General features: G+C 44.8%; 1 protein-coding gene across 1 annotated transcript; it reads left to right on the top strand.

Annotated features, from left to right (window-relative positions):
* The first annotated feature begins 370370 nt into the window (after nucleotides 1–370370).
* On the top strand, nucleotides 370371–995130 carry DMBT1 (deleted in malignant brain tumors 1). The gene is made up of 74 exons (XM_069239169.1): nucleotides 370371–370456; nucleotides 380029–380343; nucleotides 501474–501524; nucleotides 520829–521146; nucleotides 525888–525917; nucleotides 527352–527381; nucleotides 528816–528845; nucleotides 539841–540155; nucleotides 544255–544278; nucleotides 544365–544400; nucleotides 548984–549298; nucleotides 553401–553424; nucleotides 553511–553546; nucleotides 558131–558445; nucleotides 562480–562503; nucleotides 562590–562625; nucleotides 569888–570202; nucleotides 573964–573987; nucleotides 574074–574109; nucleotides 578074–578388; nucleotides 582145–582168; nucleotides 582255–582290; nucleotides 589801–590115; nucleotides 593903–593926; nucleotides 594013–594048; nucleotides 599563–599877; nucleotides 603487–603510; nucleotides 603597–603632; nucleotides 608215–608529; nucleotides 612139–612162; nucleotides 612249–612284; nucleotides 616867–617181; nucleotides 620791–620814; nucleotides 620901–620936; nucleotides 625520–625834; nucleotides 629634–629657; nucleotides 629744–629779; nucleotides 634364–634678; nucleotides 638478–638501; nucleotides 638588–638623; nucleotides 644136–644450; nucleotides 648345–648368; nucleotides 648455–648490; nucleotides 658813–659127; nucleotides 663240–663263; nucleotides 663350–663385; nucleotides 667960–668274; nucleotides 672320–672343; nucleotides 672430–672465; nucleotides 677060–677374; nucleotides 681428–681451; nucleotides 681538–681573; nucleotides 689292–689606; nucleotides 693577–693600; nucleotides 693687–693722; nucleotides 698299–698613; nucleotides 702654–702677; nucleotides 702764–702799; nucleotides 703068–703091; nucleotides 712196–712222; nucleotides 719972–720122; nucleotides 758765–758979; nucleotides 779912–779953; nucleotides 863176–863326; nucleotides 886858–887075; nucleotides 889333–889353; nucleotides 892807–892830; nucleotides 896431–896454; nucleotides 906429–906449; nucleotides 914033–914183; nucleotides 922585–922802; nucleotides 925526–925701; nucleotides 979526–979914; nucleotides 993610–995130. The coding sequence occupies exons 1-74, from the start codon at nucleotides 370384–370386 to the stop codon at nucleotides 993857–993859; spliced, it is 9324 nt and encodes a 3107-aa protein (XP_069095270.1). The 5' UTR covers nucleotides 370371–370383; the 3' UTR covers nucleotides 993860–995130.
* Nucleotides 995131–1120992: the final 125862 nt, after the last annotated feature.

Below are 1120992 nucleotides of genomic sequence, written 5' to 3'. Positions count from 1 at the left end.
ACCACCAAATCCTTAATGTTGGTAGTCCTTTTAAATGCAAACAAGGGCTTTGGGATCTGTGTGCCACCACTCTGCAGAATAGCCCAACGTTTGTGGATCAATTTCTTTATGGTATTGGACAAAGGGGTGTAGGTGGAAACACATGTCAAACGAGTGTCTGGTTCTTTGACTGTAGGTGCCAGCAGTGCATCTCTGTGGTTATTACGGGCCCTCTTGTAGGCAGGGATAATGACACCTAAAGGGTAGTGTCTCTTCTGAGGTTTGTCCTTCAGGTCATGTACCTCAGTCTCAAATGATTGTATAGAGCTACAATTACTGCGTAGTCTCAGGAACTGGCCAAAGGGATGATTGTCACGTTGGGCTTTGGGATGGTGACTGTCATAAATTAACAGGCTGTTTCGGTCGGTACCCTTCTGGTAAGTATCAGTAATAAATTTGCCATTGTCAATTTTAATCATTAGATCCAGAAAGGAGACCTGGTCTGGTGAAGTGTGAGCAGAGAATCTCAAAAAAGGGTCGAGAGTATTGACCCAGTTAGTAAAAGAGTCCACATCTTCAAGTGTCCCCTGCCAGACAATCAGAATGTCATCAGTGTGCCTCCGAGATAGCTTAATCCTATCATGAAAGGGATTAGAGGTAGGTAGAATAAACATTTTTTCGAAATCGTACATGTAAAGGCATTCTAAACTTGGAGCAAGAGTACTGCCCATGGATGTTCCTCAGATTTGGTGATAAAGAGAATCCTCAAACTGAAAGAAATTCTTTGTCATAGCTAGTGTGGCACACTGCATAATGAATTGTTCTGGAGTAGGTGATGTCCAAGGACATTGGAAGAGAGCAGACTCTACTACTTGTAGAGTGGCTTCCTGGGGGATATTGGTGTATAAAGTCTCTACATCCAAACTGATCAAAGCCCTGACCTCTGTAGTAGAATTAATAGATTCAATCAAATTAAGCTCTGTTGGCGGTTGTTTCCAAGTCTTTGGTTCCATAAGAAGTATTGCTTGAAAATATATATATATTGTATGAGAACTGATAAATACACATTTAATTGTCTCAGTTTTTCTGAAATTGATAGCAATTCTAACTTGCTATGTATTGCTCTTGCTGGCATTGTGTTATCCTCTAACTTATTAAAGCAATAATTGTGTATAATTTGCTGTGTACACAAAGTAAAGTGTTCCTCCATAAATAAATATACAGCAGATTCTTGTCACTTAACTCTGTTCTCTTGTTCAGTTTTGGCGAACAAAACAACATTGCTAGTTTGGCTTTTGTAGTAAGTGTGTCACAACAAATACAAAGACAGTTTTGTTTCTCTGAAGAAACTGTGTTAAACTTTGCAATCTCTTGTGTAAAGTTACCGATACTAATACCTGTGTCCTGTTCATCTACACCTGCACATACCAACTCCTGATTTTCCCTACACACTTGTTGAGGACCAAAGAAACAAAACTCAACATCTTCACAAACGTTTTCTACCTCTGCTACTGTACCGTGCAATAGAGCTCTATTAATTTCTCCTGAACATGAGTCAGGAGTTTTCACAAAGTAAAGTCTCCTAACTAAATTCACATTTTAGAATGATGAACAGCTAACATTCTGAAGTGATGAAAGGTTCTTCTGCACACTTTCATCGATAGACATGACAGTGAATGTCCCTGTAAATTAGTATACTTCCTCACATTGCATGGATCTAATCCTTGCAAAATTCCAATTTTCTGTTTAATACTTTTGCATGGAAATTCTCGTAGGAAAGTTTTCAATTTATCAATAGTTCCTGATGAACAGTGCAAATACTGCTACAGTTCCGTTTGTGTACAGGGGCTTGTCTATGTCTTCCTTGTACATCTTCAGCTCTCACATCCTCTACATTCCTAGAAACCATCTCCTCTTTTGCAATGAGAGAACCATCTTTGCCTCGTAGCAATGACTGGTTGTATCAAATGCATGCACTAACGTGTATTCTTGTGTGTAGCTTTCTTCAGTAAAAAAGTCTCTCTACTAGACATGCACTTCCATTCACCTTTAAAAATCATAAAGAACTTAGGGGGTCATTACAACCCTAGCGGACGGTGTTAAAGTGGCGGTAAGACCGCCAACAGGCCGGTGGTAAAATTTTGGGAATTACGACCGTGGCGGAAACCGCCAACAAAGACAGCCACTTTAACACTCCGACCGCCATGGCGGTACAGACAAAAAGCACGGCGGTCACCACCAACAGACAGGCGGGAGACAATGTACCGCCCACACTATTATGACAGGCCAATCCGCCACCTTTTCTGGGGGGGATTCCCCACGGATAAAAACACAGCGGAAACAGGCATTTCGAATGAAAAACGCTCACCTCTACACACTCCACGAGGAAGGAGGACAGCATGGAGCCGGAACTTCATATTCTCCCAGCGCTAGTCTTCCTGCTCTTCTACGAGGAGCACCAACGCCGGCAGCGAAGACCACGGTGAGTGCTGCACCTACGACATAGGGGAGGGGGGAGGGAAAAAACAGTGACACACACACTCAACACCCCAACACCCACCCCGACCCTCACCCACTGCAACACACACACCAATGCTTATCAATACATTACAGTAACACCCCCCAAACCCCCCGGAAGAATACAAAGACAAAAGGAAATGAGTGTAACTATTGTAATATATAAAAATTCAGTAAGCAAAAATATACATATATATATATATATATATATACACTATTAACAAAATATACACCACGATTAGTAGTCCAGGTTTTGCACCATTCATAGTCCGTGGACCACTGGGCCCAAAATGCATGGGCGAGGCCCACACAAGATACCCGAACATGACGGGGAGAACACTGCAGGGGCATCAGATAGAAAAACAACAGGCACCTCAGGGGGAAGGGAAGGGGGGGCACCTCAGCCGTATGAGTGCACAAAACCAGATCCACGAGGGGGCACCATGCCCATTGATGTATCCTGGGGAGTGCAAAGCCACAGTCTCCCAAGTCTCTATAGTGGGTGGGTTGCCCACTGTACCATTCTGTGGAGTGCACAGCCACAGTCTCTCAAGTCTCTACAGTGGGTGGTTTGCCCACTGTTCCATCCTGGGGAGTGCAAAGCCACAGTCTCTAAAGTCTCTACAGTGGGTGGATTGCCCACTGTTCCATCCTGGGGAGTGCAAAGCCACAGTCTCTCAAGTCTCTACAGTGGGTGGATTGCCCACTGTTCCATCCTGGGGAGTGCAAAGCCACAGTCTCTCAAGTCTCTACAGTGGGTGGATTGCCCACTGTTCCATCCTGGGGAGTGCAAAGCCACAGTCTCTCAAGTTTCTACAGTGGGTGGTTTGCCCACTGTTGAATCCTGGGGAGTGCAAAGCCACAGTCTCCCAAGTCTCTACAGTGGGTGGGTTGCCCACTGTACCATCCTGGGGAGTGCAAAGCCACAGTCTCTTAAGTCTCTACAGTGGGTGGGTTGCCCACTGCTTTATCCTCGGTAGTGCAAAGCCACAGTCTCTCAAGTGGATACGAGTCTCCACTGATTCTGGAGGGGGCTTTGTGCCCAGAGTGCTTCATCCTGCCAAGGACTGAGGTAGTAGATGCCTTTCTCCACTGGTTCTGGAGGGGGCTTTCTGCCCAGAGTGCTTCATCCTGCCAAGGACTGAGGTAGTGGATGCCTTTCTCCACTGGTTCTGGAGGGGGCTTTCTGCCCCGAGTGCTTGATCCTGCCAAGGACTGAGGTAGTGGATGCTGTTCTCCACTGGTTCTTGAGGGGGACTGGTGCCCAGAGTGCTTCATCCTGTGCAGGACAGACGGAGTGGATGCATTTCTCCACTGGTTTTGGATGGGGACTGGTGCCCAGAGTGCTTCATCCTGTGCAGGACAGACGGAGTGGATGCAATTCTCCACTGGTTCTGGAGGGGGACTGGTGCCCAGAGTGCAGCACTCACCCCATGACTGTCCCAGTTGCGTCACTGCCCCTGCCGCTAATGGGCTAGCGGTGCTCGGTATGGCGGTCTTTGCTCTGTTCGGGTGTCCTTGCCCTGTTCAGCAGTGCTTGAGTTGGCAGTTTCTGACCTGTTCAGCAGTCCTTGCCCTGTTCAGTGGTGCTTGCCATGGCGGTCTTTGCCCTGTTCAGCGGTGCTTGAGTTGGCAGTTTCTCACCTGTTCAGCGGTGCTTGCCCTGTTCAGCGGTACTTGCCGTGGTCAGCGGTCCTTGCCATGGCGGTCTCTGACCTGTTCAGCGGTGCTTGCCCTGTTCAGCGGTCCTTGCCATGGTGGTCTCTGACCTGTTCAGCGGTGCTTGCCCTGTTCAGCGGTGCTTGCCATGGCTGAGTCCACACTCCCCCGGGACCCCTGTGAGCGGCTTGGCTGGCTGGAGTCTTCCCCCTCTCCCGCTGGGCACTATCCACATTCTGGTGCTTCACAGGGGGGGGGGACTGGCTGTGCTGTGGCTCCGTGCCACACTGGCTGGCCTGGTGGCTGGGGCACTCCACATACCTGTAACAACAGGCACTACTGGTCCCGGAGATTTTTTGGCTGAGGTGCTAGTACGGGACCTATGAGTTGGACGGGGGGGTGGTGGGCAAAAGGTTAAGGGGGGACAGGAAAAGTTGTTTGGACACAATGGGACGGGCAGCTGGGTTTGGGAGTGAAGGGAGAGGTGGTGGTTGTAGGAGGTGTAACTTTTGTGGATTTGGGTGCAGGTGCATGCGCTGGAGGCTGTTGTGAGGTGGATGGCTGTTTGGTGGGTGTGTGCCTGCGTTTGTGTATCTTGGGAGGGGGCATCACAGACACACTGGGAGAGGACACAGGGGACGTATAAATGTTAATGGGGTGGTGAGTGCACGTGAGCGGGGTATGGTGGTGGGTGTGCTGTGCGGGACGTACTGGCTGTAGTGGTAGTGCATGCAGGTGTAAGTGTAGACGAGACTGGGAGGGAGGAGGGAGACGTGGAGGAGGGGGACACAGTGGAGGCAGTGGATGTTGGTGTGTCTGTATGTGTGATGCTTGCGTGAGTGCCTGTTGTAGGAGGCTGGCCTGGTTTGTAGTGGATACCAAGGGGTACTTACACTCTGTACCAGGACCAGTAATCCCTTATTAGTGTAGAAGAGGTGTTTCTAGCAGCTTAAGCTGATAGAAGGTAGCTATGGAGAGCAGCTTAGGCTGAACTAGGAGACATGCAAAGCTCCTACTATACCACTGGTGTCATATGCACAATATCATAAGAAAACACAATACACAGATATACTGAAAATAAAGGTACTTTATTTTTATGACAATATGCCAAAAGTATCTCAGTGAGTACCCTCAGTATGAGGATAGCAAATATACACAATATATATGTACACAATACCAAAAATATGCAGTAATAGCAAAAGGGAGTAATGCAAGCAATGTACAGTCACAATAGATTGCAATGAGAGCACATAGGTATAGGGGCAACACAAACCATATACTCCAAAAGTGGAATGCGAACCACAAATGGACCCCAAACCTATGTGAGCCTGTAGAGGGTCGCTGGGACTGTCAGAAAACAGTGAGGGTTAGAAAAATAGCCCACCCCAAGACCCTGAAAAGAAGGTGTAAAGTGCACCTATATTCCCCAGACAGCACAGAAGTCGTGATAGGGGAATTCTGCAAGGAAGACCAACACCAGCAATGCAACAAAGGTGGATTTCCGGACAAGAGTACCTGTGGAACAAGAGGACCAAGACCAAGATTCGCGACAAAGTCGAGATTGGGCAGATGCCCAGGAAATGACAGCTGAGGATGCAAAGAAGCTGCCACTGGATGGTAGAAGCTCTGGATTCTGCAAGAACGAAGAGGACTAGGAACTTCCCCTTTGGAGGATGGATGTCCCACGTCATGAAGAAGCTTGCAGAGGTGTTCCCACGCAGAAAGACCGCAAACAAGCCTTGCTAGCTGCAAGGGTCACGGTTAGGGTTTTTGGATGCTGCTGTGGCCCAGGAGGGACCAGGATGTCGCAAATTGCGTGAGGAGACAGAGGGGCGCCCAGCAAGATAGGGAGCCCTCACAGAAGCAGGCAGCACCTGCAGAAGTGCCAGAACAGGCACTACAAAGAGGAGTGAACCGGAGCTCACCTGAAGTCACAAAAGGAGATCCCACGACGCCAGAGGACAACTCAGGAGGTTGTGCACTGCAGGTTAGAGAGTCGGGGATGCAGGCTTGGCTGTGCACAAAGGAAATCCTGGAAGAGTGCACAGGAGCCGGAGCAGCTGCAAATCACGCAGTACCCAGCAATGCAGTCTAGCGTGGGGAGGCAAGGACTTACATCCACCAAACTTGGACTGAAGAGTCACTGGACTGTAGGAGTCACTTGGGCAGAGTTGCTGAGTTCCAGGGACCACGCTCGTCGTGCTAAGAGGGGACCCAGAGGTCCGGTGATGCAGTTCTTTTGGTGCCTGCGGTTGCAGGGGGAGGATTCCGTCGTCCCACAGGAGATTTCTTTGGAGCTTCTAGTGCAGAGAGGAGGCAGACTATCCCCACAGCATGCACCACCAGGAAAACAGTCGAGAAGGCGGCAGGATCAGCAATACAAGGTTGCAGTAGTCGTCTTTGCTACTTTGTTGCGGTTTTGCAGGCGTCCTAAGCAGTCAGCGGCCGATTCCTTGGCAGAAGGTGAAGAGAGAGATGCAGAGGAACTCTGATGAGCTCTTGCATTCGTTATCTAAAGAATTCCCCAAAGCAGAGACCCTAAATAGCCAGAAAAGGAGGTTTGGCTACCTAGGAAGGAGGATAGTCTAGCAACACAGGTAAGAGCCTATCAGAAGGGGTCTCTGATGTCACCTGCTGGCACTGGCCACTCAGAGCAGTCCAGTGTGCCAGCAGCACCTCTGTTTCCAAGATGGCAGAGGTCTGGAGCACACTGGAGGAGCTCTGGGCACCTCCCCTGGGAGGTGCAGGTCAGGGGAGTGGTCACTCCCCTTTCTTTTGTCCAGTTTCGCGCCAGAGCAGGGCTGGGGGATCCCTGAACCGGTGTAGACTGGCTTATGCAGAGATGGGCACCATCTGTGCCCATGAAAGCATTTCCAGAGGCTGGGGGAGGCTACTCCTCCCCAGCCCTGACACCTTTTTCCAAAGGGAGAGGGTGTAACACCCTCTCTCTGAGGAAGTCCTTTGTTCTGCCTTCCTGGGCCAAGCCTGGCTGGACCCCAGGAGGGCAGAAACCTGTCTGAGGGGTTGGCAGCAGCAGCAGCTGCAGTGAAACCACGGGAAAGGTAGTTTGGCAGTACCCGGGTCTGTGCTAGAGACTCAGGGGATCATGGAATTTTCTCCCCAATGCCAGAATGGCACTGGGGTGACAATTCCATGATCTTAGACATGTTACATGGCCATGTTCGGAGTTACCATTGTGACGCTGTGCATAGGTAGTGACCTATGTCCAGGGCACGCGTGTAATGGTGTCCCCGCACTCACAAAGTCTGGGGAATTTGCCCTGAACAATGTGGGGGCACCTTGGCTAGTGCCAGGGTGCCCACACACTAAGTAACTTAGCACCCAACCTTTACCAGGTAAAGGTTAGACATATAGGTGACTTATAAGTTACTTAAGTGCAGTGGTAAATGGCTGTGAAATAACATGGACGTTATTTCACTCAGGCTGCAGTGGCAGGCCTGTGTAAGAATTGTCAGAGCTCCCTATGGGTGGCAAAAGAAATGCTGCAGCCCATGGGGATCTCCTGGAACCCCAATACCCTGGGTACCTCAGTACCATATACTAGGGAATTATAAGGGTGTTCCAGTATGCCAATGTGAATTGGTGAAATTGGTCACTAGCCTGTTAGTGACAATTTGTAAAGAGAGAGCATAACCACTGAGGTTCTGGTTAGCAGAGCCTCAGTGAGACAGTTAGGCATCACACAGGGAACACATACATATAGTTCACAAACTTATGAGCACTGGGGTCCTAGCTAGCAGGGTCCCAGTGACACATAACAAACATACTGAAAATATAGGGTTTTCACTATGAGCACTGGGCCCTGTCTAGCAGGATCCGAGTGAGACAGTGAAAACACCCTGACATATACTCATAAACATGCCAAAAGTGGGCGTAGCAAGGCTAGAAAGAGGCTACTTTCTCACACCTGTGGGATGTGTGGTGCTTATGTTTGCCTGAGCTTCCCTTGTGTGGTGAGGTGTGTGCAGGCTGGTCTTATGGTGTGCTTGGGATAGGCAGAGGTACAGGGGATTGGGTCTGGGTGGAGGAAGTTGGAGAGGGGAGGCTAGACACAGGGACAATGGCTGCCATCAGTGCTGAGGCCAGAGTTTGAAGTGTTCAATGAAGGGCAGCCTGACCAGAATGAATGCCCTCCAGGAATGCATTTGTGTGTTGCAACTCCCTTTCTGCACCCTGGATGGCATTCAAAATGGTAGACTGCCCAACAGTGAGTGACCTGAGGAGGTCAATGGCCTCCTCACCGAGGGCAGCAGAGGTGACAGGGGCAGGGGCTGAGGTTCCTGGGACGAAGGTGATGTCCACCCTCCTGGGTGAGCAGGCACGGGGCACACGCTGAGGGGCTGCTGGGAGGGCGGTGCTGGTAGGGGGGGTGGCGGCTGTACCTGTTGAAGTGGGGGGCACAGATGTTGCCGCCACCACAAGGGAGCTCCCATTGGAGGACAAGTCCGTGTCGCTGGTTGCAGATCCTGTGACCGCCGTGGTGCTCCCCTCGCCCTCCGTCCCACTGGTGTATTCAGAGTCCATAGTGTGGGCCTCCATGCCCATGTGGGATGCAGCTCCCTCGTCCTCCGGTGCCACTGTACCTCCGCCTGATGATGTTAATGCACACAAGAACAGGGAGACCGCAAAAAAAGGGGGGGGAACAGAAGAAAGACAGGTTGAGTGCATGGCTTACCGCTACCATTGGCGGACAATACAGACACAGCAGCCCCCTGCACTACGTCGCGCTGTTGGGCTCTACAGTGCAATTCCTGGGAAATGGCCTACAAGGCTATGGATGACATCTGCACACATAGATGACACAGGAGCATGAATAGCTGTACTTGGCACTCTACAGAGGTGGGGTGGAGGGCCACAGGGCCATGCCTTACGAATGGGCCTAGCCTACAGAACTCGCCTGGCCTAGGGGAACCCACAGCCCTCCTCCCCCACCCAGACACCTTCACTGCGGGCAAAGTCAGCTGAATGATAGTGTACTCACCCCCTTGTGTCTGCTGTGATGCCCTCAAGCACCCATCCAACTCAGGGTAGGCCACCGCCAGGATCCGGAACATCAGGGGGGTCATGGTTCGACAGGCACCCCCTCCCACATTGGGAGGCCATCCCCAGCTGGGCCTCCGCCATCTTCTTGCTCCAGTGGCGAATGTCCTCCCATCTCTTCCGGCAGAGGGTGCTCCGTCGGTGGTGGACCCCCAGGGTCCGGACGTCCTTGGCAATGGCACGCCAAATATCCTTCTTCTGGTGGGCGCTGACCTACATGAAATTTACAGGGGAAGAAGAGAAGTCATAACCAACTGCACCGTCAAAGTGAGTGGCCCACATCCCTACCCTTGCCATGTGGCACATGCATTCACCGTCTTTCATGCACGCAGAACTCTGCCCCCTTCCTTTTTACAACCAGCCCTCTCCACACAGGCATAGCCCATACAACATGCTCCCTGTGTGCTTACCTGTTGGTCTGGAGGACCGTAGAGTAGCGTGTACTGGGGGAGGACCCCGTCGACGAGCTTCTCCTACTCCTCTGCAGTGAAGGCAGGGGCCCTTTCCCCAGACGCACAAGCCATTGTCTCTTCCAGACCAAGGTCACAACAGCACTTGCAGTGTAGGTCCTCACCTGTCGAAGATCAGGTATTGAGTGATTAAACAGTTCGAAAATGGCGGTCACGTCCGTGGCAGGCATGTCCGCGGCGGTGCACACCGTCACCGCCGGCGTACATCGCCATTGGCTCCTGGGACCCATAGGGTCCAATGTTAACCAATGCAGCATTGCGCCGCGGTCTTCGACCGCCTACCGCGACGGTGTACAACGCCAGCGCAGTTACCTCACATTCCATTGTCCCGCTTTAGAGGTCAGGCAGCCGCCATTTCAGGGGCCCACATGGCCTAATTAACAACTGCGCCACACATACCTAGGCCTACTCTCAACACACATACAGGCCAGATTGTGTGTGTGATTGGTGTACTATGTAGACTGTGGGTACATACCTCTGAGTTGTTTGACTCTGTGTTCGTTTTTGTCCTTCATAGGCACCATCCGCTGGGACATGTGAGGAGATGGCGGAATCCTCCGGTGTACCGACCGCTGGTGGACCTGTCGACAATGGAGGAAAGAAATTTGATCATCACCTACAGGTTTGGCCATGCCACAATCCAGGAACTGTGTACCCAGTTGGAGCCAGACCTGATGTCAGCAATCCGCCATCCCACAGGAATCCCCCCTCAAGTGCAGGTGCTATCAGTGCTCCATATCCTTGCAAGTGGGTCTTCTCAAACAACAGTGGCCATGGCATCAGGGATGTCCCAGTCGATGTTTTCCAACATGTTGTCCAGAGTGTTGTCTGCCCTGCTGAAACACATGTGGAGCTACATTGTTTTCCCTCAGGTGGAGGACTTGCCTACAGTGAAAGGTGACTTCTATGCCCTTGGACATATCCCCAACATCATAGGTGCCATTGATGGGACCCATGTGGCTTTGGTCCCCCCAACAGGAGTGAACAGGTGTACAGGAACCGGAAAAGTTATCATTCCATGAATGTACAGATGGTATGTTTGGCAGACCAGTACATCTCCCATGTGAATGGCATGTTCCCTGGCTCCGTGCATGACGCGTACATCATTCGGAATAGCAGCATCCCTTATGTGATGAGTCAACTACAGAGGCACCGGGTGCCCCTCTGTCATCTAGCACAGTTTTTATCCTTAAGTCGCTGATTGCTGCTAGTTCACTTGTCTTGAGCAGTGACTCAACTAATTCACTTATGGCTGACCACCATGACACTCTGGAAAGATCCCAGGTCCTCAATGAGAAACTCAGGTGAGAGACTCCAGATGCCTGTGAGTCACAACCCGTCCTTTTGGCAGAAGATACCCACCCAGTTTCCCAATTCTCTAAGATGTACACCAGGCCTTTCTCACCATCAGGCTCCCCTGTCATGTCACCCCTACCTCAACAACACGCCACAGTCTCTACAGGTCAGTTTCATCCCCACATGATAGCTCTAACTTCTACGCCATAGACCCCGCCTCATGGACTCCCTTCCCTCTTGGTCCTTCCTTTTCACTAACATCCCCTCTGTTTCTGCCTCTATTTCCACCGATGCTACTGTCAACCAATAAATTGATGCTCTATAGTTGGGGCATTCCCTTCTGTTGCCCCAGACCATGTCAGCGCCTGCTCTAGGAAGCTCTCTGACAGGGGCGTGCATACCAAGCTCCACTCTGACTGCCGTTCATCAAAAACCCTGTTGCAATAGCACACAACCCCAAGTGGACCCCTCTTTTTAAATGCTTCTGTTGCAAACACTATACAAAACAAGGGGGAACCCTATCACTCTACCCTGCCCAGGGTAAATATAACGCAACCAAGAAAAAGATGGCAGGTAGAGATAAATTATATCTTAACTTATAAGAACAGACCTACATTCTGTTGTTATTGAGTTTATTTCTTCCTCAAATTTATTTCAAACATATTTTCAACTAGCCACAAGAATTTATGGTGGTATCAAAAAAATGTGCATTTACAAAAACAACTATAACCTAAATATTCACAAAATGATGCTTCACAAAACACCCACAATAGACCGTAACTCAAATTTCACAAAAAAGACCGTAACTCAAATTAAACAATGAAAACCACCTTACGGTGAAGCCCTATCTATTAAATTGGTGGTCACTGTTAACATTTCACATGTGATCCACTTTTATGTGCTAAGGATTGAGCTTTAACATGCAAACAATTACCAACGTCTTGTGCATTTCTTTCACACAAACGTGATAAACGTGCAAATCAAGTCTTTACAGAATAGTCCATTATTTGTCAAGCCCAATACACTTGCTATACAAAAGAAGTCAACGCGTTTCGGCCAAATTGTTTAAGGCCTCATCAGGACTGTAGAAGGGCAATGGAAGTTCTAAAAAAACAATCAAAAGAACAGAAGATACTTACAAAAAACAATACACCCATATACTTAATAAATAAATTAACAAGGTGTATAATACATGCCTACAGAATGTCTATTGATAAATCAAGCTTATCTATAAGTATATTAAAAAACATTAAAAGACAATGTTAGCTTAATTTAATAATGTCTCCCGTTATACATCCGATCTGTCTATGATAAGGTACTGCACTCCTATAAGGGTAATCTCAATTCCCATTCAAAATATATGTTCTATCAACAATATAGATAGAGCGTAACTTTATCTTAATCAAAAACGTATCTTTATCTTAATCAAAAAACGTATCTTTACCTTAATCAAAACCCCCCATGGGACACAGATCTTATATCTCTTCCGATAGTTTTAAATAGTGGACCCGGTTGTTTGCACCCGTCGGTCTAAAGTCCCAACAGTGCTGTAGTTCTCGGTTCTCTACCAAGAAAAATGGGAGCTAAAATCAGTAACATCACCGTTTTATTATCAAAAATTCACTCTCACGGCTAAGGCTAATCGAAAGGTATTGTCGTCTTACCGTCTGCTTCGCTGCGCTGAAGTGTAGAAAACGCTTCGGCACGTCTGAAGACGTCCGCGTCTTCCGTGTTTAAAGTGTTACTAGGAGACGCCGCGCACTCAGAGCCGCGCTAGCGTCTCACAAAGTGGCCACTCATCACCACGGTAACCAATTGCATTCTGGGTCAAATGTCGGCGGACTGACTATTACAATTGCCGCAGACATCTTGGAACAGGCAAAAGAAGCCCTGTCCAAGCCATTGTATAAACTGAAGATACATTATTATATTTAGCAGATCTTATGGCTGCATAGGTGTAAGTTATCAGACCCTAACAACATAACTACAGGCCTGCATGGAAAAATAATGAAAAATAATGAAAGAAATAGATTTGCTAATGTATTAAAAGAATACTATACTTGAACCTAACGTTTTCTACTTTTATCAATTTAATCATCTAAGTTAACCCTTTACTCTTCATTTTTACAGATTACGCAGGTCCTTCTTAGGTCTTCTTAGGTCCATCTTATTGCGGACTAGCCCACACCCTAATGAGCCACAACCAAGTTGTTTGTTCGATCGTAGAGACTGCATATACATATTAGTATCTGATGTTATATAAGATACTAAACAGGATGCTAAACACAATGCATCATCATTTTGTAAATATCATGCACTTGTCAGAACAACAGCCGGTATCAAGAACAGTGTCAAAATAATATATGTCGAATTTCACTTAATTAACAACCACATTTCGTCATCGTCATTTAATCCAGTTCTTGCTGTTTGGAATCTCTCAATTAATCTTGCCTCCATTCTTAATAGTTTCTTTGTCGTTGTTAGACCTTCCATTGTAGGTTGTATTGCCATTAATACTGTCCACCAGATGTCTTCTGCTGTATGCATACATTCCTGGAAATGCTCTACTAATGGTGCTCCTTTGACTCCGCACTTGATTCTGGAACGATGTTGAAGAATCCTGGTTTTAATTGGTTGTGAAGTCTGGCCAATATACGCTTTCTCACATGGGCACAAAATACAATAAACCACATTTTTCGTGTTACAATTAGTGAAATCTTTCTGTACATGTATTCTGCCATTTATTTTAACCTCTTTGGTGTCTTGTGTGTATTGACATGCCACACATTTGCCACATTTATAATGCCCTTGAATTCCTGGCAATTGTAGTAGAGTTCTCAGATCTTTCTTTCTTGCAGTTTGTGTCTGTGCTGCCTTCACCCATTGGTCTCTTAAACTGCGTGCCTTTTTGAATGAAAACAGAGGTTTGTCTATATTTAACTCACTAATGATTTTCCAGTTTCGTTCAATGATCGACCGTGTTTTGTTCGCTTTAGGGCTATATGTGATTACACATGTAAGGGGGATCTTTTTTTTTTTTTCTTTTGGGACCAACAGTGTTTCTCTTGGCGTAAACCAAGCTCTTTTGGTTGCATTTTTAACCAATTTTCTGGGGTAACCCCTATCAGTAAGTTTCTTAGTCAGTTCCTCTGCATTAGTGAAGTAATCAGTTTTTTCAGTGCAGTTCCTCCTAATTCTTAAAAATTGCCCGTAGGGTAAATTTTGTTTAAGCGTGCGTGGATGTCCGCTTGAAAAATGTAACAGAGTGTTACGGTCTGTGGGTTTTTTATACAAGCTGACTGCTAAGTTACCAGCTTTATTCCATATCCACAGGTCAAGAAAATTGATTTTGGCTTTATCTTTACTCATAGTGAATGTAAAATCTGTTGTGTGTTGATTAAGCCAATCGTGAAATGTCAATAGGGTTTCTTCTGTCCCTTGCCATATCATCAGGATATCGTCAGTGTATCGGAACCATTGATTAATATTTTGCCTAAACGGATTAGTTTGCGGATAAACCCATTTATGTTCGAAATAGTCCATTACTAAGTTCGCGACCTCTGGGGCAAAACTGCAACCCATTGCCACCCCTTTGACTTGGCGATAAAGTTGGTCATTATATTTAAAAAAGTTGTCTTTCAAGCACAATGTTGCTAATTCCACTAAAAATTCTGAAGGTGGAATCTGAGGTTGGATATTGTTGTTCAGAGTCTTTCTAATGATTTCAATTGCTTCGTCTTGTGGGATATTGGTATACAACGATTCAATATCAAAAGTAACTAAAAAGTGGTTGTTCTCTTCATAGCTTAGATTTTCTAATTTGTTAATGATATCCATAGAGTCCCTCACATAGGCTGGTGTATTGGTTACAGCTGGTTTTATAAATACATCGACGAATTGAGCAAGGGGTTCTAAAATAGAACCACACGCTGATACTATTGGTCTTCCTGGGGGATGTTCTGAATTTTTATGGATTTTGGGTAGGATGTAAAAGCAGGGGATTCTTTCGTCGGTCTGATTCAAGAAATTGTATTCTTTTTTGTTTATCCAGCTTTGTTCTAATGCTCTTACTGTAAGTATTTCGATCTTGCTCTTAACCTGTTTAGGAATGTCTCCTTGTATTTCTCGATAATGGAGTGTGTTACCCAGTTGTCTCATAGCTTCCAAGTTGTACTGTTCTTTACCCCAGATCACGATACCACCTCCTTTATCTGCCGGTTTTATAATGATTTCACGATTTTCAGCCAAATCATGAATCGCTTCTTTCTCTATTTTGGAACAATTGTCATTATAGTAAATTCTTTTAGAGTTAAGTTCATCTACTTCTTTCAACACTTGATTTTCAATTTTTTTTATTTCTTCTGGTAAATCATTTCTGTCTGGTAGGAAACTCGATCTCGGTCTAAAACCACTGTACTCCTCATCATCTTGTGTTAAGGGTGTGTTGAAGAAAGCTTTTAGTCTCACCTTACGGAGAAATTTCAGTATTTCTATCTTGCTTTCTACAGGATCGGGATTCTTGATTGGGACAAACGATAAACCTCTACTCAATACATGTTTTTCTATTTCTGTTAAGGGGTGTGACGACAGGTTGTAGATGGGAATAAGATTTTCTGGTTTCATTATTGTCGTCTGTAAGCCCTCCTTCTGGTTCGAAAGAGGTTGTGATCTTGAAACTGTCCTCTGGAAATGTTCCCCCCTCTCGCTCCTCTGCGGTTGCCTCTGCCTAAAAAAGGTTGTCCCGCAGAGTAAGTTCCTTGTGTCTCTGGCTCAGATTCAGAAGATGTATCTGAAAAGGTGATACATTTTCTAAGCGACCTTGTTTGGAATTGCAGATTAAGATTATTTGGATTGTTGTTTCTATAGAAATCTTCTCTTAAGTAGGGGTAAGTATGTAAAATATTGAAATTCTTTATGTCTCTGGCCAATTTAGTTGTTTTTTGACTAATCGTATTAATTTTAAAGTCCGCTATAGTTTTGTTAACTGTATCCAACAGTTGTTGGGCATTTTGTATGGAGCTATCTGCTGTAATCTCTTGCTCAAGGGTAGCTATTTCTTTTAATTCGCACTCGCTGATCCTTAAAGCTGTTTCAACCGATAGTGCTAGCCAATCACGGGAACACTTGGTCCCTACCCCACTAAACTGTGTCAAATATTTTGGGTCACTGGTGAAAATTACAGGAATATTTCTAACCTGTAACCCGAATGGAATTGTGTTATTTTTCAGGTGTTCAAGTAGTACTTGTGCATGTAATTGGGTTCTTGTATTTTTCTTCTTGAGTTGTTTTAATCTCTTGATTTTATCTAATTTCGGAGTCTCACTTAGTGGAGATTCCCCACTTAAAAGTGAAGGTAGCTCCAAAAGCTTTGTTATTTGTTCATCTGTATAGCAGACTGTTTGGTGGTCTGACATAATCTCTATTTAGTATGCAGGGGACCTTATTGAGTACTTAACTTATTATCTGTGGCAAGACAACCAACCAATTACATTCTTTATGGCTAACTATTAAATCTTATTTGCCCTCCAAATAGTGGGGGTAAGTGTCTCTCATATATTTCCAAATTCCCTCACACCTAACAAGGTGTACCTAGAATCTATACAAAACAAGGGGGAACCCTATCACTCTACCCTGCCCAGGGTAAATATAACGCAACCAAGAAAAAGATGGCAGGTAGAGATAAATTATATCTTAACTTATAAGAACAGACCTACATTCTGTTGTTATTGAGTTTATTTCTTCCTCAAATTTATTTCAAACGTATTTTCAACTAGCCACAAGAATTTATGGTGGTATCAAAAAAATTTGCATTTACAAAAACAACTATAACCTAAATATTCACAAAATGATGCTTCACAAAACACCCACAATAGACCGTAACTCAAATTTCACAAAAAAGACCGTAACTCAAATTAAACAATGAAAACCACCTTACGGTGAAGCCCTATCTATTAAATTGGTGGTCACTGTTAACATTTCACATGTGATCCACTTTTATGTGCTAAGGATTGAGCTTTAACATGCAAACAATTACCAACGTCTTGTGCATTTCTTTCACACAAACGTGAAACGTGTGAAAGACGTGTGAAAGAAATGCACAAGACGTTGGTAATTGTTTGCATGTTAAAGCTCAATCCTTAGCACATAAAAGTGGATCACATGTGAAATGTTAACAGTGACCACCAATTTAATAGATAGGGCTTCACCGTAAGGTGGTTTTCATTGTTTAATTTGAGTTACGGTCTTTTTTGTGAAATTTGAGTTACGGTCTATTGTGGGTGTTTTGTGAAGCATCATTTTGTGAATATTTAGGTTATAGTTGTTTTTGTAAATGCAAATTTTTTTGATACCACCATAAATTCTTGTGGCTAGTTGAAAATACGTTTGAAATAAATTTGAGGAAGAAATAAACTCAATAACAACAGAATGTAGGTCTGTTCTTATAAGTTAAGATATAATTTATCTCTACCTGCCATCTTTTTCTTGGTTGCGTTATATTTACCCTGGGCAGGGTAGAGTGATAGGGTTCCCCCTTGTTTTGTATAAATTCTAGGTACACCTTGTTAGGTGTGAGGGAAACACTGGGATGGCAATCCTCACCTGCAACATGAATAACCTAGAGGATCCTGCAGTCCTTCCAGGATGGGCCCAAGGAGCAGTGAGTCTACTAGGGAGCAAACAATCTGCACTATCTATGGTACATTGTCTTGGGGATCTGACCCACAGTGATCCGAAGCTTACAGAGCCTACCAACGCATAGACCTGACCTATGGCCTCTGGCATAATGCCCGATGACTCACTTGTATAAGACCCATCCTTACTTGACAGCACATTTACAGGCCCAGACCAGACACAGACTTTTCATTTCGACAAACCCAAACAATATCTTGGCCAGGGCCAATTATTTTGGAAGGCAATCAGCCTACCACACACATACATGCATCTACAAAACAATGACAGGATATCTGTTAGATGTCACCCTTAGAAAGGTTGTTTCCCTCTTATTACCTCCTATATGAAAATGTAGGGCACTTATGCCTTGATTCATAGGCCGGTCTGATACTTCTCTATTCACTTTGGTTTCCCTCACCATCATATTTTCACTTGATAGGAATTAACTGATGGCTTAGACTCATTATGATCCTTTTTTAACTTTCCCCTCCTCTATTAATGTTGTATTCTAATGATTCAACTGTATAATTGGGGTTCTGAAAGCTAAGACCCCTTTAGGACCGAGGCCTCCTGTTTTCACGTCAGTAGATTATATTCTCCCTAGCTGGAAACAGCAACTTGTGTTTTAAGTTCGACTCAATGTCAGCCCAATTGTTATATTTATACCACACAAACCTCTCTTCTTTGACATACAGGGTTGTCAAGAACGTCGGCCAGACCAGCAAACCAGCGAGTTTGGTTCACTGTATTTTCTGGTCAGCCCTCCCTTCTCCCTTCACTACTGTCCCTCAATCCCGATGCTTCTATCTCCTGGAGATGAATAGATTACTTGCCGTTGATCTATCAACGGCCAAAGGTTAGGCTGAAAATTATCTAGGGGTTCATCTTACATGACTGCCTAGCACGACAGTCTCTCTCTTTTGGTTTCCGTGCGGGCGTCATTTGAACCAGTCAATGTGAGGGAGTGTTACTTGCCGTTGATCTATCAACGGCCAAAGGTTAGGCTGAAAATTATCTAGGGGTTCTTCTTACATGACTGCCTAGCACGACAGTCTCTCTCTTTTGGTTTCCGAGCGGGCGTCATTTGAACCAGTCAATGTGAGGGAGTGAGAGGCCACTTACAGAAAGCTCTCAACTGAGGAATAGTGGTCCTCGCAAGCCTGCCTTTCACCTGAACTGTGGGGAGAAGTTAGTTTTCCAGCATTTTGAAACCTTGGTCCCTACCTCTTTGTGGCACTGTCAACGGAGTGTAGCCTATTTCTTGTCTGCCCATGACATACACAATTCGGGAGAGTGAGGGCGAATATGGGTCGTATTGACATTGTATCTTTTCACTTTGTATTTTGATGATCCTAGCAAAGGGAATGATCCTTTCCACCGGCTTCTTGTATCCCAAAGTAGCTTTTGGGTAATGCTATGTGTATAGCTAGTGCCTGCCAGCCCACTCAAGCAGAGGTGAATTCTTCTGTGAGTTCAGATCCGTTGATCCCCTCTACAGACTCCCTCATGAGAATTTGGAAGGCTTTTCCTGCACAATGTTCTCCCTCCAGTTCTAGCAATTCTAGTTTCAAACAAGAGCGATATTGGCTATTCTACCAGGGAAGACTATCCCTGCCCTTTGGTCTTCTAAGGGGGGAAGATTTTCTACATGATGCTTCTTCCTTTCCTAATTATGCTCAGAGTATCAGCATTTACTCTCTCTTTTTCCAAACTGTATCAACCCTGATTTTTTCCGATAAGGAAAATTAAACTTAGGTCCCAGCCCTTTTGAGATTGCCTGTGATAACCAGCCCATTTCCTACTTCCTGCTTATTGTTTGATTTTCTTTTTGATTTTCTTGTGATTCTGACGGGTTCTGCAACACCCGTTTGGCATAGGATTCTCTCCATCTCCATCTTTTCATGACCTAACGCATCTCATAATACTTTTTTCTCCCCCTTTCAGACTAAGGATCCCCCCCTTTCCTTCCCCGACCTGGTACATTTTCAGTCACAAGTAGTACGCACAGCCTGGAAAAAGCGCTGGGTCTGGCGTGCCAGACAGGTTTGTTTTTTCCCCTCAGATTCCCAATTGTTTCTTTCTTCAAATTCCTAATGGAAATACTTTTCCATTGTACTCATTTACCTTTTCTAGTGCACCTTTTGGTCTATAACACCACCAGGTCCTTCCTCTTTTAGGGTGGACTCATGTGGCTAACTGTCAACAGAATTGTACAGTCTATTCCTTCCTTTATGATGTTTCTGTCCTCAGAGATGTCATAGTCAGCTTCAGGTTCCTTCAAAGTTAGTCCCCAGACTTGACTTTACCAAGAAAACCTATTTCATCACCACTGAGCATTTTATTAGGTTGGATTGATTTTGCATGCAGACATTAACGTATTTTCCCTAGTTTCTCCAAACAGGTTGTCTGTGCTCCAGATAAGATGACCTTTCTCATATCAGGAGGATCAATGATGTTTAAGCTGATTGCTTGATTAACTACAGATAAACCCAGGTCCTGGTGTAATGTCAGGAGAGACATGACAACCATTTTAGGTGTTCTCAGCATTCACTTGGAGTCTCTTCTTACTGGATCTGAAGCTGGTTTTACCTTTCAAACCCATCAGATACTTTAACTCAATGGGTGCACTGTTTCTTTCTCCGAAACAAGTGCTGATGTCTCTAAGTATAGAGTTTCCTCAATCAGTTGGAGTATGGCCTAAAAATATTCCGACCTAGACTCTATGTTGCAAGGTATCATTGAAACAACATCTTAGTTTGCAGGTGGTACTTTCCAAATTTTGTTTCTATTACAAGCTGTTTCTAGATGTGGCCTCAATTGTGTTACATCAGCTTTATACAAGCATAATCGGAAGCCTCTGGTCCCGACACAGAATGAAATATGTTCTAGCTAACACGTCAAGAATTTTCAATTCGATTAAGGACTTGGAGGCGAGGATTATCCCATCCTCACTTGTTACATAATATTATTTCACGCTAAAGTGTTAGCACATTTCCATTTATCCCACCCTCAGTAAATAATGTACTTATGATGTCTTTAACTCTACATAACATTGGTTATTATGTGCTGATATACTCATCTGTAATGCTGTTTACCTTATGGCAATGATATTGTGTACTTAGGAAGTCACCTGTTTTTTATCCTATCTAGCATTGAGTATTACGTTAGTTTTCTCTGTCTTTTTCCAGATCTAGATCAAAGCCTGAAAAGAGGTATAAGACGTTCTAGAGTTCAGCTTTTCTTTCAGATTCTGTTGATCTCTTGGATGACACCAGTTTCTAACTCTTGTCTTCGTCCCTCTGATATAGTTAAGATGTCACAGTGATCTTCAGATTTGGAAATTCCAATCAGAAGAACAGATCCAGTTCAGAAAAACTGAATCTGATCAGAAGAAAGGGTAACTGGTGTTGGAGTTTGCATCTTAGCTTCTGGTTCTCGACCAGTTGGTCCCTCAATGACTTCAGTTCCCAGTCATATCACTTTGGTAGTGGCGGTTTTCTACAGTTGTGGTGATATTTGGTTGCCAGAAATGAAGATGGAAGTTGTTAAGTCATCTGGCAAAGAAAGAGGACGAAGATGGCGCCAGGAGGATTATATATATTGCTGAGGGCTATTATTGGCACAGAGGACATTATGGGGGGTTATTACAACTTTGGAGGCGATGTTAATCTGTCCCAAAAGTGACGGTAAAGTGACGGATATACCACCAGCCGTATTACGAGTCCATTATATCCTATGGAACTCGTAATACGGCTGGTGGTATATCCGTCACTTTACAGTCACTTTTGGGACGGATTAACACCTCCTCCAAAGTTGTAATAACCCCCTATGCCATTTTTGGTGGTTGTGAAATGTAGCTTATTGCAAGCGCTTAATTTTATTTGCTGCTGTGTATTTGTTGCATAATGAACAGCAAAGAAGGAGAAGCATAATCCTCGCCTCCGTGTACTTAAAATAATTGAAAATTCTTGATGCGTTAGCTATAACATTTTTTAATGCCTGACTGGCTGCTCCTATTGGAGGCACACGTTTGACTGAGAATGTTAGACTTCTTTCTCTCAAAACATAGTGTGAATTTACAGAAAATATGCTCTCATTTTAGCTTGTGGGGCACCTTTCATAAACTCTATGGCAAAATCATGAGAAAACTGTTTCCTGTCAAACAGAATTTATGAAATCCCAGCAGAAGGCTTTTATCACAGGGTAAAATCACATTAGTAACAAATGATTTATATTGTAACTGAAACCACCCTTTATACATTCTTATTTTTGTGAGCCTCAAAACTTACCATTCACAAAAATGCATTTCAATGGGTGCTATCCTGTATATTGGCCCCAAGATGGCTGCCAGCATTTTCTGGTTGAAGTAATGATAGCCAACCACATCTCAGCTGTGCTTAGGCTCCTCCCAGATATACAAATTTGGTTTTCTTTAAATGTCTCAAAAACTACTGAACGGATTTACACCAAATAATAAAATGGATGCTTTGTAGACCAAGAGCTACCTTTCTGCCAAATTTGGTGTAATTCTGTCAAGCGATTCAGGAGGCAGTCTGCTCTAAAATCCCTACAGGAATTAACATGGGAAAGGTACTTTTTGACCCTTCCTTTTTCTCAGCCCCTGCTTGATGGATTACCCCCAAACTTTCTGTGTACATCAATACTCCAGAGGACACTTTTTTTTGGAAAACTTCATGAAGATTCATCAAACAGTGCCAAAGATATAGCCAAGTCAAAAAATGATTTTCCTTTGGAAACTAAGGCCCTCGTTTTGACAACGTGTATCGCCAAGCATCTCCAACCCGGCGATCCACTGAGGACCGCCGGCTGTATAACAAGTTGGCTTTCTGCCAGTGATTCTGCGGCGGTACCGCCGCCATGAAAACCCTGGAGGAAAGGCTACAAGTGACAGGAAATTTCTTTCCTGTCACCGGCAGACGACTCCCCCAACTTCCCCTTACAAACCCAATACCCTCACCCCACCTTCCATACCAGTACCCCCTACTTGCATACACGCACATCCATACACACCATGCACACACTTATTCACCTACACTTACATACACACATTCACTCAGATGTATCCATACACTCATTCACCTACACTTACATACACTCATTCACTCACACGCATCCATACATGCACTCACTCACACGCATCCATACTTGCATTCACACAAACATTCCAACACGCACTCACTGCAACAATCTTACACTAATTAAAACACCCATACACACACGGATTCAAACACCCATACACACTTACATTCACAAACGCAGACAACACCCACTCACACACGCACACACAACACCCCCCACCCTCCCACACCACTCCCCTGTCAGACGATCAACTAACTTGTCCGGCAAGGAAGTTGCCCGGCAGGGAAAAGGTGCTTCCACTGCGGGCAGCCCCCCGCCTTCAGGACACCATCAGGCCGTATTACAACCTGTAAGTCCTTTTGGTGGGGTGGGGCGGGCTGCCCCTGCACCTCTGACTGCCAGCATGACTACTGGAGGATTTCCAGCCAAATTGTGCGGATATCCTTCAGTACTTGTAATATGGTGGTCGGAAGACAGCCAACACTGGTGGTCTTCTGGCGCCGGTGGCTTCGGCGGTCTTCTGAAAAGACAGCCAAAGTCATGATGAGGGCCTAAATCATAACTGTAACCACTTAATGCCAACCACTGGCAGGAAATATATATATATATATATATATATATATATATATATATATATATATATATATAAATATATATTATATATAGATATAGATATATCCTAGTGGTGGTAGCCACTAGGTAGTTATAGTTAGGACCATGATGCCATAGAAAAAGCATTTTTGATTTGCCTATATCTTTAGCACTATTTGATGACATTTTCCCCAAAAATGTGACCTGGTGATTCTTGTTGTCAAAAGTCCGAGAAAAAGGGGGGGGAAAAAAAACTTGTGTTTCCCATGCTAATTCCCATAGGACCTTTAGACACGACTACAGCCCGAACCGCTGGACAGAATTATACCAAATTTGGTGGAAAGTTAGTTTTCGGTACGCAGATTACACTTTCTCTTGTTTGGTGTAATCCATTCAGTAGTTTTTGACATATTAAAGGTGTGTGTGAGAAAACAGGGCTGATTGCAGAGGCCCCATAACTTTTTGCCCCCATTTTCCTCTTTTTGCTGGTGTTTTCCTGACTTTGATGGTGCCCTGGGTACTGCTAACCAGTCCCAGGGCCTGTGCTCTGTGTAAAATGGATATGCAAATTAGGCTAATTATAATTGGCTAAGTTAACCTACCTATAAGTCCCTAGTATATGGTAGGGCATGTAGGTTTAGGGACCACAGCATAGGTGGTGCACACCTAGGTGCATTGCTGAGGTGCCCAGTGTCATTTTAAAAGCAAGCCTGCCTTGCTGGCTGCTTTTAAATTAAAGTTATATGCAAATTCGACTTTGGAATTAAAGGTACTTCCAAAGTCTTAAACTACCTTATTTTTACATATAAGTCACCCCTAAGGTGTGCCCTATGTGCCCCTAAGGCTGGGTGCCATGTAACCATAAGCAGGGACTTTATAAAAATAGATTTATAAGCCCTGGTGAGGTAAAAACAGCCAAATTTGTTTTTCCCTCATTGAAGTAAATGCCTTCATAGGCTAGAATGGGCAGACTTTATTTTTAATTTTAAAGTCTCCTTAAATGTTGCATACCAAGAATTTGGTATCAAATTAATTGTTGTAATAAATCCTACAACTTCCAGTTGTAGGATTTATTATAACTAGTTCAGGTAAAAAGTTTAGACTTTACCTAAAAAGTTGCCAATTTCAGCTCTGCATTGTTTTTGCTGCTGTGCTCTGATTGGCCAGCCTGCAGCAGCTTCTGCCAGGCTGCCTTGATGAGGTGTGAAGTGGCCAGGCTTCAAACAAAGGAATGTGCTTGGGGGAGAGAATCTCCCCTCAGCAGATGGTGAGGCAGGAAGGGGGAGGGCTGCCAAACTGGTCTTCAAAGGCAGAGAAGGACATTTGCAGTACCCAGCAACACCCCCACATCCTGCAACCCCAGACAATTAGGTGCCCCCTTGATTAGATTAGGAGAGGGCAGGAGAGGGGTGTGTTTATGATTTTTAGCCACACCAGTGGGTGGGCTCAGCCAGATGTAACCTCCAAAAATCAGATTCATCCATGTTGGATTTTTAGAGACTGTTGCCTTCTGGGATGGATTTTTGCCACACTTCCCAGGAAGTGGTCATCACAGGGGGACGACCCTGTCCCTGATTGGAGAACCAGGGCCCCCCTGCTTTTCACCCAGGAGCAAGGATAAAACTGCCAGACCTGCACCCACGCCTGAGATCCCCACCAAATTTCAAGAAGAAAGAACTTAAGGAGAAGAAGGACTGCCCTGCTGGACCCCTGGCCTGCACCTGGAACCTGCACTCAGAAGGACTGCACCAGCTGCACACTTGGGCTTCACCACAAGAAGGACTTTGCCTGGCTTCAACTGGTTCAATGAGGGACTCCCTGTTTGCTACAGGTGAAAAATTGCTAACCAGAGTCCCCTGCACCAACTCCTGAAGAAAGCGACCAGCTGACCACTGTCCAGTGGCCAAAAAGGAGTTTGCGCCAGGTGCATTCTGGGAGTTGAAGTCCGCACCCCCCAAGGACCATCACAGAACTTCTGGACCCTTGGGGTGAGCTGTGGACCCCAAAAGAACCTTAAAAGAACATCTGGGTGAAGCCCCAGAAGTTTGGAAAAGATTTGAGAATTTTTGGAAAAAAGCTCCAGAGAGGGACCGACCCGCCGTGGAAATTCTAGCCGGCTTGCCTCAACCGCGACCCGGCCTGACTTCGTGGTTCGTCCCGGTAAAGAAAAACATCCAAAAAAGAGACTAAGTCCGAACGTAAAAAGTTGACCGGGACCTCCCAGCCATCGTATCCGAGAAGGGCTCCATGGACGTCGGATCAAGATCCAGGTTTACCCCGGTCGAAGGATTTTCATCTCGAAAAAACGACTAAGTCCGAAGGTAAAAGTCTCCACCGAGGAAACCCACATCGCGTATCCGGACAAGGGCTCCAGGAGGTCGGATTCAACTGGCAGGTTCGTCCCGGTGAAGAAAAACGTCAAAATAAAGACTAAGTCAGAAGGTAACTTTTTAACCGAGGCCTCCCGCGACCTGTAGCCGAGCAGGGCTCCATCGCGGTCGGCCTGAAAGTTTGACTTTGCCCCGGTCGAGGTGCAACCAGATGACCCGATTGGCGCTTTTTGTTTCTAAGCGCTAGAAAAGTAATAATTCTTTAAAAATTCATATCTCCGGTTCCCCTGAACCGATTTTAATCGTTTTTGTGTCATTTTAAAGATAAAAATATAAACTATTTTTATAAATTGGTTTTGGATTTTTAAACTGTTTCCTGTGTTTTATTTAATTACTGTTTTGTGATATTTGAATGCTTTACACTTTGTCTCCTAAGTTAAGCCTTGACGCTCGTTGCCAAGCTACCAAGGGTTGAGCTGGGATTAATTTACTGAGACCTAACTGTACCTATGTGGAGGTTAGTGGCTTGTTGCTAGGTGTAGGTACCTACCTGCCCTACCAATAACCCATTTTCCAACAAAAGGAAATCCAAATTTGTATATCTGTGATTGCTAAGTCTTCAGAAACAATGACAAACCTGTGCAGGGAAATGCACAGCTCTGATTGGCTGCCAACACTTCATACCAGGAAGGGTTGGCAGCCATCTTGAGTCCAACAAAAAAGTGTAAAAAAAGACAAGGGGGCAGGTTAGAGTCACCCTGACCCCTCAGCCCTGGTGCTGGTGTCCCAGGGAAAAAAGCATTTAAAAAAAAAAATTACTGCAAAATTGCGACAATGTAGCAAATTCGCAGCAAAAATGTTAACAAAAACAAGAGCAGGCTCCCACGCTTGTTTTGTTAATAAGCCCACGGGTGGACCAGGTCCTCGGGCATTGTTTTTTTTTTTTAATAGGGGGTCCTCTTGGCCCCCTTACAGCCCTGGCAACCACCACCTCTCTAGGGCATTTGCTAAATGTGAAAAAAAAGAAAACATAGCCTAATGGTGAAGGTCATAGACCTTCACACTGAGAGTTGATGGTTCGACTCCCAGTGTATCCGTAGTCATTTCCCTCCTTTAATTTATTTTCAACTTCAAATATTTAAGGTTCATACTGAAAGGTGATTTTACTCTTTTTAATTGACAAATAAATTTTTCTTTTCAATTTGTGCAGAAAAATCTCTTTCTAAGTATGTCATCCACCAAAGTCTAAAATCTCTCTATCTCTCTCCCTCTCATTCTCTAACACCTATTCCAACACCCAGAGAGACAGGCTGCAGCCAACTCCCATCGCACATGGTCAAAGGGCAGTGTACAGAGTAGGGTTGGGTGGTTATCCCCAGGGACTGGGTGCCCCGAATGCACACGAGAGAAGGCCGTGCACGTTGCAAGTTTGGGTGCTTATAGGGGGTTGATCTCCTGGCCTGGTCGCAGGCCAGACCCTGCAGTCAGCCACCGCAGTGGCTCTTCGGCCATCCGTGGCAGTGGTTGGATTAATGTAGAGTAATGAAAATCACTTTACGTTAAAAAGAACATAGAAATTCACTGGAAAAAAAAGATTATAGAGACAGTATATTTAGAAAATGGAAATTTATAAAATATAGAAATTCCCAGAAAAAAACAAAGATTGCCAGAATGTTACAGTTAGGCTCACATTTTAGTAACTCGTGCCCTAAGGTAACTATAACTTGCGCTCTCCCCATACACTGCTAATTACCCCTCAAAATACAGCACTCATGACATCTTTGATAACATCATTGATATCAATATAATATTTGCAGTAACATTTTTGACAAAAAAACTGTGCATAGTGGGGGCGCAAGCTATAGTTACCTTAGGACACGAGTTATAGTTACTTGAGATAACTCTAACAGGTGAATTTCTATGGTTTTGTACGCTTAAAATGTGTGCCTAACAATAAAATCCCTTTAACCTTTGATATATATATATATATATATATATATATATATATATATATATATATATATCTATATATCACCGCCATTCCTGTATTCCCTATAAGAATAGGAACCAACACCGGTTAGAGTGCTGTGAATTATTCTTTTATTTTAACAGACCCTGAAGCGTTTCAGCAGATACAAATTCCTTGTTCATACCTATACTCACTTAAAAAAACAAAGGTTACAGAGACGTTTTAGTTAGGTTCTGAATTTACTTGCACAATACCACAGAAATGCTGAAGCTATAGTTATGGTTAACTCAAGTAACTATAACTTGGGCCCTAAGGTAACTATAACTCATGCCCCTGCCATGCACAGTTTTCTCATCAATAATTTTATTGCAAATGTTGCAGTGATATTATCAATGATGTCATAAAAGTTGTGATGACTTCTGTAATATGTGGGGTGGTTAGCCGTGTATGGTGAGGGTGCGAGTTATAGTTACCTTAGGCCATTAGCCCTGCACCCAATTCTCTACAAACACTAAACTCCATGCAATGGACAGCGTTTGGCTGTGTGCTGCAGGGGTTGGCTACTGTGCCTGGCCTGCGGCTAGGCCCGTGGCATACCCCCTATATGTACCAGACCCCGCGTCACCCACTGCCTTCGTGAAGGCTTCTTGGGGGTTGGCTGCAGGCTCTGCGACCCTATATAAGCATCCAAACCCTCCAAGTCTCTGGGTCTATGAGTGCGTGCATGAGTCTCAGTGTGGGTCTGTAAATGTGCACATGAGTCTCTGTATAAGTCCATGCATGAGTCTCTGAGAAAGTTTGTGAGTGAGTACATGAGTCTTAGAGTGGGTCTGTGAGTGGGTGAATGAGTCTCTGAGTCTATACGTGCATGTATGCGTCTCTGAGCGGGTCTCTGAATGTGTGCATGAGTACCTCAGTGAGTCTGTGAGTGGGTGCATGAGTCTCTGAGTCTATGCGTGCATGCATGAGTCTCTGAGCAGGTCTCTGAGTGGGTGAATGCGTCTCTGTGTGCATGAGTCTCTCAGAGGGTCTGTGAGTGGGTATATAAGTACCTCAGTGGATCGGTGAGTGGGTGTATAAGTATCGAAGTGGGTCTGTGAGTGGGTGCATGAGTACCTCAGTGGGTCTGTCAGTGGGTGCATGAGTCTATAAGTAGGTATCGGAGTGGGTGCATGAGTGCCTCAGTGGTTCTGTGAGTGGGTGCATAAATATCTGAGTGGGTCTGTTAGTAGGTATATGAGTACCTCAGTGGATCTGTGAGTGGGTACATGTGCATTTAAGAAGGTCTGTGAATGGGTGCATAGGTGTCTGAGTGGGTCTGCGAGTGGGTGTGAGTGTCTGAATGCGCCTTCAGTGGTTACATGAGTATCTGAGTTGGTCAGTGAGTGAGTGCATGAGTGTCTGAGTGGGACTATGCGTGAGCGCATGAGTGCTTGAGTGTGATAATGTCTGAGTGAGTGTTCAACTTTTGTGGGTGATATTTGCAAATTTGTTGTGATGTTACATGGGGGCCACACTGAGTGTTGGGTCGTATTTATGAATATCGCATGTGGTTCAAAAAAGCTCTTTTTTCAACATTTTGAACACATATTATGACTGTCAAACCTGCCCCAGGCACCCCTAAGGTCAGGTTACCTCCACCCTGCCACTTTTCTTCATAATTTGCAGCCCTAGAGACCATAGCCCATTATATAAAATGGCTGGCACAAGTTTCTGTTCAGGTTGTGGCCAGTCAATCACGGCATTCCCGTTAGTGTGCGCATTCATGATTCATCACAAATTTGATGCAAAGTATTCCTTTAATATCTCAAACTACTGAATGGATTTACACCAAATGCTTGCTCTCTGGACCAAAAGCAAGCTTTCTGCCAAATTTGGTGTAATTCGATCCAGCAGTTTGGGATGGAGGCGTGTCTAAAGACTCTAAGGGAAATAACATGAGAAATGCACTTTTTTTGACTCCCTCTTTTCCTTGGCTCCTGCTTGACGGAACACCCTGAAACGTTCCATACACAGCAAGACATAACTTCACACTCTTTTGGGAAAATTTCATGATGATTTGTCAAATGGCACCAATTATATAGACAAGTCAAAAACACATTTTCTATGGAAAATAGGTCCTAACTATAACTATGTACTGGCGACCACAAGTTGGTTTAATATATATATATATATATAGATATATCTATATATATGTGTATATATATATATATATATATATATATATATATATATATATACATATATACAGATATATATATATATATATATATGTATATATATATATATATATATATATATATATATATATATAAACACACACACACAGAGTAAGAAGTGGAGAGCTTTGCTATTTATATCCATTGTTGAACGCAGGGAGGGGAAATGACTCACAAAATGATAAGCCTTAGTGTAAGCAGTCTGCATCTTATGTACCTCTGCTGTAAAGTCGGGGTAAGCCGTAATGGAGGCATCCCCAAATTTAAAAGGCCTCTTGGCTCGAGAATCAGATCAGGGTCCCGATAGTTGAGGAGGCGGACTATAAGTCTTAGGGGGGGGGTGCTGGGTGGGAGTGGCCTGCCTGGAATCCTATGTGCCCTTTTGATCTAAAGGAATTTTGGTACTCTGTCCATATACATTGTCCATCAGCTGTTTTTCAAGAAAGTGTTCTGCACTAGAGCCCTCTACTCACTTGGAGAACAATGCGAAACAGACATTATTGTGCCTTGAGAGCCACTCCATGTCCTTCGCCCTGCAGTGTAGTTAAGTCACATCTGTGCTCAGTTGTTTCATTTGTATCTGCAGTTCATGGACAGTAGGGTGCAAGCCGACTAGAGATGATTCAGTCTTCTCCAATCTATCAAACAACTTTCGATGATCCGCTCGTAAGAAGTCAAAGTCTTGCACCACTGTTAACTTCAAGGGAGATTTTGATGTCCAAGATGGCCTGCAAGACCCTTTTGATTTGAGTGGAGTGCGTATTGAGTGGCGTACAGTTGTTGGAGGGCCAAGGCGGTGGTATTTGAGGATGTGGAGTAGGGCATCATTCATGGACATAGAAGGTTTTGTACCCTTTGACTTCCCCATTTTGTAATGTGGTTGTTATCCACACAGGATCCTCAATATGGGTTGACCAGTCCCAAACTTTTTTTGGTGGGAATGTGGGCCTATTAATTAATGTTTCCAGTCCTGGGTGTTAGAGACCCTAAAGGAAGGAATATTGTCTACACAAAGCCCTTGCTGAGTTCCTCAATTGGTTGTTGGGATCCAAGCCAATGATTTCTGAGAGGTGTGAGCTCTAATTTATGTGGCTCCTTCAGGTTTCACAGATCAGGGGGCATTGGGTCCCTTGTCTTCCTCTGTAGAAAGACTGAATGATCCATAGTGGGGCGGTGCATAGTCAATTATATAATGCACCTATAAATGGGCATCTATCAGTATTTAATTGCTTTGAGGGTATTGAGTGCAATCATGGAAATATGCTGTGGTAGGGGAAGGTAATAATACTTATTGGGAGACCCAGGACTTCAGAAGCCCTCATTGCACTTGATTGATGGAAGCTATGAGTGCCAATATTGAAGGATATGGTGTGCTCCACTGATTGAAGTTGCAGGAGTGGTTAAATAAAGTTAAAGGCCCAAACTGAGCGCAGGCAACAACACTACTTACAGTTTGCAGTCTGAGATTGGGTTGTGGTATTATTGCAGCGGCCATTCAGTTCTAAAGAGCTCAGGATTCCATGAGCCTGAGGGGCTCACAAGAACAAAGGGTGTCAATGCAGGATCCAGGATCCATGGGGGGCCGTGCGCCCTAGGTCAGGCAACACAGCTTGGTCCCCTCGCACCTCACAGCCATGCAGAGTTTATTTGGGCCAAGGGGCTTCTGCAGTCTCTACCATTGGTGCAGTATTTCACAAGGGGCTACAAGCCCAGGCCCCGGTTGCACGCAGCTCACCGCAGCCCTCATCCTCACATCTAGCCTGAAATGCAGTTAGGCAGTTCTGATGCCGGCCAGCGATGAACTACCAGCGGTCATGTAAGCTTGGAGGGCACCACACATAGGCTCTCATTACAACCCTGGCGGTCAAAGACCGCCAGGGTTGTTTTGGCGATTGTACCGCCAACAGGCTGGTGGTACAAATCGCAATATTATGACCGCTGCGGTAGCAACGCGGTCGCACCGCCGGCACCGGCGGTTTCCCGCCATCGTTGTCCCGGCGGTTATAATCCTTGGGGATTATGACTTTCCTTCCCACCAGCTTGTCCATGGCGGTAGAGACCGCCATGGAAAGGCTGGCGGGAAGGGGAGTCGCGGGGCCCCTGGGGGCCCCTGCACTGCCCATGCACTTGGCATGGGCAGTGCAGGGGCCTGAGGCGCAGCCCCACCCTGCACAGCAGACAGTGAAAAGCGTGACGGGTGCAGCTTCACCTGTCGCACGGCTGCAACACCGCTGGCTCCATTAGGAGCCAGCTGCAATGTTACGGCCGACATCCCCACTGGGCCAGCGGGCAGGAAACTGCGGGGATGTTGTAATGCAGCCGATGGGTTTGCGGACGCATAGGCGGCTGCTCGGCGGTCCAACCTTGGCGGACGGCCTCTGCCGCCCGCCAAGGTTGTAATGAGGGCCATAGTATGTAGGGTGGGGGGCGCAGATGTCACCCAGGAAAGTTCCTCCACTGGCATTTCTGCCTCAACAGCCGGCTTCTCTTCAGGTGTGACAACAAGTGACACTTCTCACCCCATCCGAGAAGCAAGAGTGTCATCGGCCCGCAGTGCACCACGGGGCACACACTGGCACATTTGGGTGCTGCAGTGGACTGTATGGGATGATATGAGCACGATATTTGCCCAGCCCAAAGCGGAGCTTCACTTTAAGCATCCACACTGGCCGCCATCTTGGCCACACCCCCCTGTGTTTAGTAGTTAAGTATGGTAATGGTCCTGGACACTAATATTTGAAAGATAACATCTTACTGCTATAAGCCAAAAGACATTTCCAGGGCAACTAACAAAGACTGTTTTTCTACTATGCGTTTGTTTCATATGGATTGCCCTATCTGATAACTGAAGGCTTCCTAGAGAAGCTCTTGTTTTGGGCAGGAGCCAATGTAATTATTACAAACTTAAACAATTTGCCAAAAAACATTGTTAAATAAAAATCATGGCCACTTACTTGGCAGAGATATAATTGTTTTTTTTTTAAATCTGTTAATTGAATATAACATTCACATAACAGTACATTGGCTGACTATGATTTATCAAATTATTTGCTTACATGTGTAAACTTGCGCAGCCTTATTGCATAGTGACTTGTTCAAAAGCGAGAAAAGAGAAAACAAGATAGAAACAAACATGAGGTATTGCTAACAGAGCAATAAAGAAAGAGGCATCCAACAACTGTTTGTCGAGTAGCGATGCAGCAAAACGCGGTTAATGTCACTACTGATGGTAACTACCACTTACAGAGGTTAGTAGAAATAGGAGAAAGGGAGACAACTAATATGTGTAAGTTTGTGTAGAGCGAGGGGCAAAATTGGGGTGAGGGCTATGTTTTGGGGAGTGCGGCAGGATGTTGAGCCGGGTTAGTGCTGAATAAGCTGGTTTTATCTTGCATGAGGGTTTAAACGCGTTGGAAGCAGCCTGGTGTGTCACATTAAATCTTTGAGGATAGTGATGAGAATGCCAGTAGTGACAATGAGTGGAGTTGAGGCAGTTCAATTAACGTGCTGCGCGTGTCAACCTGGACTGTAAAAGTTGTGTATGGTGTACTATTCACGGGGGGTGCAAGTCATTGCGTGCTTCTATTGCCACCGCGAAAGTGTTCCAGATTTCGGAGCCCACCTCGATGAGACCTTTGTGTTGCAGTATTTTAAGTGTTTGCGCTTCGGCTTGTGAGCGACTGTGTAAGTCACGAAGCCAAACCAGGTGGGGTGGGACATGTGGAGCCTTCCAATGTGTTGCTATCAGGCGTTTGAAGACAACAAACGCTAGGTCTATAAATCTGTGTATCTGTTTATCTCCTTTAGTGCGGTGACGTATGCCCAGTAAGCAGGACTCTGGTGTGGGGGATAGGGCAAGGGACGAGATGTCTGCTGTGATGTCTGTGACACAGTGCCAGGCCGAGCTTATTGAGTGGCAGCTCCAAACCATGTGGTAAAAGTCGGCTGCCGGGGTAGCGCATCTTGGGCATGTCGGCGTTGTATTCGGGTATATTCTTTGAATTCCGGCTGGAGATAAATAAGAATGGTGGATATAGTTGAATTGGGTGTATCGTAATCTAGGATTACGGGATATAGATTTGATCGTTGCAAGAGCTGCGATCCAAGTTTTTTGTGGTATTGGTGAGGGAAGGGCCATATCCCAGCGCGCCTTAGCGTGCGGCAGGGTGGTACAGACTGCTGCTAGTAATATTTTGTATATTTTGGTTATGGTACCTTTTGTGCTACCTATTGTGAGGATAGTGGTGAGCAATGGGGACTCAAGAGGTTCGTCGTTTCCGACACCCCAAAGTTTATTAAGAAGCCGTTTAATGGCGCTGTACGTCAGGAAGGCCCCATTGTGCATCACACCGGCAGGCACCAGTTCCGCAAAGGGGTACAGCGCGGAGCTGGAGTATAGATCACCCACCTTCAGTGTATTTATGTCACGTGTGTTATGATGTGTTGAGATGGTTTGGGTGCCTGGCAGTTGAAACAGTGGTAACAAGGGTGAATAAGGGGGGAAGAGAGTCCTGCCTTGGATATATCTACGCCAACAGAAGCAAGCCGCTTCCAACAGTATAAGTTACGTGCAGTCCAGAGGCGAGGGCAAAGGAGTCCAGCAACTGCAGCACTCCTGTCAAGGAGGCAAAGTGATTGTGCAAATAAATCAGGGCATCATCTGCATATAGGGATATAATATGATGGGTGTTCGATTCCGGGACGCCCCATATATGTGCACAGCTGCGTAGTTTAATTGCTAATGGCTCCATGGCAATGGCAAATAGCAAGGGAGACAATGGGCAGCCCTGTCTGGTGCCTCTGCTTATGGAGAATGCTTCGGAGATAATGCGGCCATTTTTGACACGTGCTGTGGGCTTAGAGTAAAGCGTTTTGATCCAGCTGATGAAGTCGGCACCAAAACCAAACGCCTTGAGTGTGCAAAGAAGATAGTTCCAGCTTAGTGTGTCAAACGCTTTTTCAATATCCAGGGAGAGGGCGATCGCTTCGGTGTCTGTGTTGCTGTGCATTATATGGAGCAGCCTCCTGATATTTAGGAAGGTACTCCTACCCGGGATAAAGCCGGACTGGTTGTGATGTATCAAGCTTGGTAGATAGGGGAGGAGCCTGTTCGCTAATACTTTCCCTAATAATTTGCAGTCTGTATTGAGGAGGGAGAGCGGTCTGTATGATTTAACATCTAGGGGGTCACGACCAGCTTTTGGCAGGACAACTATTAAAGCTTCACGCATCGAATCTGGGAGTCGTAAGTTATGGTGCGCTTCGTTGAACACTTCTACAAGCGGGATTAGGAGATGACTGGCATGGGAATTAAAGTATTCCACCGGTAGTCTATCCGATCCGGGGGTTTTGCTGCGCGCCATTTGTGCCAGAGCTGAGCGCAGCTCTTCAATGGTAATGGGGCCATCCAGAGTAGGGGAGTTATCGAGGATAAGTTGGTTTTGAGAGACCAGTTGTAGTATTTCAGTTAGGTGTTGTTCCGGCGGAGGGGGAGGTGACGTGTAAAGTGTGCAGTAATATGTGGAAAAGGCTTCGTTGATGCCTGATTGAGTGTTGACGATAACGTCAGGGTTTAGGCGTATCGCACCGATAGGTGTTGGCTGCGAGGGCGGTCGAGTCAGCCAAGCCAATAATCTACCAGATCTGTCTCCTTCAGCGTGCTCTCTTGTCATATAGTGTCTGTAGTCATGTTTGCCTAGTCTGGTGTCTGCTTCATTATGGGCAGTCCTAAGCAATTTCAGTGTTGCTAGTGTGGATTCGTCCCTGACGGCCATTTTCTCTGCGTTACGGAGTTTTACCTCTAGTGCTTGTAGTCCTTTGATAAGTTCTTTTCTGATCCCCACCGTGGCTGCAAGGCAGTGTCCCCGTATCACTGCTTTATGGGCATCCCACTCTGTAGAGCGGGATGATGTCGTGTTTTTATTTAGCAGGAAGTAATCCGCTAATCTTTTAGATATGTCTGCTTGAAAGGGGGGGTCTAAAAGAGCTTCCGGCTGCAATCGCCATGTTGGTATGCGAGTGTGCATGTGGCCCCAGGTTATTGTTACACATAAAGGATTATGGTCTGATATAGTGCGCACTAGGTATTCAGACATGCACACTTTCTGAATTATGGTTGCAGATACAAAAATCATATCTATTCTGGTATATAACTTGTGTACAGGGGAATAATAAGAGTATTCACGTTCGGTGGGATGGGCTGTTCTCCATACATCTCTCAAGCCGTTATTTCAAGCCCAGCTTGCTATTGCTTGAGAGGCACGATTGGAAGGGGCTGAGGTAAGTGGGGGAAACGAGCGGTCTGTTTGAGTGTCTAAAACACTATTAAAGTCGCCCCCCCATATGCACTCAAGCGTAGGGTCACTAAGGTTACCGGTAGAAAGATTGGTTAGGAAATCACTCTGGTTTGCGTTTAGGGAGTACAGTGCGATTAGGGCTAGGGGGGACCCATCTAGGGTGCCCTCGACTATCGCGTGGCGGCCGTTTGAGTCACATTGTGTGCAAGATACGGTAAATGGGACCCCGGGGGCGATCCAGATCGCTACCCCGCGGGCAAATGAAGAAGATGTTGTACCATGCAATTGCCCCTTCCATTTCGAGCGTGTGTCTTCCAGCGTGGATTTAGAGAGATGTGTCTCTTGTAGTAGAGCTATATGTATCTGATGTCTTTTAAGAAAGGCATGAACCCTTTGCCGCTTCCGTGGAGTTGCCATGCCTCTAATGTTCCATGTGAGTACCTTGTATTTCACATTGCTTTGATGGGTTTGAGTGGCCATGATATTTTTGTGGTTTTCGATTGACCGAGGAAGTGGGTGTCTGCTGATTGCAGCATGAAAGCATTATGATGCCCGCTCGCTGGGATAGAGTAGCCGATGTCTGCAATAGTGTGAGCTGTAATCCTATTGCTACAATAGCTATGACATGTACGTTTGCTGCTGCGTTTACAATTAACTAGCCTGAGACAGTACCAACGATTAAATAAAAAAATGCACTCTAAAACAAAATATAATAACAACTGAATTAAAAGATAGAAAACAATTCCAACAATTGCTGGTTCAAGAGAATGGTCCATGTGGAGCAGGGGGTTGCCGGAGAGCGTTGGTGCAGTGTCATGGGTTTACCCTGCCCGAGTCATTCATAGTGCAGAGTGCGCCGCCCAGGGGCACAAGTGGAGCACGCGACGTAACAGGGAGACACCGATGGCACCCAGCAGGAGGTATAGGAGAGTTATGATGCTGTACTCGGTACGTGGAGTCGAATAGAGCCCAGCTGCTTAGCAGATATCGTCCGCTGTTCGTGGTGTGAGGGTAGGCCCACTCGTGGATTCGGCCGAGTCAGAGTTTGCATCTTGTTCCTGTTTGACGTCTGTTTGTGTGGAGAGAGCAGTTGGCGATGTGTTAACAAATCTGGATGTGGCCCGCAGGAGTCGGGAGCGTTCAGTTAGTAATTGTTCTGGCGAGGGCTTAGCGCCTTGTCTTTTGCGCTGTCTGCGACCCAACGTGGAGGAGGGTCTGTTGTCTCCCAGATTATTTGTGTCTAACGGGTCAGCTAGGCCCTTGGCATGTAGCCAGGTCCAGGCGTCCTCTGGAGAGGTGAAGAAGAGTGTACGAGTGTCGTCTTGTACCCGGAGTCTAGCAGGGAACATCAGCGCATACTTGATGTTGTGTTTTCGGAGACATGCCTTAACGTGGTAGAAAGAGTTCCGCTTCCTCTGTACTTCTGCTGTAAAGTCTGGGTAAGCTGTGATCACAGTGTCTTCGAAGCTTACCGGGCCAGATTTGCGGAATAACTGTAGGATGAGGTCTCTGTCACGATAATTGAGGGGTCTTACTATAAGCGTACTTGATTGTGAGCCAGGAGGGGGAGGTCTGGCGGGAATCCTGTGTGCTCTTTCGACAGAGAAGAACTTCAGGATATTATCTTTGAGGATAGTGTCAGTAAGCCATTGCTCTAAAAATAATTCAGCGCTAGGGCCCTCAGCCTGTTCGGGGAATCCCACCATGCGGATATTGTTGCGGCGAGATCTGCCTTCTGCATCTTCAGCTCTGCGTTTTAGGGAATCCACCTCTGTTGATAAATGAGCTAGTTGTGATTGGAGAACTTTCACAGAGCGGGGAAGGGTTGCAGTGTCTTTTTCAAGTTCGGTTACCCTGTCAGCTAGTGCATGTTGATCAGTATGAAGTATGTTAAGGTCTTCTGTCACCGAACCTATTTTAGCTTCTAGAGTAGTTTTAGTGTCTAGAATGGCCTGTAGTATCTTTTTGAATTGTGACGTGTGATTGCAGAGTGAGTTCCAGCTTCTGTAAAGCCACTTGCGTGGTGGCATGGGCTCCTGAGGAGGGTGAGGTGGCGTGATCCATTTTGCCCAAAGGTGCACGTGGGGTCTTTGGTTTGACCATTTGGGAAGTGCGGGAGCGCTTAAACGTTGACGTACTTAGAAATCACGGAGCAGTGTGTGCGGACAAGTCAAGTGTCATGCCAGTTCAGCCTGGGTGTTGAGGAGTAGTAAGGCGAAGACAAAAAGAAGATGTAGATAAGTAGTAGCTTGGCACTTTAACTATCACTTGTGGAGCTTAATAATCATGGTGCCCGTGTGAGTCTGTAAGTCTAGTGGGGTTGGGGTAGTGCGCTGAGTAGTATATTGAAGGTTGCAACTGTGCTGATTATCTTGTGTCCCGAAGGGAGTGACTGATGCGTGTACGCTCTGTTCACTCTGCGACTCGGTAAGTGTCGCCGATAGGTTCACCTCCCTTTATCAGCCAGGTCCGTTGTGTGCTTTATCCCCCCGCGAATAATTGAGTACTTGTTGTCTCGCCCCTCCGAGGGTGGAGCCCAGACCAATACTGAGCAAGGATCCGTGTAGTGAAGGCTACAGCTATGGCACAGTGTGCTAGTGGGACAGTTCACATCAATTCCGTGTGTCTAAATGGGCACAAATAGTAGTTCAATACAGCCTACACCACTGGGTCAAGTTAATTTGTGAACCTTCTCCCTCAGACCGCTCCGTGCGGGAGGCAGGATTGCAACAGGTCAGCGCCGTCGCAAAGCCACACCACAAAGTGAATTTTTGGTGATATGCGCCCTAATACACACACGCATCCAGCGTGTCAGTTAAACTTGTATGTCAAAGTTAGGTGCTGTTGGTGCAGAAAAAGCGGAATTAAAAAAATATTGGCCGCAGCTTATTGGGCTCAGCGATGCGGATTTTTGCATGGTCCGGCCACTGGGCAGGGCACGGAGCGCGGTGTTGCTTACGGTGAGCAGGGGGGAAGCCAGGGCATGGACCCCCCCCAGCTGCCTACCTCGATAAATGGAGATCGGAAGCACGCTCCAGCAGGATCTCAGCCCTCGCGGGGCTACGTTGCTGCAGAAAGGGAATCCGAGCATCGCCGCCCTCACGGGGAGTCTCTCACAAGTTGATATTCTAGATCAGCGCCCCGGTCCAAATGGAGTCCGCGACGGTGCCCCCGAACCGTGTAGCGCGAACCCGGGCTCCAGCCGCGGGTCACGAGCGGAGGCGTCTCACGCGTGGCTCGGCCTCCGGGCCGGCCGCAGGGCACTATTCTGCTGCTAGATAGCAGGGGGGGAGCCCCGTCGTGGAGATCTCCGGGCGACGACCGCTGCGATGGGCGACGGTCGGATAAGCCCGTTCCGGCAGGGCTCAACCCAACAGGAATGTCGCTTCAACAGGGGCGATCCGGGCGGCACCGCTCCACTAGAATGCCCACGGCCGGCCGGCGCGCGGCCCCGTCTCACATCTCCAGGCAGAATCCTCGATGGAGCTCCACAACGGTGGAGCCCGAGCTCACGCCCTAGCTTCAAGCCGCGAGAGGCACCTCGTAGCGTCCGCGGCGAGCATGTTATTTAGAGCACAGGTACAGGCCTCAATCCGATCAGGTGCCATCTGCACGTCGGTGGCTCACCATCGGTCGCGGGCGTCGGTGCAGCCCCCGGGCAGCGCGCTAATCGACGGTCAGACCCACACGATGGAGGGCTCCGAGCGCCGCCAGCAGGATATTTGTTCGGGCCAGGGATCGGAGCTGCAGTTTATGCTGCCGCTCCGGTCGCCATCTTGGCCACGCCCCCCGCAGAGATATAATTGTTAATAAAAAAATTAACTCCCCTACATTTTTCATTTGTAGGAACAATATTGTAATGATGTGAAGCTTGAGCATTTTTTTAAGTTGTCAGCTATGCCATGAACTACTAACATCATTCCTTGGAAACTGACTGATCACAATCCTTATGTCAGACTTGTTGCAGAATGCAGAATGTCAAACTGCCCATATCACTATACATTCTCCCTAAGCTTCTGGCTGCCTGCTCACTTTGAGACAGCACACAAGCAGCCAAATCCGTCATCTGCGGCTACTGTACTGCCTTATCTTATTGTAATAATAATTGTATTTCTATAGTGCTTACTACCCCTGAGAAGGCATCAAAGCGTTTTCTGGTGAGTAGCACGCTACTCCCGAATCCAAAAAGGATTAGTGGGGGATTAATATAGGGATTAGTATAGGGAAATATGAGTTAATTTGAGTGATGACTGTTAGTTTGATTGGATAGGATAATGGTGGGATAGAAGAGGGAAGAGCCCAGAAAGTGTTATTTGGGAGATTATAGTAGTAATATGAGGTTTGGGATGAGTAAAAGGAGATATGGAGAAGGGAAGAGACTCTAGAAATGTATTAGGAAGATCATGCAATGTATTAGGAAGATCATGCTAGTGAAATGAGGTATGGGATAAGTCAAAGAAGGGATACATGAGTGAAGAATTTAGAAAGGGTTGTTTGGGGGATCATACTAATATAATGGGTTTTAGGGTGATCCAAGAAGGGATAGAGGAAGGAAGAGTCTAGAAAGGGCTATTTTGGAGATCGGACTACATACTATGGGGAATGAAAACATCTTTGTCAGCTCTGAAGCACTGAATGGAAGGGACAATGTGGAATGCAATGCACACACCTAAAAGGGAAAAGGGAAATTAAATAAATGGATGTAAAGATTAAGTCAGAAGACAAATTATGTAAAGGGTGGTTAGAGAAATGAATATTAAAATGCCAACACATACTTTCGAAATAAATCTAAAGAAAAGGGATATTTTGTTTATGGTCAAATGAGTGAAATCTTCTTCACAAAAATATTTTGTTGGCACTTAATACCTCAATAAAACGATATCAGTTCCAATGCCCGGACATAAGTTGTAATTTCTTTATTCACCCAAGTCTGATAATATGGGCTTGTTTTCAGACACTTTATCATTGGTGTCCAAAAAGAGGGTGCTTCTAGGGCTGAGTCACAGAAGTTGGCTTTACTCGTCAGCTGAATGTCCTGTTCCTGATGTCTACTTCACTGCATTGTACCACTGCATTGGCTTTGCTGTGCAGGACAATTCCCAAGATCCACTGTTCTCATGTATCCCTCTGAGATAAAGGTTTCTGCTGGTACCAACTGCTTTCTTTTAGATCTGCTGTGTATGCTATGTGGCATATATACTTCTGATGTCCTGATGTCTCAGCCGAGATGCTCTTTAGCTGAATGGTGAGGAGCACAAGCCACACTCACTGGTCCAGTGGTAAGTTCAGTATCAATGCTCTCTCTGACTGCAGAGGCTGATATCATTCTAAACTAGGCATGCTTGTTCACTGTGGCCTCTATTCATTGACTAACCATGGCAATCAGAGATCTGTATTGCAAGTGCCCTTGGTATGCATGGTACCTTCGTGCAACAGGACACACTTTAATTTCCCAATAAGAATAATGAGTGATACAACGTATGGTGTAAACTGGAGAGGCTTTATGGTGCCTGGTGTAGTATATGCGAGGGAATGTAATAGAAAATGCTCAGGTGTCTGTGTTCCTTTAAGAAATCTTTATGGCAACTTACAATGCCCCCACTTTGTGTTGAGAGTAATGAAATCAATTCACACAATAATTGTGACTTATTTCAGCTTCACTACCAACAAATGTATTATATGCATACCTTCTGGATTGCGCCATGTTCAACATCAACACATATAGATACAAATTTTGGGGTAAGAGGCAACTTTCAAGCCTCCCGGAAAGTCCAGGTTGTGTCAACATAAATAGTCATGCCAGAGAAAACACTATTTCCTCTTATACCCCTCATATACTGGTGGCTTCTCCAAGGTAGTTGAGATTAAACTGGGCAATTGGTGCTACATCTCGCCCAGTGGCGAGTGTGAAGTCTTAGACAGATATTGCTATTTTATCCTCAATGGCATCTGCCTTATGTGTGCCATGCCAGCACCTAGTCAATTGAAGTAGGTAATGAATAAAAAAATAATGTGTTTTTTCCACCTCCAATGATGAAAACAGAAGATCTAATGGTTCGTCTCACATTCTGAAATTGCTCTGTAAATCTGTAAATGACCAATGTTGAAACATATAAACTCTTACTACAGTCAAAATGTATTTTTATGAGTTATTAAATTAACATCCAACTCTAGTCATAAAATGTTCTCTGTCATCACGTTTTATGACTGTAAAACATGAACTTCAAACCCTGAACCTTCCCAGTTTTTATTCAATAACATTGTAACTCTTTAATAAACAATGTAAAATGCTAAAGCAACCTTCCAGCATCCACCAGCTATTCAGAGCCCCTACAAGATTATCCACCTGAGGCTCTGAGTCTGAGTTTGTCGGAATTCAGGTGCTTTTTATTCCCTGAGGGTACTGAGGAAGCTCTTGTGCATTTATTATTAATCTGCTGAAAGGACGGTGTACACTCAAATTCACATGTGTACACTGATGTGATGCCTCTGTCTTTGAAACAATTTTGCTATGACCTGTTAAAATGCATTTCTCTGGCTTATTCTAACTGGGCTTCAGTTAGGCCTCAGCACCATCTTGTTCCAAAAAGATATCCCATTCATTGTTATTTCTGAATGACACTCCAGGAAGATTCACTAACAGGGGCTCAATCATGTAACATTTTATGAAGGATTGCCCACTTGCCCCAAGATTACATTAATTTATCATGGTTCCCAAATATGTTAAAGCTGTGGAAGTTTTATCGAGGGAAATATTTTGTTGAGGCAAATGTCAGAACTTTCAAAGATGCAGTCGAACTTTGTTTATTTAATCAAGTTTCTTCCTTTATAAAAGCATTAATGCGTTTTTTAGATTTAGTTTGCAGTCTTTTAAGATTAAATAGCTATTTTAGATATAACACAATGGACGTTTTTACTGTTTTTAACTATGATCACGTTGTTTCTTACACATATTTATTGTAATTATTTTTTAGTAATATAATAAAGCTTACTTATCACCTCACCTTGCTGATGTTTAAGTAACTACTTTTTTTCTGACACTTTCAGATTATGGCCCTCATTATGACCCTGGCGGTCGGTGACAAAGTGGCGGTAATACCGCCAACAGGCCAGCGGTAACTACCGCTAAATTATGACCATGGCAGAAAGATCTCCGAAAGACAGCCAATGTACCACACCGACCGCCAGGGCGGAAACAACAGGCACCAAGGCGTTAGCAGCCTACAGCCAGGCGGAAGTCAAATTTCTGCCCACCGTATTATGACCAGACAATCCACCACCTTTTCCGGGGCGGTACCAATGACATCAAAAGCCTGGCAGAAACAGAGCTTAGAAGTGAAAGAACTCACCTTTGGAGACACAGGGAAGAACCATGCCGCCATTGTACCAGAACTGTAATGTATTTCCGATTATATTCTACGTTCTGCTCCACCACGAACACCAATGCCGGCGAAGACGATGACAGTGAGCACTGCCGCCTAGCACACAAGGGAGGTGGGGAGAAAAATGACAGTGACACACACACGCACAACAAACACCCCATACACACACACCATACACACAACCAGCTGCACAAGAAAACAATTTATCCCCGAATAATTTAGCCAATGCTACAGATATTTACAAATGTACAGAAAAAGGGACACTGCCCAGTCCTCAGTTTGCGTGAGCCACGTGGCCACAGGGCAAAGTCCAAGGCCCCACTTGCCCCCTGCATCAATACGGAGAGAACACTGCAGGGGCATCACTTGGGAAATAGGCAGGCACCTCAGGGGGAACGGGGCACCTCAACCAGAAGCAGAAACAAGACCATTGGTTCTGGAGGGGGCAACATGCCCTGTGCTCTGTCCTGGGGAATGCAAGGCCACAGTCTCTTGAGTAGGTGTCTTCCCCACTGATTCTGGAGGGGGCAACATGCCCTGTACTTGGTCCTGGGGAGTGATAGGCCACAGTCTCTCAAGTGGGTGTCTTCCCCACTGGTTCTGAAGGTGGCAACAAGCCCTGTGCTTGGTCCTGGGGAGTGCAAGGCCACAGTCTCTCGAGTGGATGTCTTCCCCACTGGTTCTGGAGGGGGCAACATGCCCTATGCTTGGTCCTGGGGAGTGCAAGGCCACAGTCTCTCAAATGGGTGTCTTCCCCACTGGTTCTGAAGGGGGTAACAAGCCCTGTGCTTGGTCCTGGGGACTGCAAGGCCACAGTCTCTCGAGTGGGTGTCTTCCCCACTGGTTCTGGAGTGGACAGGCCGCAGAGCAGCCCATGGAGGCAGGATCACATTGCGTCCACCGGCATTGACGGCTGCACTGTGGTAGTGCTGGTGGTGGGATGCTCCTGCACAGCCCCTGCACCCTGCGATGGCTGCACGACCACAGTTGGTGGTGGGGGCTCCATGGCAGCTGCTGGTGCAAGCTCCTTGCCCTTCTTGCCTGCTGGTGCAGGCTTGTTGCCCTTGTTGCTTGCTGTTGCAGGCTCCTTGCCCTTCTTGCCTGCTGGTGCAGGTTCCCTCCCCTTTCAGATGGCTGGTGCAGGCTCCTTCCCCTTCAGTATATGTGGCCTGAAATCCTTTCAACTACGAATAGGTGCGGATGGAACTGGGCCCGTGGACTGTGTGGCTGAGGTATTTGGCTGGGTTCATGATACCCTGGCCATATGTGCAGGACGGGGGGGATGGGTAGGGAAGAGGTCAATGGTGGAAAGGAAAACCTTTTAGGGGACATTGGAGCAGGAAGAGGGAGAAGGAATGGGAGTGGAGGATGAGGGAGTGGTTGCTGGAGGTGTTTGTCTGCTCGATTTGGAGGCAGGTGCATGGGCTGTATGCTGTTGTGAGGTGGATGTGAGGTGGATGGCTGTTGGGTGTCTGAGTGCTTGCATTTGTGTACTTTAGGCAGGGGGACAGACACAGTGGGAGAGGACACAGGGGAAGTGTGCATGGCTGTTGTGGAGGTGTCTGCCAGTGAGGTGTGTGTTCTGCTTGGTGTTGTGATGATGCAGGTAGTGGATGATGATGTAGTGCATGCAGGTGTAAGTGTGGACGTAATATGGTGGGAGGTGGAGGAGGAGGAAGAAGGGGAGACAGTGGAAATGGTGGATGTTGGTGTGTGTGCAACTGAATGGTGTTTTTGTGAGTGCCTGTAGATGAAGTGTGGCGTTTGTGTTTGCCTGTGACACTCGGGTGTTGTCCTGTGTGCATGCTTGTCCTGCTATATGCTTGGGATGGGATGGGGTTGAGGGGAATGGGACTGGGAAGTGGTAGTTGGAGGGTGGATGGTAGACACAGGGACAATGGCTGCCATCAGAGAGGAGGCCAGAGCCTGGATCGATCTCTGTTGGGCCACCAATCCAGTGTGAATGCCCTCTAGGAATACATTAGATTGTTGCATCTGGGATGCCAGCCCCTGGATGGCATTCACAATGGTGACTGCCCTACAGAGATGGATCTCAGGAGGTCAATAGCCTCCTCACTCAGGGCTCTCTGGGGCAGGACCTGATGTGCCTGGGACTAAGGAGATGCCCACCCTCCTGGGTGAGTGGGCACGGGAAACTTGCTGAGGGGCCACTGGCAGGGCGGTGGTGGTATGGGGTGGCTGCTGTACCTGTAGCTGCAGTAGTGTCCGCCACCATCAGAGGATGTTTCTGAGTCTGAATTGTCCCCTCCAGTCACCGCTGTGGTGCTCCCCTCACTCTCCGTCCCACTGGTGCCCTCAGTGTCGGTGGACTCTGCCTCCTGGGTCCTGTGGGATGCAGCTCCCTCCGTTGCTGGTGCCTCTGCTCCTCCGCCAGATGATGCTAATGCACATAAGGACAGGATGACAAAGCAAAAAACATATAGACAGCACCCTCACACACATGGAACAGGCCTACGTACTATGCATCGCCTCACCACAGATATTGCTAGCCATCAAGGCATGAGGAGGGGCACACAGAGCCAACTGCAGCACACCTGGGACCCACACAGCCCTGACCAGTAGTGCATGCTTACAAGCTAGGTAGGCTGGATTATCCCTTCAGAACCCTAGCCACCATTGGACCTACTCTGCTTTGTCAGGCCTGGCCTAGGGGCACCCACTAACACACATCCACCACCCACCCACCAGTAGTAAGTTGTAATGATAGACGCTGTACTCACCCCCTTGTGGCTGCTGTGGTGCCCTCAAGCGCCAATCCAGCTCTGGATAGGCCACCGCCAGTATGCAGGCCATCAGAGGGGTCAGGGATGTGATGGGCACCCCTTCCTCATTGAGAGGGCATCCCCAGCTGGGCCTCTGCCGTCTTTCGTGCCCAGCGTCTCATGTCCTCCCACTGTCTGCAACAGTAGGTGCTCTGTCTGCCATAGAACCCCAGGGTCTGCACCTCCTTGGCGATGGCACACCATATACCCTTCTTCTGATGGGCTCTGACCTACAGAGGAAATACACACAGGAAAACACCATTAGACAAACAGTCAAGCCAGTTACACATATGGCTTACCATAACCGTTTCCATCACCATTGGCACACACATAGCCCAACCCACAACATGTACACCGTCAAGAGGACATTCACCCATCCCCCTTACACGAGTCCTTCACACACAACTCCATGCATGCATGCCAACTGCAGTGTGCCCACAGTGTACTCACCTGTTGGTCTGGAGGCTCATACAGCAGTCTGTACTGGGGTAGGACCTCACCCACAAGTCTCTCAGTCTCTCCAACTCCCCCGAAGTGAAGGCTGGGGCCCTTTCCCCGGTGACACGGGCCATGGTAGGTTCCAGTCACAGGTCACAGCAGCACATGCAGTGTAGGTCCTCTCCTCTGGAAGGCCAGGTAGCAAGTGAGGAATCAGATAGAAAATGGCGGTCACGTCAGCGGCGGTGCATACCGTCACTGCCGGCGTAGATCACCATTGCCCACTGTACCCCATGGGGCCGAATTTTAACCAATGAGGAATTGCACGGCAGTTCCCGACCGCCTCCCGCCACCGGCGCACAACATTACCTCACTTCCACCTGTCCCTCCACACAGGACAGGCAGACACTATTTCATGGGGGGGGAAGCCGTATGGAATCATGCTGCGTCACAGGAGAAATAGGCACATGCTGGACAAATCACACTGACCCATTACATGTATCCAGAGTGCAAACTCCTGTTGTGGCTCCAGTGTTCAGTTTGTGACAGCCTCCTCACTCTTGGGTCCTACTGCTGTGGATGAATAGAAGATGGAGACATACCCCTATGTACAGACCCCTGGTGGACTTGGCTACACTGGATGACAGGCACATTGTCCTCACCTATAGACTGGACAGGCCCACAATCACAGATGTATGTGCCCAATTGGAGCCTGACCTCATATCTGCTATCCGTCAACCCACTGGGATCCTCCCCTCTTGTGCAAGAACTATCTGTACTCCATTTTCTGGCAACTGGTTCTTTCCAAGTGACAGTGGGCTTGGCAGCAGGAATGTCACAGCCAATGTTCTCAAACGTGCTGACAAGAGTGTTGTATGCCCTGATAAAACACATGTGCAGCTACATTGCTTTCCCCCAGGTTGAGGATTTGGCCACAGTGAAGGCCGAGTTTTATGCAATGGGACATATCCCCAACATAATTGGGGCGATTGATGGTACACATATTGCATTTGTCCCCCCCCCGGTAGAATGAGCAGGTGTTCAGGAATCATAAGAGTTTCTACTTCATGAATGTTCAGATGGTGTGCCTGGGAGACCAGTACATCTCCCACGTCAATGCTAAGTATCCTGGGTCGGTGCATGATGCCTTTGTCCTGAGGAATAGCAGCATCCCAAATGTGATGTCCCAACTACAGAGGCAGAGGGTGTGGCTAATAGGTGAGCCCTGGTTCCCACCCAGTAGATGTAGGTGTATGGCTGTGGTGTTGGCCATATAGGATAGTGTGTGGCTAAATGTTGTCCCTCAACATTTGCAGGTGACTCTGGTTACCCAAACCTATCATGCCTGCTGACCCCTGTGAGGAATGCCAGGACAAGGGCAGAAGAACGTTATAATGAAGCACATGGGTGAACCAGAAGGATCATTGAAAGGACCTTTGGCCTCCTGAAGGCCAGGTTCTGGTGCCTCCATGTAACAGGTGGATCCCTGTGCTACTCACCCAAGAAGGTCTGCCAGATAGTAGTGGCTTCCTGCATGTTGCACAACCTGGCCCTCAGATGCCATGTCCCTTTTCTGCAGGAGGAGGAGACTGGAGATGCCTCTGTGGCAGCAGTAGACCCTGTCGACAGTGAGGATGAGGAGGCAGAGGATGAAGATGAGGACAACAGAACATCTGTGTTCCGTCAGTACTTCCAATGACACACAGGTAGGGCAGTGCAACTTTACATTTCAATTACTTTGGTTGTAATCTGTGTCGCAATGGCATGCTGATATTTCCCACTTCTATGGCCACTTACTGTTTCGTCTGGCAATTTATTTTACAGATGTTGGTGATTTGACATATACTCCTGGTGTGATCACTACAGCCAGCTACAGGTCATTAATCTATGCTCATTCTATGTACAGTTAATTTGCAATGTTTGTACCTGTTTCAAACAAATGCATATTTGATATACATGACATACTCCAAATGGATGTGTTTCAAAAGGTGTTCATTGAAGTGCTAACGCATAGGGGGAAAGTGCAATGGGATGGGGTGATGATGGAGGAAAGTCCAGGGTATTGTTCCAGTCTGTTTGTAGCACAGGTGCATTGTCCAAGGGGATATAGGAAGGGGAGCAATGGCAGTTCAAGGTGGACAGGGTGACTGAGTGGGACACAAGGGGGAGTCTCATTTCCTGGCGGGGGTCAAGGCATGTGTCTCTGACTTCTGTCTGGATCACAGGGAACGTTTGCGGGGTGGTTCACCTTCTGCAGGGGGAAGGGTGCTGGTGGCCTGTGAGTCCTGTGGCAGGGCCTCCTGGCCACTAGCGGCAGCGGAAGTGGAAGGCTGTATTGCTGTCTGGCTAGTGGCAGGGGCCTGCTGGTGTGAGACTGCCTCCCTCATAATGTTGGCCATGTCTGCCAGCACACCTGCTATGGAGATCAGGGTGTTGTTGATGGCCTGCAAGTCTTTCCTGATCTCCTGGTACTGTCCCTCCTGCAGCCGCTTGTTTTCCTGCACGTTGTCCAGGATCTGGCCCATCGTGTCCTGGGAATGTTGATAGGCTCCCAGGATCTCAGAGAGTGCCTCCTGGGGAGTCGGTTCCCTGGGTCTGTTCTCCCCCTGGTGCACAGGCCAACAGTTTCTCTGTTGGCCTGTGCCTCTATCCCCTGAACCGTATACCCACTGCCACTGACCCCAGGTCCCTGATTGTCTTGTGAGCGAGGAGTAGCCTGGGGTCCTTGTAGGGGTGGACACACTGCTGATTGACATGTCTTGGGGTCAGAGGTGTAGGTACGCTGGGTGGGTGCTATGGTGTTGTTTCCAGATGGGGGAGGCTCTGTGGTGGTGTGTGACTGGGCTTGGGTAACCAGCTGTCCAGTGGTCCCTGATGGGCCAGGTAGAATCTCCAGATCCTGAAGACCAGAGTTACTGTTATCACTGTGGGCCTCTTCTGTTGGAAGACTGGATAGTGCTGGCACCTTCTCTCCGCTGACATTGGCTGGGGTACCTGTGAGGATGTAAATTGTGTGTAATGGTTTATGTGTATGACATATTGTACATCCCTGGCTTCCCCTCTATGGTTAGATTTGCCCTGCCAGCTTTCACTTGTGTATGTTAGTGTATGGTGGGATTGTTAGTTCTCTATGCTCTGCATGCTTTAGTGATGAGTGTTCATGCAGGGCTGTCAGGGGTGTCCATACATTGGTACAGCATGCAGGGCTTGGCATTGGGATAAGTGAGATGTGATGCTGGAGTGTGTGGGATGTAGTGGAGTGATGGGAGTGAGAGTGAGGGTGAAGGTATGTGTTGGCATGCAGGTAGGCGGGTGATAATAGTAGAGAGTTGACTTACCAGAGCCCAGTCCTCCTCCGACTCCAGCCAGTCCCTCAGGATGCATTATTGCCAAGACTTGCTCCTCCCATCCTGTGAGTTGTGGGGGAGGACTCCTCTGTATAGTGAGCTGGTGTCTTGCTGCTATGGAACATACCTTCCCTCGTAGGTCGTTTCACCTCTTCCTGATGTCATCCCTAGTTATGGGGTGCTGTCCCACAGCGTTGACCCTGTCCACGATTCGTCGCCAAAGTTCCATCTTCCTGGCTGTTGATATTTGCTGCACCTGTGCTCCAAATAGCTGTGGCTCTACCCTGACAAATGTCCTCCACCATGACCCTTAGCTCCTCCTCTGTGAAACGGGGGTGTCTTTGTGGTACCATGTGTGTTATGTGAGGTGTGTTGGCGAGGGTGTGTTGGGTAATGTGTTGGGGTGTGTGATGTGGAGTGCGTGAGTGGTGTATAGGTGTGAGTAGTGTGTGGCTCTAGTTGTGTCAGTGGTCTTGGTGTCTCTCTGGTGGCAATATTTTGTAATCGTAAAGGGTTGTGGGTATGTAGGTGTGTGTTTTATAGTGGTGTGGGTGTCTGGGTGTGGTGTGTGTATGGGTGTCAGGTGTGTGTTGTTTGAATTGTCCGATGTGGTGTTCTTTTGTATGTGGATGTCCATTGTGAGCGCTGCAGTATGTACCGCCAATGGTTTACCACCATTGAATGTCTGCTGTGGTGATTCGTGGGTCATAATGTGATGGGGGTTGTTCTGTTGGCGTAACGGTGTGGGTTTGACACCGCCAATGTATCACTGACCTTTGGACTGTCGGATTTGTGCATGTGGCTGAATTCTGTCGGATTGGAGTGTGTGTGTCATGATATGGTGAACGGATATCTGCCGCCATGGCGGTAAGTTGGCAGCCGTCAGCGTGGCGGTAAGCGGGATTTACCACCAATGTCATAATGAGGGCCTATGTCTGAGGAAGCTGAATCAATATTCGTGTAGTGGATTAGTGCTTAAATAGCACTTCTGTATGATGATTTTAAAATGCTTATTCTGATTTGTTGAAAATGTATTTATTTGCTCATAGCAAAATGAGTCTGCACTTTTCATGATGTTCTATGGAGAAATTTCTTATATAAACCCTCAAATGTCGGGGTGAGCAAAAGACCTTTCCAATGTTACTAGTGATGCTGTTTGATTTATTACTGATGTTCTGCACATTTGAGACTCCTTTTTGATTTTCCTACTTTTTATTGACTTATTAGTGAAAGCCTTTATGGCGTGATGTTAGGCATTCAGTTAAGACTATTGCTGCGTTTCTCTATTTTACCCTTTAAAATGTTATAATAAACCTTGGAAATTTTCCACTTAAGCCCTGGAACTCACTTATTGAGTAAGCCCTTTATCAACTGACTACATTTTTTATATGATGTTTTGTATCTTATCTTAGGTGTACTGTCACTTGGCAGATTTAGGCCCTTCAGCCTTTTAAACTTGCTGTTCATGACAAACTACTCTTTATTGAATGTTGTACTTACGTATCTTGTATAAAGACTGTTCAAAAAGTCTCTTTTCTCAAAGCTCATCATGAGGTGCGTCCTCCTGGTCCCCTCAGAAAAAACGGAGCACATGAAAGTTATTTGCTTTCTTATTGTCTTTTCTTTCGTTTCTATATCCTCGCTCTTCTATCTGTTCTTTTGGTTTTATCTTCTCTCTATTTCCTCAAAATCTCTCTTTCTTTCTCTCTGGTTCCCCGTCCTCCCTTCTTTCTGTTGTATTGTTTTCTCTTCCTATGTTACATTGTTCATATTCTTGGGATATTGTTAGAATTCTCAGGTACCTCTTATCTAAAAAAAAATAGAAGGAAACATCATAAAGCGAAAATGTCTCATAAATGAAATCAACCGTTGAAAATACATTTGTGAAAGGGTTATTGACGTTTTAGCTTTCCCTCCCATCCATCCAATACTTTTTCCACCTGTCTCTCTTCCACCCTCTAAACTGCTCCCGCACCTGTGTGAGCCACGTTCCTCCCGGAATGTGGTGGGATGCTGTGGCATGCTGAACGGCCCCTCGACTTTCCTTCTGCTGGGCAGTGGGTTCATGCAACTCCTCTTCTGTCTCGGAGTGTTTTTTATTTGTGACATCATTCCAGGCCAATAAAAATGCTGTAAAATAGCCTGGGTGGTCTTTTCACAACCAGTAGGCTCCACAAAAAGATGGGTATGGGCATAGAACAATATTTGTTTTTGAAACTCCTGGGAAACTAATAGTTGAAGGCGTTTGTTCACTCGAGCTTCCCGATATAATGCAACCTTTTAAATGAGAAAGAGAGGATAACTGGTGGGACTCCCTTTCAATTTGTTTCTCACTCTGTCAGGTATGGTGTAACGATTAGTCATTTATTTGTTTTTTTTTTTTAAATTACGTCTATAGTCCAATGTTCAGGGGATAACAGGACGCTCTGAGTGGATGGGTAGGTCTCTATGGCTGTTTCCTGACCACTTTTTTCTAAATCCAACCTTCCCTTTTTTTACCCCATAAAAATCTTTAGAAATGGGGGATTGTCTGTACCGAGAATGATGTCTTCTGGTAAATTTCGAAGAACTCTTACTTCAATATCTGTCTCTTGTCCCTCAGTGTTAGTTTCCTTGCTCTGGGCTTCTGGATTAATGTTGCCATCCACATGGACACATCTCATGGAGACATATTTACCCGAAATGATTTGACACGGGCAAACTAACTCTTCTGTTATTATCGATTGGCTATAACCAGAGTCTATTAGTGCGGTCCCCCATTTCTGATTCATCTGGAGACTCACATAGTAGGGGCTTCCATCTCCTGGGTATAAAAGATGGCTCGAGGGACACAGTTCACTCCCATTTGTTCCTTTTCTTAGTTTTGCAGAATCTAGCAAAGTGGCCCCACTCTCCAAACTCAAAGCAACGTGGGACACTATGGGTTGGTATCTCCGTTTTTGCAGCACAGGGTTTTGATTCTTCTATCATGTTTCTTTAAGGCTTTTTATCATTTCTATTATGTAGACCCGTATGAGTGTTCCTGTATCCCCTTTTGTTATCTGGTTGTTGAAAGCGCAGTTGTTCTCTTGAAAAAGTTGTAGCCATTTCGACTGCCTGCCGAACCGTTAATTCTGAATGCTGGCAGAGCCATCGCTGGGTCTGTTTGGGAAGAGCCTCCACATACTGCTCCCAATATTTTTTGTTCACGAATTCATCTTTGCTGGTCTCTTTGGGCTTAAGCCATTTATATGCCACACTTTTTAATTTGGAGAACAAAGTTTTTGGTGTCACCTAGTACTTCTCTTTATTTTCTAAATTGAGTACGGAAGGTTTCTTCATCTACTCCCAGACTGTCAAGGGTGATTTTCTTACTATCCTCGGTTGGAATATCTCATCTGGGGTTATCAGTCTGATATGCTGCTTGAGCCTTCCCAGTTGATAAAAGATCCAGATAAATAGGCCATATCTCAATTGGCCAAGCACTTGCATGAGCTGCCTTTTCAAAATTCAACAAGAAAGAGCCTGGATCTTCTCCCAGGACGTGCTTCTGTAAAGCGATGGTAGGTCTGTTGGAGTGTGACTTTTATCATTAATATTAACATGAAAAGCCTGCAATATAATGTCTAATGAAGCCGCATAGAAAATGTGTTAATGTAGTATTAATGTGCACATTTGAAATGTGCCCACGGGGAGTGGCCGTCAATGTATACAATGATTAATGAAACTGACTAATAATTAATTAACAGTGTACTAATGTATGACTTTGTATTAGCATTAGGAGTTATGTATTAGGGTTATGCTAAATTACTCACTAGGCCTTAGTTAGCAAGGGTCTGAGCCTAGCTGCCTGGTCTCATACTAAACTGTGTTTTTCTAACGTGCAATGTGCTGCTTTCCTGAAAGACATGAAGCTGTACTTTTCCAGAGGCTAGAGATGTGTGTGTAGCCGTAGTAAATTCTTTCTCATGGGACCCGACTTGCTCAAGGAGACATTCTTGCCGAATGCAACAGTGCAATTCGCAACAGGTGCAAGGTCGCCTGGACTAGGGGAAGACAATGGAACTACAGACTGGAGCGACAAGTGTAACTTTTCTTACCTGACATTCCACCCGTTGAAAACGTCAATCACAGTAGCCAATCAACTGCATAAGAACTGCCTTAGGTGAAAATTCTAGTAAGGTGTGTGACGAATTATTGGCCAGAGATAACGATGCACCAAATATTGTCCAATGGGAAATTAGAGACTTGTCCGACAACTTTGATATAACGGTGTGACCCAAAGAGAAATCAGCCATTATCGAGCCATTCTTCGCCATTCTTCATCATTCCTTGCCATTCTGAGAGACTTTGTCTTTAGCTGTCTTATACTTTAAACCATCCTCATCTTACCCCTTGCCTGATATGCACTTCTCCTCCTTATGAGGGAAGAGTTATCTTGCTATGCCCTACTGAGACTTACCTGTTCTATCCTGGCTGATGGTGAATCGACTGATGTCCTGAGGACGAAGACTGATCCTGCATGCTGACTCATTTGGATGGGTAACTATCTGATGATAAATTGTAATTGTCTGTTTACCTTTTCTTTCTAGGTACCAACTGCCCTTTTGATAGAGGCCATAATCAGATGTTTTCCAAATTCATGTTGCTAAAATGTTTTTGCATGAAGCCCAACATGCTGATGCAAATTCGAGGTTAGTTAAGGAGTTCACTAATATCGGATGCAAATAGACAAATGACTGAATTCTTGCTTTGTTGAATATTGTACTAATGATACTCTGTTAAAGTTGACTCATGTTAACGTCATGCTTTGTTCTAATGTTCATGACTTATGCTTTGATAAAGTCTTACTCGAGTTGCCAAGTTATAGTGGTATTGATGTACTTGTTGATATTGCGACTAATGAATATGATACTAGAGTGTATCTAATAGGGAATAAATATCCTAAACCTTACTAGATTTGTGTGGTTATTCATGGCTGAAAGGTCATGGGATGTTTGATTCTTATTGTATGTTATTGATTAATTTGATTGATTGGTTATTGTGAATATTGATGAGGTTATTGACCTAGTGATTGAAATGCTAAACGGAAATCTCATTCTGGGAAGTCCTCAAACGTGGTCAAAAGATTCATTGGCCTAAAACGAGTCCCCTTGTAAGTTAAATTACCAAGGTTCGTACGCGTTATCATGTCCCAATGGTGTGGTTCCTCTAACTTGGGCAATTCTAGAGGTTAACATTAGTTGCTCTTCATACATTTTACTTGACTGTTCTGCTTAGTTTTTAAAGGCATCCCAAAACACTTCCCTATCCACTTTTGCAGATGACATGTGACGTTTTGAAGCCCATTCGAGCTATCCCTGTCTCTGGATGAGTTGCTGAACTAGATTGTCCATCTTGTTTAAGAGGACTACTATACCTGAATTCTTTTCTACCACATGTCGCTTGGCAGATTAAGACACTTCAGTCTTACAATGCCATCTTTTAACAGTTGTTAAAATGCATTAAAAAGGCTGGCCTCATTTATTGACAATAGATGTTTCCAAGTCAGTGATGGGCCTCGTCTGTCAGAGGTCAATCAGATAAGACGTGGAGGAATGCAGGGCTCACCTCTGAGCCCCACCCTCTTTAATGTGTATGTCCGCTCTTTAGCAGACATCATCTGTTCATCAGGCCTTAAGATGGTGTTGTACACAAAGACACCCAGCTTGTCCTTTCTATGTCACTCAATATTAATTTAGCATCTGAGAAACTATACAGCTGTCTGGGTCAGGTGAACAAGTGGATGGCAGTTAGCTGTCTGAAACTGAACGGTGATAAATCAGAGGTCATGGTAATTAGAAGCAGCCCATCACTGTGGGATCATCTCAACTGGCCCACGTGTCCAGGAGGTCGTCCTTCCCCTAAACCAGAAGTGAAGAGCTTCGGGGTATTATTGGACAAAGAGCTGACTATGGCCTCCCAGGCAAAGAAAGTGGCAGGCAAGTCTTTGGCCTCCTGAGAGCCCTCAGGAAGCTGCTCAAATGGCTCCCTGTGGAAAATCAGAGAACAGTGATATGAGCCATTGTACTTTCACACCTTGACTATGGCAACTCTCTGTACTTAGACAGTCCTACCTATATCATCAGGAAACTGCAATTTATTCAGCTCGAGTTTTGCTGGGCCTACCAAAAAAGCAATCCAAATGCTCAGCTATAGCTAGCCTTCACTGATTGCTGGTTAGCAAAACAATTGAATTCAAAGCCTTATGCACTGCGCTTAAGGTATAACATGCTCATGGCCCACATCCTCAGCCATCTCATTTCCCCCTACAGCAATGTGAGAGAGTTCAGATCTAATAATCTCTCTTTCCTGTCTATTCCCCAAAGTAAGAGAGCGGGAAGTGGAGGTTGGTCATTCACCTATCTAGTGACAAGCTCTGGAACTCCCACCCTACTCATCTCAGAGCCAATGTTAACTTGTTAAGTTTTCAAGCATCTGAAGACTCACATGTTTGCTGAATCGACTCATCTACATACTCTTTTGATTAATCAGCTCATCTACACACTCACAATTACTTTTAGCGCTGGGAAACCTGTCCCTGGGTAGCTGTGCGCTTTAGAAGAAAATGTAAATAAATAAACTTGATGTCTGTGTTAAACTCTTTGTTGAATGCTTTAGTTGTGTATCTTGTATAAACACTGTTCAAATAGTCTCTTTTCTCAAGATGAAGATTGATGTATCCTTCTTTTCTTTTCTTGCTTCTAGGCTCATCTTGAGGTATTTCAGCTTCCCCTCTCAGTCCTTAATGTCAACCTGTCTGCCAGAACAAAAGAGCAGCCCTCTTATGTGTGTTCACCATTTGAGCAGCCCTTCTTATGTGTGTCCACCATTTGCCCTTCAAAAGCAGCTTCCCCTTTGAAGCTCACCTTTTGGGCTCACAACTTGTTTGGCTTTCCTGACAGGGAGAACTCACACCTCTTCCAACAGCAGGTCCTTAGTGCTCCTTCCCTTGAGTTGTTCACAGCTGTGTCCAGAATTTCAGAAGGCTTTCTTGTGGCCAGTAACCGTAAACGGTCACTAGAAACCTTTGAGCAACAAAGTGACTGCTTACTAAAGTTGCCGCTTCTGCAAAAGTTACATTAAATTCACCTTGTGCATCATATTAGGTTTAATGCAATCATTCTTTTGATACCTTGAAGTATCATGTTTAATAGTTAGCACTGCTGAGTTGTCAGTTTGAAACGCTGTACTTGCTAATGGGGCCACGGGCCTTTCCACAGTAAAAAGCAGACAACGCAAGGTTTTTACTATTAGGACATGTAAGCTTAGACCTACATGGTCAACTTTTTCATATTATGCACCCTGCATTTAGGGCTCAGTAAGCCTGCCTTATGGGTGACTTTTAAGTATTAAAAAGAGAGGTTTGGGCTTTGCCATTGTTTTAAATTGCAAAGTTGAGTTGGCTGTTGAAAACTGTCCTGCCAGCCAGCAATGGCTGGCTGGAAGTCACACTTTGCCTTGACACACTTGTGGTGGCACAGTAGATGCTGCAGTCCACAAGAGACACTCTGACTACCCCTGTTACCGTATACTAGGGACTTAAACGTAAATTAACTTATTTTAATTGTGGGTGAACCAATCAAACATATGTCTGTTAAAGGTCAGAGCAATGATACTGAGGTCTGTTTAGCAGGCCTCAGTGCACCTTTAGAGTATAAAAACCAGCATCATTTCAAAAGGTTGGGGCTGATCATGAAAAAGAGGCATTCCCTTACACTAGTGTAAGAACAAAGTGGCATAGTAGGTCACAAATGACAGACCAAATGCTACTCAAAAGATTGCCACTGGTTGACACTTTTGCAAGCATTTCACTCCGGTCACCTTTATGTTTTACTTTATGATAGTCCTCTTTTCATGTGATTCAATCAAAACACCATCACCCTAATCGCTTGCTTGATTGCACTACTGAATATCAGCCCCAGAATATCGTGGTGCAAGACTATTGAGGAGAAAATATAGAATATCGGACAAAATAACAAAAGATAAGTCCATTTACAGAAATATTGATTTACAATTCCTAACATCACAGCTACATACCTTGAGGATATATGTGCCACATAGGTGCATTTATATGGAGTTAGGCGTAGTAAATCAAGACTACCCTGCCAATGAATATTTGGTTTCATATTTAGTCCTCAATATTGTGCCTCATGGATATTCTGGTGTCAATATTGAGGGTGCACACCCATTTATTCAGATGAATGCTTATCACTCTTCTTTTCCTGGGTGAGCTAAAATGTTCTGAAACCGAATTCAAAGAAGATGAACGTCGTTTGTTTGCAGCTACACCACACAGTGGGATGTCACCAGTTGGCCTTCTCCTATGGATCCCTGGAGATTATAACTACCCCAGTCACAAAAGTAAAATAAATTTGCATTCAGGGCACCAGGGTGTCGACCCTCCACCTCGCTCAGCCAATAATTGCTTTCCCTTTTACAGCTTGTAAATGAAAACAAATGATCTCATAGCTCATGTGAAGCATGTAAAAGCTGCAATGTTAGGTTGGTAGCAGGGGAGGCCTCCCAGAAGTTGTATTGCGCATGTGATAGGATTTGACAGCCCAACCTCACACAGTCACAATACATATCTGACCTGCTGCACTAGCCTCACGCACTGCAGCATGTCAGATAAAGGAGCTCATTGGCTTGTCAATCATGCACCGTTTAGCACTATTAGAAGTCGGAATAGAAGAAAAGAGTCTAAATCCAACTCTACCCAGGCTCCTGATAGGAAAAAAGCTAGTGGACCTGTCTCTTGTGTTCTGCTTGCCTGAGGTTGAAGGTAGGGATTTGGGCTCTGCATTGTGGGCCTTGCAAATAAAGAGAATGCATTGCATTCCCTTATTGTAAAAGACTCCACCAGATAAGATTTGTGTTCTGAAATCTTCAATTTTGTCTGTGTCTTTGTTGGTGTGCTGCGACTACTTGAATACTTCTTTGTATGGTCGCCTGGGACTATGGGGGTCATTCCAACCTCAGCGGTAAAAGGCGCCTACTGCCGGTCAGAAGACCGCCATAACACCGCCGCGGTCGCGGTAAACCGCCATGGTCATTCTGACCCGCAACATGAAAAACGCCAAAAACCCGACATCCACAGAAGTCCGCACACCAACGGTCAGCGATAAACTGGCGATAACCAAACCTCCACCGCCACGCCAACAGAAATACGCCCATGCCATTCCGACCCACGAATCCACGCGGCGGTCTTTCAACTGCGGTATTTCATTGGCGGTACACACCGTTGCGGTCAAAATACACACACAGCTCCAAAACACAGCCACATTGGACAATTTGAAATACACACCCATAGTAATAAAAAAGTAGCAAAAAGAAAAAGTCCAGCACACAGTCAAAACATAGGAAGCAGAGGCAAAAAGACAGGGGATACTATGCCAAGAGATGTCAGGTCGAACAAGGTCGAACACTCTCTGAGTGTGAGTGTGAGTTTGAGAGTATCTGCATGGGTGGGAGAGTTTGTGTGGGTGTGCAGTGTAAGACTGTCTCTATAATTGTGATAGTGGATGTGACATTGGCTATCTTGCTGTGAGGGTGTGTCTGAGTGTCTCTAAATGGGTATCAGACTGAGTATAAGAGTGTGTTTGCGGGTGTCAGAAAAAATGTAATAACATCTCTCTTGGTGTGAGAGTGCCGGTGTGGGTGTGACAGTGAGTGTCAGAGTGTGTTGCTATGTGTGAGACTACGTGTCACAATGTCTCACTGTGTGTGACACTGAGGATGAGAGTCTCTCTTTGGATGTGAAAAGGAGTGTGGCAGTGTGTTCTTGGATGTGAAAATAGATGTATGAGTGTCTCTGTGAGTATTAGAGTGACCATAAGACTGTCTGTGTGGGTGTGAGAGTGAGTGTCAGAGTGTTTCTCTGAGTTCAATACTATTGCCCTCATTACGACCGCTTGTCTCAGCGGTGAAGACCGCCAAATTACGAGTTCGGTGGTTGGCCCGAAGCCAAACTTACAATACTACGCCCGTCCCACTGCTTTTCGGTGGTCACCTCCAGCACGACGGATGGCCTAATACCTTACGACACGGGTGACTGCCAGCATTTTCTGGTGGTCGCACTGCCAGAAAAAGATGGCGGTCTTGCATCCTTGTGACAGGAATAACCATTCCTGTTGTTAGGATACACTTGCACACACTTCCACATACCTGCATGCATGCACTCACACACTTCTATACACAAACACACCCCACTCACCTATGCAAATTTGATATACACACCCATTCACACTGACATACATACACAAACACCACTGACATGCACGCATTCACTCCCTCCTCCCTCCTGCGCTTACCCACATTCACCCCTGCCCCCTGACTTGCATGCATCCATTCACGCCCCCTCCGCACCGTGTAGACCCATTCACACCCCTCTTTTCGCACTGCACACACACACTCACCCCATCCATTCGCATTCATCAACATACACTCAACCACCTCCCCCTGCATTCACAAAACTCACACACGCACTCACACACACACATGCACACACCCTCCCTGTCCCCCTCACCTGTCAGCTGATCACTTACCTTGTCCATTGAGGAGGTTGTCTGGAAGGGGACGGGTCCCGGCGCTTCCACTGCCAGCAGCGCCCTGCCATCACGACACCGACACACCATATTACGGGTTGTAATATGGTGTGCGCGTCCTTTTGGCTTGGCGGAACCGGTGGTGGAACAGCTTCTTCCCCGCCGACTACCAGCATGACTGCTGTTGGATTTTTGCCCAATTTCGGGAGAAAATCTGATGGCAGTCGTAATGCTTAAGTTTTAAGACCGCCAGAACTTGCAGTCTTTCGGTGCCCGCAACTTTGGCAGTCTTGTCAAAAGACCACCAAAGTTGCAATGAGGGCCTATAGGTGGCAATGTCTGACTGGGTGTGAGAGTAAGTGTGAGAATCTCAGTCTTGGCGTGAGAGGGAGTGTGACAGTGTGTGCCTCAATCTGAGAATGGGTGTAAGAGTATCTCTCTCTGAGTCTGAGTGTGAAAGTGTCAGCATGGGTGTGAGAGTGCGTGTGACAGTGTCTTGTGTGAGTATGGGTGTGAGTGTGGAGGTAACAGTGTCTATCTAGGTGTGAATATTTATGATTTTTTTGACATTTTGCAAAATCCGCTGATCCACCTGCGGATTTACACTGGGGGCTACCCTGAGCCCTGCAGATGGGTTCACGGATTTTGGAAACCATAAAAGAATTTGTTTTAAGGCAATTGAAGACCTTTTTTAACTTATTTACCACAGGTATAGAGCACCCCTGAGGTCAGGGAACTTCTACCACTAACCCATCATCTACACTCAGCCAAGATTTCAGCCCCGGGGACCTTTTCCCGATAAAATAAAATGGCAGCCACAACATTCCTGTGAGGTTGTGGCTAGCCAATTGAGCCGCAAATATCCGCAGAGAATTCACAGTGCCAGATATCTATATTGTTTGGCCTTAAATTACTCCAAAACTACTGAACGGATTTACACCAAACCAAACAAAGCACGATCTGTGGAACAGAATCTAACTTTGTGCCAAATTTGGTGTAATCTGTTCAGCGGTTCAGGCTGTAGGCGTGTCTAAATAATTGAAACTCACCAGAGACACAGAATGGAGGAAAAGTGTTTTGGGCCTCCTCTTTATTGCGGTCCCCGCTTCACAGATCACCCTGAAACTTTCAAGACAGCAGCTGAACTGACCACAGTATAAGGTTGGAAGATTTCGTGCAGATTTGTCAAGCGGTGCCAAAGTTATTGGCAAAACAAAAAACGCACTGTGGATGGAAAATATGGTCCTAACTATAACTTAACTACCTAGTGATGACTGCCACTAGGTGATCCCTTTGAAGATATGGAGCAAAAGGTTTAAAAAAGTTCCCAAATGTCTTTTGGTGCCCAAAGCAACCAAAGGACTACACTTCCTGGACCCATAGGACATCGAGGGTGGGAGCACTTAGAGATGCTCGGGGTGTCAGACATAGAACAACAGGAAAGTCATGGTTCAGTTGCCACTGGCCATCTAGGATTTTTCAAAGGAATGTCCTCTTCATCTTTTTTATGTTCCTGGTGCTACTTGGGATCAGCTTTATGACCAATATCAATCTCTCTGTCTTTGGATTTCAAGTGAAAGAGAGTCTAACCTGCTGAGGCCCTTCTCACATATCACAAATGCCCAGTGCAGCAGGTTCAGTTTGCCTGATACCCTTTTGTAAGTCAAGCAGTGTTTTGAAGAAGGCAACTTGGGGTCCCCCATTTATGCGAGGCACCAGTTAGTGGGAGGGGCTGACCCCTCAGTGCTAACCAACCAATGGGGTAAAAGATGCCAGGAGCAACCTTACCCACTTTTTCAGTAGTTTATTTTTGCCTTACTGCAAGAAGACTCAAAATGCCATGTGCCAGGGGATTTTCAAGGTGGTGAAAGTCCTCTGCCAAACTAAACCTGGGCTCTGAGGTTGTGTCTGGGAATGCCAGAGGGAAATCACCAAGATCCTCTCACATGATCTAACATGAAAATCCAATTTGAAGTAGGTACTGTACCCACAACAAACCCAAACAACAGAACTCTGGTAGGACAAAAGATGGGTCTGCAGCAACCAGACAGGAGACACACAAGAATTGACTTGTCATCCTGTTCTCTCCCTTTCAATTTCCCCCAAGGGATATTTATATGTGGCGCAGTAGACCTCTCCAGCAGGATGTGATAGTGTGGTATCAACAGGATGCCTACAGCCCCAATCTGAATATACTGTAAAGTAAAAAGGAGTCATCTCTGGTTATTCAAGTCAGCTTATTTTTTGATTCTAGGAGGCATTTTAGACCTGTTTCACACTTATTCCCTAGCTTGAGCAAAGGGTGGGAGCTGGCAGAGGCTTTTGTTAATTATTGTTCTGACAGTTCAAATAGGTAAAGGGTAACTCTTCAAAAGTTACTTTCTATAATATTTATTAGAAATCAGACATCATCATTGAATAGGATTTTTAATAACTAATACAAATGGTTGTTTGATGGAAGCACGCATGCATAATGCATGCATGCCAGAACAATTCGGTCTTAAGAACGACCGCCTCTTTGCCACGCATGCCTTTACCACACATGCCTTTACAATGAATTCTGTTGTAAAAACATGTATGGCAAAGGAAGACGTGAGGTAAATTTTCTCCCTGCCCTTGGCCCTAACACCCCACCCCTTAAAACTGCCCCACCACCCCCTGCCCTGAGCCCTAAACCAACCAACCAACCTAAAAAGGATCCCGCTCTGCCCTTGAAACTGCCGCAAGCCCCCCTCCTAATGCCTAAACCTAAAACCCCTGCCTAAAATTACCCTGACATCAGCCCCCCATCCAGGGTCCTAAAACTGGCCCCAGCCCTTCAGACTGTCCCTTCCCCAGCCCTGAACCCTAAAACTCTACCCCAACCCTTACAACTATCCTGATCCCCCTGCCCTGAGCCCTGAAACCCACCCCTACCCCAAAAAACTAACCAGACCACCCTGTCAAACAAATAATCTAAGCTCCCCCCCACCCTGAGCCCTAAAACTGCCCCCACTCTGCAAATGTACCCCCCCAAACCTGGTACCAGCCCCTAAAAACCTGCTACCTGTCTCAAAAAAACGTGACTTCCACCTGTTAAAAAAAAAAAAAAAACTAACCCAACACCCCCTCAGCCCTAAAACTGCTTCCACACCTACTACCCTCCCCTCCAAACCCGGCGCCAGCCCTACTTACCTCTCCTGTTGCTTCCTCTTCCTGCTCCTGGAACAGCTAGACTGCACTGTCTGCCTTTAATCACACTCATGCGTTGTTAAGGCACATATGTCGTTAAGGCACACATCACGCCAATACATGGTTCAGACATGCGTGGTTTAGCTTGCGTGGAAACGGCACCCATGGCTCAGCCCGCATTGTTGAGGCTGTTTCCCAATAAAAATAGTGGCTTTTTTTCTAGCTTATCCCATTCCCAAGGTAGCAGCATTAGTATTTTAATCTGTACTCTGGTTCTCTACATAGGACAGATATGCCTCCCACTGTGAAAAAAGGTTTTAGATCCACTTGCCACTTTAAGGACATGTTAACATTAGGGTTCTACAAGTCTCATTTTTAAATGCCATGCACCCTTCCTTGTGGGCTACAAACTTTACATAGGGCTGACTTACTAATATTTAAAAGGGAGGTTTTCACCTGTTAACAAGCATTGGCAAAGCCAATAGAACTTGCCTATGCAAGAGCTAGTGGCTTTGCCAATGTGTTTTAGTCATGTTGTACGCCAGCGTGGCTACTGTTCAGCATGGCTAAAAGTTAGTGGCATTGGGGAGAGTGGTATGACATGTTGTAAAGTGGAATGGTGAAGAGTGGAGTAAAGTGTTGTAGAGTGGAGTGACAGAGAGTGCCATGTATTGGATTGTCATAGTGTGGAGTTGTTTAGAGTGGCATACACTAGAGTGGCATAGAGTAGAGTGGACTGGTGTAGAGTGCACTGGCGTGAAGTGTTGCAGAGTTTAGTTGCATAGACAGCAGTGGCATTGAGTGCAGTGGCATTGAATTCAGTGGTGTAGAATGCAGCATTGTAGAATGCAGTGGCATACATTAGAGTGGTGCATAGCAGAGTGCAGTGGTGCAGAGTGGAGTGGCACAGAATTGAGTGATGTAGAGGGCAGTGGTGCAGAGTAGAATACAGTGGCATAGAGTGGAGAGTTGAGTGGCATAGAGAGCAGTGATGTAGAATGGTGCAGAGTAGAGTAACATAGAGTGATGCAGAGTAGAGTATACTGCTGTAGAGTACAATGTCATAGAGTGAGGTGGTGTAGAGTAGCATAGAGTGGGGTGGTGTACAGTGGAGTATTGTCGAGTGGAATAGTGCAGATTAGAATGGCACAGGGTTCAGTGGCAGAGAGTGCAGTGTTGTAGAGTGTCAGAGAGCAACGGAGTAGAGTGCGGTAGAGAGCAGTGGCATAGAGTCTAGTGATGCATTGCAGAGTAGAGTGACATACAGTGCAGTGACATAGAGTGTAGTTGTGTTACTTGCATTGGCATAGAGTGCAGTGGTTAGGAGTAGGGTGGTGTAGAGTGCAGTGGCGCAGAGGAAAGTGGTGCAGAGCAGAGTAGAGTGGCGTAAAGTGCAGTGGCATAGAGTGACGTGGTACAGGGTGGAGTAGAGTGAAGTGGCGTAGATTGGAGTGATGCAGGGTAGAGTGTAGTTGCATTGAGTGGCATTCTGTAATGAGGTAGAGTAAAGTGGGGTAGACTGCAGTGGCATAGAGTGCAGTGGTCAGTGAACTGCTCTGCCATTGCGTAGCTCCACTGACAAGTGAAGCCCTTCTGTTACCTGAACTCTGACCTCTGTCAGGAGTTTGAGGCCCTCCTCCACCCACAGGCTTCTCCCTGTGCCTCATCCTTGGTGTCTAGTGGGAGAGCTTTGCTCTTCTGCTAGGCTGCCCTTTGCCTCTTTTCTCTTTTTTCCTCTTTTTATTCTTGAGGAGCTGTTCTTTTTGTGCCTTTTGCTTTCTGCGCTTTTCCCCTCTCTTCCTCATTTTTATTCCCCTCACTCTGCTCTTTCTCACATCACTCTCGCTCTCCCACTCTCACTCCCTGCTGCTGCTGCCCCTGCGGCCCGTCCCCTCCTCTCTCTCATTCACTTTTCCTGCCACTGCTGCCCCCTTTTTGCATGCTGTTTCCCCCTCCCGCTCCCACCTCCCAACTGTCCTCTCCTCCCTCCCTCCCTACTGAATGGCGACCGCTGCGCAGTAGGAAGAGCAACCTCACTGACCTGGTCCGTGAACTGCTCTGCCACCGTGTAGGTCCACCGGCAAGTGAAGCCCTTCTGTTCCCTGAACTCTGACCTCTGTCAGGAGTTCGAGGCCCTCCTCCACCCGCAGGCTTTTGCCTGTGCCTCATCCCTGGTGTCTAGTGGGAGAGCTGTGCTCTTCTGCTAGGCTGCCCTCCGCCTCTTTTCTCTTTTTTCCTCTTTTTCTTCTTTGTCTGCTGCTCCTTTTGTGCTTTTCACTTTTTACGCTTTTTACCCCCTTCCTCGTTTTTATTCCCCTCACTCTGCTCTTTCTCACATCACTCTCGCTCTACCCCCTCTCTCACTCCCTGCTGCTGCTGCCCATGTGGTCCCACCCCCCTCCTCTCTCTCGTTCACTCTTCCCGCCGCTGCTGTTCCCGCGACCCTGCCCCCTTTTTACGTGCCATTTCCCGCTCCCGCCTCCCAGCTGTCCTCTCCTCCCCCCCACCCTACATAATGGCAGCTGCTGCGCGGTAGGAAGAGCAACCTCACTGACCTGGTCAGTGAGCTGCTCTGCCACCGCGTAGCTCCACCGGCAAGTGAAGCACTTCTGTTTCCTGAACTCTGAACTCTGTCAGGAGTTCGAGGCCCTCCTCCACCCATAGGCTTCTGTCTGCGCCTCATCCCTGGTGTCTAGTGGGAGAGCTCTGCTCTTCTGCTAGGCTACTCTCTTTTTTCCTCTTTCTATTCTTTGTGTATTGTTCCTTTTGTGCCTTTCGCTTTCTGTGCTTTCTCCCTCTCTTCCTTATTTTTATTCCCCTCACTCTGCTGTTTCTCACATCACTCTGGCTCTCCCCCCTCTATCACTCCTCGCCACTGCTGCCCCTGCAGCCCGCCCCCTCCTCTCTCTCATTCACTCTTCCTGCCGCTGCTGTCCCTGCATCCCCGTCCCCTTTTTTCGTGCCGTTTTCCGCTCCTGCCTCCCAGCTGTCCTCTCCTCCCCCCATCCCTACTTAATGGTGGCTGCTGTGCCGCCGTGCACTGGCACGCCTAAAGCAAGCCCATCTGTACCTGCCCACGACCCAAACGCCATGAGTGCCAGGACCCCTGGTCCTGTCACCCGCCACCTCTACACATCAGCAGCAGTCATCGCACTCAACCCAGAATGCAACAACAACTGCAAGCAAGCATCACCAGCTAACACCCACGGTCCTTTCAGCTGCCTCCGCTGCTGCCAAACCTACACCACCACCAAGACCTTGGACGAGCACAACCCACCTGCAACAACACTCCGACCCAGAAAGCTCTGAAATGGATTCTCCTCAACGTCCGCTCCATCCACAAACACGCTACCGAAATCTGGGACCTCCTAGACAGCACCGCCCTGGATGTCACGTCCCTAACCGAGACCTGGACCAACACCACCTCAGGCCCAGACTTCTCCATCGTCATCCCTCATGGATACAAGATCACCCAGAAAGATCACCCCAGCCGCCCTGGGGGTGGGGGAATCGCCATCGTCCACAGGTCTAACCTGGGCCTGAACACATACTCCGAAGACTCTGAAGAATCCTCGACTTAGGACTCTGACAGATTGTGACAGAGCCAACACACTCAGCAGGACACACCCTCAATCCCATCTTCACCACAGGAACCTCCACTACCTTCAGTCACACCACAGAAATCCCATGGACAGAACACCGATGCATTCATTTCACCTTCAACATTCCCACCTTCATCAGAACCCAACTCCAACCAACCATCACATAGAAACTGGACAAGAATACCCTCACAATCGTCGCCCCCACAATAGCACACAACAACGACCCAAACACCATGGCACATACCCTCCACAAATGAATCGCCGACTGCACCAACACCCTAGCCCCCCTCAAAAAGAACAAAAGCACCCACGCAAAGAAAGCCAACTGGTTCACACCCGAACTCCGAGAATCTAGACACACTTGTCTCGAAAAAATCTGGAGAAACACCAAATCCACAGAAGACCATAGCAACTTCAGAGCCACCACCATCGCACACCACCAATTCATCAGAAATACGAGAAAGAAAGCTATTCAAGACAGAATTTCCTCACACGCACACAACAGCAGGGAACTCTTCAGCATCCTCAAGTAGTTCGCCCAAACCAACAGTGAAACAATGGGCAACCCACCCTCACAGGACTTCTGCAACAGACTCAACACACACTTCCACCACAAAATCAAGACCATCTACGTCATTTTCAGGAAGGACAACCGACGCACAGAACCCCCTCTACCAAAACCCGACACCAACAAGTCAACAATCACCACCTGGGCCCCCCTCATCACCGAACATACGCTGAGCACAATGAGATCCATACACTCCGGGGCCCCCACTGACCTATGCCCCCACCACATTTCAACAGAGCAGCAGACACCATTGCCCCCAAGCTTCACCTCACTATCAACCGCTCACTAGCTGCCACCACCATCCCCGATGACTGGAAACAGGCCGAGATCAACCCTCTCCTTAAGAAACCCTTGTCTGACCCCACTGACCTCAAAAACTTCAAACCCATCTCCCTATTCTCATTTCCTGTGAAAGTCATCAAAAAAGAAGTCAACAGCCAACTCGCTACATTTATAGAAGACCAGAACATCCTCGACATCTCCCAATCCGGATTCAGGAAAAACCATAGGACTGAAACAGCCTTCCTCACCGCAACAGGCGACATCCGCTCACTGCAGGACAAGGGAGAGATGGCGGCACTCTTCCTACTAGACCCCTCGGCGGCCTTCGACACAGTCTCCCGTCACATCCTGATAAGAAGACTCCACGAAGCCGGTATCAGAGACAAGGCCCTCGACTGGATCCAATCCTTCCTCTCTGGCAGAACTCAACGAGTGCGACTCACCCTATTCCTCGCAGACCCACACCCACCACCTGCGGAGTGCCCCAGGGATCCTCCCTGAGCCCCATGTTGTTTAACATATACATGGCCCTGCTAGCCACCCTCATCAGAAGCTACGGAATCAACATCATCTCCTACTCCGAAGACACCCAACTCATCCTCTCCCTTTCCAACAAACCCGACAAAACCAGAGACAACTTCCATGAAGGCATGGAAGCAGTCGCCAACTGGATGAGATACAGCTGCCTTCAACTCAATGCAAACAAGATGGGAGTACTCATCATGGGCCTTCAACCCAACGCATGGAAAGACTCCTGGTAGCCACCCACCCTTAGAAACCCGCCTACCCCCACCAACCAAGCCCGCAACCTTGGAATTTTCCTGGACTCCAACCTCAGCATGAACCAGCAAATCAACTCAGTCACCTCCACCTGCTTCCGCACCCTCCGCCTCCTATGCAAGTCCTTGGAGAGGATCCCCCCCGAACATAGAAAGACCATCACACACGCCCTGATCACTAGCAGACAGGACTACGGCAACGTACTCTATCCTGGAATCAACAAGAAACTCACTGCAAGCTACAAAACATCCAGAACGCCGCTGCCAGACTGGTCCTCGACCTACCTCGACACTGCCTCATTTTGCAACACCTGGGTACACTGCACTGGCTTCCCATACAAAAAAGAATCACCTTCAAGATCCTTACCCACGCACACAAGTCCGTCCACAACACTGGACCAGCCTACCTGAACCAGCGACTCAACCTACACGCACCTCACAGGGCCCTACGCTCAGCCCAGCTCTCTCTCGCAGAAGTACCCTGCATCAGGAAAACCAGAACAGGAGGGTGCTCCTTTTCCTACCTCGCAGGCACCGCCTGGAACGCTCTTCCTCTCCACATCAGACACACTACCTACCTACTCAGCTTCACAAAGGAACTGAAGACATGGCTTTTTCAATAACCACCTCACCGGTATATGCTACTCTCCCCCCAGCGCCTTGAGACCCTTACGGGGGAGCAGCTGTGCTTTACAAGCATTGATTGTTTGATTGATTGAGTGGTGTAGAGTAAATTAAAGTGGCATAAAGTGGATTTGCGTAGAGTGCAAGGGTATAGAGTTGAGTGTTACAGAGTAGAGTGTATTGGTGTAGATTATATTGGCATAGAGTGCAGTGGTGTAGAGTGGAGTTGTGCAGAGCAGTTTGGTATGGCCTGGTCTGGAGTGGTATAGAGTACAGTGGTGAAGAGTGCAGTTGTGAAGAATGTGTGGTACAGGGTAGGGTAGAGAGACATAGCATAAAGTGGTGTAGAGTGCAGTGGCGTGAAGTGGTGCAGAGTGCAGTGATGTAAAGTGGAGTGGGGCAGGATAGAGTAAAGTGGTGTGGACTGGTGCAGAGTAGAGTGGAGTGGCCTACAGTGGAATATTCATGGTGTGGTAGCACACTGCGATTACATACAATACATTTTCAAATGAAATGACCATTACATTTGCACACACATACAGTTTTAGTAATAAAACTATATTGTGCACAGACCAAAATGTCTGGAAATTGCATCACCTAGTGTAATGTTTGTTTTGATCATATTAAAGTATTTGGTTCCAACACACTTTATAAATAACAAAAATGTGCTTCATTTCTAATATATTTTGAAATACTTACACAGTTCATTTAAATGTTGTTGTGTGCTAGAAAAACCTCTTTCCTACCCAGTTTCCAGCAAGATTGTCACATAAATCCTCTCACTTTGAAGTCGGAGAAAGAAAAGTAAACAAGCACCCTCTGAAGTCAGCGTCTGACATTTGACCTCGGTCTTTGAATTCATAGCAAATGTTACTAGATAAGAACAAGATTTACAGGCCTGTTTACAGAAAGGGAGCACTGGGAAGGATAATGTAAATAAGGTTTGGGCAGGGGAAGGTACGAACTCAAGCTGGACCCTGAAACAAATAAAGCCAGCAAATAGAAAGCAAGAAAATGTGAGTTACAAATCCAATGGCAAGCAATTGGCAGAAAGCATTCCTATGTCAGCTTTCTGAATGTCACCAAGATGCCTTTAGGAAACCAGACTGCGAGCTATAAATGGTTATTTTAACAGGACCTCTCTGCAGGTTTTACACTGCAGCTGTGGTAGGTCTGAAGCAATGGTTAATGCCACAATAAAGGCTGCACCCCCCATGTGACATTTAACTTTTCATGCCATGGGTGTATTTTCACATCATGTTTAATGGCCTTACTAACACAATAAGTAAACCAACCAGGGATTTGCCAATTTCTGTATGTTTTAGGAATCAGAGCACATACACTGGGAAGTGGACAGCAGTGCTTGAGTGTGCAGAGTCTAAAAACCAGCAATAAAATTCAGCAACAAATGGGGGCGACCACACAAAAAAGGGGCATTTTCTAACAACATTCAACTCTTTGTAAAAACATTTTACCTCATTATCAAAAATATGATAGCAATTCACAAGGTTCATCTTAAATCATGTGCTATATCTGTCTATTTTCCCTGTTATCATTAGGTCTATTGTGTTTACTGGAGTCTGAACACATAAGTTCCTCACTCATTCTACTCTACAATGTCCAAATAGAAAACAACCAAAGCTTTTTGAACCAGAGATAAAGGTTTCCATTACATACAAGTTTGCAGTTACATCATTGAGAAATGAAGTTCCTTGGAAGCTTGTAAGCAGGCCTATTTTATATAAAAAAAACATTGGAGTTCATCATCTCATTTAATTGCCTAAGAAAGCTGACTGGAAATATACTAGCACTATAATTCTCTTTGAAATCAGTTTTCTTGATGCCTCCACCTCTTCTATTTCCAGTTACCGTTTCACAAGTTTGAAATTGTAATTGTGCAATGTAATGTCACATCTCAGAAAAGGCTTGCCACATTCAAGTTAACATTCTTATTTCGTATATCAAATGAATGCTATGCCAGTCTCGCTTTCATTGACCTTGAAGTCTGCCCCACATATTACTTTCCACATGGCATTTCAAAGGAATTCACAATTTAGTGTGTGCCCTTTACAGTGGTATACGATTTACAATCTGGATTAGAAAACACTGGCAAGACCTCCATTTCCTCTCTATGAATGTTTACTAATACCCCGGTGGTTATGAGAATGGGTTAAAAGTATACAGTTTCCTGATGGAAGGGCACACTATTTCCCCAAGGCCTTGCGGGAGGAGCTATTGAACAAAAGAATGGGTGTAGCAAGTCTCCCCACTTACACCTAGGTTCATCCATTGTTTATCACACTGTTACAGGATCTTTAGGAAAGCCAGGGGGTGCTAGCAGCAGTGAATGGATGAAGGGATTATCTTGTACAACCATTCTGTATGTCCTACTTCCTCTTTGGTAAACCTACTGCCACAAAGGAGAGAAAATTCTGTTTTGCTCAGGGAGTTAATCCTTGTGGGAACTCATGACATATTGTCCCTCTGAAGATTGATGCAGACCTTAGTTACTGCTTTATCTTTTTTTTAATCATGCCGGTCTTGCCCTAAAGCTATAAGGAGATAGCTAGGAGAACATGTTTGATCTCCACCACCACCTTCCACCAAGGAGCATGACTATTTTCTTTCTGGAACCAGAGAGCTTACCTATATTTAGAAGGACACTGTCACCAATGCAGATGGTGGGGGAAAGGGAATCAGAACAATCCTCCAATGTTCTTGTACAAGGGTACAGTAGGGGGTGAGAAAACATGAGTTTCAAGAGGAGGTGGCCGAAGGATCCACATTAGTGCATAGGAGAACCACCACTACAATACGGCTTCTACCACAGAAGAAAACTATACTGACACCACTACTTTGATGTTACTACTAACTCAAAGATAATTACATATGAGAAAATTCACTGAGAGGTAAGTTAATAATATTTAGTTTTATTTCCCAGGTTATTTAATAGGAGAATGAATTTAGGTTTAAATTAATCAAAGGTAACTTTATTTAATTGTTAGGATTGGGGTTGCACATTGTATTTGATTTAATAGATTTTTATGTAATTAAGGTTATGGCTAAGAGTTGGTACTTGGATTAGGTTATTTGTATTTGATTAAACTAAAAGAAAAATAATCTAGGAATAAGGTTACCATTAGCATTCAGTTTAGATTACGATTCGTAAATACATGTAATTGTGAGTTAAGAACTAATTTTAGAATTGCCATTATGGGTTGGTTCAAAGTTAATTTTTATTTAATGTAATTAAAAATACAATGATTTAGGAAAAGGGTACAGTTAATATTAAAGTTAGGTTAAGGTAAGCAGTTAACTGCAATTCTATTTAATGTAATTTATGGGCGGGGATTATTGTTAGTGCAAAGTTAAGGAAATCATTTAAATGAAGGATTAATTTAGGGACATTGTAATGGTGTCGGGGTAGCCATTAATTCTTATATTTAATAGTTACGTTGTCAATGTAGTTGTGAGTGGAAGCACTGGCTTTGATTTACTGTTGCTTCGACGCAGTGGACATTAAGGTAGGAACATATAAAGCCTTGCCACATTATCTTAATTGTTCTAAAACAATTCCCTGGCCAGTTTAGATTGTTACCAGAGAAGGAATGGCAGCCGAGACTACTGGGTTGTGCAATGTTTTAACAGGAAGCACCTTTCCATGTTTTGTTGGCTGTAACCTCATACAAAGCCAGTGCTTGAAATAAATGAAAGCGTCACTTGTCTTCGTTTATATGAAACGATAGAATAGAATGCGACCACTGACTGGCTTTGTCATCTACATTGGGTAAGGAGAAGGTGCACAAATTTACGAGTCATCCAAGTAAAGTGCCCTGAATTAACAAGATGCTCGTGCTGTGTCTTAGTATTCTGGCTTTCTTATGCACCAGGAGCTGTAACAACGGAAATCAGTGATCAGTGTTAGAGGTTACAGTTTGCTAGGAAATCATCTCCTTCAATATCTCCTTAAAGAATATCTCTACACTATCCAATGTTCAATTGGCTTTATCCAGGATCAGTCACTGAGATGAAAAGGAAAATAAAACACACCCAAGATGGCTGCTCTGCATCTTGGTTTGGAATAATGGGCCTCATTTACAAGAAAATGGCGGAGTGTGACACTGCACCAAATTTGGCAGCTCCGCGCTCCATCATTTTCAAAATGCAGATAAGCTCCTTATTAACAAGAATATGGTGCAACCCTGCGTTTCCCCCTGCGCCGGGGCTAAATTTGCTGCTGAGCACCAACATAGCCACCCTTGCACCATGGTGCAAGGATGGCTGCATTGCAGGGGAGCTTGTTTTTGGGCAGGAAGGGACACCTTTCTGCACAAAATCAATCTTCAATGATGATTTGCTCTTTCTATGTGTTCTGCAGAATGAGGCACATATAGAAAGAGCAAAAAACGAGGAGAAATGAAAACATTTGACCTTGTTACACCATGCTAACGCCACCCCTTTGGTGGCATTATATTTTGGTGCTGCCTCAGGTTTACAAAACCCCGTAAATCTGGGGCAGCTTCAAATTGCACTGAGTGTTGCAATAGAACACCCACAGCAACACCCATTGCACACCCCTTCCACACAAAGTGCTGGATGCGAAGGGACCGTATTGATAGTGTGACGTTACGCCACTAAAAGTGGCTTAACGCCACCTTGTAAACATGGTGCAGTTCACATCCCCACCGGAGCGTCATAAAAAGTGATGTTCTGGTGCCACTAGGGGCTTGTAAATGAGCCTCAATGTCCTTAATGTTCTTAAGTACAAATTAAGAATTCACTGTTACTTGAATAGGGTTGAAACTAAGAAGATTTTCAGTCCAAAAGAATGTAATGCATTCGTTGTCCCTTACCCTTATTCTCTCCTGCCAGTTCCTGGTATTTCATTCCATCATTTCATTCTAAGCATTGCATACCGATGACATGTCCCTGAAAGTATGGTGTCTTTTTCTGTGAAAATTTCGAGTAAACCAAAATGTAAGGAACTTTTTAATTAGTAAGTAACCTATCTATTTAAGCTGCCGTTTAAAAGAAATGCAGGTGTTGCTGGTGATTGGCCCTTCGCCAAGCTCACGCTCCTCCTGCCATTTTTCTGCAGCAGCTTTCGTGTCATGGATATTTTATTGTATTTCTAATTCACCCAAAACCAATAGTATGGATAACTGCAGCTCCACCAATCCCTTCTGAAAGGCCACTAAAGAAAATGTTTCATTTGCTTTCACCGGTAGATGTTTCTTTTCTGTTCATGAACAAACAATGGCAAAGGCATCCATTGTTCATCGCCCTGAGCCCTACTTGCGCACATCCCATGCATAAAGAAAAACAGACCCAGCAGTACAGCCTTCTCCTACATCGCTCTTAAAGCATGAAACATCCATCCTCTATGCATAAGGGCCTCCTCCTCACTTCTTGAATTCGCAAAAAGCTGAAAACCTGGCTTTTTGAGTAGTCCCACTAGTCCATCAGGGTGGCTAGACTCCTACCCGCTCAACACCATGAGATCCTTCTGGGTGATACGGTGCGCTAAAAATCTGCATAACAGCAACAACATGCTATCATTTGCAAAGAACATTCCTTGTTGTCTGTGTTTGTGGGCTTTGCCATACTAAACGAGTTCTATTAGATTTACTGCAGAAGTCAAAGCAGGCAGCGACTGAGGACAAGACATAAAGTGACAGTGGGGAAGAAAAGCAGCAACAGAAAATAACACATGCAAACACAAGAGAGACCGTAACAACTAGTACCAGAGCATAAAACAGGTGACACAAACAAATGAGCGGGAGCGAAACAATAAGAAAAAGCACCAACAGGGAGTGAGTGAAAAAGCAACCAAAATTAGACTGGCAGGCTGTAATGAACAACTGGAATTAAAATAATGACACAAGCAACAAATCTGTAAGAGAGAATACGACAGGAAGCAAGAGTGTTAAATAAACACCAAGACAGAATGAGACAAACAACAATAGACAATGAGATAGGGACAGAGTGAATTAAACCGGGAAACATGTAAAAGAGATAGCAGAATGATATAGGCAAGAAATGGCTGAAGTGCGCTAGAACTGAATGAGAGCCAAAAAGTAATAAGACATAATGCAAGTAAATGCAAAACAGTGCCAAAGATTGAGATAGACAGCAATAGGCTTAAAAAGACAGGGAATGATAGAAGGACATACATTAATATATAGTGAAATAACGTGCTAATCATTTACAGAATGAAACTGGCACTGATGGAAACGAGACAGATAGCAGGAAAGAACGATGATTAACAAAGAATGCACAGGCAGCAGTAGATGATGAGAGGGAATCACACAGGTAAAGCGAATGACAGGCAGCAATTGAGGAGTCTGACAGGCGAATAAGGTAGGCTGAATGTGATTGTGATGGGCTTAGAAGACTGTGGGACAGGTTGAAAATATAAGAGAATGTGACTGCATGTACCAGCTAGTGACATAAAATATGCCAGGCAGACAGCAACATAGAATGAGATATGATCAAGCAGAAAGTAGCACAAGAATGAGACAGTCAATTACAAAAAAATTAGACTGGCTGCGAAAGAGAATGGAACAGAGAGTTAGGCAGTCTGCGAAAGAGCCTAGTGGGATTGCCTGAAATTGACAGTCAGCAACAGACAGTGAAATAGGCAGACAAAGTCAGGGAATGAGGGACTCGCATGTACTGACATTTACCAAACCAATATGTCAATGAATCATTGAAAGAGGATGAGACTGGAATTAAAGAGAACAAGAGAGGCATCAAGAAAAGAGACAATGAGCAACAGAGTGAAATAATAAACGTGCACATAGATAGACACCGGATGTGAACTAGTACACCAACGAAGGAGCTCAACAAGACCCACAGTTTCCATGCAACGAGGATCAGGCTTGGGCTGCTGCAATACTATATCTGCTTAGTTTGATATAGAAGTAATGCTTCCACCATCAAGAATCGGTCAAACATTCATAGAGCATGGCAAATCACCTGTGAGGGTCTTAAGGCTTTGGAGCTGCATGCTGCTGTGTGGAGGAATGATCATTTGAACATCCATGTCTTTAGTTCTCTTCTGAATCGCTGGAGTGACGGTCCAGTCCTGAGGAGCAAGGGAGGTTGTTCCAAACCTTGGCTGCCAGGTGCGAGAAGGAGCGTCCTCTGCTGTTGGCTCGACGGATCCGTGGGGTGCCTTTGAGGGAGAAGGAAGTTGATCAGAGGTGTCTAGTCGGTTGGTGGAAGGTCAGGCGATGGTTGATGTATGCTGGTCCTTCAATGTGCAGGGTCTAGTAGGTATGGATCAGCATCTTGAACGGGCAACTCTTCTGAATCAGGAGTCAGTGGAGTTTTTTTGAGATGGAGTGTGATGTGGGTCCTTCTGGGGATTTCAAGTATGAGTAATGCAGCTGAGTTCTGTATTGCCTGGAGTCTCTTCAGGAGATGTGCTGAGATTGCTGCATAGTGCAGTGTGGTAGTTTAAGCCTTATATCAGGTATTGTGTGTGCAATAATAATTGTAGGTGTGATTGTGGGAATGCCGTGGTTGGATAAGATAACGACTAACAATGCTTCAAAACCTGAGACTACAACACTAACACCATGGGAAAAGTTTGAGCAAGATATGAAACACTTGAATGAGGGAACTAACTCAAAAGGGGAACTTTCCACTAATGTCTTCTATCGCTTGCTGAATGAGTATGTTGAAACCATGGAGGCAAATAACTGTTATGTGTGCACAAAGATTCCTTCATCAGTAGGGGTCACTTATCATAGCTTGCCATTAACCTACGGGATAAGTTGAAGTTTGCTACTAATGAGATTCTATAATCAAGAGCATGTGCAATATTTTTATTCAAATTTGGATGTGGTGTTTTCTTTTGTGCCAGTGATTGAGTTTTTGAACAAGTTGGCTAAGGAGCATAGTATAAAATTAGTTAGAGGTTTATTTGAACCAACACTTACATTTGGGACAGCTTATGCACACCGCAACAATCTGACTTGCTTATTAACACCTGTAGAGAAAAGCTTCTTAGATCACACTGATGATAGACGCAAAGCATTAAAAGAAAGATTAGAAAAAGGGCTGGAGAAACACACATGTGCAAATGATTATGCTTACACTGCAATAAAGACGCAAGGCAAACTAGCTATAGATGCATTACATGTAGGAAGGCTTTGTATATACAGGCCGAAATCTGAACATGACACTTTATTTGTGGGAACGAGTAAATGCAGGCATGTGTTTTTGTTTCAGAGTAAATCGACATTCATGTTAAATGGACAGGATCCAGCGATCCCTATTATATCTGTGGACTTAATGCTTATTACGGTCTCCCTAAGGGATGGTATGGGACGTGTTATTTAGGGATAGTTTTCCCAAAGATTTACCAGATTGATGACTTAAAGCAAATACCTAAAATGTCTGAATTACAACATGCTAGACAAAAACGAGAGAAAGCGGCTGCTGTCATTGGTGACATATTTGGAGACATAATTCCTTCAGTAGGGGTTATCTTAAACTCCATAAAGATTCAAAAGTTGTCTACTATTGTGGATAACATGCTGACAAACTTCACAGGGGCTATGCTCCTGATGGATACTGAACTTGCTGCGGAAAGAGCTATGACTCTTCAAAATCGGCTTGCTTTAGACATTCTTAGCAAAGAGCGGCGTAGTCTGCAAGATGCTCAACGAGCGTCATTGTTGCTCATATATACCTGATAATAGTAAAAAGATTAAAGGTATGCTTACTAACCTAACTAGAGATAGTGCAGATTTGAAAGATTTGAAGGAACCTGGAGTTTGGGAGAAAGTGGGAAAAGGAATTGCCAGAGTAGGGAGTTGGTTTAGCAACATTTGGAATGGGGTTCTTGCAAAAATACTAGGGGTCTATTAATTGTTTTGGCCTGTGTATTAGGTTTATGGGGAGCATGCAAAATTATTATTTAAAAAAAATATATATTTTTACTGCATTTTCACTTTAGATCTATTACCAGCATTTGTCAGATACAGTATCAAAATATGTTAGATCTATTGCACTGTTAATACACAATTTAACACTTTAACCACAACAACTTAACTGAGGTCACATTCGCTCATTTAATAAGAAGTACAAGTATGGTTTCGAAACAATCTCTTGCCATGAAAAATTTGTAGACAAATAATCCCCGGTTTGGGTGTATTCGTTTATGAGTCTAGTGTTTATGTGCTGCGTAGGGGAAGGTCCGGGTCGAAGGGAGTGTGTGATGTCTGGGCTGTGTGGCTTGTATATCTGTGTAGAATATTAGCTCCACTTTGAGCAATCGTTGTGGATCGTCCCCGGCGGCCTGAGCGGCCGCGGGCGGCGCCGGTCTGCCCAGTGATTCGAATTCGCTGAGCCCCGTGATGGGCGGGGGAGCAGCCCCAACAGGCGGTCTGCTGCCTTAAAGTTATCGTGTGCACTAGTTCATGGAGGTTTCTCGTCGCTTTTGGTGTCTAGTCTATCTATCAGGGTCTCCCACACCTCCCTGCCCGCCGGCCGGTGGAGCCCCACTTTTAAGTTCTGCAGAACCATCAGTTCTGCGCTGGCCCATCTCAGTATCGTGCCGTGCCAGGTTATCAGATCCGGGGCAGTGGCCGACTTCCAGTTCATTGCTATCAGTCTTTTGTACATTACATAAGCTAGGTCTATAAACTTGTGTAGGTGCTTATATTTTTTATCTCTCTATCTCAGACCTAGCAGGCAGGATTTAGGGTCTACTGTAAGTACCAACCCCGTCAATTCCGATACCTTCTTCACTATTGCACTCCATTTCACACGCACCTGGGTGCAATCCCATACCATGTGATAGAAATGTGCCAGCGGTGCTCGGCACCTTGGGCAGACTGGGTCCGAGCTGGGGAACATTCGTTTAATCCTGACTGGTGAGAGGTACGTTTGGTGCAGGTAGTTAAATTGCGTATATCGAAACCTAGGGTTTCTTGAGACTCCCCTTGTATGAAGTAGGGCGTGTGGCCACTCCTCCCGTGTGATCGGGAGTGGGAGCACATCGTTCCACTTAGTTAGTGCCTTTTCCAAGGTGGGTACCGAGTGCTTATTCAATGCTTTGTATATATTCGATACTATCTTCAGCTGACTGTCATATTGTAACACATGGTGCAGTGCTAAGGAAGTCGTGGGTTCTTGGTTCCCTGTGCCCCACATCTTCTTAATAGAGTGGCATATGGCATGGTATGTCATAAATTGCCCCGGATTTACTGAGGTGAGGTCACGTATCTCTTCAAAGGACATTAATTTCCCTTCTTCAAAGCAATCACCAATCTTCTCTATTCCCGCCTCTGCCCACACCGCCAACAACCGTTTTCTTTCTCCCCCCGTCCAGCTGGAGAGCACCCCCAGCTGCACAAGAGGCGAGTAGGGGAATACGCCTCGCCCACCTTGGATGTATCTCTTCCAGCATGGGTGCGCCACCAGCATCAGTGGTTTGTCGGCCACTCCCCTCGGAGCTCTGGACGCCAGCCAAGAGACCAAGGGCGTACCACTCAGCTTCGCCAGCGCCCAAGCCGACTCTGCCAGTGTGGGCCTATGTATCCAGCTTAGTATCCACTGGAGCTGTGGAGCCACGTAATAGCGCTCGAAGTTAGGGGCTCCCATGCCTCCCTCAGACACCGGGCGCTGCAGTGTAGCGAGTGCGACACGCGCTCTACCTCCTGTCCATATGAGTTGCAACAATGCTCCGTTCAGTTCGCAGAAGAAGCTCTTGGGGATCAGGAGCGGCAACGCCGTGAAGTAGTACAGGAGCCTAGGTAGTATCAGCATGTTTGCTATCGCAACTCTGCCCATTGGTGACAGTGGTAGTTTGCCCCAGAAGCATAGTGATCCTTTGATGGAGGCCAGTGCTCTCCCCAAGTTTCCGTCCCTACGGTCCTCTGGTTTGTGGTATATTTGAACCCCCAGGTATTTGAATGAATCAAAGCACCATCATAAGTGCCCTGTCGAGACCGTTGCCCTGTTTGACAGTGTCCGTGCGATCAGGGGAAACACGCACAATTTTTCCCAGTTTACTACCAGCCGGGACATTGTTCCGAACTCAGACAGGAGTGTGATTACTAGTGGGATTGTCTCGCTTCCTCTGCGTAGATATATTAAGGCATCATCTGCGTACAGAGATATTATGTGCTTCACCCCATTCCTGAATATACCCCATTCATCCTCCATCGACCGCAGGCGGGTGGCTAGAGGTTCCATTGCTATAGCAAATAATAAGGGGGAAAGGGGGCATCCCTGCCTGGTGCCTCTAGCTGCTTCTAGTTCTGCTATACTCAGTGGGGCCTCCAACTTTTCAATGTCTTCCTGCGATAATTGTGCTAGTTGAGAGACTGCCAGAAAAGTTGTGAGCTGCCTGGGTGTACAGGCCGCTCATTTAGTGTAAAGGTTAGTATAATATTCCCTGAACGCCCCGTTTATATCAGTCTGCATGGAGGCCAACTCACTGTTGTCTAACTTTATGGCCCCTATTAGAGCCTGCTGCTGAACTCCCTTTAGGAGCCAAGCCAGCAGTCTGCCAGACCTGTCTCCCTCCGATTGCTGACGCATCAGGTGATACTTATAATCATGCTTGCGGAGGCGGGAGTCTGCTTCTTTGTGTTTTGTGTGTGCCTCTTTTAGCACGGTGTAAGGTGCCTCTTCCCCGGCTACCGCTATTTCAAGTGTTCTCAGTTCCTTCTCTAATTTGCTAATCTCCATGTGTAGAGTGCGCCTAACCCCCCAGGAGGATGACATGCAAAACCCTCTGACTACCACCTTGTGTACTTCCCATTCTGCCGCCCTTGAGTTCGCGGATTCCGAGTTAATTTCCCAGTATTGCTTCAGCGCTGAGTCTAGTCCCTCTGCATATGACTGGTCTTGAAGCGCTTCTGGTTGTAACCGCCATGTAGGGATTACCGGGTGAGGTCCACCCCATCCTAGGGTTATTTTGAGCAGGGAGTGGTCCAATAGTGTCATGGCTAAGTATTCTGTCCCCCTCGTCAGAGCACATATATCGGCAGTGCCCCAGAATATATCTATTCTTGTATGAACCTTATGGGGCACAGAGTAAAATGATTATTCTCTCTGTCTGGGGTGGTGCATGCGCCATAGATCATAAATTCTCATGTCGCCCGCCCATTTCTGTAATGGATTGTTGGCACTTCTACTTGTTGTTGCTTTTTTAGGAGGGGTTGATCTGTCCAACTCTGCATTGGGTAGGCAGTTAAAGTCGCCTCCCCATATAGCCGGTGCTGCAGGACTGACTAGTAATGCCGGGGTGAGTGACTCTAGAAATCTCACTTGCTCATTGTTGGTGGCGTATATCCCTATGAGCGTTAGTTGTCTCCCGTCTAGTTGCCCTTCCACTATTACATACCTGCCCCCTGGATCTAGTTTTTGCGAGGTTCGGGCAAACGGTACGCCATTTGCTACCCATATCAGTACCACCCTGGCGAACGCTGAGTATGTTGTGCCTGTAACCTGTCAGCCCCATTTCGTCTGAATATCTTGTAACTCAGCTTCCAGTAAGTGTGTTTCTTGTAGGATAGCTATGTGGACCTTCTGGCTTTTGAGACGTGCATACACTTGCGCTCTCCTACCCGGTGTAGCCATTTCCCTCACATTCCAAGTAACTATCTCATAGTGTTGTGCATGTGCATTGGTGTGTTGAGCCATGCTTTATTGTGTAGTGTCGCACTCATATGTCCCCTCCGGGTTCCAATTTCCTTCTGATTGCCTGCCCATTTTACCAGGCATGTATTTAAAGCTGGCGTATGCGATAGTGTACCCTGTTGGCTGAGTTGACCTCTTCTAAACCCCCTAACTCCCAGTTTCCCACCCCCCCTATTAACTATTTCCTCTATACAACTACTAACACACATAGTGAAGAAAAAGAAAGAGCCCCACTCTTTGTTGCTTGGTGGGGTTGGTATCCATTCGGATACTTGTGGGGGGGCCTTCATACAGGTCAGATGTGTCACCTGTATGGAGCACACATCCTTTCTCAGACCTAATCTGTGAGTGTGCACGTGTATTGACGTGGGCACCCCCCGTGGGTCCACCCATTTATTTGTCTCCTGTCCCCCCTGCTACTACATGCTAAGCGGTAATCACAGTGATCGAGGGTTTACAGTCCAAAAGATACTCTTTGGAGCCAAAACGGCTTGTGGCACGGTTCCTGTTGCAACCGCTTCTGGATTCCAGTCTCTTGTTGCCCTGTCCGGGTTCTGGTAGTCTCACTTTTATTGCAATACACAGTTCATAGTTCGTCCGCAGTTCTTGGAGTAACCTCTGGGCCCCTGAGCGCCTCTGTGATTGTTGATACTGAGCTGGCCGACTCCGAATCTGAGCCCGATAGGGGGGCCGTCCTGAGTGTCTCGAAGGAGTTCTGCATGAGTATCGGAGTTTCTTTTAACACTTTTGCTCTTTCTTCCGCTGCCTGTTTCTCTGTGGGCTGGCCCCTAGGGCGTCTCTTGCTGCGTTTCCTTGATGTGGAGGTCGAGCACTCCTCCTCTTCAGGTGCTCCCTCGTTAGGCTGCACTATGCCTTTGCCGTGCATCCAAGTCCAGGCATCTTCAGGGGAGGCAAACATATGTGTGCGTTTCTCTAAGTTCACCCTCAGCTTAGCTGGGAAAAGGAGGGCATACTTGATATTATGTTCCCGGAGTCGTTGTTTTATTTTCACGAAAGAGTTCAGCTTTTTCTTTACTTCTTGAGTGAAGTCTGGATAAGCATGGACCACTGCGCCCTCGTATTGAAATGGGCCTTTGCTGCGGAACCGCTGTAATATCAGGTCTCGGTCACTATAGTTTAGGAGTCTCACTATCAATGATCTAGGAGGATGGCCCGGGAGTGGTAGTCTTCCCGGGAATCTATGCGCTCGTTCTACTGAGAAGAATTTAGAGGGGGAGCCGTTCAGTACCTCCTTGATGCGCCACTGCTCTGTTGTTAGTTCCGGGTTTTGTTCCGGTGGGAGCTCCGGGATCCCCACTAGGCGAATATTGTTGCGCCGGGATCTGCTTTCTGCCTCTTCAGCTCGTCTCCACTGGATCTTCACCTCTGCATCCAGACGCTGAATCTGTTCTGGTTGTCCGAGACCGATGGGCATGTCGCGCCTAGGGTATCCTCCGTTGTTTTCACCCTCTGTCAAATTTCGATGATCCACTCTGAGTAGATTTAGGTCTTGCGTTACTGCGTCTATTTTGAATTCTAGCGAGGATTTAGTGTCCATAATTGCCTGCAGTATTTTTTCGAATTGCGAAGAATGCGTTTGGAGTGTGTTTTCGACCGATTGCAGAGTTGTGTTTTGCTGTTGATCATTGTGGGCCGGGCGAGGTCTGCTCCTGGTGCTTTGCCGATTTAGATTTCCCAGCCATTTCTTTCCCTTTCAGATGCCTCCCACAGTCAGGGGGGCTCTGCTTGGTGGTAAGTTTCCAGTGACAATAGACTTTTCAAGAGTGCCGGAGCTTCTTCCAAGGTGTGGTGCCTTATTGAGGCTCCTGTGATTACTTCGCGGGTCTGCCTTGAAGAACTGTGCAAGTTTACGTTATGACCTTGAGAGCAGTTGTGAGGGGTGGGGGATCAATCACCGCTGCCGGATGCGCCCCAGTCCCGGAGTACATGTGAAATATGGAATATAAAGTATAGAAGATCCCCTTCCTGTGGTGGGTGCCCCTCACGAGGTTCCCAAGCGGGAGGGGGGGTCCAGAGGGGCTTCGCTGTCTGTATGGTCCTGCAGCCGTCCCTGCCCACGCTGAGGGCCGATCCCGGCGCGTGCTCTAGAATGGGAGGGGGGGAAGGGCTTCCCCTCCGCGCTGCCCCCCCGGGCTGCTCCTCACTGACACCGGGTGCCGTCTCGGGCAGTAGAAGGGGGCACGTCCGCCCCGACTTGTCGCGCTTCACCCTGATGTCGGGTGAGCGCTTCTGATAATCACTCGCATTGCGTCTGGAGGGGGGAAGGGCTCCTCCACCCCAGCCCGCGGTCCCCGGTCCGACTCTCCACGGGGCCGGCGCGCGCCAGAGAGGAGAGCGCCGGCTCCACGCGCCGCTCAGAAGGGAGGGGGGGACAGAGCACGGCGGCGGGCAGAAAAGGGCCGACAAGGGCCCCTCCAGCGCCCAAGCCCCTCCGCCCAGCGTTCCTCTCCTGCTGCGGGCCCCCAGCTCCTCTCCCCGCCCCCGTCCCGCTCTCACCCGGTCTCTCGGAGGTTCTCTTCGGCAAAGCGCCGCTCTCCAGGGCGCCTCCTCTGCCTGCCTCGTGGTCTCGTGGCTGACCCGGGGCGCCAGTCCTTCCTTCGCCTCTCCCGTCAGTCCAGGGCAGGTTCGCCGGCTTGCCGCTCTCAGAGCTGCTCAGAGACCGGCCGCGCCCCGTTTCAGGATTGAGCACCCAGTCCGGGGGTGCCCACCAGGATCAATTCGCTAGGCCCGAGTCAGAGCTCCTTGTTCAGGCGTCTGACTCGGTCGCCATCTTGGCTCCTCCCCCAGCATGCAAAATTAATGATAAAATTAAAAGAAATTGGACAAAGAGGAATAAAAAGAATGAAGAAAGTGAAAGGGAGAAAATGTTTAATGAAATTTGGGAAAGTTCACACAAGGGACAAAATTTTGAAATGCGCATTATGCGCAAGGTGAAAAATTAAAAGTGAAAGGTCAAAGGGAAAGGTTTGTGTGATGACAAACGTCATCAGAGGAGGAACTGAGAGAGTGCGGCATATATAATCTATACTAACATGAAATGTTTATGAATTAATGTGTGATAATGCCGCATAGAAGCTGTAATAGTGACATTTTGCTTAAACGCGCACTTGAAATGTGACCACGGGGAGTGGCCACCAATGTATACATGGACTAATAATGATGACTAAAATGTTTATATATTATTGTATTGAATAAGTTTATACTAATTATTAATCATTGTGTTATTGAATTTGTGCAGAAATCCTTGTAAGCCTTAAGTTAGCATGAGCCGAAGCTTAGCTGCTTGGCTCTCATATTAAATGTATTTTTCATATCTCAGTGTGCTGACTCGCAAAAGGACATGACCTCTTGTTTGCTTCAAAACTAGAAGCCGAATGTAACCATGCTAGATCCGTTATCACACGTTCTTCATGGCTTGTAGGGTGATATTAAAACAAAATGAAACAGTGTAGATTAATGTAATGTACAAGGTCATTCAAACCGGTGAAGGCAATGGAGCTACTGACCAAAAGATGTGCAAAGAATTACAGAAAGATGAAATCATACCGGACGTGCCACCTCTGAAGACATCGAACAGGAGAACCAATGAGAGACTTGTAAAATAATATAGGGTGAAAGATAGGTGACCTAATGTGTTTTCTGATAGGTTAAAGATAGTGGGATATAACAAATGTCCAATAGAATTCTGGGGGAATGTACAACAAAAAAGGGATAAAAACCCATGACCCGGGGATCCATTTAGGTGGGTTAGGGAATGCTATTGATTTTATCCAGAAGCGTTGTCACTTCGTTTGGTGACTTATTGGTTTGCTTAAAACCATCCTCGTCCTTAAATTGCCAATTTTACACTTTACCTCCCTATAAGGGAAGTGCCCATTTTACCCCGGAGCTGAGTTCTGACTGATGGTGATTTGACTGATGTCCTGAAGACGAAGACTGAGCCTGTGCGCTGAACTAAACTTTGGAGGGTAACTATGACAATACAATTGTGATTTGTCTGTTTGCTTTTCCTTTCTAGGTACCAACTACTTGCTTTTGACAGGGACCATAGTTAGATGTTTTCCAAATTGGTGTTCTAAATCGTTTTGCATGGAGCCCAACATGCCAATGCTAATGAGTGGTTAGGACAGGTGTTCACTAAACTGACACAAATAGGTAAACGACTGAAACTATGCTTTGTTGAACTGACGCGTTATTTACACTCTGCTAAATTGTTCTATGTTCACGCCGTGTTATGTTCTGATGTTTGTGATTTTCACCTTAATGAAATCCTACCAAAGTTGCCATATCGTGACTATGCTATTATGATTCTTGGTTTTGAGATTGACGCATTTGCTTATAGAATTGGAAACAATAGGGAATGAAATTCATACAATTCTACTAAACTGGTGTGGTTATTCATGACTGTAAGGTCATGGGAGCGTTTTGAATTGATTAATGACTTTGACTAAAGTGAAATGTATTGTTATAATAAGTATTGATGACATTATTAACGTATTGATTGACATATTGATTAGCTATCTCGTCATAAGGTGTCTCTCAACTGGGTCAAAAGATTCATTGGCCTAAAACGAGTCCTGATGTGTAATAAATTATCATAAAGGTACGTGTTAGCAGTTCCAAGGATGCAGGCGTGGTCTACTGGGGCAGGGGTGTGCGAGCTCTGCGGGCCAAGATGTGTCAGTCCATGGTGCAGTGTTGTTCCCAAAAATGAGGACTTCCATTTTTTCAGTGTTGAGTTTGAGACAGTCGTCCTTCATCCAGACTGCTACGTTCATCAAGCAACTGTGGAAGGTAGCTTTTGTGGTGGATGGATCTTCGAACAGTGAGAGGATAAGCTGTGTGTCTTTGACGTAGGAGATGATCTTGAGTCTGTGTGATCCGATGGTGAAGGTCAGGGGGTCATGTAAGTGCTGAAGAGGGTAGGGCTGAAGGACGATCCTTGGGAGACTCCACAGATGATCTTCTTGGGCTCTGGGGTGAACGATAGGAGACAATGTCCTGCAAACCTCAACTTACAGCTGAAATCACACATTTTCCTTATATTTGTGTGACAGAAACTTACTGAACCTACAGGAATCCACATAATTCCTACCATGCAACTATACCCCTTGTGTGCTTATAAAAACGTTGCCACACTTCTGTGGCTGTCCCAAGTGCCAGCAACAGGAACAGATCAAACAAAGATCAATGAGAGTCCTTGCCTCTTATTGACCTCTGTTGGATCCGTTCCTGTCTCTGGAACTAGGCCCAACCACAAAAGGGGTGTAGAATTTTTATCGGCACAAGTTGGGCAATGCTGGGCTATGGGAATTTTGTGGATTCCAATGGATTCCAGCTGTTTCAATCACAAAAAGGTAGGGAAAATGCTTGATAAGGCACACCACCCTGAAGTCCGCAGTTGTGTACTTTTCTAAAATTTCTGTGTTATATAGAGTCCCAGGGGTAGCAGCAAAGCATGGCTCCAAATCCCGCACCTACCCCTATTGCTGATCTCTCCATATAGCACTTTAGAACCACTTGTGTTAAGGTCTCTTGTACAACCCACACAAATGAGGCACCATTTGTAGTGGGAGACCTGGAAGAATGCTGTGTGGTAGGAAATGTGTGTCTCCCTGCAGATTCCAGACGTTTTCTTCACAAAATGTGTGTTTTTAGTCAATGTTTTAGATTTGCTGGGTGCTGTGGGTAAGAAAATTGTGTGGGATGCTTGCAAAGCACACTACACTGGACTACCCCAGCTATATTTTTTCAGAATTGTCTGGGTCTAGTGGGTATTTCCAGGTAGCAGCATACCCAAGCCCAAATATTACAGCCACAATCGCAAGTAGGATAATACTAGGCAGTAGCCTACTCTTTTGGCCCATATGTAAAAACAGCACCCAAAAGAATCAAATGTCCTCTTGCTGGCCATTAGGATGGGATGCTTTAGTCCACAGGGGAGCCGAAAGACTGTTGAAGTTTTAGAAGTGAGGGTGGGAGCTGATGTTAGGATGGGAAAGACTCACCCCATTATATGCTGCCATGCACTGGGCTTTTTGCCCCCTCTGGGGTACAGATCAGGGGTAGTGACCCCAATCTGCCCCCCCAGGGGGGATAGAAAGATCGTTGCCCCCTTTAGTTGGGGTGGGGGTATGGCCATGCTCATTCTGGCCAGCCTCCACCCTTCTCTTATTTGAAAAAAAGAACATCCCCAGTGCCTAGTGGGCAGATCTGGGGGTGCAGCTCAGGGGCAATTGCCTCCATCTGCTCCCCAGAGGGGGCCAAAAGACTATTCACCCTTGTTTGGGGTGGAGGTATGGCAGTGCCCATTCCAGCCAGCCCCACCCCTCTATTATTTAAAAAAACATCCCTGGTGCCTATTGGGCTTTCCCCCCCGGGGGGAAGATTGGGGGCAATTGCCTGCATCTGCCCCCTGGAGGGGCAGGAAGACTGTTCATCCTTCCTTAGGGGAGAAGGCATGGCCGTGCCCATTCTGGGCAGCCCCCATCCCTCTAATCTTATTTTAAAGGGGAGGGGGAGAGACCCCCTGGGTAAAGACCCAACTGGTCTCTCCCCCTTTCCGTGGTGCCTAGTGGGTGGATCCCTGCTTGGGTATAATTATCCTGTGGTGTAGGTATCATTAGAAAGAGGGGATTCTCCCCTTTCCAGTGATACCTCTACCATAAAAATCAGTGCTCAGGGGACTGAAATATCACTGATTCAGTGAACGTGAAACAAGCCAATTGGCTTATTTTACTTTCACATTTGTATGAAATGACGTCAGTCCGCCCCGCGTGCTGATCGTCATTTCATACAATAAAAAGCTCAGACTGCTTGGACAGCTCTTCCCAAGCAACCCGAGCCTGGGGAATAAAGGGAAAGGCCCGGTCAAAGAACGAGGGGGGGGAGGCTTCCTAACCATCCCCAGTGGAAGGCGATGGCTAACAGATGCACTGGGAAAGGTGTGCACTTAAGAGGTTAACATGTAACAGGACTTCTGCATTATTGGAAAACGGGAGCAATCTATACATAAAAAAATAAATGATAATATAAGACAACATCAAAGCTCTACTTTAAAAAAAAATACCAAAACATACTTAAGGCATGGTATGAGGTTGTGGTCTCATTCCCTAAAGGTTGGGGGAGATTGGTAAGAACCAAGCAGAGTATGATGTCCTCGCACACTGTACAACACCAACAAAAAATCCATGAATTGCCTCAAACTAAGAGTAGTGCCCTTCCCTATCAAAGCCCTTGTTAGAACTGATGCTTTCAAATGTTACTATGAGTTTGTAGACCAGTGCATGTCACCTTCCATGGGAAGTAATGTGAAACACAGTCTGCCTATTACAGAGCCACAGAAGTATTCTACCCATTGCCACAACAGGCATTCAAATCTGTTTATGTTTTAAATTTATGTATGTGTTAGAAGTTGGAGGGGGTATAGAAGTATAACCTCCAGACTGTTTAAAATTTAAGACATTCAGGCCCTCATTGCAAGGTTGGACCGCCGTGCGGCTGCCAATGCGGCCACACTCCCGCCACGGGCGTTATGAGATCCCCACTGGGCCGGCGGGGATCTCGGGCGCAACACAGGAGCCGGCTCCAAATGGAGGGCGCGGTGTTGCAGCTGTGCGAGGGGTGCAGTTGCACCGTCGCGCTTTTCATTGTCTGCTGTGCAGACAGGGAAAAGCTGCACGAGGCCGTAGCAGGGGGCCCCTGCAATGCCAGTGGCATGGGCATTGTAGGGGCCTCCAGGGGCCCCGCGACTCCCCTTTCCGCCAGCCTTTTCATGATAGTTCAAACCGCCATGAAAAGGCTGGCGAGAGGGGGACTCGTAATCCCCTGGGACAAAAGTGTCAGAAAACCGCCAGTCCCATTGGTGCGACCGCAGCGCTTCCGCCGCGGTCGTAATCCCCCATTGAAGCACCGCCAGCCTGTTGGCAGTGCTTCCTCCAAAACAGCCCGGGCGGTGAAAGACCTCCAGGGTTGTAATGACCCCCTCAGTTTTTAACTTAGGATTTGCTTGCCGTGATGGGGAAACGTAAAGGAGATCACGGAAAGGGGGGCTCTTATCAGGAGGCTACTGCCCCCAAGCTGATAACTAGTTATCTTACTTCTGTGATGGGTGCCGCTGAGACGGAAATAGGAAAGGTGGAAGCCACCTTAGAATCAACTCTTGAGAAAACAGGGAAAGGAATGATGGAAGAAAAGACTCCACACGTAAAATCTTTATCAACTGGGACAAGGAATCCCTGTGTTATAATGGATACGGATCCTCGAGTTGATCAAATCAACTCTATAACCCCAGAGAGTCCACCCATTAAAAAGAGTAGGCAACTGATTTCTCCCCATGTTATAGACTCCTTTTTAGACCCAGCTCTGTCTCCTGTAAAATCTAATGTACCTGGAAAGGCTTCAGTAGAAACAGAGAACAGAAAGGGGAAGTTACAATTCAAACCACCAAAGAGGTCTATGGGGAAACAGACAAAAGATATTAAAACTTTGACATTTTCCAATGACTATCTTAGTCAGATTGAAAATCAGCTTGGTGATATTAGAAAGTTATGCTCCCTGGTATGGGAGAGAGTGGGCGTTCTCGCAGAGAAGGTTAACTCTATATCAGTAATAGTGAAGTCTCCACAACCAAGGAATCTCAGTCCAACCACATTGATTTAGAATGTCCATCAATCTCGGTTGACCGAAAACCAAAAAAGCAGGCAAAATCTTGTCCAGAATTTACCCATAAAACCCCTGATTTCTGTGGCTGTAGAAAAACCCACAAATAGATCACTACAGCGGGAAGGAGACAAGTCGGAGGGCTGTGAGGGTCAGGCACCTATAAGAGCCTAAACACCTTATCCAAAGATCCCGCTGGCATGCACTCCATATATTTTAATCTTGGAAAATGTGCCTATCTTGAGAAATTTATATCCTGAGTCTCATACATCTCTGTTAAACAAAGTTACACATTGGGTTGGAAAGTATTTTGGGCAAAAGGCTGACCTTTTTAAGGATATCTTAACTGTGAGAAGGGTCCCCTGGGTTGGACTACTGCCCAAGTCGTCACAGGGGGACTGTATAATCATAAACATTAGGAGTCCTCGGACAGTTGACACCTTGCACAATCACTTCTCAACCACAATGCAATTCACGGGATCTATAAAAGTAAAATGTTTAACTGAGTTTATTCCACCCACAGACCTTTTTCATCTGTCGGATCCAAATTGTCTTGGGAAACAGAACCCTAGCCATTCTGGTATCCCTAGGCTGCATGATACTGCCCTGGTGCTGTCCAATAGGTTTGAGCCCCTGGATTCTTTAGAGCAACTAGATTGACCATCAGTAATGGGGTCTTTCCCAGAGGAGAAACCAGAGATAAATATATTACATCAGTCTTACTCGCAATCTAAGGGAGTTTCTAATATACCAGATATGACGGGCTCAGGGATTATCTCCTGGAATGAGGCAGGTTTGAAATCAAAAATGGGAAAATTTGACTGGCTAGGACTAGTGACAGAAAACCTTTTTATTTGCTGTCAAGAGACATGGCTTATAGAGCCACCCCATATCAATGGTTATACCACATGTAGTATTCCTGCAACCAAGTCCTCCATGGGCAGGGCTAAGGGAGGTCTGGCTACTTTTGTATCATCTTTGATCATTCAGACATTAGTGTGGTTGACAACCTTGAAACAACAATAGATAAGGCCATGAATACAAATAAGAAGGATTTAAGAATAATTTGGGTTGGTGACTTTAACGCTCATATGTGTGAACCAGAGCTTTTAGATTGCTGTGGGCTTTATGATGAAAATGACTGTCCTATCCAACATTTTAAACACCCTCCTTATGGTAACGCCCTAAACCGTTTGATAGTTGCTAACTCTTAGCTCTTCCTAATACCATTAGTAAAGTGGATACCAACGTTTATAAGAGGTGACGCTCATACCACAATTGATTTTATTATCTGTTCTAGAGAACTCACCCCTCTTGTTGGGCAGTTTAGGGTGTTGTTGACCTGTCTTAGTGATCATAATCCGCTAATCATAGAATCAAGGCTTGGTTTGAATAATGATTTAAGAATGGAGACGCAACACCTAGATATTTTTCAGGCCTGACTATTAAATGGGGCAAAATAGATAGCAACAGCTTTTTTAAAGATCTAATCCTGAATAAATGGACAGACGTCATGACAGCTTTGGGTGATGATGTCCCTCCTCATGAAATTGTTTACACTTTTTCTTCCCTTACAAAGTATATGGCTGAAAAATTGCAATGTCCTAGTACTAATAAAGAAAGAGGCCCTTGATGGTTTAACCATGCATGCACCTCCTCTCTAAAAAATTTGAAGAAAATAACTTAATTCTCCCCCCAAGACCGACAAGCTATTAAGATTGCAAGAAAGAGATATAAGGATGCACTTGCTACCAGAAAGGCTGAATTAAGGGAGTCTGCTTGGGAGGAATTGACTGAGGCGAGCAAAAGTAGAGACACAGCCGCCTTTTGGCGAGTGGTTAATTCTCCACTATTGAATGATAAGGCCAAAATGACCATGGACACTGTTATTCCAGCACAAAACTGGGTGTATTATTTTTCAAAAACTTTCACAATAGAAAATAAAGTACCACAGGATGATACGAGTTGCTTTACGACAACAAGTAATACATTGATTAGTGCGGCTTTTAGTAATACTATAAATGTAGCTGATGTAAAACAGGCCATTCTAGATTGTCCTTCTGAGAAAGCTCCTGGCCCAGACAGAATCCCAGCTGATTTATATAAAGCGCTCCCACATTTTTGGGGACCATTTCTCACTAATGTCTTGAGATCTGTCATGACAGGCCCATTAGTAGATACCTGGAGAGAGGCGATCATTGTCCCGATTTTTAAAAAGGGGGACAGGTCAGGTCCCTTATGTTATCGAACAATCTCCTTCCTGGATAGTTCGGTCAAGATTTTAGGTCGAGTGATTTTAAACAAGTTGGAAAATTGGGCAATGGAGACCAATTGTCTTTCAGAAGTGCAATTTGGGTTTCGACCAGGGCTGGGTGCAGTTGAACAAACACTTAAATTGACTCTGATAGTTCAGAAATACACGAATGCCAAAAAGGGGTGTGTACATTTAGCATTCAAGGATTTGTAATGTGATTTTGACACAGTTAATCAAGAAAAATTGTGGACGGTTATGTCAAAAATGGGGGTGGACATAGACATAATGTCCTACTTAGCAGACTCCATGCATGTACTTCAGCACGAGTTTGATATTCCCAGGAGTGTGATTTAACAGAGAAGTTCCCTTCACTAAAGTGGGTCAGGCAGGGTTGTGTTCTGGCTCGTTTCTTTTTCTTCTTTAAATAAATGGACTAGAGAAATTTCTCTGTGAAATGGGGGAGGACTTGCCAACTATCAAAAATTCCCCAATTCCAGTACTGTTGTATGCGGATGATCCAGTACTTATCTCAAGGACAGCAAATGGCCTTCAAATTTGACTGAATGCTTTTAATGTATTTATGGGAAATCTTGGTCTTAAAATTAATAGATCTAAGTCATTTGTGATGAAGAGTGGGCCAAAGTTAGCAAAGACTAAAAAAAATTACATTGGAAGGGGAAGAAATACTTAAGGTCCCCCATTTTACGTATTTGGGGGTTCCTATTGATGTAGATTTTAATTGGATATTTTTAGTAAATATACGCCTAACACAATTTCAAAGAGCCAGAGATGCTGTTTTTAGATTTTCGAAAAAACTGGGACATAAACCCATAAAAGAGATGATGACTGTTTTTTCTAGTAAATGTCTTTCTATTGCGGCGTTTGGAGCAGGGGTTTGGGGCTATGCTGATTCCTTGAACCTCCAAGTCATAGAAAACAAGTTTTTAAGGAGGCTATTAGCAGTCCCGCAATCAACCTCAGTAAACTTTTGTCATGATGAAGTGGCTTGAGAGGTATATACAATTATATAAAGCTTCAACCTGTATTATTATGGTTAGAAATTTGGTTAAAACCGGAAGCTCATTTATGTAGAATAGTGATACAGGATTGTCTCTTTTTATCAAGATCATCAGGTATACCTTGGCTCAGATATTTCCATTCTTAGTTTTCCTCCATTGGAGTAGGGGAGTTATTTTCTAAGCCGGACCTTATGACAAAGCGGGACATCAAAAGGGTAAAGGAAATATATTGGCAGCAAATATGGCACTCAAAGTCAAATTTATTCCTTGAAAGAAATCAGGAGAGGAACCAGCCACAGCAACTATGTCCAATGTTATATTTGGTTATTCTTAGCTCTGAGCGACAAAGGTTTCTACTTACCAGGCAACGTCTGAATATATTACATTACCTGGTAGCATTTCTCCCCCGTGGAACTTGGTTTAAGAATCTTCCACTGTGTTGCTGTGTTGGAAAGACATCTCAAAGCACACTGCACTTTATATTGTTTTGTAATTCTTATGACACTCCAAGAAAAAGGTTTTTACGTCCTATTCTTTTATCTAAAAGTATTAGAACTAGCCAGCTCGCCTACTTATATTTACAAAAGTTGGGAGACGAAGAGACAATACAGGCTATGTTAATTTATATATATGCTGCTTTTGGAATTCGAAATATGTATCAATAATGTTTGTATTGATTTAATGCCTATGAAATTTGTATGGTTGTATTTACTGAATGTCTTTAATGGTCTATTTTGTACTGAATAAAGCATTGAAGAAGAAGAAGAATTTGTTTATGCAATCTTGTGTGAGCGTCCATCTCTGGCACTTGTAAAGTATATTATTCATTGATGAGAATATTCACAATTTTTGGTCCTGTTATGTGGCCAGGCTTCTTGTTACAAATATATATATATTTTTTAAAGAGTGTCTCTAGTTTTCTCTACATATTGTTGGAGAAGTGGTATTCATTCCTTATATTTTTTGCAGCTGCTAAGCGTGTGCAGAGTTTGATTATCATTATTTTCTGATAGTACACTTATATGAATTCAGGTCATCTAAACATTGTAAAGAGACAATTTTTGGTAGATATAACATATTTAGAAGCTGTTCATTAGTCAACCATAAAGAAAAAATAGAAGTGAGACCCCAAAATGCAGTTAAGTGACAGCTAATGATACTACACTTTTATGGGTTTGTGTACCTACTGTACAGAGCAGAAACTACCTCAAACAAGACTAACACCACTACTACATTTGCGTGGCACAATACAACACAACTGTTAGATATAGGGTTCTTGGTTTATGGGTGGAAGGACCACCGAAGCAACAACCACAATCTTCCCCAGGGTGAACCACAAAAAAGCTGTTAAATTAACCTGTGCTTAAGCTAGTTTAGCACAAAAGCAGTCAGGCTTAACTTTGAAGCAATGTGAAAAGTATTTATGCAGCACACTAAATGTAAAAAAGTGAAAACCCAACACAAAAAAATCCCACACCAATTTAGAAAAATCGAGTAAAATGTAATACATTATTGGACAGAGGAACGACAAAATACAATCAGTGGAACTGGAGATAAGCAAATTCAAAGGTTTCAGGTAAGTATTGTGCCTAAAACCACAAAGTGCCACTTGCGGCTACCTGGCTGTGCAAGACAGGGTAAAAGTCACAAGTTCAGGCTGACCGCGATGGAGCACAGGCCGGATACAAGACCAGGTTGGTCCTGCTGAAAAAGTTATCTTCTAAAGTCTGGCCTTAAGAGTTCCGTTTGCAGTTAGGCAGCCATGAGGAGCAGGGGAAGCATGATGGATGGTTGTTGCTGAAGTGTAAAGGGCAGGCTGGGCATTGGGATGGTCACCTCTGTAGCACGATGACCCTGTGGGTGTCACGGACAGTTGTTGCTGGAGATTCACATTGACAGTCACCATGGGCTGTTGATGCTGTGGCTTGAAGTACACATCTTACATTGCTGGTCATTGCTGGTGATTACTGTGGAGTGAGGAGTTCGTTTTACCAGAGCTTTGCAGTTCTGATTGGTGATATCTTGGTACGAACAGCCCAAAACTTGGGAATTAATTCTGTCTTCAAAGAGAAGCTCAACAGATGCGTACCGAGGGTCAAGGGCCAGAGGGTCAGCTATAGGGGATCAGGAACTCACTCCAGCAGAGGCCAGCAGGGCTCAGACAGTTTTAGTTGCAGGTCCAGGCAGCAGGTCAGCCTCTGGAGCTCGATATGTCCCTGTAGCTCAGAATAGGAAGTCAAATCTTCTGTCTCAGCAAGCAGATGGGCTTCAAGCAGCAGGACAGCATTGCAGCAGGGTGCACGTACGCTGTGGTATCTACAGGTCCAAAAGTGTACTCCAGAGTAGATTTGAGGGTCCCCCATTTAGGTTGCAGCCTACCAGACAGCACAGCTATCTGGTTTGCTAAAGGCACCTTGGGGACTTTTAGAAAGTTGACCTAGGAATGCATACCGCTCTTTGCTTACTATTGGCTTTATGGTTTGTAACTCACATTTTCTGGCTTTCTACTTGCTTGCTTTATTTGCTTTAGGCTCTCCAGGTTCAGTTTGTCCATCTCATTGCCAAATCGTGTTTACTGTATTCGTCTACAAACTTGTTCTCTGTAAACAGGCCTTTAAATCTTGTCCTTATCTTTTCACATTTGTTGTGTATTCAAAGACAGAGGTCAAATGTCAGGCTCTCTGTTCCAGGCAGCTTTGCATTTATTTTTCTTTCTCTGACTTCAAAGTACCCATGGAAGGCCAGGAGGGATGTTCAAAAAAATTAACAGTGCTGATGTTTCACATATATATCAGAAAAATCAGTACAAACGAAGCACATTTTTTTGTAATTCTGAAGTGTATTGGAAACAAATAGTTGAATATGATCAAAACACATCAACACACTAGTGATGACATTTGCACACATTAATGTTCATGTGCACTGCGCTATCACATCATGCCTACTTCACACTACGCTACTCCACTCAATCTAATCCAATCAAGCTCACTCCACCCTAATCTACCCCACTCCAATGTACCTCAATCCAACCCACTCCACTCCACTCCAGTATTCCCGAATCCACTCTGGTCTTTCCCACCCCAATCTACTCCACTCCAATCTATGCAACTCTAATTTAGACCACTCCACTCAAACCCTCACTGCAATCTATTCAGCTCCTCTCAACTCTATTTTACCCCACTCCACTCCAGTCTACCCCACCCCCCACAATCTACCCCCCTCCAATCTATCACAATCCACCCCACTCCACTTTACCACACTCCTCTCTATTCTACCCAAATCTAGCTCACTCCACCTCACTTCACTCAAATCTGCTCCACTCCAATCTACCATAGGCCTCTCAAACCTACCCTGCTCCACTCCAATCTAGCCCACTTTACCCCAATCCACCCCATTCCCATCTACCCCACTCCAGCCTACCCCAATCGACCCTACTATGATCTACCACACTCCAATCTACCCCTATCTACTCCACTCCAAACTGCCCCACTCCAATTATCCCTCTTCCATCTACCCCTCCAAACTACCCCACTCCTCTCTACCACACTCAATTCCAATTTATCCTACTCTAATCCATTCAATCTATCTCACTGCACTCCACTTTAGTCTACCCCACTACTCTCTACTCTAGTCTACCCCACTCTTCCCCAATGTACCTTCCTCTACACAACTCCAATCTATCCAGCTCTACTCCACCCCACTCCACTCCAATCTAGCCCAGTCCACTCCACCCTAATCTACCCCACTCCAGTCTACCCAATCCAATCCACCCAATCTACCACACACTATTCCACTCTACCCAATTTACCCCACTCCATTTCACTCCAATCTACCACAACCCACTCATATCTACCCCACTCCAGTCCAACCTAACCCACTCCACCCCAAACCACCCCACTCCAATCTGCCCTACCCCACTCCACCCCAGACCATTCAACTCCCATCTACCCCATCAAATCTGTCCCACTTCAATTAACCCTGCTCCAATTTACCCCACTCCACTTCAATCTACCCCAATTTACCTGATTCCAAACAATCATACCCCTATCTCCCTCCAACCTACCCCACTTCACTCAACCCCACTTCACTCCAATTTAGCCCACCACAATCCACCCAACCTATCCCACTCCAGTCTACCCCACTCTACCCTAATCTACCCCACTCCACTCCAATCTACTCCTCTCCACTCTATCCCACTCCAATCCAATAAACCTCAATCCACTCCACTCCACTCTGCCCTCAATCTACCTAACTCCAAAATACCCCACTCCACTCCCGTCTACCTCACTCCATCCCAATCTTCTCCACTCCACCCCATTCTACCCCAATTCAACCTACCCCACTCCTCACTCCAATCTACCTCACTCCAACCTACCTCACTCCTGACTCCAATCTATCCCACTCCAATCTACTTAAATCTACCTCACTCTACTCCACTGTACCCACCACTATCTAACCCAGACCATTCCAATCTACCCCACTCCCCAGTCTATTCCACTTTACTCTACCACACTCCATTCGACCTAGGTCTAACCCACTTCACTTCACTTCACTCCAATCTACCTCACTTCAATCTACCACACTCCACTCCAATCTAACCCACTCCACCCCAGTCCTACCCACTCCAATTTACCTTACCCCACTCCAATTTACCATACTCCAATGTACCCCACCCCAAACTACCCCACCCCAATCAACCCCACTCCTGTCTACTCCACTCCAATCTACTTTAGCTCATTCTACCGCACTTCACCCTACTCCACCTCACTGCACTGCAATCTATTCCATCAGAGTAGTATTTCTTTCTTGTCATTAGTACAATTCATAAATGATACCAGAATTTGTAGTTTGCCTCTTAAATAATGTATTTTGATTGTCTTTGCAGGTTGCCAGCAGATTGCTGAGAACTAAATCAGGGAACCCGGTGACCCGATGGGATGAGGAACTGCAGCACAAAGATGCCAAGTGCTTGGGAGAAAAACGTGAAGAGACGAGGACGGACCCTCAACACAGGTGAGTACAGGGGAGGGAAGCTGACAATGGCAGTCATCATGGTGTAGCGTGTAGCCTTAAAGGCTATGCTGTCCACATTAAAGGGGCCACCCACCAATCTGCGTGTGGCACGCTTAACAGTAAACACCCCCAAGGCGCCTCCCACAAGTTTGCATTTGTCAGGATACTGTTAATGAAAAAGGCATAGAAGACGGTGTGGTTACATGACACACAGGCTTCCATGTGCGATCCTTGGGTCTATATCCCTTCCAATGAATCACATAAAAAAATCTGTGCTTCACTCTCTTGGAATCCAGAATCTCCACCTTTTCAAATTCAGATTTGTCATCTATCATCACAACTGGGGGGAGGACAGTTCCAGGAGTAACAGATTTTAACAAAGACACTTAAGAAACGGGGTGCACTCATATCTGTGGAGGTAATTCCAGTTACATGGCAACATCATTGATTCTCTTGAGAATCAGATAGGGGCCTATGTATCATTGTCAGGATACTTCTATTCGATTTCCTCAGAAGCAGAAGACAACTCCTCAGTCCCGACCCGAGCTACTCACAACAAATATTAATCCTTCGTGCTGAGTACCCTGGAGGGGGAAAGGGGAGTGGGATGGTAGAGAGACTGCCACAGAGATGATGAACGCCAGTACTCAGTCTGCCTCTTCACATCTAAGATTGGATACAGCACCTGCAAGAGTCACAGTCGCAATTACTAGGGACATACAACATCAGTTTTTTCACTTTCTACTCTCAACACTTAATTCTCTTTAATTCTATTATTTCTTCACTCACCCTGAGTTCTCTGTAGCCTTGCTTCTCTCTATAAATGATAGCTCTTCTTAAAAAAATGCTTATTACTGATTCTGGAAGAACTTCTCAACCTTTGTTAGAGATTGGTTTTAAGTTGCTATATATATATATATATATATAGTTGGTGATAATGCGTTCTTCAAATCAGCTGATGTTATTTAATTTCTCTTGTCTTATTGTGACTTCTGTCAATACTTGTATTTGTAAATGCTTGTTTATTAAAGTTCGTTTCTCCTTTCTTACTTCGACATTTGTTGATAACTTGTATTTGTAAATGCTTGTTTATTACAGTTAGTTTCTCCTTCCTTACTTCGACATCTGTCGATAACTTGTAGTTGTAAATGCTTGTTTATTTAAGTTCGTTTCTCTTTTAAACTCTGTTTTGGTTTATTACCATGGAATTTGTAAATGCTTATTTGTTAACAGTTCGTTTCTCCTTTAAACTTGGCCTTTGTTTATAACCTTGACATTTGTAGATACTTGCTCTTTTAAAGTTCGTTTTTTCTTTGACTTTAATATCTTAAACAAGAACCTTGTAAACATAAGGTTAATTCATACATTAACTCTGTAGCCTTGCCGACTTCCACGGGAACGGTCTACTATCAAACTCTTTGAATAAACCTTCACTATATTTATCTTTTTTCTGTAATATAATCTTCAAATGTAATTTTACCTCACAGGAGTTTCTGTTCTGAAGCGCGCTCTCTCTCCACACAGCTGATTCCTGTCAGACCTCAGTTGAAGTGCAAGGCTTCCAGCTGGAGAGCTCGTAACCTAGCAACCAACCGATTGCAAGACTAGAACTGTAACTAACCTTCAGGACTCACAGCGGCCATCTTGGATCTTCTCTTCTTGATTCTTCTTTTGAAATAAGCGCAAGATTACTCTGCAAACCTTCTTCCAGTTTGGGCTTTGCTGTCTCCACTGAGGATATCTCTTTGCTTTTCTCATGCACTTCTTTGTTTTGACTTGGCATGTTTGTGTAGTCATGACAGTACTCCCCCTCAAGGAACAGTTCTCCAATTTAGGTTTGCTTGGGTAGGTTCTATGAAAGTTTCTCACTAATCTTGAAGCATGTACATACTCGTGCGGCTCCCAGGATCGTTCCTCTGGACCATAACCTTTCCAATCAATTAGATAATAAAGCTGGCCATTACGGATTTTGGAATCCAAGATTTGATTGACCTCATACTCTTCTGCAGAGCTAATCTGGATAGGAATTGGAGGGGAGTTTTGACGTAAATTTGGAGGACTGTTCTTTAACAAGGAGACATGGAAAACAGGATGTATCTTTAGATGAGCTGGCAACTGCAATTTAACTGCCACTGGATTGATCATCTTGTCAACTTTGAATGGACCTATAAATCGTGGCTGAAATTTGCGATTTCCTTTGAGACGTAAATGACGAGTGGATAACCAAACTTTGTCTCCTTTCGAATAAATGGGGCTCTCTCTTCTTTTTCTATCAGCCTGAGTCTTATATGAGTCTTTTGCTTGAATGATGTTTTTTCTAGCCCTAACTAACGTGGTCTGCAAATCCCTCACCATCTCTTCTACTGCAGGCACTGAATCATCTTCTTTACCCAACATTACATTAGGATGTCTACCATGGTTCAGATAAAAGGGGGTGAACCATGTGGTGGAATGAACAGCATTATTGTAAGCAAATTCAGCTGCCCACATCAACTCGGGCCATTCCTTCTCTTTATCGAATAAATTGAGTCTTAAATACTGTTCTAACTCTTGATTCACTCTCTCTGTTTGCCCATCGGTTTCAGGATGGTAACTGGTAGAGTAACGAGAATCAATTCCTAATCTTTTACTAAAGGCCTTCCAAAAGCGAGAAACAAATTGGGACCCCCTGTCTGAAACTAGAATTTTTGGGATACCATGGGCGCGTACTATGTGTTGTGTAAACAACTGTGCAACCTGTGGGGCTCGAGGGATTTCTTTCAAAGGAATGAAATGCGCCATTTTAGTGAAAGTGTCTACAAAAACTAGGATAGTGTTAAAACCTTGGCTACTAGGGAGGTCCACTATAAGATCCATAGTAACAGTATGCCAGGCATGGGGTGCAGTGGGCAAAGGTCTTAACAGACCTCGTGAAGCTGTTCTATTTGATTTCCCTCTTTGACATTTGTCACAAGTTGACACATATTGTCTTATCTGAGTTTTCATTTTTGGCCACCAAAATTCTCGTTGTATTAGATTTTGAGTCTTTTGAATTCCTTTGTGTCCAGCCAATTGATCGTCATGATAAGCCTGAAGAATTTTTTCTTGCAGCTCCACAGTCGGAACATACAGTGCACCTTTAAAGTATGGCAAACCTTTTTTGATTTCTCTTCCTTGGCCTTCTTTGGACCACTTCAGCATTCCTTCGAATGTTAAGTTTTCTTGAATTTCTTTGGTTAAATTTTCATACAATATGGCAGATATGAACTTCTCTTGTGGAATAATCAATTCTTTTTCTGGAGGCTCTTTAACTGCACCGGTATCGATTCGAGATAGAGCATCTGCCTTCCCATTTACTTTTCCTGGTCTGAAAGTGATGACAAAATCAAAGTCTGCAAAATATATGGACCAACGCAGTTGTCTAGCTGTTAGAGTTCGAGCTGATTTTAAAAACTGTAAATTTCGGTGGTCCGTGTAAACGGTCACTTTATGCTTAGCTCCCAAAATGTAATGCCTCCACTCACGAAAAGTTTCTTTGACTGCCAATAGCTCCTTATCCACAATTGAATCATTTATCTCTGGTGGTGTTCATTTTCGAGAGAAATAGGCCACTGGATGTAATTGACCTGTATCTTTATGACGCTGGGAAAGGATACCTCCTATGGCAACATCTGAAGCATCTGCCTCCACATAATATGGCTCATCTGGATTGGGGTGAAGCAAGATTGGAGCTGAGACGAAGGAATTCTTCAAAAAATTAAAAGCATTTTCAGCTTCTTTTGTCCACTCAAACTTCACTCCTTTCTTCAACAATCGAGTAATGGGTGTAACTGTTTGAGAAAAATTGGATATGAATCTTCTATAAAAATTAGCGAACCCCAAGAAACTCTGGATCTCTTTGACATTGCAAGGAGAAGGCCAATGTTGCACTGTCTTTATCTTGGCAGGATCCATACTAACGCCTTCTGGTGACAAAATGAATCCTAAGAACTCAACTCGTTCCACATTAATGGACACTTCTCCAATTTTACATAGAGATGGTTTTCTTGCAACCTTGTGAGGATGGATCGAACATGGGAAATGTGCTCCTGTAGATTGTCGGAAAAGATTAAAATGTCATCTATATAAACCACGGCAATCCGGTCGAGGAATTCTCGTAATATATCATTAACGAAATGCTGGAAGGCAGCGGGAGCATTGCATAACCCATAAGGCATCACTTGATATTCAAATACTCTGTATCGAGTCCGAAAAGCGGATTTCCATTCATCCCCTGAAGCCACTCGAATCAAATGATATGCTCCTCGCAGGTCCAATTTGGTGTAGATTCTAGCATTCTTTACTTGATCTAATAAAACTGACACTAAAGGCAGTGGGTATCGATTCTTGATGGTAACCTGATTGAGGGCTCGATAATCAATGCAAGTTCGAAGACTCCCATCCTTCTTTGGTATGAAAAATAGTGGGGATGACACTGGAGATTCAGAAGGACGAATAAAACCATTAGCAAGATATTGATCCTAATACTCCTTTAAATGTTGATTCTCTGCTTCGGTCAATGCGTATATTCTGCTACATGGCAATATCGCACCTGGCTCCAGTTCAATTTTGCAGTCGTAGGGTCGATGTGGTGGCAATTTCTCAGCCTCCTTTTCATCAAAAACGGCGACCAAATCCTCATATTCTTTTGGGATTTCTGCTGTCTTTAGTGCACAGATCATTGAAGAGTGTGATGATAAACAGGCCGCTTGGGACTTGGTGGACACTTCCACTCCATCATGAAAGCAATTCTCTTTGCAGTAAGAGGAATTCATCTTGATCGTTCTTTTGCTCCAATCAATTTGTGGATTATGTTCTGTAAGCCAGGGCAGACCCAAAATGAGTTGAAATTGTGGAGCATCTATCAAATTAAAGATTATCTGCTCCTGATGTCCACCAAAACCTTGCATCTGAATTGGTTCGGTCTCATGGGAAATGGGTCCTGAAGAAAGATTGGTTCCATCCACAGCTCTTACTACTTCCAAAGTAGATTTCTTGATAAATCGAATACCCATTTTACGAGCGTATTTGATATCACAGAAGTTGCCCGTAGCTCCAGAGTCTATCATAACTGAGATCCCTTGAATTTCCTTCTCAAGGGTCTTAACTGATACTGTTTGTACCAAATGTGGCACGGCGGTTTGTAAGGTATTCGCCACTCGTTGATCTAAAGGAGTTGTCTTGGGTTCTGCTTTCATCAGGGCAACTCCCTCTACTGATGAAGCTGGCCTTTTCCCGACTGAAGAGCTTTGGGTTTCTTGGGACAGTTTTTAACAAAATGCCCAGATGCACCACAATATAAACATAGTTGATTCACTCTTCTTTTCTCTTTTTCTTCCTTAGATAAAGGACCTCGAATGGAACCAATTTGCATTGGTTCTTCTATCGTTATCCCTTCTCCGGCTCTCGTATGATCATTTCTTACACAATCAATTCTCAGGGGAAATGGTCGATACTCTCTTCTTTTTTCTGCTCTTCGTTCAGTTAACCGGTGGTCAATCTGTAACACAAGATCAATTAACTCCGAAATTTCGGTGGGTCTATTTGGAACTTGTGCTAAGGCATCTTTCAATTCATCTCTCAGTCCACGATAAAATATGGCGGCTCTTTTTGACTCCGGCCAGGCAGTCTCTACAATGAGTTTATTGAAATGAGCCAGATAGGCTACTAGATCTTTATTACCTTGCCTGATTTCCAGTAGTTCATTGTCAGTGGCTTGAGCTGCAGTTCGCCGATCAAATATTCTTAAGAACTCTTCCTTGAAATTTTGGAAATTATATAAAACAGGATCATTTCTGGAAATTATTGGCATGGACCATGCGGCCACATCTCCTGTCAGATAAGACAATATAAATGCCACTTTGGACTGGTCTTCGGAAAAAATGACTGGTCTACATAAAAAATGCAATGAGCATTGGGTCAGAAAAATCTGCGCCTTATTTGGATCCCCACCGAAGCGCTCCGGTTGAGCCAAAGGAATAATAGGGGAATCCGCATGAATTACTTGAGTGGATATACCTGCAGACTGTGAAGGGCTAGGGATTTGTGAAAACACAGATTCATTTGATTTAGCGGTGTTCCCTAACTCATTTATTCGCTGTTTTATTTGGACTGTTTCTTCTATGGTGTTATTTAATTGTTTCTGTAACCCTTCCAAAACGGTGGCTAATGCTTTTATATCAATTCCTTCTGCCATTCTGCTCAGGAGGAAATCTGTTTTTTTTCCCTAAAATTAGGGTGACGGCACTTCAATCTGTCAGGATACTTCTATTCGATTTCCTCAGAAGCAGAAGACAACTCCTCAGTCCCGACCGAGCTACTCACAACGAATATTAATCCTTTGTGCTGAGTACCCCGGAGGGGGAAAGGGGAATGGGATGGTAGAGAGACTGCCACAGAGATGGTGAACGCCAGTACTCAGTCTGCCTCTTCACATCTAAGATTGGATACAGCACCTGCAAGAGTCACAGTCGCAATTACTAGGGACATACAACATCAGTTTTTTCACTTTCTACTCTCAACACTTAATTCTCTTTAATTCTATTATTTCTTCACTCACCCTGAGTTCTCTGTAGCCTTGCTTCTCTCTATAAATGATAGCTCTTCTTAAAAAAATGCTTATTACTGATTCTGGAAGAACTTCTCAACCTTTGTTAGAGATTAGTTTTAAGTTGCTATATATAAATATATATAGTTGGTGATAATGCGTTCTTCAAATCAGCTGATGTTATTTAATTTCTCTTGTCTTATTGTGACTTCTGTCAATACTTGTATTTGTAAATGCTTGTTTATTAAAGTTTGTTTCTCCTTTCTTACTTCGACATTTGTTGATAACTTGTATTTGTAAATGTTTGTTTATTACAGTTAGTTTCTCCTTCCTTACTTCGACATCTGTCGATAACTTGTAGTTGTAAATGCTTGTTTATTTAAGTTCGTTTCTCTTTTAAACTCTGTTTTGGTTTATTACCATGGAATTTGTAAATGCTTATTTGTTAACAGTTTGTTTCTCCTTTAAACTTGGCCTTTGTTTATAACCTTGACATTTGTAGATACTTGCTCTTTTAAAGTTCGTTTTTTCTTTGACTTTAATATCTTAAACAAGAACCTTGTAAACATAAGGTTAATTCATACATTAACTCTGTAGCCTTGCCGACTTCCACGGGAACGGTCTACTATCAAACTCTTTGAATAAACCTTCACTATATTTATCTCTTTTCTGTAATATAATCTTCAAATGTAATTTTACCTCACAGGAGTTTCTGTTCTGAAGCGCGCTCTCTCTCCACACAGCTGATTCCTGTCAGACCTCAGTTGAAGTGCAAGGCTTCCAGCTGGAGAGCTCGTAACCTAGCAACCAACCGATTGCAAGACTAGAACTGTAACTAACCTTCAGGACTCACAGCGGCCATCTTGGATCTTCTCTTCTTGATTCTTCTTTTGAAATAAGCGCAAGATTACTCTGCAAACCTTCTTCCAGTTTGGGCTTTGCTGTCTCCACTGAGGATATCTCTTTGCTTTTCTCATGCACTTCTTTGTTTTGACTTGGCATGTTTGTGTGGTCATGACAATCATGGTTGAGATTTTCTTGGTCCTTTCAACTTGAGATGCCGTGTGGATAACCATACATGATCTTCCACCTGATATTCAGGACTTGCTCTTCGATGTTCATCGATATTTGTCAGTTTTATTTGATCCAAAATACTGTGTGCTGCTAGATGTATATTTTATATTTCATCCACATAATCTTGAACAGCCGGACCATCAGTGATAGATGTGGAAGACAATTGGGGTTATTACAACTTTGGAGGAGGTGTTAATCCGTCCCAAATGTGACGGATGTACCACCAGCTGTATTACGAGTTCCATAGGATATAATGGACTCGTAATACAGCTGGTGGTGTATCCGTCACTTTACCGCCACTTTTGGGACGGATTAACACCTCCTCCAAAGTTGTAATAACCCCCAATATCAGAAAACGAGGATGCAGACCATAGTAACATTGAAATGGAATTACTTTGGTAGAGCTACTTTTGTGCATTATTGTATGCAAACTCTTCAGCCCAGAGAACTTTATCCCACTCTGTAGTGTCACTCAATACTTCGCACCTAATATATTGCTACAAACATTGACTAACCCTTTCGATTTGACCATCTGACTGTGGGTGGTAACAAGTTGACAATTGGATCTCTATCCGCAAAATTCGACATAAGGCCTTCCAAAATTTACAAACAAATTGAGGGTCCTGATCAGACACAACAATGGAAGGTAAACCATGTAAACATACTGTTGACTGCAAAAAATGCAAAAAAGATGTTTGCAAGTGCTTTAGAAGTAGGTAACACTGACAATGGTGTATAAATGAGCCATTTTAGAGAACAAGTCTACTGCAAACATGTCTGTCTTGAGTAATTCCACTATAAACTCTAGAGAGATTGTATGCCAGTGTTGTGGAGGAGTATCTAGGGGGTGTCATAACCCAGCAGGTGCTTGATGTTGATTTGTCTTCTGAGCATATATAGCACACTTTTATACAAACTGTTTAGTGTCTGTCACCAAAGTAAGAATATGAATATGACACCAGTGTTATGTCCGTTGCTGTAAAACCAAAGTAGGAACAAATAATCTATTCTGTATGTGAAACATATTATTTATAATCTGGTTCTCTTGTCTTTGTAGGATCTCATGTGCTTCTTTACTAACCAGCAGCTACATCTCCCAAAAAAGACTTCAGATTTTACAGCACTCAAAGTACAGTCAGAGGGTATGATTGGAGGACTTTCAGACTGTTGTTCGTCTACTTCATGACCCAAGAGTGACAATGAGTCTGCTTTACCATGCAGTTGGCCTGCTTGAAATTGAATTACTAAATCATAGGCAGTGAAGAATTGGGTCCAGCGTAACTGTCTCATGGATAGGGCCTTAGTGGATTTGAGGAACTTTGGATTTCTGTAATCAGGAATGACAGTGGCAGTGTATAAGGCCACCAACAGATAATGACACCAGTCCTCAAAAACCTTTATATGGCCAGTGACTCTTTATCACCAATAACATAATTTACTTCAGCTGGACTAATTTTGTGAGAGTAATAAACTACAGGATGATGTTCTCTTATTTTTCTGTGATAGTACCCCTCCAACTGCTACCTGAGAAGCATCAGCCTCAACAATAAAAGATTGTGTAGTTGTTAGACTTTTCATCCTTGGCGTGGTCTCCCTTAACTTTTTGCCTCTGTTCCCCAGGTTGCTGATGTGTGCTGGACTCTGATTTTAATGTTTTTGTTACTCTGAGCACTTTACCACTGCTAACCAGTGCTAAAGTGCAAGTGCTCCTTTACAAAATGTGTATGTGATTGGCTTATCCATGATTGGCATATTTGATTTACTAGTAAGTCCCTAGTAAAATGCACTGGAGGTGCCAAGACCTGTAAATCAAATGCTACTAGTGTGCCCGCAGCACTGGTTGTGCCACCCACATAAGTAGCTCTGTAATCATGTCTCAGACTGTGTGTGCAGTTTTAACTGTAAATTCGACTTGGGAAGTGTACCCACTTGCCAGGCCTAAACCTGGGTGCAGTGTATGGTTAAGGTAGGACATATAGGCCCTCATTCTGACCTTGGCGGGCGGCGGAGGCCGCCCGCCAAAGTCCCGCCGTCAGGTTACCGTTCCGCGGTCGAAAGACCGCGGCGGTAATTCTGACTTTCCCGTTGGGCTGGCGGGCGGTCTCCTTCAGACCGCCAGCCAGCCCAGCGGGAAAGAGGCTTCCACGATGAAGCCGGCTCGGAATCGAGCCGGCGGAGTGGAAGCTGTGCGACGGGTGCAGTTGCACCCGTCGCGTATTTCACTGTCTGCGCAGCAGACAGTGAAATACATGTAGGGGCCCTCTTACGGGGGCCCCTGCAATGCCCATGCCAGTGGCATGGGCACTGCAGGGGCCCCCAGGGGCCCCGCGACCCCCCCTACCGCCATCCGGATCTCGGCGGTCCGACCGCCGGGATCTGGATGGCGGTAGGGGGGGTCAGAATCCCCGCGGCGGTGCAGCAAGCTGCGCCGCCGCGGAGGATTCAATGGGGCCGCGGTACACTGGCGGGACCCCGCCAGTGGTGCCGGTCCGACCGCGGCTTTACCGCCGCGGTCGGAATCCCCATTGGAGCACCGCCGGCTTGTCGGCGGTGCTCCCGCGGTCCTCCGCCCTGGCGGTCAAAGACCGCCAGGGTCAGAATGAGGGCCATAGTAATGTGTTTTTTATGTCCTGACAGTGAAATATTGCTAAATTCGTTTTTCACTGTTGCAAGGCCTGTCCCTCTCATATGTTAACATGGGGGCTACCTTTACATCTGATTAAAGTGTAGATTCCCTTTGGGAGAGGATGGACATGCGGAGTTTGGGATCTCTGAGCTCACAATTTAAAAATACATCTTTTAGTAAAGTTGATTTTAAGATTGTGTGTTTAAAAATGCCACTTTTAGAAAGTGAGCATTTTCTTGCTTATACCATTTCCGTGACTCTGCCTGTTTGTTTGTGGATTCCCTGTCTGGGTCAGTTTGACAGTTGGGCTGGTTGCACCTCACACTAGACAGTGACTGGGGTGTAGTCTCCATTTCCTGATGAGTCATCTGTGCTAGGAGGAAGGGGAGGAGTGGTCACTTACACCTGAAAGGGCTGTGCCTGTCCTCACACAATGCAGTCTCCAACCCCCTGGTGGGTGTCTGTGGCCTGGCCTGGGCAAGGCAGGATTTTACATTCAAAAGAGACTTTACTTTGAAGTAGGCCTACTTCAAATTAGAAATTAGGTATAAGTAGGGCACCCAAAACCATAGACTTTAGAAACCCTTCTGGAAACAAGAGGAACCTCTGCCTGGAGGAGAGCTGGAGAGCTGAGGAAGACGAGCTGCCCTGCGTGTGACTGTGCTTGGTGGAGCTATCCTGCAGTTGCTGCTTCTGCCAGAGTAAGAGGGCAAAGACTGGACGTTGTGTGCCTTCCATCTTGAGAAGAAATTGCCATGGGCTTGATTTAGAGCTTGCCTCCTGTTGTTTGAAGTCTCAGGGACAGCAAAGACTTTTCTCCGACAGCACCTGGAGTCTCTGGAGAGACTCCTACTCTGCCCTGTTGTGCCCATCCAGTTCCTGGGACGCTGAAAGGAGAAGCTGGAAGCCTAAAGAAAAGGAAATCTATGCACAGAGCGTCGTGCGTGGAAAAGATCGACGCAACTCTGATCTGCGGCTGAAGAAATGACGCGCCGCCGGCTCCGCAGCTGAGAAACGACGGTCGGAGGAAACGCAACCGAAGAATCGACGCACGGAGCAGGAGAAACGACGCGCAGCATCGCTGACGGAGGCTGGGAGATCACAACCCGCGCTGCAGGGTTTTCGGATCATCGTGCGGCTGCATTTCCGACTCAAGTACTGCTGTGCGTGGAAAAACAATGCAAGGCCTGCCTGGACCCGAGAGTGCCCACCGGATAGTCGCATCGCTCTCCTGTGGAGAGAAGAAACGACAAGCCCTGACCCGGTGAAAGCAGAAACGACGCACGGTCCCGCTCATGAGTGGAATCCAGGGTTATTTTTGACGCATCCAAGGTACTTTTTCACGCTGACAGCGTTAGTGTGTGTTTGAAACTACTTAAAGACTCTTTTTGCATTTTTAATGATAACTTGACTTGTGTATTGTGGCTTTTTGTCGTTTTGGTCTTTTTTTGTTTAGATAAATATTTCTTATTTTTCTAAACTGGTGTTGTGTCATTTTGTAGTGTTTTCATTGAGTTAATGTGTGTATTGGTACAAATACTTTACACCTAGAACTCTGAAGTTAAGCCTACTGCTCTTCCAAGCTACCAAGGGGGTAAGCAGAGGTTAGCTGAGGGTGATTCTCTTTTACCCTGACTAGAGTGAGGGTCCTTGCTTGAACAGGGGGTAACCTGACTGTCAACCAAAGACCCAATTTCTAACAGTAGTGTTGGGATGTTGTAGAATAGGGGCATTCATAAACATTTCTTTTAAATGCTGTAAAGCCTGTTCTGCCGCCTACTACTTCTTTTTTAGCAATTGAGTTATGGGGGATCCCAAGGTGGAAAAATTGTGAAAATTGGCAAATCCAAAAAAACATTGTAATTCCTTTACAGTTTTGGGAGATTTCATATGCACGATAGCAGCAACTTTCTTTGGGTCAATGCTAACTCCATGTGAAGAGAGGACATACCTCAAAAAGGAGACTTCAGAAGCATGAAAATAGCATTTCTCCAGTTTGACAAATAGTCTATTATCACATAACTGTTGCAATACTGCTCTAATATGCTTCTCATGTTCTGTCATGGATGAGGAGTATATCATCTAATTAGGCTACCACACACACATCCAAAAAATCTCTCAATACATCGTTTATGAAAAACTAAAAGGCAGCAGGGGAATTTCAGAACCCAAACAGCATCACCAGGTTATCATACAATCCGAACTTAGTACGGAATAACATTTTCCACTCATCCCCTTATCTCACCTTTACCAGATGATAGGCCCCTCTCAGATCTAATGTGGTAAACACCCGAGCATCTTTTATTTATTCTATGAGACTGGAAATGAGAGGCAAAGGATGGAGGTTCTTTACAGTGACATCATTAAGAGCTCTGTAGTCAATGCAGATGCGCAACTCTCCCCCCTTTATCAGTAAAAAAAATAAAGCGAAAGAAGCTGGAGAACGAGATGCCCTGATAAAGCCTGTACTTAACATCTCATCTAGATATACCCTCAAATGGATGTTTTCTTTGTCGATGAGTGCATATAGGCCCTCATTATAACTTTGGAGGTAAAAACTGCCTACCGCCGCGGAGACCGCCGCCAAAAGACCATCGCTGCGGCTATCAGCCATCCGCCATATTATGACCAAAGCCAGATTTCTGCCACAAGAAGGGTGGAAATCCAGCTGTAGCCATGCCAGCGGATGGCGGTAAGGTGTTGCTGCTACAGTAGACCGCTGCCAGCAGTATTATGAGAAATAATACGGTCTGGCGGTGTTCTGCTGGCGGGCGCTGCTAGAGTAGCAGCACCCCTTCCCACCTCCTGCTAGAGGACCCCCCGGATCCAGGTAAGTCGGGTCTCCGACAGGGGAGGGGGTTGGAGGGTGTTGTGCGTGTGTGGGGGGGTGAATGTATGTGTGTGCGTGAATGTGGTGTGTGTTGAGTGTTGAATGCATGTGTGCATTTACAGACGTGAGAGTGTGTGTATGTTGTGAAATGTGAATGCATGTCTGCGTGTATATTTGGAAGTGTGTGTTGATGTGTGTGATTGGATGTGTGCATGCGTGTATTTATGTGTGAATGAGTGTGTGTTTGTGTGTGCGTGTGTGTAGGGGGCGTGGATGTAGGGGGGTAGGGTGTAACTGGAGAGGTAGGGATGGGGGTAACTGGAGAGGTAAGGGGGAGACCCCTATTAGTGACAGGGAAGGATTTCCCTGTCACTGATATGGCCTACCCCCATGGTTTTCATGGCCTTACAAATGCCACGAAAACCATGGCGGTATGTCGGGACATAATCCTGCTGGCTGAACAATGGCAGCCGCCGGGCTGGAGATGGATATCTCCAGCCCGGAGGCTGTTGCAACTGTGGCGGTTGGAGTGGTACATTGGCGGGTTGGCTTAAAAGTGACATTTTCAGAACTGTGACTTTAAATCAAAGTTTACCATCAAAGACAGTTTTAAATTCTAGTTCCTCAAACACCAAACATGATTTTACGATTTGCTCCCAATCAAAAGTTATCACATATTAAATGTAATATGGTTAACCAATGTTATCTAAGGGAAGGCCTTGCCATTGAGGTGTAAGTATGGTAGGTGACAGCTCTGCTCCCCCATCCTGCTTGTGATGGCCTATCCTGCCAACACCCATACCCTTGGTTTTGATGTTGTTTGGGAGAAACACACAAGGGCCAACTGTCTGGGGACCCAGGAAACAGACTGAAAGAGCCAAATTGTTAGGACAAAAAAATGTCAATGCCTAAAAGTGGTATTTTCAAAACTGTGACTTTAAATCAAAGTTTACCATCAAAGACAGCTTTAAATTCCAGCTCCTCAGACACCAAACATGATTTTACGATTTGCTTCCAATAAAACGTTACCACTCATTAAATGTAATATGGTAAACTAAATTTATTCAAGGGAGAGGAAGGCCTTGCAATAGTGAAAAACAAGCTTGAGATTTTTTCACTACCAGGTCATGTACAACTTAAAACTACATGTCCACCTTTTTAAATACAATGCACCCTGCCTTATGTGCTGTTTAGGGCCTCCCCGAGTGGTGACTTGTATGTATTAATAAGGAAAGTTGAGGCCTGGCAAAAGGTCTATTTTGCTAGGTAGAAATGGCAGTTTGAAACTGCATGCAGAGCACACACTGCCCACAGTGGGGGTCTGGAACATGTTTAAGAGGGTTCTTAAGTGGGTGGCACAATCAGAGCTGCAGGCCTACTAGGATTACATAAATTACAGGTCCTGTGTACCTGTAGTACCACCTTACCAGGGACTTACAAGTAAACTAAATGTGCCAGTTGGGTGTAAGCCAATTTCACCATGTTTAAAGGAGAGAGATCATGCACTTTAGCACTGGATTTTCAGTGGTAAAGTGCACAGAGTCCTAAAGACCAACAAAAACAGGCTCAGAAAATAGGAGGTTTGAGGCAAAAATTTGGGGATGACCCTGTAGAGAGGGCCAACCCCAACAAGAACACACACCAGCTTAAGTCCATTCACACCAGCACGGCATGGCATGTACTGAAGCTGCAATATCAAAAAAGCAAATGAAACACAGGGAGGATCGTGGGCTGAGACCAGCAAGGACAAGGAGAGGGACTGAAGGGTGGTGGATACCATCAACAGATGCTTCAAAGCCCACCAAAACCTAGGAGGGCTGTGGCTACCCCGGTGAGTCCTGTTACCCTCAGTAACCTCTTGTATGGGGAAAGTCAAAAAGGCTTCAAATTGTGCACTTAATGGGAAGTGGCATGTGTGTTGTGTGTATACCTACAACTTGATGGGTAATGTCTGGTGCTAAGAAAGTGATTTCATGCTTTTGGTGTTTGTTTTTCTTTATTTTTTTTGTTCATTGGTACTCCCCTTAAGGCCTCACTAGAGATGGGATGGTTTATCCAATATGACAGAGAATCATGAAACTAGACATCTTTTTTGAGCGGTATATGAGTAAAAGATGGGACTCAACAGTTCATGATAGAAGTTAAAGGAAAAGAGGCGCTTTGTAAAAATAATCAATTTTCAGCATATTTTTTCCTTTCCTTATTTAATTTCCTCTCACTTGGGTCACTTTAACATGGGTGTGCACTCTGGTGGTTGTTATGGTAAAGGTAAAAAACAACAACTTTCCCTGATTGAGGTGTAAGGGATAACTCGTCTTAGAAAACATATTCACCCTAATTCACAGTGGAGAGAAAGGAATAGAAAAGACAGGAGAAAGAGATAAGCAAAATGTCTTCAAGAATATAGTTACTTTCTTGGGTTGTCTTTCTTTTCCCAAGGAGTGTCTGTGACACGACTACGAATACCCTAAATCAGAAAAGCTGAAAAATAAATTGTTTCTGTATGTATCCACTGAGAAAAAGAAAGGGGAGCCAATGTGGAAGACCTGCATTTAGAAAGTTGCTTTTTCTTTAACAATAAAGGCACCATTCGAAAAACCTTAACAGACAACCCTCCTAAGCATTATTTCCAACCAGCCCTCCACACATACCTTGTACGCATAAATACTAGTGTATATCTTGTACATTTTGCATTGCACTGTGTCACTTTGGACACAAGGTACTGTGAAACATGCTTGGCTTACAGTATGCATTTTCTTATTCAATGTGGCTGGATTGCATGTGATTGGGTCAGGGTGTAAGAAATGTAGCTTTATCTATGTACACAAACATGTTACCAAGAATGTTCCTTACTTTACCCATTACCCTTCCCATTAGCCGGTACAGGCTGCCACTGTCCTTTTAAGTTGGATGCACCCTATCATCCAGATTCACAAACCCCACCTAATATTATTGTCTAAGCTTTGAGTTGGAGGTTGGATGGCGTGGAAAGCAGCAAAGAGATCAAGTTAAATCAAAGCCCTGACACCATGAATATCATTCTTTCTCCTCAGATGATCCACTATTGACAGTGATACCAATTCCTCACCCTTTCCTGAACTAAAATCTGCATTAAACAGATTCATCAATTCATTGTCTTCAGCACGCTGCTGTATCTGCTGCAGTACTGCTTTCAACAGTAATATATTTAGGAGTAGGGATATAGACCTGAAATATTTAAAATTCTAGCGGTCCAAGGACTCAAAGCATATGGCTTTGCTATTCAATGATCTCCTAGAGTCCCCACTTTCACAAGAGTTCGAAGTCCTGATTTTGTAGATGCCTCAAAATCTAAAAAAATATGAGACGTCATCTCATACAAAGTGTTGTTTTTGCACCTGGGAGAGACTTAGGACCAGATGCATGAAAGTTCGCATTTGCAAATACCAAAGAACTATTAATACCAAATCGTTAACTGGGATTCGCAAAATGCGATGTAACAAGTCTGTCACGTAGGTTCTCATTATGGTAATGAGGCTACTGGATTTGGGGGATAGGATCACGTGGATTGTGGCTACTAAGCAGAATTCCACACCATATCACACCTGTCGACATAATCCGGGGTCTCCGGCTAACTTGCAGCGCCTCATCCCTGACTGTGATGATAGTGGCAACTGGGCGCATGACAAGAAGACTCCTCAGGGGAATCGTGGTCGATCAGATCCCTTCCCTTTTTCTCAGTTACCAATGTGTCTCATACAGGCAAAGATAACAGAGGCATAATATGGTTCAATAAGTATTTATTGAAATTACTGTATCTTAGATAAAAAGGCATGTATTGCAATAACTAGGATGATAAAACACAATAAGCGCAAACAGGTGACTAACAGAGTAAAGTACAAGAATAGTCCTACCATACCATCACTAGGAGTGATGTATATATTTTTCCTACCTAAACCATGTCTGAGCACAGCGTAATAAGCCTAATCTACCTTTTGGGTTTCCCCCCAGGGTACATCATCCCTTATACCTGGAGGAAGAAGCCTGTGGTCTAGAGAGACGCCGTACCCATGTGGACCAGGGGTCCAGCCGTCTAAGCAAGTAGATGCAGCGAAGCAGTCAGCAATCAGCATGCAGTCGTGGTCATTTGGTTGGAATCTCCCTCTAATGTGTCTGGGACAAAAGAGGTGTTTTTTATAATAAAACATCTGACATTCTAAGTAATAGTCCCCACATATGAGTCTGTGTTTTCTGTGAATGTTGGAGACACAGTATACCACGTTTGTTGGCAACCCTATCTGACTGTAGCCTTGGAGAAAACACAAAGTGAAAAAAATGTCCTACTAAGAACGTAATGCTTTCAAAGACGAAAGTACAATGAGGTAAAGAAAATAAAACTGCACCACAAATATTGCTATTGCTAGAAAAATAAAGCAATGCTGAATAAAATGTAACAGGGTTAAAGTGCAGAGTGGCAGGCCTAGTTAGCTTAAAACAACGCGTCTAAAACATGGCTTAAATATCTACACAACAAATCCATTGCAAAATGTTTTGCGATTTCCTAAATTTCCCTCTCGCAAATTGTGATTTTTGTATTCTTGAGCGCCATGATGACATCACAAACAGGAAGTGAGTCAGTGCATGCTGTTTCCAGAAGCCTGAGCCACAGGAGCAGGCAGAGACAGACCCAGCACAGCACCAAGGAGGCACTCAGGAGAGTCAGCCAGGACCAGGTGAACACAATGCCCACTGATGGAAATGGCAAGGACAGAGAAGGGAGAAAAAGAAAACTGAAATTCAGTGACCAGGAGTTGGAGGTGCTCACAGAAGAGGTGGTCAGGAACAATGACCAGTTATTTGGCAACCTTCACCACATGTCCCAGAAACTGAGTAAAGGAAAATGTGGACTGACATCCAGACCAAAATTTTCACAGTGGTAAGACTTACGATCACGTGCCAAGAAGAGGGTAGCAAGCAGGCTGAAGGAAGCAAGGAGTACTGGTGGTGGACCACCCATACAGACACCGTCCACCCCCTTGGAAGACATGGTGGAGTCAACACTGCTGCCTGAAGCAGTAGGTGATGTCAGTGACGTAGATACCTCAGGCACACCAGGCACCAGCAAAGATAAGGGCAGCAATGATTTGAATAACCATATGTACATGTACAAATGTTCCTTAGAAAATTGCAATGGCACCATGCACTGTGATAAATAGCCCATGCCACATTTTCCATTCAGCGCAACAACACCTTATGGGTGTGGAAGTCCATATCCCAAAAGTGCATCTACTACAGAAATAGCAATATTGTGTAAAACCAAACCGAGACACAACACAACAGACAATTAGAGACACTTTGCCAGGGGAAATGTGTATGATGAAAGTAACTGTGAATGTACACATGCAAGGAGAACACCATGAATGACATGCTGGGCATTGTTGTTGCAGATGTTCCGGGCCCTGATGCAGCAGAAACTGGAACAGGGGGAATGACGAAAGTCAGCCACAATCCGATTCAAACACCATTGAGTCCATCATACCAGCACCAACCAGATTCCGGGGAAGAGTGGAACCGATCCCTGAGTTTAGTCTGGACCCCAATAAATTACAGGAAGATGTTCCCAGATCACCTTTAGAGGGGAGACGCACCCACAGACAGCAGTACCTGTTCTGGTGTCAGTCTACTCCCCTCAGGAGGTGTTGTGAAGAAGGCAGACAGAGCACAGAAGAAGGTGTTGGCCCATCACTATTCGGTGGTCTTGAGGCATCCATGTTGAAAGTGCTGCACCTGCAATGTAAACACATGAGACCAACGCACAGGCAGTTGGTGTCTGTCATTCACAATATGTGTAGGCTGCATGAGGGACAGCAAGCTACAGCAGAACACGTAAGGGAGATGACAAATGCCTTTAAGGAGCTCTGCACTGTAATGCAGCAGGAGCATGTCACCCACCATAGGCACCATCACCAAATGATGGGTAGATTAGATGGGATCAGCAAATCTGTCAATTGGCTCACTTACACAACTGCTTTGCTGTCACGACGTGCTGTGGGCATGCAAGTGGAAATTGCACATTGCAGTCAGGACGTTGCACGAGGATTGGTGCAAGTCACCAATGTGATGGAGATAATGCAGACAGCCCAGAGTGCTGCAAACAGCGATCTGGGTGGCGGGGATAGTGAGGAGCTCTCTAGCCTCAGCAGTGCCACAGCGCCTATGATGGATCCCAGGCGTCGCAGTTCCAGACACAGTTCTGTCTCTGGACCCGCAACAAGAGGTGCCACTGAGCCCCCTGAGCGTTCAAGTGAAGTGCGTGGACGTAAAAAGTAATGTGGAGACGTTCAGGACCTTGCATATTTTGTAGCACTGCATTGATACTATAATGTCAATAGTATCACACTGTAATTGGTAAATGATTGTGTCTTTTGAATACCTATGTCCTATTCAAGGATAATTGTCCTGAAGTCAAGGCAATAAATGTGATACCTGCAGCAAAAAGTGAAACTAGACATGGTGTTGTCATTACTCACATCAGAAATAGTTGTGCGTAATCTCAGCATGTCTTTGCCTGCCCTCTGCTGCTCTGGTTCTGTCTGCTGAGTGAAGGTGTGGCAAGGTGTCGTCATTCTCATCGTAGTCCGTCTCTGTGGGTTCAACTGGTATGTCTCTTGTTGTTGCAATGTTACATTGCACTTGCCCACAATTTTGCAGGTGGTTTCCGGACTTTTATGCAGGCATCGAAAGCGACTCTTCAGCAGGCCAAAGGTCCTCTCAATCATGCTTCATGACCTCCTCTGTGCCACATTGTATCTCCGTTTATTTGGCGTGGTATGATTGAGGTACGGTGTCAGGATGAAGTACCGCACTGCATTTGCACTGTCTCCTAGAATGACAGGAGTGTAAAAAGAGTTATTGTTACCTGTGACATCACATATACGTTATGCAGCATTGTTCTCTGTTACATTACCAAGTAGGCATCCTTTGCCAAACTCCCCAGCAAGAAGTCTTGCGTGTATTCCACTGTGCCTAAGGATGTAGGAATCATGTGTGTTACCAGGGTATCTGGCTACAAGATCAGTTATGATGTTGGAGGCATAGCACACGACCTGGATGTTCATAGAATGGCTATTTGTTCTATTCCTATATATAGACTCTCTTGCAGATGGTGGACAGATTGCTAAATGTGTGCCATCAATACAGCCAATGACATGTGGAAATTGGGCTCCCTGGTAGAATTATAATTTAGGGCCAGATGTATCAAAGCTTTTTGCATTCGCAAACGGTGCGAATGCCTGTTTGTGAATGCAAAAAGCCATTCCAGAATGTATCAAAGGCATTCCGAAAGCAAATTTAAGGAATCACTAAAATAGGGATTCCTTAAAATTGAGACCCTGTTTAGAGAGTCGCAAATTGCGACTCTCTAAATAAGAAATCGCAAATAAGGATTCCTTATTTGCGATTTCTAAAGCACATGTAAGAAGCAATTCCTAAATGCAAATTGGGCATTTAGGAATCGCTATTTACCTTGGTGGTAACCATGTGCAATTTTTAAAAATGCATTTAAAATTATTTTTTTAAATGTACATGTAAAGCACACATAGCCTTTTGACATGTGTGTACCTTACATGTTGTAAAAAAAAAATTGGGGTGCAGCAGAGGGGGCCTAAGGCAGTTAGGAATTCGCAATTTTGGAAATGCAAACATTTTGCAAATATGGGCCTACAGGCCCATAGGTGCGAATGGGGCCGGTATTGCAATTTGCGATTCTGTAATAGCATTTGCGATTTTTAAGAAATCGCTATTACCGAATCGCAAATGTGATAAAATGCATTTTGCGAATCAGAAATAGCGATTTCTTAAAATCGCTATTTCCGAATCACAAAAGGCATTCTTGGCACATCTGGCCCTTAGTTAGCTGCAAATCATGTGGGGTGTTGGGGAATTTTATGTGCAGATGAAGTTTAGTAAACATGCTATTGAAGAATGTATTGAAGAAGCAGGAGAGCACACTTTGTGACACACCTCCAACTACTACTATGACCCCTTGATAGCTTCCTAAGGCTAAGAGGTGTAGGGAGCATAATACCTGCACATGAGAGGGTATGGAATTGGTTCTGTGTGTGTATTACTGCAGTAGGGGTTGTAAATCAGCTATTAAGTCAGGTATAATGGCAGAGTTCAACCTGTACTTGTCATATGTCTCCTCTGTCTGATCAAAGAGGGTAATGCGCACTCTTAAAATGCACCCCTGTCTCCTCCTCCCTCTCCTCAAACCTACCAGGATCCTTATCCTCCTCACCATGACGGACAGTGCAGCCATAGTTGAAAAGGGCTGATGCTTTCTAGGCATCTTTATATAGATTGCACCTTTTTATCACCTGATTTCAATTTGTGGTAAAATGCACATTGAAAAACCCATTTTGCGACTAATCGCAATTTATGAATGCTTCATACATTGTATTGTGATTCCCTATTTGTAAATCACAGATTGAGATTTGTAAATTCTAGTCGCATTTTTCAGGAATCGCTATTTTAGCAATTTCTTAAATATGCACTGCGAATGCCTTTCATACATAGTAAAAGGCTATTTTGCATTCGCAAATGGTGGAATTTACCGATTCACACTGTTTGCGGATGCAAAATCCTTTGATACATCTGGCCCTTAGCCCTTTAATTCTTTAATATCTGCCAGTATTGTTCACAGGCCATATTGCAATCAGATGTCACATGAGCAGAGTGCCCAGGAAAATATTGTTTCTGAAAAGGCCCTCACAACATACATCTTCACAATGTGGTCATTATATCTATTGTTACCTAAATTAAATTCAGTTGTATTCAAGGGTTTTTGTACAGCACGTGGCTACCGGGGACGAGCTTCCCAGTGCTGACAGTACTTGCAAGGAAGCTGTTTGTTTAGGCAAATAAATGGGTTTTGAGTTGCTTTCTAAAACGTAGGAGATTGTTGTGTTTGTCCTAAGGCTAATCGGTGCGGAGTTCCAGAGTTTTGGACCAAGATAGGTAAACGATGGACTACTGCCTCTTACTCTCTTGATTCTGGGGATGGCGAGAAGCGATAGATTGTTTGATCTCAATTCTATGTTGGTGCTGTAGGGATTACGAAGGATATGCGCGGACCAACCTTAGGTTTTGAACGGTAAGCAATGCAGAGTGCTTTAAATTGTATTCTTTTGTTTATTGCCAACCAGTGAAGTTTAGTGAGAGCCAGGCGAGCTGACTGAGTTTTGAGTATACCATCAGTGTTTGAGCTGCAGCATTCTGGATTACTTGCAGTTTCTTGGTGACAGATAGTGGACTGCCTAAATTAAGAGTTGCCATAATCTAGGCGAGATAGTATTAGGTCATGGACCACTGTTCTGTGTGCTTCCATAGGGAGCCATTTAAGTGCCTTCCTCAGAACTCTGCAGAGGTTGAAACAAGTAGCTGCAACTTTCTTTGCCTGGGAGGTCATGGTGAGTTGTTTGCCTAATGTGGCACCTGGACTTTTGACTTTTAGTTTGGGAAGTGAGTGATTGCGAGAGACGGGGACCAATAAAGTTGATCCCACAGTAATGGGTTGCTTCCAGTTACCATAACCTCTGTTTGTCTCCATTTAACTTAAGATTGCTGTTCACCATCCACCTGATGACTTGCTCTAGATAAAGGTTAAGTTTTTGAGATATGGGGCCTATGTTGGGTGACAAAGAAACAATAATCTCGGTATTGCCAGCCTAAAACACTGTACTAAAACCTAGGGAACAAATGATGTCAGATAAAGGGCAGCCGTACAGATTAAAGAGCGTATAGCTCAGAGAAGAGCCATACGCTCTTCTCTGAGCCCTACGAAGAGTGAATCTTAGAGATAAAGGGCCCTTCACTAACTTAAAAACTTCTATAGTTTAGGAAGGATGAGAGCCATTTCAAAGCGCTACCTGTAATGCTTGCTTCTTCTAGTCTACACTGTAATATGGGATGGGAGAGTGTGTTGAATGCTGCGCTTAAGTCGAGAATAATATGTGCAGGCAATCCACCCTGATCCAGGACCTTTGTAAGGTCCTCTGTGGCCATCAGGAGCACTGTCTCTGTACTGCAACCAGATCGAAGACAGGTTTGTGTGGGGTGCCCTATGTTATTGTACTTCAGAAATTCAGAGAGGTGGACATTTATCAATTTTCCTTAGATTTTGCTGACACCTGGGAGTAGTGAAATAGGTCTGTAGTTTTTGATCAGTCTAATGAAGATTTCTTATGTAAGGGGCAAATTATAGCATGTTTCCACGTGTCAGGGACATAGCAGTTTTCCAGGGGCGTTATAAATGTCTGTCAGAGCTGACAGAATGACCCCCCCCCTTTTAATAGGATATCTAGAGGGGCAGGATCCAACAGAGAGCCGGATTTGACATGTTAGCTGTAGTCAAGATACCATTTTTATTCAGTGGCGCAATGGTTGAAAGCTCAACCTTGGATTTCTTGGTTATGAAATTGTCATTAATTCCGTTGCTATGGTCTAGTGGCGCTGATAGCATGTCATAGATGAGCCTGCTCTTTCTGAGAAAATAGATGGCCAGTTGCTTGCAACATTCCTCAGAGGAGGGAGGGCCTGCTCCTGAGGCATTGGGTTTTAAAAAGGTGTTGACATTCTAGTAGATTTCCTTAGAAGGATTTGAGGACTGACTGATCCAGCCCACAAAGTCATCTAGCCTGGCTCTACAGACGGCATTTTGATATTTTTTCAGGGCTTTTTTTTAGGTTAGCTTACATATGTCATTGTAGTGGTACCTCCACTTCCTTTCAAATCTTTCACAATCTTTGTTTAGTTCTTAGCTCTGGCGAGAACCACTTAGCATTAACCCTGGGCCGGATATCTTATTTTTTCTTAAGGGGATTAACATGTCTAACGTAGTGCTGTACATTCCTTGAAGGTTGAATAGAATGTGAAGATGTCTCCATCTAGTTCTGGAATGGAGTTGTGCAAGGCCAAATCCCAGCTATTGATGTCTAATTTGGACCACTGCCGGATAATGCTTGATTGAGGTATCTTGGATTTATGATTTCCTGTTTCGGGATAGAAAACCTAATCAAAAAGTGATCTGACCAAGGTACTGGCATGGGAAAATTTACGATCATGTTGGGAATGTTGGTAAAATTAGGATCTAATGTATGGCCATTGATATGTGTTGGGGACGAATCATTGATAGGTCCTGTTGAAAGTTTGTTGTCGGAGTACGTGTTTTATCATCTAGATGAATATTCAGCTCATCCAGTAATATAAAGTTGGCTGTCTGGAGGCTGTATGTGGCTATGATGTCTGGCATGGCCTGAACGAACTCTGAGACAGGCACTGGCAGGCGATAGGGGAGCAATCCTGAAAAAGTATAGGTGTGTGAACGTTTAATCAAGAATACAATAATTTTGCACCTTGAAGTTGAGACTGGTGTAACCGTACAGTCAAGATTGCATTTAGGAATGATGGCTATGCCCCCATCTCATCTTATCAACCCAGTTGCTTCTTGCAATTCAGTAGCCGGGCGTAAGTGCTACTGCTATATGTGGCCAATTTTCATCTTTAAGCTATGTTACTGTCAGGAAAAGGACTTCTGGGTGATTGTCATTTAAAAAGATGAACAATTCTGAATTATATTTTGGGAGGGATCCTCAATTGATTAGAAACATGTGCCAAAGAGGTTAGGCTGCCTAAAAGCAGTCTGATTTCTGCAAATGATTGATGGCTCATCTGTCTTGTTTGCTACAACAGAGCTAAAGGTGGAACTACAGATAAGGCACTTACTAGGTAAGTTTGCAGGGTCCAGGGAGTGGCAACAGGCCTTACCAGTCAAGTGGTTGAGCCATTTAATGGCCGCTGAAGAGTATTTATTCTGTCTGAGACAAAAGGCTCAGGGATACTGCCCTCTGGCCCTGGCCTGACGTGGATGGGTGCCGACAGGCTTATCCTTTGCGCGCAGGCGAGGCATCTTTGCACCGGGCCTCATTAAATATTGAAGCTGGGCCAGGGTTTATTGGGATCACAATTCAGCCAGGGCACCCAAAAAATTCCCAAATCCTTTGTTTTTTTTTGTTTATTTTGGATAGAGAGATTAAGTGATTTGCTAAGTTGTTTTTTTTCTCTGAGAAAGATGACCTCAGTGGCGAAGAAAAAAACTAGACTACACACCAATATGGGGTCAGTTTGTGTGCTACCGGGAGTTTGGCTGACACTGAACACGGCCAGGGAGTTAACTGTCCCCAAAGAATGCCCCCGAACACCAATCAGTATGCACAAACAGAACACCCCCCGAGCAGTGTTATTTAAAGTGCTTTCCTCCCCTAATACTCCGATTTTTACATTTGCAAATATGCAAAAGCAGCTACAATATGTGCAGAGTAATACAAATGAGCTTTATTTCAATTCAGTTACATACAGATTCAGCATATATATTTCAAAACCACATAAAATCAAACGGGACTCACTCCCCGCCTGAATACACATGAGTCCCCATCTAATGAATCTAGAAGTATCGAGGGCAGACCATGTGTGCACTTAGAGGCACAGGACAGCTTCCTGACTTTTCAGTGTTTATATTCTACTCTGTCTGAGTAAGCCACTTGTATGAGCTGAGCCCGCACCTAAATCTGTAATTATACTTGAGATTTTCACCATTGACGTGGTGAAGGAAGTGATGATTGAGAATGCAGTTCTCTACAGACCAAATATTGTTTTTTCTCACTGCTGCGACAGATTACCGTGCACTGGTGGTGCACTTGAACCTGTCCAACATGGAGTAAAGGGAAATAAGTGCCTTGCTATTGCCAATAAGACACTGTGGGATGTGAGAGTGAGAACAAATATGATTATTTATATCCTGAAATGTTTGAGTCATTTTTGTGGGTTATATGTCGGAACCACGGGTGCCTAAACCACCCATGTCTCAACAACGAGGTTGGAACAATGACCTCGTTCTAAACACTAATGCCTTTACCACAAATACTTTACAGCAATTTTCCCGTTGTAAACGCATTCCTGGTAAAGGCATTACCAATCAGCATGCACAACCCGGGATGCTTCCACCCCAGAGGAGTGCTACCCTGCTGAAAAAATGCAGCTGATAAATAAAATGGTATTAAAGTTTATTTATTAACATTTTATTTTTCAGCAAACCATCTTGAACCATGTGTCAGGACGGGCTGGAGCAATTACTGCCTAATGGCAGCAGGAAGCTGATGCACTATGTTTAAAGTGTGCATGTCCCTTTGGCTGGCCATCTTGGGATGGCCAGCCTGACATGTACACTTTAAACTACTCTAATCCAGCTGTGTTAAGACAGCTGGGTTAGAGAAAGCAGAGGCCTACAGTGCTCTTAAGAGTGCTGAGAGAGGCTGCTCCCTCCAATACTGACGCTTCTCTTATGCTGTTTAGCTGCATGAGAGCAGTGCCAGTATTGGGTAGTGCAGTTTCCTAGGTCCAAAGCTTCAAAGAGAGAAGGCACTGAGGCAGGAGAACGTCATGACAAGTCAGTAAGATAAGTGCCATTTTTAAAATTATTATATGAACCCCACCCGTATTTTGCAGCCCCGCCACTCTAAATATATGTCAGCCGCCACTGATCGCAGAATGTTTCCAGATGCTTCTCCAGAGCTATAGTCCTTTAGAAGGCAGCCACTATTTTCAAGTAAGTGAACAATTCAGGCAACACATGTTGTGCCCAATGCTATTACCTACAGACTTTGTAAAGGCTAATATTAGGTCATATCTTTTACTCATAGGAAGCACATTTCATTTGAAGGGAGTCTGATGGTATCACTCCGCGCTGTTTTTTTATTTGAGTGTTGTAGACTCATGTCATTGGGCAAACCATTTGTCGACGTAATTATTTATGCAATTATATGGCTGGAGTATCATCTAAGTGATCAGGTAATGCAGCAATGATAAACATATCTTCTGTTATGAAGCATATTTACTGAAAAGGTCTTTAACAGACATCATTGATTTCTGTTGGATTTTAATTAATGGTCATATGTGAGTACTTGGATCTTCATATTCGTCACTTATCACTACAAACTGGGTGGGGAGGACACCCTCAAGGGTCACAAATTGCATTTCAACTTAAGAATTTACTACAAATTTGGGGGGCCTGGCTACTGCAGAGGAAAATGGCCTCCTAATCGGAGAGCACTGCCATAATGAGGAACAAAAACGGTGTGCTCCACTGATACACCGCCTACAAGGGCACTTTAAACAGTGTCCAGTGTATAGGAAGGTGTGGTGCATTCCGCAACCCACTTTTGGAGAATTTTTTTTTTTTAAGAGAAACACCTCTTATAACCAAGTGCTCTAGAAGCTACCTCACAATGTCTAACCCTAAAATGGTCAACATCAGGACTCCACGTGGATGAATCTCTACTCGACCACCCCAGCATCACTATGAATATCCTACCGCTAGAAATGAGCACTTACTGGCACTACTCTACAACACTCTACAAGGGTTAGAATCTATATTATACAAAACTAACCTACCGATCAGAGCAAATATGGCACAGGCCCTCCCATCCTATGCCTAACCCTTAGATGGCCACCTCCTTTTAATACAGCTCTCTCTAAAGCATGCTCCAGAACTTTCTTACTTCTAAACTACACACATTGGGATCCTGAATTTCTGCACCTCAACAGCAACCCAAATTGCAGATAGGAAGGGGCTGAAAATAATCCCTTGCACTCCAAAGTGCTGTACCTTGCTATTCAACAATCTGCATGGTGGCACCATAGAAAATTATTTAAGTGTAACTAACCCGGGAAGGATACTGACTTCTGCAAACTCACCCTACCTCCCACCATTTGGCACCTTCATCAAACATCTCAAGGACTACCGACATCCCACTAGGTGCACCCAACGCAAAGTATACAGTAAAGTACGCTCTCAAAATGGCAGATTGCAAACTGCACAACCTCAAAGAAGTGAGGGGAGGTCTAAAAGACCCCATACCACCACAAAAGAGACACAAGCAGGACTCCCTGGCTCCAGACTTCCCTATAAAATCTAAATTTGAGAATTTCGCAACTCTAGACCAGATTATGCAGAAACTCGACAGGCTACACATGCTTGCTCAATCAACGAAATCCACCACAGAAACTGTACAGAGTGACCTTGGACATTTGAAACAAGAAATGATACAAAAGGGTGGCAGAGTCTCTGAAATAGAATCATGGATACACCTCCTGGAAGAATACAAACACAACTCTTATAAAACTTTATCAACCACCACTGCAAGACTGGTTTGACTGGATCACTGAACTTGAAGATAGAAATAGAAGGGGCAACTCGCACATTTTTGGACTTCCTGAAGGTAGCGAAAACAAAACTACTTCCTGTACAACCTTCATTGGAAAATGGATCTCCCAAGTACTCAATATAAATGTAGACAAGGACTTTGAAATAACCTGAGTGCACAGAGGCCCGTATTTATACTCCGTTTGCGCCGAATTAGCGTCGTTTTTTTCTACGCAAATTCGGCGCAAAACTAACGCCATATTTATACTTTGGCGTTAGACGCGTCTAGCGCCAAAGTATGGGCAAATAGCGTCATTTTTTTGCGTGAACGCCTTCCTTGCGTTAATGAGATGCAAGGAAGGCGTTCCCGTCTAAAAAAATGACGGCGACGCAAATGCGTCGTATTTATACTCCCGGGCAAAAATCACGCCCGGGAGGTGGCGGGTCAAAAAACCCCGCATTTGCGCCACTATTTAACGCCTGGGTCAGGGTAGGCGTTAAGGGGCCTGTGTGCTCAAAATGAGCCCACAGGTGCCCTCCCCTGCCCCCAGGGACCCCCCCTGCCACCCCTGCCCACCCCAGGAGGACACCCAAGGATGGAGGGACCCACCCCAGGGACATTCAGGTAAGTTCAGGTAAGTATAATTTTTTATATTTTTTAAATTTTTTTGGGTGGCATAGGGGGGCCTTATTTGTGCCCCCCTACATGCCACTATGCCCAATGACCATGCCCAGGGGACATAAGTCCCCTGGGCATGGCCATTGGGCAAGGGGGCATGACTCCTGTCTTTACTAAGACAGGAGTCATGTAAATGGCGTCTGGGCGTCGAAAATAATGGCGCAAATCGGGTTGAGGCGATTTTTTTGCCTCAACCTGACTTGCCCCATTTTAAGACGCCCTAACGCCATTTTCCCCCTACGCCGGCGCTGCCTGGTGTATGTGGTTTTTTTCCACGCACACCAGGCAGCGCCGGTCTGCTAGCGCCGGCTAACGCCATTCCATAAATACGGCGCCCGCATGGCGCTTCTTCAGAATGGCGTTAGACGGCGCTAAATTTTTTGACGCTAAACTGCGTTAGCGCAGTTTAGCATCAAAAAGTATAAATATGGGCCAGAGTGTCCACACATAAGCCCGCAAACAACAAAGATCTAAGAGCCCTCATTTTCAGACCCCTCTGCTACTCTCATAGTGAAGCAATCCTCACACAGATGAAGAAGATACAGAGAATTTAGTGGCAAGGTGCCTCCATTGGGATCTCTCAAGATTACCTCAAAGACACTGTCAAGAAACGAAAGGCATTCCTTTCCCAAAGGAAAACTCTGATAGATCTGTCAATAAATTTTTCGTTTATTGGTCCAGCAAGAACAAAAACAACTTACAACGGCAAAACCATAATTTTTTAAGACCCTAAGGAACTGGACTCCTACATGGCGTAAATCCAAGACCTGAAAATTACTTCTTAAAAACTCGGAAGGAGTGGCTAACCCTTAACATGAATCCTTCCTACAAACTTTCACTAACTTAGTAACATAGGATAATCGAGGCTGCCCACAAATGGCCAATACGAAGCCCAATTCACGTGCTTCTCATAACGCTGCAGAACTCTGATCGACCCATGGGATCGACATATGGGGAAACACACTCATTCTTCCATAATAACTATAAAAAGGGTGAAATATTTGTTTTAGTTGCTTCCACTTCTTCAAACCGAGACAGAATAAATAAAGTGGTCAGCAACCTACGAAACCTTAACTAAACTAACTAACTAGCACCTACTAACCTACTAATACCCTGATAATAAACCTACCATCCTACTGCTAACCCTAACCAATGGTAAAATGTGTCTTCCCTTCTCTTCTTCACTGACTGGTACTGTATCTCTATAATGACCCTCAATCTGTTCTGGCTAAATCAGATGTTTTATAATTGCCTTCAACCAGATGATGGATTTATTGCAATGTTTCATCTTCTCACAACATAATTTAGAGTTATCAAATCTCATATTGACAATAATTAATATTAATACCAGCCTCACATTGATAATAATATCATACAAATCTAGTGCCATCAAATGGGTACTTAGGTGTTGTCCAATTGTTATCAAAAATGTGTTTTGATCCACAGGTTGGACAATACAAAAATCACTAATGTGTGCCCGCACTACCTGCAATACGGTAATCTGGGGTCACTTTGATATCCATTGAATCTATGTTAAGAATATCCTGGCCCCATGTGAACATTATGTTGGTACTATGTTGATAATATGTTGGTTCTAGGTAGACACCTTAATGATAACATGTTAAATCTTTGTTGGCGCTACGTTGACACTATGTTGATATTATGTTAGCACTATTATGACAATAAGTGTAGAATTTACTGCAAACTGTACACTGTACTCCATAATTATGAAATACTTTGGGTACGATTTTTCACAACCCTAACTGTTGACTTAAAAACTTAACTCAGCAGAAATCATTATACATGTGTCACCAACCAACACTCATCTCACAAATAGCCACCTCACTCACTACAAATATTAAATTTTTATGTACTACAATTACAACTACTATACCTGCAAATACGTTCATATAAAGAACAGAATACACACTAATATCTACTCCCACTAAATGGTAACTAACTCACTAGCCACCACTATGGAAACAACGCAAGGCACTCTAGCAACCATACAATATAGGTAAACATACCATACTTAGAACCTGCTGTGAGTCTTAATACACATCCCATTCTATACAGGGCGTGGCATTACTGTACTCCGGACCTAGGCTTGACCACTCGTGGACTCTATTGCCTCTCCTCAGTTAGATTTTGTCAGACACCTATCCATGGTATCCAGAGCCTCATCACAAATATTTAATCAATCACTATACTATCATTTTCTTCTCGATTGTATTTTTACTTTTCATACCTTTTCTCCTGTACTGTGCTACTCTACTATCTCCTTTCCCTCCTCCCTACCCGTTCCTCTCTCACCCATTGTGTTCCCCCTCACCCATGAGGTCCCTTCAAACCCACTTGCCCACCCCCTTTCCAACCCCCACCTCACCGGCAAACAATAACTGGCATTTAGCTGATTACATTGACAAGATGACTCACCTCCAACAAAAATGCAGAACATAAAAATACCCTCCCTTAATGTCACCTAACCAAACAACAGAACAACTAAGATTATACACACAAACTTAAGGGGAACCTCAGTCTCTTCAAGAAACAAAGATGTCCATAAAGAGGCAACCCTTCTAAAAAAAGAAAAGCATGGGTTAGTGACTTATCATGCACCCCAGCCAAGAACAATAAAAATGGGCTGATCCCCCTATCTCGAAAGCCTCTGGCCTCACTATCCTATCCTCAGAAGCAGACACCAAAGGCAGATGGTGTCTTACTAAATTACAGAGGGACAACACTGAAATTATAGTCATGGACATCTATGCCCCCAATAACGACAACCTTACCTTTTGGATTCATCTCAGTAAAAAACTCTCAACTTTACCTACAAACTGAAGAATGATTCTAGGAGGAGATTTTAATTTACCCTGGGACGCCACTCTTGACAGGAATTTAAAACCAACAAATCCCATTAACAAGTGATAAACATGTGCAATTCTCCTAAACTTAATAACATAGGGAGACTATTCAATCCCACAGTGAAAGATTACAAATTTTTCTCCCATCTGCACAATAAATTCTCTTGCATTGATTATATCTTAATTGATAAAACACACATCCCACCCACCTCTTCCCCAACCATTGAACCAATCCTTGTCTCAAACCATGCCTGTATTTCATTACTCTACGATATCACTTGCAATACATCAGGAACAAAAATATGGAGAATGAATGACCTCTTCATGGAAGAACCCTCATTTAAGGAAATAATCAAAAAAGAGAAAGATTAATACAGAAATCAATAGATCTAAATAGGTCTAAATGCACAAATCATCTGGGACAGCCTGAAATGCACTATTTGCGGGCACATAATTAAACTTATGAGAAAGAAAAACAAACTAGACAACAAAACCTTAGTCTAACTAGAAATAAAAATAAAAGCATTAGAGAAAGATCTCAAAACAACAAGGACAAAACTAAATTAAACAATCTAATTAAACTCATAATAGTCCAAAAATACAAAGGCATCAACTTCAGCGGAAGTAATAAAGCTGGCAAAATACTTGTGTCTTATTCAAAACAGGCCATTCAGAAGACAAGAATAACCTCTATAACCAATGATCATGGTGTCACATCGACAAATGAGAAGGACAGCCTAAATACCTTCAAAAACAGTTACCATACCCTCTACTCCAAAAGTAATAACGCATCTTATGACATATGCTTAAACTACCTCAACAAAATGAATGTAACTAAAATTGATGAATCAACAAAAGAATCACTAGAACAACTGATTTCTCACAAAGAAATCATGAACACGATCAAAATATTAACAATCAGGAAGGCTCCAGACCCAGACGGCTTCCTGGCATCATTCTATCAAACTTGGCACACCTCCCTAATCTCTCCCTTAGAAGACTTATTCACCCACTTGTACTCCACTTGCTCCGTTGGCGGATCTACCACGGAGGCAACAATAATTGTTATACTAAAGAAGGGAAAGGTCCATTGTTAGACTTGGCATCCTGGGCGTGGTCTCCCCTAACTTTTTGCCTCTGTTCCCCAGGTTGTTGATGTGTGCTGGACACTGTTTTTGCTGTTTTTGTTACTCTGGGCACTTTACACCTGCTTTCAAGTGATAAGGTGCAAGTGCTCCTATGTAAAATGTATGTATAATTGAATTTCCATGATTGGCATATTTGATTTACTGGTAAGTCCCTAGTACAGTGCACTAGAGGTGCCCAGGGCCTGTAAATCAAATGCTACTAGTGGGCCTGCATCACTGGTTATGCCACCCACATTAGTAGCCCTGTAACCATGGCTCGGACCTGCCACTGCAGTGTCTGTGTGTGCAGTTTTAAACTGCCAATTCGACTCGGCAAGTGAACCCACTTGCCACGCCTAAACCTTCCCTTTTCTTACATGTAAGATACCCTTAAGGTAGGCCCTTGGTAGCCCCATCGGCAGGGTGCAGTGTATGTTTAAGGTAGGACATATACTAATATTTTATATGTCCTGACAGTTAAAAACTGCCAAATTAGTTTTTCACTGTTGCAAGACCTATCTCTCTCATAGGTTAACATGGGGGCTACCTTCAAATATGATTAAAGTGTAGATTCCCTTTGAGAGCAGATGGACATGTGGAGTTTGGGGTCTCTGAACTCACAATTTAAAAATACATCTTTTAGTAAATTTGGTTTTGAGATTGTGCGTTTGAAAATGCCACTTTTAGAAAGTAGGCATTTTCTTGCTTAAACCATTTTGTGACTCTGCCTGTTTGTGGATTCCCTGTCTGGGTTAGTTTGACAGTTGGACTGTGCGCACCTCTCTCTAGACAGTGGCACAAAGGTGTAGCCTGCATATCCTGATGAGCCGTCTGTGCTAGGAGGGAGTGGAGGAGTGGTCACTTACACCTCAAAGGGCTGTGCCTACCCTCACACAATACAGTCTCCAACCCCCTGGTATGTGTCTGGGTCCTGGTCTGGGCAAGGCAGGGTCTCACAAACAAGAGAGGCTTTCCTTTGAAGTAGGCCTACTTTAAAGGCCAAATTGGGTACAAGAAGAGCACCCACACCCCTGAAAAATTAGATCACTTCTGGAAATTAAGACAAACCTCTGCCTGGAGGAGAGCTGAAGAGCTGAGGAGATGTTGTGCCTGTGAGTGTGCTTTGTGGAGCTATCCTGCAGTTGACGCAACCCAGGTACTTTTTCACGCTAACAGCGTTAGCACTGTTTTCTAAGGATTTAAGACTCTTTTTGCTTTTTAATTCATAACTTGACTTTGGTATGGTGGATTTTTGTCGTTCTGGTCTTGTTTTGTTTAGATAAATGTGACCTATTGTTCTAAACCTATGTCCTGTCATTTTGTAGTGTTTTCACTGCGTTACTGTGTATGTTGGTACAAATACTTTACACCTAGACTCTGAAGTTAAGTCTGCCTGCTTGTGCCAAGCTACCAAGTGGGTGAGCCAGGGTTAACTGAGGGTGATTCTCCTTTACCCTGACTAAATTCAGGGTCCTTGCTTGGGCAGGGGGTAACCAGACTGCCAACCAAAGACCCCATTTCTAACAACCATCCAATCCCAAGAACTAACCACCCATATCCCTGATAAATACAGACTGCAAAATATATGCAAAGATCCTAGCCCTCAGTAAAGAGCCCATTCTCAAAAACATAATACATCCCTCTCAATCAGGATTTATCAAAGGAAGATTCAGCGTGGATAATAAGAGACTTTTTAGCCATGCAAATGAAACAGGCAAACTCCTGCATGAACCAGCCTGCGCAATAGCATTAGATGCAGAGAAGGCCTTTGATAAGTTATTGTGGACCTTCCTCCAAGCCTCACTCACCTCTTCAACATTGGCCCTGCTCTCTCAAAAATGATCCTGGCTCTATACAAAGAACTGAAAGCTAGAATAAACATCAATGGAAAATGGACTTATCCCTCTTACATCAATCAAGAAACCAGACAAGGATGCCCTCTCCCTTCCCTACTATTTCTACTAATGCTAAAATCCCACTTCTTACATTGATCAGAGACAATCCATTCATCCCCCATATACATTTCTCATCAGGCCCACAAAAACTAGCTGCCTACATGGATGACATTCTCTTTTTTACCACTCAGTCTTGCCTCATATCATATCCACCATCAACAACCACTCTACGATGTCAGGCTACTGCCTCAACAAGGAAAAGACAAGGGCTTTTCCTCTCAATGTGTACTGCAACAGCTCACCCATCAGCCCCTCTGGACTCAGATGGGCCCCAGATAAGATAAAATACATGGATATATGGTTCACCTTAAAGACTGCATCAATCTCAGCGAGAGAAGACGCTAGATAGCACCAAAGATAGCTTCGACAAATGGTCATCCAAGTTTATTACTTGGTGGGGTAGAATAGAATCTATCAAGATGATGATTACTTCCATCATTTACTTTTTAATCAGCGTGTTCCCCTTAATTCTCTCAGACACCTTTTTTACTCAAATAGGCACGTTACTTACCATATTTCTCAGGAAGTCTAAAAAAAACAGAAATTGCCCTAAATAAACTGAGACTTCTTTAAAAACTTGGCAGCCTAACCTTACCCGACTACCGGAGACACCAACATGCCTTCCTAGCGAAACAACCACCATCAACCCCTACCCGCCATTGCTCGCTATTTAAATTGCCCTCTCTAAACCCTTATCCCTCACTTCGTTTCAACCATCAAAAAGATTAAAACACACCACGCTATAAACACTCTATCCAGCACAGCACTTCAAGAAATTGACAACAGACTACACAACAAAATTCAACACTCAGGTCTAGCCTCACTATGGCACTATGAACACTTAAAATTAGAAGGTAGAATGATGTATATAGAGAAATGGGCAGAAAAAGATATGCTCCTGGTGAGAGATATCAGCTTCCCCTCAGAACCCATACCGTTCTCTCTAATTAAGACAAATTTGACCTAAAGGACCTTGGAGTAACCTTACTTCCAACATATTAACCCCATCACTAGCACAAAGCAGATACTGGATTGCCAATATGGCCCACTGGACTCCGGCCAGATTTTATAAACTAGGACTCCTATCTTCTGACACATACTGGAGCTGTGAGAAGGAAATAGGAGACTTAAAACACATGCTAATGGAGTGTACCTCCACCAAAAAGTTCTGGCAGGGCATCAGTAATACAATATCTCAAATACTTCATACAAAATGGACTCCTACTTTAGCCTCTATTACACTGGACGTCCCTCCCACTGATATTAAACAGGCATTAAACAAAGAGGATCGTCTCCTATAGGACATTCTAGTCATAACTGGCCTTAAAGTTATTCTTGATGAATTGAAAGACTCAACCAAACTATCCCCCCACACATAGTGGGAAAGGGTCCAATTCACCAGACCTGCCTGTAACTCATTAACATTAACTTGAAAACAACATCAATGAAGAATGCTAAACTCTGGAGCCAAACTAGACAACTTTATGTCTCTCTCATCTAGGTAACCATGATCATCTGATCACTCAATCATTTATGTGTTCACTCACTCATTCTCCCACCCTCCTCCACTCTCCACGTTCCCACCCCCTCTTCTCCCTACCCACCCACTTCTACTCCCTACTTTTCATCCCCATAACCTTCTTCTCCTCTTCTCTCATCTCCGCTCCTTTAATCTGTCTCTTTCACCTACAACTGAGATACCTTAATCATTCACCACAACATCAAAAAACCTTCTGTCACAATACATACACTGATTAACCTCACCACTGCAAACTAATACACTTATCTTTACCCTCTTCTTTTATAAATTTGGACCAACTCATACTATATCCTAAACTACTGTTCCTATTTGATTTAATGGTATTGTTTCTTCTCATTTGTGTTATTTAATTTTTCTATTGTAAAAAATCCCAATAAAACACTCTTGAAATAAAAAAGAGTTTACTACAAATTCAGACTGGGAGGCCAGGAGAACTCTTATGTTTGAAAGCTCTTTGTAAAATATTTCCTTTCTGGAATAAAATGAGTACAATTGAAGACCAGAACCATATAGTTTGTGATACAGACGATGGTGACAATGATTCCCACTTTTAGATAGTGTGTGTTTCATTTACCTTTTGATATTGCCGCTTCAGTATATGCCAAGTCATGCTAGTGTGAATTGAGTGAAGCTGGTAGGTGTCGTTGTTGGGCTTGACCCTCTCTGCAGGGTCATCCCCAAATTTTGTCCCTTAACTTTCCTGTTTTCTGAGCCTGTTTTTGTTGGTCTTTTAGGATCTGTGCGCATTACTACTGCTAACCAGCGCTACAGTGCTTGTGCTCTCTCTTTTAACCCCATAGGTGCGGGCGTCAGCCACTGGCCAACACCCGCACACCCGCACTGGTGCGGGTCATGACCAGTGACCAACGCCAGGGAAGGGTTTGAAAAATCCACACAGAAGGATTTTTTTAATTTAAAACCCACTCGGGAGACATGAAAGTGCTTCTGTGTCTCCCCCCGCCCCTCAACCCACCGCTCTATGTGATCCACAGACACCAGGGATTATAATTATGCATATTTTAAAAATAAATGTTAGTATACCCCTGGGGCCCACGATCGCCCCCCAGGGAAACCATACAGATATATATATTTTGAGGCCTGAAGATGCACATGTCACTTTAATAATAAGAGACAACTTACCTGAGAGTTGCAATGTGACTCTGAAGTATTTTGATCGGAGTGATGCAATGACATATTGAGTCTTTGTACTGTATATTACATAGAATTGCAAAGTCTTATGAATTCATTATCAGGATGGCATTCCTTTCTTCTATAGGAAATTGATTATCAATGTGAAATATGTTACCTGATTCTATATAAGAATATGTAAAACGTTACAAAATGGCTGCCAACTGCACCGGCACCTTTCAGGTGCTAAAACTGATGAAGGACTAGCAATTGTACTTGTAGAGATGGCATTGCAGGGTAGGAATGTCAAGTTGAAGGCGTTTGCCGAAACGCATAGACATTTTGTTACTTTGACAGCAGAAACTCTGCTTCACATCTTTATTCAACAGACAAGCACTTTTTTTTACATTTTTGGATTATGGTCATTTGTCATCTTATGACCTTTTCATTATGTCGATTTATTGACTGTTGCGCTTGGTTTGGAGGCGCCGTACGATGAGTGGGTGCTCATCGCTGTGGATCATATATATATATAGCTATATATATATATATATATATATTTATTTTTTATTGTCAAGATCCATCACAAATATCCAATATGGCCATTTGGCCTTGTGAGTAATTGTGCAGTAATTGTTTTGACTATTATCTCATATACGTAGTTTTTGTGAATAATATATGTATTCCGGTTCGATAAGATCCATTTTCGTATTGGCAAATTTTTGCCTTACTGTCTAGATAAGCCATAAAATATTTTAAACTTATTAGATGTTGTGATATTTAAACAGCTTGCATTTCGTATTATCAAAGTTTTGATTGTGAAGATCTACCATAGACACTCGATATACCCGTTTGGCCTTGTAGGATATTGTGTAGCAATCGTCAGTGTTATGACTTTTCTAGGGTGATTTCACGAATGAAGCGTTTGATAACAGTCAAAGTGTATTTCAGTATACTATAAGTGAAATAGATTGCGAAAGATTATTTATGGGCAGTGTATTGATTTGAATATGATTATCTATATTTTGGTTTGAAAAGTTTGTAAATGAAACAATCATGTGATGTAAAATAAACAATATGAATAGTTAACAAAGATGGCGCTCGACAGGCTGATGAAGGCAGTAATGCCAAAACGCATTCCTGTTGTGTTTGCACACTAAACCATTGAGAGTACACGCTCTGGAGTGCTGATCCTCTGATTTATAATGGGAAGAAAGTATATATATATATATATATATATATATATATAGGGAGATCACTTTTGTCAATGCATGTGTGGTTTTGCGATCTGCCCCCAGGGAAACAACACCCACATATAAAAGTGATCTCTTTACATATACATTTATATATATATATATATATATGTATATATATATATATATATATATATATATATATCTTCAAACAAAGATGGTCTAAAGGTTGCTGGGTGGTGCACTCCACTGCCGGTGCTCGTGACGGAGAGGACCAATCTCGTAACGTATAATTCACCAAAAATATTCACTGCACTCCATGAAGTTCAATTAGTGCCTATTTATTGATGCCAAATTAACAACCTCCCATATATATATATATACGTCATATATAGGTTATATATAATATATATATATATATATATATATATATATATATATATATATTCGATATACATATATTCACCACCAGTTGTCTCGCAGCTCGCGTCTTCAAAGCTCATACTCCAACTGACATGTTTTAACTGTAGCTTTTAGGCAGCAATAAAAAAGTCAAGCTAACTCTTGTGATTATGTTTCTGCTAGTATAGGATCTGACGTTTGTCTAGTGGCAGTTATGATGCCATAAAGTAGGGCAGAAAGTTTATATGCCTACTGCAAAGATCAAATCTGTATTTTATGTGAATAGCTGAGTGGATTAATAAAGCCAGCCATTGCCTGTGCTATAATACAAAAGAAATGTATGTGCAAGAGGGACTATGGGAGGGATAAAGGGCACTTTTGCTGGGTGGTAGTGAGGGAATCCGAGGGAAGGTCATGGGAATGTGAGCACCAATAATGATTGTCGGACTGGACCCCAGAGGTGCTAAAGACTGTGAATATTGGTATGTGTCAATGTGAAGTAATAGTGTGTCTTTTTTGTCTTTTTTAGTGTCTTGTGAGAATAGCTGATTGAGGGAAGAAGCGAAGGTAAGGTGACCTTTACTGTTGCATGCATCACACACACGCCCACCAGCAATTTTGTGACTATCTATGCAGGCTAGTGTTTTAGAGCGACAGTTTAACCAGTAGCAGAGATGGCGTCTTGTTGGGTGTCTGCTGCTCAAGTCCTATCTCAGATTATAGAGTACAGCTCTGACATAGGATCAGTGACTGAGACAGCAGATACTGAGACAGCATCTGAGGGATAGGACAATGGCGCAGACTTCGGGAGTGATTTTTCAGTCATCAGAGTCCCATCTATCAAGTCCTCTTCCAGTGATTCTAAGGGAGGTGATGAGGTCAGTCCTGCTGTCCTTTCATAAGCACAGTCTGTGCAGCGGGATATAGCGGGTTAGCCCAACCCAGAGAGCAGGTGCATGCAACGGCAAACACAGAGAGAGTGCTCTCTTGGGAGCTCCCCAATTGAGTTCAGCCCCAAATTCCACCGCCCAAATCGTACTGTGGAGACATCAAAATTATCTATCACAAAACAACCTGGTTTTGTAAGGCAGGCACCTACGTTTTTGGTCCTGGGTTAGGCGACATATAGGGAAACCTACCAAACGCAGACATTTCTGGAAACTAGACATCCGGGGGAGTCCACGAAGGTGTGGCTTGTGTGGATTTCTCAAAGTTTTCCTAGCCAGAATACCCTGGAAAGGTCAAATGTTGAATATTTTATTTTGCATTTCTGTCCCACAAACTACAGGAATATGCTGGAATCCACAGAATTCCTACCACCCAGTGTTTCCCCACCTGTCCTGATAAAAACACTACCCCACTTGAGTGCCTGGACGTAGTGCCTGTGTCAGGAATGGATCACCCCAGGGTCAAAAGTTGCCCTTCTATGAGGACTAACATTGATCCATTTCTGACCCGGGCACTAGGTCTACCCACAAAAGTGAGGTACCATTTTTATAGAGAGACTTAGGGGAATTCCTCCCCTCAGATTCAAGAACTTTTCATCGCAGAAATGTGCAGTAAACATGTTTTTATAGCCAATTTTTGAGGTTTGCAAAGGATTCTGAGTGACATAACCTAGTGACAGCCCCACAAGTCACCCCATTCTGGATTCCCCTAGGTGTCTACTTTCCATAAATGTATAGGTTTGGTAGTTTTCCCTAAGTGCCGGCTGAGCTAGAGGCCAAAATCCACAGCTTGGCACTTTGCAAAAAAAGAGATCCGTTTTCTTTGGGAAAATGTGATGTGTCCACATTGTGTTTTGGGGCATTTCCTGCTGTGGGCACTAGGCCTATCTACACAAGTGAGGTACCATTTTTATCGGGAGACTTAAGGGAAATTATGGTTGGAAGTTTGTAGCTCCCCTCAGATTCCAGAACGTTGCAGCAACGAAATGTGAGGAAGATGTGTTTATATAGCCCAATTTTGAGGTTTGCAAAGTATTCTGGGCGACATAACCAGTGAGAGCCCCACACGTCACCCCATTATGGATTTCCCTAGGTGTCTACTTTCCAGAAATGTATAGGTTTGGTAGGTTTCCCTAGATGCCAGCTGAGATAGAGACCAAAATCTACAGCTAGTCACTTTGCAAAAAGCACATCACTTTTCAAAGGAAACATGTGATGTGTCCATGTTGAGTTTTGGGGTATTTCCTGTCATGGGCACTAGGCCTATCCACACAAGTGAGGTACCATTTTTAACAGGAGACTTAGGGGAACACAGAATAGAAGAGCAAGTGATATTGGCAATTGTTTTTCTCTACATTTTTGCCTTCCAAATGTGAGGCAGTGTGTAAGAAAGAAGTCCTCTTGAGCAATGCCCTGTAATTGACATGCTAGTATGAGGACCCCCAAAATCATGTGCAAATAACCACTGTTTCTAAATTCCTTATCTTGTGCCCATTTTTTAAATACAAAGGTTTCCTTGATACCTATTTTTCACTCTTTATATTTTTACCAAATGAATTTCTGTATACACAGTATACAATAAAATCCAATTGCAAGGTGCAGCTCATTTATTGGCTCTGGGTACCTAGGGTTCTTGATGAACCTACAAGCCCTATATATCCTCGCAACCAGAAGAGTCCAGCAGATGTAACGGTATATTGTTTCAAAAAATCTGCCATAGCTGGAAAAAGTTACATAAGAAAACTTGGACAGAAATGGCTGTTTCTTCATTGTCATAATTTTCTTATTTCAGCTGTTATATTTTCTGTAGGAAAACCTTAAAGGATCTGCAGAAATGACCCCTTGCTGAATTAAGAATGTTGTCTACTATTCAGAAATATTTAGCTGTCTGGGATGCAGCGTTGGTTTCACACCCATTTCTGTTATAAACTGAAAGAAGGCTGAAAGCACAACAAATTGTAAAAATGGGGTATGTCAGAGTAAAATGCCAAAACTGTGTTGAAAAATGTGTTTTTCTGATTCAAGTCTGCTTGTTCCTGAAAGCTGGAAAGATGGTAATTTTAGCACCACAAACCCTTTGCAGGGCAAACAAAACAGATGCTTTCTTCTGCAGCACTTTTTTCCCATTGTTTAAAAAAACTCACATTTTAGCTATATTTTGGCTAATTTCTTAGTCTCCTCCAGGGAAACCCACAAACTCTGTGTACCTTTACAATTCCAAGATTGTTGAAAAAAAGGATGCAATTTAGCATGAATAGCTTATGTGCACAAAAAGTTATGGGGGCCTAAGCGTGAACTAGCCCAAATAGCCAAAAAAGGGCTCAGCACTGAGGGGTGGAAAGGGGGGGGGAGAGGCCCAACAGCTAAAGGGTTAAACATTGTGTAATTGGCTTACACACAACTGGCACATTTAATTTACTTGTAAGTCCCTGGTAGAGCGGTACTACTGATACCCAGTGCCTCTACTTTAAATAATATTAGTGGGCCAGCAGTACTGATTGTGCCACCCACCTAGGTACCCTTTTAAACATGTTCCAGGCCCCCACTGCAGCATGTGTGTGAAGTTTTAAACTGTCATTTCAACCTGCCAAAATAAACAGATTGCCAGGCCTAAACAGGCCTAAACAGCCCATATGGGTGCAGTGTATTTAAAATAATTGTAGCTCAAAGCATGATGTCAGCGGTTTTTCGCAGAAGGACTCATCCTCCTAATGACCAAAATGTATTCATCCAAAGGAGCCCTACTGTTTTATGTCCAAGACAATTTTGTCTAGATTAAAACTTAAAGTCCCTTACAGGTAAAAAAATCACTTTGCTTTTTTGTGAAAAACCCTCACCCACCAGGGTTATTCCTTGGTGGCATGCTGCTATTCGGTCCCCGGTGTATCTAAATAGGTGAATCAACCTGAGCAAGACCTTGAGGTTAGTGTGATTATAGGCTCACCCATGGGGCAAAATAAGCCCTTTTTACACGGATAACGTATTTCCCTTTTTACATGTATAACATATTTCCCACCAACTAGGGAAGGGGATGTTTTCTGTGTCACCAGCAGGGTGAGATATAGTTTCACTGTAGCATGGTGGGATTGTGCAGTGTGTACGAGTTAGTTATTACATAATATATTTAGGAGTAATGAGATTGAGTCCCTTGGTACTGAAGAGAGCCACAGAGAAGAGTGGTCGGAAACATGTTGACCTATAGAAACAAGGTCCATTGTAACCACTAGGTTTCCATGTAATCTTCCCCCTTTTATAATCATATCGCCTGGGAGCATTAATAAAACTAGAAGTGCCTTACCAGGCAAATATTTTTAACCTCAAAAAACTCCTTTTGTTCATGTCAGTTTAGCTATCATAGTGAAAGTAACACCCAGTGCTTCTGTGTCTGTCATTGGTAGCAGCGAGCCCTGTTCCGTAAAGGAATGGGAAGAATCCCTATGATGAAGCATGCCATCAACCCTGGTGGATGAGGGTTTTTCACAAAAAAAGCGAAGTGATTTTTTTACCTGTAAGTTAGCTGGGCTCCTGTTCTGAGCTACAGGGACGCAACAAGTTCCAGAGGCTTCTGCAGCTGACCGGCTGGACCTGCAACTAGACCTCCCTGAGCCCACCTGGCCTCTGCTGGGGTGAGTTTCTGATCGCAGATATGCTTGCTATGGCATCAGTTGAGCTCCTCTTGGCAGAAAAGGATAAATCCTGAACCTTTGGACTTTTTAAAAGGGCTAACCTTGCACCTTTATCTGACCCATGCTCTATGGCGGCCAGCCTGAACTTGTGACTTTCACCCTTTATCACACAACCAGATAACCACCAGTGACGCTTTGTGCTTTTAGGCAATCTACTTACCTTAAATCTTTGAAATTGCAAATCTTTGGTTCTCCTGATTGGATTGTTATCATTTTGGTGTCAAATACTTTGTCAAAATTATTTACTTTATGTATTCCTAATTGGTCTGGGATTTTTCTTGTGTTGTTTTTTCAATGTATTACTGTCTGTGTGCTGAGTAAGTACTTTACACATTGCCTCTAAGTTGAGGCTGGTAGCTTTTGTACCAAGCTATCAGAGGGTTAAGCACAGGATAATTTAGCTACTTATGAGGTTCACCCAATAAGGATTGTGGCTGTTGCTTGATAAGGGCTCACACCCCTTCGGCCAACCTGATTTCTCACCATACTCATTTGTCATTGACAGTGTGGTCTCAGCAAAAAACATTTGAAAGCCAAATAAAATATTATTAAAAATCTGAGTAACAGGCTTGGAGGCTGTACCTTCATAAAGTCATTGTAAAGGGGACCTGGGTAAAGAAGGAGGAACACCAGGAGGGGGAAGAAGTTGAGCAGTAGGAGGATAAGGACTAGGAGGTGGACCACTTGAAGGGCTAGTATAACCAGAGCTATGAGGACCATGGAGACTTTATCCACAAACTCCTGACCAGAGGGTGGATTTGAAGCAGACTAGGAGGAACTGGATGAGAAAAACTGGACTACAGGTACAAGGACCAGGGTGAGATGAATCAGGGAGGCTTGGAAAATGTGGGATAGGGGATCAAGTCCCAGTGGATAAGGGCCTGAAGGAACAGATGGACCAGTGGTAGAAGGAACAGGAGGCCTTGGACTAGAACAATGAGGAGGACTAGAAGGTCCTGAGTTTACTGACCAGGACCAGAGGGTGAAGTCAACCAAGAAAAGAAATAACAGACCCAGGTTGACAGACAAATTAGGACCAGAACCAGGAGAACAATGGAAAGAATGACCAGGACCACCGAGAGCAGATCAAAAAGGACCAAGGGGCCAGAAGCAAATAGACCAGAACCAGGAAGACAACGACCAGAAGGGACTAGGTCTTGCAGAACCAGGAGATCCTACATCAACAGGACCAGGAGGAATAGGAAGGACCACCAAGCCCAGGGCCAGTGGGACCAGGATCAGAAGGTCTATGAGCATCAGAATGACATGGGCTATGTTAACCAGAATGAAGGACAACTTGGGAACTAGTTGGATTTGTATCAGGGTCAGATGGAGAAGAACAAGGTAGAATAGGCAGACGAGGAGGACTACTGGACTAGGATGGGGCAGGGTACTCCAGGGAGCTAGGAAAACCAAGGCCAGTGGGAGCAGCATCAGACACAGAAGGACCAGACAAATGACTACCAAAAATAAGACAAGGACTACATGGATCAGGTGGACTAGGAGTAGAAGGATTAGTAAACAGAGTTAGGGTGAGGAAAATCTAAAGTTTGTGGACCAGGAACCTATTAAACAGGAGACCCAGGATCCAGAGGACCAGGGGTAGGGGTACAACAGAATGACAGACTATGACCAGGATGTTCTAAGGCTAGCAAGAAGGGGAGGTCCTGGATCATCCAAATTGGGAAAGTCGTTGATGATTTGTGGTAGGCAAGGACAATGTACTGCAGAACCATAAGGACAAGGAGCTGGAGAACTAGGGCCAGGATGGTTAGAACCAGATTGAGGAGGACTATGCAATGGTCGGTAGGGCCAGGACACAAGGGTAAGCAGGTTAGGGACTAGGAAGGCCAGGGGGACCAGGAACAAGGGTACTCAGAGGTCCAGAGCAGGAGTGACTAAATAGGCTAAAAGGAACATTACTTGGAGAACCGGATACAGGTAGCAGGACCAGAGTGAGAAGGATCAGATGCAAGAAGGCTAACAAAAGTCAGGAAGAACAGGGGGCCTTGGCAGTGATGGCCAGGAGGACCAGACCCACAGCGATCAGACTCAAATGGACCGAAACAAGGGGCACCTGGATCAAGAGGGCCAGGACCTGCGGATGCAGTACTGGTAGGACCCAGAGGGCAGGGATGACCGGGCCAACTTAGGACTAAGAGGAACAGGACATTATAGGTGAGATGACCTAGCAGGATCAGGACCTGGGCTACCAGGGCAAGGAGGTTCAGGATGATAAGATCTAGGACAAGGTGACAAAGGCCAAGAGGATCAGAAAGGAACAGGTTCAGGATGGGCCAGGACTGGGGAACCAAAGAAGGACTTGGTTGTTCAAAAGACAAGGTTTATAGTGACTAGCACAATAGGGCAAAAAGGGCCAGGATGACAGGGCCAAGGTGACCAAGACTGGGACAGGTGGTGGACTGGCTCTAGAAGGAATAGGCTGAGGCAATCTATAAAGGCCAGGACTAACAGGATGAAGGCCAGATGGCACAGACTCATGGGAAAGACAAGGAAGATGAAAAATAAGAGTAGTTTGGCTATGAGAACAAGGGAAGTCAGACCATGGACCCAGGCTTCAGAGCCAGATGGGAAGCTTCTAAAGGGAAGAAGAAACCAAGGATTGGGGCAGGGAAATAAAGGAAAGGAGGACAGGGAGGAACAGGGTGGGAAGGAAAAGGAGGATCAGAGATTTTAGGACCAGGATGACCACAGCCAGGAGGACAGTCCACAGGGCTAGGACGAGGATTCCCAGGAGAATGAGAAACAAGATAGCCAGGCCCAGGTGGATGATAAAAGGATGACTATGGCCAGATGATGCAAAACTGCGAGGGCACGGAGCAGGAGGAACCAGGGCCAGATCTGAGAAGGCTAGGAAGATTGGTACCATGGGTATTATGGCCATTAGGACCAGGGGACTAGACTACACAAGGAAGACAAGAGGGCCAGTACAAGGATACCAGAAACAAGAGGACCACAATGAGGAGGATTAGAAGGATCAGGATTAAGGGGATTTGAAACAGCCTGGGGACTGCAAGGGGAACTCATCTTAAAAAAGGGCCTCAAGTACCAAGTGGCATAGGCAGACCAGGACCTCTAGGTAGCAGGGCTACCTTGAGGAAGAACAGAGGGACCAGAACAGCCTGAGCCAGGAAAACCAGGGGGACTGGACCTGGATGGCTAAGAGGACCAGAACTAAAATGTCCAGGCTCAGAAGGACCCAAAGAAAGAAAACCAGGACTAAGATGGTCCAGATCAGTGGGTGCAGCGCAAGAAGGATCATGAGAATGAAGTACACTGCCAGAAGGACCATGACCCATAGTAGAAGGAGGGGGAGGAGGGGCCAAAAGGATTGTGATACAAGAGGCCCATTACACAAGAGACCAGGTTGACTGAAGGGACCAGCAGGACCAGGAGCTTCTGTACCAAGAATCTGATGAACAGGGTGAGACGGGTCGGATGGCCCAAGACAAGGGGACGAGTGTCAAATTGACAAAGACGAAACAGGAAGAGCTAAGAGCAGGGGGCCTGGAAGGACCAGAAATGCCAGGTGGACTGGGCATACAAAGACCCACACAACAAGGACCAGAAGCAAGAGCATCAAATCTAATAGACACAACACCAGGAAGTGAACAGACTGAGAACCAGGAATGAGAAGATCAGTGCTACGCAAACAGGACCAAAAGTGAGGATCAGGAACAGCTGCTCAGGAAACCAGATCCAGAAGGACAAGAGTTAAGAGAAGAAGTGCAAGATGGACCTGTGAGACCACTGCCAAGGGGACCAAAGAGGTCAAGTCATAAAGGCCCAGGAGGATGATGATCTGGCATATCAGGGTAAGGAAGACCAAGACAACAAGGAAAAGGAGGCAAAGGACACGAGGGGTCAAGATGACAGCAGCCTGGAAGACAAGGCTGAGTTGCTGAGAACACGATGAGCTGAACAAGGAGGATCAGGACCAAGTGGAAGAGTTAATGCATAGAGTTAGTGCAAAGAACAGGAGACCCAAGAGTATCCTGACAAGATGGAGGAAGACCAGGAGAACTAGTCAGATCAGGAGAAGATATACTTGGGCCAATGGAACTAGGCACTAGCTAGAGAAGGGTTAAGTGGACAAAAAGGATCAAGATAAGCAGAAACACTGAAAGGATCAAGATACGCACGAACAGGGCTAATAGGGCCTGTGGGACAGAATAAAGTGGACTATGACCTGAAGTAACAAGTGGACGAGGGAGTGGGGTAGCAGGACCTGGATGGCAAGGAACTGGGGTCCCAGACCAACCAGAGCCATAAAGATCAGTAGGTCTTGATCACAACCAAAATGACCAGGCCCTGCCTTAGAGGACCGAGACCAGTGGATTCAGTACCACGTGGACCAAGAAGATAGGGGCCAGGGCAAGATGAGACAAGGTGTTCTAAACTAGGAGGACTAGGAGTGCCAGACGTAGGTGAATCAGGGCATTAGGGCCAGGTGAAGGATCCAGCAGATAAACAGGGGCAGGGTCAATAGGATCAGCAGTATAAGAATCAGGAGGCCCAGCATGGGCCAATAAAAGAGACAGGAGCAGGGCTAGGAAGACCAGGTTCAGGAAGGACTAGAACCAGGAGCACCGAATTCAGGAAAGCAATACCAGAATGACCAGAAATAGTTCGACCAGGGCCAGGATGAGAACAAGGAGAACCTGAACAATCTAGAGAATGAAGTATTGAAACAATACCATGAGGAGTACTAACACCAGAAGGCATAGAAGGACCAAAAATAGAAGGAAGCAGCCAAGAGCAGGATTCATGTTTGATTCTAGGCCACATGCATGGTGACATCTCTTTTGTAAATGGTTCTTACTCATCCTTCTTATGCTGCCAACCCCTACCCCCCCACCTCATTTTCAGCCCATTTATGGAACTGGTAAGTATTAGCTGAACAATAAGAGGATACACAGTGAATAAAAAGCCCAGACTGGTAAAGGAGTGTGGTCTCTGAAAAATGGCAGAAATTGTTTGAAAATCTCAAAGGACTGAAGTCAGCAAAATGGTTAATGGCTAAAAAGGGTTCTGATTGCCAGCTGTGATAGATAGTACTGGGAACCTATGCCAGCAGTGATATGCCATATGAATGGTCTGCACAGCTCTCGAGGGCTATTGAAGGATGTTGAAGAGACATATTTGGCAGAAGTGTTTAGAAGGCCAGCAAAGAAGCACTAAGGGGGTCATTCTGACTTTGGCGGGCGGCAGAAAGACCGCTCTGCGGTCAAAAGACCGCGGGGGTCATTTCGACTTTCCCGCTGGGCCGGCGGGCGACCGCCAAAAGATCGCCCTCTGGCCCAGTGGGAAAGACCCTGCAACAATGAAGCCGGCTCCGAATGGAGCCGGCGGAGTTGCAGGGGTGCGACGGGTGCTGTTGCACCCATCGCGATTTTCACTGTCTGCAATGCAGACAGTGAAAATCCTTGTGGGGCCCTGTTAAGGGGCCCCTGCACTGCCCATGTCAGTGGCATGGGCAGTGCAGGGGCCCCCAGGGGCCCCACGACACCCGTTCCCGCCATCCTGTTACTGGCGGTAAAAACCACCAGGAACAGGATGGCGGGAAGGGGGTCGGAATCCCCATGGCGGCGCAAGTAGCGCCGCCATGGAGGTTTCTCCGGGCCAGGGGAAATCCGGCGGGAAACCGCCGGTTCCCCTTTTCTGACCGCGGCTTTACCGCCGCGGTCACAATGGCCCTGGAAGCACCGCCAGCCTGTTGGCGGTGCTTCCGTGTCCCTCCACCCTGGCGGTCGATGACCGCCAGGATTGGAATGAGGGCCTAAGTGCCAAGAGCAGTAGAGTAGCCTATATGACTCCCATGCTATGAATTAAGATTGCATGTCAGTTTATGTGCAATGGATATGTAGAAAGTGTGTAGTAGTAATACTCTGTGTGGGGGACGTTTGAGTGCTGGAACCAGTGGGGTGCATTTTCCATCACGCCTAGGTTAGCATGTCATGTGATGGGGAGTATATATAGCTTTACCAGGCAGTAGAGGTGTATTGACTTCATCCCTATGGGTGGAGTGTGGAGACCCAGATACCAAAGTAATGGAAGATAGAGAAAGGGATAACCACAGAAATTCAGTGAGGTCCGTTTTAACAATGGTCTGCAAAGTATTTCTTTCTGAGCAACTACATAGGATAGATGCTAGGAGAGAGGGGTGGGTCTGAGATTTCCCATGTAAAGGGTGCCAGTTTGTCTGTGCCTGATAACTGCTTCAGGAACATTGATGAAAGCCAGTTGTCAAGATCTCAATATTTCATGTGACCTGATTATTATATAGTTCTACTTTAGCCAACACCATTCCTACTGCTGTGGGAGCCATTATCTTGCACAAAGACAGGGTCTGAGCTGCAACCAAAAATGACATTTTAAAAAGAATCAATCCAAACAATTTCTGAAATCTAAGGCAATGGCTTATTCATATAGGTCACATGAATGGAGGTAACAAAGCCTCCGTCTAATCACAGTGTTGTATTTACTATGATACTTGTAATAAAGTCAGTGAATAAAATATCTCTGTCAGTTCCCTTTGTTCTGTGTTCTTGAAACCTATAGTTCTTTTTGTGATGCACAGGGAATATTCCAATGACAGTCAGTTCAAATAATTAATTTCCCATTCCTTCTTTAATACAGAAGACTTTATCCGTGAGTTTGCCATGTGGTGGGAATTAGTTTGACTCCTCCAACTTCTTCCCTCCCTAACCTTCCTCAGGAAAATCTTCTCTGTTTTGAGAGCAAAAAGAAGCAATAACCATCTCTGGTGTGTAGCTGAATGCTCATCCCCTTTCCGAATACCTTTCCTTTATTCCTTTGGCAATTTAAACTTGAAAGAAAGAAGAGGCAGTAATCATCTCTGGCAAATGGCCTGACTGCTCCCCAACCTGCAATCTCTTTCACTGTCTCTTATACCGGGCGTATTTCAAAGAGGATCAAGGAGGGTCCAAAGCTTCCGATGTCCTACTGGTGGAGTACCAGCTAGAGACAATGTCCCTAATGTCCCAAGGATTCTGATTGGATGACCAGCAATGAGAGCTGCTCCTAAACCTGCTACCTTAAAGTCTAGCTCCTCCTCATCTGCAATCCTGCCATCACTATCAAAGAGCTCCGGCAAAGGAGGTTTACTTGCAGAGTACTGTGATTTACTATTAGGAACTTGATAAACTAAGAATGGAACTGGGGTTGGCGTCCTCTTCATCTTTCAGACACTGACATCCTTTCTGTGATTGTTGACCGCAACAATCCAGTTCTGGGTATTTAAGCCAAAACTGCCTGTGGTTTCTGCTCTCAGGATCACCTGGTTTTCCTTAACAGGCCCCATATTAAAATGAGTCAAGAGATTAAACTATAAAGCCATTGCTTCATCTGACATCTATGACATCTGCTAAGAGACTGGTGTGCAACTGGATGATGCTAAAGCTGCCATAGAAGAGGAGTCTTTGTCTTCACCAATGTGAAAGTTCCGCTCTGGGAGGCCACAACTGTGGAAGATGAACACCCACTTGAGATCTAGCCCTGGCACTGCTGAAACCAAACACCTTTCTCCATCTAGTCTTGAAGACTAAACCTGCCAAAAAAATCCTCCCTTTATAAGTGCCTGGTGCGTTAATCCCCCCCCAACAGACCCTGTGCCAAGTGAAACTGCCTTTGTGGTCCTATATCATTGAAGTTGCTGCTGGAGGAGCTGGATGGAAGAATATACCTGCCAATGCCATAAAAGCCACGTCTTCACTGAGCTAGTAAAAAGGGGTCTAGTAAAAAACACCAGAGACTGAACACACACAGGCAAATCTGCCTTTAGTAACCATAGACTTTGATTGTGTGGACTTGCGGCAGCACAGATTGGTGAACTGATCTATGCATTAGCCACTTAGCCAATGATTATGCCCATATTTCCTATGATGGACCATTGACATTAGGAAAACGTCTTTAGCTGGAGAAGGTGCCGTAGGGAGTGTAGTGTTTCATTTAAATTTATAGATGAGATTACAAACACATAAATGTAATGTAAATTAAAGTACTTTCAGTTTATTAAGATAAGTACAGAGCTGAATAACAAGTTATTGTTTCTGTTGAGTTCTCAGCACTTGTGCTCCAAGAGTTTTCTCTTAGAAATAGCACTGATGTGTAATGTCTATCAAATGTTAATTAGGTTCTTGCATTCAAATACAAATGTGTTTTCTTTAAATTCCTATAAGACACATACGTCCAATGCATCTGCTTCCAATTACAGTGTTAATAGTCACAATAAAAGATAAATACTTTAAAAAGTTTTTTCATGTATTATTACTTAACATTGACTGCCATAGTATGGGAAGAGTAACTGGGAAAAAAGCTGAATCAGTCACTGCGAGGTATGCAAGCCATGTAATTGGATTGGGAGCAAGCTACTTTGCCACAGTCACATTCTTTGTATGTCTATGTTGAACCCAAGTCATGGTGAGTATATTGTTGGTAAAAAAATACCACTTTCTGGTTTATGGCTACATCGAAGGAATTGTGCCTATTGCATTGTGTAAATAGTTATTATTGAAGGAATTAACCTTGCTGCTTCCACACAGATGATCATATGTAGTTCAGATTAGAGGATGATGTTACATACCCCCAAGTTTGACTCCATTTATGTTTTTTGTAATTTTTCTTTTTTTTAACTTTCATCACTGGTACACAAAGTGCAAGTGGTTCCAGACAGATATCTAGATGTGGTTGACTCCATCTATCTTACACTTTTCTGTGTTCCTTAAAGGTTGTTGTCACATGATTGAAGACATGATACCTACTACTACAAAACTATAACCAACTAAGCACAACCATCACTGGAATGTGTCTGAATATTAAATTTGCTTTACCTTTAAACTCTCTGCTTCACTTTAAGATTAGGCACAATCACAACTTTGCTATGAAGTGACTGGAGCACATTTTTGACTCTCACATGTTACCCAATGCTTCCTACATAGGTCATTCAAGGAAGCCAAGGGGCACCCGGCACCCCATTTCCGCCAGACTTTACATGGCGGTGCTACCACTATGTAATTGCCGGTAGAGAAGGGATTTGTAGGGATTTGTAATTCCTAGGGCAACGCTTCTTGCAGTGCTGCCCTGGCAGATTAGGACCACCAGCCCCTTCAGTGAAGGAGAAGTGGCGGTGCTGGCGGTCCGACCATGGTGCAAATGCCACGGTTGTGATGTTGCTGTCAGACAACCACATTGGGGGTGGTGCGACCACCACCGCGGCCCTTCAGGTTCATAATAAGACCCCATATGTTTACATACAAAACTGTTGGTATATGTGTACCTACATTTACTCATTCAGAGGAGAATATTGAAAAATCTTATGATCTTATTTGGAAATGAGATGACACAGGATATAGACCCTCATTATGACTTTTTAGAGAAAATTAGGTGTACCCTGTAACCCTAGAACCTGGGTAGATGATGATATTAATGATATCATAAAATGTGAATTGTTGATAAAATTTGCACATGTTTGAATATTGTTAAAAATTATTTACCAGGAAGACAAGGGTTTTACTTCCCACTGTAGGACCATTGTTTAATTGCTCATTATGACTTTGGCGGTCTTTCTACAAGACCTTCAAAGCAGCGGGTGCCAAAATTCCACTAGTGCTAACGGTCTCAAGACCGCCGCATTACAACTGCCATCAGATTTCCGCCTGAAATCGGGCAGAAATCCGACTGCAGTCATGCTGGCGGGAAAGAGGCGGATCCACTGCAGGCACTGCCACACCAAAAGGATGCTGCACACTGTATTACGACCGGAAATACAGTGTGGAGATGTCCTGATGGTGGAATGCTGCCGGTGGTGGAAGCGCTGGGACATCCTTCTCGGATGACTTCCTCGACAGACGAGGTAAGCGATCGTCCAACAGGGGAGGGTGTGTGTGTGGGTGTGTGAGTGCATGTTTGAGTGTCGTAAATGCAGGGGGAGGTGGGTGCGTGTGTGTTGGTGAGTGCAGATGGATGGGGTGAGTGCGTGTGTGCAGTGCGGAAAGGGGGAATAAATGGTTCCATGCAGTGCAGAGGAGGGGCGTGAATGGATGCATGCAGGTGAGGGGGGAGGGGGCAAGAATATGGGTATGTGCTGGACTGGGGAGGGGGAATGAATGGGTGCATATCAGCGGTGTTTTTGTGTATGTCAATGTGAATGGGAGTGTATGTCGTTTTTGCGTGGGTGAGTGGGGGTATGTTCGCATGTGTGTAGAAGTGTGTGAGTGCAAGCATGCAGGTATGTGAAAGTGTGTGGGAGTGTATCCTGGAGACAGGACTGCTTATTCCTGTCACCAGGATGCAGGACCGCCAGCTTTTTCTGGCCGTGCGACTGCCAGAAAAATGCTGGCGATCTCCTGCGTCATAATACTGCGTCATAATATCTCCTCACCTCCAGTCCGGCGAATCACAGAAAAGTGGCGGGATGGGTGGAGTATCGGCTGTTTGGCTTCGGTCAAACCACAGAACTCGTAATTTGGCGGTCTTCACCGCCGACCCGTAATTGGAATGCCAGGGTTGCAATGAGGGCCATAGTATTGAGCTACAGTTCCTGACACTTCCTTTTAAGGAGATTAAACTCAAATAACAATGTCATTGCCAACCAGCTCCCTAATGGGTCTCCCAAGCTGTGGGTCTCATTTCAACCTCAGCGGTCTTTTTTTAAGACCACCGAGGTACCGCTGTGCTGAAGACTACCAGTGCAGGCAGTTTTCCGCGCAGCGCATCATGACCGCTGGCAGTCCTCCATCCTTTTTCGGACAGAGAGCCGCCAGCAGCCATACTGGCGGTCGACTGGGAAGTGGAGACTGCCCCGTCATCAGAACACCGCCCACATAATCCCAACCCAGGATTCGGTGTGGCTGTGTTCTGGTGATGGGGAGCTGGCGGCGGAGCAGCCCCATGGATCCCGTTCCCTCCCGGAGGATCACCATACAAGGTAAAGTGATTGTCCATTAGGGGAGGGGGTGGGGGTGTTGTGTGCGTGCATGGGGGTGTGCGTGTGAGTATGTAGAGGGTGTGTGTGAGTGCATGTATGCATGCAAGGGGTGTGTTGTGTGTCTGCAAAATGTGTACAGATCAATCTGTTTGCATGTCTGTATGTGTGCAGGTATGTGTTGTTGTAGTGTATGTGTGCGTGTAGGGAGGGTGTGTGTCAATGTTGGGGGTAGGGGTGGGGAGGGTGGTGTGTGTCAATGTTGGGGGTGGGGGTGGGGAGGGGTGTGTGTGTGTGTGTCAATGTTGGGGGTGGGGAGGGGGGTCCCGCCACCTTTGGGGGCTGGCAGGGGGGTCGGGTGTGGGGGGAGGACTCGGGGTGGGGGAGACCCCTATCAGTGCCAGGGAAGGAATTCCCTGGCACTGATAGTGCCTACCGCCATGGATTTTGTTCCAAACCACACGAAATCCATGGTGGTATGCAGGGTCCTGATACCGCCGGCGATCTGGTGACAGCCAAAGGGCTGGAGACCAAAGTCACCAGCCCAGCGGTCGGAGTGGAGAAGTGGCAGATGACCATGGCGGCAACCGCCATGGTCATAATTCCTTTTTTTTTTTCGCCGGCCTGTTGCCATTACCGCCACTTCTCCCCTGCCCACTAGGGTCGTAATGAGGGCCTGTGTCTTTTCACTTGGTATAATGGAGTGACACTCTTTGCCACATCACCACAATTAAGGTGGAAACGTTCAAACATTCTCTTTGATGGCTATTGGGACCTTTAACCCCTTCTGTGCCGCGGACGTAGTGGTTACGTCCCGCGGCACAGTGCTGCTGTGCCGAGGACGTAACCACTACGTCCTCGGCACACAGCCCAGAGGGAGCGCTCTCGCTCCCTCTGTGTGCTTCCCCCCACCCCCCCAAAGTCAGGGATGGAAGGGGAAGCCCTTCCCCTTCCACCCCCGACCCCCCCACCCCCCCATAATGACGTCAGCGCGCGATCGCGCGCTGACTTCATTATGGGGATTTCGCCGCACAGGAAGCCATTTGCTTCCTGTGCGGCGAACGGAGAAGAGGTGAGTTCCTCTTCCCGGTGGGTGGGGGGTTTGGGCTAAAGAGGCACCGGGGGAAAGGAAAGGCTTTTCCTTTCCCCCGGTGTCTCTTTGAGCATTCCTGCTGCCCGATCGCATTGCGATCGGGCAGCAGGAATGCCCACTAGACACCAGGGATTTTTTTTTTTTTTTGTACTTTCTGTTTCTTGTTGGCGGGGAGCGGCCCCTTGGGCAAGGGTCGCTCCCCTTGTGGGGGCAAATTGTTACGGCCATTTCTGCCCCCCTTGGGGGCAGATTGGCCTACTTTTTAGGCGGATCTGCCCCCAAGGGGGGCAGAAACCACTGGATCACCAGGGATTTTTATTTTCTGTGCATTTATGTTGGGGGGGGGTGCCCCCTTGGGCAAGGGGCGCCCCCCCAAGGGGGCAGAGAACTGTTGGCCTTTTCTGCCCCCCTTGGGGGCAGATCGGCCTATTTTTTTTAGGTCCATCTGCCCCCAAGGGGGGCAGAAGCCACTTAGGCACCAGGGATTGTGTGTGTAGTGAATGGGGGGGCGCCCCCTTGGGCAAGGGTCGCTCCCCTGTGGGGGGCATGTCCTTTAGGGCCATTTCTGCCCCCCTTGAGGGCAGATTGGCTACTTTTTAGCCAGATCTGCCCCCAAGGGGGGCAGAAAACACTAGATCACCAGGGTTTTTAATTTTTATGTGTATTTATGTGGGGGGGGGTGCCCCCTTGGGCAAGGGGCGCCCCCCCCAAGGGGGCAGAGAACTGTTGGCCTTTTCTACCCCCCTTGGGGGCAAATCGGCCTATTTTTTTTAGGTCCATCTGCCCCCAAGGGGGGCAGAAGCCACTTAGGCACCAGGGATTGTGTGTGTAGTGGATGGGGGGGCGCCCCCTTGGGCAAGGGTCGCTCCCCTTTGGGGGGCATGTCTTTTAGGGCCATTTCTGCCCCCCTTGAGGGCAGATCAGCCTATTATTTTTAGGCTGATCTGCCCCCAAGGGGGGCAGAAACCACTAGAACGCCAGGGATGTTTTTTTATGTGTTTATTTCTGTGGGGGGGCGTCCCCTTGGGCACGGGGCGCCCCCCCAAGGGGGGCATTGACCTGTTGGCCATTTCTGCCCCCCCTGGGGGCAGATGGGCCTATTTTTCTAGACCCACCTGCCCCCAAGGGGGGCAGAAGCCACGTAGACACCAGGGATAGTGTGTGTGTGTGTGTGTGTTAGTGGATGGGGGGGGGGGTTTGGGCAAGGGTCACCCCCCACTTTGGGGGCACATGTACCCAGGCCATTTCTGCACCCCTTGGAGACAGATCAGCCTATTATTTTTAGGCTGATCTGCCCCCAAGGGGGGCAGAAACCACTAGAACGCCAGGGATGTTTTTTTATGTGTTTATTTTTGTGGGGGGGCGTCCCCTTGGGCACGGGGCGCCCCCCCAAGGGGGGCATTGACCTGTTGGCCATTTCTGCCCCCCCTGGGGGCAGATGGGCCTATTTTTCTAGACCCACCTGCCCCCAAGGGGGGCAGAAGCCACGTAGACACCAGGGATAGTGTGTGTGTGTGTGTTAGTGGATGGGGGGGGGGCTTGGGCAAGGGTCGCCCCCCACTTTGGGGGCACATGTACCCAGGCCATTTCTGCACCCCTTGGAGACAGATCAGCCTATTATTTTTAGGCTGATCTGCCCCCAAGGGGGGCAGAAACCACTAGAACGCCAGGGATGTTTTTTTATGTGTTTATTTTTGTGGGGGGGCGTCCCCTTGGGCACGGGGCGCCCCCCCAAGGGGGGCATTGACCTGTTGGCCATTTCTGCCCCCCCTGGGGGCAGATGGGCCTATTTTTCTAGACCCACCTGCCCCCAAGGGGGGCAGAAGCCACGTAGACACCAGGGATAGTGTGTGTGTGTGTGTGTGTTAGTGGATGGGGGGGGGGCTTGGGCAAGGGTCGCCCCCCACTTTGGGGGCACATGTACCCAGGCCATTTCTGCACCCCTTGGAGACAGATCAGCCTATTATTTTTAGGCTGATCTGCCCCCAAGGGGGGCAGAAACCACTAGAACGCCAGGGATGTTTTTTTATGTGTTTATTTTTGTGGGGGGGCGTCCCCTTGGGCACGGGGCGCCCCCCCAAGGGGGGCATTGACCTGTTGGCCATTTCTGCCCCCCCTGGGGGCAGATGGGCCTATTTTTCTAGACCCACGTGCCCCCAAGGGGGGCAGAAGCCACGTAGACACCAGGGATAGTGTGTGTGTGTGTGTGTGTGTTAGTGGATGGGGGGGGGGCTTGGGCAAGGGTCGCCCCCCACTTTGGGGGCACATGTACCCAGGCCATTTCTGCACCCCTTGGAGACAGATCAGCCTATTATTTTTAGGCTGATCTGCCCCCAAGGGGGGCAGAAACCACTAGAACGCCAGGGATTTTTTTTTATGTGTTTATTTTTGTGTGGGGTGTCCCCTTGTGCACGGGCGCTCCCCCAAGGGGGGCATTGACCTGTTGGCCATTTCTGCCCCCCCCTGGGGGCAGATGGGCCTATTTTTCTAGACCCACCTGCCCCCAAGGGGGGCAGAAGCCACGTAGACACCAGGGATAGTGTGTGTGTGTGTGTGTGTTAGTGGATGGGGGGGGGCTTGGGCAAGGGTCGCCCCCCACTTTGGGGGCACATGTACCCAGGCCATTTCTGCACCCCTTGGAGACAGATCAGCCTATTATTTTTAGGTTGATCTGCCCCCAAGGGGGGCAGAAACCACTAGAACGCCAGGGATTTTTTTTTATGTGTTTATTTTTGTGTGGGGGCGTCCCCTTGGGCACGGGCGCCCCCCCAAGGGGGGCATTGACCTGTTGGCCATTTCTGCCCCCCCTGGGGGCAGATGGGCCTATTTTTCTAGAACCACCTGCCCCCAAGGGGGCAGAAGCCACTTAGGCACCAGGGATAGTGTTGTGTGTGTTTTTTTTGTTTGAGGGCTGTCCCCTTTGGCAAGGGTCGCTCTCCATGGGGACACAGTACTAAAGGTATTTTTTGGCTTCCTTGGGGCAGACAGGCCTATTTTTTTAGTAGGCCCATCTGCCCCTATGGCAGAATCCACTTAGGCACCAATTTCTAAAATGTTTGATGGTGGGGTGTTTGTCAACTGAAGAAGTCTTTGCATTTGTGATAAAAAATGTTTTCCTCCTTTTTGTTCTAGTTCAAAGCTTTTGCTTTATTTGCTGTGGCTCCTTGCGGTTTTGGCGGTGGTTGACCTGCAGTTTGCACAGTTGCATGTTTTAAGTAAGTAAAAACAATTTACTCCAAAGGAGTATTGTTGCCATGCATGAATGACATGTTTGTAGGGGGTGTACTAAATGCAGGATTGTGTGTGAAATTGTCCTTAGGTTTGTGCACAATGATATTTGTTTTGTCTTATTTCTAATTTGCCTTTCTTTCTTTCTTTTTAGTGGGATATCATTGGTGATTGCTGTGTAGTTGCTGGTGAATCAAGCTTTTTCAGGCAAGTGAGCGGTATAGTTTTTGAGTTTGTAACTCTTACTAACAAAGCTACACTTTGTTACTTGTCTTACACAGTGCTGGTTGTTGGTGGTGAATTTGTCCAGTTAATTTTAGCAGGAGAGATCATGGCTAGCCGCAGGATGACCGCTCAGCAGGTGGTTGGTATGCTTTTTGAGTCACAGTCTGATCATGACTATGAGACGGACTCTGCATCTGAGGCAGAGGAGGAAGTCAGAGATTCTGGCAGTGATGTTTCTGTTGGAGGGGAATCTTCTGATGATGAAGCCACACTCAGTGCAGATGAAGGTTCTGTTTTAGAGGAGGACATTGATGTGCCAATAGTGCAGCAACCTGGGGCTGAAAGGTTTCCCGTTAGAAGACCTGATGTCTGGGTTGCCCCAAACATGGAGCAGCCAGAGTTGCCTGCCTTTACTGGTCTCCCGGGGTGTAACGCCAATACAGAGAACTTTATGCCTATCAATTTCTTTGAGTTATTCATGGATGATGTGTTTTTGGAAGAGATTGTTGAGCAGACTAATTTGTATGCGGAGCAGCATTTGAGGGACAACGCTGCTAGACTTAGGCCACACTCTAGAGCTGCCCAGTGGATTCCCACAAATTTGGAGGAGCTAAAAAAGTTTTTGGGTTTGACTTTTTTGATGGGGTTGATAAGGAAGCGGTCACTGGCTTCTTATTGGTCTACTAGTCCCTTGATGGCAACAGCTATATTTCCAGCTACCATGAGTCGTAATCGGTATTTGCTTCTTCTTAGGATGCTGCATTTTGTTGACAATGCATTAGCCTTGCCACGAGATCACCCAGATTCTGACCGTCTTTTTAAGATTAGGCCTGTCCTTGATCATTTTGTAGATCGGTTTTCGGAGGTCTATGTTCCAGGCAAAGAGATAAGTGTGGACGAGTCTTTGGTCCTCTTCAAGGGTCGTTTGGTTTTTAGGCAGTACATTCCTAGCAAAAGGGCACGATATGGAATTAAATTGTATATGCTGTCTGAAAGTAGGACAGGATATGTGTATAGTTTCCGTGTGTACACTGGTAGGGATTCCAATATTGACCCCCCTGGTTGTCCTCCCACTTTTGGAGTTACTGAGAAAATAGTGTGGGATCTTGGTAGACGACTGTTCAACAAAGGTCACCATTTGTATGTAGATAACTTCTACACTGGTGTGCAGTTGTTCAAGGAATTGTTTAGAGTGGACACAGTTGCTTGTGGCACAATCCGTTCTAACCGGAAAGGCTATCCAAGGGAGCTTGTCTGTAAAAAACTTGAGAGGGGACAGTGCTGTGCCTTGCGGAACGAGGAGCTGCTAGCTTTGAAATTTTCAGACAAGAGGGATGTCTACATGCTAAGTACCATCCATGATGAGAGTACTTCCCCTGTGACTGTTTGGGGCCAGGTTGCTGAAGTGCGCAAACCTGTGTGCATTTTAGATTATAATAAGCACATGGGAGGTGTAGATAGAGTTGACCAGAGGTTGGAACCTTATACTGCTATTCGTAAGTCTTATGTTTGGTATAAGAAGTTAGCACTTCACCTCTTCCACTTAGCAACCTTCAATGCTTTTATTGTGTTTAGGGATAGGTCTCCAGACTCAAAGATGACATTTGTGAAATTTCAGGAGTCAGTGATAGAGAGCCTTATTGTGGTGGAACAGGCCAGAGTTCCTAGAGAAGCAGTGGTGGAGGATGTGGCTAGATTGAAAGATCGCCACTTTGCTGAGCACATTCCTCCCACACCCAAAAAAGACTTTCCAGCTAAGAAATGTAGAGTGTGTTTTCGAAGAGGTATCCGGAGGGAGTCTCGAATGTACTGCCCAGATTGTCCTTCAAAGCCTGGGCTGTGTGTCGGTGCTTGTTTTAAGAATTACCACACCCAGAAGAATTTCTGGGAACAACCATGAGTGTAAACTCATGTCTGTTTTGTATTTTCATGTGTTTAGTTTCATGGTTAGCATTTCTGACATGTTGTTAGTTAGAGCTTTTGTGTTTGTTGTTTTGTAATTCTTTCTACTTAGTTAGGGGTTCCTCTGTTTAAAAAAAAAAAAAATAATATGATGCCATTGTGTGTGGAGTGGGGCTTGGCTGAGACTGTACATATTGACTTGATGTTGGCTACTGCAACACACTGCCAGCCAAACACCAGTCCACACACTCCCATCAGCTGGTGTGATTGTTGTATCAGGCATGTGGGCGTATGTAAGTGATGGGCCCTTGAGTGGCGCTGTCTGTCGATGTGAGTGTTGTAATGTGCTGGGCCCGTGGCTGGCGGTGTGAATGGCCTTGTGTGTGTCATGTATGAAAGTTGTGTGAATGGACTGTAAAGCGGTTGGTGCCTTGTCGCGGCTTTACAGCTCACGAGCTGTGAGACATTGGTTCAGTTTTTTGCCTTTCAGTTACTAACAGTGCTTTTCATTTTTGTGAAAGCTCTTGTTAGTAAAATTTGATCCACTGAACCATCACTCACCCTCGTGCCAAATCCAACCAGTATGTGTGGTAAAAATGACCAAACCTGCTCCGCTGTAATCAGGCGTCGCAGCACACCTATGACACGCTAGGTGCCTCAGGTGGGACCCCGATGATGAAGCATGCCACCAACTTGGTTGGTGGGTGAGGGGTCTTTTTCACATAACCTAAGTGTGTTTCTTTTCAAAATTTTAGTGTTTGGCACATCACGGACGTATGTGGGCACATCAAAACGATATATTACAAAACTACCTGTGTTTGGGGGGGGAGAGGGCACCTATGTTTTTGGTCCTGTGTGCGGCCTTCATCTAGGGAAACCTACCAAACCCAGACATTTTTTAAAACTAGACACCCCAAGGAGTCTAGGGAGGAGTGGCTTGCGTGGATCCCCCAACATTTTCTTACCCAGACTCCTCTGTAAACCTCAAAATGTGCTTAAAAAAAGCATATTTTCCTGACTTTTCTTCGTACGATCACCACTCCAGCACAAAATTCCTACTCCCCAGTGTTCCCCTCAGTCTCCCAAATAAAATGACACCTCACGTATGTGGGTCCCCAAAGCAGAGTCAGTCTAAAGATGTATAAAAGAATATGTCCTTATAAACTCGCAGTACTATCCCCTGTATCTCTACAAGTTTTGGGCCTTATTCTGTTGGAGGCACCTGGCCCACCCACACAACTGAGGTATCATTTTTATCGGGAGACTTGGGGGAACGCTGGGTGGAAGGAAATTTGTGGCTCCACTCAGATTCCAGAACTTTCTGTCACCGAAATGTGTGAAAAATGAGTTTTTTTAGCCAATATTTGAGGTTTGGAAAGGATTCTGGGTAACAGAACCTGGTCAGAGCCCCTCAAGTCACCCCATCTTGGATTCCCCTAGGTCTCTAGTTTTCAGAAATGCACAGGTTTGGTAGGTTTCCCTAGGTGCTGGCTGAGCTACAGGCCAAAAACTACAGGTAGGCACTGTTTTCAATGAAAAAATGTGATGTGTCCACGCTGCGCTTTGGGGCGTTTCCTGTCGCGGGCGCTAGGCCTACCCACACAAGTGAGGTATCATTTTTATCGGGAGACGTGGGGGAACGCTGGGTGGAAGGAAATTTGTGGCCCCTCTCAGATTCCAGAACTTTCTGCCACAGAAATGTGAGGAACATGTGTTTTTTTAGCCAAATTTTGAGGTTTGCAAAGGATTCTGGGTAACAGAACCTGGTCCGAGCCACACAAATCACCCCATCTTGGATTCCCCTAGGTCTCTAGTTTTCAGAAATGCACAGGTTTGGTAGGTTTCCCTAGGTGGCGGCTGAGCTACAGGCCAATATCTACAGGTAGGCACTTTGCTAAAAACAGGTCTGTTTTCTGTGATGTGTCCACGTTGCGCTTTGGGGCGTTTCCTGTCGCGGGCGCTAGGCCTACCCACACAAGTGAGGTATCATTTTTATCGGGAGACGTGGGGGAACGCTGGGTGGAAGGAAATTTGTGGCTCCTCTCAGATTCCAGAACTTTCTGCCACAGAAATGTGAGGAACATATGTTTTTTTAGCCAATTTTTGAGCTTTGCAAAGGATTCTGGGTAACAGAACCTGGTCCGAGCCCCGCCAGTCACCCCTCCTTGGATTCCCCTAGGTCTCTAGTTTTCAGAAATGTACAGGTTTGGTAGGTTTCCCTAGGTGCCGGCTGAGCTAGAGGCCAAAATCTACAGGTAGTCACTTCGCAAAAAACACCTCTGTTTTCTTCCAAAATTTTGGTGGTGTCCACGTTGCGCTTTGGGGCGTTTCCTGTCGCGGGCGCTAGGCCTACCCACGCAAGTGAGGTATCATTTTTATCGGGAGACTTGGGGGAACGCTGGGTGGAAGGAAATTTGTGGCTCCTCCCAGATTCCAGAACTTTCTGCCACAGAAATGTGAGGAACATGTGTTTTTTTAGCCAATTTTTGAGCTTTGCAAAGGATTCTGGGTAACAGAACCTGGTCCGAGCCCCGCCAGTCACCCCTCCTTGGATTCCCCGAGGTCTCTAGTTTTCAGAAATGCACAGGTTTGGTAGGTTTCCCTAGGTGGCGGCTGAGCTAGAGGCCAAAATCTACAGGTAGGCACTTTGCTAAAAACAGGTCTTTTTTCTGTGATGTGTCCATGTTGCGCTTTGGGGCGTTTCCTGTCGCGGGCGCTAGGCCTACCCACACAAGTGAGGTATCATTTTTATCGGGAGACGTGGGGGAACGCTGGGTGGAAGGAAATTTGTGGCTCCTCTCGGATTCCAGAACTTTCTGCCACAGAAATGTGAGGAACATGTGTTTTTTTAGCCAATTTTTGAGCTTTGCAAAGGATTCTGGGTAACAGAACCTGGTCCGAGCCCCGCCAGTCACCCCTCCTTGGATTCCCCTAGGTCTCTAGTTTTCAGAAATGTACAGGTTTGGTAGGTTTCCCTAGGTGCCGGCTGAGCTAGAGGCCAAAATCTACAGGTAGTCACTTCGCAAAAAACACCTCTGTTTTCTTCCAAAATTTTGGTGGTGTCCACGTTGCTCTTTGGGGCGTTTCCTGTCGCGGGCGCTAGGCCTACCCACGCAAGTGAGGTATCATTTTTATCGGGAGACTTGGGGGAACGCTGGGTGGAAGGAAATTTGTGGCTCCTCCCAGATTCCAGAACTTTCTGCCACAGAAATGTGAGGAACATGTGTTTTTTTAGCCAATTTTTGAGCTTTGCAAAGGATTCTGGGTAACAGAACCTGGTCCGAGCCCCGCCAGTCACCCCTCCTTGGATTCCCCTAGGTCTCTAGTTTTCAGAAATGCACAGGTTTGGTAGGTTTCCCTCGGTGGCGGCTGAGCTAGAGGCCAAAATCTACAGGTAGGCACTTTGCTAAAAACAGGTCTGTTTTCTGTGATGTGTCCACGTTGCGCTTTGGGGCGTTTCCTGTCGCGGGCGCTAGGCCTACCCACACAAGTGAGGTATCATTTTTATCGGGAGATGTGGGGGAACGCTGAGTGGAAGGAAATTTGTGGCTCCTCTCGGATTCCAGAACTTTCTGCCACAGAAATGTGAGGAACATGTGTTTTTTTAGCCAATTTTTGAGCTTTGCAAAGGATTCTGGGTAACAGAACCTGGTCCGAGCCCCGCCAGTCACCCCTCCTTGGATTCCCCTAGGTCTCTAGTTTTCAGAAATGTACAGGTTTGGTAGGTTTCCCTAGGTGCCGGCTGAGCTAGAGGCCAAAATCTACAGGTAGTCACTTCGCAAAAAACACCTCTGTTTTCTTCCAAAATTTTGGTGGTGTCCACGTTGCGCTTTGGGGCGTTTCCTGTCGCGGGCGCTAGGCCTACCCACGCAAGTGAGGTATCATTTTTATCGGGAGACTTGGGGGAACGCTGGGTGGAAGGAAATTTGTGGCTCCTCCCAGATTCCAGAACTTTCTGCCACAGAAATGTGAGGAACATGTGTTTTTTTAGCCAATTTTTGAGCTTTGCAAAGGATTCTGGGTAACAGAACCTGGTCCGAGCCCCGCCAGTCACCCCTCCTTGGATTCCCCTAGGTCTCTAGTTTTCAGAAATGCACAGGTTTGGTAGGTTTCCCTAGGTGGCGGCTGAGCTAGAGGCCAAAATCTACAGGTAGGCACTTTGCTAAAAACAGGTCTGTTTTCTGTGATGTGTCCACGTTGCGCTTTGGGGCGTTTCCTGTCGCGGGCGCTAGGCCTACCCACACAAGTGAGGTATCATTTTTATCGGGAGACGTGGGGGAACGCTGGGTGGAAGGAAATTTGTGGCTCCTCTCGGATTCCAGAACTTTCTGCCACAGAAATGTGAGGAACATGTGTTTTTTTAGCCAATTTTTGAGCTTTGCAAAGGATTCTGGGTAACAGAACCTGGTCCGAGCCCCGCCAGTCACCCCTCCTTGGATTCCCCTAGGTCTCTAGTTTTCAGAAATGTACAGGTTTGGTAGGTTTCCCTAGGTGCCGGCTGAGCTAGAGGCCAAAATCTACAGGTAGTCACTTCGCAAAAAACACCTCTGTTTTCTTCCAAAATTTTGGTGGTGTCCACGTTGCGCTTTGGGGCGTTTCCTGTCGCGGGCGCTAGGCCTACCCACGCAAGTGAGGTATCATTTTTATCGGGAGACTTGGGGGAACGCTGGGTGGAAGGAAATTTGTGGCTCCTCCCAGATTCCAGAACTTTCTGCCACAGAAATGTGAGGAACATGTGTTTTTTTAGCCAATTTTTGAGCTTTGCAAAGGATTCTGGGTAACAGAACCTGGTCCGAGCCCCGCCAGTCACCCCTCCTTGGATTCCCCTAGGTCTCTAGTTTTCAGAAATGCACAGGTTTGGTAGGTTTCCCTAGGTGGCGGCTGAGCTAGAGGCCAAAATCTACAGGTAGGCACTTTGCTAAAAACAGGTCTGTTTTCTGTGATGTGTCCACGTTGCGCTTTGGGGCGTTTCCTGTCGCGGGCGCTAGGCCTACCCACACAAGTGAGGTATCATTTTTATCGGGAGACATGGGGGAACGCTGGGTGGAAGGAAATTTGTGGCTCCTCTCAGATTCCAGAACTTTCTGCCACAGAAATGTGAGGAACATGTGTTTTTTTAGCCAATTTTTGAGCTTTGCAAAGGATTCTGGGTAACAGAACCTGGTCCGAGCCCCGCCAGTCACCCCTCCTTGGATTCCCCTAGGTCTCTAGTTTTCAGAAATGCACAGGTTTGGTAGGTTTCCCTAGGTGGCGGCTGAGCTAGAGGCCAAAATCTACAGGTAGGCACTTTGCTAAAAACAGGTCTGTTTTCTGTGATGTGTCCACGTTGCGCTTTGGGGCGTTTCCTGTCGCGGGCGCTAGGCCTACCCACACAAGTGAGGTATCATTTTTATCGGGAGACGTGGGGGAACGCTGGGTGGAAGGAAATTTGTGGCTCCTCTCGGATTCCAGAACTTTCTGCCACAGAAATGTGAGGAACATGTGTTTTTTTAGCCAATTTTTGAGCTTTGCAAAGGATTCTGGGTAACAGAACCTGGTCCGAGCCCCGCCAGTCACCCCTCCTTGGATTCCCCTAGGTCTCTAGTTTTCAGAAATGTACAGGTTTGGTAGGTTTCCCTAGGTGCCGGCTGAGCTAGAGGCCAAAATCTACAGGTAGTCACTTCGCAAAAAACACCTCTGTTTTCTTCCAAAATTTTGGTGGTGTCCACGTTGCGCTTTGGGGCGTTTCCTGTCGCGGGCGCTAGGCCTACCCACGCAAGTGAGGTATCATTTTTATCGGGAGACTTGGGGGAACGCTGGGTGGAAGGAAATTTGTGGCTCCTCCCCGATTCCAGAACTTTCTGCCACAGAAATGTGAGGAACATGTGTTTTTTTAGCCAATTTTTGAGCTTTGCAAAGGATTCTGGGTAACAGAACCTGGTCCGAGCCCCGCCAGTCACCCCTCCTTGGATTCCCCTAGGTCTCTAGTTTTCAGAAATGCACAGGTTTGGTAGGTTTCCCTAGGTGGCGGCTGAGCTAGAGGCCAAAATCTACAGGTAGGCACTTTGCTAAAAACAGGTCTGTTTTCTGTGATGTGTCCACGTTGCGCTTTGGGGCGTTTCCTGTCGCGGGCGCTAGGCCTACCCACACAAGTGAGGTATCATTTTTATCGGGAGACGTGGGGGAACGCTGGGTGGAAGGACATTTGTGGCTCCTCTCAGATTCCAGCACTTTCTGCCACAGAAATGTGAGGAACATGTGTTTTTTTAGCCAATTTTTGAGCTTTGCAAAGGATTCTGGGTAACAGAACCTGGTCCGAGCCCCGCCAGTCACCCCTCCTTGGATTCCCCTAGGTCTCTAGTTTTCAGAAATGCACAGGTTTGGTAGGTTTCCCTAGGTGGCGGCTGAGCTAGAGGCCAAAATCTACAGGTAGGCACTTTGCTAAAAACAGGTCTGTTTTCTGTGATGTGTCCACGTTGCGCTTTGGGGCGTTTCCTGTCGCGGGCGCTAGGCCTACCCACACAAGTGAGGTATCATTTTTATCGGGAGACGTGGGGGAACGCTGGGTGGAAGGAAATTTGTGGCTCCTCTCGGATTCCAGAACTTTCTGCCACAGAAATGTGAGGAACATGTGTTTTTTTAGCCAATTTTTGAGCTTTGCAAAGGATTCTGGGTAACAGAACCTGGTCCGAGCCCCGCCAGTCACCCCTCCTTGGATTCCCCTAGGTCTCTAGTTTTCAGAAATGTACAGGTTTGGTAGGTTTCCCTAGGTGCCGGCTGAGCTAGAGGCCAAAATCTACAGGTAGTCACTTCGCAAAAAACACCTCTGTTTTCTTCCAAAATTTTGGTGGTGTCCACGTTGCGCTTTGGGGCGTTTCCTGTCGCGGGCGCTAGGCCTACCCACGCAAGTGAGGTATCATTTTTATCGGGAGACTTGGGGGAACGCTGGGTGGAAGGAAATTTGTGGCTCCTCCCAGATTCCAGAACTTTCTGCCACAGAAATGTGAGGAACATGTGTTTTTTTAGCCAATTTTTGAGCTTTGCAAAGGATTCTGGGTAACAGAACCTGGTCCGAGCCCCGCCAGTCACCCCTCCTTGGATTCCCCTAGGTCTCTAGTTTTCAGAAATGCACAGGTTTGGTAGGTTTCCCTAGGTGGCGGCTGAGCTAGAGGCCAAAATCTACAGGTAGGCACTTTGCTAAAAACAGGTCTGTTTTCTGTGATGTGTCCACGTTGCGCTTTGGGGCGTTTCCTGTCGCGGGCGCTAGGCCTACCCACACAAGTGAGGTATCATTTTTATCGGGAGACTTGGGGGAACATAGAATAGCAAAACAAGTGTTATTGCCCCTTGTCTTTCTCTACATTTTTCCCTTCCAAAAGTAAGACAGTGTGTAAAAAAGACGTCTATTTGAGAAATGCCCTGTAATTCACATGCTAGTATGGGCACCCCGGAATTCAGAGATGTGCAAATAACCACTGCTTCTCAACACCTTATCTTGTGCCCATTTTGGAAATACAAAGGTTTTCTTGATAGCTATTTTTTACTCTTTATATTTCAGCAAATGAATTGCTGTATACCTGGCATAGAATGAAAACCCACTGCAGGGTGCAGGTCATTTATTGGCTCTGGGTACCTAGAGTTCTTGATGAACCTACAAGCCCTATATATCCCCGCAACCAGAAGAGTCCAGCAGACGTAACGGTATATTGCTTTCGAAAATCTGACATTGCAGGAAAAAGTTACAGAGTAAAACTTAGAGAAAAATTGATGTTTTTTTCACCTCAATTTCAAAAATTTTCTTTTTCAGTTGCTATTTTCTGTAGGAAACCCTTGTAGGATCTACACAAATTACCCCTTGCTGAATTCAGAATTTTGTCTACTTTTCAGAAATGTTGCGGTTTATGGGATCCAGCGTTGGTTTCATGCCCATTTCTGTCACTGACTGGAAGGAGGCTGAAAGCACAAAAAATCGTAAAAATGGGGTATGTCCCAGTAAAATGCCAAAATTGGGTTGAAAAATTGGGTTTTCTGATTCAAGTCTGCCTGTTCCTGAAAGCTGGGAAGCTGGTGATTTTATCACCGCAAACCCTTTGTTGATGCCCTTTTCAGGGAAAAAAACACAAGCCTTCTTCTGCAGCCCATTTTTCCAATTTTTTTTAAAAAAATGAAATTTTCACTGTTTTTTGGCTAATTTCTTGGCCTCCTTCTGGGGAACCCACAAAGTCTGGGTACCTCTAGAATCCCTAGGATGTTGGAAAAAAAGGACGCAAATTTGGCATGGGTAGCTTATGTGAACAAAAAGTTATGAGGGCCTAAGCGCGAACTGCTCCAAATAGCCAAAAAAAGGCTCGGCACAGGAGGGGGAAAAGGCCTGGCAGCGAAGGGGTTAAACATATGGGTTAGTGCTATGTGGGTGCAAATTTCATTTAAGTTAGTTAAGCACTGACTTGCCTAAAACGATGAGAAAAAATTGTTCTGCATGGTAGTACCTGCCTGTTGAAATCGATCTATATCTATCTGTCTGTTGAAATCTGAGCTTTGCATAATACGTACTTTCAGCTGTTTAGACGCCAGTTTGGTAAATAGAAAATCTTCGCTGTCATTTTCACAGCTTATGATCAAATTGTACATATTGTCTACTACTTAGCCTTGTGAGTAATGGTGTTTCTTTGCTATTTGGACAGCTGCTGGCCAAACAGTAGACAACTTCTGCTACTCAGTGGGTAGGTAAAAAATGAAGTTTCTTTGCCATTTGCAAATCAACTAGCTGAGTAGTAATTAATTTCTTCTGGTTAGCCCGCTGTCAGGTAAATAATTACTTTTTTGGCTATTTGCATGACTGCTGGCCATATTGTACATAATGTCCAACATTTTTCTAGCAGCCGTGTAGAGTGAAGTTTCTTGGCAATTTGCACAGCCACTGCACAAATGATGCGTAATGTTTTTTAGTTAGCCATTGCCTGGATGAATAATTACATTTATTTACTGTTCACCTGGCTTCCGGCCAAGCTGTACATACTATTAAGCCAGCGGCCATATAAATAGTAAAGTTTTCTTTCTATTAGTACGGCCTCTGGCCAAGCAGTGCAGAATCTGTTGGAGTGTAGCTTTTATAATCAATATTAACATGAAAAACTTGCAAAATAACATATAATGAAGTTGCATAGAAAACGTATTAATGTGCTACTAATGTACGCGTTTGAAATGTGCCCACGGGGAGTGGCAACCAATGTATACGATGATCAATGGAATTTGACTAATAATTAATTAATAATGTACTAAAGTATGATTTTATATTAGCATTAAGAGTTATATGTTAAGGTTTTGCTAAATTAATTACTAGGCCTTAGTAAGCAAGGGTCTGGGCCTAGCTGACTGGTGCCATATTAAATGTGTTTTTCTAACGTGCAGTGTGCTGTCTTTCTGAAGGACATGAAACAGTACTTTTCCAGAAGCTAGAAGAAATGTGTGTGTAACCGTAGCAAATTCTTTCTCATGAGACACGACTTGCTCAAGGAGACATTCTTGCTGAATGCAACAGTGTAATTCGCAACAGGTGCAAGGTCGCCTGAACTGGTAAACACAATGGAACTACTGACTGGAGGGACAAGTGTAATTTTCTTACCTGACATTCTACCCGTTGAAGAATTCAATTACAGGAGACAATAAACTATGTGAGAACTGTCTTAAGTGAAAATTCTAGTAAGGTGTGTGATGGATCATTGGACAGAGATAACGATGCACCAAATATTGCCCAATTGGAAATTAGAAGCTTGTTAGCCGTATTCGATATAACGACGTGTCGCAAGGAAGAATCAGCCATTACGTGCCATTACCTAGCCATTCCACGCCATTCTTCTTACTCATGCTGTTACTTTAAGACTTTGCGGTTTGATTCTTCAAACGATCCTCACCTTTCTTGCCTTGCCCGATACTTGCTTCTTCTCCTTATGAGGGAAGACCCTATTGCCCTGTCTTGCTGAGACTTTGCTGCTTATCCTGGCCGATGGCGAGTCGACTGATGTCCTGAGGACGAAGACTGACTCTGTATGCTGACCCATTACAGAGGGTAACTCTATGATAATGAAATTGTAATTGTCTGTTTGCCTTTTCTTTCTAGGTACCAACTGCTATTTGATAGAGGCCATAGTTAGATGTTTTCTAAATTTGTGTTACTAAATTGTTTTGCATGAAGCCCAACATGCTGATGCTAATTCGAGGTTAGTTAAGGAGGTCACTAATATTGGGTGCAAATAGACAAATGACAGAATCTTTGCTTTGTTGAATAATGTTCTGATGATACTCTGCTAAGGTCGTGCTTTGTTCTAATGTTCATGATCTTTGCTCTGATAAAGTCTTATTCAAGTTGTCATATTGTAACATTGTTGATGTATTTGCTGGTACTGAGACTAATAAACTTGCTAGTAGAGTGTAACAAATAGGGAATAAATATCTTAAATCTTATTAGAGTTGTGTGGTTATTCATGGCTGAAAGGTCATGGTGTGTTTTGATTGCTATTAATGTTATTAACTAGTTGATTGATGTGTTATTGTGAATATTGATGAGGTTATTGATCTATTGATTTAAATGCAGAAGAGATATCTCGTCCTAAGAAGTCCCCAATCAGGGTCAAAAGGTTCATTGGCCTAAAACAAGTACCCGTGTAAGTAAATTATCTAAGACGGGACGCGTTATCAATCCATACTATTTAGTCAGTGGACAGTTAAATAGTGAAGTTTGTCTGCTATTTGCAATACCGCTAATCAAATAGTAAATAATTTCTATGTTTTAGCCAGCAGCCAAGTAAATAACAGAGAGAAGACATTATTTACCTTGCAGCCGGCTAAATATCTGCTTTCTAAAATTATACTTCATGGTTTGTTGGGAGCTTGATCCAAATATCCCTGGTAACTCATGGAAGCATTTTGCAAGGTGACAATTGGGGGGTGTTTGTGCATTGTGTACAGCACAGGAGGTGGTAATGATAGTAGTTCGTGGTAATACAGTTTAAAAAAAAACTTTTTTAACTAAATCATAGACAGCAGGAGGAGTCACGGTCAATATCTTTGTTATAATATTGTCTGCACTTCTTAAAAAGCATTCCCATACCCACCATGTATGGTAGGAAAAGTACTTGTAGTTTTTCCATTTGCAGAGGATCATCTTGATCCCTAAAAGTAAGTAGGATATCTAGTAATAACAGATCTGAAATAATAAGGGACAATTTTGTGAAATTGCTGCAAAAAATGGATAATCATTGTTTGCACTAGATTCCAAATTCCAAACTGCTTCCTTGTTCCATCATTCTTTCCACTTTCTCATGTACCTAACCTGAAACTGCGGTCTACTCTAAACCCATGATTATTTCCCTTTCCTCTTACAAAGTCTCAAATTATGTCCTGGTTGCTTCTGTTACTTTTGATTCCTGTCACCCATCCTAGTGCCTCCTGCCAGCCTTTTCATGGCAGGGACCAGGCCATGAAAAGGCTGCCGGAAAGAGGACTCATGATCAGCATGGTGGCACTGAACTCAGCGCTGCTGTGGCTGACCATGACTCCACCTGCTGCCACCACGTCGGGATCTGTGATCCTCCTGGTGGCAGCAGTCCCCGGCGCGGTTGTAATGTGGGGGTCGGACTTCTAGAGATGCAGGGGTCCAACCACAAAACTTGTTATATGTCCTAAGTTATTGTATGTTTTGTAATGTTAATTGGTTGTAGTGTTTGTGTTTCTGGCAGTTAAATAATGCTAGGCTTGCATATTTCAATATATATCTTATTTAAATATTTTTTAGTGATTTAAAACACGTTCATAATTTTTTTATTTACTACATATAACTTTATTTTAAAGAGTAGGAAAACCTTTTTTGTATATGTTTTACATATTTACGGCCTAATTACGGGGTTTGCCGTCTTAAGAATGCCAGCCTTGCGGTGGCGGTCAGGACCACCGCTGCTGTCGCGGTCCAACTGCCACATTAAGACCCTGGTGGTGAGACCCCCAAGATTCTGCTGTTTCTGCCAGGACTGGTGATCCAGATGGGTTGAGGTTGGGTGCAGGCGGGTGCAAGTCGGAATCAGCCAGGGCGGTGCTGCATGCAGCGCAGCCCTGCTGATTATGACCTGGTTCTCCACCAGCCTTTTCATGGCGATTCCTGTCACCCCTCCTAGTGCCTCCTGCATCTTACCTCTGAAGTCGCTACTCCTAAGTGCCACTTTATCTTAACCTTACTCGTTTGCACTTTTATTAAGGACCTTATTCCTCCTTCTCATGTCCTCCATTATCAGCCCTATTTTTTTCAGCCCAAGCCCCAATGCTGACCAACACTGGGGTATTTCAGGTATCCACTTGCCCAACACAGCATCCTTTTAGAGCTGGGTGGCTTCTACTGAGGCTCGTCTTTCCTAGGTGCCATGGTAACTGCTTCCTTTCAACATGTGAAAACATAATCATATATTTCTATGTATTATAGTATTAATATTTTATATATGTCTACAGGACATGTGTAGCAATACATTTTATCAGATTTTGATGTTGTTTCATATTGATTGGAAGTATGTTAGTCTCAATTTTGGTTGCTAAGTTTCATGGTTACAGGAGGCCCAGAAGTCATTCTGCAAAGTGTAACTTTGTTTCTTGTCCTGGCAACTGGAATCAGGATTTTATGACAAGACCGGAGGCTCCTATTATGCGTTTCTTTTCTTGCTTTATTTAATGAGCAGCAGTCAAAAAAACCACAAATCCCATAAGGCTTAACATCTGTAGCCAATGGGATTAAAAACGTAGTTCAAAACACACCAGAACCAATAGTCATCACGATATGCCATTGTGACGTTACTTGACTGCAAGCAGCCCTCTTTTCTTGCTGCTGCAGTCGAGATAAGTCGCACTTTCTTTTATTCACGTTACTTTTATTATATACTGTTTGAATACTGTTGTTTTTACAGCATACCGTATTGTTGCTTTTATTATGTCCGACGGCAAGTTGCCGCATGTTCATTTGGTGCACCGGTCACTCGTGCACAGCGCTCCTGCTGTTTCGAGCTGAGCGCTTCAGCTCTGACATCGGGTTTTTGTTTATCTTTAACGCACGTCGCGCGCGCTCTGAATTCCAGACATTCCTTTGCCTCAGGCAGCAACCGTCATTCGGATTGCTCCTGAGGCAAGGACGTCGTGTGAAGAGCGCTTCAGAGAGACTTTTCCTTCTTTATCTAGAGTAACTTTCGTTGCTCTAATTCGAGGTTTACCTTATCATTAACCCCTTCTCTCCCCTGTTTTACACAAAAGGACCCCGTTTTTTTTTTCCTGGCTTAGTCTTGTTATTTTTCAAAATAGAATATACAAATTTATTTCTATTTTAATTAATAATATAACAAGTCTTTTGAGTTATATAAATATTTTTATTGGCATTGGACACCATGGAACCTGGCGCTTCCTCTATGGAGCAGGGTGTTTCCACTGAACTGGAAGATATGAGACATGAACTCTGTGATTTTATTAGAAGTTCTGTCCATCAGGCAGTATCTTCCTCATTACAAAAATTATCAAAGAATCTGGAGAACAATCTTTCTAATTTAATCTCCAAATCGGCCCAGACTGCGGGGGAAAGCAGTAAGCGTCCACCAACCATGCCAGGTATGGGGACGCAAATGGAAGTTGAGACCATCTCATGCACGCCAGAGGATGCGGTTCCTCACAAGGCTCCTGCCAAGGAGTATAACAATATGGCCTCAAAATCTTCTTTAAAGCGAAAATTTAAAGAACGTAATGTTCTCCCCGTTATTTCTCCAGTTATTCAAGATACAGACGAAGATATGCCTGATGTAGATTCAGATTCATATATATCTGACAAAGACGATGATGATTCCTTTCCCATTCCTCCTCCTAAAAAATCAAAAAAAGCCTCTGCTACCCCTTCTCTTTTAGACTCAGAAGGGTTTCCTATGTTCGATCCCTCTCAAATTCATCATCCTAATTCTACTGAGTGGTTTCCAGCTGACCATGTGGGTCCTTATGTGGCACAGAAATTATTTTCACCCCTAGACAAACAAACTAGATCTAAATTAAAGTCCGAATGCCCTAGTCCCGTGCTTTCTAACAAGGCCACTATTACCCCTACCATTGATGAACAAATGTTGACTTTCTTCACCAAACAAGGTAAAGACCCTCGCAAGGGCGTGGACAAAGCATGATCCTCTTTTCAGGACAATCTCTTAGACATTACGGGGCCACTTACTAGGATTTTTGATCTTGTCGAATCAGCCAGACTAGAGGGTTCCTTCCTGGACCTAGAGGAATTATCATTATGGGTTCAACGTTGTTTCTGCCTTCTGGGAAATGAAAATTCTTCCTTTATACACGAGAGGCGTAAAGGCCTACTTATCAAATTAGACCCCAAACTCATAAATTTGGCAACCGTTCAACCTCAGCTTCAATCAGATGGACAACTTTTTGGAGATTCCTTCATAAAAGACCTCAGCAAATATGTTGCTACTTTCACCTCATTAGACAAAGCCCAACAGTCGATGAGGAAAATGTTTCACCAACGGGTTTTTGCCAGGGCCGGTAGAGGCAGGGGTCGCATTACCGGCCGCGGATTCACCAATCAAGGCTCAAGAGGTTATTACAGTTCCTACCAGCAGGACTTCAGACCTCAATTCTACCCCCAACGTGGCAGATGATACTGTGCCAGGTCCGCCAGACATTCCAGAGCCGCCAACCCAACAGGTAAGCCTCCTAGTCGATTCTTTCCCGACAGGGGGTCGAATTTCCCACTTTCTGTCAAATTGGCAATCAATAACAGCAGATGCTTGGGTGTTAAACACGGTTCTAGGTCACAAAATAGAACTTTATTCTACTCCGGTGCAAACTTTTTTCCAAGCTCCTCCCCATTTTTCCACAGAAATGGTTCATCTAATATCTCTAGAGGTAGACACACTGTTACAGAAACAAGCGATTGCACCCACTCTCCCCTTTCTTCGGGATTTATCAGCCCAATTTTTCTTGTTCAAAAGAAAAACAAAAAGATGCGTCCAGTCGTCAACCTAAAACATTTCAACCGGTTCGTAGTATACCGGCATTTCAAAATGGAAACAATTCTCCATCTCAGAGACATACTCCTCCAGAACGACTGGATGGTCAGGCTGGATCTACAGGACGCTTACTTAGTGGTTCCTGTTCATCCAGAATGCAGAAAATTTCTTCAATTCCAGTGGTTGGACAAAATGTATCACTTTACCTCTCTGCCCTTCGGTCTATCGTCAGCCCCATGGTGTTTTACCAAACTCATGAAGCCCGTAGTAGCCTTTCTAAGAGCTCAGGGGATAAGATTATTAATTTACCTAGACAATATCCTCATCCTAAATCAGTCGTCACAGACTCTCCTAGTCCACTTACAAACAACTTGCACTCTGTTGGAAGACTTGGGTTTTATAATAAACAGAGAAAAATCCCTCCTTATACCCTCCCAAATCGTAGAATTCCTGGGATTTCAAATCAATTCTCTCTCAGCTACCCTTCTTCTACCCTCGTCAAAAATAAAATCCATAAAATCCGAAATTTTGCAAATTCTCCCCAATTCCCTCATTTCCCTCCGAAATCTAGCCCGAGTTGTAGGTCTTCTCTATTCCTCTATCCAAGCAATTTTTCCGGGTCCCCTTCACTACCGTTCTCTTCAAAGATTAAAGATTCAACACCTGAGAAAGGGGCTTTCGTATTCCGATCTCGTTCCTTTAGACATGGAGGCCCTCATTCCGACCCTGGCAGTTGGAGGGCAGAGGAAGCACCCCCAACAGGCTGGCGGTGCTTCCAGGGCCATTCTGACCGCGGCGGTAAAGCCGCGGTCAGAAAAGGGGAACCGGCGGTTTCCCGCTGGTTTACCCCTGGCCCAGGGAAACCTCCATGGCGGCGCTGCTTGCAGCGCCGCCATGGGGATTCCGACCCCCTTCCCGCCATCCTGTTCCTGGCGGTTTTTACCGCCAGGAACAGGATGGTGGCATGGGGACCCCTGCACTGGCATGGGCAGTGCAGGGGCCCCCTAACAGGGCCCCACAAAGATTTTCAGTGTCTGCTTTGCAGACACTGAAAATCGGGACGGGTGCCACTGCACCCGTCGCACCCCTGCAAATCCGCCGGCTCCATTCGGAGCCGGATTCCTCTTTGCAGGGGCTTTCCCGCTGGGCTGGCGGGCGATCTTTTGGAGATCGCCCGCCGGCCCAGCGGGAAAGTCGGAATGACCCTTGCGGTCTTGTGACCGCGGAGCGGTCTTCCGACGGGGTTACTTTGGCGGGCAGCCTCCGCCGCCCGCCAAAGTCGGAATGACCCCCAGAGTCTCGCACAGAGCTTCAATGGTGGATAGACCATTTGGACGCTTGGAACGGGAAAAGTATCTTTCCATCAGCCCCAGATCTTGTGTTAGAATCCGATGCAAGTCATCTAGGCTGGGGAACCCGTTGTGGACCCATCTCGACTGGAGGTACATGGTCAAGCGAGGAGTCTAAATTGCACATCAATTGTTTAGAGATGCTTGCAGGCTCCTTTGCAATCAGAAGTCTGGCAAAGCAGAAAGTACATTGTGCAATCCTGCTCAGGATGGACAATATATCCGCGGTCAGATATATAAACCATCTTGGGAGTACAAGATCCAAACTTTTGGCAGACCTAGCCAAGAGCTTTTGGGAGTTTTGCCTCTCAAACCATCTTTCGGTACATGCAGAGTATCTTCCTGGAGCTCTCAACACAGTGGCAGATTGGCATTCTCGTCACCTTCGAGACTCCATCCATTGGAGACTTCATCCTTCCGTGTTTCACAACATTCAATCCTTATGGGGCCCGTTCTCCATAGACCTTTTTGCATCCCGACTCAACACACAACTCCCTCAATTTTACAGCTGGCGTCCAGATCCCTTAGCCTTAGCATCAGATGCTTTCTCACAAGACTGGTCTCATTCCCTCAACTACGCCTTCCCCCCTTTCATAATGATCAACAGGGTTCTGGCTCAGGCCAGACGTCAACACGCCTCTCTCTCTCTTATAGTCCCGTATTGGCAATCCCAAATTTGGTTTCCCACTCTTTTGGAACTGTCAATAGATTTTCCCTTGTTAATTCCATCCTTTCCGGATCTGCTACTAGACCCTCTTCAACGTTCTCTTCCCCTTATTCTGAACAATATCCTAACCCTATCCGCTTGGAAAATCTCAGGGGTCCCCAATCTCCCCCCGTCATTTCGGCAGAAGCTTCCCATTATATCTCAAACTCCTGGGCCCCAGGCACCAAAAAAGCCTACAAGGCAGCCTGGTCTCTATGGGACTGCTGGTATGTGGGAAGACAAATTAATCCCTTTTCAGCAGATGTGATCTTTGTCGTAATTTTTTTTGCCTCAGAAGCCAGCAAAGTTAAAGCATTTCGCACTATCAATCTTTACAGATCTGCTACTTCTTCCAAACATATTCATGTTCATGGGAAACCGGTAGGGAAACACCCGTTGGTATGTAGATTATTAAAGGGAGTAACATTTTCCAAACCTCCGCTACCAAAGTACAATCAATTGTGGGATGTTAATATTGTTTTGAAATATTTGATTGCATTACCAGATAATTCAAGTTTATCATTAAAGCTTTTATCTGCCAAATTAACAATGTTATTATGCTTAGTTTCTATTAAACGTTTATCAGATGTTAAGGCTTTGGACGTCTCCAACCGTCAATTTACCCCGTCGAGAGTGTTGTTTTCGGTTGTACGACGTACCAAGACCAATTTGTCGTCAGTCTTTTATCCCTATTTTCCGCTTCAACCAAAATTGTGTGTTTGGACAGTGTCTCAAAGTTTACGAACATAGGACCGCAGATTTGAGAACATCCTCCTCCCAACTTCTCATATCTTTCAGGAAACCCCATAACCTGGTTTCTTCTGCTACATTAGCCCATTGGGTAAGACTGATTATGTCCTTGGCTGGTATTGATGTTTCCAAGTTCGGGGCTCACTCCTCTAGGGGGGCTATGGCTTCCAAAGCTTTCTGGGCATAGGACCGCAGATTTGAGAACATCCTCCTCCCAACTTCTCATATCTTTCAGGAAACCCCATAACCTGGTTTCTTCTGCTACATTAGCCCATTGGGTAAGACTGATTATGTCCTTGGCTGGTATTGATGTTTCCAAGTTCGGGGCTCACTCCTCTAGGGGGGCTATGGCTTCCAAAGCTTTCTGGGCGGGATCTCGTTTGGAGGATATTCTGAAATCTGCGGATTGGTCCAATGATAATACTTTTAGAGTATTCTATTGCAAACCGATTGATAATGCTTCTTGTCATAAAATGTAGATTTTCCTAGTCTATGACGGAAAGTCTTAATTTTATTAAAGACACGGAGGCGAGTATTATCCAACCTCTTGTATAACTTTGTTTATCCCTCCCTTTCTCTAGTTCCGACTTCGACCACTCAGACAACATCTTAATCGGATCTCGTCAGACCATCCAATCATTTCGCTTCCTTCAGGATTTGGATCATCCCTGTCGGTTTGGCCGGACCATCCTTTCCTCAGCAAGCTTCTAGACTTTTTCTCTGATGTCTCCGCTTTCCTCATGGTACTGTTTATTCTTTGTTTATTACTCCCTTTGTTCACCGTTAACTGACTTCATTCGCAAGAAAAGAGGGCTGCTTGCAGTCAAGTGACGTCACAATGGCATATCCTGATGACTATTGGTTCTGGTGTGTTTTGAACTACGTTTTTAATCCCATTGGCTACAGATGTTAAGCCTTATGGGATTTGTGGTTTTCTTGACTGCTGCTCATTAAATAAAGCAAGAAAAGAAACGCATAATACTCGCCTCCGTGTCTTTAATAAAATTAAGACTTTCCGTCATAGACTAGGAAAATCTACATTTTGGGACAAAGAGCCCAATAATGTATTATTGAACTATATTTTCTCCTCAAGGAATTTTTAGTTCTGTCTGGGAGATGATCCTACCACGTGCTCATATGATATGTTTTTACCAAGAATACCACATTTCTGTCCCCGTCCCAGCCCTGTGGAGACAAGACCGCTGCAGAGCTGGTGGTCTCCCACTGTACCAATTACAATGTTTCCACTGGGCTGACCAGCGGAAACCTCCATAATAGGAGGTGTCCACTGGTCAGCACAGTGGAAACAGTACAGCAACATTGGTCACGGCTCCTCATGGAGCTAAGGCCAATGCTGTCCCACAGAGGGGGCCCCCCACCACCCTTGGAAGGCGCGCTGTCAGCTGTAGCAGACAGTGCATATTCAGAGGGTGCTGGACAGGGGGGTCACTGCACTGCTCATGACACGTGGCAAGGGCAGTGCAAGGGTCCTTTTGCTTAGCACCCTCAAATATTCACTGTCTGCTGTGCAGACAGTGAACATTTGAGGGTGCTATTGCACCCTGCAGGCGACAGCATTGCCGGGTGCTCAATTACGAGCTGGAAACAATGCTGCTGCCACGTTTATGTAGGTGCTCTATTTTATGTAGGGTAGCCCCTGCAAATCAAATGTAGAGCCTGGAAGAATTTGGTGTCTTCTAGGTGATTCTAGGCAAGGTTTTGTTGATTTTTCCACTCCTTTTTACAGTGTTTACTTAAATAGTTTAAGAGTTCTATTGGTCAGGGTGTTTCCCAATTAATTTGATTGGTTACTCTGTGTTTGGTTTGAAATATTGTGGTAGTTTGTTCCTTATCTGGGGGACACTAATAAATTATGTTTATATTAAATACATTTACGTTTGTATTAAATTTACTCTTTTCAATTGTTTACACATTTATAAAAAAACAATTTTTATTAATGTTGTGTGTGTATGTTGGTTTGAGTTGTATATTTTTTGATATGTGTAATTATTTAAAATGGTTGATACTTTGTTTTAGTTTATCTGTTCAAAATGGATTTATATATCTTTGTTAATGTATCTTGAGGCTAGATGGTTATGGGATTATGTAAAAATTGTTTTTGTGTTTGGTAAATTTTCTGTTTTTAAATAATTTTATTTAAAAATTGTTTTTTTTTAAATTTCGTGTAACAATATTTTTGTAGTTGAAATTCTTGTAATAGATAGTTTTGTCTTTTTGTATGTTATAATCTGTTAGTGATATTTAGGCATTCTATATTTTTGTCTTCAATATTATTGTATTTTGTATACTTTTTACTGCAATATTTTTGTTATCAATATTTGATTTTTATTTGTGTAAAGGCTGACAATAGTTTGGTTAACTATCGTTTTTGGTTATATTGTGGAGTATAGGTGGCCAATATTTTGTATATAACCATTTTGTTTATGTGTTCACAATTAAATAACAATGAAATGTTGCGGTATTACATTTTATTCTTCTCCAAAGAAACTATATCAAAGTGTTTGTTAGGTAAAAGGCGATATAATAAATACACGCTTTCGTTGTTACATGGAATACATCTCTCTCAAGTGATGCTCAGTGGGTTTCGAGGTAGTTGCAGTCCATCAGGTTTTTTGTTTCAGGCTGGCACATTTACAAAATCGTTCATACCATAGGGTCTAGACAACCCATTCCTGGGCTGTGTTCTGTAAAGAAATTCTGAAAACTTATCAGTGCTATATAAGAAAGATTTCAACTTATTGTTAGGACCCTCTGGGTCCCAAAATAGATGGCCACCTCTGTCCACCTGTGCGAAAAAACTTACCATCTAGGCCATCTCTGCTGCTTGGGGTTCCTTGGCGGGTGCAGAATATTGGCATGTTGTGGTGAATTGTGGGGCGATGTCAGACTATAATGCACAGCGTCTCTGTAACATGTCAGCTTCCAATTTACATCCTGCTAGTCAACTTCTGGAATTTGGAATTGGAGAACAGATCCTTTTTCTTTCATTTTTTTTCTTTAGGTTTCTTCCATAGGCAAGATGGATGACCATACCTTCCTAATCATGAGAGTTCCCCTTCCTATCTAAATACTATGTAAATTGACCTGGATAGAGCCTATTGCTTCTCATCTGTTATTGTGCTGAATGCTCTCTCCTGGTTCTTATTTGAGTACTTTACTCATCCAGTTTCGGTGGTTTTCTCGCCACTTTATGGTGTTTTTGCCTGTTGTTGGGAGTGTTTTTTCCTTCTAGTCAGGTGTTTTCCCTTGTAAGCCCTTGATCTGCCTGTTCGACTGTTTGCAGAAATACATCTTCATACAGAAGAAGTGATATGATACTATCTGATAAAATCATGTATATTGCACGTTACAGACAACGGATCCAATTTGATAAAAGTCTGCCTTCACATTTCTAAGTATTCCCAAAAGTAAAAAGGGCTTTAAAATGTGTTTTTCCTTAATCCAGGCGAACAAGTCTAGTTACATCGATAATTCACCTGGGAACAAAAGGTTTAAAGACAAAATAATGTTCAGGTATATAAATAATGGCCTCACATCATGAAAGGTCCACAATATTCTCCATCAAGGTATTAGTGGTTTCTAAATTTTCGCATTTGCTATACTTTTCTCTACGTCAGACTGCTTTAAAATTCAAGATACCTTTCTCAATATCGTGAACTAAATTAGGCAAAAGGGATGGTTAGTTAATAACAGTGTGTCTAATGCTCCAGATTGTGGTGTGGCTGGACAAGAGGTTTGCAACAGCAGTGTAATCTTTCACTCAGGCAATGTGCTGCATGAATAAAGTGACATGTATATAGGCCCAAGGCATTTATGTGCAATTAAACATATCCGGACAACCAGCAGTGCAGTGGTGCACAGTCATGAGTTAGATCTGCTTAATGATGTGCTATGGCTAGGAGTACAATACAGCAGACAAAAGCCCTCATTACGAGTCTGGTGGTCCTAAGACTGCCAGTCCCGCCATGGCAGTCGGACCTCCGCAGCTGTGGCATTCTGATCGCCACATTACAACATTGGTGGGTGAACCCGCCTAAAGACCACTGTCCCCGCCAGGAACAAGTTTTCTGACGTGATGACGGCGGTCGGGCTTGTAACAAGCCAGGGTGGTGCTAACTCAGTGCTGCCTGGCTGATCTCAACCCCACTATCCGCCAGCCTTTTCATGGCAGGACCCTGCCATGAAAAGGCTGGCAAAAATCCAGTGCCGGGGACACACTGGGGCCCTGCATGGGTAGTGTAGGGGCTCCATGCCCAGCACTGTCGGAATACGCACTGTCTGCTCTGCAGACAGTGCACATTACTAGGGTGCTGGAGTGCTAGGATAATAGCCTCCACTCCATTAAAGGAGCCAAGGCCAATATCCTACCACTGTTCCCACCAGTCAGTTCGGTGGGAACTCTTATTACAATATTCCCGCCGGTCAACCCGAAAAGAACATTGTAATACGCTTGGAGGGCACATCACTGCCATGACAGTGGAGTCCTCCCTGTGTGTTTGGAGGTCCCTCAGTGGGCCTGCCAAACTCATAATGAGTCCTAAAGTCATTAGACTACATGCTTTAACACACTGTCCTCACATAAACACACAGGTAGGAGGTTTTGGATGAATTTAGCCACAAATGACAAAGTAAGAGGGATGAAGGTGGGCACTAATATTTTGAAAAATTGAGGTGGATGTCTCTTCAGAGTCTAAGTTGTTTGTGCATACTTTTACTCAAAATTGCATAATGTTAGTTATCTCCTGGGTGATGTTTCTGTATTAGTTTCATTTAGCATATTACTCTGGTACAGTGCATACTTGAACTAAGTCGCCTCAAGGTGTTTATAACAGGTGACGATGGAATGCTTAGAGCTGAGGCTTACTGAACACAGTACCGTAAATCCTGCTGCGTGGTCTGCGAGGTGCTGATTTAAGAGGGTTTGCGTAGTCTGGTGTTGGTTCCGAGAAGCTGAGCAGAGGGGATTTGCAGGGCTTGGTGTCGCTTTGTGTTGCTTTGTAGTGGTTCTGATGACAACCACAGAAGGCAGAGCACTTACGGCCCACCTCCTAGGGTCCAGGACTGGAGTGGCACCACTTGGAAGGGTAGACTCACAGATGGCAGAGTCCAGGTGCTATAGCAGGTGAGTTGCAGGCAGCCTTTAATGTCCCTGAGACTATAGAAGAAAAGGGGGCATACCAGCAAGCCCTTGAAGATTCTAGGTTGCAAGGATGTAGCGACACGTCTAGTCCTTCTCTTTGCAGAACAGAAGCAGAAGGCAGAATGACAACACAGCAGAGCGGACAGCAAAGTAGCAGTCCCTGCTACTGCAGCAGGAGTAGCCCAACACAACAATGCAGCCGCAGAGTGGCAGTCCCTACTGGCAACACAGCAGTCCGTCTTCCTGGCAGAGTGTCCTTGGTTGCAGTATAATCTGATTTGGTGGGGGTTGGGGTCCAGTATTTATACTTTGGTGCCCTGGTTCTGGAAGGTGGGAGAAGCTTCTAGAGGCAGGCCTTGGAAATGTACAGATGCCCTCCCTCCCCTGTCCTGGCTTCAAGCTGGCTGGAGTGGCAATACAGGGTTGTTAAGCCCATTTGTGGGTGGCCACAAGAAGTCTATTAAGGTGTATGTGGGGCAGTGCTAATTCAATAAACATTTGTGAACCATTCTCTGCCTCTGTTTGTCTTTGCATGTAGGGGACTTATGTAACTGAAAGAAAAGGATGACATCTGATTGTCCACGATTTCCCTGAGGAGTCATTTCTGTCATGCGCCCGTTGTCATAATCATCCCTGCTCTTGGGCAGAGCTGAGGTGATGCTAGTTAGCCAAAAAACAGGATTGGACTGACAGTTGTCACATGGTGTGGAATTGGACTCAGTTCCCACAAATTCAGGTGATGCTGCTTCCTGAATCCAGCAGCCTCATTAGGATAATGAGACCTATGTGACATGGCGCAGCCAACGTTTGGTCAGGCACTAATTTTCAGAACCTCCTAAGTATCTCTGTCTCATTATGTGTAAAAGGACCTCAAACTATATACGGAGAAGTCCGTGGTATTGCGGATTTGCTCCTCATCTAGCTAGGTAGGTAGTACCTAGGTTGTTCAAGCTTGAACCTTAAAAGGATAAACCCCCACTTGGTGTCCTTATCTCTGAACAGGTACATTTACTATGGCAAACCCACAACGAGTAGCAATTGCAGTAAACATGCGACAACCCCTCATTGCTCATTTGCTAGCAAATGGCCTCACAGCCCAGGCAGGTCCTGTAACATTTGTAGTTGAGACTCACCCAGCCAACAGAACAGAAATATTTTCTTCTTGGGTCACTTATCCAGTAGTTGATGCTAACACTAATACATTTCATCACTACGTATCTGCTAACATATCTGTGAAAAGATAGAGCTTATGCATGCTTACAGATACCGCTATCTTATCAAGACCATAGTAACTGGCTTGATGGTGCCCTACCACATACAATATTACATGTTAAGTTAGGTCCTCTGAGCAACAATGTTCCTACCTGGCCTTTATTGGCTACATATACACCGCAACCTGATGAAGCAATCTGGGTGGTAGCTGAAATTCGCCACTTACTGTATATACTGAGTTTACAGCAATTTAAAGACTGTTACTATAGTTTGTAATGCAGACATGAAATACTAACCGAGCATGTGCTGCCCCCAGTGCAACCACATGCAGTCACACCAGGTATTAATCCTGCGACTGTACATTCGATCCTGGGCAAGGTACCCACCAAACGGGAGGAGATTCTGTGTTGCTTAACTCAAAAAATAAATGTGCTGGAAGCAGTCTTTCCCCATACGGGACCTCAGGATAAACATTGGATACTCACTATGTGCTTGCCATTTGGGAAGGTTGCCACAGTAGATAACTGCAATACTTGAGGCACGGTATTTGCCACTCTCTATACTACCGCACATGGTACAACAACCCTTGCCAATCTTCCGGAATTGTTAAAACAAATTTAAGATGAATACTGGGCTACCCTAGCCCTGGAATTGAGGATGCAATTAATGGGCAATTTTGCCACTGTATCTTCAGTTATATTAAGCAATCTTAAAGGGGAAGCAGTTGACCTAGCAGTGCATATGCAGCTCTGGAACGATCCTGTACAGGATCAAGAACACGAGCTGCCAAAGTTTATTGCTGAGACCTAATCTAGCATTGGGGGCCAGACCTATCAAACCACAATTAAAGGATAAATCTAACAAAGATTCTACCAAGCAAGCACTTGAGGGTTCTAAAAATACTGGGATAAACAAAAACATTTAACCCCTTCGCTGCCAGGCCTTTTACCCCTCCTGTGCCAGGCCTTTTTTTGCCTACTTAGATTAGTTCTCGCTTAGGCCCTCATAACTTTTGGTCCACATAAGCTACCCACGCCAAATTTGTGTCCTTTTTTTCAAACATCCTAGGGATTTTAGAGGTACCCAGATTTTGTGGGTTCCCCTGATGGAGGCCAAGAAATTAGCCAAAATGCAGTGAAAATGATTTTTTTTTTAAATAATGGGAAAAAAGGGCTGCAGAAGAAGGCTTGTGGTTTTTTCCCTGAAAATGGCATCAACAAAAAGTTTGCAGTGCTAAACTCACCTGCTTCCCAGCTTTCAGGAACAGGCAGACTTGAATCAGAAACCCCAATTTTTCAACACAATTTTGGCATTTTACTGGGACATACCCCATTTTTACGATTTGTTGTGCTTTCTGCCTCCTTCCAGTCAGTGACAGAAATGGGTGTGAAACCAATGCTGAATCCTAGAAACCTAAACATTTCTGAAAAGTAGACAACATTCTGAATTCATCAATGGGTAATTTGTGTAGATCCTACAAGAGTTTCCTGCAGAAAATAACAACTGAAATAAAAAAATATTGAAATTGAGGTGAAAAAACAGCCATTTTTCTCTACGTTTCACTCTGTAACTTTTTCCTGCAATGTCAGATTTTTTAAAGCAATATACTGTTAGATCCGCTGGACTCTTCTGGTTGCAGGGATATATAGGGCTTGTAGATTCATCTAAACCCTAGGCACTCAGAGCCGATAAATGAGCGGCACCTTACAGTGGGTTTTCATTCTATACCGGGTATACAGCAATTAATTTGCTGAAATATAAAGAGTCAAAAATAGGTATCAAGAAAACCTTTGTATTTCTAAAATGGGCACAAGATAGGGTGTTGAGGAGCAGAGATTTGCACATCTCTGAATTCTGGGGTGCCCATACTAGCATGTGAACTACACGGCATTTCTCAAATAGACGTCTTTTTTACACACTGTCTTATATTTGGAAGGAAAAAATGTAGAGAAAGACAAGGGGCAATAACACTTGTTTTGCTATTCTATGTTCCCCTAAGTCTCCCAATAAAAATGGCACCTCACTTGTGTGGGTAGGCCTAGTGCCAGCAACAGGAAATGCCCCAAAACACAATGTAGACGCATCACATTTTTCCACCGAAAACAGAGGTGTTTTTTGCAAAGTGCCTAGCTGTGGATTTTGGCCTCTAGCTCAGCCGCCACCTAGGGAAACCAACCAAACCTTGCATTTTTGAAACCTAGAGACCTAGGGGAATCCAGGACGGAGTGACTTGTGGCGCTCTCACCAGGTTTTGTTACCCAGAATCCTTTGCAAACCTCAAAATGTGGCTAAAAAACACTTTTTCCTCACATTTTGGTGACAGAAAGTTCCGGAAACTGAGAGGGGCCACAAATTTCCTTCCACCCAGCGTTCCCCCAAGTCTCCCAATAAAAAAAGTACCTCACTTGTGTGGGTAGGCCTAGTGCCTGCGACAGGAAATGCCCCAAAACACAAAGTGGACACATCACATTTTCTCAAAGAAAACAGAGGTGTTTTTTGCAAAGTGCCTACCTGTGGATTTTGGCCTCTAGCTCAGCCACCACCTAGGGAAACCTACCAGAACTGTGCATTTTTTAAAACTAGAGACCTAGGGGAATCCAAGATGGGGTGACTTGTCGAGCTCTCACCAGGTTCTGTTACCCAGAATCCTTTGCAAACCTCAAAATGTGGCTAAAAAACACTTTTTCCTCACATTTCGGTGACAGAAAGTTCTGGAATCTGAGAGGAGCCACAAATTTCCTTCCACCCAGCGTTCCCCCAAGTCTCCCAATAAAAATGGTACCTCACTTGCTTGGGTAGGCCTAGTGCCCGCAACAGGAAATGCCCCAAAACACAAATTGGACACATCACATTTTCTCAAAGAAAACAGAGGTGTTTTTTGTTGTTGGGCTCTCACCAGGTTCTGTTACCCAGAATCCTTTGCAAACCTGAAAATGGGGCTAAAAAAACACTTTTTCCTTACATTTCGGTGACAGAAAGTTCTGGAATCTGAGAGGAGCCACAAATTTCTTTCCACCCAGCGTTCCTCCAAGTCTCCCGATATAAATGGTACCTCACTTGTGTGGGTAGGCCTTGTGCTCGCAACAGGAAGTGCCCCAAAAAATTATCTGGACACATCAAAATGATCAAATAGAAAACGACCTGTTTTTGCGGGGGGCACCTGCGTTTTTGGTCCTGGGCTCAGCAGCCATCTAGGGAAACCTACCAAACCCAGACATTTCTGAAAACTAGAAACCCGAGGGAGTCAAGGGAGGTGTGACTTGCGTGGATCCCCCAATATTTTCTGACCCAGAATCCTCAGCAAACCGCAAATCTAGCTAAAGAATCACATTTTTCCCACATTTCTGTGTGGGATCACTGTACTGGGACAACTTTCCTACCACCCAACGTTCCCCTCAGTCTCCCGGTAAAAATTATACCTCACTTGTGTAGGTGGGCCAAGTGTTTGTGACAGGGAAGAGCCAAAAACACGTTGAAATTGAGGGGGAAACAAAGTGGGCCCAAAAGGGCAGTTTGAAAAAAAACATTTTTAGGCTGACAAGTGCAGCAGAAATTTTATCGGTATAGATGAGACAAAGCTGGATGGTAGGAATTTTGTGGATTACTGCAGATTCCGGAAGGTTCCATCACAAAAATGTGGGAAAAATGTGTGCTTTCCAGCAAAGTTGCAGGTTTGCAGGGCATTGTGGGTAAGGAAATGGTGCGGGGTGCATGTGAAGCACACCACCCTGGAATCAACTAGATGTTTAGTTTTCAGATGTGTCTAGGTCTTGTGGATTTTTCAACATGGCAGCGTCCCAAAGTAAAAAAAAAGTGCAGCCCTCACCATTCCAAGTGGGATGATTTCGAGAGTTACCAAGCTCTCTTGGCCAAAATGTAAAACCAAAACCAAAGATAATCAAATGTCCTCTTGCTTGCCATGGGATAAGATGTTTTAGTGTGCAGGGGAGAGCTGAAAGACTGTTAGCCCCTTCAGTTCTAGTGGGGGCATAACCAGGCCCATACTGGTTGGTAGCCACCAACCCACTATTTTCTTTTTTTTTTTTATTTCCTGGCATCTAGTAGACTTTCTGTCCCCCCGGGGTGTGGATCGGGGGTAATTGCCCAGTCTGCCCACTGGTGGGCAGAACAACTTTGGCCCAATTTATTCGGGGTGCGGGAATGGCCATACCCCCAACCGCTTATTTTGAAAACAAAATCTTCCCTGGTGTCTGGTGGGCTTTATGCCCCCCTTGGGAGCAGATGGGCCTTCCAAAATAGGTCAGTCTGCCCCCAAGGGGGGCAGTTATGGCAAACAGTAATGTGCCACCATGGGGAGAGACCCTTGCCCAAGAGGCTGCCCCCTCCAAACAAAACACACAAATACACACACACCAATCCATGGTGTCTAGAGGTTTCTGCTCCAAAGGGGGCAGATTTACCTTACAAAAATAGGCTAATCTGCTCCCAAAGGGGGCAGAAATGGCCTAAATACAATTTGCCCCCCGAGAGGAGCGACCCTTGTCTAAGGGGTTGCTCCCCATACATAAAAACATAAATTAAATAAAAAAATATATATATCCCTGGTGTCTAGAGGTTTCTGCCCCCGGGGGAAAATCTGGCTAATTATATTAGGACGATCTGCCTTCAGGGGGGGTCAGAAAAGGCCTAAAAATATTTTGCCCCCCCGGGGAGTGGCCCTTGCCAAAGGGGCCACTCCCCTTATGCGTTAGTATAAAAAAAAAAAATCCCTGGTGTCTTGTGGTTTCTGCCCCCCCGGGGGCAGAAATGGCCTAATAATAATTTGTCCACCCCGGGAGTGACCCTTGCCTAAGGGGTCGCTCCCCAAATATAAAAAAAAAAAGTAAACAAAAAAAAATTATCCCTGGTGTCTAGTGGTTTTAATAATATTAGGCCAATCTTCCCCCGGGGGGCAGAAATGGCCTAAAAATAATTTCCCCCCCGTGGAGCAGCCCTTGCCCTACGGGCCGCTCCCCTTACTTGAAATAGCCCACACAAAAAATATTCCCTGGTGTCTAGTGGTTTATGCCCCCCCCCGGAGCAGAGCGCAAGGCCGATCTGCCCCTAGGGGGTGCAGAAATGGCCTTATAATGATTTGCCCCCCCCCCCCGGAGCGACCCTTGCCCCAGGGGTCGCTCCCCAAACATAAAAAAATAAAAGTAAACAAACATTTTTTTATCCCTGGTGTCTAGTGGTTTTCTAATAATATTAGGCCAATGTGCCCCCCCAGGGGGGCAGTAATGGCCTAGAAATAATTTGCCCCCCCCGAGGAGCGGCCCTTGCCCAAGGGGCTGCTCCCCTTACTTCAAATAGCCCACAATAATATATATTCCCTGGTGTCTAGTGGTTTCTGCACCCCCTGGGGGCAGATCACAAGGCCGATCTGCCCCAGTGGGGGCAGAAATGGCCCAATAATAATTTGCCCCCCCGAAGCGACACTTGCCCAAGGGGCCGCTCCCCAAACATACAAAAAAAAAAAAAAAAGAAAGAACATTTTCCCTGGTGTCTAGTGGCTTTCTGCCCCCCGCCCCCCGGGGGCTGATCGGCCTAATAATTTTAGGCCGAGGGCAGAAACAGCCAAAAAACAAATTGCCCCCCTGGAGAGCGGCCCTTGCCCAAGGGGCCGCTCTCCTTATTTAGTCAATAAAAAAATTTAAAAATCCCTGGTGTCTAGTGGTTTCTGCCCCCCTTGGGGGCAGATTGGCCTAATAAAAATAGGCCTAGAAAACATTTTGCCCCCAGGGGAGCGACCCTTGCCTAAATAAATAAAATCCACCAATCCCTGGTGTCTAGGGGGGTTTCTGCCCCCCTGGGGGCAGATCAGCCTAATTGTATTAGGCCGATCTGCCCCCAGTGGGGGCAGAAACAGCCAAAAAATAAATTGCCACCGTGGAGAGCGGCCCTTGCCCAAGGAGCCGCTCTCCTTATGAAATAAACAAAAAACAAAATATTCCCTGGTGTCTAGTGGCATTTCTGCTGCCCGATCGCATCGCATTAGAGAGGCCTTTCCTCTCCTTCCAGGCTTCTCTGACCCCTACCACATGATCGGAGGAGAAATGCTTTGCATTTCTCCTCCGATCCGACGCTGGAAGCTGAGCTTCCAGCGCCGGAGGGAAGGCCTTTCGCGCACTGATGTCATCAGACGCCACAATGGGGTCATGGGGGGGGGCGGCGGGGGTGGAAGGGGAAGGGATTCCCCTTCCATCCTTGCCTAGGGGAGGGGTGTGTCTGGCCATCGGGGGAGTGCTAGCCCCTAGCAGGACGAGGTGCTCTCGTCCAAGGCACCGGGGAACCGGCACCTTGGACGAGATCACCTCATCCAAGGCACACTAGGGGTTAAAAGAGAAAAGGGAGAATGTCCGCATTTGGAGATCCCTCAAAGTCGCTATAATATTAGAAAACTAGAGATAATATAAAAATGCCTCACTGATATCAATATACTGATGCACTCCAATCTCGTTCCTTTCAGGACTCACCACAAAAACACAGTAAGAGAGGTGGGCAGTCAGAGTAGCGAACTGAGTACGTGAAACTGAGAAAGAACTCACAACACTCGTCTGAAGTTTCTGTCAAGAATGAAGAGAAACATCTTCAACAAAAACCCCAATTCAAAAAGAAAAAAGTGGCAGCGGTTGCTATACGACATGCCACTGAGGATAAGAGTTTTAATGAACAGGAACAGGAAGTGGGCACTGGGGCTGCTAAACAGCGTGGCAGTGGTCACAATAGTTCGCTGGAATCTTTAAGAGCATCTGGAGGTGAAAGCAAATGATGACTTCTAACAAGTTGACACTGCGGACATGCATGTCTTCACACCCGACAGGGTGTATTAAGAGACATTGAACGCACAATAGACGCCATCTTTGGAGATCGCGTTGTTGATATTTATATTTTGCTGGCCGAAAAGGATCGGCTGCCAGAATTTGGCTGTAATCTCCCACATTGGGAAGAGGTAATTGAACCCTCTTTCTTGTCCCTTGTTCCCAGAGAACTTGTTTTTGGGATGTGAATTATCAGATGAAGGCAAGAGCCTAGCGCCCCAATGTTTTGAAAAATGCACCCAATTACAACCTCCAAACACTATCAAAAAGCGCCAGTCTTTGTTGGGCTTTTTAAACACTGCAGATTATGCATAATGCATTAAACCATTATATGACTTAATATGTCCTGACTTTTCAAGCAAATATTAGACAGTCAAACACAAATGCATTCTCAGAGCATTGTAACAAGACATGCTTGCAGCTACGCACTAACACACAAGGGCAACAAAACACACTTGGTCATCAGAGTAATTGCTGGTGCCATTGGTTTCACCTATGTAACATTCAATGAGGGTGATACCGTCCCAATTGCATACAAATCACATTTATATTCCATAGCAGAACAATGTTTTGCTCCAACAGAGAAAATTCTCACTGCTGTTCAGATGGCTGTCATGAAAGAGTGACCTCTGGCCCAGGGGAAATGCATTATTTTTGTATGTTTGATCCCAGCCCTTGAGGCTGTCATGAAAGCTAGCGTTCCTAACGCTAAAGCACTGCATCCACATTGGATTCAATGGGCAACGTCTCAGATGGCCACTGATAATGACTATGTTTTTGACCCAAAACAACAAAATCAAGAATTTTTGCAATATGAACTTGAATACCCTGTTCCTGCAAACACATTGCTTACTGAACAATATAAAATCATTATGTATACTGATGGGTCAGGCCAATATGCAGTAGGCACAAAACACCAATACTCCGCTGCTTGCATGGTCTTGAGTGGCTACATGAAAGATGGTGATTTCAATCCACAACACACTTACACACAGACCTTAGGAGACTGCACTGCACAGTTAGGAGAGCTCAAGGCTCCGGTGATGGCACTGAAACACACGGATCCAGAGAAGTCAACATTAATTGTCTGTGATTCATACTATTGTGTCCAGTCCTTCAATAAATATCTGCATTACTAGCACCAGAATGGGCTCAGAGATTCCAAAGGCAACACCATCAAACACAAACTCCTGTGGGGGAAAGTAGTGGATCTGAAAGAAACGTTACCCAATGTCCATGTTGTACATACACTGGGACATCAGCATGTTGGAATACGTTGCTGGCAATATCTTGGCTGATGAAGCAGCCAAGTCAGCAGTAGCTACATCTTCTGTTGGTGCAATAATTCAATCAGGACGAAATTGGATGATGAAACACTGGATGCTGTGAAAGCTTTGGCTGACCACAAGCCCATGCCAAAGGCACATCCTACCAAATATTCCTACTGCATATCAAGCCTCAATACTGCCGTAGTAACAATAGTAGGGGTGGGTGATTCTGTGATCCCCAGCAAAGATCAAAGACCAGGGTTGGTCAAAGCAGCATATGAATGAGTTGCTTCTGCCCATGCTGGTGTGGCGGCTACAATTTCACTATCACTAGCACATTACTGGTGGCCAGGTCTATATAAACAGACCAAGCAGTATGTCCTTCGCTGTGACATCTGTCAGCAAATAAAAGGGTCCACCGTTAAACGCCCACAGCAGACACCCCTCCTAATTTCCAACAAACCTTTACAATGTGTGTCCACTAACACCTGATAGTACTTACAAATACATCTTAGTAGCTCTTGACTCATGCTCCAGATTTCTGTGGGTTTGGCCACAATGCTTGGCTGACGCTTGAACTGTTATTAAAGATTTGCAAGCACATAGGCAGTAGTGGCATTCCACTTGGACCAGGGCCCTGCTTTGACCTCAAGGGCTTTCATGGCTTTGTTACGGGTCCAACTGTATTATTCATCTCCATTTCATCCAGAGGGAAATAGTGTCCTGGAGCGAAGAAACCGTGATTTAAAGAAATCCTTAAAAGCCAGAGTATTAGACACAGGTTGCAGTTGGCTTAATCACCTGTAGGGAGTCCAGAAAGCACTCAATAATCTGTCCAGAAGGTCCCTGGGGGTGTACCTCATCTGAATGCCTGTTGGGAACACAAATGTATGTTCCAGATCTTAATGGGCCTGGCACGGAGGCATCAGCTACATCTTTTGACATAAATAAACGTGTCATTTTCTTGCAGGACCTACAACAGTTCCGTGACAACAACCTATCTGCCAGTGCCGCCTCCTTAGGAATAAGGGATGCACCAATAACACCTACCGACTGGATTCCTAAAGTTGGGGATCTAGTGCATGAAAAGATTGCTGTGAAAAAGGAGTTCAGTCCTTCCTATTGTGCACTGGTTCCAGTCCTGGGAATACATGGTACCAAAACTGTCATTCTACCACCGCTGCCTGGTTCTATAGAAAATCGCTTTGTCTCCTTCGACAATGTAAAGCTATGCCATATGTCCAATCCTGCACAGCAGACCTAGATGACTCCTAGGTAGTACCAAAATCCCTCAGACTACAGACTAGGATGTCCAGAACAGGATTTAAGCAACAACACTGACACCTCTCCGAGTTTGGGGAGGGTGGAAAATGATCTTTCATTAGTACCATTTACTTCTTCTGTGGCAAGTAATGTCAACAACATTGAGCGATTCTAATCAAATTCAACACAAATAGATGGTATGGTCTACTATGAACCACCGAGGAAGACTTCTGACAGCTCTCCCCTTCCAAACACGGCTCCAGTCTTTACTCAAACTGCTTCTGGATATTTTGCTGACATCAATGACACTTTCACAGACTCATCTGCCTCTTCTGCAACAGAACTGTCAAGAGCTCGTAAACTGATAATCTGGCTCAAAATTAACTATTTCATTCTTCCATGAAACTGTCTGTGGCTTTTATTAACTGTACTTGCCTTCCTCCTTTGGATTGGGTTTGTCATCGTCTTTTTCTTACTAATACATGGTCATTAGCTTCCTGAATGCTCTACAGCTGAACAGGAGGATAAGGTCCTAAAACCACACTTTTCCTCCCATGAGGTCCGCAGAGATTTGTCCCTATTGAACATTTTAGCCATACCAATTCCTAATGAGATTGTTTTGGATAAAGTACCATTTGATATACATGGCCCGACAGAGGTCATCCAAATTCTTTATGTATTTAAACTTTCCATGAATGATGTGATAACACCCAGAGTTGTTTCTGATGATTGTGATATAAAGACAGTTGATTCTGTGATGTCTGATTTAGAATATTTTACTGGATTTGAAAATGAAGATGTTTATCAGTCAAGAGAAAATTATGGAGATATGTTCTGTTATAATTAATATGGATCATTCGATTCATAGAGCAAGAACCCCAAAGATTATTTTCAATTATACACATTGGGAACACTATCCTACCCCGCCAGTGGGGAGTTCCAAAACATATTCTGAAAAGTTTGCATATTTTTCTGTGCACAATTTGAAAAATGCTGAGTCGTATTATTTTAAATTGCCAGTGATGGAACGTCAACATATTTTATTAACTGACAAAAAATTGATTTATTCTGATTCCTTTGTTTCCTGTTTGGCTATAAAAGGCTATGACTATTGGCTGAAATCGATTTACTTAAAAAGTGAGTGGGGAACTAAGAATTGGCAAAAAAAGGCGCAAGGAAGCTTTATTAAGAGCATGCCGGATACCTGTTCAAATGATATTTGTAAATGAAACTGTACAACAGACAAGTTTTTTAGGCTTGCAAAAAGTAAGGACTTGAATGCTCCCAGTATCCCTGCCACTGCTAACTTCTACAAATGGCAAAAATACATTAATGCAACTGAAGATCAGCTCGATGAGTGGGTCCAAAATGGAACATTTAACACATCACTTTCACTTCCTGGTGGGTGGTTATTGTAGCCAGTAGACACAAATGGTTGTCATGCACGTTTCGTAAACTCCACAGGGGGTTTTAGAACGAATAGGCTAGACCCTTGCTATGTGTCACCAGAGCATTAAGGTATAGACAACATAAAGTGTATGAAAATTATGCCAGCAATGGTTAAAAGGTTCCTCACTGAATGCTGTTAAAGAACAACTCAGTCTAACAATACAGATTTTCAGGATTTCTTGCTTCTTATATGCAGTATATAATGAAATTTGGACACTTTCACAACAAGAAGCTGCTGTCCGGTTATGGCAAATAGATCAGGAGAACTTACAGAAAACATTAGCCTTTGTACATAATGTGATTAACACCTTGTCCGATCATATCTACACTTTAAACAACATTGTTTCTTCTCCAATAGACATAGTGCAAAGCGACATGTCATCCTTACAACATGGACAGAGTCAGCAAAGGTCCATTATGCAGTTACGTTGGGCGCTACAAACACTGAAAGCAGGTTGCGTTCCCTGGCAACACGTTAGCGCAAGGGACATATTCTCAACATTGCAACAACAAAAAATAATGGCTAAGAAGGAAGCGACTTATGTCATGCTAAACATCAAGAAAATAGAAAAGTTGCCTAATACTGTAGCTAAAATACCATCTTCTGAATGATTAATACACGGGATTATTAATCTGCCTATTTCAACACTTCAGTTCACATCCTGCTTGAAACAACTTCCAGTAGGCAGAAGCACCAGATGCCTTGTATCCTCTCACCACTCTCCTTCCCCCCAGTTCAGAAGTGGTATCCTGACACTGGTCCTTCGGCCCAGGATGTGTACCCCAAGGCTGACCAGGAGACAAGAGTGTGCTCTCCCTCACCTTGCTCCTCCTGCTGGGTGCTGTACCGTCTGCTTGGGAGCAGTACCCGCAATAGCCAAAACTGTTGGAGTGCTTGTGGCAGCTGCCCATCCCACCAGTTCAGGGGTGATATCCTGCAACTGGCCCTCCAGACCAGGATCTGTACCCTTAGGCTGAACATGTGCCTGGTAAGCCAGAACTTCCAGGGGAGTACAACTACCCCCCCAAGGGAAACGCACTCTGCATGTATTGTGTGAGAGACTACCTGTGAGAAAGTCGCCTCTTTCTAGCATGGTTACCACCATTTTTGGCCTGTTTGTGAGTGTGTATAAGTGTGCTTTTACTGTCTCACTGGGATCCTGCTAGCCAGGTCCCCAGTGCTCATAGTTAAAATCTTATTTGTCAGTGTGTTTTGCCTGTCTCACTGGGATCCTGCTAGCAAGGACCCCAGTGCTCATAGTTTGTGGCCTGCGTGTGTGTTGTCAGTATGCTTGACTGTGTCACTGAAGTTCTGCTAACCAGAACTCTAGTGCTTATGCTCTCTCTACTTACCAAATGTGTCACTATAGTTTAGTGACGTCCAATTCCAATTGGCACACTGGACTCCCCTTATAAGTCCCTGGTATATGGTACCTAAGTTTCCAGGGCATTTCGGTTCCAGGAGATCCTTATCGGCTGCAGCATTTCTTTTGCCACCCACAAGGAGCTCAGACAAACCTTTCTTCAGGACTGCCACTGCAGCGTGAGTGAAATAGTGCCCACACTATTTCACAGCCATTTTCACTGCACTTAAGTAACTTATAAGGCACCTATATGTCTAACCTTCATTTACTGAAGGCTAGGTGCAAAGGTACTAAGTGTGAGGGAACCCTTGCACTAGCAAAGGTACCCCCGCGCTGTCCAGGGCCAATTCCCTGGACCTCGTGAGTGCGGGGATATAATTAAACGTGTGCACTACATATATATGTTAATACATATATGTAGCTTCACAATGGTAACTTCGAATATGGCCATGTGAGGTGGTTTAGATCATGGAATTGTCCCCCCATTCCAAATTTGGTATTGGGGGGGCAATCACATGCATCCTGGGGGTTCCACCATGGACCCCCAGTACTGCCAAACCAGCTCTCTGAGGTTTCCACTGCAGCCCCAGCTGCTGAGACCTCACAGGCAGGTTTCTGTCCTCTTTGGGGACTGAGCAGCTCAATCCCAAGAAGGCAGAACAATGCATTTCCTTTGGGAGGAGGGTGTTACATCCTCTCCCTTTGGAAATAGGCATTACAGGCTTGGGAGGGGGAGCCTCCCAGAGCCTCTGGAAATGCTTTGAAGGGCACAGATGGTGCCCTCCTTGCATAAGCTAGTCTAGATCAGTTCAGGGACCCCCAGTCCCTGCTCTGGCACGTAACTGGACAAAGGAAAGGGGAGTGACCACTCCCCTGTCCATCACCATCCTAGGGGTGGTGCCCAGAGCTCCTCCAGTGTGTCCCTGGCATTAGCCATCTTAGATTCCAAGGTGTGGGGACACTCTGGAGACCTCTGAGTGGCCAGTGCCAGCAGGTGACATCAGAGACCCCTCCTGATAGGGGCATACCTGGGTAGGTAGCCAATCCCCCTCTCGGGGTTATTTAGGGTCTCTCCTCTGGGTGTTTCCTCAGATTCAGCTTGCAAGACTCCTCCAGGAATCCTCTGCATCCTCTGCTTCAGCTTCTGACTGTCGGATCAAACGCAGACTGCTCCAGGAACCACTGTAACTGCAACAAAGTATCCAGGATGACTCCTGTGACCTGCAACCTCAGCTCCAGCCAACCTTTGCAACAGTTTCCAAGGTGTGCATGCTCTGAGGACTGCCTATGTTCATCCTGCACCAGAAGAACCGAATGAATATCCCGTGGAGTGGCGGAGTCACTTCTCTGCTTCTGCAGGCATCCTTCTGTGACGACAACCGGTACTCTGGGACTCCTCTCCTGACAATGAGTGTGCTCCCTGGAACACAGGTGGTGGACCGATGTCACCCAGACTGTCCTAAGTTCCAGCTGTCCACATTTGGTGGAGGTAAGAGCTTGCCTCCCCGTGCTGTGACAGTACCCCTGTGCACCGCATCATCTCCAGCTCCTTGGGCTTCTGTGCACTTATTCCAAGAATCCTTCATGCACAATTTAGCCCTGGTCCCCAGCACTCAATCCTGTGACGCACAACTTGCTGAGTTGTTCTCCGGCAGCGTGGGACCTTCCTGCTGCGTTGGTCTCCCTTTGCATCTTCTTTGTCCCTGTGTCCTGGGACTCCCGTGGGTGCTGCCTGGTCTTCTGTGGGCTCTCTATAAGTGGTGAGAGCCCCTTCTGTCTCCCCAGTCTGAGTTGAGACCCCCTAGTTCCTCCTAGGTCCAGGCAGTGCCATTTTGACACAATCCGCAAACTTTCATGAACCAAGGCTTGTTGGTGGAATCCAGTGACGCAAACAGCCTGCATCCAACAACTTGATGTGGGACACCTCCTGCACCATGCAGCAACCCACAGCATTCTTCTTTGGTGCTCTTCTGTTCTTCTTACAGGAGAATCCACTTTTGCATTATCTTCTAGGTTGACAGGGGCTCCTGTCCTTCCTGGAATCTTCTGTGACTTCTGGATTTGGTCTCCTCTCTTCACAGATTTTCAGGTCCAGGAATACACTGGTTGTTGATTGCAGTCTTGCTTGGTTCTTGCAATATCTCTTATCATGACCTGTAGTCTGTCCTGAGGAAACTAGCAGTACTTTCCTCCTACTTTCCTGGGCTTTGGGGTAGGGTACTTTACCTACCTTTGGTGTTTTCTTACACTCCAAGCATCCCACCACACACTACACTTGCCTAGGGGGGAATTTGTGATTTGCGTTCCACTTTCTTTGTATATGGTTTGTGTTGCCCCAAGGCCTATTGCATTCTATTGTATATTCTACTGTTTGCACTATTCTATGACTGTTTACTTACCTGATTTTGGTTAATAGTGTATATATTGTGTATAATACTTACCTCCAGAAGGAGTATTGCCTCTAAGATATTTTTGGCCTTGTGTCATTAAAATAAAGTACCTTTATTTTTGGTAACACTGAGTATTGTCTTTTATTGTGTATAAGTACTGTGTAACTATAGTGGTATTGCAGGAGCTTTGGATGTCTCCTAGTTCAGCCTAAGCTTATCTGCTACCTCTAGACAGCCTAAGCTGCTAGAACACTGACTACATTTCACTAATAAGGGATAACTGGACCTGGTATAAGGTGTAAGTACCTTAGGTACCCACTACAAACCAGGCCAGCCTCCCACACTACCTTGCGCAGGTCCCCAGCCCTCTGTCCCTGTGACAGTGCATGGTGCCCCCCAGACCAGAAGTGGCCTCACTGGGGTCAGTTTTGGGGTGTTCTGACCTCACAACTGCCACCCCTGATCCACTTGTCCTTCCACTGTGGACTGTTTCCACCTCTTGCCCCTTCATCTGGGCTTCAACACCCTCCTGTATGGTGTAGTACTGCCAGAAACCAGAACCAGGTAGGGGCTTGTCACAACCACCCCCCGTGCCCCCAAGCTCTCCTGGTATCAGTGGATGAACTCCTGGTACAGGCCAGGTCCCCCTGCTTGTGCTCACTCTGCAGGCAATTCAAGCACTGAGACTGGAACTAGAGCACCCCAGGCCTTTGCCCAATCCCACCCCTTTTCCTACTCTTGGAAAGGGCATGAGACCCTTTTCCCTCTTACTACACTGGGACATGTTTGGGTCACTGTGACCCTTCCCTTCACTCTGAAGGGGAAGACCTGAGACACCCTCCTTAGAATCGCTCCCAATGCCATCCCAGACATTCTGGTACTCACCCAGATGTCTGCCTCCCATGTAAACTCCCTGGGGTCAGAGAACTTACAATTCACCAGGTGTTGGGTTATCTCTGAAAAACAGTGACTGCACATGTGCTCTTTAACAACCAAATTGTACAGCCTCTTAAATGTGTTCACCATACAACCCTTCACCCAACCATCGAGTGTTGTGAAATAGTGACCCAAAAAATCAACTCATGACTGGTGAGGCAGTTTCCTACTGCCCCTGAACCTCAACTTGCACTCTTCTGGGGTGAAGCCAGATCTCTTGACAAGGGTCACTGTGAGTATTTTTGTCCAGAAGGCACTATATTCTGTTTTATGATCTTCCCAAACTTGTTTCTTATACTGCTTTCATTTTTTCCCAGGCATGGGTTGCAGGTGGAGATTTACTTGTGTGTTGAACAGCTCTTCTTAGCTCCTTTTTTCTGCACACTGTGCCTAGCTCTAAGACCAACTGGTCGGATGGGCAGTTGCCTCTTAGAGGAGCTTGTTAGAGATGAAAAGGATAGCAGGTTTGCTGAGAAAGATGTCCAGCCAGTAATACTGGCACCACTGGAAGGTAGTGTGGCTAGTGGTTGGTTGTGCTCAAAAGACAGATTTTGGTCGAAGCAGACACATGCCTAGGAAGGTGTAAGCTTAACTTTAGGTGCTGGATGAGTGCCCACTACAAGTAGTATAGTAATTCCCCTGTAGGCCTTATAAATTGTATTTCTCTTATGCTGATTTTTTATGTGCATTAGGGTGGACATATACATTATGCAGAAATACTAATTTTGAGAGGTACTTGTGACACTTAGTGAACTTGATGATTTGTAAATCGGGATTTGAAGGTAATTGCTCTGAGGCAATGCATGGAGCTGTTGATACACATACCACTAGGCAACCCATTGGTTTCCTGTGTCAATGAGGTTTTCTGGCCTAGATGTGATAAAGGGTGTAACCTACCAACTGCAATGGTTCAACTTGCCCAGTTTCTTGAAGTGCAATTATCTCGCATTTGCCCCATCTTGGGAGAGGGGTACCATTATGAAGGTTTTTTTTTTAGCCCTGCGATGTTCCAGGACAGGATTTTTAACATCTATTCCTGGAATGAAGTTGCCCCTACTGGAGGGAGTTAGTGGATTTCTGATGGATTTAGAGTTGAAGCCAGACAGTGCCAATTATCCTGTTTCCTATACATTGGGTCTCTCTTGTTTTGTTGAGTATTTGATCCTGTAGGGCCACATGTGCTGTGTAACACTGAGTATAATGGCACTGGTTCTGATTTGTTCGGTGAGACACTAGCTGGAATAAGCAAAAGGGAAGAGTATTGCAGCTTTGTCGGTTTGGAAAGCACTAAACCCCAAGTTTCAAACTGTTGGCTTGCTGTGAGTATTCGGTCTGCTATCTCCTCAGTTCTCCAAGTCGAGAGAGTTTGTTTGCATTGGAAGTAATCAGGTAGCAGGAGAAATTTGATTGATCGCAAGTCCGATCATTTTACATGGCTCAGTGATGGTATTACCACAACCAGCCTCACAACTCTTCCTCCGTTGAGTATGTCCTGCTGACCTTGCGAGATGTACTGTGGAATTAGAATGACTTGATGGGATATTTCCTCAAGTGGACGTTTTACTACAGCCACAGTAAGTGAGCAGGGTGGGCTGTCCAAAGCAGCATTTTGTCAATACCTTTCATTAGTTGCACCCTCTTTGATGCACACGGCGATCTTATTGGGTGTAGTAGTGGCCGATGAGGAAAAGCCCAACCAAGTTGGGGCAGTCGAGTTTTCCTCGTCAAGAATTCTAGGGGAAAAGGCATTCTGACCTGCAGTTGGTTCACCGTATGAGTGTACTGACCTAGTGCTACTGCCAACCTTTATTCTTCGTGGAGGTCCCTCCTTGACTGCACTAGGGTCACATTGTAAGGGTCGTGTTGATGCCAAAGGCACTGCCCTGTCAGATTCTTGATATGGTATATTTTCATGAAGATGATCAGACCGCTTCCCGCACCATGAACACCGCTCTGGGGGAAGCTGCAAGCTGTCTATTTTCTGTCCTTTACTTAGAGTGCCTGACACACTCTGAAATGCTTATTAAGAATACAGAGGGTCCCATGATGCCTGATTGGCAACTGGCCCCTTAGGTTCAATGGCCTTTGCTCAGGTCTGGGGGGAATTTGCTTGGGGCCTCTACTTGGGTTATAAAATCGGTATAATATTTTGTGTGGAACAATTAATTTTGAGCAATGAAGATTCTTTCTTGCTTTCCTGGGCCGCTTCCCTTGTCTCTTTTTTAGTGCTGAGGACTTAGGCGCATGATACTCATCCACCACTGTCTGTGGCATAATGGAGGGTTGGAATACATGGTCTGATGAGCCTCTGTCCTCTATCTTGACGTGTGGAGAAGTGTGCATAGATTAATATTGGTCAACAGCCTCTGTTTGTGGCCTATTGAGAGACTGATTTATGGGCACAATTGGGCCACTGATCTCCAAAGTGTTATGTGGCGTGGTCTATGCCAAGTGGTTGATCCTGTAATGACTGAAAGGATTTGGCCTGGCGCCTTTTGAGTGTAGCTTGGATTGACGTTGACATAGACATTAGAATCTAGAATGGTCGAAATTTCAAATAGTGATGTGTGTGCCCTTCATCGTTATTGCCCAGGTTAATGGTCTTTACTTCCATTGCGTTTACAAGGTCACTGTCATTTGTTAACGAAATTGAGTGTAAGCACGATTTGTCCCTCTCCATACTCATGAATGTTTTTACTCTTGCTGTTGCTGTCATTGATATTATTTGCCTGCAAGGGGGGATGAAAAGGCATTGAGCTTAAGGCTGACCTTGGGGTTAAATGCAGGTTGTTACCTCCGTGAGCCTGCTCCTGTGTCGTGATAAGATTACTGCTTGGCAGTGCGTGACTTATTGCTGCAGGAGATGCATTAAATGCCACTTTTGCATTGAGGCAGGGTCCTTGCACTAAGCCTGCAGCAGATGAGGCTGCTCTTTGGGGAATAAGAGGCCTCAGCAAGCCTTCAATATTTGAAGTTGTTGAATAGATGGCAGCTGCAGGGTCCTTTAAAAATGTGAATTTACTGTCTGGAATTGGTTTACCAAATTTACCAAAAAGTAGTTGAGTTGAAGAAGCAAAGGGACTAACCTGGGGTGCTGATGCTTTTGGCATATTTATTGACATTCCTTCAGACTTTTTATTCCTTGTATTCTTTTTATGGTTCCATATCTTTTGCGTGGGCTGTTGTCTGATTTTGCCTGATCGCATTTTCCTTGGTGACAGGTTGTACTCTGTGCTTAGTGGTCTGGACGGACTGTTTTAAAATGTTCTTGTGTGCCCTGAAAGAGGTGCCCTAAAAGGGAGCAAAAGGAAGCCAAGGCCAAGCTTGTGGCTACCCGTCAGCCTGATTAAATACTAATTTGCAGGGCTTAGCTGAGATCATTGATTACAGGATGGAGACGGTGTGTTGTGTCATAGAGGCTGTGATAACTCAACACAAACGGCTCAGTGCTGATCTGGTCGAATCACTTGTGCGTTGCCTCTCCCTTCCTATCACCTTTGCAAAGAACTTGGTGCACAGAAATAACTTGAAAAAATCAGCACCTTGGAGGGTGGCACGAGCACGCACACTTGGTGCACAGGTATAACTTGATGAAATCAGCACCCTTGAGGGGGAGACACAAGCACGCACACTTGCACACTCACACTCGCTGCTAGAGTTAACTAGCTGTTTTTGGGTGTTCAGGCTGTTATTGGTTGATTACACCTTGGAGACTGTGTTGGTAAGGCGTGGGACGAGCTGGTGTTGATTTTTTTGCATGTGCATCGCCTCACCCATACTGAGATCTTGCAAGAACATTGGGGCACAATTATATCTTAAATGGGATCTGGCCCTTGGAGGGGGCATGAGTGTGCACAGTCTCACAATCTCTCTCACACTACTGATACCCGAGTGCAGGAATTGCTGTTGAAAGTATGTGTCTGTGCTGTGGGTGGGAGCACAAGAGTGGCACAAGCTGCACCAAAGATCTAGCCTGGCCACCTCCGAACCACACTGGCTTGACCTGGGGGTGTGAAACTAATTCCACACCCTTGCAATAGCCTCGTCGCCTTGTCCACCTTGTCCTTTGTCTGGTTGCACGGGTTGCGTAGTGGTGTCGATTGCGCGGGTTGTACTGGTTGCGTGGGTTACATGGGTGTAGGGATGCTTCATGTACTTTGGGGGGCCTCAGGAACAGTGCCTCAGGATATTGGAGGCATTGGGGGTGATAACTGTGCCACTGGCTCCTCGTAGGCTTCACTGCCTTCCTGAACTTCACCTGCCCTCCCCCAAACAGAGGGGACGCAGGGAGAGAGGACATGAAGGTGGTTTGCTGGCGTATTTTCTAGACGTATTCTCCTTGGTCCTTAGTGGGCAGTGGTGACGGCTGGCGGGCAGGGAAGAGCGACTACGGCACTGCAAGATTCCTTTTCTTCGCCCACGGGCCATAATTCCCGCTTCTCAGGACTCCTGCATCTCAGGATGAGTTCTCAGGAATACCCTCAGACATGCATACGTTGGACATCTTACGTCTCAACTCAATGGCATCCAGTAGGCCAACACAGCAGAGCAAGTAGCAAAGTGGCAGTCCCGCCTACAACAGCAGCAGGAGGCCAACACAACAATGAATTTGCAGAGTGGCAGTCCCTCCTGGCAGTACAGTAGTCCTTCTCCTAGCAGAGTGTCCTTGGTTCCAGCCAAATCTGATTTGGAGAGGTTTAGGGTCTAGTAATTATTCTTTGGTGCCCTGGTTCTGGACAGTGGGAGAAGCTTCCAGAGACAGGCCTTTGAAATGAACAGATGCTCTGCCTCCCTTGTCCTGACTCCAAGCTCGCTGGAGTGACAATACAGAGTTGTTAAGTCCTACTGTGGTTGGACAGGGCAAGTCTATTCAGTTGTAAGTGAGGCAGTGCTAAGCTCTGTCCCCCCCCCATCGAGCCACTTAATGGTCTATTAAGGCCCATCAAGTCACACTTCACCTCCCATTGTGTGTGGCTGTCTAGAGGGAATGCAGACAGGCCAGGTGTCATCTAGCCCAGATGTGTATTCAGAAGCAGGCAGAGGCAGAGATTGGCTAAGTAAGACAATGGCAACTTTCTAAAAGTGGCATTTTCAGATTTACAATCTAAAATCTGACTTTGCCATAAATTGTGATTTTAAATTGTGAGTCTAGAGACACCAGACTCCACATTTCTATATTTTCCCAATTGGGCTTTAAGGCAATCACAATGTTATCCAACAGGAGAGAGTGGCTTTCCAACAGTGAAGAAAGAAATTCACAGTTTTTCAGTACCAGGAGCTGTTAAACTTAAAGGTAGATGTCTCATTTTTAAATATACTGCACCCTGCCATTGGGGCTGACTAGGGCCTACCTTAGGGGTGACTTGCATATAATAACAAGCATTCAGAATGCAATAGTCTCATGTTTGCTCGAGTTAGAGCTCACATCGTTGTAAATTACTGACTGGACTTTTATTGCCACACAGACTGAAAATAACAAAAGGAAGAGAGCGAGGGTGAGCTGGCCCTGGAAAAGCGCCCCTCTGCTTTTGGTTTATGTTTACAGAGGGAGCTGGTGTAGAGGAGTAACTGAACAAGCACCCACACTGTTGAGGTGAAACAGGCAAATGCCCAAAAGAATTCCCTTACAGAAGAGATAAACAGGACATAGTGTAATTACACAGTACTTTGTGCTGCTCCCAAAGTGAAAAAAGGCAGGATAAAGAGGCAGAACTGACCACTAGAAAGCAAAGATTTTTTAAGGACACTGCAATTAACAAATCAGAACGCTGGAACTCACTCTATTGTATACTTTAGTATACAGCAGGCCGAACGCTAACGCTCGACCTAAAAAGGAAGGTTTGGGCCTGACAAGTGGGTTCACTTGCCAGGTCGAAGTGGCAGTTTAAAAGTGCAAACACAGGCCCTGCAGTGGCAGGCCTGATTCATGTTTAAAGTGCTACAGTTGTGGGTGGCACAATCAGTGCTGCAGGCCCACTAGTAGCATTTTATTTACATGCACTGGGCACTTGTAGTGCACTTTACTAGGGACTTACAAGTGAATTAAATATGCCAATTGTGGTTAAGCCAATGTTACCATATTTAGAGGAGAGACCACGTGCACTTTAGCACTGTTTAGCAGTGGTAAAGTGCCCACATTCCTAAAATCAACATAAACAGGGTCAGAAAAGTAGAGGAGGAAGGCAGAAAGTTTATGGAGGACCCTTCAGTAAGAATAATTTCGAACACAGGGGTACATAGTATTCATAGTGTACTTCAACATGCAAGTCGCTTACCCTCATCCTTCCAACTCTACAGCTAAAGGAGCAAAACGAAACCCTGTTATAGGGTTTTTGTGACATAGACTTTTATTTACACAGCTCCAGAAAGAAAAACAGACTGTAGTCATTCAGACAGTAATCTCCATTGCAGTTGTTGAGACACATTCAAGTATTCAAATAGTGACAGGACAGAAGAAAATCACACCATCTTTGACTTAAATATTTAAACATTGCAGAGCCACCTTTACAGAAAGCATTGACAGGGGAATTGTGCCTGAAGACCCAGTTGCATGCAGAACAGGATACATCATATACATCACCCCCACCCATGGGCATCAGCAAGCTCATTGAATTGTGAAAAAACATCAAAGCCATGCACTTAATGAGATACAACCTCTAATGCAAAGAGGAATAAGCGAGACCTGTAGTTTCCTGCAAAACATATACACGAGGGCACCGCATAGCTCACTGTCCCTGCTGGGATACCTCACACCAGGCAAAGCCCCCTTAAGCATCCACATCCAGGCATCTCAGGGTTAGGGCAGAAAAGTCCAGGACCACCAGTAGGTCAGTCCCCCCACCTGCCAGCCCAGTGTCCCCTCAGAACAACACCCCACCAGGGGGTCAGTCCATGTTACAGTCCAATCCTTGGGGTCTCCCCCTTCTCTCTGAAGATAGTAGCTCCCACCTCACTACTTCCTCAGGCGTGGGTGGGTGGCTGCCAGCTCCTGTCTGTAGATGTTAGCCATGGAAGAAACTGGAGCTCTTCCCTCTACTGCTCCTTAAATGGCTCTCGCCGGTCGCCGCCTCCTGATGATGTCCTCACTTTGATGTTGCGAAGCCCGTGAAACACAACAAAGGAACTTCCTTTGACTGCTCCTGCCGATGCCACGACCTAATGGCACCCCTCCTGCTAGTCACAGGGTGCTCCAAGCCAAAGTAATCAAAATCAAAAGAAAAAGAAAATGCAGTGCTTGCTCACTAGTTAAGAGTCATCCCTTTACGCCCCACCATTTTCAATTGTCACCAGCCACCACTAGGGACGGGTATTGATAATGGAAACTAAGGGTAATTTCAGGGTTTAGGGTGGGTAGTGATAAAGGCAACTAAGGGTAATTTTAGTATTTAAAATGGGTAGAGGTGCATAGGTTGCAGTGCGTGCCAATAGGCGCTTGCAGCCCGTCATTGTGTTATTCCCCTTTCAATTCGAATCGCATTTGAAAGCATGGGCGTTCTTCTTTGGAAAGAGACAGCATATGTTCAGTAGTGCACTGGGTAGACTTTGTAGTTGAAATATCGGTTTTGGTTGAAAGCAGTCCTTTATGTTAGTTACTTATAGATTGAGATTGCTCCACCCTGAAACAGAAGCTGTACTTTCTATTTTTAGAACTATAGATTACATTACAGGCAGATTGGATGTCAATGAGAAGTCATATCGGAACGGCAATCTTGTTGCATAGTGAAGGTCTCTGCCCACAGTACAGCAGTAAATTTCACAGTCCGGGAGTGAGCAATGCAGTGCTTAATTTGTGCCTATTGTTTTCGGTGCCGCACCGGCACTTATTTTTGAGGGCGGCATTTATTTTTCTGCCTCAGGCATTTACTGCGAGCAAAAGATATATGGGAAAGACGAAGGAAGAGAAAAACGAAAAAGTGTCACAATGGGAGAAAGCGGAAAGAGTGAGCTGAAGGGGCAGGGAGTGACTCTAAAAGGAATGAAGATGTCCGAGATGGCTTCAGGATTACGCTGCCTCAGTTTTCCGTGTTCGCACATTTAATTGCAGCAGCCGCGTGTTAAAGAGGAGGGCTTTGGATACCGGCACCTTTTTATTTACAAATTAAGCACTGGAGCAATGAGGCCCGGGCATGTCCTTCAACAAACGGACAAAACAGTTAGGAAGAGTGCCTTCCCTTCCCAATTCCCACCGTTCACTGAAGTGGGGGCGCGGTGTATGGCTTATATAAATTCCTATTTTTTTTAAACAATTTGTATTTTTTCTTCCATGTCCCTATGAAACTATAAACTTTACAGTAGCCAAGCATAAACTGAGCGCATATTCCCTGCGAGAAGGCGAAGCATGTCCATCCACATGTACAGAACACTAAACTCCAAATCAGAGCCACTCAGGGAACATCGGTACGCCACCAATGTACAGTGGTCAAGAACTGTTGACAGTACAGAAATCATGGACACAATAAATAGATTCGAATATGTTTAACTAGCTTCATTTACTGATGATAGAAGCGGTTGGGGCCCCTTGGCAGCCTGAAAAAACAGTTCCGATGCCGTAGCTCACAGTGAGAGCCCCGTTTCCTGTGCAGGCCTGACTTGAATATCAGAATGTTTTGACAAATGCCGTATGAAGAAACAATAAATATGAAAGCTGATGGCACGTGAGTATAATAGGCGTGCAATGCATGGAGTAACCACAAAAGCATTTTGTGCCGGAACGGAACTCTCATGGTGATGCTCTGGATGCTCTACAGGCTTTTGTATTAAACGAAGAAATATATGGAGGCTCTGTGCCACCCGATTTAGTGGATACTTATTTCCCCCGGTTTTCTTGACAAAACCAGCTAATGTAAGTAATATGGAGAAGACACTGTGGAAGGAGTGATCTGCATTCCTCTGGCACAAACTCTGCGGGTAGAAAATTCTCTGTTGGAATGACCTGCGCCACGGTATCCGTAAGGTGATAGTTATTCCAGCCATGAAAAAAAACTTTAACACAAAATTGACATTTCGTCCACAAATCACACTTATATTTTACTTGTTTATTTTGTAAGTTTTATAAAGTGTACCGCTCACACAATAAGGCATTCTGGCACTGAGCAAACAACCATGTTTTAATTATCTTTTTGGAGACCAATTCAAGAGCACATAGTGGAATATTTAGTGGAAGTATTGAAGGAAGCCGAAAGCACAGCTTCCTTGTCTGACCCTATTGATTCGTGGAATAATATCCATCATGGCACATTCAGAGCGTAGATTCCATTCTGTACATAGTGGCTGATAACATTGCAAAGATACATAGGTCCTCTTTTGTGGAAAGCTCTGTACAACATGGAAAGAGCCGTGAAACTACCATTTCACAATGGACAGCCAGTGAAGAGTAGCCAAATGGCCAAAGGCTGAGTGGTGATGTGGGATGTTGAGAGGGAGCCTCGCTTTGGGATTTTTTATGATCTGAAGATTATTAAGAAGCGATTTGGATAAGTCAAGGTATTAAAAGTTGCCTTAGTTCAGTCCGGATGTGATAAGTGCGCGCACTAAGGTTTTCTGTGAGGAAATGGGCATGAAAGGCACAACAATTATTTTTTGTGCATATAATTCAAGTTTAACAGCATTCAGTACAGTAAGCTGTTTGAAAATTACATACATTGGAAATATGTTATAGCAGATGTCAGAAAGTATGGCCCATTTCTCTTGTTTTACACTCAATAAAAAGTAATACATTAGAAAATATAGGGAGATACATTAACAAAGATCTACTTACATATGGCTCAAATGGTTCAAACAAGTCGACTGCATTCCTGCGAAAGGAAATACAATCTAGAAATATTTATTCTTTACACACAACAACATGGCAACAAATATGTGTGCAAAGGATTACAAAGTATTTGAAAACAATCAAAATGTAAAGGCACCTTTCTGAGGCATCTTAGCAGAATGAAGCATATGACGAATACCTTAGAGATCCAAAATGAGAATTCATTATATACAATCAAACTAGAACCCCAGATTATTGGTGAAAAGTGAAGGCACAGAAAGTTGGCCAATATCACCTGGCTCCAAATAGGTGACGAAGAGAAGTTTATCACCGAATCGAAGATCATCTTTCTTTTAAATATTTAATTTGAGTCAGCTGATGGTCATTTAGTTTGCAACTGCTTCATAAAATCATGCAATATGATTTTTATGAAACGTTCATTATTGAAAGTCAACACAATGTGTTGAGTATCATCTGAGTATTAACTGCCAGAAGGGCGAATAAGATCAAGTAATGGAGAGATAATGATATGAAAGAGAATGGGGCTTAAAGATGAGCCGTGTACAACTCTTTGAGGTAAGGCAACTGGATCAGAGCAGCAAGGAGTAAGAGAGACAGATTAACTTCTGTTAGATGGGAATGAAGCAAAGCATTTAAGATCAGAATGGCATTAACCAAGATCAGACATATGCTTGAGAAGGATAGAGTTGGGAATGGTATCAAAGGTTGCAGATAAGTCCAAGAGAATCATGGTGGTTGAGACACCTAGATCCAAGATTGCTCATAGGTTATGTGAATGCTTATCCTGTCACTTGCAAACCTTAGCTGACACCTGGGCATAGCCCTTCTTTGTTCCCTCAGTCAGGCAGGCACCAATCCTAGTGGGAGAAGAACTGCCCCCAGAAATGGTGTATAGTGACCACAGATGAGGGGTTGGTCATGTCCCTGGACACAACCCTGGGCTACCATAGGAATTCCTCTGAGAGTAGGAATGATTCTGCCATCTTGGTCTTAGGTAGAAAAGGGCACTGTGGGATTGTATTCAGCAGAGCACACATTGAGTGCTGCACAAGTGGGTTAAGTTGTCCCTGGTAACATTTACCCTATTAGCTTGGAAGAGACCAAGCCATGAGAACACAGCAAGCTACAAGAGGCTTTTTCTGTGACTTCCTATCTGATCAGCTCGAAAAGGACTTGCCCTGGACCCTGCTGCTAGCCTCTGTTGGTGTTAAAGTGTGTCCCTCCTAAAATATCCTGAAACCTGAGACTGTTAAACCTTCTGGGTCCAAAGACCATCTGAGGGCAGCGATCAAGCTGCCAAGCTGATTCAACGAAGGTCTGTTGTTGCTTGGCCAATGCTTCAGGTTGCTCCTTCTCAGAGCTTTTCCTCAGCAGCAAATCAGGTTCATTGGAGACCCGCAAAGAAGGTATCCCGCCTCATGGAACCTTCTTCAGCTGCAGCTTGCAGCCTTGTCCTTCTGGAAGAATCGAGGCTAAAAAAAAGTGACCAGCTCAGAAGACAGAAATGTTCACCAGGCGATTGTACCAAAAGTATTTGGCCAGTGAGGAAAAATTCCTTGGGGACAAAATTCACATTTCTCCCACCAAATGTCAGTGGCTTTACTGAGACTTCCTCCAGGGGCTAATGTCTAAGGTCATGGAGCCTTTTTGGCCACAGGCTGCTGCCTTGCACAACAGATGATTTTCAAGGTTTTTTTTCAGAAACTAAGTCCAAAGCTAAACCTTCTTACCAGATGAGACCTGTTTTATGTATCTGCTAATGAGTGCTAAAGGGCTTGGCTCTGTCCTTCAAGCGTGGTAAAATTGGACTACACCTAATTGGAACATTTATTTTACTCATCTATAGTAAATGGTACTAGATGTACCAGGGGCCTGTAAATGCTACTAGTGGACCTGCAGCACTCATTGTGCCACCCACTAAAGTAGCCTTTTTAAATATTGGACCTGCCTGACCCCTGCTGGCCTTTGCTGGAGTAAGTCCCCAATCCGCAAGAGGGGCCTCCCCAAGTCCTGGACCCTTGGCTGGCATCTGAATGTACTCCGCTGGTAAACAATGAAAATCCTGAAATTTGGGCTCCATGCATTTGCAAAAGGGTTCATGGGCATCAACAAACACTCTGCTGTGTGCAATGACCACCAACACAAAGCTCCGGTCTGGCCTGCTATTCATGTAAACAGCAATGCAAGACCTGCACTTCACGCTATTGTAACAACAACCTGCTATGACTGCCAGCACAAAGTTACAGCAGCAACCGTCTGTGATGCCTGATTGGCTCTTCGTACTTCAGCAACAACCGTCTGCAATGCCCGGCCTGCTCTTCATGTGACATTGATGACCTGCACCATGCTCAGCCTCCTCCTAGCCTCCTATCGTAAATGGAGCTCTTTGCGCTGGACTTTGAAGATGAATTTAGTGGGCAAGCCTGATGCCTTTATCTGACCTGTGCTCCATTGTGCTCAGCCTGAACTTGTGACTTTCCCCCTATCTTGCACAACCAGAGGATCGTGGGTGACGCATTGTTCTTTTAGGCGCTATTTTCACTAAAAACTTTGAAATTATTTATCTCAGTTTTTACTGATTTGATTTTTTTGTTGTTCTGGTATGATTTTAGTTATTAAAATTAACTCTATTTTTCGAAATTGGTTTGGCATTGTTGTTGTGTTGTATTTTCACTTATAGCTGTTTTTGTGTTGCATAAATGCTTTACACCTTGCTTCCAAGTTAAGCCTGACTGTGTTTCTGCAAACTACCAGAGGGTTAAGTGCCGGTTAATTTAGTGACTTTTTATATTTCACCCATCTGTATTTGTGTTTGCACAAATCACATATAAATAATCTGACATGAGATTCAACTTTTAGGTTCTCTTTGATAAGCTATTCTTTTTCTCTTTTTACAAGTTAATTCCTGACTCAAATCTGCTCCAACTGTGATGCCTGCTTGAGAAGATAGAGTTGGAGCTTAGAACCATTGACAACATCAAAATTGCAGACTTGAGAAAATTCTGAAAGAACAGAGGCCCAATCATGGAAAAGGGAGACACAAATGAGGACTTCCAATTAGCCCTCAGAGCCTATGATGAGGTCCAAAGGATGCAGGCTGCAACCTGAGAGTGGGAGGGCAATGACCGCAAGGAGGGGCAGGAGGTGGATGTGGAGGAAGAAGAGGAGGATGAGGAAGGAGATGGCATGGTCACGAAGCTGCAGAAAGGGGAGGATGGAAACTTTGCTAAAGGAACAAGGTCTTCCTTCATGAGCAGTGTGCCCTCCATCAGCCTATGCCTTAAAGAGCTAGAAGACATGAGGGCTGAGATGGAGTTTCAACTGCAGCTAACAAGTTCAAATTAGAGGCTGCCAAGCAGGAGGCTGCTGCAAACAGGGCCCAGAAAAAGAAGAAACTTTTTGGCTTGTGAAGTGAGCCTGAAAGAGCTGGACCTGAAAGCCACACAGCACTCAGGGTCCAGCAGCAATGGTGGCAGTGATAATGCAGTGAAGACAGGAGGGTCTATATCTCCAAGGATCTGTTGCCTAATTTGTTGTGGGGAATGACATAGACAATTGTTCAGAGGCAAGTGAAGTCACTCTAGAAATGTACAAGGCCCCTGAGGTGGACAGGGCAGTCGGCCTCTGGAAATACAACCTAACGTGGGGAGAGATTAATTGCTTGCCCTTGTAAAGGGTAACGGAATGATACAACCACTCATGAACAAAGTCTTGATCAGAAAGTCTGGACTTACCCTGAAAAGTACAGATTAAAGTTTTGTGGCAGCTAAAAGCACCCACACACGCACGCTTCTTGCTGCACCCTCACAAAATAAATCAGCATGTATGAAGGACGGTGAAACATGTCATGAATGTGTTTACAGAACAGCACTTCCCTGTAACGTGTGAGGAAAACTACATTTCTTGTTTGTTTATATTGATAAAAGCAAGTGTTGTCCCATTTGTGAACTGTGGGCCAGGTGATTTATGGAGACATCAAATTCCTTCATATAAATCCTCAGAAATGTTTCATGACATCACCAGCATGTGTCTGATGACTCAGCACCAGAATTCCTTCACATGAATCATCAGAAGTGATTGATGACTCATCACCAGCTTGTGTCTGATGACTCATCACCAGTCTATAAATAGAACTGCCAAGGTGTTTCCTGTGCTTGGCTTTGAGTCTTCCTTGGCTCGCAGGTGTTCCCGGATCAGCTGGAGTTCCGTGATTCTTTCAGGAGTTGTCTTTTCATTGCGAGGCTTCATCGGAGCTTCCCTCACTGGAGCAGATTACTTTCACAGCAGCTGGAGAATTTACGAGCAGTATTCCATCTTCCTCAAATAATCTAAACATTCCTGTAGAGGTCGGTTCGTGAGTAATTCCCCTCTCATCTCCCTGTTTTCAGCCTTCTTGAGGTTAGTGACCTTTGGTGCATTATGAAAGACATTCGTCGATGCTGAGAAACCCATGATACAAGACTATTTTCCAAAGACAGCTTGAGAATTATTTTTAAAAGAAGCATTGAAGTTAAGTGTTGTGAACTCCTGAAAGCATCTCTCAATAGCTAAGCAAACTTAAACGTTTATTCTGATTGTTCTGGAGAAAGTCTATTGTGTGAAAATGAATAATTCATAAGTTTGATTTTATAACAATTTTGTTGTGTGTTACAAAAGTGTGCTTTCGAGTTGAGCAATCAAGCGCTAATAATTTTTGGGACTTTGCTGAAAGACTCGGTAATTGTCCAATCGAATGATAATAATTATTGTTCTTTTGCTGAAAGACTGTGATATTTGTAGTTCTTTTGTTTTTGACCTTAGAATTCCTGTACCAAGCTCTGAGGCAACTTTCTTAGAACAACAGTGACGCCCCTTCGTGAACCAGTCTTTTGTTTCTCTTCCCTTCTAAAATCCCTGTTCCCTATCCCTTTCCCCTGGAGTCTATTTGCTCATTCCCTGTTCATTTCAGATATGAGAGAATAGTGTTTAGGGCTGAGGGTTTTATTCTCTTTGCTCCCACAGAACCTGGAATTCAGGTGAGTGGACAGGGTCTTGTCAGATTATTCTAAGGAGGCACCGGATGGTTGGGTTGGGGCAGTAATGTGAGTGACTATGAATAGATGTACAATCATAGTCACAGAGAGCACATGTTCATTAGTTTTGCAAAGCTGCACCAACATCATTTTTATTACAAACTGTCTACAGTGAGCTTGCTGAGGAAGCAGACCTATGACTTAGCACCAGGGTCCATAAGAAGGCATCTGGGGGCAAGGTGGGAGGTCACCTAATGGGTGGACTGGGTCTCGACAACAAGAAAGAAGGTGGAGACAAAAATAAAAACAAGGAGTTCTCAAAAGGTCCCCAAAACAGTTCTTAAGAAAACGATTTTCAGTCCCATTCTGACCAGGCAGACAAAGAGTGGCTTGTTGACAAGAAAGCCTCCGGACGTTTTGCCCCAAATGCTAAGAGTGCTACTGGTATGGCTATGTCAAGGGGGATCCTTCTGCCCAAAATGAAGGAAGCCCCCTACTGGTTGGCAGACACCAGTGATGACCAGTATAGCGCTTGGGGAGGAGGTTGCCCTAGTTAGTGTGGGGGGAAGTACAGAGGTTAACCTTGTGTCCCTGGGTGATCAAGAGATGATGCCAAAGGCCCTATGCCTAGCCTCACCTAAAAGTATAAGCAGTGGGTCGCCATCAATAGGCAGTGGGTAGAGGCTCTGAGAGACACAAGGGGGCCAGCATGACTCCTGTCTTGTGCCATCAGGTGTCCTCAGAGCAGGTAATCCCCAAAGTATTTCAGCAGGTTCTAATAGAAACAAGAGTCTCTACACCATGGCTTTGGTTCCCTTTGAATGGGGATAGAGGTTTCAGGTTCCTTAATGGTAGCTGTAAGTCCAGCCATGCCTGTGGATTGCCTACTTGGTAACAACATGGGGAACACCATCTGGAAAGAAGTGGTGCTCCAGACCCACATGGAGATTTTAGGGTTTTCTGAGTGGGTGTGCCTGGCCACACTATCCATGGCAGCCCAATAGGGTGGTAAAGAGGGCCTGGAGTCTAAAAGAATGGCCTTGGAACCTGCCAAAAAGAAAAAGGATGGGGGTATGGGAAACCTGCTCCTAATATTCCCATGGTCTGAACCTGAGGGTGATGAGCCAGAACCTACTGGGGAGGACATTGGCACTTAATCCAGCCGGCTTGCAGGTAAGCTGAAGGGGGTCCCTCAAGGCAGAGTTCTGCAAAGCCTATGTAGAGTGCTCTACTCATAAAGGCCTTTAGTGGCAGGCATATGGCAACACCTATGATGATCACCTGAGTTATTCAGAGAACTATCTCCTATATAGTGATTTTAAAGTTTCTGAGCCTGAAGCATCCCATGTGTTGGTAGTCCCCCAGTGCTACAGGGCCTTTCTACAAGGATTGACTCCTGAGGTACCCTGGCACGTCATTTGTCTGCAAGGATGGTCACCCACTGCTATTCGCCCCAGATGAAAACAACCTCACATGCATTCTGCACATCCTGTCATATGTGCCAGGCCAGTGGGAAGTCGGGGGGAAAGTGGAAGGGTCTTCTAGTTCTCCTTCATGTCATTGAAGTATCCTCTGAGAGGGTAGGAATCAACATTGTTGGGCCCCTGCCCAAAGACTGTCCTAGGCAATATGTTCATCCTAGTCTTGGTGGATCATGCCACTAGGTACCCAGAGGCACCATATCTCTAAGAACAGTGACTATGCCTGCAGTGGCAAGGATTCTAATGGGGATCTTTACCTGGGAGGGTTTGTGTAAGACCAAGGCACCAACTTCATGTCCACGTACATGAAGTCAATGTGGGACAAGTGTAAAGTAGCCTACAAGCCCACACCCTACCAATCCCAGACCAATGGGCCTGTTGAAAGGTTCAACAAGACCCTCAAAGGCACGATAATGGGCCTTGATTCAGAACTGGGACATCATCTTGCCATGCCTGTTGCTTCATGCCTGTTGCTTGCTTACAGGGAGGTAAGAATGCTCCTGCCACCTTTCAGAGTTTGGACAACTGGGTCCTGGCTGACATGGAAGCAGTGTGCTGCCTATCTAGATGACATTGCAGACGAGCTCCAGGTTGGAAGATCATCTGTTCCACCTCGAGGAAGTGCTTCAGGCCCTGCATAAATATTATATACACAAAAGATACCTTTCCTGCTTGCTTCAACAATTACTCAGAGGGATGCAAACTGTTAATTTCAGTTAGCTCTCGCAATGAATTGCAAACCAGCATTAAATGGAGAATTCACTAATCTTTTTATGTGTTACACATGCCAATCATGTAAAAGAACACAACATTTCAACATTAATAAATGTTCTTAAACCTTTAATGACATTACATTAAGCATGTGCCTCTCATCAAACCATAAACCTTGTGTTTGTGCTAAAGTGATAACTATAAGTGCAACCAAACAAAACCTAGATAATGTGTGGTGGCACATTTGAACAAATAAATTACAATAAAAACATTCTGTTAAGACACTAGTCCAAAATATTCAGTTCATACACATAAGATGAATCCATCATATCAATTAAAATCCAACATTGAATAAACAATTGGGCAAGGTACGTTTAAGACACTGGGCAACGCGACTATTTATAGGTCCCAAATTCTACTTCTGACATATTAAAAAAAACAGATTGGTCACTTACAAAAAGAAAATTCTGCTGCAGTGGCAAAGTAAAAATGCATGCCCACATAGAACACACCAATCCATGCCTGTAACAATAAAATGTCCTATTACAGTAATTCTAACAAAACTGGCTGCTAAATATCACTGAGCATCGCAATGCAGCAGTTTTTACATTCTAGAAAAATATTTTACATTTAAAAAAATGCCGGCTTTTTAAAATAGTGACTTTTGTCACAGATCCTTGAAGTGTGTAATACTGTGACTCTGGGTGCAAGTGATTATTAGTACAGATGCAGCATTTGCTATGGATGACAACAGTCCACAATGGTCTAGTTCCCGAAATTGTGACATTTACAATACAAAGAGTAAAAGTAGTAGTGTGTATTTATTTATGCATGTTTATTTGCTCCACCTTATTTATTCTTTTTATTGGTAAGTTTTATATATTGTGTGTTGTTTTTATTGTGGGTACTTTTATGGTCGCTCCTTGTGGCCGAAATAACGTTTTATGATGATGAATTAGGCAAGGGATGGGCAATAATCAGTCTTCTCTCCCTTCCAAAAAGTCTTAGTTTTACAGTACATGTTTCTTGGTCCCAAAACTGTCAATGTGTTTTGACTTAATACCCTACAATGTTTTCTCAGGATTTGGAGTGCTGTACTTATCCTACAGGGGAATATAGAGCATTCTACAGTTAAGTGGAAAGATAAATTGCAAGTGGACCCAAAATGGGTTTTATGCTTACTCACTTACCTTGTGGAGAACCGAAAAGAGAAAGCTGAAGAAAGGGGGGTAAGGAACAATATCCCAATTAGTTATATAGGCTGTGAAGATTCACATTCCTGGTGACTAGTTACAACAACAAAGAGGTGTACTTTTTTAATCATTCAAGTGGCTTACAATCTGTGCAGCATACGCTACGTGTAAAAAACAGAGGGAGAAAACAACATAGTGCTATTCAAAAAAGACAACAAAAATGACAACGTAGAGCTGTTCACAAATACAACAAGAATGTGCAGGTAAGCAACCATGCAAAATGTTTACTTGCACACCTGTCCAGATGGAAATCTCCAATATTTGCCAGCTCACTTCCAAAAGTAAAACATGCAGAAAATGGTGATTCCTGACTTATCTTGGGTGCCCTAAAGATCTCTCATTGAGGGAAAGGTGCTTTTGCTTACCTACTGCCTCATTCATGAGCCATCATAGTGTACTTTTAGTGCATTTTTGAATGTATAAGTTAACCCTAAAGGAGGCCCTAAAGGCTCATTGTGCACAGTGTGTTGTTTTTAAAATGTGGGACATGTATACTTAAGTTTACATGTCCTGGCAGAGAAAACCTCCTGAAGTCATTTTTCACTGTTGTAAGCCTACTTCTCACATTGACTAACTCTGGGTTATCTTATTACAATTATTAAGTGCTAACTTTAGATTGGGAGCTAATAGAGATTTGCTGTTTGCACTAAAATTATTTGTAATTTAAAATCCTCTTTAATGGTAGTCACATTTTAAATTAGAATTCTGAAAATGTCACATTTAGAATGTTGGAAATTTGTTGTCCCAGCCATCTCGGCCTTTTGACAGTGTCCTGAGTCACATGACTGTGAATGTCTCTATTGTCGTGGTCTGTGTAGTTCTCCCAGACAGTAACACAAAGGGGGCTTAGGTGTGCCCTGGCAAGGTGGCTGGGGAAGGACTGTGCCCAGCCCCACTTACACTTCAATGGGCTTTAACTCCTGCACACACACAGGAATGTAACACCAAGCCTGCCAGGCATTTTGCCATCCCCAGACAATTTGGAGCCTTGCCAGGTGAAGAGGTGGGTGTAGGAAAAGGAGTCCCAGACACAAATGCTGACACCACATTTAAATATAAGCCCTCCAGAGCCACTCATCAGAATGCTCCTGAACCTCTGGGAGTTACAGAAGAAGGACTGTCCTGCTGCCAGAGGCCCTACTGCTTGAAGGGCTGCCTTGTTGTCTGAGAAGGAAAACTGGACCAGGTTGCTTTTTTCTCAAAGAGAGACTCCTAGGGCCAGTTGGCTGACCCCTGTATGAGCTACAAGGACACTAAAAGCTTCAAAGACCTCCCTGCAACTGCCCAGCTGACCTGCTGAAATTCGACCTGCAATTGGACCTATCTGAGCCATCCTGGCCTCTGCTGGAGTGAGTCCTTGATCCCCAAGAGCTGCCAACCTGGGCCTAGACCCTTGGCTGGCATTCAAGTATACACCTGCTGAAGTAAAGAGAAAATCCTGAAGTTTGGGCTCCTCTTGACCGTGAACAGGCCTCTTTGATGCTAGGACTCTGCTGACCATGATGACCGCCATTGTGAAGCTACCGCAACAACCGCCTGTGGTGCCTGAGCAGCTCTTCGTGCTGAAGCAATGACCATCCACGGTGCCCAGCAAGCTCTTTGCACTAACTACAGCAACAACAATTGCTGCCTCCTCCAGCACAAACAGAACTCTTTTTTCCAGACTTTTCAGTAGGACTGACCTGGTCTTTTTTTTTATATATGACCTATGCTCCATTGTGGTTGGGCTGAACCTGTGACTTTTCCCCGGTCTAGCGGAACCAGATTACCACGGGTGGCGTTTTGAGCCTTTAGGTGCTATTTTCACTAAAATGTTTAAATTAGAATATATGTGGTTCTACTAATGGATTTTGTGTCATTCTGATATATTTTGTTGATTAAAATGTACTCTTTTCCTAAACTGGTTTGGGATTTTTATTGTGTTCTGTTTACTGTTTGTGTGCTGCATAAATAATTTACACCTTGCCTTTTAGATAAGCCTGACTGTTTTTGTGTTGAGCTACCAGTGGGTTAATCACAGGTTCATTTAGTGACTTTTTGTTTTTCACCCAGACAAGGATTGTGGTTGTTGCATGAGAGGGGCTTCCACCCCCTCAACCAATAACTCAGTTTGTTATATTTTTTCATTCAACCATTGCCAATAGGGAATTAGCATAAGGCTCACAATTCCTAAGCATGAGATAGACTAGTGTGAGTCTGCTCTCTAAAAGTCTGGAGGTGATTCATGGCTCATCTCAATATGTGCCTACTTTTATAGAAAAATACAGCACAGAATTAAATGAAATACTACATAAGACCAGCAGCTAATTAAATATTAATGTAATCTTTCTTGACCTAATGTTATTGGATGTGACAGAACAAATCTAGTTGCATACAAAACAGTGACAGTCTATATATATAATGAATAGCGCTACCAATTTTATACAGTAAGACCTTGAATAGTTACATTCTGGAACAAAAGCTTCCTCTGTGGTTCACAAAGAATTAAGCATTTCATTAGAGCACAATTTGGTGTTTGTGAAGAGCGAAGAAACAAAAACATGGCTGTGTGAAATTCCAGATGGAGCCAGGCCTAGTTTGGCCAGTGCTTAATTTGTAAATAAAAATGTGCTAGTGCCAAAAGTTCCCCACTGGAACACGCCGCTGCTGCAATGAAATGTGCAAGCACATACTGCTGAGGCAGCGTAATCTTAAAGCCATCTCGGGCCTCTGTAATCGATTTACAGCTACTCCCTGCCCCTTCAGCTCACTAGCTCACTCTTGCAGCTTTCTGCTTTCTCCCTGTATGGTGCTTTTTCATTTTTCTCTTCCTCCATTCCTCCCGTGTTTGTCTTTTTGCTCGCAGTAAATGCTTGAGGCAGAAAAATAAGTACAGGCCCTCAAAAATAAGTGCCCTACACCTGAAACCATCGGCTCAAATTAAGCACTGAGTTTGGCCAGGTTTAGATAAACAAAGTCTTGTAAGGTGTAGTAAAACTGTTTTTAATGAAAAACATTTAGGACACTAGACAAACATTATCTGATAATTAGATGAAAACATCTTTATCAGATCCACTCTGATGATTAATCAATTATTACAAATAGTACATTTCTTATAACACAGTCTCTATCACCTTCGGCAGCTTGCATCTCAATTCTTCCAAAATCTTAATATTATCATCTACAGGAGCCCTAATATCCTTTAATCCAAGCTCATCCATTCTTCTTTTCTTTTTAGTTGTTGACATCTTATTTTAATACACACAATGTAAACCTCTTTTGAAATAGATTGCCTCAAGAAGTTTAGGCAAAAGAATGTGGCAGACAAGAACATATTAGAAAATAGTTTCTGAAGTACACTCCTACCTACATTATTAAACCATTTGATAACTGTTGCAAAGCCTCTGCCATGTCATTTAACCACACACCAACTGATTCCCACTGACCATGTTCCTTAATAACTTTCCCTTGCATGACGTTTTAGTAATGTTACTAATGTAATAATTAATAATCTTGCTGTTCTCCATTATGAAAGTACAGCACTGCAGTACCTTCAACACACGACAGACTCTGCCCTATTTTGCCAGCAGAATGTCTAATGCTAGGTGAGTCTGCATGCATATTGCATGCATAGCAATTAGCACCTCATTAATATGGGTCCATGTCACTGCAGTATTAATAGCTAAGCAATTCACCGGCGTAGACAGCTTTCTAATTTTCACATCATTCAAAGCCACACCTGTTAGAAATGAGGTATTTGGTTGGCAGTCAGGTTACCCCCTGTCCAAGCAAGGACCCTCACTCTGGTCAGGGCAAAGGAGAAACACACCTGGTTAACCAACTCACCCCCTTGCTAGCTTGCCACGAGCAGGTTGGCTTAACTCAGAACCAATGTGTAAAGTATTTGTACCAACACACACAGTAATACAGTGAAAACACTACAAAATGGACACCACACAACTTTAGAAAAATAGGCAATATTTATCTAAATCAAACAAGACCAAAATGGCAAAAATCCATCATACTCAAGTTAAAATATGAATTTTCAAAAGAATAAGAGTCTTACTCCATAGGAATCAATGGAAACGATGGTTTTGCACAAAGTACCTGGTTAGCATAAAAAATAAAGCTGCACGGGCGAAGTGCGTCGGACAAGTCAGCGTTGCGTTGATTCCTTCCTTGCATGGGAGGTCATGGGACGTCTCTTCTCCGGTCGGGTCGGCAATGCATTTTTTTTCTCCCTCGCAAGAGAGCGATGTGTCAATTTTCGGACGGGGCACCTCGATTCCACGCAGAGTCGGGTTGACTTTGACACCTAGGGACGATGCGTGGAAAATCCTGTTGCTCAGTGTTAGAAAACAGCACTGCGTGGGGTTTATGTCATTATCAGCAGTCGCAAGCAGGTGCTGCGCGTCATTTGGCCAGCAGTGATGTGTCAATCTCCCAGCCGCAATACAGGCGGAGTGTCAATTTAGCCGCTAAGCCAGCAGCGCGTCGTTTATCAGCTGTGTTGCAGATGGTGCGTCAAACATTTCCCCGCACGGCATTCTGTGCATGGATTTTCAACTCTTGTATGCCAGCTTCACCTTTCAAGGGTCCAGGGACTGGATAGAACACCACTTGGCAGAGCAGGAGCCTCAGAAGAGAGTCCCGATGTTAGCAGAGGAAGTCTTTGATGGCCCTGAGACTTTAAAACAGGACAAAAGCTCAGTTCAAACCCTTGGAAATTCTTCACAAGCAGGAATATACCAGAAAGTCCAGTCTTTGTCCCCTTTCACAGGAAGAAGCAGCAATTGCAGGATAGCCCAACACAACACAGTCACAGGCAGGGGCAGCAGAAGTGATCTGATTTTCAGGGGTTTTGGGTCTAATACTTATACCCCTTTCTGCCTTTGAAGTAGGCAATCTTCAAAGGAAAGCCTCTGTTGCTCACAAGATGCTGCCTTGCCCAGTCCAGGCCCCAGACACACATCAGGGGATTGGAGACTACATTGTATGAGGGCAGGCCCAGCACTTTCAGGTGTTAGTGACCACTCCTCTCTCTCCTCCTAGCACAGATGGCTCTTCAGGATATGCAGGCTGCACCCCAGCTCTCTTTGTGTCACTGTCTAAAGGAGATTCACAAACAGCCCAACTGTCAAACTGACCCAGACAGGTAATCCACAAACAGGCAGAGTCACAGAATGGTTTAAGCAAGAAAATGGCTACTTTCTAAAAGTGGCATTTTCAAACTAACAATCTAAAAACCAACTTCACTAAAAGATGTATTTTTAAATTGTGAGTTCAGAGACCCTAAACTCCGCATTTCTATCTGCTCTCAAAGGGAATCTGCACTTTCAAGTTATTTAAAGGCAGTCCCCATGTTAACCTATGAAAGTAATGGGCCTTGCAACAGTGAAGACTGAATTTAGCCGTATTTCACTGTTAGGACATGCAACACACATCAGTACATGTCCCACCTTTAACATACACTGCACCCTGCCCATAGGATTACCTAGGGCCTACCCTAGGGGTGCCTTACATGCATAAAAAGGGAGGTTTTAGTCCTGGCAAGTGGGTACACTTGCTAAGTCGAATTTGCAGTTTAAAATGGCACACACAGACATTGCAGTGGCAGGTCTGAGCAATGTTTACAGGGCTGCTTATGTGGGTGACACAACCAGTAATGCAGACCCACTAGTAGCTTTTGTTTTACAGGCCCTGGGCTCCTCTAGTGCACTTTACTAGGGACTTACTAGTAAATCAAATATGCGAATCATGGATAAGCCAGTTTACACATACATTTTACATAGGAGCACTTGCACTTTAGCACTGGTTAGCAGTGGTAAAGTGCCCAGAGTATCAGAAACAGCAAAAACAGAGTCCAGCAACATCATCAACCTGGGAAGCAGAGGCAAAAAGTTAGGGGAGACCACACCAAATCTAACAGCACCTACATGAAAAACCAAAACACCAAACTCACCCAACATAATTTGACCAAAACCCCACTTTCCAATTCTGAGCTCACCATCACTCCTTTTACTCATGATGATCATATGATACATATGAGGACAGACCAAAGCACAATAGCAGCTTCCCACACAATTATTTAAAAAAAACAGTCCTAAACAGACATAACAAATTACTTTCATTGTTGGTTGTCCACCAGTAAAGAACTTATCATCAACCAAATAACTGGGCCATTAAATGGGCTGAGTCTCAGACCCTATAATCATGTCCTTAACTTTCCATGCAAAAATACTGATTGATTTCTGAACGAGTATTAAAAAAGGTTAAAGGAATTCATGTTGTTCCTGCTTATATTTCACAGTTTGTATTTAATCTTGCATTCCCTATGAGGATTTGGCTTTTCCAGGATATTATGCTATGTTTTCCTTTTCTTCAGGCAGCATGTTACTCTTGTCTAGTATTTAATCACGTCCAGATTTTTATAACAAGGCATAATTGAGTTGTGCACTGAAGGAGGTGTGAGTTTCTCTCAGTACATGTCAGGGGGACAAAAAGGTTTTCAGAATACATGATCCTCCAATCCTTGGTCTCTCTGCGAAGTGCAGAGAGCACAGGTCATGTATGCCAGTTGTTTTGTTTCTATGGAAGTGTGATCTGACACACTTTCCCAGGTGAGTAGAGGAGGGATTCACCTTCCTGGTCCAGACACCTAAATCTGCCTTTCAGGAGCCCATATGCCCGATCCACTACCTGCCTTGTTCTTCCATGGGCCTCATTGAAGCGGACTTCCCCTGGTGTAGTTGGATTCTCTATTGGCATCAACAACCAAGGACAGGTTTAAGGTGAGCGCGTGTGTCTATGCGCAAATTTGTAATTTTATTGCCAATCTTGAATCTGTGTTTTTAGCTTTTAACTTTTATATGTTTATTTTTAGCCACTGATTTCTTTTTTGGTGGGAGAGTCTCAATGTTATAATTTTCAAAAACGGATTGCTTACTTTTTAAACGAGCGCTTTTATTTCCTCTTCGGCGCTCACTTTGGGGGTTGTTGGGGGCGACTTTTTCCTGGACCGGGGGGTCTTCTTTTTTTTCGGACCTCTCAGGAAGGTTGGGCATGTTAGAGCCCACTTCCTGTTCCCGGCAGGGGACCGCTTCCTGCTGGTTAGCAGTCTAGACTTTCTCAAGGGTATAAAATGGTGGCAGTAACACGGCCGCGTAGATTAAGGTGACCGCGTGTGTCTATGCGCAAATTTGTAATTTTATTGCCAATCTTGAATCTGTGTGTTTTTAGCTTTTAATTTTTTTATGTTTATTTTTAGCCACTGATTTCTTTTTTGGTGGGAGAGTCTCAATGTTATAATTTTCCAAACGGATTGCTTACTTTTTAAACAAGCCCTTTTATGTCCTCTTCGGCGCTCACTTTGGGGCTGTTGGGGGCAACTTTTTCCTGGACCGAGGGTCTTCTTTTTTTCAGACCTCTCAGGAAGGTTGGGCCTGTTAGAGCCCACTTCCTGTTCCCGGCAGGGACCGCTTCCTGCTGGTTAGCGGTCTAGACTTTCTCAAGGGGATAAAATGGCGGCAGTAACACGGCCGCGCTGCGGACGCGTGCAGCGTGTGCGCCACTGGTGTGCCAAAGGCACACCAAAGGCAAGCTCGCCTGCGTCCGTCCGCACCAGAATGGGCCAGAGGGCCAGGGGTTTTACATCTTTATTTAAAAGGGGCATGTACACCTCCTCAGATCTCCGTAGTTTGGCCGGCATTTCGTGCCCCTGCCCCCACACGCTGTTGCCTGGTAATTCTGCCTCCTGGAAATGGGTGCGATGTAACTGGACTTCGCCTATGCCCCTAACAGTTGAGGAGCATAGAGTACTGGGTGAAGGAAGGAATAAGCTGGATCACGCTAATCTCGGGGGCGTAAAGGATACTAGGAAAATGGGATCCGTTGCCATTATCAATGCCAGATCCCTTCCCAAGCATAAATTTGCAATTAGTGAAGTTATCTCCACCTTCAACATAGACTGCCTTTTTATAACTGAACCTGGGCTAGGTTAGAATCAGACCCTGATTTCATTGAGGCTTCCCCGCAGGCTACTCCTTCTACAGGTTAGATAGGACAACGGGTAGAGGTGGTGGACTGGCTCTTATCTGTAGGTCAGACCTCACCTGTACTTGGAATTGCACAAGTTTTATCTCAGATGTATGTGAAACTATTTTTTTTAAACTTCCACACGGTCATTTTTTAGTTTTGGAGGGTCTTCTAATCTACCGTCCTCCTGGTCCCCTTCCTAAGTTTCTTTTGAAATGGACCGACTTGTTGGAATGTCTTATTATGGCCCCTAAAGCCATTATATTAGGTGATTTCAATATCCATTTCAATGATATTAGTAATCCTCTGGTCACCGAATTCCTTAATCTTATGGCCTCCTTTGACTGGGTTCTAAAAGGGGGTCCTGCTACCCATACAGCTGGCCACATCCTAAGCGGGATTTTCACCCATCCTGAGAAGCAGTTAAAGCTTACGGCCACTCCGTTAGACTGGACTGACCATTCGCTCTTGACTTTTAAATTTACTGAAAGACAGCCTTTTCCCATATCCAAACCCCCGAATAAATTGATAAGGCAATGGAAAAGCATTAAAGCTGAATCTCGGAGAACAGCACTAGAACACAGCTGGAAGGAGCCAAATGTGTCTACTCTGCCGCTGCTTGTTCGGTTTAATCAGGGAATTGCCACGGCCATTGACTCACTAGCCCCTTTGAAGGTCTATGCGCCATGTACCGGAAAAAACCTAGCCAACCATGGTTTTCCAAGGACCTCAAACTACTTCAGAGGAAATATCGACAACAGGAGCCCGTTGGAGACTCAGTCCCAGTTCTAGTGAGAAAGCAAATTTAAAATTTGCTTTAAAATGTACAAAGAGGCTTACTTTATGGCTAAATCAGATTACTATACTTTAAGAATTAGAGAGGTGGACAATTCCTCCAGAGAGTTGTTCAAAGTTATTAGCATCCTTACCACTCCTCTTGGTATGCCTGAGTTGGAGAACTCTCAGGATTTCTGCAACAAAATAGCAAAATTTTAAACATTCACTCAAGCTTAATTTCTGGCAAGGATCAGGGGAACTCTTTCCTTATGGATGCTACGTCGATGCCCCCCTTTGCTTCACTCACTGCTCCCTCGATAACCCTCAACTTCTTTCAAAGTTTAAAATTCCATCTCATGATGCAATCCGTAAGCTGCTCCATGAATGTAAATCAGGCTCCCCGTTAGACCCCTGCCCCCCTGCCATTCTTCAATTTGTCTCTGATTTGGTGGCATTGGCGTTAGTCCCCATTTTTCAGGAAGTTCTCACAACTAGCATAAACCCGAATGCATGGAAAAAGACCATCATTATTCCCCTAAAAAAAGAAGGAAACTGGAAAGAATGATGACCTAACCAATTTACGCCCTATAGCTCTGCTTCCTTTCTGGCCAAAATTTTTGAAAAATATATCAATATAGAATTGGTCAATTTCTTGCTAGAATCAGGGGGCTTAGATGTCTCTCAACATGGATTACGGAAATCCCATAGCACTGAATCTGCTCTCATTTCTTCATCAGATACCATTCGTAGATTTGTAAATGAGGGCAAGGGTGTCTTTCTGGTTTTGCTGGACTTGTCAGCAGCATTTGCTACCATCGCAACCAATATTTTGTTAGAACGACAATATCATACTGGTGTCAGGGATCAAGCTTTCAAGCTTCTTGAATCCTTTCTAACCAATCGGTGGTCTACGGTAAGCAGTGGAGATTTTAGATCCCCTGCTTATCTTTTGCCATGTGGGGTTCCACAGGGCTCGTCTCTAAGTCCTACTCTATTTAATGTTTATGTTGCCCCTTTGGCAGAATTAATACGCTCCTTTGGCTTTATTCCTACCTCTTTTGCAGATGACACACAACTTATCATTCCTATCAATAAAAATGTGGAGGAAGTTGCGGCCCGTTTTAATGCCTATATGTTAGCTGTAAATAGTTGGATGAAGGCCAACTGGCTAAAACTGAACTGTGAGAAAACTGAGATTCTCTGCTTTGGTATTAGCAGGGAACAGTGGTCTCCAAGCTGGTGGCCTAAAGAGTGTGGCACCCCTCCTTCTCCGGGTCCCACCTCAAGGAATTTAGGACTACTTTTTGACGACAATTTATCCTTCAAATCCCAGGTCAATCAGACCGTTAAAACCTGCATGTGGATTTTGAAGAAGTTGAAGAAAATGTTTCCCTATATTCAAAAACAATGGAGAATCACAGCTACCTTGGCCCTTGTCTTGTACAGACTGGATTATGGTAACGCCCTTTTGCTCAATCTGGACAAAGGATCCCTTAATAAATTGCAGCTGATGCAGAACACAGCTGCTAGAATGTTATTGGACCTTCCACGACCGGCTTCTGCTAAGGATAGCCTTAAACCTCTACACTGGCTCCCGGTAGCCCAACGGATCACTTGTAAAACTCTGTATTACCCATAAAGCCACCCATGCGATTGGACCTAAGTATTTGACGTCCAAATGACAGCGGTACAGACCTGAAAGACTGCTGCGTTCTGCCAGCATCCATCAAATTCAAGTCCCCCGCACCAATAAGACGAAGTGGGGTGATAAAGCCCTCACTATCGCGGCTGCAAAGAATTGGAATTTACTCCTGCTGGAACTTAGGAGAGAGCACAACTACCTCACTTTTAGAAAACGGGTTAAGACTTGGCTTTTTCCACGATAAGTCTGGACCCTGATTCTTTTTTTCTGCAGAGGCTGCACAGTCTCACCTTAGTCAGCGCTTCGATGCCCTTGGGCCGGAACGCGCTTCATAAATACACTATACATACATACATACATACAGTTTGGATATGCGGAGTCTCCTATAAGGAATGAGACCTATATGCAACAATGAGTCTTTCACTTTATGATTGTAGTACCTGACATTGCTCACACACAAACAGGGCGGATGTGACTTACAAACCAGCCAGGCCCTCTCTGGGTACAGTTGTGACATCAGCTGGGGTCTTGGTCTGTTTTGCTTTATGAAGGAATCATGGGCTGGACCCAGATAATAGGCACAGACCTGTGAAATGTATAGATCCACCAAACAGATAACTTGCATGTTGATGGAATGGAAGTTCTTTCTGTTGCGACATACTTGTTCATTGGCATTTAGTGAGACCAAGCCAACATGTGTGCCTTCATTGGCCCCAGCACATTCTGGAGGTGTGCAAAACCATAAAAGTCAGCCTTCACATGGGCTAAATCCTGATGGGGAAACTGGATGTAGCTGTCCAGGTGTTTCAACACTGCTGAGAGGACATTTTTCAACACCAAATTGAACATAGATTGGATCATGCCAGCGGACAGGGTCACTGTATGTTGGAAGGACTCTGTGGCTAGGAATTGTAATACTGACACTACTGACTACAATGGGTGGTATGCTGGTTAGTTCACAAATAACAGCCATCAGATATCGCTCCAACTGACAACATAGGTCCACTTTTGTTTGCCTATTTAGATGGTAAAGAAGGATTATGGGGGGTTCTTCCATGATCTGAAGGTCTGGCAGGGGATGAGAAACAGGAGGATGTCTCATCTTTCCTCTTCCTGGATACCTATCTATGACAAGACATGATGTCTAACATTGGTCATTGTGTTTCACAGCAAAATACATGATAAATGTCAATGATATCATGTGACAAGACCTTTCAGAAGGGATGGACATGGCAGCCAGTACAAATCACAGCTGCAAACAACATAAGGGTCACATGTGACCCCCATGGTTTTTCACACATGTGTACACAACATGTATCTGGACCAAACTCAAAGACCTGCAACACAATTGCCCCTCAAAATGTGATTGGATATCCCGACCGCCAATAATACCACCAGGAGGGGAGGACTGTTCCCCAGTCTTAGTGCTGGCGGCACCCTGTCTGGCAATGTTTGTTGGTGTCCCCCTCATGACCACCTACACCACCGATTCCGTCACCACCACCCTTTAACAGTGCCCCTCAAGTCTCCATAACTACTCTCTCACAGATGCATTTAATTAGTTTTGTAGCGCTACTCATTTCAGTGTAGGGTGTCAGAGCACTTTACATCGCACACACATTAAACAGAAACAATCAGTCATAAGTTTGCAAATCAAATGTTGCATAACACAGAGCACTCAAAGATGTAGGAGTCACATGTCATCCATACAGGTAGGCGGAATAGTTCAGGAGTGCTTAGTCTGGAGAATCACAAACTCAGAATTTTAAACGTAACACCATGGTTGGGGGTTCTCTACAATAATAAGAATTGATTTATACCCAAATGAATTTTTTTTGCAACATTAGGATAATGAAAGACTGGGGAGAAATAATAATGCTCTACTCTATACTTTGAGGAATGCATGCAGTTATTTGATAGTTTTAAAACACACAAGGACAACCCACAGGTACTAAGGGACCAGGGGCAAGTATTTTATAAAGGAACAAGGGTACCTTGGATAAAAGGAATATAGATTTAAATACCACATAGAATCACAATTAAGTCTATGGAAAACATACAATAAATGAGTATATTTATTCCAAATGAAAGTAAGAAAACAGTGTAGTGGGAAAACAAAAATGTCTTGGAAAACATAAATCACAATTGCTCAGGCATACCCCATGTGACAGAAAGCACAGTTAAAGTCACAATTTTAAAAGTACTCTTGCTCATGTCAAAACATATATTATTGTACAGAGTCCAAGTACTAAGGCCTACATTATGACTCTGGCAGTAAGTACTGCCTACCTCCGTGGCAACGGCCGCCAAAAGACCATCGTCACGGCTAACATCCATCTGCCGAATAATGACCACTGCCGGATTTCCACCACAAGAAGGGCGGAATTCCGACTGTGGCCATACTGGCGGATGGCGTTATGAAAAATAATACGGCCTGGCGGTGTTCTGCAGGCGAGCGCTGCTGGTGGAAGCAGCGCCCCATCCCGTCCCCTGCCAAGACCCACTGGAGCCAGGTAAGTTGGGTTTCCAACAGGGAAGGGCGGTGGGCGGTGTTGTGTGGGGGGGGGTTTGTGCGTGAGTGTGTGACTGTGTGCGTGAATGCGAATGTATGTGTAGTGTTTGCGTGCATGTATGCATGTGTGAGAATGCATGTAGGTATGGATATGTGAATGCGTGTCTGCGTGTCAGTGTGAATGTGGTGCAGATGTGTGCATGAATGAATGGATGCATGTGTGTAGGAATGTGTGTATGCCTGTGTGAGTGGGTGTGTGGGTGTGTGTAGGGAGTGGGGAGCGTGGATGGAGGGTGGCATCTGGGAAGTTGTTGTCGGGAGGGTACCTCCTATCAGTGCTGATAGGCCTACCACCATGGTTTTCATGCATTACGAAAGCCATGAAAACCATGGCGGTAGGCAGGGTCAAATTACCTGAGGTAGAACAATAGCAGCTGCCGGGCTGGAGATTCTTATCTCCAGCCTGGCGGCTGCTACTGCCCTGGCAGTCGGAGTGGTACATTGCTGGGTTGGCTTCAGCCAACCCGCCAATGTCATAATGTGGCGGTATGTACCAGCAGCCTGTTGGCGGTACCACCGCCACATTACCACCGACCGCAAGGGTCAAAATGACCCCCTAAATGTTGACAATGTTTTGATCCCTCATTTTATTGTTAGGATCATCATCAGGACATAAAAAGTATGCCTGAGATGCACATAAGTAGTCACTGACTATATAACCAAGACCAGAATAAACTTTTGTTGGGACATCTGTCAATTAAGAAGTCCTCAACAAATCAACTGCAGTTATGATCCTCAATCAAGGCCCTGATTGGGCAATTAGCAGTAATAACTTAGGGCAGTTATCGGATGTCCACATTGAAACCTATCAGAACCAACAGCATCTCAACAGCATAAGGTGAACGCATGTGCCAGCATGCAAGAGAATTATTGGCAAAAACAACTTAGAGTCAAAAGCAGTCATGCATCATTCTTTGATGACAGTTAATAGCTGTAGGAAAGTCCTCTTTTTGCCATGGTCACCCCCACACTTTTTGGACAGGTACTGGTGGTTACTGACTCTTGGCTGTCCCCTGGGTACTGCTTACCAGTCCCAGGGCCAGTGCTCTGTGTGAAGTGGATATGCAAATTAGGTTAATTATAATTGGAAAAGTTAACCTACCTTTAAGTCCCTAGTATATGGTAAGGCATGGAGGTTTAGGGACCCCAGCATAGGTAGTGTCCCCATAGGTGCACTGCTGAGGTGCCCAGTGTCATTTTAAAGGCAGGCCTACTGGCTGCTTTTTAAGTTAAAGTTACATGCAAATTCGACATTGGAATTAAAGGTAGTTCCAAAGTCTTAAACTACCTTATTTATACATATAAGTCACCCCTAAGGTGTGCCCTATGTGTCCCTAGGGCTGGGTGCCATGTAACTATAAGCAGGGACCCTATAAAAATAGTTTTATAAGCCCTGGTGAAGTAAAACAGCCACATTCGTTTTTCCCTCATTGTAGTGAATGGCCTCCATAGGATAGCATAGGGAGACTTTATTTTAATTTTTAAAGTCCCCTTAAGTAACAGATACAAAGATTTAGGTATCAAATTAATTGTTATAATAAATCCCACAACTTCCAGTTGTGGGATTTAATATAACTTGTTCAGGGAAAGAGTTTTAAACTTTACCAAATAAGTTGCCAACTTCAGACCTGCAGTGTTTTTGCTGCTGTGCTCTGATTGGTCAGCCTCTGGCAACCTGGCCAGGCTGCCTTGATGAGGTGTGAAGTGGCCTGGCTTCACACAAAGAGATGTGTCTGTGGAAGGAGATCTCCCCTCAGCAGAGGGTGAGGCAGGAAGGGTGAGGGCTGCCAAACTGTTCTTCAAAGGCAGAGAAGGACATTTGGAGCAACCCAGCAACACCCCCACATTCTGCAAACCCAGACAAGTAGGTGCCCTCTTGATTAGATTAGGAGAGGGCAGGAGAGGGGTGTGTTTAGGATTTTTACCCACACCAGTGGGTGGGCTCAGCCATATGTAACCTCCAAAAATCACTTTCAGCCATGATGGATTTTTGAGGAATGTTGCCTCCTGGGAATTATTTTTGCCACACTTCCCAGGAAGTGGCCATCACAGGGGAAAGGACCCTGCACCTGATTGGAGAACCAGGACCCCCCTGTTTTTTACCCAGGAGCAAGGATAAAACTGGCAGACCTGCACCCACACCTCAGATACCCATCAGATTCCAACAAGGAAGAACCACAGAAGAAGAAGGACTGCCCTGCTGGACCCCTGGCCTGCACCTGGACCCTGCACTCTGAAGGACTGCACCAGCTGCACACTTGGGCTTCACCACAAGAAGGACTTTGCCTGGCTTCAACTGGTTCATGGAGGGACTCCCTGTTTGCTGCAGGTGAAAAATTGCTAACCAGAGTCCCCTGCACCAACTCCTGAAGAAACCAAAAGAAGTTTGTGCCAGGTGCATTCTGGGAGTTGTAGTCCACACCACCAAGGATCATCTCAGAGCCTCTGGAACCTTGGGGTGAGTTGTGGACGCCAAAAGAACGTTAAAGGAACACCTGGGAGAAGATCCAGAAGTTTGGAGAAGTTTGAAGAACTTTAAAAAAAAAGCTCCATAGAGGGATCGACCCGCCGCGGCAACTCTAGCAGGCTTGCCTCAACCGCGACCCGGCCTGACTTGCAGGTTCGTCCTGGTGAAGAAAATCTCAAAAAAAGAGACTAAGGGGGTCATTCTGACCTCGGCGGTAAAAGGCGCTTACCGCCGGCCAGAAGACCTCCATAACACCGCCGCGGTGGAGGTCAACCGCCACGGTTATTCTGACCCACAACTGGCAAACCGCCAAAAACCCGACATCAACAAAAGTCTGCCCCACCAACGGCCAGCAAAAAACTGGCGATGACCAAACCTCCACCGTCACGCCAACAGAAATATGGCCATGCCATTCCGACCCACAAATCCCCGCAGCGGTCTTTCAACCGTGGTATTCCATTGGCGGTACACACCGCCGCGGTCAAAATACACACACCTTTACAAAACACAACCACATTGGACAATTCAAAATACACACACCTGATACACATACACACCACACCCACACACCCAATACAATATAAAACACACACCCACATCACTCACAAACCCTTACTACCACAATTGCGACTGAAGGCCAGAGAGAGACAGCACAGAATAGAGTACACCATCACACAGAGGCAAATCACAACATCACCCACACAATATACACGCACAAAACACCACACACCACCACACTCACCACACTCTACAACACATACACCACCCCACACCTCATCCACACCACCCCATGGCACCCCAAAGACACCCCAGGTTTTCTGACGCAGAACTCAGGGTCATGGTGGAGGAAATAGTTCGGGTCGAGCCCCAGCTCTTCGGGACACAGGTGCAGCACACCACCATTGCCAGGAAGATGGAGCTATGGCAAAGAATAGTGGACAGGGTCAGCGCTGTGGGACAGCATCCACGAAATCGGGACGACATCAGGAAGCGGTGAAACGACCTACGGGGGAAGGTGCGTTCCATGGTATCAAGGCACAACATCGCGGTGCAGAAGACTGGCGGCGGACCCCCACCTACTCCCCCAGAATTTACAGCATGGGAGGAGCAAGTCTTGCACATCCTGCATCCTGAGGGCCTCGCAGGAGTAGCTGGAGGAATGGACTCTGGTAAGTCTCATCTTCACTACTTCATCCCCCCCACCCCACCTGTATGCCAAATCATACCCCCACCCTCACCCCCACCCCCATCACACCAACTCCTTGCAAATGGCTCACCATCACAACCCACCCATCCCAACACTTAGCCCTGCATGCGTCCACAAAGCATGGACACCCATCTCCAAAGCATGCCCACTGCACATACCCATCTCCCCCACAAGCCACCGTCACAACAGCCCCCACAAGGGAATGCCAGCACTGGGTTACACGGCCACCCACCCATTGCACGCTATGGCACACATAGAAGCAATAACCATACTCTTATACCCCTGCAGGACCCGAACGCCACCACACCGCCCAGGAGGGTCCAGAAATGTCCATCCCAGTGATGACAGCAGCTCTGTCTCCCTGGACCCAGATGACCAGCCCGGCCCATCGGGGACCTCGGGACAGTCGGTTCCACTCACACAGCCACAGGCCACAGCAGACCTAACCCCCTCTGGGAACACCAGCACAGCTCGCACCCAGCGGGCCCATGCCTCTGTCTCCAGGACACGTCAATCAGCGGTGTGTCCACCACTACAGGGCACCCAGGTAGACCCACCACCCCAACAACAGCAGGGACCTGGGGCAGTGGTAGTGGGCACACGGTCCAGGGGATAGAGGCCCAGGGAAACAGGGGAACTGGGAGGGCTGCTGTGCGACAGGGGGGGACAGGCCCAGGGAACCCACTCTCCACGAGGCCCTATCCTCCATCATGGGAGCATACCACCACTCCCAGGAGACGATGGCTACGGTACTGGCCAGGTTCCAGGAGATCCAGGTACTGCAGGAGGAACAGTACATGGGGTTCAGGGAGGAACTCTGAAGCATTAGTTCCGCAATGGAGACCATCGTCGTGGCTCTTAACCAGATTGTCACCACATTGCGGGACCATGTGGCACCACAAAGGGCCCCTGTCACTAGCATGGACGAAGAACAGCCTACCACCTCCGCCGGCGCTAGTGGACAGGAGGCCCCCACACAACAACAGGCCACCAGAACCCCACCTCCTGCAGAAGAAGAACCACCCCGCAAGCGGGGCCTGAGATCTCAGAAGAAGACAGAGTAGGATGTCAAGACCCCGCCAGGAAAGGATACCCCCTGATGTCATCCCACTGTCCCACATTGTCACCCTGTCCAACCTTAAACTGCCCCTGCTCCATCCTTCCACAGGCATATGGACAATGCACCTGTGAGACTGAAAATCTGGACTCTGCCATGGACATTACTCCACCATCACCCATCACCGATTCCCAAGCATGTCCCTAAAATTAGCACTTAAATAAAATCACTTATTGCACAAAAATTATCTGGAGTCTGCTTGTATTTTGAACAAATGTATTAGACATAACGGTGCCAAAATGTTCAGTTATATTGTGATGACAACATACCACTGTCACACAGCTGTAGTCCATGGGGAAACAAAGCAGAGGTCACGCAGTGGGGCCCACATCTCTGAAAACGGAAGGGAAAGTCACAACTCAGTTAACATAAACTGGGGGGAAACTCAGACAGTAGAGAGGCAGGAGACTGTAAGTACATGTAAAATGGCGGTGTTGATTCGTACCTGTGTGTAATTGAAAATACTGTTGTATCACTGTGTCCCTGTTGTCTGTGTCGTCCCCGTCGTCTTCCGCCTCTTCACTCTCCACAGGCTCAACAGCTGCCACAACACCACCCTCTGGACCATCCTCCTGCAGGAAAGGCACCTGGCGTCGCAAAGCCAGGTTGTGAAGCATACAGCAGGCCACGATGATCTGTCACACCTTCTTCGGTGAGTACATTAGGGATCCACATGTCATATGCATGCACCTAAACCTGGCCTTCAGGAGGCCGAAGGTCCGCTCGATCACCCTCCTAGTCCGCCCATGGGCCTCATTGTACCATTCCTCTGCCCTGGTCCGGGGATTCCTCACTGGGGTCAGTAGCCACGACAGGTTGGGGTAACCAGAGTCACCAATTAGCCACACACGGTGTCTCTGTAGCTGTTCCATCACATAAGGGATGCTGCTATTTCGCATGATGTACGCGTCATGCACTGACCCAGGGAACTTTGCATTTACATGGGAGATGTACTGGTCAGCCAAACAGACCACCTGGACATTCATCGAATGATAACTTTTTCTGTTCCTGTACACCTGTTCATTTTCACTGGGGGGAACCAAAGCCACATGAGTCCCATCAATGGCACCAATGATTTTGGGAATATGTCCAAGAGCATAGAAATCACCCTTCACTGTAGCCAAATCGCCCACCTCAGGGAAAACAATGTAGCTCCGCATGTATTTCATCAGGACAGACAACACTCTGGACAAAACCATAGAAAACATAGGCTGAGACATCCCTGATGACATGGCCACTGTTGTTTGGAATGATCCACTTGCCAAAAAATGGAGTACTGACAGAACCTGCACCAGAGGGGGAATCCCTGTGGGTTGGCGAATGGGTGACATCAGGTCTGGCTCCAGCTGGGCACACAGTTTCTGTATAGTGGCTCAGTCAAGTCTGTATGTCAGTATGACATGTCTTTCTTCCATTGTCGACAGGTCCACCAGCGGTCTGTACACAGGAACATTCTTTCATCTCCTCGCAAGTCCCAGCGGACGGTGCCTAGGAAGGACAACATGGAGCACAGAGTCAAGCAAACCACAGGTACGTTCCCACAGCTTGCACAGTACACGATTCGCTATGCATTGAATGGCTTGTATGAATGGCAATGAAAGGCCTAGGCCTGTGTGACGCAGTAGAAATTAAGCCATGTGGGCCCTTGAAATGGCGGCTGCCTGACCTGTGAAGTGCGACAATGGGATGTTAGGTCAATGCGCTGGTGTGGCACACCGTGGCGGTAGGCGGTCGAAGACCGCGGTGCAAAGCCGCATTGGTTAACATTGAACCCTATGGGTTTCAGGAGCCAATGACGAAGTGCGCCGGCAGTCGCGGTACGCACCGCCGCGGTACGCACCGCCGCAGGCGTGACCGCCATTTTCTATCTGCTTATTCACTCGAGACCTGATCATCCACAGGAGAGGACCTATACTGCAAGTGCTGCTGTGACCTCGGTCTGGAAGAGACAATGGCTGCTGCGACTGGGGAAAGGGACCCTGCCTTCACTTCAGAAGAATTGGAGAAACTCGTCGATGGGGTCCTCCCCCAGTATGCGCTACTCTACGGTCCTCCAGACCAACAGGTTAGTACACTGGGACCATGCTTTGTGGGCAATGCCTGGGTTGAGTGGGGTGAATGAACAATGGTGCGGATGGGGAGCGTATGAGGCATGCATCAAACGACAGATGAGAGCATGTGCCACATGGCAAGGGCGGGGATGGGGGGCCACTCACATCGAGCATGCAGAAAATGATGATATTTGATTTTCTCTCCCTGTACGTGTCACATAGGTCAGCGCCCATCAGAAAGTCGACATTTGGCGTGCCATCGCCAAGGACGTCCGGACCCTGGGGGTCCACAACAGACGGGGCACCCACTGCCGCAAGAGGTGGGAGGACATCCGCCGCGGGAGCAGAAAGACCGCGGAGGCTCTGCTGGGGATGGCCTCCCAACGTAGGAGGGGTGCCACTCGTCATTTGACCCCCCTGATGTCTCGGATCCTGGCGGTGGCCTACCCAGATTTGGATGGGCACGTGAGGACATCACAGCAGACACAAGGGGGTGAGTACAAGCACATTCTGCTATCTTAGCGCGCAGTGGAGGTGTCTGGGAGGGGGAGGAGGGATGTGGGTATCCCTAGGCCAGGGCGATTTCTGTAGGCTAGTCCCCTCCGTAAGGCATGGCCCTGTGCCCCCGCACCCCACCTCTGTAGGGTGCCAAGGACAGCTATCCATGGCCTTGTGTAACCTATGTGTGCAGATGTCGTCCATTGGCTTGTAGGCCAAGTCTCACTGATTGAGTAGTGTACCCCAAGTGCGCGGCGTAGTGCAGGGGGCTTCTGTGTCTGTCCTCTCTGCCAACTGTGTTGCCAATGCATGCACTCAACATGTCTTTATTTCTCCCCCCCCCCCTTTTTTTGTCTGCTCTTCCTGTTCATGTGTGCATTAGCATCATCTGGCGGAGGAGAAGTGGCATTGGAGCACGAGGGAGCTGCATCTCACATGGCCCCGGAGGGCCATGCAACGGACTCTGATTTCACCAGTGAGACGGAGGGCGAGGTGGGCTCCACAACGGGGACACGTGGAGACATCAGCGACACCGACACGTCCTCGGAAGGGAGCTCCCTTGTGGTGGCGGCAACATCCGTGCCCACCGCAACAACAGGTACAGCCGCCACCCAGCGCACAAGCTCCGCCCTCCAAGCAGCCCCTCAGCGTTCGCCCGTGCCTGCTCGCACACCAAGGCGGGCATCTCCTTCGCCCCAGGCACGTCAGGCCCGCCCCAGTTACCCCTGCTGCCCTCAGTGAGGAGGTCATTGACCTCCTCCGGATGCTCATTGTTGGGCAGTCTACCCTTTTGAATGCCATCCAGGGGGTGGAAAGGGAGGTGCATCGGAGCAATGCATACCTGGAGGGCATTCATTCAGGTCCGGCTGGCCATCAGCGATCGTTCAACGCTCTGACCTCAGCACTGACGGCAGCCATTGTCCCTGTCTCCTGCCTCCCCCCTCCAACTCCCTCCACCCAGTCCCATTCCCCTGTTCCTCTGCCTATCCCAGACACACCTACAGACCAGCCTGCACACACCTCTACACCCAAGGTCAGCTCATCCAAACATAAGCACCACACATCCCACAAGCATTCACACAAGCAACATCCCCATGCAGACATGCCAACAGCCACTGCCTCCTCTGTGTCCCCCTCCTCCTCGTCTCCCTCCTCCCTCCCTGTGACGTCTCCACTCACACTTGCATGCACAACTTCATCAGCCACTACGTGCATCACCAGCACACCCACCAGAACACTCCGCACACGTGCAGTCACCACCCCCACTGCCATATACACGTCCCCTGTGTCCTCTCCCACTGTGTCTGTCACCCCCTCTTCCAAACCACACAAACGCAGGCAGCCACCCACCCAACAGCCATCCACCTCACGACAGCCTCCGTCACAAGCACCTGCACCCAAAGACAGCACACTTGACTCTCCTACAACCACATCCTCTTCCTCCACTCTCATACCCACTGCACCTACCCTTCCCATTGCTCCTAAAAAGTTTTTCCTCTCCAAAATGAACCTCTTTCCATCACCTGACCCACCCCTTCCATCTCTTAAAAGTCCAATCAGCACCTCAGCCACCACAACCCCTGGACCTACAAGGACCATAGTCCAGGGATCTTGGAGTCCACCACCTTCGAGGGCAGCTACATCGGCCAGCAGCAAAGGGACAGCCAGCCCACCCCCTGGGAAAAAATCTAAAAAAGGCAAGGCCCGGCGCGAGAGGACAGACACGGCAGCCTCCACAGGCACCACCCTGGCACCGTCAGGAAGTGGGGTGCCACCTGGCACATCTCCAAAGGGAGGCAAGGGCCACAGAGGATCAGGCAAGGATGGCAAGGGCAGCACGGCCGACAAGTCCGGCAGCAGGCGAGCTGCCCAGGAGGGCCCCACCAGCCCCATTCCGGGGGTGAAGGAGGACACCCAGGGGCACGGGACACCAGCACAGGAGGGCCCTGCAAGCGAGAAGTCGGATGGCGAGTGAACACCATATATTGGCCGGATCTGGTGCCCTGGAGACACATGTGAAGAACTGCTGAACAGGGCCCTTCAAGACAAGCACCGCTGAACAGGGCCCCGCCGTCTCAAGAACAGCTGAACATGGCCCTTCAAGACAAGCACCGCTGAACAGGGCCCTGCCGTCTCAAGAACCGCTGAACAGGGCCCTTCAAGACAAGTACCGCTGAACAGGGCCCCGCTGTCTCAAAAACCACTGAACAGGGCCCTTCAAGACAAGCACCGCTGAACAGGGCACCACCGTCTCAAGAACCGCTGAACAGGGCCCTTCAAGACAAGCACCGCTGAACAGGGCACCGCCGTCTCAAGAACCGCTGAACAGGGCCCTTCAAGACAAGCACCGCTGAACAGGGCCCTTCAAGACAAGCACCGCTGAACAGGGCACTGCCGTCTCAAGCACCGCTGAACAGGGCACCGCCGTCTCAAGAACCGCTGAACAGGGCCCTTCAAGACAAGCACCGCTGAACAGGGCACCGCCGTCTCAAGCACCGTTGAACAGGGCACCGCTGTTTCAAGAACCGCTGAACAGGGCCCTTCAAGACTGAGGAAATTCGATTTTTAATACGATCGTATCGACCCGCCATTTTGTGGCCCGCCGCCATTTTATGTTGCCTTCACTCAGGCAGCACAGCGAACGAAGTCCATTCTGCCTTTTCTGCTTATTCTGCAACATGGTGTTCAAAACAGCCTTCTGCCTCTATCTTTACAAGGCTGGTATTAAGGTCTGACCGAGTACACTAATCCCTGTCTGGTTTTCTAATCCTTGTTTCAACTATCTGTAGGCTCACACTATTCTCCGCCGATCTTATCTTATCGTCTGGCCTTCGCTGTCCTTTGCTAGTATTCTCTCATTTCACAACTGTCCTCCAAACGCACACAAACTTATCGCACCACATGCAACTTCGTTGTGGATCGGTTAATGAATTAGTTCAAGGGAGGGGTGACAAACACAGCTGGAGGGGAGGCAACCTTAAGTCACTTGATACTTTGTTCTGTCTTGTTTTCCGACATTTCTATTGGCTCTGTTCTATCTTTACATTATTCTTACTGGCTCCTTTCTATGTGTTCTGGGAGTGTATGTAGTTAATAAATGGTTTTTATACGGTATATAAGATTGTGCGCCACAAAGTAAAGTGGCAGTCTCCTGAGAACATACCTTGTGTACTTCTTGGACAACTGTACTAGCTGCAGCTAATAAATCTGATCTTTTACGCCTGACAGAGTGTCCCGTGTCTCTGTTAGTTGAGGCAGGTGAATCCAAGGAGATTTCAGGCGTACCCTGCGCCGCCAGGCCCATAAGGTTCTGGTTCTTCAACTGGCGCCCAACGTGGGGCGGCTTCAGCGGTACCGGTTCTGCCTGAAGGTCGTGAGGAACCCCGCAAGAAAATTCTGGAGGAATCGCGAGCCACGTCAAGCGACCCCTGTATGTCGAAGTGGTCCGAAGGTCTTTTTCAGCGCGGTTACTCCTTCCTGACGGCTACTGACGACTGCTGCCCTGACTGCCGCCCTGCCTTGGCCCTTTCTTTGATGATGTATGGTAAAGCGAGACGATAGACGGGCCTCTGTTGGTGTAAGAAGACATCCTTAGTTAAGTATTTGGTGGGTCGCGCCCACAAATTTTGGTCTTTGTTTTGTCCTTAGGTCCTTAGATTTGGCCATTGCAGTGGCCAAAGCCGAGGGGTAAGTGCATTTGTGCTGTGTAAACTGAAAGTTTTACCCCCTTGATGTTTGTGAACAGCCAGTAAAAATCGTGAGATGTCTGGTCTGACTAAGTTTGGAAAACTTTGTTGCTTTGGTTGTAATAGGGACTCCCAGCTTGAGGACTCCTGTCCGATTCCTTCGGTTGGAACTCCCACATATGAGCTCTATTCTAAACATGGTGTTGGTCCTATTGCCTTTAATAAGACATGGACCCGATATACAAAGAAAGATGGTGTTTTAAAATGGCCAGAAAATGGTAGTTTCGAAACTGATGTGCTAGATAATTTAGAAGCAACGTTATTTAAAAGAAAAGCCCGGCCGGCAATGTTTGACTCTTTTCGCCTTTGCGTAAGGAAGCCAAACAGAGAGAAATTAAACAAGCGAAACGAGATAGGAAAACACAGGGAATGACGATTATACAGGCTGCTCAGCAATTCAAAGATGATGAAATAGATAATGCAATGGAAATTTCAGACAGACAGCATCGAATGGCAATAGATAAATGCTATCCGACGTTGCCTATCTCTTCCCTTGATAAGAGAAAAGATTTTGAGGAAGATTCCTTAATGTCCCACTTATTGAAATTGCCTCCGCCCTATGTACAAGGTGCTAATGCACCCCCGATGTTACAGCCTGTTCAGCCGCCAGTTGTGCTTCCGCCTGCTCCAGCTTTTCCACATTTGCCTCCTCAAGTATTGTCTATGCCAGCTTTGCCTTTAACTCCTTTGCCTTCTGCTCCTTTGGCAATTCCTAATGCTCCTTTAGTTAATTCACCTAATACCTTGTCCCCTATCCTTATGTCAAATTCTCCATCTATGCGTAAGCGATTTGCAGATACTGTCTCTGGTCTCTTATCACCTTTCTTTGAAGCTTTAAATGTGTCTCCAGCTTTTTCTCGAAGACAGTCTCGTAGTCAATTCCCAGACTCCGAAGAGCGAGAAAAATTGGACTCACTTGCTTGTAGATGGATCAAGAAGGGTCCCCAATATAGTACGTCTGATATTATGTCCACCTTTCTGCAATGGAATGCACCTACGCAGAGATATGTTTTTAAAGTTATGTGCGATACTCTCGCTAAAGAATGGGAGGATATGAATTTGGGTTCGGTCCCACAGGATCTGTTAGATGTTCAGGCTGACTTTGACAAAGGACTTATTGTGGGTCCTAAGGTTGAAAACGCTGTCAGAACACTTATTTCTTTCAGATCCCTATTGTTCTCACAGACTTTTCCTGATTCTGATCCTTCAGTTAGGACAGCACTGAAAAACTATCCCATGAGAGAGGTTTCTCCAATATGGAAGGAAGAAGTTGCAGCAGCAGGTGCTAATCCAGCTATTCCTGCGCATTTTCAGCGCATATGGATACATGTCCCCTGGAAAAGGTCTGAAGTTTTAGCACTTAAACAGTCACTACCAGATTCACGCAAAAATCCTGCTGGTTACTATAAAGAGTTGTCGCAAACAGTTGATGCATGTACTATGAATCTAGCAGATATTGACATGTTGATGGGAAATGTAGTTCCACAGACAATATGGGCTAAAATTCGTAGAGAGGATCACGCTCAAGAATTAGGCGGCGATTGGAACGCTATTATTGCCGCAGATAGAGGTCAAGTAGGTGGTGCAAAGCCCGACGCTTTGATCTCAGAACTCCCTGGTAGGATTATTACATTAATGAAAACAATGATGCCTGCTTTGAGAGTTAATTGGGATAAGCTAGCAGCATGTAAACAAAAGAAAGATGAAAGTGTTTCCGATTTCTTTACCCGATTCGAGGAGACATTCATTGATCACAGTGGTCAAGATATGGCTACAGAAGGGGGACAGCGATTATTTGTGGATAAGTTCGTATATAACTTGCTTCCTGAACTATCACACAAGCTAAAAGACTCCGAGAGTTCATGGGCAGTTTCTTCTTCCGCCCAGATATTGGCTACTGCACAATATTATGAAAATAGAGACAAAGAAGAAAGGGAAAAACAAGAGAAAAAGACGAAAGAATTAAAAACTAAAGTTCTCTTGCAACAGGCTTATCCTCCTCGTTATGTTCAGCCTCAGTTTCAACAGCCTCCGCAGTTTCAGAGGTTGTATCAAAAGTCTGAACCATTCATTCCAAGACCTTTGCTATGTCCCAATCAATGTGCTTATTGTAGGGAGGAAGGTCATTTTAAGAACAGTTGTCCGGCATTGTTGCAGCGTAATGGAGCAACATCTGCTTCACGAGGTCGTGGTGGTCTTCAGTCAGCAAATAGAGGTAGAGGTCGAGGTGTGTTAACCCAAGAGCAGCGTTCTTTTGTTCCTCCAAATTCCGGAAATTACTTTGACCAGCAAAATGTTAGGTCTACACAGTATTACAGTGAGGATCAGTATATTGAAGGAGGGAATGAAAGTCTTCATTTTGAATAGGACAGCCATGGACAAAGTAAGGGGGTTACGTCAATTCCAGTGGATCAGAATGGACCTTATGTTAATGTCACTACAATGGGTGTTTCAGAGCCATTTCTTTTAGATACTGGTGCCATGAGAAGCTCTATCATTCATTCTAAACTCCCTGGCGCACCTTTGTCTGGCTTAACGAATGTATCTGTAGGATTTTCTGGCGCCCCTGTTCGCAATCCAGTTTCTTGCCCTTTGCCTGTTTCAATAGGCCCTTATGATTTAGAAGCTCCGCTTCTTCTGACGAATGGTTGTGGTGAAAATCTGTTGGGTTTAGATCTATTAAAAAGAATGCATGCTACGATATATTGTTCACCTTCTGGTGTATACCTCACTCTAGGACAGAAAATGACTAGTCCAATGTACTTATCAAAAGATCAATTCCCACCTGAATTGCTTTCTCTTCCCGAAACGCTTTGGGCTACGGGTCCGAATGACGTTGGTTGTCTTGAGATCCCACCTTATGTTGTTACTCTTAAGCCCAATGCTGAAATGCCACGTATTCCGCAATACAGAATCTCTACTGAAGGTGAGAAAGCACTTCTGGAAATTGTCCATGATTTGATTCAGAAGGGTGTGGTTGAGGAAACGAGAGGAAATACATGTAACAGTCCTGTTCTTCCGGTTCTTAAACGCACTGATCCTTCTCAGCCTCCTGTTTATCGTTTTGTAATTGATCTTCGGGAGGTAAACAAGATTGTCGTACCGCAGTTTCCTGTAGTCCCAGATATCACTGCTCTGTTGACGATGATACCTTCTACAGCGACTTGGTTTTCAGTTATTGATTTAAAGAATGCTTTCTTTAGTATTCCCATCGCCGAAGAGAGTAGAGATATTTTTGGTTTTTCCCTCGGAGGCCGAAGCTTCCGGTTTAAACGCGCACCTCAAGGTTATTGTGAAAGTCCCTCTGTTTACAGTCAAGCTCTAAAATGTCATCTTGATGCCTTTTCCTTACCGTCCGGTGCCGCTCTCATTCAGTACATGGATGACTTATTAGTTGCCGCTGATTCAGAGGAGATTTGCAAAAACGTGACCGTTGCACTGTTGCGTCATTTGTTTGATCTGAATCACAAGGTTTCTCCTTCTAAATTACAATATGTCTGTCGCGAGGTGACTTATTTGGGTCATCTCTTGTCAAAGGAGGGACGACGATTGACCCCCGAACGAATTCAGGCAATTGCACAAATGTCAGTGCCATCCACACAAAGAGAGGTACGTGCCTTTTTGGGCATTACTTCTTATTGTAGACAGTGGATTCCGAGTTTCTCTTTATTGGCTAAACCGCTGTTGGCGCTAACTTTAAAAGATACGCCTCAGCCTCTTCCGTGGACTGACGAGTGTCAGAAGAGTTTTACTGATTTGCGTATTGCTTTGTGTTCTGCTCCTGTATTGGGTACTCCTGATTACAGTAAGCCCTTTACGCTCTATGTCCACGAAAGAGAGGGTTGTGCATTGTCAGTCTTAACGCAGCGTTTTGGAGATCAACAGCGACCATGCGCATATTTCTCAGCTACGTTAGATCCAGTAGCTAAAGCATTGCCTAGTTGTCTTAAGGCGACAGCGGCAGCAGCAATTTCTATTCGACAGTCTGCTGGAGTAGTGCTAGATAATACTCTCATTGTTATGGTGCCACATGCAGTGGATATTTTACTAAATAGGACAAAAACGCAGCATCTTACGAGTGCTCGGTTGTCCGGATATGAGCTGACGCTTTTGGCTAGTCACATACACATCAAACGATGTAATACCCTGAATCCAGCTACTTTGTTGCCTCTTCCAGAAGAGAGAGATGTCTCTGAACAGCATGATTGTTTTCTCCGTACTGAAGAAGAGACTAAGGGTAGAATTGACCTAAAAGACACGCCATTAGTGAATCCAGATGGAACACTATGGGTAGATGGTTCTTGTTTCAAGCTCCCGAATGGAGATACAGTTTCAGCCTACGCTATTACTACTTTGCATACGATTGTGGAGACAGCACGCATTAGACATAATTCAGCTCAGGCAGCTGAATTGATAGCCTTAACTAGAGCGTGTGTGTTATCCAAAGGAAAAAGAGTAAACGTGTACACTGATAGCCAATACGCTTTTGGTGTAGCGTTTAACTTTGGGCGTTTATGGAAGGAAAGAGGATTCTTTACTTCCCATGGTACTAAGATACAACATGGTCAATTAGTGACTGAACTTCTTGAGTCACTTACAATGCCTACTCAGATAGCGATCGTGAAGTGTAGTGCACACAAAAAGATTGTGGACGATGTTGGTCGAGGAAATGCATTTGCAGATGAGGTAGCGAAAAAGACAGCCAGAGACAACACAAGTCGAATGTATGTTGCAGGTCCCGCAAACTGCGTAAGAGAAAAGGGAATGTGTGAAGATACAGTAGAGAGTGTGAAATCAATTCAAGGAGAGGCTACGGAGAATGAGTTGAGAAAGTGGAAGGAAAGTACAGGAATGTTAGATGAGATGGGATGTTGGGTTGAATTATCAGAACATCAACGTTGGCTGTTACCAGATGCTTATGTACTACCTGTAGTTACTATGGCACATGGTCCAGCTCACCTAAGTGCAAAAGGAATATGTAAACTTCTGGCTCCAGTGTGGCAAAATGAGGGGATCCCAAAGTGTGCAAATAATGTAGTAAAACATTGTATTGTTTGCTTGATGTACAATCCGGGAAAAGGAACCCCAACTCCAGCAGGTCATTTTGCTCCTCCAACATATCCATTTGAGGTGTTGCAGATCGATTATATTCACATGGAACGATGCAACAACCTCAAATATGTTCTGGTGGTAGTATGTGCTTTTTCTAGATGGGTAGAAGCCTACCCTCTGAAGGACAATACTGCTTTATCAACTGCCAAAATACTTTTGAAAGAATTCTTCCCTAGGTTTGGTTTGCCGCGCATTGTCTGGAGTGACAATGGGAGCGAATTTGTGGGTCAAGTCATGCAAAAAGTTTGTGCAGGTCTTGGCATAAAACAGAAGTTCCACGCGGCGAATCACCCACAGTCGGCTGGTTTAGTAGAATGCTACAATGGAACCTTGAAGCTTAAAATTGCTAAGGTGCAAGCTAGCACAGGACTTAATTGGCCTGATGCTTTACCATTGGCTCTTCTGTCCACCAGAACAGCAGTACACTCTCGTTTGGGGCTTAGCCCTTACGAAGTGATATTTGGTCGCCCAGCTAATGTATGGGGAGTTCCTCGCCCTAAGAAATACTCAGACTTGCCATACCCGATGTTGATTGACTACTTGCATGACCTTACAACTAAATTGCGTGTTCTTCATCAACAGGTTCAGAGTGCTCTACCAGAGGCTTCCACAGACCCAGGTCATTCCATCCGACCAGGTGACTGGGTCTGCACGAAAAATTTCCAACGACAGAGAAATTTGGAGCCCAGATGGAGAGAGCCACGCCTGGTTCTTTTGACCACAAGAACAGCAGTTAAAGTCGAAGGAAAGAAAAACTGGGTGCATGCCGTGCACTGCAAGAAAGTGCCTTTGCCCTTGCCTTTCGATCAGTGGGTCCGTAGAGGCATCAGTGACTCTGAAAGTGAGAAAGTTCCGCAATTTGTACCATTCAGTGATGCGCGTCTAATTGGAACACTTTCTGAGAAAGAGGACGACGACATCCTTCAAGAAGCAATACCATCGCATCGTCGCTTGAACACGACAAATCCAGGAACATTGTTTCAAAACCAGACTGCCTCTGGACAGGAACGCTATAATTTGAGACCAAGACCAAAGAACTTGTAAATTTCTCTCCTAGTACTCTATCCCGGTTGCAGGGTCACGGTAGGAGTCTTAGTTACGACCTGAGTAAGTGGCAATAGGCCTGCAGGACCTCACAGTGTCATAGGACGGTAGATAATCGTGACTACAGTGATTGAGGAAGATTGCCGTGAGCATCCACTTAGAAAGATGGAGGCTACATTAGATAAAAGAGAAAGTAAAAATGTAAAGAATAATTGTAAAGAAATATATAGTCGTTGTAGTATTGCTCTATGCGTCATTATATTGTCGTGTATTCTTTTGGCATCTGTAAACTGGATCATTATTACTCTGCAGCAAAAAGTTGTCTCTTCTCCTACCTCTACATCTTCTTCTACTATCTCTCCGCACCTATTTCACACTCTTCCCCAGCATGAACTCATCAGAAGAACTGAATACTTTAACAATTCCTTCGTCCAGTTGTTACATCAACATCAGTTAGTGATCAATACAACTGACTGTTGGGTGTGTGGACTCATACCACATACGGTAGAAAAAGGAATGCCATATTTAGTTCTTCCATTCTCCTATGAAGGTTCCGCTTGGGCTTATTTTGTCATTTTCAATAATGCATATCAAAGTAAAATTAAACAACCTGTCAGTTCACATAGTGTTGGTTCAGATTTCAGTCATAGTTTATTGATAAAGGGAATGGTAGCTATGGCTAAAATCATGGAAAAAAGTGAAGCTTCCATAGATGAAAGAAAAGCATATACCAATTGGAACATAACTGATTACATTTCCAGGCTCAATGATAAGGTTGAGCAAGGAAAATCTCCTCCGATACGGGTCATACCCCAACAAGGAAATTTCTGTCTGCAAATAAATGGTAGAACTCCAAACACCGGACAAAGAGAAAGTTTATGTTCCCATACATATGTTTATTCAGCCCTGAATTCACCGCCGTTAGTACCATCTCAAGGTACATACTTCGTTTGCCACGATAGGGCTTATACATGGTTGCCAGCTGATTTCTCTGGTACTTGTTATATAGCCTTTCTTCTTCCCCCTACATACACCGCTCCTGCGAACCATCATAAAAATAGACATGGCAGAGGGATTGTGGATTCGAAAGACACAGCAGGACAAGAGGGAGGAGATTTCCTCAAAGGATTTCTTCCCTTCTGGGGTCCAATGGCCAACAGCAGAAATATAAGGCAATTGGTTTGTGTCGTAGAAACCACCATAGACATCACTGTAGGAGCTTTAAGTAACATTACAGCTGAACTACAGGCTGATCGTCTTATGACCTTGCAGAACCGTGTTGCCTTAGACTTTGTTCTTGCGGACCGTGGTGGAGTATGCAAATTGATCGGATCAAGTTGCTGTATTTTCATACCTAATGACGCTCCGACAGTATACCAAGCTATCTCTAAGTTACACATAATCTCCGAGTCGATTCATCAGGACGAAGGAGATTGGTCCTTTTCAGAGTGGTTTTGGGGATTACTGTCCAAATGGGGTTGGAAGGTATTGACATTCTTTGGAGTAATTTTAGCTTTTATATTCTCTTGTTGTCTTTGTATGCACTGCGGTCCTGCCGTCTGCAACCTATGTGCTACTGCATGTATTCCCAAACCCAAGTCACAAAGAGCAGAGAATATCAAAATGATGGTACAGCAACAGCTTGATGACCTCATGGCCATAGACATCGACTCAGATTAACATGAGTTTGTGTATCTTGCCTGAGTTCTGGCAAAAGGAGGGTCTGAGGAAATTCGATTTTTAATACGATCGTATCGACCCGCCATTTTGTGGCCCGCCGCCATTTTATGTTGCCTTCACTCAGGCAGCACAGCGAACGAAGTCCATTCTGCCTTTTCTGCTTATTCTGCAACATGGTGTTCAAAACAGCCTTCTGCCTCTATCTTTACAAGGCTGGTATTAAGGTCTGACCGAGTACACTAATCCCTGTCTGGTTTTCTAATCCTTGTTTCAACTATCTGTAGGCTCACACTATTCTCCGCCGATCTTATCTTATCGTCTGGCCTTCGCTGTCCTTTGCTAGTATTCTCTCATTTCACAACTGTCCTCCAAACGCACACAAACTTATCGCACCACATGCAACTTCGTTGTGGATCGGTTAATGAATTAGTTCAAGGGAGGGGTGACAAACACAGCTGGAGGGGAGGCAACCTTAAGTCACTTGATACTTTGTTCTGTCTTGTTTTCCGACATTTCTATTGGCTCTGTTCTATCTTTACATTATTCTTACTGGCTCCTTTCTATGTGTTCTGGGAGTGTATGTAGTTAATAAATGGTTTTTATACGGTATATAAGATTGTGCGCCACAAAGTAAAGTGGCAGTCTCCTGAGAACATACCTTGTGTACTTCTTGGACAACTGTACTAGCTGCAGCTAATAAATCTGATCTTTTACGCCTGACAGAGTGTCCCGTGTCTCTGTTAGTTGAGGCAGGTGAATCCAAGGAGATTTCAGGCGTACCCTGCGCCGCCAGGCCCATAAGGTTCTGGTTCTTCAAGACAAGCACCGCTGAACAGGGCACCGCTGTCTCAAGCACCGCTCCGCTGGGCCCTTCAACTCTGGCACCGCTCCGCTGGGCCCTTCAACTCTGGCACCACTCCGCTGGGCCCTTCATCTCAAGCACCGCTCCGCTGGGCCCTTCCTCTCAAGCACCGCTCCGCTGGGCCCTTCCTCTCAAGCACCGCTCCGCTGGGCCCTTCATCTCAAGCACCGCTCCAATGGGCCCTTCAACTCTGGCACCGCTCCGCTGGGCACCGCCATCTCTGCACCGCTCCGCTGGGCCCTTCCTCTCAAGCACCACTCCGCTGGGCCCTTCCTCTCAAGCACCGCTCCGCTGGGCCCTTCATCTCAAGCACCGCTCCGGTGGGCCCTTCAGCTCAAGCCCCGCTCCGCTGGGCCCTTCCTCTCAAGCACCGCTCCGCTGGGCCCTTCATCTCAAGCACCGCTCCGCTGGGCCCTTCATCACAAGCACCGCTCCGCTGGGCCCTTCAACTCTGGCACCGCTCCTCTGGGCACCGCCGTCGCTGCACCGCTCCGCTGGGCCCTTCCTCTCAAGCACCGCTCCGCTGGGCCCTTCATCTCAAGCACCGCTCCGCTTGGCCCTTCATCTCAAGCACCGCTCCGCTGGGCCCTTCCTCTCAAGCACCGCTCTGCTGGGCCCTTCATCTCAAGCACCGCTCCGCTGGGCCCTTCATCTCAAGCACCGCTCCGCTGGGCCCTTCAACTCTGGCACCGCTCTGCTGGGCACCGCCGTCTTTGCACCGCTCCGCTGGGCCCTTCCTCTCAAGCACCGCTCCGCTGGGCCCTTCAACTCTGGCACCGCTCCGCTGGGCACCGCCGTCTCTGCACCGCTCCGCTGGGCCCTTCCTCTCAAACAGCGCTCCGCTGGGCCCTTCCTCTCAAGCACCGCTCCGCTGGGCCCTTCCTCTCAAGCACTGCTCCGCTGGGCCCTTCCTCTCAAGCACCGCTCCGCTGGGCCCTTCAACTCAGGCACCGCTGACACATTGGCAGAAGGGGCAGGCCTGGATCAGTGTCGGACAGGGATGCACAATACACTCTGGGCACCAAGACTCCTCCAGTACCGCTGGAGTCTGTCATCCACTTGAGAGACTGTGGCTTTGCACTCCCCAGGATGGCACAGTGGGCAAGCCACCCACTGTATGGACTTGTGAGACTGTGGCTTTGCACTCCCCAGGATGGCACAGTGGGCAAGCCACCCACTGTAGGGACTTGTGAGACTGTGGCTTTGCACTCCCCAGGATGGCACAGTGGGCAAGCCACCCACTGTAGGGACTTGTGAGACTGTGGCTTTGCACTCCCCAGGATGGCACAGTGGGCAAGCCACCCACTGTAGGGACTTGAGAGACTGTGGCTTTGCACTCCCCAGGATGGCACAGTGGGCAAGCCACCCACTGTATGGACTTGAGAGACTGTGGCTTTGCACACCCCAGGATGGCACAGTGGCCATGGAGGCCCCTCGTGGATCTGGCGTCGTGGACTCATGTGGCTGAGGTGCCCCCCCTTCCCTTCCCCCTGAGGTGCCTGTAGTTTTCCTATCTGATGCCCCTGCAGTGTTCTCTCCAATGGATTCGGGTCTCATGTGTGGGCTTTGCACATGTGTTGAGGACCATTGGTCCACGTACAATGACAGAAAGCCAATTTTGACGGGACAATTTACATATGTGTGTATAGTTATGGGATGTTCGACTTACTTATTTACTTAGCCTTACAATATATTTGAATTCCGATAACATATTATTTTGTCATTGCATTATTCCGGGAGGATTGGGGGGTATCACTCTGAGTTGTTGCTCTGCATTGGTGTGTAGGTTGTTGGGTGGGGGGGGTGGCGCGTATGTGTATGCCCGTAATCTTTTCTCCTCCCCCCTCCCCTGTGTCGTAGGTGCAGTACTCACCGTTGTCTTCTGCGCCGGCATTCGTGCTCCTGGTAGAGGAGCAGGTAGACAATTGCTGGTAGGATGTGTAGTTCTGGTTCCATGCTGTCCAGATTCCTCGTGGAGTGTGTAGGGTGAGCGTTTTCCGTTCGTAATGGCTGTTTCCGCCGTGTTTTTATCGGCGGGGCTCCCGCCCCGGAAAAGGTGGCGGATTGGTGAGTTGTGATAGGGTGGGCGGTACATTGTCTGCCGCCTGTCTGTTGGCGGTGACCGCCGCGCTGTTTGTTTGTCCCGCCGTGGCGGTCGGAGTGTTAAAGTTGCAGTCTGTGTTGGCGGTTCCCACCAGGGTCAGAATTCCATTTTTTTGGCCACCTGCCTGTTTGCGGGTTGGCCGCCGCTTTAACACCGACCGCCAGGGTTGGAATGACCCCCTAAGTCCGAACGTAGGAAGTTGACCGGGACCTCCCAGCCAGCGTATCCGAGGAGGGCTCCAAGGACATCGGATCAAGATCCAGGTTTGCCCCGGTCAAAGGATTTTCACCTCAAAAAAATGACTAAGTCCAAAGGTAAAAATCTGTACAGAGGGCTCCCGCGACACGTATCCGGAGAAGAATTCCAGGAGGTCGGATTGGACTCGCAGGTTTGTCCCGCTGAAGAAAATCTTCAGCAAAAACGACTAAGTCCGAAGGTAAACTTTTGACCGGGGCCTCCCGTGGGCTGTAGCCGAGCTGGGCTCCATCGCTGTTGGCCTTAAAACTTTGACTTTGCCCCGGTCGAGGTGCGACCAGATTGGCGCTTTTTGTTTCTATGCACTAGAAAACAATACTTCTTTAAAAATTCATATCTACGGTTCCCCTTATCCGATTTTATTCATTTTTGTGTCATTTTAAAGATAAAAATATAATCTATGTTTATAAATTGGTTTTGGATTTTTAAACTGTTTCCTGTGTTTTATTTAATTACTGTTTTGTGATATTTGAATGCTTTACACTCTGTCTCCTAAGTTAAGCCTTGTTGCTCTTTGCCAAGCTACCAATGGTTGAGCTGGGTTTAATTTACTGAGACCTAACAGGACCTAAGTGGAGGTTGGTGGCCTATTGCTAAGTGTAGGTACTTACCTGCTCTTACCAATAACCCATTGTCCAACAATAGCTTACCGTTCTATATTAGGATTTTAATTTATAAACTACAAGTAACAAAAGGACCTCTCTGACAAAAGCAGTAAATCACTGACCCATTTGTGTCATATGGACTTTTTGATCTACATGTCACATATTCTTTGCAGGAGGCATATTAACCCACTGTGCTACCTTAAAACTTCCAATAGAGAAAACTCCAAACTCTTTAAAGATAGAACATTAACCTCCAGAGTTATCTTGACATTTTTGTTGTTGCCTGAAAATTGTTAAAGGCAAGGAATGCTGCAACAGGGACTTTTAAAACTATAATATAGTTGCAAACAAGGTCCCCATTCCCAAAGTCAGCACAGTGTGCAGTGGCATTGGTCGTACTGCCCTAGAACTAGCCCTGCCCACTGTTAAATTCCATCTGTGCCCCTCAACAAACTACAAGGGTGTTTGATTCGTAGGACCTACATGGCAAGACATGATAAGTATGTTTGTGAACGCTAAACAATATTTTCAGATGTATGACACAGTCTGTGAAGCCTAAGACAGCATTTCAGGCCTACAAAATGCATGCTGCCTGGCCTACTCCACTGGACATTCGAAACTGTCCGTGACTGCTGGTGGAAGTCGTCAAGGCGGTAGGTGGTTGCAACCATGGTAGACACAGCCATAGGCTAATGTTGTTGCCAGTGGCGGTGGCAGACCAATGGCTGTGTCCGCTGGAGGAGGCAACAGCATACGTGGAGGATGTGACCGCCATGTTCTGCAGATTCACTCACTTGACATCGGACACTGCTGCCAGCAAGACCTCCACTACCTGAGCTGCTGTGCACCGCCTCTGGGAGCAATCATGCCAAGTCCAGCAGTTGATAGGGCCCCTGCCTTTGCTCCAGAGAAGCTGGAGAGGCTAGTGGATGAGGTACTACCCCAGTATGAACAGCTCTATAGTGCACCAGACGAGCAGGTAAGTAACTCATGTGCACAGTTTTCTCTGCACTTCACTATCCTTTCCCTCCTAACAGGCTAGAATGTGGCCATGTGTGCCAGGTTGACTACTCATGTGCCTGTTGCTGAAGTCTGTGTGGCATCAATGGGATGTACAATATGTGAATACTGGTGGCAAGTCCCATATGTAAAGTTCAGTCACGTTGTGTTGTGTGAGTTTTTTAGGTGCCTAGATGCTCCTTGTGTTGGATGCATATATCTAATTGAGAAGATATTACTGCCATTCACTGCCATCTCCTTCCTCATGATTGTTGTAAATATCAGACAACATGTATGTGCGCAACAGCATGAGCTGATTATGCATGTTGTATGAGTCAGTTGAGGGTAATGTCAGCAATGGTGTATGCTGCCACAGAGATTTAGTTTACACATCTACCCTTGCTAAACTGTTGTTTGGAAGACATATCACAACTTGCTCTGCCCTTCTTGTTGCCACACACTCTACATGCAAAATTGCCATTGGTTACATGATGTACTGTAATGCATGGAACTGATGGAAATGGAGTGTCATGTAGGTTCTGTATGCTCAGCCTACAGAGACCAGGGCCTGTCAAATGTATTTCCCAGTAAAGGTCCTATTCTAGGCCCACTCTCTGTACCTCAGCAGACCCTATTGTGTTGCCAATATGAGACTCTGGTGGCAAATCTTGCCCAGAATGCCTCAATATTTTGATTAGATCAGGAATGAGTACAGAGGTAAATTATTAATCTAAGCCATATGTGGACTAAGCATAATCGTCAATGTGTGTCTTTGACTCATGACAGGTCCCTTACTCCCACAGCTTGTTGTCACCTTCACACAGGTCATATTTGTCCTGTACAAGCTTATTGCAGAAATGACAGTCCCACAGTGCAGACATTGTGTTGATTCCAGGAAGGTTGTGATATGTGACTCAGTAGCTTGGTCACTTTGGAATAACTGTACAACACATGCCTTTTTTGTTCAATGCCATTTCTATAGGATGGGACCATTTGTCCAAAGGAGTGTTCTGTGGTACAGGTACATACCACAGAACCACACCCCCTGAAGTGGCATGAGTCTGCATTTAGTATGGCTCATGGCCACACATGGACAGGAAAGACACTTTCTGTAGCCACCATGCCAGCCCCTTCATTGTTACCCATGTGTAGTCTTTGAGTTTGTGTATGGACTGTATGCAGAGGGCATTCTCACAGAGTGTGAATATGTTGACTGGTTCATACCTAAGGAGTTTACCCTTCAGAAGCCACATAGGTGTGATGTATTTCAAAGTGACTCACATCATAGTCAGGTTGCTACAGCATGGGCTACATGATGTGGGTGAGCTTGTTTAGTCATTGTAGGGCCTGAGCAGGGTAGTGTGTTAGTCTGCAGATGGAGAAATATATGTCTGTAGTCATTTTCTTGTACTTATTGGCTTGTATGTGTCACACTTGTGGAGTACTAACAAATAGGAAAGTCCTAGCTTGATGTTATTGACATGTATGTGACTCAACCGTTTGTGATGAAACTTGCGATCATGATCTCTTAATTTCTCTTTTGCATATATGTAGGTCATCGCCCATCAAAAGAAGGGATTTTAGAGAGCCATCACCAATAAGGTGCGGACCCCGGAGGTCCACAGCTGCCAGAGCACCCACTACAGGAAAAGGTGGGAAGACCTGAGACGCTGGGCCTGGAAGATCGCTGAGGTCCAGCTGAGGATATCCTCCCAAAGTGGGGCGGGTGCCCATTGGACCCTCGCCCCGCTAGTGGCCCACATTCTGGTGGTGGCCTATCCAGAGCTTGATGGGCCTTTGAGGGCAGCACAGCAGCCACAAAGGGGTGGGTACAGGGCATATACCTGCCTGTCACAATGCCAAGTGAATGAGTTAGATTCTGAATGCACCCCCTGGCCGAGGAGGATGAGCCATGTGTTACACAGTAGATGAATGATTATATGGACATGTAATGTGGTGCATACTGATGGGCCTTGCATATTGGCATTGGGACCTAGGACACAGCTGTGTAGAATCCAAAAACCACTTGCTCTGCAGGTACGACATATGGCTGGGTATCTTGATCAAACAGCTACTGTTTGTTGTTGTAGTGTGTGTAATTTCTATGCAACAGACCACTACTCCTAAATAATACAGGCCAAAGCGAAGTAGGTGATAAATCACTGTCCTCCGCCATGTGTCTGGATGAATGTGTATATAGGGATCTGCCACCCAGAGGCTAGTTGTCTTCAGAATATGATGGGTGCTGCTGCCTCACTGCAGACTGTAATGTGAAGATATCCAACATACATGTGACAGAGCTTACATTGTTCTTTGGATGTAGCTATCGGTTAATATATTCTTTAGTAGGTCAAAATGTCCATTGACATGATTTATGTGCCATTACTGTTGCCAGCGTTCCTTGTGCCTACATGTCAGCATTTGTCCCTTTCTGTTTTGAAAACATTTGTGAACTGCTGTTTCATGCATGGTCTACCAAAATTGATGGGATGATGTCTGTATCCCCTCACATATATATCTGCACTAATTGTGTCTACTGATGCACTTAGTGTATGTCATTGTAAGTGGTGCCAGACATTAGTTGTGATTAGCCTGGGGCTTGCTGATTCATTGTGTTGTGGATTTTGGGGACCTCTCTCCCTACACATGGTTTCTACAGTGTCCATTTTCATGCAACATATGTAGCCTATCTGAGCAACATTTATATTAACTCCATGACCCTATTGGGACAAATATCACTTGGTGAAGTGAGCATTGCTGATATGTTTCCAGTGTGACATGGGTATTTCCATGTTGCCTTCTCCAGGCTATTGTACTTTTGTCATCAACATGGCAGGATTTTGTATCACCATTTCATATTGTTGGGTCATTATGTATGTGACAAACACATTTGTGCATGACCTTGAGTGGGATCTGTGAAAATGCATTTGGCATTGGCCTACTATTGTGAGCCAACAGGTAACTGAGGTCTGCAGCTTGGGTCAAAGGTTTGAGGGTGATGGTGTCTCCTACTTGTTGAATAGTTATGGTGACTGCACAACTTCAGCCATGCAACTGTAGTTGTCTGAGGTCATTAATTTCATGTGGGCAACTGTTGACAGTTCATGTGGCATGCATGCATATGGTATGGTACATGTATGGCCCACTTAGGTGGAGTTTGTGGCTGGAGCCTACTTGATATCCTGCTAAGGCTTGCTAATCACAACTGTTGCTCAAGTGTGATCATGGACATGTGATGATCGCATTTCTCTTGGTGTTTGCAGCATCTGCACCGGCAAGAGAAGGAGACAGGGCACAGATGAATCAGGAAGCATCTGGTCACAGGACCTCGGGTCTTGACACCACCAACACAGAGTAACTTATTGGCCTGGAAGGTGAGGGAAGTGCCACAGGGGAGACTAGAACATCCTCATCATCATTGGATTCTTCTTCCAGTGGACACTCCCTAGTGGTGGTAGACCCATCAGGGCATCCCCCTGTACCATCTTTATCCACCACCCCCCTGTTCTATCTCCACCCTCCCTGTTGCTCCTCACCCAGTTGGCTGTGCCTGCTCACCCAAGAGGGTGGATGTCTCCCTTGCCATAGGCACCTCTGCCCCAGCCCCTGTTAACTCTTTTGCCCTCAGTGAGGAGGCTAATGACCTCCTGAGAAGTATTTCTGTGGGTCAGTCAGCCATTGTGAATGCCATACAGGGACTGGAAACTCAGCTACAACATACAAATGTATTCCTTGAAGGCATTCATGGTACAATGGTTGGCCTACAAAGATCTTTTCAGGCTCTGGCCTCCTCAATGACGGCAGCCCATCAACCCCCACCTTCAGCCCCCCCTCCATCTCCCTCTTCCCAATCCCAATCCCCCTTCCCCTATCTACCCAAAACACACTGACAGATCTGCTTGCATCAACACAGAAAAGCAGCACATACAAACACTAGCACCACAAAATAAACCGGCACGCAAGCAAATAGCCACCCACAGATACAACAGTCAGTATCATACAACACTCACCACTTCCCTAGACACCCACACCACCCATAGCATTACACACCCACCACACCCAGCATACCGCAGACACAACCAAACAGACACTCAGACATCCATCACAAGCTCCATACTCACAGACATCACAACAGACACACAGTCATCAACCACATCCAGCATATCCACAGTCACCACCCCAACAGACACATACACATCCACCACTCCATCCCCCAGCACCTCCACCACCCTGACCACCAAGACACACAAACGCACTCACTCATCCACCCAACAGACATCCACCAAACACAGAATACCTCCCAGAAGCACACACCTACAACATCTACACCAACACAGCAGACAACCACTCCTTCGACCTCCAAATCCCGACCCCACCTTCTGACGGCCATTCTACTGTCCCTAAGAGGTTTTTGTATGTTTGACCTTAGCCTTTCCGTTTCCCTTGTTCCCTCTACCCCTGCCCCGAGTGCAAGAGGCCCTTACCCACCTCCCAGCCCCTCCCTTCCACCTTCATGGCCTCCCCTGCTCCCCCTGCAAGCACTGATACCTTTCAAACCCAAAAAGAAGCCCATCCCTCCCAAAAAGAAGACCACCACCCCAAGCCCAAGAATTCAGGCCAGGGCCATAGGCAGCAAAAGCTGCCAGGCCTCTTGTGCACTGGCCTGCCCCTTTCACTGCCTACGTCCCTGGCCTGAAACATTTTTAGTTAATTAGAAAACTCAATGATCTTTTTATAGCAAATTCATGGTGGCACCTTAACGAAAATTTGTAAATTTGTAAATTTGATGACTTCCACACCCAATTCACTGTCAACTTTAGCCAAATATGACCATTCAGGAGCTCTGTTCTTTTTGGCTATCACGCTTGTCAATCTTTTGGTTACACGCTGTTCACTTTCACTGCCAGAGTCTTGTTCTAAGGGCTTTTCTGTAATTATTTCTGGTCTTTGAGCCCTCTAAACACTCTTTTTTCTACTTCGGTGCATGATTCACCTGTGACTATTACTATATCTTCATCTTCACTTGTAAATTGGATTATGCGTCTGTGTGGGTCAACTTGATTCACTACAAACTTCTTAACTTCTGGAATACTTGAAATTCAGAAGTTCAGCTTCACTCCTTCTTGCTGTTTTTGTTGTTTTTGTGCAATGTTCTCATCACTTCTTTCCCCTCTGGATCCACATAGTGAACCTGAGTTGATACTATCGGTCAGTTGCTTCTGTCCCCACTTCTTCATCTCCACTTTTTTCATGTGGGACAGGTGGATTGACTGTGACAAGCCTACCCATTTCACAGCTGCGTTTGTCACAAGGATCAACTGATGAGGACTGTGAGAAATTGGGATGGTGGCTGAGGGGGTTGAAACCCTACTTAAGTAGCAGCCATAATCCTTGTCAGGGTCAACCACAAAAAGTCACACAATTAACCTGCGCTCAACCCTCTGGTAGCTTGGCACAAAAAGCAGTCAGGCTTAACTTAGGGGCAGTGTATAAAGTATCTATGCAGCACTTAAACAGCCATAAAGTGAAAATCCAACACAGGAAAAGTCACACACCAATTTAGAAAAATAGAGAGAATTTAAGAAAATATTTGACAGCAAAACCACAAAAATCAACAACAACAATCAGATCCAGAGTTACAACTTTCTAACATTTAAGGTGGAAAATAGCACCTAAAGATCATACCGCCAATCGCGGACATCTGGATATGCAAAATTTGGGCAACATTGAAAGTTGTGGCTGACTACGATGGACAATGGTTCAGATACACAAAGTGGATTGGGACCGGTCTCCGCTTACCTTCAGACTTAGAAGACATTTCGAGCAAAAATGTCTGAGAAGGGAAAGTTCAGTGGGGCAAGGCAGTCAGGGATGTCTGAGGAGGAGGTGTCATTGTCAAGGAGCCGCAGGATGAGATTACGGTGAAGATTTCTTCATTCCACCTTAGTATCTGTTTTGGAAAGCAAAGATCCCCAGTGGGATGAAGCTTTAGACTGTAGCTGATGAGGGCTCCACGAGGCTGGATACCCCTACTGTGAGAAGTTTCTGAACAGGATTTGCTGCTGCTGTGGTGAACATAACAGGAGCTACCATGAAGTCAGGCCGACTGGAAATGCACCTTGGGCTGGTCATCATGCAGGTAGGTCCTGGTCTTGTCCTGGTTCCAACAGCACTTATTTGCAGAACATTTTGAACTCCCAAGTTTTAAATTTGGGCTATCTGGTCAGCTTTACCACCACTTCCAGGTGTCCAGGATTTAGAGGGGCACCACGTGGAGGGCCAGGACTGAGGCTGTGTTTAGGTATGGATTCAAAATGGTTGAAGCCTTTTGTGTCCTGAGGCTTTGATCAAAAAGCTTGCTTACTAGCCCTTGGTTTCACTCTGGAAGTTGGGTTTAAGAAGGAGAGACAGAAGGGCAATCCTCGGAGGGCACAGGCAGGGCAGTCTTTAGGCAGCAGGACAGTCCTCTTGGTGCAGCAGGACAGTCATCTGAAGTGCACAGTATGGCACAGGCAGAAGAGTAGTTCTCTGAGAGTCCTTCCATAGATCCAAAAGTGAACTGAAGAGTGTCTCTGAGGATCTATTTTTTATACCTGATGCCAGTTTGAAGTGAGAGAAGCTCCTGGAGTTTTCTCCTCCCAGAAGTGTGTGGAACTTCCTGCCTCCCTACCCTAGTCCCAGTCTGTCTGCAGTCCCAGTATGTAGTGTGAAGTTCTTTGTGTGTGAGCTCAGGCAGTGTCTTTGCAGTGCAAATGAGGCTATTCACATCTCTGCCCCTCATCATCCTGTCTTGGATGGTCCATGCTGCACATACCCAGTCTCTCTCTAGTGTGTGGCTGTCTGGGAGAAATACACAAAGACCAACTGTACCTAGTCATGTGACCCAGGATACAGGCACCGGGCCACAAATGGATAGGACAAGAAACTGCCAACTTTCGAAAAGTGGCATTTTCAGAATTCTGACTTTAAATTCAACTTTACCATTAAAGATGATTTTAAATTACAATTCTCTAGACATCAAACATGAAATTTCTACCTGCTCCAAACAAAAGTTATAACTTCTTAAATGTAGTAGGGTAACCAACTGTTAACATATGGGAGAGATATTTTACACAGTAATGAAAAACACATTTGTGAGTTTTTCACTACCTGGACATGTAAAACTTAAATGTACATGTCCAACCTTTAAATTCTATGCACCCTGCCGTATGGGCTGTTTAGGGCTTACCTCTGGCAGGTTGTGGAATTCCTGTAGCCCGCCACCCAGGACATGTTCTTTGGAGACAAGGCCAACAAGTTCTCATATAACTTATAAGGACAGGTAGGGCCAACCCCATGTAGCACAAACCCTTTGGGTGCCAATATATGGGGAAGGAAACTATCTGCAGTTGACGTAATATTTGTGACTATATGTTAGTGGTGTTCAAGCTTGTATTTATTTCATTAATGCAAAGCCTTTATTATTAGGTGAGTGCTCTAAATATTTGTTGTACGGTCACATTGCACTACTAACAATATGAGGCTACATATATTGCTTTCAGAATGCTGTCTGATTAGATGCAAAGGTTTGCACAAGCTTGTAAGCAAGATTGATAATTTTTTGCTTTTAAAATAAAATGTTCCTAAAAACAAATGCACGTAAGAAAAAAACGTTTTGCTAAATTACTGTGAAATTTTGGGTACCATTTCTTTGAAGCATTGTTTAGTAAAATGTGCTGATGTATGCTAGTATTTCCAAAATATACTCATAGTGGAAAATCAGTGTAACCATTTTCAACCAGATTATGGGAAACATGAAAATAAACAAGTACTGGCAAAGCCAACCGATCTGACATTGGTTGACAGTCTTTTGTCAATGCTTGTCTTGTTTTGACATTACTTTTGTAACACTTTCTTTTTGTGGGAGCTGCCAGGCCCTGACCAATGTAACAAACATTGGCAAAAAGCAAAAACAAAAACGTTTCTTTCTCTTGAAAAGCACACATTGCTACAGGAGTTCTCTGCACTGAACAAAAGTACTTTGTGCGCCATTATGTTCCTTGTGGAAGAGCAGAATGCTACCACTCACAGTAAAGCCAGCTGATAGATGGATAGAGAAAAACAGAACTTTGATAAAAACAAAATGTCTTGGTTAACCCAAGACCTAAGTGGAGGCCCAATTCCTTAAAAAAGTAACATTAGTATATGTCTTTGCATTTGTGGCTTTCATGAATTCACAAGAATTTACAGAAGTAGACCAGAAAATCGCACTCCTAGAAAATATTTGTGAACTGTATTTTATCACAAGCAAATATGCACATGTGGATTTGCTCATGCGAAAATCTATTGAGCATGTACAAGTTCACTTTACCTCTAACCACTTTGCTCCCAATCCTGAAAGAACTTCTACTTCTGCCATTGTCAGCATGGGAAAAGATTAGAGAAGAGCTGGTGAAAATCCTTAAAACATGCAAGTTAGTAGGTTTGCACAGACTGAAAGGCATTCCAGCTTTGGAACTATTGCTTACTGCTTCTTCCAGCCCCCTTCTGTAGACCTGTAGATCTGTGGAAAGGTGGCAAAATAAGGAAACTGCTATAGTAGGGCTTGAAAATACTAGGACTCATGCCATTCTAAAATATTAGCACTGGCATAAACAGAGAGGCTATTATCAGAGCTCCTACATGATGAGATAGCTACCATACTTTTTAGCTGCAATACATGGCACCAAAGGGACAAGTAGATTATTTTACATGATAAGTAGATTTGAGAAGCAACCTGTCCCGTGGACAAGTAGATATTTTATCAAATTCCACACCCCTGCTAGGGGTGACATATGTATTAAAAATGGAGCCTTAGGTTTGGCTAAGAGGTTGTTTTGCCAAGTTGGATTGGTCATTTACACTGCACTACAGGCTGGCAATGGTAGGCCTGTGACATGTTTAAGAGGCTACTTTTGTGGGTGGGACAATTAGTGACAGAGGACCGCTTAGTAACATTTACTTTACTAGCCCTAGGTATATGGTATACCACTTTACTTGGGACATATAAGTAAATTAAATATCCCAGTCAGGTGCAATCCAATTTTGCAATGTTTTAAGGAGCATGCCCAAGCACTTTAGCACTGGTTAACAGTGATAAAGTGCACTGAGTCCTTAGGCCAACAAAAATGAATACAGCAAAACAGGAGAGTAAAAGGCAAAATGTTTGGGAGAAGTCCACTCCAAGGCTGACAGGTAAAACATGGACCCTTCCGCCTCTGCTCTAAGCAGGACTTTTGAACATGCTTCTTTACAACAACCCAATCACCTGGCTGAAGATTGTGGCACAATTCTTATCTTGTTGATGGTGTTGCAAAATTGACCCGATAGAGCAGAGGACATCATCCAGCCCCTTGCAGCAATCTAATACAATTTTATAGAGTGTAGACACAAGTGAAGCTGAAGGAACACAAAGAATTCTCATGGCACTACCCATTAGGACTTCTTCAGGATAACACTTTTTATTTTTATCTGGAGTGATTCTGAGGCTCATAAGCCAACTTTGACTTCAGCGTACCATTGATTCTCTCAACTACTCCTCATAAATCTGGTCTGGAAATGCAATTAAATATTTGCTTAGTTGGTAAAGCTGTGCAAAGTAGCTTCATTAGTTCAATTATAAAGTGAGTACACTTATCTGGCACCCAATAAGTAGGCAATGTAGGGATATACTCAGTTAATAATAGTTTGGCTACTGTCATGCAGCCACATCTCATTGTTGGGTAGGCCTCAACCCACCTTGAGAACAAACCCACTGAGATTAGAATGCACCTAAGACTATTGCGTAGAGGCATTTCTATGAAGTCAATATGAACTCTATTGAAAGGACCTCCGGACTTTTTACTATGTGATTCATCTTCACCAAAATCTTTTCACCCTCATAAACCTGACGGCAGGTAACATAGCACTGCCGTAGGCTCTCTGCTACAGCTCCAAAGTGTGGGTTGTACCAATACTTACTAAAAAGCCTGAACATGCCATCATGACCCACATATGTGTAGTAATCTGCACATTAGTGACAACATAGAATCAGACATAATATATTGATACTTAACTATTATCTAAACCTCAATCTGATCTTAAATTCAACCTGCTGCTTCCAATATTTTATTTTCATCCTCTGGTATCTCATTCTGGACCTCCCTAAGCTCACTTAATGCCTGTATTGGAGTTAACAAGAAACAATTTGCATTGCCATTTTCAGTTTTGCATTTTTTTTCACTCTTTTGGATTAATTATTACAGATTCAAGAACACAATAATTTGCAACCTTGTCAGCATAATGATTCCCCAAGTTAATCAAATAATTTCCTCTTCCATGGGCATTGCATGTTACCACTAAAACTCTCAACGTTGCTAGTGGTTCTAACTGGCTCAAAATATATGTCCCACTGAGGATTGAGCACCAGAAAATCTCATAAAACTTGTATGTGACCACAATTGCCCCAAATTGTGGACCACTACAAAACCATATTGGCTGTCAGTATAAATTATAACATGCAAACCACCAGCTAAGCAGCATGCTCTTGGTATGACAATCAGTTCTGCTACTCTTGCTGAGGTTACATCAAAACAATCACTGCAGCACTTTACATATTTGAGTATTCATTGACACTCCTGGGCTGCCAACAAATCATACTTTGCTTAGTATGAGAACTAAGCTCTAAGTCAAAGCCATACTAAAGATAAATACAAAACAGCTAGTGTCTTCTTTTGTCAGATGTTCGACTGTGCTATACTTTCCGTATATCTGCATTAGTCTCTGTAAGAACTGGCATCTTTAGGTTGGTCTCACCCTAGATATTTTGCTGTTTATCTCCTGTTTTGTTGCTGCACCTTTTTGTTGTCCTTACAGCTCTGAGCACTTTACCACCGCTAACCAGTGCTAAAATGCTTGTGCTTATCCCCTAAACATGGTAATATTGGTGTGTCCACAACTGGCATATTTAGTTTACATGCAAACCCCTTGTACAGGGGTATACCATAAACCCAGGGCCTGTAAATTAAATTATAACAGTGGGCCTGCAGCACTGATTGTGCCACCCACTTAAGCAGCCCTCAAAACATGGCATTTAAAACCTCTTGCCGAGCCTTAAAACCCTTTTCTTGCAGATATGTCATCCCTAAGGTAGGTCCTATGTATCCCATAGGGCAAGGTGCCATGTAGGTAAGGGCAAGACATGTACTTTTTAGTTTTACATGTCATGGTAATAAAAAAACTCAGAAAATCATTACTATGAGCTTGCCACTCTCATAGGCCAGCATTGAGAATTCCTTAAAATACTTTATATCTGTAATTCCTGATAACAGAGGAGCATTTGCAGCATGTTTGGTATCATTAGGATGGTAATGATAAATCCTCTTTACTGGTAAAGTAGGATTTATTATTACAATTTTCGAAATGCCAGTTTTAGAAAGTGGGCATTTCTCTGCTCTCATTTCCCTGTGTGCCCACAGCCTGTCTCCAGTACACGCCTGGCTTGGGCTAGGTGATAGCTACACTTGGGCATTCCCTTCAGACACCCACAACACAGGATACTAAACTGCATCTGCAATCATCTTCATACTGATGGGTCTTCCTGGAGAGGAGGTTGGGAAGTGCTCTCACTTATACTTAAAAGAGTAGTGTCCTAAGCCAACACAAGGGGGTTGATTACCTCCCAGTGATAGTCTGGAGCCAGACTGGGCTGAAAGGGGAACCTGTGCACTTAAGAGAAATGTTCTGAACTCATCCCCTATATCAAAGACACTTTTTGGTATAAGTACTGGGTCTCTGTACCCCTAAAGACAGCACACTGCTGGATCTAAGACAGAACCCTGCTGGAGTGAAGGCTGCTTGGAGGATTGCAACTTTGCTGTGCCTGACAGTTTTAAGGAACCGCAGTCCTGGTTTGTTAAGCTGCCCTGTTGCTTTCTGACCTCTGCCCTGCAGACGAAGAGCCAAGAACTTCCACCAGAGTGATTCCAAGGGCTTGCTGACTTGTCTCAGGTTTTACTAGGGGCCTCCAGGACATCAAAGTCCTCAGAGTGGCTTCATTTTAGCCTTCTGCCCACTTTGCAAGGACTTTGAAACTGCTTCCTTTCAGCCTGCCGCCAGTGTTGCCAGGTCTTCACAGTGGCTTCATTTTATCTTGCTGCCTGCTTTCTAAAGACTTCGGAGTGGCTTCATTTCAAAATTCCATCCATGTTGCCAGGACTTCGGAAGTGGCTTCATTTCAGCCACCACACCAACTAACAGAGTCCCACTCCCTATGGGGGAAAGGCTTCTAGAGCAGTCAGCCGGAGTGTGGCGCACACCGCCGGTTGTCCAGGTAACAGGGAAAAGTGTTGCATGTGCCTGCACTTTCCTGGCTGGCGTGCCACGCTCGGGCACAACCCTGCTTTCTGCCACAGTGCCAGCCCACCTCTTTAGTGCCTTACTTTCAACCAGCAGCAGTGCATTCCCTGATGATTGGCACATGGCCAGTCTTAGAGCTTCTGCTGTCCTCCCTGCAGTGAGAGACAAACACACTTTGAATTTGAATTCAATACATGAGCCAGTCCTGAACAGCCCCAACAAATCTTTGCTGTGATCATAGCAGACAGGTACATGTATTCTTCCAAAATACCATAAATGCTCTAAAATGACCCCCATATAATGTGCTCTTATTCTTTGTATCATTTAAAGTGAACGTTCAATGGATTTGTTTTTCGTTTTGGTGTTGATCTACTGAGATAAATAGACTCTATTTTCATAAACCTATACAGAGTCTTCTTGTGGTGTTTTCATTGTGGTCACTGCATGTGTGATGCACAGATACTTTATACATTGCCTTCTAAGGTAAGCCTGCCAGCTCTGTGGCAAGCTACCAGAGGGTGAGCACAGGTTAATTTAGGGTGTGTATTTGACTTACCCTGACTAGGATTGTTGTTCCTACTTGACCATGGTCCATACCGCTGCCAACTAGAGACCCAGTTTCTAACAGTCTCTCATAGTACGTATGCACTGACTCTTTTGGCTCCTGAAAAGCTTTCATGTTTGACCAATTCAGCTCTTTCTCTTGCACCCTCTTCCAATGTGTAATCACTTAATTGTACTTTTCCATTACAATAGTGGCTGGACCATTTTAAGGAAGTTCTCTTGGAGGTTCCTCTATTGACCATGTTACAGCTGCTTTGCTTTCAGCTCACAAATCCTTTGGGACAACAAAGTCAAACAAACAAAAAGGGTCAAGCCAAAGAACCCTTGAGATTGTCACTAGTCTCTTTACTTCCCTGTACTATTTATCTAGTTATTCCCTAAGCTTTGTAAATGTTGTTGTAAATGTGAGAATATCAGACCGCTGCCAAGGACATACACATAAGTACTTCCATGATCATCTTGCAAAGGAAATTCTGACACAACCCATTTCAGGTTCACTTGAACTCCCACTCACTTCTTTGTCTCCTTCTTTCTTTTTCTTTTATGTCTTGCCAATTTCTTTTTCCACTCATCTTCATATTTCTTTGTGTCTAACCAATTTCATGTACAATTAATCAATTTCTTAATGTGTGCATGCATGGTCAGTAAACCCATTTCATTCATTTCTTTTGTTGCCCAGATCGATTCTGTTATTATTCCATAAACTTGTCTTTCTGTAGAGATCAAAATCATACTTCTCTGTCAACTCCTCAAGCCTTTCATGTGTTTCAAACACACATCTAGTTACTTCCATACCTACGTATCTCAGTTCATCCTTATTGTACACAGTCAATCTTGCCATGCCAATTGTACCCTTTGAAATTTCTCAAAATTCAACCTTCAGCTTATAAATATCATTTTTTTTCTGTTTTGGTTCACTCGCTTGTACTAGGTTAGTAGCAATAGTAGCAGCAGAAACAACTGTATCAACTGTAGATAAAATAACCCCCCTTCACTCTCAGGTGCAATTGGCACTCCCAGAGTCGGCACACCTGATACAAGGTTCTCCTGCCCCACTGTCTGGTCTGGTTGTGTATAAATCATTATTATATGGAGGGGACTTGAGTCTAGTTGTTAGACTTGACAGTCTTAGGGTGGTTTCTCACCCAACCTTTTGCCTGCCTCCCTCCATTTTCTGACCACGATTTTGCTGGCTTTAGCATTCTGAGCACTTTACCACTGCTAACCAGTGCAAAAGTGCTTGTGTTCTCTCCCCTAAATCATGGCAGCTTTGGCTTATCCGCCAGTTGGCATATTTAACTTACTTATAAGTCCATAGTAAAGTACACTACATATGCTCAGGGCATGTAAATTAAATACTACTCGTGGGCCTGCTGCACAGATTGTGACACCCACTTAAGTTGCCCCTTAACCATGTTTCAGGCCTTCAATTACAGAGACTGTGTGTGCAGTTTAAAACTGCCATGTCGCACTGGTGGGTTAAACATCTAATCAGGCTTAAGTCTTCCCTATTTATACTATGGTAGTGCCTATATGACCAACAGGGCAGGGCCGCAATATATTTAAAAGGAAGTACATGTACTTTTTCATTTTATGTGCCCTAGTAGTAAAAAAACGGGCACATTCAAGGCCTATTGCTCCTATAGGATAACATTGGGATTACTGTATGATATTTTATAAGTGTAATTCCCAACCTGGAAGTGATAGGTTTCTCAAGTTTGGTGTCTCTAACCTCACAGTTTAAAATCACAACTTATGGTGAAGTTGGATTTTAAATTGCTGTTCTGAAAATGCCACTTTCGTTCTTTAGCCATTTGGTGCCTACTGCCTGTCTCCGATACACACCTGGGGTGACAGCTGGGCTTGTGCATTTCCTCTGGATAGCCACATACAAAGGAAGCTTTGGTGTGATGGATAGGCCATCAACATCTTGATGGGTCATCCTAGGCAGGATTGGAGGGAGGAGCTGACACTTACACCTGAATAAGCAGAGTCCTGCTACACACATAGGGCTGCATACCCCCCCTGTAGTGAGCCTGGAGCCAGGGCAGGAAAAGAAGAGCTCTCTGCACTTCAAAGACCTTTCTTTGAAGTCTCCTCTACTTTAAAGTCACAACTGGGTATCAGTGGCGATTGGTGAAATATTTCAATGGAGGGGCGAAAAACACACAGCATGTTCTGCAGCACGTCCTCGCTGTTGCTAGCTCTGGACTCCAGTCCAAGTGTGAGGTCCCACAGCCACCTCCTTTAGCCAATCAAGACGCTTCTCTCATACTGTTAAGCAGCATGAGTGAAGCATCTTGCTTGGCTGGATCGAGCTGCTTTAGAACTCCGAAAAGCACTGTAGGCCTGCTCCTGTTCTTCAGCCCCGTTGTCCAAGACAGCCGCGTTTGAGAGGTTTGAATTGCACATGTTGATTTGCCTGTAGCAAGGTAGCCGGCCAAACCAACATGTGCATTTCAAACAAAGAGGACACTCCTCACTGCTGCCAATCATTGGCAGCAGTGATGCACTAGCGCTGCCCTGCCCTCGCAATTGGTTTTGCTGGCAGACAGTAAAAAATAAAACTGCCAATAAAATCATTTTATTGCCATTTTATTTATCACACTTTCTACTCAGCAGTGTGGGGGGGCAATGCTCCTCCACTCCCACTGAGGAACTGCTGCTGCTGGGAATAAGTATTGCGAAGGACTGAACCTGTATCGCTCATCCCAGAACCAAAGTGACTTCAAGAGCTTGCAGGATTGACTCATATTGTCTGACGTCTCAAGGACACAAAAGGCTTCCAAACACTCCTGCTACAGCCCCTGGACCTGTCTTCAACCAGCTCCTGACCCTCAAGAGTCACCTCTCCAGCCATGAACCCTTAAATGTGGTTTTGTGGCTACTGAAAGCGAGCTTTTGGCCTCATCATGGCCGCATGACTAGCAATGGAACTGAGCCGCTCGCACGAAGAATCAGTGCGTGCTGCCGCAAGTTTGTCTCTTCGCACAACAAATATTGCCTCTTGCAACCACAATGCTTCAGCCCAGCCATCTGAAATGCCCGGCTGACTCTTTACGCCCGAGGACCACCACCAGCAATGCTCTCCTTGCTCCCGGTGAACTTCTACCCCACGAGCGGTGGCACTTGTCTCAATTCTGAGAAGGTCAAACTTTTGCAGGACTTACCTTGGACTGTATTTGACCCACTTTCCATCGCGGTCGGGCCGAACTTTTGGATTTACCCCAGTCTAGCGTGGCCTGATATCCATGGTGGGCATTAATGCTTTTCAAGCATTTGATTGAAGTTTAATCTTTAAAAAAATCATATCTTGACTTCTACTTATTGAATTTTTGTTGTTTTGGTCTTGTTTTAATCATACAAGTAAGCTCTAGCTTTCTCACCAGCTCTGTTTTTGACCGTTTTACTATTTAAAGTGCTGCTAAACCTGACTGCCAAGCTACCACAGGGTGAGCACAGGTTAACTTTCAGTGTGTATCTGACGCACCCTGACTAGGATGGTGGTTCCTTCTTGGACAGGGCGCATACTGCACTAAACTAGAAACCCAATTTCTAACACAAGTAATTCATTTAAAAAGCACCCTCCTCATATGTATTATTTAGTCCCCAATTTCGCATTTTATTTCTCCTTCTCAGGTTGAATGTCATTATTCTCATTATCATTTATTTGTTTGTATGGTTGACAACCGCAGGGAAGACTCATACTCCCAGAATTATATCATCTCTACAGGCTCTGGCCAATGAATCAAGCACTTTTGAACTTAACTCTTGCATTTCTTCTCATTTGCAATCCAATCCCGCTCATTCAGTGCTTCAAACTGTATTGGTCTAAGTTGCTGCTTTCTTTCGAACATCATACTCCTCAAATACTCAAGCTTTCTCACTTTGAATGCACCTACTAAAGTAAATTGCATATTCTTGTCATCAGACATCATCTCATTCCATTGGTTAGCCACATACACATGCACTCACTAAAGGAAATTGCACGTTCTTGTCATCAAACATAATCTCATTACATTTGTTTAGTCACATATACATATGAAAACCCAAATGCAAGATCATTTCATAATCAGGAGAATCTTCCACAGGAATTCTTCTCTCTTAATCATGGGAACATGAGACTTTTTCAATGCAATGCCCATGTCTGCTCGAACAGACTCAAAACTATGTGATATTAACAATGACATCAACCAATCACTGCACAACCTCAGCAAGAAACCAACCAATCACAGCACAGCCTACAGCAGCAACCAGCCAATCACAGCCCAGCAGACTGTCATGATCAACTAATCGCATTGCAGCTTGACAACAAACAACCTTACAAAATCTTGTCTGCTTAACCTAAACAGAGAAAGGGAAGGAAGGGACTCGATTTCATTAAGAAGGGGTAATACTATCTGACACCATCGATCACGAAAAGACAAGTTTCCATCAAGTGGCAATCCACCTTTGATCAGTATGTTTACTCCTATGCCTCAGAGAATAAACAATCACCAATCTAAGTTAGTACACATGCAACCAGACCTTTAGTAATTCAGAATAGTCCCTATTGTGCTGTGAATGTGGCAGCTCACAATACACACCTCCACACAGCTGACATGTTCAACAATATGAATACAACTCGAGATCTTGGATTTTGACAAATTCATTTACAAAACCAAATGAAAACAATATTTTTGATACCTTCAATTTCTAAAATTATAACACATTTGACAATTAGTCGATGATGAGCACGAGTGAACTAACTAAAAAACCTGACAAATTCATCAAAATCACAGTAAGAGATGTAGCAAACTGCAAATCACAATTGCATCACCAAAAAGCTTACACGCACTATAATTCATGACACCACAAACATCTGCACCACACTACATGTGCCACAATGCTAGGGGCATATCTTTGGTGGTGGGGAGGGTGTTGGTGTGGAACAGCCCCCCCTAATATATTTGCTAATAGGGCCCAACTTAACTGATCAGATTCTTTCTTCACATCATTGTCCGTCTATAGTAGGCTGTGTTGAATCATGCCAGTGCTATCCTGTCAAAGATAGACACCGCCATTATGACCCTGGCGGGCACCAGACTGCCAGGGTCACAGTGCAGTTGGACCGCCGTCAAATTGGCTGTCTGACCGCGACATTATGACTGTGGTGGAGCCGCCATGGTCAGACCGCTGACTCCGCCAGGTTGCCACCAGCGGACTGCCTGGTGGACTTGGTGGTCTCAATTCGCCAGGGCAGAGCTTGGGATTATGAGTCCCCTTTTCACCAGCATTTGCATGGCGGTGCGACCCCTGCACTGCCCATTCCAAGTGCATGGGCAGTTCAGGGGTAACCATGGACAGCGCTGTCACGATTTCCACTGCCCAAACTACGGGCAGTGGAAAGCACGACGGGTGCTGCTGCACCCGCCGCACCGCCACATTGGCACTGGCTCCATTAGGAGCCGGTATCAAAGTTAAGGCCCTGCGGTGACCTCTTTATAGGGTGGGCGGTGTTCAGGCCTCTGCCTCCCATCAAACTCGGAATGGGGGGCAGAGTGTTGTGTACAATGCACTTAGCAGAGCAGACAAGGCATGTTTTATTTAAAATTGTATACCAGCTGTCAGGCCCAATTATACTGAGCCAGGGTGTAACAAAAACAGCAAAAGGCTTACGCCTATTGCTGCTTCAGAAGCACTCAAAGTCGATGCCTGAGTGAGTCCTCGCAGCTCTAGCAGCTTGTGACATTTGGCGTGACAATGTCATGTGTCTCCCGCCACTACCAAAATTACTTATTTCATTATTTACACTGTGCTCAGAAATGGTTTGTGAAATGCATGTGATTTGTTTTCAGTGGCAAACGTTTAACTCAATAATGCAATTTTATCCACACATGAAAGAGTTCACAAGTATTTCGCAAACCACTTTTGAACAGAGTATGATGCCTTTTCATTGTCAAGCAACACAGCCTAGGGGCCATACTTTTGTGCCAAATGGAATTTATCTAACCTGCCATAGATCTCAAGTTGTTCGTGTCAAGTACAACGCCCCTAGTCAGTCGTCACGACTTACATAACAGCACATTTCTTCCTTTGATAAAACTCCCAGTTTCAGAATGCAAGTTGATGTTTGAAAGGAAATCCTGTCTAAACTGTCATTTGTAACATGAGACCAGCTGTGAGCTTGAAGCAGTTTTTTAGACACTATGCAACTCCCAAATCTGTTGAGACTTTGTGCACATCCATAGTGAAATGGTAATTATTTGTGTATACTGGACAAGCCAGTTGCTAATGCATGTCTGGTGCTCTTGTCTTGACGCATCTCTAGAGCCAGTACTGTCACTAGATTGTCACTAAAACAAGCTATTTCCAAAATTACAAAGGCATTCAAGTAGCGACTCTTGATCCTGCTTCAGGCAGGTCCCTCCCCTACACCGCGTGCTGCTGCTGCCTCTGCCTCCAGGTGCCCGTGATTCTTTCTTATTATTTTTCCTTCCCCTCGATCCCTGCCTCTGTGGCCCGCCCCCTCCCTCCACTTCAGTTTTCCCTTTTCCCACTGCTGCGTCCCTGCGGCCCCGCCCCCCTGCTCTTCCATTTGATGCTCGCTCCCCTCCCTCCTCCCTGCTCCCTGTTGCCACTCCATCCCACTTCCCCTCGTATGGCAGCCGCGGCGCGGTGAGAAGAGCGACCCTTGACCCTGCTTCAGGCAGGTCACTCCCCTGCACCACGTGCCGGTGCTGATTCTGCCACCAGGTGCCTCTGATTCTTTCTTATCATTTTTCCTTCCCCTCGACCCTTGCCGCTGAGTCCCTGCGGCCCGCCCCCTCCTTCCACTTCAGTTTTCCCTTTTCCCGCCACTGCGTCCCTGTGTCCCCACCCCCCTGCTCTCCCATTCGCTGCTCGCTCCCCTCCTCCTCCCTGTTGCCACTCCCTCCCACCTCCCCTTATATGGCAGCCGCGGCACGGTGAGAACAGCGACCCTTGACCCTGCTTCAGGCAGGTCGCTCCCCTGCACCATGTGCCGGTGCTGCCTCTGCCTCTAGGTGCCCGTGATCCTTTCTTATTTTTTTACCTTCCCCTCGACCCCTGTTGCTGTGTCCCTGCGACCCCGCCCCCCTGCTCTCCCATTCACTGCTCGCTCCCCTCCCTCCTCTCTGCTGCCACTCCCTCCCACCTCCTTTCTATGGCAGCCGCGCCGTGGTGAGAAGAGCGACCCTTGACCCTGCTTCAGGCAGGTCGCTCCCCTGCACCGTGTGCCGGTGCTGCCTCTGCCTCCAGATGCCCGTGATTCTTTCTTATTATTGTTCCTTCCCCTCAACCCCTGCCGCTGCATCCCTGCGGCCCGCCCCCTCCCTCCACTTCAGTTTTCCCACCACTGCGTCCCTGTGGCCCCACCCCCCTGCTCTCCCATTCGCTGCTCGCTCCCCTCCCTCCTCCCTGCTGCCACTCCCTCCCACCTGCCCTCATATGGCAGCGCAGACACGCTGCTGGCGCGCCTAAGGCAAGCACATCTGCGCCCAGACCGCACCCAGCGCCAGGACCCCTGGTCCCCAAGACCAGCACGGCCAGAAACGCTGTTACACCGCCAGCACCCTCCGTGCACTCAACACCAGAGGAGCACAGGCCTGCTTCCTGGCCTCCCCTAAGAACACCCAGGGACCCTTCACCTGCCGGAACTGCAGCCTCACCAGCCTCCAACTCACCCAACCTCCTGTCGAGCCTGACCGCAACTACCTCCGATGCATCCTCCTTAACACCCGCTCTGCACGCGAACGCGCCATTGAACTCTGGGACCTGCTTGACACCTCCACCCCAGACGTCGCCTTCCTGACAGAGACCTGGATGAACGCCTCCTCGGCCCCAGACATCGCCATAGCCATTCCGGATGGCTACAAATCACCCACAGGGATCACGCCAATGAAGGCGGAATTGCCATTGTCCACAAGAACACCATCAGGGTCACGACCTATACCAACGACACCCTCAGTGCCGCCGAACACCTGCACTTCCAGGTCCACTCCAACCCCAACACCACCCTCAGAGGAACCCTCATCTACAGACCCCCAGACCGCGGCCTCAGTTCTGCGACCCCATCGCCGACCTTGTCAGCAGACATGCCCTAGCCTCCGCCGTCTACAGCCTCCTTGGCGACCTGAACTTTCACCTGGAGAATAACAACGATTCCAACACCGCCACCCTAATCGATAACTGTAGGAAAGTACCATCTTGCCTGGCATGTTACCCCCATTTTTCACTGTATATATGTTGTTTTAGTTGTATGTGTCACTGGGACCCTGGTAACCCAGAGCCCCAGTGCTCATAAGTGTGCCTGAATGTGTTACCTGTGTAGTGACTAACTGTCTCACTGAGGCTCTGCTAACCAGAACCTCAGTGGTTATGCTCTCTCATTTCTTTCCAAATTGTCACTGACAGGCTAGTGACCATTTTTACCAATTTACATTGGCTTACTGGAACACCCTTATAATTCCCTAGTATATGGTACTGAGGTACCCAGGGTATTGGGGTTCCAGGAGATCCCTATGGGCTGCAGCATTTCTTTTGCCACCCATAGGGAGCTCTGACAATTCTTACACAGGCCTGCCACTGCAGCCTGAGTGAAATAACGTCCACGTTATTTCACAGCCATTTTACACTGCACTTAAGTAACTTATAAGTCACCTATATGTCTAACCTTTACCTGGTAAAGGTTAGGTGCAAAGTTACTTAGTGTGAGGGCACCCTGGCACTAGCCAAGGTGCCCCCACATTGTTCAGAGCCAATTCCCTGAACTTTGTGAGTGCGGGGACACCATTACACGCGTGCACTACATATAGGTCACTACCTATATGTAGCTTCACAATGGTAACTCCGAATATGGCCATGTAACATGTCTATGATCATGGAATTGCCCCCTCTATGCCATCCTGGCATAGTTGGCACAATCCCATGATCCCAGTGGTCTGTAGCACAGACCCTGGTACTGCCAAACTGCCCTTCCTGGGGTTTCACTGCAGCTGCTGCTGCTGCCAACCCCTCAGACAGGCAGCTGCCCTCCTGGGGTCCAGCCAGGCCTGGCCCAGGATGGCAGAACAAAGAACTTCCTCTGAGAGAGGGTGTGACACCCTCTCCCTTTGGAAAATGGTGTGAAGGCAGGGGAGGAGTAGCCTCCCCCAGCCTCTGGAAATGCTTTGTTGGGCACAGATGTGCCCAATTCTGCATAAGCCAGTCTACACCGGTTCAGGGACCCCTTAGCCCCTGCTCTGGCGCGAAACTGGACAAAGGAAAGGGGAGTGACCACTCCCCTGACCTGCACCTCCCCTGGGAGGTATCCAGAGCTCCTCCAGTGTGCTCCAGACCTCTGCCATCTTGGAAACAGAGGTGCTGCTGGCACACTGGACTGCTCTGAGTGGCCAGTGCCACCAGGTGACGTCAGAGACTCCTGCTGATAGGCTCCTTCAGGTGTTAGTAGCCTATCCTCTCTCCTAGGTAGCCAAACCCTCTTTTCTGGCTATTTAGGGTCTCTGTCTCTGGGGAAACTTTAGATAACGAATGCAAGAGCTCATCCGAGTTCCTCTGCATCTCTCTCTTCACCTTCTGATAAGGAATCGACTGCTGACCGCGCTGGAAGCCTGCAAACCTGCAACATAGTAGCAAAGACGACTACTGCAACTCTGTAACGCTGATCCTGCCGCCTTCTCGACTGTTTTCCTGCTTGTGCATGCTGTGGGGGTAGTCTGCCTCCTCTCTGCACCAGAAGCTCCGAAGAAATCTCCCGTGGGTCGACGGAATCTTCCCCCTGCAACCGCAGGCACCAAAAAGCTGCATTACCGGTCCCTTGGGTCTCCTCTCAGCACGACGAGCGAGGTCCCTCGAATCCAGCGACTCTGTCCAAGTGACCCCCACAGTCCAGTGACTCTTCAGCCCAAGTTTGGTGGAGGTAAGTCCTTGCCTCACCTCGCTGGGCTGCATTGCTGGGAACCGCGACTTTGCAGCTACTCCGGCCCCTGTGCACTTCCGGCGGAAATCCTTTGTGCACAGCCAAGCCTGGGTCCACGGCACTCTAACCTGCATTGCACGACTTTCTAAGTTGGTCTCCGGCGACTCCTTTGTGCAACTTCGGCGAGCACCGTTTCACGCATCTTCGTAGTGCCTGTTTCTGGCACTTCTCTGGGTGCTACCTGCTTCAGTGAGGGCTCTTTGTCTTGCTCGACGTCCTTTCTCTCTTCAGGTCCACTTTGCGACCTCCTGGTCCCTCCTGGGCTCCAGCAGCGTCCAAAAACGCCAAACTCACGATTTGCGACTAGCAAGGCTTGTTGGCGTTCTTTTGGCGGGAAAACACTTCTGAACAACTCTCCAAGGCGAGAGGAATCCGTCCACCAAAGGGGAAGTCTCTAGCCCTTTTCGTTCCTGCAGAAACCTCAGCTTCTTCTGTCCAGTAGAAGCTTCTTTGCACCCGCAGCTGGCATTTCCTGGGCATCTGCCCATCTCCGACTTGCTTGTGACTTTTGGACTTGGTCCCCTTGTTCCACAGGTACCCTAGATTGGAAATCCACAGTTGTTTCATTGCTGGTTTGTGTCTTTCCTGCATTATTCCTCTAACACGACTTTTTTGTCCTTAGGGGAACTTTGGTGCACTTTGCACTCACTTTTCAGGGTCTTGGAGAGGGTTATTTTTCTAACTCTCACTATTTTCTAATAGTCCCAGCGACCCTCTACAAGGTCACATAGGTTTGGGGTCCATTCGTGGTTCGCATTCCACTTTTGGAGTATATGGTTTGTGTTGCCCCTATCCCTATGTTTCCCCATTGCATCCTATTGTAACTATACATTGTTTGCACTGTTTTCTAAGACTATACTGCATATTTTTGCTATTGTGTATATATATCTTGTGTATATTTCCTATCCTCTCACTGAGGGTACACTCTAAGATACTTTGGCATATTGTCATAAAAATAAAGTACCTTTATTTTTAGTATAACTGTGTATTGTGTTTTCTTATGATATTGTGCATATGACACTAAGTGGTACTGTAGTAGCTTCACACGTCTCCTAGTTCAGCCTAAGCTGCTCTGCTAAGCTACCATTATCTATCAGCCTAAGCTGCTAGACACCCTATACACTAATAAGGGATAACTGGGCCTGGTGCAAGGTGCAAGTACCCCTTGGTACTCACTACAAGCCAGTCCAGCCTCCTACATTGGTTGTGCAGTGGTGGGATAAGTGCTTGAGACTACTTACCACTCTTGTCATTGTACTTTTCATAAGAGAAAAATATACAAAACAAGGTCAGTGTATATACGCATAGCCAAAAAGTTTTGCATTTCCTCTTTTCACTCTTTTCTAAGTGCTGAAAAGTACTTCTAAACTTTCAAAAAGTTCTTAAAAGTTTTAAAAGTTTTTTTCTGTCTTTCCAAAAAGTTCTGAAAACTTTTTTCTCTTTTTCTATCACTTTAACTCTCTCTAAAAAATGTCTGGCACAGGCCAAAGTGTTGATCTGTCCAAACTTGCATATGACAACCTTAGCTGGAAAAGAGCAAGGAGTCTCTGTATAGAGAGAGGTTTGAGTGTAGGGAAAAATCCTTCCTTGGAACTGTTACTTAACATGCTTAGAGAACAGGATAAGGCCATAGGTGCCCCATCTGTTGAAAAAGTACCTAATAGTTCCCAATCTGATTCAGGGACTCCCCCAGGAAAAGATTCAGGAAAGAAACTTCCTAGCCTGCCCATTACTAGACAATCTAGCATAGATGGTAATGATGATGAGCCACACCAAATAAATAGTGTTGTCTCACATCATAGCAAAAGCATTTATTCTCACCATACTGGTAGTAATGTTTCTGTAAAACAAGCTGTTAGGGTGGCTTCTGTAAGGGACAGGTCTCCTTCTGTTCATTCCCATCATAGCTCTGTTTCTAGAAATGTCCCTCCCACCAACCCAGATGACAGAATGTTAGAGAGGGAACTCAATAAGTTGAGGGTGAAACAAACCAGACTGAAGCTTAAAAAGCAACAGCTGGATTTGGATAGACAGTCTTTTGAATTAGAGAAGGAAAGACAGAAGTTGGGTTTAGATACCCATGGTGGCAGCAGCAGTATTCCCCATAGTCATCCTGCAAAAGAGCATGATTCCAGGAATCTGCACAAGATAGTTCCCCCTTATAAGGAGGGGGATGACATTAACAAGTGGTTTGCTGCACTTGAGAGGGCCTGTGTTGTACAGGATGTCCCTCAAAGGCAGTGGGCTGCTATCCTATGGCTATCATTTAGTGGAAAAGGTAGGGATAGGCTCCTTACTGTGAAAGAAAATGATGCTAATAATTTCCAAGTTCTTAAGAATGCACTCCTGGATGGTTATGGCTTAACCACTGAACAGTACAGGATAAAGTTCAGAGAGACCAAAAAGGAGTCTTCACAAGACTGGGTTGATTTCATTGACCATTCAGTGAAGGCCTTGGAGGGGTGGTTACATGGCAGTAAAGTTACTGATTATGACAGCCGGTATAACTTGATCCTGAGAGAGCATATTCTTAATAATTGTGTGTCTGATTTGTTGCACCAGTACTTGGTGGACTCTGATCTGACCTCTCCCCAAGAATTGGGAAAGAAGGCAGACAAATGGGTCAGAACAAGAGTGAACAGAAAAGTTCATACAGGGGGTGACAAAGATGGCAACAAAAAGAAGGATGGTAAGTCTTCTGACAAGGGTGGGGACAAATCTAAAAATGAGTCTTCATCAGGCCCACAAAAACACTCTGGTGGGGGTGGTGGGTCCAAATCCTCCTTTAATCAGAACAAGGAAAAGAAACCATGGTGCTATTTATGTAAAATAAAAGGCCATTGGACAACAGATCCCAGTTGTCCAAAGAAAGGCACCACAGCTCCTACCACTACAACCCCTACTGCTACACCTAGTGTCCCTACTAATAGCAGTGGTGGTGGGAGCAAACCTACTAATAGCCAATCCAAGGGAGTAGCTGGGCTCACTTTTGGTAATTTAGTTGGGGTTGGTCTGATTAGGGAGACCACAGAGGCTACTTTGGTCTCTGAAGGGGCTATTGATTTAGCCACTTTGGTTGCTTGCCCCCATAACTTGGAGAAGTACAAGCAACTAACCCTAATAAATGGTGTTGAGGTCCAGGCCTACAGGGACACAGGTGCCAGTGTCACAATGGTGATTGAGAAACTGGTGCACCCTGAACAACACATACTTGGACACCAGTACCAAGTAACCGATGCTCACAACATAACACAAAGCCACCCCATGGCTGTTGTAAATCTCAACTGGGGGGGGGGTAACTGGTCCAAAGAAAGTTGTGGTAGCTTCAGATTTACCTGTAGACTGTCTATTAGGGAATGATTTGGAGACATCAGCTTGGTCAGATGTGGAGTTGGAGGCCCATGCAGCAATGCTGGGCATCCCAGGGCATATTTTTGCTTTGACAAGGGCTCAGGCCAAAAAGCAAAAAGGACAGGGAAGCTTGGATCCTGGAACAATGGACCAAGTGCTCCCTAAAGCTAGGGCTAGTAGAAGCAAACCACTTCCTACTATCCCTCCCTCTACAGTGGATTCAACTTCTGAGGAAGAAGAATTCCCTCCCTGTGCAGAACCTACACCAGAGGAGCTGGAAGCAGACACTGCTGAGCTTTTGGGTGAAGGGGGGCCTGCCAGAGAGGAGCTGAGTGTGGCACAGCAAACCTGTCCCACATTAGAGGGTCTCAGACAGCAAGCTGTCAAACAGGCTAATGGGGATGTCAGTGACTCTCACAGAGTTTACTGGGAGGACAACCTCTTGTACACTGAGCATAGGGATCCTAAACCTGGAGCTGCCAGGAGATTAGTGATTCCTCAGGAGTACAGAAAGTTCCTCCTAACACTGGCACATGACATTCCCCTAGCTGGGCACCTGGGTCAAATGAAAACTTGGGACAGATTGGTTCCATTGTTTCATTGGCCTAGGATGTCTGAGGACAAAAAGGAATTTTGTAAGTCCTGTGAAACCTGTCAAGCCAGTGGCAAGACAGGTGGCACTCCAAAGGCACCCCTTATCCCACTGCCTGTGGTTGGGGTTCCCTTTGAAAGGGTAGGGGTTGACATAGTTGGCCCCCTTGACCCTCCTACTGCTTCAGGCAATAGGTTTATCTTAGTGGTAGTGGACCATGCCACAAGATATCCTGAAGCTATTCCTTTAAGGACCACTACAGCACCTGCAGTGGCAAAGGCCCTCCTGGGAATATTTTCCAGGGTGGGCTTCCCAAAGGAAGTAGTATCAGACAGAGGAAGCAATTTCATGTCTGCATACTTAAAGGCCATGTGGAAGGAGTGTGGTGTAACGTACAAGTTCACAACACCCTATCATCCACAAACAAATGGACTGGTGGAGAGATTTAATAAAACTCTCAAAGGCATGATTATGGGTCTCCCTGAAAAACTCCGCAGGAGATGGGATATCCTTCTACCATGCCTCCTTTTTGCCTACAGGGAGGTACCCCAGAAAGGAGTGGGCTTCAGCCCATTTGAACTTCTTTTTGGACACCCTGTTAGGGGTCCACTCACACTTGTAAAGGAGGGTTGGGAACAACCTTTAAAAGCTCCTAAGCAGGATATTGTGGATTATGTACTTGGCCTCAGATCAAGGATGGCTGAGTACATGAAAAAGGCCAGTAAAAACCTTCAGGCCAGCCAAGAGCTCCAGAAGCAATGGCATGACCAGAAGGCTGTTTTGGTTCAGTACGAACCAGGGCAGAAAGTGTGGGTCTTGGAGCCTGTGGCCCCAAGAGCACTCCAAGATAAATGGAGTGGTCCCCACACAATTGTTGAAAAGAAGGGAGAAGTCACCTATTTAGTTGACTTAGGCACTGCCAGGAGTCCCCTTGGGGTGCTCCATGTCAACCGCCTGAAACCCTACTATGACAGGGCTGATCTCACCCTGCTCATGGCAACTGATGAGGGACAGGAAGAAGACAGTGATCCTCTACCTGATCTCTTCTCTTCCACAGAACAAGATGCTCTTGTGGAAGGTGTAGTTTTGGCTGATTGTCTTACTGCTGAGCAGAAAGATAATTGCATAAATCTCCTAGGACAATTTTCAGAACTCTTCTCTACTGTGCCAGGCACCACTTCTTGGTGTGAGCACACTATAGATACTGGAGACAGTTTACCTGTCAAAAGTAAGATCTATAGGCAGCCTGACCATGTCAGGGACTGCATAAAGCAAGAAGTTCAGAAAATGTTGGAACTAGGAGTGGTTGAGCACTCTGACAGTCCATGGGCTTCTCCTGTGGTACTGGTACCAAAACCCAATTCTAAAGATGGAAAGAAGGAAATGCGGTTTTGTGTAGACTATAGAGGTCTCAACTTGGTAACCAAAACTGATGCTCACCCTATACCCAGGGCAGATGAGCTCATAGATACACTGGCATCTGCCAAGTATCTAAGCACTTTTGATTTGACTGCAGGGTATTGGCAGATCAAATTGTCAGAAGATGCTAAACCTAAGACTGCATTTTCTACCATTGGAGGACATTACCAGTTTACTGTAATGCCTTTTGGTTTGAAAAATGCACCTGCCACTTTTCAGAGGTTGGTGAACACAGTCCTGCAAGGGCTGGAAGCTTTCAGTGCAGCATATTTGGACGATATAGCTGTCTTTAGCTCCAGCTGGGATGATCACCTGGTCCACCTATGGAAAGTTTTGGAGGCTCTGCAAAAGGCAGGCCTCACTATCAAGGCTTCAAAGTGCCAGATAGGGCAGGGTAAGGTGGTTTATCTGGGACACCTTGTTGGTGGGGAACAGATTGCACCACTTCAGGGGAAAATCCAAACTATTATTGATTGGGTTCCCCCTACCACTCAGACTCAGGTGAGAGCCTTCCTAGGCCTCACTGGGTATTACAGGAGGTTCATTAAGAACTATGGCTCCATTGCAGCCCCTCTTAATGACCTCACTACCAAGAAAATGCCTAAAAAGGTATTATGGACAGCAAACTGTCAGAAAGCTTTTGAGGAGCTGAAGCAGGCCATGTGCTCTGCACCTGTCCTGAAAAGCCCTTGTTACTCTAAAAAATTATATGTCCAAACTGATGCATCTGAATTAGGAGTAGGGGCAGTCCTATCACAACTTAATTCTGAGGGCCAGGATCAACCTGTTGCTTTTATTAGTAGGAGGTTGACCCCTAGAGAAAAGCGTTGGTCTGCCATTGAGAGGGAGGCCTTTGCTGTGGTCTGGGCTCTGAAGAAGTTGAGGCCATACCTGTTTGGCACTCACTTCATTGTTCAGACAGACCACAAACCTCTACTTTGGCTAAAACAAATGAAAGGTGAAAATCCTAAATTGTTGAGGTGGTCCATATCCCTACAGGGAATGGACTATACAGTGGAACATAGACCTGGGAGTAGCCACTCCAATGCAGATGGACTCTCCAGATATTTCCACTTAGACAATGAAGACTCATCAGGTCATGGCTAGTCTTATTGTCCTTCGTTTGGGGGGGGGTTTGTGTAGGAAAGTACCATCTTGCCTGGCATGTTACCCCCATTTTTCACTGTATATATGTTGTTTTAGTTGTATGTGTCACTGGGACCCTGGTAACCCAGGGCCCCAGTGCTCATAAGTGTGCCTGAATGTGTTACCTGTGTAGTGACTAACTGTCTCACTGAGGCTCTGCTAACCAGAACCTCAGTGGTTATGCTCTCTCATTTCTTTCCAAATTGTCACTGACAGGCTAGTGACCATTTTTACCAATTTACATTGGCTTACTGGAACACCCTTATAATTCCCTAGTATATGGTACTGAGGTACCCAGGGTATTGGGGTTCCAGGAGATCCCTATGGGCTGCAGCATTTCTTTTGCCACCCATAGGGAGCTCTGACAATTCTTACACAGGCCTGCCACTGCAGCCTGAGTGAAATAACGTCCACGTTATTTCACAGCCATTTTACACTGCACTTAAGTAACTTATAAGTCACCTATATGTCTAACCTTTACCTGGTAAAGGTTAGGTGCAAAGTTACTTAGTGTGAGGGCACCCTGGCACTAGCCAAGGTGCCCCCACATTGTTCAGAGCCAATTCCCTGAACTTTGTGAGTGCGGGGACACCATTACACGCGTGCACTACATATAGGTCACTACCTATATGTAGCTTCACAATGGTAACTCCGAATATGGCCATGTAACATGTCTATGATCATGGAATTGCCCCCTCTATGCCATCCTGGCATAGTTGGCACAATCCCATGATCCCAGTGGTCTGTAGCACAGACCCTGGTACTGCCAAACTGCCCTTCCTGGGGTTTCACTGCAGCTGCTGCTGCTGCCAACCCCTCAGACAGGCAGCTGCCCTCCTGGGGTCCAGCCAGGCCTGGCGCAGGATGGTAGAACAAAGAACTTCCTCTGAGAGAGGGTGTGACACCCTCTCCCTTTGGAAAATGGTGTGAAGGCAGGGGAGGAGTAGCCTCCCCCAGCCTCTGGAAATGCTTTGTTGGGCACAGATGTGCCCAATTCTGCATAAGCCTGTCTACACCGGTTCAGGGACCCCTTAGCCCCTGCTCTGGCGCGAAACTGGACAAAGGAAAGGGGAGTGACCACTCCCCTGACCTGCACCTCCCCTGGAGGTGTCCAGAGCTCCTCCAGTGTGCTCCAGACCTCTGCCATCTTGGAAACAGAGGTGCTGCTGGCACACTGGACTGCTCTGAGTGGCCAGTGCCACCAGGTGACGTCAGAGACTCCTGCTGATAGGCTCCTTCAGGTGTTAGTAGCCTATCCTCTCTCCTAGGTAGCCAAACCCTCTTTTCTGGCTATTTAGGGTCTCTGTCTCTGGGGAAACTTTAGATAACGAATGCAAGAGCTCATCCGAGTTCCTCTGCATCTCTCTCTTCACCTTCTGATAAGGAATCGACTGCTGACCGCGCTGGAAGCCTGCAAACCTGCAACATAGTAGCAAAGACGACTACTGCAACTCTGTAACGCTGATCCTGCCGCCTTCTCGACTGTTTTCCTGCTTGTGCATGCTGTGGGGGTAGTCTGCCTCCTCTCTGCACCAGAAGCTCCGAAGAAATCTCCCGTGGGTCGACGGAATCTTCCCCCTGCAACCGCAGGCACCAAAAAGCTGCATTACCGGTCCCTTGGGTCTCCTCTCAGCACAACGAGCGAGGTCCCTCGAATCCAGCGACTCTGTCCAAGTGACCCCCACAGTCCAGTGACTCTTCAGCCCAAGTTTGGTGGAGGTAAGTCCTTGCCTCACCTCGCTGGGCTGCATTGCTGGGAACCGCGACTTTGCAGCTACTCCGGCCCCTGTGCACTTCCGGCGGAAATCCTTTGTGCACAGCCAAGCCTGGGTCCACGGCACTCTAACCTGCATTGCACGACTTTCTAAGTTGGTCTCCGGCGACGTGGGACTCCTTTGTGCAACTTTGGCGAGCACCGTTTCACGCATCCTCGTAGTGCCTGTTTCTGGCACTTCTCCGGGTGCTACCTGCTTCAGTGAGGGCTCTTTGTCTTGCTCGACGTCCCCTCTCTCTTCAGGTCTACTTTGCGACCTCCTGGTCCCTCCTGGGCCCCAGCAGCGTCCAAAAACGCCAAATGCACGATTTGCGACTAGCAAGGCTTGTTGGCGTCCTTTTGGCGGGAAAACACTTCTGCACAACTCTCCAAGGCGAGAGGGATCCGTTTACCAAAGGAGAAGTCTCTAGCCCTTTTTGTTCCTGCAGAAACCTCAGCTTCTTCTGTCCAGTAGAAGCTTCTTTGCACCCGCAGCTGGCATTTCCTGGGCATCTGCCCATCTCCGACTTGCTTGTGACTTTTGGACTTGGTCCCCTTGTTCCACAGGTACCCTAGATTGGAAATCCACAGTTGTTGCATTGCTGGTTTGTGTCTTTCCTGCATTATTCCTCTAACACGACTTCTTTGTCCTTAGGGGAACTTTGGTGCACTTTGCACTCACTTTTCAGGGTCTTGGGGAGGGTTATTTTTCTAACTCTCACTATTTTCTAATAGTCCCAGCGACCCTCTACAAGGTCACATAGGTTTGGGGTCCATTCGTGGTTCGCATTCCACTTTTGGAGTATATGGTTTGTGTTGCCCCTATCCCTATGTTTCACCATTGCATCCTATTGTAACTATACATTGTTTGCACTGTTTTCTAAGACTATACTGCATATTTTTGCTATTGTGTATATATATCTTGTGTATATTTCCTATCCTCTCACTGAGGGTACACTCTAAGATACTTTGGCATATTGTCATAAAAATAAAGTACCTTTATTTTTAGTATAACTGTGTATTGTGTTTTCTTATGATATTGTGCATATGACACTAAGTGGTACTGTAGTAGCTTCACACGTCTCCTAGTTCAGCCTAAGCTGCTCTGCTAAGCTACCATTATCTATCAGCCTAAGCTGCTAGACACCCTATACACTAATAAGGGATAACTGGGCCTGGTGCAAGGTGCAAGTACCCCTTGGTACTCACTACAAGCCAGTCCAGCCTCCTACAATAACCTCGCCTCCCTCGGACTCAGACAACTCATCACTACCCCAACACACTCCGCTGGCCACACGCTGGACCCCGTCTTCTCCGCTAGGCCCCACGTCACTTTCAGCCACACCACCGAACTCCCATGGACCGACCACCGCTGCATTAATTTCACCTTCCAGAAAACCACCACGCACCACTACACCCAACAGATCCCCCGCCACAATTGGAGCAAAATCAGCCAAGACCAGCTGAACACCAACCTCGCCCGAAAACCACCCACTGAACCCACAAATCCCAACCTCGCAGCCTGCAACCTGTAGCGCTTGATCGACGACTGCCAACACCCTCGCCCGCTCAATAAACCTTCCAACAGAGGTACCAGCAAGGGAGCCAGCTGAGTCACCTCGGACCTTCAAGTCTCCAAGCAAACCTGTCGGAAACTGGAGAGAAAGTGGCTCCTCAAACAGACTCCGGACAACCATGCTGCCTTCAAGTACGCCATCCGCAATCACCATCACCTCATAAGATTTGCCAAGAAAAACTCCTTCAAAGACCGCCTGGACGACAACGCACACAACAGCAGGGAGCTCTTCTACATCGTGAATGAACTCTCCAACCCCAGCTCCAGCACAAACGACATCCTACCTTCACAAGACCTGTGCAACTCCCTCGCCACATTCTTCCACCACAAGATCACAGCCATCCATGACAGCTTCAACAGCCAGACCACCCCGCCAATCACCGACTCCTCAGACTCTCCTCACACCTTCAACTACGACCCCCTGCTCATCTGGGCCAACGTGAAAGAAGACGACACAATCAAAACTATGGGCTCCATCCACTCTGGATCTCCCTCTGACCCATGCCCGCACCACATCTTTAACAAAGCAAGCGCCACCATCGCACCCCACCTCTGCCAAATCATCAACATCTCCTTCGAGACCGCGACCTACCCCGAGAGCTGGAAGCATCCTGAGATCAAACCCCTACTCAAGAAACCCAAGGCGGACCCGAGAGACCTCAAGAACTTTCACCCCATCTCCCTGCTCCCATTCCCAACCAAGGTCATCGAGAAGATTGTCAACAGACAACTGACCCTCTATCACAACATCCTGGACCCATCCCAGTCAGGGTTCCGCAGCAACCACAGTACAGAAACCGCCCTCATCGCTGCCACCGATGACATCAGGGGCCTGCTTGACAAAGGCGAAACCGCAACCCTCGTTCTCCTGGACCTCTCTGCTGCCTTCAACACCATCTGCCACCGCATCCTACGCACACGCCTTCACAACGCAGGGATCCGGGACAAGGCTTTGGAGTGGACCACGTCCTTCCTCTCTGGCAGAACCCAGAGCGTCCGCCTCCCCCCTTTCCGCTCCGAAGCCTCCAAGATCATCTGCGGCATTCCCCAAGGTTCGCCCCTCAGCCCTACACTTTTCAACATTTACATGGCCCGCTCACCCGCGTCGCCCGGCTGCACAACCTCAACATCATCTCCTACGCCGACGACACCCAACTGATCCTCTCCCTCACCAAAGACCCCCTCACCGCCAAATCCAACCTCCATGAAGGAATGAAGGCCGTCGCCGAATGGATGCGGAACAGCAAACTGAAATTGAACTCGGATAAGATGGAGGTCCTCGTCTTCGGCGCCAACCCTTCAGCATGGGATGACTCCTGGTGGCCGACCGCTTTGGGAGCAGCCCCAAAACCCACCAACCACGCACGCAACCTGGGCATCATCCTCGACTCAACACTCTCCTTGACCAAGCAAGTCAGCGCTGTCTCCTCAACCTGCTTCAACACCCTCCGCATGCTCTGCAAGACTACAGATGGGTCCCCACAGATACAAGAAGAACAGTCACCCAAGCCCTCGTCAGCAGCAAACTTGACTACGGAAACACCCTCTACACAGGAGCCCCGGCCAAACTCCTCAAACGACTGCAACGCATACAAAACGCCTCTGCACGCCTGATCCTCGATGCCCACCACCACAGCCACATCACCCCCCTTCTAAGAGACTGGCTCCCCGTCAAAAAAGGATAACCTTCAAGCTCCTCACCCACGCACACAAGGCGCTCCACAACACTGGTCCAGCCTACCTCAACAGACGACTCACCTTCTACACCCCATCCCGCCAACTCCGCTCAGCTGACCTAGCCCTCGCCACCATCCCCCGCATCCGGAGAGCGACTACCGGAGGCAGATCCTTCTCCCACCTCGCCGCCAAGACCTGGAACACCCTTCCCTTGCCCCTACGACAGACCGAAGACCTGCTGACTTTCAGGAAGCGGCTCAAAACCTGGCTATTTGAGCAGTAGCAGCACCTGCCCCTCAGCACCTTGATACCCTCACGGGTGGTAGTGCGCTCTACAAATACACTGATTGATTGATTGATTGAGTGCTTCCTGCGTGTAAAGGTGAGCTATTGCTCTTGTTGTACAGCCACACCTGCAAAGTGGACACATGCTAAATGTGGTGCTTTTCAGCAAGTACCATTTTTTTTAAGCTAATATCACTTTACATTCTGGGACAGGTAATTTTGTTTTACCATCAAACTATGAATTAAAAAAATAACATGAAAAATGCTGTTGGCTAAAAAGTTAACATGATCAGTGCAAACATTGCATTGTGTAGCTTAGGTGGGTGGGTCTGTAAAGAAGCACTGCCTCTGGTTAGACAATACTGTGAAACTAATTATTTCCCACTAATATTGCATCATTCAAAGTGGGGCTGGAGTAGTTTATGTTACCTTTTTATCTTGGTAGAAATTACATTTTATTTCGATAGCTGCAAGGATAATTAATTAACACTGTTGATTGGTTTATGCTTTCAATTTTAATTAACCGGTAGAGGTTCCCTTGATTCAACATTGGTTGCAATGGTCCAGATCATAAGTAGATTTCTAAAATATGGCAATCAACCTCTGCTAGAATAGCTGTAAGCAGCTTTATGTTATGCGTGACACCATTAGCCAGTCCTTAAATTTTTAGCTGACAACATGATGATGAAAAGAACATATATAAAAATAAACTACAAATATCAGAATACAATTTTCGTTGCTAAAGAGTCATGACTGAATACTTTTGTCACATATAACAGTGGAGTTATATGATAATGTGACATTGGCTCGGCCACTTCGGCAGGGAATACAACATATACAACATGGCCGACACTGAAGGCCTCTCAGCAGGAGGAGTTAGCATGCAAATTGGTGGAGCACATTCCGACACAGAAAGTGGACAGCCGGAATATGAAGCGCAAGATCTAAGCTATGGGGTGTGTTCATCTGGAATATGAATTGAGGAGATGGAGACGTCTTGGGAGAAGTAGGGCCCAGGAGCGGAGACCCATAGAAATGAACAGTAGTTAGAGGAGGCAAGCTCATCTGGGGAGCAATAGCCCAGGATGCGGTTGACACAGGCGGGTGCCAGAGGAGTGGCAGGAGAGCCAAACCTGAGGGAGGTCTCCACAGTACGCTGGTACCTACGATAAAGGAGCTTTGGTCATGATTGCTGCAGTCCCATCACAGGGTGCGGCACCAGGCAAGGAGGTGGGGTTGCATGTTGTCACCTGTTTGTTCGGTGGAAGGGTTTTCCACATGTGGGATACTAGGGGCTGCTACTTGGGCTCATTGATGTGATTGAATAGTTATTGAGAGAGAGAAGTTTAGACCCAAACCTTTTGTGGACTTGTCACACATTTCTTGAAGATTTCACACAACATGGGTGTTGGTGAAGGGACTAAGTAATCCAAAAATTCAGATGTTTAGGACCTGTTTTATTTTTTTCTTTGGAGGGACACCCTTCTTCATGGAACGTTATAGCTGCAAGTGACAAATCAAGAATTCCTACGAACGACAACACCTAAAGACCAAAGAGAAGCTCTTTGTATTTACATACCCTTGTGATATGCTATTAAAACACCAGCAATCCCAAAGCCTAGAGTCGGTGTTGCGTCTGGCAACTCTGTTACAGACAGCTATATCAGAGCCTCAGAGAGCCTCACATATGCTCTTGTTCGGTGTTCTAGGTTGGGCCTTTCCAGAAAACTGATTGGTTTGAGCTGGATTCATGGTATGCAGTTCTCCTACCCAACAGTCATGCAGGGTCTGCACTCAGGCCAAGAACTCAGCTTTTAGCAGGAACTAATGTAAGTAAGGTATCAGAGAATTGGCTCTGGTAAGTTACCCTTGCCTCTGAGCTTAAAAGACAATTGGGGAAGGTATTTAGGTTGCATTGGAATATGTGCTCAGTAAAGGGATTTCCATTGCCCTTGTATTATTCTCTTTATTTGAAGTGCTGCATATTCTTGGCACAAGCCTCCATATATACTTTACATGTATGCAATGCTGTATTTCAAGGTGTACTTGACACATGTATCACACTATAGTTGATGGTGTTCCATCACCACTCACTATGACCCTTTGCGTACTTTATTTTGCCCCCCTAATTTATTTCTGTGAAGTCCGATTTTTTAGTCAGTGTGCAGAGCAAGGTTTGTAGACTTTCCCTCCAACCTGCCCCGCCCACCCTCTATCATTTTAGTTGGGTGCACCACAATGCTTAATGGGAATCCTCAGACACCCCTCCTCCCCAATATTACTGACTTAGCTACACCACTGCACAATGAACTCTGCCGACGCCACAATCTGTTGCTATACATTTGCCCTCTTGATACTCACTCCCTTGCACAGTAACTGTTCACGAACACGGAACACTGATAATAATGCAAAATGTTCCGCCCAACTGAACCAAGAGTGCAGACATAAGTTTAGGGTAGGGTAAATTTTATCTCTAGATTGTATCTACTCTCTAATCTGTGTTGCCCACATTTTCCACCAAAACGGTTGAAACTGTCTTTGTTTATCTGATGAGATAAAATGAAGAGTGTGCAGGATCCGAATTGGTCTCAGCCTCAAGGAAGTATTAGGTAATGTGCCCCAAACAGGATCAAAATAGACAAAAAAGCAAGAAGCATAGTCAACTAAATAACCCCTCCAGTCAAGTAAATGTTAGAAACCATAAAGTTTTGAAGATTTTGCATCATTACAGTGGCAATTATTGAATTAGAGTAAGGCTCAGTCAGATGCAACAGGACTCACAGAGAGTGTTGGCACGTCAGACCTTAATAAATAAACTTATAAGGGGACGCGAATAGGTCGATGGACCTTTTGACCAAGCTTAAGATGGTCCCACCGCATAGGCCCCCTACCAATAATGATCGATAACCAGGTGTCAATCATAAACATCAATGATCAATGACAATCAATAACATTAATAATAAATAGGAGTCAGTAATTGCACACACCATTACCTTGCAGTCATAAATAACCACACCTTTATGTAAAAATTAAATGGCCCCATGTATCAAACTTTTTTGCATTCGCAAACGGTCTGAATCACAAAATTCGACTGTTTGCGAATGCAAAAATGCCTTTCAAGATCTATGAAAAGCGTTCACTGTGCAATTTTAAGGAATCGCTAAAATGGTGATTCCTTAAAATTGCGACCCCATTTAAACAATCGTAAATTGCGATTCTCTAAGTAGGAAATCCCAAATAGGGAATTCCTATTTACGATTTCCAAAGCACATGTATCATGCATTTTCTAAATGCGAATTGGGCATTTAGGAAATGCAATTACCACCTAATCCAATTTGGTGTTAAGCATGTGCAATTTTTAAAAGTGCATTCGAAGTGCATTTTTAAAAATGACATGTAGCGCTCACATGCCCCTAGGGCATGTGTGCGCTTCACATATCCACAAATATTTTTTTGGGGTGCATCAAAGGGGGCCTTAGGCCCCCAGCACCCTGGGGTTTGCATTACCTAATTTGCGAATTCCTAACAGGAATTTGCAAATTAGGTAATGCAAAACCATTCACACCTATGGGCCTACAGGCCCATAGGGATGAAAAGAGTTCTATTCCCTAATTGCGATTCAGTAATAGCGACTGCCATTTTAAAGCAATCACTATTACAAAACCGCAATTTTCATACATCCCATTTTGCATTTCTTAAATAGTGTGCTCTTAAAAATCGCTATTTAGGAAATGCAAACCGGGACTTTGATACATCTGGCCCATTGTCCCTTTTGTCAAGTAACCTTACACTGACGCAAGTACTACACATTCTAGAGGCCCTAGCCTAACGTCTTGATGATTTTTTTAACCCAAACTCTAATTTCACCTTCTTGGGGCGTTAGCACTGTTAGCTTGACGTAAAATGTTATTGTATCAGGATTTGTAAAGTGTGACTAATCATCTGAAGGGTATCCAGGCAATGGAGCAGTTGCGACGGTTGCCTGGAGGGTTTTACTTGAAAGGCCAGATCTACAGCTTCTTGAGCAATACAAGAAGTTTGGAGAAGGCCCTTAAATATAGAAGCAGAACGTTATACATTTTGGGTGTGAGGTATGAGAAAGCTCGGCCTCCTGTTCTGCTTTAGTAGATGTGGTGTGTGTGTGCGAGAGAGAGATGCAGAGCGTAGGTGTCTGATGGGCTGGTGTAAGCGGTGGCGGAAGTTGAGCTATGCTTGCCCAGTGTTGTGCAGTGCCTTGTACATGTGTGAGGAATCTGAATTGGCAGTTGTTGTGTATTGGCAGCCAGAAGTGAAGCATGATGTTTGTGTACTGAGAGAGCTCCATGCAGTGTGTGGTCCATTTACGTGCCAGTCCTTCTTTTGTCACCACACTATGCTCTTTGTAGTGAATTTCCAGAGGAGTGTAAAGGCTGCTTTCTACAACTAGTAGAATGCAGCTTTGTCTGGTTCCTCCTTGACCTCCTTTATACAAATAAGGAAATCAACTGCACATATGTCACAATGCCGTTGTGATCCCTTTACTTCTGCATACCGTGGTGGAAGGAATGCGCAGTCTCTATGTAGATGCTCTAAAGCAGATTACCAGAGAGATGGCCCAACAGATCTAGGGTGCCTGAAAAATGACATATGAGCCTGGCATGGCTGGTGACTGATGATTCTCTGGCTTATCTTTCTTCAGAGACACAGTCTGCCATTAGGGACAAGGGGCCATATGTACGAAAGCTTTTTCCCATGGACACAGAATGGGTAAAATCCTTTCGAACATCTGGCCCAAGGTTCGGTTGGTATGCATGTCTCTATCTGTAGGGCTGCGGAAGAGGAAATAGGCATGTTGTCTGCAAATAGGGATCGTTTGGCACATCTCCTGTGTTGGTCAGGGTGTGGCCGTCTGTCATACATCCCCTATCAGATAGAACTGCATCTGAGCTGGTTACAGGTTTCCTGCTAATTGGGTTGAGGCAGGGTGAGCCATGGTGTGCTGTTATAGCGAATACATGACCCAAGACAGGTAACGAAATGTTTCCTTAAGTTTATTTACACTTTGAAGTTTCCGTAAATAAGATCCCAGCCTCCTCTCCTGAACCAACCGTCTCTCTACACTGCTCTCCTTCGCGCCTCACGTTCTCGAACCTCCCGAGGTTCACATTCTATACACATTACAACACACCTCCCCCTATGTAACATAACCAAAAGAATGATAAGAACTATAAAAATTACAATACTAAAGAGAACATAAACAAAATTATCAAGATAACACAATCTTCAAGGTACCAAGAATGCAAGCAAAACAAAGATATACATTAATTCATAACGAAGTTCTTGAGATGGAAAGGAGTCTTGATACTTCTCTTTGGTCTTTCATCCACCGCATTTGAAATATTTTCTCTCCGTCCATTTAAGATGTCGTCTTTTAAGTGTGAAGGAGTCTTGATGTTCCTTTCAGATTTCCTTGTTTCCATATTTTCAGCAGGACAGGTGTTCTCCTCATGTTGACACTTTGAAGTTTCCAAACTTGTAGCATAAGCATTAAACTTACTTATTCTATTTAAGTTCCAAATACGGCCATCATTCAGTTTTACAGCATTAGTGAAAAGTTTCACAACCTTTAAAGGAGAACAAAATCTCTTACTACCAGTCTTCAACACAGGATTCCTGACCATAACCCAAATTACCAACACTTACAAAAGTCTTCTTCACAGCCTTCCTTCTATCAAAATAACTTTTACTCTTAAAAGATTTCTCTTGTTCCCTGAATTTCCAATCCTCATTAACACCCTTTCTTCCTTTCTCCCCCAAAAATTCATTGACCCAATGTGGCTCAAGAATAGTATTCCCTCATCTTCCTCGAAACAAAACAAAAGGAGTCTGTCCTGTTGTAGAATGTGGGGTATGTCTATATACTGCAACTTTTTTAATTACTTCTTGTTTCCAGTTAAGATGATTATCTTTCGGCAAAGATTTAGTTTCTTTTAAAACTCGGTTGAACCTCTCAACTAATCAATTACACTCGGGATGATATAACGCACATAACTTATGTTTTATACCACATTTCTTAAGAAAGTCTTCCATCTCTCTCGAAGTCAATTGTACCCCATCATCAGTAAGTAAGGTGGAAGGAATGCCCTCCCCAGTAAAGAGAGTTTTAAGACTCTCTATTACTTTCCGCGTATCTATCCCTTTGGTGAAAAAAAACCTCAGGCAATCTAGAATACATATCTATGACCACAATAACATAATCAATAGAACCATCATCATATATAGGAACCAAAATGTCAAGTGAAATATCCTCCCAAGGTCCCTTCGGTTTGTTTCTAATTATCATCGGTTGAATTCTAGACTTCATAGTCTTCTCATTAAGAGCACACTGCATACAGTCACGAACAACTCTCTCTACTTGAGTATCCATCCTAGGCCACCAATACGATGATCTTAACCTCTCCTTCGTTTTAGATATTCCCATGTGACTGTCATGTGCCTGACCAATAAGTAGACCTCTTACACTAGATGGTGGAATTAACCTCATACCTCTAAGTAATAAATCCCGATCAACACATAATTGATCTCTCACATTCCAAAACTCTCTGCACTCCACACTGCCTTGATTTTTGCTCTTCCAACCAAAACACATTAACTTGACTACTTCCTGTAAAACTTTGTCAGACTTGGTATCTTCACGCCACTTTTCTTCAGGAATCATTTCAAGATCCACCCCACAAACACTATCAAATTGCTAGAAGTCTTCAACATCTTCAAAATCTGACATTTTAGGAGATACTAATCTTGATAACACATCTCCAGAGTAATTATCAGTCCCAGGAACATACTCAGCTAGAAAATCATACTCTTGTAAAGCTGTGATCCATTTGGTAATTCTGCTTGAGATTGCATCAACACCTTTGGACCTAAAAACTTCAACCAACGGCTTGTGATCGGTTTTCACAACAAAAGGTCTTCCCCACAAAAACTTTTTAAATTTCTTTACCGCCCAATAAACCGCAAGAGCTTCTCTCTCTATAACAGAGTAGTTTGCCTCAGTATCTTTCAGACTTCTGGAGATGAATGCTATTGTATTCTCTGCATTACGTAAACCTTGTTGCAGAACCGCCCCAACCCTTTACTACTGGCATCAGTTGTCAGTATTGATTTCAATTTAGGATTAAGATTCTTCAGTTTGGGATCGTTACACAAACAATTCTTTAATTTGATGAATTCCTTCTCACACTCCTCATCCCAAAGAAATTCTTTACCTTTCTTTAATAACTGTCTCATATTGAAGCATGAACTAGCAAAATCTTTAACAAATTTACTATAATATTCAGCCATCCCCAAAAATCTCATCAGTTCTTCCTTGGAGGTAGGAGAAGCCAAACCCTTAATCGTGTCAACCAGATCTTTCTTGGGAACTAAACCACCACCAGTTATAGGGGGTCATTCTGACCCAGGCGGGCGGCGGGAGCCGCCCGCCTGCAGGGAACCGCCAGAATACCGCTGCGCCGTCAAAAGACCGCCGCGGGTATTCTGGGTTTCCCACTGGGCTGGCGGGCGACCGCCAAAAGGCCGCCCGCCAGCCCAGTGGGAATCACCCCTCCATGAGGATGCCGGCTCCGAATGGAGCCGGCGGAGTGGAGGATGTGCGACGGGTGCAGTAGCACCCGTTGCGAATTTCAGTGTCTGCTAAGCAGACACTGAAATTCAGGGTGGGGCCCTCTTACGGGGGCCCCTGCAGTGCCCATGCCTTTGGCATGGGCACTGCAGGGGCCCCCAGGGGCCCCACGACACCCCATACCGCCATCCTGTTCCTGGCGGGAGAACCGCCAGGAACAGGATGGCGGTATGGGGTGTCAGAATCCCCATGGCGGCGCAGCAAGCTTCGCCGCCATGGAGGATTCAGCAGGGCAGCGGAAAACCGGCAGGACACCGCCGGTTTTCCTGTTCTGACCGCGGTCAAAATGTCCTGCGGAGCCCTGCCAGCTTGTTGGCGGTGCTCCCGGCGACCCTGGCCCCGGCGGTCCTTGACCGCCGGGGTCAGAATCACCCCCCATAGTGTGTCCAAGGTAGTCAATGTTCTCCACTGCAAATTTACATTTCTCCACCTTAATAGTCAAGCCATGTTCAGAAATTTTCATTAACACCCTTCGGAGGATTTCATCATTGGCACCACTGTTCTCCCCATAAATTAGAATATCATCCTGATACACACACACACCATTGATCCCTTTTAAAATGCGTTCCATTGCCCTTTGAAATACAGACGCAGCCGAGATTAAGCCGAAAGGCAATCTAATGAATCTGATTGTACCAAAAAAAGGTGTGACAAAAGCCGCTAGATTTCTTGAAGATTCATCTAAGATGACCTGATGATAAGCTGAAGTTAAATCAATTGCAGAGAAAGCCTTAGCACCCAAAACCATAGTTAGTAAATCAGAAATGTTGGGAAGCGGATATCTGTCCACCATTAGACATCTATTAAGCTTGCGAAGATCAACACAAAGCCTGATTCTACCATTAGGTTTTTTAGCTACAACTATGGGAGACAACCAATCAGTTCCCTCCACTTCTTCAATTATCCCTTGATCTTCTAATTTTTTGAGTTCAGATTGTAACTCATCTCTTACAGCAAAAGGAACATTCCGTACTTTACTACAGAACGGTATAGCATCAAGAAGGAACTTGATTTTATGATGATATCCCTTCATGCAACCTATTCTGTCACTGAAAACATTCGGAAATTCTTTACGCAACTTCTCCGTGAGATCAGTTGTAGAAATGACATCCACACCATCCATGTCTCCTAAATGTTTTACAATAATAGGAGGTGAACTGTTGGGATCAAGCATCACACCAAGATCTTTCTGATGCCACCAACTTATGATGCTATCTCCTTTTTTTGAAACATAGACCTTTCCAGAAGTGAATCGTTGATCATACTCTATCAAACCAACAAAATTACCATGTAAATCAATGGACTCACCACCATAACCACAAGGTTTGATATCAGGTTTCAAAAGATTAACCTTACCCTTTAACTCATTTTGATAAAACTTATTAGACACAATGGAAATCTGTGCCCCTGAGTCAAAAAGCACTTTGGTTCTTTTACCCTCCACGGTAATATAATCTAGAGGGCCAGACAATTTGTCACCAATTTGTAGTATTATTTGACCACAGGCAAGATCAGATTCCACCTTACAGACATCAAAATCATTATCAACCGCTTTCACATGCTGTTTTGTTCTCTTCAGATTACACACAACTGAAAAATGACCCTTCTTTTGACAAAACAAACAACAATTATTGAGAGCCGGACAAAGCTTACTATTAGCAAGATGTCCGCCTCTCCCACACCTAAAACATTTCTTGCTAGCAACGCTGGAGGATAATTCTTTATCAAGAGGTTTGATTACTTTGGGTTTAGTATCACCAACTACATTTACCTCTTTGGAATCACAGTGTTTCACAACATCAACACACTTAAGAGAATGTTCGATTCTTTTGGCTAAAGAAATGACTTGATCAATCTGAGGATCATCTAAAAGCCATAGTTCACTTCGTACTTTTTCAACATTGCACCCCAACATGAATTGGTCACAAATTCTCTCATCTATTGTAGACCCAAATCTACATGATGAGGCTAAACGTCTCAAATCAGTGATATCATTTTCAATAGATTCACCTTCCAATTGAAAACGCTTCCCAAAATAATACCTCTCTAGGATTGTGCTAACCTTAGGAAGATAATGTAGATCTAGCTTTCTAATACATATTTCATACTCATTCAAATTGATCGCTTCACTGTCTGGAAGATCAGGACGATGATCAAAAACCTCCTGACCGTCCGTTCCTAAACAATGAAGAAGTAAAGCAGTCCTCCTCTCATTGCTCAAAGATGTACCACACAATCTGGAGTACCTCTCAAAGACTTTCTTCCATTTAGCCCACTTAATTGGGGTTCACCAGGAGTGGAAAGAAAGAAAGGCGGAGAGGAAACATTCTGCATTTTCGTAGAATGAGTAGACACAGTTAATGTATCTAAACTACACTGTATAAATAAATAACAGATGTGCCAATAAAAAAATATTTATACTTATATAGAAGCTTTTCTTAGTAAAAAAAAATAAAAGCTTAAATCTAAAGTTGTTTGAAGAAGCATTTGAAAAAAAACATTAAAGCTTAGGTCTAAAACTGCCACTCAAAATATATAGAAATAACAAGAAAAAAAAACCACGAAAATTAGTCACATAAATACTAGAATTCTCTAGCAAAATGTCCTGAAAGAGTTTCCCAATGAAATATGCACAAGTGTCTCTGGTTGCCGATGGATCACAGTAAAGCGTTTCCTGGTTGCTAAGAGAAAGCAAAAGGAAAAAAAAACGTTGAGTGCAGCACGATGACGTCCGGATGATTAGGAGCAATACGCCGGGTTGACGTTGTGCGTGCATTGCTAGGTAACAGCGCGCGCTGTCCTTGTGTTTATGAAAACAACAAAAGTCAAAGAAGACAAGAAAAAAAAAAAAAACTCTTGAAATTATTGGTCGATGACAGCCGGAAGAGCTGCTCTCGTCTCCGCCTCCTGCTCTGCAGCCGGAAGGGCTGTTCCAATCTCTGCTTCCCGAACCGCAGCTCCAGGTCTTGACAGACGACCGCTCAGGAGCACCGCCGAACTCGAAGATACAAAGGAGTTGGGATGTCAACACGCAGAGTTGACCACCCTCGTCGCCAGGGTTATAGCGTATACATGACCCAAGACAGGTAACAAAATGTTTCCTTAAGTTTATTTACATGTTGAAGTTTCCGTAAATAAGATCCCAGCCTCCTCTCCTGAACCAACCGTCTCTCTCCACCGCTCTCCTTCGCGCCCCGCGTTCTCGTACCTCCCGAGGTTCACATTCTATACACATTACAACATGTGCCCTGCTGGCAGAACACTGGCAGAGTCATTCAAATGTCCCCCGAGGGACTATAGTATCCTGTTAACAAACAGGTGTATGCCGATGTCTCGGAGGGAGACCCTGCCATTTGTTGCGCCATCTAGTCAAGCTAGAGCTGAAGTCAGGCATTTTCTGTTCCATCTTTTACAAATGAGGGATCACATGGGCAGCAGGAATGCATAATTACCTCAAAAAAGAGCAGACCGAGAAAGGGGTGAAGAAAATCAATCACAGGGAAAGGGATTTTTGGTGTGGGCATCCTGCAACCACCCGTGAGACAAGCATGTGTGGGAGCTGGATGCCTAACAGGGGACCTTACTGCCAATAACCCAGTGTGCTGAAGAGTGTGTGGGAGTACGGCCCTGCTTCAGCATACTACTGCCCCAACAGTATATGCAAGAGGGAATGCTGCTGTTAGGAACTCTTATACTCCCCATTACTCTTCTGTGATCTCTCTCATCCCCTCCACAGGACTCACAGCGTTTTACACCTTTTCTACATGACCCCAGAGCCACTCATCTAACCATTGGAAGCCCTTTTACCATCATTTTGTCACCTTTATCTGCCTGTATGGAGGGCACCATGTTTGTTGTCTCTTGCCCTTGGCTCGGCTAGCTATTACAGATCTTCATCTTGACCTCAAAGATTCTAAGTCGGTGCTTAAAATCCTCCAGCCCACTCTGAGATCACATATTAAACCATACCCAACCATAAACTGGCCCTCAGCCAACATCAGAGACTCTCTGCTAGATCAGAAATGCCTTGACACAGTTCTCGGAGCCCAGCAGTTGATCATCCTAAACACCCAGCTAGCTCTCAGATGCGCCACTGGCCACTCACTACAGCTCCAATCCACTGTACTGTGCACTATATCCTTCCAGAGCTATTAGTAACGTGTCTAGGACAATGGTGAGCGATTGACTCTAATGATCAAGCACTATAAAGAGAACATAATACTTTTTTTTGCTTGAAATCTGTTTATTAAAGATTTTCACAAAACAACACATTGTACGTGCATCAATAGAGAGTGCATACCACATTTACATATATTTCTATAGTGTGGCAGTAATCAATATAATTGTGCAGATGGTCTAAGTGCACTAAGAGTGGTGTAAGCACAGGGCCCCCGACTAGGGGGCTTTGCAAATGAAGAGACATGTCATGTGTACAAGAAGGAGAAGAGAACAGTGTAATAAATCATTGGAATCAGTATGGGTCAAAGGTGTGGATCATATAACCACCAGACTGGGGAAATGCGGTGGTGTTGTATAGCGGGAGACTCTGAGGCAGTGAAGGAGGGGGAAGGGATGGGTGGGGTGAAAAAGGGGCAGGAGGCCAGCACCGCAGTGCCTGTATCATTATCACATGGTGTTACTTAATCAAAGAGTTGGAGTGCTTTTAGCGGGGGTGGCATGATACTGGTATATTCTGGACAAGTAAAGGAGTCAACTCGTGGTTGCCAGGTGTGGGTAAATTTAGCAGCAGTGTGTGCCACCTTAAGAGACAGAAGTTCCATAGCCATGACATGCCAAAGGTGCCTAAGCCATTTGGTGATGGGTGGAGCATTGAAGCGCTATGAGCTATTTAGCAGCACCTAGCATATGACTAATGAGTCTCCACTCCCTGTGTGTTATCGCTTTCAACACAAGGGGGTCTGGTGCCCAGAATAACTGTGGTGTATGAGTCAACAAGTGGGAATCACACAGTGCCTTTGATGTGGCTGAAGACCTCTTTCCAATAAGTAGTAATGAGAGAGCATGACCATCAAATATGGCAAAAGTACCCCAGTGCAGTGGTTCAATGTCAGCAAATGTTAAAGGCAATAGGGTAAATAGTGTGAAGGCGGGTCGGTGTGTAATACCATTATGCCATGATTTTGTACTCTGTCTCATGCTGCGCTATACTTCTGTAGGTTTTAGGGATGTCATGGCATAGCATAGCATAGTGTTTGCCACTGTTTTTCTGAAATACCCTCTACAGAGAAATGTTGCCATTGCAATTGGTACTTGGGAGAAAGTAGCCTCTTTCCAGCATGGTTACCCCCACTTTTGGCCTGTTTGTGAGTGTGTGCCAGTGTGTTTTTACTGTCTCACTGGGAGCCTGCTAGCCAGGACCCCAGTGTTCAAAGTGAAAACCCTATCTGTCAGTGTGTTTTGCCTATCTCACTGGGATCCTGCTAGCCAGGACCCCAGTGCTCATAGTTTGTGGCCTAATGTGTGTGTTGTCACTAGTGCTGAACTGTGTCACTTAAGTTCTGCTAACCAGAACGTCAGTGCTTATACTCTCTCTGCTTCCAAATTAGTCACTGTAGTTTAGTGACTTCATTTACCAATTCCAACAGGCACACTGGACCCCCCTTATAAGTCCCTAGTACATGGTACCTGGGTATCCAGGGTGTTGGGTTTCCAGAGATCCTTATGGGCTGCAACATTTCTTTTTCCACCCATAAGGAGCTCAGCAAAACCCTTTCACAGAACTGCAGCCTGTGTGCAATAGTGCACACACTATTTCACAGCCATTTTCACTGCACTAAAGTAACGTGTCAGTCACCTACATGTCTAACCTTCATTTACTGAAGGCTAGGTGCAAAGTTACTAAGTGTGAGGGCACCCTTGCACTATCAAAGGTGCCCCCACGATGTCCAGGGCCAATTCCCTGGACTTCGTGAGTGCGGGGACACCATTACATGCGAGCAGTACATATAGGTCAATACCTACATGTAGCTTCACAATGGTAATTCCGAATATGGCCATGTAAGGTGTCTAAGATCATGGGATTGCCCCCCCCACTCCAAATCTGGTCTTGTTGGGCCAATCCCATGCATCCTGGGGACTCCACCATTTACCCCCAGTACTGCCAAACCAGCTCTCTGAGGCTTGCACTGCAGCTACAGCTGCTGCCACCTCACAGACAGGGCTCTGCCCTCCTGGGGTCTGAGTAGCTCAGTCCCAGGATGGCAGAAAAAAGCATGTCCTTTGGGAGGAGGGTGTTACACCTTCTCCCTTTGAAAATAGGTTTAACAGGCTTGGGAGGGGTAGCCTCCCAGAGCCTCTGGAAATGCTTTGAAGAGCACAGATGGTGCCCTCCTTGCATAATCCTGTCTACAGTGGTTCAGGTACCCCCATTCCCTGCTCTGGCGTGTAACTGGAAAAAGGAAAGGGGATTGAACACTCCCCTGTCCATCACCGCCCCAGGTGTGGTGCCCAGAGCTCCTCCAGTGTGTCCCTGGCGTTAGCCATCTTGTTTTCCAAGGTGTGGGGACATCTTTGAGTGGCCAGTGCCAACAGGTGACATCAGAGACCCCTCCTGATAGGTGTGAGAGAGCGTAGCTTATGTAATCAATATTAACATGAAATGTTTATGAACTAATGTACAATAATGCTGCATAGAAAATGCTAAAACGTGCATTTGAAATGTGCCCACGGGGAGTGGCCATCAATGTATAAGGGGACTAATTAAAATGACTAATGTTGATGAATTTTTGCATTTAAAGACGATTTAAAACGAATTATTAATGGTTAAGTTGATAAAGTTTGCTAATAAATCTTTTAGGCCTTAGTTAGCATAAGTCGAGGCCTAGTTGCCTGACTCTCATATTAAATGTGTTTTTCTAAACCTGCAGTGTGCTGACTTGCTAAAGGACATGAACTCTTGTTTTTTGTTTTCAAACTAGAAGCTGAATGTAACTATAGTAGGTCTGTTCTCATGAAGTTCATCTTGCTTGTAGAAATATTTTAGCTGAATGCAACAGTGCAGATTAATGTTAGGTACAAGGTCGCCTAAACCGGTACAGACAATGGAGCCACTGATCGAAGATGCACAAAGAATTACAAAAGGATGAAATCATACCGGACATTCTACCTCTAAAGACATCAATCATAAGGACCAATAAAATGCATGAGAACTGCTATGGGGTGACAAATTCAATGACCTAATGTAAAGTTCATTGGTTAAAGATAGTGGGGTGAAACCCCTTGTCCAATCAAGTTTTAGGGGAATGGACAACAAAAAGGGGATAAAAACCCTTGACACCAGGAAGTGAATTAGAATGGAGAACAGGAGGGATAGTAGAGAGACTAGGGGAGATGCTGATGTGAATTGCTATGATCCAGACACTTTGTCACTTCGACTAGTGACTTGATTATTTTAGTTAGAACTATCCTTGTCCTTAGATTGCCCATTTACACTTTACCTCCTTATGAGGGAAGTGCCCCTTTTACCTGAGCTGAGTTCCTGACTGATGGCGAATCAACTGATGTCCTGAAGACGAAGACTGAACCTGAGTGCTGACCCAAACTTGGAGGGTAACTATATGACAATGAAATTGTGATTGTCTGTTTGCTTTTCCTTTCTTGGTACCAATTGCTTTTCTTTTGACAGAGAACATAGCTAGATGTTTTTCAAATTGGTGTTACTAAATTGTTTTGCATGAAGCCCAACATGCCACTGCTAATTCGAGGTTAGTTAAGGGGTTCATTAAACTGACGCAAATAGACAAATGACTGAATCTATGTTTTGTTGAATAACGTGCTAGTGATACTCTGCTAAGGATAGCCTATGTTCACGCCTTGTTATGTTCTGATGTTCGTGATTATTGCTTTGATGAAATTTTATCAGAGTTGCCATATTTTGACTATGCTAATGTGTTTCTTGGTTTTGAGATTAATAAACTTACTAGTAGAATTGTAATCAATAGGGAATAAATATCACAAAACCATGCTAAACTGGTGTGGTTGTTCATGACTGAAAGGTCATGGTGGTGTCCTGAGTTTAATTAAATGTCATTGACTAAGGTGAAATGTATTGTTGTAATAAATATTGATGACATTATTGACGTATTGATTGACATGTTGATTAGCTATATTGTCCGAAGGTGTCTTCAATCAGGGTCAAAAGATTCATTGGCCTAAAACGAGTCCCAAAGTGAGTAAATTGGTCATAAAGTAACGTGTTAACAGTTCTGGTAGCAGAGCAACGGTTTGGTCCTTTGGGGCCCAAGGACGGAGAATCATTGCTTAATTTTGTTTTCCGCGATAATACAAATTGGAGGTGTGATGTGTTTCTAAATTCCCCATGACTTTGCCGGAAGCTCGGAGCCTGCCTAAGTGAGTTGGGTATGTTCTCGACGTTTTAGCATGTGTGATATAGAGATTGCGCTTGCTCAGCTTATGCATATTGCAGGTGATTTGTGAAGTTTGTGTGTTTAGGCCAGGTAATGTTGTTTTAGTAGGAGTGGGCGTACTCCGCAGTATGAGAGTAGGGAAGTCGGCGTACTTCATGTGAGTGTGGCGCTTTGTGCTAAAAAATTATCCACGTGGTTGATTGGTGATGTACGGACCCCTCGTGTTCTAAGACTCCGGAGTATATTGACAAGTGTAGGAGACACTTGGGTTTATGTTGTCATTTGTGCGGTTCATTAGGTCAATCGGGCGTGGTTGACAAGTCGAGTTTGAGTCAAATTTTGTGAATGAAACCTTCAATGGAGATTTGGCAAGTTCTAAAGTGCACTAGAACAAACCATTGACAAGTCGAGAGCAGGATTTGCGGGTCGAATTCTGCTTGCGTATGAGGGAGCTGAGAAGGAGAGAGTAGTGGCCGAGACTTCAAGTGAAATCTCTGTAAAGTTCTGAAGCGATTGTGTACCCTTCCTGTAGTAAACCGGCAAATTTGAGTTATTGTTGTTGTTAAAGGTGCTAGCAATATATTGTATTAGTTTGGTGTGAATCCACGGTAGGGAGGACAAGCTGCAAGACTTTGTCAGCTGCAGTGTGTGTGTGAGTGTGACATCAGTGGTGCCGCACTGGGATAGGTCAGTTGCCGAGAGGGGTCGCGCACGGATTGGCAGCCATCCGTGGGAGGCATTAGGTTGAGAAAGGTGGGTGAAGAGTGTTCTGGGAATTAAAGTCACTTTCTGATTAGATTCAAAACAAAATAAAAGATGCAAAAATGAAGTTTTTCAAAGCGCTAGAGAGTGCTCTGAAGGGAGATACATATATCTGAGCGAGTGAAGGGGAGCCTACACCGCCTGAGGGTACTCCAGCTTATAATGTAATAGAGGAAAAGGGAGTCGCGCCATGTCTTTGGATGAAACAGTGGCGCAAATTAACAGAGAAAGAGGGATGTTTAGCGTTTCCAGAGCATGGAACGTTCAATACAAGAATTTTAGAGAACTTGAGGTGGATGTTAAGTGTGCAAAAGCCGCCTCCGAGACCAGCTCAGTATGAGGCATTAGCAGTCTGGGATTTAATGGCCATACGACAAAAACAGCAAAGACTTGAGAGGAGAATGAAAAGGGCAGAAAAGACTTTAGCTAAGGCTAGATGGGACAATGAGAGCAGAATGTGGAGAAGGGGAATAGTTGACGGACTTAAACTGTTTCCGGCAATAACCCAGGAGAATGAGACACAGGGAAAGAAAGCCACCTGTAAGACAGACAAGGGCTCTAGCAAGCAAAAAAAGACTCAGAGATCTTGGGTAGATGAGGATGATTCTGATGATGAGGAGTTTCTTAATCAGTTGTTACATGACCGCCCGCAACCATATGCTATAAGTGACACTGCTCCAGGCACTAGTGTGGGTCTTGAGAATCCGGCACTGAGTAAGGGAATTACAAATACAGTGCAGACAAGTGAAACAGTTTTGATACAAAATGGTGTCAGTGTACCCACTGCACCAGACAGGCAGATACAGTTGCAACCTCCGCCGATACAGAAGCTCTATCCAGACGTCCCAGTACTAGAGACAAGTACAAGTCTGATGGTGCCGCCTGATCCGATGTACACAAGATCAAAGCTAGTGCAGATTGAGCCAACCCCGCAATTGCTGCCCCAGCCGCAGCAACAGCTGATTCTGGGTTACCTGCAGCATCCACAGTGAGTCAAGCTTTGGGAGTTAGCGCTCCACGGGGTTTGGGACCAGGTCAGACACCAGCTGCCATATCATTACCAATTACTGTTGGTTCACCAGTACCGCTGTATGCGCAAGGTAAGCCTGGCACATGCGATCAGTGAGTGAGGACCAAACAGATAATAAGAGGAGGGTTCACAGGAACTCCCCAACCAATGACACCAAGAGAACAGGCAGTAGAAGGACTCAGATCTCTGTTAGACCTTAGTCCGATTGGGGCTCCTTTAGAGGCAATGAGACAAGCAGGGCTATGTGTGCTAGCCCCACAGACACTTAGTACAGATATGACACAGTCACCCCGATGCAGTCAGGAAACATTTCGTTGCAAGGCTTTTCCGTGCAACAGTTAAATGAGTGGTTAGAAAAGACCAATGCTTCACAACTACTGCAGCAACCACAGAGAGGTCAGAGAAGGATGAATACTAAAACTTTGTAAGACTGGGTATGGAAGCTGCTGAACTAGTGGAAGGAACAATTGGGGTGAACAGATTAGAGTCATACACAGAAGCAGAATTGAGGTATCTGTGCCCCAAAATCACTAAAGAAGTGGGCAAAGTGCACCAGAGGTTGGCAAACCTGGCAGACAAATATGACATAGACATTGAGAATACTAAACATTTGAAAAGGAGCTACAGATTAGACTTCGATTCTAAAGATTTTGATCTCATGAGGTCCACCGGAATGAAAGCGCATCTTAAAGAAATACTGCAAAGCGCGCAAAACTGGGGAGCCTTAGAGAAATGGGAAGGCAGATGGGCAAAGAAAAGAGATAAAGAAAAGGGTGATAGTCCTGAACCAAAGCAGGCTAAAGCCGCACCGGACACGGGGACAGTAAAAATGCTACCAATGAGAGAAACAGCCAGAGGGGTGCTAGTCCATGTACCGTGGTCTAGGGGTGATATTATGTCCTTCACAAATGATTATCCCAGGTTGAGGGAGAAGTCGATACAGTGGTATCAGCAAACGGACAGATTTGTGAAGCTTGCGAAATGTCTCTGGGAGGATTTGAATACCCTGTTTGAGATTATCATTCCACCTGACTTATGGCTTGAGTGCAAGAGAGGTGTGGATTGGCCGACACAGGAACCAGCAAAGGATAGGTGACTTGAGCACCGTCTGAGGAAGTGATGAAGTATTATCATAATGTGATTGAGTTTTTGAAGCAGAAAGTGCCGCTGAAAGTGACTGATTGGCAGAAAATCGATCGAACCTCACAGGAGGCCAAAGAGTCAATTCATGCTTACTATAAGAGACTGTTGAAAGCGTTCAAACACTACAGTGGCACTGAGACCATAGAACCGAAAGACATGAATCATCTTGTGTTCAGATTTGTTGAAGGGCTGAGACCAGAGCTTAGCCAGATGATTAAGAATCATTTGATCTGTTGGCAAGCGAAGCCGATTGATGAGGTGTTGCAGTATGCGAAACACTGCAGTGACGAGATTGAGCTGAAGCAGAGAAAGTTGAAGGAGAAAGTGATGGTGCTGCAGATTAAGGCAGCGCAGGCAGGTATGCAGGGAAATGGAATCCAGCAGATGGCACAGCAGCAACCGCAAGGGAATGGCATGTTTCAGGTGCAACCGAGAGGTCGAGGTTGTGGTTTTGTGAACCGTGGTCCAGACCTGAATACTGTTGTGGTTCAAAATGATGTGCAAGGTATGAAAATGGTATCACCATGTCACGCGTGCGGGGGCGTGGGGCATTGGAAGCGGGAATGCCCAATGGTGGTGCAGGATGGTGTTGTTCAACAAAGCAGTGATGTCAGTACATTTCAAAATGTGAGGGGTCCGAAGATGAGGGGCCAAAATCAAAACTTCCAGAATAACATGGTTCAGATGCAGGGGCTACAGCCCATGCAGCAAATGCAAATGCTGCATGTTCAACCAGCACAAATGCAGCAGGTACAACCGCAGGTTCCCATGGTACCTAGACATCAAATGCAAATGCCATTGGCTCCAATGGGACAGCAACAGGCAATGCTTCCTCAACAGGTCACAGGCCAAATGATGAGTCAAAATAACACAGTGCAACAGTTCCTATTGCATGGTGAGGATGGAATAAACAATGAATGGTCGGATGATTGTTCAGACAGTGATGAGTGCAGGCTTGCAGCATCCCTAGAAGTAGACCAGAGGGAAAAGTATGTAGAGGGAAAAGTAATGGGTCACAAGGTTTCATTCCTGGTTGAACAGTCAGAAGTGCAGAGGTTCCGAAATTGCCACTTTCAGGGCGTACCATAAGGGTGGAAGGAGTGGCAAATCAGTATTTGACAAACCCAATTACAGTCCCGGTCCAAGTTGAGATTGGAAACTTCCAGGGATTACATAAGTTTGTAGTCTGTGATTCAAGTCCCGTATCCCTACTGGGAAGAGACTTATTGTGCAAAACAAGGTGTTTGATTACCTGTTCTAATGAAGGGATTGAAGTGGAGACAAACATTGATGATGAAGGGGACGATGACCAGTTTCTAGAGATAGAAACAGAGACTGCAAATGAAGAATACCCTTTGATAACCTTATTCCCGATGCCTACAGTGACTGACTTACCAGCTGAGCTACAGGGAACAGTGACAGAGAAAGTGTGGGACCTGACAGGAAAAGAAGTGGGACTGATAAAAGGAGTAGATCCGGTTAAAGTACAGGTAAAGCCAAATGCAGTGTTTCCCCAGATACCGTAGTACCACATTGCACAAGATGTCCTCATTCAGGTATCACAGATAATCGCAGACTTTGTGAAGCAAGGGGTTCTGAAAGAGGTATTGAGCAGCCCGTGTAACTCACCATTAATGGGTCTGAAAAAACCTTGAGGGAAAGTTCGAATTGTGCAAGATTTGAGGAAAATAAACGAGATTGTGGTAAAATGTTGCCCCATAGTGCCAAATCCAGCAGTAATAATGTTTCAGGTTCCATGTGATGCAGAGTGGTTCACAGTTGTGGACCTGTCTCAAGCATTCTTTTCAGTGCCTCTTCATGAGGACAGCCAATTTCTTTTCAGTTTCAAATTCCTGGACAAGGTGTACAGTTGATGCAGAATTCCTCAAGGGTTTTCTGAGTCACCTTCCATCTTCAATCAGATATTGAAGAAGGACTTGGAGTCATTGGAACTGCCTTTCAGTTCGACTCTAGTGCAGTACATTGATGATTTGTTGATTGCGTCCAGAACAAAAGACGACTGCTGGTATGAACCATTTGGGAAAGAAAAGACATAAAGGGGGTCATTACAACATTGACAGTAAAAGGCGCTTACCGCCGTGCAGAAGACCGCCAAAACACCGCTGCGGCCGCGGAATTCCACCACAGCTATTATGACCCACATCTCGGAATCTGCCGAAATTCAGACACCCACACAAGTCCGCCACACCAAAGGTCAGTGATAAACTGGCGAAAACAATTCCTCCACCGTCACGCCAACAGAAACATGCCCATGCTATCACGACCGACTAATCCACGCGGCCGTCTTTCAAACGCGGTATTCCATTGGCGGTACACACCGCTGCGCTCAAAATACACACACATCTCCAAAACACCGCCACATTGGACAATTCGAAATACACACACCTGATACACATACAAACACCACTCCCACACACCCAATTCAATATAAAACACACACCCACATCACCCACAAACCCCTACGACCACAATTCACGGACGAAGGCCAGAGAGACAGAGGGCGCAGCAACTGAGAACCCCACCACACAGAGGCACACAACACCATCACCCATACAACATCACAAGCACAATACACCACACACCACTGCACATCACCACACACATCAACACTTACACCACCCCACACATCACCCACACCACCCCATGTCACACCAAAGACACCCCCGGTTTTCCGAGGAGGAGCTCCGGGTCATGGTGGAGGAAATCCTACGGGTAGAGCCACAGGTATTTGGCTCACAGGTGCAGCACACATCCATAGCCAGGAAGATGGAGCTATGGCGCAGAATAGTGGACAGGGTCAATGCTGTGGGACAGCATCCAAGGAATCGGGAGGACATCAGGAAGAGGTGGAACGACCTATGGGGGAAGGTGCGTTCAGTGGTCTCCAGGCACAACATTGCGGTACAGCGGACTGGCGGCGGATCCCCACCTCCTCCCCCACAAATAACAACATGGGAGGAGCAAGTCTTGACCATCATGCATCCAGAGGGCCTCGGAGGAGTCGGTGGAGGAAGGGACACTGGTAAGTCAAATCTTAACTATTAAATCCCCCACCCTACCTGCATGCTATCACACACCCCCACCCTCACCCCCTCCCCTATCACTCAAACTCCTCACTAATGTACTAATAACACAAACCACTCATCCCAACACCAAGCCCTGCATGACACAACTAAGCATGGTCACCCCTCACCAAAGCATGCTCACTGCACATACCCATAACAACCCCTTAACCATCATCATACAAACCCACAGACAGGAATGCTTGCACTGGGGTACACAAACAACCACCCATTGCACACTATTAAACTCACAGATGCAATAATCATGCTCTTATATCCCTGCAGGACACTAAGGAACGTCACCACACCGGAGGGTCCAGACAAGTCCACTCCACCCACAGAAGAGGCCCACAGTGACGACAGCATCTCTGCCCTACTGGATCCTCATGACCAGCCCGGACCAGCCCGGACCATCGTGGGCCTCGGGACAGTCGGTTCCCCTTGTACAGGCACAGCCCAACACTGACCTTCCACCCTCTGGTAACACCAGCACAGCACCCACCCAGCGGGCCCATACCTCCGTACCCAGGACACGTCAATCAGCGGTGTGTCCACCACTACAGGGAACCCAGGATAACACACCACCCCAACAACAACAGGGACCTGGGGGCAGTGGTAGTGGGCACACAGTCCAGGGGACGGAGGCACAGGAATACAGGGGAACTGGGAGGGCTGCTGTGCGACAGGGGGCGGACAGGCCAAGGGAACCCACTCTCCACGAGGCCCTATCCTCCATCATGGGAGCATACCACCACTCCCAGGAGACGATGATGACGGTCCTGGACAAGTTTCAGGAGACCCAGCGCCTGCAGGAGGAGCAGTATTTGGGCTTCAGGGAGGAGCTCAGAACCATCAGCTCCGCCCTGGGCACCATCGTAGGGGTGCTGAAGGACATACAAAATACCAAGAGGGACACCGTGGCACTCCAAGGGGCCCCTGACACTAGCCTGGACGATGGACTGCCCACCACCTCCGCCGGCGCTAGTGGACAGGACGCCCCGCCACAGGACCACCACACCAGCACCCCACCCCCTGCAGATGGACAACCACCACGCAAGCGGTCCCTGAGATCCAGGAACAGGACAGAGCAAGATGGCAAGACCCCTGCCAGGAAATGAGACCACCCTGATTGTCCTCCCACTGTCCCACTTTGTTACCCTGTCCATACTTAAACTTCCCCAGCTCCACTTCCTATGCCCGTATGGGCAGTGCTCCTGTGTGACCAATGGACTGGACTCTGCCATGGACATTCCACCACCATCCCCCATCACCATATTACAACCCCCCTCCATTTTTTAGCACTTAAATAAACACCCTTGAACCACAAAACAATCGGGAGTCAGTCTGTGATTTGGTAAATATGTATTACCAATGACAGTATCAAAATGCGTTTCCAATTGTAAAGCCAACATACCTATGTCACACATCACAAGTCCTTGAAGGATGCAAGCAGATGACACATGTTGGTAACCACACCTGTGAAACCGTAATGGAAAGGTAAAACTCAGTGACCAAATACTGCTATGAAATGACAGACAGGATAGAGGTAGAAGTGTGAAAGTGAATGTAATGGTAAAAAAAAAAATGTTCTCACCTGTGTGTCACTGGAAACATTGCTGTATGACTGACTCCCTGTTGTCGATGTCCTCTTCCTCAGCTTCCTCCTCATCACTGTCCACAGGCTCCACAGCTGCCACAACACCGTCATGCAGTGACCATCTACCTGCAGAAAAGGCACCTGGCGTCGCAAAGCAAGATTGTGAAGCATTGAGCAGGCGATGATGATCTGGCACACCTTCTTTGGTGAGTAGAATAGGGAACCACCAGTCATATGGAGGCACCTGAACCTGGCCTTCAGGAGGCCGAAGGTGCGTTCGATTACCCTCCTAGTTTGCCCATGGGCCTCATTGTAGCGTTCCTCTGCCCTGGTCCTGGGATTCCTCACTGGGGTCAATAGCCAGGACAGGTTGGGGTAACCAGAGTCCCCTAATAGCACACACGGTGCCTCTGGAGTTGACCCATCATTTAGGGGATGCTGCTATTGTGCAGGATGTAGGCGTCATGCACTGAGCCAGGGAACATAGCATTTACCTGGGAGATGTACTGGTCTGCCAAACATACCATCTGTACATTCATGGAATGATAACTCTTCCGGTTCCTGTACACCTGTTCACTCCTGTGGGGGGGGACCAGAGCTACATGGGTTCCATCAATAGCACCTATGATGTTGGGGATATGTCCAAGGGCATAGAAGTCACCTTTCACTGTAGCCAGATCCTCCACCTGAGGGAAAACAATGTAGCTCCTCACGTGTTTCAGCAGGGCAGCCAACACTCTGGACAACACGTTGGAAAACCTAGGCTGGGACATCCCTGATGCCATGGCCACTGTTGTCTGAAAAGACCCACTTGCAAGGAAATGGAGCACTGACAGCACCTGCACGTCAGGGGGTATTCCAGTGGGATGGCGGATTGGTGACATCAGGTCTGGCTCCAACTAGGTACATAGTTCCTGGATAGTGGCATGGTCAAACCTGTAAGTGATGATCAAATGTCGCTTCTCCATTGTCAACAGGTCCACCAGCGGTCGGTACACCGGAGGATTCCACCATCTTCTCAAATGTCCCAGCTGACGGTGCCTAGGAAGGACAACAGCGACCATAGAGTCAACAAAATCCCAGGTATGTACCCACAGATACACAGAACACGACACCAAAGAAAAAACTCTTCCTGTATGTGTGTTGAGTGTAGGCCTAGGTATGTGTGACGCAGTAGTAAATGAAGCCATGTGGGCCCCTGAAATGGTGGCTGCCTGACCTCTAAACTGGGACAATGGGATGTGAGGTATCTGCGCTGGCGTTGTACACCGTTGCGGTAGGCGGTCGTAGACTGCGGCGCAATGCTGCATTGGTTAACATTGGACCCTATGGGTCCCAGGAGCCAATGATGAAGTGCGCCGGCGGTGATGATACGCACCGCCGCGCACGTCACTGCCATTTTCTATCTGTTTAATCACTCGATACCTGATCTTCGACAGGAGAGGACCTACACTGCAAGTGCTGCTGTGACCTCGGTCTGAAGAGACAATGGCTGCTGCATCTGGGGAAAGGGTCCCTGCCTTCACTGCTAAGGAGTTGGAGAAGCTAGTAGACGGGGTCCTCCCCCAACACACGCTACTCCTCCAGACCAACAGGTAAGTACACAGGGAGCACGTTGTATGGGCTATGCCTGGGTGGAGGGGGCTGGTTGTAAGAGGGAAGGGGGCAGAGTTCAGGGAACATGAAGGACTGTGAATGCATGTGCCACATGGCAAGGGTAGGGATGGCGGCCAATCACATCGACGGTGCAGTTGGTAATGACTTCTCTTCTTCCCCTGTGCATGTCATGTAGGTCAGTGCCCACCAGAAGAAGGACATTTGGCGTGCCATCGCCAAGGACGTCCGGACCCTGGGGGTCCACCAGAGACGGGGTACCCACTGCCGGAAAAGATGAGAGGACATTCGCCGCTGGAGCAAGAAGACGGCGGAGGCTCAGCTGGGGATGGCCTCCCAACGTTGGAGGGGTGCCCGTCGCAACATGACCCCCCTGATGTTCCGAATCCTGGCGGTGGCCTACCCGAGTAGGATGGGCGCTTGAGGGCATCACAGCAGACACAAGGGGGTGAGTACACCCTCATTCTGGGGACTTTGCGTGCAGTTGAGGGGTCTCGGTGTGGGAGGAGGGTTGTGGGTATCCCAAGGCCAGGTCGACTTACGTAGGCTAGGCCCCTCTGTAATGCAGGCCATGTGCCACTCCACCCCACCTCAGTAGAGGGCCAAGTACAGGTATACATGCCCCTGTGGCATCCATGTGTGCAGATGTCGACCATAGCCATGTAGGCCATATCCCAGGAATTGCATCTGTAGAGGCCAAGAGCACAGCGTAGTGCAGGGGGCTGCTGTGTCTGTATTGTCCGCCAACGGTAGTGGTAAGCCATGCACTCAACCTGTCTTTCTTCTGTCCCCCCCCCTTTTTCTACTCTCCCTGTTCTTTTGTGCATCAGCATCATCAGGCGGAGGCACAGTGGCACCGGAGCATGAGGGAGCTGCATCCCACATGGCCATGGAGGGCCACACCACGGACTCAGAATGCACCAGTGGGACGGAGGGTGAGGGGAGCTACACGTCGGTCACCGGATCACCAACCAGCGACACAGACTCGTCCGCCGATGGGAGCTTCCTTGTGGTGGCGGCACCATCTGTGCCCCCCACCTCTACAGGTACAGCCGCCACCTCCCCTACCAGCACTGCCCTCCCAGCAGCCCCTCAGCGTTCACCCCGTGCCCGCTCACCCAGGAGGGTGGGCATCACCTTCGCCCCAGGCACCTCAGGCCCTGCCCCTGTCACCCCTGCTGCCCTCAGTGAGGAAGCCATTGACCTCCTCAGGTCACTCACTGTTGGGCAGTCTACCATTGTGAATGCCATCCAGGGTGTAGAAAGGGAGTTGCATTCCTGGAGGGCATTCATTCTGGTCAGGCTGCCCATCATCGAACCCTGCAATCTCTGGCCTCAGCACTGATGGCAGCCATTGCCCCTGTGTCTAGCCTCCCCCTCCAACTTCCTCCACCCAGACCCAATCCCCTGTACCCCAGCCTATCCCAAGCACACCATCAGACAAGCATGCATACACCTCAACACACAAAAGTAGCTCAGGCAAACATAGGCACCGCACAACCCACAGGCACTCACACAAGCATCACCCACATACAGACACAGCAACATCCACTGCCTCCACTGTGTCCCCCTCCTCCTCGTCTCCCTCCTCCCTCCCAGTGTTGTGTACACTCTCACCTGCATGCACTACATCTACAGGCACTAGGACTCGCACCAGAACACCCAGCACCACACCCCGCTCACCTGCACTCACCACCCCCACTACCATTTACACGTCCCCTGTGTCCTCTCCCAGTGTGTCTGTGACGCCCCCTCCCAAAGTACACAAACGCGGGCTCCCACACACCCAACATCCATCCACCTCACGACAGCCTCCCATACCTGCACCTGCACCCAAAACACCTAAAGTGACACCTCCTACAACCACCTCCTCTTCCTCCACTCCCAGACCCCCTCCAGCTACCCATCCCAGTGTTCATCAGAAACTCTCCCTCAGCAACGTTGACCTCTTTGCCCCCACCCCCACCCCTCCAATTCATAAGTCCCATAGTAGCGCATCAGCCAAAAAGACTCCAGTACAGTGGTGCGTGTTACAGGTGTGTGGAGTGCACCGGCCACCAGGACAGGCAGTGTGACACGGAGCCAAAGCACTGCCAGTCCACCCCCTGTAAAGCATCTCAAGTTGGAAAGTGGCCGACGGGACAGGGTGAAGACTCCTGGTGGCAAAACTGCTCACAAGGGTCCCAGGGGGATTGCAGAGTCAGCTGTGACTCCTCCAAAGGTGGTGAGGTGCCAGAAGAAGTCTGCACAGTCTGGTAAGAGCAGCACGTCGGAGAAGGGTGCCATCCTCCCCGGCGCCCGGGATGCCACCGCCAGCACCGTCGTCACTGGTCAGGAGACCACCGCCGGAGTCAGTGTCCAGGAGGGCAGGAGTATCATCACTGGTCAGGAGACCACCGCCGGAGTCAGTGCCCAGGAGGGCAGGAGTATCGTCACTGGTCAGGAGACCTGCGCCGGAGTCAGTGCCAGGAGTATTGTCACTGGTCAGGGGACCACCGCCGGAGTCAGTGCCCAGGAGGGCCCCGGCTGCCACAGCCCCGCTGGGCAATGAGGGACCGTCATGCCACACACCAATGCACAGGTCAGAGACCGCCATGGCAAAGCACCGCTGAACAAGGAAATCACCGCCATGGTGAAGACCGCTGAACAGGGCAGAGCACCGCTGAACAGGGTAGAGCACCGCTAAACAGGGCAAGACACCGCTGAACAGGGCAAAGCACCGCTGAAGAAGGAAAACACCGCCACATCAAGCATCGTTATCCCATGTACAGCTGGGACAGTGACGGAACAGAAACCGTCACAGGGAGCCTAATGCAGTCTGGGCACCATTCCCCCTCCAGAACCAGTGGAGACATGCATCCACTCCGTCTGTCCTTAACAGGATGAAGCACTCTGGGCACCAGTCCCCCTCCAAAACCAGTGGAGACTGTTATCCACTTGAGAGACTGTGGCTTTGCACTCCCCAGGATAGAACAGTGGGCAAACCAACCACTGCAGAGACTTGAGAGACTGTAGCTTTGCACTCCCCAGGATGGTACAGTGGGCAAACCACCCACTGCAGAGACTTGAGAGACTGTGGCTTTGCACTCCCCAGGATGGTACAGTGGGCAAACCACCCACTGTAGAGACTTGAGAGACTGTGGCTTTGCACTCCCCAGGATGGTACAGTGGGCAAACCACCCACTGCAGAGACTTGAGAGACTGTGGCTTTGCACTCCCCAGGATGGTACAGTGGGCAAACCACCCACTGCAGAGACTTGAGAGACTGTGGCATTGCACTCCCCAGGATGGTACAGTGAGCAAACCACCCACTGTAGAGACTTGAGAGACTGTGGCTTTTCACTCCCCAGGATACATCAATGGGCATGGAGCCCCGTCGTGGATCTGGCGTGGTGCTGTAATCCGGCTGAGGTGCCGCCCCCTTCCCTTCCCCCTGAGGTGCCTGTTGTATTTCTATCTGATGCCCCTGCAGTGTTATCTCCGTTTTGTGAACAGGTATCTGGTGTGGGCCTCTCCCATGCATTTTTGGCCCAGTGGTGCACGGACATTGATATGTGCATACCTGCACTACTTCTCGTAATGTATATACTTTTGAATGTGTATATATATCTGTATATATTTGGTAACTGTATTTTGATACAATGTTTGAACTGATTTCCTTTTGTTTTTGCATTCTTCCGGGGGGGTTGTGGGTTGTTACTGTGATGTTTGGAAATGCATTGGTGTGTGTGTTGTAATGTGTGAGGGTGAGGGTGGGGGTGGGGTTGTTGCGTGTGTGTCCCCTTGACTTTTGCCACCCCCCTCCCCTATGTCGTAGGTGCAGTACTCACCGTTGTCTTCGCTGCCGCCGTTGCTGGTGTTCGTAGATGAGCAGGAAGACAAGGGCAGGGAGGATTTGTACTTCCGGCTCCATGGTGTCCTCCTTCCTCGTGGGATGTGTAGAGGTGAGCATTTTCCCATTGAAAAAGCTGTTTCCGCCGTGTTTTTATCCACGGTGAATCCGCCCTGGGTGGCGGATTGGCGGATTGGCGGGTTGTGATACTGTGGGCGGTACATTCTCTCCCGCCTGTTTGTTGGCGGTGACCGCCGCGCTGCTTGTCTGTACCGCCGTGGCGGTCGGAGTGTTAAAGTGGCTGTCTATGTTGGCGGTTTTCACCACGGTCATAATTCCCTTTTTTTGTCCGCCGGCCTGTTTGCGGTATTACCGCACCTTTAACACCGTCCGCCAGGGTTGTAATGACCACCAAAGTGTCCCCAAAGAAGCTGCAGTACTGTCAGAGAGAGGCAAAGTACTAGGTCACTTAGTTGAAAAGGGCTCCAGGAGAATATCAAAACAAAGGGTGACAGACATATTGCAGATGAATCCCCCGACAAACCAAGAGAGATGTCAGAATGTTTTTGGGAATTGTGGGCTACTGTTGTCAGTGGATTCCCAACTTCTCGATTATCTCTAAACCATTAGTGAGATTGACAGGCAAGGAAGTTCAGGATGACCCGGGTACAATAATATTGTTAGAGGAAGAGATGGAGGCATGTGCAGGGCACTAGCTTTAGGTATGCCTGACTTCACAAAACCTTTCCTACTGTTTTGTCATGACCGTGATGCTTGTTCTTTGTCTGTCTTAACACTGGTCCATGGAGGTGCAAACCGCCCAGTAGCATATTTTTCAGCTACTTTGGACCCAGTCGCAGCAGCCTTACCAGGTTGTTTGCGCGCAGTTGCAGCAGTTGGTCAAAGCCTCACACAGTGTGAAGGCATAGTGATGGGACATTCCTTAACAGTAATGATTCCACATTCAGTTGAAGTTCTGTTAACCCGAACCAAGACTCAGCATATGACGAATGCTAGGCTGACAAAATACGAAACAATCATTCTGGGGTTGCCAAACGTTTCTCTCAAGAGATGTACTGTATTGAACCCGGCAACTTTACTTCCTGTTGAAAATGCTGAGATTAATAATGCTGAGGAAGTAGAACATGATTGTATTGAGGTAACAGAACTATGCACCAAACAAAGACCTGACATCAAAGATACACAATTAGAAGAAAATGACTGCATTATGTTTGTTGATTGTTCATGCTTAAAAGACTCATCAGGAGTACTGAGAACTGGGTATGCTGTGTGTACAATCACCGGTATTCTAGAAGCCTCCTGGCTTGAAAGCCACTATCTATACTGACAGCAGATACGGATTCAGAATTGTGCATGATTTTGGCCAATTGTGGTCACACAGGGGTTTTGTTGCATGCGATTCAGTTACCTCTTGAAATTACCGTGGTGAAAAGCAATGCTCATGTTAAGTCACAAGACTTTGGCCCTCATTCTGACCTTGGCGGTCGGTGGAGAGGCGGCGGTCGGACCGCGAACAGACCGGCGGTATTAAAAATGGCATTCTGACCGCGGCGGTCACCGCCGCGACCGACCGACACTTCCCCACTCCGACAGCCACGGCGGTCATGACCGACGGGCTGGAGTCTGCGCACTCCGGTCCGGCGGTCGACCCAAGACCGCCAACGGTATCATGACCCTGCTCACCGCCGCGGTTTCTGGCGTTCGGGAACCGCCATGCGAACCATGGCGGTAGGCACTATCGGGGCCAGGGAATTCCTTCCCTGGCACTGATAGGGGTCTCCCCCACCCCCCACTGCCCCCCCGAGTCCTCCCCCCACACCCTCCACCCCCCTGCCACCCCCCAGAGGTGGTACGAACCCCCTCCCCACCCCCACCCCGACATGCACATACACGCACCCCGACATGCACACACCCCCAACATGCACATATACACACCCCCTACACACACACATACACAACGGGGACACATACCCGCACACATACATGCCGACATGCGCACCCGCCGAACTACACACATTGCCCATAGGCACAGCAGCACTCCCCGCCCGCATGCACGCACTCACACACCCCCTCTACACACTCACACGCACACCCCCATGCACGCACACATCACACAACACCCCCCCACCCCCTCCCCTCACGAACGATCAACTTACCTTGTGCGTTGGTCCTCCGGGAGGTGACAGGAGCCATGGGGAGGTGACCGCCAACAGAAGACCGCCAACAGAAGACCGCCACACAGAAATGTGGGTCGTAATTCTGTGGGCGGTGTTCAGCTGGCGTGGCGGTGGAGGTTGACCAGTCTCCACTTTCCCGCCGACCGCCAGTGTGGCTGCTGGCGGTTTTCCGGCGGAACGCTCCCAGCGGTCAGAATGCGCACAGCGGCATACCGCCGCGGTCGGCGGTCTTCACCGCGGCGGTTACTCGGCGGTCTTGCGAAAAGACCGCCAAGGTCAGAATGACCCCCTTTGTGTCAATGGGAAACGGCTATGCAGATCAAGTCGCAAGGTTTTGAGCATTGAACTGTATATTGTTCCGAGATCAATGGGAATTGTACCTGAAACTGAAAATGAAACATGCTTAAACTTTGCATTAAGAGTGGTTGATACATTAGATGAGCTAAGATCACTGCAGGGCCATGCCAGCAGAGAGGAAAAACGTTCCTGGCAAAGAATGCAATGTATACAAAGGTCTGATGACTTTTGGGTTTCAGAGGAGGGGAAAATGGTTTTGCCAAACAGTCTTTTGTCACAGTTTGCAAGGTTTTACCATGGTCAAGCACATCTTGGGAGAGACGCAATGATCAGGTTGTTTAAAATCGATTGGTTCAATCCAAAATTCATACAAGCTGCAGAGGTTATCTGTCACAGGTGCATCATCTGTCAACAGGTGAATGCAGGGAAAGGGACCGTGGTGACCTTGAGCCACATAGGGAGAGCTGGAGGTCCATTTAGCAAGATGCAAATGGATTTTATTGAGATGCCTGTGTGTGGAGGCTTGAGGTATGTGTTGGTGATTGTATGTGTTTTCAGTCATTGGATTGAAGCATACCCTACACGTAGAAATGACAGCCTCACAGTAGCAAAGATATTGCTAAGGAAGTTAATACCACGTTTTGGATTCCTGATCTCTTTAGAATAAGATAGGGGCAGACACTTCGACAATGAGGTGATTAAGCTCTTGTGTGCTGCATTGGACATCGAGCAGAAGCTGCATTGTAGCTATCGCCCTGAAGCATCAGGATTAGTGGGACAGATGAATGGTACCTTGAAGTCGAGAATGGCAAAAATGTGCGCAGCTACCAATTTGAAGTGGCCAGATACATTGCCCTTAGTGCTGATGTTAATGAGAAACACACCTGACAAGAAAACAGGACTCTCTCCCTACGAGATACTGATGGGTCGAGCTATGAGATTACCCGCAGTGCCTGAAAATGCTCTTGTGAATATCACGGATGATATGGTGTTGGACTACTGCAAGGGTCTGGCTGATGTGGTCCGCTCTTTTTCTCACCAGGTGGAGGCTACTACATTGTCACTGATCAGTGATCCAGGTCACACCCTGAAAGCCGGTGACTGGGTGGTTGTCAAGAAACACGTGAGGAAATTGTGTTTGGAGCCGCGTTGGAAGGGGCCATATCAAGTAATTCTGACAAAAACCACTGCTGTGAAATGTGCAGGCGTTCCAAACTGGATACATGCCAGTCACACAAAGAAGGTGACATGTCCAACTGATAAGGAGCTTGAAGTGTCCAAAACAACTGCAGAAAAGGAAGGGCCGGAGAGTATTCAGAGGGGAACTGAGACTGAAGGAGAGCCCACTGAGAACGGCTTAGTCCCTCAAACAGTAAACTAGTTCGAGAGAGGTGACAGTGAGCCTATCTCAGCGGAGGCAGCAGGGGAACCAAGGCAAAGAGAGGTTCTCCCAGAAGTAGACGGATACAGGTTTGAAGTTGAACCCGTAACAGACCATGAAGACGAGGGGGAAGCAGCAGAGGGAGGTCAAAGTGCACCGACTCCCCGTAGGCCACTTGCAGGTCTGACAAGAGAAAACACCATAACACAAGAGGAGGGCGCTGTTCAACGTTCTGAAAGGGCAAGCAGGAAGAAAACACATAAAGGAGATAACTGGCCGGAGCCACAAGCTGCAATAGAGAAAGTGGTCCCTGGAGACACAATAGAGGAAGAAGTTGATACAACCAGAAAAGAGGATGTCAGAGAAGGAGAGTTGCAAAGTGAACACAGACTGAAAAGAAAAAGGGTTGCAAACAGAAGGTACGCAGGTCCTGAATGGGCGTACGCAACATGAGCAATGGCAACAAGAATTCTTGGCGTTCTGTTTTGATCGAGAGGCACCAGGTCAATACTACGGCACCTGAACCCAACTTTAGAAAGAGACTGTGTTAAATTGGAATTGGAATTGAAAGCTGAAAACCTGAGAAAAGAGACTGATAAATTACCAGATGTGACACTGAAAACCTGAATTGACTTTGAAAAACCGATTATGACAAACTGAATAACCTGATTTGACAAAAAGGGGTCCTGGAGTGAGTGAAACGCTGTAAATACTCGCAAGGTGAGAAAGAGAATGCTGCATCAAGAAAAAAAAAAAGGGGCTTTTTATATCGTCCTCAAGTTGATTGTTTGCTTTGTATTATTCTGCTATCTGATTATTTACAGATCAATGGTTACACTAAGAGTAGAAAGGGTAGGGTGTGTGGTTGGTTGAGTGTCATTCTAGGTATTGTATGTGCAATAATAATTATAGGTGTGATTGTGGGAATGCCATGGATTGACAAAAAAGTGACTAACAATTCTTCAAAAACTGTGACTGCTACACTAACACCGTGGGAAAAGTTTGAGCAGGATGCAAAATACTTACAGGCAGGAACTAATTCAAAAGGGGAACTGTCTACTAATGTCTTCTATCGCTTGCTGAATGAGTATGTTGATACTATGGATGGGAGAAACTGTTATGTGTGCACAAAGATTCCTTTGTCAGTACAAGAAGGGGTTACTTATCATAGCCTGCCTCTAACATACGGGATAAGCTGTAGTTTGCTATTAACAAGATTCTATAATCAAGAACATGTGCAATATTTTTACTCTAACTTAGATGTAGTGTTTTCTTTTGTGCCTGTGATTGAGTTTTTGAACAAGTTAGCTAAAGAGCATAGCATAAAATTAGTTAGGGGTTTCTTTGAGCCAACACTGACATTTGGGACAGCTTATGCACACCGCAACAATCTAACCTGCTTACTAACGCCTGTAGAGAAGAGCTTCTTAGATCACACTGATGATAGACGCAAAGCATTAAAAGAAAGACTAGAAAAGGGATTAGAAAAACGCACAATTGCAAATGATTATGCTTACACCGCAATAAAGACACACAGCAAGTTAGCTATAGATGCATTACATGTAGGTAGGCTTCGTATATATAGGCCGAAATCTGAGCATGACACTTTCTTTCTGGGAACGAGTGAATGCAGGCATGTGTTTTTGTTTCAGAGTAAATGGACATTCAGGTTAAATGGATAGGATCCAGCAATCCCTGGGATCTACTATATTTGTGGGCTTAATGCTTATTACCGTCTTCCTAAAGGATGGTATGGGACATGTTAGTTGGGGATAGTTTTCCCAAATATTTACCAGATTGATGACTTAAAACAAATTCCTAAAATGTCTGAAATACAACATACTAGACAAAAGAGAGAGACAGCAGCTGCTGTCGTGGGTGACATATTTGGAGCCATAATCCCTTCAGTAGGGGTTATCTTAAACTCCATAAAGATTCGAAAGTTGTCTACTATTGTGGATAACATGCTGACAAACTTCACAGGGGCTATATTCCTGATGGATACTGAACTTGCTGCATAAAGAGCTATGACTCTTCAAAACCGGCTTGCTTTAGATATTCTTTTAGCGAAGAGCGGCGGAGTCTGTAGGATGCTTAATAAGCGCCATTGTTGTGCATTCATTCCTGGTAATAGCAAAAAGATTAGAGGAATGCTTATTTACTTAACAAAAGATAGTGCAGATTTGAAGGACTTGAAGGAACCTGAAGTGTGGTAGAAAGTTGGGAAAGGAATTACCAGAGTAGGGAATTGGTTTAGTAATATTTGGAATGGAGTTCTTGCAAAAATATTAGAGAGTTTATTGATTGTTCTAATTTGTTTATTAGGCTTAGGGTTATCATGCAAAGTTAATGAAAGAATAAAGAGAAATCTGACAAAACGAAACAAAAGAAATGAAGAAAATGAAAGGGAGAAAATGTTTAATGAAATTTGGGAAAGTTCACACAAAGGGCAAGATGTTGAAATGAGACTAATGAGGAAAGTGAGAGGTTAAAAAGGGAAAGGTTTGTGTGATGACAAAGGTCATCAGAGGAGGGACTGAGAGAGCATAGCTTATATAATTAATATTAACATGAAATGTTTATGAACTAATGTACAATAATGCCGCATAGAAAATTTATTTAAATGTTTTGCTATAACGTGCACTTGAAATGTGCCCACGGGGAGTGGCCACCAATGTATACAGGGACTAATTAAAATGACTAATGTTGAGGAATTTTTGCATTTAAAGATGATTTTATACCAATTATTAATGGTTAAGTTGATAAAGTTTGCTATTAAATCTTTTAGGCCTTAGTTAGCATAAGTCGAGGCCTAGCTGCCTGACTCTCATATTAAATGTGTTTTTCTAAACGTGCAGTGTGCTGACTTGCTAAAGGACATGAACTCTTGTTTTTTTCTTCAAACTAGAAGCTGAATGTAACTATAGTAGATCCGTTCTCATGAAGTTCATCTTGCTTGTAGAAATATTTTAGCTGAATGCAATAGTGTAGATTAATGTTAGGTACAAGGTCGCCTAAACCGGTACAGACAATGGAGCCACTGACCAAAGATGCGCAAAGAATTACAAAAGGATGAAATCATACCGGACATTCTACCTCTAAAGACGTCAATCATAAGGACCAATAAAATGCATGAGAACTGTTATGGGGTGACAAATTCAATGACCTAATGTAAAGTTAATTAGTTAAAGATAGTGGGGTGAAACCCCTTGTCCAATCAAGTTTTAGGGGAATGTACAACGAAAAGGGAATAAAAACCCTCGACACCAGGAAGTGAATTAGAATGAAGAACAGGAGGGATAGGAGAGAGACTAGGGGAGATGCTGATGCGAATTGCTATGATCCAGACACTTTGTCACTTCGACTAGTGACTTGATAATTTTAGTTAGAACTATCCTTGTCCTTAGATTGCCCATTTACACTTTACCTCCTTATGAGGGAAGTGCCCCTTTTACCTGAGCTGAGTTCCTGGCTGATGGCAAATCAACTGATGTCCTGAAGACAAAGACCGAACCTGAGGGTAACTATAAAACAATGAAATTGTGATTGTCTGTTTGCTTTTCCTTTCTAGGTACCAATTTCTTTTCTTTTGACAGAGACCATAGCTAGATGTTTTCCAAATTGGTGTTACTAAATTGTTTTGCTTGAAGCCCAACATGCCAATGCTAATTTGAGGTTAGTTAAGGTGTTCACTAAACTGACGCAAATAGACAAATGAATGAATCTATGTTTTGTTGAATAATGTGCTAGTGATACTCTGCTAAGGTTAGCCTATGTTCATGCCTTGTTATGTTCTGATGTTCGTGATTCTTGCTTTGATGAAATCTCATTAGAGTTGCCATATTGTGACTATGCTAATGTGTTTCTTAGTTTTGAGACTGCTAAACTTACTAGTAGAATTGTAATCAATAGGGAATAAACATCAGAAAATCATACTAAACTGGTGTGGTTATTCGTGACTGAAAGGTCATGGTGGTGTCCTGAGTTTAATTAAATGTCATTGACTAAGGTGAAATGCATTGTTGTAATAAATATTGATGACATTATTGACGTATTGATTGACATGTTGATTAGCTATCTCGTCCTAAGGTGTCTTCAATCAGGGTCAAAAGATGAATTGGCCTAAAACGAGTCCCAAAGTGAGTAAATTGGTCATAAAGGGACGCGTTAACAGGTGCATACCTGAGTAGGTAGCCAATCCCCCTCTCAGCGCTATTTACGGTCTCTCCTGTGGGTTTCTCTTCAGATTTGGCTTGCAAGTTTCCACCAGGAATCCTCTGCAACTCCTGCTTCATCATCTGACCTAGGATCTACCGCAGAATGCTCCAGGAACTGCTGTAACTGCAACAGAGTATCCAGAAAGGCTACTGCAACTCTGCAACTTCAGCTCCAGCCAGCAACAGCAACAGTTTCCACGGTGTGCATGCTCTAGGGACTCCTTGTCTTCACCCTGAACCAGAAGGACCAAATAAATCTCCCGGGAGGCCAGGTCACTAGGGTGGCTCGGGAAAGATCTGCCTCTACCAATTCCCATATTTCGTCTGTTTCAGAAGCATCCCAAAATTCTAACCATGAGGACCAGTCCCTAGATAGGGAACTCAGAAAGCTGAGATTAGAGGAGGCCAGACTGAGGCTGCAGCAGTAACAGTTGGCCTTAGAGAGGGAATCCCTGGCTGTGGAAAGGGAAAGGCAGGGGTTGGGGTGAGTTCCCCATGGTGGCAACAACAGTTTCAGGAATGCCAGTGTTAAGGAACCTACATTTCATTCCAGAAATTGGAACAAAGTTGTTCCCCTTTACAAGGATGGGGATGATTTCTGTAAGTGGTTTGCTGCACTTGAGAGGGCCTGTTAAGTTCAGAGAGTCCCTCGAGTTAAGTGGGCTGCTATCATGTGGTTGTCTTTCACTGGCAAGGGGAGAGACAGACTCCTTATTGTCAGGGAGGATGATGCAGACAACTATCACATTCTCACAAGTGCACTCTTAGATGGTTTGGGCTCAACCACTGAGCAATATAGAATAAAGTTCAGAGAGACCAGAAAGGAGTCATAACATATTTTGTAGACTGTTCAGTGAAGGCCCTAGAATGTCGGTTAAATAGCAGTAAGGTGACTGACTATGAAAGCCTGTATAACTTAATTCTGAGAGAGCATATATTGAACAATTGTGTGTCTGATTTGTTACATCAGTATCTTGTGGACTCAGGTCTAACCTTTCCCGAAGAATTGGGAAAGAAGGCAGACAAATGAGTCACAACAATGGTGAGCAGAAAAGCTCAAACAGGGGGCGACAAAGATAGCAAAAAGAAAGATCGTGAAAAATCTCAGGACAAGCATGGGGATGAATGTAAGCCCAAAGATTCTTCTTCATGTCCAAAACACTCCTCTGGGGGTACGGATAAATCATCTTCTTCATCTTCCTCTCACTCTACACACACTAAAAAGCCTTGGTGCTATGTGTGCAGAGGTAAAGGGCATTGTCCATGGGATAAGTCCTGCCCAGGTAAAACCCCTGAGCCTACCACCACTAATACATCACACTCTAGTGCCCCTAACAGTTGTAGCAATAGTGGTGGGACTACTGGCAATAGTCAAACTAAGGGTGTAGTTGGGTCCATCTTAGAAACTGGGGTAGACAGTCCCAAGACAGTTTCTGTCACACCTGGTGGCATTGGTCTTGCCACCTTGGCTGCTTGTCCACTTAACATGGATAAGTACAGGCAGTCAATCTTAATAAATGGTGATGGGGCCCAGGCCTACAGGGACACAGGTGCCAGTATCACTTTGGTGACTGAAGACTTGGTGTCACCTGCACAACACCTCTTTGGACAGAGGTACCAGGTCACTTATGTCAATAACCCCACTCAGTCTCTCCCCTTAGCTGTAGTTCAACTTAGTTGGGGTGGAGTTACTGGCCCTAAGTAGTTGATGGTATCACCTAGCTTACCTGTAGATTGTCTCTTAGGGAATGACCTAGAGGCCTCAGGTTGGGCTGAGGTAGAGGTTAGGATCCATGCATCCATGCTGGGTATCCCTGAGGAATTGCTTCCTCTCATTTCAGGTGAAATGAAAAGCAAAGGAGAGAAAAAGGCCTGAAATCTCAGGATCCCTCTCCACCAACAGGTAAGAAGGGTATCAAAGTATCCCTTCCTCATCCTGCCACTAAGGATACCATTCCTGTAGTAGAAGAAACTTCTCCTGGGGTGGAATCTGTACAAAGGTAGTCCTCAGCTACCACAGCTGGACTCTCAGAAGTAAACGTACCTCTCTGTGGAACCACTAAAGCAGATGTGCAGAATTGCATCATTTTTGTATATATGGAGCAACCCTCCAGCCCTCCCATAGAAACTTTATTGCAGCATCCCTACACTACCTCTGAACTCTTAGGACAGCAGCCCTGCCCTAGTGTGGAGCTTATAGGACAACAGCCCTGCCCTGCTCCAACTCGAGAGAAACAGCAACCCTGTTCTCTCTTACAGCCATATAGACAAACATTTTGCCCAGCTATGGCTTTGTTGAGGCAGCATCCCTGTCTAGCATTCTCTTCATTTGACATAGGCCCAGTGGACCAATCCCACTGGCCAACTTTAAAATATTCTAATAGAAACTGTGAGAATTTACACTCACACTGTTGGTTAGGAAAACATTTGCAAACAGGGTGGTTTACATCCCCACAGGGAAGTAACCATACAGTGGATGATAAAGGGAGTAACCACTCTATTGCAGATCTACTCTCCACTTATCACCACTTAGACAATAAAGTCTCAACTGGCAAAGGTTAGCCTTATTGTCCTTCGTTTGGGGGGGGTTCTGTGAGAAAGTGACCTCTTTCTAGCAAGGTTACCCCCACTTTTGGCATGTTTGTGAGTGTGTGTCAGTGTGTTTTTACTCTGTCACGGGGATCCTGCTAGCCAGGACCCCCGTGCTCATAGTGAAAACCCTATTTGTCAGTGTGTTTTGCCTGTCTTACTGGGATCCTGCTAGCCAGGAAACCAGTGCTCATAGTTTGTGGCCTAATGTGTGTGTTGTCAGTAGTGCTTAACTGTGTCACTGAAGTTCTGTTAACCAGAACTTCAGTGCTTATGCTCTCTCTGCTTCCAAATTAGTCACTGCAGTTTAGTGACCTCATTTACCAATTCTAGTTGGCACACTGGACCCCCCTTCTAAGTCCCTAGTATATGGTACCTAGGTACGCAGAGCATTGGGGTTCCAGGAGATCCTTATGGGTTCAGCATTTCTTTTGCCACCCATAAGGAGCTCAGAAAACTCTTTCACAGGACTGCCACTGCAGCCTGCGTGAAATAGTACACACACTATTTCACAGCCGTTTTCACTGAACGTAAGTAACTTATAAGTCACCTATATGTCTAACCTTCATTTACTGAAGGCTAGGTGCAAGGTTACTAAATGTGAGGTCACCCTTGCACTGGCAAAGATCCCTCCACTCTGTCCAGGGTGAATTCTCTGGACTTTGTGAGTGCGGGGACACCCTTACACGCGTGCAGTACATATAGGTCAATACCTATATGCAGCTTCACAATGGTAACTCTGAATATGGCCCTGTAAGGTGTCTAAGATCATGGAATTGCCCCCCCTATTCCTAATCTGGTATGGGGGGCAATCACATGTATCCTAGGGGCTCCACCATGGACACACAGTACTGCCAAACCAGCTCCGTGCATTTGAGGCCTTGGCTGCATAGTGTGGCGGAGTACTTAGTAGGTGCATGAAGTCAAGCCCCTAGCGCCATCGTACACTCTAAACAATTCCTCAAAGAGGGCATAGGCCCATTTAGCTCCCTGCACGTTAGAAGGTTGGATTGCCCAGTGGCTCAACTGGCAGTTTTGCAGTCATGTTGTGTTGTTTCAGGGAATTTGAAGTCTGCCTTGCATTTCTTGACTGTGTTGATGATCTCCCCCTCGAAAAGATTGCATCAGGTTTCTCATCCGCCCATCCTCTAGCTGGGAAATGTGTGAGGGTCAAAGGCCATTGTAAAGTCTGGGTTAGAAGAAAGTGGTGTGTTAGGAGGGAGGAAGGTGGTAGGCCCCGTCTAAGTGCTATCCTATCCCAAATGCAGAGGACCATCTTTGCAGGGATGGCAATATATGCACTTCTTGGTCTGGCATGTTTGGGGATCCAGTCTAGATCCCACAGGGGGTGATAACCCACCACTTGGTCCATGTGGAACCAGTGCTTTTCACTCTTGCAGGCCACACATTTAGAAATATGCCGGATTTGGGATGCCTAATAGTAGCTAAGGAGGTTAGGGCAAGCTGGTCCCCCTTGTCTCTGGGTAGCATGAAAATGGAGTTGAGAGCTTAGGGAGTCTACCCTTAACCCCCCGCCCCCCAGATAAAAGTGTGTACCTCGTACTGTAAGCATAGAATGTTGTCGGAGGTTATGTGGGTAAACAACTATTGGAAAAGGTAAAGGATTTTAGAGAGGATATTCATTTTGGCTATGGTAAGTCGACCCAACCAGGATTGTTGTGCAGTGGCCTCCACCACTGAAAGTCCTCCAGAATGGACTTTTGGTTCCCTAGCAAGTTAGCTTGTGTTTAAGATGATAAAGTGGAGGTAAAGTTGAGACCTAAGTATCTAATGGTTGGAGGGGCCCATAAAAAGGGGGGTAGTGTCTGCAGAGCAGGAAGGTCCTGCTGAGTATTGTGAGGTTCAGGTAAAGCGATCTGGTTATATTTACTTTAAAACTAGAAACTTGCTAAAAAGCTGTGAGGCTTTATACTAAAGCAGGGAGAGAGATAGCAGGCTGAGTGAGTGTAATCATCAAGTCATCTGCAAAGAGACTTATTTTGTGGGGATGGCCACCAAAAGGGATAACCATGATGGATGCTGTGTGCCGGATATTGATGGCCAGGGGATCAACTGCCAAGACGAACAGCAGGGGTGAAAGTGGACACTCCTGCCGGGAACCTTTAGCAAGGTACATAGGGCTTGTTTGTTTGTTGTTCATTAACATGAATAGTGGCTGTCAGGCAGACGTAAGATGCCATGATCCCATTTATCATGCCTGGGTGGAGGTAAATTTCATGGAGGATGGCACAAAGAAAGGACCAGCTGACCTTGTCAAAAGTCTTCTATGTGTCCAGCGAGAGAGGGCAAGTGGGGATACTGTGACAGTGAGATTTCTCTACCAAATGTACAATCCGGTGAATATTATCCACACCTTGCTGGTTGCGGATGAAGCCAACCTGATCAGGGTCTAGGAGGCCTGGGAGGTACTGTACCAGCCTGTTCACCAAAATCTTCATAAAGATCTTAGCGTTCATATTCAGGAGAGCTATGGGATGGTAGCAAGAGCATAAGGTGAGGTCCTTGTCCGCTTTTGAAATTAGGGCGATCTTGACAGCTGCTATAATGAGGGTAAGTCCTGTGTCATGCGTCAATGAGTTGAATAGTGTCAGCAGGCGATTGTGGAAGATGGGGAGGAATACTCTGTAGAAAGTGACAAAAAGCCAGGCCAGGATTATTCCCAATCTGGAGCTTTCACACAGGTCGGTATAGCTCTGCTAGGGTGATGAGGTGTACAACAGTTCTGCATGCTGTGGGTCAGGAGGGTCCTAGGTGTGTAAACAGGAATCTGTTAGATCTAGAGGGTTGTCATCTCTGGTGTAGATAGTTTGGTAATAACTGTGGAATGCATGTTACTTTGCCATTTTGGTAGTCATCCAAGTCGCCTCACCCATCCAAATCTTAGCTGTGTGGGCCCTAGCATGCTGCTGGCACAGTTTTGGGCAAGGGGAGTGCTGACTTTGTACCCCGCCTTCATAGTAACTCTACTTCAGAGCCAGAAGGGATTGCTCACGTTTGTTGGTCCTACAGGCTCTCAAAAGTCCCTGTGTGATGCTGCACTTTACTGCACTCTACTGCGGAGTCCCATTTTTGGGCTGCGGTCCGAGTATCAGAGCGCCATCATTGCCGCGGCCTGCATTTCTGTGTTCCAATTTTTGCGGCACAGCCCGGAAAGCACATTTCGTGCTCTAGGTCACGCCGCTGCCCCAGCCCGCCTCTCTGATATTTACCCTTACTTACCTCTGGGGAATATCCTCTCCTTTTCTGCTTTTTTCTTCTTATTTTCTTTCAACTTCGTTTCTTTCCTTGTTCTGGTGTCCATGTTGTCTTTCTTCTTGGTGTTCTTTTTCCCAGCATGCCTTTTTCTTTTTTCCTTTTCCACTGGTACTTTTTCCTATTCTTTTCTATTCGGCCTTCCCAATCCAAGATGGTGTCGCTCTTTCTTCCTGTTTGTCACTTCCTTTTTCTTGGTATATAAGCCCTTCAGTTCATGTCTTCCTTGCGTTGCAATCACTTCCGCTTGGTGGTGATCCTCGCTCCTTTTTCTCTGTGTTTTCTCCAGTCCCTGTTGCTCTTTGCAAGAGATTATTCAATTTTTTTCCTTTTTCCATTATTTATTTTTCCTCTTTTTCAGGAGTTCCTATGTGGAGGCTTGATCCACATTTTGGGGTTTTTCCTCTGGAACTCCTTCTGGAGGGTACGGTCTGCTTTGGCGTTCCCAATCAAGCAGCATTGTGGCTACTAGAAAAGGTTGCCCCTACCTTGGTCAGTCCAGAACCAGTAGAAGACCAGGTGCTCCTTCAAGTTCTTCAGTCAACAGTGGTAAGCGATGTGCAGACAGTGACACCCTGTAGTATTGCAAGTTGACGCTTAGTGTGCCTGGTGGGGAAAGACTGATGAAGATGCTCACCAGGCAGGACTCTCTCTCTTGTTTATGCAATAGCAATGATTAAAATCACCCACCTAATGGTAACCTTGAATCCATCCCACAGTGTGTAGGGCAATGCATCCGATAGATTATTAAGATTGAAGTAGTCTGTGATCCCGTTTTGGATCTCAGCTGTATCTACCGGGTCTCTTAGTAGCTGTGGAGAAAATCGCCAGTGTCGCGGACCTTGACATTGTGCAGGGCCAATACCAGTTCCATGTGGGCATCGTCTGAGATGGAGATGTCCGATATGTCCACTGCTTTCAGATTGTGAAGCACAAAATGAGTGAGAAAGAAATAATAGATAAGGAAGTATGAGGCATGGACCTGCAAACAAAAGGATTAGTCTTGTGTGTTGGGATGTCTGATGCGCCACACATCCACCAACCCCAGATCAATAAGGGCACGTTTAGGTGGAGCAGACATCACTTTGTGCTCTGGAAGGATGCAACACTAAGCACCAGCTAGGGGTCCCACACCAGGTTAAGGTCACCACCTACTATGAGGTTTCCCACATGATTCACCAGCTGGTCCCACAGAAGGTCCCTAAGATAGGAATCTTGTGCCTGGCTGGGGTTGTAAATATTAAGGAGGGTTAGTGGGTGTGAGCCTCGTAGGACAGTCAGCTTCACGTAACAACCATCTTTGTCTCTGGTAGCTTTGAAAACTGGGGAGCAAAGTCCTGCTTTGCCCATGATGGTTACACCTAATGTTTTGGTTGAGGCGTAGAAAGCAATGCAGGTTTTTCAGATGGGACATTCGGTAGCAGTAATGCCACAGAAGATGCGTCTCCTGGAGGAACATGATGTATGGGTCTGACAAAAGGTATTACTAGATCTGCTTGTGCTTGTTAGGTGAGCTCAGGACCTAGAAGTTAAGAGAGAGTAGCTTAGTGTGGTGTGTGATGGTCGTAGCGTAGGCAGATCAACGTGGCTGCTGTGCCGTCAGGCATTTGCAAGATGATGCCCAGGAGGGCATACCCAGGTTGACTCTGGTTGGGGGCAGTCACTCCCCAATCAGAGGGCAGACGGTGGACTGGAGCAATCCCTAATGTGTTGCTGGCAGGGTACAGGAACTGGAAAACCTCAGTCTCAATTTTATGCCAACCGGCATGTGGTAGCGTGTAGTTCAGGTCAGAGGAGGATGGGTAGACTTTCCCTGGAGAGGCATTTGACCAATAGAGTTTGAAAATGAAGAAAAGAAATGAACAACGCTTGGCCACCCTGGACCAACAGCTCTATTCTCACCCTGGGGAAGCTGATTCAGAGACGTGCTGGCCCCACTAGACAAGTTACCCTCCTGAGGGATACATCGAGGCAGTTGAGGTATTGGGAATGTTCGTCAGGCCATCAGGAGAGGCGTGCCAGTCGGGGAAGCAAAGGGATAGGCATAATGGCTTTATCAACTGGGCCCTCCGGCTCCCCGCATTAGCCAGGACCTTGGCTTAAGGATAGTTGAAGGCACATCATGCGGACGTCAGTGTCCCTGCTTGTCAAGGAAGCAGAGGTTGGGGATTGTTGCTGTCGGCCAATCGGAGAAGCACCTGGGGATGATTCCTTTTCCATGTTCTGCAGATGGGCGATGATGTCTTGTTTAGCCTCCTGGGGCGCTGTCACTTTGGCAGATTTTTCATGTGGCTCTGAACGTACTGTCCACAGTACTGGGTGCCATTCCTTCCTGGCAGGCACACAGGAAGGAGCGCACCTCTGCTGGATGAGTCATCGGGAAAGTTTAGCAGCTTTTTAGCTTCACCCAAGGAGAGTGAGGGGCACTGTTTTCCTTTCCAAAGAAACAGAAAAAGGAAGGGATGGCCCCATTGGTATTGGATATTCAAGTCCCTGAGTTTGTTAGTGATTGGGTTGATGTCTCGTCTCTTGCGCAGGGTAACAGAGGAGAGATCCTGAAAGAGGTGAATGGTGTACCTCAGAAGACCAAGTCCCCTGGACACCTGCAAAATGGTCTCCTTTTTGGTGAAGAAATGGACCCTGATGAGATCATTGGGAAGAACGTTCAGGTATCCCAGCACTGAAGACACATGGTGCGACCTAACCAGGGACAGTGGAGGGGCCTCCAGGTTGCCCCGGATCATCTGCAGGAGTTCAGCCATAAAGACCATAATGTCCTCGGCTTCTGCACTCCTGAGGACCACCCAAATGTGAATATTGTTTTGGTGCCTCTGATTTTCTAACTCTTCCTAATTGGCCTGCAGTTCTACCTGTTGTTATGCGAGTGTGGCCACTTTGCACCAAAGCATTTCTTGGCCTTCCACGCAGGTGTCAACCATGTGGTTCCTGGTCATCCAAATGGTCTCCTATTTCAGATCTATCCTGCTTTGTGTCCTGGAGCCAGGACTTGATGTCAGTTTTGAGGGAGTCGATTTTAGAGTGCATTTCCTTCAGGAATTGGTCCATGTCGTCCTGCGTAATAGGTACCAGCAAGAATCCTGCAGCTACCGCAGGTAAGGCACTTCCTTTTAGGTCTATGTCAGATGTTGAGGCTTTGTGCCAAAGCGATGTGACAAGATTCTCCTGGGCAGACTTGGAGTGGAGCATGGTGTAGCTGCATCAGCGCATAGATAGGTCAAGGGGAAGACCCTCCCCACCCCACCGCTGAAGCAACTCCAGAGCCACCGGGGAGAGCGAGGAAGCAATTAGCTTCAGCTGGCGGTTGAGGTTGCCTTTATCTGGGCCTACACAAGGGCAACATGGAGGAGTCACAGGTGTACTGTTCAAATTGGCATAAGAGGCACATCCACCATGTTCCCCTGGGTACGCCACAAAGATCAACATTGCTCAATGGTCCACAGGGCACTCACCAGTCGCTGGTCTCCCCAGGGTTGACCAATGGGAGTTCTGGGCAAGGCATTCCATGGAGGCTTTCCTGATAGAGTTGGTTCCAATTTGTTGCAGCCTGTACCAAGAGGGTAAGAAGAAGGCTCCTCAGGTATGAATGTAGTCTCCATTTGAGCCTGGGGGAACAATGCAGATCAGCGGGACAGAGCCCAGTGTGTAAAGCCCAGGTGTTTCAGAACACGAGTGGTGGCGAGGGCCTAAGGCAGTGCTTTCAATGGCATAGGCAGCACACGCCTGGGCAGGCAACAGGAGCAGCAACTGGTTGATGGGCCCCAGGGGCTTAATTCGGAAGCAGGACACTGAGGCCAATATGGTGCGAAGTGGTGGGTCGCACCCCAGCGGCAGCCCTGTCCTCAAGAGGCAGTTCAGTGGCCCTACACCTGCCCCAGGCTCACTCAGCTCCCCCAAACCATTCAAGTCACTCTCCGTGAGGGTGGGAAGGCCCGTTTTGGCAGCCTCACGGCTGTGTGTTTACTCAGCAAGGTCATGGCAGTCCAGACATTAGCAGACCAGGGAGAGGCAGAATTCCTCTGGCACCCAGACACTGTCATAGATGGCCCAGCTGTGGGTCCTCACCCAATGCAGGGCAATGGATGCTCCCACAGACCTCCTTGAATGGGCATGTCGGAGGGGGTGCATTCGGCCTTGGGGAACTTAGCAGCCTAGGAGCAGTTGCTGCTGCTGTTCTCTGACAGTGGGGGTGTATCCCTTGTAGTTGCAGGCTGGGGCAGGGTGCAGAAGGGGAGCAGAATGCTGAAGCCCCCTCATCGATCAGTTCACTTACCACAGGTGGGGATGCCTCCCTTTGGTTGGATCACCTCTGAGAGGAGCCCCCTGGTCAGGCACGGAGGGGGGCCTATTAGTTGGTGCAGATGGAGGTCAGTTGCCCCTATGTCCCTGCACCATCATGGAAGTCCCTGGCCGTGAGGTCAGGGGCTGATGCAAGGTGATGTGTGGTCCTGGGCGGCACTCTCAAAATGTCAGGATGGGGATGAAGCACCTGGACCCAGGAGACTCATACAGGGCTTACTGGTGAACATTTCGGCCTCCTTGGGCAACCCACCCAATGGCTCACGTATAGGCTGCTGGCAGGGGACATATTTAGCACCAGTCCTGGGATGATTAGGTAGCATATAAGGCCACAGGAGTCCAAATCCAAGACACCAAGTTGTGTTGCCGTCCTGGTCATGCCCCTGTACATGTAAGTTATAGCAAGCTCTTGGACATTTTTCTTTATGTCTTAATATGTGTATTTCAATGTCTTTGCAAACCCCTTTGTTGTTTTACTCAGATATGTACCTGGGCCCTAAGAACAACCAGCCATTAACTTAACTGTGGACTGAGCACACATCCACACTTGCAATGTTGCATGTTCATGAGTTGGAAATCATGGAGGGTCAAAAAATGAATAACTCATACTACATCAACAATGAAAAGTCAAGTTTGGTGTTTTTTGGGGCATTAACCAATTCTTAAGTAGGTGAACCATTGTCTAGACCGTGAATGCCAATGATTCACTTTGCCCTGCATAGTCTTGTACCCCTTGTGAACAGTTCATTACAACAATACATGGGTAGAGAAATTCCTTTCAGGCTGAAGGCATCCAATAGCAGGGCATGTGTCTTATCCAGGTGACTGGTTGACACCTGTTCGGTATAAGTCAATAAGGACGCTCAATGAAGGACCATACGCCAATTATGAATACAATTTAGCTTTACTAGAATTTGGGGTAAATGTATGCATTTAATACATCAAAATGGTAAAATAAAAAATAGTAATGAAGAGCATCTATTTATATATGAGTACACTACAAAGAGCATCTATTTATACATATGAGCAAAGAGTTCATAGACAGATATAAGCTTTGATTAACTGTATACCAAAATGCGTAACACTACGATGTTTAGGAAGCAAAATATAAACGAGTTGAATACTTCAGATAAGCTTTGATTTACTGCACACCAAAATGCATGTTTCAATTACTGCAGCAGGCTCACACTACGATGTTCAGAAAGCAAAATATAAATGAGCTGAATACTTTAGATTAGCTTTGATTAACTGCATACCAAAATGCATGTTTCAATTACTGCAGCAAGCTCACACTACGATGTTCAGAAAGCAAAATATCAACGAGCTGAATACTTCAAATTATAAACACAGTGCAAGCATAATAATCAATCATAATATTAGAGCAGAAAAACAAAGGCCTTTCATCCCGGTGTGGAACTTAACTTAGTCCACAAAATGCTGGGAAGCCCTCTACCGCCTGCTTGGACCTCTCTCCTCCTGAAGCGTCACGGTCTCTGAATATCAAAACAGGGAGGCAGCACTGGGTCTGGCAGTTTTCACAACCCCATCTGCGAGCTTCCAATCCCTCACCCGCACTTAAGTGCTTAAATAACTCGAAGCTTGGATTCTATCTCTTTCTGGCATTTTCTAGCTATGTTATCAGCACTTGTCTCTTGGCTGCTCTGCCCTTCCCCAGCCATTGTTTGCATTCCATCTTCTCCCTGTACTCTCGTTCCCAAGGTTAAGACAGAGTCTCCTACACAAACAGGCTTGAAAATAACATTGTGAACTTTTTTCCACGTTGTTCGGGTTTCAGCAGGCATCACGCTCATCTACACTGCTCAAGCTAATTAACCCTTCACGTCACAATGTCTTCCGCACCTTCCCCTATACTGATCTCTCCACCCCTTAGATGAGTGCGATGCATGCGAAACAGATATCATTTATTTTGACATTCCGCTAGCTAGGTTGCTATGAATACTTGTCAGCGTTATTCTAAGTGCCTGCATCTTAGTATAAAGCTGCTTTGTGCATACATATAGTCTACATAGTATAGTCATTAGCGTAACACAAACGATCGATAACCAAATTAGCGGATATTTAGCGTCTTCATAGCTCCTAGTGCCCAGCCTAAGAAGATGTCAAACCAATGATGCTCAGTTACTTGCTGGATGCGTGAAGCAGTGTGCATAAGCTGTTTAGCGTCTATGGTCATCTGTATGGCTGTATCCTTGGTTTATTTACCTGCCATATCAAATTTAGCAAAGGTAACTTGTGCGTAGTGCCTGATTGACTCTAATCTGGGTAGCTTAACAACGAGCAAGATGTTCCACTCTAACTGCGCTCGCATTTGCGTCTGTAATGTGGTTATGGTGAACTTAGTCGGTCAGTACAAGATGTGAGTGCTTATGTCAATAATGCTGGTAATATTGCACATACACATTACTTGCTCTCCGGTGGTTTGTATAAATCTGTTAATAAGTAAGGGATGATTAGTGACATAACATATGCTCTCTGTCCCTATCTGATATAAGTCTGTGCCATTAATAGGATAAGGTAACCATTCACATTCTCCCGGTATTGTGTGAAGACATGGATCTAGCACCCGTCTAGTGTGGGTACATACCCACCCCTTAGACCAATCTGCACATCTAGTGGGATCTACAGTGTGATTTGTTTGATCAATCCACTTTTTGTCAGTGTGAGGTATCCACCATTCTTTTACCTATCACTACGGGGAGCAATAAAAAGGGGCACCATATGTCAGGAGGAAGATCACTTCTTGCTATATCAAAAAGAGAATAACACATTTCTTCCTCACAGTGAAACTGTATGGGCTTTACCCATATTTCTTCAGGCAAATACAATTGTTGTCTCCAATATTCACCCTGAAGCTGTCCCCATTCTGCTTTAAAGCCTGCATACTGTTGATTAACAATGCTTTGCCATAGTATGCACTGGATGCCCGTAGTCACTGTTTGTGTGTTTTAAAAGCTTTTTTTCCGAATTGTTCATAAGTGAAATTATGCTATTGCCAATCGCGATGCAACCCACATAGGACTTTCCATACTTCTTGTGAGTGTGTGGGCCCCCATTGAGAAATTACTTTTATAGCCTCTCCTGTACTATATCCTGTTGAAGATAGCTTATTCCTAATGGGTTCAATATCAAAAGAATTCAGGGCCCCTACCCCGATTCCGGTGGCCCCAGCTATCAAGGACCCTAGATCTCTTCTAATGAGTAATTTTGGCAAGGGCCATAACTGTGGTGTCCATGGTGCACATAATGGATCATACTTTGAGACATTCCCCTTGGCAATATTTATCTGTAATACAATACAGTTAATTATGCTTGCATGCAGAGCTTGCTTACATCCTATTCTATATCGAACTATGGAAACGTTGCCTAAGTTGCTGACCATGCGTTTTTCGGTTACATAAAACATGAAGGCTGGTGGTTTGGAGTATCGAACTCCTTTGGTTCCATTGTTCATTGTAACAACCACCATATGTCCTGGTAAAATAATCTGTTTGTCAGAGCAATCATAAGGTTTACACAGGTATGCCTGTGCTGGTGTAAAAGGTACAATGGTATCACAATATTTACATATCATGTTTAGCGTATAATTCAAAGCCTGTACTGTTGCTGGCGTCCCCTGCAACTCGTTCAGTCGTTGGCATGTCGGATTTGCTGTCCAGTTACCTTCCAGGTCACAGCTTTGGCAGCCATCCACTTGCCTCCAGGTACCTTCACGTTGCAAAGTGAAACATTTCTCTGGTCATCAGTTACGTTAGCGGCTTGAGATGCACAAGTGACATGAAGGTCCGTAACGACATTCTCTGCTACATTCGGTCTGACCGCAAACAGGAACCACGTCATTGACGCAGATGTCATTGTTTATGACCGTGGGGTAAGTCTCACTGCAGGCACAAATACAGGTACATTAAACTTCTTTAAAAGTACAATATACGTACTCCCCACCCCTTGACTCAATATCTCTCCTGCCTCTGGCTTTTTCCCTGGATATTTCACCCATAACTTTCTTCCTGTGCTTTCAAATCCTCCCTCACCTCTCTGGGTATTATAGGGGGGGGGCAGATCTTTCTTCAATGTGTGGGGTGTATGCTTGTTCACAAATCAATTGTGCAAGTCTGTCAAGTGCTGATAACTTTTTTAGCTGTTCTTTCAACAATCCGTTATATCTCTCAATCATGCCTACAGCTTGTGGATAATAACTAAGGTGCAAAATACACTGAATTCCCTGTTCCTGCACCCAGCCCTGCACTGTTTTCCCTGAAAAGTGTGTGCCGCTATCTGTTTGGATCTCATCAGGTGCCCATAATGTTTTATCAGGTAGTTTAGCCCTCGCAAAGTGGACTTTCGGTCTGCAGACTTACAGGGCATACCCAACATAAGGCCAGAGTAGGTGTCCACCATGGTCAATACGTAGCTTTTTCCTCCTTCTTTTGGTAGTGGCCCGATATAGTCCAATTTTACACACCGTAGCAGCTGCAGTTCCTCTTCTGATATGGCCGCTAGGCTTCTTTTGCAGGGGCATTTGTCTAATCTGGTTGCATGTGGGGCACTCCTTTACTGCTTGTTGCACTTGGTCTTTAGAAACTGGAATTTGTCATTGCTGTGCCCATGCATAAGTGACATTCTCTCCTAGACGTCCGGATGTTGCATGGGCCCTGTTTGCTAAAGCTGATTCAGCTTCCTCATTGATGACCACCATTCGTGTTTGGCCATTTGATCTGCGGCGTTGTTGAATAGAGATGCAAGTGAGGTGTCCAATGGGCAATGGGCATCCACATGTCCCACATAGATTTGACATTTTTGCCCTTTCTCCCACATCTCTTCCCATAGCTGCTCGCCTCCCGAAATGGGGGTGCCTTTAATTTTCCATCCATCCTTGCGCCAAGTCGGGACCCAGCTTACTAGTCCTTGGCAAGTGGCCCAACTGTTAGTGTACACAAATGTTTTCTCTCCGATGGGAGCTTGTTTGATCACTGCTGCTACCCCCTGCAGTTCTGCAAGCTGGCTTGATCCATAATCCCCTCCTCGCAGCAACATCGTTTCTGTAGCAGGCTGGAATGCGACTGTTTGCCATTTTCTTTTTCCTTGATAGTACCGGGCGGTACCATCTGTGCACCATGCATTTTGCTGTTCTTCTTCAGTGAGTCATTCAAAAGGCAGGGCTGTCTTAAATGGTGAGGATTCCATTTCAGAGGGCTCTGGCGCAGGGGGCATTGCCTGCAAGTCCACTGCCCCTAGCGCATCTTCTTGTGCCTTCGACACTGCTGCTGGTTCCGGTTCTGCCCTCTGCTGCAGATACCATTTCCACGTCATGATGGTAAACTCCTGTGCCCTGCCTACTTTAGTGCCAACCCCTCCTTCTCTTGTTCAACCTAGAAGGGGGACCCATGTTCTTAAGGTGACCGGCCGATCATCAGTTATGCGTTCTGTTTTTACTAATGCCCAATATGCCCCTGCTAGTTCTTTTCCTAACGGGTGTAATTGCTCATGGATGGTGTTAATCTCTTTGACCAAAATCCTTGTGGCACCCTCTTTTTTCCCTGCCTCTGCCATAGGCTACACACTACTACATCATCTACATCATCCTGTACTATCATTTCCAGCTCAAACGGGTCTCCTTCTGTGATGGGACCTAATGTAAAAGGATTCTGTAATGCATCTTTTGCTCCAGTGTCCCACAATCTCACCAACCATTTAAACAAAGGCTCTGCAGGCATCTGCCTAAACACACGGGTTATCTCCAACAACTCACTCTGCGTATAATCTCTCACCAAACGAGAATTCGGTATTTGCCCACCATTCACTCCCTTTGATTTGTTTTGCATGAGTGGGCGAGCCTCCATTACACTTCCTCTTCCACCTTCAACTTCACCTATACTTCCTTCTCCACTTTCAACTCCACCTAGTTCTGCTAGATGTACGTCCACCTCATCCTCCCAATTCCAGTCGTCATCATTATCTTAGACTGTTCCATCCCAAGTATATGGATCCCAATTTTCTTCGCGTACCAATGCCCTCACTTGCACAGCTGAGGGTATTTTAGGCTTCCTCCTACTCTTTTGTTTGCGTACCAGTGCCCTCACTTGCACAGCTGAGGGCATTTTAGGCTTCTGCCTACTCTTCTGTTTTGCTACTCATACTGTTAATGCGGTGCACCTTGCCTCCATTTGATCACCCGAGTCACTGCACTTTCTATGGTCTCTTTCATAAGTAACTGCCTTTCCTGCAAGGCTGCAACCTCATCCCGCAGTTTTGTCTTCCTGTTTACCATACGGAGCGCAGACAGGTAAAGCCATCCCACTTGCCCTGCCGCTTTCAGCTTCGCCCCTCTTTGTTTCACACTCTCGACCGCATCTTCCACTAAGAGAGGAGTCACTTTCTCATCTAGTGCCTCCCACAACACTGGCGTTGCCCACCGGTTCAGGAGGCCTGCCACACCAGAGAACTGGTCAGTTGTTAACCACCCGGGAATGGATCTGGCTTTTGCCCCATGCTGCTTTCCGCTCTCTGTCCCATTTTTCTTACGTCCCCAAAGAGGCATTATTGACTTATACCCCACTCCTGGTAGCAAAATGTCTTATCCAGGTGACTGGTTAACACCTGTTCCGTATAAGTCAATAAGGACGCTCAATGAAGGACTACATGCCAATTATGAATACAATTTAGCTTTCCTCGAATTTCAGGTAAATGTATGCATTTAATACATCAACAAAGGTAAAATAAAAAATTGTAATGAAGAGCAACTATTTATATATCAGTACACTACAAAGAACATCTAATTATATATATGAGCACACTACAAAGAGCATCTATTTATATATATGAGCAAAGAGTTCATTGACAGATATAAGCTTTGATTAACTGTATACCAAAATGCGTCACACTACGATGTTTAGGAAGCAAAATATAAATGAGTTGGATACTTCAGATAAGCTTTGATTTACTGCACACCAAAATGCATGTTCTAATTACTGCAGCAGGCTCACACTACGATGTTCAGAAAGCAAAATATAAATGAGCTGAATACTTTAGATTAGCTTTGATTAACTGCATACCAAAATGCATGTTTCAATTACTGCAGCAAGCTCACACTACGATGTTCAGAAAGCAAAATATAAACAAGCTGAATACTTCAGATTATAAACACAGTGCAAGCATAATAATCAATCATAATATTAGAGCAGAAAAACAAAGGCCTTTCATCCCGGTGTGGAACTTAACTTAGTCCACGAAATGCTGGGAAGCCCTCTACCGCCTGCTTGGACCTCTCTCCCCCTCAAGCGTCACAGTCTCTGAACAGCAAAACAGGGAGGCAGCACTGGGTCTGGAGATGGCAGTTTTTACAACCCCATCTGCAAGCTTCTAATCCCTCACCCGCACTTCGGTGCTTAAATAACTTGAAGCTTGGATTCTATCTCTTTCTGGCATTTTCTAGCTATGTTATCAGCACTTGTCTCTTGGCTGCTCTGCCCTTCCCCAGCCATTGTTTGCATTCCATCTTCTCCCTGTACTCTCGTTCCCAAGGTTAAGACAGAGTCTACTACACAAACAGGCTTGAAAATAACATTGTGAACTTTTTTCCACGTTGTTCGGGTTTCAGCAGGCATCACGCTCATCTACACTGCTCAAGCTAATTAACCCTTTCCGTCACAATGTCTTCCGCACCTTTCCCTATACTGATCACTCCACCCCTTAGATGAGCGCGATGCATGCGAAACAGATATCATTTATTTTGACATTCCGCTAGCTAGGTTGCTACGAATACTTGTCAGCGTTATTCTAAGCGCCTGCATCTTAGTATAAAGCTGTTTTGTGCATACATATAGTCTACATAGTATAGTCATTAGCGTAACACAAACGATCAATAACCAAATTTGCGGATATTTAGCGTCTTCATAGCTCCTAGTGCCCAGCCTAAGAAGATGTCATACCAATGATGCTCAGTTACTTGCTGGATGCGTGAAGCAGTGTGCATAAGCTGTTTAGCATCTATGGTCATCTGCATGGCTGTATCCTTGGTGTATTTAGCTGCCATATCAAATTTAGCAAAGGTAACTTGTGCGTAGTGCCTGATTGCCTCTAATCTGGGTAGCTTAACAGCAAGTGAGATGTTCCACTCTAACTGCGCTCACATTTGCGTCTGTATTGGTTATGGTGAACTTAGTCGGTCAGTACAAGATGTGAGTGCTATGTCAATAATGCTAGTAATATTGCACATACACATTACCTGCTCTCCGGTGGTTTATATAAATCCGTTAATAAGTAAGGGATGATTAGTGACATAACATATGCTCTCTGTCCCTATCTGATATAAGGCTGTGCCATTGATAGGGTAAGGTAACCATTCACATTCTCCTGGTATTGTGTGAAGACATGGATCTAGCACCCGTCTTGTGTGGGTACATACCCACCCCTTAGACCAATCTGCACATCTAGTGGGATCTACAGTGTGATTTGTTTGATCAATCCGCTTTTTGTCAGTGTGAGGTATCCATCATTCTTTTACCTATCACTAAAGTCCCAGATCCTGAGGAAGTTCGACACCTAGCAGTATCACCTCAGTTTACCTTAGGGGAGGTAGTAGAAGCTATAAACACAAGCAAAGCTGGGAAAGCGCCAGGGCCTGATGGTGTCCCAATTGATCTATATAAAGCTAACACCGACTTATGGGGCCCCCTACTGACGCAGGTACTGAGGGCCATTTGCTCACAAGGCCCACCATCAACATGGCGTCATTCTATCATCATACCCATATACAAAAAGGGCGATCGTCTTAACCCAGCCTGTTATAGGCCAATCTCCCTTCTTGATACATCAGCTAAATTAGCAGGAAGAATAATTTTAAACAGACTTCAAATATGGGCGGAAGAAAATAATATTTTATCTCCAGTGCAGTATGGCTTCCGCACAGGACTAGGCACAGTGGAACAGGCTCTGAACTTAACTATTCTAGTGGGGAAGTATACGAAGACTAGAGAGGGTAATTTGCACCTGGCCTTTATAGACTTGTCCTCAGTATTTGACTGTGTCCTGCATGAAAAGTTATGGGACATCCTAACAAGCATGGTAGTTGAACCAACAATAGTCCACTTTATAAGAGAACTGTATACTGGGTGTGGAGCAAGTGTAAGGTATGGGATGAGAGGGGAATGCACTAAGTCTTTTGGTATATGCAAAGGGGTGCGTCAAGGCTGCGTTTTAGCACCACTACTATTTTCATTATATATAAATAACCTAGAAAATGAATTGATAAACAAATATAAAGATCTCCCACAAATAGGTAATCGCCCCATCCCTGCACTCCTTTACGCAGACGATGCAGTACTCATGGCCAGGACACCGCTAGCCCTCCAGAAACTCCTAACCTCCTGTATAAATTACATGACAGCCCTGGGCCTCACAGTTAACCGTTCGAAAACGTTCATAATGAACTGTGGCAGGAAACTGAGTAAGCCCTATAAAACTACTATTCAAGAGGACAAAGTGAAGATAGCTCCCACCTTCTCATATTTGGGCATAATGTTTGACAAACAGGCCACCTGGGCACACTGTGTGAAAACAAAAAAAGACCAGATTATTAAAACAACGGCGGCCTTGAAGATTTTCTCCAAAAAACTAGGGGGAATCTCCCCGTCAAACATGGTAAAAATCTACAAAGCCAAATGTATCCCAGCGGCTACCTATGGAGCATGCATCTGGGGGTATACGAACTGCCATGTGATACAGTTGGTGGAAATTGACTTTCTGAGATATCTACTAATGGCATCAAATAGCACGTCATCATATATTAGCCATTCAGAACTTGGGGTCCACTTTGTAACTGATTTAATTAAGATACAGCCTTTATTATTATGGCATAAAGTGTGGACCTCTGAGCATACCGGACTAAACCTGGCCATACTATCCGACTGTATGAATCTAACACACTCGCATAGAGTTCCCTGGCTAAAATATATCATGACCTTCTTCAAAAATATGGGCTGCGAAGCGTATTATCAAAACCCACAATCACTGGAAAAAATAACCAGGAGAGACTTGAGAGCTCTGACTTTGAAGTATTTGGATGAACAGAGATGGGAAGTGGAATCAAAAAAACCAACAGTAATGTCTAACCAACTAATGCCCTACCTAGTAAGCGTGGTAAATCCCCGACATCGATTTGTTCTCACAAGATTCCGTTTAAATATCTTCCACCAGCTAGTAACCTTTCCGACCATGTGTGACTGGAGTACAGTTTTAAGAGTATGTCCATGTGATGCGAAAGCTCCCCAATCTACAATGCATGTGGTCCTCTTTTGTAAGTTTTATGACATACTAAGAAAACGCTTTTTATTGCCTTTTTTAAGATCAGCTAACATGCGCAAGTGTTGCGACGCGTATCTTAGCTTACAGATTTTATCCTCTATTGAATTATGTGGAATTTTAGCAAATTTTTTATGTACAGTACTCTCTGTAAGGAAGTCTATGGGTGTACTGAATAAATTTTACTTGAAAATCTGCAATTTTTGGTAAACTCCTTACTCCCTAAAAAAAACACTGTTATTGAACTCGTCTTTGCACTGATGTAAATTTATTAAGTTTTGTATATACCTGTTCTTGAATGAATTAAAGATGTGTCTTATAATCTTATTTATTTCATGTACAACCCTTTTTATATTTATTTATTACCAATGTGCTATTACTTGACACTTTTATGGCTCGTTGAAAGCCGAATAAAGTTTTGTTTGATTTGATTTACCTATCACTACGGGGAGCAATAAAAAGGGGCACCATATGTCAGGAGGAAGATCACTTCTTGCTATATCAAAAAGAGCATAACACATTTTTTCCTCACAGTGAAACTGTATGGGCTTTACCCATATTTCTTCAGGCAAATACAATTGTTGTCTCCAATATTCAACCTGAAGCTGTCCCCATTCTGCTTTAAAGACTGCATACTGTTGATTAACAATGCTTTGCCATAGTATGCACTGGATGCCCTCAGTCACTGTTTGTCAGAGTCACCAGATCCTCGGTGTCTGTGCACGTTCCCAACACGTCCACCACTGAACAGCTCCAAGACTCTGATAGATAAATCACAGAGACTGAGAGAGTTCAAGAGGGGAAGAGGGGATTAGGAAGGGAACAGTTTGGAAGGAGACCTGTAGTAAGAAAAAGGTTAGAACACACAATATGAAAATTATATCTCCTGAAATCAATACTAGATTATGATTCTAAGCCTAGTCACTCTGAAAACATTAACAATCTAAGAGTTAAGATTAAAATGACTAAGTTTCAGGGGGGAATCAAGATGAATTAAATGAAAACTTTCTTATTCAAGTACTTTCCTTTACATGAGAATCAGAAAAAACATTCTGACTAAATTTTAACCAGTCATATAAATCCTGTTTTGAGAATGTATACTAGGACCATACAATATTGCATCTAGAAACTCTGGCCTTCTGTGTACTCTTAAAATGTTTCAACACAAATTGCGCATACTGCAGATATATATATATATATATATATATATATATATATATATATATCCAAGAAAGAAGTGACTCAAACAGATGATCTCATTAAAGAACAAAAATATATTTCTACTACAACGTTTCAGCTTCCGCCTTCCTCAGGTAGTACAAGATGGTTTGCTCAGTGGCTGCACAGCTGACACTGGTGGATTTTCAAAAAGCATCATGAGTGAAGATTCCAATTGGAATGTGGAATCAATGCAGTCCTGAGAACTCTTCAGATATGCAGAAATCAAGTGGTATTGTCAGTGATGTTCAGTCCATCTGGATGCAGAGATTTTAAACGGTACATCCAGAAATTTTCTCTGATGTCCAGTAGTTCAATTGGCTGTTGTTTTCTTGTGATCCTGCATCTTCCAGTATATATATATATATATATATATATATATATATATATATATATATATATATATATATTAAACACCATAAAAGGATTGTGCACCATGAATAACACAATATGGATTCGGGAAACAAATCACATAACTTGTCAACTCGAATATTACATAATAAATATCTTAGAATAGTAGCATACAATAAACAACATGAATTAAACTCGAGGAGAGAATTGTGCGTCTTGCCAATTCAAGTGTTACCATGTAAAATACCAAGAAATGGTAGCACGCAATGAATATCAAAGTAAAATCATCAATAATCAAATTGAGCGTCTTGCTGATTCGTAAAACACAATGTAAATGTCAAGGAATAACAGCTCACAATAAATAACAAGATCAAAGTACAATGAAACGAATCGCGCTTCTTTTGCCGATTCTTAAGCCAACATGTAAAATGTCAAGAAATGATAGCATGCAATGAACAACAAAGTTAAATGCTCATGAAACGAGTTGTGCATCTTGCCAATTCGTAAAACCTCATGTAATTGTCAAGAAATAGTAGCGCGTAATGGACAACAATGTTTAAACACCATAAAACGAATTGCGCGTCTTGCCGATTCTTAAGCCACCATGTAAATGTCAAGAAATGGTAGCGTGCAATGAATAACAAAGTCAAACCTTTATGAAATAAATCGCGCGTCTTGTCTATTTCTAAACTACCATATAAATGTCAAGAAATGGTAGCGCGCAAGTAATCTGTTACTAATTTAAGAATTTAAACCAAGAATATGAAAATTCTAAATAACGGTGTCAGGACAGTCCAACCACCGTCTTACCGCCTGGAACAATGATCACCAATGAAGGATTAGGGCAGAAGACTGGAAGATCCAAATAGGCGGCCGGGACAGGAGCTCAGGAAGAAGCTGCTGCTCTGCACCGGGACCTCTGAATAGTGAGCACTGTGAGTTGGGCTGGCTCTCTTTTATAGAGTCTTGGCCCAGCCCAGAACAACGCCCAGGCATGTTGCAGGGAAAGTCTCTGGAATGCCCTGGAAAGGGGCCACATCCTAACACACTCTGAAAACCTGCAGCAATACATTGGTGGTTTTGAGTATCGAACTCCTTTGGTTCCTGTGTTCATTGTAACAACCGCCATATGTCCTGGTAAAATAATCTGTTTGTCAGAGCAATCATAAGGTTTACACGGGTATGCCTGTGCTGGTGTAAAAGGTACAATGGTATCACAATATTTACATATCATGTTTAGCGTATAATTCAAAGCCTGTACTGTTGCTGGCGTCCCCTGCAACTCATTCAGTCCGTTGGCATGTCGGATTTGCTGTCCACTTACCTTCCAGGTCACAGCTTTGGCAGCCATCCACTTGCCTCCAGGTACCTTCACGTTGCAAAGTGAAACATTTCTCTGGTCATCAGGTACGTTAGCGGCTTGAGATGCACAAGTGACATGAAGGTCCGTAGCGACATTCTCTACTACATTCGGTCTGACCACAAACAGGAACCACGTCATTGACGCAGATGTCATTGTTTATGACCGTGGGGTAAGTCTCACTGCAGGCACAAATACAGGTACATTAAAGTTCTTTAAAAGTACAATATACGTACTCCCCACCCTTGACTCAATATCTCTCCTGCCTCAGGCTTTTTCCCGGGATAGTTCACCCATACTTTTCTTCCTGTGCTTCCAAATCCTCCCTCACCTCTGTGGGTATTATCGGGGGCAGATATTTCTTCAATGTGTGGGGTGTACGCTTGTTCACAAATCAATTGTGCAAGTCTGTCATGTGCTGATAACTTTTTTAGCTGTTCTTTCAACAATCCGTTATATCTCTCAATCATGCCTACAGCTTGTGGATAATAACTAAGGTGCAAAATCCACTGAATTCCCTGTTCCTGCGCCCAGCCCTGCACTGTTTTCCCTGAAAGCTGTGTGCCGCTATCTGTTTGGATCTCATCAGGTGCCCCATAATGTTTTATCAGGTAGTTTAGCCCTTGCAAAGTGGACTTTCGGTCTGCAGACTTACAGGGCATACCCAACATAAGGCCAGAGTAGGTGTCCACCATGGTCAATATGTAGCTTTTTCCTCCTTTTTTTGGTAGCGGCCCGATATAGTCCAATTGCCACACCGTAGCAGCTGCAGTTCCTCTTCTGATATGGCCGCTAGGCTTTTTTTGCAGGGGCATTTGTCTAATCTGGTTGCATGTGGGGCACTCCATTACTGCTTGTTGCACTTGGTCTTTAGTAACTGGAATTTGTTGTTGCTGTGCCCATGCATAAGTGACATTCTCTCCTAGACGTCCGTATGTTGCATGGGCCCTGTTTGCTAAAGCAGATTCAGCTTCCTCATTGATGACCACCGTTCGTGTTTTGGCCATTTGATCTGCGGCGTTGTTGAATAGAAATGCAAGTGAGGTGTCCAATGGGCAATGGGCATCCACATGTCCCACATAGATTTGACATTTTTGCCCTTTCTCCCACATCTCTTCCCATAGCTGCTCGCCTCCCGAAATGGGGGTGCCTTTAATTTTCCATCCATCCTTGCGCCAAGTCGGGACCCAGCTTACTAGTCCTTGGCAAGTGGCCCAACTGTTAGTGTACACAAATGTTTTCTCTCCGATGGGAGCTTGTTTGATCACTGCTGCTACCCCCTGCAGTTCTGCAAGCTGGCTTGATCCATAATCCCCTCCTCGCAGCAACATCGTTTCTGTAGCAGGCTGGAATGCGACTGTTTGCCATTTTCTTTTTACTTGATAGTACCGGGCGGTACCATCTGTGCACCATGCATTTTGCTGTTCTTCTTCAGTGAGTCATTCAAAAGGCAGGGCTGTCTTAAATGGTGAGGATTCCATTTCAGAGGGCTCTGGCGCAGGGGGCATTGCCTGCAAGTCCACTGCCCCTAGCGCATCTTCTTGTGCCTTCGACACTGCTGCTGGTTCCGGTTCTGCCCTCTGCTGCAGATACCATTTCCACGTCATGATGGTAAACTCCTGTGCCCTGCCTACTTTAGTGCCAACCCCTCCTTCTCTTGTTCAACCTAGAAGGGGGACCCATGTTCTTAAGGTGACCGGCCGATCATCAGTTATGTGTTCTGTTTTTACTAATGCCCAATATGCCCCTGCTAGTTCTTTTCCTAACGGGGTGTAATTGCTCATGGATGGTGTTAATCTCCTTGACCAAAATCCTTGTGGCACCCTCTTTTTTCCTTGCCTCTGCCATAGGCTCCACATTACTACATCATCTACATCATCTACATCATCCTGTACTATCATTTCCAGCTCAAAAGGGTCTCCTTCTGTGATGGGACCTAATATAAAAGGATTCTGTAATGCATCTTTTGCTCCAGTGTCCCACAATCTCACCAACCATTTAAACAAAGGCTCTGCAGGCATCTGCCTAAACATACAGGTTATCTCCAACAACTCACTCTGCGTATAATCTCTCACCAAACGAGAATTCTGTATTTGCCCACCATTCACTCCCTTTGATTTGTTTTGCATGAGTGGGCGAGCCTCCATTACACTTCCTCTTCCACCTTCAACTTCACCTATACTTCCTTCTCCACTTTCAACTCCACCTAGTTCTGCTACACGTACGTCCACCTCATCCTCCCAATTCCAGTCATCATTATCTGAGACTGTTCCATCCCAAGTAAATGGATCCCAATTTTCTTCGCGTACCAATGCCCTCACTTGCACAGCTGAGGGTATTTTAGGCTTCTGCATACTCTTGTTTGCGTACCAGTGCCCTCACTTGCACAGCTGAGGGCATTTTAGGCTTCTGCCTACCCTTCTGTTTTGCTACTCGTACTGCTAATGCGGTGCACCTTGCCTCCATTTGATCACTCCGAGTCACTGCACTTTCTATGGTCTCTTTCATAAGTAACTGCCTTTCCTGCAAGGCTGCAACCTGATCCCGCAGATTTGTCTTCCTGTTTACCATACGGAGCGCAGACAGGAAAAGCCATCCCACTTGCCCTGCCGCTTTCAGCTCCAGCTTCGACACTCTTAGATTCACACTCTCGAACGCATCTTCCACTAAGAGAGGAGTCACTTTCTCATCTAGTGCCTCCCATAACACTGGCGCTGCCCACCGGTTCAGGAGTCCTGCCACACCAGAGAACGGGTCAGTTGCTAACCACCCGGGAATGGATCTGGCTTCTGCCCCATGCTACCTTCCACTCTCTGCCCCATTTTTCTCACGTCCCCAAAGAGGCATTATTGACTTATACCCCACTCCTGGTACCAAAATGTCTTATCCAGGTGACTGGTTAACACCTGTTCGGTATAAGTCAATAAGGACGCTCAATGAAGGACCACATGCCAATTATGAATACAATTTAGCCTTACTAGAATTTCAGGTAAATGTGTGCATTTAATACATCAACAATGGTAAAATAAAAAATAGTAATGAACAGCACCTATTTATATATGAGTACACTACAAAGAGCATCTATTTGTATATATGAGCACACTACAAAGAGCATTTATTTATATATGAGCAAAGAGTTCATTGACAGATATAAGCTTTGATTAACTGTATACCAAAATGCGTCACACTACGATTTTTAGGAAGCAAAATATAAACGGGTTGAATACTTCAGAGAAGCTTTGATTTACTGCACACCAAAATGCATGTTTCAATTACTGCAGCAGGCTCACACTATGATGTTCAGAAAGCAAAATATAAATGAGCTGAATACTTTAGATTAGCTTTGATTAACTGCATACCAAAATGCATGTTTCAATTACTGCAGCAAGCTCACACTACGATGTTCAGAGAGCAAAATATAAACAAGCTGAATACTTCAGATTATAAACACAGTGCAAGCGTAATAATCAATCGTAATATTAGAGCAGAAAAACAAAGGCCTTTCATCCCTGTGTGGAACTTAACTTAGTCCACAAAATGCTGGGAAGCCCTCTACCGCCTGCTTGGACCTCTCTCCCCCTCAAGCGTCACGGTCTCTGAACAGCAAAACAGGGAGGCAGCACTGGGTCTGGAGATGGCAGTTTTCACAACCCCACCTGCAAGCTTCCAATCCCTCACCCGCACTTCAGTGCTTAAATAACTCGAAGCTTGGATTCTATCTCTTTCTGGCATTTTCTAGCTATGTTATCAGCACTTGTCTCTTGGCTGCTCTGCCCTTCCCTAGCCATTGTTTAAATTCCATCTTCTCCCTGTACTCTCGTTCTTAAGGTTGAGACAGAGTCTCCTACACAAACAGGCTTGAAAATAACATTGTGAACTTTTTTCCACGTTGTTCGGGTTTCAGCAGTCATCACGCTCATCTACACTGCTCAAGCGAATTAACCCTTTGCGTCACAATGTCTTCTGCACCTTTTCCTATACTGATCAGCATGGTACATGGTACCAAACCATCTAAGCAGGGATATTGGATAACAGAACATTACAAGCCCATGAGGAGTGTTGCATATTTTTGCAAAGGAAGCTGGTTCCTACATGTACAATTATTTATGGTCAGATTCAAAAGGTAACTTACACTTTTGAAAATGTTTACAACTTGTGGCTATTCACAAAATCTGATCTTTTTTTTGTTCTCATATCACTGAGCAATCCATTGCTTCTGGCACTGATCCATTTGAGACCGACCACAATCCAAGTGCCAGTGATAGCCACAGCCATAGAGATGAGCCCCAAAGGCCTGTAACATACTGGCACCCATATATAATCATAGGTCTGCTTATTGTTACGTGTCTATCTTTCCTTCCCATTTCAAAAAACAATCCCAGAAGGTAGCGTCTCCTCTGTTGACATCAACAATATCCAATTTACAAGTCCGGCGAGCAGGCTCTACCCACATGTCCATAGAGAGGGGTATAGGATTGAGTCGATTCTTGCAAATTCCCCTTCTAGCAAGAAGTAACAGATTAAACAAAAGGTACCGCTGTGCAAAGTCTAGAAAAAAGCAGATTGCAATGTCTATCGCAAATAAGACCAATATGGGATTGACCACAAAAGCAGATCCGAAATACCCTGCAAGGATCTTGCTCACATCGTCCTAGAACTTTATAAGGAAAGGACAAGAAAATAATATATGTTCATCGTTTGCCTCAGGGTGGCCACATCTTCTACATCTCTGACCTGGTTTTTGTGAATCTCACAATCTTTTGGGGAGACTAGAAAATCCTGTTGAGCATAAAAATGGGTTCCTTTTTAAATTTGCTGACCTAACAACTTGATATGGAAGCCTGAGAAATGATTGCCACAGATGTTGTAAGCCCAACCCTGGCATCCTGCCTTCCCAGATTGAGAAAGGAGCCATCAATTTACTTTCCTCAGCAGCCAGCAGCATCCAGTATCAAATAGAGACCAATTTCTTTATAGTGTGAGTATCTTGTAATCTACTCTTGATCTCCCGGGACTTTCGAAATTTGTGATTTGGGGAAGGGAAGCTGAATACAATTAAAAAATGTATGGCATCTTAGGTAGAATATCATTTTAATCAAGTTGACCCACCCGCATATAGTTAATGAGAGGTTCCTCCATCTAATAAGTGACTTATCACTATCTCTAGCAACCCTCCCCAGATTATAAGCTAGAACTGCCTCTAAGTGATGAAGAATGAATATGACCAGATATCTAAATCCTTGATTCGTACTCCCTTCTGCCCAGGAATGGTCCAACACATAGGGGGTAATTAAGAGTTTGGCGGATGGAAAAGACCGTCCACCAAACTCCAGAGGTCAGGTTACCATCAGTGCAGTCCCCTAACCGCGGGCCTCATTACGAGTTTCGTTCTGCCCGCTGGCCCAGCAAGACACACACCAGCATCCATTGTGCTTTTCACGGTCTGCTGGCCATGGGGCCCCTGCACTGCCCATGCCCTGTCTCTGCTAGCCATTACATGGCGGGGCAACCACCATGTAAATGCTGTCAGAGATGGGGGTCGTAATTCCCCAAGCAGCACTGCTTGCAGCACTGCCCTGGTGGATTGGGACTGCCAGCACCGCCAGGCTATCGGGTGGCCTAAAAGTGGCGGTGCTGGCAGTCCGACCATGGCGCAACCGCCACGGTCATAACATGGTTGCCGGACCACCACATAAGTGGTCTGAAGACCGACAGGTCGTAATATCCAGAAAAGGACACAGACTCCTCTGCTAATTCCTCTACTCTGGGAATTGTCGTACCTGGTGCTGCCGTATAGACAACCATGTTTTTGGTGTGTAGAGCAATCTTAGCACTGAGCCCCTGTGATACGACTGGAATTACTTGCAGATCTCCCCTGAGCATTTGGGCAAGTGGCTCCATATAGATATCAAAAATTAGATGATAGAAGGGGCAGCCCTGCCTAGTACCTCTGTAAAATCTGACTGTAAGTTACTACTAAAAAAAGAGTAGCAAGTCCAGCATATCAAATGGAAATAATGTTAAATTAAATGAAATTCTTCAAAATGGCTAAATATAAAATAATCTTAGAAACGTTTACAATTACACAAATATGGTACACATTTATTATTTAAATACAAAATATTTGATAACCTATTTAATAACGTTTTGATTTTAATAATTGAGGCACTGTGGTTGGCCACATATAGTGCTGGATTGGACTTTTTTTTTTAGCAGTAACATACAATCGGATTTCGTGACTAACCAAAAGTAGTAAAATTACTCAAAAGTGGAAGTTACCTTTGTGAAACAGGCCCTCAGTTTCGAAGGTTTCTCCTAACAGTGTTAAATCATTTGATAATACATGGGATTCTGCAATCACATTTGCATCATAACAATGAATGAACAAGTGTGGATTTTCATGAAAACAAAATCATAATTTTCGTTTAAACAAAACCATAATGCTAGTTTTGTGTTTAGACATTGCAGATCAGTTTTTCTTTATTCTTGCACATCTGTGAGGTAACCATTGAAGCTCTCATGGGGTAAATGAGGCAGTTGTACTGATTTATCTGATTTCATAAGAAAATAAAGTAGTAAAGTAGAAGAAACCATTTGAAAAACCATTTCACCTAAACTGTATATATATGGTATACACATCATATTGGGCTATTAGACTATGTGTGTGTGGTGTGTGTGGGTGTGAAAAACACACTCATTATAAAGGCAAGTGACACAATCATTAAAGCATCAAAAAAACATATGGGAGCATAGCACCAGTTATAACAACATTAAATAAGCATGCACAGCCCTACATCACAGTTGAAAGGATATCTCCAGCAATTACAAAATCACTGCAGATTTCTCATTCATAAAAAAACAAAAAAGTATTTTTGCAATGTTTTGCAATTTTCCATCAATATTATCTTAAAGAAGAAGAAAGATAAAAAAGATTGATATTATTAGTATTACTCCTTGGAATCCATTCAACCAATATGAACAAACATCTCCTCGTCAGAGTTAAGTCCTCCTGGATGTTTACTCACAAGCAGAATTATGTATCTTGCTTCGAATTTCCAGAGAGTTCGCTCTCTATCACCCCCTCTCGTAGACAGTGGCACTCTGTCAATACCAAAAAAGGAAAGTTTCTCATTATTGGATTCATGAAATCAGTTATATAATTGGATTTCATATTGATTCCTTGATTATAGGTATCGGTTCTGCCACTGGGCGTGTGATATATATTTTTCTTGATGATTTACTTCAAATCAGGTACATTTTTATACAGTTCCATTTTCAGAAGCATCATTGTTAATGTGCAAAAATTGAGGATTGTGAATTGATTTGTAATCTAATCATATTGGAACTTCGATACGGAAGTAATTGTGTGCTGTTTTTCCGCTCTTTAAGTATTTTGTATATGTTTGTAACACCTGTTTGTTGACAATTCTTTAAAGCACTTGGGGCTTATTTTTCATGGTGTACATGGCTCTGAGGAAGACCGGCAGGTTGATACGCATAAGCCTCGCATTAATAAATTTGCCAAAACTGTCCTGAGTGTGGATTAATTTTTCAGAGATTTCAAGTGTGTTTTTTACATTGTGAGCCGATCTTCTATCCGCTAATCCAGCAGAAACATTTGGCAGTTGTAATCAGCTGCAGCAGGACTTTTTTTTCAATTGCTAATTCTGATTCCCACTGCCGCTACAGCTGCCAAAGCCATTCTACATGCTATTGTGCTCAGGCAGGTAGACGGGGCACGTCTGCCCTGTTGTTCCACTATATGGGGTCGACTAATTTGGATTTCAACTTTCCCAGGGATGTCTTCTAGATTGCATTGATTTTTTATACATTTGAGTGACAGGGTCCCGATTTTCGTTTTTTCCAATATTTTGAATGGCATGGGATGGTGTTTTTGGCAGAAATTATTGTTGATTTAGATATCCCTGATATTAAGGAAATACAAAAGGATTGAAAATGAATAAAGCCATACAGAAACGGCTTGATGTGGCATGGAATATGTTCAATGAGGGCATTGTGTACCAGCAGGGTGATGGGGGAAATGATGTGAATTTTGACTCAGAAGGGGTAAGGACTCTTAAACAGAATCTTTTTCATTTTGAAAAATTATAGAAAAAATAAACTAATAGTTGTTGGGAGGTGATGTCTCTCAACAATTATATTGAGGTCCGGAGGGTCACTCAGGGCCTGAGAATCTTGATTACCCCGACTTACCAGAACCCTCACCCCAAATTATTGGAGGAATGGTCCAATCTGATGGCAGCTACGAATAAGAGAATACTAGGCATTTTGTCCAAATATGTGGTCATTGAACTTGATCAGGTCTCAGAGGAGATAATAAATTGAAAGAATGGTAGAATAAACAGACTTCGCAGAAGAAACTCAAAAGTTCATTATAGATATGGAAGTGAAACCTGTGAAATATGAAGAGGAAATTAAGTTAAGGAAAAGAAGAAAGTTCATGAGAAATAAAATAGTCTATACTACCGGCAGGATTCTGACTTTTGGCAAGAAATTTGACATGGCACTTCTGGAATTTAGATAACTTGATTCATTACGGCAACAAGAGTTGGCAACCTCAGACTCCAGCACAGATAATCATTCTGATTTGGAGGAACATCAATCGGTAGGCAATTCAGATCAAATGCCATTCACAACATTGGAGGAATATAATTTTTTACAGGTGAATCAAGGTCCTCCTTGCAAGCCTCTAAGAGGAAGAGGAAGAGGAGGAGGAAACGAGGATGCAGAAAAACGAGGAGAGGCAGGAACAAAAACAAGGGACAACTTGCCACAGGGAAGGAATACTCCGCATAACAGACAGGGCAAATAATGGGTGAGGAGAAACTTACAATTGTTAATCTCTCTTTGTTTTCAATATATATATATATATATACATATATGTATATATATATATATATATATATATATATATATATATATATATAGATAATATATACATATATATATGTATATATATGCCCCCGGGGGTGCCTGCCCCCTCGCAGCCCCGGGGACTGCCACCTCCCCAGGGCACTAATGAAAACTAATGCAGCAGGGACCACCTGGCCCCCCCTCAGTCCTGGGGACCGCCAACTTCCTGGGGCACTAATGAAAACAAATGCGGGGGCCACCTGTCCCCCCCTAAGCCCGATAAACCACCTCCTCCCTGGGCTTAATTTAAAAAGAAAAAGGGGGTCCATCTCAGACCCCCAGACCCTGGGGACCACAACCTCCCTGCGGCTATTGATGTTGGAGGTGCCAATAAAGGCCCTGGAGACCATAACTCCCAGGGCCAGCTCCTGCTATGTCCTTAGGTACCCACCCCAGGACATAGTTGTTTGCTTTGATTTGGTGGGAGCTTTGATAGCTCCCACCAAGTCACAGCAAAGACTCTGCAGGGATGAAGTGAGTGCTGTTGAGGCAGGCAAGGAAACAGAGAAAACATTGCTCTCACAGAGAGGGAGCTGCTTTCGTACTGCTTTAGCAGCTCCCTCTCTGTGACTGCAATTCCGACTCCCGGGTGGGGAGCTGGCTGGGAATGGGTGGGCTTAAGGCTCCAACCACGGTCCCCAAAATTGTCAATTTGTGCCCTGGGGGACACCCAGGTCACGTGGCCAGGCGTCTGTGGATGGGGTTCCCAGGGTTGAGATCGGCCCTGGGAGGAGGGTCAGAGAGCCCCCTCCTCCCAGAAAATTTAAATAATTAGGTTGGGCCCTGGGGGTTGGGGTCCCCGGGGCCAAGATCATCCTGGAAGGGGGCCGCGCAGCCCCCATCATCAAATCAAATTAAATGTTTAGGCCGGGTGATGGGGTCTCCGGGCCGAGTTCAGCCTGGGGAAGGTGGCTATGTGCTCCCCCTCCCCCCCAAAAAAATGTTAGGCTGAGCCCCAGGGGATGGGATCCCCAGGGTCAAGATCGTCTCCCTTCCCCCCAAATAAATTATATATTTAGGCTGGGCCCCAAGGGGTGGGTGGCGTGGGAGTTTGCGTTGATTTATGTCTTGGCTGCATGGCCTAGCGGCAGGCAAGGCCCTTTGGCCAACTCGTGCGCAGAGTTAGGTGGTTATAGGGTTTGGCTGCAGGTCCTGGCTGCAGGCCAGGCCCTGTGGCCAAACCCTGATGTGCATGGCTCAAGGCCATGCAGAGCACAGGGTTGGGTTGTTATAGTGGTTGGCTGCAAGGCCTCGATGCAGGCCAAGCTCTGCAGCCAACCACCACCGCGTTTGTTCCTTAAGGTAACTATAACTTGTGCCCTCACCATGCACTGCTATTTACCCCACATAATACATCACTTATGACATCTTTGATAACACCATTGATAATATCAATGTAATATTTGCAGTTGCTTGATGAAAAAACTGTGCATGGTGGGGGTGCGAGTTACAGTTACCTGAGGGCACGAGTTAAAGTTACGTGAGATACCTCTAACTATAACTGATGAATTTCTATGGTTTGGTATGTTTAAAATGTGAGCCTAGCTATAATGTCCCTGTAACCTTTGTTTTTTTAAGCAAATTTATATATTTTTTATTCTATTACCTAACTATAATGTTCCTGTAACCATAGTTTTTTAAGTGGATATACATATATATATATATATATATATATATATATATATATATATATATATATATATATATATATACATATATATAAAATCACACATGCCACATTTTCTTCCTTTCTCCTATGTGCAGATGTGATCTAAAAGCTATAGATATATTACCCTGGATCTGCAGTGCCAGTTTAGCTATGCTTGTGTCGAAGTTTAAATAGGAAAGGCATTTCCTGTTTTCTTAATAACTTTAGTGACATTTGACCAAGGTTTGAAACTTTCCAAAACGTTCATCTTCTTTGGTTCCTTTCTGGAAAGCTTTTTGTGCTGATTTGTGAAGAGGGGCAAATAAAAAAGCTGGTGGTCCCAAAAGTGCAATTATCATTTTAATTTCCATAGGAAGTTTGCACTCTGATAAGGAATAAAAATGAATGAACGGAATTACCCCAAACTCAGCACAAAGTCATAAAATGAGAAGATTACTCAAGAATTACACTTTTGTTAGTTTGGTGTAAAATGTTTCAAGTAGTTTTTGAGAAATTAGCACTTAAAGAGAGTCTTGGAATGGGTACGAAGAGGTTAAATGTAAGAAACAGTTAGACAAATTTGACAGTGGAGGATCCAGTGATAAGCTTGGATTCCACGATTTAGAATACAAACAAAACATGTTGACAAAGGAAGCTTTTTCTCCCATGCACTTCCTCCCAGACATTTCAGATGTACAGATTTAAAAGGAGAATCCTCAGGTGCAAAAGAATCGGATCGCCTGCCGCAACACTGAAATAAAAAGTTGCGGCAGCCATAACATGACTAAGGGACTCTGTCCCAGAGTTCTGAAAATAAAAAATAAATGGGCACATAGGGGAACAGTGAGCACACCCTTACCCCGAAGGCAATGAAGGGTTCCCAAAGGGCTCCTATGTTTAAAATGAAATAAACATATTTTACATTTTGTTGCAGGATCTCTGGATCCAGCATTTGGAATTGCAGGTCCTAGCAAGGCTTGCCAGTGTGGATTTGAGGCTTTTGCATTAAACCCACAGATCCAAAAAAGTATGGATTTGTCTGGTGATGGAAAGCCTCTGCAGCTAATTGCCATTGCTCAGCCCTGGGACTGGGTTTGATAGTGGAGGCGCTAGTACTACTCTCCTAGTACATCAAAATTGTAGACCACTTCCAGGTGTTCCACAGCGGTATGCGTACAGCGACTTGAGACCCTAACGGGTGAGTAGTGCGCTATACAAGTACAAGTTTGAAGTTTACAGGTGCGCGCTTCCCAAACCCAAGGGGCCTGGCTTTGTGGTGTTGCCAGTAATGCTCACTCAGTACACCACCACCAGCTGCAATCTTCGTGGACTCGCAAGGCCTAGCTACTGAAGAGCTAGTATTACCCACCTAGTATTACCCACCTGTTACACTAGCACTAGGCACAAATTTACCAGACTCAAAGGAACCAGTTGCCAAGGGACTAGTACTGCCCAGTAGGTACACCACTGTTAGAGTGCAAACATTATTAACAATAATTGTGTCATTAAAACATAATAATGTGAAATAACTTGTATTAAAAGGCCTAGCTGAAATTATGCATTAGTAAATGTGCCCCTGATATTGTGAACACCATAATCAACATGCATTAATATGAGAAAATGTCTAATGAAAATGTACATTGCTTAATAATAATTAAATGTACTGAAAACGAATATTAATATGTTCTAAAAGGATTAATAGTTTAAATCTTATGACATGTTTTATTTTTCATGTTTTAGCATTTCGTTTTAAAAAGCCTTATGTTTTAGTAATTTTCCAGATGCCATGTTTTAAAAGTGTTAACTCTGCGAAATGATGTTTTCTTCAAATATCCTGTGTGACTTGCACACAGTGGCAAAGTTATGTTCCTTGCTTGTAGCATTTGTTTTCTGACATGAGATAATCATTTGCTGACTAAACAATGGACTTAAGTGCTCAATGCCATATTCCATGTTACAATATTTGTTCTTGCTTGAGTTTTAGTTTTTGGCAGGAAGCACATGTAATGTTTTTCTACACTGCTCAAATGTAATTTTTGAGAGGAAACTGGTGATCAGAAGAAAGAGAAAATGAGCCAATTGTGGGTGCAGAAAATAAAGAAAGATACTTCTGAAACATGGATCAAAGGGTATTGGTTGAACACTAAAACATCCCATAGTCTGACTAATGGAAACTTAATTAGTTGCTTTCTAGGATATAATATAGCAAAGTTTAGATGTAGTAAGCTCTGATTTTCTTTCCTCAGTCAGTGAAATTATGTGTTATGTTCCATAGCTTTTTACCTCCGTCAGTTCAGATGCATTAAGGTCGTACTTTACTGAACTGTTCCCTATTATGCCATTGCCCAATGAAGATCAGAAAATGCTCTTCTGATGAAGACATTGCTGCTTGCTGATACATTTAGAAGAGGTATAACCAAGTCTGCATTTGTTTTTCTTGCAGATTTTTATGTTTTCTCTTTTTAGAAAATCCACCTACTATTTTTGGTTAGCGCAATAGCTAGTTAGATTGCAAATGAATTTTTGTCTTCTTTCCTTTTTACATGAAGCCCAAACATTTTTGTCGAATTGGAGTAACAATTAAGGATGCCAAAATCTAAGTTTGACTGTTTCATATAATTTGATTGTAAATAATTCATCTGTGATAACTAAATGTATTCCGTTTCCATCATTCATCTGATATTGTTGTTATTAGATACGAGTCACATTATAAATAAATTATCAAAAGAAATATAAGGCTGTTGTCATCAGTGATATATTAATGATGTCATTTAACTTGTTATTTAATATGTGAGGTCATATGAGGTGCGTGATGGGTGGTAAGTTTACTGAACCATACATGGCAAAGTGCAATGTTTTTTTTATTTCGTTTTGTAACCATAACTGAACTTCAACTGTTTTTTTTCTAATGAATTTTCAGAGCCTTTTAAACAAACATTATGATATCATGAGCAAGCCTAACTATTACTTTTCATTAAACGTTATTTTGTTTGTGAATATACACCTGCATATACATGTGTGTTGTTTTTTTCATAGTTTTCTTTTTTATTTAAAAAACATTTACTTACTCTGTAGATCTTTGTTTTTTCTTTAATAATTTAAATAATGGAATTGTATTTACTTTTTAAATATTTAATGTTAATATGTATAATAAGGCTATATTTTAGTGCATTTGATCTTTGCTCTATATTTTTGCTCTACGCATGTGTATGTGTGTTATAAATATGTATATATGTATGTACATATTTATGTGTGTGTGTGTGTGTGTATATATATATATATATAAGGTTAAGTGCATTAAAAATATATATTTTTGATACTTACAAGTACTTACCTGAGTAGTAATGTCCTCTGTGATGTGATGACTCTTGGTTCTAGAGTAGCAAATCTTGCCTGCAGTGTAAAGACCAAGGGCCCGACTCACAGAGAGCCAGTCATGGCAGAGGCTCCACACTGGTGGCAGAATCTGCACAATGAGCATTCTCATTGTGGAGATTCTGCCATGAGTGCAGGTACCTCGCCACGACGGTGGAGCTTCTGCCCCGACTGCGGAGACTCTTTCTGAATCGGGGCCCAAGCCTAGGCGAAATGTTAATTACTGCTGTGTTTTAAGGTAATTTTATGATAAGAAATTAACATGTAACTATGCCATTGCGCCACATCACATAATTTTGGCGAGACTTTTTACATACAAGATGTACTGTTTTGGTAATGCTTGAACATGAGTGGCATTTGGGGTAGATGTTTTACTCGAGCACATTTTTTTGCTCAAAACTACAAATCCAATTGCGAACAGCAGTACATTTATTGTCAGTGGGCAACAAACATTTCAGGTGGATGTTTTACCTGAACAGACCATACAGGTAATTTTGGAACACAAAACTAAAGATCTGAACACAAGCAACAGTATTTTTAATGTGAGCAATTGGAAATTAACAGGAAATTATATTTATATCTTGTTAGACCTGACAGCCTTAGGGTGGTCACCCCTAACTTTTTGCCTGCCTACCTCCACTTTTTAGATACTGTTTTTGCTGGGTTTTGAGACTCTGCGCACTTTACCGCTGCTAACCAGTGCTAAAGTGTATATGCTCTTTCCCTTTAAACGTGGTAACATTGGATAATACCCAATTGGACTATTTAATTAACTTATAAGTCCCTAGTAAAGTGCACTACATGTGCCCAGGGCCTGTATATTAAATACTACTAGTGGTCCTGCAGCACTGATTGTGCCACCCACTTAAGTAGCTCCTTAACCTTGTCTCAGGCCTGCCATTGCAAGGCCTGTGGGTGCAGTTTCACTGCCAATTCGACTTGGCATTTAAACGTACTTGCCAAGCCTAAAACTTCCCTTTTTCAACATATAAGTCACCCCAATGCATGCCCTAGGTAGCCCATAGGGAAAGGTGCTGTGTAGGCAAAAGGCAGGACATGTACCTGTGTAGTTTACATATCCTGGTTGTGTAAAACTCTTAAATTCGTTTTTACACTGCTGTGAGGCCTGCCCCATTCATAAGCTAACATTGGGGCTGTCCTCATACATTGTTGGAGTGGTAGATGCTGATCTGAAAGGAATAGGAAGGTCATATTTAGTATGGCCAGAATGGTGATACAAAATCCTGCTGGCTGGTGGAGTTGGATTTAATATTACTATTTTAGAAATGTCACTTTTAGAAAGTGAGCATTTGTCTGCAATTAAATCCTTCTGTGCCTTACAATCCACGCCTGGCTGGGTTTCGTTGACAGCTCCCTTGTGAATTCACTCAGACACACCCTAAACACAGAATACTAAGCCTCACTTACCTACATCTGCATTTTGAATGGGTCTGCCTGGGCTGGGAGGGTGGAGGGCCTGACACTTGCATGTCAAAGGACAGTAGCATGCCCTCACACAAAGGACTGCCTCACCCCCTACTGGGACTCTGGCAGACAGGATTGAACTGAAAGGGGACCTTGTGCACTTCTAAGCCACTCTTTGAAGTCTCCCCTCCACTTCAAAGGCACATTTGGGTATTTAAAGAGGGCCTCTGCCCCTACCAACTCAGACACCTCCTGGAGAAGAAACTTGAACCAGAACATACATCCTGCCAAGAACTGCCTGGCTGTCCAAAGGACTCCCCTGTCTGCTTTCCGTGAAGGGCTGCTGCTTTGCTGTTGCCCGGCTGCCTTGTTGCTCTCTGGCTGAGGAGAGGGAGTGCTCTCCAAGAGCTTGGATAGAGCTCGTGTCCTGTTCCCTGAAGTCTCAGGACCAAAAAGACTTCATCTCTACAAGAAGGACTCCTTGTGCAGTGAAATTTGATGCACAGCCTGCATGAAACGACGCACAGCCTGCACCGTGGTGAAAATTTCCTAGCACGCCGAACCAGAATGACCCAGCCTGACTTCGCATCGAGAAGATTGATGCAGCACCAGCGTAGCGACCAGAAATTCGACGCACGGCCCACCGGATCAATGCACAGCCAAGCCGGAACCACGCAGCCCGACTTCCAGAGATGAACCGATCCAGTGCCTGATGTGCGGTAGAAAATTAGACGCAACGCCCACCGAATCGATGCAGCTACTTTGTCTTCGTCCTGCCAGCACAGGAAATCCACGCATCATCCTTGGGGCGTCTGTAAACCCCGCAACACGAAGAGTATCCACGACCGAGCACCGGAAATCAATGCACAGCCGTCCCTGCATGAAAACTAAATGAAGCATCGACGTGTGTGGCCCGAGAAATCGACGCACACCCCTTTATTTCAATGCATCTCCTCCTCTGCGGTTCTTTGCAGAGATTTTGCACGCGAACCAGGTACTTTGTGCTTGAAAGAGACTTTGATTGCTTTTAAAAGACAAGACACTTTATATAACTTATACTGTGACATCTCATCCTATACTTTTGCATTTTAATTGTTTTGACCTGCATTTATCCAGATAAATATTATATATTTTTCAAAACACTGTGTAGTGTATTTTTGTAGTGCTATGTGGTGTTGTTGTATGATTTATTGCACACATACTTCACACATTGCCTTCTAAGTTAAGCCTGACTGCTCAGTGCCAAGCTACCAGAAGGTGGGCACAGGATAATTTGGATTGTGTGTGACTTACCCTGACTAGAGTGATGGTCCTTGCTTGGACAGAGGGTAACCTGACTGCCAACCAAAGACCCCATTTCTAACATATCTGAACAGCCTATTTGGGTAACTTTTTGAGTGTGAGATGAATTTTGCATCATTTTGCAGTAACTTGTGTAATTAAGCTACAGCAAATTATGTGAGTTTCGTATACCCCAAGTAGAACTCCAGATGTACTGCCTGAGGGGGAATGGTGGTAAAGCATGCTTGCATGTTTTTGTGACCCAAAAAACAATGACAGCAGAGTAAACAATTGAATGAGCTAGGGTGATTAGTGAATTGCGCTGCCTTTCTGATCGGGCAGGGCATCCGTGAAGCAAGCACTTTCTAAACAAAAGAGGCATAGACCATCAATAAAAATGGTGCTGTGTCATAAGTCATTTGTCCAAAAAGACCCACTGTGTCTCAATTACAAGTTACGTGTCTGTAGTGTACAAAAAGCTCTGCTTGATGGCCCTTCACCAAAGCCAAGTGAGAATGCAAATGGAACAATGTTACCATGCACAAAATCCCATAGCCTTGATAAAACCAGCAACGCCATAGCAAACAATGAAAAATACATGAAACCCAATGGCCGAAGAGGGCTAAGTAGGTCCCCCTTCTCACCCAGTCACTCCTTTGGTTTTTACTTTTTTTTTAAGAATTATTAAGATTAGCTTGGACATTAAAGATTTCTGCAACCAGATCTAAAAACACAGTGGCATTTAAATATAACACTATGAATGGGACAAGGAGTAGAAAATGGCTTTGGAAAGGATTAGAAACTTTAAAGAGGAATGGGACTGGGAAGAAGACTAGGACTTAGAAAGGTTATATGGTGAGGACTAGGAAAAATCTAGGATAATAAAGAGTAATAAAACTCAGAAGAGACTGGGTAGAGGATTAGTATTGGGGCTAGGAAAAGGATGAGGACTAGAAAGAGGACCAGCACTACGAATAGGTCTATGAAGAGGACTAGGATGTAAAAGGGGAATGGGATAATTACCAGGACTGAGAAGAGGCTTAGACTTGAAAGGGAATAGACAAAGGATTAGGACACTGGAAGAGGACAAGGACTAGGAAGAGGACTGGACTCAAAATAGGACAAGGGAGATGATTGGAAAGAGGACTAGGGTGACAAAGAGGAATAGGACTCGGAAGACAGCTAGGACTGGCAGGAGGAGTAGGAAGAAGACAAGGATTCAGAAGAAGTGATTATGAATAGAGAGATGAAGAGGACTAAGGAAATGAGTAGGATTAAGAAAAGAATTTAGAAGAGGTCCAGGTTTAGAAAGTGGGCTCTGAATAGCACAAGGATGAACAATAGGAAGTGGAAAACCAGGATGAGGATGGGATGATCAGACGAACAGGAGGAAAATGATAATTAGAACTATAGGTTTCAGGAAGGCTTGGAGGACCACCAAGTGTATTAGGACCACCAAGAAGCCAAAGCCCAAGACCAGATTCAGTGAGAGAACCAGGCCCAAGGAGAAGGTAAACTAAGAGGGCTACAAAGAACTGAAGGCGGAGGAACAGGACTTTCATGATGGCGACCACAAGGAGGGCATCAACAGAAGAACAAGGGAGATCAAGTGTAGCAAGGGAGTGAGAGGATCATAAGGAAAGAAGTACCAGGATTAGCAACCTCTGGGGAAGAAACAAATGTGAGAAGAAAATTCAACAGGGTGAGGCGAAAGATGTCCAGCAGGAAGAAGAAAAGCAAGAGGCAGAGAGCTACCAGGAGAAAAAGGACCAGAGGGAAGAGAGTTATGGTAGGACTGTGGAGAAGTGTGGCTCAATGGTTAGAGCGGCAGACCCTGAAGCAGAGATCTGGCTCAAGACCAGGGTTCAAGTCCTGCTTCGGCAGGTCTTGGGCTCAATTCCCCTTGACCAGATAATTCTCGCCTCCCTGCCTAATCTAATTCATGGGTCCCACTCTGCAACTCTGGGCAATAGCTTGCTTAATCTCCACAACGGCCCCAACAGCGCTTGGATGCCTGTCTTCACCCTGGGGGTGCTCAGGAGTGGGTGCCTCACAGGGAAAAGCCAGGAGGGGTTCCATAGCGGTATGAGTACAGCGCCTTGAGACCCTAACGGGTGAGTAGTGCGCTATACAAGTGCTAATTTACATTTTTTTTACATTTACTGCGACGAGGGGCACAAGAAGGATTCTGAGCCATATGTAGTTGTACACCAACTACAGAGAACACTCTGCTCCTGAACCGCGTTTAATTATGCTTCTTAAGCCACGCTCCCCACACACCACATCTGTTTGACACACAGGACTAACCGCTGGTTATTATTATTTATTAAGCGTGTACTGCTTGGATGGTTATTGCAGGTGGTCTGCTGAAATCAGCAAGGTAAGAAAAGTTACTTAAAGTTGGACGATTTTATGTAACATTGTTCAGATGGTTAAAGCTGCTAGGAAGGCATTTGTCGAAATAAGGCAGCCTGGTCCTGGGTGAGCAATGATCAATCCAGGCCGGAGAAAACTGGGAATAAAGCACTGTGGGGTAACGGCACTTCAAAAAAAGGAAAAAAATGGGAGTTTGGTAGGACCAGAAAAGTAGTGAAGAGTTTGTTAGGCTGGTGTGAGGACAGGTGAGTGGAGGGAAAGGGGGGAAGGAATTAACTTTATATAATAGTGAACGGGCGTAGGGTGAGGGCGTTTGGCTAATAAAGGAGACAGTTGTGTTACTTAAAGTATAGGATTTTCATAGCATACGGTACATTAGGTTGACTTTTCTAATTACATTTGCGCGTGCAGGGTAGCGCAGAGAAGTGTGAGGTTAATCCCACGTTGATAATTAAGTGACATTTTTACAAAGCAAGCCATAGGCCGTGTTATGTGCATACAAGTATGAGTTCAATAAATAGAAGGTACGTTTCACGGGGTTTCTGTAAACTTACCCACACGATTAAACAATGAACAAAGGAGCCCTGAGTAGACGTGAGACTCGCTAACCGGCCGCTGATGGTGTCCTAATACATAGGATCACTTCCTCATAGCGACCGAGTTCACCGGCTCACCCGGGCACACCCCACCCCTGGCTCCAGCTTATAAATACCGAGGCGACGGGTGGGGCAGTGATCGGTGCACCACACAAGGCATCGAGATGGGGCCCTCGGCAAACTTAATTCTGCTGCTGCTCCTGCTGCCCGGGCTTATGGCACAGCAGCTCACCACAGGTAAACGAAGGCCCTCTGCCCCCTTGCCCCAGAGCGCGGGGAGTCAACGAATGGCACTTCCCAAAGCCCTTGGTGGAAGTTTTTTAATGTACTTTGTTAATTGTTAAGGCGGGCTCTCATAGAGCCATCCCTTTCTGACAGTGGACTGAAGGCAGGGCAGGAGGCCGCAGGCACTCATCTTTCAAACGGTTCGGGGCTGAAGGATGCTTTTGAGCACACGGCTCGGCTGAGAAGGGCAGGGCTTGCCCAGGCAGCAGAAGTGCCTGCTGTTACAGTGCCTGTTGCGCCGCCGGGGCAGGGCCCAGTGCTTGAAATTGAAATGTTTTTGCTTGTTTCTGAGAAGTGCAGGTACTCTCTAATTAAAAGTATTACGTTTTTCCCAAGAGGTGCAGGTACCCTCCCTCTCAAAATAAAAAAAAAGCCGGTATCAGTACCGGCCCATTTAAAGCACTGGCAGGGGCTACATCCACCTCTGCTCACTCTGTCTTAGTGGCACTATTTTTGTGTCTCCGATTCACCCTTTAAAGCATCGCTCTTCTCTTTGTTCAGTGTGGCTGTCCAGGCCCCTCTCACCATTCACCCCCCTCCCCCGCAACTCCTAGGGTCTTCTCCCCCATCCTTTCTGTACTCAACCTTGCTCTACTCTTTCTGGGGAGCTCCTTCCCCATTAGTCTTCTTCGCCTTTCCTTCGTCGTACTTCTCATCTACACTGCTCACCCTTCTCTCTGCTCCTCTCTTACCGCTACCAAAAGCCCTCTCCTCTTTCCTTTTCTCCTTGTTGTCATCTGTCGTTTCCTTTAATTGCTAGCCCTAGTCCTCACTCGACCCTTCTGCTACACTATCTTTAACTTCCACCCTACATTTCCTACTCCCTAGTCTATGCATTGCCTCCCTGTCCCCCTCATTGCACTCCCTTCTCCACCAGTCTTGTCTTAACCCCCCTGTTCTCCTATAGGCTCTGCGTTCTTTCTTCTTAATTTTTCTAACTTTCATCATCCTCTCATTCCCATCCCCTACACTGTTTCTCGTCTTTTGCTTTCTTTTTTCTCATCAACCCATTTCCTTTCTCATTTGTCCTGAACATTGTTTCTAATCTTCCTTCCTCACGTGCGCTTTCATTGATCTTATCCCCTCTACCTTCCGCAGATATACGCTCTTTTCCTCACCCTGTCTCCTTCCTTCGCCAGCTCTACTCGCCCCCGCTCACCTTCCCTCATGTCGTTTTCCTTTACTTCGTCTCCCTTCACAATCCTTCTTCGTATCACCTTTCCTTTTCACCTCTTCTCGTCTTTCTCCTCCTCCACCTGTGCCCACCTCCATGTTCTTGTAGTGCATCCCCTGAACTTTCCTGGTGGTTAAAGAAGCACCTCCATCCGCTGGGAGGCAGGTGGTCCTGTTCGGCCAAATACCTTTGACTTCCAGAGGTAGAAATTCAAGCCTATGTGTTGTGATTGAAGGGAACCTCTAAGAAACTGCGAAGGGTGTCCATCATTTTGCCTTACACAACTACCTCCGTCAGCTCCTTTTCAAGCGCTCTTCTTCCATCATATAATTTCAAGCGTTTCCTCAACCCTCTCCACCCGCTTTCCTCACCTCCTGTGTGCTTACACCTTTTCCCCTTATAAGCCTCCTCAGTCTTGCCCTCTTCTGGTCTCTTCGCCATCTCCCCTCTGCTCACCTCCTGCCCTTGTTTCTCGCCCACTCACTGTTGCCCAGCCCGCCCCCTCGTTCCTCACCATCTTTCCCTATCTCTTTTCTCCTTTCACCCCCGACACCCTTCCAGTGACCCTACTAGCCTTTCACCGCTCCCTCCTCTCACGCACCCCACTCTCCTTTCCCCCACCTCGAGCCTCTTCAGAAAATCATTAAATCCCTTTTGTTCGTTTACTGGTCCGGTGACTCACAGCGACCAGGTATAGCTTGACTTGGAGCGCCTGTTCTTAGTTCACAGTCGGATTAATTTTTATTCTAGAGAGCACAGAAACCGGTCTGTAGGCTGAGGTCGTATTCTCAAGGTACAGCATTTTAATCTACAGTAAAACACAAGAGGTCAGATTTCCAGTGTAGTGCTGCGCGGGAAAAGGACGTAGCGCTTGTGTTTTACGCCCGGAGTTCTGGACAGTGTTTTAGTCCGGTGTAAAACACGAGAGTCTAGGCACATTTAAAGGCACGGGAAGTGGGCTCAGGCCCTGTGCGAAAGACCCTAAGGCAGGGGTCACGCAGTGTCCAGACACGCGAGGCTGGCTGTGCCTTGGCAGTTCTGAATGACAATGACACGTCACGAACTGTCTCGTATTCACGGCCCCTTCTGCGTGAGGAAGAGAAACGTGCATTGTTGGGATTTATTCCACACCTAGTGAGTCGTTCGTTAGCCTTAGTGCTTGTCCTTTCAAATTTATGACCTCAAACACACAGGAAGTGCTGTCAGCAGCTACTATTGTACCTGAAGTAATTCCGTTTTTCTATGGAGGGATTTCTAGTTGCTTCTTGACTTGGGGAAAGTTGTTTTAAAGCCTTATTTAAATGTATTATGGTTTCAAAATCCGCTTCCTTGAACACATGAATGCTTATTGCGCTGCCCAGTAAGTTACTCTCGATTTTGGGTTGGACCACTTATTCAATATCGCACGTTGGTCATTCCCTATATCCAACCCCCTGATTTATTTTCCCGAGTGTCTCCTACATGTGGTTGAGAGATGCTCGTCTGTGAGTCTTGGACATCCTTCAATGACTGTTAATCAAAAATGAGTGAGCTAAGGGGACAATGTGAACACAAAAGTTAGAAGGACAATACATTTGAATGAAAAAATCTTCAATTATTGTATTTAAGCGCTAATGTTTTGTACTGGAATGTGAGGACGTGAAAAGCAAACTCAAAATGTCCAACGCTCGACAATGACTATTAAAAAAAATGGCACTGACACCTAACTATGGACACATTTGAATGTCACAGGTTGATGATTCTCTGTGTTAAATTTTAATGCTAAAGGCTGTATTACCTCTCACTACCCACATTGAGTTCCCTCTCCGTCTGCACCTGCGTACTAATAATGGCGCTTTAATCAGGGCCGCTCCAATTACGTGGCAGGGGAGGACCTAATTATGTGACAGGGTTGACTAAATTAGGCCTCAAGAAAAGGTACTTTGGTATGATGCAGCACAGTTTGTGGTAGTATTAATTTATTATTTTGCCATTTTTACTGCTACTGGCACTTTCTTCTTATTAGTACCAGTTGAACATAGGGGTGGGGGAGCCAACAAATTAAGAGGGAGAGCTGAGTCAGAGCTGAGCTGAAGATCTGACTCGAATTTTAGAGCCCATACACCCTCCGCGACCTAAAAATATGTGGTATGTAAATCACACAGCAAACATCCCGTAAAATACAATAAAGTCTCTTTAAAATTCAAAAAAGTGAATTCAATATAGCTGTGACAATATTAAGACACATTACACTACTAGACTGATAAATAATTATTAAACGTGATATTTGTGTGCAACTGGTATTCTGAACGCAAATATTTGAATGTGCTTTCATAAACTATCATGAAGAAAAAGAGTTTTGGTGAAATGAAATATTTGCTAAAAGTCACTCAATTTACCCTGAGAAGGTCCCAATTATCCAGGTTTTCTGTTTCACTGTGTACAATTCAGCCAGTAAATGGATATCTACGTGTCTACCCTTATGTTAATGCTGTTTTTTCACTTCAGTGCATATTTCTGTATTTTTAAATATAGCACGAATTCGACTCGAAGGCTGAGCGCGTTACATGAGCACAAATTGCAGTACACAAAGTCACGTTCATTCCTTATGCGGAAAATAAGTGATTTGCGCTGAATCACAAGATGTTGAACCGAGGCCTCGACTCGAACCTGTCTCCAGTGCCACAATTGGTACCTCTGACAATAACACTACATCCTGGGTAGAGGGAAGCAGGCAGAAGCCACATGAATGGCTGATTATGGGCTCGCAGTTCCACCAGCACCTTGAGTTGAGCTGGTGCCAGGCTTCAAGCTTTCGGTGGCTCGCCCACCTCTATTTTAGATCATGGTCCAGAAATAGTAACAAGCAACAGAAAGGTGGCCATTGAACCATTGTGCAGGTTCTTCCCCTATGTGGCAACGCGTGTTGCCACATTTATAGCAACCTTTGTTTCGTTACAGGTAGAAACCATTTTTTTTTTGTCAAAATCGGCAGATTATGCAACAAATGTAATGTGGCAACTGCGGTAAGCCAATAATTGTACAGAAAACACTACAGACGCAAACTCACATAGTTTGCCTTTCTCTATTGCACAGATATTGAAAGAACTATGTGGTGCTCCGAGGCCTCATCTCATTGCCCTCAGAATGTATTTGGCTATCATTAGTACCATTAAAATGAGCATCCATAAATGGCTACTAGCAACAACTGGTAGTTATAAGGCTCATCGACGTCAAAACAGGAGTATGGCCCATTATACATAAAGCAAGTTATTATTTTTAAAGTTAAATATTGGTTTTCTGTGATATCACTTCACTCGTTTTTTTTAGCTTTATTGTGCCCATTCATTAGACCATTGAGAATTCATTATGTACAATGAGACAGTTGTATCTACTGAAAACACTTCTCTCCTATGGCTTTCCTCACTTTTTATTGGGATCTAATTGTCTTTCACTTTTCCTTCAAACATTTCACCCGCCCTAATTCAAAGATACCAGTTTGTGATTGTTAAATTTCTCTATTACTTGCCTGTCTGAGATTTGTAAAGATCTTTGGGAGATTCTGATACGTGTTTGTTAAGCAAGAACCAAAAACATATATCTGATAGAACGATACTAGCCACAGTAAATCGAATTCTGCACACAACCATCATTCGCTGACACAAGAAAATAGTTTTTAGTAGACCACCGGACACCTTCACACGAAATTACACACCCTAAGCACTAAAGCCATATATAGATGCTCCCCATATATTTACCACTCACTTCACACATACATTACTCCAAGACACAAGTGTAAGCAGTAGACAGTCCCAGAGCTATCGTTAGATTTTTGAAGTAGTGGCTTCGAGGAAATATATTTTGGGGGCCTGATTGAAATAAACTAGATAGACAGCAAACTAAATTGACGCCCATCTACAACCACACCACTATAGAGCTGAGATTTGTTTTCATGTACTTAATTTCGACACGTATATTTTATTTAAGCTCTTACAGAAGCATTTTCTGTTCTATAAACATTTTCTAACCATGCATAATTCTTAATTACTCTCCAGGCAGAGTTGTGGGGGAGGAATCCCTGTAGAACTTAACTTTGAATTCCGTCGCGAGCATTGCCATCACTTGGCTTACTGACAGTTGGTTAATGTGTACAAAATATATAAAGTGCCTATGGTTACACAGACCCTGCAATTGCAATTTACATTGTGATTTTAGAGCGGACATACATGCTGAATTATGTTATGTTAAAGGTCTGTTTTGCAGAGCACATACATACATTTTGGTATCTTGTCGCAAGAGGACGGAAGTAGAAGCCCAAGCACAATGTAACAGTACTGGAGAGGTCAAAACCTTGTATTTGGAAGTCTTCGATAGTGTATCAAATGTGTATTGAAATAAAAGGGAGTACTCAATGAGGGAGCGAGGACTGGAAAAGCGCCATACCAGACAACATTGCTGTTGTAAAAGTGATGTGTCTTTAATAGGTGTAGGGTTGCAAACCTAAGACTAAGACTTGAAGGTGCTTACAATTGAAGGTAATTGTAAAAGAAAGTGGGAACACAAGGAGAATTCCCAAATAGAGAATTCTGGACAATATACAACGTCTTTATATTGATGCTATACATGGAGTTGGATGGTTCTTAAGGGCAGAAGTTACTACAATGAACTGCTTAGCACCAATCCTGAGTTCCCTCTTCAGGAGGAGTGGACGTAACATTAGAGTAAGTAGGAGTCAACATACATTTCAGAAGCTCCATCTCCAGAGAACATAACTATCACTCATGTTTCACAAAAACATAGAAATATAATCTTTTCGAATCAAAAGCAGTCTCCCAGGATACACAATTGAACACGTTTCCAAGCTCAGTGCCTAAAAACTGTTCTCAGGTTTGCACATATCTTAATGGGTGAGGCAGCATTGCATTAGGTTTTAGTGATTAGGTGCCCTCCGGTCCCAGAGATGTGTCTCAGATTATAGATAGTGCACAGGTCAATAACGCAAGGGTTATGAGACAAAACATTCCTATGTGAAGCAATTGTACCCACAAGGGGGAGGAGAAACGAAAGTCCCTATGGCCTGAACTGAAATCCAGTGTTTTTGGATGGGGAAGCTTCGTACACTTTATGTGGTGTGCTTCATCATAGTCTTCCTCACCTCACCCAGGTAAGATGATACAACCAGGGCCCACTCAACCTCATAAAAAATGGGAATTCTTGATGAGAAATATTTTTGTGGATAATTCAGAGATCCAGATATCAAAATATAAAAATACCTTAGAGTAAATACTGCCAGTTCGACCTAGCAAGTGTACATTTACTACATGTAAGTCACCCCTAAGATAGGCCCTAGGTACCCCCATGGGCAGGGTGCAGTGTATGTTAAAGGTAGGACATGTACTGATGTGTTTTACATGTTGTGACAGTGAAATACTGCCCAATTCTGACATGACTGTCAATGTTGCAAGGCCTATCCCTCTCACAGGTTAACATGGGGACTGCCTTTAAATATCTTTTAAGTGCAGTTAGAGATCTGGAGTTTGGGGTCTATGAACTCACAATTTAAAAATACACCTTTTGGTAAAGTTGGTTTTCAGATAGTCAGTTTGAAAATGCCACTTTTAGAAAGTGGGCATTTTCTTGCTTAAACCATTCTGTGCCTCTACTTGCTTGTGTATCCCAAGTCTGGGTCAGACTGACAGTTGGGCTGTTTGGGAATTCCCTCTAGAGAGTGACAGAAAGTGTGCTGCGGTGTAGCCTGTTTATCCTGATGAGTCTCCTGGGCTACAGTGGGGAGGGAGGAGCTGACACTTGCACTTGAAAGGGCTGTACCTGTCCTCACACAATCCAGTCTTCCATCCCCTGGTGTGTGTCTGGGGCCAGGCCTGGGCAAGGCAGGATCTTGCCACCAACAGAGACTTTCTTTTAAAGTTGGCCTACTTCAAAGTCAGAAAGTGGTATAAGTAGTGGACCCAAAACCTCAGACTTTTAGAACACTTTTCGATCAAGAGGAACCTCTGCCAAAGCGATGAGCTGGAGAGCTGGAGGAGGAGTACTGCCCCTTTGCTGTGTGTGTTTTGCTGGGTTGGCCTGCAGTTGCTGCTTCTGCCTCAAAGAGGACAAAAACTGGACCTTGCTCTGTATCCTGCTTGTGAAGTTTCTCCAAGGGCTTGAAGTAGACCTTGCCTCCTGTTGGGAGTCTCAGGGATAACAAAGACTTCAGCTTCATCTGCTTACAGCACTGGGAACTGTGTGTTTTGTGCTGCAACAGAAGAAAAACCACCACAACGCCATCAACAACGCTGCTGCCTGCACTGTGACCTGTCAACATCACACAGAGCAGTGCCACACATTGCACTGCAACCCTGGTTCTTTCCTTAAGTGTGATGCAAGAGTTTTACCTTTGCATATGCAAGGTCGCCATTCAGAAAAGCAGGAAGGCAATGCACCATGCAGAGTATCAGGTTGTAATTGAAGGTCTGTTCTTAATTTGCAGGGAAAAGTCTTAATGCGCCTCATGAACGAGTTGCCCTTATTAGAATCTTCCCCACAGGACACATATGTTGATATCACCATGCTTACGAATCCTGCACATTTTGTGGTTTAGCTCTATCTTGCAGGACACCTTGTCCACTTAAGCCACCAGAGTAAAGGCACCTTACCCACCCCCATGCACTCATGTGATCAGTTGTGAGGTACTGTTAAGTAGCTTTCATCTTTTGGACATTACATTTGCAATAAATGCTCTAGATAATCTTTAAATCATGGGATGCGTGCCAGCTAGACTAGGGTAATATTGTTTGGTTATAAACAAATGTGCCTTTGATTGCAATATACTTATCCAGATGTCTGCTTATTGGTGGTACAAAATGATGTCTTTGTTCTCTGTGACTTCACAAACCTGCCTGTGCACCAGAGAGCAAGCCTTTACTTCATGCTTCTTTTCAGGAGATATATTCAAGACACTCGGCCACGTTCTCTAGTTCTCCACCCATAAAACAGGTAGGCATGTGTCTTGTTTGGACAGAAGTGTGAACAGGTTCTGTGACAACATTAACTTTTTGCGGTGTCACAGAGAATAAAAAAGTGACCTTGATCCAATAAGTAGACTTTTGGATAAGCTCATTATTATATAGTAAGTGGAGATTGAAAATTCCACTAAGCAAAGGCTAAGATTTCCCTTTCCAATACAAGGTTGTGGACAATTGCTTTGATCAACTTCGAAGTACTTCTTGCTTGCCAAGTGCCCTACCTGGTCCTTGCGGTAGATGGCTGAAAAGGTAACAGAAATATTTTCCAAAACATCCAATTCAGGTTAATGGAAGATCATTTTCTGGCCCTTTTAAAAGGCATTTAGACACCGATTACCTGTCACTGAAGGTGAAGAGCTATTCACTAAAATCAAATACCCCAGATACGTTTCCTCTCAACAGTGGTGAATAATATAAGGTTTTTAGTGCTTCCTGCATCAAAATGTGCTTTTCCAGATAATTACCAACCCATTTTGATATTGATCACATATTGAGAAAAGATTGTAGCTAATTGTAAAGATAGAATTTACGGAATGTGACTTGGGATTTCAAGGATTTTTATTAACTATGCAATTAAAAATAAATAGCAAGTTTTTTTCATTCAATATGTATGGGGAGCGGAGGGGAGAGGAAGGGTGGTGGGTGAGGGTGGAATTCCAGAGTTGTGGTGTTCAGATTCTTGCGACTCCCTGTAAACGGGGATTTGTGAAAAGATCACAAATAACGTAAAACTCCCAATTAGGGCATAAGAAAAATATCTAAATATTTCTGCACTTCCAGTGACTTTAATGTATCACCAAAACTCCTAGAACAACTTCCCATAGACTGACTCTGCGAAATCGACGTTTATTGTCTGACATTTTCACCTTCTATTGTGCTATTTCTTTTATTAATTTTCCTACTTTTAGTTTAGTTACAATGTATGCATTTTGCTGCTTTTATATCGTGCTATTCGTATGTGCTAATTGCACTAGGGTAGCCGGTAAGCTTGGCTCACGCTAACTAAGGCAGTACAAAGGGCACCTAACGGAGTGTGTAATCTACACGCCTGTGAATGGTTGGTTTATGATCCAATAAAAGCGCAGCAAGCGTGAAATAACGTTTTGGATGTTTTACTCTTCCAGAGACATCATCACAAATAATATTTTAAGGACGCTATTTGATCATGACTGATGCTCGAGGCTGTTACTGTTTTTACGTCATGTGACTGTTTGATTGCGGGTGAAGAACTCAGTAACTAGAGGGACTTTACATCACCAATAGGTTTTCAATGCTCTTGAACAATTGTCTCTATCGTTAAATATCTCTTTATGACAATCCTAAATGTTCTTCTGTGTCTCTAGGAGGTGGGCTGCAGCTCCGCCTGGCTGGTGGTGGCTTTTGTGCTGGGCGCGTTGAGATTCAGTACTCTGGGACCTGGGGCACGGTGTGCGACGATGGCTGGGACATCACCGATGCGGAGGTTGTGTGCAGGCAGATGCGTTGTGGTTCAGCTGTCTCTGCCCTTAGTGGGGCCTTCTTTGGCCAGGGCGTCGGTAGCATTCTTCTGGATAATGTTCGCTGCACCGGCAACGAGTCTTATCTGTGGCATTGTTCGAACGAAGGCTGGTCCTCCAATAACTGTATTCACGGAGAAGACGCTGGCGTCATCTGCTCAGGTACAGCTTTGTCTGTTCTCGACGTGAATGATGTCTGTTTTGGTGTTGCATTAGTTGTTGTGTGGATCTAATGATTACACTTGGGTCCAGAGGTGAGCAGCTCCGTATACCTGTGCATTCCTTAATGTGATCAATGTTTCCCAGCGGTTGCTCTGGTCCTGCAAGGAGCGCTTCTTACATACCTTCCAGACCTGAACATGAAAAACTACCGCAGCATCAACAAGAACAATTGATCCTATAGCTAACTTTGATGATCAGCGGTCTTTGAAGCATGTAACGCTTTTTCCTGTGGTTGTTATTACTCTTTTTTAAGTCTATGGCCATTTTGACAGTCCTGCACTTTAATTAAATTTTGCCGATTCTGTGAAGGAATACTGACACTGGGAGCAGCTAAATCTTTACTTTTGCACTGCTGGGGCTTGTGTCATTTTCTCGACGGTTTCTCTCCCGATTCCACCACAGAGTTTCTATTTTTTGGTTGGGTCACGCTCTAGTTGTTGGGAGGCAGGGTCGTTGTTGAGATATAACCCGGAGATGCCGCGGACATGTAGTGGACATGCCCAGCGGGTGCGCCATTGGCAACCTTTAGCCTTACTTCATCCATCGGCGTCTAGATCGTGTCCAGCGCCAGCCATGCTGCCGGTGCTAATGGGACTTTGTCTTCTAAGTTAGCCTACACCAAGGAAGAGCTATTTGCATTAAATGTTCAATCTCCTTCTACTGTTCACTGCCAAAAATGTAAGTCTGAGACTATTACATTTGGGGGCCAACCGAGCTTGTCGAACTTGCGGCTTTGCTTTCAATTCACACAAGGAGCATCTGGTGCCTCTCCTCACGGGCGTTTTTAGTCAGCACTATTTGCTGTGTAATCCCAGGGAAGGGCTGTTGCTTTCTGACGGGCTAATTCATTGTCAGTTTCTTCCCAAACGCTCTTTTGAAATCAATGATTTGCTGTCAGGAAACAACTATGATCTGCTTTTGACAAAGACATGACTGTCCGCCGCCTCTGGACTGGATATACCTCTTTCCCAATGGGGAGCCAGGCCATCGCTCTGTGGTTCAGGGATGCACTGAAAACAGAAATATCTTGCTGCAAATATCCTGAGCGCAGGTAAAGGAAAACCTATGACACTGTTGCAAAGGCTGCCTATGAAAATGCCTTAAGCGATCTTCACAGGGCAGTACCTAAACCTTGGAAAGAGTTTATTTAATCTTCCATTATTTCTACAACTAGTAAACCTTGTGAATTGTTCAGGGTGGTGAAATCCTTTATATGTCTGGCCGCTTCGCAAAATGTCTTGACTCCTTCTTACACATTGTGCAAAGAACCATATGATTTTTTTCACAAGAAAATTCAAGGCATTTATGAGAAATTTCCCCCGCAAAGAGCTTCAGCAGCGCACATGGACAGGTCTCCTCATTTAGGCCCTTTGTTAACCAGTTTTTACCTTCTCACACTTAAGGATGTATCCACCTCTTTGGCCAGCTGCACATGGGAATCTTCTTCAGACCAATGTATCCCCTGATATTTTGCAGTGGGTCACTCCAAGAATTTCTCCTTTTCTGCTTAGGTTGATGATTGTGTCACTTGAGGCAGCTACAGTGCCTCAGAGTTAGAAGCAGGCTCTGTGCTTCCATTACTGAAGAAAACTACTGCGGACCCTAAGGTTCTTAGCAACTTCCACCCCATTTCCTTTCTTCCAGCAAGCATTAAAATTCTGGAGAAATGGGTGAAATGTCCAATTTCTGTTTCCTTGGAAATTGAAAATTTTCTCCATGGTGCCCAGTCAGGATTTCGCACAGGCTACAGTACAGAAAGTGCTCTTCTAGAGGTCGCTGACTTCATCAAAGACATTTTGGATCAGGGCTTAGTCACCATGGTGGTCCTGCTTGATTTTTAGATAGATCATGGGAAGTGGACATTCAGGACTTTGCCTGGGCTAGCTGAAATCATATCATATTCCCAAAGGGTTTTTCTTCCCCCCTTACTTCTTCTGCTAAACCACTGGAGTGTAGGGTCCCTCAAGGCTCTGCTTTGAGCCCAACACTCTTTAATATCTTTCTGACCCACTAGCCAACTTGATTGAATCTTAGGGTATTAGAATTATCTCTTACGTGGATGACACACAGGTTGATGCTCTCATTTCAAGAAAAGGAGTTAGGGGCACTATTTGCATTCATGGATTGTCTGCGAGATGTTGGGACTTAAATGAGTGCGAACTACCTAAAATTAAACTCAGAGAAAACCAAGACTGTTTTTTTGGGGGTACAAACTCTTGCCTGGATGCTTCTAGTTGGTGGTTTTTGAGTTAGGGGGTTCCCCGTTCTCTGTTTTCAGTGGTATGTAACTGGGGGTAAAATATTATGCCAAATTATCTTTCGAACCCCAAGTCAGAGCTGTGTTGGCCACCTGTTTTTTGATGTAGAAATCGATCAGGAAAAATATTTTTCTGATCCCTGAGGATTGCTGCAAATCTGTAATCCATGTCCAGATAACTTCAAAATTAGACTATGCTAATAGGCTGTATCTGGGTCTTTCATCTTATTTGCTCCACAGGCTACAGATTATCCAGAATGTGGCAACCCAGCTGGTACTGAACTTCCTGCGTGCACTTCGGCCATTTCCTCTCTGCGCAGGTTTCACTAGCTGCCTAGTAACAGCCGCATTACATTTAAAGCCCTCTCCTTTGCATATAGAAAGTGTGTTCTGAAAGGACCTGGTTATTTGAGGAAAAGATTATTACCCTATCAGCAGGAGAGAATGCTGAGGTCCAGTGAACATAACTTGTTTCTGGTGCTTAGGATGAGGAGGGCAAGGACAAGTGGTTGATCGTTTTTTTATTTGCCCGCCAAACTATGGAATGCCTTGCCTTCTTGCCTTTGTTTGGCACCCTCTGAATCTGTTTTTTGGAAACGTTTGAAGTCCCACTTGTTTGACAAGTAGTTGGTGCTTATTATTTGGTGTCTTACATTTTGAGGCCGCAAGCACTGGGACAGCTTTTTCAGAGGTAGCTGCACCACTTATAAATGTTTTGTTTTTGTATTATTTGCATGAGCAAGGTACGCCGGCCAGCTGAAGCTCGGAACAGAATCCTGTTGTTCCTCATGTGCCTCCCGCATCCCCATACTAAGGGTTAACTAAGTCCTTCATGAATTCACAAGTCCTGACACTTCAGTCCGCCCACCAAACACCAGTGTATTGACCTCTGACCAATCACAACAGGATCTTCTAGGGGTGTCGACCAATCATCAGCAGCTTCTTCAATGTTAAACAGCAAGACATCATGTCTTACTGCAGAGAACCATGACTGATTTTACTCCCAGTTCATTTTCGAAATTTTGCTGTTGATAAATTAGAAAAGGCAGTGGCCAAAGAAAGAGTGGAAAGGTGATGCAGGAGCCGGATGGAGTGTTAAGGTTCTACATCCACTAAACATGTGCGTTCTACAGCACAATCTACGCTGTTCTTTGGTGAGTGCAGCCAGGAGCTGGAGTGAGAAAACAGGGTAGTGATCCGGGAGAGGTGCATTGGAGAATCGAGGCACCACTAGTAGCTAACTATAGAGAAGCATGAATCTTGCTGTCTGTTTCATTTTATTGCACTAGTTTGTTTTGTTTTGGGAGTGTGTCCTGCCCAACAGGGGATTGTGGAAGTGTGCTGCTCCCTTTCGGCCTCCTCCACCCCCAATTACTTTCAAAATGTTTATAAGATTACTCATGTGTTTCGTTTCTAAGGTTTGTAAAGGCCTTATCTGGTCTTAAACGTGTCAGCTCCTTTGGTGGGAGACAGAAGACTTGTGTGCCCTGTTGTGCCTGAACACAGAGCTTTAGTGACTTTGCTTGATATTGAACTTGCCTTCTTTCTCTTGAAACCATCGTAAAGGCTCGACACACAAAAAAGACATAGCATTCTATGGGCTCCGCAGTCATGTCATATAGTAAGTGGCCCTGCAGGCAATCTCTCAACACAATCTAACCTCCATACAGCTTCTGGCTGAAGCCTCTCATGGAGTAGCTCAAGTAGAGAAAAAGCATATTTAACATAAATATTAATATATAAGGTGAACTGTATAAATATGTCTACAGTGTCTTTTTCTAGCACTAATCTATCAACCAAAAGGCCAGATCCTTTGAGGGAAGATGCCAAGACAATTTCCCCTCTGGTAGCATTGCACCAGGATCCATGGGATTAAACCCTGCTGACACATCTCCTGTACCTGCCTCTTTGGATCATTTTCGTTTCAAACTCTGAAGTTATTCTTATTGCATTACTCCTCTCCCTGACCACCGGATTCTCCCGTTATACAAGCCTGGTCCACATTCCTCTTCTTACGGCCTGAAGTCACTCTCCTTTGAGTTAGGGCACATTTTTCCATGGGTGCTTTCATACTCTTGAATGTCGTTTTTGGGGAGAACTAGATAATGAAACCTGTATGGCTGTATGTTTGGCCATTGCTTAATATGATATACATATAGCTCTGGAAGGAGAAAATACAGATTTGACAACTACCAACAAACCAGTGGAACTGTTTGGCTCTAATGCTTATGATGATATTGATCTTCAGTTTCTTGTCTGTATCGAGATAGTAGGTGAAATAGGTGAGGGAGTGGAGAGCTTTGAATAAAATACAAGTTGTCACCCCTGAAGTCCTACATGTGATTCCTTTATCTGTGATCAAGCTTTATGATAGGCAAAGCCTGGAATTTATGGTTATGAATGATGCATGTCAAACACTATCCGATCTTGTCACCTCCCCATGCAAAGCAGCATTTTTCTGCAAATTTAGAACTATAGTAGGGACAAGGAGATGTTGTGTTTGATGGCCTACACAAATCCATCCGCACTTCTAGCAAAATGGGCTTGGTAGTGTCTCCTATTGCTCATCTCCAGATAATGAACAATTATCTTGTTCTAGATCTGATTCCTTAACGATTCTGATAACATCTGTAACAAACCAAGTTACTGGTTGAGAGGGGTGAAACTGTACTCAAGCAGGAACCACAGTCCTTGTCAGGGTGAAGCCTCAAGCATCCCCAATTAATCTTTGCTCAGCCCTCTGGTAGCTTAGCACAGCACAGTCAGGCTTAACATAAAGCAATGTGTAAAGTATTCATGCAGCACTTCAAAGTGAAAACACAACACAGGAAAAATCCCATGGCAATTTAGAAAAGTAGAGTACATTTTAATAAATAACCCAAAATATAAACAACAAATATCAAATCAGTAGAAACAGAGATAAGAAATTTCAAAGATTCCAGTGGAAATAGTGACAAAAAGTACAAAGCACCCACTGTGGATATCTAGTAACCGAGACAAGGTCACAAGTTCAGGCCAACCGCTAGGCCCGCTGAACAAGAGTACCATAAATCCTGGTTGCAAAGACTTGTGAAGTCCATCGTTGAGGATGCATCGTACAGCTGAGGCAATGCAAAGTCCAGATCGGAGAAGCATCACACAGCTTCCAAGGAGTTGCAAGGCTGTAATGCGAATCGTGTGTCGTTGTCGAGGCTGCTGTCCATGAGATGCTTGCAATGGGAAGCCTGAATCTTGGATGCATTGCACAGTAGCAGTTCCGATGTGGCTGCAGACTGCTATGCAAAGTACTTGCATTGGAAAAGTCCACGAAGCAGAGGCAATACATCAGTTCTGCTCAGGGTTGTGCCACAGGGCAGAGGGGATTTGTTGATTCTTCTGGATTCACAGACTGGCTGGCTGAGCACCTTCAGACCCACTTCAAAGAGCCCAGCACTGGAGTGGCACTACCTGGGAGGGTAGGGCTCATAGATGGCACAGTCCAGTTGCTGGGTTCAAGGATGTTGGCGCCTTCTGTTCCTGAGACTATAGTCACAAGTCCAGCCATCTAGCCCTTGGAATCACTCTGGGGTAATGCAGGCCCAGTCCTTCTCACCCAGGCACAAAGGCAGCAGGGCAGACAACAGAGCAACTGTCCAGCAGAGTGGCAGCATCACAGCAGTCCTTGCTCCTGGCAGAGTTCAGAGGTCCAGAAGTGTACTGAAGAGTGGGGATGTGAGGTCCAATATGTATACCTGGTACTCTCTTTGAAGTGAAGGAAACTTCAAGGTGCTTCCATCCCCCCGAGGTGTTATTAGGACCCAGCGTGTCTGGGGGTAACAATAGACTAGTGACTTTCCCTTTGTGACAGTGCTCCAGTAGTGCCTTTGTGATGTGCAAGTGCGGTAGATAGCAGCTCTTCTCCCTCGTTAATTCAGATTGGCCCATCCTGCCAACACTTATTTTCTATCTGTCTCACTCCCTGGGACCAATACACAAAGACCAACTACTTGTAAAACCTAGTCATCTGACACAGAAAAATGCTGCAGGCATACAAATGGTTAGGACAAGAAAATGACAGCTTTCTAAAGGTGGCATTTTCAGAATTGTGATTAAAGATCTGACTTTGCCAATTGAAAAGGGATTTTAATTACAGTTCTTTATACACCAAACTCAACTTGTCTACCTGTTCTCAATTGGAAGTTACATATTATTAAATCCAATAGGATAACTCCAATGGGTGAAGTAGGACTTGCAGTATTGAAAAACGACTTTAGGTGTTTTTTACTACCAGGGCATGTAAAACTTAAAAGTACATGCCCTACTTTTTAAAATACACCGCACCCTGTCATCTGGGTTGTCCAGGGTCTACCATACAGGTGGCATATGTATTAAAAAAGGAAGGTTTACACCTGGCTAAAGCTTTATTTTGCCAGATCAAAATGGTGATTTAAAAACTGCACATTCAGACTGCACTGGCAGGCCTTAGACATGTTAGAAGGGCTACTTAGGTAAATGGCTTAATCAGTGCTGTAGACATTCAAGTACCATTTAATTTACCGGACTTGGGTACATTTAGAACCACTTCACTATGGACTTGCAAGCAAATAAATATGTCATTTGGGTGTAAGCTAGTTGAACCATGTTTTAAGGAGAGAGCCCAAGCACTTTAGCACTGGTGCACAGAGTCCTAAAGTCAGGAGAGAACCATGCCAAGGGTGACAGGACTAACAATATCTGAAACAACTCAGCCAGTGGAGGTGACAGAATACCATTGATATTGGTACATTCTGTTTAGTTTTGAGTCTATTCTGTTTTTGAAGGGAAGGGATGCCTGCACTTCTATTCATAAAGAGCTCAGATTTTGTCAGCTACACAACTCTGACCTAGAACTCTTATGTATTTTTTTCCTGATCTATTACCCCATATTGAGTAAACTATGAAGTGCTGGTATTGTTCCTCCCATGAACCATTTGGGGAATAACATTTTTTTTAGCTTACTTGCCAAGAATTTTCAATTCTATTAAGGACACGGAGGCGAGGATTATGGTTATCTCTCTCTTTACTGCAAACAAACAGCAGCCAATTAAAACACTTAACTTAAAAAAACTACATTTCCCAACACTTCTGTAGTCCATAGAATCCACCAATCACAGGTCTACTCCCTGTATATGTAACACTGCAAACACAGTCCTTCCTCTTTCTTTGCAATCAAATTCCAAAACCATTACTTGACTCTGAAAACTGGAAATTCTGAAACCTGGAACTCAGATGGCAGACGTCGACTGTTCTTTTGTCTGAAGAATCTCACTTCTTCCTCCTTCGTCACCACAAGATCAATCAGGCATTCTTGTTTTCCGCCTCTGAATAAAATAAAGGAGATATGCAATAACATCTAATCTCTCTATATCAGATAATCTAACATCATGGGAGGGCATATATAACTAAAAAAACATGCATAGTATCGTCAAGCAACATAATAAACAACATCACTACGTGCAAGGTGGGATAATCCTTGCCTCCGTGTCCTTAATAGAATTGAAAATTCTTGACACGTAAACTAGAATATTTTTTATTCTATGTCAGGACCGGAGGCTTTAGATTATGCTAGTTCAAAGCTGATTCACTACTGCGGAAACAACATCAACAATAGGTTTGTGATGGAACACTTTAAATGTGGAATCTGAAGACCAATCAGCCGCTCTCATTATGTCCTCCAAACGAGAACCAACCGAAAAGGCCTTAGATGCCATAGCACCACAAGCTGAGTGTGCTTTGATCATGGAAACATCAATTCCAGCCTCACCCATAATCCGTCGCACCCATCTGGCCAGAGTAGCTACAGATCCTGGGCCAAAGGGCTTTTGTAAAGAAATGAGCAACTGCCCTTGAAAATCTCTACGAAGTGTACGAGTACACTCTTCGTAAGCTTTCAAACATTTAACAATACATAGTTTCTGATGATGGGGAAAAGCTGGATAAGAAACACATCTAGAAGCTGTCTTTGTACGGTTAGAAATCGAGAATGAAACTCCCGAGGGAGCAAATACTATACCTGCTAAATCCAACGCCCGTACATCTGATACTTGTCAACAAGATAAAAGACAAAGTAGCACAGTTAGTTTAGCTGATAACTGTTTGCGCAAAAGGTCCTCATTACATGGCCAATTTCTCAAAAATCTTAACACCAAAATCAAATCAAATCAAATCAAATCATTAACATTTATAAAGCACGCTACTCACCTGTGCGGGTCTCAAGGCGCTAGGGGAAAAGGGGGGGGTTACTGCTGCTCGAAAAGCCAGGTTTTTAGGAGTCTCCGGAATACGGAGTGGTCCTGGGTGGTCCTGAGGCTGGTGGGGAGGGAGTTCCAGGTCTTGGCAGCCAGGAAGGAGAAGGACCTCCCACCCGCCGTGGAGCGGCGGATGCGAGGGACGGCAGCGGGCGCGAGGCCAGAGGAACGGAGGAGACGGGTGGGGGCGTAGAAGCTGAGGCGACGGTTGAGGTATTCCGGTCCCTTGTTGTGGAGGGCTTTGTGTGCGTGGGTGAGAAGTCGGAAGGTGATCCTTTTGCTGACTGGGAGCCAATGCAGGTGTCTCAGGTGTGCGGAGATGTGGCTGTTGCGGGGTACGTCGAGGATGAGGCGGGCCGAGGCGTTTTGAATACGTTGCAGGCATTTTTGGAGCTTGGCGGTGGTCCCAGCATAGAGGGTGTTGCCGTAGTCCAGGCGGCTCATGACGAGGGCGTGGGTCACGGTTTTTCTAGTGTCGGCGGGGATCCAGCGGAAGATCTTGCGGAGCATGCGGAGGGTGAGGAAGCAGGCGGAGGACACGGCGTTGACTTGCTTGGTCATGGTGAGAAGGGAGTCCAAGATTAAGCCGAGGTTGCGGGCGTGGTCTGTGGGGGTCGGTGCGGTGCCGAGGGCCGTGGGCCACCAGGAGTCGTCCCAAGCAGACGGGGTGTTGCCGAGGAAGAGGACTTCCGTTTTGTCAGAGTTCAGCTTTAGGCGGCTGAGCTTCATCCAATCTGCGACGTCCTTCATGCCCTCCTGTAGGTTGGTCTTGGTGCTGGCGGGGTCCTTGGTGAGGGAGAGTATGAGTTGGGTGTCGTCGGCGTAGGAGGTGATGATGATGTCGTGTTTGCGTACGATGTCGGCGAGGGGGCTCATGTAGACATTGAAGAGTGTCGGGCTGAGCGATGAGCCTTGAGGAACGCCGCAGATGATCTCGGTGGGGTCTGAGCGAAACGGTGGGAGGTAAACTCTTTGGGATCGGTTTGAGAGGAAAAAGGCGATCTAGTCCAGGGCCTGGCCTTGGATCCCAGTGGAGCGGAGGCGGGTGATTAGGGTGCGGTGACAGACGGTGTCGAAGGCTGCCGAGAGGTCGAGGAGGATGAGGGCGACTGTTTCACTATTGTCCATCAGGGTTCTGCACCACACCACACCACATCTACATCACACAAAGCTGAATATTTGGGTTGGGGAGGTTTAACTCTTTTTATTCTGTGAAACAACTTACATACCAACAGATGTTCCCCCACAGGTTTTCCTTCCAAGTGAGGATGACCCGCAGAAATAGCAGATCTAAAGTTGTTATTAGTTCTGTAAGCCAGTCCCTGAGAGGCTAGGTCAGTAAGAAAGTTAACAATCACAGAAATATTTGTCCCCAGGGGATCAACACATTGTTCACTACACCAACTAACCCATCTTTTCCATGAAGATTCATATCTCTTGTGGGTTGAAGGGGCCCAAGATTGGGAGAGAAAGAACAAAGCTTTGTCCGAAACTCCTGGCACTTGCCATTGTCTCTGGAAACACTCCACGCCATGAGTGTCAGCTGTCCCAGGGCTATTAGAGGATGCTGAGATCTCACTGGGTCCAGCAATAGATTCGGATGTCTGGGGATCGCTATAGAAAGTGCATATGACATTGACATCGCCACCGGAAACCAAGGTTGAGCTTTCCCAATTGGTGTCACTAAGATCAATTCTAACGTCTGTCTCTTCGCCTGAGAGAGTACTCTCTGAATCATGGAAAAAGGAGGGAATGCATAAAGTATCCCCTTCTCCCATTACTGCAGAAATGAATCCGTTCCCAGGGCCAGCGGATCCGGTCTCCAACTGAAGAAGCAGTCCAGTTGGGTATTGAGTCTTGAGGCAAATAGGTCCATTGAGCAATGGCCCCACTGAAGATTCAGCTGATGGAATTTTAGGGGATTGAGCTTCCAATCGCTGCCATCCCTGAGGAACCAAGAGTTCCAATCTGCAATCTGATTGGACTGACCTGGTAAGTATTCTGCAATCACCGAAATTTGGTGGTGAAGGCAAAACTGCCAGAATTCTTTTGCAATCTCTACCAGCACACAAGATCTGGTTCCCTCCAGATGACTGATATATTGAACCGCCGAGATGTTGTCCATCCGAAGAAGGATGCAAAATTTTACTCGTCAAGGGGAAAGAGAACGGATCACAAAGGCTCCCACTAGAAGTTCTAGACAGTTGATATGTAGTTTCAGTTCTTCCATCGACCAACGACCCCCTGTTTGAACTGAACCACATTTGTCCTGATTGATTAGAAAACCTAGATCCTGCAAGAGTTGAACTGTCCACGAGAGGTGTAACAAGACTGATTCTACTGTCTGACTCATGATCAAAATGTCGTCCAGATATATAATGAGGCAAACGCCCCTTTCCCTGAGAAATTGAACCACAGGTCTTAGAAGCTTGGTGAAACGCCAAGGAGCGGAAGAAAGACCGAATGGGAGAATGGAAAACTCGTACCATTTATCTCTCCACCGGAATTGAAGATACCGCCGATGAGAGCCCAAGATAGGAACCGTAAGGTAAGTGTCTTTGAGATCCAGACGTATCATATATTCTCCTTCTTGAAGAAGATCTCTTAAAAGATGGATACCTTCCATCTTGAAATGGCGATAAACCACCCAGGAATTGAATTCCTTTAGATTGAGAACGAGACGAGAACCGAATCCGTTCTTTTGCACCAGAAAGATAGAGCTGACAAAGCTGGAAAGGATGAGGGCTTGACTTGATGATGGCCGTTTGAGAAGAAGAGCCTCTACCTCTGAGGCTATAAAATAACTCTCTAACTGGGAAAAAAGAATGGGACGAGGAAAAAACACCTGTCTGGGACGGGCATAAAATTCCAGTTGGAACCTCTGTACTGTCTGCAAAACCCAAGGGTCTTGAGAAATCTGTTCCCAAGATCTGACATGGTCTTTCAATCCCCCCCCAGAAAAACCTCTGAGTACGGAATAATTCTCACCTGTAGATGTTCCGTCTGGGGTGTTGAGGTTACCTTGGTTGTTCAATGCAGAAAAAGTGGCAACATATTTCCCCAAGTCCTTGACGAACTTGTCCCCGAAGAGCAAACCATTCGGCAAAGAACCTGCTTCATTAGTGGCAAGCACCGCTAGCTTGGGATCGATTGTCATAAAAAATGAGCATCTGCGCTCCGTAGACATGGCATAATTAGTATTGCCCAACAAACAGATGGCTCATGGTGCCCATTCTAATGCAGTTTGTGGGTCCATAGGAGAGTTAGATTCCTTGGCTTGAACAGCCAATTCCAAAATCTTTGTTAGCAGACCAGATATATCCAAAAGCTTGTCCTAGCAGGCTTTCCAAGCCCGGTTTAAGCCCTTCTTAGGGTCCTTAGAAAATCTTTTTATGAATGTATCCATATTAGGATCAAGGGCAGGCATCTCGGCCATCTTACCCAGCAACGAAGGTCTAGGGCATTCAGAGCGCAAAGTGTTGCGCACATCCCGATCAAACCCTTTCCTGATTCGGTCTTGTAGATCATGTGCCACCTCAGCACATGGAATCCACTCAGTGGATCGTGGATCAATTATATTTTCGGGATCAAATGATAAAGTGCGAGGAGTTTGGTCACTCTCATGTATAATATGTGATTTACGTTTGCGTTTTCCAGAAGGTTTAGGTTCGGCTTGATCTGGTTCAGAACTTGAAGAAGGGGAATTAGAGGAAACATTGCCTTCTGTGTGAATAGATGATTCAACCCCAGTCTTCGGAAAGGGCCAGAAAGGAACCACATTCATGGTCCTTTTTCTTACAGATGCAGCCATCTGCACCAGAATCTCTGCAGATGAGGCTGGTCCTTTTGAGGCTCGCCGGGGAACACCCACATCTATATTCTGGTCAAGGTAGGAACCAGTTTCGGGTAAAGAACACCCTCTCAATTCACAGTGACCAAATCTTGTCAGTGGTAGAGTAAAGAGCTTTAAAACTTTTATAAGAACCTGATTTACGGAGTCCTGGACATGATATACCAAGGCCTCCACGTAGTACGCCATGATTCTCGAGAGGTGAATGAAGGAGTTCGATGGGGGGGCAAAAGTAACCCAGCACAAGGGTCAATCAAATTATATATATAGGCTGGCGGGAAGGGGGTCGGAATTCCCATGGCGGCGCTGCTTGCAGCGCCGCTGTGGAGGATTCCCTGGGGCAGGGGAAAACCGGCGGGAAACCGCCGGTTTCCCTTTTCTGACCGCGGCGGTCAGAATTGCCCCTGAAGCACCGCCAGCCTGTTGGCGGTGCTTCCTCTGTCCCCAGCCCTGGCGGTCCATGACCGCCAGGGTCGGAAGGACCCCCTAAGTCCTCTTACACCACGTACGTGGTCTCGGAGTCCAAAGGACTCCGAAGCTTCAGATTACGCACAATGCCCAGATATTACTGCGCATGGAGCGGCCTCCGTTACTGACAGAAATGGGATTAAAATGGAGTGTTAACACCGCGATAGGCACCAGAGTGAAAAACGATCGCGGAGTGCCGCTTTGGTAAGAAAAATGAAGCACCAAGACACGTTTCGAGCGCCGCTCCCGCTCCACACTGCAATTTTACATATATAAGAAGTCCCTAACAATCGAATATATTGGATAATAAAATAAGTAACACTTATCTTCAGCTGCGAGCAGCAAAGAAAGAGGAAGGACTGTGTTTGCAGTGTTACATATACAGGGAGAAGACCTGTGACTGGTGGACTCTATGGGATACAGAAGTGTTGGGAAGTGTAGTTTTTTTAAGTTAAGTGTTTTAATTGGCTGCTGTTTGTTTGCAGTAAAGAGAGAGATAAGCATAATGTGAAGCCTCCGGCCGTGGCATAGAATTCCAGTGGGGGCACTGCTGCTACTGGATTTGTCCTTTATTAGCAATAGGATGCTTACAATGAGTGTAACATGGTGGTTCTTCATGGCCTGCTGTCTCCTTTTCTGGCCAGTACCCTTCCATCATCTAATGTCTGTCATTTCGCAGAGAAAGTGTCTAAGAGCATTAACTAACTTTGTTAATTCTCTTTTCAGGTGGTTGTAATGCCACTCTTAAAGTGAAAGTCCTTCTTATTGCCAATAATGTTAAAATTAATCCTAAGGGGTTACTTGCAATGACTAGTATTTTACAAAAGAAGATGAAGAAAAATATAAACAAGTTCCTTCTGAGAATATCAGCAATAATTGCAACCATGATAATTGGACACCAAAGAATCGATATCCGAGGGTAAATAAAAGCTTTTGCTAACAGTCCAGGTTAATATCATAGCTAAATTATTTTTCATGAACCAGGTACCTTTGATTGAGTAAAGCCACAATGGCCAAAGTGATGCCAAGTGAGGGATATGTTTCTTGTGTCTTTCATGATATTCCATCTGGGAAACCCACGACTCTAGCAGATACAGAAAAATGGCAGCAGTTAACTTTATATCAAGGACAAGTATTTGACTGATAGCTGTAAGAAATTGGATTATTAGTTAAGGTGGGTGACTACTCACCCTCAGTAATAAACACAATCCTTATCAAGGTGAACCAGTAAAGTCACTAAATTAACCTGCGCTCCACCCCCTGGTAGCTATGACACAGAGCAGAGAGACTTAACATATAGGCAGTGTGTAAAAATAAATTATGTAGTACCAAAACAGTAAGAAAGTAAAAAGATAATACAAGAAAAATCCCAAACCAGTTTAGAAAACGTTAATATACATATAATGACAGCATAAAGACAAAAGTCCAATAAGGGTAACTGCAGTTAACTGGTCACAGTAGGCTGGGACTTAGGCATGATTTGAGGCTGACCGTGTTGGAGCATGGGTTGGATGCACACATCAAGTAAGAGATTTTACCTTGGGATTTAGTCTCAAAAATGGAAGTCAAAAATCTTCAGCAGGGCAAGGCAGCAGGCTGTGGCCAAAGAGGTCTCAATAAGGTTGGATAGCTTTTGGACGAGGTCCTGGTGAAGGTGTTGTTTCTCTGAGCAGGAGAAATTCAAAATGTGCACCCAGAGAAGGTGCCTCGCTGGTTATATACATTTGGCACCTTCACCCTTTCAAGATTTTTATACGTGCACTCAGTCACATTTTTGGAGCTCAGATTCCTCCAGCGGTGTAAGGCTGCAGGCTGTAGCCACAGATGACTCCAGGAGGCTGGATACAGTCTCCGCAAGATCCCACTGTAGAGGATTTGTTGTTGCAGAAGACCTCAGAGCAGGTGAAACCAGACTTGTTTGCCTTGTGACAATGCACTTTATACTGATCTGCTTGGCAGCTTTGTCTCAGTCTTTTGGAAGTCTCCGGAACCATAAAGGTTCTAAATCCCATCTTTTCAGGGATGGTAGGAGAAGCCCAGCAGAAACAGCAAAACAGTTCCAGGACCACCTCGGGAAGAGAGCTTGGAGTTCAGAAGTCACTCCAGCAGAGGCATCCAACAGAGTCGAGGTCAGGTCCAGTAATAACTGGTCAGCTGGGCAGTTGCAGAAAAACGTATCTTGAAGCTTGATGTGTCCTTGTAGATTGTACAGGAGGTCAGCTTTATGACCTTTAGAGTCCAATTATTTTGTCCTGGGTACAAGAGGAAACAGGTCCAGTTTTTCAGTGATTCTCTCAGGTCACAGACAGCAGGTTCAGTTTTCTTCCTCAGCCCTCAGGTCCAGTAGTGTTCTGAGGAGTGTACCGGGGATGCTACATTTATGCCGGGCACCAACTTGTGGGTGGGGGGCGACTCCTGACCCCTCCCTATTCAATGGGATAGAAGTTCTAAGGGGTTACACTATCCACATTTGCAGCATTGCCTGTGTGCCCTATCGCAAAAAGTTCCCTAGTGCCCATCTCATCCTAATTCCAAGATGGTGATGTGTGGCCCACCCAGAGGTGCAGCCAGAGAAATGACTATCCTTTGTGGTTGCTCTAAACCAGTTCTGGATGCAGCTTCCCTCCCGCTGAGATTGTTACCTGCCTGATTGGGAGAACAAAGAAGAGGCCAGTGCAGATATTCTATGATATCTGCATGTGACAGGAGAGGTTCCTTTGAAGTAAATTTACATCCTGGTACAGCCCAATTGGTCATCCTCCCACAGGAAAAAAGACCTCCCAATACCAATATTCAGGCCCTTTCCTCTGCTCTGGGAGAAGTTTTTGCTCCTCGATCAGGGCTTGAAAACTCAGAAGGCTGCAGCTGGAGGCTAATGCAAATTAGACTCCAGAGGATTCAGGCAGGGAAAATCTAAAGGCAGGGTAACTATCTAAAAGGTGAATTGAGCTTTTAATAGATCTGGTCCCCACTCTGAGATAGCAGAATTACTATTTAATATTGCTTCCAGTGTTACTCACCCAGCTTTCCTACAGTGAAAATAGGTCAGGGGCTAGTCACTCTAAGGATATGTTACAATATATGTCAACATGTCCAATTTTTAAATACCATGCACCCTGGCTTCTGGGCAACAAGGCCTACATAGGCGTGACTTATTAATATTTAAATGGAAGTGTTTGACATGTCAAAAGGGCTTATTATTGCAATTTTAAACTGCTGTGGCCAGGCTACAACTGTAAGTCTAATGTCATGTTTACTCTGACACTGTGGTGGAAGGCACAATATGAGCAACAGTCCACTAATGACATTCGACTTACAGGTTCTGTACCTTGTACCATGTACTGGGGACCTGTAGGTAATTAAATATGCCAATAGGAGTATACCATTTCAACCATGTTAAAAAGGGGGAACACAGTTGCTTTACCACTGGTTAGCAGGGCTAAAGAGCACAGAGTTCTATAGCCAGCAAACAAAATTGGATAAAATAATCTGGGAATACACCACACAAACTATGGCAATTTTGTACACCAGCACATTAATCACAGGTCAGTATACTGTATATAAATCCTCTGGGGCATCAATTGATGGTGCTGATGTATGTAAGTCATTTGGAAATGACCTTCTGACAAGAGGTCTTTACAATACCGAAAACAAGTCAAACGTCTTAAACTTCTAAGCCCGTCAATCACAAACAGTCTAGCTTTGTGTCTGACAGCCCTTTTTTGGCAGCTACTGTGCTTCTTCATCCAAACTTTTTTAAGTGGATCCACTTACTGATGAGGCCATTTATTGTGGTTGATGCTTCCTGCTTCACCTTGTTCCTCGAAGCAAAGCTGGTCTTGGCTAAGTGGAGCAATGAAGAGGGGTCTAGGATTTGTTTGTAGCAGGTTTGAGGCTCCTGCTTGCCTTGGACTTTCATGGGCTGCACAAGACACTTTGAGAATGTGATCATTGTTTTGTTCTTGAACCAGTATTATATTCTTTAATTGCAAGAGACCTGGTTCGCTTATTGCTGAGACATTTCCCATTTTCTTGATCAATGCTACCACTTTTTGAAAAGGTAGGCTTATCATTGGGCTTGTTAACACTGAGAGGCTTCTTGAGAAGACTTTTGCCTGGTTATTAACAAGGCCAAGGTGAGTGGCTCTAAAATTACTCCTCACAACTGGTCTCACCATTTTATACTACACTAAGGCTTCAGTTTACAACCCACTTAAGAGAAACCTAGGAATATTTTGATCAGCATATTGCGTCTATGCAGCAAGAACTCTCAGACATAGAGCATGGATCGTTGTTCTTATGAAGCAACTATGGAGAAGTTTTCCTGTTAAATGTTTTTTCTTTACAGCAATGGTACAACCTAATTAAGTCTATGTCACATAAAACTAAAGATCTTCATTCAAATAACAAAAATGGCAAGAGAGATACTTTTGCAAACTTTCATCTCGTGTCTCTCTTGTATCATTCAACTAAGTTCTTTGTAAAGTGTTTGAGGATCCAGTTTCTTGAGTGGATCTTAAGAGTGATGATAGTCCATAATACTGCCTGAAGTGACTCTGTTAATAGTCATGAGTGTCATTCGACCTTGGGTCATAATGTTAGATTGGCCCATATTGGTGTTTATATATCTTTAGAGAGTTATTTTGTGAAACATAGAGCTGTGTGAAACCAGAGGGAATGGCTTACTCTTGTCTATTCAGTCAGATATCATGCCAGCACCACTCACCTACAAGAGGCCTGCAATGCTGGACTGGAATCAGTAAATTCAGATAAGTTTCTCTAGAAGGTCGGGGGTTGGTGTACAGTCTGTTAATTTCTAGATGCATCTGTGATTCCTCAATGTCACGAGCATGTGTATGTGGTATGTAGGTAAAGGCATTGGGAAGGAAAAAAACAGCACACATGTCTAGTTAGTCACATAATTGTATTTTAGGTATCTCTTACTTCTTTCAGTCAGGAGGGTCCTATCGCCTAGAAGCTCTTGAGCAATAGTAGTGCTTTATAAATATATAATCACTACATGTTGAGTTGGTGTCTCTGGTCAGCCAGTAGAGTTGGGGTTGAATTAGCCACGTAGTAGACCTGCGACACAGGTCAGTGTTCTCCCAGCAATTCTGAGGCATTGACCTGGCATGAGTAGCCTTGCACAACACATGCCCCCAAACTACACACTTTACCTTCACTCTGGATGATCCCACCTCAGCCCTAATCATCATTAACAACCAAAGGCAGGATAGATACTGATACGAATCAGGCCATGCTCTTCTTTTTGTGATATCAGAGGGCTTTGTGACTGACTACATTTCAAGTTTTTCACATTTAAAGCAGCACTAATCAGTGTGATTAAATAATTTCCATACAGCAGGCAGTAACAGAAATTCACTCCATGATGGGGTTTACTAATCCTTAGACTGTGAAAGAGGGCAGATGGAGTAGCAAACTAAGCAGGGGGCTCAGTAGAAGAGAAAAATTTAGTGTGAGAAGGGAAGATTAAGAATGAGCTGTTTTGTGAGTCCTTTTTTAAGGTGAGGTAAGAAGTGGTGATACAGTAAATAGGTAAGAGAGAGTCCCAAATCGTGGGCACACATCCCCATGATGGTTGATTTGTAGTCTATTAGAAGTTCAAGAACTGTGTTTCAAGTACTTAGGAATCAGACCCTGAGTTGACAAGACCAAACAGAGATTTTTAGTTTCATGGCCAGTTAGGGCAATTGGTCAGAGTGGAAGAGTTTGTGAACAGTCCAATTACTTTGTAGGTGGGCCTAACTTCACTCAGAAGCCAACTCAGAGTGGAGGACTGGGATAATATGTTCATAGTTTCCAGCCCCTGAAGGCAGGTGGGCTGCTGGATACATGAAGGCTCTTAGAGAAGCCAGATGGATTTCAGGAACTCCCGATTCTGTAGTATTACGATAAATATGTCTGGAAAGAAACAGTGTGTGGATTACCTCTATAATATCTGTATCCTGGCGGAAGGGTTTGATCCATTTTATAAATTAGCTTTTCTAGATATTATGGTCAATCTATTGGTAATGCCAAGTGATTTCGCACTTTCTATATTAGTTCAAGAAAAGCCTAGGAGACTGATGAAATCCAGGCATTGTTGAACTGGAGTAGAAGGAGAGAGTGACAGGATGAGAAGAAACTTTATTTTGTTGGGATTAAATTTGAGGTGATGTGCTGTCATCTAGGACTGCATGAGAGTTGCAGCCAAGAAGGCAATCTTGTCCTTCAAATTAAGATGGGTAGCATCAGCATATTGATGAAGGGATATGCAGGTTTACTTTATGATGCCACTGAGAGGTTCTATATGCGGGTGGTTGTGGCAGGTCGCAACTGTTCATGTTGGGAAAGCTGCCCATTGAGTAGAAAATATACTAGAGTGGCAGAAAGAAGCAGTGCCCTCTGGCGCACCACATGGTGCAGCTCGTGCTTATATTACTGGATGAAACAAGCTCCCCAGAGCTAAAAATCTATGCAAGCAGTGCGACATGCCTGAATTCTGCCCACTCATGGAACTCTGTGGAATCTTGCAGTGTTATTATGTTATTCCGTGGAATTTCACTGTGTGAAACTTTGCATGTCCTGTCAAGGCCTCATATTCATCTTTAATAAATCTCAACTGCCACTCACAGATCCTTTTCTCCTCAACATTCCATATTCTAAAACAGGAAGACGCTTCCTGTAGAGGAAAGGCAGAGAAAGGATGAGGACATATGAAAAGATGGCAACAGGTAGAGGAAAGAAGGGAGAAGATACTCACAAAACAACAGCTGGCAAAAGATCAAGTTGAATCAAAATGCACAACTTGTCATTATCTAAGATGTGATGTCCATCACTGATTATTTGCAGGATTGCTCAGAGGACTTAAATCAGAGCTGAAGCCTGAATGAAATAATCTAGAATATTGTTTTACTTGGTAAAATGCTTACATTGACTGTTAACACAGCTTTGGCAAGGAAAGGAAATCCGGTCACTGGGCGGAAGTTGTTGAAATCATCCAGCTCTGCTGTAGGTTTTTGTAAGATGGAAGGTACTTGACAAACTTACAGGCTATCTAGAAACACTCCTTGAGAAATAACAAAGTTAATCAAGTTGGGCCTGTGATGGGCAAGGTTTGTATTTGGACTCTCTGGGGTCTGCAAAGTGGTTAATTACAGAGACTGAGTTTAGAGATGGGGCAGATAAATTCAAATTGGGATATTTCTTTGAAAGTAGATCAGATTATATGATTTTCTGCATAAAAGGGTGCGAATTCTCAGGCAGAAAGGCAAAACATGCTTCAATCCTTTTAACCTTGGTATAAAAGAAACAGTCAAATTGCTTGCATTTCAAGTGAGGATCAGCTAGATAGGGAGTGTGTGTGAGAGATTTGTCACTTCCTTCACTATCTTATGGATCTTTTTGCTTGTATTCTGGGCCAGATCAATTTCAGATTGGACAGATCAAGGTTTTGTGTCAAGCATTCTAACTAAATATCAATGAGATCATTGCATTTACCCATTCTATAATGGTTAGGGGACAGTATAAGACTGAAGTATTATAAGTACCAATTAGAAGTTGGCCTCATAATAAACTGAGAGTATTTAGTGAGTGTTGAGAGGCTGTGAGGGAAGCAAGCTTATCAGGGGTTTAGTAGGTCTAGAAGAGTAGTCCTCCAACAAATGTATTCATTTCTCCAGGGAGAGCAATGGAGGCTGTTTTTTGCTGTAGTGGTAGACGGTTAAGTCTAGACAAATAAATACCTAAATATCAGTAGGTTGAGTTTAGGAGGTGTTTCAAAGTCCTGAGGGCCTCAGATCTGGGGAATTTAAGCTATATATTCTGGTCATGAAGCAGTGAACCGTTGCAGACAAAAGCTTCATTTTGTTAAATGGAACGCACAGAGTAGTCAATAAGGTATTTAGGCCCATATTTCTACTTTTTTAGCGCCACATTTGCATCATTTTTTGCCGGAAAGGGGCGGAAACTTGCAAAGTACAATTGTATTTTGTAAGTTAGTGCCGTTTTTGCATCAAAAGCGGCACAAATGCGGCACTAAAAAAGTATAAATATCGGCCTTAATCTGTGATCCAAATCTGTGGTGCACTCACAATGCATTGTGGGCAAAACAGGACTGATTGGGAACATTGTGGGAGCGTAGTGATCAATGTCTTCTCCCACACTCCAGAGGTAAAAGGGGAGACCAAATTGGTTTGCAGGAACAGTTATTGTTATTTGATTGCACGGAGGTGAGCTCAGTGTCAGAGAGGGAGGTAGATGGGCTTTATATGGAATGGAAGTATCAACGTGGGATGGCAGCCCGGGGCTGGGAGAAATAACAGAATTGTTTGAAAACGTGCAGCTGCCACTGATGGTTAACTGTATACATAAAGAGAAGACATCACGTGGTTTCTGAGCTGTAAGAGAGAGGGATAGGGCAAGGTGTGAAGAGGAAGGATCATGCAGTATGTTGTCAAAGGAAGTGGTTGGGAAGTTGAAAGGGTGGAAGCAACTGTGGTATTCATTTCTAAAGATGTTAGGGTGCGTGCATTAAGGAGATAAAAGAAATGGCATTGTGAAAAGGGTAGTCAATACCCCAGGTGCAAACGATGCTTATGTAGGGATGATGGAGGAGTGATGAATACATTGTTTGAAAAGATAAATTGTATGAAATTGGGTTACTCAAAGTGCTCTAAGTGAGGGATAGCCTTCACTTCAGTGGACGAAGTGATGGCAGACAGAGGAGCAAGCGATCAACCCAATGTAGGTGATTCACATTCCATGACTGATTGTAGGAAAGGAAGGAAGACCGAATTTCTCAAGGTTCTCATCGGTAGGTTGGATCATGGGTTTCCCATTGTTAAAAATGGAGCCTGAGAGAAGTGCTTCAACACATGATGAAGTGCTAGTGGTATATTTCTGTCCTAGAGGAATCATTTTTTGTGGGAAATATGTATCTGCCAAAGAGATCCATCAGCGCTATGTATTGTGTGAGAAAAATAAAACATGACATTTATCATTTGGCTACCATTCCGTGCGCTGTGATGTTGTACAAAATCAGTATTTCAGGATGCTCTCTCATACGTCTGTGTTTTTACTTTTTAAATTTTTTGGAGAGCTTAGGAGTGTGAAGTATTTTGTAGAAGTTATGTCCTGATGCATAACGTGTTTGGTGCATTGGAGGGCAGTAAGATCTTTAAGGTGTCAAGTGGAGAGAGAAGGTAGACTAGACAGTGCACAAGTTCATGAAGTGGCCCACACCACTGCATCACTCCATTAGCAATTGTCGTGGACATGCCCGAGGTGTGACTCTGACAACGCTCTGCTTTGCATGACTTTGACTTGGAGAAAAAGGTTTAGTGGAACAGTGCACTGTTTGTTGTGTACAGGATAGCAGACAAAAAGAGTTTAATGAATATAAAACATTGTATACTTGACTTACATCCTTATCCTAAACCAAGCGTATGTTGTATGAGCTTGTGGCCCTCAGCCTGACTATTGCAAAGAGATTCACTGGTTAAGGAACAGAGGTTGGTTTATGAAATGTGGCATAAAGATATGAAGGAAAGGCTCCTGGCTGAAGAGATATGTCTGTCTATGGTTCATGCCAACTCAAAACAAGAGGGTGGCTGGATTTGTTGAGGAGAGATGCATAGGAGGTCGGGTGGCTGCTCAAAATCAGAAAACTCTGATTAGGTGCTCAGCACGTAGATTATTGTAGTCAAATGAGCAGACATGTAACCTTTTGTGAGAACCATGGCGCCATATATGTGAAAGCAGCATCATCTGCTCTTGAAATTCAACTGTATTTATTTCATATATATAATTGCTCAACATGTGTGTGCGTGTTCTTTTTGTTTACAATGGGTCTCGCATATTTCGAACAAATTAATTGTCATGCTTTGAAAACAGCAAAAGAAAACATGAGTGAAAACTGAGAAAAGATAACTTAACCAAATAAAATTAGGTTAGCTTCAAAGAACAAAACTTTGTAATTTTGTGCCTGCTGGGCATGTTTTTGCCAGTCACAAGCTTTCTGTTTGTAGGGTACTCGCAGTTAGATCAAAATAGTACGTCGATCATGTTGGGAGCAGCGGACAGGCACTAACTAAGTTGAACTCAAGTAGTGCTTGATCCCTGCACCACACAGAGGAACGAAAGTGACACCAGACATGCCTTGACAACTTAGGAGTCTGTGAAGATGAGTGCCACACAAACCAACAAATGGTGAGTGATAGGTGGGCTCTAAGCCTTTTACTGATCACAACAGCATCCTACATGTGAGATGCATGCGCAAGCGCATGCACTCGCAGGCTCGACCCTAAAAAACGAATGTGGACAGTATAAGGTTATATAGAACTGTAGGGCAAATGTAGAAGGAGAAGATAAAGAAAGAAAGCAGTATATGCTTACCAGGAATTGCAAACCTTTGATTTCTATCATATGGACAAAGCCAAGGTAACACACAACGCACAAGGGTAGTGGCGGTCAAGGTGCCGCACCTCCGTAATGTTACAGTTTGTATTGGACAGCAAAGTACAAGGTACGAGAAACTGGTGCCATGTTGGTCGAGTGCCCAACTACCCAATAGGCACTGAGAGTTGTGTACCAAGATACACAATGACAATTACTACAAGATGACCAAGGCACTCAGAGGAGTGAAATCCAGCAAAGTTAATGGGAAAAGGTATCCCTGGTAGTGTAGGTCCAGAAGCGGAGAAGAAAGCGCTGATTCCAAGTTGGTGTTGATCAAAGTCTTTAATTCTTAGACAACGTTTGTCATAGGTGAGTTTTCGTCTTGCAGAGAAACAGCCAACACGTGTTTCGTCACACAAGTGACTTTATCAAGGCTGGGCCAGTCTGGCCAAGGAAAGTACGACCGTGATTGGTATGCAGGTAGGTCGAAGGTATGTGCTGGGCTTGGCAAGTTCAGTGTTTGTTCTTCCAGTAAGCGAAGAAGAAGGCGAGGAAGCCCTGACAAGCCTCCAAACGAGTTCCTTGTTAGAAATGCTCGGTCCACCTGTCCGTCCGGAAAAACGCGTTTTCACGGTCGCACTTTCCTTGGCAAGACTGGCCCAGCCTTGATAAAGTCACTTGTGTGACGAAACACGTGTTGGCTGTTTCTCTGCAAGACGAAAACTCACCTATGACAAATGTTGTCTAAGAATTAAAGACTTTGATCAACACCAACTTGGAATCAGCGCTTTCTTCTCCGCTTCTGGACCTACACTACCAGGGATACCTTTTCCCATTAACTTTGCTGGATTTCACTCCTCTGAGTGCCTTGGTCATCTTGTAGTGATTTCTCTCATATAGTGAGATAATTCATTGGTTCTTTGGGTTCAGTCCAGATGACATTGGCTACACTTCTAGTCAGTGCTATATATGGGTAGGTACTGTCTCGGACTAAGTAGCTGTACTTCTTTAGTTTGAAAGGGAGACTACCTGCACTTAGCACTGCACCAATGCTTTTATTGGGAGAGTACCAGTCCTTCTCAGAAGCAAACAGGTACTTTTGATAATGAGCACATTTACTTCTTTATTTTCATTTGAATTACTGGTTCTAGCGGCAACTCGGCAGGCCGGCCAAGCCATTTAGGCCCTTCTTCTGGCTTCTCCTTGCCATACAGGAGCTCTTTCCTCTGTACAGCTGAGCTTGTCATCTTCTAGGCAGAGTTACAGCAGTTTGAGACGTGTTATCTTACAAACTGTTTAACTCAAATCTAATGAGAACTGCAATGGGGTGTCCTGTTCCTGTCCCATTGCCCCCTCAATCAGAGCAGAGATTATTGCCAAGGTCCAAATTAGTATGAAGTCCTAGTTGATGAGTAACAGGTCTGATGGGAGATGGCAGGGGCTTCAATTTGAGACTACGCCAGTGCTTAATTTGTAAATAAAAAGGTGCCGGTGCCAAAAACCCTCCTCTTAAAAACGCGACTGCTGGAATTAAATGTGTGAACGTGGAATACTGAGGCGGCATAATCCTGAAGCCATCTCGGGCCTCTTCAATCCACATAAAGCCACTCCTTGTCCCTTCAGCTCACTCTTGCAGCTTTCTACTTTCTCCTTTTATGACGCTTTTTCGTTTTTCCCTTCCTCCGTCTTCTCATATGTCTCTTTTGCTCGCAGCAAATGCTTGAGGCAGAAGAATAAGCACCGGCCCCAAAAAATAAGTGCTGGTGCACAGCACCGGAAACATCAAGCACAAATTAAGGACTGGACTACGCAGCCAACAGGGGAAGGAACATCTACCCATGCTTTCTCTACTTTACAAAGATATTTTGTATAGGGGTGAGTATGTCCCTTTGACGTAATCATTGGCACAGCAAAACGCTGCAGTACACTCAGTTGAAGGGCCAAAATCCCATATAGGGAAAACTGAATGGATTTCCTATAAAGGGGGCAGTAGAACGCTTTCCAGAGGTTACAGGAAAATATATTTGTGTCCCTAAATAGCACATCAGCCCCCATCAACTCTCATTCATCACCTGGCCTGTTAAGGAGGCCGTGGCCACAATCTCCTATGGGTGGAGGAGCACCGTGAGTGCATCCCTAGTCCCAATCAACATAGTTCTAAACTAGTAGAGCATTACGAGCCATCATCTCTACTGGTCTTGAAGATGCTGAAGCCACTATGAGAATATGATAGAGTACAAAGAGGGCAGGATGGCTAAACAGACAATACACTGTAGAGACCTTTGTCCTTGCACTTGAGCTAACCCTTTTAAAAGCAATTCTGTTTTTGGCAGATGGGAAAACTGAGGCATGGAGAGATAAAGACACACATTTAGCAATATGGCAAGTGTGGCAGTCAGACAAATTCGGGTCACTTGGTTCAAAAGCATGCAACCTCAACTCCATGCCACATTTCACTGTTTCGGATGGTATTTATGTGATCTGTTGCATTGTTTGAAAGATGGCTGCTGGTGGCTTTTTGTATCTGTCTCTAGATGCTCCCGTGCAATGGTTTTTAAATGTTCTCTTTTTTTATGTTTAGGGAGTTCTTGTGGATATTTCTGTAACATGAGCATGCACACCAGCTTTAGAAAGCTATTATCTATAATAACTGCCCGTAAAAGTGACGACACTCATCGATATATTTCTGTTACTTTAGTAAGACATACGAAACCCTAAAGCATTTTTTGAAAGAAGGGTAAACCACTGCACACGCTGCAGACTTTACAACATTGCTAGAAGAGAAGACGATTGATTTCATAGGACACAGAGAGACTAAGAGCGCCTTGCGCGAAGTGCGTTTGTGCTTGTAAAATCTGTGGTTTGCAAAATACCAAACTGTGCAAGAGCCCAAGTCGAAATACAGTTAAGATACTTTGAGGTCAGAAAATACCTGTCCTGCTCGTAAAATGCCTTCTGAGATTCACTCTGAACTGCGAGAAGGAGGAGGCATGAAAGGGCTGTCACCTACGGTATTGCGAGTATGTATCCGTGCTCTGTGACCGGGGTTGCAATGCCAAACATTTGACCTGACATTCATAAGGTGGAAGCAGTCCCTGTTGGACAGATTCCGCTTTACATGTGGATGCGGACAGTCTTGAGGGGAACAGATAAGGCCCACAGAAGGAATGCAGGTTCCTCCAATGTCACTCACTACATGCCATTTATTTAAAAAGAAAAAAAGCAGCCCCGTTCCTATGGAAGACGAGATCTTAAAAAAACAAAAAGAAATCGCATGCAATGAATGTGGCTATAGGAACGGAGTTCTGGCACCCGTCCATTTGTACAGTGTTGAAAAATGCCTCCTACCTGTTTCATATTAACGAGGCAGGTGGTTTTGTGATCGCCTGTGAATTCGCATTTTGCAGTGCAACTGATTAGAAGATCTGTGCCACTATAAAATACAAAGTTGATTGGAAACCAATTTGTTTGCAAAAATACTGACTGATTTGTGATCTGCCTTTTTATACGAGCACAAATTCATCTTGGTGACTAGAGTGTAACCAGCTCTTTCTGAAAACAACGCATTTGCCTGCCAGAAATTAGTGGCTGCGGCGGAACGAGTTATGTTTTGAAACTGAGCACACATTTTAAGTGGTTTGGGAAAGTACTTGCTGATAGTTTTTCGAAGACAATGGCCTGAAAGTCGTCTGATCCTGTACGGTTCCAGTACATCATGGGTACGGGCCATCACAGCGCTGGCTTTTATTAAGTGTGAATCAGAAATAAACATTCTGGTGGGTGGTTGCTATCTGGTTAGTATGTCACGTAATCCTCACACAAAGGAAATACCGACTGCTATCTGATCAAGGTGTTTGGCTATTTGATCAAAACCACAGACCAGAGAGGCCGCACTCCAGATGGAGCCTGACTGCAGAAGTGCTCTTGCACAAAACAAACCCTCCCTTCTCCTCTTGTCAGTGCACCATGGACTTTCTATTAGCCATATGGCTTTCGCAATGACGCAACCCTCTCAATACACCTCTATCGAGTGCTGCGGCTTGGATTTATTGACAGGTTGATCCGGAGACCTATCTATTTAGGTCTAGATATAGTGGGCTTGAGACCAGCTCCTAACCTCTAGAGCTCCCCGTCCTTCCTTCCCCCTCCCCCACTCCCAACCACACACACCCACACTTCCTCAGTAAGCAACCAGAGCTATACAGCCCAGCCATTTTCCCAGGTCCATGCGTGGTGTGCTACCTCAGACCAGTTTTTCTGGAACTTGTAATATAGAGTATCCCATTTAAAAACTGGGCAAGAAGTGTTAGAATTCAAAGGTAAAAAACTAGACTGGAGCAGCAAATCACGCATGGACCTAGGACATTTTTTAGCAATGGCATTGCACATTTCATGTGCACGTTTAATTTTTAACAAACAGGTATTGATTACATTTGAGCACCTTGATTGTTATAGCACATTATATTGTACACTGCTGACCAGAAACAACTAGGAAAATAAAGAGCGCGTTTGAATAAACAACAGTTTTGCAGGCAATCTACAAAAACATGATTCATGTACAATGTTTTGCAGATTCGCCAGTTGTACTTAAGTGAATGCAACATGGTAGTTGGGCGATATTGGCGGTGATGGTCTTACACATGGAGATGTAAGGGTTCAACGTTCACTACTGGGATATTGTTGAGAAAAATAAAGTGGGTTGCCCCTGTAAAGGATTCACAAAAACAAGCAATATTGTTTTTAAAAGCATTCCACATTTAAACTGGTTTTGTGTCAAGGAGATCTTGACTGGTTGTTTCCTAAAACTTTCTGCATTTTAAAGTACCCCGGCTCTGTTTACTAAAACAAGACTTCTAGACTAGGTTTGTATCAACTCACTAGGCACAACAACTGACATGTTGAGGCGGTGTTCTTCCGAAACCAACTGTTCAAAGCACTATGAAAATTGTGCATTTTTTAATAAACAAATTATATTGGTTTTATTGACAAGAAGTCAAGAGATAAACAACAACATAACCATTGCTCCCCATTCCCACTCCCGTCCTCCTTCCTCCCTCCCACCAGCAGTCGATCACAAATGTAGGACAACATTTCAGTGGGACAGATCCTACTATGGAGTACAATCTGTAATAGTCCCACCATTTCCTCCAGATCTTAACGAATTTCTTCAGACACCCTGGGGCAATATAGACTTGCTCCTCCAGTTTGGCACAACAATCCTTGCCAGGAATCCACATCTTCAGACTCTGTGGGCTTGGTCGGTTCCAGGATCATGCAATGCCTCTTCTGGCCACCAAGGGTGCCAGTCCCACCAGAACTTTGTCCCCTCGCGCTTCCCCAAATTCATCCAGTATCCCCAGCAGGGCCATCTTTGGAGTTAATACAACTGGGGTATCCAGAAATGTTGATAGGACAGTACCTATAAGTTCCCACTGGGGGGTAATCTTAGGACATTGCCAGACCATGTAATAAAAGTCTGCCCCAAGAGAATGGCATGAATGCACATCTGGGATCCGAGAGAATACTAGCATGCCTCAAATGTTGGGGAGTCATGTAAGTTTGGTGGAGGTAGTGTAGTTGGATCAGGCAGAGTCGTGTAGATATCACCATTTCCCAGGGGCCATGCAGGCCTCCTGCCATTCATCTTCCTCTATCTCATCCACCTGTCCCTCCCATTTATGTTTAAGTGGGTCTAGTGTCTTCTGGGCATTACATACAAGATCTCAGTATAAATGAGAGCTACCCTTACTACCCAATCCCCCTATAACAGTCGTGCCTCAAGGGGGCTAAACTCCAGTACTTCCTGTAAACAAGCGCCATAGTGACTCAGGGCATGACACAACTGTAAATCCTTGTGAAACTGAACATGGGAAAGAGTAACTTGAACTTGGAGGTCTGTGAAGGTTTACATGGTAGATCCCCTCCACACGTCCCCCAACATTATAATTCCTATGGAGTCCCAGCGGGCAAAGTCCCTCCAGGCATATCACCTGTACTAACCAGCGCCCATTCCAAAGAAGAGTCTGCAGAGTCAGACATCTGTCCCAGCCTGTGAATCGTGTTGCTCCTCTCCACACCAAGAAGACAACTCTTGTGACCTCCATGATGGCAAGAGGAATTGGATGGCAATAAAAGTAGTGAATGACTCCATCAAGACTAAGGCTAGAGAGTTCTAGCTGATACGTCGGGTCGCCCCACACACTCATCAGCCAGCCATTTATAACTAAAAATTAGGATGCCTGGTAGAACAAATGAATACCCACTGCCCCAGTGCCACCATCATACATAAAACAGTGAAGCTGGGCTTGGCTGATTCGAGGGGGCCAGTCCCTCCACAGAAAGGACCCAAGCAAGTCTGCTACTTCAGTAAACCAGGAGGAAGAGAAGTTTGCAACATATAAAGAAAACGGGGAAATGTAATCATTTTAATCAATGCCACTCTGCCCAGGACATTAAGTGGGAGGTGTTGCCATGCTACTAGACTGGTCCTAATCTAATTTAGGAGAAGAATAAGGTTAAGCTTAAATGTGAGGTCCAGTGTTGTTCAAATGTGTTCACCCAAATATTTGAAACTGAGGGGACGGATAGGAATGCCAGACCGCCAGTCAACCAATGTGCTATCCCCTTGCAAAGCAATGAGTAATCACTTCGCTCTGTTCACCCAGAGGCCAGCAGCCTCCTCAAAGAGTCAGAGGTGGTTTTGCGGCCCGTGGCCCAGAACCTGCTGGACCCACAAGGAACAGAAGGATATCATCCACATACAGTGCAATCCTATCCTCAAGGGCGCCACTCCATCTGCATCCCAGCAGCTGACGTTCACAACAGATGAGGTGAGCGTGGGCCTCAAAGCCAAGAAGGAAAAGAAGCAGAGACAGGGGATAACCCTGCCAGGTAACACGCCTGATGGGGAATATACAAGCTAACACTCCATTGACCATGACCTGGGCTGTCAGTTGGGAACACAGGAGCGTCACCATCTCCCAAAAACAGGAACCAAAACACATCTGGTTCAGCACCGATCCGAGATAGTGCTAGTCAATAGTATCCAATGCTTTTTCAAAGTTGACCAGCAACAAAGCTTCTGCCTCTTTGATCTCTCCTGCATGGGCCAATGCTACCTGTAACAGCCGGATCCAATGTCTAGTGCCGCAGCCCTACATAAAGCCACATTGATCTGGCTAGATTAAGGAACCCAGGACCGATGGACGCCTGGTTGTTAGGATCTTGGCATATATTTTAATACCTGCATTTATTAGGGAAATAGGCCAATAGGACATGCAGTTCATCGATAGCTGGTCTGTTTTAGAGATGACAACAATAGTTGGGAGGTCAAGTCCTGGAAGGAAGGATCCCTGTTTCGCAGCCTCTGAGTAAAGCCTGAGAAGGTGAGGAGTCATAATATCTTGAAGTTCAGAATAATATTCAAGAAGGAAGTCATCTGGGCCCAGGGATTTCCCAGTTTTCAAACTTCAGAAGGCTGCTTCAATCTCATATTCAGTGATCGGTTCCTCAAGGGTTTTTTGTTGGAGCTGAGTCAGAAGAGGGAGAGGTACGTTAGAAAGGAGCGGGTGAGCAAGTTTGGGAGAAGGCCTTGGTTGAGATGTCTGTAATAATTTGCAAACATTGTTGCAATTGCCTCAGCCGTGGTGACCAGAGGCCCTGTGTCATCCATTAAGGCAGGGACAAGCCTAGAACCAACGTTCTTGTTTGCCAGCCAATAAAGGAGCACACTATTTTTTATCCCCTTGTTCATATGTGCGTGGACAAATGGTGCACCCACACTGGCAGGCCTCTTTAAAGACCAAGTGGCATAGGGAGGCCCTATCTAGTTCCAGTTGTCGTGTCAGTGCCTCGGTTGCTTGAAACACTGCTGCAGTCTCACACTGGAGAATGCAGGTTTCAAGGTCTATCATGCCCTGCTGCTTCTTTTTACCTATGCGTTTGAGGTATGTCCTGGCAATTCCTTGCATCGTCGGCTTGCTCGCCGCCCAGAGTATGCCTGCCTTCTGAACCATTTCTTCGTTGGTTTCGAAGGAGTGCAGCTCCTCAGATAAGTAATCTTCCAGCCCCTTGTCCACTAGAAACTATGCATTTCAATGCCACATTGGTTTCTTATGGCGCTGTGGGGGCCCAAGACAAGATATATATAAATTCTGTTAGCTCACAAAAGGGCCAGTCCCTGCAGTTGAGGAGGGATGTAGATAATCAACAGGTTATATGGTTTCCCTTCCAGTGTGGAGGGGATCTGTCACTCATCTGGACTCCTTAATAAATCAGGAGTGATAGAGGTGGTAATAGTCAAATCTACGCAGGCAGGGACAAAGGGTGCCCAAGAGATGCGTCTCCTACAGAAGAGCCACACCAGGTTGGTGGTGACAGAGGAGTACCACAATGTGCTTGATGTGGTCTAAGAGATCATTCATTTTCCATGAAATAAGATTAAACTCCATATGGGAGATGGCCTGGGCTTGTAAAATGCAACAGGTGACACGGCCGCCTGTGATCCAGCAGAGAAGACCAGGTACCAACAGGAACAAATAGAGCAAAAAAAATAATTAAAAAAATTAACACAAATCCCATTTCAACATTTCCCAATAACTTCTCATAACATACTTCTACCAGTTATGTACCTGATGCTCAGGTTCACAACGTATAAATCAATAGTAGCCCATATAGGACTTTCTATGCGTGCACCTTTGGACTGCTTAACCATTGCCTTTTGTAAAAATTCTACCGGCAATCACAAGGCTTGCTTTAATTATGCTGGTCTCAAATCTAGGTGCCTGATTTAGAGTTTGGCAAAAAAGTGTACTTGGTTGCATAGGCAGTGGAGTACCCTCCTCACCAAATTGAAGTTCCAGATGCCTCATTTAGAGTTGGGCAGAATTGGAATATATCAGCAGCAGATACTGCTCTATCGCTGACATACTCCTCCGACGGGCTATCAGATTATGGCCCATCAAAGGTTTGGCAATTTGACCACCTGCCTGATTAGAGTGAGCATCAAATGGACAGTTTTTATGGTCCGTCACTACCAGGAAAATGAGCAGTGAAAACTTTTTAATGACCCCTTTGCCACGGGAGAAATCTCCAATGGTGGGGGGTGGGTAATGTTTTTATATTTTCAAAAAGAAAATCCCACTGAGGTTTTGTTTTCGAAATTAAAAAATAATATTGAATGTTTGCAGTATGGTTCCTTCAAGTTGACAGAGCCATCTGTCAAACTTGCAATGCTTTGATAGAAACCACAATGACGGCAGCTCTTGCCAATGCAAGAAACGTCCTTTGGGCCAGCAGACCTCTCTAAGTTCATCGGGCAGGTACTGCTTCATGGCAACAAAGTACTTTACTTCATCATACTCATGGAGTAAATCCTGTCCACCGAATTCTACATAAGGCCTTTCCATAAAATGCTCGAAAAAATAATTCTACACAATGAAGGGCTAGCAAAGAGCATTTCAATTTCCAGCCCACAAAACGTGGAGAACAAAAGTGGTATGTTTGGCCTTTTTCTCAAGACTCAGCAAGTCCCACAGGTCTGAACTGCCTGTATTTCCATATGTTTTTAAGACATTTTGCAAAATGATACATACTTCAGCAAGATTATTTCTATTTTCTCAAAACTGTCTTAAGTGATGTGAGAAGATACTACACTCTTGGAGAAACATTTTATGAAAGGACTGAGATATTTTCCTATTGTGCTTTCACAACCTTTGTCATTTTTTACAAAGGTATGTTATTATCAGCGGCAGCTCCTCCATTAGGGTGGCGGAGCGTCGCCCACCTCCCCTCCCCGACCCCAGCAGCAGCAGAAGCTGCAAAACCTTGAACAAACGACACGGTAATAAACCATATTTATTTTTGTTTCATTGTTAAAAGGGCAGGACCACGGGGGTACCGAACAGTGGGAGGAGTGCACTGTGCACTCCCCTCAGTGCATTTGTATGTTAGGCCGCCATCTCGGGCTGGACAAACACACATGCACAGTAGGCTCTCTCCAACACGGCAACTGTGTAATAAAAAATAAAAATGTACCTGATCCGCCGCGCCGTTCCTCTTTCTTCCATCGCTGCAAGCCGGCACAGGCTCCCAGTGTGCCTGGGTTCTCCCAGCCAAACCCGACGGTGCTCGGAGCAGCATCAGGGAGCCTGTGCCTGTCTGCACTGACGAGAGAAAGAGGAGCAGCGTGCATCAGGTGCACTTTTTTATAATTAAATTTTAGCCCCGTAACCTCGCGCGTCGCACACGCCCATTGTGAGCGAAGTGAGCCAAGACTGGTCATTATTGCACTTTTCTCCCACAATATAAAAATATATCTAGGGTGAAGAAAGTTGGGCCGAAATTCGAGGTGGGTACTGAGCCCCCCACATTCAAATATATTTAAGCACCGTTATTGCACAGCTATCAAAGTTAATTAAGTGCCTATCTGTTAGCTATGCCCTTATACCTCCACATTCGCACCACCATACTCAGTTTGGTGAATAACGAAACTCTTTTTTTAAATTTAAAGCATTGCTGCTACTGCCTAATAGCGGATACCAGTCTCTTGTTGTCCTGCAGCACTTGCTTCTACTTTGTCTGATGAATCTAGAATATCATGTGGCAGATTCATTTAAACCTTAAGGCCCAAATTTAAGAGGGCCTAGTGCCTCCTTGCGCCACATTAATGTCATTATTTTTTAGGCTAATGTGGCCCAACGAGGCCAAAATTGCTGCACCAGATTTACAAAGTGGCACAATGCATGCATTGCGCGACTTTGTAACCCCTTGTGCCACATTATGCCTTCGCCAGGCACAATGTATGCAAGGGGGGCATTCCCCCATTCGGGGGGGTTGAATTTTTTTTGCAAAGAAATCTTTAAAATTTCTTTGTGCCTTTTTTCGGCATTTTTAACGCCTGCTCAGAGTAGGCTTTAAAAGGGGGCACACCATTTGATACAATGGGCCCCTATGTACTGTTCAGGGTTAGCACCAACATTTTGGCACTAACCCTGAACATTACATTATTAGCTTAAAAAATAATGATGCTATTGCCCACTACCCTGAGCCATGGTGCCCTGTATTTTAAATACGGCGCACACATGGTGGCAGTAGGAGGGCACTGGGGGCACAAGAAAAGTGGCGCTGCACTGGGTGCAACACCACTTTTCTTAAATCTGCCCCTAAGTGTTTCCATGGAAAAAGTCTGATCTTTATTTTTCCATTCTTAAGAGAATAACCAACTTGGCATGAATATAGCAAAGGACCACTCACCCTTTCATCTCAATATTTACATTTTAAGGGAACATCATGTCAGGGAAACTGATAACCATCAGTTGCTAAGGAAAACTGTGCCGGATCTTATCCTGTGCCTTCACCACCACTGAAAGGACTTTTCTTTTTACCTTTGATTTGTAATTGAAGTTATTTGATCTTCTTTAACGTGGGTTCGAGATTTTCTCTTTCAGGAAACGAAGTGAAAGAACATATGGGGTATGACAAAAGTTTTTTTATGCAGGAATCTTGGAATTTTGATTTGGTATTCTGTAAGTATGGTGGAATTTGTTTTATTGATATCAAATGAGATACAATAGGTTTGTAGTCGATCAGATTTAGAATATCTTCCACCAATCAATCTGGGCCACAAAAGCTGTTAACATGAACGATAGCCTTAAAACTGCAATAGAGAGTCGCAAAACATGTTAGGATGATGCCTGCCTTTGCTGCAAATAACGTTGCACGTGAAAACATATTATTGTTCCAAAACTGTATATCTTTATTGAAAGTCTTCTCTTAATTATATTTTGTGTATATTGTGCATTTGTGGATTGTAGAACATACTTTTCCTACATTATAACGAGTGTAGAATAAAAAATAATTATAATTGTATTCATTTATGGAGTTTAATAATGTAAGATTATATAGGTGGTGCCTGACTTCTGCGTATTATTACACGCCATACAAGAGGGGTGACTGATGGATTAGAGTGTATAAAGCACTGCACTCTATTGCTCCTAAATTATCTACCTTATTGCCTAACTTTACTCTATTATTTTGATAATCAGGAAGGACCTAGATTTGCAGGCTAATACCGTATACTCCCCACATTCCCCTGGAGTACTAATTGTGACATACAGTCCTTTAAGTGTGCTATGTTGATTGGTGGTTGCAGATTTGTCCCAATCTTCTATTAATAACTATCTGTGTAAAGGGAAACAAGGGCCTGCCATGCTGGCCCTCCTCTGTTTCTCCCTTCGCAGCCCACTCTCCTTCATTGAAATTGTCAGTGGGGGTTCAACTGATAGGAAGTTGTATGCCAAACATTTTGCACAGTGTAGAAGCCCACAGGTTTGTATTTTTGCGTTAAACTAAATGGGAGTTGTGACTTGTTGTCTAGGTTCAGTCCTACCAACTATTCCCATCCTACCTTCGGCCAGATTGCTTAATTACAGGTGGTATGGCCTACTGTGAAGGACCGTTGCTGTTCGAATGATCATGGCCATTCTTGAGCATGGTGTTTTCAGATGTGTTTTTACACGTATTATCATAGGCTCCGTTGTTGTGACCCTGGTATCTGCCCTTTGATGTTTCATAGTATAAACTGAACAGGGTTTGTTTTACATACCTGATTTGAGTGCAGTGCTTAATTTGAGCCGGTGGTTTCAGGTGCGGGGCACCAGCCCTTATTTTTGAGGGTCAGCACTTATTTTTCTTACTCAAGAGTTTACTGCGAGCAAAAGACACATATGGGAAAGATGGAGGAATAGAGAAACAAAAAAGAATCACAAGGGCAGAAAGCTGCAAGAGTGAGCTGAAGGGAGGAGGAGTGGCTGTAAATGGATTAAAGAGGCCCGAGAAGGCTTCAGGATTACACTGCCTCATTAATTGAAGCAGCTGCACTTTTCAGAGGAGAACATTGGGCACTGCACAGTTTTATATACAAATTAAGCACTGCTTGAGTGGCGAAAGTTTGTCTGAGGCTAGTCCTCTGAAGACATGGATTTCTTTTGAGGAGATAGTACCTCACATGACCCAAGAGTGCAGCTGCACCTTAAACTTATCACTTGGCTGCTGTTATGCTGACGGGATTCTGAGGTTGGGAGAACGTTGCTGCTAATTCCTGCAGGTGTGGACTAGTTGTTAGTCTCTATGGTGGTGCATGGCAGATATTTTCCATGCACCCTGTCCTTTCAGCAGCTCCTGTGGTGAGCTGAAATAAAACTTTTCACATCTCTGTGAGGAGGTGAGAACATTGGAAGCAATTTTCCATCACAGAGTTCTTCCTTTTTAGGTTGAGTGTGCTAGTGCTTTCACCTGTTGTAAGTATTGTGGGCTTTTAACCATGCCCGCCACACACCCATCACTTTCACCCGTTTGTCGGCTTGCCTTTCAAAAATCCTTTGCTATCATTGGTAAATATTTTACATTTGTCCCTCCTTGGGCCGGTTTTGTTAACCCCTTGGACACCGACCCTGTTACATGGATAATTGAATGTTTGCCGATACATTTGACTGCGAGCAAACTTCTTTTTCCCTTTGTGTCTCTCCTTCATGCTCATGGTGGCGGTTTGAATTGGCTCGTTTATGTCAACTGTTTCACTTTTCTTTTTCAATTTATTAGGCAAGAATAGTCCAGCTAGGACTTTGCAACACCAATAGCTCCAACTCAAGCAAACGTGAGACCTGTTGCACTGCAAATGCTTGTTTTCTTAAACGGATTTGTTTATAATTTTCATTTTTAACTGTTTTCAAAGCAGATTCACTGTTGGTGTGTTTCTGAAGCAAGTTTTGAGTTTAAGTTTCAAAAGTTGACAGATAGAACAACTTCTTAGCATTCTACCTGCTTGCCTCGTCCAAGACAGTCTGTTTTTGCAGCTTTGCTTATCTTTCTTGCCACAATAATAATTGTGAACACATTCTTGTGGGCACTTTATCTCAATTAAACCTACAGTAGCTATAATGAGATACTATGTTGTTGTTTGAAAGGTGGGTGACCCCTGTTCAAGCAATAGCAACAATCTAACCTGTGCTTAATAGCTTGGCACAAGAGCAGTGCGACATAAGTTGGAGGCAATATATTAAGTATTTATGCAGCAAACAAACAGCAATAAAGTGTAAACAAAACATACGAAAAATCTCACACCAATTTAGAAGTACAGAGTACATTTTAATAAATGATTTGACACCAAAACAATTGAAATGCAATCAGTAGAACCAGAGATATGGGGCCAGATGTATCATACAGCCGATTTGCGATTCTCAAATAGCAATTTTTAAGAAATCGCTATTTCAGAAATGCAAAAAGATATGTATGATTTTTGCGATTCGGTAATAGCGATTTCTTAAAAATCGCAAATGCTATTACCAAATCGCAAATAGAGAATCTGTCCCCATTCGCACCTGTGGGCCTGTTGACCCATATCTGTGAATTTTTTGCATTTCCAAAATTGCGATTTCTTAACCAGAAATCGCAATTTTGGAAATGCAATACCCCAGGATGCTGGGGGCCTATGGCCCCTTCTGCTGCATCCCCAATTTTTTTGGGGGGACATGTAAGGTGCACACATGCCAAAAGGGCATGTGCGCTTTACATGTACATTTTAAAAATGCATTTTAAATGCATTTTTAAATTTTGCACATGGTTACCACCAGGTGCAACCTGGTGGTAAATAGCGATTCCTAAATGCCCAAATCACATTTAGGAATGGCTTTATACATGTGCTAAGAAATTGCAAATAAGGAATCCTTATTTGTGATTTCTTATTTAGAGAGTCACAATTTGCGACTCTCTGAACAGGGTCGATATTTTATGGAATCGCTATTTTAGCGATTCCTTAAAATTGCGTTCAGAATGTCTTTCATACATTCTGAACTGGCTTTTGCATTCGCAAACGGGCATTCGCACCGTTTGCGAATGCAAAAAATCTTGATACATCTGGCCCATGATTTTTTACAATTTTGAGTAAAAAATAGTGCATGAAAGATCAAAGCACCACCTGCAGGCATCTAGTTGTGCAAGACAGGATCAAAGTAAAAACATCTAGCAGACCACGATGGTGTGCAGGTCAAATACAAAGAGTAGATTGGGCCCGGTCAGCGATTACCTTTGGAAATTCTGAAGAAATTGTTATGAGAAAGTTAATTGGGACAAAGTTACAGCTAGTGTCTGAGGAGGGAGTGTTGTTGTCGGGGGCCTCTGGACGAAGCTGCGGTGAAGATTTCTACTTTCAGACAAAGGGCCCAAGTTAGATGTCAGTGGACAGGTCACTCTGTTACAATGGTGATGGATATGCCATCGTCGAAATATAAATCCCATTATTTACTATGGGATTTATATTTCGGCAGACCTGATAGCCTTCCTTGTTGTGACAGAGTGAACCGTCCGCTGAAATCTAAATCAGGCCCTTAGGGGGTCATTACAACATTGGCGGTAAAAGTCGCTTATCGCCGTGCAGAAGACCGCCAACACACCGCCGCGGCCGCGGAATTACGCCACAGCTATTACGACCCACATCCCGAAATCTGACAAAATTCAGACACCCACACAAGTCCGCCACACCAAAGGTCAGTGATAAACTGGCGAAAACAAAACCTCCACCGTCACGCCAACAGAAATACGCCCATGCTATCATGACCCACGAATCCACGCGGCGCTCAAAATACACACACTCTTACAAAACACAGCCACATTGGACAATTCAAAATACACACACCTGATACACATACACACACCACTCCCACACACCCAATACAATATAAAACACACACCCACATCACCCACAAACCCCTACGACAAAAAATTCAGAAAGAAGGCCAGAGAGAGACACCACCATCCACAAACTAGCAGCCACAGGCACACAACACCATCACCCACACTACTTCCACTCACAAAACACCACACACCACTACATATCACCACACTTATCACCACATACACCACCCCACACATCACCTACACCACCCCATGGCACGGCAAAGACACCCCAGGTGCTCTGAGGAGGAGCTCAGGGTCATGGTGGAGAAAATCGTACGGGTAGAGCCACAGCTATTTGGATCACAGGTGCAGCACACCTCCATAGCTAGGAAGATGGAGCTATGGCGAAGAATTGTCGACAGGGTCAACGCAGTGGGACAGCATCCTAGAAACCGGGACGACATCAGGAAGAGGTGGAACGACCTACGGGGGAAGGTGCGTTCCGTGGTCTCAAGACACAACATCGCGGTACAGCGGACTGGTGGCGGACCCCCACCTCCTCCCCCACAACTAACAACATGGGAGGAGCAGGTCTTGACTATTCTGCATCCTGAGGGCCTCGCAGGAGTCGGTGGAGGAATGGACTCTGGTAAGTCAAATCTTAACTATCATATCCCCCACCCTACCTGCATGCTATCACAGACCCCCACCCTCGCCCCCTCCCCTATCACTCCAACTCCTCACAAATGTACTAATAACACAAACCACCCATCCCAACACCAAGCCCTGCATGACACAACAAAGCATGGACACCCATCACTAAAGCATGCCCACTGCACATACCCATAACACCCCCCTCAACCATCATCACACAAGCCCCCACACAGGAATGCTAGCACTGGGGTACACGCTCACCCACCCATTGCCCACCATGACACACATAGATGCAATAATCATGCTTTTATACCCCTGCAGGACCACTACCCAACGTCACCAGACAGGAGGGTCCAGACATCTCCACCCCACCCACAGAAGAGGCCCACAGTGATGACAGCAGCTCTGTCCAACTGGATCCAGATGACCAGCCCGGACCATCGTGGGCCTCGGACAGTCAGTTCCCCACACCCAGTCACAGGCCACCACAGACCTTCCACCCTCTGGTAACACCAGCACAGCACCCACCCAGCGGGCCCATACCTCCGTCCCCAGGACACGTCAATCAGCTGTGTGTCCACCACTACAGGGAACCCAGGATAACCCACCACCCCAACAACAACACGGACCTGGGGGCAGTGGTAGTGGGCACACGGTCCAGGGGACGGAGGCACAGGAATACAGGGGAACTGGGAGGGCTGCTGTGCGACATGGGGTGGACAGGCCTAGGGAAACCACTCTCCATGAGGCCCTCTCCTCCATCATGGGAGCCTACCACCACTCCCAGGAGACGATGGCAACTCCCTGTTCTTGTGTGCATCAGCATCATCAGGCGGAGGTACAGTGGCACCGGAGCACGAGGGAGCTGCATCCCACATGGCCATGGAGGGCCACACCACGGACTCGGAATACACCAGTGGGACGGAGGGCGAGGGGAGCTTAACGGCGGGGACAGGATCAGCAACCAGCGACACGGACTCATCCTCCAATGGGAGCTCCCTTGTGGTGGCGGCAAAATCTGTGACCCCCACTTCTACAGGTACAGCCTCCACCCCCCCCTTCCAGCACCGCCCCCCCAGCAGCCCTTCAGCCTTCGCCCCGTGCCCGCTCACCCAGGAGGGTGGGCATCACCTTCGTCCCAGGCACCTCAACCCCTACCCCTGTCACCTCTGCTGCCCTCAATGAGGAGGCCATTGACCTCCTCAGGTCCCTCACCGTTGGGCAGTCTACCATTTTGAATGCCATCCAGGGTGTAGAAAGGGAACTGCAACACACTAATGAATTCCTGGAGGGCATTCATTCTAGTCAGGCTGCCCTTCATCGAACCCTGCAAACTCTGGCCTCAGCACTGACGGCAGCCATTGTCCCTGTGTCTAGCCTACCCCCTCCAACTTCCTCCACCCAGACCCAATCCCCTGTACCAAAGCCTATCCCAAGCACACCATCAGACCAGCCTGCACACACCTCACCACACAAGGGAAGCTCAGGCAAACTTAAGCACCACACATCCCACAGGCACTCACGCAAGCATCACACACATACAGACACACCAACATCCACTGCCTCCACTGTGTCCCCCTCCTCCTCGTCTCCCTCCTCCCTCCCAGTCTCGTCTACACTCTCACCTGAATGCACTACCTCTACAGCCACTACGTCCCGCATCAGCATACCCACCCCCACACCCTGCTCACGTGCAGTCACCACCCCCACTCCCATTTACTTTACACGTCCCCTGTGTCCTCTCCCAATGTGTCTGTGACACCCCCTCCGAAGATACACAAACGCAGGCACACACCCACCCAACAGCCATCCACCTCACGACAGCCTCCAGCGCATGCACCTTCACCCAAAGTCACCAAACGTACACCTCCTACAACCACTACCTCGTCCTCCACTCCCAAACCCCCTCCAGCTACCTATCCCAGTGTTCCTAAGAAACTTTTCCTGGCCAACCTTGACCTCTTTCCCGCCCCCCCCTCCATCTCATAGGTCCCGTACTAGCACCTCAGCCAAAAAATCACCGGGGCCAGTGGTGCCTGTTACAGGCATGTGGAGTGCACCGGCCACCAGGCCAGCCAGTGTGGCACGGAGCCACAGCACAGCCAGTCCCCCCCCCCTGTGAAGCACCAGAAGTTGGACAGTGCCCGGCAGGAGAGAGGGAAGACTCCAGCCAGCAAAGCCGCTCACAAGGGTCCGGGGGTAGTGTCGACTCAGCTGTGACTCCTCCCAAGGTGGGGAAGGGGCAGAAGAAATCTCCAAAGTCTGGGAGGAGCAGCACAGCGGAGAAGACCGCCATCATCCCCGCTGCCCAGGAGGCCACCGCCAGCCCAATCGTCACTGGCCAGGAAGCCACCGCCGGATTCACTGCCCAGGAGGCCAGACCAATCATCACTGGCCAGGAGGCCACCACCAGAGTCACTGCCCAGGAGGCCAGCCCAATCATCACTGGCCAGGAGGCCACCGCCAGAGTCACTGCCCAGGAGGCCAGCCCAATCGTCACTGGCCAGGAGGGCCCCGCAAGCCACAGCCCAGCTGACCCATGAAGGACCGCCAGCCACAGGCCTGCTGGGCAATAAAGGACCGCCTTGGCAAGCACCGCTGAACAGGCCAGGGACCGCTGAACAAGGCAAAGGCCGCCATGGCAAGCACCGCTGAACAGGCCAGGGACCGCTGAACAAGGCAAAGACCGCCATGGAATGCACAGCTGAACAGGGCAAGGACCGCCAAGTCAAGCACCGCTGAACAGGGCAAGCACCGCTGAACAGGTCAGAAACTGCCAACTGAAGCACCGCTGAACAGGGCAAAGACCGCCATGGAATGCACCACTGAACAGGGCAAGGACCGCCAAGTCAAGCACCGCTGAACAGGGCAAGCACCGCTGAACAGGTCAGAAACTGCCAACTCAAGCACTGCTGAACAGGGCAAAGACAGCCATGGAATGCACCGCTGAACAGGGCAAGCACCGCTGAACAGGTCAGAAACTGCCAACTCAAGCACCGCTGAACAGGGCAAAGACCGCTATGGAATGCACCGCTGAACAGGGCAAGCACCGCTGAACAGGTCAGAAACTGCCAACTCAAGCACCGCTGAACAGGGCAAAGACCGCCATGGAATGCACCGCTGAACAGGGCAAGGACCGCCAAGTCAAGCACCGCTGAACAGGTCAGAAACTGCCAACTCAAGCACCGCTGAACAGGGCAAAGACTGCCATGGAATGCACCGCTGAACAGGGCAAGCACCGCTGAAGAGGTCAGAAAATGCCAACTCAAGCACCGCTGAACAGGGCAAAGACCGCCATGGAATGCACCGCTGAACAGGGCAAGCACCGCTGAACAGGTCAGAAACTGCCAACTCAAGCACCGATGAACAGGGCAAAGACCACCATGGAATGCACCGCTGAACAGGGAAAGCACCGCTGAACATGTCAGAAACTGCCAACTCAAGCACCGCTGAACAAGGCAAAGGCCGCCATGGCAAGCACCGCTGAACAGGCCAGGGACCGCTGAACAAGGCAAAGACCGCCATGGAATGCACAGCTGAACAGGGCAAGGACCGCCAAGTCAAGCACCGCTGAACAGGGCAAGCACCGCTGAACAGGTCAGAAACTGCCAACTGAAGCACCGCTGAACAGGGCAAAGACCGCCATGGAATGCACCACTGAACAGGGCAAGCACCGCTGAACAGGTCAGAAACTGCCAACTCAAGCACTGCTGAACAGGGCAAAGACAGCCATGGAATGCACCGCTGAACAGGGCAAGCACCGCTGAACAGGTCAGAAACTGCCAACTCAAGCACCGCTGAACAGGGCAAAGACCGCTATGGAATGCACCGCTGAACAGGGCAAGCACCGCTGAACAGGTCAGAAACTGCCAACTCAAGCACCGCTGAACAGGGCAAAGACCGCCATGGAATGCACCGCTGAACAGGGCAAGGACCGCCAAGTCAAGCACCGCTGAACAGGTCAGAAACTGCCAACTCAAGCACCGCTGAACAGGGCAAAGACTGCCATGGAATGCACCGCTGAACAGGACAAGCACCGCTGAAGAGGTCAGAAACTGCCAACTCAAGCACCGCTGAACAGGGCAAAGACCGCCATGGAATGCACCGCTGAACAGGGCAAGCACCGCTGAACAGGTCAGAAACTGCCAACTCAAGCACCGATGAACAGGGCAAAGACCACCATGGAATGCACCGCTGAACAGGGAAAGCACCGCTGAACATGTCAGAAACTGCCAACTCAAGCACCGCTAAACAGGGCAAAGACCGCCAAGGCGAGCACCGCTAGCCCTTTAGCGGCAGGGGCAGTGACACAACTGGGACTTTCACGGGGTGAGTGCTGCACTCAGGGCACCAGTCCCCCTCCATAACCAGTGGAGACATGCATCCACTCCGTCTGTCCTGAACAGGATGAAGCACTCTGGGCACCAGTCCCCCTCCAGAACCAGTGGAGACATGCCTCCACTCCGTCCGTCCTGCACAGGATGAAGCACTCTGGGCACCAGTCCCCCTCCATAACCAGAGGAGACTGTTATCCACTTGAGAGACTGTGGCTTTGCTCTCCCCAGGATGCAGCAGTGGGCAACCCACCCACTGTAGAGACTTGTGAGACTGTGGCTTTGCACTCCCCAGGATGCAGCAGTGGGCAACCCACCCACTGTAGAGACTTGAGAGACTGTGGCTTTGTACTCCCCAGGATGCAGCAGTGGGCAAACCACCCACTGTAGAGACTTGAGAGACTGTGGCTTTGCACTCCCCAGGATGCAGCAGTGGGCAAACCACCCACTGTAGAGACTTGAGAGACTGTGGCTTTGCACTCCCCAGGATGGTACAGTGGGCAAACCACCCACTGTAGAGACTAGAGAGACTGTGGCTTTGCACTCCTCAGGATGGTACAGTGTGCAAACCACCCACTGTAGAGACTTGAGAGACTGTGGCTTTGCACTCCCCAGGATGCAGCAGTGGGCAAACCACCCACTGTAGAGACTTGAGAGACTGTGGCTTTGCACTCCCCAGGATGGTACAGTGGGCAAGCCACCCACTGTAGAGACTTGAGAGACTGTGGCTTTGCACTCCCCAGGATGCAGCAGTGGGCAAACCACCCACTGTAGAGATTTGAGAGACTGTGGCTTTGTATTTCCCAGGATACATCAATGGGCATGGAGCCCCCTCGTGGATCTGGCGTGGTGCACTCATCCGGCTGAGGTGCCCCCCCTTCCCTTCCCCCTGAGGTGCCTGTTGTATTTCTATCTGATGCCCCTGCAGTGTTCTCTACATTTTGATCAGGTATCTAGTGTGGGCCTCGCCCATGCATTTTGGGCCCAGTGGTCAACGGACAATGAATGGTGCATTACCTGCACTACTAATCGTGGTGTATATTTTGTTAAATGTGTATATATATATGTATATATTTGGTTACTGTATTTTGATATATTACAATGGTTCAACTCATTTCCTTTTGTCTTTGCATTCTTCCGGGGGGGGGTTGGGGGTTGTTACTGTAACGTTTGGATATGCATTGGTGTGTGTGTTGTAGTGGGTGAGGGTCGGGGTGGGGGTTGTGATGTTGGTTGTGTGTGTCCCTGTGTTTTTCCCTCCCCTATGTCGTAGTTGCAGTACTCACCGTGGTCTTCGCTGCCGGCGTTCTTGATCCTCGTATAGGAGCAGGAAGACTATCGTAGGGAGAATATGGAGTTCCGGCTCCATGGTGTCGTCGTTCCTCGTGGGATATGTAGAGGTGAGCGTTTTCCCTTTGAAATGGCTGTTTCCGCTGTGTTTTTATCCGCGGTGAATCCACCCCGGAAAAGGTGGCGGATTGGCCTGTTGTGATACTGTGGGCACTACATTGTCCTCCGCCTGTCTGTTGGCGGTGACCGCCGCGCTGTTTGTCTATACAGCTGTGGCGGTCGGAGTGTTAAAGTGGCTGTCTTTGTTGGCGGTTTCCGCCACGGTCATAATTCCAAATTTTTTACTGCAGGCCTGTTGGCGGTTTTACCGCCGCTTTAACACCGACCGCAGGGTTGTAATGACCACCTTAGTCTCTTTGGAAGTTGAAAACCTCCAGTGGGATGAGGCAGGATGCTGTAGCATGTAGAATTAGGTTTATGCACTTAAAAGAAGTGATGGTAAATTACTCCTAGTTGCCACTGATATTGCCCAAGAACGTGTGTCATTTCATTTTTATCTGTATGAATAACCTCCACTTATTCAAGAGGATAACATCAAAATGTTTTAATGGAGTGTAATTTGCATGAAGTATCTAAGGGTGAAGGATAATATTAGATACACTTATAATTATAGAAGAAATTTAATTGGAAATTAAATCTTTCAATTCTAGAAAAATCCCTGGCCTGGATGGTATCCCAGCTAAATGTTATATATAATTACAGATACCATTTTCTTCCATTTTGCTTTCACTATTTCATGATTTACCACATAAAGCAAATGTTGAAGTGTTGAAGATTCCTTCAATTATAATAACATAATTATCATCTTGCTAAAACCTTTGAAAGATCATACTTTAGTATTTAATTATTGCCCAATACATCATAACCGAAGAATGTAAACTCTATGCTAAAATATTTGCAAATAGACTACAACTAATTATGCATTCCAATATACAACCCAACCAAAGAGGTCTTACGAAAGGCAGGCTATCTGCTCATAACCCAATATTTATTTCTCATATTCTTTCTTCTGTTGACAAACTAAAATCCCTAAGGATTATTAGCACTTGATGCTGAGAACGCTTTTGATAAAGTTTATTGGCAAATATTGTTAAAACAATGCAATTGTTGCATTTAACACTAGTGTTTTTTTTTTTTTACAATGTATAGCCTTATATACAAATGCAACAGTTAACATTTGTGCTAATGGCATTATTTCTCCTTTTTAACTTAAATAAAGGTACAAGGCAGGGTGGCTCCATTTCCCCTCTCTTATTTTTGCTTCATATAGAATCTTTGGGCCTCATGATGAGTTTGACGGTCGGACTGCCACATTGCCATAGTGGTGGCTGCCAAAAAAACTGTCATGTTGGCGGTCATACAGACTGCCATATTACGAATCACACAGTCAGGACCGCCAAAAGCCAGCCAAAAAAACAACACCGCCAGGACTCGTGAGGATGGGAAGTAGGAGGTGTTACCACCAGCACCGCCAGCCCATCAACCTACCACCGAACCTATTACAAGTCAAAAGTTGCAATGGGGGTTCAGCCATGGCAGTCTTCCAATGGCGGACCGACCCACGGTGGTTCGTGGTCACAACAGTAATACATAACACCACAATGGATGTATTTGAAAGCAACACAGCTGACACATATTCCCACACCAACACACCTACAAAGCACACTATAAAACACACCCCATCACACACCACAGTCCTTTGCATTTTCACAGCAAGACCCTGCAAGACAGCGTGAAATTCCCAAAACGTAAAATCCACTGGAATAGGGACCCCTCAAATTTACACCAACCACACACACCCTCAACACACCCCATCACATCCATCTGCACTTATCTACTCCATTTACTCCCCATCACCTGCTCATTTTCGTAGCACCCACCCATTTATTTTTAACACCAATATGTCACAAAATCAAAATCCCTGTTTCACTGAAGATGATTTAAGGGTCTTGGTGGGTGAAATCATTAGAGTAGAGCCACATTTATTTGGAGCCCAAGTCCAGCAAACTACTATTGCATAGAAAATGGAAATGTGGCAAAGGAGCATTGACAGAGTGAATGCTGTAGGCCCCACCCCACGCACAAGGGACGACGACAGGAAGAGATGGAATGACCTCAGGGGGAAGGTCCATTCCATGGCATCCAGGCATCAGCTGCAGCTCTAGAAGACTGGCGGTGGTCCCCCACCTCCTCCCTTACAACTCACATCATGGGAGTCTTGGCTATCCTGCATCCTGAGGGTTTGACAGGAATACCTGGAGGAGTCGAGTCTAGTAAGTCACAACACAAAAACATTGCACCTAAATGTGTTGAAATGCGTGTTCACTGCTCACCTTTGTACACCTTCACTGCCATCCTAATCACCAGCCCAGACTCCACTTGTCCAGAGAACACTATCTGCTATCTCACATGTGAACTAAACTCACTTGGGGGAACCTGATCTGTGTATACTGGGTGTAGGACAGGGGCTGACACCATTGCAATTCCCAGCAGGCACTGTCCTACAATTCGCAAAACCAAAGGAGCTCAACTGTACAGTGTGCATGTGTAGCACAGGCAATGACTTAACTGCTAAGGCCACTCAGCCAACACAGTGTAATCTGCTATAATGAGCCTCCTGCCTCTACTCAGCCATTGAACTATACTCACCTTGAAAGGCTCAAAACTGTGTAGTGTGTGGGTGTAGGACAGGTACTGACAGGAACGCATAGGCCAGGATGCCCTACTAGTGTTTTCCCTCTCAGCCAACATAGTGTTCTCTGTCATAATGAGCCTTTCACCTCTACTCAGTCATTAACCTGTAGTCACTTAGAAAGGATCACGTCTGTATGGTGTATGCGATACATGGTGTCAAATGGCTACAATTCACAGGAAGATCCGTAACTGCCACTCCAAGTACTAGTCCAGTGAACACCTGCCAAAATACAATTTTCCTTGGAATTCATACATGAAATGCACTCACCTTGGGGGATGACACATAACAAGTGCATGAGGAACAGGAAGTCACATGATTGCTAAGTCAGGAGGCTAGGTCTACCCAATTCAGTGCACCAGCCCACTCTGCATATGCTCAGATATCCTTGTAGGTTAATTTGCAATGGAAGTGTACTCACCTCAGAGGATGAACCATGTATACTGTGTGTAGTACTTGGAGAAACATCACTGTAAATCCCAGGAGGGCAAGTCCATGTAGCTCCTATCAACAGGCTAGTGGCCATGTGACATTGCGCATCTGTCTGTGAACTCACTAATGACATTTATCCACCTGGGCGGGACCAAGATACAGGCCACGGTACACCTTGTGATGTGGCTACACACCCAGAACCATCTTTAGCAGCTAGGCCAAGATGTTGTGGACAGTAAGGACAGCTCAAAATATGGGGTATAACATTTTATGACAGATCAAAGGCCCCAAGAAGCATCATCTGAATGGTATTGGCAGCAGACATATCCACAATGCACTGACCACATGGTGACAACTACCACATATACTGCAAGGTATTGGGACCCCCATGGATGAAGCCCTCAGCGAGGACACCTTTCCTGGACGTATGGACGGGTCTGGGCCAACAAGGGCAACCTGGTCAGACGATACCTGTGAGCCTCACCCTGATCACGTCGACTCCTCCCAGCTCCATGGCCTCAACATCTCAGGCAGCCAGTCACCACCAAACCTGTGTCTCAAGGACAGTCACTAACATCTTATGCCCCCAGTCCAGGTTCCTGAGTCACAGCAAGCCAACTCCGACAATAAAGGAACTGGAACCAGTGGAAGGGGGAAGGCAGCGTCAAGGGTGCAGGGACGTGGGGGTAGGGTGCGTGAAATGGATGGATAGTTTGCTCAGTGTCAAGAAGCTGCTGGTGATGCTCCTGGCCACAACACCATCAGCCAAGTCTTGGGAGCCTACCAACAATCAAAGGTGTGATGGGCCAGGTACTTACTGAACTCAAGGAGAAGAAGCAGCTGCAGAGTGATTTCCATCTGGAAGCCATGGAAAAGTGGGAGGACTCCAACACCATCTTGTCCTCCCTAACAGAGGTGTTCAAGGAGATCAGCAGTACCCTGATTGGGGACCGTGAACAACAACAGACCCCTTCCTGTGGCCCAGCAACACCAGCCTCTTCAACATCTGCGGCAGCCACTGAAAGAGAGGTCCTGTCAGGGGAAGCACTTGCTTCAGACACCCCTGCCTCCATAGCTACTGAACCACCCGCAAGTGGGGACGTCCACCCAAGACTCCAGGAGGTGCGGATGGCAAGACACCAACTAGTGCCAGGAAGTGACCTCTTCCTGATGGAACTCCTTTGTGTGCCACAGATTCACTCTGTTGACTGGTCTTTTACCCCTTCCCACTTGCCATGGTAGTAGGACACTTGACTTTGGTCTTCAAATGTTGTGGCATCTACTCCATTGATTACATCCACCACATTCACTTTACTTTTTTTTTTAGTTTCAGCATTATTCCATGTACATATGTAAATAAACACACCTATCACAAAAACACTGCCTACTACCACTTTTTCTTAACAATTTTGAAATGTTGAATGTTAAACTCATGTAATGTACATGAGGAATACACAAGATTGTAATGGAATGAGGGAGAGGTCTCAGGTAGTGTCATGCTGAGGATGACTAGCAACACAATGTCACAAGGGTCTGGTCACACCAAACATTTTATTGCACTGTAGTGCATATAGGCTGCAGGGGCGGCTCCCCCGCTGTGACAGAGGAGCATCGCCCCCCACCACCAGCAGGAGCTGCAAACCTTTAGAAATAAAACAATAAGAAACAGTGTTTATTATCTGTCACAATGTTCTTTCCTCGGGATGTGCACGTTGCTGAACAAAAGGCCCACCTTCCGGCATCATCAACTCCGAAAGCTATTATAGCACAGAGTTATGATGAAGCCAGTCGGGGGAAGGGATTTAGGGTAGGGAACAGCAGGGAGAGAGATCTGAAAGGAAAAAGGTTAGAACAAATATGCACTTACTAATTCATAGAAATATAACTCATCAATAGACTCTTGACTAAATGCGTCTCCGTGATATCAGATGGAGACCCCTTTTTGAAATGAGGGCAAAGCCCCTTCTTTGAATCATGAAACAAGAATAACCTACGACCTCAGAAACAAGGGATGGCAAGGGCTTTGGATTATGATCATACTCAGAATATCAAACCTGCAACATTTATGCATTCATAATATAAACCTTTGATCATGACCTAGAAAATCTCAAAGAATTAAATATACTTGCCACATATTATGCTTTCCCCCCCCAAAAAACAATGAAAACTATGATTTGCTAATCTCCAGAAATACTTTCACATTCACAACAATAAAGGCCGAACAGTTTTTACTCATTGAACTTGAATCGCTTTACGTATAACACCAGGAAGCACTTTTACTTATCTTGCCTGAGACGCTACGCTCGTTATGCTAAGGGGGCAATTTACTCATGTGGCCTGAATCAATTTGATTGTTGTGCCAAGAGCCTTTCTCTCCTGTGGATTGAAGCGATTTGATTGCCGTGCCAAGAGCGCTTTACATCTGTGGACTGAAGCGCTTGAATTGCTGTGCCAAGAGCGCTTTACATCTGTGAATTGAAGCACTTTAAATTGCCGCGCCAAGAGCGCTTTACATCTGTGAACCGAAGTGCTTTTAAATTGCCGTGCCAAGAGCTCTTTACATCTGTGAACTGAAGCACTTTTAATTGCCATGCCAAGAGCGCTTTACATCTGTGGACTGAAGCGCTTTGAATTGTCGTGCCTAGAGTGCTTTACATCTGTGAACTGAAGGGCTTTGAATTGCCGTGATCGTCGCGCCAAGGCCGCTATACTCTGGAAACTGAAAACGCTTTGCTTCTGGAAGTAACGACTTCCTCCAAAATTGGATTAATCAAGGCCTTACCGCTACGAATACGACATACTCATTTTTTAATTCACTATGGAAACAAGGATATTTCGATTCCTATGTCACTCTGCCATCCAGGAATTCTGCTCTTCTTCAGAGAAACCCCCACGAGGTCTGACTGCATCGAAGTCTTCAAAATAGTGAGCAACGTGCTTGGGTGTGGCTGGGCTTTATAGGCCTGCCACACCCCAAGATGGCTGCTGCCTCTAAAAACATGGGAATTGTCGTCCCTTCATGGAATAGCACTGATAAGTGCATCTTGTCCACCAATGTCCTGAACCTGCAGCTCTATGAGCTTTGCCACAGGGCAGACGACGTTGATGGACACCTTTGGAACAAGATGGGATGACAAGTGGTGCGCATAAAGCGCCGCAGAGCTGCTCAGCTGAGTTTCACGCATGGCCTTATTCCTGACATTATAATTTATTTTTTAAAGGGGTGGGGCCATGGGGGTGACAAGCAGTGCGGGGAGTGCACTGAGACTCCCCCAGTGCGTATCTATGTTTGGCTGTCTCGGGCCGGCCAAACACATATGCGCACAAGGGCTCCCTCCAACCCAGCACTGTGTTGCCGAGTTGGAGAGAGACGGCCCAGGCTCCAAGTCTGCTCTGAGCAGCGTCATGATTGGCGCAGGGCAGGCTGGGAGCCTGTGCCTGGAGTGCGGCAGCAGTGCGGTGGTGACTAGGTAAGTTTAATTTTTTATATATAATGTTTTTATTTTTGTTTTGCTCCCCTGCTCCACCACTATGACCAGTTGCAAGCCGAGACTGACAGGCTGTTAAAAGGTTTGGACTGCCATAGCCAAGAATATCTGAACCACATTGAGTCAAGCCAGATGTCCCAAAGGGACTGTCCCCCAGACCACAGTAGAATGCACTTTGTTAGACCTTGCCCCGTAGACTAGGCCAACAGATTATTGGATATTGTCACCAACTTGAGTTTACATACACCAGGGCACAGCCAAAGGCCAGTACAACATTTCCTAATCCTAGGTCCATCCTATTACAATGACCAACTGTCTGATGGTATGATGCTAACCTGTATCAGTGTTGTGGCACATGCACTGTGGCCTGCTATGTGTAAACACATTGACAGCCACAAAAGTGTCATACAGCATCACTGTATAAACAATGTGAAACGAGAATGCATGGATTGCACTGGATGATATGTAGCAAGGTCACATGGTCACACACATGAAACAACTGGCCCATCACACCACAACTCAGAAGTGTATTGTGCACTTCAGATCTCCCCCCATCCACTTTCCAGGCACCTTTGACACAGGACCCATATACCCTTAAATCTGTGACCAACATTACCTGGATCAATCCATGTCCACTTCACATGTCAGAACAGCTACAGTTACCTGCCAATGTCACAACTCTGAAATGCCCACATGAGGAAGGCATGATGAAGAGATCTGGGTGACAAATTAGAATACAGGGAGTTAAGGCATGAAAAATCATACATATGACCCACACCACATCTCAAAGTACTGCAGGTCCACTCACATTACAATGAGACTGAAACAAACAAGGCAGATCATAAAGGTAGTTACATGTCCTAGTCTGACTTAGGCAGCAAATCTTGGCTGTATACTGAATAGCATGAGATGCCCTGTATTTAGTGGGAAATTACCCCACTCAACACATCCTTACCCCTACTCTTCCCCAGACAGTCACAGAAATCACATCATGTGACAAACTTGCACTTAAGTGAAGTATTGATTGATGAGATCTGCCCACAAGCGTTCTCCTTCCTCTTCATCACTGTCATCCTCACTAAGCATTTAAGAAGGCTCACCCGGTGGTGCTTTTAGCTCCCCCTCATCTGGTATATATGGGATAATCCTCTGCAGGGCAATGTTGTGGAGCATGCAGCAGGCCACAATGATCTTACAAACATTTTCGGGTGAGTAGAGGAGGTCTCCATCTGTCTTGTCCAGACACCAAATCTGTCTTTCAGGAGCCTAAAAGCCCGCTCCTCAACACACTGTGTTCTTCCATGGCCATTGTTGAAGCTGACTTCCCCTGGTGTAGTAGGGTTCCTCACTATTGCAAAAATCATCAACAGTTTGGGTATGCAGAGTTCTCCCATAATGGAATGTGACATATATGCAACTGTGAGTCTCTCTCATCTTTTTAATTGCAAAAGTCATTGCATTTAAAAAATACATGACAAATTGACTTACCAACCAGCCAGGCCCTTTCTGGGTACAGTTGTGAAAACAGCTGTGGAATTGCGCTGTTCTACATGATGAAGGAGTTATGGACTGAACCCAGATAATGGGCTCAGACCTGTGAAATGTAGAGGTCCACCAAACAACCTGGACATTGATGGAATGGAAATTCTTCCTGTTCTGATAGACTTGTTCATTGCCATGCGGTAGAACCAAGGCTACATGTGTACTATCAGTGGCTCCCATCACATGGGGAATGTGTGCCAAACCACAGAAGTCAGCCTTCACATAGGCAAAATCCTCATGTTGAGGAAATCAGATGTAGCTGTCCAGGTGTTTTAACATTGCTGACAGTACATCCTTCAATACTAGACTGAACATAGGCTGGGGCATCCCAGCAAAAAAATGCCAACGTAGTCTGGAAGGACCCTGTGGCCAGGAAGTGCAACACTGCCATGACGTGTGTGATGAATGTTATGCTATTTGGATTACTAATGGCAGGCATCAGATCTGGCTCCAACTGACGACAAGGATCCACGATTATTTGCCTAGTCAGGCAGTAGGTCAGGATGATGTGTCTGTCTTCCATGGCCTGAAGGTCTGCCATTGGACGGTAGACAGGAGGATGTCTAATCCTTCCCCTATCTGGGTACCTATGTGGGATGAAAAACTATTATAGGCATCATTCATTGTGTTCCTTGCAACATACATATATGCATGTCCATCACAAACTGTGAAAAGGCATGTCAGAGGTTGAGGACATGATATACAGGTCATATCACCGCTGTCAATCACACAGAAGTAACATGTTTCCCCCTTGCATTCCCACAACTGTGTACACATCATCTACCTCAACAGCAACTATTTGTGCATTAGACTTGCCACTCGGACTGTGAGTTGATGTCACATAACATAATTTGTGCGGGGGACTGTGTCCCAGAGCAAGTAGTCATTTGTGTGTAGCGTATGCCCAAAAGGGTGTAAAAGTCGAAGGACCTTCATGCCAGGACAAGACCAGTACTCACCACTAGCACTAACAACACTTTTATACTTGTGACGCATTTTGTTCAGCCATAAACCACATGTTATTCCCCTAAAATGGAGGTTGCCTGACCTACTCCACTGGACATTGTGAACTGCCCTCGACCACCAGTGGAAGTCGTCATGGCAGTAGGCAGATGCTACTGCGGAGGACACTGTCATAGGCTAAACTTGTTGCCAGTGGCGGTCTTGGGCCAGTGGCTGTTTCCAACCGCGGTAACGGCCACATACGTGGTGGATGTGACTGCCATATTCTGCAACATCCCTCCCTTGACTCCTGACACTGCTGCTAGCAAGACCTCAATGACCTGAGCTGCTTTGTACTGCCTCTGGGAGCAATCGTGCCCCAGCCTTCTCCCCGGAAGAGCTTGAGAAGCAAATGGAGGAAGTCCTATCCCTGTATGGACACTTTATGGTGTACCAGAGGAGCAGGTAAGTGCCTCATGTACACTATTTTACCCTGTACTTCACCATATTTCTATTACTCACAGGTTAGATTTTGGCCATGGTGACCAGTATATAAAGTCAGGATCATAGGGGTGCCGTTGGTGTGGCGTCATTGGGAGACTTATTGTTCATGTAACTTCGATCAGTGCAAGATGTTGAGGCTTTTGATTTTTTTTTTGTGTGTTTTGAGTGTACCATGTTGTTCCTTTACGTGGGATGCACTAAATTAGGCAAGGGGACGCCTCAGATATGCCCGTACAACACTTGACACATGGATGTCAACAATGTGAGAGCACATGTACATCCATGACAGAATGAGCAGTGTGGGCATGTTGTATGTATGAGGTGTGTGTAAACTGAGCCATGCATATGTTGCCACTGAGCTTCAGACCACGTCTGGCCATGATACTAATTTTGGAGGCATGTGCAGACTCACTCTGCCCTTCCGGTTGCCACATACACTTCGCATGGTAAATTGCTGTTGGCTACATGTTGTTCTGTCATGCATGGAATTGATGGGAATCGATTTTCATGCAGGTTCTATATGCTTTGCTTGCAGAGAACAGTGTCTGTGAATTGTATCTCACTAAATGCGTCCAAGCCTAGGCTTGAGTTGAGTCATTTTGACTATGCAACTTTGACACTGTGTCCACTACCTACCTCGCAGAATATCCTGTCAACTGCACCACTCTAGTCTCTGTGCTAAGATGCAGCTCCTGAGGTTCTTTCACTGAGGAGCAAGTAGATGGTATTGGATGGAGAGTCAAAGCTCTGTGATCAATGTGCACTAAGCATCACTGTCAATGTGTGTCTCTGACCCCTGGCAGGTCTCTTACTCCCACAGCCCTGTTGTCATCATCACACAGGTCAAATGTGTCCTGTGTAGGCTTATAGCATACATGTCAGTCTTACAGTGCAGACAGTGAGATGAATCCTGTGAACCCATGATATCTTGCCCAATTGTTGTGTTACGTGGCAGACAATGGACAAAGTATGCCTTTGTTTGTTGGATGCCATCACTGTAGGATGGCCACATATTTTCAGAAGCATGTTCTGTGCCACAGGTAGATGATACATTACCCCTCCCCCTGAGGTGGAATGAGTATTCATCTGTGAGTCCACATGTCCACACATGGACAAGGTAGAAACCTTCTGTACCCACTATGCCAGTCCCTTCATAGTTACTCATGTGTGGGGTTGGGTGTTTGGCACTAGGCTGGAATAAATGTTGGTGGATAACCATCCTCACAGAGTGTGAGTGAAATAAACCTTTGTGTCGATGGAATCCACCTCTCAGAAGCCACAGAGTTGTCACATGTCCCACATGTTTGTACATCATGTGTGTGCAAGATAGATGTGTGCATTTGCTTGTGTGTGAAATATGGCAGAGTAGTTTACAGTGGGATACCATTGTTGGCTACAAGTTGACTAGAGTATGCTGCATGTGGTACATCTTGGAGGATGGAGAGGTCACCTAGTTGTAGTTATGTTTTTGTGGTTGCTAGACTTCATACATTCAGTTGTAGCTGTCTGAGATCCTGATTTTTTGGTGGGTAACTTTGGTAAGTCCAGATGGCATGCATGCATATGTGATGGCACATGAATGTAGGAAGGTTTTTCTGTGGGCTGGTTGACATGAAGGTATTGTCTGTCACTCAGAGTTATAGTTGAAGGGTAGTCATGTACTTGTTATGACCCGATTTCTCTTTTGCAGCATCAACACAGCACAGCAGGCAAAGGAGACAGCACCGAGCCGAGTGGGTGAGCATCTGGCCACGGGACCTCGGGTCAAGATGCAACCAACACAGAGGGTCCCAGTGGCCTGGAGGGTGAGGGGAGTGCCACGGGGAAGACTGGGATCACATCATTATCTTCAGATTCCCCATCCAGTTCCTAGTGGTGGCGGACCCATCGGGGACCCCCCGTACCATCCTTGTCTGCCACACCCCTTCTATCACCACACTCCGTGTTGCTCCCCACCCAGGTGTCCGTGCATGCTCACCCAAGAGGGTGGGCATCTCCTTTGTCACAGGCATCTCTGCCCCAGCCCCTGTTGCCCTCCTTGAGCCTTGTGAATGCCATCCAGGGACTGGTGACACAACTCCAAAAGACAAACGCATTCTTGGAGGGCATTCAAGGTGCAATGGCTGGACTGCAGTGATACTTTCAGGCTCTGGCCCCCACACTGGTGGCAGCCAGTCACCCCCCACCTTCCGCACCCCTCCACCTCCCACTTTCAAGTCCAAATCCCCCCTTCCCAGACCTTCCCAAAGCAGATAAACAGATCCTCAAGTATCCACTTCAGCAGACAAAGGTAGCGCACACAAACACAAGCACCACATGACTCACCTACATGCACACAGACAACATCCACCCACAGACACAGCGAGAGTCACAACTTCCCCTGACACCCTCACCACCTCGGCATATTCCACATGACATCAAGCATACCTGCAGGCACCACATTAACAGTCACTGATACAGCCACAACACCCATCTTACCCACAGACACCACCCTAGCAAACCCTCAGATATCCACCCATTCACCACACCCACAGACACCACAACAAAAGACACCTACATCCAGCACATCCACCATACCTGCAGTCACCACCCCAGTAGACAGTCACCCACCCACCATAGCATCCCCCGGCACCTCCACCCGCTAAGCCCAAGACACATAAAAGCCCTCACTCACCCACCCAAAAGACACCCACCACACACAAGTATTCCTCCCACAAGCACACACCCACAATTTACACACCTACATGTCATACCAGCACTCCCTCAACCTCCAAATCCCATTCCCCTTCTGATGAACACCCTGTATGTCCAAGAAGTTTTTCCTGTGTAACCTTGACCTTACTCCTGTCCTCCCCCTTCCCACACGCAAAAGATCATCTGTCCAAGGCTGTCCCTTCCACTTCTAAGTCCTCCCCTGTCCCCCTGCAAGCACCCATACTCTTCCTCCACCAAGAAGAAGCCCATCCCTCCCAAGAAGAAGCCCCCACTCCCAAGCCCCCCCCCACAAATCTGATTCCTCCACCCCCCACCTCCAGTTAATCCCTGAGGTGCCTGCCTGCCCCCTTGATGCAGCTTCCAGTGAAGGTTACATGGCAGTTAGGAGTCAAGTAGGGGCACAACACTGTGCTATTTAGGCAAATCTTATGGACTGGCCTATGGCCTCAGACTTTCTGACGTTTTACATATAATAAACCTAAAAAGTTGTTTTTTGGGTACACCTTTGTCTTGCAATTCCTTTTCTAGCCTTATGTAGTTCCTGAGTGACTTTAGTCGTGTGCCTGCAGGTGTGTGTATTTGAGCCTGCTTGCTGCTCCATGTGGCATTGTTTGCACTATATGAATTTGTGTGCAGTGCTGTTGTCCCCCAAGAGGAGGTTATGTGTTGTGTGTAGTTATGTGTGTGTAATAGCAATGCTGGTATTGTGTCATTGTGTAGTGTTTGTTGTGGTTTGTATTTCTTAAGGTGTTGAGCAAAGTGGGCATGTATGGTGTTGGACTTGTCCCCCTGAAATGGCTTCTGTACTGATGTGATGTGCATCATCTTGAGTTGTGTATGTGCAGACATGGGATGTGTTCAGTTGTGCTAACTGTGTTTGCATTTGCCTGTGCATGTGTCCATTTAGGTGTGTGTCCCTTGCAGCTGGTTCCTGTAGAGATCTATCTCATGCAGTAGGAGTTGTGGCACTTTGTTGGCTTGCCCTTCCCCATTGTTTAGATGTGCATGGCAATTGTTTTTAGTATTATTTGTGCCTGTGACCTATGTATGGCCATTTCCTGTGTACATGTTGATTGAGGGTCCTGTAGGAGATTAATATGTCCCAGTGCAGTCTCCTTCCCTGGATGTCCAAGTTGGCCCCATCCTAAATATGTAGGTTTAGTTGTGAAGTTGTTCCTTGTGTATTTGTCTCTCTGTGTTTTGTGCATGGCATTGTGCTTCCAATGTGGTGTGATGTGTGTGTTGTGTGTATCCACTGCAGGATTGTTTACTGGTGGTGTTTGTGTTCCAAGCCACAGAGATTGAGATGTATGTTGTATGTGGGGACAGTCCCTGGCCAGTGTTTGGATGTGAGTGTGTGAGTTGTATTTGTACATGTGCTGTAGATGTGTTGTTGTTGCTGTGTGTCACAATGTGTAGCCTTCAGTGTCCCTCCGCCAGAGCTGTGTGGCCATGTGTATTTGTGTGGTGGTGCTGTGCAGTGTGAGTGTGCTGGCCAAAGTGTGTATTGTGAGTGTGTATGTGTCAGTGTTGCTGTGTGTCAGTGAGTGTGTATTGTAAAAAACGTGTAGCTGCTGCCCATGGCATCTCCCCCCAAATGATGTGTTTGCTGGCACTGTGTGCAGTTTTTAACGGTTAATGATATAGGTAGGTGTGTGTACTTATGTTTGGTGTCGCCCATGTTGATGTTGGTTTCATTGTCTCTGGATGAGCAGGAGCAGTGGCATGACGGCTCTTTGGCGGTTCTGGACGTGTGAGGCTGCCTGAAGGTGAGTGTCTCCCTTTATACTGTCCATTTCCCCCAGCTTGTCCCTGATGGTTGGACCACCAAGGTCACATAGGCGGTGTACAACCCCTTAATGGGTCCGGCGGAAACACAGGCTCCGCCAGCCTGTCTGTACTTGCTTGTGATCATTGCAATCTGACCTGGCGGTGGCAGCGGACCGCTGGTGGTCTTACGTTGGTGGGACTACCAAAATTGTCATACGGCGGTATGCTCCGCCAGACCGTTGGCGCTCAGACCGCCACCACCACCATGGCAGTCACAAGACCACCAAACTCATAATCAGCCTCTTCATTAGGTCTCATTAATAAACAGTGTCATGCAAGATGTAATTTTAAATATTTCAGTGTATAGCATGCTCATGATATGCTGTTACATGTTGAAAACCCTGCCACTATTGTTCCAATTATTTTACACATTATTAGTCAATATGCTTCTGTCTCTGGATATAATAACAGCAAAACCTATTTTTGTTCTTCAAATATTTTCTGTGCTACAGATATGGGTATTATTTGGGGTCCATCTAAGCTTAAATATCTTGGAATCACTTTCTTCTATTCCATTTAAATGGCCTAAACTGTGCATATTTAATTGCAAAGACAAAAAAAATTAGGACAACGGTCATCACTACGTCTGAATTGGTGGGGAAAGATTGAGGCTAATAAAATGGTTAGCATTGCACAAATACTGTACGTGTTACCTATGTTGTCGCTAAGCTTCACAGTTTGCTTTTATAAGAATTTAAACAAATTGATTTCTAAATTTAATTAGAACAATACACCTTCCAGTATAAATAATAATTCTCTCCAACTGGCAAAAAAGGTTTTGGCCTGCCAGAGTTTAAGAAATATCACACTTCTTTTACAATTGCACAAACTTTAGTTTGGTTTCATCATAATCAAGACCCATTCTCTCTTCCTAAATATGCTTTAATGGAAAAGAATTTTGTGAAACTTTTTCCTTTACCAATGACCTTATTAGAATTTGATACTAAGGGCCAGATGTAGCAAACGTTTGCAAGTCGCAAACGGGCCGATTCACTATTTGCGACAGTGCAAAATCGGAAATGGGATGCAAAAAGCCCATTTCCGACTCGCAAAAAGCGATGGGACCCGTTTGCGACTCGCATCCGTTGCGACCCCATTTTGCGACCCGCAAATACCAAGTCGCAATTTGCGAGTCGCAAACCTTATGCAATTGTAACTCGCAAATTGCGACTAGTCGCAAAAAGCCCAGTTTGCATGTCCCATTTACCACTAACTCAGAGCAGGTGGTAACCATTACCAAAGTATAAAAGGAGACCCAGAAGGCATCTGGGTTACTCAAGATGGCGGAGATATACCTGATAGCAGTGAGGAGGAGAGTCCACGCAGCCCAGCAGAGGAGGAGGAGGGTCCACAGACAGGAGAAGATATATAGAACAAGGCAGACTCTTTTTCAGCAAACTGAGGAAGAGATCTATGACAAATACCGCCTTAGCAGCGCAGCCATCCTAGAATTAATAGATTTACTCAAACCACAGCTAGAACACCAGACTCTGCGTGGCTGCGCCATCCCTATGCATGTGCAAGTGCTATGCTCACTGCACCTCTTGGCCTCAGGGAGCTATCAGGGGGTCATTGCTGTTGCAGGTGGGGTATCCCAAAGTGCAGTGTCAAGGTTCCTCAGGGCCTTCCTAGATGCCTTAGTCACGCACATGTCTCACTTCATATACTTACCAAGGAATGAGGCAGAAATGAACAGCACCAAGCTGGACTTTTACCGCATTGCCCACTTTCCCCATGTCATAGGGTGTGTAGATGGGACACACATTCAAATATGCCCCCCTGAAAATCTGGAACACATTTTCCGCAACAGAAAGTGTACCCACTCACTCAATATTCAGGCTGTTTGTGACGCCCATTATGTCATCACGGACATTGTAGCTAAGTTTCCAGGCAGTACCCATGACTCCTACATTTTTAGGCATAGTGGGATACATCAACGTCTGGAACGTGGGGAATTTGGAGACGGTTACCTCCTAGGTAGAGCCACAGACACTTGCAGACATACACACAGGTCACTGTGCACGACAATCTGGACTTCCTAACAGTGTACTTTTGTGCCCACCAGGTGACAGTGCATATGCTCTCAGGCCTTGGATCATGACTCCGTTCTTAACACCCAGCAATGATTCAGAGAGGCAATACAACAGTGCGCATAAGAGGACCAGGAACCTCATTGAGCGCACCTTCGGACTCCTGAAGGCAAGATTCAGATGCCTCCACCGCAGTGGAGGAGCCCTCCAATACACCCCCATTACCGCATTCAAAACTGTGGTAGCATGCGCCATCCTCCACACCATAGCCACCCGACGTGGGCTACTTCTCACCCCTGCAGACCCAGATCCTGATGATGAAGAGCAAGAACAACCACATCGCCATCATGGGGATAGGAGTATAGCTAATCAAGGCAGACTGAGACGGGAACACATCGCAACACAATATTTTGGACGGTACGTGTCAACTCCAACCATACTCACCTATTAACCAAAAACTCCATTTGTTAAGTGGAACAAAAATAACTGTTTTATTAGTGCATTAATTAAACTATTCAAGAGTAAAGATTGTCCATGGGCAGGAAAATGCTAACCAGGCATGTGGCACATTAACGTCATGTGCCACTTTTTATGGTCCAGGGTGATCTCTAGGACCTTCTGCCCCTCCTGCCAGCCTGGCTGGTCCCTGGTGCTTCCGTGGTGCTGTGCCTGCCACTCCTGAGCACCCTGCTGTCAGTGACAGAGACACTGCTCACTGTTGAGCCCTCCTCACTATCCTGGGGTGTTTCCCCTGTGGCCCTCGACATTTCCCGTGTCTCCATCATTTCTATGATGTGGGTCAGACGTCCCAGGCCCCTAGCCACATCCCCAGCGAAATGGCCCATCTCCACTTGCAGCCCAACTGTCCTCCCCGACAGGCCTGTGGTGTTCATTGCGAGCCTGCTGATGGATGTGGCCATCCTGTCCAGTCTGTGCATGAGCTGCCGATCCCTGCGCCGCCCAGCCTCGGCCTGGGCCAGTAGTCCTCCCGCCAGTTCCCTCATGGCAAGGGCAAGGTCCCCAGTGTTACTGCGGATCATGTCCATCCGTGTGTTGAGGTGCTGCATGCTGGCATTGTTGTTGCGCACAAAGCGGTGCAGCACACCACTAATTCTCCCCAATATTCTATTCTGTAGGCGCTGACCACGCAGCAGATGTGCCTCACTGGTGGTGGGAGGAAGTAGCCCGGATGCAGACTGCAGCCCTGATGGAATGGACCGGCGACGCCTGCGCAGCGGTGGCTGCCCTGTGCTTCCACCTGTCTCATTCCTGCCTGTTGCTGGGGCAGCCTCATGTGGAATTGTTGCAGCAGGTGAGGCTACTGCAGGGATGCTGCTGACCGTGCAGGTGGGGGTGCTGGGGGGTCCTGGGGTGTCCTCATGGGCCTGGCTGCTTGGAGGGTTGGTGGTGTCTTGCTGGAGACCTGTGGGACATGGGGAACAGACTGTCAGTGTCTACTATCTATTGCACACTTCCTAATAAACATTTGCCTATGAACTGCCTACTAGACTACATTTCCCATAATGCATCATTCTGGCATTTGCTACCCTGAACTGGAGCTATCTTGGTTGTGCATGCCCCTGTGTACATGGTGGGTGGGGGTATGGCATTGATAGGGGTACAGGCATATCACATGGTACTCACCGGTTGATGTGCTGGGCTCTGAGGTGTCCAGGTCCCCAAGTCCAGACACTGCCTCCTGCTCCAAGGTTTCTTCCACCCTTTCTTCCAGGGGTGTGGGTGGTGGCACAGACGATGGTCCCCCTCCTGTGCCTCTCATCTCCCGGAGCCTTTCAGCCACCCTCTCCTTGGTCCGGTAGCGGAGGTCATACCACCTCTTCTTGATGTCCTCGATGGTCCTATGGCTCACCCCCAGGGAATTAATCTTGTCCTGGATGTCCTGCCACAGCTGTTTTTTTGTGGCCTCAGGAACATTGAGGGCTGCTCTCCCAAACAAGTCATCATAGTGCTGACAGCATTCCTCTGTCAGCACCTCCAGCTCCCTCTCAGAAAATTTGAGCTTCCTCTTTCTTGGGGTTCCCTCCATGGCAGCTGCTGTTTGTGCTGTGTGAAATTCGGCAGTTATAAAAGGGTGTGGTCCTGCCTCCTCCCAGGTGTATTTGTAAACTTCCTGGCTGTGATGTCATCATCATGTGCCAGGAAGTGTTTCCAGAGTGTTCTGGTGTGGTTTCTGGAGTGTTCTGCTGCACCTGTAAGCAATTTTCAAGGTAATCGCAATTTGCGACACCTACTCGCTAATTGCAAGTTCGTTTTTTGCACACTCGCAAAAAGCGACCTCGCAATCTGCGGACTCGCACAATGCGTTGCGAGTCCGGGTGCGAGTCGTTATTTCGGAACGGATTTTTTCCTTGCATTACAAATTGCGACTCGCATTTTGCGAGTCGCATCAACTCGCAAAATGCGAGTCGCAATTTTTAGTTTTGCTACATCTGGCCCTAAATGTCATGTCAATATAAAAGCATCAAAACACAATCCCTTTGTTACAATCCATTCTTCAAAATGAATAAACACATATATTTTCGGAGGTTATGGAGGTTATGAATAGATTGCTGGCATCTTTTATATTTATGACACTTAGGCTGGTAGGCTGGTGTTTTTCATATTCAGGACATTTGGCAAAGCAAAAAAAAATTGTCTTTTTTTACAATTACAAGAAGTTCATCTTCCTAAACCAGAATATCATAGATATGTTGCTATGTAACTTTGGGTCTCATTCAAAACTTGGCAGATAGGTTACTCCATCACAATGGTGATGGATATCCCGTCTGCTGAAAATGAAGTCAGACAAGATTGAATTGGATTTAGATATTAGTGGACGTAATAGCCTTCACCATTGTGACAGAGTAACCAGTCCACTGAGCTCTAATTCAGGCCCTTTATCTTTAATGTATATAATGATGCCCTCCTATCTCTAAAAATATCTGATTTAAAATTATGAAATAATATTTATGACTGATGTGGTCTTATAGCATATAAAGAAACTTATCTTTGCCATCTCTAACAATTTAAATAATATTAGACATGCATGTAATTCTGAACATGATATTAAAACTATCCGTAGAACAGTGAAGAAACATATTGGTATGTAATATTCGAGATTGGTTACTAGTCTCTTTTTTCAAACTATATTTTCATTTTATACAATTTCTTATGGACTCCCTCTAAAATATTTAAAGCAAAATTAACTGATAATCCAAATTGTTTGCATTACAAGGATAGGCTAGTTTCCTAAACATTGTATTAATGTCCAGCCTTTTTAAAATTGTGGTCCGATGTATGGAATGTCTTAATAGTTCATTCAGCTATCAAGTCAATTATATCCATTTAGAAAAATGCATATCTTCTGCCTGTTCTTACATGTTGGGTTTAGGTAATATTTCTTAGGCAAGGCCAACCCTCTTCCTTTTATAATTTTGCTAAATTTCTAACAACTAGCTCTAAAACTTGGGAAACTTTTCACGCTTCTTTTTCAATGCTATTTCCTATAATTTCATATCTTCTAATGTTATTAACCACTTCTGTGCCGTGGACGTAATGGTTATGTCCAACGGTACAGTGCTCATGTGCCGAGGATGTAACAATTACGTGCTCTGCACTGAGCTCAGAGGGAGCGCTAGTGCTCCCTCAGTGATCTTCCCTCCCAGCCCCCAAGGCAGGGATGGAAGGGGAAGTCCTCCCCCTTCCACCCCGACCCCCCCCATCCCCCCAGTGACATCTAATGACGTCAGCGTGCATTTGCACGCTGACCTCATCAGAGGCCACTTCCCCATCACGCTGGAAGATCAGCTTTTCTCTTCCGATAATGTGATGGGGGCCCTGAGAGGCTTAAAAGGGATGGAAAGAAATTTCCTTCCCTTTGAAGTCTCTCAGAGCATTTCAAAATCCGGATCGTAAAGCGATCCAGCTTTTGAAATGTCCACTAGACACCAGGGATTTATTTACCAAGGGAAATTGGCATAAGGGGAGCAGCCTTTTTTTTCAAGGCCTTTTCTGCCCCCCCCCTAGGGGCAGATCGGCCTATTGTTGTTAGGTCGATCTGCCCCCAGCGGGGGCAGAAACCACTAGGCGGCAGAGATCTTTTTTTTGTGTGTTTTTTTCGAGTTTGGGAGTGACCCTTTAGGCAAGGGTCGCTCTCTAGGGGGCAAATTATATTTAGGCCATTTCTGCCCCCCTTGGGGGCAGAATGGCCGATTATTGTTAGGCCAGTGTGCCCCCAAGGGGGGCAGAAACCACCAGGCACCGGGGATCTTTTTTTTGGCGCCAATTTCACGCAAGGGGAGAGACCACTTAGGCAAGGGTCGCTCCCGGGGGGGGGGCAAATTGACTTCAGGCCATTTCTGCCCCCCCCGGGGAAGATCGGCCTATTGCTATTAAGCTGATCTGCCCCCAGGGGGGAGAAATCACTAAGGCACTGGGGATTGGTGTGTGTGTGTATGTGTGTGTTTTCTTTAGGAGGGCAGCCCCGTGGGTAAGGGTCGCTCCCCATGGGGGCACATTACTGTTGGCCATATCTGCCCCTATTTTTGGAAGGCCCATCTGCCCCAAGGGGGGCAGAAAGCCCACCAGAGACCAGGGAAGTTTTTCTTTCTAAAATAAAAGGGTGGGGGTATGGCCATACCCCCACCCCCACCCCAAATAAATGGGACCAAAGTTGTTCTGCCCACCAGTGGGCAGACGGGGCAATTTAACCCTGATCCACACCCCAGGGGGGCAAAAAGTCTACTAGTGCCAGGTAATTTAAAAAATATATAAATATATTGGGGTGGTGGCTACCAACCAGTATGGGCCTGGTTATGCCCCACCCCAACTGAAGGGGGTAACAGTCTTTCAGCTCTCCCCTGCACTCTAAAACATCTTATCCCACAGCAAGCAAGAAGACATTTGATTATTTTGGGTTTCGGTTTTACATTTGGGCCATGAGAGCTTGGCTAACTCTCAAAATTGTCCCACTTGGAATGGTGAGGGCTGCACTTTATGGACTTTGGGACGCTGCCATGTAGAAAAATCCACAAGACCTAGACACATCTGAAAACTAAACATCTGCGTGATTCCAGGATGGTGTGTTTCACATGCACCCGCTCCATTTTAGTACCCACAATGCCCTGGAAACCTCCAACTTTGCAGGAAATCACACATTTTTCCCACGTTTTTGTGATGGAACCTTCCGGAATCTGCAAGAATCCACAAAATTCCTACCACCCAGCATTGTCTCATCTATACAGATAAAAATTCTGCTGCACTTGTCAGCCTAAAAATGTTTTTTTGCAAACTACCCTTTTGGACCGCCTTTGGTTCCCCCTCAATATCAACATGTTTTTGGCTCTTCCCTTTCACAAGCACTTGGCCCACCTACACAAATGAGGTATCATTTTTACCGGGAGACTGAAGGAAACGTTGGGTGGTATGAAATGTATCCAGTGCAGTGACCCCACACAGAAATGTGGGAAATATGTGATTTTTTTAGCTAAATTTGAGGTTTGCTGAGGATTCTGGGTAAGAAAACATTAGGGGATCCACGCAAGTCACACCTCCCTGGACTCCCCCGGGTGTCTAGTTTTCAGAAATGTCTGGGTTTGGTAGGTTTCCTTAGATGGCTGCTGAGCCCAGGACCAAAAACGCAGGTGCCCCCGCAAAAACATGTAGTTTTCTATTTGATAATATTGATGTGTCCAGATAGTGTTTTGGGGCATTTCCTTTTGTGGGCAGTCAGCCTACCCAGAAAAGTGAGGTACCATTTTTATCGGGACACTAGGGGGAACGCTGGGTGGAAGGACATTTGTGGTTCCTCCCTGATTCTAGAACTTTCTGTCACCGAAATGAGAGGAAAAAGTGTTTTGTTGGCCAACTTTTGAGGTTTGCAAAGGATTCTGGGTAACAGAACCTGGTCAGAGCCCCACAAGTCACCCCATCTTGGATTCCCCTAAGTGTCTAGTTTTCAAAGCTGCGCAGGTTTGCTAGGTTTCCCTAGGTGCCGGCTGAGCTAGAGGCAAAAATCCACAGCTAGGCACTTTGCAAAAAACAGCTCTGTTTTCTTTGAGAAAATGTGATGTGCCGCATTGTATTTTGGGGCATTTCCTGTCGCGGGCGCTAGGCCTACCCATGCAAGTGAGGTACCATTTTTATCAGGAGACTTGGGCACAGAATAGCAAAACAAGTGTTATTGCCCCTTGTCTTTCTCTACATTTTTTCATTTTCCTTCCAAATGTAAGACAGTGTGTAAAAAAGACATCTATTTGAGATATGCCCTGTAATTCACATGCTAGTATGGGCACCCCGGAATTCAGAGATGTGCAAATAACCACTGCTTCTCAACACCTTATTTTGTGGCCATTTTGGAAATACAAAGGTTTTCTTGATACCTTTTTTTCACTTTTTATATTTCAGCAAATGAATTGCTATATACCTGGTGTAGAATGAAAACCCATTGCAAGGTGCAGCTCATTTATTGGCTCTGGGTACTGAGGATTCTTTTTTTATTTTTTTTAAAGTTTTTACTATAGTTTTAAACATAGCAATAACATTGATATAGTGATTACTTTACTTAAACAACTACTCCCCCCTCCCTCCACTCATGCTTCTCCATTTGCTTAATATAGTTCACTGTTGGCAAGTCTGAATAGGGTCGGCTGCTAAGTTCTTCTTTCACAAAGCATTATTGTTCAAGTGCAGTGTTTGAGTCTGTGTCAGATTCCGAGGTAGTTACGCTTGCTTCTATGGTAGATGCATTTGGTAATTTCAGTTTTTCCGGAATTGAGTCCCATTGAGAGGCGCCGTCTCTGGGTCTTTGCTCTCGAAGTGCCTCGCGTATTAGTACTGTTCCTTCTGTATCTGCCCATTTCTCTAGTGTGTTTTGCCATCTGGTTATTTGTGGGCCTGTTGGGGATTTCTAGTTTGTGGTGATTTCTCGTCTAGCCAGGATTAGGGCTAGATCTATAAACTTATTGGATAATTTAAGGGCTGACGGCCTTGGGAAGTCCCCTAGTAGAGCTACTGTTGGAGATTTATTCGGTGATCTATCAGTACAAGCTGAGATTTTTGTAAAAGTCTCTTCCCAGAATGCGTTAAGTTGGGGGCAGCTCCAGAGCATATGTAAGAAGCCTGCTGTGGGTTCCGCACATCTAGGGCATTTTGCGTTATTTGTGCCGTAGATTTTGAAGATCATTGGTGGGGTCAGATAGGCCCTGTGGAAGATGTACAGATTTATTAATTTGAACCTGGCATTTCTAGATACCGGGTAGACATGTGATGTGATCTGGTCCCATTGCGCTTCTTCCCATGTGGTGTCTAATTCTGATTGCCATTTGGATTTAAGTTTTACTAATGGCAAGCGTGTGCTAGCTTGTAGTGCTTTGTATAATCCTGATACCACTCCTTTTTTGTCTCCTATTGAGCAAATAACTTTGCAGCTATTATGGGTGGGGGGTTCAAGGGTCCCGGTTCTCCATGCTTTGTGGGCAATTTTAATGATGGCATTGTGGGTAATAAATAACCCGGGGGGGATGTCGTATTGGATTTGTGGTCCAGTGTAGGTAAACAGTTTCCCTCCACTGTATAGGTCTCCCATTTTAGTAATGTTATGTGATATCAGTTTATTGAGACCTTGGATAGTTGCTTCCCTGAGATATTAGTCAGGCAGGACAGTGGAATTTCTGGTGCAGATGGAGTTTTAGTGCGAGAGTGTTTTAGGTATTGGGACCAACAGTGCCTGGCGACTCCCATTCTATCGGAAGAATTTGTTTGTGTTTCCAGGGGTTCAGTAGCATGCCCATTATTCTGTCAATGGAGCAGTTTAAGGGAAGGCGTAGTTCAGCAGTATTTGGAGGGTTGCATTGTAATTTTGCGATCCATTGTAGATGGCCTGCCCAGTAATACATTTCCATGTCAGGGGCAGCTAAGCCTCCCTCGGCTGTGGGTCTTTGGAGAGACTGTATTGCTATTCTGTGTCTACTCTGACCCCAGATGAAATTTGTTGACATAGTCTCTATTTCTTTGAACGTTGCTTTTGGGATTACGAGTGGAATGGTTGAAAAATAGTATAGCAATCTGGGTAGCACTATCATTTTAAGGAGAGCAATTCTGCCCGTGACTGTTAGAGGCAGTGTTTCCCAGAAGCACATGCTAGCTCTAATCCCTCTGAGTGCTCCTTGTATATTTCCTTCCAGCAGATCGTTTACTGAGTGGTAGATCTTTACTCCTAAGTATTAAAATGTGTTGGGAGACCATGGGAGACCTCTTGTGTCATTGGGTTCTGAGGTGTCTGTGTGGAGTGGAAAAATGGAGGACTTCCTCCAGTTGATCCGGAGTCCGGAGGCAGCTCTGTAATTTTCTAGCATACTCATGGCCCCAGGTTGATCCATTTCTAAGTTGTGTAAGAGTAGCATATCATCTGCATATAGAGCGATGTAATGAGTCCGAGGCCGGATCTTGCCAGTTGGCCTAGGGGTTCTATTGCAATTGCAAAAAGAAGGGGGGACAATGGACATCCTTGTCTGGTACCCCTTCCAACCTGAAATGGGGGGATATGTAATTGCCTGTACTTACTCTTGCGGTGGGGTTAGCATTTAATAGTTTGGTCCATCTTACAAACCCTTCACCTAGTCCAATTTTTAGCATAGCTTGCTCCAAATAGTCCCATCTTAAACTGTTGAATGCTTTCTCTATGTCGACCGAAATGATCGCCGCTTGTGGTAAGTTCAGGGGCAAGGAGTGAAGTATTGACATTAGGGGCCTCATTATGACCCTGGCGGGCGGCGGAGGCCGCCCGCCAGGATCCCGCCCTCCAAATTACCGCGCCGCGGTCAAAAGACCGCGGCGGGTATTACGAGTTTTCCCCTGGGCTGGCGGGCGGTTCCAGTTAAACCGCCCGCCAGCCCAGGGGAAAACGACCTTCCCACGAGGATGCCGGCTCGTAATCGAGCCGGCGGAGTGGGAAGGTGCGACGGGTGCTACTGCACCCGTCGCGTATTTCACTGTCTGCAAGGCAGACAGTGAAATACATTTTGGGGCCCTCTTACGGGGGCCCCTGCCGTGCCCATGCCATTGGCATGGGCACGGCAGGGGCCCCCAGGGGCCCCGCGACCCCCCCTACCGCCATCCTGTTCATGGCGGCTTTCCCGCCATGAACTGGATGGCGGTAGGGGGGGTCAGAATCCTCATGGCTGCGGAGCGCGCTCCGCAGCCATGGAGGATTCCAATGAGCAGCGGAAAGTCAGCGGGAGACCCCTGACTTTCCGCTTCTGACCGCGGCTGAACCGCCACGGTCAGAATGCTCATTGGAGCACCGCCAGCCTGTCGGCGGTGCTCCCGTGGTCGGTGGCCCTGGCGGCCACCGGCCGCCAGGGTCAGAATGACCCTCTAGGTGTCTAATATTTTGGGATGTGCTGCGTTTGGGTATAAAACCTGATTGGTCTTGATGTATCAATGAGGACATATGGGGAAGTAGTCTATCGGCTAGGATCCGACTTAGTATTTTGTAGTCTATATTGAGCATGGATAGAGGGCGGTAAGAGCGAATGTCAGTGGCGGGTCTATCAGGTTTCAGCACTGGGATCATGATGGCTACATTGGTCGACTGGGGTAGAGTGTTACTATTCCATGCTTCTGCGTATAATGTGCAGAGGTGGGGGACTAGCAGGTCTTGGTACTGGTGGTAATATTCTAATGGGAGCCCACCCGCTCCTGGGACTTTACCCCTTGTCATACTTTGGATTGCTGATTTTATTTCAGTAATCGCTGTAGGCGACGCTAGGGTTGAATTTACTTCTGTTGTCAGGTTGGAGGCAGGGAGGGCTTCTAATTCGCGTAACTGGGTGGTGGTCAATGTTACAGTGGGAGCTGCATATAAATTTTCATAGTAATCGTAGAAGACGGCATTTATCTCTTTTTGAGTGTATACCTATGTGCCCTGTGAATTTTCGATTTCGACTTTGTCAGTTTGTTTTTTGGGGGGTTGTGCGTGCCAGGCTAGTAAAGCGCTAGCTTTGTCCCCTTCCGAGTGTTGTCTGGCTAAGTGTTGCTTGTAATCGAAGCGAGCAAGTTTATTACTTGCCTCATGAATTTTCGTCCTGGTTACTACCAACGTGAGGTGTAAGTCAGGTTGTGTAAGGCGCCTTGTTTCCAAGTCTCTAAGAGAGTCTTCCAGTTGTAGAAGTCCTGCCTCTACTGATTTTCAGACACCTATATTTTCGGCAATGCACTTGCCCCGGATCACTATTTTAAAAGTCTCCCATTCGATGGATCTGATAGATGCAGTTCCTCTATTGTGTTTAAAAAATTCCCCTATGGCTGTATGTAGTGTATGTTTGAATGCTTCGTCTTCAAGCATTTCTACTCTAAGGCGCCATGTTGGGATTGTCGGTCTTTCTCTGCCCCAGGATAGAGAAGATATCAGGGGGTTGTGATCAGATATCGTTCGGCTAAGATATTCGGCTGCTACCATGTCGCTCTGTATTTCGGGAGACACCAAAATGGTGTCGAGCCTAAGGTGTAGATCATGTACCGGTGAGCAATATGAGTAGTCCCTTGAGTGTGGGTTAGTTTTTCTCCAGCTATCTATTAGCTGCCAGTGTTGTTGCCATTCTACCAATAGGTTCGCAGTTTTCAGTGATTGGGATTGTGATATTGGTGGGTGCGATCTGTCTAGGGTATTACTAGCTATGCAGTTAAAGCCCCCCCCCCCGATTATATTAATGCCTGCCAGAAGAGGGCCTATTTCTAGCGGCAGTCTGTCTAGGAATTTGCTTTGGTCGTGGTTTGGTGCGTATATACCTCCTATAGTTATTTCTCTTCCTCCTAGTCTTCCGTTTATCACCACATATCTTCCCTCTTTGTCAATGATCTTGTGGAGTATTTGGAAAGGGACCCCTGGGCGGATCCACATTAGTACTCCTCTAGCGTAGGCTGAATAGTTAGTGGCAATTATTTGGCCCCTCCATCTTTTGCGAAGGGCTTTAACTTCCTGCTCTATTAGGTAGGTTTCTTGTAGTAGGGCTATGTGAATTCCCCTGCGTTTGAGGTAGTTGTGGACTTTATATCGTTTGGACATATTATTTAAGCCTCTCACATTCCAGGTTATTATTTTATACTGTGTAGTCATTATCTTGATTGATCTGGACTGTGTTGATAGGATTAAACATGAGCTTTGCGATGTATGAGATCTGATTTAATGACCTAGATTTGGTTTGAGCTCCGCCAACTAAGGTAATTGTGTTTGCATGAATTGTTCCATTCCCAACTCTAACGAAGTCTTTCCCCAACTCCCTCTCCCCAGGACCGGATAACAAAACTTTCCCCGTCCAAACCATTTAACTTATCTTAAGTCCTATTGGTGGTGGGTGGTGTTCCAGGACCGAGAGCTTATACTCCGGGCCGTTCCGGGGACCCGACTGAGGCATATCTGCTGCCCGTGGTGGAATATTCAAAGTTTACTATTTCCTTGTAGTTGCATGTCGAGATCTCCTCAGTGAAAGTTGTGTGTAGATAATGTTCACAGGGTAATTTGAGAGTTCACTGCTCGACTCGCCGGGGTTAGATGATTTCTTCTGCTGTTCTGGGGTCACTTTTGGTAGGTTAGTGCAAGTGTCTTGCGATGAGATGGAAAAACTCCCACAGCTCGAGTCATGGTCCGAGGCGTCTCCTGATGTTTGCGAGTGATGTAAGGCCCCTCTGCTCAGGGCCGCTGCTACATCGAATGCCTCGCACATTTCCTGTAGGGATTGGTGTCTAGGAGGTGCTATTTCCAGTGCCCTTTTGGTGGATCTAGCACATTTCCTGCCCGGTGTGCGGGAGGATCTGCTCCGTGTATTTGGAGGTGTAAAGTTAAGGGTCACCAGCCAGTCTCCTGCTAGCTGTGGGTTTGAGAAAAAGTGTGTCTTGCCTTCATGTTCGACTCTAAGCTTAGCTGGGAAGAGCATTGCATATTTGATGCCTTTTTCACGTAGGGTGCGTTTATAGTCATTATAAGAGGCTCTCTGGGTTTGGGTTTCTTTGGTGAAGTCGGGGAATATCATGATACGCTGGTTATTTAGTAAGATTTCCCCTTTAATGCAAGTTTGCGAAAGGATGCAGTCTCTGTCCTTAAAGTGCAATAGTTTAGCCACTATCGGTGTGGTCTGGATCCCGGTGGGGGGGTCTGCCGGGGACACGGTGGGCCCTTTCAATCGCAAAGAATGCTGAGAGGCCTTCAGGCGGGACTGTGTCTTTGAGCCAATTTTCTAAAAATGGTTCCATATTTGCTGCAGAGGATTCCGCCCCCTCCGGTACTCCGATTAGTCTCAGGTTGCTCCTGCGGGAGCGGTTTTCCGCATCCTCCGCTCTGGCTTCCAGTGTTTTGATTCGCGATGTTATCTCGCCCGTCTATATGGTTGTTGTCTATTGTGTGGACGTCACCAGATTTAAAGTTTTTTTTGTGGCCCCAACTCTTTCTGTTAGTTTGCGATGGTCGTCTTGCAATAGTGATAAGTCCACGGTTAGATTGTCTATTTTCTGTTCAAGGACTTCGCGAGATTCCCTTATGGCTTGTAGGACTGTATCCAGGGTTGTTTCTTGTTGAATTGATTCGTTCTGGGGGGGCAGGTGAGGAGGTTGTCCAGGCATCTTGTTGGTCTTCAATTCTTCTTGGTCTTGTCCATCTCGTTTTTTGGGTTTGCCCATTTTGTTGTGTATATCGTAGGAGGGCGGGGGGCAGAGGATTCCAGTCGCAGCGGTCTGGAGTTCAGGCGTCTAGGTGTTGTCGCTGAGTGGCTCACTTCAGGTATGTTGCAGCTTTGTGTCGTGCAGAGGACAAATGAGTAGGGTTTTAATGAGCGGGAGTGTTAGCCCTCAGTGTCCCGTTCTTCGCAGCGGGAGTCCCCGCCGGGGCACAAGCAACAACTGGGCACCTGGGGACGGGGCAGGTTTCCGTCCGTGCGTGAATCTCCGGTGGTCGACGATCGCTGCGCAGTCTATGCTCCCGGCTCGATAGGGGTGATCAGGCAGGCGAGTTTGTATATGTGAGGTGGGGTTGGGTTTGAGGTTTTGGGAGCTCCTTATGTGCGCTGCTGCTACAGTGGTTTCAAATAGTGGTTTCTCTGAGATGGCCCCTCAGGGGGGTTTAGACGCTTCTGAGTAGTGTATGGGTCAATTATTGCTCACAGTGCCGGAGTTAGTGGAATGCCCTTCCCCACTCCTGTTTATACATGTTTTTTTGCCCCCGTTCTCGATGCCCCTTCTCTGATCTCAAGGGGAGTCGGTCACTCAGGTGCTTCATACCTTCCCGGCAACGCAGCTACTCAGCCCCAGGCCCCCGCCTCTTTCTACAGGCCCCGCCGCGCCCCCAGCCGAGGGCCCCAAGCCACGGCGGCAAACTCCCAATTGTGTCGAGCGTTTCCAATGGGAAGCAGTTATCCTTGGGTTGGTAATGTCCCTGAACTAGCGGCTCGCAGTGCGTCCCGCTTCTCCGGCGTTTTTCCTGCTTCGACCTTTCGGTCTGCTAGGCTCCGTGCCCTCACCTGTCTTTCACATTCGCTCCACTGTTCCTCCTCTCCCGCTCCATTTGGTTATCGGGTCACACTTCTCTCTCCACTTCAGTACAGCGCGGGGGTCGAGTTTCTGAGTCCGCGGTTCCCAGTTGGAGTGCTCCGTTGTTTCATTGAAGTGGAGCCGGGTTCCCGATGCGGCCGCCATCTTGGGACTTGCGAGTTGCGGAGCTCGTTCGCATTTCCCCTCTGCACATCTGATCGGGGGCGATGCTATCGCTCTGGTTTCTGCTCGGGGGTTCCCTAGTGTTGGGACCGCTTTTGATTGGGTTTTTGGGCTTATTTAAGGCAAGGTTCCGCTCGAGTCCCGTTCTCAGCCCCAGAGTGCCGCTCTACACGTGCAGCTTCATCGGCTGCTGGCCACGCCTCCCTGGGTACCTAGGATTCTTGATGAAGCTACAAGCCCTATATATCCCTGCAACCATAAGAGCCCAGCTGACGTAACGGTATATTGCTTTAAAAAATCTGACATCGCATGAAAAAGTTACAGAGTAAAACGTGAAGAAAAATGGCTTTTCACCTCAATTTCAATATTCTTTTAATTCAGCTGTTATTTTCTGTAGGAAACACTTGTAGGATCTACACAAATGGCCCCTTGCTGAATTCAGAATTTTATCTACTTTTCAGAAATGTTTAGCTTTCTGGGATCCAGCATTCACCCATTTCAGTCACTAACTGGAAGGAGGCTGAAAGCACAAAAAATAGTAAAAATGGGGTATGTCCCAATAAAAGGTCAAAATTGTGTTGAAAAATTGGGTTTTCTAATTAAAGTCTGCCTGTTCCTGAAAGCGGGGAAGATGGTGATCGTACCACCGCAAATCCTTTGTTGATGCCATTTTCAGGGAAAAAAACACGACTCTTCTTCTGCAGCCTTTTGTTCCCATTTTTTTTTAAAAGAACAACATTTTCACTGTATTTTGACTATTTTCTTGGACTCCTTCAGGGGAACCCACAAAATCTGGGTACCTCTAGAATACCTAGGATGTTGGAAAAAAAGGACTCAAATTTGGCATGAGTAGCTTAAGTGAACAAAAAGTTATGAGGGCCTAAGCGCAAACTGCCCCAAATAGCCAAAAAAGGCTTGGCACAGGAGGGGAAAAGGCCTGGCAGCGAAGGGGTTAATTGAAGTTCATGATGCTCATCTGATTAACTAGTAGCCCAATATGATTTTATTTTTTTAGCTAAATCACACAGATACATTTTTAAATGTAAAGTGCGTAATTTAAAGACTAATTTACTAGTTAATTAATATATTTTCTGTTTTTGTTTTGCACATATGTTTCTTTTTTTGTATTTGTAATAGTCAATGAAATATTTTGAAACATAAAAGGACATGGGTTCCTCTGTCTTAATGGGTAAGGTGTACGTGGATCAAAAGTTTGCAAATCCAAGTATCTCACTTGTGCTGCATTTTGTGCCCACCTATAGGTCCATTCATTCTAAAAGCTGGAATAATTTTCTAAATAAAGGAAGTCACGTTCTATATCTGATCTTAATGTTAATTCTATGTACATGGTCTTTTAGGCTTCTAGAAGCTGGACACAAGGGCTTTACAAATGTTGCACTCTCAAGCATTTTCAACTGTCTTCCATGTATTTTGCAATATAATAATTATTTGTGTTTTGTAACTTATGTATCACATTCTCTATCACACTTTCAGGGGCATTTATACACCATAGGCAACAGTGCACATAACTAAGGGCCTGAGTACATGTCTGACAGTCACAAGACCGTCAGACTTGTGGTGGAGGGTGGAAGGCTGCGGCTGTGGCAGTCCAACCGTCACATTACGAGTTTGGTGGGCGGCCCTGCCAGAAGACCACCGTCGATCCAAGATCCCGGAGGCATGACTGCAGTCCTAGTTGTAATCAGCAGGGCGATGCTGAACTCAGCGCCGCCCTGCTGATTACAACCTTGTTCTCCACCAGTCTTTTCAAGGCTGGCGGAGAACAAATGCTGGGGTCCTCAAGGGGGCCCCCTGCATGTCCATGGCATGGACAGTGCAGGGCACCCCCTGCCCAGCACTGTCAGAATGTACACTGTCTGCTTAGCAGACAGTGTGCAGTCCAAGGGTGCTGGTGACCGCCTCGCTGCTATGAGATAGCTCTCGGCTCCTTTAAGGGAGCTGAGTGCTATCTCATAGCACTATTCCTGCCGGTCTGAATGCTTATTTCAAGCCAGGTCAGACCGGCGGAAATCTTATAATAGAGTTGGGTGGGCACCCACCCCCATGGAGGTGGCCTCCTCCCCACGAGTTTGGCGGTCCCGGGTTGGGGGCCGCCAAACTCGTAATTGGCCCCTAAGTGCATAAATAAGTGTATGAATAAAGTAAAAAAAACTGATATTGGTTTAATACTTACCTATTAATGTGAAATGCTGTATCGTTTTCTTTTGGGAAATGGAAAATATATTCTGGATTTCTGTTTTATATTGTGAGACACTTGTCTAATTTAAAATCTCAAACCTATTGGTTGCTTAGTTGTCTAATATGGAACCTCCTCTCTTTGATGTGGCCATCACTATCTTATTAAATTGTTTCTTTTCAACACTTTTGGGTTCATAAAAGGTTTTTTTACCTGGGCTTTGGCTGAGGAATTAAATATGAAGTTCTGAGTTTTGGTTTTAGCTTAGCAAATGGAACAAGTTTCTCACTCTTGACTAGTGATTCCATGATAGATATCTTCAAGACAGCTGCTTGCCCCTTTTTATGTTCAAAGAGTAGGTGATGATGTTATGTCCCATACAGTAGATATACAGGGAGTGCAGAATTATTAGGCAAATGAGTATTTTGACCACATCATCCTCTTTATGCATGTTGTCTTACTCCAAGCTGTATAGGCTCGAAAGCCTACTACCAATTAAGCATATTAGGTGATGTGCATCTCTGTAATGAGAAGGGGTGTGGTCTAATGACATCAACACCCTATATCAGGTGTGCATAATTATTAGGCAACTTCCTTTCCTTTGGCAAAATGGGTCAAAAGAAGGACTTGACAGGCTCAGAAAAGTCAAAAATAGTGAGATATCTTGCAGAGGGATGCAGCACTCTTAAAATTGCAAAGCTTCTGAAGCGTGATCATCGAACAATCAAGCGTTTCATTCAAAATAGTCAACAGGGTCGCAAGAAGCGTGTGGAAAAACCAAGGCGCAAAATAACTGCCCATGAACTGAGAAAAGTCAAGCGTGCAGCTGCCACGATGCCACTTGCCACCAGTTTGGCCATATTTCAGAGCTGCAACATCACTGGAGTGCCCAAAAGCACAAGGTGTGCAATACTCCGAGACATGGCCAAGGTAAGAAAGGCTGAAAGACGACCACCACTGAACAAGACACACAAGCTGAAACGTCAAGACTGGGCCAAGAAATATCTCAAGACTGATTTTTCTAAGGTTTTATGGACTGATGAAATGAGAGTGAGTCTTGATGGGCCAGATGGATGGGCCCGTGGCTGGATTGGTAAAGGGCAGAGAGCTCCAGTCCGACTCAGACGCCAGCAAGGTGGAGGTGGAGTACTGGTTTGGGCTGGTATCATCAAAGATGAGCTTGTGGGGCCTTTTCGGGTTGAGGATGGAGTCAAGCTCAACTCCCAGTCCTACTGCCAGTTCCTGGAAGACACCTTCTTCAAGCAGTGGTACAGGAAGAAGTCTGCATCCTTCAAGAAAAACATGGTTTTCATGCAGGACAATGCTCCATCACACGCGTCCAAGTACTCCACAGCGTGGCTGGCAAGAAAGGGTATAAAAGAAGGAAATCTAATGACATGGCCTCCTTGTTCACCTGATCTGAACCCCATTGAGAACCTGTGGTCCATCATCAAATGTGAGATTTACAAGGAGGGAAAACAGTACACCTCTCTGAACAGTGTCTGGGAGGCTGTGGTTGCTGCTGCACGCAATGTTGATGGTGAACAGATCAAAACACTGACAGAATCCATGGATGGCAGGTTTTTGAGTGTCTTTGCAAAGAAAGGTGGCTATATTGGTCACTGATTTGTTTTTGTTTTGTTTTTGAATGTCAGAAATGTATATTTGTGAATGTTGAGATGTTATATTGGTTTCACTGGTAATAATAAATAATTGAAATGGGTATATATTTTTTTTTGTTAAGTTGCCTAATAATTATGCACAGTAATAGTCACCTGCACACACAGATATCCCCCTAACATAGCTAAAACTAAAAACAAACTACAAACTACTTCCAAAAATATTCAGCTTTGATATTAATGAGTGTTTTGGGTTCATTGAGAACATGGTTGTTGTTCAATAATAAAATTAATCCTCAAAAATACAACTTGCCTAATAATTCTGCACTCCCTGTAAAAGGCCTCTTTGCAGGATGTAGGAACCCTGGCTATTGACAGAGCAATGGACACGAATTTTAAAACAAAATAGATAATTTTCAGGTTAGTTTGGAATAATGTGAACCTGTTAACATTCAAAATAGACTTCTGTTCAGTTTCCGAAAATCCTTGGCTTGATAGAAGTTGGCCTGTGCCTGAATATTGTTAGCTTTCCTATTCCCTTCTGTTCAGTTTTCAAACAACAACTTGATCTTGATATACAAGGTTTTGGGAGGGTGTTTATCCTGTTTGAGTGATTACCCCTTTCCATACTAGGAACGAGCTGTCACATGACTGTTGTGTTCCTAGTTTAATGTGATGTATGACATTTTCTTCCGTTCTTGCCTCATAAAGTAGTATTGATTCAGAGCTCTGTGTTCCATGGCTGGTTGCATTTTAGAATTGCAGAGTGATGCGCCATGCTGTGGATGGTCAAGCCAGACTGTGATAATTAATAATGCTGTGAAGGAATCGCCTTACATTGCAGATCCCACACCCAATCCTTCGGTCATATATAAGTCAGCTATTGTGGTGGTCCATGACGCGTATTTCTCCATAATGCTCTTTTTTGACTGGAACAATTATTTTATTTATTTTTTGAAAAATGTGGAACTGAGAAAAAAACACAAACCTGTTCTTTTCCTAACTTTCCGTTATGTGAAAATGCTGCAGCTTGTACCGGTCTTTACCAGTTAACAATGGTTTGTCCCCGTTCACACTGGTTGCAGGTTATTTATGTTTCCCGGGAGAATGAAATAACACAATATCTGCCCACTGGACTATGCTCACAAAAATGTTGGATCCGTTTTGCAAGTACAATTGCTACGTAGAAAAATTATACAGATTTCCTGTTTTGATGAAAAATTCCTCCTTTGTCACTCAAAACGTGTAAAAGAAAGAGAGTAGAAGAGTTGGCCCACAATGTTATTAGTATAGCATCAGACTCTTACTGCAGCATGGAAATGTATTTATGGGCCCTTTCCCTTTCTTAACGAGCCATCTCATCTTCCCTTTTATTTGTTCTTGGACATATTAGTGTTGGAGGTACTTACTTCCTGGGACAGTGTCTTTCTCTACGTATACATGGATGAATGTTGGAGTTTGGACTGTGCTGGCCTAGATAATCCCATGGTTACATGTATGTTTGTGTATTTCTGTATTCTTATTAGTTTCTTTTATTTCTGTTTACTAGTGTTAACCCTCGTTCAGGGATGCTGGAATATGTGACCTCAAAATTCTACTATCAGATTTCACAGTTTGCGACTGTTGTGCTTGTTCTGGTACTATTAACTCCACATTTGTAGTTGAACAGAATGCTAGGTGACACCGTTGTCTGTTGCCATAAGTATCTTAAACCCCAGGAAACCCTATGGGAGCAGCCTTTCTTTGGAAGTTTTGGAAAATTCCATGCATCAACACAATGGAAAGGGTTTTGGAACTGGAGAAATAGCAACATTTAGGTAGATACAATGCTAAGTGCAAAATAGCCTACTCGCTAAAAGGAAGAGTCATGATTCCAGAGTAAGCGAGAAAGAACATGAGAACACCAAACTCATGACATAGGAAATGAAATCATTGCTGACATCGTACAATTGTTGTGGTACCGCCCAAATGGGTTTGTGGACTTGAAGTAATCCAACATAATGCAGATGCAGACATTTTTCTATTCACCTTAATGGGTTACCAACTTCAATACTTCACATGACTTGCAATTTTAAGTCAAGAAGTTGACAGGTATACATTTGTCACTGTAAAGACACTTTCTTCTAGGCCTCCTGGACTACACATCATATGTAAGTGAGATATACTACATATGTTCCTGAGATACGCACAGTGGCATAAAACATTAAAGCCATTCTTAGAAAACCAATGAGAGGCACATCACCTCTAAGTGGGATACACATATAATCAACGTTATTAGACAATCTCGAAAGTCTCAAAATATTTACCAAAGTTCTGAAAATAAACATCTACAGGTTATAAAGATCATCAATAAATAGAATGTGTCTAGAGCAGTGAATTACACCTATTTAATATGAACATTTACCCAATTATGAAGGTTTGATCTTTCTCAGAGATTAGCCTTTTGCTTTAAGCCTCAACCTACTTTCAAACATACCTCTGCAACCCACAATAGGTGCACTCAACCTTTACCTTGTTTAACTTGTTCCTCAAACTTTAGTGATTTGGAATTGGTGCATCATATAGCTTTCACCAAGTCCAATCATGCTTACATCTAGGGCTCACCCTAGTTCCATGCTAAGGGACCATACATGTACATTTAGTAACACTATGCTATGTATGCTGTGATGTTATCAGCAAAGTAATATAATTTGAGATGTCATCAGTGATGTCATCAATGACGTAATTCAATTTGTCACGAATGACGTAAAATGTGAGGTTATAAGCATTGCATGGTGGGGACAGCAAGTTATAGTTAGCTTAGTAAACTGTAACTGGTGAACTTCAGTGCTTTGCTATGTTTAAATGAGAGTTTTTATATTCTTGCAAGGCCCAACTATTACTTCAAATTAACTTTTGTTTTTTTCAGTAGTTTTCTTAGCTTTTTTAACGTAAACTAAGATATTATTACCGTACTGAGTTTTTTTTAACATAAAGATCTTATTAAGGTACCTAACTAAAATGTCACTTTACAGTTAGAATTTTTCAGTGCTTTTCTATTTTTTTTTATCATAGTTACCCAGCTCCCACACTAAGCATAGCTTTAGAATGTGCACAGTAGGGGGTTGGATGCAGGATCTGGCAGGGTTGGCTGAAGGGCCTGTCTGTGGCCAGGCCCTGCGGCCAAATCCTGACACACAGCCAACTTCCTGGCATGCATGGCTAAAGGTCATGCCCAGTGCCCAAATTCCCGCAGGCGGGCAACTCCACACAGTCCCTTTTTAACACTCACAGTCCCACTGTACACCTGTAAGACTACACATGGACCTGGCTGAGTCCCGCTGTAATCCAACTGGTCCTGACTAGAGGCTTCTCTTTATTTTAGCTTAGGGACATTGGACCCCCCAGCAGGGCTCAGGGGATAATAGTACCACTAACCTGTCCCCTTGTACTTTTTTTAAACTGAGGATCGAGCCCAGAGTCCTAAAATGGTTGCTGCAACATTTCTGTTAGTTTTGCAGCCAGTCAATCAGATTGCCTGGTGTTGTGCGACTAGTACAGGTCCTGTGATATCAAAGAGGCCGACGGAAAGAAGCCTTCTTGAGAAATCAGGTCACTCTATTTTTTAGGGTCGAGCCTGCGTTGCATGCGCTCGCGCATGCGTATCGCAGCGAGACGCTTTAGGGTTTAGAAAAGGGCTCAGAGCCCTGTCGACGTCATGTCAGTGATTTTCATTGGTTCGTGGGCTTGCCTATTAAAATCTGCTTGCTTTCATTAGTCAAAGGCATGCATACGTCATGCCTTTTCCGGTGGCTAGCCCTCCTCGAGCGCATCGACCAAGTACAGAAAACATGCGAGGATCGCTCTTTTCTGTCCAACTAGTGGACTACTTTTTCTCTATTTTACTAGCGCGATTTCGCTTGGCAGAAGTCGAGCACTATACACAGTTAATTGCACTTTTTCGGGTTACGTACATAAATACACTTTTGCCGATAGGTGAAAAGTCGGGTTAGGAGTTTACAACGGTATCAGCTCTAACATCAGCGAACGTGAGACCCGTTGCATTGCAAATGCTTGTTTATTTTGCTTCTTGGTGGGAGTAGTTCAGTACTCTAGCAGGACTAACTGTTCAGCTAAATTTCTCAAAAACGACTGAACAGATTTACACCAAACATGCTTTCTGAGTAAAGATCTAGCTTTTTACCTTATTTGGTGTAATTCTGTTCAGCAGTTTTTTCTCTACTGCTTCTCAAAATTCTTATGGGAAATTTCTTGGGGAAAAAGTGTTTGTCAGCTCCACTTGACAGATCCCCCTGAAACCTTCTAGGAAGAAGCTGAGGTAGAGGAACTTTTTTGGGAAAGTTTTGTGAAAATCCATCAAATGGAACCCATGTTATTAGCAAAACAAAAATGCATTTTCAGAGAGTATTTTCTGTGTAAGAAGTTAAGTAATGCACATATGGTATCCGACATAGAAGGCACATAACTTCATTGGTCCAGGCCCTTGAATGCTTGGTTCTTTGTTAAAAAAATGTTAAACATATCCAGGTCCCCTTATTAGAGTCCTACTAAAAGTAGCTTTTTTCCCTAGTCTCTAAAAATCCGGTAGGGCTAGAGAACAGACATCAGACAATCAGGATAACTCTGTCGTGCTCCCAGCATTACCAACTTTTCGAAGGCACTACTGGGCACAATATTTTCACATCGGTCTATTGTTTTAATAAACATTAGCATGGTGAGTTTCTAATGGTAGGGAGAAGTTGTTCCTAGGATATGGTGTAATGCCAGTACAAAGGCATTAGCAGGAGACATAAGCATGAGCCTGACACGAGGGGCTATCGGTGACAAGGTGGAGGTGGTACTAATGTGGGGATTTACAAGGGAGGGTTGTTGACTTGTAGGATCCTCGCCATGCCTACTGTGACATTTGGTAAAAATGTATTGAAGAAGCACTTAAAGAATTATTTGAACATAGAAAACAGTTCACCAAAATGTCCAGGGTAGTGTAACTGACATCACACATCCTTTGACTGGCTTCGTGATGTCATATCAGCAGGTTAAATCACACAACCTTTGGCTCTTGTTACAGCACTGGAACCAACACCTTGACGCCTCTGGTTCGAATTACACCACAGGGGTTGACCTTAAAAGATATGTTGCTGGACCCCAAAATGATCAGATCTGTTAAAACCAAACCTGGTTTTATTAGGTGTGATTCTGCACCTGGGGAAAAAGCAGGCTGCAGGTACCGAATAGCCCTGCCTCTTCAGGACCTCTTCCCCGAATATATGGGGAGTATGCAATGGTCTCGCCAGCACCCTGGGAGTCTGGCCGGCCAGCTACTCACACCTACTGGCCACAATCGACAATATACCAGCTTGCTGGGCTCCCACTGCTTCCACTGACCACAAACGGAAAGCAAAAGGTAAAAGGGAGCGTTAAACTTCCTGTAATCTAGGAATGTGTATGGATTTGAACCTGATTCTTCTGGGTCCACGCGATTATTCCACATTCTAATTCTAGTTACAGATTGTAGGTGCAGGGATACCAACTGGAATTGATAACTCGTAATCAGTTGTCTCTGCATCTAAATTCTGAGACACTCGTAATCAGTTTTATTGTGGAAAATAATGATCTAAATTCCATTCTTCTGCAGACTAATATTCCAAAATCAATACAGTTTTTCCAAATCGTGCTCACAACTCTTCTTTATTAGCAGGATCCGACTTGCATGATAGAATACCATCAACATTATCAAAAATATGCATCCAAAGATTTATGTTACACAAGCTTGTGAACACTGCACTGATTTGATAAACATGCAAACATCATGGCAACCACGCTATTGGTGGTTACTTGCAGTAGAGAGAAATACATTATCATTGATGGATATGATCACTAACAGGTTCTGCTGCATATAACAACATTTAAAAAGCACACATCCTTCCCAAAATACACTTTGGTGCAATTGACCAGTACAGATGTTTATTGTTGCCCAACTCATTTGTACATCAAGAAGATGAAAATGCTAAGTGGGCCTGAAAGAATTTGAAACTGTAAGCCTACTGGATCACTGAGCCAATAGCCCTGACTTCACTCACTACATGTGCAATACTGAGGAGCAGAGGGAGCCTCCAATCAAGGGGGACCAAATAAGTGGGTCTCCTACTCGCCTTGAAAGAAAATGTAACCTGATAGCTCTCAGCTTTCCATGTTTCTCTGTAGTTCGAAAGGGCCATGATTTGGAATCCTGCTGTCAGAGCAGACCTATCCTGCATGCTATGACAAGCTCTGTAGTGTTGTGTGTAGCCTAAGGGATAGCTTTGATGTCAGAGTTTTATTCCTGCAAGGTCTACGCAGAATGTGGGATAGCCTTGCATCATGGATCCTGATTATGTAAGATCTCTGCATGTTTAGAGATAGCTATACTGTCAGTGGTTTCTGTAATATAAGTGTAACCAGGGGCCAGCACTGGTATCCTAGGAATGCCTCAGTAGCACGTGTAAGCTAGTTAGTTCCTTTGTGTTAGTTTTGCATGAAACATTAGAAACTTTGTAAAGAGGGGGAGGGAAAGGCTATTACATGCATGGGTACTTAAACTATGAATAACCTAAGGTACTGATTTTATACAAAAAACTGAGCCCATGAGATCAAACTGAGCCTATGATATCTGGATGGGGTAAGTTCTATTTTCTGCTGTCTGAGACTAGCCAATATTTGTAAACAGCGAGAAATGAATGCCTGATTAAAAGGATGTGTATCTAGTGAAAGGGTAAGCATTCTTGCTTAAAGCGTTCAGCTTGCACTACAGGCCCAGCTACAGGAATTTTTATCTGGATGGGCTAAAGGTGCATTCGGGTGGGCAATGGTGGGCCCCATTTTCTATTGCTTCTGGAATGTGACTACAAGCCCTAGATTGCATCATGTCTACTTTGAAGCAGGCACCCTGATAAAAAGGGTAGTTTCTGTGGTTATACAGTGTGTGTAGAGAGTTACTTGAAAGTAATAGCTGATATCTGTACATTGCGCATTACTTTTAACATAAAAGCCTTGAATTATGAATTATTAATGAGGGTGCTATGCTGCTTTGGTAATTGATTGAATATGGTTTACATATGTTTTCAACTCTCTCCCTTAATCCAGGGCATTCTGATTTAGCTATCTGTAGATTAATTGAGCTGCATGTGCCTCTGTATGGTTCATGGGTACTTAAACTGCCTGAGCTGTGTTTGTTTGGTATTTATTTGGGTGACACAGTACCAAAAATATCTTAGAGACAATACTCCTTTTGGAGGTAAGTATTATACACAATATATGCACTAGACACCACAATTAGACAGGTAAAAAGTCATAACAATGCAAACAATAGGAAATGCTATAGAATGCAATGGGAGAAAATAGGTCTAGGGGAAACACAAACCATATACTAAGAAAGTGGAATGCGAATCACCAATTCTCCCCTAGACAAGTGTTGTGTGTGCAGAATCACTGGGGGAGTAAGAATACAGTAAAGGTAAGTAGATTACCCACCCCAGAGCACAGAAAAGCAGGAGTAAAGTACTGCAAGTTTCCTTAGGACACACTACACCTCATGATTGGGATTTTGCAGCAGCCAACCATGTCTGCAAAGAACAACTGCCGGATTATTGGACCTGAAGACCTGCAAAGGAAGGGGGACCAAGTCCAGAAGTTGAAAGAAGTTCGAGGAAGGACAGTAGAGGGGACAAAAGAAGAGTCCCTGGTTAGTCAAAGACTGCAGGAATGGAAGATGCTAGCAGGTTTCTGCATGATGCAAAAGATGTCCCACAGTGTGAAGATCGTTGAAGATGTGATTTTGTGCTGGAAGTCGCCAACAAGCCTTGGCTACGACAAAAGTGCATTTTGGATCAAAATGGCACTGGATGGACCCAGGAGGGACCTGGGGGCTTCAACTCTGTGTGAGGAGGAAGAAGGGACTCTCAGCACTTTAGAGAGCCCTCAGGGTGCCAGCCAGCACACCCAGAGGCCACATGATCTGAGTACAAAGGAGGTGCAAAATGCAGTTGATGCAGCACAACAAAAGAAGGTCCCACACTGCCGGAGAACAACTCAACGTGTTGAGCATCACAGGATGGAGTGCTGGGGACTTGGGTCAGGCTGTGCATGAAGGAATTTTGCAAATAGTGCACAGAGGCCTCAGGAGGCGAAGAAGACGCAGTACCAAGGGATACTGTCGCTTTCAGGGAAGGCAATGTCTTACCTCCTCCAAATTGCATCAGCAGGACCGCAGGACAGTCTATGTCGATGATGTCCACCCTCTGTGTCCTTAGGAGCATGCTCGTCACTGTGAGAGGAGTCCAAGGGTACTGGTGGTCGTCTTGGAAGGTGCCTGCTTAGAGCAGGGGAGTGACTCCGTCACTCCACGGGAGATTTCTTTGGCTCTTCTGATGCAGGATGAAGACAGGGAGCCCCCTGAGCATTCACACCGTGTAAACTGTTGCAGTTGCTGACTTAGAGCTGAGGTTGCTGAAGAAAAGTGTCTCTTGTAGACACTTTGTTGCAGTTACAGCATTTCTTGGAGCAGGCTGCAGTTGATCCGAGGTCAGAGGAGTCTGAAGTTGTTGCAGAGAATTCCTGAAGGAAACTTGCAAGCAGAATATGAAGAGAACCCACAGGAGAGACCATAAATTGCCCTGAGAGGGGGGTTGGCTACCTTATCAGGTATGGACCTATCAGGAGGGGTCTCTGACGTCACCTGCTGGCACTGGCCACTCAGACCCCTTCAGAGTGCCCCCATACCTTGCAAAAGCAAGATGGCTGAAGTCTGGGACACACTGGAGGAGCTCTGGCCACCCCCCCCCTGGGGTGGTGATGGACAGGGGAGTGGTCACTCCCCTTTCCTTTGTCCAGTTTCACACCAGAGCAGGGGACAAGGGGTCAAGAGCAGGGGACAAGGTTTATGCAAGAAGGGCACCATCTGTGCCCTTCAAAGCATTCCAGAGGCTGGGGGAGGCCACGACCTCCCCAGCCTGTAACACCTATTTCCAAAGGGAAAGGGCGTAACACCCTGCTCCCAGAGGAGATGCTTTGTTTCTTTCTTTCTTTCTGGGACTGGGCTGCCCAGACCGCAGGAGGGCAGAACCTTGTCTGTGGGGTGGCAGCAGCTGTAGTTGCAGTGCAAGTTCAGAGAGCTGGTTTGGCAGTACTGGGGGTCCACAGTGGAGCCCCCAGGATGCATGGAATTGGCTTCCCAATACCAGATTTGTAATGGGGGGACAATTCCATGATCTTAGACATGTTACATGGCCATATTCGGAGTTACCATTGTGAAGCTACATATAGCTATTGACCTATATGTAGTGCACGTGTGTAATGGCATCCCTGCACTCACAAAGTCCCAGGAAATGGCCCTGAACTATGTAAGGGCAATGTTGCTAGTGCAAGGGTGCCCTCACACTTAGTAACTTTGCACCTAACCTTCAGCAAGTGAAGGTTAGACATATAGTTGACTTATAAGTTACTTTAGTGCAGGGAAAATGGCTGTGAAATACTGTGTGCGTTATTTCACCCAGGCTGCAATGGCAGGCCTGTGTAAGGGTTTGTCTGAGCTCCCTAAGGGTGGCAAAAGAAATGCTGCAGCCCATATGGATCTCCTGGAACCCCAATGCCCTGGGTACCTAGGTACCATATACGCGGGACTTATAAGGGGGATCCAGTGTGCCAATTGAAATTGGTAAATGAAGTCACTAGCCTACAGTGACAAATTTAAAAGCAGAGAGAGCATAAGCACTGAGGTTCTGATTAGCAGAGCCTCAGTGACACAGTTAAGCACTACACAGACACACACATTAGGCCATAAACTATGAGCACTGGGGTCCTGACCTGCAGGATCCCAGTGAGACAGGCAAAAACATACTGACATAAAGGTAAAACATGGGGGTAACATGCCAAGGAAGATGGTACTTTCCTACAGTGGGAACTTCAACATGATAAAGATGCACCTATCGGACAGTACATCAGACAACCAGACATTGAAACCTTAACACTACATGTCCTAAGGCACATGTGTGACACCCACCAGCTACAAGACCCAAGGCTAGTGCAACCACAATCAGCTTTAGCTTCACACATTTTTCAGCCACTGTAGGAGGCTGGCCTGGTGTGTAGTGAGTACTTACAGTGCCTACATTTTATACCAGGCCCAGTTATCCCTTATCAGTGTAGTGTATGCAGTGCCTGGAAGCCAGGTTCTCCAGAGGTAGCTGTGGATGAGCAGCCAAGACTTCTCTAGGAGACATGCAAAGCTCATGCAATACCACTGTAGTCACACAGTACTCACACACATGAAAGGAAATACTCAGTGTTACAAAAATAAAGGTACTTTACTTTGGTGACACATGTACCAAAAATACCATAGAGATTATACTCCCTTAGGAGGTAAGTAATACTCAAATTATATACACTAGTATTCAGAAATAGGCATAAAAACAGATAGAAAACAGTGCAATTAGTGAAAATCACAATAGTTAGAAATGGGCCTTAGGGGGAGTACAAACCATATACTAAGAAGGTGAAAGGCGAAAGTCGGTTCCCCACCTAAGCAAGTGTAGTGTGTAGAGGGGAGCTGGGAGTACTAGAATACCCCAAAGGTAAATACCAGAACGGTAGGAGGCTGGACTGGTTTGTAGTGGGTACCTACGGTATTTACACCTTATACCAGATCCAGTTATCCCTTATTAGTGAAATGTAGGCAGTGTCTAGAAGCCAGGCTGTCTAGAGGTAGCTGTAGGCAGAACAGCCAAGGCTGAACTAGGAGACATGAAAAGCTCTTGTAATACCACTGTAGTCACACAGTAGTCACACACAAGAAAGACAATACTCAGTGTTACCAAAACTAAAGGTACTTTATTTTAGTGACAAAAGGCGAAAAATATCTTAGAGTCTATACTCCCTTAGGCGGTAAATAATACACATAAAGTATACACTAGTAACCAAAATCAGGTAAGTACACAGTCATAAAATAGTGCAAATAGTGAAAATCACAATAGGCTAGAATGGGCCTAGGGGCAACACAAACCATATATTTAAATAGTGAAATGTGAAAGTTGGTTCCCCCACTAGGCAAGAGTAGTGTGTAGAGGAGCCCTGGGAGTGTAAGAAAACCTCAAAGGTAAGTAAAGTACCCACCCTGAGCCCAGGAAAACAGGAGTAAAATACAGCAAGTTTTCTCAGAACACACTAGGAGTTGTGGTAAAGGATTATGCAAAAAGCAAGCAAGACTGCAAGACACCAATGATAGATTCTTGGACCTGAAGACCTCTGGAGAGAGGAGACCAAGTCCAAGAACAGATGAAGAGTTCAGGAAGTACAGGAGCCCCTGCTAACCCGGATGAAGGTGCAAAAGTGGATTCTCCGGTGGGAAGAAAAATTCAGAAATGTACCAAAGAAGACAGCTGCGGGTTCCTGCTTGGTGCAAGATATGCCACACATCGAGTCTTTGGATGCAGGCTGGTTTTCGTCGTTGGATTCTGCCAACAAGCCTTGGATCACATAAATGTTGATGTTGGTGGGAAAAGGCGCTACCTGGGCCCAGGAGGGACCTGGGGGCCTCAACTCAGACTGCAGAGATAGAGGGGGCTCTCAGCACTTCAGAGAGCCCTTAGAAGGCCAGGCTGCACCCCCAGGAGTCCCAGGACCCTGGGACATTGGAGTTACAAATTTCGGTCGTTGCAGCACTACACAAAGGGGTCTCATGATGCCAGAGAACAACCCAGGGAGCTGGGCATGGCAGGATAGAGTGCTGGGGACCTGGGCTATGCTGTGTATGCAGGATTTCTTGGAGAAGCATACAGAAGCCCTAGGAGCTGCAAGACATGTGGTGCACATGGGTACTCTCTGGCTCAGGGAGGCAAGCCCTTACCTCCACCGAATTTGGACAGCTGGACCTTTGGAGAGTCAGGATCACTTTGATTCACCACCTGTGTTCCAGGGATCACGCTCATTCACAGGAATGGAGTCCCAGAGTACCGGTCGTCGCTGGAGAGAGGTGCCTGCTGAAGCAGGGAAGTGACTCCGTCACTCCACTGGAGATTCCTTCGGTCCTTCTGATGCAGGATGAAGACAGGCAGTCCTCAGCTCGTGCACAACCTGGAAACTGTTGGATTTGCTGGCTGGAGCTGAAGTTAAAGAGTTGCAGCAGCCTTCTTGGATACTTTGTTGCAGATGTAGAGTTTCTGGAGCAGTTCTGTGGTTGATCCGATGGTAGAAAGTGAAGCAGAGGAGATTAAGGAAACCAATTCATTGGGAATACCTAGCATGGATGCATGGGTAAGAAACTCTACTTCAGCCCAACCTGAGGCCTCTAGGTCATTCCCTAAGAGACAGTCTACAGGTAAGCTAGGTGCCACTACCACCTGCTTAGGGCCAATAACTCCACCCTAACGAAGTTGTACTATAGCTAAAGGGAGAGACTGAGTGGAGTTGTTAACATCAGTGGCTTGGTACTTCTGACCAAGTAGGTGTTGTGGAGGTGACACTGAGGCCCATATTCATACTTTTACATGCAAAACTGCATTAGTGCAGTTTTGCGTGTAAAAGTATAGTCCCAGCTAACGCTATTCCTGAACGCCGACCAGGCGCCATATTTATGGAATGGTGCTAGCCGGCGGTAATGCCCGATTAGCTTCACTGTAAATGACACTAACCGGGTGGGGGGGCATAAAGGGAGCCGGAGTTTGTGCGCTGAATCATGGCACTACACTGTTTAGAGGCATAAAAATGCATCTAAGCCATTTCCTGGCGCACAACCCCCATGAACATGGCTCCTGTCTTAGTAAAGACAAGAGTCACCCCCAACACCCAATAGCCATGTCCAGGGGACAAATGTTCCCTGGGCATGCCCACTGGGCCAGTGCCATGCAGGAGACCCCAAGTTAGGGCCCCCGAGAGGGAAAAAAAAGAAAATACTAACCGGGACATACCTGGGACGGATCCCTCATCCTGTGGTGTCCCTCTGGTGTGGGTGGGGGTGTCCCTGGGGCCAGGGAGGGGCACCTTTGGGCTCTTTCCATTGTCTCCATGGAAGCATGCCCACATGTTCCCTAACACCTGCCCATACCAAGTTGTTAAATAATGGCACTAAGCAAGCTTTAGTGCAATTATTTAAGCCCCCCATCCCCTCGTGCTTGATTTTAGAGCAGGGGATAAATATGGCACTAAGGCCATATTGTCATTTTCTGCACAGGAACACGTACCTTGCATCTCATTGACGCAAGGTAGGTTTCCAAGTCCAGAAAATGACGATAACTCCATAACTTTGGTGCTAGATGGGTCTAGTGCCAAAGTATAAATATGGAGTTAGTTTGCGCTGAATTAGCCTCATAAGAAATTATGCTAATACAGAGCAAACCACATATAAATATGCCCCTAAGTTCTCAATGACTATGGTGATACTGGTACATGTGTCCCTGTAGGCCTGGGCCTCAATACCATTTATCTGAATGGGCTGCTTGTACTTGTATCAATATTAAGGAGACAAGCAGCTAAGGTGGCAAGGCCAGTGCCACCTGGTGGGACAGAAACTGTCTTGGGGGTTTCTCCACCTACCCCAGTTTCTATTATAGACCCAAATGTGAACCCAACTAGACCTTTGTTGTGACTATTGCCAGTAGTCCCACCATTATTACTACAACTACTACTACTTCTAGGGACACTAGGAGTGGATGTGGAGTTAGTAGTGGCGGTAGGATAGGATTTATCCCCTGGCCTATGGCCTTTATATGTGCACACATAGCACCAAGGCTTTTTACTGTGTGCAGAATAAGAAGAAAAGGTTTTATTCCCACCCCAAGAGGAGTTTTGTGGACCTGATGAGGAGTCTTTACTTTTGTCTTTGTCCCCACCGTTGTCCTGAGGCTTCCCACCTTCTTTCTTCTTGTCCTTGTCACTCCCTGTATGAACCTTTCTGCTCACTCTTGTTCTGACCCAGTCTACCAAGTACTGGTGCAGCAAGTCTGACACAAACTTATTCAAAATATGCTCTCTCAGTAACATATTATACAAGCCCTGATAGTCAGACACTTTGCTCCCATGTAGCCAGCCTTCTAAAGCTTTAACAGAGCAGTCCACAAAGTCAACCCAATCCTGTGAGGCCTCTTTTCTGGTCTCCCTGAACTTGATCCTGTAATGTTCAGTGGTGAGACCAAAACCTTCTGAGTGCTATTCTTAGAATATTGTAGTTGTCTGCATCTTCTTCTCTGATAATGAGGAGTCTATCCCTCTCCTTGTCAGAGAACGACAACCAGAGAATGCAAGCCCACTGCCTTTGAGGGACCCTCTGAACTTTACAGGCCATCTCAAGTGCAGCAAACCACTTATAGATGTCATCCCCCACCTTGTATGAGGGAACAATTTTCTGCAAGTTTCTGGAGTCTATGGAGTCCTCCCTGACTGAATAATCCTTTAAACTGCTGCTGCTGCCACCATGGGGTGCTAACCCCAACCCCTGCCTCTCCCTCTCCACTGCCAAGGCCTCCCTATCTGGGGCTAGCTGTTGCTGCTGCAGCCTCAGCCTGGCCCCCTCCAGTCTCAGCTTTCTGAGTTCTCTATCTATATAGTAATTCCCTGGAGTTGTGCAGTGTGACTCCTCAGACACTGAAGTGACATGAGAGTGGGCAGAAGTGTATCTTTCCCTAGTCTTAGTGACCCTAGCTACTTGTCCTCTGGGTGTAAAGGGAGCCCTACCTGAGTGACTTCCCCAAACACTACCAGCTACTCTAGGTGGTCTGTTAGGAACAAGATCCTTTTAAGAACCCTCCCCTGGGCTTAGAAGATTATCCTCTAACACAGTCAGGATAGAGTCTCCTTCCTCCTCCTCCTCTTGGCTACCAGCATGTTCTTGGTCATCCTGAAGAAGGAGGCTCAGAAGTAAACTCTTGTTAGGATTCCACCCCATTTCTGTTTCCTCTCAGAACACAGCCCCATCATAGGGAGAGTCCATGACCTCAGAGTTAGGTCAAGCTGCATATATGGTGTGTGTTAGGATGGTGTAGGGTGTACGTAACCTAACTAACCCCTTGTCTCTCAGAAAGAAGTTTACAGACTAGATTCCTGCACTAAGTACTATGTATTGTCTCTAGGTATGGAGTAGTCTTTCCTGTGGAAAGCACCAGGTAACAGAGTGATAAGGCAATTGCAAGTACTTATCCCACTGCTGCACCACCAATGTAGGAGGCTGGCCTTGTGGGCAGTGGGTACCTACAGTACTTACACATTATACCAGGTCCAGTTATCCCTTATTAGTGTAGTGTAGGCAGGGTCTAGAAGCCAGGCTCTCTAGAGGTAGCTGTGGATGAGCAGCCAAGGCTGATCTAGGAGAAATGCAAAGCTCATGGAATACCACTATAGTTACAAACTATAACTGTATTTTGTAAGTTTGCGCCGCTTGTGCGTCAAAAAATGACGCAAATGCGGTGCAAAAAAAGTATAAATATGGGCCTCAGTGTTACAACAATAAAGGTACTTAATTTTGGTGACACAAATACCAAAAGTACCATTGGAGGTAGGAGGAAAGTAATATACAAATTATGTGCACTTGTATGCAGAAATAGGCATAAAAACAGTTAGAAAAAAGTGCAATTAGTAAAAATCAAAATAGTTAGAAATGGGACTAGGGGGAGTGTAGGAAGTTGGCCCTGTATGCACTATTTTAAAGTAAGGAATAGTATGCACAGAGTCCAAGGGTTCCCCTTAGAGGTAAGATAGTGGCAAAAAGAGATAATACTTATGCTCTATTTTGTGGTACTGTGGTCGAGCAGTAGGCTTATCAAAGGAGTAGTGTTAAGCATTTGATGTACACACACAGGCAATACATGAGGAACACACACTCAGAGACAATTCCAGGCCAATAGCTTTTTGTATAGAAAAAATATCTTTTCTTAGTTTATTTTAAGAACCACAGGTTCACATTTTACATGTAATACTTTGAATGAAAGGTATTGCAGGTAAGTACTTTAGGAACTTTGAATAATCACAATAGCATATATACTTTTCAAATAAAACACATATAGCTATTTTAAAACTAGACAGTGCAATTTTCACAGTTCCTAGGGGAGGTAAGTAATTGTTAGTTCTTGCAGGTAAGTAAACCACCTACGGGGTTCAAGTTTGGGTCCAAGGTAGCCCACCGTTGGGGGTTCAGAGCAACCCCAAAGTTACCACACCAGCAGCTCAGGGCCGGTCAGGTGCAGAGTTCAAAGTGGTAGCCAAAACGCATAGGCTTCATTGGAGAAGGGGGTGCCCCAGTTCCAGTCTGCCAGCAGGTAAGTACCCGCGTCTTCGGAGGGCAGACCAGGGGGGTTTTGTAGGGCACCGGGGGACACACAAGTTAGCACAGAAAGTACACCCTCAGCAGCACGGGGGCGGCCGGGTGCAGTGTGCAAACACACGTTGGGTTTTCAATTGGAATCAATGGGAGACCGAGGGGTCTCTTCAGCGATGCAGGCAGGCAAGGGGGGGGCTCCTCGGGGTAGCCACCACCTGGACAAGGGAGAGGGCCTCTTGGGGGTCACTCCTGCACTGGAGTTCTGATCTTTCAGGTCCTGGGTGCTGCGGGTGCAGAGTCTTTTCCAGGCGTCGGGACCTGGGAGTCAGGCAGTCGCGGTCAGGGAGAGCCTCGGGATTCCCTCTGCAGGCGTCGCTGTGGAGGCTCGGGGGGGGCAACTCTGGCTACTCACGGTCTCGTAGTCGCCGGGGAGTCCTCCCTGCAGTGTTTGTTCTCCACAAGTCGAGCCGGGGGCGTCGGGTGCAGAGTTGCAAGTCTCACGCTTCTGGCGGGAAACGCAGTTGTCTTGAAGTTGATTCTTTGGAAACAAAGTTGCAGTCTTTGGTGAACAGGGCCGCTGTTCTCGGGAGTTTCTTGGTCCTTCTAGAGCAGGGCAGTCCTCTGAGGATTCAGAAGTCGCTGGTCCTGGGGAAAGCGTCGCTGGAGCAGTGTCTTTTCGAAGTGGGGAGACAGGCCGGTAGAGCTGGGGCCAAAGCAGTTGGTGTCTCCGTCGTCTCTGCAGTGTTTTTCAGCTCAGCAGTCCTCTTCTTCTTAGGTTGCAGGAATCTGAGTTCCTAGGTTCAGGGGAGCCCCTAAATACAGAATTTAGTGGTGTGTTTAGGTCAGGGAGGGCAGTTGCCAATGGCTACTAGCCCTGAGGGTGGCTCCACCCTCTTTGTGCCTCCTCCCAAGGGGAGGGGGTCACATTCCTATCCCTATTGGGGGGATCCTCCATCTGCAAGATGGAGGATTCCTAAAAGTCAGAGTCACTTCAGCTCAGGTTGCCTTAGGGGCTGTCCTGACTGGTCAGTGACTCCTCCTTGTTTTTCTCATTATCTCCTCCGGCCTTGCCGCCAAAAGTGGGGCCGTGGCCGGAGGGGGCGGGCAACTCCACTAGCTGGAATGTCCTGTGGTGTTGTAACAAAGGGGGTGAGCCTTTGAGGCTCACCGCCAGGTGTTACAGCTCCTGCAAGGGGGAGGTGATAAGCATCTCCACCCAGTGCAGGCTTTGTTACTAGCCACAGAGTGACAAAGGCACTCTCCCCATGTGGCCAGCAACATGTCTCGAGTGTGGCAGGCTGCTAGAACCAGTCAGCCTACACGGGTAGTTGTTTAAGGTTTCAGGGGGTGTATTTTACAATAAAATGTACACTGACATCAGTGTGCATTTATTGTGCTGAGAAGTTTGATACCAAACTTCCCAGTTTTCAGTGTAGCCATTATGGTGCTGTGGAGTTCGTGTTTGACAGACTCCCAGACCATATACTCTTATGGCTACCCTGCACTTACAATGTCTAAGGTTTTGCTTAGGCACTGTAGGGGCACAGTGCTCATGCACTGGTGCCCTCACCTATGGTATAGTGCACCCTGCCTTAGGGCTGTAAGGCCTGCTAGAGGGGTGACTTATCTATACTGCATAGGCAGTGTGAGGTTGGCATGGCACCCTGAGGGGAGTGCCATGTCGACTTACTTGTTTTGTCCTCACCAGCACATACAAGCTGGCAAGCAGTGTGTCTGTGCTGAGTGAGGGATCCCCAGGGTGGAATAAGATATGCTGCAGCCCTTAGAGACCTTCCCTGGCATCAGGGCCCTTGGTACCAGGGGTACCAGTTACAAGGGACTTACCTGGATGCCAGGGTGTGCCAATTGTGAAAACAAAAGTACAGGTTAGGGAAAGAACACTGGTGCTGGGGCCTGGTTAGCAGGCCTCAGCACACTTTCAAATCAAAACATAGCAACAGCAAAGGCGAAAAGTCAGGGGGTAACCATGCCAAGGAGGCATTTCCTTACAGGGAGCACAAACCATATACTAAGAAAGTGGAATGCAAAAGTCGCCCCATCTAGTCAAGTGTAGTGTGTAGAGGGGAGCTGGGAGAACTAGAGAACCCCAAAGGTAAGTACACAACACACACACAGAAACGAGAAGAAGAATTATGCACAACCCAGAAGAGGCTGCAAGACACAAACAGTGGATTCCTGGGCAAGAAGACCTGTGGAAGAAGTCCATGATGCACAGAAAAGTCCAGGAAGGACAGGAGACCCAGCTAACCCAAACGAAGGTGCAAAAGGAGAACTACAGGTGGAGAAGATAAGTCAGCACTGCACCCAAAAAGACAAAGTCCGGTTCCTGGAGGGTGCAAGTGATGTCCCACCTGGATGGAGCATTGCAGTTATGGTTAGCGGAAAATGGCGCTGTCCCGGAGCAGGGAGGACCAGGTGGACTCTACCAAGGAGGTGGAGTCGGAGAGGGCCCTCAGCAACTCAGAGAGCCCACAGAAGACCAGGCAGTGCACACAGGAGTCCCACACCATGGGTACAAGAAAGTTGCAAAAGAGGCCCACACAGCACTACGCCAAAGGCTCCCACGCTGCTGGAGAACCACACAGAGCCACACAGGAAGCTGTGCATTGTAGCAAAGGGTGCTGGGGACCGGAGCTACAAGATGCACGAAGGACTTGGAGGAAGAAAGAAAATAAGTCTTGGCAGCTACAAAAGACACAGTGCATGGGGGTACTGTCTTGCGTGAGGAGGAAAGGTCTTACCTCCACCAAAGTGGGACAGATGGAAGAGAGGACCGTTGGGACCACTTCAGTCCACCACCTGTGATGCAGGATCCATGCAGCTCAGCAGGAGAAGGGGTTCCCCACAGCCAGTCATCATCGCAGTTGGTGCCTGAAGAAGCAGGGGAGTGACTCCTTCACCCCAAAGGAAATTCTTTCACTCTTCTAATGCAGGCTGAAGACGGGCTGTCTTCAGAGGATGAAATGAGTGGGAAACAGTTGCAGTTGCTGGCAGGAGCCACAGATACAATGTTGCAGAAAACGTCTTGCTTCTTCATTGTAGCTTGTAGAGTGCCTGGAAGGTCCAGATGCAGTTTCTTCAGTGAGAAGTCGAAGTGGAGGATGCAGAGGATTTCTGCTGGAGTCTTGCAATCCAAATTTAAGGAACCACCCAAAGAAGATACCCTAAATAGCCCTGAAAGAGGGGTTGGTCAGCTAACCAGGTAAGCACCTATCACGGGAGGGCTCTGATGTCACCTGCTGGCACTGGCCACTCAGATGCTCCCAGAGTTCCCTGCCAACCTTGAATCCAAAATGGCAAAACCCAGGGACCATCTGGAGGAGCTCTGAGCACCACCCTTGGGGTTGTGATGGACAGGGGAGTCGTCACTCCCCTTTCCTTTGTCAAGTTTATCACCAGAGCAGGGACTGGGGGTCCCTTAACTGGTGTAGACTGGTTTATGCAAGGAGGGCACCAAATGTGCCCTTCAAAGCTTTATCCTTCCCAAGCCAGTAACACATATTCCAAAGGGAGAGGGTGTAACACCCCTCTCCCAAAGGAAATCCTTTGTTCTGCCCTCCTTAGCTTGAGCTTTTCAAGCAACGGGAGGGCAGAAACCTGTCTGTGAGGTGGCAGCAGCAGGGGATGCCTGGAAAACCTTAGAAGGCTGACATGGCCATGCTGGGGGTCCTCTAAGGAGCCCCTAGAGTGCATGGAATCATACAACCAATGCTTGCAAAAGCCTTGGGATATGATTCCAACATGTTTGATACCAAACATGCCTATGTTCGGAGCTACCATAATGTAGCTGGACATAGGTAGTGACCTATGTCCAGTACACTGGTAAAATGGCGTCCCCACACTCATGAAGTCCGGGAAAATGCTCCTGGAGTTCGTGGGGAACCTTTGCTAGTGCAAGGGTGCCCTCACACACAGGTACTTTGCACCCTGCTCTCAGGGCTGGAGGGCCTGCTATAGGGGTGACATATAAGTGGCCTGGTGAAAATGGCAGTGAAAGGATGCTTGCACCTTTTCAAGCAGGCTGCAACGGCAGTCCTGCAGAAGCCTTTGCATGGGCTCCCTATGGGTGGCAAAATACATGTTGCTGCCCGTAGGGATCCCCTGGAACCTCAAAGCCCTGTGTACCTAGGTAGCATATACTAGTGACTTATAAGAGGGCACCAGAATCCCAATTGTGGTTGAAATACTGTGATAACAGTAACCAAGTCCAAATTTCAGGGGAGAACATGACTTCTGGGGTTCTGGTTAGCAAGATCCCAGTAGACACAGTCAAACACACTAACAAACAGGCCAAAAGTGGGGGTAACCAAGCTAGAAAGAGGCTACTTTCCTACAGCCCTACATAATACATGGATATGCATCAACTTCTGGCTGTTAAATCCTTTGGTCGCAGCATGGCTGACCTCTGTCAGTCATTTACCCTGTACACTCTCTGATCATTCACCAGTGGCGATGACATGTAATATTCCACACCCACATATGAGAGAATGCTGGTGGCGTTTTCCCTGGTGCTTCAAGACACCTTGTTCCTCAGTGACCTACAAAAGGCCATAAAGGAAAACTTTGAGTTAAATACAGGGTCAGTCTCAATGTATGCCTCACTTTTGGACTATGCTATGAGTATATGCATCTCACAGTCTGCTGGTATTCTCAAGTCCATATCCACCAGCCTTCTAAGGGTGGAAACTGCTCTCCATGATCTGGACCGGGCAGGCACCTGTGCGAATGGTGACTCTGGGTTGAGGACCCGTGCAATCCTTATGGAGAAATGTAAAGAGTTGGCAGATTGAGAGGTCCTCTTTCTGGGGATATATGTTACTGCGTGCCGCTATGGTGAGGGTGAGCATCCTGGGCAGACACAGGCATGCCAGCTGAGACCACCACACTCTATCTACATCCCAGAGCTGTACACCAACAAGGGATCACATAGGGAAGGCGCTGAAGAGGTATGGTCAGAATTTCTTTCCTATTTTGCCACACTGTATGGCAGTCATTGTTATCATGATACCCCCTTTAACTAAATCCTTTTTCTGAGAATTACACAGATTACTTACCCACCTGGTCTGGGGGGACCAATGCGTGAAGGTACGATGGGAGGTGCTTGTACTTCCCTACGAGAAGGGGGGTTTTCTCCTTCCCCATTTTTATATGTACTACCTGGTGTCACAGTGTAGATTTGCATATCATTAGTACCACCCAGATGAGCGTATACAATACAACGTACCTGAAAGAGACTTAATTTACCCCACCAGACTGCTATGCTTCTTTCGAAGGGGCCATGCCCTGGACCCCTCTGATGTACAGACACTCTCCACCACATGCTGGTCTTGGAGGAGGCTGGCTTGTGTGCTGATTGCGGGACACTATATTCTCCTGCATTGCCGATAGCCGACAACCCATGACTCTCATTGGCCTACAAACAGCTGGTTAAGCGCACACTTACAGACTTGTCCCTTCGCATGTGGGACACATGTTTCCTGACATACATATCTTTTCCAGAATGGGAGACCTGGCAGCAACTGCTATGGATCATTTTGTACTGCATAGACTACAAAGAACGTTGCATGCCCTTATCACTACATTTCCGCTTGCACCAAATGATTTCTCACTGCTCACAATGCTCATTAAAGAAACAGAGGGAACTAGGTTGGTCCCCAGGTTATATAGAACATGCTTGAACCTACTACCCACACAAGTCGGTCCCCGCTGGCAGATTTTATGCATATGTCACGGACATGTCCTACTGTCTCCCAAAACTAAAGGGAAGTGTTTACACGCTTGTCTGTTATGGTGGATATAGTATTAGACCCTGACACCCTCCCAGCTTTGCTAGGCTATGTGAGTACGATTCCTAAATCAGTCAGAAGAAACACAGCACTGGCATTACTGCTAGCTAAACGAGAGGTGGCCATACAATGGGGCTCACAAACGTCTCCCAAGGCCAAGGCATGGTTACGTAGTCTCATGTATTGTGACACAAATAGTGAACTACACGCTTCCCTCCAACCGCCAACTTCACATCCCCAAAATATTTGGCAACCACTTAAGGACTACCTCACTATACATGAAGCTCATTGAGGGTGCTGAGGGGTGGAGATGGGAGGCAATGGTACTGGGATGACTCCACAGAATGCGAGATCTGGAACAGTGAATGTAAATAGAAACGCACTGTGGCAAAACTGCGGTATTTATCCGACAGACCCCTTGACACAAACCTCACCTACTACTGTTGGGTGTAGACTCATAAACATGAGACTCTATATGTTGTCTATTTCTGCCTCTAAGATTATTTATCCCTTCTGAGCCATGTTATTTGTTGTGTAGTGATAAAATGATAAATTCAGTTAAAACATTTTTTAGGGGTGAGTAGTGGTAAATTGACCTAAGCATAATTTTAGAGTTTAGAAGTGGGCAGTAGTAAAGGGATGTAAGAATTGTGTGTTTTGTGCCTTAGTTTGCTTCTATCAAATTAATGAGACATAAAAATAATACCAATGATTTGTGAGTTTAGCCCCTAGGGTGCCTGGGAAGAGGTGAATACGTCCTCAGCAGTGGCACTCAGGCACCATGGACGTAACCACCTCGTCCTGCACCCAACTCATGGAGAGCACTCCACGTGGGCCTCCCATCCTCCTCCCATTTACAGGGATGGAAGGGGAATTGCTTTCCCTTCCACCCCCTGCCCCCCATGACGTCTGTGCGCTGACCTCATGAGAGGTCGCCCCCATTGCGCTGCAGGCTCAGCTTCCAGTACGATCTGAAGAGAAATGAAAGCATTTGTCTTCTGACTGAGGGGCGGAGGGCGGCGGAGAGACATGAAAGGACAGGCCTTTTCTTTCCTTTCATGTATTTCTGAGCATTCCTGCAGACCGATTGCATACCGATTGGGCTGCATGAATACCCACTAGACACCATGGATATTTTTTTTTTTTTGTTTGTTTAGGAATAAGGGGAGCGGTCCCTTGAGCAAGGGCCCCTCCCCAAGGGGGGCATTTTTTAATTAGGCCTTTTCTGCCCCCGGGGGCAAATTGGCCTATTTTTATTAGGACTAACTTCCCCCCGTGGGGGACAGAGGCCGCTAAACACTAGGGATACATTTTAAAAAATAATACACTATTTTTTACACACGGGGAGCGACCTCCTAGGCAATGGTCACTCCTTTGGGGTGCAAATTGTTTTTAGGCCATTTCTTCCCCCCTTGGGGGCAGATCGGACTATTTTTATTAGTCCAATCTGCCACAAAGGGGCAGAAACCACTAGACACCAGGGATTCTTTTTTCAGGTCAATTTCACGCAAGGGGTGGGCAACCTTATAGGCAAGGGTCTCTTTCTTGTAGGGCAAATTTATTTTAGGCCATTTTTGCCCTCCTAGGCTGATCTGCCCCCAAGAGGGGGGCAGAAACCACTGCGAACCAGGGAGTTTTTTTTTTTTTTTTTTTTTACAGATGGGGAGTAAGTAACACCTTAGGCAAAGGTCGCTCCCCTGTGGGGGAAAATTTATATTAGGCCATTTCTGCTCCCCCTAGGGGCAGATCCGCCTATTTCTATTAGGCTGATCTGTCTCCAGGGGGTGCAGAAACCACTTAGGCACCAGGGATAGTGGGGTAGTGGCTATCAACCACTATGGGCATGGTTATGCCCCCACCCCAAATGAAGGGGGTAACGGACTTTCACCTCTCCCCCGCACACTAAAAGATCTTATCTTAATGGCAAGCAAGAGGACTTTAATTATTTGGGGTTTTGATTTCACATTTGGGCCATAGGAGCTTGGCTAACTCTCAAAATCGTCCCACTTGGAATGGTGAGGGCTGCACTTTTTGGACTTTGGGACGTTGCCATGTAGAAAAATCTATGAGACCTAGAAACATCTGAAAACTAAACATCTGGATGAGTCCAGGGTGGTGTGCTTCACATGCACCTGCACCATTTTCTTACCCACAATATCCTGCAAACCTCCAACTTAGCTTGAAATCACACATTTTCCACATTTTTGTGATGGAACCTTCCGGAATGTGCAGGAATCCACAAAATTCCTACCAACCAGCATTGCCGCATCTATGCCAATCAAAATTCTGCCCCAATTGTCAGCCTAATAAACTTTTTTTTCAAACTGCCCTTTTGAACCCGCTTGGTTCCCCTTGAATTTCGACATGTTTTTGGCTCTTCCCTGTCACAGGCACTTGGCCCACCTACACAAGTGAGGTATCATTTTTATCAGGAGATTGAGGGGAAGGTTGGGTCATAGGAAATTTGTGCTGGTGCAGTGATCCCACACAGAAATGTGTGAAAATGTGATTTTTTTTGCTAAATTTGAGGTTTGCTGAGGATTCTGGGTAAGGAAACACTGGGGATCCATGCAAGTCACATCTCCCTGGACTCCCTCATGTGTCTAGTTTTCAGAAATGTCTGGGTTTGGTAGGTTCCCCTAGATGGATTCTGAGCCCAGGACCAAAAACGCAGGTGCCCCCACAAAAACAGGTAGTTTTGTATTTGATCATTTTGATGTGTCCACGCACTGTTTTGGGGCATGTCCTGTTGCGGCACTAAGCCTACCCACACAAGTGAGGTACCATTTTTACTAGGGGAATGCTGGTTCTCAGATTCCAGAACTTTCAGTCACTGAAATGTGAGGAAAAAGTGATTTTTGCCAACTTTTGAGGTTTGCAAAGGGTTCTGGGTAACAGATCCTGGTGAGAGCCCCACAAGTCACCCCATCCTGGATTCCCCTAGATGTCTAGTGTGCAAAAATGCAAACGTTTGGTAGGTTTCCCTAGGTGCCAGCAGAGCTAGAGACCAAAATCCACAGCTAGGCACTTTGCAAAAAACAGGTCACTTTTATTTGGGAAAATGTGATGTGTCCATGTTGTGTTTTGGGACATTTCCTGTTGCGGTCACTAGGCCTACCCATACAAGTGAGGCAACATTTTTATCTGAAGACTGGGGGAAATGCCGGGTGGAAGAAGATTTGTGGGTCCTCTCAGATTCCAGAACTTTCTGTCACTTTCTGTCACCAAAATGTGAGGAAAAAGAGTTTTCTTGCCAAATATTGAGGTTTGCAAAGTATTCTGGGTAACAGAACCTGATGAAAGCCCCACAAGTCACCCCATCCTTGATTCCCTTTGGTGTCTAGTTTAAAAAAATGCAGAGGTTTGGTAGATTTCCCTAGGTGCTGGCTGAGCTAAAGTCCAGGATCCCCAGCTAGGTACTTTGCAAAAACAGGTTAGTTTTCTTTGGGGAAACTGTGATGTGTCCATGTTGTGTTTTGGGGCATTCCCTGACGCGGGCACTAGGCCTACCCACACAAGTGAGGTACCATTTTTATTTGGAGACTTGGGAACATGCTGGGTGGAAGGAAATCTGTGGCTCCTCTCAGATTCCAAAAATTTCTGTCACCAAAATGTGAGGTAAAAGTGTTTTTGCCAAAGTGTGAGGTTTGCAAAGGATTCTGGGTACTAGAACCTGGCAAGAGCACCACAAAGTCACTGCATCCTGGATTCCCTTCCCCTAGGTGTCTAGTTTTATAAAATGCACAGGTTTAGTAGGTTTCCCTTGGTGCCGGCTGAGCTAGAGGCCAAAATCCACAGCTAGGCACATTCCAAAAAAGCATGTAAGATTTCAATGTAAAAATGTGATGTGTCCATGTTGCATTTCCTGTCGCGGGCATTAGGTCTACCCATGCAAGTGAGGTACCATTTTTATTGGGAGACTTAGGGGATCACAGAATAGAAGAACAAGTGTTATTGCCCCTTGTCTTCCTCTACATTTTTTCCTTCCAAATGTGAGACAGTGTGTAAACAAGATGACTATTTGATAAATGCTCTGTAATTCACATGCTAGTATGGGACTCTGGAATACAGAGATGTGCAAATAACCACTGCTTCTCAACACCTTATCTTGTGCCCATTTTGGAAATAGAAAGGTTCCCTTCATACCTATTTTTCACTCTTTATATTTCACCATATGAGTTGCTGTATACCCGGTATGCAATGAAAACCCATTGCAAGGTGCAGCTCCTTTATTGGCTCTGGGTATCTAGGGTTCTTGATGAACTTGCAAGCCCTACATATCCCCACAACCAGAAGATTCCAGCAGATATAAGGGTATATTGCTTTGAAAATTCTGACATCGCAGGAAAAAGTTACAGAGTAAAACGTGGAGAGAAATGCCTGATTTTACCACCTCAATTTCAATATTATTTTTATTCCTGCTGTTAGTATCTGTATTAAAATGCCAAAATTGTGTTGAAAATGTAGTTTTCTGATTCAAGTCTGCCTGTTCCTGAAAGCTGGGAAGATGGTAAATTTAGCACCACAAACTCTTTGTTGATGCCATTTTCAAGGAACAAACCTCAAGCTTTCTTCTGAGGCCCTTTTTAACTATGTTTTTGTTTTAAAATAACATTTTAGCTGTATTTTGGCTAATTTCTTGGTCTTCTCCAGGGGAACCCACAAACTCTGGGTACCTCTAGGATGTTGGAAAAAAAGTAGCTTATGTGGACAAAAGGTTATGGGGGCCTAAGCGCAGACTGCCCCAAATAGCCAAAAAAGGCCTGGTACAGGAGGGGGAAAAGCCCTGGCAGTGAAGGGGTTAAAGTGTAGGATTGTAAGTAATGTCTGTGATTAAATGGAGGGAAGGTGCATAGTACACACCGACAAAAGCTTCAGATCCCTTCAGATTTTCAAGGTAAAAAGCTTCCTAAATGAAAGTGGGCCTAGACAGAACTGCTGGAATTGGGATTCAAATCACCACCTTTCAGGGTTGCAGTCCTCCTGTCCTTTGCACAAGAGTTTGGAGACACAATATTACTTAGAAATGTTAAAAAACGCATTTCTACCATTTCAAACTACTGGGTAAAAGGAGCTTGGAAGGTGAGCAAGACTAGGTTAACTCAACAATAATCTACTCATTAACGATTGCCTAACTCTAAAGAACTCTTATCCTATGATATTCACAATGTCATTTAATCGTAACTTCCAGGTGATGCCCCTCAACAAGATACCATCTTTCAACCCACACAGGATGGAAGCTGGTTGCGGCAATATAGCACACAGCCATCAGATTCATGGCAGCTCACTCAGAGTTAATCTCTCCACTAGCCTATTAGTGCAACTACAGAAAACTTTGCAGTGATGCTGGTTGTTGAGTAGACTCAGTAGCAACTCATCACTACAAGCAACAGGCCTGCAACTGGCTCACAGGTTGGGCTACATCAACTTTAGGGAGTTTGTCTCTTTCACAAGAGTTGGTTGTCACTTACCGCAGGAGAGCAAACACTGTGCCCCTGAACAGGAGCTACGCTCCTTCTTCCAAACTTGAGGAACCACCCCCAACATACAGTTACATACAAATGGCAACCACTGATACTCCATTACATGATCTGTGCATTTTCACCAATCAAAGTCTAGAGGAGCTGATTAGAATTGGTCTGTTCTACTTATGATGTCGTGTCAAACTTTACATTGATAAACTCCAATTTTACTTTTGTATTTACATTTTGAGTGTAATGCCCCAGGCCACCTAAATTCTGAATATTTCTACATTGATTATAGCTTACAATGGAATCATCAAGGGTGTGACGCAGAACCCTGTCACCTATGCGGTACAGGGAGCCCAAACCCTTCAGAGGGCCCCATTCACACCAAGTTTAATGAATATCCGAGGCTCAGAGGCCCCTGATCTCATTCTGAAGGGAGCCCCATCATTTTATTGGGAATGATCTGGCTCCATTAGGGAATGATCTGGCTCCATTAGGGTGCAAGTGATCCCACCACACCTGTCTGCCAACCCTACTGCAGTCGTAAAAAGGTGCACTGTATTCTCACATCACGAGACCTCCAATGGCTGGGGAAGAAGTTACAGTGTTCGCTAATATCTGAAATTCTAAAACAAAAAAAAATGTAAAAAGCCTCACTTTGAAGAGTTTTCCCCTATGGTATCTGTCAGTGGTGAGGCTAGTGTGTCATGGGGCCTAGGGCAAGCAAGAATATGGGCCCCATGTTTAAACTGTGAAATACGTTAATAATCAGTGTTCTGGGCCCAAGTGTACCACACCTGCTGCACCATGACATTTCTTGTCAACCTACTTACCAGGGTGCCCATCCTCTTTCCAACATCCCTAACCTCCCCCAAATTATCCAAGCTCTCTAAAGCATACAAAGCCTAACAGTCAATATCCTGCAGCTCATTATTGACACATCCACATATAGGGTTGCTGCACAGCATGTTTTATGCAGACCTCACTGAAATTGTAATGTCAGGCCGTAGATGACAGAACTGAGTGAGTGAACTATAAGCAGTGCTATAAAAAAATTACATGTATGGCAGAGAGGAGCTTTGGAGAGATGAGGGGCACTGTTGGAGAGTGGTAGTGAGGGAATTCGTGAAAAAGGAGGTCCTGGGGTGGAGGGGCACCAAAAATGCAGGCCATCGGGCACCACCAGCGCTAAAGCCCACCCTGGATTTAGTCCCCTCCCCATGACCCTAATGTACCTGCACTAGTGTGTGGAGACAAAGACCACCTCTCTAAAAGCAAATGCATGACTGGGTCTCCTTTGAGACAGGAACTGGAAAACCCCACAACGTTCGCCACCACACAGAAGAATTAAAGAGGTGCATTTTGTATTGGTGTTTATACTGTGACTGGAAGGGCCAAGGGTCATGTTTGGGTGGAATTGGAGCACCCAGCCCACCCGCTGTGTTATGGTCTATGTAACATGAGGGTTGCTCTGTTTAAGGCAATGGCTTACATGACTTGCATACTTGAAAGATTGCTCAGTTTTCTAACACCACAGCCTGTGACCTCTGTCCTGACACCAAACTACTCTATCTGAAAAAGATTTAGGTTATTCAGAGTATTGGTGAAATATATATGTACAAAGCATTTCTGTAAATTATGTAAAACTGTTGTACTCTTCCTTATCTGTATGTAAACTGATAATCTAGTCTATCTTCCACGTCTATTAACCCACAACTGTGGTACTTCTATGATGGTAAGCAGTGACAAATTTGCATGGGCAGGGGGTATGGTTGCAAACAATTGTTACAGTTGATAATAGGGGATGAGGGCTGTTAGACCTGACATGTGGAGGTAGTGGTTCCCCAAGATTTTTTGCTTTTCTCTCGAGGTTATGCTCGTTCTTGCAAAGGGCCTACTGGTGCTGTGCACTTTCCCACTGCAAGTACAGTGTGAAAGTTCTGGTGTCATCCTTCCACCCACCTGGAAGTAGCACTAGCCCGTGTGTGCATACTGGCACATGGGTGGTTTCCTATATAGATACCGGATCTGGCATCACTTGCCAGGGTGTGCAACTTACACATGGGTATTCTAATGTAGGCACTGAGCTTGGTAGCACAGGCCCGTGTAGCCACACTTGCCCCCTTGTGGTGGCTTTAACCTGAGTGCCCAGCCTGCCTTTGCAGACTAGTGTATGCGCTAGGGCACATGTGCCCAGGGAGTGTGGAATACACATCTTTGTTTGCAATGCACATGAGAGCTGCTCTGTCCATAAGGTAACATGGGAGAAATAATCTTATTAGGTTTAGCTGCAATAGTGGTTTGCACGTGAGCAGGCTCATGATGTTTAGTATCATTGGATTCAGAATGACAACCCTCTCTGATGGTAGAGGAGGTTTTGTTATTAATGCCCTAGAAATGCCACCTCTAGAAAGTAGGCATTTCAAGATTCTAAAATCCTTCATGTGTCTAATAAATTCAGCTTCATTACACTGGTTGTGTGGAAAAGGCGCATGTGCATTCCCCAAGCGACAGCTGTAAAGCTTGGGCATCCAGAATGACAGACACCTGCCATTTTGGGCCTGGAATAGATCGATTGGTTTCTGACACTTGGCCTCTCCAAGCCAGAACACAGCCCCACTAAGATAAAGATCTACGTTCCATGGCCTCGGGCCGACAGAGATGAAATTTAGGGGAAACATCTGAGGTTCAAAGGAGAACCCTTTGAACCACCTCGAACTTCAAAGGGACACTTTGGTATAACTAGGGGTACTATCCGTCAGCAATGGAAGTGTTGCATTTACAGACACACAGGACCGGTACAGCTGGACCGCGTGGTGCGCATGGCCAGAGGTGTTTGTTGTGCACAGGAGGATGACTGTCCATGGAAGGGATCCGCCCACCCCTCCGGTATTGTGGCTGGCCTGAGCTGACTACATGCTGCTGTCAGGTTGGCCTGCCTCCTGTTCTCTCTGGAAGTCTTAGGGACATCAAAAACCTCCTGCAAGAGACTTACATTATCTGCCGGTATCATCTGGAGAGCCGTGCCCTCTCCTCTCCTATGCCCACATCGCATTCTAGAATCCACCTGGCAGCAGAGGCATGAGTGTGGACTAAGTATTGTGCCCGGAGACTGGAATTGCCTGGTGCGGAGCATGCCAAGTACTGCCTCTCTTCAGGTGAGTGGCCCTTCATCATGGGAACTACCGCACACCAAACGTCTTGTGGTTTGACAGGATTACACGGTGCAGGCTCCCGCGTGGGCCGCAGGTGTTGAATGTGTTGCATTTCTCTTGCGTGACCCCGAGGTGCACACACATTGCATGCTGTGCCCTGTTCATAGGCGGTGACCCTCGGAGATGGGGATGCCACCAGAGTCTTGCTATACTATGCCTCGTATGGCATGGCTAAACTTGCATCAAAGTGTGTGACTGGGGAGTCTGGCAGGACTAAACTCATTGCATACAAAACATTGTGCCTCATTCCACGGAGGTTCAGAAACGAAGTTCCTTGTGTGACCTGGTTCTCTAGACTGACTCAAGTCATCAAGCGCTTGACATTGTGCCTCATTGCAGTGGAGTGCGGGATTTATGTTCCCTGTGGGAGCGTCAAGGATTGTCTGGTGTTGTTCAAGTCATCACACACCAGACTCGTGCCTCTTCCAGGGGAGGTACCATATTTGTAAGGGTCTTTGGAGTGATCGTATGGTCTGTGGCGACCCAGATCATCGGTCCCTGTCTTTGTGCCAAATTTTGTGTAGGTACAGCACTGAGCACTTTTCACATGGGATCGTAACCGTCTGATGCAACTCAAGTCTATGTGCACCAGATGCGAAACCTCCTTGTATAGGTGGTGTGGACCTTGTAACTCTTGGTGTGGAACAGGAGTTGTCGAGGGAAACCAAAGTCAACACGCCCCAACCGTGCACATCTGTTCCAGACGTGCGGAAATTGGTAACTATTTGGCAACTTTGGATTGTCTGGCTGAGCTGGGCACAGCAGTGGCTAGCGGGTGGCCCCAGTGACCCTCACCCCTGTGTGTTCAGACATGTGGGGGAACCTCCTACTGGGAGCCCAAACATCCTTTCTAATTGTTGCCTGATTAGCTGTTGTTTTTCCTCACCCCACCCCCACCTTGCCCCTAGGATCCTGCAAAATATGACTTTGGCCACTAGCAGCCTATTATCCAGGGGAAGGTTAACTCAATCTTAGGTTCATGGTTTAGTGGGTTGAGGGCGGTTTGGGACCCCAGGTGGCTGCAGATACAGTGGCATCCACTAGCCAGATATCACGGCACTATGTTAGGGTGCTGGGAGCGAGTACATTTGAGTGTGTGTTTGTCTGTGTGTGTGCACAAGGCAACTGATACCCGTCGCACCACACAGCGGTGCAGAGTTGATGTGCGGAATGAGTGCGAGTGAATGTGATGGCAGCACTGTTATGTTGCTGGTCACATTCTTCTGCCAGTAAAATCCAGAGGTTGGCATTCTGATTTACTAGTGCGGCCTAGACCACAGTGCTATGTGAAAGTGTTTGAAGTCTTGTATGCACTTATTGCTGCTAACTTTGGGAACCAGGGTGCACCTTGAATTTATGTGTTACATTGAAATTGGTAAACTCCAGGGTGGGTCTTGTGCTGACAATGTTGGGCATCGCATGAAGGTGCAGGGAGAGAAAGTATAGTTTTCTCACTTGTACATACTGTCACTCTTATTACACACAGACTAATATGAATTCTATTGCCAAAGGTGATTTATGGTCAGGCTTACATCATACTCAGGCTGTGTTGACAATGTGTGTGTTGAATACAATTCTTATATGCTTACAGTGTGTGAAGTCTCATTTGTGCCACTCAGCGTGGTTGTGGTGGGGAAATGCTGTGCACTTGCTTTGCACATTGCCTCTGTGATAAAACTGACTGCTCTGTGCCAATCTACCCAAGGGTGAGTGCAGGTTATACAGTGAGTGTAATCACCCATCCCTGATGAGAGTGGCAGGTTCGGCCTGGCTTGGGCCTTGCCTCAGCTAACCAGTATATGCCGCCTCCAACATTTGGTGGTCAAGCGGTGGACAGGACTTGCAATTGCACAGCACCATACGATAACTAACTGAGGATCACAACTTCACATTGGCAAAAGTATTCCTTTGTTCTTTAGGGGTCCCTGTAAAGGGACAGTGAGGTGTCCAGGGAGGAGGGACTTACATTTTCTTTTCTCGCATCCTATACTTTGGTTTGGGTACTTCCCCTTGTCTGTTAACAGGTGTGAGGTCCTACCGAGTGTAGAATTTGAGGTCGCTGACCTGGACACCTACACAGTGACACAGATCAACGTGGTCTGCCAGGGAAAGTGGGTGGCCTGCAGGGGAAAAGCCATGAAGGCCTAGTTGCAGGAAACCTTGAGTGCCTGGGCTGAGGCCCACCCTGAGGAAGAAATACATCAGGGGAAGACATTGATGGGTGAGTGAAAGGAGTGATCCTGTCCCTCACCCTTACTCTCGATCAGCGGAGGGACTACAGGCAAGAGTTGGGGCAGTTCCCCTCGCTGTTCTCCCTTATCCCAGGGACTATGCATCTGTGTACCTATGAGGTGAACTAAGGCATCAACCTCCCTGTCGAGAGCAAATCTTACAGGTTGTTGGATGAGGTGAGGTACAGTGTTCAGGCAGAGGTGTCTAAAATGGTGGAGATAGACCCCTCTAGCAGCCCCTGGTCCAGCCCAGTAGTGCTGGTGCCAAAGCCCGCCCTGGCCGGCACCACACCTGAATTGAGGTTCTGTGTGGACTATAGAGGGGCTGAACTTGGTGTCTCAGATGATTGGCCTTCCAATTCCGTGGATGGATGAGTTGATCGATAGGTTGGGCGCAAACCAGTTTTTAAGTACCTTCGACCTCACCTCTGGATATTGGCAGATTACCCTCACTGAAAGAGTCAAGGAGAAAACTGACCTCTCCATCCCAGACTGGCACTACCAATTCTGTGTCATGCCCTGGTGGACTCAAGCATGCCTCTGCCACATTCCAGAGGCTGGTGAACAGGGTCCTTGTCAGTATGAAGGCCTTTTCAGCTGTTTACCTAGATGGCAGAACAGTCTTCAGTAACAGTTGAGAGGATCATCCTTAGCACCTCCAGGTGGTACTCCAGGCCCTGCTGCAAGCGTGTCTCACTGTCATAGCCAGTAAGTGCCAGATACGACAAGGATCAGTTTTATACCTGGGGCACTAAGTGGGTCAAAGAACAATGCAGACCCTCCAGGCTAAAAATTAGTCTATCCTAGCCAGGAGCCCCCCAAGAGCCAGATGGGAAATAGAGCCTTCCTGTATCTCGACAGTTACTACAGGAGGTTCATCAAGGGCTACAGCACTATTGTGACCCCCCTTGACGGAGCTGACTTCAAAGAAGCAGCCTTTTGATATGATTTGTACTGAGGCCTGCCAAGTTGCATTTGACTCTCTCAAGCAGGCCATGTGCACCACACCAGTGCTTCGGACACCTATTCCCAGGAGTTCATAGTTCAGACAGACACCTCTGAGCACGGCATCGGGCAGTCCTCTCTCAGTTGAACGACGAAGGCCTCGACCAGCCAGTCGCCTTCATCTCTAGCAGGCTGCTTCCTCGGGAACAGCGGTTGAGAACTATCAAAAGAGAAGCCTTCAAGGTAGTCTTGGCCCTCAAGAAGTTGTGGTCATATCTGTTTGGTACGCACTTCTTGGTCCAAAGAGACCATAGACCCCCCGCAAGTGGCTGATGCAGATGTGGCGTGTGAACCCAGAACTGTTAAGGTAGTCCATGTCCTTGCAGGGAATGGACATTAGGGTGGAACACCGCTCAGGAGCAACCACTCCAACACAGATGGTCTATATAGGATTTTCCCCTCAGTGAAGAGCACTACCTAGATACTGGGAGTAACCCCCTAACTTTCAGCTGGGGTGGACACATGTTAGTCCTGACAAGTGGAGGTAGTGGTTCCCCCAACATTTTTTGCTTTTCTCTAGGATGTTTTGCTGGTTCTTGCAAGGGACCCTGGCCACTTTCCCACTGTTAGTACAGTGTGAAAGTGCCGGTGCCCATCCATCCACCCACCTATAAGTAGCACTAGCCTGTGTGTGCATACGGGCACAAGATTGGTTTCCCATGTAGATACCGTATCTGGCATTGCTTGCCAGGGTGTGCACACTTGCACACAGGTATTCTAATATAGGAACTGAGCATGTTAGCACAAGCCAGTCTAGGCACACTTGCCCCCTTGTGGTGGCTTTAGCCTAAGTGTGCAGCCTGTCTCTGGAGGCTTGTGCAACCACCAGAGCACATGTGCTCAGGGAGGACAGAATACCCAAGGATGTTCACACTGCCCATGAGAGCTGCTCTGACCATAAGGTAACATGGGAAAAAGAGTCTTATTAGGTTTGGCTGCAATAGTGGATTGCATGATGTTTAGTATCATTGGATTCAGAATGACAAACTCTGGTGGTAAAGCTGCTTTGTTTTGTTATTCATACCCTAGAAATGCCACATATAGGAACAGGCCATTTCTGTGTTCTAAACAGCTTTGTGTTTCCTGTACATTCAGCTTCATTCTGCTGGTTGCGTGGGAGAGACATGTCTGTGCTTTCCCTAAGCGACAGCTATAAGAATTGGGAATCCAGAACGACAGATCCTTGCCATTTGGATCCTGGGATAGATCGACTGGGTGGAGAGGTTTCTGGCACTTGGCCTCTCGGAACCAGAGCATACCCCTACTAAACATAAAGATCTACATTCCATGGCTTAGGAAGTAGGAGATATCTGTGGTTCAAAGGAGAGCCCTTTGAACCACCCCAAACTTCAAAGACACACTTTAGTTTAACTAGGGGCACTACCCATCAGCAATCAGACAGTTGCATTTATGGCAAAATGAGACTCGTACTGCTGGATGTGTGGTGCGCACGGCTAGGAGCCTGTTGTGACAAGGAGGATAACTGTCTGATGAAGGGATCCACACATCCTTCCAGTATTGTGGCTGGCCTGAGCCAACTGCCTGCTGCTGTGTAGTAACCCAAAGTGTGCTGTCAGAGGGCGGGTTGGCCTGCCCCTTGTTCTCTGCGGAGGTCAACTTCCTGCGAGTGACTTACATCATCTGCCGGTATCATCTGGAGAATGGTGTCCTCTCCTGCACCTACATCATATGCTGTACTCCACCTGGCAGAGTGGTGTGAGTGTGGACTAAGTATTGTGCCTGGAGACTACAATTGCCTGGTCCAGAGCTTGCCAAGTGTTGCCGCACATTATGGGGAACACTGCACGCCGAAACGTCTTGTGGTGTGAAGAGGATCACCCGATGCAGGACTCACATGGCCCGCGGTTGTCAAGTGTGTCACGATTTTCTCGTGTGACCATGGGCTGCACATGCATTGTGTGCTGTTCCCTGTTCATAGGTGGTGACCCTCAGAAGTGGGGGTGCCACTGGAGTTGTGCGTTACTATGACTCTATGGCATGGCTGAACTTGCGTCAAAGTGTGTGACCAGGGAGTCTGGTGTGACTAAAGGTGTGCGCTGCAGCCAAGGATACGTGCACCAAGAAATTGATCATTCACGCGCGTGCAGCGCATAACTAGCCAAGATCTTTGGCATTAGCCTCTCCATACCACTAAAGCAAAAAAGGGATATCATTGCTCCATGCAATAGGGCATCACGGCAGTTTTGTAACCTTTTTGCACACCCCAAGGACATGACCTGTTAGGGGAGCACGTATATTGCTCTAAAAGGCTTATTTAGGCTTAGAAAGTGATAACGCATATAAACTACCACAAAGGATAAGAATGGTGGAACATTTGATAACAGCACATTTTCTACTGTTCTGAAGCATTTCCTAGCTCATGAACCATTGATTTTCAAGACAAATATCACTTGCCCGCTTGTATGCTAAAGCACACCAAATGATGTTTAAAACACTCCCCGCTGTATTTAAAAGCTGTTTTCATTGACTTTAATCCAGATTCAAATATAAGCATTAGCTTCCTTAGGGGAGCACGTATATCGCTCAAAAAGGCTTATTTAAGCTTAGAAAGTGATAACGCATATAAACTACCACAAAGTATAGGATTGGTGGAACATTTGATAACAGCACATTTTCTACTGTTCTGAAGCATTTCCTAGCTCATTAACCATTAATTTCCAAGACAAATATCACTTGCTCGCTTGTATGCTAAAGTACGCCAAATGATGTTTAAAACACTCCCCGCGGCATTTAAACGCTGTTTTCATTGACTTCAATCCAGATTCAAATATGAGCATTATCTGCCTTAGGGGAGCACGTATATCGCTCTAAAAGGCTTATTTAGGCTTAGAAAGTGATAACGCATATAAACTACCACAAAGTATAGGAATGGTGGAACATTTGATAACAGCACATTTTCTACTGTGCTGAAGCATTTCCTAGCTCATTAACCATTAATTTCCAAGACAAATATCACTTGCTCGATTGTATGATAAAGTACGCCAAATGATGTTTAAAACACTCCCCGTGGCATTTAAACGCTGTTTTCATTGACTTCAATCCAGATTCAAATATGAGCATTATCTGCCTTAGGGGAGCACGTATATCGCTCTAAAAGGCTTATTTAGGCTTAGAAAGTGATAACGCATATAAACTACCACAAAGGATAAGAATGGTGGAACATTTGATAACAGCACATTTTCTACTGTTCTGAAGCATTTCCTAGCTCATGAACCATTGATTTTCAAGACAAATATCACTTGCCCGCTTGTATGCTAAAGCACACCAAATGATGTTTAAAACACTCCCCGCTGTATTTAAAAGCTGTTTTCATTGACTTTAATCCAGATTCAAATATAAGCATTAGCTTCCTTAGGGGAGCACGTATATCGCTCAAAAAGGCTTATTTAAGCTTAGAAAGTGATAACGCATATAAACTACCACAAAGTATAGGATTGGTGGAACATTTGATAACAGCACATTTTCTACTGTTCTGAAGCATTTCCTAGCTCATTAACCATTAATTTCCAAGACAAATATCACTTGCTCGCTTGTATGCTAAAGTACGCCAAATGATGTTTAAAACACTCCCCGCGGCATTTAAACGCTGTTTTCATTGACTTCAATCCAGATTCAAATATGAGCATTATCTGCCTTAGGGGAGCACGTATATCGCTCTAAAAGGCTTATTTAGGCTTAGAAAGTGATAACGCATATAAACTACCACAAAGTATAGGAATGGTGGAACATTTGATAACAGCACATTTTCTACTGTGCTGAAGCATTTCCTAGCTCATTAACCATTAATTTCCAAGACAAATATCACTTGCTCGATTGTATGATAAAGTACGCCAAATGATGTTTAAAACACTCCCCGCGGCATTTAAACGCTGTTTTCATTGACTTCAATCCAGATTCAAATATGAGCATTATCTGCCTTAGGGGAGCACGTATATCGCTCTAAAAGGCTTATTTAGGCTTAGAAAGTGATAACGCATATAACCTACCACAAAGTATAGGAATGGTGGAACATTTGATAACAGCACAATGTGCGCGCTTGCCAAAGGGGCCTGCGCGATGGGGAAAGGAAAGGTGTGCGCGCACTCGCGCGCGCGCCTTACAGGGAACATTGCTTACCAGATGTTGTGCCTAATTCCAGGGGCTACGGAAACAAAGCTCCTTGTGTGACCGGATTGTCTAGACTGACTCATCATCGAGCAGTTGTGCCTCATTCCAGTGGGATGTGGGATTTACATTGTCTGTGGGAGCGTCCGGGATTCTCTAGTGCAGCTTAAGTTATTACGCACCAGACTTATGCCTCTTTCCAAGGAGGATCCGCATTTAGGATTGTCTTTGAAGTGACCGCATGGTTGGAGCGATGCAGGTGATCGGGTCCCTGATGTTGTGCCTCATTTTTGTGAAGGTGCAGCACTGAGCACTTTTCACATGGGATAGTAACTGTCTGGTGCAACTCAAGTTTTCATGCACCAGACACAGCACCTTCTTGTCCAGGTGGTGCAGACCTAGTAACTCATTGTGTGCAGTCGGAATTGTCAAGAGCAACCCATTCAGCATGCCAGAGGTGCAAAAATTGGTAACTATTTGATCACATTGGATTGTCTGGCTGTGCTTGGCATAGTAGTGGCTAGCGGGTGGCTCCATTGACCCTTACCCTTTGTGTTCGGAACCCCAAACGACCTTGCTAACTGTTGCCGGATCAGCTGTTGTCTTTCCTTAGCTCCTCCCAACCTTGCCCATGAGATCCTGCGAAGTGTGACTTTGGCAGCCTAGTTCCCAGGGGAAGGTTGACTCAGTCTTTGGTTCATGGTGAGGTGGGATAGCTGAACCTGTTTGGTTGGTGAAGGGTGGTTTGGGACCCTGGGTACCTGTAGACACAGTGACATTCACTAACCAGATATCAGGGCACTGCATTAAGGTGCTGTGAGCGAGTGCCTACGAGTGTGTGTGTGCATGAGCCGACTGATACCTGTGGCAGTGCACAGGAGTGCAGAGTGGATGCGCGGGAGTGAGCGCAGGTGAATGTGGGAGCAGCACCGTGGTGTTGCTGGTCACATTTTTCTGCCAGTGACTTCTTGAGGTTGACATTTCGATTTACTAGTGCGGCCTAGGCTCTAGTGCTATGTGACAGTGTTCCAAGCCTTGTATGTACTTACTGCTGTTAGCATTGGGAGCCAAGTTGCACCTTGAATTTATGTGTTCCACTGAAGTTGGTAAACTCTAGGGTGGGTCTTGTGCTGACATCGTTTGGCAGTGCATAAGGATGAGGGGAGGTAAAGTATTGTTTTCTCACTTGTACATACTGTCATTGTTATTACACACAGTTGGGTCTAATATTGTGAATTCTATTGCTAAAAGTGATTTATGCCGAAGTTTACATGATACTTATGCTGTGTTGACAATCTATGTGTTGAATATATTTTTATATGCCTACACAGTGTGTGAAATCTCATTTGTGCCATTCAGCATTGTTGTGGTGGGGAGGTGAGGTGCCCTTGCTTTGCACATTGCCTCTGTGATAAGCCTGACTGCTCTGTGCCAAGCTGCCCAAGAGTGAGCATAGGTTATACAGTGAGTGTTTTCCCTGATAGGAGTGGCAGGAGTGGCAGGCTCTGCCCGGCTAAGGCCTTGCCTCAGTCAACCAGAACATACCACCTCCAACAAGGACAGATTAATATTTGTACAAATGTTATGGAGGCAAGACCGGCAATTTATCTTCTAGGTTTAGAAACATGACAGAAAGAGTTGAGCGTTCTTTCCTGTTTCTGAACCAAGAAGATACATAGCTAGTCTTGCAATAGAAGAGACAATTTTTAAAGAGAAGAGCTGGGATGTAACTTGGTCAGTAAGATTGGAGGAGTGTGAGCTTAGACTTTCCAACAATCACGCTGGCATATACTGTTAAAATATATTATACAAAAAAAAAACAGGGAGCAGTAGAAAGGGAGTGAAATGTGCAGTGGTAGGAGTACCAAGAGAAAGACACGATATTTTGTAAAACACCAATATTAAGAGGACTTTCAAAACAGATGGAGAGAGTATGTGTGCGTTTTGGTCTGCATCGTATGTAAAAATGTCTTTTGAAATCTGACAAATCCCTCTCCATACCTGACTGATACACCTGTACCCAAGTATTTATCAAAAAATACATTTATTAGGGGGTGTAACACCCCAAACACCCCCACCCGTCCCCAAAGCTGCTCCCCTTGATGAGCTCTATCTCCTTTCAAAAGTGAAAGAGCAGAGGGGTCTATCTGTGGCACAATGCTACCCCAGATCCCTGTTGCTTTCACATCTCTGGATTGTTTGTGTATTAGGCTTGCTGAGACGTTGAGCTTTTTTATTACAGGTAGCTGTCTTGTTCACTGTGGTTATCATGTAGATGATCCAGTCCTATAGGTTTTGCAGAGGAAGTCAGAGTAAGTCCATTAATGTGAAAGTTATTTTTCTTAATTTATATAGTCCTCTGAGTTAATTGATGGCACACATAATGCAGTGAGCGAGATTCACACCGGCGCCATTAAAGTGGGAAAGCACCACGAATGAAGGTTATATCTAAAATTTTCTTAGAAGGGTATGTTCTTTTAAGCTGATTCCAGGATGCTTAGATTATATTGCCAAACTAGTGGACTCGCTCCAGCATCATGCTGGTATGCCAATCCCGTTTCGGTTTGTTTCAGCGTTTTAATGATGAAGATGAGTTTAGTTTCTGTTAGGGTTAGACAAAAGTTAACACTTGAGATAGAGCTTACCAACATAATTTTTTTTCTTTTCGTTTCTGTTTGTAGCCACCAGGGAAAGCCTGGCGGTCCCCAACAGGAAAACAAAGAAATTGACCATGCTCTTTGGGAGAAAATTCCCAGCATGTCATGGGCATTTTTTCTTGTTTTTCCAAAAATAAACTCCTGCTTTGAGAGTTTGTTTTAGAAAAGCAAGAGCCTTTCCTGTATGGAAGCACTGAACTTGGTCTCTTTCCAGCAAAGCTTCATTGTCTTCACAGTGGTTGCAGTAGCTCCCCTGAAAGCAGAGAGGACAGGCAGGCATAGAATTATAAATATGGGAGGCTGCAGTCCTCCAGGGCAGAAGGTAGATCCCTTCAGTGCCCTGGTAGAACAAAGCACAACCCAACAATGACTTAATAAGCCTCTACGTAAAACCCCAAATGCAGTTCAGTATAAATAATTACACTAATTAATACATTAAAAAAAACACTGCCGTAGTTATGAATAAACACGTTTTCAGCAGTGTCATTCCAGAAATGGACAGATACTGAAACATATGATTCTAAAAATAACTATATTAGATATCTCTGAAGAATCTAATGATTTGTGTGCTGAAATGTAGTAGGCTGTAAGACCGAAAATGGAAAGGCGTGCTCATTGAATGAAAACGTGTTCTTGAGAACTGCGTAGGCTAGATCAGTGCACTGATATTCCTCACGTGCTTCTTCACAGCGATGAAACAATTTTATTATTAGGAAATGGTTCAATTTCTGTTTACAATATGTCTTCCAAGTGATAAGAGGCAATTTTTCTTAGTGACAAAGATGGGAGGTAGAATCGCCTATAAGAGTTTGAGCGTTATCAAAAGTAGGTTTTATATGAGAGAACACTCATTGGAGGGGGGCTCATGAATAACATCAAAAAATATTTTTCACGGATAGTGAAAGCATGGAGTATCCACGGGTATGAATTGTGGTTATGTGGTTAGCCAGTGGCTACTTTTGGCTTACTCTGTTTTCCTGGCATTGCACTGCTACCTGTGATCTCAGGTTCAAGAAGGCTGTGGCAATAACTGAAACTATACAGGGCTCAGGGATCAGTATTTACTTTCTGTAGTTTCTTCTGTTTCCCATTCTCCCAAACTCTGGGATGTACTTTGGAGCAATTGAGGCAATACGAATGAGACAAAAAGTCAAAGCTGTGATGTCAGTGGATGCCAATGATTTGTGACACTGCCTCCTCTGACATTTTGATGAATCAATGTAACTGAGAATTTCTCGAAGAAGCAGTGGGGCTTCTCTTTGTTGAATATTAGTCCGTACCCCTCCCATCACCCTGATGTCTGAGGTATATCACAAATTTTACTTCATTTTTTATCTTGTAGGTTCTGTCATTTCTCCTTCGCCTACCAGGGTGACATTGCCAAGTTCGAGTGGTAAGTCCTCTTTTAGATTTAAGCTCTGATCCCAGTTGTGCTTTACTAGACGGACGTAATGTTTCTTATGCAGACAAAGGGGAGATTAACCATAAAATATGTCTGAATTCTCGACAATGCAATGCTATATGCATACTGGGTGCTATGATTTTTATTTCATTGCATCTGTTTACATATGCGCCAAGGGACTGTAATCGGTCCTTTGTGGATTAACATACAACTGACAGGACCTGATTAGATCGTCTGAGGAGGCACTTTGCCAGCGCCGTAGCCGCTATAGCATTTCACTGCGCCTGGCATCTGAACTGAATAGAAATGCCTCAGATTTTTGCTTCATTCACAAGCATATCACTTCCTTAGATCACCCTGAGAATCCTTCGTTACCCTTTACTAACACTTTCACAATACAAAATGAGTCTAATCCATGCTTATTTTGAATAATGGAAAATTGTCAAACTAATAATGGAATAAGGTTCTTCTAAAATTCTGAAGAAGTGTAGTTCCATCAAATGCAAAGGGACTGTGCTTTCAGAAATATTTTAGTGATATTCAGCATGGAAAGATGAGTATAATAAAGACAATTGATTGGAAAAATAATCTTCAAACAGAATATATTGACCATATATGGAATGTGTTTGTGAGTAATGACTATCAGCAAACCAATGACTGTGTAACATGAGAAACAAACTCAACAAGAATGTGCACTTTCACCTAGTTTTAGGAAAGTCCCCAGGCTGAACAGAATGATGTATTAAATTGGAATTAACCATAGAATGAGAGTAGAGTGCACGTTCAATAGACTACAGATTTAAGACACAAATCAACTTTTCCCCGAGCGAAGGGACATTACCTATATACTGGTGACCCAAATCCAGCAGTGGCTTGTACCCTTTGAAAGTGGTGAGGCAAGTCGAAGTGCTCCACCACTTCCCAATTAAAAAGGAACACCCCCTCTCCAAAACCTGAAAGTAAAATACCCCTTCCTCCAAAAGCCCAAACCATAACACCAAACACAACATAAACACAATGCATTACACACATACATGCATTACACACATATGCATTATACACATGCATTAAACATTTAAAATAAATACAAAGAAACTGCACTTACCCATGGGCCGTGCATCCTCCTCAGTGTTGTTTTCCTTCTCTGATGCCAGAAGAGCTCCCCCAACCAATCCAGACACCACTCTCTTGCTGTTAACCTGGATGGAGTGGCCTGGCTGGTCGCACCTTCAGGCACTAGAGGCCCGTGCTGGGTCTCCTCCCAGCTGATGTAAGACAGCTGAGTGGAGAGCTTCAAGATGCGCATGTCACTTTGGCTGGTGCAAAACAGCTGGCCAAAGTGACATGTGCACTTTGGAGCATCCAGTCCGGCACTGCTCTAGTCCTCTGCTGCCGGCATCAATCTTTTCATTGCTATCCTCCCTGCGGCTTTGGCGTTCTGATCATTCTGACCGGCAAGGTCATAATGAGGCCCTTGGTCCTCTAAAAGTACAAAATGACATAATAAAATTCTGCAAACAATACATTTTACGATTTGTTTTCTGTTGCAAGATATTCAACATTATAGTTTACCTAATTTTCTACACTGTAAAATCAGTTAAAAGCAGTACATTCTAAGAACCATCTTATGTTTCAGCATTGCACTTCTTTCCTGCCAGGCATGTGGCTGCCACATATTACTTTGGCCCTCCCTTATGGCTAAGATGATGTTGAACCAGAGGGCGCAAAAAACGGATTTAAAAATTATACATGTACAGACATCCTGAATTTGTTTATTGCTCTTTTGGTGGCTGAAGGACAATCTGCTATGGGTGCAAAGTGCAAAATGAATGCAATTAGTTCCCATTTTGCATCACACCCCAAGCCCTCCTCAGCCATTGCTAAATTACTCTTAAAGTGTTGTGATTTTTCTGCAACAAGAAACTGTTTTCCCTTTTTGGTGACCAGTGCCAGGTTGCAATGTTGATGATTGGGACTTTGGGATGGAGCTAGACCACCTGGATCCGGGCATCTGGCCATCAGATTGTCAGAAATGGTGAGGAAGTCCATCTCTATTCCAATAATCTTTCTGACTTTGTGTTTCACTGTGAAATCTAAGCCCTTCTCAGAAACGTAATCATTTCAATCTCCACTATCAACAAACAGTTGAGTAACTTTTGATCTGTATAGACCACAAACTTGATACCAAATAGATATGGCCAAAACAGAGTTACATCCAAAACTATAGCAAAGCATTCTTTTTCAATGGCTGCCCAGGTCTACTCTTTACAGAGCAGTTTGCGACAGATAGTCACCATACACTCTCTACCCTTGTCATCAATTTTGAACAATAACTTGTCCACAAATTTCCTATAGCTTCTGGTGCCTATGGTAAACTACAGTGCACTTTCTCATCTGGAACCTGGCAGCATTGATGGTTATTTATGCCCCTGGTATCTTGAATAGGCAATTTAGGTGGCCATACCATGAAATGGTAAACACTGCTGTAAAAAATGGGGGTATTAGTTAAGAGGTGTGATTACCAACCTATTATAATACCACTACTCTCAAAGTCACTAAATGAAACTGAGCTCAATTCTACAGTACTGTGGTACACAGCAGACATGACTAACTTACAGGCAAGATGCAATACTCAAACAGTAATAGCGTCACAACATAGAATGATACTAAAACAACAAAAATCCAATAAATTGAACCAGAGTTATACATTTTTAAAAATTAAGGTTCACAATTGAGCCAAAAGGTGCTAAGCATTAACCACCATCAACTGCACTTGACTGGGAAAGGTTACGTTTTAAGGTCAACCATGGTGGAGCGTGTGTCAGTTTCAAGGATTTGGTATGTCCAGTTAATGAGTTTTACGTTTGGACTTAGCCTTTGGAATGGAAGTCAAAAATCCTCAGTGGGGCAAGGCAGAAGAATGTGGACGAAGAGGGCTCCACATTGGATAGCTGCTGGACAAAGTCTTGGCAAAGCTGTTGACTTTTGGCAGGAAAGCTTGCAGTGGGAAAAACGTTTTGCAGCTCAGACTGGTCCAGCGTGAGAATGCATCAGACTGTAGCTGAAGAGGGCTCCATAGGGCTGGGTATCTTCTCCGTGAGGACCTGCTGAATCAGATTTGCTGCTGTGGAGAAGAACACAGCAGGAATAGTTTTAATCCTTGGCAGAGCTACAATGCACCATTGTCCAATCTGCTTGGTAGCTTGGTATGGTCCCCTGTGGGCTCTGAGAGCAAACAGTTGGCAAACAGTTCCAAGTCCCAGGTTTCAAGATTTGTTAGGAGGAGTACACATTGAAACTAGTGAAGGGTTCAGGAACTTATGGACACCAAGTAGGAGGGTGGAAGGGGATCCAGACTCATTCCAGTAGAGATCTGAAGATCTGTAGCAACTTTCAGTGTGTTTTCCTATAAAAAATCCCACAATGCTCCTCTCTACCCAAGACCAACACAGCAGAACCTTTCTTCCCCTTTGCAGACCTCCGGTGCCCACTCAATAGGTGTGGCCAATGAACTGAGCACCCCTTCAAAGGAAGGGAACATGCCCAGGTATTAGCTACATCTTTCTGTGACAGGGAAGGCCCAATTGAGCAGCCCACATGGTTAGCCTGCTAGAGAAACAAACATCCCTCCACACCCAAGGCCTTTGTGTTAGTCTGGGAGCAAGTTCACACCTCATGTAAAAGTACCTGTTCTCCAAAACTTATTAAAAATTTGACTTTACCAATGAATTGGGCTTGTAAGCACATCTGTAAAAGTGCAAGTATGAACTATGTGGCTGTTTACTAGGCAGAGGTAGCAACTATTACATTTCATATTTTATTTCAATGCTTTTCTATTGAACAGTTACCCATCCTACAGCAAAAATACCTCAGAAGGCTTTTTGACCATAAGAACATGTTTAACATTAAACCTTTATATGCTCTTGTTAGAAATAGGGTCTCTAGTTGGCAGTCGGCTTGCACTCTGTCCAAGTAGGGACCCTCACACTAATCAGGATAAGTGAGATACCCACTCAGATAACCCCTGCTCGCCCCCTTGGTAGTTTGGCACGAGCAGTCAGGCTTGTCTCAGAAGAAATGTGTAAAGAAGCATTTGCACAGAACACACAGTAATACAGTGAAAACACTACAAAAGTAAACCACACCAGTTTTAGAAAAATATCCAATATTCATCTGTGTAAAACAAGACCAAAGGGGTAAAAATCCAACATACAGTGCTAATGATATGAATTTTAGAAGATTTAAAGTCAAAAGACAGTTCCTTGAAGTCAATAGCTCCACCTGGGGCTATCACGGCATCCTGATCAACAAAACCAACAGTTCGGGCCGTCTGCGGCATCAGGGGCCAGCTACTGTGTCAAGACGGCCCGCAAACAGTCGTCGTTGGCGTCGCAGTGTCGGTTCCAGAGTCGGTGCAGGAGTCGTCGGGCCCTTGAAGTTACATGCGTTAGGTATCAAACTCCAGGCTGACAAAGTCAGGAGTGCTGGTGAGGATGGCGTCGGGGCTGCGGTGCACAGCGGGATGATGCGACGTGCAGTGCCCACAGGTCACGGTGCAGGCAGCGGCTCGGTGACGCCGTCCAGTGGCGTCGGTGAGACCAGCGCTGTGGTGTGAAGTGGGGTGGTGTGATGTGCAGTGTCACCAGTTCACGGTGCAGACAGCGGCATTGTAGTTGTTGAAGTGCTGACGCTGTGAGCCCAAGTTGGCGGTGCGGATCGGGACAGGCTCTGTGCGGCATCCATGGGTCGCAGTGCAGACAGGGATGTACGTTGACGACACTGGAGTCAATGGTGCTGGCATCGGTGGACTGGGGCTCCGGGTGGGATGGGACGGTGCTTTGGGCTCCTTATGAGCAATGTCGACAGGCCGCGGGGCAGGCAGTGGCGCCAGTGTCAGGAGGAGCGGCAGCATTGGGGATGTCAAGGCTGCGGTGTGAGCAGGCGATGTCGGAGTGCAGGGCCCACAGGTCACAGTGCGAGCAGCGGTTCGGTGAAGTCGTCTGATGACAGCATCGGTGAGACGTGGGTCGCGGTACGAAGCGGGTCAGTGCAGTGTTGGTAGGTCACGGTGCAGGCCAGCGGCTTTGTTGATGGCATAGCAGTGTTTTTTCTCCTTTTACAGCACAGAACACAGAGTTCCCAGTGCTGCAGGTTGAGGAAACTGAAATCTTTGGTGTTTTTGAGACTTCCAACAGGAGGCAAGCTCTACTTCAAACCCTTGGAGAACTTCCTCAAGCAGGATACACAGCAAAGTTCACCCTTTGCACACTTTTAAGGGAGAAACAACAACTGCAGGCTAATCCAGCAAAGCAACACAGCAAAGGAACAGTACTCCTCCTCCAGCTCTTCAGCTTTTCTCCTTGGCAAAGGCTCCTCTTGATTCCTGAAATATTCTAAAGTCTGGGGTTTTGAGTTTACTACTTATACCCCTTTCTGCCTTCGAAGTAGGCAAACTTCAAAGCAAAGTCTCAAGTGTTTGTAATAGCCTTTCTTGCCCAGGACTGGCCCCAGCCACATACCAGGGGGTTGGGGACTGCATTGTGTGAGGGCAGACACATCCCTTTTAGGTGTGAGTGACCACTCTTCCCCTCCAGCACAGATGGCTCATCAGGATATGCGGGATACACCCCAGCCCCTTTTGTGTCACTGTTTAGAGAGAGGTGCAAAAAGCCCAACTGTCAAACTGCCCCTTGACAGGGAATCCACAAACAGACAGAGTCACAGAATGGGTTAAACACGAAAATGCCTACTTTCTAAAAGTGGCATTTTCAAAAACACAATCTAAAAATCAACTTAACTAAAAGATGTATTTTTAAATTGTGAGCTCAGAGACCCTAAACTCCATATTTATATCTGCTCTCAAAGGGAATCTGCATTTTAATAATATTTAAAGGCAGCCCCCATGTTAACCTATGAGAGAGATAGGTCTTTCACAGTGAAACCTGATTTTAGCAGTATTCCACTCTTAGGACATGTAACACACATTAGTACATGTCCCACCTTTAACATACACTGCACCCTGCCCCTGGGGCTACCTAGGGCCTACCTTAGTGGTGCCTTACATGTAGTAAAAGGGAAGGTTTAGGCCGGGCAAGTGTGGACACTTGCCAAGTCGAGTTTGCAGTTCACAACTGCACACACAGACACTGCAGTGGCAGGTCTGAGTGATGTTTACAGGGCTCCTAATGTGGGTGGCACAACCAGTGCTGCAGGCCCTCTAGTAGCATTTCATTTACAGGCCCTGGGCACCTCTAGTGCACTTTACTAGGGACTTACCAGTAAATCAAATATGCCAATCATGGATAAACCAATCAACAGTACATTTTACATAGGGAACACTTGCACTTTAGCACTGATCAACAGTGGCAAAGTGCGCAGAGACAATAAACCAGCAAAAACAGAGCCCAGTAAGCTATAAAAACAGGAGGTCAGAAGGCAAAAAGACTGGGGAGACATGCCAAAAAGCTGCCAGGCCTAACAGTTCTTTTTTAAAATACCATGCACCCTGTGTTATAGGTGTGAAAGGTCAACTTAGGTGAGATTTTTTAGTGTTTAAAAGGAGGGTTTAGAACTGTCAAAGGGGGTTGTTCTGACAGGACAAACTTGCAGTGTAAAAATGCACAACCAGATCACTGGTGGCAGGCCTGTGGTCATGTTTACACTGCCACTACATTAAATGGCACGATGAGTGCTGCAGTCAACTTGCGACTTTTACCTTACAAGCCATGGGTAGACTGTGGCACCCTGTACTAGGGACTTTAGGTAAGTTAGATAAGCCATTGAGAGGTATGCCAGTTTCATCATCTTGAAAGGAGGAGCCCAGGCGCTTTACCACTGGTTAGCAAGGGTAGCGTTCATAGAGGTCTACAACCAGCAAACACAGTCAAGGGAAAAATCTGGGGTGGTACCCCCCAAAATGAGGTAATTTCAAACAACCATAATAGTGCAGTCTTTCAAATCCTGCTTAGTGGCCAACATCACTGGGCTGGCCTATCTCAGGTTGGGCAATCAGGTACTCATATCTTCATCCCTCACTGCCAAACAATGTCATTGGCACAAGGGAAACTCTCCTTTGGCTAGGGATACTTGCTTTGAACTGTAGGCCTGTACGCAGCTAGTTATCTCAGGGCAGGAATGTTCCTCCCATTGATTCTAGCTCCCAACCCAAATGCAATGGTATTTAAAGGAATTTGCTTAAAGGCATCTGGGTTCAATTTTCAAGTGTCCATTGCTACCAGGTAGTCAGCGACAGGGCCCTTGCTGGTCCCATCAACCACAATAGCTACACTTACTGTTATAGGTGTAGCTGGAACAGAGCTGTCATTACTTTTCTCTTGTAATGCCCCTCTTTGTGTCACCTATAGCAATAATAACCTTGAGCTTGGAAGAACCTTCCTGCCCTCCCTTTTAACTCTGTTTCTGATTTGGTGCCAATTTCCTTGCTGTTTGTATCCTCTACTTGAGATTTGGGAATTGCCTTGGCCTTTTTCCTCTGGTATGGAGCCAGCCTGTTGAGAGTTCCTCTCTCCCTTTGCTTTGGAACTATGCTGATCCAGACCCTTACTTAACATATTAATCAACCACTGGTCAGCCAACACCGCACTTTTCTCTTAGGCCTTCTCTGATAATTCTGAAGGTACTGCCTAAGTGGGGTATAGCACTGCTCCTTGAGTCACTCTGTCACCATCAACTGGTTAAGGGAAATAAAAGAAATTGTTGGTTTCCATTCCTCTCACTCACTTATTCCAAACACACAATACACCATTAATCCTTGTTTCCAATGGTATCTGCTCTCTAGCTTTATGTAAACCTCTGTAGGGAATGAGCTACTTTCAGCCTAACCCTTCTGATCGGACCTTCTTTCATTCACTCATAGGTCATTTGCTCAGCCACCGGCACTCTCCCATTAAAGCTATTCCTACAGTGGGCAAATAAATCACCAGAGTGGCTGCTTTAGACAATTATTCATAGCCTGCATTCTACAAGCAATCTCAAAGCTTGCTAACCATTCCAACATATCGTGGTCTTCCACCCACATATGCACAAGGTAGGTAGGCAGGTTTGTAGGTACTCAAATAGAGTTGCAGGTGGAATTAGATGCAACTGTCTCCTCTACTATCCTGAGCTTCTTTGTCTCTAAAGCTTTCCTCTCCGAATTTCACTCTTTACCCTGCCTTTCTCTTATTCTTTCTCTTTCCCTTTATTTTCCTTTCTCTTCTGCTGTCTTACCTCTTGTTCCTGGTGAACTAATCTCAACTTCTCCCTCCAGAACTCCCTTTTCCTCTCCCGTAACCTTGTGCTGAGTAAGCTGCAGGGTTAGAATCTCAACTACACTTAACAAATCAAGCATAATACCTCACAGAGTTGGTGACAATGGTATCCTTGAAATTGGAGTGGTGGATTGTCTTGGGGAAATGCTGGAAAGAAAATCTGGGGACACATATAGGATGAGTCTGGGGAAAACCTGCACTAAGGGTCAGAGAGAGCCTGACACCACAGCATTCCCTGTCTGCGTTGTTATCATAGTAAATTCCCCTGAATCAATCACATTTTCCTTCTTAGTGCCCAGTTTCTCTAACTCGTCCCACTCTCTAAATGTCCCAAAGTACTTTCCCAGTTCTGCGTAGCCCCTGTGTATCCATAGGGGCTAAAAGGAGAAGCATGTGTTTAGCTAAGTTCAGTTCAATCACCCCCAATATATGATTCTGAGGTCTATTACCTCTTCACAAAGAAGTTTGTTATCCCAGGGTCTGGACTCATGGGGCATGCCCGCATACACCAAGGAGGAGTAGCACCCTGGCAGACAGTTTTGGCATACCTTTGTCATGGGACACAGGGCTGAGTTTGGCAGTAGTTAAGGGTCCATCTCCGCAGTTGCTTGACTCAGCAGGCCTTGAGATGTTACCCTGTGACAGGACCTTTGACATTTGACTAATTGTTCTTTCCTGTATGTCCCAGATTCAACAGGTGCAACCCCACATGAGTTCATCAGGATGTGTTAGATGCGGCCCGGCATGGACCAATAAGTATTCTGTAGATGGAGTCCCACAAGAGTCAATAACCAAAGCACACAATCTCAGGCAAGACTAGACCTCAGCAATCATGTTGTTGTGGAGTCATGAGTCACACCCTGACCCACTGGGAGAACTTATAGCTGCCCTCTGGCACCCACCTAGATCCTTTCTGATGTCCAGCAGTTTGCTTCTTCTTGGCATCCCAAAGCTATCAGGCACGCCTGCCGAGTAGACAGGTTCCTTCCCTCTCTAATCAGGCATGCAGGCTTCTATGCACTTAAAGAAAGGTATACAGCTTCTCCAGCAAGAGATCCAGCTAGGACAATCCCACAGTCCTAAATATAAGTTACATAGAACTCAGCAGAATTAGACAGATCTTGAAGAGTCATGAGTTGCAACCATTTTGTCCGCTAATGACAGTATATCTACTGTGCTATTAACAGTATGTTTTTATTTGGGGTAATTAAACTCAACTGTACCAAGCACAAGCATGCCATTTTCAGTACAAAATGCTATTTTGTCTAGGAATACAGTTTCTTTATTTTAAGCAAATGCATGTTTGAATCCCAAATATCAGTGTCTCAGAGCTGAATTAGATTCTTCCTTACACGCTTATCTTTCACCACCACATGAAAGGAATGTCTATCAAATACTTCCAACGCCTTATGTGATTGGTGGGCAGCATCATACAATGGATACCCACATTATACTAGGAAATACTACTGTAATGCTAGAGCAAGAAGTTTGGGCCTCATTACGAATATGGCGGCCTGAGGACTGCCACACTTGTGTTGACAGTCGGACCACTGCACTGTCCGACCACCCAATTATGACCCTGGTGGGCGGACCCACCAGGGGACGCCCATCCCCGCCGGGAACATGGATCCCGATGTGGTGACTGGGCCTTAGTTGTAGTCTGCCAGGACGGAGCTGAACTCAATGCCGCCTGGCTGATTACAGCCTTGTTTTCCACCAGCCTTTTCATGGCGGTTTCTCCACCATGAAAAGGCTGGCAGAGAACAAGTGCAGAGGGCTACGGGGGGTCCCACAGCCCATATCCATGGCATGGACAGTGTAGGGGCCCCTCTCCCCAGCTCCCTCAGAATGTGCACTGTCTGCTTCTGAATATGCAGACAGTGCATATTCTGAGGGTGCAGATGGCCTCCTCTGTGCTACGAGATAGCATTCGGCTCTTTTAAGGGAGCCGAGTGCTATCTAATAGCACTGTTCCTGCCGGTCTGGCCCGCGGGTACTCTCTAATACAATGTTCCCCCTGGTCAGACGGGAGGGAACATTGTAATAGGGTGGGGGGATGCCACAGGCATGGCGATGGCGTCCTCCCCACAAGTTTGGCAGTCCCGCATTCGGGCTGCCAACCTCGTAATGAGGCCATAAGTCTGGTTTGGGCTCTATTGTGGGGCACATTGTGCTGACTGGTCTTGCAGATGGACAGCTTCAAGTTCAAAATAAGCTAAACAAATTCCTGTGCCCCTCTGCTCCCAGATACCTCCCTTCCACATCAGTTAAATACTTGTTCATACTACTGAATCTTATCCGTCAGTCCTTAATAAATTTCAAATTTCAGTGGACTGAGAGTAACATGTATGTATATGACATTTGTTAGGCCTGGCATCATTGGCGTGGTCTCCCCTAACTTTTTGCCTTCTGGCCTCTGATGTTTTTGTCCTTTTTTTGCTGGCCTTTAGGGTTCTGCGTACCTTACCACTATTGACAAGTGCTGGTGCTTTGTTCTTCAAACATGTTAACATTGGCTTTTCCACAATTGGCATATTTAATTTACCTGTAACTCCCTAGTAAAGTGCACCCTATGTGTCCAGGGCCTGTAAATGAAATGCTACTAGTAGGCCTGCAGAACTGATTGTGCCACCAGCCACAGTAGCCTTCAAACATGGCTCAGGCCTGCCACTGCAGAGCCTGTGTATGCAGTTTTAAACTACCATTTCGACCTGGCCAGTGAACCCATTTGCCAGGCCCAAACCTTCCTTTTTATTACATGAAAGCCACCTCTAAGGTAAGCCCTAGTTACTCCCCAGGGCAGGGTGCAGTGTACATGAAAGATTGGGCAAGTACTTATTAAGTTTAACATGTCCAGATAGTGAAAAACTGCTAAATTAGTTTCTCACTATTGCAAGACCTATCTCTCCCATAGAATAGCATTGGGGTTGCTTTGAAGCAACTTTTAAGTATAACTTCCTAATGGAAAGAGATAGAAATATGGAGTTTGGTGTACCTGGACTCACAATTTAAAATCACAACTTTTGGATTAAATCAGGTTTTAAATTGTAAGTCAGAAAATGACACTTTTAGAAGGTTGGCATTTTCTTATTTTAACCATCCTGTGCTTTGCATGTCCCTCAATACAAGTCTGGGGTAGATGACATTTGGGCTCTGTGCATTCCTACTAGACGAAGACACGCACAAAAGGGGCTTGGGTGTGGCATCAGCATTGATGGCACATCCCCAGGGTGATGGGCCTTCCTGGACTAGTTGGGAGGGAGGAGCTGATGTTTGCCTCAGAAGGGCTCTACTTCTCCTTACATTAAGGGCGGCACACCCCCTGAATAATGTCTGGAGCCCTGGAGAGCAAGGATGGGACAATGGGGAATTCAAAGTTCGTTCTGGACATTTCCCCAACCTTGCAGACTCTGGGCACCAAAGTATAAATGCTGGACACTAAGCCCCACAAATTTAGCACTCTACTGGGACAAGGACACTCTAGCAGCAAGAAGGACTGTTGGTTTGCCAGGAGGGACTGTCACTCTGCACTGCATTGCTGTGCTGGCTTACTGCAGCTGTATGCTGGACTGTAGGAGGGACTGCCACTTTGCTGGTGCCCTGTAATTTGGCCTGCTGCCTGCTACTTCTGTCGTCTAGGAGAAGACTGGGCTCTCCTCACTGTCCTGATCCCCACTAAGAGGCTTCAAGGACTTGTTGGCTTGCGCTGGTTTTCCAAGGAGGTCTGCAGAACATCAAGGACTTCGCATGACTTTCTCCCTCATCTGCTCACTGTGCTCTTCCAACAGGAGAGTGCGTGAACTCCTGTCAACTCAACCCTGTCCCTGCAAGCATGACAACTGTGCTGAGGGCAGCCTCCTCACCGCACCCACACAGCCTTGAGGACTGTAACAGTGTAAGCCGGCCTCTGCCCACCCCGCCCCACCCGCGGCTGACTGAGCACGGGCCATCCACTATCTACCATAGACTACTGCAGCATTCCCTAAGCTTGACCCCGCCTGCATGAGGCTGTTTGCGGGTTGCGCTCTCTCTCCTACCAAGCCCCTAACACAGCAGCAGGGCTTACCGAACTGAGTCTGCTGGGCTGCTTGACGACAACCTTCTCATAAGTGGGCACCTCTCTGTGGATTGGCCAGACCGCCTGCAACTCTTAACCCATGATTGCTACGGATGGATGCTCCCCTCCTCTCAGGAATAGCGATTGCCACACCACCAGCCACCTAGGCAAGGGGTCTCCACTCTTCCAACAGACGCTGAGGGGACTGGAGCTGAGAGCTAACTTGCATCCGCCCCGTATTCTGCCTAGTGGGATTGCAGAAGACTGTGCTCCCCGTTAGCTCCTTTGGGCCAGGCGGCCCCCAACAATCCAACTCCCACTGGTAGTTACTACACCACCACTAAAGGGAGCACGCAAAAGATTCTGCCAGTAAGCCTATTCCTCAAGGGCACGCAGCCTCACGAAGACTTTTCACTACCGCACCACTTTAATGAAGGAATGTTCGCTTCCCCTGCACCAGGGGCCATCCAAGCAGACTGCCTATTGATCTAATCCTAATTGACATTGTGTCTTATGATTGAAGTTTTGTGCTTTTAGTCCTAATTTAAAGAGATAAGAGCTATTTGTTTTTGTAACCTAGTGTTGAGACCTTTTTGTAGTGTCTCACTGTGGTGCTATCATTAAGTGTTGCACAAGCACTTTACACATTACCTTCTATGTTAAGCATGCCTGCTCTGTGCCAAGCTACCAGTGGGTGAGCACAGGTTAATTAAGGGAGTGTAACTGACTTACCCTGACTAGAAATGTGGTCCCTACTTGCACAGGGTGCATACCTATGCCAACTAGAGACCCACTTTCTAACAACTCTCCTTACATATCATGTACATTCACATGCTGAGACTAACATTCAAGTCTAGAGGAAATCTCTGATTTAGGATTGCTTCAGAATTACAATTTAAGACTTAGGACCACGTTACGAGTTTGGGTGCCCGAGGACTGCCAGACTTGCGGTGGCAGTTGGACCTCCGCACTCCTGGCGGTCTGCATGCCAGATTATTACCCTGGCGGTCGGACCGCCTGGAGACCTCCGTCTCCTTCAGGATCACAGATCCCGATGGGTTGGCAGCAGTCGGAGTCATGGTTAGCCACACTGGTGCCCATAGGGGCACTGCTGTGCTGATCGTGACTCCACTTCCCTCCAGCCTTTCCATGGAGGTTTAACTGACATGGAAAAGCTGGTGGAAAACTGTGCTGGGGACACAGGTGGACACCTGCACTGCCCTTCCAATGAGCAGTGCAGGGGCCCCCCCGCCAGCACCTTCGGAATGCACACAGTCTGTATTCCGTGAGTGCTGGTGTGCGACAGCATTGGTTCCAGCTCACTTGAGGGAGCCAAGGCCAATGCTGTCATACTGTTTCCGCTAGGCTGACCCGCAGAAACATCGTAATGCAATGTTTCCACCGGCCAGCCCTATGGAAACATCAAAAGACAATGGGGTGAGGCCGCTTGCATAACGGCAGCCTAACCCCCACAGCTTTGGCAGTCCGAGGGACAGACCGCCAAGGTCATAATGAGGCCCTAAATGTGCAAGATGTGAAATGGCCCATGTCTAGAAGTGACTACACTGACATGTAATGTGAATGGCCTAGGTGTAGAAGTGACTGCTCTTTTAGCGCATCTACATGACTACTACTGAGCCTGACACTTTAGTCAAGAAGAAGTCCTTCTAAGTGACACTGTCATTGAGTTTACATGCACCTGTGGTGGACCCGAAATGAAGTAAATGTACCCACTTTACATATGATATGCAGGCATTCCTAGGGTCCTGAGTGTAGCAGTCAAGTTTAGAGGAATGTCATTAGTTGTGATTCCTTCTGACATGGGCTTTTACACTCCATACTGTTGTTTGAGAATAAGCATGCACACGATGGTGTGGACTGACCTCACTCTAGTAGTTACATGCCTCTGCCATAATTTGCATGAGTGCTCTGAATGTCCCCTCATCCCTGAGAGATTTTGTGTCAGGTAAACACCAGTCCTGGTTTCAGAGCAGCCACTGGTACTCTGCAAAGCACTCCCTTCTTTAATCACAGAGGACTTGGAATTGAAAAAACAATGTGGGGCACAGGGTACTACTTGTATACATAGCGTGCAGCCAGAAGATGTGGATCCACTGCCTCAACTGTAAATCTGCTTTACTGTGCTTTGAGGTGGTGTCCATTACAGACTGCTCCTGGCATACGAAGTTGTAAAGAGGTGTTAGGGTTCTGCACCTGCCTGTCATCAGCACAACTGAAGCAGTAATCAGGGAAAGACAAAATGCCAGGGCTCACATACAGTTTTCCTCACCTTTCAAAACAGAGACAACAGTCCCACCCCTCATACCTACTATTCAACAATTCTCAGTGCTCAGGAAAAGTAACTGGCAGCCTTATGTTAACCAAAATACTTCACAGAACACCTAAAGGAACATGTCAGAAATGGGGTCTCTAGTTGGCAGAGCTACATACCCTTGTCCAAGTAGGGACCATAATCCCAGTCAGGGTAGGTCACACAATCCAAATTATCCTGTGCCCATCGTCTGGTAGCTTGGCCCTGAGCAGTCAGTCTTAACTTAGAAGGCAATGTGTAAAGTATTTGTGCAATAAATCATGCAATAACACAGTGGAAAAAAAACACAAAAATACACTACACAGGTTTATAAAAATATAAGATAATTATCTGAGTTAGTTAAGGTCAAAACGATCAAGGTTTGATAAGTACAAGTTGAAATATCACTTTTGGAATTATAAGAAGTGTGTTAAGTCTTTAAAAAGCAACAAGTGTCTCTTGCAAGAACAGAGTACCTAGTATTCGTCAAAGTTACACGCACGGAGACCGGAGATGAGGGTATGCGAGGAAAACGAGGGGTGTGCGTCGGATTTCCGGGTGCACACAGATGATGCATCGATTATTGTCCACGCGGCAAGCACTTTGTGTCGAATTCCGGAATGCAGGGTTGAATCCTCTTTTCGATGTGGGGTCTTTTGACGACAGTGGACGATGCGTGAAAATCCTGGGCATGCAGGACGAAGCCACAGGTGCTGTGTCGATCCGGTGGGCGATGCATCGGAGTTTCTGTCGCACGGAAGGTGCTGCATCGATTCCTCCCGCAGGAAGTCGGGCTGCGTCGTTCCGGGTTGGCGATGCATCGATACAGTAGGCTGTGCATTGAAGTTCCAGTTGCAACACTGGTGCTGCGTTGATCTCCACTTGGGAGCCAGGCTGCATCATTCCGGTTTGGCGACTCAGTGATTCTTTCACCGCTAGGCAGGGTGTGCGACGATTTTCGCCGCACAAGGAATTCCTTTGCAGAGATGAAGTCTTTTTGGCCTTGAGACTTCAGGAAACAGGAGGCAAGCTCAATCCAAGCCCTTGGAGAGCACTTCTCAGCAGAGCCAGAGGCCAGCAAAGCAGCAGGGCAACAGCAAGATAGCAGTCCTTCACAGCAAAGCAGTCCAGGTGAGTCCTTTGGGCAGTCAGGCAGCTCCTCTTGGCAGGTTGCAGGGTCTGGTTCAGAGTATCTGTCCCAGGAAGTGTCTATATTGGAAGGGTCAGGGACCCAGTTTATATACCCAAAAGTGCCTTTAAAGTGGGGGAGACTTTAAAGAGTGGTTTTGAAGTGCACAAGGTCCCCTTTCAGCACAATCCTTTCAGCCAGGTTCCCAGTAGGGGGTTTGGCAGTCTATTGTGTGAGGGCAGGTCACTGTCGTTTGAAATGTAAGTGTCAGTCCCTCCACACGTCCAGCCCAGGAAAACCCATTCAGTATGTAGATGTGTGCAGGTGTGACTGAGCAGTCTGTGTTTGTGGTTGTCTGGGTGAATGCACAAGGGAGCTGTCAACCAGCCAAGCCCAGATGTGGATTGGAGACAGGCTGTAAGGCATAGAGGATTTTAAGTACAGAGAAATGTTCACTTTCTAAAAGTGGAATTTCTAAAATAATAATATAAAATCCAACCTCACCAGTCAGAAGGATTCAGTATTACCGTTCTGGCCATACTAAATATGATCAGTCTACCCCTTTCTGATCAGAACCTACCACTCAAACAGTATATGAGGGTAACCCTAATTTTAGTCAATGAAAGGACCAGCCTCACAGCAGTGGAAAACTAATTTAGGAGTTTTCCACTACCAGGACATATAAAAAACACAGGTATATGCCTGCCTTTTACCTACATAGCACCCTGCCCTGTGGGTTATCCAAGGCCTACCTTAGGGGTGGCATATATGTAGAAAAATGGGAGTCTCTGCCTTGGCAAGTACTTTTAAATGCCAAGTCGATGAGGCAGTGAAACTGCACACAGAGGCCTTGCAATGACAGGCCTTAGACATGGTTAAGGGGCTACTGATGTGGGTGGCACAATCAGTGCTACATGCCCACTAATAGCATTTAATTTACAGGCCCTGGACACAAGCAGTGCACTTTACTAGGGACTTACAAGTAAATTAAATATGCCAATTGGGTATGAGCCAATGTCACCATGTTTTAAGGGAGAAAGCATATGCACTTTAGCACTGGTTAGCAGTGGTAAATTGCGCTGAGTCCTAAAACCAGCAAAAACAGTGTTAAAAAGTGAAGGGAGGCAGGCAAAAAGTTGGGGGTGACCACCCTAAGGCTGTCAGGTCTTACAGAACCCTGTCTCCGCTCCCCCCACTTCAGTGTATAAGTCTTCTTTCTCAATCTACAGGAATGTGAGCAATGAACTTCCACTGTCTGTGCGCACAATCCTCACAAAACAGTTGCATGACGGAAGAAAGAATGCCTTTACCACATGAAATTTACAACAAAGTCTTAACAACTAACCTACCAATACAACGCACATCTTTACCATGTTTTCCATTCCCATGCATATACATAGAAGTACATTATGAGTACCTTAACCACGGATATCATTACCACGCATACCACTACTTCTAATACCATTATAACACACATATTGAAATACACGTAAATATGTATTTTTACGTAAAAAAAAATCCGTAATGTTTTACTCTAAAAAATAATGCAAAAATAAAGTAAAGCAGTAATATTGCTCAAAACATATTTCAAGCATAAACATTATTTTAAAGTCATAGTGCAATACACCTAATACTTAAATAAACTTGTTTTCAAGTCTCTTATTTTTTCAGTAGGCCTTTCATTATTTTTAGCCTATCAGTGCAGCTAGTACCAAAATAAAATGATTCTCATATCACATGACCATGTTGTGGGCAGTGCTCATTTCGAGGGTGCTGGTGTGCAGAGGGAGGGAGAGGCCAATGCTGTTGCACTGTTTCTGCAGGTCAGCCCGGTGGAAACATCGTAATACAACGGGGGTGAGGCCATTGAGTTGACGGCTATCTCATCCCGTGGCTTTGGCGGGCCACAGGTCTGACCATCAAAGTCGTAATGAGACCATTAGTCACACTTTGAAATCAATCCGGAATCAATCCTAAAGCAGAGATTTCCTCCATACTGGAATGTTAATCTCAGCAGTACGAGTATGACTGCACATGATATGTAAAGAATGGCATGTACATGCATGCTTACTGTCGATCTATTGAGATTAACTGTGGATTGGCCTATTAGACACAGTAAAATAAACACGCATGTTACTGATGTGGAAGGGAGGTAGCTGGAATCAGGGGAACTTGAGAAACTGTTTAACTTATTTTGAACTTAAACCTGGCTTGCAAGACCAGCCAACACAGTGTGTCCCACAGTAGTTTCCAAACCTGACAAAATGTTTACTCTAGCATAGCAGTGGCAATTTCTACCAAAATGTGGGTATCCATTGTATGATGCTGCTGACTCTTCACATAAGGCGGTGGAAGTATTTGGGATGTAATAGCCATTCCTTTCATGAAATGGTCATAAATATGCATGTAAGGCAGAATCTGTCCCAACCTTGAGGCGCTGATATTAGGGATTCAAACATGTGTTTACTCAAAATAAAAGAGCCAGTATTCCTGGAGAAAATAGCATTTTCCCATGGAAATGTCATGCTAGTTTTTGCTAGATTTGAGTTTGTGTATCACAAATATAAACATATAGTTGAAACCACAGTCATCAACTAATGTTTAAAGACAAAGTTATTGTAATTCATGACTCTTCCAGATCTGTATAACACTGCTTAGTTCTGTGTAACTTATTTTTTCCACACTGTCCCTTCCAAGTAGATTGTCATCATAATGTATGACTGGGATGCAGGATATGGAAGCAGATGGAAGTGCAATCTATAAGTGAAAAAACATACTAAATAAAACTTAAACACTAATAGAGCAAGTGAATTCGCCCTTCTAGATTTTTTAACTGGGTTATATACCCATGACGTGTTAGAGAGAAGCACAGTTGTCACACAGCTTTCAACATGTTCTAATGGAAGATAAACTGCAAAACCCCCAGGTGAGGGTCAGGCTTGCTTGGCACACAGTGGATGTGCTGAACTACATAATGGGAGTAACCATCAGAAACAATTTTTTTTTAGAAAATTAAGGAGGTACAAATTATGCACACTATTTGATAAACTTCCACCATCAAAACCCCTTGGAGCAATTATGGCTCTGTCACAGGGAGAGCTTAGTGCAATTTGTACTATCGATTTATTTCTCATCACTGCTGGGCTTTTCCAGGTACTTTTTTTTATGTCACTGCAAGTTTGAAAATTCAACAAATGTGACCCATCATGGAACCCTTCAGGGAGCATTTTGGCCACTGTGGTAAAAAAAAAAAACCTGCCTAAACAGGACCTGCCGCAGCCGCAGCAACTGGTTGAATGGTAATTAATGATAAACGTTGTGTTCAGATATTTGACTTGGCGAAACCAATAGAGTGTTTTGTAGTCAAGCAGGAATGGAGGTGATTTCAGTGTCAACAAATGAGAGGCGAAAAAGTAATTGCTTTTGCTTGTGGCATTTTGCAAGCTGTGCATAGTTAAGATGAGTCTTGTTTGTATCCTAGAGGCATTGGTTTTCAGTTGCATGATTTCATTTCTTTAATCTCCTCAGGGTCTAACCCCCTTCTTAGACTCGCAAATGGCGGGGACCGCTGTGCTGGACGTGTGGAAGTGTACTACGCAGGTGCATGGGGAACAGTATGCGATGACCTATGGGACATGAGCGATGCAAACGTGGTGTGCATACAACTGCAGTGCGGATACGCCTCATCTGCTCCAATTAATGCTCATTTTGGTCCTGGCTCTGGCAATATTCTCTTGGATGATGTGAATTGCAGGGGAAATGAAACCTTCCTGTGGGATTGTCCTAGCAGTGGATGGAACAGACATAACTGTGTGCATAGCGAAGATGCCAGCGTCATCTGCTCAGGTACGTCTATAAGTGGCCATGAGTTATGTCCATGTAACCCAGCTTGAGCATATACCACTCACTGCTATAGAGAGAGCTGTGTTTTGGAACACATAGGGCCTGATTATGAGTTTGGCGGACGGTAACAGCTGCCCGCCAAAACTCCTGACAGGGTGGTTGCCACCATTCTTGCTACCTCTCCACCTGCCCCATTAAGACTTTCCCGCTGGGATAACCAGCGGAAACCAAGGTTTCCGCCGGTCAGCCCAGCAGGAAAGTGACGGCAGCATTGTTTTTGGCTCATAATTGAGCTGGCGGCAATGCTGCTGCCCGCAGGGGGCATCAGCACCTTCATAATGCGCCCTGTCTATACAGCAGTCATGGACTGTGCAGGGTCCCCCAGTTGCCCCCTGTACCTGTTCTTTGACAGCCTTTTCATGTCAGTGAGACCATCATGAAAAAGCTGTCGGAGAACCAGATTGTAATCAGCAGGGCAACGCTGAGTTCAGCGCTGCCCTGGCTGATTCCAACCTGCACTGCCGTCAGCCCATCGGGATCTCCGTTCCTGGCGGAGACGATGGGAGGTTGGTGGGGCTGCCTGCCAACAGCAGTGGTCCGACAGCCACCGCGAGTGTGGTGGTCCAAGGACTGCCACACTCGTATGGACCTAAAGGCAGTTGGGCTTTTTATAAACTACAAAAAATGATTACTGGATAAAATGTAGTACTGGACTTACTTGAAATCTAAAGAACATTTAGGGTACAGATTTTTAAGGCACCATTGACTATGCTTCAATGTGCCTCTGTGTGTGGCAGGGTACGGAATCATTGGCCATGTTTTACTGGTTTTTAAAAGCTAAGTAGTAGTGGAGAAATTTTGGAGACATAACAAAAGGCTAGAGAAGGACATTGAAGTGTGCTTCCCATTGACTACCTCTAAATTGCTAAGTAATTGGACCTCATCCTGGGCATACCTTGATGATTTCAGCAGTTGGCTGATCTTTTTTGCTCATGATTCATGACTGGTAAGTCAGATTTGTCAAAACCACGAATAAACCTCAGAAGGCATGAGTAGTGCTTGATAGCTCCGCATTGTTGGACTAAGGAGTGATTTTCATTAAGCATGAACAGGATATAGGGCCTAATTATGAGTTTGATGGACGGGAAAGCCTGTCTGTCAAACCTCTGACAGGGTGAGAGCCTCCATAGTGGCGACCACCCCTCTGGACCTATTAGGTGTATCTCGAAAGGCTGATGGGCGGAGGTTTCCGCCCGTCAGCCTAGCGGGAAACAGGTGGCAGTATTGTCTCCGGCTCGTAATCGAGCCGACGGCAATGCTGTCGCACAGCAGACAGTGAATATTGCGAGGGTGCAGGGCAGGGGGACCCCTGCACTGCCCATGCCAAATGCATGGGCAGTACAGGGGCCCTCCTGTGGCCCCTTGCACCTGTTCTCTACCAGCCAAAGACTGGCAGAGAACAGAGTTGTACTCCGCAGGGAAGTGCAGCATGCAGCTTTGGCCTGGCCAATTACGACCTTCACCCGCCGTCAACCCGTCTGGATCACCAATCCCTGCGGAGACGGCGGAACTCTGGAGGTCTGACTGCCAGGGTCTTTATGTGACGGTAGGACCAACACAGCAGTGGTGGTCCTGACCGCCACCATGAGGCTGTCGGTATGAGGACCGCCAGCCTTCTAATGAGGGCCATAATGACTTTGAAACTTACGATTTGTGAATGGGTTATCTTACAACTACATAATGGCTGAGAATTTAGCAGAGTGAGAAGCTGGAACCACATAGGTTTGTCTGGTAGAGATGGTGCCTAAGTAGTAAGCGTTGGTGGAGCTACATCATGTTTGTAGAGTGTTTGAGGATTGTTATTTGGCCCTGGTTTGATACCTTCTGAATTACAACATGTTGTTGTGACTCTTTGTCATTCACAGATACGTTTGTGGGTATACCTATTGTCCCCATTCCTGTTAAAGTGGGAATAATTTTATGCTTACCCCAGTGATGGATGTTGGTGCATGGCCATAACTAGCTCCATTGTTCTCCTTTGTCTTCCACCCTGTCTTGCACTGTGGAGATGGGCTGTGTGGTGAATGCCCTTGAATATAAAACAGTGGTGTAAAATGTTGGGGCATCCCTGCCGAATGTGATGAGGTAACCCTGAGTCTCCCATATCTCACAGATGTTCATTGACCTTGCCTTGATTCAGGGCCCCTGAAGGGTTGGGACCCCTAACGGAGATGGGGGCACCACGCCATATGGGTTGCAGGTGCTTGTTTTACACCCCTGTTACACAATACACAATATGACTGCTTAGATTATGTCTTTGTTTTGTGTTGTGTTTATTCTAGGAGCTGCATTGAAGCAAAACCACAGACATTAGTTTAGGGTTTATTTTTGGCATTTCCTTGTAATAATTCCTAAAATCTAATATATGTAACCCTCTGAAAATCCACAGTGTGTGCCTTCTAAGTGCCTTTTTCTTAGATGGGCTTGCTTCATCTGTGTAAAGGTAATTTCTGCCAAATTCCTTGCAGAGGGGCAGTGGAAACTGTTGCTCTCTGTTGTGGGCAAGAATGCCACTCACATAATGCACATTATGAGAATTTCAGATGCTACCCCCAGGAACTGTATTGTTGTTGTGAGGCATGCAGGTTTATGTAGTATGCAGTTCCGCCAAGCAGGTTCCATTGACGTAATAGAATATACACTCAAGCACATCCCCTTTTTAATTAGCAATACTGGCCAAATGCAAGGACCCTTACAGAACTTCGATGTGTAACTGATGTATTTTCCTCCTTTCGGGCCATGACATTCTTTTGTTTTTTTAGGCTTTCCACTTTCTTTAATAGCTTACGAAGGTTGGACTTTCCTTGCAGAGCTCTAGCCCGTTGCCTTAATATACATTGTGGAATGCTTTTCATGTCAACATTGTTTGCAACGGAGGAGACACTTTTGTTCCCACTTTTTAAAATTAACTGTGTGCTGGAAAAAAGTTTTTATTTAAATAACTAACATGCCCTATGCTTCTTATATGTAACCTTTTACGCCTCCATAAATCAGTCATGTTTCAGTCATTACAGTGAATGTTGTGAGATGAAGTCTTGCTGTTGCTTTCTGCATCCTTGACGCTCTGCGATCTAGTCTTTTAAAGTAGGCTTTTATATTTACATGCACACTGCTTGTCACTTGTACCAAGATGTCCATCTTTGAATGTCCCCACACTTGTACATTTGGGTAACCTATCGCTTTCTTTTGGTGCTTCTATGTGCCATTAGTGGAAGCCTAAGGGTTCTCGCTTTCCATGTCTTAGACATGTCTTCCTTGCAATTTTTATTACGTAGAATCCAGGTTGAATCATTTTAAAATACTGCGCATTAGTTAACTGAAGTGCACTAAATAAAAACACCATTTTAGCCAGCAACCACACGAGCAATGAAGAAATAAATTACAAATCTTGCTCTCATTTAGTTAATTTGTAGTTTTAAGTGGTGCGATTTTTTTTTTAATCTCGGAGACGCTGGCAGAGAGCACTATTCTGGCCATATCCATAAACAAGTGTTTCATAAACCCTGAAATCTCAAGGCCTAAAATTCGACATTTTGGGGCGGTGAAAGTAGTATTCTATTGTAATTCGCATGACAGATTTAAATTAGGATGCTAAATGGCAATATTTGCATTTTTGCTGCAAATAGAGGAAGGTAAATGTAAGTGCTTTAGTTATATGCAGGGTCACTGGAATTATGTGACTGAGAGGATGCAATTATGCTGAAGGGTTGACCAATTTATGTGGCAAGAAAAGTCCAGTTACGCATTTACAACCCCAATAGCTCTAACTCTCGCAAATGCGAGACCTATTGCACTGCAACTTCTTGTTCTAATATACATTTCTCAGACTGTTTTGTCCTTAAAGTAAAATATGTTCTACTTTTCTGTGTAAAGTATGCCTGCAATTTCTCCTTCGGTTTGCATGAATGATCGGTTTACATGAATGATCACATCCTAAGGGATGGCAATTTGATTGAATTTAAACTTCTGCTTAAACTCTGATTAAATAATCTTGTGGAGTTTGTAAACAGGCCTCCGAGTCCTTCTTGGGGACGTGTAATAAGTAACGCGTAATAAGGGAAGCCATTCTCTTTAGTGCCCTAAACTGCTTTCTAATGTCGTCCTGCCTTTTAGATACTGTAGAATAGGAGCTATTTTTTTTCTTCCAAGACTGTAGTGCTGCATTCTGTCTTGGTCTCCTTTAGCAGGTTAGCATTAGTGTCAAATTCATTTTTAATTATTTCTTGTTTGTTTGGAGTGTGCCACCACACATTGTGTTTGCGTCATCTGAGCTTAATTCTCATCTTTTTCAGTATATTCTCACCATTCATTAGGTTTGTGTCAATTTTTGTTTGGGGGGGGAGGCATTTGGTCGTTGAATTATCTCATCGTTACTATAGGTGGCTGCAGAATCCTCTGAAAATATATCAGTTCGGAATTCTGTGCCCTATCTCCCTTAGAAACTCCTGTAGTTTCCGACGAGTCTGGGTCTTTACAGCATAGACGTGTTGTCTCTCCCAAGAGGTATGATAGAAGACATGGCAATGTTTCTTACTGCTGTTGCTATTAAGCCCTATTATGAGAGTAATTTGCTCCTTGCAATATAGTATTGAAACCGCACAACTACTGTACATCTGCAGTCTGTTACAAGTATAAATTTACTTCCTGATATCGCTAACATGATGTTCTATTTCTATCTTCACAGCCGCTCAGAATTCAACACCGAGACCCTCAGGTACGTTTCTCAGTTAGTTCTCATTGCAAAATAAAATATACATTTTCAATTTCATGCTTGCTTTATGCAGTCGCCTTTGATGGATAAAGTGCTCTTCACTAGGGTCTGCTTGAATATCATACTGTCCTTATTTGTTCCTTCTCCTGTATGTTGGAGGTATAGTATGCATGCAAGATGTATACCCGTCTGTGTTTTAAAAGTGTTGTGTGCTCTGTTTGTGCTCAAAGCATTATATTTTTCACTCAGTTTATAAAGTGTTTGGGAATAGACTAAGGGGCTGATTACGAGTTTGGTGGTCTTGGGAATACTGTATCATCTTTGGCATTTGACCGCCAGCTCCTCTGTGGTCCGACACCCGATTGTGATCTGTGTGGTCGGACCACTACAAGACCACCACCACCATGGACATCTGATCTACCGCTTCGGTAGGGACAGTAACGGTCAATGGTGGTGGTGCTTGCATGGGTTCCACCGTGTGTATTATGACATACATTTCCGCCAACCTTTTCATGGCAGGGACACCGTATTGAGAAGGTTGGCCGAAAGGAAGGTAAAGGGCCACAAAATAGGGCACCATGGTGAATAAGCCCCTGTGGATTGTGGCCGGGCCCATGTTGTTCCCCACCATGCCTGCAATGTTGGTGCTGGCAATGTTACCTAGCCGGCATTGCTTCAGGCTCTGTCCTAGAGCCAAAGCATGCTGCCACCTTGACTGCGCCGACAACACACAGCCAGCCCCACGGGAATGTTGTAATATGGCAGTCGGGATACTGCCAGCTTGACAACGTTTTTCCAACTGCCCCTGCGACAGACTGGTGGTCAGAGTGCCAAACTCGTAATAGGGCCCTAAGTGCTCCTGTCTCAGTAATGTATAGTTTTATCTGCAAATGCTTTCATGTCCTTCTGTGTTTTTAAGGCCTATGAGGCACAGTTTGTGTAAAGAACATTGCTTATGTTTGTTGGTGTATTTTTAAAGTTCTGTGAAGCGAAGTGTACGTGAGAGATATTGACCAGTAAAATTATGTTGCTGCTTGACTAATCTACAACAACCTTTGGAAAAGAAAAGCACTGGGAACTGTTAGCGTATCAGAGCCTTAATAAGTAAACTTACAAGGAGAAGCGTTTAGGTCGATAAACCTTTGGACCACGTTCAGGGACTTCCCAGTGCGAGATATCTCCTTGGCATCACAAATTAACAGATCAATGACTCAATCAATAATCACAATAACTGATTAACAAGCCAATCAGTATCATTTAACAAGCATCAATTAGTTGAACACACCATGACCTTTCAGTCATGAATAACCACACCAGTATTTGGCTCCTTGCAATATATTATTGAAACCGCACAACTACTGTACATCTGCAGTCTGTTACAAGTATAAATTTACTTCCAGATATCGCTAACATGATGTTCTATTTCTATCTTCACAGCCGCTCAGAATTCAACACCGAGACCCTCAGGTACGTTTCTTAGTTAGTTCTCATTGCAAAATAAAATATACATTTTCAATTTCATGCTTGCTTTATGCAGTCGCCTTTGATGGGTAAAGTGCCCTTCACTAGGGTCTACTTGAATATCATACTGTCCTTATTTGTTCCTTCTCCTGTAGGTTAGAGGTACAGTATGCATGCGAGATGTATACCCGTCTGTGTTTTAAAAGTGTTGTGTGCTCTGTTTGTGCTCAAAGCATTATATTTTTCACTCAGTTTATAAAGTGTTTGGGAATAGACTAAGGGGCTGATTACGAGTTTGGTGGTCTTGGGAATACTGTATCATCTTTGGCATTTGACCGCCAGCTCCTCTGTGGTCCGACACCCGATTGTGTTCTGTGTGGTCGGACCACTACAAGACCACCACCACCGTGGACATCTGAGCTACCGCTTCAGTAGGGACAGTAACGGTCAATGGTGGTGGTGCTTGCATGGGTTCCACCGTGTGTATTATGACATACATTTCCGCCAACCTTTTCATGGCAGGGACACCGCCATGAGAAGGTTGGCCGAAAGGAAGGTAAAGGGCCACAAAATAGGGCACCAGGGTGAATAAGCCCCTGTGGATTGTGGCCGGGCCCATGTTGTTCCCCACCATGCCTGCAATGTTGGTGCTGGCAATGTTACCTAGCCGGCATTGCTTCAGGCTCTGTCCTAGAGCCAAAGCATGCTGCCACCTTGACTGCGCCGACAACACACAGCCAGCCCCGCGGGAATGTTGTAATATGGCAGTCGGGATACTTCCAGCTTGACAATGTTTTCCCAACTGCCCCTGTGACAGACTGGTGGTCAGAGTGCCAAACTCGTAATTGGGCCCTAAGTGCTCCTGTCTCAGTAAACTATAGTTTTATCTGCAAATGCTTTCATGTCCTTCTGTGTTTTTAAGGACTATGAGGCAGAGTTTGTGTAAAGAACATTGCTTATGTTTGTTGGTGTATTTTTAAAGTTCTGTGAAGCGAAGTGTACGTGAGAGATATTGACCAGTAAAATTATGTTGCTGCTTGACTAATCTACAACAACCTTTGGAAAAGAAAAACACTGGGAACTGTTAGCGCATCAGAGCCTTAATAAGTAAACTTACAAGGAGAAGCGTTTAGGTCGATAAACCTTTGGACCACGTTCAGGGACTTCCCAGTGCGAGATATCTCCTTGGCATCACAAATCTACAGATCAATGACTCAATCAATAATCACAATAACTGATTAACAAGCCAATCAGTATCATTTAACAAGCATCAATAAGTTGAACACACCGTGACATTTCAGTCATGAATAACCACACCAGTAATTTGCTCCTTGAAATATATTATTGAAACCGCACAACTACTGTACATCTGCAGTCTGTTACAAGTATAAATTTACTTCCTGATATTGCTAACATGATGTTCTATTTCTATCTTCACAGCCGCTCAGAATTCAACACCGAGACCCTCAGGTACGTTTCTCAGTTAGTTCTCATTGCAAAATAAAATATACATTTTCAATTTCATGCTTGCTTTATGCAGTCGCCTTTGATGGGTAAAGTGCCCTTCACTAGGGTCTGCTTGAATATCATACTGTCTTTATTTGTTCCTTCTCCTGTAGGTTGGAGGTACAGTATGCATGCGAGATGTATACCCGTCTGTGTTTTAAAAGTGTTGTGTGCTCTGTTTGTGCTCAAAGCATTATATTTTTCACTCAGTTTATAAAGTGTTTGGGAATAGACTAAGGGGCTGATTACGAGTTTGGTGGTCTTGGGAATACTGTATCATCTTTGGCATTTGACCGCCAGCTCCTCTGTGGTCCGACACCCGATTGTGTTCTGTGTGGTTGGACCACTACAAGACCACCACCACCGTGGACATCTGAGCTACCGCTTCGGTAGGGACAGTAACGGTCAATGGTAGTGGTGCTTGCATGGGTTCCACCGTGTGTATTATGATGTACATTTCCGCCAACCTTTTCATGGCAGGGACACCGCCATGAAAAGGTTGGCCGAAAGGAAGGTAAAGGGCCACAAAATAGGGCACCATGGTGAATAAGCCCCTGTGGATTGTGGCCAGGGCCCATGTTGTTCCCCACCATGCCTGCAATGTTGGTGCTGGCATTGTTACCTAGCCAGCATTGCTTCAGGCTCTGTCCTAGAGCCAAAGCATGCTGCCAACTTGACTGCGCCGACAACACACAGCCAGCCCTGCAGGAATGTTGGAATATGGCAGTCGGGATACTGCCAGCTTGACAACGTTTTCCCAACTGCTCCTGCGACAGACTTGTGGTCAGAGTGCCAAACTCGTAATTGGGCCCTAAGTGCTCCTGTCTCTGTAAAGTATAGTTTTATCTGCAAATGCTTTCATGTCCTTCTGTGTTTTTAAGGACTATGAGGCACAGTTTGTGTAAAGAACATTGCTTATGTTTGTTGGTGTATTTTTAAAGTTCTGTGAAGCGAAGTGTACGTAAGAGATATTGACCAGTAAAATTATGTTGCTGATTGACTAATCTACAACAACCTTTGGAAAAGAAAAACACTGGGAACTGTTAGCGCATCAGAGCCTTAATAAGTAAACTTACAAGGAGAAGCGTTTAGGTCGATAAACCTTTGGACCACGTTCAGGGACTTCCCAGTGCGAGATATCTCCTTGGCATCACAAATCAACAGATCAATGACTCAATCAATAATCACAATAACTGATTAACAAGCCAATCAGTATAATTTAACAAGCATCAATAAGTTGAACACACCATGACCTTTCAGTCATGAATAACCACACCAGTTTAGTTAAGTGTTTGGATATTAATTTCCCTATTGGTTTCAATCTAACATCATGTTCATTAGTCTCAATAGCAATAAGCTCATCTAAACCACTATTATTTGGCAATCAGAACACAACTTAATCAATGCATAGATTATGATCATACAGAATTAAGTACATCATTAATATGAATCAACTTAGCAGAGTCTCATTAGTACATGTTTCAACAAAGCAAGAACCCGGTCGTTTGTCTATTTGCATCAGATATTAGTGAACACCTTAACTAACCTCGAATTAGCATTAGCATGTTGGGCTTCATGCAAAGCATTTTAGTAAACACGAATTTAGAAAACATCTAAACTATGGCCTCTATCAAAAGAGCAGTTGGTACCTAGAAAGAAAAGGCAATTACAATTTTCATCAGAGAGTTACCAATCCAACAGATCAGCAAACAGCTTCAGTCTTCGTCCGCAGGACATCAGTCGATTCACCATCAGCAGGGATAGGATGGGGTAAGTCTGAATATAGCGTAGCTAAGGAATAAGATCTTTCCTCATATGAAGGAGAAGTCAGCATCGGGCAAGAATGGGTAGAGGATGGTTTAAGTATCAGGAAGAACAAATGGCAAAGTCTCAAAAGAATATGCCCAAATGGCAAGGAATGCAAGAATGGACAAGAATGTCTGGAATAACTTGGAAGAATAGACTGGAATGGAATGGCATAAAAGAAATGGGAGAATAGAGGATTTCTCCTCGGGTCAAGCGGTTAAATCAAAACTGCCTAAGTAGCCCTTAATTCCCCATTGGATAATATTTGGTGCATTGTTATCTCCGTCCAGTAGTTCAGTTTACACTTCACCAGAATTTTCCACAAACAACAGGTCTCATGTTGCTGATTGGTCCATGTATTTGACGTCTTCATCGATTGGAATGTCAAGTAAGAAAAGTTACACTTTGCTCTCCAGTCAGTGTCTCTATTGTTTTCTCCTACTCCAGTTGCCTTGCACCTGTTACGAATTACACTGTTGCATTCAGCAAGAATGTCTCCTTGAGCAAGTCGGGTCTCATGAGAAAGAATTTACTCCGGCTACACACACACACATAACTTCTGGAAAAGTACAGCTTGGTTGTCCTTCAGGAAACAGCACATTGCATGTTAGAGAATGCAGTTTAATATGAGACCAGGCAGCTAGGCCCAGACCCTCGCTAAGCTAAAACCTAATGATTAAACAAGCAGATTTCTAATACATGACCTTAATTTCGATATGCTAGTACAAATTCAAAACATTAGTACATAATTAGTTCAGAATTACCAACTTTCATTAGTCTTCGTATACATTGGTAGCCCCTCCCCGTGGGCACATTTCAAACGCATGCATTATTTCTCTGTTAACACATTTTCTATGCAGCTTCTTCACACAATATATTGCAAGCTTTTCATGTTAATATTGCTTTTAAAAAGACACACTCCAACAATCCCTCCTCTGATGACTCTTGTCATCACACAAAACTTTCCCCACAAATTTTACATCCTAAAATTCTGTCAACTGAATTTCCTCTCTTAATGGCTTCCCCTTTGATTTTGCTCTAAATAATTTTTCCTTTTGTTTTTCTTCCCTCCTCTTATTATTCTTCGCCATTTTCAATTTTATTCTTTTGCTAATTTTGCATGCCACCCATAATCCAAATAGACAAACTATAACAATCAATATCCCCTGTATTATTTTTGACAATATCCCATGCCAAATGTTAGTAAGCCAATTTCCCACTGACGCAAATCCTTTTCCAACCTTTTCCCAAACTCCTGGTTCTTTCAATTCCTTCAAGTCTGTACTATCCCTAGTCAAGTTAGTAAGCATACTTCTAATCTCATTACTATTATCTGGTATATATGCGCAACAATGACGCTCATTAAGCATTCTACAAACTCTGCCATTTTTCGCTAAAAGAATGTCTAAAGCAAGCCTGTTTTGAAGAGTCATAGCCCTCTCCGCAGCAAGTTCAGTATCCATCAGGAGTATAGCCCCTGAAAGGTTTGTCAGCATGTTATCCACAATAGTAGACAACTTTCGAATCTTTATGGAGTTCAGAATAACTCCCACTGAAGGAATTATCGCTCCAAATATGTCTCCCACTACACCAGCAGCAGTTTCTCTCTTCTGTCAAGTACGATGTAATTCAGACAACTTCGGAAACCTTTTCAAATCATTAAGTTGATATATCTTTGGGAAAACTATCCCAAAATAACATGTCCCATACCATCCCTTTGGAAGATGGTAATAAGCATTAAGTCCACATATGTAATAGATCCCTGGGATCGCAGGATCCCGTCCATTTAACATGAACGTCAATTTACTCTGAAACAAATACACATGCTTACGTTCACTCATTCCCACAAACACATTGTCATAGTATAACTTCGGCCTAGATATGCAAAGCTTCCCTACATGTAGTGCATCTAAAGCTAACTTCCCTTGTTCTCTAATTGTGCCATAACCTTCACTACTAGCAAAAGCCTGCTGCTGTAATCCTTTTTCTCATTTACCCTTTAATGCCCTTCGTCTATCTTCCGTGTGATCTAAAAAGCTTTTCTCTACAGGTTTAAGCAAGCATGTCAAATTATTGCGGTGTGCATAAGATGTACTAATTGTCAGTGTTGACTCAAAGAATCCTTTAACTAGTTTTATGCTATAGTACCTAGCTATCCCACTCAAATCCTCTATTATAGGCACGCAAGAAAACACAAGATCATGGTTCGAGTAAAAGTATTGAATCTCTTCCTGGTTATAAAATCTTGTTAGTAGCAGACTACAACTTATCCCATATGTTAGTGGCAGACTATGATAGGTAACCCCCTCTTGTACCGACACACAAAGCAATTCTTCGCATCCATTGTGTCAACATACTCACTCAGTAAGCGATAGAAAATGTTAGTGGAGAGTTCCCCTTTCGCGTTAGTTCCTTCATGCAAATATCTCTCATCCCGCTCAAACCTTTCCCAAGCTGTTAGTGCTGTGGTAGTCTCAGGAATTGTAGCATTGTTAGTCCCACTCTTATCCATTAGTGTCATACCCACAACCACAACCATAATAATTATCACACACACAACGCCTAAACCAACACCCAAATATTTACATCGCCTACTCCTTCCATTGTCTTGTCTAATGTTAGCCATGATCAATAAAGAATCAGAAAGTGGAGGATGGTTAATTCAAACAATAACCAACAGAGGACAATAAAAAACCCTTTTTTTTTTTTTTCAGCAAAGTCAAAGCAAGCGAAAGTCTTTCTTCAGCAATTATTTACAGCTTTCAGTTTCACTTTCAGGATCCTTGTCAATTCAGGTTAGCAGTTTATCAAAATCGGTTCTCAAAAGTCAATTCAGATTTTAAAAGTCTCATTCGGTAAAATTCTCAGTCTCTTTACTCAATTATTTTTTTCAACCTTTATTCGATCTTTGTACCAATTCAATCTCTCCAGTCAGACTCAGGTGCCAAAGTATTGACCTGGTATCTCTCCATCAAAGCAAAATGCCAAGAACTCCTGTTGCCATTCAGCTGTCGTTGCATACGACCATTCAGGAACCGCGTACCTTCTGTTTTCTACTCTCTTTCTTTTCAACTTTTGATCACCTTGCAACTCTCCTTCACTTAGGTCTTCTCTCCTTGTTGTATCAAATTCTTCCTCTATTGCATCTTCGACAACCACTCCTCCCCTTTTCGCTTGCGAATCTGGCCACTTATCTCCTTTCAGTATCTCTTTAGTCTTTGATTTCTCCTGTGGCACCCACTTTTTGCTCTATGATGTTTTTTCTTGATGGACCTGCAATCTGCTCAGGAGGAGTTTGGACACTTCGACTCTCTTCCACCTCAACTCCTTTGCCTTCTGGGTCTGTCAAATGCTCTAGTTCATTCTGCTTCTGGGAGAACCTCCCTCTGATTAGACTCTCCTGCTGCCTCAGTTGAGATAGACTCACTGTCACCCCTCTGGATCTCTCCCCCCTCGTCTCTTACTGGAGTGACCAAGCCGTACTCAACGGACTCTCCTTCTGTCTCAGTTCCCATTCGATCACTCTCTGGCCCTGAGACTTCCTTCTCTGTTGTTGGTACTTTCAACAACTCAACTTCCTCATCAGTTGGACACGTCACCTTTTTCGTGTGACTGGCATGGATCCAGTTTGCAATTCCCACACACTTCACAGCAGTAGCAGTCGTTAGTATCTCTAGATACGGTCCCTTCCAACGTGGCTCCAAACACAACTTCCTTACGTGTTTCTTGATGACAACCCAGTCACCAGCTCCCAGTTTGTGTCCTGGATCGTTTATTGTGGCAGGGTGGTAGCTTCCACCTGGTGAGAAAAAGAGCGAACGACATCAGCCAGACCCTTGTAGTAGTCCAACACCATATCATCCGTGATATTCACAAGAGCATTCGCAGGCACTGCGGGCAGTCTCATAGCTCGGCCCATGAGAATCTCATGAGGGGACAATCCTGTTTTCTTGTTAGGTGTATTTCTCATTGACATTAACACCAAAGGTAATGCATCGGGCCATTTCAAATTCGTGGCTGCACACATTTTCGCCCATTCTCGACTTCAAGGTACCATTCATCGGCTCCACTAGTCCTGATGCTTCAGGGCAGTAACTACAATGCAACTTCTGCTCAATGTTCAATGCTGCACACAATAGCTCAACCACCTCGTTGATGAAGTGACTTCCCCTATCTGATTCTAAAGAGATCGGAAACCGAAAACGTGGTATCAATTCCCTAAGCAGCAGCTTAGCTACTGTGAGGCTGTCATTCCTGCGTGTAGGGTACGCTTCAATCCAATGACTAAAGATACACAAATCACCAACACATATCGCAAACCTCCACACACAGGCATCTCAATAAAATCCAATTGCATTCTGCTAAATGGACCTCCAGCTCTCCCAATGTGGCTCAGATTCACCACTGTTCCTTTCCCCACATTCATCTGTTGTCAGATGATGCACCTATGGCAAATCACTTCTGCAGCTTATCTGAAATTCGGGTTAAACCAGTCAATTTTTAACAACCTGATCATAGCATCCCTCCCAATATGTGCTTGACCATGGCAAAACCTTGCAAATTGTGACAAAAGACTGTTCGGCAGGACCATTTTCCCTTCATCTGAAACGCACAAGTCATCTGGCCTTTGTACGCATTACATTCTAACCCAAGAACGCTTCTCATCTTTGCTGGCACGTCCCTGCAACAATCTCAACTCTTCTAACGTGTCAATCACCCTCAATGCGTAACCTGTGCAAGTCTCATTTTCTGTTTCAGGTAATAATTCCCATTGATCTTTAAACGATATACAGTTCAATGCTCAAAACCTTGCAACTTGATCCGCGTATCCATTTCCCATTGAAACAAAGTCTTGTGACTTCAGGTGTGCACTGCATTTCACCACAGCAATTTCATGAGGTAACTGAATCGCGTGCAACAATTCCTTAATTCTCTCACCATTTTTCACTGGCGAACCAGAGGAGGTCAAGAAACCCCTCTGTGACCATAGTTGACCAAAATCATGGACAATTCCGAATCCGTATTGATAGTCACTCTCAACTGGGCAGAAGCATGGCAAGCTCTAGTAAGAGCAACCAATTCAGCTACTTGAGCAGAATATACTGTCTGAAGGCAAGACGCTTCCAGGATACCAGAAATCGTGCATACAGCATATCCGGCTCCCAGCACTCCTACTGAGTCTCTCAAACATGAACCATCGACAAAGATATTTTGGTCATTTTCTTCCAATTGGGTATCTTTAATATCAGGCCTCGGTTTGGTGCACATTTCTGTTACCTCAAGACAATCATGTTCTACATCTTCCACATTTTCAACCGCTGTGTTTTCACTGGGAAGCAAAGTTGCCGGGTTCAACACTGTACACCTCTTCAACGTTACATTTGGTGATCTCAATATAATCGTTTCATATTTCGTCAATCTGCCATTTGTCAAATGCTGCGTTTTAGTATGGGTCAACAGGATTTCAACTGAGTGAGGAACCATGACTGTTAGGGGATGTCCTATCACTATGCCTTCACACTGTGTGAGGCTTTGTCCAACTGCTGCTACTGCAGGCAGACAACCCGATAAGGCTGCTGCAACTGGGTCCAAAGTAGCTGAAAAATATGCTACTGGTCGGTTTACACCTCCATGGACCTCCATGGACCTGTGTCAGGACAGATAAAGAACATGCATCACGTTCATGGCAAAACAGAACAAAAGTCTTTGTGTAATCAGGCATACCTAAAGCTGGAGCCCTACATATGCCCTACATATGCTCTCTCTTAACTCAGTAAACAATTTCATTTCCTTTTCTCCCAACACTATCACCTCCGGACCCTCTTTGACCGTTAGTCTCACCAATGGCTTGGAGATGACTGAGAAGTTCGGGATCCGCTGACGACAGTAACCCACCATTCCTAGAAACATCCTAACATCTCTCCGTGTGGTTGGGGGATTCATCTGTAACACTGAAGTTACTCTTTCCCTGTACAACTTCCTCGACCCTTTCTCAATTTGATGACCCAACTACTTCACCTCTGTCTGGCAATATTGCAACTTCTTTGTGCCCGTTTTTCCCAAGTGATTCATTAAGGCAATCGAATCGTACTTGCAATCATACCTCATTTTGCTGCAGACAACCTCCCTGCATTCCTGATTGTGCTGCCTTAATTTGCATCAACATCGCTTTCTCCTTCAACTTTCTCTGCTTTAACTCAATCTCGTCACTACAGTACTTCACATACTGCAATACCTCGTCAATCGGCTTTGCTTGCCAGCAAATCAAGTGACTCTTAATCATCTGGCTAATATCAGGTCTCAGTCCCTCAACAAATCCAAACACAAGGTGATTCATCCTTGGTCTAAAACTTCTTATTTAATACGTATCTCACACAAAAGTTAGGTTCTAAACAGCCCGTAGGGTAGAGTACAATTTATTAAAAGGCAGGACATGTGTTTTCAGCTTTACATGTCCTAGTAGTGAAAAAGTCCTAAATTTGTTTTTTACTACGGTAAGACTTACCTCTTGCATAGTATTACATTGGTTTCCATATTACATTTAGTAAGTGTTAACATTTATTGGGTACAGGGAGACATATCATATTTGGATTTAAATGGATTGTATTTTAAAATTTGCTTCAATGTTAATGCCAGATTTTAAGTCACAATTCTGAAAACAGCCCTTTTATAGAGTTGGCATTTGCTCGTACTAACCATGTCCTGCTGTAAGTGTCCTGGGTCATATGACTATGAATAGTTTAGCTGAGGGGGTTTGTGTATTCCCCCCGACAGTTAGACAATAGGTGACTAGGTGATTACACAATAACCGGGGACTGACCTGTCCCTGCCCCACTTACACAGCAAAGGGATGACTGCAGCACACAGAGAAATTAAGCTGACACTAGCTTTTTGTCACCTCAGACTTCCTAGATGCTTGGCAGGGGAAGGGAAGAACTTTTCAGTACCAGATTTAGGGTTAGCTGGGAAGATTCAACCACTCCATTGGTTGGTACCCCTCATAAATATTGGACTCTCAGAACTCTGCTGCACAATACACTTCTTGACCTATGGAAGTCTTAAGAAGGCTGCCCCAACCCCGAGAACAATACTCTACTGCTTAAGGCCAGCTTTGTTCACCAGATAAGTGTCTTGCTGCTTGATGCCTGCCTTGCTTCCCTGACGTTCTGTCCTGGTGTTAGAGGTCTGCTTTGCTGCTTGAACCCAGGACTCCCAGAATGAATGAAAGGGCTATTTTGTGTGACTCACAGCAACATAACAACCTCCAGAGACCTTGAACCCACCTGGCCTCTGCTAGAGTGTGTGCTAACTCCCAAGTGCCCTGCCCCTAAAAGACAGGAAGTGGTAAAAGAGGTACTGCTTCTCCCTAAAACTAAAATGTAGGACCAGGACATACCTGCCAGCAGGTCAGCCAAACTTTGCCTGTTACATTCATCCCCACAGCTGCAAAGTACTCTTCAGATTGACAACCGAGAAACAAAATGTGGCCTGTTAGAGCATGCTTAAGCTACTGCTTCGACTCACTGGAGGTTTTCGAGTTCAAAAATGTTGTCCAAGTCCAAAAGTAAAATTCTCACTAGTTCATTGGCAAAGGACTACCTATTGATTTTAAGAACCTCCTCGGCCTGAGAATCTAACTTCTCCCACTCAGGAATTTTTTCTTGCTATCATCGACGGCTTTACCGAAACTTCGTCCAGCACTCCCCGACAACGACTCCTCAGCCACAGCCTGCTGCCTTGCCCTGCTGACCTCTACCTTGTCCTGAATATTTCTTTGAAGTTTCTTTTAAGTTTGAAAGCAATCCAAGTCTGCGCCCAATCCAGCTTGTGAATCTAACCTGCACGCTGTTGCGCTTTGCCTGAACTTTAGCATTTGCCCTGAATTCATGCACCCCAGATACTCATGGTAGATGCTTTGATCATTTTTAGTACTATTTCTCCCAAAACACTTTCAAAATTCAAACCTCCGGTTGTACTGATTGTATTTCATTCCTTTTAATATCAATTTATTGATTACAATTTCCTCAATTCTTGCCAATTGGTGTTGCAATTTTCTTGTGCTGAGTTTTCACTTAATTACTGTTTTTGTTCTGCATAAGGTAAGCCTGACTGCTTTTGTGCTAAGGTACAAGAGGATTGAGCACGTGTTAATTTAGGGACTTTTGTAATTCACCCTGACATGCATTGTGGTTGTTGCTTAAGAAGAGTTTTCACCCCCTCCATCCAATAAGACAATTTCTTTTAGAGCAGATGAAGGCAGTGAGATGAATAATACGAGCTTTTGGAGAATGCATTTAGCATTCCATTATTGGGGCATGAGTGAATGGAATGAGGGGCACACCAAAGGTGTAATGAAGGTGCCTTAAGATAGATGTTCTTGAAATCCTGATGAAAAGGACAGAAGGATTTTAGGAGCTCTAATGAAGGAGGAGCTGTAGAGAATTACCTTCACTCCAGTGGCCAGTGAACCTAACTCCAGTGCTTAAAATTCAAACAGTCCTACATCTGCCTTGACACTCTGGTCCACTTCATCTCCCAGCAAAGGGAACTGCTGGGAAGAAGGACCCCTGAGGGATGTGTAATCTAAAACTTGTAGATGTACCATTTCTGGGTTTACATGACAACTCTTAAGTGGGAACTCGAAAGACAAATGAAAGACTCTTCAATGCAAGCTTGCCTTACCCTCGGGTAGAGTGTGCTGAGCTCAGAAGCTGCTATGAGGGAATTCCTATCAAGTACAAATCTCAACAGTGAAGCAAGCAGCACAACTAAAACAACACAAAAGTGAGGTCAAAATCAACTTCACTGAAAACTATTTTTTGTTTACTATTTGAAAGTGAATGTAATAAACCACATGGAATGACGATTCCCAAGTGAATAGCATTTTTAGCAAAGAAAAACAAAAGACAAATAGTAGCAGATAGTTGCAAATCTTATACATTTGAAACATTAATTTAAAGATAGTTCAGAAGTTTAATCCATATATTTTGTAAACCTTCTGGTATTCTTAGTTTAAGGAATCCCTCTTTAATGAAACCACTGAACATACTTATTGATCACTGAAAACAAACTCAAGCAGTTAGACTTAAATGCTTCCAAGTATGTTGGAAAACTCTAAGCATCATGACCAGTTCACTGTGCTTTTTTCTACAGTGCGAATTCCCATCCGACTCCAGAATGGTGGCAGCAGATGTGCGGGCCGCGTTGAGGTCTACTATAACTCCTCCTGGGGGACAGTGTGTGATGACTTGTGGGACCTAAGTGATGCAGAAGTTGTGTGCAGAGAGCTCAGTTGTGGACGGGCAGTTTCTGCTCCTGGCTATGCCTACTTTGGTCAGGGCAATGGAAGCATTTTTCTGGATGATGTCAACTGCGGGGGCTCAGAGTCCTCCCTGTCGGAGTGCAGTCACTCTGGCTGGATGCGACACAACTGTGGCCACAATGAGGACGCTGGGGTCACCTGCTCAGGTAAACTACTCATTTTCTGGACCCAAAGATGTTGCTTCTCTGATGCCAGTGCTTCAGAGGATTTGTTTCTCACCATAGTGATGTTGTCTACACTCTGCTTTCTATTTGCAGTCAGAATCCGCACCTGTCTTTACCTGTACAAGCGTGAATGGCTCAGAGAACTCTGTGATATTAAAATGATTCAAAAGTAGAGCCCCAAGAAGATTGACATCGATTTTTAAGTTGGCCTACCGAATTGGAAAAATCTTCATGTTTTTTCATAATTTCAAACATACATTTCTTTCCATCTGTCTGTCTGTCTGTCTGTCTGTCTGTCTGTCTGTCTGTCTGTCTGTCTGTCTGTCTGTCTGTCTGTCTGTCTGTCTATCTATCTATCTATCTATCTATCTACACACACACACATATACATATATATATAGATATATACACACACATACATAATGTGAAGTGTGTAATATGCTATTTATTGTGTGGGGAGAGGCTATGGCACACAAGATGTGAAGCCTTCATAGGGTTATGATGCTCCCTCAGCTGCCCTCCCCCCCCCTCAGTAATGGTAATAAATAGCATACTTTTCTCTACAGAACTGCATATAGGGTGTGTGCTACGCTATTTTGCGATGCATAGTACTTATTGACAAAGGTACACAAATGTATCCATTGGACATGGGGATAAATTAATGCGAAAAAGCAGATCACAATAACTAAGGATATTATGTTAGGCCTTAGTTTTTCCCTTCTGCCAACTGATTCTATAGGGGATACTTTGATGACAAAAGGATAGTTTTACTTCCTCTGTATAATAGTGTAAAAGTGTTTTTATTACTAAAGGTGCTCCAAAAAACATTGTTTAATTTGGCCACTTTTCTTTGCAATGGCATGGTAGCAAGAGTTGGATATCCCTGAAAAGTGGGCGCAGGGTCTGACTTAATGCCAAGTCCTGCGTCCCACCTGTTCTGTGTGTGTCCAAATGGCGTCCACTGCTGGAGTTGGAAGTATATGGTTAAAAGGGTGCTAAGTCTAGCCCTAACTTCACAAGGTGAGAGGTGATGTGCTTTTGGGCGTACGTTGTTCAAACTGTCTATGATGCTCAATGACTCATAAAACAATGAACTTCAACAGTTTGTAACTATTAAAGTTTGTTTATTTGTACTTTTCATTTTTTGGGTTAAAAAAAAACACAACAGCAACTGTGAAATAGCAACTTGGCTAACAAACATATTTTTCTTCATGCCTGCTAGTGTAACAAACCTCTTTTTCTTCATCCATGTGCACTCTGTTCTTTAATGAAGATCACCGTCATACAGCCAAGGCAGTGCAAGCCAATGGCGGTGAAGCATAGATGACCTTCACCCTCTTTCTGCTGTAGGATGTCTTATGGTAATGTGCTGGAAAGAGAGATGGCTTTCTGTAATGTGATAGCAGATGCAAATGCAACCTCTTTATAGTCCATTTTGTTTGGCTACAATAAATCACTCTTAACCCCAGGCAATAAAATGCTAGTGCATCAGTGATGTTCCAATGAGAATTTCCCATATCTTCCTGGGCTGCGTTGCTTGTCAAGTAATGTACATGTGACATATTTGGAAGATAACTTTTTCTCTCCAGCATGAGTTTTAGATAATTACCATATGAAACATCTAAAATTACAGTTACAATGATAGACGCCGATGGAGACCTAATCTCTGTGGTCTGATCTTCCTTGGTATCCAGAGCAGCTTCTTCTGGATTTGCTCTGTGCCCTGTTCATTCTCCCCAGAATCCATAGCTGAAGTTGGTAAAATGTTTATGTCCCCTAAAAAGGAAGACGATGAAAACAAATAGTAGATGGTCTCTGTTGTGGTTCTCCAGTAGGAAGTAGTGTAGTGATTAGCAATATATGTACAAGAACTACTTGAGAGGGGCATATTCCAGTCACAGAAACCTGAAATTATTTCTAATGGTATTCCTGGATTTACAAATCCTCCCAATTAGCCAGGAAATGCCAATGAGCTGTTTTATATTTTCCTATCAGCAAAAGGGTCTTAAAATATAATAATTGTGTAAGACTGCCACAGCACTGAAGTATTGGGTGAGACTGCCACAGCACTGTAGTATTGTGTTTGTGTGAGTTGCAAGGATTTGCATCTCAAAAAACACAAAAAATGAAAGGAGCCAGTCGATTGGTTAAACAATTCACACTATCTGCAAAATAAGCCAACCACCCTGTGGAAACAATAATGCCACCAAAAAATACAAGAAGAGATCCTTCTTATTAGTTAACCAATGCATTCCACATGCAAACTAATCCCATATGATCCAGAGATAAGGAAACAATACTTTGGAGTACATAATTTTTCTTTTGTCCATTCAGAAAAACAGGCATACAGACTCATTTCTTTAACAACCTGTCATATGGTCCAGTACTCATAAAAAAAATGCGAGAGTTTTGGTGTGGAAGATTTCCACACATCCAATTTGCGAAAAGAAGGGCAATGCCTTTAGAGTCTCATGCACTCTATGTGACCAATTGCTACATGGCATGCATTCAAGAGTGTGTTCATTCTCAACAAGTGAATCATAAAATAAATTAGGGATTGCACCCAAAGAAGCACTCTTGGTCATATGTGAGGTTAGTAGAGGGATGAGGAGGAGTAAGAAAAGATCCTGCCACATGATGTGGAATTACAAGTTAAAGAGGACAATGATTGGTGTCTCCAGTTTTTGTCAGTGTTCTGTAACTGGTTTAATAAAATCATGTTTGGAGAAATGAACAAAAAAGGGCACTCCCTAGCAATGTAGGTGCATATAAAAAATGTCAGAAGGGTTTTTACCAAAGGTTTTTACAAATGAGGAAATTAAAGAAATGTAAAAAAAATATTAAAAAACAGTTTTTGAAAAAGAAAAGAAAATTAAACATAAAACGGTTCATTCCAAAAGCAAGAACCATAAAAACCCGCCAAAAATGTAAAAAAAAAAAAAATTGTTGGTTGTGTGCAGGAGCTTGATGTAGGCTGGTTCCTTTTACCAAACCAGCTGCAGAAGGCTCATGGTTGTATGGAGCGGCAGGAGGGCCAACCTGTGTTGGTTCAGTTGTAGGCAAAGCCAGCACACTGGTTCTATAGCCCAACCCCCTATGCACGGCCTATAGGTAGCAGGACACGGACAGCTGAAGACAGTGGACTGCAGGACCAGGACAGAGGCCAGGACCTGTGGACCACCCTACGTTGCATGGCTCAATGTCATGTACATCTAGAGTCAGAAGTATTTAAAAATGTGGTGCAATGCCTGGCCATAGGCCATTTAGCTACAGGCTCTGAGTAGCTAACCTACATTAACAGTGTACTGTGTGATGACATATGTTAGGCTCAGCAGTCAACACCTGCTGCACATGACTAAAGGACATGTGCTGTTGGGGTAATCTGCCAAATACATGTGCTGTATAGGATTCAGAGGCAGTCTGTACCCTGCAAGTGTCTCCGGAATGTGCTATTGATTTCAAACGTATCATGATTATCACAAAGAAAATAAAACATTTTTTCACGTGGGAAAGAAAGGAAACAGACCATTATGTTCATTAATTATGACTCCAGCTACACCCAGAAATAAAACCTTTATGTGTCACAAAGCAAGATGGGAAAATACAGTAGCCATTTTAAAATTCAGGTCTACATAACTATGGTAAATCTAAACATAAATATACTTTTTCTGCTACAAGATAAATTGCTGATGATGTCACACCCTTGGATTTGGGAAATCTTCAGCTGGTCAAAGCTTCGTTCAGGCTGCCAGATGCCGGCGCATGTAGCCCATGTAAAGTGCCTGGCTGCTAGACCCTGATATAGAGGGTGTTTGTTAGGCTGACATTTGTTCAGCTTCCCAGACACTCATAATTTTTTGCAAAACTGAGGGGAGGCAGAGCCCCTCTGCCCAAAATAATGGGTCTCCCCTGCAGGCTGATATCCCTGTTCACCCTTCTATTTTCACAACATTCACTAACAGAGGCTAGAATGGAACTGTTCTCCTAGAGGTGAAAAGCTCAAATCATATGACACAATTTATCTGGAGCCCCTATGGGTCAGTTATAAAGAGTGCTAATTCTGAGTTTTCCTTTCTTGTAGATGCCATCCCAACATCAACAACAGGTATGAGCTACAGTTCATTCACTGCTGTGTGGTCTGCATGGGCCATCTTGAGCACTTACACAATGTTCTTTTCTCTTCTTTCCCAGCTACAACCCATGTTTCTAGAAGTACATATCCCACAGGTAGGACATTTTGTGTTAACATAAGTGTTTACAATGTGAAAATATGCTTAAAAGATGCTGGTGTCTAAAATTTTCACCAAAAAACAATGCAATCTCAAAGTTTCAGTCTGTAATTTCACTTGTGAAGTCATAACAGCAACACATCCATTAAGGTATCTTTATGAGTAAATAGATCACTCCAGACTTTTCTGGTTTTGGGATTCTGTGTTCAGACAATATGAGGTAGGTCGGGTATAGGCCCCTACTATAACCTGTGAATTCCGATTCGATATGTTAGTATTACAATGGTGACCGGTAACATGACAATCCTTGAATATCCTAATCTATTGCTGGCCAAAAACAAATTACATTTTTCAAAACAGTTTTTCAAAGCAGGCCTACCCTGGTGTTTAAATGTTTAATTAATGCATGCCTAGGTGGCAAAGGTCCCATCTGAAAAGCACAGAAACCTTCATTACTTGTATTCGTGTTTAAGAAAAGAAGCTTCTCATGCTGTCCTCAGCACATCACTGGAATCCCAATATTTTTGCGAAAGAGACACAAGTCAAACCACGGGGATTACCTCTCCCACTCATTGTCCAATATGAGTACTTTTATCCGATCCGGATGTTTTTCATTTGTTTCCCCTGCTTTTCTAATTCTACATAATTCCTTAGATTGGAGCTTTATCATTTAATATGCTTTCAAAACAAAAGGCATGAAGTGATCACGTTGCACAGTGCATGAATTTTCTTGTCTTTTGAATTTAAAGCATTCGATTATATTAATGCAGGTTTCTCCTTAAGGCTCCTCAGGTACTTTGACATGACTTCTAGGCAGCCCATGAGTTTGATTCCAAAAGATATGTCTTACAATTCATGAAAAAGTGATAATTAGTCTCCTGCTTAGCTTTGACGACACCTCTGTATATAGCGTGTTATTACGCAAAATTTCCAATCAGACTGCACTACATACATAATCCCCATATTTGAAGTACACAAGGGCTAAATAAACTTTCAACTAGTAAAGGAGTAGGTGTCCATACCTCTCCACCATTCGCAATGCGAATTATATTGCAAAATGTTATGCTGCTGCCATATGTCCTTTCTCTTTCCTGTCAGACCTTAGAACCTCATTAAAGTCCACACTTAACAGCTTTGAACTCTGGTAGTTTCCTAATTAGGTGATGGAGAAGGAAGACATTAGCACTGAGTTGTTACGAATAACCTCTGAAGACCAAAGGGCAGAACCTGATCTAGCTACCACATACAGAGCAAAGGAGAAACAACAGATGTAGTCTAAATGCTTTGCATACACTCTTTTGGTTCAAATTCTCTGTTGTGGTTTCTAGCGATCCACGAAGACGCCTTAAGGTTGGAGCCTGAAGGACTTGGCAATCTCTGCAGGGTCACCTCCAAACCATTTGTCTTCCCCCTCCTGTTCTGAATTTCTTTATTGGTATTAGAACTCTGTGCACTTTACCTCTACCCAGTGCTAAAGTGTTTGTGCTGCCTCCCTAAAGCATGGTAAAAGTGGCTAACACCTGATTGCCACATTTCATTTACTCATAAGCTCCTAGTGTATTGTAGTGCATCTTCCCAGGCTCTGTAATTCAAATACTACTAGCAGACCTACAGCATACCTTGTGTCACCTACTACAGCAGCCATTAAAACATTTCTCAGGCCTACCATTGTAGACTGTAGTCTAGTTTCAAACTGCCAGATTCACCTATCAGAATAAAAATTTTCCTTGGTCTAAACCTTCATATTTAATACGTATCTCACACAAAAGTTAGGTTCTAAACAGCCCATAGGGTAGAGTACAATTTATTAAAAGGCAGGACATGTATTTTAAGCTTTACATGTCCTGTTAGTGAAGAACTCCTACATTTGTTTTTTACTTCGGTAAGACTTACCTCTTGCATAGTATTACATTTGTTTCCATATTACATTTAGTAAGTGTTAACATTTTATTGTGTACAGGTAGACATACCATATTTGGATTTATATAGATTGTATTTTAAAATTTGCTTGAATGTTAATGCCAGATTCTAAGTCACAATTCTGAAAATAGCACCTTTATAGAGTTGGCATTTGCTCGTACTAACCATGTCCCGCTGTAGGTGTCCTGGGTCATATGACTATGAATAGTTTAGCTGATGGGGTTTGTGTATTCCCCCCTGACAGTTAGACAATAGGTGACTACACAATAACATGGGACTGACCTGTCCCTGCCCACTTACACAGCAAAGGGATGACTGCAGCACACATAGAAATTAAGCTGACAATAGCTTTTTTTCACCTCAGACTTCCTAGATGCTTGGCAGGGGAAGGGAAGAACTTTTCAGTACCAGATTTAGGGTTAACTGGGAAGATTCAACCACTCCATTGGCTGGTACCCCTTATAAATATTGGACTCTCAGAACTGCTGCACAATACACTTCTTGACCTATGGAAGTCTTCAGAAGGGCTGCCACAACCCCGAGAACAATACTCTACTGCTTAAGGCCAGCTTTGTTCACCAGATAAGTGTCTTGGTGCTTGATGCCTGCTTTGCTTCCCTGATGTTCTTTCCTGGTGTTAGAGTTCTGCTTTGCTGCTTGAATCCAGGGCTCCCAGAATGACTGCAAGGGCTATTTGTGTGGCTTCCTGTGTGACTTACAGCAACATAACAACCTCCAGAGACCTTGAACCCAACTGGCCTCTGCGAGAGCGTGTGCTAACTCGCAAGTGCCCTGCCCCTAAAAGTCTGGAAGTGGTAGAAGAGGTACAGATTCTCCCTAATACTAAAATGTAGGAACTTGTAAATTGTTTCATAAAAAATTGTAGAAGAACAGACTGAAGAGAAGGACATACTTGGCAGCAGGTCAGCCAAACTTTACCTGTTACATTCATCCCCACAGCTGCAAAATATTCTTCAGATTGACAACTGAGTACCAATATGTGGCCTCTTAGGGCACGCTTAAGCTACTGCTTCATCTCACTGGAGGTTTTCACGTTCAAAAATGTTGTCCACGTCCAAAAATAAAATTCTCACTAGTTCAGTGGCAAAGGACTACCTATTGATTTTAATGACCTCCTCGGCCTGAGAATCTAACTTCTCCCACTCAGGAATTTGGTCTTGCCGGCTTCAATGAAACTTGGTCCAGCACTTCCTGACAAAGACTTCTCAACCACAGCCTGCTGCCTTGCCCTGCTGAACTCTACCTTATCCTGAATATTTCTTTCAAGTTTCTTCTAAGTTTGAAGGCAATCCAAGACTGCACCCAATCCACCTTGTGAATCTAACCTGCACGCTGTTGCTCTTTGCCTGAACTTTAGCATTTGCCATCAATTCATGCACCCCGATACTCATGGTAGATGCTTTGATCATTTTTAGCACTATTTCTCCCAAAAAGCTGTAAACATTCATACCTCCGGTTGTACTGATTGTATTTAATTACTTTTAATGTCATTTTATTGATTACAATTATCTCAATTCTTGGCAATTCGTGTTGCAATTTTCTTGTGCTGAGTTTTCACTTTATTACTTTTTTTGTTCTGCATAAGTTATGCCTGGCTGCTTTTGTGCTAAGGTACAAGAGGATTGAGCACAGGTTAACTTAGGGACTTTTGTACTTCACCCTGACATGCATTGTGGTTGTTGCTTAAGAAGAGTTTTAACCCCCTCCATCCAATAAGACAATTTCTTTTTGAGCAGATGAAGGCAGGCAGATCAATAATAAGAGCTTTTGGAGAATGCATTTAGCATTCCATTATTGGGGCATGAGTGAATGGAATGAGGGGCTCACCAAAGGTGTAATGAAGGTGCCTTAAGATAGGTGTTCTTGAAATTCTGATGAAAAGGACAGAAGGATTTTAGGAGCTCTAATGAAGACGGAGCTGTAGAGAATTACCTTCACTCCAGTGGCCAGTGAACCTAACTCCATTGCTTAAAATTCAAACAGTCCTACATCTGCCCTGACACTCTGGTCCACTTCATCTCCCAGCAAAGGAAGCTGCTGGGAAGAAGGATCCCTGAGGGATGTGTAACCTAAAGCTTGTAGATGTACCATTCCTGGGTTTACATGACAACTCTTAAGTGGGAACTCAGAAAGACAAATGAAAGACTCTTCAATGCAAGCTTGCCTTACCCTCGGGTAGAGTGGGCTGAGCTCAGAAGCTGCTATGAGGGAATTCCTATCAAGTACAAATCTCAACAGTGAAGCAAGCAGCACAACTAAAACAACACAAAAGTGAGGTCAAAATCAACTTCACTGAAAACTATTTTTTGTTTACTATTTGAAAGTGAATGTAATAAACCACATGGAATGACGATTCCCAAGTGAATAGCATTTTTAGCCAAGAAAAACAAAATACAAATAGTAGCAGATAGTTGCAAATCTTGTACATTTGAAACATTAATTTAAAGATAGTTCAGAAGTTTAATCCATATATTATGTAAACCTTCTGGTATTCTTAGTTTAAGGAATCCCTCTTTAAAAAAACCACTGAACTTACTTATTGATCACTGAAAACAAACTCAAGCAGTTAGACTCAAATGCTTCCAAGTATGTTGGAAAACTCTAAGCATCATGACCTGTTCACTGTGCTTTTTTCTACAGTGCGAATTCCCATCCGACTCCAGAATGGTGGCAGCAGATGCGCCGGCCGCGTTGAGGTCTACTATAACTCCTCCTGGGGGACAGTGTGCGATGACTTGTGGGACCTAAATGATGCAGAAGTTGTGTGCAGAGAGCTCAGTTGTGGACGGGCAGTTTCTGCTCCTGGCTATGCCTACTTTGGTCAGGGCAATGGAAGCATTTTTCTGGATGATGTCAACTGCGGGGGCTCAGAGTCCTCCCTGTCGGAGTGCAGTCACTCTGGCTGGATGCGACACAACTGTGGCCACCATGAGGACGCTGGGGTCACCTGCTCAGGTAAACTACTCATTTTCTGGACCCAAAGATGTTGCTTCTCTGATGTCAGTGCTTCAGAGGATTTGTTTCTCACCATAGTGATGTTGTCTGCACTCTGCTTTCTATTTGCAGTCAGAATCCACACCTGTCTTTACCTGTACAAGCGTGAATTGCTCAGACAACTCTGTGATATTAAATTGATTCAAAAGTAGAGCCCCAAGAAGATTGACTTTGATGTTTAAGTTGGCCTACCGAATTAGAGAAATCTTCATGTTTTTTCATAATTTCGAACATACATTTCTTACCATCTGTCTGTCTGTCTATCTATCTATCTATCTATCTATCTATCTATCTATCTATCTATCTATCTATCTATCTATCTATCTATCTATCTATCTATCTATCTATCGATACACACAAACACATATACATATATATAGATATATACACGCACATACATAATGTGAAGTGTGTAATATGCTATTTATTGTGTGGGGAGAGGCTATGGCACACAAGATGTGAAGCCTTCATAGGGTTATGATGCTCCCTCAGCTGCCCTCCCCTCCCTCAATAATGGTAATAAATAGGATACTTTTCTTCACAGAACTGCATATAGGGTGTGTGCTATGCTATTTTGCCATGCATAGTAGTTATTGACAAATGTACACAAATGCATCCATTGGACATGGGGATAAATTCATGTGAAAAACCAGATCACAATAACTAAGGATATTATGTTAGGCCTTAGTTTTTCCCTTCTGCCAACTGATTCTATAGGGGAAACTTTGATGACTAAAGGATAGTTTTACTTCCTCTGTATAATAGTGTAAAAATATTTTTATTACTAAAGGTGCTCCAAAAAACATTGTTTTATTTGGCCACTTTTCTTTGCAATGGCATGGTAGTAAGGGTTGGATATCCATGAAAAGTGGACGCAGGGTCTGACGTAATGCCAAGTCCTGCGTCCCACCTACTCTGTGTGTGTCCAAATGGCGTCCACTGCTGGAGTTGGAAGTATATGGTTAAAAGGGTGCTAAGTCTAGCCCTAACTTTACAAGGTGAGAGGTGATGTGCTGTTGGGCGTACGTTGTTCAAACTGTCAATGACGCTCAATGACTTATAAAACAATTAACTTCAACTGTTTTTAACTATTAAAGTTTGTTTATTTGTACTTTTCATTTTTTGGGTTTAAACAACAAAAACACAACAGCAACTGTGAAACAGCAACTTGGCTAACAAACATATTTTTCTGCATGCCTGCTAGTGTAACAAACCTCTTTTTCTTCATCCATGTGCACTCTGTTCTTTAATGAAGATCACCGTCATGTAGCCAAGGCAGTGCAAGCCAATAGCGGTGAAGCATAGATGACCTTCACCCTCTTTCTGCTGTAGGATGTCTTATGGTAATGTGCTGGAAAGAGAGATGGCTTCCTGTAATGTAATGGCAGATGCAAATGCAACCTCTTAGTAGTCTATTTTGTTTGGCTACAATAAATCACTCGTAACCCCAGGCAATAAAATGCTAGTGCATCAGTGATGTTCCACTGAGAATTTCCCATATCTTCCTGGGCTGCGTTGCTTGTAAAGTAACGTACATGTGACATATTTTGAAGATAACTTTTTCTCTCCAGGATGGGTGTTAGATTATTGCCACATGAAACATCTAAAATTACAGTTACATTGATAGACGCCGATGGAGACCTAATCTCGGTGGTCTGATCTTCCCTGGTATCCAGAGCAGCTTCTTCTGGATTTGCTCTGTGCCCTGTTCATTCTCCCCAGAATCCATAGCTGAAGTTGGTAAAATGTTTATGTCCCCTAAAAAGGAAGAAGATGAAAACAAATAGTAGATGGTCTCTGTTGTGGTTCTCCAGTAGGAAGTAGTGTAGTGATTAGCAATAAATGTACAAGAACTACTTGAGAGTGGCATATTCCAGTCACAGAAACCTGAAATCTTTCTAATGGTATTCCTGGATTTACAAATCCTCCAAATTAGCCAGGAAATGCCAATGAGTTGTTTTATATGTTCCTATCAGCAAAAAGGTCTTACAATATAATAATTGTGTAAGACTGCCACAGCACTGAAGAATTTGGGTGAGACTGCCACAGCACTGTGGTATTGTGTTTGTGTGAGTTGCAAGGATTTGCATCACAAAAAACACAGAAAACTTAAAGGAGCCATTCGATTGGTTAAACAATTCACAATATGTGTAAAATAAGCCAACCACCCTGTGGAAACAATAATGCCACCAAAAAATACAAGAAGAGATCCTTCTTATTAGTTAAACAATGCATTCCACATGCAAACTAATCCCATAGGATCCAGAGATAAGGAACCAATACTTTGGAGTACATAATTTTTCTTTTGTCCATTCAGAAAAACAGGCATACAGACTCATTTCTTTAACAATCTGTCATAAGGTCCACTACTCATCAAAAATAAAACGAGAGTTTTGGTGTGGAAGATTTCCACACATCCGATTTGCGAAAAGAAGGGCAATGCATTTAGAGTCTCATGCACTCTATGTGACCAATTGCTCCATGGCATGCATTCAAGAGTGTGTTCATTCTCAACAAGTGAATCATAAAATAAATTAGGGATTGCATCCAGAGAAGCACTCTTGGTCATATGCGAGGCTAGTAGAGGGATGAGGAGGAGTAAGAAAAGATCCTGCCACATGATGTGCAATTACAAGTCAAAGAGGACAATGATTGGTGTCTCCAGTTTTTGTCAGTGATCTGTAACTGGTTTAATAAAATCATGTTTGGAGAAATGAACAAAAAAGGGCACTCCCTAGCAATGTAGGTGCATATTAAAAATGTCAGAAGGGTTTTTACTAAAGGTTTTTACAAATGAGGAAATTAAAGAAATGTAAAAACAAATATTAAAAAACAGTTTTTGAAAAAGAAAAGGAAATTAGACATAAAACGGTTCATTTCAAAAGCAAGAACCATAAAAAAAAAAAAATGTAAAACAAATATATTTTGTTGGTTGTGTGCAGGAGCTTGATGTAGGCTGGGTCCTTTTACCCAACCAACTGCACAAGGCTTTAGATTGTATGGAGCGGCAGGAGGGCCAACCTGTGTTGGTTCAGTTGTAGGCAAAGCCAGCACACTGGTTCTATAGCCCAACCCCCCATGCACGGCCTATATGTAGCAGGACTCAGACAGCTGAAGACAGTGGACTGCAGGACCAGGACAGAGGCCAGGACCTGTGGACCACCCTACGTTGCATGGCTCAATGTCATGTACAGCTAGGGTCAGAAGTCTTTAAAAATGTGGTGCAATGTCTGGCCATAGGCCATTTACCTACAGGCTCTGAGTAGATAACCTACATTAACAGGGTACTGTGTGATGACATATGTCAGGCTCAGCAGTCAACACCTGCTTCACATGACTAAAGGACATGTGCTGTTGGGGTAATCTGCCAAATACATGTACTGTATAGGACTCAGAGGCAGTCTGTACCCTGTAAGTGTCTCCTGAATGGGCTATTGATTACAAACGTACCATGATTATCACAAAGAAAAGAAAACATTTTTTCACGTGGGAAAGAAAGGAAACAGACCATTATGTTAATTAATTATGACTCCAGCTACACCCAGAAATAAAACCTTTATGTGTCACAAAGCAAGATGGGAAAATACAGTAGCCATTTTAAAATTCAGGTCTACATAACTATGGTAAATCTAAACATAAATATACTTTTTCTGCTACAAGATAAATTGCTGATGATGTCTCGCCCTTGGATTTGGGAAATCTTCAGCTGGTCAAAGCTGCGTTCAGGCTGCCAGATGCCGGCGCATGTAGCACATGTAAAGTCCCTGGCTGCTAGACCCTGATATAGAGGGTGTTTGTTAGGCTGACCTTTGCTCAGCTTCCCAGACACTCATCATTTTTTGCAAAACTGAGGGGAGGCAGAGCCCCTCTGCCCAAAATAATGGGTCTTCCCTGCAAGCTGATATCTCTATTCACACTTCTATTTCCACAACATTCACTAACAGAGTCTAGAATACAACTTTGCTCCTAGAGGTGAAAGGCTCAAATCATATGACATAATTTATCTGGAGTCCCTACGGTTCAGTTATAAAGAGTGCTAATTCTGAGTTTTCCTTTCTTGTAGATGCCATCCCAACATCAACAACAGGTATGAGCTACAGTTCAGTCACTGCTGTGTGGTCTGCATGAGCCATCTTGAGCACTTACACAATGTTCTTTTCTCTTCTTTCCCAGCTACAACCCATGTTTCTAGAAGTACATATCCCACAGGTAGGACATTTTGTGTTAACATAAGTGTTTACAATGTGGAAATGTGCTTAAAAGATGCTGGTGTCTTACATTTTCACCTAATACCAATGCAATATCAATGTTTCGGTCTGTAATTTCACTTGTGAAGTCATAACAGCAACACATCCATTAAGGTATCTTTACGAGTAAATACATCACTCCAGACTTTTCTGGTTTTGGGATTCTGTATTCAGACAATATGAGGTAGGTCGGGTGTAAGCCCCTACTATAACCTGTGAATTCCTAATAGATATGTTAGTATTACAATGGTGACTGGTAACATGACAATCCTTGAATATCCTAATCTATTGCTGGCCAAAAACAAATTACATTTTTCAAAACAGTTTTTCAAAGCAGGCCTACCCTGATGTTTAAATGTTAAATTAATGCATGCCTCGGTGGCAAAGGTCTCATTTGAAAAACACAGAAACCTTCATTACTTGTATTTGTGTTTAAGAAAAGAAGCTGCTCATGCTGTCCTCAGTACATCACTGGAATCCCATTATTTTCGTGAAAGAGACACAAGTCAAGCCACGGGGATTACCTCTCCCACTCATTGTCCAATATAAGTACTTTTATCTGATCCAGGCATTTTTTATTTGTTTCCCCTGCTTTTCTAATTCTACATAATTCCTTAGATTGGAGCTTTATCATTTAATATGCTTTTAAAACTAAAGGTATGAAGTGAACACGTTGCACAGTGCATGAATTTTCTTGTCTTTTGAATTTAAAGCATTCGATGATCTCAATGCAGGTTTCTGCTTAAGGCTCCTCAGGTACTTTGACATGACTTCTAGGCAGCCCATGAGTGTTATTCCAAAAGATATGTCTTACAATGCATGAAAAAATGATAATTAGTCTCCTGCTTAGCTTTGACGACACCTCTGTATATAGCCTGTTATTACGCAAAATTTCCAGTCAGAAAGCACTACATACATAATCCCGATATTTGAAGTACACAATGGCTAAATAAACTTTCAACAAGTAAAGAAGTAGGAGTCCATACCTCTCCACCATTTGCAATGCGAATTATATTGCAAAATGTTATGCTGCTGCCATATGTCCTTTCTCTTTCCTGTCAGACCTTAGAACCTCATTAATGTCCACACTTAACAGCTTTGAACTCTGGTAGTTTCCTAATTAGGTGATGGAGAAGGAAGACATTAGCACTGAGTTGTTACCAATAACCTCTGAAGACCAAAGGGCAGAACCTGATCTAGCTACCACATACAGAGCAAAGGAGAAACAACAGATGTAGTCTAAATGCTTTGCATACACTCTTTTGGTTCAAATTCTCTGTTGTGGTTTCTAGCGATCCACGAAGACGCCTTAAGGTTGGAGCATGAAGGACTTGGCAATCTCTGCAGGGTCACCTCCAAACCATTTGTCTTCCCCCTCCTGTTTTGAATTTCTTTATTGGTATTAGAACTCTGTGCACTTTACCTCTACCCAGTGCTAAAGTGTTTGTGCTGCCTCCCTATAGCATGGTAAAAGTGGCTAACACCTGATTGGCACATTTCATTTACTCATAAGCTCCTAGTGTATTGTAGTGCATCTTCCCAGGCTCTGTAATTCAAATACTACTAGCAGACCTACAGCATACCTTGTGTCACCTACTACAGCAGCCATTAAAACATGTCTCAGGCCTACCATTGTAGACTGTAGTCTAGTTTCAAACTGCCAGTTTCACCTAGCAGAATAAAAATTTTCCTTGGTCTAAACCTTCATATTTAATACGTATCTCACACAAAAGTTAGGTTCTAAACAGCCCATAGGGTAGAGTACAATTTATTAAAAGGCAGGACATGTATTTTAAGCTTTACATGTCCTGTTAGTGAAGAACTCCTACATTTGTTTTTTACTACGGTAAGACTTACCTCTTGCATAGTATTAAATTTGTTTCCATATTACATTTAGTAAGTGTTAACATTTTATTGTGTACAGGTAGACATACCATATTTGGATTTATATAGATTGTATTTTAAAATTTGATTGAATGTTAATGCCAGATTCTAAGTCACAATTCTGAAAATAGCACCTTTATAGAGTTGGCATTTGCTCGTACTAACCCTGTCCCGCTGTAGGTGTCCTGGGTCATATGACTATGAACAGTTTAGCTGATGGGGTTTGTGTATTCCCCCCTGACAGTTAGACAATAGGTGACTACACAATAACATGGGACTGACCTGTCCCTGCCCACTTACACAGCAAAGGGATGACTGCAGCACACATAGAAATTAAGCTGACAATAGCTTTTTTTCACCTCAGACTTCCTAGATGCTTGGCAGGGGAATGGAATAACTTTTCAGTACCAGATTTAGGGTTAACTGGGAAGATTCAACCACTCCATTGGCTGGTACCCCTTATAAATATTGGACTCTCAGAACTGCTGCACAATACACTTCTTGACCTATGGAAGTCTTCAGAAGGGCTGCCACAACCCCAAGAACAATACTCTACTGCTTAAGGCCAGCTTTGTTCACCAGATAAGTGTCTTGGTGCTTGATGCCTGCCTTGCTTCCCTGATGTTCTTTCCTGGTGTTAGAGTTCTGCTTTGCTGCTTGAATCCAGGTCTCCCAGAATGACTGCAAGGGCTATTTGTGTGGCTTCCTGTGTGACTTACAGCAACATAACAACCTCCAGAGACCTTGAACCCAACTGGCCTCTGCTAGAGCGTGTGCTAACTCACAAGTGCCCTGCCCCTAAAAGTCTGGAAGTGGTAGAAGAGGTACAGCTTCTCCCTAAAACTAAAATGTAGGAACTTGTAAATTGTTTCATAAAAAATTGTAGAAGAACAGACTGAAGAGAAGGACATACTTGGCAGCAGGTCAGCCAAACTTTACCTGTTACATTCATCCCCACAGCTGCAAAGTACTCTTCAGATTGACAACCGAGCAACAATATGTGGCCTGTTAGGGCACGCTTAAGCTACTGCTTCATCTCACTGGAGGTTTTCGCATTCAAAAATGTTATCCACGTCCAAAAATAAAATTCTCACTAGTTCAGTGTCAAAGGACTACCTATTGATTTTAATGACCTCCTCGGCCTGAAAATCTAACTTCTCCCACTCAGGAATTTGGTTTTGCCGGCTTCAATGAAACATCGGCCAGCACTTCCCGACAAAGACTTCTCAGCCACAGCCTGCTGCCTTGCCCTGCTAAACTCTACCTTATCCTGAATATTTCTTTCAAGTTTCTTCTAAGTTTGAAGGCAATCCAAGACTGCACCCAATCCACCTTGTGAATCTAACCTGCACGCTGTTGCTCTTTGCCTGAACTTTAGCATTTGCCCTGAATTCATGCACCCCCGATACTCATGGTAGATGCTTTGATCATTTTTAGCACTATTTCTCCCAAAAAGCTGTAAACATTCATACCTCCGGTTGTACTGATTGTATTTAATTACTTTTAATGTCATTTTATTAATTACAATTATCTCAATTCTTGGCAATTCGTTTTGCAATTTTCTTGTGCTGAGTTTTCACTGTATTACTTTTTTTGTTCTGCATAAGGTAAGCCTGGCTGCTTTTGTGCTAAGGTACAAGAGGATTGAGCACAGGTTAATTTAGGGACTTTTGTACTTCACCCTGACATGCATTGTGGTTGTTGCTTAAGAAGAGTTTTAACCCCCTCCATCCAATAAGACAATTTCTTTTAGAGCAGATGAAGGCAGGCAGATCAATAATAAGAGCTTTTGGAGAATGCATTTAGCATTCCATTATTGGGGCATGAGTGAATGGAATGAGGGGCACACCAAAGGTGTAATGGAGGTGCCTTAAGATAGGTGTTCTTGAAATCCTGATGAAAAGGACAGAAGGATTTTAGGAGCTCTAATGAAGACGGAGCTGTAGAGAATTACCTTCACTCCGGTGGCCAGTGAACCTAACTCCAGTGCTTAAAATTCAAACAGTCCTACATCTGCCCTGACACTCTGGTCCACTTCATCTCCCAGCAAAGGGAGCTGCTGGGAAGAAGGATCCCTGAGGGATGTGTAACCTAAAGCTTGTAGATGTACCATTCCTGGGTTTACATGACAACTCTTAAGTGGGAACTCAGAAAGACAAATGAAAGACTCTTCAATGCAAGCTTGCCTTACCCTCGGGTAGAGTGGGCTGAGCTCAGAAGCTGCTATGAGGGAATTCCTATCAAGTACAAATCTCAACAGTGAAGCAAGCAGCACAACTAAAACAACACAAAAGTGAGGTCAAAATCAAATTCACTGAAAACTATTTTTTGTTTACTATTTGAAAGTGAATGTAATAAACCACATGGAATGATGATTCCCAAGTGAATAGCATTTTTAGCAAAGAAAAACAAAATACAAATAGTAGCAGATAGTTGCAAATCTTGTACATTTGAAACATTAATTTAAAGATAGTTCAGAAGTTTAATCCATATATTATGTAAACCTTCTGGTATTCTTAGTTTAAGGAATCCCTCTTTAATAAAACCACTGAACTTACTGATTGATCACTGAAAACAAAGTCAAGCAGTTAGACTCAAATGCTTCCAAGTATGTTGGAAAACTCTAAGCATCATGACCTGTTCACTGTGCTTTTTTCTACAGTGCGAATTCCCATCCGACTCCAGAATGGTGGCAGCAGATGCGCCGGCCGCGTTGAGGTCTACTTTAACTCCTCCTGGGGGACAGTGTGCGATGACTTGTGGGACCTAAGTGATGCAGAAGTTGTGTGCAGAGAGCTCAGTTGTGGACGGGCAGTTTCTGCTCCTGGCTATGCCTACTTTGGTCAGGGCAATGGAAGCATTTTTATGGATGATGTCAACTGCGGGGGCTCAGAGTCCTCCCTGTCGGAGTGCAGTCACTCTGGCTGGATGCGACACAACTGTGGCCACCATGAGGACGCTGGGGTCACCTGCTCAGGTAAACTACTCATTTTCTGGACCCAAAGATGTTGCTTCTCTGATGTCAGTGCTTCAGAGGATTTGTTTCTCACCATAGTGATGTTGTCTGCACTCTGCTTTCTATTTGCAGTCAGAATCCACACCTGTCTTTACCTGTACAACCGTGAATGGCTCAGACAACTCTGTGATATTAAAATGATTCAAAAGTAGAGCCCCAAGAAGATTGACTTTGATGTTTAAGTTGGCCTACTGAATTAGAGAAATCTTCATGTTTTTTCATAATTTCGAACATACATTTCTTACCATCTGTCTGTCTGTCTATCTATCTATCTATCTATCTATACACACAAACACATATACATATATATAGATATATACACGCACATACATAATGTGAAGTGTGTAATATGCTATTTATTGTGTGGGGAGAGGCTATGGCACACAAGATGTGAAGCCTTCATAGGGTTATGATGCTCCCTCAGCTGCCCTCCCCTCCCTCAGTAATGGTAATAAATAGCATACTTTTCTTTACAGAACTGCATATAGGGTGTGTGCTATGCTATTTTGCCATGCATAGTAGTTATTGACAAATGTACACAAATGCATCCATTGGACATGGGGATAAATTCATGTGAAAAACCAGATCACAATAACTAAGGATATTATGTTAGGCCTTAGTTTTTCCCTTCTGCCAACTGATTCTATAGGGGAAACTTTGATGACTAAAGGATAGTTTTACTTCCTCTGTATAATAGTGTAAAAGTATTTTTATCACTAAAGGTGCTCCAAAAAACATTGTTTTATTTGGCCACTTTTCTTTGCAATGGCATGGTAGCAAGGGTTGGATATCCATGAAAAGTGGACGCAGAGTCTGACTTAATGCCAAGTCCTGCGTCCCACCTACTCTGTGTGTGTCCAAATGGCGTCCACTGCTGGAGTTGGAAGTATATGGTTAAAAGGGTGCTAAGTCTAGCCCTAACTTCACAAGGTGAGATGTGATGTGCTGTTGGGCGTACGTTGTTCAAACTGTCAATGACGCTCAATGACTTATAAAACAATTAACTTCAACTGTTTTTAACTATTAAAGTTTGTTTATGTGTACTTTTCATTTTTTGGGGTTTAAACAACAAAAATACAACAGCAACTGTGAAACAGCAACTTGGCTAACAAACATATTTTTCTGCATGCCTGCTAGTGTAACAAACCTCTTTTTCTTCATCCATGTGCACTCTTTTCTTTAATGAAGCTCACCGTCATGTAGCCAAGGCAGTGCAACCCAATGGCGGTGAAGCATAGATGACCTTCACCCTCTTTCTGCTGTAGGATGTCTTATGGTAATGTGCTGGAAAGAGAGATGGCTTTCTGTAATGTAATGGCAGATGCAAATGCAACCTCTTAGTAGTCTATTTTGTTTGGCTACAATAAATCACTTGTAACCTCAGGCAATAAAATGCTAGTGCGTCAGTGATGTTCCACTGAGAATTTCCCATATCTTCCTGGGCTGCGTCTCTTGTAAAGTAATGTACATGTGACATATTTTGAAGATAACTTTTTCTCTCCAGGATGGGTGTTAGATTATTGCCACATGAAACATCTAAAATTACAGTTACAATGATAGACGCCGATGGAGACCTAATCTCTGTGGTCTGATCTTCCCTGGTATCCAGAGCAGCTTCTTCTGGATTTGCTCTGTGCCCTGTTCATTCTCCCCAGAATCCATAGCTGAAGTTGGTAAAATGTTTATGTCCCCTAAAAAGGAAGAAGATGAAAACAAATAGTAGATGGTCTCTGTTGTGGTTCTCCAGTAGGAAGTAGTGTAGTGATTAGCAATAAATGTACAAGAACTACTTGAGAGTGGCATATTCCAGTCACAGAAACCTGAAATCTTTCTAATGGTATTCCTGGATTTACAAATCCTCCAAATTAGCCAGGAAATGCCAATGAGTTGTTTTATATGTTCCTATCAGCAAAAAGGTCTTACAATATAATAATTGTGTAAGACTGCCACAGCACTGAAGTATTGGGTGAGACTGCCACAGCACTGTGGTATTGTGTTTCTGTGAGTTGCAAGGATTTGCATCACAAAAAACACAGAAAATGAAAGGAGCCATTCGATTGGTTAAACAATTCACACTATCTGTAAAATAAGCCAACCACCCTGTGGAAACAATAATGCCACCAAAAAATACAAGAAGGGATCCTTCTTATTAGTTAAACAATGCATTCCACATGCAAACTAATCCCATAGGATCCAGAGATAAGGAACCAATACTTTGGAGTACATAATTTTTCTTTTGTCCATTCAGAAAAACAGGCATACAGACTCATTTCTTTAACAATCTGTCATAAGGTCCACTACTCATCAAAAAAAATGCGAGAGTTTTGGTGTGGAAGATTACCACACATCCGATTTGCGAAAAGAAGGGCAATGCATTTAGAGTCTCATGCACTCTATGTGACCAATTGCTACATGGCATTCATTCAAGAGTGTGTTCATTCTCAACAAGTGAATCATAAAATAAATTAGGGATTGCATCCAAAGAAGCACTCTTGGTCATATGCGAGGCTAGAAGAGGGATGAGGAGGAGTAAGAAAAGATCCTGCCACATGATGTGCAATTACAAGTCAAAGAGGACAATGATTGGTGTCTCCAGTTTTTGTCAGTGATCTGTAACTGGTTTAATAAAATCATGTTTGGAGAAATGAACAAAAAAGGGCACTCCCTAGCAATGTAGGTGCATATTAAAAATGTCAGAAGGGTTTTTACTAAAGGTTTTTACAAATGAGGAAATTAAAGAAATGTAAAAACAAATATTAAAAAACAGTTTTTGAAAAAGAAAAGGAAATTAAACATAAAACGGTTCATTTCAAAAGCAAGAACCATAAAAAAAAAAAAAATGTAAAACAAATATATTTTGTTGGTTGTGTGCAGGAGCTTGATGTAGGCTGGGTCCTTTTACCCAACCAACTGCACAAGGCTTTAGATTGTATGGAGCGGCAGGAGGGCCAATCTGTGTTGGTTCAGTTGTAGGCAAAGCCAGCACACTGGTTCTAAAGCCCAACCCCCCATGCACGGCATATATGTAGCAGGAATCAGACAGCTGAAGACAGTGGACTGCAGGACCAGGACAGAGGCCAGGACCTGTGGACCACCCTACGTTGCATGGCTCAATGTCATGTACAGCTAGGGTCAGAAGTCTTTAAAAATGTGGTGCAATGTCTGGCCATAGGCCATTTACCTACAGGCTCTGAGTAGATAACCTACATTAACAGGGTACTGTGTGATGACATATGTCAGGCTCAGCAGTCAACACCTGCTTCACATGACTAAAGGACATGTGCTGTTGGGGTAATCTGCCAAATACATGTACTGTATAGGACTCAGAGGCAGTCTGTACCCTGCAAGTGTCTCCTGAATGGGCTATTGATTACAAACGTACCATGATTATCACAAAGAAAAGAAAACATTTTTTCACGTGGGAAAGAAAGGAAACAGACCATTATGTTAATTAATTATGACTCCAGCTACACCCAGAAATAAAACCTTTATGTGTCACAAAGCAAGATGGGAAAATACAGTAGCCATTTTAAAATTCAGGTCTACATAACTATGGTAAATCTAAACATAAATATACTTTTTCTGCTACAAGATAAATTGCTGATGATGTCACGCCCTTGGATTTGGGAAATCTTCAGCTGGTCAAAGCTGCGTTCAGGTTGCCAGATGCCGGCGCATGTAGCACATGTAAAGTCCCTGGCTGCTAGACCCTGATATAGAGGGTGTTTGTTAGGCTGACCTTTGCTCAGCTTCCCAGACACTCATCATTTTTTGCAAAACTGAGGGGAGGCAGAGCCCCTCTTCCCAAAATAATGGGTCTTCCCTGCAGGCTGATATCCCTATTCACACTTCTATTTCCACAACATTCACTAACAGAGTCTAGATTAGAACTTTGCTCCTAGAGGTGAAAGGCTCAAATCATATGACATAATTTATCTGGAGTCCCTACGGTTCAGTTATAAAGAGTGCTAATTCTGAGTTTTCCTTTCTTGTAGATGCCATCCCAACATCAACAACAGGTATGAGCTACAGTTCAGTCACTGCTGTGTGGTCTGCATGAGCCATCTTGAGCACTTACACAATGTTCTTTTCTCTTCTTTCCCAGCTACAACCCATGTTTCTAGAAGTACATATCCCACAGGTAGGACATTTTGTGTTAACATAAGTGTTTACAATGTGGAAATGTGCTTAAAAGATGCTGGTGTCTTACATTTTCACCTAATACCAATGCAATATCAATGTTTCGGTCTGTAATTTCACTTGTGAAGTCATAACAGCAACACATCCATTAAGGTATCTTTACGAGTAAATACATCACTCCAGACTTTTCTGGTTTTGGGATTCTGTATTCAGACAATATGAGGTAGGTCGGGTGTAAGCCCCTACTATAACCTGTGAATTCCTAATAGATATGTTAGTATTACAATGGTGACTGGTAACATGACAATCCTTGAATATCCTAATCTATTGCTTGCCAAAAACAAATTACATTTTTCAAAACAGTTTTTCAAAGCAGGCCTACCCTGGTGTTTAAATGTTAAATTAATGCATGCCTAGGTGGCAAAGGTCTCATTTGAAAAACACAGAAACCTTCATTATTAGTATTTGTGTTTAAGAAAAGAAGCTTCTCATGCTGTCCTCAGCACATCACTGGAATCCCATTATTTTCGTGAAAGAGACACAAGTCAAGCCACGGGGATTACCTCTCCCACTCATTGTCCAATATAAGTACTTTTATCTGATCCAGGCATTTTTTATTTGTTTCCCCTGCTTTTCTAATTCTTCATAATTCCTTAGTGTAGGAAGTTGGCTCTGTATGTGCTATTTCAAAGTAAGGAATAGCATGCACAGAGTCCAAGGGTTCCCCTTAGAGGTAAGATAGTGGCAAAAAGAGATAATACTAATGCTCTATTTTGTGGTAGTGTGGTCGAGCAGTAGGCTTATCCAAGGAGTAGTGTTAAGCTTTTGTTGTACATACACATAGACAATAAATGAGGTACACACACTCAGAGACAAATCCAGCCAATAGGTTTTGTATAGAAAAATATCTTTCCTTAGTTTATTTTAAGAACCACAGGTTCAAATTTAACATGTAATATCTTGTTTGAAAGGTATTGCAGGTAAGTACATTAGGAACTTTGAATCATTTCAATTGCATGTATATTTTTCAAGTTATTCACAAATAGCTATTTTAAAAGTGGACACAGTGCAATTTTCACAGTTCCTGGGGGAGGTAAGTTTTTGTTAGTTTTACCAGGTAAGTAAGACACTTACAGGGTTCAGTTCTTGGTCCAAGGTAGCCCACCGTTGGGGGTTCAGAGCAACCCCAAAGTTACCACACCAGCAGCTCAGGGCCGGTCAGGTGCAGAGTTCAAAGTGGTGCCCAAAACGCATAGGCTTAAATGGAGAGGAGGGGGTGCCCCGGTTCCAGTCTGCCAGCAGGTAAGTACCCGCGTCTTCGGAGGGCAGACCAGGGGGGTTTTGTAGGGCACCGGGGGGGACACAAGCCCACACAGAAATTTCACCCTCAGCGGCGCGGGGGCGGCCGGGTGCAGTGTTAGAACAAGCGTCGGGTTCGCAATGGAAGTCAATGAGAGATCAAGGGATCTCTTCAGCGCTGCAGGCAGGTAAGGGGGGGCTTCCTCGGGGAAACCTCCACTTGGGCACGGGAGAGGGACTCCTGGGGGTCACTTCTGCAGTGAAAGTCCGGTCCTTCAGGTCCTGGGGGCTGCGGGTGCAGGGTCTTTTCCAGGTGTCGGGACTTAGGTTTCAGAGAGTCGCGGTCAGGGGAAGCCTCGGGATTCCCTCTGCAGGCGGCGCTGTGGGGGTTCAGGGGGGACAGGTTTTGGTACTCACAGTCGTAGAGTAGTCCGGGGGTCCTCCCTGAGGTGTTGGTTCTCCACCAGCCGAGTCGGGGTCGCCGGGTGCAGTGTTGCAAGTCTCACGCTTCTTGCGGGGAGATTGCAGGGTTCTTTAAAGCTGTTCCTTTGGATAAAGTTGCAGTCTTTTTGGAGCAGGTCCGCTGTCCTCTGGAGTTTCTTGTCGTCGGCGAAGCAGGGCAGTCCTCAGAGGATTCAGAGGTCGCTGGTCCCTTTGGAAGGCGTCGCTGGAGCAGAGTTCTTTGGAAGGCAGGAGACAGGCCGGTGAGTTTCTGGAGCCAAGGCAGTTGTTGTCTTCTGGTCTTCCTCTGCAGGGGTTTTCAGCTAGGCAGTCCTTCTTCTTGTTGTTGCAGGAATCTAAATTCTTTGGTTCAGGGAAGCCCTTAAGTACTAAATTTAAGGGCGTGTTTAGGTCTGGGGGGTTAGTAGCCAATGGCTACTAGCCCTGAGGGTGGGTACACCCTCTTTGTGCCTCCTCCCAAGGGGGGGGGTCACATTCCTATCCCTATTGGGGGAATCCTCCTTCTTCAAGATGGAGGATTTCTAAAAGTCAGAGGCACCTCAGCTCAGGACACCTTAGGGGCTGTCCTGACTGGCCAGTGACTCCTCCTTGTTTTTCTCATTATCTCTCCTGGACTTGCCGCCAAAAGTGGGGGCTGGGTCCAGGAGGCGGGCATCTCCACTAGCTGGAGTGCCCTGGGGCATTGTAACACGAAGCTTGAGCCTTTGAAGCTCACTGCTAGGTGTTACAGTTCCTGCAGGGGGGAGGTGTGAAGCACCTCCACCCAGAGCAGGCTTTGTTTCTGTCCTCAGAGAGCACAAAGGCTCTCACCGCATGAGGTCAGACACTCGTCTCTTAGCAGCAGGCTGGCACAGACCAGTCAGTCCTGCACTGAACAATTGGGTAAAATACAGGGGGTATCTCTAAGATGCCCTCTGTGTGCATTTTTTAATAAATCCAACACTGGCATCAGTGTGGGTTTATTATTCTGAGAAGTTTGATACTAAACTTCCCAGTATTCAGTGTAGCCATTATGGAGCTGTGGAGTTCGTTTGTGACAGACTCCCAGCCCATATACTCTTATGGCTACCCTGCACTTACAATGTCTAAGGTTTTGCTTAGACACTGTAGGGGCATAGTGCTCATGCACATATGCCCTCACCTGTGGTATAGTGCACCCTGCCTTAGGGCTGTAAGGCCTACTAGAGGGGTGACTTACCTATGCCACAGGCAGTGGGAGGTTGGCATGGCACCCTGAGGGGAGTGCCATGTCGACTTAGTCATTTTCTCCCCATCAGCACACACAAGCTGGCAAGCAGTGTGTCTGTGCTGAGTGAGGGGTCCCTAGGGTGGCATAAGACATGCTACAGCCCTTAGAGACCTTCCCTGGCATCAGGGCCCTTGGTACCAGGGGTACCAGTTACAAGGGACTTACCTAGGTGCCAGGGTTGTGCCAATTGTGGAAACAATGGTACATTTTAGGTGAAAGAACACTGGTGCTGGGGCCTGGTTAGCAGGGTCCCAGCACACTTCTCAGTCAAGTCAGCATCAGTATCAGGCAAAAAGTGGGGGGTAACTGCAACAGGGAGCCATTTCTTTACACTTAGATTGGAGCTTTATCATTTAATATGCTTTTAAAACTAAAGGTATGAAGTGATCACGTTGCACAGTGCATGAATTTTCTTGTCTTTTGAATTTAAAGCATTCGATGATCTCAATGCAGGTTTCTGCTTAAGGCTCCTCAGGTACTTTGACATGACTTCTAGGCAGCCCATGAGTGTTATGTCTTACAATGCATGAAAAAATGATAATTAGTCTCCTGCTTAGCTTTGACGACACCTCTGTATATAGCCTGTTATTACGCAAAATTTCCAGTCAGAAAGCACTACATACATAATCCCGATATTTGAAGTACACAATGGCTAAATAAACTTTCAACAAGTAAAGAAGTAGGAGTCCATACCTCTCCACCATTCGCAATGCGAATTATATTGCAAAATGTTATGCTGCTGCCATATGTCCTTTCTCTTTCCTGTCAGACCTTAGAACCTCATTAATGTCCACACTTAACAGCTTTGAACTCTGGTAGTTTCCTAATTAGGTGATGGAGAAGGAAGACATTAGCACTGAGTTGTTACCAATAACCTCTGAAGACCAAAGGGCAGAACCTGATCTAGCTACCACATACAGAGCAAAGGAGAAACAACAGATGTAGTCTAAATGCTTTGCATACCCCCCTTTGGTTCAAATTCTCTGTTGTGGTTTCTATCGATCCACGAAGACGCCTTAAGGTTGGAGCATGAAGGACTTGGCAATCTCTGCAGGGTCACCTCCAAACCATTTGTCTTCCCCCTCCTGTTTTGAATTTCTTTATTGGTATTAGAACTCTGTGCACTTTACCTCTACCCAGTGCTAAAGTGTTTGTGCTGCCTCCCTAAAGCATGGTAAAAGTGGCTAACACCTGATTGGCACATTTCATTTACTCATAAGCTCCTAGTGTATTGTAGTGCATCTTCCCAGGCTCTGAAATTGAAATACTACTAGCAGACCTACAGCATACCTTGTGTCACCTACTACAGCAGCCATTAAAACATGTCTCAGGCCTACCATTGTAGACTGTAGTCTAGTTTCAAACTGCCAGTTTCACCTAGCAGAATAAACATTTTCCTTGGTCTAAACCTTCATATTTAATACGTATCTCACACAAAAGTTAGGTTCTAAACAGCCCATAGGGTAGAGTACAATTTATTAAAAGGCAGGACATGTATTTTAAGCTTTACATGTCCTGTTAGTGAAGAACTACTACATTTGTTTTTTACTACGGTAAGACTTACCTCTTGCATAGTATTAAATTTGTTTCCATATTACATTTAGTAAGTGTTAACATTTTATTGTGTACAGGTAGACATACCATATTTGGATTTATATAGATTGTATTTTAAAATTTGCTTGAATGTTAATGCCAGATTCTAAGTCACAATTCTGAAAATAGCACCTTTATAGAGTTGGCATTTGCTCGTACTAACCCTGTCCCGCTGTAGGTGTCCTGGGTCATATGACTATGAATAGTTTAGCTGATGGGGTTTGTGTATTCCCCCCTGACAGTTAGACAATAGGTGACTACACAATAACATGGGACTGACCTGTCCCTGCCCACTTACACAGCAAAGGGATGACTGCAGCACACATAGAAATTAAGCTGACAATAGCTTTTTTTCACCTCAGACTTCCTAGATGCTTGGCAGGGGAAGGGAATAACTTTTCAGTACCAGATTTAGGGTTAACTGGGAAGATTCAACCACTCCATTGGCTGGTACCCCTTATAAATATTGGACTCTCAGAACTGCTGCACAATACACTTCTTGACCTATGGAAGTCTTCAGAAGGGCTGCCACAACCCCGAGAACAATACTCTACTGCTTAAGGCCAGCTTTGTTCACCAGATAAGTGTCTTGGTGCTTGATGCCTGCCTTGCTTCCCTGATGTTCTTTCCTGGTGTTAGAGTTCTGCTTTGCTGCTTGAATCCAGGGCTCCCAGAATGACTGCAAGGGCTATTTGTGTGGCTTCCTGTGTGACTTACAGCAACATAACAACCTCCAGAGACCTTGAACCCAACTGGCCTCTGCTAGAGCGTGTGCTAACTCGCAAGTGCCCTGCCCCTAAAAGTCTGGAAGTGGTAGAAGAGGTACAGCTTCTCCCTAAAACTAAAATGTAGGAACTTGTAAATTGTTTCATAAAACATTGTAGAAGAACAGACTGAAGAGAAGGACATATTTGGCAGCAGGTCAGCCAAACTTTACCTGTTACATTCATCCCCACAGCTGCAAAGTACTCTTCAGATTGACAACCGAGCAACAATATGTGGCCTGTTAGGGCACGCTTAAGCTACTGCTTCATCTCACTGGAGGTTTTCGCGTTCAAAAATGTTGTCCACGTCCAAAAATAAAATTCTCACTAGTTCAGTGGCAAAGGACTACCTATTGATTTTAATGACCTCCTCGGCCTGAGAATCTAACTTCTCCCACTCAGGAATTTGGTCTTGCCGGCTTCAATGAAACTTCGTCCAGCACTTCCCGACAAAGACTTCTCAGCCACAGCCTGCTGCCTTGCCCTGCTGAACTCTACCTTATCCTGAATATTTCTTTCAAGTTTCTTCTAAGTTTGAAGGCAATCCAAGACTGCACCCAATCCACCTTGTGAATCTAACCTGCACGCTGTTGCTCTTTGCCTGAACTTTAGCATTTGCCCTGAATTCATGCACCCCCGATACTCATGGTAGATGCTTTGATCATTTTTAGCACTATTTCTCCCAAAAAGCTGTAAACATTCATACCTCCGGTTGTACTGATTGTATTTAATTACTTTTAATGTTATTTTATTGATTACAATTATCTCAATTCTTGGCAATTCGTGTTGCAATTTTCTTGTGCTGAGTTTTCACTTTATTACTTTTTTTGTTCTGCATAAGGTATGCCTGGCTGCTTTTGTGCTAAGGTACAAGAGGATTGAGCACAGGTTAATTTAGGGACTTTTGTACTTCACCCTGACATGCATTGTGGTTGTTGCTTAAGAAGAGTTTTAACCCCCTCCATCCAATAAGACAATTTCTTTTAGAGCAGATGAAGGCAGGCAGATCAATAATAAGAGCTTTTGGAGAATGCATTTAGCATTCCATTATTGGGGCATGAGTGAATGGAATGAGGGGCACACCAAAGGTGTAATGAAGGTGCCCTAAGATAGGTGTTCTTGAAATCCTGATGAAAAGGACAGAAGGATTTTAGGAGCTCTAATGAAGACGGAGCTGTAGAGAATTACCTTCACTCCAGTGGCCAGTGAACCTAACTCCAGTGCTTAAAATTCAAAGAGTCCTACATCTGCCCTGACACTCTGGTCCACTTCATCTCCCAGCAAAGGGAGCTGCTGGGAAGAAGGATCCCTGAGGGATGTGTAACCTAAATCTTGTAGATGTACCATTCCTGGGTTTACATGACAACTCTTAAGTGGGAACTCAGAAAGACAAATGAAAGACTCTTCAATGCAAGCTTGCCTTACCCTTGGGTAGAGTGTGCTGAGCTCAGAAGCTGCTATGAGGGAATTCCTATCAAGTACAAATCTCAACAGTGAAGCAAGCAGCACAACTAAAGCAACACAAAAGTGAGGTCAAAATCAAATTCACTGAAAACTATTTTTTGTTTACTATTTGAAAGTGAATGTAATAAACCACATGGAATGACGATTCCCAAGTGAATAGCATTTTTAGCAAAGAAAAACAAAATACAAATAGTAGCAGATAGTTGCAAATCTTGTACATTTGAAACATTAATTTAAAGATAGTTCAGAAGTTTAATCCATATATTATGTAAACCTTCTGGTATTCTTAGTTTAAGGAATCCCTCTTTAATAAAACCACTGAACTTACTTATTGATCACTGAAAACAAACTCAAGCAGTTAGACTCAAATGCTTCCAAGTATGTTGGAAAACTCTAAGCATCATGACCTGTTCACTGTGCTTTTTTCTACAGTGCGAATTCCCATCCGACTCCAGAATGGTGGCAGCAGATGCGCCGGCCGCGTTGAGGTCTACTATAACTCCTCCTGGGGGACAGTGTGCGATGACTTGTGGGACCTAAGTGATGCAGAAGTTGTGTGCAGAGAGCTCAGTTGTGGACGGGCAGTTTCTGCTCCTGGCTCTGCCTACTTTGGTCAGGGCAATGGAAGCATTTTTCTGGATGATGTCAACTGCGGGGGCTCAGAGTCCTCCCTGTCGGAGTGCAGTCACTCTGGCTGGATGCGACACAACTGTGGCCACCATGAGGACGCTGGGGTCACCTGCTCAGGTAAACTACTCATTTTCTGGACCCAAAGATGTTGCTTCTCTGATGTCAGTGCTTCAGAGGATTTGTTTCTCACCATAGTGATGTTGTCTGCACTCTGCTTTCTATTTGCAGTCAGAATCCACACCTGTCTTTACCTGTACAAGTGTGAATGGCTCAGACAACTCTGTGATATTAAAATGATTCAAAAGTAGAGCCCCAAGAAGATTGACTTTGATGTTTAAGTTGGCCTACCGAATTAGAGAAATCTTCATGTTTTTCATAATTTCGAACATACATTTCTAACCATCTGTCTGTCTGTCTATCTATCTATCTATCTATCTATCTATCTATCTATCTATCTATCTATCTATCTATCTATCTATCTATCTATCTATACACACAAACACATATACATATATATAGATATATACACGCACATACATAATGTGAAGTGTGTAATATGCTATTTATTGTGTGGGGAGAGGCTATGGCACACAAGATGTGAAGCCTTCATAGGGTTATGATGCTCCCTCAGCTGCCCTCCCCTCCCTCAGTAATGGTAATAAATAGCATACTTTTCTTTACAGAACTGCATATAGGGTGTGTGCTATGCTATTTTGCCATGCATAGTGGTTATTGACAAATGTACACAAATGCATCCATTGGACATGGGGATAAATTCATGTGAAAAACCAGATCACAATAACTAAGGATATTATGTTAGGCCTTAGTTTTTCCCTTCTGCCAACTGATTCTATAGGGGAAACTTTGTTGACTAAAGGATAGTTTTACTTCCTCTGTATAATAGTGTAAAAGTATTTTTATTACTAAAGGTGCTCCAAAAACATTGTTTTATTTGGCCACTTTTCTTTGCAATGGCATGGTATCAAGGGTTGGATATCCATGAAAAGTGGACGCAGGGTCTGACTTAATGCCAAATCCTGCGTCCCACCTACTCTGTGTGTGTCCAAATGGCGTCCACTGCTGGAGTTGGAAGTATATGGTTAAAAGGGTGCTAAGTCTAGCCCTAACTTCACAAGGTGAGAGGTGATGTGCTGTTGGGCGTACGTTGTTCAAACTGTCAATGACGCTCAATGACTTATAAAACAATTAACTTCAACTGTTTTTAACTATTAAAGTTTGTTTATGTGTACTTTTCATTTTTTTGGGTTTAAACAACAAAAATACAACAGCAACTGTGAAACAGCAACTTGGCTAACAAACATATTTTTCTGCATGCCTGCTAGTGTAACAAACCTCTTTTTCTTCATCCATGTGCACTCTGTTCTTTAATGAAGATCACCGTCATGTAGCCAAGGCAGTGCAAGCCAATGGCGGTGAAGCATAGATGACCTTCACCCTCTTTCTGCTGTAGGATGTCTTATGGTAATGTGCTGGAAAGAGAGATGGCTTTCTGTAATGTAATGGCAGATGCAAATGCAACCTCTTAGTAGTCTATTTTGTTTGGCTACAATAAATCACTCGTAACCTCAGGCAATAAAATGCTAGTGCATCAGTGATGTTCCACTGAGAATTTCCCATATCTTCCTGGGCTGCGTTGCTTGTAAAGTAATGTACATGTGACATATTTTGAAGATAACTTTTTCTCTCCAGGATGGGTGTTAGATTATTGCCACATGAAACATCTAAAATTACAGTTACAATGATAGACGCCGATGGAGACCTAATCTCTGTGGTCTGATCTTCCCTGGTATCCAGAGCAGCTTCTTCTGGATTTGCTCTGTGCCCTGTTCATTCTCCCCAGAATCCATAGCTGAAGTTGGTAAAATGTTTATGTCCCCTAAAAAGGAAGAAGATGAAAACAAATAGTAGATGGTCTCTGTTGTGGTTCTCCAGTAGGAAGTAGTGTAGTGATTAGCAGTAAATGTACAAGAACTACTTGAGAGTGGCATATTCCAGTCACAGAAACCTGAAATCTTTCTAATGGTATTCCTGGATTTACAAATCCTCCAAATTAGCCAGGAAATGCCAATGAGTTGTTTTATATTTTCCTATCAGCAAAAAGGTCTTACAATATAATAATTGTGTAAGACTGCCCCAGCACTGAAGTATTGGGTGAGACTGCCACAGCACTGTGGTATTGTGTTTGTGTGAGTTGCAAGGATTTGCATCACAAAAAACACAGAAAATGAAAGGAGCCATTCGAATGGTTAAACAAATCACACTATCTGTAAAATAAGCCAACCACCCTGTGGAAACAATAATGCCACCAAAAAATACAAGAAGGGATCCTTCTTATTGGTTAAACAATGCATTCCACATGCAAACTAATCCCATAGGATCCAGAGATAAGGAACCAATACTTTGGAGTACATAATTTTTCTTTTGTCCATTCAGAAAAACAGGCATACAGACTCATTTCTTTAACAATCTGTCATAAGGTCCACTACTCATCAAAAAAAATGCGAGAGTTTTGGTGTGGAAGATTACCACACATCCGATTTGCGAAAAGAAGGGCAATGCATTTAGAGTCTCATGCACTCTATGTGACCAATAGCTACATGGCATTCATTCAAGAGTGTGTTCATTCTCAACAAGTGAATCATAAAATAAATTAGGGATTGCATCCAAAGAAGCACTCTTGGTCATATGCGAGGCTAGAAGAGGGATGAGGAGGAGTAAGAAAAGATCCTGCCACATGATGTGCAATTACAAGTCAAAGAGGACAATGATTGGTGTCTCCAGTTTTTGTCAGTGATCTGTAACTGGTTTAATAAAATCATGTTTGGAGAAATGAACAAAAAAGGGCACTCCCTAGCAATGTAGGTGCATATTAAAAATGTCAGAAGGGTTTTTACTAAAGGTTTTTACAAATGAGGAAATTAAAGAAATGTAAAAACAAATATTAAAAAACAGTTTTTGAAAAAGAAAAGGAAATTAAACATAAAACGGTTCATTTCAAAAGCAAGAACCATAAAAAAAAAAAAAAGTAAAACAAATATATTTTGTTGGTTGTGTGCAGGAGCTTGATGTAGGCTGGGTCCTTTTACCCAACCAACTGCACAAGGCTTTAGATTGTATGGAGCGGCAGGAGGGCCAACCTGTGTTGGTTCAGTTGTAGGCAAAGCCAGCACACTGGTTCTATAGCCCAACCCCCCATGCACAGCCTATATGTAGCAGGACTCAGACAGCTGAAGACAGTGGACTGCAGGACCAGGACAGAGGCCAGGACCTGTGGACCACCCTACGTTGCATGGCTCAATGTCATACAGCTAGGGTCAGAAGTCTTTAAAAATGTGGTGCAATGTCTGGCCATAGGCCATTTACCTACAGGCTCTGAGTAGATAACCTACATTAAGAGGGTACTGTGTGATGACATATGTCACGCTCAACAGTCAACACCTGCTTCACATGACTAAAGGACATGTGCTGTTGTCACGCCCTTGGATTTGGGAAATCTTCAGCTGGTCAAAGCTTCGTTCAGGCTGCCAGATGCCGGTGCATGTAGCACATGTAAAGTGCCTGGCTGCTAGACCCTGATATAGAGGGTGTTTGTTAGGCTGACCTTTGCTCAGCTTCCCAGACACTCATCATTTTTTGCAAAACTGAGGGGAGGCAGAGCCCCTCTGCCCAAAATAATGGGTCTTCCCTGCAGGCTGATATCCCTATTCACACTTCTATTTCCACAACATTCACTAACAGAGTCTAGAATAGAACTTTGCTCCGAGAGGTGAAAGGCTCAAATCATATGACATAATTTATCTGGAGTCCCTACGGTTCAGTTATAAAGAGTGCTAATTCTGAGTTTTCCTTTCTTGTAGATGCCATCCCAACATCAACAACAGGTATGAGCTACAGTTCAGTCACTGCTGTGTGGTCTGCATGAGCCATCTTGAGCACTCACACAATGTTCTTTTCTCTTCTTTCCCAGCTACAACCCATGTTTCTAGAAGTACATATCCCACAGGTAGGACATTTTGTGTTAACATAAGTGTTTACAATGTGGAAATGTGCTTAAAAGATGCTAGTGTCTTACATTTTCACCTAATACCAATGCAATATCAATGTTTCGGTCTGTAATTTCACTTGTGAAGTCATAACAGCAACACATCCATTAAGGTATCTTTACGAGTAAATACATCACTCCAGACTTTTCTGGTTTTGGGATTCTGTATTCAGACAATATGAGGTAGGTCGGGTGTAAGCCCCTACTATAACCTGTGAATTCCTAATAGATATGTTAGTATTACAATGGTGACTGGTAACATGACAATCCTTGAATATCCTAATCTATTGCTGGCCAAAAACAAATTAAATTTTTCAAAACAGTTTTTAAAAGCAGGCCTACCCTGGTGTTTAAATGTTAAATTAATGCATGCCTCGGTGGCAAAGGTCTCATTTGAAAAACACAGAAACCTTCATTACTTGTATTTGTGTTTAAGAAAAGAAGCTTCTCATGCTGTCCTCAGCACATCACTGGAATCCCATTATTTTCGTGAAAGAGACACAAGTCAAGCCACGGGGATTACCTCTCCCACTCATTGTCCAATATAAGTACTTTTATCTCATCCAGGCATTTTTTATTTGTTTCCCCTGCTTTTCTAATTCTACATAATTCCTTAGATTGGAGCTTTATCATTTAATATGCTTTTAAAACTAAAGGTATGAAGTGAACACGTTGCACAGTGCATGAATTTTCTTGTCTTTTGAATTTAAAGCATTCGATGATCTCAATGCAGGTTTCTGCTTAAGGCTCCTCAGGTACTTTGACATGACTTCTAGGCAGCCCATGAGTATTATTCCAAAAGATATGTCTTACAATGCATGAAAAAATGATAATTAGTCTCCTGCTTAGCTTTGACGACACCTCTGTATATAGCCTGTTATTACGCAAAATTTCCAGTCAGAAAGCACTACATACATAATCCCGATATTTGAAGTACACAATGGCTAAATAAACTTTCAACAAGTAAAGAAGTAGGAGTCCATACCTCTCCACCATTCGCAATGCGAATTATATTGCAAAATGTTATGCTGCTGCCATATGTCCTTTCTCTTTCCTGTCAGACCTTAGAACCTCATTAATGTCCACACTTAACAGCTTTGAACTCTGGTAGTTTCCTAATTAGGTGATGGAGAAGGAAGACATTAGCACTGAGTTGTTACCAATAACCTCTGAAGACCAAAGGGTAGAACCTGATCTAGCTACCACATAGAGAGCAAAGGAGAAACAACAGATGTAGTCTAAATGCTTTGCATACACTCTTTTGGTTCAAATTCTCTGTTGTGGTTTCTAGCGATCCACGAAGACGCCTTAAGGTTGGAGCATGAAGGACTTGGCAATCTCTGCAGGGTCACCTCCAAACCATTTGTCTTCCCCCTCCTGTTTTGAATTTCTTTATTGGGATTAGAACTCTGTGCACTTTACCTCTACCCAGTGCTAAAGTGTTTGTGCTGCCTCCCTAAAGCATGGTAAAAGTGGCTAACACCTGATTGGCACATTTCATTTACTCATAAGCTCCTAGTGTATTGTAGTGCATCTTCCCAGGCTCTGTAATTCAAATACTACTAGCAGACCTACAGCATACTTTGTGTCACCTACTACAGCAGCCATTAAAACATGTCTCAGGCCTACCATTGTAGACTGTAGTCTAGTTTCAAACTGCCAGTTTCACCTAGCAGAATAAAAATTTTCCTTGGTCTAAACCTTCATATTTAATACGTATCTCTCACAAAAGTTAGGTTCTAAACAGCCCATAGGGTAGAGTACAATTTATTAAAAGGCAGGACATGTATTTTAATCTTTGCATGTCCTGTTAGTGAAGAACTCCTACATTTGTTTTTTACTACGGTAAGACTTACCTCTTGCATAGTATTACATTTGTTTCCATATTACATTTAGTAAGTGTTAACATTTTATTGTGTACAGGTAGACATACCATATTTGGATTTATATAGATTGTATTTTAAAATTTGCTTGAATGTTAATGCCAGATTCTAAGTCACAATTCTGAAAATAGCACCTTTATAGAGTTGGCATTTGCTCGTACTAACCCTGTCCCGCTGTAGGTGTCCTGGGTCATATGACTATGAATAGTTTAGCTGATGGGGTTTGTGTATTCCACCCTGACAGTTAGACAATAGGTGACTACACAATAACATGGGACTGACCTGTCCCTGCCCACTTACACAGCAAAGGGATGACTGCAGCACACATAGAAATTAAGCTGACAATAGCTTTTTTTCACCTCAGACTTCCTAGATGCTTGGCAGGGGAAGGGAATAACTTTTCAGTACCAGATTTAGGGTTAGCTGGGAAGATTCAACCACTCCATTGGCTGGTACCCCTTATAAATATTGGACTCTCAGAACTGCTGCACAATACACTTCTTGACCTATGGAAGTCTTCAGAAGGGCTGCCCCAACCCCGAGAACAATACTCTACTGCTTAAGGCCAGCTTTGTTCACCAGATAAGTGTCTTGGTGCTTGATGCCTGCCTTGCTTCCCTGATGTTCTTTCCTGGTGTTAGAGTTCTGCTTTGCTGCTTGAATCCAGGGCTCCCAGAATGACTGCAAGGGCTATTTGTGTGGCTTCCTGTGTGACTTACAGCAACATAACAACCTCCAGAGACCTTGAACCCAACTGGCATTTGCCCTGAATTCATGCACCCCGATACTCATGGTAGATGCTTTGATCATTTTTAGCACTATTTCTCCCAAAAAGCTGTAAACATTCATACCTCCGGTTGTACTGATTGTATTTAATTACTTTTAATGTCATTTTATTGATTACAATTATCTCAATTCTTGGCAATTCGTGTTGCAATTTTCTTGTGCTGAGTTTTCACGTTATTACTTTTTTTTGTTCTGCATAAGGTAAGCCTGGCTGCTTTTGTGATAAGGTACAAGAGGATTGAGCACAGGTTAATTTAGGGACTTTTGTACTTCACCCTGACATGCATTGTGGTTGTTGCTTAAGAAGAGTTTTAACCCCCTCCATCCAATAAGACAATTTCTTTTAGAGCAGATGAAGGCAGGCAGATCAATAATAAGAGCTTTCGGAGAATGCATTTAGCATTCCATTATTGGGGCATGAGTGAATGGAATGAGGGGCACACCAAAGGTGTAATGAAGGTGCCTTAAGATAGGTGTTCTTGAAATCCTGATGAAAAGGACAGAAGGATTTTAGGAGCTCTAATGAAGACGGAGCTGTAGAGAATTACCTTCACTCCAGTGGCCAGTGAACCTAACTCCAGTGCTTAAAATTCAAACAGTCCTACATCTGCCCTGACACTCTGGTCCACTTCATCTCCCAGCAAAGGGAGCTGCTGGGATGAAGGATCCCTGAGGGATGTGTAACCTAAAGCTTGTAGATGTACCATTCCTGGGTTTACATGACAACTCTTAAGTGGGAACTCAGAAAGACAAATGAAAGACTCTTCAATGCAAGCTTGCCTTACCCTCGGGTAGAGTGTGCTGAGCTCAGAAGCTGCTATGAGGGAATTCCTATCAAGTACAAATCTCAACAGTGAAGCAAGCAGCACAACTAAAACAACACAAAAGTGAGGTCAAAATCAAATTCACTGAAAACTAGTTTTTGTTTACTATTTGAAAGTGAATGTAATAAACCACATGGAATGACGATTCCCAAGTGAATAGCATTTTTAGCAAAGAAAAACAAAATACAAATAGTAGCAGATAGTTGCAAATCTTGTACATTTGAAACATTAATTTAAAGATAGTTCAGAAGTTTAATCCATATATTATGTAAACCTTCTGGTATTCTTAGTTTAAGGAATCCCTCTTTAATAAAACCACTGAACTTACTTATTGATCACTGAAAACAAACTCAAGCAGTTAGACTCAAATGCTTCCAAGTATGTTGGAAAACTCTAAGCATCATGACCTGTTCACTGTGCTTTTTTCTACAGTGCGAATTCCCATCCGACTCCAGAATGGTGGCAGCAGATGCGCCGGCCGTGTTGAGGTCTACTATAACTCCTCCTGGGGGACAGTGTGCGATGACTTGTGGGACCTAAGTGATGCAGAAGTTGTGTGCAGAGAGCTCAGTTGTGGACGGGCAGTTTCTGCTCCTGGCTCTGCCTACTTTGGTCAGGGCAATGGAAGCATTTTTCTGGATGATGTCAACTGCGGGGGCTCAGAGTCCTCCCTGTCGGAGTGCAGTCACTCTGGCTGGATGCGACACAACTGTGGCCACCATGAGGACGCTGGGGTCACCTGCTCAGGTAAACTACTCATTTTCTGGACCCAAAGATGTTGCTTCTCTGATGTCAGTGCTTCAGAGGATTTGTTTCTCACCATAGTGATGTTGTCTGCACTCTGCTTTCTATTTGCAGTCAGAATCCACACCTGTCTTTACCTGTACAAGCGTGAATGGCTCAGACAACTGTGTGATATTCAAATGATTCAAAAGTAGAGCCCCAAGAAGATTGACTTTGATGTTTAAGTTGGCCTACCGAATTAGAGAAATCTTCATGTTTTTTCATAATTTCGAACATACATTTCTTACCATCTGCCTATCTATCTATCTATCTATCTATCTATCTATCTATCTATCTATCTATCTATCTATCTATCTATCTATCTATACACACAAACACATATACATATATATAGATGTATACACGCACATACATAATGTGAAGTGTGTAATATGCTATTTATTGTGTGGGGAGAGGCTATTGCACACAAGATGTGAAGCCTTCATAGGGTTATGATGCTCCCTCAGCTGCCCTCCCCTCCCTCAGTAATGGTAATAAATAGCATACTTGTCTTTACAGAACTGCATATAGGGTGTGTGCTATGCTATTTTGCCATGCATAGTAGTTATTGACAAATGTACACAAATGCATCCATTGGACATGGGGATAAATTCATGTGAAAAACCAGATCACAATAACTAAGGATATTATGTTAGGCCTTAGTTTTTCCCTTCTGCCAACTGATTCTATAGGGGAAACTTTGTTGACTAAAGGATAGTTTTACTTCCTCTGTATAATAGTGTAAAAGTATTTTTATTACTAAAGGTGCTCCAAAAACATTGTTTTATTTGGCCACTTTTCTTTGCAATGGCATGGTAGCAAGGGTTGGATATCCATGAAAAGTGGACGCAGGGTCTGACTTAATGCCAAGTCCTGCGTCCCACCTACTCTGTGTGTGTCCAAATGGCGTCCACTGCTGGAGTTGGAAGTATATGGTTAAAAGGGTGCTAAGTCTAGCCCTAACTTCACAAGGTGAGAGGTGATGTGCTGTTGGGCGTACGTTGTTTAAACTGTCAATGACACTCAATGACTTATAAAACAATTAACTTCAACTGTTTTTAACTATTAAAGTTTGTTTATTTGTACTTTTCATTTTTTGGGTTTAAACAACAAAAATACAACAGCAACTGTGAAACAGCAACTTGGCTAACAAACATATTTTTCTGCATGCCTGCTAGTGTAACAAACCTCTTTTTCTTCATCCATGTGCACTCTGTTCTTTAATGAAGATCACCGTCATGTAGCCAAGGCAGTGCAAGCCAATGGCGGTGAAGCATAGATGACCTTCACCCTCTTTCTGCTGTAGGATGTCTTATGGTAATGTGCTGGAAAGAGAGATGGCTTTCTGTAATGTAATGGCAGATGCAAATGCAACCTCTTAGTAGTCTATTTTGTTTGGCTACAATAAATCACTCGTAACCTCAGGCAATAAAATGCTAGTGCATCAGTGATGTTCCACTGAGAATTTCCCATATCTTCCTGGGCTGCGTTGCTTGTAAAGTAATGTACATGTGACATATTTTGAAGATAACTTTTTCTCTCCAGGATGGGTGTTAGATTATTGCCACATGAAACATCTAAAATTACAGTTACAATGATAGACGCCGATGGAGACCTAATCTCTGTGGTCTGATCTTCCCTTGTATCCAGAGCAGCTTCTTCTGGATTTGCTCTGTGCCCTGTTCATTCTCCCCAGAATCCATAGCTGAAGTTGGTAAAATGTTTATGTCCCCTAAAAAGGAAGAAGATGAAAACAAATAGTAGATGGTCTCTGTTGTGGTTCTCCAGTAGGAAGTAGTGTAGTGATTAGCAAATAAATGTACAAGAACTACTTGAGAGTGGCATATTCCAGTCACAGAAACCTGAAATCTTTCTAATGGTATTCCTGGATTTACAAATCCTCCAAATTAGCCAGGAAATGCCAATGAGTTGTTTTATATTTTCCTATCAGCAAAAAGGTCTTACAATATAATAATTGTGTAAGACTGCCACAGCACGGAAGTATTGGGTGAGACTGCCACAGCACTGTGGTATTGTGTTTGTGTGAGTTGCAAGGATTTGCATCACAAAAAACACAGAAAATGAAAGGAGCCATTCGATTGGTTAAACAATTCACACTATCTGTAAAATAAGCCAACCACCCTGTGGAAACAATAATGCCACCAAAAAATACAAGAAGGGATCCTTCTTATTAGTTAAACAATGCATTCCACATGCAAACTAATCCCATAGGATCCAGAGATAAGGAACCAATACTTTGGAGTACATAATTTTTCTTTTGTCCATTCAGAAAAACAGGCATACAGACTCATTTCTTTAACAATCTGTCATAAGGTCCACTACTCATCAAAAAAAATGCGAGAGTTTTGGTGTGGAAGATTACCACACATCCGATTTGCGAAAAGAAGGGCAATGCATTTAGAGTCTCATGCACTCTATGTGACCAATTGCTACATGGCATTCATTCAAGAGTGTTTTCATTCTCAACAAGTGAATCATAAAATAAATTAGGGATTGCATCCAAAGAAGCACTCTTGGTCATATGCGAGGCTAGAAGAGGGCTGAGGAGGAGTAAGAAAAGATCCTGCCATATGATGTGCAATTACAAGTCAAAGAGGACAATGATTGGTGTCTCCAGTTTTTGTCAGTGATCTGTAACTGGTTTAATAAAATCATGTTTGGAGAAATGAACAAAAAAGGGCACTCCCTAGCAATGTAGGTGCATATTAAAAATGTCAGAAGGGTTTTTACTAAAGGTTTTTACAAATGAGGAAATTAAAGAAATGTAAAAACAAATATTAAAAAACAGTTTTTGAAAAAGAAAAGGAAATTAAACATAAAACGGTTCATTTCAAAAGCAAGAACCATAAAAAAAATAAAAAAAATGTAAAACAAATTTATTTTGTTGGTTGTGTGCAGGAGCTTGATGTAGGCTGGGTCCTTTTACCCAACCAACTGCACAAGGCTTTAGATTGTATGGAGCGGCAGGAGGGCCAACCTGTGTTGGTTCAGTTGTAGGCAAAGCCAGCACACTGGTTCTATAGCCCAACCCCCCATGCACGGCCTATATGTAGCAGGACTCAGACAGCTGAAGACAGTGGACTGCAGGACCAGGACAGATGCCAGGACCTGTGGACCACCCTACGTTGCATGGCTCAATGTCATGTACAGCTAGGGTCAGAAGTCTTTAAAAATGTGGTGCAATGTCTGGCCATAGGCCATTTACCTACAGGCTCTGAGTAGATAACCTACATTAACAGGGTACTGTGTGATGACATATGTCAGGCTCAGCAGTCAACACCTGCTTCACATGACTAAAGGACATGTGCTGTTGTCACGCCCTTGGATTTGGGAAATCTTCAGCTGGTCAATGCTTCGTTCAGGCCGCCAGATGCCGGCGCATGCAGCACATGTAAAGTGCCTGGCTGCTAGACCCTGATATAGAGGGCGTTTGTTAGGCTGACCTTTGCTCAGCTTCCCAGACACTCATCATTTTTTGCAAAACTGAGGGGAGGCAGAGCCCCTCTGCCCAAAATAATGGGTCTTCCCTGCAGGCTGATATCCCTATTCACACTTCTATTTCCACAACATTCACTAACAGAGTCTAGAATAGAACTTTGCTCCTAGAGGTGAAAGGCTCAAATCATATGACATAATTTATCTGGAGTCCCTACGGTTCAGTTATAAAGAGTGCTAATTCTGAGTTTTCCTTTCTTGTAGATGCCATCCCAACATCAACAACAGGTATGAGCTACAGTTCAGTCACTGCTGTGTGGTCTGCATGAGCCATCTTGAGCACTTACACAATGTTCTTTTCTCTTCTTTCCCAGCTACAACCCATGTTTCTAGAAGTACATATCCCACAGGTAGGACATTTTGTGTTAACATAAGTGTTTACAATGTGGAAATGTGCTTAAAAGATGCTGGTGTCTTACATTTTCACCTAATACCAATGCAATATCAATGTTTCGGTCTGTAATTTCACTTGTGAAGTCATAACAGCAACACATCCATTAAGGTATCTTTACGAGTAAATACATCACTCCAGACTTTTCTGGTTTTGGGATTCTGTGTTCAGACAATATGAGGTAGGTCGGGTGTATGCCCCTACTATAACCTGTGAATTCCTAATAGATATGTTAGTATTACAATGGTGACTGGTAACATGACAATCCTTGAATATCCTAATCTATTGCTGGCCAAAAACAAATTACATTTTTCAAAACAGTTTTTCAAAGCAGGCCTACCCTGGTGTTTAAATGTTAAATTAATGCATGCCTCGGTGGCAAAGGTCTCATTTGAAAAACACAGAAACCTTCATTACTTGTATTTGTGTTTAAGAAAAGAAGCTTCTCATGCTGTCCTCAGCACATCACTGGAATCCCATTATTTTCGTGAAAGAGACACAAGTCAAGCCACGGGGATTACCTCTCCCACTCATTGTCCAATATAAGTACTTTTATCTCATCCAGGCATTTTTTATTTGTTTCCCCTGCTTTTCTAATTCTACATAATTCCTTAGATTGGAGCTTTATCATTTAATATGCTTTTAAAACTAAAGGTATGAAGTGATCACGTTGCACAGTGCATGAATTTTCTTGTCTTTTGAATTTAAAGCATTTGATGATCTCAATGCAGGTTTCTGCTTAAGGCTCCTCAGGTACTTTGACATGACTTCTAGGCAGCCCATGAGTGTTATTCCAAAAGATATGTCTTACAATGCATGAAAAAATGATAATTAGTCTCCTGCTTAGCTTTGACGACACCTCTGTATATAGCCTGTTATTACGCAAAATTTCCAGTCAGAAAGCACTACATACATAATCCCGATATTTGAAGTACACAATGGCTAAATAAACTTTCAACAAGTAAAGAAGTAGGAGTCCATACCTCTCCACCATTCGCAATGCGAATTATATTGCAAAATGTTATGCTGCTGCCATATGTCCTTTCTCTTTCCTGTCAGACCTTAGAACCTCATTAATGTCCACACTTAACAGCTTTGAACTCTGGTAGTTTCCTAATTAGGTGATGGAGAAGGAAGACATTAGCACTGAGTTGTTACCAATAACCTCTGAAGACCAAAGGGCAGAACCTGATCTAGCTACCACATAGAGAGTAAAGGAGAAACAGCAGATGTAGTCTAAATGCTTTGCATACACTCTTTTGGTTCAAATTCTCTGTTGTGGTTTCTAGCGATCCACGAAGACGCCTTAAGGTTGGAGCATGAAGGACTTGGCAATCTCTGCAGGGTCACCTCCAAACCATTTTTCTTCCCCCTCCTGTTTTGAATTTCTTTATTGGTATTAGAACTCTGTGCACTTTACCTCTACCCAGTGCTAAAGTGTTTGTGCTGCCTCCCTAAAGCATGGTAAAAGTGGCTAACACCTGATTGGCACATTTCATTTACTCATAAGCTCCTAGTGTATTGTAGTGCATCTTCCCTGGCTCTGAAATTCAAATACTACTAGCAGACCTACAGCATACCTTGTGTCACCTACTACAGTAGCCATTAAAACATGTCTCAGGCCTACCATTGTAGACTGTAGTCTAGTTTCAAACTGCAAGTTTCACCTAGCAGAATAAAAATGTTCCTTGGTCTAAACCTTCATATTTAATACGTATCTCACACAAAAGTTAGGTTCTAAACAGCCCATAGGGTAGAGTACAATTTATTAAAAGGCAGGACATGTATTTTAAGCTTTACATGTCCTGTTAGTGAAGAACTCCTACATTTGTTTTTTACTACGGTAAGACTTACCTCTTGCATAGTATTACATTTGTTTCCATATTACATTTAGTAAGTGTTAACATTTTATTGTGTACAGGTAGACATACCATATTTGGATTTATATAGATTGTATTTTAAAATTTGCTTGAATGTTAATGCCAGATTCTAAGTCACTATTCTGAAAATAGCACCTTTATAGAGTTGGCATTTGCTCGTACTAACAGTTAGGAGCGCACCTGCCTGACATCCCAGCAATTAATCTGCCCCATTGCATCATGGTAGATGTAGTATCTTCAAAAAACGAACTCCATTAATTTTTAAATATTTCACCTTTAAGTAGGTACAGCCTTTACTGTGCATCTCTGGACACATGTGTTTCTGGGTTAGTCCCTTCTTCAGCAGAGAACATATTTGCGGGGTGCTGGGAATGCTGCCATAAATCCCCCGGTTTCAGTACCTCTTTCCTGGCATGCTGGTGCCTGCTCCAGAGCTCGTCAGCCCAGTAGCTCAAGGGAGCCTTTAAAGTCACAAACAGTTAGGAGCGCACCTGCCTGACATCCCAGCAATTAATCTGCCCCATTGCATCATGGTAGATGTAGTATCTTCAAAAAACGAACTCCATTAATTTTTAAATATTTCACCTTTAAGTAGGTACAGCCTTTACTGTGCATCTCTGGACACATGTGTTTCTGGGTTAGTCCCTTCTTCAGCAGAGAACATATTTGCGGGGTGCTGGGAATGCTGCCATAAATCCCCCGGTTTCAGTACCTCTTTCCTGGCATGCTGGTGCCTGCTCCAGAGCTCGTCAGCCCAGTAGCTCAAGGGAGCCTTTAAAGTCACAAACAGTTAGGAGCGCACCTGCCTGACATCCCAGCAATTAATCTGCCCCATTGCATCATGGTAGATGTAGTATCTTCAAAAAACGAACTCCATTAATTTTTAAATATTTCACCTTTAAGTAGGTACAGCCTTTACTGTGCATCTCTGGACACATGTGTTTCTGGGTTAGTCCCTTCTTCAGCAGAGAACATATTTGCGGGGTGCTGGGAATGCTGCCATAAATCCCCCGGTTTCAGTACCTCTTTCCTGGCATGCTGGTGCCTGCTCCAGAGCTCGTCAGCCCAGTAGCTCAAGGGAGCCTTTAAAGTCACAAACAGTTAGGAGCGCACCTGCCTGACATCCCAGCAATTAATCTGCCCCATTGCATCATGGTAGATGTAGTATCTTCAAAAAACGAACTCCATTAATTTTTAAATATTTCACCTTTAAGTAGGTACAGCCTTTACTGTGCATCTCTGGACACATGTGTTTCTGGGTTAGTCCCTTCTTCAGCAGAGAACATATTTGCGGGGTGCTGGGAATGCTGCCATAAATCCCCCGGTTTCAGTACCTCTTTCCTGGCATGCTGGTGCCTGCTCCAGAGCTCGTCAGCCCAGTAGCTCAAGGGAGCCTTTAAAGTCACAAACAGTTAGGAGCGCACCTGCCTGACATCCCAGCAATTAATCTGCCCCATTGCATCATGGTAGATGTAGTATCTTCAAAAAACGAACTCCATTAATTTTTAAATATTTCACCTTTAAGTAGGTACAGCCTTTACTGTGCATCTCTGGACACATGTGTTTCTGGGTTAGTCCCTTCTTCAGCAGAGAACATATTTGCGGGGTGCTGGGAATGCTGCCATAAATCCCCTGGTTTCAGTACCTCTTTCCTGGCATGCTGGTGCCTGCTCCAGAGCTCGTCAGCCCAGTAGCTCAAGGGAGCCTTTAAAGTCACAAACAGTTAGGAGCGCACCTGCCTGACATCCCAGCAATTAATCTGCCCCATTGCATCATGGTAGATGTAGTATCTTCAAAAAACGAACTCCATTAATTTTTAAATATTTCACCTTTAAGTAGGTACAGCCTTTACTGTGCATCTCTGGACACATGTGTTTCTGGGTTAGTCCCTTCTTCAGCAGAGAACATATTTGCGGGGTGCTGGGAATGCTGCCATAAATCCCCCGGTTTCAGTACCTCTTTCCTGGCATGCTGGTGCCTGCTCCAGAGCTCGTCAGCCCAGTAGCTCAAGGGAGCCTTTAAAGTCACAAACAGTTAGGAGCGCACCTGCCTGACATCCCAGCAATTAATCTGCCCCATTGCATCATGGTAGATGTAGTATCTTCAAAAAACGAACTCCATTAATTTTTAAATATTTCACCTTTAAGTAGGTACAGCCTTTACTGTGCATCTCTGGACACATGTGTTTCTGGGTTAGTCCCTTCTTCAGCAGAGAACATATTTGCGGGGTGCTGGGAATGCTGCCATAAATCCCCCGGTTTCAGTACCTCTTTCCTGGCATGCTGGTGCCTGCTCCAGAGCTCGTCAGCCCAGTAGCTCAAGGGAGCCTTTAAAGTCACAAACAGTTAGGAGCGCACCTGCCTGACATCCCAGCAATTAATCTGCCCCATTGCATCATGGTAGATGTAGTATCTTCAAAAAACGAACTCCATTAATTTTTAAATATTTCACCTTTAAGTAGGTACAGCCTTTACTGTGCATCTCTGGACACATGTGTTTCTGGGTTAGTCCCTTCTTCAGCAGAGAACATATTTGCGGGGTGCTGGGAATGCTGCCATAAATCCCCCGGTTTCAGTACCTCTTTCCTGGCATGCTGGTGCCTGCTCCAGAGCTCGTCAGCCCAGTAGCTCAAGGGAGCCTTTAAAGTCACAAACAGTTAGGAGCGCACCTGCCTGACATCCCAGCAATTAATCTGCCCCATTGCATCATGGTAGATGTAGTATCTTCAAAAAACGAACTCCATTAATTTTTAAATATTTCACCTTTAAGTAGGTACAGCCTTTACTGTGCATCTCTGGACACATGTGTTTCTGGGTTAGTCCCTTCTTCAGCAGAGAACATATTTGCGGGGTGCTGGGAATGCTGCCATAAATCCCCCGGTTTCAGTACCTCTTTCCTGGCATGCTGGTGCCTGCTCCAGAGCTCGTCAGCCCAGTAGCTCAAGGGAGCCTTTAAAGTCACAAACAGTTAGGAGCGCACCTGCCTGACATCCCAGCAATTAATCTGCCCCATTGCATCATGGTAGATGTAGTATCTTCAAAAAACGAACTCCAGGCAGGTGCGCTCCTAACTGTTTATTTGCTCGTACTAACCCTGTCCAGCTGTAGGTGTCCTGGGTCATATGACTATGAATAGTTTAGCTGATGGGGTTTGTGTATTCCCCCCTGACAGTTAGACAATAGGTGACTACACAATAACATGGGACTGACCTGTCCCTGCCCACTTACACAGCAAAGGGATGAGTGCAGCACACATAGAAATTAAGCTGACAATAGCTTTTTTTCACCTCAGACTTCCTAGATGCTTGGCAGGGGAAGGGAATAACTTTTCAGTACCAGATTTAGGGTTAGCTGGGAAGATTCAACCACTCCATTGGCTGGTACCCCTTATAAATATTGGACTCTCAGAACTGCTGCACAATACACTTCTTGACCTATGGAAGTCTTCAGAAGGGCTGCCCCAACCCCGAGAACAATACTCTACTGCTTAAGGCCAGCTTTGTTCACCAGATAAGTGTCTTGGTGCTTGATGCCTGCCTTGCTTCCCTGATGTTCTTTCTTGGTGTTAGAGTTCTGCTTTGCTGCTTGAATCCAGGGCTCCCAGAATGACTGCAAGGGCTATTTGTGTGGCTTCCTGTGTGACTTACAACAACATAACAACCTCCAGAGACCTTGAACCCAACTGGCCTCTGCTAGAGCGTGTGCTAACTCGCAAGTGCCCTGCCCCTAAAAGTCTGGAAGTGGTAGAAGAGGTACAGCTTCTCCCTAAAACTAAAATGTAGGAACTTGTAAATTGTTTCCTAAAAAATTGTAGAAGAACAGACTGAAGAGAAGGACATATTTGGCAGCAGGTCAGCCAAACTTTACCTGTTACATTCATCCCCACAGCTGCAAAGTACTCTTCAGATTGACAACCGAGCAACAATATGTGGCCTGTTAGGGCACGCTTAAGCTACTGCTTCATCTCACTGGAGGTTTTCGCGTTCAAAAATGTTGTCCACGTCCAAAAATAAAATTCTCACTAGTTCAGTGGCAAAGGACTACCTATTGATTTTAATGACCTCCTCGGCCTGAGAATCTAACTTCTCCCACTCAGGAATTTGGTCTTGCCGGCTTCAATGAAACTTCGTCCAGCACTTCCCGACAAAGACTTCTCAGCCACAGCCTGCTGCCTTGCCCTGCTGAACTCTACCTTATCCTGAATATTTCTTTCAAGTTTCTTCTAAGTTTGAAGGCAATCCAAGACTGCACCCAATCCACCTTGTGAATCTAACCTGCACGCTGTTGCTCTTTGCCTGAACTTTAGCATTTGCCCTGAATTCATGCACCCCCGATACTCATGGTAGATGCTTTGATCATTTTTAGCACTATTTCTCCCAAAAAGCTGTAAACATTCATACCTCCGGTTGTACTGATTGTATTTAATTACTTTTAATGTCATTTTATTGATTACAATTATCTCAATTCTTGGCAATTCGTGTTGCAATTTTCTTGTGCTGAGTTTTCACTTTATTACTTTTTTTGTTCTGCATAAGGTAAGCCTGGCTGCTTTTGTGCTAAGGTACAAGAGGATTGAGCACAGGTTAATTTAGGGACTTTTGTACTTCACCCTGACATGCATTGTGGTTGTTGCTTAAGAAGAGTTTTAACCCCCTCCATCCAATAAGACAATTTCTTTTAGAGCAGATGAAGGCAGGCAGATCAATAATAAGAGATTTTGGAGAATGCATTTAGCATTCCATTATTGGGGCATGAGTGAATGGAATGAGGGGCACACCAAAGGTGTAATGAAGGTGCCTTAAGATAGGTGTTCTTGAAATCCTGATGAAAAGGACAGAAGGATTTTAGGAGCTCTAATGAAGATGGAGCTGTAGAGAATTACCTTCACTCCAGTGGCCAGTGAACCTAACTCCAGTGCTTAAAATTCAAACAGTCCTACATCTGCCCTGACACTCTGGTCCACTTCATCTCCCAGCAAAGGGAGCTGCTGGGAAGAAGGATCCCTGAGGGATGTGTAACCTAAAGCTTGTAGATGTACCATTCCTGGGTTTACATGACAACTCTTAAGTGGGAACTCAGAAAGACAAATGAAAGACTCTTCAATGCAAGCTTGCCTTACCCTCGGGTAGAGTGTGCTGAGCTCAGAAGCTGCTATGAGGGAATTCCTATCAAGTACAAATCTCAACAGTGAAGCAAGCAGCACAACTAAAACAACACAAAAGTGAGGTCAAAATCAAATTCACTGAAAACTATTTTTTGTTTACTATTTGAAAGTGAATGTAATAAACCACATGGAATGACGATTCCCAAGTGAATAGCATTTTTAGCAAAGAAAAACAAAATACAAATAGTAGCAGATAGTTGCAAATCTTGTACATTTGAAACATTAATTTGAAGATAGTTCAGAAGTTGAATCCATATATTATGTAAACCTTCTGGTATTCTTAGTTTAAGGAATCCCTCTTTAATAAAACCACTGAACTTACTTATTGATCACTGAAAACAAACTCAAGCAGTTAGACTCAAATGCTTCCAAGTATGTTGGAAAACTCTAAGCATCATGACCTGTTCACTGTGCTTTTTTCTACAGTGCGAATTCCCATCCGACTCCAGAATGGTGGCAGCAGATGCGCCGGCCGCGTTGAGGTCTACTATAACTCCTCCTGGGGGACAGTGTGCGATGACTTGTGGGACCTAAGTGATGCAGAAGTTGTGTGCAGAGAGCTCAGTTGTGGACGGGCAGTTTCTGCTCCTGGCTCTGCCTACTTTGGTCAGGGCAATGGAAGCATTTTTCTGGATGATGTCAACTGCGGGGGCTCAGAGTCCTCCCTGTCGGAGTGCAGTCACTCTGGCTGGATGCGACACAACTGTGGACACCATGAGGACGCTGGGGTCACCTGCTCAGGTAAACTACTCATTTTCTGGACCAAAAGATGTTGCTTATCTGATGTCAGTGCTTCAGAGGATTTGTTTCTCACCATAGTGATGTTGTCTGCACTCTGCTTTCTATTTGCAGTCAGAATCCACACCTGTCTTTACCTGTACAAGCGTGAATGGCTCAGACAACTCTGTGATATTAAAATGATTCAAAAGTAGAGCCCCAAGAAGATTGACTTTGATGTTTAAGTTGGCCTAGCGAATTAGAGAAATCTTCATGTTTTTTCATAATTTCGAACATACATTTCTTACCATCTGCCTATCTATCTATCTATCTATCTATCTATCTATCTATCTATCTATCTATCTATCTATCTATCTATCTATCTATCTATCTATCTATCTATCTATCTATCTATCTATACACACAAACACATATACATATATATAGATATATACACGCACATACATAATGTGAAGTGTGTAATATGCTATTTATTGTGTGGGGAGAGGCTATGGCACACAAGATGTGAAGCCTTCATAGGGTTATGATGCTCCCTCAGCTGCCCTCCCCTCCCTCAGTAATGGTAATAAATAGCATACTTTTCTTTACAGCACTGCATATAGGGTGTGTGCTATGCTATTTTGCCATGCATAGTAGTTATTGACAAATGTACACAAATGCATCCATTGGACATGGGGATAAATTCATGTGAAAAACCAGATCACAATAACTAAGGATATTATGTTAGGCCTTAGTTTTTCCCTTCTGCCAACTGATTCTATAGGGGAAACTTTGATGACTAAAGGATAGTTTTACTTCCTCTGTATACTAGTGTAAAAGTATTTTTATTACTAAAGGTGCTCCAAAAAACATTGTTTTATTTGGCCACTTTTCTTTGCAATGGCATGGTAGCAAGGGTTGGATATCCATGAAAAGTGGACGCAGGGTCTGACTTAATGCCAAGTCCTGCGTCCCACCTACTCTGTGTGTGTCCAAATGGCGTCCACTGCTGGAGTTGGAAGTATATGGTTAAAAGGGTGCTAAGTCTAGCCCTAACTTCACAAGGTGAGAGGTGATGTGCTGTTGGGCGTGCGTTGTTCAAACTCTCAACGACGCTCAATGACTTATAAAACAATTAACTTCAACTGTTTTTAACTATTAAAGTTTGTTTATGTGTACTTTTCATTTTTTGGGGTTTAAACAACAAAAATACAACAGCAACTGTGAAACAGCAACTTGGCTAACAAACATATTTTTCTGCATGCCTGCTAGTGTAACAAACCTCTTTTTCTTCATCCATGTGCACTCTGTTCTTTAATGAAGATCACTGTCATGTAGCCAAGGCAGTGCAAGCCAATGGCGGTGAAGCATAGATGACCTTCACCCTCTTTCTGCTGTAGGATGTCTTATGGTAATGTGCTGGAAAGAGAGATGGCTTTCTGTAATGTAATGGCAGATGCAAATGCAACCTCTTAGTAGTCTATTTTGTTTGGCTACAATAAATCACTCGTAACCTCAGGCAATAAAATGCTAGTGCATCAGTGATGTTCCACTGAGAATTTCCCATATCTTCCTGGGCTGCGTTGCTTGTAAAGTAATGTACATGTGACATATTTTGAAGATAACTTTTTCTCTCCAGGATGGGTGTTAGATTATTACCACATGAAACATCTAAAATTACAGTTACAATGATAGACGCCGATGGAGACCTAATCTCTGTGGTCTGATCTTCCCTGGTATCCAGAGCAGCTTCTTCTGGATTTGCTCTGTGCCCTGTTCATTCTCCCCAGAATCCATAGCTGAAGTTGGTAAAATGTTTATGTCCCCTAAAAAGGAAGAAGATGAAAACAAATAGTAGATGGTCTCTGTTGTGGTTCTCCAGTAGGAAGTAGTGTAGTGATTAGCAATAAATGTACAAGAACTACTCGAGAGTGGCATATTCCAGTCACAGAAACCTGAAATCTTTCTAATGGTATTCCTGGATTTACAAATCCTCCAAATTAGCCAGGAAATGCCAATGAGTTGTTTTATATTTTCCTATCAGCAAAAAGGTCTTACAATATAATAATTGTGTAAGACTGCCACAGCACTGAAGTATTGGGTGAGACTGCCACAGCACTATGGTATTGTGTTTGTGTGAGTTGCAAGGATTTGCATCACAAAAAACACAGAAAATGAAAGGAGCCATTCGATTGGTTAAACAATTCACACTATCTGTAAAATAAGCCAACCATCCTGTGGAAACAATAATGCCACCAAAAAATACAAGAAGGGATCCTTCTTATTAGTTAAACAATGCATTCCACATGCAAACTAATCCCATAGGATCCAGAGATAAGGAACCAATACTTTGGAGTACATAATTTTTCTTTTGTCCATTCAGAAAAACAGGCATACAGACTCATTTCTTTAACAATCTGTCATAAGGTCCACTACTCATCAAAAAAAATGCGAGAGTTTTGGTGTGGAAGATTACCACACATCCGATTTGCGAAAAGAAGGGCAATGCATTTAGAGTCTCATGCACTCTATGTGACCAATTACTACATGGCATTCGTTCAAGAGTGTGTTCATTCTCAACAAGTGAATCATAAAATAAATTAGGGATTGCATCCAAAGAAGCACTCTTGGTCATATGCGAGGCTAGAAAAGGGATGAGGAGGAGTAAGAAAAGATCCTGCCACATGATGTGCAATTACAAGTCAAAGAGGACAATGATTGGTGTCTCCAGTTTTTGTCAGTGTTCTGTAACTGGTTTAATAAAATCATGTTTGGAGAAATGAACAAAAAAGGGCACTCCCTAGCAATGTAGGTGCATATTAAAAATGTCAGAAGGGTTTTTACTAAAGGTTTTTACAAATGAGGAAATTAAAGAAATGTAAAAACAAATATTAAAAAACAGTTTAAAAAAAAAAAAAGGAAATTAAACATAAAACGGTTCATTTCAAAAGCAAGAACCATAAAAAAAAAAAAAAAAGTAAAACAAATATATTTTGTTGGTTGTGTGCAGGAGCTTGATGTAGGCTGGGTCCTTTTACCCAACCAACTGCACAATGCTTTAGATTGTATGGAGCGACAGGAGGGCCAACCTGTGTTGGTTCAGTTGTAGGCAAAGCCAGCACACTGGTTCTATAGCCCAACCCCCCATGCACGGCCTATATGTAGCAGGACTCAGACAGCTGAAGACAGTGGACTGCAGGACCAGGACAGAGGCCAGGACCTGTGGACCACCCTACGTTGCATGGCTCAATGTCATGTACAGCTAGGGTCAGAAGTCTTTAAAAATGTGGTGCAATGTCTGGCCGTAGGCCATTTACCTACAGGCTCTGAGTAGATAACCTACATTAAGAGGGTACTGTGTGATGACATATGTCAGGCTCCGCAGTCAACACCTGCTTCACATGACTAAAGGACATGTGCTGTTGTCACGCCCTTGGAATTGGGAAATCTTCAGCTGGTCAAAGCTTCGTTCAGGCTGCCAGATGCCGGCGCATGTAGCACATGTAAAGTGCCTGGCTGCCAGACCCTGATATAGAGGGTGTTTGTTAGGCTGACCTTTGCTCAGCTTCCCAGACACTCATCATTTTTTGCAAAACTGAGGGGAGGCAGAGCCCCTCTGCCCAAAATAATGGGTCTCCCCTGCAGGCTGATATCCCTATTCACACTTCTATTTCCACAACATTCACTAACAGAGTCTAGAATAGAACTTTGCTCCTAGAGGTGAAAGGCTCAAATCATATGACATAATTTATCTGGAGTCCCTACGGTTCAGTTATAAAGAGTGCTAATTCTGAGTTTTCCTTTCTTGTAGATGCCATCCCAACATCAACAACAGGTATGAGCTACAGTTCAGTCACTGCTGTGTGGTCTGCATGAGCCTTCTTGAGCACTTACACAATGTTCTTTTCTCTTCTTTCCCAGCTACAACCCATGTTTCTAGAAGTACATATCCCACAGGTAGGACATTTTGTGTTAACATAAGTGTTTACAATGTGGAAATGTGCTTAAAAGATGCTGGTGTCTTACATTTTCACCTAATATCAATGCAATATCAATGTTTCGGTCTGTAATTTCACTTGTGAAGTCATAACAGCAACACATCCATTAAGGTATCTTTACGAGTAAATACATCACTCCAGACTTTTCTGGTTTTGGGATTCTGTATTCAGACAATATGAGGTAGGTCGGGTGTAAGCCCCTACTATAACCTGTGAATTCCTAATGGATATTTTAGTATTACAATGGTGACTGGTAACATGACAATCCTTGAATATCCTAATCTATTGCTGGCCAAAAACAAATTACATTTTTCAAAACAGTTTTTCAAAGCAGGCCTACCCTGGTGTTTAAATGTTAAATTAATGCATGCCTCGGTGGCAAAGGTCTCATTTGAAAAAAACAGAAACCTTCATTACTTGTATTTGTGTTTAAGAAAAGAAGCTTCTCCTGCTGTCCTCAGCACATCACTGGAATCCCATTATTTTCGTGAAAGAGACACAAGTCAAGCCACGGGGATTACCTCTCCCACTCATTGTCCAATATAAGTACTTTTATCTGATCCAGACATTTTTTATTTGTTTCCCCTGCTTTTCTAATTCTACATAATTCCTTAGATTGGAGCTTTATCATTTAATATGCTTTTAAAACTAAAGGTATGAAGTGATCACGTTGCACAGTGCATGAATTTTCTTGTCTTTTGAATTTAAAGTATTCGATGATCTCAATGCAGGTTTCTGCTTAAGGCTCCTCAGGTACTTTGACATGACTTATAGGCAGCCCATGAGTGTTATTTCAAAAGATATGTCTTACAATGCATGAAAAAATGATAATTAGTCTCCTGCTTAGCTTTGACGACACCTCTGTATATAGCCTGTTATTACGCAAAATTTCCAGTCAGAAAGCACTACATACATAGGCCCATATTTATACTTTTTGACGCTAAACTGCGCTAACGCAGTTTAGCGTCAAAAAATTTAGCGCCGTCTAACGCCATTCTGAAGCGCCATGCGGGCGCCGTATTTATGGAATGGCGTTAGCCGGCGCAAGCAGACCGGCGCTGCCTGGTGTGCGTGGAAAAAAACCACGTAGACCAGGCAGCGCCGGCGTTGGGAAAAAATGACGCTAGGGCGTCTTAAAATGGGGCAAGTCAGGTTGAGGCACAAAAATCGCCTCAACCCGATTTGCGCCATTTTTTTACGACGCCCAGGCGAAATTTCATGACTCCTGTCTTAGTAAAGACAGGAGTCATGCCCCCTTGCCCAATGGCCATGCCCAGGGGACTTGTGTCCCCTGGGCATGGTCATTGGGCATAGTGGCATGTAGGGGGGCACAAATAAGGCCCCCCTATGCCACAAAAAAAAAATTCAAAAATATAAAAAATTATACTTACCTGAACTTACCTGAATGTCCCTGGGGTGGGTCCCTCCATCCTTGGGTGTCCTCCTGGGGTGGGCAGGGGTGGCAGGGGGGGTCCCTGGGGGCAGGGGAGGGCACCTGTGGGCTCATTTTGAGCCCACAGGCCCCTTAACGCCTACCCTGACCCAGGCGTTAAATTGTGGCGCAAATGCGGGGTTTTTTGACCCGCCACCTCCCGGGCGTGATTTTTGCCCGGGAGTATAAATACGACGCATTTGCGTCGCCGTAATTTTTTTAGACGGGAACGCCTTCCTTGCATCTCATTAACGCAAGGAAGGCGTTCACGCAAAAAAATGACGCTATTTGGCCATACTTTGGCGCTAGACGCGTCTAACGCCAAAGTATAAATATGGCGTTAGTTTTGCGCCGAATTTGCGTCGAAAAAAATGACGCTAATTCGGCGCAAACGGAGTATAAATACAGGCCATAATCCCGTTATTTGAAGTACACAATGGCTAAATAAACTTTCAACAAGTAAAGAAGTAGGAGTCCATACCTCTCCACCATTCGCAATGCGAATTATTCTGCAAAATGTTACGCTGCTGCCATATGTCCTTTCTCTTTCCTGTCAGACCTTAGAATCTCATTAATGTCCACACTTAACAGCTTCGAACTCTGGTAGTTTCCTAATTAGGTGATGGAGAAGGAAGACATTAGCACTGAGTTGTTACCAATAACCTCTAAAGACCAAAGGGCAGAACCTGATCTAGCTACCACATAGAGAGCAAAGGAGAAACAACAGATGTAGTCTAAATGCTTTGCATACACTCTTTTGGTTCAAATTATCTGTTGTGGTTTCTAGCGATCCACAAAGACGCCTTAAGGTTGGAGCATGAAGGACTTGGCAATCTCTGCAGGGTCACCTCCAAACCATTTGTCTTCACCCCTGCTGTTTTGAAATTCTTTATTGGTATTAGAACTCTGTGCACTTTACCTCTACCCAGTGCTAAAGTATTTGTGCTGCCTCCCTAAAGCATGGTAAAAGTGGCTAACACCTGATTGGCACATTTAATTTACTCATAAGCTCCTAGTGTATTGTAGTGCATCTTCCCAGGCTCTGTAATTCAAATACTACTAGCAGACCTAAAGCATACCTTGTGTCACCTACTACAGCAGCCATTAAAACATGTCTCAGGCCACCCATTGCAGACTGTAGTCTAGTTTCAAACTGTCAGTTTCACCTAGCAGAATAAAATATTTCCCTGATCTAAACCTTCATATTTAATACGTATCTCACACAAATGTTAGGTTCTAAACAGCCCATAGGGTAGAGTACAATTTATTAAAAGGCAGGACATGTATTTTAAGCTTTACATGTCCTGTTAGTGAAGAACTCCTACATTTGTTTTTTACTACGGTAAGACTTACCTCTTGCATAGTATTAAATTTGTTTCCATATTACATTTAGTAAGTGTTAACATTTTATTGTGTACAGGTAGACATACCATATTTGGATTTATATAGATTGTATTTTAAAATTTGATTGAATGTTAATGCCAGATTCTAGGTCACAATTCTGAAAATAGCACCTTTATAGTTTTGGCATTTGCTCGTACTAACCATGTCCCGCTGTAGGTGTCCTGGGTCATATGACTATGAATAGTTTAGCTGATGGGGTTTGTGTATTCCCCCCTGACAGTTAGACAATAGGTGACTACACAATAACATGGGACTGACCTGTCCCTGCCCACTTACACAGCAAAGGGATGACTGCAGCACACATAGAAATTAACCTGACAATAGCTTTTTTTCACCTCAGACTTCCTAGATGCTTGGCAGGGGAAGGGAAGAACTTTTCAGTACCAGATTTAGGGTTAGCTGGGAAGATTCAACCACTCCATTGGCTGGTACCCCTTATAAATATTGGACTCTCAGAACTGCTGCACAATACACTTCTTGACCTATGGAAGTCTTCAGAAGGGCTGCCCCAACCCCGAGAACAATACTCTACTGCTTAAGGCCAGCTTTGTTCACCAGATAAGTGTCTTGGTGCTTGATGCCTGCCTTGCTTCCCTGATGTTCTTTCCTGGTGTTAGAGTTCTGCTTTGCTGCTTGAATCCAGGGCTCCCAGAATGACTGCAAGGGCTATTTGTGTGGCTTCCTGTGTGACTTACAGCAACATAACAACCTCCAGAGACCTTGAACCCAACTGGCCTCTGCTAGAGCGTGTGCTAACTCGCAAGTGCCCTGCCCCTAAAAGTCTGGAAGTGGTAGAAGAGGTACAGCTTCTCCCTAAAACTAAAATGTAGGAACTTGTAAATTGTTTCATAAAAAATTGTAGAAGAACAGACTGAAGAGAAGGACATACTTGGCAGCAGGTCAGCCAAACTTTACCTGTTACATTCATCCCCACAGCTGCAAAGTACTCTTCAGATTGACAACCGAGCAACAATATGTGGCCTGTTAGGGCACGCTTAAGCTACTGCTTCATCTCACTGGAGGTTTTCGCGTTCAAAAATGTTGTCCACGTCCAAAAATAAAATTCTCACTAGTTCAGTGGCAAAGGACTACCTATTGATTTTAATGACCTCCTCAGCCTGAGAATCTAACTTCTCCCACTCAGGAATTTGGTCTTGCCGGCTTCAATGAAACTTCGTCCAGCACTTCCCGACAAAGACTTCTCAGCCACAGCCTGCTGCCTTGCCCTGCTGAACTCTACCTTATCCTGAATATTTCTTTCAAGTTTCTTCTAAGTTTGAAGGCAATCCAAGACTGCACCCAATCCACCTTGTGAATCTAACCTGCACGCTGTTGCTCTTTGCCTGAACTTTAGCATTTGCCCTGAATTCATGCACCCCCGATACTCATGGTAGATGCTTTGATCATTTTTAGCACTATTTCTCCCAAAAAGCTGTAAACATTCATACCTCCGGTTGTACTGATTGTATTTAATTACTTTTAATGTCATTTTATTGATTACAATTATCTCAATTCTTGGCAATTCGTGTTGCAATTTTCTTGTGCTGAGTTTTCACTTTATTACTTTTTTTGTTCTGCATAAGGTAAGCCTGTCTGCTTTTGTGCTAAGGTACAAGAGGATTGAGCACAGGTTAATTTAGGGACTTTTGTACTTCACCCTGACATGCATTGTGGTTGTTGCTTAAGAAGAGTTTTAACCCCCTCCATCCAATAAGACAATTTCTTTTAGAGCAGATGAAGGCAGGCAGATCAATAATAAGAGCTTTTGGAGAATGCATTTAGCATTCCATTATTGGGGCATGAGTGAATGGAATGAGGGGCACACCAAAGGTGTAATGAAGGTGCCTTAAGATAGGTGTTCTTGAAATCCTGATGAAAAGGACAGAAGGATTTTAGGAGCTCTAATGAAGATGGAGCTGTAGAGAATTACCTTCACTCCAGTGGCCAGTGAACCTAACTCCAGTGCTTAAAATTCAAACAGTCCTACATCTGCCCTGACACTCTGGTCCACTTCATCTCCCAGCAAAGGGAGCTGCTGGGAAGAAGGATCCCTGAGGGATGTGTAACCTAAAGCTTGTAGATGTACCATTCCTGGGTTTACAAGACAACTCTTAAGTGGGAACTCAGAAAGACAAATGAAAGACTCTTCAATGCAAGCTTGCCTTACCCTCGGGTAGAGTGTGCTGAGCTCAGAAGCTGCTATGAGGGAATTCCTATCAAGTACAAATCTCAACAGTGAAGCAAGCAGCACAACTAAAACAACACAAAAGTGAGGTCAAAATCAAATTCACTGAAAACTATTTTTTGTTTACTATTTGAAAGTGAATGTAATAAACCACATGGAATGACGATTCCCAAGTGAATAGCATTTTTAGCAAAGAAAACCAAAAACAAATAGTAGCAGATAGTTGCAAATCTTGTACATTTGAAACATTAATTTATAGATAGTTCAGAAGTTTAATCCATATATTTTGTAAACCTTCTGGTATTCTTAGTTTAAGGAATCCCTCTTTAATAAAACCACTGAACTTACTTATTGATGACTGAAAACAAACTCAAGCAGTTAGACTCAAATGCTTCCAAGTATGTTGGAAAACTCTAAGCATCATGACCTGTTCACTGTGCTTTTTTCTACAGTGCGAATTCCCATCCGACTCCAGAATGGTGGCAGCAGATGCGCCGGCCGCGTTGAGGTCTACTATAACTCCTCCTGGGGGACAGTGTGCGATGACTTGTGGGACCTAAGTGATGCAGAAGTTGTGTGCAGAGAGCTCAGTTGTGGACGGGCAGTTTCTGCTCCTGGCTCTGCCTACTTTGGTCAGGGCAATGGAAGCATTTTTCTGGATGATGTCAACTGCGGGGGCTCAGAGTCCTCCCTGTCGGAGTGCAGTCACTCTGGCTGGATGCGACACAACTGTGGCCACCATGAGGACGCTGGGGTCACCTGCTCAGGTAAACTACTCATTTTCTGGACCCAAAGATGTTGCTTCTCTGATGTCAGTGCTTCAGAGGATTTGTTTCTCACCATAGTGATGTTGTCTGCACTCTGCTTTCTATTTGCAGTCAGAATCCACACCTGTCTTTACCTGTACAAGCGTGAATGGCTCAGACAACTCTGTGATATTAAAATGATTCAAAAGTAGAGCCCCAAGAAGATTGACTTTGATTTTTAAGTTGGCCTACCGAATTAGAGAAATCTTCATGTTTTTTCATAATTTCGAACATACATTTCTTTCCATCTGTCTGGTATGGGGAGAGGCTATGGCACACAAGATGTGATGCCTTCATAGGGTTATGATGCTCCCTCAGCTGCCCTCCCCTCCCCTCTCTCAGTAATGGTAATAAATAGCATACTTTTCTTTACAGAACTGCATGTAGGGTGTGTGCTATGCTATTTTGTCATGCATGGTAGTTATTGACAAAGGTACACTAATGCATCCACTGGACATGGGGATAAATTCATGCGAAAAACCAGATCACATTAACTAAGGATATTATGTTGGGCCTTAGTTTTTCCCTTCTGCCAACTGATTCTATAGGGGAAACTTTGTTGACTAAAGGATAGTTTTACTTCCTCTGTATAATAGTGTAAAAGTGTTTTTATTACTAAAGGTGCTCCAAAAAACATTGTTTTATTTGGCCACTTTTCTTTGCAATGGCATGGTAGCAAGGGTTGGATATCCATGAAAAGTGGATGCAGGGTCTGAGTTAATGCCAAGTCCTGCGTCCCACCTACTCTGTGTCTGTCCAAATGGCATCCACTGCTGGAGTTGGAAGTATATGGTTAAAAGTGTGCTAAGTCTAGCCCTAACTTCACAAGGTGAGAGGTGATGTGCTTTTGGGCGTACGTTGTTCAAACTGTCAATGAAGCTCAATGACTTATAAAACAATTAACTTCAACAGTTTTTAACTATTAAAGTTTGTTTAGTTTTACGTTTCATTTTTTGGGTTTAAACAAGAAAAACACAACAGCAACTGTGAAATAGCAACTTGGCTAACCAACATATTTTACTGCATGCCTGCTAGGGTAACAAACCTCTTTTTCTTCATCCATGTGCACTCTGTTCTTTAATGAAGATCACCGTCATGCAGCCAAGGCAGTGCAAGCCAATGGCGGTGAAGCATAGATGACCTTCACCCTCTTTCTGCTGTAGGATGTCTTATGTAATGTGCTGGAAAGAGAGATGGCTCTTTCTGTAATGAGATGGCAGATGCAAATGCAACCTCTTAGTAGTCTACTTTGTTTGGCTACAATAAATCACTCTTAGCCTCAGGCAATAAAATGCTAATGCATCAGTGATGTTCCAATGAGAATTTCCCATATCTTCCTGGGCTGCGTTGCTTGTCAAGTAACGTACATGTGACATATTTTGAAGATAACTTTTTCTCTCCAGGATTGGTGTTAGATAATTGCCACATGAAACGTCTAAAATTACAGTTACAATGATAGACGCCGATGGAGACCTAATCTCTGTGGTCTGATCTTCCCTGGTATCCAGAGCAGCTTCTTCTGGATTTGCTCTGTGCCCTGTTCATTCTCCCCAGAATCCATAGCTGAAGTTGGTAAAATGTTTATGTCCCCTAAAAAGGAAGAAGATGAAAACAAATAGTAGATGGTCTCTGTTGTGGTTCTCCAGTAGGAAGTAGTGTAGTGATTAGCAGTAAATGTACAAGAACTACTTGAGAGTGGCATATTCCAGTCACAGAAACCTGAAATCTTTCTAATGGTATTCCTGGATTTACAAATCCTCCAAATTAGCCAGGAAATGCCAATGAGTTGTTTTATATTTTCCTATCAGCAAAAAGGTCTTACAATATAATAATTGTGTAAGACTGCCACAGCACTGAAGTATTGGGTGAGACTGCCACAGCACTGTGGTATTGTGTTTGTGTGAGTTGCAAGGATTTGCATCACAAAAAACACAGAAAATGAAAGGAGCCATTCGATTGGTTAAACAAATCACACTATCTGTAAAATAAGCCAACCACCCTGTGGAAACAATAATGCCACCAAAAAATACAAGAAGGGATCCTTCTTATTAGTTAAACAATGCATTCCACATGCAAACTAATCCCATAGGATCCAGAGATAAGGAACCAATACTTTGGAGTACATAATTTTTCTTTTGTCCATTCAGAAAAACAGGCATACAGACTCATTTCTTTAACAATCTGTCATAAGGTCCACTACTCATCAAAAAAAATGCGAGAGTTTTGGTGTGGAAGATTACCACACATCCGATTTGCGAAAAGAAGGGCAATGCATTTAGAGTCTCATGCACTCTATGTGACCAATAGCTACATGGCATTCATTCAAGAGTGTGTTCATTCTCAACAAGTGAATCATAAAATAAATTAGGGATTGCATCCAAAGAAGCACTCTTGGTCATATGCGAGGCTAGAAGAGGGATGAGGAGGAGTAAGAAAAGATCCTGCCACATGATGTGCAATTACAAGTCAAAGAGGACAATGATTGGTGTCTCCAGTTTTTGTCAGTGATCTGTAACTGGTTTAATAAAATCATGTTTGGAGAAATGAACAAAAAAGGGCACTCCCTAGCAATGTAGGTGCATATTAAAAATGTCAGAAGGGTTTTTACTAAAGGTTTTTACAAATGAGGAAATTAAAGAAATGTAAAAACAAATATTAAAAAACAGTTTTTGAAAAAGAAAAGGAAATTAAACATAAAACGGTTCATTTTTAAAAGCAAGAACCATAAAAAAAAAAAAGTAAAACAAATATATTTTGTTGGTTGTGTGCAGGAGCTTGATGTAGGCTGGGTCCTTTTACCCAACCAACTGCACAAGGCTTTAGATTGTATGGAGCGGCAGGAGGGCCAACCTGTGTTGGTTCAGTTGTAGGCAAAGCCAGCACACTGGTTCTATAGCCCAACCCCCCATGCACAGCCTATATGTAGCAGGACTCAGACAGCTGAAGACAGTGGACTGCAGGACCAGGACAGAGGCCAGGACCTGTGGACCACCCTACGTTGCATGGCTCAATGTCATACAGCTAGGGTCAGAAGTCTTTAAAAATATGGTGCAATGTCTGGCCATAGGCCATTTACCTACAGGCTCTGAGTAGATAACCTACATTAAGAGGGTACTGTGTGATGACATATGTCACGCTCAACAGTCAACACCTGCTTCACATGACTAAAGGACATGTGCTGTTGTCACGCCCTTGGATTTGGGAAATCTTCAGCTGGTCAAAGCTTCGTTCAGGCTGCCAGATGCCGGTGCATGTAGCACATGTAAAGTGCCTGGCTGCTAGACCCTGATGTAGAGGGTGTTTGTTAGGCTGACCTTTGCTCAGCTTCCCAGACACTCATCATTTTTTGCAAAACTGAGGGGAGGCAGAGCCCCTCTGCCCAAAATAATGGGTCTTCCCTGCAGGCTGATATCCCTATTCACACTTCTATTTCCACAACATTCACTAACAGAGTCTAGAATAGAACTTTGCTCCGAGAGGTGAAAGGCTCAAATCATATGACATAATTTATCTGGAGTCCCTACGGTTCAGTTATAAAGAGTGCTAATTCTGAGTTTTCCTTTCTTGTAGATGCCATCCCAATATCAACAACAGGTATGAGCTACAGTTCAGTCACTGCTGTGTGGTCTGCATGAGCCATCTTGAGCACTCACACAATGTTCTTTTCTCTTCTTTCCCAGCTACAACCCATGTTTCTAGAAGTACATATCCCACAGGTAGGACATTTTGTGTTAACATAAGTGTTTACAATGTGGAAATGTGCTTAAAAGATGCTGGTGTCTTACATTTTCACCTAATACCAATGCAATATCAATGTTTCGGTCTGTAATTTCACTTGTGAAGTCATAACAGCAACACATCCATTAAGGTATCTTTACGAGTAAATACATCACTCCAGACTTTTCTGGTTTTGGGATTCTGTATTCAGACAATATGAGGTTGGTCGGGTGTAAGCCCCTACTATAACCTGTGAATTCCTAATAGATATGTTAGTATTACAATGGTGACTGGTAACATGACAATCCTTGAATATCCTAATCTATTGCTGGCCAAAAACAAATTAAATTTTTCAAAACAGTTTTTAAAAGCAGGCCTACCCTGGTGTTTAAATGTTAAATTAATGCATGCCTCGGTGGCAAAGGTCTCATTTGAAAAACACAGAAACCTTCATTACTTGTATTTGTGTTTAAGAAAAGAAGCTTCTCATGCTGTCCTCAGCACATCACTGGAATCCCATTATTTTCGTGAAAGAGACACAAGTCAAGCCACGGGGATTACCTCTCCCACTCATTGTCCAATATAAGTACTTTTATCTCATCCAGGCATTTTTTATTTGTTTCCCCTGCTTTTCTAATTCTACATAATTCCTTAGATTGGAGCTTTATCATTTAATATGCTTTTAAAACTAAAGGTATGAAGTGAACATGTTGCACAGTGCATGAATTTTCTTGTCTTTTGAATTTAAAGCATTCGATGATCTCAATGCAGGTTTCTGCTTAAGGCTCCTCAGGTACTTTGACATGACTTCTAGGCAGCCCATGAGTGTTATTCCAAAAGATATGTCTTACAATGCATGAAAAAATGATAATTAGTCTCCTGCTTAGCTTTGACGACACCTCTGTATATAGCCTGTTATTACGCAAAATTTCCAGTCAGAAAGCACTACATACATAATCCCGATATTTGAAGTACACAATGGCTAAATAAACTTTCAACAAGTAAAGAAGTAGGAGTCCATACCTCTCCACCATTCGCAATGCGAATTATATTGCAAAATGTTATGCTGCTGCCATATGTCCTTTCTCTTTCCTGTCAGACCTTAGAACCTCATTAATGTCCACACTTAACAGCTTTGAACTCTGGTAGTTTCCTAATTAGGTGATGGAGAAGGAAGACATTAGCACTGAGTTGTTACCAATAACCTCTGAAGACCAAAGGGCAGAACCTGATCTAGCTACCACATAGAGAGCAAAGGAGAAACAACAGATGTAGTCTAAATGCTTTGCATACACTCTTTTGGTTCAAATTCTCTGTTGTGGTTTCTAGCGATCCACGAAGACGCCTTAAGGTTGGAGCATGAAGGACTTGGCAATCTCTGCAGGGTCACCTCCAAACCATTTGTCTTCCCCCTCCTGTTTTGAATTTCTTTATTGGTATTAGAACTCTGTGCACTTTACCTCTACCCAGTGCTAAAGTGTTTGTGCTGCCTCCCTAAAGCATGGTAAAAGTGGCTAACACCTGATTGGCACATTTCATTTACTCATAAGCTCCTAGTGTATTGTAGTGCATCTTCCCAGGCTCTGTAATTCAAATACTACTAGCAGACCTACAGCATACTTTGTGTCACCTACTACAGCAGCCATTAAAACATGTCTCAGGCCTACCATTGTAGACTGTAGTCTAGTTTCAAACTGCCAGTTTCACCTAGCAGAATAAAAATTTTCCTTGGTCTAAACCTTCATATTTAATACGTATCTCTCACAAAAGTTAGGTTCTAAACAGCCCATAGGGTAGAGTACAATTTATTAAAAGGCAGGACATGTATTTTAAGCTTTGCATGTCCTGTTAGTGAAGAACTCCTACATTTGTTTTTTACTACGGTAAGACTTACCTCTTGCATAGTATTACATTTGTTTCCATATTACATTTAGTAAGTGTTAACATTTTATTGTGTACAGGTAGACATACCATATTTGGATTTATATAGATTGTATTTTAAAATTTGCTTGAATGTTAATGCCAGATTCTAAGTCACAATTCTGAAAATAGCACCTTTATAGAGTTGGCATTTGCTCGTACTAACCTGTCCCGCTGTAGGTGTCCTGGGTCATATGACTATGAATAGTTTAGCTGATGGGGTTTGTGTATTCCCCCCTGACAGTTAGACAATAGGTGACTACACAATAACATGGGACTGACCTGTCCCTGCCCACTTACACAGCAAAGGGATGACTGCAGCACACATAGAAATTAAGCTGACAATAGCTTTTTTTCACCTCAGACTTCCTAGATGCTTGGCAGGGGAAGGGAATAACTTTTCAGTACCAGATTTAGGGTTAGCTGGGAAGATTCAACCACTCCATTGGCTGGTACCCCTTATAAATATTGGACTCTCAGAACTGCTGCACAATACACTTCTTGACCTATGGAAGTCTTCAGAAGGGCTGCCCCAACCCCGAGAACAATACTCTACTGCTTAAGGCCAGCTTTGTTCACCAGATAAGTGTCTTGGTGCTTGATGCCTGCCTTGCTTCCCTGATGTTCTTTCCTGGTGTTAGAGTTCTGCTTTGCTGCTTGAATCCAGGGCTCCCAGAATGACTGCAAGGGCTATTTGTGTGGCTTCCTGTGTGACTTACAGCAACATAACAACCTCCAGAGACCTTGAACCCAACTGGCCTCTGCTAGAGCGTGTGCTAACTCGCAAGTGCCCTGCCCCTAAAAGTCTGGAAGTGGTAGAAGAGGTACAGCTTCTCCCTAAAACTAAAATGTAGGAACTTGTAAATTGTTTCATAAAAAATTGTAGAAGAACAGACTGAAGAGAAGGACATACTTGGCAGCAGGTCAGCCAAACTTTACCTGTTACATTCATCCCCACAGCTGCAAAGTACTCTTCAGATTGACAACCGAGCAACAATATGTGGCCTGTTAGGGCACGCTTAAGCTACTGCTTCATCTCACTGGAGGTTTTCGCGTTCAAAAATGTTGTCCACGTCCAAAAATAAAATTCTCACTAGTTCAGTGGCAAAGGACTACCTATTGATTTTAATGACCTCCTCAGCCTGAGAATCTAACTTCTCCCACTCAGGAATTTGGTCTTGCCGGCTTCAATGAAACTTCGTCCAGCACTTCCCGACAAAGACTTCTCAGCCACAGCCTGCTGCCTTGCCCTGCTGAACTCTACCTTATCCTGAATATTTCTTTCAAGTTTCTTCTAAGTTTGAAGGCAATCCAAGACTGCACCCAATCCACCTTGTGAATCTAACCTGCACGCTGTTGCTCTTTGCCTGAACTTTAGCATTTGCCCTGAATTCATGCACCCCCGATACTCATGGTAGATGCTTTGATCATTTTTAGCACTATTTCTCCCAAAAAGCTGTAAACATTCATACCTCCGGTTGTACTGATTGTATTTAATTACTTTTAATGTCATTTTATTGATTACAATTATCTCAATTCTTGGCAATTCGTGTTGCAATTTTCTTGTGCTGAGTTTTCACTTTATTACTTTTTTTGTTCTGCATAAGGTAAGCCTGGCTGCTTTTGTGCTAAGGTACAAGAGGATTGAGCACAGGTTAATTTAGGGACTTTTGTACTTCACCCTGACATGCATTGTGGTTGTTGCTTAAGAAGAGTTTTAACCCCCTCCATCCAATAAGACAATTTCTTTTAGAGCAGATGAAGGCAGGCAGATCAATAATAAGAGCTTTTGGAGAATGCATTTAGCATTCCATTATTGGGGCATGAGTGAATGGAATGAGGGGCACACCAAAGGTGTAATGAAGGTGCCTTAAGATAGGTGTTCTTGAAATCCTGATGAAAAGGACAGAAGGATTTTAGGAGCTCTAATGAAGATGGAGCTGTAGAGAATTACCTTCACTCCAGTGGCCAGTGAACCTAACTCCAGTGCTTAAAATTCAAACAGTCCTACATCTGCCCTGACACTCTGGTCCACTTCATCTCCCAGCAAAGGGAGCTGCTGGGAAGAAGGATCCCTGAGGGATGTGTAACCTAAAGCTTGTAGATGTACCATTCCTGGGTTTACAAGACAACTCTTAAGTGGGAACTCAGAAAGACAAATGAAAGACTCTTCAATGCAAGCTTGCCTTACCCTCGGGTAGAGTGTGCTGAGCTCAGAAGCTGCTATGAGGGAATTCCTATCAAGTACAAATCTCAACAGTGAAGCAAGCAGCACAACTAAAACAACACAAAAGTGAGGTCAAAATCAAATTCACTGAAAACTATTTTTTGTTTACTATTTGAAAGTGAATGTAATAAACCACATGGAATGACGATTCCCAAGTGAATAGCATTTTTAGCAAAGAAAACCAAAAACAAATAGTAGCAGATAGTTGCAAATCTTGTACATTTGAAACATTAATTTATAGATAGTTCAGAAGTTTAATCCATATATTTTGTAAACCTTCTGGTATTCTTAGTTTAAGGAATCCCTCTTTAATAAAACCACTGAACTTACTTATTGATGACTGAAAACAAACTCAAGCAGTTAGACTCAAATGCTTCCAAGTATGTTGGAAAACTCTAAGCATCATGACCTGTTCACTGTGCTTTTTTCTACAGTGCGAATTCCCATCCAACTCCAGAATGGTGGCAGCAGATGCGCCGGCCGCGTTGAGGTCTACTATAACTCCTCCTGGGGGACAGTGTGCGATGACTTGTGGGACCTAAGTGATGCAGAAGTTGTGTGCAGAGAGCTCAGTTGTGGACGGGCAGTTTCTGCTCCTGGCTCTGCCTACTTTGGTCAGGGCAATGGAAGCATTTTTCTGGATGATGTCAACTGCGGGGGCTCAGAGTCCTCCCTGTCGGAGTGCAGTCACTCTGGCTGGATGCGACACAACTGTGGCCACCATGAGGACGCTGGGGTCACCTGCTCAGGTAAACTACTCATTTTCTGGACCCAAAGATGTTGCTTCTCTGATGTCAGTGCTTCAGAGGATTTGTTTCTCACCATAGTGATGTTGTCTGCACTCTGCTTTCTATTTGCAGTCAGAATCCACACCTGTCTTTACCTGTACAAGCGTGAATGGCTCAGACAACTCTGTGATATTAAAATGATTCAAAAGTAGAGCCCCAAGAAGATTGACTTTGATTTTTAAGTTGGCCTACCGAATTAGAGAAATCTTCATGTTTTTTCATAATTTCGAACATACATTTCTTTCCATCTGTCTGGTATGGGGAGAGGCTATGGCACACAAGATGTGATGCCTTCATAGGGTTATGATGCTCCCTCAGCTGCCCTCCCCTCCCCTCTCTCAGTAATGGTAATAAATAGCATACTTTTCTTTACAGAACTGCATGTAGGGTGTGTGCTATGCTATTTTGTCATGCATGGTAGTTATTGACAAAGGTACACAAATGCATCCACTGGACATGGGGATAAATTCATGCGAAAAACCAGATCACATTAACTAAGGATATTATGTTGGGCCTTAGTTTTTCCCTTCTGCCAACTGATTCTACAGGGGAAACTTTGTTGACTAAAGGATAGTTTTACTTCCTCTGTATAATAGTGTAAAAGTGTTTTTATTACTAAAGGTGCTCCAAAAAACATTGTTTTATTTGGCCACTTTTCTTTGCAATGGCATGGTAGCAAGGGTTGGATATCCATGAAAAGTGGATGCAGGGTCTGAGTTAATGCCAAGTCCTGCGTTCCACCTACTCTGTGTCTGTCCAAATGACATCCACTGCTGGAGTTGGAAGTATATGGTTAAAAGTGTGCTAAGTCTAGCCCTAACTTCACAAGGTGAGAGGTGATGTGCTTTTGGGCGTACGTTGTTCAAACTGTCAATGAAGCTCAATGACTTATAAAACAATTAACTTCAACAGTTTTTAACTATTAAAGTTTGTTTAGTTGTACGTTTCATTTTTTGGGTTTAAACAAGAAAAACACAACAGCAACTGTGAAATAGCAACTTGGCTAACCAACATATTTTACTGCATGCCTGCTAGGGTAACAAACCTCTTTTTCTTCATCCATGTGCACTCTGTTCTTTAATGAAGATCACCGTCATGCAGCCAAGGCAGTGCAAGCCAATGGCGGTGAAGCATAGATGACCTTCACCCTCTTTCTGCTGTAGGATGTCTTATGTAATGTGCTGGAAAGAGAGATGGCTCTTTCTGTAATGAGATGGCAGATGCAAATGCAACCTCTTAGTAGTCTACTTTGTTTGGCTACAATAAATCACTCTTAGCCTCAGGCAATAAAATGCTAATGCATCAGTGATGTTCCAATGAGAATTTCCCATATCTTCCTGGGCTGCGTTGCTTGTCAAGTAACGTACATGTGACATATTTTGAAGATAACTTTTTCTCTCCAGGATTGGTGTTAGATAATTGCCACATGAAACGTCTAAAATTACAGTTACAATGATAGACGCCGATGGAGACCTAATCTCTGTGGTCTGATCTTCCCTGGTATCCAGAGCAGCTTCTTCTGGATTTGCTCTGTGCCCTGTTCATTCTCCCCAGAATCCATAGCTGAAGTTGGTAAAATGTTTATGTCCCCTAAAAAGGAAGAAGATGAAAACAAATAGTAGATGGTCTCTGTTGTGGTTCTCCAGTAGGAAGTAGTGTAGTGATTAGCAGTAAATGTACAAGAACTACTTGAGAGTGGCATATTCCAGTCACAGAAACCTGAAATCTTTCTAATGGTATTCCTGGATTTACAAATCCTCCAAATTAGCCAGGAAATGCCAATGAGTTGTTTTATATTTTCCTATCAGCAAAAAGGTCTTACAATATAATAATTGTGTAAGACTGCCACAGCACTGAAGTATTGGGTGAGACTGCCACAGCACTGTGGTATTGTGTTTGTGTGAGTTGCAAGGATTTGCATCACAAAAAACACAGAAAATGAAAGGAGCCATTCGATTGGTTAAACAAATCACACTATCTGTAAAATAAGCCAACCACCCTGTGGAAACAATAATGCCACCAAAAAATACAAGAAGGGATCCTTCTTATTAGTTAAACAATGCATTCCACATGCAAACTAATCCCATAGGATCCAGAGATAAGGAACCAATACTTTGGAGTACATAATTTTTCTTTTGTCCTTTCAGAAAAACAGGCATACAGACTCATTTCTTTAACAATCTGTCATAAGGTCCACTACTCATCAAAAAAAATGCGAGAGTTTTGGTGTGGAAGATTACCACACATCCGATTTGCGAAAAGAAGGGCAATGCATTTAGAGTCTCATGCACTCTATGTGACCAATAGCTACATGGCATTCATTCAAGAGTGTGTTCATTCTCAACAAGTGAATCATAAAATAAATTAGGGATTGCATCCAAAGAAGCACTCTTGGTCATATGCGAGGCTAGAAGAGGGATGAGGAGGAGTAAGAAAAGATCCTGCCACATGATGTGCAATTACAAGTCAAAGAGGACAATGATTGGTGTCTCCAGTTTTTGTCAGTGATCTGTAACTGGTTTAATAAAATCATGTTTGGAGAAATGAACAAAAAAGGGCACTCCCTAGCAATGTAGGTGCATATTAAAAATGTCAGAAGGGTTTTTACTAAAGGTTTTTACAAATGAGGAAATTAAAGAAATGTAAAAACAAATATTAAAAAACAGTTTTTGAAAAAGAAAAGGAAATTAAACATAAAACGGTTCATTTTTAAAAGCAAGAACCATAAAAAAAAAAAAGTAAAACAAATATATTTTGTTGGTTGTGTGCAGGAGCTTGATGTAGGCTGGGTCCTTTTACCCAACCAACTGCACAAGGCTTTAGATTGTATGGAGCGGCAGGAGGGCCAACCTGTGTTGGTTCAGTTGTAGGCAAAGCCAGCACACTGGTTCTATAGCCCAACCCCCCATGCACAGCCTATATGTAGCAGGACTCAGACAGCTGAAGACAGTGGACTGCAGGACCAGGACAGAGGCCAGGACCTGTGGACCACCCTACGTTGCATGGCTCAATGTCATACAGCTAGGGTCAGAAGTCTTTAAAAATATGGTGCAATGTCTGGCCATAGGCCATTTACCTACAGGCTCTGAGTAGATAACCTACATTAAGAGGGTACTGTGTGATGACATATGTCACGCTCAACAGTCAACACCTGCTTCACATGACTAAAGGACATGTGCTGTTGTCACGCCCTTGGATTTGGGAAATCTTCAGCTGGTCAAAGCTTCGTTCAGGCTGCCAGATGCCGGTGCATGTAGCACATGTAAAGTGCCTGGCTGCTAGACCCTGATGTAGAGGGTGTTTGTTAGGCTGACCTTTGCTCAGCTTCCCAGACACTCATCATTTTTTGCAAAACTGAGGGGAGGCAGAGCCCCTCTGCCCAAAATAATGGGTCTTCCCTGCAGGCTGATATCCCTATTCACACTTCTATTTCCACAACATTCACTAACAGAGTCTAGAATAGAACTTTGCTCCGAGAGGTGAAAGGCTCAAATCATATGACATAATTTATCTGGAGTCCCTACGGTTCAGTTATAAAGAGTGCTAATTCTGAGTTTTCCTTTCTTGTAGATGCCATCCCAACATCAACAACAGGTATGAGCTACAGTTCAGTCACTGCTGTGTGGTCTGCATGAGCCATCTTGAGCACTCACACAATGTTCTTTTCTCTTCTTTCCCAGCTACAACCCATGTTTCTAGAAGTACATATCCCACAGGTAGGACATTTTGTGTTAACATAAGTGTTTACAATGTGGAAATGTGCTTAAAAGATGCTGGTGTCTTACATTTTCACCTAATACCAATGCAATATCAATGTTTCGGTCTGTAATTTCACTTGTGAAGTCATAACAGCAACACATCCATTAAGGTATCTTTACGAGTAAATACATCACTCCAGACTTTTCTGGTTTTGGGATTCTGTATTCAGACAATATGAGGTTGGTCGGGTGTAAGCCCCTACTATAACCTGTGAATTCCTAATAGATATGTTAGTATTACAATGGTGACTGGTAACATGACAATCCTTGAATATCCTAATCTATTGCTGGCCAAAAACAAATTAAATTTTTCAAAACAGTTTTTAAAAGCAGGCCTACCCTGGTGTTTAAATGTTAAATTAATGCATGCCTCGGTGGCAAAGGTCTCATTTGAAAAACACAGAAACCTTCATTACTTGTATTTGTGTTTAAGAAAAGAAGCTTCTCATGCTGTCCTCAGCACATCACTGGAATCCCATTATTTTCGTGAAAGAGACACAAGTCAAGCCACGGGGATTACCTCTCCCACTCATTGTCCAATATAAGTACTTTTATCTCATCCAGGCATTTTTTATTTGTTTCCCCTGCTTTTCTAATTCTACATAATTCCTTAGATTGGAGCTTTATCATTTAATATGCTTTTAAAACTAAAGGTATGAAGTGAACATGTTGCACAGTGCATGAATTTTCTTGTCTTTTGAATTTAAAGCATTCGATGATCTCAATGCAGGTTTCTGCTTAAGGCTCCTCAGGTACTTTGACATGACTTCTAGGCAGCCCATGAGTGTTATTCCAAAAGATATGTCTTACAATGCATGAAAAAATGATAATTAGTCTCCTGCTTAGCTTTGACGACACCTCTGTATATAGCCTGTTATTACGCAAAATTTCCAGTCAGAAAGCACTACATACATAATCCCGATATTTGAAGTACACAATGGCTAAATAAACTTTCAACAAGTAAAGAAGTAGGAGTCCATACCTCTCCACCATTCGCAATGCGAATTATATTGCAAAATGTTATGCTGCTGCCATATGTCCTTTCTCTTTCCTGTCAGACCTTAGAACCTCATTAATGTCCACACTTAACAGCTTTGAACTCTGGTAGTTTCCTAATTAGGTGATGGAGAAGGAAGACATTAGCACTGAGTTGTTACCAATAACCTCTGAAGACCAAAGGGCAGAACCTGATCTAGCTACCACATAGAGAGCAAAGGAGAAACAACAGATGTAGTCTAAATGCTTTGCATACACTCTTTTGGTTCAAATTCTCTGTTGTGGTTTCTAGCGATCCACGAAGACGCCTTAAGGTTGGAGCATGAAGGACTTGGCAATCTCTGCAGGGTCACCTCCAAACCATTTGTCTTCCCCCTCCTGTTTTGAATTTCTTTATTGGTATTAGAACTCTGTGCACTTTACCTCTACCCAGTGCTAAAGTGTTTGTGCTGCCTCCCTAAAGCATGGTAAAAGTGGCTAACACCTGATTGGCACATTTCATTTACTCATAAGCTCCTAGTGTATTGTAGTGCATCTTCCCAGGCTCTGTAATTCAAATACTACTAGCAGACCTACAGCATACTTTGTGTCACCTACTACAGCAGCCATTAAAACATGTCTCAGGCCTACCATTGTAGACTGTAGTCTAGTTTCAAACTGCCAGTTTCACCTAGCAGAATAAAAATTTTCCTTGGTCTAAACCTTCATATTTAATACGTATCTCTCACAAAAGTTAGGTTCTAAACAGCCCATAGGGTAGAGTACAATTTATTAAAAGGCAGGACATGTATTTTAAGCTTTGCATGTCCTGTTAGTGAAGAACTCCTACATTTGTTTTTTACTACGGTAAGACTTACCTCTTGCATAGTATTACATTTGTTTCCATATTACATTTAGTAAGTGTTAACATTTTATTGTGTACAGGTAGACATACCATATTTGGATTTATATAGATTGTATTTTAAAATTTGCTTGAATGTTAATGCCAGATTCTAAGTCACAATTCTGAAAATAGCACCTTTATAGAGTTGGCATTTGCTCGTACTAACCTGTCCCGCTGTAGGTGTCCTGGGTCATATGACTATGAATAGTTTAACTGATGGGGTTTGTGTATTCCCCCCTGACAGTTAGACAATAGGTGACTACACAATAACATGGGACTGACCTGTCCCTGCCCACTTACACAGCAAAGGGATGACTGCAGCACACATAGAAATTAAGCTGACAATAGCTTTTTTTCACCTCAGACTTCCTAGATGCTTGGCAGGGGAAGGGAATAACTTTTCAGTACCAGATTTAGGGTTAGCTGGGAAGATTCAACCACTCCATTGGCTGGTACCCCTTATAAATATTGGACTCTCAGAACTGCTGCACAATACACTTCTTGACCTATGGAAGTCTTCAGAAGGGCTGCCCCAACCCCGAGAACAATACTCTACTGCTTAAGGCCAGCTTTGTTCACCAGATAAGTGTCTTGGTGCTTGATGCCTGCCTTGCTTCCCTGATGTTCTTTCCTGGTGTTAGAGTTCTGCTTTGCTGCTTGAATCCAGGGCTCCCAGAATGACTGCAAGGGCTATTTGTGTGGCTTCCTGTGTGACTTACAGCAACATAACAACCTCCAGAGACCTTGAACCCAACTGGCCTCTGCTAGAGCGTGTGCTAACTCGCAAGTGCCCTGCCCCTAAAAGTCTGGAAGTGGTAGAAGAGGTACAGCTTCTCCCTAAAACTAAAATGTAGGAACTTGTAAATTGTTTCATAAAAAATTGTAGAAGAACAGACTGAAGAGAAGGACATACTTGGCAACAGGTCAGCCAAACTTTACCTGTTACATTCATCCCCACAGCTGCAAAGTACTCTTCAGATTGACAACCGAGCAACAATATGTGGCCTGTTAGGGCACGCTTAAGCTACTGCTTCATCTCACTGGAGGTTTTCGCGTTCAAAAATGTTGTCCACGTCCAAAAATAAAATTCTCACTAGTTCAGTGGCAAAGGACTACCTATTGATTTTAATGACCTCCTCAGCCTGAGAATCTAACTTCTCCCACTCAGGAATTTGGTCTTGCCGGCTTCAATGAAACTTCGTCCAGCACTTCCCGACAAAGACTTCTCAGCCACAGCCTGCTGCCTTGCCCTGCTGAACTCTACCTTATCCTGAATATTTCTTTCAAGTTTCTTCTAAGTTTGAAGGCAATCCAAGACTGCACCCAATCCACCTTGTGAATCTAACCTGCACGCTGTTGCTCTTTGCCTGAACTTTAGCATTTGCCCTGAATTCATGCACCCCCGATACTCATGGTAGATGCTTTGATCATTTTTAGCACTATTTCTCCCAAAAAGCTGTAAACATTCATACCTCCGGTTGTACTGATTGTATTTAATTACTTTTAATGTCATTTTATTGATTACAATTATCTCAATTCTTGGCAATTCGTGTTGCAATTTTCTTGTGCTGAGTTTTCACTTTATTACTTTTTTTGTTCTGCATAAGGTAAGCCTGGCTGCTTTTGTGCTAAGGTACAAGAGGATTGAGCACAGGTTAATTTAGGGACTTTTGTACTTCACCCTGACATGCATTGTGGTTGTTGCTTAAGAAGAGTTTTAACCCCCTCCATCCAATAAGACAATTTCTTTTAGAGCAGATGAAGGCAGGCAGATCAATAATAAGAGCTTTTGGAGAATGCATTTAGCATTCCATTATTGGGGCATGAGTGAATGGAATGAGGGGCACACCAAAGGTGTAATGAAGGTGCCTTAAGATAGGTGTTCTTGAAATCCTGATGAAAAGGACAGAAGGATTTTAGGAGCTCTAATGAAGATGGAGCTGTAGAGAATTACCTTCACTCCAGTGGCCAGTGAACCTAACTCCAGTGCTTAAAATTCAAACAGTCCTACATCTGCCCTGACACTCTGGTCCACTTCATCTCCCAGCAAAGGGAGCTGCTGGGAAGAAGGATCCCTGAGGGATGTGTAACCTAAAGCTTGTAGATGTACCATTCCTGGGTTTACAAGACAACTCTTAAGTGGGAACTCAGAAAGACAAATGAAAGACTCTTCAATGCAAGCTTGCCTTACCCTCGGGTAGAGTGTGCTGAGCTCAGAAGCTGCTATGAGGGAATTCCTATCAAGTACAAATCTCAACAGTGAAGCAAGCAGCACAACTAAAACAACACAAAAGTGAGGTCAAAATCAAATTCACTGAAAACTATTTTTTGTTTACTATTTGAAAGTGAATGTAATAAACCACATGGAATGACGATTCCCAAGTGAATAGCATTTTTAGCAAAGAAAACCAAAAACAAATAGTAGCAGATAGTTGCAAATCTTGTACATTTGAAACATTAATTTATAGATAGTTCAGAAGTTTAATCCATATATTTTGTAAACCTTCTGGTATTCTTAGTTTAAGGAATCCCTCTTTAATAAAACCACTGAACTTACTTATTGATGACTGAAAACAAACTCAAGCAGTTAGACTCAAATGCTTCCAAGTATGTTGGAAAACTCTAAGCATCATGACCTGTTCACTGTGCTTTTTTCTACAGTGCGAATTCCCATCCAACTCCAGAATGGTGGCAGCAGATGCGCCGGCCGCGTTGAGGTCTACTATAACTCCTCCTGGGGGACAGTGTGCGATGACTTGTGGGACCTAAGTGATGCAGAAGTTGTGTGCAGAGAGCTCAGTTGTGGACGGGCAGTTTCTGCTCCTGGCTCTGCCTACTTTGGTCAGGGCAATGGAAGCATTTTTCTGGATGATGTCAACTGCGGGGGCTCAGAGTCCTCCCTGTCGGAGTGCAGTCACTCTGGCTGGATGCGACACAACTGTGGCCACCATGAGGACGCTGGGGTCACCTGCTCAGGTAAACTACTCATTTTCTGGACCCAAAGATGTTGCTTCTCTGATGTCAGTGCTTCAGAGGATTTGTTTCTCACCATAGTGATGTTGTCTGCACTCTGCTTTCTATTTGCAGTCAGAATCCACACCTGTCTTTACCTGTACAAGCGTGAATGGCTCAGACAACTCTGTGATATTAAAATGATTCAAAAGTAGAGCCCCAAGAAGATTGACTTTGATTTTTAAGTTGGCCTACCGAATTAGAGAAATCTTCATGTTTTTTCATAATTTCGAACATACATTTCTTTCCATCTGTCTGGTATGGGGAGAGGCTATGGCACACAAGATGTGATGCCTTCATAGGGTTATGATGCTCCCTCAGCTGCCCTCCCCTCCCCTCTCTCAGTAATGGTAATAAATAGCATACTTTTCTTTACAGAACTGCATGTAGGGTGTGTGCTATGCTATTTTGTCATGCATGGTAGTTATTGACAAAGGTACACAAATGCATCCACTGGACATGGGGATAAATTCATGCGAAAAACCAGATCACATTAACTAAGGATATTATGTTGGGCCTTAGTTTTTCCCTTCTGCCAACTGATTCTACAGGGGAAACTTTGTTGACTAAAGGATAGTTTTACTTCCTCTGTATAATAGTGTAAAAGTGTTTTTATTACTAAAGGTGCTCCAAAAAACATTGTTTTATTTGGCCACTTTTCTTTGCAATGGCATGGTAGCAAGGGTTGGATATCCATGAAAAGTGGATGCAGGGTCTGAGTTAATGCCAAGTCCTGCGTTCCACCTACTCTGTGTCTGTCCAAATGACATCCACTGCTGGAGTTGGAAGTATATGGTTAAAAGTGTGCTAAGTCTAGCCCTAACTTCACAAGGTGAGAGGTGATGTGCTTTTGGGCGTACGTTGTTCAAACTGTCAATGAAGCTCAATGACTTATAAAACAATTAACTTCAACAGTTTTTAACTATTAAAGTTTGTTTAGTTTTACGTTTCATTTTTTGGGTTTAAACAAGAAAAACACAACAGCAACTGTGAAATAGCAACTTGGCTAACCAACATATTTTACTGCATGCCTGCTAGGGTAACAAACCTCTTTTTCTTCATCCATGTGCACTCTGTTCTTTAATGAAGATCACCGTCATGCAGCCAAGGCAGTGCAAGCCAATGGCGGTGAAGCATAGATGACCTTCACCCTCTTTCTGCTGTAGGATGTCTTATGTAATGTGCTGGAAAGAGAGATGGCTCTTTCTGTAATGAGATGGCAGATGCAAATGCAACCTCTTAGTAGTCTACTTTGTTTGGCTACAATAAATCACTCTTAGCCTCAGGCAATAAAATGCTAATGCATCAGTGATGTTCCAATGAGAATTTCCCATATCTTCCTGGGCTGCGTTGCTTGTCAAGTAACGTACATGTGACATATTTTGAAGATAACTTTTTCTCTCCAGGATTGGTGTTAGATAATTGCCACATGAAACGTCTAAAATTACAGTTACAATGATAGACGCCGATGGAGACCTAATCTCTGTGGTCTGATCTTCCCTGGTATCCAGAGCAGCTTCTTCTGGATTTGCTCTGTGCCCTGTTCATTCTCCCCAGAATCCATAGCTGAAGTTGGTAAAATGTTTATGTCCCCTAAAAAGGAAGAAGATGAAAACAAATAGTAGATGGTCTCTGTTGTGGTTCTCCAGTAGGAAGTAGTGTAGTGATTAGCAGTAAATGTACAAGAACTACTTGAGAGTGGCATATTCCAGTCACAGAAACCTGAAATCTTTCTAATGGTATTCCTGGATTTACAAATCCTCCAAATTAGCCAGGAAATGCCAATGAGTTGTTTTATATTTTCCTATCAGCAAAAAGGTCTTACAATATAATAATTGTGTAAGACTGCCACAGCACTGAAGTATTGGGTGAGACTGCCACAGCACTGTGGTATTGTGTTTGTGTGAGTTGCAAGGATTTGCATCACAAAAAACACAGAAAATGAAAGGAGCCATTCGATTGGTTAAACAAATCACACTATCTGTAAAATAAGCCAACCACCCTGTGGAAACAATAATGCCACCAAAAAATACAAGAAGGGATCCTTCTTATTAGTTAAACAATGCATTCCACATGCAAACTAATCCCATAGGATCCAGAGATAAGGAACCAATACTTTGGAGTACATAATTTTTCTTTTGTCCATTCAGAAAAACAGGCATACAGACTCATTTCTTTAACAATCTGTCATAAGGTCCACTACTCATCAAAAAAAATGCGAGAGTTTTGGTGTGGAAGATTACCACACATCCGATTTGCGAAAAGAAGGGCAATGCATTTAGAGTCTCATGCACTCTATGTGACCAATAGCTACATGGCATTCATTCAAGAGTGTGTTCATTCTCAACAAGTGAATCATAAAATAAATTAGGGATTGCATCCAAAGAAGCACTCTTGGTCATATGCGAGGCTAGAAGAGGGATGAGGAGGAGTAAGAAAAGATCCTGCCACATGATGTGCAATTACAAGTCAAAGAGGACAATGATTGGTGTCTCCAGTTTTTGTCAGTGATCTGTAACTGGTTTAATAAAATCATGTTTGGAGAAATGAACAAAAAAGGGCACTCGCTAGCAATGTAGGTGCATATTAAAAATGTCAGAAGGGTTTTTACTAAAGGTTTTTACAAATGAGGAAATTAAAGAAATGTAAAAACAAATATTAAAAAACAGTTTTTGAAAAAGAAAAGGAAATTAAACACAAAACGGTTCATTTTTAAAAGCAAGAACCATAAAAAAAAAAAAGTAAAACAAATATATTTTGTTGGTTGTGTGCAGGAGCTTGATGAAGGCTGGGTCCTTTTACCCAACCAACTGCACAAGGCTTTAGATTGTATGGAGCGGCAGGAGGGCCAACCTGTGTTGGTTCAGTTGTAGGCAAAGCCAGCACACTGGTTCTATAGCCCAACCCCCCATGCACAGCCTATATGTAGCAGGACTCAGACAGCTGAAGACAGTGGACTGCAGGACCAGGACAGAGGCCAGGACCTGTGGACCACCCTACGTTGCATGGCTCAATGTCATACAGCTAGGGTCAGAAGTCTTTAAAAATGTGGTGCAATGTCTGGCCATAGGCCATTTACCTACAGGCTCTGAGTAGATAACCTACATTAAGAGGGTACTGTGTGATGACATATGTCACGCTCAACAGTCAACACCTGCTTCACATGACTAAAGGACATGTGCTGTTGTCACGCCCTTGGATTTGGGAAATCTTCAGCTGGTCAAAGCTTCGTTCAGGCTGCCAGATGCCGGTGCATGTAGCACATGTAAAGTGCCTGGCTGCTAGACCCTGATATAGAGGGTGTTTGTTAGGCTGACCTTTGCTCAGCTTCCCAGACACTCATCATTTTTTGCAAAACTGAGGGGAGGCAGAGCCCCTCTGCCCAAAATAATGGGTCTTCCCTGCAGGCTGATATCCCTATTCACACTTCTATTTCCACAACATTCACTAACAGAGTCTAGAATAGAACTTTGCTCCGAGAGGTGAAAGGCTCAAATCATATGACATAATTTATCTGGAGTCCCTACGGTTCAGTTATAAAGAGTGCTAATTCTGAGTTTTCCTTTCTTGTAGATGCCATCCCAACATCAACAACAGGTATGAGCTACAGTTCAGTCACTGCTGTGTGGTCTGCATGAGCCATCTTGAGCACTCACACAATGTTCTTTTCTCTTCTTTCCCAGCTACAACCCATGTTTCTAGAAGTACATATCCCACAGGTAGGACATTTTGTGTTAACATAAGTGTTTACAATGTGGAAATGTGCTTAAAAGATGCTGGTGTCTTACATTTTCACCTAATACCAATGCAATATCAATGTTTCGGTCTGTAATTTCACTTGTGAAGTCATAACAGCAACACATCCATTAAGGTATCTTTACGAGTAAATACATCACTCCAGACTTTTCTGGTTTTGGGATTCTGTATTCAGACAATATGAGGTTGGTCGGGTGTAAGCCCCTACTATAACCTGTGAATTCCTAATAGATATGTTAGTATTACAATGGTGACTGGTAACATGACAATCCTTGAATATCCTAATCTATTGCTGGCCAAAAACAAATTAAATTTTTCAAAACAGTTTTTAAAAGCAGGCCTACCCTGGTGTTTAAATGTTAAATTAATGCATGCCTCGGTGGCAAAGGTCTCATTTGAAAAACACAGAAACCTTCATTACTTGTATTTGTGTTTAAGAAAAGAAGCTTCTCATGCTGTCCTCAGCACATCACTGGAATCCCATTATTTTCGTGAAAGAGACACAAGTCAAGCCACGGGGATTACCTCTCCCACTCATTGTCCAATATAAGTACTTTTATCTCATCCAGGCATTTTTTATTTGTTTCCCCTGCTTTTCTAATTCTACATAATTCCTTAGATTGGAGCTTTATCATTTAATATGCTTTTAAAACTAAAGGTATGAAGTGAACACGTTGCACAGTGCATGAATTTTCTTGTCTTTTGAATTTAAAGCATTCGATGATCTCAATGCAGGTTTCTGCTTAAGGCTCCTCAGGTACTTTGACATGACTTCTAGGCAGCCCATGAGTGTTATTCCAAAAGATATGTCTTACAATGCATGAAAAAATGATAATTAGTCTCCTGCTTAGCTTTGACGACACCTCTGTATATAGCCTGTTATTACGCAAAATTTCCAGTCAGAAAGCACTACATACATAATCCCGATATTTGAAGTACACAATGGCTAAATAAACTTTCAACAAGTAAAGAAGTAGGAGTCCATACCTCTCCACCATTCGCAATGCGAATTATATTGCAAAATGTTATGCTGCTGCCATATGTCCTTTCTCTTTCCTGTCAGACCTTAGAACCTCATTAATGTCCACACTTAACAGCTTTGAACTCTGGTAGTTTCCTAATTAGGTGATGGAGAAGGAAGACATTAGCACTGAGTTGTTACCAATAACCTCTGAAGACCAAAGGGCAGAACCTGATCTAGCTACCACATAGAGAGCAAAGGAGAAACAACAGATGTAGTCTAAATGCTTTGCATACACTCTTTTGGTTCAAATTCTCTGTTGTGGTTTCTAGCGATCCACGAAGACGCCTTAAGGTTGGAGCATGAAGGACTTGGCAATCTCTGCAGGGTCACCTCCAAACCATTTGTCTTCCCCCTCCTGTTTTGAATTTCTTTATTGGTATTAGAACTCTGTGCACTTTACCTCTACCCAGTGCTAAAGTGTTTGTGCTGCCTCCCTAAAGCATGGTAAAAGTGGCTAACACCTGATTGGCACATTTCATTTACTCATAAGCTCCTAGTGTATTGTAGTGCATCTTCCCAGGCTCTGTAATTCAAATACTACTAGCAGACCTACAGCATACTTTGTGTCACCTACTACAGCAGCCATTAAAACATGTCTCAGGCCTACCATTGTAGACTGTAGTCTAGTTTCAAACTGCCAGTTTCACCTAGCAGAATAAAAATTTTCCTTGGTCTAAACCTTCATATTTAATACGTATCTCTCACAAAAGTTAGGTTCTAAACAGCCCATAGGGTAGAGTACAATTTATTAAAAGGCAGGACATGTATTTTAAGCTTTGCATGTCCTGTTAGTGAAGAACTCCTACATTTGTTTTTTACTACGGTAAGACTTACCTCTTGCATAGTATTACATTTGTTTCCATATTACATTTAGTAAGTGTTAACATTTTATTGTGTACAGGTAGACATACCATATTTGGATTTATATAGATTGTATTTTAAAATTTGCTTGAATGTTAATGCCAGATTCTAAGTCACAATTCTGAAAATAGCACCTTTATAGAGTTGGCATTTGCTCGTACTAACCTGTCCCGCTGTAGGTGTCCTGGGTCATATGACTATGAATAGTTTAGCTGATGGGGTTTGTGTATTCCCCCCTGACAGTTAGACAATAGGTGACTACACAATAACATGGGACTGACCTGTCCCTGCCCACTTACACAGCAAAGGGATGACTGCAGCACACATAGAAATTAAGCTGACAATAGCTTTTTTTCACCTCAGACTTCCTAGATGCTTGGCAGGGGAAGGGAATAACTTTTCAGTACCAGATTTAGGGTTAGCTGGGAAGATTCAACCACTCCATTGGCTGGTACCCCTTATAAATATTGGACTCTCAGAACTGCTGCACAATACACTTCTCGACCTATGGAAGTCTTCAGAAGGGCTGCCCCAACCCCGAGAACAATACTCTACTGCTTAAGGCCAGCTTTGTTCACCAGATAAGTGTCTTGGTGCTTGATGCCTGCCTTGCTTCCCTGATGTTCTTTCCTGGTGTTAGAGTTCTGCTTTGCTGCTTGAATCCAGGGCTCCCAGAATGACTGCAAGGGCTATTTGTGTGGCTTCCTGTGTGACTTACAGCAACATAACAACCTCCAGAGACCTTGAACCCAACTGGCCTCTGCTAGAGCGTGTGCTATCTCGCAAGTGCCCTGCCCCTAAAAGTCTGGAAGTGGTAGAAGAGGTACAGCTTCTCCCTAAAACTAAAATGTAGGAACTTGTAAATTGTTTCATAAAAAATTGTAGAAGAACAGACTGAAGAGAAGGACATACTTGGCAGCAGGTCAGCCAAACTTGACCTGTTACATTCATCCCCACAGCTGCAAAGTACTCTTCAGATTGACAACCGAGCAACAATATGTGGCCTGTTAGGGCACGCTTAAGCTACTGCTTCATCTCACTGGAGGTTTTCGCGTTCAAAAATGTTGTCCACGTCCAAAAATAAAATTCTCACTAATTCAGTGGCAAAGGACTACCTATTGATTTTAATGACCTCCTCGGCCTGAGAATCTAACTTCTCCCACTCAGGAATTTGGTCTTGCCGGCTTCAATGAAACTTCGTCCAGCACTTCCCGACAAAGACTTCTCAGCCACAGCCTGCTGCCTTGCCCTGCTGAACTCTACCTTATCCTGAATATTTCTTTCAAGTTTCTTCTAAGTTTGAAGGCAATCCAAGACTGCACCCAATCCACCTTGTGAATCTAACCTGCACGCTGTTGATCTTTGCCTGAACTTTAGCATTTGCCCTGAATTCATGCACCCCGATACTCATGGTAGATGCTTTGATCATTTTTAGCACTATTTCTCCCAAAAAGCTGTAAACATTCATACCTCCGGTTGTACTGATTGTATTTAATTACTTTTAATGTCATTTTATTGATTACAATTATCTCAATTCTTGGCAATTCGTGTTGCAATTTTCTTGTGCTGAGTTTTCACTTTATTACTTTTTTTTGTTCTGCATAAGGTAAGCCTGGCTGCTTTTGTGATAAGGTACAAGAGGATTGAGCACAGGTTAATTTAGGGACTTTTGTACTTCACCCTGACATGCATTGTGGTTGTTGCTTAAGAAGAGTTTTAACCCCCTCCATCCAATAAGACAATTTCTTTTAGAGCAGATGAAGGCAGGCAGATCAATAATAAGAGCTTTTGGAGAATGCATTTAGCATTCCATTATTGGGGCATGAGTGAATGGAATGAGGGGCACACCAAAGGTGTAATGAAGGTGCCTTAAGATAGGTGTTCTTGAAATCCTGATGAAAAGGACAGAAGGATTTTAGGAGCTCTAATGAAGACGGAGCTGTAGAGAATTACCTTCACTCCAGTGGCCAGTGAACCTAACTCCAGTGCTTAAAATTCAAACAGTCCTACATCTGCCCTGACACTCTGGTCCACTTCATCTCCCAGCAAAGGGAGCTGCTGGGATGAAGGATCCCTGAGGGATGTGTAACCTAAAGCTTGTAGATGTACCATTCCTGGGTTTACATGACAACTCTTAAGTGGGAACTCAGAAAGACAAATGAAAGACTCTTCAATGCAAGCTTGCCTTACCCTCGGGTAGAGTGTGCTGAGCTCAGAAGCTGCTATGAGGGAATTCCTATCAAGTACAAATCTCAACAGTGAAGCAAGCAGCACAACTAAAACAACACAAAAGTGAGGTCAAAATCAAATTCACTGAAAACTAGTTTTTGTTTACTATTTGAAAGTGAATGTAATAAACCACATGGAATGACGATTCCCAAGTGAATAGCATTTTTAGCAAAGAAAAACAAAATACAAATAGTAGCAGATAGTTGCAAATCTTGTACATTTGAAACATTAATTTAAAGATAGTTCAGAAGTTTAATTCATATATTATGTAAACCTTCTGGTATTCTTAGTTTAAGGAATCCCTCTTTAATAAAACCACTGAACTTACTTATTGATCACTGAAAACAAACTCAAGCAGTTAGACTCAAATGCTTCCAAGTATGTTGGAAAACTCTAAGCATCATGACCTGTTCACTGTGCTTTTTTCTACAGTGCGAATTCCCATCCGACTCCAGAATGGTGGCAGCAGATGCGCCGGCCGTGTTGAGGTCTACTATAACTCCTCCTGGGGGACAGTGTGCGATGACTTGTGGGACCTAAGTGATGCAGAAGTTGTGTGCAGAGAGCTCAGTTGTGGACGGGCAGTTTCTGCTCCTGGCTCTGCCCACTTTGGTCAGGGCAATGGAAGCATTTTTCTGGATGATGTCAACTGCGGGGGCTCAGAGTCCTCCCTGTCGGAGTGCAGTCACTCTGGCTGGATGCGACACAACTGTGGCCACCATGAGGACGCTGGGGTCACCTGCTCAGGTAAACTACTCATTTTCTGGACCCAAAGATGTTGCTTCTCTGATGTCAGTGCTTCAGAGGATTTGTTTCTCACCATAGTGATGTTGTCTGCACTCTGCTTTCTATTTGCAGTCAGAATCCACACCTGTCTTTACCTGTACAAGCGTGAATGGCTCAGACAACTGTGTGATATTCAAATGATTCAAAAGTAGAGCCCCAAGAAGATTGACTTTGATGTTTAAGTTGGCCTACCGAATTAGAGAAATCTTCATGTTTTTTCATAATTTCGAACATACATTTCTTACCATCTGCCTATCTATCTATCTATCTATCTATCTATCTATCTATCTATCTATCTATCTATCTATCTATCTATCTATCTATCTATCTATCTATCTATCTATCTATCTATCTATCTATCTATCTATACACACAAACACATATACATATATATAGATATATACACGCACATACATAATGTGAAGTGTGTAATATGCTATTTATTGTGTGGGGAGAGGCTATGGCACACAAGATGTGAAGCCTTCATAGGGTTATGATGCTCCCTCAGCTGCCCTCCCCTCCCTCAGTAATGGTAATAAATAGCATACTTGTCTTTACAGAACTGCATATAGGGTGTGTGCTATGCTATTTTGCCATGCATAGTAGTTATTGACAAATGTACACAAATGCATCCATTGGACATGGGGATAAATTCATGTGAAAAACCAGATCACAATAACTAAGGATATTATGTTAGGCCTTAGTTTTTCCCTTCTGCCAACTGATTCTATAGGGGAAACTTTGTTGACTAAAGGATAGTTTTACTTCCTCTGTATAATAGTGTAAAAGTATTTTTATTACTAAAGGTGCTCCAAAAACATTGTTTTATTTGGCCACTTTTCTTTGCAATGGCATGGTATCAAGGGTTGGATATCCATGAAAAGTGGACGCAGGGTCTGACTTAATGCCAAGTCCTGCGTCCCACCTACTCTGTGTGTGTCCAAATGACGTCCACTGCTGGAGTTGGAAGTATATGGTTAAAAGGGTGCTAAGTCTAGCCCTAACTTCACAAGGTGAGAGGTGATGTGCTGTTGGGCGTACGTTGTTTAAACTGTCAATGACACTCAATGACTTATAAAACAATTAACTTCAACTGTTTTTAACTATTAAAGTTTGTTTATTTGTACTTTTCATTTTTTGGGTTTAAACAACAAAAATACAACAGCAACTGTGAAACAGCAACTTGGCTAACAAACATATTTTTCTGCATGCCTGCTAGTGTAACAAACCTCTTTTTCTTCATCCATGTGCACTCTGTTCTTTAATGAAGATCACCGTCATGTAGCCAAGGCAGTGCAAGCCAATGGCGGTGAAGCATAGATGACCTTCACCCTCTTTCTGCTGTAGGATGTCTTATGGTAATGTGCTGGAAAGAGAGATGGCTTTCTGTAATGTAATGGCAGATGCAAATGCAACCTCTTAGTAGTCTATTTTCGTTGGCTACAATAAATCACTCGTAACCTCAGGCAATAAAATGCTAGTGCATCAGTGATGTTCCACTGAGAATTTCCCATATCTTCCTGGGCTGCGTTGCTTGTAAAGTAATGTACATGTGACATATTTTGAAGATAACTTTTTCTCTCCAGGATGGGTGTTAGATTATTGCCACATGAAACATCTAAAATTACAGTTACAATGATAGACGCCGATGGAGACCTAATCTCTGTGGTCTGATCTTCCCTTGAATCCAGAGCAGCTTCTTCTGGATTTGCTCTGTGCCCTGTTCATTCTCCCCAGAATCCAAAGCTGAAGTTGGTAAAATGTTTATGTCCCCTAAAAAGGAAGAAGATGAAAACAAATAGTAGATGGTCTCTGTTGTGGTTCTCCAGTAGGAAGTAGTGTAGTGATTAGCAATAAATGTACAAGAACTACTTGAGAGTGGCATATTCCAGTCACAGAAACCTGAAATCTTTCTAATGGTATTCCTGGATTTACAAATCCTCCAAATTAGCCAGGAAATGCCAATGAGTTGTTTTATATTTTCCTATCAGCAAAAAGGTCTTACAATATAATAATTGTGTAAGACTGCCACAGCACTGAAGTATTGGGTGAGACTGCCACAGCACTGTGGTATTGTGTTTGTGTGAGTTGCAAGGATTTGCATCACAAAAAACACAGAAAATGAAAGGAGCCATTCGATTGGTTAAACAATTCACACTATCTGTAAAATAAGCCAACCACCCTGTGGAAACAATAATGCCACCAAAAAATACAAGAAGGGATCCTTCTTATTAGTTAAACAATGCATTCCACATGCAAACTAATCCCATAGGATCCAGAGATAAGGAACCAATACTTTGGAGTACATAATTTTTCTTTTGTCCATTCAGAAAAACAGGCATACAGACTCATTTCTTTAACAATCTGTCATAAGGTCCACTACTCATCAAAAAAAATGCGAGAGTTTTGGTGTGGAAGATTACCACACATCCGATTTGCGAAAAGAAGGGCAATGTATTTAGAGTCTTATGCACTCTATGTGACCAATTGCTACATGGCATTCATTCAAGAGTGTGTTCATTCTCAACAAGTGAATCATAAAATAAATTAGGGATTGCATCCAAAGAAGCACTCTTGGTCATATGCGAGGCTAGAAGAGGGATGAGGAGGAGTAAGAAAAGATCCTGCCATATGATGTGCAATTACAAGTCAAAGAGGACAATGATTGGTGTCTCCAGTTTTTGTCAGTGATCTGTAACTGGTTTAATAAAATCATGTTTGGAGAAATGAACAAAAAAGGGCACTCCCTAGCAATGTAGGTGCATATTAAAAATGTCAGAAGGGTTTTTACTAAAGGTTTTTACAAATGAGGAAATTAAAGAAATGTAAAAACAAATATTAAAAAACAGTTTTTGAAAAAGAAAAGGAAATTAAACATAAAACGGTTCATTTCAAAAGCAAGAACCATAAAAAAAATAAAAAAAATGTAAAACAAATTTATTTTGTTGGTTGTGTGCAGGAGCTTGATGTAGGCTGGGTCCTTTTACCCAACCAACTGCACAAGGCTTTAGATTGTATGGAGCGGCAGGAGGGCCAACCTGTGTTGGTTCAGTTGTAGGCAAAGCCAGCACACTGGTTCTATAGCCCAACCCCCCATGCACGGCCTATATGTAGCAGGACTCAGACAGCTGAAGACAGTGGACTGCAGGACCAGGACAGATGCCAGGACCTGTGGACCACCCTACGTTGCATGGCTCAATGTCATGTACAGCTAGGGTCAGAAGTCTTTAAAAATGTGGTGCAATGTCTGGCCATAGGCCATTTACCTACAGGCTCTGAGTAGATAACCTACATTAACAGGGTACTGTGTGATGACATATGTCAGGCTCAGCAGTCAACACCTGCTTCACATGACTAAAGGACATGTGCTGTTGTCACGCCCTTGGATTTGGGAAATCTTCAGCTGGTCAATGCTTCGTTCAGGCCGCGAGATGCCGGCGCATGCAGCACATGTAAAGTGCCTGGCTGCTAGACCCTGATATAGAGGGTGTTTGTTAGGCTGACCTTTGCTCAGCTTCCCAGACACTCATCATTTTTTGCAAAACTGAGGGGAGGCAGAGCCCCTCTGCCCAAAATAATGGGTCTTCCCTGCAGGCTGATATCCCTATTCACACTTCTATTTCCACAACATTCACTAACAGAGTCTAGAATAGAACTTTGCTCCTAGAGGTGAAAGGCTCAAATCATATGACATAATTTATCTGGAGTCCCTACGGTTCAGTTATAAAGAGTGCTAATTCTGAGTTTTCCTTTCTTGTAGATGCCATCCCAACATCAACAACAGGTATGAGCTACAGTTCAGTCACTGCTGTGTGGTCTGCATGAGCCATCTTGAACACTTACACAATGTTCTTTTCTCTTCTTTCCCAGCTACAACCCATGTTTCTAGAAGTACATATCCCACAGGTAGGACATTTTGTGTTAACATAAGTGTTTACAATGTGGAAATGTGCTTAAAAGATGCTGGTGTCTTACATTTTCACCTAATACCAATGCAATATCAATGTTTCGGTCTGTAATTTCACTTGTGAAGTCATAACAGCAACACATCCATTAAGGTATCTTTACGAGTAAATACATCACTCCAGACTTTTCTGGTTTTGGGATTCTGTGTTCAGACAATATGAGGTAGGTCGGGTGTAAGCCCCTACTATAACCTGTGAATTCCTAATAGATATGTTTGTATTACAATGGTGACTGGTAACATGACAATCCTTGAATATCCTAATCTATTGCTGGCCAAAAACAAATTACATTTTTCAAAACAGTTTTTCAAAGCAGGCCTACCCTGGTGTTTAAATGTTAAATTAATGCATGCCTCGGTGGCAAAAGTCTCATTTGAAAAACACAGAAACCTTCATTACTTGTATTTGTGTTTAAGAAAAGAAGCTTCTCATGCTGTCCTCAGCACATCACTGGAATCCCATTATTTTCGTGAAAGAGACACAAGTCAAGCCACGGGGATTACCTCTCCCACTCATTGTCCAATATAAGTACTTTTATCTCATCCAGGCATTTTTTATTTGTTTCCCCTGCTTTTCTAATTCTACATAATTCCTTAGATTGGAGCTTTATCATTTAATATGCTTTTAAAACTAAAGGTATGAAGTGATCACGTTGCACAGTGCATGAATTTTCTTGTCTTTTGAATTTAAAGCATTTGATGATCTCAATGCAGGTTTCTGCTTAAGGCTCCTCAGGTACTTTGACATGACTTATAGGCAGCCCATGAGTGTTATTCCAAAAGATATGTCTTACAATGCATGAAAAAATGATAATTAGTCTCCTGCTTAGCTTTGACGACACCTCTGTATATAGCCTGTTATTACGCAAAATTTCCAGTCAGAAAGCACTACATACATAATCCCGATATTTGAAGTACACAATGGCTAAATAAACTTTCAACAAGTAAAGAAGTAGGAGTCCATACCTCTCCACCATTCGCAATGCGAATTATATTGCAAAATGTTATGCTGCTGCCATATGTCCTTTCTCTTTCCTGTCAGACCTTAGAACCTCATTAATGTCCACACTTAACAGCTTTGAACTCTGGTAGTTTCCTAATTAGGTGATGGAGAAGGAAGACATTAGCACTGAGTTGTTACCAATAACCTCTGAAGACCAAAGGGCAGAACCTGATCTAGCTACCACATAGAGAGTAAAGGAGAAACAGCAGATGTAGTCTAAATGCTTTGCATACACTCTTTTGGTTCAAATTCTCTGTTGTGGTTTCTAGCGATCCACGAAGACGCCTTAAGGTTGGAGCATGAAGGACTTGGCAATCTCTGCAGGGTCACCTCCAAACCATTTGTCTTCCCCCTCCTGTTTTGAATTTCTTTATTGGTATTAGAACTCTGTGCACTTTACCTCTACCCAGTGCTAAAGTGTTTGTGCTGCCTCCCTAAAGCATGGTAAAAGTGGCTAACACCTGATTGGCACATTTCATTTACTCATAAGCTCCTAGTGTATTGTAGTGCATCTTCCCTGGCTCTGAAATTCAAATACTACTAGCAGACCTACAGCATACCTTGTGTCACCTACTACAGTAGCCATTAAAACATGTCTCAGGCCTACCATTGTAGACTGTAGTCTAGTTTCAAACTGCAAGTTTCACCTAGCAGAATAAAAATGTTCCTTGGTCTAAACCTTCATATTTAATACGTATCTCACACAAAAGTTAGGTTCTAAACAGCCCATAGGGTAGAGTACAATTTATTAAAAGGCAGGACATGTATTTTAAGCTTTACATGTCCTGTTAGTGAAGAACTCCTACATTTGTTTTTTACTACGGTAAGACTTACCTCTTGCATAGTATTACATTTGTTTCCATATTACATTTAGTAAGTGTTAACATTTTATTGTGTACAGGTAGACATACCATATTTGGATTTATATAGATTGTATTTTAAAATTTGCTTGAATGTTAATGCCAGATTCTAAGTCACTATTCTGAAAATAGCACCTTTATAGAGTTGGCATTTGCTCGTACTAACCCTGTCCAGCTGTAGGTGTCCTGGGTCATATGACTATGAATAGTTTAGCTGATGGGGTTTGTGTATTCCCCCCTGACAGTTAGACAATAGGTGACTACACAATAACATGGGACTGACCTGTCCCTGCCCGCTTACACAGCAAAGGGATGAGTGCAGCACACATAGAAATTAAGCTGACAATAGCTTTTTTTCACCTCAGACTTCCTAGATGCTTGGCAGGGGAAGGGAATAACTTTTCAGTACCAGATTTAGGGTTAGCTGGGAAGATTCAACCACTCCATTGGCTGGTACCCCTTATAAATATTGGACTCTCAGAACTGCTGCACAATACACTTCTTGACCTATGGAAGTCTTCAGAAGGGCTGCCCCAACCCCGAGAACAATACTCTACTGCTTAAGGCCAGCTTTGTTCACCAGATAAGTGTCTTGGTGCTTGATGCCTGCCTTGCTTCCCTGATGTTCTTTCCTGGTGTTAGAGTTCTGCTTTGCTGCTTGAATCCAGGGCTCCCAGAATGACTGCAAGGGCTATTTGTGTGGCTTCCTGTGTGACTTACAACAACATAACAACCTCCAGAGACCTTGAACCCAACTGGCCTCTGCTAGAGCGTGTGCTAACTCGCAAGTGCCCTGCTCCTAAAAGTCTGGAAGTGGTAGAAGAGGTACAGCTTCTCCCTAAAACTAAAATGTAGGAACTTGTAAATTGTTTCCTAAAAAATTGTAAAAGAACAGACTGAAGAGAAGGACATATTTGGCAGCAGGTCAGCCAAACTTTACCTGTTACATTCATCCCCACAGCTGCAAAGTACTCTTCAGATTGACAACCGAGCAACAATATGTGGCCTGTTAGGGCACGCTTAAGCTACTGCTTCATCTCACTGGAGGTTTTCGCGTTCAAAAATGTTGTCCACGTCCAAAAATAAAATTCTCACTAGTTCAGTGGCAAAGGACTACCTATTGATTTTAATGACCTCCTCGGCCTGAGAATCTAACTTCTCCCACTCAGGAATTTGGTCTTGCCGGCTTCAATGAAACTTCGTCCAGCACTTCCCGACAAAGACTTCTCAGCCACAGCAAGCTGCCTTGCCCTGCTGAACTCTACCTTATCCTGAATATTTCTTTCAAGTTTCTTCTAAGTTTGAAGGCAATCCAAGACTGCACCCAATCCACCTTGTGAATCTAACCTGCACGCTGTTGATCTTTGCCTGAACTTTAGCATTTGCCCTGAATTCATGCACCCCCGATACTCATGGTAGATGCTTTGATCATTTTTAGCACTATTTCTCCCAAAAAGCTGTAAACATTCATACCTCCGGTTGTACTGATTGTATTTAATTACTTTTAATGTCATTTTATTGATTACAATTATCTCAATTCTTGGCAATTCGTGTTGCAATTTTCTTGTGCTGAGTTTTCACTTTATTACTTTTTTTGTTCTGCATAAGGTAAGCCTGGCTGCTTTTGTGCTAAGGTACAAGAGGATTGAGCACAGGTTAATTTAGGGACTTTTGTACTTCACCCTGACATGCATTGTGGTTGTTGCTTAAGAAGAGTTTTAACCCCCTCCATCCAATAAGACAATTTCTTTTAGAGCAGATGAAGGCAGGCAGATCAATAATAAGAGATTTTGGAGAATGCATTTAGCATTCCATTATTGGGGCATGAGTGAATGGAATGAGGGGCACACCAAAGGTGTAATGAAGGTGCCTTAAGATAGGTGTTCTTGAAATCCTGATGAAAAGGACAGAAGGATTTTAGGAGCTCTAATGAAGATGGAGCTGTAGAGAATTACCTTCACTCCAGTGGCCAGTGAACCTAACTCCAGTGCTTAAAATTCAAACAGTCCTACATCTGCCCTGACACTCTGGTCCACTTCATCTCCCAGCAAAGGGAGCTGCTGGGAAGAAGGATCCCTGAGGGATGTGTAACCTAAAGCTTGTAGATGTACCATTCCTGGGTTTACATGACAACTCTTAAGTGGGAACTCAGAAAGACAAATGAAAGACTCTTCAATGCAAGCTTGCCTTACCCTCGGGTAGAGTGTGCTGAGCTCAGAAGCTGCTATGAGGGAATTCCTATCAAGTACAAATCTCAACAGTGAAGCAAGCAGCACAACTAAAACAACACAAAAGTGAGGTCAAAATCAAATTCACTGAAAACTATTTTTTGTTTACTATTTGAAAGTGAATGTAATAAACCACATGGAATGACGATTCCCAAGTGAATAGCATTTTTAGCAAAGAAAAACAAAATACAAATAGTAGCAGATAGTTGCAAATCTTGTACATTTGAAACATTAATTTGAAGATAGTTCAGAAGTTGAATCCATATATTATGTAAACCTTCTGGTATTCTTAGTTTAAGGAATCCCTCTTTAATAAAACCACTGAACTTACTTATTGATCACTGAAAACAAACTCAAGCAGTTAGACTCAAATGCTTCCAAGTATGTTGGAAAACTCTAAGCATCATGACCTGTTCACTGTGCTTTTTTCTACAGTGCGAATTCCCATCCGACTCCAGAATGGTGGCAGCAGATGCGCCGGCCGCGTTGAGGTCTACTATAACTCCTCCTGGGGGACAGTGTGCGATGACTTGTGGGACCTAAGTGATGCAGAAGTTGTGTGCAGAGAGCTCAGTTGTGGACGGGCAGTTTCTGCTCCTGGCTCTGCCTACTTTGGTCAGGGCAATGGAAGCATTTTTCTGGATGATGTCAACTGCGGGGGCTCAGAGTCCTCCCTGTCAGAGTGCAGTCACTCTGGCTGGATGCGACACAACTGTGGCCACCATGAGGACGCTGGGGTCACCTGCTCAGGTAAACTACTCATTTTCTGGACCAAAAGATGTTGCTTATCTGATGTCAGTGCTTCAGAGGATTTGTTTCTCACCATAGTGATGTTGTCTGCACTCTGCTTTCTATTTGCAGTCAGAATCCACACCTGTCTTTACCTGTACAAGCGTGAATGGCACAGACAACTCTGTGATATTAAAATGATTCAAAAGTAGAGCCCCAAGAAGATTGACTTTGATGTTTAAGTTGGCCTAGCGAATTAGAGAAATCTTCATGTTTTTTCATAATTTCGAACATACATTTCTTACCATCTGCCTATCTATCTATCTATCTATCTATCTATCTATCTATCTATCTATCTATCTATCTATCTATCTATCTATCTATCTATCTATCTATCTATCTATCTATCTATCTATCTATCTATCTATACACACAAACACATATACATATATATAGATATATACACGCACATACATAATGTGAAGTGTGTAATATGCTATTTATTGTGTGGGGAGAGGCTATGGCACACAAGATGTGAAGCCTTCATAGGGTTATGATGCTCCCTCAGCTGCCCTCCCCTCCCTCAGTAATGGTAATAAATAGCATACTTTTCTTTACAGCACTGCATATAGGGTGTGTGCTATGCTATTTTGCCATGCATAGTAGTTATTGACAAATGTACACAAATGCATCCATTGGACATGGGGATAAATTCATGTGAAAAACCAGATCACAATAACTAAGGATATTATGTTAGGCCTTAGTTTTTCCCTTCTGCCAACTGATTCTATAGGGGAAACTTTGATGACTAAAGGATAGTTTTACTATCTCTGTATACTAGTGTAAAAGTATTTTTATTACTAAAGGTGCTCCAAAAAACATTGTTTTATTTGGCCACTTTTCTTTGCAATGGCATGGTAGCAAGGGTTGGATATCCATGAAAAGTGGACGCAGGGTCTGACTTAATGCCAAGTCCTGCGTCCCACCTACTCTGTGTGTGTCCAAATGGCGTCCACTGCTGGAGTTGGAAGTATATGGTTAAAAGGGTGCTAAGTCTAGCCCTAACTTCACAAGGTGAGAGGTGATGTGCTGTTGGGCGTGCGTTGTTCAAACTGTCAATGACGCTCAATGACTTATAAAACAATTAACTTCAACTGTTTTTAACTATTAAAGTTTGTTTATGTGTACTTTTCATTTTTTTGGGTTTAAACAACAAAAATACAACAGCAACTGTGAAACAGCAACTTGGCTAACAAACATATTTTTCTGCATGCCTGCTAGTGTAACAAACCTCTTTTTCTTCATCCATGTGCACTCTGTTCTTTAATGAAGATCACCGTCATGTAGCCAAGGCAGTGCAAGCCAATGGCGGTGAAGCATAGATGACCTTCACCCTCTTTCTGCTGTAGGATGTCTTATGGTAATGTGCTGGAAAGAGAGATGGCTTTCTGTAATGTAATGGCAGATGCAAATGCAACCTCTTAGTAGTCTATTTTGTTTGGCTACAATAAATCACTCGTAACCTCAGGCAATAAAATGCTAGTGCATCAGTGATGTTCCACTGAGAATTTCCCATATCTTCCTGGGCTGCGTTGCTTGTAAAGTAATGTACATGTGACATATTTTGAAGATAACTTTTTCTCTCCAGGATGGGTGTTAGATTATTGCCACATGAAACATCTAAAATTACAGTTACAATGATAGACGCCGATGGAGACCTAATCTCTGTGGTCTGATCTTCCCTGGTATCCAGAGCAGCTTCTTCTGGATTTGCTCTGTGCCCTGTTCATTCTCCCCAGAATCCATAGCTGAAGTTGGTAAAATGTTTATGTCCCCTAAAAAGGAAGAAGATGAAAACAAATAGTAGATGGTCTCTGTTGTGGTTCTCCAGTAGGAAGTAGTGTAGTGATTAGCAATAAATGTACAAGAACTACTCGAGAGTGGCATATTCCAGTCACAGAAACCTGAAATCTTTCTAATGGTATTCCTGGATTTACAAATCCTCCAAATTAGCCAGGAAATGCCAATGAGTTGTTTTATATTTTCCTATCAGCAAAAAGGTCTTACAATATAATAATTGTGTAAGACTGCCACAGCACTGAAGTATTGGGTGAGACTGCCACAGCACTATGGTATTGTGTTTGTGTGAGTTGCAAGGATTTGCATCACAAAAAACACAGAAAATGAAAGGAGCCATTCGATTGGTTAAACAATTCACACTATCTGTAAAATAAGCCAACCACCCTGTGGAAACAATAATGCCACCAAAAAATACAAGAAGGGATCCTTCTTATTAGTTAAACAATGCATTCCACATGCAAACTAATCCCATAGGATCCAGAGATAAGGAACCAATACTTTGGAGTACATAATTTTTCTTTTGTCCATTCAGAAAAACAGGCATACAGACTCATTTCTTTAACAATCTGTCATAAGGTCCACTACTCATCAAAACAAATGCGAGAGTTTTGGTGTGGAAGATTACCACACATCCGATTTGCGAAAAGAAGGGCAATGCATTTAGAGTCTCATGCACTCTATGTGACCAATTGCTACATGGCATTCGTTCAAGAGTGTGTTCATTCTCAACAAGTGAATCATAAAATAAATTAGGGATTGCATCCAAAGAAGCACTCTTGGTCATATGCGAGGCTAGAAGAGGGATGAGGAGGAGTAAGAAAAGATCCTGCCACATGATGTGCAATTACAAGTCAAAGAGGACAATGATTGGTGTCTCCAGTTTTTGTCAGTGTTCTGTAACTGGTTTAATAAAATCATGTTTGGAGAAATGAACAAAAAAGGGCACTCCCTAGCAATGTAGGTGCATATTAAAAATGTCAGAAGGGTTTTTACTAAAGGTTTTTACAAATGAGGAAATTAAAGAAATGTAAAAACAAATATTAAAAAACAGTTTTTGAAAAAGAAAAGGAAATTAAACATAAAACGGTTCATTTCAAAAGCAAGAACCATAAAAAAAAAAAAAAAAGTAAAAGAAATATATTTTGTTGGTTGTGTGCAGGAGCTTGATGTAGGCTGGGTCCTTTTACCCAACCAACTGCACAATGCTTTAGATTGTATGGAGCGGCAGGAGGGCCAACCTGTGTTGGTTCAGTTGTAGGCAAAGCCAGCACACTGGTTCTATAGCCCAACCCCCCATGCACGGCCTATATGTAGCAGGACTCAGACAGCTGAAGACAGTGGACTGCAGGACCAGGACAGAGGCCAGGACCTGTGGACCACCCTATGTTGCATGGCTCAATGTCATGTACAGCTAGGGTCAGAAGTCTTTAAAAATGTGGTGCAATGTCTGGCCGTAGGCCATTTACCTACAGGCTCTGAGTAGATAACCTACATTAAGAGGGTACTGTGTGATGACATATGTCAGGCTCCGCAGTCAACACCTGCTTCACATGACTAAAGGACATGTGCTGTTGTCACGCCCTTGGAATTGGGAAATCTTCAGCTGGTCAAAGCTTCGTTCAGGCTGCCAGATGCCGGCGCATGTAGCACATGTAAAGTGCCTGGCTGCCAGACCCTGATATAGAGGGTGTTTGTTAGGCTGACCTTTGCTCAGCTTCCCAGACACTCATCATTTTTTGCAAAACTGAGGGGAGGCAGAGCCCCTCTGCCCAAAATAATGGGTCTCCCCTGCAGGCTGATATCCCTATTCACACTTCTATTTCCACAACATTCACTAACAGAGTCTAGAATAGAACTTTGCTCCTAGAGGTGAAAGGCTCAAATCATATGACATAATTTATCTGGAGTCCCTACGGTTCAGTTATAAAGAGTGCTAATTCTGAGTTTTCCTTTCTTGTAGATGCCATCCCAACATCAACAACAGGTATGAGCTACAGTTCAGTCACTGCTGTGTGGTCTGCATGAGCCTTCTTGAGCACTTACACAATGTTCTTTTCTCTTCTTTCCCAGCTACAACCCATGTTTCTAGAAGTACATATCCCACAGGTAGGACATTTTGTGTTAACATAAGTGTTTACAATGTGGAAATGTGCTTAAAAGATGCTGGTGTCTTACATTTTCACCTAATATCAATGCAATATCAATGTTTCGGTCTGTAATTTCACTTGTGAAGTCATAACAGCAACACATCCATTAAGGTATCTTTACGAGTAAATACATCACTCCAGACTTTTCTGGTTTTGGGATTCTGTATTCAGACAATATGAGGAAGGTCGGGTGTAAGCCCTTACTATAACCTGTGAATTCCTAATGGATATTTTAGTATTACAATGGTGACTGGTAACATGACAATCCTTGAATATCCTAATCTATTGCTGGCCAAAAACAAATTACATTTTTCAAAACAGTTTTTCAAAGGAGGCCTACCCTGGTGTTTAAATGTTAAATTAATGCATGCCTCGGTGGCAAAGGTCTCATTTGAAAAAAACAGAAACCTTCATTACTTGTATTTGTGTTTAAGAAAAGAAGCTTCTCCTGCTGTCCTCAGCACATCACTGGAATCCCATTATTTTCGTGAAAGAGACACAAGTCAAGCCACGGGGATTACCTCTCCCACTCATTGTCCAATATAAGTACTTTTATCTGATCCAGACATTTTTTATTTGTTTCCCCTGCTTTTCTAATTCTACATAATTCCTTAGATTGGAGCTTTATCATTTAATATGCTTTTAAAACTAAAGGTATGAAGTGATCACGTTGCACAGTGCATGAATTTTCTTGTCTTTTGAATTTAAAGCATTCGATGATCTCAATGCAGGTTTCTGCTTAAGGCTCCTCAGGTACTTTGACATGACTTCTAGGCAGCCCATGAGTGTTATTTCAAAAGATATGTCTTACAATGCATGAAAAAATGATAATTAGTCTCCTGCTTAGCTTTGACGACACCTCTGTATATAGCCTGTTATTACGCAAAATTTCCAGTCAGAAAGCACTACATACATAGGCCCATATTTATACTTTTTGACGCTAAACTGCGCTAACGCAGTTTAGCGTCAAAAAATTTAGCGCCGTCTAACGCCATTCTGAAGCGCCATGCGGGCGCCGTATTTATGGAATGGCGTTAGCCGGCGCAAGCAGACCGGCGCTGCCTGGTGTGCGTGGAAAAAAACCACGTAGACCAGGCAGCCCGGCGTTGGGAAAAAATGACGTTAGGGCGTCTTAAAATGGGGCAAGTCAGGTTGAGGCACAAAAATCGCCTCAACCCGATTTGCGCCATTTTTTTACGACGCCCAGGCGCCATTTCATGACTCCTGTCTTAGTAAAGACAGGAGTCATGCCCCCTTGCCCAATGGCCATGCCCAGGGGACTTGTGTCCCCTGGGCATGGTCATTGGGCATAGTGGCATGTAGGGGGGCACAAATAAGGCCCCCCTATGCCAAAAAAATAAATAAAAAAATATAAAAAATTATACTTACCTGAACTTACCTGAATGTCCCTGGGGTGGGTCCCTCCATACTTGGGTGTCCTCCTGGGGTGGGCAGGGGTGGCAGGGGGGGTCCCTGGGGGCAGGGGAGGGCACCTGTGGGCTCATTTTGAGCCCACAGGCCCCTTAACGCCTACCCTGACCCAGGCGTTAAATTGTGGCGCAAATGCGGGGTTTTTTGACCCGCCACCTCCCGGGCGTGATTTTTGCCCGGGAGTATAAATACGACGCATTTGCGTCGCCGTCATTTTTTTAGACGGGAACGCCTTCCTTGCATCTCATTAACGCAAGGAAGGCGTTCACGCAAAAAAATGACGCTATTTGGCCATACTTTGGCGCTAGACGCGTCTAACGCCAAAGTATAAATATGGCGTTAGTTTTGCGCCGAATTTGCGTCGAAAAAAACGACGCTAATTCGGCGCAAACGGAGTATAAATACGGGCCATAATCCCGTTATTTGAAGTACACAATGGCTAAATAAACTTTCAACAAGTAAAGAAGTAGGAGTCCATACCTCTCCACCATTCGCAATGCGAATTATTCTGCAAAATGTTACGCTGCTGCCATATGTCCTTTCTCTTTCCTGTCAGACCTTAGAATCTCATTAATGTCCACACTTAACAGCTTCGAACTCTGGTAGTTTCCTAATTAGGTGATGGAGAAGGAAGACATTAGCACTGAGTTGTTACCAATAACCTCTAAAGACCAAAGGGCAGAACCTGATCTAGCTTCCACATAGAGAGCAAAGGAGAAACAACAGATGTAGTCTAAATGCTTTGCATACACTCTTTTGGTTCAAATTCTCTGTTGTGGTTTCTAGCGATCCACAAAGACGCCTTAAGGTTGGAGCATGAAGGACTTGGCAATCTCTGCAGGGTCACCTCCAAACCATTTGTCTTCACCCCTGCTGTTTTGAAATTCTTTATTGGTATTAGAACTCTGTGCACTTTACCTCTACCCAGTGCTAAAGTATTTGTGCTGCCTCCCTAAAGCATGGTAAAAGTGGCTAACACCTGATTGGCACATTTAATTTACTCATAAGCTCCTAGTGTATTGTAGTGCATCTTCCCAGGCTCTGTAATTCAAATACTACTAGCAGACCTAAAGCATACCTTGTGTCACCTACTACAGCAGCCATTAAAACATGTCTCAGGCCACCCATTGTAGACTGTAGTCTAGTTTCAAACTGTCAGTTTCACCTAGCAGAATAAAATATTTCCCTGGTCTAAACCTTCATATTTAATACGTATCTCACACAAAAGTTAGGTTCTAAACAGCCCATAGGGTAGAGTACAATTTATTAAAAGGCAGGACATGTATTTTAAGCTTTACATGTCCTGTTAGTGAAGAACTCCTACATTTGTTTTTTACTACGGTAAGACTTACCTCTTGCATAGTATTAAATTTGTTTCCATATTACATTTAGTAAGTGTTAACATTTTATTGTGTACAGGTAGACATACCATATTTGGATTTATATAGATTGTATTTTAAAATTTGATTGAATGTTAATGCCAGATTCTAGGTCACAATTCTGAAAATAGCACCTTTATAGTTTTGGCATTTGCTCGTACTAACCATGTCCCGCTGTAGGTGTCCTGGGTCATATGACTATGAATAGTTTAGCTGATGGGGTTTGTGTATTCCCCCCTGACAGTTAGACAATAGGTGACTACACAATAACATGGGACTGACCTGTCCCTGCCCACTTACACAGCAAAGGGATGACTGCAGCACACATAGAAATTAAGCTGACAATAGCTTTTTTTCACCTCAGACTTCCTAGATGCTTGGCAGGGGAAGGGAAGAACTTTTCAGTACCAGATTTAGGGTTAGCTGGGAAGATTCAACCACTCCATTGGCTGGTACCCCTTATAAATATTGGACTCTCAGAACTGCTGCACAATACACTTCTTGACCTATGGAAGTCTTCAGAAGGGCTGCCCCAACCCCGAGAACAATACTCTACTGCTTAAGGCCAGCTTTGTTCACCAGATAAGTGTCTTGGTGCTTGATGCCTGCCTTGCTTCCCTGATGTTCTTTCCTGGTGTTAGAGTTCTGCTTTGCTGCTTGAATCCAGGGCTCCCAGAATGACTGCAAGGGCTATTTGTGTGGCTTCCTGTGTGACTTACAGCAACATAACAACCTCCAGAGACCTTGAACCCAACTGGCCTCTGCTAGAGCGTGTGCTAACTCGCAAGTGCCCTGCCCCTAAAAGTCTGGAAGTGGTAGAAGAGGTACAGCTTCTCCCTAAAACTAAAATGTAGGAACTTGTAAATTGTTTCATAAAAAATTGTAGAAGAACAGACTGAAGAGAAGGACATACTTGGCAGCAGGTCAGCCAAACTTTACCTGTTACATTCATCCCCACAGCTGCAAAGTACTCTTCAGATTGACAACCGAGCAACAATATGTGGCCTGTTAGGGCACGCTTAAGCTACTGCTTCATCTCACTGGAGGTTTTCGCGTTCAAAAATGTTGTCCACGTCCAAAAATAAAATTCTCACTAGTTCAGTGGCAAAGGACTACCTATTGATTTTAATGACCTCCTCAGCCTGAGAATCTAACTTCTCCCACTCAGGAATTTGGTCTTGCCGGCTTCAATGAAACTTCGTCCAGCACTTCCCGACAAAGACTTCTCAGCCACAGCCTGCTGCCTTGCCCTGCTGAACTCTACCTTATCCTGAATATTTCTTTCAAGTTTCTTCTAAGTTTGAAGGCAATCCAAGACTGCACCCAATCCACCTTGTGAATCTAACCTGCACGCTGTTGCTCTTTGCCTGAACTTTAGCATTTGCCCTGAATTCATGCACCCCCGATACTCATGGTAGATGCTTTGATCATTTTTAGCACTATTTCTCCCAAAAAGCTGTAAACATTCATACCTCCGGTTGTACTGATTGTATTTAATTACTTTTAATGTCATTTTATTGATTACAATTATCTCAATTCTTGGCAATTCGTGTTGCAATTTTCTTGTGCTGAGTTTTCACTTTATTACTTTTTTTGTTCTGCATAAGGTAAGCCTGGCTGCTTTTGTGCTAAGGTACAAGAGGATTGAGCACAGGTTAATTTAGGGACTTTTGTACTTCACCCTGATATGCATTGTGGTTGTTGCTTAAGAAGAGTTTTAACCCCCTCCATCCAATAATACAATTTCTTTTAGAGCAGATGAAGGCAGGCAGATCAATAATAAGAGCTTTTGGAGAATGCATTTAGCATTCCATTATTGGGGCATGAGTGAATGGAATGAGGGGCACACCAAAGGTGTAATGAAGGTGCCTTAAGATAGGTGTTCTTGAAATCCTGATGAAAAGGACAGAAGGATTTTAGGAGCTCTAATGAAGATGGAGCTGTAGAGAATTACCTTCACTCCAGTGGCCAGTGAACCTAACTCCAGTGCTTAAAATTCAAACAGTCCTACATCTGCCCTGACACTCTGGTCCACTTCATCTCCCAGCAAAGGGAGCTGCTGGGAAGAAGGATCCCTGAGGGATGTGTAACCTAAAGCTTGTAGATGTACCATTCCTGGGTTTACAAGACAACTCTTAAGTGGGAACTCAGAAAGACAAATGAAAGACTCTTCAATGCAAGCTTGCCTTACCCTCGGGTAGAGTGTGCTGAGCTCAGAAGCTGCTATGAGGGAATTCCTATCAAGTACAAATCTCAACAGTGAAGCAAGCAGCACAACTAAAACAACACAAAAGTGAGGTCAAAATCAAATTAACTGAAAACTATTTTTTGTTTACTATTTGAAAGTGAATGTAATAAACCACATGGAATGACGATTCCCAAGTGAATAGCATTTTTAGCAAAGAAAACCAAAAACAAATAGTAGCAGATAGTTGCAAATCTTGTACATTTGAAACATTAATTTATAGATAGTTCAGAAGTTTAATCCATATATTTTGTAAACCTTCTGGTATTCTTAGTTTAAGGAATCCCTCTTTAATAAAACCACTGAACTTACTTATTGATGACTGAAAACAAACTCAAGCAGTTAGACTCAAATGCTTCCAAGTATGTTGGAAAACTCTAAGCATCATGACCTGTTCACTGTGCTTTTTTCTACAGTGCGAATTCCCATCCAACTCCAGAATGGTGGCAGCAGATGCGCCGGCCGCGTTGAGGTCTACTATAACTCCTCCTGGGGGACAGTGTGCGATGACTTGTGGGACCTAAGTGATGCAGAAGTTGTGTGCAGAGAGCTCAGTTGTGGACGGGCAGTTTCTGCTCCTGGCTCTGCCTACTTTGGTCAGGGCAATGGAAGCATTTTTCTGGATGATGTCAACTGCGGGGGCTCAGAGTCCTCCCTGTCGGAGTGCAGTCACTCTGGCTGGATGCGACACAACTGTGGCCACCATGAGGACGCTGGGGTCACCTGCTCAGGTAAACTACTCATTTTCTGGACCCAAAGATGTTGCTTCTCTGATGTCAGTGCTTCAGAGGATTTGTTTCTCACCATAGTGATGTTGTCTGCACTCTGCTTTCTATTTGCAGTCAGAATCCACACCTGTCTTTACCTGTACAAGCGTGAATGGCTCAGACAACTCTGTGATATTAAAATGATTCAAAAGTAGAGCCCCAAGAAGATTGACTTTGATTTTTAAGTTGGCCTACCGAATTAGAGAAATCTTCATGTTTTTTCATAATTTCGAACATACATTTCTTTCCATCTGTCTGGTATGGGGAGAGGCTATGGCACACAAGATGTGATGCCTTCATAGGGTTATGATGCTCCCTCAGCTGCCCTCCCCTCCCCTCTCTCAGTAATGGTAATAAATAGCATACTTTTCTTTACAGAACTGCATGTAGGGTGTGTGCTATGCTATTTTGTCATGCATGGTAGTTATTGACAAAGGTACACAAATGCATCCACTGGACATGGGGATAAATTCATGCGAAAAACCAGATCACATTAACTAAGGATATTATGTTGGGCCTTAGTTTTTCCCTTCTGCCAACTGATTCTATAGGGGAAACTTTGTTGACTAAAGGATAGTTTTACTTCCTCTGTATAATAGTGTAAAAGTGTTTTTATTACTAAAGGTGCTCCAAAAAACATTGTTTTATTTGGCCACTTTTCTTTGCAATGGCATGGTAGCAAGGGTTGGATATCCATGAAAAGTGGATGCAGGGTCTGAGTTAATGCCAAGTCCTGCGTCCCACCTACTCTGTGTCTGTCCAAATGGCATCCACTGCTGGAGTTGGAAGTATATGGTTAAAAGTGTGCTAAGTCTAGCCCTAACTTCACAAGGTGAGAGGTGATGTGCTTTTGGGCGTACGTTGTTCAAACTGTCAATGAAGCTCAATGACTTATAAAACAATTAACTTCAACAGTTTTTAACTATTAAAGTTTGTTTAGTTGTACGTTTCATTTTTTGGGTTTAAACAAGAAAAACACAACAGCAACTGTGAAATAGCAACTTGGCTAACCAACATATTTTACTGCATGCCTGCTAGGGTAACAAACCTCTTTTTCTTCATCCATGTGCACTCTGTTCTTTAATGAAGATCACCGTCATGCAGCCAAGGCAGTGCAAGCCAATGGCGGTGAAGCATAGATGACCTTCACCCTCTTTCTGCAGTAGGATGTCTTATGTAATGTGCTGGAAAGAGAGATGGCTCTTTCTGTAATGAGATGGCAGATGCAAATGCAACCTCTTAGTAGTCTACTTTGTTTGGCTACAATAAATCACTCTTAGCCTCAGGCAATAAAATGCTAATGCATCAGTGATGTTCCAATGAGAATTTCCCATATCTTCCTAGGCTGCGTTGCTTGTCAAGTAACGTACATGTGACATATTTTGAAGATAACTTTTTCTCTCCAGGATTGGTGTTAGATAATTGCCACATGAAACGTCTAAAATTACAGTTACAATGATAGACGCCGATGGAGACCTAATCTCTGTGGTCTGATCTTCCCTGGTATCCAGAGCAGCTTCTTCTGGATTTGCTCTGTGCCCTGTTCATTCTCCCCAGAATCCATAGCTGAAGTTGGTAAAATGTTTATGTCCCCTAAAAAGGAAGAAGATGAAAACAAATAGTAGATGGTCTCTGTTGTGGTTCTCCAGTAGAAAGTAGTGTAGTGATTAGCAATATATGTACAAGAACTACTTGAGAGTGGCATATTCCAGTCACAGAAACCTGAAATCTTTCTAATGGTATTCCTGGATTTACAAATCCTCCCAATTAGCCAGGAAATGGCAATGAGTTGTTTTATATTTTCCTATCAGCAAAAAGGTCTTACAATATAATGATTGTGTAAGACTGCCCCAGCACTGAAGTATTGGGTGAGACTGCCACAGCACTGTAGTATTGTGTTTGTGTGAGTTGCAAGGATTTGCATCTCAAAAAACACAAAAAATGAAAGGAGCCATTCGATTGGTTAAACAATTCACACTATCTGCAAAATAAGCCAACCACCCTCTGGAAACAATGATGCCACCAAAAAATACAAGAAGGGATCCTTCTTATTAGCTAAACAATGCATTCCACATGCAAACTAAACCCATAGGATCCAGAGATAAGGAACCAATACTTTGGAGTACATAATTTTTCTTTTGTCCATTTAGAAAAACAGGCATACAGACTAATTTCTTTAACAACCTGTCATATGGTCCACTACTCATCAAAAAAAAATGCGAGAGTTTTGGTGCGGTGTGGAAGAGTCTCATGCACTCTATGTGACCAATTGCTACATGGCATGCATTCAAGAGTGTCTTCCTTCTCAACAAGTGAATCATAAAATAAATTAGGGATTGCATCCAAAGAAGCACTCTTGGTCATATGCGAGGCTAGTAGAGGGATGAGGAGGAGTAAGAAAAGATCCTGCCACATGATGTGCAATTACAAGTTAAAGAGGAAAATGATTGGTGTCTCCAGTTTTTGTCAGTGTTCTGTAACTGGTTTAATAAAATCATGTTTGGAGAAATGAACAAAAAAGGGCACTCCCTAGCAATGTAGGTGCATATTAAAAATGTCAGAAGGGTTTTTACTAAAGGTTTTTACAAATGAGGAAATTAAAGAAATGTAAAAAAAATATTAAAAAACAGTTTTTGAAATAGAAAAGAAAATTAAACATAAAACGGTTCATTCCAAAAGCAAGAACCATAAAAACCCCCCAAAAATGTAAAAAAAAAAAAAAATTGGTTGTGTGCAGGAGCTTGATGTAGGCTGGTTCCTTTTACCCAAACAGCTGCAGAAGGCTCATGGTTGTATGGAACGGCAGGAGGGCCAACCTGTGTTGGTTCAGTTGTAGGCAAAGCCAGCACACTGGTTCTATAGCCCAACCCCCTATGCACGGCCCATATGTAGCAGGACTCGGACAGCTGAAGACAGTGGACTGCAGGACCAGGACAGAGGCCAGGACCTGTGGACCACCCTACGTTGCATGGCTCAATGTCATGTACAGCTAGGGTCAGAAGTCTTTAAAAAAGTGGTGCAATGCCTAGCCATAGGCCATTTAGCTACAGGCTCTGAGTAGATAACCTACATTAACAGGGTACTGTGTGATGACATATGTCAGGCTCAGCAGTCAACACCTGCTGCACATGACTAAAGGACATGTGCTGTTGGGATAATCTGCCAAATACATTTACTGTATAGGACTCAGAGGCAGTCTGTACCCTGCAAGTGACTCCTGAATGGGCTATTGATTACAAACGTACCATGATTATCACAAAGAAAAGAAAACATTTTTTCATGTGGGAAAGAAAGGAAACAGACCATTATGTTCATTAATTATGACTCCAGCTACACCCAGAAATAAAACCTTTATGTGTCACTAAGCAAGATGGGAAAATACAGTAGGCATTTTAAAATTCAGGGCTACATAACTATGGTAAATCTAAACATAAATATACTTTTTCTGCTACAAGATAAATTGCTGATGATGTCACGCCCTTGGATTTGGGAAATCTTCAGCTGGTCAAAGCTTAGTTCAGGCTGCCAGATGCCGGTGCATGTAGCACATGTTAAGTGCCTGGCTGCTAGACCCTGATATAGAGGGAGTTTGTTAGGCTGACCTTTGCTCAGCTTCTCAGACACTCATAATTTTTTGCAAAACTGAGGGGAGGCAGAGCCCCTCTGCCCAAAATAATGGGTCTCCCCTGCAGGCTGATATCCCTGTTCACACTTCTATTTCCACAACATTCACTAACAGAGTCTAGAATAGAACTTTGCTCCTAGAGGTGAAAGGCTCAAATCATATGACATAATTTATCTGGAGCCCCTATTGTTCAGTTATAAAGAGTGCTAATTCTGAGTTTTCCTTTCTTGTAGATGCCATCCCAACATCAACAACAGGTATGAGCTATAGTTCATTCACTGCTGTGTGGTCTGCATGAGCCATCTTGAGCACTTACACAATGTTCTTTTCTCTTCTTTCCCAGCTACAACCCATGTTTCTAGAAGTACATATCCGACAGGTAGGACAGTTTGTGTTTACATAAGTGTTTACAATGTGGAAATGTGCTTAAAAGATGCTGGTGTCTTAAATTTTCACCAAATACCAATGCAATGTCAATGTTTCAGTCTGTAATTTCACTTGTGAAGTCATAACAGCAACACATCCATTAAGGTATCTTTATGAGTAAATAGATCACTCCAGACTTTTCTGGTTTTGGGATTCTGTATTCAGACAATATGAGGTAGGTCGAGTATAAGCTCCTACTATAACCTGTGAATTCCTATTCGATATGTTAGTATTACAATGGTGACCGGTAACATGACAATCCTTGAATATCCTAATCTATTGCTGGCCAAAAACAAATTAAATTTTTCAAAACAGTTTTTCAAAGCAGGCCTACCCTGGTGTTTAAATCTTTAACTAATGCATGCCTGGGTGGCAAAGGTCCCATCTGAAACCTTCATTACTTGTATTTGAGTTTAAGAAAAGAAGCTTCTCATGCTGTTCTCAGCACATCACTGGAATCCCAATATTTTTGCGAAAGAGACACAAGTCAAGCCACGTGGAATACCTCTCCCTCTCATTGTCCAATATGAGCACTTTTATCCGATCCAGACATTTTTAATTTGTTTTCCCTGCTTTTCTAATTCTACATAATTCCTTAGATTGGTGCTTTATCATTTAATATGCTTTTAAAACAAAAGGCATGAAATGATCACGTTGCACAGTGCATGAATTTTCTTGTCTTTTGAATTTAAAGCATTCGATGATCTCAATGCATGTTTCTGCTTAAGGCTCCTCAGGTACTTTGACATGAGTTCTAGGCAGCCCATGAGTGTTATTTCAAAAGATATGTCTTACAATGCATGAAAAAATGATAATTAGTCTCCTGCTTAGCTTTGACAACACCTCTGTATATAGCGTGTTATTACGCAAAATTTCCAATCAGACTGCACTACATACATAATCCCCATATTTGAAGTACACAAGGGCTAAATAAACTTTCAACAAGTAAAGAAGCAGGAGTCCATACCTCTCCACTATTCGCAATGTGAATTATATTGCAAAATGTTACGCTGCTGCCATATGTCCTTTCTCTTTCCTGTCAGACCTTAGAATCTCATTAATGTCCACACTTAAACGCTTTGAACTCTGGTAGTTTCCTAATTAGGTGATGGAGAAGGAAGACATTAGCACTGAGTTGTTACCAATAACCTCAGAAGACCAAAGGACAGAACCTGATCTAGCTACCACATAGAGAGCAAAGGAGAAACAACAGATGTAGTCTAAATGCTTTGCATACACTCTTTTGGTTCAAATTCTCTGTTGTGGTTACTAGCGATCCACAAAGACGCCTTAAGGTTGGAGCATGAAGGACTTGGCAATCTCTGCAGGGTCACCTCCAAACCATTTGTCTTCACCCCTCCTGTTTTGAATTTCTTTATTGGTATTAGAACTCTGTGCACTTTACCTCTACCCAGTGCTAAAGTGTTTGTGCTGCCTCCCTAAAGCATGGTAAAGGTTGGCCAACACCTGATTGGCACATTTAATTTACTCATAAGCTCCTATTGTATTGTAGTGCATCGTCCCAGGCTCTGTAATTCAAATACTACTAGCAGACCTAAAGCATGCCTTGTGTCACCTACTACAGCAGCCAATAAAACATGTCTCAGGCCAACCATTGTAGACTGTAGTCTAGTTTCAAACTGCCAGTTTCACCTAGCAGAATAAAGGTTTTCCTTGGTCTAAACCTTCATATTTAATATGTATCTCACACAAAAGTTAGGTTCTAAACAGCCCATAGGGTAGAGTACAATTCATTAAAAGGCAGGACAATTTTTTTGAGCTTTACATGTCCTGTTAGTGAAGAACTCCTAAATGTGTTTTTTACTAAGGTAAGACTTACCTCTTACATAGTATTAAATTGGTTTCCATATTACATTTAGTAAGTGTTAACATTTTATTGTGTACAGGTAGACATACCATATTTGGATTTATATAGATTGTATTTTAAAATTTGCTTGAATGTTAATGCCAGATTCTAAGTCACAATTCTGAAAATAGCACTTTTATAGAGTTGGCATTTGCTTGTACTAACCATGTCCTGCTGTAGGTGTCCTGGGTCATATGACTATGAATAGTTTAGCTGATGGGGTTTGTGTATTCCCCCCTGACAGTTAGACAATAGGTGACTACACAATAACATGGGACTGACCTGTCCCTGCCCACTTACACAGCAAAGGGATGACTGCAGCACACATAGACATTAAGCTGACAATAGCTTTTTGTCACCTCAGACTTCGTAGATGCTTGGCAGGGGAAGGGAAGAACTTTTCAGTACCAGATTTAGGGTTAGCTGGGAAGATTCAACCACTCCATTGGCTGGTACCCCTTATAAATATTGGACTCTCAGAACTGCTGCACAATACACTTCTTGACCTATGGAATTCTTCAGAAGGCCTGCCCCAACCCTGAGAACAATACTCTACTGCTTAAGGCCAGCTTTGTTCACCAGATAAGTGTCTTGCTGCTTGATGCCTGCCTTGCTTCCCTGATGTTCTGTCCTGGTGTTAGAGGTCTGCTTTGCTGCTTGAATCCAGGGCTCCCAGAATGACTGCAAGGGCGGGAAGCGCGAATCACCGGGACAGCGGCAGACAGGGCAGGAGCCCTTTAAATCCAAACCAACACGCTCCCGCCCAGCGGGAAGTGCAAATCACCGGGACAGCGGCAGCCAGGGCAGGAGCCCTTTAAATTCAGTCAGCGCGCTCCCGCCCAGCGGGAAGCGCGAATCACCGGGACAGCGGTAGCCAGGGCAGGAGCCCTTTAAATTCAGTCAAATTCAGTCAACGCGCTCCCGCCCGCGGGACGCGCCCGGGCGAAGCCCGGGCGAAGCCCGGGCCAAGGGCGGGCCCGTCCTGCACCCGTCATCGTCCGGAGGAGGCTGGGCTGGGCCTATTCTCTTTCATCTACTGTCTAAATAAACCAAGTAAGCTTAACTTATATATTTCCTGGTATTCCACAACCTTACAGGCACCATGGGGAAAAGGAAAGCTGCTGACTCACTAGGCCCCTTGTCAGATAGCAAAAAGCAGAGGAAGCGCACTGCTAAATTGTTCACCAAGCCAAAAAAAACCTTTGAGGAGATAGATCAGTTGTTTGAAGAGGTTGAGGCAATTCTAAACTGTTCACCCAATCATAACGGTGCCTCCCTCGGAAAAAATGCCCTAGTCCCACCCGGGAAGATACAAGACTATTTTAAGAAAAGGTCAAAGGATCAAAATCTGGACTCAGGGTTGATCAAAAACAGTGCAACCTTATCAACAACGCACCTGCTATCCGTCCCCCCCTCAAATGCTACAACAAACACGACAAATGTATTGGTGCACAGGAGTGGATCTCCTCCTGTGGGAACAGAGGGCAATATCCCAAATCCTGCCATATCACTGAGTCCTGTGACCAACATGATCCCGAATATACCTTGCAGAAACCGGTATGAGGCCCTAGCCGAGGTTGATGAAACTCCTAGAGTTTTTGATACAATAACAGATGATATCAGCAAAGAAGCTACCCATTGCACCCTGGAATCTGTCCCTGCCTCCCCTCCAATGCACCCTGCCATCGAGCCTAGCAATGCCCTTATACTTCAGAGAATAGAAGAAGTTAGATCCCTGGTACTACAATTGGCCAAATGCTTCCGGGAGAGCTTAGAGTGCGGACCCAAGTGCAATCATAGGGATGAAGAGGCGAACATAGGCCATACAACGCCTGATCCAATACTATCAACCCAGCTTGCACAGGGGGGCCAGGTTACCGATCTACAAAAGGAGAAGACATATCGGGTCGGCTCAGATGGGAATGTAACACGCCCAGAATTCAACACCACACATGCGAGCCAATATTGCAAAAGACCATTAGATGAGGGGGATACTATGGGAAACCATAGTGCCATTAATAAACTCCCCTCAGTGCCCTCAAACTACCTGCCAGCAAAGAGCCGTAAACAGATTGACAATCTCCCACCCAGGAAGTCCTATGCCATTCCTAATGACAGCGACCCATTTGCTCTCAAGTATGCTCCCGGTTGTCTTAATGTCCCTTCCCTTCAGAGGACTCCTCACGACCCAGTCTTATTGCCAAAACCCCAACGCCTCAAGCCTGGAACTAATACTCTCTTTTTGAAACAAGTCCCGAAACTGCTTCCTGGACTCAGCGAGGATCATGAGTCTAGGGTTAACAAAGTAATCCACTGGCTACGACACCAAAGAAACTGTCTATCAGTTATACGTTCAGATATTCGTAACACTAAGCGGTGGTGTCCCTTAGGATCAACATACAATGTAATTTCAATTGAGTTTCATAATAGATCCCTGGTCGAAAACCTTGTTCTGTTCAATGACCGAACACTCCATCTTATGGAACAAAGAAGGGGGTACATCACTTTAGAGACAGTACCAAAGATGGAAGGCCAACCACATATTTCTGATTACTCACGCAACAATTCAACCAGCAATCAGTCCAGGCATGTCGTTTCTATTCGGCCTAACCCTGTATGACTGGCAATAGCCCAGGGACCAATTCCCGAGACTAGTCTAACGGAACCCAGTCCGACAATCTCTGATGGACCTACCGATACAGAGTCGATTTCCGAGAGGCTCAACCCACAGCCACCAACCCCGGTCCTTGAGGGAAAAGGCATATCAATCATGACGTGGAATCTAGCAGGCCTTGGGAGGAAATTAGACGACAATGACTGGTGCTCGTATATCAACACCCAAGACATATGTCTTTTTCAAGAAACATGGACCAAAGAGCCGACCACTTTAGACGGTTTTCTTTCTTTTAATGTGGCTGCTCAACCCTCCACAAAACTGACAGGCAGAGCCAAAGGTGGACTTTTTATGCTAATAAATAAAACTGTGCAGTGCACCTATAAGACCCTAAAGTTCGATAGCCCAGATCTGATGGGGCTACAAATTACGTTCCAACAGGATTTCACCATAACGTTTGCTAATATTTATGCCCGCTCGGTTTCGCGAGGGGCTGAGTCCCCAGTCTTAAAACAGCTTCTTGATTTTCTAGACACCCTGCAATCAACCTCCTACCTAATAATAGCTGGGGATGTAAACTGCACCTTTGAACCCTCTGTGATACTAACTGGTCTCACAGAGGATGAAGATGAAACATGGGGGATTGCACAGTTGACTAGTGACAACAACTGTGTTAATTCTCGTGTAGCTACCCAATTGGCATCCCTTTGTTTAAAACACGGTCTCAGGGCATGCAATGGCCGAATGCCCTCTGACCTGGATACTGCACCCACTTTTAAACGTGGCTCAATCACAAGCGTAATCGATTACTTTTTAGTGGATGTGAGACTGTGGCCCTTTCTGAATGACATGAAGGTGGACGCTAGAACCGAAAGCAACCACTATCCCTTGCTACTCTCTATGTCAGGTGATGTTTTTGGTAGGACTTTGAACCAACAAACTACTTTGGTCCCTATTCCTACCATGAACATCACATCTACGAAGGTCAGGTGGCCAAAGGTCCAGTCAAACCCTTACCTGCTAAGCGAGATTTATCAGGCCTTTATAGATATCCTTGCTCCATACAGTGACCACGATTCCAATGATATACCCTTCCTATATATACATGAAAATATGATCACAAGATTACAACGTACATTCTATAGGAAGGTTGGGGCAAGACATCAAGGAGCTACCTCTAACACATGGTTTGACGAGTCCTGCCACATGGCCAAGAAAGGATTAAAAGGAGCCCTCTTGAACGGTTCCCATGGGGAAATACTATTAGCTAGACGTACTTACAAAGAATCCATCACCCCAGCAAAAAAAACCTGGGAAGACACAACTTGGCAGAGTTTGTTGGATGCTACTCAATCCAACAATAATAAATTGTTTTGGGAATTGTTAGGCAAACGAGAGAAAGAGGGCAGGATTGGTGTGAGAAGCCACATACAGCCAGAAAAATGGGTTGACCATTTCTCTGGCCTATACAGGAAAATTGAGACCCCCATAATCTTAGCTACAGGGAAAGCAGACCAAGATCTTCCTTCTACCCCTGATGAGCATTATGGCCCAGCTCCTCCTGTAGGGGGCACACAGGTTTTTAAGAACCACATCTGCTTTACTACTAAAGAAACAGCCAATGCTATTAGTTCTTTAAAACTTGGGAAAGCTCCAGGCCCAGACAAAATACCGGGGGATCTCTACTCGTCTGAACCAATAGTCTGGACTTGGTATATCAATACACTCTCTAATAGAATTGCCGAAGGGGGGCAGATCCCCATGACATGGAAGGGTGCAGAAATGATCCCCATCCATAAAAAGGGTGACGTAAACCTTCCGACAAATTACAGACCAATCAGTTTCATCGATAACATCCAAAAAATATTTGCCAAACAAGTTCTAGGTAGATTAACCAATTGGGCCAAAGATCAGAATATCCTTTCCCCTCTCCAAGCCGGATTTCGACCAAGGACCAGTACAGTAGACCAGGTCTTTAGACTGGCCATTCTGTACTGGAAGTATACAGCCCTGGCCAAACAACCATTATACATCGCCTTTGTCGATCTGAGATCAGCATTTGATCTGGTCCCGAGGGAAAAGTTGTGGGAGGTGCTACAAAAAATAGGGACTCCGGCCAATCTAATCCAACTTTTAAAGCGGTTGCATGAGGACACATATGCGCAGGTGAGATGGGGGAACCTAGGCGAACTAACGGACAAAATTCCCATAAATAGGGGTGTTCGCCAGGGTTGTGTGTTGGCACCTTTTTTATTCTCTATCTTTATTAACGAGGTTGTACAGGTTTTAATGATGTGCCAGAATGATGCCCCCACCCTATGCGCTCAAAAAATTCCAATCCTCCTTTTTGCTGATGATTCTCTTCTTATTTCTAAATCTCCCATGGGCCTTCAAACTCTTATCAATAGATTTAACTCCTTTTGTCGAGACTACGGCCTAGAGCTAAACCATAAAAAGACCAAGCTAATGGCGTTCCGCTCAGGAGTGCGGAAGAAATGCACTATCCATTTAGAAGGGAACCTCTTGGATAAGGTTTCCTCCATTGACTACTTGGGCATAAGGATTGCTGACAATCTAAACTGGGGAGAACAGATCAACAAAAGTGTGGGCCGCCTGCAGCATGGTGCGGCATCAATCCTGCGCTTCTATAGGGGTACGACAGCAAAAACTGTCTCCTCGGCAATTAAGATCTACATCGCCAGAGCACAGGGTGCCGCCGCATATGGAGCAGAGGTCTGGGGTTCTTATGATTGTAACAGGCTCACTACTTGTGAGAACAGTTTTGCGAGGTCCTTGTGTGCTTGTCCTCCTAGTACTCCACTGATACCACTGTTCTTAGACTTGGGCCTGAGACGCATAGCCGATCTAATTATCTTAAGACCATTATTATATTGGATACGACAATGGACCAACCCCGAATTAGACGTTTATAAGACCTCACTCCACGACCTGCTAATGTGTCCCAATTCAACCTCCATTCCCTGGGTAAAACATGTATCCAGTTGGTTTAATAAACTTGGCCTCAGCCACTTTTGGGAGGAACCCCACAAACTAGAAAAGGGTCACTCCATTGTGCTGAAACGCATATATTGGTCCTATGTATGTAATGACCATATTACCCACAGAACCTATGGCACCTTAACAAATCGCTTCACAGATTTTAAGTGGTATCCACAATTTGAACCATACTTAGACAATATTCCTGACATCCTCGGTAAAAGCTTATACGCCAGATTCCGTTTCGGGTCACTGCTGTTGAAGACATTGATGTGCAGATGGGGTACAAAAACAGAAACAAGTACATGCCCAGCTTGCGGTGTAAAATCAGAAACGGTTGAACATTTTATGTTTTTTTGCCCTGCATACTCCCTTCCCAGGTCTAAGTGGATCTGTCATATTTGCCGCGATATGGGGATAAAAGATTGTGCCTCTGCTTTGAGGATTTTAAAAAGTCACCATTCCACGGTTTTAATACTTGCTGTTAGTAAATATTTATTAGCAGCATGGCGAATATGCAATTCCATTGCAAAGACTGTGTTTTAATCTAGTGTCTTATTTTTTATTCTTTTACTCTTACAAGAACTGTAGGAAGGGGGTTGGAACCATATTATATGTACTATGTATATTATGTGTACTGAGATTTTTAATTAGACTATGCTTTTAGGAACCCATGTTCCACAATAATTTTTATCTATGTTCTATAATATTATTATTATAGGTTTTATCCTTATTCTTATTATTATTGCATATTCGCTTTGATGATTGATTGATCGAATAAAGCATGTGTTAAACAAACAAACAAACTGCAAGGGCTATTTGGCTGGCTTCCTGTGTGACTTACAGCAACATAACAACCTCCAGAGACCTTGAACCCACCTGGCCTCTGCTAGAGCTTGTGCTAATGCGCAAGTGCCCTGCCACTAAAAGTCTGGAAGTGGTAGAAGAGGTACAGCTTCTCCCTAAAACTAAAATGTAGGAACTTGTAAATTGTTTCATTAAAAAATGCAGAAGAACTGACTGAAGAGAAGGACATACTTGGCAGCAGGTCAGCCAAACTTTACCTGTTACATTCATCCCCACAGCTGCAAAGTACTCTTCAGATTGACAGCCGAGCAACAATATGTGGCCTGTTAGGGCACGCTTAAGCTACTGCTTCATCTCACTGGAGGTTTTTGCGTTCAAAAATGTTGTCCACGTCCAAAAAATACAATTCTCACTAGTTCAGTGGCAAAAGACTACCTATTGATTTTAAGGACCTCCTCTGCCTGAGAATCTAACTTTTCCCACTCAAGAATTTTTTCTTGCCATCATCGACGGCTTTGCTGAAACTTCGTCCAGCACTTCCCGACAAAGACTTCTCAGCCACAGCCTGCTCCCTTGCCCTGCTGAACTCTACCTTATCCTGAATATTTCTTTGAAGTTTCTTCTAAGTTTGAAGGCAATCGAAGACTGCGCCCAATCCACCTTGTGAATCTAACCTGCACGCTGTTGCACTTTGCCTGAACTTTAGCATTTGCCCTGAATTCATGCACCCCCGATACTCATGCTAGATGCTTTGATCATTTTTAGCACTATTTCTCCCAAAAATCTTTAAACATTCATACCTCCGGTTGTACTGATTGTATTTAATTACTTTTACTGTCCTTTTATTGATTACAATTATCTCAATTCTTGGCAATTCGTATTGCAATTTTCTTGTGCTGAGTTTTCACTTTATTACTGTTTTTGTTCTGCATAAGGTAAGCCTGGCTGCTTTTGTGCTAAGGTACAAGAGGATTGAGCACAGGTTAATTTAGGGACTTTTGTACTTCACCCTGACATGCATTGTGTTGTTGCTTAAGAAGAGTTTTAACCCCCTCCATCCAATAAGACAATTTCTTTTAGAGCAGATGAAGGCAGGCAGATGAATAATAAGAGCTTTTGGAGAATGCATTTAGCATTCCATTATTGGGGCATGAGTGAATGGAATGAGGGGCACACCAAAGGTGTAATAAAGGTGCCTTAAGATAGATGTTTTTTGAAATCCTGATGAAAAGGACAGAAGGATTTTAGGAGCTCTAATGAAGGAGGAGCTGTAGAGAATTACCTTCACTCCTGTGGCCAGTGAACCTAACTCCAGTGCTTAAAATTCAAACAGTCCTACATCTGCCCTGACACTCTGGTCTACTTCATCTCCCAGCAAAGGGAGCTGCTGGGAAGAAGGATCCCTGAGGGATGTGTAACCTAAAGCTTGTATATGTACCATTTCTGGGTCTACATGACAAACCTTAAGTGGGAACTCTGAAAGACAAATGAAAGATTCTTCAATGCATGCTTGCCTTACCCTCGGGTGGAGTGGGCTGAGCTCAGAAGCTGCTATGAGGGAATTCCTATCAAGTACAAACCTCAACAGTGAAGCAAGCAGCACAACTAAAACAACACAAAAGTGAGGTCAAAATCAAATTCACTGAAAACTATTTTTTGTTTACTATTTGAAAGTGAATGTAATAAACCACATGGAATGACGATTCCCAAGTGAATAGCTTTGTTAGCAAAGAAAAACAAAAGACAAATAGTAGCAGATAGTTCCAAATCTTCTACATTTGAAACATTAATTTAAAGATAGCTCAGAAGTTTAAACCATATATTTTGTAAACCTTCTGGTATTCTTAGTTTAAGGAACCCCTCTTTAATAAAACCACTGAACATACTTATTGATCACTGAAAACAAACTCAAGCAGTTAGACTCAAATGCTTCCAAGTATGTTGGAAAACTCTAAGCATCATGACCAGTTCACTGTGCTTTTTTCTACAGTGCGAATTCCCATCCGACTCCAGAATGGTGGCAGCAGATGCGCCGGCCGCGTTGAGGTCTACTATAACTCTTCCTGGGGGACAGTGTGCGATGACTTGTGGGACCTAAGTGATGCAGAAGTTGTGTGCAGAGAGCTCAGTTGTGGACGGGCAGTTTCTGCTCCTGGCTCTGCCTACTTTGGTCAGGGCAATGGAAGCATTTTTCTGGATGATGTCAACTGCGGGGGCTCAGAGTCCTTCCTGTCGGAGTGCAGTCACTCTGGCTGGATGCGACACAACTGTGGCCACCATGAGGACGCTGGGGTCACCTGCTCAGGTAAACTACTCATTTTCTGGACCCAAAGATGTTGCTTCTCTGATGTCAGTGCTTCAGAGGATTTGTTTCTCACCATAGTGATGTTGTCTGCACTCTGCTTTCTATTTGCAGTCAGAATCCACACCTGTCTTTACCTCTACAAGCTATATGGCTCAGACAACTCTGTGATATTAAAATGATTCAAAAGTAGAGCCGCAAGAAGATTGACTTTGATTTTTAAGTTGGCCTACCGAATTAGAGAAATCTTCATGGTTTTTCGTAATTTCGAACATACATTTCTTTCCATCTGTCTGTTTGTCTATCTATCTATCTATCTATCTATCTATCTATCTATCTATCTATCTATCTATCTATCTATCTATCTATCTATCTATCTATCTATCTATCTATCTATACACACACACATATACGTATATATAGATATATACACGCACATACATAATGTAAAGTGTGTAATATGCTATTTATTGTATGGGGAGAGGCTATGGCACACAAGATGTGATGCCTTCATAGGGTTATGATGCTCCCTCAGCTGCCCTCCCCTCCCCTCCCCTCCCTCAGTAATGGTAATAAATAGCATACTTTTCTTTACAGAACTGCATATAGGGTGTGTGCTCTGCTATTTTGTCATGCATGGTAGTTATTGACAAAGGTACACAAATGCATCCATTGGACATGGGGATAAATTAATGCGCAAAACCAGATCACATTAACTAAGGATATTATGTTGGGCCTTAGTTTTTCCCTTCTGCCAACTGATTCTATAGGGGAAACTTTGATGACTAAAGGATAGTTTTACTTCCTCTGCATAACAGTGTAAAAGTGTTTTTATTACTAAACGTGCTCCAAAAAACATTGTTTTATTTGGCCACTTTTCTTTGCAATGGCATGGTAGCAAGGGTTGGATATCCAGGAAAAGTGGATGCAGGGTCTGACTTAATGCCAAGTCCTGCGTCCCACTTACTCTGTGTCTGTCCAAATGGCGTCCACTGCTGGAGTTGATAGTATATGGTTAAAAGTATGCTAAGTCTAGCCCTAACTTCACAAGGTGAGAGGTGATATGCTTTTGGGCGTACGTTGTTCAAACTGTCAATGACGCTCAATGACATAAAACAATTAACTTCAACAGTTTTTAACTATTAAAGTTTGTTTAGTTGTACTTTTCATTTTTTGGGTTTAAACAAGAAAAACACAACAGCAACTGTGAAATAGCAACTTGGCTAACAAACATATTTTACTGCATGCCTGCTAGGGTAACAAACCTCTTTTTCTTCATCCATGTGCACTCTGTTCTTTAATGAAGATCACCGTCATGCAGCCAAGGCAGTGCAAGCCAATGGCGGTGAAGCATAGATGACCTTCACCCTCTTTCTGCTGTAGGATGTCTTATGGTAATGTGCTGGAAAGAGAGATGGCTCTTTCTGTAATGTGATGGCAGATGCAAATGCAACCTCTTAGTAGTCTACTTTGTTTGGTTACAATAAATCACTCTTAACCTCAGGCAATAAAATGCTAATGCATCAGTGATGTTCCAATGAGAATTTCCCATATCTTCCTGGGCTGCGTTGCTTGTCAAGTTACGTACATGTGAAATATTTTGAAGATAACTTTTTCTCTCCAGGATGGGCGTTAGATAATTGCCACAAGAAATGTCTAAAATTACAGTTACAATGATAGACGCCGATGGAGACCTAATCTCTGTGGTCTGATCTTCCCTGGTATCCAGAGCAGCTTCTTCTGGATTTGCTCTGTGCCCTGTTCATTCTCCTCAGGATCCATAGCTGAAGTTGGTAAAATGTTTATGTCCCCTAAAAAGGAAGAAGATTAAAACAAATAGTAGATGGTCTCTGTTGTGGTTCTCCAGTAGAAAGTAGTGTAGTGATTAGCAATATATGTACAAGAACTACTTGAGAGTGGCATATTCCAGTCACAGAAACCTGAAATCTTTCTAATCTTATTCCTGGATTTACAAATCCTCCCAATTAGCCAGGAAATGCCAATGAGTTGTTTTATATTTTCCTATCAGCAAAAAGGTCTTACAATATAATAATTGTGTAAGACTGCCACAGCACTGAAGTATTGGGTGAGACTGCCACAGCACTGTAGTATTGTGTTTGTGTGAGTTGCAAGGATTTGCATCTCAAAAAACACAAAAAATGAAAGGAGCCATTCGATTGGTTAAACAATTCACACTATCTGCAAAATAAGCCAACCACCCTCTGGAAACAAGGATGCCACCAAACAATACAAGAAGGGATCCTTCTTATTAGTTAAACAATGCATTCCACATGCAAACTAATCCCATAGGATCCAGAGATAAGGAACCAATAATTTGGAGTACATAATTTTTCTTTTGTCCATTCAGAAAAACAGGCATACAGACTCATTTCTTTAACAACCTGTCATATGGTCCACTACTCATCAAAAAAAAATGCGAGAGTTTTGGGGTGGAAGATTTCCACACATGCAATTTGCGAAAAGAAGGGCAATGCCTTTAGAGTCTCATGCACTCTATGTGACCAATTGCTACATGGCATGCATTCAAGAGTGTCTTCATTCTCAACAAGTGAATCATAAAATAAATTAGGGATTGCATCCCAAGAAGCACTCTTGGTCATATGCGAGGCTAGTAGAGGGATGAGGAGGAGTAAGAAAAGATCCTGCCACATGATGTGCAATTACAAGTTAAAGAGGACAATGATTGGTGTCCCCAGTTTTTGTCAGTGTTCTGTAGCTGGTTTAAAAAAATCATGTTTGGAGAAATGAACAAAAAAGGGCACTCCCTAGCAATGTAGGTGCATATTAAAAATGTCACAAGGGTTTTTACTAAAGGTTTTTACAAATGAGGAAATTAAAGAAATGTAAAAAAAATATTAAAAAACAGTTTTTGAAATAGAAAAGAAAATTAAACATAAAACGGTTCATTCTAAAAGCAAGAACCATAAAAACCCTCCAAAAATGTAAAAAAAATATATTTTGTTGGTTGTGTGCAGGAGCTTGATGGAGTCTGGGTCCTTTTACCCAACCAGCTGCACAAGGCTCATGGTTGTATGGAGCGGCAGGAGGGCAACCTGTGTTGGTTCAGTTGTAGGCAAAGCCAGCACACTGGTTCTATAGCCCAACCCCCTATGCACGGCCTATATGTAGCAGGACTCGGACAGCTGAAGACAGTGGACTGTAGGACCAGGACAGAGGCCAGGACCTGTGGACCACCCTACGTTGCATGGCTCAATGTCATGTACAGCTAGGGTCAGAAGTCTTTAAAAAATGGTGCAATGCCTAGACATAGGCCATTTAGCTACAGGCTCTGAGTAGATAACCTACATTAACAGGGTACTGTGTGATGACATATGTCAGACTCAGCAGTCAACACCTGCTGCACATGACTAAAGGACATGTGCTGTTGGGATAATCTGCCAAATACATTTACTGTATAGGACTTAGAGGCAGTCTGTACCCTGCAAGTGTCTCCTGAATGGGCTATTGATTACAAACGTACCATGATTATCACAAAGAAAAGAAAACATTTTTTCACGTGGGAAAGAAAGGAAACAGACCATTATGTTCATTAATTATGACTCCAGCTACACCCAGAAATAAAACCTTTATGTGTCACAAAGCAAGATGGGAAAATAAAGTAGCCATTTTAAAATTCAGGGCTACATAACTATGGTAAATCTAAACATAAATATACTTTTTCTGCTACAAGATAAATTGCTGAAGATGTCACGCCCTTGGATTTGGGAAATCTTCAGCTGGTCAAAGCTTAGTTCAGGCTGCCAGATGCCGGTGCATGTAGCACATGTAAAGTGCCTGGCTGCCATACCCTGATATAGAGGGAGTTTGTTAGGCTGACCTTTGCTCAGCTTCTCAGACACTCATAATTTTCTGCAAAACTGAGGGGAGGCAGAGCCCCTCTGCCCAAAATAATGGGTCTCCCATGCAGGCTGATATCCCTGTTCACACTTCTATTTCCACAACATTCACTAACAGAGTCTAGAATAGAACTTTGCTCCTAGAGGTGAAAGGCTCAAATCATATGACATAATTTATCTGGAGCCCCTATTGTTCAGTTATAAAGAGTGCTAATTCTGAGTTTTCCTTTCTTGTAGATGCCATCCCAACATCAACAACAGGTATGAGCTACAGTTCATTCACTGCTGTGTGGTCTGCATGAGCCATCTTGAGCACTTACACAATGTTCTTTTCTCTTCTTTCCCAGCTACAACCCATGTTTCTAGAAGTACATATCCCACAGGTAGGGCAGTTTGTGTTTACATAACTGTTTACAATGTCGAAATGTGCTTAAAAGATGCTGGTGTCTTAAATGTTCACCAAATACCAATGCAATGTCAATGTTTCAGTCTGTAATTTCACTTGTGAAGTCATAACAGCAACACATCCATTAAGATATCTTTATGAGTAAATAGATCACTCCAGACTTTTCTGGTTTTGGGATTCTGTATTCAGACAATATGAGGTAGGTCGGGTATAAGCTCCTACTATAACCTTTGAATTCCTTTCGATATGTTAGTATTACAATGGTGACCGGTAACATGACAATCCTTGAATATCCTAATCTTTTGCTGGCCAAAAACAAATTACATTTTTCAAAACAGTTTTTCAAAGCAGGCCTATCCTGGTGTTTAAATGTTTAATTAATGCATGCCTAGGTGGCAAAGGTCCCATCTGAAACCTTCATTACTTGTATTTGAGTTTAAGAAAAGAAGCTTCTCATGCTGTTCTCAGCACATCACTGGAATCCCAATATTTTTGCGAAAGAGACACAAGTCAAGCCACGGGGAATACCTCTCCCACTCATTGTCCAATATGAGTACTTTTATCCTATCCAGACATTTTTTATTTGTTTCCCCTGCTTTTCTAATTCTACATAATTCCTTAGATTGGTGCTTTATCATTTAATATGCTTTTAAAACAAAAGGCATGAAGGGATCACGTTGCACAGTGCATGAATTTTCTTGTCTTTTGAATTTAAAGCATTCGATGATCTCAATGCATGTTTCTGCTTAAGGCTCCTCAGGTACTTTGACATGACTTCTAGGCAGCCCATGACTGTGATTCCAAAAGATATATCTTACAATGCATGGAAAAATGATAATTAGTCTCCTGCTTAGCTTTGACGACACCTCTGTATACAGTGTGTTATGACGCAAAATTTTCGATCAGACTGCACTACATACATAATCCCCATATTTGAAGTACACAAGGGCTAAATAAACTTTCAACAAGTAAAGAAGCAGGAGTCCATACCTCTCCACTATTCGCAATGCGAATTATATTGCAAAATGTTACGCTGCTGCCATATGTCCTTTCTCTTTCCTGTCAGACCTTAGAATCTCATTAATGTCCACACTTAAAAGCTTTGAACTCTGGTAGTTTCCTAACTAGCTGATGGAGAAGGAAGGCATTAGCACTGAGTTGTTACCAATTACCTCTGAAGACCAAAGGGCAGAACCTGATCTAGCTACCACATAGAGAGCAAAGTAGAAACAACAGATGTAGTCTAAATGCTTTTCATACACTCTTTTGGTCCAAAGTCTCTGTTGTGGTTTCTAGCGATCCATGAAGACGCCTTAAGGTTGGAGCATGAAGGACTTGCCAATCTCTGCAGGGTCACCTCCAAACCATTTGTCTTCACCCCTCCTGTTTTGAATTTCTTTATTGGGATTAGAACTCTGTGCACTTTACCTCTACCCAGTGCTAAAGTGTTTGTGCTGCCTCCCTAAAGCATGGTAAAAGTGGCTAACACCTGATTGGCACATTTCATTTACTCATAAGCTCCTAGTGTATTGTAGTGCATCTTCCCAGGCTCTGTAATTCAAATACTACTAGCAGACTTACAGCATACCTTGTGTCACCTACTACAGCAGCCGTTAAAACATGTGTCAGGCCTACCATTGTAGACTGTAGTCTAGTTTCAAACTGCCAGTTTCACCTAGCAGAATAAAAGTTTTCCTTGGTCTAAACCATATTTAATAATAATCTCACTCAAACGTTATGTTCTAAACAGCCCATAGGGTAGAGTACAATTTATTAAAAGGCAGGACATGTGTTTTAAGCTTTACATGTCCTGTTAGTGAAGAACTCCTAAATTTGTTTTTTACTACGGTAAGACTTACCTCTTGCATAGTATTAAATTGGTTCCCATATTACATTTAGTAAGTGTTAAAATGTTATTGTGTACAGGTAGACATACCATTTTGGATTTAAATGGATTGTATTTTAAAATTTGCTTGAATGTTAATGCCAGATTCTAATTCACAATTCTGAAAATAGCACTTTTATAGAGTTGGCATTTGCTTGTACTAACCATGTCCTGCTGTAGGTGTCCTGGGTCATATGACTATGAATAGTTTAGCTGATGGGGTTTGTGTATTCCCCCCTGACAGTTAGACAATAGGTGACTACACAATAACATGGGACTGACCTGTCCCTGCCCACTTACACAGCAAAGGGATGACTGCAGCACACATAGACATTAAGCTGACAATAGCTTTTTGTCACCTCAGACTTCCTAGATGCTTGGCAGGGGAAGGGAAGAACTTTTCAGTACCAGATTTAGGGTTAGCCGGGAAGATTTAACCACTCCATTGGCTGGTACCCCTTATAAATATTGGACTCTCAGAACTGCTGCACAATACATTTCTTGACCTATGGAAGTCTTCAGAAGGGCTGCCCCATCCCCGAGAACAATACTCTACTGCTTAAGGCCAGCTTTGTTCACCAGATAAGTGTCTTGCTGCTTGATGCCTGCCTTGCTTCCCTGACGTTCTGTCCTGGTGTTAGAGGTCTGCTTTGCTGCTTGAACCCATGACTCCCAGAATGACTGCAAGGGCTATTTGGCTGGCTTCCTGTGTGATTTACAGCAACATAACAACCTCCAGAGACCTTGAACCCATCTGGCCTCTGCTAGAGTGTGTGCTAACTCCCAAGTGCCCTGCCCCTAAGAGTCTGGAAGTGGTAGAATAGGTACTGCTTCTCCCCAAAACTAAAATGTAGGAACTTGTAAATTGTTTCATAAAATATTGTAGAAGAACTGACTGAGGACCAGGACATACCGGGCAGCAGGTCAGCCAAACTTTACCTGTTACATTCATCCCCACAGCTGCAAAGTACTCTTCAGATTGACAACCGAGCAACAATATGTGGCCTATTAGGGCACGCTTAAGCTACTGCTTCATCTCACTGGAGGTTTTCGAGTTCAAAAATGTTGTCCAAGTCCAAAAATAAAATTCTAACTAGTTCAGTGGCAAAGGACTACCTATTGATTTTAAGAACTTCCTCGGCCTGAGAATCTAACTTCTCCCACTCAGGAATTTTTCTTGCCATCATCGACGGCTTCACCGAAACTTCGTCCAGCACTCCCCGACAAAGACTCCTCAGCCATAGCCTGCTGCCTTGCCCTGCTGAACTCTACCTTGTCCTGAATATTTCTTTGAAGATTCTTCTAAGTTTGAAGGCAATCCAAGAATGCGCCCAATCCACCTTGTGAATCTAACCTGCACACTGTTGCGCTTTGCCTGAACTTTAGCATTTGCCCTGAATTCATGCACCTCAGATACTCATGGTAGATGCTTTGATCATTTTTAGCACTATTTCTTCCAAAAAGCTTTAAACATTCATACCTCCGGTTGTACTGATTGTATTAATGACTTTTAATGTCATTTTATTGATTACAATTATCTCAATTCTTGGCAATTCGTGTTGCAATTTTCTTGTGCTGAGTTTTCACTTTATTACTGTTTTTGTTCTGCATAAGGTAAGCCTGGCTGCTTTTGTGCTAAGGTACAAGAGGATTGAGCACAGGTTAATTTAGGGACTTTTGTACTTCACCCTGACATTCATTGTGGTTGTTGCTTAAGAAGAGTTTTCACCCCCTCCATCGAATAAGACAATTTCTTTTAGAGCAGATGAAGGCAGGCAGATGAATAATAAGAGCTTTTGGAGAATGCATTTAGCATTCCATTATTGGGGCACGAGTGAATGGAATGAGGGGCACACCAAAGGTGTAATGAAGGTGCCTTAAGATAGATGTTCTTGAAATCCTGATGAAAAGGACAGAAGGATTTTAGGAGCTCTAATGAAGGAGGAGCTGTAGAGAATTACCTTCACTCCTGTGGCCAGTGAACCTAACTCCAGTGCTTAAAATTCAAACAGTCCTACATCTGCCCTGACACTCTGGTCCACTTCATCTCCCAGCAAAGGGAGCTGCTGGGAAGAAGGAACCCTGGGGGATGTGTGACCTAAAGCTTGTAGATGTACCATTTCTGGGTTTACATGACAACTCTTAAGTGGGAACTCAGAAAGACAAATGAAAGACTCCAATGCAAGCTTGCCTTACCCTCGGGTAGAGTGGGCTGAGCTCAGAAGCTGCTATGTGGGAATTCCTATCAAGTACAAATCTCAACAGTGATACAAGCAGCACAACTAAAACAACACAAAAGTGAGGTCAAAATCAAATTCACTGAAAACTATTTTTTGTTTACTATTTGACAGTGAATGTAATAAACCACATGGAATGACGATTCCCAAGTGAATAGCATTTTTTGTAAAGAAAAACAAAAACAAATAGTAGCAAATAGTTGCAAATCTTGTACATTTGAAACATTAATTTAAAGATAGTTCAGAAGTTTTATCCATATATTTTGTAAACCTTCTGGTATTCTTAGTTTAAGGAATCCCTCTTTAATAAAACCACTGAACATACTTATTGATCACTGAAACCAAACTCAAGCAGTTAGACTCAAATGCTTCCAAGTATGTTGGAAAACTCTAAGCATCATGACCAGTTTACTGTGCTTTTTTCTACAGTGCGAATTCCCATCCGACTCCAAAATGGTGGCAGCAGATGCGCCGGCCGCGTTGAGGTCTACTATAACTCCTCCTGGGGGACAGTGTGCGATGACTTGTGGGACCTAAGTGATGCAGAAGTTGTGTGCAGAGAGCTCAGTTGTGGACGGGCAGTTTCTGCTCCTGGCTCTGCCTACTTTGGTCAGGGTAATGGAAGCATTTTTCTGGATGATGTCAACTGCGGGGGCTCAGAGTCCTCCCTGTCGGAATGCAGTCACTCTGGCTGGATGCGACACAACTGTGGCCACCATGAGGACGCTGGGGTCACCTGCTCAGGTAAACTACTCATTTTCTGCACCCAAAGATGTTGCTTCTGTGATGTCAGTGCTTCAGAGGATTTGTTTCTCACCATAGTGATGTTGTCTGCACTCTGCTTTCTATTTGCAGTCAGAATCCGCACCTGTCTTTACCTGTACAAGCGTGAATGGCTCAGACAACTCTGTGATATTAATATGATTCAAAAGTAGAGCCCCAAGAAGACTGACTTTGATTTTTAAGTTGGCCTACCGAATTAGAGAAATCTTCATGTTTTTTCATAATTTCGAACATAAATTTCTTTCTATCTGTCTATCTGTCTATCTATCTATCTATCTATCTATCTATCTATCTATCTATCTATCTATCTATCTATCTATCTATCCACACACACATATACGTTTATATAGATATATACACGCACATACATAATGTGAAGTGTGTAGAGGCTATGGCACACAAGATGTGAAGCCTTCATAGGGTTATGATGCTCCCTCAGCTGCCCTCCCCTCCCTCAGTAATGGTAATAAATAGCATACTTTTCTTTACAGAACTGCATATAGGGTGTGTGCTATGCTATTTTGCCATGCATAGTAGTTATTGACAAAGGTACACAAATGTATCCATTGGACATGGGGATAAATTTATGCGAAAAAGCAGATCACAATAACTAAGGATATAATGTTAGGCCTTAGTTTTTGCCTTCTGCCAACTGATTCTATAGGGGAAACTTTGATGACTAAAGGATAGTTTTGCTTCCTCTGTATAATAGTGTAAAAGTGTTTTTATTACTAAAGGTGCTGCAAAAAAGATTTTTTATTTGGCCAGTTTTCTTTGCAATGGCATGTTAGCAAGGGTTGGATATCCATGAAAAGTGGACGCAGGGTCTGACTTAATGCCAAGTCCTGCGTCCCACCTACTCTGTGTGTGTCCAGATGGCGTCCACTGCTGGAGTTGGAAGTATATGGTTAAAAGGGTGCTAAGTCTAGCCCTAACTTCACAAGGTGAGAGGTGATGTGCTTTTGGGCGTATGTAGTTCAAGCTGTCAAGGACGCTCAATGACTTATAAAACAATTAACTTCAACAGTTTTTAACATTAAAGTTTGTTTATTTGTACTTTTCATTTTTGGGGTTTAAACAACAAAAACACAACAGCAACTGTGAAATAGCAACTTGGCTACCAAACATATTTTTCTGCATGTCTGCTAGTGAAACAAACCTCTTTTCTTCATCCATGTGCACTCTATTCTTTAATGAAGATCACCATCATGCAGCCAAGGCAGTGCAAGCCAATGGCGGTGAAGCATAGATGACCTTCACACTCTTTCTGCTGTAGGATGTCTTATGGTAATGTGCTGGAAAGAGAGATGGCTTTCTGTAATATGATGGCAGATGCAAATGCAACCTCTTAATAGTCCATTTTGTTTGGCTACAATAAATCACTCTTAACCTCAGGCAATAAAATGCTAGTGCATCAGTGATGTTCCAATGAGAATTTCCCATATCTTCCCGGGCTGCGTTGCTTGTCAAGTAACGTACATGTGACATATTTTGAAGATCACTTTTTCTCTCCAGGATGGGTGTTAGATAATTGCCACATGAAACATCTAAAATTACAGTTACAATGATAGACGCCGATGGAGACCTAATCTCTGGGGTCTGATCTTCCCTGGTATCCAGAGCAGCTTCTTCTAGATTTGCTCTGTACCCTGTTCATTCTCCCCAGAATCCATAGCTGAAGTTGGTAAAATGTTTATGTCCCCTAAAAAGGAAGAAGATGAAAACAAATAGTAGATGGTCTCTGTTGTGGTTCTCCAGTAAGAATTAGTGTAGTGATTAGCAATATATGTACATGAACTACTTGAGAGTGGCATATTCCAGTCACAGAAACCTGAAATCTTTCTAATGGTATTCCTGGATTTACAAATCCTCCCAATTAGCCAGGAAATGCCAATGAGTTGTTTTATATTTTCCTATCAGCAAAAAGGTCTTACAATATAATAATTGTGTAAGACTGCCACAGCACTGAAGTATTGGGTGAGACTGCCACAGCACTGTAGTATTGTGTTTGTGTGAATTGCAAGGATTTGCATCTCAAAAAACACAAAAAATGAAAGGTGCCATTCGATTGGTTAAACAATTCACACTATCTGCAAAATAAGCCAACCACCCTCTGGAAACAATGATGCCACCAAAAAATATAAGAAGGGATCCTTCTTATTAGTTAAACAATGCATTCCACATGCAAACTAATTCCATAGGATCCAGCGATAAGGAACCAATACTTTGGAGTACATAATTTTTCTTTTGTCCATTCAGAAAAACAGGCACACAGACTCATTTCTTTAACAACCTGTCATATGGTCCACTACTCATAAAAAAAGAAGCGAGAGTTTTGGTGTGGCAGATTTCCACACATCCAATTTGCGAAAAGAAGGGCAATGCATTTAGAGTCTCATGCACTCTATGTGACCAATTGCTACATGGCATGCATTCAAGAGTGTGTTCATTCTCAACAAGTGAATCATAAAATAAATTAGGGATTGCACCCAAAGAAGCACTCTTGGTCATATGTGAGGCTAGTAGAGGGATGAGGAGGAGTAAGAAAAGATCCTGCCACATGATGTGCAATTACAAGTTAAAGAGGACAATGATTGGTGTCTCCAGTTTTTGTCAGTGTTCTGTAACTGGTTAAATAAAATCATGTTTGGAGAAATGAACAAAAAAGGGCACTCCCTAGCAATGTAGGTGCATATTAAAAATGTCAGAAGGGTTTTTACTAAAGCTTTTTACAAATGAGGAAATTAAAGAAATGTAAAAAAAATATTAAAAAACAGTTTTTGAAAAAGAAAAGAAAATTAAACATAAACAGTTCATTTCAAAAGCAAGAACCATAAAAAAAAACCAAAAATGTAAAAAATATATATTTTGTTGGATGTGTGCAGGAGCTTGATGTAGGCTGGGTCCTTTTACCCAACCAGCTGCACAAGGCTCTAGGTTATATGGAGCGGCGGGAGGGCCAACCTGTGTTGGTTCAGTTGAAGGCAAAGCCAGCACACTGGTTCTATAGCCCAACACCCTATGCACGGCCTACATGTAGCAGGACTCGGACAGCTAAAGACAGTGGACTGCAGGACCAGGACAGAGGCCAGGACCTGTGGACCACCCTAAGTTGCATGGCTCAATGTCATGTACAGCAAGGGTCAGAAATCTTAAAAAATTTGGTGCAATGTCTGGCTATAGGCCATTTAGCTACAGGCTCTGAGTAGATAATCTACATTAACATGATACTGTGTGATGACATATGTCAGGCTCAGCAGTGAACACCTTCTGCACATGACTAAAGGACATGTGCTGTTTGGGTAATCTGCCAAATACATGTACTGTATAGGACTCAGAGGCAATCTGTACCCTGCAAGTGTCTCCTGAATGGGCTATTGATTACAAACGTACCATGATTATCACAAAGAAAAGAAAACATTTTTTCATGTGGGAAAGAAAGGAAACAGACCATTATGTTCATTAATTATGACTCCAGCTACACCCAGAAATAAAACCTTTATGTGTCAGAAAGCAAGATGGGAAAATACAATAGCCATTTTAAAATTCAGGGCTACATAACTATGGTAAATCTAAACATAAATATACTTTTTCTGCTACAAGATAAATTGCTGATGATGTCACGCCCTTGGATTTGGGAAATCTTCAGCTGGTCAAAGCTTAGTTCAGGCTGCCAGATGCCGGCGCATGTAGCACATGTAAAGTGCCTGGCTGCCAGACCCTGATATAGAGGGAGTTTGTTAGGCTGACCTTTGCTCAGCTTCCCAGACACTCATAATTTTTTGCAAAACTGAGGGGAGGCAGAGCCCCTCTGCCCAAAATAATGGGTCTCCCATGCAGGCTGATATCCCTGTTCACACTTCTATTTCCACAACATTTACTAACAGAGGCTAGAATGGAACTGTGCTCCTAGAGGTGAAAGGCTCAAATCATATGACATAATTTATCTGGAGCCCCTATGGTTCAGTTATAAATAGTGCTAATTCTGAGTTTTCCTTTCTTGTAGATGCCAACTTAACATCAACAACAGGTATGAGCTACAGTTCATTCACTGCTCTGTGGTCTGCATGAGCCATCTTGAGCACTTACACAATGTTCTTTTCTCTTCTTTCCCAGCTACAACCCATGTTTCTAGAAGTACATATCCCACAGGTAGGACAGTTTGTGTTAACATAAGTGTTTACAATGTGGAAATGTGCTTAAAAGATGCTGGTGTCTTAAAGTTTCACCAAATACCAATGCAATGTCAATGTTTCAGTCTGTAATTTCACTTGTGAAGTCATAACAGCAACAAATCCATTAAGGTACCTTTATGAGTAAATAGATCACTCCAGACTTTTCTGGTTTTGGGATTCTGTATTCAGACAATATGAGGTAGGTCGGGTATAAGCCCCTACTATAACCTGTGAATTCCTATTTGATATGTTAGTATTACAATGGTGACCGGTAACAGGACAATCCTTGAATATCCTAATCTATTGCTGGCCAAAAACAAATTACATTTTTCAAAACAGTTTTTCAAAGCAGGCCTACCCTGGTGTTTAAATGATTAATTAATGCATGCCTAGGTGGCAAAGGTCCCATCTGAAAAGCACAGAAACCTTCATTACTTGTATTTGTGTTTAGGAAAAGAAGCTTCTCATGCTGTCCTCAGCAAATCACTGGAATCCCAATATTTTGGCGAAAGAGACACAAGTCAGGCCACGGGGATTACCTCTCCCACTCATTGTCCAATATGAGTACTTTTATCCGATCCAGCCATTTTTTTAAATTTGTTTCCCCTGATTTTCTAATTCTACATATTTCTTTAGATTGGAGCTTTATCATTTAATATGCTTTTAAAACAAAAGGCATGAAGTGATCACATTACACAGTGCATGCATTTTCTTGTCTTTTAAATTTAAAGCATTCGATGATCTCAATGCATGTTTCTGCTTAAGGCTCCTCAGGTACTTTGACATGACTTCTAGGCAGCCCATGAGTGTGATTCCAAAAGATATGTCTTACAATGCATGAAAAAATGATAATTAGTCTCCTGCTTAGCTTTGACGACACCTCTGTATATAGCGTGTTATTACGCAAAATTTCCAATCAGACTGCACTACATACATAATCCCCATATTTGAAGTACACAAGGGCTAAATAAACTTTCAACAAGTAAAGAAGCAGGAGTCCATACCTCTCCACTATTCGCAATGCGAATTATATTGCAAAATGTCACGCTGCTGCCATATGTCCTTTCTCTTTCCTGTCAGACCTTAGAATCTCATTAATGTCCACACTTAAAAGCTTTGAACTCTGGTAGTTTCCTAATTAGATGATGGAGAAGGAAGACATTAGCACTGAGTTGTTACCAATAACCTCTGAAGACCAAAGGGCAGAACCTGATCTAGCTTCCACATAGAGAGCAAAGGAGAAACAACCGATGTAGTCTAAATGCTTTGCATACACTCTTTTGGTCCAAAGTCTCTGTTGTGGTTTCTAGCGATCCACGAAGACGCCTTAAGGTTGGAGCATGAAAGACTTGGCAATCTCTGCAGGGTCACCTCCAAACCATTTGTCTTCACCCCTCCTGTTTTGAATTTCTTTATTGGGATTAGAACTCTGTGCACTTTACCTCTACCCAGTGCTAAAGTGTTTGTGCTGCCTCCCTAAAGCATGGTAAAAGTGGCTAACACCTGATTGGCACATTTCATTTACTCATAAGCTTCTAGTGTATTGTAGTGCATCTTCCCAGGCTCTGTAATTCAAATACTACTAGCAGACCTACAGCATACCTTGAGTCACCTACTACAGCAGCCGTTAAAACATGTGTCAGGCCTACCATTGTAGAATGTAGTCTAGTTTCAAACTGCCAGTTTCACCTAGCAGAATAAAAGTGTTCCTTGGTCTAAACCATATTTAATACGTATCTCACACAAATGTTATGTTCTAAACAGCCCATAGGGTAGAGTACAATTTATTAAAAGGCAGGACATGTGTTTTAAGCTTTACATGTCCTGTTAGTGAAGAACTCCTAAATTTGTTTTTTTACTACGGTAAGACTTACCTCTTGCATAGTATTAAATTGGTTCCCATATTAAATTTAGTAAGTGTTAACAGGTTATTGTGTACAGGTAGACATATCATATTTGAATTTAAATGGATTGAATTTTAAAATTTGCTTGAATGTTAATGCCAGATTCTTAGTCACAATTCTGAAAATAGCACTTTTATAGAGTTGGCATTTGCCCGTACTAACCATGTCCTGCTGTAGGTGTCATGGGTCATATGACTATGAATAGTTTAGCTGATGGGGTTTGTGTATTCCCTCCTGACAGTTAGACAATAGTTGACTACACAATAACATGGGACTGACCTGTCCCTGCCCACTTACACAGCAAAGGGATGACTGTAGCACACATAGAAATTAAGCTGACAATAGCTTTTTGTCACCTCAGACTTCCTACATGCTTGACAGGGGAAGGGAAGAACTTTTCATTACCAGATTTAGGGTTAGCCAGGAAGATTCAACCACTCCATTGGCTGGTACCCCTTATAAATATTGGACTCTCAGAACTGCTGCACAATACACTTCTTGACCTATGGAAGTCTTCAGAAGGGCTGCCCCAACCCCAAGAACAATACACTACTGCTTAAGGCCAGCTTTGTTCACCAGATAAGTGTCTTGCTGCTTGATGCCTGCCTTGCTTCCCTGACGTTCTGTCCTGGTGTTAGAGGTCTGCTTTGCTGCTTGAACCCATGACTCCCAGAATGACTGCCAGGGCCATTTGGCTGGCTTCCTGTGTGACTTACAGCAACATAACAACCTCCACAGACCTTGAACCCACCTGGCCTCTGCTAGAGTGTGTGCTAACTTCCAAGTGCCCTGCCCCTAAAAGTCTGAAGTGGTAGAATAGGTACTGCTTCTCCCTGAAACTAAAATGTAGGAACGTGTAAATTGTTTCATAAAAAATTGTAGAAGAACTGACTGAAGACCAGGACATACCGGGCAGCAGGTCAGCCAAACTTTACCTGTTACATTCATCCCCACAGCTGCAAAGTACTCTTCAGATTGACAACCGAGCAACAATATGTGGCCTATTAGGGCACGCTTAAGCTACTGCTTCATCTCACTGGAGGTTTTCGAGTTCAAAAATGTTGTCCAAGTCCAAAAATAAAATTCTCACTAGTTCAGTGGCAAAGGACTACCTATTGATTTTAAGAACTTCCTCGGCCTGAGAATCTAACTTCTCCCACTCAGGAATTTTTTCTTGCCATCATCGACGGCTTCACCGAAACTTTGTCCAGAACTCCCTGACAAAGACTCCTCAGCCATAGCCTGCTGCTTTGCCCTGCTGATCTCTACCTTGTCCTGAAAATTTCTTTAAAGTTTCTTCTAAGTTTGAAGGCAATCCAAGACTGCACCCAATCCACCTTGTGAATCTAACCTGCACGCTGTTGCGCTTTGCCTCAACTTTAGCATTTGCCCGGAATTCATGCACCCCAGATACTCATGGTAGATGCTTTGATAATTTTTAGCACTATTTCTTCCAAAAAGCGTTAAACATTCATACCTCTGGTTGTACTGATTGTATTTAATTATTTTTAATGTCATTTTATTGATTACAATTATCTCAATTCTTGGCAATTCGTGTTGCAATTTTCTTGTGCTGAGTTTTCACTTTATTACTGTTTTTGTTCTGTATAAGGTAAGCCTGGCTGTTTTTGTGCTGAGGTGCAAGAGGATTGAGCACAGGTTAATTTAGGGACTTTTGTACTTCACCCTGACATTCATTGTGGTTGTTGCTTAAGAAGAGTTTTAACCCCCTCCATCCAATAAGACAATTTCTTTTAGAGCAGATGAAGTCAGGCAGATGAATAATAAGAGCTTTTGGAGAATGCATTTAGCATTCCATTATTGGGGCACGAGTGAATGGAATGAGGGGCACACCAAAGGTGGAATGAAGGTGCCTTAAGATAGATGTTCTTGAAATCCTGATGAAAAGGACAGAAGGATTTTAGGAGCTCTAATGAAGGAGGAGCTGTAGAGAATTACCTTCTCTCCTGTGGCCAGTGAACCTAACTCCAGTGCTTAAAATTCAAACAGTCCTACATCTGCCCTGACACTCTGGTCCACTTCATCTCCCAGCAAAGGGAGCTGCTGGGAAGAAGGATCCCTGAGGGATGTGTAACCTAAAGCTTGTAGATGTACCCTTTCTGGGTTTACATGACAACTCTTGAGTGGGAACTCAGAAAGACAAATGAAAGACTCTTCAATGCAAGCTTGCATTACCCTCGGGTAGAGTGGGCTGAGCTCAGAAGCTGCTATGAGGGAATTTCTATCAAGTACAAATCTCAACAGTGAAACAAGCAGCACAACTAAAACAACACAAAAGTGAGGTCAAAATCAAATTCACTGAAAACTATTTTTTGTTTACTATTTGAAAGTGAATGTAATAAACCACAGGGGATGACAATCCCCAAGTGTATAGCATTGTTAGCAAAGAAAATCAAAAGACAAATAGTAGCAGATAGTTGCAAATCTTGTACATTTGAAACATTAATTTAAAGATAGCTCAGAAGTTTAATCCATATATTTTGTAAACCTTGTGGTATTCTTAGTTTAAGGAATCCCTCTTTAATAAAACCACTGAACATACTTATTGATCACTGAAAACAAACTCATGCAGTTAGATTCAAATGCTTCCAAGTATGTTGGAAAACTCTAAGCATCATGACCAGTTCACTGTGCTTTTTTCTACAGTGCGAATTCCCATCCGACTCCAGAATGGTGGCAGCAGATGCGCTGGCCGTGTTGAGGTCTACTATAACTCCTCCTGGGGGACAGTGTGCGATGACTTGTGGGACCTAACTGATGCAGAAGTTGTGTGCAGAGAGCTCAGTTGTGGACGGGCAGTCTCTGCTCCTGGCTCTGCCTACTTTGGTCAGGGCAATGGAAGTATTTTTCTGGATGATGTCAACTGCGGGGGCTCAGAGTCCTCCCTATCGGAGTGCAGTCACTCTGGCTGGATGCGACACAACTGTGGCCACCATGAGGACGCTGGGGTCACCTGCTCAGGTAAACTACTCATTTTCTGGACCCAAAGATGTTTCTTCTCTGATGTCAGTGCTTCAGAGGATTTGTTTTTCACCATAGTGATGTTGTCTGCACTCTGCTTTCTATTTGCTGTCCGAATCCACACCTGTCTTTACCTGTACAAGCGTGAATGGCTCAGACAACTCTGTGATATTAAAATGATTCAAAAGTAGAGCCCCAAGAAGACTGACTTTGATTTTTACGTTGGCCTACCGAATTAGAGAAATCTTCATCTTTTTTCATAATTTCGAGCATACATTTCTTTCCATCTGTCTGTCTATCTGTCTCTCTATCTATCTATCTATCTATCTATCTATCTATCTATCTATCTATCTATCTATCTATCTATCTATACACACACATATATGTATATATAGATATATACACGCACATACATAATGTGAAGTGTGTAGAGGCTATAGCACACAAGATGTGAAGCCTTCATAGGGTTATGATGCTCCCTCAGCTGCCCTCCCCTTCCTCAGTAATGGTAATAAATAGCATACTTTTCTTTACAGAACTGCATATAGGGTGTGTGCTATGCTATTTTGCCATGCATAGTAGTTATTGACAAAGGTACACAAATGTATCCATTCGACATGGGGATAAATTCATGCGAAAAAGCAGATCACAATAACTAAGGATATTATGTTAGGCCTTAGTTTTTGCCTTCTGCCAACTGATTCTATAGGGGAAACTTTGATGACTAAAGGATAGTTTTACTTCCTCTGCATAATAGTGTAAAAGTGTTTTTATTACCAAAGGTGCTCCAAAAAACATTGTTTTATTTGGCCAGTTTTCTTTGCAATGGCATGGTAGCAAGGGTTGGATATCCATGAAAAGTGGACGCAGGGTCTGACTTAATGCCAAGTCCTGCATCCCACCTACTCTGTGTGTGTCCAAATGGCGTCCACTGCTGGAGTTGGAAGTATATGGTTAAAAGGGTTCTAAGTCTAGCCCTAACTTCACAAGGTGAGAGGTGATGTGCTTTTGGGCGTACGTTGTTCAAACTGTCAATGAGGCTCAATGACTTATAAAACAATTAACTTCAACTGTTTTTAACTATTAAAGTTTGTTTATTTGTACTTTTCATTTTTTGGGGGTTAAACAACAGAAACACAACAGCAACTGTGAAATAGCAACTTGGCTAACAAACAAATTTTTCTGCATGCCTGCTAGTGTAACAAACCTCTTTTCTTCATCCATGTGCACTCTGTTCTTTAATGAAGATCACCGTCATGCAGCCAAGGCAGTGCAAGCCAATGGCGGTGAAGCATAGATGACCTTCACCCTCTTTCTGCTGTAGGATGTCTTATGGTAATGTGCTGGAAAGAGAGATGGCTTTCTGTAATGTGATGGCAGATGCAAATGCAACCTCTTAATAGTCCATTTTGTTTGGCTACAATAAATCACTCTTAACCTCAAGCAATAAAATGCTAGTGCATCAGTGATGTTCCACTGAGAATTTCCCATATCTTCCTGGGCTGCGTTGCTTGTCAAGTAACGTACATGTGACATATTTTGAAGATCACTTTTTCTCTCCATGATGGGTGTTAGATAATTGCCACATGAAACATCTAAAATTACAGTTACAATGATTGACGCCGATGGAGACCTAATATCTGTGGTCTGATCTTCCCTGGTATCCAGAGCAGCTTCTTCTGGATTTGCTCTGTGTCCTGTTCATTCTCCCAAGAATCCATAGCTGAAGTTGGTAAAATGTTTATGTCCCCTAAAAAGGAAGACGATGAAAACAAATAGTAGATGGTCTCTGTTGTGTTTCACCAGTAAGAAGTAGTGTAGTGATTAGCAATATATGTACAAGAACTACTTGAGAGTGGCTTATTCCACTCACAGAAACCTGAAATCTTTCTAATGGTATTCCTGGATTTATAAATTCCTCCCAATTAGCCAGGGAATGCCAATGAGTTGTTTTATATTTTCCTATCAGCAAAAAGGTCTTACAATATAATAATTGTGTAAGGCTGCCACAGCACTGAAGTATTGGGTGAGACTGCAACAGCACTGTAGTATTGTGTTTGTGTGAGTTGCAAGGATTTGCATCTCAAAAAACACAAAAAATGAAAGGAGCCATTCGATTGGTTAAACAATTCACACTATCTGCAAAATAAGCTAACCACCCTCTGGAAACAATGATGCCACCAAAAAATATAAGAAGGGATCCTTCTTATTAGTTAAACAATGCATTCCATGCAAACTAATTCCATAGGATCCAGCGATAAGGAACCAATACTTTGGAGTACATAATTTTTCTTTTGTCCATTCAGAAAAACAGGCATACAGACTCATTTCTTTAACAACCTGTCATATGGTCCACTACTCATAAAAAAAAAGCAAGAGTTTTGGTGTGGCAGATTTCCACACATCCAATTTGTGAAAAGAAGGGCAATGCCTTTAGAGTCTCATGCACTCAATGTGACCAATTGCTACATGGCATGCATTCAAGAGTGTCTTCATTCTCAACAAGTGAATCATAAAATAAATTAGGGATTGCACCCAAAGAAGCACTCTTGGTCATATGTGAGGCTAGTAGAGGGATGAGGAGGAGTAAGAAAAGATCCTGCCACATGATGTGCAATTACAAGTTAAAGAGGACAATGATTGGTGTCTCCAGTTTTTGTCAGTGTTCTGTAACTGGTTAAATAAAATCATGTTTGGAGAAATGAACAAAAAAGGGCACTCCCTAGCAATGTATGTGCATATTAAAAATGTCAGAAGGGTTTTTACTAAAGGTTTTTACAAATGAAGAAATTAAAAAAAAGTAAAGAAAATATTAAAAAACAGTTTTTGAAAAAGAAAAGAAAATTAAACATAAAACAGTTCATTTCAAAAGCAAGAACCATAAAAACCCCCCAAAAATGTAAAAAATATATATTTTGTTGGATGTGTGCAGGAGCTTGATGTAGGCTGGGTCCTTTTACCCAACCAGCTGCACAAGGCTCTAGGTTATATGGAGCGGCGGGAGGGCCAACCTGTGTTGGTTCAGTTGTAGGCAAAGCCAGCACACTGGTTCTATAGCCCAACACCCTATGCACGGCCTATATGTAGCAGGACTCGGACAGCTAAAGACAGTGGACTGCAGGACCAGGACAGAGGCCAGGACCTGTGGACCACCCTACGTTGCATGGCTCAATGTCATGTACAGCAAGGGTCAGAAATCTTAAAAAATGTGGTGCAATGCCTGGCTATAGGCCATTTAGCTACAGGCTCTGAGTAGACAATCTACATTAACATGATACTGTGTGATGACATATGTCAGGCTCAGCAGTCAAAACCTTCTGCACATGACTAAAGGACATGTGCTGTTTGGGTAATCTGCCAAATACATGTACTGTATAGGACTCAGAGGCAGTCTGTACCCTGCAAGTGACTCCTGAATGGGCTATTGATTACAAACGTACCATGATTATCACAAAGAAAAGAAAACATTTTTTCATGTGGGAAAGAAAGGAAACAGACCATTATGTTCATTAATTATGACTCCAGCTACACCCAGAAATAAAACCTTTATGTGTCACAAAGCAAGATAGGAAAATACAATAGCCATTTTAAAATTCAGGGCTACAGAACTATGGTAAATCTAAACATAAATATACTTTTTCTGCTACAAGATAAATTGCTGATGATGTCACGCCCTTGGATTTGGGAAATCTTCAGCTGGTCAAAGCTTAGTTCAGGCTGCCAGATGCTGGCGCACGTAGCACATGTAAAGTGCCTGGCTGCCAGACCCTGATATAGAGGGAGTTTGTTAGGCTGACCTTTGCTCAGCTTCCCAGACACTCATCAGTTTTTGCAAAACTGAGGGGAGGCAGAGCCCCATTGCCCAAAATAATGGGTCTCCCATGCAGGCTGATATCCCTGTTCACACTTCTATTTCCACAACATTTACTAACAGAGGCTAGAATGGAACTGTGCTCCTAGAGGTGAAAGGCTCAAATCATATGACATAATTTATCTGGAGCCCCTATGGTTCAGTTATAAATAGTGCTAATTCTGAGTTTTCCTTTCTTGTAGATGCCAACTTAACATCAACAACAGGTATGAGCTACAGTTCATTCACTGCTCTGTGGTCTGCATGAGCCATCTTGAGCACTTACACAATGTTCTTTTCTCTTCTTTCCCAGCTACAACCCATGTTTCTAGAAGTACATATCCCACAGGTAGGACATTTTGTGTTAACATAAGTGTTTACAATGTGGAAATGTGCTTAAAAGATGCTGATGTCTTAAAGTTTCACCAAATACCAATGCAATGTCAATGTTTCAGTCTGTAATTTCACTTGTGAAGTCATAACAGCAACAAATCCATTAAGGTATCTTTATGAGTATATAGATCACTCCAGACTTTTCTGGTTTTCGGATTCTGTATTCAGACAATATGAGGTAGGTCGGGTATAAGCCCCTACTATAACCTGTGAATTCCTATTTGATATGTTAGTATTACAATGGTGACCGGTAACAGGACAATCCTTGAATATCCTAATCTATTGCTGGCCAAAAACAAATTACATTTTTCAAAACAGTTTTTCAAAGCAGGCCTACCCTGGTGTTTAAATGTTTAATTAATGCATGCCTAGGTGGCAAAGGTCCCATCTGAAAAGCACAGAAACCTTCATTACTTGTATTTGTGTTTAAGAAAAGAAGCTTCTCATGCTGTCCTCAGCAAATCACTGGAATCCCAATATTTTGGCGAAAGAGACACAAGTCAGGCCACGGGGATTACCTCTCCCACTCATTGTCCAATATGAGTACTTTTATCCGATCCAGCCATTTTTTTAAATTTGTTTCCCCTGCTTTTCTAATTCTACATAATTCCTTAGATTGGTGCTTTATCATTTAATATGCTTTTAAAACAAAAGGCATGAAGTGATCACAGTGCATGCATTTTCTTGTCTTTTGAATTTAAAGCATTCGATGATCTCAATGCATGTTTCTGCTTAAGGCTCCTCAGGTACTTTGACATGACTTCTAGGCAGCCCATGAGTGTGATTCCAAAAAATATGTCTTACAATGCATGAAAAAATGATAATTAGTCTCCTGCTTAGCTTTGACGACACCTCTGTATATAGCGTGTTATTACGCAAAATTTCCAATCAGACTGCACTACATACATAATCCCCATATTTGAAGTACACAAGGGCTAAATAAACTTTCAACAAGTAAAGAAGCAGGAGTCCATACCTCTCCACTATTCGCAATGCGAATTATATTGCAAAATGTCACGCTGATGCCATATGTCCTTTCTCTTTCCTGTCAGACCTTAGAATCTCATTAATATCCACACTTAAAAGCTTTGAACTCTGGTAGTTTCCTAATTAGATGATGGAGAAGGAAGACATTAGCACTGAGTTGTTACCAATAACCTCTGAAGACCAAAGGGCAGAACCTGATCTAGCTACCACATAGAGAGCAAAGGAGAAAAAACAACAGATGTAGTCTAAATGCTTTGCATACACTCTTTTGGTCCAAAGTCTCTGTTGTGGTTTCTAGCGATCCACGAAGACGCCTTAAGGTTGGAGCATGAAATACTTGGCAATCTCTGCAGGGTCACCTCCAAACCATTTGTCTTCACCCCTCCTGTTTTGAATTTCTTTATTGGGATTAGAACTCTGTGCACTTTACCTCTACCCAGTGCTAAAGTGTTTGTGCTGCCTCCCTAAAGCATGGTAAAAGTGGCTAACACCTGATTGGCACATTTCATTTACTCATAAGCTTCTAGTGTATTGTAGTGCATCTTCCCAGGCTCTGTAATTCAAATACTACTAGCAGACCTACAGCATACCTTGAGTCACCTACTACAGCAGCCGTTAAAACATGTGTCAGGCCTACCATTGTAGACTGTAGTCTAGTTTCAAACTGCCAGTTTCACCTAGCAGAATAAAAGTGTTCCTTGGTCTAAACCATATTTAATATGTATCTCACACAACTGTTATGTTCTAAACAGCCCATAGGGTAGAGTACAATTTATTAAAAGGCAGGACATGTGTTTTAAGCTTTACATGTCCTGTTAGTGAAGAACTCCTAAATTTGTTTTTTTACTACGGTAAGACTTACCTCTTGCATAGTATTAAATTGGTTCCCATATTAAATTTAGTAAGTGTTAACATGTTATTGTGTACAGGTAGACATATCATATTTGGATTTAAATGGATTGAATTTTAAAATTTGCTTGAATGTTAATGCCAGATTCTAAGTCACAATTCTGAAAATAGCACTTTTATAGAGTTGGCATTTGCTCGTACTAACCATGTCCTGCTGTAGGTGTCCTGGGTCATATGACTATGAATAGTTTAGCTGATGGGGTTTGTGTATTCCCTCCTGACAGTTAGACAATAGTTGACTACACAATAACATGGGACTGACCTGTCCCTGCCCACTTACACAGCAAAGGGATGACTGCAGCACACATGGAAATTAAGCTGACAATAGCTTTTTGTCACCTCAGACTTCCTACATGCTTGACAGGGGAAGGGAAGAACTTTTCAGTACCAGTGTTGGAAAATGGGTTATTGGTAAGGGCAGGTAGGTACCTACACCTAGCAACAAGCCACTAACCTCCACTTAGGTCCAGTTAGGTCTCAGTAAATTAATCCCAGCTCAACCCTTGGTAGCTTGGCAACGAGCGTCAAGGCTTAACTTAGGAGGCAGTGTGTAAAGCATTCAAATATCACAAAACAGTAATTAAATAAAACACAGGAAACAGTTTAAAAATCGAAAACCAATTTATAAAAATAGTTTATATTTTTATCTTTAAAATGACACCAAAACGAATAAAATCGGATAAAGGGAACCGGAGATATGATTTTTTAAAGAATTATTATTTTTCTAGCGCTTAGAAACAAAAAGCGCCAATCGGGTCATCTGGTTGCACCTCGACCGGGGCAAAGTCAAAGTTTCAGGCCGACCGCGATGGAGCCCTGCTCGGCTACAAGTCGCGGGAGGCCTCGGTTAAAAAGTTACCTTCTGACTTAGGCCCTCATTCTGACCTTGGCGGGCGGCGGAGGCCGCCCGCCAAAGTCCCGCCGTCAGGTTACCGTTCCGCGGTCGAAAGACAGCGGCGGTAATTCTGACTTTCCCGCTGGGCTGGCGGGCGGTCGCCTTCAGACCGCCCGCCAGCCCAGCGGGAAAGAGGCTTCCACGATGAAGCCGGCTCGGAATCGAGCCGGCGGAGTGGAAGCTGTGCGACGGGTGCAGTTGCACCCGTCGCGTATTTCACTGTCTGCGCAGCAGACAGTGAAATACATTTAGGGGCCCTCTTACGGGGGCCCCTGCAATGCCCATGCCAGTGGCATGGGCACTGCAGGGGCCCCCAGGGGCCCCGCAACCCCCCCTACCGCCATCCGGATCCCGGTGGTCGGACCGCCAGGATCTGGATGGCGGTAGGGGGGGTCGGAATCCCCTCGGCGGCGCAGCAAGCTGCGCCGCCTTGGAGGATTCAATGGGGCGGCGGTACACTGGCGGGAGCCCGCCAGTGGTGCCGGTCCGACCGCGGCTTTACCGCCGCGGTCGGAATCCCCATTGGAGCACCGCCGGCCTGTCGGCGGTGCTCCCGCGGTCCTCCGCCCTGGCGGTCTTTGACCGCCAGGGTCAGAATGACCGCCTTAGTCTTTATTTTGAAGATTTTCTTCAGCGGGACGAACCTGCCAGTCGAATCCGACCTCCTGGAGCCCTTGTCCGGATACGCGATGCTGGATTCCTCGTGGAGATTTTTACCTTCGGACTTAGTCGTTCTTTCGAGGTGAAAATCCTTCGACCGGGGTAAACCTGGATCTTGATCCGACGTCCATGGAGCCCTTCTCGGATACGATGGCTGGGAGGTCCCGGTCAACTTTTTACCTTCGGACTTAGTCTCTTTTTCAGAGATTTTTCTTTACCGGGACGAACCACCAAGTCAGGCCGGGTCGCGGTTGAGGCAACCCGGCTAGAATTTCCGCGGCGGGTCGGTCCCTCTCTGGAGCTTTTTTACAAGAATTCTCAAATATTCTCCAAACTTCTGGGGCTTCACCCAGATGTTCTTTTAAGGTTCTTTAGGGGTCCACAGCTCACCCCAAGGGTCCAGAAGTTCTGAGATGGTCCTTGGGGGGTGCAGACTTCAACTCCCAGAATGCACCTGGCGCAAACTCATTTTTGGCCACTGGACAGTGGTCAGCTGGTCACTTTTTTCAGGAGTTGGTGCAGGGGACTCTGGATAGCAATTTTTCACCTGTAGCAAACAGGGAGTCCCTCCTTGAACCAGTTGAAGCCAGGCAAAGTCCTTCTTGTGGTGAAGCCCAAGTGTGCAGCTGGTGCAGTCCTTCTGAGTGCAGGTTCCAGGTGCAGGCCAGGGGTCTAGCAGGGCAGTCCTTCTTCTCCTTTAGTTCTTTTCTTGTTGAAATCTGGTAAGGATCTGAGGTGTGGGTGCAGGTCTGCCAGTTTTATCCTTGCTCCTGGGTGAAAAGCAGGGGGGTCCTGGTTCTCCAGTCAGGTACAGGGTCGTCCCCCTGTGATGACCACTTCCTGGGAAGTGTGGCAAAAAATCCATCCCAGAAGGCAACATTCTCTAAAAATCCAACATGGCTGAATCTGATTTTTGGAGGTTACATCTGGCTGAGCCCACCCACTGGTGTGGCTAAAAATCATAAACACACCCCTCTCCTGCCCTCTCCTAATCTAATCAAGGGGGCACCTAATTGTCTGGGGTTGCAGGGTGTGGGGGTGTTGCTGGTTGCTCCAAATGTCCTTCTCTGCCTTTGAAGACCAGTTTGGCAGCCCTCCCCCTTCCTGCCTCACCATCTGCTGAGGGGAGATTCTTTCCCACAGGCACATTCCTTTGTGTGAAGCCAGGCCACTTCACACCTCATCAAGGCAGCTTGGCTAAGCTGCTGCAGGCTGGCCAATCAGAGCACAGCAGCAAAAACAATGCAGGGCTGAAATTGGCAACTTTTTAGGTAAAGTCTATAACTTTTTACCTCAACAAGTTATATTAAATCCAACAACTGGAAGTTGTGGGATTTATTACAACAATTAATTTGATACCAAATTCTTGGTATGCAACATTTAAGGAGACTTTAAAATTTAAAATAAAGTCTCCCCATTCTAGCCTATGAAGGCCATTTACTTCAATGAGGGAAAAACGAATTTGGCTGTTTTTACCTCACCAGGGTTTATAAATCTATTTTTATAAAGTCCCTGCTTATAGTTACATGGCACCCAGCCCTAGGAGCACATAGGGCACACCTTAGGGGTGACTTATATGTAAAAATAAGGTAGTTTAAGAATTTGGAACTACTTTTAATTCCAAAGTCGAATTTGCATATAACTTTAATTTAAAAGCAGCCAGCAAGGCAGGCCTGCCTTTAAAATGACACTGGGCACCTCAGCAGTGCACCTAGGTGTGCACCACCTATGCTGTGGTCCCTAAACCTACATGCCCTACCATATACTAGGGACATATAGGTAGGTTAACTTAGCCAATTATAATTAGCCTAATTTGCATATACATTTTACACAGAGCACAGGCCCTGGGACTGGTTAACAGTACCCAGGGCACCATCAGAGTCAGGAAAACACCAGCAAAAAGTGGAAAATGGGGGCAAAAAGTTAGGGGGCCTCTGCAATCAGCCCTGTTTTCTCACAACCAGATTTAGGGTTAGCCAGGAAGATTCAGCCACTCCATTGGCTGGTACCTCTTATAAATATTGGACTCCCAGAACTGCTGCACAATACACTTCTTGACCTATGGAAGTCTTCAGAAGGGCTGCCCCAACCCCAAGAACAATACTCTACTGCTTAAGGCCAGCTTTGTTCACCAGATAAGTGTCTTGCTGCTTGATGCCTGCCTTGCTTCCCTGACGTTCTGTCCTGGTGTTAGAGGTCTGCTTTGCTGCTTGAACCCATGACTCCCAGAATGACTGCAAGGGCCATTTGGCTGGCTGCCTGTGTGACTTACAGCAACATAACAACCTCCACAGACCTTGACCTCACCTGGCCTCTGCTAGAGTGTGTGCTAACTTCCAAGTGCCCTGCCCCTAAAAGTCTGAAGTGGTAGAATAGGTACTGCTTCTCCCTGAAACTAAAATGTAGGAACGTGTAAATTGTTTCATAAAAAATTGTAGAAGAACTGACTGAAGACCAGGACATACCGGGCAGCAGGTCAGCCAAACTTTACCTGTTACATTCATCCCCACAGCTGCAAAGTACTCTTCAGATTGACAACCGAGCAACAATATGTGGCCTATTAGGGCACGCTTAAGCTACTGCTTCATCTCACTGGAGGTTTTCGAGTTCAAAAATGTTGTCCAAGTCCAAAAATAAAATTCTCACTAGTTCAGTGGCAAAGGACTACCTATTGATTTTAAGAACTTCCTCGGCCTGAGAATCTAACTTCTCCCACTCAGGAATTTTTTCTTGCCATCATCGACGGCTTCACCGAAACTTTGTCCAGAACTCCCTGACAAAGACTCCTCAGCCATAGCCTGCTGCTTTGCCCTGCTGATCTCTACCTTGTCCTGAAAATTTCTTTAAAGTTTCTTCTAAGTTTGAAGGCAATCCAAGACTGCGCCCAATCCACCTTGTGAATCTAACCTGCACGCTGTTGCGCTTTGCCTGAACTTTAGCATTTGCCCTGAATTCATGCACCCCAGATACTCATGGTAGATGCTTTGATAATTTTTAGCACTATTTCTTCCAAAAAGCTTTAAAAATTCATACCTCTGGTTGTACTGATTGTATTTAATTATTTTTAATGTCATTTTATTGATTACAATTATCTCAATTCTTGGCAATTCGTGTTGCAATTTTATTGTGCTGAGTTTTCACTTTATTACTGTTTTTGTTCTGTATAAGGTAAGCCTGGCTGTTTTTGTGCTAAGGTACAAGAGGATTGAGCACAGGTTAATTTAGGGACTTTTGTACTTCACCCTGACATTCATTGTGGTTGTTGCTTAAGAAGAGTTTTAACCCCCTCCATCCAATAAGACAATTTCTTTTAGAGCAGCTGAAGTCAGGCAGATGAATAATAAGAGCTTTTGGAGAATGCATTTAGCATTCCATTATTAGGGCACGAGTGAATGGAATGAGGGGCACACCAAAGGTGTAATGAAGGTGCCTTAAGATAGATGTTCTTGAAATCCTGATGAAAAGGACAGAAGGATTTTAGGAGCTCTAATGAAGGAGGAGCCGTAGAGGATTACCTTCTCTCCTGTGGCCAGTGAACCTAACTCCAGTGCTTAAAATTCAAACAGTCCTACATCTGCCCTGACACTCTGGTCCACTTCATCTCCCAGCAAAGGGAGCTGCTGGGAAGAAGGGTCCCTGAGGGATGTGTAACCTAAAGCTTGTAGATGTACCCTTTCTGGGTTTACATGATAACTCTTGAGTGGGAACTCAGAAAGACAAATGAAAGACTCTTCAATGCAAGCTTGCATTACCCTCGGGTAGAGTGGGCTGAGCTCAGAAGCTGCTATGAGGGAATTTCTATCAAGTACAAATCTCAACAGTGAAACAAGCAGCACAACTAAAACAACACAAAAGTGAGGTCAAAATCAAATTCACTGAAAACTATTTTTTGTTTACTATTTGAAAGTGAATGTAATAAACCACATGGAATGACGATTCCCAAGTGAATAGCATTGTTAGCAAAGAAAAACAAAGGACAAATAGTAGCAGATAGTTGAAAATCTTGTATATTTGAAACATTAATTTAAAGATAGCTCAGAAGTTTAATCCATATATTTTGTAAACCTTCTGGTATTCTTAGTTTAAGGAATCCCTCTTTAATAAAACCACTGAACATACTTATTGATCACTGAAAACAAACTCAAGCAGTTAGATTCAAATGCTTCCAAGTATGTTGGAAAACTCTAAGCATCATGACCAGTTCACTGTGCTTTTTTCTACAGTGCAAATTCCCATCCGACTCCAGAATGGTGGCAGCAGATGCGCTGGCCGTGTTGAGGTCTACTATAACTCCTCCTGGGGGACAGTGTGCGATGACTTGTGGGACCTAAGTGATGCAGAAGTTGTGTGCAGAGAGCTCAGTTGTGGACGGGCAGTTTCTGCTCCTGGCTCTGCCTACTTTGGTCAGGGCAATGGAAGTATTTTTCTGGATGATGTCAACTGCGGGGGCTCAGAGTCCTCCCTATCGGAGTGCAGTCACTCTGGCTGGATGCGACACAACTGTGGCCACCATGAGGACGCTGGGGTCACCTGCTCAGGTAAACTACTCATTTTCTGGACCCAAAGATGTTGCTTCTCTGATGTCAGTGCTTCAGAGGATTTGTTTTTCACCATAGTGATGTTGTCTGCACTCTGCTTTCTATTTGCAGTCCGAATCCACACCTGTCTTTACCTGTACAAGCGTGAATGGCTCAGACAACTCTGTGATATTAAAATGATTCAAAAGTAGAGCCCCAAGAAGACTGACTTTGATTTTTAAGTTGGCCTACCGAATTAGAGAAATCTTCATCTTTTTTCATAATTTCGAGCATACATTTCTTTCCATCTGTCTGACTATCTGTCTCTCTATCTATCTATCTATCTATCTATCTATCTATCTATCTATCTATCTATCTATCTATCTATCTATACACACACACATATATGCATATATAGATATATACACGCACATACATAATGTGAAGTGTGTAGAGGCTATGGCACACAAGATGTGAAGCCTTCATAGGGTTATGATGCTCCCTCAGCTGCCCTCCCCTTCCTCAGTAATGGTAATAAATAGCATACTTTTCTTTACAGAACTGCATATAGGGTGTGTGCTATGCTTTTTTGCCATGCATAGTAGTTGTTGACAAAGGTACACAAATGTATCCACTGGACATGGGGATAAATTAATGCGAAAAAGCAGATCACAATAACTAAGGATATTATGTTAGGCCTTAGTTTTTGCCTTCTGCCAACTGATTCTATAGGGGAAACTTTGATGACTAAAGGATAGTTTTACTTCCTCTGCATAATAGTGTAAAAGTGTTTTTATTACCAAAGGTGCTCCAAAAAACATTGTTTTATTTGGCCAGTTTTCTTTGCAATGGCATGTTAGCAAGGGTTGGATATCCATGAAAAGTGGACGCAGGGTCTGACTTAATGCCAAGTCCTGCATCCCACCTACTCTGTGTGTGTCCAAATGGCGTCCACTGCTGGAGTTGGAAGTATATGGTTAAAAGGGTTGTAAGTCTAGCCCTAACTTCACAAGGTGAGAGGTGATGTGTTTTTGGGCGTACGTTGTTCAAACTGTCAATGACGCTCAATGACTTATAAAACAATTAACTTCAACAGTTTTTAACATTAAAGTTTGTTTATTTGTACTTTTCATTTTTTTGGGGTTAAACAACAGAAACACAACAGCAACTGTGAAATAGCAACTTGGCTAACAAACATATTTTTCTGCATGCCTGCTAGTGTAACAAACCTCTTTTCTTCATCCATGTGCACTCTGTTCTTTAATGAAGATCACCGTCATGCAGCCAAGGCAGTGCAAGCCAATGGCGTTGAAGCATAGATTACCTTCACACTCTTTCTGCTGTAGGATGTCTTATGGTGATGTGCTGGAAAGAGAGATGGCTTTCTGTAATGTGATGGCAGATGCAAATGCAACCTCTTAATAGTCCATTTTGTTTGGCTACAATAAATCACTCTTAACCTCAGGCAATAAAATGCTAGTGCATCAGTGATGTTCCACTGAGAATTTCCCATATCTTCCCGGGCTGCGTTGCTTGTCAAGTAACGTACATGTGACATATTTTGAAGATCACTTTTTCTCTCTATGATGGGTGTTAGATAATTGCCACATGAAACATCTAAAATTACAGTTACAATGATAGACGCCGATGGAGACCTAATCTCTGTGGTCTGATCTTCCCTGGTATCCAGAGCAGCTTCTTCTGGATTTGCTCTGTGCCCTGTTCATTCTCCCCAGAATCCATAGCTGAAGTTGGTAAAATATTTATGTCCCCTAAAAAGGAAGAAGATGAAAACAAATAGTAGATGGTCTCTGTTTTGGTTCACCAGTAAGAAGTAGTGTAGTGATTAGCAATATATGTACAAGAACTACTTGAGAGTGGCATATTCCAGTCACAGAAACCTGAAATCTTTCTAATGGTATTCCTGGATTTATAAAATCCTCTCAATTAGCCAGGAAATGCCAATGAGTTGTTTTATATTTTCCTATCAGCAAAAAGGTCTTACAATATAATAATTGTGTAAGACTGCCACAGCACTGAAGTATTGGGTGAGACTGCCACAGCACTGTAGTATTGTGTTTGTGTGAGTTGCAAGGATTTGCATCTCAAAAAACACAAAAAGTGAAAGGAGCCATTCGATTGGTTAAACAATTCACACTATCTGCAAAATAAGTCAACCACCCTCTGGAAACAATGATGCCACCAAAAAATATAAGAAGGGATCCTTCTTATTAGTTAAACAATGCATTCCACATGCAAACTAATTCCATAGGATCCAGCGATAAGGAACCAATACTTTGGAGTACATCATTTTTCTTTTGTCCATTCAGAAAAACAGGCATACAGACTCATTTCTTTAACAACCTGTCATATGGTCCACTATTCATAAAAAAAGAAGGAAGAGTTTTGGTGTGGCAGATTTCCACACATCCAATTTGCGAAAAGAAGGGCAATGCCTTTAGAGTCTCATGCACTCTATGTGACCAATTGCTACATGGCATGCATTCAAGAGTGTGTTCATTCTCAACAAGTGAATCATAAAATAAATTAGGGATTGCACCCAAAGAAGCACTCTTGGTCATATGTGAGGTTAGTAGAGGGATGAGGAGGAGTAAGAAAAGATCCTGCCACATGATGTGCAATTACAAGTTAAAGAGGACAATGATTAGTGTCTCCAGTTTTTGTCAGTGTTCTGTAACTGGTTTAATAAAATCATGTTTGGAGAAATGAACAATACATGGCTCTCCCTAGCAATGTAGGTGCATATTAAAAATGTCAGAAGGGTTTTTACTAAAGGTTTTTACAAATGAGGAAATTAAAGAAATGTAAAAAAAATATTAAAAAACAGTTTTTGAATAGAAAATTAAACATAAAACGGTTCATTTCAAAAGCAAGAACCATAAAAAAAAAAGAAAATTTAAAAAATATATATTTTGTTGGTTGTGTGCAGGAGCTTGATGTAGGCTGGGTCCTTTTACCCAACCAGCTGTCAAAGGCTCTAGGTTGTATGGAGCGGTAGGAGGGCTAACCTGTGTTGGTTCAGTTGTAGGCAAAGCCAGCACACTGGTTCTATAGCCCAACCCCCTATGCACGGCCTATATGTAGCAGGACTCGGACAGCTGAAGACAGTGGACTGCAGGACCAGGACAGAGGCCCGGACCTGTGGACCACCCTACGTTGCATGGCTCAATGTCATGTACAGCAAGGGTCAGAAGTCTTTAAAAATGTGGTGCAATGCCTGGCTATAGGCCATTTAGCTACAGGCTCTGAGTAGATAATCTACATTAACAGGATACTGTGTGAAGACATATGTCAGGCTAAGCAGTCAACACCTGCTGCACATGACTAAAGGACATGTGCTGTTGGGGTAATCTGCCAAATACATGTATTGTATAGGACTCAGAGGCAGTCTGTACCCTGCAAGTGTCTCCTGAATGGGCTATTGATTACAAACGTACCATGATTATCACAAAGAAAAGAAAACATTTTTTCACGTGGGAAAGAAAGGAAACAGACCATTATGTTAATTAATTATGACTCCAGCTACACCCAGAAATAAAACCTTTATGTGTCACAAAGCAAGATGGGAAAATACAATAGCCATTTTAAAATTCAGGGCTACATAACTATGGTAAATCTAAACATAAATATACTTTTTCTGCTACAAGATAAATTGCTGATGATGTCACGCCCTTGGATTTGGGAAATCTTCAGCTGGTCAAAGCTTAGTTCAGGCTGCCAGATGCTTCCCAGACACTCATCATTTTTTGCAAAACTGAGGGGAGGCAGAGCCCCTCTGCCCAAAATAATGGGTCTCCCATGCAGGCTGATATCCCTGTTCACACTTCTATTTCCACAACATTTACTAACAGAGGCTAGAATGGAACTGTGCTCCTAGAGGTGAAAGGCTCAAATCATATGACATAATTTATCTGGAGCCCCTATGGTTCAGTTATAAAGAGTGCTAATTCTGACTTTTCCTTTCTTGTAGATGCCAACTTAACATCAACAACAGGTATGAGCTACAGTTCATTCACTGCTGTGTGGTCTGCATGAGCCATCTTGAGCACTTACACAATGTACTTTTCTCTTCTTTCCCAGCTACAACCCATGTTTCTAGAAGTACATATCCCACAGGTAGGACAGTTTGTGTTAACATAAGTGTTTACAATGTGGAAATGTGCTTAAAAGATGCTGGTGTCTTAACGTTTCACCAAATACCAAAGCAATGTCAATGTTTCAGTCTGTAATTTCACTTGTGAAGTCATAACAGCAACACATCCATTAAGGTATCTTTATGAGTAAATAGAACACTCCAGACTTTTCTGGTTTTGGGATTCTGTATTCAGACAATATGAGGTAGGTCGGGTATAAGCCCCTACTATAACCTGTGAATTCCTATTTGATATGTTAGTATTACAATGGTGACCGGTAACAGGACAATCCTTGAATATCCTAATCTATTGCTGGCCAAAAACAAATTACATTTTTCAAAACAGTTTTTCAAAGCAGGCCTACCCTGGTGTTTAAATGTTTAATTATTGCATGCCTAGGTGGCAAAGGTCCCATCTGAAAAGCACAGAAACCTTCATTACTTGTATTTGTGTTTAAGAAAAGAAGCTTCTCATGCTGTCCTCAGCAAATCACTGGAATCCCAATATTTTGGCGAAAGAGACACAAGTCAGGCCACGGGTATTACCTCTCCCACTCATTGTCCAATATGAGTACTTTTAACCGATCCAGACATTTTTTATTTGTTTCCCCTGCTTTTCTAATTCTACATAATTCCTTAGATTGGAGCGTTATCATTTAATATGCTTTTAAAACAAAAGGCATGAAGTGATCACATTGCATGAATTTTCTTGTCTTTTGAATTTAAAGCATTCGATGATCTCAATGCATGTTTCTGCTTAAGGCTCCTCAGGTACTTTGACATGACTTCTAGGCAGCCCATGAGTGTGATTCCAAAAGATATGTCTTACAATGCATGAAAAAATTAGTCTCCTGCTTAGCTTTGACGACACCTCTGTATATAGCGTGTTATTATGCAAAATTTCCAATCAGACTGCACTACATACATAATCCCCATATTTGAAGTACACAAGGGCTAAATAAACTTTCAACAAGTAAAGAAGCAGGAGTCCATACCTCTCCACTATTCGCAATGCGAATTATATTGCAAAATGTTACGCTGCTGCCATATGTCCTTTCTCTTTCCTGTCAGACCTTAGAATCTCATTAATGTCCACACTTAAAAGCTTTGAACTCTGGTAGTTTCCTAATTAGATGATGGAGAAGGAAGACATTAGCACTGAGTTGTTACCAATAACCTCTGAAGACCAAAGGGCAGAACCTGATCTAGCTACCACATAGAGAGCAAAGGAGAAACAACAGATGTAGTCTAAATGCTTTGCATACACTCTTTTGGTCCAAAGTCTCTGTTGTGGTTTCTAGCGATCCACGAAGACGCCTTGAGGTTGGAACATGAAGGACTTGGCAATCTCTGCAGGGTCACCTCCAAACCATTTGTCTTCACCCCTCCTGTTTTGAATTTCTTTATTGGGATTAGAACTCTGTGCACTTTACCTCTACCCAGTGCTAAAGTGTTTGTGCTGCCTCCCTAAAGCATGGTAAAAGTGGCTAACACCTGATTGGCACATTTCATTTACTCATAAGCTTCTAGTGTATTGTAGTGCATCTTCCCAGGCTCTGTAATTCAAATACTACTAGCAAACCTACAGCATACCTTGAGTCACCTACTACAGCAGCCGTTAAAACATGTGTCAGGCCTACCATTGTAGACTGTAGTCTAGTTTCAAACTGCCAGTTTCACCTAGCAGAATAAAAGTTTTCCTTGGTCTAAACCATATTTAATACGTATCTCACACAAACGTTAGGTTCTAAACAGCCCATAGGGTAGAGTACAATTTATTAAAAGGCAGGACATGTGTTTTAAGCTTTACATGTCCTGTTATTGAAGAACTCCTAAAGTTGTTTTTTACTACGGTAAGACTTACCTCTTGCATAGTATGACATTGGTTTCCATATTACATTTAGTAAGTGTTAACATTTTATTGTGTACAGGTAGACATACCATATTTGGATTTAAATTGATTGTATTTTAAAATTTGCTTGAATGTTAATGCCAGATTCTAAGTCACAATTCTGAAAATAGCACTTTTATAGAGTTGGCATTTGCTCGTACTAACCATGTCCTGCTGTAGGTGTCCTGGGTCATATGACTATGAATAGTTTAGCTGATGGGGTTTGTGTATTCCCGCCTGACAGTTGGACAATAGGTGACTACACAATAACATGGGACTGACCTGTCCCTGCCCACTTACATAGCAAAGGGATGACTGCAGCACACATAGAAATTAAGCTGACAATAGCTTTTTGTCACCTCAGACTTCCTAGATGCTCGGCAGGGGAAGGGAAGAACTTTTCAGTACCAGATTTAGGGTTAGCCGGGAAGATTCAACCACTCCATTGGATGGTACCCCTTATAAATATTGGACTCTCAGAACTGCTGCACAATACACTTCTTGACCTATGGAAGTCTTCAGAAGGGCTGCCCCAACCCCAATAACAATACTCTACTGCTTAAGGCCAGCTTTGTTCACCAGATAAGTGTCTTGCTGCTTGATGCCTGCCTTGCTTCCCTGATGTTCTGTCCTGGTGTTAGAGGCCTGCTTTGCTGCTTGAACCCATGACTCCCAGAATGACTGCAAGGGCTATTTGGCTGGCTTCCTGTGTGATTTACAGCAACATAACAACCTCCAGAGACCTTGAACCCACCTGGCCTCTGCTAGAGTGTGTGCTAACTCCCAAGTGCCCTGCCCCTAAAAGTCTGGAAGTGGTAGAATAGGTACTGCTTCTCCCTAAAACTAAAATGTAGGAACCTGTAAATTGTTTCATAAAAAATTGTAGAAGAACTGACTAATGACAAGGACATACCGGGCAGCAGGTAAGCCAAACTTTACCTGTTACATTCATCCCCACAGCTGCAAAGTACTCTTCAGAATGACAACCGAACAACAATATGTGGCCTATTAGGGCACGCTTAAGCTACTGCTTCATCTCACTGGAGGTTTTCGAGTTCAAAAATGTTGTCCAAGTCCAAAAATAAAATTCTCACTAGTTCAGTGGCAAAGGACTACCTATTGATTTTAGGAACTTCCTCGGCCTGAGAATCTAACTTCTCCCACTGTGGAATTTTTTCTTGCCATCATCGATGGCTTCACGGAAACTTCATCCAGCACTCCCGACAAAGACTCCTCAGCCATAGCCTGCTGCCTTGCCCTGCTGAACTCTACCTTGTCCTGAATATTTCTTTGAAGTTTCTTCTAAGTTTGAAGGCAATCCAAGACTGTGCCCAATCCACCTTGTGAATCGAACCTGCACACTGTTGCGCTTTGCCTGAACTTTAGCTTTTGACCTGAATTCATGCACCCCAGATACTCATGGTAGATGCTTTGATAATTTTTAGCACTATTTCTTCCAAAAAGCTTTAAACATTCATACCTCTGGTTGTACTGATTGTATTTTATTACTTATAATGTCATTTTATTGCTTACAATTATCTCAATTCTTGGCAATTCGTGTTTCAATTTTCTTGTGCTCAGTTTTCACTTTATTACTGTTTTTGTTCTGCATAATGTAAGCCTGGCTGCTTTTGTGCTAAGGTAGAAGAGGATTGAGCACAGGTTAATTTAGGGACTTTTGTACTTCACCCTCACATGCATTGTAGTTGTTGCTTAAGAAGAGTTTTCACCCCCTCCATCCAATAAGACAATTTCTTTTAGAGCAGATGAAGGCAGGCAGATGAATTATAAGAGCTTTTGGAGAATGCATTTAGTGTTCCATTATTGGGGCATGAGTGAATGGAATGAGGGGCACACCAAAGGTGTAATGAAGGTGCCTTAAGATAGATGTCCTTGAGATCCTGATGAAAAGGACAGAAGGATTTTAGGAGCTCTAATGAAGGAGGAGCTGTAGATAATTACCTTCACTCCTGTGGCCAGTGAACCTAACTCCAGTGCTTAAAAGTCAAACAGTCCTACATCTGCCCTGACCCTCTGGTCCACTTCATCTCCCAGCAAAGGGAGCTTCTGGAAAGGAGGGTCCCTCAGGGATGTGTAACCTAAAGCTTGTAGATGTGCCATTTCTGGGTTTACATTACAACTCTTAAGTGGGAACTCAGAAAGGCAAATGAAAGACTCTTCAATGCAAGCTTGCCTTACTCTCGGGTAGAGTGGGCTGAGCTCAGAAGCTGCTATGAGGGAATTCCTATCAAGTACAAATCTCAACAGTGAAGCAAGCAGCACAACTAAAACAACACAAAAGTGAGGTCAAAATCAAATTCACTGAAAACTATTTTTTGTTTACTATTTGAAAGTGAATGTAATAAACCACATGGAATGACGATTCCCAAGTGAATAGCATTTTTAGCAAAGAAAAAGAAAAGACAAATAGTAGCAGATAGTTGCAAAACTGTACATTTGAAACATTAATTTAAAGATAGTTCAGAAGTTTAATCCATATATTTTGTAAACCTTCTGGTATTCTTAGTTTAAGGAATCCCTCTTTAATAAAACCACTGAACATACTTATTGATCACTGAAAACAAACTCAAGCAGTTAGACCCAAATGCTTCCAAGTATGTTGGAAAACTCTAAACATCATGACCAGTTCACTGTGCTTTTTTCTACAGTGCGAATTCCCATCCGACTCCAGAATGGTGGCAGCAGATGCGCGGGCCGCGTTGAGGTCTACTATAACTCCTCCTGGGGGACAGTGTGCGATGACTTGTGGGACCTAAGTGATGCAGAAGTTGTGTGCAGAGAGCTCAGTTGTGGAGGGGCAGTTTCTGCTCCTGGCTCTGCCTACTTTGGTCAGGGCAATGGAAGCATTTTTCTGGATGATGTCAACTGCAGGGGCTCAGAGTCTTCCCTGTCGGAGTGCAGTCACTCTGGCTGGATGCGACACAACTGTGGCCACCATGAGGACGCTGGGGTCACCTGCTCAGGTAAACTACTAATTTTCTGGACCCAAAGATTTTGCTTCTCTGATGTCAGTGCTTCAGATGATTTGTTTCTCACCATAGTGATGTTGTCTGCACTCTGCTTTCTATTTGCAGTCAGAATCCGCACCTGTCTTTACCTGTACAAGCGTGAATGGCTCAGAGAACTCTGTGATATTAAAATGATTCAAAATAGAGCCCCTAGAAGATCGATTTCGATTTTTAAGTTGGCCTACCGAATTAGAGAAATCTTCATATTTCTCATAATTTCAAACATACATTTCTTTCCATCTGTCTATCTGTCTGTCTGTCTATCTATCTATCTATCTATCTATCTATCTATCTATACACGCACACATAAACGTATATATAGATATATACACACATATACACAATGTGAAGTGTGTAATATGCTATTTATTGTGTGGGGAGAGGCTATGGCACACAAGATGTGAAGCATTCAGAGGGTTATGATGCTCCCTCAGCTGCCCTCCCCTCCCTCAGTAATGGTTATAAATAGCAAACTTTTCTCTACAGAACTGCATATAGGGTGTGTGCTATGCTATTTAGCCATGCATAGCAGTTATTGACAAAGGTACACAAATGTATACATTGGACATGGGGATAAATTCATGCGAAAAAGCAGATCACAATAACTCAGGATATTATGTTAGGCCTTAGTTTTTGCCTTCTGCCAACTGATTCTATAGGGGAATCTTTGATGACCAAAGGATAGTTTTAATTCCTCTGTATAATAGTGTAAAAGTGTTTTTATTACTAAACGTGCTCCAAAATACATTTTTTATTTGGCCACTTATCTTTGCAATGGCATGGTAGCAAGGGTTGGATATACATGAAAAGTAGACGCAGGTTCTGACTTAATGCCAAGTCCTGCGTCCCACATGCTCTGTGTGCGTACAAATGCCGTCCACTGCTGGAGTTGGAAGTATATGGTTAAAAGGGTGCTGAGTCTACCCCTAACTTCACAAGGTGAGAGGTGATGTGCTTTTGGGAGTACATTGTTCAAACTGTCATTGACGCTCAATGACTTATAAAACAATTAACTGAAACGGTTTTTAACTATAAAAGTTTGTTTATTTGTACTTTTCATTTTTTGGGTGTAAAGAACAAAAACACAACAGCAAATGTGAAATAGCAACTTGGCTAACAAACATATATTTCTGCATGCCTGCTAGTGTAACAAACCTCTTTTTCTTCATCCATGTGCGCTCTGTTCTTTAATGAAGATCACCGTCATGCAGCCAAGGCAGTGCAAGCCAATGGAGGTGAAGCATAGATGACCTTCACACTCTTTCTGCTGTAGGATGTCTTATGGTAATGTGCTGGAAAGAGAGATGGCTTTCTGTAATGTGATGGCAGATGCAAATGCAACCTCTTAATCGTCCATTTTGTTTGGCTACAATAAATCACTCTTAACCTCAGCCAATAAAATGCTAGTGCATCAGTGATGTTCCAATGAGAATTTCACATATCTTCCTGGGCTGCGTTGCTTGTCAAGTAACATACATGTGACATATTTTGAAGATAACTTTTTCTCTACAGGATGGGTGTTAGATAATTGCCACATGAAACATTTAAAATTACAGTTACAATGATAGACGCCGATGGAGACCTAATCTCTGTGGTCTGATCTTCCCTGGTATCTAGAGCAGCTTCCTCTGGATTTGCTCTGTGCCCTGTTCATTCTTCCAAGAATCCATAGCTGAAGTTGCTAAAATGCTTATGTCCCCTAGAAAAGTAAGAAGATGAAAACAAATAGTAGATGGTCTCTGTTGTGGTTCTCCAGTAGGAAGTAGTGTAGTGATTATCAATATATGTACAAGAACTACTTGAGAGTGGCATATTCCAGTCACAGAAACCTGAAATCTTTCTAATGGTATCCCTGGATTTACAAATCCTCCTAATTAGCCGGGAAATGCCAATGAGTTGTTTTATATTTTCCTATCAGCAAAAAGGTCTTAAAATATAATAATTGTGTAAGACTGCCACAGCACTGAAGTATTGTGTGAGACTGCCACAGCACTGTAGTATTGTGTTTGTGTGAGTTGCAAGGATTTGCATCACAAAAAATACAAAAAATGAAATTAGCCATTCCATTGGTTAAACAATCCACACTATCTGCAAAATAAGCCAACCACCCTGTGGAAACAATAATGCCACCAAAAAAGACAAGAAGGGATCCTTCTTATTAGTTAAACAATGCATTCCACATGCAAACTAATCCCACAGGATCCAGAGATAAGGAACCAATACTTTGGAGTACATAATTTTTCTTTTGTCCATTCAGAAATACAGGCATACAGACTCATTTCTTTAACAACCTGTCATATGGTCCACTACTCATCAAAAAAAAATGCGAGAGTTTTGGTGTGGAAGATTTCCACACATCCAATTTGCGAAAAGAAGGGCAATGCCTTTAGAATCTCATGCACTCTATGTGACCAATTGCTACATGGCATGCATTCAAGGGTGTGTTCATTCTCAACAAGTGAATCATTAAATAAATTAGGGATTGCATCCAAAGAAGCACTTTTGGTCAGATAAGCGAGGCTAGTAGAGGGATGAGGAGGAGTAAGAAAATACCCTGCCACAAGATGTGCAATTACAAGTCAAAGAGGACAATGATTGATGTCTCCAGTTTTTGTGAGTGTTCTGTAACTGGTTTAATAAAATAATGTTTGGAGAAATGAACAAAAAAAGGGCACTCCCTAGCAATGTAGGTGCATAATAAAAATGTCAGAAAGGTTTTTACTAAAGGTTTTTACAAATGAGGAAATTAAAGAAATGTAAAAAAAATACTAAAAAACAGTTTTTGAAAAAGAAAAGAAAAGTAAACATAAAACGGTTCATTTCAAAAGAAAGAACCATAAAAAATATATATATATTTTGTTGGTTGTGTGCAGGAGCTTAGTGTAGGCTGGATCCTTTTACCCAACCAGCTGCACAAGGCTCTAGGTTGTATGGAGCGGTAGGAGGGCCAACCTGTGTTGGTTCAGTTGTAGGCAAAGCCAGCACACTGGTTCTATAGCCCAACCCCCTGTGCACAGCTTATATGTACCAGGACTTGGACAGGTGAAGACAGTGGACTGCAGGACCAAGACAGAGGCCAGGACCTGTGGACCACCCTACGTTGCATGGCTCAAGGTCATGTACAGCTAGGGTCAGAAGTCTTTAAAAATGTGGTGCGATGCCTGGCCATAGGCCATTTAGCTACAGGCTCTGAGTAGATAACCTACATTAACAGGATACTGTGTGATGACATATGTCAGGCTCAGCAGTCAACACCTGCTGCACATGACTAAAGGACATGTGCTGTTGGGGTAATCTGCCAAATACATGTACTGTATAGGACTCAGAGGCAGTCTGTACCCTGCAAGTGTCTCCTGAATGGGCTATTGAATACAAACGTACCATGATTATCACAAAGAAAAGAAAACATTTTTTTCACGGTTGAAATAAAGGAAACAGACCATTATGTTCATTAAGTATGACTCCAGCTACACCTAGAAATAAAACCTTTACGTGTCTCAAAGCAAGATGGCAAAATACAGTAGCCATTTTAAAATTCAGGGCTACATAACTATGGAAAATCTAAACATAAATATACTTTTTGTGCTCCAAGATAAATTGCTGATGATGCCACGCCCTTGGATTTGAGAAATCTTCAGCTGGTCAAAGCATTGTTCAGGCTGCCAGATGCCAGCGCATGTAGCACATTTAAAGTGCCTGGCTGCCATACCCTAATATATAGGGTGTTTGTTAGGCTGACCTTTGCTCAGCTTCCCAGACACTCACCATTTTTTGCAAAACTGAGGGGAGGCAGAGCCCCTCTGCCCAAAATAATGGGTCTCCCCTGCAGGCTGATATCCCTGTTCACACTTCTATTTCCACAACATTCACTAACAGAGGCTAGAATGGAACTGTGCTCCTAGAGGTGAAAGGCTCAAATCATATGACATAATTTATCTGGAGCCCCTATGGTTCAGTTATAAAGAGTGCTAATTCTGAGTTTTCCTTTCTTGTAGATGCCATTCCAACATCAACAACAGGTATGAGCTTCAGTTCATTCACTGATGTGTGGCCAGCGTGAGCCTTTTTGAGCACTTACACAATGTTCTTTTCTCTTCTTTCCCAGCTCCAACCCATGCTTCTGGGAGTACATATCCCACAGGTAGGACATTTTGTGTTAACATTAGTGTGTCCAATGTGAAAATGTGCTTTAAGTGTGCTGGTGTCTTAAATGTTTCTCACAATGTTTAAATGTCAAATGAAATGTTCAGGAGCAGGCTGATTTGATATTGGCCAGCTCAAGTTCTCTGTTTCTTGTGACAAGTATGAAAAAATGTACCAATACTGCTGCTATTGTCTTGTTATTATATGATCTCACACAATGAACACATTCAAAAACATTTTTCTTTTTTAAATCTTTGATAATTTAGGTACTACATGGAAGATAACTTCTGGTAAGCATGTAGCCACGATTATGGATAATGACTAAGAGCCTGATTTAGACATTGGCAGACAGGGTACTCCTTTGCAAAAGTGACATAGCAGATTGTCTGCCAACCACTCGGTCTACCTGCCTCATTTAAAGATGGATGAACCTTTAGTTTTTCATTGACTGAGCCCCTATTGGCTCCTTAATGTAAAACTTCTTCTGACAGTCCAACAGAATACAGACTGCTAAAGAAAGGACACTACGGTGCATTCCATATTTTGTGTGGATGGTGTAATGTCTTTTTGTTTGCCTGTAACCTCCAGGAAAGCCCTGGCAGTGAGGGACAGAAAAAATGACCCCCACAGCCTTGTACATTGAAATAAACCACTTTGACAAAGACTTTTTTCAGTGTGTACAGATGCCTGCTGGGCCGATGGTCATCTCCAGATTTGACTAGTGATAGTTCTTCGGGGTGGTTCAGGTAATGTCCTCTGACTCCCTGATAGACAGAGTATACAGTCCATCAAACCATAAAGCAGGCCTTAAGTCTGAAGCTGCATCAAACAAAAATCTTTAGCGTTGTACATTTCCTCGCTGTGTCTCTTTTTATTACTTCTCCATTATATCTCTTGGCTTAAATGTATCAGGTATGGCATTTTCACAACTTCCTTTGAGGATCTAAAGTGTGTGCTAACCATAGTGTCTAAATAGCTTCTAGCACCATTTGTCTGTGGTGGGAAGATCCATTTCGGTTTACTTTGAGTGAAAAAACAGATCTTTGGTCTCCGAAGAGGGGCTGGGGAGACTACAGTGCATGGTAAAGAGACAGAAAGGAACAAAATAGCTCACAGAGCTAATACAAAGATTGTTGAGGAGAACGCTCAAATAAGTTACATACCTCAACTGTGGTTACATTTCTGAAGGTCAAACCTGGTGAAACTTAATGAGAAGAAATCAAAGGGTATTTGCTGTACCATGGGAATTATGGTGCGTTAAATGCCAAAATCTTCAAGTTATGCCCCACAAACTCTTACTAAGCGTTATTTATCACACCTGCTAAATAACATACCCTGTTGTCATTATTTATCAGGTGCAATTAAATGCAATCTAAACTGGTAACCCTGCCCTTTAGAGGTTTTCAGAAACACACAATACAAGAGGGATTGGCTTGAGGGAGGATCATAGTACAAGAACAAGCATTTTTAATGCAACAGGTCTCACATTTTCTTGAGTAAGAGCTATTGGCATTCTAAATTCATGACTGGACTTTTCTTGCCACATAAATTGTTCAGCGCTGGCTACTAATTTAATCTTTTCCAGAGGCCCAGCATTTAACTAAAGCACTTCCATTTACCTTCTTCCTCATTTTTAAAACGTATATAATTATCACAAAAACCTTTATCAGAAATAAACTTTTGGCATTAGAGTGTAATGCCCAAAACACCATAACAAAAATATCATTTGGGACTGATTGGAGGGTGAAAGGAAAGAGGGAGTTAGGAGTAAAGATGGAGAGGACAGGTGGGGTAGTAATAGTGTCATGGGCCCTGGGGCAAGAAAGGGAAATGATTGACAGGAAGTTCGGTAGGAAAACAGAGCAGTAATTAGAGTTGAGTGATGTCCGTAATTCTCTGGGCCCTGGTGCCACTGCACTTGTTGCTCCATTGATAACTAAGCCTCAGGAGAGAAAGCAGATGAGGCAGAAAAAGGCGAACGGAATACAACAGACAAAATGAAGAAAGAGTAGGGGGTTGCAAAGAAATAAAGAAAGTAGGGAAAGAAATAATGAAAAAATGAAAGCACAACTAAGAGAAAAAATAGAGCAAACGTGTGAGACAAAAAAAAGGGAAGGAAGCTAGCAAACAAAAGAAAAAAGAGAAAAATGAACGTTGGAGAAAAAAAGAGAGATGGTGAGAGCAACAAGCAGCGAAAAAACAACGGTATGTATGTACTGACACATTTCCCAAAGACACAGAATGGAAAAACCACTTTGACACTTTGGGTCCCCACAAGTAACTTGTGGCTTCCACACATGGATGAAAAAAGAGGGATGTATAGTAAAACAGGAATTGACAGATAAAGATAAGAAAAACAACAGAGAAAGGAAGGAAGAAAGTTTTTTTTTTTAAAGAGAAAGGATGCACACTGAGTCGAAGCAAAGAGCAAACAAAAAAGAAGAAGAAAGAATGAAGGGGAGAGAAAAAATAGTGAAAGAATAAACACCTGAGAAGAAAAATGAAAGGAACGAAACAAGGCAAGAAATAATCAATTTTTTGCACGTTTGAAAGAGGAGGTAGCAAGAGGAAGAGGGAAATAAAAAAAGAGAGAGCTGTAGAAATAAACAGTTGAAAGAAAGAGCAAAACAGCAGCAGATGTATTAGCAGAGTTACATGTGAACCCCAATAAAACAATATTGGGGCATTCAGATCAGGATTGGGGTTATAGACAGAGCTGTGTCCAACCCAGTGCTGGAATAATAGAAAGGCAGCGGTTGAGGAATAAGAAACAGAGAACTGTGTAATTCCTGGTATTGGAATGATGGGGCACTGCAGGTTAGGGTTGAGGGGCACTGACAGAGTTGTATGTGGGCTGCAGTACTGGAATAGTAATGGGCACACAAGGTCAGAAGTGAGGTATGTTAATGAAGCTATTTGTGGAATCTAGTATTAGCGTGCCAGTGTTAGCCTGGAGGTGCCCTGGTGAAGCTGCAAGTGAGACCCAGCATTGGAGTGGCCTTGCCTCTAAACCACAGAAGCAAGGAATCCTGAAGGGCGTGTGTGAGCCTTAGTACTGAGAAACAATGTGCACTAAATGTTAGAATTGATGGAGTCTGGAAGAACTGTGGTGATTCCCTTCAACAGTGGCAGGGGATGTTATACTTAAGGTGCACTGTCCAAAGTGTGCCTTGCTCTTTTGGGTCCAGTATTGGCTTGGCAGTGGGACTGAATATTAGAATAGAGCTGTTTAGCACATCTGACCTTTTTTGGCTACTTGTCATTAGTTTATAAGGGGACACGTTAGAGGTTCTGTGGACCGTTTGACTGCACTTAGAGTAGTTCCCACCATAAAGCTCAGTTCCAATCCAAATCAATAGCAATATCAATCAATGACATCAATAATCCTGGGAGTCACTCATTTCTACTCACCATGACCCCTTGGCCATGAATAACCACACCTTTATGTAAAAGTTAAAATGTTTATTTCCCTATATTAACACTGCTAATATCACGTAACGTAGTCTCAAAATCAAATGGTAAACATACAGAAACAATACTGGTTGTCCAAATCTTCTAAAGAATCGCAATTTAATCAAAGCTTGGACAACTACACATTCTAAAGTTACAGTACAAATCAATAGCAAGAATAACTGTGCACTAGAAATAGCATACATTTAGATGTCTGTCCTGGTGTACATAGGATTCGCCAGATCTCAGTTGAAAATTCTTTCACTCATTGTGACTCATGCTCTGGCTTGTTGACCACCCCTGATTGACCTATTAAACCAGACAAATTACAACAGAAACTGAGTGTCCAATTCACTTTTCAATATACTCCGGAGTCTTAGACCTCGCAGGGCCTATATGCCAATAACCACCTGGACACTTTTTTAGACAAAGCGCCACACACATGTGAAGTTCGACAACTTACCTAATTTCACACTTTGCAGGATGCAAATGCCTTCAACAACTTCATTTCGAGTACGCAAACTCCCTAACCCTCACAAACATCACAATTCACCTGCGATTTGCATAAGCTGTGCAAGCGCAAAACCTATTCCATTCACACTGTCACTAGAACGCCGAGAACATCCTCAAACAATCATTGGCAAACTGGGAAAGTCATTCTAAGTATTTAGGGGTACATTTTCCTCCACTTTGTATCATTGAATCTGAAAATCCAAACTTTCTGCAAATTGTTTTCTCTCTAGGGGACTAATCCTGTACGGGGCCTTTATGATGGGCTGTTACGGAGACTAACCATCAAACTCTGCTACCATCACTGTTAGCGCATCTGACCTTATTTAGCCACTTATCATTAGTTTATAATGGAACGCGTTAGAGTTTCGGTTGACCTTTTGACTGCGCTTAGAGTAGTTCTCACCATAGAGCTCAATTCCAATCCAAATCAATAGCAATACCAATCAACGACATCAATAATCTTGGGAGTCAGTAATTTCCACACACCATGACCCCTTGGCCATGAATAAACACACCTTTATGTAAATGTGAGAATGCTTATTTCCCTATATTAACAATGCTAATATCATGTAACTTAGGGGGTCATTATGACCCTGGCGGACGGCAGTAATTTGGGGAAAGGCTGGTGGTACCTTTTCCCAAATTATGACATTGGTAGTTTGGCTTAAGCCAAACCTCCAATGTACCTCTCCGTCCACCAGGGTACCGCCATGGTTTTTGTGGCAGTCGTACTGCCATGAAAACCATGGCAGTAGGCACTATCAGTGCCAGGGAATTCCTTCCCTGACACTGATAGGGGTCTCCTCCGCCCCCTCTCCCTCCCCAGAGTCCTCCCACTCCCTCTCCTGCCCCACCACACATTTGCACACCCACACACGCACACATATACACTCGTACACACATGCATACCCACATCCACCCATGCAAGCACATATACATACCCACACTGCAACACACACTAACATACATTGTCGCACACACGCATTCACAACACACAACATACATGTACACTCACATTCAGTCATTCACGCATGCATTCGATGCGACTCACACCCGCATGCACACATACAAAAACAGACACGCACACCCACCCACACACAAAACCCACACACACCACCCCCCACCCCCCTCTCCTGTTGGAGAACCCAACTTACCTGCTTGCAGGGGGTCCTCCGGCGGGAGATGGGACGCAGTGCTGCTGCCAGCAGCGGCGTCCGCCAGAAAAACACCGCCAGGCCATATCATGGAACATGATACGGTAGGCGGTGTTTTGCTTGTGTGGCGCTGCTGGCAGCAGCACCACCTTACTGCCGTCCACTGCCATGACCGTCGATAGAATTCCGCCAGCCTTCTGAATAGCAAGAATAACTGTGCAATAGAAATAGCATACAGCAAAGAAAAGACATTGACTATTGTTAATATGTAGCAGGTATCAATCAGTGAGTTTCCGAACTAATATTCTGATGAGAATAGCATGTTTGGGCTTCATGCAAAACAGTTTAGTCAACACAAATTTGTAAAAAGATCTAACTATGGCTGTATCAAAATTAGCAGTTGGTACCTAAGGACAAAAGGAAATAGACATAGCAATCAGTAACATCGTCTTATACCTTGCATCAGTATGGTTCAGCAAGTTGCGACTGTCTTCGTCAATTGGACATCTGTTCGGTCAGTGTTAGACCTGACAGCCTTAGGATGGTCACCCCTAACTTTTTGCCTGCCTCCCTCCACTTTTTGGACACTGTTTTGCTGGTTTTAGGACTCTTCCCACTTTACCACTGCTAACCAGTGCTTAAGTGCATATGATCTCTCCCTTCAAACATGATGACATTGGATCATACCCAATTGGATTAATTAATTTGCTTGTAAGTCCCTAGAAAAGTGCACTATATGTGCCGAAGGGCCTGTAGATTAAATGCTACTAGTGGGCCTGCAGCACTGATTGTGCCACCCACTTAAGTAGCCCCTTAACCATGTCTCAGGCCTGCCATTGCAAGGCCTGTGTGTGCAGTTTCACTGCCAATTCGACTTGGCATTTAAAAGTACTTGCCAATCCTAAAACTCCCCCTTTTCTACATATACGTCACCCCTAAGGTAGGCCCCAGGTAATACATTGGGCAGGGTGCTGTGTAGACAAAAGGCAGGACATGTACCTGTGTAGTTTACATGTCCTGGTAGTGTAAAACTCCTAAATTAGTTTTTCACTGCTGTAAGGCCTGCTCCTTTCATAGGCTAACATTAGGAAACCCTCATATACTGTTTGAGTGGTAGCTGCTGATCTAAAAGGAGTAGGAAGGTCATATACTGACTGGTGAAGTTGGATTTAATATTCTGTGCCTTCCAATCCAGGTCTGCCTAGGTTCAGTTGACAGCTCCCTTGTGCCTTCACCCAGAAAAACCCCAAACACAGGATACTCAGCCACACTTGCATACATCTGCATATTGAATGGGTCTTCTTGGGCTGGGAGGGTGGAGGGCCTGACACTTACATGGCAAAGGACAGTAGCTTACCCTCACACAAAGGACTGCCACACCCCCTACTGGGACCTTGGCAGATAGGATTGAACTGAAAGGCGGACTTGTACACTTCTAAGCCACTCTTTGAAGTCTCCCCTACTTCAAAGGCACATTTGGGTATTTAAACAGGGCCTCTCCCCTTACCAACTCAGACACTTCCTGTAGAAGAAACCCTGAACCAGAACCTGCAACCTGCCAAGAAGAACTGCCATCTGCCCAAAGGACTCACCTGACTGCTTTCTGAGAAGGACTGCTACCATGCTGTTTCCCTGCTGCCTTGCTGCTCTCTGGTTGTGCTGAGAAGTGCTCTCCAAGTGCTTGGATAGAGCTTGCCTTCTGTTCCCTGAAATCTCAGGACCAAAAAGACTTAATTCCTGCAAGAATAACTCCCTGTGTGGCAGATATCGAAGCACAGCTTGCAGAAAATGACGCACAGCCTGCACTGCGGTGATAAAATCACTGCATGCCAAACCAGAACAACGCAGCCCGACTTCACAAGGAGAACATCGATGCAGCGCCAGAGTTGCGACCGGAAATTCTATACGCGGACCACTGGTTTGATGCAAAGCTGAGCCGGAACGACGCAGCCCGTCTTCCTGAGAGGAATCGACGCAGCGCCTGCCGTGTGGTAGAAATTTCTATGCAACGCCCGCCAGATCGACGCAGCTCCTGTGACTTCATCCTGCAAGTGCCGGATTTTACCGCATCGTCCACGGGGCCTCCGAAAACCCCGCAACCCAAAGATGATCCAAGACCGAGCATGCCAAGCTATGAAAGGATGGGCAGAGATTAGTTTTGGATTGTGTGTGACTTACCCTGACTCGAGTGAGGGTCCTTGCTTGGACAGGGGGTAACCTGACTGCCAACCAAAGACCCCATTTCTAACAGTCAGCAAAGCATCGGAATTCAGCAATAAAGTTCAAGCATGTCTCATTTCGGGATGGTCAAGAAAGATAGTGAGGAAATGGCCTCTCTTTTCTCCGTGCAGTCTGACTAAGTTAGATTCCCTAAAACTACTTCTCACATTGCGATTGTTCAAAAGAATCATATATTTACATTTAGTCCAATGAAAGTAAAACCTTGTATCTAAGAATTTATTAAACCATTGTTCTCATGTCGATAATTGGCTCTTATCCTGTTCCCGTTGTTGGGCTTGCCAGGTAACAAATTTGTATTGGCTTATACTCTAGTCATCCATTGTTATTTCCTGGGAACATTGCCTTTACACACACTAATTTATAAAAAGTATCTATAGCTAGTAAAACATTTTCTAGCAAGCAGTTCTCATGGGAAAGAATTTCCGCTACCTGCATTTGGTCAACTTAATGGACAATTACATTTTTAATACTCTATGCAGCCATTTTATGACTTGTCTAAGCAAAGCAACTTGACATGAGGCTGTGCAACTGGGCCCTAGACCTTGCTAAATTAAGACCTATGATTTATGAAGCGAATACATAATACATGGCCATTAATAGGACATAATACTACATTAATCCAAACATGAGCTCGACATTTTACATTAATAAGCTATTAGTAAGTATACCGTGATTATTGGTGGTCACTCAAGTACGCACATTTTCAAAAGCGTGCATTATTTTCTACGGTAACTCTTTTTCTAACTAAATTTAACATTCATAATACATGAAAATTCATTAGTAAAGTTTCAGTGTTAGCTGCTGTAATGGAACTGTATGTGAGCTGGGTCCCAATATAGGAACAGAAGTGACCATGCCAGGGTAGAACTGAGGTGCACTGATGAAGCTGAGCCAAGGTCCCAGTACTGGAACATCAGTGTGTACTGACTGTAAGAGTTTAGGCCCTCTGGCAGACAGTGTTTTTGAGGTTCTGGCACAGGCATGGCTGAGGGGATTGGATTGTGTGAACTGAGGTGCACTGATGGAGCTGTGTACGAGGTCCCAGTACTGGAGCAGCAGAGTGTACCGACTGCAAGAACTGAGGTGCTCTGGCAGACAGTGTGTGTGGGGTTCCTGGCACTGGCACGGCTGAGGGCTTGGAGTGTGTGAACTGACGTCCACTGGCTGAGCTCGCCCGAAGTCCCTGTACTGGAGCAGCAGAGTGTACCGACTGCAAGAACTGAGGTGGTCTGGCAGATGGCGTGTGTGGGCTTCCTGCCACTGGCATGGCTGAGGGCATGGAGTGTGTGAACTGAGGTGCACTGATGGAGCTGCGCCTGAGGTCCCAGTACTGGAACAGTAGTGTGTACTGACTGTAAGAACTGAGGTGATCTGGCAGGCAGCGTGTGTGGGGTTCCTGGCACTGGCATGGCTAAGGGCTTGGAGTGTGTGAACAGAGGTGCACTGATGGAGCTGCGAGTGGGATCCCAGTATGAAGCAGAAGTGGGCACTGTCTCTAAGGATTGTGGAGCTCTGGTAGAGTTGTTAAAGAAAAATCCAATCCAATCCAAGGAAGAGTGAGAGCCAGGAGGCTGAGAGAGGGTGCAAAGATCCCACAAAGACCAAATGTGACCAAGATAACACCCTGATTTATAGCCTTGTTTACAACTAAGCTTAGAGTAAGAATGCTCTTCAAATAAAAACTGAAGCTTCCCTGTACAGGAGCAAGAAACAAAGTTGAAAAAAGTCCCCTACAAACTAGATAAACAGGACACAGCGTAATTATACAGAAGTGGTCCCTGCTCCCACACAGAAGAAGGAGGGACAAGGAGGCATGACTGACCACTGGCATGCAAAGATTGTTAAATGACACTGAAACTAACAAATTAAATAGATGGAAGCCCACAGAAGAAGTATACTTGAAAGTATACAATAGGTTGTATGCCTACGCTTGACCTAAAAATGCAGCTGTGAGCGTCTTCTTCACATCTTGGACAAACTTTTTCCCTTTGTCTTTTCATTTCACATGAACTTTGACTTGAACTGTTGCCATCCAGCGACAGGAAACACAACAGGAGCAGCAGGTGAGTCTTCCCACAGTCAGCCTCTCGCATGTTATTGTGCTTTGCTCTTCACATATAATTTCAAATTTTACTTTTTGTCTGTGCATTGGTGCCGTTCCTAAGGTGTGTGATGGCAACGCCACTGAGTTTCTTTAAAGTAAATAACAGGGTGGGCTAAATGAGACCACCGAAGGTACAGCGATAAATTGATAAAACTTCTCACCTTACTCATTATGGCCCTGACTTTAAAACCTGGATAGCGACATCCTATTCCTGATGTCCTGTAACATAATGTATGAGTGTATACAAATCACTGCACTTACCTCAGTCTGTATCTACTTATTTGATATATTATGCATAGTGCACTTATGCCAAAGAGTTGTACTGTGCATGAGCAGTCAAAGAATCACACTGTTGGCCAATACTCTGAGACACCACAGGGTAGAGTTAAAGACAAGAATGGTACGGTGTCATTTTGTTGATGGGAGTGAAAAACTTTCTTGAGAATGGGCTTTGAAGGGAGTCTGAAAAGGGCAAAGAGCAGGGTGCAAGCTATCATCTGGGTGAGAGACTTATGTAGCATTGAGTCCGGCAGACTTTTAAACAAACATAAAAGACAAGACGGTGCAGAAGTTCTTAGCCAGTGCATTGGGAAGCACTGCCTAAGGAGCGGGTGGGAACATAAAGCAAAACGTATGTGAACAGAAAAGGTGGAGCTAACTTGTGAATGCAATTAAAGATAAAGCCTAGACAGAAAGTAAAATCGGAAGTGGAAGGGGAACAAAAGAAGGGTAATTATTTCAGAAAAAAATGAGATTATTAGCAAGGAAGAGCTTCAATGCTAACCAGGCGCCAGAGTAAAGAGGGATTGAAGAAGGTGAGTGAATAATCAGGTGAGTGAATAATGAGCAGTAGTCAGTTGGAGAGAAGACTACAGTTAGAGCGAGAGCTTTAGTTTCAGAGAAAGCCAGACAAGGTGTATTTCAAACATACTTTACATCTAAAACCGACAGGAGCAAGCAACCAACAAGAAGTGATGTGGTCAGACTGCTTAAAGTAAAGATTATGCCATGATTGCTGGTCAAAAAACATTAGTGATGACTGGAGGGAGGAGGGCTGGAGGGAGGAAACCGGGCATTAAAATAAAGGATCTCACTCTTGGAACTGAGGCATACTTCCCAAGTGAATTGATCATTGACAGAGACTGAGAGAAAGTACTCCCAGATTGAGTGAGAAGTGATCACTATTCATTGGGGGTGCAAACATTTTTATCTGTATGTGTATGGACACCCGTTCATTTTCACCACTGACCATAAACCGCTCATTCCGTTATTTCATGGCACAGCCTCCAAGCCATCCCCAAGCATAAAAAAATGGATGCTACAGTTGCCAGAATCTAATTGCAAAGTGGAATATCACCCTGCGGATTACTTCTCAAGACACCCTAGGCCCACCACCCCTGCTGAAGAAGGCTCTAGAGACAGAAGAATATGTGAGGTGTGTAGGGGAGAGGTTCTGACCCCTGCCCATCTCAATGGAAGCTATACGGCATGCCACTCAAGCGGATGACAACCTCCAGTGAGCCTTGCAAGCCATAAATACTAATACTTGTCACACTGGACAGAAACAGTGGTGTTTTCTCACCCCAGAAGCGCAGAGGACCATGGATAGGCTGCAACGTGTTTGACAAGAGTTGACAGTCAACAACAATGGGTGTCTTCTCTGAGGGCACCGGCTAGTGATTCCATCCAGCCTCGCTAACAGAGTGGTCCAATTAGCTCATGCTGGTCACCAAGGAATGGTGAAAACTAAGAGCAGATTGAGAACCAAAGTGTGATTTCCAATGCTGGATGACAGAGTCGAAGAGCTGGTATGCTCCTGACATTGGTGTCAAGCAACCAGAGAGCCTAGTGCACCTGTCAATATAGAGTACGAGAAACGACCTCACAAAACCTGGATATCAGCCAGCCTTGACTTTGGGAGCTTACCTAAAGGCAATCATGTGATGGTAATGATTGACGACTACTCCCGCTACCCTGAGAGGGAACTGGTCCGAGCTCTGACAGCAGCCAATGTGATCCCGAAGTTGCAGAAGATATTTGACACCCATGGACTTGTCAAAGAGATAAAGACTGACAATGGTTCCCCGTTCCAAGGGAAGAAATTTGCAGAGTACTTATGCTCTCTGGGCATAAAAAACTGAAAGATCACTCCCCGATGGTCCCAAGCCAATGGAGAGATCGCAAGATTTATGAGGACCCTGAACAAAGTGGTCTGCATTGCAGCGGCCATGAGCGAACCACCGGAGAGTGCAGTGTATTCTTTTCTCCGTGATTACCATCAGACCCCACACTCCACCAGAGGAGTAGCACCAAATCACCTCTCAATGGGCCATGTTGTGACAGATATCATTCCTCATCATGAGTCCTGGAAGCCCATACCTGTGAATGACGACCGAGAATATTCCAAGAGGAAGTGATCTAACGATATGGCAAGTTGTCACCGGCGATCACGTCATTCAAATGTGCAAGTCGGAGACCATGTTCTTGTACAGGATAGATTCCCTGGCAGCAAGTTTTGGCTACCATTTGAGGACCGACCCTTGACTGTTACTAGATGCCAAGGGTCCCTTGTGGTGGTGAAAAGGGGATCTGATCAGATTGCTCACAACATCTCGTGGTTTAAACAGTTTCAACCTCCCTTGCTGGTGCCTGATGAAGACACAGAAAATTATCCCTGTCCAGTAGAGTCTGATGAAGCCTCGGAGGTCATTAGACCAGAGAGGCTTCTGCCCAATGAGGACTCTGTTGACAGTGAGCGGGCGAAGTCTGAGCAGAACAGTGCCCCTGTCATCAGCCCCGGAGTGTTGGTGTCACCTGCTGGACGGGCAGCTGAGTCACAATACAGTTTAAGAAGCAACCCCGCACCTTCGACCAGACTGCAAGATTATTAAGTATAAATAAGTGATGTAATAACTATGATGACACTGGTTTTGGCAGTTGGTTCAGAACTGTTTGTTTTGTTTTGTAATTTTGGGAGGGATGTAGTGTCACACTTGTGATGAAACAGGGACGCGTGCACTACCATGTTGTTCCTGCTGTGAGGGGTGTTGCGGACGCAACCCTTCCTTGTTTGGTATTATGTTGTGGCCCGCAGGCCATGTACAATTAGATAATTAAAGAGGCATGACAAGCCGGTGTGGTTAGTTAGACTGAAACACAGAGTGTTGATAACCACGACCGCTGGGCCATCGCGCCAAAGCCAATGCGCAGTGTGCGGTCTGTTATTTGCCACGCAGCAAGACAAAGAGCACACACCCACACACAAACATACTATTGTGTCGATGGACACGACATGCTGCACCTGCTCCCTCATGTCCAATCAGCAACAATGGGAATAGAGTACTGAGGATTAGGTGTATGAAAACTGTGCATAATTTAATTTCAAGTAATCACACAAAATTATGTGAAATTACACGTAATTACAATTAAGTACTTGAAATGCAAGTCCATCATTTCGCACTATAGTCTTTTTGCTTGAAATGTCAATCCACGTCAGTTTTTGGCATGAGGATGCATTAAAAGAAGAGCACTGCCAACAATAGCCGCTCGTGTTCAGTTGCTACTGTGTGTTTGTGGCGAATTTTTACCAAGAAATACTGTGATGTGTAATTAGCAGTAAATTACATAAAGAGTCATGGCAATGTCAACGTAACATAAAATTACGGTAATTATACTGATGTAATTTACATTTCGCCCAGGTTGACTGAGGATCCTGGCATTATGTGTCCTCTTTGTGGGCCTGCAGTAATATGTATATGGCTCACTTTACACCAATCTCTTTCTGCACCAGAGATGGTCTTGTATTTTAAGAAGCGGTTACTAACAAGGAGCCTTTCAAATGTCATTCTTGCTTGGTCAGCTTCAAGGGGTTCACTCACCAATTATCTAATCTGTCCTGCAGGCTCTGCACAGTGCACCAGGTTAATTGATCATGCCCGATCTAGCAGTAAAGCTGTCCACTACTCTGTAATCAGGGGCTTCCAGTCTTCTGGACCCAAAGTTGGGATAGGCCTCCTCGACAATCCCAGAGGACTGGAACACTGTCAGGTGCTCTTTAAGGCAGCCTGTGTCAGCGGAAAATGGAGAGGGTGCCCTCAGGCTCTACAGCGACCCCTGTTGCGGCAGGACCTTCAAGGCTTGCCTATGCACATAGAGAGGCATTGACACTCCAGACTCCGCACTTTGTGCAAAAGGACATTTATTAGGACAGGATTGCATAAGTACTGTAACATGTAACCAACAACATTTCTTAAGATTAACATATTGAAACGGTATCTTCTTTGACCTCCCCTCAAATCCTTTCCCATAAGGCTTTATGCATTCTTTGCACCTTGTTCCACTCAATTCAACCTATCTCTTACATGTTCGTCACCTCCTTTACCAAACAAATACCAAATACCACATCTTCCTCCTACTTCAGGCATCCTACCAAAATATCTTCATTCACCTGTCTTTCATCCTTAATCCCCCTGAGGGGTGTACCTGCCCGCATCTGACTCTCCACCCTTCCAAATACTGCCCCTCATCATGCACCCCATCTTACCATGGCAACCACAAAGCTCCCACCTCCAACATACTGCAGGGCAAGTGGGTGGCTCAACGGAGCTCGTCAGCCACCTGAGGTCTGTGAAGGAGTCAAAAAGGGCATCACTTCCCTTTCTGACTCCTTAAGTGCTTTCCCAATACCCCTCATTCCCCCTGTACCCCACCATTCTTGTCCTCCCTCCTTTGCAGCCTTGTGAAATCCCCAGGGGAAGACTAGACTGTGTCTAGCTTCCCCCAGGGCCCTCCATTGCAGTCACCAGGCTGAAGATCTGGAATTGTGACAACAGGTCCTGTGGTCCAAACAATACATCCACTGCTGGCTTTACAGAACTGAAAGTGCTGTATGGGCCACTTGCCATGTCTAAATCGCTCTCCCAGGTGCCGATCTTGTCAGATATTGCAAGCGAGGCAGAAATTCTTCATGTTGTGCAGCCATCTTGGCTGCTCTGTACATCACTCCTCTTCACATAATATTTTTTAATCACTAATAACTTTACGTTCATTTCAGTTACACTTATAGATTGCATTTCATTAATTACATCTTTTTTCCTAATTTTATGCAATTAATTCTAAAATGAACAACTATGGTTACGCTCATATTATTTAATATTCATTTCTGTTTAATTTCATATTTTTTTTAAACTATGTTTCTTAAACCTATCCCAAATAATTACACATGTGTGTGTACATTTAGGTACATTTTAAAATTAATTTATTGGCTATTGTCCAATGTTAAGGACTCCCATTGCAAATACATGAAATATACTGTTGGAAATTGACCCTTTCTGTAGGGTCACCCCCAAACTTTTTGCCTTCCTCCTCCTATTTTTCTGACCCTGTGTTTCTGACCTGATCATGCCACCCACCACAGTAGCACTTTAAACATCTCAGGCCTGCCACTATAGAACCTGTATGTGTAATTTTAAATTGCTATTTCGACTGGGCAAGTGCAACTACTTGCCAGTCCAAAACCTTCTTTTTTATTACTTGTAAATCACCCCTAAAGTAGACCCGAGATAGACCCATGAGCAGGGTACAGTGCATTTACAACATTGGACATGTAGTTTTAAGTTTAACATGTCCAGGTAGTGAAAAACTGCTACATTTGTTTTTCACTATTGCAAGGCCTATCTCTTCCATAGGATAACATTGAGATTACCTTATAACATCTTTTAAGGGTCCCTCGCAGTTGGAAAAAGATAGAAATGTGGACTTTGGTGTCTGTGGATTCAGATTTTAAAATCACAACTTAACGGTAAAGTCGGATTTTAAATTGTAAGTCTGAAAATTCCACTTCTAGAAAGTTGTCATTTTCTTACTTAACCATTCTGTGACTCCGCCTGTTTCTGAATACACGTCTGGGGTAGATGACAGCTGTTTTTTTTGCATTCCCTTTACGCAGTCGCACAATGGGAGCTTAGGTGTGACCTAATGGGTCTTAATGGCCCATTAACTGGCTTGATGGGGGGTGCAGGGTGTGGCACTGCCTTCCTTACTCCTGATTGGGGTAATGCCTTTCCTCACACAAAGAACTGCATAACCCCCTGTGGAGTGTCTGGATCCAGGGAGGAAAGGTCAGCAACCTTGTGGACCTCAAAGAGAGGCCTGGAAGTTTATCTCACCTTCCAGAGCCAGGGTACCAAAGTATAAATACTGGACCCAAACCCCAACCAATCGGACCTCTACTAGAACCATGGGCACCCTGCTAGGAAGAATGACTGCTGTGCTGCCAGGAGGGACTGCCACTCTGCAACTGCATTGCTGTTTTGACCTACTGCTGCTGTGTGCTGTAGAAGGGTCTGCCACTTTGCTGTTTGCTCTGCTGTGTTGGCCTGCTGCCTGTTGCTTCTCTCCTGCAGTGAGAGGGGCTGGATTTGCTCTCTACATCCTTGAGCCCAAGTGTTTCCAAGCCCTTGCTGGCCTGCCCCCTGTTCTTCTGCAGTCACAGGGACACCAAAGACTCTCCTAGTGCTGCTGGACTCTTCCATCTGTGAGTCGTACCCTTGCCTGACATGGCCCCCTCCAGTCTTGGGCCTCAGAAGTGGATTTTGCGACTACAAACTTCAAAAAGCAATGCATTGCCCAGAGTGCTGCAGAAATATCAACACATCATGCCCTCTCCATTGATGCTTTGCTCCAACAAATGTACTGTTCAGCAGACCCTATGTTGATTCTTTAGCCGGCCTACCCTCCTTTGCGGTCCACCTATATTTTAGATTTGCACTAGTCCCTTGTGACCTTAAGTAACCTTTTCACCGCTATAGACTTTTAAATGCTGTCTTGACATTTAATCTTTAAAAATTCATATCTCAACCTCTACTGATTGGATATTTGTCATGTTGGTCTTGTTTTAACCAGGTATATATTATTTATTTTTCTAAAGTGGTGTTGAATCTTTCTGTGGTGTCCTTCACTTTACTGTAATTTATGTATTGCACAAATACTTTACACATTGCCTCTTAGGTTAAGCCTGACTGCTCTGTGCCAAGCAAACAGGGTGTGAGCACAGGTTAGTTTAGGGTGTGTATGTAACTTATCCCGACTAAGACTGTGGTCCCTACCTGGACAGGGTACATACATCTGAGAACTAGAGACCACATTTCTAGCACACACCATGCAATGTAAAGACTCCCAATGTAAAAATTGCAATTCATGAATGGTTCCTGATGTAATCACTGCACGTTAGCACACCACTTTTAGCATAGTTCAGTGGAACGAAGCCATGCTGCTTTCTTGTGTAACCTGCAGATGACAAATTGGAAAGTCTACAGGCTGATTCAGCCTTTATTTCTCTCAAAAGTTGATTATTTGAGCACCAGCCTTATTAGTAGCATTAATAAAATTAACATCAGACATTTAAGTACCAAAATGTGTTCATGTATGTGGAATGTACTATTTTTAAAGATCAGTATACTATTGCTGAACCACACATGCTGGAGATACATCAGACGATTCTCAGCCAGTTCTTCCATTCATTTACTTAGCAGAACAGACTTTAAGTCACACCAGCCTTTAACTGTGAGACTCTACTGGAAGGGGCGCTTATCCACTGATAATGTTTTTTCTTTTTTCAAGTGTATATGTCGTAGGCCATTACTGAATGAAGCTAACCCTGTATTTTACTATGACATCACAGCAATGTTGTTTTCCTTCCCCTCTGCAGGCAACCTTTCCTGTGGCGGTAACCTGTCCTCATCTAATGGATTCTTTAACAGTCCAAACTATCCATCCAATTATCCCAACAATGCCTACTGTGTCTGGAATATAGAGGTGGAGGCCAGATTGTGCATCCTACTTATCATCTACAGTTTACGGTAAGGAAAGCCAGAAAGTGTACGTTTAGCTTGAAAACCTTGCACCTATGATCGTAGTCAAATATAACCATTAGTAATTTTAGGTGAAATCACTCATCCCTATTGGATATTACACATCTAACTTGGTGTTTACTATTGATGTGTGAATAGGAAGAATGATTTTGATTTTAGTTCAACCCATGTGCAAACTATGCAGCACTTCATCTGTGTTCATCAGATTGATGCCATCCATTGAGAACTCTTTGTCCAGAAGGTCTCCAAAGGAATTGCAAGTAGGGGCTTAGCATATCCATTGAGAATCGGGGGGTGTGAATCTCAAATTTCTCAACTTAGAAAGCACTGGGCTGCAGACTGGAGGGGTGAGATGACCAAGGTTTGAGATAGAATGTTCTCACAAGGAGTAGTCAGTTCTGGCTTCCATTAGGTGGCCCTCTTTGTAGAGTGGCACAGTGGGTGAAAAACGATGGGTTGAAATGCTACCCCAAGGGACTGCCATTGGTTAGAATATTTGTAAGCATTCATCCCATCACATTCTGGTTGTTTGATTGCCAGTTGAATTCCTGGAAACTTGAAACTAGTACAGCTTTCCAAGAGTACTATTGCTACTGTTTGTGAATTCCAAAAAAGTATTAAATTTGCACCCATTTAAGTAGTACTTTTATGTGTGCTGATTTACTGCTTTTTTAGTAAAGTGATCTATATACACATTTAATATCCAGATCCAAAAAAACAAGTTAAAACTTAGTGACATGAGAACAAAGAGAAACAAGCATTTGCAATGCACTAGGGTCTCGCATTTGTCCGAGTTACAGCTATTACCAGTTGTAAACTCCCAACCGGATTTTTCTTGCCATGTTAACAGAAAACAACAATGCTACAGTTCACTCATAATGAAACCTATCGGCAAAAGTGCAATTATGTATGTAACCGGCAAAATTGCAATTAACTGTGTAACAGGGTCGATATTATGCAAAGCGCTCGACTTCTGCCAAGCGAGATCGCGCTGCGAAAATAGAGAAAAAGTAGTCCACAAACCTGACGGGAAACGGCGAGCCACTCATGTTTTCTGTACTTGGTCACTGCGCTCGAGGAGGGCTAACCTACGGAAAAGGTGTGACGTATGCGTGCCTTCCACTAATCAAAGCAAGCTCACGAACCAAGGAAAGACACTGACGTAACGTGGACGGGTCTCCATGCCCTTTTCTAATTCCTAAAGTGTCTCATTTGCGATACTCATGCGCAAGCGCATGCAACTCAGGCTCGACCCTAAAAGTGACGTGGACATAGCATACTTGACTCAGGGAACCCAGACACAACTACCAATCCAAGAATGCATTAGAGAGTGTTGCAACGTATTTAAAGTGTGGGACATGTACTTTTAAGTTTAACATGTCCAAGTGGTGAAAAACTCTTAAATTCATTTTTCACTACTGCAAGGCCTATGTCTCCTGTAGGTTAACATTGGAATTGCCTTAAAACATCTTTTACATGTAATTTCCAGCTGGGAAAAGATAGAAATATGGTGTTTGGTGCCTCTGGGCTCATAATTTAAAATCACAATTTATCGTGAAGTCAGATTTTAAATTGTAAGTGTGAAAATGCACTTTTAGAAAGTTGCCATTTTTTTACTTTAACCATTCTGTGCCTCTGCCTGTCTCTGAATACACGTCTGGGGTGGATGACAGCTGAGCTTTGTGCATTCCCTCCTGACATCCAAAAGTAATGGGAGATTAGGTATGACTTGATGGGCCTTAATGGGCTATTAACTGGCTTAATGGGGAGGCGGAACTTAGCACTGCCTCACTTACACCTGAATAGGGTTGTGCCTCTCCCCACACCAAAGTCTGCAGAACCCAGTATAGAGTGTATGGAGCCAGGGAAGTAAGAGCAGGGAGCTTATGATCTACAAAAGCCTCTTTGAAATCACCCCCACTTCAAAGACACATTTGGGCATAGGTACTGGACCCCAAACCCCACCAAATAAGAACTCTACTTGAACCAAAGACATTCTGCCAGGAAGAAGGACTTCTGTGCTGTCAGGAGGAACTGCCACTCTGCTAACTGCATTGATGTGTTGGTCTAGAACTTGCTGAGGGCTACTTGCTTTTCTGTGTTGGCCTGTTGCTTCTTGCCTGGAGTGAGAAGCACTAGACCAGTTCTCTACATCCTTGAACCTAAGTTCTCCAAGGGCCAGCTGACTGGCCTCCTGCTTTCTGAAGTCTCAGGGACAAAAAGATTTCCAACCACCCTGCTCCTGAACTCTGTCATCTGTGAGTCTATCCTGCCCAGGGGTACAAACCCAGTCATGGACTCTTGGAAGTGGGCCTAAGGTGCTCTGCCCTCTGTGGTTCTCACCGGAACTGCCACAAAGCCTCACAAATCATGCCACGTAGACCACGCATCAGAATTTAAGGTACTGTGTTCAGCGGGCCTAAGTGGGTCCCTGTATCCAGCCTGCACCCTATCAGGGTCAGCCTTAACTCTTGACGTTGTCCCGGTCTGGTGTGACCCGATAACCACAATTGGCACTTTGAGCTTTTATGCGCTATTTTTACCTAAATCTTTAAAATTGCATATCCCAGGATCTACTTGTTGGACGTTTGGATGTTGTTTTGGTCTTATATTCTCTATTTTACTAAACTGGTGTGGAGTCTTTTTGTGGTGTTTTCACTATGTTACTGTACCTTAAGTGTTGCACAAATACTTTACACACTGCCTCTTAAGTTAAGTCTGCCTGCTGTGTGCCAAGCTACCACAGGGTGAGCATAGGTTAATTTAAGGTGTGTAACAGACTTACCCTGATTAGGATTGTGGTCCCTACTTGGACATACATCTGCCAACTAGAGGCCCAATTTTTAACAAAAGGTGTCACACCCCAAACACCCTTGCTGAAGCCATACCCCATCCTGTCCCACCTGGCCCTGGTAGTTCTCCCTGGCAACTCATCTCTACAGTCACACACAACACAGCTTCCTGGAGACCCTGCCCTGAGATCACTTATTTTAAATATATTTTCACTTTACAAACACTTCTCCATCTCTAGTACAGGAAACCTCAATGGTAGAGTAGTCAAATCAGAGCATGTGAATTTGAGCATGACTTCATGGTTCTAGTCCTCCCCTTTTAGAAACCATTTTATTAAGTGATTGACATGCCCATGTACTAAGCCCGAGTTGCAAATAGAGGAGGGCCCACAGAAAAATAATATGGTGAGTCAAACCGAGCCACGGGTCTGTCTTGGCTCTAAGCGACTGTGCATGAGTCAAGCCTTGAAAGTGTTCGGCATATCAATTGTGTGATAAACACAATGTAAAAATTCATAATAGTGTATTTTTTACATGTTTCACTTCAGTACATCTGATTACATCAGTGCCAAGATACTCTTGCGGATGATAGTACACTTCACAAATACACATATCACCACATAGACCAACATTTATTAAAAGCAAATTTTTAGAATTATTTATGGCTTGCACCAATTGAGAATTCAATTGGTGAGTAGCCAGGCCAGTAGTCATGATTCTTATTATAGATGGAGCAACATAATACCAAATATAAGAGGTGCTTGTAGGGCGCACATACGGAACTCAGGTATTCAAAAGTGTGTCCTATGTGACAATAGAGAAAAAAAAGATGCTCTGTGAAATAAAACTTGAACAAGTAGCATTGATTTTACGTTATCTGATTTCACATTTTGAAGTTCAGACACCGGATGGGCATCTTTCGCTCTCGTTCACATGAAAAGTCACTTGTCCTTCATTCTTGGTTTACTACACGAAAATCCGACATAGAGACAGCAGACCCGACTCAGGGCAACCATAGCCAGCTACCATGCCAAGAACGCATGTATTTTGGGGGGAGTCACACCCCTAAACACCCCTCTGAATCTATACTCCTAATAGAAAACAGGAACAACCTGCTTTGTATGTTATTTTCTAAAGATCCTGAGATCCGAAAGAGAAGCTAGATTTGGAAGGAGGGAATTCCATTGCTTGAGCACCAGGCAGTAACACAGCTTTGTGCCCAACCATGTTTATCTCATCCAGTTGACAGAGTATGAAAAGGCTTGGGAGAATCTGTTCACTTCAACTATTAAACAAAGGTGGCATATGCTGAGAAGAACCTTGATAGGCATTGCCAAGATAATAGTGCAGGACAGTCATGGTTAAAAAGATGAAAAACCAACATCAGGTATACAGTAATCTTTGCACCAGTTAAAAGCACTGGTGGGTGAATTGAGTATAACAGTATGTCCCATTTGTATGGTCTAAACAAGACAGGACTACCGATCTCACTGCAGAGATGTGGTGATGGAAGACTGGATAAAGAAAAATGCTTTCCAATAGTTCGAGTAAAATGAAGGAACATTCTTGAGTGAGTATTGACTCAATGACCTGCAAATTCATTGGGACTTAGTGACAACCCTCCCACCCACTTTGCGAGTTTGTATACGCCTGTGCTTCATGGTGCTCTCATTTATTGCCTAACTACTCCTTGACTTGATGTCTGACATTAGCAAGGGACATATGAGGGGAGTGGCACAAGACTGGGGCAGAGGTTGGGAGAGTGGTTACCAGCATGGAAACAGAGGGATAGAGCATCACGGAGTGGACAGCGATAAGGGGTATAGGAGGAAGTGGAGGAGAGCATCTGTTTGGGACAGATGTTAAAACAATGTGGGCAAGTGACTACTAGCATGAAGGTTGAAACTGGGCAACATGAGAACAGCAAGCACATTTTAATTGTTCTCTCTTATACTTCTTCCGAGTAACCTTCTCTTTGCCTTCCATCCTCCGCATGCCTTCTCTCTCTAATTATAGCCTATTACAAATTGCATGCCTGTCTGCCTTTTTCTCTATTTTGAGTGCCTGTAACCTGCCCACACCTCATTTCATAGATCACAACCCTCTCCTTTGAAGCCATATCTGGGCCTGTTCTTCCCTAGACTATCTATTCATCCCATCAGCCACTTGCAGAACTCACATAGACCAAACAAATTGTTAACTCCTAACTTCTGTGAATTTACCATACCAAAACAAAACTGGAATAAATGCATGGAATTAAAGATTGGATGAACCACAAACCTTGTGTTCCGGGGTAGCATGTTAATCTACTTAAAGCTCTTAAACGGGTTGTTAAAGGTAGTAAGCATGGTATAAATGTAAGTATAATACAATACTGTTGTTTTAAATGTGACTAGCATGTATCACCCTATCCCTAAATTGTAATTTAATAAAATATACTAGCTCTATTATAATCTAAACAATCTTTACCTTGTATTTAATTAAATACATGTATTTGCATTTTAATGTTGGTATTTAATTCTATCTATGTTCATAACTGTAAATGCTACACAATTAAGAAGTTAGAATATTTTCAGTAACATTATCCAAACACATTAACTGTAACCATTTATTAATTTTAACTACATTTTCATTTACTTAAAATATTACTAGCCCTAACACCAATCGTAAATGAATAACTACAGTATAATAAACCTTCTAGAGATCATCTGTTTTGTTTAATAACTCAAATGCTAATCTATATTCACCTATTTACCTACCTGTTTACCAGACTTACCTGTTTCTAAATACTAGATAGAAAATCTAGAATCAGTGGCTTCCCAATAGTTAGTCATAGGGTGTACACAAAATATAGGCCATGTATTAGACTAGAATTTTAGTAATTACATCTGAATTAACACACTAATTGGATAGAGTGGCAAATGATACCATCCTCTATTGTGCTGCACGTTCCTGATAAACTGGCCATGACAACTGTTAGACTTTTCATCCTTGGCGTGGTCTCCCTTAACTTTTTGCCTCTGTTTCCCAGGTTGTTGGTGTGTGCTGGACTCTGTTTTTGCTGTTTTTGTTACTCTGGGCACTTTACCACTGCTAACCAGTGCTAAAGTGCAAGTGCTCCTTTACAAAATGTGTATGCAATTGGCTGATCCATTATTGGCATATTTGATTTACTAGTAAGTCCCTAGTAGAGTGCACTGGAGGTGCCCAGGGCCTGTAAACCAAATGCTGCTAGTGGGCCTGCAGCACTTGCTGTGCCACCCACATAAGTAGCTCTGTAATCATGTCTCAGACCTGCCACTGCAGTGTCTGTGTGTGCAGTTTTAATTGTCAATTTGACTTGGCAAGTGTACCCACTTGCCAGGCCTAAACCTTCCCTTTTCTTACAATTAAGGCACCCCTAAGGTATGCCCGAGGTAGCCCCACGGGTAGGGTGCAGTGTATGGTTAAGGTAGGACATATAGGGCCTCATTATGACCCTGGCGGGCGGCGGAGGCCGCCCGCCAGGATCCCGCCCTCCAAATTACCGCGCCGCGGTCAAAAGACCGCGGCGGGTATTACGAGTTTTCCCCTGGGCTGGCGGGCGGTTCCAGTTAAACCGCCCGCCAGCCCAGGGGAAAACGACCTTCCCACGAGGATGCCGGCTCGTAATCGAGCCGGCGGAGTGGTAAGGTGCGACGGGTGCTACTGCACCCGTCGCGTATTTCACTGTCTGCAAGGCAGACAGTGAAATACATTTTGGGGCCCTCTTACGGGGGCCCCTGCCGTGCCCATGCCATTGGCATGGGCACGGCAGGGGCCCCAAGGGGCCCCGCGACCCCCCCTACCGCCATCCTGTTCATGGCGGCTTTCCCGCCATGAACTGGATGGCGGTAGGGGGGGTCAGAATCCTCATGGCTGCGGAGCGCGCTCCGCAGCCATGGAGGATTCCAATGAGCAGCGGAAAGTCAGCGGGAGACCGCTGACTTTCCGCTTCTGACCGCGGCTGAACCGCCGCGGTCAGAATGCTCATTGGAGCACCGCCAGCCTGTCGGCGGTGCTCCCGTGGTCGGTGGCCCTGGCGGCCACCGGCCGCCAGGGTCAGAATGACCCTCATAGTAATGTGTTTTATATGTCCTGACAGTGAAATATTGCTAAATATGTTTTTCACTGTAGCAAGGCCTGTCCCTCTCATAGGTTAACACAGGGGCTACCTTTAAATATGATTAAAGTGTAGATTCCCTTTGGGAGCGTATGGACATGTGGAGTTTGGGGTCTCTGAGCTCACAATTTAAAAATACATCTTTTAGTAAAGTTGATTTTAAGATTGTGTGTTTGAAATGCCACTTTTAGAAAGTGAGCATTTTCTTGCTTATACCATTTCTGTGACTCTGCCTGTTTGTGGGTTCCCTGTCTGGGTCAGGTTGACAGTTGGGCTGGTTGCACCTCACACTAGACAGTGACACAAAGGGAGCTAGTGTAGTCTGCATTTTCTGATGAGCCATCTGTGCTAGGAGGGAGGGGAGGAGTGGTCACTCACACCTGAAAGGGCTGTGCCTGCCCTCACACAATGCAGTCTCCAACCCCCTGGTGAGTGTCCGGGGCCTGGCCTGGGCTAGGCAGGATTTCACATTCAAGAGAGACTTTGTTTTGAAGTAGGCCTACTTCAAAGGAGACAATGGGTATAATGAGGGCGCCCAAAACCACAGACTTTAGAACACTTCTGGAAACCAAGAGGAACCTCGGCCTGGAGAAGAGCTGAAGAGCTGAGGAAAAAGAGCTGTCGTGCCTATGACTGTGCTTTGTGGAGCTATCCTGCAGTTGCTGCTTCTGCCAGAGTACAAAGACTGGGCTTTGTTTTGCCTTCCTTCTTGTGAAGACCTCTCCAAGGGCTTGATTTAGAATTATCAGCAAAGTGATTATTAATTTAGAAGGGGGTACCCATGCCAACAAGTAAACTGTGGTTTGGTAAAAACACAATTCTAAGAGAAGCTCTGTTCATCTCCTGGTAGCTATGGCACAAGCAGCAGGCAGTCCCAGAGAAATAAAGAACACAACACAATAAACCTCCCAAAGCAATTTAGAAAAAGCATACAAAAATGTAACTGGCAATAAGACACAATGATTATTAAAATGGGTTATGGGGAAACTGTGATATGAATTCATAAACGTTTTAGTCAAAAACATCAATAAAAAGTCAAACAGTATGGAAACACAGAATTTTGTAGTGGACCAGGGCCTAGGCCCAATTTGAGACAACCATAGTGGGGTGGAGGTCAGATACATAATGCAGGTTGTTCCATGCAAGGTTTCTGCATTTAGACATAGGGCCTGATTGAGATCTTGGCAGAAAAGTTACTCCATCACAACGGTGACAGATATCCCGCCCGCTGGAATATAAATCCCATAGGATATAATCCGTCCCTATTGTGATGGAGTAACCCGTCTGCCAAGATCTCAGTCAGACCCTTAGTTTTCTATTGCTGGAATGCATCTTCTGGTAAGTTCTCCATGCTCCCGCTCCTCAGAGCAGGCTTCGAGGCACAATGTCTTCTGCAGGGCCTACTTCCTTTCAATGAGGGGGGCTCTCTTAGAGACAGAAGCCTTTCTACTTTTTTGTATCTGAAGCAGGTAAACAGAAGGTCAACCAATCTCTCGGTGTCACAGGACTCACAAGTCCTTGAGTCCTTGTGTGAGCCTTACTTGCAGCAGGAGTCAGGAGTTAGAAGTCATGATTCTTCTTCCAGCATGGTTTCCTGCTTCAGACAGAGGCCCTCATTCCGACCCTGGCGGTCATAGACCGCCAGGGTGGCGAATGACGGAAGCACCGCCAACAGGCTGGCGGTGCTTCATTCGTCATTCCGACCGCGGCGGTACAGCCGCGGTCGCCCAGCCGGCTGGGAGAATCCTCCATGGCGGTGCTGCAAGCAGCACTGCCATGGGGATTCTGACCCCCTTCCCGCCAGCCTGTTTCTGGCAGTTTTCACCGCCAGGAACAGGCTGGCGGGAACAGGTGTCCTGGGGCTCCTGGGGGGCCCCTGCACTGCCCATGCCACCGGCATGGGCAGTGCAGGGGCCCCCTAACAGGGCCCCAGTATGCTTTTCACTGTCTGCCTAGCAGACAGTGAAAAGCGCGACGGGTGCAACTGCACCCGTCGCACACCTGCAACACCCCCGGCTCCATTCGGAGTCGGCTTCAGTGTTGCAGGCCTCTTTCCCGCTGGGCCGGCGGGCGCTATATTGGCTAGCGCCCGCCGGCCCAGCGGGAAAGTCAGAATGGCCCCAGCGGTCTTTCGACCGCGGAGCGGCCATACAGCGGTTCCTGCCAGGCGGGCGGCGACCGCCCGCCCGCCGGGGTCGGAATAACCCCCCGAGACTTCCAAGGTTCAGGGATGGTCCAAGGAGGTGGTGTAAATACTTTTGAAGCATTTTGTTTGCCCTTTCCTAAGCAGAGGTGGAAAAATGTGATCATATCCCAATATGCAGTGTGCCCAATTTTTACATAGTAACATTTTGGCCTCTAGGCTTAGAAGGTACATTTTAGGTGTAATTTACGCATATATATATATATATATATATAAATTCCTTGTATATAAGAAATTAAACTCCTAGAGTGCAACAAATCAATTGTTTTACAACTGTTTGTTTAGGAGATATATATATGTTTGTATATGTATATATATATATATACATATATATATATATATATATATATATATATATATATATATATATATATATATATATATATCATTAGAAATGGGGTCTCTATTTGGCAGAGTTAAACACCCTTGTCCAAGTAGGGGCCTCAATCCTAGTCAAGGTAAGTCACACACAATCTAAATTATCCTGTGCCCAGCCTCCGGTAGCTTGGCACTGAGCTGTCAGGCTTACCTTGGAAGGCAATGTGTAAAGTATTTGTGCAATAAATCATACAGTAACACAGTGAAAACACCACAAAAATACAGCACACAGGTTTAGAAAAATAGATGATATTTATCTGAATTAAATAAGGTAAAAAACGATCAAGCTTCAATAAGTTGATATATCACTTTTGCAAGTTTAAAAAGAGTCTCAAATCTTAGAAACCAACAGTTGTCTCTTAATTACACAACGTACCTGGTTTCCCTCAATGATAACACGCACGGAGACCGCAGAGGAGGAGATGCATGGAAAAATAAGGTATGCATCGGACTTTCTGACATGGCACAGACGATGCGTCATTTCTTTCCATGCTGCAAGAGGCTTGCATCGTTTTTTGGCATGCAGTCTTGGTTCCTCACTGCCATGCTGGGATCTTTTTGATGCCCAGGGACTATGCGGGGAAATCCTGGGCGCTCTGAAAGAAGTCACAGTTATTCCGTCAATCCGATAGGGCAATGCATCAAACTTTCTGTTGGACAACAGACACTGCGTCGATTTTCCTCTCGGGGAATCAGCTGCATCGTTCCGGTTCAGCTGTGCGTCGATCTAGTAGGCGCTGCGTCGAATTTCCACTCAGGAAGTTTGGCTGCGCCCTTCCGGTTTGGCTGAGCAGCCATTTCTTGGTCACAAGGCAGGCTTTGCATCGTTTCCGGCAGGCAGAGCGCCGATTCTTGGCGCACAAGGAGTTTCCTGAAGAGATGAAGTCTTTTTGGCCCTGAGATTTCAGAAAACAGGGGGCAAGCTCAATCCAAGCCCTTGGAGAGCACTTCTTCGCAAAGTCAGAGGTCAGCGGGGCAGCAGGGCAACAGCAGGGCAGCAGTCCTTCTCAGCAAAGCAGTCCAGGTGAGTCCTTTGGGCAGCCAGGTAGTTCCTCTTGACAAGTTGCAGGTTCAGGTCCAGAAGTGTCTGGGACCCAGTTTATATACCCCAAAATGCCTTTGAAGTGGGAGAGACTTCAAAGAGCGTTTTTGAAGTGCACAGAAATGCTCACTTTCTAAAAGTGACATTTCTAAAGTAGTAATACAAACATCCAACCTCACCAATAAGCAGGATTTTCTATTACCACTCTGGCCGTACTAAATATGACCTGGTTACCTCTTTCTGATCAGAATCTACCACTGAAACAGTATATGAGGGCAGTCCTAATGCTAGCCTATGGAAGGAGCAGGCCTCACATTAGAGGGAAATTAATTTAGGAGATTTCCACTAACCAGGCCATATAAAACACACATGTACATGTCCTGCCTTTTAGCTACGTAGTACCCTTCCCTATGGGTTACATAGGGCGTACCTTAAGGGTGACTTATATCTAGAAAAATATAAATTTTAAGGCTTGGCAAGTACTTTTAAACGCCAAGTCGAAGTGGCAGTGAAACTCCAAACACAGGCCCTGCAATAGCAGGACTGAGACATGGTTAAGCAGCTACTTAACTGGGTGGCACAATCAGTGCTGCAGGCACACCAGTAGCATTTAATTTACAGGCCCTGGACACATATAGAACTCTTTACTAGGGACTTGAAAGTAAATGAAATATGCCAATTGGGAATGCACCAGTGTTACCATGTTTAAGGGAGAGAGCATATGCCCTTTAGCACTGGCTAGCAGTGGTAGAGTGTGCAGAGTCCTGAAACCAGCAGAAACAGTGTCAGAAAAGTGGAGGGAGGCATGCACAAAGTTGGGGGATGACCACCCTATGGCTGACAGGTCTAACATGTGTCTCCCAGCTGAAAGTGGGGAGAGCTACCCAACCTCTTGGGAGGTCTTATCGCTAAGACAGAAGAATCTGGAGAGACCATCAGCATTGGCATGGTCAGTTCCCGGGCGATGCTCCACTGTAAAGTTGATCCCCTGTAGGGAAATGGACCACCACAAAAGCTTGGTATTGTCACCCCTCATCTGCATGAGCCATTTGAGTGGCCTGTGATCTGTCTGAGCCTGGAAATGAGTCCCTAACAGGTATTGTCTCAGCTTCTTCAGTGCCCAGACCACAGCAAATGCGTATATTTCAATGGCACTCCACCTCTGTTCCCGTGGTAAGAGCCTTCTGCTAATAAAGGCTACTGGTTGGTCTATGCCCTCCTCATTCAACTGTGCTACAACCGCCCCTATGCCATGCTCTGAAATGTCTGTCTGCACGAAGAACTCCTTGGAGGAGTCAGGGGCCCTGAGCATGGGTGCCGTACACAAAGCTTCCTTTAGAGAGTCAAAGGCTTTCTGACAATTCTCTGTCCAATTCACAAACCTAGGTTGCATTTTTGGAAGTATGTTCTGTGAAGGAGGCCCCTATGGTGCCATAACCCTTAACAAACCTACAGTAGCAACCAGTAAGGCCTAAAAAGTCTCTCACTTCTGTTTGGGTTCTGGGTGGTTGCCAGGCCACGATTGTCTCAATCTTGGCCTGGAGAGGCTGCACCTAGCCACCACCTACTAGATGTCCCAGGCACACCACAGAACCCTGGCGAATCTGGTGCTTACTGCACTGGCCTTGATGGTCAGGCCCTCCTGTTGCAGGGCCTGGAGCACCTCTTGGAGGTAGAGCAGGTGTTCCTCCCAGCTGGAACTGTACATGCCAATGTCATCTAGGTAGGCAGCACAGAACGCATCCTTACCAGCTAGGACCCCGTTAACCAACCGTTGGAGGATAGTGGGGGCATTTTCAACCCAAAGGGCCTCACTCTGAACTGGTAATATCCCTCAGGAGTGGAAAAAGCAGATCTCTCCTTGGCCCCCTCAGTCAAGGTGATCTGCCAGTACCCTGATGTGAGATCAAAAGTACTGAGGAATTTGGCAGTGCCAAGCCTGTCTACAAGCTCATCAGCTCCGGGGATGGGGTGAGCGTCTGTCTTTGTGACAGAATTGAGACCCCGGTAGTCCATGCAGAATCTAAGTTCTGGCTTAGCACTGGATGCAGCAGCCTTGGGTACCAGCACTACAAGTCTGGATCAAGGACTGCTGGACTTCTCAATCATCCCAAGAGTAAGCATCTTGGCAACTTCCTCCTTGATGCTGGCCTTCCCTCTGTCTGACAACCGGTAAATGTTGTTCTTTACAGGGGGACTGTCTCTTGTGTCAATGTCAAGTACACACATGTGTGTGAGTCCAAGGCTGAGGGAAAACAGGGAGGAGTACTGCTTCAGTATCTGATAGCAGTCCCCTTGCTGGTGCAGGGTCAGGGAGTCAGAGAGACTGACACCCTCAACTGACCCTTCACCTTCTTTGGCAGAGAAGAGATCAGGGAGAGGTTCACTCTCCTCCTCCACACCCTCATCTGTCACCATGAGCAGGTTGAACTCAGTCCTCTCAAAATGAGGCTTCAGTTGGTTCACATGGAACAACCTTAGGGGATTCCTGGAGGGCTGGAGGTCCACTAAGTAAGTGTCTTCCCCTTTATGCTCCTTGATCTTGAATGGGCCAGTCCAGTGATCCTGGAGAGCTCTAGGATCTACTGGCTCCATCACCCAAACTTTCTCTCCAGGCTGAAAACTCCACCAGGGTGGCCTTCTGGTCATACCAGCATTTCATCACCTCCTGACTGGCCTCAAGTTTACTCTTGGCCTTTTTCTAGAAGCGTTGCATCTGGTTACTTAGGGCCAGCATGTAGCTGACCACATCCTGAGGGTATGTCTTGTGAGCTTTCTCCCACCCCTCTTTCACAATGCTTAAGGGTCCCCTGACAGGGTAACCATAGAGAGGTTTAAAGGGACTGAACCCTACCCCCTTCTGGGGTACCTCTCTGTAAGCAAAGAGAAGGCATGGCAAGAGGATGTCCCATTTATGCCTCATGGCCTCAGGGAGGCCTGTGATCATGCCTTTCAAGGTCTTGTTTAATCTCTCCACAAGACCATTGGATGAGGATGATAGGGTGTGGTGAACTTGTAGGTGACCCCACACGCATCCTACATGGACTTCATGTATGCAGACATGAAGTTTGTGCCTCTGTCAGACACAATCTCCTTTGGGAATCCCACACGGGTAAAGATCCCCATTAGAGTTCTGGTCACCACTGGTGCAGTAACCATCCTCAGAGGGATTGCCTCTGGGTAGCAGGTGGCATGTTCCACTAGAACCAGGATAAACCTGTTGCCTTTAGCAGTTTTGGGGTCCAATGGACCAAGGACATTGATGGCCACCGTTTCAAAGGGGGTGCCAACAATGGGGAGTGGGATCGGGGGCCTTGAGCCTTTTTCCTGTCTTCTCACTGGCCCTAGCAGGTGGACAGTACCTACAGAATGCATCTGGGGCCGTCCGCATTTGGGGCCAATAAAAGTGGGTGACAAGCCTGGCAAAGGTCTTGTCTTGCCCTAAATGTTCTGCCAGTGAAATATCGTGAGCCAGGTCCAGTAGGAAGGCCTGGTAACACTGGGGGCCCACCAGTACACGTGCTGTCCCAGCTTCCTTAGGCTCATTGTAAAGAAGATCAATCTCCCAATAATTAAGGTTATCACCAGAGACTTCACCTGCTGCTTGGGCTGAAGCCTGTTGTCTCAAACTCTCTAAAGTGGGGCCCTCTTTCTGCGCCTTGAAGAATTCTTCCCTGGTGGGCCCACCATCAACTTGCCAGCCAGCAAGCTCAGGTAAGTCACTGAGAGCAGCAATGTCCTCCCCGGTTGGCCCAGTGGCCTCTGCCTCAGGGACCCCGTCAACCACTGTGGGAACTTCTGGGACTGGTTTCCCGCGCTCCTTGGCCCTCTCCTTGGCAGTTGTCTGAGCCATTCTTCTAGGCTCCAGACACCGTTGACTCCCCTCCCGGGAAGCCATGGACCTTGGGGTCATGCAGACCCACTTAGGCAATCCCAACATCTCCAAGTGAGACCTTAGCTCTACCTCCTTTCAGGTAGTGTGCTCAAGGTCATTGCCTAACAGACAATCTACAGGCATGGCAGGACTCACAGATACCTTTAGATTACCACAGACCCTCCCCCCCAAAGGACTCCAGAGTTCCCGGTTGGTGGCTCTCCCAACTGTTGGCGACTATAAGTTGGTGGAATATGGAAGGTAGGACCTGCTCTGCTGACACCAGCTGACCTCTGACGGTAGTCATGCTGGCTTGGGTGTCATGCAGAGCCCCCACCCGTTGCCCACTGATGGTGACCCACTGCCTATAATTGGAAGGATTTGTAGGCATTTGGGCTTTTGGCACCATCTCTGCATTCCCTAGGGACACTAGGGTGACCTCTATCGGTTTCCCCAAAACTAACTGGGACTATCTCCTCCCTGAGAACTACACAAGCCAACCCACGTGTCTGCCCTCCAGTGGGGGGCTGTGCCCTCTTGGGACACTTGGAGTTTGTAGAAAAGTACCCTTTTTTGGCATGTTACCCCCAATATCTGCCTGATGTTGGTGTGTTTTGGCTGTGTCACTGGGATCCTGCTAGTCAGGACCCCAGTGCTTATCGTTTTTGGCCTGCTTGTCAGTGTGTTTCCCTGTTTTTGAAAGTATGCTTGAGTGTGTCACTGGAGTCCTGCTAACCAGGACCCCAGTGCTTATGCTCTCTCTGTTTCCAAATTTGTTACTACATAGTGGTAACCCAGTATTTCATCCCAATTGGCATACTGGTCACCCTTTATAAGTCCCTAGTATATGGTACCTAGGTACCCAGGGCATTGTGGTTCCAGGGGATCCCTATGGGCTGCAGCATGACTTTTGCCACACATAGGAAGCCCATGCAAAGGCTCCCACAGGCCATTGCAGCCTGTGTGAAATGGCGCATGCAACATTTCACAGCCATTTGCACAGCACCAGGTCACTTATAAGTCACATATATGTCAGGCCTTCCAACCCTGAAGGCTGGGTGCAAAGTACCTGTGAGTGAGGGCACAGAGGGAGGAATGTGGGCCTGTTGGTGGATTTGTGGGCATGCAGGGTGGGAGTCCAAGGTGATGGGGCATTTTGGGAGCATCTGAGTGGCCAGTGCCAGCAGGTGATGTCAGAGCCCTCCCTGATAGGTGCTTACCTGGTTAGGTGACCAATCCCCCTTTCAGGGCTTTTTAGGGTCTCTTCTCTGGGTGATTCTTCAGATTCGGATTGCAAGACTCCAGCAGGAATCCTCTGCATCCTTTACTTCATCTTCTACCGACGGAACTCGAGCTGAAACCCCCGGTAACTCTACAAACTGCAACAAAGAAGCAATGACGACTTATGCAACGTTGTATCTTCAGCTCCTGCCAGTAACTGCAACAGTTTCCAGGTCGGGAATCCTCCGAGGACTGCCTGTCTTCAACTTGCACCAGAAGAACCATAGGAATCTCCCATGGAGTGACGGAGTCACTTCCCTGCTTCAGCAGGCACCTCTCTGCTGTAACGACTGTGGTGTGGGTCCCCTCTCCAGACGACAAGCGTGGATTCAGCAACATGGGTGGTGGACTAAAGTGACCCTGACATTCTCAAGCTCCAGCTGTCCAACTTTGGTGGAGGTAAAAGCTTGGCTCCCCACGCAAGAAAGTACCCCGTGTACTGCGTGACTTGCAGTTGCCAAGGCTTGTTTGCGACCTTCCAAGAAGGTCTTCGTACACAGCACTGCTTAAGTCCCTAGCACTCTGTCCTGCCACATACAGCTTCTTGAGTGGTGCTCTGTCTGCATGGGATCCTTTTGTGTTGTGCTACGTGTGCCTCTATTTGCACCTTCCTTGTCCTCATGCTGTGGGACTCCTGTGCATGCTGCCTGATTTTCTGAGGGTTCTCTGAGTTGCTGAGACCCTCCTCTGCCTTCTCCCCCTGGTTAGAGGCCCCAGGTCCCTTCTGATCCCAGGTAATGTCATCTTCCGCTAACTGCAAGTTTTGCATGTGCCAAGCCTTGTTGGTGGAAACCAGTGATGCAAACCAGACTGCAATCATCCATCCATCGTGGGACATCTTCTGCACTAACCAGGAACCTGCATCTCTCTTCTTGGGTGCATAACTGACTTTCTCTTCCCACCAGTGGGTCTTCTTTTGCACCTTCTTCCGGGTTAGCAAGGGCTCCTGTTCTCCCTGGACTCTTCAGTGCTTCTTGCACTTAGTCCCTTCTTCCACAGGTCTTCAGGTCCAGGAATACATCATTGGTGTCTTGAAGTCTCTTCTGGTTCATGCATAATCTTCTATCACAACTTCTTGTGTGTTTCAGGAAACTAACCATGATTTACTCCTGTTTTCCTGTGCTCTGGGATGAGGTCTGTTACTTACTTTTGGTGTTTCCTTACACTTCCAGCACCCCTCTACACACTACACTTGCCTGGGTGGGAAACCGACTTTCGCATTCCACTATTTTAGTATATGGTTTGTGTTCCCCCAGGCCCATTGCAACCTATTGTGTTTTTTACTATTTGCACTGTTTTCTATTTACTTACCTGTTTATGTTTACTAGTGTATATATTGTGTATATTACTTACTTCCTAAGGGAGTATAGTCTCTAAGGTATTTTTGGCATTTGTGTCACCAAAATAAAGTACCTTTATTTTTGTAACACTGAGAATTTTCTTTCACGTGTGTGAGTACTGTGTGACTACAGTGGTATAGCAAGAGTTTTGCATGTCTCCTAGTTCAGCCTTGGCTGCTCAGCTACAGCTACCTCTAGACAGCCTAGCTGCTAGACACTGACCACATTTCACTAATAAGGGATAACTGGACCTGATATAAGGTGTAAGTACCTCTGGTACCCACTACAAACCAGGCCAGTCTCCTAGAGAGTGACCATACATGGAGCACTTTGCACCAGTGTCTACCCTGGCTTGTGCTCTGTCTTCCTAATCACTTACTTCATGCTTCTTAGAGCTGAATTTGTTATCCCACTATACTTCCGTAAGATAATGGCTCCGTCCAAGGCCCCTTCATTTTACCTTAAAATGGCTACATTTGTAGCATCATTTGCTCTTTCAATGTCCTTGACCATCTAAAAGCTGATCAAGTTTCTTCTTCTTACTCTAACACACACCCCACTTTATAAGAAATCTCCCAATGCCTTACAGCCATTAGGAATTGTAAGCTCTTCTGCTCTACAGTTAAGAACTCATCTTAAATAGAGGTAGTCAACTTTCCTGCTTCCTTTGGAAAAAAACTTCTGCCCTCCTTTGCTGACCTTCTTTAATGTGCCCTTATTATTTTCCATTAGGCCAAGAACCTTGGAGTACAGCTCAGTTCCCGAAGAGTCCTGTGTAGGTTGTCCACTACTTCAGTTGTCAGGTTAGAGCTGCTTGGCAGCTGGAAGATTCAACCCTTACATTAGTACTCGTTATTCCCCTCATCAAAAAGAAGACATTGAAACAAGATACTTGTAAACAATCAAGAGTAGGGAGAGAGAAGATTAGGTTACAAGTTGGTAGTAAAATATATGTAGCTAGACCAAAATCAGCACAAATAGAATGTAATTCACAAAGTATACTGTTTCAGATCGGAAATTAACAAGTAACAAACACTGTACAACAAAGAGTCTTCAACACATTCTCCTTGGTTTTACATATAAAAGTACAAGACAAAAAGGAGAAAGCTCTGTTGTTGTCATTGGCAGAATGAAAGATTGAGTCAGCACTGGTGGAGAGTGGAGTAGAGTGGCGTAGAATGGAATGGTGTAGAGTGAAGTAGAGTGGAGTGAGGTATAGTAGCGTGGCATATAGTAGAGTAGTCTAGTGAAGAGTGCAGTGGAGTCAAATTGAGTGTCATAGAGTAGAGTGCCATAGAGTGGCATGGAGTAGAGTGGAGTAGTCTACAGTAGAGTAGCATAGAGTAGAGTGGCATGGAGTTGCATTGAGTGGAGTGGCATGGTGAGGAGTCAAATATAGTAGTGTGGCATAAAGTAAAATGGTGTAGAGTGGCATAGGGTGGTGTAGGGTGGTGTTGAGTAGAGCGATGTAGAGTTACAAACAGTAGAATGGTGTAAAGTGGAGAAGCGTGTTGTGGTGTGGAGTGGTGTGGCGTGGAGAGGCATAGAGTTCAGTGACATAGGGTAGAGGGGCATTGAGTGGAGTGGCATAGAGTCAAATAGCATAGTGTAGAGTGGATTGTAGTGGCATAGAGAGGACTTGGGTGAAATGGCATAGAGTGAAGTGCCATAAGTAAAGAGGTGTGGAGTACTGTAGAGTGGTGTACAGTGGCATAGAGTAGAGTGGCATAATGTGGAGTGGAATGGCATACAATGGAGTGGTGTAGAGCAGAGTGGCATGGAGTACACACACACACACACACACACACATACACACACACACATACACTGACACACATCTATATATATATATCTCCATATATCTAAAATCTATTGGCGGTTGCCAGTAAGTAGTTACAGTTAGGGTCTAGTTTCCATTGAACAACGGCAGTAACATATTTATTGTAAAAATATTAAAATCCATTACAATTTAAAAGCAATATCAATCAGTAACAGCAACACATAAACACCCACTTCATGACACATGCACAATTTGAAAACCCTGTATTGCCATTCAAACACAGTAATAATACCGAGGAATATGATCATTTTAAAAACTCAGTTAAATTAATTAGGCACACATATGAGCAGCAAAAAGTTCACCAACGCAAAAGGGGAATACATTTGCATCAAGAGAGTACACTTTAATAATAACAAGAAATCCAAACCACACATTTCAGACAGTAAATGAAGAAAAAAAACATATTGCGCATATTATTTGCTAAAACAACTACATGAGTCCTTAAAGTGCTTGCAAACCTGCAGTGTTCCATCTCCCAGGGAAAGTGAAACTTTCATGTACTAACGCACATGTGCGTTGCTAAAGCAACTGCATGAATCCTTAAAGTGCTTGCATGCTTTAGTTGATCCATCAATAGGACGGCAACAATAAAAACCTAAAACCGATGTACTTCGCAAGAATCAAATATTATCACATCACCCTATAAAAACTAGAGGAGCAAGAGCAAAAGAAATTTAAATAGGCCTTTAGTCGCTGCCCGCAGTGCTCCTAGTAAGTTTAATTAGTGCAACATTATTAAATTTGGTCAGCGAAACATTGAACATCATATTATCTAGGTCCGGAGATGCAATTATGGCCTGTCAACCGGAGCAGACCCCCAGTGCATTTCACTTACCCCACAGCAGGTATCTATGCTCCTTCAACAGAGCTGGGCACAAATATACCACATGTTTGAGAGATTCCTCCCAACTGCCACAGCCCCTTCATGTTACACCATCCACCGTCTGCAGCCCATTGAGATGATCCCTCAAAAAAGGACAGTCCCCCAACATAAGGACCATGGATTTCTCTTTCATATGAATACCTTAAGTACATGGAAAATAACCAGCCAGGGAGGCCGGCTGATAAGTACTTATTACTGCAGAAGCGTGCTTACATTTAGCAAGAAGGGCTCTATCTGATTGGAAGGACCGTAGATGCACACTCTTTTTGATACCGATTTTAAACGGTGACTGAGATGGGTTGTCAGCCCACAGATCCTGTATTCTTAGTAACTGCTTACAATCATCCAAAGCTCAAGAGTGTGACCTTTTTGTCTCAGTGGAACTAATTTCAAGCCATAAAAATGACTTCAGATTAGCCTCAGTATCGTATGACACAATGGGGGTCATTCCTACCCTGGCGGTCTATGACCGCCAGGGCAGGTGACGGAGGAAGCACCGCCAACAGGCTGGCGGTGCTTCCGTGGGCATTCTGACCGCGGCGGTACAGCCGCGGTCAGAAACAGGAAACCGGCGGTGTCCCGCCGGTTTCCCGCTGCCCCAGGGAATCCTCCACGGCGGTGCTGCTTGCAGCGCCGCCATGGGGATTCCGACCCCCTTACCGCCATCCTGTTCCTGGCGGTTTTCACCGCCAGGAACAGGATGGCGGTAATGGGTGTCGTGGGGCCCCTGGGGGCCCCTGCAGTGCCAATGGCATGGGCACTGCAGGGGCCCCCTAACAGGGCCCCACATTGATTTTCAGTGTCTGCCTAGCAGACACTGAAAATCGCGACGGGTGCAACTGCACCCGTCGCACACCAGCAACTCCGCCGGCTCCATTCGGAGCCGGCTTCCTCGTTGCTGGTGCTTTCCCGCTGGGCGGGCGGGCGGGCGGCCTTTTGGCGGTCGCCCGCCAGCCCAGCGGGAAAGCCAGAATGACCGCCGCGGTCTTTTGACCGCGGCGCCAAACTAGGAATCACCCCCAATTTCAGGAAGGCACCACCACCTGCTGCCAGCTGATCTAAAAAGCTGAATTCAGGCAGAACCTGGGCAGATGATGATTTCAGAAGATGAAAAACCCTCTTTTAAATCGTAGTAACCAGGTTATTTAGCATACAACTGTCTCTACCCAACATAACTTCCTGGCCATAAGTCAATGAGGGTGTAATCTTTGTTCTCAAGACTTCCAGCAGTGGTGACAAATTTTCCCCCCTAAGAGATTTAAATAGTTAGATTAAATAGTTTTGAGAGAGACGCCAATGCTTTTCTTTCGACTTTTTAACTTTGCTTTACAAAGCTGCCCCTGGCATCAATATGCACCCCTAAATATCTATAACAGTGGTCTGAATTGATTGTAATACTGTTATAATGCCAGCTACCTCCCAAAAGCCTTTTTCTACCGAAACCTTTGTTTTGAACAGATTCACTTCCAAATGATTGGAAGCTGTATAGAGTGATAGCTGGTTGAACAGCCGCTGTAAGCCTATCTTTGTGTGGCACATTGCCTGATGATCAGTGTAAAGCATGTGACTGATCCACCAATCTTGGGGGGATGGCAATTAGTAGTATCAAGAAGAATTGACAGATCCGTAATGAAAAGATTGGAAAGCAAGGGAGCAAGAACACATCCCTGCTTCACACTACGGAGTGTTGGGATTTTCCTTGAGAGGGAGTGTTCTCCAAGTTTAATGTGGACCCAAGTGTCAGTATGCAACTCAATTATACCCCTAAGAGCACGGTTGATATTCCCCATTTTTGTAATTACCCCAAAAAGTCCCCCTAGGGACCCAATCAAAGGCTGCCTCAAAATCCACAAAACAGCAATGCAGCACAGAACATGATAATGTTACCCTATCCATCAAAACAGACAGAGCTATTAAATTGGTCGATGTACCAGATTCAGCAATAAAACTCATGTGGCATATTGGAATTAACCCCTTCAGCTCAGTCCGAAAGTCTTCCAACGGGAGATTAGTGTAATACTTAGCCTCATTATCAAGTAATGCTATTAGCCTATAGTTGGCTGGGTCCGCCCTTGAGCCGCCTTTATGAAATGGATGAATTATAACACCATCCCACGACTTAGGAATTCTGGAGGACTTCACACAATAGTCAAAGAGGTTTATAAGCCGATCTGCCCATAAGGTTATGTCCTGCTTAAACAGCACTTGTGGGAGCCGACTGGGACCTGGTGCCCCATCTTGTTTTGCCCAGGAGATAATACAACAAGGTCGATGTGAAAAGGGAATCATTTCTTCAGACTGAAAATGCAAGGGCTCCAGGGATAAGTGCGAGAAATTGGAAGATACTACAATGGGACTCTGCACCCCCTTGTCCAGCATATGGTCTTCAAGCTTGCTTACAGAAAAATGTCTGGCCATGTTAGATGCCCACTCTCCTTCTGAGATGTTAATGCTGCCATACCCCCTTTGCCCATTTGCTGATTTAATAATAATGGACCAATGCTTTCTTAAGTTTGTTACTGGCATGGACAAGCTTTGGCCACAAAGGGCAGAGCATCTCCGATTCTCCTCATAAATGGCCTTCCTGTAAACCTTCGGCATTTCCTTAAATATATTCAATAATACCTTGGAACCTGGACTCTTACGGGGTTGCCCTAGTAGCTTTATTACGGGCTTTCTTTAACTCCTGTATCTCCTTCAAGGAAGTAATCTGTCTAGTTGAAATAGAATTATTAACTGGTTGATAGAATCTTGACCATAGAGCCGAGACGAGGCTAGCTCCTAACTTAATTGGAGACAAGTTGCCAGCCTCATCAGAGTCTAAATATTTACAATATTCTGCCATTGCTGCATCACTAATAGTGGAGCTCCATTTTATATGCTTTAAAGTCTCTATACATGCTCTGCCACCGACAGCCAGACCCACAGCATGATGATGGAGGCTGAATTTCATAACAGTAATCTAGGGACGATTGAATATTAGGAATTTTTTTATAAAAAGGAACATTTCAGCATTACAAATTGTGTAGTCCAAGAAAGAATGTGTCCGCCCATCAGATCTCATCCATCTCGGAGGGATGTCTTGTGGCAGATGGCCATTCAATACTTTATATCCCATGCTGTTTATTTAAATGCAGCTCAATATGTTCACCCAAGGAGCTGTGAGGGCAACCCCTTGGTTTGGACGGCTCAGGCACCAACAGATGATTGCAAAGATCGAGTCCCACAAGAACTTCAGTGAGGTCTTTAAAAAAAATTGTATTAAAGTCCCCTGTTACTAAACAGTCAGCATTGGACTGATCACATTTCTCAAGAACACAGTTTGCTGCAATCTCCAGTTACTGATCTTAATGCCTTGTATCCAGTACCCCTCCAGGATAAGCAGGGTGATTCGCCCTTTCAATTTAACAGCAACATATATGGATAACCCACCCCTGGCTCTACTGCTTTATAGTCTCTGGAGGCAGCTTTCCAAAATTCTAGGTAGCCTGGCTCCACACAATTTGCCTCCATCCAAGTTTCCTGCAGAGCAGTAATTTCATTGCACTTGATAAACTGGCAAGAACGAAACTTCCACCGTCACGCCAACAGGAATATGCCCACACTATCACGATCCACGAATCCACGCAGCTGTCTTTCAACCGCGGTAAACCATTGGCGGTACACACTGCTGCGCTCAAAATACACACACTCTTACAAAACACTACCACATTGGACAATTCGAAATACACACACCTGATACACATACACACACCACTCCTACACACCCACCCCACTATAAAACACCCGCCCACATCACCCACAAACCCTTACTACCCAAAATATTGAAGAAGGCCAGAGAGAAAGCACAGCAAAGACAACACCACCATACAGAGGCACACAACACAATATCCATGCACAAAACACCACACATCCCTAAACATCACCCCACACATCACAACACACACCACCTCACATATCACCCATACCACCCCATGGCACCGCAAAGACACCCCAGGTTTTCTGAGGAGGAGCTCAGGGTCAGGGTGGAGGAAATCATCCGGGTAGAGCCACAGCTATTCGGATCACAGGTTCAGCACACCACCATAGCTAGGAAGATGGAGCTATGGCGTAGAATCGCGGACAGGGTCAACGCAGTGGGACAGCACCCTAGAACACGGGATGACATCAGGAAGAGGTGGAACGACCTACGGGGGAAGGTGCGTTCCGTGTTATCCAGACACCTCATCACGGTACAGAGGACTGGCGGCGGACCCCCACCTCCTCCCCCACAACTTACAACATTGGAGGAGCAGGTCTTGGCTATACTGCATCCTGAGGGCCTCGCAGGAGTAGCTGGAGGAATGGACTCTAGTAAGTCAAATCTTAACTATTACATCCCCCACTCTACCTGCATGCTAACACATACCCCCACCCTTACCCTCACCCCATCACTCCAACTCCTCACATATGTCCCACTATCACAAACCACACATCCCAACACCAAGCCCTGCATGCAACACCAATGCATGGACAACAATCACCAATGCATGTCCACTGCACATACCCACACAGAGCCCTAAACAATTAGCACACAAGGTCCTACACAGGAATGCAACCACTGGGGTACGGGGTCACCAACCGATTGCACACCATGTCACACACAGATACTAAAACTATGCCTTTACACCCCTGCAGGACCCCTACCCAACGTCACCGGACAAGAGGTTCCAGACATGTCCACTCCCCCCACAGAAGAGGCCCACAGTGATGACCGCAGCTCTGTCCAACTGGATCTAGATGACCAGCCCGGGCGATCTGGGACCTCGGGACAGTCTGTTCCCCTCTCACTGGCACAAGCCACAACAGAGCCTCCCCTCTCTGGAAACACCAGCACAGCACCCACCCAGCGGGCCCATACCTCTGTCTCCAGGACACGTCAAGCAGCAGTGTGTCCACCACTACAGGGAACCCAGGCTAACCCACCACCCCAAGAACAGCAGGGACCTGGGGGCAGTGGTAGTGGGCACACGGTTCAGGGGACAGAGGCCCAGGAACACAGGGGAACTGGGAGGACTGCTGTGCGACAGGGGGAGGACAGGCCCAGGGAACCCACTCTCTACGAGGCCCTCTCCAACATCATGGGAGCCTATCACCATTCCCAGGAGATGATGGCAACGGTACTGGCCAAGTTTCAGGAGACCCAGCGGCTGCAGGATGAACAGTATTTGGGGTTCAGGGAGGAACTCAAATCCATCAATACCACACTGGGCACCATTGTAGGGGTGCTGAAGGAACTCGTGAACACAAGGAAGGACACTAAGGCACCACAAGGGGCCCCTGACACTAGCCTGGATGATGAACTGCCCACCACCTCCGCCGCTGCTAGTGGACAGGAGGCACCGCCACAGGACCACTACACCAGCACCCCACCCCCTGCAGATGGAGAACCACCCTGCAAGCGGTCCCTGAGATCCAGGACAAAGACAGAGAACAATGCCAAGACCCCCGCCAAGAAATGAGACCACCCTGATTGTCATCCTTCTGTCCCAGTTTGTCACCCTGTCCATCCATCAACTGACCCAGCTCCACTTCCTATGCCCCTTTGGACAATGCACCTATGAGACAAATAGACTGGACTCTGCCATGGAGATTCCTCCACCATCACCCCTGACCATTTTACAACCCCCTCCACTATTTGGGACTTATATAAACACCCTTAACTCACAAAACAATCTGGAGTCAGTCTGTGCTTTCACAAATGTGTACTTGCAATAACTGAGGGAAATAGCAATATCCTTTGTATTTTCAACATACCTATGTCACACAGCTCTAGTCCATGAGGAAACATAGCAGAGGTCACACAGTGGGACCCACATCTGTGAAATCAAAAGGGAAAGTGACAAATCAGGGTCCATACACTGGGTGGAAGTGACAGACAGATGAGAGGTAGAACAAGTGCATCAGATGTGGCAGGCAGTGATGTCTTCTTACCTGTGTCTCACTGGAAGTATTGACGAATCACGGTGTTTCTGTTGTCGATATCCTCTTCTTCTGCACCTGGTATTGCAAAGCCAAGTTGTGCAGCATACAGCAGGCCACGATGATCTGGCACACCTTCTTTGGTGAGTAGAATAGGGAACCGCCCGTCATATAGAGGCACCTGAACCTGGCCTTCAGGAGGCCGAAGGTCCTCTCTGTAACCCTCCTAGTTCGCCCATGTGCCTCATTGTAGCGTTCCTCTGCCCTTGTCCTGGGATTACTCAGTAGCCATGACAGGTTGGGGTAGCCAGAGTCACCTGCAAATGTTGAGGGACAACTGTTAGACACACACTAACCCTTAGGGACAACCCCAGACCCAAACAACTATTCACACTGTATAGGGTCCATGTCCTCACCTAGTAGCCACACACGGTGCCTCTGGAGTTGCCCCATCACATAAGGGATGCTGCTATTCCTCAGAATGTAAGGGTCATGCACTGAGCCAGGAAATTTGGCATTCACATGGGAGATGTACTGGTCGGCCAAAAACACCATCTGCACATTCATAGAATGGTAACTCTTCTGGTTTCTGTACACCTGTTCACTCCTGTGGGGGGACCAAGGCCACATGTGTCCCATCAATGGCACCTATGATGTTGGGGATATGTCCCAAAGCATAGAAGTCACCTTTTTACTGTAGGCAAATCCTCCACCTGAGGGAACACGATGTAGCTGTGCATGTGTCTCAGCAGGGCAGACAACCCTCTGGTCAACACGTTGGAGAACAAAGGTTGGGACATCCCTGATGCTATGGCCACTGTCATCTGAAAAGACCCACTTGCCAGGAAATGGAGTACTGACAGCACCTGCACTAGAGGAGGTATCCCTGTGGGATGGCTTATAGCTGACATCAGGTCTGGCTCCAACTGGGCACACAGTTCATGGATTGTGGCACTGTCCAGTCTGTAGGTGAAAATTACGTGTCACTCTTCCATTGTCGACAGGTCCACCAGTGGTCTGTACACCGGAGGATGCCGCCATCTCCTCACCTGCCCCAGCGGACGTGCTCTATGGAGGAGAACAGCGAGCAGAGGGTCAGCCAACACTGAGGTACGAAAACACAACTTCCTTGCACAAATGTATTAATCCGCTATTGGCCTGTCTTAGTGTGTATGCAAGGCCTAGATATGTGTGACACAATTAAAAATTATGCCATGTGGCCCCCTGAAATGGCGGCTGCTGAATGAGCATGCACTGGAGGTGTCTGGGTGGGGGAGGTGGGCTGTCGGAACCCCTAGGCCAGGGCGAGTTTTGTAGGCAAGGTCCCTTCGTAAGGCAGGCCATGTGGCACCCCACCCCACCAGTGTTAAGAGCCAACTACACCTAGTCAGGATCCTGTGACGTCCATTTGTGCAGCAATCGGGCATAGGCCTTGTACCCCATGGCCCTGTGATTAATGAGGAAACTCTAAGTGCATGGTGTAGTGCAGAGCGCTACTGTGTCTGTAGTGTCTGCCAACGGTAGCGGTATTGCATGCACTGAACATGTCTTTCTTCTGTCTCCCACCCCCCTTTATGTGGTCTCCCTATTCTTTTGTGCATTAGCATCATCAGGCGGAGGAGCAGTGGCACCGGAGCAGGAGGGAGCTGCATCCCACATGGCCCTGGAGGGCGAGACAAAGGACTCCGAATTCACCAGTGGGATGGAGGGCGAGGGGAGCTCCACAGCGGGGACAGGAGCTGAGACCAGCAACACCGACACCGACTCCTCCTCTGATGGGAGCTCGCTTGCGGTGGCGGGACCCTCTGTACCCCCCGCATCTACAGGTAGAGTTGCCACCCCCCCTACCAACACCGCCCTCCCAGCAGCCCCTCAGCGTGTGCCCCGTGGCCGCTCACCCAGGAGGGTGGGCATCTCCTTCGCCCCAGGCACCTCAGTCCCTGCCCCTGTCAGCCCTGCTGCCCTCAGTGAGGAGGCCATTGACCTCCTCAGATCCCTCACTGTTGGGCAGTCTACCATTCCGAATGCCACCCAGGGTGTAGAGAGGCAGTTGCAACAGACTAATGCATACCTGGAAGGCATACATTCTGGTCAAGCAGCCCAACAGCAAGCTTTTCAAACTCTCGCCTCGGCACTGATGGCAGCCATTGTCCCTGTGTCCAGCCTCCCCCCTTCAACTTCCTCCACCCAGCCCCAATCCCCTGTACCTCAGCCTATCCTGAGCACACCATCAGACCAGCATGCACACACCTCAACACACAAGGGTAGCTCTGGCAAACATAAGCACCACACATCCCACAGGCACTCACACAAGCATCATACCCATGCACACATACCAACATCCACTGCCTCCACTGTGTCCCCCTCCTCCTCGTCTCCCTCCTCCCTCCCTGTCACATCGCCACTCACACCTGCATGCACTACATCTTCAGCCACTACGTCCATCACCAGCACGCCCATCACCACACACCACTCACGTGCACTCACCACCCCCACTACCATTCCCACATCCACTGTGTCCTCTCCCAGTGTGTCTGTGAGCCCACCTCCCAAAGTACACAAGCGCAGTCACACACCCACCCAACAGCCATCCACCTCACGACAGCCTCCAACCCATGCACCTTCACCCAAAGTCAGAAAACGTACACCTCCTACAACCACTACATCTTCCTCCACTCCCAAACCCCCTCCATCTACCCGTCCCAGTGTGTCTAAAAAAACTTTTCCTCTTAAATGTTGACCTCTTCCATACACCTCCCCCACCCCTTCCGTCCCCTAGGGCACGCCTTTCCAGGTCCCAACCCAGCATCTCAGCCACCACAACACCAGGAACAGTGGTGCCAGTAGTAACCGGCTTCTGGAGTGCGCCAAGCAGCAGGGCAGCCAGTGTGCCATGGAGCCAGACCACGGACAGTCCCCCACCTCAGAAACATAAGAAGTTGGCCACAGCCCGGAGGGAAAAGGGCAAAACACCTGCCACCAAGGGCTCTCCCAGGACTACAGCTGGGAGTGGCAAGACAGCTGCGCCACCACCCAAGGTGGGGAAGGGGCAGAGAAAGAAAGGGAAGTCACCGCCAACCTGCACGGCGGACAAGACCGCCACCAGCACTGCTTCCCAGGACACAGCCGCCACCAGCACCGCTGCCAATGACACCGCCGCCAGCAGCACCGCGGCCAAGGACACCGCCGCGACCAGCACCGCTTCCAAGGACACCGCCACCACCAGCACCGCTACCCAGGACACTGCTGCCAGCAGCACCGCTGCCAAGGACACCTCCGCCGCCACCAGCACCACTTCCCAGGACACCGCCGCCACCAGCACCGCTGCCGAGGACACCGCCGCCACCAGCACCGCTGCCAAGGACATCGCTGCCACCAACACCCTTCCCAAGGACACTGCCGCCACCAGCACGCTCACTGAGCCACCCACCATCACCGCAGGCCCATGAGCGCCTCAAGCACCGCCGCTACTGAGGCTGCCACAAGCACCGCCAGTGGCCACGCCACATCATGTGCCAGTGGCACCACCGCAGACATGGCTGCCATCCCCAGTCGTCAGTCGAACAAAGCTGGTGGTCAGTTTCAGGGGCCTGGACAGCTTCCATGTAGGTCCACTGACAGTGGAGAAAGGCATCCACTACCTCAGTCCTTGGCAGGATGAAGCACTCTGGACACAAAGCCCCCTCCAGAACCAGTAGAGAAAGGCATCCACTACCTATGTCCTTGGCAGGATGAAGCACTCTGGGCACAAAGCCCCCTCCAGAACCAGTGGAGAGTTGCATCCACTACCTCTGTCGTTGGCAGGATGAAGCACTCTGGGCACAAAGCCCCCTCCAGAACCAGTGGAGAGTTACATCCACAACCTCAGTCCTTGGCAGGATGAAGCACTCTGGGCACAAAGCCCCCTCCAGAACCAGTGGAGAGTCACATCCACTACCTCTGTCCTTGGCAGGATGAAGCACTCTGGGCACAAAGCCGCCTCCAGAACCAGTGGAGAGTTACATCCAGTACCTCAGTCCTTGGCAGGATGAAGCACTCTGGGCACAAAGCCCCCTCCAGAACCAGTGGAGAGTTACATCCACTACCTCTGTCCTTGGCAGAATGAAGCACTCTGGGCACAAAGCCCCCTCCAGAACCAGTGGAGAAAGGCATCCACTACCTCTGTCCTTGGCAGGATGAAGCACTCTGGGCACAAAGCCCCCTCCAGAACCAGTGGAGAGTTACATCCACTACCTCAGTCCTTGGCAGGATGAAGCACTCTGGGTACAAAGCCCCCTCCAGAACCAGTGGAGAGTTACATCCACTACCTCTGTCCTTGGCAGGATGAAGCACTCTGGGCACAAAGCCCCCTCCAGAACCAGTGGAGAAAGCATCCACTTAAGAGACTGTGGCTTTGCACTCCCCAGGATTCAGCAGTGGGCAACCAACCCACTGTAAAGACTTGTGAGACTGTGGCTTTGCACTCCCCAGGATGCAGCAGTGGGCAAACCAACCACTGGAAAGACTTGTGAGACAGTGGCTTTGCACTCACCAGGATGCAGCAGTGGGCAACCCACTAACTGGAAAGACTTGTGAGACTGTGGCTTTGCACTCCCCAGGATACATCAATGGGCATGGAGCCCCCTCGTGGATCTGGCGTCGTGCACTCATCTGGCTGAGGTGCCCACCCTTCCCTTCCCCCTGAGGTGACTGTTTTATTTCATTCTGATGCCCGTGCAGTGTTCTCTCCATTTTGGTCGGGTATCTTGTGCGGGCCTCGTCCATGCATTTTGGGCCCAGTGGTCCACAGACTATGTATGTGCAGTACATGGACTTGAATTCTTGGTGTATATATTTGTTAATAGTGTATATATATTTTATGAGTACTGGATTTTTATTGATTACAATCGTTCAACTCATTTCTTTTTGTCCTTGCACTCTTCCAGGGGGGTTGGGAGGTGTAAATTTAATGTATCAACATGTACTTGTGTGTGTGTTGTACTGGGTGAGGGTGGGGGTGGGGGTTTTGCGTGTTGCGTGTGTGTGTCACTCTCTTTTCCCTCCCCCCCTCCCCTGTGTCTTAGGTGCAGTACTCACCGTGGTCTTTGCCTCTGGCGTTCGTGCTCCTGGAAGAGGAGCAGGAAGACAAAGGCAGGTAGAATATGGTGTTCCTGCTCCATGATGTCCTGGTTCCTTGCGGGGTGTGTGGAGGTGAGCGTTTTCCCTTCCAAGTCCTGTTTCCACCGTGTTTTTGTTCGCTATGAATCCGCCCCAGAAAAGGTGGCTGATTGGCCTCTCATGATACTGTGGGCGGAACATTGTCTTCCGCCTGTCTATTGGCGGTGACCGCCATGCTGTTTGTTTGTACCGCCGTGTTGGTCGGAGTGTTAAAGTGGCTGTCTATGTTGGCGGTTTCCGCCACGGTCGTGATTCCATTTTTTTTACCGCCGGCCTGTTGGCGGTTTTACTGCCGCTTTAACACCGACCGCCTGGGTTGTAATGAGGGCCTAAGTCTGCATATGGTATCTTCTGAGCAACACCATTAATGTTCCAAGAACATAGGCCCTCATTCTGACCCTGGCGGATACAATCCGCCAGGGCCAACGGGCGCGGGAGCACCGCCGACAGGCCGGCGATGCCCATAAGGGCATTCTGACCGCGGCGCTAACGCCGTGGTCAGACAGGGAAAACTGGCGGTCTCCCGCCAGTTTCCCGCTGCCCTGGGGAATCCTCCATGGCGGCGCAGCATGCTGCGCCGCCATGGGGATTCCGACCCCCTTCCCGCCGGCCTGGCTCTGGCGGTTCTTACCGCCAGAACCTGGCCGGCGGGAACGGGCGTCTTGGGGCCCCTGGGGGCCCCTGCAGTGCCCATGCCCATGGCATGGGCACTGCAGGGGCCCCCTAACAGGGCCCAACTAGGCTTTTCAGTGTCTGCGATGCAGACACTGAAAAGCGCGACGGGTGCTGCTGCACCCGTCGCACGCCTTCCACTCCGCCGGCTCGATTCCGAGCCGGCTTCCTTGTGGAAGGCGCTTTCCCGCTGGGCCGGCGGGCGATCTGAATCAGATCGCCCGCCGGCCCAGCGGGAAAGTCAGAATACCCCTCGCGGTCTATTGACCGCGGGGCGGTATTCAGGCGGCTTCCGACGGGCGGGCGGCAACCGCCGCCCGCCTAGGTCGGAATGACCACCATAGTGTCAGAGATTCGTACTTAGGTTTTAGGGGCGCCTCTGAAGAAACTAACACTCAGGGAAAGTCATTGGTTGACTAGCTGGTGGTCTTAGATAAGAAAAGCCCACTGACCTATAATCACCTCTAGATCCCTCTTGCCTCAGTTCCAAGTGATCAGCATAGAGTGTCTTATCTTTATAGATTAGGGCCCGTATTTATACTTTTTTAGTGCTGCATTTGAGCCAATTTTTTACGCAAAAGCGACGCAATCTTACAAAATACAATTGTATTTTTGTAAGTTTGCACCGCTTTTGCATCAAAAAATTAAGCAAATTAAGCACTAAAAAAGTATAAATTTGAGCCTAATTCTGCCTGGGGGCAGACTACATGGGTTCATAAGAGGCATTGCAAAAACATATTAACCTGTGGTCTTACTACATCACAACTAATTGTTTCACAAACCATAGTGTGTTTTGTTGAAGCTTCTGAGGTATTTACATGTCTATCCTCTCCCAGACTTATAAAGTCTGATGTCGCAGAGCCATCAGTTTTACTTTTAGTGGAGGGTCCCAATGCCTCTTCTGATAAAATTCCATCCCTCATAATTGGGGTATTAGACGGTAAATTTTGCACATTAAATTTTGCACAATCTCGCTTGCCAGTTGTAGACCAGAGATTAACCAGCTGGCGAAGCTAGGATTGCAGACTCCTGCTGCTGCTGTGAATCATGTTGGGAAAAAAGCATTTTTTGACTTGCCTGTATCATTGGCATTGGTTGATAAATCTTCATGATATATTTTTTTTAAATGCAACTTTCACTTCAGCTGGTGTCTGGAAAGTTTTGGGGTGATCTGTCAAGCAGGGGATGAGAAAAAGGAGGGGTCCCAAAATGTGTTTTCCCCATGTTAATTTCCGTATAGATTTTGAACATGACTACAGCCCAAGCCACTGGACGGATTTACAACAAATTTGGCAGAAAAGAAAGCTCTTGGTCCACAAACCACACTTGTTGTGCTTTGATGTAAATCCGTTAAGTAGTTTTCAAGTTACTAAATGAAACCCAAATTTGTATATATAGAGACGTGGATCCTCCTGGGATCCTCCAGGGGGTCGGAGGAAAAGCAAGGCCCTGATGGGCTGGCTGCAACTTGACAGAAAAATGCAGCTGCCATTTTGTTTCTCGCATTGCGTGTGCAGTGTAAAAACATATAAGGAGTCAGGAAACAGGTATCCTGAAACTTTAGGACACATGGGGACAAAAATATTCCTCTTTTTTTTGGGACGATCCATGGATCCTCGACTCCTCCTCGGATCTCCCTTGGAACCTTCTCAAATCCAGGGGAAAAGCAATGTCCTGGTAAGCTAGGCGCAATCTGACAGAAACATTAACTTTTGCATTATGAAACCATAGAAATTCCCTGAAAAAAAACTAAAGTTACAGGGACATTATAGTTAGGTTGACGTTTTACCCATACAAAACCGTGGAAATTTAACAGTTATAGTTATGCTTATAGTTATAATTATCTGAAGTTGAAATCATCATCAGGACATAAAATTATGCCTGAGATGCGCATTAGTAGTCACTGACTATATAACCAAGACCTGTTCAAAACAAGGGAAGAAACAAAGGAGAAAAGAAAAAAAGAAGGTGGTTAAGAGAGAGAAAAAAAGGACTAGATTAGATATGATCCAAACAATCAAGTAAGGGATTGAAACGTCGTCGACGTTTAGTACTTGGACTATGCACAATGATATATGTTTTGACATGAGCAAGAGTACTGTAAACTTGTGACTTCAACTGTGTTTTCTGTCACATGGGGTATGCTTGAGCAATTATGAATTATGGTTTCCAGGATGGTTTTGTTTTCCCACAACACTGTTTTCTTACTTTCATTTGGAATAAATGTACTGATTTATTGCATGTTTTCCATAGACTTCATTGTGATTCTATGTGGTATTTAAATCAATAGTCCTTTTATCTACAAGACCCTTGTTCCTTTATAAAATACTCGTCACTTGTCCCTTAGTAACTGTGGGTTGTCCCTTGTGTGTTTTAAAACTATGAAAAGTAACTTTGGGCAATGAGTCATAGTTTCTTAACGTGAGTCTAACTATAAGTATAACTGCTAGATTTCTCTATGGTTTTGTAGGTGGTAAAACCTCAACCTAACTATAATATCCCTGTAACCTTTGGACTTTGGTCGCTCGAGCGTATAAATGCACTGCAGCCTAGCCAGAACACAATGGGGTTCCTGTCAGACATTTGCTTTTGTCACATATGTGGGCGGTGCAAATTTACACTACATATATGGAATTTTAATTTCCATGCCAACAGTACACATTAGGCACTAGTTACAGTGGACATCATAAGGAAGTTCAAAAGGCCAAATAGAGAGTTTGAACGCCATGTGCAGATTTTAGAGGGGAAGTACAGTCACTTCACTAGCCTTTAACAGAGGAAAAGTATGCCGAATCATAAGGTCAGCAAAAATAGTTTCCAGAAATAGGTGAAACATCTGGGGGGGGAGGGGGGCATGTAGAAAAACTGGCGATTTGATGCACTTTCTTGACAATACATCACCACCCTCCTAAAAGCTTCCAGTTGGCATACCGGAGGACATCCCTATTCACTGGTTTAAGTTGAAATACCTGTCTAGTTATAACAGATGTCTTTGAAGTCACCGAATTTTCATTCTATCTCAGCATTGATTTGCCCAGTTCCTGGTTTGTCTCTAATTTGTGAGTTGAAGAAAAATAATTTGAGTTAACATTTATGTACCATCATTACTTCCACTACAACATTATGGCCCTCATTCTGACCCTGGCGGTCTTTGACCGCCAGGGCGGAGGACCGCGGGAGCACCGCCGACAAGCCGGCGGTGCTTCAATGGGGATTCCGACCGCGGCGGTAAAGCCGCGGTCGGACCGGCACCACTGGCGGGGTCCCGCCAGTGTACCGCGGCCCCATTGAATCCTCCGCGGCGGCGCAGCTTGCTGCACCGCCGCGGGGATTCTGACCCCCCCTACCGCCATCCAGATCCCGGCGGTCGGACCGCCGAGATCCGGATGGCGGTAGGGGGGGTCGCGGGGCCCCTGGGGGCCCCTGCAGTGCCCATGCCACTGGCATGGGCATTGCAGGGGCCCCCGTAAGAGGGCCCCTAAATGTATTTCACTGTCTGCTGCGCAGACAGTGAAATACGCGACGGGTGCAACTGCACCCGTCGCACAGCTTCCACTCCGCCGGCTCGATTCCGAGCCGGCTTCATCGTGGAAGCCTCTTTCCCGCTGGGCTGGCTGGCGGTCTGAAGGAGACCGCCCGCCAGCCCAGCGGGAAAGTCAGAATTACCGCCGCGGTCTTTCGACCGCGGAACGGTAACCTGACGGCGGGACTTTGGCGGGCGGCCTCCGCCGCCCGCCAAGGTCAGAATGAGGGCCTATGTCTTCCTCATTTCTTGACTCATAACTCGCTTGGGAGGGGAAGTTATTAATATTGTTTCCTGTTTAGGGCCTCCAGGGTGAATGCTGGCGTTTAGGAGCAGGAGAAATGTAAATCAAAAGGATAGTGCTAAATTAGGGCAAACATCTCATGCACATTAACCAATGGAACTGTGATGGTCATTCTATTGTCTACATTTTTTTCTCAGTGGAGCCAGTTGATGCACTGCCACATAAAACCTGGTGCTTTTCCCACCTCTAAGTTATTCAGGCAAAGGACACATTTGGCAGACGGGGAGTGCTGCTAATTTATTACAGGGCTCTTGTTCTGCCAAGCCCTAAATAAGCAGTAGACTTCTGATAGAGTGCTGATAAAACCCCAAAAAAGCGAAGGTAACTTAAATGAGACAATACCACAGGAGTCAACCAGTGTCATCTGTTCCAGCAGCTCAAGATCACACTGGCAGAACAGTAGACGAAAGCAAATAATAAGATAATTATTGTAAAGCTAGTGCATGTTAAACAATTTCTTAAAAGCCTGATTATAATTCACCTTTGCCATCGTCAGTTCCAATAATTATGATTGTTATCTGAATTCCAATACTCATTTTACTACTTACCAGCCCATTGGCAATACACGTAGCTTCATTGTTACTACAGCTTAGTGTTCCAAACTCCCCTCATTCAGCGACTAACTTAATCTTACAAGTAACATTCAAAAATGTACAGTCTTACAATTGCACACCTCAGTTCCCTCAGTTCTTTCACTTTCAACGCTACTTTGACAAACTTAAATGTCACTAATACTAGATTTCAGCAAACCTCTGCAAAATAAACAGCTCATCATGCCAAAAACTTTCCTTATATCAGTCTACAAACCATAACATGAATTACTCTAAAAAAATAGCCTTTTACTTCGTGGTGGCTACGTACACCGGACCACTTAACATCTCTTCAACTGCGCATTAGCTCTCTGACACCCATGGCCATCTCTATGAGAATGTCACTATTTCCATACATACACAAAACTCTAAGTAACTTCATTGTACATTACCCATATCACTAGTTCTGCGAAATTCAGTAGCAAATATGATGAGATGATCATACTAACTTGCCCCCTTTTAGCTCACCAGTAGCAACTGGTCATAACATTAGAGAATTTAAGGACCTACAGGATAAATATGTTGTCTCATATCAAGCGGTTGCAAACATATCTCCTGCTAAATCTAGTCCTTCATGTTTTACTGCAATTTCCCCACAGACTTGCATTTATGTTCATGTGTGATCTGAAAACTCACTTCTTATTCTTGTTGAGTAGACAATGTAGGTTCAATTCAAAATTCTTAAGCAGGCATATATTTGGTTGAATGCGATGTTCTATAAATGTTTTCATAGGCTGTAGCCCCCGAGGGCATTTTTAATTATCATAAATGTTTATGTAATGCTTCTACCCATGGCAATCTGTGCCCTGAAACTCCTGGCAAACTACATTCATCTTGCCTTAAGGACACCTTTCCGGAAATTCTATAGTGCTTGGCAATGGTCTTTCTTAGTTTAGCGCAGTTAAAGCACTAATCCACTTGCTGCATAAAAAAGAGTGGACAAAAGGAAATAGTGATCTAGATATGGGATTCCCATTCTATATCAAATTGGCACTGGAATATTTAAAGGGATTTAAAAAAAAACAAAGATGCAATCCACCTCATCTGGCCACATTCAAAGAGAAAGTAAATGCTAATATTACTAATTTCAGCTGTTTTATTTGTAATTAGGTGTTCTATCAGTACCAGTGAATCTACTTGTAGGAACTGAAGAAAGAATACAAACTGTAAAGATGTTGGGTCTGCTTAAAATCTTAATGGCATCTTAATCTGAGAGATTTTTTTGTGCCACAAATGTTCAGTAATTCAAAACTATTTTGAAACATTGGTCAGTAATCAAGTCTGACAATGACATATTTCATCATTTAAAAAAAAAGAAGCCTTGGCTGCATATCATGGGTACTTGGGTTTAAAATCTATGCTCATGGCATGAAATATGTAATAAACAGCACAGATGTTGAGACAGAAAAGGGCACTTACACGTATCTCAACTGCATAATGTAGACGAATTGTGAGATCCGATGTTATTTATCACCCACCCCCTTTCAGAGAAACAGATTACATTAAAATATGTTTTAGAACATGTGGTACTCCTTTATGTATTTATTCTGTGCTGTGCCCATGTTGCCTATTTTATATTGGAAAGACAACTTGAAAGGTGCAAGCTCACCAGAACGCACACTGATAATGTTTATACTATGAAATCCTTGATATCCAGATACGTTTAAGAGAAAAATCATGACACACATGTGACATTTCTAATAATATAAATAGGACAGGAGAATACATTTGGAGTTAACCCCAAGGGGATCCTCCTTTAGAAAATGGTATCTTAAATTGAGACATTTAGTAAAACAACTTCCAAAGTTTTGAATGAGACGCTGGAATATTTCTGTTTCCTGTAAGTTTAGAATGACTAAGCCCGAACTACAGTAGAGACACAACTTTTTAGCAGGCTACCACTTCATTACTTTAAGGAGATCGTACATTTAGGACATCACTAAGTAATGATGGAGCATCTAACAAGAGTTTTTTGGATGGCAACCCAAGCGTTGTTTCAACTGAACGCCAAATAAAGAAACCACAATATAATTCATAGTAAAGTTTTATTTATCAATATGTTTCACACTTTTTATTAAACTACATTTTATTTAGCAAATAACATAGCATAAGCACATGTTGTGGTCTATTGTTTGTTAGTATTATCACGGAATCTCCTGATAAAGGGGATAATACCCGAAGGGCATTAAACAACAGAACTTGTTGGAAAGTTGAAAATTGATTTTCATATGAATAGATGACTATTGACATTTGACAATGAAAATAAATTATTCTAATTGACAGCACCTGGTTTTCTCAATTTTCAGAGGCTAGAAAGTTGAATTAGAGTATGCTCATTTGATTGCAGGCCCGTTTGTTTTGCTACTGAACAGTCAAATTTAATTTGTGGGTCCCAAAGGATCATGAGCCTTTCAAGGCTATGCCTCAAAAAGGTTACGTTAATTTGACACAAAATGAATTTGGAGCAGGGGTACAACAATTTAAGTAATTTACTTGAAATGATTCACAGTCTTTGAAATTTCATGATGAATTATGGAAGACCTCTACATCAGAGCAAATGTCACCCATCCACAAATAAATTAGTTACACTTTACTGTAATTTATTAAATATTCCTTGTTTGTTTAAATGCAATGATCTTTCTTTCCCAGCCTGGAATATTCCCCTAACTGCATTTACGATTACGTTGCCGTGTACGATGGACCTCTGTATAGTTCCCAATTGGGAAGGATCTGCAATGAGTCACTCTACCAGTCCACATCCTCGTCAAATAGAATGACCGTCGTGTTCAAAAGTGACGTAATCATCACATCATCTGGGTTTCATGCCAATTATCACACATATAGATGTGATGCTAACAGCACAAGTAAGTTCCTCTTTTTAATTTGCCATCTTATATCCACCAGCTGTATACATACAAGTCAGCCGTCTTCTACTGCAACTGGGGGGAGTGAGATAACTGCCCTATAATAGTCCAACATTAGCGGAATAAGCATAGGACTTTAACTGTTTACATTGCACTTCAATGTCCAGTCATTCGTTGTCTATCATTTGTGAAATGGACATCATATGTGAAATCTAATTGTATCTCCACTATCTGCGTCTCACAGCATACCTATTAGTGGTAGTAACACTGTTTAACATAGGAAGGGGTGCTTCTTGGTTTAGCTGATGCAGATCTACACGACTATCAGGTGGAATACAAGCATCAATGCACTTGTTTCCCAGGTTCACCAATTTTTAGTGATGTAAATATTTACCACCACCTCATTGCCAGTGATCTTGCTCTTTGTCCTGCTCATGAAACCCTAGTATTCAGTGAAGGCTGGGTGGCTGTAGAACATGCACACATCATCCACTCTTGATTCTTTGTACCCTCACAAATGTACAGGACCTCTGGATTCAATCTGGACCGACAAGCTGGAGACCAGTACAACATGTTCATGGTACAGAATTTGTGTCTTTTATATGAGCTGATTGGAAGCCACAATAGAGCAATTTCTAAATGATTGCCCTGTTTGAGCCATGTCTGACTTTTGGTGATATTGTAAACCCAGCTTCCACTGTTAGTTCATTGTCTGGCCCATCCTGTCCACAAAACCAGGTAATATCTTGCTTCCTCCACCAGTGTTACACTCTTTACCGATCCAGCTAAAGCACTTCTTTTTCTAGATTTTTGGCTTGATATCAAGGCAAATATCTGCAGGTACTTAAACTTTGGGAAGCTGAATACTGTCGACCATAAATTCTACCAAGATTTTGTTTCTGTTCTATGGAAACTAGGAGGTCTCTGTAGGTAAGCAGCCATATGTCCCACAGAGGTGCTCCAAAAGAATCACTTAGACAATGTGGATGAGATGAGACCCACAAAGGCTTGAAGGAGTAGCATGGAAGTGCAAATTTCAAATTTACATACAAATATCAAACTTACATACCCCCACATCTCAGCATGAGAGCATAGACATCTATCTCTCTCTAATTGTTTGTACATCAGGAGCAGACTTTATATTTGTAATGAAATCATTCTGTAGACATGACCATTTCCTTGAGTAGGTCATATAGTGAAATGAAACATATTTTAAGACTTGCAGGCCTATTTAAACGTTATCTAATCATTGTATTTTTTTACATGTTTAAACAATATCCTACTCATTTACATGGAAAAATTAATGAAGTTTCTTTATTAAAAAAGTCAATTTCTTCACACATGTGAGAAAAACTGACCATAATTGCGATTTTTCTGCATTTATGATAGTAGTGTCCTAAAATAAAGGCTTCAAATATTTTCTCTTTTTTTTTGTCTTGAGATTGGGCATATCAGCATAACATGCACCAATGCACTTGCTCCCAATTTAACACGTGGACATTGATTGCTAAGCACCGATTCTTATATACTGCATAATTTAAAAAAGAGATAATCGCTCACACTCCCTACTACTGTCCTCACATCATCCCTTCTTCCTTACCACACCTTAACCAGTAACTTTCCTTCCATTCCCCTTCTTCATTCTCAGCAGTGCATATTTTCCTCTTTACCCTCCCCGTCTCCCTCTCATCGACCCTCCCCTAGCCTTCCCCTTACCAACCCTTCCTTCATACATAACCAATCCGTTCTCCCTCTTGCATTCCTGCTCCCAACCTGTCCACTTCTTGTGCATCACATCTATTAATTCTTGTTGAGAACTTCAGAATCTATCAAACCCTTTCCTTCTGCGACAACCTTCACCCAATTACTACATACCTGATATAACAAGCCATAGTGTATTTGCTCCTTTCTCTCTTCTTCTCCCCATTTTCCAACCCTTCACAAGCCAATCAATTCATTTTGCCCCTCCTTTTTTCTCTCCTGCAAAGTTGACACTGGACTCCCTATACCTTGCACAGCTAATTCTTCTTGATAACCTTCCCTCACTAATCAACCACATCTACAGCCTCCCTACACCCATAACCCTGTTAAAACCCTCAGTCCCCTGTTTAGAGAAGGAATAATGGCCTTCTGCACTAACACGCCTCCCATTTCCTCCCATTTGATGTCTTTATCTCTCCAACTTTCCTCACTGACACTAACTGATAACCTTTCCCCTTCTTCCCTTTCCTACTGGCTGAGCTGCCTCTTTATCAGTGCGTGAACACTGAACAAAAACTACTTAACTGATGACAACCTTATCTCTGGTTCCAATCTAGACATTTACTATTCGTCACTAAAATCTGATTATGAGATGACGAATCCATGGTCCTTCACAATATAATTCACTGGATATACAATCCTCACCCTAAACTACACCAGGAACACTTGAAAAGGACTAATAATTCTCTTTCAAAGACTCAAGCTTTCAAGACATCATAATGACCAGTGGCCAGATTTAGATGTTTGTGGTAATGGTCCCGCCAGCGATTTTTTGACTGAAAACCCGTCTGCCTCTGAGATGGTCCGACAGCCATATTTAGATGTTGGCAGTCTCATAGATGAAATACCGCATTTGAATGGCTGTCTCTGTCAAGAAACACTGCCCGCGTCGACGGTACAATAAAGAAAAGTGGCTGATGGCGGAACCCCAGACACCCTTCTCGCTGTGCAGATTTTGATGTGCCTTACCGCCAAGAAAAAAATGGTGGTCTGACCTCCATGTCTGAGTTGGCAGATTGGGGGAAAAGGAGGTGAAACTCACCTTTGTTGCCCATTCCACCCCCGTTTTCAACTGGACACCACCTGCCATCGCTGCTGCTGCCGACTCAAGAGGATCATGACTCCTCCCCCATTGCCAGACTGGAAGGTAGGGACACCGCATTGCGAAGGTACATTGGATGGGCACTGCACAGGAGGTCAGGGCCACTGCAGGCATAAACATGTCACAGTAAATGTTTTAAAATACTGTGACATGCATACGTGGGGTACACAATGGTGTTACAGAATGCTGGGGGTCACATGGGCATAACACACATATCACACATTTACACAACTGCCATTGTAGTTACATCATTCTTTGTCAAATGGAAGCTGACACCACAAAGATGGTGCACTCACATGTGTTTGCATTGCAAGGGGACCTGTACAGGCAGGTTTGTGCTATCTGTTGTGTATGAGAGTCAGTATGTGTGCGTGTGTGTGTGTGAATTGTCTTATGGAGATGGAGGAAGCTGGAGTAGATAGTGTGTTTTTTTCTGTATGTGTGCCACTTGTATGTGGGATCAATGTTGTGTATGTTGTGTTGTCACATTCAGGTGAGTGTTGTGTGGCAGTCATTGCTGTGCTATGTGTAGTTGTGCGTGTGTAAGTGTGTTTGTGTAGCTGAGGGTGTAGTTGTGTTGGTTGCTGTGGTTGTGTCATGTGTGGGTGCAGTGTCAATGGTGTGTGTCTGTTGTGTGATGGATGTATATTCAATGTATGTTTCCGGCAGGTATGGCTTGTGTTGTGTTGAAATGGCAATGGGTTAGTGTGTGTATGTGGTGTGCTATGTAGTGTGTAGTGCAGGGGTACACATATGGCTAAGGAATAGTGTGTGTGTGTTACTTACCTTTCTTTCATAGCCACTGCCATGGTACGAAGTCCATTGGGATCTGCCACTGTCTCCCTTCGTCAGCAATCTGTCACCATTCAATCTACTTGGAAAATTGTAAGATCTAACTACAGTAGAAGGAACACAGTTGCCTTGATGGTCTTTTCGGGGCCGTGCGACTTCCAAGATCTAAATCTGTCCCCAAGTCTGAATCATTACTCACCTGCTGCTCAACCTTTCTTTGTTCATTCCTTTTGATCAGTCCTGCATTGACCAACAAAGTGTTTTTCAGATGGCTGCCTAGACATCATCTCTGAGATATCCATAAACCACAATGACTTCTACATCCTTGGATACCTGAACATCTGGTAGAACAGACCTCCCCAACCAAGCTCACTCATGACAAACCTATAAGACTTCAACCTGTCCCAGCTCATCATTGGAAATATGCATTCAGCTGGGCATACCGTTTTATGCAATATTCTTTACTCTCGACTCAAGACAGAGTCAGGAAATCATTTCATCATCTGGAACAACCACTACCTTTTCCAACTAAAGACGGTTGAACAAACATAACTTCACAGCACTCAGTTCTAGGCTCTTTCCATCTCACCACCAAACTAAATGAGAGGTTCAACTCTACAACATGCTTTCTGAAGGTTTCTGCAGAATCAGTATTTTTATGTACCACATCTATCAGCCGAAGACCTAATTTTGTTACAGTAGCTGAAACCAAGATTGGATGCCTATGTGCCAATGATGCCTATGTTAAAATAAATTACCACCTTTAATCTAAGGAAAGTATCACACACAGGTGGGTTGCATTATGCCAAGAATATTCAGTTACAAAAAGAAGTACTACTATTAAGCATTTTCAGATTTATTCTCATTAATCCTAAATGAATTTTCAGTTTTGCCCATTACTCAGTGATCCATAGTACATGTTTAAATTTGCCCCATCGTTCAGAAGTCCTAAGTTACTGAGTTACACCACCACTCAATAAGATTGATTTCGTGCTCTGATATGCAGAAATCTTGAGTGCTGGTTCAGATCAGCACCATCACTCAAAGGTTTTGGGAGCATGGATACATCTATATCACCTCACAGAAATCCTTAACGCATGCCTACATTTGCACCGTCATTGGCTAATCCATAGCAGGTGCCAGGACTTTCTTCTTCTCTCACTAATAATCTTTGCATGACGATTCTTCCACCAGTGCTCCAAAACATTGACTACATACCCAATTTAGATAATAACTTGTAAAACTTGACTGGATGTCTTGATTTATACCCACTAATGTTCATATTTGCCCTGTGACTACTTAATTCCTAGTGTATGTTCACATTCGCACCGCCACTTTGTTATCATTAATGCATGTTAGGGTTTACAGTATCACTTATTAGTGTTAAATAAGCCAATTTCATCTGATGATGTGTCACACTGAGGCAGTATACCTTGCAGGTGAGATCAGGAAGATGAGGGAAGCCCTGCATGCGTTGGCCCATGTGCCAACCAAATTCCCCATCTGCTGTGATCCCAGGTAAAGACTACTTTGCCTTGGGAGCTCCTACAGTAAGGAGAAAATATTCCACGTGCTTTGTGTGACAATTACATTTTAAAAAACTAGATCATTCCTGAAAATAACCACACTAGCCCACTGTTGACTGGGCTTACAGAATGGCCAAATAAATATAGTTTCTGTAAATGTCAGGGGTCCCTTTGGGCCCACTATGATCTTACCTGCACCCACTATCATACTTCTCATACTTCTTATCTAAACTCTAATTATTTTTTTGCATGCATCCTTTTTTCATTCACAACATATTGTGAGAAAACAGGGCTGATTGCAGAGGCCCCATAACTTTTTGCCCCCATTTTCCACTTTTTGCTGGTGTTTTCCTGACTTTAAAGGTGCCCTGGGTACTGCTAACCAGTCCCAGGGCCTGTGCTCTGTGTAAAATGGATATGCAAATTAGGCTAATTATAATTGGCTAAGTTAACCTACCTATAAGTCCCTAGTATATGGTAGGGCATGTAGGTTTAGGGACCACAGCATAGGTGGTGCACACCTAGGTGCACTGCTGAGGTGCCCAGTGTCATTTTAAAAGCAAGCCTGCCTTGCTGGCTGCTTTTAAATTAAAGTTATATGCAAATTTGACTTTGGAATTAAAGGTACTTCCAAAGTCTTAAACTACCTTATTTTTACATATAAGTCGCCCCTAAGGTGTGCCCTATGTGCCCCTAGGGCTGGGTGCCATGTAACTATAAGCAGGGACTTTATAAAAATAGATTTATAAGCCCTGGTGAGGTAAAAACAGCCAAATTCGTTTTTCCCTCATTGAAGTAAATGGCCTTCATAGGCTAGAATGGGCAGACTTTATTTTAAATTTTAAAGTCTCCTTAAATGTTACATACCAAGAATTTGGTATCAAATTGATTGTTGTAATAAATCCCACAACTTCCAGTTGTTGGATTTAATATAACTTGTCCAGGTAAAAAGTTTAGACTTTACCTAAAAAGTTGCCAATTTCAGCTCTGCATTGTTTTTGCTGCTGTGCTCTGATTGGCCAGCCTGCAGCAGCTTCTGCCAGGCTGCCTTGATGAGGTGTGAAGTGGCCAGGCTTCACACAAAGGAATGTGCTTGGGGGAGAGAATCTCCCCTCAGCAGATGGTGAGGCAGGAAGGGGGAGGGCTGCCAAACTGGTCTTCAAAGGCAGAGAAGGACATTTGCAGCACCCAGCAACACCCCCACATCCTGCAACCCCAGACAATTAGGTGCCCCCTTGATTAGATTAGGAGAGGGCAGGAGAAGGGTGTGTTTATGATTTTTAGCCACACCAGTGGGTGGGCTCAGCCAGATGTAACCTCCAAAAATCAGATTCATCCATGTTGGATTTTTAGAGACTGTTGCCTTCTGGGATGGATTTTTGCCACACTTCCCAGGAAGTGGTCATCACAGGGGGACGACCCTGTCCCTGATTGGAGAACCAGGGCCCCCCTGCTTTTCACCCAGGAGCAAGGATAAAACTGGCAGACCTGCACCCACGCCTCAGATCCCCTCCAGAATTCAACAAGAAAGGAACTAAAGAAGAAGAAGGACTGCCCTGCTGGACCCCTGGCCTGCGCCTAGACCCTGCACTCAGAAGGACTGCACCAGCTGCACACTTGGGCTTCACCACAAGAAGGACTTTGCCTGGCTTCAACTGGTTCAAGGAGCGACTCCCTGTTTGCTACAGGTGAAAAATTGCTAACCAGAGTACCCTGCACCAACTCCTGAAGAAAGCGACCAGCTGACCACTGTCCAGTGGCCAAAAAGGAGTTTGCGCCAGGTGCATTCTGGGAGTTGAAGTCCGCACCCCCCCAAGGACCATCACAGAACTTCTGGACCCTTGGGGTGAGCTGTGGACCCCAAAAGAACCTTAAAAGAACATCTGGGTGAAGCCCCAGAAGTTTTGAAAAGATTTGAGAATTTTTGGAAAAAAGCTCCAGAGAGGGACTGACCCGCCGCGGAAATTCTAGCCGGCTTGCCTCAACCGCGACCCGGCCTGACTTCGTGGTTCGTCCCGGTAAAGAAAAACATCCAAAAAAGAGACTAAGTCCGAACTTAAAAAGTTGACCGGGACCTCCCAGCCATCGTATCCGAGAAGGGCTCCATGGACGTCGGATCAAGATCCAGGTTTACCCCGGTCGAAGGATTTTCATCTCGAAAAAACGACTAAGTCCGAAGGTAAAAGTCTCCACCGAGGAAACCCACATCGCGTACCCGGACAAGGGCTCCAGGAGGTCGGATTCAACTGGCAGGTTCGTCCCGGTGAAGAAAAACTTCAAAATAAAGACTAAGTCAGAAGGTAACTTTTTAACCGAGGCCTCCCGCGACCTGTAGCCGAGCAGGGCTCCATCGCGGTCGGCCTGAAAGTTTGACTTTGCCCCGGTCGAGGTGCAACCAGATGACCTGATTGGCGCTTTTTGTTTCTAAGCGCTAGAAAAGTAATAATTCTTTCAAAATTCATATCTCCGGTTCCCCTGAACCGATTTTAATCATTTTTGTGTCATTTTAAAGATAAAAATATAAACTATTTTTATAAATTGGTTTTGGATTTTTAAACTGTTTCCTGTGTTTTATTTAATTACTGTTTTGTGATATTTGAATGCTTTACACTTTGTCTTCTAAGTTAAGCCTTGACGCTCGTTGCCAAGCTACCAAGGGTTGAGCTGGTATTAATTTACTGAGACCTAACTGTACCTATGTGGAGGTTAGTGGCTTGTTGCTAGGTGTAGGTACCTACCTGCCCTACCAATAACCCATTTTCCAACACATATTTTTTATCTCCTACTTGTACATGGTTCTGCTGTTTTATAACACTGTTTTTTTACTCGGTTGCCTACTGAGCAACACACTTTTCATATATCATGTGGTCAGTACTTCATGTGACAGCCTGGGTGTGCCTCTCATTCTTGCCTCTACAGCTGTTCCTTGCCTTAGAGCCAACAAGCTAAGGAAGAAGTGAGAGATGGGACAGACCTGGGAGAAGAACCACCAAAACCAGGGAGAACTGGCAAAATGAGACTAAAGTGGGTAGGCTGAAGAGAAAAGAAGGCTACCGGGCTGAATACATGCTGGCAGGCTCAAGGGAGAGCGAATAACAGGTAGACTGTAGTTAACGATGGCAGGATGAGGGGAAAGTAAGCAGGCTGAGAGGAAAGTGACAGACTCGTGTTGGGTTCATGTCGTGCACCCTCCTAAGCCTGATTTGGGTGGAGCTGGGCAGCCTACTGAGCACGCGGTGAACAGTTGAAGACTCGGGAAACAGTTGGGTTAGACGTACCTGAAGCCTTTTATTTACGGCTGCATGCAGTGAGTGTGCGGAACTATTCTGGTGACAGCGGTGGGGCTATTGAGTGATCACCCCTGCTGCTGAGCTGGTAGTTTGAACACTTCATCCTCCTCAACTTTAATTAAAAGAATACATAATCAAACAATCTCTCTCAGGCATGAGCACCACACTGACAATACTTAGCACAACTGGGCACCTAGACCACATAGTCCTCGAGTTTGGTGGATCGCTCTGAATTGCGTTGTAGCTGGTATATTGTGCGATCACCTTGGTCACCTGAGTCTTGTTCAAACACCCTGGTTATGTGAGTCTCCATGGGGGATCTCTGCAAGGGCATCAGAGGACACTCTTGTCGAACTGGGATTACTGGGATGATCACTGCTGGCTGGTGTAAAGGGGAACAAGTGTATAGGTGGATCATCAGTGGGCGTAAGCCATGTAGGTATGGGGAGCATTTGGTCATCATTAAAGTCTCCACCTGCTAGCTTAAGGAAAGAGATATTTCGGGTGACCTCCTCATCATCTCACCAGGCAGTGATCATGGTGCCTGTTTGCCGCGTGACGATCCAGGGACTATGCTCAAATGGCAGTTTGAATTTGCTTCCTGGATGTCGATCTTTTATGAATACCAGCTCGAATGCTGGACTGTCAGGGCTCTTTGAGGCTTACTCTCTCTGTTGTGTGTGTTTCTTCTCTTTTGCACAGTCTTTGAATCATCAGTGGGGCTCCGGGTCCATGTCGGATGATGTGAGATGATGTCAGCTAGAACACACCTCATGCTGACATGCCCAGGGTCTTCCTGTGGTGAAATTTGGCATCTGCCAATACTCCATTAGGTATGCATGGATGGCTTGCTCCATTGCCTGTTAATTGGCATGGGCAATGCGTATCACCTTGTTGAGGATATGCATAAAGTACTCAACATCCCCGTTGGCTTGGGGCCAGCGGGGAGTTACTTTTCGATGGCATATGCCCCAAGACTTTAGGTAGGTGGCAAATTCTTGACTGAAACGTCAGCCCATTGTCAGTTTTGAGTTCTTTTATGAGCCAGTGGGTGGCTATCATCTTTTCTATCTTGGGAATAATCTCTGACGAGGTTGAGATCCTACCAATTCTATCTCTGGGAACTTTGTGTAGTCATCAATCAAGACAAGTGTGTATTGCCCATCGGGGAGGCACTCAAAGTCATGGCTGGTGCATTTACAGGGCTGTTGGGGGCCTGGTACCGTGAGTATTTGTGGTGGTGTCTCTGGGGGGGCCTGATACTTGGCACTATTGGAATGTTCTTACGGAAGCTTCAACCATCTTGTCCATAAGTGGGAACCAAACGTTGTTCTGAGATGCTTTTTAGTTTTTGTCATTCCTTGATGGTCATGATGGGTGAGCTTGTTCCACCAGACTGGCAGAGATCACCAGATGGGGTCCTCATAGCAGACATCCACTAATGTCAGTGATTCAGTGATGACCTCACAGCGCACGCTGAAGAGTGAGGCCAAAGTCTTTTTAGCTTCTGAGGTTCTGTGTGACCAGTGTTTTTTGATTGAGTGCAGTCTCCCTGACTGCATCACCACAATGGCTAATTGTAAGCATTTGCTGTCTTCTGTTGTGGTGCAGATGGCATCAAGAGATAGCGGTAGTGGTTTTGATCTCTTCATAGAGTTGTGGCCTCGCCGTCAATGTAGGGTTTGTGTCATGAACCCACAGGCCTGCTTCGGATGGAGCCAGGTGGCCTACTGAGCACACTAAATGCGGATGAAGACTTGGGACACAGTGTTCATTTTTCAGTGTCATGAGCTAACTAACTCTTAGCCACCCCTATTTGCAGCTGCATGCAGTGAGTGGGTGGAACTAGTGTGGAGATGGCAGAGGGGTTATCAAGTGATCACCCTTGCGGCTGAGTTGGAAGTGATGGCACTACAACTCTGAGGAGCATAAAAGAGGAAAGAGAGCAGGTTGAGAAGAAACAGGGCAGACTCTTGGGAGAAAGCACAAACTGATGAAAGAAGGCAGTAATGGAAATGGGCTAGCCTTTCTGGAGAGGGAAAAATGGGGTGAATTGAGTGGGAAACAGGGAAACAAGGGGAAATCTTGTGAACTATTGAGAAAGCACCCAAATTTATGGGAAAGTGGACTGTAGTTAGTGAGATTGGGAATACTGGAAGAAAGCGGGCAGGCTGAAAGGAAAGCGAGCAGACTCAGGATAGCGAGTTTAAAGACAGGGAAAGTGGACAGGCTGAATGTGGGAACATGGGCAGACAGAGGGAAGAAAGTGGGTAGTTGGTAAAAGAGTTACCACTGTAGACTCTGGCAATGTATGAAGATTGAGGGAAAGTGAGCAAAACAACCAGACTTGGGGAAACAGGTAGGCTCAAGTGAAGAACAGGCTGAGGGGGACAGGTAGAATTAGTGAAAAATTGTAAGAATTGAGGCAAAATGTGTATACTGAGGGAAAACAGACAGTATAATGGGGAGAACAGGCATTATACTGGGAGAAGCGAGTAGGCTGAGAGAAATGCAGGCACATTAAAGGGGAGAAAGGGCAGACTGTAGGGAAAATGAAACAAACATGAGAGAGTAGGCATATTCAGAACAGGTAGACTGAGCTGAAAGTGCACAGAATTGAGAGGAGAATGGAGGAAAGGCAGGGTGGGGATAAAGTGGACATATTGAGGGGAAAGTGGGTAGGGTGAGAGGAAGGTGAACAGACTCACTGGAGTACATGAAAATTGGGGGGAAACAGTAAGGCTGATGGGAAAGCAGGCGATTTGGGGAAGAACAGGTAGCCTGGGAGAAACACATCTATTAAAAGATGATGAAGTGTTGGACCTTGGAGAAGAGCAAGAGAACCAAGAGGAGGAAGAACAGGCAGAGGAGGAATACCAGGAGGAATATGAAGAAAACCAGGAGGACAGGGTTGGATTGGGAGGAACACAAAGAAGATGGCAAAGGCCAGGGCAGCCATGACCCAGACTTCCAGGAGTGCCAGTGCCACAAGGAAGAATTTGAGGAACAGGAAGGGCACAACCAGGACCACCAGTAGGACAGAGACAACCTTAAAAGGAGGGTCAGAAGAAAGGCCTCAAAGAGGACAACACCTAGGAGAAGCTTGAATGAGACCATGGGAGGATCAGAAGGACTAAGGCCATAAGTCCAAGAACCTGGATAACTAGGAAATCCTGGTCTAGATGAATCAGGATTGGGAAGGGCGATATCAGTGGGAAGAGAGCCACCAGGAAAGCAAGGCACACCTGGAATGATGAGGAGAAGTATATCCAGAGTGATCAGGACTAGGCAGTTCGGGACAAGGAGGAGCAGGATGAGAAGGGATATTAGAAGGAGGACAGATACCAAAAAGACCAGGAGGACCAAGACTAGGTGAACTTGATGGAGGAGGATCAAGAAGATGACTAGGAAGAGCAGGACGAGGATCAAGATGACAAGGAAGATTAGGAAGGCCAAAGGACCATAAAAGGATGGACCATGGGTAGGGCCAGCAGAAAGGCTCAAAAGGAGAAATAAATGGAAGATGGCCAAGAGTAGGATGGATGAAACCAAGCAAAGAGGACCAAGAGTAAGAGGAGAACCAGGAGGAGCAGGTGGGGAATAGGAAGGACCAGGCGGAAAACTGTGAAGACCAGAAGGAATACTTGGACCAAGAGTATCATGATCAGAAGTACCAGGGCCAGGAGAACTAGGACTGGTGGGCCTTTAGGATTGGGATGAACTAGGAGGAGGATGATCAGCAAGAGCACCAGGAGGAGGAGGACCAAGAGGATAGTGACTAGAATGAACATTAAGACTACGAATATGGTGGACACCAAGAGGAACTGGGTCCACGACCTGGAGGACCAACCGGACCAGAAGGAGCAGGACCTAGACGAACCTAAGCAGGAGGAGGATCAGGACTCGAAAGAATCCCGGACTTGGGCCAATAGGACATCCTAGACCACAACCACATGAAGAACTAGGATATCCATGAACCATAGGATTCTCAAAAGGATCTGAGATACCACAATCAGTATGACTAGCAGGACCAATATGGCAAGCAAGCTGTTTGGTCATAGGATAAAATGTACCAGAAAGAGGAGGGTCACAGTAGGACAGACCACCAATGATTTCAGGTGACATGACATTAGTTACAAAGGCCAATCTTCTTGTAAATGTTTCTTAGTTATGTTTCATAGGAACAACACCTTAAAAAATCCTTCCACCATTTTCAACCCACTTAAAGCTCTGCCAGGGGTGCAGATAAGCATAATTCCACTCTCTGCCACAAGTACTGCCACAAGTGGAAAAATACATAATTTGAGAACAAATAGGGATGGTTAAGGCTGTCTGAGAACTGTATGAAAGTCTGAGTTTCAGCAGTTACATACAGCATTAGAAGTTTCAGTGGCTGTTTTGGAGGGTGGGTCATTAGTTGTGTGGCCTGCACAAGTAATGGGCCGCACTCGACCACCACTGGGAACCAAACACCCCATTGTAGCGCTTGACTCTCATTGGGTAGCATTGCAGAGCAGTCCAAGGCTTACTCAAGGGAGGTGGTGTGGGCTAGTAATCACCATTCACCAGCACACAAGAATAACACTCAATGAATTATTGTCCAGTCTGTGTTTTTAATTTTGATAAAGTAAAAGCATCTTTACTACATACACTACTCAATACTATGCAACAATTAAAAAATATACACAAGTTGTTGGAATTACTTTTGGATGACATTGCATAATCCTTCTAGTCTTTCCCAACAACCTAGATGGCAGAACATTCACTTGTAGTTTAATGCAATATTTGACTGTAACTTAGGAGTGAGAGCCCCAAATACTGGCAATAAAGTACATTTACTTTGATCACTAGTGGCTGTGAGACTGAGTTTACTGTGGATGAGTCCCAAACTATGAGGTTCTCTCACAATGAAAGGTCAAAAACCAGGTGATTCAGTCCCCTGAATCTGAGGGTAGGGACATTTGTTAATTCCATGGGGGAAGGATATGATCCTCCTTCTGCCCCCCATCCATTTGATTCACGTTGGTGGTGATTCCATCCATCTGGGGCCACCACAAGCCCAAAACAAACAGTTTATGTAACAAAAATATGGGCTAAGCCCTGCAGAGCATCATGGAGTGCTCCTTGCTGGAGCGTTCATATTTTATGAGCAGCTCTCCTGCTGTGCTGGGGAGAGCTGAGTTTCTCCAAGGAGGGATCACACCTTGGGGGTGTCCGGCCCTACCCAGACACCCCCAGTCCAGGTGAGTTCTTGATTTGGGAGTAGTGCAGGGATCCTAACCCTGGCCACTCTTGCCAGCTCCCCTCATGGCCAGCAGCTTCCCATGCTACTGCGGGAGCCAGCTCCTCATAGAGAGTCTGCCCCCTCCAGCGGCCAGACTTGCCTGGGGCTGGGCGGGCCGCAGAAGGGGAGTGCGTGGCACTTTTCATGCCTATCCAGCACCTCTGGGGCCTGGGAATGGGGTCCCATGGCTGTCCTCTTGCTTCACGAGGAGTGCGATGGTGCTCCCTGACTTCTCTTTGAGCACCAGCTGGGGAGCGCAATGGCACACCCCGACTGTGCTTCCTGGTGGGACCCTGGGGTGGGATCTGGGGTCCTGCTCATCCATCTTCACTTGGGGTGCAACGGTGTTCCCCGACTTAACTTTCTTGCAGGGCCCTGGGACGGGGTCCTTGGCCCCTTTCTGCCATCTTCATGGGGGCGCAAAGGACCCCCCTGCTTCACATCTTTTTGTGGCCCCAAGATGGAGTCCAGAGCCCCTTCTGACCACGTTCAAGGGAGCTCAACAGCGCTCCTTCACGGCCACATTTTTCACCGTGGAGGCACACTCGTGCTCCCGCCCTCTATTTTTCCCGGGGGCAGCCCATGGGCCCAAGCCCTCCCCCGGGGACCAGTTTGGAGCAGTGTCGGAAAGGTCAAAGTTCATGGACCTTCTGGTGTTCATAACTCAGTCCCCGTGGGACATTTTGGATGATCTTGGTGCCTTTTTGCTCCTGGTGGCAAGCCCTTGCCAGCCTGAGCACTTTCTTCAGGCCTCCTGCCCTAGAAGGTGCCCGATTGGTAGGGAGCCATTGCCACTGACTCCCTGTGCCAGCATTTCCTCTGGGTGCCTTCTTTTCTTCTGGGCAGTGTGCTCTCCTTGCCACAGGGCCCGGTCTTCCCCCAACTGGTCTTCAGGGGATGTAAGGAGGCCAGCTTACCTGGCCCTGGAGTGTGCCCCACTGGGCCTGGGGTCATTCAGGTGCAGAATTCTTGCCCCAGTGGGCAGGCAGGGTGTTCTTCTTTCCAGCTGTCCTAGTCACCCGTCTTCAGTCCCAGTGTTCTGCAGAGAAGCACAGCCAAGAGAGAGCCCTCCCGTGTGCAAGACCTTTTAAGTGGGGGCAGAAGTGTCCAGCAGGACTGCACCGCTGGCCTATCCTGATGTGCCACATCACCTCTCTGCCCCTGTCCTAACCTTCCTGCACAGCCCTCTGGGATAGCTCGAAATGGCACCGTCCAGGAGTCAATTGCCACGTGTGTCTGAGAGACTCAGCTCCTCCTCCCTGATATTCCTGCCAGGGCCTCTCCCAGAAATTCCTCCAAGGAGCCCCTCCTCACTGAGGGACCTGGGGCAGGCTCGGTTCCTGGCACTAAATGACAGCTGGCTGATTGATACAAGGCCCTGCTCCTGCAGCTGGACAGAACAGTTAATTGACCTTAATCCTGAACTGAGTCAGAGATAGATGGCATTACTAGATGACCCATAAGCTCTACAAATATGCTTTTGCAACGTACAATGTTATTCTTTTCATACAGGTTACAGTGGACATTGGTGTAATTCTGGAGTCTGTGTACCTAAAGGAACTGCAGTTGTACCCTATGCCAGCCTTTCCCATTGGCATATAATGGTGTGTCACTTCAGACAAGACAGTAAAGCATACTGACTATCCCTCCATCTGTACTCCTATCTCATAGGGCCTACTCCAGATCACCACCCACTCCTCATGGCCCCTTCTGTTCCAGGTTACTCAAGCACAGTCCTTGGGCTGTGCATGCCAGGAATTCTCCCCACGCAGCCCTCACACATGTGCACACATGGTGGAAACGTGATCACATGTAACCAGTCCTGGGCCTCCTACCATTCCTGTGTCGTAGCAGCCTTTGATTAACAAGGTGGCACTAGCGGTAAATATGCACAGCCCATTTTGCCATGAGTTTACTGCGGGTGAGTCCCAAACTAGAGGCTTCTCACAGTAAAAGTTCAGTCAAAAACTGAGTGATCCACAAACGAAAATCAGGGTGGACCATATAGTCAGAGCCATCCTCTCACAAGCTGTCAGTGTGGGGTTTAGTTATAGCTGCCAGGTAGCCCACATGATATGTACGAAGCCTTCAGCCAGTCATGGCTTTTTAATCAACCACACAGTACATCCTAAGGCTTGCCTTGTTGCTTTTTACATTGGAATTCTGCACTCAGAATCACAGCTTGTAAAGTAATTTTGGATAAAAAGCCAGGACTGCTTTATGGTCTATATATGACACAATGCCACTTGGCAGCCAGTCTAGGGCAAACAGAGGTACCTTAGTGGTAGCAGAGAGAAGGGTTGCTGTCATAGCAAATTATATGTGAGGGACAGCTGAGGTTGTCTGATGCTGGTTCAGTGGTCTGAGAGCAGACAGGAGGGTTCAGAGGGCCACCGAAACTTGGCAAAGATGGATAGTGATGAATGGAACATGGGTGAAGAGTGTTTTGGTTGTCTGAAGGAATGCAGAAAGAGTATAGAGTTGTTCTAAGAGCTGATATTGATAGAGGTGGTGAAATGATTACATGAGAAGTCTAAGACGCTCTAGGAACCAGAGAACAGAGGGCTAAGGAAGAAGGAGACTCTGACGATTAGATGCAGAACTTGGATAAGCAGCAGATAGGCTCAGAGGGATGAAGGATGAAAAGACAAGCAGAGAGTTCTGATGGAAAGCAGCAGTGGTACACATACCTGAGGTCAGCACTTAGTGCCTGAGATCCAGTTTGATTGGCCTGAAAAACTTGGAGGACAAGATAAATAAATTAGAGGTACTTCAGCAGCAGTATGATCACATCTAATGACTACCAAAGTGATGGTAGAAGGAGCCTGAGCACTAGCTAAGGGTTCAGGGCTGAAAGACATTTTGAAATAGTCACTAGAGCTGTGAGAGCCAGTACATCTGTCCCTTGATGAGCTGCAGACCTAGGAAAGAATGCACAGTGAGGGATAAAGATTGATGACTGTGTTTAAAGGTCAGCAGTGTTTGTGAAGAGAGACTTGTGAGTGTGAGGCTGGTGAATGTGAAGGCTGGCAGAAAATCCAAGGGGAGAACTCAGAGCTAAGGTCAGTGGATGTGGTCAAGGGCTAGTATAGGGTGAATGACAATCTTTGACAGCTGGCATACTGGGTCTGAAGAAGACTAGCAGGCTTTCAGAGCCAGCAGAGGTGGCACTGAAACCTAGGATAAAAGAGGAGGTCTGAATATGAGCACAGATGTTGCATGAAACATTGAGAGTCAGCCTGGCAGGATTATGAGAGTGTTTTAGTGAACTCAAACATTATCCGAAGTGTGATCTAAATTCACAGAATTATAGCAAATAGTCTCGGACTGATTAGGCTAGAAGAATTTAACTGGGCACTGCAAATGATCTGATAAGCCGCGTGTGCCAGAGCAAATCTTTAAAACCTGAAAGAAGGGGTTAGAGTTTGGAGAAAGGGTACATTATTGCTTGTGGGAATGCTGAGGTCCATCTAAACAGTGATGGAAAGGCTCTTGGATTCTGAAGCCTGACAGAGGAAAGCCCAGAGCCTGTAAAGGTCACCATGTTGTTGACAATGTGAATGGAAGTCTTTAAGTCGGAAATCTACAGTTTGGTTTATGGACCCAATAAGAGGATTCTGAAATCTAAGGCCAGACCAAGTGGAACCAGGCATTCAGGAGGAGTGGCGAACGGGCCAAAAGTCTCTTGAGGGCCAGAAGATATTGGGTGGTGGAGACATGAATATGAAGGCTGGTCAAAAATGTAATATAGGGAGCCATAAAGTGTATATAGTAGGCCAATATGGATGGGTTCTTAGTTTGGTGGGTTTAACTCTGGTATTGGGAAAAATAGTGCTGTAAGGACTGACATCAGTAGATGCAGTCAGAAGCTGGCAAAGGGGCAGGGTTGGGGCTATGAAAGCCAGCAAAAAATATATTCTGAAGGGTAGGGACACTGGGTTTCAGGGGGCAAGAGGAAAAATTCAGAGAGCAAGCTAGGGTCGTTCTGAGAGCAGAGGATGGAAGAGATGGTCTGAGAATCTCCAAGTACTAGAAAAAAGGAAGTTTTAGGCTGGTGTGGTAATGTGGACCAGTTGAAATCTTACACTGCTGAGTTTGAGGGAGTATGCGTTCATTTCTGCAGAGTTGCCTTCAACATTAGTAGAAAGGTAGTAAATGGATTATGTGATTTAGATGGTAAATTCTCAGAGTCAGCAGGTAGTTTGAGAGGCTCAGCAGGCTTGATAGTAGGGTTCAGGGCACCTGTAAAGAAATGGTTTGTTTGTTGAAGGGCATCTATTGGGATTTGGGATTGTGAGACTACTACTGCGGCCTGTTATGGAGGCAACAACAAAGGCCTCCACTTATGTTTGTCTTTGGCATATGTCTGTTCTGGGCCCCAGCTATGGATAAGGGTTTTCAATTCTGTTTTAGGGGTTCTTTGGTCTGTCTCTCTTTCGTTTACCTTCTGGGGCCCAGTGGAAATCTGTTCTTGGGATGGAGTCTTGTTCTCTTCTGGTGATGTATCATATCCATCTCCATCTTCTTCTTATAATGATGGTGTCCCTGCTTTCTTGTTGCATCTGGTGAGCAGTTCCTGGTAGTAGATCGTTTGTGTCCAGAAATTGTGCAAGATTCCCCACAGGTAACTGGTGTGGAAGCCTGATATTTTGGTGATGGTGCTTTTCATCATCTGTTGACATTCTGATCCATTCAAGAGTGTGGAAAGAATGCAGATCTAGTAAAGACTCAGCTGTACCGAGATGACCTCCAAACATTGTTCAGCTCCCTTAGACATTCTTTGCCTTGTTCAGTCTGCTCTTGATTCCCTGTCTGTCCCTCCATCATGTCTGATAGTTCTGTCTAGGTAGGTGACGTCTTCAGTTGTGGCTAGGTCTTCTCAATCCATCTTTATTGGTAAAGTGCTTGGTATGTTGAGTGTCATGACTTCTGCTTTCTTTGTGTTGATCTTCTGGCCCACTTGCTTTGCATGGATGTTAAGGTGAGATGTATTTTCCTTCATATGCATTTGTGTGTGAGAGAGCAAGGCTAGGTTATCCACACAGTCAAGGTCCTCCAGTGTAGAGAATAAGGTCCATATGATAACTCTGGCTTGGTCTCCTGTTATATGTCACGTAGTCAGTGACTAGGTTGAAAAGCAACATTAACATCACGCATCCCTGTCTAACGCCAGTCTTGACTTTGAAGCTGTACTCATTGTCTCCCACCTCACAGGTAAAACTGTCATAGTAACCCTTGATGAGGACAACTCTCTGCTGCAGTATGCCTCTGGCTCTCGGTATAAGTCATAAGCCATCACAATTAATTCTGTCAAGGGCTTTTTCAAAACAAATTAAGTTTATGTATAGTTGTGATGGAGGTGTGAAAATGGGAGATGTGGGGTTTCGAACAGATAGTCAAGATGGAAGCCATTCTTCTGGACGAATGGTTGCACAGCTGTTTTGATGTGACAGCTAATATGAGGAAGTGAGGAAAAGGACAGTGAGAAAGTGATCTGCAGTTTATGTACCCAAGCCATGCCACAAGTCTTCTTAATTTATTTCCATGCAAACATACTGTGCTTGGCTGGGTGGAAAAAACTAATTCAAGAATACAGGTAAGTATGGATGTGTAGACAAATGTTTCCAGTTGTCAAAGTAAATGATGTCTATTGAATTGTGGTCCCATTCTCCATTCAGAATGCTTTCACCCATCCTTTCCACTTTCTCCTACATCTACTCTGCCTCTGTACTTTGGAATTTGTTATGTCCCCTTTCCACAGTCCTGGGTTAAATCAGATCTTATATGTCATTATGTGAGGCAAGAGATGCACAGACTTCCTAATCTTGCACTGATGAGTGACTGAAGCTTGAAGAATGGATGGGCTACAAATAAATACCACAAACCCAATTCACAAAGGGCCAAGTTACAAAATGTAAAATTTGTTCCAGAAATACAGCTTTTAAAATTGACACAAAATGCAGAGAGTGATTTAGGAAATCTAGAACCGATTTCTTCAAATACCACACTATCTCATGGCCAAATAAATCACAAAACATGTACTATTTGTTTAAAAGGCAGGAAAATACCAGATTAATCTTTCTTTTAAATTAAATTACTGATGACTAAATGTTGTAGAATAGATGATACTTAGCCAGTGGCTAGTGTAAAATTCAAATGTCTTATTTGCTAGCCTATCTGTTAAGTAGTAGATAATGGCCGCCATTTAACTAGAGGCTAGATAAATAGAAAAACATCAGTGTTTTCTGTTGGTTGGATGTTGTTTGGATTAATTCATGCCACTCCAGGTAGAGTTTTCCTATTTGCCTAGCAGCTGACCAAATACTGCAGAATCCCTGCTTTTTAGATGAGTATTGTGTAAATAAATACATTTCTTTGCTATTTGCCTAGTTGCCAGTCAAATAGTATAGAATCTCTGTTGCTGGGCTGGTTCTCTGATAAATCGTGCTCTGTTTCCAAAGCTATCCCATCTGCCAAATCGTACATGATCTCAGCTATTTACCTAGTGGCATGGTAAACAGAGAAATGTCTTTTGTCTTTGCATACGTGCTGGTCAAATAGTATATAATCCCTCACATTTCACCAGCAAACCGGTAAATAATTATGTTTTTTTGCTAATTGACAGATTCCCAGCCAAATTATGTTTCATTTCTGCTGTTTAGCCAAAGGCTAGGTAAATAGTAGAGTTTCTTTGCTCTATACAGGAACCTTGGGTAAATTGTGAATCATCACCACTACTTAGTGGGTGGGTAGATAGCGAAGGTGTGTCTTTACTATTTGCACATCCATTTGCCAAACGGTGCATAAGCCCTGCAATGTTGCCTGCATCCCAATAAATAGTAAAGTTGTTTACTGTTTTGCATAGCTCCCAACCAAGTAGTGCATACTATCTGCTATTTAGCCAGCTGCCTGGTAAACAGTATTTATTTTACTATTTGCATGGCTACTGGTCAAGCAGTGAAAATTATCTGCTATTTAGCTGGTAGTGTATAATCCCTGCTGTAGTTGTTTTGCCAACTTCTGGGTGGCCAGATGAATAACCACCACCTTGTTTTATAGCTAAGTTTATACTATATAACTATCATAAATAGCTATTGAAATCGAAGATGTCTACTGAAAAATGGCAATGGAAGGCTAAACTCATATCCTTAATTCCTATATATTACCTCTTTTACAGCTCAGCGGACCACAGCAAGCATCGGAAACACCACTCCCCCAGGTATGGCCTTTGATGTAATTATCGTGTTTGAATAAATGAAAGAATAGAGCGTGCTATGGACGTCATACTGAAAGAGACTTATAAGTGCATTATTAGGACTAGGCTTAGAGTGCTCCTGGATGGAATTGTGTGGGGAAGGTGAGCTCTCATTACACATGGAGAGAGGAAGAGGGAGGAGGGGGGATAACTATGGAGGAACACTCCGTATTTAGCTCCCTATAATTCAAAGTACACACGAAAGTACGGGGTTCTCTAGAAGCGGACGTCGCGGATATTAGCGTAGTCCTAGGTTGTATGTATTCCTATTTGGAAGGGTAACGTCAGTGGAATGTCAGTTGGAAATTACCGAGTGGAACAGCGAGGGGAGGGAAGAAGGGAATTTCCTTTTACGGACTAGGTGGTCTCACACACTATATAGTGTCATGCTTCATCATTTGACCACCTAGACCCACCCAGGTAGGACAGTGCCACCTGGGCGGACTCAACCTCACTGTTAAAGGAACAGGAGGGAGTGCGTAAATAAACTTGTTTCTGGAAAGATCGGGATCCAGCTAATCTACTGAAAAACTAAAAACACCTAAGCAGACACCTGTGAAGAGCAACAAATTTAATGGTGGTGTCTGTTTGGTGTAGTTAAAAAGGGGGGTTGGGACACCTCTGTGAGGACAAGGACTCACAGGGTCACCTAACTAATTACTAGCCAACATGTTTCTGCCCTCAAAAGTGAGCCAATGAAGGTCTCGGGGCATTCGTCAGGGCCTAGGATCCCTACGTCTCACGTTGGAGGAAAATACTCTATGGGGAAATCAAAGAGTGAGAAAATGAAAAAAGAATGATCTACATTACCCAAGGAATTACCTTGAGGCGGCCTATGGGGAGAAAAGCAATTAATTAGCACTCTGGTGGCACACAGCACTGCAAAACCAACCAACTACACACGTGTCAAGGGGATGCATTCATGCACGAAACACATATGTTCAAAAAAGGTAAAATACATGCGTGGAGTGACTGAGTGGGTATATCTACACAAGTGGACAGTCCTATCACTGCAGGGAATTATAGTTCTTACCCTTTTCTTAGAGGCAGCTAGCCTCTGGTATCCAGGAGGGGGAGTGTCCCCTTATAGTCACACACTAAGGGATAGAGATGAACATAAAGACGAAGTGAGGAGAAGAACAGAAGTAGGCAGAATAGATACAGAAGGAGCAATAGGGGGGAAAAACAAGTTCCCAGTAGGAACCCACTATTGCTGGTAGAAAAATACTGGTTAAGAGAAACCGAAGTGACTATAGACAAAAAAAGTAAGATTAAAAGCAATAAGGGCTTATCTGTGTTGCCTGTGATCCGGTATGCCACTCACTACATCAAAAGGGACGCTCGCCGTGCGCCTACTTCGTCCTCTCCTTGGACCGCTTGTGACAAGTGGCTGAGGGAGAACGGTCTATTTATAGCTGTAAGAAATTCCAGGTGCGCCCTGTTAGCGCGTAAATTGGAGTTCAATTAATGTTAATCACCGCCGCGGGCCTCCTTGCGTTACTAGCCTCGATATGATTGCCGTAATGGCGGGCGCACCGGCCAAGCCGGGGCGCCGGCATGAATGTGATCGATTGCAAAGGCGGGCCTCTTTAGGTTGATGGCGCGATGTGCTTTGCCGCACCCGCGGGCGCCCCAGCAGTGCTGGGGCGCCGGCATGAATGCGGGCGAGTGCAAGGGTGGGGCCCGAGCCGGAAGATTCCGGCCCGAGCGCCACCAGCGGAAGGCTCGCGTTTACAGTGGACGCTGGGAAATGTAGTTCCCAGCGGTCCCGTAGCCCAAAGGGCTAAGAAAAAAAGGGAAAAAAGAAAAAGCGAGGAAAAACGAGGGAAAGGATAAAGAAAAGGAAGGAGAGGGGGGGGGGAAGAAAAAGAGGGGGGGAAACGAAAGAAAGGGAGGAGGGAGAAGGGATATTGTAGAAGAAATGCAACCGGGGGGGGGGGGGGGGGGGAAGGGGAAGAAAAAGATAGAGCAGAAGCAGACGGAAGGGAGGACTCATAAGTTAGTCAGAGAAATCATTTATTGAGTGTGAACCAAGGGATCTCATCATTAAGACCATTGGTGTCCGTGTGTAATCTCCAGACCCAACGTTGTTCGGTCTGGAGCAATCTCTGTGTCATATTGGAGGACGATGGAGATAGTTGCTCAATGACCGTCCAGTGTAAGTCATCTGCCGAATGTTTTTCCAGAAGGAAGTGGTTAGTCAATTTAGTAGCCTCTCGTTTACAACGGATCGTACTCCTATGTTCACAGATTCTCGTGGCGACCTTTCTAGATGTCATTCCCACGTATTTAAGGTTACAGGGGCATCTAATCAAATATATCACGTTTTTGCTGTTACAGTTGGTTAGGGATCTTTGAGCCCATGGAGTCTTAAGGTCTAGGTCTATTGTGGTTGACTTTTTGGTGAAACAGCAGACACTGCAGTTGCCACATGGGTAGTGTCCTCTTGGTGGTGGGAGGCCCCATAGTGTGGTTAGTGTCGTCAGGGAATTGTTTTTTTCTTCTTTGGGTCTTGTGTGGACAACCATGTCCCGTATGTTTGTGGCTCTTTTAAACGCATGTAGTGGCTGCTGAAAGGGTAAACCACCAGATATAAGGATTTTCCACTCATCATTGATGATTTTCTGAATCTTATTGGATAGTGGATTGAAGGTAGTCACACACACAATTTGTTCAGTGTCAGACGTCCTAGTGCGTGGTTGTAGTAGTTGGTCCCTATTATTATTCCCCGCTCTTTTGTATGCTCTCTTCACCAGATGTGTGGGATAATCCTTGGTTTGCAGCTTACTAACCAATTTCTCAGCGTGTTTGCGGTAGTTTGTGAGGGTGGAACAATTCCGTCGTAGACGTAAGAATTGACCAACCGGGAGATTCTCCCTCAGGGACCTTGGGTGGAAGCTTTTGAATTGGAGCAGGTTATTCCGATCTGTGGGTTTATAATAGACCTCTGTGGCTAGAGCCCCATTGTTTTCATAGATTGATAAGTCAAGAAATGCTAGTTGGTTGTCACCTATGGTCATGGTGAAGTTCAGGAAAGGGTTAGCTGTATTTAACCAATTTACAAAATTCATCGCCTCATCTCTAGTTCCTGTCCAGACCAATAGAATGTCATCTATATATCGTTTCCAGAGTTTAATCTGCTGGGAAAACGGGTTGTCATCGTGGTTGACTACCTGTCTCTCAAAGTGATCAACATAGAGACATGCTAGGCTAGGTGCGAAAGTGCTACCCATAGATGTACCCTGTATTTGCAGGAAAAAGTTATCCTCAAACTTGAAATAGTTCCTTGTGAGAGCCAAATGTGCCAAGTCAAGTATGAAGTCAGGCGGTGTACGTGACTCTCCTCTATTGGCTTCCAAAAGGTCGCTAATGACCTGCAGAGTGGCCTCCTGGGGAATGTTGGTGTACAGGGATTCTACATCCAGGGTGATCAACAGTTCTCTAGTTGTGTCAAAAGCCACAGAGTCTAATAAGACTAACAGGTAGGTGAAGGTGAGCTCAACAAACGGTGACAGCCTACAGATGAATGGCACACGAAGGCAGCCTTGGGCATGGATATATTGTACATTGCATATAGTTAAAGAACCTAATTAACCTTAAATATATGTGATCTTCACAGGACACTAGGGCAAGGATTGGTATGACAGGACTTTTGCGCTGTTGTCCATAGAGATATAGTTAAACCAACCCAAAAATCCCATTGATTGGCAACAGCTGAAATACAATAAAGCATCAATTTAGTTCTCATCTAGAGGAAATGTGACCAAATCAAATATGGAAGTTAGGATCAAACTCTAATTTACTTGCACCAATTATAATGTGCGTTGCAACCAGGGTTAAGAATATGTGTGAACATAAGCCATCTACAAATTAAAGTTGAGAAATTAAAGTGCTCATCTATGGTTTGGTGGGGCATAAGTCACACCATAAATTAGTGAGGACCCTACCCTGTAACACCCACCGTTCTCATTTAAAGACTGGTGTTAGCGCGTCACATCTTAATAAGTATACTCACAAAAGGACGCAAATACATCGATGAACCTTTTGACTCACAATTAAGAAGTTCTTACCATAGCTCCAGTACATAATCAATATACAAGGATCAACAATCATTAGTAATCAATAAATTCAATAATCAATGGAGTCAGTAATTGTCACACACCATGACCTTTCAGCCATGAATAACCACACCTTTAGTAAAAGTTTAGTAAGTTTATTTCCCTATATTAACAATGCTAAGGTCATGTATATTAATCTCAAAACTAAATGAAACACATATAAAAACAACACTGGTTGTCCAAAGCGGCGGAAGAAACGATATCTAATCAAACTTTGAACTACAACACATTCTAAAGGTATAGTGCAAATCAATAGCAGAGTCAGCTGCGTTAATGACTTGTAATACATGTAATTAAGCAGAGAAGTCCATCAAACATTAGTCTCTTTCGTCACAAGTCAGGATCCTCAACTAACACCAGATTAGCATCAGCAGGTTGGGCTTCATGCAAAACAATTTAGTAACACAAATTTGGAAAACATCTAACTATGATAGAGCCTTAGACAAAACAGCGCAGTTGGTACCTAGAAAGAAAAAGGAAATGCGCATAATAATCACAGTTTTATCGCATTATACTTATCCTCGGTATGGGTCAGCAAAGCAGAATCAGTCTTCATCCTCAGGTCAACACTCGATCAGCAAGGCATCAGGCTCTCAGTCAGGGAATATGAGCCCAATGTCGGAAATCTGAGGTCTCTTCCCTCTGTGGCGTTGTTATATCAAAGTCACCTAAACTATCCCCTTATTCCCTATTGGTCAGTTAATTGTATGTTCACACTTTGTCCAATAATATTATTATATCAAATGTATGAATTCTAATATTCCTACGTACTCATACGGGTGATTGGTCTGTTTTACGATGCTCTCATCACCCGGCTTGTCAGGCAACAATATTGTTGCAGCTTCCACTCCAGTCAGTATCTTCATTGTCACACACATTACACATAAAATGTTGCATTAGCAAGAACATCATATGCTAGCAGTCGGTTCTCACAAAAACCTTCTGTTAAGCACAATAGACATTTCACAGTTTAATTCATTTGGTCAGCATTTTTATTAAACGCTAAGAAATACAGCTTCTGCACGAGGCCAAGACACTCACTAAGATAAGGCCTACAATTAATAAAGCTAAAGCATACTTCATAACCCTTAATATGACATATTACTGCATTAATCTAATACCCTTTCAATATTTCATAAGTAGTAATCATTGATTAGTGCATTTCGTTAACACTGGTGGCCATTCTTCGAGGTCACATTTCAAATGTGGGCATTATTTTCTACGTTAATTCATTTTTCTACATAAACTCATTATTCAAAAAACATAAACACTTACTAATAACTCTAATTAAAACATCTGTGCTAGCACGGGTTAACTGCTAGGTTTCTTTCTGGTGGTGGAGACTCAGCTGGCTCTGCCACCGTGTGTGTCCCCGCCACCTATATGCCACAACACCAATGAGTCACCACATGAGAAGTCCTGTCCGATAAAGGCTGAGCCATGAGCCATACAAGTTTCCTGCCCTGGACTGCTTTGAAGGGCAGGACAGATCTGAGCGTGAAGAACTAACTCCCTGTGCAAAAGGCCCACTGTTTTTCTATTTCAGAAATAACCCCAGGTTTGGCAGTTTCTGAAATAGTAAAAGTGATGACTAGCTGCCCTCATATGGCAGTTGGACAGCATTTCCGTTTTAATTAAACTGCTTTTGCCAAGTCAATGGAATTCTTTTGCACGGCACAGGCCTGTGGGAATCACTTGATTCAGCATGGGATTTTCACACATAAAACGAGAGATGAGGCCTCTGCCACATTGGCAGCGTGCTAGGCTGCCATTAGTGCCCTGCTGAGACTCACTTGTAGACCCTGGGGAATGTAGGGCGCACAGCTCGGGAATGCCCTCTCTGTAGACATGAGTACTTACTCAAACTGCAGCTCGTCTGGAACGCCTGAAACCTCATCGATTGAATTAGAAACACCCCACTCACTGCATGGGTAGTGCTGGATGGTCAGATTCTGCCTATGGTCGAATTGCATTACCAATGGGGATGATGCTGTCATAGAATATTTACGCCTAGAAAGGTCAAATTCCGTCTGTTTTTCTTTTCTTTCAGCCTTTTTGCAACTTGCTTCCCATTTTATTTCATTACTCCTTTCTTTTATACTCCCATTACCTCTTTCCTTCTGCATGCGTATTTTCCTCTTTTCTTTGTTTCTTTCTTTCCTCTGTTTGTGGCTTTGTTTTTTCTTTCTCTGCTGCACTTTTAATTTCTTCCTTTTACTTCTCCTATCCATTTAATACTTTCTTTCCTTCTTTCTTGTTTCCCCTTCCTTTTCAGTTGTTTATTTCTTCCTTTCTGCTCTTCCCAATGTGCAAAGATTCCCCTTCAAGATCAGGGGCGTAGCTTGGCCAGTAAGATTCGGGGAGTGTGAGCTTCACATTTTCTAACAATCACGCTGGCATGTAATGTTAGATTACATTATACGACAAGCAGGGCGTGGGAGAGGGGCTAAATGGGCAGAGGAAAGAAAGGTGAATGCTGATTGGCAGTGAGAGAAACACATTATTTTGTAAAACAAGCAAAATGTTTGAATGTTTTCAAAACAGTGAGGGAGAGAGTGTGTGCCTGAATTCTTTGTCTCTGTGTATGTAAAGTCCTATGGAAATACGACAGATGCCTCACCATACCTGACTGAAATCACCTGTTCCCAACTATTACCAGAAAATACATTTATTGAGGGGGTAACATCTCAAACACCCCTCGAAGCTATGCCCCTGTTCAAGATACACAATGAACTGTGACATTTTAAGTTGAGTCTAGACACCACGCATGCGCTGTCTGCAAGACCTGTTGGAATGAGTAAAAGGCTTTGCTCCCACCTGCCACTGCCTGCCACTGCCTGCCACTCTCCATAGGTCGAAGGCAGTGTCACTCTTGTTTTGCTGCCTCCTAACTGGTTTGGCAGCCGATAGGTCACACCCTGTTCTTGGCTGAGGAGCACCGGCCAAGTACAGTTTAAATACGCCTGGACTGTTTTTCTGTTGTTTGGATGGACTGTTTTTTTCTTTTGTTTTCCCGGCCTCTTGTGTTTGTCAGTAAGCCCTCGTGTTCACACGTGTGGTTTGTTTTTCACGTTTGCCCTTCACTTGTTCCTTACTTTACATAATCAGTAAATACACGTAGTTGTGTCTTGTGTGTGTGTGTTTTTTACATTTTTTTGGTGTCTTCATATAGCATGAAATCGACCAAGGTATTGAATCCTCATCAGCGCCTCTACCTGCACAGTGGGAGAGCCGATACTACAATATTCACTGCACTCGGGGAAACTCACCCCATAATGTTTTGCAGGCATTCCTTTTACAACACATGTTTGCACATAACTCAGCCTGTGGTGGTCCTAAGACAATGGGACCACCACCAAAACATTCAGAACAATGTGCCCTTTCTGTCCAGGTCATCTTCGGGGTCACACTAGATTATAGGGGCCACAAAAATCATAAACTCTTCCTGCATTCAATATATATTTAAATTCTTTTATAGCTGTTTTTCGTTTTTTCGTTTCGTCTCTTCTGTTATAAGAGACTTGTTTGTAATAATATTCTGACATCCCTGCAAGACATGTAAATGTATAATGCTATGCTCTCTAGGGGCTGAAGGATGATACTTTCCCCAAGCCAACACTAACTCGGTCAACCAGTGGTACTGCACCTTCTGCTGTTGACCCTACAGGGACATCTAGCCATGACCAGTGGTACTGCACCTTCTGCTATTGACTCTGCAGGAACATCTAGTAATTATCTGCAGCACTGCACCCTTGTGCCACTGACTTCACAGTTAAATGTTTAAAATGCCTGCTTGGCCTGAAAATGTGTAATACACTATGCCCCTGAGAGGCTGATTTTATGGGTGCAATGCAATGTCTTTTTACATGTGATTATGCCCTCTAGGGTCTTACTATATGGGTACATGACCATGTTTCTTCCAAATGCTATTTTTAATGTGGGGCTCTGTAGGGGCTGTTTGGACCATTACAGTCTAAAGCCAAGTGTATGAAGGAATGCACAAAGTTCATTTCTGATAAAGGTTTAATGTGCTGCATGGCTAAATATTTATAAGATCCCAAAGACAAGATTGTCATTACCGTTTACAATGCCAACAGCTGTAACTCTCCCTAATGCTATTCACTTTGTCTTCTCTCACTTTTTGCAGCCACAGATCGTGCTTACAAATCCACTGTAGTGACATTCTCATACTCTACCGTGAACAAAAGTAACTTATAAGCAAACACTACAGACACAATCTTCAGTAATAAAGAAGAATCTTTAAGGGAGTGGAGTAACATAGGACCTTGTGTTAACCTGCAGTGCAGCCTCTGCCCTACCCAGGGTCCCTGGTCCTGTGAAGTTCCTCCTCTGCCCCTGTCATCCTTGTCTTTTCTCTCTGGGTGTGAAGGGAGGCCCACCACATACTTCATTACCTCCACTTCTAAATTTTGTTCCACCAAGTTGCTTATCAGGTCTGTGGAGCCTTGCAGTGAGCAACCCAAGTGGTGTATGTGTGTGTGTATAGGTATACACACACACCGCTTGGTTGGTGTATATATATATATATATATATATATATATATATATGTATATTTATAAACAAACCAGGTGGCGATCCTAATGGGGCAGAAGGGACAGAGAAAAGAAAGGTGAAAAGGTGAATGCAGATTGACAGTGAGAGAAAACATATTATTTTGTAAAATAAGCAACATTTTTTAATGTTTTCAAAACAGCGAGGGAGTTAGGTAGTTATAGTTAGGACCTAGTTTCTATAGAAAAGGTGTTTTTTGACTTGTCTATATCTTTGGCACCAGTAGATGAATCTTCATGAAATTTTCTCAGAAAAATAAACGCTCACTTCAGCTGCTGTCTGGAAAGTTTTGGGGTGATCCATTAAGCAGGGGCCGAGGAAGAGGGAGGGCCCCAGAACGTGTTTTCCCCATGTTAATTCCTTACGGTTTTTGAACAGGTCTACAGTTGGGACCGCTGGACGGAATTACACCAAATTTGGCAGAAATGTAGCTCCTGATACAGAAGGTGCTCTTTTTGTTATTTGGTGTAAATTGGTTGAGTAGTTTTGGAGATATTAAGAAAAATTCAAATTTGTATGTATAGATATGGGAAGGCTCCACAAACCCTCCCTCTCTCATGCTGAGATCTCATTGGCTGCCAGCACTTCAACAAGGAAGTGTTGGAAGCCATCTTGGGACTCAGCTTCAGCCAAGTCCCTGAAAAAAGGTAAAATAAAAATAAAAGGGGCCAGGGTAGGGACACCCTAACCTCTTAGCTGTGGTGCTGGGGTCCCAGAGGGACACCCTCCAGGAAAAAAAACATGTTTTAAAAAAAGATTTTGCCGAGTGTCACAGTGGGTCCGCGGATCCAGTGAAAATTAAAAAAAATAAAGAACTGGCTGCCCTGCTTGTTTTGGAAAAAGCACCTGGATGGGTCACATCCTGGGGAATTGTTTTAAAAAAAGGAGGACGGTGCACAGGGCCACTCTTCTAAGGCTCATTGAGTCCCAGAGACTACCACCTCCATGGGGCTAAATAGTTGTAATAGGGGGCTACCTAGACCATACCGTGCTCTGGGACCACCACCTACTGGGGCTAAATCAGACTAATAGGGGGCCACACGGATCCCCCCTGAGACCGCCACCTGCACAGGGACATATGAACAGTAATGGAGGGCCTCAAGGAACCCCATGCCCCGGCGACCATCATATTCCTGATGCTACTTTGAAAGTAATGGGGGGCCTCATTGAACACCGTGGGCCCGGTGACCACCCCCTCCCCAGGGCCAAATAAGCAATAATAGAGGGAGGGGCCCTTGTAGACTCCCCCCATGCCCTGTGGACCACCACCTCCCGGGGGATAACTTAGAAGTAATGGGAGGGCCTCACAGACCCCCCTGGCCACGGGGACCACCACTTCCCCGGGGCCAAAATAACTTTTTGAAGTGGGAGGGGGACCCCAGAGTCAGCAAACAGCTCTCGCCTTCTGGGAGTGGAATTTTCATCTGTTTTCTTGGCAGCAGAGATGTGGGAAGGGAAACAGATGGAAGGCTTTCTCTCACAGAAAGGGAGCTGCATGTTTAGCAGTTCCCTGTCTTTGATAGCAATGCCAGCTCCTGCAGGAGATGGGTAGCTGGTTGGGACCAAGGGGGCATTTAGGCTCTCCCCGCAGCCCTATTGCTGCTAACTCAGTGCCCTTGGGGGAACCCAGGTGACATGGCCGGGTTCTGAGGTTTGGGGTCGTTGGAGCCTAAATTGGTCTGGGGATGGGACCGCAAGGCCCCCTTCACACAATACAAAAATAGGATAGGATTCCCAAGATCACATCACAATGTGAAATAATTCTTGAAGGTGAATTCATCACTGATCTATTGAAGTGCAATCTGTATGTGACTGTGACAAGTGTCACCTCCTGGTGAGAACAGAGTCCAGGGTTCTCCCTTTAAATTGCTACGAGTATTCAAATGTGCAAATCACCTGAAAGCTGCACCCGCGTGGCCCCACACTATCCACCTTAGTAGAATGCAAAGGTCTTCACGCATTTTGTCAGGATGATGGACAACTTACCAAAGGGCTCCCACACTGCTTTTGCCACCGATTTTGGTGTCTCCTTCTTGATGGCGAGATATATGAGGACATCTCCACAAAAAAAAGAAGCAGTTACTTCATATACATCAATGTAAGGACCCTGGTTTGGAGGAGATTTACATCCTTGTATTCTCGTTGGCCTCCTTAGGAGGATTCATGTTATCACAAAACTATAGAAAAAGACGCACCAGGAACAATCATGTTGCTAAAACACACACAAGGTCACTGGTGACATTTCCTTGTGCTCCATTACACAGCTATAGTGTAGAATACATACTGGGCATTTATTTAAGGAGGCAAAAAGAACTCCACTTGGGTAGATATTTTGTGCAAAGCTGTGTACTCCTGTTGGATAAAAGGGCAGACGAGGTTCCTTTGTGGCTGAGTCACTCACACAGCTACTGACACACCCACACAGACACTCACAACACTCACTCACAGATGCACTCAGACACTCTCTCAGACACTCATGCACCCGCTCACAGACCCACTCAGAAACTCATGTACTCACTTACAGACCCACTCAGACACTCATGGACCCAGTCAGAGATCCACTCAGACATTCACGCACCCACTCACATTTCCTCTCATATATGCCTTTTAATGGAATTAAAAATGCTTCCAAAGTCTTAAGCAACTTTATTTGTACATATGTCACCCCTTATGGTGTGCCCTAGGTGCCACCAGGGTTAGGTGCAATGTAACTATAAGCAGGGACCTTATAAAAGGAGTTTTATAAGGCCTGGTAGTTGAAAAATAGCTGAACTTGTTTCCCCCCATTGTAATGAATAGGCTCCACAGGCTAGCATGGGGATACTTTATTTTAAAATAATAAAGTCTTATTTTCCATAGATATTAGCAAAGTGTGACATGTTTAGTGTCAAATTAAAAGTTATAATAAATCCAACAACTTGCTACTGTTGAATTTATTTTAACTTGCACCTAGAAAGAGTTTTAGAACTCTTTCTAAAAGTTGCCAGTTTCAGTTCTGTAGTGAACTTCTCTGATTGGCCAGCTTCTGGCAGCCTGGCCAGGCTGCATTGATGAGGTGTGAAGTGGCCTGGGCTGAACACAAAGGAAGTGTTTGGGGAGGAGAACTGCCTCAGTGGATGGTGAAATAGGGTAGGGGAGCAGCCAAACTGTATTTCTAGGGAGGGAAGGACTTTTGGACCTCTCCCATTTCTTGCAAAACCAGACAGCTAAGTGCCCCATGATTAGATTAGGAGAGGGCTGGAAAGGGGTGTGTTAAGGGAAATATAGACACACCAGTGGATGGGCTCAGCCAGACCTAACCTGTGAGACTGAGTTTTTGCCATCTTGGATTTTGGGAGAATGTTGCTCCCTGGGATTGATTTTTGCCACACTTCCCAGGAAATGGTCACTCAAGAGAGTGGTGGTCTGCACGTGGTTGGTCAAGAGTGCTCCCCTGCTCTCCGCCCCAGGTGCACCCCACCTCAGATCCCTAAAAGAAATAAGACAAAGATGAGGAAGGACTGCCCTGCTGGACCGCTGACCTGCATCTGGACACCTGGACACTGCACTCTGAAGGACTGTGTTGGACCTGGCCCTTTTACAGGGACATTCCCCAGACTTTTTGCTTTTGCCTCCTTATTTTTCTGACCTTTGTTGGCTGACGTTTTGACTCTGAGCACTTTTTCACTGCTAACCAGTGCTAAAGTGCATGTGCTCTCTCTTACAAAGTTGGTATGATTGGATTATACCTGATTGGCATATTTAATTTACCTATAAGTCCCTTGTAAAGTGGTATCCCTATACCCAGGGCCTGTAAATTAAATGGTACTAGTGGGCCTACAGCGCTGCTTGCGCCACCAACTGAAGTAGCCTGTCAAACCTATCTAAGGCCTGCTAGTGCAGAGCCTCTGTGCACAGTTTCCTGCCACAGGGACCTGGCATCTAAATTTACTTGCCAGGCCCAGAACTCCCCTTTTACTACATGTAAGTCACCCCTAAGGTACGCCCTAGCTAGCCCTTTGGGCAGGTTGCCATGTATGTAGAAGGAAGGACATGTGCCATGTTCCGTGGCCTGTCCTGGTAGTGACAAACAGCCTAACTTGGTTACTCACTGCTGTGAGTTCTGCCCTCTCATAGGATTGCTTTGGAAATGCCCTGCCTTAGGTGTAAGGGGTATTTTCTGATTTATGAGGGGTAGCGTAGGCATGTTTGGTATGGTTGTGACAGTGGTAAGAAATGCTACTTACTGGTGTAGGTGTATTTTTTATTACTATCACAGAATGCCACTTCTAGAAAGTGCGCATTTATCTGTGCTTATGACTTTGGTGTTTTTCAGCTTGTCTCCAATCAACGTCTGGGCAGACTGACAGTTGGGGCTTTGTGCATACTTCTCAGACAGCCTGAACACAGGGAGGGTGGAGGTGACACAGAGGTGCATCTACATATTTTAAAGCCTTCCTGGGCTGAGAGAAGGGAGAGGCGGGACACACCTGCATTTGTAAAGACTGTGCCCTGGCCTCACACAATAGGGTCGTTAACCCCCCACTGATGTTTGGAGCCTGTGCTGAAAGGAGAGAGCGGGCACTCCCAGAACCAGTTGTAACTGGCTGGAAACTCCTCTCCCTACCATTGAGAAACGCTGTAAGAACTGACTATAAGTACAGGGGAATTTTCCCCACAATTTGAACATTCTTGGAACTGGAAACTGGACACAGAACGCTGATGAATGGACTCACCAGGAAACCACCTTGGACTGCTGCTGTTGTGCTGACCTGTGACCTGCCCGGTCACTAGGAGGAACTGCCACCATCTGCACCCCTTGTACTGGCCTGTAGCTGGACCCACCAGCCCAGTGCTTCTTCTTGTTTTGGTTGCTCCCAGGGGCAGGGTGTTGTGGCCTCTCACCCCTGACAACCCTTCTACCACTTTGCCTACAGCGCTTTATTTGGAGCCCAAGTTCACCGCAGCAGCCCAGGCTGCAGATGTGGTCCTAGCGCTGTGGAAAGCACTTTCTTTGGAGCCCGGATCACCGCCGCAGCCGGGTTTGAGGAATCACACGGAGCACGGAGATTGCGCTCCTCTCAGTGCCCCCGGGGCACTGCAACAAAGGAACTGGAGCAGACGCGCTCCTGACGGCGCCCCCGGGGCATGTCCGCTCTCGGGAGTGCCCCCGGGGCACCAGCTGCCTCCATCTTCATAAGGAGCCTCCCGGCGGCCCGGGAGCAGCTCCGGTTACTCGCGCACCACATCGGGTGCGGCGAGTATTGTCCCGGACCCCCAGAGGGGTCTGAGTGCCTTCTCCACGTGGAAGCAGGACTCAGGGAGGGCGCTGGAAGCACCCCCCTCCCCGGTCGCTGCATCAGGAGCAGGACACTCCTAGTTTTCCGGCATCTCTTATTCTGCCGCCCAGATCAGGAAGGGAGACCTCGGTCCCTTCCCGCCTTAATTCTGCGATTGTTGTTGGGCCCCGCCGGGTCCCCACCCCACGGACAGGGTGTAAGGAGGCTGAGGCAGGCCCCCACCATGAGGGAGGCCCCCCTGTTTAGCGCACCGAAGCTCCGGGGGCCCCCGTGTTCATCTCCAGGCACTGGAAGTGCCTTCCTCAACCAGCTAACAGGTACTCTCTAGAGACTCTAGGCTCTAGAGGGGCCTAGGAGCCTAATATAGATATACAGATGCTTGCTATTGCATACCTGTTTACTGGTGATACATATATGTGCTAATGTTCCTTTTCTAGGCATGTCTGGTTGATATGTATTTATATGACTTGTGGTATATTCTCTAATGTTCCTTTTATGGGTATTTAGGAATTGTTCATGACAAGTGCATATAGCTCTTACTATAATTTCTGACTACTGTTTATGTTGCAGAATCCTGAGTACTTACGTGTTCTAATGTGACAACTGCATATTCTTGCAGAATATTAGTAACTTGTGTAATCCTCTGACAACTGCTAAGGTAGCAGGGTATTACTTACGTGTAATGTTGATCCAATTATGTTTTGTGTAATACAGATTATTTTTACATAGCTCAGTGTTGTGTTTACTTTGTGGTGTACATTTTGCGTCACGTGTGTTGTGTGTTGTGCGAACGCTTTACACATTGCCTCCAGGTTAAGCCTGACTTCTCGTGCCAAGCTACCAAGGGGCTGAGCAGGGGTTATCTTGGACGTGTAACTCCCAAGCCCTGACTATAGTGTGTAGGTTCTGCCTGACTGAGGTGCATACCCTAGCCAACCAGAAACCCCATTTCAAACAGACTGCACAAGCTGCACACTTGGGCTTCACCACTAAAAGGACTTTGCATGCCTTCAACTGCTTCAAGAAGGGACTCCCTGTTTGCTATAGGTAGAAAATAGCTGACTAGAGTCGCCTGCATCAAGCCCTGAAGAAACTGTCCAGCTGACCAGAGAATAGTTGTCATTTTTGGCTTTGAGCCAGGTACATTCTGGAAGTTGGAGTCCTAACACTCAAGGAGCAACTCAGAGCTTCTTGCACCTTGGGGTGAGTTGTGGACTCCTAAATGACCCTCTAAGACCTTTTGGAGAGGTTTGGTGCAACTTTGGAAAAAAACTCTATAAGTGGACCAATCAGACGTCATGAGTCAAGCCAGCTTATGTCAACCGTGACCCGGTCTGACTTGCAGATTAATCCAGTGAAAAGCTCCGAAGCCCCAGACTTCCAGGATTTCACTGGGGGCTCAAAGAAAGGCAATCCAACAATGTCGACTTGAAAATGGCTTGCTGTGGAGGGTTGTCTGACGTTGGAGAGAAAAAGCTCCAAAAAAGTTTCTAAGTCCGAACGTAAAAGGTTGACTGACGCTTCCCTTGCAGCATATCTGAGAAGGGCTCCAGGGAGATCAGCTTCAATTTCAAGTTCATCCCAGACAAAGATTTCCTTCCCGAAAAATCGTCTAAGTCCAAATGTAGAATTCTTCACTGAAGTCTCCTGGGATGCATATCCGAAGAGGGCTCCAGGGAGGTCGGATCCAACTTGTGACTTCGTCATGGTGAAGAAAATCTTCAAGAAAAAGTCTAAGGTGGTCATTACAACCCTGGCGGTCGGTGTTAAAGCGGCGGTAAGACCGCCAACAGGCCGGCGGTAAAAAAAATGGAATTACGACCGTGGTGGAAACCGCCAACATAGACAGCCCCTTTAACACTCCGACCACCACGGCGGTACAAACAAACACAGCAGCGGTCACCGCCAACAGACAGGCAGAGGACAATGTACCACCCACAGAATTACAACCCACCAATCCGCCACCTTTTCCAGGGCGGATTCACCGCAAACAAAAACACGGCGGAAACAGGACTTGGAAGGGAAAACGATTACCTCTGCACACCCCACAAGGAACCAGCCCGCCATAGAACCAGAGCTCCAGATTTTTCCAGCCTTTATCTTCCTGCTCCTCTACCAGCAGCACGGACGCCGGCGGAGAAGACCACAGTGAGTACTGCACCTACGACACAGGGGAGGGGGGAGGGAAAAAACAGTGACACACGCAACACCCCCACCCCCACCCTCACCCACTACAACACACACGCTAATACATCATGATACATCACAGTTACACCCCCCCAAACCCCCCTTGGAAGAATGCAAGGACAAAAGGAAATGAGTCGAATGATTGTGATATATTCAATTACATACATCCAAAATATTTACAAATATACAGGGAGTGCAGAATTATTAGGCAAGTTGTATTTTTGAGGATTAATTTTATTATTGAACAACAACCATGTTCTCAATGAACCCAAAAAACTCATTAATATCAAAGCTGAATATTTTTGGAAGTAGTTTTTAGTTTGTTTTTAGTTTTAGCTATGTTAGGGGGATATCTGTGTGTGCAGGTGACTATCACTGTGCATAATTATTAGGCAACTTAACAAAAAAAAATATATACCCATTTCAATTATTTATTATTACCAGTGAAACCAATATAACATCTCAACATTCACAAATATACATTTCTGACATTCAAAAACAAAACAAAAACAAATCAGTGACCAATATAGCCACCTTTCTTTGCAAGGACACTCAAAAGCCTGCCATCCATGGATTCTGTCAGTGTTTTGATCTGTTCACCATCAACATTGCGTGCAGCAGCAACCACAGCCTCCCAGACACTGTTCAGAGAGGTGTACTGTTTTCCCTCCTTGTAAATCTCACATTTGATGATGGACCACAGGTTCTCAATGGGGTTCAGATCAGGTGAACAAGGAGGCCATGTCATTAGATTTCCTTCTTTTATACCCTTTCTTGCCAGCCACGCTGTGGAGTACTTGGACGCGTGTGATGGAGCATTGTCCTGCATGAAAATCATGTTTTTCTTGAAGGATGCAGACTTCTTCCTGTACCACTGCTTGAAGAAGGTGTCTTCCAGGAACTGGCAGTAGGACTGGGAGTTGAGCTTGACTCCATCCTCAACCCGAAAAGGCCCCACAAGCTCATCTTTGATGATACCAGCCCAAACCAGTACTCCACCTCCACCTTGCTGGCGTCTGAGTCGGACTGGAGCTCTCTGCCCTTTACCAATCCAGCCACGGGCCCATCCATCTGGCCCATCAAGACTCACTCTCATTTCATCAGTCCATAAAACCTTAGAAAAATCAGTCTTGAGATATTTCTTGGCCCAGTCTTGACGTTTCTGCTTGTGTGTCTTGTTCAGTGGTGGTCGTCTTTCAGCCTTTCTTACCTTGGCCATGTCTCTGAGTATTGCACACCTTGTGCTTTTGGGCACTCCAGTGATGTTGCAGCTCTGAAATATGGCCAAACTGGTGGCAAGTGGCATCGTGGCAGCTGCACGCTTGACTTTTCTCAGTTCATGGGCAGTTATTTTGCGCCTTGGTTTTTCCACACGCTTCTTGCGACCCTGTTGACTATTTTGAATGAAACGCTTGATTGTTCGATGATCACGCTTCAGAAGCTTTGCAATTTTAAGAGTGCTACATCCCTCTGCAAGATCTCTCACTATTTTTGACTTTTCTGAGCCTGTCAAGTCCTTCTTTTGACCCATTTTGCCAAAGGAAAGGAAGTTGCCTAATAATTATGCACACCTGATATAGGGTGTTGATGTCATTAGACCACACCCCTTCTCATTACAGAGATGCACATCACCTAATATGCTTAATTGGTAGTAGGCTTTCGAGCCTATACAGCTTGGAGTAAGACAACATGCATAAAGAGGATGATGTGGTCAAAATACTCATTTGCCTAATAATTCTGCACTCCCTGTATACATTTATACTATATACAATTAAATACACCAAGAACACAAGTCCAAGGGAGTCCACCATCATAGTCCTTGGATCAGTGGGCCCAAAAGGCATGGGCGAGGCCCACACAAGATACCGAACAAGATGGAGAGAACACTGCAGGGGCATCAGATAGAAATAAAACAGGCACCTCAGGGGGAAGGGAAAGAGTGGGCACCTCAGCCGGTTGAGTGCACAACGCCAAATTCACGAGGGGGCCCCATGCCCACTGTTCAATCCTGGGGAGTGCAAAGCCACAGTCTCTCAAGTCTCTACAGTGGGTTGTTTGCCGACTGCCATATCCTGGAGAGTGCGAAGCCACAGTCTCTCAAGTCTCTCCAGTGGGTGGGTTGCCCACTGCTATAACCTGGGGAGTGCAAAGCCACAGTCTGTCAAATCTCTCCAGTGGGTGGTTTGCCCACTGCCATATCCTAGGGAGTGCAAAGCCACAGTCTCTCAAGTCTCTCCAGTGGGTGGGTTGCCCACTGCTATATCCTGGGGAGTGCAAAGCATCAGTCTCTCAAGTCTCTACAGTGGGTGGTTTGCCCACTGCTGTATCCTGTGGAGTGCAAAGCCACAGTCTCTCAAGTGGATGTCAATCTCCACTGGTTCTGGAGGGGGCCTTGTGCCTAGAGTGCTTTATCCTGCCAAGGACTGAGGTAGTGGATATCAATCTCCACTGGTTCTGGAGGGGGCTTGGTGCCCAGAGTGCTTCATCCTGCCAAGGACTGACATAGTGGGTGTCAATCTCCACTGGTTCTGGAGGGGGCTTTGTGCCCAGAGTGCTTCATCCTGCCAAGGACAGAGGTAGTGGATAACAGTCTCCACTGGTTCTGGAGGGGGCTTTGTGCCCAGAGTGCTTCATCCTGCCAAGGACTGAGGTAGTGGATGTCAATCTCCACTGGTTCTGGAGGGGGCTTTGTGCCCAGAGTGCTTCATCCTCCCAAGGACAAAGGTAGTGGATGTCAATCACCACTGGTTCTGGAGGGGGCTTTGTGCCCAGAGTGCTTCATCCTGCCAAGGACAGAGGTAGTGGATAACAGTCTCCACTGGTTCTGGAGGGGGCTTTGTGCCCAGAGTGCTTCATCCTGCCAAGGACTGATTTAGTGGATGTCAATCTCCACTGGTTCTGGAGGGGGCTTTGTGCCCAGAGTGCTTCATCCTCCCAAGGACTGAGGTAGAGGATGTCAATCGCCACTGGTTCTGGAGGGGGCTTTGTGCCCAGAGTGCTTTATCCTGCCAAGGACAGAGGTAGTGGATAACAGTCTCCACTGGTTCTGGAGGGGGCTTTGTGCCCAGAGTGCTTCATCCTGCTCGTGGCGGTCTCAGTAGCGTCAGAGCTTTTGGCGCTCATGGGCGTGCGGTGCTTGTGGCGGCGGTGTTCTTGGCAGCGGTGCTTGTGGCAGCGGTGTCCTTGGCAGCGGTTCTTGTGGCGGCGGTGTCCTTGGCAGCGGTGCTTGTGGCAGCGGTGCTTGTGGCAGCAGTGTCATTGGCAGCGGTTCAGCTGCTGGCGGTCCTGTCTGTGGCAGTGGGGCTGCTGGCGGTCGCCTCCTGGGCAACAGGGCTGCTGTTGGCAGTCCTCTCTGTGGCAGTGGGGCTGCTGGCGGCCACCTCCTGGGCAACGGGGCTGCTGTTGGCGGTCCTGTCTGGGGCAGTGGGGCTGCTGGCGGTCGCCTCCTGGGCAACGGGACTGCTGCTGGCGGTTCTGTCTGGGGCAGTGTGCCGTCCTGTCTGGGGCAGTGGGGCTGCTGGTGGTCACCTCCTGAAGAGCGAGGCTGCTGCTGGCAGTCCTGTCTGGGGCAGTGGGGCTGCTGACGGTCGCCTCCTGGGCAGCGGGGCTGGTGGCGGTCTTCTCCGCCGTGCTGATCTTCCCAGACCTGCTGGTTTTTTAGTGCCCCTTCCCCACCATGGAAGGTGTCGCAGCTGACTCCACAATCCCAATTGTACCCCTGGGAGCAGCTTTGGTGGCTGGTGTCTTCCCCCTCTCCCGCCGGGCACTGGCCAACTTTTGATGCTTGACAGGTAGGGGACTGTCCGTGCTGTGGCTCCTTGCAACACTGCCTGCCCTGTCTGGTGCACTCCATAATCCGGTGACTACTGGCACCACTGGTCCCGCTGATATTGTGGCTGAGGTGCTAAGTTGGGACCTGGAGAGTCGGGCCCTAAGAGACTGACGGGGAGGGGGAGGTGAGGGAAAGAGGTCAAGATTGGACAGGAAAAGTTTCTTGGGAACACTGGGACGGGTAGATCGAGGGGGTTTGGGAGTGGAGGAAGAGGTAGTGGTTATAGGAGGTGTACGTTTGCTGACTTTGGGTGAAGGCGCATGTGCTGGAGGCTGTCGTGAGGTGGACGGCTGTTGGGTGGGTGTGTGGCTGCGTTTGTGTACCTTGGGAGGTGGCCTCACAGACACACTGGGAGAGGACACAGGGGATGTGTGAATGTGAGTGGGGGTGGTGACTGCAAGTGAGCGGGGTGTGGTGGTGGGAGTGCTGGTGATGGACGTAGTGGCTGAAGATGTAGTGCATGCAGGTGTGAGTGGAGACGAGACAGGGATGGATGAGGGAGACGAGGAGGAGGGAGACACAGTGGAGGCAGTGGATGTTGTTATGTCTGCATGTGTATGATGCTTGTGTGAGTGCCTGTGGGATGTGTGGTGCTTATGTTTGCCTGAGCTTCCTTTGTGTGTTGAGGTGTGTGGATGCTGGTCTGATGGTGTGCTTGGGTACAAGGGTGTGGGTCTGGGTGGAGGAGGTTGGAGGTGGGAGGCTAGAGACAGGGACAATGGCTGCCGTCAGTGCTGAGGCCAGAGTCTGAAAAGCTAGCTGAAGGGCTGCTTGACCAGAATGAATGCCCTCCAGGAATGAATTGTTTTTTTGCAACTGCCTCTCAACACCCTGGATGGCATTCAAAATGGTAGACTGCCCAACAGTGTGGGACCTGAGGAGGTCAATGGCCCCCTCACTGAGGGCAGCAGAGGTGGCAGGGGCTAAGGTGCCTGGGGCGAAGGTGATGCCTACCCTCCTGGGTGAGCGGACACGGGGCAAAGGCTGAGGGGCTGCTGGGAGGGCAGTGCTGGTAGGGGGGGTGGCAGCTGTACCTGTAGATGCGGAGGGCACAGATGGGCCCGCCACCACAAGGGAGCTCCCATCAGAGAAGGAGTCCGTATCGCTGGTGTCAGCTCCTGTCCCCGCCGTGGAGATCCCCTCGCCCTCCATCCCACTGGTGAATTCGGAGTCCGTAGTCTCGCCCTCCAGGGCCATGTGGGATGCGGCTTCCTCCTGCTCCGGTGCCACTGCTCCTCCGCCTGATGATGCTAATGCACACAAGTACAGGGAGACCACAAAAAGGGGGGGAGGAGACAGAAGAAAGACATGTTGAGTGCATGCAATACCGCTACCGTTGGCGGACACATCAGACACAGAAGCCCCCTGCACTACGCTGCGCACTTGGGGTCCACTATTCAATCCCTGGGACATGGCTTACAAGGCTATTGCCGATTTCTGCGCACATGGATGTCACAGAACCCTGACTAGGTGTAGTTGGCACTGCACCCAGGTGGGGTGGGGTGCCACAGGTCTGCCTGAAAAAGGGGACTTAACTAGCAAACTCGCCCTGGCCTAGGGGAACCCACAGCCCACCTCTCCCACTCAGCTGAATGAGAGTGTACTCACCCCCTTGTTGCTGCTGTGATGCCCTCAAGCGCCCATCCAACTCAGGGTATGCCACTTCCAGGATCCTGAACATCAGGGGAGTCATGGTGCGACGGGCACCCCTCCACATTGGGAGGCCATCCCCAGCTGGGCCTCTGCCGTCTTCTTGCTCCAGCGGCGAATGTCCTCCAATCTTTTCTGGCAGTGGGTGCTCTGTCTGTGGTAGACCCCCAGGGTCCGGACATCCTTGGTGATGGCACACCAAATATCCTTCTTCTGGTGTGCGCTGACCTTCAGGAATTGTACAGGGGAAAAAGAGAAGTAATTACCAACTGCACCGTCACAGTCATTGGCCCGCATCCCTACCCTTGCCATGTGGCACATGCACTCACTGTCGTTTCATGCACGCCTCATTCCCCCCCCCCTTTCTTTCATCCACACCACTCCACACAGGCATTGCCCATATAGCATGCTCCCAGTGTACTTACCTGTTTGTCTGGAGGACCGTAGAGTAGCGTGTACTGGGGGAGGATCCCATCCACGAGTTTCTCCAACTCCTCCATGCTGAAGGCAGGGGCCCTTTCTCCAGACGCACGAGCCATTGTCTCTTCCAGACTGAAGTCACAGCAGCACTTGCAGTGTATGTCCTCTCCTGGCGAAGATCAGTGTCGAGTGATTGAATAGATAGAAAATGGCGGTCACGTCCGCGGCGGTGCATATCGTCACCGCCAGCGTACATCGTCATTGGCTCTTGGGACCCATAAGGTCCAATGTTAACCAATGCAGAATTGCGCCGCGGTCTTCGACCGCCTACCGTGATGGTGTACAACGCCAGCGCAGTTACCTCATATCCCATTGTCCCACTTTACAGGTCAGGCAGCCGCAATTTCAGGGGCCCACATCGCTTTATTTTTAACTGCGTCACACATACCTAGGCCTTGGCTCAACACTCATACAGGGAGTGCAGAATTATTATGCAAATGAGTATTTTGACCACATCATCCTCTTTATGCATGTTGTCTTACTCCAAGCTGTATAGGCTCGAAAGCCCACTACCAATTAAGCATATTAGGTGATGTGCATCTCTGTAATGAGAAGGGGTGTGGTCTAATGACATCAACACCCTATATCAGGTGTGCATAATTATTAGGCAACTTAACAAAACACAAATATATACCCAGTTCAATTATTTATTATTACCAGTGAAACCAATATAACATCTCAACATTCACAAATATACATTTCTGACATTCAAAAACAAAACAAAAACAAATCAGTGACCAATATATCCACCTTTCTTTGCAAGGACACTCAAAAGCCTGCCATCCATGGATTCTGTCAGTGTTTTGATCTGTTCACCATCAACATTGCGTGCAGCAGCAACCACAGCCTCCCAGACACTGTTCAGAGAGGTGTACTGTTTTCCCTCCTTGTAAATCTCACATTTGATGATGGACCACAGGTTCTCAATGGGGTTCAGATCAGGTGAACAAGGAGGCCATGTCATTAGATTTCCTTCTTTTATACCCTTTCTTGCCAGCCACGCTGTGGAGTACTTGGACGCGTGTGATGGAGCATTGTCCTGCATGAAAATCATGTTTTTCTTGAAGGATGCAGACTTCTTCCTGTACCACTGCTTGAAGAAGGTGTCTTCCAGGAACTGGCAGTAGGACTGGGATTTGAGCTTGACTCCATCCTCAACCCGAAAAGGCCCCACAAGCTCATCTTTGATGATACCAGCCCAAACCAGTACTCCACCTCCACCTTGCTGGCGTCTGAGTCGGACTGGAGCTCTCTGCCCTTTACCAATCCAGCCACGGGCCCATCCATCTGGCCCATCAAGACTCACTCTCATTTCATCAGTCCATAAAACCTTAGAAAAATCAGTCTTGAGATATTTCTTGGCCCAGTCTTGACGTTTCAGCTTGTGTGTCTTGTTCAGTGGTGGTCGTCTTTCAGCCTTTCTTACCTTGGCCATGTCTCTGAGTATTGCACACCTTGTGCTTTTGGGCACTCCAGTGATGTTGCAGCTCTGAAATATGGCCAAACTGGTGGCAAGTGGCATCGTGGCAGCTGCACGCTTGACTTTTCTCAGTTCATGGGCAGTTATTTTGCGCCTTGGTTTTTCCACACGCTTCTTGCGACCCTGTTGACTATTTTGAATGAAACGCTTGATTGTTCGATGATCACGCTTCAGAAGTTTTGCAATTTTAAGAGTGCTGCATCCCTCTGCAAGATATCTCACTATTTTTGACTTTTCTGAGCCTGTCAAGTCCTTCTTTTGACCCATTTTGCCAAAGGAAAGGAAGTTGCCTAATAATTATGCACACCTGATATAGGGTGTTGATGTCATTAGACCACACCCCTTCTCATTACAGAGATGCACATCACCTAATATGCTTAATTGGTAGTAGGCTTTCGAGCCTATACAGCTTGGAGTAAGACAACATGCATAAAGAGGATGATGTGGTCAAAATACTCATTTGCCTAATAATTATGCACTCCCTGTACAGGCAAATTTTGGTTTATGAATAGTTTTCTGAGTATGCTGTGTTAATGTACCTCAGAGTTGGTTGACTCTGTGCTCACTGTTCTCCTCCATAGGCACCATCCGCTGGGGCATGTGAGGAGATGGCGGCATCCTCCAGTGTACAAACCGCTGGTGGACCTGTCGACAATGGAGGAAAGACATGTGATCATCACCTACAGGTGTGATCGTGCCACAATCCTGGAACTGTGTGCCCAGTTGGAGCCAGACCTTATGTCGGCTATCCGCCATCCCACAGGAATCCCCCCTCAAGTGCAGGTGCTGTCAGTACTCAATTTCCTTGCAAGTGAGTCATTTCAAACAACAGTATCTATAGCATCAGGGATGTCCCAGCCTATGTTTTCCAACGTATTGTCCAGAGTGTTGTCTGCCTTGCTGAAACACATGCAGAGCTATATTGTTTTCCCTCAGATGGAGGATTTGCCTACAGTGAAAGGTGATTTCTATCCCCTGGGACATATCCCCAGCATCATAGGTACCATTGATGGGACACATGTGGCCTTGGTTCCCCCCGCCGGAGTGAACAGGTGTATAGAAACCAGAAGAGTTACCATTCGATCAATGTGCAAATGGTGTGTTTGGCAGACAAGTACATCTCCCATGTTAATGCCAAATTCCCTGGCTCAGTGCATGATACTTACATCCTGTGGAATAGCAGCATCCCTTATGTGATGGGGCAACTCCAGAGGCACTGTGTGTGGCTATTAGGTGAGCACCTGGAACCAAATCAGTGGGAATATTTGTCTGGGTCTGGGGATATCCCTAAGAGTTAGTGTGTGTGTCTAACAGTTGTCCCTCGCCATTTGCAGGTGACTCTGGTTACCCCAACCTGTCATGGCTACTGACCCCAGTGAGGAATCCCAGGACAAGGGCAGAGGAATGCTACAATGAGGCCCCTAGGCGAACTAGGAGGATTATAGAGAGGACCTTCGGCCTCCTGAAGGCCAGGTTCCGGTGCCTACATATGACAGGTGGTTCCCTATTCTACTCGCGAAAGAAGGTGTGCCAGATAATTGTGGCCTGCTGGATGCTTCACAACTTGGATTTGCAACAACAGGTGCCTTTTTTGCAGGAGGATGGTCCAGATGGAGGTGTTGTGGCAGCTGTGGAGCCTGTGGACAGTGAAGACGAGGAAGCAGAAGAAGAGGACATTGACAACAGGAACTCGGTGATCCTGCAATACTTCCAGTGAGACATAGGTAAGAAGACAAACCTGCCTGCTACATGTACTTTAACACTACTACCTCTCTACTGTCTGTCCTTTTCACCCAGTGTATGGTCACTGAGTTTTCACTTTCCCTTACGATTTCACAGATGCAGGTCCCACTATGTGACATGTGCTTTGTTTCCTCATGGACTAGAGCTGTGTGACATAGGTATGTTGACATTACATTTGAAAGAGCATTTTGTCACTGTAATTGCTGATACACTAATTCAAAATCACAGAGAGACTCCAGATTGTTTTGTGCTTTAAGGCTGTTTATTTAAGTGCTCAATATTGGAGGGGGTTGTAAAATGGTGAGGGGTGATGGTGGAGGAATGTCCATGGCAGAGTCCAGTCTATTAGTCTCACAGGTGCATTGTCTAAAGGGGCATAGGAAGTGTAGCTGGGGCAGTATGAGGATGGACAGGGTGACAAGGTGGGACAAAAATGTGACAAGCGGGGTGGTTTCATTTCTTGGTGGGGGTCTTGTCATCGTTCTCTGTCTTTTTCCTGGATCTCAGGGACCGTTTGCGGGGTGGTTCTCCATCTGCAGGGGGTGGGGTGGTGGTGTGGTGGTCTTGTGGCGGTGCCTCCTGTCCAATGGGGCCGGCAGAGGTGGTGGCCAGTTCATAGTCCAGGCTAGTGTCAGGGGCCCCTTGTTGTGCCACAGTGTTCCTCCAGGTGTTGAGGACTTCCTTCAGCACCCCAACGATAGTGCCCAGGGTGGAATTGATGGATTTGAGTTCCTCCCTGAAGCCCAAATACTGTTCCTCCTGCAGCTGCTGGGTCTCCTGAAACTTGGCCAGTACCGTTGCCATCGTCTCCTGGGAATGAAGGTAGGCTCCCATGATGTTGGAGAGGGCCTCGTGGAGAGTGGGTTCCCTGGGCCTTTCCTCCCCCTGTTGCACAGCAGCCCTCCCAGTTCCCCTGTTTCCCTGGGCCTTGGTCCCCTGAACCTTGTGCCCACTACCACTGCCCCCAGGTCCCTATTGTTGTTGGGGTGTTGAGTTAGTCTGGGTTCCCTGTAGTGGTGGACACACTGCTGATTGACGTGTCCTGGGGACAGAGGTTTGGGCCCGCTAGGTGGGTGCTGTGCTGGTGTTTCCAGAGGGGGGAAGCTCTGTGGTGGCCTGTGCCTGTGTGAGGGGAACCGACTGTCCCGAAGTCCCAGATGGGCCATTTCCGAGGCAACCTCCAAGACGCGGCTGAAGAAACAGCGCACCAGCAACTCTGCGGCTGAAATCGACGCACCGCCTGCAGTGCAGCTGGTAGATCAACACACGCAGCTGGAGAAACGATGCGCTGCATCACTATCGGAGGCTGGTAACATCGCAACCCACACAGCGCGGTTTTGCTAACACCGTGAGGCAGGAGTTTCGATGCAAACCTTGCTGGGTGTGGAAAAACAACGCAACGCCTGCCCAGACCCAAATGCTGTCCAGATCGACGCATCGCTCTCCTACAGAGAGGAAAAACGACGCACACCAACCCGACCGGAGAAGGAGAAACGACGCGCAATCTCGCTTGCGGGTGAGAAATTGACGCACCGCTTACCTTTTTCGACACACACTTGCCTGTGCGTGTTATTTTGACACTACCCAGGTACTTTTCAACGCTAACAGTGTTTTACCTGTTTACAAAAGGATTTAAGGCTCTTTTTTGCTTTTAAAATTAATAACTTGACTTGTGTATGTTGGATTTTTGTTGTTTTGGTCTTGTTTTGTTTAGATAAATATTTCCTGTTTGTCTAAACCTGTGTTGTGTCATTTTGTAGTGTTTTCATTGAGTTACTGTGTATGTTGGTACAAATATTTTACACCTAGACTCCGAAGTTAAGCCTGTCTGCTTGTGCCAAGCTACCAAGGTGGTGAGCCGGGGTTAACTGAGGGTGATTCTCCTTTACCTTGACTAGAGTTAGGGTCCTTGCTTGGAAAGGGGGTAACCTGACTGCCAACCAAAGACCTAATTTCTAACAGTGCTACTACCACACCTGGACTTGTTCTGCCTTATATGTGCATGTACTACCATTAATGTTAGACATGTCCATAATGTGGCAGGCATTACTATCATTATGCCAGGGATAGCAGCTGTGAGCTGTGATGCTGAGAGTACCCACTGCCTGTCAAAGATTGACACCATTATGTCAAAGCTGGTATTACGGTAGGGTTGAGCACCATCATAATGAGGGTGGGCACCCTACAACATGCAAAGAATCCCACTAATATGGCAGGACCAAGGTTATCTATGAGTTGGAACCATTATGTCAAGGACGCTTGCACCATGTCAAGTAGGGCCACCATTATGACATGGCTAGCATTATGTCAGATCAATACCATAGATGCCCACACTATGGCAGAAATTGCCAGTATTATGAAGGGGCCATTGTTATGCCAATGGGTGACCCATTATGTCAAAAATGCATTGGCTCCCTCTCACCCACATCCTTCCTACTTCATGGATTGACACACTTGCATGAACAAATACACAGATAAACACTCATGCAGATGTATGTATTCATGCATAAATATTCTAACACTTTAGCCCACCACAGCAACATTTTTCCTTTTTTAATTGCTTCTCTCCTCTGTTCTCACAATACTATTGCTCATGCACCTAATGCCAGTCACCTGGCCTATATTGCACTCCTCCTTTTTGGCAGCAGTTCCCACATAGCAGCCCCCTTCCTCCTAATCTCACTCTCTTTCTCGCTGTCTCCCACTCTTTCACACACACACACACCACACACACACACACACACCACACACACACACACACACATACACTCTGTATGGCATGCAGCGTCATCATGTGTAAGCAGACTCATGGTGTCTTGCCATGCTGCAAGCCCTCTGCTGTCAATCACACTGAGAATGTAACACTGGCGTCTTCCTTTGCGTAGCTAGGTGTCGCTATATCTACTCAGGATATAGGTGGTCATTACAACCTCGGCGGTCTTTTTACAAGACCGCTGAGGAACCGCCGTGCGGAAGACTGCCAATAGTGGCGGTTTGCCGCTCGGCGTATTATGACTGTTGGCTGCACTCCGTCCTTTTTCGGGCGGAGAGCCACCAACAGCCATACTGGCGGGCAGCGGGGAAGTGGATGTTGCTCCTGTGATTCGGCGTGGCGGTGTTCTGTTGGCGGTGTGGTGTCGGCGGAGCAGCCCCCATGGCTCCCGTCCCCTCCCGGAGGATCGACGGAACAGGTAAGTCGATCGTCCGTTAGGGGAGGGGGGTGGGGGGTGTTGTGTGTTCTGTGGGTGCATGGGGGTGTGCGTCTGTGTATGTAGAGGGGGTGAGTGCGTGTATGCTTGCAGGGGTGTTGCGTGTTTTGGGAATGAGTGCGTGTATGTCTGTGGGTATGTCTGAATGGATGTGTGTGTGTATGTTCGTATGTGGGTGTGCGTGTCTGACTGTGTGTGTGGATGTAGGCATGTATGTCGGTGTGTGTGCGTGTGTGTGTTGGTGGTGCCTGCGTGCGTGTCGTGTGTGTGTGAGTTCTGTGATGTTGGGGGTCAGGGTGGGGAGGGGGGCTCTGCCACCTTTGGGGGGTGGCAGGGGTGGTGGGGGTGTAGGGGAGGGAGTCAGGGTGGGGGTGGAGGGTGGGGGAGACCCCTATCAGTGCCATGGAAGGAATTCCCTGGCACTGATAGTGCTTACTGCCATGGATTTCATGGCGGTTTCAACCGCAGGAAATCCACGGCGGTAAGCGGGGGCAAAATACCACCGGCGGTACAGTGACGGCCGCTGGGCTGGAGACCCGGGTCTCCAGCCCGGCAGTCGTCTCCGCCCTGGCGGGCGGAACGGAGAACCGGTTGATGACCATGGGGGTAACCACCATGGTCATAATACAAAAAAAAAGACAGCCACCCTGTTGTCGGTCTTACCGCCGCTTCTCCGCCTTCCGCCAGGGTCATAATGACCCCCATAATCTTTTACCCAGCATACAGAAATAGGGTAAGTAAAGTAAAGCACAAACTGTAGTTCGGTTTTCACCTACGTAAATACCAATCTATTTACTTTGTATCCATGCTCCCAACTAGGTGCAATAGTAAGACTGGGTCAATTTTAGTGTTCCTATGAATCATATAATTTTGAGATCATAATACTGTATTTTATCACCTGGTTCAGATGGTGCAGTGCGGTGAAAATGCTCATTGCGTAATATTATATAGATATGTACACAAAATGACATTTGGTGTGTCTTAGCTTTGTAGCAAATGTCATATCCAATAGAAAGTATTTGAATACAAATTATGTCCTATATTCATAAATGAAATTGCTTAGAATGCATCTAGATATCTGCAAGTGAAGTAAAGAAGCCCTTACTAATGAATGTGTCTGATATATAAGATTCAAGTAACAACAATTTGGACAGATCTCCAGTGAAGGACAATGTCCAAGGCACTGAGCTTCCGTAAATAGAACATCTATGGACTGTATCTGGAATTCCAAATAATTGGTTGTGATTTGTATATTAGGGTAACAGATCCATTTCCCTTCTGTTAGACCTGACAGCCTTAGGGTGGTCTTCCCCCAATGTTTTGTCTGCCTCCCTTTATTTTTCTGACCCTGGTTTTGCTGGTTTTAGGACTCTGCACACTTTACCACTGCTGACCAGAGCTAAAGTGCATGTGCTCTCTCCTCTAAACATGGCAACATTGCCTTCTACTCAATTGACATATTTAATGTGCCTGTAAATCCTTTGTAAAGTTCACTAGAGGTGCCCAGGGCCTGTAAATTAAATGCCACTAGTGGGCCTGCAGCACTGATTGTCCCACCTACATAAGTATCCCCTCACCCATATATCAGGTGTTAGAAAAGGGGTCTTTGGTTGGCAGTCAGGTTACCCCCTGTCCAAGCAAGGACCCTCACTCTAGTCAGGGTAAGTCACACACAATCCAAATTATCTTGTGCCCACCCTCTGGTAGCTTGGCACTGAGCAGGCAGGCTTAACCTAGAAGGCAATGTGTAAAGTATTTGTGCAATAAATCATACAATACCACAGTATAGCACCACAAAGATACACCACACAGTGTTTAGAAAAATATATAATATTTATCTGATAAGATGCAGGTCAAAATAATTAAAACGCAATAAGTATGTGTTGAGATATCACTGTAAAAGTGATATAAAGTATCTTAAGTCTTTTAAAAGCAATAAATGTCTGTTTCAAGCTCAAAGTAACTGGTTCGGATGCAAAATCTCCGCAAAGAACCGCAGAGGGGGAGATGCGCGGAAACAAAGGGGTGTGCGTCAATTTCTTTGGCCGCACACAGCGATGCGTCATTTAGTTTTCACACAGGGATGGCTGTGCATCGATTTCCAGCACTCGGTCGTGGATCCTCTTCAGGTTGCGGAGTTTTCAGACTCCCCGGGGACGATGCGTGGATTTCCTGTGCTGGCAGGACGAAGTCACAGGAGCTGCGTTGATTCGGTGGGAGTTACATCGGAATTTCTACCGCACGGCAGGCGCTGTGTCGATTACTCTCTGGAAGTCAGGCTGCGTCATTCCGGCTCAGCTGTGCGTCGATCAGTGAGCCGTGCATCAAATTTCCAGTCGCTACGTTGGTGCTGCGTCGATCTTCTCAATGCGAAGTCGGGCTGCGTCATTCCGGTTTGCCGTGCGGTGAATTTTTCACCACGGTGCAGGCTGTGCGTCGTTTCTGGCAGTCTGGGCATCAAAGCTCACCGCACAAGGAGTCCTTCTTGTAGAGATGAAGTCTTCTTGGTCCTGAGACTTCCGGGAACAGAAGGCAAGCTCTATCCAAGCCCTTGGAGAGCACTTCTCACCACAGCCAGAGAGCAGCAAGGCAGCAGGGCAACAGCAAGGCAGTAGTCCTTCACAGAAAGTCCTTTGGGCAGCCAGGCAGGTCTTCTTGGCAGAATGCAGGTTGCAGGTGCAGGTTCTGATTCTCTTCTCCAGGAAATGACTGAGTTGGTAGGGGAAGAGGCCCTGTTTAAATACCCAAATGTGCCTTTGAAGTGGGGGAGACTTCAAAGAGTGGCTAAGAAGTGCACAAGGTCCCCTTTCAGTTCAATCCTCTCTGCCAGGGTCCCAGTAGGGGGTGTGGCAGTCCTTTGTGTGAGGGCAGGCTACTGTCCTTTGACATGCAAGTGTCAGGCCCTCTACCCTCCCAGCCCAGGAAGACACGTTCAAAATGCAGATGTATGCAAGTGAGGCTGAGTACCTTGTGTTTGGGATGTTTCTGAGTGTATGCACAAGGGAGCTGTCAACTAAACCCAGCCAGACGTGGATTGTAAGGCACAGAAGGATTTAAGTGCAGAGAAATGGTCACTTTCTAAAAGTGGCATTTCTAAAATAGTAATATTAAATCCAACTTCACCAGTCAGCAGGATTTTGTATCAGACCTGACCATCAAGGCTAGCAAGGGCCAGATTGGACAGGGTTCCTTGGTGTACTTGGGACACCTAGTAGGTGGTGGCAAGGTGCAGCCACTCCAGGCCAAGATTGATACTATCATGGCCTGGCAACCACCTAGAACACAGACCGAAGTGAGAGCCTTCTTAGGCCTCACTGGATACTACCATAGGTTTGTCAAGGGCTATGGATCCATTGTGACACCCTTGACAGATATTACCTCCAAAAAGCAACCTAGGTTGGTGAATTGGACAGAGGCTTGCCAGAAAGCCTTTGACTCTCTCAAGGAAGCCTTGTGCACAGCACCTGTGTTCACAGCCCCTGATTACTCCAAGAAATTGATAGTGCAAATAGACACTTCAGAGCATGGCACAGGGGCAGCCTTAACACAACTGAATGAGGAGGGCCTAGATCAACTCGTAGCCTTCTTAGTAGGAGGTTACTCCCATAGGAATAGGTGTGGAGTGTGATTGAAAGAGAAGCATTTGCTGTGGTCTGGGCACTCAAGAAGCTGAGATCATACCTAATTGGGCTCACTTCTGGGTTCAGACAGACCACAGGCCCCTCATATGGCTCATGCAGATATGGGGTGAAAATCCTAACCTTCTGAGGTGGTCCATCTCCGTAAAAGGAATGGACTTTACAGTGAAGCATCTCACGGGGACTGACCACGCCAATGCTGATGGTCTCCCCAGATTCTTCTGCCTTAGTGATGAGAGCTCCCAAGGGGTTCGGTAGCTCTCCTCACTTTCAGCTGGTTTCTGGTGTATGAGGTTGATTGTGTATATGTGAGAGTTCCAACGAGTTGGGGATCCCCTTGGAAGCCTTCTGGCCACAATTTCCTGAAGTACTTCTGTTCTTTTGGGGGAACGTGAGAAGAATGCTACCATGCCTCCTACATCCAAAAAGGAAATTTGTGTCTGGAAATATTTGCTACTGCTTTTTGCATAATAAGATTATGCTGGTGGGCATAACAGTGCACATAATGGGCATCATGGTTCACATCTCAAATCCCTCTTTGTACTTCATCAAATATTACACTTTTTACTGAAGCACCATCAAAGTTTTGTGCAATAGGTTTTTCTTTTTCAAGCTGCTCTGGAAAACAAGTTCAGTTCATGTAGTATAGCTGGAGTAGTGGTTTCTTCACTAGAGTCTCTTAAAAGTGGGGAACCATAAAACTTCTCTATAACTTTACTGTCATTGTCAAGGTACCAAAAGATTAATACTAACTGTTTTTCTGTGGCCACATCAGTGGTTTCATCATCCTGAATAGACACAAAGTCTGTGTTTTTAACTCTGGGACAATATAGCTTTTTATCATTTCTAGCACGCACTCAAGGAGTTAATTTTGTATCGTTTTAGAGGTGCCCCTAGACTGTAGCACTTGCTAGATGTGCTTCCATTTCACAGTCTATGCTTGCTATTAAATCCACAAGGCCGCTGAATATACCAGGATTAGAGGAATTTTCAGATTAATCGTTCCCTTGTAATGCTAGTTCAAAAGCACCACAGAAATGAATACAGTCAATGATTTTTGACAGTATGTGCCAATTCCTATAGGGCTTCATTGTGTTTCTTTAATGTCACTTAATGTGGGCTTGAATAGTTGTGTCTCCCTACATTCTCAGTCTTGTCAGGTTTTCCCTATGGGTTCTTGAGTGTGCATGCTTCCTCATTTTATCCGACTAACGCTTCAAGTCGGTTACTCCTTGTTTTGGCCAAGGATGTCACTACCAAACAGCAAGCAGGGGAAGCAGAACATAGAATTTGTTGATGTACTCCCTGTAAGCCAATCAACTTTTGTGTACCAGGAGTTTGAGAATGTACGTTTGTAAGTCTTCCCGCTGTCTTGGGCATTTTGTTGTAGTTTTAAGTCTGGCCGGTCAGGTCCTAATTTTTTAATAGTTAGTCTATTTTCATGATTCTGACCAAGAAATGGCTTTGTAAGTAGGTGCTCAACTGTATTCATGGTGTCTTACCAATATTAAATTTACCTGTCAATAATTAAAGTACATTGTATAAGGTTTTGTGCAAAAACATGGCTCGTTTTTCTGTACAAAAGCATATCTTGTGCATTATAGTTCCAACAGCTCCCCATTGCACAACATGACTGATAAAAAATGTAGCCTGATAGCCTGCTGCCTCTGTGGGCCATCCTGATTTTATGAAGGCCCTGAACCAGACATATCTCGAGCCACAGGTGAGGGCCTAAATCAACAAGGTAAGGGAGAGGGCCTTTAACAATCAGTATAGCCCGAGGCAGCTGGGCTATAATGCCATTATTACATTCTGTTCACTAAGGGTAGAATCTAAATTAAAAAGGGAGAAACAGAAATAGAAACATTGAAATGTTGGAGCAGGCTGCTTATACAAGCTCTTATTATCCCAGAGCAAAATCATTGTCTTCAATGGAACTCCCAACATTCCAATGTTTTCTTATTTATTGCACTGTTTCATTCCTCAAATGGATACTGATGTGACACCACCCACCCACCATGTAGACCACTGTACATACACAGTCCTTAACTATTATGTAAGAATATTCTAGCATCAGTTTCCTTACCTTAAACACTGGGTTGTGTTGTAGTGGTGCAAGAGCAGCAAAGGAGGTTGGGTTCTGCGTACCCTCTTGTTCTTTGTTCAAAACCTATGTAAAGTCTTCAGGATTTACCAGATGCTATAATTAAAAATATTACATTATTAGTAGTGGCAACCAAACACACAAATTACACGTCACACCCAATAGTGCATACTACCCCTTGGAAGAGTTCAAATCTAGGCTGTCTCTGCAGTGATTCTCCCCAGGGAAAAGGGGTGTGACTTATTTAATTTGGCGCATGGCTTAAACAAATAAAGTACATTTCTGTGAATCCTGTAGTGTGCCACCCAACCAGTTTTTTGATTTCTGTCTGACATTTCAGTTATTGCAGCCAGATATATAACCCAGGAACTGTCATACATTTTACACCAGGTAGGACTTTTGGCTTTGTCAAGGAATGGTACAATCTGCTTGGCATCCAGGTGCTTTTATTGAAGTCTGGCCTGCTGGAAATTATGTGGATTGGGCCTGACGAGAATAGACACCAGCTTTTACTCTCAACTAACTCTCCACATGCTCTGTATGACTGTTTGGAACAATTTGTAATGTAAATCTAGCACTTGTTGGCCAACTCCAGAATTGTGAAAAATTGGGCACACATTGGCCCACACAAACATACTCTTGGCCCATCCAGATATAAATTCCTGAAACAGGGCCATGTCCTACCCCACTGTATCGGTATTTCCGAAAGAAGAATGACTGAATTCCTTTCCACACAGGCATTTCAATGTATCTCATAGAAGTATGGATGATGTCATGAGTGATGCAATTTTGTTTTTATTATTTCGCATCCTGTGAGAGAACTTTCGACTTCCTCAAACACTCTCTCTGTCTGACGTCCTATGGAAAACACTTTCCCAATGTCATACGGCTGTTGCATGGCTTACTTATTTCACGAGGAAAAATGAATGGATTAATGGGTGATGTCACGCAAATGCAGCTATGTTTTAAATTTCATTGGCTGGTATGGATGACGTCATGAAACTGTACGATGGTTTGGTTTGGATGAAGCTGAAAAGACTCATGGGTGATGACAGAAAAGTTTCTATTGCATTATCTTCACAAAGATCTATGGTCAATTGCACACAGATCATGCACTTTCATTCTATTGGCCTCGTTTACGAGGCCCTAGTGGCACACTGCACCACCGGAGTATCATTTTTTTAATGCTCCAGTGGCTCAATGTGCCAGCCCATATTTACAAGGCCACAAAAATCCCCCTTGCATGGCTTTTCATGGCCTTGTAGATATGGACCCCTTTCACACATAACACTGTGTGAAAGGGGCGTTCCATGGGTGTTGCTTGCAGTGTTCCCACACAACACCCATGAAACCTGAAGAAATCTGACCTATTGCCAGACTTACAAGTCTGGGAATGTGTTCAATGTCTACGTCACCTCAGGAGTGGCGTAAGAATGATGGAAAACACCTCTTGTGATTGTTTTTGTGCAGGAAGGTGTCCCTTCCTGCACAAAGACAATCATCCCCGCAACGCAGGCATCCTTACACCATGGTGCAAGGGTGCCTTTGTTGGTGCTAGGCAGCAATTTGTGCGTCGGCACCTGGGGAGAGGACAGAAATGTGTCAGATCTTGTAGATACAGTGCATTTCTGCTTTTTCCCAGTGGCGCGGGAGGCGCAGCAAGACACTTGCTGTGCCGCCTGCCTCTTAAATGAGGCCCTATGTGTGAAATCATTAACCACTAACTGTATTTCTTTTTTTCAATGCGCTGAAGGAGTTACAAACAGAACCAGTTTGTTCCTGTGGTTTAATTTTTTTCTGCTGGGGGAGATGTTTTGACAATATTACACAGTAATTACAGAGCTTTGTATGTCACATGCTAGAAGTGAGATCTCAACATAGTGTATGGTACGAAGCTCTTCTCAGCTTTTATCCACGTTTGTGGCAGGGGGAAAGAGCTTCCATACAAATACACTTTTTAAAAATATATTCCTTTTTGTAATTGTGTGATTCCTACCTAGGTAATATATAAACTGTGGGTGCCCTACAGAGGAAAATAATGTTCTTAATGGCTTCTAAGCCTTTCATCGTTTAATGACCGGGCCCCTGAATGTCTTAGGCTTTCAGTCAAACGCCCACTTCCAGACAACAGGACAAACACGTGTTTTCCACAACAATAGCCTACATTTGTGAAATGTAACTATACATTGAGTTCAGTTGCATTAGGTCTCCCAGCAGCACCTCGGCGTGCCTTGGGGACCCAGTGATGAATTTCAAACTCAGAAAGCACTGAAGGATTACTGAACCACAGACTGCCTTTCCTGACATCTATGGTGATTAACAGGACGCGACCGCATAGTCTCTTCCCCATCACATTGTACGGTATTGCAATTGTAATTAAATGTACTTAATATTTGCTACCTCTGATGACACATTGCATTTATTGAAATGAAGGTGCATTCTTATAGCTGTTGATACCACTCACGAGGCGTTGAAGCACAAAACGGAGTGATGCGTGCTTGCTAGTCAATAGGGTCGCCAAAGCATGGAGCAGTGTAGTGTGGGTGTTACACTGGCTGTGTGGGAGCGTAAATGACGAGTGTTTCAGATAGGGACTGGATTGTTACTGCACCGAGGTGCCATCAATAAGAATCACCCATGATAGCTCAGGCATAAGTGGTGGTGTTATGCGGATTACCATGCAGTTTGTTATGCAGTTTGTCCTGCAAGTGTAAACGCATTGGACATGCGTGTAGCTCGCAAGCCCTCATGCATGTCGTCATGGCGGCCGTCCTACCTGCTGTCATGCAAATGGTAATGCACGAGATCTTACAGGCAGTCACACTGGAAAAGCCATGACTGTGGTCATGCAAGCATTCCTGCAAGTGGGTCATGCAAGTTTACTGCTACTGTATGGTATTTTAACCTGAAAAAATTACTACAGCTCTGCTGGGTAGATGGACACAGGGAGGGGCCAAGTGAGCAGAGGTATACCTCAATGACCTTCCTAACAACATGTCAGTACTGTGTATTTAGTACAAAAGACGTATACATAGTAAGAGTAGTACATTAGCCTCGTTTAAATGCAGGCGTGTAGTTCAGTCTAAATGTGCCTTTGGGGTTTAGACATACTAATGTTACAGTACAGCACTGGCATTTCCATTAACACGTGGGCAGTAATCTACAAATTAACTCCACTGTGAGGATTAATCAAAATGTTTTTCTAGGGCCCTAGGCAGAGACCAAGCAATAATAGTGTAATAAGGAGGTTAACCAGAGGGCATATTCATGCAGAAATTTAAATTGCCTGTGGAGCATTAATATGCTGGGCAGCACAGACGGTACAATAAGTTGAATTTTCTCAATAGTTAAATTTGTGTAAGTGATTTCATTTCTTCAATTTCTAGTAGACTTTAACAGAACAATCATCATAACGGCTGCAATAATTTAAGGATAAAGAAACAATGATTATTCATGCAATCCTGATGCCAGCTGAGGCTACCCAGACAGATTACAATATTTTTCCATTAAAGTTAGTGTTCCATGCTAGGACTCTTTCCATTAGTGGCAACATCTGCATGGTTCTGGCCAAGATCTGAGTTTGCATATTGGGAACTATACAGGCATATGTGGCCCCTGTGATATTGCTGATACGTCCAGTCAAAGAAGTGCTGTTTAGGGTTTACCTAAGCAATATGGTGCGATGTTGTTCTTCCTCCTTGTTGTGAGTATGAGCAAAGTGATTGTGCCTTCATCTGCAAAACAGACAGAGTTTGCAGTCCTCCCGAATTCCCACCCTCAGCCCCATACAGAAGCAGTTTAATCATGCATCCTGTGATCTGTGTAGATCGCACCCCGACTTTGCGTATGCAATAATGTCGCTCCTTCAGGCAGCATAATCCTAAAGCCAACTCGGGCCTCTTCAATCTATTTGCAGCCATCCCTTGCCCCTTCAGCTCACTTTTGCAGCTTTCTGCTTTCCCCCTTTGTGGCGCTTTTTGGTTTTTCTCTTCCTCCGTGTTTCCCATATGTGTCTTTTGTTCCCAATAAATGCCTGATGCAGAAAAATAGGTGCCCCAGACCGGAAGCCACTGGCTCAAATTAAGCACTGTATGAGACCCTTTTCAAGCATTCCCAGGTTGTTTCATTAGCGGAGATCAAAGAGTAGTTTTATTGGGAATGTGCTACTGAGCTGGATTCCCAAACAAGCACGCCTTCCCCTCTTGCTTTCAGGTGTGACGTGAAACACCTGTATATATGTATCTACACCTCTTGAAAATGTCCTCAGCCGATGTGTGCTGTAGTTGCCTAGGCTACTAGTCATCAAGTCCAGGAGGTTTTGGAAACGCTAGCCCCCTCAAGCATACCAACATTTGCTACGTCCCTTTGAAGTAATAGTGAGCGGGACTTGATGCCCTGAGAATGGGGCAATAAAAACAGTGGCTCGTAAAACAATGTGAAATAAACACCTTGTGGCAAGGGCAGCTTGCAAACCATTAGGGGGTGTTGTGACCATTTGTTTGTGCCACTGCAGCTGTCCTGCCCAGTCATACGCACCTCTTGCAGGGCGGTGCATGCTCAGAACGATTCACACACCTCCTGCAGGGCGGCGCATGCTCAGAACGATTCACACACACTGCCTAATTCCCTGCAGTAAAAGCCAGAGACAGGCGAATGAGTGGCCTAAGGTTGACTTCACTGGTTGATTTGGCAGAAAAAATCACTCTTCTGTTGCCAGGCAAAAGGTGACTGGCCTGGGCTTCCTTCCATACCATGACCCCTTGAATTACAGAAGTACAGCTGTAAATAAATTGTCATTCAGGACTCGAAGCAAGTATGAAAACATAAATAAAGGCATGATAAGACAAGAAGTGTAGACATGATAAAAACACAATTTATTAACTGAGGGGAAATAAGATTTTGAAGATGGGGTGAGCCAGACAGCCTGAACTTTGCCAATCACCAATTATGATTAATTTAAAATAAGCTTTATCTGTCCAACAGAGTGATATTACCCTGTAAATTGTGTTCCCACTTTAGTTTGTAGGTTACCGTTTTATGTAGAATACACTTTTCCATAAAGATTAAGATGTATAGAAAGATAGGGCAGAGAGGGGCTTCATTCAAATAAATCCTTACCTTACCACCAAAGCGCGAGCTGAGGTTTGGGATTCATTGGATGCGCAATATCAATGTTATGGCCTCAGTGTGTATAACGGAACCGGATGGAAAGTTTCTTTCCAAGAGCTCTCGGTGTTACTGGTCATAATTTAAACTCACATTAGCATTGTTTTTGCTCCCACATGCGATAAATTGCACTTTCAAAACCTTTAGATGAAGGAAAGGTAATCTCTTAGTAGCAGTGATGTGCTGAGTGGCAGGCAGAGTGGCTCACGTGGGTTGGCCTACACAGACACAACCCCAGTGGGAAGGAGCCACGGCACTTGGACCAATATTTATAATTTTTTAGCGCCGCATTTGCGCCACTTTTTGAAGCAAAAGCGGCGCAAACTTACAAAATACAATTGTATTTTGTAAATTTGCGCCGTTTTTGCGTAAAAAAGCGGCGCAAAAACGTATTAATATGGGCCTTGGTGTCCTAGGCTGCTACTTAGAGCCAATGAGCACTCAGAGGGTTAGGCTATCAAAAAAATGCGAGAACTAATGAAAAAACATTTTCTATTTGGATGGGCAAACAAAGTGAAACAGGAAAACAGTACAAACAACACACAACGCTTAAAATAATATTTTATTAACTACAGAAAAAGGCTGAACAATTGCTGTCTGAACTAACAGCAAATAACATGTTAATAAAATAAATATACATACAAATAACGTCGTGGTATGTCGAAGATGTTCATCCAGAGATGGGCTCTATGGGATGCAAACGAAAAATAAAACAGAAACCGACAGCGTCGGTGAAAATGTACCATTGGTGAAGTCATAGTACTTTTTCAGATTTCATCCAAATTTTCCCAAGCTGAAGGTCTATCAGGACTGCGAAATTCCTATGGCAGAATAGCTTTTTTGGGGGACATCTTGCCACAGGGAATAACACGCCTGCAACGCTGCCCGCGTTCCTGCTATGAGGAAAGGTTCAGACTACACAATTACAGGACATATTCACTCAATAAGAGGAACATGGTCTGGGGCCCAATTTGGAAGAAAATGCACTAGGAGATATGGAAAAGGGGGACTTGAAAGCATTCAGCCACAATCCATTGCAACAAATAGGAAGAGGTCATTTTTAAACTTTGCAAGCTCCTAATGAAAAGTTTAAAAATGATTACGTTTTCCACTTTGCAAATTCGAACACCATTCAGTTCTAGTGTTGGATAATCCTGCGTAGGACTAGGTAGCAGTGAGTTAGACATATCACCCCAGAGTTTATTAATGGATAAAAGTGAGAAGATCATTATTCATGTCATGAGAATATATTTTTCCTTACTTCCTCAACACATTTGATCCGTGTCTGCATTATGTTCCATTGCATCTTTTTTGTGCTTCAGCGTCCTTACTCCTTTCTTGTAAATATTTTAAAAGCTTTTCAGCAATAATATTTTTAGGAAAGCATTATTAATGTTTTGCAGCAGAAGGTAAAAGCCCAAGAAACAAAGAACAGAGCAAGGTAGAAGGATCATCAAAATCTTTAAATCCTAAATCCATTTATCGCACATCTGCCAATGAACTATAAAGTTTACCTACACTCACCACCGTGTTTCGTGCTCAGCACCGACTCTGAGCAGCGTTTATCTTTGCCTTAGGGCAGCTCAGACAGACTCCACTCCAGTTCGGTCGTGACTCGCGCGTGCCGCAAATTGGATGACCTCACCTCACATCCTCTTTTAGGTCCGGTCCCACACTCATGACTCCAGTAGCACGGGGACTGGCTGGGTCAGGGGCTGGCAAAGCTCATTTGGAGCATTGTGGGCTGCGGCAACAATCCTCCGGTCTCCTACATTGCAGAGCCTGGCAAGAGTTCAAGTGCGCATGTTGGGATGGTCAGAGCAAGGCGACTGTCCAAACCTACATGCGCACTTCACTCCAAGGAGACCCAGCACCTGCCAATCAAAGCAGGCTCGGAGTCGAAGTGGAGGCTAACCCCCCCCACCACCCAATGTAACTTCTTTGTCTGGGCATTCCGCGCACTCCTGCAACAAAAAAAGAAAAATGGAATCAAAAACATTATCTACTAAACTTTTTCATGTGGCACACGAGCAGGGGGGGGCAACACTCCCAAAAAGAAACTGCCCCTGTTTGTTTCTTACCCCCCAGTGAAATGCAAACAAAATTTCCCACAGCAAGGCAAATTTTCTGGTTCTCCAGTCTTTGCAATCGCTCTAAAGCCTCCTTATGCGAGTTGGTATTAAAAGAGTGAAAAATGGGATACAAAAATTGCCTACTAGCATGTGCATACATTGGGTAGAATACATTAAAGTGCACAGTGCTTTGAACAGCAAAGTTATCACATGGGCATCTGGGCAGTGGTTCTCCCCAGACAATGTTCAGACAAAAGGCAACAATCAAGTGCAATAGGCCAAAATGTAACTAAGTTAGATAAAACCCAAAGTTCCTATTCAGTAACCAAGATAGATAAGACTCACAAAGATGTATCAAATTAAGTGGGTTAAAGGTGCGGCTTACAGACAGTTTATTAAAGGCCACTGAGTAGGCTCTACTTTGCCTATACCGAAAAGTCTGCTTTACTCTGGGGATGGTCCTGGAGTCAAAACTTGCTTGATTTTCAGGGTAATCCTACAGGCCCAGCTCTAAAAATTATTTCTTTACATATCTAATGCAGGGTATGTTAAGGGTATTGCCTACTAAAAGGCAGTCTTCTAATATGTCCTTTGAGAATTGGGCATCAGGGTTCCCCCAAATCCTTAACCAACTTAATCTTGTCCCCTACAGGTGTTAGGCCTAGCTCTGAAAGACACATAAAAGCTGGGCATGATTGAGGAACGGCCAGCAGCCTATGAGCAAACCTATTTTCTACTTGCTGGATTGGCCCAGGACCTTTGTAGCCCATATCCCTGTTCCATAAGTCGGCACAGAGACAAATTTACTCTGATACCTTTCCCTCAATTCTTTAATCGGTTTGTGGCCAAGCCTCCTCGCAAATAAGAACACCGCCTCCACAGCTCTTTGGCTATGAGCAGCCATACTTGGATGTAAACTCTGCCAGTTTAGGGTTTGGTCAAAATAAAGCCCCAGATCGTTAAAACACTTCACACTATTCATTTCTGTCCCCCCACCAAAATGAAAATCCTAGATTTTGCATTTCTATGCCCTACATTCATTATAAATGATTTTTGTAGATTTGGTTTGAGATCAAGGCCCCTCATGATATTATACAATCCGTCTAAGTGTAGCTGGAGACCCTTAGCCGTTCTTGCCATTAGTACAGTATCATCTGCATACATTAGCATGGGCAGGGCTCTTGTCCTAAATCTAGGAAGGACCTTCCCTATCCTGGTCAAATGGGATTTTAAATCACTGATATATATGAGGAAAAAAGAAGGGTAAAGACACACCCCTGTCTCAACCCTAGATGAGACCTTATATTTTCTGTGAGTTCCCAGTCTCTACCATTTATCACTCTGATATTAGTATCCCAATACATTATTTGTGGGAGCTCAATTAAGCCTGGTTCAATCCCCATTCTAGCCATACTGTCCCACAGCTTCCTCCTATTGACCAAGTCAAAGTTAGAGAAGTGGTCCATGGAAGCAAGGTTCCACAGTGTCAACCACTAAACCGAATCTGCACTGAGCATTGGACAGAGACTGATTCTCCTCTAACCAGGCTTCCAGTTTGGTGGCAAGGACCCCTCCCCATATTTTCAGGGAACTATCCAGAAGGGATATGGGACAGTTACAAGCCGGGGAATACTGATCCCCCTTTCTAAATATGAGGGCAACTATGGCATTGGACCATGATGGGTTAGGTCTCCTTTAATTGATGCTTTAAAAACATTAGTTAAAATGGGAGCCAAAGCATTTAATTTTCTTTGGCGAGGTCCAGTGGAATCCTATTGGGCCCTGGATCCTTCCCTGCCAGACTGCACCTAATGGTGGTAGTGACATTGTCGCGTGGGCTCTCATTGTCCAAAATGAGACTACTGGATTTCTGGGCGGCAGGATCGATAACGGTGTGGGGGACTGAGTCTGACCCACGTGTAAGGAACTCTGTCACCCTAAATCCGGTTTTTGCTCCGGCTAACTAGCAGTGCCTCATTTCTCCCACGGTGAAGAGATGATTGGGCAGCCGAGCGCATGACATCTTTGGAACTTCTCAAGGAAGTCGTGGTCACTCAGATCCAAACCAACTCTCTCATTTACAGTATGATCTCATATACAAATGACAAAGGCAGTATAAGTTTTATATAATGTTTTAATAAAACAACTGCATTTTAGATAATAAGGTGTGAGCCGCAATAACCAGAACCATACAACACAGTAGGATTGAACTAGTCACCAGGAGAGTAAAACATAAGAACAAAGCTATCATCGTGTCTAATAGTTTCTACTCTCCCTCTGCTTGTTCTATTTCGAGCACAGCATGTTAAGCTTCTAACTTGCCTTTCTGAATCACTTGGGAGACATCAGCCCTCATACCAGAGAAAAGGCCTGTGATCTTGGTTCAGCATCTGCAACGAGGCAGTCAGCGTCTAGTTGTGGTTCCCTGGTCGGAATCTCCCTCTCGCGTTTTTTTGGGACAAGGAAGTGTTTTTATAACTAACATGTCAGCGTGATCATAAAATGTCCCTACGCAGAAATGCCAAAGACTAAACTCCTACCACGTCTATCGGCAATGTACCAGACTGTATCCTTGACAGAAGCACAGAGTGAACAGGAATGTGTTATGGAGAACTCCAGTGCTGAAGTAGGCTAAACAGTGTGATATGAATATAAAACAAGACCGTAGACCTGGCTATTTGAAAAATAACAGTACAAAGCCTAATAAAAAGTATTTAGAGTAAAGTGCACAGAGGCTCTAAGCTGCAAGCAAATGAATAAAATATATCCAGGGCAAAGTGCACAAAGGCCTAAAGCCTGAAAGCTAATGCGCAAAGGATACGTAAAACTAACCACACTACACCCTCCCCTTGTCGGTAGGAAGTGGTTCCAATAACATAAAAGTATGCCCTAGAGATAAACAATACCTAAAATATATATTTCGACAAGGTCAGAGGACAACAAAGTCATAAATTTGGGAAGCATGTGACAACAAAGCCAAATTCAAATAAAATGTCAATTTTCGAGAGAAAAATAAATAAATCCAATCGTCAGACAGAAGCAATAGAAAGCAGGAGCTCCTCCACTTCGATATATGTCAATATCGGAAGATCCACGCCAAAAAGTACCATGGAGCAGGTGTGTTCCAAAGCCCCAAAACCATTCAGGGCGGTGCCCCGTGCCGGCCTATGAATGAGACGATACCATCTTCCTCCAGGAAGGGAATCTCATAAACTGCCTCACGAAGCAAACGCAACCGTAGTACACAAGCCTGGGAATGAGCCCTAATCGGGAACATCAACAGATCAGTATCGACCATCGGAGGGCGCTGCAGCGAGAGACAGAAACCCATTGCATGTTCAAACGAGCACCAAAGGCACCGAAATATGGGTTGCACACAATCCAAAACTGGTCAGAATGACAGAGACCAGTCACACTCCAAATGTCCCAGGACTGTTGCGCCAAAATGCTGCATCATGCGTTCACGACAGCAATATCTATTTTGTCACTCAAAGCCTCGTATCTTCTAGTCCTATGTCTGTCATCCCGGGTCTGTTGGCTAATAGCCTTCCCACTTCTAGGTTTAAATATTATCAAAATGCTCCACCCATGGTTCTGCCATTATTACCAAATCCAGAGAAGGCGTGTCATACCCAGTAAAAAATGGTTGGTTTACCACCTTTTCTGAAAGAGGCACTGTCCCTCTACCTAGATGCCTTGTCACTCTCTTCCCAAGCAGCGCCCGAGCTCAGAATTTCTAGCCTCCAAGGTGACTTTGTGTGCCCTGCGAGCATGCTCTTTCTCTTCCTTAACACGGGGATGTTTAGGTAAGACCTTTTTTAACTTTTTGTGGCCCACAGCGCACCCTTGGTTAACCCAGCTCAAGGTTTGTGGTGGTGGCTTTGCCACTCTACTCCTCCTCAAGTCAGTATCAATTGCCATACATAAAGAGATGAAACCCTGAGTAATCAACATAAAGGATTCCTCTGCAAAAGTCAATATTAAGAAACATTGCAAATTATCCTAGACAAAATTGGCCGAGAAAGTCCCCTCGTCCAAAGAGTCCCATTTGACTCTTAGCCCCTTATTCCTCGACTTACACAATGGTCGGGTTACCTGGCTCACTTCATTAGTCCCAAAATGTAGGTCTAAGGTCAATAACAGAAAGTTGTGATCTCTTATGTATGAGCCTTTAACCTTATGACTATGTATTATATTGGACAGGTCTGATGAAATAATGAAAAAGTCAATCTCACTTCCCTTGGAAAACCCTGTATAAGTGGGAAGGGATTAAATGTCCGCCATGTATTTTTTGGCATAGATCAGATTCCTAGCTATCATAAACCTATTTATATAGTCCCCAATTGGAGCATGCTGAAAGTGAGGGGAGCCACCACCTTCCTTTTCTTTTGCTCCACAACACATGCGGCCATTAACCTCACAGAGCTTGATATTAAAATCATCCACTCAAATTATAAGCATCTCCCTCATATACCTTTCAATAAAAGAATCAAGGGAAGTCTCCAATTCCCCTGAAACCCCTGTTACTCTTGCATCAAATATATTCTTATACAAGTTTATCAAAATTAAATCAATGGTGTAAGGGGTCTTAATGAGGATAAGCTGGAAGTGTGGGGAACACCTAATAATTCTTGGAGAGGTGCCCACTAGAGTGACTGAGATTAAAATAGCCACGCACGCTTAGCCCGCGCTGAGCCACGAAAGCATTGTGATGATACACAGAGAATAATAACTGTCCAAACTTCAGCGTATACGTTCCTGTGCTCAAGTTTCCTGCTGGAAGATAATACTAGCTTCTTTTATTTTGGTAAACAAGTCTGAGTTTGTCAACTTATTATGAATGCCCATTATATTCCATGATGTTAGCCTAAAACCCAGTCATTGTGCCCCCATTCTACCACAGCAACATGGAATAGGTGCATAATCCCCCACATCCAAATTGGAAGATAGAGTTTGCATCTCTTCCCTCCCCACCCACCCTCTGTGCATCAAAACAATCTCCTCCAATGTTTCCTGGTTGCTACCAATCCGTATCTCCTCCTCCAGATCCCTAGCAAGTCAATCCTGTTCCTCAAGGGAGGCAAGCATCTCAAATGAATTCTGGACCACAATACTAAAGTCTTGGTGAGCACCCTTCTGCTGACAACAATTCCCCTGACTAGATGTAAAAGGCCTGTTGCCGATAAAAATAGCCAAGAGGACGACCTTTTATGTGGCTTAGTTCCCTGCAATGCAAATAGAAGTCCTGCAGTAGAGAATCTACTAGAGGAGGAGACATGAAATTAATAATAAGGCAGTCTCCCGGCAATCCTTCTTTCCAGGGAGCTGTGTTGATCATTGATATTTCTCTCATGAAATCTACACTCCTCCTGTTTTTTCCCCTTAGTCTATGCAATTCTTAATTTCTCAGACTGAAAAACCCTCCCCTTACATGAGATGCTAGGCCTGGCACATGTTTTAAGATTAGGACATAAGATGAACATTCTGAGGGGAGTTGAGGGAAAAGTTTGGGTGGGTTGGGTGGACCAGGCCTAAGAGATTTCAATTTACTTTTAAAAGTCTCATGACATTTTTCCACTCCTAATGAGTGTACACGGTCCCCATTCTGACAAACTCCCAGCTTGTTCTTCTTATTACCCTCAATAATTCTTTGTTCCCCTTGATCACGCTGCTTCTGACTGGTCTGCGAGACAACACCAGCATCTTGCGTGTTAGAAGGTAAGGTACCAGACTGCAAATCATGTCTCTGAGGGGGATATAGAATCGGGTTTCTAATCAAATGCAGCCTTTGCGTGCAGATTTATTTCTAGGGTATGATTCAATTTCGCTAGCTCCCTTTCAACGGCAACTAATCAGGCAAAAAGCAGGCGAATGAAGCTTGATATGGCCGATTTAACAAGGGGACATACATCCCCCACTAAGACCTCTGACACGAGGACCCAACCCTTAGTCTCGCCCTCTACCCCCATCTTCCTTCCACCACTCCCTGTTCCAGTCACATGAGGGGTAGAGTGGGCTGTGGGACTCAGGCATCGTCTTTTGGGTTTGGCCCGTCCCTAGTCCTCTTCCTCTTGCCCATCTGTCCTCTTGTTTCAATGCCATTTAGCATATCTATTTTGTAATTTTCTCCAGCCTCCATAGCCCCCTCGATGGCGCTATGGAGCCTTCAATACCATATCTCCAAGGGCCCTGACGGTACCAGAATCCCCTGGGGAAGCAACTTTAGAGCTTTGCATAGAGGTGGGGGCACACATCCACCCTCTCAGTTCCCTTTGGCAGGCGAATTACTGCAGGTGATCGAGGGGGTTTTATCATATGCTGCAAACCCATGGGTGATGAAAGTGACAATTGCCTTTCTTCCAGGTCTATTTACCTGCTGTGTCCACAAACATAAATGTATTTGAATCTGCAGAAACCAGTCATAGAGCAGTCAGAATAAGAGTTTAGGACATTCATGCTAGGAGAGTTTGTCAAGTGTCAGCGGGTAGGCTGAAGAGATGGAAAGTGGAGGATTCGAAATGCATGTGGAATCAGTTTCAGAACCTAAAAGTGGGATCCTAGAATCAGTGAAGACCCAAAAGAAGAGTGATATGCACAAAAACTCAGGAAATAGGAAAAAGGTGAGTTAGAGAAGAGGAGTCAGGGAAGGGAAGGGAACGTGACGATTCACAGAATGTGCTAGATTAGAGAACTAGAGAGGACAGAGAAAAGGGGAAGCTGAGAAAGATCTAGGGAAGGAGGCATAGAAGCTCCAAAGAAAGGGGAAGAAAGGGAAATAGGAAAAATGCTGAGAAAAAGCAAAGAACAAAAGTGAGGCATATAAAATATTCAGCAAATTGAGAGGGAAGGATGGATAAACATATATATCAAAATGTCACATTTTTACAGGTTTGCCAGGAAATGCAGCCCAGTTTTAGGCATTTATAACCCTCTGGAAAGTGCAGGTTGAAGCCAACTTACCAGCTCAAGCCAGGAAGCCAGACAGAACTGTATTTTACATATCTACTTGAGGATGGTGTGTCTAAGGTAAAAATATGTCCCGTGAGTCAAGAGGATTATTTATTAGTGAGTTCCAGATCTCCTTTTTTTCCAAAGATGAACAGACACAAGAAAACCACACTACATACTTAAAACACTTTGGGCCAAATGTATCAAAATCACATTTTTATTCCCTAAATAGCGAATTTTAGGAAATCGCTATTTAGCTAATGCAAAATGCTATGTAACAAAATAGAGATTCCCTAATAGCGATTCCTACAGAATTGCAATCGCTACTAGGGAATTGCTATTGCGACTCCATGCGTTCCTATGGGCCTGAAGGCCCATAGGTGCGAATGGTTTTGCATTGCCTAATTTGTGATTTCCTATTAGGTAATGTCAAATTAGGAAATGCAAAACCAAGGGTGATGAGGGCCTAAGGCCCCCTTTGATGCACTTTAAAAAAAACCTGTGCACATGTAAATCGTACACATGCTCTAGGAGCATGTGTGCGCTACACAGCACTTTAAAAAATGCATTTTTAATGCATTTTTTAAAATTGCACTTGGTTACCATCAACTTGGAGTTGATGGTTATAGCATTTCTTAAATGCCCAGTTCGCATTTAGGAAATCCTTGTTTCATGTGCATAGGGAATCACAAATAGGAATTCCCTATTTGCAATTTCCTATGTAGGGAATCGTAAATTGAGATGTCCTATTTGGAGTCGCAATATTAGGGAATTAGAAAAAATTGCAATTCCCTAACATGGGACTGCAATGCCTTTCATACATTGTGAAAGGCTATTTTGCATTCGCAAACTGTGACATTTACTGATTCTCACCATTTGTGAATACAAAATCTTTTGATACATCTGGCCCTTTATTATTAAATAATGTCCTTTCCTCATGCAGAATATATAAATGAATGTTATTAAAAAATAAACATAATGATTGAAATCAAATAGCCAATTAAGCAATACATAAAAAGGAATGGCAACCTATTAGAACATGAGTACATGGTGTTCATTTATTCAAAGCACTGAGTGATGAAATCAACCTGTGATGTCAACCTTTGCTAGCATTTAGCTAACTCTTTCTGAGCAGCAAAGTGCCCATTTGAGGTTCTAAGATGCACCTAGCATACATACGTTTGCTAGATAATAAAGTTGTCTTTGATCAGCTACTGTGCTTGGAGAAGGTTGTATTTTGGTTCTGGTATGGCAGTCCAAGCTGCAAAAAACATAGATGTCTATAGCATGTAGCTCACTTGATGCTCCTAAAACCTGCTAGATATTATAATTCATTCACATTGGTACATAGTAAGTGGCCAGTTGGTGCACTATCATGCTATAACAAAGCAAACATAATATGATAGACGTGGCATTAATGCTAGTAGAATCTTTTTTATAAATGAGAAATTGCATACAAATACATGAATAAACAAAATGCAATGAGTAGCACAAAAATAGGGAAAACGCAAAGTGCTCTACTGAAGCAGTGGTGAGGGAAAAAGAAGATTCACAGATAGCAGAGAGAGAGAGGGGATGGGGAGAAAAGTATGGGAGATCCAAAGGAAGGTTGAAGGGGAACCAAAGAACAGCTAGAGACTATTTTGGATGATAGCTGGAAAATACATATAGGCATGCATAGGAAAGAATTAGAGAACATCTGCAAAAGGAGAGTTGTGAAAGAGAAATGTTGAGTCAGAGACTATCTATCAGACAGAAGAGATCAGAGGAGATTTGACAGACAAGGTGCAAGATGAAAAGTGAAGAAAACATGCAAGGGAATAGATGTGACCAAGAGACGTCAACACAGTTTAATGTACCTTCTTTCATCATATTCTTTTATGATTTTATTTTTGGCAATACGCACAGTAAATAAGTGAATTTTCTAACCATGCATTTAGGAATAGATATAGGACACCCCAGCTCACTTCTTAGGCTCAAACTGTATTAGTTTTATTTCCAAGCAAGTGAATTTCATTTTAGGAAATGTATCTATTTGTCACCACCCAGTGTCCAACACCACAAAATGGAGAGTACTTAATGTTTCTAACTTTGCTATAGGATCAATAGTGAGAACTAGTAGCAGTCCTCACAGTTTGGCTGTACCATGCTTTGAGTGAAGTGGTGTTTCAACATAATGTTGATAAAGCCACTGCACATTTATTTTGCCATAATCTTCATGTAATAAATAGCCACATGAGTATCAGCAACATGAGGCAAACATGGCACTGTGGATATCTTCATAGTTGACTAGTCTTAAAATAGCTTCTACTTGGCAGTACTAAACTCTTACAACAGCGGGTGTCCGCCTCACTGGTCACATGACTTCTGTGACAAATTAGATTGGTAACTAGGGGAGACCAGTGTCTGGTCTCTAGTACAGTTATTTAATTTCGTATCCAGGAAGTAAACACAAGCTGGCAATACTGAAAGATCTCACTTGTTATCTGTGCAATACATAGTAATTGTGAGTTTCATTGAAAAAATATTTTATTTGTAACATTGGCAAATATATATGAAATGGAATAGCATTATAAGACCTTTATAGGGCATTAGGGACGAATCAAGTTGTATTTCTTATTCATGTACACATTTGCTTAATGTAATAGTGCTAATTGTGTAACTCTACAATAGTCAACCGGAGGTATATTGGTAGAAATGCATCAGCTATTTCATTTATTTTATGTTTAGTGATTTTTATCGTATGGTTGAAGTGTTAGTAAGTGCTCAAGTTAATTGAAGTGTAGTGAAATGTTTTTAGTGTTAATCTTTTGAACTGGAGAGTGGTGGTTCCAAGAGTGTTGATAGGTTGTTATGTGTTTATTACTGTAAAGTGCGTTGTGATTGTAAAGGGTTATGCTCAGTGCTCGTTATCTTGTGAGATGTTGCATGAATGTTACTTTATGATATAGTGCAAAAGGTGAAGATGTATGAAGTATGTGATTAGTATATGTGGGTGGGTTGGTTTTACCAGAGTTGAGTTTGAAAGTATCCAGGATACAGCGATTGTAAACGTTTCTTTCAGTTTTAAAAAGGAAGTGTTTAATGGCTTCTTCTCTAATGTTCTCAAGTTCAACATAACGGGTCTGGTGAGGCTGGCATGGTAAATTAGGTGTGGAAGGCTTGGTATTGTACATATGGGCCCTCATTACAACCCTGGTGGTTGGTTTTAAAGTGCGGGAATACCGCCAACAGGCCGGCTGTAAATAAAATGAGATCACGACCATGGCGGAAACCGCCAACACAGACAGCTACTTTAACACTCCGACCGCCATGGCGGTAGCAACAAACACCGCAGCGGTAACCACCAACAGACAGGTGGAAGACAATGTACTGCCGCACTATTACAAGGCACCAATCCGCCAGCTTTTCCGGCGCCATCAAAAGCACGGCGGAAACAGTACACAGAAGGAAAACCACTCACCTCTCGACACCCAAGGAAGAACTAGGACGCAATGGAGCCCGAATTGCAGATCCTACCGATGTTGCTGTATCTATTAATATGCCATGAAGTGGGAAGAAGGCGGCGGCAGCGACGATGACGGTGAGTACTGTACCTAGCACACAGGGGAGGGGAGGAGGGAAAAGAGAGTGACACACACAAGGCGGCACGCAACACCCCCACCCCCCACCCACAACATACACACACACACACATATCAAATAACATCACAGATACACCCCGGCACCCACTGGAAGAACGCAAGGACAAAACGAAATGAGTTTAACTAGTGTATTATTGGAACAATCAGATAGATCAATAGAACAGCAAATAAGCAGTATATACAAATATTTACAGCAAGTACGCAAGACCGTACACTGTCCCATGAAATGTCCATGGACCAGTGGTCCCAGAAAGCATGGGCGAAGACCACACATGGCACCTTCCTCAAAATGGAGAGAACACTGCAGGGGCATCAGGTAAAAAAAAAACACAGGCACCTCAGGTGGAAGGGGAGGAGGGCACCTCAGCCGGATGATGGTATGACGCCACTGCTCCTCGAGGGTGCTCCATGCCCACTGCCTGGCCCTGGGGAGTGGAAAGCCACTGTCTCTCAAGTCTCTCAAGTGGGTGGTCTGCCCACTGCCTGGTCCTGGGGAGTGCAAAGCCACAGTCTCTCAAGTCTCTCAAGTGGGTGGTTTGCCCACTGCCTGGTCCTGGGGTGTGCAAAGCCACAGTCTCTCAAGTCTCTTAAGTGGGTGGTCTGCCCACTGCCTGGTCCTGGGGAGTGCAAAGCCACAGTCTATCAAGTCTCTCAAGTGGGTAGTTTGCCCACTGCTTGGTCCTGGGGAGTGCAAAGCCACAGACTCTCAAATGGATGCCTTTCTCTACTGGTTCTGGAAGGGGCTTTGTGCCCAGTCTGCTTCATCCTGCCAAAGACTGGGTGAGTGGATGCCTTTCTCCACTGGTTCTGGAGGGGGCTTGGTGCCCAGAGTGCTTCATCCTGCCAAGGACTGGGAGAGTGGATGTATTCTTCCCACTGGTTCTGGAGGGGGCTTTGTGCCCAGTCTGCTTCATCCTGCCAAGGACTGGGTGAGTGGATGCCTTTCTCCACTGGTTCTGGAGGGGGCTTTGTGCCCGGTCTGCTTCATCCTGCCAAGGATAGGGTGATTGGATGCCTCTCTCCACTGGTTCTGGAGGGGGCTTGGTGCCCAGAATGCTTTATCCTGCCAAGGACTGGGTGAGTGGATGCCTTTCTCCATTGGTTCTGGAGGGGGCTTTGTGCCCAGTCTGCTTCAACCTGCCAAGGATAGGGTGAGTGGATGCCTTTCTCCACTGGTTCTGAAGGAGGCTTGGTGCCCAGAGTGCTTCATCCTTCCAAGGACTGGGTGAGTGGATGCCTTTCTCCACTGGTTCTGGAGGGGGCTTTGTGCCCAGTCTGCTTCATCCTGCCAAGGATAGGGTAAGTGGATGCCTTTCTCCACTGGTTCTGGAGGGGGCTTGGTGCCCAGTGATTCTGCACCTGGGGTGTGGCTGCTGACTTCGTCTCATCTGGGTGTCTTAGCCACGCAATGTACCTGGAACAGGTAGCATGATACTCCATGGAGGCAGAGCCACAGGCCATCCCTCGGCGACTTAGGATGCCAATTGCTGGTTTGTGTCAGTGCTGGAGGTGGTGTCTCAAGTGGCGGGTCCAGGGTCCAGGACGTCACCTGCAGACTCTGACGGCTGCACACTGGGGATGGGGCTGACGTCTGACAGAGTGGCATCGACTGTCCAGGTGGCAGTGCATGTGTTGTGTCTGCGGCGGAGATGCTGCCAGTGCTGGCTGTGGTCAAGTGACTGTTGTGGTGGATGGAGACACCATGCTGTCTCCGGCAGCCTCAGATGGCTTATCCTCGTAGAAGATGCTGCAGACTGACGTTGTGGCAGGGGCGGCGCATGTGGCGGTGCAGGTGGCGGTCAGAGCGGCAGTGGTGATTGTGCTGCATGTGGCTGCCATCTCTGATGATATGGTGGTCACCAGCCCCTCACCAGGAGACATTGTGCCCAGAGGTGACGTGCCCTTTGGCTTGTGGCCCTTCCCCATCTTGACAGTCGCTGTAGGGACCTTGGCACTGTCCACTCGGTGTTTGGGCGAGGCCTTGCTGGGTGGGTGGTGTGACTGTCGCCTGCTGGATGCTGGCATCTTTTTGACCTTTGCAGGTGGTGGAATAGGGTGGTCCTTCTTTTCTGTCAGTGGCACACTGGCTGCTCTGATGGGTGCCCCCTTAGACCGTACTGGACTAGCAGGGACCACAGTGGATGCAGATTTGGTGGCTGAGGTGTTGGGCTGGGATCTAAACATCCTGGCCCTAGGGGAAGAACGGGGGGAGGTTTAGGGAACAGGTTAATGTTAGCTAGGAAAAGTTTTTTTGACACACTGGGACGGGAAGATGGAGGGGGTGTGGGAGTGGAGGAAGAGGCAGTGGTTGTAGAAGGTGTACGTCTGCTGAGTTTGGGTGAAGTTGCACGGGTTGGAGGCTGTTGTGAGGTGGATGGCTGTTAAGTGGGTGTGTCCCTGCGTTTGTGTACTTTGGGAGGAGGGCTTAAAGACACAGTGGGAGAGGACACAGGGATGTGTGAATGGTAGGGGGGTGGTGATTGCACGTGAGCGGTGTGTAGTGATGGGGTGCTGGTGATGGAGGCAGTGGTTGATGATGTAGTGCATGCATGTGTGAGTAGAAACGAGACAGGAAGGGAGGTGGAGGACGTGGACGAGGGGGACACAGTGGAGGAAGTGGATGTTGGCATGTGTGCATGGGTATGGTGCTTGTGTGAGTGCCTGTGGGATGTGTGGTGCTTATGTTTTCCTGAGCCACTTTTGTCTGTTGATGTGTGGGCATGCTGGTCTGATGGTGTGCTTGGGATAGGCTGAGGTAGAGGTGATTGGGCCTGGGTAGTGGAAGTTGGAGGGGGGAGGCTGGACACAGGGACAATGGCTAACATCAGTGCTGAGGCCAGAGCCTGACATGCTCTCTATTGGGCCACCACGACAGAATGAATGCCCTCCAGGTATGCATTTGTTTGCTGCAAATGCCTCTCAACACCCTGGATGGCATTCAGAATGGTTGACTTCCCAACAGTGAGGGATCTCAAGAGGTCAATAACCTCCTCACTGAGGGCAGCAGGGCTGACTGGGCAGGGCCTGAGGTGCCTGGAGCGAAGGAGATGCCCACCCTCCTGGGTGAGCAGGCACAGGAAAAACACTGAGGGGCTGCTGGGAGTGCAGTGCTGGTAGGGGGGATGGAGGCTGTTCCTGTTGTTGGGGTGGGCACAGAGGTGTCCTTCACCGCCAGGGAGCTTCCATCAGAGGAGGAGTCGCTGTCGCTGGTATCCCGTCCTGTCCCCGTCATGGAGATCCCATCACCCTCCGTCCCACTGGTGCCTTTACCCTCTGTGGATTCACCCTCCAGGGCCATGTGGGATGCAGCTCCCTCCGTCACCGATGCCTCTGCTCCTCCGCCAGATGATGCTAATGCACACAAGGACAGGGTGACAAAACAAGAAGGGGGAAATAGAGAAAACACACATGGTCAATGCCAGCAACACCACTATCGTTGGTGGACACAACACACAGGGAGCAGCCCTCTGCACTAGGCCATGCACTAGCAGTTAGTAGGAAATTCACCAGGCCATGGGGAGATGCCCACTAAAGATTTTGGTGTTGGAGTGCCTCAGAGCCTGCCCAACAGGGGCCTGCCCTGCCATGTTTGCCCAGGCCTAGAGGAACCCACAGCCCACATCCCCCACCCAGACACTTTGTAAAGCACGCAGTGTCAGCTTAATGATACTGTACTCACCCCCTTGTGGCTGCTGTGATGGCCTCAAATACCCATCCAACTCCAGATATGCCACCACCAGGATCCGAACATCAGGGGGGTCATGGTGCAACGGGCACCCCTTCCACGTTGGGAGGCCAGCCCCAGCTGGGCCTCCGCCGTCTTCTTGCTCAAGCAGCACAGGTCCTCCCATCTCTTGCGGCAGTGGGTGCTCCGTCTATGATAGACCCCCAGGGTCTGCACTTCCTTGGCGATGGCACACCAAATACCTTTCTTCTCGTGGGCGCTGACCTAGAGGAAAGGTACAGGAGGAAAGGAAATTACCCACCCATCCGGACCGTCAGGCTCATTGCCCACCAGTTCCCACCCATGCCCTGACCCACATACACTCACCATCCTCACATGCAGCCCTCCCACATGTATCTTCCATCCACACCACTCCAACCAGGCATTTCCCACGCATCATGCTCACAGTGTAATCACCTGTTTGTCTGGAGGACCGTAGAATAGTGTGTACTGGGGGAGGACCCCATCCACCAGTTTGTCCAACTACTCCGTGGTAAAGGCAGGGGCCCTTTCCCCAGACACCCGAGCCATTGTCGCTTCCAGACTCAGGTCACAGCAGCACTTGCAGTGTAGGTCCTCTCCTGTTGAAGGTAAGGTATAAAGTGAGTGAACAGATAGAAAATGGCAGTCACGTCCGCGGCGGTGCGTACCATCACCGCTGGTGCACATCGCCATTGGCTCCTGGATCCCAGAGGGCCCAATGATAACCAATTCTGAATTGTGCGGCGGTCTTCGACCGCCTACCATGATGCTGCACAACACCAGCGCAGTTACCTCATTTCCCTTTGTCCCTTCTCAAAGTCAGGAAGCCGCCATTTCATGGGGGCACATGCATGGCACCTAACTGCGTCACAGCACAATTTGGCAGATATATGGACAAACTACGCCACACACGGATTTATTCACATTATCTGCAAACACACTTGTGCAACCTATGTGGTACATGACTCTCTGCTCACCATTCTCCTCCATAGGCCATATCCGCTGGGGCAGATGATGAGATGGCGTCATCCTTCAGTGTACCGACCCCCGGTGGACCTGTTGATAATGGAAGACAGACACATCATAATCACGTACAGACTTGATCGTGCCACAATCCAAGACCTGTGTGCCCAATTGGAGCCAGACCTGATGTCAGCTATCCGCCATCCCACAGGAATCCCCCCTCCAGTGCATGTCCAGTCAGTGCTCCATTTCCTGGCAAGTGGCTCCTTTCAAACAACAGTGGCCATGGCATCAGGGATGTCTCAGGCAATGTTTTCTAACGTGTTAAGCAGAGTGTCCGCCCTGATGAAACACATACGCAGATACATCGTGTTTCCCCAGGTGGAGGATTTGCCCACAGTGAAAGCTGACTTTTATGCCCTGGGACATATCCCCAACATCATTGGTACCATTGATGGTACACATGTGGCATTTGCCCCCCTCTGCAGAAATGAACAAGTGTACAGAAATAAAAAAAGCTACTGTTCAATGAATGTGCAGATGGTGTGTTTGGCAGACCAGTGCATCTCCCACGTGAATGGCAAGTATACTGGTTTTGTGCACGATGCCTACATTTTGAGGAATAGCAGTATCCCTTATGTGATGGGCCAACTCCAGAGGCACCGGGTGTGGCTAATAGGTGAGCCCAAGGTCCCCACATAGTATGAGTAGGTGTCAGGGTATGGTGTAGTCCCTAAGGGTTAGTGTGTGTCTAACAGGTATCCCTCGACATTTGCAGGTGACTATGGTTACCCCAACCTCTCATGGCTACTGACCCCAGTGAGGAATGCCAGGACAAGGGCAGTGGAACACTACAATGAGGCACATGTGCGAATTAGGCGCATTATTGTGAGTGCGTTTGGCCTCCTGAAGGCCAGATTCCGGAGCCTCCATCTAACAGGTGGCTCCCTATACTACTCACTGAAGAAGGTGTGCCAGATAATGGTGGCATGCTGCATGTTTCACAACCTGGCATTGCGACAACAGGTGCCTTTTCTGCAGGAGGATGGGCCTGATGATGGTCTTGTGGCAGCGGTGGAGCCTGTGGACAGTGAGGAGGAGGAGGCAGAGGAAAAAGATATTGACAACCAAACGAACATCAACATGCCGTACTTCCAGTGAAACACAGGTAAGAGACTGTAACTGCTCCTCACATTTCTGAATACTCTAGGACATTGTCTAAGTCAGTCGCTTCACCTCTGTCTATGGACACTGACAGTTCACTTTGGCTTTCAATTTATCAGATCTGGGTACCTAATTCTGCCTTCTGCTATATGTACTGCTGCCGAACAACTGCAATACATTGGTATGAGCAAATGAACATTTACATTGATATTTGTTGGTGATGTTGTAATAATACATTTGTGAAAGATCAGACTGACTCCAGATTAGTTTGTGATTCAGGGGTGTTTATTTAGGGGCTAATGTGTATAGGGCTATGTGGAGGGGGCTGGGGTGATGGTGGAGGAAGGCCCATAGTAGAGTCCAATCTCTTGGTATCACAGGTGCATTGTCCAATGGGGCATAGGAAGGGGAGTAATGGCAGTTCAAGGTGGACAGGGTGACATAGTGGGACAGAAGGGTGACAATCAGGATGGTCCTATTTCCTGGCGGGGTTCTTAGCAATGTTCTCTTTCTTCTGCCTGGATCGCAGGCACCGTTTGTGGGGTGGTTCTCCTCCTGCAGGGGGTGGGGTGCTGGTGGGCTGTTGGTCCTGTGGCGGTGCCTCCTGTCCATTAGCGCCGGTGGAGGTGGAGGGCTGTTCCTCGTTTGGCTAGTGTCAGGGGCCCTTTGTTGTGCCACTGCCTCCCTCATGGTCTTGCCTATGTCAGCCAGCACCCCTGCTATGGTGACCAGGATGGTGTAGATGTTGGTGAGTCCTCCCTGAGCCCCATGTATTGTCCCTCCTGCAGCTGCTGGGTCTTGTGAAACTTGGCCAGTACCGTGCCCATGGTCTCCTGGGAATGGTGGTATGCTCCCATGATGTTTGATAGTGCCTCGTGGTGGGTCGGTTCCCTGGGCCTGTCCTCCCCTGTTGCACAGCAGTCCTCCCAGCTTCCCTGTTGTCCTGTGCCTCTGTCCCCTGAACCGTGTGCCCACTGCCACTGACCCCAGGTCCCTGATCATCCTGGTTTTGTGGGGTTGCCTGGGGTCCCTGTAGTGGTGGACACACTGCTAATTGACATGTCCTGGGGACAGTGGCATGGGCCCGCTGGGTGGGTGCTGTGCTGGTGTTTCCTGAGGGGGAGGGTCTGTAGTGGCTTGGGACTGTGACAGGGGAACCGACTGTCCAGTGGTCCCTGATGGGCCAGGCTGGTCATCTTGATCCAGGCGTTCAGAGATGCTGTCGTCACTGTGGGCCTCTTATGTGGGGGGACTGGATATGGCTGGCACCTCCTGTCCAGTGATGTTGGGTAGGGGTCCTGTTGGGGTGTAAATGCATTGTTATTTTATCTGTGTGTGCCATCTTGTGCAATGGGTGTGTTTCCCTCTATTACTGGGCTTGCACTATCGCCTTGGCCCTTGTGTGAGTGGTGATTTTGTGGCCTGGGTGAATCTCTCTATTGGACATGTTTTGGTGATGGGTGTCCATGCATGTCTGTGATGGGTGTCCATGCATTGGTGTTACATGCAGGGCTTGGTTTTGGGATGGGTCAGTTGTGATAGTGGGGTATATGTGAGGTGGTGGGTAGGGGTAGGAGTTTGTGATGGCATGCAGGTAGGGTGGGGGATATAGTAGTAAAGATTTGCCTTACCAGAGTCCAGTCTTCCTGCTACTCCTGCGAGGCCCTCAGGATGCATTATTGCCAAGACTTGTTCCTCCCATGTTGTTAGTTGTGGGGGAGGAGGTGGGGTCCACCGCCAGTCCTCTGTACGCATACCTTGTGTCTGGATACCACGGAACGCACCTTCCCCCGAAGGTCTTCCACCTCTTCCTGATGTCATCCCTTGTTCTAGGATGCTGTCCCAATGCGTTGACCCTGTCGACAGTTCTCCACCATAGCTCTATCTTCCTTGCAATGAACATCTGCTGCACCTGTGATCCGAATAGCTGTGGCTCTACCCGGGTGATTTCCTCCACCATTACTCTGAGCTCCTCCTCAGAAAACCTGGGGTGTCTTTGAGGTGCCATGATGTGGTGTGAGTGATGTGTGGGGTGATGTGTTGGGGTGTGTGGTCTTTGCTTTTCTCTCTCTCTCTGCTTCTTCCAAATTTTTCGGTGTAAGGGGTTGTGGGTAAAGTGGGTGTGTGTTTTATAGGGGTGTGAGTGTGTGGTGTGTGTATGTGTGTCAGGTGTGTGCATTTTGAATTGTCCAATGTGGTGTAGTTTTGTAAGTGTGTTTGTATTTTGAGCGTGGCGCTGTGTACCGCCAATGGATTACCGCGGTTGAATGACCGCTGTGTTGATTCGTGGGTCGTGATACTGTAGGCGTATTTCTGTTGGCGTGACGTGGGTTTTGCTATCGCCAGTTTATCACTGAACTTTGGTGTGGCGGACTTGTGTGGGTGTCTGTATAGTGGCGGAATTCTCAGTGTGGGTCATAATACACGTTGCAGATTTCCGCCACGGACACGGTATGTTGGCGGCTGTTGGCATGGCGGTCAGCGGGATTTACCACCAGGGTTGTAATGAGGGCCATGGTATGTATGGCAGGTTAGGTATGGCAGATTAGGTATAGATAGTAGATAGGTAGGTAGGTGTGGGAGATTAGGTGTTGTAGTTCAGGTGTTATTGGTATTTGGTTGAATTAGGTAGTAGTTGTGATAGGAAGACATCAAAAGTAGGTTTGTTAGATATCATAGGTAGGTATGGTGAGCGTATACTCTAGGTAAGTACTTATGGTATGAAGGTATGTCGGAGAGGTATGGAGGGTATGGTTGTTTAGGTGGTGTAGGTGTGGCAGGATTTGATTGAAAGGTTAGGTATGGTAGGTAAAGCCTAGCAGTTTATCCTGGTTAACAGCTATCTTCTGACTTAGCCATTTTTCCAAAGATACATTTCCTGCCACTGGGCAAAGAAGAAATCTGTGGCAATTAATAACCCACAAAGTGAAATACATTGACTTCAGGGTAAAGCTAAAGTCTTGGGTTTTGGTGCCAAAAGCTAAGAGTGGGCCAACCTTGAAAACAGGAGCCACAGACCTTCTCTAGCAGTTGATGTAATTTTGCCACCTTTCCCTGCTCTCTTCTGGAATTCTGCAGCACAACAAGGCTGGAAGTTGCAACTGGACAGAGCCCCACAAGGCTGCATAACATCTGTAAAAGGGCACACTAAATCTTAGTTTACTGCAAAAAAAGGTTTAGAGCAGGACAAACAAAGACCTTTCTTAGGATAGTGTTCTCAAGTCCTTTCAAGGTCAAATAAGTAATATAATTTTCTGTTTTTCATTCACCTGACATAAAGGTCCTTTTTGTAGCCACCTATTGACCTCCCAGGCCATCATTCACTTTTGGGAAAGACTGAATACATTTCTTCTTATATGCACTTTCAGAAATCCTAAATAACTGCACCTTGGTGATTATAACATTTGAACCGAATGAGATAATAGTTGTGAGGTTACACAGTTATTAGGCTTCCCTGTTATTTTTCAATTGGTATATCAGGCTCCAGGGCACACACTTCGAGCTTGACATATGCTTCATCATCAAGGTTAATACTTCTGTAATCTTATTAACATAAGAAATGTCCTTTACCTCAGTAAGATCAACTTGTAGTATTATTTTTACACTACTTTTTCTGATATGATAGAAATTCATCCTGATGCCAATTATAGGATTTGGTATCAACCCTCCAAACTATTTCAGCAATAAGCTTATAGAATCTGATGCTGCTATTTGGGGGCTGGGTGGGGGAGCTGGAAAGGGTATTTTATATTTTCTTAACTAAGTGGTTGACTGTGTTTTAACTGTTTTTAAACATGTTACCATCTAAAATTGGGATAATATTTTTTAAGACAATCTTCTGCAAACAGCCTGTTTATTGTTGAATTGGGCTCCGAACTGGGACACTTACAGGCACCATTTATACACAGCTGCGCTCTAGTGCTCTAGCAAACTTGATGAGCTCGTCCTACATAAAGATGGCCTTGGCGCGGGTGCACTATCCATCTAGGCAAATAAGGTGAAATATTGGGGGTAACCGGTGAATCTGATGCTGCTATTTGAGGGGGAGAGGGACTTTTATATTTTCTTGCAAACATTTTTTTAAACTATTTTTAAGTATTTTATCTCCTAAAATTGTGGCAGTAGTTTTTAAGGTGGTCTTGTGCGAATAGCAAGCACATTTAGTGTGAGTTGGGTCCAAACTGGAACACTTAGAAGTGGCATTTGTGCATAGCTGCGAACTAGTGCTCCAGCAAACTTGGGCCCATATTTAAACTTTGATGCTGAACTGCGCTAACACCATACCAAGACGCCGGCTGGGCGTCATATTATGGTAAGACACTAGCTGGTGGTAAGGCCCGGCTAGCGTCATAGAAAAGAATGCTAGCCGGGTGGGCGAGGGGTAGGGAGAACAGGGGCTTTAGCATCAGTGGATGACACTAGTGCGGGCAGAGGCAAAAAAAAGTCTCTGCCCAGACTAGCGTCATTTTCTGATGTTAGAATCACATGGACATGGCTCCTGTCTCAGTTAAGACAGGAGTCATGCCCCCCAGCCCAATGGCCATGCCCAGGGGACTTATGTCCCCTGGGCATGGCCATTGGGCCCGTGCTATGTTGGGGGGCCCAAGTTAGGCCCCCCATGGCACTTCGTAAAATAAAGATGAATACTTACCCATACCTCCCTCTACTTGCGTGGGATGGGGTCCCCCCATCCTTAGGTGTCTTCCTGGTGTGGGTGTGGGTGGGTGAGGGTGTCCCCGGGGCCAGGGAAGGGCACCTGTGGGCTCTGTCCATGGTCTCTGACTATGGAAAAAGGCCCACAGGTCCCCGAACACCTGCCCTGACCCAGGTGTTAAATAATGGCGCTAAGCAAGCTTAGCGCCATTATTTAAGGCCCTCATCCCCTGTGCTAGATTTTATGACTTGGGGATAAATATGGCGCTAAGGCCATATCGTTGTTTTCTGCACGGGAACGCCTACCTTGCATCTCATTGATGCAAGGTAAGTTTCCACATCCAGAAAATGACGTAAACTCCATAACTTTGGCGCTAGACGTGTCTAGCGCCAAAGTATAAATATGGAGTTAGGTTTGCTAAATGCGGCTCTAATTAATATACAATCTCTTCATAAACACGCACTGGATATCTACAATCTTTTAGATGAGTCACTAGTAGATGTCCTTTTCATGACAGAAACCTAGTTAGGTGAGGACTCTTGCCTTGACCTGCACAGTGTTACCTGAAAACTACCCTGGCATCTGCTTAGACAGGGTTGGCAAATGTGATGGGTGTCTAGCCACAGTGTTTAAGAAAGACCTTAAATGATTTAAAAGATGCTGAATCACTGGGCTTCTGCATCTCACCCTCTGCACAATGCTTTTTACCAGTGTACTATTCTGTCATCCCCTACCTTATGCAGAGGATTGTATTAATTCACTGGCACAGGCTTTAGCACATGAGATTGTTAATTATGCAAATTTTATGATCATGGGCGATTTTAACATTCAGGTGGGCAACACTATGAATCCTCTAAACCACCGTTTTACAGAGAAAATAGCTGCCCCTAACCCTCTGGTGATACCCACTGGGCCAACTCATAAGGCAAGACATTCCATTGATAACAATCCTCTCTAATATTCTGATTTGTTCAGAAATCTCTAGAGAAGTAATTTGGACAGACCATTTTTTAATTTGTTTCTTCTAGCCTTTGCCCACTTCAAAGGGAAAGAATCTAGATGTCTTTGTCTTGTTGGGTCACACTTGGAATCGTTTAGCAATATCTAATGTTCAGGATGTGTTAATGTCCTCCAGACATAGGGGATGTCTCCACAAATGTTTTGGGAGTTGCCAAATGGCTTTTGCTTAGGGCCAACCTGGTCGCACCGGAATCTAGTTCCAGGAATAAGAAACACTCCCCCTCGGCCCATTGGTTTTCAGACAAACTTGCCTCAGGAAGAAAACTCTGCAAAAACCTGGATCATATGGAGACAACATTACCAAGAGGAAGATAAAATTCAATATAGACAAACCTTGCATACCTATCGTAAAATTCTAAAGATTGAATGCTGCACTTTTTATTGTAAAAAAATTAGTGAAGTCAATAATAGCAGTAAATACATTTTTAAATCGTCTCGGTCTCCACTGACCCTAAAGCGAAGGCTCCACTGTGTGAAGTCGACTCGAAGTTATGCTTGAGACTAAGTAATTTTTTCAGGGATAAAATCATGAGGATTCAGTCTAATCTCTTGAGGCTAAATGCTATTGAGCCCCGGGATCTAGTGTCCAGTCCAATAATGCCCTCAGCTAAAAGCAAATTGGCGCATTTACTACCCATTCTTGAAGAGCAGCAAAGGTTTAACTGTATAAATGCAAACCCATCTCTCCTCTGGATCCATTTCCTCCACTCTTCCTGAAGCAGATGGTGAACTTTGTAAGTCCAGTGTACCTGGAACTATTCACTGCCTCTCTGAGGTAAAAAAAACACAAGGTGATGGATGGAATTCTTGAATTAATCTCAGCCCCTGGCAATCGCTCAGGTCACATTCCAGTCCTTCTTTGTTTTGCCCACCATGCCACCCCAGTTTGGACCACGCCATATGCAAATCAGTCTTGACTTGTCTGATTGTTTCACATATGGCGGGGTCCAAACTGGAATTTTCATGGTGAGCAATAAAACAATGGCTTTAGGCCCAGATCTGTGACAGAGGGTGAATGTTTGACATTATTCAGCATTTCATCAACTTTCTATTCTTTCTGCAATCAGGGACAATACTGAGAGAGAGCAAGCTTAGTAATAAACTAGTGACATAGAAATAGCATATGGCAACTAAGAATTCTGCCTAACAGAGAATATAGAGTAAAAATGAAAATGTGCATGTGTATATATTGTGGAGGACAAATGTGCCTACCATTCGTATTTTGACATCACGTTTAACAAGACAATATTGTGTATTCATAAATGTGTGAATTAGTAATAAATATTAACATGAAAGTATTATTTTCAAGAAGAAACAGTAGAAATAAAACACATTACAAGTATTAAGTGAACATGAATTAAACACACATATTGAATTAAATAGATTTCATGTCCTCATGTACGGAAAAATAAATCCATGTATAAAATTGCTTTAAAATAACATGAATAATGTTTTTAATTAAATAATTTGCTTTGCATATTTGATTTGATTGCAAGGTGTGCAATAGGTTTATTAAAGTATTAATTGTATTAATGTGTATTTAGGTTTCTTAACTTGACTAGGCTTGAAGTTTCATTTTGCCAGCAGCAATGGGAAATCACTTGTTTATTCTGCCCCCTCTGACCTGAATTCTTTCCTAATGCTAATACAATGTTGAGCGTTCTATAGTTTGCAGGAGAAGAACATGTTTGAAATGTAATTAATGTATCAGTATTTGTTCTTGCTGGGGAACCGGACAGGAAGTTTATAGTTCTCATGTGAAAGAATATTAGTTTAGTTTATTGTGTGTCGTGAGCAAAGAACTGTAAGTAACAACTAATTAGAAAATGTAATATTTGGGCATAATTGCATGAAGTTATATTATGCACAATGGACTATTGCTGAGAACATTTTAAAAGTTGCAAACTTGCCATTGGATGTTGCAACTGACACCCAGATTGTGCCCACCTGAAGAACCAATGAATTCATTTTGTGTCTTTTAATTACTGAAGAACTTTGGAATAGAGTTCAGTTCCCTTTAGAGACTTCCTATTAGAGAGTCCACCTTGAGATCTCCTTGGAGTCAGTTCCATGCTTGCTTACGTCTGCTGTCACATTCTCTTTTCTAAGTTCCCTGATGACTTTCCTCATCATAGTCATAATTGCCCAGTGCAGTTTCAGTACTAATATGCCCCACTAATTCTGGACTGTTGATTTGTCCTATGTGCAGCCTATGTTCTGCACCATCTTGCTGCTGCTATTAACTGACGCTGGAAGAATATGATTGTTCCTGTGGAATCAGAATGTATGCTGTCCCATGAGGAGAGGTATAACTAAATGTGGTTTCTTGTTTCCTTTTAGCTTAGTAACTTACACCAGCATATTTTTAGAGTTAGTTGCTTTAGTTAGATGATTTTTCCAAATTATTCTTGTCTTTCTTTCATTTTAGCTTTTGCCTGTGTGCATGTATTAGCCCTTTCCCACACATGCTAATCCCAATTTTGGTTAGTGATAAGGATGGCCCAGCTCTGAAGTTGATTGTTAAAACTTTAATTTGATGATTTACTGATGTCATGATCATCTGAAATCTCATGTTAATGTTCTTATTGTTTTGTTGCTAATCTATATCATTCTTTTGGAGTGTTTAACAGTATTGATGTTTTGTAGGTTGAATTTTTTCAAACGTTTTGGTCAGCCTATGTTTTACATGTATGTTTATAACTTAGTTTTGTGCACCATTTACATGAGATTGATTTTGGGTTTGTAGTAAAGCTTTGATACTTTATTCAGTTTGGAGTTTTAATTTAGTGTTAAATTGTTCATGGTGTTTAAAAATTGCTTATGGTATAATGACAATGATTTGTAAATATTAAGTTCCGACTACTGTTTCTGTCACTAAATCCAAAGTTCTAGTCGACCTCTGAGGGTGAGCTTTGTGATGGTGTCTCATCCACGCACCTGTGGTTTCTAAACCTGAAGTGGGAAGAGGACCTCAGTGGGTGCACCAGTAGTACTAAACTCTTGGAAGAGGGTAAATGTAATTCCCCTTGTAAAAAAGCCAAATGCTGATCCTGAAATTCTTTCAAACTTTAGACCTATCTCCCTGTTACCAGGTGCCTCAAAGTTGCTTGAGACGATTGCCAGTACACAACTATCAGAATTTCTGGACAATTTCAATCTTCTGCACCCATCACAATCTGGCTTTACATGCAACACAGCACAGAAAAAGTCTTTCCGGAAATCAGTGGTTCTATTTAGCTAAATTTTGACTCTGTCAGTGGTTTTGACACTGTCTCACATGAAATCTTGCTTCAGCACCTCACTTCAGTTGGAGTGGAGGGGGCATCTATAAGCTAGCTCAGATCCTTCTTGGATCACAGAGAACATGTGGATGAAGCCTTTTCAATCAGAGGTAAAGACGTTAGTGTGTGGCGTACCACAATATTCAGAACTGAGCCCCAACCTCTTCAACATTTATGTGTCCCACTTGCTTTTCTGATTTAATCATTTGGCATCAAAATTGTCTCATACGTGGATGACACCCAATTATTGCTGACCTATGGGGTGATTCTGCCTCAGATGAGGACAGTTTCTCAGTCTTCATTGAGGCAGTGATGAGGTGGCTTAAAGCCAACTCCCTTCAATGTAATCCAGACAGAACGTAGATCTTGCTCTTTGGCTCTAATCCACGTCTTGCGTGAACAGGTGCCTGGTTGAGCAGTTGCCCACTGCCCCACACCCCCAAATGGAGGTGGCGAGGAACCTGGGGGTGCTTTTTGATATTCACCTCTCTTTTAAACCCCAGATTTCTTTGGTTGTGAAAGCTTGCTTCTGGATATATAAAATGTTGAGAAATTTCTTAGATCTTCTTCCTTAGGAAGCTTGAAACTCAGTGGACTGGGCTCTGATTCTATCCAGGTTGGACCATTCTAATGTTTGTTATTTGGGTGCTCCAAAATACTTAGTACACTGAGATTAAATAGTGCAAAACACTGCAGTCCACTTTAGTTTTAAGCTGCCCAAACGTGCTTTGGTGTCACACTACCACAACCAACTGCATTGGCTATTAGTGATGAAAAGGATTACTTTTAAAACCTGAACCATTGCTCACTGAGCCTTTCATAAGACTGAACCCAAATATCTGACCACTAGGATGTACTAATACTGTCCTTCTATGGCCTTGGGCTCACATGATGTCCGCATGTTAGTTGTTCCACGCCCTAAAGAGCTTGGGAGCTATGCCTGTTCTGTTTTGTCTGCTAGGCTCTCGAATGAGCCGTCCCTCCAACTCAGATGCATCTCATATTAAACCATCTTCCATACACTTCTAAAAATCCATATGTTCACCCTATAAATTAGGGTGTTCCCCTCTTCATTTTTGCTCCATCACCAGGATACTTCTACAGTAGCCGTGCACTTTTGAAGTGCTTACATTCATTCATTCAATCAGTCCAACCTCTTGGAGATGACCCTGAGGGCCTCACTCCGGTTTTCTGCCCTGCTGACCCTAATACTACTTCCCTGCTGGGCCAGCGGGAATCGCACCACAAAATTGACGTCGGCTCATAATTGAGCTGGCTGCAACGTTGCGGTGCGTCGGGTGCAACAGCACCTGTCGTGCTTTTCACTGCGGCTTTTGACTGCGTGTAATTCAGGCAAAGAAAATAGCAACGGGGCTGTCCATGGTGTCTCCTGCACTGCCCATGCAAAGTGCCTGGGCCCCTATGGGCCCCCAGCAATTCGTCTCCACCAGCATTTGCATGGCAGAGGAACCACCATCGAAAAGCTGGCAGACAAGGCAGTTGGATTAAGATCGCCAGGACAGCCAGGCCGTCGGCCGGCCTAAAAGTGGCTACTTTGGTGGCGGTCTGACCGCCAACCCGAGTGTGGTGGTGTTGGACTTTTGCTTATGCAGGGTCATCCCCAGTCTTTTTGCCTCCTGCCTCCTAATTTTTTCGGACCTGTTGCTGTTGGCTTTTCAACTCTGAGCACTTTACCACTGCTAACCAGTGCTAAAGTGCATATGCTCTCCTGTTTAAATTGTATGTAAGTGGTTTATCCATGATTGGCATATTTGATTTACTAGTAAGTCCCTAGTAAGGTGCACTAGAGGTGCCAGGGCCTGTAAATCAAATGCTACTAGTGGGCCTGCAGCACTGGTTGTGCCACCCACATAAGTAGCTCTGTAATCATGTCTCAGACCTGCCACTGCAGTGTCTGTATGTGTAATTTTACACTGTAAATTCGACTTGGCAAGTGTACCCACTTGCCAGGTCTAAACCTTCCCTTTCCTTACATGTAAGGCACCCCTAAGGTAGGCCCTAGGTAGCCCCAAGGGCAGGGTGCAGTGTATGGATAAGGTAGGACATATAGTAATGTGGTTTATATGTCCTAACAGTGAAATACTGTCAATTTCGTTTTCACTGTTGCAAGGTCTGTCTCTCTCATAGGATAACATGGGGGCTACCTTTAAATATGATTAAAGTGTAGATTCCCCTAGAGAGTAGATGGACATGTGGAGTTTGGGATCCCTGAACTCACAATTTAAAAATACATCTTTTAGTAAAGTTGATTTTAAGATTGTGAGTTTGGAAATGCCACTTTTAGAAAGTGAGCATTTTCTTGCTTAAACCATTCTGTGACTCTGCCTTGTTTGTGGATTCCCTGTCTGGGTCAGTTTGACAGTTGGGTTGTTTTTCACCTCACACCAGACAGTGACACAAAGGGAGCTGGGGTGTAATCTGCATTTCCTGATTAGCCATCTCTGCTAGGAGGGAGGGGTGGAGTGGTCACTCTCATCTGAAAGGACTGTGCCGGCCTCTGACAATGCTGTCTCCAACCCCCTGGTGTGTGTCTGAGGCCTTGCCTGGGCAAGGCAGGATTTCACAAGAAGGTGTAAGTCCCCTTTGAAGGAAGGTGACTTCAAAGACTAAAATGGGTATAAGAAGGGCACCCAAACTTACAAACTTCAGAAAACACTTCTGGAACCAAGAGGAACCTCTGCCTGGAGAAGAGCTGATAGCTGAGGAAAACGTGCTGCCCTGCCTGTGACTGTGCTTTGTGGAGCTTTCCTGCAGTGCTGCTTCTGCCAGAGTAAGAGGGCAAAGACTGGACTTTGTGTGCCTTCCATCTTGAAGAAGAAATCTCCAAGGGCTTGATGTAGAGCTTGCCTCCTGTTGTTGAAGTCTCAGGGATAGCAAAGACTTCTTCCTGCCAGCACCTGGAGTCTCTGGAGAGACCCCTACTCTGCTCTGTGGTGCCCTTCCAGTTCCTGGGACCCTGAAAGGAGAGGCTGGCAGCCTAAGGACAAAAATACACGCACCGAGCGCCGTGCGGAGAAAAGATCGACGCGAATCCGATCGCGGCTGAGAAAACGACGCGACGCCGGTTCCGCAGCTGAGAAACGACGCCGCAGGAAACGCGACCGAAAAACCGACGCCCGGAGCAGGAGAAACGACGCGCAGCATCGCTGACGGAGGCTGAGAGATCGCACCCTGCGCCGCGGGACTTTCGGATCGTCGTGTGGCTGGCTTTTTCAACGCGCACCGCCGTGCCGAGTTGTTTTCGACGCACACAGCCGTGCAGGGTTACTTTCGACGCACACCGCCCGTGCGGGGTTATTTTTGACGCAAACCAGGTACATTTTCACGCTAGCAGCGCTAGTGTGGTGTTACAACTACCTAAAGACTCTTTTTATTTTAAACCTTTAAAAAATCATAACTTGACTTGTGTATGTTGGATTTTTGTCGTTTTGGTCTTGTTTTGTCTAGATAAATATTTCCTATTTTTCTAAACTGGTGTTGTGTCATTTTGTAGTGTTTTCATTGAGTTACTGTGTGTGTTGGTACAAATACTTTACACCTAGCACTCTGAGGTTAAGCCTACTGCTCTGCCAAGCTACCAAGGGGGTAAGCAGGGGTTAGCTGAGGGTGATTCTCTTTTATCCTAACTAGAGTGAGGGTCCTTGCTTGAACAGGGGGTAACCTGACTGTCAACCAAAGACCCCATTTCTAACATTGGTGACCAGCGGTCGGGATTGGACTTGTATTTGTACTTGACATACAGTAATTAAGTGTACACTACTGTTTTGATCTCAGACCACTACGTGACCACATACTACTAGTCTTGTGATTTTTGTTTTTTTACTTGGACTGTTTTTCTCTGCATTCAGTTTCTTTTTTTTCGCTGATCCCGTGATTGACTTTTCTGAAACTTCATTTGAGAACTTGCTTTTCTGTTTTTGGAACTGTGCATATTTTTTTTTACCTCTCATCATGTCTCAGTCTGGAGATGCCCTAGCTGAAGCTGCTTTTGACTTGGAGAAATTGGAGAGCTACAAAGTGGCTCAGTTGAAGCAGTTTTGTAGTAATGTTGGCTGTCCCATTAAGAGCTCATCCAAGAAGGATGAGCTGCAAAAGGCGCTGAGGGCCTGGGTGACAGCCAAAGCAGCTGAGGGGCACACAGATGAGGAGCCAGAGGGGGAAGAGGAGTTGCAAGTCACTCACACTGATGTAGTGGGTGGGCCTGCTATGTCTCAGGGGAGAATCTCCAGGGCAGGTAGCAGTGTGTCCTCCAAGAGTCTGACACCTGGAGAGTTACAGGACAGACAGGCAGAGAGGGAGTACCAGTTGGAGCTGAAAAGGCTCAGTCTAGAGGTGGAACAGAGAAAGCTGACCCTTGAGGTGGAACAGAAAAAGCTCGATTGGGAGCTGGAAGAAAGGAGGAGGAACTTAGAGATTAAAAAAATGATTTATGCTTACGAGCTTAAATTGAAAGAGCTGGAAGTCATGAGGGCTGAGTCCAGCTGGAATGGTGGCAGCAACAATTGTATATCCAGTGATGCTGCAGAAGTGCACATGCCCAGAGAGGTGGTGCCCTACTTGAAGGAGGGAGTTAACACACGCCAGGAGGTTCAGGGGTATGAGGTAGCTCCAGTGATGCACAGGGTCCCTGAGGTGGATTGGGGAACTGGCATGGGGAGTCATATTCCTACTGGTGGGAGGGACACTCTACTGACTCTAAGTGAGAGTGACAGGGAGAGGGGTTCCCCCCAGGTAGAAGTCCTGGTTATGGAGTGTGAAAACATCCCAGAAGAGTGTGGGTTGAGTGTCAGGGACAGTCAGGTACTGTCTCACCAGTCTCAGGAGGGTGATGTGGGGTGCTTTGTCAAAGCAGAGTCACTGGATGGTTGGGTGAAGGGTACTTTGGTTAATTCATGTGAGGGGCTGAGTGATGTAATTGCTGGAGAGCATATGTCTAGTCCTTATTTTCCAGAGCTATGCCAACACCAGGTGGAGTGTGAGTTCTCTGACCCCAGGGAGCTTACAATGGAGGCAGACTTCTGGGTGAGTACCAGAGAGTCTGAAGAGGCATTTGGGGGTGCTCCTGAGAGGAGTGGTCTAGGTAGTTCCCAACCAGGTGAGGTAGGGAAGGATTGTAGTGTCCCAGGTAGGTCCCAGTGTAGTGGGATGGGTGAGGGACCCCATGTCCAGTCTCAGAGGAGAGGGAATGGGGATGGGTTGAGGCCCAAGGTGCCCGAGATCCGGTCCCAGGTCCTGGAGGGTTCCCTGCGGGAACACCAGGAGGGGAGCCTAGCCTGTACCATAGGGCCATCTGTTGAGGGAGACCCCACAGTGTCAGGAGAACTTGGGGGGGCGGCTGTAGCCAGCGTCCCACCAGTTCTGGTGTCTGGCAGTACCACTCCTAGTGAGGGGGTGCAGAAGTCCAGACAGAGGGTTGAGAGGGGGTTGCGAACCCCAGTGGAGAACCTGGAGGGTCAGGGGTCAGCTCTGAGAGCAGAGCCCCCCATGAATGACCTTGGTGAGACCATTTCTGGGCTGGGGGGAATCCAGACTCTGTCACATGGGCAGAGGTCAGGAGACCTGCGCCAGCCAGACTCTTGTGTGGCCCTTCGGGACAGTGTGTCCCTTGAGGGGGGTAAGTGTGCCCCCCTGGAAGTCCTGGTGTGCCAGGCAATGGTTCAACCGCAGGGTGGTGACTCTGGGTTGAATAATCAGGTTCAGGGGGTAAACTCTGACCTGATGGGGGGTAAGTGTGCTCCCAAGGAAGTCCTGGTGTGCCAGGCAGTGGTTCAACCGCAGGGTGGTGACCCTGGGTTGGATGACCAGGTTCAGAGGGTAAATTCTGACCTGGTGGGGGGTAGGTATGCCCCCCAGGAAGCCCTGGTTTGCCAGGCAGTGATCCAGTCTGTGGGTACAGACCCTGGATTGGGAGGCCAGGTTAAGGGTGTCCCCCTGACCTGGAGGAAGGGGCTACTGCTAACAGTGCCCCTACCATGTTGTCTTCTGGGGGGGCCACTCCTAGTTGGGTGGTTCAGGACCCCAGAAGAGAGGGCAGGGGGAGGGAAGCCTCACCCCTGGCCCTGGTCCAACCTGAAGGTACAGACCCCAGGTTGGAGGATCAGTTGCAGGTTAACATCCCTGCACTGATGGAAGAATTGTGCAGGACTGCTTCTACAAGCACCCTGACAGTTTTTGACTCTGGGGGTGCCGCTTCTGCAGGGAGGGTACAGAGCCCCAGAGGGGAGGACCAGGGTCAGGTTAACATCCCTGACCTGGTGGAAGAGAGAGTGGTCAAAGGGTGCCAGGCACCTGGGGCTACCACCCCCCACTCTCCACAGTCACAGTGGTTAGAGAGGCCTGAGGTCGGGCTCTCATCCCTGACAGTTGTCTGGGGCCACTGTGGCTTGCTGTCCTGGTGGACAGAGTTGCCCCTGGGGGGCGGGAGGACGAGAGTCACACCCCGGGGGTGGAGTGGGCAACACCACTGTGTTGGCCCTGGTGGTACTATCTGCCCATTGCAATTCATCTGTGAGCAAAGTAAAGTTAGGTGCTGCACAGATGGTGTCTGTAGATGTGGAGAAGGGTTCCCCATGGGTTAGCTTAGTGGGCCCTGAGAGTATGGACAGAGGGATCCAACTGGAGTCAGGAAGGCGTAGAACTGGAACATGCCCCTGCTGTTGTGGGCCTGGGTCCTTGTTCTATCGCCCCAATCAGGGAAGTACATCAAGGTATTGATTGTTCTCCCCTGGCTTTAGGCTGGTAGGGGGTCGTGTTGGACTTTTGCTTATGCAGGGTCATCCCCAGTCTTTTTGCCTCCTGCCTCCTAATTTTTTCGGACCTGTTGCTGTTGGCTTTTCAACTCTGAGCACTTTACCACTGCTAACCAGTGCTAAAGTGCATATGCTCTCCTGTTTAAATTGTATGTAAGTGGTTTATCCATGATTGGCATATTTGATTTACTAGTAAGTCCCTAGTAAGGTGCACTAGAGGTGCCAGGGCCTGTAAATCAAATGCTACTAGTGGGCCTGCAGCACTGGTTGTGCCACCCACATAAGTAGCTCTGTAATCATGTCTCAGACCTGCCACTGCAGTGTCTGTATGTGTAATTTTACACTGTAAATTCGACTTGGCAAGTGTACCCACTTGCCAGGTCTAAACCTTCCCTTTCCTTACATGTAAGGCACCCCTAAGGTAGGCCCTAGGTAGCCCCAAGGGCAGGGTGCAGTGTATGGATAAGGTAGGACATATAGTAATGTGGTTTATATGTCCTAACAGTGAAATACTGTCAATTTCGTTTTCACTGTTGCAAGGTCTGTCTCTCTCATAGGATAATATGGGGGCTACCTTTAAATATGATTAAAGTGTAGATTCCCCTAGAGAGTAGATGGACATGTGGAGTTTGGGATCCCTGAACTCACAATTTAAAAATACATCTTTTAGTAAAGTTGATTTTAAGATTGTGAGTTTGGAAATGCCACTTTTAGAAAGTGAGCATTTTCTTGCTTAAACCATTCTGTGACTCTGCCTTGTTTGTGGATTCCCTGTCTGGGTCAGTTTGACAGTTGGGTTGTTTTTCACCTCACACCAGACAGTGACACAAAGGGAGCTGGGGTGTAATCTGCATTTCCTGATTAGCCATCTCTGCTAGGAGGGAGGGGTGGAGTGGTCACTCTCATCTGAAAGGACTGTGCCGGCCTCTGACAATGCTGTCTCCAACCCCCTGGTGTGTGTCTGAGGCCTTGCCTGGGCAAGGCAGGATTTCACAAGAAGGTGTAAGTCCCCTTTGAAGGAAGGTGACTTCAAAGACTAAAATGGGTATAAGAAGGGCACCCAAACTTACAAACTTCAGAAAACACTTCTGGAACCAAGAGGAACCTCTGCCTGGAGAAGAGCTGATAGCTGAGGAAAACGTGCTGCCCTGCCTGTGACTGTGCTTTGTGGAGCTTTCCTGCAGTGCTGCTTCTGCCAGAGTAAGAGGGCAAAGACTGGACTTTGTGTGCCTTCCATCTTGAAGAAGAAATCTCCAAGGGCTTGATGTAGAGCTTGCCTCCTGTTGTTGAAGTCTCAGGGATAGCAAAGACTTCTTCCTGCCAGCACCTGGAGTCTCTGGAGAGACCCCTACTCTGCTCTGTGGTGCCCTTCCAGTTCCTGGGACCCTGAAAGGAGAGGCTGGCAGCCTAAGGACAAAAATACACGCACCGAGCGCCGTGCGGAGAAAAGATCGACGCGAATCCGATCGCGGCTGAGAAAACGACGCGACGCCGGTTCCGCAGCTGAGAAACGACGCCGCAGGAAACGCGACCGAAAAACCGACGCCCGGAGCAGGAGAAACGACGCGCAGCATCGCTGACGGAGGCTGAGAGATCGCACCCTGCGCCGCGGGACTTTCGGATCGTCGTGTGGCTGGCTTTTTCAACGCGCACCGCCGTGCCGAGTTGTTTTCGACGCACACAGCCGTGCAGGGTTACTTTCGACGCACACCGCCCGTGCGGGGTTATTTTTGACGCAAACCAGGTACATTTTCACGCTAGCAGCGCTAGTGTGGTGTTACAACTACCTAAAGACTCTTTTTATTTTAAACCTTTAAAAAATCATAACTTGACTTGTGTATGTTGGATTTTTGTCGTTTTGGTCTTGTTTTGTCTAGATAAATATTTCCTATTTTTCTAAACTGGTGTTGTGTCATTTTGTAGTGTTTTCATTGAGTTACTGTGTGTGTTGGTACAAATACTTTACACCTAGCACTCTGAGGTTAAGCCTACTGCTCTGCCAAGCTACCAAGGGGGTAAGCAGGGGTTAGCTGAGGGTGATTCTCTTTTATCCTAACTAGAGTGAGGGTCCTTGCTTGAACAGGGGGTAACCTGACTGTCAACCAAAGACCCCATTTCTAACAGGTGGTCTTTAGACCACCACACTAGTAATGAGGGCCTGAGTATCACTTCTCTTTTGTTAACACTTTATTCAGTCCACGATTCATGTTTTACTTCCAGAGATCATGGTTTACACTGAACCTTCAAATTCATTATCTTCCTTTTAAATAGAATGTCAATGATATTTCAGGTGTAACCCTGGACTAAAAAATAGAAACAAGGTAGAACCTAAAGCTCATAAGAACAATTTTTTTCTATGTGCCTAAGCTTTCAAGGGAGGATTTGCCAAATTTCTTAAACCATCAAAGCTACCTTAGAGTATGTTACTGGGAGGAAAGAATCTGGCTGCATTTCTATCCAAAGAACCATGTGTGTCTCTATCTAATTAATTTAAAAACAAATTGAATATATTAGGAATTCTGTAAGAGTCATTAATGACTACATAAGTGTAATACATCTGGAATATCTTATGGTATGTTAGTGACAAGGTACTTCTAAACTCACTCAGATTCAGAGGAAGTGATTTTTAGTTTGCTGTCTATTAAATCAGGCTCCACTCTTGAGACTTGTCTTCCTCAAAACGTGAAACTTGTTGTACAGGTGGGGGTCTCTTCAAATCCACATACTCTTAATTTCTAACTTGAAGACAAGTCTGATGCAAAGAGCTATATACCATATCTTATGCTACATTGTTTTACAAGATATTGGAGATGTAGTTGACAAGGCAATGTTCAGTTTGTGTGGCAGCATCCAACACCCTTGACTGTTCACAGTCAGAATTTGGGGTAGTCCATGATATGGAAACAACCGTGATGGCAGCCTAATATGATATCAGATTAACGTTGATGTATGCAGTGGCTCTGAATTAGGTCTGTTAGTGCTCACTGCCTCTTTTGACACTGGCCATCATATTTTTTGTACCTTAAGATATATTGCATTATTTATTTCTGAACGTTTTCTGGCTTTGACTCCTTTCTGCTTCAGTTTTAAGATTTCTTACTTATGGAATCCCACATGGTTCATCCTTCTTCCAAACACTGTTCGATGCATATGTGCCTTATCTTGCAACTGTTATCAAGATTTTTAACCACACTATATATACACCTATACTGATGACACAGAGCTGTTAGCAGACTACCTGGCTCAAATCCTACTTAGGCAGATACTTTCCCTCTTGTCTTGTGGCACAGTGAATGTCCATTTATACTCTTAGGTTTCGTATTTGGTGGGCTTGTTCTGTCTGGATGTATCTGCCTTTGTTGCCTCTTTGTTTGGGGTCTCTCCTTAAACCAGTTAATACTGACATGAACTTGGGCCTTTTCTTTGGCACTTCAGTTACCCTGGTTGCTCCATTTCACAAAGTTTACTTTGTTTGTTTTTATTCATCAAATATGGTTGTTGTCCATATAATGTTCCTAGGACTTGATAAATCTTATAGATTAGATAGCAGTCAATGGGTTTGCAGTGTTACTGCTCTTTGACGTATCTTGGCTAGGGAAAGGTGGTCTGCAATAGGCCATTAGCAGCTATACTATCAGGGGTTAATTCACATTTTGAAAGAGGAGACATTGCTAGGTTTAAATGTGGATGGAACTGTGCCTGTTGCTATGGAAGAACGAACAAACTATAAAAAAAAAAGGTTTCAGATTTTCAGTGGATAACATTTGTATGATATATGAGAGGATTATGTGGTCTCTGTTTGATGTGCACTTTAGATATTGAATACATTATGAAGATGTACCATAGTCAGATGCTGAAAGTTGGGATGCATGTATTTTACATTTGAGTTGAAATTCAAGTTGAGGTTGAGCTCTATGTTAGCTCTCATGATATATATAATTTGGATGATGATTGGTGTCAGGTAAGTTCTCTGAGTGCCTGTTTGGCGTAGGGTCAGCTAGGTAATACTGTTTCAAATATTGCCTCTGTCCAGAGCACACTATATTTCCAAGCCCTCTTTAGATTTTGACTTTCACAGGGTAGTGAAGTCAAACAGGCAAGACTTGGGCTTACTCTATGGATTCTCATGCTGCATTAAACTTGGGTGCCATCATGGTGTGCAGATCCTCCGGTCACTCACTGTTCTTGAGGATTATCGTGGCTATGATAGAGAGATGTAAGATCTTCTCTACTGCTAATAGTTTTATCAGTGGAGAGACTGCACTTGATCATCTGCATTGGTCATGTAAAGGGTCGGAAAGCAGTGACAAGCCATCAACTTGGGGTATCAACGAAAGGTCATTTATGACATCCTCAAGTGTGTGGGTGATAGGGGTAGGGTATCTTTGCTTTCCATTTGCAGGGTCTCAGGGTAGCAGAAGGCCACTACTCAGTATGGCACACAAACCCTTATGCCTGAAAGATGTTCGATAGAAGGAGCTTTAGCACTCCAAGTGCAGAGGCTTACAAAAGTGATATGCAACCAACTTTGGGTGCCTTGACAAAGTAACATGTTATCCTGAAGTGTTACTTCTTAAAAATGCTTCTTTGGGTCAGGCTGAGTAGCTGAGAGAACCCCCTGGTCTCAGTGCGTCGTAGCAGAGTGAAGAATGTTACAGAAATGTGGACACTCTGAATTTCAGACTGTCAGCAATCGGAAGGATCTAAGCACTCTTTTGACAGTCTTCCTCTCTCTGAGTACGGTTAAACAACTTGGTTTGTGTCTCCAGTCCTATGGGTATAGCCACACCCCCTCATAGAGAGGTACACAATAATTATTTCTCTTCAGTTCACTCTACAGAGGTATGCATAGTTTATTCACTTAAATTGTAAATACTGAACATACTTCAGAGATTTCTTCACATCCAGTCAGGGCCGACTTTAGGGCACTGCAACCGGTACAGCCGCACCTGGGTGTGACCTCGGGTGTGGCGCTGTGTTCAGAAATAACTTTTGGTTTTAAAAGTACCTGCTGTTTCCAGTAGTTTTCAGGCAACAATAAAAATGTCAGAATGATCAGGTGATTAATGTTTCTGCTGGTTTAAGATTCCTTTAGTGGCAGCTTTGACTCATCATAAAGTAGCACAGAGGGTTAATGTGCCAGCTGCAAAGAGCGTGTACATGCAGGTCACGGAATGGTAATCCTCATTGTTTTGTGTAACATTTTCTATAGACTGATATACACAAGTTTGATTCTTTGCCTCTGTTTAACAAAAGAAATGCATGAGAGAGAGGGGATGTGAAGAGATGAGTGGCACTATTGAAAGGTGGTAGTGAGGGAATCTGTGGATTAGGAGGTCATGGGGGGACCCCAAAAAAGATTGAGACAATTCTAAAGTCTGTCCTGCATCCAGTTGTGGGTCACTTAGTCCAATTCAGATATAAAATGTGATCCAAAGTGAGCCCAGTGGAACCAGTTTCAGGTGAATCTGCCAAGCCGGATTTTCTCATTGTAACTCAGACAGTTTTTTCCAGTAGCATAAAGCACAGGATGCACAGCTGGGACAGGTAGCCAGTTACTGTGAATAGTGAACTGCATGACTGTGACATTTGGCCATTTGTTTTTGTGAATATTCCTCAGGTCAGTCTCCTAGAGCTGGTTTTGCCATCCCTGTGTACAATCAAAGTTCTCTCATTGTTCCTTCTCCAAATGTATATTTAAGCCAAGGAGCTGAGCTTGGCTTTCCATTTGAGAGGGAGAGGGGTATGAGAAGAGTAGCACAGAGGGATATGAAAGGTGAAAGACAGCAGGGATTCTCACCACATTTATCAACAGTCTTCTATGCTAAAGGTATCATCCATCGAAGAGGAGAACTCAACATCAGTACCTCATCATGAGTACCTCATCCTCTCATACACCCATGCTGTTTTATGCATACTTCACATGCAATCATGGGGAGTGAGGAGGGCCCAGCAGTAGTCTACTGCATAGTTGTATAATGGAAAGCCAATCAACACTCTCACTACTGTGGCAAGCATAAAATATCCAACTAATATGATCAGCTGCATCCAACCGGTAATAGTGTAATGGCCTGGGACGATAGTCACCCATGTTAAAAGGAGTACCGCATTGTATACATTTGTATTGCAGATTTTTGATGAACTTTCTCCCTCAAAGTTTTTATAGTTTCTCCTCTTTAATATTTTGGTTGCTTCCCTGTAATGTAGAAGTAAAATGGGATAGTAAGATATTTATCATTGTGCTGGCCTATGTTTCCCCCATAACTATGACTCCAATTAATAAAACTAAGACCTCAGCACATAGTCTTTGATGTTCCCATATGTATTTTCTATACAAACTCTTTGCCTGCTATTCTTAAAGCATTGCATAATATTTTACTTTCTATTGGAAACTTTGACACTTTACACTATTTTATTATTTATATTTGCTTTGATTTGAGAGCTGCTGCAGACATCACACCTTATGTATATTATTTGTGTCTCTTGTTGTGTAGCCATTTTAGTTATAGCTCCATGCAAGTTAGTTTGACACACTAGGCTGCTGTGCACTTTAACCTAGATATATTTTATTCGGCTTTGCATTGTTATTTTTACAATAACCAGTTTTACGGTCTTGTTTTATTTTCCTCTATCTAACTGTTTTTCTTACTCCAGCACTGTGTTCTCAAACAAGACATTCTTGATCACTCTGTGCTTCATTCAAGGCTACAGTTTGGTACATTGCCGGTGAACGTGGTACGAGTTTAGTCTCCAACATTCATAGAAAATACACATCCTTACGTAGGGACATTTTCTCAGAACATCAGGTGTGTTATTATAAAAACACTTCCTAGTCCCATTAAATGTCAAGAGGGAGATTCCAGCCAGGGAACCACAACTGTATGCTGATTGCTGAATGCTTTGCTACAGATGCTAACGCAGACCACAGGCCTTTGCTCAGGTATGAGGGTTGATGTCTTCCCGGGGGAACCTAAAAGTCAGAATCAGAGCTTAACATGCAGTGCTCAGATTATGACTTAGATAGGAAGTAGTCTATCAATCCTAGTGACAATATGATAGCGTTATTCTTATGCTTCACTCTCCTTGTCACCATTTTAATACTGTCATGTTGTGTCGTCCTGGTTATTGCAGCTCACGCTTTGCTATCTAAGATGCAGTTGTTTTAATAAACCAATCATTGAAACATATACTGCTTCTGTTTGTCATTTATATATGAGACTGAATTGTGAATGAGAGAACCGGATGCGACCTGAGTGACCACGACTTCCCTGAGAAGCATAATATGTCATGCGCTCGGCTGCCCAATCATCCCTATCCTCTGGTAGAGATGAGGCACTGCTAGTTAGCCGGAGCAAAACCCGGATTTAGAGCGACAGGTGTCACACACAGTGGGTCAGACTTAGGCCCTCATTCTGACCTTGGCGGGCGGCGGAGGCCGCCCGCCAAAGTCCCGCCATCAGGTTACCGTTCCGCGGTCGAAAGACCGCGGCGGTAATTCTGACTTTCCCGCTGGGCTGGCGGGCGGTCGCCTTCAGACCGCCCGCCAGCCCAGCGGGAAAGAGGCTTCCACGATGAAGCCGGCTCGGAATCGAGCCGGCGGAGTGGAAGCTGTGCGACGGGTGCAGTTGCACCCGTCGCGTATTTCACTGTCTGCGCAGCAGACAGTGAAATACATGTAGGGGCCCTCTTACGGGGGCCCCTGCAATGCCCATGCCAGTGGCATGGGCACTGCAGGGGCCCCCAGTGGCCCGCGACCCCCCCTACCGCCATCCGGATCCCGGCGGTCGGACCGCCGGGATCTGGATGGCGGTAGGGGGGGTCGGAATCCCCGCGGCGGTGCAGCAAGCTGCGCCGCCGTGGAGGATTCAATGGGTCGGCGGTACACTGGCGGGAGGCCGCCAGTGGTGCCGGTCCGACCGCGGCTTTACCGCCGCGGTCGGAATCCCCATTGGAGCACCGCCGGCCTGTCGGCGGTGCTCCCGCGGTCCTCCGCCCTGGCGGTCTTTGACCGCCAGGGTCAGAATGAGGGCCTTAGTCTCCCACACCGTGGACGATCTTGCTGCTCAGAATCCAGTTCTCCCATTAGAATAATGAGAGCCTACGTGACACTCTCAATGACTATTATTTTGGCTTTGTTTTTGTTTTCACTTGGGGGCTGCCGAATCTCTTATGCCTTATGGCTATTGTATTCTTTCCCTCCTTTAAGTTGTGCAGTAGTGTGATATGTTTCCACATGTATTTGCTTGGGCTCACTTTGAAGCTCATCTTGAGTTGACTTGTGATATAAAAACTTAATTTAAAACCTAAACAAATAGGAAGAATTTCAAGTCATCAAGGCAATCAGTGCAAATCCTTGGATTTGTATTGTTCAATTCTTAATCACAAATTCAGCCATATAAAGTCAATCTAAGAAGCTCTGTGCTTCAAAAACATATTGACACATTATTGACAATAGCCGATTGTAGATGACAAGAAACATGTGTTTTCCTGTGTTAAAGCCCACTTTGTAGTGGTTGTAAGTTTTAAAAATAATGAAATGTTCATTTAGTTATACACCTAGCATTTTAAAAGAAAACTCTAGGTACATACTACGAAATACAAATATTAGTAGAATCACTGTTCGTAGCTCTCCACATCACATGATATAAATTCCTACTGTTGATTAATTTACAGAAAATGTGACAACGCATTCGCAGTTTACTCACACACAGCGGGGAGTATATCTATTAGGGACACCCTTAATATAATCCATCATTAGACACTTTAGAAGGCAATATTCTACACGTTTACACCTTGCATAATTTTATAGGGCAAATATTCCTATTTACAACAAATAATCCCGATACTAACTCATTCCGTTTTCATAATTGACCATTAAGCAATCCCTCATGTAATAACAAGCATTCACAATGCAACGGGTCTCACATTTGCTCAAGTTAGAGCTATTAGCGTTGTAAACTCCTAACCAGACTTTTCTTGCCACATGAATTGAAAGAAAAAAACGATTGTGATCGTGCTATGTAAAACCCCGCGCGATTGCACTGTGTAAAACCCAGCGCAATCGTGCTGCATGAAAATAAAAAGATAAAGTAATGCAGAAGCCAGACTCAAAACATGGAGCCTCGTGTGTTTTCAGTAGCTGGCCGGTGTGCTCAAGGAGGGCTTAACACTGGAAAAGGCATGACGTATGCATGCCTTTAACTAATGAAATCAAGCGGATTTTAAAAGGCGAGCCCACGAACCAATGAAAGTGACAGGCATGACATGGGTGTGGTTAAAAGCCCAAAGAGAGTTTACAACAGGGACGAAGCGCTTGTGAGCTTGACCCTAAAAATGATCAGAGTAGATGTCCTGCATGTTGGTAAAGACATAGGTAAATGGTTTTCCTGACTTGCCACCATTTTTGCGAGTATATATGCAGTTTCTTCTTGTTATACCAAAGCCAGTTATTTCTCCTCCTTGCTATTGTATTAATTTGTTATTATGCTTACTCTTCAATCCTGTAGGCAACCCCTCTTGTGGTGGTATCCTGTCTCAGCCATCTGGGAGTTTTGCCAGCCCTGGTTACCCATATTCTTACCCTAATAATGCTCGGTGCTTGTGGCAGCTGGTGGCACCAAACAACTCCTGCATTCAAGTCACCTTCTTTGGAGCAAGGTAAGTAATACAGGGTCAGTTTGTAATATTTTTCAATTTTTGCTTAATGACATTTTAGTTTTGTTTGCAGTAAAATGTAATCATTGACAGCTTTAGTCCAATACATGCTTAAGAGTTAAGGCCTGATTTTGAATTTGACGGATGGTACTCTGTCTGCCAGGCTGGAGGAGGACATTACCTTTACCATCCTGATGGATTACTCCTCATCAGGCCCTGCAGTCATCTCTGTACATCGAAAGTAACTACCGTCACAGCGGTTCCTTTCAATGTCCATATGTTTTATGGACAGCTGCTGACATATTTGATGGCCATCCACCAAATATAATACATTTTTTTGCTTTTCAGGGCACAATCTCAAAGTTGGAGTTAGTTTTTCAAAAACAAATAATGAATGATCCCCACACTCTGGGAGTTTCCTCCCAGGATGAGGGGGCACTATTGTTTTTTGTGTCCCTAACTGCTAGTTTTTTCTTGACATGAATGGATAGAAAAAAAACCCTGACACCGTCTACCCTAAATGGTGAAATGTCCCTCCTGCGGAAGACGTTTTCTATTGATGGAGCCAACGGAGCCTCTGATATAAATGTTAAGCTCTGCCTATCTCTAAATGAGAGGGTATAGCAGGCAGGATATTCCGCAGCATTTGTGATTTAGTACCTTGTCCATCAAACTCTACACTGGGCTCTTAATATCTACGAATTAGCACAACACAGACGTGAAAGAAAAACAAGACTGTGGTATTAATGCACCGAGTGTCTATCTCATTTATTTATATTTAAGTGTTTGAATCCCTTAATATTGAACTCTCTGTTATTGAGAAGGAAAACATCAATGATCAAAAGAATTTTGCAGTAAAAAATGTTTTTGTAAGCAATGTATGGAGTGCTTTATTTGTAAACAAATTAAATACATAATAATAAATATTAACTGCCAGTGCCTAAAATTGTTCTTAGAAGGACACAGTTCTGCCTTTGTGGGTAACACTCACTTCAACCTTGCGTCACCCACTGCCAGTGCTCACTGTCTCCTAGCGGCATGTGTAATGGGAGAACTGTTGAAAAAAGGATTTGGAAAGAACCAATTGACCATCAACCACAGAAACCCTCTCAAAACTACTCAACATTAGTAGGATTTTTACGGAGCAAAACATTTTATACAGGTATTGTTGATTAACTTTGTTTTGAAGTGGTGATGTAAGAACAAATGCCTAGAATAGTTGATCAGATGGGGATAGTGGGGCCCTCTGTGTATATCACCATCATTTGCTTGGCCTAAGGATATAATAAATGTAGCTGAATGGACAGTTATAGGTCATACTTCCATAGTTGAAGTACCACCCAGTCATGGATGTTCCATTCCAGGGCACAATATGCAACTTAATGATGGATTAGGATAGTGTTTATCTTAATACTCCCATCCTCATATCCCAATAGATGTCCAACATTTAATATCTCCTTAGAGTCTTGAGGGAAATCAGAAAATTAGGTTATAGTTACATCAGCTGGAGACCCCTAAACCTGGGCAGATTGTGGATTCTGGTTATCCAAAAAACATATCGAAGTCGTACTTGAGTCTTGTCTCTACGACCCAAAATTATGTGACGATCTTTAAAGTTAATAATTGTTGTTACAGGACATTTTATCCATAAATCAATGGCTTACCATTGCACCTAATCTATCTGCTGAAGAATGAAAACACCAGAGCGCCATGATGGCTTGAACATAGTGAAAGAAACTCTTTATCTTTAGTCTGTGCAAAATAAGAAAAGTGCTGAACTGCAGTTGTGCTGGAACTATGAGTGCGGGAGATGCTGTGGCACCCTCTAAAACCATAGAGAACACCAGCAAGAGAGCAGGACCATATACAGCATCTCCGTTCAAAAATAATCTGTTGCTCTAAGTTATGAAACAAACAGGAAAGAAAGCTTTCTAACAAAATTCTGCACATTCTTATATATTATAGATCAATGGTTATGATTCCCTAAAAATAAAGATCCCAAATGTACAAAGCATTTTTCCGGTCTCAAGCGGGCAGATTCACAGAATCAGGCCATTTGCAATCCGAAAAAGTCTATTTCTGATGTACAAAATGCAAAATGTGATTTCTTAACTTGTTACTGACCCACACTTTGCATTAGCAATTCTGCATTTGGAAGGGGCATGCTTCAAGCATCCCTTCCAAATATCGAATCGGTATCGTATGTATTGCTGTTTTGCAACCAAATTCCGGTCACAAAACAGTAATACTTTGCCACTATTTTAAAAGCGGTGGGACCCCTTCCACTTTGAGAATGTAGAAAAAATGTATAAATGTTGAAATATATCTTTCTTTAAGAAAAACGAACTGCATTAAAAAAAAATAGCATTGTTTAAAAGCAGTCACAGGCATGGTGGTCTGTTGACCTCAGCAGTCCAGTGGTCTGCTGATCTCAGCAGTCCAGCATACCCGCAATGGTTGCAATTCTTAGTTTGTCGCAAATTGTGACTTACCTAATTAATATTCATGAGATAGGTGGATTTGTGACCCATAAGGAATCGCTAACTAGAAGTTGTAGGTTTACATACATGAGGAATTTAGGTTTCCTAATTTGCGATTCAGTAAGAATCACAATGTGGAAATCCCAATTCCTACTTTTTGTACATATGACCCAGAATGTAGATATTTTGAATTTGAATCTAATGTCATCCGTTTGGATATGGGATACAGCAAAAGGGAAGAGTTATGTAAAAAAAACATAGCAGCTACTTTTTTTTTCAGAAAAATGCAACTATTTTGAAAAGTAGGCTCCTTATTGGGAGAGTAAATAAAGCAGTTTACCCCTTAATATTGAAACTCTTGGTAGGCTCAAAATGAGCTAGGGTAAATAGGTGACGTTTGAGAGCTGCACACAGGTTGGAAGCATTCTCACTTGCATTGCTGTTTCTTAAATATTAGATTTTTCAATCTAATAAAACAGCATTACAGATCAATAAATTAATAGATATAGTGGCAATATAACATAACTGATCTGGTGCCTCATTGGACTAATACATCCACAGCTCGAAACCTTGTTTTTCCTCATGGCCACATCTTAAGATTCCTGCAGGATTGTTCACCCTTTCACTCTTCTGAGGTCAATAAAACAGTGACATTAGATTGAGTAAAAATAAACATCCCTTATGTTGCAATACAGCCAAGGTAACCTTAAACAAATGCTCCAAATTGTGCAAATGCCCTTTTGTTTTGCCTCCAATATTCCACTGGGAAGCAGGATGCCTCATATGGACATAATTAAACTTTTTGGAGCTGCTGCACTGTTGTGAAAAAGGACATATTTTGTCAATGAATGACATGGTCATTATGTGACTATAACCAAATGCAGAGGTCTGAGTGAGTGAGTCTATGCCTTATTAAAAGTGAAACTGTGGATAAATTAAACCACAATTTATCTTTGGCAGAGATGTGGGTGTTTTATATGTTATTGTTCCCCCTGTCTTTTTGCCTCTGCTTCTTGTATTTTTGACTGTGTGCTGGATTTCATTTTTGCTGGTTTTAGGTACTTTGGGCACCTTACCACTGCTGACCACTACTAAAGTACAGGTGCTCCCTGTATAAATTGTGATAATGATTGGTTGCCCATGACTGGCAGATTTGATTTACTGGTAGGTCCTTAGTTGTAGAAAAGTCCTCCTTTTTGCCCTAGTCACCCCCAAACCTTTTGGACAGATACTAGTGGTTACTGACTCTTGGCTGTGCCCCAGGTACTGCCTACCAGTCCCGGGGCCAGTGCCCTATGTAAAGTGAATCTGCAAATTAGGTTAATTATAATTGGCAGTATCAACCTACCTGTAAGTCCCTAGTATGTGGTAGGGCATGTAGGTTTAGGGACCCCAGCATAGGTAGTGCACCCATAGGTGCACTGCTGAGGTCCCCAGTGTCTAGTTAAAGGCAGGCCTGCCTTGCTGGCTGCTTTTAAACTAAAGTTCTATGCAAATTCGAATTTGGAATTAAAAGTACTTCCAAAGTCTTAAACTACCTTATTTGTGTATATATAAGTCATCCCTAAGGTGTGCCCTGGGGCTTGGTGCCATGTCACTATAAGCAGGGACCTTATAAAAATAGTTTTATAAGCCTTGGTTAGGCAAAATAGCCAAATTTGATTTCCCTCACTATAGTGAATGGCCTCCAAAGGCTTCAATGGGGTGACTTTATTTTAATTAATGAAGTCCCATTAAGTGTCAGCTAAGTGGCAGCTACCTTGAGTTTGGTATCAAAGTAATTGTTACAATAAATCCCACAACTTACAATTGTTGGATTTAACATACCTAGTTCAGATAAAGAGTTTTCAAAGTCTACCTGAAAGTTGCCAACTTCAGCTCTGGCAGCCTGGCCAGGCTGTCTTGATGAGGTGTGAAGTGGCCTGGGATGAACACAAAGGATGTACCTGGTGGAGGAGATCTGAACTAGCAGATGGGGAAGCAGGAAGGTGGAGGCTGGCCAAACTACTCTTCAAAGGAGGGAGGGACATTTGGAGCAGCCCAGCACCTCCCTCACATCCTGCAACCCCAGACAATTAGGTGCCCTCTTGATTAGATTAGGAGAGGGAAGGAGAGCGGTGTGTGAAGGGGTTCTAGCCACACCAGTGGGTGGGCTCAGCTAGACCTAACCTCCAAACTTCAGTTATAGACATGTTTGATTTTTAAAGAATGTTGCTCCCGGGGATTGATTTTTACCACATTTCCCAGGAAGTGGTCATCCAAAGGGGCAGTATCCTGCCTGTGATTGGACAGTCCCCCCTACCCCTGGTTTTTACCCCAGGAACAAGAATAAATATTGCAGATCTGCACCCACACCTCAGATCCCTACAAGGAACAACTTCAAATGAAGAAGGACTGCCCTGCTGGACCACTGACCTACAACTGGACACTGCACTCTAAAGAGCTGCACCAGCTGCACACTTGGGATTCACCACTAAAAGGACTGTGCCTGTCTTCAACTGGTTCAAGAAGGGACTCACTGCTTGCTACAGGTAAAAAATAGCTTTCATCAAAACCTGAAGGAATTGACCAGCTGATGTCATTTTTGGTTTGAACCATGTGCATTCTGAGAGTTGGAGTCCTAGCCCACAAGGAGTAACTCAGAGCTTCTGGAACCTTGGGGTGAGCTGTGGACTCCTAAAGGACCTTCAAAGACCTTCTGGAAGAAGATCCAGAAGTTTGCAGAAGATTGGAGAACTTTTTGTAAAAAGCTCCATAAAAGGACCGACCCACCAGGATGAGTCTTACCTCAACTGCGACCCGGCCTGACTTGCAGGTTCATTCCGCTAAAAAGCTCCAGAGCCCCAGACTTCCAGGATTTCAGCGGGGTCTCCTGGAAAGGTGATATGATGACCATGCATCGAAATCAGCTTGCTGTGGAGGGTCGAGACCCGTTGGAAGGAAAAAGCTCTAAAAAAGTGACAAAGGTGAAAAGTTGACCAGGACTTCCCATGCAGTGTATCCGATGAGGGCTCCAGGGATGTCGGATCAAGATTCAACTTTGCCCTGGATAAATATTTTCAGCTGAAAAAATTGACTAAGCCTGAATGTAGAATTCTTCACTGAGGTCTCCTGCGATGCGTGTCCGAAGAGGGCTCCAGGGAGGTTGGATCAGATTGGTGACTTTGTCTTGCTGAAGAAAATCTTCAAGATAACGACTAAATCCGAAGGTGAACTTTTGACCGAGACCTCCCGCTTGCTGTAGCATACAAGGCTCCATCGCGGTTGGCCTTAAACTTTGACTTTGCCCCAGTCGAGGTGTGACTATATATCCCGAGTGGCGCTTTTAGTTTCTAAAAATAAAAAATAAAATTTAAAATTCATAGCTCTGGTTCCCCTTATTCCATTTTATTTGTTTTGGTTTGGTGTCAAATTCAAATATTTCCTATTTTTTAAATTGTTTTTGGATTTTTAAACTGTTTCCTGTGTTTTATTTAATTACTGTTTTGTAATACTTGAACGCTTTACACATTTTAGGGGTCATTATGATCCCGGCGGTCGGTGTAATAGTGGAGGTATTACCGCCAACAGGCTGGTGGTACATACCTCAACTATTATGACATTGGCTGTTTGGCCAAAGCCAAACCGCCAAGTCAACACACCGACTGCCATGGCGGTAACGACCACCGGGCCGGAGATTACAGTCTCCAGCCTGGCGGCCGTCACTAGGCTGCCCATGACACTTTGACCCCACCCACCACCATGGTTTCTGTGGTTTCTGTACCACCACGGAAACCATGGTGGTAGGCACTATCAGTGCTAGGTAATTCATTCCCTGGCACTGATATGGGTCTCCCCAGCCCCCTCCCGCTACTCAGAGCCTTCCCCCAACCTCCCCCTCCCGCCACCCCACATATACACATGCACATACATACACACCCATACATACACGCATATACACATTCACCCATGCATGCATTCATTCATACACACTCACAGCAACACTCACAAACAGACATCCAGGCACACACACAATCACACGACACAACATGCACATACACACCCACCCACTCATGCACACAACCATTACACACAAATGCACACATTCAAACACAGTCACCCCCACCCCCACACACAGCATCCCCCACCAGCCTCCCCTGTTGGAGAACCCGACTTACCTGCTTGCAGGGGGTCCTCTGGTATGAGGCGGAACGCATCGCTGCTGCCAACAGCAGGGTCCGCCAGCAAAAAAACACCGCTAGGCCGCATCATGCAACATGATACGGTAGGCAGTATTTTACTGGTGTGGCGCTGCTGCTAGCAGCAGCGTCACCTTACCACCATCCGCCGCCATGACCGTAGCCACAATTCCGTTAGCAATAGGCCACTAACCTCCACTTAGGTCCAGTTAGGTCTCAGTAAATTAAACCCAGCTCAACCCTTGGTAGCTTGGCAATGAGCGACAAGGTTTAACTTAGGAGATAAAGTGTAAAGAATTCAAATATCACAAAACAGTAATTAAGTAAAACACAGGAAACAGTTTAAAAATCCAAAAACAATTTAAAAAAGAGGAAATATTTTAATTTGACACCAAAACAAATAAAATCGAATAAGGGGAACTGGAGCAATGAATTAAAACAAAAAAATATTGCCTTCTAGCACATAGAAACAAAAAGCACCAATCTGGTCATCTGGTCGCACCTCGACCAGGGCAAAGTCAAAGTTTAAGGCCGACGCCGATGGAGACCGGCTTGGCTACAGCCCACGGGAGGCCTCAGTCAAAAGTTTACCTTAGGACTTCAGTGGGACGAACGTTCCAGTCCAATCCGACCTCCTAGAACTCTTCCTCAGATATGTGTTGCGGGAGCCCTTGGTGAAGAGTTTTACCTTCAGACTTAGTCATTTATTCCAGGTGAAAATCCTTCGACTGGGGCAAACCTGAATCTTGATCTGACGTCCTTGGAGCCCTCTTCGGATACGCTGTGTGAGAGGTCCCGGTCAACTTCCTATGTTCGGACTTAGGCCCTCATAATGAACACGGCGGTCGAAACTGCCGTGTTTATGCTGGCGGTCAAAACACTGACCGCCAGCGTCCGTATTAGGAACATTCCTCTGGGCCGGCAGGCGGAAACATTGTTTCTGCCCGCCGGCCCAGAGGATTGCCTGGCCGGGACATTGACGGAGGCTTCAGATGGATCCGCCCCCAATGCCTCTGTGTGGCAGGTGCAGCTGCACCCGTCGCGCAGATCACTGCCCGAAAATTGGGCAGTGACCTGCGCGATGGGGCACTGCACAGGGGCCCCTGCACTGCCCATGCTAAGTGCATGGACAGTGCAGAGGCCCCCAGTGGTGCCCCTGGGCACCCCCTCCGCCAGCCTTTCCCTGGTGTGTTATCCCACCAGGGAAAGGCTGGAGGATTAGGTATCATTATCCGAGGGGCAGCAACACTGCCCTGTCAGATAATTATTACGACAACCACCAGGCTGCCTGACGGAGGCAGCCTGGCGGTGGGTGAGGGCTGACGATGGTGGCCCTCAAGATGTTCTTTATGTGGCGGTGTGGCCTGACATGCCGGCTGGTGGGTTTTCCAAACACCGCTGGCGTGGCGGGCCACACCGCCAACTTCATAATGACCACCTTAGTCTCTTTTTTGGAGATTTTTTTCACCGGGACGAACCTGCAAGTCAGGCCGGGTTGCGGTTGAGGAAAGCCGGCTAGAGTTGCCGTGGCAGGCCGGTCCCTCTAGGGAGCTTTTTTTCCCAAAGTTCTCCAAACTTATCCAAACTTCTGGATCTTCATCCAGATGTTCTTGTAAGGTTCTTTTGAGATCCGTAGTCCACCCCAAGGTTCCAGAAGCTCTGAGATGCTCCTTGAGGGTGTAGACTATAACTCCCAGAATGCACCTGGCGCAAACTCCTTTTTGGCCACTGGACAGTGGTCAGCTGGTTGGTTTCTTCAGGAGTTGGTGCAGGGGACTCTGGTTAGCAATTTTTCACCTGTAGCAAACAGGGCGTCCCTCCTTGAACCAGTTGAAGCCAGGCAAAGTCCTGCTTGTGGTGAAGCCCAAGTGAGCAGCTGGTGCAATCCTTTAGAGTGCAGTGTCCATGTGCAGGCCAGGGGTCCAGCAGGGCAGTCCTTCTACTTCTGGTAGGGATCTGGTAGGGAACTTAGGTGTGGGTGCAGGTCTGCCAGTTTTATCCTTGCTCCTGGGTAAAAAACAGGGGTCCTGGTTCTCCAAATAGGGGCAGGGTCCTTCTCCCTGTGATGACCACTTCCTGTGAAGTGTGGCAAAAATCAATCACAGGGAGCAACATTCCTCAAAAATCCATCATAGCTGAAAGTGATTTTTGGAGGTTACATCTGGCTGAGCCCACCCACTGGTGTGGCTAAAAATCCTAAACACACCCCTCTCCTGCCCTCTCCTAATCTGATCAAGGGGGCACCTAATTGTCTGGGTTTGCAGGATGCGAGGGTGTTGCTGGGTTGCTCCAAATGTCCTTCTCTGCCTTTGAAGACCAGTATGGCAGCCCTCCCCTTCCTTCTTCCCCATCTGTTGAGGGGAGATCTCCTCTCTCAGGCACATCTCTTTGTGTTGAGCCAGGCCACTTCACACCTCATCAAGGCAGCCTGGCCAGGCTGCCAGAGGCTGGCCAATCAGAGCAAAGCAGCAAAAACACTGCAGGGCTGCAGTTGGCAACTTTTCAGGTAAAGTTTAAAACTCTTTACCTGACCAAGTTATATTAAATCAACAGTTGGAAGTTGTGGGATTTTTTATGACAATTAATTTGATACCTAACCTGTAGTATCTGTTACTTAAGGGATTTTAAAAATTAAAATAAAGTCTCCCCATTCTAGCCTATGAAGGCCATTCACTACAATGAGGGAAAAACAAATGTGGCTGTTTTACCTCACCAGGGCTCATAAAACTATTTTTATAAGGTCCCAGCTTATAGTTACATGGCACCCAGCCCTAGGGGCACATAGGGGTGACTTATATGTGGGGAAAAAGGTAGTTTAAAGCTTTGGAACTACTTTTAATTCCAAAGTCTAATTTGCAAGTCACTTCAATTTAAAAGTAGCCAGCAGGGTCGACCTGCAGTTGCTGCTTCTGCTTTGAAGGGGACAAAGACTGTTTTTTGCTGTGTATCCTGCATGTAAAGTTCCTCCAAGGGCTTGGACTGAGCTTGCCTCCTGTTAAGAAGTCTCAGGGACATCAAAGACTTCATCTGCCTGCACCTGGGCTCTCTTTTTGAGACCCCTGACTTACAAAGTTAGGCCACATACAGTCCCTGGGCCCCCTGGAAGGAGAAGCTGGCAGAACCTGAGTGAAGGTCCACGTACCGGAGCCGAGCGTCAGAAAAATCGACGCAGCAACCGCCTCGCAGCTGTAAAATCAATGCAGTGCCTGCCTCGCGGCTGCAGAAATCGATACATCGCCCACTCAACACAGATTCATTGTTGCTGTGCATCTGGATTTTCCACTCATCGTCCCTGGGCATCAAAATCTTCACCATCACCACACGGACCCAAGGCTGCTTGTCCTGAAATCGATGCATCCCTTCCCTGCCAGCAAAGAATCGACACATCACTTACCCATCAGAGAAAGAATCGATGCACTTCCTCATTTGCGAGTAAGGAATCAGTGTATTGCTTGCTTTTCCGATGAACGCTCGCCCCTGCAGCTTTATTTTTGACAGTTACTAGGTACTTTGTGCTAAAACAATTCTTCATTGATTGTTATGGATTAAGACTCGTTTTACTCTAAAATTTCATATATTTTATTGTGTAGGTTGGATGTTTGGAAATTTGGTCTTGTTTGATTTAGATAAATATTTGCTATTTTTCTAAACTGGCATGGAGTCCCTTTGTGGTGTTTTCACTGTGTTACTGTGTGTGTTTGTGCAAATAATTTATACATTGCATCTGAGATAAGCCTGACTGCTTGTGCCAAGCTACCAAGCGGGTGAGCAGGGGGTATCTGAGCTGGGTATCTCCCTTAACCTGACTAGAGTGAGGGTCCCTATTTGGACAGGGTGTTAACTGACTGCCAACCTGAAACCCCATCAAACAGTTATAAACAACACATTTTGTGTATGATCAAGAGCTTAATATCGTGTTTTTGTTATTTTCTGTAGCATGCATTATGTGTTATGAAGAGCTTAACTTTGGTGGGGTCTAAGTGCTGTCTGGAGTGCAGCTCTGAATTTGTCAGAGGGGCAAATATATTATTTTTTTATAATCTCTGTAATCTGGAATATGGCACGATATTTAAGTGGATTTGGCCTCCACTTGAGTTATTGGTATAGTCAAATGATTTTCAATCCATGGTGTATGTTGTACAACATACTAGCAATAAGTTACCACTTATGTGAAAAAAACTCATGTATGTTTCTCTTTTAAAGTGTCTGACTACAGGGTGACACCCCTCCCCTTCCTGGGTTTAGTACAAGTTGGCTTAGCTTTTGGTAAGATTGCCTGTTAAATGCTTGATATTTTTAGCATATTGGTTTTTAATACACACAACTATCTTTACTGGCCACAGCCTGTTTACATGTCACCCCTGTGTCCCATGACCTCTTTTTTGCTCCCACCTTACAATGGCTATTGATGTTTTTAATACAATTATCTCCACTGAAATCTGCTCTACCACTCACAGATAGAATCAGGAATCAGATGTAAAAAAACATTAGTATCAGTTGCTATTTGTATCCTCAGTGATAGTATTTTGTGGTGTGCAGGCTTAACACATAGGTATTTCCTTCCAGGGTCACTTGAAAAGAATTGGTCCTTCAGAAAGCTACAGACTCACTGGGCTCCAAGTAGATGGCTGAAACAGGTACACATTGTTAGATGGCAGGGTACTAATAGCTTCAATCCATTTCTCGTTACCTTTTTAATTCAGTCAAGGAACCCACAAATGTAATAACACTTAGGGATATTGAAGACTGTTTAAGTTTTCTTTTTTTCTGGCAATGAGAGATTTTTCTCTCCCTCGAAATCGGCTCAAAAAAACCTCACACCCAAAATGTTGGCTGTAGCTCCTCTTAAAGCCCATGTGAGTTCAAGTGTAGAGACGCACGATGATGAAGCATGCTACATTTGAGTGGATGAGGCCTTGCAATTCACAGTAGCATATCTGTCCCCAATCGGTATTGACAGATATTCAAAGCCCTATTTCTCTTGACTGTGCTTTTTGTAGTTGATTAGGAGGACAGAAGAATAGATCTTAAGGACCTTTCTCCATTCTTGTGTTTGTGTGCTATAAAGGCCGCCTAGAACCATGCATGACCTTTGCACTATGGTGCAGAGGTGTGTGTATGAAATCTGGCATAGACATGGCATAAACAGTGCATACCCTTCCAGTGCAAAATGCTATATTAAGCTAAATTATGAAACATTTCCCACATTGTATGCATGCTGTGCAATGCAGCAGACATGCTGTGCATGGAATGTTTGGAGAAATCAGAAATTTCTCCTTGATATCACCAGCTTCAAGTAGTTGATCCAAATCTCGGTCTTGCTATGTTATTGGACCAGGTTTGCATGAAAATTATGGGTGATTGTGCAGTTCTGGCCAAGAAACAACAAGTAATGCGCCCTTGACGCCAAGTACTGGAAAGCATCACAATTCATTATTTTGGGCCCCTTTTCAATTGCAATATACCTTTTGTGCAGGAAAGTAGCTACTCTTTATTGGAAATGGTCATCTTTTTGTGGTTTGCTCAAGGGTTTTCCCATTATTTGCTGGACCCATTTTTGTTGACCATAGAACTCTGCAACCTTTTTCCTTTTAATCAGTGGTAAGGTGCTTGTGCTCTCTCTTGGTAAGATTGGTATACATCCGACTGTTAAATTTGAGTTACTTATACATCCCTGCTAAATGTTACTACATGTACCCAGGGCCTATAAATTAAATACTACTAGTGGACAGCAGCACTCCTTGTAACAGCTACTAAAGTAGCTCTGTACAGTATATATCTAGTTGGCGATAAATTAGGTTGTTGGGTGGGGGCAAGGGGGGGTGAGCCCTTCTTAAGCAACAGCCACAATCCTTGTCAGAGTGAACCACAAATGTCTCTAAATTAGCCTGTGCTTAAACATATGGTAGCTTGGAACAAAAGCAGTCAGGCTTATCTTAGAGGAAATGTGTAAAGTATTTATGCAGCACTCAAACAGTAATAAAATGAAAACACCACACAAGAGAGATCCCACACTTATTTAGAAAAATGGAGTAAAATATAATGAATTATTTGACAACAAAGAAACAGTCAGTAGAACCAGAGTTATAAATGTTTAAAGTTTAAAGTGAAAAATAGTGCCTAAAAGTTCAGAGTGCCAACTTGCCAACATCTAGTTATGCAAGACCGGAGCAAAGTGGAAACTAATGGCCAACAGCGATGGAGTGTGGCTCAGATGAACAAAGTGGGCTAGGCCCTGTCTCCCCTTTTCTTCAGACTTAAAAGAAATTAAAATTACAAAATAGCTAAGAAGGTAAAGTTCAGCACAAGGTAGCTGAAGTCCTTGTCGGGGGGCAGCTGGACGAAGTCACGGTGAAGTGTCTACATTCTGACTGAGTCTCCGCCAAGCTCCTTGAGCAGATCAGCAAGCAGGTAGGGCCCAGTGTCCTCTTGGTTCTCAGAGCACTTTTTGGCAGAAAAGTTTCTAAGCCCCAAGTTTTGGATTTGGCTATATGATCACCTTTAACACCACTTCCAAAGGTGTAGGACTGGATGGCCACCACTTTGAGGGTCAGGCTTTACTCAAGCTGCGTACAGGTGCGGGTTCAAAATGGTTGGAGCCTTTTCTGTTGCTAGGGCGCTTAGAGTCACTCTAGTAGCCTTGGGTTCAAGCAGAAAAGTAGGTCTGAAGCAGCAGGAGAGTCTTCTATGGGCACAGGGCAGACTTCAGGCAGAAGGGCAGTCCTCTAAAGTACACAACAGGCTACAGACATCTGGGCAGTTCTCTGTGAGTCCTCCACAGTTCCAGAAGGGAACTGAGGAGAGGGTCTGAGGGCCCTAACCTTATCCCTGGTACCACCTTTCAAGTGGAAGAAACCTCTGGATTGTCCCGCCCCCAGATAGTGCTGAAATCTCCTACCTCCCTGACCTGGTTCCAGGAAATCTGGAGTCCCAAAAGGCTAGTATGAAGTTCTTTGTGTGTGGGCTGAGGCAGGTTCATTGAAGTGCAAATTGGGCTGTGCATAGCTCGGTCCCTCCCATATTGCCAGGGGTGACAATCCTGCCAACACCTAGTCCTCCTATTGTCTGGATGTCTGGTACAAATACAGAAAGGCAAACTGCCAACTACACTTAGTCACATAACCTCGGAAGTAGGCTAAAGGCACCAAATGGTTAGGACAAGAAAATGCCAGATTTCTAAAAGTGGCATTTTCAGAATTGTGACTGAAAATCCGAAGTTACAACTAAAGAGGATTTTTAATTACAATTCTTTAGACACTAAATATAATATTTCTCCCTGTGCCCTAACAAAAGTTATCACTCATTAAATGTAATTAGGTATCCCAATGCTATCCTATGGGAGAGGTAAGCCTCACAGCAGTAAAAAATGAATTTAGGAATTTGTCACTTTCAGGATATGTAAACCTTAAAAGTACATACCCACATTTTAAAATACACTGCACACTGCCCTATGGGTTGTTAAGAACCTGCCTTAGGGTTGACATATGTATTAAAAAGGTTAGTTTTAGGCCTGACAAGGGGTTAATTTTAGAAGGTCGAATTGGCAGTTTAGATCTGCGCCGAGAGTGCGATGGTAGGGCCGAGACATGCTTTAAGGGGCTACTGAAGTGGGTGGCATAATACGTGCTGCAAGTCCACTAGTACCATTTTTGTTAATACTTTAGATATTGATTTTCAAAGAGACAGTATAGTATCAGTGACCTCATACACAAAGGTAAATAAAAATAGGGTGGATTATATAAACAACACACTACTGGGTCGATTTGGTGTAGAGAGGCATATCAGAGAAGTAAATATTGTATTTCTCAGTGGATAGTGCACTTATGCAAAAAGTAGAGTAAGGTAAAAGTATCAATAGACAGTACCACAGGGTCTTCAAGGGAGGTAGTTGGAGGATGGAGTAGTATGGGAGGTAGGCGACCTGGAGGATTGACTAGGATGTCCTGTAGGGAGGAGATGATTTTGAAGAGATGTCAAACGTTCTTAGGACGTTAGGTGGGGGATTGAAGTGTGGCATATAATTCGCTAGTGATGTCACCGAAGACCAAGCTGTCAAGCCACGCCTTTGTGGCGGGAATGTCTAGTACTCCAGTACAGCACTATTTCCCGTTTAATCAACAGTAGTGCAATAGCGGTGAAAAGACATCTTTGGGATATCTTGCACATATCCCAGCAGTAGTACCAAAGGATCAGGGGTGAGAGGTAAATCAATCATTTGGGCCAGGAGACAATAGATGGCTTGCCAATAGGAGGCAATATGGTGGCCTGTCCTGCAAAGGTAGGTGAAGTCTGCCTCCAGGCTGTGGCATCCTCGACAGGCAGAGCATTTTGTGGGGTCAAGGTGTGCGAGAAAGCTAGGTATGACATACCCTCTGTGCAGGAATTTGTAGTGCAGAAGTTTGTGGTGATAAATGGTTTAAACAAGATGCATTTGTGCACAACAGGCCAGCAAAAATTTGTCAGTGAGTGAGCGCCCCAAACCTGCCTCCCAGAAACAACATAGCCTCACATGGCAGGAAGGAAGAAGGGCAATGTGATAAAGTTTGGAAAACAATCGCCGCCCGCCATCATCAGCAAGGAGAACAAGGAGGAGAAGTCAGGCGGGGCTAAGGGATAGATCCGAATGATAGCATAAAGTGCACTCTGGATGCGCCTCATAATGAATCTGAGTGGCCAGGGGGAGGTGGGCCTCATCCGTTATGTCTACCATGCAACACGCAGGGAACATTTTGCCAAAGTTGTGGAATGCATGTCGCTTGAGAGTACACTGCTTTATCAATTCACCAGTAATGGGCAGCCCGGGGTTGGACGCTAATGGTATGGTAGGAGGGACCGTTGATTTTAGAGGATCTTGGCCAAAATCATATTGTCAAAGTTTAAAAGTGTTAAGAGTCAGTAAGAACCACAATGGTAAGGATCTTTTCCTGCTTTAAGTAGCAGGATAATGACCGCTTCAGGTAGCATTGTGGGAAGAGTCCCCCTGATTCTCGAGTGATTCTCTGTGCATGGTAATGACATGGGGTGGAGGAGATGCTTGAATTGTTTGTAAAATATTTTGGTAAAGCCATCCAATCCAGGGGAATTAGTGCCATCCAGGGAGTCAAAGGCTTGTATAACGTCTTTGGAGGATATGGGTTCAGCGAGGAATTGTTGGTGGCCCTGGTTAGCCATCCAATGGCCACCTCATCTAGAAACGAGGATAAAATAGCATTATCACCTGATAGCCGAGTGGAGTATAGTTGTGTATAATAATTAGGAAGGGCAGTCAGAATGCTCTCGCCGACAGTGACTCAGGTAACATCGGGTAAGAGTAGTTGAGGAATATAGGAAGAGCCCCTAAGGGCCGCAGCACCCCCTTTAGTGTGCGTCCAGGATGTTAATCCTACCAATATTAAAGGGATTTTATGTATTTTCTCAGAAAATGGACCTCGCGCTTCATCAGATCCTGGTATTCACCTGAGAGGGAGATGCGCTGTGTAGGCGTTGGGGAATTATGGTTTGCACAGCAAGTTTATCTATCTCAGCTAATTATGTATCTATGATGGTCAAGCTGATACAGATATCACACAACATCCCAGACTGTTTGGATAGACAGACACCCCAAATATAGGCCTTTAATACCTTCCATAGTGTAGCTTGGTAGTAGACTAAACCAGCAAATTACTGGTATTACGAAGTGCAGAACTCGTGTTGCCGGTCGTCACTGGTGGTTGCTGGAGGGCGGAGTCGGGTTAACCAGAGCTTTTCATTGGTGGTCATTGTGGGCAGCAGAGTCTCTGCGTGAAGCACCCTGTTCTTGGTCACAGAGGGCCCAAACGTCAGGATTTCACCTTTCTTGTCTGGAGGAGAAGCTCTTCCCTCAGCCATCCTGGCACATTTGTTCATCCTGTGTGCACTTACTCCCCTTTGTATCACTGCCTGGGAGGAATACACAAACATCAACAGCAGAGTCATTCACATTTATGTGACCCAGGACACTGGCAGAAGACACAGCATTTTGGGACAAGAAAAGTCCAATTTTCTAAAAGTAGCATTTTCAGAATTGTGACTTAAAATCCGCCTTTAACATTTTAAATTAAATGTCATTTGACTCTAAACATCATATCTGTATCTGATCCGAACCCAAAGTTACACTTATTAAATATAATATGGTATCCCAGTGTTAGTCAGTGTGAGAGATGTGCCTTACAGTAAATGAAAAATTAATTTAGGTATTTTTCACTACCAGCTTGTGTAAAACTTAACAGCACATGTCCTACTTTCTAAATATCATGCATCCTGCCCCATGAGCTTTTAGGCCTACCATAGGGGTGAATTACAGATATTAAAAGGAAGGTTTAGACTTGTCAAAAGGTTTGTTTTGCCATGTCGAGACAGCAGTTTAAAACAGCACTAAAGGCTGCACTGGCAAACCTGAGGCATGTTTTGAAAGGCTTCTTTAATGGGTAGCACAATGAGTGCTGCGAGACCCCTATTAGCATTTACTTTACAGGCACTGAGTAGGAGTAGTACCATATACTAGGGACATACAAGTAAATCAAATGACCAAACAGGTGTAGGCCAATTTTACCATGTTTTAGGGAAAGAACAGAATAACTTAGGCACTGGTTAGCAATGATAAAGTGCACAGAGCTCTAAAAGCCACAAAAACTGGCTTAGCAAAAGAGGGAGTGAAGGCAAAAGGTTTAGGCTGACCCTGCAGAAAAGGTCAGGACCAACTATAATGCTTAGTTTCAGTTTGGGAAAAGCTAGAAAAATGACTAATTTTAATAGTAATTTAAAATCCAACTTAATGGTCAAGTCAGATTTTTATTACTATTTCAGAAATTCCTCTTTTTAGAATGTTGTCATTTTCCTACTTATGTCAAAATGGGGGTTTCTGCCAGTGTCCAGTGTGGCCTGACTGCTGATGGCTACCTGTGGTGAGATGTGAATTGCTCTCAGACAGAAGGGGTTGGGTGTGGAGAGGTGTTTTTCTTCCTTGGGCAGGGTAGCCCGGAGCTGTGCCCAGCTCTTTCCTGGACTTAAAATAACTCTACCCTGTCACTGGCAGATGTAGCTCACACCTAGGCCCGCGTCTCTTTTATCTTGCTAGTCAGCTTGACTCCAAACCCAGTGGAAGAGAGGGGAGCTGGCCTAGTACTGGTTTGGAGTGACCACAAGGAAGGGTATGCTCATTGTCATGGCCACACCTCTGAGCAGGCACAGAGAACTCTGACCAGGGGAATAAAGGCTTTGCCACATTGGATTTAGGTAGAGAGGGACACTGTGGGTTTGTTTACAGTATAACATTCAGAAAGTGCTGCATAAGTGGGTAGAGTAATCAAAATGAGGCTTTTTATTAGTGCACATGTTCTCTGTAAATGAGCATTCCATACCACCCAGTTTATACAGTTTTGGGGAAATGATTTAAAATATACCAGTGCACTTTATTCTTTCAAAACTGATGGAGGGTGGCAGCATGCTCTAAATGGAAATGTATGTCTAGTTATAGAACTGCTCCTTCAGAATTACAATGATTTAATACCCCCGTGAAACTGTGTGTGTGGGAGACTACTGTGCAGAGATGTGGCTCACTGGCCAGCACTTTTACTTTGAAAATTGTTCCAGCAGCACCTCCGGACAGAACAAATCTGGATAGTCCCTTTCTTGTCCAGACTAATGTTTGTGAGGCAAGGCAAATGCTGACATTTATGAAAATACCTATTAGTTGTCTCCAACCTTATGCCAAAAATAGTATTTACTATGCCTAATAAGATGCAATATGGCAGTAGTATAAGAATGAAGGGCAAGTCTTCACTGTCCGTGACAAGGGTGCTTAGGGCTCTTGTGATAGCAGGTGGGACTACAGAGAGAGCATTAAAGGTCAATATGTTGAAGTTTTCTTAGCAACTACGTCCCTCCCTGAGCTGGAGTTAGCTTGCATCAGAGAAATCTCTCAACTGATAGGAACTAGAGTCCCTAGGTCACAAGGATGGTAATGAGTGTTATGCATAACCAGAATCTTTTGGAGAGACATACATGAGCTTTAGGGCTGTGGAGGAGAGAAGTATATGGGACTGAAAGCATCATGAGGCAGCCTGGTGAAAAACTGAAGCCCAAAACTCAGCAGCGGCGTGGTACATCTTAGCCCCAAGGAAAACTAAAATATTTTGGACGACTGTCCAATGATGGAAGGCATCCTACAGACAGACTCTTTCCATACATATAGGCAGGAAAGAGGGGGCTCCTGGGATGACATAAGGCTGGCCCCACAGATTCATCTCCAGCATTAGGCAAATATAGTTGTTTCAAAAACCTGAATTCAGAGAAATTGCTTGTCGAGTCGTGTGAGTGTGACATTACCAGGACCACTACTGGCATAAAAATAGGTAATAGAGGGGCATGTGAAATTACTCAACGTAAAACTGCATCTGATTTACTTTAGGGCAGTATTGACGGATCATCCATCAGAATGCATCCAGGAGAATGCAAAGTTATTACAAGTCTGAAAGACCTTTCGGCTCATTTAAACGAATTAATACAGTAGTCTGCTAATTAACACAAAGTAATAAAGTGCCCATTGTGCAGCGTGTTTGATATATTACCAAAAGAGAAGAGCACACAAACCAATCATAAATTTAACACCCTACTGTAGCAGGGCACGAGGCATAGACACATGAAGGGCAGATGCATAAATAACAAGCATTTGTAATGCAATAGGTCTCGCATATTTTGAACAAGTGTATTGTAATCTTTTGACATCAGTGCCCACGAGCAAAAAAACTAAAGAAAAAATGAGAAGAAACTGAGAAAAGACGACTTGGCAAAATAAAATTAAGTTAGCTTTAAAAAATAAAACTTTGCAATTTTGTGCCTGCTGGGCACATTTTTGCCAGTTACAAGCCTTCTGTTTGAGGGGCACTTGAAGGTAAAAACAAATACTACGTCAATCACGTTGGGAATAGGGGACGAGCACTAATTAGGTTGCATCAACTAGTGCTTGATCCCTGCTCCACACATAGAAACTGAAGTGATGCCAGGGACCCTTGACAAATTACGAGGCTGTAAGGCAGAGTGCTACGCAAGCCACCAAATGGTGAGCAACAGGCAGGATCTAAGCCCTATACTGAACACAGCAGAGTTTTGCAAGCGAGACGCATGCACTAGCGCACGCACTCACAGGCTTGACACTAAAAAAGATACTTAATTCAGAACAGTTTCATATGGACACAATCTAATCTGTTATGCTGTGAAATAGCAGCAGTTACAAATGCAAAACACTCCAAACAGATTTTACAGCAGCATTGGCTGGAGATGGGATCTGATAAACATAACATGTGCGTCAGAAGCATTCTGGTACTGTATCAGGATCTAAATTCAAATGCAACACTAAAGTAATTATAAAGAAAAAACAAATACTGGCACTGAAGGGGACTAGCTTGTGTGCAGAGCAAACAGCAAAGTGAAGATAACTAGTGGTTTAAGTAGAATGACCCTCTTCCCCATGCTATATGCTGTAGTGGGCAGAAGCCAAATTCGAACACAAATGGTAATTTAAGAAAGGTGGCTGAAAGCCTCTATATGTAAGCATATTGTACATAATTTAGTAAAATCAAAAGGTCTTGGCTAACACTAGACCTGCAAAATAACAAGGGCAAGTCATTTCTGAAGCAATAAGTAAAAGAATGTTGAAATGTACAGTAAGAAGAAAAACGTGAACGTATTCCAGTTAGGAAGAAAGTTTGAAAAGAAAATTCCTGTTTTTTTTAAGCATACTTTTTACATTTGATAGTTATGGTGTAATCAGGGTCACTGAAATTATGATCAGTGGAGGACTAAATTGCGCAGCAGGGTTGAATAATTAATATTCAGCAAAAGTCAAATGTGATGATAGTATTACTTTATTATTTTATTACTTTCACATGTTAACTTTGTCTGGGCATACTTCACCTCATTAGTACCAGTTTTACACCCAAACACATCAATCAGAAGCTGAAAGATGATCAGTCAACCATTGCAAATGACCTTCCACAGACCAGCAGCATGTGTTGTCACGTTTTAAATAACTTTTGGGCACAAAACAGTAACAGTAACTTTGAATTGGATCCCTGACGTGTCAGTTGTAAAATTTTAAATGCCTGACTAATGCAGACTGATCTTTTAAATGTTGAACTGTTCATTCAGGCATGTCTCTACAACAGCAGTCACAAATTATTGGTAGATTTATTCCGATGAGAAGATAAAGTCAGACGTTTTGTAGGTCTTACCTAATAAAATGCATATGAAGTACAGGGTATATTAAAAAGTAAAGGACTTGATATGAAGACGTTTTTTCTGTCACAAAGCCTGTAACTTTCAAAATCACACCATTTACAAAATGCAAACGCTGTGTTACTCAATCTACATAACCAAGTCTCAGAGATGGATAAGTATTTTTGGCTTACAAAGCAACGTTTGTGATTCATTCAAGGTGGGAGAAAGGGGTAAACCCCCTCCGACATGTGGGTGACAATTCATCACTGGCATGAGACTGTAATTGTGGTGGCAAATTATTAATCCCAAGGTGGAAACTCATTTGCAAATTGAAAGCTGCTGCTATGATCCAACATCCCATTTGGCACATGTGGCAAGCGGCCACAGGGCTCTTTAGAAGGTACGCGAACGAAGGGACGCAGTTCCACTGTCACTTACATGACTACATGTATTCTTTTTACAGGGAATCACAAAAAGGTTCCTGTCTCATCACTGTTCATGAGGCCAGGGGTTTTCAATCTCCTGCGAATGTATATTTTGTAAGGCATCTGATTTAGTACATCGGTCTCAACACAAAATTATGCTTTGTTCGTAAACCAGTTAGTGTGCCTCTAACATACATTGATTAATAAATGAGATTATATGCAGAGGAACACATTCTGACTCTGGACACTCTTATTTTAAGTTTGCAATATTGTATTTTTTTACCTGTCAAATGCCCTTTTAAAAAACAGCAATAAAATAAACATTTCTCATACAGCTGGGAGGAAGTAGCACATTCAAAGGGAGTGAGCTACAAAATGAAAACGAGTTAGAGCTATTAGCCTTGTAAATTCCTAACCGGACTTTTCTTGCCACACAAATTACAAGAAAAAAAACACAGCGCTATGTAAAATGCAGCGCAATCGCACTAAAATTGAAAAATGAAAAACTGAGCGCGATTGCGCTATGTAAAACCCAGAGCGATCGCGCTGCGTGGAAAATAAAAAGATAAAGTAGTCCGGAAACCATGCTGAAAACATCAAGCCTCGAATGGTTTCATTAGTTTACCGGTCCTGTGTAGGTGGGCTAAACACCGTAAAAGGCATGACTTATGCATAGCTTTCACAAATGAAAGCAAGCGTATTTTAAAAGGCAAGCCCACAAACCAATGAAAGTGATTGACGTGACATGGGCGTGGTTAGAAGCCCAAAGAGAGATTACAGCGTGGGACGGAGCGCTTTGCACTCACCCATAAAAAGAAAGGAAAAATAATGGAAGCGCCCTAGACATGAGCTAGGTCTAATGAAAGACCGCCATTCGGGTGGTAAACTCTAACACAATAGACGGTAAACAAATAGGTTAAGAGTACTCTGGAAGAGAATAGCAATTTTGAAATTAATGATATCAATGGCACCTATATCTCCTGTACTGGTAGAATTATTGATTTTGCAATAGAAACGAACAATTTTAAAATATTGCTGAAGACATGATTTTATCATAATAAAAATGGAAAAGGCAAAAGCTAATACGACAGCATGATGTTGTCTTTAATGAAGCTACGCAATAAAAATGTACATCAAATTTAAATATGGGCGTTAATCTCGGCAACACCCAACATGAAGTCAGAAGAGCACAAAAGAGAAATCCCTTAAAGGGCATACGTTATTTGAATGCTATTATGTGCAAGACATAGACGTGAACTGAGTGAGGCGATCATTAAAATACATTAGCCATATGACACATTTTATATAGGAGGAAAGGTGTCATGTGAATACAAAAGCTGACGGAAGCAAATAAAATAAGCCTACATGGAGTAGCTCACACTTTCCCCCATCTAAGGCTGTCATGTGTGATAATTTTCTAGTGGGACCTTTAGACAACATTTTAGATTCGGTTTTAAACAGTTCTATACACTGTCTCACTCACCCACTGGTGCCCACCCTAGTGCTCAGTGGCAACTAAATTGGTGATTAGTAGAGCTTAAGAAGGTGTGTGCAAGGAGTATGCATGTAGATGGAATAGAATAAAATACTACCAAAAGTATACAGAAAGGGAGTACATGTCCCCATCGACCAGGTGTCCAAGGATTCAAGTAATCATATTTAATACTGACGTGGCTTCTTTTAGTAAAAAGGGTGTACATGCGGGAGAACTCAACCGCAGAGGGAGTTATGTTGTGCCTCTGTATCCTAACTAATGGCTTTCATTTTCCTATTGCTTGGGGAGGTGCTGCAGTTTATAGAAATCGGAGGCTTAGAGAGCCTGGAGGCCTTGCATGAATAACATAGCAAATCGAGATTTTTTTCCTGTTGTAAGTACTCTACCTCCTTAGCATATGTTAGGTGCCAGTAGGGTCTGTGTGACTGTGATTCCCATGTGGAGATTAGGCTGTGTTGAGGAAGATCTCAACACTGGGACCCGTTCCACCCAAAATGTATAGATCTCTCCCCATGCGAGGTTGCTGGCTACCCTTATATACATTTAAATGACGATTAACGTAGGCGTGGTAGGCAGAGTTGTCTACATGACCTTCAATGATGCTTATTTCCCCTTGCCCCTCACACTCCTTGCATTAGCATAGCTACAGATATTTTTTTCACTAATGGCTTAATCAGTCATCCTTACTTAATTGTGACACACTATATTTCTCTCTCCTCAGCCTGGAAACTGCTCCCAACTGCCAATACGATTCCATTTCTGTGTTCAATGGACCTCAGTATACTTCTGATCTACTAGGGAAGATCTGCAATGATTCTTTTTACCGCTTCACATCCACGTCCAACAGTATGGATATCTTGTTCAAGAGTGACTCCAGCATCACAGCGTCTGGATTCAACGCCTACTACCAGTCATACAGATGTGACACCAATCACACAGGTATGTTCAGCCTGCAATGAAGATTAAGAGATTGATGGAAAGGTGGCATCAAACTGAGTTGTAATAAGAAAGTGCAAGTTGTCCTTAAAGGGGTGTTGGGCTGTGCTGTGAGATTACCATGAAGGCCTCGTTCGAGTGGTACTCAAAGTGAAAAAATAGAAGTGCAGCTGGTTTTTGCAACCATTTTTTCATTGCATGCACAATACCGGAACAGAGGAATAATGTTTTCATGCAATTTCCACAAGGTCCTACCTGAAGGAAAGTATGCAGGGAAACAGTGCAATAAGAATATAAAAATAACTCGGAAAAACAGTCACATAAAATGTATTTCTGTGTTACTCCCCAGTGATTACTGTTAAAGTAATCTGGTGCAAAAATAGAACATATACAATGCTTACAGGTGAGGATGAAAGGAAACAAAGACTGGGAACGTTGTGGTTGTCGCCACATTCCCAGAAAAGAGATGCACTTTAGGTTCTCTCTACACCTTAGCGGACCTCTAATATGTAAATTCACAAAACAATAGGAACCCACTTCAGAGAACTTAATTAAAGTAAATCCCATTTAGTTAAGAAAGAAACTAATAGAAATGTGGGAAGAAATAAAGAAACAGCAACAGTTAAATCTAAATCTAGTTCGAGAAAATAGTTTTAAAATATAAAGCAGATATGGCTTGGAAGAAAAGACTCCACAAAACAAGGTGTAAAAAAGTGAAGAGCATGGAAAGGAGGGAATAAATGAGTGAAGGAAGCGTTCTAAAAAAACTAAGGGGGAGGGAAGACCGGGGTGGAGAAGGAGAGAAGGAAGAGGACCCCGGGAAGGGAGCAGTAGAAAAAATAAATAAACATAGGTTATGCTCCTACTGTACTCATCACTGGTGAGACCTTCGACTGGCACATTGCAACCATCTCTGCAGCCTCATCTCTTAAAGGATAAAAAAAAGCTTTGGAGGTAGGACAGATTTGTTGTAAGTCAGTGTTTATAACACTAGTCTATAGGGTCACGAATGTACACAGTGGAGGAAAATCACCAGAGAAACAAGATGATGGAAATTCATATTCCTTGGAGAATGCACCAGATACTTGACAAGGGCGCTCTTGAACTGGAGGTCTCACTAAAGAATCGGACTGGTGTGGGGAAGGAGACTCAATGAAAATCACATTCAAAATACTGTGGTCGGAGAACAATAGAAAGTACAGGTAAACTCGCAGGTCACATAAGGTGTGTTTGCCAAAACAAGCAAGATAGGCAAGTGTGATTGTTTGAAGGACATTGTCTGCATCAGATGGTGTGACAATTTAATTCCTTTAAAGCAACCTCAAGCAAGGTGGACACTGTGGGGGTCATTCTGACCCTGGCGGCCTGCTCCCGAGGGCATTCTGACCGCGGCGGTTCAGCCGCGGTCAGAAAGGGTAAACCGGCGGTCTCCCGCCGGTTTACCGCTGCCCCATTGAATCCTCCATGGCGGCGGAGCGCGCTCCGCCGCCATGGGGATTCAGACACCCCCTACCGCCATCCTGTTCATGGCGGGAAACCCGCCATGAACAGGATGGCGGTAGGGGGTGCCGCGGGGCCCCTGGGGGCCCCTGCAGTGCCCATGCCAATGGCATGGGCACTGCAGGGGCCCCCGTAAGAGGGCCCCGCAAAGTATTTCAGTGTCTGCTCTGCAGACACTGAAATACGCGACGGGTGCAACTGCACCCGTCGCACCCCTGCAACTACGCCGGCTCAATTCTGAGCCGGCGTCCTCGTTGCAGGGGCATTTCTGCTGGGCCGGCGGGCGCTCTTTCGGAGAGCGCCCGCCGGGCCAGCGGAAATGTTTAAATGGCCACCGCGGTCTTTTGACCGCGGTGCGGTCATTTCACGGCGGTACCTTGGCGGACGGCCTCTGCTGTCCGCCAAGGTTAAAATCACCCCCTGTGTGTTCTTTTGTCACATTACAAAAGTTATTTCGGGCATACTTATTGTTCTGTTTCTTTTTCTTTCTCTACTCCGTATTTAATTCCTTCCTACTTTCAGATTTTATTTTTTTCTTTCGTTTTTGCTTCCTCTCTATATTTATGTTCTCATTTTCTGTTATTTTAGTTCTTCCTGTTTTGTATTTGTTCACTCCTTCTTTGTTCCTTTTCTTCAATGGTTCTTCCTTTTCTTTCGTTAAACTTTCTTTTTATCAACATTTTCTCATAATAAAAGAACAACCATTTCTTGTAACGTATGCGCCCCTTCACTCACTTTGTCTTTTCTTATCTTTTTACAGCTCCCCCCTTCAATATAACAGGTATGGCCCTTTGCTCCTCTTGAGAACCTAACGTTAATATTTATCTCATTGTAGAAGTAGTTCCTGCCCGTTCTGTTCACAGCCATGGTGTGGGCTACAAGAATATCAGATCTGATTACCTCAGGGTACACAAAGTGAAGCATGAATTGGAGCAGAGGAGCTGATCAGTTTTTTCAAGCTGAAGCACGCATTGGCAAACCCAATAGGCCTGATTGTTTTTATGACTGATAGTTAACACACAACGTCTCCCCCACATATGACAAAATCACCCTTTCTTTTACACACTCACACAAAACTGTCAAACACAAAATGCTCCTTTACACGAACACACACAAGAATGTTGTTCTGGTGTGAGTGCCTGTAATATTGATGTCAGTTGGGATGGTGGTGGTAGTGAAACTGGAACTAGTAGTGGTGATGTGTTTACTCTGATGGAATTAGTGACAGTAGTAATTTGTATGCTTATGGTGACTGTGCTGGTGATAGTAGTGATGATAGTAGTAGTAATGGAGATATTAGTGAGGAAGGAGGCAACAATGGTGGTGGTGATCATATTGTTGGTACTGTTGATGGTGGCAATATTGTTGTTGATAGTTGTATTGATATTATGGTGATAGTATTGTCATACCAGCGGTGATGGTGATAATGATGTTGGCAAAGGTGGTATAGGTAGTTATGTTGGAAGTTGTGTTAGTGCTGAAGGTGATGATAAAGGTGTAGATGGTGACAATCATGGTGATAGTGGTAATGGTGGCAAGGCATTGATAGCGGTGGTGGTAACAGGGATACTGATGTTAAGAGTGATGGAGTGATGGTGTTAATTGTGGTGTCATTGGTAATAGTGGTGAGGTCTTGGTGGTAATGTTAGCCGGGCAGTGGTCATAGTGGTGATGATCATAGTAATGGTTTTATTGGTAATGGTGGGTATATTAATGGTGGTAATGATAATATCAGTGGTTCTAATAGCTGTGGTGGTGGTGGCAATGATGGAGATAGCAGTTCTGATAATGGTGGCAATGGCTGGAATGGAGGTGATAATGGCAGTGGCGGTAATGGTAATGCTACCATGGTGGTAATGGTATTACTATCATGGTATCATTGAGTTGGGAAACAGACCTTTGTTAATTGGCCTCAGGATGCCATAGGAGGACAAAAATCACTTTACAAATATGTATGTTGGTAAGGTAACCTTGTTGATTGTGGTGAGATCAATATGGCTCATCTTATGAAAAGAGTAAAAGGTTTGAACTGCATTTTTCATTACCAGTGGCAGATTTGGGACAAGTAATAATTCCAGTGTATTTTTCTGCAAGCTCTGTGAGTGAAGGACAGCTGTCCCAACTCTCTCATGCATATTTACAGATGAGCCCATACTAGTCATAACAATTTTGCAGCATTTCTGTAGTATACATTTATTAAAAGAAACTGGAAGATAAGTAAGTGTCCTGAGTTAGTTGTTGTGCAATTGTAATTTAAGTGTTCTCAACAGTAGTGGCAGTGGAAGAATAGTTTTAAAGGTTAAACAAATTAAACAATTCAATGTTTTCATCTCTTGGCCCTTTTTAAAGAGACAATTTAAAATGACTTTAAACTGTATTTTGTAGAAGACTGCAACTAAGGCCCTGCCTACTCAAGGTTTAACAGGTACAATTGATAGATTTCCTAAGTGTTAATGTTTCCTTCTGCTACATGTGACTGTGATAATTCCTTCAGCATGTGGAATTCTGTGTTTAATGCAGTTGCAGGAAAGGCCTATGGAAACTACCCCAGTAGTTTAAACAGATTGTTTTTCTTCTTCAAACAGCAGGTCAGTCCATCTTCTGAATCTTCCACAGGTCCGGGAGTGTTCTGATGAGAGATTCCGAGGGTGCCATTCTTTTACCCAGTGCCAGGCTCATCTAAGAATGCTCATTCTTAGATGCAAATAGTTTTGTGGCTCCTCTAATTATGGTGTTCAGAACGTGCATATAAACTATGGGTAGGATTGGGAAGGGCAAAAAGGACATCAGTAGGATGTGTAAGGAGATTTAACACAGGAAAAGAAAGGACATCTGTGCTATCACTGGAATATTCTCTGGTGAAGCCGCTGGCGTATTGCAGTCACAATGCAGGCTTCTGACCAGACGGGAAACAATAAAGCCAGAGCCATTGGCATTATTCGGAAGGGAAGGACAGAATTATGCATCAGGGTCGGCTAAATTATGAGGCAAGAAATGGCAAATTATGTGGCATATTGCTGCACATTTTCAAATAATATTACTTCAATATTTTGTCATTTTTATACGTTACTACTATCTGGGCAAACGTTTCCCCTCGATAGTACCAATGTAACACTTAAATGTAGCAATAAGCAAGAGAAAGGAGACTAACAAACCTTTGCGAAGGGCCTTCCTGTACATTGAACCTAGTTCTTTGCATTTTCTAGTAACTTCTAATCCATATGGGCTAGAAGCAAAAATATTTTGTTTAAAATCTACATATGCGGCAGACAATAGAGCATATGGCAAATATAGCAAATCCATACTTATGTATAATTTACACAGCTGCAAAATCACATAATTCCACTAGCCCTGCATACAACCTTGGGGATAGTACAGAGATGGGTGACCCTGATGTTGAAGTCTTTGTTTCTACCACTAAGTCAACCTGAAAAGGGTGAAGAATGCAGTGGCGGCTGCCACTGTACAGGGGTGGCAGGGCAGGACAGGGCGCGAAAGGACAGGAGGGGGGAGGGGTTTAATAAAAAATAAAACACTTACTTTCGAGGGGAGACGCGTTCATCTCCCCTCCATCTTCTTCCTCTTCCCAGCTGTACAGGCTTCCAGTCAATCACAACGTTGCTGACAGCAGCATCGTGATTGGTCTGAGCAGCCTGCTTCGCCGCTCAGACTGGGACTTGGCCATGTTCTCCACTCAGCTGTGCTATACAGCCGGGTACAGTACATGCAAAGAGCGCATGTCTTTTTGGCCGGCCCAACACGGCCGGTCAAACAGACATGCACACTATGTGTGCACATAGCCCTCCTCTGGCCCACTCCCTCCAGCCCAGCCCCACCCCTTACTACAAGGAAAAATACAATTCTAATAATATAGTGTACGTCAGTATCATTTTATTTTTCCTTTTTGGGAAATCCAGCTGGCGGCACTCCTCTGCCTTAGCGGACAAGCCACACCCCTGAAAGAATGTACACACTGAAGGATAGACACCCAAAAAGACACATGGATGGAAATTCATATTCCTTAAAAGATGTCCAAACTAAAAAAGGGCTCTCTATAGGCCAGGAGGTCCCAATATGGAAGGGAACAGTGGAGGCACCACTCTTATTCATTCATAATGGCCACGGTAGCCAGTTAGGGTTCTTTTAAGATACCTCAAGCAGTGTGCACTTGACTGACTTTTTCCTCTATATTCATGTTAATAATATGATTTTTCAATCTTATTTTTTCTTGCAGTACGAACACAGTCAACGACTCCGGGTAGGCATGTTCCCTTTTTTATTACTAACTTGTGATTTTAGAAGAGCCGTCCATCTGTTTTGTCTGTAGGATGTTGCAGTTTTGCAGTTAATAGAGCGTATGTCACAGTGGGGAAAGAACTCTTTCATTTCTTCTTTCTAATGGCTCTTCATTTCCTTACTTCTTTTTATTTTGTGCATTGTTTTTCTTTACTCATTTCATTTTATCGATATTGCTTTCTTTCTTTCTTTTATTCTGTCTTTAATTCTTTTTCTCATTTTTTTTGTTGCTTTTATCTTTCTTACAGCTATATTTAATTCCTTCTCACCTTGATCTTTTTCATTCTGTTTGGAATTCTTCCTTGCAGTCTACACATATTTTTTTGTTATCTGTTTGTTTTTATTATCTCCTTTCTTCATCATTTTTTCTGCTCTTTGTGTGACCTTTCTTTAAATCCTTTCATTTTTCTTTCCATCAATAACCTATTTGTTCCCAGTATTATGCGCTCTTCTTCACTCACTTTGCTTTTTCTTATTTATTCCCCACCGCTCCTCCTTCAATATCACAGATGTGTCCCTTCTCTTATTTTGAGGAACTAATATTGATGTTTATCTCATTGTAAAGGACGTTGATGCCAGTGCTGTTCTAGGCCATGAAGTTGGCCATCCAAGTATCATACTTTTGGCCTCAAAATTAAGAAAGAGAACCATGGCTTGAGGAAAAGGGGTGATGCGTTTTGAGGAAGTAAAGGAAGGGGCAGAGTGAAAAGACATAACCCATAGAAAACATGAAGGGTATGTAACCCAAATCCTGCATGTAGTTGTGCATGAGCCATGATGTTTTTGCAGTACATGCTTATGAGGAAAAAAGTTTATTATATTGTGTGGTTGTGAGACTTCACCGCCTAATAAACTCACTTCTTGTACTGGGTCTAGTCAGACCCAAGATAATTTGCTGCCAGGACATCGAGTCCCAAGATCCTGTGACGGCATCAAAGGCATTTTCATAGCTCTCACTCAGTGGCGGCTCCTCCGTTTGGGCGGAGGAGGGTTGCCCCCCTGCCAGCAGCAGAAGCTGCAAACCTTTCACAAGGAAGGAACAATAAACTAAATATATCTTTGAAAGGTCCTGTCCAGTTTACTTATGATTGAACAAAAACTTCCCAGAGTTAGAGACAATGCTACTAAAACTCCAGGCGGCACCACTCTTGATTTCTTTTTAGCATGACCGGAGGGAATCATATCCAAAGAAACAGATCTTGTGAAGCACTTACCGCTTGATCTGGGAGAGTGTTTGCAGAGTCAATTGGGACTTCAATGGAGTGCAGTACTGGATATCTTCCCTGAATTGTATGGCCTCCGGCTTTCCACTTCAAACATGCAATCTTTACCTTCACAATCTACGTCCAGCATACCAATCAACCCAGAGCCTCTGGTTGTCAGTGATAATGGCTGCCTAGCAAAAAGGAAAACGAAGCCTAAGCAAGTGGGTATGTCCAAGACACCCAGAGCACCCATAGGTCAGAGGACTGCAGTGAAGGATAGTGTGCCAATTCCCTTACAGCTCAATACCGATCCCCCTTGTGCTTGGGGGGAGATAATAAGGCACCTAACATCATTTGGGACCACGTTTCTAATACATTCCAGCCCATGGTGGCCACCAGTGTGTCCCCGCTTGTAAATAGGATACGTAATTTGGAATATGTTGTTGCCCAGCTCTCTAAGTCTCACACTAATTTATTGGATCACTTGACCTCTATTCAGGACACCTCAAGCATCACTATGCAGCCTTCTACTTTGCGATTGGTCCCCACTATGGCCCAAATCTCACTCCAGGGTGTTTTGTTACTTGATGCATTACCCACCTCCCTTTGTAAGCTTTGGGGACCCTGACCCTGGAAAAAGGGGAGGCAAAGGTCAGCACTATGAGGAGTCACAGAGCTGCACATGGAGCACCTGCCCAAGGACCTTAAAGCAAAGAGCATTTTTTTCCCAATCAATACCTTTTAAACCTCCCGCCTGATTGCTGCCCTTTTGCGGCTATTATGACTGGTGTGCCTTATTTAAAATCCCTCAAGGAGGAACCCACTCTCCAGCTCAAAAACACAGTTCATCTCCCCTCCGTCTTCTTCCTCTTCCCAGCTGTGCAGGCTGCCAGTCAATCATAATGCTGCTGACAGCAGCGTCGTGATTGGTCTGAGCAGCCTGCTTCGCTGCTCAGACTGGGACTTGGCCATGTTCTCCACTCAGCTGTGCTATACAGCCTGGTACAGTACATGCAAAGAGCGCATTTCTTTTTGGCCGGCCCAACACGGTCGGTCAAACAGACAAGTACAGTAGATGCAAAGAGCGCATGTCTTTTTGGCCGGCCCAACACGGCCGGTCAAAAAGACATGCACACTATGGTGGTCATTCTGACCCTGGCGGTCTTTGACCGCCAGGGCGGAGGACCGCGGGAGCACCGCCGACAGGCCGGCGGTGCTCCAATGGGGATTCCGACCGCGGCGGTAAAGCCGCGGTCGGACCGGCACCACTGGCGGGCTCCCGCCAGTGTACCGCCGCCCCATTGAATCCTCCACGGCGGCGCAGCTTGCTGCACCGCCGCGGGGATTCTGACCCCCCCTACCGCCATCCAGATCCCGGCGGTCGGACCGCCGGGATCCGGATGGCGGTAGGGGGGGTCGCGGGGCCCCTGGGGGCCCCTGCAGTGCCCATGCCACTGGCATGGGAATTGCAGGGGCCCCCGTAAGAGGGCCCCTACATGTATTTCACTGTCTGCTGTGCAGACAGTGAAATACGCGACGGGTGCAACTGCACCCGTCGCACAGCTTCCACTCCGCCGGCTCGATTCCGAGCCGGCTTCATCGTGGAAGCCTCTTTCCCGCTGGGCTGGCTGGCGGTCTGAAGGCGACCGCCCGCCAGCCCAGCGGGAAAGTCAGAATGACCGCCGCGGTCTTTCGACCGCGGAACGGTAATCTGACGGCGGGACTTTGGCGGGCGGCCTCCGCCGCCCGCCAAGGTCAGAATGAGGGCCTATGTGTGCACATAGCCCTCCTCTGGCCCCCTCCCTCCAGCCCAGCCCCACCCCTTACTACAAGGAAAAATAAAATTCTAATAATATAGTGTACGTCAGTATCATTTTATTTTTTCTTATTTGGAAATCCAGCTGGGCGGCACTCCTTCGCCTTAGCGGACAAGCCACACCCCTGGAAGAATCTACACACTGAAGGATAGACACCCAAAAAGACTAATGGATGGAAATTCATATTCCTTAAAAGATGTCCAAACTAGAAAAGGGCTCTCTATAGGCCAGGAGGTCCCAATATGGAAGGGAACAGTGCGGATGCAGAAGAGGCACCACTCTTATTCATTCATATTGGCCACAGTAGCCAAGAAAGAGAGAGGAAGCAAAGGTAGAACTGGAGACCAAGAAAGGTGTGTGCTTAGCATCATCAGCATAAGCGGAGGCTGCTTGGATTGGCTAGAGGACATGGTCCCCTCAGATATTATGTGCTAACATTTAGGGTTCTTTTAAGATACCTCAAGCAGTGTGCACATGACTGACTTTTTCCTCTATACTCATGTTAATAATATGATTTTTCAATCTTATTTTTTCTTGCAGTACGAACACAGTCAACAACTCTGGGTATGCATGTTCCCTTTTTTATTACTAACTTGTGATTTTAGAAGAGCTGTCCATCTGTTTTATCTGTAGGATGTTGCAGTTTTGCAGTTAATAGAGTGTATGTCACAGTGGGGTGATGTCAAATTCAGAACTCTTTCATTTCTTCTTTCTGCTTTCTAATGGCTCTTCATTTCCTTACTTCTTTTTATTTTGTGCATTGTTTTTCTTTACTCATTTCATTTTATCGATATAGCTTTGTTTCTTTCTTTTATTCTGTCTTTTATTCTTTTTCTCATTTTTTTTGTTGCTTTTATCTTTCTTACAGTTATATTTAATTCCTTCTCACCTTGATCTTTTTCATTCTGTTTGGAATTCTTCCTTGCAGTCTATACTTATTATTTTGTTATCTGTTTCATTTTTATTATCTCCTTTCTTCATCATTTTTTCTGCTCTTTGTGTGACCTTTCTTTAAATCCTTTAATTTTTCTTTCCATCAATAACCTATTTGTTCCCAGTATTATGCGCTCTTCTTCACTCACTTTGCTTTTTCTTATTTATTCCCCACCGCTCCTTCCTTCAATATCACAGATGTGTCCCTTCTCTTATTTTGAGGAACTAATATTGATGTTTATCTCATTGTAAAGGACGTTGATGCCAGTGCTCTTCTAGGCCATGAAGTTGGCCATCCAAGTATTATACTTTTGGCCTCAAAATTAAGAAAGAGAACCATGGGTTGAGGAAAAGGGGTGATGCGTTTTGAGGAAGTAAAGGAAGGGGCAGAGTGAAAAGACATAACCCATAGAAAACATGAAGAGTATGTAACCCAAATCCTGCATGCAGTTGTTCATGAGCCATGATGTTTTTGCAGTACATGCTTATGAGGAAAAATGTTTATTATATTGTGTGGTTGTGAGACTAAATACATCTTTGAAAGGTCCTGTCCAGTTTACTTATGATTGAACGAAAACTTTCCAGCGTTAGAGACAAAACTCCAGGCGGCACCACTCTTGATTTCTTTTTAGCATGACCAGGGGGAATCATATCCAAAGAAACAGATCTTGTGAAGCACTTACCGCTTGATCTGGGAGAGGGTTTGCAGGGTCAATTGGGGCTTCAATGGAGTGCAATACTGGATATCTTCCCTGATTTGTATAGCCTCCGGCTTTCCACTTCAAACATGCAATCTTTACCATCACAATCTACGTCCAGCATACCAATCCACCCAGAGCCTCTGGTTGTCAGTGATAATGGCTGCCTAGCAAAAAGGAAAAGGAAGCCTAAGCAAGTGGGTATGTCCAAGACACCCAGAGCACCAATAGTTTAGAGGACTGCAGTGAAGGATAGTGTGCCAATTCCCTTACAGCTCAATACCGATCCCCCTTGTGCTTGGGGGGAGGTAATAAGGCACCTAACATCGTTTGGGACCACGTTTCTAATACATACCAGCCCATGGTGGCCACCAGTGTGTCCCCGCTTTTAAATAGGATACGTAATTTGGAAGATGTTGTTGCCCAGCTCTCTAAGTCTCACGCTAATTTATTGGATCACTGAACCTCTATTCAGGACTCCTCAAGCATCACTTTGCAGCCTTCGACTTTGAGATTGGTCCCCACTATGGCCCAAGTCTCACTCCAGGGTGTTTTGTTACTTGATGTATTACCCACCTCCCTTTGTAAGCTTTGACCCTGAAAAAGGGGAGGCAAAAGTCAGCACTATGAGGAGTCACAGAGCTGCACATGGAGCACCTGCCCAAGGACCTTATACCAAAGAGCATTTTTTTCCCAATCAATACCTTTTAAACCTCCCGCCTGATTGCTGCCCTTATGCGGCTATTATGACTGGTGTGCCTTATTTAAAATCTCTCATGGAGGAACCCACTCTCCAGCTCAAAGACACAATCTGCCATTGGTTGTCCTCTAACTCAGAGATTGATATCAATAAATGTAATTACATTTTGTTTGTGAGAAGGGTTGGTAGATTGGCTTGGTAATTAAGTATATAAGGGGGGATTGCATTGTGGTTAATTGTAAAAGGTTTGAATAGGCAACTAATTCAGTGTGGTCTTAGGAACCATCATGAGGGCACTGACATTAATATTGCCCCCAGGATATGTTTATAAACATTTTTAACCCCTTCAGTCTAGGGTGGAAGTTGGGAGCTGACCCATACCACCAAGGGTGGACATGTTCACTAAATTTGCAGTCCCAGTTTCCAACAGATTTCTTCCAATCTCAGACATGGTCAAGTTTGACTGACGTTCAGAGTCTATTACCACATCTACAGAGTTAGTCCTTATGCAAACTCCTCTGGAGATGTAGTTTTGTGTGGAGGACAAGTCAGTGGAGATGATTAGCTGGAACAATTCAGGGATCAGGGATAAACAGCAGGGCCCCAAGTGATTCGATTTCATCTTGTATTTTGTTGTAGTTCTTTTACAAGAAACTTGGGCTATTGAGGAGCTCATATGGGATGGATATGAGAGTTTCTGTGTGGATGCTCTGGCCTTGCAGGGACATAGAGCTCGGGGGAGTTCTTACAATTTTTGTCCGGACGTAGCTAACCTTAAACGTTATTCCAATAGCTGTAGGGATTCAGGCAGTGTGGCTTTTATTGTCAAATGAGTTGATTTTTTTTTTTATTATTTTTTATAAATCTCTGTGTGAATCAGGCTTCAAGTTAGGTAACTTTTGTCTGGTGGTATCTACGTGTCCCACCATAGACAGCTGCTTTAATGTTATTTTCCTTGATGATTTTAATACAAAACGATGTTCCGTTGCTACAGTGGTTGACCCTTTTTTTTTTTTTTTGCAGGATGTGCATGTTCATTATGCAACCCGTGATCAGAGAGCTGGGAGGTTATATAAGGCCTTGTGCAATTAGGGTCTCTCTAGATTTGTGGAACTGGCAGGTGACCGTAATATTCAGACTCCTACTTTTGTGGGTTGGGGACACGCCTCCACCATTGATTATTTTTTTATTTCAAGTGATCTGGATAGCTTATTATTACTCAGGCGGGGTTATAGAATCCAGTTACAGTGATCACAGTCCAATTGAATTATCATAGAATTTACCTGTCTGCAGCTGCCCTTATGGTGCCCCAGGGGCCATCGACCTGTCCCAGAAGGACAAGGGCTTAAGATTTAAATGGAGGGGTCTTGATATTCCTACCCTGACAGTGATTGATTGAAAAGAACCTGATCATTTTTGAAGACTATTAGGTATGACTCTACAGCCCCTGATATTTTGGAGGCTTTTTCAATCCCTGGTACCTCAGTTAGAACTATTCTGGTGAGCCGGTTTTGGCCTAATAGGCAGAGGATCAAGGGTTAGTTTAACAAAGAGTGTTCCATGAATTACTGAATGTTAGACCCCGTGATCAGCCAAGTATTCGAACTGCCAGATTGGGCTATAAAAAGGCCACACACAACTAGAAATTTGCTCTAAAGGAAGACAGTTGGGAACGATTAGTTCTGACATGTAGAGCTAGGAATTCCACAGGGGTCTGGGAGATAATTAAAAGTAAGCATGCTTTTCTCTATTCATCAGATGGCAGTGGGACTAACATCAAACCTGAGAAACAGGTAGCTCATTTTAAACTACTTTATTAATTTCCACCAGAGTTCAGGGCACCACCCGATAGTGTGCATCCCCAGTTTCCATTGAACATTGATTTTGAGCTCTCTGAAATTATTCAATTTATTGAAGCCAACCCAATTAATAAGGCCCCGGGATGGATAGGCTCCCCATGAATTTTGGGCTTTCCTCATTACTAATGTTCTTAAAGCTGCCACTTGCAACACAATCCCTGAGTGATGGAAGCGTACAACAATTGTCCTGGTTTTTATGAAAGGCAATAGACAGGAGCAGAGTTGCTACAGACCTATACTCCACCGTGAAGATCGTGGGAGGGCCATTCTTAATCGAATCGAGGATTAGGAGCAGGAGAATAATGTCCTTTGCCCGGTGCAGTATTGCTTCAGGGAAGGCCTGGGGACTTTAGGTCAATGTGTAAACCTTCATGTACTAATAGATAAGTATGCAGCAGCCAGAAAGGGGTTTTCTACATGGCTTTCATGGACCTAAGCAGTAATTTTGTTAGGATCACCCAGTCTAAGCTCTAGGACATTTTAAATGATATGAATTTGCACACACCCCGGTGAATTTTGTAGGTGCACTACACATTGGGGTTAGTGCCTCAGTTAGATATGGCACCACAGGAGAGTGTGCTGAACCATTTGCACTCTCGCGAGGTGTCCAACAAGTTTGCGTCTTGGCCCCAATTTTGTTTTTATTGTAGATCAACAATCTTAATTCCTTTTTTAATCACTAATGGAAAGGCCATGCTCATAGTGAAATCTGTATCCATTCTGTCTCACAGGTGCACAAATGATGTGGTTTTGCTCTCCTGTACCTCCAGTCACCTTAGGGGGATCATAGATGACTTTGTGAGGTTCATGGATAGCCTAGACCTCAGCACCAGTATCTCACAGAACCATTTGATAGTGTGTGGCCGGCACTTTAGTAACATGAGTATGATCATTATCAAGGATAATCCCACTGGGAGGGTTAGTGAGTTCTCATATCTAGATATTACTTTTGATGCATGTAACAGTTGGGCACCTTGCCTTTCCAATCGCTGTTTGTGATTTAACCAAGCTTGTAGGGCCCTATTTACGTTTTCCTTTTGGTTACTGTGATAGCTCTAGTTTAGAGCTTGAGGAGAATCATTTTTGCAGAAGGCTGTTGGGAGTGTCCATGGGTACACATAATTTCTTTATGCATGTAGAGTTGAATCTACCCTTTGTAGAGGATATAATCAGGTTCACCTCTATGATCCTGTGGCTTGCGGTATGGAGCAATGAATTTACATCTTTCAATCGTGAGGGGATTGAGAGTTGTCTCAACTGTGAGAAGGATCATACACTCCAGTGGCTTGCCCATGTCAAATGTTGGACACCTCCATGGGCAGATCTGAATGGTATTCTTCTCCACAGGCAATGGATAGGAGAGGGCGGGCCAACATTAGAGCAGAATATGTTCTTCATGTCAATTAAGCTAGACAATGTGTGACTCTGGACAAATGTACACTCGGAGATTACGTAATTATGAAAATGACAGTCCTGCCTGAGGCATTCTTGTCATTAATGAGGAATCCGTGGGAAAAATCACTAAAAATGAAATTCTGTATTGGATCTATCAGGAGTTTTCTCTGTTATGCAGCTGGCCAGTCTGATATATCTCAAATGCAACCTTGCTTGTGTGATAGCTCTTCTCCCCAATCCCTTGAGCACTTTATTTTATTCTGTACTTATTATGCACCATTTCTTTGTCCTTAGCAGCTGCCCATTTGAAGAAACCCGAGCCACTACATGTTTGTCCTTTATTTCTTGTGAATGTTGCTTGATCCAGCAGTCTGTTTTGCTGTTGGGTGCTTTTTTTGAAAAAATGCTCTTTTATGGTGAAAGTCAGCAAACCACTTGTCTGATCCACATTTACTATTAAATTTATTTTTGAGTTAATTTATTTAAAAACATTTGTTCACATGTTTCTGCTCCCTCTTCTTTACTTTGATGTCACTATTGTGTATGGCTTTGTACTGTATATTTTGACTTTTATTTTTGATTAATTTGTGTTTCATCCTTTTATGACTATTTATAATAATTGAATAAAGGGTGACTTGAATTATAAAAACCTTAGCTCATCCCTCAGTGGTTGTGGCTCTGAGCAGTCCAGCTTTATAAAAAGAACAAATGTAAAACATTAGGAAGTATTAAAATAGTTGAATAAGCAAGAAACAAGTTTCAATAAATATCCCACATCAATTAATACAAATAGATTGCATTTCTAGTTTTAGAATGAGAGTTCAGTAACAAAAGTCCACTGGTGGGTTTTGGAGATTAGAATTTTTAAAGGAACAGTAAATCACTGCTTTTTCACACAATGCAATACATCATTGTAATGGACCATACTGCAAACTCTGTAAAACGTATCTAAAGTTATAAACTACTACTCCACCCACTTTGTGCCACCACTCCAGCCGGAGCGAGTCAAAGAGGCCAAAGAGGCCAAAGAGGCCTACTTGGACAGTTACCTTGCAGTCAAAGAAGTTGTCAGTCCAGTTTCAGGCTCTATGGGTGAACCGTCATAGAGTTTAATATGGTGGGGCTGATGCAAGGATAAAGGATGCTGATGATGCTGATCCAGTGAAGGGCTTCTTCCTGGAGCTACTCGGTCACGGTGGGGCAAATTTGGTTGCAGGAGTCAATGTCCCTCGACATCCAGTTGAAATCCACCCAAAAAACAGTTGGCACTTGTTTCCTGCTCCAGATTTATAGCAGAACATGTGGTTCCTTCTAACTTTGGTGGTAACTTTCATACTGAGTCACCAAAGTGCACTCCGACTCCCCTGGTCCAACTGACTCGGTGGAACTTTTGAGTTTCTGCTCGAGGTTGCCCAGGCTGCACGTTGGCAGTCAGGCGTTCTTAGGTACCAACTCTCCAAGGCAAGCTTCTTCTGTTTTTGTTCTCTTATAGCTGTATTAGTCAGTCAGTCAAAGGACTTTTGGAGTCACCTCTTCTGTCTGCGGCTCAGGGATGACTTTTCCTTGAGCAGGGTCCCACATGCATAGTCTTCTGTTTGCTAGCCCAAGGAGCAGCAGATACAGTCCACTCTTGGTGAGGCTAATCTTTGCCGGGTCCAGGGTACAGCAGGGCAGGCATTCTTTGATCCATTCTTCAGTACAGATGTGATTGGAGATCTAGATGCCATTGTTATGCTGTTAGTGCCCTCAGGGTTTGTATGGATGTACAAACTACTAGCCAATGGGCTACCAGGCCTCCTTTCATCTTAGTGATGATTTTCTGTGAAGTGTGGCATGCAGTACTAAAAAGGCTAATTTCCCCAGACCAGTACACTGGGTAGGTGTGAAGGGTGAATCAGGCCAATGGCAGGACTTTTTCCACCCCATGGCCCTGGAGTGGGGTGAGGATGTGACACAGAGGATGGTCATAATTAGTTCCTGGTACCCATAGAGTGCATTCTGGGCAATGATTTGCTCCTGGTGTCAAGGGAACTGAGAGGGGTGGCTGCCCAAGGTGCCCTGACGGTTCAGTTTTCTGGGAGTACCCTTCCCAGGCCTAAGGTACAGGAGCAGAGCTGGAGAGGCGGGTTGAGGGAGGACTCACCCCTGTCCCCTGTTCAGCCTCAGGGTAAAGACCCTGGGGTGAGGGACCAGTCTCAGGATACGACTCCTGAACTGATGGGAGGTAGAGTGGATGAAGGGTGCAAATCACCCAGAGCTACTGCTCCCCACTCTGAGAAAACTCCGAGGTCAGACAACTGTGGATGAGCTGGTGCCTGGATCATGACATTGTTAGATGTCAGTGGCCTCTGTTGGTTGGCGTCCGTATGAGCAGAGTTTTCCTTAGGTTGAGGACAGAAGTCTGATCAAAGGGGTGGAATGGACCACATCACTATGTTGGCCATGGTGGTACTATCTGCCTACTAGGATGCATATGTGAGCAAGTTAAAGTTAAGTGCTGCACAGATGGGGTCGACAGATGAGGAGATGGGCTCCCTATGGGTCATTTCGGGGTTCAAGAATCACTACATTGTGGTCATTGTTTCAAATGGTAGACATCCAATCCCTATCCCAGATTATATCCCCAAATTCCCCCTTCAGGCTGATGACCTCATTACAGCAAACCTGCTAAAATCTTATGCCCCTACATAGATTCTTTAATTCTCAAAATTAACTTCTCTCTAAAAGAAGACACATTCAGTTCATCACTACAATAAAGATACAAAACACATGTACAGAAAATAAACCTATCACCCATTGAATTAAAGAACCTGTGATTGGCATTTAAACAAGCTTTCTGAGGACAAATTATACAAAAAGCAGTCTAAATTGAGCTTTAGACTCACGTAGCCAATTATGATCTCCTGAACGCTTTCTAATGTGGATTCCAGACAAAATGCTGAACGAAACCTGAAACTCTTTACATTTTGAATGCTATTTTGCATACACTGGATGACAAGAAGACCTGCCTATTAGATGTGTTTAACATTAGGGGTGGGCGAAGCTCATGGAGTTTCACCCCCTGGAATTCCGTGGAGTTACATGAAAACTTTGTGCATGGAGTTCTGTGATTGGGTGGCAATCAGCAAGTCATGCTACTCATGCTGATTTTTAGCACTGGGAGCTTGTTCTGTTCTGAAAAATCAGTGCGAACAGCACCATGCGACACTCCAGAGGTGGCTTCTCAAATTGCTTTTGCTGCCACTTGCATAGATTTTCTACCGAAGAGGCAGCTTTTACACTGCAAACAGTCATGACCGCCTGCGACCATTCACAGTGAGAAAATATCATCAGGAGACCCCCTAGCTGACCCATAGCACCCGAAAATCATGCTAAGGAATGCCAATTGTCTCTTGTACTTGGTTGGTGAGCCATGCATGAGAAAAAAACTCTGCCACAGCGCATTTGGCCGAAACTCCATGTTACAATCGTAATGTGGAGTGGCCAAAATTTTAGCTGAATGGATTTATCACCCACTCCTATCTAACTTCCTGTCTGCCTTCAGAATAATTAACTATTAGAGGCTACCCAATATCCTTTCCTTTAGGATTTAGGTAGAAGGGCCAGTCCTGAGATTGCTCTCTAAAATGGCAACTGCCTCAGGGCTCAGTCCCATCTTCCTCTCTATTCAGTTTCTGAATGGAAACACTGTTTCTGATACCAGTAGTAACAAGCATTGGCTTAGCCAATAGGTCTCGCCTTTGGGACTATATAAGTATTCGCCATGCCACTGGGATATCCATCATGCTCCTGGTTTCACATTGAGGTATCAAAGCTACTGTGGTCCTCTTCACCACATATCTGGGGTTCACTGTAGCAGGTCTCCAAATTTAGTAAACTGCATTTTTCTAACTGCTTCTACTTAGAAATCTTAACCCACCTACAACCCTTACACTGTACAACAGTTTTACCGATCCAGCTTTTCTGACTCCAAGACAGAAGTAACAGTTTTCTAGTTGGCTGTCTCAAAATGTAAAGAATGATGTATTTTAGGAGCGAAAACAGCAGTTATGGCTGCCAGCCTTGCCATGAGGCTTATATGAACATGTGAAGAATTCCTTTGTAAACTATGTGGTGTTTTCTAAAAAGCATTGCAAACGACACACGCTTCAAAAAATACAAAGATTACATTGTTAGAAACAAAGTTAGTGTTGCGGGAAACAAATTTAACCAAAACTCACTTTTAATGATACATTTCTTTCATAAACATATTTTTAGAGACGATTCTTTTGCAAACTAAGCTTTACAAACTTTTTCAAAACTTTGCAGGTCAAAACATATTTTGCCCCTACTGCTTGTCACACAGAAGTGTGTTTATGTAAAATTTCATAAAGGATTCAATTTGTCTTACTTGTCAATGGCATACATTAGTAACACAGAGCGCCTCCCTTTAGATGTATATATCACAGCGATTCCCCTAGAAGTATTTGCCATCTTTCAATGCCTGTTTACCGCTTTCGCGTATCGTATGATAATAAATTGTAATCTTAGCTATGCTAAAAGGCAGGAAGACAAAGAAAAGCAGTGGGATCCCTCACGTATGTATGGGAATCTCAAAGGAAGGTTGGGGGAGCGGATGTTAGAGTAAAAAAGAAAACAATAGTGAAATGCATTACAGTAAAGGCTGGAGTTCTCCAAATGTGTAGACACACAAGAAGTTATTTCCAAGAGATAGACAGGAGACTGAAATGGGAGAATCTGACAGTCAAAAGGCTTATCATATAAAGGTGCCCTAAATATCTAAACAATACATTATTAAAAAGATATGTAATATATCCTACAAAGGGAGGGAGAGCCGGTAGGGGTCCCGAGAGCTTTGAGTGAGGGATTACCACTTAAAGAAGGTTGTCATTCTTTTCTTTAAGTTAAACTCTGCTTTCTCTTTATATTTTATATGAACGACTGCAACCAAAGGAAACTCAACTGGGGGAGTAGGTAAGGCACACCTTTTCTAGGGGTTGGGACTCATTTTTACACGGTTTAACCTTTTTTTGTCTATAATTTCCTTGTTAGTGATGGTTATCCTTTTTGCTATGTATGGTTCTGCTTTATATGTTATATGATTATTATGTTTATGACAGACTTACCTTTCCTTTATGATTATCCTTTTTCCCCACACATATGTCTTTCATTTTTACCTTGTAAGTTCATGCTTTTTGTAATAATATTTTCTGTATGTGTATGATTATCCTTTTCATTTTATAAGACTTGACTTTTTTCTCTTGTCTAATTACTCTTTCTATGATTATCCTTTGAATATTATATTCTTTTTATCACGCATGATTTTTCTTCATATAGTTTATGATAATTTTTTAGGTCTCAGTTGCCTTTTTATTCTTAAGGGATTGTAAACATATCAAATAAAAAGCTGTCTTTGATTAACTTAGTTTCAGTACAAAAAAAATACAATTAAATTATTGTGCATCATAATGAAATACAGGTTCCTTTTTTGTATTATACATTTTCCTATTGCAAGAGACAATTTAAACACAAAAACTAAATAGGTTGACCTAGATTAAGAAGATTCAATTGTGTGAATAGGAGTGACACATATATCTAATGGTAGAATTAGTGAATCACTGGATGAATGAATGAATGATTTGTCATGTCTCACTCTTTTAAATATTCTATTCTCTTATTATTTGTCACAATAAGTTGTGCTGATTTTCTGAGATTCACGTTTCTCCGGATGATTTTTCCTGTTGAAAACAACAGTTTGCAGGTCTCCTCCAGGCCCCATAAGTTTCTGAACACTTAAAACTGAGTTCCATTTTTAGGTCGAGCATTCGAGACCTCCTGTATATACTTTAGTATATACTTCTTTGAGGGCTCTCTGCTTTTTCATTGGTTTGTTTCAGGGTCCTTAAAAAGTCCTTGCTTGCTAGTGGTCAATCCTTGCTCTTTGTCCCACCTTTTGCACAGTTGTACACTTCCCTGGAGCATGGCCCTAGTACTTGTACCCTTCCACTTGTGCCAATGTAGCATGTTCTTGGGGACTACTTTTTTCGGAGGCTAATAGCATTTCACCAGAGTGCTGGATGTTTCCAGTGGCTCCAGTCTGTTTTTTAACAAGGCTCTAAATCACGTTCTTCTCTTGTTACATGTGCTGTGCATTTAAAGACCGAGGTCAAATGTTAGATGCTATTTTATGAGGGCGCCTATTCCTGACCCCTGCCTCCCCGGTGCAAAGACAATAGATTTTCTTACGCACTGCCGATGTGTAGAGATAATCGCTACAGTTACAATATTAAAAGTATATTCCCCCAATTCAAAATGGCCACCACATGTCATGCGCAATGACGTTATTTATGTCATGACGAGGCCGCCTCACAGCCCAGCTGTCATTACCTTTCTTATTCATCAAGTGTTTCTTTTGAAGTGCTAAGGCCTTGAACATTAGCCAATCAGCACACACTTCCTAGCGTCTCAAATTCTTTGCGGGATCCTGACCTGGCACATTGACAGGCGTCTAATTTATACCAATCGCGGCATCCTGCGTTTGTTGTGTGCATATATGACTACTTCTATTAGAAATGTGCTTAACCTTTTAGGTATGGCGCGCCTTTCCACAACTACGGAGAGCCAACGCTGAGATTCAAACCATGTGAAATGTGCTTTCAATCTAATCTCACCAGAAGGGTGCAGTGCATCTGGGCTGCTTCCACACCAATTTACCCTCCAATATGACAGAACTAACAACGCCTGCGAGCACAGCCACTGCCCTGGCGATTCACGGCACTCCTGATAAGGCAACAGCTCATATCCGTGATTAATAAGGGTTTCTTCTCTCCTGGCTTAAAATTGCCTATAATCACCTTCAGTTAGAAGTACAACTGCTCTGAAAGTGCCGACCGAGAGCTGCTCAAGGAGACCTCGCCGCCACTAGATCAGGGCATGTGCGAAAGTGGGAGATGCTAAATATAACTTGTCACTAGGCAGATTTTCAAGAGTAGTTAACAGAAAGGTAGGACAGAGCACATGGTGAGCACATGGCAGCATGTGGCAGAGAAAATGGCTGCCATGAATACAAAATGGATTCCGCGAAATGTTCACAATAGTTGCTAAATACAAGATGTCTTCTGCTAATGCTTACTCTAATCGCTGCTAAACTACAACACCAGGGCTTACATCAAGCTCCTCATGCCAGCTCATCTAAAGGCTGATCCGCTCTGGCGCATGGGGTGCGTGAAGGAAGACATAGGCACTGCAGCTGCAGGCACCGATGACCCCTAAATGAAGTTTGCCGTCCACCACAGGTCTTGAGCACCCTCACCATGCAGCCAGGGACAGCCAGGGACAGATCGGCTGAGTCTTCACGTGAACAGATCAGAAGGAATGAGTTTGGGACAGGTTTCCTCAATAAAGATACAGGGGGTAATTTCCTTTTGGAGAAAGTACCTGTCAAGACTCAGACCTAACTAAACAGGGCAGGCACAAAAACAAAACATCTTCAAGGCATTGGTACTCTAAGACAAAAACATTACAAGAAGTCGAGCACATAGTGGAACATACCAATTACAGGTTAAGGGGTGATGGTGGCGAAAAGATTAAAACATTGAAGGCTTTTTGACAAATGTGCCCTTATTGGCTAAATTGGTAACTGCTACTGCAGTTTATTCAAGACTAATATGGAGAAGCGGTAATGAGAACAGAAATAGATTCTCCTCGGACAGAGCTGCTTTCACAAGCAATGTAAGTAATTCCTAGATGATTGACTCATACACTAAACACTGGATCAGGCCACTGAAGTTCCCCTCTTGTTCCGATGCCACATCAGTTTTAGAGTTGTTTTTAGGTCAGGTGTAGAAGCACACGACTTGGCATATTAACCATGTGCTCTACCTTAATATGAGTCCAAGCTTCCACTAGACAAAAGTACGTTCTCTCTCCAGAAAGAACATTAATCTCCAGAGGTATTTTGATATTTTTACATTATAAGCACTATGGGATGTTTTGTGCAGCAGGCATATTAACCCTCCACCCTACCTTAAAATGAGTCCAAGCTTCCACTAGATAAAACTATGTTAAAGCTACGTTCTTTACACATTCTTCGCAGCACTACCTTATTATGAGCCCAACCTTCCACTAGACGAAAGTATGTTCTCGCTCCAGAAAGAACATTAATTGGCAGAGTTACTTTGACATTTTTAGATTATATGCACTTAGTAATTTGCCTATTACACGTTCTTTGCAGCAGATACATTAACCCTCTGTGCTACCGTATAAAGAATCTCAGCTTTCACTAGACAAATGTACGTTCACTCTCCAGAAAGAACATTAATCTCCAGAGGTATTTTGATATTTTTACATTATAAGCACTATGGGATGTTTTGTGCAGCAGGCATATTAACCCTCCACCCTACCTTAAAATGAGTCCAAGCTTCCACTAGATAAAACTATGTTAAAGCTACGTTCTTTACACATTCTTCGCAGCACTACCTTATTATGAGCCCAACCTTCCACTAGACGAAAGTATGTTCTCGCTCCAGAAAGAACATTAATTGGCAGAGTTACTTTGACATTTTTAGATTATATGCACTTAGTAATTTGCCTATTACACGTTCTTTGCAGCAGATACATTAACCCTCTGTGCTACCGTATAATGAATCTCAGCTTTCACTAGACAAATGTACGTTCACTCTCCAGAAAGAACATTAATCGCCAGAGTTATTTTGACATTTTTACTTTCAATGCACTCTAAACAAAAATGTCACAAATGGGGAAAAAAACAGCTGTAACAGTGAGCTGAAGGGGCCGGGAGTAGCTGGACATGGAATATATAGGCCCAATATTGCTTTAACATTTCTTTGCCTCAGTATATATTGCTTTAACAAGTTGGAAACCAGCCCTTGGAGTGGTACTCGTAGAGTTGTCCAGCTCCCTTGTTCAATGTGTGATTCTCTCATTTAGTTTATATTTCTGCTTTGCATTCTGGGGCTCGTAGTTTTATTTTTATAATGTGATAGAAGCTGGAAACCAGCACTTGGAGTAGTATTCATAGAGTTGTCCAGCTCCCTAGTTCAATTTGTGATTCACACATTTAGTTTATGTTTCTGCTTTGCATTCTGGGACTTGTAGTTTTATTTTTATAACGTGATACAAGCTGAAAATACAAAGCAGAAACCTCACTAGATGAACTACACACGTCGTGTGTCTTCCTATATTTATAAAACTAACCTCAAGGAGAGCTTACAGTTGATTATGCTGTGCAGTGATCAATATTTGATAACTAATATTTCAGTTCAAGACCATCTGAGGATAATTAATATCATGTGAGATGGCTCTCCTCAAGCATGTGAAAAATCATGGGCGTTTTGTTCGACTTCCCAGACTGCAGTAAATGGACAGTGATTCAGTAAGCATGCATTCTTAGAGCGCAAATATTTATTCTTTGTCCTGCAGGCAATGTTGCCTGTGCCAACTGCCACGAAAATATGTTTTGCACCTGGAAGTAGTTTGTCTTTTAAGGGCCTTGCTTAAAAAAAAATTCCAGTAGTCCTACTAGCCCTTTAGTTATATGCAGAGCCATTGTAATGGTGTGGCAGAAAGGGCCAACATATTTGGCAGGGTTGACCAATTAATGTGGCAAAAAAAGTCCAGTTATGCTTTTAAAGTGCCAATGGCTCCAACTCAAGTAAATGCGAGACCTATTGCATTGCAAATGCTTGTTTGTTTCTGTGACAGTGGTGTTTACTTTTGTTTGGAGTAAGATAAACATGCTTCTAAACCCACTCAAGGCAGGTAATACATGGGAGTGAGAATAGGCTTATTATTTGAACCTAATTGGGAATCTTCATTTGATTATAGAGCTGGTAGGACCTCGTCTGCAATTCATTCAGAGTTCAGAGCGGAATAATTCAGAATTCCATGGCACTGATGTGCAATTAATTGGCCAGGATCGCTGATTTCCTTTCTGCTGTTTTCAATACCTGGCATGAAAAAATAAAATCCAGGATTTATAAAGCATGGCAAATCATCAGTGAGGGTCTCAAGGCGCTGAATTGTATGCAATAGGGAGATTAAGTGATTTGCCCAGAATCACAGGATGTTGAGCCAACACCGAAACAGGCCCCTTACTTACAAGTCACATAATTTCCCTTTATACTGTGCTCCCTCACACCAGGGCCAGCATGGGCACAATGGCGAGAAACATATAGTCCAATTCATATATACTGGATTTTAAAACGGCATACATTTCTTCGGCGCTCCTCTGCTTTCATGTACACTTTGCAAGCATTTTGATATCCTGGTCTTCCAAACAACTGGTATGTGGAGCACACACTGTAACATTTGAAGAGGTGGTGTTCAGGCTATTAGGTTGGATGGACTATTCACCTACCAATGGTATTTTAGAAATATTTCTACGTTCCTTCAATGTGGCATGCGCCCCTTAAAGAGCTGTGTACATTCAATGACACTTATTTATACTATTTTAAATACATAACTTGTATGAAAGAGAGAACTTTTGGGCACTGTCATAAAGTCACTCTAATGACTAATTACTGATGTATGTTAAAAGAGAAATATAGATGTTGAGCACATCGTGCAAATTTTCAGAACTTTCTGAGTAACGTTTTTCTTTTCCTTTTACTCCACAATCAATTACTTCTATTTTGGTTCCAGTGTGGGTAAATTATTGCCATCTAACATTTTGTGAAACTTTTATGAAATCAATGTATTGTATCTTGATGGTCAAGGCTTCAAATCATGGCAAGTTTCCCTCATCTTGATAAAGAAGGTGATAATAAGTTAGCACTACCTGTTCACTTATCACTGCATCATATCAATCAATCAATCAGTTTAAATAAAATGCAGCTACTCTCCAGTGAGGGTCTCAAGGTGCTGGTGATGGGTCTGGGCCTCATTCGAAGAGCCATGTCTTGAGGTTGTTCCTGAAGATGGTGAGTGATGGGCTTTGCGTGAGGTGCGTGGGCAGGTTGTTCCAGCTCTTAGCTGCGAGGTAGGCAAAATATCTTCCTCCATTGGTGGTTTTCCAGATGTGTGGGATGGTGGCTAGTGCCTGCTGAGCGGAGCGGAGGGGTCTGGCGGTGTTATGGAATGAAAAGCGATGGTTCAGGTAGGCTGGTCCAATGTTGTGAAAGGCCTTGTAGGTGTGGGTGAGTTGTTTGAAGTTGATTCGATTCTCCACTGGTAGCTAATGGAGGATCCTCAGGTTTTGGGAGATGAGTTCCTGGCGGGGGAGGTTCAGGACGAGTCCGGCAGTGGTGTTTTGGATGATTTATAGTTTCCTGATGTTCTTTGTTGTGGTGCCAGTGAAGAGTGCATTGCGGTAGTTGAGCTTGCTTCTGACTAGGACATGGGTGATTATCTTGCGGTAGTCGACTGGGATCCATTTGAAGATTTTGCAGAGTTGGCGGAGGGTGTGCCAGCAGGAACAGGTGACTGTGTTTACCTGTCGGGTCATTGATAGGGAAGAGTCGAGGATGGTTCCTAGGTTGCAGGCATGGTCAGTCTGATTGGGCGGTAGGCTGAGCAATGTGGGCCACCAGGATTCATCTCAGGATGATTTGGAGTTTCCAAAGATGATGAGCTTGGTCTTGTCTGAGATGACCTTGAGGCAGCTCTCCCTCACCCCACATCATTCCGGTGTGACAGTTCCTCTTAGCTTTGTCCAGGTCTTCAGTGAGGGATATGATGAGTTGTGTGGCATTGGTGTATGACACAATATTCATTCCGTGCTCTCGGACCATGGCTGCAAGCGGGGCCATATAGTTGTTGAAGAGCATTGGGCTCAGGGAGGATCCCTGAAGGACTCTGCAGCTGACTTCTTTTGGTTTGGATATGAAGGGTGGGAGCCTGACTCTCTATTTTCTTCAAGTGAGGAAGGAGTGTATCCAGTGCAAGGCTTTTCTGTGGATTCCTATGTCGTGGAGTCTAGTGCCTAAGGTGCTGTGGGAGACCGGGTTGAAGGCTGCTGAGAGGCCGAGGATTTTGAGTGCTGTGGTGCGGCCGTGGTTGAGCAGTCAAGTAAACATTCTTCGTCCTCCATTCTTGCTGCAAGCATCTCAGAACAGTTATCCCCAATCCAGATGAGGAGCAGGCCATGCCAGAGGATCTACTGCATGCTTCATAAAGGTTATCATTAACAGCTGATGAGAGCATACAATCCAATTGGCTATAAGGAACCTGTCTTTGGCTGATGAGCATTTGCTAACTCATGCAGTGTTCAGTCCCACTGACTACACTATAGTTGTTCCTGGAAATCAAAGGCATGCTAGTGCAATCAGCTGGTGATGTCCCAATTTGACAGCTGTTGACAAAGCTTTGACAAGGTATTAATTACAAGGGCCTGTTCTGAATAATCCCAAAATCTCACTGTGATTTTGAGAAGTAATTCAGTGTTTTCAAAACTGTCCAAAACGGGATTCCACAAGACTAAAATGGAATTATTGTCCTGCCTAATATTTTAAGGTCACATTTCAAAGGCCATTTCCAATGAAAGTAAATTTTGTTTTGACTGCAACAGTATATCAATGATTTGTCATTCCTTCTTCTAGGCAACTCCTCTTGTGGAGGAATCCTGTCTCAGCCATCAGGGACTTTTACCAGCCCCAATTATCCATTCAGTTACCCCAACAATGTACAGTGCAACTGGCAGATAGAAGCAAACAACAACTTCTGCATCAAGGTCATTATATCCACGCTAAGGTAGGTAAAACAGAAAAGTACACTAGGAATGTTGACTTTTTAACTAATTTAACTTTAACCCATCAGCAAAAGCAAAATACCCAGTGCCTTTTTAGATAAAATACCTCAAGTCTTCTTTAGATCTGATATATAGTGCTATGAAGAAGATCAGTGGGTGGATGGATGTTTGCGATGGGAGTGCACCTTATCTCCATGAAGAGGGCAATCAAAGTGCTTTAGACATTCAGATCTTCCCCAAAAGCTGTTTGAATCGCACCATGCAATGACATAATTCAAACCTCAGCAAACGAAAGCAGATAACAGACGAAAGTGGAAGGAAGTGTTATGGATAGCAATTTGTCCCCTTTCAGCGTTCACGAACTCTAGGACTTGAACTACGTTTATAATCTAGAATGTCCTATGTAGAATCTCCAGCGTTCTAAATAGAATAAGGCAAATGAGTCTGTCGACTACCTCTTCAACATTTGGTACCGTTAAGATATTTGAATCAACTGTCAAATTGTATTAGACGCCTGTTTCTGCAGTTTATGTGGTTTGCTTTATTGCCATGCATTGTTTGTCGACCACTCACCTGATGGAAAGACCTCAGCTGGTGTGGTTTGTCACTCAGGATGTAAGAACATACATACTATATCCCTCCCCACGCTTATCAGGGAGTTTGTACACTATCGGGGTCTCCTCCAATGGTGGTTCTCTGTATGTCTGGATTTCACAACATAACCTCAGGATGTGAAACTCTTGCTTTGTTCACTAGCATGTTCCTAACATCTACCTTCCTTATAGCCTAAATCCCTGCAACCAAAGCAGGGCTGACCCTCTCATTCAAACACTGTTTTGTACCAAGAGAATTTTAGCAATATACACAGAGTCTCGCAATATTGGCTCCAGTTATTTAGTTTCATTAATTATCTGTGGCTAAATAGCTCTTACAATTTTATTGATAGCCCTTTATGCATAAGTTCTGAATGCATCTATAGTATCCAGGTCTTGGGCCTTTTATTGGCCATCAGTTTCTTGCAGCAGTGATGATCTCCCGCACATGATGCACCGCCCCATCGATGCCCCCACTCCTATCATACTCGCCTTGTTAGTACCCCGAGGTGATAGACCAACTGCCAGCTTCAATTGCCTAATAAGAGAAGCTTTGACAAAGCCAAACAATCTGGCTGCTATTTTGTATCCAAATCCTTGCATTTTAATATATTACTGGAGAAGGAATCACCATCTATAGACTTACACATGTTGTGTTTTTTTAATAACAAAAGAAAATTGTGTTGTTAAATGTCTTTTATAGACCTTGCAAATACAACTTTTTTTTTAATTAGAGGTATGCATATAAATTGAGTAAAAAGTAAGCATAAATGATAAAATACGTAAACATTATGTGGACATTGGAGTTTTGAATATTAAATGCTGTTGAATGTTATTTTCCATAGGGTTGGAGGTAGAGTGTTAATGTGCGTGTCTATGAGCAAATTCCTTCTTTAATTTAAAGTGGAATTAATATGTTGAAGTGGATGCAGGTAGTTATCTAAGTACAACTTGCATGTGAGTCTTTCTGGACACAAGAAATCTTGTAACCCTGTTACTCTCTCAATGTGTCCTTCATTGTTCATTCACTTTACAAAACTCGGCAGTGAGATATGTGAACAAGCTGGGGGGACCTCGATCCAAACGTTTAGCAGATTTAGCGAAAATGTTTTGGGAATATTGCTTACTGAGGGGTCTGAGAGTCCAAGCGAAACACATTCCTGGTTTAAAGAAGGCAATAGCAGATTGGACTTCACATCATTTCTACGATTCAAGCGATTGGATGCTGGACCAGAGTATTTTCAAGGGAATGGAGAAACTATCAGGTCCATTTCAGGTGGATCTTTTTGCAAACAGACTAAGAGGGTCATTCTGACCCTGGCGGCCGGTGGCCGCCAGGGCCACCGACCACGGGAGCACCGCCAACAGGCTGGCGGTGCTCCAACGAGCATTCTGACCGCGGCGGTTCAGCCGCGGTCAGAAGCGGAAAGTCAGCGGTCTCCCGCTGACTTTCCGCTGCTCGTGTGAATCCTCCATGGCTGCGGAGCGCGCTCCGCAGCCATGAGGATTCTGACCCCCCCTACCGCCATCCTGTTCATGGCGGGAAAGCCGCCATGAACAGGATGGCGGTAGGGTGGGTCGCGGGCACGGCAGGGGCCCCCGTAAGAGGGCCCCGCAAAGTATTTCAGTGTCTGCCTTGCAGACACTGAAATACGCGACGGGTGCCACTGCACCCGTCGCACCTTCCCACTCCGCCGGCTCGATTACGAGCCGGCATCCTCGTGGGAAGGTCGTTTTCCCCTGGGCTGGCGGGCGGTTTTTCAGCAACCGCCCGACAGCCCAGGGGAAAATTTGTAATACCCGCCGCGGTCTTTTGACCGCGGCGCGGTATTTTGGAGGGCGGCATCCTGGCGGGCGGCCTCCGCCGCCCGCCAGGGTCATAATGAGGCCCTAAATGCCTTGCTGATGGTAAAACTAGGAAAGAGCATTATGATGTCTCCACGGAAGGAGAGGTAAAGCGATTCATTTATTAAAAATGGGCTCGGCTTGGGAAACTAGGCAGAATGATAATGCTTCAGTTGATGTTTGGGTGCACACGGTAGGGATCAGGCATGCATAATGCAGTTAAACTGTTGAACAAAGGTGTGTGGCACACGCCAATGCATTTATACAGAACAATCGAATACGTGCCTAAAGTCAAAAGTGAGTCGCGTGGCATAAATCCAACACGGTTTCCTTGAGACCGAAAACAAAACAACAATTAAGACAGTGCCTTCATCGGACAGGCGGAGCGACTTCTCTGCGAGGGGGGAAGCACTGGCTTTACAACACGGCATCCGGTGGCAGAGAAAACAAATACTGCTAACCCATAAAGAGGGAAGAACACTCTCAAGGTGGGTAAAGCGACTAAGCGTAATCACACACCCTTCTCCCTAAAAGGCAGTGCATGAGTCTGAAAGCCAAAGCGACCTCCCTGAGAGGGGGGGATGCTGGCTTAACGATGCTCATATTCAATCCTAAGCAACAACTACCAAAAGATCAAAGTAGTTGAACAATTAAAATGAAAGGAAGCGTGGGTGGCATTAAGGTGAAAGGCAAAAATAATCCCAGAGACAATATTCAAGGAAAAACATTTTATTAAAACAGACAGGTATTAAGTAGAATAATGAGATATTACTTATCCTGTGAGCAGCATCAACAAAAGAAGGAAGATGGCTACTGGTTCCTGAACCTTATACACCTTCAGAATGTTTTCAATGTTCTAATTTCTTTCTTGTTGCTGCTGTGAGCGTGCAATAAAAGGAGTTTGCATAATGTTAGCCTCCATGTCATGCCATAAAATCAAAGCCCAGTGACATTTCCACTACTTGAGATATGGCAACAGGGAACAAAGTGATGGAAGGAATGCCTTAATGAATTACAGCCACTGACAGTTACTTGGCCAAAATTGCAGACCATCGTTTTTCACCCACTATGCCACTCTGGAGAACTGCATATAAAAACAGACATTGGCAAAGCCAACAGGTCAGCCATTGGCTGCCAGCTTTTTGACAATTCTTTTTTTTGTTTTATCATGTTTTTTGCAAAACTTTATTGTTCAGGATGTTGCTGGGCCCTCAATAAATCTAAGAAAAATTTAAAAGAGTGTGTTCTGGTCTCATAAAAGTACACATTACCATAGAGCGCCCGACAATGAAGAGAACTACCTTGTGTGTGGATGTGCTCCGTGCAAAAGGGCAGCATGCATTACTCATAATAAAGTCAGTCAATTACTGAAGTGGGCTAACATTGCCCCTTGATTCATGCTGGATTGGGTGAAAGAAAAATGTGAATGACACAATAACATAATAATGGATAAAGTCTGTCTGAAAACTCTTATAAGTAACTGTTATATATACTTTTAGTAAACTCAAAAAGTCTTGGCTAACACAGATCTAAAAAAGCCATCAATCATTGAATGCTATCTTCACTTTTGAGAAAGAAGGCAAGAAAAAAGGGATGAAAGGAAGGAAAAAAGGAAGGAAGGTAGACAAACAAGGAGGGAAGGTAGACAAAAAGGAAGGATGGGAAGGAGGCAAAAAAGAAAGGAAGACAGAAAGCAAAAAAGGGAATAAGAAAAAAGAAAGAAGGCAAAATGTGAAGTATGGAGGCAAAAAAAAAGAAGCAAAACCAATCAAAAAGAAGGAATGAAGGAAAGAAAAAGGGAAAGAAGGCAAAAAACAGTTAGACGAAAAGAAAGCAGAAAGAAGGGAAAAATGAAGAAAGCAATAGACAAAGATACAAAAGGAAACAAAAAGGAAATAAGGCAAAACAAACAAAAGAGAAAGAAGGCAAAAAGAAAGGAAATAGAATGGATAAAAAGGAAGAAGGCAAAAAAGAAGAAAAGGAAGAAAGAAAAGAAAAGAAAAGAAAAGAAAAAGGATAGGCAAAAAAGAAAGAAGAAACAAAAGCAGATAAGAAGGAAAGAAAGACAGAAAAGGGGGAAGAAGGCGAAAAATAAAGGAAAGTAGGAAAAGAAAGTAAGAAAAATGGATCACAGTATAAAATATTGGAAACTAAAACACAAATTACAGCCCACCTATATTTAAATAAGGTGTCTCCAACAAACAGCTTGTGAGCTACCAGTAGCTCTCCAGCTACCTGTGAGTTGCTCTCCAGTGTGCAGCCCGTCCTACTAATACAGAAGTTTTGAATATTATATGGACACCAACATTAAAGTATTTATTCATGATGCAAATGTGTGCATTTCCAGAGCTCATATGCTGATGTTTTGATAAAGAAGGATGAATTTTCAAAATGTATTTAAAGCTATGATTTCAGTTGGAGAGATTTATCACTTATATTATTACCTTAGTGCCAGGAAGAATCGCTCTTATTTACTACCCATTACAGCCGTTTCAAATCGTTAAAGCCTTTTTTAAATTACTGCTCAAAATCCTGCCTGATGGTCTGATGTGATCAGTGCTGGCAATCCTGGTTGGGGTGGTCACCGTTAGTAGAAGCTCTGCATGATTTTTATTGAATATAAGTAGCTCTTATTACAGAAAAGGTTGGAGACCAAAACTGCTACAAGTGTGCTGCACATGAAACACAACAAAGTTTGATTTTCTTCCTGGGCAAAGTTTATTAAAGAACCATTTGTGAAACTGAGTCCAGGAACACAATATGGTATGCTGTTAAATAAAAGCAGTCCATTCCAAAAGCAATTTATGACCGCAATGGAAAGAGATAGGAGCTGATAATGCTGGACTGTGCTCACTTGAAATGTGCCCTACTATCACATCAGGCAGTACAGGCACTAAAGGGAACTAAATTACCTTGTTTGCATATGTGCTAATTGTGAATGAGCAAAATGCAGTTACTCAAAGTGAGGTTAACCAGAGGCTTGAGTAGGCTGGCCCATTGCCTCATTCTGTATACTGTGGCTGATAGAAGCAAAATGAGAATGAAATAACAACAGACCAATGGGTGAAGAAAGGCCACGGAAACCCCTTTTTAGTAAGTTTATTAAACATATTGTTTTTGGTGAAATCAATAGGTCTTGACTAACACCAGACATAAGCAGTCTTGGCACTGCTGCACCAGGAACAGTCCAGTCCAAATGGCCAGAGTAGGTCCCTGCAAGATGTGAACACACATGGCAGAGAAACACAGGTCCTTAGGGACATCAGCCAATTTCTTGACAGCCCCACTGGTGTTAGATCAGTAGTTGAATCACCTGACCTGCAACTAAAACTGCTCCATCCCTAAGGGCCAGTAAAAGGTGTCCTTGGCATGCATGTGGTTTACACTGCCACATCCATTTCTGCGGGCCAAAATTGTGGCTGACATTTTCACAGTCCTACTGTCTATAAGAAGTTGATTTAAGATGCAATTGACTTTGCCCATAGTCTACTTTCCTGTCAGTTTCTCAACTGGACTAAATCTTCCTCAGACCCTTCTTACTATTAAAAGGGCACTTGATATGTTACTAACTCTTAGCTCTATGAGCCTTTAAGAGGTATGTTTGACAAGTGGCCTACTATGTCCTAGTGCTACTGATCATGGACAGATGAGCCTGTCATGTGAATGACTCTTTTCAAACCACACACCTTATAGACGTGGGCACTTTATTGTATTGTATGATTTGATTTACTTAGAAAGTGCTCAATTTATGAGAAGAATCTATTTTCACGGCCCCAAAACAAAGAGAAAAAGGCAATACAATGGTTCATTAATGTAATTAGGGCAGCATAAAAAAGGACAAGTGAAAGAGCGGAAGCATGTCATGTAAGGGGAGTAATATTAAAACAAGCATTGGCAAAGTCAATAGATCTGTCGTTGGCTTCCAGCCTTTTAGCTTTGTCAATTCATGTTTTCGCTTGACATGATTATTGTTGGGGAAGCAGATGGGCTCTCATCAATCTAAAACAACATTGCCTAAATGCAAAAACCTTTTTGTTTTTGTTTCAAGATGCATAGCTTTCAAAGTAGTCTCTGGCACTGAAAGGATATACTTGTGTGTCGATGTGCTCCTTGTAAAAGGGCAGCATGCTGTAACTCACAGTCAAGTCATCCAGTGCAAAAGGTGGGCTGTCCCATTGCCCTATGATGCATGCTTGAGTCGATAGAAGAACAATGTGAATGATACTAGAAAGAAAGAAAGATAGATAGAGTTGTAAAGATAGCTATATAGAGTTGCAAAGATAAGACACATTCAGATAGATAAACAGGAAGGCAGACAGAAAGGTAGCTACACAGACGGATAGATAGATAGATAGATAGATAGATAGATAGATAGATAGATAGATAGATAGATAGATAGATAGATAGATAGATAGATAGATAGATAGATAGATAGATAGATAGATAGATAGATAGATCAACAGCCAGGTAGACAGATAGGCAGACATGTAGCTAGAATGACAGGTAGATAGGTAAGTAGATTGTTAATTAGATAGATAGTGTTGCAAAGCTAAAACGTAAAGGATATTGGAATAAACTGTACAACTTCAATTAGTAATAGAACATTTAGTTGCTATATAAGCACAACATACTAGATCATGGTATACTATACATACTAAATTAGTTTACAAGAATAAATGTAGTCCTCAATTATAATTATTACCAGCATGACATACAGGAGTGCAGTTCTAAATGCACTTCATTGTGTGTATAACAAATAAAGGATAACTTTAAAAAGAACAGTTTCAAATTGCCACTACGAAAGACATTTACAGCAGAATTACTAGGAAGCGGGAACTGATAAAGCTGTAATGTATCCTGTATTCACATTTTGGTAGAAGGTAAAAACCACACTATTGGCACTGACGGGAACTGCTTTATTTGTGAAGGTGCTCCCTGTGAAGCAGTCATTCAGGGAAGTTAACCAGTGGCTGAAGCAGGCTGACCCAGTGCCCCTAGGTGCTATGCTGTAGTCAGGGAAACCAAAATGTGCATGACACAACAACATACCAATGGTTGAAGAGATCTGGCTGAAAGATCGTTCAAGTACCCATATTATCCATATCATTTTAATCAAATCAAAAGATCTTTGCTAATGAGGGTGCTTTATACAATCCAGGTTACAGTTGCTATAAATAGGAAGATCTAGTGACTTTGCTATTGCTTTTTTTTAAGTCATTTGCTTGTTATGGTGCTTCTCTCCTCACAAAGTCATGAGTAGTAAATGCATTAAAGAACATTAATCTTCAACATTAAACTGTGTTCTGACAATCATTCACTACTTACACCACTTTGCCATGTTTGTGGTAAGAATCACATGCAACAGGAGGTAATCCCCCCTTGCTGCTATAAAAGCAGTGTATCCTACGCGCTCTCTTGAAGCAAGCCAAGGCCTCCTTGTGTTTCCAGCAGGATCTGACTGGCCTATAGGGTAACCATACAATGCCTCATGGGCTGGCCAGGTTGTGCGGCAGTTTTTGCCATGTTTGTGGGTCGGCTTTATGGTTTGCTGGGCCGATTTTTCCTGTTGATTTTCCTGATATTAAAACAAATATTGCCTGCCAAAAGCTCGAATCTATGCAGTCTTCCATATCTTACAAAACGCTTGTCTTTACTTTTTGATGGGGCCACTTTTATTTTGCTGCCCGGGCCTACTTTCTGTCCTAACCGGACCCCTGGTTTTCAGAGTGCTCAGTACATTCTACAATGGGTCTTTGGATCTGTACAAGACATAACATGGATGCTCGGAGGATAAGCTGATGGAAATGATGTCGACATCCAGATTTCCACAAGCAAGAGTCAATGGTTTTCCTGGCCTCTTCCCGGGCACTGGTCACACTCCTACAAGCTACAGATCTATCATATTCAAATTGTCAGCCAATAATATTTGCATGAGTGTAATTGTAACTTTCTTTTCTTTCCACAGCCTAGAAGTGTCTTCAGACTGTGTCTTTGATTCCATTTCCGTGTATGACGGGCTCTTCAGTACAGCCCCACTACTGGGGAAGATCTGCAGGGATTCACCATACAGCTTCGTGTCTACCTCCAACAGCATGAAAGTCGTGTTCAGAACTGATGCGAGCATCACACGCTCTGGGTTCCAGGCCAGCTATTATTCATACCGATGTGGCACCAATGACACATGTAAGTTCAGCCTGACGTGAAATGCTGCAGAGCAACTCTTGTCAACTATGTTCAGTTTATTATTTCATCAAAACAACTAAGCTCAATTTGTGAAAACGTAAGAACACTTGGTTTCTCCTTGAGTCTCTCTTCTATAGTAATATACCAGTTCTCTAGGAAGACATGCTGGTCAGATTTTCAGGCTATGCAAAAGTTTACGTGCTCTATATAATGTGTGTAGTGTAATCTAACTCCTGCTGAAAGGAGCTATGTGCAAATAGCAGATTTTAGATTTAAATCTCAGCAGTGGTGGATCAACAGTTTTAGGTCTTGGTAAAGAAAGCTGTAGCTCCCAATGTGGGAACTCGAAAGGGTGGGTTCTAAAAGGAATAATGCACCATTTTTCATTGCAAGTTAAATGTAGCACCATCCTTGAAAGACTGTCAAGTGATGTACGCTCTACTCACAGTGTGCACAACCCGCTTGCACCTCTGTAATTTGGTGAGGTCCTGTGCAGAAAGAGGGAGAGGAAGATATGAAGTTGGGCAGGTGTTGCAACTGGTGACCCATGCAAGGATTGTCATTCCCATGGATAATCAGTGCACACAAATTCTGAATTCTCCTGTAAGTGTACCGAGAATGTAGGCACATTTTCAAATGATTTAATGTAGTAAACTATTCAAGTACACTGTCTTAAAGGGGATTGTTCTTGAATAATCCAACACAATAGATAATCTGTTAACTCACATTATAAAGTAAAACTACAGGTTTCTTTGAAAGACTTTGGGTCTTTGGCCCACCATGGAAAGGCTGGTGGAAACACAGTGCTGGTGCCTCAGGGGGCCCCCCGCCCCAGGACCCTCGGTATGCTCACTGTCTGCTATGGCAGACAGTGTGAATTGTGAGGGTGCTGGTGTGCTACGGTATTTGTCAATACCGTAGCACTGTTCCCACCAGTCTGACTGGCAGGAATGTCATAGTCCCATGTTCCCGCCAGTCAGCCCAGCAGGAACATTGCAATACGATCGGGGGATGCTGCTGCATTATGGCAGCATCCTCCCCACGGGTTTGGTGGTCCCGCGGTGGAACCACCAAAGTTGTAATGACCCGGAAAGTCTGCACAATGAAAGTTAGAATCTCTCAGTGGGGCAAAGCAGCAAGCTATATCAGAAAAGGTCTTGCCAAAGTTGGATAGGCATTGAACAAGGTCCTTCTGAAGCCATTGACTTTGGAAGCTCTAAGTGGGAAAAGTCAAATTTCAAGCTCAGTGCTTTTGTCCCATCAGTTAGATACTTTCAGCACTTTCACCCTGTCAAGGTTCTTACCTTGCGACTTAATCTTTGAAATGGAGACTTGATTTTTCCAGTAGGACAGGGTGGTAGGCTGTATCTGAAGAGGGCTTCATTGGGTTGGATACTTTCTTGCCGAAATTAATTTGTTCCAGGTGAGATCCTCCAAGCAGGGACAACCTCTTTCTTCAGCTCAGCAAAGACTCACCTTTGATGGATTGCACTGGTGGTTGGTCCTAGTCCACCTGTAGGTGAAATGTTAGAATTTTTCTTAGTCCCAAAACTTTGAAGTGGTAAGCCCTCTTTTTCTTCGGCTCGTCACCTAATGCTTCCAGGTTTTAGTGGAGCTCTTAGGGCTTCAGGGATTGGTTGAGAAAAGGCTGTGCGCAGGGTCCTGCTAGCCCAGGAATATGTTATCCTAAAGAGGTGATTTGGTCCTTAAATTAAGCATACCATGCTTCCACTCCAAAGGCAGATCATTTTCTACCAATCCATGATTTCACAAATGTGACAACAAGTAAGAATAACATTTTGCTGGAAATCCGCATGGGTCACAGAAATGTGTCTATTTATGAGTGGCCCAGTGTTTGCTGGGATAATCATTGCACCTGATGCAATTTAACACCGCAGGGGGAAGAATTCATTGGGTTGGATGAATAACACTGAGTGCACGTTTTTCCCCAGTAACGGGGAATAACATGTGGTTTTTGTATATACCACATCAAAATCTGCTTGCCCTGGTAACTACCAGGCATTTTTGCTTTGTTAAATTCCAGTAGATTTGACCTACAAAAATTTAACAAGGTATGCAACCTCTACCTGAATCAATATGTGTCACATCACTTATAAGTCTGATCCGCAGGGATCGCAGTTATCGAGTCTCTCGTTACGAGAACCTTAAAGGACTTGAGATTTTATTGCTGATTTTGCAGTCCATATCATTAGTCTGTCACACACTCACTCATTTATTCATTAACCCAAGCACCATTTAATCCATGTATTCATTCACTCATCTACTCCTTCATATACTCACTTACTCATCGTTTAACTCAGTCTTGCATTCATCATTCTGCACAGCTACCCAATTAATGAAGACAAACTTTCTGCTAAAAAAAACATCCAGACTTGCTGTCTCTGTCAATGGTGGCTTCTGCTACCTCCAGTTCTTAAAAGACCTTGTGACTTAGAATTGATGCACACTGTGACCTTCTCTGCTCCAAGCCCACTGACAATATAAGGCATCTGTCCAATCACGGATTTCACAATGTTCCTGTCACGTTTGTGCTTCAGGATCTCTCTTCACCCTATTGAGAAGGACTTTGGCAGTGGTTACCCACTATAAAACACCTTTCCACCGAGACCTTCTTTATCTCTTTACCATTAATTGCACTGTAAAAGATGTTGTTTCTTGTGTCTGGGTGACATGCTAAAACGCCCATTTTTACCTATTTACAGTGTCTCTCACGTGTTCGGCTGACTTCATGCAAGCTGCGATCCCTATGGCCTATCTCCGGTCACTGGGTTATTCTCCAGGGGATTTGTCTTTGAACTACCCCTACTGTTTGCCTCAGGTGACACATGATTACGTGATATTCAACATCTCGTACAGCAGTTGTGGAACAGTTAAACAGGTGAGACCAGAATACTCTGTTTACATGGGAGGTGGTGAGGCGCACTGACACCTAAGGCTCCATAGTTACTGACTTTGCTGAGTGTGAAACGAGGCACCCAAAAACACGGGATGTATGGGATGACTAACGTAAATTTTCCTGAGTGCAGTGTGTCTGAGGAGTCCATGTTGTTTTACATTATCATAAATAAGCCACTTTCCTGATCTTTTGTTTCTGTGCCATGAATGTCATTCTGTGTTCAAGCTTTACTCGCAAATTCACAATTGCACAGATGGACACTTAGGGTGTGATGTATGAAAAGAATGATCGTAAAATGTCACAAGTTGTACACAGACTACCACGCTAGAAATACAATTTCTGCACTATCGTTTTTGTTGTTGAATGAGTCCTGCGGGAACGATGTTCATCCACTTGCCCTTTCTCGCTTGTGGTTGTCCCACATTACTATTACAAGGTGCATGTGAGATGGCCACCATCCAAGCAGGGTACAGGGGAATAGGAGAAGCAGTGAGAGAGAGACAGTCTGGTCATCGTTTTGTATTCTGTGCTTTTGATTTTTGTTGCGAACAGTTTATCATCGTATGCTTGCGTGAGTCAGAATTCCCGAGGATCAGAAACATTTAATGTTATCTTCAAATATTTCTTCCAAATCCCTGGATTAATTGCCTACCTGTGAGCAAGACTATCCCAAATCTTTCGCGTGCCCCTGTTGACTTTGAATGCTCCCCCTGCTAAGTTAATCGATCAACAGGAATTTTCGCAATTCTAAAAATTGCAAGATAGACGAACGGCAAATTACCTATCGCTCTCCAATCTGTAGTGTGTACAAAAAAGGTAGGAAAAATGAGGCGTACAGATCCATCCCTGATGAGATTAAAAGTAACTACTGGTAGTAATAGTTTGGAGTGGAAACATCTCATATGAAATTGCTCAGAACTGTAATTTCTGCCTTCCAAAAGTAAGAAAAGAAGGCAACAAGTCGCAAATCCACCAGAATATTAGCCTGAAACTTGAGTACTAGAGAGAGAGAACCAGACTTGAAGTAACAATAATTAAGGATTCTCAATGGACAGGCATGGAAAAAAAACTAACCACTGATATCACCAAAAGGGACCCCGGAAAACTTGCAAAAGCACTGGTCGGAAAAGCGGTAACACATTGATAACGATAAGGGCCGCCTTCCTGAATGTTCGGTTTCAAACCCTCGTCCTTTGAAGGCTGTATTTAATAAATATATATCTCGTGCAAGGAGAGAGTACCAGTGAGTGTCTGTCATCCCTACTGGACATGGTTAAACTAAGTGTGATGGGATTGATGTTGTACACAACCAAAACCAGGTGAACAAACAAAACAAGTGCTGAGCCCCACATGAATTCTGGGTAGGAAGACCGTTTCAACCGACTTTGTTTTTTTCACTACAGCACATATATTAATAGGTCACATCGCAACATCTCCCGCACATGGTGTGGCAGAACTACATCCCTACTGAATGTTAATTTGACAGGTTGCTAATTGCGACCACTTTTGATTGACTGCAAACAAAGTGATAGCGGCCTGTAAGGAACAACAGACCACATCCCTTTGACTGAATTCCCAAACAGGATTTTTTAAATAGCCTGTGTTCCTTGAAGGAACTGGTGCTGTTTTAAAAACAGAAAATCCCCTTTTGAGAAAACGTGGGCAAGCAGGCAGTGAGCCTCTGAACCCCTGCTTGCTGTCCTCAAGGTCTCAAAACACAGTTCCTAAAACAGAAGATGTCCATCGGGATCACCACTTCCAAGAGGTTACCACTTCTTTCCAGAGATGCAAGGGATACACAACTGGGGATTCACAAATGCAGTCCGGGTTCAGAGGCTCACTGCCTGCTTGCCCACGTTTTCTCAAAAGGGGATTTTCTGTTTTTAAAACAGCACCAGTAGAGGGTGCAGGATTGCTTCTCAGGTGGTATTTCGACCGGAGATCTCTACCTCCTCGTGAAACGGGGTCTCTTGGGTTAGTGTCAGAGTCATTGTCTTGTCTGTCACAGACACGTTCCATATTCTCAGGAGCAGGGTCACTCAAACGGTGCTCTAGCTCTTCATCCTCTTCAGCCTCATCCATTTCGGTTGTCAAGGGGCTATGTCCTGGACTGGCACTGGGGACTTCGGAGGGAGCGTGGTCTCTCTTAAACCATGATACATTCTGCGCCACCTGCTCAGGGCCTCGCTTTGCCACAATCATCGATCCTTGACGGCTGGTGACTATCCACGGTTTGTCTTCAAACGGGAGACAAAACTTGCTTCCGGGGAATCGGTCCTTTATGAGCATGGCGTCTCCTTCTTGTATGTCTGAATGACGCGCTCTCCTACGCCTGCTTGTTCCATCATTTGAGTTTGTCCTCTTGGCATATTCTTTTCTTTCATTTATGGGGCTGGGCTTCCAGGACTCATGATGGGGTATGACATCAGTCACTATTCGCCCCATCGATAGATGGCCAGGAGCTACTCCAGTGGTAGAGTTTGGCGTCAAATGGTAATCACGGAGGAAAGAGTAAATAGCTCTCTCTATTGCTTCATTCTTAGCCATCGCAATCCGAACCACTTTATTTAGTGTCCTCATAAATCTTTCTACTTTCCCGTTGGCTTGAGGCCAGCGAGGAGTTATCTTTCTGTGCTTAATGCCCAGGGACCGTAGGTATTCTCCGAATTCACTCCCACGAAACGGTGGCCCATTGTCAGTCTTGACCTCTTGCACTATCCCATGGGATGCAAACGTTTTTTCCATCTTTGATATGATTTCGGACGCTGTCAAGGTTCTAACTATTTCTACCACGGGGTACTGAGAGTAGTCATCAATCATGACCATCAGATGATCTCCATTGGGCAGGCTCCCAAAGTCAAGGCTCGTGGACACCCACGGTTTATGGGGTCGTTCCTCAGTCTCAATAGGGACTGGGGTGTTGAGAGTTCCAGTCGTTTGGCACCAATGGCATGACCGTATTAACTCCTCTACCCTTTCGTCCATCTGGGGAACCACACCTTAGTCCTCAATCTGTTCTTCGTCTTCACCATCCCTTGGTGACCAGCATGTGCTAGCTGAACGACTCTACTCGTGAGGCTGGATTCGATCACGAGTCTGTGATCTTGGAGGAGACATCCGTCTTCACTGACAGTTAGATCTTGCCTCACCCGGTGTAGTCCTTCCATAACCATCCTCGACTCCGGGGTTAGGGACTGCCACTGTTTCGGTCTAGTGCGCCAGTTATTGTTCTGTATCAGCTGAATGGCTCTTTGGAGGTTGTCATCTGATTCCGTGGCTTGTCTTATTGTGTCCATCGTGATAGGTAGTGGTCGTGATCTCTCGGCTACGCATTTGACGTATTCTTCGGTCTCACAAGCTTCGCGTTCTTCTCTCTGAGTGGCAGGTCTGGAGTGCCTTGAGAGGTAGTCTGCTTGGTTGTTTGATCCTGGGCGATACTCCACTTTAAAATTGTAGTCCTGCAATTGAAGCATCCACTTTTCAATGCATGGAGGTGGCTTGGATGCTGTGCCTTGGAAGAGTGGTAATAAGGGTTTGTGATCTGTGGTGACAATAAATGGGTGTCTGTAAACATATAGGTGGAAGTGTTTACACCCCCAATGGATTGCAATTGCTTCTCGCTCAGTCTGAGAATATCTTCTCTCTGTCTCAGTTAGTGAGCGGCTCGCATATGCAACCGGGGCCCAATCTTCCTCATTGACTTTCTGGAGGAGCACGGCTCCTAGCCCTGTTGGGCTGGCATCTACTGCGATGGATGTTTCTCGCCGGGGATCAAAATATCGTAGGATGGTGTCGTCCGACAACGCTTCCTTTGTTGCTTGAAAACCACGTTCATGTTTAGGACCCCAAGACCATGTTGATGCCGTTTTCGTGAGGTCTCTCAACGGTTGAGTCAGTGACGTGAGGTTCTTTATAAAACGGCCACAGTAGTTTACCATGCCTAGAAAACTTTGGACTCCAGTTACGGTCCTTGGGGTTTGGCATTTTTGATGTCTATCCCCTTTTCCGGGTCAGGGGCAATTCCTCGTGACGATAAGGTGTATCTGAAGAATTGTATCGTTTCTTTGAGAAACTCAAATTTTTCTCTATGGAGGGAAAGTCCCGACTCATGGATCCGCTGGAGAACTCTTTTGAGAATGTTGTGGTGTTCCTGGATGGTTTTTGCGAATACGAGGATGTCATCACTGACATTTATAACACCTTTCAAGTATATTAGCAACTCTCTTATCGTGTTTTGGAAGACTTCAGCTGCACATGAAATCCCGAAGTTCAGCCTCTTGTAGCGGTGGAGTCCAGTATGGGTAGAGAATATTGTGATATACCTGGACTCCTCTGCTAGGACTAGTTGGTGGTACCCTGATCTGAGGTCCAGTTTCGAAAACCATCCGGCTTCACTGAGTTCTCCTATTAGGGCATCGATGGTTGGTGTAATGTGTCGTTCTCTTTTTATGGCTACATCTGGCAGTCTCATATCAACACAGAACCTGACTTCTCCAGGTTGTTTGGGTTTTTTGGCTACTACAATCGGAGATACCCATGGTGTCGGGCCCTCCACTTTCTCTATGACTCCTGCCGCTTCTAACTTGCATAGTTCCTTCTCCACTAGGGGGCATAAGTGAAACGCTATCCTTCTGTGTCTTAAAGCTATGGTTTGAACTGACTTGTCGATGTGTAGCGTGATTTCTTTGTTTCTTAGACACCCTATGCCTTCAAAAACATGAGCGTAGGACTCTAATATGTCACTTAGGTACTCCATGTATACCTCAAAAGTGAAGGTGAAGATGCCTAGGGCTTCTGCGGTGTGGCACCCTAGTAACGTTCGCTGTCCTTCCTCTGCTACATAGATGTAGGCTTCGATTTTTTGAGATCCGTGAGATACCATAGCACAAAACTTTCCTTTCATCGTCAGCGGTCGCACTTGACCATATGCAAATACTCTGACCTGTGTAGGTATGAGGGGTAGAATTGGGTTTAGCTTCTGGTACGTCGCTTGTGCCATGATGTTGATGGACGCTCCAGTGTCTATTATGACGTGCACTGGGCATCCAGCTACCTGTATTTGACACTTGGGCAGTTTTCTCTGCCGACTTGTGGCCGTACTGATGGTGAAGATTGAGTGGACTCTTTGTACTCCTTCCTCATCGTCATCCATGTCACTGCCTCTGGGTTGTGTCTCTATAGCCGTGTTTACTGTGGTTTGAGTATTTGTGCCCCTCGTCGTTCTACATACTTTGACGATGATTACATTTTCCACACCCTACACATTTCTTTCCTTTGGCAGGGCAGTTGATAAGGGGGTGGTTTGTCCCTCCGCACCTTCCACATGTTTTAGTCGATGGTAGTGTCTTTTGTGTCTTTGGCTTGGAGGACGCTCCTATTACTGCTGCTACCTGCTCCATCTGGATTGGGTTCTGAAGAGCTGCTTCTATATGGGACGCTCTTGCCTTTGATAGCTCTTTGGTTCTCCCCATTGTGAGAATGTCTTGTAACGGTCGCCCTAACTCTTCAAGGATCCGTTCTCTTAATTTGGAGGACGCACAGCCCTGTATGATTTGACCTCTAATTTCATCATTCTCATTGTGGAATGTGCATGTGGCCGCGAGCTCTTTCAGTCTCAAATAGAACATATCAGTGGATTCATCAGCAGACTGTCGAGCTTGTCGAAAAATGAACCTTTCATAGTCCACATTGACCATGGGTGCAAAGTGAGTTCAGAGCGCTGCAATGAGTGTGAGATGCATCTTTGGCTCTGCTTCGTTTATTTTTTTCGCTATGCGGTATATGTATTTCCCTCCTAGGTGTACCATCATTGCTCGTTTTTGCGCTTTGTCCATTTTTATGGCTTCGAAATAAAACATGAGACCCATTCATTCCATCGCGCTGCCTGTGTGGATGGGGCACCTTCCACTATGAATGGCTCAATGGGGGGTACTGTATTAATTTTGTATTACTTGTTTTATTTTATTTTGACTGTCTCTCTCCTTAGGTTGAGGTGTGTACAGCGGAAACTCTGTTTAGTGTCTCATAATTTTTTTCTGTGCCTTTCTGCTGTTGGTAGTGCCCGCAGTCCCGTTATTCTACAGGCGCAACACTACAGGGTGTACTATGTCCTTATATGTGCTCAATGGTTTTTGACAAGCGTGGAGAGAGTTTCTACCTATGTAGACCAACCAAGGCCTGTGGAGAGGAAGTTCTCCCAGACTGGGTTAACATGTTTATCTTGCTTATTATATCGAGACTGTTAAAAATTGTCTCGCTGCTAGCCAGGTTTGAGCTGTCCACAAAAGAAGCATTCAGTGGCTCTCTTGAGACACTCAGCTTTGTAAATGAGTCTCTGAATGAGACTTGCACTGTAGTATTTGCATAGCATTCTTTAAATAGAGCAAGCAGTAAGGACTTTAACCTTATACAAAAGGTTTTTCTTTGTCAACGGTGTCCAGGCATGTACTAAAAACTCCTAACTTTCTCACTACCCTCCTTCAGCTGCTGCGCTAAATGACAGAACTAGGGGTAGATTTCTGAAAAGTGGCGATGCACCTAGTGCAGTGCCACTTTTCTACCACCCCCTAGCGTCCCCTAATGCCACCATGGTAGTGCTGTATTTAAAATACGCCGCACCATGGCGGTAGTTAGGGTGACTTGCATCATCATTTTTTACGCTAGTCCAGCGCTTTGCAGTATTAGCGTAAAAAATTCTGACGCTAATCCTGCAAAGCACCCAGAAGCCCATTGTAATCAATGGGAGCCTCTATTTAACACCTGCACTTAGCATCTCATAGATTCCTTTGTGCCATTTTTACGGCCCTCGAACACCCTCCTTGCATATATTATGCCTGGCGACGGCATTATGTGGCGCAAGGGGTTGCAAGTGGCCTAATGCAAGCATTGTGCCACTTTCTAAAAGTGCCATTTCTAAAATAGGAATATTAAATCCAACTTTACCACTAAGTAGGATTTTCTATTACCATTTTGGTAATAACAAACAAGACATAGCTACTCCTTCCAGGTCACAATCTAACACTTGAGAGTATATGAGGGCAGTTCCAATGCTAGTCTATGAGAGAAGCAGGAATCACAGTAGTGGAAAACAAATTTATGAGTTTTTCTTTGTTAGGGCATGTAAAACACATACGTACATATCCTGCCTTTTACTCACATAGCACCATGCCCTATGGTTTACCTAGGGCCTACCTTGGGAGTGACTTATATGTAGAAAAAGGGGAGTTTAAGGTTTAGCAAGTATTTTTAAATGCCAAGTCGAAATGGCAGTGACAATGCACACTCAGGCCTTGCAATGGCAGGCCTGAGACATGGTTAAAGGGCTACTTATGTGGGTGGCACAATCAGTGCTGCAGACCCACTAGTAACATTTAATTTACAGGCCCTGGACACATGTAGTGTACTTTACTAGGGACTTACAGGTACATTAAATATGCCAATTGTGTGGGAACCAATGTCATCTTGCTTAGGTGAGAGAGCATAGGCACTTTAGCTCTGGACAGCAGTGTTAAAGTGCACATAGTCTTAAAACCAGCAAAAACGGTGCTGGAAAAATGGTGGAAGGCAGGCACAAAGTTGGGGGATGACCAGCCTATGGCTGTCAGGCCTAACAGTAACTTTATGCTAGGCAGCAATAGACACCAAACGTGTGTGTTGTTTGAGAACATCTTTTTTTAATGTGGGGCAGCGGGTAAGGGGCTTTGCCCAGAAACAAAACCATAAGAGGCTCTGTAATCTTTTACCACCTGAAAATGTATTCCAGACAAATACAAGTTGACAAGTTGAAGTATTGGCGTTCCAGCTTAATTGCTATGACCTCAAAATCTATTTGGGAGTATCTTGACTCTATGCCAATCATTGCTCTGGGTTAAATCTTGCAATTCGGTTGTTGCTGCAGAAGAAGGATCATCAGCCAACATAGGCTTGTGTCAACTGTGTGTCCAGCTTTCTTTATGCTGTCAAAATATTTCTGGTGGCATTCTGGAAAAAATGTTTTGGTGGCTTTGAAGGCTTGAGCACGTCTCTCAAACTAGGTCTATTCTGTTCTTGTCCTGGTGAGTTCAGGCAGAGGATATATGACTCTAGCCAGGTTTTATATCATACTACCTTAGTTTGCAGCCAAGCCCAGGAAGCTGCATACTTTAATTGGATATTGAAGTTGATCACCTGCCTTGATATCATGTGCCGTCTTTGGTCCCCCATTCTCGTTTGAGATAACCTTTAATAATAAATCATCTCTGATATAACATATTTAAGCCCTGATGCTACCCTCTGAATGGTGAGTTATCATACGTTAGCTGTTGATGAGTAAGGGCCTTATCTAGTCATTGGCAGATGAGTTTTCTGTCACAACAGTGACAGATGTCACATTCTCCAAAATCTAAATCCCATAGGACATAAGGGAATTTAGATTTCAGCAGATGGGATATCCATTACTGTTGTGATGGAGTAACTCATCTGCCAATATCTAAAGCAGGCCCTAAATTCCAAAAGTGCAAGTGAAGAGCATGTGTTTTTGTGAACTGGAGCTGGTGACATCTGATGGTAGGGTCTACTTTGGAAAAACATCTATCTCTGTTTAGGTCCGCAAGCAGGTCACCGAAGTTTAGAGTTTGGTTGTGATCACCACTAGAGAGTCCAGTTTGAAGGGATCACAGGGGAGGTCTCCATTACTTTCTCTATTACTCTTTTATCTAGCTTTTATAGTTCTTTTTCAACTGAAGGGTGAATATGATAGGACATCCTGTGCAGTCTGACTGCCACTGGCTTGATGTTGGGGTCAAGGTGTAGCTGTATGGGGAATGCTTTCAGGCATCATAGCATTGAAAATAAGTGTTTAAAAAGTTTTAAATATCCTCCCCCATGCAGGTGTTTACTGTTGCTACAAAATGGTTAATCTAATGCCTCGCTGAAGTGGCAGTTTCTCAAAGTCCCAGTGTTGCATTCCTTATTGAGGGATGTCACCTTTATTGTCTAGTCTTCATGGTGCATGGTTGATGTGAATGTTCCTGCTCGTGGTTGTAGTTTTATGCCTTCAAAGTCACAAATACAGGTGTTGGTCACTGCTAGTTTGGGGTGTGGTTTCAGTCAACAGAATAGTGATCTGTATGACAATTACGAATGCACCTGTGTTGATCAATGTGGATATCTTTAAGTCTGTGAATGGTGACATATTTGGCTGTGAACTTTTGGTTTTTGTGTGTTGGTTTACAAGGGACGTAGAGAACCCAATTTCCTTCTTTTGAATTCACCTTTGGGGGAGTAAGTGCACCAGAGGCCAGATTCTGGTGCTTTTATGTATTGCCTGTAAGCACTTTGTTGTAGTTGGCTTTTTGCTTTGGGGGACATTTCCCATTGTCTGTGCTCCAACACTTAAAGGCAAATTGGTTCAGTTTCCCCACACACTGAGCTGCTTCTGAGAAAGGAGGGGTGCACACTCGTACACTAACCCCTAGGAACAGGCTAAGAAGGTGTTATGAGGCTAGTAGTAATATCAGTAGTGGAATATATGAGGAGATTATTCAGGTGTCTTCCCTTAGGAAACAAGGAGCATATATCTGTGCAGCTGAGGTATAAGAAAATAAAGAGGTGAAAGAAAAAAAGGTAGAGAGGGATGTGCTTTTAACAGGGTTGCGAGTCAAATAGGTGAAGAAGAGCCACAGTATTGTGGGAGGAGGGTTTTGTGAATGGGCCTGCAACTTGGTTGGGAAGGCTAAGAATAGGGTTTGAGGGCTCTTCACCCATGCTAGAACACTGTTGTGAGATTTGTGGAGCGATCTACAGTTAGTTTATAGACCCCTTATAGAGAGCGGGGATTTGGAAATTGAGCTGAAACATTGGCATTTGTAAGGCACTAACTGCATTAAAAAAAAAAAAAAACAGACAAAAAAGGTAGTAACAATTGTAGGACCATCCCAGGAGGTCCATTGTTTTTGTATTTACAAGTGTAATTCCCAGGCACTGTAACACAAGATCTAAAGGAAGATTTTGACTGATTGATCACTTATACTGGCCAACCTGTCTGGTCCACTTCAAAAATATTTAGGGCTAGATAGGGCAAAGGCAGCTTTGGCTAAATTGGGAACTAGGAGAGAGTGTCTGCTATTTCTAATCAGTGAGTAGTCCTGAAACTAAAAGTAGATTTTACTATGATTCTACTATGATCTCTACTATGAAACCCTTTTCTTTCACTTGGCACAACTAAAAAAACTTACAGACCAAATTCCACAAACTCTTAAGACTGTCCTAGGTGTGTCCATGGTAAAGTCACTGATTGATTGCAGTAATGCAACATATTTTGAAACTTTAGAAAAGTATATTGCGAGTATGGGAATGTAGACATTTGCCTAGTGTATGATCTCCAAAAATGAACCGATATTTAATAAGCCATACCTAGAATGCACTGGCTCTCAGCAATAGAAGAACAAGATTTAGCCAAAAGGCATCTATAGGAGATTACCAAGCTTAACACCCCTAAAGAACCCTCAGTCAGCAAGAAAAATCAAGTTGTATACTTAATATTTCAGCTCTACGTGATGGTTCATAAACACATGTGATCCTTATGGGCCACACCATTAAATGAACATTATACAAATTAACTAGTATAGACACGTTGGATCGTTTCAGAAGAAAAATCAGGGCCCAACCCTTTGTTCCACTTTTCTTTAGTTCAAAAATATTCAGCCAGTGCCCAGAGACAGACTTGTAATCTGTATTTCATGAAAAACAACTGTTATCTCTCTACCTATTAATCTACTTAAGGTATAGAATTTACTTTCTTTGAAAATCTGAAACAGATACCATTAATGGGAGATAATTGCCTCACACATGACTTAGATAGATGTGATAAGATGCAGCCCGTGATCTTTTTCTGGAATACATGCGTTCAGTAAATCACCTCAAGGTGTTAAGAAATTATTGTAAGGTGGACTTCTGGTGTTGCTGTTTTTAACTTGAGAGCTTAAAAATGGTTACCGCCTTATCTCACATTATCCCCCATATGCATCAGGCCCCCAGATGTATAGAACTGTGAAGGCTCTGTGTTCTTTCAACCTTTGCATTCTCTGCTAAGACTAATAAAGGAAGTGAGTCTTGTGAGATGTTGAACAGGAGGGAAATGGCATATATAAACATTTGCTGTAGCATATTTCTTCCCAGGATCATGCTTCTGACGAGGTTGATAAATTTTTTCACCCAGTGTAAGTGGTCTGGAGAGAAAGGCATCAAACCTCACAGCAATCAGTTTAAATTGACAGTATGACGAATGTGGTCACACAAGGAAAACTCCAGTCTGAAATTATGTCCAAGTGTGTATATTACAAATTAAGGCTCAGAGTAACATAGCTGACTCTCAAAACAAGACTATAAAGATACAAACTCTTGATGGGCTGTCCAAAACTCCTAAAGAAATTCAAACAAATTAACATCAAAAAGACTAAACACTACAATGCTACACATAAAAGCAATAAGACAATTTGAAAAGGAGGACCCAACACTGTCTAATTCTGTTAAACATTTAGCTATTTACATTTCAATGTAATAACCTAAGCAAGGAGTAACCCTATGAACTGGAAGATCCATATCACTGTGTGCTGGGTCAAGCACGTTGGCAAAAGGCAAAAAGCACAAAAGGAACAAAAAGAATTTGGAAAAAGAACACCTGAGGAAACAGGTGACTAACTGGGTTTGGCAAACAAAAGAGGTAAAAAGCAAACGGGGAGGCATCAGCATTTCAGAAGCTTGATCAAAAGTCTTCTTCTCTGGGTCAGGGGACAAATCTCTACCTCTCAGCAAGGCATTTCAAAGGGCAAGGATAGAGAGTACTTTACCTCTCAGAGTCTAAGGGGTTCAGCAGAAAGGGAAGAATGGGGAAATGTCTGCTCAATGAAGAATAGAAGGAGAGAATGCTGCAAATCCATCTGGGGAGCGTTATATTAAAGTTCACAGTGCAAGACAATTCATCTATCATCACTCCACATGACACAGAAGGTGAAACCATCCAATGGAAATTGATCATGCGACAAGGACTGCTACATCACCAAAAGTTTCCACTATTTACATGCAGAAAATATTCCATCTTAGCTCATCTGCGCAGGTTGAAACAAATGTATACATTATCAATTTCACAGTTCCTGAATGTACTGGGCTCAAGGTTAGTTTCTCACGCTTACATTCTCATGAGAACAGAGTCTGAAAGTTGCTGATTGCAACCTTGTTCTCCACAAGCCTTTTTATGGGTGTTTTCGCACCATTAAAAGACTGGTGGAGAACAAGTGCAGGTGACCACATGGGGTCGGGGCCCTGAACTGCCCATGCCCATGGAATGGGCAATGCAGGATCCTCCCTGCCCAGCACCATCTGACAACGCACATTCCAAGGGTGCTGGTCGCCCCCCTCTGTGCTACGAGATAACCCTCAGCTCCTTTAAGGGAGCAGAGTACTATCTCGTAGCACAGTTCCCACTGATCAGACCGGTCGGGAATGCTCTAATTTCAAGGTTTCCGCCAGTCGGTCAGGTCAGGCCAGCAGAAACCTTGTAATATGGTGGGGTGTTTGGCGGTCCCATGTTGGGACTGCCAAACTCGTAATGAGCCCCTCAATCTTTCAGATTTCTGACTTATGAATTAACATATACATTAAAATCTCTGATGTCATAGGCAGTACTAAAAATGTTTGCAACATCTGATTGAAAGACAGATTTACAGAAGCCTGATGGGACTTCTGAAGGCAGTAATTTAAAACGTCCACAGAAATCACTATAGCTTCCTAGGACAGTAAAAAGCATTTATTGGCAAGTTAAATATAATGTAACTGACAGGACAGGCAACATCTAGCAATCATCGTTCCTAGAATCCCTCAAGGTTCAAGTTCCACCTTGGCTATAGTTGTCAAGGTGGCACATGCTCTAGGTTCTGAGCCAGAACCTAACAAGTAGTCTGCATTGTGTGTGAGTGCAGCTACACCGAGAGCTTCAGAAGCGAGTACTTGGCCTTTGATTTTTCTCTGCTGCAAATCTGGTGGTCTTTTTACATCATTGACCTTTGACTCACTGGGCCATACTCCAAGGGTCCTGAATGAGGCACGTTTGGGTAACATTTTTGCCATCCCTTCCATCCTTTCAGAGGCACAAGAATGGCATTGATACAGTCATATGCACTCCTACCGGCCAAGCCAACATGGCTCACTCTACTTGTAAACATGACCTTTCAGAAGGTAATATCTGATGGGGAGTGCTACAACTTAATCCTTTGAAAAGCACAAAAAGGACCACCACTCTTCCTGCCAGCTATGTTGGAGGTCATTTTATTGGATTTTATTGTCTAAACTGGATTCCGGGTGTTTTGTTGCATCAAACACATGAAAAATGTACAAGGGCCTCCCCACAACCTTTTATTCATCCACACAGTCCTTGACACTCCCGCCCCCAAATGTTGCCTCATTTAGACAATCATACACTTTACAGTGCAGCATATTGACCCACTTGCTGCAGTTGTACAGTTACCCTGCTTGAACAAACAGTAAATGCAGGAATGCAGTGCCCAGATCGGTCTGCCCTCTCTCACCATATAAAAGGTATTTCTTCAATGTTCATTAAAATTTGAGTGAGTGGAGAAGCACAGTGTAAACTGTCAGTTGGGTGAGAGATAGAAGGGCTATATGCAGCAATTAGGGTGGATGGGGCAGAAGAAATGGGGGGACACTGGGGTTGGTTGAGGGAAAAGCAGTGTACAGTGTTGTTAAAAACAGAAAGTACCATGCAGACAATGAGAGAAGGTGAGTTAGATGGTGGGTGAAGGTATGTGAGGTAAAATACCTCTGCAGTTGATAAATGGTCAAATGGTATTAAAACTCACCTGAAAATGGAGCACTGCATAATTGTGAGTTGGGAAGAAGCATAGTCCAGACAGTGAACAAGGGTAAGTTACATGGAAGCCCTGTGCAATCTGTGACCCGGTTGAGTTCAATAGTACTCCACTCAGCACTTACCCGAAATGCCCAGTTAAGGAGAATGAGACTTTGGGGTTCAGGCAGCGCAACTTCTGCGTGGTGTCTGGTAAGTGTTATGAGGATAATGCCATGAGCGATTAGGAAACCCTCCCTGAAAAAGCTGGGTAAGATTATTTTGGACCAGACCAGCAGGTCACACTTCCAAACAAACTGGCGTATTTAACTCAACCTCATAAGTCTCCAACAAAAGTTACACTAACTACTGAAGGGACTAAGCTATCCCAAAAAGACAATATAGAAGATAAATAAATAATTGTACTCAGTAAGGTTAGAGGTGGTAAACAAATCCCAGATGCTCCAGGATTTAAAATACAAATCCATTCAGTCTCTCCTACCATCCAAGAGCTAATGAACTAACAAGGGTGGTCTCGGTGAAGTAATCAATGAAAGCCGAGATGCTGAAAAATTACAGATGGGAGCTAAGGGCCTCATTTACAAGAATCTGACGCATCAGCCTGATGCCCTACGATTCCTTAACAAATCCAGAGATGTGCTGTATTTACAATACAGAGCTCCATGGTGCACCTTTTCACAGGTGCATCAGAAGTTCCGACGCATCTGTCTCGCTAAACTCACAGATTGCTGGACTTGCGTAAAAAATATTATGCTACTCCAGCAATGCAAAAAGCCCCCATAGAGAAAAGCCCTGTGTCAATTTTAGGCCTGAGCTGAGCAGGCGGTAAAATTCGGACACAGTGAAGTTGCAGAATGTAAATTTCACTGTGTCAGTTTGGCGTGGCTTTTCCCGTGGGAATGGCAACCCTGCATACATTATACCAGGTGCAGGTATAATGTGACACAAGGGTTTACAAACTGACACATTAGGCCCAATGCTTTAGTTTGTAAACCTTGAGCAGTGTAGAGCACTGATAGCTCCATTGCTGAGTGAAAAAAATAAATGACACAATGGTGGCTAAAAGTCCTTGCAAATGAGGCCCTTAGAATTTAAGAAACAATCATCAGAATTTACAAATGATCTGTTGAGTCCAGCCCCATACAGGAATCATCAATGTAAAGAGCACTCAGCAGGCACCTCTGCACAACAGAAAGCAGCACACAGGAGAGTAGTCCAAGGAAAAAAACAATGGACTCGAGAAGGAATTTCATGGTATTATAAATGTGGTTCAGGGTGTGGGACTTGGTAAAATGAGAAGGAGATGTATACCTTTTCTTTCTCTGAGGAAAATCAAGAATTCAGACCATGAAGGAGGATCATTCAACTCAGGCAGTAAAACATAATATGAAGTACAAGAGCAAATTGACATAGCTAAAGCTGCCTCAGATCAGGGTAAACAATCATGGTGGATCCAAGATGGGACAGAATTACTGCTTATAAACAGATTTTTACGACTGACGAGGGGAGTGGTTCACCTAACAGGACACTCCAATATTAATTTTTCATCCCACGTAGAAGGATTGTGTGGAAGAGACTCAGGAAACTCCCTGACTGGCTTGTTGAGATGAGACTCAGAATTAGATTCAGATGGATAGAGGCATTTGAGGATGTTGTTTCTCCTGGATTCTCTGGAAAGCTATGTTGCCCCCAGAAAAACACTGTTGAGATCATGGGCCCAACCCAGGACCAGTAATAAACATTACTTACTAATGCTTACTACCCTTTCTGTAGGCCTCAACCAGGACTCTCCAGCCGTCTCTGTCTTGGACTTTTTCTCAGTCTGACTCCAGGTATAGCCCATCTCCTTGCAGTCAGCTGTAAGGCCTCAGCGGCAGGTGTTTCTTGGCCTTCCTCTTATCCTTTTCCTTTGAGGGTTCCAGGTCAAGGCTTGTCTGGTGGTGTTTGACACGGGCTAGCGAAGGGTAGGATCTATCCATCCCCATCATCTTGATATGACTTCTTCATGGGCAGGGAGTTGGGAAGTCTGCTTCCATAGGTCATTGTTGCGCATGAAACCTCGCCAGTAGATTTGGAGGATTTCCCTCAGACAGGTGTTGATGCAGGTCTGGACTTTATTGGTGGTGGTCACTGTTTTCTTCCAAATTTCTGCTCCACACAGAAGGACTGTTTTTAGGTTGGTGTTTAAAAAGCCTGATCTTGGTTATCTTCACTAGGTCCTTGGAGTTCCAGATCTTCTGTAGCAGAATGAAGGCAGCCCTTGCTTTGCCAATTCTTGTCTTGACGTCAGCATCTGTGCTGTCCTGCTTTTCTATGACAATTCCCGGGTAGCTGAAGGCCTCAATCTCTTCCAGTGCACCACCTTCAGAATCTTGTTTTTTCCCCTCCAGATGTTGAGACCAAAAGGTGCTGATGTGGCTTCAATCAATCAATCAATCAATCAACAAATTTCTTAAGCGTGCTACTCACCCGGTAGGGTCTCAAGGTGCTTTGGGGGGTTGAGAGAAGGGAATAAAAGGCGGGGGTGCCAAGTTACTGTTCAAAAAGCCATGTCTTGAGGTGTTTTCTGAAGGTCAGGAGGTCCTGGGTCTTGCGTAGGTTGGTGGGGAGGGAGTTCCAGGTCTTGGAGGCAAGGTAGGAGAAGGATCTACCTCCAGAGGTGGTGCAAAGGATGCGGGGGACTGTGGCGAGGGTGAGGTCAGCCGATCGGAGGAGACGAGTGGGTGTGTGGAAGTTCACTCTTTCCTTGTGTTAGACTGGTCCAGTGTTGTGGAGAGATTTGTGGGTGTGGATGAGGATTTTGAAAGAGATCCTTTTGCTGATGGGTAGTCAGTAAAGGAGTCTGAGGTGGGCGGAGATGTGTTCATGGCGTGGGAGGTTAAGGGTGAGCCGTGCAGCTGCGTTCTGGATCCGCTGGAGTTTCTGTTGAAGCTTGACTGTGGTACCAGGGTAGAGGGCGTTTCTGTAGTCTAGTCTGCTGATGATGAGTGCATGGGTGACGGTTTTTCTGGTTTCTATGGGGATCCATTTGAAGGTCTGACGCAGCATGCGGGGGGTGTTGAAACATGAGGAAGTTATAGAGTTAATTTGCTGGGTCCTGGAGAGAGAGGAGTCTAAGATGATGCCGAGATTGCGTGCATGGGTGGAGGGTGTTGGGGGTGGTCCTAGGGCGGTGGGACACCAGGAGTCATCCCATACTGTCCTGTTGGGGTTGAAAATGATGATTTCTGTTTTGTTGGAGTTGAGTTTGCGGTGGCTTGCTGTCATCCATTTGGTGGTGGCGAGGAGTCTGGCGTGGAGGTTTGTCTTGGCGGTGGTGGGGTTCCAGGTGTGGGAGATGACGAGCTGGGTGTTGTCAAGCGGGGCCATGTAAATGTTGTTGAAGAGGGTACGGCTGAGGGAGGACCCCTGGGGGACAACGCAGATGATCTTAGTTGCTGGGGACTGTAATGGGGGGAGGCAAACTTTCTGGGTTCTTTCGGCGAGGAAGGAGGTGAGCCAGTCCAGGGCCTTGTGTCGGATTCCTGCGTTGAAGAGGCGTGTTCGGAGGATTTGGTGGCAGACAGTGTCGAAGGCTGCAGAGAGGTCCAGGAGGATGAGTGCGACGGTCTCGCCCTTGTCAACTCTGGTTCTGATGTCATCAGTGCAGGTGATGAGGGCGGTCTCAGTGCTGTGGTTCTTGCAGAATCCAGACTGGGCGGTGTTGAGGGCTTCCACTTTGTCAATCTTCTCTTCCATCTGCTAATGGGTATTGAAGAGCAGGGCCAGGCCGCCTGCAAAGTCCAGGTCGACCAGCTGCATCAAGATTTCTTCTCCCTGCTGTGGATGCTTTCATGACTTAGTCTATGGCCAACAAGAAGAGAAAAGATGAGAGCAAACAACCCTGGCAGATTCCAGTCCTCATTTGGAAGGCTTCCGAGAGTTGCACTTAATGGACGTTCTTGCAGGTCATTCCTCGTAAGAGATCCTGATGATTCTTATGAGTTTGTCTGGCACACAGTAGTGGCTGAGGAGTTTCCAAAGGATCTCTCTGTCCACACTGTTGAATGCTTTCTCATAGTAGACTTAGTGGGGGAAGTTCCATTTCATCGACTGCTCAATGATGATGCAGACCAGTAAAAAAGATGTAAAAATAAACCAGAATCCACTACACTAAATAATATATGCTAGCAAAATCCAGTTAGAAGTTAAACACACAAAGTAGACACTAGAAGTTTTTTTAATCACTTGTTGAGATTAAAGGTACATTAGAGTCTCTGAAAGTAAAACTGGGAGAATTTTCCACTGAGGGCGTTTAGAAGCAGAATGTGTGGTAAGGAAAATGGAATAGGATTTTGCCTTGATAAAACTGCAAAGGTAAACAGAAGATCTGGTAAATAGATCATGCGGGACTAAGACTTCATTTTATTGGTATTTCTAAAGGGATTAAGTCTAACTCAAACCTGGAGGAATTTATTTTGACACTGCCAAAAGATACCTTAGTGCAAGATTCAGAATCACAGTCAACTTATTTATCTATTGTTAGTTGGATAAGTCTCAGAAACCAAGACTAAATAGAGCAGTTATTGCCTAGTCAGGGGCATATATATATATATATATATATATATATATATATGTATATATATATATATATATATTTTCCAGGAAATAGCTGGATACAGGTGCTTTCCGTCGGGTATGGTGAGGTGTCCGTAGGATTTCACCAGGACTTTTACTTAAACACAGAAAAACGAACACATGCTCCTTTCTTCCCTCCTCTGAAAGTCTTCAATTTTTTATTTTATTTTACAAAATATTTTTAATCTCACTTACTACCCCTGCCAATCCACATTCGTCTCCCTTTCTACTGCTCCTCATGCGCTATAATGTACTTTAACATTAAATCCAAGTGTGATTGTTGGAAAATCTGAATATCACCCCCCCCCCCCCCCACCAATCTTACTCACCAAGCTACAACCCTGTGCATACTTCCAAGACATCACCATTAAGGAAAACAAAATCCTTGCTAGACCCTATGCTATTAAAACTCCCTCAAAATTTGTGTTCCCAATTTTTCTGCACCTTTCCTTACAGTTAGGGCAGAGATGAAGAAAAAGGATTGATTCCCCAACAATATAACCTAAGGATTTTATGGACTGGTTAATTATTTTGGGTTTTCAAAGATGTCTCAGACGCCCAATAATTTTTCAGGGGGATCCTGTGCGGGGACAGAACGATGAGTGATACACCCTGAGGTTATTAGAGGCAAATGCAATGAGACAAAAAGGTTCTCACTAAATGGGCTACTGTTTTCTATTTAAGGAGCTGAACCTGGGGGTAATGGCTTCCATGAGGATTCCCCAGTGATGCGAGAGAATTAGTACAGAAAAACAAAGCAAATCAAAGTATAGGCTGACTGATTAGATAATTGCAGATCTCACATTTAATAAGGATTTTGTTATTGGTCATGATTAAGAGAGAAGGGGGCTTGTTCTGCAGTCTCCTGCTTCTGCATAAAGTGGAGAAGAAAGGTAGTAACTTTTTCTTTTGAGAGAATGAGCTAAATACATACATATATATGTTTCTTTGTGTTCCATAATAGGTTTGCTGGGTGAAGGGAGCAGTGAGTGGTCTGCCTATATAGAACCATATTTCTGCAGGAATGCTCAATTGAATGAATTCTAGGCACCAAATGGTGGGAGACCTGTTCTGATTTTCCAGAAATCTGTGACACTGTATGGGGCATTGAAGGAGATAGGGTGGGGGAAATTCGGGGGTGGGGGGCCGAAAAACTGGGAAACTAAGGTAATTGGGCCAAGAGGAAGGACTGCATGTCCCAGCAAGCACAGTGTTGGGGCAGAAGACTGATGGACATGCTCCCTTTCCTCGCGCTCCTAAAAGCTCAAGGCGTCCTGCAGCATGGGAAATATAGTGATCTCAGGAAGGACTGCAAGTCACAGCAAGCACAGCGGTGGGGAAGAGACTGCCGGAAACACCCCCATTGCCTCACCCTCTTAAGTGTTTGAAGGGCCCCACAGCGTGGGAAGGATAGTGACTTTATCATAGACTGCAAGTCACAGCAAGCACAGCAGTGGGCAGCAGGCTGCTGGCCACGTCCCCTTTTCTTATGGTCTTAAGTACTCAAGGGGTCCTGAAGCACACGAAGGAGAGTGACCTCAGGAGGGACTGCAAGTCTCAACAAGCACAGCGGTGAAGTAGGGGGGGTAGGAGGCTGCTGGACACGCCCCCTTTCCTCACGCTCTTAAGCCCTCAAGGGGTTCTGCAGTGCGGGATGCACACAGAACATGCCCAGCTGCGCCCAGGCAAACCCTGAGCCAAGGACAGGCTCGATAGAGGCTGGGCTATGCCACCCCGCTAATGGCTGCTCACCTGCTTCTATTGTTCATCAAGTAAGTGCAAGTGTTTGGATGGCAAGCACGAGTTGTCCCTGGAGGCATGTGCTCAGAAACACTCGTGCAGTGACTAATATTCTCACATACCTAACATCCGCGGTGGGGGCTATAACTAATGAATTTATTTCAGTTAAAGAAGAACTGGGCCTTGGTGCATTGAAGCAAGCCACTGACTGGGAGTGCCACTAGTGTTAATTTTGACAAAAAAACGCTCTTGTCTGGCAGCAGGCAATTTTTTAAGGCCATCATTCACCAATCTTCCACAGTTGGCTTTGTCTCATCCTCCAAGCCCAGCCAGAAGAAAAAGAAGGCAGCCCCCATCAGTGGCGAGACCGAGTGCTGAATTGGCATTAGAACTAGTTGATGACCTGATTACCATTCATTTTAGTAAATTGGAGAATTTAATTATTAACTCCTTCACAGTGTACAATGTCACACTCACCAAATAAGAAGATGCTCTTGGCAGGCTATTACCACACATCCCTTCAAGTTCATCACTCCGGGGGAATTAGTTGTCGAATACAAATTGTGTGTCTTCCCTGCAGGACCCAGCCCCTTTCCAGGTAGTCGGTTTGCATATTTCTTCTACCCATCCCATTAACTTGAGTTGCGAGGCTCCGAACCCTAAAGTCATCAGTAACTTCATTACTGTGTCAAGTCTGTTTGATGGGAAGGAACGACATATTTCAAGCATTCATTTCCGGCTCCAGCATGAATCGTCTGGCAGAGTGGACACAGGAGGAGGGACTCTATCCACCTGCTTGCGACGAAAACTACAGTCACCTCCTTCAAAACCTCTAGTTACCCCCAAGCTGCTATACCTTAGTTAATTGTTCTCACTAATGAGACCCACCTGAAACCTCGGCAGAGTGAACAATATTCAGGACTAAAAAACAAAATAATTCATTGGTTAGCGGGGCGTTTAGGGAAAACTTGGACTTGAATTTGTTTAAAGCTATCATTATGGTACGGAGAGCACACACTGTCTCGGCACGTCACTTAAAACCCTGGCTGGAGACTGTATAGTTGTTAATTTTAACAACGCCAGCATTGCGAGCCATCTGCTGACAAATCTCTCGTTGTCATGTGTGTGTCTCTTAGGAATGTACAGCCACTGCCTTTGGGTTATTTCTATGGGCCCACAGCCAAGCTTTCTATTCCCATAGTGCCTCCTCACTTGACCGCCACTGGCGCTATTCATGGTGTTCCTTTTTCCGGCATCCCCATCAGTAATAGATTTGGTCCACTGAGTTCTCTGGCAGAGAATGAAAAACTGTCTATTGACTCTCACACTAGCAATGTGATTGTTGCTTCTAAGGCGTCTCAGAAACCTCGTGCCCAGACCAACATTGACATTTTATGCTGGAAAGTGGCAAGGTGGCAAAAAACATGGGTGATGCTGGATGAATTACTCTATCGAAAAACATAATATTATATGTTTGCAAGAGACATGGGAGACATCGAATAGTTTGTTCTTGGAAGGTTTTAAGGGTTTATTTGTCCCTACTGCAGGCTCCAGTTCGGTCAGACCCAAGGAGGTGGGGGGCTCATGGTCTTTATTTTTTCAATCCTAAATGTAGTCTTATGCAATAGCACTCAGGCTCTCCCAATTTTCTCGCAGTATGTTTTTCTTTTTTGAATTCATGAACTCTTTTACGTGTAATTTTTTATAATGCTAATCCTACACAGCTTCGTCATGATAGTGCCCCACAGTTGAAAGGCTTATTGGATCAATACATCCACTCCTTCAAAAGTATTATATCCACGGTACTATTACGTGACTTTATACAATAATCGGTATCTGCCACTTGTCCTGCTGATAAAGCATGTAACTGGTCGCCTCTGCCACCAGTTGCTCATCTTTTCAGACATTTTACCCAGAGTTATTTACTCAATGCTATTCTGCCAGTAACTTGGTCTTTGTCGAGCCTGCTAACCTAAACAAAAATTCTACCTTGTTTGTGCCCACTTTTTACAGCAGAAGTTGTTTCTCGACTGTTGATTTTGGGCCATTCTTTACAATAGCGATTACCAAATTGCGATGTTTTGCGAATCGCAATTAAGTAATCGCTATTGGAATGTATGAAACTCTAGGAGTTTCATATACCGATTCGCAAGGGCTCGCAAATTGACCTACTTCATTAATATTCATGAGGTAGGTCGCAATTTCTGACCCTTTGCGAATAGCTACAAACACAGGGATGGTGGCCTGCTGGGCTCAGCCGACCACCATGTCTGTGATTGCTTTTCAATAAAGCAATCTTTTTTTTTTTTTAAATGCAGCCCGTTTTCCTTTAAAGGAAAACGGGATGAGTTTAAAAAAGAAAAATGAAAAGCTTTCTTTTCATTTTTTAAGAGTAGGCAGTGGTCCACGGGACCACTGCCTGCTCCTAAAAAATGTTTTCACATGCATTCAGAAAGGGTAAGAGATCGCTTGGGGACCCCTTCCCCTTTGCAAATGGGTTACCACCAATTTGAAATTGGTGGTAACTGCGATTGTTTTGCGACCGCATTCACATTCACAAAACAATCATACACGCCTCTGCGATTAGGTATTCGGAAGGGCCGCCCTTGACACACCCCTACCTAATACCGAATTGGTATGTAGTCGCAAATTCAGTTTGCGATTCGGTAACAAGTTACCAAATCGCAAATTGGACTTGTTACATACCAAAATGCATTTTTGCAATTGCAAACGGTGCAAAAATGTTCGATACATCAGAGCCTATATTTTTGTTTCCTCTAACGTTATAGCCTCAGTGCTTGATTTTGAGATGTTCTGGGATTCTAGAAGCGACCATAGCCCATTGCATGCTATCTTTCATGAACAATTCTGCTCCTTCTTATCACACCTTGGGCCAGATTTAAAAGGCCCTAGCGCCTCCTTGCACCACACTAGCGTAATTATTTTTACCACGCCATATTTACAAAGTGGTGCAATGCATGCATTGTGCCACTTTGTGACCCCTTGTGCCACATTATGCCTGCGTCAGTCACGCTTCCATTTTAATCAGCGGGCCTCCTTGCACTTTGCTGACCTAGCATCAATAATGTTGACGCTAATGCAGCAAAGCGCCACAATAGCGTAAAAAAATGTTGATGCTATTCGCCTTACATGCACCATGGAGCACCGTATTGTAAATAAAGCACACCATTAGTGTTGTTAGATGGGGCAGGCACGACGCAAGAAACTGATGTGCCAGTTTCTTGTAAATATGCCCCCATGTGTGGGCGGGTGTGGGCCGTAGACCAGGTATGGAGAATTCGTTGGGACGAGACTCCACCTCAGAGATTTTTAATCTATTTAGATGATAGTGTCTCAAATGAGATCATCTTTCCTTGTTGTTTGCATTAAGGTGAAGTCGATCCTCACTTCAAATAAATCCAACCCCTGAGTCTCTAGTAGAGGGTTTGACCACACCTGTTTCATTGCACATAGAAAACTTATGGAAGCTTTGAAGGGGAAACATAGGGATACACACAAAGTGACTTCCTGCCACCAGGAATTCAATTCTCCCATCAATCAAAGGGAATATAGGCTTAAAAAGGACTTGTTGGAGTCATGTTCCTCTAAGAGTACACCAAGCTTTGGGAAGTAATAAACCACCCTTCTTAGAACTGTCTATCAGGAGTCCTATTTCTCAGTTTATCAATCTGGATTTTTGGCTTGCGCACTTTGTATCCATCTATATTGCCCCTATCAGTAATAGTTCCACCAATGGTCAGGCTAACATTTTGCTGTTTTGTTCCCCTGTTTCTCCATTAAAGTTTCATTAGTAAGAGGCTAGAGATGCAATCATAACCTTCCCAATAAAAAAGCCCCTGGCCCAGATGCTGTACCAATTGATATGTTAAAACTAATGTTGATCTATGGGGTTCACTTTTAATGTTTTATATCAAAACAGTGATTAGACATCAAATTCCTTCTTCATTGTCCAGCTCTGTCATTGTTCCAGTCTTTAAAAAGGGTAACAGAGATGACTCACATTGCAACTGCCCTACCTCTAAGATTGGTTCCACGATTAAGGTGATAGGGAGTACTCTATTGAGTTGACTTACCTTGTGGGTCAGTGAGCAGCATGTTTTGTCTGATGTGCAAAATCGTTTTCAGCCTGGTAAAGGGACAGTAGATCACCGTTTGAACCTTTATTTGATTATATCCAAGTATATCAAGGCAAAGGCGGATTCTCTTTATTTGCGGTTTATGGACCTAACTTCAGCCTTTGACTGGGTCAATAAGTCCAATTTTGGAATATGTTGGATATGGGTTTTTTACAAAACCATTGTTGCCTTCTTGCACAATTTGCATTCTGGCCTCACAGCTGTTGTTTACTATGAGCCCTGAGGGGAATGCACTACTAAGTTTGACTTGAAAAGTGGTATCTGACAAGGCTGCATTTTAATGCTTTTCTTGTTTACATTATACATTAACACCTTGGACAAAGCTTTGTGTAAGGAGGGGTAGGATTTACAATCTGTAGAGGGTCGACCTATAACTACTTTACGCTGATGATGGTATTTTGATTTCCAGAACTGATTGAGGTCAGTTTTGTCGATTTCATGGGTAAGCGTGATCTAGGCACCAACTACTCGAAGTCCAGTATTATGGTCATTGGGCCCAAGAACACCAAGACCAAAGCACATCTTGTTCATGGCAACAAACTTGACAAGGATAAGACATTTCCTTATCTGGGGATTCTTTTTGATTCCTTTCTTAGTTGGACTCCCTTGATTAATGCCAAGCATTTGCTAGAAGCGTTGTGTTAGCATTCAACTTTGCTTCTTAGCTAAGGGATAGATGTGTACCCATGATACTAAAAATCTACCAAACCAAGGGCCTGATTCTAACTTTGGAGGACGGTGTTAAACCGTCCCAAAAGTGGCGGATATACCACCTACCGTATTACGAGTTCCATAGGATATAATGGACTCGTAATACGGTAGGTGGTATATCCGCCACTTTTGGGACGGTTTAACACCGTCCTCCAAAGTTAGAATCAGGCCCCAAGTGTTTATCTTTTGTATCTTATGGTGCTGAGATTTGGGGGTATTCTAATGTATTGCATTTACAAATCAGTGATAACAGGTACCTCAAACGTCTCCTCTCATTGCCTTGCAGCATATCTACTTTTAACGTCCATGAAGAACTAGCTGTTAGCTATGTTTCTAATTTAATTCAAATTCATCCTCTTATCCTATGGCTGTCAGGATCAAGAACCAACTTGATCTTAACAGAGTAATCATTAAAGACTGTTCAAGCCTTGACCATGCTAACAAAATTCCGAGGCTCAAATATGTCAAGGTGTTTGGTGGTCATTAAGACCCTGGCAGTCAGAGACCGCCAGGGGTAATGTGGTGTCCGTACCGCCAACAGGCTGGAGGTACGGGGACCAGTATTACGACTGCGGCGGTAGCGCCGCGGTCGCACCGCCGGGGCTGGCGGTTTCCCGCCGTTTTAGCCCCGGCGGTGATAATCTGCCAGGGCAGCAAGCAGCGCTGCAAGCAGCGCTGCCCTGGGGATTATGACCCCCCTACCGCCAGCCTGTTTCTGGCGGTTTGCACCGCCAGGAAGAGGCTGGCGGTAAGGGGTGTCCTGGGACCCCTGGGGGCCCCTACACTGCCCATGCCACTGGCATGGGCAGTGCAGGGGCCCCCTAACAAGGCCCCGGCCAGCTTTTCACTGTCTGCATAGCAGACAATGAAAAGCGCGACGGGTGCTACTGCACCCGTCGCACGGCCGCAACACCTCCGGCTCCATTAGGAGCCGGCTCCTATGTTGCGGCCTCATTCCCACTGGCCCGCCGGCCCAGCGGGAATGTCATAATGGGGGCCGCATGAGTGCGGCCGCATTGGCGGCCGCACCGCGGTTACCGCCTGGCGGGCGGCAGTTGCCGCCCGCCAACGTCATAATGACCCCCTTTGTTTTTTAAGTTAGGTCACTCTGATTTATTCTTCCGACCAGAAATCATAGTCATGGGTGAAATTGTCTGAGTTAGGGATGCTTTTATATCATCCAGGTCCGACGAAAGGAAAACTAGAGCACTGTCCATTCCTTCTGTGAGATCTTACATCTTGGTCCAAACCCACTCTGTTTCAACCTTACTTAAAATACGGGTTGTCAAACACCCATTGCTTTCTGTTAAATCATCTTAAATTTAATTTAATTAATAATTTGTTGTGTCTGCCAAATGGCTGGACAACATAGGAAATTGAAAGCCCCTGCCAATGTAATGGTTGCTCCTTTCAAGACACTATGGGGCATATTTACAAGCCCCTAGCACCACCTTGAAACGGCCTAGCATCATTTTCTTTTACACTAAGGCGGCGTAAAGGAGGGCTTTCTCCCAGGCTGTATTTAAAAAGTGGTGCAATGCTTGCATTGCAACACTTTGTAAACTGTTGCACCACATTATGCCTGCACCAAGCATAATGTATGTCGACGCAAGGAGGCCCGAAAAAATGGCGCAGTGAAATTTACAACATTTTACTGCCCCATTTTTTCCATCGTTTTGTACACCTGCTCAGAGCAGACGTTAAAGTCATGCACCCATTTTAATCAATGGGCCTCCCGCTGCTTTGCTGCACTAGCGTCAAAAGTTTTTAGGCTAGTGCAGCAAAGCTCCACTATAGCATCAACAATTTTGACGCTATTGTCCTAACAACCGCCTTGGAGCATTGTATTGTAAATACGGCGCAACCCCTATGTCGTTAGTTGGGGTAGAGGCGGTGCAAGATAAGTGGCGCATCAGGACCAATGCACCACTTTCTTGTAAATATGCCCCTAAGAAATGTATGTTTGTTTGTCCTCTTTACTCCAATATGCTTAAAAGATGTTCAAAACCATTTTTGCTGTGCAAAATTTTAGGCAAGCCAGGCCTTTCCTGTTACATTTACAGGTGTCGACTGACTTTTGAACATGCTTTCATGTTGCTTGTTTTTTAAACTGTGCTGTTAGAATGGGAAACACAATGCTTTTAGGTCGACATCATGACTTTAGCATTGTTGTAGTATTTTGTTTGTGTTTCAACTGTCACTGTTTTTTTGTCCCTTATAAAGAGGTTATTATGCACTTGATTCTTGTCTATTTATCTGAATTTTTACTGTACTGTATTGTTTTTCCATTATGGTTTACTTGTTTTAAACTGAATAAAGAATTATTAAGTTATTGAATCAGACACACGACAAAATGGATAATATGGCAAAGGAAATTCAAAAATAATATCAGTTTAAATGCAATTCTAAAGAGAAATAGGATCATGCAACAGTTGGAGGAGACCGAAGGAGAGATTTGTATTCTACATGAGACCCATTTAACTAAAGGACATCAAGATGGTTTATCAAAATATTGATGTGTGCAAGAGGTGAGATTCTTGGATGCAGGGGACTCTGTCAGAGGGATGTCATTTGTATTAACAAAATGAGGGCAGTGTGAAAAAATCAAGAGAGTTAAAAGATAAAGAAGGCAGATGGCTAGTCTTGGATCTCTTTAGTGTGCAACTGAGGTTTTCAATGGGCTATCAGTAAGGATTAATAAGGGATGGTGTGATGTGTCCTATAGAAGGTGGATATGATATCTGCTAGAAAACATCCCTTTCTAAGGATACTAAAATGAAAGAAGCAATGTCCATTCTACAAGATACTGATGGGCTAATTGACATCTGGGGAAGCTTCACTCTGAAGCTCTGTTTACAGTTATGTTAGTGGCAATTATAAAACCCATATTTGTTATTTTTTAAATCTCCTCTTTGATTCATTATATTGAGGCAATTATTCAACCAATCTTAGCAGATCATGTGCTAATTAAGAGATTGCCAATTTGGTGGGCTTATATCTCTCAAAGAAAGTCATCTTTTACAAAGGGACGAAACACGTAATGTTTTTTGAGTACTGATACAAACATTTCCTCAGTATATTGTGTGTTCGGCATCTGAAATAATTGTCTGGGATCCCTTCAAGAGCTACTTTAGGACAGACAATGTAATCAGCGTGATTCTTTCTACAACTAACAGTGGAAGAGATTTCCATTAGGAAAATAGTTTACAAACTATATCTACAAGAGGTATGTAATTTAGGGAATACGCTTCTATGTCTTGGTTCTTGTAATAAACTCCTAAACACCTTTTAGGATTCTGGTTGTAGTTTGTCTTTAGTTTTGATGTTAAGATGTCTGAAGAAGTGTCAAATAAGAAAGATTCAGGTGGTCATTCCGAGTTTGGCGGTAACTGAACTGTCACGCCGGCGGCAGTCTTGTGACCGCTGACAGTGTGGCGGTGCAGACCGCCATATAACGAGTAAGGCAGTGAACCCCAGCACCGCCACCGCCAATGAGCAGCATCTGCTTGCGGAAGACAACTTCATGCATGCGGAAGCCAATGTCCCGCTCTTCATATTCTGAGTAACCACTCCACCAGGATATCCAGTGCAGCCTTGCCGCCATGGAAAACCTGGCAAAAAACGAAAGTACAAAAGGAGCCACCTCCTCCAGGCACAGAGACGCTTCTGCGGCCGCCATGGCAAATGAACTGCTAGTCTTCCCAGCATTGTATCTCGCCATACACCTTCAGGACCACCGACGACATCGAAGACGGCAACCGTAAGTATACCTAGCACAGAAAGGAGCAAATGGCAGTGAAAAACCCCACACATAACACACATACCTCACACAGACAATGAAGGCCACAAACACACACAAAATATTCATCAATGCCAAGTACCCAATACACACACAAAGCCAAGCAGATACAAAGCCAAGCAGATACGTGACAAACATACAACACAACACACACCAACACCACCAACACACCCCATAACCACACAATGACAACTACACCACAAACACCTCAACGCTGGCATAGACAGGCACGTTATGAGACACCACACATACACTCACACACCATGAACTCCATGTAGGATTGACACACAATCAATAGCTGTGAACATATATCTAAACAATCATACAGATGACACAACATGTACAACCAACAATCAAGGAAATCCACACATGCAGCACTATACACATGGACGCACACAACACCCCATACAAACACACAGGCAAGCAGTCACACTCATCACAACATCCCCATGGCCCAAACTATCTACCCAGTGCATGCAACAACACAGACACAATCCACACACAGACCTCACACACCTTTGCACGCAGATGTCACACCACCATGTAGAAGGAAACCAGGACAAGCATCTTATCATGCCAACCACAGCAATGTGGGCAGTTGTATTCAACAACAAAAGAAAGAAACTAAATACAAAATGTGTGAAGGGCAAGTCCAATGTCCACAAGAGCAGGACACATTGTCCATGATACAAGGACCCAACTTTACTCCTGACTGAAAATAGTCCTCCACCTCATAGGGGCAGCAATGGGAAAGGCAGGCACCTCAGGGGCGTGGGGGTGGTGGGGTAGGCTTGGATGTGGAAGGGGCACATTTTGTCTTGGGCTTGGGAGGGGTGACTTTGGTAGTGGGAGGCCTGGAATCCATGCTTGGTGTAGGAGCAGGGGAAACACCAGAGGGGTCACCCAAGGAATGGGAGGTGGAAGGGCCTGAGAAGGGCAGGGGGATATGCTGTTTATGGGGAAGATGGGGTGGGAGAGGAGTAGGAAAGAGGTCAAGGGCGGCAAGGAATACTCTCTTAGGTACACGGGGGCGGTCACATGATTGAGGGTTGGGAGTGGAGGTAGAGGGAGTGCTTGTCTGACGTGTCTGTGTGCTGTACATGGATGCAGGTGTGTTCAATGTCTGTATGTGTGTGGTGGCAGAATGTTTGGTGGGTGAGTGGGTACATATGCATTTTTTGGGAGGGGTCAGGGCAGAGATGCTGGGAGAGGGAATGGGTGATGTGTGAGTGAATGTTGTGGCGGTGTGTGCAAGTGAGGTGGATGAGCTGCAGGTGGCAGAGAAAGTAGTTTTGGTGAGTGTAGATGTGGTGTGTGGGGTGTGTGACTGTGAGTCTGCTGTTGTGGTGATTGAGGGGATGACAGAAATACTAGCAGGACCAGTGTGTGATGATGCAGTGATGCAGGTGTGAGTGGAGATGTGACTGAATGGGAGGAGGTGGTAGGAGAAGTGTCTGATGTTGTGTCTGCAGATGTGTGTTGTATGTGTGCATGCCTGTGTGAACGTTTGTGATGCCTATGACTGCCTGTGCACCCCTTGTCTGTTGTAGTGGGCGTATGCTTGTCTGTAGGTGTGCTTTGGATGTGTGGAGGGAGAGGGCTTGTGGATTGGGAACAGGTAGCTGGAGGGGGGACAGAAGATGAAGGGACACTGGCTGCCGTCAATGAGGCGGCCAGAACGATCTATATAGGCCAGACAAGGTACCTTGAATGCCTTACTAGAACGCATTTGTCTACTGCATCTGGGATGCCAGTCCCTGGATGGCATTCACAATCGTTGTCTGCCACACAAAGATGGACCTCAGGAGGTCAATAGCCTCCTCATTGAGGGCAGCATGGCTGACTCGGGCAGGGGCAGAGGTGCCTGCGGTGAAGGAGACACCCACCCTGCTGGATGAGCGGGCACGGGCAACTGGGTGGGGTGCAACAGGGAGGGCGGTGCTAGTAAGGGGGGTGGCAGACAACCATGGTGTTGATGTGGTCGAAGAAGGGTCTGCCACTGCCGGGGAGCCGCCATAGGAAGAGGAATCTGAATCAGATGTGTTGGTAGCTCTAGTCTCCCCTCTGGTGCTATCCTCACCCTCCATTCCACTGGTCCCCTCGGCTTCACTGGTGTCTTGCCTCCTGGGTCCCATGGGCTGCTGCATCCCCACTCTCTGGTGCCCTTCCTTCTTGACCAGATGATGCTAATGCACACATAGACAGAGGAGGGGAGAGAAAAGGAGAGTGGGAGAAACAGAAAGGGAGGAAGACAGGAGAACCCACACATCCACTTCACATACAAACAATGCAGATAACGGTCCCTGCCTACGAAACAGTAGACCATTTAGCAATCATTCCCAAATAGAGTCATGCAAGCGATATCCTAACTCATCTCAACCCTGCAGCCTAAACACCTGAATGAAGACAACTACATTCCTATCAACTTCCAAAATGACTAAGCCTTAAATCCAGCCCAGGACCATACCCAACCACATGTCATCCATTACATGACGATACAAATCTAAGCAGAGAGGGACTGAGGACATTAACTAACTGACAGGAATGTTTGGAGTACATGTGGTACAGAGGATCCATTGATCTAGGACGTGAAGCAATTGCAAGCTTCACGTAACATGCCTGCCATAACCCATATACTCTGCCATTATGGCGACTTCGTACTACTGCAGTACACGCAGAGATGGAGGATGCAGCTAGTAACATGATATGATAGCAGATCTTAAGAGACCCATACCTACAGGTGAACATGTGTCACAGTACAACCACTTCTTATTCTGCATGACTCAACATAGCGACTGTAACACACTCCTACTTGATGGGAGTGACAACCAGGACTGTACAGTCCCTAAATCACATCTGACTACGTTAGTTCCAAGTCTGAGGAATGTGACAGTGCACAACCATGCAGTAGTCACCTGACAGTCAACAGTTACCCCCTTGTGGCTGCCTTGCTGCCTTCAAGTGCCCATCCAACTCAGGGTACTCCACTGCCAGTATGCGGGCCATTAGGGGGGGTCAGAGTCCAATGTGCACCCTTCCCACATTGGAAGGCCATCCCCAGCTGGGCCTCTGCGGTCTTCTGGGCCCAGCATCACAGGTCCTCACACCACTTTCTGCAGTGGGTGCTCCACCAGCAATGGACCCCCACGCTCCCCACTTCCTTGCAATGGCTCGCCATAACCCCTTCTTCTGGTGGGCACTGACCTGAATGGGAAACATTGAGAAAAGGGGGAACATGATGTAATTAATACCAATACAGCAGTTAGCTTTGGCGACACACAACAAACGCGGATCATGCACACTGCCAATATCCCATACATATCATGTGCATGCTACACACCTGATCAGTCATGACATGTCAATGTGCACAACATACATTGTCAAACACCACCCAACATGTCGGACAAAGAACGATGTACTGACCTGTTGCCCTGGAGCTCCGTACAACTACACATACAGTGGTAGGACCCCTTCCACCAGTTTCTCTAGCTCCTCCGTTGAGAAGGCTTGGGCCCTGTCCCCTGCATTGCATGCCATCGTTGCTCAACAGACAGGACAAAGCAGCAAACAAAATGGAGGTCTGTCTTTCCCAAATGCTAGGAGTCAAGTGAGCTGGCCCACACAAAATGTCGGTTACGACCACAGCGGTCATAACCGTCACTGCCGGCGGTGATCGCCATTGGTCACAGTCTCCCATAGACATCAGTGTTAACCAATCAAGAGTTCCACAGTGGTTCAGACCTCCCTCCGCCATGACAACTTCCGTGGCGGAACAAGGTCACTTCCAGCTGTCCAATGCTTGCTGGATACGTGGATGCCATTTCAGTCTGTGACATTACTGTCCTGAGTTTAAACAGCATTACTACCTGCATGTCTTCACAAATACATACTTTTGGTCTGATATGGTGGATATTGACACACGTAGTTCATGTCTGTTGACATTACCACACTTGTCACAACATTTGTCAGAATATATGAACAGTAAAGTGGAACATATGGAAGGTGTAGGTGTACATGTCCTGTATACATCCATTCCCTCATGAATTATGTGCCATTGTCTGGTTAGGCATGGAGGGTGGAATAATGTGTATTCCCACAACATGACTGGCAACTTGTATGACTAAAACCTAATGACTGTTGTGTGTCATACTTGGTAGCCTACATTGTGAGAGGTTCCCAGATTGTTGTTTGTGTCCCCGCACAGATTTTGACACAATGGAGTGATGAGCAATGCACCAATTTACCGGCCACTCGTAGATCTTAAAACCATGGAAGAGCACCACATCATCATGACCTAACGACTAAACCGTTTGTGAATCAAGAAACTGGTCGCCCAGTTGAAGCCAGACCTCCTGCTGGGTTTGAGGAATCCCCATGCCATCCCTCCAACAGTCCAGGTGTTGTCAGTCCTGCATTTCCTGGCGAGTGGCTCTTTTCAGGTCAAAGTGGGAGTGGCTGCAGGCTTTTCACAGCCCAAGATCTGCAAGGTGTTGCAGGATGTGCTGGATCCCCTAATCAAGCATGTGCACAGTTACATTAGGTTCCCACTACCTCCAGAATTTCCCACTGTAAAAGCAGCCTTCTACAACATATCAAATGTCCCACGTGTAATTGGGGCCATTGATAGGACACGTGTATTCTTTTGTTGTTCTGTGATAAACAAGGCGATACAAATAATGAAGAGACATGCACCATGACTTGTGATAATTGGTGTTTATTAAGTGTTGACTATCACAAGCCTAAGGAGTGGGGTAGTGCTCAAGGTGATGATCAGAGTGGGTGGTACAGCTGTGTGGCTCACAGTTACTGTATCCATTTGCCTCAGAATTATGTGACCCTGGTATTGGACAGCCAGCAGGGTTTCACATTGGCATACAGGCGTAACAGTTCAGAAGGGAGATCACTTCCTGCCGGGTGATTGGTCTTGGCATGAGGCCTTGAAGGATGTCTGGATGGGCGACCTCTTTTGCAGAGGGTTCCTCAGCTGCAGGGGTAGGGGTGCTGGTAGCCTGTGGGTCCTCCATTCCAGTAGCAGGTACTTATGTTGAGGGCAGTGGTGTTGACTGACTAGTGGATGGGGCTTGCTGTTGGGTGGAGAATGTCCTCAGGATGTTGTTGAGTTCCTTGAACTCCCCTAATATGGAGGCCATGGTGGCATTGTGTGCCTGACACTGCTGCCTGGCCTACTGGTGGTATTCCCCCTGCAGCCTTTGGGTGTCCTGCACAGTGGTGAGTATCTGGCCCATCTTGTCCTGGGTTTGCTGGTAGGCTCCCAGGACTCTGGAGACGGTCTCCTGGCCAGTCGTGTCCTGTACCTGTCTCGTCCCTTGGCCTTCAATTGACCTCCCACTGGCCCTTGCCCCCTGTGCCTGTGCCCCTGGTGCAGTGTGTCCCCTCCCACTGACACCAGGACTGTCATTGACTTGGGTTTGTACGGTGAACTCCTGACCCTGTGGGGCACACTGATGATTGATGTGACCTTGGGACACAGGTATGGGAAGGTGGGCTTTGCTGTGCACTGGTTGCCACAGTGGAGGTGGTTTGAGTTGTGGGCATGATGATGCTGGTGGTGGTGGACTGACCACTCATTCCTGATGGGGCAGGTTCGTCGTCCGAATCCAGACTTCCAGGAGAGTCCTCCCCTATTGGACCTGCTTCCAGGCCTGGGCTTACTGTCACTGGGCTCCTCTGCTTTGTGACAGCATTTGGGAGACCTGTGGGAGGAGTGCATTGTGGTAGTTGTGGTACTTACTGCTGTCTGAGGCATACATGCACTAGGTGGGGCTGTGAGGGAATGGCGTCAGTGGGGCGCTGTGGCATGCAAGGGTTGGTATTGGGTCCATGGTGAGTTTGTGGACGCTAGGGTGGTTTGATGGGGTGAGAGGGTGGTGGGGGTACATGCTGTGTATGAGGACATGGTGACCAGTTAGTACAGCAGACTTACCAGTGTCCAGTCCAGTAGCTATTCCCGTCAGCCCTTCCGGATGTAGTATGGCCAGGACCAACTCCTCCCACTGTGCCATTTCTGGGGGAGGTGGTGGGGGTCCTCCACCAGTCCTCATGAGGGCTACTTGGTGCCTGGAAGCCATGGCCTGTATCTTCCCTCTAAGGTCATTCTACCTCTTCCTTATCTCCTCCCTTATGGTGGATGGTTCCCCACTGCATTCACCCTGTTGACTATCCTCTGCCATAAGTCGTTCTTCCGGGCTATGGAAGTCTGCTGGACCTGTGCTCCAAACAGTCGCGGCTCCACTTTGACTATTTCTTCCACCATTACCCTGAGCTCCTCTTCTGTAAATCTGTTTTTTTTTGTGGTGCCAGGGTGGTTGTGTTGTGGGTGGGGGTATATGGTGTGCAGGGATTCTGGGTGTGCTGTTTGTAGTTGTGAATTTGTGTAGTGGTATGTGCGTGTGCTCTGTGGTGTTTGTGTGCAGTGGTGTGTTGTGTGATGAGTGCTCAGTATGATGGTGCCTGTGGTATCTAGGTGCAGTGCCTCCTTTCAGTGCTCTCTTCTCTCGCTCTGTGACAGTTTCTAGTTGCAAAGGGTTCTGGTATGTGTGGGGGTGTGTTTTGTAGTGCTGTGGACAGGTGTGTGTATGTGTCTCAGGTGTTGGTATTGGTGTTCTCCAATCTGACGCAGTGTTAATGCAGTGGTGCCTTTTTTTTTCCGCAGCGGTTTGGGCCGCCAATAGATTTCTGCTGTGTTGGGATCCACAATGCTGATTTGTGACTCATTATTTGGTGGGCGGTATATTCTCAGTGTGCAGTGGTGGTGGTGGTGGTGCAGCTACCTCCTTCACACTGTCGTTAGGGCCGACGGTGTGGTTTTTTCGGTCTATTTTTGGCGGTGTTGTGTTGGTTATTCGTAATGCGGTGGTCTTCACTCTGCCATCGCTGGCGGTGTTTCGGCGGCCGTGTGCACGGCAGTCTTCGGTAATGACCGCCAAACTCGGAATGACCACCTCAGTCTTAGATTAATTAATTCTTCACACTCCTAGTGATGTACAGAATTTTATGGTTTGAAGAGCCGTTTCAATATTGCTTCTCTCTAGGGATAGAAAAAAAGAGCAACCAACATTATCTAAAGATAGCTAAATCTTAAGAGCAAAGGGGAGAGGTAGAGAAGTCTGATTGTAAAAACGGATATATTGCACTAAAGGTTCAATAAAAATAGCAGCAAGAATGTGGCACAAGGGACAGCCTTGTTTGGTGCCTCAACTGAGTAATACTGTTCCAACACTGATTACTGATTTTGACTTACTTGCTCAAAATTGCACTGATAGAGATTGCTATTGTCTGTGTGAGTTTTTTTTTTAAAGTTTGAATAAAAATCGCCAACTTATGAGGTGGAAAGCTTTTTCAGTATCAAGTAACATTATGACCACAATGATATTATTTCCATTAACCGAGTCAACAACCTCAGAAAGATGATGCGTGTTGACAATTTTTGACCTAGAACAAAGCCATTTTTACCTTCATCAATACTTTTGTCAATTATTTTATTATTGTGATTATTTAATATTTTTTAAGGCTTGTATAGTCTGTATTAGGCTATGTTACTTGTCTGCATGAAGCTGTTTTTTGTTTCAAGTTTTCCCTTTTTAAGGAAATTGATTAATACCTCTCTTTTCTAATTTTGAATTGTACAAAATATTTAAGGGGTTTATTACTTCATTGACAAATAGATTGTAGAACCAAAGCCGTTTTGGCCTGCAATCCTTGAACCAGGCAGAAATTTTTATTCCTCCCTTTTTTTACCCTTGATATAGGATCAACTAAAAGATTTGCAGCCTCAGGATTCAAGGGGTGGAGAGATTTTGTTTTGTAGAAAGTGATTTATTGCTAAAGAATATAGCTTCAAACTCTCCCTCTTTCCTTTATAAAATGCAGAGTAATAATACTCAAAACATTTCTTTTTTTCTGAGGAATCTCTAGTTATGCTATAGGAATGTAGACTTCGTAGCTTGGTTACCAAATAGTTTTTTTCTTTCTTTTGATAACCAGGCCATCAGGTGGGGAGTTCTCTCACCCTCATCATAAACCTGACAATTAAAAGTGTGGTTGTTCCAAATCTCTACATGAAAACATCTCCTTATTTGTCCTTTGCGTCCACCAATTGTTGTATGATTCTTCCATCATATCTTTCAAAGTTTTTGCATATCAGCAGCAGTTTTTCTATAGTTCCACCCTCTCTCTCCTTTCACAATAACAGTATAATGAAAGAAACACACCCTAATGTTATTTGTGGCCTTAAAACTTAACACAAGACCACTGCTGTATCTGTGTAGCTTTCATTGTGTGTGAAGTAATTTTCTATGTCAGGTTAAATTCCCATATGTTTGCATCAGTTGTTAAAAAGATCTTATTCTTTGCCCATGTAGTAGGTTCTCTGGGGCAATCAATCGAAAAGTCCATCATTACCATAGAATGGTCTGAAAAAGTCCTGGTGTGATTTTGCATGGATCTCTGGGAGTGATGAAGGGGCTGGAAAAAAGTAAATTCTAGAAGCCGGCCTAAATTCCCTTGGAAAAAAATTATGTATTTTACTAAGTGGATTCAACATCCTTCCGAATTTTAAGTATCCCTAATCAGGTTCAAAACTTGTTATTTTTGTTTTCTTTTTCTTTTTTTGTGTTGTTAACGGTTGGGATTGGAGGAATCCATACCAGCTAAAAGCAAATAAATAAAATCCCCATCTTTGAAAGAAACACCGGGCAAACTGCATAATTCCCATTCCAAAGACTGTAAACGTTGGATTGTATCCTGTATTGAGCCATTATAGGATACAATTTATGTATTTATTTTTAATATTTATAAAGCACACTATCACATACAGGTATCCTGGTGCTGAGAGCCTCTACATAGACAAAGCAGATGCTGTTAGAGAACAGGGAGGAGCATTAAAGGTTACATGGGAAAAAGCCAGGTTTTCAGGACTTTCTTAAGTTGCAGTAGTTCAGACAAAGATCTTAGGGTGGCTGGTAGTTTATTCCAAAGCTTGATTGTCCTGTCTTGTCTTCTGGAATTTTGCAAAGCATATGAGATTTGCCTTTGCAGAGTGAAGGCATCTCCCTAGGGTGTATTTTTTTATCTATGCTGTAGGGGCACAGGGCCCTATCTGTGAAGCGCTTTGAAGGCTATGCAGAAAGATTTGAAGGCTATGCTCTGTTTCAGCGGTAGCCAGTGACGTTCTTACATCTAGTTGGCTGTAGATGATCTTCTAGGTTTGTTAGTGCCAGTTTTGCAGGTAATGCATAATCTGTTTATCAGATAGTCTGGTGCTTTTAGTAGTAGAGCATTACAGTTGTCTAACCTACTTTGTATTACACTACGCACAATCAGAGTTTTTGCATGGGCTGGCATCAGTGGTAGAAGTTTCCTTAGGCCACGGACAACAGCACAGCATATGTAAGAAACTTTGTTAACGTGGCTCTCCATATGACACCTAATAGCTAAAAATCATTATTTTTTTTAAAAGGATATCTTTAAGCTCTACAGAGAAAAGTTCTTCTAGCTAAATAGGAATGATACACCCGACTTAGCATTGTGAGTACTTCTAAGGTTGTCCTTAAGAACTTTCTTTATCTTTGCTGTGTTCCCAATTTTAAAAACCTTCTGTCTTCCTGAGTATTGTAAATCCCACACCCCTTTTTACTAAACCTTGCCCTCCCTGATGAACCTATGTGACCCCTTTGATGTGCCTAGCTCCTCCCACTCCTGTTCCTTTGAATTTCACATTGTAGTAAAAAAGAATCAAAAGTGCTTCAGATATTTCTGAGAAAATGTGAAAGTGCCCAGACAGAGAACCTTCAATTTTGCTGATCGAATAATCTGTGTTTAAGCATAATTGCTTTTGTTTTTCCATCATTTGCTTGAATTCCCAGCAGTGCCGGGAAATATCATTACAAACATCAGAAAAGGCTTTGAAAGAGAAGTCATTGTCCCCATTGATAGTTCTGATTTTAATTGCCTTTGGCAAAACATTTTCTCAAATTCTAAACTCTTGACTGCACTTAAGGACTGTAGTCTCTTGTCTATTAAAATCATTTGTGGCCATTTTACCTATCATCTCTGCTTGCACATTTGCAATCAGAAGCTGGAGTCATCAAATGGATTACCCCCATCTTGCATGGCTTTTTGTCTGCCTTGAGCATGAATATGCACAATATTATTCAGGTTTAGTGGTGTCTCTATATCTATTGAGGACTGGATAATGTTAGGCTTAACCCCTTGCGTGCGGAGTGCAGCTGGGAGCCATCCTCTGCCACGGTGCTCGTATGTGTCCGACGGCTCCCAGCCGTCCACTCACATGGCACTTGAAATCCCTCTGGTGCGGGCACCAGAGGGATTTCATTTGGATATTTTTAGCCTTGGTTGCTGGGGAAGAGCTTCCCCAGAATTCAAGGCTTTAAATATCCCTACCCTGAAATACCATTCTTCACGCTGTGTGCCCCAATGTCGTTAGAGGAGAAAATGTAGGTAAAGTGAGCTGATTGGCTCGTTTGCTTTCATTTTCTTTGGTGCTCAGGGGCATATCTTAGCTCCCTGAGCACCAATGTCAGCAGGACAGGCACCTTTGAAAAGGGGAGAATCTCCCCTTTTCAAGGGTATCTTTCTCTAGTGGATCCCTGCTTGGGGGCCGCCTCAGGAGGGAGATCCCCAGGCAGTTTTTTGCACAGTACAGTCTTTCTGCTCCTGTGGGTGGCAGATGGGAGCAATAGCCCCTAATCTGCCTCCCCCAAGGGCCAGAGAGCCCACTAGCCACCAGAGATTTGTTTTCTATAGGAAAGGGTGGGGCTGCCCAGAATGGGCAAGATAATGCGGAAGGTAGTCATAGGTGTTATCTGGCTACTTACGCTCGCTGCAAGCGGCAAGTTTCAACATTTTTTAGAAATGTATTAATTCTTTATAAAACTGAGTCAATGTATTGAATCTGATGTTCTTGATTTGCACGGAAGCACTTTTTGCACATGTACTGAGCTGCAGGTGTAATACTGTAAAACTAATACGAAGAGTGTTTTTTTATAGATACTTTATCACTTTTTGAATCCATTTCAAAACGTAGAAAAATCCGAAGCACCGCTGCCATCTTAGGTCAGTTTGTGCCATTCTGGGAGTGGGAGGTCTAGCTTTTTCCTGCTGCTGGGCTATTTTTAGCCCACATGACCGCTGCGCGCAGCTGAAGGTAGTCCTAGGTGTTATCTGGCTACTTACGCTCGCTGCAAGCGGCAAGTTTCACCATTTTTTTTAAATGTATTAATTCTTTTTAAAACTGAGTCAATGTATTGAATCTGATGTTCTTGATTTGCACGGAAGCACTTTTTGCACATGTACTGAGCTGCAGGTGTAATACTGTAAAACTGTCAAACTAATATGAAGAGTGTTTTTTTATAGATACTTTATCACTTTTTGAATCCATTTTAAAACGTAGAAAAATCCGAAGCACTGCCACCATCTTAGGTCAGTTTGTGCCATTCTGGGAGTGGGCGCTCTAGCTTTTTCCTGCTGCTGGGCTATTTTTAGCCCACATGACCGAGGCGCGCAGCGGAAGGTAGTCCTAGGTGTTATCTCGCCACTTACGCTCGCTGCAAGCGGCAAGTTTCACCATTTTTTAGAAATGTATTCATTCTTTTTAAAACTGAGTCAATGTATTGAATCTGATGTTCTTGATGTAATACTGTAAAACTGTAAAACTAATACGAAGAGTGTTTTTTTATAGATACTTTATCACTTTTTGAATCCATTTTAAAACGTAGAAAAATCGGAAGCACTGCCGCCATCTTAGGTCAGTTTGTGCCATTCTGGGAGTGGGCGCTCTAGCTTTTTCCTGCTGCTGGGCTATTTTGAGCCCACATGACCGCGGCGCGCAGCAGAAGGTAGTCCTAGGTGTTATCTGGCTACTTACGCTCACTGCAAGCGGCAAGTTTCACCATTTTTTAGAAATGTATGAATTATTTTTAAAAGTGAGTCAGTGTATTGAATCTGATGTTCTTGATTAGCACGGAAGCACTTTTTGCACATGTACTGAGCTGCAAGTGTAATACTGTAAAACTGTAAAACTAATACGAAGAGTGTTTTTTATAGATACTTTATCACTTTTTGAATCCATTTTAAAACGTAGAAAAATCGGAAGCACCGCCGCCATCTTAGGTCAGTTTGTGCCATTCTGGGAGAGGGCGCTCTAGCTTTTTCCTGCTGCTGGGCTATTTTTAGCCCACATGACCGCGGCACGCAGCGGAAGGTAGTCCTAAGTGTTATCTGGCTACTTACGCTCGCTGCAAGCGGCAAGTTTCACCATTTTTTAGAAATGTATGAATTATTTTTAAAAGTGAGTCAGTGTATTGAATCTGATGTTCTTGATTAGCACGGAAGCACTTTTTGCACATGTACTGAGCTGCAAGTGTAATACTGTAAAACTGTAAAACTAATACGAAGAGTGTTTTTTTATAGATACTTTATCACTTTTTGAATCCATTTTAAAACGTAGAAAAATCGGAAGCACTGCCGCCATCTTAGGTCAGTTTGTGCCATTCTGGGAGTGGGAGCTCTAGCTTTTTCCTGCTGCTGGGCTATTTTTAGCCCACATGACCGCGGCGCGCAGCAGAAGGTAGTCCTAGGTGTTATCTGGCTACTTACGATCGCTGCAAGCGGCAAGTTTCACAATTTTTTAGAAATGTATTAATTATTTTTAAAACTGAGTCAATGTATTCAATCTGATGTTCTTGATTTGCACGGAAGCACTTTTTGCACATGTACTGAGCTGCAGGTGTAATACTGTAAAACTGTAAAAATAATACGAAGAGTGTTTTTTTATAGATACTTTATCACTTTTTGAATCCATTTTAAAACGTGGAAAAGTCGGAAGCACCGCCGCCATCTTAGGTCAGTATGTGCCATTCTGGGAGTGGGCGCTCTAGCTTTTTCCTGCTGCTGGGCTATTTTTAGCCCACATGACCGCGGCGCGCAGCGGAAGGTAGTCCTAGGTGTCATCTGGCTACTTACGCTCGCTGCAAGCAGCAAGTTTCACCATTTTTTAAAAATGTATTAATTCTTTTTAAAACTGAGTCAATGTATTGAATCTGATGTTTTTGATTTGCATGGAAGCACTTTTTGCACATGTACTGAGCTGCAGGTGTAATACTGTAAAACTGTAAAACTAATACGAAGCGTGTTTTTTTATAGATACTTTATCACTTTTTGAATCCATTTTAAAACATAGAAAAATCGGAAGCACCGCCGCCATCTTAGGTCAGTTTGTGCCATTCTGGGAGTGGGCGCTCTAGCTTTTTCCTGCTGCTGGGCTATTTTTAGCCCACATGACCGCGGCACACAGCGGAAGTTAGTCCTAGGTGTTATCTGGCTACTTACGCTCGCTGCAAGCGGCAAGTTTCACCATTTTTTAGAAATGTATGAATTATTTTTAAAAGTGAGTGGGAGTGGGCGCTCTTGTTTTTTCCTGCTGGTGGGCTATTTTTAGCCCACAGCTGGATGAAAGCTCTGGCCCAGATATTGTTATGACCCTTCCCACTGGATATAAACTCAGCAGAATTGACAGACCGAATCGAGGTGGTGGCATCGCAGTTGTCTATAAAGATACATGTGGGATAACAATAGCTGCTACACTAATTAAAGGAGGTGAGAGCATGTCCTTTTCTATTAATGTTAATCCTCACTATACAATTTCTGGTGTCTTGGTCTACCGACCACCTGGTCCTAGTGGAGACTTTGTGACCTCACTTGCAGAGATTATCTCTCAATTGGTTTTTACTAAATCCATCTTCTTACTGTTGGGAGATTTTAATCTACATGCAGAAATGGAAGATAAAGCCTTGACCACGATGATAATAGCAGACATGAAGGCCTGCGATTTAGTGCAACTAGTGCAGGGCCCTAAGCATAACAAAGGCCATAAACTTGACCTTGTTTTTTCCAACATGCTAGATTTAGAATTCTTATCCTCATGCCCGCTAGCTTGGTCTGATCATTTTTTGATAGAACTAGAGTTAACTATCTCTCGGCAGAAATCCTTGTTTAGCAACCCCCCACTTTTTAGAAGAAAATGGCATAAACTAAAGGCCGCAGAGTTTATTAATTCATTGGAAAAGAAGAAACCAGGAAACTTAGATTCTAAAAATATAACTGATCTAACCTGCTCCATAAACAAATGGATAGAGGATAGCTTGGAGGAAACCATACCTCTCTCTACCTTGAAAAAACTGCCTTGAAAGAAATCAGCTCCTTGGTTTACCACAAGTTTACTTGAGATGAAAAGAGAATGCAGGAAGAAAGAAAGAAAATGGAGGCATTCCCTAGATGACTCATTGAAAAAAGAATATAAGAATATGATTCGAGCATATCATTTAGAAATGAAAAATGTTCAGGCAACTTATTACTCTGGCAGAATTGAAGCCGCTGCGAATTCCCCTAAGGACATTTTTAATGCCTTAAAAGATCTCATTCATCCTAAGGAGGAGCCAGAAATCTTAGAATCCCCGCAGCAACATGTGGAGGATCTTGCAAGCTTTTTTTAAGTAAAATTCAGGACATTTATGTTTCTTTTCCTGACTCCCTGATTAGAGATCAGGTGGTGGTCAACCTGGAGGCCAGGAAGGAAACCGAAGTCGCCTTAACAAATTTTACCTCTATTAGCTTGGACATAGTGACTAGATTACTGGGTTCAACTAAATCAGGCTCCCCACTAGATCCTGCCCCCCTCAGATTCTTTGTCTGGGAACCCCAGTGTTAGGTCCGGCAATTACAAATCTCATTAATACCTCGCTAGCCTCTGGTACTGTACCCGATTCTTGGAAATGGGCTATTGTTAAGCCTCTTTTGAAAAAAACTAATCTGGACCCAAAAATACTGTCCAATTACAGACCGATTTCTTTGCTACCTATAATGGCCAAAATAACAGAAAAGTATATACATACTCAGTTATCTACTTTTCTGGAAGATAAAAAATGTCTACATCCCACTCAGATGGGTTTTAGACCACAACATGGGACGGAAACCGCCTTGGTTGCGATTACAGAAGAAGCTAAAATGAGGATGGATAAAGGAATGGAAACCACCATTATTCTATTAGATCTGAGTGCGGGGTTCGATACTGTTGATTTGAACATTCTCAAAGATAGATTACAACGATGTGGCATTTTGGGAGTAGCATTGGAGTGGATTCTCTCGCTTCTTCATGGAAGATCCTTCCAGGTCCTAGACAGATCATGTACCTCTAGGCGTACCCTTCGTAACTGTGGAGTTCCACAGGGCTCTGCCCTGAGCCCACTACTTTTTAATGTCTACATGCAACCTTTAGCAGAAATCATTGAATCATATGGACTTAAGTTGGTGTCCTATGCAGATGACACTCAACTAATTGTCTCCTTTTCTAATTCCTACCCGGACATGGATACAGCATTGGGTCCATGTTTGAAAGCAATTGCGACTTGGATGTCAGGAAGTAAACTAAAACTTAATGATGACAAGACAGAAGTCATGTTCTTTGGACTACCAAAAGCCTCCTCCACCAACCCAAGATCTTTAATTGGAGATCTTACTCCCCCCCCCCCCTAAATGTATTATTAAGAGTCTTGGAGTATGGTTAGATCCTCAACTTTCAATGTCACAACATGTCAATAGAATAGCTGGAACTTCCTTCGCTCTGCTTAGAACCCTGAGGAAGGTTATAACAATACTTCCACCACTTGCTAGGAGACTGGTTATCCAGGCACTGATAGGTTCTCATCTCGATTACGGCAATGCTTTGTTTGTAGGAGCACCAAAATACGTTACCCAGAGGCTGCAGAGGGTGCAAAATGCAGCCGCATGTCTACTCTTAAATACCCCTAAACATCATTCCATAAGGGCTGCAATCTCATCCGTACCTTGGCTTCCAGTGGATAAAAGAATTCAGTTTAAGACGTTATGCCATTATCATAGATCCATATTTAATTATGGCCCTGAAATGCTTAAAACCCTGGCATCTGTATATATTCTGACCAGACTACTGAGATCCTCCTCAGCTATGCTGGCCACAGTTCCCACAGTAAAGAAAGTAAGATGGGGAGGAAGATCCTTAGACTATCAAGGGGCCATTCTTTGGAATGGCCTTCCTTTTAGTATTAGATCGATATCCCAAGGGATTTTGTTCAGGAAGGCCTTGAAAACCTGGCTATTTAAAGCTTAATCTCTATTTGAATTTAGATGGTGACATTGGCCGTTTTGCAGAGAAAGAGCTACGAGGCCTCCGGGCAGTTTTAGGCGCTATATAAGTAGTTATAACATAACATAACCCACCCCCAAAAACAGGCACACTCATTCTGCCCCCCCAGGGGGCAGATTGGGGGTTATTCACTAGACACCAGTGATCTTTTGTGTTAAATAAAATAGCCCCTAATTTGCCCCCTTGGAGGAGCAGAAAGCCCACTAGCCATAAGGAAATTTTTCTTATATTTAAGAAAGGCTGGGGGCTGCCCAAAATGTGCAAGGTAATGCCCCCACTCACCCCCCAAAGAGGCACAGTCCTTCTGCCCCCCAGGGGGCAGATTAGGGGTTATTCACTAGACACCAGTGATCTTTATTTTTTTACCCACCATGGTCATGGCCATGCCCCCACCCCACATAAATAGAAACCAAAGTCTTTCTGCCCCCCCAGGGGAAAGGTGTGGTAATTACTTCGATCTGTACCCCGGGAGTAGCAAGCCCACTAGATGCCAGGAAAAATATTTTTTTTATTAAAAAATAGGGGTGCTGGCTGTCCACCACGTGTATGGCCCTTCTCCCACCCCGAATACATGGTGACACAGTCTTTCTGCTCCCCTGGAGGGAGCAGAAGGAGGTAATTACCCACAATCAGCTCCCCGGGGGCAGACACACCACTACATCACAGGGAATAACACAAAAAAAGAGAAGAGTGGGGGCTGCCGCCACAATGGCATGTTTATGCTCTCACCCCAACTGAAAGGTGGAACAGTCTTTCTGCCTCCTCCCCCCTGTGTAATAAAGCATCTCATTCTAATGGCAAGCATGAGGACATTTGACTATTTTGAGTGTTGATTTTACATATGGGCCAAGAGAGCTTGGCTAACTCCCAGTATCGTCCCACTTGTAATGGTGAGCGGCTGCACGTTTTGGACTTAGATATGCTGCCATCCGGAAAAACATACCAGACTCAGAAACTTCTGAAAACTAAACATCTGTGGGAGTCCAGGATGGTGTGCTTCTGATGCAACCCACACTATTTTCTTACCCACAATGCCCGCAAACCTCAACCTTTGCCTGAAATCACGCATTTTCCCTATATTTGTGTGATGGAAACTTCCTGAATCTACAGGAATCCAGAAAATTACTACTATCCAGCATTGCCTCATCTGTACTGATAAAAAGTCTGCCCCATTTTGGGGGTGCCCAAATGAGAGTCAGCCAAAAAACGTATGGGAAAAAAAACTGCCCTTTTGCACCCGCTTTGGTTCTCCCTCAATGTCCCCACATTTGTGTCCTTTCTTGTTACATGCACTTGGCCCACATACATAAGTGAGGTATCATTTTTATCAGGAAAATGAGGGAAACCCTAGTTAGTAGGAAATGTGTGCCACTCTCAGATCAGATTTCAGACCTTTCCTTCACAGAAATGTGAGGGAAATGCGTTTTTGTAGACCCATTTTGAGGTTTTGAAGGGATTCTGGGTAACAGAACCTAGTGAAAGACACATAGGTCACTCCATCTTGGATTTCCCTGTGTGTCTAGTTTAAAAGAATTTACAGGTTTGCTAGGTTTCCCTAGGTGCCAGCTGAGCTATGACCCAAAATCAACAGCTAGGCACATTGCAAAAAAAAAGGGTCTGTTTTATGGGGGAAAATGTGCTGAGTCCACGTTGCATTTTGGGCTGATTTCTGTTGCAGACACTAAGCCTACCCACGCAAGTGAGGTACAGTTTTTTTCGAGAGACTTGGGGGAATGCTGGGTGGAAGGACATTTGTGGCTCCCCTCAGATTCCAGAACTTTCCCTCACAGAAATGTGAGGTAAATATGTTTTTAGACAAATGTTGAGTTTTGCAAGGGATTCTGGGTAATAGAAACTGAGGAGAGCCACACAAGTCACTCCATCGTGAATTCCCTTAGGTGTCTAGTTTTAAAAAATGTACAGGATTGATAGGTTTTCCTGGGTGCTGGCTGAGCTAGGACCCAAAATCCACAGCTAGGCACATTGCAAAAAAGAGTCAGTTTCTCGTGGGGAAATGTGCTGTGTCCATGTTGCATTTTTGGACGTTTTCTGTCATGGGCTCTAGGCCTACCTACAGAAGTGAGGTACCATTTTTATTGGGAGACTTAGGGGTCCACAGACTAGTAGAACAAGTGCTACTACCACTTGTCTTTCTCTGCATTTGTGCCTTCCAAATGTAAGACACTGTGTTAGAAAGAAGTCATTTTGAGAACTATGCTCTAATTCACAGGCTAGTATGGATATCTCCAAGTTCATCAATTTGCAAATAACCACTGATTCTAAACTCCATATCTTGTGCCCATTTCGTAAATACATACGTTTCCTTGATAGCTATTTTTCACTCTTTATATTTTACCGATTGAATTACTGTATACCCGATACACAATGAAAAACCATTACAAGGTGCAGTTCAGTTATTGGTGTTGGGCACATAGGGTTCATGGTGAATCTACAAGCCCTATATATCCTCATAGCCAGAAGGGTCCAGTGGATGTAACAGTATATTGCTTTAAAAAATCTGCCCTAGTTAGAAGAAGTTACAGATGAAAACGTAGCCACAAATGGCTGTTTCTTTTCAACTCAATTTCATTTTTTCTTTTAATTTCAACTGTTACTTTCCGTAAGAAAACCTTGAAAGATCTACACAAATGACCCCTTGCTGAATTTAGAATTGTATCTACATTTCAGAACGGTGTAGCTTTCAAGGACCCACCATTGGTTTCACATCCATTTCTACCACTAACTGGAAGGAGGTTGAAACCATAAAAAATAATAAAAATGTGGAATGTCAAAATTGGGTTGAAGATTTTGATATTCTGATTCAAGTCTGCCTGTCCCTACAAACTGAGAAGATGATGATTTCAGCACTGCAACCCCTTTGTTGATACCATTTGCAGGGGAAAAAACAGATGCTTTCTTCTGCCAATTTTTCCCCCCAAAAAAACGAATTTAGCTTATTTAGGCCAATTTCTCTGTCATCTCCAGGGAAATCCACAAACTATGTGTACCTTTAGAATTCCCAGGTTGTTGGAAAAAAGGAATGCAAAATTGGTCTTAATACCTTATGTGGACAAAAAGATATTGGGGTTTAAGCTCAAACTACCCCAAATAGCCACAAAAGGGCTCTGCACTTTGAGGCCTAGCAGCAAAAGCGTTACTAGTTATAAGTATTTTGTTATTGCTGCTAGTATTTAAGCCTTTTACTGTAGGCACTTGGACAGTGGGCACAACTTTTGAGAGTAAGTGTTTCTGCTGATTGAAGTTATCAGCAGCACCTTAAAATGTGAGTAGCCTATCCTCTCTAGGCAAACAATTCAGATATTGTTAGAGAGGAATATGGCAGTCAGCCTTGTGGATGATAATAAGCGATGGTGTAGTGTTGCCTGTACTATCTTTACTAACACCATTTATACTAGCACCACAATTTTCCCTGCCAGTTCCTAAACATCTTATGATTCACTCTTTCTTCTGTGGGCATGCTCGTAGAGGAGCAGTAGTGCCTGTTCTACCCTTATCATAAATTATTTTCACCAGTGGCCATTGCAAGTTAGATTCAATTTTCTTCCCACATTGGAAAGCTATATTAAATCTTTCATATAGACTATAAGAAGCTACAATGAAAGAGAATGATCTTAAAAATGCCAAGTTCAGATGGTGGGCTTGGGCTTCCTTTAAGCTATAATATGTCTCATCCTCTTTGCTCTCGATACGCAGATTTTCAACATCACTATCTCCATCGGATGATTCTTCAATTTTTTAATGTTAAAAAACTATGGGACTTGAATTCATTTTTTAATTTTTGTAATTTTTTTTATGTTAAAACAGTCTCTCCTGGGCCATAAAAGAACCTAAAATACCTAAAAAGGTCTGATATACGACTTCACAGTTCACATGGACCTGAAAGCGACAACTTTTCTCCCAACATAAGATCCATTTGGTTCATGCAGAAACATTCTTAGCCCATTATAAACACCAGTCCCTCTCCTTAACCGATAGGGTGATTAACAGATGACACACGTTCATGATTTGCAATGTAGGTGGCTTTTGTTTTTAGGAAAAATAATTAAATAATTTTCTGAAATGTGTCCCATTGAGAATACAACAGATCCTTTTACAGTTTTTCTTTTATGCAGAACATTTCTATATTCCACAACCCATCTCTAGCCGAAATAATTCTGACAGCTGATTTAGTGGGAAAATTATTTTTGGAAAATAATATAACTTTTCCCTTTGTTTTTGGCACAAGGTACTAGCCAAGGAAAATGTTTAGGGATAATCGAAACTTGTACATAATGCGAAAAGTGCATGGGCATTTAGCTGGATATTGGCAGAAATATTTCAAGTTTAGCTATTTGTTTTAAAGAAGGGCTAATTTTCATGCTAGAAAGACTACTGGACACAGTGGCATAGCGTGGGTTGTCAGCACCCGGGGCAAGGCAAGTAATTTGCGCCCCCTAACCCGTGGATTTTAGCACTCGAGTCCCCCCCCCAGATGTTGCGCCCAGTGCGGCCGGCCCCCCCTGCACCCCCCACGCTACGCCACTGACTCGACATAAACATACACTATTTCTGGGAAGCAGTTGGCTCCACAGAAGTAAGAAACTACCTCTAGTGGTATGGTTCGTTGAGACAGAAAAGGAGTATGAACAAGAGAATATGGAGAATCTACAGAAAGTATCCAAACCCATGTCTATGAATTTCCCAACACAGTTCACAAGGCTTTTCAGCAGTCTGTACATGGGCACAGCTGCTGAACGATTATTAAGAAGTTCAGTGGTAGAATAAATGTTCATCCATCGTGGCACTAGGCACAGTTGTGCTTTATCCCCTCTTCTGTCTGCCTGCTTCATTGAGCTGCTCTCTACATTTTTTCTAAAAGAACGATCTGATCAAAGGCTGCCTAAATATACCAGCAGCAAAAAAAGTATCTGCTCTGGGCAGTTGGCATTGACAGTATTCTGTCACCCGAGAATGCTGATCAGGACATTTCAAGCATTTCAAAACCTGCTTTCGCAGGCTACACAATTAGTAAAACTAAAACCAAGAGAATCTTGGTAAATTTTAGAAAGGCAGACAATGCTAGAATTTCGGTAGATGGGTCTTACTCTTCCTTTAAATATCTGGGTACTCAGGTCATAAAGAACTTAGAAAACATGTTTGACATTAATTATATACTTTCAATCTAAATCCACACATGTTAGATAGGGGAGAGAGATTTTTTATTTTATCAACAACCGCAGGATACTGTCTCCCTATCTCTAACTCATTTTACATCTAGGTATCCTACAGCCCCTTACTTGATAATTCAGAAAACTGTTTCCTTCCTGCCTTTGAGAGAACCACTCTTGGGAAGCTGGGGTGTCCTTTAGTTATTTTTAATCTTTTAAATCACCCATTACAAAAGGTTGAGTCCACCCTGCTTTACAGTGACTAGGGAGTGACCCGATGATGAAGCATGACACCGAGAGGTGGATGAGGGTCCCTGAAAAACATGAACTGTTCTCTCAAAAGGCAGGAAGAAAACATTTCTTCTGGAATATCAAATAAAGGGGTGGTGGGGTACATTCATGTAAATTGGCACTAATTATAGCCAACTAGGGAAGAAGATTGAGCAAGATTTTTGGAAATGTCAGCATATCATTATTGTTAGTGGGTAGAATTAACCTTGTAAAAATAGTGACTTTGCCACATCTACTGGTTTTGTTTGAGTCTTATATAAGGACAAGATTTTTCCTGAAACTGGACCATAAGACTTCAAGTTTAGTTTAATCATCCAATCACCTAGAATATCGCAATGGAAACTTTGCACACACCTAGAACTTGGTAGTCGGGTCACCCCAAGAGTGAAAGGTACTTTTTAGCTGGTTAATCACTGTTTGTTAAGAGACTTAGGGCCAGATGTATCAAAGCTTTTTGCATTTGCAAACGGTGCGAATGCACGTTTGCGAATGCAAAAAGCCATTTCAGAATGTATCAAAGGCATTCTGAAAGCAATTTTAAGGAATCGCTAAAATAGTGATTCCTTAAAATTGCAACCCTGGTTAGAGAGTCCTTATTTGCGATTTCTAAAGCACATGTAAGAAGCAATTCCTTAATGCGAATTGGGCATTAAGGAATCACTATTTACCACCAAGTTGAACTTGGTGGTAACCATGTACAAATTTTAAAAATGCATTTAAAGTGCATTTTTAAATTTTACATGTAAAGCACTCATGCCCTTTTGGCATGTGTGGACCTTACATGTCCTAAAAAACGTTTTGGGGTGCAGCAGAGGGGGCTTTAGGCCCCCAGCACCCTGGGGTTTTGCATTTCGAAAATTGTGATTTCCAGTTAAGAAATCGCAATTTTAGAAATGCGATAAATTCGCAAATATGGGCCTACAGGCCCATAGGTGCAAATGGGGCCGGTATCGCAATTTGCGATTCAGTAATAGCATTTGCGATTTTTAAGAAATCGCCATTACCGAATCCCAAATGTGATGCATTGCATTTTGCGAATCAGAAGAAGCGATTTCTTAAAAATCGCTATTTCCGACTCGCAAAAGGCATTCTTGATACATCAGGCCCTTACTATCTAGCAGGCCAGTAGCCTTTTCAGAAATCCTGAGCTACAATGATTGAGGAAAATGATCTTCCACCTCAAAAATGTCAGGGTCAGAAATATTTTAAAAAAGATTAGATTTAAGACAGCAAGCCATTTGCCAAATATATTCTTTTTAAACCAAGAAGGGAGGAGGGATGCATTCCGCTGGAATAACCTAGCTGCTGAAGGAGGTAACTGGGACTATTTGAGAATGGCAGCATGATGGTAGGAACTGCATCAGTCATTAGACAGAAATCCCTTTTCAGATAATTAGAAATAGTTTACAGGATTCCATTTTTAAGTATCTCCAGGTAAGAAAATATTTCCAAAGTAAAATGAATGATAAACAAAAAGCCTCTTTGAAAAGATGTTCAGAGCAGATCTACATAAAAGCGGGCTCAGGAACTTCAACTAGAAATGTCAGTGCTGAAATTTAAATTCAGATATTCACAGACTATCCATGAGCCCACATTTAGGGCAAGTCTTATATGTTTCATTCACAGAGAGTATTTACAGAATCTATTATACCCGGGAATGTCTAAACCTGATTTTATCTGAATACAGTAATCTTTGTTCAAGATGTGGTAGGACAACAGGTATATGAAAGCTATGATTTAGGATTGTTTGAAGTGAAAGAAATTTGGGAGCAGGATTTGAATTGCTTGAGAAGGACAGGCAATCAGTTTGCCTTGATAGTATGGGATACTAAAGAAACTTTGAGGGGCAATCATGTACTCATTGTTTGCTCAGAAGTAGAGTGAGCTCCCAGGTATAAATGACTGAAACTATAAAATGAAAAATGTTATGGATCTTGTAGACCGTTATTATGAAGTGATTGGTTTCTGGATGTAAGTTTAAAAATATCTGGGCACATTTCAAAAAGATATGAATTGATGTTTGTAAGGTATATCATTTAAACCAAGTGTCTACAAATTAGGAACATTTGCATAAATCATGGTAACGTTTAGAAGATTGCAGTACAATGGTAATAAAGCAATGTGTTTACTCTTGTACTCTACTGACGCAAATTATAAAAGGTAGTCACCTTCCCCATATTCAGATCACCAAAACACACACCTCACAACAGGATCTGCACGCCTTACATATTTTCACAACTCAGGAACACACACACAAAGTATGTAGCCCTGAAACCAAGCAGAGGGATAAAATGCCCCTGAAAACTTGCACATTTAAGCAGCAATGCACTAAGGCCCAAATGTACTATTTTTTATAGTATGGGAAGTCTTGTGCTACAAGTGTCAACAACAAATATCTTTCTCACACAAAATATATTTTGAGCTAAAACGTTGATGCAGGCACAGTACAAAATGGCTCTACATTGTTTGTCCCTAAACCAAAGAATCTATGGAAAGGTGACCAAATGGTGTCAGTGCGCCCTATGATGACAGCCCTCTGGAAAGGGTATCCCATAGACCACACAATCCCAAGTCATCCCCAGCAGGCGGATGTTTCTAACCTCTCTTTAAAGTACAAGTGGATCGCCACATGCCGAGAAACACTGAAAGGCTTTGAGGCAGCTGCTCTGTATTTCAATTAATGCAATGGCAGGGCAGCATGAGTTTGTTGCTGCTCTGAGCGCAAACAAGTACAGTGTGCCCTATCAGTAATACGGCCCATATGTTCTATTCAAGTATTTGATAGGTATACCTTGGCTTTATTCACATCCGGATTCACCAGTACTAATGGTGAGGAAGCATGACCCAGAAGGGAGCTAAAGTGCTTTCTCTCATCATCTTAATCGGCCTTTGATGGAAGTGTGCCCATTTCCTATTTAACTCCAAGTCACTTGTTTGTACAAGTCAATAATGTGTCAGCACTGCCACTCCTGACGTCACCTGTGTATGCAATGTATTGAAAGGCTAGACTAAATATACTTAGACCTTGTTTGAGGTGATAGATCAAAGCAATGGTGAAAAAGTTGCTGGAGTAGATGCTGATAAATTGTTATGTCATTAGTCATGAACAACAGTTTGTTTTCAGCATGATGTTGTAGAGCTGATGGGCTGTTCCTATTGTGGCATTTTTCATTGTTACAGGGCTCTTGAGAACACTATGAGTAGACAATGTGCAAGGATGTGAGCTTTCTTTATTATTTGCAGGTTGAAAACGGCACTATCACCTACTCCAACACAATTCGCGCTTACCCACCAGCGGAAGAAATCATTCGCCAGAAGCAAGTCAGCATGGACGTGCACTGCCGGATGTCACAGGAGACGTCAGTGGAGTTCATGTACATGGCAGATGACACCATTGAGATCAGTAAAACAAAGTTTGGTCATTTTGACGTCCGTCTTTCCTTTTACAACTCCTCATCCTTCAGTCAGCCAATCAGCCAGTTCCCTTACTACGTCAGCCTGAACCAGGAATTGTACCTGCAGGTCACCCTTCAGAGCTCTGACCCCAATCTACAAATATTCGTCGACACATGCGAAGCCTTTCCTAGTCCAGCGAATTTTACATCACAGAAGTACGCCTTAATCCGGAATGGGTAAGAGCAAGTCTACCTTCTAATAGGTAAAATGTGTTTCCTGTCAACACAGATTCTAACCATAACCTCAATGGGCTGTGCATTCAGAATTTCATTCCCAACATATGAGCATTTCATTCCGAGTATAGCCACCATCACATTCCCAATAACTGAATTCTACAGTCTCTAATGTTCCACTCCCAGTGACCCCAACAGTGTACTGCTCTTTCCCCAGTGCCTCGTTTCAAGTGACCCAACCAGTACACTCCTCTTCCCCAGTGCTTCGTTCTCACTGACATCAACAGTACACTCCTCTTCCCCAGTGCTTCGTTCTCACTGACATCAACAGTACACTGCTCTTTCCCCAGTGCCTCGTTCCAAGTGACCCAACCAGTACACTCCTCGTTCCCCAGTGCTTCATTCCAAGTCATCCCCAGGGGCACGCTCTTCTTTCCCCAGTGCTTGGTTCCCAGTCACCACAGCAGTACACTCCTCTTCCCCCAGTGCTTGGTTCCCAGTCACCACAGGAGCACACTCCTCTTCCCCCAGTGCCTCATTCCAGGTGACTAAGGCAGTACACTCCTCTTTCCCCAGTGCTTCATTCCAAGTCATCCCCAGGGGCACACTCTTCTTTCCCCAGTGCTTGGTTCCCAGTCACCACAGCAGTACACTCCTCTTCCCCCAGTGCTTGGTTCCCAGTCACCACAGGAGCACACTCCTCTTCCCCCAGTGCCTCATTCCAGGTGACTAAGGCAGTACACTCCTCTTTCCCCAGTGCTTCATTCCAAGTCATCCCCAGGGGCACACTCTTCTTTCCCCAGTGCTTGGTTCCCAGTCACCACAGCAGTACACTCCTCTTCCCCCAGTGCTTGGTTCCCAGTCACCACAGGAGCACACTCCTCTTCCCCCAGTGCCTCATTCCAGGTGACTAAGGCAGTACACTCCTCTTTCCCCAGTGCTTCATTCCAAGTCATCCCCAGGGGCACACTCTTCTTTCCCCAGTGCTTGGTTCCCAGTCACCACAGCAGTACACTCCTCTTCTCCCAGTGCTTCGTTCCCACTCACCCCAGCAGCACACTCCTCTTCCACCAGTGCCTCATTCCCGGTGACTAAGGCAGTACACTCCTCTTTCCCTAGTGTTTTCTTCTCAGTGACCCCGACAGTACATTCCTCTTTCCCCATTGTTTCGTTATCAGTGACCCCAACATTCATTTACAAGTGCCCCAACATTCTACTGTCAGTAGTTCACCACCGCCACAACGTCCCACTTGAGGCAATTCCACTTTTTAGCTGAAATATAGTGCACAAACTCCTTAAGGAAGCGGGTTGGGAGGATGTTTGAGGGGGCCGCAACCCACAGTTTGAGACCACTGATTTAGCGCTGTGTTGTTTAGAAATGTAACTATTATGTCCAACGTCCAAGCACTCGAAGGATATTTAATTTGCGGTGACGAGATACCCATATATCCGCACCATGTTCGATTCTAGTATCAGAAGCTCCAGTATTTGATTCCTCGTTTCCCGAGTGTCCATTCCCCTTGGCTAAACAGGCAGGCCATATCTAGAGCACTGACCCTCTATTATTCCCTCTGAATTCCTTGTGTATATTATGACATTTTCAGCCAGGGTCGGCTTTAGGGCAACGTGCACGCCGAGTTCGTGGTGCACTGTGTTTCAGTATCAGTCTTTCAATATCGTTATGTTACTAAAAATGGATCGGTTGGTTAGAAATAAATTGTTAATAGGAAAGCCAACCTCAAACACAGCGTTGCGTTTTGAATGACGAGTCTGTGCTTCACCAGACCAGGCACTCTTAAAATATACTGCCTACCACTCCACTACGGATGACGTGTGACTTCTACATATTGTAGCCCTCTTTGTCGTATGTAACATTTCATGTCTACTCATTTACACATGCATTAATAATTGTCTCTTTATAATGCGTGTGATTTAAAGTTCTCGGGCACCCTACACTGGTATGATTAGTGCCAGAAAACAAATAATTTACGTGTGAGAAAGGGGCTATGAAGAGGTGAGGGGCGTCATTAGAGGGTCCTAGTGAGGGAATCCGTGAAGAAGGTTATGTGGGTGGGGTTTGAGGGTGCAACAAAAATTGTCGAACTGGGTGCCACCCCTGTTTGCAAGGTATGATGTTTACCTGGTATCTTTCCCTGTAAATCTCCTCATAGTAATCCTTATTGTGACCTTTGCTCAACCGTTTCAGTCACTGTTTTATGATGAGTTTCTCTTGGTATTTCATGCTCGATTTGCTTCAAAATTGAATTTGCTCAGTATTTCATTCCGGGTGTCACAGACTGTTTCATTTTACTTTCTCTTTTTCCATCTCCTCTAACATAGCTAGAGCTTCTAATTTGTACTCCTCAGCATTGACTTTGTTGTGCTTTCAGTAATGCATTTCACATCAGCCAGTATATCAACCCCTGTACCTCCAGCTCAAAATGTGTACTCCAGCATCGTGCTATATTTTCCCAGCATGCCCTCGCTCCTCCCATTCTACAGATTTAAATGTCCTCCTACTTTAATCATGTTTCAGCGTAACCAAGCATCCTTTAATTCAAGGACACAATTTTATCCAGGCATAATTTCTTTGGTTGGGGTGTCAGTTTTGCCAAGAACATCTCACTGTCATCACTTTGCTAAAGGTTTTCCATGAGACACATAAATGACCCTCAAAAGCAGTCTGCAAAGCGCTGTCATGAGTAAATAAAATGTGCTGCTTGCATTTAAAAGCGACCATAATTGTTTTGCATGCCATCTAAAACAGTTATTTTTTTTAAAAAACTGAGTAACACTTTTTTGTTACTCGTTAGTGTGGTACAAAGTGATTTTTTAAGCAGGTATTATTCCATGCCACCCTAAGATTTTTCTGTGACTTACCTGTGCCAGGACCTCCATCCAGGCAAACATCCTTTTGGACCCGGCTCCAGGGCAGCGTGTCTCCTGCTTCAATCCCCTGCTGTCGCTCTCTCTCTCTCCAGCTCATCTTACCATCTGACCCAGCCTCTGTATTTTGCTTATCTCTTCTATTTTGTAAACTTGCTCTGCCTGAGCCATGTCTCCGTCCAAGCACGGCCCTTTGAGAGCCTACTTAGGCTCCTGAGACTAACGTCTCGCTCCTCCCCTGGTGGCTAGCTTTCTTTGTCTCCCTCTCTCTCTTCCTTTCTCTTTCCTCAGGTCTATTACAGCCTTTGTGTTTTGCTTTTATTTTCTCCCTAATTCACTCTTTTACTTGTCATCTTTCACTGTGCCATATAACTCTTTGTAATTTCTTTTTGTTTATGCCATCTCTCATTGTCCTCTGTCAGTGCCTTTTCTCATTGTTTTGTGCCTTTCTATTTTGTTATTGCCCTTTGTTAGTGCCTTTTTTCCATGTTCTTTGCCTTTTCTCTTTTGTTATTGCCCTTTATGCTCTTTGGTTTTTGCCATTTCTCTTGTTTCTGTCCTTTATTTTTTCTGCTCTGTTCACCTCCCCCAGCGCTCCTTACCTCTTTCTGCTGTCCCTCTTCCCACCTACTGCCCTCTGCTCTCCCCCCCCCCCCGAACTGCTTCAGTGGGCGTACAAGTGAAAACCAGCCCTTGCCTCTGACCTTTGCATTGGAGGATGCCTGAAACTATCTTCCAATCTACATGTCATGTGCCACATGTGGCATTTAAAAAATGCCTGTTTGTGCTGCACACCAGTTGGCACATGTGCAAAGTAGGCTCAGCTAGCTAGCTGTTACATGAGACATACGAGCCACTGTTGTATGGACATGTGCATTTGTTCAACCTTGGAAATTCAGGAACCATTTTGTGTGAGACATGCATTCCAAAGTCAGCCATTACGCCAAGATACAAGAAATGATATTTTACAGTGATGATACACAAAACCAAGGCATGCATATCATAGCATCCAACACAAGAAATGAGACCACTTGACCTAGACAGTGGACACTGGACAGTGTCTGAATCATTATTTTGGCATTGCACCCAGCAGTGATAAGACCCTTGTTTCACCTGCCATGGTGGAAGCATTGTATTTCTTCACATAAATGCATGATCAATGGCTCTTTCCCTGTAGTGCCCAGCACACTATAAGTCCCAGAGTGCATTTTGGTCAGTGCTTCCAATGTGATCCCATGGGCTTGATTGCTACAGCAAATGCCCCGATTCTGTACATGTTGACATTTTACATGTTTGTACAACTCTGTTACCACTCACACCATGCTACCAGACACAGCATGCAGGCAGTGCACTCACCACATCTCTCATGCTCCAAATCCTCCAGCTGAGCATGGAGGGTTGACCAGGCTGTATTCAGGACCCTCCTGTACAGTGGCATGAGGTAGGGCTGGTGCACATGGGGCTAGGAGGACTGCCCCAACAGTTCTCGGGCCCTCAGACGGGCCCAACAATTCAGGTCCACCCAATGCTTGTGGCACGTCCTGGCCTGCCAGTGGAATATGCCTACTGCACTGCAGCGCAATCTGCTCCCAGATCCTGGCATGTGCTTCAGTGTTCAGCTGCTTCTTGGGCCCCCCGTAAAGCTGAGGGTAGTTGTCCAGCACCCCTCCAGCTAGGATGTCCAATTCCTCTTTACCAACGGGGGTGCCCTATCCTCATCTCCCTCAGCCATGTTGGGGGCAGTAAGGGTGAAGTGAGCAGCATGATGGCAGGGGATCCTGTCTGTAGCAGAGGATGACTCAGCATGACAAAAAATGGCTGCCTGCAACTGCCTGTCAGGGACTTCCTGCCTTGCATTTCCTCTGTGTCACTTCCTGTTAATTATCATTGGGTTCCGTCCCGTCTCCAGATTCCACGCCCGAGTGCAGATCATCCGGACCTGGAGGGTAAGCTCCACATGCATATTGTAGGATTCGCTTGGGGGCATGGCACTGTAATCAGAACGGAAATCCTCAAAAAACAATTATAAAAGTGAAAATCAAATGTGGCATATGTAAGCATGTAGGAAGTACAGGTATACTGAGGGAAGAATGGAATGTTTTGTGGCTACAATTTACACTACAGGACTTCCCAGCACAGTTTTGCACTTTACATTGCATTATGGTACATGTGGTCAATATATCTTAGTCACATCTTGGAAAACTGTGATGTATCACCAATCCAGGCTCAGGTTGTGATGTTAGTCCCTGGACACATAGTACCAAGTACACCAAAGGCCAGAGGTATAGTGTACGGCTCGGAAGCCATTGCAGCACTGACTAATTTGTCACACCAGCCCGGTACAGAAACAGTAAGTGCAAGTGTGTGGATCATGTAGGATTTCCTCCTGTGCCCTTGACAAAGCCCCAATACACCCTAGCCAGTAAGGACATGCCTACGACAGATGGACTAGTGGCAGTGGCCCCCTCAATCATTGCGCACTGGTTACAGTCACTACACTGGAATATCTCATGGCAAGAAAAACCACCTTGGTTGCAGGGACACATCCCCAGATTTGGCACCTTCACCACAATGGGCAATGCCCTTTGTGAAACAGAGGCCTCCTATGACACAATCTAGGGAGGTCTCACACATGCTGAGCTTTGATCCACAGAGCCAATGAGGCCTTAACTGTTGTTTGACATGCTAGTCCATGATGTGTGAACATGATAACATGCACAGGCAATCTTTTGACTCCTGTGGATAGCTGTTGTATATTGACATCATGTATGAGTTGCACAGTAGTCTCAGGATGGTATATGCGGACAGAGTGTTAAATGTCCACCAATTATTATTGTCAACAGACTGCAAACCAAATGAAGGCCATGACACAACATGTTGCCCAGGTAAAACAAAGTGTCAACTAGCTGGTCACGCACCTGCATACCCTGCCCTCTGTTTTTGTACAATGGCCCGGTTGCCCGGATTCAGACCTAGCTGAGGGTCCAGAGGTATGTGTAAGGCATGATGTAATGCTATTTTGTGCAAAACACAACAGGCTACTATAATCTTGCACACAACTTGAGGGGAGTACAGCAGTATGGTAAAAAAAATCTGAATCTTGACTTCAGGAGCCCAAAACTGTGTTCAATGATGGCTCTTGTATGTCTGTGTGCCCTGTTGCACCTCTGCTGAGGTACAGTGGTTGCATGTCTGTATGGTTTGAGGAGATGAGGGGAGAGTGCATATGCAGCAACACCTGAGGAAGGAAAAGGAATGATATTTGAAAAATGTCCCTCATGCATCTGTATAGTACATGCTGTATGAAGTGGTACATCCTGTGTCTTCTGGGGACATGAATGTGAGATGAGGATCACCTCTGTCTGATGTTTGTGCACATGTACAGAAACAATTATACATCTTATACTTGTGTGGTGCTTGGTACTTACCCAGAAGCCACATGTTGTCAAATTCTCCCGCTGCCATCTACCAGGCAAGAGGTTGACCTGCAGAAAACATAGCTGTCATGGGTACTGCCTGGGAATACTGCGTGCACATCAATTAAGCTACCACTGACATGGATGGAGTGCCAGCAGTGTCTGTTGCAGAAGATGTGTATTGTGGCAAGATGGCTGGAGAGCCACATAAGTGCAATCAATTGCACCCAGGACACGTGGGAAGCAGAAAGGTACAAATCCCTAGCTACCCTTTGCCTTCTGGCCAGTGTGCGGGGCATTTGTATGTACAATGGCTTTCCCATTGATGCAGCTCAGTACCTGATGGAGGCATTGGGACTGGGTTGCCTGGGAGATGCTCACAAGGTCACCTGTGATCCTCTGGAATGACCCCATATCCAAGAAATGGAGAGCTGCTAGGAACTTGACATAGGCTGGAATGTCATGGACGTGGCAGGTCACTGAGTTAAGATCCTGCTCCCACTCACAAACCATCTCCAAGATGATATCAGGGGGAAAATTGCAGCTGGCCAGGACATCTTGGCTGGACATTCCAAAGAGGTTTACCCTTTATCTAAGTATCCTCTCTACTCTCCTCCTTCTCCTCAAATGATCCTATCACATTGCAAGGGGCAAACAGACAAACACATTCAGCAACATTTTGCAAGGTCAGAAAGGGTTTGTTTGTGCCAGCTTTGCTTTTATGTGTGCAGCAAGGCTGGGATTGGGTATGGGTGTGGTTTCAGGCTGGAGCTGGGTGGGGATGGTAGGCACTTACACAGCGGTGTCATCAAGCATTGCTGCCTGATCCAGCCCGAGTGCGGATGGTCCGGACCGAGTGCGGATGATCCTCCCCGAGTGTGGACGTAAAGATACTACTCGTCGCTTACCTTTGTGAATACCAAAAATTCATAAACTTACACTTTTGGTCTAAACTCAGACCAAAAGTGTAAGTTTCCCTATGTGAATTGGGCCCCAACTGTCTGAAACAGAACACAGACAAGCCTAAAGTCATGATCTTTAGGAAGAAATTCTTAACGTGGGACTCCACGTGGTAGCCGCAGAGCTGGGACAACACTTAACACCCACACAAAGAACCTCAGGATCATCATCAACTGCCGAATCAACATGACAGCCCAGGTCAACATTTTTACTGCCTCATGCTTCCACACCATGAAAATGCTAAAGAGGATTTTCAAATGGCTCCCAACTGGCACATGGAAAACCATCACCCAGGTCCTCATCACCAATGAGATGGACTAGGGTAACACCCTCTTCTTTGGGATCAACAACTAACTCACCAGGAAGCAGCAGACTACTCAGAACTCACCGTCCAGAATCCTTCTCAACTACCTATGTCACACGACATTTCATCTCACCTCAAGGAACTAAACTGGCTACCCATACAGGAACTACCACAATTCAAATTCTTCAACCACACCTACAAAACACTATATAACTTTGGCCACAATATCTGAAAAATCGTATCCACTTTCACAAACCCCCAAATATCTTTAAGTTGGATAAATCCCATGCATTTGGAATGCTTGATCCACAGTCGAGCCTTCTCCCTTATCGCTCCTAAAGCATGGAACAACCTGCCCCTACTCATCCAAGCCTCTCCTTTACTACTTGAATTCTGCATGAAGCTGAAAACCTGGCTTTTTTAGTAGTCAAATTAGGCCTTAGGCGTGGGTAGACTCACACCTGGTTGGTGCAAGGATACCCTCCAAGGCGAGAGTGCAAATTACAAATTTACATAACATAACACATTTTAAATGTGCTATGCAAAGTACTCTGCCATTTATTTAAAACTGTTTTCACTTAGGTAAGTGCTAAGCTGCATTATTACTTTGTGTCACAGATACATATAATTTACAGTACTTTAAGTTGGTATAGGGTATTCTTTTGTGTTGTGTTCACATGAGTATGTGTACATGTGATAGGAATTCTGGAGAAAGCTGGTGAGTACGTGAGCGTTGGCTTGTAGGGTAGTCCAGGTACTCCCTAGTCAGATCCCAGTCCTTCTGAAGACTACCCAAGAGGAAGAATACATAAGTATTTAAGAAAGAGTACTTTCCCCTTGATCCCTTGCAAAGTGAATTGCCCAGTTTGTCAATGACAAAAAACATCTCTGGATGTGTGTTTCTGTCCAAACAAAAACACCCATGTCATTGTGGGTATACTTGAAGCATTTGCATAGCCTATTGTCCTGAAGATAATATGAGGAAAATATGAGGAAAACATTGTCACTGACAAGTTGTTAACTGTCCATATGTCTGTGATCCCTGAAAGACAACAAACTGGTAAAAAATTCACAGAAGACTAGTTTAATTGATGCATGGGCTGCTCTCTGAATTTAAGTTTACCCTCTCTAGATACTTTCTTGCAAAATCAGCCAGCAGGCGGATGTATGTTAGAAATGGGGTCTCTAGTTGGCAGTCGGTTTACACACTGTCCAAGTAGGGATCCTCACTCTAGACAGGATAAGGGAGTCACACTCTTAAGATAAACCCTGCTCACCCCCTTGGTAGCTTGGCATGAGCAGTCAGGCTTACTCAGAGGCAATGTGTTAAGTATTTTTACCCACATACAGTAACACAGTAAAAACACTTCAAATGGACACCACACCAGTTTAGAAAAATAGCTAATATTTATCTAAGTAAAACAAGACCAAAAACGATAAAAATCCAACATACACAAGCAAAGATATGAATTTTAAAAGATTAAATCCCATTAAAGCACTTAGAAACAGTAGTTCCAACTAGTGCTATCACAGCATTGTGACGGAGTCATTCCCAACAGTCTGATGCCACTCACAAGGGAGTCTAGCGCCAGTCACGGAGGTGCACGGACCCCAGGTACAATACCATAGAAACCAGGCAGAGTCAAAGACATGGCGTGGAGTAGGCGATGTGAGACGTTGCTGGAGCCGGTACGGAATTGGTTCTGTGCTGCTATGCAGGAGATGAGGCATCGGTTCCTTACTGCTATGGAGGGGAGGTGAGGCATCGGTTCCTTACGGAGGCAAAGGAGGTGAGGTGGCATTAGCAGCGAGGCAGAGGTTCCTTATAATCCGGCGGGGTTGAGTCCTGCGGCGCAAGACGAGATGAGATGACCTCTTGGGGTCATGGTAACATCAAGGGACCACAGGCACAGTGACAGAGTCGGGAGTCATGGACGTCGGTGACATGGGACTCACGATGTTGCGGAACTTCAGTGGCCCTGCAACAGCATCGGGCCTGCAGCATAGGTCGCAGTCATCACACTTCAGCGGAGACGACAGCTTCAGGTGCAGGCAGTGACGTGGAGTCGGGAAGCAGCACCAGTTCTGGAATCGTCCAGAATCGGGGTGCCTAGTTCTTCTTGTTTTATGCCAGATTTCACTCCCAAGGGCCCAGGAACTGGAGTGGGCACCTCTTGGCAAATCAGGGTCATCAGCAAGAGAACCCAGGGTCTGGCAAGGGAAGTCTTTGATGTCCCTAAGACTTCTTAACAGGAGGCAAGCTCAGTACAAGCCCTTGGAGGAACTATGCAAGCAGGATACACTGCAAAGTCCAGTCTGTGTCCCCTGCAAAGCAGAATCAGCAACTGCAGGTCAACCCAGCAAAGCACACACAGCAAATGAGCAGTATTCCTCCTCGCAACTCTTCAGCTCTTCTCCTTGGCAAAGTCTCCTCTTGATCCAGAAGTGTTCTAAAAATCTGGAGGTTTGGGCTCAATACTTGTACTCATTCCTGCCTTTGAAGTAGGCAAACTTCAAAGGAAAGTATTTGTAGTGCACAAGACCCTGCCTTTCCTGCCCTGGTCCCAGACACACTCTAGGGGTTTGGAGACTGCATTGTGTAAGGACAGGCACAGCATTATTCAAGTGTAAATGTCAGCTCCTCTCACCACCCTAGCTCAGGAAGACCCATCAGCATATGTAGGGCATACCTCAACTCCCTTTGTGTGACTGTCTAGAGTGAATTCACAACCAACCCAACTGTCATCGTGACCTAGATGTGTGTTCCACAGCCAGGCAGATGCACAGAATGGTTAAGCAAGAAAATGCCCACTTTCTAAAAGTTGAATTTTTAAACACACAATTTAAAAAAAAAACCTTATCTAAAAGATATGTTCTTAAACTGTGAGTCCAGAGACCTCAAACACCATATCTCTATCTGCTCCCAATGGGAAATTGCACTTAAGAGATATTTCAAGGCAATCCCCATGTTAACGTATGGGAGAGACAGGCCTCACAATAGTTAAAAAGCAAATTTGGTAGTATTTCACTTTCACGGCATGTAAAACACACCAGTTCATGTCCTACCTTTTACATGCTCGGCACCCTGCCCATGGGGCTACCTTAGGCCTAACTTAGGGGTGTGTTACATGTACTAAAAGGGAAGGTCTGGGACTGACAAGTGGGTGCACTTGCCAGGTCGATGAGGCAGTTTAAGACTGCACACACAGACACTGCAATGGCAGGTCTGAGACATGTTTACAGGGCTACTCATGTGGGTGGCACAATCAGTGCTACAGGCCCACTAGTAGCATTTGATTTAGAAGCCCTGGTTACACATTGAGCACTATACTAGGGACTTACTAGGAAATGAAATATGTCAAACATGGATAACCAATCATAATCACAATTTACACAGAGAGCATATGCGCTTTAGCACTGGTCAGCAGTGGTAAAGTGCCCAGAGTCCTAGAACCAACAAAAGGAGGGTCAGAAAAATAGGAGGCCAAAGGCAAAAAGCCTGGGGATAAACCTGCAAGAAGGACCAGGTCCAAGAATGTGCTTCTGATGGAACTGGAGAAAAATGGGTTCTGCTGAATCCATACCATCTTCGTCCATAATCATTGTTTACTCAACCACAGACCAAAGACTGGAAGTGCCTTTGTACAGCATACAGTTTGCAATTGTAAAAAAGGCTAAGCACATCCATATGATACCATGCTCTTTGGCAAAGGTGTGATGCTGCAGAGTTAGTGTGCTTTACCATTGTGTTTTCAATTTCTCACTAGCTCCCAGCAGTCCTTTATGCTGTCTGACACAGTTGTAAAGATTGTGCTTGAATATGACATCTGCACTCATTTGAGGCTGGAAATGTATAGTTTGACTGTTTTCAGGAATCAGGCTTAAATGTATCAATACACGCATATACACATGACAACCTAATCTTCTACAAGGTAGTATATCCTCACAAATATAAATAGCATGTCATGTATCTATATTTGGAGATAGGATATATATATATATATATATATATATATCTCTCTCTCTCTATGTATATATATATATATATATATATATACATATATATATATATATATATATATATATATATATATATCTTCTTCTGTGTAACTGACCACTGATGCTTACCTCCAGCAACCCCATACTCAGGCACGGGTGGCAGGACCCATACAATATATGGAACTTGCTCTTTACCTCTGCTTTTTTAAAGGAACCACCCGCACTTCAGGGTGTCATTGCACCGGATGTTTATTTAGATGGCACGTTTCTGCAGTCTCTGCCTTTCTCATATAACTGATGCTCCAAGACCCCAAAACTACACATCAGTAGACTGTTACATATTCTAACTATTTAACTGTAGTGGCAAGTCTATTGAGGGACAAGCTATCAGACGCACTTGAATCACAACTGAAAGTATCAGCCTAAATTATTACTTTCAAGAATATCATACAGAAATCCTTATCTAGAGAAGCCTTACTCGACTGAAAAGGTCACTCCAGGGCTAATTTGAAATCCATCATAACTAGCTTCATCAAGTGATTGATCGGCGCTAGACATCAGCCTCCCTTCCCCGGCACCACCAGGAATAAAACACTGATTTCCTTGTGAAACTTCCCTCCAGATGAGCAACAACCCATGATGAACTGGAAATTGTGAAATAGATGAGAGATGATGTTGGACCTGGCCCTCACTGTAAAGCCGTTCTTTGCTCAACCCATGTTTGTTGGATTTTAGGATTCTGTGCAAGTTTTTCTTGGTAATCAGTGGTAAAGGACGCGTTCCCTGGATGCAGCCACCAGTGAAAGGGGAATAATCCCTGACCATATTGTGAGCGGCGGGGGGGGGGGGCAAGGATTTGACAGTGAAACATTACAGCTCCAACCTCAAAGGGGAAATGTGTTGTTGTCTATATATGTTGTAACCTGTCTGTGAATGTGTATAGTTAGAAAAAAATACAACTTTTTATTATGAAAATAAGTGTTTGACTGGACATTGATTTGTTGATATTGCTGTGCACTCTTTGAGGTAGGAGTCATGTTCACTAATCTGTATACACACTTTTCTTCTGAGGGAGCCTTTGACGCCTCGTCCACAGCTACCACTTAGAGTCAAGTGCAGAAGGGTTTCATGGCCCAGTTGCTGAGTATCCATAGTAGTTCTGGCCCCAGAACATCAAGAGTAAAAGGCAATGTGTAATAACTGTAAGCGTCCCTCCTGAAAAGTATCTATAGTGGGCCCCTTCACCCCTTGACCCAGTTGGGGGGCTGCTGCCCGTGTGCAGTGTACTGCGGTGAGGGGGCCCCCTCTGGAGCTCGGGGGCCCCCGCACTGCAGGGACCTTTGTTATGCCAAGGGTAAAAGACCTCAACCACAAAATGAGGTCCCAGTAACCCCTACTTGCCTGATGGCCGTCTGCAAGGGGTTCTGACAATATTTTACACAATGCCTCCTAGTTAAGCCTGACTGCTTTTGTACAAAGCTGCCAGAGGGTTAAGCACATGTTTATTTAGTGACTTTTTATGATTCACCCTGACAAAAATTGTTTCCTATTTGAGTGGGGCTTCCACCCTCTCAACTAAGAATCCAATTTGTTACAGATGGTATTTAGACTCTATTTAAATCATCCAAATAAAATAAAATACATTTGTATTGCTAGCTTGCATTTTGTTTTGTTTCAGATGCTTTCCAAATTATTGCATTTCTCCATTTTTAAACCAAACATCTCGTGTTAACTGAATGTTTCCCTTTTTCAACTTTTCCTCCATTTCCCCTTTCATCCAATCCTGCTTCTTTCTCTTTGTCCTTCCTTGCATGTTTCCTTATTCTGTCTATTATTTACCATTCCTTCTTCACTCATATCTCTGTATTGCTCCATTCATTATTTATTGCCTATATGCCTTCCCTCTTCTCATTCACATTTTCATCCCTTCTCTCTTCACTCTCCTTTTACTCCTGGCATCCTTCCATCTCACTCCCATTCTTTTCACTGTTTCATCTTTCCTTGCCCTTCCATTTTTTGCCTTCCTTTCTTCTTTAATTACTTTCGCTCCATTGCTTTAACCTACATATTTCCATTTTCCACACTCACTCCTTTCTTCCTCACCTCCCTTCTTTCCGTGATTATTTTTCCCAGGTGTATTCGAGACGCGACATACCAGACATACCCCTCTCCCTCCTTGGACCACGCTCGTTTCTCCTTCCGGGCCTTTGGGATCCTGCACCAGCACTCCAGAGTATACCTGCAGTGTAAGATAGTGATCTGCAGTTTGAATGATTACACATCACGCTGCCGCCAAGGTTGCCTCATGAGGCGGAAGAGGTCAACAGTCTCTGACCATCCAGAGGTGGAAGTCGTTGTTGGACCCATCGAACTGCAGAATTAAAAAAGCAGAAATCATACATGCTTCGATGAAATAATAGAAATTTGGTGCAAGTCCAAAATCATGTCTGTATAGAGATTTGCTGGTTTAATAATATGTGATGATTTTTCTTCCTTCGATTGACATTAATGATTCCAGAATGCACAGGAGCTAACTACATTGTAGAACTTCAACAGAGAAGTAATTTTACTTTTAAAACATCTTTATTGCCTCAGACTTTAGCTTATACAAATTAGAGACATAAAATAAAACAAGACATTAAAAATCAATGCACTAAAATCGTACCAAATGTGAAACAGTAACATTAAACCATTTACCTATTGTACAAGACTTATCGCATAATCAGCCACGTGGACCAAATAGTTGATAAACTATAAACTATAAACAATAAATCGATGGTAAATCAGTTCTTTAAGTAATTACCATAGCTTCCTGTGATTCCTAATGCCATAAACCACGAAGAGTGGTAAGACTCTTTTTATATGTGCACAAACACATTTCGTGAAAACACACAAGATACATCACAGTTCTTGCACTGAACTACATCTTTGAGCGGGGGTTCTTATGATACTTAGCCTGAAGTAAAACAGGTAGTAATAAAATCTTGCCCGGTATACAGTTCACCTTAATGGTGTAGCCGGGCCTCAATCGCAGAGGGACTCTTATAAAGCGGTTCTCAGTTTTTCTTGTAGTGGTCCACACTATTAGCGCCCCATGTGTCTGACAGGAACTGATCCTCCTGCTTTTGTATTACAAGATGGTTGATTGCACATATCATGTTACAACTAATTTTCCCATATTCTGGCTTAGAGTACCCTGCTTCCTGTTCCTGATGAGATCATGCCATCTTGACAATGTTATCCTGTCTCCAAGATAATCAAACACATTTCACCTCACAACGGATTTGCCCTCGATGGAGGAGGTGCATTTCAAGGGTCTCATTGGATTCGTAATTGTAAGTGTTGTCTTGGCTGCACTGACGATAGGGTTCCACTGCAACAGTGTATTTTAAAGCCACTCAATAACTATGCATTGAATTTTCTTTTAGGACAGCACTCCATCATTGTTAAAACATATTGCAGCAATCCAGCTGCCTTCATTTTTTGGCGTGTCTTAGTTTAGGCTAGCTAACTAAGCCCCAACATCATTTATAAATAGACTGAGCCTTGGGAATCTATTACACCGCCTGGTGAACCCCAATCTTAATCTGAAACGTATTAGTGCATTCGTCTGCTCGTCCATACTTAACCATGGCCAACATTTATCTGTGCAAGCACCACCACGCCTCGATTATCCCTTTTTGGCTTTTCTTGCCGTTGCAGCGCTTGCCACAGAAGATCGTAAACATAGATGGCTTCTTTAACTTGACATATTTTACACAGGTAAGGTAGAGTCTAATACCCTTCTTGGATGCTTTTAGCACATTATTGCTGTATTGTTGCCTCCTACTCCTGGGTAAGATTAACACAGACGTTAGCATTGATTTTTCCTACCCCATCCAATAATGGCATATGCTGACAATGAAATGTATTATGGGGTTTCCTTTTTTGTTTTGCATGTGGGAACGATTTACACCCTACTCCAAGAGGTAGCCATTTTTTAGGACTGCACTCAAAGAACTGGGGCCTGAGTTTGAGCATCTGCACTCTACGGATTACAGGGCACTTTGTCTGGTCCTGTTGCCTTGTTACTCTTTTGAGTCACAGTGACAGCTGCCACCTCTGCAATGTAGATGTCTGGTGCCATACAGGCAGCATGTCTAAGAGGAAGGACGAAATTATAGGCTGCTGCATATAGAGTATTATTTACCCTTGAATGTCAACGAAACAAACTCCCAGAAAATTTTGGTATTTATGTCTTTCACTGAAGTAGGTAAAACCTTCCCAATTCTCTGTCAGGACCTCTTTATAAATTCGATAAGTTTCTTGCGTTCTGTGTTACAACACTTCAGGCGCCCCTCCCATTCTACCTGGCATGTCTTACTCTCAGAGCTCTGCTTAACTCCTTTTTCCTAACAGAACAATCTTCATCAAACCAATCTAGGATCTTAAAGCCCTTGTTTACCGACCTGTTCTGTTCCGGGGGAACAAAGATCAGTCAGAGTTTTTCGACATGCATTTCAAAAGCCTCAACAAGTGCACATTCTTTGGCTTCCCTTTTTGTGGCCAGCTCTTCCACAAATTGTTTAAAGAGCCACATTAGTCTTGGGACCAAAATGCCACAGGTTTTTCTACGTGATGGGCCCTAGTCACAGTTGGCTTGTCGTAGAGCCTTTAGTCTGTAGGCCACATGATTAAATCTCAAGATGGCTGACTCTTCTTTTCATCTGTTCAATGTCAAAAGAAGGATTACTATTCAGTAACATCAACACCTGTTACTTAATGTACAAAGGCGCATTTCTGTTTGTAGTGTGTACATACAAGGTCAGAGTGAATAGTATTTACCGAACTCTTCTTAGGTGCGGCACTGAATCACGGCCTACATTGACTGTTGTACTCTACGTAAGCCACGTTTCTCCACGTAAGTTGTTAGCAACTGACACCATTAGTAAAAGATGTTTCTGCTGCGCACATTAGAATGTACCAGTTTCTGTCGCTGGAAGTCAGCCTCTGAGTGGAATTCTTCCTAATATTTTAAATAATTTAAAAGAAGTTACAACTAATTTACTAGTTTAAAGTTAATTTACACAGTATAAATAATTGTTAGTATTTTTGAATCTGCGTTTCATCCCCATGAGCTGCCTGGATAGAAATGAATTGCCGTCTGGAATGCTGTGACAGGGTGGTTCGAGAAGGGAAAGTCCCTGGGTGAAGTGATCAGATGATCATTGGAATTACGGCATTCTGAGTCTTGAGAGATTTGGAGAAGGGAAATGTAGAGAGTTACGTTTGTGTACACACATCAGTAAAGAATAGGTGCTATGTTCAGAAGAGAGACCAGTTACTAACGTTACAGATTAGTACACTTTTAAATGAGAGTTAAGGGTGGCGTGAGAGGGTGAGGCATACATGGACATTTTGTGGTGCACATGTCGCTCATGTCGTTCGTGTGTCAACAATATGTGGATTTTACTGTTCTACAATCGAATGAAATTTCGGATTACGGAGATGAATTGATAGCACACACATGCAAAGGAAGCCTGTATTTTAAAGTTGCATTAAAATTAGTCTCGTTGGTATCTGCATATGCAAAACATTGGCAGCTAAAGATTTCATGTGATCAGTCAGTTTCAAAGTTGTTTGCTCCCTGATGAATACTAATTTATAGACGTGATTTCTCAATGTGCCTTTGAATATTTCTCTCATTAAACAAATCACCTATACCACCTTGTGTTTTGTTTAATTTAAACCTGATAGCATGTGGAGAGTTTTAAGTCCTCATGTACAGTTGCCACCTCAAATTGGCATTTTGACTGCAGCATCAGTGTCCTCATGAAACAGTATTTGACATCGGTGCCATTTTAAGGATTATTAAAACATTGGAATGTTGCGATCTCCATTGGAGACAATGGAGTGCTCAGGGCTTGGAGTGTCAATATTCCAATGTTCTTTGTTCAAAGCAACAGCTGTGAGCAAAGGCCTCACTGAGGAATTTTAATCCCTTCGGGATCCGTGAGGACTTTGTTTTAATTTATTAGAACATTCTGCCCTCCAGTGGCAGAATGTTCTAATAGTCTCACACCCCTTTGTGGCTGGGCTATACCGTCAATTAAAGTCCCACTCCCTTGTTAACCTTGGAGCAGGCCCTTAATGGCCGGTATAGCCCGCTACAGCAGACTCTAAGGCTATAGTGGGGCACTGGGCAAGACCCAATTTGGGAGCACCTCTTTGAATCAATCGTGAATTTATTAGCCAGTTTCAACTAATTCAAACAAAACCTCATGATGTGAAACAATATTGAATTATAAATTAAATTTTCAGATACACAGGCATGGAGCTGTGCTGAAAGATCAAAATGCCCAACATTTTACAGTCAAATGAAAGATTGTACAAGCATTGATAAGGCTAGTTATTTCTGTGCCTAGATATAGATTTTCTTTTGTCTTGCAAAAATAATATTTTATGCAGAATTCAGTGTCTATCCAGCCTGTTCTTTCACTGTGGGCATTACACAGTGAAGTTGACTCGGTGGGTGTTTATTGGACTAGTTTATAATTGTCTGACATATGAATTTATTATTTGAAATTGTACCCTAAGATGGTAGAAATTTGAAATCGATAATAAATAACCCTTTACAACTGGCATCCTTGCTAAAATAGGGGAAATCAAAGTTCTGTACCCAGGATTTTCATAATTCGTGAGCCATATCTGATAATTTTCTCATTGGTTCTATTCTCTTGCAGTGTTGTCTTTTCTTTAAATATGTACACTTATCTGGCTACACAGTGATCTCTAGCTCTCCGGAGTAAGAGAACCGGGGTGAGAACTTTAAGCAAGGGAAGGATGCAGAGGCAAAAAGAAAAGGAGTAGCAACAGAGGCGAAGTTGATGGAGTAAGGGAGCACAGGTGAAGTTGAGAGAAGGGTTGGGTAGGGAGAAAAACAGTGGAAAGAGAGAAAGGCGAGGTTGCGAGAGAATGATGGAACGGAGGGCAGATAGAGAAAGAGAGGTTGTTACATCAATAAGTTAGTGTAACTTGAGGTAAAGAAAAGGAAACAGAGATGGAGCGATGTGGTACTTCAAAATGTTTAGTAAAGAGAGAGCTAAGGTAGGGAAAAAGGTGAATTATCGACATATTGACACGAAGAAAGGTCAAGTAATAAGAGAGCTAGAGATGCAATACAGAGAGTGACAAGCCAGATTGAGGCTCAAAATGAGTGAAGTAAAACGACAGTCCAGGCAAAGTTTAGTGCAGCAAGGACAAAGGTAGGGGGAAGCAGAAGGACAGTAAGAGAGATGAGGTGTAGAAAGAAAAGAGGTGAAGTAGAGAGAGTGGTGAGATAGAGTAAAATAGGTGAGTTTGATACAGTAATAGCAGGAAGGTGCGGAAGAGACATTGATGAGGTAGAGAGGTAGCAACAGGTGAGGTAGATGTATTTGGAGAGGGCAGATCTAGTAGCTAATTGAAATGGACAAGGTAGAGAGATAGCTGGAAGAGATAATTTAAAGGTAGAGAAAAAGGTGTCAAGAAAGGAATAAGGTAGAGAGGGAGGTGAGATAGAAGAAACAGAGGTAAAAAGGAAGCAGGGGTGAGGCACGTTAGAGAAGATACAAAAAGGTACATTAAGAGATTAGATATGGGATAAAGAGGTGCAGTAGAGAGAGTGGTGAGAGTAAAAGAGGTAAGGTTCATGCAGTAAAAGCAGGGCGGTGAGGTAGAGACATTGATGAGGTAGAGAGGTAGCAGCCATTCATGTAGAAAGATATATGAAGAGAAAGATGACATTACAAGCGCAGTGCAAGAGAGTGGTGACACCATGAAAGACAATGGTGAGATAGAGGTGTATTGAAAGTGATGTGGTATACAGGTGTTGCAGTATATTTGCACCATGAAGATCTCTGGTGCAAACTCAAGTACAAGCTGCCTCAAGCAGATGGAATTTTGCTCCTGGACTGACAACAAATCAAATACAGTTAAATTACTTGAAGCACGTTTGGCCCCTCAAAATGATGAAGAGTGGCAGATTTGCAAAGCATGAAGATTTATTGGCAGATTAGCAACTTTACAAACTCAGATTATTCAAATAAATTGTATATCAGTAATCAATACATGGCTGCATTAGCTAAAGTAATTCAAAGCAATTCAAAATTGAAAATGACAAGGACAACTGTTTTAAGTTGTCATAAAGTAGATCAAAGCAGGCACAGTTTCCAATGAAGGGCAGTTCCCTAATTTGCTAAGTTTGAGAAATTGGGCAAGTTGTCGAGAAGTTAGGCAGAAGTTGTCAGCATGTAAAGCTTATAAATGTGTAATCCTATAAAGATCTAGTTAAGTAACTGAGTAAAGAATCTACTCAGGAGTCGCTTTTGGGCAAGGGTAATGAAAGTGTCTCCTCTCAGGTCAGCGGAAAGGGCATCTGAACTAAGTAACTCAATACTCAAGTTAAATCATGTCTTCTACAGGAGTTTCAGCTCCCTAAAGTTCCCATTGAAAGAACTCATCAGGATCTCAGATGTTGCGATAATAAAAGATTAATCTTCTTCTCAGCTACCATGCAATGGAGTTGCTGCTGCATGATTTCAATTGGATAGCTGTAGTTGGATGATACAACTCAGTCATGTCGTTCCCACTCCCAGAGCTCATTATTTCACTCTTCAAATAACACAAACAAACATTCACACATAAACTAAAACAAATTATATATTTATTTTACGTTGGCTGGTACTGCTTGGCTCCTGCAACGAGAAACAGGAAAAATACAGGGCAGATATAAAGCTAGACAACTTAAAGTGAGACATTTTAAACTGAGGTCTATAAGACTATGGTCAACTTAAAGTGAACATCACACAATGTATAAGTATGCTTCGTGCAAATGAATGTAAATATGTACGCACAGGCATTTAGGAATTACATTACATTCACAGGTGAGAGACAAGAAGGAGTAGAAATAGAGGGACAAAGTATGTTCATGGAGTTGTAGACATAGGTTGGGAGAGGGGTAAGGTGAAGTAAAGAGAGAGACCTGAGAGAAAGTAGGTGATAAAAGTGATATGGTTAGATAGATAAATGAGGTAGACAGATGGTGATTTAGCAAGTGGTGAAAAAGAGGTAGATGAGATACAACATTGTGACAAATTGGGTTACTGGTTGAGGGGGGTGAATCCCCACGCAAAGCATAATCACAATCCTTGTCAGGGTGAAGTCACAAGCAAACCCCAAATTAACCTGTAGTAAGCCCTCTGAGCATGGCACAGAGCAGTTAGGCTTACCTTGGAGGCAATGTGTAAAGAATGTATGCAACACTTCAAACACTAATAAAGTGAAAACACTACATATGAAAAATTCCACCCCAATTTTGTAAAAATAGAGTAATATTTAATAAATAAATTCAGACCAAAACAACAAAAATCCAATCAATAAAACCGATCTATATGCAAGTTTAAAAGTTTCAATGAAAATAGCAGCAAGAAGCACAAAGTGCAAACTGTGGTTATCTGGTCACAGCAGACCAGGAGAAAGTCAGAATTTCAGGCTGACTGCGGTGGAGCCACAGGGACCATCTTAGGCCCGCTGAACGCAGTACCTTAATCCTACTTGTGAAGAGATGCAGAGTCCTGCATTGAGGATGCACCGTGCAGCAGAAGCAATGTGAGGTCCAGGTGAGAAGATGCACCATACAGTGGAGGTTCCGATGGGCTGCCTTGGGAGAGGCAATGTCCTTGCCTGGAGATGCACTGTGCAGCTGCTGTTCCAATGGGCTGAGATGGACAGTGTGAAGTACTCGCTTTGGGAAACTCCATGAAGCAGAGGTGAGGCGCCATTTCTGAGGGCGATGTGTCGAACAGCAGAAGCGATTCATCTATTTTTCAGGAGATGCACCACACCATGGAGGAGATGCGTCCGTTCTCCTGAATCCATAGATGGGCTCACAGATCACCTTCAGACCCACTTCCAAAAGCCCACGTCTGAGGCGGCACCATTTGGGAGGACATATAGAAAATTCTAGGTGCTGGGTTTTACGGTTGCTGGAAGCCTGTTCTGTTCCTCAGCCTTCTGATCAGGAGGACAGCCAACTAGCCCTTTGGGTCACTCCGGGGTCCTGGGATTAGAGATAGAGGTTCAGTCTTTCTCACCCATGCAGGAGGACACCACAGCAGGGCAATAGTTCTTCAGTGCAGCAGTCCAGCACAGTGGAAGTCCTTTAAGCAGCACAGCAGTCCTTTCTGGCAAAATCCACAGGTCCAGAAGTGTACTGAAGAGTTGCGTTTAAGAGTTCAATATTTATACCTGGTGCCCACTTTGAAGTAAAGGAAGGTTCCAAAGATTTCACCTCTTGAGGTGTCGGGCATCCACTTCCTCCCAGTATTGGCCCCAGCTTATCTGGGGTTACAAAAGACTAGTGACAAACCCTTTGTGAGAGTGCTCAGACAGAGCCTTTGTGATGTGCAAGTGTGACAGTTCCCCCCAAGCCCTGTTGTTAAATCAGGTTTGCCCATCTTGCCAACACCTAGCTTTCCTTTGTCTCACTGTCTGGAGGCAATACTCAAGGACCAACTCCCCAATTACACATAATCATGTGACCCAAGAACAGGCTGCAGACACAAAATGGTTAGGGCAAGAAAATGCCAACTTTATTAATGTGGAATATTCAGAATTTTGACTAACTTTCCAGCGTAAGCAATAAAGAGGCTTTCGGTTACAAATTTTTAGACCCCACACTCAACTGTCCACCTGCTCCCAAATGGAAGTTACAACTTCATCATCATCATCATACAGAGCTTTATTCGGTCATCAAAAACCCATCAAAGCGTAAAAAAACAAGACGCTCCAGATAAATTTACATTAATAAATACAAAATATAAAAACCTATGTAAAATGCCAGCAACAATAAAATTAATCAATCCCCGAAACCCCGGCCACTGAGCATGCGTAATTAGCACAAATTATTAAAAATAATTCATTGATATTCTTTTTAAAAAATGGGTGCACATGTGCCATTGAGCCACAAGGAACTTGCCGACTGTCTGCACCATAATAGTATAAATATGTTTTTTTTAAATCCTGAGGGTGGAAACATATTGTCCGGTGGCCAGGCTCCGGCAGATAGGACGCATCCACTTGCGCCAGGAAATAGCATAAGCTATACAGAAAAACAAGAAATGTTCAACTGACTCAGGAGCTGCACTACAAACCGGGAAAATGTTCGACACAGATGTTGCCCTCCAGCTGCTTTTCAAACACATTAGTGGCAAACACCCATAACAAAAGCAAATATACAAGCTCTTGGCAAGGGGTTCAGTGATAACATCTAAAAAGGACTCATACCGGGGGTACCACTTAAAATCAAGGAAGTGATTGGTCAACTGCCTGTGAGTTGTAGCAAAAAGGTGGTTGTTCCTAACATAAGCCCAATAAACTGATTTCAGGGATTGCATCTGGGCTTTCCTTAAACCCTGAGGATTCTTCAAAAAATTCCAAAGAGTCAGGATACAAAACCCATTTGACACATGCTTAAACCATGGGATGGAGGCTACGTTAGGTCTTTTTAAAAGATCAAGAAGTGAATTCCTGTAAATACTGAGTTCTGGAGTGGACCATATCCTTACCCAGTATAACAGAGGTTTTAAAACTAGCATATCTAAAATCCGATTAAAACCAAGATTGAGATAGATGGGAACCACAGGGGTACTGCCTGGACAAGCAAGTAATGCTCTAACAAAGTTATTTTCTCTCACAGACAGTTTATAAATTTCCAGTAGCCCCACTCCTCAGCACAATAGGTAGCAGCATTTTGTGCTTTTGCCAAAAAATCTTTAGGGCCAGAGATACAGCTCTCGCACTGGTACTCTTATACAAGCACAAGATAGCACCTGACCTGTGTTGTAGGAGAAACAAACTCTTACCTATCTGATCTTCCCACTTAAAATTGCTTGAGATCCTGACACCTAGATAATCCATGGAGCCAACCCTGTCCAAAGGAACACCGTCTACAAAAATAGTGCATCTTTTTGCTGGCCCAGGACTGAGCACCATCAATTTCATTTTGATAATACTTAATTCCAGCCCGCGATCTGCACAAAAAGCTATAAACCTATTGACAAGAATCTCTAGCCCTTTTGGTGTCTTGGAAATAAGGAGAGAATAATCTGCGAAAAGTAATATCGGGATATTTTGAGCATTTATAGTGGGGGCGTCAGCCTGACAAGAAGACAAGGCTTGTACCACCCCATTTATATATAAAGTAAATAATGATAGTGCCAGGACACAACCTTGATGAACGCCTGGCTGTATGGGGATATGGTCAGGCAATTCTCCCTTATTGCCCGATCTTACCTAAGCGTAGGTACTTTCATGGAGCCGCACTAAAAGATGTTTTATGTTCCTGGGTATACCCTCTTTATCTAAGACCTCCCGTAATTTTCATGTAGGGACCAAATCAAGTGCGTACCAAAGATCCACAAAAGCGACAAACAAACCTTGTTTGCCGCAAGTACATACTTCCAATATAGAAGAGCCAAATGGAAGACTTGGTCTACACTAGTAGTTTTGGGTCGAACATCTGCCTGAAGAGGGGACAGCACATGATTAGCATCAACCCACTCTAACAACCTACACAGAACCTGCTTTGCAAAAAATCTTTGTCAGTTATCAATAAGGCTGATAGGTCTGTAATTTGGAGGGGAGCTCACTTCACCTTTCTTAAAGATGGCTATTATTACAGCTCCCTTCTAGGGAGCAGGGATAGGGACCCCAGCTGCTATAGCATTGGCTATCACATTGATGTTACTGGACAAGATTATCAGCTCAGATTTATATAGATCCCATGGTATTTAGTCAGGGCCAGGAGCTTTGGAAGATTTCAAAGAAGCAATTGCAGAACTAGTTTCTCCCAAGGTAAAAACAATGCAGTTACCAGGAATACTAATTCCTGCCCCAGACCCTCCTAACAAGGGGTTCAGTTAGAACTGCCTCAGGGGAGAAGAGTTATAACTAGATGTATCACTGGGTAGAGCATAAAGATTGGAAAAGTGATCAACCCAACTATCCGGTTGGATATGAAAATGATTAAAACTCCCGCCTTCATTATGAGAGTAACTTCCAGAAAGTCCAATTATCTTTTAAACTGGTTGCTTCAAGCAAATTCTGCCAAACGGTATCTTCACAGTTTTTTTCCACCTGTGCTATGGCCTTATTATATACAATTCTGACCTTCCTAATCATCCCCTGTGATCGAGACACGACCGCAAACTTTAGGGCTGATTTAGCTTTTGAGCAATCATTGTTAAACCATAGTTCAACCACTTTTTTATGTGTGAAGACAGTCCTCTTGGTATTGGTCTTGCTGTAAAAAATGCCCTGTAATTTAGGAACCAAGGACTCATGAATGCTGAGGTTTGGAATATTTTCAACCTCATACTCCTCATAATTAGATAAGGCAACAATAAACAGATTATAGATCTCCTTATACAAATAAGGGTTTGATATCACTTTCGGCCAGGTAACACATTTATAATCATTTGCAACTAATGGCTTGGGCACCAAAGTAGAATGGTTATCCTATGATTTCATAAATACATTGCTCCAGCATAGACCACAAGCTAACATCTACTAAAAAATAATCAATGACACTAGTTAACTGGCCACTCTGAAAGATAGGAGCATCACATTGATCTGAGTGCGTATGGCCATTACAAGCCCTAAGCCCTTGCTTAAGACACAGTGCTGTTAATTGAAGGACTGCACGTGAACAAATAGGGAGTCGTTTTCCCATCAGTCCTGGGATACCCCAATATTCATCCTCATCAACAGACAAACCGCTGCTATCATAAGTGGGTTCTAATGAACAATTAAAATCCCCAGTGACCACTAAATTAAAGGAATAATGCAGTCTATCTGTAAATTCAATCAACTGGGCCAGGGTCTGAGACTCCACACCCCGTGACACTGATCTAGCATATACATTTATTATTACAAACCTAAAGCCTCGCTTGAATTCAAACTGAATGCCTAGTTAATCTGGTGAGTCTATTTTTAGGGCTGAGCGAGTGTACTGTACTGCAGTTTCTTATTTATCGTTATCAAAAGGCCCCCCTTAGCCTGACCGCTAACCACAGCAGCAGGCTGGGTCTCCACATAATAAGATAAAAAACCATCCCGGAAAACTGGGGCCAAAACCCAAGTCTCCTGCAATATGCATATTTCCGGCTTATTAACATAGGCAGCCCATTTGAGGCTGTTAATTTGCTACTCAACCCTGCCAGATTCCAAGATATGATAGATAGCTAAGCCCTATCATCCATAGTACTAGGCCTACAACTTTGTGACTTGTTCCATATCCTGCAATCAACAGACCCAACTAACACACCATCCCTACCCACAGGGGCTACTGGTATAATTGCAGCATACAATTTAGTGGAGATTCAATCAATAGCAGTCAGGTGAGGGGAATTGCTATCTGCCAAAGCAAGGACATGTGAATGACTGAGATCAAACCTCCCACCTACAATGTCCCAGGAAATTATAGGTGTAGTAATATCAAGTGGAGATAGTTTTAGCCAAATGCCCATCCCTCGAGGGTTCCTGAGGTAACAGGTGAGCAATTCAAAGTCAATGAGACTGGTCACCAGCAGCTTATGGATAAGAAGGATGGAAATGAAATCATAATTTGACGCTTGCGGACTGTGTCTTACAGCTTCTACAATATCCGCTCTAATGACAGAGAGGCAATTGCGCTGAACTCTCAGCCAGTAGGTAAACTTATTTATAAGGGAGTCCTGTGTTTTTGAAGACCCTCATGGCAACTTTGGCACACTGACCATAAAAGTAGTTCTTTCTGACCTCCCCGCAGCCAGAGCCTGTTGCTTTGTTGTTGATGGTCTTACGTCAGACCGTTGCTGAGGACAACCTAATGCCCTGGTCTCTTGCACCCTAGATGAAGCTTCTCCAACAGACACCTGGATACCGGCCCCCCGTCAAGGTCTGTTTATTTGAGCAGCAGAATGGGGCATATCAAGGTGGCCCAGCTCAGCAGAAACATTCCCCTTTACATCAAGACTGTGCTTGTGCCTACCGGCCCCAGAAGAGGCCTTTGTTCTCTCAGCATGAGGAGCAGGTTGGTTAATAGGGGGCGTGTCAGTGGCAAACCCCAGGGGCTGGTCACTAGATAATAATCTAGGTTCTGACTAGTAGTCCCTCTCCCAGAAGCAGACACTGTCCCACTCACACTTGTCCTCGAGCACCTGCACCTGCAAAGCTGACCAGATTCCCCCATTACTTTATCCAACAGCAGCAGCACCAGACTCTTGACTTCCTCTAGTTTCAGGTGCACAGATGCCAAATCGGGACTTCTACGAGACCTCAATGAGCTTTCTTGGCCCAGGGATAAATTAGCCAAGGGATTGTCTCCGATAGGCATCCCAGTTAAAGCAAAAGAAACATCATCATATGGACCCCCATTCTCCGCCAGTGGCCATTACCGGTTGGAGCACAAAAAGTTCGGAACCACAACACCCTCAGTGCTTAAGGGAAGGCGGGAGGCCATCTCTTCCACAGCAATACTTCCATTATCGCACTGTGGCACAGCTGAGCCATCACACTGATAAGCAGTTGTCGCATGGGATGATACTTTGCTTGCATATTGGTCCGCTTCCTTTTGTCCAGCCTTGCTTAAGGTATCAGGTGTCCGAGGCCTTTTGTTAAACATATAAGGAATTTTATTAGCTTGACAGCTGCAATTTGCAGGGGTTATAGTTGCATTACTTCTCAGAATGGCCTCCACTTCCTCTATCAAGGTGTCAATACCCTCTAATGTACTGTTCTCCATGCTGCCCAGAGAGCTAGTTTTGGTGTTTGAATGTTTCTTAGATTTCTTTGGACCACATGTATGTGCAAGAGCATCTACAGCTTTGCACTTGCCCATGGCCTCTAGTGTGGTGGTAAAGAAGTATCTTGCAAGGACTAAATCAGACGTGACCAGAGATATGTACTATCCTACTTCTATGTCTAGCACTTACTTCTAGAACGATGAAAGAAACGCCCAGCCCAGCCTCATACGGGCGATGTCTGACGAAGTCTTGGCCCATTCTTCGCCCGGGTACATGCCCGGGCGCGTCCTGCTGCAGAGATAACCAGCCCTTTTATAGTGTGTCACCAGGCTGGAAGTTGAGGCCCAAGGAGCAGTGCAGGCTGGGGGATTAAGTCCCGCCCCAGCCGAGAAGTGTGGCCTGGAGGGATTCCCTTACAATATGCGCAAAAAATGTAATAATGTAACTCTATGTTATCCTATGGGAGCAGTAGGCCTTGCAGTAGTGAAAAACGAAATTGGAGTTTTTCACTACCATGGCATGTAAAACTGAAATGTACATTCCCAGCATTTCACATACACTGCACCCTGCCTTCTGGGTAGTGTAGGTCCTACTCTAGTGGTGAATTATGCGTACTAAAAAGGAAGGTTTGGACCTGGCACAAAGTTTATTTTGCCATGTCAAAATTGCAGTTTAAAACTGCACAATCAAGCCTTAATGGCAGGTCTGAGAAATGTTTAAAGGAATATTTAAGTGCATGGAACAATCAGTGCTAAAGGCCCACTACTAGCATTTAATTTACATACAATGGGCACATGTAGTACTACTTTAATAGGGACTTACATATAAATTGAATAGGGTAGTTGGGTGTAAGCCAATTCGACCATGATTAAAAGGGCAAGCACTTTAGCCCAAGCTAGCAATGGCAAAGTGTGCAGGGTTCTAAAAGCCAACATAAATGGGTTCAGAACCAGGAGGGTGGAGGTGAAAAGTTTAGGGAAGACCCTGCAGAAGAGCCAAGTACAACATACATGATAAAGGTCCTTCCTTACCATCTGAACCCAGAAAGTCAGACTTTCACCTTTCACCTCGAAGCCGAAGGAAACCAGGGCTCCTCCCTGAGCTCCACCCTCTTCAATGTCTACATGACCCCGCTCGCCGAGAGTGTCAGACACCACAGGCTCAACATCATCTCATATGCCGACGGCACACAGTTCATTTTCCCCCTCATCAATAGACAAAAAGAACTTTCACTACGGAATGAAGGCAATCGCAGATTGAATGAGAGACAGCTGCCTGTAGCTCAACTCAGACAACACAGAGATCCTCATCCTGGGCCACACCACTACCACCTGGGATGACTCCTGCTGGCCCAGTGCCCTTGGAGCTGCTCCATCTCCTACCGACCGTGCAAGCAGCATCAGCATTATTCATGACTTGTCACTGTCCATGGCCTGCCAAGTCAACAGTGTCTCATCCTCATGCTTCCACACTCTCTGCCTGCTCCGGAAGATCTTCAAGTATATCCCCATTGGGAGTCACCCAGGCACTCATTAGCAGTAAACTCGACTACAGCAACACACTTTATGCCGGAATCAACAGGAAACTCCAAAACAAGACTCCAGAGAATACAGAACGCCGTAGCCAGACTGATCCTGGACATCACCTGCCACATCAATATCTCTGCCCACCTGAGAAACCTACACTGGCTCCCTGTCAATAAACGCATCATTTTCAAACTCCTGACACAGGCCCTTCACAACATCGGACATGCCTACCTCAACCACCACCTCTCATTCTACACACCCTCCAGGCAACTCCTCTCTGCTCAACTGGCCCTCGCCACCATCCCCAGGATCTGGAAGAACAGGGCTGGAGGATGATCCTTCTCCTACCTCGCCGCACAGACCTGGAACACGATGCCGCTCCACATCAGACAGCCCCCCCCCTCGGTAGCTCAGTTCAGGAAGGACGTCAAGACCTGGCTCTTTGACTGACATGCGCCCCCCCAGCTAGCGCCTTGAGACCCCCCGGGTGATTAATCATGCTCTATAAATGTTGATTGATTGATTGAAGGTCTAGAAAAGAAAAGTGAGGTAGAAACAGAGGGGCCAAAATCGGCAGGGTATACAGAGGCAATTTTTCCTGATCACTTTACCAGCAGTGGGAAGAGTTGGAAGCCCGAGGGCCTTAAAATGTCTGTCTGTCTGTCTCATATTTCTTATGATAGTGCCTGGACCAAGATTATTTGTTAAACTAGAGGGCTAACTACTTTAGCTGCACTCCATGAGACCAAGATAAATTTAGTGTAATTTGAAAAAGTAACCATCGTTAGTTGTAGGTCATAAATAGATGTGTCAGAATAAAAAAATCAATACAATCGTCAAAGTCTGCCAATCAGTGTACATATACAATCCACATGCAGGTACTGCTTAATAGGTATAAGAATTCTGTGCTGATATTTTGTAATGGCTTCTTCCTTTGTTTAAGGTTTTAAATGGGCAGTGGCGTAAGGAAACTTGAGGAGGGCCTTTTGCAAAAGTACCTGGAGAGGGCCGCCTCCGCCCTCGACCAAGTCAGGGGTCTGCCGCCGGTGCACAGTGTACTGTGCTATGGGGGACAATTGGAGCTCGGGAACCCTCTACACCACGAGGGTGCGGGGGCCTTTGTTACACCACTGTAAATGGGGTTGGTCTTTCATCAAGTTTCGTAGCTTGGTGCAGACCACCCAAACCCACAATTGACCACACAAGACTGTGCTCTTCAGTGCCCTATACTTTGGCTGTTTGCTTTTGTGGTCACAACTCCTCAATGTCCTAAGAGAGTAATTCCAGCGCTAGTTACCTTTGTAGAGGGGCAGCTTTGTAAAACTAGATCTCTTATTTCACAGAATATGTAAAGAACATCACAACATGCGGAAAACGAGCAGAAAATGCAGCTGTAGCTTAAGCTTCTTTGCTGACGTTGAAATGGTCAAGTGCCATTTATCTGACTACGGAAGTGTGCACTGAAGTCTGTTTTTATAAATGGTTGACCATGAACGTTTCCTGAGTGGAGAAGGAACTCAAATATTTAATACACCTCTTCCCTACCATAGCCCAATAGCAGTGACAACATTACAGTAACACATTGCTTCTTTGCGGTGGTGAATTTGGAGTCAAGACACTTGATTCAAACTTTCCACCAAGCTCCAATGAGTTGGCCTCCTTAATTCAGCAAAATGGTGAGAATGATAGATACATATAAGCAAACTAAGTAAGACTTAGAACAAACATTTGTGAATGCAGTTCTGTAACTTACAACTTTCTGGTGGACCATCTGCCATTAGCATTTTTCTCCTATAGTGGCTGATGCCATGTCAGTGTGATGCTCATCAGGGTGCGTAATACTAATTCCACCAATGAAAAGCTCTGAATTTGTCTTCTTACCTGCCACTGAAACTGGTACTGGCAGAGTATTACCACACGGTCACTTTTATTCCGTAGGGATAGTTTGCACACCACCAATATCGTGCAACTCATAAAGAGGTTCTTTGTCTAATTTCACTCCCGACAACCACCTTTCAACTAGGCACAATCCTGTAGTTCTGGTTTCTTTATCCCAAACATCATTGAGCAGGTAAATCAACACCTCCAACCTATACCTCACCGCGTGCAACCGGGAAATAATTTTCCGTTTGACCTAGTAAACATGGGCCAACACAGCATTTAATGTCAAAGAATATGTATCTATAATAGACTCCCTTCAGTGTTTTTTTTTCTCCATAACAGTATTGACATGTGCAAAAATTCTCTGTTGGCGTTGGGTTCCTTAAATGTGTCAAATACAGATGTGAATTTGGTAAACACACAAAGCTACAAGATTCATGGCACAATTGTTATGCAGAGACTGCATTGTTATTTCTTGGATTGCATTAACAAAGGCAGCATACTTTTTTGGTCAAGGGATGTCATTTACACCTTGGCAGGTGGCATGCCTGGCCTCCAGTTCTGTAGAATTCTGGCCTACATTCTGTGGCGGAGGACTGCCATTCATATTTTACAATCCACCAAATTCCTGGCTGACACTGTATTGTTTACAATGCATCTGCTCTTATGGTGGATGAATTTTAGGCAGAGCATTTACTGAGAGAGTGACGTGTGTTTTTGGCCAAGTTCTGTAAACTTTTCGAAAACAAGCTCCTATAGCAGGAATTTATCTGAGAAGAGGCTAAAATGACTTGTCTTAACTCCCTCTCCCTGCATATCGGAGTCAATATTTGATTACCCTATCTAGGGTTATTTCACTCTCGCTGTATTGGGAGGCTAGCCACAAAAGAGCACCTTTTCTAAATAGGAAAGATGATCGCCACTGTGATCTGGCAGGGGAACTCAGTGGAGAGGGGCCATCCGGTCACTGATTTCCAAAGGTAGAATGTTATAGCCATACCAAGATGTGTGATGAGGGTGAGAGAGCGTAGCTTACTTAACCTATATTAAAATGAAATGCTTATATCAATGTGTGATGATGCTGCATAAAAAAAACCAATAATAATATCAATTTTGCTTAAACGCGCACCTGAATTGTGATCACGGTAAATGGCCACCAATGTATACGCAAACTAATAATGATGAATAAAATGTTTTATGTTATGTTTAATTAAGCTTAACATTCATAATCCTTATAGGCCTTAAGTTAGCGTGAGCTGCAACATTTAGCTGCCCAGCTCTCATATTAAATGCATTTTTCTGTTTTTCCAGTGTGCTGACTCGCAAAGGGCCATGACCCTGCAAATGTTCTTTTTCTTCAACTTGGAAGACGAATGTATCTATGTTAATTCCGTTCCCAAGCGCATATTCAGTGCCTTGATTTAAAAAGTATGAACAAATTGAAACAAATGTAGATTAATGAAATGTACAAGGTCACTTGGACCGATGGACAATGAATCTGCTGACCCAAAAGACGTGCCAAAGAGAGAAGTAACGCCGGGTGTGCCACCTCCGAAGATGTCAATTATGAAGACCAATCAAAGAACCATGAATTAATGTGGGGTGACAATTGGGATTACCAAATACTAAATTTGATAGGTTAAAGATAGTGGGGTATAGTAAGTGTCCAGTAGAATTTTGGGAGAATGTACTACGAGAAAGGGATGAAAACCCATGTCACAGAAGGGTCATTAGAATTAGGTAGGGAATGCTATTGATTTTATCCGGAAAATCTGTCACTCTGTTTGGTGACTTTGAGACTTATTAAAACCATCCTCACCCATAGGCGGCCCATTTACACTTTTCCTCCCTAAGAGGGGAGTGCCCCTTATGCCCTTTAGTTGAAATTTGACTGATGGCGTTTTGACTGATGTCCTGAAGACGAGGACTGAACCTGTGCGCTGACCTAATCTTTGGAGGGTAATTATGAAAATGCAATGTGTAATGTGTCTGTTTGCTTTTCCTTTCTAGGTACCAACTGCTTAATTTTGACAGAGACCATAGCTAGATGTTTTCCAAATTGGTGTTCTAAATTGTTTTGCATGAATCCCAACATGCCAATGCTAATTAGTGGTTAGGACAGGTGATCACTAAATTGACGCAAATAGACAAACGACTGACATTATGCTATGTTGAACTGACACATATTTGACACTTTGCTGTATTCAGATCTATGTTTGCGCAGTGTTATATTCTGATGTTTATGATTCTTGCCTTGTTGAAATCTTACCAAAGTTGCCATATCGTACCTATGCTGTTGTGTTTCTTGGCTTTGAGATTGACGCACCTCATTTTAGATTGTAATTAATAGGGAATAAACTTCATAAAATTCTATCAAAGGTGTGGTTATTCATGGATGAAAGGTCATGGTTGAGTCGTCAATTTGATTAATGTCTTTGACCAAAGTGAAATGTATTGTGGTGATAAATATTGATGACATTATTGATATATTGATTGACATATTGATCAGCTATCTCGTCCTACGGTGTCTCTCAACTGGGTCAAAAGATATATTGGCCTAAAACGAGTCCTAATGTGTAATAAATTAACATAAAAGGAAGCGTTATCAAGGGCAAATCCAAGACCGTACCTAAAACCACTTTAATTCAGCACGAGAAGGAGCATTCCACCTGCTCTTCATCAGTGTATTGTCAGATGATGTGCTCAGCCTAGAATTTTGCTGATTCCACACTCATGGTAACCCTGAGAAGTTCCCAGCAAGCTGCACAGAAGTGTGAATGGCTGTCTCAGGAATCCTGCTCATTGTGCAGGATGTCAAACTTGGGGTTCCTCTTCATTGTCCAACCACTACCCTGGTCCTAGAAAGGGGTGAAGCGGTGGGAACAAATGTATAAATATAACCATACCTACCTTCTGGCGACCACCAGTACCAATAGGTAATATATATACATATATATATATACCTGTATATGTCTATTTGTCTACATACAAAAATATATATGTATGCATGTTTAAATCTATCTATCTATTCTATCTATCTATCTATCTATCTATCTATCTATCTATCTATCTATCTATCTATCTATCTATCTATCTATCTCTCTATATATATACATCTATACATGTATATATATATATATAAATATATACAGATATATATATGTGTAGATATATATTTATATATATATATATATATATATATGTAGATATTTATTTATATATATATATATATATATATATATATATATCTATACATATATATGTATAGATATATATTTATGTATATATATATATACATATATATATATATATATATATATATATATATATATATATATATGCACCCCTCTACTTCTATTTTGAATTACCCTCATGTCCCGAGGACCTGGCCCACCGGGAGCTAAAGCGAAAACAAGTGCAGGAGACTGTGCTTCTTTTTTGCACATTTTTGCCACGGATGCACAAATCTGCAGTGCTATTTGAGGCAAAAATGTAAAAAAAACATTTTTTGCCCTGGCAAAAGCCAAAGACCGTACATGAGGCGGGGTTGGGTGCTTATAGGTGGCTGGTCACAGGCTCTGCGGCCAACCCCCGCAGCTCATTGACAAAGGCTGTGCATGTGGGTGGTTGGATAAACATAAAGTAATTAAAATTACTTAATGTAAAAAAAACATATACAGTCACTAACAAAACCAAAGGTTACAGGGACATTATAGTTATGAAACAGAATTAAAAAAACATAGAAATTCACTTAAAAAAAGAAAGGTTACAGTGATGTTATAGCAAGGCTCACATTTCAAATGTACAAAACCATAGAAATCCAGCAGTTATAGTTAAAGTCATTTCAAATAACTATAACTAGTGCCCTAAGGTAACTATAACTTGCACCCTTGCCATGCACTGCTAATTACCCCATGTATTACATCAGTCAGGACATCTTCTATGGCACCATTGAAATTATCACTGCAACATTTGCAATAAAATTATTGATGAGGAAACTGTGCATGACTGGGGCGTGAATTATAATTACCTTAGGGAACGAGTTACAGTTACTTGAAATAACTCTAACTATGACTGCTGAATTTATGTGGCTTTGTGCGTTTGAAATGTGAGCCTAACTACCTTACTGTAATGTCCCTGAACCTTTGTTTTTTAAGTGAATATATATAAATATATATATATATATATATATATATATTTATTAATATAGTTAGGAAATCGAATTTACAAATATATAGAAATTCAATTAAAAAAACAAAGGTTACAGGGATGTTATAGTTAGTGTCACTTTTTAAAAGTACAAAACCATAGAAATTCACCTGTCAAAAGTTGGGGTTATTTCAAGTAACCATAACTCGCCCACACCATGCACAGTTATGTGATCAATAATTTTCCTGCAGATGTTACAGTGAGACTATCGATGATGTTATCAAAGATGTCGAGTGCTGTAATTTGTGGGGTGATTAGAACTGCATGGCGAAGGCGCAAGTTACCATTACCTTAGGGCGCAAGTTGTAGTTACTTGAAATAACTATAACAGGTGAATTTCTATGGTTGTGTACGTTTAAAATGTGACCCTAACTATCATTTCCCTGTAACCTTTGGTGTTTTAATTGAATTACAATGGATTTTCAATTCTATTTCCTAAATATAATGTCTCTGCAACCTTTGTTTTGTTCAGTGAATTTCTACAGTTTTTTTAACATAAAGTAATTTTCATTACTATACGTTAATTCAAACACAACTGCACATGACCTTTGACCATGTGTGGCGGTGGCACCCAACCCCTATAACCACCCAATCATGTGCTGTGCATGGCCCTGCAGCCAACGCCTATAACCACCCAACCCTATGCCGCAAACAGCCTTCGGCCGTGGGCAGCGATGGTTAGCCTCAGATCCTGCGATCCCCTATAACCACCCAAACCTGACCTGCTCACAGCCTTCATCCATGTGCAGCGGGGATTGTCCGCAAGGCCTATAACCACCCAACTCCATGCTGCGCACAGCCTGACCAAACTATGGGGGTCATTACAACATTGGCGGGATAAGGCGCTTACCGCCGTGCAGAAGACCGCCAATACACCGCCGCAGCCGCGGTAGACCGCCACAGCTATTATGACACACATCACGGAATCCGCCGAAATTCAGACACCCACACAATACCGCCACACCAAAGGTCAGCGAGAAACTGGCGGAAACACATCCTCCACCTCCACGCCAATAGAAACACGCTCATGCCATTACGACCCACGAATCCACGCAGCGGTCTTTCAACCGCCGTATTCCATTGGCAGTACACACCGCCACGCTCAAAATACACACACATCTCCAAAACACCGCCACATTGGACAATTACAAATACACACACCTGATACACATACACACACCACTCCCACACACCCAACACAATATAAAACACACACCCACATCACCCACAAATCCCTACTACCAAAAATTCAGAGAGAAGGCCAGAGAGACAGCACAGAACAGACAACCCCATCACACAGAGGCACACAACACCATCATCCACGCAACATCCAAGCACAAAACACCACATACCACTACACTCACCACACTCATCAACACATACACCACCCCACACATCACCTACAACACCCCATGTCACGCCAAAGACACCCCTGCTTCTCCGAGGAGGAGCTCAGGGTCATGGTGGAGGAAATCATCCGGGTAGAGCCACAGCTATTTGGCTCACAGGTACAGCACACATCCATAGCCAGGAAGATGGAGCTATGGCAAAGAATAGTGGACAGGGTCAACGCTGTGGGACAGCACCCAAGAAATAGGGAGGACATCAGGAAGAGGTGGAACGACCCACGGGGGAAGGTGCGTTCCACGGTATCCAGGCACCACATTGCGGTACAGCGGACTGGCGGCGGAACCCACCTCCTCCCCCACAACTAACAACATGGGAGGAGCAAGTCTTGTCCATCTTGCATCCTGAGGGCCTCGGAGGAGTCGTTGGAGGAACGGACACTGGTAAGTCTAATCTTAACCATCATACCCCCCACCCTACCTGCATGATATCACACACCCCCACCATCACACCCTCCCCTATTACCCCAAATCATCACCTATCTACCCATGACACCAACCACCCATCCCAACCCCAAGACCTGCATGACATAACTAAGCATGAACACCATCACCAAAGCATGCCCACTGCACAGACCCACAACACCCCCCAACCATCAGCATACAAGCCCCCACACAGGAATGCCTGCACTGGGGTTCACGAACACCCAACCATTCCACTCCATGAAACACACACATGCAATAATCATGTACTTATACCCCCGCAGGAACCCAAAGGAACGTCACCACACCAGAGGGTCCAGACAATACCACTCCACCCCCAGAAGAGGCCCACAGTGACGACAGCAGCTCTGCCCCACTGGATCTTGATGACCAGGCCGGACCATTGTGGTCCTCAGGTCAGTCGGTTCCCCTTGCCCAGCCACAGCCCAACACCGAGCTTACACCCTCTGGTAACACCAGCACAGCACCCACCCAGCGGGCCCAAACCTCCCTACCCAGGACAGGTCAATCAGCGGTGTGTCCACCACTACAGGGCACCCAGGCGAACCCACCACCCCAACAACAACAGGGACCTGGGGGCAGTGGTAGTGGGCACACGGTCCAGGGGACGGAGGCACAGGAACACAGGGGAACTGGGAGGGCTGCTGTGCGACAGAGGGAGGACAGGCCAAGGGAACCAACTCTCAACGAGGCCCTCTCCTCCATCATGGAAGCATACCACCACTCCCAGGAGACGATGGCCATGGTCCTGGACAAGTTGCAGGAGACCCTGCGTCTGCAGGAGGAACAATATTTGGGGTTCAGGGAGGAGCTCAGGACCATCGGCTCCACCCTGGGCACCATCGTAGGGGTGCTGACGGACATTCAAAAGACCTTGAGGGACACCGTGGCACTCCAAGGGGCCCCTGACACTAGCCACGATGATGAAATGCCCACCACCTCTGCCGGCGCTAGTGGTCAGGACGCCCCGCCACAGGACCAACACACCAGCACCCCATCCCCTGCAGAACGACAACCACCACGCAAGCGGGCCCTGAGATCCAGGAACAGGACAGAGCAAGATGGCAAGACCCCCGCCAGGAAATAAGACCACCCTGATTGTCCCCCCACTGTCCCACTTTGTTACCCTGTCCAAATCGCAACTGACCTAGCTCCACTTCCAATGCCCATATGGGCAGTGCACCTGTGAGACAATAGACTGGACTCTGCCATGGACATTCCTCCACCATCACCCATCACCATTTTACACCCCCCCTCCATTTTTGAGCACTTAAATAAACACCCTTGAACCACAAAACAATCTGGAGTCAGTCTATGATTTGTAAATCTGTATTATCAAGTACAGTTTCATAATGGGTTACCCATTGGAAGGCTAACATACCTATGTCACACATCACAAGCCTTTCAAGGATGCAAACAGTTGACACGTAGGTTACCACATTTGTGAAACTGAAATGGAAGGGGACAACTCAGTTAACAAATAGTGAGTGAAATGTAGGTACAGGAGGTAGATGTGTGAAAGTTAATGTAATGGTAAAAAAGAAAATTTTCTCACCTGTGTCTCACTGGAAATATTGCTGTATGACGGACTCCCTGTTGTCGTTTTCGTCTTCCTCAGCTTCATCCTCATCACTGTCCACAGGCTCCACAGGCCCCACAGCTGCCACAACACCGTCATCTGGATCATCCTCCTGCAGAAAAGGCACCTGGCGTCGCAATGCCAAGTTATGGAGCATGGAGCAGGCGATGATGATGTCGCACACCTTCTTCGGTGAGTAGAATAGGGACCCACCTGTCATATGGAGGCACCGGAACCTGGCCTTAAGGAGGCCGAAGGTGCGTTCGATAACCCTCCTAGTCCGCCCACGGGCCTCATTGTAGCGTTCCTCTGCCCGGGTCCTGGGATTCCTCACTGGGGTCAATAGCCTGGAAAGGTTGGGTTAACCAGAGTCCCCCAATAGCCATACACGGTGCCTCGTGAATTCACCCATCATATCAGGGATGCTGCTATTCCACAGGATGTAGGTGTCATGCACTGAGCCAGGGAACATAGCATTTACCTGCGAAATGTACTGGTCTGCCAAACAGACCATCTGGACATTCATTGAATGATAACTCTTCCTGTTCCTGTGCACCTGTTCACTCCTGCGGGGGGGACCAGAGCTACATGTGTCCTATCAATGGCACCTATGACGTTGGGGATATGTCCAAGGGCATAGAAGTCACCTTTCACTGCAGGCAAATCCTCCACCTGAGGGAATATGATGTTTCTCCTTACGTGTTTCAGCAGGGCAGACAACACTCTGGACAACACGTTGGAAAACATAGGCTGGGACATCCCTGACGCTATGGCCACTGTTGTTTGAAATGACCCACTTGCAAGGAAATGGAGCACTGACAGCACCTGCACGTCAGGGGGGATTCCAGTTGGATGGCGGATTGGTGACATCAGGTCTGGCTCCAACTGGGTACATAGTTCCTGGATTGTAGCACGGTCAAACCGGTAGGTCACGATTAAATGTCTCTCTTCCATTGTCAGCAGGTCCACCAGCGGTCGGTACACCGGAGGATTCCGCCATCTTCTCATATGTCCCAGCTGACGGTGCCTAAGAAGGACAACAGCGAAGAACCAGTCACTATTCCTCCAGGTATGTACCCACAGTTACACACAAGACTACAGCAGACACAAAACCCTTCCTGTATGTGTGTTGAGTGTAGGCCTCATATGTGTGACGCAGTTGAAAATGAATCCATGTGGGCCCCTGAAATGGCGGCTGCCTGACCTCTAAACTGGGACAATGGGATTGTGGGGTAACAGCGCTGGCGTTGCACACTGACGCGGTAGGTGGTCGTAGACTGCGGCGCAATGCTGCATTGGTTAACATTGGACCCTATGGGTCCCAGGAGCCAATGAACAGGTGCGCCGGCGGTGATGATGCGCCCAGCCGCAGACGTCACCGCCGCGGACGTCACCACCATTTTCTATCTGTTCAATCACTAGATACCTGACCTTCGACAGGAGAGTACCTACACTGCTAGTGCTGCTGTGACCTCGGTCTGGAAGCGATGATGGCTGCTGCGTCTGGGGAAAGGGCCCCTGCCTTCACTGCACAAGAGTTGGAGAAACTTGTGGATGGGGTCCTCCCCCAGTACATGCTACTCTACAGTCCTCTAGACCAACAGGTTAGTACACAGGGAGCACATTGTATGGGCTAGGCCTGGGTGGACAGGGCTGGGTGGTAGAGGGAAGGGGGCAGAAGTCATACTACAGTAAAGCATGTTAATAAATGGGCCATATGGTCAGAGTAGGGAGGGGGCCACTCACATTGATGGTGCAGTTGGTAATGACTGTTCCTCTTTCCTTGTACATGTCATGTAGGTCAGCGCCCACCAGAAGAGGGACATTTGGGGTGCCATCGCCAAGGAGGTCCGGACCCTGGGGGCCCACCAGAGACGGGACACCCACTGCCGTAAGAGATGGGAGGACATTCGCCGCTGCAGCAAGAAGACGGCGGAGGCTCAGCTGGGGATGGCCTCCCAACGTGGGAGGGGTACCCGTCGTACCATGACCCCCCTAATATTCCGGATCCTGGCGGTGGCCTACCCGGAGTTGGATGGGCGCTTAAGGACATCACAGCAGACACAAGGGGGTGAGTACACTCTCATTCTACGGACTTTGCGTGCAGTGGAGGTGTCTGGGAGGGGGAGGTGGGCTCTGGGTGTCCCTAGGTCAGGGCGAGTTAGGTAGGCAAGGCCCCTCCGTAATGTAGGCCATGTGGCACTCTACCCCACCTCAGTAAATTATCAAGTTGAGGTATAGTTGCCCCTGTGGCATCCATGTGCGCAGATTTCCACCAATGCCATGTAGGCCATATCCCAGAAATTGCATGTGCAGAGGGCAGGAGCGTGGCGTTGTGCATGGGGCTGCTGCGTCTGTCTTGTCCGCCAACGGTAGCGGTATGCCATGCACTAAAACTCTCTTTGTTCTGTCTCCCCCCTTTTCCTGCTCTCCCTGTCCTTTTGTACATCAGCATCAACAGGTGGAGGTACAGTGGCACCGGAGCACAAGGGAGCTGCATCCCACATGGCGATGGAGGGCCACACCACAGACTCTGAATACACCAGTGGGACGGAGGGCGAGGGGAGCTTCACGTCAGCCACCGGATCACCAACCAGTGACACAGACTCGTCCGCCGATGTGAGCACCCCTGTGGTGGCGGCACCATCTGTGCGCCCCACTTTTACAGGTACAGTTGCCACCCCCCCTACCAGCACCACCCTCCCAGCAGCCCCTCAGCGTTCGCCCCGTGCCCGCTCACCCAGGAGGGTGGGCATCACCTTCGCCCCAGGCACCTCAGGCCCTGCCCCATTCACCCATGCTGCCCTCAGTGAGGAGGCCATTGACCTCCTCAGGTCACTCACTGTTGGGCAGTCTACCATTGTGAATGCCATCCAGGGTGTAGAAAGGGCGTTGCAACACGGTAATGCATTCCTGGAGGGCATTCATTCTGGTTAGGCTGTCCTTCAGCGAACCCTGCAATCTCTGGCCTCAGCACTGATGGCAGCCATTGTCCCTGTGTCCAGCCTCCCCCCTCCAACTTCCTCCACCCAGACCCAATCCCCTGTACCCCAGCCCATCCCAAGCACACCTACAGACCAGCATGCACACAAGTCAACACCCAAAAGTAGCTCAGGCAAACATAGGCACCACACACTCCACAGGCACTCACACAAGCATCAGACCCATACAGACACAGCAACATCCACTGTCTCCACTGTGTCCCCCTTCTCCTCTTCTCCCTCCTCCCTCCCAGTCTCGTCTACACACACACCTGCATGCACCACATCTACAGGCACTAGGACTCGCACCAGGACACCCAGCACCACAAGCCGCTCACCTGCACTCACCACCTCCACTGCCATATGCACGTCCCCTGTGTCCTCTCCCAGTGTGTCTGTGACGCCCCCTCCCAAAGTACACAAACGCCGGCAATCACTCACCCAACATCCATCCACCTCACGACAGCCTCCAGTACCTGCACCTGCACCCAAAACAGCTAAAGTGACACCTCCTACAACCACCTCCTCTTCCTCCACTCCCAGAGCCCCTCCAACTACCCATCCCAGTGTACGTCAGAAACTGTCCCTATGTCAAATTGACCTTTTTGCCCCCACCCCCCCCTCCAATTCATCAGTCCCGTCGTAGCGCCTCAGCCAAAAAGCCTCCAGTACGAGTGGTGCGTGTTCCAGGTTTTTGGAGTGCCCCGTCCACCAGGGCAGGCAGTAGGACCCGGAGCCAAGGCACTGTCAGCCCACCCCCTGTGAAGGCTCCAAAATTGGAGATTGGACGACGGGACTGTGTCAAGACTCCTGGTGGTACAAACAGTGAAATGGGATCCAAGGCGATTGGTGAGTCATCTGTAACTCAAAAGAAGGTGGGGAAGGTCCCGAGGAAGTCTCCCCAACCTGTTGTGAGTGTCACGGCGGAGAAGTGCGCCATCATTTCCGGCGGTCCAGACACAACCGCCAGCACCGTTGTTACTGGTCAGGAGACCACCTCCAGAGTCATAGCCCAGGGTGGCTCAAGTATCGTCACTGGTCCAGAGACCACCGCCGGAGTCATAGCCAAGGAGGGCTCAAGTATCGTCACTGGTCCGGAGACCACCGCCGGAGTCATAGCCCAGGAGGGCTCAAGTATCGTCACTGGTCCAGAGACCACCGCCGGAGTCATAGCCCAGGAGGGCCCAAGTATCGTCACTGGTCAGGAGACCACCGCCGGAGTCATAGCCCAGGAGGGCTCAAGTATCGTCACTGGTCCAGAGACCACCGCCGGAGTCATAGCCCAGGAGGGCTCAAGTATTGTTACTGGTCCACAGACCACCGCCAGAGTCATAGCCCAGGAGGGCCCAAGTATCGTCACTGGTCCAGAGACCACCGCCAGAGTCATAGCCCAGGAGGGCTCAAGTATCGTCACTGGTCCAGAGACCACCGCCAGAGTCATAGCCCAGGAGGGCCCAAGTATCGTCACTGGTCCAGAGACCACCGCCAGAGTCATAGCCCAGGAGGGCTCAAGTATCGTCACTGGTCCGGAGACCACCGCCAGAGTCATAGCCCAGGAGGGCTCAAGTATCGTTACTGGTCAGGAGACCACCGCAACTGCCGGAGTCATAGCCCAGGAGGGCTCAAGTATCGTTACTGGTCAGGAGACCACCGCAACCGCCGGAGTCTCAGCCCAGGAGGGCTCAAGTATCGTTACTGGTCAGGAGACCACCGCAACCACCGGAGTCACAGCCCAGGAGGGCTCAAGTATCGTTACTGGTCAGGAGACCACCGCCGGAGTCACAGCCCAGGAGGGTCCAGAATCCCACAGCCCCGCTGGGCAATGATGGAACGTCAAGCCACACATCAACGTCCAGTGTGGAGATCGTCATGCCACACACCAATGTCCAGTGTGGAGTTCATCATGCCACACACCAATGTCCAGTGTGGAGATCGTCATGCCACACACCAATGTCCAGTGTGGAGTTCGTCATGCCACACACCAATGTCAGTATCTGAACCGCCATCTTAGGCTACATCTGAACAGTCCATAGGCAGCCATGGCAAAGCACCACTGAACAAGGCCAGGACCGCCATGGTGAAGACCGCTGAACAGGGCAAAGACCGCCATGGCAAAGCACCGCTGAACAGTCCATAGGCAGCCATGGCAAAGCACCGCTGAACAAGGCCAAGACCGCCATGGTGAAGACCGCTGAACAGGGAAAAGACCGCCATGGCAAAGCACAGCTGAACAGTCCATAGGCAGCCATGGCAAAGCCCCGCTGAACAAGGCCAAGACCGCCATGGTGAAGACCGCTGAACAGGGCAAAGACCGCCATGGCAAAGCACCGCTGAACAGTCCATAGGCAGCCATGGCAATGCACCGCTGAACAAGGCCAAGACCGCCATGGTGAAGCCGCTGAACAGGGCAAAGACCGTGTGGGTATGAATAGTCTGACACATCAGGCATCGTTCTCCCATGTGCAGCCGGGACAGTGACAGGACAGGTACTTTCACGGGGAGACTCATCCAGTCTGGGCACCAGTCCCCCTCCAGAACCAGTGGAGACCTGCATCTACTTGAGAGACTGTGGCTTTCCACTCCCCAGGATATGGCAGTGGGCAATCCACCCACTGTAGAGACTTGAGAGACTGTGGCTTTGCACTCCCCAGGATGGCACAGTGGGCAAGCCACCCACTGTAAAGACTTGAGAGACTGTGGCTTTGCACTCCCCAGGATGGTGCAGTGGGCAATCCACCCCCTGTAGAGACTTTAGAGACTGTGGCTTTGCACTCCCCAGGATGGCGCAGTGGGCAATCCACCCACTGTAGAGACTTGAGAGACTGTGGCTTTGCACTCCCCGGGATGGCACAGTGGGCAAACCACCCACTGTAGTGACTTGAGAGACTGTGGCTTTGCACTCCCCAGGATACATCAATGGGCATGGAGCCCCGTCGTGGATTTGGCTTCCCATTCATGTGGCTGAGGTGCCCCCCCTTCCCTTCCCCCTGAGGTGCCTGTAGTGTTTCTATCTGATGCCCCGGCAGTTTTCTCTCGGATTTTGGTCAAGTATCTATTGTGGGCGTCGCCCATGCATTTTTGAACTGTTGGTGCACGGACATTGTTGTGTACATATCTGCACTACTTCTTGTTTTGTACATTTATTTTTGACAGATTTCGTGATATATATCCGTATATTTTTTAATGAGTAGTATATTGGCACAATACAAAGTTTGACCGCTATTTGCTTTGTCCTTGCATTCTTCCGGGGGGGTTGTGGGTTGTTACTGTGATTTTTGTGACTGCATTGGTGTGTATGTTGTAATATGCGAGGGTGGGGGTGGGGGTGGGGGTGTTTGGTGGGTGTCCCCGTAACTTTTGCCTCCCTCCTCCCCTGTGTTGTAGGTGCAGTCCTCACTGGTATGTTCTGCGCCTACAACGCTGTTGGTCGTAGATGAGCAGGAATGCAAGGGCAGGTAAGATTTGTAGTTCTGGGTCCGTGGAGTCGTCGTTCCTCGTGGGATGTGTTGAGGTGAGCGTTTTCCCATAGCAAGAGCTGTTTCCGCCGTGTTTTTATCCACAGTGAATCCGCCCCGGAAAAGGTGGCGGATTGGTGTGTTGTGATAGTGTGGGCGGTACATTGTCTTCCGCCTGTCTGTTGGCGGTGACCGCCGCACTGTTTGTCTGTACCGCTATGGCGGGCGATGTGTTAAAGTGGCTGTCTTTGTTGGCGGTTTCCGCCAGGGTCGTAATTCCCTTTTTTTGTCCGCCGGCCTGTTTGCGGTATTACCGCAGCTTTAACACCGTCCGCCAGGGTTGTAATGACCACCTATATGTCCTACCTTAACCATACACTGTATCCTGCCCTTGGGGCTACCTAGGGCCTACCTTAGAGGTATCTGACATGTAAGAAAAGGGAAGGTTTAGGCCTGGCAAGTGGGTCCACTTGCCAAGTCAAATTTACAGTTAAAACTGCACACAGAGACACCGCAAATGGCAGGTCTGAGACATGATTACAGAGCTACTTATGTGGGTGGCATAACCAGTGCTGTAGGCCCACTAGCAGCATTTGATTTACAGGCCCAGGCACCTGTAGTGCACTTTACTAGGGACTTACTAGTGAATCAAATATGCCAATCATGGATCAGCCAATTACATATACATTTTGTAACGGAGCACTTGCGCTTTAGCACTGGTTGGCAGTGGTAAAGTGCCCAGAGTAACAAAAACAGCAAAATCAGAGTCCAGCACACATCAACAACCTGGGTAACAGAGGCAAAAAGTTAAGGGAGACCACACCAAGGATGAAAGGTCTAACATGTATACAGCTACTAAAGCTCAACCTTAGATATATATATAAAAATGTCAATAATGACAAGTTAAAAAGGACACTGGAGCATATATAAAAGGACAATTTAAAAATGTTAACTTGTGGCGTAAAAAGGCCGAATTTCAAGAGTCAGAGTTATTTTGCAAGTTGCCAATAGAATCCGGGACAATTGAGAAGAGGAAATCTTTCACTTTGGCAGGTGTTAAGGTTGGAAATGCATCGCCAAGAAGGACCAACGAGCATTTGTGTTCCATAGCCTGAGCCACAGCCAAGGCAGTAGCATTCCTTGGTGTGCCCAGTAATGAGTTCAGAGCTGCATCCTCCAGAAAGGGAAACTCATAAGCAGCTTCCCGTAGCAAACGTACCCTCAACGAGCATGTCAGGTAATGAACCCTCAGCGAGAACATCAACAGATCAGCGTCCCTTGAAAGCAATCGCTGCGTAGGAAGACAAACTCTCAGCGCATGTTCGAATGAGCATCAGAGGCACCAAAACACGGGCTGCACACAATGCAAAACCGGTCTGAATGACAGAGACCAGTCACATTCCAATTCCTCCAGGAGTGTTGCTCCAAAGTACTGCATCATGCGTTCACGACACAGCTGCGCTGATGGGATCGCTTTCATTTCTTCTTGTTGCGGTGGGACAGCTATTAGGCAGAAAAAGTAGCAATAGCAAAATGCCACCAATTATAGCCAAAGTGTTTGGAAAACCCCTGAAAATAAAGGAGAATATTGAGTGGATGGCTGATGGTATTAAACTGTATATAGAGGCGAAGGTGTGAACGAAACCACAACCAACAGCCTTAAAACTAATTGCGATTTCAGTAGTACTGGACGCATTAATTATTCATCCCACAAGTTCACCAAAGTGTCTCGGAAAGTTAGTACTTAAAAGGGACTGTATCTCAGCTAATGACCTTGCCACCAGAAGCGCGCAGGTCTTGCGTGCAGATGTGACCGCCACATGTTTTTGGAACAATAAAGCCTTGAGTCTGCTTAACTTGTCAAAATTCACATTTGAAGTAGCAACATGGGGCCAAATGTCAGCGACCTCTTTTTGTCTAGTGGGAGGAAAAAGTACATTCCCGCAACATGTAACAATCTTAGAGAATGAAACAACATGAACTATTCCGGCTCACATCCCACAACAGTCTTCACTATTGAGGAGAACATAGCTGCCATTTGAAAGCAACTGGAACTTAGGTCTAATCAAGGGGACTGGAACGCCCTTCAGATAACAAGCCAAGTTCGCTGCCGAAGCCTTACACGCCCCGTGGAAGGACAGCTGTTTACAAACCATTGAATGGCTGACAGAAGTCTCGCATTCACTGCCACTAAGAAAGACCTCTTTCATGCCACTGAGACATTTGTACGAGAAGGGCAGCTCCCACACCTAATGGATGTAACTATCTACCAGCGTTTCATATCTGCCTACTGGAATGTGTTTTAAGCAGGACGTGAATTGAAGTGTTGAAATAGGCAGATTAATGATTCCGTGTATTAACCATTCAGCAGATGGTATTTCAGCCACAGTAAAAGGCATCTTTTCTAACTTTTTGGTATTTAGCATGACACAAGTCGCTTCTTTCTTAGCCATTAGTTGTTGTCACGTTAAATTAAATGTAGAAAATATGTCCCTTGCGCTAACGTGTTGCCAGGGAACATGATCCGCCTTCAATGTTTGAAGTGTCCAACCCAGCTGAATAATGGATTTTACTTGACTCTGTCCATGGTGTAAAGAAGACATATCAGTTTGTATTATGTCTGTAGCAGAAGAGACGATGTTGTTTAGGGTGTATATCTGGTTGTACAGGGTATTAATCCAATAATCTGCAACAGCTAAATCTCTCTGTAAATTTTCCTGGTCAATTTGCCTTAACCGGGCAGCAGCTTCTTGTTGGGAAAGCTTCCAAATGTCATTATATACTTCATATAAGAAGCGATTTCTGCATTGTTTTCGGGGCCTAACAGAAAGTCCTGTAAATCAGTTATTAGACAGGAGACTGAGCATCTAGTGAGGAGCTCTTCAACCATTGCTGGCAAAGTTTCTCTACACTGTATGTTGTTACTATACCCGCATGTTCGGATGATACATAGCGAGGGTCCGGCCTATTAGTTCTAAAACCCCCGTGGAGTTTATAAAACATTCTTGACACCCATTGGTGTATATTGGCCACAATAACCACCCGCCAGGACGTGGCAGTGAAGCATTAAATGTGCCATTCCTGACCCATTCATCGAGCTGATCTTCAGTTGCATTTATATTTTTTTGCCATTTATGAAATTTTGCAGGGGCAGAAATACTGGGCACATTCAATTCCTTAATCTTTGCTAGGCCTAAACAACTTGTTTGTTGTACAGTTTCATTTAAAAATATCATTTGAACAGGTATCAGGCATGCTCTAAACAAAGCTTCCTTCCCCCTTATCTGCCAATTTCATGTTCCCCACACATTTTTTAAGTCAATCGACTTCAGCCAATATTCATAGCCTTCTATAGCCAATCGGGAAACAAAGGATTCCGAATAAATACATTTCGTATCTGTCAATAATATGTTTACATTTTCCACTGATGGGAATTTAAAATAATATGACTCAGCATTTTTTAACATTGTGCCCGGACAAATATGCAAACTTTTCAGAATATGTTTTAGAACTTCCCTGTGGCGGAGTCGGACAATGTTCCCATTGTGTTTAATTAAACAGTCTTTGGGGTAATTGCTCTGTGAATGAAATGGTGTCCATAATAATTATAGCAAAACATATCACCATGATTCTCTTTAGATTGATAAACACCTTCACTTTCAAATACAGTATAATACTGCAATTCAGTCATCATGGAATCAACTGTTTTCACATCCCAGTCATCAGAAACAACTCCGGGTATTATTACATCGGTCATTGAAAGTTTAAACACATATGGTATTTGAATGACCTCCGTCGGGCCGTATATATCAAATGTTACTTTATCCCAAACAATCCCATCAGGAACTGGCAAAGTGGAAATGTTCACAAACTACAAGTCTCTGCGGACCTTATGTGAAGAAAAATGTTGTTTTAAGGACCTCATCCACCAGTTCAACTGTTGATCTTTCAGGAAGAAAATGACCATGTATGAATAAAAAGAATGTTATGACAAACCCAATCAAAAGTAGGAAAACCAGTATAGTCAAGGAAAGCCACAGATAGTTCCATGGAAGAATAAAGTAAGTTGCTTTAAGCCAGTTTATCAGTTTACGTGGTTTTGACATTTCAGATGTAGAAACAGTGTAGTTGATGTCGGCAAAGTATCCAGAAGCAGTTTGTGCAAAAGCTGGAGCCGTGTTTGTATGTGGAGAACCAGTGGGGGTTTCCTGCAGTGATTCAGAATGTTATGTTATGTTATGTTATGTTATTTTTATTTGTACCGCGCACAGCTGCCCCAGCAAAGGGGCGTCCCGGCGCTTGAAAGTAGAATAAATGACGCCATCCGTCCGTGTTGAAGTTGTGTCAAACCAATCAGTTATTTCTGTATTATTTGTTGAAACAGATGTCAGTGGAACTAATGCAAGATCATTTTCCACCCTCCCCCAGCTCGGAGAGGTGTCAGTGTTGCTTCTCACAACTTGTAGAGGGACTTCTTGACCAGTAGTGAGAGGGATTCGGGAATTACTGGCTGTTTCTCTTGGTCTGCTGTGCAGGATCGGCCACATGGTGTAACTTGATATTGTCAATAGATACAAAGTAGTTTTCTTTAGCACTAGCCAACAGTGGTAGAATGACAGTTCTGGTACAGTGTATTCCCAATACTGGGACCAGTGCACAATAAGAAGGACCAAACTTCTTTTTCACAATGACCTTTTTATATACTAGAACCCCAACTTTAGGAATCCAGCTGGTAGGTGTTACTGGTACATCCTTAATTCCTGTGGAGACACTGGCAGAAGCGTTGTCGTCACAGAACTGTTGTAATTCCTGTAAGATAGTGACACATTCATTTATGTCAAAGGGTGTTTCTGCCGCCTCCACACCAGGACCATCAAGATCTGGAACATACATTTGAGTTCCGAACAGGCACTCATATGAAGTACGATCCCTCCAGGACCTTCTAGGCAGATTGTTAAGTGCTCTCTGGACTCCATACAGGTGGTTAAGCCAATTACGACCCTTACCTAAGACTCCGGCTGTTAAGGACTACTTTCAATCACGGTTTAGTCCCCCCACAACACTTTTTCCCTTGGGATGAAATGGAGACGAGTAATGGAATTGGCCCCCTTACGAAGCCATGGCGTCCCTGAAAGCCATTGAGGCGAAAGCAGGGCCCTGGTCTGAGTGGAAAGTCGCAACTGCATATGTACCGATAAAGACTCACAAATCTTTAATAACAGTCTGAGCGTCAGCCGAGCATTGTGGCCACACCCATAGAAAGCAGGAGTCAAAAGCAACTAAAATGTATTTATATGCACTGTCCGGTGTTAGGGGACCACAATGGTCCAAGTACACACATTGTAATTGTTTGTTGGAAATTAGGAGGGGTGTCTGCGGTGGGCGTTTAGCAGTGGAAACCTTAATTTGTTGGCAGATGTCACAGCAAAGGACATACTGATTGGCCTGTTTGTATACAACGGGTTACCAATAACGTGCTTGCAACAATGATATTGTAGCCGCCATACCAGCATGGGCAGATGCTACCCCCTCATGCGCTGCTTTAATCTACTCTGATCTTATATCTTTGTTGGGAATTGCTCGAACCCCTATGCCTGATATTTTTACCTCAGCGTCTAGGCAGCCTCCCATTCAGTAGGGATATTTAGGAAATGCTTTTGGATGGGGCGTACCTTCAGCAGTAGCTTTCACAGCAGCCCATATGCCATCATCCGGTTTTGCATCTAAGGTGGGTTACTCAAGCAACAGTGGCCGTAGCTACTGCTGACTTTGCGGCTTCATCAGCCAGCATATTTCCAGCAACATGTATTCCAACCCGCTGGTGTTATAAGTGTATGTACAACATGGACATTTGGTAGCGTTTCCTTCAGATCCACTACTTTCCCCCACAGAAGTCTATGTTTAATGGTGTTGCCTTTAGAATCTCTGAACCCATTCTGCTGCCAATAATGCAGGTATTCATTGAAGGAGTGGACACAGTAGCATGAATCACAAACAATCAGTGTTAACTGTGCAGGATCTGTATGTTCCAGTGCCATCACCAGAGCCTTTAGCTCTGCTAGTTGTGCTGTGCAATCCCCTAGTGTTTGCATGAACGTATGTTGGGGACAAAGGGCCAGATGTAGGAAAAAAGCAATTTGCGACTTGCAAATTGCGAGTCCCTGCGACTCGCAATTTGCAAGTCGCAAATTGCTATGCAGTACGGTGTTTCAGACACCGACTGCAACTCGCAATGGGGTCGCAATGACCCACCTCATGAATATTCATGAGGTGGGTCGCAAATTGCGGCCCCATTGCGAGTATAGGCACTCGCTAACATGGAGGCCTGCTGACGTCAGCAGACCTCCATGTTAGCGACCTGCTTTTAAATAAAGCAGTTTTTTTTTTTTGAAGTGTAGCCCGTTTTCCCTAAGGGAAAACGAGCTGCACTTAAAAAAAAACCGAAACCTTTAGTTTCGTTTTTTTTTCAGGGCAGGGAGTGGTCCCTTGGACCACTCCCTGCCCTGAAAAAATATTTTGGGCTCCAGTCACAAACTGGAAGGGGTCCCATAGGGACCCCTTCCAATTTGCAATTGGGTTACCATCCACTTGAAGTGGATGGTAACTGCGATGCCATTTGCGACCGCATATGCGGTCGCAAATGGTATTGCATCCCAATGCGAATCGCAAATAGGAAGGGAACACCCCTTCCTATTTGCGAGTCTGAAATGCATTTTGCGAGTCGGTAACGACTCGCAAAATGCATTTCTGCATTGGGATACGCGTTTTGCGACTCGCAAACGGCACATTTTGCCGTTTGCGACTCGCAACACGTTTGCTACATCTGGCCCAAAATGTATTATCCTCCATATAGCCACTTACGACTGCACAAGCAGGGGGATTATTGATGTTTTGTGCCAATTGCAGGTTGCACTGAGCGATCGGTGTACATGACTCTTTGATACCCATCAATAGGCAGTGTGTTTGCTGGAACTGGGTATTCTAGTTCATACTGCAACAATTCATGAGTTTGTCATTTTGGGTAAAAAATGTAGTCTACGTCAGTGGCTGTCAAAAACATTGCCCATTGAATCCAACGTGGATGTAATGCTTTAGAGTTAGGAACGCTAGATTTAGTAACAGCCTCAAGGGCTGGAATTGGAGAAACTACAATTATTTGTTTGCCTTGGGCTAGTGGTCTTTCTTTAATGACAGCCATCTGAACAGAATTTTCTCAGTGGGAGCAAAGAATTGCTCTGCTGCTGAGTACAAATGTGATTTGTATGCTATTGGAACTGTCTCACCCCATTGAAAGTTACATAGGTGAAACCAATGGCACCAGCAATTGCTCTGATGTCCAAGTGTGCTTTGTTGTCCCTTGTGTGTAAATGTTGAGCTGCAAGCATGTCTGTTTGCAAAACTCTGAGTATGCGTGTATGTTTGATTGTCCAAAATTTACTTGAAAAGTCGGGACGTATTAAGTCATATAAAGGTTTTATGCGTGATGCATAATCAGGAATGTAAGTTCTGACAAAATGTAGGCAACCCAATATAGATTGGAGTTTTTTTAACAGTGTTTGGAGGTTATACCTGTGTGCATTTTCCCAAGAATTGTGGCCTTAGGCTCTTTTCTTCACTCAATAGCTCATATCCTAGAAACAGTACACTAAGGAAGGCTATTTTTGTTTTTTTAAAGTTGAATTTGTAGCTGAATTCGACAAATCCTACAACAATGCGGGCTACCTATCTTAAATGCTGCTGTAGTTCATCATCCATGAGATAGATATCATCTACATAGGACAATGCTTCAGGGTCAAAGTCGTGCAATATTGAAGTCACACGAGCCGCGAACAGTCCTGGACTGTTCTTATACCCCTGGGGTAAACAACAGATTTGTTTCTGGGAGCCTAGTGTGCTGAAACTTGTTAAGTCACTACTCTCAGGCGCTATATTTTGGCCAAAGAAACCATTGGAAATATACAGTGTTGTTTTGTATTTTTTACGCACTGTGTTGTTCATGAGTGCTGTACTATGTGAGTTTTGTATAGCGTATGTGCGTGTATGACTGTTTAAGTGTCTGTAGTCTAAGACTATTCTGTATGAATGGTCCAGTTTAGCTTCTGGGAATAAGGGGTTATTCATAGGTGAGACACAGGGTTCGATTACGCGATGCTACTCTAATTGTGTGAGGATTTCCCTCACGGGTGCTTTAGCATCATGTTTCATTGGATATTGGGGTTGAGTTTGGGGTTAATTTTTAATAGGAATTATAAGGTAGGGGGAATCTTTGTTCCATCATACGTGGTTGCGATATAACCCGGGTGCCTGTGCCCATAGATGGCGTAGGATTCTGCGGGCTCCTCAGAAACAAGGGGCGAGAAAGAAGATTTGATAAAATCTTCCCCATATGGGCAAGGACAGGGAAATTCAGGTGGCCAATCCTTTTCAGCCAGCAAAATATCATATATGTTTACGATGCGGTCCCCAAAGATTGTGCTTTTAATGTCTCCTTCTAACTGTAACGTTTCTTTGTAGACCATATCAGGCATGGGGATACGCATGTCCGCAGTTTCTACTTGTAGGAAGTCATCAGTTGCTTTCACCTCCAGATGTTCTAGAAGATTCCGGCAAACTATTGTGACCTCTGCCGCGCTGTCTAGTAGCGCTAGTGCCCACTGCTTGTTCTTCAAGAGAGCCGTCTTTTTGAGTGGCATGTCGAATTGCAACTGCCGCCACTTTTTCCTTTTTGAATTGTTGTTTTTGTTGGAGAAGGTTCTCTTCCTTTTTAACAGAAACTTCTGTTGAGTGTTGTGATTCTTGTCTCCGTTTCGCTGTAGTGGGAGCAACTGCAAATTCAGACTGACCAGCAATGTACCTTGAGCTGATTGGCTGGCAAGTAGGTCCCAGCCTTCTGTCGGCTCTTCTAGAACTTTTTTGGTGAACATTTTTCCAAGTTCTGAGTTTTAGGATTAGGAAGGATCAGCACCTCTGACACTACTTCCAAGGTGCCAGGGCTGGAGGGGCACTTCTTGGAAGGGGGGGCCTTAGAACTCACCGCAGCAGAGGCCAGGTGCAAGGTTCAGGGTCTCTAGAGCTTGTTATGTCCCTGTAGCTCACATAAAGCCAGCTAACTTTCCCTTGAAGTCACTCCGGTAGTCCTGGTTTGAAGCAGCTAGCAGCAGGGCAGTCCTCTGGGGAAAAAGGCATGCTTTGCACAGCAGGGCAGTCCTCTGGGGGGGAGCAGGCAGTCCTTCTGAAGTCTTCCACAGGTTCAGGAGTGTACTGAGAATGTGTTCTGAGGGACCAGCTTTTATATGAGGTGTCAACATTTTAACTGAGGGAATCTTCTAGGCTACCCCTACATCTGCTTCTGGAATGTTCTTTCCTTCTCAAAGGCTCCAAGAAGTCTGGGCACTCAAAAGGCTAGTGTTAGGTTTCTTTGTGTGTGCTGAATGGAAGCTCCTTTATAGTGCAAGTGGGGTAGGAAACATCTCCACCCCCACCTATCCTGTCAAGATGGCCTATCCTGCCCACACCTAAGCCCTTTTGTCACACTGTCTTGGAGGAAAACAGAAAACCTAACACCAAGGTCATGTGACCCAGGACACTGTCAGCAGGCATAAAAAGGTTGTGACAAGAACATGTAAACTTTGCAAAAGTGGCATTTTGAGAATTGTGACCTAAAATCCAACTATGCCATTAAAGAAGATTGTAAATTACAAATCATTTGATTTCAAACATGATATTGCTATCTGTTCTCAGTAGAAAGTTAACACTTCTATATGGAAAAAGGTAACCCAATGATATCCCATCATATAGGTAGGTTCTTACAGCAGTGAATAAATAATTTAGACTTTTCACTAATAGGACATGTAAAACCTAAAAATACATATTCCTCATTTTAAATATGATGTACTCTAACCTGTAGGCTGTTTATGGCTTAACTTAAGGGTGGCTTATATTTATTAACAATAAGGTTCAGTCATGTAAAAGGTTTATTTGGCAGATCTGATTTGCAGTTTAAAACTGCCCTACAGGCTTCAATCGAAGGCCTGCAACAGGTTTAGTGGTAGGCATAATGAGTGCTTCAGGCCCACTGATAGCATTTTAGTATACAGACCCTGAGTACGTATAATATCATACACTAGGGCTTGTAAGTATGTTAAATTTGTCAGTCAGGTGTAGGCCAATGTTACCATGTGTTAGAGAGAGAACACAATCACTTCACCACTGATAAACAGTGGTAAAGTGCACCAAGTCCTAATGAAAACGGAAGGGATGAAGGCTAAAAGTTTGGGGGAAGCCCACACCAAGAATGTCTAGTCTAATATGAGCTGTTGGAAATGACCTTCTTTGCCTCATCCTTTTAGCTGATTTTGCTTTTGTTGGCCTTAGGCCTCTGTGTACCTTACCACTGCTAACCAGTGCTAAAGTGATTTTCCTCTCCACTTAAAACATGGTAACATTGGCTTACACCTGACTGTTATTTAATTTACTGATAAGTCCCTTGTTAAGTGACACTACATATGCCCAGGGCCTGTAATATAAATGCCACTAGTGGACCTGCAGAACTGATTGTGCTACTCACCTATGTAGCTCTTTAAACATGTCTCAGGCCTGCCATTACATAGCCTATGTGTGCAGTTTTAGACTGCCATATTGACCTGGTAAAATTAACCTTTTGCCAGGCCCAATGTTTATTTTTTAATATATATACACCATCCCTACGGTAGGCCCTGGGCAGCACATAGAGCAGGATACAATGCATTTTGAGACTTGGACATGTACTTTTCCATTTTACGTGTCCTGATAGTGTGAAACTCTTAAATTTGTTTTTTACTCGTGCAAGGCTGAGCTCTCTGACGGGATAACATTGGAGTTGTCTTATTACCTTTAATATGTATAATTCCCAAATAGGAGGAGACCAATCCTTCAAGTGTGGTGTCTCTGGAATCCTAATTCAATATCCTAATGTGTGTGAAGTCAGATTTTTAAGTTTCAGTGTTTAAAAATGCAACTTTTAGACAGTTTGCTTTTTCTTGCCTTAGCCTTTTGGTGCCTGCAGCTCTCTCTGGTCACATCACTGGGTGTAGCTGGCAAATAGGCTTTGTATGTTCCTCCTAAAGAGCCACATACAATGGGAGCTTAGTTGTTGCTTAATGGGCCATCACTGGTCACACTGTCTTGGAGGAAAACAGAAAACCTAACACCAAGGTCATGTGACCCAGGAGACTGTCAGCAGGCATAAAAAGGTTATGACAAGAACATATAAACTTTGCAAAAGTGGCTTTTTGAGAATTGTGACCTAAAATCCAACTCTGCCATTAAAGAAGATTGTAAATTACAAATCATTTGATTTCAAACATGATATTGCTATCTGTTCTCAGTAGAAAGTTAACACTTCTATATGAAAAAAGGTAACCCAATGATATCCCATCATAGAGGTAGGTTCTTACAGCAGTGAAAAAATAATTTAGACTTTTCACTAATAGGACATGTAAAACCTAAAAATACATATTCCTCATTTTAAATATGATGTACTCTAACCTTTAGGCTGTTTATGGCTTAACTTAAGGGTGGCTTATATTTATTAACAATAAGGTTCAGTCATGTAAAAGGTTTATTTGGCAGATCTGATTTGCAGTTTAAAACTGCTCTACAGGCTTCAATGGAAGGCCTGCAACAAGTTTAGTGGTAGGCATAATGAGTGCTTCAGGCCCACTGATAGCATTTTAGTATACAGACCCTGAGTACATATAGTATCATACACTAGGGCTTGTAAGTATGTTAAATTTGTCAGTCAGGTGTAGGCCAATGTTACCATGTGTTAGAGAGAGAACACAATCACTTCACCACTGATAAACAGTGGTAAAGTGCACCAAGTCCTAATGAAAACGGAAGGGATGAAGGCTAAAAGTTTGGGGGAAGACCACACCAAGAATGTCTAGTCTAATATTAGCTGTTGGAAATGACCTTCTCTGCCTCATCCTTTTAGCTGATTTCGCTTTTGTTGGCCTTAGGCCTCTGTGTACCTTACCACTGCTAACCAGTGCTAAAGTGATTTTTCTCTCCACTTAAAACATGGTGAAATTGGCTTATACCTAACTGATATTTAATTTACTGATAAGTCTCTTGTTAAGTGGAACTACATATGCCCAGGGCCTGTAATATAAATGCAACTAGTGGGCCTGCAGAACCGATTATGCTACTCACTTATGTAGCTCTTTAAACATGTCTCAGGCATGCCATTACATAGCCTATGTGTGCAGTTTTAGACTGCCATATTGACCTGGTAAAAGTACCCTTTTGCCAGGCCCAATGTTTATTTTTTAATATATATACGCCATCCCTGTGGTAGGCCCTGTGCAGCACATAGACCAGGATACAAAGCATTTTGAGACTTGGACATGTACTTTTCCATTTTATGTGTCCTGATAGTGAGAAACTCTTAAATTTGTTTTTTACTCCTGCAAGGCCGAGCTCTCTGATGGGATAACATTGGAGTTGTCTTATTACCTTTAATATGTATAACTCCCAAATAGGAGGAGACCAATCCTTCAAGTGTGGTGTCTCTGGAATCCTAATTCAATATCCTAATGTGTGTGAAGTCAGATTTTTAAGTTACAGTGTTTAAAAATGCAACTTTTAGACAGTTTGCTTTTTCTTGCCTTAGCCTTTTGGTGCCTGCAGCTCTCTCTGGTCACATCATTGGGTGTATCTGGCAATTAGGCTTTGTATATTCCTCCTAAAGAGCCACATACAATGGGAGCTTAGTTGTTGCTTAATGGGCCATCACTGGCAGGATGGGAGGGAGGGGCTGGGCCCAGCCTGACTTCAATCTGAATAGGTTGTGTCCTGTCTCTACACAAAGAGCTGCATATCCCCTGTAGTTAGTCCGGACCCAGGGCAAGGAATGCATGGCATCTGTGCACTTCAAAAACATGCCTCTAGAAGCTTCACCCACTTCAAAGGCACAACTGTGTCCAAAAGGAGAACCTTCAGACACCTCCACTTTAGTACACTTCTGGACCTGTTGAGACTCTGCCAGGAAGAATGACTGCTGAGCTGCTGAAAGACTGTTACTCTGATGGACTGCACTGTGCTGGACTCCTGCTCAGCAGTTCTGATCTGCTACCTGCTGCTCTCTTGCCTGGGTGGGAAGGACTGGATCTGCATCTCATGAACCCAGAAGTCAGGGTGACTCCAAGGGCTAGTTGGATAGTCTCCTGATTTGAAGCATCAGAGATATAACATACTTCTAACCAACTTGCACATGCACCTGGACTCCGCCAGATGTGATTCTAACTAGCCAAGTGGTGCCACTCCAGTCCTGGACCCTTCAAAGTGGGCCTAAGGTGCTTACCTATGGAAGTGAGGCATCGCCTCTGCTAAGCAGTGCATCCCTGAGCAGAACAACGCATCTCCTCTGCAGATCAGCAGATCCTTGAGCAGAAGCGGCACATCGCTCTGCTACGTGGATTGGGCCTGTCACAAAGACGAGCAGCTCCTCTGCAGTCCTTGGAAGGACACATCATCCTGAACTTCATCATGTATTCGCGGTGCAGGTCCTCGCATCCTTAATTGACAGCAGCCTTTGTCGTAGTTTGGACTCTTGCTCTGAGCAAGACTGCTGGTCTCAGGATGACAGTACTTTCATTTGTAGGTGACTAAGTTACTTCCGACAACTAGTTGTAACTGTTGTCCAAACCTTACCGGCTTACTAGCAGTACCTCACCCGAAACATAATAGTAAAAGGTGGTTTGTAGCGGTCGCTTACGCATGGACTCAAAGTAAGATCTCTCAGGGTTGTCGTGGTTAAACAGAAATTACCCTTTTCTCACAGATTTATTATGTCTCATACAAACAAAGGCAATAACACAGATGCAGTGAAGTTATAATAGTTTTTATTCAACATAACTGCAATTTGCGATAAGTTGCATGAACTGCAATGATTAGGATAATGAATATACCAAGCAACAGTATTGTGAAGAGGAGAGTCATTGTTATAAAGACCCCCACCATTATGCAATATATGAAAGAAATATATGTATATATAAAAAATGGAATAAGCCCTAATACCCTAAGGAGAGTAAGTCTAACCTCCTACCTATAAAAGGAGAGCTGGGTTCGTTAAACCTAATCTGCCAAAGCTGTGTCCATGAGAGGAGCCCCCAACCCTCATTACCTTGGAATGAGGTCTCTATCTCAGACTCCGCAGGGACACGAAGACTGGGTCAGCGTCAAGATGACTGCAGCATCGGTATCAGCGATGGTGGCGATGCCATCTGGTCGGAATCCCTCTGATTATCTGTCTAAAAGTGTGTTGTATTTATACAGATTTACAAGGTCCCCTGACATAAGTGTTATTCATAACAATAGATAACAGGCATGCTTGGGACGGCAATTAATATCAACAATCCCTCGAAAGTATAGAGAGGGAAAATCCCTAAGTGTGAATGCCTACTGTATCTTTGTCTTTCGTGCTTGATCTTGACGCCTTGGCGCAGTGACACTGATAATAGAACCCATAACAAGTGGCCTAACTATAAACAAGGCTGCCATTTTAAAGGAAATAAATAATTAAATGGACTAAGACAGAGCGAGCTAAGTAGGTTCAAAGTCACTGGGTGACGGGGGCACGAGTTTACAAGCCTACGGCTAAGCTAACTCCTGTTATCCCGTTAAAACAAACTAGGATTCACTACACCTTGATGACGAAGCTGGACTCGCATTGCAGCCTCACAGCTCCTAGGAACCAACACATTGCTAGCTGTGTGCTGCATCCCTGGCACCGACCTTTGCATCATGAGCCCCGTCGATGGGATTCTCAATGATGATGCAACAAGATGTTGCACTGCAGCCTTGCTGCATCTGAGTACTGATGCATTGCTTCATCTGCACAACTCATCTTCGATGTAGCTCCATGCAACGCACCACAACCAGGATTTAAGGTACTTTTTTCAGCATGCATAACTGGGTCCCTGTAGCCAGCTCACGCTCCATCGCAGTTGCCTGAACTTGTCACTTTGTTCTGGTCTGGTGCAATCAAATATCCCCGGTTGGCACTTTGGGGGTTATTACAACTTTGGAGGAGGTGTTAATCCGTCCCAAAAGTGACGGTAAAGTGACGGATATACCACCAGCCATATTACGAGTTCCATAGGATATAATGGACTCGTAATACGGCTGGTGGTATATCCGTCACTTTACCGTCACTTTTGGGACGGATTAACACCTCCTCCAAAGTTGTAATAACCCCCTTTATGTTTTTAGGCGCTATGCTACAGTTTATTCCTTAGAAATTCAGAACCTTTGTTCTACTGATTGGATTTTTGCCATTTCGTTCTTGTTTTATTAATTTATTTAAGCTCTGTTTTTCTAACCTGCTTTGGGATCCTTTCTTTGTGCTGTTTCACTAATTTACTGTTTGAGGTGTTGTACAAATACTTTACACATTGCCTTCAAATTAAGCCTGACTGTTCTGTGCCTCACTACCAGGGGGTGAGCACCGGTTAAGTTGGGGTTTGCTTGTGCCTTACTCTGACATAAATTGTGGTTGTTGGTTGACCAAGTCTCACTCCCCAGTCAAACATGAACCCATTTTCTAACATGCACTAACTGCAGGCTTTTTTGGACTCAAGTCAAGTTCAATGGAGAATCAGTGGAGGTCACCATCCTGAGTCTGTACAGGAATGCAAGCTCCGGTGTAGTCACAGGTCCCCAGAAGGTTGCAAGCCTGTTTCTGAACTACATGGTGAGTTGAGTGGTGAGCCGTGGAGTTGACGATCACAGGGCCACCTCAAGACAGTCTTCTGCAGACAGTACAACTCTGGGACTGGTCATGCTGCTGGGTTAACAGCACAGTCACTCAGGTTCAGTTAGTCATCTCAACAGCCCAGTTCCATCTGTCACACTCCTGACTCTCACGGAAACATGGCCCTCTTAAGCACACATTTGGAACGTTCCAATAGCATGGTCCGCTCATGTAGAACTTCAAGATTGAAGTAGTAGAGTCCGTTCAAGCACAACTTCAGGACAATTCCATGGTGTAGGCCATTCAGAATCAACTTCAGAATCATGGTTTGCTTAGGCACAGCTTGAATTGAGTGTTGAGCCCTTATCTCATAAGTCATCTAACAAATTCAAGGTGTTCTTCTGCAGGTGACTTGACCCCGGTTATGTCACAGTGATGGGATAACAGCACAATCTATTTAGGTTCAATTAGTTACCACAGCATCCCAGATTTCTCTGTCGCACTCCAGGTTGTAGTAGTAGTACCATCCAATGAAGCACAACTCCAGAGCTTGCAGCGGCACAATCCACTTTGGCACAACTTCAAGATTGTAGCAGCACAATCTACTCAGGCACAACTTCAAGACGACGTCACGGTGCAGACCACTCATGCATAACTTTTCAGTGGCGTGGCACACTCTACTCAGGTACAGCTTCAGACAGTGCTGCAGTGCAGTCTGCTCAGGCACAACTACAGTATCACACAGGCACAATCCACTTGGACACAGCTTCATGATAGTGCCACTGTGCAGACCACTCAGTGGGAGAGACTGTGATACAATCCTGGAGGGTGCAGATGATCCTCCTGAGTGTCTCTGAGGGAAGGGCCCTCAGCTCTGGGTCAGCTGCTTCTGGCTTGCCCCAGAGAATCACACCTGCTGCAAGGTTAGATTACTCCTTCACTGTCAGTAGGTGCATTAACTTCCCGCACAGGACAGGGAGACAGCTGTTTCCTCCAGGTCAGACTCAAGGTCATGTCGCCTCACCTGTGAGAAACTGGCTATTGGACAGACACCAGCTCTGGTTGCATAGCAGTCCTCTGTGTACCAAACATCAGTGCTCAGGAAGACTAAGCAGCACATGGCAAGGGACAGACAAATGCTTTACCGACTCAAAAACAAGGACACCAGATACCCACAGTCAGATATGCAGAGCAGGGGGACATGACTACACCAGGTAGGGGACTTCCTCACCCCAAAAGATGGTAAGAGGCTTACATGGCTAGTTCATCTATGTTAAGGAACGTTAATTTAAGGCAGCAGATATGTGGCATGTGGCATGATATGCTATGACCTTGCTTGAGCTGCCAGTATTGCAAGGGAAGCTGATTGGTGGAATGCTGCAGACATTCATGGCTTTGAAAGTAAACCACAAGTTGTGCACATGAAGTTGGGTCCTGGGGATCTGCTGTGCAAACAATAGATTTGCCATGAAGAAGCTCTTTCCTTGCAGACTCCCCAAACGTGACATGATACTAGCACCAAAGACAATGGTTGAGGCTTATAATGTCCTGGCAGTATCAGTGTGAGGTACTCTTGTTTGGAAAAAATTAGGACCCTGGCAATTATTTTTGTATACATATATTAAGCACTGATCCTAGGGATATTCCTGTGTTGAGCTTTGAGGGTCAGCCAAATTCACTGAATTTTTAGACTAGGCAACAGGCCAACACTGTGTTATGCACTTTGTGGAAACAGCAACGGGAATCAGAGTTTTATAAACCAGGGCACACAGTCCCCGTATGCCTAATGAATCAAACGTGATTTGAAAGGGAAATAGAGGTGCATGCTGGGGCTATTGAGCAAAGACTGGAATAATATTCAGAGAGCCTCTATGATGCCAGGATTTCAGTAATGAATTTTGTGCTACGAAGGGAAAGCAAGGTCAGTGTTCTAAGACAGCAAACCCTTAACATGGACTTTACTGACGAGAGGAGGTTGTGCGAATGGATTTGCTATTACATTGGGCGTAAAAAGAATATGCGAGAATGACATAACATCATGGATGTCTTCTATATCAATCAAGGGACTTCTCTTGGCATGACTTAGACAATATATAACGATTCATAATGGAGCATTTTGGGTCCACTGTATACGACTTTTAGTGGCAGGTACAAGCCATAAAGAGAACAGATAAAGGCGGTCCCGCCGCCCGCCATGCGGTCACCGCCATTTGGCCGCTCTGCGGTCAAAAGACCGCGGAGGCCATTCTGGCTTTCCCGCTGGGCCGGCGGGCGACCGCCAAAAGAGCGCCCGCCGGCCCAGTGGGAAAGGCCCTGCAACAATGAAGCCGGCTCCGAATGGAGCCGGCGGAGTTGCAGGGGTGCGACGGGTGCAGTTGCACCCGTTGCGATTGACGGGTGCAGTTGCACCCGTCGCGATTTTCACTGTCTGCAATGCAGACAGTGAAAATCTTCATGGGGCCCCCAGGGGCCCCACGACACCCGTTCCCGCCATCCTGTTCCTGGCGTTAAAAACCGCCAGAAACAGGATGGCGGGAAGGGGGTCGGAATCTTCATGGCGGCGCTGCAAGCAGCGCCGCCATGGAGATTCAGCCCAGCCAGGGGTATTCCGGCGGGAAACCGCCGGATCCCCTTTTCTGACCGCGGCTTTACCGCCGCGGTCAGAATGGGCATTGAAGCACCGCCAGCCTGTTGGCGGTGCTTCCGTGTCCGTCCACCCTGGCGGTCCATGACCGCCAGGGTTGGAATGAGGCCCAAAGTGTCATATTCAAATAGAGCATCACAACAAAGTGGTGGGAGACGACAATGTCTTAAAGCTGCATACAGAAAAATAATTCAAGCGCATAATTTAAAAGCACTTAGAGGACTTTTCTAAACATTATTGCAGCAGAGTAAATCAGAAGTGCTAGGCATTTGTATTAGAGTGATATTGGTTTCCTTGGATTTTAAGGGTCACGTTTACTAAGAATTCATGCAATGCAATGGAGTGCAGCAATGGAAGTTGCCGTACTGCGTTGCATGAAAAAGAGAGATGCACTACACCATATTTACAATGAAATGGCAGTACAGCTTTCTCCTAATGCTTGTGCATTTATGGCTGTCTGGCTTTAATCCAGACACATTTGTGCCATGGCACAAGGGTGCTTTCATTATGGACAGTATCGCTTTTGTGCAGGAGGCGAAGTACCAAGAAAAAATAAATATATTTCTCCTTGTAACGCCTCTCTTTGGTAAGGTGTGCAATTTTGGTGCAATCCCATGATCACTGCCTTTAGTAAGTTTGGCATTCCGTCAACTTCCATCGGTGGATGCACGGGAACACTCATGCTCCACCCATGGAATGCCTAACACAACAAAATGTAAGGCAACACTGTGCAAGCCACTGTTTTCCATCTTTTACAGACACACAAGGTGCAAATCACCCCTTTCATGGCTCTGTACATTTCATTTAAGGACTTGTTTTGCCTTGCAATGACTCACATCATACAAGAATAATGCAAGTACCTACTAAACCTTGTCCAATCTATCTAAAAATAACATTTGGCTAATGTCCAGAATGGTTACTGGATGAAGCGTGGTACAAGCTTTCCATAGGCTGAGCAAAGCTCTTAATATAGCCCTCTGTTGATTGAATCTCCAGAGCACGATCTGTACACTACATACGTGCGCCCTTTATCAGGGTTTATGTGACTCTTTGCTTTGTCTTTGCTTGAGCACTATAATCGTTTGTCCTACTCTGGCATGTATTCAATATCACCAGGAGCCAGTTGCAATCTTATCTGGTACCAGGTGTTGGGATTTTTAAGGCTTGGGAAATGAAAAAGACAAAGTTTGAGAGGTCAGTGGAACTAAGGGAGTAGTCAGATGAATAAAGGAGCCCCCACTTTGTAGTACACTCCAAAAGGCACAGAATGTTCAAGTGATACTTTTATCCCAAAACTTTTTGCCTTTTTCCTCCTATTTTTTCTGACCTGTTTTTGTTGGCTTTAGGACCCTGGACTCTTTACCGTTGCTAACCAGTGCTAAAGTGCATATGCTCACTGTCTAAATTGTATTGGCGATTGGTTTCTACAAGAGTGGTGTATTTGATTTACTAGTAAGTCCCTAGTAGGGCATGTAAATCAAATGCTACTAGTGGGCCTGCAGCACCAATTGTGCCACCTACATGAGTAGTCCTGCAAACATTAGCAGGCCTGCCGGTGTAGTGCCTGTGTGTGCAGTTGTAAACTGCCATGTCGACCTGGCAAGTGCACCCTCTTGCCAAGTTTAAACCTTAACTTTTTCTACATGTAAGTCATCCCCAAGTTAGGCCTAAGGCAGCCTCATGGGCAGGGTACAGTGTATTTAAAAGGTAGAACATGTATTGTTGTGTTTTATGTGTCCTGATACTGAAATACTGTTAAACGCAATTTTCTATATTGCAAGGCGTATCTCTCCCATAGGGTAACATGGGGATTGCCTTGAAATATCTTTTAGGTGTAATTTCCTATCGGGAGTAGATAGAGATACAGAGTGTAGGGTCTCCGAGCTCACAATTTAAAAATACATCCTTTGGTGAAGTTGGTTTTTGAATTGTAAGTTAGAAAATGCCACTTTTAGAAAGTGGCCATTTTCTTGCTTTATGATTCTGCTCCCCTGCCTGTATGCTAAATACATGTCTGGGTCGGGATGACATTGGGATGTTTGTACATTCACTCTAGACAACTACACAAAGGGAGCTGAGGTGTGCCCTGCATATCCTGGTGGCCCATCACCAGGCTGATGAGTCTTCCTGAGCGAGATTGGTGGGAGGAGTTGACACTTGTACGTGAATAGGTTTGTGCCTGTCCTCACACAAAACAGTCTACAACTCCCAGGAGTGTGTATGAGGCTAGGTCAAGGAAAGGCGGTCCCCTGCCCCCTTAACAACACATCATAGTATCTTACCGGAATGTGTGTCTTGTCCTGCCTCTCCTACTGCGACTTGGGAGTATCCGGGGCTTGGGTACCAAGCCTCACTCCAACACTCCCACCGGTTGCCAGACTGAGACTCTGAACAACAAAATATTGGATACGTGCAAACCTGAATCACGCAGTTACTGAACTGAAGCTATGTAGGTGCATGCTGGAGGAAGAATGACAGATTAGCTCAATTACTTGGGGGGGTGGTTTGAAAGCAGCATTTACATTAACGTGCCAAGTGTACAGAGGTGACTCGTAGCTCTGGCCTCCGTTTCTTTGTGTATGCATTGCATCTACAAACCAAATAACATACTTTTGTGATTTTCAGCATACAGTTTTGTGCAAGGATGGTGTCAGTCTCCCTTTCCTTTTTTTTAATGGTGCAGCCTCTCCCATCCCAAATAGAGCCTATATCCTGTGACAGTCACTGCTGAAGTCGACTCATGACTTTAGTATTATTATTACAGAGCTGGGAATATTATGTGCAGTGAACACTGAAAAGTTAATATTGCACAGCATAGGGATCAGTGACAGCTCAGCTGAGAAGTATTCTTTAGTCCTTCTCAGTTTATTAGCAGCCTGAAGTGTTTCAGTTTAACCTGTATTTGCTTTTCTTGATAGGGGGAAGGCTGAAGTATGCCGTACAGGTGCAATTGTCAGTGCTGAGGCCCTAAATTAATTCCAATGGCAGAATTAATTAGTAATTCCGCATTACAGGAGTGTTAGACATGACAGCCTTAGGGTGGTCATCTCCCAACTTTTTCCCTGCCTCCCTCCTCTTTTCTGACACTATTTTTGCTGGTTTTAGGACTCTGCATACTTTACCACTGCTAACCAGTGCTAAAGTGCATATGCTCTCTCCCTTAAACACGATAACATTGGTTCGTACCCAATTGGCATATTTGATATACTTGTAAGTCCCTAGTAAAGTGCACTACATGTGTCCAGGGCCTATAGATTGAATGCTGTAGGAAAATAGCCTCTTCCTAGTTTGGTTACCCCCACTTTGGCCTGTTTGTCAGTGTGTTTGACCGTGTCTACTGGGATCCTGCTTACCAGGACCCCAGTAGTTATGCTGTCTCCCTCTAAATTTGGTTGTTGGATACCGTTAACACAGTATTGCACTCATAAGTGGCATACTGGTGCCCCCTTACAAGTCCCTAGTATATGGTACCTAGGTACCCAGGGCATTGTGGGTTCCACGGGATCTCTATGGGCTGCAGCATTTCATTTGCCACCCAGAGGGAGCCCATGCAAAGGCTTCTACAGGACTGCCATTGCAGCCTGATTAAAAGGTGCATGCACTCTTTCACTGCCATTTACACTGCACCGGTTCACTTGTAAGTCACCCCTATTGCAGGCCTTCCAGCCCTGAAGACAGGGTGCAGATTACCTGTGTGTAAGGGCACTCCTACACTAGGAGATATGCCCCCATGACCTCCAGGAGCATTTTCCCAGACTTCGTGAGTGCTGGGACGCCATTTTACGTGTGTACTGGACATAGGTCACTACCTACGTCCAGCTTCATAACAATAACTCCAAACATAGGCATGTTTGGTATCAAACATGTTGGAATCATACCCCAAGGCTTTTGTAAGCATTGCTTGTATGATTCCATGCACTCTGGGGGCTCCTTAGAGGACCCCCAATACTGCCATTCTAGTTGTCTGAGGTTTTCCAGGCAGCCCCAGCTGCTGCCACCTCTCAGACAGGTTTCTGTCCTTCTGTTGCTTGAGCAGCTCAAGCCCACTATAGCAGAACAAACGATTTCCTTGGGGAGAGGGGTGTTACACCCTCTACCTTTGGAAATAGGTGTTCCAGGGTTGGGAGTTGTAGCCTCTCGGAGCCTCTGGAAATGCTTTGAAGGGCAAAGATGGTGCCCTAGTTGCATAATCCGGTCTACATCAGTTCAGGGACCCCCAGTCCCTGCTCTGGCATGATACTGGACAAAAGAAAGGGGAGTGACCACTCCCTTGTCCATCACCAGCACGGGGTGGTGCTCAGAGCTCCTCGAGAGGGTCCCTGGGTTTGCCAGCTTGAATTCCAGGTTGGGAGGGAACTCTGGGAGCATCTGAGTGGCCAGTGCCAGCAAGTGACGTCAGAGCCCTCCCCCTGATAGGTGCTTACCTGTTTAGCAGGCCAATCTCCCCTTCAGGGCTATTTAAGGTCTCTCCTTTGAGTGGTTCTTCAGAGTCGGATTGCAAGACTCCAGCAGGAATCCTCTGCATCCTTTACTTCACCTTCCCACTGAAGAAACTGCAACTGAATCCTCCAGGAACTCTACAACTGCAACAAAGAAGCAAAGACGACTTCTGCAACATTGTATCTTCAGCTCCTGCCAGCAACTGCAATTGTTTCCTGGTTGTGCATCCTCAGAGGACAACCTGTCTTCAGCCTGCACAAGAAGGGCGCAGGAATCTCCGTTGGAGTGAAGGAGTCACTCCCCTGCTTCAGCAGGCACCTCTCTGCATTGACGACTGGTTGGGTGGGACCCCTCTCCTGATGAGCTTTTTGGATCCTTGATCACGGGTGGTGTACTAAAGTGGTCCCAATGATCCTGACATCCAACTGTACAACTTTGGTGGATGTAAGAGCTTGCCTCCCCACGCAAGACAGTCTCCTGTGCTCCGCATGTGATGCAGTTGCCAAGGCTTGTTGGCATCCTTCCATGAAGTTGTATGTGCACTGTGCAGCTCCGGCCCCTAGCACTCCTACCTGCGATGCACAGCTTCCTGCGTGGTTCTCCAGCGGCGTGGGATCCTTTGTTGTAGTGCTGCATGGGCCTCCTTTTGCACCTTCTCTGTCCCTATGCTGTGCGACTCCTGTTTGCACTGCCTGGTCTTCTGTGGGCTCTCTGAGTTGCTCAGAGCCCCCCCTGACTTCCCCTCCTGTGTAGAGTCCACCAGGTCCCTCCTGGTCCCAGGAAGCGCCATTTTCTGCTAACCATGAGCTTTGCGTGTGCCAAGGCCTGTTGGTAGAATGTAGCGACACAAACCAGACAGCAATCATCCATCCAGCGTGGGACATCATATGCACCAACCAGGAACCCACATCCGTCTTCTTGGTTGCAGTACCGACTGTAGTTCTTCACCTGTGGTTCTTCTTTTGTACCTGCATCCGGCTTAGCAGGGGCTCCTGTTCTCCCTGGACTCTTCAGTGCTTCTTAGACTTGGTCCCCTTCTTTCACAGGTCTTCAGGTCCAGAAATCCATTGTTGGTGTCTTGCAGTCTCTTCAGTTTCATGCATAATTTTCTTTCTCGTGTTCTTGTGTGTTTCAGGAAAATTACTGTGATTTACCCCTGCTTTCAAGAACTCTAGGGTGGGTTCTATTACTTATCTTTGGCATTTTCTAAAACTCCCAGCACCCCTCTACACACTACATTTGCCTAGGTGGGAAACCGACATTTGCATTCCATTTTCTTAGTATATGATTTTCACTATTTGCACTGTTTTCTAACTGTTTTTAAAGCTATTTCTGCATGCCTGTGTATATATTTTGTGTATTACTTACCTCCTAAGGGAGTATAGTCTCTATGGTATTTTTTGCATTTGTGTCACCAAAATACAGTACCTTTATTTTTGTTACACTAAGTATTTTCTTTCATGTGTGTGAGTACTGTGGGACTACAGTGCTATTGCATAAGCGTTCCATGTCTCCTAGTTAGGCCTTGGCTGCTCATCAACACTACACCTAGAGAGCTTGGCTTCTAGACACTGACTACATTTCACTAATAAGGAATAATTGGGCCTGGTATAAGTTGTAAGTACCTTAGGTACCCACTACAAACCAGGCCAGCCTCCTACAGAAGCCAGATGGTAAATTCTTTGGAGCAATGCATTTTTAGGTCTTTCAAGTCATCGAGCCAAGAAGAGTGTGATGGGTGTTACTCCTGATTCACTAGTTCCTTTAACGCCATGACATTTGAATTCAGTGTAGTACATCTATCAAATAAAGAGTGTGTTTTAGGGATTGGCTTATTGGGATCTTACCCATAAATTGACAGGTCTCTCACTCTACCACGCTTGCAGTTCCTTGTTCATGTAGATATGAGAATCTTGTTGGATTTCTACTGGCAGACCCTCATCCGGCTTTAACATCAGAAACCTTTGCCCTAGCTGCCAATTCATCACCATGCCATTGTGTGTCAGTGGTGGGCACCCTAATCTATTTGTGGTGGAGCATTTCCTACTGATTGTCCATACTAGGCCCATAGCGATCAAATGCAGTAATACAGAAGTGCGTCCCTGACCAATGGGAAAAAACTGCCCTTGAGTCCGGGACATTATCATTTTTTGTTGGAGAATCCACTCTTTGTGAGTTTGTTTCAGAGATAATATAAATGCACAGTGCTTCGAAAAACCTAGACATGTGCACTTGTGACAAAGATATCCTTGCCAGGGAGGTGGGAGTCTGTATATGAGATGTTTCGCCTGCAGAGGTCAAAGTGACACCCTACGTCCTAAAAAACACATGGTCACCCTAATTTCAGTTTACATTCGCTCATTGGCAGAACTCCTATAAACTTCCAGTAACTGTTATTAATCACAATGCTTCGTGCACTATCTATATAGCCCGATACCTCCTACATCTTTTATGTTTACCCAAGTAAACCACTAAGGCCAGATTCCTTTCATGCTATTCAGATTTTGCCCAATTTGTTGAACACACTGAATAATTTTGGTTTAAATGCCACTGGATGATTGCATAAATTAAGTAAGACTGTACAGATAGACTAGGGGGATCACTCTTGCTATTGTTTGGAGTATATTGAGGAGAGAAGTTACTAGAGTGATTTTCTATAAGGACGATTCTAGAGAAGGTTTTAAGTGATAAAGTGAATGTTTTACCTAGAAAAGAATACATAAAGGGCATTTTATGTAGGCTTCATGAAAGGCACATCAGGAGAATGTTTTCTTGATTATTCAAAGCACAATTTAAGAAAGGGTTGGATTTCTCTGATGGGTCTTTCAACTGCTTTCTCTCGAGCTTCTATAACACAGAAAGGTTCTGCACTTCCTTTGATCACAATACTAGGTGAACATTACATTGTATGAATTTAGGTTGAGATGTTTAATGTGATGCAATGCATCTTGCTTGACAGTCTGACTCTAGGCACTTGGGGGGTCATTACGACCTCAGCGGTCTTTTTGCAAGACCGCCGAGGGACCGCCGTGCGGAAGACCGCCTGTGCAGGCGGTTTGCCGCTCAGCGTATTATGACTGTTGGCTGCTCTCCTCGTTATTCCGATGGAGAGCCGCCAACAGCCAGACCTGAGGGCGGCGGGGAAGTGGAGGTTGGTCCACCTCCACCGCCACGCCAACAGAACACCGCCCAGCGAATCACGTCCTGTGATTCGCTGTGGCAGTGTTTTGTTGGCGTGGCGGTGTCGGCGGAGCTGCCCCCATGGCTCCCGTCTCCTCCCGGAGGATCGACGGACCAGGTAAGTCGATCGTACGTTAGGGGAGGGGGGTGGGGGATTGTTGGGTGTTGTGTGCGTGCATGGGGGTGTGCGTGTGTGTATGTAGGGGGGGTGTGTGAGTGCGTGTATGCTTGCAGGGGTGTTGTGTGTATGGGAATGAGTGCGTGTATGTCTGTGGGTATGTCTGTATGGATGTGTGCATGTTTGTTTGAATGTGGGTGTGGATGTAGGCATGTATGTCGGGGTGTGTGTGTATGTGTTGGTGGTGCCTGCATGCGTGTCGGGTGTGTGAGAGTAATGTTATGTTGGGAGTCAGGGTGGGGAGGGGGGCCCTGCCACCTTTGGGGGTGGCAGGGGTGGTGGGGGTGTAGGGGATGGAGTCGGGGTGGGGGGTGGGAGAGACCCCTATCAGTGCCAGGGAAGGAATTCCCTGGCACTGATAGTGGTTACCGCCATGGAGTTCATGGCGGTTCAAACCGCAGGAAATCCACGGCGGTAAGCTGGGTCCAAATACCGCCGGCGGTATACTGACGGCCGCGGGGCTGGAGACCCAGGTCTCCAGCCCGGCCGTCATTTCCGCCCTGGCGGGCGTGACGGAGAACCGGCGGATGACCATGGCGGTAACCATCCGCCAGGGTTGTAATGACCCCCTTAATCTTTTAGAGTGCGCTCTACATTTGACAGATTCATCATTTAGCCCCAAAAGTGGACATCTACTTTGTTTGGAAGAAGGAGTCAACCATCCCACAGGTCGTTTGAAGACTGGTGCCAGATACTTAACAGTATGAAGGGTACTGCACTTTTCACCCCCATTTCATTCTGATGCAGTATTGCAGGTGCTGCATTTTGTGGAGGGGGTTGGCAGAACTCTTCTGTGTTACTTGACTAATTTAATTGAAGATTAGCACCACACACGTTTTGGTATGAGACAGTGCTTTCACATTTCTATCATACTTGATTTTATTACACAGTTGGGGAAGTGGTACTTTGTTTACAGATAAGGTTGTCACCCACCTTTTTCTAAGCCAGGCACTGGCACCGCCTGAGGTTTTCGCCCCAAGAGACTTCTCATACAGGAAACACTATACATTTTCCTCACCCCTCATACGATTTGATGATAATGGCATTGCGAGAAGGCTACACTGTTTGAAGATAGAATGACAAGTATAATTTGAGGATTTGGTGGCAGGAACTTGCTGTTCTATCATGGAGAACACTGAAAATTACATTCTCTTTTGATTTTTTACGACTTCGATGGAACACGACATTTGGAGCAGAGCTGGGGGTAGGTAATACTGTTTTCGAGGAGGTGATTTCATGGGCCTATTATTACAAGTTGTAAAGCAATCTACATTACCTTTTAAGTTGATTTAGAGTTCATCTGAAATTGTAGGTTCTACAAGGATCATGTCCCTATCCCATGCCCTTAGTTTACATGTGTAGCCTAAGCATCATTTTCAATTAAAATTTGGAATAGGATTCCAGACCTATGCGGTCAGCGATGCACACATTTTATTCCAGGGCCCATGTGTTGATGGAGGATAAACATTAACAAGCGATCAGCCAGATAATACCAGCCAAATGCTCCAAACTGGGCTTACTTTGATACTCTCTACAATGATAACCCTTGATGGGTTATCAATGGGTTATACATGACAATGGTTATGAATATGACAGCGGTCATTTATAATGGCAGTCTGCTGCAAAGTTCTGTGGAAGCTTCTCCATAAAGTCAATGATCTCTCACCTACGTTTCCATCCCTATCTCCCTCAAAACCAAACCTTCATTGCAGATGAAGCTCAGTCTGAACACTGACAATATCTCAAAGTACCACCCATTAACCACGTGCCACTACAGGGCACTATCAATAATATGGCACGTAGCCACACAATTTATCTTGGCTGCAATTAAAGTCGTCAGCAATGTACTCAAGATTACCAACATTATCAGACATTGTGTCATACTCAGAATGCTCAGGAAAGCTTTAGACCTCCTCCAAATCCTTTCCAGAAGTCTTATCATACAGGCATTAGTGATATATCATCTGGACTACAGGAACTCCCTATACGTTAGTTCCCTATGCTATGGAATGAAAAGGCTACAGGCTACACAAAATGCAGCAGCTGCCTCCTTTTGCATATTCCCAGACATCAGTCAGCAAGATGTGTGCTGTCAGAACTCAACTGGCTCCCAATTGAAGAGGGGGTGCAGTTCAAGGCCCCCTGTTTTGCTCATAGGGCCTACTACAAGAAAGGCCCTCAGTTATTACAATCTTTAGATGATCCCTATACCCCCAGTAAGGTCGGCAAATGCACATCTTAGGACGGTTCCAAAAAGTCTCAGAGCAAGATGGGCTAGGAGCTCTTTTTGGTATTTGGCCTCTAAGTTATGGAAATGATTGTCAATTAGACTACTCCAAATGGACCAATAAGGCACTTTTAGAAAATCACTGAAATCGTGGCTGTTGGTTGACCTCCGGATCTAGTTTGCAGATTCAGTATTGGATTGGTGCTGGGTTGATCTCAGCACTGGGAATACTTTGGGTAGCCACCTGTCTACAAAGCTAATAGAACTGTCTTTTATTTCTTCTCAACCTTACAGTAGCCTTTGATATTGTCAATGACCAAAACATGCTCAGCACCCCCTGCTACAGAATGGGCCATACCAGGATTATCTTGCACTGGTTCTTTCCTACCTGAACAAGAGATCTCAGCTTGCCGTAACCTAGTGTAGGCATGAGGAGCCCTTAAAGTCTTACACACAATAAAACACCTCAAAACCGCACCCACAGGTGGATTTGTCAAGGAGGATGTTAAACTTTAATTTCATGAGCAATGTATCCAGAATAAGGCACAACATTTCAAAAATAGAGTTAATTAAGTAAAGACAGACTCAATAAGTGATTTAGGGTAGAGTTGAATTAGAAATTAAAATAGATTTATTACAAAATTTGAAAAGGTACAATATAGAAATCCTAAAGTGCAGATGCAAAAAGATCATTGCAATGAGGGCTCTCAGTATAGGGCATTACAGAACAGTAAAAGAAAATCAAGAATTATTGGGGGGGGCAGGCCACCAAGATGGCAAGTTAGACTTACCCGATTGGCCTCTGACCAGGCCTGTAACTATTCTGCATCAATCCTGTCTCTCTGGACACTATCAACCCTCATAAACCATGCTATCTCATCTTCCACACCTGGAGTGTTAATTGCTCCTGAGGAAAAAGAAAACAGTAAATAAATTGTTTGACAGTAACTCCCAATACAGAGAAATATCTTGCACCAAGATGGTGGCTACTGGGACCGGACAGCTGCGAAGTGAGGGGTAACCCCGTCGATAGCTGCCTGGCTCCTGATAGTTTAACCTGGTACAGATACGTCCTGGCTTGGAGGAGGTGACACACCAGGAAGAGCCCTCATCTCCCCCTCCTTCATCCCTGGTGACAAGCAATGGACTGGGACTTGATCGTTAACAGAGGCAAGATCGGAAATACCTGGAACCAACCACAACGGCAACACAGGTGAATACCGAAGCAGAAGCCGGTGGCTGGAGGGTGCGATGCCTCTCAGAGAAGAAGCAACTGTATGAACGAGGTGCGCTGAGTACCTAAAAGAAGAGGTGGCTATTTTTGCGGAGTCCCGGAAGGTGCACCAACTATTCCGAGGGGCAGACAGGCTTGCTGAATAAACCTCGACCTGACATGCCCTGAGTGATGCCCGCAGCCCAACGATGTCCACCTAGCCAAAGGAGCAAGGGGACTATAATAACTTAACCACAGCACGCAACAGGGCTCTGTGGTCCCAACTGAGGAACTGCCCAGGCCACACCAGACAGATCCACGGTGCTTCTTCTCTCTCTCATCCCCCCATGCCAAACTGTACTACACAGAGCTCTATCCCCCTGGAAAACTGAGAGCGGTGATGACCGCAAATGCTGCCGTGGGGGCTACACTGATACTTGCAACAGAGACAGCAATTTGGTGATACTGATATCCCTGTGGGGGGCTTCAGCTAAAGGCACAGAACTGTGGTAACACAGGCCCAATATATTACAGACAGTTACCCTGAGGACCCTTGGAAAGACAAATTGAATGGAGCTACACCCTGGTTGAGGCTCGAGACATGGAGGTACAGATTACATTGAGGGGAGGGTGTCTGTGATCATTTTGCTATGCATAACCGGCCAAGACATGAGAACCTTCTACCACCTGATAGAAACAATTGGTAGGGTATAGTAAAATTAGTATCACTGCTTGGATGAAGCAGAGAACGTCACCCTGGGGATGCATTGTTTTGCCTGGTCCTGCATGGAGATATCTCGGCCTGCTACTGTGCCCCAAGATCCTTGGCTCATTGGGTTCAGAGTGAGTTTGGTGTAACTGATCGTCCTGAGCCCCACAGGGTGACTGAAGCCTGCAAACAGCAATACCCACCTCGTTAAGCACATCAGGGCCACAAAGTATAGCAGACTAGACTGGGACCTCCCAGCACCTACTGCCCCTTGATGTCTGCAGAGATCCAGCTGACTGCTTCCTGGGTATTCCTTGGGGGCCACTTTCTGAAACCACTCTAGTTTTTCACTTCATAAAGCCCTGGATCATAAAGAGACTGCAAACCTCTGGGCTGAGCCAACCTGATTGGTTTCCATCCATCCGACCCTCCTTGCCAGCAACTGTTCTTGTAACTAGTGCCCCAGCATTATGGCTAAAGACAAGAAAGCAAAATCACCCCTTCAGAGTAAAATTGATAAATATGCTAGGGTGAATGATCCCACCCCGTGAGATGACGCAGCCTCCCCAGCACTGGATAATGCAGCACTACTACATGCCATCAATCAAAGAAGGACTGCACTGAAATCAAGAATAGGGGAGGTCCACTCAGAAGTGCGTCACAGTGGTGGAATATCCGATGTGAAAGACAGAACCCAAGCTATGAATAAAGACCTGACAGGCATTAAGACTGTCACAAAGGACCTACTATGGAGGGTCAATGAGGCTGAAAATCTGGCAAGGCATAAAAACCTAAGGCTGGTGGGATTTCCAGAAGGGAGCAAGCAGTCTAACATGTCTGACTTTTGAACAATTGGTTTCAGACCACCTTCCCTGAAGATACCTTCCTTACCTGCTTTGTCATAGAAATGGCCCATAGAGTACTGATGACAGGACCACCGCAGGGCACTGCACCACGTGCAATAGTAGCACAAATCCTGAATTTTCAAGACCAGGATGCAGTACTGTGGGAAGCACAACATTTGGGGGCTATTACATTTGAATCCTCCACCATACGTATATTCCCTGACTATTCCTGTGAAGTCCAGAAACAGCACAGGTCCTTCAACTTGGTGAGAGCAAAATTCCACGCCCGCCAAATGCACTATGCTACTCTGCCCGGCAAAGTTGAAGGTGCTCTAAAAGGGGAAATCCCACTTTTTTACCACAACGGAAGAGGCATGGTCTTGGCTACTGGAAATGTCCGAGCTCCGAAACAGATCAACAGTCACGGAAGATTTGGCTGGGAGGAGTGCATTTGGGGCATGGCCAAAACAGTGGTCCACCAAGCTGAAACATAGAGAGCAGACCAGCAGACCCATGGACATGCACCATGCAGAACGAACAGGAGAAGCCAGCTTTCCTTACCTGGGGGAAAAGAGGAGACTGCCCAGCGAACCACTGAAAATATACTGAGCCATGACGAGATCGAGCCAACACAAGATCCAGCACTGATGGAGGAAGAAGATCATGAATTTGTAGACTCTTAAGAACGAGGGTAAAGAGAGACTCTATGGAGATGACCTTACACCTCAGCCTGTAACCTTAAATGATACTAGAAGTGCACCTCCTGGAGAGAGAGTGGTTTATGTATGATTTGTTGTATGTGTGTATGTTGAAGGAGATTGTGGCCACTGTCTATTACTCAACATTGGATACAGCCCCAACTGAGAGGGACTAAGATGGACAGGGTGACGAATGAGGAGAGCCTGTTGGTGTGAATATTGTTCTTTGGAGTGAGTAGGATTGGCTGACGAAGCGACTGTCCCACACCTGAAGGGTGATTCACTCTCTTTCCCAAAGACAAGTTGATTGACAGTGCAAAAGTAATTTTCTTTTGCTAATTGTGTTTTAATTGCATTTTTGATTCCGTATAGGTAGCTTGAGGTAGGGAGAGCTACAGACTCCTCAAGCCAGAACTGAAATGTGCTTCTTTTGTGTGCTATTGGAGTGAATGAGTGTGGGGGTGGGTGGGGCTATGGAGATTGAAGTTTGTTTGTTATATTTACACTGTTTGAAACTATGTTTGACCTGTTTGATCAATGGGAGGACACAGCTGACACACAGAATGTATGCACCACGGTAATGGGGAGATTCACATTACAAACTGTTAGGCATAAAGCATGTCAGTTATTTAGCCCACACACATCTGTCGATCCGTACATGGAATGTAGATGGGCTGGGCAGTAACATTAAGAGAGACCTGGTAACTGCATATATTAAGCGTCTGAACCCAGATGTTGTCTTGCTGCAAGAGACGTATCTCAGGGGAACCCAATGCCACTTCCCGGCCCCGGGAACATACACTATGCTAGCACATGCAGGATATAGGTCAAAATTCAGGGGAGTGGCAATACTGATCAGAAAATCCCCCCCTATTCAACCACCAAAATCATGGTTAGATCCATATGGGACATATGCCACAGTTCAGGGATTTGGGGATGACTGAAAGTCACTATTGTCAGCATTTATGCCCCCCGCCCTCAACAATACACTCTACATTAACTCACTGAAATCCTGTTGGTAAGCAAAGCCTCTCTACACATCCTCGGGGGCGATTTAATGATGTGATGAATCCTGACCAGGACAGATCAGGGGTGTTGGACTTTTGCTTATGCAGGGTCATCCCCAGACTTTTTTTGCCTCCTGCCTCCTATATTTTTCTGACATGTTGCTGTTGGCTTTTCAACTCTGAGCACTTTACCACTGCTAACCAGTGCTAAAGTGCATATGCTCTCCTGTTTAAATTGTATGTAAGTGGTTTATCCATGATTGGCATATTTGATTTACTAGTAAGTCCCTAGTAAGGTGCACTAGAGGTGCCAGGGCCTGTAAATCAAATGCTACTAGTGGGCCTGCAGCACTGGTTGTGCCACCCACATAAGTAGCTCTGTAATCATGTCTCAGACCTGCCACTGCAGTGTCTGTATGTGTATTCTTACACTGTAAATTCGACTTGGCAAGTGTACCCACTTGCCAGGCCTAAACCTTCCCTTTTCTTACATGTAAGGCACCCCTAAGGTAGGCCCTAGGTAGCCCCAAGGGCAGGGTGCAGTGTATGGATAAGGTAGGACATATAGTAATGTGGTTTATATGTCCTGACAGTGAAATACTGCCAATTTCGTTTTCACTGTTGCAAGGTCTGTCTCTCTCATAGGATAATATGGGGGCTACCTTTAAATATGATTAAAGTGTAGATTCCCCTAGAGAATAGATGGACAGGTGGAGTTTGGGATCCCTGAACTCACAATTTAAAAATACATCTTTTAGTAAAGTTGATTTTGAGATTGTGCGTTTGAAAATGCCACTTTTAGAAAGTGAGCATTTTCTTGCTTAAACCATTCTGTGACTCTGCCTTGTTTGTGGATTCCCTGTCTGGGTCAGTTTGACAGTTGGGTTGTTTTTCACCTCACACCAGACAGTGACACAAAGGGAGCTGGGGTGTGATCTGCATTTCCTGATTAGCCATCTCTGCTAGGAGGGAGGGGTGGAGTGGTCACTCTCATCTGAAAGGACTGTGCCTGCCTCTGACAATGCTGTCTCCAGCCCCCTGGTGTGTGTCTGAGGCCTTGCCTGGGCAAGGCAGGATTTCACAAGAAGGTGTGAGTCCCCTTTGAAGAAAGGTGACTTCAAAGACTAAAATGGGTATAAGAAGGGCACCCAAACTTACAAACTTTAGAAACACTTCTGGAATCAAGAGGAACCTCTGCCTGGAGAAGAGCTGATCGCTGAGGAACAAGTGCTGCCCTGCCTGTGACTGTGCTTTGTGGAGCTTTCCTGCAGTGCTGCTTCTGCCAGAGTAAGAGGGCAAAGACTGGACTTTGTGTGCCTTCCATCTTGAAGAAGAAATCTCCAAGGGCTTGATGTAGAGCTTGCCTCCTGTTATTGAAGTCTCAGGGATAGCAAAGACTTCTTCCTGCCAGCACCTGGAGTCTCTGGAGAGACCCCTACTCTGCTCTGTGGTGCCCTTCCAGTTCCTGGGACCCTGAAAGGAGAGGCTGGCAGCCTAAGGACAAAAATACACGCACCGAGCGCCGTGCGGAGAAAAGATCGACGCGAATCCGATCGCGGCTGAGAAAACGACGCGACGCCGGCTCCGCAGCTGAGAAACGCCGCCGCAGGAAACGCGACCGGAGAATCGACGCCCGGAGCAGGAGAAACGACGCGCAGCATCGCTGACGAAGGCTGAGAGATCGCAACCTGCGCCGCGGGACTTTCGGACCGTCGCGTGGCTGGCTTTTTCGACGCGCATCGCCGTGCCGAGTTGTTTTCGACGCATATAACCGTGCAGGGTTATTTTCGACGCATACCGCCCGTGCGGGGTTATTTTTGACGCAAACCAGGTACATTTTCACGCTAGCAGCGCTAGTGTGGTGTTACAACTACCTAAAGACTCTTTTTATTTTAAACCTTTAAAAAATCATAACTTGACTTGTGTATGTTGGATTTTTGTCGTTTTGGTCTTGTTTTGTCTAGATAAATATTTCTTATTTTTCTAAACTGGTGTTGTGTCATTTTGTAGTGTTTTCATTAAGTTACTGTGTGTGTTGGTACAAATACTTTACGCCCAGCACTCTGAGGTTAAGCCTACTGCTCTGCCAAGCTACCAAGGGGGTAAGCAGGGGTTAGCTGAGGGTGATTCTCTTTTATCCTAACTAGAGTGAGGGTCCTTGCTTGAACAGGGGGTAACCTGACTGTCAACCAAAGACCCCATTTCCAACATTGGTGACCAGCGGTCGGGATTGGACTTGTATTTGTACTTGACATACAGTAATTGAGTGTACACTACTGTTTTGATCTCAGACCACTACGTGACCACATACTACTTGTTTGGTGATCTTTTGATTTTTCTCTTAAGGACTCCTTTTTGTTCTACTTCCATGATTTTGCTGATCCCTTGACTGATTCTTTTTACTTCATTGGGAAATTATTTTTTTTCTGCCTTTGGAACTTTGCACTTGTGACCATCATGTCTCAATCTGGAGATGCAACAGCTGGAGCTGTGTTTGAAATGGAGAAACTGAAGGAGTACTCAGTTGCTCAATTGAAACAGTTCCTTAAAGATCTTGACTGTCCCACTGAGAGCTCCACCAGGGAGGGGGAGCTGCAACAGGCACAGAGGGCCGGGGTGACAATCAAGAAGGCTGGAGGGCACACAGAGGAGGAGAATGTGGGTGGGGAAGTGCAGAGGATACACAGTGGTGTAGTGGAGGTACCTGTTACGCCTGGGGGGAGGGTCCCCAGGAGGGGTATCAGGGTGTCGTCTAAGGGTCTGACTCCTAAAGATGTACAGGACAGACAGGCAGAAAGGGTTCGCCGGTTGGAGGCAGAAAAGTTGAGGATGCAAAGGGAGTATGACAAGTGGGAAAAGTTGGAAGAAAGGAGGAGGAACTTAGAGATTAAAAAAATGATTTATGCTTACGAGCTTAAATTGAAAGAGCTGGAAGTCATGAGGGCTGAGTCCAGCTGGAATGGTGGCAGCAACAATTGTATATCCAGTGATGCTGCAGAAGTGCACATGCCCAGAGAGGTGGTGCCCTACTTGAAGGAGGGAGTTAACACACGCCAGGAGGTTCAGGGGTATGAGGTAGCTCCAGTGATGCACAGGGTCCCTGAGGTGGATTGGGGAACTGGCATGGGGAGTCATATTCCTACTGGTGGGAGGGACACTCTACTGACTCTAGGTGAGAGTGACAGGGAGAGGGGTTCCCCCCAGGTAGAAGTCCTGGTTATGGAGTGTGAAAACATCCCAGAAGAGTGTGGGTTGAGTGTCAGGGACAGTCAGGTACTATCTCACCAGTCTCAGGAGGGTGATGTGGGGTGCTTTTTCAAAGCAGAGTCACTGGATGGTTGGGTGAAGGGTACTTTGGTTAATTCATGTGAGGGGCTGAGTGATGTAATTGCTGGAGAGCATATGTCTAGTCCTTATTTTCCAGAGCTATGCCAACACCAGGTGGAGTGTGAGTTCTCTGACCCCAGGGAGCTTACAATGGAGGCAGACTTCTGGGTGAGTACCAGAGAGTCTGAAGAGGCATTTGGGGGTGCTCCTGAGAGGAGTGGTCTAGGTAGTTCCCAACCAGGTGAGGTAGGGAAGGATTGTAGTGTCCCAGGTAGGTCCCAGTGTAGTGGGATGGGTGAGGGACCCCATGTCCAGTCTCAGAGGAGAGGGAATGGGGATGGGTTGAGGCCCAAGGTGCCCGAGATCCGGTCCCAGGTCCTGGAGGGTTCCCTGCGGGAACACCAGGAGGGGAGCCTAGCCTGTACCATAGGGCCATCTGTTGAGGGAGACCCCACAGTGTCAGGAGAACTTGGGGGGGCCGCTGTAGCCAGCGTCCCACCAGTTCTGGTGTCTGGCAGTACCACTCCTAGTGAGGGGGTGCAGAAGTCCAGACAGAGGGTTGAGAGGGGGTTGCGGACCCCAGTGGAGAACCTGGAGGGTCAGGGGTCAGCTCTGAGAGCAGAGCCCCCCATGAATGACCTTGGTGAGACCATTTCTGGGTTGGGGGGAATCCAGACTCTGTCAGATGGGCAGAGGTCAGGAGACCTGCGCCAGCCAGACTCTTGTGTGGCCCTTCGGGACAGAGTGTCCCTTGAGGGGGGTAAGTGTGCCCCCCTGGAAGTCCTGGTGTGCCAGGCAGTGGTTCAACCGCAGGGTGGTGACCCTGGGTTGGATGACCAGGTTCAGAGGGTAAACTCTGACCTGGTAGGGGGTAGGTATGCCCCCCAAGAAGTCCTGGTTTGCCAGGCAGTGATCCAGTCTGTGGGTACAGGCCCTGGATTGGGAGGCCAGGTTAAGGGTGTCCCCCCTGACCTGGAGGAAGGGGCTACTGCTAACAGTGCCCCTACCATGTTGTCTTCTGGGGGGGCCGCTCCTAGTTGGGTGGTTCAGGACCCCAGAAGAGAGGGCAGGGGGAGGGAAGCCTCACCCCTGGCCCTGGTCCAACCTGAAGGTACAGACCCCAGGTTGGAAGATCAGTTGCAGGTTAACATCCCTGCACTGATGGAAGAATTGTGCAGGGCTGCTTCTACAAGCACCCTGACAGTTTTTGACTCTGGGGGTGCCGCTTCTGCAGGAAGGGTACAGAGCCCCAGAGGAGAGGACCAGGGTCAGGTTAACATCCCTGACCTGGTGGAAGAGAGAGTGGTCAAAGGGTGCCAGGCACCTGGGGCTACCACCCCCCACTCTCCACAGTCACAGTGGTTAGAGAGGCCTGAGGTCGGGCTTTCATCCCTGACAGTTGTCTGGGGCCACTGTGGCTTGCTGTCCTGGTGGACAGAGTTGCCCCTGGGGGGGGGAGGACGAGAGTCACACCCCGGGGGTGGAGTGGGCAACACCACTGTGTTGGCCCTGGTGGTACTATCTGCCCATTGCAATACATCTGTGAGCAAAGTAAAGTTAGGTGTTGCACAGATGGTGTCTGTAGATGTGGAGAAGGGTTCCCCATGGGTTAGCTTAGTGGGCCCTGAGAGTATGGACAGAGGGATCCAACTGGAGTCAGGAAGGCGTAGAACTGGAACATGCCCCTGCTGTTGTGGGCCTGGGTCCTTGTTCTATCGCCCCAATCAGGGAAGTACATCAAGGTATTGATTGTTCTCCCCTGGCTTTAGGCTGGTAGGGGGTCGTGTTGGACTTTTGCTTATGCAGGGTCATCCCCAGACTTTTTTTGCCTCCTGCCTCCTATATTTTTCTGACATGTTGCTGTTGGCTTTTCAACTCTGAGCACTTTACCACTGCTAACCAGTGCTAAAGTGCATATGCTCTCCTGTTTAAATTGTATGTAAGTGGTTTATCCATGATTGGCATATTTGATTTACTAGTAAGTCCCTAGTAAGGTGCACTAGAGGTGCCAGGGCCTGTAAATCAAATGCTACTAGTGGGCCTGCAGCACTGGTTGTGCCACCCACATAAGTAGCTCTGTAATCATGTCTCAGACCTGCCACTGCAGTGTCTGTATGTGTATTCTTACACTGTAAATTCGACTTGGCAAGTGTACCCACTTGCCAGGCCTAAACCTTCCCTTTTCTTACATGTAAGGCACCCCTAAGGTAGGCCCTAGGTAGCCCCAAGGGCAGGGTGCAGTGTATGGATAAGGTAGGACATATAGTAATGTGGTTTATATGTCCTGACAGTGAAATACTGCCAATTTCGTTTTCACTGTTGCAAGGTCTGTCTCTCTCATAGGATAATATGGGGGCTACCTTTAAATATGATTAAAGTGTAGATTCCCCTAGAGAATAGATGGACAGGTGGAGTTTGGGATCCCTGAACTCACAATTTAAAAATACATCTTTTAGTAAAGTTGATTTTGAGATTGTGCGTTTGAAAATGCCACTTTTAGAAAGTGAGCATTTTCTTGCTTAAACCATTCTGTGACTCTGCCTTGTTTGTGGATTCCCTGTCTGGGTCAGTTTGACAGTTGGGTTGTTTTTCACCTCACACCAGACAGTGACACAAAGGGAGCTGGGGTGTGATCTGCATTTCCTGATTAGCCATCTCTGCTAGGAGGGAGGGGTGGAGTGGTCACTCTCATCTGAAAGGACTGTGCCTGCCTCTGACAATGCTGTCTCCAGCCCCCTGGTGTGTGTCTGAGGCCTTGCCTGGGCAAGGCAGGATTTCACAAGAAGGTGTGAGTCCCCTTTGAAGAAAGGTGACTTCAAAGACTAAAATGGGTATAAGAAGGGCACCCAAACTTACAAACTTTAGAAACACTTCTGGAATCAAGAGGAACCTCTGCCTGGAGAAGAGCTGATCGCTGAGGAACAAGTGCTGCCCTGCCTGTGACTGTGCTTTGTGGAGCTTTCCTGCAGTGCTGCTTCTGCCAGAGTAAGAGGGCAAAGACTGGACTTTGTGTGCCTTCCATCTTGAAGAAGAAATCTCCAAGGGCTTGATGTAGAGCTTGCCTCCTGTTATTGAAGTCTCAGGGATAGCAAAGACTTCTTCCTGCCAGCACCTGGAGTCTCTGGAGAGACCCCTACTCTGCTCTGTGGTGCCCTTCCAGTTCCTGGGACCCTGAAAGGAGAGGCTGGCAGCCTAAGGACAAAAATACACGCACCGAGCGCCGTGCGGAGAAAAGATCGACGCGAATCCGATCGCGGCTGAGAAAACGACGCGACGCCGGCTCCGCAGCTGAGAAACGACGCCGCAGGAAACGCGACCGGAGAATCGACGCCCGGAGCAGGAGAAACGACGCGCAGCATCGCTGACGAAGGCTGAGAGATCGCAACCTGCGCCGCGGGACTTTCGGACCGTCGCGTGGCTGGCTTTTTCGACGCGCATCGCCGTGCCGAGTTGTTTTCGACGCATATAACCGTGCAGGGTTATTTTCGACGCATACCGCCCGTGCGGGGTTATTTTTGACGCAAACCAGGTACATTTTCACGCTAGCAGCGCTAGTGTGGTGTTACAACTACCTAAAGACTCTTTTTATTTTAAACCTTTAAAAAATCATAACTTGACTTGTGTATGTTGGATTTTTGTCGTTTTGGTCTTGTTTTGTCTAGATAAATATTTCTTATTTTTCTAAACTGGTGTTGTGTCATTTTGTAGTGTTTTCATTAAGTTACTGTGTGTGTTGGTACAAATACTTTACGCCCAGCACTCTGAGGTTAAGCCTACTGCTCTGCCAAGCTACCAAGGGGGTAAGCAGGGGTTAGCTGAGGGTGATTCTCTTTTATCCTAACTAGAGTGAGGGTCCTTGCTTGAACAGGGGGTAACCTGACTGTCAACCAAAGACCCCATTTCTAACAAGGGGTAACTCCAGTCCTGGGTAGAACCACATCACTGACTCATTTTGTGGATACATTGGGGCTCTCAGGTTTTTGGCGGCTGCGTCACCCACATGAAAGAGGCTATTCATCACGAAAATACCATGATACGCAAATGATATCCTGCTATATCTGACCGGGCCAGCAAAATCGATACCTATGCACTAGAAAGGATGCAATTTCAACAAAGCCCCCTACACTATTATCTCTATTGAGTGAAAGGTGCGAGGGACCTACTACCAGCAACTCAGGTGACTCTTGAAGCATGGTACAAGGCCAGTAAATCTCTAGGATGAGCATCGAGTATCACCTTGGACACTCCAGTATGGGTAGGAAGATATCTTAAAGAAATTGAAAAACTGAAGGGGTTTATTGTCTGGGATCATATTGGTATCTCTGAAGTAGGGAACTTGATTGGAGGAGTTGCCCTGAAGCCCTTCTTGTTTCTCCAGAAAGAGTTTCAATCAATGATAAGCAACAATATAAATATTTACAACTCACCCATATTTGGAAGGTGGAAAAATGTGTGCAGACCTCCTGGTGTATGCACCCCTAGAGGAAAGGCTTTTGATGGGAGAGATAGAAGAGAAAGCAATCTCTTACACATATGAAGCAATCAACAATAACATGACAGACCCTATTGAAACTGAGGAATGGATAGGAATTGGATGTTGGTGAATTCGAAGATTTATACCGGGAAACAGCGCTTGTGTTTCCACAGGAGTTAGCGATCAAGTCTAGACTTGTACTCATTCAGCTTAAAATCCTGCTTTGAACCTATTATGATAGAGCACTCCTCCATAAAGTAGTTCAGCAGCTTCCCCAGAAGGCTTGAGGGACACAGAGGGGATTTCATCCACACATTATGGACATGTCCAGCCATCCACTCCTCGGCACAATATACTTTTGGAACTAAGCAGGATACTAGAGGCATCAATACCTGAAGACCCTAAGTACATAATTTTAGGAATACCCAATGACCTAGACCTCCCGTCGATTAAATTAATATTATGTAAACTGGGCTTAGTGGGAGAAAAAATGGACCTGGCCAAACATTGGGTTGCACTTGAAATAACTACCATGACGGAATGGAGACCTCTTGATGGCAGTCAAAAGAGCAACATATAAGAGCAGAGGGTGCCCACATAAGTTCCGCAAGGTATGGGGGTATTGAATAGATTACTGTGGCCTATATCTACAAGATGAGACTGGTGATAGGCCTTCATCTTGAGATCACTGATGTGAATAATTTATTTTGCCATGCCCGTCAATTTGTTAATAAGCAAATGTTTTGTCATACAATGCCCTCATTTACTATAGTAAAATAATTTGATGTACTGATGTCCTTCGGATTGTTATTTGTTTGTAATGGGCATACACTTGTGCCCCTTTTGTAATGAACTGCAAAACCTAATAAAAAATGTTTTAAAAAAAAGAAGTATTCTAATGAGTATCAAAATCAGTAAGAAATCAGACAGCATTTCTAGTAGCATTAGAAAGGCTCGCTCCCAAATTTGAATGTTTTTATAGGAAATCTTCTCAAAGAACATAACTAAAGCTCCTAATCCATCATGATATGAAAAAAAGATGTCCAATTTCCATAAATCAGACCATGGAATTATTCAACGTAATATTGCCTTAACATCTAAGCACTATCCCACTATATGCATATTGATTCATTCGCTCTCTGCTGATGTAATTTGGAGATGACTGGACAAACTAGTTCTAAAACAACAGTAACCTACGGAAAATGAAATATAATACAGCGAGCAACCAGGAAAGACCTTGAGTGAGCCCATGTTAGAAATTTTTCTGTGAGAACAGCGCCAACGGAAACAAACATGACTTTGCTTGACTGTGTGCTGCAGAAATAATAAACAGAGAATGTCCGAGATGACACATCCATTTTGAACAAGATGGCATTGAGGACTATATGGAGGTCTAGTTATCATAAGGTGCAAAAAGGCACTTCAATAGGTCATTGCAAAACTCTCTCAAAGGGAATAGCATTATAAAAGTGCACACATGTTAGTTCGATTGTAGGTCCATATTTTGCACAACGTTAATAATGCACAAGTTAATACACACACAAAAACTCCCCCACTACCTATGCTACCTGTATCATTCCCTGATAGTCCATCCTATCACCAGTGATCTTCATTTTCTCTGTGAAATCCCTTGGATTCTTCCTGTCTGACAGAAATGTCAAGATTCATCAGTACGGTTATGCTACCATGCTCATTCTGAAGTTCTCCTTAGGGAATGACACAGACTGTTAAAAAGACTCCCCTGACCGAATACAGGCCCGACAAGCCCGACTAATGAAGGCCTACCAAAAGCTTAGTTCTTTGAAGCTGTTATTTGCACTTGTCACCAGCAATAGCAAAGAGGGACAAGTGCAAAACTGTCACTCGGAGATTAACTTTCATGGTTGAATTCATGAGATTCTATTGTTTCCTTACCGTCTGAATCTAATTTACAGAAAAGACGTAAGCACCTGACATCCATGCCTTACATCAAATGTTCCTGCTCCATACTGTAAAGGCATTTCTTCCTGAATACGATTTCAGAGCAGCTGTCTTGGTATGGTTACATCACAATGGAAGCACTGCCAGGCTCACCAGTATCCCAGTGTTCCTGCTAAAAAAAAAAAAAAAAAAAAAACATTTCCCCAGGGGAGCCATGGCCGAGCTAACAACCAAGATGGCTGCCTAAAGTGGATGTGATCAGCCCAATACTCACAGCATCAGACTAAGAGAAACAGTGCTTCTGGCATGGTGGATGGTGACATAAGGGGGCATGGGGCTGTTGGGAACCTGGGGCACCAATAGAAGCATCTTCACTGCTGGAAGCCCTGCGTAGCCAGAGCATAATAACATGGCAACAGACCTCAGAGGCCCTGTGGCGACAAGGACTGCTGCCTGAGGTCATGGTTGAAGATCACCCACTGAGTCTGGTGGCTAAATAAAAAGGGGCATATTTACAAGAAAGTGGTACATATGTCCCGATGCTACACTTTTCTTGCATTGCCCCTGCCCCACCTAACGACACCATGATTGCATCTTATTTACAATATGGTGCACAATGGTGGCCGTTAGGACAACTGCGTCAACATTTCGGAAGCTTTTGTGGCGATTTGCTGCACTAGGGTAAAAGATTTTGACGCTAGTGCAGTAAAGAACAGGGAGGCCCATTGAATAAAATGGGTGCGTCATTTTAACACTTGCTCTAAGCAGGTGTAAACAATGATGTAAAAAATGGCACAATTAAATGTACATTTCACTACACCATTTTTTTGGGCCACCAAGCGTTGGAATGACCCCCTGGCATACATTATGCCTGGCACGGGTACAATGCAAGCATTGCGCCACTTTGTAAATACAGCATGGGAGAAAGGCATCCTTAACACCGCCTTAGCGTCAAAGAAAATGGCGCTAGGGTCACACACTGTGGACCTAGGGACTTGCAAATATGCCCATACGCCTGGGCCCAGTGGTGCTAGCCACACAGCCTCCTTTTCTTCTATTAAGATTGAGATGGCTACTTTCCAGTCGGCCATGGGCCTAACAATAACTAGCACCAAAATGCTGCCTGCTGGTTTGGATGCGACCTCGCACAGGAAACTCTTACTGGTTCCATAACTCCAGCTGGATTGAACTTTGCACTTACTCTAATCGGCAATCAGTGCTCTCTGCCGGGCATCCCATGCACTGCTAGAGTACATTATTGTTGTGAGGATCCATGCGGGCCCTTACCACATGCCAACACCCAGAGCCTGTGATGGCTGGTGGATCCAGGAGAGGCTCCTGGGGGCCGTCCTGCGGGGCAAGCAAAGTGAGCATGTGGTGAGGCCTTCATGATGACCCCACGCATAAGACCCAATATAGCACATGCAACTGTTGGAACCAAGATGAACTCCCAACTGCTCGCCACAGGCAAGGGGGACCCCAAGCAATGCATACTGCTCTTAGAGCAGAAGAAAACACCCTGCAGAGCCACTTCAGCTTCTGACACCTGCTGGGATCTCCTTCTACAGCACAGACAGTGGGGTGGACCCCATTCTGCTTGAACTCAGGGCTGGGTTGCAGTCTGTCAATGCCAAAATTGACTCAGTGTCATCCAGGCTAGATAGACGCATGGCCTTCTCTACAGGTAAAATGCCAGACTGGACGGAGCAGAAAGACTCATGTATGATTGAGAAGACAGCACCACTGCAGCTCCTGGCCAGCTCATTAAACTGGAAACGCTACTCCATACTACTGTGGCCAAAAACGAAGATCGGGAAGCACACTCTCATCGTAATAATATCAGGATAACAGGAGTAGCTGAATAGACCAATATGGGCTGGCCTGACACCTTTGTGGAGGGCCTCCTCATCGATCTCTTTAATAAATCCAGCTGTACAGACAAGTTTTTAGTGGAAAAGGTGCACAGATCATTGGGACCATGGCCAGCACAAGGTCCCACGAGACCCATCATAGCTGAATTACTCAACTATTGTGAGTGGTACACCACAGTACAATTGGCCAGAGAGAAGAATCTGTTTCAGGATGCCATGTTATCCATGCATCCTGATTTCACCCAGACAGTCCAGGACCCACGATGCAAGTTCTAAGATGTGAAAGGTATACTGCATGACAAGGGTGTACAATATGACATGCTGTGTTCAGCTCAGTTGAAAATTGCCCTTTATGGATGGGCTGGGATCTTTGCCCAACCCCACAGAGGTTGCAATGTTGTGAAAAATGCACTTAATTGCAAAGAGATCACCTGCTAGAGGGACTAGGTCCCCTTTGCCTGGAATCCAATGCTCTCAGATGAGCGTGAATGACACAGACTAACCCTGGCCAATGTATGTTACAGGAAACCATCCCTTTAGTTCCCACATGGCTAACAGATGACCACTGTTTGAGCTCTATAGTGTGGCCATACATCCCTAGTACTTTCGATCTACCTCTGTCTACAGAGGTATCTGCTAAGGATGGGCATGCATAACTCGAGTAATTCTGTGTAGCATAATCATGAAGAATTACCTGAGAATTCCAAAAGATTACATAGAAGCATACAAGAAGAGCAATTCTGCATTAATGCTGTTTCTTAGCAGGAACATGAGGATACATTTTAGACAAAGAAATAGCAATAATTGCAATAAAACAGGAATAGCAAGCATGAACAGCCACTTACGTTTACTAAATGTGCTGTTGGGGTAGAATTTTGCCTCAACCAACCACCAACATGTAGAGCTATTTTCTTGGCCGCTCGCACTCGCTATATGAATTCTTGCGGCGGGAACTTTTCCCTCCAAATTACTTCTAATTATGTAAGCAGGAATAATTATTAGTAATTCTGCATCAAATAATAACATAGAATTACCAAAACTACAATGATTACTCTGGTGGTAATTGAAACTCTGCCTGTCCCTAGTATTATTGTCGCATAATTTCCGTGACCGTTTTGCCCAACGTATTTTATAAACTGAACTTCTAATATAATGTGCAAAAGTCTCAGGGAGTTGCCAACCCCTCTGGTGTGTATCACCTTTATGATTATTTGGAAATGTATTTCAAGAACAACACTGAGAATTGGGGAACTCATTGGGGGTGGGGGGTGGGGGGTGGTGGGAGGACCTAGTTGGGGGTAGAAATGTTTTATATGTTGCTCAGCATTGACCACTTTTACCAGGTATGATCAATCCATACATATTCCACAATCCATATTACATGCATGGTACCGACAGCTAGTAGACCGCTGATACTTCTCACTTTTCAGGAACATTCGATGGCTCAATCACCTATGTAGGAGCAAGCAAATGTTGACCTATCCGGATAGACATAGCATGATGGGGCCTGTTTGCAGACCTATCCATCACACAGACATGCCTGCAGCTTTGCTTTCAGGTGGGTAGGAAATAGATCCCTTCCTCCCACCCCCTCCCAGTAGGGAGCAAGCTAGAGGCATCTCCAAACCATGGCTCATATTTATACTCTGTTTGCGCTGGATTTGTGTCTTTTTTTTTTACGCAAATCCAGCGCCAACTTAACTCCATATTTATATTTTGACGCTTGACCCATCTAGCGTCAAAAATATGGAGTTTGCGTCATTTCAAGGATGCATGAAACCACCATGCAGCAATGAGATGCAAGATAGGCGTTACCGTCCAAAAAATAACTCAAACGTCCTAGCGCTATATTTTTCCAACAGGGCAAAAATGACGCACAGGTGGGAGATGGACCTGAACAATGACGGTAAGCCTGATTTGCGTCAAACTTTAACACCTGGGTCAGGGCAGGTTTTAAAATGAGGCAAACACATCACTACTTAAAAAACACACACAAGCAATACCATGGCTCAACAGGATAACATGGAGGTGCTTCTGATGAAGCCTGCTAGACGACGCAAAGCACAGGACCAACAGCAGCAGCCACCACCACCCTAACTTGCCCCCCAAAGGCCATGCAGAAGGCAGGAGAGGGTTGTCAGGACCAAGACAACCCTTCAGGGCCTCAGTGAACAGGACAGGATCCGGAGGTGTAGACTCAACTGGCAAGCCATCCAGCAGCTGCTGCACCAAATTGAGCCACATATAACAGCCAGCCTGCAGACACACACAATATACCAGCAGTGACCAAGCTTCTAGCTGTCCTGCATATGTTAGCAAGTGGCTCCTTCCAAACAAAGGGTGCCCTGGTCGCTGGGGTATCACAGCCCTCATTCTCTGCCTTCCTTCCCAAGGTCCTAGATTAAATTATCTCCCTCACACCCCGTCACAGGAGCTTCCCCAACACCCAGCAGAAGCAGCAGGTGATCAAACAGGGCTTTTATCAAATACAAGGCTTCCCGCATGTGCTTTGTGCAATTGATTGCACCCATGTCCGGATCATACCACCTGTAGCACCAGAGCATCTATTCCGGAACAGAAAGCACACCCACTCCATAAATGTGCAGGCCATAGTTGATCATCAGGGATTGTTTACCAACATCTTGGTCAAGTATCCTGGGAGTGTACATGATTCCTTCATCTTCCGCCACAGCACCATCAATCACCACTTCCAGGACGGATGATATGGCAATGGCCTTCTTGTCGGTAAGTCCGTAAACCTAGCAATATACACACGGCACAGCATTCCTGTAGAACACAAAATGCATACACCACTACATTGACATGTGGGCAGGAAGACACTGAGGTGTGACACAGGTAGTTATGTTGTACACCCTTACACAATGGGATACACACTTATAGACATATGACGGCTGCCAAAAACATTAGCTGCCACTCTAGAGCTACAAGGGATAAATGTCAAAACACACAGTGACAATGACATGGCCTGCACTGGAAGTACAACTTGGAAGATGAACCATTTACTATTACATTAGGCCATATAGTCAATCCGACACCCTCCCAAGCAATATGTGGCGTGGAAGGGGTGTGCGATGTGTGTTGCTGTAGGTCTAACACCATAGCATGATGATGCTGACTCACATGTAGGTGACATGGAAATACTGAGGCAGTCCCAACATCATACATCACTCCTGGGGTGCCATTGCCAGGTAGCAATAAGGAAGTGGTCTGTGCTATGAACACATATTGATGTGCCACTAATGCAAACTGCACACTGCTGCACACACTGAAAGAGCCAAATGTCTATCAAAATAACAGATGTACAGGGAGATGGCCCTTCCTGCACCAATACATCCACCTCCACAAGACAGTTAGCCAGGTTACCTGGAGCAAGTTAGGTAGAGTAGGTGCACGGTTGCACATGAGCCATTGGCAGAGGGAACTACAAAGGTTTGCATAGAACCAAGTCACACATGGGACAATTGTGCATTGTCAATACTGAACACCTCAGTGCTGCGAACGTATGGAGATGTGTTGTGCATTGTCACCAAGCCAAATCAAAGGGCCTCACTGTTGCATTTCATCTGCAATGACATATGTCTAATTGGATGGGATGTCCAGGCCAATGTAGTGCAACCATGTTACTACCACATCGGAATCTTTTGTGTGTACGGAACTATCATGTCCCCTCCAGTGAAAGCACATTAAACCATGTTGCTCACTACACAACGCATGGTACATACATAGTGACCAGCAGTTCGGAAACAAAATCATAGATACCAGGTAAATGAGCCAAACACAAGTTGTCAAGTCAAACAACCCACTGCAGACAGAAGCCGAGGATCTCACACAATACCACAAACACATATGAGTCACAGACGACACAAGATATCAACTGCCATGCTACATGACATTCCTGTTGCAAGCACTAACAAAATACTCACTCCTATTATTTTTTTTCAGCTGATCAGGGTTACAGGATCCAGCCATGGATCATGACCCCATTTCCAAAGCACAGCAGTAGAGCGTGCCTATAATGAGGCACATCGGAGGACACGCAACATTGTAGAAAGGACCTTTGGCATCCTGATGTCCAGATTCAGGTGCCTGGACATCACAGGAGGCAGCCCGTTTTTTTGCTTTTCTTTGTTTTCGGCGTGGTTGGATACGCACATTTCGTGCTCCCGGTCGCCCCACTCTTTCTGCCTGCATAACTGATACCCTTTTCCTCACTTAGCTGGTCTGGATCCTATTCTTTCTTCCTTTTTTCTTTCTTCTTCTTTCTCTTTCCACCTTTACTTCTTTTTCTTGTTCTGGTCTCCATGTTGTTTTCTTCTTGGTGTTCCTTTTTCCCAGTATGCCTTCTTTCTTGTTCTTTTTATACTGCTACTTTTTTCATTTTCTTTCCTATGTGGCTTTCCCAATCCAAGATTGTGTCACTCTTGCTTCCTGTTTGTCACTTCCTGTCTTCTAGTATATAAGCCTTTCAGTCCTGGTCTTCTTTGCGTTGCAAACACTTCCGCTTGGTGTTGATCCTCGCTTGTGTTCATTGCGTTTCTTTAGTTCCTGTTGCTCTGATTGAAATGTTTTCCAATTTTTTCCCTCTTGTTTTTTTCCTCTTTTTCAGGAGTTCCTGTTTTAGGTTTTTCCCTAATTTTTGTTTTTTTTTCCTCTGGGACTCCTTCAGAAGGGTACGGTCTGCTTTGGCGTTTTATGTCAAGCAACACCGTCGCTACTAGAAAGAGTTGCCCTTATCTTGGTCAATCCAGAACCAGCAGAAGACCGGGTGCTCTTTCAAATTCTTCAGTCAAAGGTGAGATGCATCGTGCAGACTGTGACAGATTGCAACACCAAAAGAATCAGTGTTGTGAGACAACAATGGAAGGACCACAGGGGGATGTGGTAGAAAATGCAGACAGTCCAACAACAAGCTCAAGAGTTACAGCAATTGTGGGCTGAGAATACTGCACTACGACAAGTCCTGTATTCCCGGTCAAAGGATGTACCACCTGTGTCTACTTCGACACCTCGATATTCTGAGGATCAGCATATAATAAAAAATAATCTGGATGCCTTAACGGTCTTTTTTGCCTTTCGTCCGCTACAATTTTCCTCTGATAAGGCCAAGGTGGGTTATCTAATCAGTGCCTTGTCTGGCCCTGCACTAGCTTGGGTGACTGCCTTGGTCTCCGCAGAAGATCCTGTCCTCAATAATTATCCTGCTTTTTTTAAACTCTTCAAGCAGATGTTCGAAAGGCCTGGGAGGCCTTATGTGATATACAGCAGGGTAATCAGGACGTTTTACAATATATAACCCACTTCAAACAGTTGGCAGCCGAAACCACGTGGGTGGAACGCACCTTTGTAACTTTGTTCCACCGAGGACTGTGAGAAGAAATCAAGGATGAATTGGTACATTTCACTCCAACACGATCTTTAAAGGAATTAATAGACCAAGCAATGAATATAGAATATAGATTAAGAGAGCACAAGATGGAAAGAAAAAGAACTTGGATACCATACCAGTCTGGAGTAAATCGTACCATCAGTCGACGAACTGACGAAGTCCATTCTGATGCTTCTCCATCTCCTACGGAAGAACCCATGGAAATTGATCTTGTCCGTAGTTCTCTATCTGATTCTGAAAAGGAAGATAGAAGAAGAATGTGTCTTTGCATCTATTGTGGCAACGCTAGGCATCTGATTTGTAGTTGCCCTGTTCGTCCTTCCAGACCTTTGGGAAACGCCAACTCCTGTCCCCTGTAAGGAGGAAGGGGACGGGAGGAGCTGAAGTACCGTCAATATGTTCCTCCAGAGAAAATATGTCCATCTTGTTTATCTTATTGTTTACATTATAATAGTCAGGAGGTCAGGAAGAACACCTCTTTGCTCTTGTAGACTGTGGAGCCAGTGGAATCTATTTGGATGAGACCTGGGCCAAACACAAAGGTATTCCACATATTCCAAAGGAAGCACCAGAACAAGTACACACTGTAGATGGCTCCCCTTTAACCTCAGGGCCTGCACCCATACCTCAGATCCCTATCAGATTCCAACAAGGAAGAGCTACAGGAGAAGAATGACTGCCCTGCTGGACTTCTGACCTGCACCTGGACACTGCACTCTGGAGGACTGCACCAGCTGCACACTTGGCCTTCACCACTAAAAGGACTTTACCTGTCTTGTATTGCTTCAATAAGGGACTCCCTGTTTGCTACAGGTACAAAGGAGCTGACCAGAGTCCCCTGCATCAAGTCCTGCAAGCAGAGCCCAGCTGACCAGCGTCCAGTGGCCATTTGAGGATTCTGACCAGGTGCATTCTGGGAATTGTAGTCCCAACTCCCAAGGAACAACTCAGAGCTTCTGGAACCTTGGATCAAGTTGTGGTTACTTCAAGGACCCAAAAAGGACCTCTGGAAGAAGATCCAGAAGTTTGGAGATGTTTGGAGCAACTCCATAAGCTGAAGAGATGCATTGTGGGAGTTGTAGACCCAGCCCCCCAAGAGGCAAACCAGAGCCTCTGAACCCTTAGTTGGTGCTGTGGACTACTTTCCTGAATCAAGAAACACTTCTGAAAGTAAGTGTGACAGTGTTACCTCGTGAGTGGCCTGAACTCTGGACTTTGTTCCTTTCCAGTGTTACCTTTTTTTTATGAACCCTATGAGCGCTAGTTGCTTCTTTGCGCTAGAAAACATTCATTCTTAAAAAATTCATATCTCTGGTTCCCCTTATCCGATTTTATTCATTTTGGTGGCATTTTCAAGATAAAAATATAGGGGGTGATTCTGACCACGGCGGACGGCGGTCGCCGCCCGCCACGCGGTTCCCGCCGAAAGACCGCTCCGCGGTCAAAAGACCGCGGCGGTCATTCTGGCTTTCCCACTGGGCTGGCGGGCGACCGCCGAAAGTCCGCCCGCCAGCCCAGCAGGAAACACCCTTCCCACGAGGACGCCGGCTCAGAATTGAGCCGGCGGTGTGGGAAGGTGCGACGGGTGCAGTTGCACCCGTCGCGAATTTCAGTGCCCCGCGGCACCCCCTACCGCCATCCTGTTCCCGGCGGGAGAACCGCCAGGAACTGGATGGCGGTAGGGGGTGTCAGAATCCCCATGGTGGCGGAGCGCGCTCCGCCGCCATGGAGGATTCTCAAGGGCAGCGGAAAGTCGGCGGGACACCGCCGACTTTCCGTTTCTGGCCGCGGCTGAACCGCCGCGGTCAGAATGCCCAGCGGTGCACCGCCAGCCTGTTGGCGGTGCTACCGCTGACCTCCGCCATGGCGGTAATTACCGCCAGGGTCAGAATGACCCCCATAATCTATTTTAATAAATTGATTTTGGATTTTTAAACTGTTTCCTGTGTTTTATTTAATTACTGTTTTGTGATATTTGAATGCTTTACGCTTTGTCTCCTAAGTTAAGCCTTGTCGCCCGTGGCCAAGCTACCAAGGGTTGGCCTAGGTTTCATTTACTGAGACCTAACTGGACCTAAGTGGAGGATAGTGGCCTATTGCTAAGTGTAGGTACTCACCTGCCCCTACCAATAACCCATTTTCCAACAGCCGGTAATACCGCGAACAGGCCAGCGGTAAAAAAATGGAATCATGAATATGGCAGCAACCGCCAACACAGACAGCCACTTTAACATTCCGACCACCACGGCGGTAACAACAAACACTGCGGCGGTAACCGCCAACAGCCAGGCGGAAGACAATGTACTGCCCACAGTAATATGAGAGGTCAATCCACCAGCTTTTCCGGGGCAGTACCAACCCTATCAAAAGCACAGCGGAAGCAGTACACAGAAGGAAAATGACTCACCTCTGGACAATCAGGGAACAACTACGACACCATGGAGCCCGAGCTGCACATTTTTCCAATGCTGGTCCACCACCTCATACACCAGGAACACGAACGGTGGTGAAGACGACCACACACGCAACACGCAACACCCCCACCCCCACCCCAACTCCATACACACAAACAGATGCAACAACATTACATATACACCCCGTAACCCTCAGGAATAACGCAAAGACAAAAGGAATTGATTAAATTGAGATTAATAGTACAATATTAGATAAATACGTCCTTAAAGCAATAAACAGTATGTACAATATACACAAATGAAGGGACAATGCCTACTCTAAAATGTCTGTGGTCCACAGGACCATAAAACATAGGCCAAGGACACACTTGACTCCTACCTCAATATGGAGAGAACACTGCAGTGGCATCAGGTCGAAAACACACAGGCACCACAGGGGGACAGAGAATGGGGGGTACCTCAGCCAGAAGATGGTACAATGCCACTGCTCCTGGAGGAGGCTACATGCCCACTGCTTGGTCCTGGGGAGTGCAAAGCCACAGTCTCTCAAGTTGGTGGTTTGCCCAGTGCATTGGTCCTCGGAAATGCAAAGCCACAATCCCTCAAGTGGGTGGTTTGCCCAATGCTTGGTCCTGTGGAGTGCAAGGCCACAGTCTCTCAGGTGGATGCCTTCTTCCACTGGTTCTGGAGGGGGCTTTGTGCCCAGTGTGCTTCATCCTGGCAAGGAGGGAGTGAGTGGATGCCTTCTTCCACTGGTTCTGGAGGGGGCTTTGTGACCAGTGTGCTTCATCCTGGCAAGGAGGGGGTGAGTGGATGCCTTCTTTCACTGGTTCCGGAGGGGTTTTTATGCCCAGTGTGCTTCATCTTGGATGGTGCAAGGTTACAGTCTCTCACCTGGGTGTCACACCTACAGGTGTTGTAGGGGCCAGGACGCACTGCAGCCCATGTAATCACGACTACACACTGCTAACCGACAGTGACGGCTGCTCAAGGGATGGCAATTGTGGTGCAGGTGGAGGTGCTGTCAGTGGTGGGTGGAGGCTCCAGCCCTTCCCCCGCAGCCTCAGACGGCTGCCTACAGGGGCTGCTGCTGCTGGCAGTGGTGCTGTTGGCGGTGCAGGTGGCGGTGCTGTCAGTGGTGGTGGGAGGCTTCACCCCTTCCCCTGCAGCCTCGGACAGCTGCCCACTGGGGCTGCTGCTTCTGGCTTTGGTGCTGCTGGCGGTGCAGGTGGCAGTGCTGGCCGCGGTGCAGGTGGCGGTGCTGCCTGCGGTGCAGGTGGCGGTGCTGTCAGTGGTGGGGGGAGGCTCCAGCCCCTCCCCTGCAGCCTCAGATGGCCGAAGTGCCATGGCTGGTGCTGTTTGCCCCTTCCTGCCCTTGGCAGATGGTGGTGCCTTCTTGCTTCTGCCAGCTGGTGTTCCCTTCCTGCCCTTGCTGGCTGGTGGTGCCTCCTTCCCCTTGATAGCTGGTGTCCCCTTCTTGCCCTTGCTAGGTGGCAGTCCCTTCTTGGCCTTGGCAGGTGGTACATGCACGCTGGCTTTGCTGACGGGTGCCTCCTTGGAGCCTCTCACACCTGCAGTAGCTGCAGAAACTACAGTGGCCGTGGATTGGGTGGCTGAGGTGCTGGGCTGGGTTCTGGCCACCCTGGCCCGAAGTGAAGGACGGGGAAGGGGAGAGGTAGGGAATAGGTCATGGGTGGTGAGGAAAAGCTTCTTAGGGACACTGGGGTGGGAAGAGGGTGAAGGTTTGGGAATGGAGGAAGAGGGAGTGGATTTGTGTACTTTAGCAGGAGGGGTCACAGACACAGTGGGAGAGGACACAGGGGACGTGTGCATGGATGTGGGGTTGGTGACTGCCAGTGAGGGGCGTGTAGTGATAGGTGTGCTGGTGATGGAGGTAGTGGATGAGGATGTAGTGCATGCAGGTGTGAGTGGAGGCTCTACTGGGAGGGATGTGGATGAGGAGGAGGAGGGGGACACAGTAGAGGCAGTGGATGTTGGTGTGTCTGCATCTGGATGGTGCTTGTGTGAGTGCCTGTGAGATGAAGTGTGGTGCTTGTGTTTGCCTGAGCCACTTCTGTGTGTTGAATGGGGTCAATGCAGGTCTGAACGTGTGCTTGGGATAGGTGGGGTTGAGGGGATTGGGACTGGGTAGAGGAAGTTGGAGGGGGAGGCTGGAGACAGGGACAATAGCTGTCATCAGTGAGTTGGCCAGAGCCTGAAATGCTGTCTGTTGGGCCGTCACGCCAGAGTGAATGCCCTCCAGGTATGCATTTGTTTGTTGCAAATGCCCTGCTAGACCCTGGATGGCATTCAGTATGGTTGACTGCCCAACAGAGAGGTATCTCAGGAGGTCAATAGCCTCCTCACTGAGGGCAGCAGGGCTGACTGGGGCAGGGCCTGAGGTGCCTGGGGCGAAGGAGATGCCCACCATCCTGTGTGAGCGGGCATGGGAAGCACACTGAGGGGCTGCTCGGAGGGTGGTGCCGGTATGGGGGTGGCGGCTGTATCTGTAGTTAGGGTGAGCACAGAGGTGTCCACCACCAACAGGGAGCTTCCATCGGATGAGGAGTCACTGTCGGTACTGTCCCCTCCTGTTTCCGTCATGGTGCTCCCATCGCCCTCCGTCCCACTGGTGCCCTCCCTGTTGGTGGATTCTGCCTCCGGGCCCATGTGGGAAGCAGCTCCCTCCGTCGGCGGTGCCTCTGCTCCTCCGCCAGATGATGCTGATGCACACAAGGACAGGGTGATAAAACAAAAAGGGAGGGGAAGAGACAGAAGATACACTTGGTCAATGCCAGCAACAACACTACAGTTGGCGTACACAACCCACAGGGAACAGCCCTATGCACTAGGCCACGCACTACCAGTTACAATACTAGTCACCAGGCCATGGGGTACAATGTTTAACGCCATTAGTTGCCCACCTGAAACCCACAGGACCCTACCCAGTAGTAGATGCCCACTAACATAATTGGGGTTGGAGTGCCTCTGAGCTTGCCCACCATGGAAACTACCCTGCCATGTTCACCCTGGCCTAGGGGCACCGACAGCCCACATCCCCCACCCAGGTAACACCTTAACGCGCGCAAAGTCACAATTCTGAATCTGTACTCACCCCTTGTGGCTGCTGTGATGCCTTCAAGCAATCATCCAACTCCGGATAGGCTACCGCCAGGATACGGAACATCAGGGGGATCAGGGTACGACAGGCACCCCTTCCTCGTTGGGAGGCCAGCCCCAGCTGGGCCTCATCGTCTTCCTTGCCCAGTGGTGCAGGTCCTCCCACCATTTGCGGCAGTGGGCGCTCCGCCTGTCAAAGACCCCCAGGATCCGCACCTCCTTGGTGATGGCACGCCAAATACCCTTTTTCTGATGGGCGCTGACCTGCAGAAAAAAATACAGCAGAAAAGGTATTATTCATACCGTCCTGAATGTCATACTCATGGCCCAACATATCCCTCCCATTCCCTTACGCAGATACATTGACCACCATACATGCAGCTCTCTGCGCAGGACCCCTCAGCCTCCCCCATACACAAGGCTTATACACACAGCACTCCATACATTCATGCCCCATGCATCATGCTCACAGTGTACTCACCTGTTGGTCTGGCGGACCATAAAGTAATCCGTTCTGGGGTAGGACCCCATCCACCAGTCTCTCCAACTCCTCTGAAGTGAAAGCAGAGGCCCTTTCCCCAGACACTCCAGCCATGGTTTCTTCCAGACACAGGTCACAGTAGCACTTGCAGTGTAGGTCCTCTCCATTGAAGGTCAGGTAGCAGGTGAGTGAACAGATAGAAAATGGCGGTCATGTCCGCGGCGTTGCGTACCGTCACCGCCAGAGTACAGAACCATTGGCTCCTAGAACCCGTAGGCCCCATTGATAACCAATGCGGTGTTGCACAGCCATCGTCGACCGCCAGCCGCAACAGCACACAACACCAGCGGAATTACCTCATTTCCACATGTCCCTCCTCACAGGTCAGGCAGCCGTCATTTCAGGGGTGCACAGGCCATTACACCTAACTGCGTCACAGCAGACAGTTCACATACTGTTTCTGTAAAACAAAAATAGCATATTAATCTGACTATATATTTGAATATGACCTTCTGCTCACCGTTTTTCACCCTAGAGTTCAACCTCTGAGGAAGAATAGGAGCTGGAGACATACCCCGTGTACAGACCCCTGGTGGACCTGGCGACAATGCAGGACAGCACATTATCCTAACCTACAGACTTGATAGGGCAACAATCCAAGAGCTGTGTGCCCAATTTGAGCCAGACCTGAATTCAGTTATCTGCCACCCCACAGGTATCCCCCCTCTAGTGAAGGTCCTGTCAGTGCTCCATTTCTTGGCAAGTGGTTCTTTCCAAGCGACAGTGGCCATGGCATCAGGCATGTCACAGCCTATGTTCCCAAACGTGCTGACCAGAGTGTTGTCTGACCTGATGAAACACATGTGCAGTTACATCATATTCCCCCAGGTGGATGATTTGGCCACAGTGAAGGCTGACTTCTATGCACTGGGACACATCCCCACCATCATTGGTCCCATTGATGGTAAACGTATTGCCTTTGTCCCACCCCGGAGAAATGAACAGGTGCTCAGAAATTGAAAGAGCTTTCACTCTCTGAATATGCAAAGTATCCTGGCTCTGTGCATGATGCCTTTATCTTGAGGAATAGCAGCAACCCATATGTGATGTCTCAACTCCAGAGGCACAGGGTGTGGCTAATAGGTTAGCCAATGGTCCCCACCCAGTTGATGAAGGTATATGGGTTTGGCCCTAAGGGTGAGTGTCTGGCTAACAGGTATCCCTCGATATTTACAGGTGACTCTGGTTATCCCAACCTCTCATGGCTACTGACCCCAGTGAGGAATGCCAGGACAAGGGTAGAGGAACGTTACAATGAGGCACATGGGCGAACAAGGAGGATCATTGAGTGCACCTTTGGCTTCCTGAAGGCCAGACTCGGTGCCTCCATCTGACAGGTGGATCCCTGTACTACTCACCCTAGAAGGTCTGCCAGATCATCGTTGCATGTTGCATGTTGCACAACCTGGCCTTGAGACGCCAGGTGCCTTTTCTGCAGGAGGATGAGCCTGGAGATGGTCGTGTGGCAGTGGTGGAGCCTGTGGACAGTGATGAAGAGGAGGGGGAGGAAGAGGATGTGGACAACAGTACTACTATAATTCAACAGTACTTCCAGTGACACACAGGTAAGACACTGTAACTTCACCTTCCATTGCAGTTTTGAGTTGGACATTGCACATGGCAGCCTGATTTTCCTATTTCTATGGCCACTTACTGTAACATTTGGCATCTCTATTTTCAGATATCTGTGCCCCACTCTGGCTCCTGGTGTGTTTACTGCTGCCCACTACAGGTCATACCTATGTAAGTATAACTGTACATTTGAATTGCAATGTTTACAGCTTGTTAAACTAATACATATTTCAATCAATTGACAGACTCCATACTTGTATTAGTTCCAAGGATGTTTATTTCTGTGATAATAAGTATAGTGGGTATTGCAATGGGCTGGGTTGATGGTGAAAGAATGTCCAGGAATGAATCCAGTCTATTGGTATCACATATGCATTGTCAAAGGGGGCATATGGAGTGGGGCAATAGCAGTATAAGGTGGACAGGGTGACAGAGTGGGACACAAGGTTGACATTCAGGGGAGTCATATTTCCTGGCGGGGGTCTTGGCAATGTTCTCTGGCTTTTGCCTGGATCGCAGGGACCTTTTGCGTGGTGGTTCTCCTTCTGCAGGGGGAGGGGTGCTGGTGGCCTGTTGTTCCTATGGCAGGGCCTCCTGTTCACTAGCGTCGGCGGAGGTGGAGGGCTGCTCTTCAGTGTGGCTAGTGTCAGGTGCCCGTTGGTGTGCCACTGTCTCCCTCATGGTGTTGGCCATGTCTGACAGCACCCCTGCAATGGTGATAAGGGTGGTGTGGATGTCTCTCAGGTCCTCCCTGATTCCCAGGTACTGTCCCTGCTGCAGCCGCTGGGACTCCTGCAGCTTGGCCAGCAACTGGTCCATCGTCTCCTGGGAATGGTGGTATGCTCCCAGGGTGTTGGTGAGTGCCTTGTGCAAAGTCGGTTCCCTTGGCCTGTCCTCCCCCTGTCGCACAACAGTCCTCCCAGCTTCCCTGTTGTCCTGTGCTTCTGACCCCTGAACCATGTGCCTACTGCCACTGATCCCAGGTCCCTGATCTTCCTGTGTTTGTGGGGTTGCCTGGGGCCCCTGTAGTGGTGGACACACTGCTGATTGATGTGTCCTGGGGCAGAGGTATGGGCCCGCTGGGTGGATGCTGTGCTGGTTTTTCCTGAGAGGGGAGGCTCTGTTGAGGTTTGGGACTGTGGCTGGGTCACCGACTGTCCAGAGGTCCCTGAAAAGGCCAGGTTGGTCATCCTGATCCAAGCGTGCAGAGCTGCTGTCATCACTGTGGGCCTTTTCTGGGGGGGGGGACTGTATGTTGCTGGCACCTCCTCTCCGGTGACGTTATGTGGGGGTCCTGTGGGGATGTAAATGCAGTCTTATTGTTTCAGCGTGTGACATCTTGTGCATGGGTATGTTCCCCTCTATGGTTGTTATTACCAAGGCAGCTTTGGCTTGTGTGAGTTGTGATTTGGTTGGAGAAGTGATTGTCACTAGTGTGCATGCTGGTTTGATGAGTGTCCATGCAGGTCTGTGATGGGAGTCCATGCAATGGTGTAGCATGCAGGTCTTGGTATTGGGATGGGTGGGTTGTGATGATGGGGTGTATGTGAGTTGGTAGAGTGATGGGGGTGAGAGTAGGGGTAGGAGTTTGTGATGGCATGCAGGTGGGGGGGGGATAAAGTAGTAAACATTTTACTTACCAGAGTCCAGTCCTCCTGCTAATCCTGACAGGCCCTCAGTATGCATGATCGCCAAGACTTGCTCCTCCCATGTTGTTAGTTGTGGGGTAGGAGGAGAGGGTCCACCTCCAGTCCTCTGTACAGCTATCTGGTGTTGTGCTACCACAGAACGCAACTTCCCCCGTAAGTCGTTCCACCTCTTCCTGATGTCATCCCTTGTTCTGGGGTGCTGTTCCACCGTGTTGACCCTGTCTATGACTCTCCGCCATAGCTCCATCTTCCTAGCAATGGACGTCTGTTCTACCTATGATCCAAAGAGCTGTGGCTCTACCCGGATGATTTCCTCCACCATGACTCTTAGCTCCTCCTCTGAGAACCTGGGGTGTCTTTGTGGTGCCATGGGTGTAGTGTGAGTGGTGTGTGTGAGGGTATGTGGGGTGATGTGTTGGGTGTGTGCTGTGAGGTGCCTGGATGGTGTATGGGTGATGGTGTTTTGTGGCTCTGATTCAGTATGTGCTCCTGGCTTGTCTCTCTCTCAGTTGTCAATTTTTGTTGCCGTAAAGGGTTGTGGGTAGTGTGGGTGTGTGTTTTATAGTGTTGTGGGGGTGTGGAGGTGGTGTGTGTATATGTGTCAAGTGTGTGTAGTTTGAATTGTCCAATGTGGTGTTGTTTTGTTAGTGTGTATGTAATGTGAGTGTGCCGGTATGTACCACCAATGGTTTACCGTGGTTGAATGTCTGCTGCGGTGATTCGTGGGTCATGATGCTGTGGGCGTATTTCTGTTGGCGTAATGGTGTGGGTTTTGGTACCACCATTTTATCACTGGCTGGCGGCGGACTTGTGTGTGTGTCTGTATAGTGGTAGAGTTCTATGTGTAGGTCATAATACGCGTAGCGGTATACCGCCGCGGTCGCAGTATGTTGGCGACAGTCAGCATGGCGGTAAGCGCCACTTATCGCCAATGTCACAATGAGGGTTACAGTGTTTTCTTGGGCTTTCAAACTTCTACCGACAATTTATTCAAGATTTTGCCCACCAACAAAGTTTTATCACCCAGACTATTAAAAATAAAAAACCTGAAGAAGGGATTTGTTGAACGGGCCTTTCAAAATCTAAAGAGGTCCTTCACTCAAGCATCCATTTTGCGACATCCTGATACTACTAAGAAATTCATAGTAGTGACTGATGCTTCGGAAAGAGCCATAGAAGCGGTTCTACTTCAACGACAAGACGACAATGGATTGGAATATCCCATCTTCTATTTCTCTCACATTCTGACAGAAGCAGAATGCAATTACTCAGTACTAGAACGTGAATTACTTGCTCTCAAGGTAGCATGTAAAGAATGGAGACACTTCCTGATGGGCACTAGAGAGCCTTTTGAAGCCAGGACTGACCATCACAATTTACAATGTCTTCGAAGCTTCCCATGCCGTAATAGTCGTTGAGCAAGATGGGCCTTCTTTTTTAGCCAATATGATTTAGTGATAACTTACATACCCACGTCCCAGAATCTAGTGGCAGATGCATTATCTCGTCAATATCATGACATCGTCAATACCTCTTCTCCACACATCACTGAGTCCAGTCGAATCATCGGGGTCACTCAATATTTTCTGGATTGCGTTAAATCTGGGTTCAAGTTCCATCCACTGGAAGAGTGGAATAAAGTGACACCTCTTTTAAGAAAGGAACAAGACTACTTCTATCATCAAAACACCATTTTCTTACCCACTAAAAGGTACAAACTGAGGCATTGCAGATGTGTCATGGTTCTCCTGTAGCTGGGAATCGAGGAGTCAAGAAGACCCAGGAGCTGCATCAACGTTCTTTTTGGTGGCTTTCCCTTAAGAACAATGCTGAAACTTATGTATCAGCATGTCCTGTATGCACCCAAACCAAGATACCCCGAACCAAACCAGCAGGTTTATTGATGCCCTTACCTGTTCCTTCAGTTCCTTGGTGAACCTTTTCCACAGATTTTATATGCTCTCTACCATTTTCTTCTGGTCTCCATCTCATCATGGTAACTGTTGATTCCTTCACCAAGATGGCGCATTTCACAGCCCTAAAGAAATTACCCTCAGCCCCTGAAATGAGTTGCATATTCATGCAAGATATTTTTTGCCTCCATGGCCTTCCACAAGAGGTTATCTCTGATATAGATCCACAATATGTGTCACGAATTTGGAGAGCCTTTTGTGCCTTATTTAACATTTATGTGTCCTTAACCTCAGGATTTCATCCACAAACCAATGGTCAGACTGAACATGTGAATTAGGAACTGCAGCAATACCTAAGATACTACTGCAATGCCACTCAAAGTAATTGGTCGGATTTTCTTGCCCTTGCTGAATTTTCCTATAACAATACAGTACATAGAGCAACCAGAGCAACACCTTTTTATTGCACCTCTGGTTTCCATCCTCAGGCCTTTTCCACTATTCCTCGTACCACTTTGGCTGTTCCTGCAGTCACTTAATTTGCACGACGAATCCGCCAGATCCAGAACCTAATCCATACTAGTCTTTTGGCTTCTAAAAAAGCAATGAAACAAAAGGCGGATCGTCAACATCAGAAGGCGGCTTCGGATCAAGCAGTACACAAGGTGTGGCTTTCCTCCAGATTTCTGCCTTCACGGTTTTCTCTAAACAAATTCAAACCTTGTTTTTGTGGGCCCTTTCGGAAACTTCAAGTGTTGAATCCTTTTGTTGTTCGACTAAAGCTGCATCATACTTTGAGAGTGCATCCTGTGTTTCATGCGTCCCAGTTAAAACCTTTCATTCCTGATCCATACAACCGACATTTTCAACAACCTCCTCCCCTCTCTGTGGATGGCCTGAATATGTGGTGCATGAGAGTTGTGATTCTCGATTTATTTGGAATAGACTACTGTTTTTGATCCTCTGGAAGGGTTATCCCCTCAGTGACTGCTCCTGGGAGGATGCCTAATTGTCAGGAATAAGGCCAGGTGCGGTCCAGGTCTCGCCCGAAATTCCACTGTGCGACTCTGCGGCGCTTTATGCGCACCACTTGCCATCCCCTCTTGTTCCAAAGGTGACCATCAGCATCGTCTGCCCTGTGGCAAAGCTCATAGAGCTGCAGGTTCAGGACATTGGTGGACAAGATGCACTTATCAGTGCTATTCTATGAAGGGACTACAATTCCCATGTTTTTAGAAGTAGCAGCCATTTTGGGGTGTGGCAGGCCTATAAAGCCCAGCCACACCCAAGCACATTGCTCACTATTTTGAAGACTTCCATGCAACCAGACCTCGTGGGGGTTTCTCTGGAGAAGAGCAGAGGTCCTGAATGGCAGAGTGTCATCTAACCAAAGTCCATGGTGCATTAAAAAACGAGTAGGTCGCACTCCTAGTGGTAAGGCCTTGCTGAATCCAAGTTTGGAGGAAGTTATTACTTCCAAAAGGTAAAGCGCTCTTTTGCACAGTAATTCAAAGCGTTTCAGTTCACAGATGTAAAATGCTTTTGTGCACAGCAATTCAAGGCGTTTCCGTTCACAGATGTAAAGCACTCTTTTGGCACAGAAATTTAAAGCGTTTCAGTTCACAGATGTAAAGCGCTTTTGTGCACAGCAATTCAAGGCGTTTCCGTTCACAGATGTAAAGCGCTCTTTGCACGACAATTTAGGCGCTTATGTTCTTAGATGTAAAGCGCTCTTGGCATTTCAATTCTGGTGCTTCAGTTCTTAGATGTAAAGCGCTCTTGGCATGATAATTCAGGCGCTTCAGTTCACAGATGTAAAGCGCTCTTGGCACGACAATTCAGGCGCTTCACTTCTTAGATGTAAAGCGCTCTTGGCATAATAATTCAGGCGCTTCAGTTCACAGATGTAAAGCGCTCTTGGCACGACAATTCAGGCGCTTCACTTCTTAGATGTAAAGCGCTCTTGGCATGATAATTCAGGCACTTCAGTTAACAGATATAAAGCGCTCTTGGCCCGAAAATTCAGGCGCTTCAGTTCACAGATGTAAAAGGTTCCTGGCATAACAATCTAAGGAGGTCATTACAACCCTGGCGGATGGTGTTAAAGCGGCGGTAAGACCGCCAACAGGCCGGTGGAAAAAAAATTGCAATTACGACCGTGGTGGAAACTGCCAACAAGGACAGCCACTTTAACACTCCGACCGCCACGGCGGTACAAACAAACAGCGCAGCGGTCACCGCCAACAGACAGGCGGGAGACAATGTACCGCCCACACTATTATGACAGGCCAATCCGCCACCTTTTCCGGGGCGGATTCACCGCGGATAAAAACACGGCGGAAACAGGAATTTCAAAGGGAAAACGCTCACCTCTACACACCCCACGAGGAACGAGGACACCATGGACCCGGAACTCCAAATTCTACCTGCGATAGTCTTCCTGCTCCTCTATCATGAGCACGAACGCCGGCGGCAAAGACCACGGTGAGTACTGTAGCTACGACACAGGGGAGGGGGGGAGGGAAAAAAAGGGACACACACACGCAACACCCCCACCCACACCCTCACCCACTACAACATACGCACTAATACATTATGATACATTACAGTTACACCCCCAAACCCCCCCCCCGGAAGAATGCAAAGACAAAAGGAAGTGAGTGTAACTATTTTAATATATTAAATTCCAGTACGCAAACATATATATACACTATAAACAAACATATACACCAATAATACAAGTCCAGGTATTGCACCATTTATAGTCCGTAGACCACTGGGCCCAAAATGCATGGGCGAGGCCCACACTTGAAACCCGATCAAAACAGAGAGAACACTGCAGGGGCATCAGATATAAATACCACAGGCACCTCAGGGGGAAGGGAAGGTGGGGCACCTCAGCCGGATGAGTGCATGACGCCAGATCCACGAGGGGGCTCAATGCCCACTGTTCAATCCTGGGGAGTGCAAAGCCACAGTCTCTCAAGTTTCTACAGTGGGTGGGTTGCCCACTGCCATATCTTGGGGAGTGCAAAGCCACAGTCTCTCAAGTCTCTACAGTGGGTGGGTTGCCCACTGCCATATCCTGGGGAGTGCAAAGCCACAGTCTCTCAAGTCTCTACAGTGGGTGGGTTGCCCACTGCTGCATCCTGGGGAGTGTAAAGCCACAGTCTCTCAAGTGGATAACAGTCTCCACTGGTTCTGGAGGGGGACTGGTGCCCAGGGTGCTTCATCCTGTGAAGGACAGAGGTAGTGGATGCATGTCTCCACTGGTTCTGGAGGGGGACTGGTGCCCAGAGTGCTTGATCCTGTGAAGGACAGAGTTAGTGGATGCATGTCTCCACTGGTTCTGGAGGGGGACTGGTGCCCAGAGTGCATCACTCACCCCGTGACGGACCCAGTTGCGTCAGTGCCCCTGCCGCTCATGGGCTAGCGGTGCTTGAGTTGGCGGTGCCCTGTTTAGCGGTGCTTGAGTTGGCGGTGCCCTGTTCAGCGGTGCTTGATTTGGCGGTGCCTGGCCCAGCGGTGCTTGAGTTGGCGGAGCCCTGTTCAGCGGTGCTTGAGTTGGCTGTGCCCTGTTCAGCGGTACTTGAGTTGGCGGTGCCCTGTTCAGCGGTGCTTGATTTGGCGGTGCCCGGCCCAGTGGTGCTTGTGCTGGCGGTGCCCTGTTCAGCAGTGCTTGAGTTGGCGGTGCCCTGTTCAGTGGTGCTTGATTTGGCGGTGCCCGGCCCAGCGGTGCTTGAGTTGGCAGTGCCCTGTTCAGCAGTGCTTGAGTTGGCGGTGCCCTGTTCAGTGGTGCTTGATTTGGCGGTGCCCGGCCCAGCGGTGCTTGAGTTGGCAGTGCCCTGTTCAGCGGTGCTTGTGCTGGTGGTTCTTCATGGCCCAGCGGTGCTTGACTTGGCGGTGCCCGGCCCAGCGGTGCTTGTGCTGGCAGTGGCCTCCTGGGCAGCTGGGCTGGGGATGGCGGAGCCCTCCTGGGCAGCTAGGCTGGAGCTGGCGGGGCCCTCCCGGGCAGCTGGGCTGGGGCTGGCGGGGCCCTCCTGAGCAGCTGGGCTGGGGCTGGCGGTGGCCTCCTGGGCAGCGGGGATGATGGCAGTCTTCTCCGCCGTGCAGCTCTTCCCAGACTTGCCAGGTTTCTTGTGGCCCTTAACCACCTTGGGAGGTGTAACAGCTGAGTCCACACTCCCACTGGGACCCCTGGGAGCAGCTTTGGTGGCTGGAGTCTTCGCCCTCTCCCGCCGAGCACTGGCCAACTTCTGATGCTTCACAGGAGGGGGACTGGCTGTGCTGTGCCTCCGTACAACACTGGCTGTCCTGGTGGCTGGTGCACTCCACATACCTGTGACAACAGGCACCACTGGTCCCGTAGATGTTGTGGCTGAGGTGCTACTTCGGGACCTATGAGATGGACGGGGTGGGGGAGGTGTGGGAAAAAGGTCAAGGCTGGACAGGAAAAGTTTTTGGGAGACACTGGGACGGGTATCATGGAGGGGGTTTGGGAGTGGAGGAAGAGGTGGTGGTTGTAGGAGGTGTACGTTTGGTGACTTTGGGTGCAGGTGCATGTGCTGGAGGCTGTCGTGAGGTGGATGGCTTTTGGGAGGGTGTGTGCCTGCGTTTGTTTATCTTGGGAGGGGGCGTCACAGACACACTGGGAGAGGACACAGGGGACATGTGAATGGTAGTGGGGGGGGTGAGTGCACGTGAGAGGTGTGTGCTGGTGGGTGTGCTGGTGAGGGACGTAGTGGCTGTAGAGGTAGTGCATGCACGTGTGAGTGTAGACGAGACTGGGAGGGAGGAGGGAGATGGCGAGGAGGGGTACACAGTGGAGGCAGTGGATGTTGGTGTGTCTGCATGTGTGTGTTGCTTGCATGAGGGCCTGTGGGATGTGTGGTGCTTATGTTTGCCTGAGCTTCCCTTGTGTGGTGAGGTGTGTGCATGCTGGTCTGATGGTGTGCTTGGAATAGGCAGAGGTACAGGGGATTGGGCCTGGGTGGAGGAAGTTGGAGGGGGGAGGCTAGAGACAGTTACAATGGCTGCCATCAGTGCTGAGGCCAGAGTTTGAAAAGCTCGGTGAAGGGCCGCCTGACCAGAATGAATGCCCTCCAGGAATGCATTAGTTTGTTGCAACTGTCTTTCTAAACCCTGGATAGCATTCAAAATGGTAGACTGCCCAACAGTGAGGGACCTGAGGAGGTCAATGCCCTCCTCACTAAGGGCAGCAGGGGTGATTGGGGCAGGGCCTTAGGCAGGGCAGGGCCTTAGGTGCCTGGGGCGAAGGTGATGCCCACCCTCCTGGGTGAGCGGGCACGGGGCGAAGGCTGAGGGGCTGCTGGGAAGGCGGTGCTGGTGGGGGGGTGGCGGCTGTACTGGTACATGCGGGCGCACAGATGTTGCCGCCACCACAAGGGAGCTCCCATCAGAGGACGAGTCCGTGTCGCTGGTGTCAGCTCCTGTCCCCGCCGAGGAGCTCCCCTCGCCCTCCGTTCCACTGGTGAATTCAGACTCCGTAGTCTAGCCCTCCAGAGCCATGTGGGATGCAGCTCCCTCGTGCTCTGGTGCCACTGCTCCTCCGCCTGATGATGCTAATGCACACAAGAACAGAAAGACCAAAAAAAGGGGGGGGAGACAGAAGAAAGACATGTTGAGTGCATGGATTACCGCTACCTTTGGCGGACAAGACAGACACAGAGGTCCCCTGCACTATGCAGCGCTCTTGGGCTCCACAGTGCAATTCCTGGGAAATGGCCTACAAGGCTATGGACGACATCTGCACACATAGATGACACAGGGGCATGAATAGCTGTACTTGGCACTCTACAGAGGTGGGGTGGGGGGCCACAGGGCCTTGCCTTACGGAGGGGCCTGGCCTACGGAACTCGCCCTGGCCTAGGGAAACCCACAGCCCTCCTCCCCCACCCAGACAACTCCACTGCGCGCAAAATCAGCTGAATGAGAGTGTACTCACCCCCTTGTGTCTGCTGTGATGCCCTCAAGCACCCATCCAACTCCGGGTAGGCCACCACCAGGATCCTGAACATCAGGGGGGTCATGGTTCGATGGGCACCCCTCCCACGTTTGGAGGCCATCTCCAGCTGAGCCTCCACCATCTTCTTGCTCCAGCGGCGAATGTCCTCCCATCTTTTCCGGCAGTGGGTGCTCCGTCTGTGGTAGACCCCCAGGGTCTGGATGCCCTTGACAATGGCACGCCAAATATCTTTCTTCTGGTGGGCGCTGACCTACATGAAATGTACAGGGGAAGAAGAGAAGTCTTACATCCAGCCCTCTCCACACAGGCATAGCCCATACAACATGATCCCTGTGTACTTACCTGTTTGTCTGGAGGACCGTAGAGTAGCGTGTCCTGGGGGAGGACCCCATCAACGAGCTTCTCCAACTCCTCCGATGTGAAGGCAGGGGCCCTTTCCCCAGATGCACGAGCCATTGTCTCTTCCAGACTGAGGTCACAGCAGCACTTGCAGTGTAGGTCCTCTCCTGTCGAAGATCAGGTATCGAGTGATTGAAGTGATAGAAAATGGCGGTCACGTCCGCGGAGGTGCGTACCATCACCGCCGGCGTACATCGTCATTGGCTCCTGGGACCCATAGGGTCCAATGTTAACCAATGCAGCATTGCGCAGCGGTCTCTGACCGCCTACCGCGACGGTGTACAACGCCAGCGCAGTTACCTCACATCCCATTGTCCCACTTTAGAGGTCAGGCAGCCGCCATTTCAGGGGCCCACATGGCCTCATTTTCAACTGCGTCACACATACCTAGGCCTAGCCTCAACACACATACAGGCCACCTTTTGTATATGATTGGTGTTCTGGGTAAACTGTGGGTACGTACCTCTGAGTTGTTTGACTCTGTGCTCGCTGTTGTCCTTCACAGGCACCGTCCGCTGGGACATGTGAGGAGATGGCGGCATCATCCGGTGTACCGACCTTTGGTGGACCTGTCGACAATGGAGGAGTGACATTTGATAATCACCTACAGGTTTGACCGTGCCACAATCCAGGAACTGTGTACCCAGTTGGAGCCAGACCTGATGTCAGCAATCCGCCATCCCACAGGAATCCCCCCTCAAGTGCAGGTGCTGTCAGTGCTCCATTTCCTTGCAAGTGGGTCATTTCAAACAACAGTGGCCATAGCATCAGGGATGTCCCAGCCTATGTTTTCCAACGTGTTGTCCAGAGTGTTGTCTGCCCTTCTGAAACAAATGCGGAGCTACATCGTTTTCCCTCAGGTGGAGGATTTGCCTACAGTGAAAGGTGATTTCTATGCCCTGGGACATATCCCCAACATCATAGGTGCCATTGATGGGACCCATGTGGCTTTGGTCCCCCCCCCATAGGAGTAAACAGGTGTACAGAAACCGGAAGAGTTATCATTCCATGCATGTACAGATGGCATGTTTGGCCGACCAGTACATCTCCCATGTGAATGCCATGTTCCCTGGCACAGTGCATGACGCCTACATCCTGCGGAATAGCAACATCCCTTATGTGATCGGTCAACTCCAGAGGCACCGTCTGTGGCTATTAGGTGAGCCCCTGGAAGCAAGACAGTGGGAATGGTTGTCTGGGGTTATCCCTACAGGTTAGTGTGTGTCTAACAGTTGTCCCTCGACATTTGCAGGTGACTCTGGGTACCCCAACCTGTCATGGCTACTGACACCAGTGAGGAATCCCAGGACCAGGGCAGAGGAACGCTACAATGAGGCCCATGGGCGAACTAGGAGGGTGATCGAGCGGACCTTCGGCCGCCTGAAGGCCAGGTTCAGGTGCCTCCACATGACAGGTGGATCCCTATTCTACTCACCAAAGAAGGTGTGCCAGATCATCGTGGCCTGCTGTATGCTTCACAACTTGGCTTTGCGACGACAGGTGCCTTTTCTGCAGGAGGATGGTCCAGATGGCGGTGTTGTGGCAGCTGTGGAGCCTGTGGACAGTGATGAGGATGAAGCAGAGGAAGAAGACATGCAGAACAGGGACTCAGTGATCCAGCAATATTTCCAGTGAAACACAGGTGAGAATACAATCCTGCCTACTACATGTACTTTTACACTACTACCTCTATCCTGTCTGTCGTTTTCACCCAGTGTATGGTCACTGAGTTGTCACTTTCCCTTACGGTTTCACAGATTGGGGTCCCACTGTGTGTCATCTGCTTACATTCCTCATGGACTAGAGCTGTGTGACATAGGTATGTTGACATTACTATTTCAAACACATTTTGTCACTGTAATTGCTAATACACTATTTCGAAATCACAGACAGACTCCAGATCATTTTGTGCTTTAGGGGTGTTTATTTCAATGCAAAATATTGGAGGGGGAAGTTAAATGGTGAGGGGTGATGGCGGAGGAGTGTCCATGGCAGAGTCCAGTCTATTAGTCTCACAGGAGCATTGCCCATATGGGCATAGGAAGTGGGGCTGGGGCAGTTTAATTATGGACAGGGTGACAAAGTGGGACAGTAGGATGACAATCAGGGTGGTCTCATTTTTTGGCGGGGGTATTGGCATCATTCTCTGTCTTGTTCCTGGATCTCAGGGACCGTTTGCGGGGTGGTTCTTCCTCTGCAGGGGGTGGGGTGCTGGTGTGGTGGTCCTGTGGTGGGGCGTCCTGTACACTAGCACCGGCAGAGGTGGTGGGCAGTTCATCGTCCATGCTAGTGTCAGCGGCCCCTTGTTTTGCCACAGTGTCCCTCCTGGTATTGAGTACTTCCTTCAGCACCCCTACGATGGTGCCCAGGGTGGAGCTGATGGTTCTGACTTCCTACCTGAAGCCCAAATACTGTTCCTCCTGCAGGCGCTGGGCCTCCTGGAACTTGGCCAGTACCGTTGCCATCGTCTCCTGGGAGTGGTGGTATGCTCCCATGATGGAGGAGAGGGCCTTGTGGAGAGTGGGTTCCCTTGGCCAGTCCGCCCCCTGTCACACGGCAGCCATCCCAGTTCCCCTGTGTTCCTGTGCCTCTGTCCCCTGGACCGTGTGCCCACTGCCACTGCCCCCAGGTCCCTGTTGTTGTTGGGGTGGAGGGTTATCCTGGGTTCCCTGTAGTGGTGGACACACAGCTGATTGACGTGTCCTGGGGACGGAGGTATGGGCCCGCTGGGTGGGTGCTGTGCTGGTGTTTCCAGAGGGGGGAAGGTCTGTGGTGGCCTGTGCCTGTGTGAGGGGAACCGACTGTCCAGAGGTCCCCGATGGTCCGGGCTGGTCATCTAGATCCAGTTGGACAGAGCTGCTGTCATCACTTTGGGCCTCTTCTATGGGTGGAGTGGACATGTCTGGACCCTCCTGTCTGGTGACGTAGGGTAGGGGTCCTGCAGGGGTGGAAAGGCATGATTATTGCATCTGTGTGTGCCATGGTGTGCAATGGGTGGGTGACCGTCTACCCCAGTGCTGGCATTCCTGTGTGGGAGCTTGTGTGATGATGGTTTAGGGGGGTGTATGGCTATGTGCAGTGTGCATGCTTTAGTGATGGGTGTCCATGCTTTGTTGTTGCATGCAGGGCTTGGTGTTGGGATGGGTGATTTGTGATATAGGGACATTTGTGGGGAGTTGGTGTGATAGGGGTGAGGGTGAGGGTGGGGGTATGTGATAGCATGCAGGTAGGGTGGGGGTTATATTAGTAAAGCTTTGACTTACCAGAGTCCAGTCCTCCTGCTACTCCTGCGAGGCCCTCAGGATGCAGTATTCCCAAGACCTGCTCCTCCCATGTTGTTAGTTGTGGGGGAGGAGGTGGGGGTCCGCCGCCAGTCCGCTGAACCAGCAGGTGGTGTCTTGAGACCACGGAACGCACCTTCACCCGTAGGTCGTTCCACCTTTTCCTGATATCCTCCCGATTTCTTGGATGCTGTCCCACTGCGTTGACCCTGTCCACTATTCTTCACCATAGCTCCATCTTCCTTGCAATTGAGGTGTGCTGCACCTGTGATCCGAATAGCTGTGGCTCTACCTGGATGATTTCCTCCACCATGATCCTGAGCTCCTCCTCCGAGAACCTGGGGTGTCTTTGCCGTGCCATGGGGTGGTGTAGGTCATGTGTGGGGTGGAGTGTGTGGTGATAAGTGTGGTGATATGTAGTGGTGTGTTGTGTGAGGTGCGTGGAAGTTGTGTGGGTGATGGTGTTATGTGCCTGTGGATGCTGTTGTACTTGCTGGTGGTGTCTCTCTCTGGCCTTCTTTCTGTATTTTTGGTCATAGGGGTTTGTGGGTGATGTGGGTGTGTGTTTTATATTGTAATGGGTGTGTGGGAGTGGTGTGTGTATGTGTCTCCGGTGTGTGTATTTTGAATCGTCCAATGTGGCTGTGTTTTGTAGGAGTGTGTGTATTTTGAGTGCGGCGGTGTGTACCGCCAATGGAATACCGCGGTTGAAAGACCGCCGCTTGGATTCATGTGTCGTGATACTGTGGGTGTATTTCTGTTGGTGTGACGGTGGAGGTTTTGTTTTCGCCAGTTTATCACTGACCTTTGGTGTGGCGGACTTGTGTGGGTGTCTGAATTTTGGCAGATTCCGAGATGTGGGTCATAATAGCTGTGGCGGAATTCCGCGGCCGCGGTGGTGTGTTGGCGGTCTTCTGCACGGCGGTAAGCAGCTTTTACCGCCAATGTTGTAACGAGGGCCTAAGTGATTCAGGCTACTTAGGTAAAAGCACTTCCTGGTATTATTAAGTAAAGCGCTTTAAGTTCAATGAGTAAAACCTTTTGGCATTTATTGTTGCAAATGTGAAAGTATTTCTGGAGATATGGAAATCATAGTTTTCATTGTTCTTTGAAAAGCTTAATGTGAAAAGCATATTCAATTCTTTGAAATGTTCTGAGTCATGATCAAAGGTTTATGTTGTGAATACATAGATGTTACAGGGTTGATATTCTGTGTATAATCAAGGGGCTTTGCCCTCATTTCAGAAGAGGTCTCCACCTGATATCTCAGAGACACATTTATCAAGAGTCTATAAATGAGTTACGTTTCTATGAATGAGTAAATGCATATTTTTTCTAACCTTTACTGTTCAGATCTCTCTCCTTGCTGTACCCTACCCTAATTTCCTTCCCCCCGACTGGCTTCATCATAACTCTGTGCTATAATAGCTTTCTGAGTTGGTGATGCCGGGAGGTGGGCCTTTTGTCCAGCGACGTGCAGATCCTGAGGAAAGGACCCTTTGACAGAATAGTGAGCCCACAAGTTTTATACTTTCCTCTTGGTCTGTACAGGAGCTGCGCAAAATGGCCACCCTCGATACCCTTATGCAAGTAGTAACTCAGATGCAAAGGGATTTGACAGACTCTAAAAATGTTACAGCTGATTTACTGAATAAAGTAACTCAGTTACAGTGTAAGGTAGATGGTTCTGAATCTGAGTCTCGTCCTACACCTCTCGCACCTACTAACATAGCTGTGAAAGTGCCAACACAGATTCCTTTAGCGGCATGAGAGAGGTTTTCTGGGGACCCCAATAAGGTTCAAATTTGTTTGGCACAGGTGGAATTACATTTTACATGTCATGCTAGTGCTTTTCCGGACGCACAATCTAGAATTGCATTCCTTATATCATATCTGAATGGTGATGCAGCTACTTGGGCAGTGCCATTAGTCCGATTAGACAGTCATCTTTTATACAACTGGTGTCGCTTTGTAGAAGAATTCGTAAAGGTTTTTGACAGATGCGCAATCACTATGACTGCAGACAAAAGGTTACTAGAATTACGTCAAGGAAATAAAGACCTGATAACGTATTTGTCACACTTCAACCGGTTAGTGGTGGAAACCGCTTGGCCTGAGGAAAAAAGGTCAGCAGTATTTTATCAAGGGCTAAAAGACGAACTAAAAGATATATTGGCCAAGTTGAACCACAACCAGAAACTTGTACTGATTTAATTAATCTAACCCTACGGATAGATCAAAGACTTTCTGAAAGAAAAGGAGCAGGGAAAAAATGGGAAAAAACAAATTGGCGAATGGAAAGATCCAGACACTTTCAATTGTCTTCAGATTCTATGATAGAACCGATGGATATCGGAACTGTTCGCCCACCACTGACCAAAGAGGAGAAAGACCTGCAATGAAAAAATGGTCAGTGTCTGTATTGTGGGAAAAAGGGTCATTTTATAAGAGAGTGCCAAAAGAAACCCAAAGGCAAGATGGATCTAACAGTTGTGAGAAAGAAAGATAGCGGTTGCTTTGGAAAATTCACAGGAAAACTAAAGTGCCCAAGAAAAAAACAAAGGGGACCTCTTGGGCAAATTGACAATCCCTTCAGTGTGCTCTTGCACAAATTGTTATGTCAAACATTTCCGAATCGTAATACAAATGACTGTGCAGGGGAAAAAGACATAGGCCCTCATTACAACCCTGGCGGTAAATCCCGCTTATCGCCGTGTAGAAGACCGCCAACATACCGCTGCGGCCGCTGAACTCTGCTACAGGTATTACGACCCACAGCTCGGAATCCGCCACAATACAGACACCCACATAAGTCTGCCACACCAAAGGTCAGTGATAAACTGGCGATAGCAAAACCGACACCGTGATGCCAACAAGAATACGCCCACACTATTACGACCCACGAATCAACGCGGCGGTCTTTCAACCACGGTAAACCATTGCCGGTACACACCCCACGCTCAAAATACACACACAATAACAAAACACAACCACATTGGACAAATCAAAATACACACACCTGATACACATACACACACCACACACCAAATCCAATATAAAAGACACACCCACATTACCCACAAACCCTTACTACCAGAAATTTGAAAGCAGGCCAGAGAGAGACACTACCTAAAGCAACACCAGCATCCACAGAAACACAAAACCATCACTTACACAACATCCACGCACCTCAAACAAAACACACCAACACATTCCCTCACACATTACAACAGACACCACCTCACACATCACCCACAGCACATCATGGCACCTCAAAGACACCCCAGGTTCTCTGAGGAGGAGCTAAGGGTCATGGTGGAGGAAATCGTCCGGGTAGAGCCACAGGTATTCGGATCACAGGTGCAGCAGACATCCATTGCAAGAAAGATGGAGCTATGGTGCAGAATTGTTGACAGGGTAACCGCAGTGGAACAGCATCCAAGAACGCGGGATGACATCAGGAAGAGGTGGGGACTACTTATGGGGGAAGGTGCGTTCTGTGGTCTCCAGACACCAGATTGCTATACAGAGGACTGGCGGTGGACCCCCACCTCCTCCCCCACAACTAACAACATGGGAGGAGCAGGTCTTGGGAATACTGCATCCTGAGGGCCTCACAGGAGTAGCAGGAGGACTGGACTCTGGTAAGGCAAATCTTTACTACCTCATCCCCCCACCCCACCTGCATGCCGTCACATACTCCCACCCTTACCCTCACACCCATCACCCCAACAACCCACAGATACCCCACCAACACAACCCACACATCCCAAAATCAAGCCCTGCATGTAACACCAATGCATGGACACCCATCACCAAGCATGTCCAGTACAGAGACTCACTCATGCGCCAAAATCACCAATCACAGAAGGACCAAGTCAATAATGCAAGAGCAGGGGTAGAGGGTCACTCGCCCATTGCATACGATGGCACACACAGATACTATGCATTTACATCCCAACAGGACCCCTACCCAACGTCACCGGACAGGAGGTGCCAGACATATCCAGTCCCCCCACAGAAGAGGCCCACAGTGATGACAGCAGCTCTGCATTCCTGGATCAAGATGAACAGCCCGGCCCATATGGGACCTCAGGACAGTCGGTTCCCCTGTCACTGTCACAAGCCACCACAGCGCCTCCAGCCTCAGAAAACACCAGCACAGCACCCACCCAGCGGGCCCATCCCTCTGTCCCCAGGACACGTCAATCAGCAGTGTGTCCACCACTACAGGGAACCCAGGCAACCCCACTAACACTGGATGATCAGGGACCTGGGGCAGTGGGCACATGGTTCAGGGGACAGAGGCACAGGAACACAGGGAAACTGGGAGGACTGCTGTGAGACAGCGGGGGGACAGGCCCAGGGAACCAACACTCCATGAGGCACTCTCCAACATCATGGGAGCTTCCCATCATTCCCAGGAGACTATGGCAACAGTACTGGCCAAGTTTCAAGAGACCAGCAGCTGCAGGAGGAACACTACCTTGGGATCAGGGAGGACTTGAAGTCCATTAACACCACCCTGGTCACCATTGCAGGGGTGCTGGCAGACCTTCTCAACACCAGGAGGGACACAGTGGCACAACAAGGGGCTCGACACTAGCCTGGACGATGAACAACCCTCCCACTCCGCCGGCGCTAGTAGACAGGAGGCACAGGAACAACAGGACACCAGCATCCCACCCACTGCAGATGGAGAACCACCCCGCCAACGGTCCCTGAGATCCAGGAACAGGACAGAGAACATTGCCAAGACCCCCACCAGGAAATAAGACCCCCCTGAATGTCACCATTCTGTCCCACTATGTCACCCTGTCCATCCTTAAACTGCCATTGCTCCACTTCCTATGCCCCATTGGACAATGCACCTGTGAAACAAATAAACTGGACTCTACCATGGATATACCTCCACCATCACCCCAGCCCATTTTACAACCCCCTTCACTTATTTGCACAGGAATAAACCAACTTCAATCACAAAACAATCTGGAGTCAGTCTGTGCTTTCACAAATGTGTAATTGCTATAATTATGGAATATAGCAATGTCAATTTACTTGTTCACATACCAATGTAACACAGCTGTAGGCCAGGAGTAAACAGAGCAGAGGGCACAAAGTGGGACCCAGATCTGTGAAATGGAAAGTCAAAGTGACAAGTCAGGGTCCAAACACTGAGTGAAAATGACAGACGTATGCTATCTCAAACAATAGTATGAGATGTGGGAAGCAGTGACATCTACTTACCTGTGTCTCACTGGAAATATTGCATGATGATGTTGTTTCGGTTGTCGATATCCTCTTCTTCTGCCTCCTCTTCTTCACTGTCCACAGGCTCCACAGCTGCCACAAGACCACCATTTCGCTCATCCTCCTGCAGAAAAGGCACCTGGCGTTGCAAAGCCAGGTTGTGCAGCATACAGCAGGCCACGATTATCTGGCACACCTTCTTCGGTGAGTAGTATAGGGAGCCACCTGTCAGGAGGCCGAAGGTGCGTTTGATCACCCTCCTAGTTCACCCATGTGCCTCATTGTAGCGTTCCTCTGCCTTGTCCTGGGATTCCTCACTGGGGTCAGTAGCCACGACAGGATGGGGTAACCAGAGTCACCACCAAATGTCGAGGGACAACTGTTTGACACACACTAACCCTTAGGGACAGCCCCATACCCAGACACCTATGTCAACTGTATTGGGACCTTGCCCTCATCTATTAGCCACACACAGTGCCTTTGAAGTTGCCCCATCACACAAGGCATGCTGCTATTTCTCAAAATGTAAACGTCATGCGCAGAGCCAGGATACTTGGCATTGACATGGGAGATGTACTGGTCTGCCAAACACACCATCTGCACATTCATCGAATGGTAGCTCTTCCGGTTTCTATACACCTGTTCATTCCTGCGAGGGGGTACAAATGCCACATGTGTCCCATCAATGGCACCAATGATGTTGGGGATATGTTCCAGGGCATAGAAATCACCTTTCACTGTTGGCAAATCCTCCACCTGAGGTAACACGATGTAGCTGTGCATTTGTTTCAGGAGGGCAGACGACACTCTGGACAACATGTTAGAGAACATTGGCTGGGACATCCCTGATGCCATGGCCACTGTTGTTTGAAAAGACCCACTGGCCAGGAAATGGAGTACAGACAAGACCTGCACTAGAGGTGGGATTCCTGTGGGATGGCAGATAGATGAAATCAGGTCTGGCTCCAACTGGGCACAGAGTTTCCTGATTGTTGCACGATCAAGTGTGTATGTGACTAGGATGTGTCTCTCTTCCATTGTCGACAGGTCCACCAGGGGTCTGTACACCACGGGATGCCGCCATCTTATCACCTTCCCCAGCAGACGTGCCCTATGGAGGAGAACAGCGAGCAGAGAGTCATCCAACACTGAGGTATCACAATTTGTTATTTGCAGAAACTTTATTAATCCGCAATGTGCCAGTATCTGTCTATATTCCCGGCCTAGATAGGTGTGACGCAGTTAACATCCATCCCATGTGGCCTCCTGAAATGGCAGCTGTCTGACCTGTGAGGTGGGACAAGGGGTTATGAGGTAACTGCGCTGGTGTTGCACACCGTCACGGTGGGCGGTCAAAGACCGCGGCGCAATTCTGCATTGGTTAACATTGGGCCCTATGGGTCCCAGGAGCCAATGACGATGTACGCCGGCAGTGACGGTACTCACCGGCGCGGACATGACTTCCATTTTCTGTCTGTTCCCTCACTTGATACCTGTCCTTCAACAGGAGAGGACCTACACTGCAAGTGCTGCTGTGGCCTGTGTCTGGAAGCGACGATGGCTCGAGTGTCTGTGGAAAGGGCCCCTGACTTCATTTCGGAGGAGTTGGAAAAACTAGTGGAGGAGTCCTCCCCCAGTACACGCAACTGTGCGTTCCTCCAGACAAACCGCTGAGTACACTGTGAGCTTGCTGCATGGGCAATGCCTGTTTTGAGTTGTGTGGATGGAAGATACATGGGGGGGGCTGAGGCCTGCATGTGCGGATGGTGAGTGTATGTGCGTCAAGGCATCGGTGGGAACTGGTGGGCAATGAGTATGATGGTCCGGACGGGTAATTAATTTCCTTTCCCCATGTACCATGCCTCTAGGTCAGCGCCCACCAGAAGTAGGGTATTTGGCGTGCCATCACCAAGGACGTCTGGACCCTGGGGGTCTACCACAGATGGATCACCCACTGCCGTAAAAGATGAGAGGACCTGCGCTGCTGGAGCAAGAAGACAGTGGAGGCCCAGCTGGGGATGGCCTCCCAACGTGGGAGGGGTGCCCGTAGCACCATGACCCCTCTGATGTTCCTGATCCTGGCGGTGACCTATCCGGAGTTGGATGGGCGCTTGAGGGCATCACAGCAGCCACAAGGGGGTGAGTACACTCTCATTCAGCTGACTCTGCGAGCATTACAAGGTGTCTGGGTGGGGCGGTGAGCAGTGGGTTCCCCTAGGCCAAGGCAAACTTGGTAGGCAAGGTCCCTTGTAATGCAGGCTATGTGGCACCCCAACCCCACCAGTGGTAAGAGCCATCTACACCTAGTCAGGCTCCTGTGACTTCCAGGTGTGAGCAATTGGTCTTAGGCCTCATACCCCATGGTCAGCTGAAATTTCTAGGAACTGTCAGTGCATGGCGTAGTTCAGAGGGCTGCTTCATGTGTGTTGTGTCCACCAACGGTAGTGGTGTTGCATGCACTGAACATGTCTTCCATCTGTATTCCTCCCCCTTTTTGTGGTCTCCCTGTTCTTGTGTGCAATAGCATCATCAGGCGGAGGAGTATTGGCACCAGAGCAGGAGGGAGCTCCAACCCACTTGGCCCTGGAGGGTGAAGCAACGGAGTCTGAAGCCACCAGTGGGAAGGAGGGCGAGGGAAGCTCCACGGTGGGGACAGGAGCAGACAGCAGTGACAGCGACTTCTCCTCTGATGGGAACTCCCTTGCAGTGGCGGGCACCTCTGTGCCAACCGCATCAACAGGTACAGCCGCCACCCCCCCTACCAGCACCGCCCTCCCAGCAGTGTGTCCTGTGGCCGCTCACCCAGGAGGGTGGGCATCTCCTTCGCCCCAGGCACCTCAGGCCCTTCCCCAGTCAGCCCTGCTGCCCTCAGTGAGGAGGCTATTGACCTCCTGAGATCCCTCACTGTTGGGCAATCTACCATCCAGGGTATAGAGAGGCATTTGCAACGAACAAATGCATACCTGGAGGGCATTCATTCTGGCGTGGCGGCCCAACAGAGAGCATTTCAGGCTCTGGCCTCAGCACTGATGTCAGCCATTGTCCCTGTGTCCGGCCTCCCCCCTCCAACTTCCTCCACCCAGACTCAATCCCCTGTACCTCAGCCTATCCCAAGCACACCATCAGACAAGCATGCACACTCATCAATACACAAGAGTGGACATGGCAAACATAAGCACCACACATCCCACAGGCACTCACACAAGCACAATCCCCATGCAGACACACCAACACCCACTGCCTCCACTGTGTCCCCCTCCTCCTCGTCCTCCTCCTCCCTCCCTGTCTCGTCTCCACTCACACCTGCATGCACTACATCCTCAGCCACTACCATCATCACCAGCACGCCCATCTCCACACACCGCTCACGTGAACTCACCACCCCCACTACCATTCACACATCCCCAGTGTCCTCTACCAGTGTGTCTGTGAGCCCTCCTCCCAAAGTACAAAAACGCAGGCACACAACCCACCCAACAGCCATCCACCTCACAACAGCCTCCGGCCCATGCACTTTCACCCAAATTCATCAGACATTCACCTCCTACAACCACTACCTCTACCTCCACTCCCAAACACCCTCCATCTTCCTGTCCCAGTGTGTCTAAAAAACTCTTCCTGGCTAACAGTGACCTCTTCCCTACACCTCCCCCCCGTCCTTTACCTAGGGCCAGGCTTTCCAGGTCCCAGCCCGGCACCTCAGCCACCACATCCCCAGGTACAGTGGTGCCAGCAACTGCAGGGTCATCGAGTGCGCCACCCATCAGGGCTGCCAGTGTGCCACGTAACGAGGGAAAGCACATTCCGCCACCTGCCAAGGTGAAAAAGGTGGCCTCATCCTGGAGGGAGAAGCCAAAACTACCAGCCACCAAGGGCTCAGCAACAACAAAAGGGGATAGTGGCAAGACAACTCCAGCACCATCAAAGGTGGGGAAGGGCCAAAAGCAGAAGAGCAGGTCAGGAGAGGGCCTGGTGGCACCGACTGAGGGACCAGTGTCGCACCTTCTGTCCACGACCACACCAACCTGTACGGCGGCGAACACCGCTAGCTGCCCCGCCACCACAACCGCCACCTGCACCGCCACCTGCACCGTCCCCGGCACGTCTACAGCCTCAGTGACAGTCCCCAGCCTCTTCCCCAGTGGCTGCAGGAGACATCCTGCTTTGTCCCTCAGAAGGTGCTGACCCATGCACCGCTGCCACAGACACTGCTGCAAGCACCGCCTCCACAGACACCGCCACAAGCACCGCAACCGGCCCCGCGGCATCCTCGGACAAGGGCACCACCGCTGACATGGCTACCATCCCCAGTGGTCAGTCATCTGAGGCTGGAGGAGAGTTCCTGGATCCTGGGCAGCTTCCATGAGGCATGACTTCCATCACTGTTTGCACCTGCAGGTGGAAGGCGAAGCCGCAGCAGTGTGGGGTATGTCGCTGCCTCCATGGCGTATCATGCTACCTGAACCTCACCAATCTTGTGGCACGCACACTCAGGTGAGGGAATTGTTCCAGCCACACTGCACATGGAACACTCTGGGCACCAGGCCCCCTCCAGAACCAGTGGAGTATCACATCCACTACCTCAGTCCTTGGCAGGATGAAGCACTCTGGGCACCAGGCCTCTTCCAGAACCAGTGGAGATTCACATCCACTACCTCAGTCCTTGGCAGGATGAAGCACTCTGGGCACCAGGCCCCCTCCAGAACCAGTGGAGTATCACATCCACTACCTCAGTCTTTGGCTGGATGAAGCACTCTGGGCACCAGGCCCCCTCCAGAACCAGTGGAGTATCACATCCACTACCTCAGTCCTTGGCAGGATGAAGCACTCTGGGCACCAGGCCCCCTCCAGAACCAGTGGAGACTGTTATCCACTTGAGAGACTGTGGCTTTGCACTCCCCAGGATAAAGCAGTGGGCAAACCACCCACTGGAGAGACTTGAGAGACTGTGGCTTTGCACTCCCCAGGATAAAGCAGTGGGCATGGAGCCCCCGCATGCAGCAGTGGCGTCATGCATTCATCAGGCTGAGGTGCCCCCCTCCCCCTGAGGTGCCTGTGTATTTTCGATCTGATACCCCAGCAGTGTTCTCTCCGTTTCCAGTCAGGTATCATGCATTTTGGGCCCAGTGGTCCACGGACAATGATTGGTACACTATCCGGACTGGTTTAGTTGGTGTACATATGTGTATATACTGAATTTTTACTTTTGACTAATGGATTTTTCATGATTACACTGGTTACAATCATTTCCTTTTGTCCTTGCATTTTTCCAGGGGGTGGGTGGGTGTATATGTAATGTTGATGCATGTATTTGTGTGTATGTTGTTGTGTGTGAGGGTGAGGGTGGGGGTGTTACGTGTTGCATGTGTGTGTCACTCTCTTTCCTCCCCCCCTCCCCTGTGTTGTAGGTGCAGTACTCACCGTAGTCTCCGCCACCGCCATTCGTACTCCTGGTAGAAGAGGATGTAAACCAACATATGTAACACCTGAAGTTCGGGCTCCATGGCGTCCTGGTTCCTCGTTGGGTGTCGAGAGGTGAGTATTTTCCCTTATGTGTACTGTTTCTGCTGTGCTTTTGATAGCGTTGGTTCCGCTCCGGAAAAGGTGGCGGATAGGCGTCTTGAAATACACTGGGCGGAACTTTCTGAGTTGGTGACGCCGGGAGGTGGGCCTTTTGTCCATCGACGTGCAGATCCCGAGGAAAGGACCCTGTGACACTCATCTGTCCATGCACCTTGTTTGGTTCTCCTCTTTTATTCTCGTTTTCCTGACAAGCCTGGGGCCTCGGAGAGGGAACCTACTGTGATGTCGCGCTCTACTGCAGCGTCCCTCCTGTGCACCACTGTTGGACCAACGCTCCGATATTCGCATTGCCACGGCCTGCGTTTTTGCTTTTCTTTGTTTTCGGCGTGGTCAGATAAGCACATTCCGTGCTCCCAGTCATGCCACTCTTTCTGCCTGCATAACTGTTACCTGTTTCCTCATTTACCTGGATCCTATTTTTTCATCCTTTTTTCTTCTTTTTCTTTCCACCTTTACTTTTTTTTCTTGTTCTGGTGTCCATGTTGTTTTCTTCTTGGAGTTCCTTTTTCCCAGCATGCCTTCTTTCTTTTTCTTTTTATACTGCTACTTTTTTCCCATTCCTTCCTATGTGGCTTTCCCAATCCAAGATGGTGTCACTCTTTCTTCCTGTTTGTCACTTCCTGTCTTCTAGTATATAAGCCTTAAAATAATTGAAAATCATGCAAACACAGTTTGAGTCAAAAAATACATGGGCCCTTAGCGTTAATTCCACCAGCGCACCACACGCATGAGGGTATCCATTAAAATAGAAGTTTCCTGGTAATGCGTAGTATTTTGCTGCAGAGGTTGGTTATGTGTCGACAATATTCACACAAACATTGTATGCATCAAAAAAATTACACGCAAGACGGGAAATGGACCGCAAAGGGGTCAGGAAGTGATGTCATAGGAAATCCTGTTTACAGACATGGTACTGTGGGTGTACTTTCACTTTCACTTTACAGTCTTTGCTTTTTCTTGACTGTGTGGCTGTGTCTTGGTGCTGCTCATGTCTGGATTGCATTTCTTGTTTCTTATGGTGTCTCTCTTGTGTCTTTTTGTGTATTCTATTTGGATATTGTACCTGTTTAAGTGCTTTTGTGTAGTTTAGTGTTTTTTGGATTGTATTTGTACTGTCGGGTGTCTGTTTGGGGTTTACATTAGTTGGGTTAGTTGGGGTTTGTAGTTTGGGTTGTAAGTTTCCTTTTTTCACATTTATTTGCCTTCCTTTTTCCCTTTTTCTGTTTAAATTGTTGTGCACGTACATGTCGGGAAGGGCGAGGCTGACCCGCATGGGTGAGTAGGAGCTTGGGGCCTTTGTGTGGCTGGTGTGCCACTTTCTGACGTTGATGCTGGAGATGGGTGGGCATGTGATACAGGGGTATCACACAGAGGCAAGACGGCTGTGGTGGGACAAGGTGCACTACCACCTCAAACGTGTATTCAACACAACAAGGAATAAGCACCAGCTGAAGCATTGCTGGGCTGACCTGGTGGTCCGAGAACAGGACCTGCTGGACAACCTGGGTGTCGTGATCGGTGGCCCTGTTGATGAGTATCACAATGACATTTGTGTACACTTGAATGCTCCTGAGTGACAGTAGCAGATGTCTTGACGTGCTGTATGCAATGTTTGTGGCCATGTTGAATGAAAGTAGAACAAACTGTTAGTGTCCCAGTACTGACATGTGTTTCACATGTCTATACATGTTAACAATGCAGTCCTGAGCTTTGTTGAGTCATGTCCGACTATTACTTAGGACCACATGTACTAAGCTATTTTTAATTCTCACAAACAGCCTAGTTTTCAGATTTATTGTGCTTACGTCAGGAAAAATGTTCATTCAAATGCACCCCTCTAATTTTGCCATTCTGCTATCACATTGCCCAATCACAAAACAGGGTTTGCTAGTGGCATTTAGGAAGGGGCGTTCCTTTCCTATTGGCGAGTCACAGTCTGCTGATTCATTCTTTGTTGACCGCAAATGCTGGCACTAAACAATTGTAGTTATCATCCGTTTCAAGTTGTGCTAACCCATTTGCAAACAGGGAGGGGTCCCCATGGTATCCCTTGCTTTTTGTGAATGCATGCTCACAAATTGTTTCTGAGCAGAAAGTTGTCCCACGGACCACTGACTGCTTCAAAAAAATTATTTGAGTCATAATATTGGTTTTTGAAATGCTTTCTGCTTACACCTGATGAAATAAGGCTGCATTTAAACAAAAATATACATATTCAAATGAAAGCATGGTGGTCCCTGTGAGTGCTGCCATTCCCAAGGGGTTTGCAAAATTAGACCTACCTCATCAAAATTCATGAGGTAGGTCATTTGCTACTCTATTTATGATTTGCAAACAGTGTCATTGACAGTGTTGTGCCTCAGATCATCCTACTTGCAAATTGCGAGTTGCTTAGTCTCACAATGTGTGACTCACAAAACATGATCTTGGTACATGTGGCCCTGAGTAACACATTTCAGGTGCAATGACAAAACCTGTGCCTATGCATTCTGTCAATGATGATCAGGTAAGACACTGTCAGCATACCACATTTCACTGGATTGGAACAGCAAAGTGGGCTATCCATGTTTAGCGCTACATTGTTATCATTACACACACATGATCCCTGCCATCATATTGGGAAAGGGGGCATATACGGCTTAGGGGACACTTCCAGTGGGGCATTTGTTACCTACATACAACTGTGTCACATCTGTTATGGACCACTGAATGCATGATAATTGCTGACTGAAAATTGAGCCACATGTCCATCATACAATAACTCAGTGTCCCTTGATGCACAAGCCACAATACCAGAGTCACTTGTATTGCAGTGCACCAGGGAAGTGCCATTGAAATTGTCACCCAATTACAAATCATGACATGGAGTACCATCTGAAATGGATTAGCCACAAATGCTTGTAGTCAGGTTTATCACCACATGATTATTAGGCCCAGTGCATGTGTGCAGATGTGTGTCTATCACTCACTGGACTGTCAGTGTCAATGTGAGTTTGCAGTGGTATGTCTGTTGGAGTGTCTCCATGCAGGATCAACAGCTCACACATATAAAATGTTACACACTGTGATATGCTGTCACACATTTGTACAGTGATCTGATATTGAGTATATATTTCCTTTCCTTGTCTTACAGGTGTACCGGCCCCCTATACCATCGGGGAAGTGGCTTGATTTCAGGACCCAGACGTATCCAGTAAGTGTGATAATGTCTGTCCTGTGTAGTGATTGCAGCTGTTGTGTGAGTGACTCTGGTGTGTTGCACTCATTGTGTGATATGATGAGCTGGCACGCGATCTGATATATTACTTGACGATGTTGACATAGTGTTTCATGCAAGGGTTCGACATTCACAGGCATAGAGACATATTTTGGGAGTCTTGTGCTGCACAATAGGCAGCAGCATGTGAACAAGGTGATTAGTAGCCACAAGTAGGCCCACATGTGACTTGGAAGTGCTCCAGTGTCAGAATATTATCAATGAGTCATACCCTCATTTTCACAAGACAGTGATGCATCAGTTTTCTGCACAAAATTGTGCATCCCTGCATTATAATGTACATGTAGGACTGTATGGGTAACTGCCCCCCAGCATCTAGCCCCATAAGTTGTACTCCATTTACGTGACACTTATGTGGTATGCAATAGGTGTGCATGCAGGTCAAGCCCAGACGTGTGCTGGCATCACCGTGGGTGATTTTGGAATTGTGTTGGCAGGTCAGGTGTAGATGGTTGTCCACAACTGGACACATGAATGTAGATGTGATTGACCTATGGATACCTCATTCTTAGGTGGCAGCCCTCCTCACATGTGTTCCACTCACTAAATCCATGTCTAAGTGGACATGGCTTCATGGTTGCCCTCGACAGTTGTGATGATGTATTGCATGCCCATCTCCCCTGAGGCATAGGGGTAGGGGAAGAACATATATGTAGGTAGATGTAATGGTCACAGTGTAGATGACAGTCATCTCATTAAAGCATGCATGTGTCCCAAGCAACACTGACCCCTTATGATTGGCAACTGCATACCATCCTGCCAATTACATCTACAAATCACTGGTCTTGGGTGCCTTGAAGTTGACTCAGATTATAAAGATTAGTCGGCCTGGCCCATGTGAAGTAGTTGCTGCATTTGCATTGTGACACATTGCACTGCATCAATGCACAGATCACTTTATTTGGAACACCTCTTGTTGTGCTTTACTGTGCTGTTAAATACTTTGGTGGGTAGGCAGCGTTGCCATATTATTCATCAGGGACATTATGTCATCTGTACTGTGATTTGGACTGCATGTGCAAACTGAGGGAGAGTGTTAGATTATCATCTGTACATGCATCACACAATGATGACACTGATGGTTGCCTGTCTAATTTTTACAGCTGCCAACATGAATGCAGCACAGATCAGGGATTTCCAGTAGCCCGCAGTGAGGTACAGACACATCTTGGATGTCGAGTCTGGGTACCGGAGAATGACAAGAGACTATAAGAGAGAGAGAGAGCCACAGAAGAATGGCGGGCTTTCAGCCAAGGGGGACTGGCATTGGCCACAACGGTTGGAGCCATCACCACAACTGCACCCAGTAGCACAGCGGCCACCATGACATCAGCCCCACCTGCTGCACCATCAATCTCGGGACCAACAACCACCACACCTGCTGCACCTTCCACTTCAGCACCACCGACCACCACATCTGCTGCATTGGACATGGCCGCCATTTGACAGCTCCAGAGGGACATGTGAAAAGTGTTGAAAAAGCTTGACACTCTACAGCGGGACGTCAACAAAAATATCCGGAGGCTCAAATCTATCAAGAAGACTCTGAGGAGGGTAAACCTCTGAACTCCTGCCTTCTCTCAGCCCTAACTCTGTCCCATCCCTCCTCATTCCTTATCCAGTTTTTTGGTGGGTTTAGGGGGTTTAGTGATAGGTTAGAGAAGGGTAATAGTTTAGATAGGATAAGTAGTTGGAGAGGGGTTTCATATTATTACATGTTAGTTTGTGGTTGGGTGGGTGGGGGTTAATGTTTGGGTTTTTATGTGTTTTATATAAAAAATATATATTCAATTAAAAAAATATATATATATATTTGTTTAGTATTAGTTAGCATCTGTTTAGGTTAGTATACGTTGTCCTACATGTGTCTTGTCATATAAGGGAGGTGGGGAGAAAATGTTTAGAGTGTGTTGTTAAATGTAGTAAGTAAGCTTAACATTGGGTAGTTAGGGCCAGTTGTGGGTAATGTATAGTTAGGATGGATTAGGTTAGTATAGGTGTGTTACATAGATTTAAGTTCTGTTTTGTACATAGTTATTAAAGATGTAGGTACTCCCTTACTGCATGTGTCATATGCTTGGGGCTCTGGGTCTTTTCAAGAGTGTACATGCCAATTGTCTGTTGGCCTGTGTAATCCATCCTGCATCCACATCCCTCTCCTGACATGCTAATTCCCACTTCCAATTGAGCTGTCACATTGGCAGCTACAACAAACCTAAATCTCTATGCATCTGTCATCCACTGTACCCACCACTCAAAGTGACTATGTTTCCCATGTATTGGACAGGTAGGTGTGGTTTTAAAGCTGTCATCGTTTGGGTCCTGGGTCAGAATGTTGGACACTGTGGGATGTCTGCCTGCAGCCTGACGTTCATGTGAACACTGTTAAACTGAGTAGTGCCAATTTCAGATGAGATCAAGTATACAAATTTCATGCCTATGTGTTTTAATTGTACTCCCAGCTGACGTTATTGGACAAACACTCTTACACAGCCATTCTAGCTGTATGTTGTGGGTGAGGCATGTATGTTTTAAAGCAAATGTCACATACAAAATGGCTTTCTTGTAGGGGATGTGGCCAGCATTGAGTTTCATCTTGTAGATACCTTGAGCCAGAAATATGCTACTATTGCTCCACATTTGACTCATTTTTTGAGGCAAAAGCAGCACAAACTTACAAAATACAATGATTTTTTTTAAGTTTGTCCTGCTTTTCCTTAAAAAGTGACGCAAATGCAGTGCTGAAGAATTAGAATTCATGGCCCTTGTGCATTAATATCTGCCCACATTATTTCTGCACTCTGGTATTGACACTCTGTGACCATAGACATGTTTCAGCAAAGGAGATGTGTCACATTACACAGAGACAAAGCAGTTGTATAGGTGCTATTTATTTTAGAGTGCTGCAGTGCAATATTTACATAGTCCAGGTTTGTGACCCCATTAGTGTGAAGCATTTTATTGTGATGCAACACAAGTGCAAGGTTGAGGGACATGGCATTGGACATGCTGAGATGAAGTGTCGTTCAGTGCAGAGGAACATGAATTGCCAATTGAGTAGTGAGAAACAATTGCAGTCCATAGTGGTAAGGTTAACAGTGTGTTGGTGATGAGTGCATGTCACCAACTGTAGCAACACTGACATGTTGTCAAGCACAGGACAAAGGAAAATCAGTGCCCATGTGGCATGGGATGGTGCTATCGGGTACACCTACTGGTGAATATGATCTGTTCCACATCTTCATCATCTGATGTGTGTGTCGTCTCCTCTGCCCTTGATGGTGGTGGTGAGTTTGAGGGGGCAACACACCCTTCAGTGCTTGGAGAAGTTGACTCCAAATTTCCAGCAGCTGCCATCTGTGGAACGACATATGGCATAACTGCAGCAAGGAGGAACTGATGATTATTGAGTTTGGCAGCAACATCCCTGTGGTCTGCCCTGAGGGAGTCCAGCTTGTTGTCATGCATGAAGCTTCAAGATTGGGAGGGCAGGTTTTATGGCAACTCCCTCACAGCAGTGGGGAGGTCCCTCACACACTGTTGGACTCCCTGCAGTAGGCATTGTGTGACTTTTATGGCTGCTGACTGTTCTGTGTACGTCATCATGCACATGCGCATCACCTCGAGGCTGGCTGCCATAGTTTGCATCCCCACCCACACCTCCTTGGCCAGCTCCCGCTGTACTCCCACTACTGTCCTCTCAAAGGAGGTCCCTGTGTCATCAGAGTCCTCAGCTGTGTTTGAGCTGGCAGGTCATACTATTGGGGTGGTAGTTGGGTCCTCTGGGATGGCTGCTACATTTGTGCTCCTCTTTGCGACTGGAGGTGGCGTCTCGAGGGTTCCCAGGACATCTTGGAAGGTTTCCTGGCTGATAGTTGTCAGCTGGTCATCCAGGTCATCAGGGTAGTCCAGGACAGACAGATCCACAGAAGAGCCATCATCCTCTGCAATGAGATATTGTACAATTAGTGTGTCTGTGTTGTGCCAGTTGTACTGTGACGTCACTGACTTCCAATTGGTGGAACATTGTTATCTTGGTTCCAATGCATTGTTCCTGTCCTTAATGTTCGCAGTCTCTGAGCCCTATGCCCCACCTGCATGTCACATGTAGTGTGGGCAGTTTGGGGAATTGTCTGCGTCGCATCTTCTAGGTATGAGTTCTGTCCACAATTTTGGCTTGCCACCTTCTTGTCCTAATCAACCCCCATTTTGCTTCCATTAGCATGGTGAGGCCTTGCAATGATTGTTGGTGTGCTGATGCCACATGCACCACACATAACAGTATGGCCCTGTCCCAGTCTATCATTTTTCACATACACCTAGACGGTGCTGAGACCTAGCACCATACCATGTATTGCATTTCCATGAAACGATACAGGTGTCACCATAGGTCGTTTCACATGTTGCTGTTTGCCTATGTGTGCTACATTCCATTGCACTGATGGACCTGGCAGAGTTCTATTTCCTCTTATGACTGTGCGGGTGTGTTTGCCTAGCTACACACATATGTCCTCCCCCTCAATGCTGTTGTCTTAGCACTATGACACCTGAGATGTTGGATGGTGGCATTGCAGCTATTGTGACACAGGCACAGGGGTAAACCCTGGAATGGGCAGCACGGTTATGATATTACTGCTGTATACATCATAATGTTTGTGACAGTGCCTGATGGTTATTGACCCTATGGACATGAGCAGTTGATGGGAGTTGCACTTGATTAGGGATTGATGGGGATTGATCACGTAGTCATACTGAACCCTCGTTTTGATTGTGTTTGTGACATGGGCACCTATCTGCCATTTCCTAATTGACCAGCGCACACAGCACAGGTAGTAGTGGCAAGTGTTGTCAATGGTAAATGCTGCTTGAGCCAATGGCCTGAGTCTAAGCATTGCTCTCTAGTTTACATTCTGACAATACCAGATGTCCTGTGACAGCAGACCAGTTTTACATTCTACCCTAACCTCCTGGACTGCTTCAGCATTTCCAGCAGCCTTGACATGGCCGATCACCCCCATGCAAAGGTTGTTGGTGTTGTGTTATGCTGTTCCCCTGGATGCCCATGCACAGCCCATGCACCTGGCATGGGCAGTGCAGGGAGTCCCGTGCCGTGCGCCTTTGCCTTTTCCACTACCTGATTTTCAGGGCTGACATGCATTGTGTAGTAGGTATGTGCCTCAACCTTCTTGCACTTGACATTTAGACATTTTTGACCCCCGTGCAACTTACCCTGCGTATGTGTTGTTTCCTGGTAATCTGTACTGTCCTGTCCTGCAATACCAGTGACGATTTCCTCCGGGATGACGGCTGCAACCATCTCCTCCATTTTGTCCAGGTCCTCTTGCGGTGCTGGACTCCCACCTCCGGTCTGCAGTGCTACCTTCCTGTTCCTTGTCATTTTCTCCTTTGTCCTGTGCTTTCAGTCATGCCAGCGTTTCTTGCATTCCGTGACAGTTCTCCTGACCTCTGCCACACTGTTAATCTTGTCCACAATCTGTTGCCAAATTGCCTCTCTCCTCCCAATTGCCAATTTAGAGGTGATGAAGAGTTGATGCTGGTGCTCCATCACCTCTCTGACCAGGATTTCATGCTCCTCTGAACTGAAGTGACACTTCCTCTTCTTCTTGTCTCTCACCAGGGTCTTGTCCGAGTCCTCCTGGCCGGTTCCTGGTTGTGTGGGGTCTCCCTGGGTCTTTCCTGGCTTCTTGGACCAATTTTGGGTCTTCTTACCACTATTTGCTGAGTTTGTGTCTCTTTTTTTGACGTTACTGTGGTGAAAAATGGCGCATATCCGTTGTGAGACGTTTTTCCATGTCGCAAACTGGATTAGAGTAATTTTTCTTGAGTTAACGTCATGTTGCCTTACGACAAGGCGCAATAGTTAGTTCAGAAAAAAATACTCTAACCTGTTTTTAGTGCTACCCAGCGTCAAAGTAAAAATGTGACGCCCAGGTGGCTTTAAGAAATGATGCTAGCCAGCGCTAAAACTTTTGCTAGCGCAGTTTTGCATCAAAAAGTATAAACCTGGCCCCATATGTGTGAAGTTAGCATCAGTGTCTCAGCATCGGGACCAGGAGTCAGCTGACTCTGGATACATACGGGATAGTCTCTTGGGTGTGAGGTATGTATGATGCAAATAATGAAATTGCTTATATTTGAGGTGAACAATAATAGAGACTGTTGTGAGCATTGCTAGACGTTGCGCCCATTGTTTGTCCCTAAGTGTAGTGTCAAGTACTTCATCTCAATAAGTACTAAGTGAGGGAAGTGGCATAGTCTTGTCAAAGCATAATGAGACATACAACCACCTGACAGTGTGGCGGTTAGCCCCATGAGTCAGTACGATGCAAGCCAACTTTGAGGTGTGCGGTTCATCATGGGTTCTGCCCCAGACCTCATAGAGGTGTCTCATTAGTGAGGAGCCCGGGGGTATACAGAGTATTTTATTATTGAAGATGTCGCTCCATGTTGTGAGCTCATATTCCATCCATCGGTGCACGTCTGGTCGGGATCCAAGCTCTACACAGCCTGGCATTGCCCATAGGGGCAATTCTGGGGCATTAGAGGGACTCAAGAGTGCCTTGGTTATCTATGTGGTCCAGCACTCCTTCGCCATTCGCATTAGAATATTTTCAGCTGCCATTGTGAGCACTGTGTCCAATCCTATTAGCCATTCCAATAATTCCAATACTACAATAGTAGCGTGTTGATCAAAGATTCTGTGGCTTCTAAAGGTGCATTGAGGATACTTCCCATCTCAGACTCTTCAGTTGGGGTAGTTGCCACTCATTGTTTCACCTCAGTGATCACTTGTGCTCTGTCCTTGGCAGCTTGTTCCTTGGATGACCCGATCACATGATGATTGGGGCGCGGCCTATGTTTGAATTGTGCAGTCCAATCAGCAGATGTGTCATCCCCCCACCCAGGAGTGGACAAGATACTTTTGCTCTCTAGCCAGGTCCAGGCATCTTCAGGTGTGGGACAAAAAGCAGTTGTGTCATCATGCATGATTCTCAGTTTGGCAGGAAATTGCAATGCATATTTAATGCTGTTGTCTCACGGACTTTTCTTAACAGCCAAGAAGAAGGATCTTGGTCTCTGCACTTCCATCAAAAATGTTCACCTGGGAGTTATTGATCATCCATGGGCCCCTGGCCTGTGTCTCCGGCAGAATATGATCCCTGTCTCTATAATTAAAGAGGCGTGGGGAGGAGAGGGTCTAACAGGACCATGTGGGCATACTCAACTGAGAAGAACGTCGATTGTTTGCCCTGTAGAATGGTGTTGGTGAACTAGTCTTCTAGGTAAAGCTCCATGCGTGGGCCCTCTACTTTTTGTGTAGGCCCACTTTCCTCACGTTATTACTCCTTGATCGACCCTCTTTGTCATCCACCCATCTCTGGAGGTAGTTGATTTCATCTTGTAGTGCCCAAAATTGTTTCCCAGTATCCGTGACCATGGAGGGTGTCCAGCATCGACTCTATGTTGTCCACCTGCTCCTTCAATTTCTTATGGTTTTCACACATGTGACCCATATCAATGTGCAATGCATCAATTTTTGATCCCAATGTAGATTTAATATCTAAAACTGCAGATAATAGTTTGTCAACCTTGCATGTGTGTTCTGATAGCGTGTTTGCCAGGCTCCCATCTGAAGTACTCACCTCTCTTTCTCCTACCTGATTCTCCCGTGCTGTTGGCACTAAGGACTTGTCACCTTTTGTATGCACCATGTTGAGTGTGGTACCCGATGGTGTGTTGGTAGGCCGAGTGTGAACTCCGGCAGATCCAAACCCGATTGCGAATTTTGGATCCTCTGCACCTTGGTCTACTGTATGTAGTGTACACTCAGTGGTAGATGGTGACCATCCTGCAGTCTGTTGCTTCTGGGTCTCCTCCTTAGTGAGGTGTGGTCAGTCTTGCCATCAACAGTTAGTGCCAATCCAAGTCCATGAGCGTGTGACTAGTTTCTGAGGGGAGAGGGTGGCAGAGTAATTCAAGGAGAGACGAACACCCCTCCTTGGGTGAAATCTTTGCAGACCTTAAGAGAGATGCAGTTCTGTGTCATCACTGGGGGCCAGTTCCTTATATTGTGGTATCTGGCTATGCCTCAGTCTACTTTCTGCGCAGCGCCCCACGGAGTGCGATTAGCAGAGTTGCAGGCAGGGTCTGTACGTGCCCTCCACAGAAGGGGGTATGGGCGTCACATGGGCCCGAGTAGAAGTGGTAACAGGTGCCCCTTGCTAGAGCAGGCAGAGTCTTACCTCGGGTCCCTGTGAGTGATTAGGAAGCAGTCTGGGTCCATCACCTCCTCTTCCTCTGGCCTTCAAGTGCCACTTCCCTGTGTTTGGGTCTCAGGCTGCCTCCAACGTCTAAGGTCTTCTTCAGTCCACACTTATTTCCTGGGAGCCGGCATGGCTTGAAAGTAATTGAGCACTCCACCTGTGAGCTCGCCCGGTGGTGGGGCCGCAGCGGGTGAAAGAAAATGGGGTAAGCTTCACTGCAGTGGTTGCTGGACCCCAGATGACACACATGGTGGGCCATGACTCCTGCTCCAATGCCACAAAAGGTAGAAGGGAGATTAGGTTGTTGTGTATGTGACCTCACCCAGGCACCACAGCAGGCAAGAGGAGGTGGACTAGGTCTCCATTATAGTGCTGAATCATCCTCTTGCGGCACAAAGCATAGGCTGCATGCATCACCCAAGTATGGAGATGGCTGCAGGATGGTAGGCATTCCTGTGAGCAAGTTCTCTCAGGGTCTGCAACAGCCAAAGGGAGGCAAGTCAAGACCTCAGTGTGTCACCGACAGGTCCAGATATTCTTGGGTGAGCCAACTCCGTGTGTCTGGGTCCTCGTGGAGTGTACAGGATTATTATTGCAGGGATGAGAGCTGTGGAGCTCTGAGTTCCGTGACTTACTCAGTTGCAATCTGGCCTCGACTTCCCCCCAGGCTTTTGCCACTCTTAACCTTGGATAGCAACATCTTGGCTAAAATAACAGCAAATCAGTTACTACTCTTGATGGAAGAACTGATCTCTTCTGTTCAATCAGGTTTTGTGCCCTATAGATCAACAGCGATCAAGTTCCTTGCAATCTTCACCATACTGCACCAGGTGTCACCCCACCAAAAGGCAGCTGTGGTGTGGAAGGACACTGAAAAGACCTTTGGCTCTTCGAAATGGACGTTCCAGATGGTAGTGCTGAATTGAGTCGGCATAACAAATACATTTCTAAGACTGCTCAAAGTCTTGTATTGTCACCCAGTTAAGTTAGCAGATATGTATCAGATCCATTTACTAATGCTAGAGATATAAGGCAGAGCTGCTCCCCTCCACGCCATGGTACATATTAGCCATGGACTAATTAGCTAGACAACTTCAGGACCCCCATATACATAGATGGCGTTTTTTCATCCCAAACACATTCTGCTCTCCACGAACATATACAACTTATTGTTGTTCATCAGGGCATCAGCTCATGACCTCTCAGTCAGATTACAGGAGGTCATTGGATTTGGCTGATACTCAGGACTCATGATTAATTGGGTGAAATCCGAATTATTTCCCCTTTAAACTGTACTGACCGGGGTGATCTGGACTATCTGGTATGATGGGTGTCATATCAGATTAAGACCCTGATTTATACTTTTTTTGCGCTGCATAACCGTCATTTACTGACGCAAAAGAGGCGCAAGCTTACAAAATACAATTGTATTTTGTAAATTTGTGCCACTTTTGCGTCAAAAAAATGACGATAATGCGGTGCAAAAAAAGTATAATTCAGGGCCTAAGTATCTGGGCATCACACTTCATCAAAATAAAGACAGAAATCTTTGGCTGAACTATGGCTTTCTGGTGGATGAATTGTCCACGCAAAGAGAGAGCTTGACATAATTACCATTGTCTCTTGGTTGCAGGGGCACAATAATTGAAATGGTAGTGCTTCCCAATGTGCATTATCTCTTTATTAACATACCTATTCTGCTTACAATTAGCTTTTTCACCACACTGAGAGGCCTATTACTCAAACTTCTCATAGCGGGGTGCAAGTCTTGAATCACTTGTGATACACTCATACAGCCTTACGAGAAGGGTGGTTTTGGGATTCCGTATGGTACTATCCCATAGTTAAAGCCAGAGCGAGACCTAAAAAAAGGGCAACCCTCTCTGTTCGCTTCTGCGTAAGGGAAATCAAGACCATTTCAACCATGTGCTGGGTATGCAAAAAATTGGGGAAAAAAACGTTTTCCCTTGCTGTTCTCTCCAGTGATTCCACTGGCATAAAATCATTTACTTCTACAAACACCTGGACCCTTCACTAATGTTGTGCTGGTAAAAGTGAGATTTAAATAATTTGGTAACCTTCCTACACAAGGGGGATTCACACTGCGACATGTAGTGTCAATTTAGGCTCACTTCACTAGATCCCCATACATATATGAGATTACAGCACACTATCCGTGAACAATTGCTTGGATTTCCAGCGAAACCCAAATAATTCATACCATTAACGCAGCTCATTAGCTCTTTTGATGCAGTGAGATGGGTCTCCCGATTGTAATATATTTGCATTTCATTGTGGGTACCCCAAAACATGAGCAGCAGGCTGGCATGTAAACTAAACTTGAATACAACCCACAGAGATGAACAGTGAAATTATTGCTGCTTACATATACAAATTGTATCCATAAATCACTGACATAAATGGACTCATCTCAAATTTCTCCACTAAGTTTATTTTACACAAGAGATGAGCTAAGATAGATGCCTCTAGATCACCACTGTCCTGGATGTCACACTGAACATGCAGAGTTTTATTATTTAGCCTGGCTGTGTCCTTCTATACAGCTGTTTTGGCAGGAAGGGATAGAAACTTTGCTGCTATGATTGGAACCACCAAAGAACTGAAGTCCTTGATTAAACAACTGAGTTATGTCATGAGAATTCCTTCCAGTGTCCGCTGTCTAGCTTTAAACTCTAAAAAACAGATATAATATACCAGTTTGAGTTATAGTTATCTCGATAAACTATAACTCGTGATGTAAGGTTACTAAAACTTGCACCCCTCCATGCACAGTTAGAAGGCCCTTAATATGCCTTAATATGCTCTGAAGACGCCATCCCTGGGGCTCAATCCCATTAAAAAGGGGAAGGGGACTGCATGCCTCCCTCCCAAGCCTCATAAGGCTCCAGGGACTCCATCCCTTGGTCTCAATAGAATTAACAAGCATTGGCAAAGCCAATAGGTCTCACCTGTACAAAAGCTATTGGCTTTGGCAATTTGTTTTGCTATGCTGTACAGTAGTGTGGCTCCTGTTCAACATGGCTAAAACTTAGTGGTGTGAAGTGTCAGTGCAGAGTGGGGGAGTAGAG

This window comes from Pleurodeles waltl, chromosome 6, assembly GCF_031143425.1.
Source record: "Pleurodeles waltl isolate 20211129_DDA chromosome 6, aPleWal1.hap1.20221129, whole genome shotgun sequence".
NCBI lineage: Eukaryota > Metazoa > Chordata > Amphibia > Caudata > Salamandridae > Pleurodeles > Pleurodeles waltl.
The sequence above is the reverse complement of the archived record's forward strand: the minus strand, read 5'-3'. Positions and strand labels throughout refer to the sequence as shown.

Excerpts from the sequence above, each read along its gene's own strand:
- DMBT1 (XM_069239169.1), top strand. The coding sequence starts at position 370,384 with ATGGGGCCCTCGGCAAACTTAATTCTGCTGCTGCTCCTGCTGCCCGGG. Across the intron at positions 570,203-573,963 it reads CGCTGGGGTCACCTGCTCAG|ATGCCATCCCAACATCAACA; the intron begins GTAAACTACTCA and ends CCTTTCTTGTAG. Across the intron at positions 663,264-663,349 it reads CATCCCAACATCAACAACAG|CTACAACCCATGTTTCTAGA; the intron begins GTATGAGCTACA and ends CTTCTTTCCCAG.